We start from the raw sequence: 875,000 nt of genomic DNA, 5'->3' as shown, positions 1-875,000 counted from the left end.
GGTTGAGTCCTCCAAATGCAGCATCAGAGAAAGGAATTTCCGTGTGGGGGACATCGGTGTGACTGAGGTATAGCAGAAATCCCATGGAAATAAATGGTTTCCAAGAAGATAAGGGACAAGAGCCATGAAAGGATGAGGTTTCTGCATCTACATTTCCCTGATGGGTCACCTCTGTTGGGGGAAAAAATCACATACCAAAATTGTCCTTTAACTAAAAGCAAAGAAGTTCATTGGGTCACTGTTTGGAACTCCATACTCGTCAGTTACTGGCCCATGAGGATAGCAACCTCAAGTGCAAGCTGGCCACCCCAAAGTAAACATTCCCAAGGGGAATTTGTGAGTCTTTGGCAGCTAGGATTCACTGCTGCTGTGGTTTGAGAACCCCAGGCTGAAAAAGCCACCCACAGGCCACCAATGGCTTCCACAGCCCACCAATGGCTTCCATAGACCACCAATGGCTTCCATAGACCACCAATGGCTTCCACAGCCCACCAATGGCTTCCATAGACCACCAATGGCATCTACAGCCCACCAATGGTGTCTACTATAACCAAAACAATGTTGAAAATGGCTGGTATTTATTGAATACATATTGCACTAGTTCAAAAACCTTGCTGTAGGTATTATTACACTTTGTCACTGCTGTTTTTTTTTTTTTTTCACATACAGTGTATTTGGTGCCGAGAAGAAAAGGTTTGCAAAAAGTACTGTTTTCCATATTCTGACTGTAAATTCAATTCTATATTTTGGGCAAACTGTAATGGTGAGTTCTCCTTTAAATTTTTGTGACTTCATTTCAATGGACTTGCAAATACTAGAACTTTGTTACACTCAAAGGATTGTAAACAACTATATCTGCTAGAGAATTTGATAAAATTCTCTAGTTCAGGGCTTTGGTTTACTGTTGCCCTCTGATCTAAGCACATTGTCTGTGCCAGGTGGTGTTGATATAAGTTGAGTCAGGTAGAGCTCTTACCATAATACTTGATAGTTTAGAGATTCATTTGTAAAAATGTCTGTTGCATGATACTCATAATCTACTTAAGGGATGTTTATGTTCTAATGTTGTAGAAACTCTGACAGAGTGTATGTGTGTATGTGTGCACAAGTGTGTATATGTGTGTGTTTGGGTGTGCACATGCTAATTCTGAAATACACATGTAGTGAGTCCAGTGGTGTTCCTGTAACATATTTCCTTACTGACTGTAGTCTACATTGAGAATTATCACTAAGAATAGTGACTCTTTAAAACAGCAAATACCATTTACCAAAAAGAACCTTTCCATTTGCAATGTCAAATTTGGGCATATTATAGGGTAGTTAACAAAGTAGAAAAAATGTTCTTGTATTTTTAAGTGAAATTTCCAGAGAACCTAAAACAGGGGATTTTTCCAAGAGAATGTTACTCTTATGAGAAAATTCCACCTATCAACCAGTTGTCTAGTATTTTTTTTCTCAATTGAAGTGAAACTATTTAATTTTGCCCTGAATCTCTGTTTGCTTCAGGTTCTATAGATCTTACATCATCTGTATTTGCACCTTATAAAGAAAAACTTTGCATTCAGTCTGAACAGAAACTCCGATCTTCTATTTGATGTTTTCCCTCCTAGTTCGTTTCACTGTACACTAGGCTAATTCATTATCTAGTCGGAGGGGGATAGGATTCACCAGACTTAGAAATCTGCTTTCTCAGCAAGTGTGGTCTGTTTCTGTTAATAAGAAGGTTGGCACCCATACAATAAGCCACCCCGTGTTGACTACACGTTCCTCCACAGCTGCCTCACCTGTGGAGAAAGTACCAACAATTAAACAGAAGACAAGATGAAGAGAGAAAAATGATGCAAAGATTTGTTTCCCTCTTCTAAAATCTAGATGAATTTCACAGCAGTGATTGCTGTACTAATTGGTCGTCTCATGAGAATGTACTGTACATGTTATTGTGGCCTTATGTTCAACAGTGATCTGAGAATATATAGAAAAGAATCAAGACTTCATAAAACTAGAAAAGTTAAAAAAGCATAAGAAAACTTTTGATCTGCCATTAAGCTATGTCTCTTTTCTTCAATTTCAGTTGACCTGTTTGGAATCATGATGCTGATACTGATTGTAATATTAGCACTAGCATTCCTCTGGTATTGCCTCGCCTATTACTTCTACATGCAACAGTATGTCATGTTATTCTTCCTAAGAATTCACTTAGGGATGGTAGCATTAAAAAAATACTAAGTTAACAGGAAGTGTCTAAGCGGGACAAAGAAGGCTTCTGTGAAAACCCCTACAACCCCTCATCCCATCCCCCCCAAAGTAACAGCCTAGACAGGAATCCATCAAAGAGAACTCTTAAAAATTGTGGTAAGAATGCTGAAGTGTACCTCTCCACAACTGATGGTTTCTGTTGAGGGTGCAGGTGGGGAAGGAATAGGTTTTCTTTATAGGGCTGGCCACTGGGAGTTTGACCTTGCTTTAGTAACTATATGGGCAACAAAAACTGGGTTTGTTTTTCTCCTCCTCCTCTTCTATTCCTCCTCCTCCCACTCCTCCAACCTTCCTCCCCATCTTCCTCCCCCTCCTCCTCCCCATCTTCCTCCCTTCCTCCTACCTCTTCTCTTCTACCCTTTCTTTTTTGAGGCACTGTCTCTCTATGTGGATCAGACTGGACACTGATTCAGAGATGCCCCTGCCTCTGTCCCTGAATGCTAAGGTTAAAGAACCTTCCTCCCCTCTTTCTCCCCCCCTCCCTCCTCCCTCCCCTTCTCCTTTTTTTTTTTTTTTCTACTGGGGAGGATCGGGGTGGGGTGGGGCTCAAAACTGGAGAGTTAGACTTGGGAGGACTGGAAAGTCAGTGGGATGGGGTGTGTGATGTGAAATTCCCAAATAATCAATAAAAATATTATGTTGGAAAAAAGAGCAAATACTTTATCCAGATGGTAAGGAAACATTAAAAGGTACATACAACATTATGCGATGAAAAGATAGCATGACTTACTTTCCTGTTCCCCCTCCACCTCTAGCTTGTCCTTTGTAGAAGCCATCCTTCAGTGGCTGTTTGTGTCTCTGCTGATGATCTCCATGTAGCTCAACTAGATGACTGAATAATCCCTGACACACTGACACAACACGTTACCCTTAGCTCCCCATCAAGAAGACTAGAAATTTTGTCTTGTGATGGCCTTTTTTTGTTGTTTTGCTATTCTGCTACTTTACATATTATTTTGTGATGTTCAGTTATTTTTCCTGTGTGCCATCAGTAACTTTAAGGTTACTGATACTTGTATCTTGCTTATTTTTTGGAATTCACGTAGTGCTTTGGATCCTGTTTTTCTGACTCTTTCTCTTCTTATTTAAGATACAAAATTTGATTGCCAGAAGTGGTAATGTTCTTCTTTAACCTTAGCATTCAGGGACAGAGGCAGGGGCATCTCTGAATCAGGGTCCAGTCTGATCCACATAGAGAGACCGTGCCTCAAAATTTTTTTTTGATTCCCTATACTTAATGTCATTTCTCCTCCTTTTCCTGGAGACCCCCAGTTCTGTAAGCTTTCTCATTCATTTGACTTAATGTAATTGTCATTTATGATTTTGTGTCTTTAATTATATCCCTGAATGTTCACTTCTTAAGTCTAAAACTTGTAACTATTCAAGAGACACAACTATATAACTATTCTATAAAAAACTCTAAGTGGAAATAGAAAATATAATTCTATGTGCCACCAATCCACATTTCTTGAAAGAGAATTACCAATGGCATTGTAAATGGAATTCTCTTTCTTTACACCCACTTCTTAAATCTACACCATTATTAGCTTGCTTCACTTATACACTGTGCCTTTCTTAGTCTACCTTTGTATTTCCAGGGGTTTAACTGGCCCCCTTGGATTTTCAAAATAGTTTCATTATTTCTTCTTATTAAAACATGTACCAAAGCACAGTAGCATATGCTTTTGATCCCAGCACTTGAAGGCACAGGTGGATCTTTGTGTATTCGAGGCCCAGCCTGATCTACAGAGCAAGTTCCAAGACAGCCAGAACTACATAGAGAGACCCTGTCTTAATAAACCAAACCAAACAAAACAAAAACAAAAAAAAAAAAACAAAAAAAAAAACCAAGTATTTTTATTCTAACTATTTAAGTTTATATTTCATAAAATCTTTTTTCCTACAGTCATTCTTCAACAACTTTGCTGACATCCTATTGAGAATTTTTAATTAAGTTGGCATACACGGAATTTTTCACTATGACATTTTTATAAGTATGTTCTTATACTTTGTTCTTATGCTCCCCCTTTCCTCTGTCTCCCTTACCCTGCTCCCCACTTTCCTCTGTCTCCCTTACCCTGCTCCCCGCTTTCCTCTGTCTCCCTTACCCTGCTCCCCCTTCCATGTATCTAATAGGCCTCAGTGTGTTTTCACCAGCACCCTACTTCAGTTAACAAAAAGTTTCTTTTCATAACTTAACGAGAGTATTTTGGTTTCCTGTCTTCTTTTGAGATCACTCCCCTTTTCCTTTCCTGTAGAATAAAGCGTGCTTTTCCAAAGGGGCATTGCAGAGTTTAAAAAGTATAGTTTATAGTTTCTTACCAATTTGTCTTTTTCCTCTCTTTTATAACCTGGTATTTCCTTTGTCAGATTGTATGTCTTTTATAAGAAGAATCCTTAGATAAGATAGGTAGAATCAAATATAAATAGATGCACACAGATAGGCTTATCTTCATATATATATATATATATATATATATATATATATATACGAAGATAATACTATTAATTGTTCTGTTGTGTGTATACACAACACACACAACAGAACAATTAAGAGAGGAGAACTCATGGGGCACAGTGGTTGCATGGCAAGAGACTATATATATATATATATATATATATATATATATATATAAAATATATATATATTGTGTGTATACCTGTTAGAGCATGTTTACAAATGTTTTAAAAATATTTAATACATATTTTAACATGTGTAATATTAAACATACATATATTTTAAAATATATGTAATATGTACATATAGACATTACAGTTTGCTTGTTTAGCATCTTTGTTTAGAAATTTGTATTTTTTCTGCTATCAGGGGTTTATTAAGATATCAGAACAAGACAGAGTAAGATGTTCATATTCCTTTCCTCTCAAAGAAACAACAGAACAATTAAGAGAGGAGAACTCACGGGCACAGTAGTTGCCTGGCAAGAGACTATTTTCTATATTTTTAAAAAGATTTTGGTGTATTACATTATTATTTTTTGTGTAGTCACTATGAACAAAATAGCAAATGACACTCATAAGAGGAGAGGCCTTAGCAAGAACCACTGCTGAAAGATCTCCCATTGACAGTGGTGTAGAAGAAAGATTTGTAGGCGTGTTCTGACAGTTGTATTTACTTGTAAATTAGCTCAGTTGTCCATCATCGTTTTAAACTTCTCGCATGGGCATTCTCTGCCTTTGCTAACTGCATGGCCATAGGACTTAGGAGAGGACTTTTTCTTCCAAGGAGACGTTCTTGATAATCTAATCATCCTTCTAGGTTCTAGTGCATCACTGGATGTGTGGCACTGTGGAGAAGCACCTGTCTAGCATTCATAAGGCCCTGGGTTCAAGTCACAGCACTGAAAAGAAATTCTTATAGTACATCAGTCTTTACCTTAAAGATGTTTATTATTTAATTTGATATAATTTTGTTAGCATATAAAAATTAAATGACTTTAAATGTTTTAAATATTAATAAAATATAGATATTTAATATACTTAACGTTTTCTTGAATGCATCTCTTCTTTGTCAGAATAATTATTTGTTGTGCACTGCATGTTTCTGTCATTAGAGATGTAATTAGGAAAAGACCAATACTCTGCCTTTATGTAGGGCAGATATGAGTAAAGAAGCAACTGTTGTTTTTATTGTTAATTGATTTTTAGATGGCATTCCATTTAATCCAGTTGTATTTTTCTTAATAAAATGTACTAACTCTCCTGATGAGTAGATGAAAGAATTCAACTTAATAAAGCGGAGATGCTAACATATAACTGTACTTTACATGATGACTTAGAATAACTTCAGCTATAACCATTTTAAAACTTACGGTATATTCACCGCCATTTTGAACAGGCAGATGGCCCTTTATGCAACACATGGACAAGTTCCTGTCTACAACTGGAATGCTCCAGGCAAGTGTTTTCATCCGTTTGATAGGCTCTCCTAGGCTTTGTCAGTGACTGACAGCCAGAAGTCATGCTCTTCCTGTAGACCACAGAGTTAAAGGTCATGTGGGAAACACGACAGCAGATTGTATCCCCATTTTGAAATACACTTCTATATCCCTAATAGTTAGGCTGGGATTTGCAAAATAGTAATTCTAATAATAACCAGGAACATTGGAGTGGGTTATTAAAAGTTTTCAATTCACCTGGGGATTTAATTACTTCTCTTTTTCCTTCCTTCCCACTTAGCTGAGGAAACTCAAGGAGACCTTTGTTTTAAGGAATCAAGTGGTCGTTGCCCTTCATCTCACCAAGTACTCTAGGCTAGCCAAATCTTCCCAGTGTTCTTCCAGCTTCCCCTCACTTTCTCCTTTATAGAGGACTCTGTGTGGCTTCCCTGGTTGGTGACCTTTGTTTATACAAGGCAGAGACTAAGCAAGCCTCTGGTCTGTGGAGTAGGAAAATACGGAGCTTATGCAGCATGGCTTAGGCACAGCGCTTCTCACAAAGACAGTGGGAAAGAGATTTCTGGTGCACACACTGTTTTCCTAGAAAATGTATCTGGATGATTTCCTGGCCTAGAGAGTCACTAAATGTCCATGGATTTTCTGTCACAGAGGACAACTAGCCTTGTGGTTTCCTCAAACATTTAGCCCTTTCCTCTTTGTCCAATATCCCCCCAGGCAAATGACATCTTATACTTCTTGACCCCTAGATATTAAAATAGCAGCAACATTAAAATCACAGCACACAAATCCTTAGTGTATTTATGACATCTGTGTACATTTTATGGTTAATATTTTTTTAATTTATAGATTTTTATTGCACCTCAAAAAAAAAAAAGGAAATCTTAAGTTTGATTACATCTTGACTTAAAAGTCACTCAGCAGCCAGGAAGTGGTGGCGCCCGCCTTTAATCCCAGCACTTGGGAGGCAGAGCCAGGCAGATTTCTGAGTTCAAGGCCAGCCTGGTCAGAGTGAGTACCAGGATAGCCTGGGCAATACAGAGAAACCCTGTTAGGAAAGTCCAAAAGAAGAAAAAGTTGCTCAGCAGTTAAAGCACCAATTGCTCTTCCAGAGAACCCACCTCCAGTTCTCAGCACCCATATGGAAACTTCTATCCATCTGTAACTCCAGTTCTAGGGGATTCACTTCAGGCTGCTATGAGTTCTGCATTCATGTTTTACAGAGATGTACACACAAGCAAAACAAAGACGAAAACAAAACAAAAACAAAACAAAAAACTCCACCCACATGTAGAGTGGAAGTAAATATTATTAGAGTGTCCGACTTCTGTGACAATAATTTGTAATATAGTTCTGATAACATTCTATAATCTTCAGGTGACTGGTGACCTGTAACTGGGTTCTTCAGAGGACTGTCGCCTTGGGTAAGCACATTTTAACCAGCTGTATGGTTAATATTTTAAAGGTTAAACATTTAATGCTTTTGTTGAATTTTGTGGGAAACATTTTAAAAGGTGAATTTATTTTGCATTTCCATACCATATTACTGATAAATAGCTGACAAGACAAATCTCCCAGAGGGGGAGGGGAATGTTCCTCCATGGTAAGAGTCTCAGGAACACCGCAGGAAATTTCTGTACCTGAAGTTTCTATAAAATAGTTTTTCAGGCATGTATAATTAGAAGTATTGAGAAAGAAACATAGAATATATAAATTCTGTGGACAATTCTCAATCTCAGGACACAGACTGCATCAGAAGATGGAGACGAGGGAGTTTCTGATGACGGTTGTGTTTTAATCTGGACCTAGACGATCTGAGGGCTGCTGGTAAAGGGTGTCTTTTCATAAAACCAGCTTGCTTGGTGGATCATTTTGTCTTTTCCCTGGCTAGTATTTAATTTACGTCCATCTTGGTCTTCAATTCTATTCCATCGGTCTACCTGTCTGTCGCTGTACCAGTGCCATGCAGTTTTTATCACAATTGCTCTGTAGTAAAGCTTTAGGTCAGGCATGGTGATTCCACCAGAGGTTCTTTTATCCTTGAGAAGAGTTTTTGCTATCCTAGGTTTTTTGTTATTCCAGATGAATTTGCAGATTGCTCTTTCTAATTCGTTGAAGAATTGAGTTGGAATTTTGATGGGGATTGCATTGAATCTGTAGATTGCTTTCAGCAAGATAGCCATTTTTACTATATTGATCCTGCCAATCCATGAGCATGGGAGATCTTCCCATCTTCTGAGATCTTCTTTAATTTCTTTCTTCAGAGACTTGAAGTTCTTATCTTACAGATCTTTCACTTCCTTAGTTAGAGTCACGCCAAGGTATTTTATATTACTTGTGACTATTGTGAAGGGTGTTGTTTCTCTAATTTCTTTCTCAGCCTGTTTATCTTTTGTGTAGAGAAAAGCCATTGACTTGTTTGAGTTAATTTTATATCCAGCTACTTCACTGAAGCTGTTTATCAGGTTTAGGAGTTCTCTGGTGAAATTTTTAGGGTCACTTATATATACTATCATATCATCTGCAAAAAATGATATTTTGACTTCTTCCTTTCCAATTTGTATCCCCTTGATCTCCTTTTGTTGTTGAATTGCTCTGGCTAGGACTTCAAGTACAATGTTGAATAGGTAGGGAGAAAGTGGGCAGCTTTGTCTAGTCCCTGATTTTAGTGGGATTGCTTCCAGCTTCTCACCATTTATTTTGATGTTGGCTACTGGTTTGCTGTAGATTGCTTTTATCATGTTTAGGTATGGGCCTCGAATTCCTGATCTTTCCAAGACTTTTATCATGAAAGGGTGTTGGATTTTGTCAAATGCTTTCTCTGCATCTAACAAGATGATCATGTGGTTTTTTGTCTTTGAGTTTGTTTATATTATTATGTCCTGCTAACTTCATGCTTACTTCATTCGTTTCCCTCATGTGTAACCTTAGTGGTCTACTCTTGGTGCCTCCTTTTTCCAGCAATGGTCCCTCATTGCTATTAACTTTTCTCTTAGAACTATTTGCTGACCTTACACGTTTCTGTATGTTTCTTTCTCAATAAATCTGATTTCCCTTTGACTTCTTCGATCTGCTATTGTTCGGGACATGTTGCTTAATTTTCTCATACTTGTGAATTTTCTTTTTTGATTTTTAGTTTCATAATATTGTGGTCAGAAAAGATAATTGATATGATATTTTTAATTTGGTAAGGGTTTTTTTTTGTGTGTGTGTGTGTGTATGCCCAAACATAATTATCCTGGCAAATGTCTCATGGGTTGTTGACCATGTCTGTTCTGTTGCTACTGTTCTATTTATGTCTGCATAGTTTAAAATATTATTCAAACCCCACATTTTCTTATTGATTTTCTGTATACATACTCTATACACTGTTGAAACTGGGATATTGAAATTCCCTCTTATTTTCTTTCACTTCATATTTATTTATTATTTGTTTGCATTTTCAGATATGCCAATGAGGGATGTTTGTGTATTTATAATTCTTATGTTTTCCTGGTGAATTAACTCTTTTGTCACTGGATAGTTACCATAAAATGACACTAATAAAGATAATATCAGTGATCATGAAATAAATATAATAAACTCTACACTCAAAAGGCATTGAATTGATTTTAAAAACAACCCCAGGTATCAGCTGTTTACAAGAAACCCATTTCCCCTTTAGAGATACAAGAACAAATGGTGAAAGATATTCCATGCAAATGGAAATTGAAAGAGAACAAAGCTAAGTATACTTAAACCATACAAAAGAGAACTTAGTAAAAAAAAAAAAGAAGCAACTCTAAAATTGGTATTGGGGCTCTCTTGGTAGCATTCTTGATTACCATGCACAAAGCCCTGAGGTTAGTCCTCTGTTGAATAAACTGGGTGTGGGGATACATGTCTCCAACTCCAGTTCTTGGGAAATGGAGGTAGAATCGGAAGTTCATCTTTAGCTACATAGTGAGTTTAAGGCCAACATACAGTACAAGAGACCTGGGACCTTAGGAAAACGAGGCACTGTAAGATAAGACAAAGGTATTCTTTGTGTAATAATAAAGATGTTAACATGATTTTATTTCAAAAGTCTATTTTACATCAGTTACATGAGATAAAATCTTTTTAATAATATGATTTCTATTCACATTTTAGTACAAATACACATACATACACATATATAGTGTTCATGTATGGTGTGTGTGTGTACATGTGTGTGTATGCATGTGTGTGTGTGTGTTTTCCTGTGTACTCCCTGAAAAAGCCAGAGGTGAACAATAGTGTTTTCCTCCATAATTTCCACTTCATCATTTGATACACCGTCCCTCACTCAATCAGGAACTTGTGGTTTTTAGCTAGAATGGCTGGCCGGTGAGTCCCTAGGATCCCCCTGTCTCTGCCAGCCCTGGGTCCTTCTCAGTCCAGGAGTTACAGATGAGCACTGACACACCTGGCTTCTACGTGGGAGCTGAGGACCCAAGCTGAGGTCTCATTCTTCTGCAGCCAGCATTTTCCACTGAGCCATCTCCACAGCCCCATATTTCTTAACACATCTATTCACTGCCATTCCCTTATCTGTTTGATCATTCCCTAGTACCATGATAGTCACACTGCGAAGCCCCTGCATAATTTAAATATATTGATGGAATTAAACTATCCCATATCTTACATTATCCTTCTTGTTTCTGTTTTTCATTAGATATTTTCTTCATTTACATTTCAAATGCTATCCCAAAAGTCCCCTATACCCTTCCCTGCCCTGCTCCCCAACCCACCCACTCCCTCTTCCTGACCCTGGCATTCCCCTGTACTGGAGCATATGATCTTTGCAAGACCAAGGGCCTCTCCTCACATTGATGGCCAACTAGGCCATTCTTTGCTACATATGCAACTAGAGACACAGCTCTGGAGGTACTGGTTAGTTCATATTGTTGTTCCTCCTATAGGGTTGCAGGCCCCTTCAGCTCCTTGGGTACTTTCTCTAGCTCCTCCATTGGGGGCCCTGTGTTCCATCCAATAGATGACTGTAAGCATCCACTTCTGTATTTGCCAGGCACTGGCATAGCCTCACAAGAGACAGCTATATCAGGGTCTTGTCAGCAAAATCTTGCTGGCATATGCAATAGTGTCTGGGTTTGGTAGTTGTATATGAGATGGATCCCTGGGTGGGGCAGTCTCTGGATGGGTCCTTTCTTCTGTCTCAGTTCTGAACTTTGTCTCTGTAACTCCTTCCATGGGTATTTTATACCCCATTTTATTAACTTTAATTTCACGTATACTATTTATATTCTTCCAATGTTATTTCAATGCTAAATACAAAGTCTCTGTATATATCCATTCAGTAGCTCTCAGAGATACTGTATACAAAACAAAAGCATGAATTAACAGTATCTTTTTAAGATCTGTTTCACTTTGGTTCCTTTCTTGATTTCTATTCCCCCTTCCTTCTTTTTGCACATCCATTTTCTTCCATCCCCCCTCTCTTTTACAACAGATCCTTCCCCAAAGTTTGCTAAACAAACTGAATTTTAACTTAGTTTTACAAACTTAGTTTTAAGAGTTTAAAATATATTTCTCATCCTTCCTGTTTATGCAGAGTATTTTGTTTTGAATCAGATGGTCTTGGATGACAGAAGATTGATAATTGTACTAACTATATTTATAATTAGTTATAATTATATAACTAAAATATAACCAATTAGATACCAAAACTCACCTACTCTAATGCATGCACTCATGAAATAGACAATTCTCAAATGATAAACTATAAATGTCCAACAAACTAATGGAAAAGTGTTCATCCTTCCTAGCCATCAAAGAAATACAAATTAAAATGAATGAGATTGAAGCACAGAGGCTGGAAATGCCCAAGAAAGCAAGCACTAGTAGATGCTGGGAGGATTACTGTGAGATTGCAAGCAGGACCAACTGTTATGGAAACCAGGATGGTGATCCCTAAAAAGCAGAGAGGAGGAACTGCAGCATTAGGTTGAAAACCATTCTCTCGAGGAATGTGAAGGACAATGGTTCTGGGGTGATGGTAGTGTTTCCTTCCCCCTCTTTAGTATTTTCTTTAAAGCCTAGGTGTGCTGGCTAGTTTTATGTCAACATGGTACAAGCTAGAGGTACCAGAGAGGAGGGGGCCTCAATTGGGAAAATGCCTCCATAAACTGGGTTATATGCAAACCTATAGAGTCTTTTCTTTTTTTCCTTCCTTCCTTCCTTCCTTCCTTCCTTCCTTCCTTCCTTCCTTCCTTCCTTCCTTCCTTCCTTCCTTCCAAATGTATTGATCTATTTTATGTATATGAGCATGCTGTTACTGACACACCAGATCACATTACAGATGGTTGTGAGCCACCATGTGATTGTTGGGAATTGAACTCATGACCTCTGGAAGAGCAGTCAGTGCTTTTAACCACTGAGCCATCTCTTCAGTCCTAGTGTATTTTCTTAGTTAGTGATTAACATGGAACGATCCAGCCCATTGTGTGGGGGCAAACCCTATGTGGTTCTGGGTTCGACTACAAAGCAGGCTGAGAAAGCTAGGCGGAGCAAGACATTAAGCCTTCCTCCTCCATGACTTCTGCTTCAGTTCCTGCATCCAAGTTTCTGCCCTGATTGAGTTCCTGTCCAGACCTCCGTTGATGATGAGCACTGCTGTGGAGGTTCAAGTCAAGTAAACCCTTCCCTCCTAAGTTGCTTTGGTTGTGGTGTTTCATCACAGCAGTAGAAACCTTAGCCAGGGCACTAAGTAAAGCTTTACATTTCTTCCAATTATTTTTTTAATCATTATTGAGTTGATTTTTAAACTCAATCTCATGCAGAAACTGGGACACATTTGACATTTATAATATTCAAGTTTAATAAATTTTAGAATAGAATTAATTGTGCTAGTTACTAAAAAGGTAGATATACACCAATAGGAGATGGGAGATTTACCAGGAAACAAAAATGTTTAAATGGAATAATTTTGGGTAAAGTAAATTAAAAACAGACTAATGAATCAGAATGGCGAACAGATGAGGCTGTCCAGAGGTATGGTGTTTCACTTAGAAAAACAAGAGGTGAAACTGGCTGACCGTTTACAGTAAAGGACCAGTAAGTATTTTAGGCTTTGGGAGATTTCTAATTCCTGATACAACTGCATTGCTGTTGTGGTGAGAAGACACCCATACACAAAGCAAAAATGGATGCGTATCTGTGTGCCAATCAAGATTTTTGTTTGCTTCCTTGTTTGTTTTGGTTCTTTGTTTTACAAATACATACAAGGTCTGTGTTTTTGGTGTATGAGCCATGATCTGTGGACACCTTGTTTAAATGATCAAAAACAATCATTTAAATGTGATCTTATAACTTGATATTTTTCCTTTGAAATAGAATTAAAGAGAAACCTTTCCACTCCTTGGCTATCTTTTGATAAACAAACCCTATGAAATTATATGCTGAGTGTGCCAGAACCTAATGAACAAATTGTGATTGAAAATCATGAAGAAAGATCTAACCTATTGTTTTCTCTGGTAGACGGTGCCAGTTAAAGACATGGGGTGAGTGGCAGAATAACAATAGCCTTGTTAATGGGGCTCAGTAAATTAGATTATTATTGTCTGAAATGGTTGCTTTATGGTTAGCTGTAATAAAATGATTTTCCTTACATCACTCACCAGCTTCCTTCCTCCATGTGAATGTTAATTACCCATTTATAATGCATTGCAGGCTCGCTCGACTTTGGGAGCTCTAGGAACTAACACTGCCAGAACCAGCAGGACAATTTTAGAGTCATTTATTTGGAAATAATTTGTTCAATTTTTTCATTATATATATAAATAATATACACACACATATATATGCACATATATATATTATATATTTAAAAAGCAATAGGGATTTTTCTAATCAAGTTAATGGCCCTTGACAAAATTGAATAGCAGTGTTGAAATCATGTCAGGTTAAATGATGTGTCTACTTTAAGGACTTTTTCATTACCTGTGTAGTTCCTTATACGTCAGAGCACAGTCGTCTTCCTCAGCAGTCAGCCATACTGAGTCTCATTAAGCCTTCCCCGTTTGTTTTCTTTACTGAAATTATATTCTTATAGCAAATTAAAAGCTGGTGCTTACTTCTGATCCTGCATCTTTCTTCTCCCTTTGCTCCTTGTGAATGTGTTTAGTTTAATATTCCTTTGGGGGAGCTACTTATTTCTGTGGGGTGCATTTTATCCTGACTTTTCCAAGTCACTTGTATACAATAAAGTATAAAATAAAATGCAATGGTTTAGTGAAGTTAATAATGAAAAATGGTAATTACGAATCTTTCGTGTTCTTGATCAATTGTTTATATATTAACACATTTACACAATCAGTTTGATCCTATTAATGAAGGAGAATTCTAGCATCAGGTTTATAAGTTACGTGTGGAAGTTACTAATTCGGAGGCATCTGAAGCAGTTGTTCAACGTCTCCAGGCCTTGATTTCTTATCTTTGATGGAGCTCACATAAGAATATCCCCTGGAATATAGCACACAATCAGGGAAGGGTAGCTCTGAGTTTGGGGAAGAGCCAGGCATGGTAAAAAGGTCAGGGAAGGGGCCAGGCATGGTACTAACTGGCACAGAATCGGAAGAACTCTGAACCAGGAAGATCTCAGATGGCCTTTGCTTCTATCATTTTTCTTTGTTTTGTTTGCTATTTAAGATAATTACTTAAACTATTGAGTTCTCCCTGGATGAAAGGAGAAAATGTTGAAAAAGTTGTCTGAGAAATGAATGAGCACTATACGTAAAATACTGTTTTAGTAACTGATTCATAGTAGGTGCTTTATAAATGACCCTATTTTAGCTCTCTGAACCTATTATGCCACCGTAATTCTGTGAGAACTTTCAAACATTAAAAGGCATTTAAAACCCTTCAAGAAAAATAAAACTTGAGGGCAAGTTTATATAGTACCAAATGTTCTGGTAAGTCCCATGACTGAGATTTGTAGGTGTCCAAGGGCTAAGTTAAAGGGGAGAGAATATATACACCTGGGATCAGGTAAGGCTTAGAGCAGGCAGTCCTGGCATCCCAGCCAAGCAAGGAAGGGCATAGCATCTTAACAGGAAAAATTCCATCTGTGACAGGAGTTGGGTTTTGTAAGAAGCAACAGAATAAGCTCTGAAAAAAGGTAGGAAAGATACAGATTCCACATGAGCAGTTCCTGCTCATGTCAGTTCCTGGTTAACTGATTAAAAACAAAGACAAAAGGATGAATGAAATTTTTACATTGAAATTGTAGTAACAGAAAGACGTGCAAATTGAAGCTTCACTCGGGACTTGGGGTGGATGGTTGGAGCTGGAGACGTTTAGGCTGTGGGCCTACATGAAAAAATAATGCATGCGGTCCTCAATGAGTGTGAGAATGCGTGTGGACTGTGCAGAGATAGAAAGGATGGGAGTGTGTCCTTCAAGGCCCCTAATCTGTAAGTGCAGAAAGAGGCTGTAGAGTCTGCTGGGACTGGGAACGGGGAGGTGGCACGCCTAGAGTGTGTGAACCAGAGCACGGTGCTAAAGAGCCCAGAGCCCAGGCAAGAGCTGTTTATACAGTCTATTCTATAAACTGCAGTAATGCTTTTAAACTATTAGTGTTTCACGCTACTAAGAAGCACTGTGCCTAATAATAGGTTCTATGGCAGCTGAAAATAGACTAGAGCTTCCTAGAGCGCCTCGAGTTACAGTGTGCACTAAGAGAATGGCTGCCATGCACAATAAATGTTTTATCTTAAAACGTAGTGGCTGCCTGAAGCATTGGGCAGTAAAGGAATCTAAGCCATGCATATGGTCTGTGCTAAGGAATACTGTGATCTAGCAATATTTGCCTAGAGGTGGTAGACTACGGAACACGCCACCAAGTCACACCTCCTGCCCCTTTGATGCTTCCTAAGGTCCTGTTTGCACTCCACAGTTGTGTGGTTATTAATAGTACCTTCACACGTTTTTGACTTGTGTGTGTGTGTGTGTGTGTGTGTGTGTGTATGTGTGTGTGAGAGAGAGAGAGAAGACAGAGGACAAAGAGGGAGAGCAGCAAGTCTCTATAATTTTGCAGCTGTGAAGTTCTCCAGTGCTCACTTCCCATAAACAGGGGAACGTTGAGTTTTCTAAAGTACAGGAGTGGAAATCATTGTCTTTGGTTTTGTAAACAGCAGAATAATGCACACTGGGTTCTCTCTCTCTCTCTCTCTCTCTCTCTCTCTCTCTCTCTCTCTCTCTCTCTCTCTCTCTCTCTCTCTCTCTCCTCCCCCTCCCTGTACCCTCCTATGTGTGTGTGTGTGTGTGTATGTATGTATGTGTTTACTTATTTAGGAAATTAGAGAAATACTCTTAAGGAAAATGGTAGGTGTGTGTAAGGAGAATTGAGGTAATTGCTTTCTACTGAAAGAGGGCGAAAGTTAAGTTTCTTCAGGTTAAGAAATTTCATTACAGAAAGCCGCAGACAGGGGCCAGGAAAAACGAACTCAGGGTTGGATTACTCACCAAGGGGATTCTCCCAGCTTCATTAACAAATTCAAGTGCCCTTCTCCCTACTCTATATAAATAAGTATTGCAGCTTTTATTTTCTACTTTATTTTCATTTATCATAGACAATACTAGTTTTAGTATTGACATGTTTATATAAATGCCTTTGAAAATATGACTAACTTAGGTAACTATTGGAACTACTTTTTTGCATTTTGGGTTGTGAGCCTAGCCTTTCATGGCTGAGACATCTTTCTAGCCGTGGAATTTTTATTTTAAACTTTGTGTGTGTGTGTGTGTGTGTGCTCGGGTGTACATGGGTGCACTTGCCTGAGTGTGCATATGTAGAGGCCAGAGGTCAATGTTAGGTGTCTTCGTCTACTGTTTATCACATTGGTTTTTGAGACAGCAGCTAGACTAGCTGGCCTTTGGAGTCTCAAGGATCTGCCTATCTCCCTGCCCCTTCCAACCACTAGCACTCAGCTGAGATATGTGCCACTGTTTCTGTAGGCATGGGAATCCTAAACTGGATAGGCATGCTTGCACACTAAGCAGTATATCCAGCCAAGCCATCTTCCTAACCCCAGCATTAATTTTTTAAATGATTTTGTTTTGCAGAATTTGAGAGCTGTGACCTTTTGCTTTTTCTCTGCTGCAGTAGTATACAGCAGCAGTCAGGTCTGCTTAAGAACATAAGGACATAAAGGCAAGGGTTGTATTCTCTATGTGCCATTGTCATTGACTGGGCCGGAGCCTGGCCTCTCTCAGGTCTCCCTGGCTAATCTTTTTCTCACCTGCTGTCTTTGTTGGATTTTTCTTTCATTGCCCTGCTTATGACAGTATGAAATTTTGATAGTGCCTGTCATCACAAAGCTTTTATAATAACTGGTAGTAGTGACCAGAAGCAGATAGAAAACAAAACAAGGGGTATTACTAGAGAACAGATCAACTGTTGTTATCACAGTAATCTTCAAGCCTCAACTCATCTTTGTCTTTTTTCTTGTCTTACATTTCTCATGTTCTTTTAGTATCTTTTCCTGTGTAGGTTTGTTCTCACTGTTTACTTTCTGATAAGGGCCCTTAAAGCAGTTCCTGGGTGTTCACTCATGAAAACCCTAATTTTTTTCTCTCTCAAAGCTCAACTCAACTTTCATCTTCCTACAAATGACCCTGGCCTCCCTGACTCATACATTTTTTTTTCTCTTGAATGCCCAGCTCATGTTATTCCCGTCCCTCCCCCCCCCCTTCCTGGTACTCATGGTGGGATAAATACTACATTTCTCCTTGTAGGATATAGAACTCTCACTGCTGGGTGTCTTGAGCACATTGTTAACCTTTCTCGATCTCCATTTCCTTGCCTATGAAATCGGGATTAGGACAGTTGCATGCCCACATGGGTAAAGTGGTGAATTTTTACTTATTCTGTAGCCTGTCATTTTGTCTGAATAAAGGTGTGCTTTGCCATGCAGAAGCTTTCTAGGTTCATGGAATCCAATTACCTAATGGTTAGTCCTAGAGCTCGTGTTCTATTCAGACATTCCTTTCCTGGGCCAATGAGCTCAAGAGCTTAACTATCTATATTAAACAGGAATAAACAATAAGCTGTGAACAAAGTCTTCTTTTGCTGAAACATGATAACTATTGAAAGGTGTTTTGTTGTACATATATTTAAGAGCTTGTTGCACAGATTTGAACCCCAATACAAGCAAGGTTCTAGAAGGATTCCACCACAACACTACCATTATTAATAACAGTGGTTGATACTCAGGAGGACAGCAAAAGTCTTTCTGAACAGCTAAGTCACCTAAATGAAACTTTTAAGATGAACATGTTAAACATAATTATTTCCAAGCATGGAAAGTGGAAGCAGAGAATAGTGAAAAGGAAACTGGATTTTCAGTTCAGTGTTTCCTAGTGCTTAAACTTTCTTTTAAATAATAAAAATAGATTGTTCCTGTTGTTATAATAATAATAAAAAAAGAATACAACTTAGGATTGCTCCTGTCTAAAGGAAATACAGGGACAAAGAGTGGAACAGAGACTAAAGGAAAGGCCATCAAGAGACTGTCCCACCGAGAGATCCATCCCACAGGCAGACACCAAACCTAAACACTATTGCTGATGCCAAGAAGTGCTTGCTGACAGGAGCCTGATACAGTTGTCTCCTGAGAGGCTCTGCCAGATCCCGAACAGTACAGATGAGGAGGCTTGCAGCCAAACATCAGACTGAGCACAGGGACCACAAAGGAGGAGTTAGGGGAAGGACTTCAGGAGCTGAAGGGGCCTTATCTGGCATCAGTGGGAGGGGAGGCCCTTGGTCCTGTGAAGGCTCAATGCCCCAGTGTAGAGTAATTCTAGGGAGGTGAGGAGGGAGTAGGTGGATGGGTGGGGAAGCATCCTCAATAGAAGCAGGAGGAGGAGGAATGGGATACGGGGCTTGCAGAGGGGAAACCAGGAAAGGGATAATACTTGAAATGGGTTTTTTGTTTGTTTTGTTTTTTGTTGTTGTTTTTTCCCTGAGACAGGGTTTATCTGTATAGCCCTGGCTGTCCTGGAACTCACTTTGTAGACCAGGCTGGCCTTGAACTCAGAAATCTGCCTGCCTCTGCTTCCCAAGTGCTGGGATTAAAGGCATGGGCCACCACCGCCTGGCAATGTTTGAAATGTAAACAAATAAAATATCTAATAAAAAAAAGAACACAACTTATACAAGACAGGAAAAACTCTTTATACTCAGGGAGCAGATCTCTTCTAGTGTGGATAGGAAAGAGTAAAGTGCAAAGAAAAATGCCTGAAAGCTGTGGCAGCATTGGAAGGAAAGAAGGGACAGAAATAGGGGCCCAGATAAGGTGGTCTACTTGAGATCAGCAGGAAGGTGTCCCTGGAGGAGTGGGGCTTAATCAATACTCAGAATACTGCACACCTTGTGTCCTCTCACATGTGCAAAGTCTAGCTTTTCAAAAAGATATCAAAGTAGAAGTAAGACTGCTTAGGGAACTGTGGGAGAGAGAGGGTGCAGTAAAAGGTAAATGTGAAAAAACATTGTTGTATATATGTATGAAAAATATCATAATTAAAGCTATTGTCACAAATAAACAATATGCAATAATGAAAACACCCCAAACTATGATATGGGGGTCAACCAGAGGGGTTGGGAAGGGCACAGCAGGCAGTGTGTGCAGAAGCAAAGGTTTCCCCAGACGTAACAGGGTTGTTCAGCTGGACTTGCACTAAGAACTGTTTGGAAGCAGACATTTCAGGTGGAAAAGGAAAGCCATGCGGTTATGGTTTAGAACAGTTTCAGAGAGATGAGAAATCAGTTAATGAGGCTGCGCAGTTGCCCTGGGATGGGAGACTGTGTGCTCAGGGGCCGCAATGGCTGTTTTGCTGCTGTGTACCCATTCCTGGGTTTTCTCACTGCATCCATTTGAAACAGATGGCTTCTCTTTTGCCATGTTGATTTTTTTCTGGGAGTTTTTTTGTTTGTTTGTTTTTGTTTTTTCAAGACAGGGTTTCTCTGTGTAGCCCTGGCTGTCCTGGAACTCACTCTATAGACCAGGCTGGCCTCGAACTCAGAAATCCGCCTGCCTCTGCCTCCCAAGTGCTGGGATTAAAGACGTGCACCACCACGCCCGGGGGTCTGGGAGTCTTTATACTGAGTGTGCACTCACACTTCAGGGTGGGCTGAGTAAATCCTTCACAGTCACTTAACTTGATTCCTTTCATGTTGGCAGAAGGAAAGGAAATCATTTGTGTTCGCTTTTGTACTTGAACTTTTACGTGCCAAATTTGCTCCACTGTGTGTGACTAATTTAAGTTTGAAACTGTTGTGACCATGCCCAAGCTTTTCAAGTGATAAACTCCTGCTTGGAAAATACTACACTTCTACAAAAAATAACACACAACTTGAGTTAACATTGTATTAGATGTGCCCAGCAATTACTGTGTCCTTTTTCTTTCAGGCTCCCACTGTGATTTTAATGATGCCTACAAACTCTTTGAGAATGATTGAACATCACAATTCCTTTAAATTAAAAACCTTGAATTCTATTGAATATTTTGTAGAGTATTTTATTACTTAGACATTATGACTTGTCTACTAATTTAAGATTGGGTTGAACAAGATTTTGTCATTATTTAAAAGATTTGGGAATTGTGCGCGGGACCTGAGACTGCATTAGTTAGGGAAGCAGAAACCGGCCTGAGTAGGGCCACAGGCCTCATCCGGCCGGATCAGCACCAGAGTAGCTAGAGCACAGGGTCTGCTGACACCCGCCAGCTACCCACGACCCCCCGCCACAGGATATTGAGACTGCTGGTGAGTGGAACACAGCTTCTGCTCCAGTCCAATCACACGGGACCTGAGACTGCTTTGGTTGGGGAGGGAGAAATCCGGCCTACATAGGGCCACAAGCCTCTTCCGGTCAGAAAAGCACCTGGGTAGCTAGGGCGCAGGGTCGGCTGACACTCGCCAGCTACCCACAACACCCGCCACAGGATCTTAAGACTTCTGGTGAGTGGAACACAGCTTCTGCTCCAATCCTATTGCGCGCGGGACCTGAGACTGCATTAGTTAGGGAAGCAGAAACCGGCCTGATTAGAGCCACAGGCCTCATCCGGCCGGATCAGCACCAGAGTAGCTAGAGCGCAGGGTCGGCTGACACCCACCAGCTACCCACGACCCCCGCCACAGGATATTGAGACTGCTGGTGAGTGGAACAAAGCTTCTGCTCCAGTCCAATCACGCGGGACCTGAGACTGCTTTGGTTGGGGAGGCAGAAATCCGGCCTACATAGGGCCACAAGCCTCTTCCGGTCAGAAAAGCACCAGGGTAGCTAGGGCGCAGGGTCGGCTGACACTCGCCAGCTACCCACAACACCCGCCACAGGATCTTAAGACTTCTGGAGAGTGGAACACAGCTTCTGCTCCAATCCTATTGCGCGCGGGACCTGAGACTGCATTAGTTAGGGAAGCAGAAAACCAGCCTGAGTAGGACCACAGGCCTCTTCCGGCTGGACCAGCACCAGAGTACTGCCAGCTACCCACGACCCCCGCCACAGGATTTTGAGACTGCTGGTGAGTGGAACACAGCTTCTGCTCCAATCTTTAAACAGTGACAACGACAACAACTAACCCCAGAGATTACCAGATGGCGAAAGGTAAACGTAATAATCTTACTAACAGAAACCAAGACCACTCACCATCATCAGAACCCAGCACTCCCACTTCGCCCAGTCCAGGGCACCCCAACACACCGGAAAAGCTAGACACGGATCTAAAAGCATATCTCCTGATGATGGTAGAGGACTTCAAGAAGGACTTTAATAACACACTTAAAGAAATACAAAGGAACACTGGTAAACAGGTAGAAGACAATAAAGAGGAAGCACAAAAATCCCTTAAAGAATTGCAGGAGAACACTGCTAAAGAGTTACAAATCCTTAAAGAACAACAGGATAACCTAATCAAACAGGTAGAAGTCCTTAATGAAAAACAGGAAAACACATCCAAACAGATGATGGAAATGAACAAAACCATACTAGACCTAAAGAGGGAAGTAGACACAATAAAGAAAACCCAAAATGAGGCAACACTGGAGATAGAAACCCTAGGAAGGAAATCTGGAACCATAGATACGAGCATCAGCAACAGAATACAAGAGATGGAAGAGAGAATCTCAGGTGCAGAAGACTCCATAGAGAACATCAGCACAACAATCAAGGAAAATGTAAAATGCAAAAAGATCCTAACTCAAAACATCCAAGAAATACAGGACACAATGAGAAGACCAAACCTACGGATAATAGGAGTGGATGAGAATGAAGATTTTCAACTCAAAGGACCAGCAAACATCTTCAACAAAATTATAGAAGAAAACTTCCCAAATCTAAAGAAAGAGATGCCCATGAACATACAAGAAGCCTACAGAACTCCAAATAGACTGGACCAGAAAAGAAATACCTCCCGACACATAATAATCAGAACAACAAATGCTCTAAATAAAGATAGAATACTAAAAGCAGTAAGAGAAAAAGGCCAAGTAACATATAAAGGCAAGCCTATCAGAATTACACCAGATTTCTCACCAGAGACTATGAAAGCCAGAAGATCCTGGACGGATGTTATACAGACATTAAAGAACACAAACTCCAGCCCAGGCTACTATACCCAGCCAAACTCTCAATTAACATAGATGGAGAAACCAAAGTATTCCACGACAAAACCAAATTCACACATTATCTCTCCACGAATCCAGCCCTTCAAAGGATAATAACAGAAAAAAACCAATACAAGGACAGGAACCACGCCCTAGAAACAACAAGAAGGTAATCCCTCAACAAACCTAAAAGAAGACAGCCACAAGAACAGAATGCCAACTTTAACAACAAAAATAACAGGAAACAACAATTACTTTTCCTTAATATCTCTTAATATCAATGGACTCAACTCCCCAATAAAAAGACATAGACTAACAAACTGGCTACACAAATAAGACTCAACATTTTGCTGCTTACAGGAAACTCATCTCAGAGAAAAAGATAGACACTACCTCAGAATGAAAGGCTGGAAAACAATTTTCCAAGCAAATGGCATGAAGAAACAAGCTGGAGTAGCCATTCTAATATCTGATAAGATTGACTTCCAACCCAAAGTCATTAAAAAAGACAGGGAGGGACACTTCATACTCATCAAAGGTAAAATCCTCCAAGAGGAACTATCAATCCTGAATATCTATGCTCCAAATACAAAGGCAGCCACATTCATTAAAGAAACTTTAGTAAATCTCAAAGCACACATTGCACCTCATACAATAATAGTGGGAGACTTCAACACACCACTTTCACCAATGGACAGATCATGGAAACAGAAACTAAACAGGGACACAATGAAACTAACAGAAATTATGAATCAAATGGATCTGGCAGATATCTACAGAACATTCTATCCTAAAACAAAAGGATATACCTTCTTCTCAGCACCTCATGGTACCTTCTCCAAAATTGACCACATAATTGGTCACAAAACAGGCCTCAACAGATACAAAAATTTTGAATTTGTCCCATGCATCCTATCAGATCACCATGGACTAAGGCTGATCTTCAATAACAAAATAAATAATAGAAAGCCAACCTTCACGTGGAAACTGAACAACACTCTTCTCAATGATACCTTGGTCAAGGAAGGAATAAAGAAAGAAATTAAGGACTTTTTAGAGTTCAATGAAAATGAAGCCACAACATACCCAAACTTATGGGACGCAATGAAAGCATTTCTAAGAGGAAAACTCATAGCTCTGAGTGCCTCCAAAAGGAAACTAGAGAGAGCACACATTAGCAGCTTGACAACATACCTAAAAGCACTAGAACAAAAGGAAGCAAATTCACCCAAGAGGAGTAGATGGCAGGAAATAATCAAACTCAGGGGCGAAATCAACCAAGTGGAAACAAGAAGAACTATTCAAAGAATCAACCAATCAAGGAGCTGGTTCTTTGAGAAAATCAACAAGATAGATAAACCCTTAGCCAGACTCACTAGAGGGCACAGGGAAAGCATCCTAATTAACAAAATCAGAAATGAAAAAGGAGACATAACAACAAATCCTGAAGACATCCAAAACACCATCAGATCCATCTACCAAAGGCTATACTCAACAAAACTGGAGAACCTGGATGAAATGGAGAAGTTCCTAGACAGATACCAGGTACCAAAGTTGAATCAAGATCAGGTTAATGATCTAAACAGCCCTATATCCCCCAAAGAAATAGAAGCAGTCATTAATAGTCTCCCAACTAAAAAAAGCCCAGGACCAGATGGGTTTAGTGCAGAGTTCTATCAGACCTTCAAAGAAGATCTAATCCCAGTTCTTCACAAACTATTCCACAAAATAGAAACAGAAGGTACTCTACCCAACTCATTCTATGAAGCCACAATTACTCTGATACCTAAACCACAAAAAGACCCAACAAAGATAGAAAACTTCAGACCAATATCCCTTATGAATATTGATGCAAAAATCCTCAATAAAGTTCTTGCTAACCGAATCCAAGAACACATCAAAACAATCATCCATCCTGACCAAGTAGGTTTCATCCCAGGGATGCAGGGATGGTTCAATATACGGAAATCCATCAATGTAATCCAGTATATAAACAAACTCAAAGACAAAAACCACATGGTCATCTCGTTAGATGGGGAAAAAGCATTTGATAAGATCCAACACCCATTCATGATAAAAGTCTTGGAAAGATCAGGAATTCAAGGCCCATACCTAAACATGATAAAAGCAATCTACAGCAAACCAGTAGCCAACATCAAAGTAAATGGTGAGAAGCTTGAAGCAATCCCTCTAAAATCAGGGACTAGACAAGGCTGTCCACTTTCTCCATACCTATTCAACATTGTACTTGAAGTCCTAGCCAGAGCAATTCGACAACAAAAGGAGATCAAAGGGATACAAATTGGAAAAGATGAAGTCAAAATATCACTCTTTGCAGATGATATGATAGTATATATAAGTGACCCTAAAAATTCCACCAGAGAACTCCTAAGCCTGATAAACAGCTTCGGTGAAGTAGCTGGATATAAAATTAACTCAAACAAATCAATGGCCTTTCTCTACACAAAGAATAAACAGGCTGAGAAAGAAATTAGGGAAACAACACCCTTCTCAATAGTCACAAATAATATTAAATATCTTGGCGTGACTCTAACTAAGGAAGTGAAAGATCTGTATAATAAAAACTTCAAGTCTCTGAAGAAAGAAATTATAGAAGATCTCAGAAGATGGAAAGATCTCCCATGCTCATGGATTGGCAGAATCAACATTGTAAAAATGGCTATCTTGCCAAAAGCAATCTACAGATTCAATGCAATCCCCATCAAAATTCCAAATCAATTCTTCAACGAATTAGAAAGTGCAATCTGCAAATTCATCTGGAATAACAGAAAACCTAGGATAGCAAAAACTCTTCTCAAGGATAAAAGAACCTCTGGTGGAATCACCATGCCGGACCTAAAGCTCTACTACAGAGCAATTGTGATAAAAACTGCATGGTACTGGTATAGTGACAGACAAATAGACCAATGGAATAGAATTGAAGACCCAGAAATGAAGCCACACACCTACGGTCACTTGATCTTCGACAAGGGAGCTAAAAACATCCAGTGGAAGAAAGACAGCATTTTCAACAAATGGTGCTGGCACAACTGGTTGTTAACATGTAGAAGAATGCGAATCGATCCATTCCTATCTCCTTGTACTAAGGTCAAGTCTAAGTGGATCAAGGAACTTCACATAAAACCAGAGACACTGAAACTTATAGAGGAGAAAGTGGGGAAAAGCCTTGAAGATATGGGCACAGGGGAAAAATTCCTGAATAGAACAGTAATGGCTTGTGCTGTAAGATCCAGAATTGACAAGTGGGACCTCATGAAACTACAAAGCTTCTGCAAGGCTAAAGACACCATCAATAAGACAAAAAAACCACCAACAGATTGGGAAAGGATCTTCACCTCTCCTAAATCAGATAAGGGACTAATATCCAATATATATAAAGAACTCAAGAAGGTGGACTCCAGAAAGTCAAATAACCCCATTAAAAAATGGGGCTCAGAACTGAACAAAGAATTCTCACCTGAGGAATACCGAATGGCAGAGAAGCACCTGAAAAAATGTTCAACATCCTTAATCATCAGGGAAATGCAAATCAAAACAACCCTGAGATTCCACCTCACACCAGTCAGAATGGCTAAGATCAAAAATTCAGGTGACAGCAGATGCTGGCGAGGATGTGGAGAAAGAGGAACACTCCTCCATTGTTGGTGGGATTGCAAGCTTGTACAACCACTCTGGAAATCAGTCTGGCGGTTCCTCAGAAAATTGGACATAGTACTACCGGAGGATCCAGCAATACCTCTCCTGGGCATATATCCAGAAGATGTCCCAACCGGTAAAAAGGACACATGCTCCACTATGTTCATAGCAGCCCTATTTATAATAGCCAGAAGCTGGAAAGAACCCAGATGTCCCTCAACAGAGGAATGGATACAGAAATTATGGTACATTTACACAATGGAGTACTACTCAGCTATTAAAAAGAATGAATTTATGAAATTCCTAGCCAAATGGATGGACCTGGAGGGCATCATCTTGAGTGAAGTAACACAATCACAAAAGAACTCACAATATGTATTCACTGATAAGTGGATATTAGCCCAAAACTTAGGATACCCAAGATATAAGATACAATTTGCTAAACGCATGAAACTCAAGAAGAACGAAGACCAAAGTGTGGACACTGTGCCCCTTCTTAGAATTGGGAACAAAACACCCAGGGAAGGAGTTACAGAGACAAAGTTCGTAGCTGTGATGAAAGGATGGACCATTTAGAGACGGCCGTATCCAGGGATCCATCCCATAATCAGCTTCTAAACGCTGGCACCATTGCATACACTAGCAAGATTTTGCTGAAAGGACCCAAATATAGCTGTCTCTTGTGAGACGATGCCGGGGCCTAGTAAACACAGGAGTGGATGTTCACAGTCAGCTATTGGATGTATCACAGGGCTCCCAATGGAGAAGCTAGAGAAAGTACCCAAGAAGCTAAAGGGCCTTGCATGAAGCCCCACCTTGTATGAATTCTACCACCTTTCAGATGCTGTATAGTCTGGTAACCCCACTTTATATATTCAAGATTCAAATTATAGCAGGCACAGGCAGAAACTTGGATATTGTTTGACTGACTGAAGCATGTAACATGAATATAAGTAAAAATTTCAGCCAGAATCCTGGGACTTACTCTACCCTACTGAGTAAGAAGCCATCTAGTCAACTGAAGTAGCCTCTCCATTGTCTCATTCTTTGCACTACTGTACTCTGATGTCTGACGTCACAGAATGAATCCCAATCTTCACTGTCAAAAAATATCATAGGGCTCTCGGCTAGTCTATAGCTCCTTTGGGGGAAGTTTTTCCATTTATTTATTTATTCACTTTCCATCCTGGTCACAGCCAACCCCCACCTCCAGTCCCCTCGCCCCCTCTCTTCTTTTGAGAAGGGGGAGGTTCCCACCAACCAACTCACCCTGGTATATCAAGTCACTTGCAGGACTAGGAGCATCCTCTCCCCCTGAGGCCAGGCAAGGCAGCACAGTTAGGGGAATAGGATCCATAGGCAGGCAAGAGTCAGAGGCAGCCCCTGATCCAGTTGTTGGGCACCCACATGAAGACCAAGCTGAACATCTGCTACCTATTTGTGGGGCCCAGAAGCATTCTTGGAGTCTGTGCCAGTCGTATAAACCAAGTGGCCTCAGTCCTCATTTGGAAATGTGGTGAGTGGAGTCCAGGTAAGTGAGGCTTCATTCAGTTTGCCACAAATGAGTGCTTTTTTTCCTCAAAATCCTAGGCAAAGGTAAGGTTATTGATATGGAGAAAAAAAAGAAGAATAAATAAAAGGATTATTCAGTTTTGTGCATTTATAAAATTATTCTTGCAAGGCTTAAATATATATATATTTATATATATATATATATAATATATAAATATATATATATATTTAAGATTTATTTATTACTATATCCAAGTACACTGCAGCTGTCTTCAGATGCACCAGAAGAGGACATCAGATCTCATTACGGATGGTTGTGAGCCACCATGTGGTTGCTGGGATTTGAACTCAGGACCTTTGGAAGAGCAGTCGGTGCTCTTAACCACTGAGCCATCTCTCTAGCCCTTAAATATATTTTTTAAGAAGTCATAAAATATGTTAACTTTTAGGATGTTAAAAGCATATCCTTTTGAAGTTAATTCTCTTCATATGGTCATTTTCATATACCTTTCAAAATCTCATTAATATATGTCTTTTGGGGAATTCAAATTTCTCTGTCCTTTCATTATAAAAATTTTCCAAGTAAATATTTTCATTCAAAATGAGTATGCTATCTGGTATAAGTTATGTCACCTTCAATAAACTGTCAAAATCATTCTTTAATTATGCAACTTAAACATGACTTTTAAAATACAGTTTGTTTTATGTATGAGTGCTCTGCTGCCTGTTCATCTTCAAAGAGAGCATCATGTGGGTGCTAGGAATTGAACTCAGGTCCTCTAGAAGAGCAGCCAGCACTCTTAACCGCTGAGCCATCTCTCCAGACCCTGAACATGACTTTTGACTCATTATAATCTGAGAAACAAAACACCAAAAGGAATAAAGTATATGAACCACAGTGGGAACTTTTATTTTGATTGTAGTAGACGTTTAAAAATTAGCTTCTTTATGTCTGGCCTTGATTCATTTTACAATCTGCCATATGTATACACATATGAAAATCACTTTTTGCCTTCTAGTCAGTTTTTCAATGTTATTTTACATTGTCAGATTTAATACTTCTATGTCATTGTTCAAAAATGCAAAATGCCATATTAAGTATTAGATTTTATTTTTAGGTTAAAATTATTAATAACTTTGTTAAAATTATAATTATTATAAATTAATAACTAGGTTAAAATTATTAATAACTTTGTTCCTATTAGGTTTCACTTTCTTTTATTCCTTATCAGAGGACCTAAAAGAGTAACGTGCCTTTCAGCTGACAGACAGCCTTGAAGAGTAACTGAGGTGAGAATAAATTGATAGTGTAGTAACAGGGTTCTGGTGATAGCTGTCCCGAGAGATAGCTTATGCAAAATGATGGAGGCCTGCCCATCACTGCACATGGAATACTGATGCTCTTGATTTGAATAGGAGAGCATTTCTGTCTTGCACCTGCTCCAGAATATGACTAGCTGTCATGTATTCCAACAAAAGAAAGGAAAAGCTGTCACTATAATTTAAGAAATATGCATAAGCATACGAAAAAGCAAAACATTTTGAGCAGTTAGGGTTTATTTTTATTGCTCTATTATGCCCTGCTAGTCTCTTTGAGTTTTGCTCGGTATTGTGGATGTTTTCTGACGAGCTCATCAGTATGATGTCATCGTTACAGAAAGCCACTGAATTATTAAAGAGTGCCTGCACCCACACGGCAGGAGCAAAAGGTTGGGGCGTTTGTGATTCCTGGCTATTCAGTGGCTTATAGCAAAATGACATCCATACGAGGCATAAGTGCAGTTTAAGGAGGATCTATCGAAGGTGTAAGATTTAAAGTTGAAACTGAATCCTAAAATTCCTGTAAACTAAAATAATAGAGTAAAAGTGTATCTTAAAATTAGAAGATAAAAGGCTTTCGAAAGTATTCAGGCTCCTGACATGCTGGCTTCTGGTCTGCCTTTATGTGTGTTAGAAATATTTAAATACAACTGCCTTTTGCAGCATTTAAAAAAAAGTGCATATTGATGTTTTCTGAGTTTGGAAGCCTGTCAAATTTCCCCATGTTTTCCCAGCAAGTGTTTCTTCCCATAGTGCTACATGCCGATTTTCTCTGCCTCTGTCTTCTCATTTTTATTTTCCTTTAAAACATTTGAGAGCTCTTAAGACTGTAAACATATATGAAGTACACTTACAACCTCACCTGACTCAACATTTAGCAAACGTTTTAAAAGGAAGCACCAAAGCAATTTTCTTCCCCGAGAGCGTTCACTATTGGGAATTATCCACTGATTTCATCGCTACTGATATTTAAAATGTCTTTGTATCTCTCCTTTTGAAATGCCCTCAGCAACCTGAAGACCATTTAAAGTCTATAAATATTCAGCAGTGCGGGCCATCAATCTTCAAGGGTGATTGAGGAACAAGGGCAAAGTATTTATTTTTGAAGTATGTAAAAAGGAATGCAGAGCCATAAAAGATGAACAGGTAAATTGGTTGTTTCTGATCATCTTTTTTTTGTCGGAGTCACATGTTTGTGAGAGGAAAATTGAAAAGGTAAGGCAGAAACGGGAGAGAGCTGCATGACAGCAAAGAAACTTACGAAGTGGCCTCAGAGATGGTTAGACAAATGTAGAGGATTTCCACAGTGAAGAAAACCATGCAATTATCTGCAACTCCTGGCCAGCCTGGAGATTTTGTGAACAGGGTGAAACCCTGAGATTTTGTAGACATTCCTTTCCCAAGCCCAGTAATGAAATCAGCAATGGGAAATAAAGTGAATTAAAACTGAATCTGATCAGTTCTTCTTAAGCCCCTGCCACCCACTTAGCATCAGTTTCTCCTAAAGGGTCACCCCTCGCTTTACTGATTCTCAGTGAGGAGACAAGCAAAACTTTGCTGACCTGCTGAGCATTTCTGTGCTACATAGATAGCACTCAACCAAGACGGCAATCAGCTTCGGACAGGCTACAACTCTGGGCACTTTTCATGTTAGGAAGATACAATCTGATGAGAGATCAAAACCAACCTTTTAATTCTAGATGCTACCTGAAGCTGCATACTGACTGCACAAGTTTCTTCGTGGCTCAACTCAAGACTCAGGGCTGTTCTTGGAATAGAAAATCAAGTGGCTAACGTATTAGACTTTGCCCTGGTTCAGCAACGATGCTCATGTGATTCTGACAAATGACTTGGAGAAAATGATGGTTTTCTCATTTTATAAATAAATCATTTGAGATAGAAACTGCCAGAGCCTCTGATTTATGCAGAAGTTGAAAGACACAAAGCAGTGAAGACAAAATTAACTGCCCAAGGTCATTTAGTTAAGGCATGGATCTAGGATGTACAGCTCATAGGGTTTTTCCCCCGTTACTTTGTGAGAGAACTGTTGAAGTTTCTCTTTTAAGTTTGAAAGAGAAGCATTCTTTAAAAAGGTTTTCCTGATAGAAAAGATGCCCATGTTAGTGAAACAGAACAGTTCTAGAGTCAATGCTTTCACAGCTGTGTCTGAGAAATCTACACTTGGTTTAAAAGTAAGGGGACTTTTCCTTCTTGTTAGTCTTTTCTTGGGCTCGAATTCTTCCAGTGGTTTCCAGGTCAAATGTTTACATTGTTCATCATAGAAAATCCCAGTGAGCATAATTGATTGTTAAAGGTTATCTTCTAGCCATCAACAAGTTAGACACTAAAGCCCTAGAGACTCCAGGTCCACTGATAGGAGATTTTGTGTCTGCTGCTTAATCCCCCATATGTATAAAATGGTGTGTTGTTGAGCTCAATTGCAACAACTGCATTTCACATAAAATATTATGTTCTACAGATACAGAGACTAACTCACAGAAGGCACATTTCCATATCCTCTTATATTTGTTGCGCTAGCCTACAGAAGAGACATCGATGCTATTTTACTTAAAGTTAAAAAAAAAGTAAAGACATCTACAATAGAAAATAATTGATGGACTCTTTATAAAGATCTCCAATTGCCAATTTTTTTCTATTTTCTTATGAAAATAGAGCAGAAAAACAAAACATCTGTGGTTCACAATGCTCAAGTGAGTGTTTCATTCTGCATAACTCCTCACAAGCCTGGCAGAGCATCTTCGAGAGATTCCCCCCAGCAGTCTATGACCTTACACATTCTCAGTGTTGTAGTGTGAGAAAAATGAAGGCTGGAATTGCTTAAATAATGGAACCATATTCAATATTTTAAAAATTGAATCATATTGAATGGTATTAAACAGTTATTATGTTTCATATATACTTCACATATATTTTTTGAAGTTTTATAGTATATAGCATTTTAATGATAAATGTATTTTACATATGTTAATTTTAAATGTATTCTGGTACCTTTCATAACAATGTTAACTGTCAGATTCCTTTGCAGTATTTTTCTTCTCAGGATGAAACAAGTCAGAGGAGAGAGAGGAAAAGGAAGCTACTTTAGAGAGGGCAGTTTAGAGAGCAGGAGGAAGTTTTAGAGAGACAGGCTGAAGAGAGAACAAGTAGACACAGGAGAAGACAGAGTTAGTCAGAGAATGAGAAGGAGGTAGAAGATTAGAACAGATTGCCAAAGTTAGTTTGAGGCCAAGCAGAACAATTCAGTCAGAAGCCAAGCAGGAGAAGGCCGTTAGAATCAGTCAGCATGGAAAGGAGTTTGAGCCAGAGCAGCTGAGTTGAAGCAGCCAGCCTGCATTCTTAAAGGGCTAGAAAGGGTGAACTTATTCATCAGGAAGTCACAGAGACTGAAGCATTAGGCTTAGGTAAGATTGTACGGAGGCTGGAAGTGTCCCTGTACTAGACCTAGGTTAGCAGACAGAGGCAGTAAGCTCAGAGACAACTACTACAGGAAAGTAAGTTATATTAACTGAACCCATAGCTAAATTACTATATTCACTAGAAACACTAATGTTAAAAACACTAACCGTATCAATTATAGATAAAGATGTGGATAAACTATAACTTTGACATTCCCATAAAGAATAAAATTCCTTTAATCTCTGTACTTGGGATGGAGAGGCAAGTGAATCTGCAAGTTCAAGACCAGCTAAGCTAGGTCTCCATAAGTTTGAACTAGAAATCTTAAATTGTATATTAATAACAATAAAGGAACAAACACATATGGCAATATAATGGAATACTATTCAGAAATAAAATTTTTTTTTACACACAACATTTAAGAATCTCTAATTATGCAAGTGAAGCTAAATGAAAAAGCAACATTGTATATCACTCTATGTAAAAATCTAAAAAAAAAAAAATCCAGGGGGGTAATTTCCTGGGAACAGGAAGGGGGACAGAAGGAGGGCCTGCAACTGCACAGGAAGACCCATGCTAAGATGGTGGATATGTTTGCCATCCTGATGAGGAAGTGGTCATAGAGGCATCTGCCAACACCCATCATCTGTAGACTCAAACATGCCTAATCTATTGTATGTGAACTGTGTCCCAATTAGACTCTTAAAAATAACTCCCCATCAAAACCTCAAGAGTACCCACATCTTAATGTTAGTACTCTTCTGTGTCTTTATTTGGAAGCTGCTTTCATAAATTTCTAATCCGGCTGTGGATACCACGGCTTTACTCAGCATGAGAAAACCCACTTGCACATATGTACTTTTCTATACATGCGGAGCAGTTCAACAACCCCATCCCCACCAAACATAAAAAATAAGAAGTCTCTGAAAAGCAGCTTTCGGGACTGCAGACTGTTACACAGTAAGTTGAGAGACATTGTTTTTTCCTTCCTCTTTCTCTTAGCATTGAAGAGGTGAAAATGAGAGTTAGAAACAACGTGCCAAAGCAGTGGCTGTTTCAGTTCAGGCCACAGCTGGCCTTTGGATTTTATTTTGCTTTCTTGTGATGTTTCCAGTCAGTGAAAGGACTGGCCCATGAAGGCTATAGTAGAAAGTACTCATTCTGCCTCCCTAGGGACATTCCTTCCCACGCACAGCATAAGCAACAACGATTAGCATCAGAGTCCTTCAGAGCTATGGATAATGTTCACATCAGTAGTGTGTGAGATACTGAGTTTCTCAGTTACCATGATGGAACCAGTATGGACTTTGGGGCAAAGAATTATAAAGAAAAATGCTATTTAAGATAGAAGACCTCCTACTAGTAGAAAAAATATATTAATGCTCACAGAATGAAACAATCAGAGGAAAATAATTAAGATAATAGTAATAATAAATGCAACAACATTTTGAGCAAACAAAAAAATTAAGAAAAACTCATGTATCACAGATATTTAACATATTTAATTGCCAACAACTCAGTGGAAGTATCTTTTTTCTTTAGAATATTATTGATTGTCAGGGCTAAAAAAAAAAGAAGTACATGATATTGAGCTATATAGTTTTGTTTAGAGACTGGTTTATAAAATAAAACTGACGCAAGTAACAATTCTATATAATTAAAATAGACACACTCCAAAAGTTAAGCATCATTAGTGTGATGCCTTGAACGCAGGAGACAGAGCAATACAGACTTCCATGAGCAGCTTGGAGTGAAGAAGGAAGGGAGATGTGAGGCACACTGGGAAGAAAAGGGCGCATCTACTGTAGACCAGCAGACAACTGGCAATTCCCAGTAGGCTTCTCAAATGTCACCCCCTGTGACCTTTAGCTGGTGCTCAGGGCTTTTGTCCTTTGCAAAGTGCCAAAGATTCTATTCTATTTTCAAAGCATCCTTCTTGCATAGGAGGGAGCAAGGCTGGCCTGTCTCTCAGTCAATTATAACTGGTTTATCTCACTTTACCTGCCAGTGAGTGTTTTTAGAAAGCCCACATAATCATCTTCTGGCTAGTCAGGAATGGGATATCTCTTAGGAACCTCCAAGAAAGATTCTTCTCTCTTAAATAAGTTACCCAGAAGATGCCCTTCTCATCAGGAAATTAAGAATCTGTGGTTCTTAACACAGATTTTGGTACTCTTATTGTGATGATGGGCAAAGTTGGTGTATGAAAGGGACAGAATTAAAATCAGAACATAACCCTTATGGAACCCATAAGTTACCCAGCGTCAAAACTGCTCCCAAGGAGCCAGACAGCTTTGAAGGCTTGGTTTGAACCTTGGTTTTCTCAGCTCGAAAATGAAGGTCACTTTTTACTTGATCCTCCAGCTCTGCCCGTCATACACAACACAGCTCAGTGTGTCTGCCAAAGACACGCTTTTTAAAATTGCCTAGGACCAAACAGCGAAAGATTCTGAAACATTCCAAACATCACAAGCTGATATCTAGTATTGATACAAAGTGAGAACTGCCTGGGAAGAAGCCTCGGTGAATTGCAATAGGCGATGTTTGGGCCAGACCCCAGCTTCCTATTCTTATGTTGACCACAATATAAAGGAAGAGGTGGGTTGGTTAGATAGGCTCATCTCACCCAATTTTTTTTGAGCCATTGTATCTTCATATGGAGATGGGACAATTCACAGTACTCTTAATCTACAATTTTGAAATTTTTGATTAAAGGAAATGAAATAAAGTTGTTTTTATGTTTGTTTGTTGTTGTTGTTGTTTGTGTGCTAGTGGGTCACAGGGATCTATCCTCTCTTTCACACTCCATGGTGTTACTATTGCGTGAGAGTACTAAAAACTCTCAAAAGCTATTTTCTCTTGGTCTGGGTTTGTAGTTGTTTTAGAATGGATGGACCTTCTAATAGTTTGCTGACATTCATTACCAAAACCAAAGGAAAAAGGAAGGGGTCACTGTACCATGTGAGATCATGTACTTACAAAAGCCCTTATTTTACTCCCGAGTGTCTCTGAAAGCTAAACATTTTCCCAGCAGTTTTTTTTTTCTATTTTCACAAAGTAGTTGTCTTTTTGAGGTTATTGTTTGTTTCTTAACACTCCAGAGAACCAAATAACCCTATTAAAATGAGGAACAGAGCTAAACAGAGAATTCTCAACTGAGGAAACTCAAATGGCCGAGAAGCACCTAAAGAAATGTTCAACCTCCTAAGTCATCAGGGAAATGCAAATCAAAACAATCCCTAGATTCCACCTCACACCAGTCAGAATGGCTAAGATCAAAAATTCAGGTGTCAGCAGATGCTGGTGAGGATGTGGAGAAAGAGGAACACTCCTCCATTGCTGGTGGGATTGAAAGCTGATACAACCACACTGGAAATCAGTCTGGCAATTACTCAGAAAATTGGACATAGTACTATCTGAGGACCCAGCTATACCACTCCTGGGCATATACCCAGAAGATGCTCCAACAAGTAATAAGGACATATGCTCCACCATGTTCATAGCAGCCTTATTTATATTAGCCAGAAGCTGGAAAGAACCCATATTCCCTCAACAGAGGAATGGATACAGTAAATGTGGTACATTTACACAATGGAGTACTACTCAGCTATTAAAAATAATGAAGTCATGAAATTTGCAGGCAAATGGATGGAACTTGAAAATATCATCCTGAGTGTGGTAACCCAGTCACAAATGAACACACACATGGTATGCACTCACTGATAAGTGAATATTAGCCCAAAAGTTCAGAATACCCAATGCAATTCACAGACCATATGAAGCTCAAGAAGAAGGAAGACCAAAGTGTGGATGCTTCAGTGCTTCTTAGAAGGGGAAACAAAATACAGGAGGAAATATGGAGACAAAGTGTGGAGCAGAGACTGAAGGAAAGGCCGCCCAGAGACTGCCCCACCTGGGGATCCATCCCATATGCAGTCGCCAAACTTGGATGTTATTGAGGATCCTGAGAAGTGCTTCCTTACAGAAGCCTGATATGGCTGCCTCCTGAGAGGCCCTACAGAGCCTGGCAAATACAGAGGCAGATGCTTGCCGCCAACTGTTGGAGTGAGTGCAACGGTCCTCGATGGAGGAGATGGAGAAGGGACTAAAGGAGCTGAGGGAGTTTGTAGCCCTGTGAGAAGAGCAACAATGTCAACTGGCCGGACCCCCTGGAGCTCCCAGGGACTGAACCACCAGACAAAGAGTACACATGGAAGAATCCATGACTCCAGCCACATATGTGGTAGAGGATGGCCTTGTTGGACTTCAGTGGGAGGAGCAGCCCTTGGTCCTGTGAAGGCTTGATGCCCCAGTGTAGGGGAATGCCAGGGACAGAAGGCAGGAATGGGTAGGTGGGTGGGAGAACACCCTCATAGAGGCAGGGGGAAGGAGGACAGAATAGGGGGTTTCCAGAGGGGAGACCTGGAGAGGGGATGACATTTGAAATGTAAATAAAGAAAATATCCAATAAAAGAAAAAAAATAAGACAAAAGAACAACAACAAAGACTGGGTCTCACACAGCACAGACTGGCTGGAACTCCCTGCATAGTCAAGTGTGAACTTGAGTCATGGAGGTGAGATGCTGTATCCTGAATGTGTGTAGTACCTTTCCATGAGCTGAGGACCCTAACTTCATGAAAGGCAGGGAGCAAGATGAATAGAGACATTCAGAGCCTTCTGCTTCCTCACTGCAGAAGCAACTGTGACATCAGCTGTATTCTCCCAGTGTCCTGCATTCCTTGCCTCTCAAACTGAAAGCCAAGCCCTTCTTTAGGTTGCTTTGGTCTGGCATTTTTTTCACAGCAATAAAACTAACATTTAGCAAGAATCGTATCATCATGAATGTATGACCTGTGTCAAAATAAACCCAACATTCCAGAAGGGGATAGAAACCAGATGTGACTAAATTATGTGGGTCTCTATATAAGCCACTTTTAGTATCAGCCCTAGCCTGCAACTTGGCAGTTCCAAGAGCTACGTTTTGCACCAGTCAGTTTCGGGAAAAGTTACTGTCATTTGCAGGTTTCAGGAAGCATATCCAATGGGCTGACTGAGTCCATGACTCAAGTCTCAGTGCACTGATCCCTAACATGGTGGGACTGCCCCTGATTTAACCAATATCTGCAAATGGTTCTCTGTCTCTCTCCCCATGCTTCATGCTCAGAAGGAACTCTTTTCGTCAGCCTCAGGTACCAGCTTGTCTCACAGCTACACCCAGAGAGCAATCCACTGTAGATGTGTTGCTAAATTGATAACAACCAACAACTGAACCAGCTGAGATATATCACAATGATAAACCCCAGGAAACGACTTTATAAACATAGTGAATTCTACCAGCTTGGGAACAAAACTTCATGGTCATATTTTTGTTCGGCAATAGCATTTCAAATATATGAGAAGGAAATATTTTATTTTGAAAATTGATGCCTCTGCTTATTGACAGGGTGCCCCTTAAACTTTAAGAGGTATACATATGTTCAAAGTTTCTTGCTCCAAAAATCAGCAATCTGACAACTCACAAAGTTTCATTGCAAAATCCTGGCTCCTTAGTCTGGACCTCACACGCAGAAATGTCCTTTCTGAGGTCATATAGGATGTTACACACCATTTGTTAGATCAGCATTTTTGTGACAAAATTATGACCTAATTAAAGGTGTGGCTTTTCATAGCAACCAGATTTTATTTTTTTGAGGACACAAAGTCATCCAACATATGTGGATTTAAAAAAGTAAATATAGCAACCATTTTAGCTGAACAACTGCCATTTTCTGGTTCTAAGCTGTGGACTGGGCATCTGCTCTGTGTTTGTAACACAGCTGGTCCCCACTCCTCTCCCCTTTGGCTGTGAAAAGGCACTGAGAGGGAAGATAGGTGGGGCAGGTTGAGCGAAGGAAAGAGATGGCTGACCAAGATGCCTCTCAGAAGCCTGCACACAGGCACAAGGGGTGATGAAGTCACCGCACAACTTGCTGATTCGTGCTGCCAGACTCTCGTACTTCTCCCTGTCGACTCTGAGACAGATCCCATGTAGCTTCTCAACACATTATTATGACACATGACGTGTGTCTCCTCTTGTCAGGCTCAATCTGATTTCTGCTATCTTCAGTGGAAATTGACAGAAACATGTATTTTAAAAAGTTTTCTTCTAATGTCTATTCATGGACTTTAGCTCATTAAGTTTAAAAGCAAACCTTGACTTATTTTGGGTCTGAGCATGCCCAGAGTCTGTTGTCACTGTCATTCGAACAAGACTTCTCCTATGCTACTTGAAAAGGAGAGTCCTATTTAAAGGAGTCCTTTGGAGTAGGTAACATGATTGATGCAGTTTGTAATGTTCCTGAGAGTTTTGAGTCCTCTCTCCTGTGTTTCTTAGGAAAATCAGGTTTGTGAGCCATCATCCAAGCCCACATTGATGGATACCGTCAGCACACGTAACATGGATGGACACCATCAGCACATGGAACATTGATGGACACCGTCAGCACACGTAACTTTGATGGACACTGTCAGCACACAGAACATGGATGGACACCGTCAGCACACATAACATTCGACTTTCACTTCAATGGACTCGTGTGAAAATGAGTCCTAGTGAAAATGTTTTCCTTGAGAAAAAGAAATATTTTTCTTTTTCAAAAATGCTTTAGACTTCTTTCTTAGTTACTTTTCCATTGCTGTGATAAGACATCATGACCAAGGTAACTTCTAAAAGAAAGTGTTTAATTTTGGGCTCATGGTTACAGGGGGTTAGAATTCATGACCGTCATGCTGGGAGGTGTGGCAGCAGGTGTGGCACTGGAACAGTAGCCAAGAGCACACACCTTGATCTGCAAGTGGTAGGCAGAGACAACTAAGTGGGATGACATGGGCTTTTGAAGCCTCAAAGTCAGTGAAATACCTCTTCCAACAAGGTCACACCTCCCAATCCTTCTAAAGCACTTCCACCAACTGGGGAACAAGTATTCAAATGTGAGTTTATGTGGGGCATTATCATTTAACCTACCACAGCTCATTTTAATGTTATGTGTTGGCTCCACACATGTATGCATACATATATGTATATATAGCATGGGTGTTAGAAGAGGGTATTGGGTCCACTGGGACTACAGTAGTAGTAGTCAGACACCATGTATGCTGCCTGAGTCCTCCATCCTACCCAGAGTCATCCTTGGGGGCAGTGGATGAGAAAGTTCGAAATCAATGGCTCAGACTCTGGGAGCAAGTAAGACTGGGGCAGCAAGTGCATTTATTAATTCTCAGGGAGCAATCTTTATACCCTCCACTTGTGTCCCATTGGTCCCAAACAAGCATGGCCTCCAAGTGGCAGTTCCTGATTGGCTGCCATTGCATCACCAATCTCTAGGCTCTCAGGCAAGTTTTAGTTGGCCCTCATGCAGATGTTGCCTCTATAAGGCGAAGTATCCCAGAATTTTTTTTTCTCACAGAATTTTGGTGCTAGTGATATAAGTTTCTACCAAGACTTCTCTTGTTGGGTTGCCGGTGTTTGTCCTCTCCGTGGGACTTCACCAAGTGTCTAAATGTACTCTTAGGAAGGTGCTGGTCCTACTGGGTTAGAACATATCCTGATAATCTCATTTTAACCTTAAAGATCTTATTTCCAAAACAGTTATATTCCTAGGTATTGAAGATTAGGAATTCAACATAAGAATTTTCAGGTAGCTGTGGATATAGCTCATTCAGTAAAGCACTTGTTAAAGAAATGTAAATATATCAGATACACATGTATATATGTGCATATTATACACATAAATATATCTAAATACATATTTATATAAATATCTATCTATCTTATATCTATCTATCTATCTATTTCTATATCTATCTCTGAGAGAGAAAGAGAGAGAGAGAGAGAGAGAGAGAGAGAGAGAGAGAGAGAGAGAGAGAATGCCACTTACGCCCCTGTGACAGAGCTTCAGAAAAAGCTGTCACCTGAAAATCTCAGTTACAGACCAAGCCTGCAGTAGACTTCCTTTCTGGGCTCTGGTCTGCTTTTCTGGATCACATTATCTCCTATAGATCATGATCAATAGGAGGGAAGAAGGGGAAGGCATATATCAGTAAGTTCTACGTACTATTTCTGGTCACATTACTTTGGTCAAAGGGGAGTCATTGGCATGGCTGGCTATAAGATGGCTGACAAATGAGCTACATATTCCTGAGTTTAGCAGAAAACACAGTTTATTTTGGGCCAAAGGAGGCATAGATATTAGGAGACACTTAATAGAGTCAGGCTTTTATTGCTGAGATCTAAAAGTATCTCCCTAAAGGTCAAGTGTTGAAGGCGTGGTCTGTGCTCAGTGTGGTGAGTCACAAGTGACTAAACCTAAGGAGGTGAGCTCAGCAGAGGAAGTAAGTCACTGGGTCCTGGGGTGTGCAGGCATGGCGCCCTTGGCCTTCCTCGGCTCTTTCTGCTTGTGCCTTTGCTACTGAGTGTGAGCAGCTCTCCTCCTCTACACACTTCTGCCCTGATGTTCCACCTCAGGTTACAGCAAGACTCTAGTGCAGTGCCACAGCACCAGGTTCAATACCGAAAGGGAAGCTCAAGGTGAACCTGAAGAGTGTTGTGGAGAAAGGGACTGAAGAGCTAGAGATGCACAGAAAAACGGAAAGCAGGACCAGAAGAAAGAGGAAGAAGCTTTGAAAGCCTGACTCTGGCCTTTCCTGTTATAGCTGTGCCTTATTTCTGCTTTTAAAAACTAAATTGCGTATAAATTCCAGTTTGAGTTTCCGTTAAGAGTGACTTTTCTACCATATTACCCAATCCCCTACCAAGTACATACTGGCTTTCAATGAATAATTCAGAGAAATGGGCCTCACTGTTTATCCTTATTGGAAAATAATTGCTATAATAACAAGTGGGAAACAAGTCTGATGACTGCATGGTAATGCCTGTTGATATTTCAGCTGTGTAGCTACAAATGAGAACTACCCTAATCCTAACCCTGACAAGTAATTTGGGCTTGATCATTGCATAACCAAAAGGTTTGCAAGCATCCTGCGTCTCTTTAAATGCACCTTACTTGACTTTAAAGTTGTTTTTAGTTGAACAGAATTCTGCTGCAAGCTAAAGCAAATTATACAGTAGGCAGAACACCCTTTCCATATCAAATAGCTTTGTTCATTCAGAAAGCAGATCATCCTGTCAGCAATTCCTATGTGTGATGACTGCCTTTGAAGAAGTCTTGCTGGTCATTTGTTGTCTTACTACCAAGAATGACTCAATCATGAGTCAAGCACTCATTTTCCTCCAGTTTCCCTGTGTAATGTTTCAAATGTTTCCTGTCCCTTGGCATAATTTACTGAAATGAAACTAGAACAAGATCTTTTCATCAGATAGAGTGGAAACAATTCACCGTTTAGATGGAGGAAAAAAACAAAAAAACAAACAAAAAAAAAAAAACGATAGACGCCTGCCCAGACCTCACACTGATGACAGCAGTGATTTGAGAAGGATCAGAGATCTGGAGAAAAAATTTGAAACCTTCATCTTTCTTAAAGCAATCTTAGGAAGTTTTGTGGTCAAGATTTTTAAAGGAAAACACAGCAGTAGCCATTAAAGGCAAAGGGGCAAGCCAAGACTATGCCTGCAGGGGCTTGAGAAACAAAAGGCAGGTCAACCTTTAAGGCACAGACTGCTCTTGGAAAGAACCTGAATTCATTCCTTAGCACCCACAGCAAAGGACTCACAACCACCTGGAGCTGGAGTCTGCGGAGCCTCCCTGCTGGGACAGGCTGTTCTTCATCTCACATAGGGGACATGGAGGACTAGATCACACAGCCTGTGCTAGGCTGTTCTTCTTCTTCTTTTTTTAAAATTAGATATTTTCTTCATTTACATTTCAAATGCTATCCAGAAAGTACCCTATACCCTCCCCTCACCCTGCTCCCCAACCCACCCACTCCCGCTTCCTGGTCCTGACATTCTCCTGTACTGGGGCATATAATCTTCACAAGACCAAGGGCCTCTCCTCCCAATGATGGCTGACTAGGCCATCTCCTACTACATATGCAGCTAGAGACATGAGCTCTGAGGGGTACTGGTTAGTTCATATTGTTGTTCCTCCTATAGGGTTGCAGACTCCTTCAGCTCCTTGGGTACTTTTCTAGCTCCTCCATTGGGGGCTCTATGTTTCATCCAATAGATGACTGTGAGCATCCATTTCTGTATTTGCCAGGCACTGGCATAGCCTCACAAGAGACAGCTATATCAGGCTCCTGTCAGCAAAATCTTTCTGGCATATGCAATAGTGTCTGGGTTTGGTGGCTGTTTATGGGATGGATTCCCAGGTGGGGCAGTCTCTGGATGGTCCTTCCTTCTGTCTCAGCTCCAAACTTTGTTTCTGTAACTCCCTCCATGGGTATTTTGTTTTCCATTCTAAGTAGGAACGAAGTATCCACACTTTGGTCTTTCTTCTTCTTGAGTTTGATGTGTTTTGCAAATTGTATCTTTGGTATTCTAAGTCTCTGGGCTAATATCCACTTATCAGTGAGAACATATCATGTGCGTTCTTTTGTGATTGGGTTACCTCACTCAGGATGATATCCTCCAGATCCATCCATTTGCCTAAGAATTTCATAAATTTATTGTTTTTAATAGCTATGTAGTACTCCATTGTGTAAATGTACCACATTTACTATATCCATTCCTCTGTTGAGGGACATCTGGGTTCTTTTTAGCTTCTGGCTATTATAAATAAGGCTGCTATGAACATAGTGGAGCATGTGTCCTTATTACCAGTTGGAGCATCTTCTGGGTATATATATGTCCAGTAGTGGTATAGCTGGGTCCTCAGGTAGTACTATGTCCAATTTTCTGAGTAACAGCTAGACTGATTTCCAGTGTGGTTGTACCAGCTTGCAATCCCACCAGCAATGGAGGAGTGTTCCTCTTTCTCCACATCCTCACCAGCATTTGTTGTCACCTGAATTTTTGATCTTAGCCATTCTGATTGGTATGAGGTAGAATCTCAGGGTTGTTTTGAGTTGCATTTCCCTGATGGTTAAGGATGTTGAACATTTTTTTCAGGTGCTTCTTGGCCATTCTGTATTCCTCAGGTGAGAATTCTTTGTTTAGCTCTGTACCCCATTTTTAATGGGTTATTTAATTTTCTAGAGTCCAGCTTCTTGAGTTCTTTGTATATATTGGATATTAGTCCCCTATCAGATTTAGGATAGGTAAAGATCCTTTCCCAATCTGTTGGTGGCCTTTTTGTCTTATTGACGGTGTCTTTTTGCCTTACAGAAGCTTTGCAATTTTATGAGGCCCCATTTGTCAATTCTTGATCTTACAGCACAAGCCATTGCTGTTCTGTTAAGGAATTTTCCCTCTGTGCCCATATCTTCAAGGCTTTCCCCCACTTTGTCCTCTATAAGTTTCAGAGTCTCTGATTTTAGGTGGAGTTCCTTGATCTACTTAGACTTGAGCTTTGTACAAGGAGATAAGAATGAATCAATTTGCATTCTTCTACATGATAACCGCCAGTTGTGCCAGCACCATTTGTTGAAAATGCTGTATTTTTTCCACTGAATGGTTTTAGCTCTTTTGTCAAAGATCAGGTGACCATAGATGTGTGGGTTCATTTCTGGGTCTTCAATTCTCTTCCATTGATCTACCTGTCCGTTACTGTACTAGTACCATGCAGTTTTTATCCCAATTGCTCTGTAGTACAGCTTGAGGTTAGGAATAGTGATTCCACCAGAGGTTCTTTTATTGTTGAGAATAGTTTTTGCTATCCTAGGTTTTTTGCTATTCCAGATGAATTTGCAAATTGCCCTTTCTAACTTGGTGAAGAATTGAGTTGGAATTTTGGTGGGGATTGCATTGAATCTGTAGATTGCTTTTGGCAAGATAGCCATTTTTACTATATTGATCCTGCCAATCCATGAGCATGGGAGATCTCCTAAACCTGATAAACAGCTTCAGCACAGTAGCTGGATATAAAATTAACTCAAACAAATCAGTGGCCTTTCTCTACACAAAGGATAAACAGGCTGAGAAAGAAATTAGGGAAACAACACCCTTCTCAATAGTCACAAATAATATAAAATACCTTGGTGTGACTCTAACTAAGGAAGTGAAAGATCTGTATAAGAACTTCAAGTCTCTGAAGGAAGAAATCAAAGAAGACCCCAGAAGATGGAAAGATCTCCCATGCTCATGGATTGACAGTCTGTTCTTTATGTCACATAGGGGACTAGATCACATAGCCTGTGCCAGGTGTTTTTATTTTTTGTTTTTTGATTGCAAAAATGATAAAGTGTTCCCTTAAAAATCTGCATTTTTGCACTATGCAATTCATTGATTTATTGATTGATTCATTCATTCCTTTCTTCTTTTCCTAACGAATATCTTGAAATGTGTTTTGTTACCTCTTTGACCTTTACAATGATTAACCCCTCAGTGGCAGTGGAGAGTAGCCAGCTACTGTTTGTTTGTTTTCTAATTAGGTAAAACTGTTTTAACAAATCCTAATTTTGTAGAACATACTTGTAGATTTATTTTAATTCTGTGTTGAACTGCAACACTGTAAGTCTACTTTGAAAACTGATGACTTTCTAACCCAATCCCCCTTTACTCCTAAAACGTTAAACATCATTCAGAGTAGGCAAATCCACTGAGGCAGAAAGTAGACTACTCCTCAGCAGAGGTTGGGGGTTGGGGAAGGAATGGGAGTGAGACCTAATGCAGAAAGACATTGTTCTGGGCTCAGTAAATCGGTTCTGAGATTAGACACTGATAACGGTTACATACCTTTGTGCAATCGCTGAAAGCCACAAACCAAACACCTCAAAGGGCAAATGTTATGGTATATGGGTTATATGTTGACAGGTCCAATTATTTTTATTTTTATTATTTTTTGGTCTTTCGAGACAGGGTTTCTCTGTGTAGCCCTGGCTGTCCTGGAACTCACTCTGTAGACCAGGCTGGCTTCGAACTCAGAAATCCGCCTGCTTCTGCTTTCCCCAATTATTTTTAAAAAGTCAATATGTTTCCTTTTCAACTACACACATGATGTGTTAACTGGAATAAAAATAACAGATATTTAAATTACTTCCCTGAAGCACAGAGGAAGAGCGGAGGACTGTAGACTTCCTGGTCAAATGCTGACTCATTCTAAGCTACTAGATACGGTGTCTCCGTGAAGGTGATAAAAGTTCTTGGAGTTACAGGATGGTAATAACTCCCCTGCCTTGTGGATAGACCAGAACCTGGTGAACTGTGCAACCTCAAATGGTAAACTTTGTAGTGTATATATTGTATAATGTATATATTATATAATGTATATATTGTATAGTGTTTATACTTTACCGTTTTAAGCAAAGAAAAATGGTTAGACTCAGAGTAACTCTACACACTCACACAAAATCCTATCTGTAGTCCTTATCTGGAACAACTCCCAAGTAAAACAGCCAAAATGCATAAAATGCATAGGAACTGTGAAATGGTGAAGTGTTACCATGTGGTGGAATAGTTCTCAGAAGTTAAAAGAATTAACTTATATGTGCTGAGAGAGAGAGAGAGAGAGAGAGAGAGAGAGAGAGAGAGAGAGAGAAGGAAGAAAGCCAGTCAGTCACAAAACAGCACACATCACATCATTCCCTTTATGCGAAATGTCTGGATCAGACATGGTTGTCCCTAGGGAAGAAGGGAGACAGGAAGTGACTATTAGCATGGGCTCCTTCCATAGGCTATAGAAAAATGTTCAGAATTAGATGGTGACAGAAATTCATCACATCCTGCCTGGGTAAGTTTCACAATATGGAAAACTTCCAAAAAAAAATGTTGGCAAATACTTGCAAAATATTGGGACAAAGGTTGAAGAGAGACAGATGGCAGGAGCCTCTGCTAATAGACACAAGGGAGGAAAGTTTTCTCTTTTTCCAACCTCTTCAAAAACTGTAGCCAGCATTCCCCAAAAGTTTTAACTCAACGACAGCTCCCTTGCTCATGTTCTAGGTCTCTAGCATATTAAGCCTGTACCCCTTTCGCCTGCCCCTTAGGGATCCACTGTTTTATGCTTGTTTATGGTGTACAGATTCTACCTCCTTACAGAGCTCACGAAACCCATGAGCCCCCTGTGCTTTGCCTCACTTTAATATGCTCTTCAACGTTGTCTTCTTGTCTTTTCACATCTTTAATATGTAGGAATATCAAGCTAAGCATCCATGCACGACAGTCACTACAACTGTAGTGGGTTCTACCAGAAGAACGTTTGTCACAATGCTCTGGCTCTTGTTGTTATTTAACTCTCTCTCCATGAAAATTGAGTCTCCCTAGTAACAAGACCATTGTTTGGCCATTGTTTTGACTTTTAACAGCCTCAGAAGTGGAATCTTGTCAAGCATTTTTTAATTATAGCACTTCCTAATTCATTCAACAATCATCTATTGAGTGTATACTAGTGCCACAGATACTTTCTGTCTATGACTAGCATTATAGAACTCCGGCTGATTAATTAAGTGTGTGCTTTCCCTTACAGATATGGGTAAGACTACTTCAAATATGTGAATGGGATTAATTCAGGGGCTGTTGCTGTGGTAGATGAGTCAGTCTACCTGTGGCTGAATGGTAGGCAGAACATAAATTAAGAAGAAAAGAATATGAATAAATGCATCTTGGTTTTGTAGCACACTCCTTCCCAGCTCTGGATCTTCAACTATACATGCCTGCTCATACACACACACACACACACACACACACACACACACACACACACACATACACACACACACATTCACATACATACACACATGCATACACACACATACACTCATAAAAACATGCACACATACATACACACACACTCACATACATACACATACACACACAAACACATACACACATGCACATACACACACATAGACACACATAAACACACACTCACATACACACACATACACACACAAACACATACACACATGCACACACACACATAGACACACATAGACACACACGTAGACACATACTCACATACACACATACATACACACATAGACACACAGTCACATACACACACATACACACACAAACAGACACACATGCACATACACACACATAGACACAAATAGACACACATAGACACACACTCACATACACACATACACACACATACATAGACACACACTCACATACACACACACAATCACACAGACACACACACAAACAGACACACATGCACATACACACACATAGACACAAATAAACACACATAGACACATACTCACATACACACATACATACACACATAGACACACAGTCACATACACACAGTCACATACACACACATACACACATGTAAACACACATACACATATACACACACATACACACACAAACACACACATGCACATACATACACACATACACATACATAGACACAAATAGACACACATAGACACATACATACACACATACATACACACATACACACACACATAGACACACCCTCACATACACACACATTCACATACACACACACACACACACACACACACACACACACACACACACACACAGAGTTAACCCTCTGGGAGTTAGGCTCAGCATCCTTTCCCTCAGGCTTCTGCAGATGAGAACAGTGAGTTCACAGAGTTTGAGGGATGTGCTTGCTCAGATCAGCAGAGAAAGAGAAAGCCCCAGTTGGGGTTTCGACTTATTTTCTACAATCAAAAATGAGCAGCAACCAAGTGTGCAACCTTTTCTAAACCGTACTTTAATCAAACTTGAATCTAATCTGAGGCTCCCTTTCGTTCGCCCCTGGCTGTTTGGTTGATGGAGTCTGATTCCATTATTCTGGGACGTGGATTCACAGAACGTTCTTATACAGGCAGGTTACAGAAAAACAACTTTTCTCTTATTGCTTTCTCATGGTCAGCTCCTCTGTAGGAGGGAGAAAATAAAGAGCTGAAGTGGGTCTGCTTTCTGGTGAGAAAAGCTGGAGGAATGCTTTGTTTATAAACACTTCACAATGCAGATTGTTAGCTAAAGATTAAGCATGATATTCATCGATTCAAAATGATAGGTTTCATACAGTTAAATATACTAAGAGCAAATCGACTAGCTTAGTGTATTCATCCACTACAGCAGTTTTAATTGGGCTGCTTAAACAGCCAGCCATTTTCGCAATGCTCTCTCACTTTGAGCACGAATTGCATCCCAGTATTATACTAAATACGTATTAACTTATTTACCGCTTACACATGTGAGGTAAGCTCCCAAAGAATGCACAGAGCTCAGTGTGACATGAAACAATGTGACAGGACATGAGGTGACATGAAATTATATACTCACCACCTCTGTATGTGTAACTGAGGAAATGGCATAGAGAGAATGAGTTACCTGACCGAAATCTCTTATCCTGATTGGAAGCCATGTGCTTTAACATTAGCCTTAGAAAATATTGTCACATTTTTCTTACTTACTTATTTGCTTATGTATTCCTTGATTTCGAGTGCATATTTGTGTCAATACATGTATGTGCATACTGGTCATGTTCTGGTCAGCGGACAACCATTAGCAATCCTCTTTAGGATAAAACGCTTATGCTAAGAACACCTTTGGGTTCCTCTTCCCGAGTACATACGTTGGAATTAACCCCCCACAGGTGACTGGAGGTGAGGCTTTGTGAGGTGCCTAGGTCATCAGAAGAGAGCCCACCAGCAAAGGGAATCGGCGCTTCTGTAAAGAGATTTCACAGAGCTGCCTTGCTGCCCCCAGCATTCTAGAACATGGGTGCAGGACAGCTCTCTACAAATAGAGAAGACCCCCTCCCATACCACACCTCAGATCCCTCTTCATCTCAAATTTCCAAACCTCTACCACTCTGAGCAATATACAGCTGTGGTTTGAGCCATACAGCCTATGGTATGGACTCACCATAGCAGCCTTCACAGTTTGAGACATATCTACCGCCAAATACCTGCAGTCATATTTATCAAAAGCAAATTGTAATTTATTTTTACCACTGTTAAGCAAAATCTGAGATCTTTCTTTCACACCTTTCCAGCATCCTCTTCTGTTGTCTTTATCTAACCAACCCTTTCCTTTTCCCTCTACTCAGGCTCTGGCATCTGAGCATGCCCCATAGAGCATCAATGAGGATAATCCTTCCACCTAACACCGCCCCCTCCCTCCCCATCACGCACAGGAATGTAAACTGTCCAAATGTACTTTGACCATCCTAAGGTAAACATTAATAGATTTTATGTCTAAAGGGAACTTGTTGGTTAGGCAAGAGTAAATCTTAGGGCAATTCTTGGGTTTCTCTTTTCTAAGGTTGATTTCAACCTAGCAAAAAGGCAATGCAAAACAGGGAGCAGACCTCAAGAGCACAGAGGAGCAAGTCTGACTCTCCACGGGACTCCCCTGACTCCTTGCAGAGTGTGCCTAGAGGCCAGTGAGCTTTTCTAACTGTGGAGGAAAACAGGCAATCATCGCAGCTCTGTGTTTGACGGGAACATAGGCAGAGCACAACTCAAGGGCCCACCCTCAGCCTATAAAGAAATGCCAGAAGTCCTATGGCTGCTTAATTCTATATTCTTAATTTGGGGTCCACATATGGATGCACAATTAAATGAACATGCTCTAACCTCCAGGACTCCTTCGGTTTAGCCTCTGTGAATGGTGACATTATTGGAGCCTGGAGTGCTATGGATGGGGAAGGGAAGCCAGTACGTGATTGAGGTCTCTTCAGAAGAAAGAGACTGATACTGACTGAATTTTGTGGTGTTGTTATTTGTTCTTTCTTAACTCATGGCTAGCTCTGCATCCCCTTACTTGGTATTTGTCATTTGCTTTACTGGTTACATTAAAAAGAAAGAAAGAAAGAAAGAAAGAAAGAAAGAAAGAAAGAAAGAAAGAAAGAAAGAAAGAAAGAAAGAAAGAAAGAAACTTCACAGTTTGCTTAAGTCTTGACCCTACAAAATTCAAGAACCATTTTGGTAGTCTGTCTGGCTTTTCTTACCCCAATGGATTATAGAGGAATGGAGTTTGTTGGAAGAAGATCTAGGGCCCATTGGATCTTTAGCTTGCCTCTTTCCACTCATTCTCTGCTTCTCTCTTCTCTAGTCGATAACCCAGGAGATGCTCTCTGTAGATGTGCTCCTAGCTCCCTTGCCATCAGTTTGGGAACCACTAGTGGGATTGTGTGCAGGGGATGGAGGCCAGAAGGAAAGATCACGCTTCTTCCTGGCTTATTTTCTAAAGATGGGTGGTTGCAGGGTTGTGTAATCTGTGTTGCGAATGGGGTTTGTGTTGGAAGACTCAAGGTTCTTGGTTTAATGATTTACCGCCACTTTCTTGAAACTAATATTAGTTTTGTATTTGAATGCATAGTTTATAAATAAAATCCAATGGGAGAATGGAGCACATATGTACATAGACAAGATCCCTGTATTCACAAGTCTGCCATTTCTCCTTAGCCCACTTGAAAAGATTTCCATAACAATAGGATATTCTAATAGATTCCTAGAATAATAGAATTCTTGAGCAGCCATGCATAATACATACATTGGAGTTAAAAAAAAAAAAGACTCAAAGCAATTCTGGATGGTCCCTCCATACAACACAACCCCTGCATCCAAGGCTCAAGAGAAATCCTGGAAAAGGGACTGAAGGCTTGTAAGAGTGAGAGGGCAAGGCAGTATCCTGAGAGAGGGTATCTTCTATGCATGACAGGGAGTTGCATCCATAGAATCTTAATAGTGTGGTCACTTAAACAAGATCTACACAATGACAATACTAGTTGACATCCCATCATGGAAGGGGGGATTTTTCACTAGACCCCACATCAGAGGAAGAGCTATAGCAATTAGTGGTTGCTAAGAGAGAGTAAATCAACCTTCTCTAAGGATAAGCCCCCTGATGTGTTATCCAGTCTCAAGTGGCCATCAGTTAATATATACATGTGAGCAATGCTAAATAGACACAGCAGGTTGTCTTTCTATATACATATGTAAGCACACACACACACACATATAACTAAATTAAATAAATCATGGAATTGTGACCGAGTGGGGGTTGGAACAGGAATGTTTAAAGAACAGGGGAGTTGGAGCTGGAGAGATGGCTTAGTGGTTAAGAGCACTGACTGTTCTTTCAGAGGTTCTGAGTTCAATTCCCAGCAACCACAGGGTGACTCACAACCTCTGTAATGTTTGATAACAGCTACAATGTACTCATATACATAAAATAAATAAATCTTTAAAAAAATCCAACAACAAGGGAGTCAGGCAGGTACTGTGGAGCACATCTTTTATCATAGCACTAGGGAGGCAGAGGCAAGCAGATGAATCTCCGTGATTGCCAGGCCAACTAGAGCCATAGCTCTTTGTAGTGAAGCCTTGTCTCCAAACAAACAAACATCAACAACAACAACAACCCTCCAGAAATAAATGTGGGGGTGGGGTGAGTTACAGGAGGAAAGCAAGTGCTCTCCCTTTCAGGGCATCTAGCTCCCACTTCCCACCCTTTTTTAAAACTTTTCTCTGGGCCCCAAGATAAGCAGTGAGCTTTGGTTGATGGTGGCTACATTCCTCCATCAAAGGTCAAAGACCTTGAAGCTTTAGAGCAGACCCCTCTGAGCTCCCTGTGTTCTGGAGCTGTGTGTCCTTTCCCCTGTGCTTTCAAGTCTGGTTCTGAAGTACTTACTCCTGTCAGCAGTCCTGGGGTGGGTTGTTCAAATATGAATTTAGAAAGTAGCTTGTTCTTTGTATATTGCAGCTAGCTTCCAAATAAAGGAGATGGAGACTACAGATATATGTGATAAGCTTTACAGCACAATATCTGAGCAGTCATTGATCTCTAAACTCATCTGGATACCGCCTAGTCAAAACCCATGAGATACTTGCATTTTAGTATTGATTTGGATCTCTGTTAGCCAGGTGTTTTACCATGGTGTCTCTTGGTCTCTCTCTCTCTCTCTCTCTCTCTCTCTCTCTCTCTCTCTCTCTCTCTCTCTCTCTCTCTCTCTTTCTTTCCCCTCTCTCTCTCTCCATCTCTCTCTTTCTTTCCCCCCTCTCCCCCTACCCTTGAATTGGAAGTCAACCCCTATCCTCTCCCCTACTCAGTCATTGGCTGTGTGCTTTTATTGACAGATCACAGACTAAATGGGGAAAAGTGTTCATACAACATTGAAACAGGAGTTACTTAGAATAAGCATTGCAATGCCGTCTGGATTGTAACCAGACATGAGGGCAGAGAAACCCTCATTTAAATAATACAAGGATGATCTTTACACAGTGCACAATGGCGTTATGCCCACGGTGTGTGGGAGAATGCATGCTAGTAGAGAACAGGATGAGACTTTATCTTTCTGTGTTATTTCCCCCAGTCTCCTGCATGTGTGCTTCTTAGCCAGCTCTTTTCAGTTCATATTTTATTATAGATGGTTCAAACACAGAATGGAGCGAATATTCTAACAGATGCCCATGCACTCATTGCACAGCTTTACAATTTGTCATCCTTTGGAGTATGACGTTTCTTTCTTTCTGGGATCATGGCTGAGATCAAGCCTAATCCTATCATTGAATTATTGAAGGTCGCTGCATTTCTGGCTCTAGCAGGGAACAGCAACTTGGAAGCCTACGGCTCAAAATTAAATTAACCCACAGGTAAAGACAGTGAAATGGTCTTAAGATGATGGAAACTTCCAGGAAGTTATGAAAGGGACTTGAAGCAATAGGGGATATGATATGAACATGAAACAGTTAACTCCTGTAATGAGGCAAGACTTCCAATGGAGGGATGGGGACACCAAACCAGCCACAACACCTTTGCTCCACAATTTTTCCTGCCTTTCAGAGGGCAGAAATAAAGAGGAAACAGAAAGTGAGGGGATGGCTAACCAGTGACTGGCCCAACTTGAGTCCCACGCCACGAGAAAGAGGCCACTCCTGACATTATTAATAATATTCTGCTATATTTTCAGACAGGAGTCTAGCATAAAAATGATCTGAGTGGCTTCACTCAGCAAGTGGTGAGAGTAGATGCAGAGTCTCACAGCCAAACATTAGGAGGAACTCTGGGAATCTAGTGGAAGACAGAGAGGAAGAATCAAAAGAGCCATAAAAGTCAAGGACATCACAAGAAAACCTACAGAATCAACTAACCTAGGCACATAGAGGGTCATAGGCTATCCTCTCCGTGAGAATATTTATATGAGGTTATATCATAACATGTATTAACCTTCCACAATTTCCTAAAAATAATTTTGTCATTAATGTAACCTGCTAGGAATCCAAAAGGTATTATCCACAAGGGTGGGGTCATTTTTGATGTAAGACCCTGCTCTATTTTGTTTTTTTCCAAGCAATAAAAAATATCTTTTCTGTTCATTTTTAATTAGAAGATCCTAGGCCCAATGATGGTAATATTCTATAAGCATATATTTGGAGAGGATTCTTTTTCACTGTGGCCTATCAGGGTACCAAAGCATTATCCAAAATCAATATGACAGAGATTGGAGAAAGAGCTAATACCAATTGAAGAGCCTCTTTGTGCCACAAGTACTATATTTTTAGCTATTTCATGTTCACAGAATCCTGGGATGTAGCTGGTTTTACTCCATGAGAGTTAGAGGGGAGAAAAGTGCATCTCTTGGAAATCAAATGGTCCCGGGCCCCATTGTAACATTAACTGCAGTAGCTATCTACTTATGCTTTGCTGTATGTGACTCTATGTAGGCACTTGATTTCCAGTATTAAATTTAACTCTGGGTGGTAAATCATATTATGTTCATAATATAGATGAGCTGAGTTTAGCATCTTGTCTCTGGACACAATGAGAACAGCTCAGTTCAGAGTCAGTCCTGGCTGACATAATCCTGCTGCTCTCTGTCTCCCAAGAGAAATGGCTGCTACAATGTCTTGTTCTGTCTTGAGCTCTCTTGGCCTTTATCAACATTCATTCAATCATCCTTAGTTAGAAGATGGTCTTGCTAAGGGATTGAAACTCAAATGTGGGTAGACAGGCCCTCAATCATCGTAGAGAATCTCACAACCAGCCCCAGCAGGGGGACCTGCTCGCTCCTTTCTCGCCTGCCTTTCTAACACAATTTTCTCTTTGTAGTATCGCCACATGTGTTTACATACATGGTCCTGTGATGTTTTAAAAAGCACTACATTCCTCCTTGTATTTTAATATTGATATCTCAATATCTTATTTTGTGTTAAGAGAGCTGTATATTTATAAACAAATTTAAATTCTAATACGTATAAAGAATATTTTTAAATGATCACAGCATTAGTTGATATTTATACAGTATAAACTAGATGGTAAAACAGATTAGTTGTCCCATAATTTTATTTTTATTATATTTATTAATATTATATATATAATATGTATTATAGTAAAATGATTACCACAGTAAAACAGATTGAGATGTATATCACTTTCTTTTCTTTATTGTCATGTATTTTATTTTATTTTTTTTTAAATTTTTAATATTTTTATTACATATTTTCCTCAATTACATTTCCAATGCTATCCCAAAAGTCCCCCATAGCGCCCCCCACTTCCCTACCCACCCATTCCCATTCTTTTGGCCCTGGCATTCCCCTATATTGGGGCATATAAAGTTTGCAAGTCCAATGGGCCTCTCTTTCCAATGATGGCCGACTAGGCCATCTTTCGATACATATGCAGCTAGAGACAAGAGCTCCGGGGTTCTGGTTAATACATCATGTTGTTCCGACAATAGGGTTGCAGATCCCTTTAGCTCCTTGGGTACTTTTTCTAGCTTCTCCATTGGGAGCCCTGTGATACATCCAATAGCTGACTGTGAACATCCACTCCTGTGTTTGCTAGGCCCCGGCATCGTCTCACAAGAGACAGCTATATTTGGGTCCTTTCAGCAAAATCTTGCTAGTGTATGCAATGGTGTCAGCGTTTAGAAGCTGATTATGGGATGGATCCCTGGATACGGCAGTCTCTAAATGGTCCATCCTTTCATCACAGCTATGAACTTTGTCTCTGTAACTCCTTCCCTGGGTGTTTTGTTCCCAATTCTAAGAAGGGGCACAGTGTCCACACTTTGGTCTTCATTCTTCTTGAGTTTCATGCGTTTAGCAAATTGTATCTTATATCTTGGGTATCCTAAGTTTTGGGCTAATATCCACTTATCAGTGAATACATATTGTGTGAGTTCTTTTGTGATTGTGTTACTTCACTCAAGATGATACCCTCCAGGTCCATCCATTTGGCTAGGAATTTCATAAATTCATTCTTTTTAATAGCTGAGTAGTACTCCATTGTGTAAATGTACCATAATTTCTGTATCCATTCCTCTGTTGAGAGACATCTGAGTTCTTTCCAGCTTCTGGCTATTATAAATAGGGCTGCTATGAACATAGTGGAGCATGTGTCCTTTTTACCGGTTGGGACATCTTCTGGATATATGCCCAGGAGAGGTATTGCTGGATCCTCCGGTAGTACTATGTCCAATTTTCTGAGGAACCGCCAGACTGATTTCCAGAGTGGTTGTACAAGCTTGCAATCCCACCAACAATGGAGGAGTGTTCCTCTTTCTCCACATCCTCGCCAGCATCTGCTGTCACCTGAATTTTTGATCTTAGCCATTCTGACTGGTGTGAGGTGGAATCTCAGGGTTGTTTTGATTTGCATTTCCCTGATGATTAAGGATGTTGAACATTTTTTCAGGTGTTTCTCTGCCATTCGGTATTCCTCAGGTGAGAATTCTTTGTTCAGTTCTGAGACCCATTTTTTAATGGGGTTATTTGACTTTCTGGAGTCCACCTTCTTGAGTTCTTTATATATATTGGATATTAGTCCCTTATCTGATTTAGGATAGGTGAAGATCCTTTCCCAATCTGTTGGTGGTTTTTTTGTCTTATTGATGGTGTCTTTAGCCTTGCAGAAGCTTTGCAATTTCATGAGGTCCCACTTGTCAATTCTCGATCTTACAGCACAAGCCATTACTGTTCTATTCAGGAATTTTTCCCCTGTGCCCATATCTTCAAGGCTTTTCCCCACTTTCTCCTCTATAAGTTTCAGTGTCTCTGGTTTTATGTGAAGTTCCTTGATCCACTTAGACTTGACCTTAGTACAAGGAGATAGGAATGGATTGATTCGCATTCTTCTACATGTTAACAACCAGTTGTGCTAGCACCATTTGTCGAAAATGCTGTCTTTCTTCCACTGGATGTTTTTAGCTCCCTTGTCGAAGATCAAGTGACCGTAGGTGTGTGGGTTCATTTCTGGGTCTTCAATTCTATTCCATTGGTCTATTTGTCTGTCACTATACCAGTACCATGCAGTTTTTATCACAATTGCTCTGTAGTAGAGCTTTAGGTCCGGCATGGTGATTCCACCAGAGGTTCTTTTATCCTTGAGAAGAGTTTTTGCTATCCTAGGTGTCTTAGTCAGGGTTTCTATTCCTGCACAAACATCATGACCAAGAAGCAAGTTGGGGAGGAAAGGGTTTATTCGGCTTACACTTCCATGCTGCTGTTCATCACCAAAGGAAGTCAGGACTGGAACTCAGACAGGTCAGGGAGCAGGAGCTGATACAGAGGCCATGGAGGGATGTTCTTTACTGGCTTGCCTCCCCTGGCTTACTCAGCCTACTCTCTTATAGAACCAAGACTACCAGCCCAGGGATGGTTCCACCCACAAGGGGCCTTTCACCCTTGATCACTAATTGAGAAAATGCCTTACAGTTGGATCTCATGGAGGCATTTCCTCAACTGAAGCTCCTTTCTCTATGATAACTCCAGCTGTGTCAAGTTGACACAAAAATAGCCAGTACAATTGACCCCTTGTCAACTTGACACACAAACACATCACTAGTAAGCCTCAACCCTTACATTCTTATTCATCCCCAAGATCTAAATAACTTTAAAAGTCCCACAGTCTTTACATATTCTTAAAATTTCAATCTCTTTAAAATATCCATCTCTTTTAAAATCCAAAGTCTCTTAACTGTGGGCTCCACTAAAACAGTTTCTTCCTTCGAGAGGGAAAATATCAGGGCACAGTCACAATCAAAGCAAAAATCAATCTCCAACCATCCAACGTCTGGGATCCAACTCACGATCTTCTGGGCTCCCCCAAGGGCTTGGGTCACTTCTCCAGCCATGCCCTTTGTAGCACACACGTCGTCCTCTGGGCTCCAGATGCCTGTACTCCACTGCTGCTGCTGCTCTTGGTGGTCATCTCGTGGTACTGGCATCTCCAAAACACTGCATGACCCCTTCAGTCCTGGGCCTTCAATTACAACTGGGGCTGCACCTTCACCAATGGCCTTCCATGGCCTCTCACAGTGCTGAGCCTCAGCTACTCTGCGTGACCCCTTCATGCCTTCAAAACCAGTACCACCTGGGTGACCCTTACACATTACCAAGTCCCACTGCAGAAGGAGTACAACCTTGCCTATCTCTGGAACACAGCCTCTTTGTGCTTTCAGAAAACACTTCCCAGAAGATGTCACCTCAACGATGCTGGTCTCTTCTTAATCACCGCTAATTTCTTAGCTCCAGCTAACCAGCATCAATAGTCCCAGTAATGAAAAGTTTTTGCTTTAGTAGTTCTGGTATCTTGTTAATCACAGCTGATTCTTCAGCCCCAGCTAACCAGAACTACAAAATCTTCACAATAAAAACAGCAATGGCCCTGAAGAGAGTCTTTAATTTTCCCTCTGAAATTTCACAAACCAGGCCTCCATCTTCTGCACTGTTCTCAGCATTATCTTCCAAGCTCCTACACAACATCTGACAGAGCTCTTAACAACGAATGGATCTTCAAGCCCAAAGTTCCAAAGTCCTTCCACAGTCCTCCCCAAAACATGGTCAGGTTGTCACAGGAATACCCCACTCCTGGTACCAATTTGTCTTAGTCAGGGTTTCTATTCCTGCACAAACATCATGACCAAGAAGCAAGTTGGGGAGGAAAGGGTTTATTCGGCTTACACTTCCATGCTGCTGTTCATCACCAAAGGAAGTCAGGACTGGAACTCAGACAGGTCAGGGAGCAGGAGCTGATACAGAGGCCATGGAGGGATGTTCTTTACTGGCTTGCCTCCCCTGGCTTACTCAGCCTACTCTCTTATAGAACCAAGACTACCAGCCCAGGGATGGTTCCACCCACAAGGGGCCTTTCCCCCTTGATCACTAATTGAGAAAATGCCTTACAGTTGGATCTCATGGAGGCATTTCCTCAACTGAAGCTCCTTTCTCTATGATAACTCCAGCTGTGTCAAGTTGACACAAAAATAGCCAGTACACTAGGTTTTTTGTTATTCCAGATGAATTTGCAGATTGCACTTTCTAATTCGTTGAAGAATTGATTTGGAATTTTGATGGGGATTGCATTGAATCTGTAGATTGCTTTTGGCAAGATAGCCATTTTTACAATGTTGATCCTGCCAATCCATGAGCATGGGAGATCTTTCCATCTTCTGAGATCTTCTATAATTTCTTTCTTCAGAGACTTGAAGTTTTTATTATACAGATCTTTCACTTCCTTAGTTAGAGTCACGCCAAGATATTTAATATTATTTGTGACTATTCAGAAGGGTGTTGTTTCCCTAATTTCTTTCTCAGCCTGTTTATTCTTTGTGTAGAGAAAGGCCATTGATTTGTTTGAGTTAATTTTATATCCAGCTACTTCACCGAAGCTGTTTATCAGGCTTAGGAGTTCTCTGGTGGAATTTTTAGGGTCACTTATATATACTATCATATCATCTGCAAACAGTGATATTTTGACTTCATCTTTTCCAATTTGTATCCCTTTGATCTCCTTTTGTTGTAGAATTGCTCTGGCTAGGACTTCAAGTACAATGTTGAATAGGTATGGAGAAAGTGGACAGCCTTGTCTAGTCCCTGATTTTAGAGGGATTGCTTCAAGCTTCTCACCATTTACTTTGATGTTGGCTACTGGTTTGCTGTAGATTGCTTTTATCATGTTTAGGTATGGGCCTTGAATTCCTGATCTTTCCAAGACTTTTATCATGAATGGGTGTTGGATCTTGTCAAATGCTTTTTCCGCATCTAACGAGATGACCATGTGGTTTTTGTCTTTGAGTTTGTTTATATACTGGATTACGTTGATGGATTTCCGTATATTGAACCATCCCTGCATCCCTGGGATGAAACCTACTTGGTCAGGATGGATGATTGTTTTGATGTGTTCTTGGATTCGGTTAGCAAGAACTTTATTGAGGATTTTTGCATCAATATTCATAAGGGATATTGGTCTGAAGTTTTCTATCTTTGTTGGGTCTTTTTGTGGTTTAGGTATCAGAGTAATTGTGGCTTCATAGAATGAGTTGGGTAGAGTACCTTCTGTTTCTATTTTGTGGAATAGTTTGTGAAGAACTGGGATTAGATCTTCTTTGAAGGTCTGATAGAACTCTGCACTAAACCCATCTGGTCCTGGGCTTTTTTTAGTTGGGAGACTATTAATGACTGCTTCTATTTCTTTGGGGGATATAGGGCTGTTTAGATCATTAACCTGATCTTGATTCAACTTTGGTACCTGGTATCTGTCTAGGAACTTCTCCATTTCATCCAGGTTCTCCAGTTTTGTTGAGTATAGCCTTTGGTAGAAGGATCTGATGGTGTTTTGGATGTCTTCAGGATCTGTTGTTATGTCTCCTTTTTCATTTCTGATTTTGTTAATTAGGATGCTTTCCCTGTGCCCTCTAGTGAGTCTGGCTAAGGGTTTATCTATCTTGTTGATTTTCTCAAAGAACCAGCTCCTTGACTGGTTGATTCTTTGAATAGTTCTTGTTTCCACTTGGTTGATTTTGCCCATGAGTTTGATTATTTCCTGCCGTCTACTCCTCTTGGGTGAATTTGCTTCCTTTTGTTCTAGTGCTTTTAGGTATGTTGTCAAGCTGCTAATGTGTGCTCTCTCTAGTTTCCTTTTGGAGGCACTCAGAGGTATGAGTTTTCCTCTTAGAAATGCTTTCATTGCGTCCCATAAGTTTGGGTATGTTGTGGCTTCATTTTCATTGAACTCTAAAAAGTCCTTAATTTCTTTCTTTATTCCTTCCTTGACCAAGGTATCATTGAGAAGAGTGTTGTTCAGTTTCCACGTGAAGGTTGGCTTTCTATTATTTATTTTGTTATTGAATATCAGCCTTCGTCCATGGTGATCTGATATTCAATATCAGATATTCAATATTTTTGTATCTGTTGAGGTCTGTTTTGTGACCAATTATGTGGTCAATTTTGGAGAAGGTACCATGAGGTGCTGAGAAGAAGGTATATCCTTTTGTTTTAGGATAGAATGTTCTGTAGATATCTGCCAGATCCATTTGATTCATAATTTCTCTTAGTTTCTCTGTGTCCCTGTTTAGTTTCTGTTTCCATGATCTGTCCATTGGTGAAAGTGGTGTGTTGAAGTCTCCCACTATTATTGTATGAGGTGCAATGTGTGCTTTGAGATTTACTAAAGTTTCTTTAATGAATGTGGCTGCCTTTGTATTTGGAGCATAGATATTCAGGATTGATAGTTCCTCTTGGAGGATTTTACCTTTGATGAGTATGAAGTGTCCCTCCCTGTCTTTTTTAATGACTTTGGGTTGGAAGTCAATCTTATCAGATATTAGGATGGCTACTCCAGCTTGTTTCTTCATACCATTTGCTTGGAAAATTGTTTTCCAGCCTTTCATTCTGAGGTAGTGTCTATCTTTTTCTCTGAGATGAGTTTCCTGTAAGCAGCAAAATGTTGGGTCTTGTTTGTGTAGCCAGTTTGTTAGTCTATGTCTTTTTTTCGGGGAGTTGAGTCCATTGATATTAAGAGATATTAAGGAAAAGTAATTGTTGTTTCCTGTTATTTTTGTTGTTAAAGTTGGCATTCTGTTCTTGGGGCTGTCTTCTTTTAGGTTTGTTGAGGGATTACCTTCTTGTTGTTTCTAGGGCGTGGTTCCTGTCCTTGTATTGGTTTTTTCTGTTATTATCCTTTGAAGGGCTGGATTCGTGGAGAGATAATGTGTGAATTTGGTTTTGTCGTGGAATACTTTGGTTTCTCCATCTATGTTAATTGAGAGTTTGGCTGGGTATAGTAGCCTGGGCTGGAGTTTGTGTTCTTTTAGTGTCTGTATAACATCCGTCCAGGATCTTCTGGCTTTCATAGTCTCTGGTGAGAAATCTGGTGTAATTCTGATAGGCTTGCCTTTATATGTTACTCGGCCTTTTTCTCTTACTGCTTTTAGTATTCTATCTTTATTTAGAGCATTTGTTGTTCTGATTATTATGTGTCGGGAGGTATTTCTTTTCTGGTCCAGTCTATTTGGAGTTCTGTAGGCTTCTTGTATGTTCATGGGCATCTCTTTCTTTAGATTTGGGAAGTTTTCTTCTATAATTTTGTTGAAGATGTTTGCTGGTCCTTTGAGTTGAAAATCTTCATCTCATCCACTCCTATTATCCGTAGGTTTGGTCTTCTCATTGTGTCCTGTATTTCTTGGATGTTTTGAGTTAGGATCTTTTTGCATTTTACATTTTCCTTGATTGTTGTGCCGATGTTCTCTATGGAATCTTCTGCACCTGAGATTCTCTCTTCCATCTCTTGTATTCTGTTGCTGATGCTCGTATCTATGGTTCCAGATTTCTTTCCTAGGGTTTCTATCTCCAGTGTTGCCTCATTTTGGGTTTTCTTTATTGTGTCTACCTCCCTTTTTAGGTCTAGTATGGTTTTGTTCATTTCCATCATCTGTTTGGATGTGTTTTCCTGTTTTTCATTAAGGACTTCTACCTGTTTGATTATGTTATCCTGTTTTTCTTTAAGGATTTGTAACTCTTTAGCAGTGTCCTCCTGCAATTCTTTAAGGGATTTTTGTGCTTCCTCTTTACTGTCTTCTACCTGTTTACCAGTGTTCCTTTGTATTTCTTTAAGTGTGTTATTAAAGTCCTTCTTGAAGTCCTCTACCATCATCAGGAGATATGCTTTTAGATCCGTGTCTAACTTTTCCGGTGTGTTTGGGTGCCCTGGACTGGGCAAAGTGGGAGTGCTGGGTTCTGATGATGGTGAGTGGTCTTGGTTTCTGATAGTATGATTATTAAGTTTACCTTTCGCCATCTGGTAATCTCTGGGGTTAGTTGTTGTCGTTGTCACTGTTTAAAGATTGGAGCAGAAGCTGTGTTCCACTTACCAGCAGTCTCAAAATCCTGTGGCGGGGGTCGTGGGTATCTGGCGGTACGCTGGAAGAGGCCTGTGGTCCTACTCAGGCCGGTTTTCTGCTTCCCTAACTAATGCAGTCTCAGGTCCTGCGCGCAATTGGATTGGAGCAGAAGCTGTGTTCCACTCACCAGAAGTCTTAAGATCCTGTGGCGGGTGTTGTGGGTAGCTGGCGAGTGTCAGCCGACCCTGCGCCCTAGCTACCCCGGTGCTTTTCTGATTGGAAGAGGCTTGTGGCCCTAAGTAGGCCGGATTTCTGCCTCCCCAACCAAAGCAGTCTCAGGTCCAGCGTCTGTATATCACTTTCTATAATTCCTTTTTATTGGTTGTGATAGTAGTACTTAAAATGTACATTTTTAGCAAATTTTCTGCGTATAATCTAGCATTATCATTTATAGTCCTTATGCTATATATCACACATATGATTATCACACATATGACCATCACACATATGATCCAGCATTACCAGTTACAGTTCTCATTTTAAGAATATATGTCAGTGTCAGGACTGGTGATGTACACCTTTGATGCCAGCACTTGGGAGGCCCAAGCAGATCTGAGTGAGTTCAAGGGCAGCTTTGTCTACTGTGAATTCAATGGAAGCTTTGTCTACTGTGAGTTCAAGGTCAGCTTGCTCTACAATTTGAGTTCAAGGGCAGCTGGGGTGAGACCCCCTTACTTTTGCTTTATCTGAAGGGATCATGTGTTCCCTTCCCCCTTGATATCCCATTCCCATCCTATGTCCTTCTGGACTCATACTTCACAGTGTTCCATGCCTCTCTGCAACAATATCATTTTAAACTTCCTATGACAAATTTAAAAATAAAACTTAGAACATATATTCAACGATGATAAATTACTAAACATAAAATGTAAAATTATATTGGAATTAATTTCTTATGGAGATGTGTATAGTGTTGCCTGCCCCTGTATTCTAGGCAAGTATACCAGGACACAGCATTCATTCTATCATTTGGTGGATATTGGGGCTTTGAAACTCTTCAATTAAGTCAGTTGGAATCATAGAGATTTTTGTTTTGGGTTTTAGTTTTGGTTTCTTGATACAGGCTCTGTCTGTGTAGTCCTGGCCAGTTGGAACTGGCTTATGGAGACCAGGCTGGCCTCAAGCTCAGTGATTCTTCTGCCTCTGCCTCCCAAATGCTGGGATTAAAGGGTGTGCCACTGTGCAATGCCTCTTCTTTTGTTTTAATGTGGAATAAACAGAACTCAGTTCTTTGAATTCTTTGACTATATTACCCCAATGGGAAATGTTTTTCACATATAAGATAAGCCTGAAACCCCATTATAAGTGCCTGGACACCAGCATAAAAACGCAGTCAATAACCACTAGGACAATACGTCTTCACTAGAGCCCAGAAACCCTACCACAGGAAGCCCTGAGTATTGCAAAATAGCTGAAGCACAAGACAAAGACCTTAAAATAGCCTTTATGAATATGATGGAAGTTCTTAAAGAGGAAAGAATAAATCCCTTTAAAATAATCTATGAAAACACAAACAGTAAAAGGAAATGAATAAGACAATTCAAGACTTGAGAGTAGAAATAGAATCAATAAAGAAAACCAAAACTGAGGGAAAATTAGAAACAAAAACTTAGGAACTTAAACAAGGTCCTCAGAGGCAAGACTCACCAAAGAGTCCAAGAGATGGAAGAGACAATCTCAGGCACTGAAAACACAATAGAAGGAATGGATACTTTGGTCAACGAAAATGTTAAATCAAAATCAATCAATCAATTAAAACACCCCAAAACAAAACAAACAAATGAAAAGAAACCCCAGAAAAACTGGCACAAAAATATTCAGGAAATCTGAGGCACTATAAAAAGGCCAAATCTAAGAATAGCAGAAATAAAAGAAGGAAAAGTAATAGGTCAAAGGCACAGAAAATATTTTTAACAAAATCAGAAGAAAAGAAGATGCCTATAGAAGGAGCACGTAAAACACAGCAGTCAGAACACCACCACCACCAAACACCACCACCACCACCACCACCACCACCACCAAACACCACCAACACCAACACCACCAAACACCATCACCACCAAACACCACCACCACCAAACACCATCACCACCAAACACCACCACCACCACCATCAAACACCACCAACACCACCACCAAACACCACCACCACCACCACCACCACCACCACCACCAAACACCACCACCACCACCATCAAACACCACCAACACCACCACCAAACACCACCAACACCACCACCAAACACCACCAACACCACTACCAACAAACATCACCACCACCACCAACAACAACAACAACAAACACCACCACCACCAAACACCACCACCAACAACAACACCACCACCACCAAACACCACCACCACCACCAACACCAAACACCACCAACACGACCAACACCATCACCACCACACCACCACCAAACACCACCAACACCACCAAACACTACCACTACCACCACCACCATCACCATCACCACCATCACCAAAAAGAACACAGCAGTCAGAACACCACCACCACCAAACACCACCAACAGGACCACCACCACCACCACCTCCAAATACCACCAACACCACCAAACACCACCACCACCATCACCATCACCACCATCACCAAAAAGAACATAGCAGTCAGAATACCACCACCACCAACAGCACCATCCCCCCCCCAAAAAAAAAAACATTAAAAGCTACAAGGGGCAAGGACCAAGCCACATAAAAGGCAGACCTATTAGAATTATATCTGGCTTCTCAGAAATATTCTAAAAGGCTGAAGAGTCTGGACAGATGTTATGCAGAGTAAAAAAGAGCACAGGTGCCAGTTCAGACTTCCATGCCTAGCAAAATTTTCATCACAATATATGGTGAACATAAAACATTTCATGATAAAACCAAATTTAAGCAATATCTATCTAGCACTAGAAAAGGTGTTAGAAGGGGCGTTCAAACCAAAAGAGGTTAATCACAAGGTAAGAGAAATACAGACCAATTTCCCTTATGAACATATATGCAAAAATTATCCATGAAATACATGCAAACTGAATCCAAGAACACATCAAAAAAAATCACCCATCACTATCAAGTAGGCTTCATTCTACTTGATGAAGAGTTGTAGGGATGGTCCAATATATATAAATCCATAAATGCAATCCACAAACTGAAAGGTAAAACCAATATAACCATCTCATTAGATGCAAAACAGTTCTTTGACAACGCAACACCCCTTCGTGATAAAAGTACTGAAATGGTTAGGCATACAAGGACTATACCCCAATATAATAAAGGGAGTTGACAGCAAGCCCATAGCCAACATACTTAAATGGAGAAAACTGCAAAGTAATTCCACTAAAATCAGGACCCAAACTAGGTTGTACTATCTCTAATATAATACTCGACATCTTAGCTAGAGAAAAAAAGACAACTCTCAAAAATCAGTAGTCCTTCATGTACAAAATGGCAGATTTGCACATAGACAGGTTGAGAAAGAAATCAGGGAAACAATACCTTTCATAATAGCTACAAATGATATAAAATATCTTGGGGTAATGCTAACAAAGTAAATAAAAGTCTTGTATGATAAAACTTCAAGTCATTGAAGAAAGAGATGTAAAAATTCAATAGAGCTGTAAATTTGTTGTAATTTTATGTTAACACTTTCCTTCCCCCTTCCTTCCTTCCTTCCTTCCTTCCTTCCTTCCTTCCTTCCTTCCTTCCTTCCTTCCTTCCTTCCTTCCTTCCTTCCTGTCTTCCTTCCTACTCTCCTTCCTGGCATTCATTTCTTCCTCTTTTCCTTCTCTTTCTCCTCTTTTTTTTTTTTTTTTTTACTAATTATCATGAATAATAGGATTAGTAGCAGTAGTAGTGGTCTATACCAAATACGTTAATATTTTATAGAGAAGGAAGTCTTAATGTGTTCTTAATAAGAATAATTACAAAAGGGAAGGCAGCAGACTGTAGAGCATTGAATAGTGGGGGGTGGAGCAAAGGATGGTTATATCAAGTCTAGCCTGAATTACATAAGACCTTTTCTCAAAAGAATACCACCAAAATAAGGTAGGGAGAGATGGAAACAGGAAACCAGGGGAGTAAGGAATGAATGCACGCACATATAACCAGACACACAGACACACACATAAGCATACACACAAATACACACACATAGATACACACAGACACACACACATAGACACATATTCACAAACACACACAAAAGCACATACTGACACACCCACAGACACCCCTCCACGGACCCACACAGAGATACCCCCACATACACATACATACACAAAGACACACACAGACACACACAGAGGAGCTTATTTAATTTGTTTATGAAGAAGATTAATTAGGATGGGTAGACATGACACATAAAGGAGAAGACGGGGAGGAGGAAGAAGAAGGAAGGAGAAGGAAGAAGGAGAAAGAAGGAGGAAGAAGAGGAGGAGGAGGGGGAGGGGGAAAGGAGGAGGAGGAGGAGGAGGAGAAGGAGGAGGCGGCAGAAAGCAACTCAATTCTTGGAAAGAAGGAAGGGCAGGAGACAACTCAAGACACCAAGACAGAAGATGTATATTTAGAATGAAAGCCTGCTATGTGCAGAACAGAAAAGGAAAGAAGGTAAATGCAGAAGTGCAGGTGTTCTAGTTAACAGTAACCGACAACTGGACTCATCTGGAGTCACTGAGCAGCTGTCTTTAGAAGGTTTGTCTGTGGACATGTCTGTGAGAGGTTGTTTTATCTTAGTGATATAGCAGCCTACTGTAGGTGGTTTCTTTGGCTGGTGGTCTTCAGGTATATAGGAAAGCTAGCTAACATGAACCTGTAGAAAGTGGAGATTTAGCTACTAAGCACCATTCCTCTATGATTTCTGCATTGAGAGCCTGCTCTGTCTTCCCTTAATGGATACATTGTGACCTAGGAGTTGCAAGTTGAAATGAACCCTGATTCCACTGAATTGCTTTTGGTTAGAATATTTTATCACAGCGACAAAATGAAGCTAGGAGAGAAGGCAGAGTTTGAAGGACAGCCTACATGATGCTTGTATTTCCTCTTTGCTATTAAAGGTCACTCCTGATATCTTGTACAATTACATTCTTTTTTTTTTGGTAGATTATATCATATTTATATAGAAACTTCAATAGAAAGGAATTGCAGTAAATAATTCCAGTAATATATACAGGTCAATATAGGAAGTACATGGCCAAATATGATTTTTAATTTTTTTCTACATATCAAAGTTTCAGAAATAAATTTATAAATACAGTGAATGGAGAAATCAAATTCTTTTCACCTTCCTTTTGTTTAAGGATAAGTTGTCCCATTTGACAATTACATTCTTAAAAAGCTCTTATAAATCATTCAAAATACTGTTGAGTTATAACATTGTGAGACTATAAATTCACACCCACAAAAACACTGCATTAGAACATGTGTTCAAATCTTAAATTTTAATCAGCTACAATTAAGATTATGTAATTAAAATTACAGACATAATTGCTGACATTTGGAATTTACTTGCTTGAGTAGGCCACATGATTATAATATCATACTAAATATCTGAGATTCAAACTTAAACAGAGAACTTTGTGGAGATAAAAAAAATTCCAAGGGTAGAGATTGACATTCTTTTAAAAACTACACTTTAATTAATTCTTTGAATTTCACACATGCATACAATATTTGATCATATTCTCCACTAACACTTCCCAGATTCACCTCCAACTCTCTCATCCCACCTAGCCATGTGTCCTCTTTCTTTTATATCCCACAGAATCCTATTTGTGCTGTCCCCATATTCTCCTGGGTTGTAGAGACATCCTCAGAAGTTCATCTACATGTGTCTGCAGCCTTAGAGAAAATGGAGTTTTCCTTCTCAGAAGCCATCAAGTGTCTGTAGCCCTTAGCTAGGGACTCCCGCTTGTGAGTACCTCCCTCCTCCTTGCTAGAATGTCGATTGGCTTCCACTTGTGCAGGTTGTGTGCAGGCAACCGTAACTGTTGGAGTATTTATTTATTTATTTATTTATTTATTTTAAGATTTATTTATTATATGTAAGTACACTGTAGCTGTCTTCAGACACCCCAGAAAAGGGTGCCAGATCTTGTTACGGATGGTTGTGAGCCACCATGTGGTTGCTGGGAATTGAACTCAGGACCTTCGGAAGAGCAGTGCTCTTAACCACTGAGCCATCTCTCCAGCCCCAACTGTTGGAGTTTTTAAATGCAGTGATTATGTCGTGTCCAGAAGACACAGTTTCATAGCAATATCTTTCTGGCATATGCAATAGTGTCTGGGTTTGGTGGTTGTATATGGGATGGATTCCCAGGTGGGGCAGTCTCTGGATGGTCCTTCTTTCCATCTCAGCTCTGAACTTTGTTTCTCTAACTCCTTCCACGGGTATTTTGTTCCCCATTCTATGAAGGAGTGAAGTAACCACACTTTGGTTCTTCTTGAGTTTGATGTGTTTTGCAAATTGTATTTTGGATATTCTAAGTTTCTGGGCTAACTCTGATATCTATTTTCTTAACCCGGGCCATGTTTTAAAACTTATACTGCTAGAGACATAAGGAAGAGCATGGAGGAACCAGATGATATTCAATAACCTCATCACCCCTATAGCAAAAACAACAAAAGCCACAACCCAGACTTTAATATTATCTTTGGCCTATAAGAAAGCAGAACTTTGTTTTGATGAACTATCATCTCAGTAATGCACATTGCAGCATAATATGTTCTTGTGAGGCTTTACACAGGGAACTCTGTCATTATAGTTTTCGGAGGTTGAAAACAACTCATTAGCCCCAGGGGAAGGTGTCTAGACTGGTGCTGGCCAGTAGAAATAGAGCTAGAACCACATATTTAATTTGAAATTTGCCAGTAGTTACATTACACACACACACACACACACACACACACACACACAGAGAGAGAGAGAGAGAGAGAGAGAGAGAGAGAGAGAGAGAGAGAGAGAGAGAGGTGAAAAATTACTTTCTGTATTATACTTAATACCAGTAAAATATTTTCATTTCAAACACATAGCAAATATAAGCAAGTATTTACAAGTCGATCTCATTTTTTTTATTGTACTGTCTTGGGAACCTAGTGTGCTCTGCACACTTAGAGCACATTTCAGTGTGGATTATTCATATTTCAAGTGCTTAGAAGCCACGTGACAGCATGAAGGAAAAAGGTCGCAGGATGTAAAGTCTGGACTCAACTACAACCCCTAGAGTGTGAGTCACGGTATTACCACGCTGCACACAATCCTTTAAATGACCTCCACCATGGCTGGAATAATAACTCAAGTCTTAGAGACTGAATGTGGTACAGCCCTGTCTCCCTGTCGGGATTTCCTTGCCTGAAGGTTTGGCTGCCTTTCTGCCTCTGTCCCAGGCTCTCCCCTGAGTCAAGTTCATTCTCACGTCAGGGTCAAGGCACTTCCTGTCCCTTTAACCTGGATTCCTTCTTTTCAAGTCACAAATTTGTCTTTTCTGTGATGCTGTCTTAGGATGGCTTGTCTCTCCACCCAGTTTTCATCTACCTTGGATGTTGAACTCTCTGCAAGCCCTGCCGCCCACCCATTTTTCCATTTTGTCAAAAACAAAATCAAACGTAACATTTGTATGTGTAGAAAATAGTGGCATCAAATATCGTAATGTGCACCTATCATCATTATCTACTTTCATAGCTCTTCACTCTGTAAAATTCAAAGTCTGTACTCATTCAATATCTTCTCCAGGGCTCCCTCCTCTTAGACCCTGGCAGCCGTAGTTATACTATTGATCTTGTTTATCTTGATTACTCTAAGTGCCTCATATGTGGAATTAAACAGGATTTGTCTTTTCTGACTTATTTATTGTACTTAATATAATATCAAGTATGAATCACATTCTAGGACATATCTGCTTTCTTCCTCCATTATCTGAATACTATTCCATTGTGTATGTGTACCACCCTTTGCAGGAAGTACTTCTGTGATTACAGAGTATATGGATATCTCACTGGGCCTCTGTTTTCAATTCTAGATAATAGATATGTAGGCATTAACTTCTATTTACACGACTCCCTGGGCAATCTCACTGGCCTCTAGAACTTCAGTTGCCATTTTTTTCTTTACTAAAAATTAAAATAAAAATATAATTTCCCCAATTCCCTTCCCTCTCTTTGCTCCCTTCCATGTATCGTTCCTTGCTCTCTCTTAAAATCATGACATCCTTTTCTTTGTTATACCAACCCTCCCTCCCTCCCTGCCTTCCTCCTCTCTCTCTCTCTCTCTCTCTCTCTCTCTCTCTCTCACTCACTCACACACACACACACACACACACATACGCACATGTGCGAACCTAAATATATAAATATAACCTATTCAGTTTAGTTTTCCTTGTATGCATATGATTTGGGGGCTCACCACTTGGCACTGGCAGACCAATTACAGACCTCATCCCTGGGGAAGACCGTTTCTTCCATTCTCAGCATTCCCTAGTTGTCTGCTGTTATGTGTTTATGGATGGAACCCCATGAAATTCTCCCTTCCACATAGCATGTATTAATACTGAACTTCAGGTCTAATTTAGGCAGTCATATTGCTAAGTTATCATGGGTGAAACTTCTCTATCATTTCTAGAGTGGTATAATATAATCTCACAGCAGATTTCCTGGTCCTCTGCGTCTTAACATCTTTTGGCCTTTTTCTCTCCCCCTGGAAGGCTCCCTAAGACTTAGGTAATGGGAGTTGCATTGTAGATGTATCCGTGGGAACTAAACACCATCCAGTCATTTGTTTTCTGCATTTTGACCAGTTATACCTGTTGAATGATGAGAGCTATGTGTACTGGTGGTTATACAGATAACTACTGAGAATGCATTTAGACATTGTGCTAGTTTAGTGAAGTGGTTGGTAGTAGGTTCTCTTGTAAGAACCATGACTTCACTAGTCCTACGTGGTTGGCTAGGTTTCCAGTACCAGGTATAATTTCCCTCCTGTTTAATGGGCCTTAAGTTCAATTAGAGAGCTGCTGGTTACTGCCAAGATATGTGTCACTATTGTACATTTAGGGTTATTGTGCCATCCTGGTCATCATTGTAGTTCATAGGCATTATAGTTGGGTAGGACTGTTGGACGTTTTCCTCCCTTTAAAGCTTGCATAGCACCTTCAAGTACCGTAAAAGCCAGTCCTCAAGGAGGAACCTCTCTGGGTCGTGTGTCCAAAGTTCAAGGCGTCTTCAGCAATGGGCGGAATGGACTTACTTTCAGTCTCCACAATGGAATCAGTTTCAGCAGCAACAGCCTATGTTGTTTGGGGAGTATTGCATTCACTCCCCAGGCCAACAACTGGAAAGGTGGTTTCTCATACCTGGTATTAAGAGCTTTGTTAGACAGTCTATGGTGGCCATTTCTCATGCTAATTCCGAACATAAATTTAAGCCTTGCTTTCTCTTTGGAGATCCAGATTCATATTTGTGATGGTTTTGGATACCCAACTCTGAAACCATTTTCTCCAGACGATACCCCTTCAGTATCATTTCTGGTGTAAAAGAATGGTACTACCCACCTACTCATTGTCCAATACAGAAAACGCAGTGTAAATCTTGAGTCCCTCTCTTCTAGCCCAGATCCAAAATAATCACAAATGTCCTTTATGTGGCCCTGCTGCCACACCTGAGTTCCAGTTGGCTATCCCTTCATGCCCATATCCAGGGTCCTGGCAACCAAGTGCATCTGTATATACACTTCAGTATCTACTTTTCCCTCCCTTGAGTTCTTTGTAATATACTAGAGTCATTTTAAGAAAATGCAAATTAGATTGTGTTATCAGACAATAGCAGTGTTTGGGCTTCCGAGGCTACAAGGAGCTTCCGAGTCCCATAAGCACCATATTAGTTGTGGATGAAGTAAACACACAACACAAACACCAAATATAAATTCTCCAACATGTGCCTCTCATACCAACTGTCTCCAACGTCTTATTCTTTTTTTTTTTTTTTTTTGGTTTTTCGAGACAGGGTTTCTCTGTGTAGCCCTGGCTGTCCTGGCACTCACTTTGTAGTCCAGGCTGGCCTCGAACTCAGAAATCCGCCTGCCTCTGCCTCCTGAGTGCTGGGATTAAAGGCATGCGCCACCACGCCCGGCTTCAACGTCTTATTCTTTAACTCCCCAGAGACAATAATTTCCGACTATCCACCCGATGCCTTTGGCGTATATCCACATTCCTAACTAACATTCACTTTGCTATTTTTTTTAAATCAGAGACTCTATTCTAGAATTTAAGATTCAGTTTATTTTCATTACATCATGTGGTACCTATGTACCTACATAATCTCCCATTCCTTCCCCTTCTAATGACTGTTTCTTAATTATATTCCACTCCTTGTTTAGATCAGTATGTCTCTGTACATTTTATTACCATTGGAGCCACAGCATATATTATCCTAAGATGACTTCTCTTTTGCCTTTTGTATTTTCTTTTTCTGTAGTTAACCGTCTTTTTTTTTTTTCTCTCCCTTTATAATTTGTCTTTTATGAGGAAGAGGCTGGCTCCAGATTTGTTTGAATATGGATAGCTTTCACTCCCTGTTCCTCCCACCCCACATATCTGGGCAACTAAGATAAAAGAGCTGTGCAGGCCTTGCTTCTAAGAACCAGTGTGAATTTAAAATTGGATTCTGACCCATGGTGAGAAAATTCCCCACCATCTTGACCTTTTGACCATAGTAAAAACAGAAACCTCAGCCCAGGGGTTGACTTCATGTTAGAACTAGAGAGCAGTCACTGCTGGGAACCTGTATGGGAAATAAATATATTTGATTTATATTGACTGCTGAATCTATTGGGTTATCTAAGTAAAGTCCTGCGTGGGTAATTATGCCCACCATCCAAACAGCTTTCTGGCCCTTACTAATATGTCTCCAGACTGCCCTCACTCCAGCTTTGTAAATCTTCTTAGACATGTTTTAAACACTCCTCACTCTATCACTACTATATTTTCTTGGTAAACTTTTTTCTAAGGTCATCTCACTGCTCTGCTCCTTGCCCTTCAGTGCTATGGACGTGGGTTCTCGTTTCTGTCTCTGCCTTTCTGGTATATCAAAACCCCGTTTCGGGATTCTATTTTCTCTTGGTTGAGCAAATCTGTTAACAGCTTCATTAGAAATGGGCCTGGGAGGTGACTTTGGTTACCTTTAGTGTATGAAAACACTTCCTTCTTCTTCTTCTTTTCCTGATGGGCTTCGGGATTAACAATCATTCCCTTGTAGTCCTGTCTGAGTTTCGTGCTGCTGCAGCTGAGCCGTCTAAGCCACTCTGTACCCAGTTCTACTTAGAATCTTGTGTTTTGAAAGCTTTGGACTCTCCTTTGTCTGCGTGGTGCTGTGGTTTCATAATGATGTGTCTCGGTGTAGGATTATTTTCATGCATTGTCGTAGAACTCAATAGGCCCTTTCACTTTGTAAGGTTCTATCCTGTCATTCCAGGAAATTTTCTTGAGTTGTTTCTTTGATAATTTCCTCCTTCTGCTTTCCTTTGTTTTCTTTCTGGGACTCCCATTATTCAGAGTCCGAGCTTCTTGGACTAGACTGCGCTTCTCTTGTGGCTTATTCTCTTCAGGGTTCCAATGCCTCAGTCTTGTTTTGTTTTGTGGAAACTTTTTCCGCATTATTTATATTTTAAAATTTCAACTAAATTTTTTTTAACTGAGAAGATTAATATACAGGAGTTTGTTTTTACCCTGTGGTCATCAACATTTATTGCAAAACTTAAAAAGACATAGTGTCCATGTCTTGTTTAGTGGCTATAATATAATATTTCAGCAGCTTTAAATCTCTGAAGATAGCAATAATAGTATTGTTTTTTCTTCCTGCATAATCTTTATTGTTTCCTAGTCAATTTTCTATAGTTCCTTTGTTTTTTCATTTTAAAAATTTATTTATTTTTATTGGTTATTTTTTTTAAAGGTTTATTTATTTATTATATGTATGTACACTGTAGCTGTCCTCAGATACTCCAGAAGAGGGCATCAGATTTCGTTATAGATGCTTGTGAGCAACCATGTGGTTGCTGGGATTTGAACTCGGGACCTTTGGAAGAGCAGTCGGTGCTCTTAACCACTGAGCCATCTCACCTCTCTTGACTTTGCTATGCATTCCTGGCTCTCTCCTCTGTTAGGGGCTTGGCTTGACTAGCTAGCAGCTTTTTATCAGTGGCAATCTATCAAAACCCTGTAATGTGCTCAGCACAGGGCAGAACAAATCAGTGTTCTACCTCACAATTTAAGGAAGGCAGGGGGCTAGTTTTTGTTTTAAGATAAAAATCTTTTGACAAAACACAAACTCCCCAAAACTTCCTTTAAACCAAACAGCATTGTCACACCCACAAAAGCTCCTATTACTTACCCAGCCAGATGACTCAAGATCACTAACGTTTCTATTCATAAGGACTTTGCTGGCCCATAATCAGTACACCAGGCCAACCCCCATCTTCCTTCACCCTCCCCTGGGAGACTGACGTTTGGAGCACCTCATTTATTAGAAAAAAGACTGTGTTTTCTGCCGGAACTGTTTGTCCCAGGGCTTTTTTAAAAAAGGCACTGTTAAGATCCTTTTCAAGTTCATTCACTGAAGTGGGGAAAGGAGGTGACAATAGGTTGTAAGTTTACCGATGACCAGAGTATCCTGCTGAGGAATCACCCACAGTGACATTCCTGTCACCCAGAGACAGGGCTGAGGCAAAACGCAGGTGCCCTGCTTTCTAGAAGTTCCAGGGTGGGGAGCATTTTCAGCTTTTGCACTGTACCCCAATGAAAATGGGGCTTCTCCTGCCCTTTGGAGCACCCACTTTCCCTGCAAATTAAAACCAACCACACCACGCCATAAAGTCTATCCTAAACCCGAATGCACCCCCAAGGTCTTCCAGCACCTCGTCGGACACTCCCCAACCTTTCCGGGTCGGGGGCCAACACGGACCGCACCGGGTGGACTGGCCCGCCCGCGGGCTGCGGTCCCGGAGCGCGCGGAAGGAGCGCGGCCGCGGCGGGCGGAGCGCGGGCGGCCGGGAGGGGGCGCCGCCCGGGCGCGGCGGGTCCGGGAGGGCGGCGGAGGCCTGGGATTCGGAGTCGGAGTCGGAGCGGGAGCCGGAGCGCGGCGCGGGGTCGCGCGGGGGTCCCGGGCGCCAGGCCTCCGGCGAGGGCAGTCGCAGGTCTCCGTGCAGCGCCGCCCCTCGGGCTGGGGAACTTGTCCCGCGCGCCCCGTCCGCAGCCGCCTGCGCCTCCTCGTCCGCGGACCCCCATCTCCGGCCGCGGCCGCGCGGCTCTTGCTTACAAAGGAGGGAAAATGCGGCGGGCGGCCGCGCAGCGCGGGGGCCCCCGGGCGGCGAGGATGGCGGCCGCCCCCGGCACCACGTAAGACGCCCCCACGCGCCCAGCCTCGGACCAGGCCCGAGCCCCGCAGCCAGGCGAGCGCTGTGCGTCGCCCGCGGCCCGCGAGGAGGCGGAGGCGGAGGAGGAGGACGAGGCGCCGCCTTCCCCGCGCCGCGCGCCCTCGCCCGCCGTTGTCTGCGCTGCGCTGGACCAGTTTCGCGAAGTTGCCGGGGCCCTTCGCCGCCCAGATGTGCGACCTCATTGAACCACAGCCGGCCGAGAAGATCGGCAAGATGAAGAAGTTGAGGAGAACTTTGTCCGAGAGTTTCAGCCGCATCGGTGAGTGTAGTCGACTGTCCCCGGTGTCCTGCGGGCGATCCCCGGGCTCGCTCCCTCAGTCCCCGCGCCCACTCCGTGCTCGGGGCACCAGCCAGGCGGCTGCCACCTCGGGAAACAGGGATGGAGGAGAGGACTCCAGGCTAGGGCAGGGACCAGCTGGAGGGCCATCCCTCTCCCCCCAGGACCTGGGCTTCGTTCATGGGCTGTCTTAAGCCTCCAATTTGAGTTCCTCCTCCCCGCCAATAGTATCTTTGGCGCCCGCAGTGAACTGGAGAGGGGACACCCGGTCCCCACCGCCATCGGGTTTCTGTGGCCACCTAGGTTACTTAAAGCGAGTTGGTTTCAAGTGGTTAGCCAATAATTTAGCTTTGGGAATTGTTGAAACGTTGACATGTGCCTGATGTTGTTTAATGTACTCAACCTAAAGGAAGTGGGACAGATACCTTGGGACCTTTTGTTCCGTACTCCAGGTCCTATAATTGGAGGTTTGGGTGTTCGGTTTGTAGGTCTTGAAACCTTCCAGCTGCTGTGGTGAAGGGTGAGCTGTGAAGTTGTGGAGACATTTATGAATATGTCTCCTGAACTTGCTCCATTAGTACAGTCCAGAGGCTATTGTCTTCTTAAAAAAAAAAATCAACCAACTTAACAGAGCATAAACACACAGCATTAACAAAACAAAACAAAACAAAACAAGGCAAAAAGCTCAAGGAATGTTTAGGATACTTAATGAATCCATGCTATAGGCTGCAGCAAGATGACAGCTGTGTCTGGTGGAATGGGTTTGTTGAATCTTGCGTGTTGGTGGCAGAAAGTGCCTGTAAACCTGGAGGCATAGCTGCTATCTAAACTTTGGTCCTTAACTTTCTTTGATACAGGTAACTGTGCAAAGAAAGGAAATCCTATAAGCCCCAAGCCAACACATGGGAGTGTCCCAGCATACCTTCTGGCCTTTGGCTCACTTGTTATGTTAGTGAAAGTTAATTAATTAATCATAAACTAATTCCTTAAAGCCCTGATGTGCCAGTGAGTGTCCGCAGTCTGAAGACAGTTTGCATGTATGGACAATGAACTATGAAAACATGGATAAACATTTAGTCAAGCTTATTACTATTATTATTATTATTATCAATTTTGTTTGACACTTTGCTTTTCCTGAGAACACTGTAAATTATGTGCAGAAATCATATTAGTCATGTCTTTACTTATTACATGCGTTGAATGTACACAGACTCATTTTTCTGAGTTAGGCCTGTGAGTGTGGAGTCCTACATTCAAGTGAAGTTTGAAACCAAGAGGAGTGTGAGAGTGAGGTGTGGAATCTGTGCATTATTAACAAGGATGTTTCAGGGCTGGACCCAAAACACCACCCAGGCGGGTTCTGGAGTCCATTAGGGCCTGTTCTAAAGCACATTAGCTAGATATTTACTAATGCTAATGATTCCGTTGGAGCCCCTCCAGTTTTGTGTTAAATAATTCATTGCAGTTGAGTCTCAGTAAGAAACCAAGAGCAATAATATAAAAATCCTGTATGTTTAAATAATTTTAGGGTTTGATGGCCAATCAGTAATGTTTGGATTAACTGTAGTGTTGGCAGATAGATATTATAGTTAATTGGGCTTCCTGCATTCCTGGGCTTTAGTAGTGTGAGAGCTCCCTTTGAGTCTAACGCTCCTCACCAATACCTTGTATGATTATGTGGCCTTTATGTCCATTCTCTAGGAAACAGTACAGCTCAGTAAAGAAAGCTGATCATTTCTTTATTGAAAGAGGACTTGGAAGAGCAGATCTTACTGTGGTACACTGTGAAAGAAATTATTGACATTTTTAAGTGATTTTTGTTGTGTATGCACCAAACCCAGGATATTTATTAGAAAGGGCACTACTGAAAAAAGTCATCTTCTCTGGTTTCCTTCACACTCAGAGGCAGTGAACTCAGTTTGCTGACTGAAGGATGTTTTTGAGGACCGAGAGGCAATGCAATGAGATTTTTCTATGGGTTCATATAGTTTATAAGCAAGGGATGTGGTCTGTGGGTTTTTTTTTTTCCACTTGGTGAAATGATGACGCAGTGTCTTGTGTGGCATGCAATGGGGACTCAATAAATGTTTGCAACGTGTTGTCATTATTAGGGATCAGATTATACTGACATGATAGTGTTATAGGTAGAAAGGAAAAAAAAGTGGCTACAGATTTGTAGTATAGCATTCTAAAAACATGGTAAGAGTTGGAGTTGGGCAGTTGTGGGCCTGGCCCTCTCTTTTCCTTGGCAACCAGCAATTCACTTAAACTCCTGCATCCTTACCTGCATAGAGTTGTATAATTGTGGAGATCAAATGAGACAGAATAACACTATCTGATATATCATTTATAACATGGTGAGGATCAGTTCCGATTTCTGTTTGTCCCTTCTTATCTACTTTTCTTCATCGAGTGGTCAAATGATAAATGGTTTATTCCCATCAAACGACCCAACATCACCATGTATTCCATGACCCAGTCTAAGAGGGCCTTTGAAATATACATACTGGCTTTATTTTCTTTTCTTAGTCCTTTTTAGGTATAGTTTGTTATATGGTGAAATATCCATATCATTGTTCAGCCATAAGAAATCACTAATCATTTACCTAGAAAATGATGACAGTTCATACATGCATGTGATCTGCAGTCAGTGGTTGTTTTTAATAGTGATTCTGAGTACAAAAGAAGTAGGATTGTTTAATTTGTCATACATCATAGACCATGCTGACTTTGTCACCGTCAACCCCAAACAGAACTGACCCGAGATTGCTGCATAAGGTCAAATGAGACACATTAGGTTTCAAGCCATAGGGTTGTGATTTATGACATCTGCCAGGAAGTGACTACAATAGAGCTATGGCTCTTTTATAAGATGAGCGTAATTAAAGTCTAAAGTCAAGCATCCATTTCCACAGTGACTGTTTCTGGTTTCCTGCTCGGTAGCTCAGTGTGGCCACCTATGTAGGATGGTGGTCTTGTTTTTTAGCAGGTTTCCTCCCTTCCTGACTTAGCACTTGTAGGCTAGCTAAGGTAAACTGGAACTTAATTGTACTTAGTAGCTGAAATGAGCCCATCCATTCCTGGCGCCTGTTCCTTTTTGGACTTCACAGGCAGGCTTATGCAGATGCTGACCCTCCTTCTCACCTGGTGGGAGTCTTTCCGAGGGAAAGGAAGCCTATGCTTGATATTTGAGAGGAGCCCATGTATGCCATTTGTTGAGAGGATGTGGTTGGTGGAAGGAGGAAGCTGTGATTAGGGTGGATGCTTGTGGGTTTCTTGCCCTCTGCCTGTAGGTGTGTAGTTCTAGATTGTCATTGACGAGCCATTCCATGAAGAATGGTAGATAGATGTAAAGTGAAATGCTCAGGTTTATGGTTTCACATTGTGCCAGATTCTTTCCCAAAGCAGTTATAAACGGTTTTAATTTGGGCTCAGTGAGGAGAGCTTGCCCAGTATGTGTGAGGCCCTGAACTCTGGGCCTAGCAGGAGGGAGGGGCAAGGGGAGGGTGCAGAAGAGGGAGTGGATATTATAGTAATGGGGCTTATGTATATGGTTCTTACATAAAAATATATATGGTTTTCATTTGCCAAAACCTTTAGTGTACATTAAAATATGACCTTCTCTCTCTTTGCCACTGAGGTAGGACTCCTTAATGCCACATGTTACTATATACCTTCTGGTGCTAGATATTGTCCTGGAGTTAGTGCTCAATATGGCTGGAGCACAGACTAGTGAATGAGCATTGCTAGCATAAAGTGGCAAATTCCATAATGAAGATTAGTAGTGAAGGTGCCATGGCAGACACAGCAGGATCTCCTTGGTGAGTTACTAAGAAGCCTTTTGGGAACTGTGTCTGAACTGAGGACCAGACAGAGTATCAACAACTTCATATCTATCCTTTTGTTCAGTCAGAGTAGCACAATCTGCTTATTGTCCCACGACATCCTTGAGGACAATTGTGGTTTTACATTTACATAAATGATTAATGACAATCAGGGAACATAATCAATAACAAGATGTTGTGTGCATGTTTAGGTCAGAGTTTACTCATCAGTGACCTGATAGCTATCTGGCAAGAACACCTTTAATTGGTCTTTGTTATTCTATCAACTCCCTTTTAGGGCAAGGTGTGCAATATTTAGAAGAAACCATGTCAGGTGTCAATCTATCAATGAAAGGTCTCTATTGAGTAATAGGCTTTTCAGTCCAAATCTGTTCTTCCTGTGGTAAATAGGGCCTCATGGAGTCATCATGCAGTGGAAATCATCGCTTTTCTTTATTGCTTAGCAAATGCACTTAGAATTTTCTCTTTGTCCCCACCCCCCCAACTCCCTTTCTAACTAATCTCAGATCCCCCACTTAGAGTGGGATGATGGGAAATTGTCAGGACCAAGAAGGCAAGAAAGAGTGGGCCAGTGTGAATATTTCCTCCCCACCCCCATTTACTTCCCAATGTCATTTCACATTTTCAGCCTCCAGTAGGTCAGTACAAGCTGAAGGACAGCTTGGCCAAAGAGAACACAGCTCTAAAGTCCCAGCCTTTGTAAAGACCACGTTAGATAAAACATTTTCAAAAGTTTGTCTTCTGAGTCCCAAGCTTTGCAAGGCTGTCCACGCCACTGTGCATTCACACTTGGTGATTGACAGATACAGCTGCAGTTATGTGCCCATGTATATGCTACTCTGTATTTGAAGTCAATGCTACTCACACATGTAGACATATGAGTATATATATATTTATGTAGTGGAGAAACTTGTTTGTATTATTACATCACCAATGTTTTGTAATGGCCATGCTAAGTAAAAGACACACCGTTGTTGACTGGGCTTGAGAGTTTCTAGATTAGAAGTTAAAATTCTAGTGAAAATTAGTCAGTAGGAATCAGCTAGGATCTTCTATCTTTCCTTCAGGCTTAGCATAAATTAACAGCTCTGTAGTGACAAGGGGCATATAATCAGTTTGAGGGGCAGTTGTTGAGGCTGGGACAAGGACTGTCATTTAATTTTCTGTTCAGGGCAACCTGTTCTGTCATGAAGAAAGTGGACAGTTTGTTATGGGTCAGTTTCTTGGGCTAAAAGGGGAAGACTATAAACTAACTGGTAAGTGTTTTAGCCTCTCACACAGCCTGTACCCTGCTAGCCCACCACCATAGCTACATACTTTTGGACTTTTTAAAATGACAAATGTATAATATGAAGAAGAGAAAAAACCTTTTCAAGACTGCTTGAAAGCCAAGGATGGTGGCTCAAACCTGTCAACCCAACATCTGGGAAGCTGAAGCAGGAGGGTTACTGCTAGTTCTAGGCCAAACTGGGTTAAAGAGTAAGACCTTATCTCAAGAACTGCACCACACTATGACAACACACCTCACCACACCACACCTTACCACACCACAGCACACCACACCTTACCACACCACAGCACACCACACCTTACCACACCACACCACACCACACCACACCACACCACACCACATCACACCACACCTTACCATACCATAGCACACCACACCTTACCACACCACAGCACACCACACCTTACCACACCACAGCACACCACACCTTACCACACCACAGCACACCACACCTTACCACACCACAGCACACCACACCTTACCACAGCACACCACACCACACCACACCTCACCACACCACACCACACCACACCACACCTCACCACACCACACCACACCACACCACATCACACCACACCTTACCATACCATAGCACACCACACCTTACCACACCACAGCACACCACACCTTACCACACCACAGCACACCACACCTTACCACACCACACCACACCACACCTCACCACACCACACCACACCACACCTCACCACACCACACCACACCACACCACACCACATCACACCACACCTTACCATACCATAGCACACCACACCTTACCACACCACAGCTCACCACACCTTACCACATAACAGCACACCACACCTTACCATACCACACCACACCATACCTTACCACACCACACAGCACACCACACCTTACCACACCACAGTACACCACAGCACACCACACCTTACCACACCACAGCACACCACATCTTACCACACTACACCACACCACACCACAGCACACCACACCTTACCACACCACAGCACACCACACCTTACCACACCACAGCACACCACATCTTACCACACCACAGCACACCACATCTTACCACACCACAGCACACCACACCTTACCACACCACAGTACACCACATCTTACCACACTACACCACACCACACCACAGCACACCACACCTTACCACACCACAGCACACCACATCTTGCCACACCATACCACTCCACACCATACCATTACCACATGGCTAGAGTATATACATTCTTACTTAGGAGTTTCTGCTTAGGCTCCCTAATTTCTCATAACTCAATTTCCAGAATAAATTGCTTTTCATTGCTTTTACCAGAGCAAAACCTTTCAAGCAATATATATATATATATATATATATATAAAACCACACCTTTCAATCCAGGCTAGGAGTATCTAGAACAGACTTGTAAACGCCTATGCAGGAGTTTGTAGACTTGAAATATTTCTGTGACTGGTAGTTTCAGATTAGTTAACATTTTGGGCCTCTTCCTTACTATGAAACATTATAATTAACTGGGATTTAATGAACAGATAGTTGACAACTACAATCTTTTATTTTTCTTTGGAACGAGATAAAATTCCATTTTTAAGGTTAACCGGATTTAGGGTAAATCTGGGGTGTTTGTTAGTCCCTATGAAACATTTTGAATGTGTTCTTTTTTCCGTTGGAAACACTTGACTATAAAATTCATTATGTTAAGTGTTTGAGTTAAGTCTTTTATTCTACACAATACTTATTTGATAGTGCTTGGTCTTTTATTAGCATGCTTAAACGTTAGTTAGAACTAAACTATCACTTAGACACTATGCAGAATGTTTGCCATCCTAACAAGTGGCTTGGGAGGTCCCCAAAGCACACAGAAGGACACACCAGGTGTTTGAGAGGAGATTGGTTCGCCATTGCATTGTGTTCCTTTTCTCCTTCCATTCAAGCATGTTCTGCTGAAGGAGATGCGAAAGCCCGGAGTGCTTTGCCTCCCTGGTTTCCAGAATGCTTCATTTACATATTTATGAAAAGCATTTCACAGAGAAACATGCTGTGCTGTTCCCACTTTCATTTGCAGTTTTTGTATTTTGTATCATGGCATCGTTATTCAGGTTGGAGTACAGTTGGGCTTTCTGAGATGAAAACACTGTAGTGCTCCTGCTTTCTGTTTTCTAGAACTTAGATACTTGGTGTCTCTGGGATGCTTCCCACTAACTGTTTTCTCTCTCTTTCTCTTTTCTAGCTCTGAAGAAAGAGGACACCACCTTTGATGAGGTAGGCTAAGTTTCTTCCTCCAACACAAAGGCGTATTTATTTACTGTTAGGTACAGTCCATAGGTGCTAACTGTGCTTAGAAACAGAACACAAAAACAAAAACAAAACAAGTAAGAAAAAAAAAACCCACAAGAAACAAGAAATAGCTTTTGTTTATTTAGTTACCCCGTTAGCCTCCAATCTCAATAGTCATTTTTACTGAGTTTTGTAGCAATCATCAGAAATGTGTCTTTGAATCAATAAACAAAAGACGCATGCTCGCCTTTGTGTTGTTGCCTTCTTGCTGACAGCTGTGCTTGGGAAGCCCACTGTGATGCGCATGTGTTGGGCAAGTCCAGAGCTGTTGCTAAGTTGGACAGCAAGGCTCCTTTCCAGACCTTGATGAATCAGGTGTGATGTGTTGACGTCACTGATTGTCTGCAAGGCTCCCGAAGGAGAAAGTGACTTTTTCTGGTCCAGTTTCTCTATTCTTTGTGGATCAGATGAGTCTCTGTTTACTTGCTACAAAGAAGTAGGACAAAAAGCCAAAGTTTATATGAAACAAAGGATTCTGAATACACTTTGACATTGTACTTCCCTGAGATTTTGTGACTGTTTTCAGGTCTAAAGCCAGTCATGGGTGGATAATTTGAATGTGCCCTGCCTGCACAGTGTATGAAGTTATATGTAAATAGAGATGTTTCTACTTCTTGTGCTTACCCCACAGCCTACTAAACAGAGTAGTCGGCTTTAATTGTTCCACGCTCTTAGATTCCATGATAGTGCTACCACCCTCCCCCTCTCCCCCTCCCTCATCCCCTCCCTCCCCTCCCCTCTCCCTACCACCACCACTGCAGCAGGAGAAAGGGCACATGTGCTCCTGGAATGTGCTTGCCCTGTCACACAGGGAGGGCCCTTCAGTGCAGGCCTGCAGGCTGGGATTTCTGGATGAGGCTAGTGCCATTTGGCTCTCATGGTCTGCCGCTTCATCACAGCACCTGTTCCGACTTTGTGGTCCAAGCTCTGGAAAGCTGTGGCACTGGACTCCAAAGCGACTTTCCCAGACAGTGTTCCTATAACATCTTCCTGAAGCTATTTCCTGTACTCCTTTCCCATCCTTAGTAGGTAATACTGGGATTTTCTCCAAACCTGCATTTCTGGAATTTCTACTGTTTCATTACTGAGATAATCTGTTTTCAAGAGAGTACTTTTTTTTTTTTTAGGAGAAATCAGAGTGAGAATATGTCCCTCCTTTTCTTTCCTTATAAAGAAAAACCTCCCCTATAATTATGGAAGTAATTTAACCCTACATAAAGAAAGACTTAAAAAAAGAGAGGAAAATAAAGCCCTTCAATTGTGCTATCCAGATATAGCCACCGTTGAGTAGACTTGCTTCTTTCTCCAAGTTTTAAAGCCACAGCCCATTATTATACCACCATTTTTTCTGTAAGGCATGGCATATTTCTTCATGTCTTCATAGGCTTCCTAGTCATTGTAATTAAAACCAACACAAAGCAAAACAAACAAACAAGCCACCTCTTTTCTTATGTGTGCACCATTGTTGTGTGTGTTGGTCTATCTCATAGCTGTAGGTACATTTGTCTAAACACACACATACAGCCGAGGGCTAGAGCAGAGTAAAGGATGTCACAAGCTGGCAACTGCTCCTCCAACCTCACTTCTAAAACCTCTGTGGAGTCAGAGGTCCGCGGCTTGCCATTTGAAACAAAATCATCACCAGCTCACACAGTATTTTCTTTCTTCCATGGCACAGAGATTTTTTTTTTTAAAAAATATTTTAAATGAGAGACTCAGACAATGCCAGAGCTAGAAGAACAGCAGACACTATTATTTCCTCATCCCAGCATTTCACAGATGAGCACATTAAGATGCGAAGGACCAGAGTAATTTTCAGCTAGTTAAGGAAAGGTCAGGGTCTGGGGCGTGGCAGCAGTGGGGCCTGCCTGGGGGTAAATGCTAAGGCATCTACCTGCCATTGAGCAACTGCTGCTCGATCCACAGATCTGCAAAAATGGTAGCGCCTTCCTATTAGGTGACTTGAGTGGATGAAATAAATTAGTCTATGCAGAGCCTTTAGAATTCGATCTCGCATACTGGAAGTGGCAGAGTTTATATCACCCTCCATGGCTGTCTCCAACACTGTCTGTAGTGATCTGTCTTCTCTACAAGGACGATGGAAGGATTCAATCCAAAAATAGGGCTACAAAGGAGATTCCGTTTCAAATATACCTCTAACATTTCACGTAAGGCTCCGTGTAATGATTTGTGTATTGAGATGGTGAAAATATTATCTAAAATTCACCAATTTTAAATCTTCCACAAGGGGATGCCACATCTGCTCTTGTTGCCCTTGGTCACAATGCGTGTGGTTAACTTTGAATAGTGTCTGTCTGCTTGGGGAGCAGAGGGTGAGGAGCGGAGAGGAGGCAGCATGGCTTTGAGCTTGCCACTGCTTAGCTATTTGGATAAGGTTTTAATGAACTCAGTCTTAGTTTTCCCGTTTATAAGTCAACCAGTTAGACTGCTTTTCAAGATGCTTTGGCCTCCTGCATAGGATTCTAAGTAGCACAGTTAGCTCATATCAGGGTCTGGGAGGAGAGCACTAGGTGTGTGCCTATGTCAATGGGAAGGAAGGGACAGCTTCTTGAGGAGCATTTTCAGATTGCTGTAGTAGAAGTTTTCTTGAATGTGCATTTTTCTTTCTTTCTTCCTTTCCTTCTTTCCTCTCTCCTCTCTCTCTCTCTCTCTCTCTCTCTCTCTCTCTCTCTCTCTCTCTCTCTCTCTCTCTCTCCCTCTCTCTCTTCCTCCTAGTGTTGGAATCTGGTCTCTATAGTCTCTTGGAATTCACTTGAGACTGGAATCCTGCAACTTGAGGGCTGGGTCAGTTTAGCTATGCAGCAAGGTGTGGCAGCTCTCTCCTTCCTCCAGTTTATGAGCTTTGGGCTCCTTATCACAGGGACCTGTGGGGAGAGGCCTGCACTAGAGTGTGGGTGCAACTCCGTCATTGGCTTGAGGATCTCTGTCAGGTGTGCGTAAGTGTTTGACCTGGAACAGAAATGTGTTAGTTATTTACTCTTTGACTGTAATGCTCTGCTGATTTTGTGTGTGTGTGTGTGTGTGTGTATGTGCCTGTGTCTGTGTTTGTCCATGTGTGTGTGTGACTGTGTGTCTGTGTGTGTGTGTTTACATGTGACCATTTTGAAGTTAAGTGTTGAAGCCTTCAGATATTTACAGTGTTAGGTAGTGAGTGTTGCTAATCCCCTCATGGTTGGATGCAGGGAATGTATCCAACCCTCCACTCATTGTGCATTTACTGGGACCCTGACTTAAGCGACAGCCACTTTATAATCTGTGGATTCAATCTATAAGTTTTGGATGGACTAATCAGGATTTCCAAAACATGTTCTCTTCAGTTTCAAACTTACTTCTACAACCAGCTGAAGTGTGGAGAGGTAAATGTTGCTGAGAGAGCAGACCTACTAGATCGAAGGTAAAAGAAACCTGGTTTCTTCCGAAATTGCTTTTACTGGGCATGGTGGTATCACCTGGAGAACCCCTCCCCTCAGCGCCTGAGACTCTGCAGAACTTCCTGAGTGCCTCTGTGGCCACATTCTTCCTTAAGTAGTAAACCTACACCATGCCTTTATGCTGAATATCAGGTTTTTTTAATGGTTTCTTTTGAATAATTATTATGCCTGATGTACAAACGGTGAGAAAATACAGGTGTGTACCAATGTAAATCTACCACATACAAAGTCTTGTGAATGTTGGAGACAAAGGTTCCAGTGAATGAGAGTGCATCCACATGGGAAAGACTGGAAGCCTCTGATGTTTCAACAACCCACAAGTTGCTGTTGATTAAATGAGAACTTAAATTGTATGGTCTGGTGTGTGTGTGTGTGTGTGTGTCTGTGTGTCTGTCTGTTTTAAAGATCCCAGATGAGGAACTCAAACAAAATGTTGACCGTCCTTGGCTTTTTGGTGAGATGTACAAAATCTTTAGTGTTTGAAATCAATCCTCAAAGTGCCAAGGGTTTCAGTGTGGTTTGTAAATCTATATAACTCAGCACTTATTTTTATGGTTAAAGAAAGAAAACAAACAACCAGCCTCCTAATCTATGAGCTTTCTTGGCGTGCCTGCTGTTGCCATAGCTGCAGTTCCCAAGGAGCTCCCGGTACTTGTTTTGCTATGTTCCACCTATTTAACTCTTGAAATCCTATGGAAATATAAACAAAATGTATATATAGCAAAATGTTCATTAAAAGAAATCTTGCCTGTGAGAACTCAGGAGTATATTTTAGAGGCCAACTTACATTATATATTTACTTGCAGATAGATGGGGACAGTGTACCCCTGTTTTAGCCTCCGGTCTAGAGCACGGCCCCTGCTACTCATATGATGATGTAACACTTGAGACAGGAAGTGCATTAGTGACTGATGTTGTGAGGACACTGGACTGGGGGCAGGGATGTACTGGGACCCTGTTTTCCAGTCACCGTGGCTGCCTCTCACTGGTGTCTGTGGGTTATGCATGGTCTCCAGCAGTCAGTCCGCACGTAGGGTTTTCCTGATTCTGGAGCTCCAGGCCCCCCACCCCAGTTTCTGAAGGGAAGTGGTCCAGCCTTCCCTTTTCATTTCCTGCTGTTCCCCCATACCTTTGCCCGCTCAGTCCCACTGCCCTGGCCCCGCATGTTGCCCTTCTTTCTTCTGACGCTGGGCATCTCTCTCCTGCCAGTGCCCTCAGTGGTGTGTTCCTTGACACATCATATGTAATCCCCGTCAGCCTGGATTTTGACCTGTCATCTTATCTTCTCACCCAGTCACTGCCAGGAGCTGCTTGGGGAAATCCCTCTGTAAATAAATGTATCAGTTCCCGAGGTTGCTGCTACCTTGTGCTACCTCGAGCAACTGAAGTGCCTTTCATCTCTGTGGCTGTCACTGGCCAGAGTGCTGCTGAACTGTCCGCTCCTGTCTCTAGTGGAAGGATTTTTTGTGGCATATTCCTTTCCTAGTACTGTCTGAGTGACGGGCTTCAACAACACACATTTCTGGAGATAAGAAGTATACCAGAAATCAGAATGCTGATAGAGTTAGTTCGTTCTACAAGCTGAGAGGAGGACCTCTCCCCAGGTAACTCTCCTTGGCTTATATATGCTGGCTTCTTCCTGGTTTTTTATGTCATCTTTCTGCAATATGTGTTTATCCTTCCCCCCTCCCTCCTTTCCTCCTTCCCTCTTTCCCCCTCTTTCCACAGGGACATACTACGTAGCCAAGACTATCCTTGATTCAGGATGCTCCTACCTCTGCATAGCAAGTGCTAGGACTATTTTTCTTCTTTTTTTAAATCAGGGCATCTTTCAGATGGAACCAGGAGCTCTCTGTACTCCTGTAAAACCTCCTGTTAATTTAATTATATTTGTAACAATCCTTTTTCCTCCTTCCTAAGTATGATCACTTCTGGAAGTATCAGAGTTAAAACGTAGACATGTGAGTTTTCATGGACACAGATCAACCACTACATCCTTTCTTAAAGCTCTCAGTCTTCGTAGCTTTCCACTCCCTTCCTCCAGATGCCTGGCACACTGGCCTTCCCCACTCCTCCCTGACTCCAGCACACTGGGCTTCTCCGCTCCTCCCTGACTCCAGAGGGCTGTTCCTTTCCTCCTCTTCTGGCCACTTCCTCTTCCCTTTCCCTGGCCCTGTCTCCTACACTCCTCTTCTAGAAGCTTCCAGGACTGATTCCCTTCTGTATTTCTGGGTGTTACCCATTCCTAGCCTGTTGGCCACAGGCTCTGAGCATGCTCCACTCGCCCCTCGTGTTTTCTTTTGTAACAGTGGCCCTCGGACCTCTGAGATCATGTCTCATGCTCTCATTGAGTGTCTCGTCTGTCCCTTGATTTTGGCTACCCTCTTATTATAGTCACACCAGAGTGTTTGACTCAGCTTTCTATTCCAAACTCTTCACTGAGGTATCCGAGTGCCCATTTATGTGTTTCTGCCCTTGTAGCTACAGCCATCCTGGGCTCAGTGAACACAGAATATTAATAATTCTTGTGTTGTCCAAACCTATACTTTCTCTTGCTTTTAACTTAGAAACCGGCTTTTCCAGCTATGTGATTTTTCTAGGGTGGGAACCTGTTGTCTTCCTAAATTCTCCAGCCCCCTATGCAAACACTGGCTTGGCTCTTCTCCTTATGTCCCTCTGGTTCCCACCCCTACCATGGGCACACACTTTTGACATCTCTTGCCTGGCCTTGTGGTTGTCTTCTGTCTGGCTATCCTCCCTGTGCTTGCTTTCCAGTTCCAACCTGATGAAATCTCCGACACAAATCACGCTCTGCTCATACTTCCGCCTTTATAGGTCTTTGTCGGCCGTAAGTTCATTTTCCTGGTTTGACTTTCAAGGCTTTTCGCAGTCTATTGCGTTGCTGTGCCTGGTGGACATTTATTCACTGTTGTGATGCCCTCGTTGTCATCGCCTCTGCTGCCTGTCAGCTCGGTGCTCTGTCACTGTCACCTGCTTTATCTCAGCTCCTCTTTGGTCTCATGACTTCATTGCTCCTTCACTCCTTCCTTCCCCAAATGTCTTTCAAGGCATGACCCTTCCCTACTGAAAAACTCATGCATCTAGAGCTTATGGATGTCTTGGTCATGAGCTCAGCTTGATTCTCCATCCAGTCAGACTCTGAGAGGTAAATACTGAGTTGTCGAGCAGGTGGCCTCCCATGGCATCACTCCGTCTTATAGAAATAATCAAAAAAAAAAAAAAAAAGCCGGGCGTGGTGGTGCACGCCTTTAATCCCAGCACTTGGGAGGCAGAGGCAGGCAGATTTCTGAGTTCGAGGCCAGCCTGGTCTACAAAGTGAGTTCCAGGACAGCCAGGGCTATACAGAGAAACCCTGTCTCGAAAACAAACAAACAAACAAAAAAAGTCTGTGTTATTATCTAGTTTGTTTCTCACTGTGGTCATTCTGCCTACCCCAGATGCTGTGGCTCACAGTGTGCTGGCTCGTTTCATGTCAGCGTGACACACAGTAGGCTCTTTGGAGAGGAGGCAACCCTGACTGGGAAGATGTCTCTGTAAGGTTGGACTGCAGGCAAACCTCTACAGGGTTTTCTTAATTAGTGATTATTGTGGGAGGGCCCAGCCCATTGTGGGTGTCACTCCTGGGCCGGTGGTCCTGGGTTCTGTAAGAAAGCAGGCTGAGCAAGGCAGTAAGCAGCACCCCTCCATGGCCTCCAAGTCCCTGCCCTTTAGTGTTCCTGCCCTGAATTTCTTCAGTGATGAACAGTGATGTGGAATCATCAACCAAATAAACCCTTTCTCTCCCAGTTGTTTTAGTCTTGGAGCTGTATCACAGCAATAGTAACGCTGACTTAAGACACAAGCTAACAAGCTGTATGTTATTGTTTAATTATAGCAGAGGCCATTGTATTTCAAGCTCATGATATTGCACAAGTTGAAAAAGAGCCTCAAGTCTCCTCAACTCTCTTGCTGGAAATTTAGCTTAAATTTTGCACGTCGAATAACTTTCCGAGTTTTTTTTTTTTCCGATTTCTATTCTAAAAATGTTCGATCAGATATGCCATCTCCCTAATTATGGTAGACATAATTACCATAATTATGTCTCCTCCGGGCCAGTGGCTGGAATGTCTGGGTAGAGTCAGAGAAGTACATGTCACAGAATGCAGAATGTGTGACATTTGGGGGAACTAGTCACCTTCATTTTGACAAGACCAGAGAGCTAATAGAAACCAAAAGCCAAGGTTCATCCTGCTTCTGCCTTGAACATTGCTATTCTGTGAGCAGGATCACTAGGCTGCAGCTGTCTGTGTCCTGTGAGGGGTGAGTGCTCCCCCACCCCCAGCTGTTGGTGTGTGTGTGTGTGTTCATTCATTCGTGGAAAGCTGGCCTTTGACATTGGAAGAGTTTCCGTATTGCATAAGTACTTAACATTTTTCCTCAACACGCGGAGTGTGAAGTCTTGAGGTTGCTTGGCCGTGGCTGAGGCCCTCTCTTTCCACGAACCAGAATGACTGGGATTGACCAATCAAGGCTGAGGTGTCTCTGTTTCCTGAGGCCTTGAATCTGCCGTCTACTATTGATTTCTAAAACTACAGCAAATGTGTCTCTTCTTATTCTTGACATTGCAAGTTCTTAACGGTGTAATTATAACCCATTTGAACCATTGGTGGTTCTGTTTTACAAATCTGTTTTCTTAAGACCATGCCAGTATTTTTAAAATTCTTAAAAGAGCATTTTTAGCATTTAGACAATAATTAAAGCGATACATTCCTCTTGTGAGTCTGTTTTATTTATTTATTTTTTTACTTTTAATATATCATTCTCATTATTCTTTGAATTTATTGTTTGGTTTTAGCATTGTGTTTTCTCTTAATATTTAGTTTTATTAACGACTTCTTTTAAAACATATACAGCAGGAAAGCTTCTTAAAACTTTCTCCTTTATGATGTGACAAAACCATAAATACCATGACAGCAATATTTATTACATGGTATTTTTAAGATGAAAAGATGTTTTTCTTCATATATTTTTACTGTTTAAAATTTATTATTTTTTATTTCGTAAGCATAAATGTTTGCCTATACTTTGTGCATGTACATCACATATGTGCTTGGTTTCCAGAGAGGCCAGAAAAGGAAGTTGGCTCCCATGGAACTGGAGTCACAGACAGTTATGAGAAGCCATGCAGGTGCTGGGAATCAGACTCAAGTCCACTGGAAGGCCATCTGGCGCTTCTAGCTGCTGAGCCATCTCTCCAGCCCTTTGTATATTTTAAAATATCTATTCCAAATTGTACAGTTATACACACACACACACACACACACACACACACACACACACGGGAGGGGGGGCAGGGAAGGAGAGACAAAGGAAGAGAAGGTATGAGAAAAACCTTTCTATGGTTTCTTGTTTTTAAAGATTTGTTTATTTATTTATATGAGCACATGTCTTCAGACACACCAGACGAGAGCATTGGATCCCATTACAGATGGTTGTGAATTACCATGTGGTTGCTGGGAATTGAATTCAGGACCTCTGGAAGAGCAGTCGGTGCCCGTAACCGCTGAGCCATCTCTCTAGCCCCTTTTATGGTTTTTATGAGCAGATAGAAGACAGAGAAATATTTCAAGAGCATATAGTTGTATTTCCAGGAAAATTTATATAAGTCTTCTCAGTGATCAAAATGCTTTATCTTTGGTTTTGTTTTGAGATAAGGTCTTAATATATAGTCCTGGCTATCATAATACTTACTGTGCAGCTCAGGATGGCCTTGGTTTCATAGCCATATTCCTGCCTCAGTTTCCTGCATGCTGAGTTTGCCAGCACCCACATCACATCCAGCTTAACAACATATAATAAACATGACGTGTAGGTGCTGAAAGAGGCAGAGAACGCAGGGAGTGTTGGGATTCTCAGCTCTCTGCCCTTATGTGTTCTTTTCCAGTCTAGGATGTTCACATGTGAGCTGTCTATATGGTGTAATGTTTGGAAGGTGTCTTCAAAGTCAGAGTTTAAGAATTATAATCTCTCCCTACTATACCTCAGATGTGTCACGCAACTCTGTGTTTTAATCGATTTAAAGGCTGCAGTGTGTAACTAATTTTCTTTCAAAAACACAGCAGACTGATGGCACCCTTGCGGTGTATTCTAATGGTTCTCTGGAAGGGAAAGAAGAGACAGAGCTGTCGTTAGAATGCCACAAACTCCAGGCATCCCAGGGTTTGCCGGTGAGAATGTGCCAAGCCTGTCCTTACCCTCCCTAGTGTATGTGTTGGCGGAGACAAACTGATGTGTGTCCCTAGGATTTAGTCCCTGCTTTCAGGTGAGACTGTAGTGACTCTAACTTACTTATATGTGGGTGTTTACTGGGTCTGTTTTCAAACAAGCACTTGACACCAGTGCAGCATTGGCCCTGGGCAGGGGAGAGGAGAGTTTCCCACACGTTCCCTGAGGACCGGGGCTTAGGCTTCTCCAGGTCCTCCGCTCTACCCATGCGTTGCTTCTGGAGGAGCCCAGAGGCAGTGTGGGGCTTGCCAAATCCTTTAAGTATGTGCAGATGATAAAAATGATCAAGGGCTCGATTTAAATATACCCACCACTGATACAGTGGGGAGGAGTGAAGACACGTATCGCTACATCCTGTGCGGTCTGGATGTCTTAGAATGGCTCCGTTTCAGAACATAATTTCTGAGTTCTGATTGAGAAAACAGGGTTTTCTCAGTTCTACCGTATCTACCTTTTGATACCAAATTAATATTCCAGATACCTCAACCAGAAGAAAAGCTACATTTTTAACCAATGGAACGTATTCTATGGCAGACAAAAATGAATTTTTGTCATTTGTTTGAAAACATTTTTCTCATTAATCTAGATGAGTTGTAGCTAAAGAAGAAATAAAGATTGATGAGATAAACATGTTTGTTCAGGATTGTCATTCATGGCCTGAGTTATAAATTCTTTCGTGTTGTAGGTGCTCATTTGATTTCAGTCTTTGGCTCCCCGGCTCTCCTTAGATTGCTTTCATGTGAATATGATGGAGAATGTCTGCAGTGCCCACTTCTCTCTTAAAAGGCAGGCTATTATGTCTTACAAATGAGGATTCTTGGGTCATTAGATATTGGGGTTCAGGTGTGCAAAAGGCTTGATAACACATGGCCTGTGCCAGATCCTTAATTGAGTTTGGAACTTCCCTAGGGGTTTGCATGAGTCTGTCTAAATGATGTGTTACGCTCAACAAAAGGTGCTTTACTCATAGGGAGAGCAAAGCAAACATGCACTAGTACAGGGCACTGCAGACTGCACAGTGTGGACCACATTAGCTCCAGAGTACTTGCTGGAAGATGAGCATATGAGAGCCTGTATGGCTGACCTCACTTTTGGCTGAGCCATTTTGCCCATGTTCTGCACTTCCTGTATTTCTCTGACGACATTGTCTGGAGTCAGCCTCTGGTAGCATTTTACCTGGATGCCCTGCAGGAGAAATCCTGCATGGGTACCATGTGACATGTGACATACAGACTATCAAGGACCCAGAGGCTGCCTGTGTTTGAACAACTTTTTCTAACAAGGCATGATGCTATGTATTGCTTTGATTTTTCATTCGTTTGTGTGAATGCTTCCCTTTTTTTTTTTTTTTTGGTTGTTTGTTTTAAAGAGAAAGATTAAAAATGAAGATCATAAAGTGTGTGTGTGTGTGTGTGTGTGTGTGTGCGCGCGTGGCCAGTGTCTGGTAAGAATTGGAGGGAAACACATGAGCATAATATGCTGTGAGAAAAAATTTCAATTAAAAGCCTTTAAAAAAGAATGGATTCCTGCAGTGAATAGGACATTAAAAAAGGTTTAGTTATTTGTCTATTTTGTATGTTTGTGTGCTTGCTTGCATGAACTTGTGTGTGCCACATGTGTGCAGTAACCCGAGAAGGCCAGAAGAGGGCATTGGTCCTCCAGAATGGGAGTAACATGCAGGTGGGAGCTGATATATGGATGCTGGGAACTGAACCCAGACCCTCTGCAAGAGAGTCTAGTGCTCTTAAAAACTGAGCCATCTCTCTAGCCCATAGGACAGTTTTTGAATCAAGCTACACCCAGCTTCATGAGAGGAAACCAAGGCATGAAATAATTTCAACAATTAAAAATAATATTGGAGAAAACCTGACTGATTATTATGAAATTAAAGGGGTCTCTTTCTGAATTTACTCTTTACATTTCGGATTCCAGTTTTAAGCATAATTCAAACTATGTTCACATTAGTTTTTTTTCTGGATTTAAGCGAGGATTGCATAGAATGTTCGGTGAGTCATACTTGACTCCTTTAGTGATATTTACATGTGATTACATCTACGGCTGGGCTGCAGCGCTCTGAGACAGTGGAGGTTATGGGCAGTTAACTGTAGGATGGCAGCAAGCTGCGTGGTCTAGCGGCTGGGTCACACTGGGGGGCTTGATGAGTGATGCTGGTGTGTGCTGTAACTGGCAGGTTCTGAAAACAGTTTTAGAACATTTGACTGTGGGTGGGAATTGCCTTCAGTGGACAAGGCAGAGTGGTTAATATTGAATATATTTTTTTCTTTGAGTCCTGAATATATACATGGATTCTGAGCTCATGCATATGAAAGGACCTCACCTTCATATTTATTTCATATTGTGGCAGCTGGAATCTTTGTGAAAGGATAACTATACAGAAAGTAAGTAGATATTTATAACATTTACATTTAGAAGAGATGAAAGGCTTGACTTGGCAAAGAGAAGAGACCCTGAATTCTTTTTTCTTGTTAATTTATTTATTTAGGTAGTTGTGGGCACTGAAGAAAGGAAACAATGCTAATTTCTTTTTCTTTTTCTTTTTTTTTTTTTTTTTTTTTTTTACTTCTATGTCTTTCTCCTCTTCTCTCTGGCCCCAGTTTCTTTGGATGGTCTCTTTTGTTTTGAATTCTGCCTGGCTTTGGTGAAACACACAGCTCTGTCTCCTCTGTAATAGGTGGGAGAGCTGGTAGCTGGTGACCTTCCTCTGTCCTGAGCTTTGTCACTTAGCCTGTCACAGGCCAGGCACTGGGATGGTAATGGGATAGTGGCATTTTTAGTGCCATCCTCCCATGGGTGCTGATGTAGATTTTTGTTTGTTTGTTTGTTTGTTGTTTGTTTGTTTTGGGGGGAGCGGTGCATAATGGGTTCTGGCTGGGGATGAAGGGAAATGTTTCTGTCTGGAGATGTCTCTGTCGGGAGATGGAGATGTTCTGTGCTACCAGCTTCTGATACCAGGGTTGGACCGTGTGCTGCCCCCCCTCTCCCAGGCTCCAGTGTGCATATCAGTTCTGTTACTTTGTCTTTTGCTTGTGACAGAACTTTAGTTGTATAGAGAAGATGTGTAGGGAGGGTACCCACATGAGGAATGATTTCAGATTCTTCTTCGGAACATCTGGGCTCAGACATAGGAGAATCTATTCCGTATTCATGGATTTATTCCCTCTCTTTTTAATGAGAAGGAGTAAGGAAGTGAAAAAAAAAATCTCAAGAGAGCAAAACCAGTTTTCCGGTCACCAGGCTCATTAGGTTAATATTTACTTTCAGAATGAATCTATCTGCCAGCCCTTCCTGCTGTTTGTTTGGCAAGAATTTAATATCCACTTGAAAGCTCAAATTACGTTCCACTTTCACTGGGGCACTTCACTCCCAAGCTGGTGGCCTGTGTGCCGGTCCTGACCCCCAGCTGTGAGTTCTTTTTCTTTCTCTTTTTTTCTTGAAGTGATTTGTATCTTGGGTTTTGGGGAAGAAATGAAACTGAGTCAGATTTTCCCCATTTCTCTGTGTCTGCTGTCTAGCCTCGGTCAAATGGTGAAATGAGAGAGGCCTTGTGCTTTTAAGCCCTTTTCTAACAAGCCTGCTGAGAGGCATGATGAGATTAGACATCTGGTTAATGTCCAGCCTTGAAGAGCTAACAATCACATCTGAAACTTGTGTATATCTTTGTTATTAATTCTTTGCATTATAAAAGCTCAGTGGATCATTCATGGAAAGGTGCGTACAGCTCAGATGACATGGGAACACTGGAAATTTAGGAAAAATGTTTTCTGTTTAGCAGCAACTCATTTTTTCCAGTATTTTATTAATTTGTATTTTCAGATTGATTTTTCTCTTTAAATGCTGTGTATGTGTGTCTGCATGTGTGTGCAGGGACTCTTGGAGGCCAGGAGAGGGCATCAGACTCTCCTGGGTTGTAAGCTGCCGAATGTGGATGTCGGGAGCCAAACTCAGGTCCTCAAAAAGAGCAGTACCTACTCTGTACTGCTCGCTGAGCCATCTCTCCAGCTTCCTATTTTCAGTATTCCAACAGAATATTGACTTTAGTTTGTAGGTTTTTTAATAGATAAAGCTATCTTGTCATAAACAATTGTTGCTCCACATCTTGTGATGACTCAGTCTGTCTTTGGTGCTATTTTGGAGACATGGTTTATTTAATACATAATTGTTAGTTAAGAGTTAAAATCAAATTTTATTAACTTTTTTTGCATTTTGGTATATTTCTCTTAACTCTATTGATTCCAGTATTCTTCAGAGGTTTTCTGGATACATAAGCCTCCTACCCACTAATTATTGTTTATGTTTTCTGTTTCTAGTGTCCCATGACATTGCTTTTTAAATGTTCGATGCTGTAATTTTTCTCAATGGAAGTTGTTAATTTTCCTTATGTCTCAGATGCATATCTTATAAAACATTATTAATGAACATAAAATATTGATTGTCTTACCCTCACCCGAATGTTAATGACGAAAAGTCTTAAGATACATTTCGTAGTACTGTGAATGATTTTTAAGGCATGTTATGTCAGAGAACTGCCAATTATGTCTCATTATTTTGAGGATCTTAAAAAATTTATGTGAAAGGAGAAAGCCCTCTATGCTCAGGTTCTTAGCTGGTACCCTTTGTTCGTTGATGCATGTACATCAGCAGGTGCATCCAGTTTTGAAGTCACAAGTATGGCCTGTAAGCCTTCCGTAATCCCGGCATGGTATTTATGTATAGCTGGAAGTGTGAGAAAATTTTATGAACTTTTATTAGGACATAAACTCTCATTTGGGGAATCTGCAAGGCAGCAAATTAACAGGAATTACAGATGTAGCAGTCAGTCTGGCGAGGCATTTTCCTTTGAGATTCATTTCTGATCTGTGTGTGGACTGGCACCCACATCTCAGCTTGTAACTCCGGTGGTGCTGTCCAGGTGGCTGGGAGCAAGGCTGAGCGCGGAGGGGAAAGCTAGAGCAGGAGATAGGGACGCACCTCTTACCTTCTTCCAGATTCTACAAGGCCTCTGGGCGCCTCCTTTTCCTTAGCTGTGCAATAAGGATACTGGTCTTTGCCAGGAGAAGTTGTGAAGAGCAGTAACTTAAAGCTTGGAAATTCTTTCAGAGGTCTTGGCATCGAGCGAGCCTTCACAGCCACTTCGTGGAGCTGCACCCTTCACGATTGTGGTGTGGCGTGCGTTTGATTTTATGAGCCCTTGCATTTGGGGCGCAGACTCCGGGCTGGCCATGCGGTGCCTGCCTAGCTTCCCCACAGGCTCCAGTGATCTCATCTTAAAGATGAGAAAATCCACACTGCACAATCCAGATTGAGGCTTCCTCCTGTTACTGCCTCAGCTTCTGACGTCACACAGCCTCGCGATGGTCAGGTTAACGGGGTCTAACTACAGGGAATGTGTACCAAGTGGCTTTTGATGGGTAAGAGTTATATCCAAACACATAACTTTGTGAGTCCTACTCACCGATATTTTATAAAGAAACGAGGCTTACATGTGCCATGAATGTGTCTGTGGTGTGCAGCTGGTGGCAGGAATTACACAGAGACAGTGTTGATCATTCTCAGTGGAGGGAGAGGAAGATAGTACCCATTTTTCCTGTTCCTTCTTCTGGTTTGGGGCCTCCCTGTGTCTTCCTGAATCTATTCGGTTCTCTGTTTTGTTTGTTGACATTTTCGCTGGAATGCATTCATTCTAGAGCAGCCTGGTTTCCCAGTTCCCTGACTCCTGCGTCCTGAAAATAACCAGGTTATTCCTGTCTTCCGACTCTGTTCAACCCAGTTCTTTGCACTTGCAAACAAAAACTGAAAGACTAGCCAGTCAACACTTTTGAGATCTTTTTGGGGTGTTTGTATTATTTGGATTTTTGTCTCCCCGCCCTAACCCCCCCCCCTTTTTTTCCCTGAACACCACAGGAAGGGAGTAAGCCTATGGCATGGGATAAGTCTTATCATAAAATGCTTTTCTTCCTGTCAACATTTGCATTAATTAAGTTTTACAGATATGGAAGAGACTGAGTCTTAGAAGAAAACAGTTTGCACAGAGCTAGTGACCATTTCTGAGCTAGGATGGTGTAGACCTCAGGTCCTTGAACTTTGTATTGGGGCTCTGTGTCAGGTTGTTTATTGAATATGGATCTTGTGGACAATTTGGTGATAGTAAATGTTTGGGGACATGCAATGACCAGAACTTAATTCTACATCAAATGTTTGATGAAGTCAATTTTTTTGGGGGGGGCATGCTTGTGATTGTTGTACTGTGTGTAACTTTACTACACCTTACTTAGTTTTGAACACATAACATATGTACCACATGCCACTGCATCATGCGGTGCTAATGTCATGGGTCAGAACCAAGGATATTATTGCATGCTTTGACTGGAATGTTTTTACTGCACATACATAGTTCTCTCTTCTCTTCTCTTCTCTTCTCTTCTCTTCTCTTCTCTTCTCTTCTCTTCTCTTCTCTTCTCTTCTCTTCTCTTCTTTTTCTTTCTGTCTTTCTGTCTTTTTTTTTCCGAGACAAGGTTTCTCTGTGTAGTCCTGGCTGTCCTGGAACTCACTATGTAGACCAGGCTGGCCTCGAACTCAGACATCCACCTGCCTCTGCCTCCCAAGTGCTGGGATTAAAGGCGTGCACCACCACTGACCGGCTCACACATAGTTTTCTCATCTCATAGAAACACAATGGTTTAGTTACAGAAAACAAGGCCTTACTATTTTCATGTCATCATTCCTCATTTAAGTATCAGGTTTGTATCACAATGGATTGTGTTGTGTTAGGATGTTTGATTTAAGAAACCTCTGATGTGATTTTCATGAGAAACCACTGGAGGGCTTTTGGCTTGGGCTTGAGATGGGTTTTCCAACACTGTTGAAATGGCTCTCCACAGAATTCTGCCAGTCTGCCCTTCCATGTGCATGTTCCATGGTGTTCTCAGTACCGACAGTTAAAAAATAGGAATATACATCGTTTTGAAAAATGTGGAAGATGATGTATGTCTTGTGGTGTTATGTATTTAGTCAAGTTTTATAAGTACACATATCTCTTTAGAATGCACATTTGCTTTTCTCCTTAATAAATGGTAAAATTCTACATACATATACACAAAAATTTGTTAAGATTATTATTATTCTTTACAAAATATTTATTTTATTTGATGTGTATATGCACATGCCTGTTTGTCTTAGGTCACATACCACATGTGTGCAGTGCCTGCAGAAGAGGGCACTGCCCATGTCCTCTGTAACATCTCTCAGGTGAGCTGTCTCTTTAATATCAAAAGTGTTTTCAGAGAAAACTCCTTATGCTTTATTAGCAGTACATGTTTGGCTTGTATAGATATTTTATCTATATACCCAGGGTCATGTTAAAGTTTGTTCCAGGAAAAGTGGTTATGAGTGGAAGAAGAGAGCCAGGATCTAGGCAAGCCTTAGTTGTTGGCTCCATAGCTCCTGGGAGGCTTTCTGGGCTGGCCTTATCTCCTCACTCTGAATGTTGATTGAGGTTACATTTTCTCTTGAATTGTAACTTTCAAGTTGCTAATTAGTGCCGAGAGTGTATTGGCTGTAGGACTAATTGAGAAACAAAGTACAAAACCAAAGTGCTGCATACAAATTGGTTTTCCGACTTACTTACTTACTATAAATTCTATGGCATTGGCTGTAAGCAGACTTTCTTATCTAATTAAAAAGTACAGGGCAGATATGTGTGCCTGGAATCTATGGCTTTTTTCTTCCCTATTTGTTTGGAAACAAATAGTAAAGAAGAAGACTGTGTACAGTGAGCTAGTTCTTTTTAAACCTTGTATGTGTGTGTGTGGTCGTGTGTGTGTGTGTGTGTGTGTGTGTGTGTGTGTGTGTGAGAGAGAGAGAGATTATTTTGAGTTTTCTTTACCAATCTTGAACCTTGTAGAAAATTTGATAATATAATCAGATGATCTTTTCCCAAAGTCCCCAGCTTATAACTGGATTACATAGTCATGCTCTCTAAACACATATTTTGGGAATAATTCTCTTGGATCAGTGTTTTCTACTTTTGGTCCCAAGACGTGTAAAATCTGAGTCCCAGAGATAATTTTCTGGCGTATTGGGTCTTTGTCTAGACTTGTCGCTTGTCTTAAGTTGGGGGTGGGGGTGGGGGTGGGGAGGGAGTGGGGGAGGATACCTAGGGACCTTATTAGTGACTTGGGAAGGGTATTACCCTCTTCCTACCACTGTTTTGGCTGCTTTGACTGAAACCCTTCCTGCCTTCCTGGAGTAGTTTATGCTGTTTAGTTATTTACAGTGTAAGGAAATTCCTTCTTTATCATTCCATCTTATCTTTGATCAAAGTTTCCACTCAGAGCCCTCCTTTAAACAGTGTTACCTGAGTCTGCATATTCTCCTTTCCTCACAAAAAGCTCTTTTTAATTTGTTTTAGTAGTAATTGTTATTTTGTAGTTCTAGGGATTGAATTACGGTTTGGGCATATCAAACAAGCTGTTAACCAGTGAACGATGACTGCCTTTGTTTCTTTTTGAAAACCTTTCTGAGTTTTTGACCTAACTGCTCTCTGGTATTTATCTTCTCTGTGGCGCAGTGTAAGGAGTGGTTATAATTTACATTCTTAATGTAACCATGTGCCATAAATGAGCTCAAATTGTGCTTCTGTGTCTTAATTTTTAGATTAATGTTTAAAAACATTAGCTGTCTAGTTTTTTTTTTTTCTTTTTAGAGTTGCAAGTTTTTTTTTCTAACAATTATTTGTGTAGGCTTGGGTTTTAAAGGGATTTCTGGTGTGGATGTGGAGTGGCTCTATCCCTACTAAAGTAAAGGCATATATAACTCGACTGCATAAATTCCAATAAGCAGAGCCCCACAGCTGTTTCTGTGGCCAAAGCTGGAGGTCTGTGATTATTTTTCTCCACATATGCATGGCTCTGGCAAGGTGGATGGCAGAGTGAGAGATTGGAATGGCAATTGTCTGAAATAAATAAAGCACATCTGAAGAAATGAATATTTGTAGTGTTCTGAACACGGAACATGGAATCTGTGGTAGAGTTATTATTATGATGATCCCCCCCCCCCCCCCCGTCAGCTTTGAAGAAGAAGACTCTATCCTTGTGACCGCCATTCTGGATAAGTCAGTTTGGGGCACTGTTTTCCATTTTACACTTGATCAGAGACTGGCAATTAGCACTTCACTCAGCCATCCCGGGAAGACTTGCTTAGGAGGGCCGCAGCCAGTGGTGGTAATGCCTCCTGGAGCCTTCAGTCCTTTTACTTAAATTAGTGCTTTTTATCTATCTCTTAGAGTCCTTTAAAAACAGCTCCCACACCATCAACTCCAGTAGAGGTTTTATCTGGGAAGTGGAGTTGCCTGGTGTTCAGGATTATAGTGGCAGACAGCTGTCTTATCATGGTCAAACTGTCCCTGTGTATTCACAACAGATTTTATAGGCCTTCAGGATTTACAAAGTAATTTCATGTTCTTTGTTTCCAATGACTTTTTGTAACAATTCTGTGACATGTTGGACTCATAGTGTCACCTGCATTTTCTAGAGGACACTGCACTCGGAAGGTGGTGAGCGCCGTGCATAGGCACCAGGTTTTTGTTCTCTTTGTGGGTATTTTAATGGTCAGAAATGGAAATGAGACTCTAGAAGGGGGTTAGTGCAGTGTGAACCATTTTATTAGCAAAATACAAATACTTTAAATTCATCTTTCTTTACTACTAGCCAATTGTAATATAGAACCCCTTAAATGCTCACTTAATTAAGAAACAACAGCATTTAAAGAGTAAGCCACCATGACTGCTGTGATACAGATGTTCTTGTATAAACTGGATAAGAAGAGTTAACCCAAAGCCGTTTTATAGCTATAGCTTGAGCAAATGGAGCTAGGATTCCTCTTTTCATTAATTAGTTAATTATCTGAATATGTTATGGGACTTCTAGGATTTAATTTGTTGTGCCTTAACATTTTAGCATAAGTAGAAACAGTAATATAATTGGTTACACACACACACACAAAACTTTTTTTCCCATAATGTATTTTTATTCACTTTACATCCCAGTTGCAGCCCCCCTCTCCCTCTCCTCTCTCCATTCTTGCAAATCCCTCCTCCCATTACTTCTTCTCCTGCTCAGAGAAGGGCAGTTCCCTTTGGGTCCTACCCCACCCTGGGGCATCTAGTCCCAGTTGGTTTAGGTACACCCTCTCCCCAACCAGGTATGCAGGAAGAAGATTCAATTAATTTTCTTAATAGAAAAACATTTTTTAGGGGGCAGGAGGAAGAATTTGATTTTAGGGATGGAAAGATGACTCATTGGTTAAGAGCACTTCCTATGCACACTGGTTTAGTTCCCAGCACCCATATGGTGGCTCAAAACTCCAGTTCCAGGGAATCCCAAGCCCTCTTCTGGCCTCTACAGGTATCAGGCATGCACGTGATGTATAGAAATAAATGCATGCAAAACACTCACACATGAAATTAGACTACATAAATCTTTTAAAGGATTTGGACTTGGATTTAAAATGTAGGTTCCCCCCAAATGAGTTTCCTTCAGAAATATTCAAGGTATGTTTTTGTTAATTTAAAAATGAGATTTTCTTCATCCAAATTATACTGAAGAATGAGAAAAGATATTCTTCTCAGAGGGAGTGAAAACATGGATCTCTGAAATGTTATATTAATCAGGGTTCTCTAGAGTCACAGAACTTATGGGTAGTCTCTATATAGGAAGGGAATTTGCTGAATGATGTACAGTCTGTAGTCCAACTCCCAACAATGGCCATCAGCAGCTGTGAATGGAAGTCCAAGGATCTAGCAGTTGATCAGACTCACAAGACAACCAGGCAAAGAAGAGAGCAAATCTTCCTTCTTCCAACATCCTTACGTAGGTCTCCAGCAGAAGGTGTGGCCCAGATTAAAGGTGTGTGCCACCATGCCTGGATCTGGGACTTGCTTTGTCCCAGATGACCTTGAATCACAGATCTCCTTGCCTTAGTCTTCTGGGATTCATAGCCACTGTGCCTCAAGATCTCCATGCCAAGATCCAGGTCAGAAACTTGTATCTCCCCGCCTCCTGATTAGGATCACAGATGAGCCTTCCAATTCTAGATTGTAGTTCATTCCAGATATAGTCAAGTTGACAACCAGGAATAGCCACTACAATCTACCCCTTGTCAACTTGACACAAATAATATCTCATGTTCACATGAAACAATAACAAGGTCATGAATATGTCTGATGTGATATAACTATTTCTTGTACAACCACAAACACATTTGTAAATTTACAATGGGGCAATGTCCTTTGGGAACATTCTTTTAATATCTCAACTTAAATATCAATTGATGTTAAAGAAATTGAAAGAAAGACAAATATGTTCTTAATAAAATAAAACAGAAGTATTCATATTACTTTATAATCCTTAGCTGGTATTTACAACTACCTTCCTCTACTACCCTGTATTTCCTTCACCCTCTGCAAGCACCTCAGCAGGTCTTGGCTCTTTTCCTGGAGGGTTGACCCATACTTTCATTCCTGATGGGTCTGTGTCCTTTGTCATCCAGCTTGGATTAGGCTGTTGTAGTTTCCCATTGACTTTAATCAGAGGACATGGTAGTACTAAGAGACTCCTAAGGGATCTCCTGCACTCCAGACAAATCCTGCTTAGCTCCATTGTGGAGAGGCAGTCCAATTTCCCCATGGTAATCTGGATCTATCACCCCTCCTAATCCACTCTTAGCCTGTTGGTTCAAGGGCATTAGAAGCCCAGAATGACCAGGGGGAAGTCTGAGCTTCCAGTTCAATGGAATATTTGTTGTGGCTCCTGGTAGGAGCACTCCCTGCTCTGGAACCAAAACTTCTAGGCCAGCAGAACCTAGAATTGTGGGGACAGGAAGCAAAATTTTCCAAGAGGGTCACTAGGAGTGTTACTGAGTGGAACTATTTCCTTTTCCACCCCTTGATTCCTGGACCCATGGATCCTCGCTATGGGAGAAACTGTACCATATATTGGACATTGAATCTGACACTGATTCAAAGCATATACTGCCTTCTGAAGAACTCTGCCCCAGCCCTCCATGCTGCTGCCACCTAATTGGCACTGTAACTGTGTCTTCAAAAGGCCATTCCCTCTTTCTATCAGACCAGCTGCTTCAAGGTGATGGGGAACATGGTAAGACCAGTGAATTCCATGACCGTGGGCCCACTGTTGTACTTCTCTGGCTGTGAAATGAGTTCCTTGGTCAGAAGCAATACTGTGTGGAATACCATGATGATAGATAAGGCATTCTATGAGTCTATAGATGACAGTTTTGGCAGAAGCATTACGTGAAGGAAAGGCAGATCTATAGCCAGAATAATTATCTATTCCATTAAGAACAAAACACTGTCCTTTTCACAGAGGAAGTGTCCAATGTAGTCAGCCTGCCACTAGGTTGCTGGCTGGTCACATCGAGGAATGGTGCCATATCTGGGGCTCAGTGTTGGTTTCTGCTGTTGGCAGAAGTGGCATTCAGCTTTAGCCAGGTCAGCCTTGGTGAGTAGAGGTCCGTGTTGCTGAGCCCAAGCATAACCTCCATCTCGACCACCATGGCCACTTTGTTCATGTGCCCATTGAGCAATGACAGGAATGGCTGGGGAGAGAGGCTGACTGTCCACAGAACGAGTCATCTTATCCACTTGATTATTGAACCCCTCCTCAGCTGAAGTCACCTTTTGGTGAGCAATTACATGGGATACATATATCTTCACATCCTTTGCCCACTTGGAGAGATCCATCCACATACTTCTTCCCCAGATGTCTTTCTCACCAATTTTCCAATCGTGATCTTTCCAAGTCCCTGACCATCCAGCCAATCCATTCGCTACAGCCCATGAGTCAGTGAACAGTTGTACATCTGGCCATTTCTTCTTCCAAACAAACTGTAATACCATGTGTATTGCCCGAAGTTCTGCCCACTGTGAAGATTTCCCTTCACCTGTGTCTTTCAGGGTTGTCCCAGAAAGGGGTTGTAATGCTGCAGCTGTCCACTTCTGGGTGGCGCCTGCATAATGTGCAGGGCCATCAGTAAACCAGGTCCTAGTCTTCTTCTCTTCGGTCAGCCGATCATAGGGAACACCCCATGAGGCTATAGGCGCATGCTTGGCAGCAGATGGCATTGTAACAGGAATAGAAACCATAGGCATTTGAGCAATTTCTTCATGTAACTTGCTTGTGCCTTCAGGACCTGCTTGTGCCTGATCACGTATATACCACTTCCATTTGATAATAGACTGCTGTTGTGCATATCCTACTTTATGACTTGGAAGGTCTGATAACACCCAGCTCATGATGGGTAGTTCAGGTCACATAGTAACTTGGTGTACTACTGTCAAACGTTCAGTTTCCACTAAGGCCCAGTAGCAGGCCAAGAGCTGTTTTTCAAAGGGAGAATAGTTGTCTGCAGATGATGGTAGAGTTTTGCTCCAAAATCCCAAAGGTCTCTTCTGTGATTTGCCTACAGGGGCCTGCCAGGGGCTCCAAACAGCATCTCTATCTGCCACCAACACCTCAAGTACCATCAGGTCTGCTGGATCATATGGTCCAAGTGGTAGAGCAGCCTGCACAGCAGCCTGGACCTGTTGAAGAGCCTTCTCCTGTTCCAGGCCTCACATAAAACTTGGTAAATAGGCCCGAGTAACACACCCAAGTGAGGGATGTGCTGTCTCCAGAATCCAAACAGATCCACTAAACCAAACTGTGCTTCTTTCTTGGTGGTGGGAGGGGCCAGATGCAATAACTTATCTTTTACCTTATAAGGAATATCTCTGCATGCCCCACACCACTGGACTCCTAAGAATTTCACCGAAGTAGATGGTCCTTGAATTTTGGTTGGATTTATTTCTCATCCTCTGATATGCATGTGTTACCAATGAGTCCAAAGTCATTGCTACTTCCTGCTCGTTTGGTCCAATTAGCATAATGTCATCAATATAGTGTGCACCCATGTGATATTTTGTGGAAGAGACAAATGATCAAGATCCCTTCTAACTAAATTATGACACAGGGCAGGAGATTTAATATATCCTTTAGGCAAAACTGTAAAGGTATTTGTATTAGTCAGAGTTTCTATTCCATCATGATCAAGATGCAAGTTGGAGAGGAAAGGGTTTATTCAGCTTACACTTCCATACTGCTGTTTTTTTTTACCAAAGGAGGTCAGGACTGGAACTCAAGTAGGGCAGGAAGCAGGAGCTGATGCAGAGGCCATGGAGGGATGTTTCTTAATGGCTTGCTTAGCTTGCTTTATTATAGAACTCAAGACTTCCAGCCCAGGGATGCACCACCCACAAGGAGCCCTCCCCACTTGATCACTAATTGAGAAAATGCCCCACAGCTGGATCTCATGGAGTCGTTTTTTCTGGACCGAAGCTCCTTTCTCTGTGATAACTCCAGCTTGTGTCAAGTTGACACAAAACTAGCCAGTACAAATGTGAAGACTGCATTTAAGTGAGATAAAGGTTTGTGTGAGCAAGTAGCTACGACAATATAGTGACAGAAATGAGATAATATCATCCTTATTTTATCAATTAGAAGTACACTAAGTGAAATGGTCACTAAATACCATAGGCAATTAAAAATGTCTAATTATGAGAGGATTTAAGAAGCAAGAAGTGTTAGAACCATGTAGCTGCTTTAGGGACGTGATTTCAGGGTGGTCAGAGATAAGTTTCCAGGATTTTGGAAGTCCCCATGGGTATGTTGTCCAATGACGTCAACACATGTAAGACATTTAAAATTAAACATTTATCTCCTTGAGTTTTGAGGTCCAGCAGAGGTTAGAGGACCCTTAAGATAGATCTTTTTCTATAGTCAGACTGGAATCTTGGATATGATATCCTTTTCTATATTTTTTAGTTGGTCAAATCTGGATTTCTTTATTCCTTGAGAAAGCCCCTATAATTAATTCTAAATTTTTTTATAATATTTAAGTTTTTGTTTGTCTAAGCCACTTTTTATGAATACCATAAAAGGACAGATTAATACGTAAAATCTTATTATTGTAAACAGAGATTTTTTACATTTATGTCAGAATATTTACATTTGCTACTGAATTTTGAAAGTAAAAATTTTACAACACTTATATTAAGATCAACTAAGTTCTAACTATATTTGTTTTCCTTAACTTTTGTTTTTATAATCTTTCTACAGTTCAATGTACTTCAACCGTATAACATTATTCTCGTCCATTTTTATTTTGTAGTACTCATCTTACCACACGATATTGTTACAAAACCATTTTTCTTTCCTTTAACCTTTTATTTTAAACTCAATATATACCTCATAGGGGAGCAATGGGAGGAGTAAGAGAGATGCAGGAGGGAAGAAAACAAAGGGGGAAACTAAGATACAGATCTTATCCCTATTACTTTTATCTCTCTTTTGTGAGATTTTTATCATCATCATTATTATTACTGTTATTACTTTAATAAATTTAGAAAATAGTTTTTAGTAATTTAAAGTACTCAAGAGGCTGTATATAATGCACAGAAAACAGATATGCTATTTAAAATAGTTATGTTTAAATTTAATAGTTATAAATGTAGGTAAAGCTAATAGGTTCATGTTCTTTAAGTAGAATTTAAATTATCTCTTACAGCCATCACTTTGAAATTATTTTTGTTAACCTAGGATAGCTAAATCAATCCTGAATATTGAAAGAACGGTGGAGGTATCACCAACTCCCAACCTGAAATCATACTACAGAGCTATTTATAGCTAGTAATAAAAACTGCATGGTATTGGCACAAAACCAGGTATGTTGACCAATGAAATTGATTTGAAGACCCAGACATAAAGCCATATATGTATGGACACCTGATTTTTGATAATGACACACTTGATAAAAGGCAGCATCTTTAACAAATTGTGGTGGTCAACCTGGCTAACTGCACATAGAAGAATCCAAATAGATCTATATTTACCACCCTGCACAAAACTTAACTTCTAATGGATTGAAGACCTCAGCATGAGGACATATACACTGAATCTGACAGAAGAAAAAGTGGAAACAACCTTAAAATCCTTGACACAGAAAACGACTTTCTGAACAGAGCCCCCATAGCACAGGCACTATGATCAGCAGTTAATAAATGGGACCTCACAAAACTGAAAAGTAACAAAGGATTCTGTGTAACAAAGGATTTCAAAATTTAGACAGAGTGGCAGCCTGCAGAATGGGAAAAGATTTTTACCAACTCCATATATAGTAGAGGGCTTATATCTAGAATGTATAAAAGACTAAAACAAAAACAAAAAAAGTGGACATCAAGAAAACAAATAACCCGATTAAAAATGAGGTGCAGATATAAATTGTATTTCTTGAGAACTGAGGGAACTCTCAATAGAGGAAACTCAAATGGCTGAGAAGCACTTAGAAATGTTCAACATTCTTTTTTTTTTCTTTTTTTTTCTCTGAGACAGGGTGTCTCTGTATACCCCTGGCTGTCCTGGAACTCACTCTATAGAACAAGCTGACATTTAATTCAGAAATACTCCTGCCTCTGCCTCCTAAGTGCTGGGATTAAAGGCGTGTGCCACCACTCAGCATTCTTAATCGTCAGGGAAATGCAAATCAAAATAACTCTGAGATTCTGTTTTACCATTGTCAAAATGCCCAAGATCAATAAAAGAAATGGCGTGTTACCCTGGCGAGGCTCGCCTATGGAGGTGAGAAAGCCAGTGTTTGTGACTCTGTCTCTGTGTGTGTTCCTTGTGCTCATCTATGGAGGTGAGAAAGCCAGTGTTTGTGACTCTGTCTCTGTGTGTGTTCCTTGTGCTCGTCTATGGAGGTGAGAAAGCCAGTGTTTGTGACTCTGTCTCTGTGTGTGTTCCTTGTGCTCGTCTATGGAGGTGAGAAAGCCAGTGTTTGTGACTCTGTCTCTGTGTGTGTTCCTTGTGCTCATCTATGGAGGTGAGAAAGCCAGTGTTTGTGACTCTGTCTCTGTGTGTGTTCCTTGTGCTCGCCTATGGAGGTGAGAAAGCCAGTGTTTGTGACTCTGTCTCTGTGTGTGTTCCTTGTGCTCGTCTATGGAGGTGAGAAAGCCAGTGTTTGTGACTCTGTGTGTGTTCCTTGTGCTCGTCTATGGAGGTGAGAAAGCCAGTGTTTGTGACTCTGTCTCTGTGTGTGTTCCTTGTGCTCATCTATGGAGGTGAGAAAGCCAGTGTTTGTGACTCTGTCTCTGTGTGTGTTCCTTGTGCTCGCCTATGGAGGTGAGAAAGCCAGTGTTTGTGACTCTGTCTCTGTGTGTGTTCCTTGTGCTCGTCTATGGAGGTGAGAAAGCCAGTGTTTGTGACTCTGTGTGTGTTCCTTGTGCTCGTCTATGGAGGTGAGAAAGCCAGTGTTTGTGACTCTGTCTCTGTGTGTGTTCCTTGTGCTCATCTATGGAGGTGAGAAAGCCAGTGTTTGTGACTCTGTCTCTGTGTGTGTTCCTTGTGCTCGCCTATGGAGGTGAGAAAGCCAGTGTTTGTGACTCTGTCTCTGTGTGTGTTCCTTGTGCTCGTCTATGGAGGTGAGAAAGCCAGTGTTTGTGACTCTGTGTGTGTTCCTTGTGCTCGTCTATGGAGGTGAGAAAGCCAGTGTTTGTGACTCTGTCTCTGTGTGTGTTCCTTGTGCTCGTCTATGGAGGTGAGAAAGCCAGTGTTTGTGACTCTGTCTCTGTGTGTGTTCCTTGTGCTCGCCTATGGAGGTGAGAAAGCCAGTGTTTGTGACTCTGTCTCTGTGTGTGTTCCTTGTGCTCGTCTATGGAGGTGAGAAAGCCAGTGTTTGTGACTCTGTCTCTGTGCGTGTTCCTTGTGCTCATCTATGGAGGTGAGAAAGCCAGTGTTTGTGTCTCTGTCTCTGTGTGTGTTTCTTGTGCTCATCTATGGAGGTGAGAAAGCCAGTGTTTGTGACTCTGTCTCTGTGTGTGTTTCTTGTGCTCGTCTATGGAGGTGAGAAAGCCAGTGTTTGTGACTCTGTCTCTGTGTGTGTTTCTTGTGCTCGTCTATGGAGGTGAGAAAGCCAGTGTTTGTGACTCTGTGTGTGTTCCTTGTGCTCGTCTATGGAGGTGAGAAAGCCAGTGTTTGTGACTCTGTCTCTGTGTGTGTTTCTTGTGCTCGTCTATGGAGGTGAGAAAGCCAGTGTTTGTGACTCTGTGTGTGTTTCTTGTGCTCGTCTATGGAGGTGAGAAAGCCAGTGTTTGTGACTCTGTCTCTCTGTGTGTTCCTTGTGCTCGTCTATGGAGGTGAGAAAGCCAGTGTTTGTGACTCTGTCTCTGTATGTGTTCCTTGTGCTTTTTCTTTGACCTTTTGTTTTTCCTGTTCACTTATTTGTTTTGTCCTATTCAGGTTACTTTGTTGCTTGTATTTTGTATCATTCTATTATTATTTTTAAAGTATTTAGATGCCTGTTTGTTCTCTAGTAAGAGGGAGGAAGAAAGAGTGTAGATTTGGGTTGATTCCGAAGTAGAGAGGCTCAGGGGAGGAGCTGAGGATGGGAATCACGATTGGAATATATTAGATGAAAAATCTATTTTCAATAATAAATGCTTTATTACAATTTTGTATTCAATTTTCATTAAAGTTTGTGAGGCACTCTAAGCAGGATAAGGTTTGGCATTCTTTTATATCTCTATTTCTTATGTTGTGAGAAAACCTTAGTAACGCTTGGTATGGTGGCACAAATCTTTAATCCCAGCACTTGGGAGGCAGAGGCAGGCAGATCTCTGATTTTGATGACAGCCTGGTCTACAAAGTGAGTTCCAGGACAGCCAGGGATACACAGAGAAACCCTGTCTCAAAACAGCCGAAAGACCAACCAACTAACCAACGAACAAAAAACCACAAAACTCAAAGCCAAACCAGACAAAATAAGAGAAGTGAACAAACAACCCAGACAAAACCCAACAAAACAACAACAAAGACTGGAAGCATCAAAGATCAAATTATGGAGATTGTCATGTAGAGTTTATGCAACACCTTGTCCCTTTAAAAGAGCTAAATAGCTGAACAGGTTATACCTTTGATGAGTAAATATTTCTTTCAATTTTACTTTAAGCCAAAGTCTTCTTTCTTACGAACGCTTTTAATTTATAAGGAGACAAAATTATATTCCGTGCTTGCCTTTGTATCTAGAAGAATATGCAAAGAAGGAAAAGAAGTATAGAGTTTTTGGATCAGGCATCAATGGTTCCTTGTTAATCTGGAATACTGTTCCCTTCCTGGATATGGCAATGCTGGCTGTCTCTTATCTTGGAATACACACAGTAGGTCTCTTCCGTGTGGCCTATTTACTCGGCATGTGCTCAGCACTAATCCTCAGGTGGATACGTTCCCCCTAGACATCTATTTAATGTAAGGTTTAAAGATGTAGATGTACACCATAGCTTTTTTAAAAAACATCTTAGAAGGTGAGAACATATGGAGTTTAGGTTTATCTGTTTTGACCTTAAAAGAGACGGCCATCAGCCCTTCTTCAGAGGATCCTAGGGAAGGAAACTTGCTGGATTCCCCCTTGTTTAAGCTCTTAGCTTCCCAGAAAGCAGGTCATTGGCTGGAAGACAAAGAAGCAGAGAGCATCAGGTTCATTCCTTTGGGGAAGTAGTTCTCCACTTTATCTTGGGGGCCAGAAACTGGTTTAGGACATGTGAGGGATCGGGTCTCTTAATGTCCCCCAGAAAAGCCACTGTACTACATTTTCATCTGACCTTGGATGAGTCCTGGGGAATTTTGTTTTTGGTGCCAGTCAAACTTAACAAACACCAAATGGGTCTGGCCAGAAAAATGAACCAAAGAAGCACTGTTACCTGCAAACCATCCTTAGGGTAGATCAGAGTGACAGAATGGAACACTGATCTTATCACCATGTCTCAGGAAAGTTAGTGGTAAAGAAACAGACACACAGCTTCACATGGTGATCCTTAGCAGCCTGAGGAGCCCCCCCTAAACTGTTGAGGCCTTGATTCAGGCCAAACAGGGATTGGAGTTTGTGGCTTCAATTGAAGGAATTTTAGAACTGGCTTTTATAATGAAGATATTTTAATGTAGGCTTAAGCCTGAGGGTTAAGGAAACAGAGGACACATGCAGGTGTGAGTGTATATTCCCAAGGGGAAGTGGCCTTCACAGATGGAAAGTTTTAACATAGCATGGACTTTATGTTAAATTATTTATATTATTTATAAAAAAGAAATGCAGGATTATGTATTTGGGGAGGAGTGTCAGCAGGCAAAGGCCAGATGTAAATAAATCAAAATGTTTTGAAAGGAAACAAAACAGAGACAAAACAAAGCAAAGCCCCAAATGCCTTCAATAGTTTTCAGATGAACAGAAGCTGAAGACAAACCCAAACAACCAGAATCCGAAACGTCTTCAGAGGTGGGAGAACAAGTAGGAAATCGAGCCGGATGTCTAGGCCAAAAGGTTCCCGAAGCCACACAAGCACAATAGACACATCAAATCAAACACTCCGGAGAGAAAGTAAGCCCTACACCATATCTACCAAATAGGATCCTTAAACAACCAGATTGGGATAAACAAATTCATTATCAGCCACGCCCCAGGGAGATAAGGATTGCACCAGGTGGCTCCGTGCCTGTTCCTTACTTGCATGAAGGAGGCTTCTCTAGTGAAAGTGAGTTATCTCCTAGCCCCACATTGGGTGCCATTATTATTGACATAATGTAACTCTTATCTCAGTGAGACCAAGAGAACATTCTGGAGCCAAATATGAGTGTCTGAGTGACTGACCAGTGTAGAAACCAAACCAAACCAAACCAAAATAGTACAAAGAATGCCAGCTATCAGGACACTGATACAGATATCAAATACAGTAGTGGAACGTCAGAGAGACAGGTTACACCAAGATGGAGAAGTCACTACCATTTGCCTCAGATCCTATTAGCTTTGGGGTTGGTGGAAACTAATGGTCGGCCAAAATAGTATGTTCCAAAGGGAGACTAGTGCCCTGCTGTAAGTTGGAACTTTCTGTGTGATGCTTGCAAAGCCCTTAGGTTAGGGACAGAGGACTGTGATACAAGGCTCCCGAGAGGCTGAGAGGGCTAAGGATGCTTCATATCTGGACTTGGAGCGTTCCAGACTCAGCGGAGCATTGCAGCTCTGAGCAGCTGGGCAGGCACATGGAGGGTTCTTTTGAAAGTCTACGCACTTTTTGGATTTTTTTTAATCCATACCCAAAAAAGCTCAGTAATGTGTTTTTTTTTAAATGATAGTTTTTTTTTCCCCTTGATATTATAAAGTCAGTGATAAGCTGAGCAATTTACCCTAAAAGGACTGAGTTAGCCAGAGCCAGGCTGACTCCATGACAGGCTGCAAACTGGTAGTCTGGGAGACTAGGCCTTTTTCTGTTTCCTGGATATGAGAACCTGGATCCAGGAACCCGTGGTCAGCCAACCACTACTGTGGGCAGCCAAACCAAGGATTCCTTGCTACCCTGGAAAGTCCCCAGATTCCTAACCAATCACAAAGGCTCCACACCCCTGGAGATAGAGCCAACTACTCAAGGGAAAGCGAGGTAAAAGTCACCTACTCCTACGCTAACAGGCTTTAAATTGACCCTGTAAAGCATACACCCAGAGTCTCCATTGGCAAATGGGGAGACCCCCTTCGTGCAGGAAATCCTTTATTTGAGTCTGGGGTATCATTCTCCAGCAAAGCATGGACCCTTACAATCCATCTAGACAAGGGCATTTACTCTGTCCTGTGATCCAGACTCATGACTCCAAATTCTTAGCTTTCTATAGTTGTAAACTGTATTTCCTAATCTTTGAGCTGCTTAAAGCTCTAACAGTTCAAGCAGTGGAGGGAGTGTTGGCCTTTTGGCTAAGAGGAAACAACCTGACCGAGTTCCAAAGCAGGACAAAGTTTGGTCGTCACAAGCAGCCCTTAGGGAGGAGGCTTTGGCAGCAGCTGTGGATTCAGGCCTGTGATCAGGCTCCTTACTCTGTGACTACAACACAGTAGCTGAGTCACCCTGAGCCCCAGTGTGTCCTCCTGTGTGGTAGCTGCCAGGCCTCCCAGTACCTTGAGCCAGGGTGGTATGTGTGACCTGCCTGGGGCCGCCAGGCTCCAAAGCTCCTCAAGAGAGAGGGAAATATCTAGTGTATATATTAATATAAATATAAAATACCTGGTGTGTAATTTAAGGCCTCAGTGTCTTAGCTTTTTTCTTCTTTTTCGCATAGACATTTGAGGCTAGTCTAATGAAAATAATTGAAAAATGACTAGACTATCATATTTTACTATTTGCAAAAGATTTAATTCCTATACCAACTGGCCTTTTACACCTTGGATATTTTTGTCCTGTGAATCACTTACAACAATGTCTTAAGTCTTGGAAATTCATCACAAGCCTCTGTAAGAGAGAAGGCTTTGTGACAAAAGCCAGCTGCCCAGACATTTCCCCTCTCCTCACCCAGCCCCCAGCAGGCTGCTGAAGCAGTGTGTTGGCATGGCTCCAGATTTCCTGAGTGACAGAATTGTTCCCAGGCCAGGAATGAGGGGAAGATGGCTCCAGCTACTTTGCTGGCTTCCGATGGAAGCCTTTCAAACTGACTGAGTTCCAGCACTTTCTAACCGTTGGGAATGCTGCTTTAAATCTGCTATGCAGAAGTCTTACAGTTAAGCATGCTTCCTGAGTCTACTTTTCAATTTTAGGAAATCCTTTTTTGGGGGTGTGTGTGGCAGGGGGTACCACGAAACACTGTGAGTTGCTTGTAAGCTATCGTCCCACTTGTACAAACAAATACCATTGATTTTGATCTCTGACTGTGTTTTCCACCTGGAGCTGCACCCAGGATCTGAGCCTCAGTTACTGACTTTTTTTTTTATTGTATTCTGAGAGGGGAAAGTGTATCCATTGAAAGGCGGGGAATGATTGGCTATTGTCCGTGGAATTTGTTTATCTTTTCCAAGCCTACATTCCTAGACTGTGAGAGAACTGGGCATCCCTGTGAGTGTACTTGGGCCTTGTTAGCCCCCTTCTCATGGCATCATTTTTAATAAAGGCTTTCTCCTTTGGGAATGAATTCAGGGATTTAGGGATAACCCCCACCCCCCAACGTTTCTCAAAGGCTGTGTCACTTAGCACTTATTAAAATACGTGTTGAGATAATTCTAATGCGCTCCCAGGCCATCACTGTCAACTAGAAGTATAGTATAAGTGACATTTCTTCCTATTTATTAGTCTAATTAAAAAAGAGGGAAACATAAATTTATCTCGCCTTCACCCCCAGTGGTTGTGATCAGCCTTGACGTCACGCGTATGCCTATATCTCAGCAATGTGCTTAGCCCCATCTATCCCTAACTCTAAATATCAAAAGCAGAGTAATCAGGGCAGAAAATGAAGGTAGGAATCAGTTTTTGAATGTTTTCTCATTTCATTTCGGTTTTCAAAAATTTACTGGAAGCATGGTTCTTATAACCATGCAGGTGGCTAGTGGCTATCTCCTGGCCCACATAAATCCAGGCTGAGACTCTTGTTACATTGCTAGTCACTTTCCTATCAGAGGGTTCGCGATAGAGTCATGAGGGTGAACACGAATGTCCACAAAAATGTCGAGAGACTTTTAACTCGTGTTAAAAGATCCCTGTGTAGGGCTCTTCCTATGTAGCCCGTGTGAGGGCATCTGAGATAGGCTGGCCTTGTTGGACTGGTAGAGTGTGCTGTCTACAGTGAGCTTGGCTGGAAGGATGAGAGCCAGCACTTAGCACTCTCCCTGCTGCATTTGCTCACTTGGAAGCCCTGACATCTGTTGAAAACTGTGGATCGGTTTTTGTTTGTGATTAGTCCTTGGCTTTATTTTTATACCCAACTATTTTTCAAGGTCATGTAGTTTAGTGAGACAGGGCTGGGTTTTGATACTAGCTCCGTGCTTCATGTTTCAAGTTACACTGTGTTTTTTTCCAGGTCCTTCAATTATGAAAATGATTATGAGTCCTGAAGGCCATCACTGAGACTTCAGTGTAGGTGGTTGTGGGGGAATTTCAGCCCTTGGAGGATCCCATGTTCTATCTCTTCTAGACAGCGCATCTCAGGCCTTATGTGAATGTGACTCTTTGGAGGGTCTGCTCAGTGAGGCTCATGCAGTGAGCTTGAGGCTCAGCTTTTTCATTTTTCACAAACTCGCAGGTGATGCTATCCTGGTCCTCAGTCCACACTGGTGCCATGGTAACAAAACTCTAGGCCCTCATAAGTTTTCATAAACCTGCTACAAAAGAATAAAGTAAGAATAATATAGTGAGATTTTCCTCCTGGCTGAAAGTACTCTTGTTTTATATCTTTTTTAAAATTCAGAGATAATTTCTTCCCTGCTTTGTTACCATGGTTATTGTAAATGGTAGTTATTATTTTTTAAAGTGACCTTTCATGGCAGTTCAAAAGCTAACAACACTTCATGTCTGTACGTTAATAAAATAAAATAAGTACACTGCATTACAAACTTGTAAAGTCTGATGTCATCTTCCTTCTAAGTTAGCAGTATGCTTACAATTTTTTCCAGTTTATAGCATTTTGTATTGATATAGTTCCCTGGGTTGTTTTCAGTGTCACTGTCACTAGGGTTCATCATCATCATCTTCACTTTGTCCCTAGTTTTGTGAGTTAGGTCCTGATATCCATAGATTCTTAGTCACTCCATACACTCAGGGTGGCTTTACTCTGCGGTAGTAGTACTGTGTTTTGGAAACTTTGTTTGTCACAAAGACTGTAGTGTGCTACTAGTTCTTGGCGGGAGGGGTGACATATTTTGTTACATACAGAATATACAAACAAATGAAGACTTACTGTCTGTATTTTGTAAGATATCTCAGTACTCCTATTTGAGATTCAGTTAATGGAAAGCTTGTCTCTGATTGACCAGATCTAAGTCCATTTACAGTATAAACACTGCCTGTGTTTGTGTTTGTGTGTCTGTGTGAGTGCATCTCTCTCCCTCCCCCAAACCCCCGTATGTTTGTGTGTGTGTGTCTCCATGATCCCAGTTTTACACTGCAAGGTTTAGGAACATGACGGCTGAGCAATTCAAATGTTCTTTTATGTAGGTTATTTTATGAAGATATTCTTTCATCTAGGCAGACTCAGTTGAAATCATAGAACCACGTGTAGACTTGTGTTCAATGAACTGCACTAACACAGAGCTGAAGGACTTACACTGGCTATGAATGTGTTTGTACTTATTTGTGTTTAGGGCACATTTCTAACTAATCTGTGAGAAGTGCTCAAAAACTCAGGTAAATGTACTTTTATAGAACTTGTTTCACATTAAATCACTTAGTGTAGTTACACCCAAGCATTTACATCTCTAGATAGATATATATGGAACTATGTTACAAATTACTTCTTTTTATTTTGTATTTATGTGTCAGGTTATGCATTTTTTTGTTTTTCTTCTTCTGTTTAGGCATTGTCTCTGTAGATTGCAAATTTTTTTGTTTTTGTTTTTGTTTTGCAAAAGATGGAAGACAGTCTGGTCTATAGGGTGAGCTCCAAGATAGCCAGATCTTGTATGTCCCAAAACAAAACAAAACAAAACAAAACAAAACAAAACAAAAATACAGAAAAAGATGGAAGAGTATCTCATGTTTTGGTAAATGCTAAGCACATATTCAGTTTAGTTCCTCAGACTGCTCATTTTGCTTCTCTTTGCTATGCCATCTACAAGCCTACTGATAGGTAACAAGCCGCTGTGTGGAAAGTCATAGACCATTACTTGCTGGTGGGATATGCTCAGAGAGGCAAGTTTTAAGAAATACTGGGTAGATGAGATCATCAATATTATGAATTTATATTGCTCTACTAATTAGTATTACTTCTCTGAGTTTCCCAATGTTATAAAATTTAGCCCAATATCTGTTTTATGTTATACTTTATAAGGTAATACTTTCATTTAACATGTGAGTCATGGCTACTAGGTGTCTGCCTCAAAGAGAAGTCTTTGTTCTTTGAAATTATTAGTAGTTACAGAAGGTCTCCACACTGATAGCATCTGTGCAGGGAGCTTGCCCCTCAGTGTTATGGGAAATTATCAATCATGGCCGAAGAGTTGGCTTGTAAATTATGAATATTCTGAAGACAATAAAGTACCCTTTTCTGCTGCAGAGATAATGCTGGAGTTAATGGAAGTGCCATATGCCTAGGGGGAGATGTCATCATGACAAACACTTAGTTTGTCAAAGTGACATTTAGATGACTGTAAGCAATATTAATCCAGTCATAAGCTTCTGTCACACTTGGGTCTGATTTTAAACGTAGCTATTTTAGGCTTATTTGGCTATTGCTGTCTAGGGAAGCACATGGTATGAGCCCATCAAACTTTAAGGGTGGGAAATAAAAGTGACACACAATTCATCGGCCTTGCAACTCTTCTCACCAACTGTTGAGCATGTTCTTTCTGCTTGATCATTCTGTTATTTTATTGTGATATGGTAGGGAAAGTCCAGTTTCTTTCTTGGTTTGTTACCATTTCTGTCCTATGTACCATGACAGGTTAACAAAGAGAGACCGTCTAATAGGAGCTCACCATCTATAATCTTTACAGCACAGCCAACTCTAAGGCCCTAAAAGCAGGTCTCATTTAGAGAGGAACATGGTGTGCAAGAAAACATTCCAAGCGGTGTCCCAGCCTGATGGATGTTAGCTAGTTGATTTCTAGACTGTCAACTTCTGTTCTCCTCATTCTTTTTTTTTTTTTTTTTTTTTTTTTTTGTAATAGCATGAGGTAGTTTAATGACAGAGCTCCGGGCCGACACATATGTCTCACAGGAGACAGAGGTGTTGACCACATGGTGGAGCCATAGTGGCATGTTCTCTTCATTCTTAAAATTGGATTGTGTAAGGATATGCTTGTACCCCTGTTCTGGACATCATGTAGGGAGTTCTTTCCCACCCTGTCTTTTGCTTTACCCCTGTCCTATTTGACAGTCAAACAGCAAATCTGAAACATCACTCTCCACCAATAATCTTTTCCTATACTTTACTTTTTATCTTATGTTAACGAGTGTTTCCATGTATGTATGTAGGTAGGTAGGTATGTATGTATGTACACCATGTGTTTGCAGTACCATGGAGGCCAGAAGAGGGCATCAGATCCCCCTGGGACCGGAGTTGTAGAAGGTTGTTAGTTACCATAGTGCTAGGAATTGAACTGGGGTCCTTGGGAAGAGCAGCTAGCTGGTGGTCTTAACTGATGAGCCATCTCCAACCTCTGTCCTAATAGTCGTATTATGGCATGTGTGTGTGTGTGTGTGTGTGTGTGTTTATACATGCTTGTGGGCACAATAATTTTCCACCTTAGTTTTTGAGACAGGATATCTCATCAAACTTGGGGTTCCCTCATTTGGGTAGACTGATTTACCTGTGGATCCCTGGAGTCCTCTTGTCTCTGTGTCTTTAGCACTGTGATTACAAATATTTGCTGCATACCTGGGTTTTTGTGTACTATCATGGGGATCTGAACTTGAGTTCTCTTGCTTGTGTGAGAAGCACTTTTCTGACTGAGCTATCTCCCCAGCTCTTAAGATGATGCAGAGTTTCAAAGTTCTGCTTATTAAAATAACACTCTATAGTTTTGACCTCAGGCATATCTTTAAGTCCCATAACCACTCCTTACCCCATCTATTTTCCTATATCACATGTCTATGTCCTGTTAATAATTAGATCAACTGAATCAAAACAGTATTAATATTAGGGTCTTAGTTATGGTCACAGGTAATCAAAAGCATTTCAAAACTTTAAAGTTTGAGGCTGGAGTGATGACTTAGTGGTTAAGAATATTTACTGTTCTTGCAAAAGACGTGTGTTCAGTTCCCAGTATCCACAATCACCTGGATTTATATACACACACACAAAATAAGTAAAATTTAAAAGTTAAACTGAAGTATGTACTTTTGTTGTTGCTGCTGCTGCAGAAAAAAAGCAGTGTAATTCAGTAAAAAACTTTCAAGCACAAGTTTATCCCATGAGAGTGAAATGAAATGTGATTTCAAAGACAGTTTAAGGTGGGAAGAAGGTTTACAAGAAATCACCTGAGTGCTGACTCATTCCTTGTTCACAACCCCTCATAGGAGAACTGAATTGACATTAAATATAATTAGGCCCATGGCTACCCACAACAGATGACCATCTAGCATACAGAAAGGTATTGGATCACAGTAGTCTCTGTGGGATGCAGAGCAAAACTCAAGTGGTACTTGGATGATGGGAAATTTCAAGGGCTGATGAGTGTGTCGAGGATTTGGACCCTCACACTCTGGGAAAGAGAAACATTTCACTGCGTTACAGAAACCATCAGTAGTTCCTCAAATTGGTGACCGCAGAATTACAGCATGGAAAGTACACTCCTGGTACATAATCAGGAGAAATGTAAACACATGAACACAAAGCTTCTATACCAGTGTTCACAGCAACATTGTTCATGGTAGTGGGGACAGTCCAGTTCATGGTGTGTCTTTGTGACAGAATGTTACTCATTCATAAAAGAACTGAAGAACTGTTGTTCAAACAAATGGGATGTGGCTGCATCGTGCTCAGTGAAGGAAGGCAGAAGAAGACCATCCTGTTGTGTCAGTCCACTGATGGAAGTTGTCTAAAATAGGTCAATGTGTAGAGATAGCAGGAAGACTCAAGGCCTCAGGCTTAGTGGGAATCTTCGATATGGGACGAAAGTGTGTCGATGGCTAGAACATGTACATACATTTACTTTTTAAGGTAATCGATATGTTCTATAGCTGACTGTTGGCGTTTGTAGAACTCTTTAAACTCGTTGAATTGTATACTCTAAGTGGGTATGGTACATAGTATTCAAGTTATATCTTAAACTGCTTAAAGAAGTCATGCAGTGGTTTTATCTTTAAAATAAAATGTTTATAAAAAGCCCAAATGACGTGCACTGTGTCATCTAAATAAGCTGGCAACGAACTGTTCAGATGTTACTGTAAAATCCTAAAGTGTGCGCCATAGTTTTGTGGTCTTAAATACTTTCACGTAGTACTGTTTGAATGTGTTTACACAGCATTTCATTGTGGGGGCAGGGGATGTTGCCCTTTCTTTGTTGTCTCTGTGATCACTTTGTACATTTTTATGTTTTAAATAGTGGTAATTTGTTTTACTATTTCACCATGATAATGGTTAGTTTCCTCGTTCGAATAATCTCAGGAATTAGTAGCTCACTGACATTTTACTTATTTACCTTTAATGATGGAAACAAACCTACATAAATCTACATAAACCTACATAAAACTGAGGCTTCTGGAAGAACCACTTGTTCTTGTGTTGCTCTTAACTTGGTCTTGGAGTCTTATGTGGCGTTGCGTTTCAGAGCATCTGGTTTCCTTTTTTTGCGTCTCTCTTTTGAATTCCATAGGAATATAAGAATGCCCCACCCCCCCATCTTTAAAGATAGATGTTTTCATTTAGTTGGTTCTCCCATTGTTTCTTTTAGTTCCTTTATATCTGTGCTGGCTGATTTTGTGTCAACTTGACACAGCTGGAGTTATCACAGAGAAAGGACCTTCAGTTGAGGAAATGCCTCCATGAGATCCAACTGTAAGGCATTTTCTCAATTAGTGATCAAGGGGGAAAGGCCCCTTGTGGGTGGGACCATCTCTGGGCTGGTAGTCTTGGTTCTATAAGAGAGCAGGCTGAGCAAGCCAGGGGAAGCAAGCCAGTAAAGAACATCTCTCCATGGCCTCTGCATCAGCTCCTGCTTTCTGACCTGCTTGAGTTCCAGTCCTGCATCCTTTGATGATGAACAGCAGTATGGAAGTGTAAGCTGAATAAACCCTTTCCTCCCCCACTTGCTTCTTGGTCATGATGTCTGTGCAGGAATAGAAACCCTGACTAAGACAACGTCTAACTTTAATCTTGCTCGTGGTGGGTTATGATGACTTGGTTCCAGATAGACTCTGTAGAAATTATTAGTGTTTATAATGTTACGGGTTTCACTGGTCTGATACTGGTCCTGATAGCCTGTCTTTGCTTGCCCTTGTCCTCAATCTGCAGCTCTGTCAGGCTTTTAGCTTGGGGAGCCAAGCCAAGCCTTCACCCACAGGGATCTCTGAGGTCTCTGACAGCACTCCACTGGCCACCTCCTTACATTTCAGCAGTCTTGGTTAAAAAAAAAAAAAATCTTGTGCCTTTGTGTGCATTCATGTATGCATGTGAGCTGTAATCTTAGTGTCTCTTAGAGAACTTGCTAGCTAGTTTGGTACTTTGAACAAGAAATACCCCCTGTAGGTTCTTGTATTTGAACACTTGGCGCCCAGTTGGTGGCATTGTTTGGTAAAGTCGTGGAACTTTAATGAGTGTGATGGTTATTCTCAGTTGTCAACTTGACTCTATCTGGAATGAACAACAACCCAGAAATGGAGGGCACACCTGTGCAAAATTTTTCTGCTTCATGTGAAGTAGGTGAATCCACTTCTAGTCTGGACCTTTGAGGTAGAAAGACACACCTTTGATCTGGGCCATACCTTCTGTTGGAAGCTTTTAAAAGGACACGGAGGAAGGAAGCTCTTTGCCCGCTTGCCCTGGCCTTGCTAACATAGCCATTCCTTCACTGGCATTGGGACATACTTCTCTGGGATTCTAGCAAATACAGAAGGCCAGCTGAGACACCCAAGCTTGTGGGACTGGGCAATTGCTAGAGCCTTAAACTTTCTGTTCACAGCCAGCCATTGTTGGATTAGCTGGTCTGTAGCATATAAGTCATGCCAATAAATCTCCACATATTATATTATAAACTATATTATATTCAGTTCATAAGTTCTGTGACTAATGCAAGGAGGAAGTACAGCCTGAAAGAAGGAAGTGCATTCTTGGGAGCAGACTTTAAGGGTTATAAACCTTGCCTCATCTGCTGTTTTCCCCACCCCCCTGCTTCCGGTGTGTGGTTCAGATGTGATCTCTCAGTTTCCTGTTCCTCCTGCTGCTTTCTGCCATGGCTTTCTGCCATGGTTGACTCTTATTTCTCTGTAGCCATAAACTGAAATAAACTCACTCCTCGCTTAAGTTCCTTTTGATCATGTTATTTTATCACAGCCACAACAACAAAGTAAGTTCTCTGATGAATCCTGGAGAGCAAGGTGTATGGACACCAGTTTAAACTGAGAGCCAAAGTGGATCTGGCACCCACCACCAAAAGCCTATTTAATTTATAGTGCACTGAATGTTTGGTGAGAATGTTGGGTTCTTGACACTGTATCAAAATACCTAGATAAACAACTTAAGAAAAACTAGTGTTTATTGTAGCTCACATCTACAGAGGTTTCAGTTCATGATCACTTTGTGTTTGAGCTGAGACTAATTATTATGTCTCCTCAAATCATGGTGCCAAGAAACAGAGGATGTTCCTTCAAGGACATGCTCCCGGTGATCTATTTCTTCCTGATAGCTCTTAAACTTCCACCATGTCCCTGTAGCACCATGAACTGGGGACCAAGTCTTCTTCAATACATGACATCCTATGGTATTTAAAATCCAAACCATCAAAGCCAGGCATTATGTTGTATACATTTAATCTCAGTACTCCAGAAGCAGAGGCAAGGGAATCGGAATTTGAGGCCGCATGGTTTGCATACAGAGTTCCAGGCTAGCTAGGGCTACATGGTGAGATACTATCTCAAATAAAAAAATCTAAATAATCACAACATATGTTATTATAGTTCGAGCAAACACTGTGTTAAGAATAGTTGTGTGTGTTACTCTGAACAGTTCTATTAAATTTCACTTCCTTTTTTCATAAATTAGGCAAAACTTGCCTAAAGCTAGGATAGTTTTATTAGACAGTTTAACCCCAAGGAAAGAAAGTGAGTGTTTCTAAAATGACTTGTTATCAACAGAGGGACCAGGAAGAACACCAAATGGACCCTGGCTGTGTAGTGCTGCCCCAGCTGGGCTGAGCCTTAATGCTGCCATGATGCTCATGGATTCCTGCTGAAATCTGTTCCTGCTATAGAGTGATATGTGTGACCGTGAAGGCTGGGACCTTGCCATCTCTGCCTGCTCTATCAGTCATGGTGGTTGGCTTGCTTTGCCTTGGGAGAGGTTGGACTCAAGTGTGAAGCCCTTCCATAGGGTGGCGTTTGATAATCTGCTGCTCCGTTTCTCTCCCTTGGTCTTCCCCAGACTAAATAGTATCTACTCCATGAGCCTATAGGGGGTGCACTCAAGTGTGGCTTAAAAGCCTCCCCTCCTGAAAGGGATGAGGTGGCCTGAAGTGAGGTGTCCCAGACTCAGGGAATGGCTCCTGGTTTAAGCCACATCAGACCCAAGCAGATATACAAGTCTTGTGTGGGGCTGGGAGAAGGGCACTTTCAAATTCCACATGGTGGTGGGGGTGTGTGTCCAGTTTCGCAGTTTGGCAGTCATCATAATGAGACTTTTCTAGGGTTGTGGCAGCCATGCCTGGAGAGGAGAAATGGGGAAAGATCATGTGTGAGTGTGTATGTGCTGGTGTGTGTGTGTGTGTATGTGCTGGTGTGAGTGTGTATGTGCTGGTGTGTGTGGGAAAGGGCCAGCTCTAGTTTTATTTCAATAAAGCAAATTTTAAAAATGATGACCTTCTTTGGCTTTAGGGAGCTTTGAGTATGAATCCCGTTGGCATTTTGCAAGTAAAAGAGTAGGGTTCAGAAGAATCTTATAGAGTAGAGATTTGTAGATTATGGGTTGTATGTGTTTGTTCCCATATAGACAGACAGACAGACAGGCAGATGGACAGACACTCATACACACTCTCTATTACAGTTGGAAGTGCAGTCAGTATGTGTCTTTTGGATTTTTGTCATTTTTTCCCTGACTATAAAGTATTCAGTTTTTTGAGCACTTTTGTTTGAAATGTGGAAAATGCTTTTAACTTATGCTTGACTTCTAGTGTGTCATTATACAAATAAATCTTGTTTTGAATTATTATTTAAAATATTTCCCTTTAAACATCTTGACACATGTGTATCCCCTTTAATAGCAGATTTTTTTAAGAGGTTTTGAGCAGCTGGAAGAAGGTGTGATCAAAGTTATTGAGAGTGTTTTCTGTCTCGACTTGATAGTCTTTCTTAAATAATTCGTAAGGAAAACTCTGGGCACTTTCCTTTCCTTTTAAAGTAGACCTAACATGTATTTGGTAGCACTTAAAATGAATGTTTTGGACAGCTACAATTTATTTATAGGCAGGTGAACGGAAAAGTGCTGCCTCTCTTGCCCAGTGCAATACTCTAAGGTCCATAGTTGAACACTGGCTGAGGAGAAAGGAGATGTGTCGCTTGAAAGCGTGCTGCCCTACTTTAATCTCCCTCTCATGTCAGGCACACTGCCAGTAATTAACAGTCGCTCACCAGACTGCTTTAAAGCGGCAGCTCTGGGATATACTCTCTCAGTCTCAGAAAGGGTTTGGCCAGTGGAGAAGAAAATCAGTGCTGACATTTATGGGTGGAGGCAGGAGGCAGGGGCAGCCGGTTTTCTGATAGCATCCTACTTCTGGGCCCTACAGAGTTAGTGAAGTGAAAATTGACTTCTCTTACTTTCTTTACTCTCTCCAGCCTCCCTGGACACAGAGAGAAGGGCCATTCTATCATATCTAATGATTCCCAGACTTTGGCAGGAGGATGAGCAGTCTGTGGGCACCTCCTGTTGTTGAGTGCACACAGACAGACAAAGCGAGAGTGCTTTGTCCTTAATTAGTGAGAGGCACGCTGACTATGAAGGACCTTTTCCTCCAAATGGTGATGCTTAATGCTTGAGTGTACATGTGAGTGTCTTCAACCCAAAGCTAGAGCCTGGCTACTCTGAGGCATGGCATTACCAATTAGTTCAAGAGTAGCTGTAACAAATCTTCATTTTTCCTCCTCTAGTATCATTATTAAGACATTTGCTTTTATGTTTAGAACATTAAGAAATGTAGTTTTTTGGTGGTTATCATGTAGAAGAATGCGAATTGATCCATTCTTATCTCCTTGTACAAAGCTCAAGTCTAAGTGGATCAAAGACCCCCACATAAGACCAGAGACACTGAAATTAATAAAGGAGAAAGTAGGGAAAAGCCTCGAAGATATGGGTACAGGGGAAAAATTCCTAAACAGAACAACAATGGCTTGTGCTGTAAGATCAAGAATAGACAAATAAGACCTCATAAAATTGCAAAGCTTCTGTAAGGCAAAAGACACTGTCAATAAGACAAAAAGGCCACCAACAGATTGGAAAGGATTTTTAGCAATCCTAAATCTGATAGTGGACTAATATCCAATATATACAAAGAGCTCAAGAAGCTGGACTCCAGAAATTCAAATAGCCCCATTAAAAAATGGGGTTCAGAGCTAAACAAAGAATTCTCAACTGAGGAATACCGAATGGCCGAGAAGCACCTGAAAAAATGTTCAACATCCTTAATCATCAGGGAAATGCAAATCAAAACAACCTTGAGATTCCTCCTCACACCAGTCAGAATGGCTAAGATCAAAAATTCAGGTGACAGCAGATGCTGGTGAGGATGTGGAGAAAGAGGAACACTCCTCCATTGTTGGTGGGATTGCAAGCTTGTACAACCACTCTGGAAGTCAGTCTGGAGGTTCCTCAGAAAATTGGACATAGTACTACCGGAGGATCCAGCAATACCTCTCCTGGGTATATACCCAGAAGAAGTTCCAACTGGTAATAAGAACACCTGCTCCACTATGTTCATAGTAGCCTTATTTATAATAGCCAGAAGCTGGAAAGAACTCAGATGTCCCTCAACAGAAAAATGGATACAGAAAATGTGGTACATTTACACAATGGAGCACTACTCAGCTATTAAAAACAATGGATTTATGAAATTCTTGGGCAAGTGGATGGACCTGGAGGGCATCATCCTCAGTGAGGTAACCCAATCACAAAAGAACTCACATGATATGTACTCACTGATAAGTGGATATTAGCCCAGAAACATAGAACACCCAAGATACAATTTGAAAAACACAATAACATCAAGAAGAGGGAAGACCAATTGGTGGATACTTCATTCTTCCTTAGAATAGGGAACAAAATACCCATGAAAGGAGTTACAGAGACAAAATTTGGAGTTAAGATTAAGTTAAAGGATGGACTATCCAGAGACTACCCCACCTGGGGATCCATCCCATAAACAGCCACCAAACCCAGACACTATTGCATATGCCAGAAAGATTTTGCTGAAGGGACCCTGTTATAGCTGTCTCCTATGAGGCTATGTCAGTGCCTGGCAAATACAGAAGTGGATGCTCACAGTCAACTATAAGATGGAACACAGGGCCCCCAATGGAGAAGCTAGAGAAAGCAGCTAAGGAGCTGAAGGGGTCTGCAACCCTATATGTGGAACAACAATATGAACTAACCAGTACCTCCAGACCTCATATCTCTAGCTGCATATGTAGCAGAAGACGGTCTAGTCAGCCATCACTGGGAAGAGAGGCCCCTTGGTATTGCAAACTTTATATGCCCCAGTACAGGGGAATGCCAGGGCCAGGGAGCAGGAGTGAGTGGGTAGGGGAGCAGTGCGGAGGGAGGGTATAGGGAACTTTTAGGATAGCATTTGAAATGTATATAAAGAAAATATCTAATAAAAAATAAATAAAGAAATGTAGTTTATAACAGCATATAATGAAAAAACTTCTTGCTGTTTTTTAGTTCACAGACCCTTATCCCTGTAGGTGACTATGGACAGCATTTTAAACATTGCTTTTATATTTCTTGTTTGTAAGTAAGTCCCTTTGTATCTTTCTTTCCTTTTTTATTTTCTTAAATTTTTTCTTCCTTCCTTCCTTCCTTCCTTCCTTCCTTCCTTCCTTCCTTCCTTCCTTTCTTTTTCTTTCTTTCTTTCTTTCTTTCTTTCTTTCTTTCTTTCTTTCTTTCTTTCTCTTTCTTTTTCTTTCTCCCTCCCTCCCGCCCCCTCTCTCCCTCCCTCCCTTCCTCCCTCCCCCTCTCTCCCTCCCTCCTTCCCTTCCTCCTCCCTCCTTCTCCCTCCCTTTCTTTCTTTCCTTCCTTCCTTCCTTCTTTCATAGCAGTGGGATTTAACCTTGATTTTCTTCCTAGCAGTATGGTTTGAAATATGCTTTAGATTATTGCATTCATAGAGGCAACCCATTCATCACTTAGCCTCTCTAAAAAAAAGGATCATTTACTTTTATACCATTGTATATGAATGTTTTGCCTGTATGTAAGTGGACTGTGTGTGTACAGTGTCCAGGAACCAGAGGACGGCCTTGGAGCCCTAGAAACTGGAGTTACAGTTGGTTGTTAACTGTCACATGGGTGCTGGGAACCCAATCTGTATCATATACAGGAGCAGCAAGTGCTCTGAACCATTGAGAGCTCTCTCCAGCTCCAACATTTAGTTTTTATACACAAATTTGTCCTTACAAGTATAGGTGAGTGGACAGTTTTGCTCACATTTGTAAATACTGTGTTGTGTGGGCTGTGGGCATTTAAAAATTTTAAGGAAGTTCTGAATCTCTTACAGATAGGCTCATGTTCTAAGAAATGCCCAGTGTTTCTAGGTAACATCTGTGTTGTGTGTATTGCACAAACTCAGACTGTGGTGACATTACATAAGTCTGCCATCTATGAAAGGCATAATGTGATAAGAACTTGCCTGTGTGTGCTACCAAAATTGCTTATTGTGATGGTTCATATCCTTACTGACCATGCTCATTTTCCTAACTTTCTCTCTCCTCTTCTGTAACTTCAAGATTTCCCAATTAGACTTCAATAATTTCCCTGTTGTTTTAAGGGTGGATTACATTAGTAATTAATCTCAATGCCTTTCCTTTTTGTTTATAACCATTTCCTCCCTGTGAACTCTAAACTATTTTCAATGGGTACTTCTACTTGATAAGAGAGTGTGTGGCTTTGATATGTAGGGACACCCAGGCTTGTGTCTTACCACTTCCTGCTGTTCTTAGGAGCTGTGGAAGTTATATGTCCCCTACCTTCCAGTTGCATAAGAATGATTTGTGTGACTTGATCTTTGATCATCTGCTAGAATGTGCCCAGCATTAAGGGGCTTAAAATACCATGAACTTTTAATTCCTGTTGGCTTCAGTTGATAGCAGTTTCAAGGTATGTTAAAAGAGTAGTTGAATAGATAGAGAGGGTGGGAACAGCTGGCTTCTTTAAATAAGTGACATTAGTGGAGCTACTTAGTGGAATTCTTTCAGGTCCAACTGTGGGTAGAGGGAAGCTGCTGTATGGTTAATGAATGTCAGTCAACTGAAGAACAAGAGAATACAATCAAGCATCATTCATTGAAAGTTAGTTTATGTCCTGAGACAGTAGGTAAGTTATCCCTAAACTTAATTCCTTAAAGCAACGCCATACATCCCTTCTCTCCAAGAATTCCTGTGTGGTAGGAATTTGGGCGTGCCCAGCCTTGTGTTTCTGGCTCTTCTGTCCCTCAGAAGATGTCAGTTGGAGCTGGAGTGCTGTGAAGGCTTGACTGAGCCAGGAGGACTGTCTGCTCACTGACTCAACCATTGGTTGCTGGCAGAAAGCCCCAGTTCTTGCCACATGGATGTCTTTGTAGGGCTGCCCAAGTATCCTTATTATGGTGGCTTCTTCCAGAAGGAGGAATCCAAGAGAGAAAGCCCAGTGGGAGCCACATGCCTTTTGTGACCTTAGAAATCATGTACTGTCATTTCTTCTGTATCCCATTGGTCTCACAGATGAACACTGCTTAGGATGGAAGGCGACTCCTATACCAAGTAAATGCCAGGCAAAGGACAAGGACGATCCTGGGCCGTTTCCCAGAGAATGTCCACCCTTTCTGCAAAGCCTCACATCTCTCTCACCCGTCAGACAGAATGCTCACTCTGCTCAAGAACCCATGGTTCATCTTTAGAGGAATCCATATCTTTGAGCAGGATCAGAGCTGTTTAAACAGATTTTGAAAACTAGAGATTTATTAAACGTTTTCCTTTATTGGAAGAGATTGTTGGGATTTGGCAGTGTTCTCAATTAGAAAACAATTTATGTTCTGTCCCAAGGAATTTCTGGCCTGAATTAATAGAAAATATATTTATCATCGTGAGAAAGGAAATGGAAGCTTAGTGCAATACTCTTAGTTTTAGTCAGAAAGATGTATAACATTTGTTTTCAAATTTGTAGCTGAGGTTCCTGGAAAACCCGTACTGAAGGGTTGTCAAGCCAGGGAGATGGAATCTAATAGGGAAATAATGGATGTCCAACAGTGCTGGCTGGCCAGTTGTGGTTTAGCTTCAGACCTGGTGGTTTAGACTTTGTTGTGTGAGTCTGGGGCAGGAGCTCTGCGGATGATGTTTTCCAGATTCCCCTTTTCTTAGTTAGGGTTTTACTGCTGTGAACAGACACCATGACCAAGGCAAGTCTTTAAAAAAAAAAACATTTAATTGGGGCTGGCTTACAGGTTTAGAGGTTTAGTCCATTATCATCAAGGTGGGAGCATGGAAGTATCCAGGTAGGCATGGCACAGGTGGAGCTGAGAGTTCTACATCTTCACCCAAAGGCTGCTAGTGGAAGACTGACTTCCAGGCAACTAGGGTGAGGGTCTTAAGCCCACACCCACAGTGACACACCTACTCCAACCAGGTCACACCTATTCCAACAAGGCCATACCTCTAAATGGTGCCCCCTGGCCCAAGAATATACAAACCATCACATTCCACTCCCTGGCCCCCATAGACTTATTCAAACACACGAGTCTGGGTGGGGTGGGGTGCATACTTAAACATAGCATAATGCAAAAATACATTTAGTCCAACTTTTAAAGTCCTCTATAGCAGTCTCAACAATGTTAAAAATCCAAAGTTCAAGGGCTCTTCTGAGATTCATCCAATCACTTAACTGTAATCCCCAAAGAAAGACAGGAAACTAGTTGGGCAAACTCCAAACTCTGCATCTCCATGACTGATGTCAAAGCGGTCTTCAGATCTCCACTCCTTTTTCATCTTTGTTGACTACAACAAACTGCTTTCTCCTAGGCTGGTTCCACTCCCTGTTAGCAGCTTTCCTCTGCATGGCTCTGGCATCTTTAACATCTTTGAGTCTCCAAGGCAATTTCAATGTTACAGCTTCTTGCTTTAGTGTCTGGGATTCCATTTGATCTTTTGGGCTCCTCCTAAAGGCTGGCATCATTTCTTCAGCTCTGCCCTCTGTAGCACTCTAAGCTCAGGTTGATCCACTCCACTACGGCTGCTGTTCTTGGTGATCATCCCATGGTACTGACATCTCCAATACACTGGGATGTTCCACTCCAACTAGGCTTCACCAATAGCCTCTCATAGGCTCTCTTCATGGTGCCAAGCCTCAAATCCTTTGCATGACCCCTTCAGTCCTGGGCCATCAACTACAGTTGAGGCTATACCTTCACCAATGGCCTTCCATGACCTCTCACAGTGCCAAGCCTCAGCTGTTCCTCATGACACCTTCATGCCTTCAAAACCAGTACCACCTGGGTGATTCTTACACATTACCAAGTCCAGCTGCAGCATGAGGTACAACCTTGGCTATCTCTGGAACACAGCTTCTTTGTGCTCCCAGAAAACACTTCCCAGAAGATTTCACCTCAGTGATGCTGGTCTCTTCTTAATCAATGCTAATTTCTTAGCTCCAGCTAACCAGCATCAATTGTCCCAGTAGTTCCTTCCATTCTTAACTCTAGTGCCAGATCCACAAGGCTGAAACTGCGAAGTTCTGCTGCTGGCAGGAATTAGAACATGACCTGCTTGTACTATTACATTGTCACTGGCTTTCTGTTTTCCAAATCCTTCACTGCCTAAGCTTGGCTATCCTAGATCTTGCTCTGTAGATTGACCTTGAATGCAGAGATCAGCATGCCTGTCTCTTGGGATTAAAGGTGTGTACCACCATGCCTGGATTTAAATTTAGCTGGGTAGGAGTTTGCCCTAAGGTCCCACTCCCTTAATCTCTTATTTCCTAGAACACAGGATTTTGCTCCATTTCACATCCTGGTACCTCTTTAATACTTGAACCATATATTTTATATTTTTCCTTTCTAAGCTTGCTATGCTTGTTCAAACTTCTCTTCATAAGACTTAACCAGAGAACAAAGTCTCTGCTGGGCTTTTTTGAAACTTCCTTTGACAATGCAAATAATCTGAGTCTCTTCACCTTAGTCTCAGGCAGACTTTTCAGACAAGGGCAAAAAGTAGCCACATTCTTCACCAAAGTACCACAAAACCAGTCTTTATGCCACATTCTGAAATTCTTCTCCTTTGAAATCTCTTGGGCCAGGTCAACACAGTTCAAATCACTCCCAGCAACAAAGTCTTCCATATTCCTACTAGGATGACCCATTAAGCCCCATTTAAAACATTCCACTGCTTTCCAAATCCAAAGTCCCAAAATCCACATTCTTTCAAATAAAAGCATGGTCAGGCCTATCACAGCAATACCCGAGTCCCTAGTACCAACTTCTGTGTTAGTTAGGGTTTTACTGCTGTGAACAGACACCATGACCAAGGCAAGTCTTATAAAAAAACAACATTTACCTGGGGCTGGCTTACAGGTTCAGAGGTTCAATCCATTATCCTCAAGGTGGGAGCATAGCAGTATCCAGGCAAGCATGGAGCAGGCAGAGCTGAGAGTTCTACATCTTCATCCAAAGGCAGCTAGTGGAAGACTGACTTCCAGGCACCTGGGGTGAGATTGAGATTCTTAAACCCATACCCACAGTGACACACCTATTTCAACCAGACCACACCTCCAGATGGTGCCGCTCCCTGGTCTAAGAATATACAAACCATCACACCTCTGCCATCTGGATTCCTATTCACCTCGAGTAGAATATGGCATCCCAGGAAGACTCCCAGAAGGGAAGGAACTGGCACAAACGCTAGCTCTTTCAGCTCCTGTTTGCTCCTAGCTCCGAGCTTCTGTAGGAGTTCTCAGGCTCCAGTCATGCCTTGACCCCTTCCCAGGGTGGGAAAAGACAGCAGCTACACTCTGAACACCTAGGTCTGGCACGTCTGCCTTTGTGTTTCTTGGGCCTGGAAGCTGCTTCTATCTAGCTCGTATCTGATTATCAGTGCCTCGTTTTCACATTTCAGTCCCTGTACTCCTGTGTCCAATATCTTATATTCAATCTCTACATTTAAAATGCCTGTTGTGTGTGGTTTCTGCTTCCCCACACACCGATGCAGGTATTCGGGTTTCTAGACACCTCATCCCTGACAGTTGCAGGGCGTGATTGCAGTCTGATATTCTGTGTATGTGTGAGTCCTTGGCATGAAAGTTACATCGAGAAGGCACTCTTTCAAGTTTAGTCCTTTGTCTAGATGTTGAGTGTCTGTCTAAAGTTTAGTGCTTCTGAATCTCTGCCCTCATTTTATGAATCGGGTCTCCCGCAGGCTGTCTCCAGTCTCCTTCTAATAGGTCCCGAAATACAGGCATTCTGTGATGCTGGGTAGTCTTGTGAAATGATTTTAACCTGGGAGCTTATAGAAGAAGTCCTCTCCCATCACCGTGGGCATGGCAGGTAAGTTCTTGTTGCCACCCAGCTCTGGCTTCCTGAGGGTCTGCTGCTGGGGCATCTTCCATCTGCTGCATAGTGGCCTCCAGCCCACCAGGGGGCGACTCCGGCCGAGAATCATTTCCTCTCATTTTCTTTCATTTTCCCCGAGACACTTATCCCTGCCTCGCCATCTGCTTTATTTTCCATTTCTGTTTGCAAACCCTAATTCCCTCTTTTTCTTATTGTCCCCAGTTGGAACGATTGATAACTTGTGTATATTAAAATTTGAAGCACTTGCTGAGAAGGTGTATCTGCTGAGTGACTTGTACTATACATAAGGATAATGGCACACGAGGAAGCATAATTATATCAACTCAAGAATCAGAGGAGAGCATTACAGACCCAAATAAACAAGTAGCAATGCCATTAATGCTACCTCTGTCCTTCAGGGTAGTGCACTGATTCAGCCTTTCCATGTCTAGCAGAGGGCCTGCGCATGTCTTTACTGCACACTTATCATTCTGCACAGTTTGTAAAACTCTATTTTAGGGAGGTGCATTTGGAACATGGCAGTGGAGAAGAAAGGCCCAGCTCTTGTCTGTCCAGAAACCCCTTACTGTGTGTCTGGGGAGAGAGCAGCAGTATTTAACAGTGAGAAGGGGTGAAAGCAAGTGAGCCTGATGTGATAAATACTGTGCTTAGATACGTGCCGGGGAAGACAAGGGTCCTCCCTAGACACAGGCTTTGAACATCTTTTCCTCTTATTTAATATTTGTATATCCAGTTAGTAGTGTTTTACAAGTGATGAATCTGAGGCTAAAATGTTAACTCATTTGCTCACAGACATACATTGGTAGAGTGACAGAAGTTAGGATTTTGACTGATCTCAAAATAGTGAAGATGCCTCTTATCTGTGGCTGCATTGCTTCTGTGAATGCTTTGAGATGGTCTGATGTCTTCTCCATGCTGCTCTGAGCTCTGAATTGACCCACCCCTCAAATCTACAAATCTGCAAACAGTTAGGATGAATGAAAGGGCCAGTCCTGCTGATCCAAAGCTGCAGGAGCCCCAGGAGACAGGGCAACAACAGGATAACCAGGAGTCCCAATGAAAATCCTCTAGTAATGGTGTCAAGTCATGGAAGCAGAGATCTTGAACCGGACCGATGACTCACTGCAATAGACATTTGCAAGTAGCGATGTGTGGACAGAGGGATAGACTGTGAGACACACTGTGGATTTCACCAAGAAACACCTGTACCTAATGTCCTGCAGCCAGATTTGAGCAGTGAGAAGAATTTAGGAGCTCAGAGGCAAGTGCAGGACACTGGATGTTTATTTCTTCTGCTCCTCTTTGTCAGTTCCTACCTGTTTCTCTATAGCTTTCCCTGTGTCTGTCTGCGGCCCCGCCCTCCCTTCTCTCAGTACTTGTTCCTTCAGCAATTCTCTCACTCTTTGACCCTCTCAGGACCATTTGTTAGTGAAACCTTGTCTGCCTATGTTTTCTTTACTTTACTTTTTTCTTTTTCTTCTTAACCGGTTTATTATTCTTTGTGAGTCTCACATCATGTACCTCAGTCCACTCATCTGCCTGTCCTCTCATATCCGCCCTTTACTCTTTGAGCCTCCCCTCAAAATACAACACACACACACACACACACACACAAACCACCACCACCACAACAAAAAGAACAAATCATGAAAACATCTCATCCTGGAAGCTGTAGTATGTCAGTGTGTCCCACGGTCTATCCCTCTGTCCACACATCTCTACTTGCAAACGTCCATTGCAGTGAGTCATCGGTCTGGTTCGAGGTCTCTGCTTCCATGACTTTACACCATTACTAGAGGCTCTTCATTAGGACTCCTGGTTCTCCTGTTGATGCCCTGTCTCCTGGGGCTCCTGCAGCTTTGGATCAGCAGGACTGGCCCTTTCATTCATCCCAACTGTTTGCAGATGATGTAGGTTTGAGGGGTGGGTCAATTCAGAGCCCTGAATCTGAGCTGGGTGATAACTGTTGGCTCTCTCTTATCCAAACCACTGGCAAAACTCTCTAGCAGTGCTCTGGTTAGACCACCAATGCTGACATTTGTGGCGGGCAGGGTCAGCTCTTCTGCTCTCATGCCCTCTGGGCCTTTTCACCTACACCCATGCCTCATCCCTCTCTCTTGCCCTGGAACCTCTGCTGACAACTGGTTTATCCCTGTTGCTCTTCCTTTTCTAGAGTGTTCCATATGTATTTGAACTATGATGGTATGTACTGCTATCAGACTAACTTATTTCACCTAGAGGGAAGCATCTAAGGCCCTCCATGTCTTTTTGCAGCATGGAAACTAACTACATTTTAAAAAACAAAATCTCTGGAAGATATTCTTCTACATGTATGTTCCACAGTTTATTTCTCCATTCACTTATGCATTGTTGTCTTGACAGCTTCCAGGTTTTGGCAGCCATGAATGAAATAGCTATCAACATTCTTGTATAGGGTTTAGTGTGGACGTGGGATTGGATTGGTGTCCTAGACTTCAGATGGAGATGGCATTTGGAAACAAGTATCAGTTTCTGTCTCTTCAGCACTTATATCGGACAAGTCTAGTACTAAGTCTCCACTGTTGTATCAGAAGGGAAATACGGCCAAGGAAGAATGTTTGGAGCAAACTACTGATTTTCAGATGAGTAGTACAATCTCTAATCCTGTAAATGGGAGTTGTTGATCTGGTCAAGGCATCGGCAGATGCTGACCTCGTACGTTATTAACCAGGTATTTGTGTGTAAGCTGAGAATTAGAGTTGGGATGCTTGCTGATTGTCTGGTATAAATCAGTGGAAATACTTACCTGCTTCATTACCTTACATGACTGATGCATTTCAGAGCGAAAGCTCTATACATTTCACGCGCAGATCTGGAGTGTGACCACGTCTTTGGGATGCTAATATGGCTCTTGCTTGCTGTGGAGTAGGCAAAAGGGCATTCATTCTTCATGGTTTCCTGTGGCCATTAGTAATTCTGCCAGGGGGTTGGACATCCTGGGACCTTGCCAGCCTTTCTTCAGAGAGATTGACTCATGTTGAAAGATCCTTGGAGTTCCTGTGGTCTGTTAGTTCTTCTGGTTTGTTGCTTGTGGTGTGAGCCAGCACACATACATTCCCAGCTGAAAACCTAACTTGCAGGGGCTTAATTCTAGTGAAGTTACCTCAGCTCTTTTTTTTTTTTTTTTTTTTTTTTTTTTTGCATTTTAGAGAACAGCCCCTCATGCTGCTTGGGGGTCTTGCAAGCATAGATTAGCCCATCTTTTTAGAACATTTACAGCTCTCAGGGGAAAGTGCTTTGCAACTTGGCAGGCATAATTACTAGTATACGACAGCTGGAATAAGGCAAACCAAATGTACCCTCTTGAAAACCAAGCACTAACCCCTTTCTTCTGGGGCCGCCTTTTGCTTCCTTCAGAGGGCTGATTCATCTTGACTGTGAAAGCTTTGGAGCTGCACTGGGGAGTTTTAAAGCTATTATCCAATGTTCCACCATAAGTCTGACCTTAACAGTTTGGCATCTGAAGCTCAGTCTGTCATACACAGTGGCCTAGGATCTTGCTGGACGAAGCCAACAAGTGCTTTCATTTTAGTTTGTGGGGGCTCGGAGCCTCTTGAGCTGGCCCCACCCTGTTCCCAGGAACATGCAGTGAGCACTGCTGTCTGTGTGACTGAGAGAAAGTGAGAGCGAGGAACAACTTTCTACTTCCTTGTTCTTACTCCAAGTCACAAACAGGAAGTGTTTTTTATGCTTATAACAGAACTAGCAATAATGAGGAAAATATTTTGTAGACAATTACTGGCAAAAATTGATAATATTTTGTTGCTCTTGGATATTTAAGCCCCCTGTTGACATCAACCAGGTCACGCCACACAGAAACTGGTATTTCAAAATGTTTTCTAAGAGATTTATTGATAAAGATTAGTGCCATAAACATTCGGTTGTTAGCGATGACTGTTCCTATGAGAGTATCTCACTTCCTTAATGAATCTTTGTTTTGTGGAATGAAGAGACTATCATAGTTTTACATGCTGAGAGAGCTTACTCAGCACTCTGGATCATTAACTATGATCAGGACTTTGGTTGCAAGTTTATTTTTGTTTCTTGCTCAAAGAGGTGCGTGTGTGTTTTCAGTGCAATTTGTTAATCCAATCTTTTCTTCATGTTTTTATTTTCTTATGCAACCCTGAGTAGAGAATGTTAGAAACTAAAGCTAGAATAAAGGCCTAAGGGCTGGTATGAACCGTGATAGTTAATCTGAATATCTTTACTTCTCTAGAGCCGTGGTGGCAGAGATGTCCTGGATCCCTTTTGTATAATTCTTACTGTCCACTCTGTAAAAGGTGGCTTTTGGCACTGAAGAAATGAACTGTTAATGTTAGTTCATTTAGGTAACCGCAGGCTGCCAGTGGCTGCTTTAGGGAAGAGCACAGCTCTAGGGAGTCATTGCTTTCCAAGGCTTGTCTTAAGCTTTAACTAATGGCCTGCTGGACTTAACAACTAAAGTAAAAACGCTTAATTTCTGGTTGTTTTTAGTCAGGGTCTAATGTATCTCCAACTGCCTTTGACTTCACTGTGTAGTTGAGGATGTCCTTGAATGTCTCCATCCTCCTGCCCTTACCTCTCGGGTACTGGGATTACAGGTGTGAGCCATTGCATGGGGCTTAGCATGAGAAGTTATTGTCCGGCCTAGTTACTCCATGCTAAGAATGTCGCTGAATATTAAGTTTTACCACAAATGTGAACACTATGAGCTCTCTTTACACTGTAAGAAGGCCAGGGACCACAGAGCAAGAGTAGCTCTGCTAGGGCCATAGATCCAGCAGATGTCAGCTAGGGCCATAGATCCAGCAGATGTCAGCTAGGGCCATAGATCCAGCGGATGTCTTTGGTCTTGTTTTGCTACAAAGTCTAGTTTTATTTTTCTCCAGGAACAGGATCCCTTGTGAGCCACTGTTAATTTCTGCTTTTCTAATACTGTCTTAGGACAAGATTGCAGCTTTTCAACATTTTCATCACCCTAAAATCAAACGCCGATCTGATTGCATTTCGCCTCTCTCCACTGACAACTACTTCCTTAATTTTTGTTTGTAAAGATTTTCTGGAATGACATCACAATATTACCCTGGCTTCTCCAGGCTGGTGTAGCAAAATAACTGCATCCTGGTGTCTTACAAGCAGCATTTAGTAGTGAGGTTCTTTGTATTTACTAGTAACCTTTCTGAAGGCTGCAGGTCTGAGATGGGGAGCACCAGCCTAGGAAAGGCTCAGTGAGGGTGCTATTCTAGGTTGTCGAATGCCGGAATTTGTAGGGTGACCAGATGGAAGTGAGGCTTTGCTCTTCTGTCCTCCTAGTAAAGGTGCTAACACCACCCTTATGATTTAATTAATTTCTACCTTCATGATTTAAGTACTTGCCAAAGGCCTCATCCCTACCACCATCCCAACAGAGATGAGACCGAAATGTAATGTATTTTCATGTCTTTGCCACGAACCTTCTTCAGACCATAGTATTCACTAGATAGGTTTTGCACGGGAGGTATTTCTTGTGAATCATAATTTCTATGATATATTGCTATTGTCTTTCATTCTTTTAAGTAGTTTAATAATGCTCCTTTATGCATATTCTATGTTTTGTTTGTTTATTACTTGATGGATACATGTTATCCTTTTCTTGATCATAAGAATTGCTGTAACAGGGAAGCTTTCCCCTGCAGCCAATGGGAATGAATACAGAGACCTACAACAGACATGATGCAAAGAGTGAAAGAACTTGGAACACTCAGCCCTAAGTGGGGTGTCTCCACCAAATCCTTCCTCTCAGAGCTCAGGGAACTGTGCAGAAGGGGAAGCAGAAAGAGTATAAGATCAAGTGGGTGGAGGATGCCAGGAAAACAAGGGTCTCTAAATCAAAATGTGCAAGGCTCATATGCACAGAGACTGAGGCAGCATGCACAGGGCCTGCACGGGTCTGCACCAGGCCCTCTGCGTCTATATTATGGTTTTCAGCATAGTGTCTTTTTAAAAAAAGATGCCTGAGTGTGTGAACAGGTGTGTCTCTGTTTCTTGTGCCTTTCCTTGGGCTCTTTTTCTTCTCTTTGTCTTGTCTGATTCTTATGTGATAGTTTTTCTTTTATTGTATTTTTTAAAAAATATTTTATTAACTATCCCTTAGAAGCCTGTTCTTTTGAAATGAGAGGAAGAAAGGGAATGGACCAGAATGAGAGGGGAGGTGGGGAGGAACTGAGAGGGGCAGAGGGAGGAGAAACTGTAATCTCAGAATACTAGGTGAGAAAATAATCTCTTTCAATAAAAGAAACAGGATTGCTGTTATAAACTTACACACGTAAGTGATCTTGGGAGATTAGAGTCTTATTTTGCTTGTGTGTAATTGTGAGACGAGGTTGTATGTGACTCCCTGAGACAGTCCCGTGTTCTCTCTCACACTTGCTTCCTTCTCCCTGTAACCGTCATGTTTCAAGCAGCTTTGCCTATCCTGAAACTTTCAAAGTTAGCCATGCTGGCCTTGAACTTTTGATGATCCTCCTGCCTTTGTCTAAGGAGTATAGGGACTACAGATGTGTGCCTCCTTGCCCCTTTCCTAACCAGAGCAACTTTCACTGTGGTAAGTGGGATTGTGCCTTCTTTCCTTGTGGTGACTCCTAGTGAGTAGCAGATCAGGGTAAATCAAGCTGTAGATTCAAGAGAAGAATTGTGAAAGGCTAATTGTAGTGTATCAGCATGGCTATGTTAGTTCTGGCTAAATTTTGGGTCTTAAATAATCAACAATTTTGGACTTTGGCAGCCATTGTTAAACAATGGTATTTTAAGAAAGTTTGTAACATCTTTCTGTATGTGTTTCAGGGGTATGGGCTGGTTCCGTAAGTGACATCCTCTGCATTACACAGACAGCAGAATTCCATGGGCTGATGGTCGGAAATCAGTTGAAATAACAAACTGCACTTCTGCATAAATACTCGAGAAATCTGGGGTGAAATTTATGAGCTCAAAGCAGGACAAAAGTCTCTGATAGTTTATAGACTTTTCCTGTGCCTTGGATTAGACTGGGAGCCTGCTGATCTGTCTATAATTTTAAGGCAGAATAGCTTCTTTCTGTTTTAAAAACATGGACATTTGTTGTAGAAATGACTGAAATGTGAGGCAGCTTTAAAAAATATTCCTAGTGTATTTCCAGAAATAATTTTATTAAAATACAGATATGATAAACTTAGCTCTATGCAATATTCTTGCATTGTAGAATTGTAGAATGTATCCTGGTCTTATTGATGGAAATTTGACCTTAAACTGGACTGAATCTTGAGCTCCCAATTTTCAAATAACTTGCATTTAACCAAGAAACTTTGTCCAGTGTTACTCAAACTCCCACCATTCACACACACCCAGGTCGTTGTGACATACCTCTCAGCATGAGTTACCTAGTAACTGGCTAGAAGGATTTCTAACCATCATGTGCCTGGAAATTTAAGCCTGGCTTGCATTAACTAAAGCCGCAGCTGCTGGTAGTGACCAGTGAGCCTCCTGATGTCTCCCGAACGACCATGAGGTTATGAACGTGTTGATGCTGGAGTTAAGGAGGCTGTTCCAGCAAGGCTGGCTGTGCAGCCAGCTGCTCCGGGCAGACTTTCCAGCAACTCCAACCTGTGCTGAGGAGGAGGAGAGAATTCGCCTGCATGTTTGAAAGACTGAATATTCTGCTTGCTGGGCTCTTTGGCAGGAATCTTAGAACAGCTCAAAAAAGTACAAAAGATATTGAATTTCAACAAAAGGCAAAGAAAATTGACACTATCTCCGAGAGGCCACTTCCTTTGGGAGAAAACGTTATAAAGTATATTGTTTGCTCTAACCCAGTGATGTAGGCGCTTTGAAGAACACTTTCAGCTTGTGAATCTTAACATAAAGGTGAAGATAGAACTATAATGTGGGGGTGATGGTGACTTCACATGCTGCTTATATGAATTTGTAAATTGGATGCCAGCTCTTTACATGCAGGGTTATTTCATCACGTTTATTGATTAGACCTGAAGCAGACCTGATTATTTTCACTACAGGCATTTTGAACATTTTTTTCTTTTTATTTCACTGGTGATAAAGCCAAAGCTTGGGATGCCAAGTAACTCTAGGAAGTCAGAGTCTAGGTGGAAAGACAACCAGTCAGTGCCTTGGCAATGCGGTGCTGGTAAGATGCATTTATGGGATTCTCAAAAGAAAAGAAAAATGATAAACAAATACAGGTCCTGCTTTGCTCTCTTGTTTCTGCCCTTGAAGCTACCCTTGGAAAGGGTAGACTTGCTTGGGAGGTTTAGAATATTCTTTTCTTTGGTTGAGGTGAGTTCTCGTTTGAACACTTTCTGGTATTGTAAGGGAAAATGCTTAGAAAGTGCTTGTTACTTACCAGAGCGAGAACCTTTGGCAGTTAACTTCTCTGCATCCTTTCCTTTGAATCAGCAAGTCACATTTGTCCTTCAGCAGATCAAAGATGTTGAGAGCTAACACTGGAACTCTCACCAGCACTTGGCACGTGGTGGTGCCAAACAGCCATGCGCTGGTAGGATTGCCCGATGAAAATGGCCATTTTATAAAATCCACATACAGGAGAAGAGTTATCTGTAGGAAGCTGTAAGTAGTCATCAACTTATATTTAGGATATAAATATAAGTTGGCTTATATTTAGGATATTGAAAGGGGCTGGGGCATTGTGGTAAGCATCTGTAACTCCAGCCACTCTGAAGGCCTACGGGACGATAGCTTTGGCAAACAGAGTGAAAGAATATGAAACAATTTCTCCAGCTTAGCTTTCTCCTCGGCTCTGCCTTGGCATTAATTCCTTTTTATTAAGGTTTCTGTTTTTGACTTCTGAGGAGCAGCAGAATTTCCTCTGTCTCCATTTTTTCCTAATCCAGTGCCTGGGCATTGAAGTATTATTAGTCAAATCTCTCCTTAGAGCTTTATGTCATATTCCTCTATTTAGCAATCCGTCTCAGAACCCACTGTACCTTTCAGTCACTTCTAACTTCAGTAAAACATGATCAAATTCCTGGTCAGTTTTATGGTTGAAGAGCTCCTTGGTGAAGCTTGCCTTTTACAGTACTTTCCCTCCACAGAGGAGAAATTGCTTTGCAGACAATAGGTGTACTGCCGTAGAGACTGAAGTCAGTGAACATTATGTAAAATATCAACGCAGGGGTTTTTAGGAGATAATGTTTGCTCAGGCTAACATTCACATTGTACGTTTCACATTTTATTTAAAAGTGTAGTTTCTGCAAAATGATGTTTTATTATAATATTTTTAAAAACAGTTTGCTTATCCTTGCTATCTTGTGCTTAAACACTTTCTAAGTTGACTTTTTTCCTAGCTATTACCAGTATTTAGAAAACATTCATTGTGTTTGCTGTGCTGTGTGTGGAAGGTGCTGTCCTGAGATCTGGGGCTAGAATGACAAATGGCATGGCCTTGGCTTTTGCCCTCTAAGTTCACAATGTAGTGGAAAGCAGGCTTAAAGAAGAAGAAGAATGGTCACAGAAGTGTCAAGGTAAGAAGAAATTTCTAAGTTTTGCTAGTTCCAAAAACTAATGATTAGTAACAAAGCCTGTTTGAGACAGGATGACTTGTTGAGTTGGGCCAGGATGAACACAGTCTCCCTGTGACTGTTTTCATTTATAAGAATTGTAATACTTTATTTCCCTACATTTTTAAATGTGTCTCTGAAATCAAAGGCAGTTAGGCATTTTCCTGAAGCCATTTGATAGCTGCCGAACATGCAAACTCTTGAAGACCACATTTTAAAATTCTGTGTGCAGCAAATCAAGAGAAAGGAGAAAAGGAGTCTCCTGTAAAGTTTAAGATTTCAAGCAGAGAAAGGCTCTGCCTTCATCTATTTCCATCAGAATTTGCCCATCCCTGCCTATGGTGGCGTGCTGTGCTGTGCTGCTTCCTGGGTAAGGAACTGTTAACAGCAATGTCAGGTCACTGCAGGAAGAACCACCAAAGGGAAACAAGCATCAGCCTGCAGCCCCTCCAAGCCCCACAGCCACACAGTCTGATGCCAACAAGAGCCGCGCCCCCACTCAGTGCCAGATCGCTCGCTCCTTCCTTCCTTCCTTCCTTCCTTCCTTCCTTCCTTCCTTCCTTCCTTCCTTCCTTCCTCCCTCCCTCCCTCCCTCCCTCCCTCCTTCCCACTCTTTCTTTCTTTCTTTCTTTCTTTCTTTCTTTCTTTCTTTCTTTCTTTCTTTCTTTCTTTCTTTCTTTCTTTCTTTCTTTCTTCCTTCCTTCCTTCCTTCCTTCCTTCCTTCCTTCCTTCCTTCCTTCCTTCCTTCCTTCCTTTCTCTCTCTCTCTCTCTCTCTCTGTCTCTCTCTCTTTCTTTCTTTTTTTTTTTTTAAATAGAAGCAGGAAATGCTGATTAGCAGCTTAATATTTTTGTCTTTCTAAAAATAATGCGGAAGCAAGGGCTAATCATTGTTATCTTAAAAAGTTAGTGGCTTCTCTTTTCTTATTGTTTTATACCAGTCTTTAATTACTTTTTTAAGTCATTGAGCAATATAACGCGTTTCTTAATGTCATTTTTGTACATATCCAGTGTTAATCTTTGTTCTCACTTCTCTCCCTCCTCGCTGCCTTCCCTGCTCCCCTTTCTTCTGCCTTCCTCCTGAGCCCTCCTCTCCTCCTTTCAGCTTTACGTTACTTGTATCTTTGACCTTTCTTACTCTTCACTCCTGCTTTCATGTTCTACACACACACACACACACACACACACACACACACACAATTTTGCACCCGAGAGAAAACATATCTTACTTTCTGCACCTGGCTTTTGTTGCTTAACACCATGATCTCAGTTCTTCATGGCTGAGTAAAGTTCTATTGTGTATGTGTATCATTACATATGTGAGTCATCTGTCCATGGACATCTAGGCTGGCTCTGGATGTTGGTTATTGTGAATGTTGTAGCAATATCATGGATGTGCAATAATCTGTCCAGTGCTGATTTAAGGTTCTTTTGGCATACATATTTCCAGGAGTATGCAGTTACCTGGATCATATGGTCATTATGTTTGTAATTCTTTTGAGAACCCTCTACACTGACTTCCACAGAGGTGTATTAGTTTGCTGATCCTTACTAATAATATATGTTCCTCCCAAGCATCTGTTGTCCTCTGTCCTCTTGGGAATAGCCATTCTACTTGAGGTGAGATGGAATCTCAAGGCAGTTTTCATTTGAAAGTGGCAAGGCAGGTTGACTACCTGGACAGAGCAAGAGCCATCAGAATTTAAAATGGTCACCACGTCCACACTGCCATACTTCCTGCCAGGATGATTTATGGACTGAACCTCTGAACTTGTGAATCAGCCCCAATTAAACGTCGTCCCTTATAAGAGTTGCCTTGGTCATGGTATCTCTTCAGCCAACTTTCCTGATGCTGTGACACTTTAATATGGTTCCTCATGTTGTGATGATGCCAACTATAAAATTATTTCATTGCTGCTTCATAACTGTAATTTTGCTGCGGTTATGAAACGCAATGCAAATACCTGATATGCAACCCCAGAGGGGTCTCGATCCACATGTTGAGAACCACTGTTCTAATGTTTATGGCCTACGTGATAACCCACAGTAAACTGAGAATAAGGAGGGAGCTCCTTTGTGCTTATAGAGTGAATTAGTAGCAAGCTGAAGAGCACAGTAGGTGGAAGTTACTCTGCTGCCAGCATTTGAAGGTGTTCTTGTAAATCTCAGCTCTTTCGTGGGCAGCTCAGCCCTACCTTGGGACCCTGAAAGATTTACTTTAAAAAAATAACTTGACAAACTGCTTTTCCTAGAAAGGGCAGGATTCAGCTGCAGTAAGCAATGTGGGCTAGATATCTGGAAATTCTCTTTGCTTGTTCCTTTTAAATGGCTAGTGAAGGTTTATCATCAAATTTTTAGGTATATAAAATATAGGCAAGTGTAATTCTCATTTAATGAAAATAAAATCAGGATCATAATCAACATTAAGTAAATGTAAGGTGCTTTCTGTCTCTCTGCCTCTGTCACTCTCTGTCTCTGACCTCTCCCTCCCACCCTTTCCCCCTACCCCCACCCCGTGTGTGTGTGTATGGGTGTGTGTGTATGTGTGTGTGTGTGTGTGTGTGTGTGTGTGTGTGCTTGGTATATTTGGGAAGACCATCTAAAGCAGGGACAAGGACGTGTTAAGGACAAGCAAGCCATTTTATGTCCAGCTTTTGTATCCTGTTGTATTAAAATCTCAACATTGTCAGATCTTCGAACTGTCAGGGAAGTCAAATCCTGATTCGTATAGGTCTTTACATTTGTTGACATATTTTTGTCCCCTTATTAACTTAGTGAATAGCAGCAAAGAAGTTAAAAGGCAGAACTGGGCAGAACATGGGATAACTTTTAATCTTAGTTATCGTCAGAGTTTATAATTAAAAGTGTGACACAAAGTACTGACTGGACTTTGTGGGTTATCAAAAAAGGGGGGATTTGGCTGGGGAGATGGAGGTATAGAAATGATCGTATTTCATTGAATTTATAAAGTAATAGTGTTAGAAAGGGTAGCTTGATAAAAAGGACTAGAGAAAAGCTTCTAAGTAATGATGGAAAATTCCTTCAGGTTTTTGTATATCGTAGATGCTTAACCTCTTTCTAGAAACGTTGATACAAGAAAAAAAAAAGATTTCAAAAGTTATTTCTTGGAGCGTGCATCATCAAAGAGTAACATATATAGTCTTTCCCATATGTGTATCTTCAGGAGCAGCATCGTACAGTATTGTAGAGCAGTCCTCCCGTGGGCATATGCCATCATCGCCCGGCCCTCGGCCCTCATCCCTCCATATGTGTGCTCTTCTTTCTTTTCCTTTCCCCTGTCAGTTCCTAAGTGCTCCATGGGTCCTTTCCCTCTCAGGCCCTGTAGCTGCTATTTCCTTTCCTTTGAAAAGAACATTGCATATTTCATTTCTTGTCTTATTTCTAGGCTTAGCTCGAATACATTTTCTTTATGTATAACCATTATCTCCAAGGACCCATTGTAGTGGTTTGAATAGCAATGGTCTCCATAGACTATTGTGTTTAAATGTTTGGTGCATGGGAAAGTGGCACTATTAAGGGGTGTGGCCTTGTTGGAAAGTGTGTCACTGAGGGAGTTGGCATAGAGGTCCCCTATGCTCAAGCTCTGCCAGCGTGGAATCTAGTCTCTTCCTTGCTGCTTTCAGATCAAGATGTAGCACTCTTGGCTCCTCTAGCAGCATGTCTGCCTGCACACTGCCATGTGTCCTACCATGATGATAAAGAATAAACCCCTGAAACTGTAAGCCAAGCCTCAAATAAATATTTTCCTTTATAAGTGTTGTCTTGATCATGATGTTCCTTAACAGCAATAAAACCCAAACTATGACACCCATGTAGCCTGATGGAAGAAACAGAGAAGAGCTGGGCATGAGTGGTGCACTGGAATCCCCTTGGGTGGGAGGTTGGGCCAGGAGAATCATAAGTTCAAGGCTAGCCTGGACTATATCCTGAGACCCCCTGAGACTGTGCAGGAAAGAGTGCATGGGGATGTGAGTGGGTGTTGTGCTCATATCAGGCTCGGGAGGTGCTTCTGATTCTTTGCTCTGGTTCTCTGAGAAATTACTTCATGGGCTTAATAGACTGTAGAAGTAAGTGAATTCCCACACTTCCCTGGGGAGGCAGCCATGACTCCATCATGCATGGGGCCATCATGCATGTGAGTGTATGAAGGGCCTGAGAGTCAGCGTGACCAATAGCCAACACGGATGGACGCTTTCTTGGACTTCTTTGGTCACTTGTGTTTGGGAACAACTCTTTCTATCTTGAGGATTGTTTGGTGTTGCACACAGTGTAGTTTAGGAAAATGTTGCCCTAAAATATGGTTTTAGTTAATTAGAGGGAACATCTTAGACAAGAATGTTCTAGAAGTAATGAGAATAGTAGGCAGGTTTTGTCCATCTCTTTGAGTGGACTCCATGACTTGGGTTCAGCCTTTCGGTATTTATTTCCTTGTCAGAAGATTCTCTTTAAAGATGTATCTAGTCTAATTGCCCTGTAATCACAAGACGTGCAAGTTTAATGTCAGTTTCTTAATATTTTTATATTTGAAAAATTTAAAACGTGTGGAAAAATTTAAAACGTGTGGTAGAAATTAAGCTGAATTTGTACCAAATTCAGCTGTTACAAAATTGTGAAATATTATTTACTGTTTTTTCCTAGGCTGTTTTCAAAGCATAATGAAAAATGTCATTTTTAGTTCTGAGTGTGCACACTTTTCTTGGCAGGACTTAGGGGTATGGAGAATAAAGCAGGGCCTTGTGACTAGAATAGATGAACCTGCTGTGCCTTTGAGCTTCTTGGCCCCAGCCCCAGTGAGCACCTTCATAAAGGTGCATTTCTCTATCTCATCTCAGTGATATTGCCCTGCCTACCAAGTTAGCATTCTTGGGTAATTTGAAATCCTTTGTCAATATCCAAACTTGAAAAGTCAGAAACATAATCTTATATCATGAAATTCAGTTTTTCAACATGCTAGTCGGTGGCTGGCTTTCCGTATGTTCATATTCATGTATGTAATCATGACCCATCACCATCTAACTCCAGATCATTCTTGCCGCTTCTGAGATTTACCCGTTCTCACTAGCAGGGACCTCTCAGTTTTTCATGTCTAGTTTTGTTTTGGACACTAAGTGGCCTGTTAAGGTTGTATTTCCTTCATACATACCACATTTTATATTTTCATTAATCCGTTGGGGGACATTTGAGCCCTTTCTACTTTCTGACTACTGTGAATAAATTGTTGTAAGCACTCAACAGCAAATTTTGTGTTAACATATGTTTCCATTTTTGGTGTATATTAGAAAGATTGATATTCTGGGACCTCCCGCCATTGTATCTATAACTGTCAGTGGAGCTGCTGAGGACTTTCCAGAGTTGTACACTGGAAATCCCACCTGCAGTGTCAGAGAATTCTGGTTTTCCATATCTTTTTTGATGCCTGTTGTCTGATGTTGTCCATCACACTGGAAGGGAAGTGTTCCTGGGCTTGACTTCCATTTCTATATTGATTAGTGATTAAACACCACTTCATTTTGACATTGGCTGTTGTCCATTTTCTGTGGAGACATACATATTTTGCATTTGCTTTTATTATTTTTTATTTTTCCTTTTTCCTTTTTTCTTTCTTTCTCCTCCTCTTCCTCCTCTTCCCCCCACCCCCTTTTTTGAGACAGCTCTGGAGCTCACTCTGTAGAGCAAGCTGGCTTCAAAGTCAGGGTTCTGCCTGCCTTTGTCTCTGTCTCCCTAGTGCTGGGGTCAGAGGTGTGCTGGCTGAAGCATAGGCTTTAAGTGACTTGTTTTGATATTATTGACTTGTGGTCTATCATTGATTATGGATGCTAGTTTTACATCAGAAACATGAGCTGCAAAGTTGCCTCAATTTTCCGGCTTGTCTTTTGATCTCATATTGATATGCCGAGAAGCACTAACACTTTTGATTGGGTCCAGCTGCCCATTGTCGTCTTTGTTTTTCATGGAAATGATTCATATCTAAGAAGCCATTGCCGAGTTTGTGATCTTGTATACCTACATTTTGTTTTTTTTCTAGTTCTAGCTTTTACATTTCAGACAGTGATCCATTTTGAGTTAATCTGGGTATATGATGCAAGGGAAGGCCACACTATTAAGAATCAAGCTTGACTTCAGTTTCTAGGATGACCTAGAAAGGCAGGTATGCTTAACTCTTCAACTTAGCTCCCAGTCTCCTTGCATTTACACCTCTCTCAAATCCTCCATATCCTAGACATAGAACCTAGGGGAGGACAGAATTTCTTTAAAAGTGTGATTATGTTTAATTAAACAAATACCTAAGTCAGAATGGCATCTGCCACTGGGCCTCTCTGTCCCCTGTGGAACTCTTTCCTTACAATTTGGTTTATAAATTGTCTTTGCCCCAAGAGTGGGGAACTCAGAGATGGACACAGACAAAGGATAATGAGAGATAATCATAGTTAGTATGAAAGAAAACCAATGTAGATTGGAAGTTCAGCTGTCTTACACTCTCAGTGCACATCTGTTTGCTTATAAAGCCAACATGGAGAGACATGGGCTGAGAGGTGGAGAGATGTGGATCTTCCCAGGACACCGCTTGGACTTGGGAAAGCACAGTCAGAGGTGCAAGACAGCTGGAGCTGAGTTGGTGGTCCAACGGTCTGTGATGTGGCCTGGGGTGGGCCGTCTCGTTCTCAGGCTCTTGGACATCCATGCGTTGTTAGGAGCTGTGGAAGAGCTGAGAACAGAATCTGGACCTGTGGCTGTATCTAGCTCAGGGCCAGGGGAAAATCAAGGAACTCCGACTGGTCCCACCATGATTGTCCTTGGCTTGACAGCAGGCTGCAGGCTTGGCTTAGACTTGGTGGTTGTGGCTGGGAGCGCAGAGCGGCCTTCTAAGGGAGACTAGACAGCTGCTCTGTAGGCAAAGGCTATCTCTGTGGCTCCCACAGCACCTCCCGATGAAAAGAGACAGTTCATGGTTTTAAGGCATTTATTGTCATCATGGAAAGTGAATGTGTAAAACCATACTTCTCAGGGTGGGCCTTAGGTTAAATACCTTTTACAGGGAGGAATGTCTGGGAAGGGAAGCTTATTGGCTAAGCCCTCCAGGCCTCTATATACTTCATTAGTATGGAGATCTGTCTTGAGCCTATGTGACCACAGGTCATGTCCTCTACATGTGGAGGGGCTTGGGGCATTGCCCTTATGTTACTGATGGCCACAAATCTATGGGGGCTGCAGATAGTGACAGGGACCTGATGCCCAGGAACAGGCAAAGCTCCCACTGTTCCTTTGGGTCTCTGCAACTTCTAGCCTTACCTCAACCAGGGACCGGGCTACCTTTCATGGACACACACACACACACACACACACACACACAGCAGCTCAGGAGACAAATCATGTTTTCTGCCTTCATGGATTTGACCTTAACTTGACCTTACTGGGTGGTCATTTTGTCAAACTCATCATTTCATAGAGAAGAAAACTGAAGCCCAGATAAGCTGTAAAAAGTGCCCAAAGTTGTATAATAGGTTGGCAACGCTTATCCTGATTTCTGTATTCTTGCTGTGTTATGCCATTTCATGTAGCCAATTCAGGGCTTCATGGATAAAGACAGATGTCCTTAGTGTTAAAATAATGTTTTACTGATGTAAACAATGTCAACAGATGCAATTTATAAGAAGCTGTGCGTCAGTTTTTCCATGCTTTGTAGGAAATATGCATAACAGAAATGTTTATAACACAAATTCGTATTTTACATAAAGATGTATAAACTCACATTATTAAGTAAAAAGCTTATACCTTAGAGAAAAAAACCCTGGGCACTAAGACTCAAAAATTCCAATTTATTAAGCCACAAACTATGAATTTCACCTCTTATGTCCTGAGCAGTGTATTCTTACTTTAGTTTTTATGGCTTCTACTGGTGAGTCCATTAAGATAACTGGGAGATGAGTTTCAGTATTTTGATACATATTAATTTATACCAAGGGTAGAACTTTGAATAGATACAAAGACCTAATGAACTGAACTAACAGCTTGTGTACCACTCCACTCACACAATGACAGCACGTTTATAATGCTCAGTGTTCATGGCATTGAAAGGAGTGTATTGTCTTGAGAATATTTGACACTGAGGCACTTAGCTAAGTCTCCTCTCTTGGACCCTAGCTTCATTTTGAGATAGCCTCATTGTTCATAATGTAGACAGTATGAAATGGCTCTGTGTGAAATTTCATGGAAAGTCTGTGTCCAAAGTTTTAAAAACACAGTTGTTTGTAGAAACAAACAAACAAACAAACAAACAAACACATACATACATACATACAAACATACATACATACATATTGGATTCAAGCTGTTTATGAGTAGTGGAATCATGGATCAGTTAGGCTATAGTTAGGGAGGGAGTCTGTAGTGTTGAAGGTCTTGCTGGGTGAGGTAGCAGGGGACACTGTCAGTCACTGAGTAAGAAGTTTCAGCCTTTGTTTGTCTTATCAGTGTAGAGAGAAGATAGGCAGAGCTGAAGACCTTTGGCCGATAGAGCTGGTCCCTTAGGGAAGACCAGCCTAGTAGAGAATGTGGAGAAGGAATTGCTGCCAATGCAGACAGGTTCCAGTGAGAAGAGGAGGGGGCTGTGGTTGGACTCTGCAGCTTGCTTTGCACTCATGATTACACTTGAAAACGGGAAAGTAACACCAATTTTAGACTTTTAGATTTAGACATTTAGGGAGGATTCTCTTCGCAGAGTTGTATAAAACCATCACAAAATGCATAATTATGGTTTGTGCAAGCATCCTTTTCCAAAACCATTTCATCTAGTGACTGGAAACCACAGCTACATGTTCGCTCTTCTCCCGAAAACACAGCCTCTGCCACGCTGCGTGTGGGCCACTCCTCGGTCCTGCCCTGGTCAGTCCAGTCCCGGCTCTGCTGAGTGGCTGGGCACCCGGTACTTTGTCCCTACTCACTGCAGAAAGGTGGAGCCGAGCCCGATCCACCTGAGGAGATTTAAATAATGTCTTGCCCCAACAATATGTTTTAGGAGCGTTTGCTGATTATAATCCTTTCTTGTCATGTGATGTTTGCGCACAGCTGAGGAAGAGGAGTCTCTCTGGAGGCTCATCGTAATACATGTCTGCCTAGGTCAGGGGCAGTTCAGGGTTGGAGATCATCTCGAAAAGGGTGCTCAGAGTCCTGTGGGTCTTGCTTTTCTTTCCTGCATGTTGACTTTTTTCAAACAGATATGGATTGTTTTCCTTAAGGCACCATTTCCCATTTCTCAGTGTTTTGTATTCTTATGCCAAACTACTGTTGTATTTGTTGCAGTTACATAAGTAACGTATTTGCATACCCAGTGAGGCTAGTTTGGCCTTTAATTCATTGTTTCCAAACTCGACTATTTTCATCTACTTAAATGTTTTGCTTTTAAGGCCGAGGCATTATGCTTTGCCTTCCTAAGTGAATCCTGCCATAGACTATGTAAACTTCTTTTTAATTGTTAAAATAGAGATTTGTCGGTCCCCAGCAAAGTCCTAAAAGTTAATTTGCAATATTATGTACTGTCAGATAGCCAACCAACTGGATCTGTGTTAAGTGTGTAGTACCTTTAACAGCACTTACCTAGATTTTGATCAAAATATAAAATCAATTTAATGTACCTGTTTAATTTAATCTCCTTTCTACAAAGCAAGCAGATACAAAGAAGGTTACCTATTTCCTAAACCGATTAGATACTGAAAGAACCTAGTGGGGAAACCCCCACCCAACTCCCGATTCAGCGTGCACCCAAGAATCACGAATAGAACACAACACCTTGATGTAACAACACGAGGTATTTTAATGGCGGAGCTCCGGGTCGAAACGTATCTCACACAGGAGACAGTGGATTCGACCACGAGGCTTGGAAGCTAGGGGTTTTTATAGAAAAGGAGTGGGGCTGGGGGAGGAATTGGCGCGGTTTCACATGATTGGTCCATTTAAACATCAGCAGCCTGAGGTCAGAGGGGTGGGAGATAGGGAAGCGATGGGCCTGCCCGGGCATGTCCTGGTCTGTTCTGCTATGTTCTCAGCCCCAGGTTTCAAAGCTCACAAACAACTCTTTGGGCTATTTGACATACATTACATGAATCACAGGTCTCAAGTTTTATTTCCTTTCATTCCCCTCTTCTTCTGTTTAGACTAATTTTAATCATAGAATTTTAGAGATTGGTGTCCCCTAACTCTTCATCTACCTGAACTATAGGTTGATATTGCCTTTGAAGAACCATGAGTTTTACTGTATCAATTCTACTCTGGATAAAAGCCATTCCTCTATTTATTATACAGGGGCCGAAAACTAAAGCTAAGCATATCATAAGGATTGGTCCAGCTACAGCGGAAATCAAAGAAGTTATCCAAGATGGTCGTGATTCAAACCACGACTCAAACCACCCCCGTTGAGCATCCCGTTCCCGTTTCCTTCGCTCTAATCTTTTTCTCAGTTTCTGCATAGAGTCTCTAACTATTCCTGTATGATCTGCATAGAAGCAGCACTCTTCTTTAAGGGCAGCACACAGTCCTCCTTCCTTTAGGAACAACAAATCAAGACCTCTCCTGTTCTGCAAAACTACCTCAGACAGGGAGGTCAAAGATTTTTCTAAAGCGTCAATGGACTTCTCTATTGCCGCTAGGTCTTCATTGACAGCATCCCTCAAAGACTGAATTCCCTGTCTTCCTTCTATCAAAGCTGACACTCCTGTCCCCACTCCTACTGCCATACCTATTCCCAAGAATGCAGCCAGGGTTAAAGTAATTGGTTCTCTTTTCGACCGCCGGCCAGCATAGCTTTCTTCTAAACTGGATGCAGGGTGATAATATACGCGGGGTAACAGCTGGATCATGACACAAAAATCATGAGATGAATTAAAAACCTTAGTTGATACACAGGGAGTAAGTCCTGTATTGCAAGCCCACCATCCAACCGGGGAAGGTACAAGATAGTAATTAGCTTCCGTTCTGGACACGGACTGAATTTGTCCGCATAGGTGTTTGTGAGTGGAAGGTGGGGTGCCTATACAGAGACCTGGACTCCTCGCAGATACTTCAGTCAGGGTCAGTTTTTGTCCTGTTCCCCAAGAGCAGGAAGTATGGCTGCTGGTTCTGTTGAAATCTCCATTGAAAGCAATTCCTTCATAATAAGGCGGACCCGAGGTCAGGCATAGCCAGCAGTCCTCAGTAGCCCTTGGATCAGTTCTATTAAGGGCATAAAAGGCTCCTCTCACTAGGTTAAACATCCTCTGTCTTGTTGAAGGAATCTCAGGGGTAATAATTAGAGGTACCTGAGGAGTGGGAGGTTGGGTGATAGCAGCCATACTAAGAGGGTCCGCAATCACCGGAGTAGGCTGAGGAATAGTATGGGTGAGGGGTGTGGACTTGGTTGGGGGGCCTAAAGGATTGTAGGGGGTCTCTACTTTTAGTCTGATGGTGAACAATAATCCCTCATCATATCTTTCCTTGTAAATCCTAAGACCCCAGGTATACCCTTTTGTCCATCCCAGAGCTCTTTTCCCTGGTTCAGTAAAGGTGACACGGAGCGGATGGCACCAGTCAGTACACTCGTCTAGGTCGAATCCTCCAGGTACATAAGACGCTAGGGAATAGTTGGCTGTTACTCTAATATAGTCCCAGCTTGAGGAGGGCTTCCAGTGGGCTGTACCTGAAGTCTCGCAACCCCAGCTCTTGCAATAGAAGTCAGCCTTACCTCCACATGTTGGATTAAGGGATTGACTTCGGTGGGGCCCGGGACAGACATAGAAGGGATGGGTTCGAAGCATACTTCTATCCCTTTGGTTAGAGCAACCACCCCATGGGTCTCTCGAATGTTTTTCTACGTACGGAGGGGGTGTTAAAGGTGCCCTCTGAATGTCAGAGTACCCCTCCAAGTCCCATCCAGGAGGGGCTCCTATAGCCAACTTACAGATGTCAGGGAAAAGATCAGGCCACCAAGTCCACAGAGGGTGTACCTCGGCGATTGTCCATACAGCCCTACCCCCCTCATTGAGTACCTCCCACGTTTGTTGAACAGGACTGTGGGGGTTGAAGTCCTTTGGGATCGCTCTTACGAAGCAGGCGCAACTTAAAAGGGTTAGTAGTCTTCTCCAAAGTCCACTCATCATGGCTGACTCCAGGGGGTGCTCTTTTGACGTGGGATGCGTGGACCCAAGTGGGGATTCCTTCCACTTTGACCGCGGTGGGCGTTGTCAGTAGCACCAAGTAGGGTCCCTTCCACCTCGGTTCTAGGTTTCCCGCTCGGTGTCTCCTCACCAGGACTGCGTCTCCTACTTCAAACTGGTGCGGCACCTGTGTGTCACCAGCAACATAGGTTTCTTTTAGCTGTTCCCAGACCTCTTTTCTTACTATTTCGAGAGCTTTTAATCGAGCCAAAAGACTAGAAGAAGGAGAGAAAGACACATCCGGGTGATTCCTATCCCCTACAGTCATAAAAATGGGTGGGGGTGCCCCATACATTAATTCAAATGGAGTTAGGCCAAGGGGTCCAGGTGTATTCCGAACCCTGAACAAGGCATAAGGGAGAACGGCTGTCCAATCGCTTCCACCGGATTCTAAGGCTATTTTAGTCAGAGTCTCCTTTAGCGTCCTGTTCATCCTCTCTACCTGTCCTGAACTCTGGGGTCTGTATGCACAATGTAATTTCCAATTTGTCCCCAGTTGCCTGGCCAATCCCTGACTTACCTGGGAGACAAAGGCAGGTCCGTTGTCTGACCCCATTACCTTAGGTATCCCAAAGCGGGGAAGGATTTCTTCAAGTATCTTCTTGACCACTACATTAGCTGTTTCTTTCTTGGTGGGGAACGCTTCGACCCATCCCGAGAAGGTGTCTATAAAAACTAGGAGATATTTATTTCCATACCTAGCCGGTTTCACCTCAGTGAAGTCAGTTTCCCAGTAGGCTCCAGGCCTGTCTCCTCGCAGTCGTTTTCCTTCCTGGAGCCTGCTAGACCCAGCATTGGTAAGTGCACAAGCACGGCAGTTTTTTACTATCTCCTGCACAATTCTCTTTAATCCAGGAATGTAATAGGGGGACTTACTAACCAATTTTAGTATTTTTTTAGTTCCTAAATGAGTCAGATGGTGTATGTTAGCTAAGTAATCTCGCCCCTCTTCTTCTGTGAGGGTTCTTTTATTAATTTCCTCAGCAGTGGGCTGTTGGGTTCTCACCACCAGAGTCATTGGCCCTTGGGCTGCTTTTTTAGCTTCTTGGTCTGCCATTTGATTTCCTTTTTCAACGGGCCCAGTTCCCTTCTGGTGTCCTGGGCAATGGATAATTGCCACCCTACGGGGCAGATGAACAGCTTCTAATAAGCTGAGAATTTCTTCTTTATTTTTGATATCTTTGCCGGCAGACGTCAGCAGTCCACGGTGTCGGTATATTGCTCCGTGAACATGAGCCGTGGCAAAAGCGTACCGGCTGTCAGTATAGACATTAAGAGTCCTTCCTTCTGCCAGCCTTAAGGCTTGAATTAGTGCGATTAGTTCTGCTTTTTGAGCTGATGTACCCTCTGGCAGGCTGCTGGCCCATATGACAGACTTTCCATCTACTACTGCTGCCCCAGCCCTCCGCTTACCTTCTACCACAAAGCTGCTTCCGTCTGTGAACCAAGTCATTGCCCCTGGCCAAGGTTGGTCTGTGAGGTCTGGCCGGATTCCAGTCTCTTCTGCCAGTATCTCTTCACACTTATGTGCAGGGGCCTCGTCAGCCTCAGGTAGTAAGGAGGCAGGGTTGAGAATGGCTGGGGGTGCGAAACTTACTCGCTCTGTCAGCAATAGGCTCTGGTAATGCGTCATTCGGGCGTTGGTCAACCAGCGGTCCGGTGGTTGCCTGACGATGCTCTCAAGAGAGTGTGGGGCCACTATGGTAACATTTTGGCCCATAGTCAGTTTGTCAGCATCTCTTACTAGCACAGCCGTGGCTGCTATCGCTCGCAGGCAGGAGGGCCATCCACTGGCCACAGAGTCCAGTTTCTTTGATAAGTAGGCTACCGGGCGCTTCCATGGTCCCAAAACCTGGGTAAGAACTCCCCTTGCCACTCCATTTCTTTCATCAATGTATAGGGTGAAAGGTTTGTTTAAATCTGGCAGGGCCAATGCTGGAGCCTGCAGCAGTGCCTTTTTGAGAGTTTCAAAGGCTAGCTGATGTTCCCTGGTCCAGGTGAATTCCCCTTTCTCTTTGGTTAGTGGATACAAGGGAGCTGCCAGTGAGGCAAATCCGGGAATCCAGAGTCTGCAAAACCCGGCAGTCCCCAGGAACTCTCTTACCTGGCGAGCAGTAGTAGGGGCCGGGATCTGCATAACAGCTTGTTTTCTGGCTTCTGTGAGCCACCGTTGTCCATCTCTCAGGACATATCCTAGGTAGGTCACTTCTATCTGGCATAACTGAGCCTTTTTAGCAGAGGCCCGATACCCCAGCTTACCTAACTCGCCCAGGAGGTTATGGGTCCCAATTTCACAGTCCTCGCGTGTTTCTGCAGCTAGGAGCAGGTCATCTACGTATTGCAAAAGAGTCACCTGTGGGTTATTGGCTCGGAAAAGAGCAAGATCTCGGTGTAGGGCTTCATCAAACAAAGTGGGCGAGTTCTTGAATCCCTGAGGCAGCCTCGTCCATGTGAGCTGTCCGGCTTGTCCACTCTCGGAGTCTCGCCATTCGAAAGCGAACAAGGGCTGGCTGTTGGGGTGTAACCTCAAACAGAAAAAAGCGTCTTTGAGATCCAGGACTGTGTACCATGTCCGACCAGGTGGCAAGGTGCTGAGGAGGTTATAAGGATTTGGCACCGTGGGGTGTATGTCCTGAACTCTCTTATTGACTTCTCTAAGGTCCTGGACTGGACGGTAGTCACTGGTCCCTGGTTTTTTTACTGGAAGTAGAGGAGTGTTCCAAGGGGATTTGCATGGAACCAAAATCCCTTGTTGGAGCAGTTTGTTGATTTGGGGGCGTATACCCTCTTGAGCTTCTCTGCTCATGGGATATTGTCGGACCCCTATAGGGGTGGCCCCGGACTTAAGTTCAATCACCACGGGGGGGACCAGTTTTGCCATCCCCACTCCTCCCGTCTCTGCCCATGCCTGAGGGTATCGATTCAACCAGTCCTGTAATCCCTCATGGGGCTTTACTTTATTTTGGTAAAGTCGATATTCCTCTCCTAGTTGTAAAGACAGCTCTAGAGTCTGGGGCACTTTTATTCCCCAGAAAACCTCCGGTCGATGAGAGGTGAAAGTTATTTGTGCTTTTAACTTGGTTAGTAAGTCTCTCCCCAATAAAGGCATAGGACACTCTGGAATGACTAGAAATGAATGAGTTACTCGATTTCGCCCTATGTCTACTACTCGGGATGTGGTCCATGGATACAACTTTTGTCCCGTGGCCCCAATCACCAAGGTTTTTTCATTTTTTTTCACTTTTCCTAGAGGTGTTTTGAGTACTGAAAATTCGGCTCCCGTGTCAACTAGAAAGTCCACAGGGGTCCCCTCCACTTCTAAGGTTACCCTAGGCTCGGGGAGGGGGTCCGAGCCCCGTTCCCCCTAGTCTTCATCTTCTCCAAGAGAAAGTACCTTTACCTCTTGTTTTTTTTTCGGACAGTCGCTCTTCCAGTGGCCCATTTCCTTGCAATATGCGCATTGGTTCCTCTCCAGGCGCTGCCTGCCTTCTCGGGGTCTCCTTGGTCCCTGCTGTCTTTTGTCTCCCAGGTACCCTGACTGTCTACCTTTTCTTCCGTTATCTCTTTCTCCTACTGCGGCCAGGATCCTAGTCAAAACCTTTTCTTGCCTCCTGTCTCTCCTATCCTCATCCTCTCTTTTCTCTCTTTTCTCTCTCTCTAACTTTTCATCTTCTGTTTCTCTCCTATGATACACTTTCTCTGCCTCTCTAACTACATCTCTTATGGTGTAATCCTGCAAGCCCTCAATTCGCTGTAACTTCTTCCTAATGTCAGGAGCCGACTGGCCAATGAAGGCCATAATTACTGAGGCCCTTTGACCCTCAGACGTGGGGTCGAATGGGGTATATCTCCTATAAGCCTCCATGAGCCTTTCGAGGAAGACTGAGGGGGGCTCAGTCGCTCCCTGCATAACCTCTCTTACCTTGGCCAGATTCGTGGGCTGCCGGGCAGCACCTCTGAGACCCGCCACTAGGACCCGGCGATAATTGGACAGTCGTTCCCTACCTGGTGCCGTATTATAATCCCATCGGGGCCGGGTTAGCGGGAATCCTTCATCTATTTCAGCTGGAGTTTGGACAGGGTGCCCAGCCTCGTCTCGGACGTTTTTCCGAGCCTCAAGGAGAATTCTCTCCCTCTCCTCGGTTGTGAATAGAGTCTGCAGAAGCTGCTGGCAGTCATCCCAGGTCGGCTGGTGTGAATACATTAATGATTCAACCAACCCAGTGAGTCCTGCAGGGTTCTCTGAAAAAGGGGGGTGATTAGCTTTCCAGTTATAGAGGTCAGAAGAGGAAAAAGGCCAATACTGTAGGGGCTGTAGACTGTTCGGATCGGCAGGGGGAGCCCCAATAGCCCTGAGGGGGAGCGCCACGGTTGAATCCGCAGGCCCCTCAGGGGTGACTCCTCGCCGGCTCCTTGTTCCTGTGGAGGGACCCCCTTCTCCGGCCGGGGCCTGAGGCAGGGGTCCGGAGGGAGCTGAAGGTTGGGGCTGGGAAGCATATGGTGGGGGTTGAGGGGTGTCGGGCCATTCAGGGGGTTCTTCAATCTCTGGATAGATCTTGGGGGGTTTCGTCACTGGTGTGCTGCGGTCATCATCTCCCCCGAGCAGTGGTTTCGGTTTCTCTTTCTCACCATTTTCTCGGATGGCTAGAATCTTGGTGCCAGGGCGGAGAGGCGGGAGGAATGGGCGAACCCACGGGGGTGGGTAGCGTGCCAAGTCCTCCCATACCGTGATGTACGGTTGCTGCTCTGGATACGATCCTGGCCCCTCCTGAAAAACAATGGCCTTCACAGCCCTTATGGTGGGTAAGTAAAAAGTTCCTTCTGCTGGCCAACCTACTCCAAAAACAGGCCATTCTGAGGAACAGAAAGTCATCCATGGCTTTTTTTTTTCACTGTTACTGACAAATTTCGTCCTCTAGCCCTAACGTCCGTCCAATGGTCCTTAGTCAAAGATAAAGGAGTAGACACGGTCTGTCCCATAGTGAAGAATAAGAATAAACACAACACAATGACAGAGACGGAAAACACTAAGACATCCAAACACACTCGTCCGCGTCTGGACTTATACAACCAGCCAAACGCTACCTCTGACGGAGTGGGATTCCGCGTCCACTCCTCTGGCAGGAAGAGCACTCACTCTTCTTCACTCTGCCGGGCAACAGCCAGGTCCTCCTGACTGTTCCGTACCCTGGGCACTCCAGGGTCTCCCTCGGAACGTCTTCCAAGGGTGCAGCCCGTGGGGAAATAGACCGTCGTCTTCCCACAGCCACTAGGGTCCTTACGGTCCTCAGTGGCAGCTGCCAGAATACAGAAAACCAGAACTGGTAACACAGGTGGGACTCAAACCCACAATCTCAGAATTGAAAAACCAAGACACAAGTTCAGCGGTTTCACACTTACACACTTAGACAACAGACAACATACAAGACTCACACAAACAAACGTACCTCCAAGGGGTCCTTCGGGGTTCTTGGGTGTCACGCAGATCTCGGTGGAACCTCCAAATGAAAGAACCTAGTGGGGAAACCCCCACCCAACTCCCGATTCAGCGTGCACCCAAGAATCACGAATAGAACACAACACCTTGATGTAACAACACGAGGTATTTTAATGGCGGAGCTCCGGGTCGAAACGTATCTCACACAGGAGACAGTGGATTCGACCACGAGGCTTGGAAGCTAGGGGTTTTTATAGAAAAGGAGTGGGGCTGGGGGAGGAATTGGCGCGGTTTCACATGATTGGTCCATTTAAACATCAGCAGCCTGAGGTCAGAGGGGTGGGAGATAGGGAAGCGATGGGCCTGCCCGGGCATGTCCTGGTCTGTTCTGCTATGTTCTCAGCCCCAGGTTTCAAAGCTCACAAACAACTCTTTGGGCTATTTGACATACATTACATGAATCACAGGTCTCAAGTTTTATTTCCTTTCAATACCAGTGTCTTTCTGGAAATATCTAAGTAAGATCTTACAGTGATATGATCCAAAGATTGCAAAAACCATACAAAATGAAGATGGTGGAGGCTCTCTGTGGCAGCCTGGATCTTGCTTCTGCTTATTGTTCTCCTCACACTCTATGGACTTCCAGGGATGACTTTAGATCGCTTATTCTGAAAGCTCCTTTTAACAAGATCTTAAACTGAGCACAGGGAGGAAGAAAAAACTCGAAGAGGAGCAAGGAAGGAGAGCAAGAGCGTTTGAATAGGCAGAGGCCCATGAGGCAGACTCTGTAGCTCAACAGGAAGGTGCAGGGCACATCTAAGCAACAGCAGAAGATATGCCCACTTATCAAGGAAGTGCCTACTGAGCTCCCACTGCGTGCCTAGGACTCGGTGGGGCACCAGCTATTCAGTGATCAGCTGCACAGACACAGTTCCCTGCCTTTGTTGGCTTTGCATGTCAGTGAGGAGAAGGGTTGTGGGACATTGCTGTCCACCCACTATATTAATACACTCGTTTAGAAGAAAGAAATGCATCCGAGGAGACAGGTAGTGGCGGCGGCCCAGGAGGGCATCTGCTAGGAAAGGATTTTAGCCAGATGGCCAAAGGCCGAGAGGGATACATAGAGGTGTCAGGAGAAGAACATGCCTTGCAGGAAGAACAGCCAGGGCAAAGACCCTGCTGTCCTTGTAGGACGGGGTGGGGTGGGGTGTCAGTGAGTGAGGTGATAGTGACCAGATGGGGCTGTGCTATGTGCCACTCATAGATATGTCAAGGTCTTTGAATAAAAAAGTAACAAGGCACAGAGAAAACCAGGGAGCCAGCTCTACATCCTGTTCCCCCCCCACCAGCTGTGTATCAAATTTGGTTTTTTTTTTTTTTTAATGTGCTTCAAGTTTTCAATATTTAAATAAAATTAAGTCAAGGTGATGCACTCAGGTACATGTTTATGATTTATTGTTTAATTTATAAGCAGATATTTTAGGATGTCATTCTAAATTGGTTGCATTGCTATTTAATTTGGAAGCAAGTAAGAGAAGATCTCATTAGATTCAGTGACTTGACACATACTTAAATGCTCATTGTAACAATCAAAGATGGCGAGCCTTGTGGTTTGTAATCACGTTGCAGAAATCCAAGCTGCTGCTGCTGAACCCTAAAGCTTAGTTCCCTCTATCTGCCCATCCTGCACCCCCAATATTATCAGTTCCTCAAAACTTACCATGAAGGTTGGGCTGCTTGTAATGCTTAATGTCAGATTCATTCTTTTTGAGGGGTTGGGGGAGGTCAATTGTACCTTAAAATCAGGCTTCCAAAGTCCTGTGATCATTTTCAAAGTCTTACTGTGCTGTAAACTGTTTCTTATTTGCTTATTTAAAGACAGTGGGGTGCTCTTTTAAGTCTCAATTTCAGTTCTATTGCGAAAGTATACCCTACTAGGCACTTAGGGGGCACTCTCTCTTTTATAGTTACCTAGGAGGAACCTATTGAGTGACTCCATCTTTTGGGCTTGATGGAAGAGAATACATAATGTACTTTGCTGAGAGCTGCCCTTTCTTATGAGCCCAGCAGCTGCTGTGCTCATACGTAGATGCGTAGGTAATCAGAGTTAACTCAAGTTAGTGCATAAGAAGAGGGTGGAGGGGGGGTGTTTTATTTGTATTACATTTGTGAATCTTGTGCCTTTGTGTCATGGAAGTTGGGGATGAGAGCTAGTTTTGGGAAGGTCAGGTCTCTGTGGGTTACAAACCAGTGCCCTACTTCATCAAGTGTTATTGTTTTAGGTTGCCAGGGAAATGGATTAGGAAGATGCCCACTGGTACTAGCTGTGTGGCTGGCAGGCAGCTGGTCCCTGGGTGTCTCTTGTGTAGAGTCAACAGTTGGGTCAGAGAGGCTGTGACTCAGCGAGTGTAAACATTTGTTTAGTTTAAATGATTAGCAGAGCTCCTGCCTGGTTATTAGCTGATGATAAGGGTAATGCGGGGACAAGTCACAGTTCTCTCCTGGCTGGAGAGCAGTGGTGTTAGATGCATATGCTGCAGTGTTAGGATGAAAAAAAGATGCTGGGTTCTAAGAGGGACCAGGAGAGGTGTGGAGGTGTTAGTTTGCCAGACGCATGCTTTAGGAAAGTGAGTGAGTTAGTTTGCCTACACATAGGTAGGCAAGGGAACAAAAGGACCCATGATAAAGTTTAAGAAATAAAAAATAGCTGGGTGGTGGTGGTGCATATCTTTAATCTTACAGTGGATCTGTGATTTTGAAGCCAGCTTCATCGACAGAGAAAGTTCCAGGATAGCCAGGGTGACAGAAAAACCCTGTCTCAAGAAAACCTCAAACAAACAATGAACAAGAAGAAGAAAAGAAAGAGAAGGAGAGGAGGAGAAGGTGGAGGGAGGGGGAGGAAGAAGAAGAGGGAGAGGAGGTGGAGGAGGAAGAGGAGGTAGAGGAGGAGGGGGAGTAGGTAGAAGAGGAGGGGGAGGAGGTAGAGGAGGAGGAAGAAGAGAAGCAGGAAGAGGAAGAGGAGGAGGGGGAGGGGGAAGAGGAGGAGGAGGAGGAAGAGGAGGAGGAGGTGAAAGAGGAGGAGGTAGAGGAGGAGGAGGAGGAAGAGGAGGAGAAGGTAGAGGAGGAGGAGGAAGAGGAGGAGAAGGTAGAGGAGGAGGAGGTGGAAGAGGAGGAGGTAGTGGGGGAGGAGGAGAAGGAGGAGGAGGAAGAGGAGGAGGAGGAAAGGAGAAAGGCATTACCATGAGTATTATACTTGGTTTGGGTCTTTGTTTCCCAGCATTATTGAAATGAACTGAGAAATACCCCTCATTCCTCTATGTTATATCCTTCTTCAGGCTGATAGTAAGTAGTTACTTTGTGTTTTTGTGAGCCTGTGTCACACAGTAACACCTTTCATCCATTTAGAGGGACAGGATGGGCATGGGGTTTAATGAAGGGGTGTATATAAGCGTATATATACGCTTATATAAGTGTATATATAAATGTATATAAGCGCTCGCTGGTTCATCATACCTTTGTCTGCCTGCTCATTCACTGCTGTGTGTTGGGCATGGTCTTTTATGTACCCAGTGCTCAGAATGCAAACACAGCCTAGTGCCTTGAGAAGGGTGGGCAGACTTCTAGATAAAAGGGACAAGAGACTAGCTGTCATTAAAACAAAAATGGAAGCAATTACATTAGGAGGCACTGTAAAGAGAGACCTGAGCCATTCTTTAGGGATATAGCTTAGGGATATGTGATCAATTTCAAATCTGTTAACTGATTGCAGCCTGAATTAAAGTACGTTGAGCTATATAGTCAAACTGAATGTTTCAAATATTGTTTCTTACACCTTACCAAAGCATTTCTATTTATTTTCTATTAATGACTTGTTGAGATAGGGATATACTGTCTCTTTAATGGCCTGTAGTAGAGGTTATCCTTTCTGAGTAAATGTGCATCTCGTTACATTGTTTGGCAGCTGTTTCTTCCGAGGACCTCTTGAAACATCAGTGTCCAGAGCAGTTCATTTTACATGAGTGCTATAGGTGAGACAAGTGTAATAGTGCACACCTATAGTCTTAACACTTGACACATAGTCATAAAGATCACAAGTTCCAGGCCAACCTGGGCTGTAGAATTCATTTTACACCAGCCTGGGCTGTGTACAGTGCTCCTGTCTCAAAAAACAAAGACAAGCAAAATAAAAGAAAATAAGCCCCAACTACTATAAGCCATATTGCAAACAATGGGAAAAACAGTCAACTGATATAATTTTCTATATTGTGCGCTGTGAGTGTGTAAGGAACACTATTCAGTGGTTTTCTATGTTGTGCGCTGTGAGTGTGTAAGGAACACTATTCAGTGGTTTTCTATATTGTGCGCTGTGAGTGTGTAAGGAACACTATTCAGTGAGCTGGTTGGTTTTATGAATCATCTCATTTACTCCCAGCTGTGGCTTATGATTTCCTATGTAGGCCACTGAATCTCATTTAAAAACAGTTTTTTTTAAAAATGAGTTTTAGTTATATAGATTCATAAGCTTTGTAGGCTATTACAGAGACCAGTTTTGAATGGTGAGGATGGGTGTCTCTTAGGGAGAGAAAGAGGCCATTGTCACTATATGTTCAAGATAATTCTGTGTAATTAACAAGGGGTTTATAAACATTAATATTCTTTTTGTTCACATATATGTGTGTATTTGTGTGATATATATGTATATATATGTATATGTGTGTATGTACACCATACACATTCATAAAACTTTTGAGGTAATTTAGGACTAAGTCTAAAAGTTTCCCTAGTTAGATAATGGTGTGTTTTAATAATGTGAAAAATTACTTCAGCTAATGGCATTAGGAAGGCATCAGTTTCTATCTTCATTAGGTTTTGTGACAATCTCTTTGAGATGAATTCATTAAATACAGTTTCTAATATTTAATTAAAAATACTTGGTTTATTTGAATATTATTTTAGATCATCAAGTATTAAATATAATTAAATTTTGGTATCTACAACACCATGTGCATAGAGGAACCCCAGATCTACATTGATTGGAGAAATAAAACACAGCATGAATAATACATTTATAACCACATATAGAAGAAGCTACGTGAAGGCCTGGAGTCAGAAGGAATGAGTTTCTATTTGTCTTGCTCTCAGCGACATGGCACCACATTGGAAGTCTGTTGTACAGATTAATCAGGTCTCCTCTGCTGGCTCCTATGAGGTAAGGCTGAGCGTTGCCTCGAGGTCTCCCTGTCACGTACTACTCACCCTGCACAGGGATCCACCTCAGCGGCTGCAGTGTTTGCAGACTTCAGTTCCTGTGGTTCTTAGGTGGAGAAGCACTGATATTATCATTGTTTTATCTGCACATGATTGTACTCTAAACACCATTGTGATCCCAAATTAGAAGACAAAAGAACTCATTTCTCATGGTTTGGAACATCGCGGGGCAACCCAAAACCTGGTTTACATGTAGTCGTGTTTTAGAACATGATTTTTATAGACAGTTGAAGGTTTTTCAAATGCCATTACAAAATTAACTCGCCTCTCTCATGGATTCTGTGAAGAGACAAATCCTGCACTGTTGTCACAGATTTGACCATGTAGCTGTTTTGTTTTGTAGGAGAACACAAGCCAACACTTAAATCTTCCTTTTGCCCTGTATTTTCTAATATTTACTTTTGATTTACCTTTTCTTCAGAGTTGGAAATCAAACTCAAGTGAGACAATTTAACTAAACTTGACCACTTGGGGCACACATTCCAAACTACTTCCTAACACCTCCTTTTAGACATTTCTGCCCCATGGTTTGTCCATAAGAAAGCAGGGAGCCCCTTAAGCTGAAGTTGTTTGTAAAACTGATCAAATGTCACTTTCATCCCGGGGCACTTCTGGTGATCTGAGGTGGTTCACAAAATGCTCAGTAGTTGTTTGAGACAAATCTTTTCAGTACATAATTCTTGGTAGATGTGACTCCATTTGCATGTCTGCTAGCTTTGCTCCCTGTCTCCCCTTAGCCCCAGAGATATAATCTCATACTGTGGTGCAGGATGTCTTGCATCCCTGCGTGATCCTCCTGCTTCAGCAGGTATGAGCCACCTTCGGGGGCTTTCCAAAACTCTAAACTAAGCTCCACTTCCCAGACACTTGGGATTGACAGGCCTCCCTCCACACTTTCACTGAGAGCTTAGATTGTGCTGTGAATATATGAGATGCCTGTGTACCACTAGTCATGATCACCCTGTCTAGTAACTAACAGGTTTCTAACTGACCATCACTCCTGCATCTGTAACAAGATTGTAGTAGGACCTTTCACACTGCTGTGGTCTGATAACACATCAAGAAAGTAACTTGAGCAAGGGTTAATTTTGGCTCCCGATTGAGGCAACAATCCACTACAGTAGGGAAAATATGGTCGCAGGAGCAGTTGGCAGCTGTGGTAGGAACTTGCTCACACATCTCTAGATTAGGAGGAAGCAGAGAAAGGAGAATACAGGCATTCAGTTCGACTTTCTTAATTTTCCTTTGCATTCAGAGACCACATGAACCATGGTGTGGTGTCTCTTACATTCACAGTGGGCTTTTTCCTTTCAGTTGTTTCTGGGAACTCTCTCACAGACACACCTTAGGTACAAGTCTTAGGAGGGTCTAAATAAAGTTAACTTGACAATGAAGATTAATTTTCACAGATATCAGTGATCAATAAAGTAGAAGTGCATAAAGAAGGATGTTATTGTTTCTATGGATAGAGACACAGGGTTCAGGCATGTTATAAAATTTATTTATATTGGTGACTCAGTTGCAGGAGAGACAACACTACAGACAGTACAGATTTATTTTATTTTATTTATTTATTCTTTTTGTTTCTGATATAGTCTCTGTATCTTTCTGTGTGGTCCAGGCTAGCCTTGAGTACTGCAGCCCTACTGTGTCAGCCCCCATTACTGTGTCAGCCCTGACATTACAGACCTGAGCCACTACACCTGGCTATCCTATCAATCACTCTATAAATCTCCCCTTTTGAAACCTAATAGTGGAATTTACAGATGGTGGTTTATAATTATAGTTAAAATGGGAGGTGAGGGTAGCTTAGATTCTTAGACGATCACAGAGAAAAATCTGGCCACCTCAGAAAGACTATGTGAGTCAAAGGTTAGGGATGACTTGAGAAGAACAGTAACTTTTGGATTGTCAGGACCTTTGCATTAATGAACTTAAAGTAGCTGTGATTGTCTGAATAAGATTTGTATGGTGTCAAGTCAGCCAACACTCTAGCATGGGATGGGGAGGGGTCATGAAGTCCCAAACCTAACTGAAAAGCTATGAAGTTGATGGCTTCTGGAGGGAAGAGTAAAGGTTTTTTTTTTTGTTTTGTTTTGTTTTGTTTTTTTTGTTTTTTTATTTTTATTTTTTAAACCAGTATTGCTCTTGGTAGGTTCCCATTCTAGTGGATGAGTATCCACTATGTGATATCAGGAGTATGTGGGCAGCACCACTGGACTCAGTGAGTTTACAAAAAGGGGGCATGAAGGTTGGGGACAGGGAGGTGAGGATGGATCTGATCTGAGGGACAGGGAGGTGAGGGTGGATTTGCTCTGGAAGGAATTAAGGGGGCTAGGAATTGGGGGTGAATGTGATCAAAATACATCATATGAAATTCTCAAATAATTAATAAAATATTATGAGGAAAGGTGAAATGTTATCATTATGTTTATAATCTCTAATTATATAATCTTTAAAGATAGTAAGTTTCTTAAAAGTCAAGAGATCTTTTTTGTGGGGGGGAGGTTAAGGTCCCTGTGGGTAGAATAAAATTACTTAATTAAAAAAATAAAAAAAATAGAGGTTCTTAAGTGAATTAAGTGAAATGAAACAATTAAGGCATTTATAACAATCTAGTTTTTAATCTTCACTTTAAATCTTTGTTGTGACCACTGACAACTGGTATTCACTGTATTTGTGATGTTTTATAACTTTATATCTGTAACCATTTGCCTGTAATCTGTTTTGAACTGAGTTTATATTTGAGCTCCATTCTAATAATTTAGAAGCCTAGGATGTTAAAGTACATTTCAATATCTACCAAAAAAATCTGGAAAATGAAAATAATGTAGAAAAATCATCAGAGGAATTTTTTTTTTCTTTGAGATAGGGTTTTAGCGTCTATCTGTGTAGCTCTGCCTGTCCTTGAACTTGCTCTGTAATACTAGTATTTTAGCTTTTGTTTCTAATTAATTCATAATGAGTTTGAACTAAACAAGCAAAGTATCATTTGTGTGTATAGTCTGTTTTTATATTTTTGCCAATTATATTGAACAAAGTTTTTCTCTTAAGAGCCTGTCATTTTGCTATGAACAATAACCTTTGATATATACATGATGTACACATATAGCAAACAATTCTTTTCCACTTTGTACTTTCTTTCACATGTATATGTTTATATACAGATTCTTTTTCATATTCATCTGAGTTTTTTATGGTTTCTGGGGCTGGAGTTTTATGACAAGTTTTCCTTATGCTGAGATGAGAAAAATATTCTGCCCTGTTTTCTTCTGGTAGTTTCCTTACTTGTACATTTTAAAATTTCTGAATTCTTTCTACTACAGAGCTTTAGTAGTGAATTAATTTTCTTGTTCTTTCAAATAGATTTTTATTTATTTCAGTGTGTTTATTGCAGTATCTATCTTTCCATTGATTTAAAGTGCCACAAATATAATTTATTAATATTCAAAATATGCAACCTATATGAACTCACAGGGACTCTGACAGCATGCTGAAGATCTGTTCTAATTCAAGCAAGACAAAATCTCAGCAGGGTAAGTGGGACATCCCTCCACTCTCTGAGGAGCTCTGGAAATTTGGTAATGTCTGAGCAAGAGAGAGTTGCTTCTCTTTAAGCCTGTGACCCCCTGTAGGTTGATGGCACTTGGGGCAGGCCCTGCTCTCCACAGAGGCAGAGGAGTTGGGGCGGGGGAAGAAGAAGAAGCCCCAAAGTTGGGTGTGGAGGGAGGGAGATCAGGCTGGAAAGGGGAGATCTGGGAGGAGTCGAGGTGCCGGACTAAATATGAACAAAAGAAGTTGTAAGAATTAATAAAAAATATTAATTTTGAAAATAAGAAGAAAAACACCAAGGAAACATAAATACCAGGTAGTAGATATTAATAAGAAGCCCTTAGAACCTGTGTAATCAAATAAAAACAGAATACAAATAATGAGGGCATTTTTTAATAAAATAATACATTAGTGTTATATGTAAATAAACCCCATAAACTAATTTCTAATTTCAATTTTCTATCAGTCAAACTCTCAATAGCTATTTTTACTTTGAACATATCCTAACATTTCCTTAAAGCACAATTCATAATGAGCATATTAGCATGCTGCAGCAAGGAACAAGATAGCACAGATAAGAAGAAAGACAAAATGTCGTTGTTTAGCATTGTTTTCTGTTGACTTTTGTTCTGAAATATCCACTCATTCAGCTCTAAACCAGTGTTTGCCTTCCCTTCCCACTCATGTGATTTTTAAAACTGCCTTTAAGACCGATTTAATTCAGGGAATAGGTAGGTGTCTGAGGTTGTTACCATTTTCAGTCACCCTTGGCACACTGACCAGAATGCCACCCATATCCTGATATGAATGAACTTGGAAAATCAACCTCAAAATTAAATACGCAGCCTGGTGGCTTTTGTTTCGCTGAGATGATCCTGAGAGATATGGTCAGTAAAGGAGATCCTTTGTTCAGAATGGCATAGTTAGAAACAGAAGTCCCACACCGCACCCTTAAAGACTTGTGACTCACACTGTATGCCACTTCTTTGTATTAATGCAGCTAAGCATTGCCAAGTAAATGAACTAACTATAGATTATGTGGTATATATAAGATAGGACAGGGGTGTCTCTATAATTATTTTCTATAAAGGATTTGAGGGGAACGATGAATCCAAACTTCCACCCGTGGCCACTAATCCTGAGATAAAAACAATTGAGAGCGTCAATAGACTATTTTGTAGTGTTTGAATTTTCCCATACATTTAACATTCTGATGTACTTAAACTTAATTTTAAGTGAGTAATGTGGTTCTAGTGATAGTATATGACTAAGAAAAGGTCAAATACTCTAAGCAAATCTTGAATTGTCCGTGTACTATTCTCCGTGGCAGAAGAAAGAATTAAAAATTCATTCATCACGACAGGCTCTAAATAAGTGAATGGCTTCTTAAAGGAGCAGCTGCTACTTAGGACATTTAGAAATGTCAGCTAGATGAAACCATCCATCTTGCCATTTTCACTTCACGATCTGAGTGGGCTACAGAACACCATGTGGATGTGGGAGGTGGCGGGGTCTTACGGTAGGTCTGGAGTTATGACCACGTGGATGTGGGAGGTGGCGGGGTCTTACGGTAGGTCTGGAGTTATGACCATGAGTTGCAGTTATGTTTATACAAATAACCTAGAAGATTGACTTCAGCCAGCCATAGCTGAGCAGATCGGGGCCAGGCCAGAAGCTGGTGAGAAGCAGCTTTGAACTGCCCACTCCAAGGAAGCTGTTCCAAACAAAAACTGGGGGAATGTACCCGGGAGGGTACTTAAACAAAAACTGGGGGAATGTACCCGGGAGGGCTCTTAAGGGGGAGCAGGGTGTGGCTAGGTGGGAGTCATGCCACATTCTTTTCTTGATATATGGGGATGCTATCGTTGAAAGTAGACATAACTGAGGGACACGAGAGGCAGAACTACCCTTGATAGATAATGTGCAAGACGATAGGAAAGGGAGCAGGATGCTCTAGGTTGGAGAAGGTTTTGATACCCAGGCAGTAAATTTTTACCCATGGTCCTTGAGGTCAGGGGTCCCCAGACCCTTAAGAAGGCACTTGTTTTAAAGCAAGAGTTTACCTTTAAAAGTAGCTAACTTTTTTCTCCCCTGCAAGAAATTAAAACAGGATGACCTTATTAGCCCTAAAGAGACTTAGGTTTTCAAAGCTGTCTTGAGGCAGCCTGAGGTATACCGTTTGAGGCCATAGCATTTTTCTCCCACAGATGATGTAAACTCGGAGCAGTTACTGCAGCCTATAGCAGTGGCAGCTGCTTCAGGACAGATGAGGCAGCCAGTAAATACTGGGTTAAGTCGGCTGTCAGATTTGACTGCTGAGAAATGGGACTTGGAATTATGATCTCTCTCTTTTTCTTCTCAATCTCCCATAAATCAATGCTCACAGCATACAGATGACAAAATACAGTGTGAGAGGCTGAGGCTTGTGGGAACTGTATAGAGTAAAGTTGAAGAGACGGTGGTTGGGTTATCTCGGTCACAGCAGTCAGAGGCCACATGTACACAACACTCCTGTGACCCACCCCTGCATCGAGAATGAGTGAAGAAAATGATTGCTTCAGGGTGGAATTCAATATCTGGTGTTGGCACCTAGGATCAGTCATAGACCAGTGAATACAGATTTCTAATGCAAGTCAGTAATGATTCCCAACAAAATAAGGAAGGGACAGAAAAACGAAAAGAAATAGCATTAAAAATCCTGTGATGCTTGGGTTTTCGAAGGACTCAATTAGACTTTCATATATAGCACTGCAAAATTAGACAGCTAAAATTTTCTTTACTCATTTCTGCCTGATAAAGAACTGTCTTTTATTATCTAAGGAATGTGTGGAGATGACTTAACAGTCATGTATAGTTAAGCATGGCATCAGTAGTCCATGGCAGTGTTATTGATGTTAACAAAAAAAATCCACAATAATAGATTATTATAAAAGTAAACTAGAATACCAATCTATTGTTACTATAGTTTAAGTACTATGGTCTTTTGAAAGTGTCTAATTACGGTAACTTAATAAAGCCTCATGTTAGTACGCTTGTGGGGCTGTGACCTAACCTGAGCTTTCTGAGACTGTGGGCTGTTCATTCTACACTGCCGTAATCAGTGGTGACTTCAGACAGTCTAAATACCATTCCTGTGAGCAAACGGTGTTTACTGCGATGATATCACCTCACCATCCCTGTGCCCATAATCAACTGGCAGGCTTCCCTTTCCCATTCCGTTCCTCTCATCACACACACACATGCACACCCACACTCGCGTACACACACACTGTGCTTTTAAAACCTACCTGGCTGGGTTACAGAGGTTGTTAAATAGGACAGACTGGTCCCTTGCTTTGCCTGTTTCCCTTAGTGGAGCCTGAACTCTGCCCTCTTCTGTTCTTCCACCTTCAGGGCCTTAATTCTCAGACAGATCAACAGACAGTTAGTGTACAGTGCCAATACGAGCATCACAAATATTCATGTAATTACCTTGAACTCTGCCACATGAGGACAACACGTATGTCTCCATGTTGTTGTAGAAGTGAAGAGAGAAATGCAGTTTTAAAGTGTCTTGTGGTAACTCTCAGGACCCATAGGTGTTGCTGCTGCTCGTTTTTCACGATTGCTTTAATGTGAGAACCTAAGAGCTTTGCCTTTGGTTGGATTGGACAGGGCTTCATCCCCAGCATCCCTTGTTTTGTGTTTGGATCTAAGGGGTTGTCTGGGGTTGTCTGGGAGGCTAGATGTGAAGAGAGAACCTCTTCACATTGTTGAGCAAGAGCCAGCAGAGTGTGGAGAAGTATTTCTCTGTGGTTGTTGTGGAGAGATGTTTTTTGTCAATTCAGAATTTATAAGGTTGACTTAACTGGGTAGAGTTTAATGTAAAGTGACATTTGAAAATGCATGTTAATTTGCTCTAGTTATTCTGAAAGTGTTAAGCACAATTGCCTGTATTTGAATTATCATTTAGGGAGGTTGTATGAGTTAGTAAGTGGTTGGTAAATAGATGAAAGAACTTAAAAATTGCTAATAAACTAAAAATAATTTTCTGATGACCCAACAGAAAGAGAAGTGTTTAGCTTTGAGGAAATTCTTGTACATTTTAATATTCCTGGTTGTCCTTAAGACTTATAAGCTGACTGACTTATATAGCTACTCTGGTGGTGACTGACTTATATCTTAAGGTTTTTACATAAAAATTAATACATTTTATTTACAGAGAGAGAGAGAGAGACAGAGACAGACAGAGACTCTATTAGAAGAATTTGTGTTTTATTTGTTTATTTATTTTTAAACATGGTCTCACCGTGAACCTCTGCTGGGCTGAATATGTATGTGGACTAGGTTGGCCTTGAACTCAGAAATATCTGATTGCTTCTGCCTCCTGATTGCTGGAGTCAAAGGTTTGTGTCATCAAGCCTAGTTTCTAAGGATCTTAATTTCAAATAAGCTGTTGTAGCCTCAAAAAATGAGTATTTATAGCTTTAGACTTTAAGGCAGACCTCAAGTATGCTGTGCAAGCAAAGGCACTGGTCTGCTCTTTTAGGGAGAGCGATGGGACAATGAGGGGTGTGAGTGCTGGGGTCAGCTGACATGGATTGAGTTGTAACTCTAATTGGCTCCTATTTAAGTGGTCGATTTTCTCAGTGTCCCAGTTTCCTTATGTGAAAAATGGAATGAATGATCATGCCTGCTCAGCTCAAATAGAATTCTACCTACTAAGCATGGTGACTCTCGCAAAGGCCATTCCGCAGTTCCCAGTAGTGTTATCTGCGAACATCACTAAATATCTTTCTAGTATTTCTTCAGTTTTAGTTGACAACATCTGTAGTAACTGAATAACACACCCCAGCTTAGTTTATTTCATCTTAGATAGAAGTCTCTTTAGAAGCACAGACTACAGTCTGTGTCCAGCAACACTGTGTGACTTCTCTCTGGTGTGGTACTTTCTACCTTCAGAATGAAGATCAGCCCTTAAAGCTCTGTCATTTTAGGAGCAAGCACAAATATCGCTTCAAGCTGACTCCAAATTGAAACATCAGTGTAGCAAATGTATGGGGTCTTTTATATATTGTAATTACACTACTTTTGTATCCAGATACTCTTTTTTATTTTATTTTATTTAACATATTTATTTATTTATTTTTTATTAGATATTTTCTTTATATACATTTCAAATGCTATCCCGAAAGTTCCCTATACCCTCCCTCCGCCCTGCTCCCCTACCCACCCACTCCAGCTTCTTGGCCTTGGCATTCCTCCCTGTAAGGGGGCTTTTAAGATAGAGAAAGAAAATAAAGTATTAAAATTATACATACCAGGGCTTTTTTTTTTTAAAGATCACTTTAGAAAGTAAGGCATAAAAATAAAACCAAATAATTTGTAAGTTATAAATATGAACAGTATTGTCTTGGTCCTCAGCTTACATTTAAGTACTCTGTATTGTGATTTTTTAAATAATTTTTAAATTTTATCTTATATGCATGGGCGCTTGGCCTGCATGTATGTCTGCCTGAGAGTGTCAGCTCCCCTGTAACTGAAGTTACATACAGTTGTGAGCAGGTAGGTGGCTGCTGGGAATTGACCCCAGGTGCTTTGAAAGTGCAGCCAGTGTTCTTAACTGCTGACCCATCTCTTCAGCCCCTGTACTTTAGTTTTTAAAAAATTTTCATCATGATTACCCAAAGCCATTTTTTTAAACTGTAAAATGTACTCACATTTGGCTACATGCAGCCTAGTGATTTTTAGACCATTCATAAATGTCACCTGGCATGTGTTTATCTCTGTTCTGATCCGTGAGGATATAGCAATGGGAAAACCAGATGAAAGGCCCTGTCCTCATGGAACTTAACTGTGGCGAGAGGCAGGCAGTAAGCATGCAGGTTTCACAGAAGGGACACTTCTATAGACATGAGGCCTACATATATATAGACAAAGGGTATCCATATAACTGGGGGATTAGTGTTTTCAGCAACAGTAAGGGGCCACTTGGAGTGGAACCGAGTGAGTGAGGGGGAACTTGTAGGGATGGAGTCAGAAGTGTATCCTACCTCGTACAGATTACAGGCTGCTACAAAGTGGCATTTACTGTGGAGACAGGAACTGTGGGATGCTGGACTCAAGCCTTCCCCTTTAAGAAGATGGTCACCCTAAGAAGTAAGCACCCAGAGCCTGAGAACCATTAGACCCTTCGCCCGCCCTCTGCCACACTCAGGGGGTGTTTAGAGGCCTCTGGGCTGTGGCTTTACTGCTCTTATGTACTGTCTTCAGCACTGCCTGCCTCCTCCACGGTCTTTGTCAGGTGTGCTACCCTAGGCTAAACCATCTGGTCCAAGACTTCCTTCTGGCCCTGGAAACTTACAGAAAGCCGCCAGATGATACCTAAGAGCTCATCATGGCCACGAGGCTCTTTCTCTTACTAAAGCTCATTCCTGCAGGGATGAATCACCCAACTGCTGGCCTTCCATTTCCATACCTAGCAAAGAAGTTTAGGCTTGGGGTTTTGACACAGGGTCTCTGTAGCTTCGGTTGTCCTTGTACTCAAGATCCTCCTGCCTCAGCCTCTTGCAGGCTAGTGAACATTTGTGAGTTGGTGGTGAGATGTGCAGACCCAGGTTCAGTTCCCAGCACCCACACGGCGACTCACAGCTGTCTGTAGTTTCAGTTCCAGGGGACGCACCACCTTCTTCTGGTCTCTGAGGGCAGCAGACACACACATGACTCATATGCACACATGCAGAGGAAACACTCACCCTAAACTAAGTTTGAGTAGAGTGAAGTGGCTTCATGTCTGTTTTAAAAGGACACTTTATCAGTTTTGTGGGGAAATGACAGAAATAACAGGAGACTAGGTGAGATGCTTCTACGGGGATCTTCAAGGGGAATCTTGCAGTGATGTCATCATGCCTGACTAGGAAGAGTCCTGGAGATCCTGAGAAATGGTTGGAGTCGTTATTTTGTGACCAGACTCAGTGACTGAAAATCCAAAGCATGGGAGGGTGAGTCAATTTCAGGGTCGTTTTTGGGGAGTTGGAAAGTGACTCTGGTGCATATGAGTTCAGGGTCAACACCACGTGTGTGTCACACTTAAAGATCTGCAAAGTAGAGAGAAAGGCAACATGGGGTGCCTCGACTTAAGAAGTGTGTGCATTTCATGTTTAGACTTGGTTTAAAGATGTGTTTTATTGAAAATACTTGAAGAATTGTTCTGACTGCCCACCATATGGTGCTGATACACCTGACAAGTCTTATGGAGGTCAAGAACCTACCTTGTGTTTTTATCGCTTCAGCTTTTTGACAGATACACACAGATATTCTATTATGTATTTATCTTTATTTATCCAGGCTCCTGGTTTTACTTGGTAATCTTAGCCCCGAAGCGCTCCCATTCCCTTGCTGTCCCCTCAGCATGACCACTTGTTTCAGCATGACCTTACACCTCTTGTTTTCTAACTTTATTTCTTAAGGAAAGATCTCACTCTGCAGCCTATGCTGACCTCAGACTCCTCCTGCCCAGGTCTCCCAAATGTCATGACACACGCATGAGTCACCAACCCTGGCCTACTTTCTTATTTCGAAGAATTGGTTAACCAGTGACTTTGAGAGGAGAGCGACGGGGAGACTTTCTATTCCTTGGGCCTTGTTATTACCCTGATTTCTTTTTTTACATTCCGTTGGTATGTTGGCCACATACAGAATTATAGGTGAAATAATTGTTCCCAAAGAAGTTTAAAATCATCACCCTGTTGTTTTTCTGGTCCCTCTATGCATTGTCTTTTCCTTTTTTCTTCCCTTTGGTATTTGAGGCAGGGTCTCATTAGATATCTCAGGATAGCCTTGAACATGCAGCTTTCCTGCCTTGGCCTCATGAATGTTGGGGATTAGGTGTGTGGCAGCATGGCTAGCTGTTTTCTTACTATTAAAGCATTTTTCTGTTCGGTGTAGTCTGTTATATGTCGTCTCCCTTTTCTGTATGTTGTTTGTACATGTTTGCAGCTGTTCCTAAGTGCGTGATATGCATGGTTATCGTGTACTAGCCAGTGTGTGAGGATAAGTCCTGACATGCTCTTAGATTAGCCCTTTACCATGAGCAAGGTTGACTAGCAAGTTGCTTTCCTTTAGGGTAATGACACAGCAAACAAAATGGCTTTCTAAAAGATTCAATTGTTTTTGGAGACATCTTTCTCTAGGACAGGAAACTCTAATGGGTTAGATCAGGCCCTGTGTATGTGAGCAGATGGAGGGAGTTGAAGAGAGGTTCTAGTGAGCACAGTATTCAGTCCTTTGAATTTAGTGCTGTGTTTCCAGTTTCCAAGGCCATAGATGTCAGCATCTCCAGATGACAAATAAATAGCCTAGGTAACACTGGGACAGAATGGCAGGGGCCTGCACCTTTCACTTGTGACCTAAGGAGACCTTGCAGCTCTGCAGCTTCAGCCAAAACTTCCTATTTTCCCTCCATTTTCCAACCTGTCTGGATTTGGTGTAGACCTGAGCTCCCATGTCAGCGGCTTCCCGTGAGCTTCCTCTACTCAGTCACACCAGTAATTGCACCTTCAACACTGCTGAAACGTTTCTCTCTTGGTTTGTGCTCTGGTGACTTTAGATCGTGTTTTGATAGAAGAGGAGAAAAAAGGTCTGTGGCCAAGCTTGTGAAAACATGTCTCAGTCCTTACATGTGGGCTTTTGTGTTTTGTTTTAAAGATTTGTTTTTTATCATTTTAGCTTATGTGTATGCGTGTGGATATGCACATGGGAGGGCAGGTGCCAGTAGAGGCGAGAAGAGGGCGTCAGATCCTTGGGAGCTGAAGTTGTAGGTGATTGTGAGCTGTGCTGATGTGTACATTTGGAACAGAGCCTGGTTTCTTGATCACTGAGCCATCCCAGCATCACTATTTGGGATTTTATTTTAACTTTCTGTGCTGTAAGAATTTCACATTTCTGCCTTGAAATTATTTGTAGAATGAGGCCGAGTCTAAAACCTTCAAAAGTTCCTGTCATTGCAAAAATCTCTGCATACAGTCAGCATTATTCATATTTTATATAATAAACACTATTTATGTACATGTATATATGTTTATTCTGTGGCAAAACACTGTTCTGGAACTTCAGAAAAATCAAATGTATTCTTATCACAGTATTCAGTAGTTAGTACTGTCATGATGACTTCCATTTTCTAGCAAGGTAAAGGGACTTGCTTGGGGTTGACCATCTGGAAGGTGATATATATGTCAGGATATGAACCCAGACAGTCTAGCCTCAGCGTTTGTCTATGAACTGTGTAACTGTGACTAATACTAATTAAGACCAGGATGACAATGTTGACTTTATGTCAACATATAAGTCATAAAGTTTTTCCAGTGTCTTTCATTCACCATGGTAGACATTAAAAAGCTTGCAGAACAAGTACAAGATTATGAACAAAAAGCCTTTGAAAGAAGGAACTATTGAATGTTTTAGTACTGGTGCAATAAAAATGACAAATTAGGAATCTTATCAAGCCGTATAAGTCCCTTAAATGCTCCACGTGACTGTATATGTTCCATCTGGGATGGTAGGCATTCTGAGCAGATAACACCCAGCAGTTTTGCTGCTTTGATTTCAGGAGTCATGGACACACATCTCCCTCTCACACTGCTGGCGTTGTCTGGCTGTCTTCAAAGCAGACATAGACCAACTTGGTTACCTGGGGGATTTTTACCTTTCTATAGCTGTACAGCTGCACAGAAGGAAGAAACTGTGGTGCTTCAAGCATATCAGAGACATTCTAGTGACCAATCTCTGAAACCCTTCTCTTTGTAATCATCCTCATTGTGTAGGGTAGAACGGACTGGGCACATTTTTAGAGTGACTAGCATAAGATAAATATTGATGGCTTCCACTTGCAACTGCTGTTTTCTTTGTGAGGTGTTAAGGCATTAAACTCTACTAGTTAGCCCAGTGATTGGGTCTCATTTAGATTTGTGGCTCAGTAGATAAATACGAGAATTGCCCAATTTTTATCTACGTGGGAGCAGAGAGCCTTCTAGGCTAAAAGATGACATAGGTGATACAACCCCTTCATTAGAAGGTAGGATTATACTGAATGGAGAACTGTAGATACTGTAACCTCAGAGCTCAGATGTGACTCCTGGAAAGTCCTCCCTTGTATGCAGCCAGCCCAGAGTCAGCATGTGTTTTGAAGGAACACATGATACAGATGCATAGGCACCAGAATTTGAGTCACAGTATAGAATTTCAGTGTGGTTCATTAAGATCTGAGGTGCTTTTAGGAAAACAGTGCTTTCTGGTCAACCTTCAAATTCAGAATCCTGAGAGGCTTGGTGCATAGGCAGCAGCATGGACTACAAGGGATGCTTTCACCCGACTCATGCCTGACTTCCAGCTCTGCCTCTTGTGCTATGACTTTGGCTACACTGCTTCGCAACTCTAAATGTCACTTTACCCTTACTGATGGGTTGCAATGACAGTGTTCATCTCTTTGAATAATAAGTGGAATTAAGTGGGCTACTGCAAATGAGCCTTTAGTAATGACATTTCATGTTTGTCTGTCACCTATACTCCCACAGGAATGTTGGTTTGATTTCGCTGACTCAGCCAAAGCATCTCTTCATGATGCTCGCTCAGTTGTTTAGCTTTGCCCATGCCCTCACTGCTAAGCCCCCTTCAGTGCCCTCCATTGTGTTCTGTACAACCATTTTATGAAACCTGGAACAGAAGAACATGTGTTCTGCGGGACTCCTTGGTGAGAGTTGTTCAGGTGTAAGCCCCAGGTGCTTGTTTTCTGCTGCAGGCTTTGGTCCCTGTTCTTGGAGAAGGGGCTTCTGATGCCAGGAAGTCAGTCCCTGCGCAGTTGTAATCTCTGGCCCCCACCAGTGATCACCAGCTCCTGAGTCGGGGCAGTTTGCATTCATGGAAAACACTTTATAGCTAGCGAACTAGACCTGACTTGCTTTTATGGAATCTCAGTTGGATGCCTTTTTCATTTATATATGTTACAGGTTTACTGTAGGTTGGGAGTTTACTGGAATGTGATAGGCCATTGTGGATTTTCATCTAAACACCTCCAGTGTTTCTATGTCTCAGATTTTTAGCATTAGAGAATTTGGGAAGAAGCCTAGCAATCAGCACCAGCATCCCTGTTGATGTCTCCTTGGGGAGAGCTCCTTGCCAGGAGGGCTGATCATGCATACATGTACTTATATTGTCTTTGTTTCAATTTTGTGAAAGAACTCCAAAGTCAGACATCTGATTCCTTACAAATACAAACCCAGGCCTCATTTTCCAGCTTAGAGCATCGTTTATCTTTTTCATTGTATTTTGCATAGGGGTCATCACATATTTCTGATGAAAAAAAAAAACCCAAAAAAACAAAAAAACAAAAAACAAACCTACTTTAAATTGGAGCTATTTTGTCTGGGAAGCAGAAACTATTTTTCCCTAGGGAAAAGCATTTTGCCAACAGAGTTCTATAGTTTATGGTATGAAACCATTCCTGTGCTAGCAAAGATGCATAAAAATGTGAAGTGCATGAATGGAAGAATTGTACTTTTAGCCTGAATGTAAAATCCCAGATTCCCTTTTTGTGCTTGCTGTTATAGGAAACATTTCAGATTTTGTACATATTTGCTCGCTCTCTCTCTCTCTCTCTCTCTCTCTCTCTCTCTCTCTCTCTCTCTCTGTGTGTGTGTGTGTGTTTTTCCATTTTGAGATGGCTGTGTTGTGTGTGCTTCCCAAAGGTATTTACAATGTGACTACTTCTGTTGAATATAAATATTGAGGTCAATGTCTAAAGGTCGTTTTTAAATTTTAAAACATCTACACTCCTTCATACTTAAATATTTATTGAACAGAAGTTGCATAAGGCACTGGTGGGGGACTCCTGACCCTGGGTTGTGATGCCAACAAAGCTTTGAGAGAAGTACAGCAAGGTTAGTGCACATGAGATATGTGCTCCTGGATCAGGCACCCTGGGACTTTCGCCATTGTTATATAAGGAATCTTTATAAGGAATAGCTTAGGCAGACGCCTATCTTTATGGCTTTCCCAGTAGTAATGCACATTCAGTATTGTGCCATTTGGAGCATCTAGGAAAGGCTCTCTCAGGGAAGTGGATTGGGAGAGAGCAGTCATCAGCCTAGTGTGTTGCAGAGGACCAGTGCTGTGCTCTCTGCCAGTGAAGGAGATGCACTTTGTCTGTATTTCGAATCTTATGCCGTTTTCTTAATGATTCTCATTCCAGATTCTCTTTCACTTCACATTAATCATAAGCTGCTAACGAACCAGCAGCGACTGATCTAAGAAGGCTCTGGCATCCTGTGTGGTTTATTTTCTGGTTACTTGGCTGCCATTTCTGGTGTTGATGGTACCTGCTGCTCTCTCTTCCTTCTCCTTTCCTCCTCTTCTCATTTCTTTTCTTTTGATATAAGGCCCTGCACTGTAGCCCAGGATGGTTTAAAACTTACTAGGTAGCCTAGGCTGGCCAAAACTCACAGCAGTTTCTGCTTGACTCTCAATGTTGGGGTTAGAGTCAAGATAGATACTATACCTTGTTCTGCTCTGCTCGTCTTCTGGATGAGTGGTGTAAAGAGACCAATGCAAGGACCACTGAGGAAAGGACAGCAACCACGGAAAGCGGGTAGAAGTGAGCCTATACTTTGAAGGATGGCACTTGCCAGTGAGGATGACCAAGAGCTGGGGAGGAAACTAACGGGCTAGTTACATTGGGAGTGACTTCACTGCGGGGATCTTACCCTTTCTAAACTTTGTTTCTCCCAACTCTTTTACTTATGAGTAGTAGGCACTAACTATATTTTTTGCAAAGCAGTTGACTATGAAGTCACAGCAAATGGGGATGTAAATAGCAGCTCTAAAGTATAACAGGAAGCTAGTGATCGAACTGCCAATTTTAAAGGTGCAGACAAAGCCTAGAAAAGAAGGGATGTGTCTAAAACCAAACCCACCGGAAAAGAAGGCCATTTAAATTTCATCAAAAATGTTTGACTAAAAAAAGAAACTTAGTATAATGAATACTCCATATTAATATTGTTAACTAGTAAATACTAAAACGAATTTAAACCTTGCTGTTTTAATCTTATACTTATTTTAAGTTTAATGTGAAGATTAAAACAAGTTTAACTTAAGATTAGTACTTCTTTCTTTCTTTTATTTATTTTTTGAACTAGTGCAGATTGTGAAAAATAATGGATGCCATTGCAGCTTATATTTCATAATCTTTCTATATTCTTAGATTCTTAGATCATGTTCACTCTCTCTACTCTCTTATCTCCTTTTTGTGCTGGTTACCATTCTTCTCCCTTTTCTATTTTTATGCATCCCCCTCACCGCAATTCCACAATTTTGAGTAAATAGGCAATACCTGTCTTGCTGTAAACACTTTATTTTGAAGTTTGTAGTGGAGAAATTCTAGATTATTTTGGTGTCTTAATAACCATGTGCCAGCTACACACATTTATATATTTTTATAAAGTCAAAACATCTGTAATTGAACTCTCTCCTGAAAATTTTCTTCTTGAAATTGAAAAATTATTAACATTTAATGTTATATGTCAGTTAATTGATTGTGAACACACAGGAAGTTGTGTGCTAAAGATTGTAATGTAAGTGGTTTCAGAGGACTGATTGATTAAAAGCCGAACATATTCAAAGTAGAATGTGCTGAAGTTTATCACCATTCTACATTGCTTTCGGTCATGATAACACATGACTAAAAGCAATTTGGGGGAAAGGATTTATTACAGCTTAGGCTTTGGTCTGTCATTAGAGGCTATGGCTCGTCATTGAAGGATGAGGGACAGAAGCTCCACAAAGGAACTGAAGTAGACAATTGTCCTGGCCCAAGGATGTCAGCACACACAGTGGGCTGTATCCTTCAACAGGAGCATCACTTAGCTACTGAGCCATTACTGGTTCTGCCAAGCATGTTCCTGGTTTTAGAGAAGGAGCTGTGTTCCTTCTCCATACATCAGGGCCTTGGGTAAAACCCTGGAGAAGCCCAACACTCAACAATAGATAGTAGGATATATGAGTCTGAAGATGAGGGACAAGTATGACCTAGAGATACACATATGGACACTCTCGTATTCTGGTGCTGCTGTAACAATGGAGAAAGATGAGCTCACCTGTGGGAAGAGTGTAGACTGGAGCAAGGAAAGGTCCAGGGTTCCAGTATTGCAACATTTCAGTCTTTAGTCGGGACGAGAGTGACTGGGGCAATTGCAAAGAGTCAGAGGCAGTGAAATAGGAGAGAACTGGGCAGGTGTAACTGGAGCCCCATTGAGGACCTAGGGAAAGAGGAGCTGCTCTCCTGTGCTGTGTGTTCCAAGAGGTTCTGGTAAGGTTTGCCATTGGCCTGCAGTGGCCATGGATGACTCTTAGTGGAATGGAGAAGCTAAAATCCCGATTTTAGTGACTTTGAATGACTGTGAAGAGGGATTGGAAAAGGTGAAGTCCTCCTTTTAAAAATGTTGGCATAAAAAACAAAATGGAGAAATGGATTGGGATCCTGAAGATTTATGGTAAGAGTGAATTGTGGGAACTAACATGGCTTCATTCCCCTGTCTTTTAGCAAACAAAAGGAAGACCTTTTACCCTCAAGGCTGCCTGATGAACAGGAGAAAACTGTCCCCGAATGAGGTGGAGCGCACGCACTCAGCAGTGCTGGCAGTCTCTTTAGAGGGCGTCAGACCCCATTGATTCCATTGTCACCACGCTGTCCTCTTCCCTTAGGTTTTCAGATGTTTAGATGGTGTCTTTGAAGTGATATAGAGTTGAATGGCCCTTTGTGAGATTCTCTGTAAACCGACCATTAATTTCAGTGTAAAACTGTTAGAGAGGATTTCTAGTCCTATGTAAAGTTGGTGGAAATATTTTAATTCTTTTGAGATATTTAAATAGGCTTAAAAGAGCCAGTCATTATTTTTCAAATAACAATTGCTTTAAAAGAGGCCTTTTTATGGGCATGCCATATGCTTTTGCCAAGACATATTGAAGCACGGAATGAGAATTAGTTGACACATGCTGCTTGATGTTTGCCCCCATAGGAAGGGTTAGGCTGAGTTACATTTAATTGCCTGCACATTTGTGTGTTGTCATTTTCAGTGTAGGGCACTGTCTTACAGAGTCTTGGGGTGGGGAGATTTCAGTAGTGCTTGCAATGTTCTGCCAATGACTATCTTTTCCTATTGTCATTTTAGTTTCATATTAGTTGTAATGCTAGTCCACCGATGTGTTCTACTTACACACTTCCTTGGCTACCTTAAAATGCAGGCTGGTAGTTGAAGTAGCTTGCTTGTGCTACTAAACAGTAAAATGGTTTTGTCCATGAGAGGAAGATCACCATTGCTGCAGGCTTTCTTTCCTCCTTGGGATGATCCACCCATTTTTAGTAGAAAAACAGTTATTGGTATTTGCATTAAAAACCAGTGCCTCATTATTTTAATGCTGCTATGATCAGATAGAACATTTTGTTTAGACAGAGTCCTGTTTTCTGATTGGTACCAATTGTCTTAATGCTCCCCTCCCCCCTTTTTTTTGAAGAAATTTGTGCCTGACAATTTAAAATTGTTTATTTTAAAAGCTGATTGGCTGTTACTAATGAATTTAATTCTTGATGAGTTATTTTATTTTAATGTTCTCTCATTGAAAGTGATTTGTGGTAGGTACTCAGTTATGAATATATCATGCAGCTTATTTTTCTACTGCCAGTTTGTGTGTGTGTGTGTGTTCAAGACAGGGTCCTTCTATACAGTTCTGACTGTCCTGGAGCTCACTGTGTAGACCAGGCTGGTCTCTAACTCTGGAAACTGTATCTTACACACTGGAGCTTTGTTGTTAGTTACAATGAGAAATACCAGGCTGAGAAGGGACAGAAAGGAGTTAAGGGAGAGAGTGTACAATTAGTGCTGAGTCATCAGTAGGCAGTTCCACCGTAGTCAAAGGAAATCCCAGCACAGAGCAAGAAAGCCTGTGGCGACATCCTTATAGGTTTTTGAAAAGGTTTTCAATTTCTTGAAATGGCGTGAAAGAAAAACACAGTGGCAATGGAAATAAATTAAGATGCTATGGACTAGTCAGGAGAACCTGAGCGACTTGTGGAGTGACTCAGAAACAAGCCTGGGAGGCCCTTAGCCCATATAGAAACTGAAGCAGGAGATCCAAGGCTGGTACCACATGGCATGGCAAGCACAAGCTCAGAGAGTCAGGACATCTGTGGGGCCTAAAAGCTTAGTGCCTGCTTGCTCCTATAAATATACATGATCACTGGAGTTGAAAACCCTGCTTTATTGAGAACTGTTTTGGGCAGCAGGTCTTTATTTAGTCTCACAAGAACTGTGGAATGTATAAGAACTGTTGTTTCAATAAGTAAGGGATCCACCCAAGGCCTTTGTTAAGAGGCCTTTTCTTTGGGCTTGTTTGACCCCTTAAGAATTTCTCAGCCAAATAACCTTACTTGGGTGTGGCAGGGAAGATTTGGATCAAGGTGGATCTGGGCTGTGTGTGGCTCCTTGAAGCTTGTTGAGTGGTCTGTTTGCAGCTGTAGTTGGTTAGTCCTTGCTCATAGAAAGTTCGGATTGTGATGGGATCCATTTGAAATCAACCCTGTTCTGTATGAGTTGAGTCCTTTTTAAATGAGTAGGGCATTGATTAGAGAGGTGAGTGCTCTGGGGGAGGGTTGATAAAGCCATCATAATTGATTTGGCCATTGCATTGTGGTCAGTGAATCTGTACAAGTCTTCTGAGTTAGAATCACTACTGGAGAGAGGAAGTGAAAGGTTCCCAAATTCCCCATTTCAAGCTATTGCAACAGTGACCAAAGTTAAGTTTTGTTTAAATATGAGGGAAAGGTCTTGTTGTCTGCATCCAGGGAAACTCGGAAAAACACATCTTTGAGCCATGTGGGCAGGCAGTGTGCACAGAGACTCTGGAGTCCATCCAAACGCTCTTCCACCAGAGGCTCAAAGAGCCATTGTTTGTGAGGGTTTGGGTTACAGAACTTGCTCCACTCTCCTAAGCCACGCCCCTATAGTATTACAAAGCCTCGTCATTATGTTATCAAGTTGCATTCAGATAACAATGCTTACGTTAAGTGTGATCACTGTTAGTCTTTGGATATCCAGAGCCCACCTCACACCATCTTACCTATTGAGTTCTTTGTGATTCTAGTGTTCAGAATTTGATTGCCTAAGCTGGGAAGTATTGCTTGATCCATTTCTCTGGAGCCTCCTTTAGCCTGAACTCCCACAATATCTTCTGTTACAAGTCTACGGGGATTATTCTATTTATTGTATTTACTATTGTGAGTATTTATGAGAACAGCAGAGGTGGCCTGTTCAGTTTTACCCCTATGGTTTGCAATTCAAAAACTCAGTGAATGGCTGCTCAAATAATAGAGCACTGCAGTGAGAGATCCTTAGGAGTTAGGTACACCAAATGTAGTTTACTGTACAATGTCTCCTTGCTGTTTCTTTACCTCCTCCACACATCTCTAGAGTACTTCTGCGGCTCCTTTTAAGAGTCTCCTTTCTGTCATGGCCATAGGCCTTTAGAGGCCAGAATTGAGGCAGTAGATTGACTTCACTTCTGGAATTTCTGTAACATTTGTTAGCCACTTGTGAGTCAATGTGTCGCCATTGGACTTACATTTTCATGTGTGTTTTCACAGCGATTTGGATCCTGTCCAAATAATTTTGCCAAACTAGTCAGGCTTTCTAAAAAACCAGATAAGAGGTTAATTGTTATTGTTGCATGGAAGTCTCTTATGTGATATAAATATAAATAACAAAAAATTAATTCTATACATAGTACAGATTTACAGAATTTTACATATAATGTAGTTAGGCATTTGAAGTAGTTTTGGGAAAATTCTCTGGCTAGTATGAGGCTCATCCTTTCCCTTCTCAGTCAACGTATCATTCATACATCTCCCTTTACTAGCTCTTAAAGCAACACTCTTGTTTAATTATTTACCCATATCTCTGGTATTAGTGCTTCATCATAGCTCTGCACCCCTTATGCATACAGATGCTAAAATTTACTTCTACTCTGGGTTACAAGGGAGTGACAGTGAGTTCAACATATCCGTAGGAAAGGAAGAGATTTACTAGAACGGGAATTATGGGAAAATAGAAGCAGGAACTGATTTACTCTGTGTTAGAGACCCAGGCAGTGAGAATACCAAGGACCTGGGGCTGGACCTGATGTTCCTGGTCACCAGCTCTGTCACTGTCCCTCATTTCCGTTCTCGACCCTGAGAGTCAGGCTCTCGGCCTAGATCTTGAAGCAGTTGGAAATGCTGCCTGTGGATGTTTCCAAGCAGATGCCTTCCCTGCTTCACCACCACCAGGGTAGAGGGTTGCAGTGCAGTTGAATGCTCCTTGGATGGTCCCAGCATAAGTACTGGTCCAGGGTAGATTCCTTGTCTAGTGCAGGATGAGATGTGTGCTTCCCTAGACTACAGTGGATCCGTAGAGCAGTTCTTACCAAGGAAGAAGGAAAGCAGCGCTGCCAGCTCCACGCAGTCTACTTCTCTTTGGATAACCAAGGTCACATCAGCATGTCCTCTAAAAGACCAGAAGCAGAGCTTTTTCTCCACTCACAGAGTTAGGATCCCATTTGGATGTCTGAGTTTGTCCTTGATCATCAGGGCTATTGCTGCATTAGAGCACTGCTGTCTTTCTCAACTGTCTCCTTTCTAGTTCACTTCAGTTCTCAGGAATAGGCAAATCATTTAGTGACTGGCTCTTATTACAGTATTTTAAACTTTAACAAAAACACATGTAAGTATGTATGCATGTATGCATGTATGTATGCATGTATGTATGTATGTATGTATGTTAGGGCAGAGGTTACATATGTGCCATGGCTCACTGCGGAGGTCAAAAGGACAACTTTCTGGAGTTGGTTCTCTTTCAGTCTTGTTTCTGAGGTGGGGTTTTTCTTGTGTCTGTTGCTGTGCTGTATACTGAGAGCCATCTGGCCCACAGCTTCTGTGACTCTCTTGTCTCTAATGGGTGCCAGTTTTTTCCTGTTCCAGAAATGGAATTCAAGTGTTACTGGTGAGTGCCTTCACCCATGAGGCCATCTCATCTCCACCCCATTTTAATACTTTAAGTAGTCATCAGTGACAGTTTACTAGATTTAAAATGTTATTTTTCTATACTTCTAAGATAATTACTTCCTTTTGATGTTTTCCTAAATTTCTGACTGTTTTAGAAACCCGGTATAATGTGTCTAAAAGCAACAACACTCACTTATAACCCAGAACTGGAACTTGTCCTTCTTCACAAAAAGCTTAAGCAAGTTTAATAACAAACAAGCAAATGAACAACAAGAAGACACCAGGATGAGAGGTGGTTCCTTCGAGAGCTTTTGAACAGTCATGGCTTCATCCCATTCATAGACTCCATCCTCACGGAACCACACCCACAAGAGAAGAGTCTCTTGCCTCTTCTCAATGCTGTTGGCCTTCCATTTGCTTTCATCTGAGGAATTTGTATGTGGCAATCAGGTTTTATAAGTTCATTGTTATTCCTTGTGTCCTGCCAGTTCAGAGCATTTCAAATCCTCCTGCGGCTCTTTATGAAGATGGTCACCACAAAATCACCTTTTCATCTGAGTTTTTCCCGGTGTACATACTTGGTGCATGACATCACAGCCAAACCCATGTTTCCGCTGGTTGATAAGCAGGGGACAATGCATGCATAGTTCATATATCACTCAAATCAATGGAAGGGTGCATGCATGTGTATATAGAAGCTATATACAGCAGGTATACAAAAAACTAACATATTTCAAAGCAAGCACAAGTCTGAAGTGATTAAGATTTGACAAAGGGAACAGAGGCTGAGGTGCAAACCCACTGTCAGCAGGGAAATTGAGGAGGCAATGGATACAGGTGAGAAAGAAGGGGCTGAAGTCCAGGGAGAAGCAATACTGTGTCCCAAATGAGATTGCAGAAAGCAAGGTGAAAATAAGAAAGGCCTGATTCATTGCTGTAGTCTGCATCGACCTGCTTTCTCATTCAATTCAGGGCTCTCCCCTTTTATGCAGCTTCTTGTGAGCCAGCACCACCTAAAGTTCCTTGGTAGCAGCAGTTCCATCTTTGGACTTTCAATTTCCAGGCTAGATCAATTTCATAACTGAAGATTTTTTCACATGGACATATTTTTTTCAACAAAGATTTGTTTTTAACCAAGAAACATGAATAAACCCATCACACCCAAACTCTGTTGACACTGTAGGTTGATACAGATGTGGAGTTACAAATCTGCCTATATTATTTTGGTGGTTTAGTAAAAAGATATGAAATCAACTTTTCAAAAATGATATTTGCACAACATGTTTATTACAGTTCATTCCTCAGTTTAGAAAAGCTGAGTTATGGAATCAGCATAAATGTGGATCATCAATGAATGGATAAAGAGGAAGTGGTGCGCAAACACAGAGGGATACCATTTAGTCTTCATAACAAGGAAATTTGGGCGTAGAAAGGAGAACACAAATTCTCAATTCTGATGTTCCCATAAACAGCACCAATGACTTAAGGATAGCTTCAGCTTAGCTACTGAATGACTCTTAAATAGTTAATCTCAGCGCCTTCACAGTTGCAGTGTTTTGAGGAACTATTTTAACTAAATGACAGTTATCCAAATAAAAGTCTGGGTACTTAGTGCCATTGATGGAGAATAACTGAGTTGTAAAATTTTCAGGTTTACTAATGTAACTGTTTAGGTTTGGTAAAGCAACACCAACATTTGAGAAACAGTCAGCTAATGAGTATTTCATTGTGAATGCTCACTCAGAAACCTCTGGGGCGCATGGAGAAAACCTCATCTCAAGTCAGGGTAAGCATTTCAGGAGATTAACTTCGGTTTCCTTGCAGAGATGAATTTACATGGACGCCAGATTAAACTTTGTTTGTAAGTCTTTTTACCCATTTTTTTTTCACAAATCCAAATGAGATGTTTATTTATAAGAACTTTGATTCTTTTTTTTTCTCTCTGAATCTCAAACTGTTTTGTAGCCTCTACTGTGTCCTATTGCGGTTTCAGATACATGTCATTGTCCCTTGCAAAGATGTTCTTCATTTGTGAAAACAGTGACTAATTTACTGATGACCCCCATGTCCCAGCACTGTCTTGACTGCTATTTTATGGCCAACTATAAAGTTGTATTTATTGGTACCATATTTTTTTTTCCCCACAGTTCTCCGTGCTCCCTGCCCATTTTGACTCTGTACCCTCCCACAGACTTTGTTTACACTCCTGTCACTAGCAGCTCTTCTACAATTTATATAGTGTCAGGAAGACTCAGGACTAACATAGAGAAGCCCCTGATTCTTGGGGGTGGGCGGTGGGGTTGTAGTGTGAAGATAAATAGAAGAACAAAGCAAATTAATGTGCAGAACTAGGGCAGCAGGCTAGGGATGGAGAGGAAAGACTATGCTGAGGTAGTTGCTGAAGTCCAGTTGAGTAGAGCTAGGGCCAGCAGAGTGGGCCAGTGATTGGCAGGTCAGAACTGTGGTAGGGCAGAGAGAAGAGCAAAGGTGAAGATGGGTGTAGCAGTTGTCAGCATTGAGGAAGTGGAAAATGGCTGGCTTGACTGAACAGGCTCAGTTCTGCACAGTCAGTGTGACCAGCCCTGCCTGGAGCCCTTGCTTTTCAGGCCCAGCCAATGGCTGCCTGCCTGAGGAACAAATGGTTTATCTTCTAGTTTCAGGTGGACTGAGGCTGGTTGCAAGCATTTATCTCTGGCTTCATTTTCCTTTGATTTCTGCTTCTTTGTCTTGCCCGCAAGAAGTAGGTGGACTAGCACCTTGGTTCACCCCAGATATTAGGGAAATGAGTCAAGGCATGTAGTAAGCGGTGTGCTGTTGAGCATGAATGCACACATGCCTTTGTAGAACACCTCTTCCTCTCCACGGGCCGCCTTTCCTTCCTATCTGTTGGTTGTTTATGCCCCCACTTTCTCCTTGTGATGTAAGAATTTCAGGACTGAACTTGAGCTCCCCCTGTTTTACTGGGCCTCATGTCCAATCCAGTCCATAGCAGGCATTGAGACACCTCTTTATCTGTCCACCCCCTAATTCTGTTGCCTTCTTTACGGTCTTGTCCAGAAATTTGTCCTTGCTTCCAGAATGTCTTCCCCTTTCCTCCTTGTCCAGATTTATTTTCTATACCAGTTCCTTGTTAAAAACTGAAAAGCCCTATCTAGCCCACTATCTGTCTGTAATCCCTTAAGAAGGACATTTTGAATCAAGGCAACCTCCATTTCCCATGGGATAAAATGCCCGATTTCCTGGTACACCACACTCGACCCTTTAAGCTCTATTGTTGAACCTTCTTGCCTTCAGCCTGAACAGCAGCTGCCACTGTGCTTGGCTATTGGCTCAGCCAGCTTCCGGCTGAGGCTTCACGTGGCTGCTCACATGCTTTCCCCATCCAGGCATAGCCCAGGCTCCTCAGATTTAGGTTCCTTACTCTAAAGCGTCTCCTGAGATACAGCAGGGAGCTTATGTCAAAAACTTACATAGCCTTGGATGCTTAGAGTCTGGGGCACGAGGATGAAATGTTTGAGGGCAGACATAGACTGTTGAAGGCCATTCAGAGCTACATAATGAGACTTTCTGTTAGAAGAATAATAAGCATATTTTATTACATTATCATAACTTGTTTTATTTATTTAGAATCATTTTCTGATAGCTTTAATAAGTGTTTGAAATCATTATCTGAAGTTTCTTTTTGAGTCAGATTTAGTCTAATCTACTTGCCAATTTAATTTTGATATTTGATTATTACAGATAATTTCATGTCTTGCTTGCTATGCATTTATATGTCTGTACTGTTAAGACATTAATATGACCTGTTATATGCATGTCTCAGGTCCTTGTGCATAGTAGGCACTTTATTTGTAATCATTCATTTAGTTTCTTGGATATGGAGAATGTATGTAGCTGTCCACAGTGCTGTGTATACAAGTGCATGTTTGTGGAGTGAGTAGACAGGTTCTTTGTTTTGTTTTGTTATTTTATGGTTTGCTGCATTAACCCTTTGCTAACACATTAGTAAAGAAGATCATTTCACCCACAGCTTCAGGAAAAACAAACCATAAGAACTGCTGTGGCCCAGTGACTAAGCATTGAATTGTGGGAAGGAGTTTACCTAAGATAATTTTAGACCCAGAACATGGAGTTGGGGAAAATCAATGAGTTAGTTTAAGAATTTAATCAATGTTTTTAGAGGCCTCGCTTTGTGTTACAGAGTAGTGAAAAAAAGCCAGTGATTGGCACGGTTTGTACTCAGAGCCTTAAAATGGGGACAATACCAATAATAAAAGAGCACTTTATGATGCGACAGATAATTAAATCCTAATGATTCACATTTGAAGCAGTGTTGGCTTTGCCAAAGGGAGAGTTTGTGGATTGGAAGGATGAGCAATCCTGTCCAGAATCTCAAGGCATTAAAGATGTTTTGGACTACTACTACTCTTCAGGCACGGGGTTCGTTCACACAATTAAAATACTTTCTGATATTAGGGAAACAACTTGGGGTGGGCAGCTACCTTCATCAGAAAAGTGCCTGCCATGCAATGAGAACCTAAATTCAATACCAGAACCTGTGTAAAGCCCGGCTTGGCAGCACATGCGGTTTTATTACCTTAGCTCTGGGGAGGTGGTTTAGACCACTGAGAAACTGAGGGGAAAAAAAAAAAGTTGGACAGCTTCTGAGAAACGGCATCTGAACATGACTTGTGGCTTGCCAAAGCATATGTATGCACACACACTCCCTCCCCCAAAAGTGTTTATATTTCTTAGCATTGATAAAGAAGAAAGCACATAATATTTTTTTGGGTGGGGATCTTTTTTTTTTAATATATTTTATTACATATTTTCCTCAATTACATTTCCAATGCTATCCCAAAAGTCCCCCATACCCTCCCCCTTCTCTCCCATTTCCCTACCCACCCATTCCCATTTTTTTTTTTTTTTGGCCCTGGAGTTCACCTGTACTGGGGCATATAAAGTTTGTGTGTCCAATGGGCCTCTCTTTCCAGTGATGGCCGACTAGGCCATCTTTTGATACATATGCAGCTAGAGTCAAGAGCTCAGGGGTACTGGTTAGTTCATAATGTTGTTCCACCTATAGGGTTGCAGGTCCCTTTAGCTCCTTGGGTACTTTCTCCAGCTCCTCCATTGGGAGCCCTATGATCCATCCACTAGCTGACTGTGAGCATCCACTTCTGTGTTTGCTAGGCCCCGGCATAGTCTCACAAGAGACAGCTATATCAGGGTCCTTTCAGCAAAATCTTGCTAGTGTATGCAATAGTGTCAGCGTTTGGAAGCTGATTATGGGATTGATCCCTGGGTATGGCAGTCTCTAGATGGTCCATCCTTTTGTCTCAGCTCCAAACTTTTTCTCTGTAACTCCTTCCATGGATGTTTTGTTCCCAATTCTAAGAAGGGGTACAGTGACCCCACTTTGGTCTTCATTCTTCTTGAGTTTCATGTGCTTAGCAGATTGTATTATATATTTTGAGTATCCTAAGTTTTGAGCTAATATCCACTTATCAGTGAGTACATATTCTGTGAGTTCCTTTGTGATTGTGTTACCTCACTCAGGATGATGCCCTCCAGGTCCATCCATTTGCCTAGGAATTTCATAAATTCATTCTTTTTAATAGCTGAGTAGTACTCCATTGTGTAAATGTACCATAATTTCTGTATCCATTCCTCTGTTGAGGGGCATCTGGGTTCTTTCCAGCTTCTGGCTATTATAAATAAGGCTGCTATGAACATAGTGGAGCATGTGTCCTTCTTACCGGTTGGAACATCTTCTGGATATATGCCCAGGAGAGGTATTGCTGGATCTTCCAGTAGTTCTATGTCCAATTTTCTAAGGAACCGCCAGACTGATTTCCAGAGTGGTTGTACAAGCTTGCAATCCCACCAACAATGGAGGAGTGTTCCTCTTTCTCCACATCCTAGCCAGCATCTGCTGTCACCTGAATTTTTGATCTTAGCCATTCTGACTGGTGTGAGATGGAATCTCAGGTTTGTTTTGATTTGCATTTCCCTAATGATTAAGGATGTTGAACATTTTTTTAGGTGCTTCTCAGCCATTCGGTATTCCTCAGGTGAGAATTCTTTGTTCAGTTCTGAGCCCCATTTTTTTTTTTTTTTTTTTTTTTGGTTTTTTCGAGACAGGGTTTCTCTGTATAGCCCTGGCTGTCCTGGAACTCACTTTGTAGACCAGGCTGGCCTCGAACTCAGAAATCCGCCTGCCTCTGCCTCCCAAGTGCTGGGATTAAAGGCGTGCGCCACCACGCCCGGCCTGAGCCCCATTTTTTTAATGGGGTTATTTGATTTTCTGGAGTCAACCTTCTTCAGTTCTTTATATATATTGGATATTAGTCCCCTATCTGATAGGTAAAGATCCTTTCCCAATCTGTTGGTGGTCTTTTTGTCTTATTGACAGTGTCTTTTGCCTTGCAGAAGCTTTGCAGTTTCATGAGGTCCCATTTGTCAATTCTTGATCTTACCGTGCAAGCCATTGCTGTTCTGTTCAGGAATTTTTCCCCTGTGCCCATATCTTCAAGGCTTTTCCCCACTTTCTCCTCTATAAGTTTCAGTGTCTCTGGTTTTATGTGAAGTTCCTTGATCCACTTAGATTTGACCTTAGTACAAGGAGATAGGAATGGATCGATTCGCATTATTCTACATGATAACAACCAGTTGTGCCAGCACCATTTGTTGAAAATGCTGTCTTTCTTCCACTGGATGGTTTTAGCTCCCTTGTAGAAGATCAAGTGACCGTAGCTGTGTGGGTTCATTTCTGGGTCTTCAATTCTATTCCATTGGTCTACTTGTCTGTCACTGTACCAGTACCATGCAGTTTTTATCACAATTGCTCTGTAGTAAAGCTTTAGGTCCGGCATGGTGATTCCACCAGAGGTTCTTTTATCCTTGAGAAGAGTTTTTGCTATCCTAGGTTTCTTGTTATTCTAGATGAATTTGCAGATTGCTCTTTCTTTTTTTTTTTCATATTTTTATTACATATTTTCCTCAATTACATTTCCAATACTATCCCAAAAGTCCCCCATAGCGCCCCCCACTTCCCTACCCACCCATTCCCATTCTTTTGGCCCTGGCATTGCCCTATATTGGGGCATATAAAGTTTGCAAGTCCAATGGGCCTCTCTTTCCATTGATGGCCGACTAGGCCACCTTTGATACATATGCAGCTAGAGACAAGAGCTCCAGGGTTCTGGTTAGTACATCATGTTGTTCCAACAATAGGGTTGCAGATCCCTTTAGCTCCTTGGGTACTTTCTCTAGCTTCTCCATTGGGAGCCCTGTGATACATCCAATAGCTGACTGTGAACATCCACTCCTGTGTTTGCTAGGCCCCGGCATCGTCTCACAAGAGACAGCTATATTTGGGTCCTTTCAGCAAAATCTTGCTAGTGTATGCAATGGTGTCAGCGTTTAGAGGCTGATTATGGGACGGATCCCTGGATACAGCAGTCTCTAAATGGTCCATCCTTTCATCACAGCTACGAACTTTGTCTCTGTAACTCCTTCCCTGGGTGTTTTGTTCCCAATTCTAAGAAGGTGCACAGTGTCCACACTTTGGTATTCATTCTTCTTGAGTTTCATGCGTTTATCAAATTGTATCTTATATCTTGGGTATCCTAAGTTTTGGGCTAATATCCACTTATCAATGAATACATATTGTGTGAGTTCTTTTGTGATTGTGTTACTTCACTCAAGATGATGCCCTCCAGGTCCATCCATTTGGCTAGGAATTTCATAAATTCATTCTTTTTAATAGCTGAGTAGTACTCCATTGTGTAAATGTACCATAATTTCTGTATCCATTCCTCTGTTGAGGGGCATCTGGGTTCTTTCCAGCTTCTGGCTATTATAAATAGGGCTGCTATGAACATAGTGGAGCATGTGTCCTTTTTACCGGTTGGGACATCTTCTGGATATATGCCCAGGAGAGGTATTGCTGGATCCTCCGGTAGTACTATGTCCAATTTTCTGAGGAACCGCCAGACTGATTTCCAGAGTGGTTGTACAAGCCTGCAATCCCACCAACAATGGAGGAGTGTTCCTCTTTCTCCACATCCTCGCCAGCATCTGCTGTCACCTGAATTTTTGATCTTAGCCATTCTGACTGGTGTGAGGTGGAATCTCAGGGTTGTTTTGATTTGCATTTCCCTGATGATTAAGGATGTTGAACATTTTTTCAGGTGCTTCTCTGCCATTCTGTATTCCTCAGGTGAGAATTCTTTGTTCAGTTCTGAGCCCCATTTTTTAATGGGGTTATTTGACTTTCTGGAGTGCACCTTCTTGAGTTCTTTATATATTGGATATTAGTCCCTTATCTGATTTAGGATAGGTGAAGATCCTTTCCCAATCTGTTGGTGGTTTTTTTGTCTTATTGATGGTGTCTTTAGCCTTGCAGAAGCTTTGTAGTTTCATGAGGTCCCACTTGTCAATTCTCGATCTTACAGCACAAGCCATTACTGTTCTATTCAGGAATTTTTCCCCTGTGCCCATGTCTTCAAGGCTTTTCCCCACTTTCTCCTCTATAAGTTTCAGTGTCTCTGGTTTTATGTGAAGTTCCTTGATCCACTTAAACTTGACCTTAGTACAAGGAGATAGGAATGGATCGATTCGCATTCTTCTACATGTTAACAACCAGTTGTGCCAGCACCATTTGTTGAAAATGCTGTCTTTCTTCCACTGGATGTTTTTAGCTCCCTTGTCGAAGATCAAGTGACCATAGGTGTGTGGGTTCATTTCTGGGTCTTCAATTCTATTCCATTGGTCTATTTGTCTGTCACTATACCAGTACCATGCAGTTTTTATCACAATTGCTCTGTAGTAGAGCTTTAGGTCCAGCATGGTGATTCCACCAGAGGTTCTTTTATCCTTGAGAAGAGTTTTTGCTATCCTAGGTTTTTTGTTATTCCAGATGAATTTGCAGTTTGCACTTTCTAATTCGTTGAAGAATTGATTTGGAATTTTGATGGGGATTGCATTGAATCTGTAGATTGCTTTTGGCAAGATAGCCATTTTTACAATGTTGATCCTGCCAATCCATGAGCATGGGAGATCTTTCCATCTTCTGAGATCTTCTAGAATTTCTTTCTTCAGAGACTTGAAGTTTTTATTATACAGATCTTTCACTTCCTTAGTTAGAGTCACGCCAAGATATTTTATATTATTTGTGACTATTGAGAAGGGTGTTGTTTCCCTAATTTCTTTCTCAGCCTGTTTATTCTTTGTGTAGAGAAAGGCCATTGATTTGTTTGAGTTAATTTTATATCCAGCTACTTCACCGAAGCTGTTTATCAGGCTTAGGAGTTCTCTGGTGGAATTTTTAGGGTCACTTATATATACTATCATATCATCTGCAAAAAGTGATATTTTGACTTCATCTTTTCCAATTTGTATCCCTTTGATCTCCTTTTGTTGTCGAATTGCTCTGGCTAGGACTTCAAGTACAATGTTGAATAGGTATGGAGAAAGTGGACAGCCTTGTCTAGTCCCTGATTTTAGAGGGATTGCTTCAAGCTTCTCACCATTTACTTTGATGTTGGCTACTGGTTTGCTGTAGATTGCTTTTATCATGTTTAGGTATGGGCCTTGAATTCCTGATCTTTCCAAGACTTTTATCATGAATGGGTGTTGGATCTTGTCAAATGCTTTTTCCCCATCTAAGGAGATGACCATGTGGTTTTTGTCTTTGAGTTTGTTTATATACTGGATTACGTTGATGGATTTCCGTATATTGAACCATCCCTGCATCCCTGGGATGAAACCTACTTGGTCAGGATGGATGATTGTTTTGATGTGTTCTTGGATTCGGTTAGCAAGAACTTTATTGAGGATTTTTGCATCAATATTCATAAGGGATATTGGTCTGAAGTTTTCTATCTTTGTTGGGTCTTTTTGTGGTTTAGGTATCAGAGTAATTGTGGCTTCATAGAATGAGTTGGGTAGAGTACCTTCTGTTTCTATTTTGTGGAATAGTTTGTGAAGAACTGGGATTAGATCTTCTTTGAAGGTCTGATAGAACTCTGCACTAAACCCATCTGGTCCTGGGCTTTTTTTAGTTGGGAGACTATTAATGACTGCTTCTATTTCTTTGGGGGATATAGGGCTGTTTAGATCATTAACCTGATCTTGATTCAACTTTGGTACCTGGTATCTGTCTAGGAACTTCTCCATTTCATCCAGGTTCTCCAGTTTTGTTGAGTATAGCCTTTGGTAGAAGGATCTGATGGTGTTTTGGATGTCTTCAGGATCTGTTGTTATGTCTCCTTTTTCATTTCTGATTTTGTTAATTAGGATGCTTTCCCTGTGCCCTCTAGTGAGTCTGGCTAAGGGTTTATCTATCTTGTTGATTTTCTCAAAGAACCAGCTCCTTGATTGGTTGATTCTTTGAATAGTTTTTCTTGTTTCCACTTGGTTGATTTCACCCCTGAGTTTGATTATTTCCTGCCGTCTACTCCTCTTGGGTGAATTTGCTTCCTTTTGTTCTAGTGCTTTTAGGTGTGTTGTCAAGCTGCTAATGTGTGCTCTCTCTAGTTTCCTTTTGGAGGCACTCAGAGCTATGAGTTTTCCTCTTAGAAATGCTTTCATTGCGTCCCATAAGTTTGGGTATGTTGTGGCTTCATTTTCATTGAACTCTAAAAAGTCCTTAATTTCTTTCTTTATTCCTTCCTTGACCAAGGTATCATTGAGAAGAGTGTTGTTTAGTTTCCACGTGTGTGTTGGCTTTCTATTATTTATTTTGTTATTGAAGATCAGCCTTAGTCCATGGTGATCTGATAGGATGCATGGGACAATTTCAATATTTTTATATCTGTTGAGGACTGCTTTGTGACCAATTATGTGGTCAATTTTGGAGAAGGTACCATGAGGTGCTGAGAAGAAGGTATATCTTTTTGTTTTAGGATAGAATGTTCTGTAGATATCTGCCAGATCCATTTGATTCATAATTTCTCTTAGTTTCACTGTGTCCCTGTTTAATTTCTGTTTCCATGATCTGTCCATTGGTGAAAGTGGTGTGTTGAAGTCTCCCACTATTATTGTATGAGGTGCAACGTGTGCCATGAGCTTTACTAAAGTTTCTTTAATGAATGTGGCTGCCTTTGTATTTGGAGCATAGATATTCAGGATTGATAGTTCCTCTTGGAGGATTTTACCTTTGATGAGTATGAAGTGTCCCTCCCTTGTGAGTGTTCTCTAATTCGCCCGCGAATAAGGACACCACACACAATAGGGTTCTTCTGCAGCAAGCTTTATGCGTCTTGAGAGGGAGAGCATAAGCTTCACAACCGGAGACCCCAGGCAATCCGAGCCCCTCCCTTTTATAAGAAATTCTCCCTGCTTCGGACGTGGCAAGCCATGATTGGCTCAACACTGATTGCCCCATCCCTGAGGCGGAGCTGCCCGGGGCGGGGATTTCCAGCACAGGATGTTTACGAGTTGTTATTGAGGAAATGACTCAGCACAGGATGTTTACGAGATAGTACTGAGGAAATGACTCAGCACAGGATGTTTACGAGATAGTACTGAGGAAATGACTCAGCACAGGATGTTTACGAGATAGCGGCGCTCCACATCTCCCCCTTTTTTGTCTAATAAAACCAACTGGACACCCAGTATGAGAGGACGGGAACATTGGCCGAATCCTCTTACTCAGAGATGTAAGAACTATGTCCGCAAGCAACAACTAGGCTTGAGTGGGACCCGAAGTTGCTCCGACCTGTCCCTCTGCCATTTTTTCGAGGAGGGGAAGACTAGGGCAGGAAACCCCCACTAGACGGCATATTCCCCAGGTGGGACGGGGGGACCACCTGTGCGATGCATTGCTCTACAATCCTCTAGGGCTGCTGAAGCTCACCCGCTAAAGCGCGGGCAGCCAGCGACCAGTGGTGCAAATCGATTTTGTTTAAGCGCCGCCAACCATACCTGTGCAGATTGCCCCTGCTCCAAGGCAGCAAGCGCCTGGGATATCATGATTTTGTCTCTATTATTTTTCTTATATAATTTGCAAATTAACCATAAGCTAGATACCGATCCGAAGCAAAGGAGAATTCCAAACAAACCCACCCCCACCCATTCCTTAAAATAAGAAACAGCAGAAGAAATCCATGACGAAAAGCCTTCGGTCAAGGAGAGGTCAAGTCTGGTGGAATTGATTTGGACGATGGCCAATCTAAGTTTCTGGAGGGTTTGATCAAAATCAGACGTCCAATTATATAGCAGCTGTTGGGACAAACTCTTAGAAAGATTAGCGGCATTATAGCATCATGTTTTTTGCCTTGTTCAACCCTTCCTCCGACACGATTTTTTCATTGGACAGGGTTAGGCCCAAATGTTGCATAATGTCTCTCCCCCAAAGGTTTACTGGGAGCGGGAGCACATAAGGTTCGAATTTACCCTTTTGTCCCTCAGGAGCCTTCCAGGTCAAACTCATTGAGCTTATGGCAGGGCATGAATGATATCCCAGACCTTGTAGAGAGTGGGACGATTTTGTAGTGGGCCAAGCTTTTGGCCACCAGTGCGTGGATATAATGCTTTTGTCTGCCCCGGTATCAAGAATACCTTCAAACCTTTTTCCATTTACTTCGAGGCAGAGTTTGGGCCTTTCATTCAGGGATACAACAAGGTAGGCTGAATCAGTTCCTGACGACCCCATCGTTTTGGGACTGGGGCCTGGGGAGTCCTCCCAGAGGGTGTCGGGGAGGAGCAGCAATTGAGCTATCCTATCTCCTGCACTGATGGAAAACACACCCCTGGGGCTGGAACATAAGACCTGTATTTCGGGGGAGTGTAGATGGTCAACAACCCCAGGATGGACCACTAGGCCCCGTAAGGTGAGTGATCCTCGTCCGAGGATAAGGCCCATGGTCCCAGGGGGCAAAGGTGACATTGGCTCTATAGGTACTGGTTGGATACTCATTTGGGGCATTAGTAGGAGGTCGGAGGCGGCGCGCAGGTCCACCCTTGTGGGTCTTCCTGGGTCGCTTCTTCCGCCATCCCGGATGTTCTGACAAACCGGTTCCCATATCTTTGAGGGCCCTGGGACCGTGGGCCCAGTGACCCGTTTTTTGACACATTGGGAGCAGGAACATTTAATGGAGGCAAAAGCCTTCCCTGTATATCTCGCACTGAGCGACATTGATCTGCTCTGTGGTACCCTTTACCACACCTCGTGCAGAGGGTCAAGACCCCCCCCTTTCTTGTCTGGGGCTTTGCAATCTCTTTTGAAATGTCCAGGCTTACCACAATTAAAACAGGTCCGTTCACCGGTCTTCTCTTGTGGAGGATGCTTTTGTGCTAACATGATGGCGGCCGCGAGGCCAGTATTGCTAAGTGGACCTCCAAGCTCTCTACACACTCTTAGCCATTCTTGCAGCCCTTTTGATTTTCTAGGAGCAATGGCATTCCTGCATTCCTGGGTGGCTTGTTCAAAGATCAGCTGTTCAATAAAGGGTCCTATCCCCTCTGGGTCCCCAAAGATTTTTCCTGCCGCCTCCACCATGCGTGCGACGAAGTCGGCAAAGGGCTCCTGGGGCCCTTGAACAATTTTTGTAAGCTGATTGGTGGTTTCTCCCTTGTGATTAAGTGACTTCCAGGCCCGTATGGCTGTGCTGGAAATCTGGGCGTACGCCCCCCAATGGTAATTAATTTGATCTGCGGCCCACGGGCCTTGGCCTGTTAAAAGGTCAAATGTCCAATCCCGCTGCTCTTGCGTAAGGGCTATTGCGTTGGCCCTGGCCTGGGACTGGGCTGCCTCATGCCACAAGGCTTTCCATTCTATGTATTGTCCCATGGTAGGCAAGGCGGCCTTAACCACCATTTGCCAATCACTAGGTGTCATGGCAGTTTGTGCCATTCTTTCAAGAATCATAATAGTAAAATTAGCATTGGGACCATATTTTCTTACTGATTCTGCAAGATCTTTTATCTGACTATAGTCTACAGGAGCGTAGATTCTCCCCCCTTCTTGTTCATAAACAGGAAACGCTAATTGTAGCTTGCGGAGGATCTTTTGGGGAAAAAAGGAAGTTGTGGATGACCGGGCCTCATAAGGTGGGGGAGCGGAGGGAATGGCGGCAGCCAACAATCTCCTATCCTTAGAGAAGACACCGGACGCGGGCTTACTTGACTCAGGTCGCCCGCCTTCATCTGGGTGATACCTTTCTCCTTTATATCTAACTGCTTCTTCTTCTAACTCGCCCTCTTCCTCCGAGGTCAGCTTACTATCCTCGGTTTCAGAAGAATCCGAGGTATCTCTTAGGTGGAGGGCAGCCAGTTCTCGGGTCGGATATAACCCGGGCCTGCTGCTCCCCTTCTCTCCCTTTCTATTTCTCCCGGGAGGTCCTTTTTCACTTCCCTTTTTTGCCTTTTTTACGGTTTTTGTGCGCACACCCATCCTCTCACTACGCTCGGATTCTGACATACCTTCCTGCATAGCTTCTAAAACCTTTTGCCCTTTCTTTCGGGCTAGGAACCATACAACCAAAGCCACGAAGACGATAATTAAAGCCTCGGGCAATCCCTCCCACGGCCCAGTTAGTTGAAGGGAGTGCGAAAGGGTCAGGTAAAATTCAGGCATACCTTTCCGAGACGTAGTTCCTGCAGTTCTGGACCCTCCCCGTCACCGAGGGATCTCCGACGGTGCTCACGATGTTCTTCTGTTCTTCGTTTTCCCGGGATTCCGGCACCAGATGTGAGTGTTCTCTAATTCGCCCGCGAATAAGGACACCACACACAATAGGGTTCTTCTGCAGCAAGCTTTATGCGTCTTGAGAGGGAGAGCATAAGCTTCACAACCGGAGACCCCAGGCAATCCGAGCCCCTCCCTTTTATAAGAAATTCTCCCTGCCTCGGACGTGGCAAGCCATGATTGGCTCAACACTGATTGCCCCATCCCTGAGGCGGAGCTGCCCGGGGCGGGGATTTCCAGCACAGGATGTTTACGAGTTGTTATTGAGGAAATGACTCAGCACAGGATGTTTACGAGATAGTACTGAGGAAATGACTCAGCACAGGATGTTTACGAGATAGTACTGAGGAAATGACTCAGCACAGGATGTTTACGAGATAGCGGCGCTCCACACTCCCTGTCTTTTTTAATGACTTTGGGTTGGAAGTCAATCTTATCAGATATTAGAATGGCTACTCCAGCTTGTTTCTTCATGCCATTTGCTTGGAAAATTGTTTTCCAGCCTTTCATTCTGAGGTAGTGTCTATCCTTTTCTCTGAGATGAGTTTCCTGTAAGCAGCAAAATGTTGGGTCTTGTTTGTGTAGCCAGTTTGTTAGTCTATGTCTTTTTATCGGGGAGTTGAGTCCATTGATATTAAGAGATATTAAGGAAAAGTAATTGTTGTTTCCTGTTATTTTTGTTGTTAAAGTTGGCATTTTGTTCTTGTGGCTGTCTTCTTTTAGGTTTGTTGAGGGATTACCTTCTTGTTGTTTCTAGGGCGTGGTTCCTGTCCTTGTATTGGTTTTTTTCTGTTATTATCCTTTGAAGGGCTGGATTCGTGGAGAGATAATGTGTGAATTTGGTTTTGTCGTGGAATACTTTGGTTTCTCCATCTATGTTAATTGAGAGTTTGGCTGGGTATAGTAGCCTGGGCTGGAATTTGTGTTCTTTTAGTGTCTGTATAACATCCGTCCAGGATCTTCTGGCTTTCATAGTCTCTGGTGAAAAATCTGGTGTAATTCTGATAGGCTTGCCTTTATATGTTACTTGGCCTTTTTCTCTTACTGCTTTTAGTATTCTATCTTTATTTAGGGCATTTGTTGCTCTGATTATTATGTGTCGGGAGGTATTTCTTTTCTGGTCCAGTCTATTTGGAGTTCTGTAGGCTTCTTGTATGTTCATGGGCATCTCTTTCTTTAGATTTGGGAAGTTTTCTTCTATAATTTTGTTGAAGATGTTTGCTGGTCCTTTGAGTTGAAAATCTTCATTCTCATCCACTCCTATTATCCGTAGGTTTGGTCTTCTCATTGCGTCCTGTATTTCTTGGATGTTTTGAGTTAGGATCTTTTTGCATTTTACATTTTCCTTGATTGTTGTGCCGATGTTCTCTATGGAATCTTCTGCACCTGAGATTCTCTCTTCCATTTCTTGTATTCTGTTGCTGATGCTCGTATCTATGGTTCCAGATTTCTTTCCTAGGGTTTCTATCTCCAGTGTTGCCTCATTTTGGGTTTTCTTTATTGTGTCTACTTCCCTTTTTAGGTCTAGTATGGTTTTGTTCATTTCCATCATCTGTTTGGATGTGTTTTCCTGTTTTTCTGTAAGGACTTCTACCTGTTTGATTATGTTATCGTGTTTTTCTTTAAGGATTTGTAACTCTTTAGCAGTGTTCTCCTGCAATTCTTTAAGGGATTTTTGTGCTTTCTCTTTATTGTCTTCTGCCTGTTTAGCAGTGTTCTCCTGCATTTCTTTAAGTGTGTTATTAAAGTCCTTCTTGAAGTTCTCGATCATCATCAGGAGATATGCTTTTAAATCCGTGTCTAGCTTTTCTGGTGCGTTGGGGTGCCCTGGACTGGGCGAAGTGGGGGTGCTGGGTTCTGATGATGGTGAGTGGTCTTGGTTTCTGTTAGTAAGATTATTATGTTTACCTTTCGCCATCTGGTAATCTCTGGGGTTAGTTGTTATCGTTGTCACTGTTTAAAGATTGGAGCAGAAGCTGTGTTCCACTCACCAGCAGTCTCTAAATCCTGCGGTGGGGGTCGTGGGTAGCTGACGGAACCCCTGTGCTGGTCCAGCCGGAAGAGGCCTGTGGTCCTACACAGGCCGTTTTTCTGCTTCCCTAACTAATGCAGTCTCTGGTCCTGCGTGCAATTGGATTGGAGCAGAAGCTGTGTTCCACTCTCCAGAAGTCTTAAGATCCTGTGGTGGGTGTTGTGGGTAGCTGGTGAGTGTCAGCTGACCCTGCGCCCCAGCTGCCCCGGTGCTTTTCTGGCCGGAAGAGGGTTGTGGCCCTATGTAGGCTGGATTTCTCTCTCCCCAACCAGAGCTGTCTCAGGTCCCGCGTGATTGGACTGGAGCAGAAGCTGTGTTCCACTCACCAGCAGTCCCAAAATCCTGCGGCGGGGGTCGTGGGTAGCTGGCGGGTGTCAGGCAACCCTGCGCTCCCGCTCCCGCTACCCCGGCGCTGATCCAGCCGGATGAGGCCTGTGGCCCTACTCAGGCCGGTTTCTGCTTCCCTAACTAATGCAGTCTCAGGTCCTGCGCAATTGGATTGGAGCTGAAGCTGTGTTCCACTCACCAGCAGTCCCAAAATCCTGCGGCGGGGGTCGTGGGTAGCTGGCGGGTGTCAGGCAACCCTGCGCTCCCGCTACCCCGGCGCTGATCCGGCCGGATGAAGCCTGTGGCCCTACTCAGGCCGGTTTCTGCTTCCCTAACTAATGCAGTCTCAGGTCCCGCGCAATTCCAGATTGCTCTTTCTAATTCGTTGAAGAATTGAGTTGGAATTTTGATGGGGATTGCATTGAATCTGTAGATTGCTTTTGGCAAGATAGCCATCTTTACAATGTTGATCCTGCCAATCCATGAGCATGGGAGATCTTTCCATCATCTGAGATCTTCTTTAATTTCTTTCTTCAGAGACTTGAAGTTTTTATCATACAGATCTTTCACTTCCTTAGTTAGATTCACACCAAGATATTTTATATTATTTGTGACTATTGAGAAGGGTGTTGTTTCCCTAATTTCTTTCTCAGCCTGTTTATTCTTTGTGTAGAGAAAGGCCATTGACTTGTTTGAGTTAATTTTATATCCAGCTACTTCACCGAAGCTGTTTATCAGGTTTAGGAGTTCTCTGGTGGAATTTTTAGGGTCACTTATATATACTATCATATCATCTGCAAAAAGTGATATTTTGACTTCATCTTTTCCAATTTGTATCCCTTTGATCTCCTTTTGTTGTCGAATTGCTCTGGCTAGGACTTCAAGTACAATGTTGAATAGGTATGGAGGAAGTGGACAGCCTTGTCTAATCCTTGATTTTAGAGGGATTGCTTCAAGGTTCTCACCATTTACTGTGATGTTCGCTACTGGCTTGCTGTATATTGCTTTTATCATGGTTAGGTATGGGCCTTGGATTCCTGATCTCTCCAAGACTTTTATCATGAATTGGTGTTGGATCTTGTCGAATGCTTTTTACGCATCTAACGAGATGATCATGTGGTTTTTGTCTTTGAGTTTGTTTATATAATGGATTATGTTGATGGATTTCCGTATATTAAACCATCCCTGCATCCCTGGAATAAAACCTACTTGGTCAGGATGGATGATTGCTTTAATGTGTTCTTGGATTCGGTTAGCAAGAATTTTATTGAGGATTTTTGCATCTATATTCATAAGGGAAATTGGTCTGAAGTTCTCTATCTTTGTTGGATCTTTCTGTGGTTTAGGTATCAGAGTAATTGTGGCTTCATAGAATGAGTTGGGTAGAGTTCCTTCTACTTCAATTTTGTGGAATAGTTTGTGCAGAACTGGAATTAGATCTTCTTTGAAGGTTTGATAGAACTCTGCACTAAACCCATCTGGTCCTGGGCTTTTTTTGACTGGGAGACTATTAATGACTGCTTCTATTTCTTTAGGGGATATGGGACTGTTTAGATCGATAACTAGATCCTGATTTAACTTTGGTACCTGGTATCTGTCTAGAAATTTGTCCATTTCATCCAGGTTTTCCAGTTTTGTTGAGTACAGCCTTTTGTAGAAGGATCTGATGGTGTTTTGGATTTCTTCAGGATCTGTTGTTATGTCTCTCTTTTCATTTCTGATTTTGTTAATTAGGATGTTGTTCCTGTGCCCTCTAGTGAGTCTAGCTAAGGGTTTATCTATCTTGTTGATTTTCTCAAAGAACCAACTCCACGTTTGGTTAATTCTTTGAATAGTTCTTCTTGTTTCCACTTGGTTGATTTCACCCCTGAGTTTGATTATTTCCTGCCATCTACTCCTCTTGGGTGAATTTTCTTCTTTTTTTTTCTAGAGCTTTTAGATATGTTGTCAAGCTGATAGTGTGTGCTTTCTCCAGTTTCTTTTTGTAGGCACTCAGAGCTATGAGTTTCCCTCTTAGAAATGCTTTCATTGTGTCCCATAGGTTTGGGTATGTTGTGGCTTCATTTTCATTAAACTCTAAAACGTCTTTAATTTCTTTCTTTATTCCTTCCTTGACCAAGGTATCATTGAGAAGAGTGTTGTTCAGTTTCCATCCGAATGTTGGCTTTCCATTATTTATGTTGTTATTGAAGATCATTCTTAGTCCATGGTGGTCTGATAGGATGCATGGGACAATTTCAATATTTTTGTATCTGTTGAGGCCTGTTTTGTGACCAATTATATGGTTAATTTTGGAGAAGGTCCCGTGAGGTGTTGAGAAGAAGGTATATCCTTTTGTTTTAGGATAAAATGTTCTGTAGATATCTGTTAAGTCCATTTGTTTCATAACTTCTGTTAGTTTCACTGTGTCCCTGTTTAGTTTCTGTTTCCACGATCTGTCCATTGATGAAAGTGGTGTGTTGAATTCGCCCACTATTATTGTGTGAGGTGCAATGTGTGCTTTGAGCTTTACTAAAGTGTCTTTAATGAATATGGCTGCCCTTGCATTTGGAGCATAGATATTCAGATTTGAGAGTTTCTCTTGGAGGATTTTACCTTTGATGAGTATGAAGTGTCCCTCCTTGTCTTTTTTGATAACTTTCGGTTGGAAGTGGATTTTATTCGATATTAGAATGGCCACTCCAGCTTGTTTCTTCAGGCCATTTGTTTGGAAAATTGTTTTCCAGCCTTTTACTCTGAGGTAGTGTCTGTCTTTTTCCCTGAGATGGGTTTCCTGTAAGCAGCAGAATGTTGGGTCCTGTTTGTGTAGCCAGTCTGTTAGTCTATGTCTTTTTATTGGGTTATTGAGTTAAATGAAAATTTTATTTTTTATATTTTATTTTTTCTTCCATGTTGCAGAAAAAATTCAAGTTGATTATTTGGAGTGATGAGGGTGACGTCTTATGAAGGAGAAGTGTTTCATTTGTATCCACTGAGATGTGATGGGTGAATGGTTTCTTCCTCAGCCTTCTGGCTACACACAGACTCAAGCCCAGCGCTTTGGGAGTACTGGCCACTCACCATTAGCACAGTAGTTACCGTTTCTCATTACTAAATTTACCATAAAATTGAATATTTATAATTATAGATTGCTATGTAATTTTAAAATTTCTTCTTAAGTTATTTTTCAGTTTTGCTCTACCTTACTCTAATTTTTGAACCATAGTTATTCTCTTTCCATGCATAGAAAATCCTAATACAAGTCTGAGGGAGAGAGATCAGCTTCTCTCCTGTAGGGGGCGCTAAGAGAGTAGCAGTTAGTTTTCCTTTGACACCAGTACCCTCTGGCATGACTTGGCACAATTTACTTCAAGATTGTATGCCCTGGTTTGTAGGGTTTTGTTTTGTTGTTTGTTTGTTTGTTTTTTATTTTTGTTTTGTTTTGTTTTTTGATGCTGTCATGGGTCCTAAGCCCATCAGTAATTCTTCAGGCTCATAAATATGCATCTGTCACTTTGGTTCAGTAAGTATTACACCTGTGCAAAAAAAAAAAAAAAAAATAACCTCATGCATTTGGTGCATGGTAATTTTAGAGTCCTCATTATGCCTCATTTACATATGACAAACGTTACGCATATAGACACATCCAACCATTTCCCAAGCATTTGTAACATGAATGATGGTAGCCTAAACTTGGCCTTCTATAGGACCTCGGATGATGATTTAATGGGACTGTCACTCAGGATACTTTCTGGCTTTCTCTAGTGCCTTTAAAAATTGAATTGAGCAGGATAAAATGCATCCCTTTGATTAAATGTTTTTCCTCATGTGCAATCACCACGAGCTGTCTGGCTCCCGTTCTGTATGCTTTTGAAGCAGCACTGCATTGCAAATCAATATCTTTCTGGAGAGACAGGGTGTAGTGGATTGCCTGGACAGCATATGCGTGGTTCCTCTGGCTGCAATGCTGCTGCAGAGCCCGTTCACTCTGCCTTCCTGGGAACCCCACAGGCAAGTCCATCGTGTTTGGAGGAAGAAAAGAGATCATTCTAGGGAAAAAAAAAAGACCTATTAAAGCTTTGGAGACCGACTGTTAGCATGTTCTTTGTGCTCTTCTGAAACGTTTTTTTTTGTTGTTGTTGTTTTGTTTTGTTTTTTGGTCTTGCTCCACTGAGATCAGCTTCTCTGGGTGATCTCTGGAATTTTTTGTGCTTCCCCCTTTCTTGGTTGTAGTACGGCCGTACCATTTCAGCTTGCTAGTGCAGAAAGATGTGAATTCAGTTGCTGTCTGAGGCTGGCTTGGTGCAAACACATTGCTAGAGATATGTTAAGGAGTTCCAGGTGAATCCGGCTCAAGAGAGACAACAGCAAAAACGGTAAGACAGAGCATGCCTGAATCATAGCAAGGGCTTTAATTTGGAGCATCTCGGCAAGTCTGAATCCTGACTCACTCGTTTACAACTTGAAAAGGATTCATTCTGTGCATGTCATACCACTCAGTCGATTCTATTTAACTGCCAAAACCAGTCGAGATTGATAATGGGGTATTTAAATTAAGGACCGGATGGGGTTACTCAGCGAATCCCCGGAGGCTCCCAAGGCTATTGCCTGGAGTTTGTAAACACCAGGAGCAGATAAGATGAAGAAAATGTTCAATGACTGCTTCTTTGCCATAGCCGAGTCTGATTTCTTTGGAAACTAGTCTTCTTTTTTTTATAGCTTAAAGAGATCTTTCATATGGTTTTGCCTGGCTATGCTCAGCTGAATGCCCTCTGAGTCAATCAACTGAAGGACGGGAGACCACTTTTCCTTTGGGTAAACTGATGTCTGTGAATTTAGCTGAATTGGGTCTGAGTAGAATTGATATCTCTACTATATTTGAGATCCGGGGCTGCTTCTCTGATCACCTTACCCCCTTCTCCTCCTCGAGCCCTGAAATGCACCTGCTTTGAAGTGTGTGTTTCTGAGTAGAGGTCAGGGTGTTGCCATTTGGCATCTTTATACCTGTAGTGGTTTTGCTTTCCTGCATAGAAGTGATAATTCTTCATGCAGTTCTGCTTGAAGTGCCAGCTAGCTCTACTAGTGGGCTGTTAGCGTTATAGATGCTGATGGAGAACCCCTGCATGCAAGAAAGGCTGGGGTAGTAGACAGGCTACACCAAAATGAGGCTTGCCTGTTCATGAAGAAGATGACAAGCAAGGTTGAAATATAAACCTTGACAGAGGATGAATATCTATTTACTTAATTAATTGGGGCATGGTATTAAGTAGCCAGGGGGTTTGAAGTTGAAGGATATATTTTCATATTGTTTACATAAGAGACTAATTCATTAGATGATCCTGTGTATTTGTCTGGGTCTACCTTTTATGTGGGTGCTAAATTTTAAGGGTGTCAGCATTTGATATTTTGCTTTAAAATATTTTACTTTGTATGTTTGAACTTAGGAATTAACTTGAAATGTGACTGTTGTAGTGAGTGGATATTAGTTGACCAGATTTTCCATAACTTGCTTATTGATCAGAAAGTAGTTTTTATATAATTTTGTGATACAAAAAAGTAAGAAAGACTACTTTATTACCTTATAAGTTAATCGAGAAAAACATAGATGGAATTTAAGATTTATAGTAAGTGACTTACTGGAGGAGGAGCCTCTGTACTTATTAAAAATTAAGCATAAAACTGGGCTTTGATTTCTAGGAATGAATATTTGGATTTTGTTCAAAGGAGAGTTGGAATTTTCTTGTATTTCGATCAGTCATTTATTATTCTCTAAAAAGGAAAGAGAAATGTAAACTGGTGTTTTATATTTAAGTCTCTTGAGATGATGCTGTTTTCTGTCTTCTGAGAGTGCTATGTTCTAGCTATTTATATTTCTACCTTCACTTTGTGTATACTGCGAGGTGTTTTTTTTTTTTTTTTTTAATCTCATGACAGGAGGAATGAAATATCTGCAAAGAGTGATGTTTAAAACGGGGGCTAATGGTGTGGTGATGCGACATATATTTTAAAACCACACTTGTCTTCATCATGCAGGCATTCAGTGTCTCTCTATATAAGATGCTGGGAGACATACTTGCAGCAGTAGAGAGGAGGGGCAGAAGCTTGGGTATAGTAATGTTACCTGCACCCTTGTGTTCTCTCACAAGAAGTCAATTTGGAATGTTCTAGATGGTGGAATGGCTGCTTAGGAGAGCCTGTTTATTGTAGGCATTCACTTACATGCAAGCGTTTGTGGAAAGTCTACTTGGTGACAGTGATGAATGGAACAGGTTTATCTGGTTTCTGCCCTCATGGATCTTAGAATCTTGTTTTTTAAAAGATATTTTGAAGAAAAACAATCTGGGGAGTGTTTGCTTTTCCATTTTGGTAATTGTGAGAGAGACACTATATGCTTTGATTTTTTTTAACTGTGTTTAAAATACACATTATACAGAATTTGCCAAACCCACCATTTTTAAATTTATAGTCCAGTGGCATTATTAAGTATATTCAGTGTTTTGTGGTAATTACCCCTATCCATGTCTAGAACTTCTTCATCATTCCAAGTCATTAAATATTTCTACCATTCTCCCTTCCCCTCACCCCTGAAAACCTTGGTTCTACTTTCTATGCCTCTGAGTTGGCCTCTGCTAGGTACAGGGCAATGACATAGCACTTGGCCAGTCTTACTTAGCGTGTCTTCACAGCTCACGGATCCCACACCATACATTGGGATTTTATTCCTTGGAGAGTATACTTGGATTTTAATATGGAAAAGATAGCAGTTTTCCTCCTTAGCATAGGGTGTCAGTGAATCAAGGCCCCATATGGGCATGCTAGCAGATAACTTAGAGCTTCTAACAAGATCCTCCAAACAGCAAGGAAGGAGGTCTAAAATCCGCCAAGGGAATTGTCCACTGGTGTTTGGGTTATTTACATGTGATTGATTGGGCACAGTAACTGGACTGCTTTCTTGTTTATTTCCGATAAAAGCAACGATCAGCTGGGGTATTCATTGTGAAGCTGGATTGTGAGGATCTCATCTCCTGTGCAGTGGGTTACTCATGGCAACTGTAAAAGCAAAGGCCATGATGATGATGATGATGGTGGTGGTGGTGGTGGTGGTGGTGGTGGTGGTGGTTTCCTATGTACGCTGTGGGCTACCTTCTGCCCTGAATCCTGCTTTTAGTGGACAGTCAACCAGAACCCCTCTAGATAGCGTCTGTGTTAGTCAGGAGGAATAGAGAGAGGTTATATGCCGGATACCCCAATAAACAGGTTTTCATTACACAGGCAAGCTTAGCTTCATCAATAAAGTTTTTTTTTGTTTTTTTTTTTTTTTTAAATTTCCCTACACACCGCTCCTTTTAAATCCAAGAGATTTTTTTCTCCCATAGATGCATCCTTTTTAGAAGGTCAGGTTACGGCCCCACCCAGAGCCTGTTTGCTATCTGTTTGCTATCAACTGATTTGACAGTCTCTGTACTGGATCACTGGCAGGTTTGTATCTATGCCGATAACTCCCTGTTCAAGGCACAGAGAAGCAAGATTCAGCATAACACTGCTTATTATCCAGGTCATCCCACCTTTCTCAGTGGCCTGGGTCTTCCTCCTGTTGTCTTTGGGACAGAATCTCATGTTGTCATGCTGACTTTTTCAACTCACTATATAGCTGAGGCCAAGTGCTCCGATTACAGATGCATGGGGCACACATGGCATCCTGTCCTTAATGATTCTTAATGCATTGTACTCTTCTGCTTTTCTCTATTCTAGCCTGGCTCTGCACAGGAGGCAGATTCGGAATCAGATTAATTAAATGAATGTTTACTTTGGTGGTGAGGTGGAAGGGAGGGAGGGAGGGCGGCCAGAACACTACATGCCAGTGACTCTGTGTGGCTTTGGATTTCCGTTTCTTTTCTATCACGAGCGGTGAAAGCATGGATGGGCAGGTCTGCAGGTAAGGCTCATCCTTTAATCCATCTAGGATGTAGAACTTAGGGGATGTGTGCACGGTGGTCAAGAGCTTCTGCTCTGTAGTTTGGTCCTGCAATATATCTCTGCTCCTGTGATTATGCTCTGCATGGCCTTGGACGGGTGGCCCAGTTCATGCCTGTTTCGTTTTAATTACTTCTGAGACTGAGATGACATTGTGCCCTCCCGTGGCTCTTGGTAGAGACTGAGAGATTGTGCTAAAGGTAGTTTTCATAGTCACTGTTGTAGATGAGTTCCGTGAAGGGGAGCCTCCACTCTTACCAGTGTCACAGCATCTAGGGACCTGCAATGTCCGTCTCTCTTTTCTAACAACGACCTTCGTACCAGATCCCAGATCCTTTTCCAGTTTGCTTCATTAGAGGGCACATATGAGCATTTCTGAACTTTACAGGACTGAAGAAGATAAAACAGAAGCTGTAACAGCATGCTCCTGTTCCCTGCTTTCCCCTGCCAAACTTTGAGAGGGTGTGTGGTCTGGAGAGGTTCTCTTCTGTCCAATCGACAAGTCATTTCAGCTAGCAGCTAGCTCCTCTACTAAATGAGATCCTGATAACACGTTGGCAGAGAAATGCCTGTGGAAGCACCGGGCTTGTTTCAGGTGGCAGACACACAGCAGGATATTTACATCCAGCCATCTCGGCTCCATTCACCTTGGATTACTGAGGAGTCACTATTGACTTTTCTGTTGTGGCAAGGATAGAGAGAGCAAGTCTTCATGGAAGCGGGCAGCTTTATTATTACAGGATAGCTGTTCTTGCTGAAGGTTTAGCTCTTCCCAGTACATGGACCAATTGTGAAACCTGTATTGAAAGACACTTGCTTTTTTTTCTCCCAAAGGCACATTGTTCCCTGTGTCTCTCTTCAGGAGCTCTGTGTGGCTATTGAGTCACACAGGATGCTCTCTGCAAACGAGGAGAGCTTCAGATGTCAAGCTTGAATTCAGTTTTGTTCTATATTTTCTAGGATTCTATGGTTCCAGAATTTAGATCGATTTCATTGAAAGGTAAACATCACATTTTAAACACTGCAACATCACATCTTGACCACGATTGCTAAGTTATTACCCAAGGACTAATAAAGCATTCATTATTTTTGTTAGAAAAGGTGTTTGATCCAGGTGAGGCGATGGAAGTTGTGTTTATTTTTTTATGTGTTTCAGAATAAGATGGTAGTATGGCATTTTAGTTCTTCAGGAAGAATTTTTGAAGTGTTTGTATCATTGTTCTTAAATACTGTTCAAATAGTTACCAGATGAGAAGAGTTCAGGTCCTAATGGATCAGTCTTACCTCCACTAGCATAGTCTTTTCTGTTCCCATTGTTTAATGTTGTACCTTTTGGATGCTTTATCTTTCATGTAGGACCAAATAGAGAGTTCTCTGAGAGGTATAAACGTGGAGATAGAACTGCCCTGGTTCAGTACAAACAGGCTAGCGGCAATTGAGTGAAGCTCAGAAGTGAGACAACAGGATTCCAAAGATGCCCCGGATTGACCTTTGCACAGCCTTTCTGACAGATGACAGCTTCTGGAGTCTCTTAGGATGTCTGTTAAAATGTGAAATGCAAACAGTAGGCCTTCTAGGCTGGGCAGATGGCCATCCTGGTTAGGATAGAACACTGATTTCAGACCTATTCCATTTGACTTGCTCTTAGGACTTCTTAAATGGCACACGCTCTCAGTTTTTAAATCGCTGTAGTTCATGTTAGTTAGTCTCCCTGGCCAGGTTGCTTTCCCCTAATGCATAATGGAGGGTATTTTGAAAATACACTGCTATTCCCCTTTCTCAGGCAAGACCAAAGACAGAGACAATAATAATAATAATAATAATAATAATAATAATAAAGAGTTGTGTTTAAACCTGTACATTCTTTGAAGGAGAAAAATGTCCTTTTGGACAGAAGTAGACTTTTTCTTGAAAGCTTTAGGGGAACAGTGTCTTGATGAAGAAACTAATTAGCTATGCATTGAGAGCCACTTTGCATGGCTTAATTTTTCAGTTCTATTGAGAGTGGGCATTCTGCTTGCAGCAGTGGGGACTTTTTTAGGTTGGCAGAGTCTTCACTCTGTGGAGCAGCAGGACAGAGACACTCCCTTGCCATGTGTAGAGTCTCAGCTTTACACAAGCTCCTCTTCTGGTCCTTCTGACTATAGATATGTGGTCAGGGAGAAAGTTCATGTGTAAATTCTACTGTTTTGGCTCCCAACAGTGGATATTCATGTGGTCATCTTATGTGAATGCACTCTCTCTCTCTCTAACCAGATTATGATTGGGGATATCAAGCAGGAGTCAGAGAATTTGTATAAACTTTCTTTGACTCTTTGGGATTCTTGATAAAGTTTTCCTGGGACCACTGTTGTTTGAGAAGTGTTTGATTCAGCCTTCCATGGAGTAGGAGTCAGAACCCATGTGCTTTTTCAGTCTGGAGAGGATTACTCCAGTCTGCCATGTAGACAGTAGGCTCTCTCCTCATGGTAGGGCTTATTGCAGGTAGGTACCCAGTACTTTGGACACACCGATGGCTTTAATATGTTTATTTATAGATACAGTAGTAGCTTCTTTATAAACGTGTTTCCTCCAAAGATACCAAATAATCCTTGATACATTAGCAAAGCACAGTTTTGGGTTCAATTCTCATGAGAAAAGTGTTAATGACATTAATAAAAAAAATAGACATGATTTAAAGGCATACAAACATCTCTTTTCTAGAAGCACATAAGTACATCAAAATATAGGCAGGAAGTATGCTATAATAATCTGTCTATTCTATTCATTCTTAACTTATCTCATTCCTTTTTGTTTTAAACAGAGGATGTTTATACACACTGGCTATAGATACATTGATTGTATATTTTTAGGAAACTTTATTTTAGTGCTTAAAATAATATTAATTATCTGAAGTTGCCATCGTATCTTATGGAACACTTGAGCAGAAATGTTACCCAGAGATGCAATATGCTCGTCACTCCCGTGGCATGCACAAATCGGAAGAAAGTGTGTTTCTGAGGGAGTTGATTTTTCGCTTTTATTTGACCATATCAGCAAAATATATCAATACATAGTCTAGGGCACTGTGTCTCAGTTATGAATCCATAGGAAATCTTGTGAAAATTCAGATTCTAATGTGGTAGGTCTCTGGTGGGCCTGAAATTCCAGGCAGGGTCAGTCCTGTTGGTCTGTAGCAAGGTATTTAGAGCATGTGATAGAGGACATGTGAATCCCTAAGGATAATAGCATGACAAAGACCCTATGTAGACCTCAAGTAGTAACAGGGATGCTACTTTTATTTTTCTGTGAGGCATCATTAAGCTTTGCTTTAAATTTATCCTGGTAATTTAAAAAGTGAAGATACTAAATGTTTATAAGTAGATGCATACACCTCTGTGGACCTATGGGCAAACTACAGCTCACATAAAGCCATTACTATATAAGTATTATAGTAGAGAAAGCTCCTTAGAATTATTCTTATAATATTTGTCAAAACTTCACCTGCTTGAGGCATACATACATATTCCCATTAGCACTAATAAGACATTTTCCTCCTTCTTGATAATAAACATTAGATTCCAGAAAGACTGAAGTTCCTGCGTCAGTATGACATGATGCAGGTTTGTCCATTTCCATTCAGCTTTGTCTATTAGTTGTTGCATGGATCAAATAGAATTAGGTGAGATCCACGGAAAAAAGTCAGTAGAGAAATACAAGTTTTATTATCCCAAAGAAACGAAATGGTAACAAATCCTGGTGAAAATAAAGGAAAAGGAAGTCTTTATGTATGGTTGGTGCATCTGTGATGGAAGTCAGTATAGAGGTTCCTCAGACACAAGCCACAACTTCGTGGGATCCAGCTTTCAGCATCCCTAGGTATGTACTTCTGGGAATCTAAAGTTAGCATTGCAGAGAGATGCAGGCACGTTTGTGATTATTGCATTACTATTTGTGAGAGTCAAGAGAGGAGCCTGTTGCTCAGCATCAGTAGATGAAAAGATTGCAGTTCTATACAGAATGGAATTTTATGGGGAGCTACATAGAAGAATGGAGTCATGCCATTTGCAGGAAAATGGATAGGGATCATCATAAGTGGATGAAATAAGTTATACTCAGAACCACAAGCATCACATTTACTCCTTCTTCTTCTTCTTTCATGTGGAGAATGTAGATTTAGGAGAAAAAGAGACATGAGAATAGATGGGGAATATTGCAAAGAGGAAGGGATCAGCAGGAAGGGTAAGAGTGTGTTTGAATAAGTGTGAGAAAATGTGATAATGTAACCAATCATTTTACGCAATTACTATTTACAAAAATTAATTGATATTTAAAATAGCATTTGAAAACAGGATCACCTTAATGGATATCGAACTCTGTGAGCAGGAATAGCTGGTGAAAGGCTTTCCATTGACCAGAAAAGACCTCAACTCAGTGGGTGTCTCCTCTAATGCAGTGCCTGAGGGTGATTTTTCACATAGCCTATTTTCAGTTAAAGGCAAAGCTTATTATTGAGTAGTTATTGGCAGAGCATTTATTCCTTGGCCATACTTTTATCTTTTAGGACAATAAAGAGACATAAAACATGGTTTATATACTCAAGTATTTACAGTTTGGGCCTGAGATATAATTAGCACATGAGAAAGATGACAACAACCAAACAAAAAACAAAGACGGACTTCCTGTTGCTCCAACCAAATATAGGAAAACAAGCGTATTGTAGTTTATGTAAATACATGACAGCATCAGTTATTTAGGATTGACTGTGAGGCACAATCTAAAAGTGATGTAGTTTGTAGGGCATTTGTGGTTGCAGCAATGATATTGATGTAGGGACAGAGATACTGTTTAATAGAACCAAGTTTGGCCTACAGTGTGAATTGCCGCACCATATGTTGCTTGATCGATTGCTTAGCCAGAATGTTCATGCTGCTATCACTGATAAATGATTCTGTGATCTCACAGTTAATGAAAATCTGAGACCAGAGATACCAAAGTAAGTGTTTACGGTGTATAACACCTCCACACTTTCTGAATCCTAAATTCTTGAGGAGGAATTGCATAGGAAAGGAAACACAAAGAAATGGTTTCGTTTGTCTGGTACTTGATATATTTAAAGTCACTCACCAGTTGTTATCTGGGACCATTTTCAGGCTAGAGGCAGTAAAGGTCAAAATAACTGCTAAGTACAACAGTTTACTGTTTAACAAATGAGAAGGCTGAGACACAGAGTGTTTAAGAGGCTTATTGTATATGCTGTTTTGAGTTATGGGTCTTAGTTAATAGTGTTATAGAGAGCTTGATTTTGGCAAAAAACAAAAGATGCTAAATAGTAAAATATCCATACATGTATCATTGTATCTACATATAGTTAACACATCCTCTATCTTTGTTCCATGTGTTCATAGAACCATTTTTATCTACATGGCTGCACAGAGAAATAGACTTGCAAACACACACTAATTGGGGAAAAAAAGAGAAACCACATCCTGCAATAAGAGAGGATGCAGTCCTTTTCAACCCAGCAGGTTAAAATAGCAAAGGTGGCACTCAGGGGTATTATTCCAGCAGAGTTATAAATCCCTTTTATTCTTCACAATTCTGTGCCTATCTATCTTTTTCTTGTTGAAATTCCCTTAAAGGTAGAATTGTTTTGCTTTATAATTTAGAAAAAAATAAGTATTTTGGGGAGAGGGAACACTGCATAAAACTTGTAAATGACGGGGTGATTTTTATTAGCAGTGATTTTGAGAGTAGTTGTTGAGTAGGAGAAAATTCTTAGTCTTCCACAGGCATGACATACAACGGACAAACAAAACAAAACAGAAATAGCTACAAGTAGTGTGTGATATTGTCATCATTGTGCTTCTCCCATGATTTGCACTGGTCCTGCGGTAGATACCCTGTTCATGAGCATCAGAAGACCGTGACCTAGCCACTGCTGGACGTGTGGGGTGTATTTGACATGAGTCAACTTGGTGTCTTTAACAGCCATTCTTTTCTGGTAGCTGCCTTCTACCGTGAGTGTGGGATAAGCAAGTAGCAAAGGCCACTCTGGGATCTTAGAGACATGCCCATCACCAGGAAATGGCTGATTCAAAGGGACAATTTTCAACCTGAATGAATTCACTGCAAATTCATGCCCGGCTTAACCGAATTAAGCTGTGCTCTTTCACATCCATTGCTGAGGCATCAATAGACAGTTGTCTAGGTTTTACATAGCTGCAAGCAAAACACATAGGTCAGACTCTGACTTTTGAAGCCTCTAATGCCATTTGAATTATCTGACTTTTATTATTTTTTCTTTCTTTTTAAAATTATCTTCTCTTCTTAAACCAAGTTAGGGTCTACCAACAAATTAGCAAACTTCTGTTAAGGATGGAGGGGCCAACCCCATGAGCTAGAACTATGCCTGATACTATCAATGAGGCCAAGATCCTGGAACCAAGCAATTCATGGATCCAGCCCCAGTGAAGGCCTACTATTATTTTGAAAAATTAACATAGCAGTAAAACCTCTTCCAATGATACCCATAAAACAATGCATCGCTCAACCCTCATCGGAGCTGCTGCTTCTTATAGTGGAGAGCAGCACATCTCGATAGCATGTGCAGAACATGAGAGACTTTGGAGTGTTCAGCCCTGAATGGATGTCTCTATCACAGTCTTCCCTTCAAGGGTCAGGGATCTACATAGAAGGGGTGGCAGTGGAAAGGTTATAAGAGTTAGAGGTGGTAATAGATGATTTTAAAGGAAACAGTCTTTTCTAGGTACAACAGAGCAAATGAACATGTGAATGCATAGAAATTGTGACAACATGCCCAAGACCTTCACAAGCTCAAGCCAGACAAAATCCCTACATGAAGGAGGGGAAGCCCCATCCCAAACCAAGAAGCCATTTGCAAAAGATAGCTGTTAGGAGAAGGAAAATCAGTTATCGTTAGTGGAGTGATGTTGGAGGTATTAGCCACACATCATGCTAAGGAGCAGTTAACCAACATAAATTGGATGCTGACTCTTTAGTGAGGACGTTTTGCTTTTTGTGTTTGTTGTATTAGAGAGAAGGAACATGAAGTCAGTGGTAAGGGAAGGAGGGAGGAGCTGCGGGGGGGGGGCACTGAAGGGTGGGAAAGAATTTTATAAAATATGCTATATGAAATTCTCAAAGAACAAATAGAAAAAAAAAAAGGTAAGTGGGCCAGTCTTATTCAGATGAATCTGTCTCTGTGTTTTCATCTCTCACCTACATCAACATTTTAACTTCTGTTGACTTCATTGGAAGAAAAAAGCAGTTTATTCTGGTATTTGTGATGATTTATTCTCTTTAAGTGTTTTTGAGCACCACAAGGCAGGCCTGCTTATATAACTCTTGTCGCTTCTGTTTTTAAATGAAGTGTGAAAACCCGCAGCTGGGGAAGATATCCCCTTCGATCCCATTGGTGTTGGCATGCCTTGCTTTCACATGGGGTGACCGTGTGTCTGTTTACTGTGATTGGCCTTGGGCGCATGTGCCCAGATATTTTCTTCCTGGCCCTACGATTTTAGAAGACCATTTTTAAACTACTGAAGCCGCTTGTGCTGCATGGGTTTGTCAGCAAAGATCTAGATTCAAGAGGACTGTTGAGGACAAACTGGTTTTGGGGGCAGCTGTAGAATGAATATAAGGCCGAGCCATCCATCATTCTATGGGAGAGGTAGATTATTGAGATGGTTAATTAAAAGGAATCTTTGTAGTATATGTATACAAAATACAATAGTCATTGAAGGGATTCGTCACAAAGCTTGTTTTAAGGCCTCTGGAGAGAGGTAACTTTTTAGCATAGTTGTGGCTTCCTTGAGAAGAAGGCTTTTCATTCGACCGACAAAGTCTATGTAACAGATGGTAGAAACTGATGATCTACAAAATGCTCTAAGTCTCCTGTGTTTGGAGCCATTTTTGCTTGTACACTTTGTACATGACCCAGTGTTCATACTCTTAAAAATATGTGTAGTGAATAAAATCAGTTAAAATTAATTTGGGGGTTGGAGAAATGTCCCAATGGTTAAGAGTGCACATTGCTCTTGCGTTTGTGAGGACCAGCATTTGGAGGTGATATTAGGAGGCTCAGAACCACCTGTAACTAGCTCTGAGTTGTCTGACCCCCTCCTCCGGCCTCTGCTGGTACCCATACACATAGATAGACTCTTTCTCTTGTACATATGCTCTGTCTCTGTCTCTCTCGAACTCACACAGTCTTACATATAAATCTTTAAATATTTAAATTTAATTTTCTTTCTCAGTATTTAATCTCTGATTACTGACTTAGTCAAATTGCCCTACTTTCACAGAGTAATTTCCATGATTCTAACATATTTCAAATACTCTAAATAAACATGATTGCTGCAAGTTATATTTCTGCATCTATGTGTGCCCTGTTCTAAGACACCAACATTATAAGTTGGATTAATTTTATTTTTTAAAGCCTTCCTAAGCGTTATAGATCTACTAACTTACCTTGCCTCCCCAGGAAATTTAATAATAGTTCTTTCTTATGTGTTCTTGGTATTATGCTATCTTTACAGTCTCACAATAGAAGCTTAGTTGTTGATCATTTGGTGTCTTGGTTGCCTTGTCTAAAAAGTGAGTCAGACTTGAGTCATGGGGTGGCAGTCAAACCGACTTTCCTCTTTTAGGGGTTACTTCATATATGCTGTTAAAAGTTAAATTATTTTAAAAACTTCCTTCTGCCAATGGTCATTTCTTTTTGCAATCTGTCCATCAGATGTGCATTTTGTAATATGCCATTTGGGGAACATTATCTATCTTTCAGCATACTGCACTGTTGTATTGCCCTAGCCTGTTGTTCCTGCAGCTGACCATGTCTATATTGATTCCACTCAGCAGCCCCCCACCCCCACTCCAGGCCTTGAGCAGCCACCCATGTCTTCAGTGAGCTTCCTACTTGGTCTAACCTACTTAGTCTAGCCTATTAGCTGTTCAGCATTCTCTGCGTTAAGACCAGGTATATTGTATTTCATTTATTTTTTTCTACTGTAATTGCTATTCTTCCTTTAGTAGCTTTTATCATTGAAAATCATATTTAACTCATTTTTTAAAGTAACTCATTCGATTTAAACACAATATTATGTTTCTTTTTGATGGTTGAATAAGCAACCACAGTTTTGTCAGTGGGAGCTCTGTTAGGCCAATTCTCTTGCTAACATTTTCCCTGATATTTTAAAAAGGATCCTAGCTTTCTAGTTAATAGCTGGAGGTTTCCTAGCCTCTATCTCTTTTTCTTTGATTCTTTTCTCCAGCCTCCCCTTGGCACTTATATCTTGTGAGCTGGAATCTATTTATATTTTCCAGTGGGAGGCCTGACATCAGCCAGAATCCAGGCATCCAGTGGGGTTGGCTATGAAAGCTGAAGATGGGTGAATGGGTTACTATTTATTGGCTAGAGCAATCTCCTTTGTTAGGGACTCGGTAACAGGTTGTAGAGAGATTCACTGGAAGCTACGCTTGCTTGCAGAAGAGTAACACCTGCATGTAATTTGTCTTCAGGGGCCCCTGCGACCGATGGGTCTACTTTATTCACTCAATGATTTTATGCTAAGAGTGGCTAGAAACTACAGCTTCCACCAAGGACTGGATACTGTTCTTATTTTCACCTTGCTGGGTCCTTTTCTGAACCAGAGCTTTTTAAAATGTAGGGTCTCTAGGAGAACTGTCAGATGGGTGTGCTAGGGCAGCAGAGCTGACTCCAGGTGTTTCATGAAGACCTGAGCTCAACTTTCTGCTGTAGTCAGCGTTAACAGAGATGGGCAGATCACAGTTACGACTCGTGTCCCTAATACTGGACACACGACACCCTTCTAGAAGAGTTTACGTTGACTTACGTGGAAAACTCCGTATAGATTTCTTTCCTTGACGTAAACTCCTGCACAAAGAAGTTGATACATGTTCATGGCATCCTGGCTGCACCGGAGACCAGAAAACTTGTCCAGAAGCTTGGTTCCGTGGAGAAACTTGCTCCTGAGCTTTAGAGTACTCATGCTGTTCTAAAGTTGTGCTGGATGGCACTTATACATGAATACCCACAGCAATCCGGATAACCATTGCTTCTCTTGTCCTGGGTTTATTAGTAATATATGCAGCAGTGCTTTGTTGTTGTTGTTGTTGTTGTTGTTGTTGGTGGTGGTGGTGGTGATGGTGGTAGTGGTGGGTTTTCTGTTTTTGTTTTTTTAAGTCCTGTTTAGGTATCAACAGTGGTTCAAAATGTGCATAGTAGGTTTCTACTCTCAGGTAAAGTGTTACCACAAAGACACAGGCTTATTCAGTTTCAATAGGCTGAAAGGCTGGGCGTGTCATAGGGTTTCTTTGCCGAGATCTTTCCAGGCTGAAATCATGTTGGTGGTTCTCACCTGGAGCTCCAAGTCTTCTAACATGTACACAGAGCTACTTTTACTGAGTATGCAGTTGTGTGGCCCCCGGTTTTCTGATGGTTGTCAGGCAGAGGCCATGTTGCACCTTATGCCTTCATAAGGATTACCACTGGTGTCTTTCTGACTAGTCAGCCCACACCTTACTGACTTGTTTTTCCTGGTTTCACAGGGACCTCTTAGTTTTGTTTATTCCACCAGGTAATCTCTTGTTTACACATAGAATAATATAGTTATATAGTATCACTTCATAATTGCACAGGATAGGGAGTGGACCATTGTAAGTCAGGAGATAGTAGGTGCTGTTTTAGAATCCACCTATTGCAATGAGCTTCAGCTAAAGAGCCTTGGTGATAGCTCTTCATGAGCATATGTACTATATTTTAGTGTCAGCATTGTGCTTTTTTACATAGTAGCTTTTGAATGAATGTCTCAGAGCCTCTGCTCTTTTGTATCAAACATAGGATAACTAATTATTTGGATGAATCTTTTTGTATATGATTTATTATAAGAAGACTGAGCAAGGCATTATGGGAGAAGGATGCAATAACTTGGTATGGTCCTTGCTTCCTAGAACCTGGGTAAAGAATAGTTGAATCTTAGATGCTGGAGAGAAGACTCAGCATGTAAGAGCACTTGCTGCTCTTTCAGAGGGCCTGTACTCTGTTCTCAGCATCCACTTGGCAGCTTACAAGTTTGTAGCTCCAGTTCCAGGGGCTCCAACACCACCTTCTAGGTTCTCTGGGCACCAAGAATGTATGAGGTACATTTGCTCTTTCAATGGAATCAGCCTGCATGCTTTAACCTTATGAGCGTTTATTAAATGTTTTCTCGTTTTCCTTAGTTGTTAGCATCTAGTGATGCAGAAACTGTTTAATTAGGGAAAAACTGAAAGCAATTTAATTCAAGATGGTAGTTTCTTTATAGAGAATTGTGAACTTAGCGTGTGAGTTTTCTGTGGCTGTGATCCAATGCCCGAGATTCCCTGTAACCAGGAGAGATTCCTCTGTGTCCACCATAACTCTCCACACTTGAGCTTGAATGTTGTCTGGGAGCCTGAGGTAAAGCAGGACACCCCAGTCAAGGTGCAGCGTAGAGCAGAGCTGCTCATGCTATGGCTGCTGTGAATCCCAGTGAAAGCTGTGGCAAGCTAGAGAGAGAAACAGAGGGGATGGGGAGAGAGATAGAGAGAAAGAAGGGAGTGCAGAGAATGTGCCAGAATCCTAAAGTTAAGGAAATGCACAAAGCCAATGGCCTAACTTCCTTCTGCTGGGCCCTGTTTACTAAAGCTTCTGCCACCTCACAATAAAGTTCGGGTGAAGACCACCAAGGCTTTCCACATGGCCTTAGGGTCTCCTAAGATCAAAGGTGGGATACCTCCCTCACGGAAAGCTAGAGGTTGCAAGCAAACTCCAGAATTTCGAGAGGACAGAGAACATGCAAGAGTTAGAATACAGCATGGTAAATGGGGGCAGAACCCCAAAGGACTAAAGTAAACTGTGTGAGGGAGTGGGCTGAGTACTGAGAGAGGGACCCTGGCTGCTGGGGGAGAATCAGGGGCCCAGTGCTTTAAGGTAAACAGCCTTGAACTGACTGTCACCAGGGGTCTTCCACTGATAGTATAATTTGCTAGCTTTGAAGTTCAAGAGAAAAACCCACATCCATCCTCATTATTTATTACCTAACTACTATTTCATTCCAATTTAGACATGAAGTCAAGATGGGACAGATTTTCAACCTCTCTTCAGACATAAATCTTTGCAACAGAGTAACACCTTTAGTCCATTAGCTTCTGTAACTTCCCTCAACTCCTAGGTCCCTCAGTAGGTGCCCCTCTGAGCCAGGATAACTGTGGGTGGGTTTTTTGTTTTTTGTTTTCTTTGTGTGTGTGTGTTTTGTTGCTGTTTATGAAGTCAGGTTATTCACTCCTTCGATGATCTAGAAATATGCACTTGCCATCAGATGAAGACTCTGGCACAGTCAAGAACCTTGTAGGACACGTGGCCTGTGGCGTGTTTTCCTTTGTGTGCTGTGAGATAGGTACCTTTCCTTTTCTTGAATTGAAGTGGTCACTCAGTGAGCTTATGCAGAATAATATTGTGGGCTTTTTGGTATTTCTTGAAATTGAAATGAACACTGGAATAAAAAAATAGCATGTTTAGTGATAGCGATGTTTCAGTGAAGAGTCCTCAACTCATTTCTTTTATTTTCCAGATATGTGTCACAAAGATGTCTACCCGGAACTGCCAGGGAATGGATTCTGTGATCAAGCACCTGGACACAATTCCTGAAGATAAAAAAGTCAGGGTTCAGAGGACGCAGAGCACTTTTGACCCATTTGAGAAACCAGCCAACCAAGTCAAAAGGGTCCATTCTGAGAACAATGCCTGCATTAACTTTAAATCCTCCTCTGCTGGCAAAGAGTCACCTAAAGTTAGGCGGCACTCCAGCCCCAGCTCGGTAAGTACAGCATCAGGGAGTCAACAGAAGGACTGGCCTTCATCAGGGCTGCCCACTGAGCAGAGGACTGCAGGTGGTGTTCTCAGTGAGGTTTTATGCACTCTCTCCCTGGGAGGTTGAGTATTTTGGAAGAGAGAAAGCTATAAGCAGACAGACTCTTGAGTTAAGAGTACCCAGCAAGCAAATGAATGAACGAATTTAGCTTATTTTTGCAAAACACCTTTATCTTCTTAAAAAATATATTGTTTTGGAGTTAGACCAATTTATCATTAAAATCTCTTGACTACAGTCTCTTAGAGATGTTTCAAAACTTTTCTGTTCTTGTGAGAAGTTTTTAAATCGGACTCACAAAGCATTTCACTTCAAGAATGTATGTTGTCTCACTTCAAGAATGAATGAGAGTCTCACGGTTTGTTTGGAATGTAAATAGTTTGGAATTTAACAGCAACGCACTGATCCTCAAAGGGAAAGTCCTTCATTTTTAGGAAATCCTAAGCTCTAAACCAAGACAATTCTTGCCTTTTGACCAAGGTGCCTTAGTTTTCTGTAATAGAATCCTTGGGGTCCCTTCAAAAATAGAAATTCCCATTTCCTCATTCTAGAAGCTGGGAGTCCCAACTCAGGGCTGTCAGTGGCCAGGCACTGATCTGACTCATCAGGACAGCAAACAGATGAGCTCATTGCCCTCTACAGGTGTCACCTCTGTCTGTACCAGTGGGGTGGGGACATTTTCAACATTCTCTTTATGGAAGAGGCATCCAGTTTCAAGTCACTTGCTGCTTTTCACTTACAAAACTGCAATCAAAGCTCATACTTTCAAGGTGCTTAGCACTGTAAAAGTATACCGCGATCTTTTGAAATGGAATAATTTTCAAATTTAACCAGAACTTAATAATCTTTTGACATGGATGCCCAAGGATTTTAAAACCGAGAGGGGAATGTTAAGGGAACTTGGTTTCTGTTATCTTGCTAAGAACACATGTCCTTTGAGTTCAAAGTTTTCACGAAAGCATAAGCCGCAAAGCCCCTGAGCTGCTTCAGTGGTGCCTGTGCTTCAGGTCCACTTAGCTCTGTGCTACTGAACAGCACCAGTGTTAATACAGGTCAAGTAAACAAAGGTGACTAGGACACTTCTGAAACTTGGGTGGTGCCCCCAGTCCTTTCCTGCAATCTTTTTGTATAACTACAAGGTAGAATTTGCTTGGGTCAGAGCTCTGCGGTTAACTTCTCAGAAAAGCTCCATTTTAGTATTATGTAGAAGAAATTGAGAATTGTTGAGATCAATCAAGATCCTACCACGTTGAGAATTGTATGTAGTTACTATGTGGTATCCTGTTATCCTGTATGTTGATCTATGATTGGTTTGTAGAAATTATCATACCAGATATTGTAATACACTAAAAGGTACTGTCTGAGTCCACATCAAGTGACAAACTCCCCTGCATGTTATTTGGGATTCCTAGTTAGAGTGAGAGGGCCTAATTCTCCTTTGTTTTTGGCTCTAATTGTTCCTGTAAATGCAACAAGCTTTTAGAAATGCTCATTATTTCTAACTTTTTAGTGTTTCTTTTTGTGTGTGCGTGTGAGTTTTACATCATGCACCCCAGTCCCACCCATCTCCAGCCCCTCTCATATCTGCCTTCTTGCCCTTTCAAACCACCCCCCAAATCCACACAAACAGAAGAACCACCACCAACAACAAAGCAAAGCATAGAAAACATCTCACTGTGGAAGCTGTAGTATGTCACGGTGTGTCCCACAGTATACCACTCTGTCTACATATCTTTACTTGCAAATGTCTGTTGCAATTGAGTCATTGGTCTGGTTCAAGGCATCATCAGGACACTTCCCAGTCATCCTGTTGTTGCCCTGTGTCATGGAGATCCTGCAGCATTGAGAAGCAGGACTGGACCTTTCACATGGCCCAACCATTCACAGATGGATGAGTTAGGGTGGGACAACTTAGAGGTCTGGATCTGTGCCTAGGTGGTAGCAGAGCTGGTTAGCACACCAGCTAGCCCTTACCTGCACCACCAATGTGAACTCTCCAGCATGGCTCTGGCTAGGCCACTTATCAGCAGGAGGCAGGGTCAGCTTTCAAGCCCTCTGGGCCAGCTCTCCTTACTACCAGAGGGAAATGGTACCCACACTACGTCAGGGTGGATGAGGGGAGGTGCCAGCTTTCCCTCACTCTCATCCTCAGGCCTGGCTCACCTGTGGTTCCTAGACCAGGGCCAGCACTGCCTTGCTACCCAGGAGATGTTCAGTGCTGCAGCTGGCTAAGGACAGGGCCTTTTCACCCTCTCATGACCGCAGGGACAACACTCTCAACTGCTGCGGGGCGTGAGGGGTGGGTGCAACAAGATTTTTAAAGATCGAAAGATCGTTCTCTCTTTCTCTCTCTCTCTCTCTCTCTCTCTCTCTCTCACACACACACACACACACACACACACACACACACACACACACCCTCATCCCCTTATTTTAAAAACTCTCACAATTTCTGGTTCTCAACAATAATCTTGATTTATAATTATATTTTCTTTGTCTTTGTTCTAGAATCAGACATATTTCTAAACACCCGTCTGTCATTTCAGCACCCCACCCCCACCCCCATCCCCCAGGGGAATGATACTTAGGAAACAAGGTCAGATTGCTGCAAGCACTTTATAGCTACTGGGAGCCATGTAGTTTTAGAAGTCAATGCATGCCTCGTAATGTAAGCATAAACTGTGTGCTTTGAATATTCACTTATAAGTGTCAATAAGGGAAAGCTTATCAAGAAAGGCTGGGGCCCACCTGTCCGGTGTACTTGGTATTTCTTTCTCCTTATGAAGGTTTTTGTTCTTGCAAGTTACTTGAATATACCTTAAAAGGTCAAATATAATGACATTTGGGCAGATGCTAGTGTGCTAGGTTTTGAAACCCATCGTATAATTAGAGAAACTGGTAGAGTAGAACCAAGCCAGTGGGCAGTACCTCAGATCAGCATACTCCTCCTTGAGTTCAGGAGAACACGGGGAAGGCTCAGGTATTTAGGTAGTCTCTAGTCTTTCTTTCAGGACTTCTCTAAAGTGACACTTTGGCACACTTTCCCACCCTACATAGGAACTATTGGAGTAAACTCTGTACGCGGTAGATTCAATAGGTCCAAGGGAGTGAGGAGCTTCAGGAGCCAGTGACATGAAGACATGGCGTGAGGTATAGCTGGCGATTTATTGGATAATAAGGGACACACAAAGCGAGAGGTTTTCCTCGGTTACATTTGTATCTATGGATACATTTACCGAACATTTTAAGCTTACATGAATATGTAGCATATGATGATGTATTACATGTAACACAGAATACTCATAATACAGAAAGTAGAGTGTACAGTGGTTAAGTGTCTAACCTTTATTACTCACAATTGCATGTTCTTCTCATTTGTCCATATCTGGTGGCAAGATGAGTAACCCTGTCTCACCCTCCACAGCCATGTTAGTAAGATTATCTGATACTTGTGACAACCATAGGAAGTCATGCCCTATGCAACCCATTGGCACTGCTTTCTGTTTCTTTTGGAAGCATTTTATGATATAGCAGTGGTTGCTAAATCCGAGAGTATCCTCTGCCCTGACACAGCAGCATTCCGTTGTACCTGTGTCTCATCGTTATTTCAAAATAATTTGGATTGTCCCTAAGAGTAGGACTTGATGAAGTGCGATGATACTCCTCTTGTTATAATGAGGAAATGATTGTTTCTTATATGTAGGATTAAAAGCAGTAGAAATTGTTTTTAATTGCTACATCTTGGAATGAGGATATAACTCAGGGGCAGAAAAATGTGTCCATCATGGATAAAGCCCTGTGTTCAGTCTCTAGTACTGCACAAAATCAAAACACAACTCAAAAAAACCCAGAAACCAAAGGCTACTGCAAACCTTCATCATACCGTCATTTCATGTGCATGTGTGTTCCTGTGTGTGCATCATGCTTGTGCACTCAAACATGCATGCATGCGTGTGTGTGTGTGTGTGTGTGTGTGTGCCTGTGTGCATGTGGGAATGCGTTTTCTAGCTACAGTTTGTTATATGTTAGGAACAGTGGCTGAAGTTCAGGAATCAAAATTACCTTAGTATCAGTAGCTACCATACTAGTCTATACTAATAGTTTCCCCACTGTAGACCATGGTATGTTAAAATTCAGGCATACTATAAAGAATATGAAATCATAACAATCAACATGTTTTAAAAAGGTATTTGATAGTCTGTTTCCTACATTTTGCTGAGTGCCTGCTTACTTCAGTAGCAGTAGTATTTAATGCTGTGACAGATACCATGAGCATCTATCACTTGCCTTTGCTCTTACTTTCTGCCCAGCCTATCAGTACTCCCTTATGAGCTGTAGCTGTTGGGAATCCCATAGGTAGACTGTCTTGGTGGCTCAGGTTAGAAGGTATTTTATTTATTAGGGCTGGCATCTGCTGAGGCTGAACAGAGCTTATTTTCAAAACTTGAATATTTAGGTGGAGTTTCTCCATACATTCTACAAACTACTGCAGATACACATCTTTCCATACTATAAAAATCTTCCTACCCTGATAGATTGTGCCAATTCTGGAGAGAGAGGAGGAAGGTATGGGTGAGTCCTCACAGACCCATTCTGGGGCAATGTTCTCTTGGCATTGCTTCTTTTCTGTTGGGAGTGAAAAATCTCCACACAGAACCAAATCTCCTTGTCCTCTTGCTTCCGTGTCTGGTATTTGGATCCATACCTTTGTTCAGCATTTAGGTCAGCTTTGTCATTATGTTGTCTATTAATGAATTGTGAATTGCCTTAGCAGTGTAGCAAAACTACTGAAAGATAAGTGTCTGTTCAGGGGTTCGAAGAAAAACCAACATGACTGGCAGCGAGTGTGGATCTAAGTATTTGTTATGGGATTACAGAATTCTGACTGAGCCCTTCCTTCCCTCCCTGACTCTAATACCCACGCAGCACAATACTGCAACAGCTCTTAGTTGTGGTTTCCTCGCAGTTGGTGGTGGTATCTGATCTTACATGGCTGCCTAACCAAGGCCGTGCACTGAAGACTTGGTCATTACCCATGCCTCATGAGGTAGGACCTAGACAAGGAAAACTAGGTCATGTGACCTTCAAGGGATATTGTTTGGACTTGCCCAACCTGCTTCCTGTTTCTCTCATCTTCTGCCTTCCTTGCTCTTCTTATCCCTTTCCCCTCCCTTCCTTTCTCCCTTTCCCTTTCTTTTCTTCTGCCCCAATTCCATCTGCCGTGAGGTAAAGCTATCTTCTGATATGTGCTCCTTTCATTTGGAACTGAGCCATCACAAGCCTAAAAGGTGACCAAGGAGTCAGGTGGCCATGGACTGAAGCCACGGATCTTCTCTTTTGTGAATCTTAGATATGTTGTCAGGAGGTATGGAATGCTGATGACACAGGGGTTCTCCACAGCCTCAGGCAAACAGCCTCTCATCCTTACTGAGAAGGAGAACTAATCTTCCATCCAGTCGGTATGGAACTGTGCATGTATCATTGCCAAGCACATGCACACTAAGGGCTACTCATGCACATTATAATGATGCAGTTTAAACAACCACCACTACTTCTAAGAATGAGAGTTTGCCCTAATGTAGAGCGAAACACAATTAATATTTCCCCCATTTGGGTGAAAAATCAATCCATGGAACTATTTTTATCAGGACGGTTGTAATAAAGGAAAGAGCTTTTCATTCCTGATCAATTACATTAATTTTAGTTCTGCCAGTAGCTACAGAATGCTTGATAAGTTTTGCTATTTCTCCTGCCTTACATTCTTCATGTCCACATGGGATATATAACAGAATCGATGTCCCAATGTGTGTATCAGGATTAAATTTAGATAATAAAGGCCAAAGGCTGATGAGCAAACCTGTAGTATGTTTGGTATTTGTTACCTCTATTGAGAAATGAAGTGGAGCCACTAAGGTCCTGCCTCCTGAGTGGCAGCGTGGCCAGTGAGGTACAGCACCTACACTTTCCATTACCCAGACCAATGTTCCCCTCCAGTGAGCCAGGCAATTGAGAGTCCTTTGCACATCTATTCTGTTTTTGGAAAATGTATTAACATTATCTCATTAAATTCAATGTCTCCATGGAGTGTCTGTTAGCAATTGCACATTAGCCGTCTGTATTTCCAAGTCACCATGGTGCTTTCAAGCGTGCACTCTAAGCAGAGAAGCGATAAGAAGAAAACAGTTGTCCCAGAAGGCTGCTTCCACCCATTCGTGCACCTGAGGTCACAGAGTCAAAGCTGGTGCTCAGGCGACTGCATCTTGGCTTGATCTGGCGTCTTACTTAAACAGGACAGATAATAAAGTTATATGAGGAAAGGAAAATGAAATGCTTGATCTTTTAATTTAAAGATAGGGCCCTCCTTATAGAGTATTCTTGGTCTTGTTCATTTGATAGGAGGGGATTTTACTCTTGGCCTCTTTAAACACTTGGCACTTGGATTCCTTATTTCTATACATGGTAATTGCACATCAGACTACTACATTTCCATGCTTAAAATAGGAGACTCACATGTGAGACTCCAATCCTCAAAGCTCAGACTGTCTCATACATACCCTGTTCCAAAGAACCATTCTTTCATAGACCAGAACTGTGTCTAGACAGGATTCATCGTATGAAGCCTGTATGACTGATCTGCAAATTATACATTTCCACAATGTCTATGTATCAGTTCCATAGGGTGAATAACTGATTGTTTTCCTGCAAAATGCAACAAAGTATTAACTTTCTGCCATTGTGGTGTTAATAGTATATACTTTAGCCACAATGGTTAATATATCCAAGTCCATTTAGTTAGAAATATAAACCTACATGTCATTAGTCTCTTTGTTTGCTTGATTTTATTTCTTGTGAATAAGATGGGGAATTTATTTTATTTTATTTTTTAAAGATTTATTTATTTATTATATGTAAGTACACTGAAGCTGTCTTCAGATACCCCAGAAGAGGATATCAGATCTCATTATGGATGGTTATGAGCCACCATGTGGTTGCTGGCAATTGAACTCAGGACCTTTGGAAGAGTCAGTGCTCTTAACTGCTGAGCATCTATCCAGCCCAGGGAACTTATTTTATAAATGAAAACTTTAATATTTAAAAAATTTTCTCTCTACAGTTTTTTTGTGTGTGTTGCTGTCTTATTTGAATGCAATTGCATATTCATGGAAGATTATGAAGAGTGAAAGATGACAATATTTAGTCAGTCATTTGTGCCTCTCCCAAGAGAGGAAAAAATGACTTCCATTCTCTGTTCAGTTTGTGGGGTCCTTGTATTTTCCTTAGCATGTGGTAGCAGATAAGCTCCGAGAGAAGCAGACGGGTGTTTCCTGCAGCTACCTTTTTCTTCAGCTAAGATTCATTGTGAAAGGAGCCCAAAAGCAAATGTGAAGACTTTTCCACTCTGATTTAAAATGATTTAGAGAGGAACTGTGAACACAATATTTCTCCATTGAAGATCATTTTATACTGAAGTTTAATATAGGTTTGACAATTTCTATTTCGAACTTGGGCTCAGGAGGGTGATGGTGAGGTGCGACAAGCTCAAGCTGTTTCCTGGCGCTGAGAGTGTGGGAGAAAATAACCCACACGGGACCAGTCAGGCAGCTCTGCACGCCAATGTCCATTCCATCTTACAGGGTTTTTATATATATTGTTTGAAGAGAAAAAAAGTAAAAAGCTCTTCAGTGTAGTGTGTAATTGAACATATATGGAAATAAAATCTCATTAAAAAGAAAAAAAAAGGACTTGGATCTCCTCTGCAACTCCCATCCTGTCTATATTAAAATTCAAAGTATATTCATCTGTCACCAGTCTGTGTATTCTCCTGTGGCCTGTATTGTGTTCTCCCCAAAACCTCTATGTTCAATTTCTAAACCACAGTACTGCAGACACCATTGGAAGAGGCGATTGGGTGAAAATACAGTCATTGGGCTTCTTCCTAATCCAATGTAAGGGATGGTCTTATGACCCAGGGAGGGACACTACAGAGGGAACACAGGCTGAGAAGCAGTAGGATGGAGATGGCTGACCCTGAGCGACCTTCGCAGAGACTGACCTTGTCTCCACTGTCTTGATGTGATGTATTGCGTAGGGAGATACCCTTTCTGTTGTTGATGTTACCCAGGCTGCAACATCTGGACACCTCTAAAAAAATTAATCCATGTCTAACAAACAATGCTTTGTTACTAGTTAGGCTGTTTTCTTAAAATATTGTTAATTACCAGATTTTGCTATTTCTTTTCCTTACGCTGCATGTTGAATGGGAACAGATTAAAGAGACAAGTTTTGCTTTGAGGAAAAATGTGTTTAATTAAAACTGAGCAGATAGTTTTGGGAAAGTCATCTTTCTGGGAGATTCTCCCATTTATACACTTAGACTAGAGTAAATGATGCTGAAAGTGTTGTATAGCCCCAGTTATTTCTGATTTCTCCGAAGACAAGAATTCTATTTTGGGTCTGTACTTCATTAAAAATTTAGCGACATGTAACTATGGGGCTTGGTGTGGCTGTGTGGAGTTGTCCTCTCATTGGATGATTTGTTGAAGCAATGGGTTACTATGCTGTTCAGCTCTGTGGCAGATGGAGTAATTGATCCTAAGAGCTTCTTGCAGTCTATGCTACTGTCTTTGACATGCTCATTCTGCCTATAAAGATGCTCAGCCAGCAGCTAGAGACATGTGTGTTTAATAATTGAGACTGAGATTTTAATTCTCTTTATGTTAATATTAAAGATAAGAAGGACAGTTTGCCTTACTCATCTTCTTTAGTATATACATATACTTCATTTACTAACCATGTCATATACACTTGGAAAAAGTCAACATCCCAATTGGCAAATTGACTTCTTTTCGATTTCCACCATCATTGGATTTTTTTTTTTTTTTTTTTTGGATAGTATGTCTCAGCAAAATCTTGCTGTCATATGCAATAGTGTCTGGGTTTGGTGTCAGTGCCTGGCAAAAACAGAAGTGGATTCTCATAATCATCTGTAGGATGGAACAGAGGGCACCCAATGGAGAAGCAAGAGAAAGCAACCAAGGAGCTGAAGGGGTCTGCAACCCTATAGGTGGAACAACAATATGAACTAAACAGTACCCCCGGAGCTCGTGTCTCTAGCTGCATGTGTAGCATAAGATGGCCTAGTCGGCCATTATTGGGAAGAGAGGCCCCTTGGTCTTGCAATCTTTATATGCCCCAGTACAGGGGAACGCCAGGGCCAAGAAGCGGGAGTGAGTGGGTAGGGGAGCAAGGCAGGGGGAGGATATAGGGAACTTTCGGGATAGCATTTGAAATGTATATAAAGAAAATAAAGAAAATATCTAATAAAAAATAATCAGTACCCTCAAAAAAAAAAAAAAAAGAAAGATAGTATCTCTCTGTGTAGACCAGGGTGGTTTTAAACTCAGGGAGATCTGCCTGCTTCTGGCTCCTAAGTGCTAGCATTATAGATGTGTGATACTACATCCTACCTCCATCATTGGTATTTTTAGTGAGTCTGCTTTAAACTTGTAAATTATACAGAGTTGACACCTTGAGTTGACATTGAGATGGTCTGATTAAACAAAGGATGGCTTTTTATTGTTAGGTGTTCTGAGTCCTTACTTTTATTATTTATTTATTTATGTATTTATTTATTTAACATAAAGTCACAGGTTTCATTATGCTGGTTTCCTCTTCTCCCTCTTCCCACAGCTTATGCCAGTCTGCTTTTGTGTGTGTCACGTGGTGAATTTATTATCCTCTCCACACCCTTCCTGAGAACCCGCTTTCCCCTCTCACAGCCCCTTTCTAGTCTCATCCCCTTTACCTGCACTCACACCCACATAAATGTACATATCTAAATCTTAGGAGCTAGGCTCTGCATAGGAAAGAGTATGTGGTTTTGTCTTTTGCGATCGGATCAACTCCATTAATGTAGTAATTTCCAGATCCGTCAACTTATCTTCCTTCTTGGATGTATGACGTATCATTGTATATATGTTCCTCATTTCTTCATGTTCATCAGTCATTGGATATCTATGTTATTGTGTTTTCTTGCTATTGTAAGTAGAGAAACATTGAGCTTGCTCATCATGCTAATATCTCTGTAGAGGGATGTAACATGCTTTCAGTATGTTTATGTATTCCACTGTAGTAGGGCAGCTTGGTCACGTCGTGCTTATACATTATTATTATTATTTTTTTTTGAGAAACCTCCACTCTGATTTCATTAGTAGTAAACCAATTTACAATTTATATCCTTGCTAGCATTAAATGTCTCTTTCCCTGGTAGTAGCCATTCTGATTGGTATGAGATGGACTGCCATTCTTATTTTAATTTGCCTTTTTCTCATGACTAAGGATGTTGAACCTCTTTACAAATACATATTGATCTTTTCTCTCTCATAAAATTTTGGATTTAGACAGTTTTAAACACACACACACACACACACACACACACACACACACACACACATGCACATTCTAGTTACTGCCTCTTATTTCCCTCACCTGGGCCTGCCACTCCCCTTCCCTACACAGCTCTTATTATATGGTCATTACTTTTCATCTTGTATTTGATGGCGGACTGTAACTGCATGTCTGTGAACCTGGATGTGAAACTATAGAGACAGGCGAGCTCACCAGTGGGTACAACCAGATACCATTGTCACAGTCATCTCCACTCCGGCTGAGACATGAACGACACAGACACCAAGGCGGGTTCACACAGCAACTTCTTTACTTGTGGCTTTTTTTCCAATAGCAAGAAAACACAATAACATAGATATCCAATGACTGATGAACATGAAGAAATGAGGAACATATATACAATGATACAGCTTTCTTCCCCAACAGCTTCTTCTTCCTCCATCCTTCTTGCAGCTTTTCTTACACTACCTCACTTACAACAGCTTCTCTTACAACAGCTCGCTTCTACTCAGGGCAAGGGCTAAACAACAACCAAACTCCTATACTCGCAACCGACTGACCTCATCTAGCTCCACCCCCACCTCATCCAATCAGAATTCACATGCTCCAGGCACGAGCTCAGGTCCAGGCTCAGGCTGACAGGTCCAGATCATGAGGAACAGTCCAGCCTGGCAGGCAGCCCATGCATGCAGCCTCACTGCGAATGCTGGGGCAAGGTAGTAAACATCTTGGCCCATGCGGCCGCACGCGCTTCCCGCATCTTCCTCTTTTTGTTTAATTAGTAGCTCTGGGATCAGCATCTGTCTTAGGTTGCCCCCATCCATGCCACATCCTTACTCATCATGGGAGTAGTGAACTCAGTTTTGCCATCCTGTCTTAGGTTGGTATGTGCACATGAGGTAGTCTTACCCGTCATTGATTACCACCATTGGAGGGATGTTCCTGCTTCTAGGACTGCCATAGCCTGCACTAAGGCTCGTTTATCAGCCCTGTGCTGCCTTCGCATACATGCCATCCACCAAAGCATTCCTCCACACACAACAGTCAGCAGGAGCGCTCAAAAGGCCATCCCTCCCCAATTTTTTAAGAGTCCCACAGTTCCCTGGATTATCTCCATCCATGGCCTTGCAGTTGCAATCTCCAGACGGGTGTTGTTCATGGCAATAATTGATGCTCACAATTCCTTCATCTTTGTGTTGAGATTATGACTCCAATTTCCTAGGTGCATCGCACCAATTGCACGTGACAGATTTGCAGCTCTGGAAAAATTCTGATACTGAACAGAGGTTACACACATTCCTGACATATGAGTAATGCAGGAAGCAAATACTAACTGTTCTAAAATATTCATCTGTTCCTGCAACCAATCCACTCTTTGGTTAACCATAAGGATACCAGCTTTCAGATTTGTATTCCAGTGGAGCCAAAATCCCAATTTCCTCTTTTCAGTCCCCTTGAAGAGAAGCTAACATAGCGACTAGGCAAAAGCAAAATTTGAGCAACTCTATCTCCAGGGGAAATGGCAGACTCACCTCTGGGGGAGGAAACCATGATCTTATTTTTGTGAACACCTTATTACTTTCAAAACACAGAAGTACATAAAGAAAACCTTTTACTCAAACAGCTATATTCTGTTCTATACCCCCATACCACACTGCCTTCTGTTCCCTGCCTGTTCACTAAATGTCTTTTCCATATCTTTCCAATGCTTACTGAAATACAGATTTTATAGACATAAATTTGTAACATATTTACATAGAGCATCCATATGCATACTTAAGAACTTTAAAAGTTTTTATCTTACACAAAACAATGGTCCCGTTAATAGTGTTGTTTTCCTTCTAATAATATTGGCTAGTCCTCCCATCCACTATATAAGACCATCTTTTCTCTTTTTCTTTCATTTAAAGCATTCTCCTTTAATGGCTCAAGTTTCTACTACTGACTCTTCAGGAGCTTTCCTGCAGGTTGCAATATTTTATCTTTGAGGAAATTGCTCTAAAAGTACCTAACCTTAACTCTTACTGCCTTTATCAGAGTTTAAACGCATGTTTGAGATTTTATAAAGGCAGCCTGGACCCCATAAGTCGAAACTGACTCCTTCAATCTTTGTACAACCTTCCACTCCAGGGGTTCATGATACCGTTGCTCCTGTTGGTCCTGAAATACTGGGAAGGCCCCTGCAACGGCGGGCACATTTTTCCAGACTTTTGCATGATGACTATGCTTTCCCCTTTTGTCTCCTTCATCTTTATATGGGGGAGGAGAAGGCAACGGAGGGGCTGATGGTTCAGGCGGGCTACTGCACCTCAAACTCCAGTGGGACATCTGACTACAGACATCACTGTCGCTATCAGTCCTGTTGCTGTCACTAGTAGACCCTTCAGAGCTAGATTCATACTCCCGTTGCTCGGATTCTTCCTTCTCCCACCCTCTTGTCTCCCAACTGCTCCCTGTTTGAACTCCTCTGCCCCCAGTTTCCCACCCTTTCCACATTCATTGATGTGCTAATTTGCTACTGTCCCTGTCCAGTGTCTCCTTTCTAGATTTCTGGTTTCTGGGGGTGCTCCACATTAAACACATGAAACTGAGGAGCAGAAGCTAGGCAGCTCACGTGGGAGAGAACATGCCGTGTCTGTCCTTCTGGACCCTGGTCACTTCCCTCAGTATAACACTTTCAAGCTCCACCAACTTTCCTGCAATGCCATCATTTCATTTCTGTTTATAGAATTTTTGTTTATAGAATTCCGTTTTGTATGTATACTCTATTTTCTGTACCCATTCATCTGTTGATGAACCTCACTAACAAGTGGTGCAGGGAACACTGGATAGCAATATGTAAAGAATGAAACTAAGTCTTTATATCTGACTGTACTGGCTAGTTTTGTGTCAACTTGACACAGCTGGAGTTATCACAGAGAAAGGAGCTTCAGTTGAGGAAATGCCTCCATGAGATACAACTGTAAGGCATTTTCTCAATTAGTGATCAAGGGGGAAAGGCCCCTTGTGGGTGGGACCATCTCTGGGCTGGTAGTCTTGGGTTCTATAAGAGAGCAGGTTGAGCAAGCCAGGGGAAGCAAGCCAGTAAAGAACATCCCTCCATGGCTTCTGCATCAGCTCCTGCTTCCTGACCTGCCTGAATTCCAGTTCTGACTTCCTTCAGTGATGAACAGCAATATAAAAATGTAAGCTGAATAAACCCTTTCCTCCCCAACTGCTTCTTGGTCATGATGTTTGTGCAGGAATAGAAACCCTGACTAAGACACTGACCCTGAATGAGACTCTACAAATGGATCAAAGACCTCTGGATATGACCCAATACCTTGAAACTGCTAGCGAAAAAAGTAGGGACTACACTTCAACATATAGGCAGAGGTAAGGATATTCTGACCCTGGTACTTTAGGAAATGAGACCAGCAGTCCACACAATGGATTTCATGAAACTAAAAAGCTTCTGTAGAATAGAGGAAACTGTTGATTGAGTGAAGAGATGGCTTACAGAACAGAGGAAAATAAACATTTGCCAGATAGAGGGCTAGTAACAACAACAACAACAACAACCCACAAAACTATACTTCAAGAAAAGGAACCATGTAATAAAAAAATGGATTATGAAACTAAACAGAGTCTTCAAAAGAAGAAATAGAAAAATTGAAAAAATATTTAACAATCTTAACCATCAAATAATTCACATTTGAAGTCCTTGTGGATGATATGTCACCCCTGTCTGAATACCCATCGTCAAGGATACAAATACTGCACGTGTTGGTCTGGATGTAGCCATTGGAGAAACCACTGCAAACAGAATTGTCTCATAGCCTAGTTATATCATTCCTGGGCACTCCTGAGTAATTCATCCTATTTCAGAGGCCTTGTGCAGATGTGTTTGGGAAACTTTATTCACAATATCTGGGAAACAGGGCTGTGGTTCTTTGTCCTGTTTATTAACTGATAACATTTCGGTGATTAATTTTTGCAGTTCTTTACATATACGAGGCTGGAACTCTGTGATTGGAGTAGATGACAGTTTCCCCCATTCTGCAGGCTGTCTGTTCATTCTGCTGATTGTTTTCTTTGCTTGCAGAGTGTTTTACATGTAATGTCGTTCAAACTGCTGAGTTTTGGTGTTATTTCCTAAGTTACTGGCATCCAATTAAAAAAGTTCCCGCATCCGCCTCTATCTTGAAGTGTTTTTTTCTTAGCATTGTAAACATTTCAAGTTTCAAATGAAAGTTTTTGATGTGTTTTAAATTGATTTTTGTACAAGGTGAGAAGTGGGGATTTAATTTCATTGCTTGGATAAGCAGTTTCCACAACACAATTTGTTAACATTCAACAACAACAAAACAAACAAACAAACGAAATATTTCGTTACATGTAGCCAATCTGGTTTTGTCTGATTGAACAGAATGAGCTCTTGTTAAGGAAGCAAGTTGAAAGCTTACTTGCAGGCGGTTGATTTCCAGTCTTAATAATGTTCAGGTGCACACAGACAGACTATACAACTCCATTATAAACACCAACACTTGAGGGATTTCCTTCCTTTATTTTCAGATATTGTCTTATTGTGTTTTTGAATCTTCTTGACCATATACTGTTGAGTCCTCACACTGCACAAGTCTGTGAACTTTAATCTGCCAAAGGTGGTCCATTTATGTTTATTGTAATGTTTGATATGGTTGAGCTTAACTTTCTCCTTATATGACAATTTACTTAGAATGCATTTTTTTTTAATTGAGAATCTCTTCTCTAACTTCCCTCTTTACCTTCTTACTTCTTTCCTTGGATTTTCCTTTCATTCCTCTATTTAAGACATATACATCTAACTTTTAAAAATGTAGCAAAGGTTTTTGAAGATGTAAGAAAAATTTGTGACTTTGGAGTTAATTAGTGTCTACTCTCTGTTCTGCATACTTCAAGAAGTCTTAACGTGATTGTCTCTTCTCCTTGTTTTCTTGCCCTTCTTCCCCTATTCCAGCCAGGCCTGATGTTGAAGTGCCGTGGAATTTAATTCCCTAGTATATTTGACTCAGGTGCTCAAAGTTGCAGTCTCTCCTTTTGCATTTCTATGCAGAAACAGTCTGTCTTTCCTTGAAAGTTCTGAGGAGAATTTTGTTTAAACCTGAGTTTATTCCTGTTTCAACTATATGTTTTCTCCCACTCAATACCCATGAAATGTTTTATTATACTGCTTCAATATTGATCATGCAATAACGTCAAAGCCATTCCTGCCTTTGCACTGTTACCTCTGTTTGCAGAGTTTTAGCTCCTCTCACCATTAAACTCTAAGCTTTTTTTTCATTCATCTTTCATGATTGTGTGAATTGATTTGTGAGTTTAGAATTTGTAATCCTGTTTTCAGTTGAGAACCACCATCAGCTTATTATATTTCTGTCACTTGTTTCTGTTGATGGCATCAAAAGGCCATGATGTCATTTTATTTTAACTAAAAAGTCATGGTTATAGCATTAGACATAATTGCATTTTCCTGATGACTAAGGGTTCTGAATACTTTCCTACATTGCCCTTTCTATAGATGCTGGCTAACTGAGTCTTTGTACTTGTAGCCTGAAGGCCACACTCTCACCTGTCTTTCCTGTTTTTATAACATTGTCTCATTTTATCTTTCTTAGGAAGACTTAGTGTTCTTCTTGTGTTGACCAGTCTGGTATATACTTCAAGGTTTCTGCTATTTTAATCTAATTATTTTCTTATTAATTTTGGGACTTTTCTCCAAAAATTTATTCATAATTTTTCAAGATTCCTCAAAATGTCTGATTAGATAATTTCTTTTTTTGTGGTCATGAATTGTTAGTTTTTAAAAAATGTATTTTTAGTTACAGTGTCACACTTGGAGTAGAGAGGAGACTAGAGAATATGTTTGTTGCTTTCCTTTAAAATCCATTGTTACCATTGGCATACAGGATGTCATAATGGATGTCATTGTGACATTTCATTATTTGGATCATTGTGCTTTCTTTTAGTCAACTTCCCTACCACTCTGTCCTGTAATCTCAATGTATAAATTTTTCTGTGTATGTGTGTGTGTGTGTGTGGTCTCCCCTCTCCTTTCCTGGTGGGTGTGAATAACCAAATCTAGATTCTGCATATGAGGAAAAATATGTGCTATAGTATTTTTCCTCCTTTTTGTCTTCCCCAATTTATCATCTTCTCCCTCATCATAGGCTCTCTTCTACTTTCATGATGCTGTATATGTTTTATACATAGGTTTACACACACACACACACACACACACACACACACATACATACATACACAAATATGCATGTCCATATATGAGAGAAACCATCATTCTTGTATTTTTGAGTCTGGGTTGTGTTGCTTACGTTATTGTTATTTGTATACCATTTAAAGAATGATATTAATGGTAATCTCTATCAGTTTTCCTGAAGATGCTATGATTTTCAGCTTCTTTATGACTGAATAAAAATTCATTGTGTTACGAACCAGAGTTTTATCAAGTTAATCTGTTGATGGTGATGTTGGTGGGTTGAGTATATGAATTGTGAGTTCATTATTTCCATAGTAAGGTTATTAGGTTACACTGCTACCAGCAGTGTGTAAGGTCACTTGATCTCATATTCTTGTCAGCATTTTTTGTCTTTCATGTATTAGGCATTTTCCCTAGGGTGAGACGGCATGTCAGCATTGCTTTAATTTGCTTTTCCTGAAAGCTAAGGATGTTGAACAGTTTCTAAATACTTATTGGCCATTTGTATTTATTTACCTATTTATTGATTAGATGATTTTTCATGTTTAATTTTTTTTTATTACATATTTTCCTCAATTACATTTCCAATGCTATCCCAAAAGTCCCCCATAGCGCCCCCCACTTCCCTACCCACCCATTCCCATTCTTTTGGCCCTGGCATTCCCCTATATTGGGGCATATAAAGTTTGCAAGTCCAATGGGCCTCTCTTTCCAGTGATGGCCGAATAGGCCATCTTTCGATACATATGCAGCTAGAGACAAGAGATCCGGGGTACTGGTTAGTTCATAATGTTGTTCCAACTATAGGGTTGCAGATCCCTTTAGCTCCTTGGGTACTTTCTCTAGCTTCTCGTTTGGAAGCCCTGTGATACATCTAATAGCTGACTGTGAGCATCCACTCCTGTGTTTGCTAGGCCCCTGCATAGTCTCGCAAGAGACAGCTATCTTTGGGTCCTTTCAGCAAAATCTTGCTAGTGTATGCAATGGTGTCCACGTTTAGAGGCTGATTATGGGATGGATCCCTGGATATGGCAGTTTCTAGATGGTCCATCCTTTCATCACAGCTCCAAGCTTTGTCTCTGTAACTCCTTCCATGGGTGTTTTGTTCCCAATTCTAAGAAGGGGCACAGTGTCCACATTTTGGTCTTCATTCTTCTTGAGTTTCATGCGTTTAGCAAATTGTATCTTATATCTTGGGTATCCTAAGTTTTGGGCTAATATCCACTTATCAGTGAATACATATTGTGTGAGTTCCTTTGTGATTGTGTTACCTCACTCAAGATGATGCCCTCCAGGTCCATCCATTTGGCTAGGAATTTCATAAATTCATTCTTTTTAATAGCTGAGTAGTACTCCATTGTGTAGATGTACCATAATTTCTGTATCCATTCCTCTGTTGAGGGACATCTGGGTTCTTTCCAGCTTCTGGCTATTATAAATAGGGCTGCTATGAACATAGTGGAGCATGTGTCCTTCTTACCGGTTGGGACATCTTCTGGATATATGCCCAGGAGAGGTATTGCTGGATCCTCCCGTAGTACTATGTTCAATTTTCTGAGGAACCGCCAGACTGATTTCCAGAGTGGTTGTACAAGCTTGCAATCCCACCAACAATGGAGGAGTGTTCCTCTTTCTCCACATCCTCGCTAGTATCTGCTGTCACCTGAATTTTTGATCTTAGCCATTCTGACTGGTGTGAGGTGGAATCTCAGGGTTGTTTTGATTTGCATTTCCCTGATGATTAAGGATGTTGAACATTTTTTCAGGTGCTTCTCTGCCATTTGGTATTCTTCAGGTGAGAATTCTTTGTTCAGTTCTGAGCCCCATTTTTTAATGGGGTTATTTGACTTTCTGGAGTCCACCTTCTTGAGTTCCTTATATATATATTGGATATTAGTCCCCTATCTGATTGCAGATAGGTAAAGATCCTTTCCCAATCTGTTGGTGGTTTTTTTGTCTTATTGATGGTGTCTTTAGCCTTGCAGAAGCTTTGCAGTTTCATGAGGTCCCACTGGTCAATTCTCGATCTTACAGCACAAGCCATTGCTATTCTATTCAAGAATTTTTCCCCTGTGCCCATATCTTCAAGGCTTTTCCCCACTTTCTCCTCTATAAGTTTCAGTGTCTCTGGTTTTATGTGAAGTTCCTTGATCCACTTAGACTTGACCTTAGTACAAGGAGATAGGAATGGATCGATTCGCATTCTTCTACATGTTAACAACCAGTTGTGCCAGCACCATTTGTTGAAAATGCTGTCTTTCTTCCACTGGATGTTTTTAGCTCCCTTGTCGAAGATGAAGTGACCATAGGTGTGTGGGTTCATATCTGGGTCTTCAATTCTATTCCATTGGTCTATTTGTCTGTCACTATACCAGTACCACGCCGTTTTTATCACAATTGCTCTGTAGTAAAGCTTTAGGTCCGGCATGGTGATTCCACCAGAGGTTCTTTTATCCTTGAGAAGAGTTTTTGCTATCCTAGGTTTTTTGTTATTCCAGATGAATTTGCAGATTGCACTTTCTAATTCGTTGAAGAATTGATTTGGAATTTTGATGGGGATTGCATTGAATCTGTAGATTGCTTTTGGCAAGATAGCCATTTTTACAATGTTGATCCTGCCAATCCATGAGCATGGGAGATCCTTCCATCTTCTGAGATCTTCTAGAATTTCTTTCTTCAGAGACTTGAAGTTTTTATTATACAGATCTTTCACTTCCTTAGTTAGAGTCACGCCAAGATATTTAATATTATTTGTGACTATTCAGAAGGGTGTTGTTTCCCTAATTTCTTTCTCAGCCTGTTTATTCTTTGTGTAGAGAAAGGCCATTGATTTGTTTGAGTTAATTTTATATCCAGCTACTTCACCGAAGCTGTTTATCAGGCTTAGGAGTTCTCTGGTGGAATTTTTAGGGTCACTTATATATACTATCATATCATCTGCAAAAAGTGATATTTTGACTTTTTTTTTCCAATTTGTATCCCTTTGATCTCCTTTTGTTGTCGAATTGCTTTGGCTAGGACTTCAAGTACTATGTTGAATAGGTATGGAGAAAGTGGACAGCCTTGTCTAGTCCCTGATTTTAGAGGGATTGCTTCAAGCTTCTCACCATTTACTTTGATGTTGGCTACTGGTTTGCTGTAGATTGCTTTTATCATGTTTAGGTATGGGCCTTGAATTCCTGATCTTTCCAAGACTTTTATCATGAATGGGTGTTGGATCTTGTCAAATGCTTTTTCCGCATCTAAGGAGATGACCATGTGGTTTTTGTCTTTGAGTTTGTTTATATACTGGATTACTTTGATGGATTTCCGTATATTGAACCATCCCTGCATCCCTGGGATGAAACCTACTTGGTCAGGATGGATGATTGTTTTGATGTGTTCTTGGATTCGGTTAGCAAGAACTTTATTGAGGATTTTTGCATCAATATTCATAAGGGATATTGGTCTGAAGTTTTCTATCTTTGTTGGGTCTTTTTGTGGTTTAGGTATCAGAGTAATTGTGGCTTCATAGAATGAGTTGGGTAGAGTACCTTCTGTTTCTATTTTGTGGAATAGTTTGTGAAGAACTGGGATTAGATCTTCTTTGAAGGTCTGATAGAACTCTGCACTAAACCCATCTGGTCCTGGGCTTTTTTTAGTTGGGAGACTATTAATGACTGCTTCTATTTCTTTGGGGGATATAGGGCTGTTTAGATCATTAACCTGATCTTGATTCAACTTTGGTACCTGGTATCTGTCTAGGAACTTCTCCATTTCATCCAGGTTCTCCAGTTTTGATGAGTATAGCCTTTGGTAGACGGATCTGATGGTGTTTTGGATGTCTTCAGGATCTGTTGTTATGTCTCCTTTTTCATTTCTGATTTTGTTAATTAGAATGCTTTCCCTGTGCCCTCTAGTGAGTCTGGCTAAGGGTTTATCTATCTTGTTGATTTTCTCAAAGAACCAGCTCCTTGATTGGTTGATTCTTTGAATAGTTCTTCTTGTTTCCACTTGGTTGATTTCGCCCCTGAGTTTGATTATTTCCTGCCGTCTACTCCTTTTGGGTGAATTTGCTTCCTTTTTTTCTAGTGCTTTTAGGTGTGTTGTCAAGCTGCTAATGTGTGCTCTTTCTAGTTTCTTTTTGGAGGCACTCAGAGCTATGAGTTTTCCTCTTAGAAATGCTTTCATTGTGTCCCATAAGTTTGCGTATGTTGTGGCTTCATTTTCATTGAACTCTAAAAAGTCCTTAATTTCTTTCTTTATTCCTTCCTTGACCAAGGTATCATTGAGAAGAGTGTTGTTCAGTTTCCACGTGAATGTTGGCTTTCTATTATTAATTTTGTTATTGAAGATCAGCCTTAGTCCATGGTGATCTGATAGGATGCATGGGACAATTTCAATATTTTTGTATCTGTTGAGTCCTGTTTTGTGCCCAATTACGTGGTCAATTTTGGAGAAGGTACCATGAGGTGCTGAGAAGAAGGTATATCCTTTTGTTTTAGGGTAAAATGTTCTGTAGATATCTGCCAGATCCATTTGATCCATAACTTCTGTTAGTTTCACTGTGTCCCTGTTTAGTTTCTGTTCCCATGATCTGTCCATTGGTGAAAGTGGTGTGTTGAAGTCTCCCACTATTATTGTATGAGGTGCAATGTGTGCTTTGAGATTTACTAAAGTTTCTTTAATGAATGAGGCTGCCTTTGTATTTGGAGCATAGATATTCAGGATTGATAGTTCCTCTTGGAGGATTTTACCTTTGATGAGTATGAAGTGCCCCTCCCTGTCTTTTTTGATGAGTTTGGGTTGGAAGTCAATCTTATCAGATATTAGAATGGCTACTCCAGCTTGTTTCTTCATACCATTTGCTTGGAAAATTGTTTTCCAGCCTTTCATTCTGAGGTAGTGTCTATCTTTTTCTCTGAGATGAGTTTCCTGTAAGCAGCAAAATGTTTGGTCTTGTTTGTGTAGCCAGTTTGTTAGTCTATGTCTTTTTATCGGGGAGTTGAGACCATTGATATTAAGAGATATTAAGGAAAAGTAATTGTTGTTTCCTGTTATTTTTGTTGTTAAAGTTGGCATTCTGTTCTTGTGGCTGTCTTCTTTTAGGTTTGTTGAGGGATTACCTTCTTGTTGTTTCTAGGGCGTGGTTCACGTCCTTGTATTGGTTTTTTCCTGTTAATATCCTTTGAAGGGCTGGATTCGTGGAGAGATAATGTGTGAATTTGGTTTTGTCGTGGAATACTTTGGTTTCTCCATCTATGTTAATTGAGAGTTTGGCTGGGTATAGTAGCCTGGGCTGGAATTTGTATTCTTTTAGTGTCTGTATAACATCTGTTCACGATCTTCTGGCTTTCATAGTCTCTGGTGAAAAATCTGGTGTAATTCTGATAGGCCTGCCTTTATATGTTACTTGGCCTTTTTCTCTTACTGCTTTTAGTATTCTATCTTTATTTAGTGCATTTGTTGTTCTGATTATTATGTGTCGGGAGGTATTTCTTTTCTGGTCCAGCCTATTTGGAGTTCTGTAGGCTTCTTGTATGTTCATGGGCATCTCTTTCTTTAGGTTTGGGAAATTTTCTTCTATAATTTTGTTGAAGATGTTTACTGGTCCTTTGAGTTGAAAATCTTCATTCTCATCCACTCCTATTATCCGTAGGTTTGGTCTTCTCATTGTGTCCTGTATTTCCTGGATGTTTTGAGTTAGGATCTTTTTGCATTTTCCATTTTCCTTGATTGTTGTGCCGATGTTCTCTATGCAATCTTCTGCACCTGAGATTCTCTCTTCCATCTCTTGTATTCTGTTGCTGATGCTCGCATCTATGGTTCCAGATTTCTTTCCTAGGGTTTCTATCTCCAGTGTTGCCTCATTTTGGGTTTTCTTTATTCTGTCTACTTCCCTTTTTAGGTCTAGTATGGTTTTGTTCATTTCCATCATCTGATTGGATGTGTTTTCCTGTTTCTCTTTAAGGACTTCTACCAGTTTGGTTGTGTTTTCCTGTTTTTCTTTAAGGACTTGTAACTCTTTAGCCATGTTCTCCTGTAGTTCTTTAAAGTCCTTCTTGATGTCCTCTATCATCATCATGAGATATGCTTTTAAATCCAGGTCTAGCTTTTCAGGTGTGTTGGGGTGCCCTGGACTGGGCGAAGTGGGAGTGCTGGGTCCTGATGATGGTGAGTGGTCTTGGTTTCTGTTAGTAAGATTCTTACGTTTACCTCTCACCATGTGGTAATCTCTGGAATTGTTATAGTTGTCTCTGTTCAGAGGTTGTTCTTCTGGTGATTCTGAGTATCGTCTGTCAGCAGACCTGGGAGACAGGCTCTCTCCTCTGAGTTTCAGTGGTTAGAGCACTCCCTGCTGACAAGCTTTCCTCTTAAAGGGAAGGTGTACAGATATCTGGCGTTTGGACCTTCTCCTGGCCGAAGAAGAAGGCCGAAAACAGGAACTTTCCCAGATGCTGTGTTGCTTTGGCAGGTCACAGAAGCTGTCAGCTTCTGTGGTGCACACTCTCAGCTGTGCAGACTACGTTCCTAAGTTCAGAGGAGTCCTGGATCCAAGATGTGCTCCCTGCTCCTGAGGCAGAGGGCTCCTGTGCAGGGCAGAATACAGTCTTCCAGCTGGGAGGGTGCCGGATGTCTGCAGCCCCAAAAGGGTGGTGCCTCAGCGGCTCTGTGGCTCCCGCCTGTCCCAGAAGCTGTCTGCCTCTGTGGTCCTCACTCTCACCTCTGCAGACTAAGTTCAGCGGAGTCCTGGAGCCAAGATGGCATTCCCTGCAGGGCAGATCACTGTCTTCTGGCTGAGAGGGTGCCGGATGTCTGCAGTCCCAAAAGGGTGCTGCCTCAGCGACTCTGTGGCTCCCGCCTGTCCCAGAAGCTGTCTGCCTCTGTGGTCCTCACTCTCACCTCTGCAGACTAAGTTCGGCGGTGTCCCAGAGCCAAGATGGCGCTCCCTGCAGGGCAGATCACTGTCCTCCGGCTGGGAGGGTGCCGGATGTCTGCCCATGTTTAATTTTTGAGGCCTTCCTTTATTGTCTCTGCTAATCCTCTATCACATGTACAGTTGGCAAAGATGTTCCCCCATTTTGTTAGCTGTCTCCTATTCTGATGCTTGTTTCCTTTGTAGGGCAGATGTTCACCAATTTCATGTAATCTCATTTGTCAGTCCTTAATATTTTTCTGACCTATTAGAATGCAAGATTAGGATGATCCAATAGCTCTGAATGATGTATCCTTATCTATTTGATTTTCTGTTTAAATACGTTGAAGGAATGTTTTTTAAGACTAAATATTATACAGTCATGCTATACTATAAGAGTAACATTGGATTCTGAGTTTTTTCATTTGTACAATTTCTGTTGTAACTACAGCTTTGTTGTAGCTAGGAAGCCTTAGATAAGATGGCCATTCTAATAAAACTTTATGGATTATACAATGTTATTTTTATACAGTTTTGATACGTCACACATTTTTCTTTATTTCGTCCCTCCCCAACTATTGAAACAAGGAAGGCAACAATCATTCTATGTCCATAGGATGTAAAAACATGAGGTATGCTATGATTGACCTGCGTGTATTGTTTATTGATCTTTAATTTAGATCATGTCATAATATGGAAAATGCACACAACACACTGAATGTGTGAACACAGATCAGAAAACATGTACATTGAACGTGATGAAATCTATATGAAGTTGCCAGTAAGACAGCCTTGGGGGAATGCTATATGAAAATCTCTTAGCTCCCCCTTGGTTCAATTATGGGTAAACTGGATTCTACATGTGTGTGTTTGTGTGTTCTGAATTTGCACTATGACCATTTATTGCATTGTTTTAAAAATATTCTTATATTGAAAATTTATTTATCCAGTGTCAGCGAATTGTTACATTGATACAATTTTTTGTTTTCCCTCTGTTTCTTGTTTAGCCAACAAGTCCCAAATTTGGAAAAGCTGACTCATACGAAAAACTGGAAAAACTAGGGGAAGGATCTTATGCAACAGTGTATAAAGGGAAAAGCAAGTAAGTTAAATGTTTTCCAGAATGCATCCTATGTGCAGTGTATCTGTTGTCAATGTTAAATAACAGTTTATGTAAACAATTCAACTTCACTACATAGTAGATTTTCCTGCTGTTTGGTTTCCCAGCTCCTGGAAGCTTGCTAGGAGGAGTCTAGAAGCTAGTGGAAGTGGTTTTCTTGCTGGCAGATTGTCCTGTGGGCTTCATTGGTTCATCCTAACTTTGTTTACTTTTTCTCAATGGAGCAAGAACACTCAAATGGGAATTATTTTCCAGGTTAAAGTAGTAATTAATTCCTCATGGTGCTTTAGAATATATTAGGCTTAATTATTAATCATTATTAATTAACTAGTATTTAGTCTTTCACTTTTCCTTTTATTAAAATAGATTCTTTTCCCACACTGATTATAGTGTCCTCTCCACTTCTCTCAGTTCCTCCCTACCTGCCCTGGCCTTGGGATCTACCCCCTTCCTATACCTCCTTAGAAAAGAACAGACTTCTTAGAGATCACAGTCAGAGGAGACAAAAGGTGATATGATTCTATCATACCAAAGTTAGACAAGGCAACTCCACAAAGGGCAAAGTATCTTAAGAGCAGACACAAGAGTCAGAGACCCAGTCATTCGCACACTAAAGTTCTCATAAAACACTAAATTGGAAGCCATAATATATATGCAGAGGACCTGGTGCAGACCCATGTAGGCCCTGTGCCTGCTACTTCAGTCTCTGTAAGTTCATATGTTCTAGCTTTGTTGATTCAGAAGGCCTGAGGATCCTGGTGTCCTCCATGCCCTTACACTCTTTCTGCCTCCTCTTCCATGGTTCTCTGAGCTTTTAGGGGAGGGATTTGATGGAGACATCCCATTTAGACTCTCTTTCCGTGTAATGTCTGGCTGTGGGCCTCTTCATCTCTTCCCTTCTGCTGCAGGAGGATGCTTCTCTGATGATGACTGGAGAAGGCACTGGGAGTTATTTTGTTGATACTTTTAAAAAAGGCCAACTTTTACCATAGGTATCTGGGCTATCTAATCTCTGGTTTGTGGTCACCAAAGCAGTGTCAGAGATGGTGTCTGGCTCGTAGTTAATTGGGTCTTAAGTCAAATCAGACATTGGTTGGCTACTCCAACTTGTTCTGTGACACTGTTACCATAGCATACATATCTTGTAGTCAGGACAGATTGTAGGCCAAAGGATTTATGGTAAAGTTGGTGTCTTATGTTTCTCTTTTGCTAATTTGCAGGGTACCTTCCTTCATCAAAGTCACTAGAATGTCAGGGTGAAGGCTCCATCTAGGCACCAGCTGGAGCTCTCCATGTTCAATGTGGGTGTTGTACTTGGCAGTGCCCCATGGTCAGTTTGTGGAGGGCAACTCTTTATTTTACCATCAGCCTGGGTTGTTTGGATATTGTCATGGGTCCCCTCTTGGCCAAGAATTCAATTGAATGCAACCATTCCCAGTTTTGGAATACTTGTTTGGTGACCAGACATGTTCAGCTGAGCCTCTATATCTCCATTATTAGGAGGCCTCATGAGGATTATCATGTATCATAGGAAGCTTACACTGCACTAGATTTCCATGGTCTTCCTAAAATGGCCCTCAATTTCAGCTGTTTCTCTGTGTATTCTGTCCATCTATCCTACCTTTCCTCCTCCTCCTTACCTACTACTCCTGTTCTAGTCCCCATGTCCCTGAGTGCACCTGTAAAATCTATTCTATTTCTCCCTCTCAGGGAAACCCTGGGTCTATGGCTTGTAGCTTGGTTATCATCCACTTAATGGCTATTATACATATGTAAGCGAATGCATACCAAATTTCTCATTCTGGGTCAGGGTTACCTTCCTCAGAATGACCGTTTTCTACTTCCATCCATTTGCCTGCAACTTTCATGATGTCCTTCTAAAAAACAAAACAAAACTGCTGAGTAATAATCCAGTGTGTAAATATAGCATATTTTTCTTCTCCATTCTTTTCTGCCGAGGGACATCTAGGTTTTAGAAAAAGTTTAACTGAGCTATACTGAAACATATTATCATTCTTGACATCTTTTTGATAAATATTTATTCAACCTTTCCTAAATACTTTAGTTTAACACCCTCCGCTATTATTTTCTTTCTTTCTACTTGTCTATGTCGGCATTATGTAGTATATACTTTCACACAGAGAAGTCCCTCTTTCCCTATTCCCCGCATTCTCCCTCTCCCATTACTATCCTGAGATCAAATGACAGATTTTGACTTTTTTGTACTTTATTAGGATAACTTAAAAGAGATTGGGTGACAGATTTTTTTTTTTTGTCTTCACCAAAAGCTCACCTCACCCCAGATTAGGTCACTCCGGAAAGCTGCCTGCCTGAATGTCTCTAACAATCTTGCAGTCAGCTGCACGGGTCAGATTTTCCTCTGCTGTAGAACTATTTCCAGCTTTTATGACCCTTTGGAGGAGGTTTGGGAAATATTTTTTTTTTTAGTTTGAGGAACTTCTGAAGACTCATAGTAGTTGAATGCCCCAAGTCTCATGAACCTGCCTCTCCATCCAGAGAGAATGTTTCAGTTTGGGTGAGTTTTCTGCACAAAGATTAGTGACTGGATAATCATACCATCATGTTGCGGCCCGCCCGCGGTCCACAACACGAACGGTTCAACTGAAAAAGGCAGTTCAGGCTGAAAAGAGAGGAAACTAGACGGGGCGGAAGAAAAGAATGAAGCCAGGACAACAAGTTCTGATCGAGGCTCAATTTAATATTTCCAGACACCCAGTTTATAAAGGAAGGGGGAGGGAACCCAATTTCCCACCAAGTAACTCAGGGTCCAGTAGCAGGACGAACACGTGTGTGACTCCAGGCAGCAAAGGCAGGTTCCAGCAGTGGGCGTGGCAGGACGAATGAGCCCGTAGCTCCACCCTTGAGCAGGCAGGTTCCAGGCTGGGGGGAAGGGAGGCCACATTTCCCCCCATTAGATAACAAAACAAAAATAAAAAAGGGGGTGGCCTGTGGCAGAAAAATTATCTATGTTCAATAATTTTGCCTGAGTTCCTAGGGCTAAAGAAAAAACCTATTTCCGTGGGATTCCCTAACTTTTCTAATGGTAAACTGTATCTGGCTAAGACTGTCTTTAAAGCACTGACTGAATAGCAGCGCTGGGCTGTAGGCTCTGACTTTATAATGCTAATTAGTGCTGAATAGGTAGCTACCTGTTTACATTTTAAGTAGGGCGTTGGAACCCTGGCTGAGTTTAACTAAACGATTTAGAATAACACTGAGCTTATAATTATCCACAATTTTGGGTGAAAGGCAGGGGGACAGGGAGAAGGGGTTAAGACTGGCTGGCTCCTAGTACAAGGCCAATTGGCTTTTTTATTTTTTGGGTGGGAGGCAGTGAAGGGCCTGCTCTTACAACAGCAAGGTCTCCAATCTCTCTCCCCCCTATTAATTAAGTTTAAATAGGCAATGCTTAACAGAGGTGATCAAATGATTTTTTTCATCCTTAGATGAGTGGGCCTTTAACCTTGACTTGGGTGGACATTGACCTGATTCCTCCCGTGAGCATTGTAACAACTCACATCTGTGGCTCTTGGTATCTTTTGGGGAGGGGAGGCAGAGCCTTAAGTATTTTTGGTTTTTAGCTGGAATCGGATACCAACCTCCTTCAAATCAGGTGTGTCGCACAGGGAACTCAGAAACGGTCAAACTGGACCTTCCCTCCGCAGTAATCTCCTGCGCCAAGCGGTACCCATACCGTATTCATATGATTATGAATCAGTAGCGTAATTCTGAGTTATTGCGAGGTCTCTATATGAGACTTGTCAACCTCAGATTTAGCAAGGCCAAGATAAGAATTATGTCAGTATTAACACCATTAATTTTGGTTAAAATAGGAGCTGAAAGTCTTTCCTCTTCATCCCTGTTATTCCCAGTAGCCTGAGGAACTAAGGACACCTTGCAGTAACAGCAAGGGTGAAAAGCCAGAGGCCAGCTAAGGGACTAAGCCTATATCTATCAAAATAAGAACTAATCTTTGTAAATATATATGAAATTTCTACTTCCCTAGCTCTCCTGTTAAATCCAAATCCTATCTTAGACTGAAAAGCCACATGCTGGGATGTCTTTGGAAGGGAGATTAGCAATACCACCTGTTTGCTCGTAGGGGTGGAGAACCGGAGAATGTAGATTGACCTGCTTGAGAGAAGGAAGAATTCTAAACAATGAGAGTGTAGCAATGTAAATTTTCTGTTCTGAGAAGTCAAGGTACTTTATTTAGATGCAAATTGTAAAGCTAAAGCTAGTCTCCGGCCTCCTGTAGGGGATTTGGCTCAGAGGAAAACAGTGTTTTTTGAGAGCTTCCACTCCCAGCACAAGAGGAATTTTAGTCTTTAGAATGATACTTACGAGGAGAGACAGAATCTGTGTTTACCTGACGAATTAATCTCTCTGGTAGCCACCGTGCTTCATCTTCATCTCGTGAAAAAACACAAACCGAGCCTCTTCCCCAGATTAGAACTGGATCTGGACCCTTCCATTTATTAGTCAGGGCGTCCTTCCATTTTACCAATGCATAAGAATTAGAAGTAACTGGGTGCCAGTGGCGTTCCGCTGCAGACTGACCTTTAATGTCAGTTTGCAAAAAGTTTAGGACAAATAAGGTAAAGGCAAGATGAGCCTTTGGTGACCTTGGGGGATATAGATGCCCCTCTTTTGTTTTAAAAAGCCAATTTTTTAAGGTGCTATGAGCACGTTCAACTATTCCTTGTCCCATGGGGTTGTAAGGAATTCCAGTTTTATGTTTGATACCGAATTCTTTACAGAATGTAATAAAGTTTTTACTAGAATAAGATGGCCCGTTATCTGTCTTAATAAGCTTAGGCAACCCCATGGTATTAAAGGCTTGTAGGCAATGATCAATTACGTTTTTTGAAGTCTCCCCTGTATGCAGGGAAGCAAAGAGAAATCCTGAACAGGTATCAATGCAAACATGTATATATTTTAGTTTTCCAAATTCTGCATAATGGGTTATATCCATTTGCCAAATATGATTAGGCATAAGGCCTCTAGGATTGACTCCTAGATGTGGTACTGGAGATAATGTAATACATTTAGGACATTGTTTTACAATCATTCTTGCTTGCTCCTTGGTGATTTTATGGCGGAGCCTTAGGGTGTGGCTAGAGAGGTGAAACCTTTCATGATCACGTTGGGCCAGAGCCACAGGATTTGAAACTAAAGCTTCTCCTATTAGAGCCCTGTCAATGCGATCATTACCCTCGGCCAGAGGCCCAGGAAGACCAGAGTGAGACCGTATGTGGCCAATATAAAACGGATTTTTCCGGGCAAGAATGATGTTTTGCAATTCTGAAAATAAGGATCCTGATGGCGTATTGAAGTTAAACGTGCCACAGGTTTCTAATAAGGGTACTGATTGAGCAACATATAAACTGTCAGTAAAAATATTAAAAGCCTCATGTACAGACTGAAAGACCTTTAGCACTGCTGTTAATTCGGCTAGCTGAGCCGAGAGACCAGGAGTCTCTACGATAACCTGTTGATCATTAATAAGATATCCAGCTCGCCCTTTAGAGGAGCCATCAGTAAAAATCAATAGAGCATTATTTAAAGGCTGTAAAGAAGTCATCTTAGGAAATATCATATCATGTACATTTAAAAATTTTATTAACCTATCTTGAGGGTAGTGGTTGTCTATAATTCCATTAAACCCTATTTGTGCAAGCAACCAATCTGTACTATGCTGTTTCAGCCAAGTGTCTTGACTTACGCTGTAAGGCTGAACAATGATATCTGGCTCTTTTCCGAAATAAGTCAATGCCTGCCTTCTTCCAGTGATAATCATCTGAGCCACTGCTTCGTGATATGGCAAGATATTACATTTGGGAGAAATCCTAGAATGTATCCACATTATAGGAAATTTTTGCCATAGCAGTCCCGTAGGCACATGAGTCGTATTAAAAATTAACAGGTGCAGCGGCAGGGAGTAATCTATATAGGTAACGAATTGCTCTTCAATAGACTTTTCCACTAGTTGTAAGGCCAGCAATCCTTCTGAGGTTAGGGATCTAGGGGAAGTGGGATCAGAACTCCCTTTAAGAATATCAAATAAAGGTTTTAACTCTCCTGTAGTAAGCTTTAAATAGGGGCGAAGCCAGTTAATATCACCCAACAATTTTTGAAAATCATTTAAGGTCTTTAAGTTATCTCTACGAATAACGATCTTTTGGGGAAAAACAGCTTGATCAGTGAGTCTAAAACCCAAATAATTATAAGGATCCTGAGTTTGTACCTTTTCAGAAGCAATTTGCAATCCCTTATCAGCTAGGGCTTTTTGTAAACCTTTATAACACAAAAGCAATTCTTGGGGGTCCTTTCCCGCCATCAAGACATCATCTGTGAAATGAACGATGTAAATATTTGGCCATTGTTGTCTAACAGGCTGAATTGCTTTCGCCACAAACCTTTGACATAATGTGGGACTATTAGCCATCCCCTGCGGGAGGACTGTCCATTGATATCTTTTCATGGGTTCCTTGAAATTTACAGAAGGAACACTAAAAGCAAATCTCTCACAATCCTTTGGATGCAAAGGGATGGTAAAGAAACAATCTTTCAAATCTATAACAATCTTATAATATCCCTTAGGAATGGCCACTGGGGAGGGGAGCCCCGGTTGTAAGGTTCCCATAAGTACCATGGTCTCATTAACTTTTCTTAAATCTTGTAACAGTCTCCATTTTCCAGATTTCTTCCTGATAATGAAAATGGGTGTATTCCAGGGAGAGTGAGACTCCACCAAATGTCCTGCTTCTAACTGCTCCTGCACTAGCAAAGAAGCGGCCTCTATTTTCTCTTTAGGTAAAGACCACTGATCTACCCACACCGGAATATCATTACGCCATTGAATTTTTTTCCGCGTGGGATGCAGGCAAGATAGTGGTCGCTATTGAAAATACTTTAAACCTCTCATGTTAGAGTGGGGTTTAAGATCCTTAAAGGTCTTAATTCCCTGTCCTTTTTTTACTAGTTCACGACCAGGCAGGAGTCCCTGCCTGAATGTCTGTTCAGTCACCATCTCCTTAGAACTGCACAGAATAACACCCATCTGTGACAACAGATCTCTTCCCCACAGGGTCACAGGCAAATTTGACATAACATACGGCTGAATCTTTCCTGATTTCCCTTCCTCATCTCTCCAGGTTAGCAATTTGGAACTACGTTTTGGGTTACTGGCATACCCAATTCCTTGAAGGTGAGTCAAGGAAGCAGTCAAGGGCCAGTTTGAGGGCCAGTCCTGCCCTCTAATAATTGTTACGTCGGCCCCGGTATCTATTAATCCTTCAAAGCCTTTTCCATCAAGAGTCAATTTAAGGTTAGGTCTCTGATTTGTGATAGATTTCACCCAATTTACGCTCAGGAGTCAAAATTATTTTGTCCTTCCTCACTCTCAAAGAATCTATACAGTGACTGGCGTAAAGGGATCAAAGTAAGTTGAGCAATTTTTTGATTAGCAGGTATAGTTATAACACCATGAGGGCAAGCGGCTATGATTTTAAGTTCTCCCTCATAATCATTATTTATAACACCTGGAAAAATCTGCAGGCCTTCTACAATAGAACTGCTTCGTCCCAAGAGAAAGCCACAGGTTTCTGTGGGCAGTGGTCCGAAGACTCCGGTAGGCAGAGTTTGGACTCCCATTTCTGGGGTTAATACTGCGTGGACAGTGGAACAGAGGTCCAGTCTTGCATTTCCTGGGTTTGACCTGACAAGTTCAAGAACTGATCTTGTTGGCTGGGCAGCAGATTTATGGCCCCATAAGCTGTCCTCTTTGAGTAACTCGGGGCCTGGGGCTGACCCCTTTCCTCGTTTCCCGGCACCGGGCGGCTCAAAACCCTTGGTTTATGCTTACAATCTTTTGCCCAGTGGCGGCCCTTCCCACACTGGGGACATATTCCTGGGGTACGGCCTGTTTGTCTACCCTTGGCGCCCTTGTTCTTAGGACAATTACTTCTAAAATGATCCAAACTTCCACAATTAAAGCATGCATTATTTCCTCGTTTCCTCGAGAACATTGCTTGCGCGTGGGTTCCCTGCGAGAACTTGCAGGAAGGCCCGATGTCTGCGCAAAGACGGACATATCCCGCCAAATCTGTCTGTCCCTTATGCGGTTGAATTGCAGCTCGGCAAGTTGCGTTAGCATTCTCATAAGCCAGCTGCATAACAAAGGGACTACCTGTGTCTGGACTTCCAAGGATTCTACTAGCGGAAATCAACAGCCTGTCCACAAAGTCCTGATATGGTTCATCAGAACCCTGCCGAATGCTAGCTAAACTTCCACTAGTATCTCCTTTAACTGGCAACCTTCCCCAAGCACGGCGTGCGGCTGTCGCAACTTGCACGTACACTGCAACGGGAAAATCAATCTGATTTGTCTGTCCCTCATATGGACCCTCTCCTAAAAGCATGTTGCTATCCCAGTCTGGGTTACCAGCCTGAGCATTAGAAGCAGCAGTTTTCTTACTGGCGTCTCGCCATTCAGAATCCCAAAGCAAAAAATCTCCTCCTGACAGGGTAGCCTTGGACAGAGTCTTCCAATCTGAGGGGGTTAAGTTTGACTCCGCAACTGTGTCCAGTAATGCTTGAGTGAATGGGGCTGAAGGACCATATTGCACAACAGCTGCCTTTAACTCTTTTAACAACTTGAAATCCAAGGTCTGGTAATGTCTGGTCCTAGCATCTTGCTGATCAACTACCTCGACCACAGGAAAGGCCAGCGTATTAGACGAATTCTGTCCTTTCCCATGAGTCTGACTCACAACTCTTTCTAGCGGCACCTGGTGAACTACAGAAGAGTTACTCTTCTCCGCTTCTGAGATCTTTTTTAGTTCCCGAAGCTCATTAGTCAGCCTCTGAAGCTTAATCTCAAATTCTAACTCGCTTAGCCGTGTATCCCTATGTGTAGCACCTCCCGAAGTGGTGACTATAGGTGAGGCAGGAGATTCGCAAGAGGACCAATTCTCATTAGGGTAATGGGCAATTCCTCTATCTGAGTGATTTTTGTTAAAATTCAGTCCATCATCAGAGTTTCCACATTTATCAATTTTTGAGTTAAGAAGATCTTTTTCTGAGGAGGCCTTCTCTGATAGGCACTCCTCCTGAGATACCACAAGCTCCGCCTGAGGGCAATTTAGCCCTGGAGAAGTTGCATCTATTATAGCATCATTTACAAGCGCCCAGAGACCTAGGGTAAAATTATCTGTCTGAGCGATATTCAGAGCCTCACCAACTTTCTCCCAGGTTCCACAATCTATCGTTTCTTCTTCTTTGAACCATGGACAACAGCTATCTATCTTATCTAAAAAATTTCTTACTAATTGTACTTCAAGCCTTACTCCTTTTTCCTTAAGCAACTCCTGAAAACTAAAAACAATCGCCTGATCCATGATTTTGAACCCTTCTTTCTTCCACCTAAGCAGTTTTCTAAAAAACTGCGGCACACCGCCTGTCTCCGTATCTAGTTCCGATTAACGAACTGCTGACCCCAAGCAGAAACAGTGTTGGGTCAGCACTGCTTCAAACTTGATTCGTATCCTACCGCATCCTCAGCAACACTTTACAAAACTGAAATTTTTTAGGCTAGCGCTAACATGTGTACCTGTCCGTTGCTCCGATGCTCCTCCGATACGAAGATTCTTTCCTTTCTTGTGGAGCTCCACACAGCAGTCGTTTCTCTTAGCATCCCTCTGCCATTCTTCAGGTCCCAGTTCTGGCGCCAACTGTTGCGGCCCGCCCGCGGTCCACAACACGAACGGTTCAACTGAAAAAGGCAGTTCAGGCTGAAAAGAGAGGAAACTAGACGGGGCGGAAGAAAAGAATGAAGCCAGGACAACAAGTTCTGATCGAGGCTCAATTTAATATTTCCAGACACCCAGTTTATAAAGGAAGGGGGAGGGAACCCAATTTCCCGCCAAGTAACTCAGGGTCCAGTAGCAGGACGAACACGTGTGTGACTCCAGGCAGCAAAGGCAGGTTCCAGCAGTGGGCGTGGCAGGACGAATGAGCCGGTAGCTCCACCCTTGAGCAGGCAGGTTCCAGGCTGGGGGGAAGGGAGGCCACACCATCATAAAATAATCATAAAATCATATTTTATCAGAGATCAAAGAATCCTTTTAGTGATTTTACATTAGAATTTTTCTGTTTTATTTTATTGAAAAATAACCTTGTATATATTCTGATTATGTTTTCTCCACCCTCTACTCCTCCCAAGTCTACACTTCCTCTTCACTTAAGATCCACTCCCTTTCTGTCTCTCACCAGAAAACAAACAGGCTTCTTAAAGATAATAATAAAATAAAGTATAATAAGATAAACAAACACACTGGAATAGAACAAAACAAACAGAAGAAAAAGAGCCTAAGAAAAGGCATAAGAAACAGATATAGGCACAGAGACCCACTCATTAGTACACTCAGGAATCCAGTAAAAACTCCAAATTTGAAGCCATAATAGATGAACAAAGACCTAGAGAAAAAAAAAATCAAGAAAAAGGATTTAAAAGGTTAAAATTAAAAAGAAAAACAGAGGTGGGGGTGAGATACAGGCTTCCTCCACAGATGCCTTTCAATTTGTTTTCTCCTAGCCATCTCCTGTTGAGCATGAGGCCTAGTCCTAAGAGTACTTTGTTTTTCCAGTGAGACTCCCTTGGAGAAAACTAATTTTTCATTTGCAAGTGGTTATCACTGTAGATGCTTCTGGGTTAGGGATGGGGTCATGCGTCCTGTTCTCCTTTCATCTCTAGGGCCCTACTTGGTACAGACCTGTAAGGACCCTGTGCATGCTGCCTCAGTCTCTGAGTTCATATGCATCTTGATAACTCAGAGGGCCTCATTTTCCGTCTCCTTCAGGGTCTTACACCTTTTCTGTCTCCTTTTCTATGGCGTTCCCTGAGCTCTGAGAGAGATGGAGATTTTCAGTTTAGGATAAAGTGTTCCAATGTGTCTCACATTCTGCAACATGTCTGTATATTTATTTCCATCTGCTGCAGGAGGATGCATCTCTGATGATGACTAGAGAAGGCACTGATCTACTATCATAGCGGAATGTCATTAGGAGTCATTTTATTGATGCTTAATTTTTTTTTAAACTGTGGTATTTAGTTTTATCCTAGGTCTCTGGGAGATCTAATCTCTGATTCTTGGTCACAAAAGAAGTGTCAGGTGTGGTTTGTATCTCCTGGTGTAGGCCCTCATTCAAATCTGATATTGATTGGTTACTTCCACACATTTTGTGCCACAATTGCATTAGCACATCTTGCAGACAGGACATCATATGGAGATTGGAGATTTGTAGCTGGGTTGATGTTTACATTTTCTCCTTTGGCAGTTTGTGCATGCAATGCCTTCCTATACCAAGACTCTAGTCCATAGTCATGAATGCTCTAGGTAGGCACCAGATAGAGCTCTCCGTGTTCAGTGAGTTGTGTAGGTGTTGTCTTTAGGAATGAGGGCTTGCTGTCAGTTTTGTGGAGATTATCCTGTAATTTCTGTCTTGGCAACAGCCTGGGTCATATAGGGATTCCCACGGAATCCCTTTGGCTAACAACTCAATTATATATAACTCATTCCCAGCGCTAGAAGTTTCAATGGGTGAGAAGAGATGTGCTGTTGGAGCTGTGTCTTGCCCATTATTTAGTGATTTCATTTAGATCAATTTCTCATAAGTATATATATTTTAGAAATCTACTGTATTAGGGTTCAATACTATCTCTCACATAGCCCTGAATTGTAGCTATCTTTCCCTGTATTTTCTCTCTTATCCCCCTCACCCCTGCTCTTCCCTGCGTATTCCAGCACCCCTGTTGTCCATCCATAAATGTAACATGCAATTATTAAAAGAATAACCCACAGTAAAGCCGGCAATGCTGTCTCCCCTTCCCCATTGGGAGCTGCAAGCTGCCATCTTCCCAGGTTCTTTGGGTTAGCTTGCCTCTGAAGCGCTCCATACTCCCCAGCCATCCTACCCCTGCAGCTAGCCTGGCGACACTGGCTACCACAGCTCTAAACCCCTAACCCCGTAAAATCAAAACTCCAGAGGCTTGTAGTTCATCAGCCAGATTTATAACAGTAAATCTTCAACACCCAAAATGCCCACACAAAGAACTCAAAACTCAGTTGATATAAATACAAGCTACACTCCTAGACGGGGCAAGTGCACCCTACATTGCTCCATTGCCCTTCTATGATATCCTTAGCTACCTGCGGCTCTTTCAGGCCACATGGATCTGGTTTATCTTCTTCCTCCATCTTCTCTCTGTCCTTCCCTCTGTCTCTCCCTGTCTCTCTTTTCTCTCTAAAACTTTCAGCTCTGCCCCCTACTTCCACTGCCCCATCACAGGTTCTAGACTTATCTGACTAATTAAGATTCCATCTGAACTCACCTGAGTATGGGCACTCTTTTTGAGGGGGCAGAAAAAAAAAACCAGACAGAAATCCATAACACATAAATATTTATTTTATTTCCCTTTCCTAATGAAATTTATTTACTCCTTTTAGTCCCTTACTCTGTACCTTCCCTCTGGGGTTCATTGGATTGTAGCATGCTTTTCATTGACTTAATAGCTAATGTCCATGTATAAGTGAATACATACTATATTTTCTGGGGGGGGGGGGCTGTGTTACCTCACTTAGGAATTTTTTTCTAGTTCCATCCATTTACCTGCAAATATCATGATTTCATTTTTTTGATGGCTGAGTAATATTCTGTTATGTATATGTACATTTTTTTTTATCCATTCTTCTGTTGAGGGACATTAGGGTGGTTTCAGATTTCTGGCTATTACAGAGTAGAGATGAATTGGTTGACCAAGTGTGTCTGTGGTAGGGTGAAGCATCCTTTGGGTGTATGACCAAGAGTTACATAACTGGAACTTGAAGCAATTCAGCTCTCATCTTCCTGAGGAACTGCAACACTTACTTCCATAGTAGCTGTAACACGTTTCCACTCCAATGGATCCTGCAGTAATTCATGTCTCAGCTTCCTGAGGAATGACAATATTGATTTCCATAGTAGCTGTACTCGTTCTCACTACTACCAGCAATGGATGAGTGTTTCCTTTGTTGGTATAAGGAATTGGCTTCGGATATAGGTTACCTCTGAATCCAGTGATGGCATTGTTGTCACCTGCACATCTGTTGACATGGCAATCACCATGCATTCCCAGCGTCTATCTGGTTTACCTCCCACCTTTACCTGTGAACGGTTACTTATGTCATAGCCTAAATAAAAGGCAGACCCTCCTGACTTTTGCTTTCTCTTTTCTCCCTTCATCTCTGTCACCCCCTTTTGTCCCCTTCTCCCACAATAAACCTCTCTCACATGGATCTGTATTGGCCTGTTTGGTCTGTCTGGACATGAGCTGTGATTCTTAACATCTAGTTTCTTGAGTCCTTTATTTTGGATATTAGCCTTCTATCAGATCTGTAGCTGGTAAAAAAAAATCCATTGTGTAGGACACTGAATTATGGTGCTCTTTGCCATATAGATTTCCAGTTTCATAGTGTCTCATTTGTTAATTGTTGATCTTTCTTAGTGAAGACTATGGTTTTCTGTTCAGAAGCCTTTTCCTGTGCTATTGAGTTCAGGGCTACCACTTTTTCTTCTACCTGATTCAGTGTATGTGGGTTCATGCTGCGCTTATTGATCCATTTGGAGTTGAGTTTTGTGCAGGGTGATAAATATAGATCTATTTGGGCTCAAACATGCAGGCACCCTCTTTGAAAAGCACAATTTGGTGAAGATTCTGTCATTTTTCTGTGTGTCTTTTTGGCTTCCTTATAAAAACAATCAGGTGTCCATAGGTGTGTAGATTTATGTCTGGGTATTCAAATCAAATCCATTTTTCAGCATGCCTGTTTTTGTGCCAATACCATGATTTTTAAAAATTACTTTAGCTCTGTACTACAACTTGAAGTTAGCAATTTTGTTGGATTGTTGATAGGGTTGCATTGAATCTGTAGATTGCTTTTAGTAGGATGTACGTTTTTACTATATTAATCCTATCAATTCATGAACATGTGAGATCTTTTCAGTTTCTGATATCTTCTTCATGGTCTTCAATAATTTGAATTTTTTTTCATAGAATCTTTTACTTGCTTGGTTAGGTTAACACAAAACATTTTTAGGCTATTGTGAAAAGTATGTTTCCTTGGTTTCTTTCTCAGTTCATTTGTCATTTTATATGGGAAGTCATTTGTATATGGGAAGGCAGTAACCTCTGAGACTTAGTTTTGTATCTGATCTACTTTGCTGGATATGTTTATCACCTGGGGAGTTCCCTATGGGAACTTTTAGGGGCACTTCTAGCATATCATTCTGCATTTTGGGGGGGGGGTTATTGACTGCTTCTATTTCACTGGAGGTTATAGGTTTATTTTAAATTGTTTGTCTGCTGTTGATTTAACTTTTGTAGATGGTATTTATTAAGAAAATTATCCTTTTTTGTAGTTTTCTCAACTTAGTGGCTGATAGGTTTTTCCAGATTTGAATTTTATAAAAACCTCTTAGGACATATTTCTGAGCCTCCCTTCCCTCACGCCTTCTATCTCTGAAGGTGAGGAAGTGACTGTAGTCAGTGACAAGAAACTCATATGAAGCTTCTCTTTAAGAAATAAGCCAAGGCAAAAGTCTTTTTCACCTTAATAACTTTACCAAATGATACTAAAAATAATTTAGTAAACCATTCCTGATATAACATTTTTTATAAAATTTGTGATAGGCATTGATGGAGAAAATGTAATGGAAAACATTCTTTTAGGTCTAATTTGAATAAGTGTGTGTGTGCACGCAAGTGTGTGTGTGTGTGTGTGTGTGTGCGCGTGTATGCTCATAGTTTTGCTGAAGGTTTTTAAGTTAAGAAGATTAAATATTCCTCATAAAGAGTATGCAGGTAAAGGAATATAGAAATTTACTGTTAAAAGTAGTAAATTGCATTAACTTTGAGAACTGTTAAAGGGTTTATTTTTTCAATATTGAGTGCACATGATGGCAAATAGAACAACAAATAGAGTCAGAAAGCTATACCATTAATGACAGCTTAGGAGCATGCAAGGTTAAAGTAATGTTCTGTACGGTGAGGCTAATGTTTATAGGGTTGTATCCCAAGATTATTATTCTTTCCTAAAGAAAATTAGTAACATACTTTCTATAAAATGTAGTTGTACATTTTAGGTCAGCACTGTGATGCTGCCTGGCTATTAGAAAGTATTTATTTGGTATAAACCACAGTACTTCTCTTTGCTCCATTTACCTCTCACAGTGTCCTACACGGCATCTGCCACCACAGTCTTCTTTCACCAATCAGCAGTCTTGGTGCATAGCTTTATCACCTTTGTGGGGTCACACAGGTGGTCAGTAGCAACACTTGTTTATCTCATGTCTTTTTGGCTGTGAGACATTTTCCCCTGGTCACTACACCATTACTTCTTGTTATACATGCATCAAAGCCTTGGGAAGGTATGGCCTTTATTGAACAATGCAGACGGTCCTTCCTTACGCCCTGACTTATTTCAATCGTGACTCAAGCAAAAGCAAACATACTACTTGATGAAGAGGAAGCAGGCACTTAGAACTGCCTGCCCACAAAAGATGTGTTCAGCAAAAGTGTAGGTTAATAACTCTATTAAGAATTTAACATGAAGACTTATTTCAAAATCTTAGCAAGTGCTGAACTTTTTTCCATTCATTATTCCTGACTAAAAGAAAGACATTACCTGTACCTGTAGTCTTTATGAAAATGATTCTGGACAGTTGATCGTTTTCATTCCAGTAGTTTTAAATGGATCTTGTCAGCATTTCTCGACAACTCCCAAGCCAGAATTTAGTTTCCTCCACCAGGAGATAGAAAGCATTGCCCACTCAGCTGACTTAAGAGAGTATGGGCTGCTTTGGCTCCACCCCTGCGTGGTAGGCTCTGGAGAAGACAATAGCTTTCTACTTGTCTTACAGCAGAATGTGAGAGTTGAGTTTGCTTGGTGTGTCCTCAGAGTGCTACATAATTAAAGGAGTCTTTTACACCCTGACAGCTTCTACTGCACTCCTCAGCATTGCCTCAGAAGCATCAGCATCCCTGCATCTGTACCTTTAGCTATTTTTCCTAATCATTCTCTCCAGTCTCTCATTTTCTTGCAGATGAGCTGCTTGGACTCAGAGATATCTGTATTTCTCTGTTTGTGAGGATTTCACACACATGTTTATTGTGTTGATTTCTGCATGTCATGTTTAGATTTCACCACCAACCTCAGGGTGGTTTCTGGCTAGGGCTGTCCAAGTAAAGAGCCACAAATTTGATGGCTTAAATATCAGGATTTTGTTGTATTATAGTTCTGGAGCTGGAGGTGAAAGGTCAAGAGGGAGGAGTTTGTGCCTTTTAAGGACTTCTAAGGGAGGTTCTTCTCCACCTCGTTCTAGCCTTGTGTGGGGTGGTGGTGGTGGTCTTGGGGGGTTCCCAGTTATAGATTCCTTTCACCAAAAATATTCTACCTTTAATCTTCAGAGTTCGGCAGAACATTGTGCTTGTTTTCTGTCTACTGTTCCCTTTGAATCAAGTCTGTTTTATATGGGATTAATGTCCTTTATAATGACTTCCTCTTATCCTCTTGGCTCCTTGATGTCCATAGTATTTGTTTACACAAACTTTGTCTGTGTCTGCATATACACATCCTCCTTCCCTCCCTTCTCTCTCTCTCTCTCTCTCTCTCTCTCTCTCTCTCTCTCTCACACACACACACACACACACACACACACACACACACACACACCACGTGTATATCTTGTGCATGTGCAGGCCAGAGGTCAATATCAGACATTTTCCTCTATTGTTACCCACCTTCATTTTGAGACTGGGTCTCCTACTGAGCCTGGAGCCTGCCATTTAGTCTATAATGGTTGGCCAGCCAGCACGTGTGTGGAATCATCTGTCTTTACATCGCCAGCTCTGGGGTTACAGTTGTATGTCTCAGTGTCTGGCTTCTTCATCGGTGCTGGGGATCCAAACTCAAATCATCATGCTCGTATACCAAACATTTTAATAAATGATCCATCATTCAACTCTCAAGACCATTTTGCCATATAAGATCCTTTTCTGTGGCCTGGTTATAATGAAAACACATCTTCTTGTGTTTTATTTATGTGATTTACATAAGTAAATCCTTAAGAGTTGTTTGTTTTAAACTCTCAGTTTGACATTGCATTCATAGCAGACATCTTTCAGTACCTGTGACACATGTTAGTTATCCCTTAGTTCTTGCTTTTTTTTTTTTTACCCAAAATGTAAGCAAAACATAATACTCTCAACATTAAGATTTGTGAAACCCTCTTATTACAATTATGTATCTTTCTCTTACTGACTTCTTCCCTCGGTATCACTGTGGTGTGCATGAATGTCAGATGCTCTCAAGAACATCAACAATGCTGGGAAGAGAGGCAAATGCCAGGTTCTAATCAGTCTGTGCTCCAACGTCATCGTTTGAGATCACTGATGGTCACAGAGCTGGGAATATCTATGTGAACCTCACAGGCAGGTTAAACAAGTGTGGATAGATCAGCCCTAGATTTAATGTGTAACTCAGAGACCTAGAGAAATGGCAGAACAACCTGCTCCCATCATGGCAGTTTGGTTTCATTGTACTGACAACGTCAGCTGGCATCATGGTCCATGAAGAGACAAGATGAAAACACATAGAAGGGAAAATCTGGGATTCTTTTTCTAGAGATGTAAAACATAGATAAAAAGCCTACATGGACTGTAGGGGTGTGGAGATTGTATATAATGTTGGGATCATGGCAATCCATGATTCAGAAATCCATAGAAAAACAGAGCAAGGGTTTGTTGTTGATGTTGGTGCCGTTGTTGTTGGGTTCTGGCCTCATTCTTGTAGAAACACAAATATTGTTCATTAAGATCCTTTGTAGGAGGCTGCCTGTTTGACTTCGAAGAATGACTGGCTGCAGTGTATCTTTTTTTCTTCTCTTTGAGATTTGCTCACTTTTTACTTAAATTTCCTTAATTTCTCCATACTTGGAGAATTTAACTTTTTTGATTAGTTTTCAAAATTAATTTGCATTTTTAAAGATTATAACATGACTCCATTATTTCCCCTTCTATTTCCTCTCTCCAAACCCTTCTATGTGCCCTGTTGCACTCTTTCAAAGTTAGCCCCCCTTTGTTACATGTGTGCATATGTGTATTTATTCATACATACATACATAAGCACCAGTCCATATAATGTTACTTGTGTGCGTATGCTTTCAGGACTGACCGTTCTGTGTTGGATAAACACTTAGGGGGTTCTTCCCTAGAGAAGAACATTCCTCCCACTCTCAGCTTTCCTTAGTTACCTGTTGTTCTTTGTCTAGGGTGAGGCCTCTTGAACTTTTCTCCTTCCATGAGAGCATGTTTATTAGTGACATCCCTGTTTAGCACGTATTTAAGAAGTCATATTGGTAAAACTTCATGAGTGTACCTTCTCTTACATTCTATGAGGCAGGATCTCAGAGCAAAGTCCCTGTTCCTCTGGCTCTGGCTCTTACAATCTTTATTGCCCTCCTCAACAATGATTTCTGAGCCTTAGGCGTGGGAGATGTATCAGTTAGGATTAGGATCCACTGGTCTGTGTCTTGATTTGTTGGGGTTTTCTGATCATCTTCACATGTTGTAAAGAGAAGTTTCCATGATGAGGAGTAAGTACTATGTTTACCATCATCATCATCATCATCATGGCCACCACCATCACCACCATCATAGTTCTTTGACAGTGAGATGTGTGTGTGTGTGTGTATTCATTACTATTGCCACAAACATTTCACCTCCCCCTGATTCCCTATGCTACCCTTCTTCCTCCTACCAGACCAAAAAGTAGACAGCCTTGTCTAGTCCCTGATTTTAGAGGGATTGCTTCAAGCTTCTCACCATTTACTTTGATGTTGGCTACTGGTTTGCTGTAGATTGCTTTTATCATGTTTAGGTATGGGCCTTGAATTCCTGATCTTTCCAAGACTTTTATCATGAATGGGTGTTGGATCTTGTCAAATGCTTTTTCCGCATCTAAGGAGATGACCATGTGGTTTTTGTCTTTGAGTTTGTTTATATACTGGATTACGTTGATGGATTTCCGTATATTGAACCATCCCTGCATCCCTGGGATGAAACCTACTTGGTCAGGATGGATGATTGTTTTGATGTGTTCTTGGATTCGGTTAGCAAGAACTTTATTGAGGATTTTTGCATCAATATTCATAAGGGATATTGGTCTGAAGTTTTCTATCTTTGTTGGGTCTTTTTGTGGTTTAGGTATCAGAGTAATTGTGGCTTCATAGAATGAGTTGGGTAGAGTACCTTCTGTTTCTATTTTGTGGAATAGTTTGTGAAGAACTGGGATTAGATCTTCTTTGAAGGTCTGATAGAACTCTGCACTAAACCCATCTGGTCCTGGGCTTTTTTTAGTTGGGAGACTATTAATGACTGCTTCTATTTCTTTGGGGGATATAGGGCTGTTTAGATCATTAACCTGATCTTGATTCAACTTTGGTACCTGGTATCTGTCTAGGAACTTCTCCATTTCATCCAGGTTCTCCAGTTTTGATGAGTATAGCCTTTGGTAGACGGATCTGATGGTGTTTTGGATGTCTTCAGGATCTGTTGTTATGTCTCCTTTTTCATTTCTGATTTTGTTAATTAGAATGCTTTCCCTGTGCCCTCTAGTGAGTCTGGCTAAGGGTTTATCTATCTTGTTGATTTTCTCAAAGAACCAGCTCCTTGATTGGTTGATTCTTTGAATAGTTCTTCTTGTTTCCACTTGGTTGATTTCGCCCCTGAGTTTGATTATTTCCTGCCTTCTACTCCTCTTGGGTGAATTTGCTTCCTTTTGTTCTAGTGCTTTTAGGTATGTTGTCAAGCTGCTAATGTGTGCTCTCTCTAGTTTCTTTTTGGAGGCACTCAGAGCTATGAGTTTTCCTCTTAGAAATGCTTTCATTGCGTCCCATAAGTTTGGGTATGTTGTGGCTTCATTTTCATTGAACTCTAAAAAGTCCTTAATTTCTTTCTTTATTCCTTCCTTGACCAAGGTATCATTGAGAAGAGTGTTGTTCAGTTTCCACGTGAAGGTTGGCTTTCTATTATTTATTTTGTTATTGAAGATCAGCCTTAGTCCATGGTGATCTGATAGGATGCATGGGACAATTTCAATATTTTTGTATCTGTTGAGGCCTGTTTTGTGACCAATTATGTGGTCAATTTTGGAGAAAGTACCATGAGGTGCTGAGAAGAAGGTATATCCTTTTGTTTTACGATAGAATGTTCTGTAGATATCTGCCAGATCCATTTGATTCATAACTTCTGTTAGTTTCACTGTGTCCCTGTTTAGTTTCTCTTTCCACAATCTGTCCATTGGTGAAAGTGGTGTGTTGAAGTCTCCCACTATTATTGTATGAGGTACAATGTGTGCTTTGAGATTTACTAAAGTTTCTTTAATGAATGTGGCTGCCTTTGTATTTGGAGCATAGATATTCAGGATTGATAGTTCCTCTTGGAGGATTTTACCTTTGATGAGTATGACGTGTCCCTCCCTGTCTTTTTTAATGACTTTGGGTTGGAAGTCAATCTTATCAGATATTAGAATGGCTACTCCAGCTTGTTTCTTCATACCATTTGCTTGGAAAATTGTTTTCCAGCCTTTCATTCTGAGGTAGTGTCTATCTTTTTCTCTGAGATGAGTTTCCTGTAAGCAGCAAAATGTTGGGTCTTGTTTGTGTAGCCAGTTTGTTAGTCTATGTCTTTTTATCGGGGAGTTGAGTCCATTGATATTAAGAGATATTAAGGAAAAGTAATTGTTGTTTCCTGTTATTTTTGTTGTTAAAGTTGGCATTCTGTTCTTGTGGCTGTCTTCTTTTAGGTTTGTTGAGGGATTTCCTTCTTGTTGTTTCTAGGGCGTGGTTCCTGTCCTTGTATTGGTTTTTTTCTGTTATTATCCTTTGAAGGGCTGGATTTGTGGAGAGATAATGTGTGAATTTGGTTTTGTCGTGGAATACTTTGGTTTCTCCATCTATGTTAATTGAGAGTTTGGCTGGGTATAGTAGTCTGGGCTGGAATTTGTGTTCTTTTAGTGTCTGTATAACATCCGTCCAGGATCTTCTGGCTTTCATAGTCTCTGGTGAAAAATCTGGTATAATTCTGATAGGCTTGCCTTTATATGTTACTTGGCCTTTTTCTCTTACTGCTTTTAGTATTCTATCTTTATTTAGAGCATTTGTTGTTCTGATTATTATGTGTCGGGAGGTATTTCTTTTCTGGTCCAGTCTATTTGGAGTTCTGTAGGCTTCTTGTATGTTTATGGGCATCTCTTTCTTTAGATTTGGGAAGTTTTCTTCTATAATTTTGTTGAAGATGTTTGCTGGTCCTTTGAGTTGAAAATCTTCATTCTCATCCACTCCTATTATCCGTAGGTTTGGTCTTCTCATTGTGTCCTGTATTTCTTGGATGTTTTGAGTTAGGATCTTTTTGCATTTTACATTTTCCTTGATTTTTGTGCCGATGTTCTCTATGGAATCTTCTGCACCTGAGATTCTCTCTTCCATGTCTTGTATTCTGTTGCTGATGCTGGTATCTATGGTTCCAGATTTCTTTCCTAGGGTTTCTATCTCCAGTGTTGCCTCATTTTGGGTTTTCTTTATTGTGTCTACTTCCCTTTTTAGGTCTAGTATGGTTTTGTTCATTTCCCTCATCTGTTTGGATGTGTTTTCCTGTTTTTCATTAAGGACTTCTACCTGTTTGATTAGGTTATCCTGTTTTTCTTTAAGGATTTGTAACTCTTTAGCAGTGTTCTCCTGCAATTCTTTAAGGGATTTTTGTGCTTCCTCTTTAATGTCTTCTACCTGTTTAGCAGTGTTCTCCTGTATTTCTTTAAGTGTGTTATTAAAGTCCTTCTTGAAGTCCTCTACCATCATCAGGAGATATGCTTTTAGATCCGCGTCTAGCTTTTCCGGTGTGTTGGGGTGCCCTGGACTGGGCGAAGTGGGAGTGCTGGGTTCTGATGATGGTGAGTGGTCTTGGTTTCTGTTAGTAAGATTATTACGTTTATCTTTCGCCATCTGGTAATCTCTGGGGTTAGTTGTTGTCGTTGTCACTGTTTAAAGATTGGAGCAGAAGCTGTGTTCCACTCACCAGCAGTCTCAAAATCCTGTGGCGGGGGTCGTGGGTAGCTGGCGGGTGTCAGCCGACCCTGTGCTCTAGCTACACTGGTGCTGTTCCGGTCGGATGAGGCCTGTGGCCCTACTCAGGCCGGTTTCTGCTTCCCTAACTAATGCAGTCTCAGGTCCCGCGCGCAATTGGATTGGAGCAGAAGCTGTGTTCCACTCACCAGAAGTCTTAAGATCCTGTGGTGGGTGTTGTGGGTAGCTGGCGAGTGTCAGCCGACCCTGCGCCCTAGCTACCCCGGTGCTTTTCTGACCGGAAGAGGCTTGTGGCCCTATGTAGGCCGGATTTCTGCCTCCCCAACCAGAGCAGTCTCAGGTCCCGCGTTACTGGACTGGAGCAGAAGCTGTGTTCCACTCACCAGCAGTCTCAAAATCCTGTGGCGGGGGTCGTGGGTAGCTGGCGGGTGTCAGCCGACCCTGTGCTCTAGCTACACCGGTGCTGTTCCCCAGACCCTTTTCTAGATCTCTCACTTTTGATTTTGTTTTGTAACTTGTTTGGTTTAACCAAGGCCATCTGTGTGACCATTAGCATTATCCATTGGTGACTGGTGCAGGTCACCAGTAAGTATACAACTGAAGTCAGTGATTCCCTCTCCCCCTGAAGGTATCTGCCAGAGTAGGAAGTAAAGACAGAGTCTGCCCTCTCTCCATGACTGCCTGCTGACAAGGCTCATTCTTGTGCATCCTAGTTGCTGTAAGTTTGGGATTGAGCTTGCCCAAATGAAGGCTTTTTTTTTCTTCAGCTCTTTTCCCTACTTTCCTGCTATTACATCCCCCCCACCCCCACTTCTGCACTGTTCCTTAAAACTTGGAGTAGGTGGCATAAATGTCTTGTTTAGGGTTGAGCATTCAATATAACTCATTCTCTGCATCTTGTACAGTTGTGAGTTTCCATCTATGATTGCTCACTAGAAATCAAGACTTCTCTGATGGTGGCTCATAGTAGTATTTTTCTATGTGTATGAAGATAAATATTGATTTAGAAGGCAGTTTGATTTTGGTCAGTTTAGCTCAACAGTGGTAGTAAGTACTTCTGCTAGGTCCTATGTCTTCCCAGCCATGGAATTTTCACTGGGTTTAAGGTAATAGGCATGGGTTTATATTTGTGGTGTGTGCCTCAGACCTAATTAAAGCAACTTGTTATTCCCCTTAACTGGCATCTCTAACAAGTGAGCACATCTTGCCTGGCAGGTAGGTATCATAGGTCCTAGGGTTCATAGCTGGGTAAGGCAGTTGATGCCTGAAGGACAAAGCTTCTAGCTCAGTTCTAGTTTGATTCCTCTGTGATGGATCCAAGGTGTATAATCTTTTTCAGCCTTTGAGTCTCATCATCTTGAGATGTATGATGGAGAAAATTGGTAAGAGTCTATGAATTTGCCGCTTCTGGGACCTGTTCAGCAACTCATGAGGAGGTAGATCATACTTGGCCATTGGACTTTTGTTCAATAACCAGTGGCTTTATGATGGAACTTAATCTTTAAGAGATATGGTACAGATGCATGTTATTCTATATAAGGTAGGATTTCTCTATACTATATAAACTAGCACATGGTAAGACAGGTCCATGTAAACTGGTATAGTATTTCAAAAATAGAAATGCAAGGATGTACTGGAGAATTTGAAATGTGAAGCCATCCCTTCAGTCCAGGTAAGCCAAGTCTGCCTTATCATTCCGTTCCTTGTGTGATACTTCATGGTTCCCTTTTGTGGCTTCAATTCCTTTAAGAAAATACAAGATTTTAGTTTTTGGTAATAAAATATTTTGGCCAAAATTTGTTGAACCCTGAAGGTCACAAAGTAAAAGAAAATGGATTAAGTGTGATATTGTGCAATATTGACGAAGCAAAAGTAATTGAGTATTAAATGGCATTGGCTTAAGCTATATAGTTTGGAGGATTTGTAGTTTGTTTCTGTGTAGGTATCCATGCCTGCCTGGTTATTATAAACAGAGCTAAGACCTTCAACCATGTCAGCTCTCCAACATGAGATATGTAGACCCATATTCTCTCTGCTGCTGCTGGCAGAACAAACTTGAACTCTCCTTATGGTCAAATGTGGGGTCCCACGTGCATGGTAAAATAATAAATGTTTGCTCTCTGCAGCCGAGTTGGCAGGGCAGCAAACACGTAAGACTGTCTGCCACCACTTCCGGATTCCCCAGACTCTGAGTGTCATTCAGAGCTGAACAACAGGCTCTTTGTTCCATCTCTAGAACTGGAGTTTTGGGCTCATCTGTCTAGGTCACCCCACAGATGGTCATGATCAGCAGTTATTTTCTCAGCTTCTCTTTGGTTTCTGTGGAGGTGAAGAAGCCAAGGCCTTATGCCTCAGGAGCCTGCTAAGCCACGTCTGATGAACCTGCCCACACTGGTTTGTGCCAGCAGTAAATTGTTATCTCGGAGGTCAATAGGAACAATGGAGGAATCTGCTCCCTTTATGTAACATGAGATTTATGTGATTGAAAGTGCCACTCTCCTTTCGCATTTCATTCTGCCAATTTGTGCTGAATAATTGAACTTGAAATTAAACGACCTCGTAAATTGGAAGGGTAGCCAAACCCAGAGTGATATGTACTAACTGCATTTCAAAGAGCTCTTCAAAGCCCCAGGGAGACATGGGGGAAGGAATGCTTTCAATTAAAACAAGCACGGCGAGGAGAAAGGCAGCACTGGACCACCTTTCTAGTGTGTGCAGTTACAGATGTGCCTCTTTCTGCTTGCCCTCAAGGTCAGCTCCATTGAAACACTCTCAGGAGGAGATGGAAGAATTGGAAAAGTGAGAAATCCCCAGACAGAAAACACTGGATTCTAGGTTTATTGGAGTTTCAACCTTAACTTTTAACACACAGATTATCCTAAGAGGTCAACAGTCCATTCTCTCCATCTCTCCATGTCCCTTGTCTCTCCCACATCCTTAGATTTTTTAAAATTTAATTTAATTTTTGTACTTATTCACTTTACATTCTGCTCACTGCCACTTTCTGGTCTTTGTGTATCCCTGGTTGTTCTGGAACTCACTCTTTAGACCAGAATGACCTTGAATTCACAGAGATGCCCCTGACTCTGCTCAACAGAGTTCTGGCATTAAAGATGTTCATTACTGCTACCCAACTCTGACTGTTTCTCATTAGGTCTGATCCAGTGCCTTTTAGATTTGGAGTCTGTGGGCCTAATCTATTTGCATCTTGCTCCAAAATGCAATTAGGGCCACCATAATTATTGATAGGATATGAAAATGTCACTATAGCAGGTGACTGTGTGTTTGGTAGTTGAAAGCACACAATACGGTGTTACAATGTCCAATAGGAGAAATGAGGTTTTTATAGAGTAGCTATGTAATAAATGAGGTTTGTCTCACAACTTTCAGTGTTCTTTGTATAGAGGGGAAAGTTGAAAAATAGAGCTCTTATCCTTACCTATTCCAAGGAGGATAGCAGTCCACCCACTTACAACTGTTAAATTTTCTTTTTTGCAAACATTGAAGCTTCCTCGAATTGCAGATTCCAGCCCCGATTTCCTTTGCAAGAAGAATGCAGACATTAGAGTTTGGTTCACTGCTACAGCTGGTTTCATTTAGCTTCCAGCAGATAAAACAAACAGTGCCTAATCTTTTTGACAAAAGCGGCAATAAGGTTATTGTTTAAGCAAGAAACATGATTTCAATTATTAGAATAGCACATACTGGAACAAGTCTCTGTCAGACAGGGCTTATGTGCAGTGGCTTCTGCTAGCCCCTCTGATTGAGTTCTTTGATCCTTTGATTGGGGGCATCCTCCACACAATATGCTGATGTCAGAGTTAGTCTCTACACTAATTCTTCTTGAAAGATTAAATATGAAAACCTCAGGTATGTAATGACCACATTTGCTAGTGTGAGGGGTCCTGTTTAGGGCATGTTTGAGAAGGGTAGGAAGAGTGCAGTGAAGCTACTTGCTTCAGGTTAGAGCGCAGCCAGCATCCCGAATTGCTTTGATACTGTTGGCATCCTTTATTTTGAATCGAGATGCTAGGTAGCAGCACCTTATTCTGGGAGCCAGTGAATCTCACCAGTCTGACGGAATACATCTGATATGCTCTGGGAGATTTTTTGTTTTCATCGTTTGAGATGTGGTAGTGGCCACAGACATTGTCAAGAAACATCCTCTAAATTAACCAGACCATCTCCTGCAATTAAGAAATACTTGAATAAAATGTCAGTAGTCTTGGGATTGGCAATCCCTGCTTTAACCCCTGAGGTGCACAAAGACAGTGCCTGTGGAAAGAGTCTGTTCTTCTGCGTTTCAGACTAATCACTTCGTGTTTTCTGTGTGCACTGGAGATGTAATAACCGAGACCCATGCCTTCCTTTCAGAGATTGCCATCTAATGCGAGAAGCAGGAATGAACTAAATTAGTAGATTGAAATGTATACACTTGCAAATAGTGTGAGGAAATTCAAGCAATGAGAACGAGTGAGGTGGGGGCAGGTGGGGCACGTTAGGGACTTGTTGAGGAAGGGCCATGTATGCTTAGATCTGACAGACAAGTTTTGTTTTGCTTTGCCAGTCAGGTAATGAATAAGGAAAAATGTGTTCCAGACTAGGCCTCAAAGTAGAAGAGTCCTCAGTAAATGATAGACCTGGTGTACTCAGCTCACTTAGAGAAAGGCATGTGATGAGGGCTATGGGGTGGTGCAGCGTGGTGTGAGAAGTCAACAGTAGCTTAAGGGTTATCCTCGGATATTTGTGCTTAAAAATCAATCATGCAAAGTAGACTTAAACCAACCAGAATTTATTTTGCTCACATGCCTGCAATTGGTAAAGGGCTGGGTATGAGTTTATTTCTGGTCCCTGTGCATTGTTTTATGCAGTTTGACTGGGATTCGAGGGGCTCACAATACATGGCTGAAAGCTGGTGCTGTTATTCAAATGTTTTGGGTTTCCTATTAGGACAGTAAGCATTTCTGGACATAAAGAGACTGAGGATATCAGTGCTTCTGTGGAAAGAGGTTGAACATTGTCACCTTTTCCCTTAGAAAAACATGAAAACTAGAAATGAGTGTCTCTTCTTTAATCTCCCAGAGAAGTGAGAACTGTGTCCTGAGGGACAAGCCACCATCCTAGTCTCTAGAGAGATATATGGGTCTAGTTATTTGTAACCAGCATCTGCTGACTTAGAGCACAACACAGAAGTAATCTGGAAGTGGAGTGAATGGTAGCAGTCTTACCAAAAAGTGAGAGGCTGCTCTTGAGAAGTCTCTGAAATGATGTTTCTGTGCAATATATGGTGCGATCCAGTTATAAAAGTGGCCTCAATTTAGTTAAAACCACATATTATCAACTTTAGAACATCCATTATAACAATTTAAGAATATGGAATGAGAATGTAATCATATAATATTCTTATTTAAAATCAGAACAAGTGAACCATCAGGAAAGAAGGACAAATACAGTGTAGAGAAAGTAGTTATAAGCACAAGTTATGGACATTCATACCACTATATCAAAATAATCAATGTAAGTGGTTAAAATGCACCAGTGGAAAGACTTAGTGGATAAAATCAAGACTCAGATCTCTGTTGTCAATGAGAAATCCTCTAAATGCAGAGGTTCACATTAAAATGAATGGACAGAATCTACCATGTTAACAAAGAAGAGAAAGAGGAAGGAGACACAGTAACTTCAGACTAAACATAGATTTCTGTTACCTGAGAAGATCTTCAGGGACGAGAGGTCATTATGTAATGATAATAGGACCAAATCCCCAAGAAATGTCTATGTGTCAGAAAACAAAACAAATATTTCCAAAGTAAGAGGTGAGAAATGCTGGAGCTCTCAGAGGTCAGAAAAGCTCCCTGGTGTGGGTGATCTCTTCTTTTGTCTGTAATTCATACCTCAAGTGGATGGAAAATATCAGTGAGGATTTGAGCAGCACTGTTAAGTTAGATGAACTGAGACTGACCAATAATTTAATGTATGGTCCCTTAGGAGTTCAGTGCTCTGTTTACCTACTCTATTAATTATTGATCAAGTGTTCAAAGAGAACAGATTCAAGGGTAGGAGACATAGGCTAGACCTCTCAATGGGAAACATGAAAATAGCTTTGGGGCCATGTTTAAAACCCTCATGTGGACCTAGGGTTTATTGTGACCTATTTCGTATTTCTGCCCCTTCTCATGCTCAGTTATCATCTCTGAGCACTCATCCTTTGGGGATTAGTTCCAGCAGGTCTCTGCAGAGGGGGAAGGACTCCGCTTAGCTTAGATGCTTTCTTTGGAAGTGCACCTTGCTTCCTGACTTTTTGGCTAGAGACCTGGTTTTCATATATTGTCTTTGATCGCTAGTAGTCATAGTTTCTTTTTTTACCATGAGTATTGTCCTCATTTGCATGAAAAATTATATGATGACCTTAATTCATATTGCTTTTTGCTTCTTGAAAGTTGCTAGACTATTTTTCTGTTTAACAAAGTTGGACTAAAGTAGTTTATTCTAGGACCAAATTGAAGGTTCAAAGTCATTCTTTTCCGTGACCCTGTGGAAGAATTTTGAATTACATAGGATCATCACTGACTATTTAATTCAAACTTGTCAATTAGCTTGAAAATGTTTATTGTACAAGGTCTATAGACTCATGATCTTTGTGAAAAATAATCAGTCTAAAATTCAAGTGACCTTTCATAAAACTTCCTACTCATAGCTCAGTGATGCCTAGACCAGACTAAATAAAGATATCTTCAATGCTGGACAACTGAAGCATGAATTCATGAGTAAACAGAGGCTAGGGTGAAATCAGGTGCTATTTGAATTCATAGCTGACAAGGTGAAGTATCAATGAAATTAATTATGTATTTACTATTTATTTAGCATAAACTCAAAAACCCCTGAAGTGTATGCTATTAGGAGTAGTGATGAAAAGACAAGAAGTCCTGAAGTTTCTAATATTTATATTCTCATTAAATAATCAAGCTAAGATTGTTTTATAGGTATTGTTTTATCGGAGAGTTTAAAGTAGAGAAGATCATAGTAGAGCAGAAGATGAGAGAGGAGACGGTCATTAGAAAAAGGGATAACCCTTCTCATGAGTGTGGGTGGGTTGCCAGAGAAGTTCATCTTGAAAGTTGTGTCTGTTTTTTTCCTAAAACAATGAGAATGATATATATAATCTGTCTGTAGAATTTGAAAATGGGAAACATGATATGGGCTCATTGGCTTTGAACCAACAAAATATCTGAGTTTAAAAAGTCTCAGAGAGGAAATTATTTGAAGATCTCAGGCATAAGACATTTGTCATTTCTTTATGGTTGATTGATGAACAAATATGTTCCCTCTTTCTAGAATTCCAAGGAAACAGACATTTCCCTGCATAACAAATCCTTTCAAGTTATAAAAGCTAATTCTGTCTCAAGTTTAGAATGGCTGCTTTGGGATTTGTGTTTTCAGGGATTTAAATTTCTGACCTTCTGGACCTGCAAAGCATTGTCTGAGTTGAAGGATACTGTAACCACTAGGCACTTTGGTCAGTAGTTGAAGACCCTGTTGTAATCCAGTGGAGAATACCATAGAAGTTGTTCTGATTGGTCTGATGGGTTGGACTGGAGAGTGACTTTTGAAGGCGCATAGAGGTCAGAATCTGTATAGTGGGCTAGATGAAGTCCCTGAGGATGTAGAAGAGGAAGCAGAGGTTCTGTTGTTTGTTTGCTCAAACCTCTCAGGAGAAGCACAGGAACATTGAGATACTGAGAAAGCAAGTAAGTAATGTTACACATGAAGCCTAGGGGATTCCTTAGGAATCAGAATTCCCAACGAGAAAGTGATGGGCCAGTCAGTGACACTTTTAAAAAAAGAAAAACAAAACAAAACGAACAACAAACAATAAATCAGCTTCCTGATCTTAGAAAGTTTCAGAGCTAAACTCTAGAGAGCTCTGAGGGCCCCTGGTAGTATGAGCAAATTGAAAGGGTAGGGTATTGTTGCATTAAAATAGTGTTTAATCTCTAAATGGAATATAAAGGGTGAAGTAACAGAGTAGCAAAGAGAGAAACAGGAATCAAGAGGGTATGTGGCAAAAGAGGAGAACTGAAGGGGCATAGGTGAGTGCACATGCCCGGGAGTGGTCTGATGATCCAAAGAAAGTGACGATTCAGAGGCAACCTGAAAAGATTCCAGGACAGTTTGTCATTAGGAAAGTGGTTTTTGTTTGTTTGTTTTTGTTTTTCGAGACAGGGTTTCTCTGTGTAGCCCTGGCTGTCCTGGAACTTACTTTGTAGACCAGGCTCGCCTCAAACTCAGAAATTAGCCTGCCTCTGCAGAGTGCTGGGATTAAAGGCGTGAGCCACCACGCCTGGCCTTTTTTTTTTTTTTTTTTTTTTTTTTAGGAAAGTGTTTTTTAAAAAGTATGTGTAGGGGACTAGTGGAATGGCGATTGAGAATGGGAAACAAAGCAACAACAACAACAGAGAAAGCCACTGTTGTGAGGGATGAAGCAGGAAGACAGAGTGCTGAGGCTCAGAGACTCTGTCAGTCATTGATTCTGGGGACTGAGAGGTGAGGCATTCAGATCATTTTAGCTTTAAAATAAATGGGAAAGGAATATAGAAAGAGACTAGAATGAAGGAGTGAGTGGAAAGGAGGGGAGAAATGATTAAGGAAGTGCCCAAAGTATGTTCTTAATGGAAAAATTTGAGGCCTGTTTCTGTCAGTTGAATTTTCTGCCAAATGCCTCAGATAATTGGCCTTCCCCTTCTGCTTCTGAGAGTTTGTAGATCTGACTAGTTCTTTTAGTTGTCAGTGAGCTTCAATACATTTCAAATTTAGACCATATGGAAATCATCCGGATATTTCTGCTGTCTTTGTATCTATGTGTGTATAAGCAGCCAAGAGGTCACTAGTGTATGGCTGCACCCTTGGATATTTTTGACATCAGTGCTAGTGTGATTTGCTAATATATCAGCTTCACTTCTCTGAATCTCTTTTCTTGTCATTTCTTTTTTCTTTGTAGTTAGGTTCATGGGATAAAGGTAAAGTTTGATAGCGTTTTATTTCTATAAAAGTAGACTGAGCACATTTCGAGCACTTGGAATCTGTATCACCATAGTGTGTGCCCAGTGAGTGCCAGCTCTGATATTTTTTATCATTAATTAAATCTTATAAAAGATTTGAAACAACACCATTTTTCACATTCTACCAAGGAAGAAACTGAAGTTTCCACATAGTCTGGAAAATCTGCTATGCTAACTTAATTCGCTGTACCATCAATCAGAACAAGCCAGTCCAACTCCAGATATGACTTAATACTTATCAATTTTAGGTCTGTGTTTAATTTCTACCTTTTTACATAGACAATCTTTGTAACACTCTCAACTCTTCCCCCCTATGTTAATGTCACAATTTGCTTTCAGTCTTCTTCTTATATTTGCACTGCAGTGGCATCGTAGTGCTTTCCTCTCTCATCCTATCCTAATAATTTGTGGAGTTCTGTGCACTGCAGGGTGTGCGTGTGTGAGAGAACGCACTTCCCCCTTCTCCTTTCTGGTGGGCTGTGTGTGTCACAGAGGACTTTCCATTTTACTGCTGCCTTTTTATGTGAGCTCACAGTTCCACGGCGTCCATTTCTTTTCTGCGTTTGTTCATTGCTGCAATTTTAGCTCCGTTCACTCATAGCTTACCAGCACAGTTATGGCCCTTTGATAGTCGTCACAAATAGAAGAGAAGTAAAACATAGCTACTCTTCAAAAATAAAGGCTTTCAAATGGAATTTTGAGTAAATTAGAAATTCAGTTATTTTTCACTCTCACCTGAAGCAAATCTCTGCTGTGTATTGTGACTGTAGTTAAGTGTTCTTTGAAAACAGGCTGTAAGGAGAGACTGCCTCTCTGCCTCTGTTGTGTATCCTGAAACTCTTGCCAACATTTCAAGGTCTTCCATTTCACTTTTAGCCAATTCTTTGAGCTTTACGTGGCCATGTTTGTACTATTTGTATGTATTTATACAGACTGCCATATAGGACTTTTTTGTGATAATGCTGTGATTTCAACTACCCTAACATTGGTCTAAGAGGAACTCATTTCATTGGTAAGGCCTGGAGAGGACCTGTGCACATAAAGTTGTATTGTGGAGTTAATGCTAACAATTGCAAATGCAGTTTGTAAGCTAGTGTGGCTAAGTGTGCTTAGAAATGCTAGCAGCTAAATAGCAATAGCCTGTTAAGTTGTGTTTCCTTTCACACTCTTCAGATATGTTCCCTTGTGTGTGTGGTTTTGTGAAAGAGAGACCTGAGAGAGGTTACAGAGGTTGTGTTTGTAAAAGTGGAGGCTGAATGATGCATCCACGTTTTCGCAGCTGATTGGCAGTAGCCCCACTCTCAAAGTGGGTGTCTCGACTTTTACCTGCCTCTCTCTCAGCCCACCTCAGAGTAGGGGCCATTCCACCTACTGAAAATCCACAGACCCTTCTTCCCCTTTTAATACATACAATTGAATCATCTTTTCTCCTTACTCAGTCAGAATTAGTGGTCTTGCCATATTTCCACTGAATATGTGTCTGACACACTTCCCCTCACTTTTGCAAAGTCAACCTCTGTTGGCTTGTTCACACTCTGGATTTTAAGATCTTCGTAAGAGGAGAAAATAAGTGACTTTTTTTCCCCCTCATAAACCTTGCTTTTAAGAACAAATAAAAACATGCTAGAAATGTACCCCAGTGGGTACAGAGTATCTACTTAAACCCCCAAAAGATAGGAAAGATAATCGAAAGTATTACTTGTTTACCATAGGCATAGGATTTTGGTTTTAATATTATTCACTTGAATATAAATACTAGTAATTTTTATATGACTGAATTCCATTTTAAAAACATAAAATAAAACATTGAAGAGATAAAAAGTAGACAATTCCTGAATAGTTTTTTTAAATCTTTGTAGATATTTGACTTGAAAAGGGTATGTGTATGTGTGTGTGTCTGCCCAAATTGCCAAATAATCAGATTCAGTTTCTTTGAAAGAAAAATTCCTTATGAGTAGGAGCTAAGTAGCCTCTTTTTTCTTTTTTATTTTTTTGGGGCTGGATTTTTCCATCAGTGCAATAGTGGAAGGATGCTTTAGCGTGAAGACTGGGGATTTTCTTTCTGCTGTAAATGCAGTGTGCCATGGGAGTTATATGTGTTACCCCTTATGTGTTTTAAGTGAGTGAATATCTACTTATTCTTGAGTATATTGAGACCATGTGGCTAGAGTCGTTTCTCCTTATTGCTGTCTTTGAACATAAATGGAAGCATCCCAGAATGCTCTCTGTTGCTGACTGTGAGGGCTGACACACACAGAGGTCAGGCATTTGGGAAAGTTAATTTTTTTTGGGGGGGTGACTTTTTTTTTTAATATTTTTTTATTACATATTTTCCTCAATTACATTTCCAATGCTATCCCAAAAGTCCCCCATACCCTCCCCCCTGCTTCCCTACCCACCCAGTCCCACTTTTTGGCCCTGGCGTTCCCCTGTACTGGGGCATATAAAGTTTGCAAGTCCAATGGGCCTCTCTTTCCAGTGATGGCCGACTAGGCCATCTTTTGATACATATGCAGCTAGAGTCAAGAGCTCCGGGGTACTGGTTAGTTCATAATGTTGTTGCATCTACGGGGTTGCAGATCTCTTTAGCTCCTTGGATACTTTTTCTAGCTCCTCCATTGGGGACCCTGTGATCCATCCAATAGCTGACTGTGAGCATCCACTTAGGTGTTTGCTAGGCCCCGGCCTAGTCTCACAAGAGACAGCTATATCAGGGTCCTTTCAGCAAACGCTTGCTAGTGTATGCAATGGTGTCATCGTTTGGAAGCTAATTATGGGATGGATCCCTGGATATGGCAGTCTCTAGATGGTCCATCCTTTTGTCTCAGCTCCAAACTTTGTCTCTGTAACTCCTTCCATGGGTGATTGTTTCCAATTCTAAGAAGGGGCAAAGTGTCCACACTTTGGTCTGCGTTCTTCAGTTTCATGTGTTTTATAAACTGTCTCTTATATCTCGGGTATACTAAGTTTCTGGGCTAATATCCACTTATCAGTGAGTAAATATTATTTGAGTTCTTTTGTGATTGTGTTACCTCACTCAGGATGATGCCCTCCAGGTCCATCCATTTGCCCAAGAATTTCATAAATTCATTCTTTTTAATAGCTGAGTAGTACTCCATTGTGTAAATGTACCACATTTTTTGTATCCATTCCTCTGTTGAGGGGCATCTGGGTTCTTTCCAGCTTCTGGCTATTATAAATAAGGCTGCTATGAACATAGTGGAGCATGTGTCCTTCTTACTGGTTGGGACATCTTCTGGATATATGCCCAGGAGAGGTATTGCGGGATCCTCTGGTAGTACTATGTCCAATTTTCTGAGGAACCGTCAGAGTGATTTCCAGAGTGGTTGTACAATTTGGGTGACTTCTTAATTAAACACCTTGTGAACAACAACAAAACAACAGCATGATATAACCTGTCTTCTGAAGCTGTTTGCTATTTTAGTTCTAATTTCAGAGAGATGGCTTCATTTGCTTATTAATATCAGCTTGCAAGAAAGAAACCATACAACGAAGCTAGAGCCTTTATGATCCATGAATTTTCTGGAAGGGGTTTAGTTGTGTTGTCTCACTTGAAAAGAAATTATATCTCTTAGTAGAAGTCAGATTGCATGGCTGAAACTTTATGGAGTAGTTTTGTGTAAGACTGTGTTGGTTTCCTTCTTGGGGTAACATTGAAAGCACAGAGGAACCGCTCTGCAGGGAAGTGAGGTGAATACCCTGCTTGGATATGGGCTTGCTCAGGAGACAAAGCGTGGGTGAATTTAACAAATTGCGTGTTCACATTTCTGTGTTATAATAATCAAAACTTACTATCAGATATTTTATATATAGCTATTGTATTGCCATACTGAACATTTATGAAATATTATAGCATGCTTACTTTATATTTATAAAGATAATATTTTTAAAATTTATTTAACCTGGTCTCAGCACATAGTGTATTTGCTAGGTTTTATGAACTTGGTTAATTATCTTTTATTATTCAGGAGTCAGAATACATTTTTGGCTTTCTTAGATGGACGTTTTCTCAGTGGTTGTCCAAATTTTCATTCAAAATTCCATCATCAGCATACACAAACACACACACACACATACATACAAATCCTGAGTATTCTGTTTAGGTTTTGTGTGCTTTTCCCACTTTTGAACCCTTGTTTGTAATTGGACCACCACCCCCTATTTAAATGTCTTATCTCTCCTTTCAAGATGTTTACACACTCTTCTGTCTCAGAGGCTAATTCAAATTAGACATGCCATGAAACTTTCTAAATATCTGAAATTTATCTCTATGACAGGCTTCTTTAAGCCTTCTTTTGTTTAAGCTTTGATATTGTGCTCCATCTTTCAAATACCTACATAGGCCAGTTCTAGCAAGAATCTCATCAGGACAGTGCACACCAGCACTCCTGCACCTAGATAAGCAGTCACCCAGGCCCCTTAGCATGAGTCCAGTCAGGCCAGTTTAGCAAGAATTGTTGATGCCTGCCATTGCTGTCACTTACTCTGTTCTCCTGCTCCACTGCCCTGCTGCCAGCCATAGTCCCCACTTTCCCTACTTGGAATTGAGCCCAATGTCTCTCTCCCTTATTGCAAAAGCCTGGCACCTATCATCATAATCTTTTTTTTTTACATGTGTCAGGATATTTAACACTTATTTCTGTTAATGCTTTTCTTGGTGTCTCCTTTACTTCATCTGTATTAACTTATTCTGTAGCACCTGTCACAGTGCTATTAATAGTCCCTCAGTCAATAAATGTCACTTTGTAGTGATAGAGGAAAAATGTTTAGGAGTGCTTTGATCGGAAGGAGTGTGATGATGAGATCCTGTGTTGGCTTCTTTGACACTGGTAGGAAATAGCAGGCAGGGATCAACCAGGAGAGGATTGTTTCTTTCGCTTTGTGGTCTCTGAAGTTCCTGCCTTGTTCTCTTGGTCTTGCCTTGAGCCTTTAGCCCCGTGGTGGGGAGGAGTATAAGGTAAAGTGTCTGTTGGAGAAAGCATGCTCAGTTGATGTTAGTTAGGAAGCAAAGAAAGTAAAGAAGGGATTGGCAACAAACCATACACAACACACACACACACACACACACATACACAATGACATCATTCCTCCAAGGAGATCCTTTTTCAATAGCCAGCCTTTTTCTGTGATAGATCCATGAATATATAATTCATTGATGACATCAGAGCCTTTATGATCAAGTTACCTCCCAAAGGCAGAAACCATAGCACAAGGCTCTGAATGATGGCTTCGGGACAGTGTTTTAAAGTCAGGACACGGGAAATTATCTTTTCAGCTAGACACTTGGATACTTAAGCTTCAGTTTGCACAGGTCTAAAGTCATCTGTATGAGTTCATGGAGCGTAACCTGCATTTGTCATGAAAATAAGTTGACTTCTGTTTAATGTCACTGTATATAGCACACTGTCTAGCTGTGTCATCTCAGAGGCAAGCAGCCTTGGTATCTTTGTTCCCATGTGGCCAGGACCATGCATTGTGTCCCTCACCATTCCTTCATGGCTTTTCATGAGTGTGGTTGCTTTCATTAATAAATAGAAATTCAGGGCTGGAGAGATGGCTCAACGGATAAGGGCGCCAGCAGCTCTTCCAGAGGTCCTGAGTTGAATTCTCAGCAACCACATGATGACTCACAACTATCTGTAATGGGATCCTACTATGCTCTCTTCTGGTGCATCTGAAGACAGCTACGATGTATTCATATACATAAAATGAATAAATAAATCTTTAAAAAATGAAAATTCAGGAGTCGTTTAATTTATGAAGAAAAGACACACCAGGGCATCTTCCTGAAAGGCAGCAATGATCATGTTGTAACTTGGTATTGTTTGGTTTCTTACATAGTCATATCTGATAAAAAGTGCATCAGTTCTCCATAACTTACATAAAATGCATTATTAAAGTTATGTAGAATGTCATTCTTTGGAAAAGAATTGATGCATAAAAAACTGGGCAGCATACACACATGTTACAGAGGTCCTGTGGAATAGTGGAGTTCTGACTCAAATTGTGTCAGTATTTAGTGGATACTGTCACAAAACATGTATCAGGTTTTACTTAGGATGCAACTCATTAATGCCATCCCAAAACATTTATTTTTCAGCTTTACAAACTTTATTAGAACTACGCAGAATAAAAGAACTATTTTTATAGTAACTAAGTAAATCCCAAGACCGTAGAGACAGTTCTGTGGGTGGAGTACAAATTGCGAGCATGTGAGGACCTGCGCTCAGGTCCCCAGAATGTATATAAAGCTGGGCGGGGTACTCTGCACATCAGTAATCCCGGGAGGATAGACGGCGGGCGGGAGAATCCAGGGAGCCTGTGGGGCGGTCGTCACCCCAGCATGTTCTGTGTCTAAGCATGGCGGGAGAATCCAGGGAGCCTGTGGGGCGGGCAGTCACCCCAGCATGTTCTGTGTCTAAGCAAAGTCCTTCTCTTAAACTGTGTGGAAGGCAAGGACCAATGCCTGCTTGTCCTCTGGTCTTCATATGTATGTATGACGTGTGTATCCTTCATACAGGAGCATGCACACATACACCACATGCACGTGCACACACACTCATGTACAGAAAGAGAAAGGATTTGGCCGTGAGTACCTTGAGAAGAGATGGCGGGAAGGAGCAGTGTGAGGGAAGGATGGGAAGTCTTCAGACCTCCTGGTCAGTTCTGTGGAGCGTCACTCCCCCATAGTTCACACGAGGACTGTTCTGGATCTGAAGCTCAGACTTTATGCCACTGTGTACACCATTTTCTCCAGAAAGTGAGCAAACGGTATGTGTCTCTCATGCAGAGGTGTAATATAGAAGGGATACAATGTAAATAAAGTCCCCCCACCCCCCTTAGGACCTATGGCACAGAGTAAGCAGGAAAACAAAAATATTCAGGGACAGTGTTGTTTCAGAGTTAAAGATATCCCACTCCTAGTTTAGTTTTGTCTTGTTTTCAGTGCTAGAGATGGATGGAATCTGGCACCTTGTAATTGCAAGTGTTCTGTACTGAGCTCATCTACTGAACCTCTTTCTTTGTAATGTCTCAGCTGTGCGTGAAACCAGTTCAGCCCAAATCAGGCTAACCTGTACTCTGGCCCTACTGCTATATTTTAAGACAAGCATTTCTCTCCTCCTCTCCTCTTCTCTTTTCCTTCTCTCCTCCTCCTCTTCCTCCTCTTCTTCCTCCTCTTCCTCCTCCTCCTCCTTGTCCTCCTCCTCCCCTTCCCTCTCTTCTCTCCTCCCCTTCCCTCTCTTCTCCCCTCCCCTTCCCTCCTCTTTCCTTCCCTCTCTTCTTTCTTTCTTCTTTTCTTTTTTTCACCAGATTTAGGTGTTTTTATAATTGATCTCCCTTTAATCTCCTTTCAGCAATGTGTGAGTTATTATCAATCTTTGGCTTCAGCAGGTACAGGTGATTTCTTCAGCTTTAGGTTGACACCCTACTTGCTTATAAAACAAACCATTTTAAGGGACACTTACTTTCAGCTATATAGTACTGTTGTGATTTGCCATAAAAGACTTAAATCATAGCACATAACTGTGACTGAACTTGTTAGTATTTTAAATTTCATTTTGAAGATATTTAATATTTTCCACAATTATGAAAGCAATGCCATTTTATTAGAGAAAATAAATACCTTCCCACTGTGTGCTCCTGGCTTACGCTAATCTCAAAGCCTTTCACAAGGTTAATGTGAAATTTCTTTTGTTAGTTCTCTATGTGTCTTTGCAGGTAACCTCTAAAAAGCAAATACCGGCTTTCTGTTTGTTGGGGCATAAGCTGCATACTTGTGTGTGTGTGTTCGTTAGAATGGGTAGAGAATACTAACTCTGAATACCAGTCCTAGTGACTCACCAGGGCCACATAATTGTTTATCCTGCTGTTCTCAACCTCTTTTGATTTTGCATAGCTCATTTTGAACAGGAAAAGCAAGATCTCTGTGGTGAGCACCAGTTGGCAATGAGTATTCAGAGACTCCCCAGAACTTTGCAGAGAATCAGAGGTGTGCTTTCCAGTATGTCCCATCTGCCTTCTGTAGAGAGGCTTTTATCCTGAGAGTGGGAACGTGACTTTGCTCTTGCCATGCTCAATATGTGGGCCTGGGCCATGAACAGGGAATACTTACAGCTCTGCCAGGAAAATAAAACTGGACCAGGGGGCTTGAAGTGTTGTAAGGTTGAGCATCATGTCTTCTCTGCTCTCCTTTAGTCTCAGTTGAGGGGAGGGCACACTCTAACTGGGACGCTATAGTTACACTTTTCAAAACAGAAAAGAATGAAAAAACTGCTTGCCCTTTCAGTTTTAGATAGTACTGAGATATGAAATATAAGAATTAACCAGAGAGAAAGAAGTAATCCAGGACTGCGGAAAGATATCAGCATCAAGAAATGTAGCCATTCCAGTGTTGCTCACTGAAAACAGTTTTTGATGGGAGTGTATGTGTGCGGGGCGGGGCTGGGGGACCTGCTGAAGGCAACAAAGAATTTGAAGTGGCAGCTTGACCTCAGAAAGAGAGAATGCAATTTCTTCAGAAGTGTGAAATGCAGCACTGTCAAAGCTCTCTGCGATGTGTTCCTCCAGACAAGTGTGCTTGAAAACAGGAAGAGGGCAAAACAAAACTCTCCACTAGCCCTGCTCTTTTAGATTCTTTGGTGGTTCTTGGATGCTGCTTCTCTTCATCCCTACCTTTCTGTGCACTTGGCTCCGTGCATGTTGGGCATTTATGAGCATCTCCTGCTAAGTTTCATATCACACTTTATGAATCTGTAAAGCATCCTAGTAAGGAACTATTTCTTTCTAATGAAATCAGACTTTTTCTTTAGTCCTTGTGATCTATTTCATGTCTGTGATGGACTCTAACTTGTAAGCCTGATAAGCCCTTTCTCCCCCAAGGGGCTTTTGGTCCTAGTGTTTATCACAGCAAAAGAAACCAAACTCGATTAGTTACTTAGTACATTGAATGTTTAGCTTGTTGGATACTGTCTTATAGCTTCTCCTATCTGCTAACTCTTCAATGGCTGTTTGTGGGTTGCTTCTTGCTCTCCCAGGAGGGGTCCCTTGTACTTTCAGAATCCTCAGAAGTTTATAGTCCTCTGCCTTCATCCAGCAGAAGGTCATACATATATCAAGGTAAATGATGAAGGTCTTGTGAAACCCAACCAGACCAGATAACCCCAGTGTACTGGCTATTTTTGTGTCAACTTGACACAGCTGGAGTTATCACAGAGAAAGGAGCTTCAGTTGAGGAAGTGCCTCCATGAGATCCAACTGTAAGGCATTTTCTCAATTAGTGATCAAGGGAGAAAGGCCCCTTGTGGGTGGTGTCATCTCTGGGCTGGTAGTCTTGGGTTCTATAAGAGAGTAGGCTGAGCAAGCCAGAGGAGGCAAGCCAGTAAAGAACATCCCTCCATGGCCTCTGCATCAGCTCCTGCTCCCTGACCTGTCTGAGTTCCAGTCCTGACTTCCTTTGGTGATGAACAGCAGCATGGAAGTGTAAGCCAAATAAACCCTTTCCTCCCCAACTTGCTTCTTGGTCATGATGTTTGTGCAGGAATAGAAACCCTGACTAAGACAAATTGGTACCAGCAGAGTGGGGTATTCCTGTGACAACCTGACCATGTTTTGGGGAGGACTGTGGAAGGACTTTGGAACTTTGGGCTTGAAGATCCATTCGTTGTTAAGAGCTCTGTCAGATGTTGTGTAGGAGCTTGGAAGATAATGCTGAGAACAGTGCAGAAGAAGGAGGCCTGGTTTGTGAAATTTCAGAGGGAAAATTAAAGACTCTCTTCAGGGCCATTGCTGTTTTTATTGTGAAGATTTTGTAGTTCTGGTTAGCTGGGGCTGAAGAATCAGCTGTGATTAACAAGATACCAGAACTACTAAAGCAAAAACTTTGCATTACTGGGACTATTGATGCTGGTTAGCTGGAGCTAAGAAATTAGCGGTGATTAAGAAGAGACCAGCATCATTGAGGTGACATCTTCTGGGAAGTGTTTTCTGAAAGCACAAAGAGGCTGTGTTCCAGAGATGGCCAAGGTTGTACTCCTGCTGCAGCGGGACTTGGTAATGTGTAAGGGTCACCCAGGTGGTTCTGGTTTTGAAGGCATGAAGGGGTCACGCAGAGCAGCTGAGGCTCGGCACTGTGAGAGGCCATGGAAGGCCATTGGTGAAGGTGCAGCCTCAGTTGCAATTGAAGGCCCAGGACTGAAGGGGTCATGCAGTGTTTTGGAGATGCCAGTACCATGAGATGACCACCAAGAGCAGCAGCAGCAGTGGAGTACAGGTATCTGGAGCCTAGGGGATGACGCGTGTGCTACAAAGGGCATGGCTGGAGAAGTGACCCAAGCCCTTGGAGGAGCCCAGAAGATCGTGAGTTGGATCCCAGACATTGGACGGTTGGAGATTGACTTTTGCTTTTGATTGTGACTGTGCCCTGATATTTTCCCTCTTGAAGGAAGACACTGTTTTAGTGGAGCCCACAGTTAAGAGACTTTTAATTGTGAAGAGACTTTGGATTTTAAGAGATGGATATTTTAAAGAGATTGAAAATTTAAGAATATGTAAAGACTGTGGGACTTTTAAAGTTATTTAGATCTTGGGGATGAATAAGAATGTAAGAGTTGAGGCTTACTAGTGATGTGTTTGTGTGTCAAGTTGACAAGGGGTCAATTGTACTGGCTATTTTTGTGTCAACTTGACACAGCTGGAGTTATCACAGAGAAAGGAGCTTCAGTTGAGGAAGTGCCTCCATGAGATCCAACTGTAAGGCATTTTCTCAATTAGTGATCAAGGGAGAAAGGCCCCTTGTGGGTGGTGTCATCTCTGGGCTGGTAGTCTTGGGTTCTATAAGAGAGTAGGCTGAGCAAGCCAGAGGAGGCAAGCCAGTAAAGAACATCCCTCCATGGCCTCTGCATCAGCTCCTGCTCCCTGACCTGTCTGAGTTCCAGTCCTGACTTCCTTTGGTGATGAACAGCAGCATGGAAGTGTAAGCCAAATAAACCCTTTCCTCCCCAACTTGCTTCTTGGTCATGATGTTTGTGCAGGAATAGAAACCCTGACTAAGACACCCAGATTGCCATAGTTTGAAATGTAGGCAGGCCTCCGAGGACCTCAGGCCTCAAGTCCACCTGTAGAAGATGCTCCTGCCATAGAAAGAGGACAGAAGAGATGTACTCACTCACCTTCCCTATTGCTCTTATCATTGCTACTGAGGAGAGTTTGAGCCAGGACCCAAGTGCAGAGCAAACACGAGGAATTTGCACCCTCAGATGACAGAGTATCTCTAAGGAGTCTGCAGACCTGAGATGACTGTTCTGTAAAATTTTAAGGAAGTCTGTATTGAGAGATATATCAATTTTCTGTGTAAATTACAAAAAACCTGGAAGATACTAGTATCCTTGAAGTGTCTGAATGTTCAAAATAATGGATGTTGTGAAGTAGACCCAAGGACACTGTTGTGGCTTCCCTCCTGTATGCCCTGCTTGAACACTTGGAGCAGATTATTATTTGGATGGCTCCAAACATTTCTGAGGTAGAATAGAGGTTAATGGGGTGGAAAAAAATTCTGTCATGCCTGAATACCTTTTTCTCCTGAGAGTATTAAACTGAATATAGCCGTAGTAGGCTAGTGAACTGGTTTAATTAGTAAGTGTATTTTCTTGCCTATAGATGTTGATAGGTGTATTTAGTTATGTGGTAGAAAAGAAACTTCTAAGAAGTTTGGATTTGCTGTTGCCAGGGTGATTTGATAAGGGCTGGTTAAGGAATCTTAGAGCAGTAGAGACTCTACTGCATGCTATTTCAGTTCCTCTTTTGTGAAGTGAGCACTTGGCTCATTTGTTGCTACTGAGCCCCAACTGTGCATGAAATTGGGCTAGGCACGTTTTCCTGCGTAGTCTAGTGTCTGAGTAGAATGTCAGCGTAGTGGTTGATGTTAGAGAGCTGCAAGAGCATGAGCAAGGCCTCCCTGGGAGAGTGACCATCAAACATGATTGGGAAAGTGAGGGGGGACAAAGAGACAGAGGACTAGAGAGACAGAGAGGCACAGACACATGAAGCCAAGGACACCAAACAAGTGTGGGGTTTTTTGTTCAGAGTGCAGTGCCAGAAAGCAAAGTGCTGGCCTCCCTGTGTTTGGGGTTTTATTCTTTTGAGGATAAGAACAGAGGAGGCTAGGTTACCAGTGTCTGTTATGAGTAAGACAGAAATATAGAATTAGTAGTTTGATGCATCAGGACTAGGTGCTTGCTAACAGGTTTGAGTTTTATTAGAGACAAATCACACTCCTGGATCACATTTAAAAAGGTGAGAGGTCCTTGAAGAAAATCTCACACATTCTGGCATAATCACCTTTTGGCATGATCAGTCTGATTTTACAGCGTTCTGTGGCTGTCACAGTTTAATGACTGCTTAGGCCAAATTCAGTTTGTAGTATGGGGGATGGAGTATCCCCATTTGCTCTGCACTAATACACCACACCTGACAGTTTGTTTGACAGACAAGCTCGAGGAGGACTGCTGAGGGCTAGTTAGCAAGAAGCTTTCGGCTGAGACGTGGTGGGGAGTACCAATACCAGAACATTTTTGCATATTTATAGTGTCAGGGAGACATCCATGTAAGAGACCAGCAAAGGAGGAGAGACAACTAGACACCACCCGAGATCTCCACTTACCCCTCACAGTCCACTCATTCTAGTGGTTTTTCCTGTAGTCTAATGGTACTTTTCCTCCCTCTTCAGCCTGTTCCAGGTCAAGAGTATCATCCCTGGATCAGCAAATTCTTCCTTTCCCCTCATTTTTCTTTTGAGCATATTCTTAACTCAGAATCCTGGCTGTTTCCTGTGGTCCAAATGAATCACAAATTCATGTCTGGCTTAGATTTGTGTATCAAGATCCAGACTCATAAATTTTATATCAGTGTGTCAGTTACATCTCCATGTAATGTTTCCAGTCCAGCATCTTACCAAACAAAATTCTTGGAACACATGCCCGTCTCCAAGATTTTAGCTTACTTAACATCAACAAATGGTACCTCCAACATGCTGGATCCAGGAAATTGGAACCCATCTTTTAATTTCCCAGCACTCAGCCCAGGTCATCCTGATGCTCTAGAGGTTTTGTCTTCATAGGTTTCCTTTCTCCCTTGCTCGTGCCCTGGTGTGAGTGCTAACATCTTTCACTGGACCAGAAATTCAGCTTCCTGACCATTTGGGAGACTATTTATTGGAGCAATGACTCTTGTTGTTTCTGGCCCTCTCTCTGGGGACACTAAGAAGTCATAGTGCAGCAAAGCCCTTGTCAACCTGTCACATAGCTTTAAGCATGGCCAGCCCTGTATCTGATCTTTACTCATTTAATTTCATCTAGTGGTTTTGAGAAAACTCAAAGTATAATTGTCTCACAGACTATTTATTATTTGAAAGATGGGGGCTCTTGAATAAAGGAGCTGGAGCTTGGACTCGGCAGTTTACAGGCTTTGCTGATTTTGCAGAGTGCTAGGATTCAGGGCCTGTAATTTTAGCACGAAGGGTTCTGATGGCCTCTTCTACCCTTTGCAGATATCTGAATGCACAGGACACACACACACCAATCATGTTCTAACATGACAAAATGAAAACAAATATTAGTATCTTAATAACACCCAGAGCTCAGTGTTAATTTGAAGTTTATTTATTTAGGTTCATTCCTCCTATGATGTCCTATAATTTGGATTTTTCAGATTACAACTCAGCGGCTATTATTTAATTGGTTGATTATATCCTTTCAGTAAGCACTGAAATTTAGATGTGGTCAGATTTGGGTTGGACTTATTCTGTGAAGGAGCATGAAAGCTCCCACCAGGAGGAACACACTTTCCAGTAGCATCTTTCTATGACCTGTGCAAAGTAAGCGCTTACTAATGGGCGTCACTTACTACAGTGTCTTTATTCACTACATTTTAAGCTAAAGAGATGACCACAGTTGTTTTCTTACTTTTATTATATAGTTAAAGATTTAAGGATGTTTGATGTCCTCCCATTGCAGAGATCATTTTACAAATGATCAGACTGTGTCAATTGACAGGTAGGAGCCTGGTGACACCGTCATTATGCTGGACTCCTGGGATGCACTGTCAGCATCATTACGTGCAAGGGTGTATTATTACTTATTATTTATCCCAAGCACAAACTCAAATCCTCACAGTTAGTATTTGGTGAATGAGAGATAAATGTTCAAACTTGATTGAATGAAGGGCTGGACTGTTGGAGAGGACTTGTTACTTTGGTTGTTTGTTGATTGAGAACTTGAAGAAAGAGCAGAACTACAGGTGACACTTGTTTGTTTTCCCATCAGCAGCAGAAAGAATGGCATATTTCAATGACTGAAGAGAGTAGGAAGGGTTCGAGTTCCACTGAGGTCTTTACATGACTGGTTTGTCCATGGCTATGAGAGTAAAGGGCCCATGGCCATTGAGGGTCTACTGTCTTCTGTGAAGGCTTCATTGTCACTGAGGTCTTCTGATTGCAAGATAACTATGTTACTGTTGTCAGGTGTTTCCAGGTGATTGGCTTGTTGTCCAAAGAATTGAAAATTTTCATTGCAGCAGAGTGTTAGTACAGACAAAGATACTGTCCAAACTGACTGTGGGCCATGTGAATGCTGATACCCAAGAGCCCCAGGCATTGTTAGGGAATTCCTTTTGAGGACTTGAAGAGGAAAGGAGGACTTTGCTACTAACAGACATAATTTGAGTGGTCCTCTATTTCAATTGATAGATTAGGTCATAAGGTAATTTTTCTATTTCATGTGTCTTTTTACATATGTCTGATTTTAATCCCTGGCATGAGGCAGAAAATTGTAAATAAAGGATTTCCCTTTTAGAGGACATAGTTTATCCTTACTGTCTGTGGTGGTTTCATTAGGGTTGTCCCTACATATTCATGTATTTTAATGCTTGGCCATAGAGAGTGGAGCTATGAGGAGATGTGGCCTTATTGGAGGAGATGTGAACCTGTAGGAGGAGGTGTGGGCCTCCTGGAGGAGGTGTGGCCCTATTGGAGGAGGTGTGTCACTGTGTAGATACTATACTCAGGCTCTCCTGAACGTGGATGATAGTGTCCCCTGGCTGCCTGTGGGAGACCGTTATCTCTTTCTGTTACCTTCAGATCAAGTTGTAGGACTCCCAGCTCCTCCAGCATATGTCTACCTGCGCGCTGCATTGCTTCCCACCATGATGATAATGGAGTAAACCTCTGAAAGTATATGCCAGCCCCATTTAAATGTTTGCCTTCATAGAAGTTTCCATGGTCACAGTGATCCCTTGACAGCAATAAAACCATAAGACACTGTACATGCACCCAAAACAAGTTCAGGCCAGGTTGGTCCTTCTAGTCTTTGAACTCAGTTGTGTTGTGGGATATACCTGAATGGAGAGTATCTGAACTTGATTGTTATTGGGACGAGTGACACATGCTATTGTCAAGGATGGGAGAATGTGAAGTCCATTGCAGGTGGAGTTTGAAGGTGCTCATGTTCCTAGGTGCATTGTTTCGAGAGGGCTGTGCATGTATAGTCCATTCAGATGAAGGATCTAGGCTGCCGGGGACAATATTACAAGTCTAGGGTGTGTATAACCCTCAACCAAATGGGGATTCCCAGGGCACTAAACCATCCCCTGTGCTTGCCTTCCTCAAACAAACCTCTAAAATCGTTTACTGACTGATCCCAGTTTTAGAATAGTACAAGACTTATCAGCTTATCATTGGGGAAATGTACTCAGTTCTGTGTTCTGTCATGAACACTATTAATATTCAAAATGTCCCGTGTTTCAATGCGTTAAGAGTTTGGTTGTTTGCTAGGAAATTTCAAATCATGAACTATGCTTTTGGAGCAACTTTTTATTTTCTTAAAATAGGTAATAGTTGGTGATTCAGTCAGTGTGCTCTTTACTCACTGTATTACATCCTCAGAGTTCATATTCTCCTTCACATCTGAGTAAGTAGACTTTTAGCTGTATAGATATCTGTATGAGGCTGTCAATTCCTCTAGAACTGGAATGATAGACAGCTTGGAGCTGCCGTGTGGGTGCTGGGAATTGAACTCAGGTCCTCTGGAAGAGCATCCAGTGCTCTTAATCCCTGAGCCATCTCTTCAGCCCCATCATTTTAAGTGTTAATCCTCAATCCTAAACTTGCATCAGAGGTCTATATGTAGTTGTTACTAAATGGAGACTGATTAGGGGAGTTCTCCAGATTGTTTTATATAACTTTGCCCCAAATTTATAAACTCATCCCAACACTGCTCGAAGCATGTGGCAGCTTTCTGTCATAGCTCCTGACAGCCCAGGGTCAGCCCAGCAAACAAAAGCCACGCATCTAGCTTCCCAGGCTACTATTTTCCCCAGCACTTTCTCCTGATACAAGATCATAAAAGATGAGGGAGGCATACTATATTAAATTTCCCAGCTATATTAAATTTCTTTTAGATATTCTGCTTTAATTTCCTTGATATCTTCCAGATGCAATTTCTAGATGTTAGCACCTGAACGATGTTTTCCAAGATGACCTAGATAATATTTGCAATTTTGTTTCATTGTACTAAGTTATCCTATTAATTTACGGCAACTAGCAGAATGGAAGACCTCTGTCTTGTGCTTGAGAACCACTCCTCTCGATGGAAATTCTCTCTGTGTGCTGTCTTTTGAAACCAGAAAGTGTGCTTTGAGCAAAGTGGGGAGTTTCTCTTTAGAGTTCATACAGAAAGATAAAGGGATGAATGGATGGATAACATTTTTAAAAAAGTAGTAGGCAGTTGCTTTTTGTTTAAAAATTATGCACTTTAGACTTGACTCTGACAAGAGAATTAAGAGAATTTTGTATCTACAGTTATAGGGTAGGGGCACATGGAATTGTGGGCACCATTTTTTTTTAAGATTTATTTATTTATTATATGTAAGTACACTGTAGCTGTCTTCAGACACACCAGAAGAGGGAGTCAGATCTCATTACGGATGGTTGTGAGCCACCATGTGGTTGCTGGGATTTGAACTTAGGACCTTTGGAAGAGCAGTTGGGTGCTCTTACCTGCTAAGCCATCTCACCAGCCCCGTGGGCACCATTTCTGAAGATAGGTTTGAATCTCTGGTCAGAATCTGTTAGAAGCTAGATCCTATTTCAGCATGGCTCTGCCTGGCCACCTAGCGTCCCCAGGTCACTGTTGAGTGGAGTTCCCCCAATACCTATTTCTGCACCTCTACCTTGTGCTGCATTTGCAGCTCTTTCCTTGTGACATGCAGACCTGACTACAGTGCTGATCCTCCGACTTACATTATATCTCACAGTGAGGCCACATTGCTAATGGCAGTAGTGTCTGGAGGAAAATGGCTCCATGTGTAAGTTATAGCAACTGGAGGCAAAGCTGGCAATATCTCCAAAGAATGGCAGTATTAACACAAGTTAAGACATGTTTTCCTCACCAAGTTATTTATCTGAATTAATGTTTCCACTGGCAATCAAACCTTGATTGCCTTTTATTCATTAGCTTGTGATTTAATTAATATAACTTGTTAAAGGAGAATCCTCAATGTTTTTCTGTAAACAGCTCTGATTTATTGATTCAATTTGAATTTTGTGTTTATTTAAATCATGGTTTGAATTACATGTTTTAAGCCCTCCTAAAGTAGTTTATGAACTACAAGATAATTAGAAAATATGACATTATTTTTGTAGGATAGCATCTTAATTTGATACCCTTAAGAACTGAAATACCTGCATGACTAGTAGCTTATAATTTTGAGTACTTCAGATAGTAGTAATAAAGTTTTAATACATATGTTTAATATATAGTTTAATATATGGCCAATATATGTTTAGTGTATATATAGTGTTCATATATATGTACTGAAATTGGAACATTAGAAAATTTCATATTATTATTTCCAAAGACCTTTTATAGAATGGTTGAGCCTGTGACTTAACATTTTTATAGGGCTTTGAAACTTAAGGATTTGGCAGTTGATGAGTGTCCAGACATGTAGAGAAAATCTAATTAAGAAAGAAGAAAGTCACGGTGATGCAGGTTAAAGAGCAATTTGATAATCGATATGATTCTCAGTGGGAAACTTGTGAAGCCATTTGAGAAGGGAGTTGCTCATTAGTGGCCTGTGCTTGGGTTATTAAAGGACTGAAAGTGTTTTGCAGTTGGTCTGTTTGGTGCAAAAAGGTGAATTAACAAAGTATTGTACAAATTCTAAAACTTCCATGGGATGAAAACTTGTCACCATATGCATAAGAATTAGAAAGACTTTACCTTTAATCTGAAACATACATACACACATAAAACAAACAAAACCAGAAAGTCCTCCCAGAAGAAAAGGACAACAGAAATCATGAAGCTGCTGGAAAGATGGCTTAGCAGTTAAGACATTGTGAAGCCAAACAGAAATGACGATGTTGAAAGCTTTGTAAAATTTTGGTGTCACTGGAAACTTTAGAAATAAATTTTCTACCTTATTTTATATTCATTTGGCATTAATGAAGGGCAAAACCTCCATGAATTAACAACATCTGTAGTCACTGTAAAATATACTCTGTGTCTGGAAGGTTCTAGATACTGGATACACACCAGTGACTGAAGCAGTCTCTTTATATCTGGAACTTAAATTCTAAAGACAGTTTTAATTTTCTGTGACATAATCAATACAACAGTTTCAGCAGCAACTGAGATGACCATAGGCCACTGAACCCAGTAACACCTGGGGCTGGAGAGAAGACTCAGACGATAAGAGCACAGGCTCTTCCAGAAGACCTGAGGTGGATTCCCAGCACCCACTTGGTGGCTCACAACCATCTCTAGCTTCAGCAGCTTTGACGTCTGTCTCTGGCTTCCTCAGGCACCACACACAGACCTGATGAACAGGCTCATTTGCAGACGAAACACTCAGGCACATTCAACCAAATAAAAATTTAAAACCAACCAACCAACCAGCCAGCCCAGAAACTCCCCAACCAATCAATCACTTTGACATCTTAACACTTGAAGTTTCAGCTCTTGGAAATTGCAGAATTATTATTCGTGAAACTGATTCTTGTATTTATAGAAGGTAAATTAAAAAAAATGTTTTTATCACCATAGAATGATATAGATTGATCTTTGAGAGTGCTCAGATTCGGACCGTGTCAGTCATTGTGCTATTGCTGGGAAGAGACACTAGGATCAAGGCATCTCTTATAAACAAAGCATTTAACTGGGGGCCTTGTTTAAAGATTCCGAGTTAGTCCATTGTTATCATCATGTTGCAGGCATGGCGGCATGCAGGGCCCCGGAGCAGTATCTGAGAGCTATATTCTGATCCATATGCAGGGAGAGAGGGGGGGCGCAGAGGGAGAGGAGGAGAAGGGGGAGAGGGAGGGGGAGGGGGAGGGGAGAGGGAGAGGGAGGAGAAGTGAGCGCCTGGGACTGACTGGGGCTTTTGAAACCTCAGAGTCCACTCCCAGTTATATGCTTTCTCCAACAAGGCACACTTCCTGATACATCTACTCTGTTGAAACAATTCTAATTCCTGGTTACTAAGCATTCAAATATTGGAACCTATGAAGGCCATTCTTACTTCTACCACCTCATCAGGCTTTAGTTGCATCACAGGAGTAAGTAGCCTTTGCTCTTTGCTTTCCGTTATGCTAATGGCCAGTCATGTTTCATGGTCTGAGGACATGTTTGTGCATGGCCTATAGAAGCATGAGATGCAGAATTCAGTTCCTGGCACCTACAATTTAATTTCGTTCCCAGGGGAACTAGAAAGTTGTGTGGGAAGAAGGTAGTGTGTGTGTGTGTGTGTGTGCCTGTGTGTGTGTGCCTGTGTGTGTGTGTATGTGTGTGTGCGTTTTATAGGTGAGAGGAAAATGTCTCTAAGTGAGGGGAAAATTCCAAGGTGTTCCTAGAACCAGCCACTGATCCCCATGGGAGCCACTGATGATCTCAGCTGGGCTGAGGAGTCTGTGCAGCTGTCATTTCTGACTATGGCAGCCTCAAGCCCTGCTGATGGCCTCCTTAGTCCTGTAGCACAAAGTGGAGATCACAGGGTCTGAAGCCAGCTTAACTTAGAAAAGTCAAGGTGATGCATTCAGGAAAGGAGGTCTCCCACGAGAAAACTGTGAAGTCTTTTTTCCCTGCGGAGATTCGGACAAAGCATCACAAATCCTGGCTTCCAGGAGATAGTCTGCACATGGTGGGGCCTTGTAACACCATGTCCATATCCCATCGCCATCAGCAGTATTAATGTAGTTTGAGTGGGTTCGTGGAGAAACGCCACCTGGCAGTTGGATTGTGATGACGACTTTGGCTGCTGGGTTTCCCTTCTGGGGCAGGCAGATTTTTGAACAAGCATATGTTAGTTAGATGTTGTGATTTTTATTTTTTTATTTTAAAGACATTAGCATTCATATTCTAGACTCAGACACAGGATTCATAGGATTCTCTGGGTCACATGAGCTCTTCATTTTCCTTCCTCTGAATATTTCTGGTAGCAATCAAAATTATAATAAGAAACTATAAGATTAGCAACACTAAACACTGATAACGTAGAGAAAACAGCGGGAAGAAGAAATAGGAACTAGCATTGATGCTATAGGAAAGGGAAATTGGTTTCTGCTATGTAGTATAAAATTTGAATTTTCATCAAAATTAATATTCACAATTGTATATGTGTTTTGACCTTGTATATATATATGTTTTCTTTAGAAATTTGTTATTTCCACATTTAAAATTATGGGTAAACAAGGAGCTGAAGGGGTCTACAACCCTATAGGAGAAACAACAATATGAACTAACCAGTACCCCCCAGAGCTGGTGTCTCTAGTTGCATATGTAGCAGAGGATGGCCTAGTTGGCCATCAATGGCCATCAATCCATCATCCTGTGAAGGATCTATGCGCCACTATAGGGGAATGCCAGGACCAGGAAGTAGGAATGGGTGGGTTGGGGAGCAGGGTAGGGGGAGGGTATAGGGGACTTTTGGGATAGCATTTGCAATGTAAATGAAGAAAATATCTAATAAAAAATTGTTAAATAAATAAATATTAAAAAATAAAATTATGGGTAAAATATATAAGAATATATATTGTATCACTGTAGAAACAGAATATTGTGAATAAACTAAATGCCTATCATTTGAAGACTATACAAAATTAAGTATGTTTCACTTATACAAGGGGATACAGTATATATACAGTGTATCATATATCAACATTTTCTATGTGATTTTCTGCACTCTGCATGTGTATATGTATATATTTGCCAATATATTTATGGGACACAAACATACCTACATAATTTATGTATAAGAAGGGCACTAGACTGGAAAGTGCATCTGAACAGGGATAGCTGCTGGCTTCAGAACATAGGAGCTGGGTGGCTGAAGGACCATTTTAGAATGGTTTGTTTTTCTTTAATTTTTTTGTATTTTTTTATATTTTCATATCACCTTTAAAACATTTTAATGAACCATGCAATGAAAGAAATTATTCTACCAGGCATAGTAAATGTAGAAAATAAAGCAATCAAGAGGACTGGAATATGTAGTTATTTCTGTGATGTTGATAGGTGACAGAATTGACTGAATAAACCACTATCTTCATAGTGTAATCTTACTTTTGATTAGAGCTGACACACATACAGAAAGTGTTTAAAAGAACCGTCTGCTTTGGTTATGTCTTTTGTAATTTGTGATAGCATATTCATCAAGTTTTTGGTCATATAACATAAAACACAACTGGATCAAATAGAGTTAGTTATTCACAGGCTCTTATTTTAAAAATGCAAAAGATGGTGTGGTGTGGTGTATGTGTGTGTGTCTGTGCAGGTGAGTGTTGTGGAGAGAGAAAAGTAGGGAGGCAAGAGGAGACTCAGTCTCTATCCAAGACTGAAGGTGCAGCTTTGGGAAACAAAGGGGGAATGTTCTCTTCACTGATTTGGTTTTAATTAGACTGAGATTCGTTTTCAGGTGGTTTTGTTGAACTCTAGTTTCCCTGGAAGGAAAAAAATCTACCTCACCGAAATATTAAGTTTGATCTTAGCCTATTACACATGTATTCACAATAGGAGCTTTCATGATGGTCTAGAATTCCCAGCCTTGCTGAATTCAGTATGGCTATGGCAGTACAGTCGAGTCGCTGACATTTTTTATGCAAAATTTCATGGCATAGAAATGTTAAGGGGCATAATTAGAACAAAAGCAGACATACAGTTCTGCAAAGTCACTTTCTGCTCTTCTTTGGTTTCCTGCAGGGTGAATGGGAAGCTGGTGGCTCTAAAGGTGATCCGGCTGCAGGAAGAAGAGGGCACACCTTTCACAGCCATCAGGGAAGGTAGGCACACTAATATTCTCTGATTTTGTAGTTAGGTGTTGCTAATAGCGCGGTAAGTATTCTGCATCTCCAGACATGCCGAGCAGGGCAGTTGCGTTGTTAAATGTCTCATGTTGCAATATCTGTGCTCACCCTGTTATTTTTCTAAGAGTTCTCTTTTAATGTAGTAAATTTTTGCATAAGGCTTTAGTTTTATGAGATAAAGTTGATCTGTCTTTTGCCTTGTTCACTCATGCATAGGAGGGTTTCACTTCTTATTGAGAGCCATCATATTAGTGGAAATTTTACAGTTCACTGCCATAACACTTAGAATTAGTAGCTTCACTTCTACATCATTTAAAAATGCAAATTATCTTTCTCTAAGACCTCAGTTCGTTCTCCCATCAAATAGACCAGTGCAAGGTTTGGTTCTGATCCAAATGATGTATTGGTGATTTGCCACTTAATATTTGAAGGTATTGACAGATTAAATACATTCTGTTATCTTCTGGATTGTCATTTAATGATGATGATGACAAAGATGACTATGATGGCTATGATGATGACAACGATGCTGCTGCTGATATTCTTCCTTCTCTTTCTCTTTTATTTAGGGTTTATGTTGCTGTGATAAAAATACCATGACCAGAGGCAACTTGGGGGAGGAAAGGGTTATTTTTCTTACACTTCCATATCACAGTTCATCAGTCAAGGGGGTCAGGCAAGGAACTCAAGCAGGGTAGGAATATGGAGGCAGGAATTGATGCAAAAGGCATGGAGAAATGCTGCCTAATTGATCCTCAAGGCTGGCTTACCCTACTTTCTTTTCCTCCCACTACCACCTGCCCAGCACTAATCCCAACAGGCTGGGCCCTTCCACATTTAACCATCAAGAAAATGTACCACAGGCTTTCCCACAGTCAATTGAGTATCCATCTTCCAGAATGACTCTAGCATGTGTCAGGGTGTCATAGAACTAGCCAGGACACTCTTACTGAAGTCCCATTTATTTCTACTTTCTCATCTCATTCTTCTTTTCCATTTGACTTTCTTACCATTTAACTGAAGCTTCATAGAAAGTTTACCCATTGTCTCTTTGTTCTAAACCAAAACCAAACTTTTCTGGGTTTCTTTGTCTAACTTTTTAGCAGATTGCACATGACTGAGAGAATCTTTTCTGCCACATCAGAAAATCTGGGCAGGGTGGCTTTTCTCTTTATCCTGTGTTGACCTTTGAGTTTGTACAGGCTAAGGAGAGAAAAAAAGCCTTCTTTGCTCTGATAAACACTCACTCCTATGCTTAAATAGCAGTTAGAAGCTGTTGACTTCCATACATGTACTTGTTTAGCTGAGACCCTGTCTACATGTCCACTTCATGCATCCATCCACTTTCTGGAGATTTACCCTTGAATTCAACAATCTCTAAGAAGAATAAGATACCACAACCAAGTACAGCTGGTGTAACAAACTGCCTAAAACACAAATTTGATTCTGTTCTATCACACCCCATACAGTATTCTCTTTACACAAGTAATAGTAATAATAGTAATAATTCCTGGTGTTGTCTATCCAAATTAGCCAAAGGTAGTTCTGTCGGGTAAACCTCTATAAGGTGGCTTAACTCTGTGCATAGTTGATTCACATCTCTTCACTGTAGCCCAGGTGTCATGAGCTCTTCCTTAGATTGTTGCAGTCACTCTTATATTATACTCTCTACACTGCCATTCTTATTGTCTCTTCTCTACTTTAAAACTATCATAACATAAAAATACAAGCCATGTTTTATTAATGCCCCCTTTAATACCCTGGACCAAGGATACTGACTCCTTTTCTTTTCCATTGTTCCATAGTGTCTCATCTCAGGGCTCTCACATGCACTCTGACACTGCCTTGAATGCTTTTCATTGGCTGCTTTTAGATACCAGCTATAAACTCAAATGTCCTCTTCTCAGAGAAAATTCCTTTGGCCATCCTGTCTAAAATAGCAGCTCTTTCTCACCCATCTTTATGCAGTTCCCCATGCCATTAACCCTGATCATTTCCATTACAGTTCTTACTGGAATGTGACATATTCCCTTGACTCTGTTCATATGTAGAGTTTTAATGAAGTTAGTGACCTTGTCTGACATCGTCCCAGCAACAGCTTACAGAATGACTTGCGGTGCATCATTAAGCTAGAGTCAGTAAATAAGATGGCGTATTCTATACAGATGGTGCTCATGAGGAATCTGTCATCCAGGTGGCAGGCAGAAGATTGAAATAATAAGTCAAAGAATAACATGCCATGTCGGAGAGATGGTGGATCATTTCAGAAGCATTGTGAATCCTCCGGAAGTTTCTCCACTAGTGAGGTGTGCTAAGATGTCAGCTGGACCTCCAGGAAGAAATGAGATGATAAGCTGACAACTGGATGGAGAAGTTACTGTCTAAACAGATACAGAAACTAAGCAGATGTAGACACTCAGCATCTTTGCCCAGAGTAAAGAAAGAGTGGGGATGGTTTTCATAAGGTAGTTTCAATTAGTGGCTGGTCATGTGGCAGTCAGTGGGTTTTGCTCCATAGGAGTGTTTTGTTTGTGCATTTTGAGTTCTGAGTTCATGAGATATCTATTTGAAAATACCTAAGGGTTTGGGGATGGAGCTCACAGCTGTTGAATATAAAGAGCATATTTTATGAAGACACCTAAAATCTAAAGATTTTGAGTTTTATTGTGTTAAATTTAGAACAGAGATATATTTGGCTCAATATTCTGGAAGATAGACAGTATAAAATGCATGGCCGGGGCACCTGAGGTGCAGGAGGATAGCACCAGAGACCAGAGAAAGGCTCAGAGCAAAAGTAAGAGGCACGATCAATCTTTGAGGCCAAGAACTTCCAGAGCAAATCAGAAGTTTACTGCTAGCCAAGGCAATCCATACAGAGTGGCTTTGAAGTCTGGGTTTCTGGGTTTTAACTGTGTGGACAACATGAAATTACCTTAACAGGCTGCCAGGCCTTTAGGACACAGTACCTCAGATGATGTATTGCCCAGTCATTGATTGTTCGTGCCTCAGAGTGTTGGAGGCTGGGAGAGCAATGTCAAGGTACCATGAGTCTCTTTCTTCCAGCTGTGAGAAAGGATCTTTCAAGGATTCCTTCTTGGCTTATAGATAGGTATCTTGTCACTTTGTCTCTGGGTTATGATTCTGTCCCAGTTCATATACAAATGTCTTCTTTCTAAAAGGATACTGCTCAGACTGAGCTAGACCCTACCCCAATGACCTCATTTTAACTTAGTTCTGTTCATACACACAGCCAGCCATGCACTAAGGTTCTAGGGTTTGGGCTACAGCATACAAAATATTTTTTGATGGGAAAAGGCATAGTTCAGCCCATAACACTACTTCATAGTTTATGGCCCTGGAAGCCTTATTGCAGAAGGTAGGGTTGGACCATGTCATTGGTTATAAACTTTCCACATTGATGTGATGCTTCTGACTTCCTGAGGATTCTTGAAATTCAGATTTCTCATATTCCTGTGATAGGCAGTGGTGGAAGAATTAGAACATTGTGATTTCTTTAAATATTATATTTGGAGGTTTTTCTTATAAGGCCTGACTTGTATGTGGTATTTTAAAAATATTTATTTGTATTTTATGCATATGATTGTTAACATATAGGTATATGCTCTGTGACTGCAGAGCCCATGGGAGTGTATCAGCTCCCATAGAACTGGAGTTCCTGATTGTGAGCCATCACGTGGGAGCTCGGAACTCAACTTTGGTCATCTTTAAGAACAACAAGTAGTCCAAACCTCTGAGCCATGTTTTATCCCCTGAATTTTTAGTAGAAATAAAATGACTTTTGATAATAAGAAGAATTGTCCAATGGGTCAGTTTTAGATATATATTTCTTCTGACTTCTCTTCCTGTCTGTAGAGACAAAGACTATTGTTACTGCTGGCTGGTTGTCAGTCACAGCTTTAGAAGTACACACACAGAGACTCATGTGTATCTAGTGGGAGAACAGGAAACATTTGGGAGGGTGTGACACTTGAGATAGGCTACTTTTCCACTACTTGAGATAGGCTACTTTTCCACTGTGGAGGGAACATTAGAGCTGGTTCAATGAGATGGAGAGAGCTGGAATTTGATTTTACCTCAATTCTGGTATTCTGGCCAATTCTTCATTCTTAAGATGTCAACAACATAAAGATTGAGAATCGGGAAAGCCTCATGCACAGAGAAGTGGATTTCAAGGGCCTGCTTTCCACTTATCAGATCACCTTGGAATTTAGACTTTAACATAATTTTCACACAAAGTGGAAATGCTTAGCAACCCTAATCTTGCCTAGATTCGTGTCTCCAGATGGAATTTCATCTTGTTAAGATCAAGCGCACACAGTGGCTTAACTTAGGTTTACGTGCTTTGAAACTTACCATGTCTTTTATGGCAGCTTAGTGAAATGACGTAAGTGGCAAAGGTCTGCTTTCCTGTTTTAACTTAGAATCCTTGTGTGGCATCCTCACAGTTTGCAGTACTTCTGATAGAGGCTCAGGAGCACAAGGAAAGGTTTGGGATGGAGTGGATAAAATGTCTTAAGACCCTGCCTTTCACTATCTTATTCTGTACTATCACTTTGTAGGTCTGATATCACAACATTTTCATTAAGGTTTCTGACCATCAAGGCAAGGGAAACAGTTGTCATTCCTATGGATTCTTGAATGTATAGTACTTTGCTTAGGTAAGCATACACAGATATCTAAATACTCTATAAACAAAATACACATGAAAGAAGGCAGTACCAATGTTTGGCAAGCATGGTGGCAAATGTCTATAATCCTAGTACTTGGGAGGTGGACCCAGGAAAACGGGTTACAAGCTGGGCTTAGTGAGCTCAAGAGCTGCTGGATCCGCTCTGTAATATTTCTCTGTGTATTTTATTAGTTATGCTATGAAAACATTTTGTGTTTTTAATACCAAATTATGATACTAGAAAGGAGGAGTTGTTTAGAAGTTGAGAAGCAACTGAGGGGGAAAAAAGCCAGCACCTTTTATGTTAGATATTTGGAAAAAACCTGCTCATAAAATGAGTAGCTAACTTTCACAGTTAACATTCAATTTTCTAATTAAGATACTTCTACTATTGCAGAAAATTAGGCACTTAAGTTATGAGTTATTATTTTATAAATGTGATAACATTAAGAAACGCAAAATGAAGCTGCTGTTAACTGAGCTGTTAACAGTTGTGGTATTTGACAGATTTGATTATCTTCCTCATGTCTTTCTCGCATATATAGTATCTTCAAAAATATTCATTGCTTTTTTGATAACGCTATCAGTCTTTTACTTATAGACATCTGATATATATATGTGTGTATATATGTATGATTTAGCTTGTGAATAATGAATGTTAGTTTTATCTCATTTGTTTATAATTCAGTTGGAAATTAACCATGCTAAATTTAGTATTTGTGCTGGTACATCACTCATCTGTAGCTTCAGTGATACAGCTAAGCTAGGAGTCCAAATTCAAAACACTGATAATGCCAGGCTTTCTGTGAAAGCTACAGACCAGAAACTATTGCTCAGTTTTTGCTTACTTTGCCTGGCTCCTGGCAATCCTTGGGGTCCTTTGAGGGAAATATATATATATCACACACACATACACACACACACACACACACACACACACACACACACACACACACATATATATATATATATATATATATATATATATATATATATGAATCAGTTCTTCCTGCTGCCACCCTCAAACTACTAATGTCTTAATCATGCTAACTGACATTACAATTCATATCCTTATGTACATTTGCTTCTGTGTTTACATGGTCTCCTTCTCTGTGTCTCTGTGAAAGATGCCACTCACTGAACTTAGGCCTCCTAACTAGTGTGAGTTTATTTTATTTAATTACACTTTGGTGGCCTGTTGGCAAGTCAAACCACATCCTGAAGCCCCAGGGAGACAGGAGTTGGGGAAATATTTTTCAATGAGGTACAGTTTTTTTTCTAGTCCCAGATGAGATTTGAAGTGTCCACGGGTACATTTGAAATGCCAGGAGTCTAGAGCTGCCCTTGTCTGTCCAAAGCTTAGCAGATAGATATGCAATGTAGGATGATCACATTGCCATTCTTTTCCTCTTTATAGAAGTACATATGTGACAAATGATTGAACATTAACATTTATTACCATTCTCCAAAGTGAGTTGGCTAGTTGTTATTTTTCATTTTCTGTATAAAGATATGACTTTTCCTCTGTGATTACAAGACAAGGTCTATGACTTATAAGGATATGAATTGTCATGTCAGCTAGCATGACTAAGGCATTGGTAGTTAGTTTGAGGTTGGCAGCAGGAAGAACTGATTCCAAAGGCTACTGAATATCTGTAGTGTGATAAAGGTCTATTTTTGACAGTTCCTCAAAGTGATTATTGTGATTCTAGACACATTAATTCAAAAGGTTAAATATTATAAATCTTAGCTTCCTAGGCCACCCCACAATCTGTTTTGTCCAGGTATATAGTCTAATGAATATATATCTTCTCTGGTCGAGCAGGACTGAGTTGATATGTGTGTAATCATTCTTGGTTATAAACTAAGTCCTGTTGTCAAAGGGCTGGACGCCAGGACACACCTCCCACCATCCCCCTAATGGAGAGAAAGCCAGGACACACCTCCCACCATCCCTCCCACCATCCCCCTAATGGGGAGAAAGCCCCTCTCATTGCTGACAGGGCTTTCCTCTCTCCCTCTCTCCTTCTCTCTTTCTTTCTCTCTCTCTCTCGCTCCCCCTCTCCCTCTCTCTCCCTGTCTCCCTGTCATTCTCTCTCTCTCTCTGTTTCTCTCTCTCTCTGTTTCTCTCTCTCTCTCTCTTTCTCTCTCCCTCTCCCCCTCTCATTATCTCTTTCCCTCTCTTCCTCTCTCTCTCCTCCCCTCCCTCCCTCCCTCCCTCCTTCTCTTCTTTGACACAGGTGCTCTTGTACTTGGCTTTCTAGAAGGACTCCATTGAGAGAGTTTGCACAGAGGGGAAGAGGGGCTCCCAGGCCACAGTCACCCTCTGTAACAAATCCAGAGAACAATGTTGGAGAGGGCTGAGAGGATTGCTGTGGTTCTATATTTGTGTCTTGTCAATATTGAATTGTTAGGAGAATATTAAGTGAAGTTTTAGCTATGTTTTCCTCTACATTAACACATCGTTTGATCAAATGCAGTAGGTGACAGAGTAAATTATCTCCCTCTGGTCTTAGTAAGTTTAGGATTTATCAGTTCTGAGCTGAACTTGGACATTTCTGCAAGTAGCTGGGTTCTTTGTTTGTTTGTTTGTTTTTTGTTGTTTTTTTGTATAAAATGCAATAGCCCTATATGTGCTATTTTGGAAGTTAAGGCAGGCCACAGAGATGATCTGTTCTCAGTTGTGGCCAGGCAAGGCTCCAGCTTGATTCTTAGATTGGGTTTTAGTCAATAGTTCTAGTGACCATCACGCTTAGTCTACTATTTCAGTATGAACCCTCAAGCCCAACATATATAGATTCAAAATTGCTTGGATTTCTGCCTAAGTGTATGATTTTTGAGAATGCCTTAAAAAATTTCCATTCCTTGGTTTCCTCATCTATAAATAAAGATCAAAATACTACTAACTTTATTGAGCTCAGAAGATGTACTCTTTAAGTTCATGATAATATCAAATAAAAACAATCAAAGAATGAGATTTCTTGGAAATAAAAATCCATTACCAGGAAATAAAAATTCAAAAGAAAATATAGATGGTGGATTTAAGGAAAAGGAAGGATCAAGAAGAGTCACTCTCTCACTTCCTCTGATGTCTCTGAGAGAACCTCATAGAGGTATGAGTTTTCTTCTATATTTGCTTGTTCTGTTCTCTTTGGTACTGAAGGTACTGAATATCCATCCTTCAGCTGCCCTGAGATCTTAATTATCAACCTAAATTTCAGAGTCAGATGCCTTGAATGATGCCTTTGGGTGTTTGAAGAGGGGTTATTGTTTGGTGGGTTATTATAGACATATGATGGGGGTGATGTGCCCACTTCCACCCCAACACACACACACACTCACCTTCCCTTTCCGTGCTGATCATCAGATACCAACATAGGGTAGCATTTTTGAAGAAGGCTTTGGTTTCCACAGGGAAAGATAGCTGGCCCTCTTGTCTAGAGAATTTCAGTTTGCTAGTTACATTCAGTAATTCAGTAAATTCAGTCCTTGGTATGAGTAAGAGGTGGGTTGCAGGGATTCTCGCCCTTCAGTAAGCATGTTTTCATTCATCTCTCTATTTTTGGTTCAGATCATGTAGCTGGTGTAAGAGAGACTAAAAGGTAATGAAATACTTAGGGAGAAAAAGGACAAGTGCTGTTTTTAGGAGACGGATGTGTGATTCTGAGGAGGAACAACTTGCTGGGTGAAGTGTCTTTTCAGACATGGAGCTCAATGGCCTTGGGCATGGGATCTTCAGGATGACATCCAACGCTTTTCTTGGGACAAGGGCTGAGGAATAGAAAGAGCCTATGGAGAACGACAGAGGACAGGAAATCACAGGGAGTTCAGTCTCACAGGCATCAAGTTGGAAACCCAGCATTCATATGCCATTTGTTTACATGGCCAGGCTGTTGAGGTCACAGACCAGTTATGCCTCAATTGAGACCTTATGGGCATATTCAGGCACATGATCTAAATATTTCACTATTGTGGCGTAGGTTGAAGTTATCATCCTCGTGTTCCAAATTAAGAAGCTGGAGTTGCCAGATATTTTTGTCAAAGGACACCAACACTAGATACAGAGTCTGGTGAACTATCTAGCACATAGTAGAGACTCAATAAAGATTAAGCAACAAAATGCCTGAGTACATTCCAGATCCTTTCTGTGTTACTGTTGAGATACAAACTCATTTGATCAAAATGAGAGAGAGAGAGGGAAAGGGGGAGAAGACTTGGAAAGACACTATATCAGTCAGAGAATGTTGAGGGCTTGTGGCGATTGTGCCACCAGCCTTTCGTCATGAGGAAATACTTCAGTCTTTGTACTTTCAGTTTCTTAGTTTCTGAAATGAACTGTCTACAGAAATGCGTTATCTTTATATATATACACTTGTCACAGCCTCCAGTTACAGTTCTGTTTACTAGGCATTATTTCACAAAGGCCTACTTATTTATCCCAAGTCTTAACTTCCTTATCTGCACCTTAGAGATAATTCTTATCTGCATTTAGCATAGGATAGTTGTGAGAATTACATGAGGTAGCATCTTTAATAGCTTGGCAAGCTAAAAACTGAAGAGGTCTATAGGGAATTTTAGGCAATTAAAAGCGTGTTCAGGTGACAGTTGTTATATAATCCTTCCAAAATGGTCTTCAATACAAAAATATACTATCTTACCTTATGTTACCAGTTGACAAAACAAGATGATTTTTTTTTTTCAAATTTAACCAGCCAAGAAAGCAGCTGTTTGGCTAAAAGAAAAATTTTAATTTTCAGAATTAACTATAAGAAAACTACTATTTTCATAGGCTGTAAAGTCACATGATCCAACAGCTTTCAATTTTTGTTGCTATTAGCTGGCAGACACCCATTACAGTATTCAGTCTCATGAAGAATAACAATTGAGTCAATTTACATAAACTTACTTAGAATCATAGTCTAGACTCATGGATTTTTTTCCTTCCATTTACAAAAATTTGCCTGTCATTTGTAAAAGGCTCTATAGCAATTCATGTTAATTTTTTTTCACTGACAGACATAAAGGAATAGTATTAATGGTTTAAAAGAACTATTTTAGCATGGTAAATTCAAATCTCATAGCATCTCTCTCCTCCCCCTCTCTGTCTCTGTCTCTGTCTCCCTCTGTGTGTGTGTGTGTGTGTGTGTGTGTGTGTGTGTAAAACACTGATGATACAATTATGGATTTTTTCAGTAGGTAAAAGATTGAGGTTATGATATAGCTGTCTCTAGTGAGACTACACCGGGGCCTAGCAAACACATAAGTGGATGCTCACAGTCAGCTATTGGATGGATCACAGGGCTCCCAATGGAGGAGCTAGAGAAAGTATCCAAGGAGCTAAAGGGATCTGCAACCCTATAGGTGGAACAACATTATGAACTAACCAGTACCCCGGAGCTCTTGACTCTAGCTGCATATGTATCAAAAGATGGCCTACCTAGTTGGCCATCACTGGAAAGAGAGGCCCATTGGACTTGCAAACTTTATATGCCCCAGTACAGGGGAAAAGAGTGGGAGTGGGTGGGTAGGGGGGTGGGGGGGGGGAGGGTATGGGGGACTTTTGGGATAGCATTGGAAATGTAAATGAGGAAAATACCTAATTTAAAAATAGATTGAGGTTAGTACTATTATTTGAAATCAAATTTCTGAATACTTAAAATTGTCTAAAATTTCCTGTGTACTTCTTTAGATTTTACCTCACGATGCTGTTAAACATGCTACCTCATATATTTCTCTCAACAATCTTGAGTTAATATGTCAGTATGGATGTATCTAAGCTGCATAAAAGAAGATGAGGCCTAGAGATAAATAAATTGTATTTTGTTGCATATTTTTCTAGAAAGCAATTTTAACTGAGGTTTTTAACTAAAGTGTTTGTTTGAAAATAATGCATTTTTCACTTAAAAGTTTCTTGGCTAATTAAACTAAATTGCAAAATCATTATATTAATAACTTATAGATATAAAGCTTTATTCCTTGTAGGATAGTTTTTAACATAGCAACATATTACTTTAAAAATTGCTGCCACATATTTACTACTTCTGAGTATTTGAGATGTGACATTGTTGTTCTGCATACCCTGTATGCTACCCAGCAATGTCAAAGGTAGACACCCCATGGACAGAAGTTCATGGCCAATGTCATGCTCACTGATGGAATTTGGTGTTTTATGGATCTTCAAGGTCCATATTTAAGTGATATTTTCTTATGTTTAGTAAGTAGTCAACGAAGATACCAAATAATGTGATTTTTTTTATGCTTCTTTTGAAAAAAACAGATACATTGTGTGTGATGGAAAGAGGAGAAAGAATTGGGCAAGGCATGATTTTTTTAAATCACCATAAAATCCTATGACTGCAAACATGTCAAAAGACTATAATTAAAAGAAGCACAAAGAGACCCACTGGTAGATTTTTTTAAAAGTAAAATTGCATAAAGAAAAAGACAGGGAAATCTTGACGGTAGGAAGAGACAAGCAACTCATTACAGCAGAGAAAACTGTTCTCACGAGCTGACCTTTCATCTACAGTGGCAGTTGCAGGAAGGGAAAGTACTGACATACTCAAAAAACAAAAGAGAAGATATGAAAACCTGTCAATTAAAATTCTGCATCTAACAAAACAATCCTTTGGAAACGAGGTCAGAGCTATGTCCAAATCAGCAGAACCTGAGTGAAATACTAAGCAAAGCATGCCAGGCTGGGTGCACTTGGCAACGAATCCACTTTTTTAGTATAAAAAATTACAATGTTGGAAATGGCAATATGTGAATAAATATATACAGTTCTATAATATTTTATACAATATGTAAGATATTAAACTATTTCATGTAGTGATTATAACATTGTTAGATATATGACATATTTATAATGTTAATGTGGGAGAGAAAAAGCTACATTTAATAAATATTAAGACGATATTAACCTGGAGCAAAGTATAATCAACCTATGTATGATTATTCCTCAGAATAATCACAAAGAAAATAATATGATTAAAAATCAACAAAGTATGCTTTTATTTCAATGTATGGAGAAGAAGATGAAGAAGAAGATGGCAGTGAGTAGGAACACGGAAGCATTTGAGCATCCCTGAAGAGATGCAGTGGATAGGGATAAAACTCTAGCATCTCAACTCTCTGCATTTAAGACACCAGAGAAAAGTGTTCCAGTCTGGGTAGAAAGAGAAGAGTTAACTCCATGCTTTGTAGAAGAGATGAGCTTTAGTTCTAGCTACTCAATGGGGTAAATGTTGAGTAGGTTATGTAAAGATTAATCATAGGAAACCTGACAAGATAAAGAGTATAATAAATACTGATAGATCCTTTTGTAGATTTCCTACAGAGAGGGACATTTTACAGTGATGAAGGTCAGCCATGAGCATGATATCCCCATTAGAAATGCATAAACGTTACACAATACTTGTAATATACAGGGGGATCATAAAAGAAATAGACATTTCAACAATTTTACTCATGCATTTATCCACAAATATTGGAATATCAATTGGAGGAAGCCAACCAAGATGTAGAAGATAGAAATGATATGGTGACCAACTGGACACATAGTTCCAAGTAAAATGTACATTCATTCAGTTTAAGAGTAAACTGAATATTCTCGAGGATACATCACAGGCTAAACCTTAACACAAGTCTCTGTCAAAGACTGAATTCATCAAGGTGTCACTTCTGTCTGTTGAGCAATTACATCGAAAATGAAGAACAAAAGTCAAATTCAAAAATTGAAAATTAAACAGCACATTTCTGGATAATTTATAGATAAAAGAAAAATGAATGTTGATATTTTGATATCAATGAAAATAAAAACATCATCAATATTCATGGGATGTAGGTAAGTCAGTGTTTGGGAGAAAAGGCTGAGCCTGGAACATACATTTTAGAAAAGAAACATATGATCTCAACTTAAAAATCTAAGCTTTTTCTCTAAGCGTATTGGAAAAGAGCATCAAATTTATTTATTTATTTCCCCCAAACAGAGGGAGAATAATAATCACAGTGGAATCAGTGAAATAGAGAACAGAAAGGCAGTAGAGAAGCCAGTTAAACAGAAAGCTGCTTTTTTTTTTTTTTTTTTTTGCTGTGCGAATACATTTTTACGTGGTACGAGTTACTATAGCACCAATGAGCAAACATAACTATTGACTTTAGAGGAATCATGGGTCTTTATAGGGCTATTATGAGCCACTTAATGCTGACAAATTAGACAGTTGATCTTCAGTGGACAAGAAGTAGTTTTTACAAAAGTTGTTACTCTTGACAATTAGATGTTTGAATGCAAAACAGATCAATACTTACCTTGCAACCAATACCAATTTCAATACTAAGTTTGTGTATTCAATATAAAAAGTCTAGAATCTCTGGACACAGACCTGCTGGAAATTTTCGGATTAGAGATTAGCCAAATTTATGGAAGATGACAGTTTATCAATTGAAGTTGTGGTCCCTGAACACAGATCTAGGAAAACTAAGAGACAAGTCACAAATCAGAAGAGAATATTGGCAAGTAATGTGTTTGATATAGGATTAATGTTTAAAACATATAAAAGATGCCCAAGTTAAATAATGAGAAAACTCATATGTTGCAAATTGGATTATAAGATTACAGGCACAAAGCCTGTTGTAGAGTAAGGTAGAAACCATTGGCAAGCCAGGATCTTTGGGGACATCAGTCTCCTTAGATGCTGAGATCACAAGTCTCCATCTCCAGGCCAGGGGCTGTCAGTTTTTGACAAAGAGCTATAATCACAACACACTGTTTGTTCAATGCAAGAAAGTAACTCAATATGAGAAAAAATCATTATATAACTTGTACAACTAAGAAGCTGCTTGTGTGTGGCAAAGACAGGTTGAACTTTTATGGCTGGCTAGGGGAGAAGCAGCTGGTGGAGGAATGTACTGGCAAAGGAATGAATATACCTGCTTTTTCTAGCCTGTCCCTACCCCAGACCATCAACTCTACTTGAGCCACCTTTTTAAGACCTCATTAAACACTGCCTCTTCGCTGACATCCTGTAGCCTTTAATAGTGATAGTCCCTTTCTTCTTCTTTCTTTTTTGTTCTTTGCAAGTATTACATGCTTGTACACTTATATTCCCGTGCTTAACTATATTAAGCTTCCTGGACAGGTATGCTTATCTATGACCTATTGGTACCTTAGAGGCTGTGGTATGGAACAAGAACAGACTCCTCAGATACCTGTGTTCCCCTACTGTTATCAAAATGGAGCTAATACAGAAACTAGGTAGTGAGTTAATAGATTTTAAGCAGCAACTAATTGGGCCATGATGTTTCAGAATTAAGAGTGGAAGGAACCATGGTTATAGTCATACACTGTGGTCTGAGAAATGAACAGAGGAGAGTTGTTGCCAAGTAGCTAGCTGAAGTAGAAATACTCTCCCTGCCACCCAGCCCCACCAGTTCGCCTGCCTAGAGGGAGTTCTACCTTCTGAGTGGGTATGGAGGCTGCTCAGAAAGTTTCTAATGCAAACTCTGCCTATCCTGTGTTCACCACAAGTCTCTTCTGCTGTGAACTGGAGTCTTGTCCTGATCAACATTTGTTTCTATGGTTACTTTTCATTTTTTTAAATTACCATTGTGTTTGAGACCTATATGGAAGCATTAAGGAAGAGGAAGATAGAACTAGGTATTGAATGCATCCATTTTGGGAGCATCAGCAAGTAAGGAGAGCATAAGTGGATAGGCCATTGTGAGAGTTGTATGGTCAAAGGTATTAAGCTCATGCTATGTTATACTAAACCTGAAGGGGTAGACATCTTGGCCCTGAAGGGTTTAATCCTAGTTTGTAAGGGCTGGGAAGAGCGCAAGGGATCATGTAATCTGGTCCTATCATTTACAGAAGATCAACTGAGTTGTAGGGAGGAGTGTTAGAATGATCAAGATCAGTAGAGCTCAGACCTGAGTGAAAGTCCTATGAGTCATCAATGTGGAGGAGACAGAGGCCTGGTGGTGACTCAGCTCCTTAGAATGCTGGCCTCACCTCAGAATTGGATCCCATCTTCCTGTGGAGTAACCGAAAAACTAAACCATTCAGATTTCTCTGCATTGCTCATATTCTTGTGACATTTTAGAATGCAATGGATCTCTTCTTAAAACCATTGAATAATTCCTATCTTGATTTGTTTTTTAAAAAATCGTAATTAATAGCACATGTGAGAGAAATGCACTATATAGTATATTGTGGGAAAAGTTCAGAAGGACAAATAAAAGGAAACTTGAATATGGGATATTTATATTTTTTGGATACTTGCCAGCTCAGTCAGTTCTCTGGGTATACCCAAGAGCATTGAGTTGATAGTAGTACTTAAAAAAAACAAAACTAACATTTTGAACAGGACCCAAGAAAAAGAATTAAAGGAAATACTCAGCAAAAGCTTGGCAATTGTCCTGTTATCTGTGAGCCTGTGTGTGTGTGTGTGTGTGTGTGTGTGTGTGTGTGTGTGTGTGTAGCTTAGGGCCATGTGGGCAGGCTCCAGCCGTAAGGGTCACTTTTAGTGATGATGATGATGATGATGATGATGATAATGCGATGATGCCTTGGTTTTATGGAAGTATTTATGCTTATAAAATCTCTTGATGGAGAGAGATTAATTTGTCAGTAGACCAGGGTTTTTTTTTCCCCACTAACAAATTGTGCCAATTTCCATTATAAGCAGAAAAATAGTACTTTTTGCGTGTTCAAGCTGAGTGCATAAATGTTGGAAAGTGATGGAGATAGTTAATAAGTATTTGTCTGTGACCTCTCTACTTCCCTGTTTCCTTTGCTCCTTTCCTCCCCGATTACCCCTAAAAGGTTTTTATTGTGTAGTCCAGACTGGTCTTGAACTCATACCTTGGCCTCTTAGGTTATGGGTTTATAAGCGTGTTCCACTCACTATACCAGGCTTCCTTTCTTTTTCTTTCCCTTTCTGTGTATTTTTGCAAGGGTTTCCGCTATGTAGAGCAGACTGTCTTCAATCTCTTGTTTCTTTTGTCTCAGGCTCAGGATGCAGGGGTCACAGAAACACAACCCTGTATCTAGCTCTCACATGGACATTTACATGCCTTTGGTCAAACTGAAGGGGTCCAGCCAATAGTAAGCAATTAGCTTTTCCACAGATGTTTGTACTTTCAGAATCTGGGTTCTTTTCTTGTCTTCTGCTACCCTATGTAAATACAGTTTGAATACTGCAGCTAGCTTGACAGTGGAGAAGGCAGCTGACCCAAAATCCAAAAACTGAAGAATTGATGACCATTGGATTCACTACGAGGCCCATCTTACCTGACACTGGGATGTGTGGTTTGTCAAAAGTGAGATCCCAAGTAGAGTTGAATTTGACTGTTCCAATTGCTCTGTTGCTGTCTTGGCCAGGAGCTGCAGACCAACATACCAACATCAGCGCCAGTTTAATACATGCAGCCCTCTTTACAGGTTCAGGAATGTTAGAAAACAAACAAGGCTTGCCTGGCAGGAGTTCACTCATCACCAATTAAATATTGAAAACAATGGACTAGCTAATATTAAGAATTGCACTATTTCATAAGGCAATTAATATGGCAGAACTTATTGTCTTCATGGTGGAATAATTTGTGCAAAAGAAATTTGAGAGCTAATCTGTACCTAACATGGAAAGACAAGGCAGGACAACTGCCATATTGTAATTTTTTCTCATTTTTCTCAAGTGTGTGCTTCAGTCTTTTCAAAGTTAAAGTCCACTGATGGTTTAGGTGTAACTTGGGCACCAGACTTTTAGATAGCTCTTATGTTTCCTGAATATTCCTGCCTTAGTGATAATATAGAATAACAGTCCATACAGTTATAATTTTATATTTATATAAACTATTCAAGTCACAGAAACATTCTGATCAAGAAAGTAACAATAAATTTTATGTATTCCTTTGACATTAAAATTTAGGCGGATGTTAGAAAAATTAGCATTATTGAAGTTTCAGTATTTAATATATCCTTCATTCTTTAAGCATATCCTTAATCTAAAAATGTTTTGAACAAAAATTTAAACCTACAAAGAGCAAATAGCAATTTTTATATACATAAACAAGCACAATTTGTCATCCAGTCTTTTATTTGCTGCTATAATACTGTGTGTACTTCTGTATTTGAAGCAAGGTATAATGAGGAAAACATGGGCATGCTGTTTTAATGACTTGATGAACTTTTATACTGCTTTGGGACTTCATGAAGCACATGGGTGAATCTGTAAGTACTGTGAAATATTGTGGCTGTTCTGTGTAGAGTTGTGGGTAGAAGCTTTATGTGTCATTGGAGGGCAGTATGTGGATTTTTATACTTCACAGGTGAAATACAGTGCAAAAGCTAACTTAAGGTGACAGTCACAGCTGAGACTGGTCAAGCCCTTGGACGTGTCCTACAAAGAGTGTTTATTCTTTTTTAGGTTACAAGAAAGTAATTGCAGTGATTTGTTTTGTGAATGTGGCTCAAAGGGTGGCCAGCAAGCTTCCCTTAAGGCTGATACTTCCATTGATGGTAGTGTGTGTGTACGTGCACATTCATACATCCAGTCTATCCCTGAACGCGGGAGGCTTATTTTAGGCAACTCACTCTTTGTAAGCACATCCTGTATCTTGCATTTACCTCCTGAAATACCTGTCTCATAAAAATTTCAGAGAAATCAACATCAGGGGAACCTTTCAGTTGTGTGGCCCATTAAATCCAGTCATAGTCCTTAAAGAAGAGCGAGAAGGTATTTTACAATATGTTGAATGATTACTTAAAAGTATATTAATTTAGAATTCCGACTTTTTGAAGACTGTCACTTTTATGAGGCAATTTGTTGACCTCCATCCATAGAAAGAGGAACATTTTCATGCTGGACATTTTTCCGTTTGCAGATGTGATGATTTTCATAAAAGGACAACAATACACTACAATAAGATAAACACAACAATTCCAGCATAAAGACAAATATATTATGGAATTTTATAAGTAAAATGAGAATATTTCAGTGGAAGGTTATAAAAAAATGATGACCTTCCCAATTCTTTGAATATTCTTAACTTGTTGAATTTGAACTGTTTGCCCCTGTCACTTACAGTTGTTTATTCCCAGGGATGCCATTAATGTCACTTGCAAATGTTCCTTAAGGCACCCTTCCCTCAAGCTCCCAGGGTCACTACAGTCCAGATAAACAGTGGATGCTTTGGAGAACAAGGGTGGCCTTTAAAGGATAACAGGGCAGTCAGCATTCTTCTTTGCTAGGTGGCCCCCATCTTTGACCATTCAGAAATCTATTGTCTTTAACTGGCTTCACTTTCTAATGAACATGAATTAGCCTCCTGGGATCTCCCCTTACCTTTTTGTGATGATTTTTCCAATTCTCTTTGTGCTGACTTCCCCATCCTTTGATAAGTTCCCAATCCATATCTCCACCTTTACTCTCAGCACTGAATTTCATTCACAAATATAAAACATAATGATGGTTGAAAGAAGGAAGACCACAGAAGAACACATGATTTTTACAAACTACCAGGAGACACTCGTCTATGGCACTTACATCATTATATTCTAACTCAGGAATAGTGTTTAGAGGGGAGTATAAAAGGACTTCTAAAGTGCTAGGAATCTTTTCTTTATCTGATCAGCAGAAAAGAGTGCAGAGGCTTGTGTTAACCTGATCTCATTTCTAGCCTGTGCCCTGGCACTTAGTAGGACTGTGATTATCTATCCTGTCCTGTGTGAGGTTCCCGAGAAGACTGGACAAGTTCCATGCCCAGTGATGGTCACTACTGTTGTAATGTGAGCTTGGGACTGAAAAATCATTCTTCCAGACTGTCATTTCAAATACACGGTGCCATTTTATAGATGCCACTTAGTAAGTCCCCCCACCCCCACCCCGTGGTAAGTAAAAAATAAATAGGAACCATTTCTTGCTCATAAAACAAAAACAAGATTTTGTGAATTAACTAAAAATATTTTTATATGTGTTGCCAGGTAGTCCAAGACTGTGTAGTTGTAGTTGGTCCCCATGTTTGAGTGCTTGGCCCACTGCGAGTGGCACTGTATGGAGGTATGGCCTTGTTGGAGTAGGTTTGGTCTTATTGGAGGAAGCGTGTCATTGTGGGAGCAGGCTTTGAGGTCTTCTATGCTAAAGCTCCAACAGTGTGGGACACAGTCCCTTTTGCTTCCTTTGGATCAAGAGCTAGAACTTTTGGCTCCTCCAGCAATGGGCCTGCCTGTATGGTGCCTTGCTTCTTACCCTGAGGATAAAGGATTGAACCTCTGAAACTGTAAGTCAGCTTACAGTTAAATGCTTTCCTTTAACATCACAGCAATGGAAAGCCTAACTAAGACTAAGACCTTTTGTAAATAAAGGGACCTTAGGAAACAAAGATTCTTGTGATCTGTGTCAGGAAGTGAGGGCCTATTCTAGCAGACAGAGTTTTAGAAAATTCAGTGTCAGGGTAACACAGAATATTGCCTCTGCAATGATTATAAGCCAGGTGTTTGACTTCTTACTTTGGACTCATTACTTCAGCAGACTGACATAGCTGCTCTGTGAGATGCATCTACTGGCATTATCCCCAGTACACATGAGGAAAACCAAGCTCTTAAGGACCAAGAACCATGTAATTCCTGAAAGGTTGGGTAGGGGTCTGCCCAAAGCCCCTGTCTTGAGTTGGAATGGTCTTGGTAGGGGATGTTGCCAAAATAGTTTTGCAAACAATGCTCTTAGGGGAGGTGTGAGTCAGTAAGTCTAATGCTGTTCTCCTTCAGTACAACAGAATAGTATCCTTTAGTAAAGGTCACACTGTATAGTATAAGGAATGGGAAAGTGGACTGAGAGAACTGGAGTCAAATGGTCTGCTAGCAAGCAGTTCCTCTACACTGCTGAGCATCTGAATCCTTCACAAGGAGGTGGCTCTTTTTGTGCTATTGAATGCTAAAGGGGTGTGGGTTATGAACTTCTCTAAGTAGATACTTAAAAAGTAAATTGCTTTTATTAATAGTGTATTAATAGCCATGATGATAAATAATCTTAATGTTTAAGTGTAATGATGGCAGACTGTAATGCTATAATAATACTTACACGGTCACACGGGGATTAAGGTTATCTCCCTTTACTAGCAATATTTCAAATACTTGCTGATTATGTTTTTTGGTAGATCCACCATTCATATTCTTTCTCGCTGAAAGAAGCAAATAAATTGTCATCAGGAAATTGTAGAAGGCTACCTTTAATTGTACTCTACACGATGCCGGAGTTCTGGCTTCAGCTTAGGTCATGGATGCATTAACATGTAAATTACTGCAGGACTCGTAAGGAAAGGCATTATGTCCATAACTACAACTCGCCTGCACAGTCGATGGGGGCTTGGATTTCGCAGTGTAGCGGGAGCACGTGACTTCGTTCCTTCCCTCCACACTGGCCTGCCTGGTCTAGGTCTGTGGTGTATGTTCATACCTGAGTGAGCCTCTGGCTCATTTCACAGAGTGCATGTGCTCAGGACTCCTGGGATTCTAACGGGCCCCATAGAGCCCTCCAGGAAAAATTTTCTATGACAGAGAAAATGGCCTCATTGCAGTCCTTTGCAATTCTTGTATTCACGTAAAATGCCCGTGAGCATCACTAACAACACTGGGAATTCCTTCAGAGCCAGGAGAAACTGTGGCCTTGCTCCTCCTGACTTGCTATGGTAGAGAAATGGTGCATACAAACCATTACTACAAGATGATTATTTTTAATTTTTACTGTTTTTTCTTAAATATTGTAGCAAGATTTTGCTAAGTAATTTAGACTGGCCTCGGGCTCATAGTCCTCTTGCATCAGCTTGAATACTGGGATTACTTTCAAGTACTGTCATACCCAGCAGAAGTGATTAATTTAGAACCACTTTCTTTTTTAGGGATAATTTTTTATTTATTTATTTATTTTTGTTTACAAAAAGAGGGTCTTGTATGCAAATTGTAACAGATAAGTTTATATAATTTTTCCAGTAGAATGAATCTGAATATTGGGAAATTGGCAATTATTTTTAATAGGCTCTTTATCTAAGATGACTAATTACGATTGACATAATATCTGTACCATGAGCCTGTCATTGTTTACAGATGCTATTACTCATGGGTTGGAAAAGACTAACAGCATATGAATGTAAAAGTGACCACATAGAGTGTTTACCACTCTCATAGTCCAAACTCCTAAAGGCTTGATTACTCATTTGGATAGAAATTTCAGAAACTGCTTTTGCAATTACAGTTATCTGTCAAGAATTCCTCCCAGAGAAATTGAGTAAGACTGCCAATTAATCCCAGATGTTGGAGTGAATTGCATGTGAGAGTCTGAATTCAGCTTTCAAAATCTTAGGGGAAAGCTCTTAAATGCTATAATTAGCCGCAACAACACAAGAAAAGACCCTTGCAGGCTATTAATCTATTCACTTGGAGTTTTGAATGAAACCTGACTGTTTCTGTGTTACCATTAAAGAAGGCAGTGTTCAGGCCCCTTGGCTGTCTCTGTAGAAATGGTGGCAGTAGGGAAGCAAGTCAAAAGGGAGATTATTATGGCTTTAAGAGTTATTTTTAAAGTTTTCAATTTCACATCATTTTTAAATTTTAATTTTCAATAAAATTCTATATGTTCAATTATATATGGTTTAGAAATTAAAGCTATTTCCGACTGTAGGGTCTCGTTTGCCATGGGATTTTCCCAATTATTCACATCTTGTAGGAATGTGGCACTTCTGTTACAAATGATTGCGGAATACTGATATGCCACTATGAATTGAAGCCACAGTCTGTATTAGGATTCCTTCTGCTGTTTGTGGAGAGGATAGCCCATAGTAACATCCTTGTCGTAACACACAGAACATGTTCACACCTTCAAGTATTTATTCTACCTCTTGCCATCACTCTGCCGCTGCCAGCCACTCCTCATATGTCCCATCTCTATAGCTTTCTTTTCAGCATATGGCATGGCTAGAACCAGAGTGCCTAGCTGTTTTATAAACACTTCTCCACAGAGTAATATGCAGTTAGAGGCCATGCATATTGTTTTGTTGATTGGTAGCTCATTAAAATGAACAGTGTTTTACTCTATAAGTGTGTCATAAATTATCTATTTGTTTACTCCAAAGTTGCTTTAAATTTAACCAAAGTGGCTATGGATATTCCTTTTTAAAAAAAATAAATAAAAAGGACGTGTTTTTTTTTATGTTTATGAGAGGTTTTTTTTTTTTTTTTTTTTTTTTTTTGCCTAGATATGTTTAAATATACCACATGCATACCTGGCTCCTCATAAGGAACCTGTACATCATAAGAGGACATCAGATCTCTGGAGTTGGAGTTATAGACAAGTAGGAGTCACCTCACTGTATGTGAACTAGAAGCCAAACTCAGCTCCTATGCAAGAAAAGCAAACACATCTCCAGTCCATTGCTATATACATTCTTTATATACATTCTTTATAAACATTCTTTCACGTTTTCAGTCCATTGCTATATACATTCTTTATATACATTCTTTCTTTCACGTTTTCAGATGAACATAAGGGTTCAGTTCACTTAGTGCTGTATTAGACTTTGTCACTGTCACCAAAAATTAATGGAAAGAAGATCAAAGACAAAACGTTTATTTTAGCTCACAGCTTCAGGGCTTTGGTCCATGGTTGGCTGCTGCATTGGCCATGAAACAGGAACGTGACAGTAGAAGGGCCTGGTGGATGAAAGCTGCTCAACTTTTAGAAGTGTGGAAGCAGACGGGACTTACAGCAAGAGAAAAAGCACAGCCCAGTGACCTCTTTCAGCTCACCTCCTAAAGTCTCCAGCACTTCCAACTATCCCAATGATGCTACCCACTGAGACTACGCCTTTGGTGCAGGGATCTCTAGGGGTTACTCTTGATCTGAATCATAGCAGGTACCGACTTTCTTTTAACTATCGCTGAAATGAGGTAGCTATTCAGTGTATGTGTTAGGATCAACACTAAACAACACGCCCTCCCATGAAAGCCCCACCATTGTTGCTGAATGGCAGGTTAGTGACTATTGAATGTGGAGACATGTGTTAGGAGAGTATGAGGATACCCTGGAAGGACATTGAAAAAATGACTTACATTTGCTTGTTTATTTGTATGTATGTATGTATGTATGTATGTATGTATGTATGTATGTATGTATTTATGTTTGTGTGCACATCTGTCATGGCATATGTGTGGAAGACAGAGGGCAGGTTGTAGGAGTTAGATCTCTCTTGTCAAGTTTGGCCCAACATGCAGAGTCATCTCACCAGCCATGGGAGGCATTTTACTCACATTAAAAGTCAGAGAAGTAGAAACTAAATGCTTAAGTCCTTATGCAAGCTTATTTAATTCAATGGTTATAAAACCTTTTTAAAAAAGGATTTATTTATTTATGTGGTTTTGTGTGTGTGTGTGTGTGTGTGTGTATGTGTATGTGTGTGTGTGTGTGTGTGTGAAGCATGTGCAGGTGCCCACGAGGCCGAAGAGAGTCAGATCCCCTGGGGCTGGAATTATCAGAGGTTGTGAGCCACCTAGTATGTATGCTAGGAACCTAAGCAGGGTCTTCCGGAAGAGTGGCAAGCATTCTGCACCTCTGAGTTCTTTCTAGCCCTCTATAAACACTTTAAATGCCTTGATAAGTTTAATATGCTTGGTTCTCTTTAAGCATTCAAATGTTGTGATTTTACAAACAGCACTCTTGGAGTTCTTAACCTCTTCTTATAAACCTAATTAAACACATATTTGAAATGTAGCTCATCTAAAGCACTTCAATGTTGTGGGAAACTTTCATATGTTTCCATTAATCTGAAGTTTAACATAAATTAAAATTACAAGCATAGTTTCTTGACATGTGAAACTTACAAGCATAATCAACACAACATTAACTAACTACAAAATTCTGTCCAAGTGATTATATACTGATTTTTAAACTTACCATCGAAGGTTTAACATATTATGGTTTTGATTTGGAATCACAATGTTGCTGCTTAAAACCGAATATTCACAGTGTTCTTGTACCCACGGTGATCTAGAGTGACTGCCAGTAATGGTAGCCTGGTTTTATGCAGTGAGGTAGGTGACTTGCATAGCTAGAAGTCAGGACAAGGTGATAGGTGCCATTTGTGTCTAGTGTCATGCTCTCCCCAAGGTTGGTAAGGGATCATTTGATGTAGCCCTTGTCACTAAGGGCTTGCTCCTGCTCTGAATCCTCGCCTTTGCTGTTTAAGACAGGTGCATTTACCTTCTTTCAAGCAGTCTTTCCACCTTTTCATTGAATGACATACTCTTTTTTTTTTTTATCTCTCTTCCTATTGGTGAGGTCTGAACTCTGTTTTCCATGCTAAAATGGCCTTCTCTTTGGCTTTATAGCCCATCAGCCTATGCCTTTAGCCAGACTGTTCTCAATATTGTTTTTGATTACTCAGCTCAGATGAGGCTTGCCTTAGGACCTTCAGGTGTCTGTTGCCCCATCCTCTCCTTTCTGACATCACATATTAGAATGTCCATCTTTCACCTGTCAGTCACAGCTCTCTCAGCTCTCTCTGCTCAGGGTTTGCCTCTTCAAGCTTTCTCTAATCACCTTTTCTGATTTGTGCTTCCTCTTGTCATCTTCCCTCTTTCTGACCTACTCCCAGGCATTCTATGGTCTCTTCACTAGAAAATATTGTCCTTACTGATTACTGGCTTTCTTTCAAATACTTTATTTATCATACAGTTGTATTGCAGTGACTTCAGCTTCCTGATACTTGTTGGCACTAATGTGTTCAGCAGCATATGAGTCAGATGTACATGTTGAGTGAAGAAAGAATGGCTCCTATTTAGAAGGAAAGCCCAGGGGAAAGCAGTGGATTTACCTATCTGTTTTATAGCTGAATGGTAGCACCTCTGCTATACCAGGCTCTGATACATTCTGAATGAATGATGGGCAGTTTTCTGTTTGGAACTCTGTGTGACATTTCAAATCCTCGTTTTAACTCTGTCTTAGTTAGTGTTTTATTGCTCTGAAGAGACACCGTGACCAAGACAATTTGTATAATGGTAAACATTTAATTGGGTCTGGCTTACAGTTTCAGAGGTTCAGTCCATTATCATAATAGTGAGGAAGCATGGAAGTATGCAGGCAGACTTGGTGTTGGGGAGCCAAGAGTTTTACATCTTGATCAGAGGGCAGCCAGGAGAAAACAGACCCTTCTGCAGGCAGCCAAGAGGAGGCTCTCTTTAACACGGGGTGGAGCCTGAGCTGAGAACCTCAAAATCCAACCCCACAGTGTTGAATTTTCCCTCACAAGGCCATACCTACTCCACCAAGGCCACACCTCTAAATAGTGCCACTTCCCATGGGCCAAGTATATTCAAACCACAGATTTAACTGACCATGTTTTCTGCATGATGGATAACTGATCTTTCACCTCCCTTGCCCCAGTGATAGGATAGTCAAAGGAGTTTTGTAAGTTATACCAAGAAGGCTGAGTTAAAGCAGCTGTGATCACTCCCTTAGCCTGTTGGCTTGATTTTTTTTCTTTTGTCTTACATTTTTATGTCAAGAAAAAAAACAGAAGACCATTATTGTAAGCAAAAAGCCAAGAATAAGATGGAATACTTAAAATGATTGGAGGACTTATCATTGCTAAAGTAACTTGTCATCTCTGGCAAAGAACTGACATTAAACACTGCCATTTATAAAATGATTTTATGTACAGAGTAATTTATAGTAAAACTCACAGTATTTAAAGTAAGATAAGTATGTTCAAAAGGCATAGACCTGGAAATCCCTAAGTAAAATTGCCTTTGAAAAATATCAGTTAAAAAAAAAAAAAAAAAAAATCAGTGCTCCACACTGAAGTGTAACTTCGGGTAAGGTAAGCCCTCAGATCTGAAGGGTTCTTGCACTTGCACCATTTTTCTTTCATGTATGGAAGAGAGTTCAGTTTTAATAAGAATTCTTAAGCTTAGGGAGTTGGCCAGGCGCTCCCCTAGGTAGAGGCACTTGTTGCCAAGCTTGATGACATGTTACATCCCTGAACCCAAGTGTGCACTGACATGCATCTCATCCCCTCAGCCCTCGTCCTGACTTTAACTATGCTGGGGATTTTTAAAAATATTTTTTATTATGTATTTCCTTCATTTACATTTCCAGTGCTATCCCAAAAGTCCCCCATACCCTCCCCCCCACTCCCCTCCCCACCCACTCCCACTTCATTCCCCTGTACTGGGGCATATATAGTTTGCACGACCAATGGGCCTCTCTTTCCACTGATGGCCGACTAGTCCATCCTCTGCTACATATGCAGCTAGAGATATGAGCTCTGGGGGTACTGGTTAGTTCATATTGTTGTTCCACCTATAGGGTTGCAGACCCCTTTAGCTCCTTGGGTACTTTCTCTAGCTCTTCCATTGGGGGCCCTGTGTTCCATCCAATAGCTGACTGTGAGCATCCACTTCTGTATTTGCCAGGCACTGGCATAGCCTCACAAGACACAGCTATATCAGGGTCCTTTCAACAAAATCTTGCTGGAGTATGCAATGGTGTCTGCATTTGGTGGCTGATTATAGGATGGATCCCTGGGTGTCTCCTTGTACTAAGGTCAAATCTAAGTGGATCAAGGAACTCCACATAAAACCAGACACACTGAAACTTATGAGGAGAAAGTGGGGAAAAGCCTTGAAGATATGGGCACAGGGGAAAAATTCCTGAACAGAACAGCAATGGCTTGCACGGTAAGATCAAGAATAGATAAATGGCACCTCATAAAATTACAAAGCTTCTGTAAGGCAAAAAACAGTGTCAATAAGACAAAAAGGCCACCAAAAGATTGAGAAAGGATCTTTACCAATCCTAAATCAGATAGGGGACTAATGTCCAATATATATAAAGAACTCAAGCAGGTGGACTCCAGAAAATCAAATAACCCCATTAAAAAATGGGGCTCAGAGCTAAACAAAGAATTCTCAACTGAGGAATACCGAATGGCTGAGAAGCACCTGAAAAAATGCTCAGCATCCTTAATCATCAGGGAAATGTAATTCAAAACAACCCTGAGATTCCACCTCACACCTGTCAGAATGGCTAAGATAAAACATTCATGTGACAGCAGATGCTGGCGAGGATGTGGAGAAAGAGGAACACTCCTCCATTGCTGGTGGGATTGCAAGCTTGTACAACCACTCTGGAAATCAGTCTGGCGGTTCCTCAGAAAATTGGACATAGTACTACGGGAGGATCCTGCAATACCTCTCTTTGGCATATACCCAGAAGATGTTCCAACTGGTAATAAGGACATATGCTATACTATGTTCATAACAGCCTTATTCATAATAGCCAGAAGCTGGAAAGAACCCAGATGTCCCTCAACAGAGGAATGGATACAAAAAATGTGGTACATTTACACAATGGAGTACTACTCAGCTATTAAAACAATGAATTTATGAAATTCCTAGGCAAATGGATGGACCTGGAGGGCATCATCCTGAGTGAGGTAACCCAATTCCAAAAGAACTCACATGATATGTACTCATTGATAAGTGGATATTAGCCCAAAACTTAGAATATCCAAGTTACAATTTGCAAAACACATGAAACTCAAGAAGAACTAAGACCAAAGTGTGGACACTTTGCCCCTTCTTAGAATTGGGAACAAAACACCCATGGAAGGAGTTACAGAGACAAAGCTTGGAGCTCAGATGAAAGGATCAACCATCCAGATTCTATGCAGGTGATTCTGCTTCTCCACGCCATTGTCTGCAGAAGAAAGAGAACAATGAGATTATGGAATTCAGAGTCAGTAGGCCTGAGCTATGTCACATGGTGTCACAGGATCGATCCACTTTTATTTTAAGTCTCATTCATGTTCTTTAAAGATGAGGTGCTTGCAACTGTTTGTTATCATTGGAAATCTCCCCTGTGCTAGCATTGGGGGAGTCATTTACCAAATGTTCCATGTGACATGAAAATGTAAGAGTCCTGAGTTGCATCTTGGAAACATATTGGCAAGCTACATTCCTCACTTTAATGATGTCTGTCAGTTATTAGCTTGACAGGATCTAGAATTACTAGGTGCTTTGGACTGTGGGAAATTATATTGATTAGGTTAATAATGGTAGGAAGACTCTACCATGTATGACAACCATCCCTGGGCTGAGATCCTAGACTCTATCAAAAAGGGACAGTGAGCAAAAAGCCAAGAGTACATGCATTCATTTCTTTCTGCTTCTTTACTGTGGACACAATGTGGACACTACTTCAAGTTCCCACTGCTGTGGCTTCTCTGCCATGTTGGACTGGAACTGTGAACTGTGAGCCAAAACAAACCAATTCTCCCTTAAGTTGCTTTTAGAAGGGTATTTTATCACAGCATCAGGGAAAGCAGCTGAGAGATCAGAGGACACTGGGAGGGTTTGTAAACGTGCAGACTAGATACCAGTGAGTCAGAGACCTCTTGTTTAAGAGTCAAAGATCTCATTTTCAAGTTTCCCAGGGATTCTGCTGTGTTTTAATTTTGGACGCCATTCCTTTGGGAGATTCATCGTTTAACTTTCTGCCTTCAAAACTCTTCCATATAGTTAGAAAATGAAATGAGCATGAGTGTCATAGTTAGACTCTGTGTGTTTGTATTCAAACTGTAGGGTAGTCTAGATAAGGCAGCACATGTTCAATTTCTGTGACTTATTGCTGAATACAGCATCAGAAAGAATTAATAATGTAATAATTATTGATCATTAAGTATCTTAGTTATTAGTGTACTTTTTTGAAGTCTCCTTGTTCATAGGTGACATGATTTTTCAAGAAGGCCTTAATAATAATTGAAGAGATTTTTTTTATCTATTTGTTTTTCCCTATAATTGTAAAATCATCTCTCCTATGAAATGAAGTAGAGTTCCTTACCAAATACTTTCAAGAATAAATCTAAATATAAAAGTCCTCATAATACTTGTTACTGTTTAAAGCCACATAGATAGACTTAACCCAATTATCTTACAGAAAACTGTTCTAGCTGCATGAAGATTCCTTGGTGGTAAAGAAATGTTATATCTTGTCCACTTACATGGTTATAGTTGCAAATATTGCTGGATTCAGAAATGTCATTGTAGGGATTTATATAAGTAAGTGATCTGAAATTATGATGGACTCCATTAAAGGACATTTTCCTCTAATTTTTCCCCCTCTGGCATACATAATTAATGTGGCTTCCTGAAAATTACTTTGAAGGGGCTTTTAATCAACATTGCTATTAAGTGTCCTAGAAGAAGAATACCATGATTATCTCATGAATCCCATCTATTCCTGCAGTGGAACTGCAGCAGGCATTAAGATGGCTTTAGGTGATGCTTAGTGAAAAGCAAGTGAAGCTGGGGGCGGATGTGCAAAACCCAAGTAGTCAAAAGTAAATCCTGTGTCAAGCAGTCACACCTAAATGTAGAGCTATAGGATGCCTGGGGAGTAACTGGTGGGAAGCCAGTCAGGGAGGGGTCTGCAGAGTGATTTACATTTTAAAAGACTGTTTTACATTTGGATTTTTTGTAAACAAAGAAGACTTGTTGGCACTCTGAATTAGAGTAATCATAGGAATATGGGGAAAGTAAACAGAGTCAAAGCATGGTCTGGCTGGCACTACCCTTGGAACTTGCACTGGGTTGATCTGGGGAAAAGAACAATAGGAATAAAGTCAGGTGTAGAGTTTATTTGTTAAGCATCTAATAAAGTGTGGGGCATTGTCTTAGTCGCAGTTCTGTGGCAGAAGTTGAGAAGATCAAAGATTCTTTTGATGGAGTATCATTCATTCTTTTCTAGCTGTCTTGCCACTTGATGTATGAGGCTGTTCTTATCCCAGATCCAGGGAACTGTCAATGAATCTGGAGAACTGTCAATGAATTTCATTAGCTAGTGCTAACATTTAGCAGGGGAGGGGGAAGGCACAGCAACAAGGCTTGACAAGAGTTTTAAAGGGACAGGATAATATGAGCATATAGGCACTAAAGATATGAGGCCTGATACCTCAGATATATTTAAAAGGCAGAATTGACTGAAAGGTTGTGAGGGGTGCCAGATTAAACTGGGCTGTGTATAGATGAGTAGATAACCAGTGGAATAATGTTTGCTGGGTATTTGTGGGAAGTCAACTAAGGAATACATCAGGATTACCAAGGAGGTCAAGTGAGGCATGAAGAACTTGAAGCCAAGACAGAGACATTTAAGATGCCTATAAGAAAAATTTGAGAATGGTTTAGTAGATTGAGAGATAGTTACTAAATGGAAGGAAGTAAGAGGAGAGATGAAATGAGGTTACCCTAGGTAGGAGCAGTGGAGGTAAGAACATGCACAGAAATGGTCCTGCTCTACACAAGATAGCGTAGAAGACCGAGACTGAAGCCAAGGTGATTTGCTCACTGTGCTCTGGGTAAATAGAATGATCTATATTTTCCAAGTATAACTTTTGATACGGTTTGCTTTTCTTCTTTATTTCAACTCTTGTTAAGTCACAGATTATAACAATAGTAGTACAATGTATGGTGTGTGTGTGTGTGTGTGTGTGTTGTCTATTTCCTCCACCTAAAAAAAGTAGAATGTTTAATTCTTTGTGGCCAGAGATTCTTTTAGAATCAAATAAGCAATAGGCCCTCTCTTTCTTGTCAGGGAAATACAAAATCCTAAAAAGTATCATGCTTTATGGGGATTTCTTCATCACCTAACTCTTTCCCAGGATTTTTTAGAGCAAAATGAAATAACTAAACCATTTCCTGTGGTTCCAGGTTTTCGTCATCATGGCCGAAACATGGGAGAGTTAGTCATATTGTATCTACAGCCAAAAACTAGAGCATGACTAGTTTCTTGAATGCTCGTACTCCTCTCTTCATTTTATACAGTCTAGAATTCCTGCCTAAGGAATGGCACGACCCATAGTGGGCTGATCTTCCAAATTCCATTAACATAATCAAGATTATTTTTCATAGGCATGCTCAAAGCCACCTCATATGTTCTTCTAGATTTTGTCAAGCTGACAATTAAGGCTGACTACCACTATTGCTTATGAACTGGTGTGTGCAGAATGACAACGGTAACTACCACAGTTGTTTGTGAACTGAGTGGGCAGAAGAAGTAATGGAAGCTACAGTATCCTGCAGACTCTGAGCCCAGTAAAGCCGTTTCTTGTATGCTCTTACTGCTCGGTTCTGCCGGGTTAGTGTCTGATTTCCCCGGCCAAGGTTCCTTAGGCAGACAGATTCAGGAGAATATGTGGGTACCATCTGTTCTCAGAAAGATACTTCTTAGTCTCATAAGACCTTTCTACCACAAAGCTTATTGAACATGGTCGAATGTCATCATTTCAAGATGCGCCAAAATGTGGCAGTGAGGGAAAAGATTCTATAACTGGAACAAATGCATATTGAGCACTTGTTGTTTCTATGATACAAATCATATAGCATACACTAATTAAATTCCCTTTGTGGTAAAAAAATTTGCTCATGGTCAGGGAGAAAGTCTTGTGGAAAGTTTTAATGATGAAAGTATTAAAACCATTTACTTAGCCAAGTCAAGTCCTAACAGTGCAACACTTTAATACAGCTCCTCATGTTTTCTGTGACCCCCAACCATAAAATCACTTCATTGCTACTCCATAACTGTAATGTTGCTGCTGTTATACGTCATAATATAAATGTTTGATATGCAGGATATCTGATATGCAGTCTCTGTGAAAAGGCCATTCAACCCCAAGAGGGTTCGTGACTCACCAGTTGAAAGCTTGCTGTCCTGAAGCCTAGTTGCTGATTCGTGGTCGTGTAGTTAATAGCATAGAACTGAGACTATAGCCTGTGGCCTTCCGTGTTTTCCTATTGGGCTTGGGCCTCTTGGTAGATGCAAAGTAGTTAGCATGGTTAGGCAGAATCACCTGTTCTGCATTTTCTTTCTTTTTAAAAAATGTGTATCTTATTTACTTAGATATATACAGTATTTTGCCAGCATGTATGTCTACTTACCACTGTGTTTTTGGTGTCTGTGGAGGCCACAAAGGGACATCTGTGTACTGAAGTTTGAGTTACAAATGGCTGTAAGCCATTATATGGGGGCTGGAAGTTGAACGCTGGTCCTCTGGCAGAACAACCAGTCTCTTAAATGTTGAGCCTTCTTTTTGGTCCAGCTCTGGTTTTTTCAGTGTGAGAATCCCAGTGGCACAGCTTTCTAGTCACTGCTTAATCTTGACAGCCCTTTCTTCCCTCTATCTGCCCTCCTAAAATACAGGATTTCAATGTTCTTTCTTTACTGCTATGTGTTTTGTTTGTTTTTGTTTTTCAAGATTCAGAAACATAGTAAATCTATGCCTCAGGAGTAAATTATGTTTTCTTCTTAATTTTTCAGATTTCTCAGTGGCATTATTGTTGACTATGCTTGCCTTCCTATTCTAGTAAGAACTAGTGGTGGTATAAATATTTTCATGGGCATTTGACTTTTACGTGTGGCTCTCTCTCAGAAGCAGATTAGGATTTTTACTAATTGTTTTTTGTTTGGTGAGTCTTTATTTTCTTTTTGAAATTGCTTCTTAGTACCATGAGATTTTGTATGATCCTGACATAGGTCATTTACCAGAACCTGCAGTTATGCATTTACTGTATGCCTACTATGTAGCTATCTGGAGATTTAAAAAGAACAAAGGGTGAGATTTAAGCCAGTTGCCCTTTCAACATTGAGGTGAGGGTTGACAGCATGGAGTCAACCTGCTTTGAGGTCAGGTCACATATATTTTCCTTCTAAGAGGGACTTCCTCTCCTATTGCCTTGTCACTGGCTTCAGAACATGCTAGATCGCCTGTCTTCCTTTTTGAACCCACTTTATCTTAAATAAGTGAAAGAGATATGAACTGTGCTTTTTGTTACGGAGATTGGCGGAATGATTTCAAGGAAACAAATGAAGAACTAGGGTCATCTTGTTCTTTGAGCTGTGAAGCTGGGGATGTTAGTGACCCATAAGGTGAAATCATGTGGTTTTAGATAATAGAACAACCAGGCCATGGTTTGTTCCTAAGCTAAGTGTGACACTTGGGCACATGTGGAGAAGATTGGCAGTATTTCCTTGTGTGTGTAACTGTGGTCTTTCCCTTCCATTGCTTTGCTGGGTAGAGTTTGTAGATGGGAACCTGTAAGAGTAGGGGTTTCAGGACTGGGCCATGTGGATGCTCTCAAAGAGTTGCTTGAATTCTAACTGAGAAAGGATCCAGGGTACAATCCCCTTATTCCTTTCTTTTTATTAACTTGCACTTTGATACGTTTTCTGCTATCAATTAATTGAGACAGTTCACTTGTCATGGACATTCATGTGAAGAGGAACTAACCTCCATCAAAACACCTTAACAACATTGCATATACTGAAGTCCTGGAGAGTCTACCTTTTATCAACATTGAGTGTTTATTAAAGTTCACACCAATATAGGTACCAGAAAACTTGTAACGCACAAGTTTACACACACACAGGCATCAGGTTACATCCATTGTGAGGACTTGTAAGTAGAAAAATAATGAGGTCAAAGTCTGAACTGTGGTTTCCTGTCAGCTATCAGCTGGGGTTACAATACACTTCCCTATCTGTCTGTCTATCTGTCTGTCTCTGTCTCTGTCTCTGTCTCTCTTCTCTCTCTTTCCACCTCCCCCCTTCCTCTCCCTCCCTCCCTCCCTCCCTCTCTTTCTGCCTAGTGTTAAAACTGTTTCTGAGTAAATATATTTCTTTTTACAGTTAGACCAAATCCCAATATTTCTGCCTAAAATTCAAAGCTGCTGAAAGTTTTAAGACATTAAAATTGCTGTGTTAAATGGTGTCACAACCTATAAAATGTAGAGCATTGACAGGAGACGTAAGCTCCGTGCCTCAGTAAAAGTGATTCGCTTATTAGTTCATCGGCTGTAGCAAGTGTGGTCCGGTAATACAAGATATTAACCATGAGAGGAAACAGAAAGGAAAACTGCAACAAAGTAAGGAAGTCTCCAAACTTTCTAAAGCTTTTAGAAAAATAAGCATAAACGTGTCCTAAAATAAAAAGGCTATACTTTTCAAATGGAAGTCACACCGAGAGTTGCTACCTTCACAGTGGTAACAGAATATGTGTCCTGGTTGTCTTTGCTGGGGCCTCACCTGCAGCAGAACGTGGCTGTCCGGCTGCTGATGGTGTGACGCTATTTTCATCGTGTGTAGAGTGTCAACTTCCCCAGGGGATCCCAGCGCAGAGCTCAGAGGTCTGGAAGATGAGTTGTGGTCAATTACACACAGCTCTTTTTAGTTTATCAGTGTGTATTCATTGTACACAGCAGTAGGGTTTGGTGTGATTTTGCACACCTATTGAACATTCACAGAATCAGGGTAGTGATCATTTTTCCTCACCTTGTCATTCATGGTTTCCGCTTCAAGCTTCTTTCTCCCAGGTCTGTGTAAATCATGGAATTGGTTACTTGATAGCAGGCACTCATCGATGCTATTAAATACCAGAATTAATTCCTTTGGCCTAACTCTGTTTTTCTATCCCACAGTCAAACCTCTCAGATTTAGGTTGTAAAACTTTGGGGGTCAAATGACCCTGTCATTGTGCCCACCTGAGAACACAGGAAAACACAGATATTTACATTATCAAATGTAGCAAAATTACAGTTATTAAGTAGTAACAAAAATAATTTTATGATTGAGGGTTGACACAATGAGAAAAACTGTATTAAAGGGTCACAGCACTAGGAAGATTGGGAAATGCCTTTAGAGGGTCTTATCTCCCTGAGAGTTCCACTGACTTCTAAGAAAGAGGAAATTACTTTGATGGACCAGGCACTTTTGGCTGAGCTCTGGCTGTTCCATTTGTGTTCATGTAGCCTTTGTATGTCCCTTAGGTAAGGGACTACCTTAGCAAGAAAGTTTCATTAGCTTTTAGCAACCGTAGCTAAAATCCAGATACGTATGACCCTGTCTTTATTATACTTCTTTATCTCAGGCCAGGCATGGCGACGCAACAGGGAAGCAGATCTCTCGGAGTTTAAGGGCAACCTGGTTTACATAGCCTTGGTCAGCTGGGCACACACAACAAGACTATGTTCCAAGATGTGACACAGCTAACTTTGTTGCATATTTGTCAGATTTTTACATTTTCTTATGTATTTTACAAAAGATACTATTTTGTTCCTATGAAACTATCATATTGCCAATAGTTAGACATCTGGTTTCTTATTCTCTATTCCTGCCAAAGGATTCCCACATATCCTTAGTATGTGAAGGGTTTGTGCTATTAGTTAGTGAACCTTGAAAGCGATGACAGTGCTATTGTAGTCCAGAAAACAGTTCGGTCCTATAGCTTGGAAAATGAAGACAACAAGCAAGGGGCTTAGGTACAAGTGATGCAGATCGGAGAAGGCAAAAGTCACTAGAAAAGGTTTCTGAAACAAAAGGATGTTGGTTTCTCAAAACTACCAGAGTATATTAGAAAAAAATTCAGAAGAACATTCACATGAATGTTCATATTTACACACATCTATGTTACATCCACACATATACACTTTTGTCCATGCACATGTTTACATTTACATGTTAAATGTGTACATATCCACGCTCATACACATATCCACACACATCTATGCTCACATACACACATAGATACACACACCCACATATGTCCACTTAAACACACATGCACACAGGCACGCACACCCACACATGTGTGTGCATAAACACACATGACATCACTGTTGGCAGTAGTACACAGTTCACAGTGGGAGGTAAGAGCTGGTAATGAGTTCTCTGGGTAATCGAAAGACTATGCGAAAACCCAGAGCCTTACTCTAAGAAACACTTTATCAGTCTTTCTTTTGGAGTTGGAGTTAAATAAAGATTGGACATGCAAAATGAATAATTGTCTGGCATTTCCTAATATAGTATGCCCAACAGCTCTTTCCTTGGGACACCAGCAACTTTTTCCCATTGATGCTTTTATTGGAGACATTCACACCATGGTAGAAATTCCCCATGTGGATGTGCTGGTATCAAGGCAGAACCAGTGTACTGTTGACTCATGTGGATGGTGTTAATTGTTCAGTTTACTTATGTTATGCCCACCAGTGGAATTTGGAAGCTCCTTTAGAGTGGAAGCTAATGACAGTCATATAAATCATATGAATTTGACATTCAATAAAAAACACATCCTAGTCGCACTATTTATCTTTTAACTCTAACACTGCAGCTCGCCAGTCTGTCTCCATCTGTTTTTCCCTTCAAGAATTACATATGGTTGAGTGTGACTCATGGATTTGTCACATACGGAAGAGCACACACACACACACACACAAACACACACACACACACACTTCACTTTTAAACAGACTGATCCATCTTCTCTAGATCACTTTTGCACTTTATCAGAAAATTGATTAATGACTTACTTAATTTAGCATTAGAATTAGTTGATGGTGTTACTGCTTATGCCTCTGAGAGTTAACTCCTTCTGGCTTAGTAGGTTAAAGTTGTGAATATTAAAGATACTGAGAGACCTCAGAATCTTAGTCCTTAGCAGAAACATCAGATTTAGTGACTTTCTGGAATAAAGTACATCTCGGGAAGTGACTGGCCTGTTCAGTGTCAGGGTAGCAGTGGGTCCTCTGGATTCAGAACCAGACCAAGACTGTTTGGGACAAAAGCCCATTTACTAAAAAATAAGAGACTCTACCCCAATGCATAATGTCCCTAGGTCCAGCCGGCAATGACTTTACTGCTCTGGAAGCCCCTAATTAGAAGAAGAGAGAAATCTCTTTGTATGGATGTGGCAGGGGGCAATGATAAGGGCCCATGTACAGGAGGCAAGTACTTTCCCACTGAGTGACAGCCCTATGACTAAGGGAGTGAAACCTTTTAAAACTTAGTGTACACCTGAACTTAATAGCCTGGATTGAACCTGAATAGCTTTTGTGTTGTTTCTGCTCCAGGTAATGAAGTTCTTGCTATGAATTATGTAGCCTACTGTAACTTTTTCCTGCTGTATCCTATCACAGTTTACCACTAATACAGCACCTTGGACATGTTTCTAGGGAAATGTTAAGGTTTCTATTGTATTTCTTTATAGAGATGCTGAATGATGGTTTAGGTTTCTAGTGAAATAGTTCCCATTGTACCTTGAAGCACCCTTAGTTGAAGGCATACAACAGAGCAATAGTAGGCTTTACAACGTTCAGGAAGATCTTTAAAAATTAGTAAAGCCCTTTAGTTGCTAATTGCATATTAATACTGGAGTCTGGAGGGAGGTGACCCTTGGAAATGCAGTTATAACCGGAAATTAGAGGGGGGAGTCTAATCTTCTTCCAGTAAACCCTGACTATGGTCAGATAATTTCATGGCATTTCAGGTGATTTTTTGTGGGGGGGTTAAGTTTAGGAAGGGAAGGGCTTGAGTCAGTCTGCAAGCTCCCCTTTGGTTCATGTTGTCCTGGTTTAGAACAGATGGGAAAGAAAACTGGCCATAGACTCAAAAAGTGGGCATTGTGAATCTCCATTCTAGGTCTCTTCTGCCTTAAAATAAAGGTAGAATATCTTCTTAGACTTTCCAGATAGAAATCTATATATTTCTGTCTTTGGCTCATGTTTCAGTTCTATAGGTTAGAAAAGGATGGTGTAGAGATAATTAGATTTCCCTTCTGTGCTCCAAGTTTATGATCAATGTGATCTGAAGCTCTGAAAATACCCAAGGGCCAATGAGATAATATCATTTCCTTGTGTGCATTGGCACATTTTTAGCTGCAAGTACCAGAGGTCCTTCCTTAAAATGATTTAGAGGCAACAGGAAATGTATTCTTATGATTAGAAGTCATTGGAAAGATGGCTTTCCTTCCCTGTATCTGTGGAGCTCTTACCTTAGTGTTAGAGCTAACATCATAGCCTTAAGGCAAACACAAGAGAGAGGTGTTAGTGATAGAAGCTCTTGGTTCTCCTCTTAGGCATTTATTATAGTGCAACAAAGTAAGTGTTTCATACTTAACCTATTTAGAAGGACAGGGTTTTGCTTTTATTTAATATTATAAGCAAGTATTGCTTTGCATATACCAGCAAATTTTTAATTTGAATTAACTGTTTTTGGGGGTTTGTCAGTTATGGAAACTACTTTATGTAATTCTGGTTATATAGTCTAGAACATCGGCGTGCTTATCCTCCTGGGTTAAACTTTCATTTTACTCTTCATCCTTTTCTTTCAGTCAAAGGTTCATAATGTAGCCCAGGATCTCTAGGACTTTGCTATGTAACCCAGGGCAGCCTGAAACTTCTGATACTCCTACTCAGACCCCACCTACTAAGACTATATGTAAGTGTCACAACACGTGTGCAGCTCAACAATCATCATTAATTTGTTAAAGGAGAACAATTTCCATTAAAATTTCTAGGTATTAGAAGTTAGAAAAATTTTACCCCTTATTTGAATTCCTTTTCTACTCAGCCTCTGAACAAAATAGTAAGTTAAAATAAGAATTATAGAAGCTGTCTAAGTTTGAATGCACTATATCTAAAGAAAAAACATTTGAGTGTGTAGTGTTTTCTTTTGTGAAACTCAAATTTGAACATATATCCAAATACTTTCTTTCCTCTAGGATTTATGATAAAGTATGAAACTTAGCCACATGACAATGACAGACACATCTCAATGCTAATTAGAAAAATGCATTTTTATTTCAGTGAATATAATCTCTACATGTTCTCTCTGAAAAAAAGAAAATGAGAACATTGTTTTCTTTTTAAATTTTTATTTTACTAGATATTTCCTTTATGTACATTTCAAATGCTATCCCAAAAGTTCCCTCTACCCTCCCACTGCCCTGCTCCCCAACCCACCCACTCCCACTTCTTGGCCCTGGCGTTCACCTATACTGGGGCATATAAAATTTGCAAGACCTACGGGCTTCTCTTCCCAATGATGGCCGACTAGGCCATCTTCTGTTACATATGCAGCTAGAGACACGAGCTCTGGGGGTACTGGTTAGTTCATATTGTTGTTCCACTATAGGGTTGCAGATCCCTTTAGCTCCTTGGGTGCTTTCTCTAGCTCCTCCACTGGGGACCCTGTGTTCCATGCTATAGATGACTGTGAGCATCCACTTCTGTATTTGCTAGGCACTGACTTTGCCTTATAGGAGACAGCTATACAAGGGTCCCTTCAGCAAAATCTTGCTGGCCTATGCAATAGTGTCTGGGTTTGGTGGCTGATTATGGGATGGATCCCCGGGTGGGGTAGTCTCTGGATAGTCCATCCTTTAGTCTTAGCTCCAAAGTTTGTCTCTGTAACACCTTTCATGGGTATTTTGTTCCCTGTTCTGAGGAGGAATGAAGTATCTACAGTCTTCCTTCTTGATTTTCTTGTGTTTACCAAATTATATCTTGGGTATTCTAAGTTTCTAGGCTAATATCCACTTATCAGTGAGTGCATATCTAGTGACTTCTTTTGAGATTGCGTTACCTCAGTCAGGATGATATCCTCCAGATATATCTATTTGTCCAAGAATTTATAAATTCATTGTTTTTAATTGCTGAGTAGTACTCCATTGTGTAAATGTACCACATTTCCTGTATCCATTCCTCTGTTGAGGGACATCTGGGTTCTTTCCAGCTTCTGGCTATTATAAATAAGGCTGCTATGAACATAGTGGAGCATGTGTCCTTCTTACCGGTTGGAACATCTTCTGGATATATGCCCAGGAGAGGTATTGCTGGATCCTCTGGTAGTACTATGTCCAATTTTCTGAGGAACTGCCAGACTGACTTCCAGAGTGTTTGTATAAGCTTGCAATCCCACCAGCAATGGAGGAGTGTTCCTCTTTCTCCACATCCTCGCCAGCATCTGCTGTCACCTGAATTTTTGATCTTAGCCATTCTGACTGGTGTGAGGTGGAATCTCAAGGTTGTTTTGATTTGCATTTCCCTGATGATTAAGGATGTTGAATATTTTTTCAGGTGTGTCTCAGCCATTCGGTAGTCCTCAGTAGAGAATTCTTTGTTTAGCTCTGTACCCCATTTTAATGGGGTTATCTGAATTTCTGGAGTCCAGCTTCTTGAGCTTGTATATATTGAATAAAATTTGTTTTCTTTATCCTCTGTGGCACTGTTATATCACTGAGCTAGAATGGCAACTGCCTAGTCTAGTTTTAGCCATTAATAGCTATCTAAAGCTATCACACAGAAGTGAGATTCAAGCTGTTTTATATACAGAGGTGTCATCTTTACTCACAGCAGTATATTCTGTCAGTTCCTACTGTGGGAAGCAGATGGAGGATAGGGAGTGAGAGGCACTGAAGTCCCACGAGGAATCCTGGGAAAACAGACTCTGGAGATCAGCATCATAGTACAGATCTGAGTTCATTACCCAACTCATAAGCTTATGGGTTTATAAATGTTTGAGCCAATCCCAAACCCTTAAATTTTTGGCCAATCATATCCCACCATAGGGCCCTGCCTAAGGAGGTAACTCATAAGGAGTGGGAGAGTATTGTCACCTTTGAGGACCTCTACAAAAATTTCAGAAGTAGCCACTGCTTTGTCCTAGGTTCCTTTGTGCTGTCTCACTAGTGTGTCTGGGGCCAATTTAGATCTAAATGCCATGTGAGGAGTCATATCAGGACTCTTCAAGGAGTCACAAGAGCCTGTGGAGTCTTGCTATCTCTCCCACTTGTTTTTTTTTTCCTCACAAGGTTGAGTCGTACATCCTACACATCCTACTGGACGTCTCCTCTAGACACTAACGTCTTGTTCATAGTCTCTACAAGGTGACATACTGAGCAGAGTGAACGTTGTCTGTGAAACCCAAAGGGAGCACAGTGGTAGATGGCTGGAGGTACAGCCTTCCCAGATATCCCTTTGCATTTCTGCTTCCTCTCACCTTTGCCTGGGACAGTTGCATTTTCTGGTTGTTTGGCCAACACAGAAGATGTGTTTATAAGAAAGAAAAGCACAACTTTATTTCTCAATGCCTTTTCATTTCTCTCCTCTAACACCCATCAGAAGATTTTTCAGGGGGTGGTGGTGGCGGCAACACTGACTTACTTTTCCTTAAATTGCTTTATCTTAGGTAAGCAGGGCTTACCTTTGTGCTTAGCGAAAATGTTCTTTGGCAAGTTAATATGAACAAATCACCTGAAATTGTGCTTCACCATAGCCATCCCAGGTGTAACGTTACTTACTATTGTGTTCTGAGAAAAATGTACTTTGCGATTGTATGTGAATGTGTGTGTGGAGGGTAGGCTGTGTGCATATGTCTACAGGTGCGCTCAGGAAACAGAAGTGTAGAATCCATAGGAGGTGGAGCCACGGGCAGTCCTGAGCCATCCCTTCAGTCCCAGACGAGAATAATACTCTTGAAAAGAACCCCAGCCTTTGCTGTACCTTTACATGTCTTCCAAGGCTAAATAATCACAAATAACAATATGTAATGTATAATATACATGCACACAAATAACTGGGTCCACTTGTGTGTGTGTATGTGTGTATGTATGTGTGTGTGTATATATATATATAATTTTAGGTAGTCATTTAGCAGGCTTAGCTCTGGGAGAAGTTAATGTTAATTTTTCTTTTTCTTATTTTTTTCTTTTTCTTTTTTTCTCTTTTCTTTTCTTTTCTTTTCTTTTCTTTTCTTTTCGCTTTTCTTTTCTTTTCTTTTCTTTTCTTTTCTTTTCTTTTCTTTTCTTTTCTTTTCTTTTCTTTTCTTTTTTTGCCAGTTCTTAGTTGTCTGTAGTTTATTTTCTGGGTGTAGGCCTCCAGTGAAATCGTTTCCCTTCTACAGTAGCATATCTGTTGATACTGTTACCATTCTCCTCTGTTTAGGCAGGCTTTTCGAGAAGACACATTCGCACAGCAGACTTCATGGTTCTTAGAATCTTTTGGCTCTTAGAATCTTTTTGTCCCCCTGTTGCATGATGCTTCTTCAGCCTTATATACAGGAATTGTATTGAAGATGCATCCCTCAGGTGCAGTTGTGATTTTCCATAATCTTCTCTATGTGCTGTAGAGCAAGGCATATTTCATGATGAGTGAGATCTGCATTTATCTATGGGCATGGGAATAATATTTAGAAAGTAGTTAAGGGCTATCCTGATCTAGTCAGTTGCAGGAGGTTCCCTTCTAAGATCCACAACCTCATTAGCCCTGTGTAGTTAGTTGCCTAGGTTTCTAGGAATAGCCATAAGTTCCCCTCTTGAGTGGACCTTAAGTCTAATCAGACAACTGTTGCTTACTGCTCAGATAGGAATGTCACAGTTGGATCTTTAGGCATACTTTGACAAGATGGTTTTATGCATCACCACTGGATAGGACTATTAATTGCTTTCCTGATGTGGCAACTTGCTTTGACTGCTTCCCACTCTTGGTACTATGGACACTAAACTGCAGGAAAGAGACTTTCAGGTTAGATGTAGCTCAAATTATCTGTATCCTGTCTCCTACGTTTGCAGTGACTTTAGCAGTAGGGACTAACCATCATCTTCTGAGAGGCAACCAAAGGTAACAGCAATGTCCTACATTGTTTTGGGAATCACTAGGACTACACTGACAACATTTGAGTAGAGCTTTCTCATGCCTGGTACTGGGGATTTTGGTTGATTTATGGAGAGCATTGTCAGCCCAGGTGACATAACCTCATTTAAACTATACACACACACACACACACACACACACACACACAGAGTATATAAACAAGTTTAGGTAACCATAAAATAATATGATTCCTTGAGGTTTTATCCAACAACCTTTGGTATTATTTTACCTCCATGAACATTCTATTAACTGTATTTGATAAGCAAAGATTGTGTAGAACACCAAAACCGTGAAGACTGCAGACAATCCCCACTCCTCCACATTTGCACCGTTGCGCTCTGTCTCTTTCCACACAGGTAAGATTTCTGCATAGCAGACACAGTAGTCTGCCCCTTCCTCCACCTTTTAGAACTCTTGCATACTGTTAAGTTTCTGGACAATATTTGTTATATCTACTGTCATGCTTTATTAGACAATACACAATGAAGTGGCAAAGTAGATCATCCAGTATTTACGAATAACATTAGTGCAAACATTCTTGTTAATATACCTATTTATTTCTGTCCCTGGATCTACAGGATAATGTCCTTGGAGAAACACTGCCTCAAAGGGCTATCTATGCACAGTATTTTAAATTTTGATAGATGTTGACTAATTTCTCCTCACTTTCAAAGGCATCATGAATGCTTGGCTCATAGTCATTGTGAATAGTTATTGTAGTTCATTGATTCTGGGTTTGGAATGTTACTGTTTCTCCAGGGTGACTGTCTTCTGCATTCTTTTCCTGCTGTGTCTCTTGGGGTGGGGTCTGTCTGTCTGTCTGTCTATCATAAACATTGCCTGTTACTTTCTGAAATGAACATCCCAGCTTCAGAAGGTCCTTGGAACCAAAACATGACTGCTGACCCAGATCAACTGTTGGTTCTTTTTGCTGCCTTGAATTCAGTCCATTTTCATTTCTTTGTTCTTTATCTTATTGTTGGTGTGGTATCAGAAATTTAATGTCTACCCTTTTAAAATCTTGGAGAACAAATCAGAGAACCAGAGGGCCAGAGTCAAAAAGAGATGTTCATACTGCAGTGATTTTCAATACTCTTTCTGGCTAGAGGGAAAATACAGTGCTTGGAATATTTGCCCTCCAGCATCCCTTTGGATCTGCTAGTCAAGCACTCTGCATTTATGGGAAAAGGAAACTAAACATCTCCAGTCAAAAACTAGGCTAACACCACCAAGAAGCTGGCTTTTCTACTGACAGGGAGACTCTTGGCCTACAAGTAAAGCATTTGGAATGGTTATATTTCTTTGGCAGAAATTACAACCACATAATAGCTTCTCCCTTATCCTCCCTCTCATGTTTCTTGCTCTTTTATGTGTTTTTGGACTTGTTAAACTTTTAGTGCATTGATTAATTCTAGATTTTTCATAGTTGTTCCTTTATCATGTACAGTCAAAGTGCTGTTGGACTTTTATGTGACATTCAGATGCTCATTCATGGTTCATAAATGAAGAAATCTGCCCAATGCAAGGTGTAATGGTCTTTGCTGCCTGGGAAGCAGAGGGCTAGAAGCCATGGCAATGAGGCTGATTTCAGGGTGAGTTGTATGCTCTAGCTATGCCAGGTTTAACATGGCCTGGGTAACCAGGCTTTTCTAGAAAATCCAGAGTTAAACACCTTATATGCAATCTTCAGATCTTTAAGCACTTAACAAAAAACTGAAATGTCACATACTCTGAACACACTGGTCCATAACCCTCTAGGGCTCCTGTGATCCACGAGTGGTTAAAATGTCTTCCTTTTCTTGGCTGCCATCTTGCTGACGAGCTCATCTCTTGCTGGGTACAATATCTGGATGTTTACAGGAGCTTTAAAAAATTCATCCATTCTCTATGACATAAGTTTTGCCATCTTTTCATAATTTTAACTTGAATAGAAAGAATACAATTCACTTTTAGTGACTGTGGATGTTTGAATGAGAATTTTCTCTATAGACAAATGGTTTATTACTTAGACCCCAATTGGTGAAACTGTTGAAGAAGGATTAGGTGTTGTGGCCCTGTTGGAGGAGCTATGTCTTGGTGGTGGGCTTGAGGTTTACAAAAGACTTGCACCATTGCCTGAGTTCCACCTGCTTATAGATGAAGATGTGACCTCTCATCTGTTTCTGCCACCATGCCTTTCTTTGCTTTGCTCTCCTGGATTCTAATGCTCTGAACCTGTACACCCAAATAAACACCTTTTTTTTGTTAATTACATTGGTCATATGTTTCATCACATCAATAAAAAGTAAGAAATATAGTGAAATTAAGATGCAACATTTTCCAATGCATGAAAGGAGCACTTGTTTGTCACTATAGGAGGTTTCTGTAAATCTACTTCAGTGAAATACTGCATTCTGCTTGTCAATTTATAGTATACTGACAGCAAACATGTTTGATCAACATATCGCAGCTGGACCAAACACACTGTAGTTATATGGTCATATTATACAGCAGAGGGTGATACTATGCCCTGTGCTGCTTGCAAGGAGTTAGAAAACATTTGGAGAAGCCCCCTTTTTGGATTTCTCATGTATCTGTTTTTCAAGGAGAACTCCATAGGCACATTCAGAAAATGTAATCAGCACTAACGAGCAGCAGGCAGAAAGAGCAAGTATACACTGACTAATAAGGTTGACAGGTTCAAGCAGGTCATCAAATAATTTTGATACAATGACCATACATTTACAATGATAAAATGTGTGGGCCAAAGAGGGCTTGTAAATGAAATGACTATTTTAAGATTTGAAGTTGTAAATGAGAAAAGAGGTATAGTGATAACTTAGCAGAAGTCTGAGAGGCCATAAGTGCTGGGGAATCACAGAGAAGCCCTTGCCAGATGTGCACCCCGAGCATGGCATCACTGCGGTAGGGTGAAGAGAGCTCCATCAAGGGCCTATTGTGCCAATTCTGAACCCTGGAAGGATGCCATTGAAAGGCTTTACAAAGAGACAGGAATTTGACCAGATAAAAGCAATTTTTTAAAGCTGGTTTGAACAGCAATTTTCCAGTTAGTACTTTTCTTTTCTTATTACCACCTTTTAAAAAGTCTTTACTACAGAAGAAATTCTCCAAGTTAAGTATCCACAACAATCAAGGTATATCTGATGTCCTTCTAGTTACCTTAGCTTAAGGATTTTCTGCCCTTAGCACCAGGAAACACCTGAAGAAGAAGGGTATCCAAGGTTACTGGGGGGAAAGCATTTCTAAGAACAGAAACAGAAAAATGAAGACAGAGACACAGACAATGCTTAATTTGATTCCAAAAGTGCCATTGTATTGTATCAGGACTGAGAAGACTGGCATTTCAGACCTGTGCCCACATTTCTCAGTTTCTATGTTCATAAATGTCAAACATTTGGATTCAGAATTCTTGAGGCTGCTATTCCCTCTTATAATTTGGTGAGGATTACTTCCACTGTATTTGTTTAATAAGTTACCTTTGTAAAACCAAATTATAAATGTATTTAACATGCTGTCTTTGTAATGCACATGAAGCTAGATGGCATTCTTAGAAAGGGGAATATAAGCCAATGATGTTAATTATTGTTTCGGAAGTTGGTTGGTGATACTAATGATGGAGGGTTGCCATGATTCTCAGGAGATGAGTTTGGTGTATGCAAAGGCATGCAGTGTGGCTGGTACCAGTCTCTAAGCACAGACCAAGATGGCCTTGCTTCCCTCACTAAGACTCACAGTACACACTAAGGCTATTTTTACCTACACAACAGATGCACCTTGAATTCTTCTGCTGCCAATAGTAGTGACAGAGATGCAAAATTTCTGGATCATGTTAATTTAGCCACAGAGAAACCTATTCTTTCTGTGTATGGTTTGTTGACTAGCTGGGATCCTCCCAAGCTATAACAAACAGAACTTACCTGGCAAAGTCAAAATCATGAAGTGTTTAATCTGCAACTTATCTTTTCACTCACGTGGCTCTCATACTAAAGCATGGATGCATATGCCTTGAGCTAAGCATTTGTAGAATGCTTGTGTAAAATACAGCTCTAGTATTGGTGGCTTCTGACCAGGTGGAAATGGTTTTTAAGGGGAAAATGGGAGCGACGAATACAAGCTCTTGACATTGCTATTGTGTTTGTAACCCAGTTGATTTGCTATTGGTGAGGAGGCTTAGAGAAGTCTTCTCAGAAAACATCAGGGGAAGCATCTCCCCAAAGTCATTAAACAAGGTTTTGCTCTCTGTGAGTTGACATAAACAAGAATTATCTTTATTGCTGCAGCTCCTGAATGTTGCATTAGCTACAGTAGTCTGGAGCAAAAGAGAAATTCAAGCACGTGGAGCCTGGCATTCTCCGACTTTTCCACCATGCTTCAAGGGCCAGGCTGATGCTGTAATTGCTTTCCTTAGATTAAATGTCTTAGTGAGATCTTGAACATCAGGATACTGTGAGAGGGGGACTTAGGGGTGCATCATCTGCACCATGTATCTGTGGTCACTGAAAAGGAGGGTCTGTGTAGTTGGCAGGGGAACCAGGTTGGGCTTGGCATATGAATGGCCTTGCAATAAGTCAGTGGGGTCAGATGGTTCATTAGGCAAGTGTGAACTGTCCAGGTCCAGGTATCGTTTTTTGACCTTTTGCCAGGGCCTGTGGTGATGATGGTGGGACAGACAGGAAGTGAACTCCTCCTGAGTTGTGTAATTCAGGACAGTGCACTTGGACCTAAATTGTGCTACGGTGTGTAACTTCTTCCTGTGGGTTCATTATTGAGTTAAATGAGGTGCTAGTATGCTTGCAATTGCAGATTGGCCCCAACCCAAATCAGCATTCAGTTTTCATTGTCCTCTCCTGTCTGGGATATTGATCTGTTTGCAGTGTCCGTACACAGTGAGGTGTCTGTTTTCCAAAGTATTCCTGTAGCATTTTACAGTACGTGCCTGACTTTGGAAAGTGGGATGTGATTTAATGGCCAAATATCCATGACCTTATCAATGTTTATTTATGCAAAGATGCTATGAGTTGACTTCTTTTTTTTCTCCTCCTCCTCTTCCTCCTCTCCCTCCTCTTCCTCCTCCTCTTCTTCCTCCTCATCTTGTTCTTCTTCCTCCTCCTCCTTTTCTCCCTCCTTTTTGTGCTCTTTAAAACTGAACACAATAAAAATGTATGCCAAACTGCTATTAAATTTTTATTTTATTTTTTTATTTTTCATTTTTTACTTTATTTATTGTTTGTTTGTTTGTTTTTTGAGACAGGGTTTCTTTGTATAGCCTTGGCTCTCCTGGAACTCACTTTGTAGACCAGGCTAGCCTTGAACTCAGAAATCCGCCTGCCTCTGCCTCCCAAGTGGTGGGACTAAAGGCGTGCACCACCACCACCAGGCTTATTAAAATTTTAGAAATGAAGAATTTCTTTTACCTTGTAACTGAGGATTGTAACTTTCATTGGAGTTTGTTACCATGGCCATCGGTTCTCTCTCTCTCTCTCTCTCTCTCTCTCTCTCTCTCTCTCTCTCTCTCTCTCTCTCTCTTTCTCTCTCTCTCTTTCTCTGTCCACACTGCACCTCTGACTATCTTACATGCATTTCTTTAGGCATTGGGACATGCAACCAGGACAAAGGAGACAATGACCTTGAATTTATATATATGTTTGCATGAAAGCACTAACTTCTTGTGAGTTTCCTTTCTTGTTGCTGTGATGAGATACCCTGAAAAAAGCCACTTAAAGGAAAGGGAGCTTATTTTGGTTCACGGTTCCAGGTGACAGCCCATTATTGAAAGGAAGTCACTATGGCAGCTGCATGATGGAGCATGCTAAACCCACAGTTATGAGTGGAAAGCAGATATTTCAGGCATGCTAGTGTTTGATTTACCCTATCCAATTCATACAGTCCACAGTGCCCTGCCCTTTGATAGTCTCATTCACAACAAATTGGTGTCATCTACATCAAGTAAAGTAATGAATAGCATCTCTCATGGACACTTTCCACGGCAACTTAGACAATTGCTCGCATGTGTACCTAGAGTTGTCTGTCCTAGGTGTCAATTTGACCATTAATATTAGTCAGCAGAAGCTATCAATGTAATTTTACATAAAAACTGGTTGATTTAAGTCTTAGCCAATAATAATAACATACATGATATAAATGATTGTTCTCAGCCAGAGGAATTAAGAAGCTTGGTGACCAACAATAACAACATATGTGATACAAATTTTTCTTCTCAGAAGACACATAAGTTCCTTATGAGATGCTTTGCAGGGTCCTACAAGTTACAGTGTATGAACCCCTACAATCATTGAAGGTAGCCTTTATAGCCAAATAATAGCCAACCAAACAATTCTTGTGCTATGAAGTCTTCTGTCTATTTGCCCTAAGTCAGTGCCTGGACCACCGTCATCAATGTTCTCGCCCACTGCTATGCATGCACTTGCAGTTAATGTTCAACATTTATGTAGTGCCTGCCTTTGTGTGGGTCATTCCTGGGGCAAATGGGCATAAGATGAACTAGACTGTGGTAGACCCCATGATGGGCCATTTGTAGGCTGAGCTAAGTGGTCTACAGCAGGATTTGATGTGTTTTGCAATGTGAGGATTAATTTTAACTTCCAGGAAATTACTCTTTAGAGAACGAATACTTCCAACAACTTGTCTAGTACGAGAGAGAATTATTATTTACCATGGGCTCTCAGTATTGAGTTGAAAAGGAGAAAAGGAAGCCCTCGTCACTAGATTTTCTCTAGTTCTTTAGTACAGATGAGCTGGTAAAGCCTCAGCTTTGGTCACAGGGTTTCATTGCTGGGCTTGTTCTGTACCTGTACGGTAACTATGCACTTAAGCATCAGAACGCCGTTTATGTCAGTCAGTCTGATGAAAATAAAGAATTCTCCAGTTACATTTTAAATTATGAAAACAATATATCTTTGTCACAAGCAAGACAAATGATACAAAAAGGTACAGATGGAAATTAAACTCTTTTTTCCTCTCTCTTCTAACCTAGAAAAAATGGTTTGAGGACTGGCATCTTGTCTTCCCTTTTTCATAGTCAATTCTTTCTGCTCTTTCTTGGCAGCTTCGTTGATCTGGATACCAATGGTGGCAAATGTAACAATGTACTTGTGAAAACTCTGACATCACTTTGAGTCAGTTAGACCTCCTTGGGTTGAGCCATGTAGTATTGCTTCCTATATTGGCAGTTCTCGTGGCTAAGCTACACTGACAGAAGAGTCTGTTCTTTGAGGTGATATAGGAAGTCGTCAGTATTGTGTATGTGGCTGCAGTGTGGAAATAACTCCGAGATGTCTGATCCTTGCAGTTAGTCAAGTGATGGGTAAGTAGGTTATTGATGTTAAGGGACTAGATGCAAGCTGAAAAGACCAAGGGTATGCTCCAGCTTTGTGTCATTGGGGAACTCAAAGAGGCCAAGTCATAGGAACGTGTAGGGCAATTGAATTTTTGACCATGTCCCTGTAGGAAAAAAAAGCTAAGAAGCAAATAAAACAGTATGTAGGCTTTTGGAGGCAAAAGCAGGTATTATTAAATTATTTCTAGCCTACCATTACCTTTTCACATTTGAATGACATCTGTGAAGCAAAAACATTATTAAGAAATCTGTGTGGGATTTAAGTCTACATGATGTTATATTTATTTTAGCATTGTGCTTTGCACTAGCCATGACTTCTCCCCCACATAACTCACAGAGTATGTGTATAAAAACCTCAAAACATAGACTGGGGAGATGGTGTAGTAAAAGAACAGGAAGATGCTCTGAGCTCAGTGATCCCAGAAACTATATTTACTTTTTATTTAATTTCTGTAAGATTATCAACTTTATTTTTTAATTAGATATTTACTTTATTTATATTTTTTAATGTTGTCCCCTTTCCTGATTTCCCCTCTGAAAACCTCCGATCACCTCCCCCTCTCCCTGCTCACCAACCCACCCCTTTCTGCTTCCTGGCCCTGGCATTCCCCTATACTGAGGCATAGAGCCTTTACAGGACCAAGAGCCTCTCCTCCCATTGATGAATGACTAGGTCATCCTCTGCTACATATGCAGCTGGAGCTATGAGTCCCACCATGTGTACTCTTTGGTTGGTGGTTTAGTCCAAGGGAGCTCTGGGGGGTTACTGGTTAGTTCATATTGTTGTTCTTCCTATGGGGCTGCTAACCCCTTCAACTCCTTGGGTCCTTTCTTTATCTCCTTCACTGAGGACTGTCTTAGTTAGGGTTTTACTGCTGTGAACAGACACCATGACCAAGGCAAGTCTTATAAAAAACAACATTTAATTGGGGCTGGCTTACAGATTCAGAGGTTCAGTCCATTATCATCAAGGTGGGAGCATGGCAGTATCCAGGCAAGCATGGTGCAGGCAGAGCTGAGAGTTCTACATCTTCATCCAAAGGCTGCTAGTGGAAGACTGACTTCCAGGCAACTAGGGTGAGGATCTTATACCCACACCCACAGTGACACACCTACTCCAACCAGGTCACACCTATTCCAACAAGGCCGCACTTCCAAATGGGGCCACTACCTGGTCCAAGATTATACACATCATGACATTCCACTCCCTGGCCCCCATAGACTTGTTCAAATACATGAGTCTATGGGGAGCCATACTTAAACATAGCATAATGCAAAATGCAAACAAAGTCCTCATAGTCTATAGCACTCTCAACAGTGGTAAAAGTCCAAAGTTCAAGATCTCTTCTGAGATTCCTCCAATCACTTAACTATAATTCCCAAAGAAAGACAGGAAACCAGCTGGGCAAACTCCGAACTCTGCATCTCCATGGCTGATGTCAAAGCAGTCTTCAGATCTCCACTCCTTTTTCATCTTTGTTGACTGCAACAAACTGCTTTCTCCTGGGCTGGTTCAACTCCCTGTTAGCAACTTTCCTCAGCACGTATCCCATGGCTCTGGCATCTTTAACATCTTTGAGTCTCCAAGGCAAATTCAGTGTTACAGCTTCTTGTTTCAGTGTCTGGGACTCCACTTGATCTTTTGGGCTCCTCCTAAGGGCTGGTATCACTTCTCCAACTCTGCCCTCTGTAGCATTCTAAGCTCAGGTTGATCCACTCCACTATGGCTGCTGTTCTTGGTGATCATTCCATGGTATTGACATCTCCAATACACTGGGGTGTTCCACTCCAACTAGGCTTCACCAATAGCCTCTCATAGGCTCTCTTCATGGAGCCAAGCCTCAAATCCTTTGTATGACCCCTCCAGTCCTGGGCCATCAACTGCAGCTGTGGCTATACCTTCTCCAATGGCCTTCCATGACTTCTCACAGTGCCCAGTCTCAGCTGTTCTTCATGACACCTTCATGCCTTCAAAACCAGTACCGCCTAGGTGATTCTTACACATTACTAAGTCCAGCTGCAACACGTGGTACAACCTTGGCTATCTCTGGAACACAGCTTCTTTGTGCTCCCAGAAAACACTTCCCAGAAGATTTCACCTCAGAGATGCTGGTCTCTTCTTAATCACTGCTAATTTCTTAGCTCCAGCTAACCAGCATGAATTGCCTCAGTAGTTCCTTCCATTCTTTTTTTTTTATTAGATATTTTCTTTATATACATTTCAAAATTCAAATGCTATGCTAAAGGTTCCCTATACCCTCCCCCTGCCCCACTCCCCTATCCACCCACTCCTGCTTCTTGGCCCTGGCGTTCCCCTGTACTGGGGCATATAAAGTTTGTAATACCAAGGCTCCTCTCTTCCCAGTGATGGCCAACTAGGCCATCTTCTGCTACATATGCAGCTAGAACACGAGCTCTGGGGGTACTGGTTAGTTCATATTGTTGTTCCACCTATAGGGTTGCAGACCCCTTCAGCTCCTTGGGCGCTTTCTCTAGCTTCTCCATTGGGGTCCTGTGTTCCATCTTATAGATGACTGTGAGCATCCACTTCTGTATTTGCCAGTCACTGGCATAGCCTCACACAAAACAATGAATTTATGAAATTCTTGGACAAATGGATGTATTTGGAGGATATCATCCTTAGTGAGGTAATCCAGTCACAAAAGAAGTCATTAGATATGCACTCACTGGTAAGTGGATATTAGCCCAGAAACATAGAACACCCAAGATGCAATTTGCAAAACACAAGAAAATCAAGAAGAGGGAAGACCAATGGGTGGATACTTTGTTCCTCCTTAGAGTAGGGAACAAAATACCCATGAAAGGAGTTACAGCGACAAAGTTTGGAGCTAAGACGAAAGGATGGACTATCCAGAGTTCCTCCCATTATTAACTCTAGAGCCAGAGCCAAAGGCTGAAGCTGCGAAGTTCTGCTGCTTGCAGGAACTAGAACATGACCCACTTGTACTATTACATTGTCACTGGCTTTCTGTTTTCCAAATCCTTCACTGCCTAAGCTTGGCTATCCTGGATCTTGCTATGTAGATTGACCTTAAACACAGAGATCAGCATGCCTGTCTACTGGGATTAAAGGTGTGTACCACCATGCCTGGATCTAAATTTAGCTGGGTAGGATCTTGCCCCCAAGTTCCCACTCCCTTAATCTCTTATCTCCTAGAACACAGGATTTTATTCCATTTCACTTCCTGGTACTCCTTTAATACTCGAACCATATATTTTATGCTTGCTATGCTTGTTCAAAGTTCTCTTCATAAGACTTAACCAGTCTCTGCTGGGCATTTTTGAAACTTCCTTTGACAATGCAATTAATCTGAGTCTCTTCACCTTAGCCTCAGGCAGACTTTTCAGACAAGGGCAAAAAGTAGCCACATTCTTCACCAAAATACCACAAACACAGTCTTTATGCCACATTCTGAAATTCTTCTCCTTTGAAATCTCTTGGGCCAGGTCAACACAGTTCAAATTAATCCCAGCAGCAAAGTCTTCCATATTCCTACTAGGATGGCCCATTAAGCCCCATTTAAAGCATTCCACTGGGTTCCAAATCCCAAGTCCCCAAATCCACATTCTTTCAAATAAAAGCTTGGTCAGGCCTATTACAGCAATACCCCATTCCTGGTACCAACTTCTGTCATAGTTAGGGTTTTACTGCTGTGAACAGACACCATGACCAAGGCAAGTCTTATAAAAAACAGCATTTACTTGGGGTTGGCTTACCGGTTCAGAGGTTCAGTCTATTATCATCAAGGTGGGAGTATGGCATGGTACTAGGCATGTGCAGGCATAGTGCAGGCAGAGCTGAGAGGTCTATGTCTTCACCCAAAGGCTGCTAGTGGAAGACTGACTTCCAGGCAACTAGGGTGAGAGTCTTAAGCCCACACCCATAGTGACACACCTACTCCAACCAGGTCATACCTATTCCAGCCTCCAAATGATGCTCCCTGGTCTAAGAATATACAAACCATGACAAGGACCCTGTGCTCATTCTAATGGTAGGCTGTGATGATCTACCTCTGTGTTTGTCAGGCACTGGTGAAGCCTCCAGAGACAGCTATAACAGGCCAGAACCTATATTTAAAAAAGAAGAAAATGTAGCAATTGAGTGTGCCCGTAGTCTCAGTGCAAAGAGACAGAGGACTTCTGAGGCTGGCTAGCCTGTCTGAACAAAATGATGAACTCCTGGTTTAGTGAGAGATCCTGCCTCCAAATATAAGAATAACTGAGGAAGATACTCAGTGTTGACTTTTGGTCTCCATATGCATATAAACTTGTATACACACACACACACACACACACACACACACACACATTATATAAGGGAAATATACTGGTGAAGATAAAATCACATTTTTATTAGTCTGAGTTTCTCTCTCTCTCTCTCTCTCTCTCTCTCTCTCTCTCTCTCTCTCTCTCTCTCTCTTTCTATCTATATATATATGAATGAGAGAAGAACCAGAAATGAGTAGAACTATGGCATGTGTGCTTGTTCTTCAAGCTTGTGTCTAGCTAGGCAGCATGCATTGTAGAAGGTGGGTGGAATACCAGGAGCTGCCTGTCACTGTTCAGGGAACATGCTTGCTCTCATTCTGTGTAACTGCATCCCACCACAGACACAAGAAAACGAGGCATCACTTTCTTTTCCTTATGATTTTCCCACTCACAATATTTTAGCTGAGAAAACAGAATTTATTAACAAGTCAGATAGGAGTTCTCAGTTGAAAGTTGTTACTGTTTAAAGTAAACTGTGAGTTTCAGGGTGTGGGTTGAGAAAAGTCGATCTGTTGTCTGTAACATGAGACATGGTTGAATGCTTGGGCTTTGTGAATACTAATTATTATTGTCTGGGCAAAATCAAGTATCAACTTCTGCCCCTTGCCTACTGACAAAGAACATACAGAAGAGATGACAGGAAATAAATACCCAACTTCTTTCCAAACACTGAAGTTACAAAGATTTGTTATGTGTCTTCAGTCTTAGCTTTCTTAGGAGAATTTGGCATCCTCAAATTCTAAAGAAGGGTTCTTTTAGCCTTTGGGGATTGAATCAAATGAATCTACTTTGATTTTCTGTAGTGATTCAGATTCTATTTTTATCTCCGGGATAAAATTTATGTATAAAATTCACCCCCTTTAGATCAGAGTGGAGACTGTCTGCATCTCAAAGTGGGAGTTCCTGGTGTGTGTCTGATGCCATAAATAGAACCTGCCACATTCTACTGGAGTTTCCTGCATCCCATAGTTGATGTTTTTTGAATGGAAAACTTTCTCTCATATTGTTTTGACTTCAGAGCCCCAAAGTTAAGATTTTTTGCACCCTCAATCCTAACTGAAAATGTTGTAGCATGCACAATTGTGTTATCTCAAACATGCCTGGTGAATTGAATTTGAAATGTTCCTGAATGGTTGGCTAAACTTGGTACAAAAAGAAGGCATACTGTGAGCAATGCAAATGTTGCAGGATTGAATTTGTATGCAAACTATGAAAAAATAACACATGGTAAATGTAGGATATAGTTAGGTCTATGAAGGATGTTATTTTGACAGTGCTTGCTGTTGATTAGGACAGACTAGCTCCAGAACTCATTGGTGTGGGTCTCTGGATTGACTTGGCACCCAAGAGACTTATTTGCTTTGATGGCAGCAGAAACTACAGCACTGGGCACCAGCTACAACCCGTGGCTGCTGGGCTGGCAGCTACAGAATGGGTCATGTCTGTCACCTGCCCTTGTGTTGGAAGACTGCTGGCTGTTTTCCTCTGTCGAATGCCATCTTTCTGTCATCACCTTTGGAATTAGTGACTCTGTTCTTTTCCAGTTATAGACTCATTACGTTAATCTCAAAGAGAGCACTTACTTTCAAATATTGATGCTTATTTATTTGCCAGTCTGTTCAGAAAACATACATCAATATATTCTGGAATCTACAAACTGTCAAAATTGAGACCTATTTAGAAGGTAACTAGAGGCTTTTAAATATCACATGGCATTGGTCAAATTACAGAAAAAAATTTCTGTGATGTTAATAATTTTTCAAGAAAAAAAAAACAAAACAAAAAACAAAAAACATAGAACAAAACCAACCAACCAACCAAGCAAACAAACAAGCCACTCTTATCCAAGATGAAAATTTAACAGGAATTTAGTGTTGCTGAAATTGTGGGGAAAACACAGTAGTGCATGCATATTAGGGGTAAAGATATTATTTTAAGAAATAAGAAAGGGCTTAGAAGGGAGCAGGGAGAAGAGAAAGACAGTAATAGAGGGAGAGGCGAAAGAAGCCAAGGCAGAGGTGCTCTGAGTGTGGTTTCCTAATGTACTAAAGCCTCGGTTCTTTCTTAGAGTCTTCTCCATACAGATAGGTCATCACTAAACTTGACAACATAAGAGGGTATTGAAAAATGAAATTGGACAAGATTACAAATAATGTTACATAATATGTTTTTGAAACTTGCCTCACATAGCCAGGGTCCTATCTTACAATGTGATTTCAGTAGGGCTTTAATTTGTTTCCTTTGTATCTGTTCCTTCACAGAGTAGGTATTAAGTACTATACTAGCCATCAATTTCAAATACCCTGCTGTGATTTGAAATAGTGGTCTCTTCTGAAGTCAGCCTCAGAAGAGAAGTACAGAAAGATAATCAGCAAATGTGAATTCATTCTACAGATTAAAATAAACTAGTCCTGGAAATTATTAAGGCTTTAGTTGTAAAAAGCTGGTGAGAGCATTGAATAATTAAAAGAGAGATTATAAATTACTAGAATTAATGACATAATATATTTGTATATTTCTTTTATAATTTCAAATTATTTCCCTATAAGAAAAGTTTTAAAAGGAACTACAAGATTAAAATCATAAACATATTTACAAGCCATTACTTGTCAAATTTCCAGACAACCTTTAGACTTACATGTTTTTACTTCCATGAGAGAATTAAGGAATGAGGGCTGCAGAGATGGTCCAGCATTCAGAGTGCGCACTACTCCTAGAGAAGACCTGAGTTCATTTCCCAGCATCCCTCTCAGGTAACTTATAACCTCCTGTAATTCTAGCACCCAGGGGACCTGCCAACCTCCTCTGGGCTCTATGGCTCCTACACACAAATGCACAGTCTTTATTCTTACACAGAGAGAGTTAGAAAGATGTAAGACTAAATACAGTACTTACATGGACTAAGTAATGACTTGAAATCTACTCATGTCTTTTGGCCTTATAGTTTCACTAAAAAGTATTGTTGGGAGATAATGTGAAATTATAAGATAAATAACTACCCAAATATATGCTCATAAAAGCAGAAATCTAAATCTATAGGTTAATCTGAATCTTTTCTGTTTTTATGGCATTGTCTCAAAAATTGTGGTTGTGGAGACTCAGGACTAGAGTTGTGTAGTTTCCTTTGTAATGGAAGGGAGAAGCATATATGGGGTGGGGAAGGAATGGTATTCAAGGGCATTTCCAAGATTTTAATGGCCCGTACTTGAAATTATGACCCGTGGTAGCTCAGCCTCTCTGGTTTCTGGAGATGGTAGTATGAAAGGGTGCTAATATAAAATGACGCCATCAGCCCGAAGTATGTGGCTAGTGTCAATTATGGAGTAAGCAAAAGGTCAGGTTATCTTGAGGAAGGGCTGTCAGGTGGCTGCAGATACCCCATTCATGAGAGGCAGAAATAAGTGGCAGCTGGTAAATCTGAGTCCCGCCATGTGCATAGCATTGTGTACAGTAGGGATGTACCAACAGGAGAGATGTCCTTTTTCTTGTGGGGTTGGAGGTTAGCAGCCTGCTCTTGATTCATTTCATTCACACTCCCTGATAGCACAATTGACTCATCCCTCATGATCAATAGAAAACCTTAGAAGTCTGTGGGTACAGTCATCAGTGCTGGGGAGGCCCAAGAGAGGGCTAAGGAACTGAAGAGGAAAAAGAGGATAGATTCTTTGAAGTTCAGGAAAATACTCAAGAAGACAAAAGCTAGACTAAATGTGGTTGACAGCAATGCCTACATACATGGAAGAAGGTTGGAGCTGTGAGGCACCAGGAGTGTTGGCTCTTGGAAAACATTGCCTCTGTGGAGCTGATGTTATATAAAGAAAGGGCAGTCCACCTTGAATGATATTGAAAATGAAGAAGGAAGGATAGGGGATGGAAGGAGCATGAGCAATGGGTAAGGCTAGCTCACCTCTCCCTTGTGGGTACCTAGTGTATAAAGGAGGAAGGGAGGGCAAGAGAGAGGACTCTCCAGTTAGGCAACCAGTCCATTGAATGGGTGAGGGCAGAGCGAAGGAATCTACATCTACAAGATAGATGACAGAGAGTCTTGGAGAGGGAGAGGGAGAGGGAGAGAGGAAGACAGATAACAGAGAGTCTAGGAGAAGAAGGAGGGGGGAGGGGAAGGGGGAGGGAGAGGGAGAGAGAGAGGGACTTGTGTGCTTTAGCTAATGATCTCACCAGAAACCCACCACAAAACTAAAGAATACTACCTAGAATATTGTAATATGAATTAAATATTTTTTCCTTCATCCCTTTGGCTATATGAACCAAACAGAAAGCCTCACTGGGTTGAAAATAATAAAGCTCAGCAGAAAATGAGTAAAAAGAAAAGGGAAAAAGAAAATGAAGTGAGTGTTAATTAAACCCCTCAGAAATGTAGAAGATAAAAACAAACAAATAAGTGAAAGCTAAATTGCAAGGTGCTCAAGAAAGATGCAAATGGTAAGCAAACCACATTTAATATCTAATATAAATGTAAATGGCCTAATCCCCCAATTAGAATCCAGACATTGGCAGAATAGTATTTAAAAACATATGGTTCAGTTATATGCTGTTTGTAAAACTTCACTTTCTTATGGCAGTATGATAAGATAAAACAAAAGTGATCATAAAAGACCCACTAAGGAAGCACTCAGATATAAGCTGAGTAGGCCATGTTAGGTTAAGGGCAAAGCAGATAGTTCAAGGCAGAGTAGTTAAGTCCAGACATAAACAATACACATTCCTAAAAAGGTTCATTCACAAACAAACCAAAGTATGATCCGGGTGTGTGCAGTGGACACCAGCACCCCGAGAGCCTAAAGAAGCAGGGCTGCTGGGGAGGTGAGTTAGGCAAAGGGAACAGGCTGTCAAGCCTGCCAGCCTGATGTCAGCACGGGGGAACTCTGTGGTGGAAAAGACTGACTCCCACAATCAGACATCAGACCTTCACTTACACCGGTGTGTACATGTGCATGCATACTAGCTTGATTTCCATTGCTGTGACAAACACTATGCCCCAAAGCACCTTGTGTGGGAAAGGGTTTCTTATGTCTCATGGGCAGTAGTCAATAACAGATGGAAATCAGAGCAGAAGGCAGGAACTTTCAGACGGAACCTTAGAGAAAGGTTTCTTTACTTACTTACTTACCTACTTACTGGCTTATTCCTGCCTTCTATTCAGCCAGCTTTCATATTGAGCTCAGCCACAACTGCCTAAGAATGCTGGGCCCTCCTGCATCTTAGGCATGCCATAGACACAGAGCAGACATAGTCTGGTTTGAGGCAACCACGTAATGGGGACTTCCTCAGATAACTGTGAACTATATCAGCTTGACAGCTGAAGCTAATTAGGACATAAACAAACACACAAACAAATGTAAAAAATAAATAAAATATAAGAAGCAATAAAATGAGAGAACTCAAAAGATACTTTAATTAGGCCACAATTGAAGTTGGAGACATTAACTGTACCCTCAGTAACTGTTAAAACTGTTATTCTCTTCAGCAAGTCATTACAGATTTAAAACTTAATTATAGTATGAAGCAATATGGTCTAGTTGATATTTACATGACTTTCCACACAGTATTAGGATATATGTACATGGAGCATATGCTAATCGAAACATGTTTGGTAGTAAATAACTCTCAGTTGAGGGTTAGTGAGCTGGCTCAGTGGGTAGAGGAACTTGCTGCCAAACCTGATGACCACAGTTCTATCCCAGAACCTACCATGTATGAGAGAACCAATTCCTGAAGGTTATCTTCTGACCTCCACACGTGTACTGTGCCATGTGCACACACATGTGCTCTCACACACAAATGCTTTCTAATGTTTGCCTTTGAAAGAACTGGAACCACAACAAGGATGTGGCCTCTGTTGAACTCAGTATAACCACCTATCCTCGACTACTAACAACTGACAGGTGAAATGGTTGGGAGAGTTTCATGTAAATTAAAATCTTGTTCTTCCACCCGTTATTCTGAATTGTTCATGGCTTAGAGAACATGGGAAGTAGAAATCTTCCTTCTGAGAGTTACCAAGTGGATAATGAAACGTGCTGGCTCATGGCACCCGGTGATAAATTCTTTCTCTGTCCTTGTTGTTTTACAGCTTCCCTGTTGAAAGGATTAAAGCATGCCAACATCGTGCTGCTTCACGACATCATCCACACTAAGGAAACACTGACCCTTGTCTTTGAATATGTGGTAAGTGAGATAAGAAGGACCTAGACTGCACTTGTTACATTTAAATAAAACTCTCACAGTGTTAGTGAGTTGGTTTTGAAGTTGCTATATGAAATGAATGTTTTTTCTGAGTACATGTGACATAATCTTGCATAAAATCATGACCATGTGACAGGCTTTTGAGTATGCATTTTGTTAGACATGTGCTTTATTTATAGCCTGTTTGTTACTAGTATGCTTACAGTGTGATTTGTAGGCATATCAAAAATGATGCTCACTCTCAAAGGAATTGCGAAACAACACAAATGGTTGTTTCCTTGGGATTTATAGCTTGGTTTTACAAAAGCACCCTTAGGTAGATTCTTTTAGGGGGAGGGAACAGGGCAGGGGATCCTGATCCTTACAATTTAGGCTTCCAAGTTTCCCACCTCAGTTATTTCATATATTAACTAAAGCTTCCAATTTGTATAGCATACCATGTAACAATCTTCTTGTGTTGAGGGTGTCACTGCTGAAAGACCTGAACTTCAATGGTAATTAATCTTTCTTCATTTCCCTCAGTAAAACATATGGTGTTTGTGTAGCAGCATCCTCAGCATTTAACTGTGGAATCATGGAACGTAACCATGATAATTAGCATCCGAGTTTTCACAGATGGATCCTGAGAACATGTAATTTATAAGATACAAATGACATCGGTGCAGACTTTTTATTGAGAAGAATAGCTACCAGTAATTTGACTGTACTAAAGTCCCATTTTTTATAATTACCATGCTATTTTTACTGAAATAAAAAAATTTCTTTAAAAGTATGAAAGAATGAATATTTGAAGCAGTTTTATCTTGCTAATGTCCGCCTCTGTTTACCATTTGAACATTGTTGTCTCATGAAAAAGCCATTCATCTTGTCTATTTACATATAAATGATAGATACATTTGAATAATATGGTAATGCCGCACTAGGGCAGTTAAGCTAGCAAGTTGCATATATTACATGCTACCAAGAAAGGAAGCAGATTCACACATCAATGCAAATATAATTTCTTTTGTTTCCTTCATGATTTGGAGTCAGTAATGTAATGAGATGGATTGGACTTGGAACTTTCCATTCATGTTTTCTAGTATGTCTGATTTACATATTTCAAAAAAAAATCTAGATTTTCCTATCTATACTTACTATCTCCTACAGTGCTTTACAGAAAGAATATTTATTTTTTTCTATCTAATTAGGTAATTAAACTGGAAATAAAAAGCAATGTTTGGGACACCTAAATTAACAAACCTGGTAGAGAAACTAACAACTACATTGTGAAAATATCTTCAAATTTTAAAAGAAAGGGCAATTCGTTCGTAAAGCAAAAAAAAGCATGTGTATGTGAGATGCTGTCATCTGCTTAGGTTCTGCAGAGGAGGCAGCAAATCAGGGTAACCCACTGCCTCCTGTAAACTTTGCTGATAAGCCTGATACACAGTTTTCTTTGCCTGAGTGAGAATTTCCCTAGCCCCGCTGCTGCCTGACACTGATATTGAAGGTCTTAGTCAGCCACAGGACAGGCACTCACATGTGAGGAGTATGGTCATGGGTTCTGATGGCCCTGCCTCCTCTTCAGTTCTCCCTTACCATGATTTTCTTCCCTTTCCTGTGGTGCTTGCCTTCCTCTCATTAGTCTCTGTGTCCCCATCTGTTCTCTCTGCTGAAGCCCTTTGCTACACCTTGTTTGTTAGTTGCATGGTGTTCCAGTGAACCACTGAAGTCAGAGTTTCAAGGACATTGCCAGTCTCCGTAGATATAGCAGCCTGATTTTGTGTCCGTTCCTCTGTATAAAGCTCATTCGTCTGAAGATTGTCTCAAGGTTTTTGTACTCTGCTACCCACATTCTTACTCTCTACTTACACTGCTCATACTGTAAGAATGAAAATTCCTCCCACTCCTGAAGATAGCTTGCTCTCAACATATCTAGCAGAAATATACATTTCTTGCATATGCCCTATCACTAGGAAGAGATGGCGAGTCTGTAGATTGAAATGCCTTTGAGCAATGGATTGAATGGGTGTAACGTAGGAAGGCAGGTGTGTGATGTGGGCATGGGATGCTGAGAGACAGATGAAGACAGGGTGGTAGAGGAGTGTTTGAGAGAAGTGTGACTGCAACACTGAAAACAGCAAGCCTGCTTTGTTGGTGTTTCTGTTGGCAATGTACCGAAGTCTCACATTCATGTTCATCTTCTTTTTCGTGTGTTTAAACAGGGTCTTGCTATTGAGCCTCAGCTCGTGTTGAACATGAGATCCTCCTGCTTCAGTTTCCCAAGCCTTGTGATTGATCATAGGCATGTGCCACCATGCTGAGCTCATTGTTACTTTTAATGTCCTCTGTACTGTTGCATAAAACTATTATTTTTACCACTTTAAAAGTAGAAAGCTAAGAGCTAGGTTGAGTTATTTTCATGCCCATCTTGCTTTGTCTTCTGGTTGATGTATATATTCCCTGTTCATCGTGGCTGTACTTGGTTGTAGACTTTGGTCAGAACTGGAATAGGAGATTTGTTTTCATAAAGCAAGATTCTCTATTATTGCCCTATACAGTCCCCTGCTCTGTAGTTAAACACACAAACATATATACATGTACACATACACATGCATATATATCTGTCTATATATTCATACATAAACATGTGGCTTTGTTATTTAGTCTGCTCTGAAATCAATCTCAAATATTGTAATCTAAACTTTCCCAAAATTTATAATGATATTATCATATTTTAAAGTTGGTGGAACTTTCCTCCTGAGGAGCATTATTTTCGTTGTTCCATGTCAGGAATAGTACTTCTCACTGGGTCTAGTGGCACATATTTGTATTTCCAACCAGTCACAAGACTGAGATAGGAGAGTCACACCTACAAGGCCTGGCTGGAGACCATACTAAAGGCTAGCCTGGTAAAATTAGTGAGACTCTGTCTCCAAAGGGAATGGCATGGAGAAACTCCTCCATGGCCGAGAACTGCATTTGTTACTCCCATTGGTGTGACAGGATACATGACCAAAAGCAATTCATGGAAGGGTTGATTTTGACTTACGACTTCAGAAGTGGTGAGTCCATCCTGGGACGAGGCAAGACAGTTTGACAATTTCTGAGACCCTGTTGTATCGTTGCTTTCATGTTTGAATTACACTTTTAGTTGGGGCAGCATGTCTAAAGCTAGAGGCCTGGGCAGGAGCCAGGAAGCTCAGAGCTCATGTCTTGAACTGTAAACACAAAGCTGAAGGCAGATTAGAGTTGTGATGAGGCCGTGGACTCCCACGACTGGACATCACTGAACTGCTTCTCCACAATGTCCCCAATCATTGCCACAGCTGGGGTCCATATGTTAAGATTTGTGAGGCTTAGGGGGAGGAGGCATGTTCATCATTCAGACTACCACAAGTTCATGCCTAGGATGTAAAAGACCTTCCACTACCACCAAAATAAACAACCAACTCCCCCTCCCCCCCCAAAAAAAAACCCTCAGAAAACAAGGGAAAACTTTTTTTGAAATAACTTAATAAGGTAAACAATTCAGGAAAAATCAATAGACCACACTCATTAAAATCCTCAGTGTAAAGGGAAAGGAAGAAGTTGTGACAAATTTCTGGACACCATTGTATCTTTGCTTTCCATTAGTTACAGTTTTAGTGGCTTTCTGAGGTACACATGTAAGTCTGTGTGCAAAACGGTTCGTATTTATGACAATCCTCATGCAGTATAACGCATTTCCACCCTTTTCTTTCACAAGGAACTCTAATCCTAGCTCTTTTATGTTGTTCCCATCAACACGGTAGTTTTCTTAAAGCTTTCTGAGAATAATGAAATAAGGGCTGGAATGTTAGTGATATGGAAAAAAATAAAAACAACAACAACAACAAAAAACTCAAGGGAATGACTTTGGAGGAGATTAGCCTAGCAATTTAGTGGGCAATAGAACTTTGTTCATCCTCTCAAGTACCATGAAAGGTTCCTAAAACTTTCTGAAACTGAGTTTCTTTCCCACTTTCACAGCATGTGGATGTCATGAGCTGGAAGCTTCAAAGAGAGGACTTGGCCATGCACCCCAGGTGGCTATGTCTCAATGGCAGAGCACATGAGCCCCTGAGAAGCATGCCTCCAGCAGTGCCTTCAGATGAGAGGTGTACAGGGTTACCTTTGACCAGGCAAAGGCTTAGCAGGTTTGAAAAGGAAGGCGCTTCTGTAATGACCTAATATAATGGTATAGCTCTCTGTATTTCATGTATGGTTTTAAGACTTGAAAGAAACATTTAGAAACATTCATTTGCAACAGTGCTAGTAAAAAAAAAAATGTTCTTCTACTTAAACAGAAAGCTTAAGCAATGAATTTGTTGATAAAAACAACAAATTATATTGATAAAATCAAATGAGTGCCACATTGTTGTGTTTAATAGTATAATGAAAAATGTAAGGCATAGTAAAGTCTTAATATGATTATAAAAATGTATTTTGCCCTTAATTTCATAACTATTGTGTATTGCTTTAAATTGTAAAAAAGCAAGAAATCTTGAGCATCATTTTCATTGTGTGTTTAGTAATAATGATGTACAAAAAGAAGCAGTGTAGGCATAGTGGCACATGCCTCTAATGTCAGCACTCAGGGAGCAGAAGCAGGCAGGGATCTATTAGTTCAAATTCACCAGATCTACACAGAGAATTCCACTACAGCTAAGGCCACTTAGTGAGATCCTACCAAAACTAATTAACTAGTTAGTTAACTGACTAGCCAACCAACCAACCAAACTAACTCAAAAAAATTGAATGAGCTTACCAGATATAGAGCAAATTTCAATTTTGCAAGATACATAGGTTTTAGTGATAACTACATGTTGCCTAAAGTTATCAATACAATATTATGTATGAACAATTAAGAGACCAGATAGTACATAGACTATTCTTTTCACCAAAACCATGAATGAATGAATATAAACAAAAGGCCGCTAGGATGTAGGAGATGGCCATGGCTACTCCCCTTGTTGCCTTGTTTGTGGTGATGGTAGCATGGTTATGTGCACTCATGTCCTGAGCCCTCAAAAACGTGTGTATAAATTGTATACAAATGCGAGTATATGAATTACTCCTCAAAAACTGTCGGTAAAAGAAGGAAAACCAAAAGACTATAACTATTCACAATAGGAATAGAGGTAGTCATCTTATTTATTCTGCTATGCTCTATCCTAAGACAATATGGCCCAAAATCATATCATACATGATTGAAAGATCACCAAAACCAACATAATGCATTTTCATAGTTATGCAAATTTTATAAAACACACCCAGAAATGTCCATTAAATTGTGAAATTATGATGTTTGTTGGTTTAACATCTTAAGTGTTGATTTGGTTCTTCATGCATTCATCTCTAACCAGGGCTCCATATAAATTGGTGTAAACTATAGAAGACAGATGTATGAACTGAATACTGTGGCAGAGGCACTGTGCTGAGGGCCCACCCCTGTAGGAAAATTCTCCTGATTTCTAATTGAGCCAAGTATAACAAGGGTAGTGATTCCCTCCTTATCTAGTGCATGTCATAGTGGCTGGTATATTAGAAATCTCATTAAATATTTTTGTATTCACATTGGCCCCCTGAGAGACAGAGATAGAGACAGAGAGAGTCAGAGAGACAGAGATAGAGACATAAAAATAGCAGTGACTCCCTCCCCGTCTAGTGCATGCAAGGGTATCTGGTATATTAGCGATCTCATTAAATGTTTTTGTATATACACTGACCCCCTGAGAGACAGAGACAGAGAGAGTCAGAGAGACAGAGACAGAGAGAGACAGAAAGACAGAGAGAGAGAGAGAGACAGAGACAGAGACAGACAGAGAAAGACAGAAAAACAGAGAGAGAGACAGAGAGAGGCAGAGCAAGACAGACAGAGAGAGAGAGAGAGACAGAGACAGACAGAGAAAGACAGAAAAACAGAGAGAGAGACAGAGAGAGGCAGAGCAAGACAGAGAGAGAGAGAGACAGAGAGAGAGACAGAGAGAGGCAGAGTAAGACAGAGAGAGACAGAGGCAGACAGGAAATATAGAGAAGTGGGAAAAGGAGACAAAATGTTTATCACTTTAACTCACATTTAAGAGAGTTTGCCTCTACAGAACACCACCCATCTATTACTTGGGGGTCTTGTGCAGCCAAAACGTGACATGCGGCTTCAGGTCTGTCAACTAAACAAACAATCCTGGCTCACATTCTAGGCTAGAACATTGTTTGCCTAGTTGATTTACATTCTAACAATATTTCCTACATTTAAACTTTTTCTTCCAAATAAATGTTCTAAGTAGAAGTTACAGAACAAATCTGATGCTTTATCACTCAGAGCAGCTGCAGACAATGGGCTGGCTATGGATACATAGTCGTGTCCAAGGAATTAATTCTTTTTGTTCAAAATGAATGTGCGAGTCAGAGTTCCCTATTGCAAAGCAGAAACTCTCTGGATGATTTAATCAGGACATCTTGTAGTGGGTATTGTACCTGACACCCTGCTTATTATACTTTAAAACAAGAAAGATCAGGTGATGATGGGCAGCCAGAACCAGAGCAGGAACCATGGCAGGGAGTGTCCCCTGAATACTCGAGGCCATCAGAAGCATTTTAAAAAGAGGTTTCACCTCTCACTGCTTGTATGACTTCCCTAGGTTAACAGATGTCACTGTTTGCTCATGTTGTCAAAATGTCAAATTAACCTCTGCAGCCTCGTTGCTCATTTGGGTTGTTCATCTCCAATAAGCCAGGATTGTTTGTTTAGTTGGCAGAACTGAAGTCACATGTCATGATTTGACTGCACAAGACCCCCAAAGTAATGTGTGTCTAACCTTTTGTAATGGCAGAGAGGTCCTGTTTCTTAACAAGATTCACAGAACAGGCTGGTAGTAGTACACACTTTTAGTTTCAGCACTCAGGAGTCATAGGCAGAAATCTCCATGAGTTCCAGGCAGTCAGCACTTTATAGTAAAACCCTATCTCAAAAACTAATTAATTGCTACATATGTGTCTGGAGCCATGGGTCCCTCCCTGTGTACTCTTTGGTTGGTGGTTTAGTCCCTGGGAGCTCTGGGGGTTCTGGTTGGTTCATATTGTTGTTCCTCCTATGGGGCTGCAAACCCCTTCAGTTCCTTGGGTCCTTTTTCTAGCTATCAGAGGATGGCCTTGTCAGTCATCAATGGGAAGAGAGACCCTTGGTCCTGTGAAGGCTCAATGCCCCAGTGTAGGGATAAGCCAGGACCAGGAAGCAGGAGTGGGTGGGTTGGTGAGCAGGGGGAGGGGGAGGGGAAAGGGGGTTTTCAGAAGGGAAACCAGGAATGGGGATAACATTTGCAATGTAAATAAAGAAAATATCTAATGAAAAAAGATAAAAAAAAAATGAACTCTCAAAGCACAGCAATTTTTTCAGCATCCATCAGGCATTCCAGGGTAGAATTATAGTGCCCCTGCTCCATCTCGTAAGTAGTCACTAGAATACCTTTATTACCCAGTTACAGCTAGGGATGTGAGGTGAATTGCAGCTGACATACCATTATGATCTTTGAGAAATCATCTAAACTCTAGGTAGGCCAGAGTGAATCTAGCCTTTTAAAGGTGACTTAGAATAAATCTCTACCTCTATAGATATACAGGATGATACTAAATATTGGCAGAATTCAAAACCGTATTTCGCCATTCAGGTTTTGCTTATCTTCATTCTAGTTAAGTAAGGAACCCACTCTCATTTAGTTGTCCCAGGATTTGATTGATTGTACCAGACCCTAATGAGATCTTAACAAACAGAGCAGCCACGATGTCTGCTTGTGAGATACTGTGACATTCTGATTATATTTGCTTCATCAGCTTTTCCCAAACCTATTGACCATTGAACTGACATTATCAGGGAGAAAAGTCAATTGGGTGTACGAGAGGGGGCTGTCCTTGACCTCCTTCTCCTTGTGTCTGAGTTAGTAATTCTGGTAAAAAAGTAGTGATGATGTGTTTGTCTGTGTCAGTCACAGGTAGGGCCCATAATTAACAATTAGAGTGATGTAATCAAGGGTCAGAAAATTGTCTGGTGTAATCAAGGGTCCAGCCTTCAAGGTAAATTCTGTGTCAAACAATGCACTTGACTATTTTCTAAAGGGCAGTTTAGCTAAATATAGGAAAAGACAGTGCAAGCACGTTAACTTACAAGTGATTCGTGTACAACAAGACGGGTAATTTCTTTCCTCCAGTGTGAGCTGGCACTGAGATGAGACAGCAGACAGTAGACAGTGTAGGTTGTGTGCCTGTTGACAGGAACTGGAGCAAAGCAGAGTTGACACAGGTTGGCTAATAGGATGGCAAGGTGACAGAAGTGAGAGAGATGAGAAGCCAACAGTAAGGAGGGGGTGGCGCCAGTGTTCTACAAAGGACATGGAAGCCACATACAAAAGGTCTAGGAGGCTGACTTTACCTCTTTTGGAAAGAATATTCCAGTGCTCTGTGTCACTGCTAAATTCAGCTTTGCATCTTAGAGCATAACAAGTCCTTTATAAAATGTGTTCACTTAATAGGAAGAGTGGAGCCCCGTCTGAAATTTAGCAGGGAGGGTTCCTAACCTGTGCTGTCTGCATTGCAATAGCATATGTAATTTAAGTGTCTTAGGACTTGTAAGTCCTGGCCCACACTGGCACCTTGCAGTAGGCATGAGATTGCCCCGTTTTGCTGATAAAGAAGACCACGTTGACACGTCAGCAGAGGCTGATAGATTCCATCATGGTACTTTACTTTCCTGATGGTATCAAAATTAGCTTGAAAATGGTAACTTTCAAATTTCAAGACTAGTTCCTGGTTCTTATGGATTGGATTGACTTCAAGTTTGTTTTTTTTTTTTTTTTAATTTTTTATTTATGTTTTGTTCTTGGTACCTTGAGTTTCCGATCCTGATCTCTTGAGCAAAGGGATTACAGAAGTGTGCCATCATGCCCTGCTGATTTCATGATTTTATTTATTAATTTGTGACTTGATTTTCTTTAGTCTTCCCTAGAATTGTTAATATATATACAAATAAAATAAATTTGTTTTCATATCTAAAAAAGAAGATGAAAAAAAGCCAAGTTCATTCAAGCACCTCAGCTCTTTACAGTAGCTGTATCCTGTCATCTTTTGAGTCTCCATAGTAATGGACAAGTCCTGTGTCCCATCAATATTCACAAAGCAGGCATCTCCAAGGTAGATGGCAAAGGAACCACTTTCACTATTATTACACAAATTTGTCTCATGGTACAATTTCTTGTAAACAAACTAACATTGTTATGCTCATTCAGTTGGTCATTAATTGATTCATTTATCCTTCAGCATCAATGGATTCTCTTGAGAGACCCTTCTCTTTTGAGTCTAAAGATACAAATATGCAGCCTTCCCCCCAGCATGATGGTACACATTAGTGATTCTAGCACTGTGGACAATAATCCAAAATGATTAAAGATTTAAGGGCAGTCTGGACTACATAGCAAGATCCTTTTAAACAGACAACAACAGAAACCACACATAAAATATACAAAATGCATGTGTGTGTTTCTGAGTCTGCCTTTACTGTGTCCTTATACCTGAACTATGCTAGGTAATGTAGCTTCACAAACCATTTGAGTTTAAATTGCAACCACACTTGTAGATGTGTGGTGGGACTATGGCGGTTTTGTGACTTGATGAAAACAATTGAAAGAGGGGCTTGGCCTCAACAACTTTCCCTTATAAATGATGTTAAGGATGCTTTCATTTTATATGTGAAGAACTAGTTCTGCCTGTGGGTACACATTGTGAGGGGGACTCTTGTAATTCAGAAACCAGTACAAAATGTGGAAGAACAGATGCAGGCGTGGTGGCTGGCTGGCTGTGCCAGCAGTGAGGGTTCTGAACCATAAGGAGAAATTGAAGAAATGAAAAGAATCAAGCTAGCTTTCTTTTTTTGGTTGTTTGGTTTTTTTGTTTGTTTGGTTTTTTGTTTTTTGTTTTTTTTTTCTTTGGTTTTTTGAGACAGGGTTTTTCTGTATAGCCCTGGCTGTCCTGGCACTCACTCTGTAGACCAGGCTGGCCTCAAAAATCTGCCTGTCTCTGCCTCCCAAGTGCTGGAATTAAAGGCATGCGCCACTACCGCCCTGCTCAAGCTAGCTTTCTATCAGGGCTCTTTTATGAACCCCTTGCTTTCTCTAATTGGTAAAAGAAAGTCAATTAGCTTCTATTCTCTCCTTTTCCCCCGGTGACTTTTCGCATCTAATAAGGCATTATAGTTTCTTCCAGTCATGTTCAGCAGCTTGTTCATCTTTTTCTTGAGTTTGCATCACAGTTGCATTCTGCACTACAGGGTCACTTCACGGGGTTGTCGTATCACATGCCCCAGTCACAACTCAGGGCTTGGTTATCTGGTCTAAGATGGAAGTGAGCCTTATCTCTACCTTGCTGTAAATGAATGCCTGATTCTCCACAATAGTCACAAGTATACTCCATTGTATTTCAGACGATTGTGTTTGAATACATTCTGCCTGTGTGGATTTCTTTTGTTTTCATTTTAATTTCTCATTTTATTTGATCATTTTATTGTTGAAACCACAGGCATTTAGTAGTCATGAAATCACAGGGAAGATGAGCTGTAAGAAATGAGAGGGTTTCTTGGGAGAAAAGGAAGACAGCTTTAATTTTCTTTTCCTCACCAGAAATGCTATCATGTTTCTTAAGAAAAATAATAATCTTACATGACTGTGCACATCCTTTCAAGAGGAGCAGGAAGGTGGCACTTTAAGTAGAATAAAACTATCAAAAATGGTGAGTGCAGAGGAATTAGAGAAAGCTTTACTTACAAATGCAAGACTTTATTCAATGACTGTGCCTAAGGCCAGGATGAAGAACTACATCTGTTCTTTTAAGCCATACAATGAAACTTCTTCATACTATCTAAAATATCTTTTTTGAAAAAGTTTATTACAGGTTTTATTTTATGTGTGTGAGTACATAGTTTCACTGCATGTATACTGCCCACTGAGGTCAAAAGATGGTGCTGGGTTCCCTGAGACTGGAGTTATAGATGTTCATTGACTATCATACGAGTCACTAGGATTTGAGCTGTAGTGCTGGGTTCCCTGAGACTGGAGTTATAGATGTTCATTGACTATCATACGAGTCACTAGGATTTGAGCTGTAGTGCTGGGTTCCCTGAGACTGGAGTTATAGATGTTCATTGACTATCATACGAGGCGCTAGGATTTGAACTGTAGTCTTCTACAGGAGCAACACATGCATTTTACAGCTGAGCCGTCTTCCCTGCCCCCTGATCGTCTTGTCCTGATTATTCATCTTTGGGGTCAGCTTTTGCTTTCTCCTTAGTGACAGACTGTAGTATATACATATCCTGTTATAAGTTGGATGATATCACTGTTCAGTATCTGTCCCATGGTCATTATTAGTTGTCCCCGTGCAGATTGCATCCTATGATCATGTCCCACTTTGTTCACACTGGCTTTCCCTAAAAGAATCCTCTTGTTTTTCTCATTTTTGTCATTGCTTCAGGACCTCTCGGAGCACAGGGGTGACAAGTCTTCTCTAGTGTCCCACATGCCCTCCCTTCTTTTTGGTCTGGAGGAATGTCCCTCCCTACCTTGTGTTTATTTGGGGAACATAACTTCCGACGCTGTCTTGGGACCGAGCGTGGGAAGGTGTTTTGATTCATAGTTCAGCTCTCATGCGTGATTGACATGCTAGCTGAGCATGGTGATTTTGGTTGGGAATAATTCCATTAGAATTTCAGCAGGATGCTCCATGTTTGTCTAATTGCCATTACTTCTATTTAATGACTTCTCTTCAACTTGAATATTCTGTTTGTTTTATGTAGAATCAAAAAAAAGTTACCATAGTGCAGCTGCAATTTCACTGGGTCCATCTTTTCATAGTGGGATCTCACAATCTCTCTCTTTTTTTTTTAATTATTTTAATTCTTTGTGTACATTGTATGAATTTGTCTGGTGTGTGTGTGTGTGTGTGTGTGTGTGTGTGTGTGTGTATGTGTGTGTGTGTGAATTCACATGAGTGTCCATGAACATCCTTGCAATGTCATAGCACATACATGTGACAGTCAGAGGACTTGAGAAACAAACTCAGCTTGTTAGACTTGGGTGACAAGCACCTTTACCCACTGAGACATCTCACTAGTTTTAAATCGCTGTGTAATAGCTGTGTAGAAACATAACCCACACTGCAAACTCACTCTTTTAAGTATTCAGTTCAGTGATTGGTAAAACACTCTCAGTCATAGACTTGTTTCCACTGTCTAGTGTATTGTAAGCGAGCCTGGAGTGCCTTCACAGTTGGGAAATCACCACACCACTACTCCTGGTTACTACTCATCTACTTCATGCCTCTAGAGATTCACCTGAGCAGTTCATGCCACAGGAGGCATGCTAACGTGTGACCTCCTCTGTGGCTTCTTTCCCTTGTGTAACACCGCTGAGTAATGTAAGCTCCCCTGTCCTGTAGAGTGTATCAGTACTCGGTCTTTTGTAAAGCTGAGTACCAGTACTCGGTCTTTTGTAAAGCTGAGTACCAGTACTCGGTCTTTTGTAAAGCTGAGTACCAGTACTCGGTCTTTTGTAAAGCTGAGTACCAGTACTCGGTCTTTTGTAAAGCTGAGTACCAGTACTCGGTCTTTTGTAAAGCTGAGTACCAGTACTCGGTCTTTTGTAAAGCTGAGTACCAGTACTCGGTCTTTTGTAAAGCTGAGTACCAGTACTCGGTCTTTTGTAAAGCTGAGTATCAGTACTCGGTCTTTTGTAAAGCTGAGTAGTATTCCATCATGTCTTGCTTATTCAATCACCCATTGGTACACATTTTTTCGCTTTCTATCTGATGTGAATAAGTACTGGTGGTGTGGCCATTTATGTAATTACATGCCTTCTGAGAGCCCGTTTCCATTCTTTTGGGTCAAATTGCTGAATGATTTTTTAGCATAGCTTTCCCTTTCTGAGAGACTACTAAACAGTTTTCTGAGGTGCAACCTCAGGTTAAGATTGAGTGAGATATATGTGTCTCTACTTCATGTTTTCTTCACTTATCCCTACTGCTTATTGTGTACACGATGGCTGTTCAGAATCACCATTAGAGTTTCATCCTAGGCCTGCTGGGTTGAATATTTTTAATGCATATGTTTCTTTTTGTTTTAAGCATTTTTTAAGGTTTTAAAATGATTTTTCCTTTTATCTTCTCTATGCTCTATATTTTCTCTCTGTAGGATTTAAATATCTGACGTTTGGATTGCTTTTCAAGTTTTTTATTTTTTATTTTAATCTTTTTTTTTTTTATTTATGCTGCTTTTGATTCTCTTTTCCTTTGGCTTGGGGTTACTGGAAATTTTCTCATTTTTATGTTTTATATATTTTAATTAAGCTTTCATGTTTTGAAATTTCTAGTGTTAGGCACTTATGATATATTCCATTTGTGATATATTCCATTTATGAATGCTCTTTTAATTTTAATAGCATGCCTTATCCACTGAAAATACTAAGAGTAGTAATGAATCCTAGTGGACCTATCTTCCCCTGTTATCTATATTTTTTTCTTGTATTTTGCTATGGCTGCTGTGTAATTTGAAAGACTGGTTAGATACTTGCTACAGAACAGTCTGATTGACATCTCAGAGTGTGTAAGTAGCAGGTAGCCTCTGATTTTCAGCATAAAAGGGAAGTACTCCATCTTATGGAGGTGCTCTGGCTGTTGGTACCCACCTTCCCTGATATTCTTGATTGCCAGTAAAGCTTCTTCCCATACTTCTTAGAAAAATTAATTTTTTTTGAGATTTTTACTCAGAATATTATGATCATTTTTATATATTCCTATCCCACCTCATCTAAGAGCTGCTACTCTTCCTTATCCACTCCACTGGCTGCTCTCAGTTTTTTTAAACCTATAAAGTCTAGATAGTGTTGCCCACATAGACTTGTTGTGTGGCCATTCACTAGAGCATGGCCATAGAGACTCATGAGTAAGGAAAGCCCAGTGATGAATCCTGTGGAAATGATTAGGGGATCAGCTACACTTAGTATTCCTACTTTGGATTCCTGTGATCTTATTTGGTTTCTTGGTTCTGATGCCTCATCTGCGTTTTAGAAAGGGGCCTATCTGTAAACAGTGGGAAGATTAATCTGGCACTTAAGTAGCTACTGAGGACTTTCAATTAATTTCTCATATCAGAGATGTCTAGATATAGACTTCCCATGTCTTAGTGTCCCTGCCCCTGACACTTCTATACATCAACAGTATTGCTTCTAGATGTTCTTCATTGAGTTGGGAACATCTGTCCCTTTGTGTTTTACCATGCTAATGTAGCTGTTGTTTGCTTTGGAGCATCTAAAATGTGTCGATATATGGATTGACAGAATATAAAGTGGATATTTTTTCTGTTTGTCATCCTTATATTGGAACCTCATCTATTGTTAGAAAGTTCCATCATGGATGATTCTTAAACTTGGATTGCATAAACCACTGCATAATACATTAATTTTTGTTCAGGTTAATGTTGTAAAGCATCCAACAATTTGCTATTCATCTATTGTTAAGAATTTATCAAATGTGACAAAGGTCATGAGAGTGAAGATAATCAAATTAACAGTAGCTATATTACCACCCAGACCTTAAAATTTTAGAGGTATAAACAAGATCTACAGTGTATCTTTATTAAGATTTTTATTTGGGTGGAGTACTTGTCCTTGCTAATTGTCATTTATTATGACTTGTCTCAATGGTTGTATGATGGTGGTGTATGGAGAAATATTTGTTCATGTTGTAGGGAAATATATTTTTGGCACTGAACTTTCATCTTTTATATCGCTAAGAAGCCTTTTCTTTTTTCTTTGTTTTTTTCTGAGTCAGAGCTCCAGTATTCTGCGTTAAACTCCTGGTTCAGTGTGTAATTTACTCTTTTCTAGCTACCACATCCACTCCAGATTTAAATCCCACAGGTGCCCATGCTTCATTCCCACTTCAGAATCCAGAACCTAAAAGGCTAATTAGTCATGACATCCGTTTGGTGGAGGTTTCGTTTTTCCTTGCTATAGAACCTGCTTTCTATCTTGGATCCCCAGTTTGCCATCCCTGTTTCTTCTATGGCCAGCAACATCCGGAAGCTCAAGTTCATTCTCTTTTCACCCCCTTCTTTATTACTCTCTAGTTTTCTTGGATACAGAACAGAAGCAGGGATGACCTACAGTGCTAGTCATCTAGTTAGAAATTTAAAAATATGTTGAGGGTAGCCATCTAAATAACAATAGAACAGAAAGTCAGCATTGCTAAAAGAATGAGCTATGGGAGAGAATGTAATTATTTAGAGTATTTATTAGCGGGAAATAAAAGACAAATGGTCTTTATTTATAAACAAAAACCAGATTTCAGCCCACTGAAGAGTACCGTGAGTTGGCGGGCAGAATTTTAAGGGGTCAAAGGACACTTCATCCTTCTTATTTTTGATAATAGCATCTGTCAGAGGTCAATGAGAGCCTCTCATCCCACGGGCTACAGCAAGATTTGGATTATATGTGCCTCATACTAACATTGCAGCAGATTATTTCCAATTTCATTTCAGTATTCCACAGAACAGAAGTGTGAATGTGTGTGTGCTTATGAATGTGTTTGTATGCACATGACTTTCAGAATACAGTAAGTTTTCACTAAAGGATCTTAGAGAGTGTGGCAGGCACAGAGAAGAAGACCATATTCTCTTTTTAAGTGAGCACTTGTCTAACTAATGGAAATATCTGGAGCTGTTATCACCTCCCATATTTGTCTGAACACCTTACCCCATAGGCTGCACCATTCCCTTCCATCCTTTGTCTAGAGACCTGGAGTCACTAAGTGCTGGGTGCTTAGCTCACTGGTTCTGGGTCCTCTCTGAAGCAGCTGAGGGGAAAGAGCGTTGGTGGGGGAAGATTTGGGCTTGCAAGAGAATAGGATGCTCTCTATAATGTTGCTTAACAGCCAGGGATTAAGTAAAGGGTCAATTTCTAGGGCTCCTTCATCTCTTGACAGGAAGCCTTGCCACTCACTGACAAGGAAGGAGGATGGTTTGTAGCAATTAACTTTTATTGAACCTGGAGATGAGAGTCATACTCACAAAAGGAAAACTTTTATACAGGCAAATACACATAAACACACATATACTCTTACATTCATTCATACATATGTATTCATACATACTTTAATATATTCTTGTTGGGGATAGTTACTTGTCTCATACTTACATACTTACACACACACACACATACACACACACACACACACACACACACACACACACACACACAAACCCTATACTCACCTATGAATAAATTTTTTTGTGGGTGAAGCAAATGCCCTCATGAGAAAGCTCCATAGAGCAAGCGTTGGTGCAGAAAGAGCTCACTCATTCTGGATAAAATATAAGCTTCAACAGTTACTACTAGAGAAAGAAAATGATTCTAGCCTTTTATTGCTAAATGAATTTCAAAACCTGTATCATTGTAGGAAAAGCCCACCTGCTACTTTCTGCTCTCTCAGCCATTCCGTCCCTTCTTAGTCTCTTTTCTTCTCACCAGTTATATCTTACCATATACTGCTGCTTCTGCTCTGTTCCTCTTATATTTTTCTCCTCATTTTTGTCTTTTCTCATGTGCTCAGCTTCTCATTTCTGTAAAGCTTCTAACCTATTCTCCTTCTATCTCCTAATGCCATCATTCCTAGTTTTTTGTGCCTTTCAGGAGAATAGATCACATAATATTCCAAAAGTTCGCAACAAGTTCAAACATAAATTTGAATCATATATTGAACAACAAGTTGCAACAGAAATGTCTACCTGTGTTCCCTGAAGAGTAGTTATATAACTACATGTTCTGTTCTTAGCTTCACGGGTTAATTGAGTCTAAAACTATAATTCTTATGTCTAATTTAACATTGGAGTTTTGTTTAGATAATCCCGGTCAACATTTTTTCTCTTCTGTTCTTGCACCTACAATAAATCTTTGTTACTTTTACAACCTTTTGTTAATTGTTTTATGGCCTAAGTTGTAAATCTGTATCAATGCCTGCTTTCTATCGCAGCAGCACAATAGCTCATAGCAAGTAAAGCCTGTCAGAGTTCTCATTGCAGTTTTAATATCACAGAGAGCCTTAATTGCAGTCCTTATTATAAAGGGCTCAGTAATTACTAGTATAAATTAAGGAATTCTTACAGTGTTGTCATTAAGAAATCATCTATTTGTCTATATAGCATCACTACAGACAGAACATCTTCACCGAACATCAGAAAATCTGCCCAATAGGGTGGGCTCATTCTCAGGGATTGTTATATTGATTTAATAATGACAGGAAAGCATATCAATAATAATAATAAAAAGAATAAATCCTGAGATTAGTCTCTTAGGGCCTTGCCTCCAGAGTTCATTCACCATAGTCTATGCAAAACAGTGCATATCTCAGTAAAATCACCTGCTAGGCTTAGCCTTTCCTAGATGGCTTCTGACAATGAGAGGTTAAAACCCTGACTGTGTTGGTGCCCTCAAAGGTGCTTAGTGCATTGGCTGAAATGTGTTGGACTTCCTTTTTCTAGGCTCATTTTTTTTCCTTTTTAGTTTGTTTCCATTGTTCCTTTTATATAATTTTGTTCTAAATATACCTTCTTTCTATATAATAAACATAGTGTTTTTCTACTCTTTGAAGCACCCATCCATTCAAAAAAACTACAAATACTAATTTATAAATAGATTATCAATAGACTGTTACCTTTCAAGTTACAGTTAATATATAGAGCTCTGATTTAAGGATCCAAATATATGAGACATGGTACCAGAAAGTCTGAATATAGCAAAAATTTGGAGAAAAGTTAATTTAAAAAAACAATCTAGTAAAATATATCATTTCTTAAAGTTACTGAATTTATATCAGTTTTAAAAATCTAATTAAAAACAGACACACACACACACATTTAATACCCTTACTGTGTTTTAACATGTTGCTGGTGAACAAAATACTGGGTAGGATTTGCCTAGCGTCAATACTATTTTACTCTTCCTAGGAGGATTATATGTCTTTCACTCTCTAACTTGGGCATGACGTGTCCTCTGCTTAGCTAATGAATTCTGATCATTATCTGTTGCTTTGGTATAACTTGGCCAGTTGCTAAGATGCTCCGCAACACTCCTTGTCCATCAGCCCAGAGACTGCAGCACTACCACGTGTTGTGTTTGAAGACTTGTAATTCATGCTCACAGGCATGTTACCTTTGAGCGTTTATTCATGTACATTTTGCATATACTCTTATTGTATGTTACCTGTAGTTTTAAATTGTTTTGAGCACACAGACATTGAAGACCAGAAATTATGAAGTGTTCACTCTACTTTTAAATGAGCACATCCTCTACATTAACATAAAAATCCCATACTCAACTTTGAAGTTGTTTCAATTTTGTATAAATATAAAATTCCTATTAAAATAAATCTGAGTCATCATAACTTTCAAATATTTTTATTAGTCACTTGTTTTTTTCTCTTTTAAATTTCAGTAACTTCATTTTCTCACTGGGGGCCATGGCTCTGCTTCATTATCACAGATGTGTGTGTGTGTATGTGTGTGTGTGTGGTCACTTGTTGCCAAATGTTTCTTATGCTCATCTCCTTGATAGAAATTATAACCAGTTTCAGATGGTGAGTTGATCATGTGCCAAGCCTACTAATTAGTTTGAAGTAAATATTGAGGGATATTTTACTCAAATTGTCCAGTATGACTGTACAAAGTTATTTATGGTATATTTGATTCATGTTTGAAATTGGCAGAGGCAAATTTTCAAATGTGTTCACCCTGGAATCAGGAAAGCACAGCTGAATTGTTCTATAACCAAGCAGTGAGGTTTTTTTTTTTTTTTTTTTTCTTGAAATCTTTTCAACAACCTCTCTTTTGGCAAATTGTACCAGATCAACAGAAGGGAGGGGTATTCAATGCCAACTCACCGACTAGAGCTTGGCATTAGAGCTAAAAGGCATAATAGATTAGCCATAGCATTAGTTTATGCTTCTAAAACCTGAAGGTTCCCACTAAAGCAGCATCAAGTATTCCTGATAAATATGTCGGATGCTTGGGGAAGTTATCGCTGGAAGTATTGCCAGTGTCCAAACTTTGAGGAAACAAGGAAATTGCTTTCTTGGTTGGATTTCCTGTGATTTCACACACACCCTCAGCAAAATTCCCTGTGACCCAAGGAAAGATCATAGTGACAAAATAAAGCTGCTCTTTGTCTTTTTTTTTTTTTTTTTTTTTGAATCACAAGCAGGACAATGATTTGCTTTTTGGATATCCATGGGTCTGAATTTCTAATCCATTGAAAATTCTAGAAATACTAAGAATGCAAGAATTAAAGTGATTTCCTGCATGCTTTGTGAATCAGAGCCTTTTTTATGTTCACTGTAGAAAGAGGTACTGCTTTAAAGCAATCCGTTTAAATTTCTGAGAGATATGACACTGCCGCTGATCATCATAGTCTGTAGGTAAGGACTTGCGCTTTTACACTCACAGAACTTGAGAAACCTGAAGTTCATTTGCCCCTAAATGTATTGAAATAATTTAAAAAGCAAACTCTGATTTGGGAAACAAACTTCTTGCTAGGTACCATGGCGAACATCTGTAAACCCACCACTGAGAAGTCAGAGGTAGGAAGATCATTGTTTGAGGCCAGTCTGGACTGCATACTGAGTTCCAGGCTATCCTGGGCTATATAGTGAGACCGTGCTACAAACAAAGCAAAAAACAAATACAAAAACAAACAAATGAAAAAACAAAATAACAACAACAACAAGAACAATAACAAAAACCCAACAACAACGAAAGGTGAGGGGAAGATGGGAGGTCTTTACCTACCTGTACTTATACCTCACATGTACTCTAAATTGTCACCTCCTCTATGACCATAACAGACATTTTTAAGACTTCAGTCTTTAAGTCTTGATGTCTTTCAGGCTTCAAAAGTCGTTCTCTAAACACATGTCTCTGTACATTGTGGGAGAAAGTGTATTTGTAACATAATGGATTTTTTTCCAGACATCTCTCGCGTACATGAGAGTTTTGATTAGTCCTATTTTGGAGTTATGGCCTACAGGCTTCCTTCCTCAGGTGATGAGGAAGAATTCTATGGTATTTAGGAAAATTATATTAACACTGCTTCCAATATACGTTCTCTGTCCTTTTGTTTTGTAAATGTGTTATTAGCAGGTCAAATATATGAATGGGATTATAAATGGTCCCTTTTTTTTAAAAAGAGGAAGAACTCATTGGCACAAATTTAGCTCTCTTTGCTATTTTCTCATAATTGTTACCAAGTTTCTATGTAGTGAAGATGTTTTATTCATCTTATGAATTTTTTAAATATTTCACTCCTTTAAGATTAATACAAGTGACACAGACTTTTCAGATGACTTGCCCAAGAAATGGATCAACAAAGTCTATTTTTCTCCTTCTCACAGGCTATTCAAAAATTAATATTTTTAAAATTAAGAATTATATGCTCTCAAAGCCCCCCTTAGCACAATTAATTTTCTAAGACACTTATTTCTGTAACCAACTCCCTATAACTGTTATCTTACCTAAACAGCAAGCTTATGAAGTAGCTCTTCTAGTCATCTTTGTAGCCAGCAAGTTATCCCATGCTTGTCATGGTAGCTCAATACTCTTGCTTTAATACTTGGGAAGTTGTAGTTAGCCTGGAGGTCCAAGCCAGCCTGACAACATCATGTCTCCCTACAGTCTCAAAACAAGGAATCAAAACTGAACCAAAATTATTGTAGAATGTCCACTTTATTTGCTACTGTTTTCCTCTCTGGTCTTGGTCTCTTCTCTACCTTTTGATCTCTCCCTGTTTCAAATCCCATTGTTTTGGTTGTTGTTGTTGCTCTCTGTAATTTTACAGTCTCCAATATTTCTAGCAGAGTGGCTTCAGAGTTCAGAGTTAAGATATTCTTGACTACTATTCCAGATTCTTTTTCTCTTTTGCATGTATCCGTGTGTGTGTGTGTGTGTGTGTGCGTGTGTGTACATGTGCAACATATGTAGGCATGCATTTGGAGGCCAGAGGTTGAAATCTAGAGTCTCCCTTAATTGTTCTATGCTTTCTTTACTAAGTCAGTATCTCTTACCCCAAACAGATGTGCCCAGTGCATCTAGTCTAGCCAGACAGCTTGCTCTAGGATTCCGTCTCTGCTTCCCATATTGTTATTAAAGGTAGACTCACCTGAATTCTTTGTGTTGGTGCTGGTAATTTGAGTTTAGGTTCTCATGCTTGTCTGGCAAGCACTTTATCCATTGAACTATCTCCCTCCTTTAAGATAGCACTTGTATAGGAGCTGGCCAGACAGAAATATGTGGCTTAGAAAATGAACTATACTGCAGAGAACTTCCAGTATATAATTTTTAATTTAAAAAATATTAACTTTAGGGCACATCATGAGAAAAAGAAAAATTAAACAATTTTAACCTTTTTTTTCAGATTCTTATGGGAAATCAATGTTTATTGAATATCCTTCTCATAAGGTGTTCTAATATTAATATGTTTTAAATGAAAAATTTTATACACTTGAGTTTCACTCAGAATAATTCATTTTCTAAGCCATGTGTCTTTGTGTGACCAGCTCCCTTGCCTATATTCCATTCTCTTTATTTTTATGCTTCTATTTTTCCTTAAAAAAACTCAGCCTTGTCTCAAAGTGCAATGTACATTTCCCAAGGTTGCTATTTGAAGCTGATGCCATCCCATTGTCTTGTGTGGTTTAGTCCCCTGCATGGTTTGCTGTGTGATGCATGAAGCATAGGCAGTTGCCCTTTCATGACTTGGCTTTGCAGAGCACCTTCAGCACAGCTTCACCCCACTGTAAATTGCATCCTGTAGAATGTGCAGTAGACATTTTCCACAGAATTCCTAAATTGTCCCCTTTCCTAAGACTCCCGCAGATAAAAATGCTTTTCACTTTAAGAGTTACCTTCAACAATTCTAAAACTACTAGAGACACAAACTATTGGAGCATGAACGTCTGCGTTCCTTTTATGAGAGAAAAATGGCTTGCAGAGGTCTGCCTGCCTGCCTGCCTTTGTGAAGCTGTCTGATCTGTCTCTGTGTGATGCTATTCCCAGAAGTCAAATAGCATTTTGTTTTAATGGAAGGGATATTTCAGGTTGCTGGTTGTGCATGATGGGAATGCCGTTGGAAACATTTCCTGTTCACTCACCAGCCTCAGGCTGCTCGTGTATCTCGGGTTGAGAAATGACAGCTGAGAGCATTTAGGCAGAATCATGGGCAGCCACACATAGATTTATTATTACCAAAAGGGAGGAGAATAAGCTAAATGATTACAAAGAAATGTATAATTCAATTACAAGTATGCTGTTCCACCCTAGTTATTAAAGAAGAATTTTTATGTAGGATAATCTACTTGTGTCCTAATTACTTTTACCCTTCCCTAAGGAATATATGTGTGGCTTATTGAGAGAATTTCAAACTCTTCCTGTGTTGTTTAAATCAAGATAAATTAAAATAGCCTAGAAACAGGCTTTGTAATATTTAAAGGGAGTTTGTATAGAAACAGTGAAATACTTGAGAATAATATCTTTGCTCGTGTCAGGGTAGAATAGATTGGAAGGCCATGTTGTCTCTCTTCATGTTGTGCCTTGTTATTATATCATCAGAAGCTCAATAATTTAGTTATAATTGGAACCTCAGAGGAAAGAGGTGGCACCTGTGTGGAACTTTACAATATTTGTTTTTGTGAAAGATGCTGGGGAATTATAATGCATGAGTGTTAAGGCTCAATAATAGTTGATTGCTTGCTTAAAGTTGACCTTACAGCACAGTTTAAAGAAATAGCTCTTTCTTATATGTAGTGGATGTAAGCTCTGTTCACCAGATGCCTGGCATGCCTGTGATTTTGCCTAAATGCTGTAGGCTAAGTTTTCTTTTCATTCCTATTTATTAATGAATGACTCTCGTGTTTTGAAACTTGCAACGCTATGGTTTGGTTAATTGTGACTTGGGACTGAATAGGTGAGTGCTGCTTAGCTTCACCGTGGGGATACAATTTCAAGGTCAATTCAAAGCTGTAGGCAGCACATAAGAGCAGTGTGAAGGGAACTGCTCAGTAATTTGGTGTTTTAATTCTTTAAACAGCAATCTGAGTTGTTTAAAATTGAGATTATACCTTGAGGAAAAAGCTCCTGATTGCTGTAGAAGAAAATGTTCAGCTTCTGTCTGTAGGTTTTCTTCATTTGCCTGGAGCAGTGAAGTCCCCAGAGGAACTGTGTGATGGTAATGAGCTAAGGTTAAATAGATTAAGAAGAACAATGGTAGTCTTCCCACACTCCTAACCACTGTCAAGTGATATTTGAATTGATACTGACCTTCAGACAGCATTCTAACAACATGATCCGATGATTGTCCTCTTCTTTTCCTATTGATCTGCTAGTAAGTAACTTTAGGGAAGGAAGGATTCATTTTGCAATACAGTTGTAGAGATACGATTTCTTTATGTCAGGAAGACATAGCAGGATTGTGGGCTAGATGGTCATTTTGCCTCTCTAGTCAAGAAGCAGAGAGAGATGAATGGTGGTGTTCACCTGGCTTTCTCTTTGTGCCATTTTTATTTATTTTGAACAACATCCCAAGGGTTAGTACCGCCCACTCTGAGGACCGGAATCTACTCCTCGGGTCATCCTCTTTGGGAACACCCTCATAGCCATGTCTGGGTATGTGTCTCCCAGGGCATGCTTGTTCTAGTCAACTGACAATAGCAATTAGTCCTCACAGTTGACAGAAACTTACATGTGTTGTGTCCTAGATACAGCACAGTACTAGTAAAGGTAATCTCAATCAGGAGCTGCAATTACTATTGTCACAGTAAAAGTCATTGGCATTGCCTTAAATTTGTGACCAAATAGGATACCACTGAAGAGCAGAAGACAAAAAAATGGTTCATTTCCTTCAGACAATTTCGGTGTTTTTATTTGCAGTGTCTTGCTCTTTGGTCTTTGGCTTTCTTGCCTAGATGAAAATATGGTCCATAGATGAAAAGTTGGTTGTGTAATAAGAGTATTTTCAAAAATTCCAAGGTCAGTGAAGGCAAAGAGGCTTTCTGTTGTGATGCCTCCAGCTTGCCTGTTTTAGCAGCTAGCTCTTACCATAGAGCATACACCATGCAGTTTTAACTATGTGCCTCAATGATATTTTGTTCATAAATTATGAATTATCACTGAGCTTTGGTCTTTAACCATAAAATCAATGCACGTATTAAGAACACAGAAATTCCAAAGTAGTCTCTAGCCTCTGTGATCTCTGCACATTCTTATGCTTAAGACTGTTTTCCTCAACATGATAAAATTTCTCTAAGTATGAATATATTGATTTTCCTCTCTCTGACAAAGGGAAAATCACATGAATACTGTAAAGGCTGTGGAGGCTTTACTTAGTGTAATTTTACGAAGATGGGGTCGGTTGGTTTTCCTCTCTGAGGGACTTCTTTATTTTTAGCCTAGATGCTTAAAAATAGGACTGTGCTATTTTTGTTCTCATATTTTGGCAGCTCTTCCAGACGTCAGAATTAGCTGACAAATACTGTGGACAAATACTTCACATTCCGAGTGAACAGATCCAGATACGTATGTTTGAGAAGGGGCCGGACTTGTCTGATGAGAAAAGTCCTTCTGCAAGTCTGGGCCCTCAGAGGCAGAGTTACCCCGAGTCACGTGGTAACTTATGGATATGGAGTCTGATTGTTTGGAGCCTACCACTAAAACCTGAATTCATGAAGATTAAAGTAGAATAAAAAGATCCGTATGTGTATAATGAAGGCTGGGCAATCTCTAACAATTGAATAAATTCATTTCTGCATATGGAAAGTGGGTAAACCTTCATGTCTAAGAGACTGCCACAGTTCCTATAACTTTTGCAGCAGCAGTATTCTGTGGAACTTAATCATTTCTGTCTCCTGTCCCAGGCCAGATTCAAAAGGGCTATGGGACAGACATGGAAACAACAGAAAGTTGAAGGTTGGAGTCCAGCCTTCACCTGCCTTTCCCCTTGTTGTCCCGCCTTTTTCCTCCCGCTTCCCATTTTCCTGCTTCTCTCTGTACAGGGCTGTTTTGCCTAGGACCTTGTTAATGTTGTCATGCATGGGTTTTCATTCATGCCTTTCTAGTTGAGCTTTATGATTGACTGGCACAGGACTGATAGTGGTCACTGTGCTTCTCAGGCCTGCATATGGCTCAAGTTCACCCAGACTCTGCCTTGCTAAGTGAACCCTTTCATTTTCTGTGGTCTCTCCAAGCCTTGAATTTACAAAGCAAAAATTCTGTCTTGCCTGCTATTGCTAATGTGATCCTTTCATAAGAAATTCCATCGGGATCACCAACAGATTCAGAACCTTACAAAATTATTTTGTTTTAAACATTTACTCCTCAGTGGACTCTGCATTCATGGGTCACCCCAGATTTCTTCTTTTACAAATGCCCCCAAAGCAATCAGCATTAAAGAAGAAAGATATAGCTATGTAGGGACTGAATGTTTAGAGTCAAAGACTGCCCCTCCTCTATTTCCACATGGTCTGTGAATCTAGGCACACTTGGAACCAGCCACTCCATGGAAGACTGATTTGAAATTCTAGCCATCAAATATAAACCTGTCAAACACAGGTATCCGTAGTGCTTCTAAATGGCATTATCCTGAGGCAAAAGAGCACTGATGTGAAAGTTGTGGGGGTGAGGTGGTCCCATGAGGGGAGCAACAGTATCGTAAGGCAAGGAGAGAGGCTAGCGCACACAGCCCTGGGGACATTAGCAGGGGATGAGCTGCTTGAGAGACAGCAGCCGTCCAGATCTCTGCAAGTGCCAGAGATCAAGCCAGATGGGTCTGAGAGCACCTGCCCATCATCACAAGAGACGGATCTGTTTGTCATTCTCCACTCAGAAGCTCTGCTGAAAATTGAACCTGGATGAACACTGAGCACCGGAAGGATCAAGAAGTGCCATGCAATATCATTATTTAACCCCTATTTCTACACCAGTCCAAATCATAAAATGTCACACTGTCCAGAACTGAGGCAAGAAGTTAAAGATTTAATGAAGTTTGTAATTTTGCTACATCTGATTCAGCCCAAGGCAGAATGCTCCGTGTTAAAAAAGGAAGGGTTTGCTCCTGTTGTTTTATTTTTAATGACAATAATTGGAAGAAACCTTTAAAAGTAGAAAGGGGAAATAGCAGCTTTTAGTGTGTGTAGATTTGCCAACACTGGGCAGCAATGTCTGGCCGAGAACTCATGCTGGCCCATCCTGCATAGAGTTCTTCAGACTCTTGTTTCTAATCACTCAGTACACTCTAAGGTCCATATACATGTGTTGTGTCACTGAGTTGTTGAGCATAGAGAATAGTACAATGCAAAACTGAATGAGCATACAGACAGGAGTCACACATGCTCTCATGAAACACTACCACATAGTGTCAATTTTTCTCTCTCACTAGATGTTTATTCTCATTTTAAAATTTCAATACTTCAAAACATCCCTCCTCAATTTAAACACAACACAGAACCACCACCACCACCACCTCCTCCTCCCCTCTCCCCCTCCTCTTCTTCCTCCTCCTCCTCCCCCTCCCCCTCCTCCTCCCCCTCCTCCTCCCCCTCCTTCTCTCCTTCCTCTTCCTCCTCCTCCTCCTCATCCTCTTCCTCTCATCTCTATTGCTAACTGGCTAGTGTTCTGAAAATGGCATGGTTATTTACTCATTAATTTTCTAGAACAGCAGTCTGAGGTAGGTGTGCTGATTATTGTCCATCACACAGGTGAAGATGATGGAACAGTGAGAGGTCATGTGACTACTGATAGCCCTGTCAGCATGGAGATGATTTACCTGCTCACGTGCCCACAAACTGTTTCTGTGCCTTATGTCTAAATAAATGTTGACGTAAATATTTAAAGGCTTGATTGAAGTATCTTACATGTATTATGAAATTCTCAAAGAATTAATAAGTAATATTATTTAAGATGCAAAATAAATTTAAGAAGTAATTAAAGAAATTCAGTAATTTAAAAAATATAATTTCCTAAGAACTGGTCTCTGGAAATCTCTCCTGCACTTCATGATGCTGCGTCACAGGACTTGCACTAAATGGGTCACGTGCATCCCTTGAGAATCAGGACTTTTGCTTTATTTTTATTTTTCAATTTTTAACAAAATTTACAACTACTTTATTTTTTTGCCAAGATGAAAACAATTCATTTAAAACCCACAGCAGTTAAACCACATTAGAGTGAAGGCTTTGTTATGTTTTTACTGCAAAACCATCGTGGGTCATGTGTGTAATGTCCTAAGAGTTCTTTAATATCACCACGGTCCCATGCCCTTACTTTGTTGATTTTTTGAGGCACACTTTAACACATACTTAGCTCTTACTTCATCCTGAGCCTTTTCTGTGTTTTCTCTAGATTTGTTAGTCTGTCCCTTTGTATTGTATCCTGCTACCTGGTATGATAATTTGTAGAGTGTCTACATGGCAGGGTTATCATTGTTCTTTGATGTCTTTTCCCTCTCCTTCACTGGTTATCTAATCCATTGCTTTTGTCATTGCTGTATTTAATCTCCGGAGTTTCGAGATAATTCATGCTTGGCTCACTTTTCACTGCTCTGTAGTTTAGAGTTCATTACATTGATCGACTGAAGACAGTTTTGATGGCTTGACTTATTTTTTCTAGAAATTCTCATGAAAATATTTATTTTTCCCGTTTTCCTTTTGTATCAACTTCCTTTGCCTGTTTAGCTCTGGTTTCTCCTTACTGCCATGCTATTGGTTGGGAGAACTGTTTTATGTGTTACTGAGAAAGAAAAAAATGCACCCAACTAAACCGAAGGATTGCTTTATGGTTTTCAGAATGTATAGATTAGTCTCCTTGTAGTTCTTCTTGTCATTGTTGTTTTATTTTGAGGTTTTGTGGCACGGTCTGCGTATATAGAGCAGGCTGGCCTCAAACTCAGAGATCTACCTACCTCTGCCTCCTGAATGCTGAGATTAAAGAAGTGTGCCATCATGCCCAACTTAGATTAGATTAGTTTTATTAAAAGAGTCATGTGAGTCTTAAATTCTGATCTCTTAAAAAATAGGCTTACCTGAAAAATTCCAAAGATGGCTCACAGATAAAAGGTAAGGCTCCCTTTCCATCTTTGTCCTTGAGAGGATCTGGTTGTTTCTTGATTAGTCATTGGATCGAGTAAAATGTAAATGAAGCATAGAAATGAGGTTCATTCCTAGGAATGGCTGCTGTATTGCAATGACTTGCCAGATCGTTGCTTATGGATATTGGTACTCCAATGTCAAAAAGAAGAGTTCTACATCTATGTTTGACTAACTCAGATGGTTTGCTGTGAACTTTATTCACTGGTATGAAAAGGGCAATGCTTGTTGCCATCTGAAAGCTCTTCTGCTGTTCTTATGGTGGTTAATTCTTGTCAGTTTGCACTACTGTGCCATTTATGTTAAAAAAATATAATCTCTTTAACATACAGTGAGTTTTTTTCATCACAGAAACAAAGCTCCTCCTTCATTCTGTAACTCATGTCTTTATCCTTTTGGTCTTTCTGCCTATTTTATTTCTTGAGTTTTGTAGTGAGGAGTTAGAGCCTTTTGGTAAATTTTCATCTTCCTTTCTCTTGATTCCTCAGTCAAATCCTGCATTATAGTGACGTGTTCCATTGTTGGTTACAGAACTGTTGGGACATTTCTTGTCTTCTGTTCTGTGAAATTTTGTATTGCCTCATGCCACATTTTATGTATGCTCTATATAATGTCATTTTGCTGCTTACTTGCATAAATCACAAAATATAAACATGCATATATTATAAAATATGTATTTTAAATTTGAAAATATTTGTTTGGTTTTTTGTTTGTTTATTGTGTATGAGTACATGCATCTGTCTTCAGACACACCAGAAGAGGCCATCAGTGCCCATTGCCAATGGTTGTGAGCCAACATGTGGTTCCTGGAATTGTACTCAGGACCTCTGGAAGAGTAGGGTTTTTTTGTTTCTTTTTAATTAGGTATTTTCCTCATTTACATTTCCAATGCTATCCAAAAAGTCCCCAATACACCCCCCCAACTCCCCTACCCACCTACACTCACTTTTTGGCCCTGGCGTTCCCCTGTACTGGGGCATATAAAGTTTGCAAGTCCAATGGGCCTCTGGAAGAGTAGTTTTAATCACTGAGCCATCTCTCCAGATCCTGTACTTTTTAATTCTGTCCTTCCTTATTTTTCTTTATTGTTTTCAGTTTATGTTTGAGAATATCATGAATTTTCATTTTTTTGTAAGTTCCGGTTTATGGTTTTAGCAACTGTAAGGTGACATAAATTTGTTGTTGCAGTAGTGTATATTCCCTTACTATGACAACACACCTGTGTCCTCACACTCAGAAAACAGGGTGATTATCTCATACTTAGTGGGATGCAAGCACACATAGCGCAGTGCTGCTCTGGCTAGGATTCATCTGGCTGTATTACTTCATGACAGGGTACCAGGGTAGATGGCCCTTTGAGAAAAATATCATAGAGCAAGACTGGAAGCCATGAGGAATTTAGGTCTCCTGTAAAAGTGTGCTGTCACGCAGACGTGATGGCATGTGTTTGTGAATTTAGTACTTAATAGGATAACTAATTCAAGTTCATTATAGGCCACCTTGTGAGATCCTGTCTCTAATGATAGATATGAAAAACAAACAAAAAGCTCTTTTGAAAACTCACTCAGGGCCCTACAAGAACTACATTCACCCTTCAAGTCACATGCCCACAGTGACCGGATGACCTTCTGCTAGAGCCAGCCTCTTACATATCACAAGATATGCTGAACACAGTGTTCTTTGAAGCAGACTTCTACCACATACAGCTTTCAGTGAGGAGGAATACTGAAGATATGTCCCAACCACAGCAGGCACTAGCCATATGATCTCTTCTGCGAGGCATTTTGCTTGTTGTATGTTAAAAACTATGGCAATTAGGTATCATTCCTATCCTTTTGGATATTACACAGCACACACAATGTATGCATAACCTTATAGGTTAAAGTTTATTCATATACAATTTTATTTATTCTTCAAAACACAAATGCTCTTCAGTACTTTATTCACTCCTTTCTGAAGCTGATGTTAGCTTAGCTGCACATGAAGGAATGCAGAAGTGAAGACTACAGACTCAGTCTCAGGTCAAGATGAATCTCCCTCAGTTTCTTAAATGCTTGAAATAAAACTTGCATATAGTAATTCAGGAAAAGCCCCATGGACCCAATGTCATTATATTTTAAGTTTGTTTAAGTGAGCTTATCTTATATGTATAACTTTGTACACATTTGTGTCTTTCTTTGTGTGTGTCAGCTGCCATAGTTTAAATAGTTCCAGCAGCGTGGAGTCTGAGTCTGACTTTCAACATCCTGCATGGTTCTAGATAAAATAGTGAAGTCAGACTGCATATATCAACTAGCTCTCTTGTCCCAGTTCTTTTTAATTTGTTCTTGGAATGGCTAAGTTGTTTCTCAGAAGAGATTTCTTTCCGAGTTGTTTAGAAGAGATTCTACCCTTCATTGTTCTAGGGATCCTTGCAGGTCTCTGTTAATGGATGCTCTGTGCTCTGTTGTGGTACCTGGCACTCCTGTGACCATCTTATATGCCGAGCATCATTGCAAGCTCATGACTGGATGACTTTAAGGTCTGCCATGTGTCATCGGCAGTTGCCGTTGGTGTACAATCAAATTCCAGTAACCAAATTTAAACTGTGGACATGATGCCTGCGCCAAGGTCTTCGAATGCTTTATAAAGCCTGCATGCAGGTCCTCAGCTACTCCAGCCAAAGAGACACCAGGACACTTGTTCATTCGTTTTACCTTTTAACTGTTTTATCTTGTAAATCATAGGATGCCTTACAGTAAGAGAACAAAACTTCTGACTAAACTACCATTTTAATAGCTTTCTGTCATTCATCACATAAACAAAAGTAAGTTAAGGAAAAATAACTAACATTGGTACATTAACTTGTCATGCTTGAGAAATAACTGTGTATTAGCAGAATGTGTTAATAGGTACCTGTCTGTCCTTTCTTAAAGTTATTACTTTGGAAGCATTTTTGTTAATTTATAATTTGTAGTTATTTAAATATAGTCAGTTCTTGAAAACTAAAAAAAAAAAAAAACCATGTGTATATATGTGTGAAAATTCCAGTTATTAATTTTACTAGGATAACAGGGTTTTGAATGTCTTCAGCTCACATAAAATAAATAATTTCAGTTGACTTGTGACTGGATTTTTGTTAAGTATCAGAATGTATACTCAGTGAGGAAACCAGCACTTAGTAAACTGTAAGCATGTATTCCTATGAATGCAAATGTGGTTAACATAGAACCTGAAGGTGAAGATGGTTTTATTATGGTTCAAAATGGGGACTGGTGGGGCATGAAACTGCATACTCTAAAAAATTAACTCCCATATTTTGTATTTGTTTTGTCCAGAAGGTGATTTTGACTTTGAAGTAGAAAAATATTGATTCATCATGCTATAGCCAGAGGGATGTTAATACATTTTCACCCTTTTTTCCTAGCACACTGATTTATGTCAGTACATGGACAAGCACCCTGGAGGACTCCATCCAGATAATGTGAAGGTAAGAAACAGTATTTTAAGACCATGAGGTTTTATTTTTCATATGTGTATTTTTAGCTTAAATCTAAAATCTTCTGTGTAAAGGACATAATAATAAAAAAACTAATTATTTTAATTGGTGGGAATTGCAGTGTTTTAACATTAGTTTGAATACAGAAACATTCAGATTGTTTTGTACTTTGTGGCAGCTTTTAGTTATAACATATATTCTGATTTTTAATATTTTTATATTTCTGATAATTTCAGATAACAGAGTTAAAAGAACATTTGTGATATAAAAGTGCCTTTATTTCAAAATATACAATTTATCTGTTCTTTTGTCAAAAATTTACATTCAGAGGGATTAGCCTATCCCTCTTGAATTTTTAATCTTGGTTTAAAGAATTTTCTCATTAAAAAGGAAAGATAAAATGTATGTTCTATGATTAGAATGCATTCATTGTTATGGTTATACATTGAGGCTGTGTGTTTAGCTGCCGTTATAAGAATTCAACCATTTACACATGAGATTCCTGCTGTACCTCAGAGTTTCCTTAATTCATATGATTAATGTTTTCAACATCATACTAAAATAAATTTAAGTTTAAGCAGAGAGAGAGAGAGAGAGAGAGAGAGAGAGAGAATGAATCACAGTATGGAGGTGGAGGTGATGGGCAATGGTGGAATAACACATTCTCAGTGTTTGCTGAGAGACAAGTCATTCATCCAGGCTTATTTTTAAGATTTACACTGCAGGTGAAATTATTCCCAAAGATAACTGACATTAGATAGTGACAGATGCCTCATTGGTATTTCTATTTGATATTAACTTATTTCCCAATGTGGTTATATTTGTCACTTCTATCTATGAATACAAAATGAAGAACATAATAATATTTAGTAAATTAGCAACTGTTCATAATACTGTGCTAGATATTAATTAAAAGGAAGCCACTTGAGCTAAAAATGAGACAATGAAGTAGTCCTACATGAATATAAATTTGACCATCAGGTGAAATGTTACTGTCTCTAAAGAATATGTTCCCGGCTGGGGAGATGGCCCAGTGGGTCAGTCTAACATAGGCTTCATGTCCTACTTACAATCACAGGATTCCCTAAGGAAAGGGAAAATCCCATTCCAAAACGTGTCTTACACACATATATTCATGCGCCCACACTCACACACGAATCACACAGAATAATAACGCTAACATAGTTAAATTAGAAGGATTTTGAACTCATTTAAGGCACAGGATTTGGCTAAACATGTGAAATACCATCAAAGTTTCAGAGGATAATACTCACTGTATATTTTGGTTGGAAACAAACAAGTGAAATGACCGAATTATTTAGCCTGCAAATTTGTCTGTTTTGACTATGACTTTTCTCAGTGTGCAGCTTGACACTGTTGTTTTTATTTTTATTTTTTATTTTATGCATACCTGTTTATTATGGAGAAAATGTGAATGACACGGAAAGAAGGTTGCTCCCTGGGTGAAAGCCCTTGCCACCGAGCACAACAACCTGAGTTCCATACCTAGGACTCGTTTGTTGTAAGGAGAGACCAAACTCCCACAGTGTTTTCCCCAATAGACAGGGTCACACATGCCACCACTCCAAGCACACTGAACAAATAATATAACAGATAAAGTAATACACTTATGAAAGTTTGATTTGTAGAGAATTTTAAGTATCACAAAGCTGATATATCATGGTATACCAGAGACAGCAAGGGAGCCGCTGGGCTGGCCTTTGACCTCTGGCTCCACCGACGCACGGGAAACATTTTAAACTAACTTGTTACTAATTTTGAGCAAAATATTTGTGAAAGTTTTATTATTTGTCTGTAGCATTCATTAGACGAACTTGGATAAGCTCAAGAAAATAAGTCAGTGTTAAATGAATTTTCCCAAACTATTTTGCTAATTTAATTGCCTACAGAACGTGTCTATTACCAGTGTGACATTTTGAAATAAACATTAACTCTTAACTAATAGTTAATATCTAAGCATTGTATACATGTTTGACAGATGAGTAATTTCAGCTATTAGTCACCTAGAAGATGATTGTAACCCTGACGTAAAAGCCTGAGGACAGGGCCTCTTTATTAATATTTATGATGATTAAAGAAATAGCAACCCATTTCTATAGCATGAAAGTTGATATGTAGGAAACTGCTTAGCTTTCTTGGAGACTGCTTACTTTTCTACATTTAAATATTGTCTACTTCAAAGCACATTGGAGTTTAGTCATAATTTAGTCACATACATAATTTGTATCAGTTTTCAATCTTATGCCCATTAGTGAGTTGCAGGCCGGTTGATTTTTAAATGACTGAAACAGTTTAAATGTTACCCTTTATTCAGGTTTCATGTATTTAAAAATTGATAAGCATGAGAGACTGGAAATTAACGTTTATGGAAAAGAGAAAAGATGAATTTTCGCAGTCTCTAGCTGACAGACATAGATGGAGATGGTGGCATCTTATTATCTTGATGAGATTGAGTCTTCCTGTGTTTTATGTAATGTGTTTCCATTTCTGTGGCATAATTACTTTGCTAGATGATTCTTTGCAAAATTACATTTACCATCTTCTTTTTTTAAAAGCTTATTCCCTGAAGTATCTGAAATCCTATTGGTATAAAAACCAACTTCTGTTTTTCATGTCAGTAGAGATACTAATTAAAATACTATGAAGTTTATTATGGTTGAAAACTTGCTGTCGTTCTTCCGTAGTCCAGAGAACAAGCAGGTGTGTTACAGATAAACTAATGTGATGCCAAATTAAGTTTGCCTTGTGCACATGGCACTGAGCATACATTCCTAAATGAGACTTTCTAATACCCAGAGAGAAAACCAAATGACACCCGATTTTCTCCGCATACTTCATTAGAGTTCTCATTTAGCTAGTAATGATACCCTCTGATGCATTGGCAGGAGTATTATAGAGCTTTTCCTAATTCTGTATGTTAGGAAATATGAGTCTTTTCATGAGTCTATTAAGTAGTGGGTTCCTATAAAAATTCTGCATCCAGCCTGGATTCCTGCCCAAGAATCTCTTGAACACTTTGTCCTGTTTTTGTTATAAGATAGAACATTCACATCTAAAACTTAAAGGATTGCCAATAAAAATATAATAAAATGGCACATACTAGTCCATGGTGTATTAGACGTGCAAGGTGCAGCTAAGAAGGGAATCTCATGGTTATCCTGGGAGTCAGACCTTCAATGGAGTCACTTGCTGATGTGCTTGTTAGCTAATGGAGCTGACAGAGGAATGAATTAAGGCCAGATAGTTAAATAGTACACTCTTCCATGGCAGTGTTTTACAACTCAAATTTAAAGGATGATGGAATACAATCACTGGATTATGTAATATTGAGGCAGAAGCATCCAGTTGGGAGCACCCATTGGGAATGGGAGAGATGGCATCCTAGGACTCAGAATTAAGCTGCTTATTCACCCTGGTTCTCTCCATATAGCAATGGATGTTGCACAGAACACTTGTGTCTTATGTTTGTCAAGACCTATAGGATGTCTTTCAAGGCAGCTTCAGGAGAGTTGCACACTCTACTCAGAACTTTTCTGTTGTCCTGGGTAAGCATGGCTTTTGTGTGACTCGCCAGGAATGCTGGGAAACCTATTATAAGCCATAGGCATTATCACTGTTCACATTTCTGCTACGTCATATACCTCTGTGGGATTAAGAGAAATTCGGTGATCATTTATACCAAATGCACTCGTCTCTAATTATTACATCTCTCTTGAAGTTATTTGTTTTTCTCTGCGATGTGGCTTTTTTTTTTGATGAATATTCTCCAACATTTTTAGACTTGTTCATTATTTGTTAGTCTTTCCGTCTGTATCTTTATCTCTTTTTCTAAAACGAATTTATATTAGCCTTCCCAAATTATATGAAAATATTTTGTGCTGGTTTTTGTCTCTTAAGTTGGTTATAGACAAAAATCATTGAAATAAACGTGATTATCCATCTTCTTTGTGTGGGAAAATGATTTCTGCTAAGTTTTTAAGTTTGGGCTGATTAGTAGTTTCATTCAGCAGAAAGCTTGTCTTCCGGTCAGTTTCATGTCAACGTGACACAACCTATAATCACTGGGAAGAGGGACTCCCAGGGAGAAAATGCCTCCCTAGGATTGGCCTCCAGGCAAGCCTGTCCAGTGTCCTGATTAATGATTGATTCAGGAGTGTCCATCGTGTCCATCCCTCTGTGGTGGTGCTGCCCCCTAGTCAGGTGCTCTTGGGTTGTATGAGAAAGCTGGCTGAGCAAGTCAGGAGTGGACAGTAACTAAGCAGCACATCTCCATGTTTCTGCCTTGCGTTCTTGTTCCGGTGTCCTTTCATGGTGAATTGGGATATGCAACTGCTAACTGAAGTAAACCATTACCTCCCCAAGATGCTTTTGGCTTTGCTGCTCAATCTAGGCAATAGGAACCCTAATTAAGACCCTTGACTATGTGCATTTTTCATCAGACATAGCCTGGTAACTTCTAGAAGCTTACATATTGTATCAGATCTGCTTTTCTTGCAAACAGATTTGACTCCCCAGGGGCTTCCTAGATCCAAATCTTGCAACTTTAACCTGCTCACTCTGGGTATTGTCTTGCTTGGTGTCCACTGTTATGCTAAAATGTGAAAGAAGATGAGATGGAAGACAATTGATTTGATTAGCCCAACTTTCAAATAAAGTGAAAGCAGTTATTTCCACAAGAGCTTGCTACATTCCTCAAAGTCTCAGGTTTAAAAAGTATTCTTATGCAGAAAGCTGTTGTCTTTAAGAAAAACTTATTAGTGTTCCATGATCTTAGAAATGTAAATTAATTTTTATATTATTTAGAAATTCTGAAACATGTTATATATCTTTCTGAAGACATTATTGGAATATAACTAATAATTAGTAAAGTAGAAAAACCCAAAGTGGATAGAAATGAGAATAGTTTCTTGTTGCATGTTCCCTCACATGTGGATATAGAAGATACATACTTTAAAATATTGCATCCATTTGGCCAATGCACTGTCATGGATCCTTGTATATTTCTCTGTCTGAATAGTGCAATGAATGCTTTCAAGTGTATACACAGTGGCTTATGTCATGGATTAGCTAGTTTTTAAAAATTTCATCTCATTTACTATCCTTGTATAATCTTTCTGTTGTTTTAAATCTGACATAACAAATTGCAGTGATGCACTCACTATAAAGTAAAACTACCTGGATGTGATTGAATGTATTATATTAAAATTAGTACTTAATATTTACATTAGATTTTTCTGAGGCTTAATTAAATGGAACGAGTCACGATAAATCATTCTGTGGATTCTCCAGATCAAAGAACTACCTTGACAAGAAAAGTATTATCTGATGCAACATACAGAATATTTTTAGGATGCAATATTTCTAGTGTTTTTCTAGAAGGGTGGATAGGTAGACAACACCTAGAATAATATGCACCATATTATCTCAGTAAGTGATTGATACCAGTCATTTTCTTTATTGTCTATTCCATTGTTATTCATAGAATTATGAAATGATACAATTCAGTGCTATATGTGGCTGTTAAAGGTATCCATCCTCAATTCAAACAATCCTTTTTAAAATGAGGCATCCAAGATACAGAGATGTTAAATGGCCTCCTGATGACCGCAGAGTAGGTTAGCTCTGTTTGTGGGAAAGTACTGGCATGCATGGGGATGTGCACTAGTGCCAATAGCTCTTACTGGTAAATTACATAGACCCCAACGGACAACAAACAGACCTTAAAGGAAATTTTCATGGCTTGGATATCTGCAAAATGTTCACCATGCTTGATCCTGTATTAAGGAGAATCTTGTATACTAAAGAATCTTTGTATTTCTGACCATTCATAGAAATGGATGACTCTAGAAAATAAGATAAAGTGCATCTGAAGTTACATTTTCGACACTGGTGGGAGGGTCTAGATATAAATCTGTTGCTGTGTCTCTAATACCTTTGAGCAACAAATATGACATCTATTAAGTTCAACACTGTATACCTTTATCAGTTGATTTTCAAAGTTATGATTAGAATACCTGATTTTTCTCTTTCTAAAACTTGTTTAACATGTTTCAGAAAGAAATAGCTAAAAGTATTTCATGGTAATAACAAGCGTAATTTATTCTATTTTAATCTCTCTCTATATCTATATCTATGTCCATGTCTATATCTATATATCTCTATCATCTATACAGATATAGATAGGTAGAAGTAAAGATGATTATATATGTTAATAAGTTTTACATTACTAAAGAGGAAAAAGGGGTTATTTCTAGGAAGTATGCGTCCTGAACTTATCCATGCGGAGGAGGAGGAGTCTATTCCTGGTGTTCCCATTCACAAGGGCATTGCTTAAAGCTGCTCTCATTGCTATTTCAATTACAGAAAATGACCACGCCCAGACTGGGTGCAAACCTGCAGAGAGTCTACTGCTGTGTTTGGAAGAATCTTTTCGGAAGGATTAAGTAGGATATTCTAAGACCAAGTGTACAAGGAAGACCTCATGTACACTGCAGAAGAGAGAAAGGAAGGTGCCTCCAAATCTAACCTACCAACATTATACAATATGGTGCAGTCTGCTGCCATATGATTTATTCCTAGGAAGATTTTAAATAGAATAGAAAAACAAGGAGGCTTGGGAACCATGAGTCCATTATATGCTAATTGGAGCTTTTAAGAAGTTGAGTTTATTTAATAATGAAAGCACATTGATTATTTGGATGTCTGCCTATCACGCTATGCTTGTTGTAAGCAGCGTAAATGCAGTAGTGAGATGTAGTGTAAGTTCCCACGCGTCGTGAGAACAGGTGACTTTGAGGACACTTGTTTCTGACTTTTTTTATTGCCTTAGATTGAAGGGATTAAATAGTATATGTAACAGAACTTGGGGCGGCCTTGGCAGTAAGAAGCTGTCTGTATTCTTTCTTTGTCATTCTGTGGGTTCCACTGTCATTTGCTACTTTTAATAACAATGCTGACCCACAGTTTTTCCTTTGGCCTGAGTGGGTCACTCTGATGGCTTTTCCCTGTAACATTTCCTGTTGTTTTGTAGAAGGCCAGGTATGAGCTTACTTATCTTGTGGTTTATGCAGCACCTGAGGGAGTGGCTTTCCTAGAAACTTACATGAGAAAGTTCAGTCCTTGCCTGACTGTGTGTAAGCAGAAAGCCCCCATAACTGAGTTTCTCCATCATCACTGAATGGTAGCATTCCATATTCTAGTTAAGCTCAGCCGGGGACAGAGTTGTCGGTGTTCCCACCCTGCCTGGCAGGACAGAGACTGCAGCTACCATAAGGTGCTAATTGTGACTCATCGACTTTTCTCATGATTTCAGTGAAGATCTTCCTTTTTCTCTGCCCTTCTTTTTCCTCCATTCCTTTCCTTCTAAGAGCTTTTCCCTTCTTTTCCCCTCCTGGTCCTTACCTTCCTTCACCATGTCTCCCTCTCTCTTTCCTTCCTTCCTTCCTTCCTTCCTTCCTTCCTTCCTTCCTTCCTTCCTTCCTTCCTTCCTTTCTTCCTTCCTTCCTTCCTTCCTTCCTTCCTTTCTTCCTTCTGTTTGCTTGTTTAACTAGGTCTCATTATCCAGCCTAAGCTGTTCCCCTGCAGGGATCTGTTTATGTAACTGTCAGTCAATCAATGCATAATGGTATTTGGCAGTGTAGAGATTTTCTCTGTCTTGATTTTCTGTGGGACTGTGTTAGTCTCTAAATTTTAGGGCTTTTCTCTATTCAAGGCATGTAATCTCATCCTTCATTAACACTGGTTTTAATCTTCTTCAGCATGATATCCTAAATGACCTCTGGATTGGCACATGGAGTATATATTTGAAGAAATTACTGATGGTATTAGAAGAAAAAAAGCTCTAGGTACTGCTTAATCTATCCACTTCTGCTCTTAGCTGTCTGAGATGCTAGGATTTCCGATCTGTGATCTTTTTATCTGTCCCTATCCAGATGTCTCTCAATTCATTCAGAAATCCTGTTAGTGGCACAGAGTGACAACTGTGTATCCAGTTTATGATGAGGGTAAAGCAGCCTGTGGGAGGTGGGGTAAATTCTACTGTGAATGGTGTGTTCAGAATCTACAGTCGGAACATAGATTTGGAGTGGTTTATCTGGAGCACAGAGGTTGGGGAAGGAAAGAGAAGGAGGTCAGGGAGGCACCAGGGCCTAGGATACTGAGTTGAAGAGTAGCTTGCCTATGAATATGGTGTGAACATAATTTCTTAGAGCAGGGGAATATAGAATAGTAGTGACTGAGCACCCAGCTCCAAGCAGAGTTCCGTTCAGTGGTTCAGAGGTCATGAGGAAGTGGCTTCTATATCAACATGTTGATTCTTGTCTACATTTTCTGTACTACAATAGTTGACTTTGTAGTCCAATAGTCTCAGTTTGCATCCTGACATTCACACTTAATTCCTTGGAAATCTGGAGAAACCACACTCAATTTTTCCATCACTGTTATGCAGATAATGTTAGTGTGTACTTTAAAATTCCTAACAGGAAGGTCAAATATGGTGTTGTTCAATAATGTATGGGGGATCAGCTGGAATTTGCGTGGTGTTGCATTTCTATTTAGGTTGAAAGCATTGCCATGGTTCAACAGCCAATCTCTTAGTCTATAGGTACCAAGCAGTGCCTAGCATCTTGTACAAAGCCACATTTTTCTTAACAAAATGTTTATTTCTAAAATTTAGGATATGCTTTCTACATGCATGTGTCTCTTAAAGACTTTGAAACTCTTCATGATTTAATTTACCTACCCATCTTCCCTCTAAACTGAAGAAATAAGGAGTGTCATAGAAATTGTAAGCCTTAAGTCCCAGGATAAAAAATAATTTGCAGTTAAGAGTGAAACTGGTGTGCATTGACTCCTAGGAAGAGTCAAGAGGAGGCACATTCTGGAAAGATGTTTACTTTCTGGAGTCTTTAAACCAGAATTTCAGTCTGTTCTGACTCAGAATAGAGGTCCACAGCTTTCCACGTGTCCTGTGGAAATAGTGAGCTGAAGCCATCTCCAGCCCATGCATATTTGTCAAGGTAAAGATGTGACTTGATTGTACTGTCATCTCAGCATGCTACCTCAGTAGACACATGTGCTTGGGCTTCATAGCTCTGGCTAGTTGGAAAATTCCAGGAACACTAGTTCCCCAGGCCCTCAGGGGTCACTAGTCCTTTTCACTCGAGTATTTCTTTCTTTTTCTTTTTGAGTATTTCTGAGTTGTTAGAACATCAGTCATTTAGGTCATGTGGGATCTTCTTGGCACAGCCTTTTGTTACTAGCTGGCTATATGAACAGGTTGTTGTTGGCACATAAATGAAAAACAAATGTATTTTATTTTTCTCTGGCAAGATTGAGTGTTTAAATAGTAGGTCAACAACAGTGACTTTTCCAAGTAACCTCTTCACAAGAAGGGCTTTGCAATGCCGAGGACAGCATACTTCTCTTACCAAAATAGAAGAATTCCCTTGATGTAAAAGTCCAAAGCAAAGGCCAATAATCATTTCAGGAATTATTTGTGACTCCCAAAGTATTGCTTTTGAATCTTGCTTTCTCTGCTTGGCTTGGCCAGCTCTGTGATTAGTGAAGGTACACAGCTATCTTCAGGCAATAGCTAATCTCTACAGCCAGATGTAAAAGTGCAGTCTGGCCACATTTGCTATGAGTATGACCATGTGACTGTTTTCTTTTGATTGTCTCAGATCATCTTGTGTTTCTGTTCCTTGAAGCATGTTAATGGTTGAATGTAAGGATAATATATTCATGCCATTTCTGTAGAACTAAATAAGAACATTTATATGAAGTTTCTCATCTTTTGTAATATTATAGATTGCTTTGTTTTCTTAGCCATCATCTTGGTCTAGAGAGTTTGAAACTCTCAATACCTGATTTTTCAAATTCTGCAGTCTCTGTGGCATGATCAACACCATGAAGTCTTGGGCATTCTCAGACTCACTTCTTAATGAATTAAAGGGTTATATGCTAACCTTGCATATTTTTTGCTTAATGACAGGTAGGAAATTTAGTGGTGGTTGCCCTTTCTCACTAATATATTTGGCAGACTGTCTATATGAACTGGCATTTATTCAAATTTGGATTCTAACTCTCACCCCCTCCACCCCTTTTTTTCAGTTGTTTTTATTTCAGCTGCTGCGAGGACTGTCTTACATCCACCAGCGCTATATTTTGCACAGAGACCTGAAACCGCAGAACCTTCTCATCAGTGATACTGGGGAGTTGAAGCTGGCAGATTTCGGTAGGAAAGCAGTTAATTACCGGTCTGTTTGCCACACTGTGAGAGTGCTGGGCAGATGGTGGCACTGCCTTTGTTTAGTTGCAGTGCCTCTCCCACCACAGATCACAGGAAATTCTTTTCTTTCTGGAATGAAGAAATTACTTTTGTCTTTTGAAAAGTGATGGAGTAAAACATAGAGATTGGTAGATTTTTATAATGTGTAGGCTGCTTATTAGTTTTCCTGACATGATAGCAAGACACTCACACATGACACCGAATAAGATGTCAGTATAATTTTGAACATAAAATGTACTAAAGAAGTCTTTTTTCTTATCTTAGTTTTTATTATGAAAAAGCAATCAAAAGCAAAATGAAAATATAGTAAGTATACCATACAACTTCAAGAATTCTAAACTTTTTATTGAACTTGGAAGAGCTGTGAAATGACATCTTAGTTCCACTTTGGGCATTCTGGGATGGACAGTGTTCAAAATTGTATGTTACCCTAAGGACTCTATTAATGTGGGAATCTAAGAATAGTGTAACCTTACCAGAAGTGACTGTTATTTCAGATATTGCTTATATCAATGTAATTGAGAATGGTTATTTAAATTCTAGGTCCTAGAGTAGAACTTTTATAAGTTGTTCTTAGAAATTTGAGTAGAGTACCTTCTGTTTCTATTTTATGGAATAGTTTGAGGAGAATTGGAATTAGGTCTTCTTTGAAGGTCTGATGGAATTCTGCACTAAACTCATCTGTTCCTGGGCTTTTTTTTTTTTTTTTTTTTTTTTTGGTTGGGAGACTATTGATGACTGCTTCTATTTCTTTAGGGGATATGGGACTGTTTAGATCATTAATCTGATCCTGATTTAATTTTGGTACCTGGTATCTGTCTAGGAAGTTATCCATTTCATACATGTTTTCCAGTTTTGTTGAGTATAGCCCTTTGTATATGCCCCAGTACAGGGGAACGCCAGGGCCAGGAAGTGGGAGTGGGTGGGTTGGGGAGCAGGTCGGTGGGAGGGTATAGGGGACTTTTGGGATAGCATTTGAAATGTAAATGAAGAAAATATCTAATAAAAAGTGAAGAAAAAAAAAGAAATTTGATGGTTGGCCTTTGATAGTTCAGCTCATCCACAGGAAGTCACCACCTCTCCTGCCTGTCACTGGAGCTGTGGCTCCCTGGGTTCCCAGCCTCTCCTGCCTGTCACTGGAGCTGTGGCTCCCTGGGTTCCCAGCCTCTCCTGCCTGTCACTGAAGCTGTAGCTCACTGGGTTCCCAGCTCTTGGGGTGACACTTGATGGCACTGTGATGTGTTGACACTATACTGTCTCAATTATTTTTAAATAAATATTCAGATTAGAATTTGTTCCATTAAGAAGAGAATGAAAATATTACCCTTGGAATGTAAAGATGCCTGAGGTTGAGACAACCTTTTGAGGAAAATAATTATTTTTCCCATTCCCGAATTCCAATGAATAAAAGAAGGAAGGAAGTAGCTGTTTATTTTGAGGTCAGGCAGTTGAATACCACTGGACACATTTACTCTGCTGGGTTTTGGGTGTTCCTTTCTTCCAAAAAGAAAATGAAACAAAAGTTAGCTAGTGTAAGATATTTCTTGAAATATACTATTCTGTTGGACATTTAACAGAAATTGAGCCTGTTTCTTAAATTTTGTATTGGGTATGTCAATAAGTATATTATAAGAATTATTTGTCTGCATAGCTAAAGATATGGTGGAAGTGTATGAATATGATTTACACTTGGTTTTATGTATTAAAATATTATTTTTATTATTAGAGTAAGGTAAGTTCATCTTAAAAGACTCTCTTAAGTCTGTTGGTTACCCAGTGCCACACAGTCCTGAAGATATACATGAAACTCACATCAAATGGACTCAACAGGTTATATTTAGGAATATATATTATATTACATATATATATATATATATATATATATATATATGTATGTATATTTACACACACATATATACACAAACTAAACACTAGCATCCATTAATTTATTGTTAGATAAGGAAGAAAGTGAGATGGAAGTCTTCAAACCCAATATCGTGGTGGTTTTCTTAATGTAGGTAATTTAAAATATGAATAACTTAGAAATGGTATGTTAACAATTTTTGTGCATTTTCTGTGTCTTTTTTGTATGTCTTATTTCCCTTACCTATTACAAATGCCCCAAAAGATGCATACTATTTTGTATTTGTCTAATAAGTATATGTCCTTAATGTTTTTCATGTTAAGAAGCATGACAAAATCATGTGCATCATCTGGTATTTTTCCATTATTGACTGACATAGCATTTCTGTTCAAGCCTTTCTTAAGGATATTTTAATTTTTCTAATTACCCACAATTATGCACATTTCTGTATTTCACTCTTGGTTGTGAAAGCATGATTTGCTAGTCATATAGAGTTGTTTTAAAAGCCACTGATTCTTCACTCCAAACTGGTGGCCCTGTACCTCCAGTGTCACAGCCTGTTGTCTAGCTAAGAATGTGCCGTGGGTATCCATCCCATGCATAGGGTGTAATGAGCAAGACTCATTCACCAATTGATGATTTCCCCCAACTAATTGTGCATTATTTTATCTTTTAATTTAAGACATGCAATTAACTGTGGTTTATTGTGTTTGGACACAAGTGTGTGTGAGATGACAGAATTGCATAGAAAAATGCAATGGAGCCAAACTGTCAAAGGGGGACAGCTCCAGGCAGCAGAGCATTTGATGCTGGGTTTCATTCACACTTTGGCATGGAAGAGCTTTGGAAACCATTTCCTTCTCTTCCCTTTCTCTTTTATGTGAACAATGGCCTAAATGTCCAAATAAAGGAGGCCAATGTGGTCCAGACGACTGTATCCTCTGTACTGAAAATGCTACTTCCTTATTAGGAACAAATTCCAGAGGATAAAATAATGCATCAGGTTTGTTCTGTGGACTGTATTCTCGTTCATCACTTCTTGTTTCATCACAAATAAGCTTATAGTAGGCAGTCCACCTTTTTGAGAGAAATGTGAAACTTGGAGTAAGTTAGGCCTGGTTGTCTGGTCACAGTGTTGATCTGTCGGCCACTTAGGTATCTGATCACAATGTTGGTCTATCAGATAGTTGATCCATAGCCTTTAATCTCAGTCAGCCAAGTGTCTTTATCATTATAGATACAGACATTTACCTTTCAGCTGTCGAATTCTTTAACAAATTGTTGATCATTATATGTATCCCATATATAGATATGTATATAGATGTGCTAAATACAATATATATGATACTGTTACTATGTATACAGATCACACTAATAAAATACATCTCAGAATTTAGGACAGTAATGGGTGAATCTGATTTTAATATTGGGTGATTTTGTCCTTGGATGAGGTGACACAGGCATAGCTATATTTATAGATTTTTCACTTCTGAACAGAACACAGTTCTAAATTCCAGGTAGTTGAAAAGCTCTAACCATTTTCAGTAAGACAAGTCCTGCTTACTACTCACTGAGCATAATTTTCTACATACATTTAGACTGAATTAGTTTGAGTGGTTTATCACTGCGATCTTCCTGTTGCGGAGCTTCACTGTGTTTTTATGTATTAAATTGTGTGCCACATTTGGACTCCTTTCCAGTTGTCTTCACATCATTTATGGGGAAAATATTCTAACGCATTATGCGCCCATGGCCTCACTACTTTGGTGCTGCTAGTAAACTGTGGCACAACCAAATTCCAAACTTGTTTCCTCATCACAGCTGTCGATTGGCCTTTATCTTCTCCTGGGATGAGCTGCTTCCTGCTTCCCATGTGGCTGTCTGTTTCTGTTACTTATTTGTTTGTTTGTTTGTTTCTTTATTAAGAGGTTTCATTCATTCATTCATTCATTCATTCATTCAGAGGTAGTTCCTGTAACCCTTATCAGAATAGGGCCATTCTCAGTGCTGTCATCAGCTTACCAGATTGATTCGTATTTCTAATGCTTTGAAAGTATTTTAGTCACTTGCCTTTTGCTTCAGCTACATCTCATGCTCACTATTGTCTGCACTATGTACACAACCCTACAAGAGATACTTGATAGAAAGTATTGACAGTAAATATTGGCTAATGGTTAAAAATATGCATGACAAAGTGAATAACCATCTGAAGATGAAGGCTCGATTGAACTTAACTAATCTTTGTTTAATTAGCTTTGGAAAACTGACTTTTTATAGAACAACTGTCTGTCTATCAGAGTTGTTCTAGATATTGATAGTCAAGAGTACGGATGAAATTGATGGGTTGAGAGAGTGTATTTTCTCCAGTATGTTTTGAGTCTCTCACGCATGGGTTTCATACATTGTTTGATATTTACAAGGTTTGGACCTTCAGGTTACAGAAATAAAATCATCACTGAGCAAATGTAGCTATTAGACTGCACCTAACCGCCTACTTGACCTGTTAGCAACTGCAAAGTATATCAGGCATTGAATTAATTGTTATGAATTTAACTCATTTTTTCAAGAAGTTATTCATGTTTTCTGAGATGTATCTTTGCTGTGTGAAATGAAAGACCACAGTACAAATACAGTCCCAGGTCCTTTAGTGTTGGTGGTTTGTATTGAACACTGTAGGGCTTATTACCCTATTTTCTAATAACTAGGGACTTACTGGTACGGAAAAATCTGTACACTAAATTTGAATCAGTGCTGTGCCATTCCTCCCAGAAATCTAAATTTTGGGGGTTTTTTTTCTTCTTTTTTAGATTACTATAATTATATCATTTCCCCTGTCCTTTCCTTTCGTCAGCCTATTCTTTATGTCCCTTCCACACACAAACTGTCATTGACATGCACAGCCCCATTTTCTTTAAATCTTGTTTCATACGTATGTGTATGTATGTTTCTCTCAACACAAATACAGCATGCTCTCTTCATGTAATGTTATTTGTGTGTTTGTGTCTTCAGTAGTTTGAAATTCAAAAACAAATGAATGAAGTCATGCTTTTGTGATGCATTGAGCACTTTAAAAGAAAAGAATTGAAGCAAACTCAAGAATTCATTAGGAATTAGACATTTATTTTCTATTTAATAGTGTAAGAACTCAAAATGGGGGCTGGAAGAGATGGTTCGGGGGTTAAGAGCACTTCAAGAGGTCCTGAGTTCAATTCCCAGCAACCACATGGTGGCTCACAATCATCTCTAATGGGATTTTATGCCCTCTTCTGCCATGGACTGGCCTCAATCAGCCCCTCAACCCACAGAAGAATCAGAGTCCTGCAGTGGGCAGGGAGTTGGCAAAAAGTAACAGATGTGAACACAAGGGAGTGTTGATCTGAATGTAATTTCTCAAAGTGAGCATCAGACTTATATATTACAGAAGAAAACAAAGAAGTTAGGTGACACATCAGCCAAGGTACATTGAAGTTATCTGACACAAAACAGAGAAATGCATACAAAAAGACTGGCAGGTACCAGGCAATGTTACAACTGAGATAAGATCAGCCCTATCTAAAGTCAGCTATTCACAGGAGCCAGGTGAAAGTTCTGATGCAATGCTAGTCTATTGTTAAACCCACCACCAGGGGTCCCTTAGTAAATACCTAATTATGGAATTCCTCTGGGCCTAGTGAAAAACATGCACTAAGGGAGTTCAGTACTACTAACCCTTTCATAATATAATACTTTAGTTCCTCCTAAGAGCACAGCTGTTCTTTCTGCTATTATGTAATGTAGGCTGCCATTCATGTCTGTAATGGGAATTCTAAGTATACTTTGCTAAGGTTACCCTGAGATTTCTAACTCCTATCCAGTAAAATACTACAAGAAAGCATGCAAGACCATCCACAATATGGCAGGGACAAATTTGGATCATTCGTATTATGAGAATGCTAAGGTTCCAGGAGGATAAGTTTCTGTGAAACATTTTTGCCTCGAGACTGCGTCCAAGCTTTTGGGCCTGCCACACAGTCTTTACTGAAGTGGGTGTGGCACTCTTCTGGTGTGTCTGAGGAGAGCACCAGCATGCTCATTTATATAAAATAAATAATTATAAAAAAGAGCTAGAAGTAATTTTAATTTCCATCTAAATCAGATTAAAGAGGAGTATAGATTTATAGTTTGTGCAGCTTTTGCATGAGAGCATGGGAGCAATCCAGGTTTCATCTCATAATGTTAAAAGTCAGCCTAACTATTTTGAAGGACACTTAGGTTGTTTATCCTGGGATGGAGAGAGGTACACCAAGAAGTCTCTAGTAAACAATTGAAGTCATAGTTTGTTTTACTGTCTGGTCAATGGAGGAACAGAGTTGAATAGCTCTGTGTTTTTTTTTTAATATATTTTATTACGTATTTTCCTCAATTACATTTCCAATGCTATCCCAAAAGTCCCCCATACCCTCCCCCTCTCCCCCATTTCCCTACCCACCCATTCCCTTTTTTTTTTTTTTTTTTTTGGCCCTGGATTTCCCCTGTACTGGAGCATATAAAGTTTGTGTGTCCAATGGGCCTCTCTTTCCAGTGATGGCTGACTAGGCCATCATTTGATACATATGCAGCTAGAGTCAAGAGCTCCGGGGTACTGGTTAGTTCATATTGTTGTACCACCTATAGGGTTGCAGGTCCCTTTAGCTCCTTGGGTACTTTCTCCAGCTCCTCCATTGGGAGCCCTGTGATCCATCCACTAGCTGACTGTGAGCATCCACTTCTGTGTTTGCTAGGCCCCAGCATAGTCTCACAAGAGACAGCTATATCAGGGTCCTTTCAGCAAAATCTTGCTAGTGGATATTAGCCCAAAACTTAGGATACCCAAGATATATAATACAATCTGCTAAACACATGAAACTCAAGAAGAATGAAGACCAAAGTGGGGTCACTGTACCCCTTCTTAGAATTGGGAACAAAACATCCATGGAAGGAGTTACAGAAACAAAGATTGGAGCTGTGACAAAAGGATGGACCATCTAAAGACTGCCATACCCAGGGATCCATCCCATAATCAGCTTCCAAACGCTGACACCATTGCATAGCTCTGTGGTTTTAATCAAGGAAACTCTCCATGCTGTCTCTCCACAATAGGTCTTGAACATCACATTCCTAATGTTGATAGTTCTCTCCAACATTTTAGGGGAATTTTTGTAAATAGAGATATATCTCTGCAGAGGACATTTTAAGTGCGTGTGTGTTTGTTTTATGCTTCTCAAAATTCACATACAAAATAATAGAACATAAAAACTAAAAAATAAATTTTCAGATGCTAAGTAGGGTCCATTCAGTGGGTTTGATTGATATGAAATCTCTAGATGAAAGTCTTTTTCCAAAGGTATAGATATTCAACTGTTTTATACCATTCACAAATGCAATTCATCATTAGAGCTATAACAATAAATTCAAGGTCGAGCTTGACACATCTGTTATGGCCTGCAGGGTTCTGTTTTACTAGGTCTTTCTTACAGTACATAGTTTGTAATAATGAATGACTGTATTACAGAATGAAGAATCACTCTATTTTACAAGGCCTTTGGACCATTAAACACATAATTTTAATGCAAAGTTTAGGCAGTTGCTTTTATTTAGCTCTGCAAACAATCTATTTAGAATTAGATGCTCCACTCTGGAATGTGGAGAGGGCTGTAGGCACAGCCTTGTCCTTCCTTCCTTCCTTCCTCCTTTCTTTTCTTTTCTTTTCTTTTCTTTTCTTTTCTTTTCTTTTCTTTTCTCTTCCTTTCTTTTCTTTTCTTTTCTTTTCTTTTCTTTTCTTTTTCCTTTCCTTTCCTTTCCTTTTTTTCCTTTCCTTTCCCTTCCTTCCTTCCTTCTTTCCTTCCTTCCTTCCTTCCTTCCTTCCTTCCTTCCTTCCTTCCTTCTTTCTTTCCTTCTCTCTCTCTCTCTCTTTTACTAATATTACTTTTATTACAGTTGCTCTTTTAAACATTTCCTTTGCTATGATACAAAGGATACTTACAAACAAAATAAGCCTGTCCTTTCTATCTCAACATCTGGCACCAAAGTCGTTCATTTGAGTAGTGAGCTAATGTTGACACATTAATATCACTCATGTTAATTAGAGACGTGTATACACCCTTCCAATATTGTCAGTGGTTTCACTGGGGAAATCTCTTCCTGAAAGAAACCAGCAGATAGCGTCAGATATGGGAACTGCACTTAGACCAGGCTTGAAGCGATAGAGTGGATTATTGAGGTGAACTGATTCAAAGATCAAGCTACAGTTAGAGTTCTAAATAGGAGATGGGTCTTTTGTTTTTTCCAAGGCAGGGTTTCTCTCTGTAGCCCTGGCTATCCTGGAACTCACTCTATAGACCAGGTTGTACTCGAACTCAGAAATCCACCTGCCTCTGTCTTCCAAATGCTGGGATTAAAGGCATGTGCCACCACTGCCTGGCTTTTCTTTTCTTTTCTTTTCTTTTCTTTTCTTTTCTTTTCTTTTCTTTTCTTTCTTTTTTTTTTCTTTTTTTTTTTTGTCTTTTAATAATGTACACTTTGGTTTAAATGGTGACATTTATGACACCTCATTTATCAATGGTTGGTGATTATTTCATGGAAAAATGCAATCCAATTCACAAGGTTCTAATACAAAAAAGAATAAAGTTCTTGCATTTTTAAATATTTCTTCTTTATTACTTTACACTGTTCCTTTATCAGCTATCCTAAGAAATCTTTATCTAGAGATTTTATAATTTTAGATCTTACTTTTAGAACTAAGATTCATTTGAGTTCACTTTTATATCTGCTGTCCATCATGGATCCAAGTTGATTGTGTGAGTGTGGATTTTCACTTGGTCCTGCCACCTGTTGAAAAGTAATCTTTAGCCAAGCACTGGTGGTGCGTGCCTCTAATCTCAGCATTGGAAAGGCAGAGACAGGCAGATCAATGTGAATTGGAGGCCAGCTAGTCTACAGAACAAGTTCTATGACAGTAAAGACCACACACACACACACATCCCACCACCATCACTCTGGGGGAAATGGAGCTTGCCAACAGAGAAAAGAACTCATAACGTGGAGTGAACTCAGACCCTATGAATCTTAGAATTCAGAAAGGCAAATGTGGAACCATTCCCTGCCACCTCAGCCTGCACTGGAACATGGAACCTCATCACCCCACTGAGAGGACATCATATGACCATAAATCATGTAGGAAAAACACCTGGTGTCCTCTTTAAAAGATTAGTACTTATAAGCATTTGAAGACATTGAACTTAGGAAGACACAAAATGGAGAAATTCTGGAAATGGAATATCTAGGTAAGAAAACAGGAACAACAGATGCAAGCATCACCTATAAAATACAAGCGATGGAAAAGAGAATCATAGGACTGAAGTTACAATGAAATACATCCATCAGAAATGTGTTCCATCTCTAGTTCATGTGGCAGCACAAAGCATCCCTTCTGCCCTGAAGAAAGCTCTGCCATCTCAACAGGATATGAGTGGCTGGGCAGAAATACAAGCTGTGGGTTACCCAGATTTCAGGCTACAAAACACTGTTTTGTGAACAGAAGTCAGGACCCTGGTGAACATCTCCATACCCAATTATAAAGAGATTTTGAAGACACTGAGATAGGACAACTGCAGAGGGAATTAGAACTCATATGAATTGATCCAAACCAAGTCCTTTCACAAGGTGGCTACTCTACCTCCACATGTCTATTGAGAGAGAATATATTTGGGCTTTCAAATCCAGGAGGTGCAACCTGTCACAAAAGTACCAAGGATTCTGAGCAGGAGGGTCAGAAGTCGGTAGCCAGCCTAGGCTACATAGCAAGACTTTGTCTCATAAAAAATAAAGGAGAGAATTGTGCTTAACTTGAGTAGACTTGAAGGACATTAGGCTAAGAAAATAATCTACCAAATAGAGATCAATATTGCCTAATTGAAGCCTAAAACACAAATCTCCACTACTGATAAACAATAGCATGATGGAGAGATGTTTGCAGGATGCATTCTAGACAGTATGTAGGAGGAAGAGGGCAAATATGTAATGCACAGGGTGAAGACCACAGTGCATCATGAAGATCAGTGTGCTCTCACCACTGGAAAAGTGGTGCTTTTGGAAGACAGACATGTTAGCTTGTTCCAGTATGCAGACGTTTATATAGATATAAAATAGGACACGGTAACACACAGTTCAAACACAAAAAGTTTACTGTAAATTAAAAAAAAAAAATAGTCTGTGTATTCCGAGTTGTTTAAACCATACAATTTGTGTCCAGGTTCCAGCATCTGATACTCTTGGAGACACTTGTGCCTAAGCAGATCTTAAACCGAGATCTCTGGATATCCTCGATGGTTGATATTCACTCAGACACACAATGCCTAAAATCAGAAATCATTCACCCTTCAGTATCCAGGACCTTTTTAAAAAAATTATTATTAGATATTTTCTTCATTGACATTTCAAATGCTATACCCAAAGCCCCCTATACCCACCCGCAGCCCTGCTCCCCAACCCACCCACCCCCACTTCCTGGCCCTGGCATTCCCCTGTACTGGGGCATACGATCTTCACAAGACCAAGGCCTCTTCTCCTATTGATAGCAGACTAAGCCATCCTCTGCTACATATGCAACTAGAGACACAGCTTTCAGGGGTACTGGTTAGTCCATATTGTTTCTCCTATAGGGTTGCCGACCCCTTTAGCTCCTTGGGTACTTTTTCTAGCTCCTTCATTAGGGGCCCTGTGTTCCATCCAATAGATGACTGTGAGCGTCCACTTCGGTATTTGCCAGGCATTGGCATAGACTCATAAGAGAGAGCTATATCAGGGTCCTTTAAGCAAAATCTTTCTGACATATGCAATAGTGTCTGGGTTTGGTGGTTGTATATGGGATGGATCCATAGGTGGGACACTCTCTGGATAGTCCCTCCAGGACCTTTTTTAAAGGCCATCTTCATGGTTCATTTCTGCAGGAGACCATACACTACCCAAAGGAAAACCTTGCTGTCAGACCAGAGGGTCTTACTTGTTTTCTTACAACAGGTTCTTATCCATGATCATGCTTGGAAACAGGTCCTGCTCTGGCTTCAACTATTAAACACTTCATATTTCACTTTGGTTCCACTCAAAACATACTTGGTGGAATTTACCTTTTAAGCTCTCGGATGCCCTGGGGTAGTGTGCACCATGACATGATCTGGCTTCACATGGCTCCTATGAAGATGAACTGGTTAATGTTTCAGATAAGGGTGTAGACAAGGCAATACAAATTTGGAGAGACAACTAGAGTCACAAAAAATATGATAATACTTTGTTTGGAATACAGATTCTCACCATTTCAACTAATTTCAAAAGCAGCAAAAATGCCAAAGGAATGCTCTTCTCTCTCTCTCTCTCTGTCTCTCTGTCTCTCTGTCTCTCTGTCTCTCTCTCTCTCACTCCCCCTCTCTTTCTCTCTCACTGTGTGTGTGTGTGTGTGTGTGTTTGTGTGTCCGTGTGTGTGTTTGTGTGTCCCGGCATCCAACCATGGGAAATTCCTCCCTGGCCCTCTCCTGTATCTGTGTGCATCCTCAGTAGGCTGCTCTTCACTCTCTGGTATCAGTTTTCAGGGAGCACAGTGCCTGTAAATGCTCTTCAAACAGACATAAGAAAGAGAGATCTTAGTAGAAATCTTCAGGACTTATGCTTCACTGTGCTGGCCCTGTGCTGGCATGGGCTGTCAGGCTGGTTCTTCCCGAGTGCTCCACTGATCCCTTCCCCCGCCCTCCTCCAACACCCTGGCCAGGCTCAAGACACTGTCCTCTGCCCTCTACATGTGGTGAAGTTACTCACAAAGGATACCGTGGGATTGGATTTATCAGTGATAATACATTACCACCAACCCCTAAGATGTATATTCTTGTAACCTGTTTATTTCAAAGCATATCATTTAGTCCAGGAAAGTGTTCAGTGAGTGCAAGCATTTGCTACCAAGGGTGGGGACGTTAATCCATTCCCTGAGACAGATAGGGTGTAAAGACAGAACTGACTCTGGCTGGTTAACTTCCATGCACATACAGTAAATAAATATTTTTTCTTTAAAGAAATTGACATTATTTTAAACAAAAAACCTAGAGGTAGAAGTGTATTGTAGTCTCTCCACTTACCTGGTACCATGGCTACCTCCATGGCTCTTTTGACTCAGAGCCAGGCAGGCCTCTGTTGTTGGTCAGGGTGCACTGCTGTGGATTGGCAGGCAGCAACATAAAGTTCGCAGGCCTCTTAGAAATCCGTTCCTTAGGGTCTTCCAGGCCCGTCTTCGAAAGGGGGCCTGGGGCGCAGTCTGACACCTGTCATGGAGGTGTCCCTGGAGTGTATTTCGGGAGGATGGTCTGGACTCTATCTGTTGTAGAGCAGGACCCTCACCCTTGGCCTCCTTCCTGGAGAATGGAGGTGATGTAACTTGTGTGTTCATGATGTCCATTTGTCCAGGTGTAGTAACAATGTGGAGCTGTCCCATGAGGTTTGGATCTTCCAAAGACTCTCCAGTAGATATTTCTTCCGAGGTGTAACTGATCTCTGTCTCCCAGATGCTCTTCATGTACTGAGCATGTCCCATGAGTTTTGGATCTTCCAAAGACTCTCCAGTAGATATTTCTTCCGAGGTGTCACTGATCTCTGTCTCCCAGATTCTCCTCATGTAGTGAGCCTGTCCCATGAGGTTTGGATATTCCAAAGACTCTCCAGTAGATATTTCTTCCGAGGTGTCACTGATCTCTGTCTCCCAGATTCTCCTCATGTAGTGAGCCTGTCCCATGAGGTTTGGATATTCCAAAGACTCTCCAGTAGATATTTCTTCCGAGGTGTCACTGATCTCTGTCTCCCAGATGCTCCTCATGTAGTGAGCCTGTCCCATGAGGTTTGGATATTCCAAAGACTCTCCAGTAGATATTTCTTCCGAGGTGTCACTGATCTCTGTCTCCCAGATTCTCCTCATGTAGTGAGCCTTTCCCATGAGGTTTGGATATTCCAAAGACTCTCCAGTAGATATTTCTTTCGAGGTGTAACTGATCTCTGTCTCCCAGATGCTCCTCATGTAGTGAGCCTTCTGGACAAGCTGGGGGCTGATGCTGTTGAGTGGAGTTGTCTGCTTCTTGAAGCAGTTCTGGGTGGGTGGCATAGAGTGGCTCATTGTAGTTCTCTTTACCTTCTCAAAACTGACGGTGGAAAGGATAGGCATACTAGTTGCCCTCCTTACTTCTACTTGGTTTTTTATGGTTGGCTCTGTGTTTTCCAACATTCTATCACACGGCCTTGGATCTGGTTTTTTTGTCTTGTCTTCCTGTGGTAAATGTTGTTGTTGTTGTAGCATTAAATAAGTAGCCATCACCGAGTTGAACTTTTTCTCCCGCAAACTTTCTCTTATCTCTTCTGGATTGTATCCCAGGAAACGCATGAGTTTGATTATACTGGGGTCCGGGTGGCTTTCAGTGTTCTCTCCCATGGAAGCGGGAGAAGCTTCGTTGTCATATTTTAGCCACCTGAATCTGGCAATCTCTTGGACTGTTGGCCTCTCTCCAGGGTTGATAGTTAGCAATTTGGCTATCACATCCCAAAGTTCTGGTGAGAGACTAAAACTCCTAGAGTACTTTCCTTCAATGATCTTCTGCTTTGTTGCTTCATAGCCATATCCCTTGAAAGGGAGGTGCCCTGTGGCCATAAAATAAAGAACCACCCCCAAGCTCCAGACATCAGTGGCCCGACCATCGTACCCTCTACCTTGCAACATTTCTGGGGCACAGTAAGGGAGGGTTCCACAGAACTTGACCAGCTTCTGGCCCGTGATTATCTTGGTGCCCAATCCAAAATCAGCAAGCTTTACATCTCCTCTGTGGTCCAATAAGATGTTTTCTGGCTTTAAGTCCCGGTGGACAATCCCTTTCTGGTGACAATACTGGAGGGCATACACCATCTGTTTAAACAGTCTGTGGCACTCCTCCTCTGCTAGATAGCCACACTCTTCAATTCTGCTCAGCAGCTCTCCTCCCACAGCATGCTCCAGAATGATGAAAATGTTTCTGGAGGTGTGGATTATTTCTAAAAGTTTAATAATATGGGGATGATCAAGGGATTTCATGATTTCGATTTCGGATTGCACAAGGGGTTTTCCCCTGCTTTTGGGGAGGATTTTTATTGCTACTTTTGTTTGTGTGGGGAGATGGCTCGCCAGTTTTACCTCTCCAAAGGATCCTTGGCCAAGGGTTGTTAATATTTTATAATTTTCTGTTATGGCGAATTCGCCAAAGGGGTTGGACCTGAGGTCCTCACATGCTTGCCACCTCTTCATCATTGCTGATAAGTCAATTGTTTTGTGGTCAGTGTCCACAACACCTAGGGATGCAAGAAAAAAGGGAAGTAAAAGTGGGTCTAAGAGAAACATTTATAGCCTTAAATTCCTGTGCTAATACAAACACAAAAGTTGTCCAAATGATCTAATGATGCATGTCACAGTCATAGAAATATTAGAACAAGCAAAATCCAAAAGAATTAGAATCAAGTTCAGAATATGAATTGATGAAATGAAGACAAAAATAATACAAAGACCAATGTAACTGTCTTAGTTTGGGATTTTTAGCTATGAATAGCCTCCATGACCAAGGCAACTCATATTAAAGACAATACGTATTTGAAGCTGCCTTACAGGTTCGGGAGTTCAGTCCATTATCACCAATGTAAGAATATGGCAGCATACTGGAAGGCATGAAGCAGGAGGAGATGAGAGTTCTACATCTTCATCTGAAGACTGTTAAGAGAAGACTGTCTCTTCTTAGAAGTTAGGAGTAGGAGCTCAAAACCCACCTGGACAGTGGCACACTTCATCCAACAAGGTGATACCTGTTAATAGTGCCACTCCCTGGGCCAAGCATATTCAAAACCACTCTGGTAACAAAGACTTGTTTATTCTAAGGATAACAATAACAAGTAATCTTCCCCAAGATAACTCATAGAAATTGGAAGATATACATTAACAATATTAGGGAGAAGATAATGCAGTATACAATGGAATATACAAATGGAATCCAGACATCCAAACAATCAGTAGGGAATCTCTTAAAAATGTTCCAGTGAAGTGGAAAAATCTAGAAAAAATTGATGAACCTCTAGATACACATTAAACTACCAACTAAAACTAAAAAGAGGGAAAACATCCAAACTGAAGACTGTATGAGTCAGAGGCAGTTGATGGCAAAAAGCTCCAGTGTTTTCTGGGTAAAGGAGGGAGTTGCACATATGAACTCACAGCATTGTGACCTGCTTAGGCTCAAGTCAGTCAAAATCTCAACATGAAGAGGGGAGGTGGACAGGAAATCACACACCTAGCTGATGAGCCCTTCAAAACTGATAGCTGTCAGGAGAGCTATCAATTTTAAGGATGTGGCCCCTTACGGATAAGGTTGGACAGACTACTCTTCAGTGGAACGCCACATACCTGAGAGTATGAAGACAAGAGAAACTGTACTGGATGGCCAGACACAGAACAAACGACCCAAACCAGGATAGTAGGAAATGCCGAGTGGAGGATCTGGGTGGAGTTAGGGGAAAGGATAAATACAACCAAAATATCATGTAAAATTCTCAAAAATCGCCGGGTGTGGTGGCGCACGCCTTTAATCCCAGCACTCGGGAGGCAGAGGCAGGTGGATTTCTGAGTTCGAGGCCAGCCTGGTCTACAAAGTGAGTTCCAGGACAGCCAGGGCTACACAGAGAAACCCTGTCTTGAAAACAAACAATCAAACAAATCTCAAAAATCAAATTTAAAAAAAAATGCAAGAAGATTTAAATAGTAATTTAAAAGAATTTCTTAACAACAATAAAAATAAGAAAAGGCCAGACCAGACAAACTCATTGGTGATTTTCATCAAATCTTTAAAGAAGAGCCCACACCAGTACTTCTGAAACTATTTACTAAACTAGAAAGAGGAGCAGGAGCAATCAAGATTCATCCTTAGAGAATGTATTTCGCAGATACTGAGGCCACATGGGCACAGTAACAAGAGTCATAGTAACATAGTCAACACCTGTGAACACAGACACAATCATCCTTAGTCTGAGAGCTTAATGCCTCACACAGAATTCAACAGCCCTTGAAAGGGCTTCCAAACTTCCTGATCAAGATGGATTCATCCAGTCCTGCCAGGGCTGCAACAACCACCACCGATTGACAACGCTGCATAGAAATGGAAGGGCAAGAATCACATGCTCAGCTGAAGAATGGAATTGTCATTTAAAAAGAAGAACATGGATTTTGAAATCACCCCGTAGTGTTTAACAAGCTAGTCCAGAGATACTGGCTCTCAAGTGCTGAAGCATAGTTAGGGGAAGGGGCCTGTAGTAAAAGGGATTCATTAGGAATGGAAAGAAGAAAGAAGGGACTGGGGTACAGGTTCTTAGATTAGGTGAATATTCTTAAAGTACATTATATGCATATTCAGAAATGTTTTAGGGAACTGTCCTACTTTATGCTTAATGTTTATTAACAAAAACTTTAAAAAGTAAATAAATGGCAATGAAAATGAGTAGGTAGAAAAAGACAAATTGAAGATAATTAACGATGATAATTTAAACTATGTAAAAAAGAAAATCTAAAATCAAAGACAAACTAAAAAAAAAGAAAAAAGAAAAAAAGGAAAACTAAAACCATTACCTGCAAACCTCAAGCAGTAAAGTGAGAAAAGGGCTCACCTTGTCAAAGTCCAAGCAGGTTCACCTAAATCCGAGTCCAAAAACGTAACCAGTGTCCAAATAAAACAAAAAACCTTCGCCAAAATCCGAGTCCAAAAACGTAACCAATGTCCAAGTCAGAAAAAAAACCTTCGCCAAAATCCGAGTCCAAAAAACGTAACCAATGTCCAGTTCAGAAACCTTCGCCAAAATCCGAGTCCAAAAAACGTAACCAATGTCCAGTTCAGAAACCTTCGCCAAAATCCGAGTCCAAAAAACGTAACCAATGTCCAGTTCAGAAACCTTCGCCAAAATCCGAGTCCAAAAACGTAACCAAAGTCCAATCCAAATTTTCCCCAGAATCCAAGTTCAAAATTATCACCACAGTCCACGTCTCCCAAAACACCACCAAACCACTCTCCGCACCAAAAGGACAAAAACCAGCCCTGGGCAGTACATTTTATGGGCAGGTGTCTGTCATTTATCACAGTGGTTCTTTGTGAGGTCAGAGCAAAACATGGACCAATGAGGGATGGCCACACTCCTGTCCCAGAAGACTGTATTAGCTACTCTGCAGTCACTGCTACCAAGTGCCCAACCAGAAGCAACAGAATGGTTTATTTTGGCTCACACTTTGAGGGAACAGGGAAAGCATGATGTAGAGTGATAGCATGTGGCTGTTCACACAGTACTGCTGGTCACCCCATATCCAATGCCAGGTCAGGAAATTCCTTCCTAGAGCTAGGAGCCCACCTTTTAAAGCTAGATTCCAGCTTCCCTTCGCAGTATTACCAGCTAGAGACCATGAGTTCTGACACAAGTGTCTATAGGGGATTTTTTTTTTTAATTCAAACCACAATAAGAACTGTCTCCACTCTAAAGGTAATAGAAACAGTAGTAGGAATAATGATAATATAGGCCCCCAAATCTTTATGCTTTAATGGGTATAGACTCTGGTTGCAGGAAACATTTTAAAAAGAACCAACAAGTTCCCGCACAACTGCCAGGCACCTACAACTCTCTGCCCCGTGGTACCTGGCTGGCCAGTCACTGGCAAGCAATGGCCAACCTGTTTCTATCTCATGGAGACTCTCTGACCCAGAGCTCTTGAAATGTCTCCACCCAGCTTGCTATGTTCCCACAGACAGGATCTGCCATTGAAATGGGGAGACTAGTCATTACATCTTGTCCTCATGCTAAAACCTTCCAAAAAGCCTAATTCTCTCCTGCTTCCTCTCTTTCTCTGTCCAACTGGGAAGTCCCTCTTACTCGCTCAGTTATTGGCTCCTTCATTTATTAAAGGATTGGTTCACAAGAAGTCACCTGGGTATGTGACTCTTCCTTGTCCACAGCCCCTCCCAGGAGAGCAGAATTAGCATCAAAATACAAAACAGCACCAGGCCCATCCACAATAGACTGATATTTACCAGTAAAAAAGTGAACAACCCAGAGGATGCTCCTATGTCCTTTGGGAGTAGGACCCAAAATCTGTGCTAACAACTGTCTCTTACAGACCTCAACATATCTATGTTCAAAGTAGTCATTTCTCTCTATATACTTGCTGTCCAAACTATGCCCCTCAATGTTGTTGTCCTGTCACAAAATATTCTTTTTCAAACACCCTAGAGCAAGTTACTAAAGTATGTGGGACTTAGAGGAAGGGAGTTTGGTCATAGCTTCCCCAAAAGACTCTTATTAGATTTCTCATCAGAGACCTAGAAGCCCAGGAGACAGAAGGCAGACATCTTCGTGATGATCCAAAAAGAAGAACATCAGCCTAGAATCATACAGACAGCAAAAGCTGTAGGCATGGGAGATAGAGAATCTTCAAATGTCAAAATCTCATCCTGTTCTACAACAAAGTGCCTTATACTGAGAAACATATAAACAACAGAAATCCATTTCTTGTACGTTTGGAGATTGGTAAGTTAAAGAACAGGATATTCAGGATGTTTGATGTGTATTGAGTGCCAGGATGCTAAGGGTATACAAGGCCTTTTATTTTGCTCTAACATGCTATTTTGTTGTATATTCTCACATGGTCCTGGGAAATGAAACTCTCATTTCTTTTTCTTTTCATATAGACAAGGTTACAATCCCCTTTCAGCTCCTTCAGTCCTTCCCCTAACTCTTCCATAGAGGTCCTCTAGCTCAGTCCAATGTTTGCCTCCTCTAAGTATCTCCATCTATGCCAGTCAGATGATGGTTGAGCCCCATAGAGGATAGCCATGTAAGACCTATGTCTGCAAGCACAACACAGCATCAGCAATAGTGTTGGGATTTGGTGTCAGGCCCTATTCTATAGGGGACACATTCTTTCATGATTGTGAACACCTGGGTTGCTACCACAAAGGTCTCAAATCGGGCTGAAGATTCAACATAGATTTTTGTGAGCCACATGTTCCAACATCAGGCCCCAAAACTAGAGCTGGTTACTGTCACAGTACCAATACCATGCAGGTTTTATCTCTATTGCTCTGTAGTACAGCTTGAGGTCAAGGATGGTGACTCCCCTAGAAATTCTTTTATTTTTGGGAATAGTTTTCCCTATCCTGGTTTGATTTTTGTTTGTTTGTTTTTTTTAAATCCAGATGAATTTTAAAATTGCTCCTTCTATCTCTATATCTATATATTGCTTTTGGAAAGATGGTCATTTTTACTATGTTAATTTTACTGATCCTTCCGCGGGATCTCTGCAGAGGGCCCTAAGGTCCCCAGAGGACTCTCCATGCTGCAGGCACCCTAGGACACCCGGGACCCTGGGATCATCACTGGTGAGTGGAACGCAACATCAGTTCCAAAAAACCCAGAGGGTCTTGTGCTAGCATCAACAGGGTTAAAGCACAAAGGCAGGCCCTAGCACTCCCAGAATCTTGGGATCACTGAGACCAGTCCATGCAGGAGAGCACGTGGGCAGCAGAAGCAACAGAGTTTCTTGGACAGGGTCCCTTTGGGCCTCCATCCTTAGCCAGGAGACAGAGCTGAGACCCAGACCCCTGGACACCTTCCTTGCCAGAGGAGAGTTGGCCTCCAGGGAGGGCTCTGACCCCAGGAACCCGGAGATGGGTCTGAGCTCAAGAGTTCTGTGCATCTTCCCTGCAAGAGGAGAGCCTGCCTGCAGAGAGTGCTCTGATCACTTGGACACTGGAAAGAGTTGGTCTTCCAGGATGCTGCCAGAGCCTAAAGAATCACAGGAGGAACAAGCTCCAGTCAGAGACAGCTAGAACATCTGACACCAGAGCTTACCAGATGGCAAAAGGCAAACAAAAGAATCTTACTACAGGAACCAGGACCACTGGGCATCATCAGAACCTAGTATGCCCACCACAGCGAATCCTGGATACCCCAACACACCTGAAAAGCAAGATTCTGATCTAAAATCACATCTCACGATACTGGTGGAGGATTTTAAGAAGGGCATTAATAACTCACTTAAAGAAATGCAAGAGAACACTGCTAAACAGGTAGAAGCCCTTAAAGGGGATGCACAAAAATCCCTCAAGGAATTATAGGAAAACACTGCTAAACAGGTAGTAGACCTTAAAGAGGAAACACAAAAATCCCTTAAAGAATTACAGGAAAACACAACCAAACAGGTGATGGAATTGAACAAAACCATCCAAGGTTTAAAAATGGAACTAGAAACATTGAAGAAAACTCAAACAGAGACAACTCTGGAGATAGAAACCCTAGGAAAGAAATCAGGAACCATATATGCGAGCATCAGCAACAGAACACAAGAGATGGAAGAGAGAATCTCAGGTTCAGAAGATTCCATAGAGAACATCGGCACAACCATCAAAGAAAATGCAAAATGCAAAAAGATCCTAACTCAAAACATCCAGGAAATCCAGGACACAATGAGAAGACCAAACCTACGGATAATAGAAGTAGATGAGAATGAAGATTTTCAACTTAAAGGGCCCCAAATATCTTCAACAAAATAATAGAAGAAAACTTCCCAAACCTAAAGAAAGAGATGCCCATGAACATACAAGAAGCCTACAGAACTCCAAATAGACTGGACCAGAAAAGAAATTCCTCCCGACACATAGTAATCAGAACAACAAATGCACTAAATAAAGATAGAATATTGAAAGCAGTAAGAGAAAAGGGTCAAGTAACATATAAAGGCAGGCCTATCAGAGTTACACCAGACTTTTCACCAGAGACTGTGAAAGCCAGAAGATCCTGGACAGATGTTGTGAATTAACTCTTGATTTACATTCCTGAGATGAATTTAAGCTCTGAGAAGCCCTGTGAGCAGCAAAAGGCTGGGTTTTCTTTCTCAGTGTTCCTATCACAATTCAGCAGCACTGGGCTTTCACTGAAGAAATGCCAGTCATTCCTCCTGGTGTGGTTTTCTGATTAGCTCTTCCTTCTATGGCATTGGTCCTCTTTTCAAGCCCAACACTTTCAGCACTCTCTTTGTGCTATTTCTGCATGCAATAAACAATTTGGATATCTGCTGGTTTTTCTGAAGACATAACTTAGATCTGACACTAAGCCCACAAGCACTACAGATTAAAAGCTGAGTGTCACATGACTGCTCACCCTTCAAATGCCAATCACAATCCCCTAAGGTCTAACCAGATATTCATTAATAATGGTTCCCACAACTTCCTCTTTTGGTTAAATACTTCACTAAAACAAGGTACACACAGAACTAAACACACTTGGATTCCCTAGTTCACTGTAAAAGGTGCAGTTTGGAAACAGCCAGGTGAAATGATTGCAAAGGGACAGGGAGCACACAAATGTTTGGAGGAAGGAAGGATAGAGGTCCCAAACATTGACATGTGCTCTGGCATGTTATCCACAGCACATTGACATTTTAACAACATCGAAGCTCTCTGCAGCCCATGAGTTAGCCAGGGGTCCATCATCATTCATGGCCTCATATGCAAGAATGACAGTGATAGAACAGATTTTGGGGTTCTTATAAAGCCTTGTGCCAATAACTGGAGACTTAGGAAAAATATTATTATAACAAAATTAACCATGGCATTATCTTCCCTCTCAGGAAATTTCCAGAGTACAGCAGGGACTTTAATAGGACCAAAGTTTTAAGATTCTTCATATAACCATGCCTGACCTCAAGCTGTACTACAGAGCAATTGTGATAAAAACTGCATGGTACTGGTATAGCCACAGACAGGTAGATCAATGAAATAGAATTGAAGACCCAGAAATGAACCCACACACCTATGGTCACTTGATCTTTGACAAGGGAGCTAAAACCATCCAGTGGAAAAAAGACAGCATTTTCAACAAATGGTGCTGGCACAACTGGGGGTTATCATGTAAAAGAATGTGAATTGGTCCATTCTTATCTCCTTGTACAAAGCTCAAGTCTAAGTGGATCAAAGACCTCCACATAAAACAAGAGACACTGAAATTTATAGAGAAGAAAGTGGGGAAAAGCCTCAAAGATATGGGTACAGGGGAAAAATTCTTGAACAGCAATGGCTTGTACTGTGAGATCAAGAATCTACAAATGGGAATCCAATTGCGCGCGGGACCTGAGACTGCATTAGTTAGGGAAGCAGAAAACCGGCCTGAGTAGGGCCACAAGCCTCTTCCAGTCATACCAGCACCAGGGTAGCTAGGGCGCAGGGTCAGCTGACACTCTCCAGCTACCCACAACACCTGCCACAGGATCTTAAGACTTCTGGTGAGTGGAACACAGCTTCTGCTCCAGTCCAATTGCACGCGGGACCTGAGACTGCATTAGTTAGGGAAGCAGAAAACCGGACTGAGTAGGGCCACAAGCCTCTTCCAGTCAGACCAGCACCAGGGTAGCTAAGGCGCAGGGTCGGCTGACACTCACCAGCTACCCACGACACCCGCCACAGGATTTTGAGACTTCTGGTGAGTGGAACACAGCTTCTGCTCCAGTCCAATTGCACGCGGGACCTGAGACTGCATTAGTTAGGGAAGCAGAAAACTGGCCTGAGTAGGGCCACAAGCCTCTTCCGGTCAGACCAGCACCAGGGTAGCTAGGGCGCAGGGTCGGCTGACACTCACCAGCTACCCACGACACCTGCCACAGGATCTTAAGACTTCTGGTGAGTGGAACACAGCTTCTGCTCCAGTCCAGTCGCTCAGGACCTGAGACTGCTTTGGTTAGGGAGGCAGAAATCCGGCCTGAGTAGGGCCACAGGCCTCTTCCTGTCTGAACAGCACCGGGGTAGCTAGAGCGCAGGGTCGGCTGACACCCGCCAGCTACCCATGACACCTGCCACAGGATTTTGAGACTTCTGGTGAGTGGAACACAGAGTCTGCTCCAATCTTTAAACAGTGACAACAATAACAACTAACCCCAGAGATTACCAATGGCGAAAGGTAAACGTAAGAATCTTACTAACAGAAACCAAGACCACTCACCATCATCAGAGCCCAGTACTCCCACTTCGCCCAGTCCAGGGCACCCAAACACACAGGAAAAGCTAGACCCGGATCTAAAAGCATATCTCATGATGATGGTAGAGGACATCAAGAAGGACTTTAATAACACACTTAAAGAAATACAAAAGAACACTGGTAAACAGGTAGAAGACATTAAAGAGGAAGCACAAAAATCCCTTAAAGAATTGTAGGAGAACATTGCTAAACAGAAGGACTTTAATAACACACTTAAAGAAATACAAAAGAACACTGGTAAACAGGTAGAAGACATTAAAGAAGAGGAAGCACAAAAATCCCTTAAAGAATTGCAGGAGAACACTGCTAAACAGGTAGAAGACATTAAAGAGGAAGCACAAAAATCCATTAAAGAATTGCAGGAAAACCAGACCAAACAGGTGATGGAATTGAATAAAACCATCCAAGACCTAAAAAGGGAAGTAGAGACAATGAAGAAAACCTAAATTGAGGCAACACTGGAGATAGAAACCCTAGGAAAGAAATCTGGAACCATAGAAGCGAGCATCAGCAACAGAATACAAGAGATGGAAGAGAGAATCTCAGGTGCAGAAGACTCCATAGAGAACATCAGCACGACAATCAAAGAAAATACAAAATCAAAAAAGATCCTAACTCAAAATATCCAGGAAATCCAGGACAAAATGAGAAGACCAAACCTACGGATAATAGGAGTAGATGAGAATGAAGATTTTCAACTCAAAGGAACAGCAAATATATTCAAGAAAATTATAGAAGAAAACTTCCCAAACCTAAAGAAAGAGATGCCCATGAACATACAAGAAGCTTACAGAACTCCAAATAGACTGGACCAGAAAAGAAATTCCTTCTGACACATAATAATCAGAACAACAAATGCACTAAATAAAGATAGAATACTAAAAGCAGTAAGGGAAAAAGATCAAGTAACATATAAAGGCAAGCCTATCAGAATTACACCAGATTTCTCACCAGAGACTATGAAAGCCAGAAGGGCCTGGACAGATGTTATACAGAAACTAAGAGAACACAATTTTCAGCCCAGGCTACTATACCCAGCCAAACTCTCAATTAACATAGATGGAGAAACCAAAGTATTCCACGATAAAAACAAATTCACACATTATCTTTCCACGAATCCAGCACTTCAAAGGATAATAACAGAAAAAAACCAATACAAGGACGGAAACCACGTCCTAGAAAAAGCAAGAAGGTAATCCCTCAACAAACCTAAAAGAAGACAGCCACAAAAACAGAACACCAACTCTAACAACAAAAATAAAAGGAAGCAACAATTACTTCTCCCTAATATCTCTTAATATCAATGGACTCAACTCCCCAATAAAAAGACATAGACTAACAGGCTGGCTACAGAAACAGGACCCAACATTTTTCTGCTTACAGGAAACTCATCTCAGAGAAAAAGATAGACACTACCTCAGAATGAAAGGCTGGAAAACAATTTTCCAAGCAAATGGTAGGAAGAAACAAGCTGGAGTAGCCATTATAATATCTGATAAGATTGACTTCCAACCCAAAGTCATCAAAAAAGACAAGGAAGGGCACTTCATTCTCATCAAAGGTAAAATCCTCCAAGAGGAACTATCAAGTCTGAATATCTATGCTCCAAATACAAGGGCAGCCTCATTCATTAAAGATACTTTAGTAAAGCTCAAAGCACACATTGCACCTCACACAATAATAGTGGGAGACTTCAACACAACACTGTCACCAATGGACAGATCATGGAAACAGAAACTAAACAGGGACACAGTGAAACTAACAGAGGTTATGAAACAAATGGATCTGACAGATATCTACAGAACATTTTATCCTAAAACGAAAGGATATACCTTCTTCTCAGCACCTCACAGGACCTTCTCCAAAATTGACCATATAATTGGTCACAAAACAGGCCTCAACAGATACAAAAATATTGAAATTGTCCCATGCATCCTATCAGATCACCTTGGACTAAGGCTGATCTTCAATAACAAAATAAATAATAGAAAGCCAACCTTCACGTGGAAACTGAACAACACTCTTCTCAATGATACCTTGGTTAAGGAAGGAATAAAGAAAGAAATTAAGGACTTTTTAGAGTTCAATGAAAATGAAGCCACAACATACCCAAACTTATGGGACACATTGAAAGCATTTCTAAGAGGAAAACTCATAGCTCTGAGTGCCTCCAAAAAGAAACTAGAGAGAGCACACATTAGCAGCTTGACAACACACCTAAAAGCTCTAGAACAAAAGGAAGCAAATTCACCCAAGAGGAGTATTCGGCAAGAAATAATCAAACTCAGGGGTGAAATCAACCAAGTGGAAAGAAGAAGAACAATTCAAAGAATCAACCAATCGAGGAGCTGGTTCTTTGAGAAAATCAACAAGATAGATAAACCCTTAGCCAGACTCACTAGAGGGCATAGGGAAAGTACTCTAATTAACAAAATCAGAAATGAAAAGGGAGACATAACAACAGACCCTGAAGAAATCCAAAACACCATCAGATCCTTCTACCAAAGGCTATACTCAACAAAACTGGAGAACCTGGATGAAATGGACAAGTTTCTAGACAGATACCAGGTACCAAAGTTAAATCAAGATCAGGTTAATGATCTAAACAGTCCCATATCCTCTAAAGAAATAGAAGCAGTCATTAATAGTCTCCCAACCAAGAAAAGTCCAGGACCAGATGGGTTTAGTGCAGAGTTCTATCAAACCTTCAAAGAAGAACTAATCCCAGTTCTTCACAAACTATTCCACAAAATAGAATCAGAAGGTACTCTACCCAACTCATTCCATGAAGCCACAATTACTCTGATTCCTAAACCACATAAAGACCCAACAAAAATAGAGAACTTCAGACCAATTTCCCTTATGAATATTGATGCAAAAATCCTCAATAAAGTTCTCGCTAACCGAATTCAAGAACACATCAAAACAATCATCCATCCTGACCAAGTAGGTTTCATCCCAGGGATGCAAGGATGGTTCAATATACGAAAATCCATCAATGTAATCCATTATATAAACAAAATCAAAGACAAAAACCGCATGATCATCTCGTTAGATGCTGAAAAAGCATTTGACAAAATCCAACACCCATTCATGATAAAAGTCTTGGAAAGATCAGGAATTCAAGGCCCATACCTAAACATGATAAAAGCAATATACAGCAAACCAGTAGCCAACATCAAAGTAAATGGTGAGAAGCTGGAAGCAATCCCACTAAAATCAGGGACTAGACAAGGCTGCCCACTCTCTCCCTACCTATTCAACATTGTACTTGAAGTCCTAGCCAGAGCAATTAGACAACAAAAGGAGATCAAGGGGATACAAATCGGAAAAGAAGAAGTCAAAATATCGCTTTTTGCAGATGATATGATAGTATACATAAGTGACCCTAAAAATTCCACCAGAGAACTCCTAAGCCTGATAAATAGCTTCGGTGAAGTAGCTGGATATAAAATTAACTCAAGCAAGTCAATGGCCTTTCTGTACACAAAGGATAAACAAGCAGAGAAGGAAATTAGGGATACAACACCCTTCTCAATAGTCACAAACAATATAAAATACCTTGGCGTGACTCTAACTAAGGAAGTGAAAGATCTGTATGACAAGAACTTCAAGTCCCTGAAGAAAGAAATTAAAGAAGATCTCAGAAGATGGACAAACCTCCCATGCTCATGGATTGGCAGGATCAACATTGTAAAAATGGCTATCTTACCAAAAGCAATCTACAGATTCAATGCAATCCCCATCAAAATTCCAATTCAATTCTTCAACGAATTAGAAAGGGCAATCTGCAAATTCATATGGAACAACAAAAAACCTAGGATAGCAAAAACTCTTCTCAAGGATAAAAGAACCTCTGGTGGAATCACCATGCCTGACCTAAAGCTGTACTACAGAGCAGTTGTGATAAAAACTGCATGGTACTGGTATAACGACAGACAAGTAGACCAATGGAACAGAATTGAAGACCCTGAGATCAACCCACATACCTATGGTCACTTCATCTTTGACAAGGGAGCAAAAACCATCCAGTGGAAAAAAGACAGCATTTTCAACAAATGGTGCTGGCACAACTGGTGGTTATCATGTAGAAGAATGCAAATTGATCCATTCCTATCTCCTTGTACCAAGGTCAAATCTAAGTGGATTAAGGAACTCCACATAAAACCAGAGACACTGAAACTCATAGAGGAGAAAGTAGGGAAAAGCCTCGAAGATATGGGTACAGGGGAAAAATTCCTGAATAGAACAGCAAAGGCTTGCGCTGTGAGATCTAGAATCCATAAATGGGACCTCATAAAGTTGCAAAGCTTCTGCAAGGCAAAAGACACCGTCAGTAAGACAAAAAGACCACCAACAGATTGGGAAAGGATCTTTACCTATCCTAAATCAGATAGGGGACTAATATCCAATATATATAAGGAACTCAAGAAGGTGGACTCCAGAAAATCAAATAACCACGTTAAAAAATGGGGTTCAGAACTGAACAAAGAATTCTCACCTGAGGAATACTGAATGGCAGAGAAGCACCTGAAAAAATGTTCAACATCCTTAATCATCAGGGAAATGCAACTCAAAACAACCCTGAGATTCCACCTCACACCAGTCAGAATGGCTAAGATAAAAAATTCATGGGGCTGGTGAGATGGCTCAGCAGGTAAGAGCACCCGACTGCTCTTCCGAAGGTCCAGAGTTCAAATCCCAGCAACCACATGGTGGCTCACAACCATCCATAACAAGATCTGACTCCCTCTTCTGGTGTGTCTGAAGACAGCTACAGTGTACTTACATATAATAAATAAATAAATCTTTAAAAAAAAAAAAAAGGGCTGGTGAGATGGCTCAGTGGGTAAGAGCACCCGATTGCTCCTCCAAAGGTCCAGAGTTCAAATCCCAGCAACCACATGGTGGCTCACAACCATCCGCAACGAGACCTGGCGCCCTCTTCTGGAGTGTCTGAAGACAGCTACAGTGTACTTACATATAATAAATAATAAATAAATCTTAAAAAAAAAAAATTCAGGTGACAGCAGATGCTGGCGAGGATGTGGAGAAAGAGGAGCACTCCTTCATTGTTGGTGGGATTGCAAGCTTGTACAACCACTCTGGAAATCAGTTTGGCGGTTCCTCAGAAAATTGGACATAATACTACCAGAGGATCCCGCAATACCTCTCCTGGGCATATATCCAGAAGATGTTCCAACTGGTAAGAAGGACACATGCTCCACTATGTTCATAGCAGCCTTATTTATAATAGCCAGAAGCTGGAATGAACCCAGATGCCCCTCAACAGAGGAATGGATACAGAAAATGTGGTACATTTACACAATGGAGTACTACTCAGCTATTAAAAGGAATGAATTTATGAAATTCCTAGGCAAATGGATAGGTCTGGAGGGCATCATCCTGAGTGAGGTAACATATTCACAAAGGAACTCATACAATATGTACTCAGTGATAAGTGGATATTAGCCCAAAAACTTAGGATACCCAAGATATAAGATACAATTTGTTAAACGCATGAAATTCAAGAAGAACGAAGACCAAAGTGTGGACACTGTTCCCCTTCTTGGAATTGGGAACAAAACACCCATGGAAAGAATTACAGAGATAACGTTTGGAGCTGTGAAGAAAGGATGGACCATCTAAAACTGCCATATCCAGGGATCCATCCCATAATCAGCTTCCAAACGCTGACAACATTGCATTCACTATCTAGATTTTGCTGAAAGGACCCAGATATAGCTGTCTCTTGTGAGACAATGCCAGAGCCTAGCAAACACAGAAGTGGATGCTCACAGTCAGCTATTGGATGGATCACAGGGCCCCCAATGGAGGAGCTAGAGAAAGTACCCAAGGAGCTAAAGGGAACTGCAACCCCATAGGTGGAACATTATTATGAACTAACCAGTACCCCGGAGCTCTTGACTCTAGCTGCATTTGTATCAAAAGATGGCCTAGTCGGCCATCACTGGAAAGAGAGGCCCATTGGACTTGCCAACTTTATATGTCCCAGTACAGGGGAATGCCAGGGCCAAGGGGTGGGGGTGGGTGGGTGGGGGACTGGGGGGGAGTGTATTGGGGACTTTTTGGATAGCATTGGAAATGTAATTGAGGAAAATACCCAATTAAAAAAAAAAAGAAAATATCAAAAAAAAAAAAAGAATCTACAAATGGGACCTCATAAAATTGCAAAGATTCTGTAAGGCAAAAGATACTGTCAATAAAACAAAAAGCCACTAGCAGATTGGGAAAGGATTTTTACCAATCCTAAATCAGATAGGGGCCTAATATCCAATACAAAGAACTCAAGAAGCTGGACTCTAGAAATTCAAATAACCCCATTAAAAATGGGGTACAGAGCTAAACAAAGAATTCTCAAATGAGGAATACTGAATAGCTGAATAACACTTGAAAGAATGTTCAACATCCTTAATCATCAGGGAAATGCAAATCAAAACAACCCTGAAATTCCTCCTCACACCAGTCAGAATGGCTAAGATCAAAAATTCAGGTGAGAGCAGATGCTGGCGAGGATGTGGAGAAAGAGGAACACTTCTCCATTGCTGTTGGGATTGCAAGCTTGTACAACCACTCTGGAAATCAGTCTGGCGGTTCCTCAGAAAATTGGACATAGTATTACAGGAAGATCCAGCAATACCTCTCATGGGCATATATCCAGAAGATGTTTCAACTGGTAATAAGGACACATGCTCCACTATGTTCATAGCAGCCTTGTATATTATAGCCAGAATCCGGAACGAATCCAGATGTCCCTCAACAGAGGAATAGATACAAAAAAAAAAAAAATGTGGTACATTTACACAGTGGAGTATTACTCAGCTATTAAAAACAATGAATTTATAAAATTCTTGGGCAAATGGATGTGTCTGGAGGATATCATCCTGAGTGAGGTAACCCAATCACAAAAGAAGCCACTTGGTATGCACTCACTGATAAGTGATTATTTGCCCAGAAACTTAGAATACCCAAGATACAATTTGCAAAACATATGAAACTCAAGAAGAAGGAAGTCCAACGTGTGGATACTTCATTCCTCTTTAGAATAGGGAACAAAATATCCTTGGAAGTAGTTACAGAGACAAAGTCTGGAGCTAAGAGGAAAGGATGGACCATCCAGAGACTACCCCACCTGGGATCTATCCTGTAATCAGCCACCAAACGCAGACACTATTGCACATGCCAGCAAGATTTTTCTGCAAGGACCCCGATATAGCTGTCTTGTGTGAGGCTATGCCAGTGCCTGGCAAATACAGAAGTGGATGCTCACAGTCATGTATTGGATGGAACACAGGGCGCCCAATGGAGGAGCTCAAGAAAATACCCAAGGAGTTGAAGGGGTCTGCAACCCTATAGGTGGAACAACAATATGAACTAACCAGTACCTCCCAGAGCTCATGTCTTTAGCTGCATATGTAACAGAAGATGGCCTAGTTGGCTCTCATTGGGAAGAGAGGCCCCTTGGTCTTGCAAACTTTATATGCCCCAGTACAGGGAATGCCAGGGCCAAGAGTGATAGTGGGTGGGAAGGAGAGTGGGGGGAGAGGGTATGGGGGACTTTTGGGATAGCATTGGAAATGTAAATGAAGAAACTAATAAAAAAATTAAAAAAAAAAGATTCTTCTTATATCATAATGGCAGGTACTAGTTAGAGATAACCACACAGACCTCTCTTCAAGATGTAGAACAATTAAGTGAAAGCAAGTAGAGAGAAGGTTTTACATAGACACAAACACATGCATATGCAAAGGTAAGATGAAATATAGTTTCTCCAAGTACAAATCCTGGAGATGGACACCAGGATTTGAATCCCTTCTCTGTTGGCTTTTAAATGATTTATGATTGGGTGGGTTACTGGAATTCTGTGTCTCAATATATTTATTTTAAAATGTGTGTGGTTCACAAAGTTGTTAAAAGAATTTTAAAAGTTGGTACCCATAATTCATAACAGTTTCTGGGTTAAAATATAAACTTTCTGTTACTTAGTTAGCCTATTATATAATTAAAATTTATATTTAGTTCAATTTAATTTTTTTCTGATCATTGTTTCCATGCATAACAATTTCTCACATTTTCTCCATTTCATTTACTATTTCTGCTGCATCTCTGTCTAGAATGATATACTGTTCTTTGTTTTGTTTTATTTTTTTTTTCTGCTCTGTGTGACATGATGTTATAAGTATATTTTGGTTTCCATCACTGATCTTTAATGACTTCTCAGACCTTGGTAATGCATAGAGTCATTGGTTAGTTCAGCAGGTTTACAGCTTGGACGAGACATGGCTACACAAAGCAGAGGTACCTTCTTTTGCTCTGGCTGGATGACCATTCTCCAGCCTTGGTATCACTCTGAATATCAGAGATGCCCCTGAGGGCTAATGAGCATTGCCCAAATGTTTGCATTTTATATTATTATCTTCCATATTATGGAGAGAAACAGAGAGACATAGACATAGACAGAATAGAGAGACTATTTTTTAAATGTAATTACTTGGCAAGGAAATTTTTTTTAAGAAGCTTGCATGATAATTCTGTTTGTACTTCATATTTAAAATGCCTTCTCACAATGCTTTTTCAGTCTGTCTTCTCTTACACACAACATGCTAACAATAACAAAAGGTAGTAATTCTGTGGAGATATGTATATCTGTGTTGGCCTTTCAGAATAGAATTAGACCCCATGTTAATTCCTTTAAGAGACAGAACATCTTAGCTAAGCAAGGAGCTACTTGGCTATATTACATTTCCATCTCTCATAGACAATGTGCGATCCCATTGGATGTTTTCCTGAGGAGCAATTTATGAATCGAGGAATTTCTATAGGCCATGGGAAATTTGTTCCAAGAAAAATACCATTATATAGTTAGATCTTCAAAATGTATACAATTTTACCTTCCTATCTGCTGGTTTTACATCTGAGGATTCAAGCATCCATGGATAAAATATGTTAGAAACTTTTATAATAAATCTGAAAGAAATTTAATTTGAGGCAATCCTTTATGTATCAAGGAGGAAATTAAATTTTCATACCAATAAGATAAATGCAGTTTATTTTTAAATAAGGTATTGCATCTTAGCTGAATATTGGATATTGTAAGCTACAGAATATCCTCAGATTTTTTCAGAATTGATTCAGATTTGGTCTTTATAGTCACCAGTTCTGGGAACACAGTGTCACATACGTGTAGAGTCTGAAATGACAAAACTATGTGTATTGATATTTTATGAGCTGATGGAAATGTTGTGATAATCTGAAGCCAGAACTCATCAAGGTTTTTTTTTTTTTTTTAATGAAACTCAAGTCAAAACGCAAGTACCTACTTTTCCACTTAAGCATTTGAACACAATACAATCCAGAGAAATGTTTCTTTGATATTTATATTCTGAGCAATGATTGTAGGAGTATATTAAGACTTTGGCTTTTTGTAATTAAATCATTGTATTTTTATAAGAACAGAACACCAGAATTATTTTTATTGAAAATAGATTTTCTTCATACAGTATATTCTCATTATAGTCCCCTCTCCATTCTCTCTACGATCTTCCCATTTTTCCTTTCACCCAAAGTGGCACACTCTATCTTGGTCTCTTTCCCATCTACCCCTCAGTCTCATAAACACACACATTAGAAAGCAGACTTGTAAAATAAAAATATAAAATAAAAACAAGCAAACCATAATGGGACAAAAAATGAGCAAAGAAAAAAATCACAAGAAATACATATTGATGCAGAGACATATATTCACATACAGAGAACTCTCATGAAAACACAAAACTTGAAACCATAAATATAGGCAAATTCCAAGACAATGCATTATGAAGCCCCCCCCCCCAATCTCTCTAAAAATACCATTTAGTTTGTGTTGGCCATCTCCCATTGGCCATGGAGCCTGCCCTTAAGTGTGATTCGTATGCCTCATGCAACACCATTGGGAATAAAACTCACTTTTCCTTTATGAGAGACTATCAGTTGGAGATAAATCCCAGGTTAGGGATGATAAGTTGTATCTACTTCCCTCTTAACTAGGATTCCATTTGGCTTAGAGCCATGCAGGCCCTGTGTACACACACTGCCAGTCTCTGTGAGTTCAGATGTGCATCAGTCTTGATGTTTCTAGAAGACCCTGGTTTCCTTGTTGTCTTCCTTCCCACTGGCTCTTCTGCAATTCCCTGAACCCTGAGAGAAGCCATTTGGTGAAGACATCACTTTTAGGACTGGGTGTTCCAAGGTTTCTTAATCTGCACGTTGTTCTTGTGGTTCTCTGTGATTGTTCCCATTTCCTGCAGGAAGGAGCTTTTGTAGCAGCTGAGAAAGACACTAGTCATGGGTATAGCAGAATGTCATTAGGATTCATCCTATTTCTATGTTCCTTTATCAGAACACTAGTAATTGTTTTTATCCTGGCCTATCTAGTTTGAGGGTCCTGGCCATCCAAGCAGTATTAGGAACAGATGCCATTTCATGGTGTGGGCCTTAAACTCAATCAGATATTGGTCCTACAAGCTTTATAACAGTATTGTACTGGAGTGTCTTGCATGCAGGTCACCATTGTAGATTGAATAGCTTATAGCTGGGTAAATGATTATCTTTCTCCTTCAGTGGTGTAGAGAGTACTTTCTCATACCGTGAATAGCACTAGTCAATAGATGTGAAGGCTTTAGGTAGGCATCAGTTTGACTTCTCCATCTTCAATGAGTTACACAGGTGTTGTCTTCTGCAGTAGGGCCTTGCCATCAATTTATGGAGAACAACCAATAGCATTGGCAATAAATAGCCTTGGTTGTTTGGAGGTTTCCATGGGGACACCCTAGTCAACAATTCAATTGCATGTAACCCATTTCTGATACTGGGGGTTTCACTTGCTGGTGACAGATATCTAGTTGTGGTACTATTTGGTAGTTTTGTTCAGATTTCTTTCATATGTGTTTATTTTTTAAAAGCTTCTATTGTATTAGGTTTCAAAACAAACTTAGGACAGACATGGATGCACACATAAGTGATCTCAGAACTTTGATGCCTGATGTTGGAGAATTACTAAGAATTCTAGACCAGGCTTGGTTACAAAGTGACACCCTGCCAGGCTCAAGACAGAAGTGCGTGAAGACATAGGATTTAATATCTATAGTTTTCTTTTGTCACCATTCTGTAATAGAATGGCAATACTAGAAATGTTTCCATAATATATATATTGAATTAGGTGTTATAAATAATATAAAGCTTATTTCAGTTATGGAGAAGAATGTATGTAGATTATACACAAATAATTGGACTTTTTATGTGAGCATGCTCAGATTTTGATCTGTGGGGATTCTAGAAAACTACTTTGAGGATATGAGATGCTACATATTTTTGGTTTGGTTCTTGTCTTTAAATGGGGAAGCCATTTAGAAGCACACTACTCATTTAATTCCTCAGACTCAATGTTTGTGGTGTGTTAGCATAAATCTTGCTGCAGCCCAGAGCTAACATATAGTACACGTGTTTAATGGCATGTGGCTTTCTAATCATCTTTAGCAGTTTGCTGCTCAGTAAAACAGTGAAATAAGTTTACCCAAAAACAATGTAAAGATCATTCTAACTTGTTTTTTAGAATTTTTTTAGGGAAGTTCTATTTCTTAATTAAATCTAATTAATTTTGAAAGTTTACTGGATCAGTCTTTTTAAACCTCTAGAATAAAGATATGTAATTAGAAATATTCACAATTAATAAGGGCACTTGCCATCATTAAGAAAAAGTAGATGAAATGTGAAGGTTAATGATTTGAAATACTGGTTTATTATGGTCGCTTTGAAAATGTATAAACCAAGTCATCTGTGTCCTGTGTACTTCACTGTTGTAAAAATATCAGTGTCCTGCAGATTTTCCTCCCTGTCTTACATAGCAAGCTATGTCACTTCAACTGTGTGCCTTGTTTATTTGACCTTCTTATGAATTGTATGCTTGTGGTCTCCATTGGCTTTGGACATCTGTGCCATGCAATTGGAAGAAAGAATGAGTGCTTTGCCTGGTATGTGATGAACAAATGGGGCTGGACTGGCAGTGTGGTTTCTTCTGAATATTGACTTCAGCATTGGAAGCATTGTCATTGTTAAATCATAAGGACACTTATGACACTGATTGGCTTTTAGCAGAGAACAGTGACGCTCAGTCAGTTCAGTTCTCTCTAAAAACAGTGATGGCACTAACTACATTTCATAAAGTGCTTCTGTAGCTCATTATTCTATTCTCTGTGAAGGAAACAGTACTATTCTAATTATTCTGTTTCTAATGTGACAACATTGATATATGCTTGCCAATGTTAACTCAATTGGGCATCAGAATGAACAATATTTTAAATGAGCATTTCTGCTGAGTCTGCAGGATAGAAGAAAATTCATCATGAAGTAATCTTCCTAGATCATTTTATTGCTTTTATATATTTCAAGTTACATGAGCAACTTTCAAATAGTGCCAAGGTGCCTTAAGATCAGTGTTCTTATGAATATAAAATTACAGCTAACTGAATTTTGTAGTCAACTTATCACTTAATCTATATATCCTTTGAATAGTTGTCAGTGTGGGTCTTTGATCTTCCTCTATTGTAACATTAAGTTACCAATTAGAGTCAATGATTTTAAAATTCAATTAGAGAATCAATTTATTTAGAACTAAACCTAAATGCAGAAATTTTGTTGCAAAGTTGTCATTTTGGAATCTCCAATGGAAGGACAGAATGAATGTATCCTTTTTTATGCATTAGCTCTAAAGGTTTATATAAAATCATAACCTATATAATCTATAAAGGCTTATGTATGAATTGAACACACTCATGTTGAAGGCATTAAGGAATTTACATTTATCCTGATTTGTGGGATTGGGGTGGGGGGCTTTTTTTTTTCTTTTTTGTTTTGTCAAAGACAGAGTTTTTTTTTACTTTAAATATTTTCAATTTATTGTATGTAAATATATTCAATTTTCTTTTTTAATTTAATTCATCTTTTTTACAGATTCTTTTTTTTTTTTTTTTTTTTTTTAGAAACCACAGGGTTTTTCCTTTGAAATGACAGTGTCATGTCAAGCCGGTGCTCATTATACTTAATTTTCACTTTTCTCTCCTTCTCTGAAAGTTACTCTGTCTCACTCCGGCCCACAGACGTTGTCAGTGCTGCTGAGAAATTAATTCTACCATTTCAATGTGGCAGGGCAGGCAAGGATGAGGGGATGTTATTGATTTGTGCTCTTTGTAGATATAAATTGTTTTGTTGAGAAATGCAAGTACATATTTGATTTTACTAACAAAAATATTAGGGCTGGATAGATGGCTTGGTGGCTTAGAGCACTGGCTCTTCTTCCAGAGGGCCTGGGTTCAATTCCCAGCACCCCTGTGGCAGCTTACATCTTTCTGTAATTCCTGTTCTGGAGAATCCAATGCCCTCATATAGATATAAATGGCAAAATACTAGTGTAAATAAAAAAAACAAAATTAATCAATTTTTTAAAAAACTCATGCTTTATACAAAGAGATAAAAGACAAGAAATGACTGCAGAAAGACTTTAAATAAATCTTTTTTCATCCTTGTATGACTTGGAAGAGTGAGACAATCTCTCCTGTATTTGGATAGCTATTCTCTCCTTTGATAGCATTCAATTTCTGAGTCTCTTAAACTTACAGTCAAAATCTAAACTGTGATCTCTCAAACTGGTACACACATTACAAAAAGTAATTTTAGAAAAGGGGATGTAGCCTAGTTGATACAGTGCTTGACAAATGTGTGTGCAGCACTGGCTTTAATCCCCAGCACTGTATAATGCACACGTGGTGGCTGATACCTATGTTCCTAGGTGGAAGCAAGAGATTCAGAAGGCCAAGATCATCCTGGTCTGCAGAGTCAGTTAGAGGCCAATGTAAGATACACAAAACTATCATAGACCCCCTCCCCCCAACCCCCCACACAAACCCTGAGTGAAGTAACTCAGTCACAAAAGAACACTCATGGTATGCACTCACTGATAAGTGGATATTAGCCCAAAAGTTCAGAATATCGAAGATTCAATTCACAGACCATATGAAGCCCAAAAAGGAAGACCAAAGTGAAGGAAAGGCCACACAGAGACTAACCCAGCTGGGAAGTGCTTGCTGACTGGAGCCTGATATGGATGTCTCCTGAGAAGCTCTACAAAGCCTGACAAATAGAGAGGCAGATGCTCACAGCCAACCATTAGACTGAAAGTGACCCCCAATGGAGGAGATGGAGAAGGGACTGAAAGAGCTGAGGGGGTTTGCAGCCCCATGGAGGGAGCAACAGTGTCAACCAGTCAGAGCTTCCCAGAGCTCCCAGGGACTGAACCACCAACCAAAGTGTACATGTGGAGGGACCCATGGCTCCGGCCCCATATGTGGCAGAGGATGGCCTTGTTGGACATCAGTGGGAGGAGAGGCACTTGGGCCTGAGGGTGTTTGATGCCCCAGTGTAGGGGAATGCCAGGGCTAGAAGATGGGAGAGGGTGGGTGGATGAGGGAGAACCTTCATAGAGGCAGGGGTAGGAGGGATGGGATAGGGGGTCTCTGAGGGGAAGACCTGGAAAAAGGAAAAAATGAAATGTAAATAAAGAAAATATCCAACAAAAAATTATAAAACATTATTTTAAAAATGTTACCTTAGTCAAATGTACTTAAGTAGTAAGTTGCATATAAGTATTCCCAACCCCAGCTCCTTCCTCCCATGGAAATAAGCATAAAGGTTATACCCAAGGTTATATTCTGACCTCTACATGTTTTAGCACACATGTGAAAGTCCACATCCACAACCAAATTTACTTACTTACTTACTTACATGCATACATGTATGTACAAGCATGTGCTCTTGTGAGAGTATACACACACATACACTCACAGACACGGAACTAAACATGCAAAGTCGTCTCTAAAATAAGGTAATTCCACTGCCTACCAGATGTATATACATTATACATTTTCTGGTCATTTCCTCAAGCATGCTTTTGCAATTCCCAAGTATTTCCGCATTGCCCAGGGCAGGAAAATCAAAGAAATCCAACAAATATAGACTAATCGTGAATGCCAGCTTCATTTGGAATGAAGATTTATGTATTTTCAGAGACATTTTTCTAATCCATTTTGTGTTTCTAGAAGACACCCAGATTGCACAATTCATGAAGAACAGACATTGATTTCTTCATAGTGGTAGAAGTTTGGAAGTCTAAGATCAAGATTTCCAGCATCTACTGAGAGCTTGTGGTATAAAGTATAAAGGAGAGCGGTGTGTGTGTGTGTGTGTGTATTTGTGTTTCATACCAGGCAGGAAGCTGAGCTTGTTTCATAATGGACCCACTCTTTCCACAGTATTAGTTTGCCCCTGCAGCCTTCTCATAACCTAATATCCTCATAGTAGTACTTGAATGAACAAACCATGGCGGCCATCATCCAGTCACTGCTCTTCTTAGTAAAAAGAGAAGGAATGGGAAAAATCGATTCTCTCAGAAAGTGCTTTGTAAATAAAAAAGACATTTCCCCCTCTTTACTGCTAGTAGTTCAGAGGCCTCAGGCATGATAGACAAGTCTTGGTCTTTGAGGTATATCCCTAAGCCCCTGTAGAGAAGGAACCTTGAAAAGCATCTATCCAAACATTAAAAGGTGGTGTGTAACCCTTCTCACTGTAATAAATACTGAGAGTAAAATAACACTGTATAAGAGTAGCTAAAAGTCCTTGCTGATTGTCCTGTGAGCACGGAACCATCTGTTGCTTTTCAGGACCTTCAGTTCTTTGATACTTTTATCCAAATTCTCCCTTCAGTAACGAGTATCATGTTACTTCAAATATGCTATGAAGAAGAACGGTTCTCTATTTGCAGACATTTTAAACTACACTCTAAGGGAGCAAATAAAGTTTTAATGGAGATAGACAAATTCTTTGGCCTACCAAGAAGTGAGTACTTTATTAAAGCATATTTACCAGATGCTAGAGTAGGTTGTGCTTCCCTTGCTAGGTTTCTGTGTGCAGTAGATAGGACAACTCTCTATGACAGTACAGGATGAGTTCATGTTCTACTGTTCATAGCTCTCTTCAAACCAGAGCAGTGTCCTGAGACCACACTCGGCCTCTAACATGTGTGATGTTTGCTGACAACTGAGGAAACAGGGATTGTCAGGTTGCTGCTTCTGCATCAGACCATCTCAGTCTGCCCAACTGCATTTGTGCATCCAGTGATGTTTGGCTATTTAGAACGCTATATCTGGATGTAGAAATGAATCTTTCATGTCCTTTGTGGTATGGATGGAAATAAATATGTATACTGCAGCTGTTTGGATGGCTTTTACACTTTCATAGTCTTAGGGAATTTTATTGTAATTTCATACCACAAGTAAATTTCCCTTTGAGGCAGATTTTTATCTGCATGATTCAGATAGTTCCTGCAAGCTTATCTGTGGTTTTAAGAGCAAAACTGGCTATTATGCAGACAAGTGTGTGCTTTAGGGAGCAACTTGGTTGGACTGGTAAGAATATTTAAAGGATCTTTTATCTCAGTCTCTTCCACCCAGTCATTAACCTACTTCTGCAGGCACCAGTTCCGTTGTCATGCCAAGATAGCCTCTCTTCAAATAAATCATGACTATTCTAAGACTCTACCATAGAGAACAGAGGATGGACTCTTGGGGGTTGACAGTCTACTGAAGCTTTCCAGAACTGGGTGAGGATTCATTGACCTTTTGTCCTTGTCTACCTAAAAAGAGTGATTCTTTTAAGTAGACAACATGCACGCACAGTTATAAAGGAGGAGTACAGTGAAATTAGATTTCTCTCTGCCTCCCATGCTGTGCTCATTACCATGGGCAGTTGCCTTGTGCTGCCTGCTCCTGGGTTCTTTTCCCCAGATATACTATTTACCTCTAAGCACCTAATATGCCTTCATTTCTTACTTTGCCATTTCCCTTAACTGTGTATTATTGATGGCTTCATATTAGTATTTTTAAATGCACTGGTCTCACTCATGTTTTGAGCCCATTTCACAATTTGTTTAGCCAGCTTATTCCTACAGTCACTTAAACTTTTCCTTTTCTTACAGTTCATAATGAGTACTCAGACAGTTAAGTCTTTGTGTTTACAAATATGTAGATGAGCACCTGAAGTTTCCATTGGTAAGTGTCTGAAAGTTTGGAACCATAACCAGTGACTTTTAAGCCTAATTCAACCTGTCAGTCATTGTGTTGCTTCTGTGTAGGTCCAGGGTGTACAAAGCCCAGGCTCAGACAGAGCTTCTTGGCTTGAGTAGGTTAGCCCTACTCTCCGGTGATTCATCCATCAAGGTAGAGTGCAAGGTGACAAATCAGATCTGCAAATGAATCTTGTACAGTGAGTTGTGACATAGAAATTAAGACGAGGGGGAATTTGATGGGTTGGAATTAGAATGAGCTATGGAAACTGGTAAATAGGGGTACGCAGAGAGAGTACCCAGAAGCATAGCTACCTGAGAGTGCAACCCTGACTAACATGTACCACTACATCAAATGGGCCCTCTGACCTTGTCCAGGCCAGCTTGAGCTCTCAAAACTAAGTCTGGGAAAAAAATGATGTTTGTGTTTCCTGAGAACCTAAGGCCCCTGACAGGTCCACAACAAAATCTCAGGAATCACTCTTCCCAGTCATGTGACTGAGATTACTCCATCATACCCAATAGTTAAACCAGCACACAGCAAGCAGCCCATCATCAGTACCTTGTGAAGTTTATACCTAATTGTTACTGAACATGAGATTTGCTGAGCCTGTCCTTTGCAGAGTGGTGGCTAGCTATCACTATGTAGCCATTCTCTCATTCTCAGGTGTCTGATAACTTCTGGTAGGAGAGCTTGGGAGAGCAGTGTTACTTTCTTTCTGAGGAAAACATCTTCCCTCAGGAAACCATCATGCTTCAGAAACAGCTCTGCCAGAAATGCCCCCAATTTGCCCTAAAGGCTTGCCTCCCTTTCAGCCAACAGCTTGCTCCAGCACAGTGAGAAGGGCTTTGCTTTGCATTTACATAACAGGAATTTCATTGGTTTTTCTGGAACACATAAACAATTTCAAAGGTAAATTCAGGTCTCTTTCTTCAGTAACAGTGAACAGCTGGAAGCTTTGAAATGAATGTTTTTATACTTCTGCCCATCTGTGTTGTTTTAAAACAACAACAAAACAAAACACTTAGTTAACTATTTGAGAAGCACCTAAGCTGGACCTGCAAGAATCAGGAACGCCTGCTACTGCTGCCACTGAGGTCATACCTTGCTGAACACATTTGAGTATTGCAGTTGGTACCCTGTGAGCCTCACAATGGACAACTGATGCCCTTTCTGAACATTCTTTTGACAGACTGGGCCTTATGTAAGCTCTGTATTTTTACAGCTCTGCTGATAGATTGGAATGCAGAGGGGCTGGACACTGGAGACAAAGAGTGAGGTAATTGCAAGCAATGACCATTACTCCTAAGGGCTTACGAGACAGCGAGGGAGATAAAAGAGATTGAATATAAGAACTACAACAATTTTCATTGTCTACTGATAAGAAAATGGGAGAGAATAAAAAACTTTAAGGAAAGATTATTTTTGAGGTTTTATTTACCTAGGTGTACCTTTTCTCTAATATGTTGGGCTTCCTAACTGTTCTGTAAAGATGGCTTCATGCTGTGTGGCTGCCTGATACTACGTGGAGGACGACCTCCATGCCAGTAATCCAAACATGACTTTTGTCCTCTCTTCTCTGTTCTCTTCCTTTGAGCTATTGATGAATTCACCTGCCTTGGGACATGTTTCTTCCTAAATCTGATAAAATTGTTCTCAAGCTTTCATTTAATCCATTCTGAATCCTTTATTAATTGGACTAAAAATCCCAAGAGAAGATTCTGAGTTCTCTGATATCATGTGGTGACCATGAAAGGACTCTCAGAATTCTAGTACAACAAGAAATCGGAGACATGCTCACTATCAAGCACGTGCTATAGGCTACTAAGAAACCATGTTCCCGAGGAACTCCTTGCTTCCTGTGCAAATCCCAGCTCTGCCACATGGAGCTGATCTGCCTTCATAGCCTGCATGCTGTAGTCTCACTGTCTATGCCATCAATTACTTTTCTAATAAATATAGTACTGAAAAGGAAAACATGCCGCAGTGTCCCCCATTGGACCTCAAAGTGAAACCGTTCATATTTATTTATTTTCCCACAATGGTATCTTGAATATTTATGTGATTGGATTTTAAGCACAATAGGGACTTAAACATTTTGAAATATTGGAATATTTTTTTAATTAGGTATTTTCTTCATTTACATTTCCAATGCTATCCCAAAAGTCCCCCCTCCCCTCCCCCACCCCCCTCCCCTCCCCACCCATTCCCACTTCTTGGCCCTGGCATTCCCCTGTACTGAGGCATATAAAGTTTGCAAGACTTTTTATTTGAAGTCTCTAGTGTGAAGCAGATGCAGACTTGGATGCTCTAGATGAGCATCTCTGGGTCTGCCTCCCGGTTTGACAGGAATGGATGCTTCAGCTTCTGGAAAGGACATAGTGTTGTAGACACTCAGGTTGGGTAAGTGCCCCCACACATGTGTAAGGCCAACAATAGACTCAATGTGGACCAGATACTATGATGTAACTATGTCAGAAGCTGGGGCTGCTAAGCAAATGGGCAGTGGTCCCATTTTCATGGAACCTCGTCTTAAGAGTCTATCTTATAAATGACTGAGTTGGGACATGTGCAATTGCAAGGCCCAAGCCATTCAGAGAAGGCTCCTTTGATGGAAAAGGCAGGGGTGGAAGCCAAGACAGCTTCTAGAGGATATTTTTGAGTAGTTTTCAAGGACAAGTTAGGTAGGAGTTTGTCAGTTAATAAGGCACTGTAGGACAGAAGACCATGCTGTGCATGCAAAGTGAAGAGGAGAAAAATAGTTTGATTATTTGCTCAAAATTGGCTTAAACACAAACAGGGAGGAAAAGAACTGGGGTAGAATAATAAATAGTAGAGCATCATTTGTTGGAATTTACACTTTACAATATAGTCAAAAGATTCAATAAGAGCAGTGACTGTGTGGATTGAGAGGGTATGTTATAATGGTATTTGCAAGTAAGCATGGAGTATTTCTTAGATCAGTGATAATGTGTCATATCATTTAATCATCATGGATGCAGTGTGGGTCAGGTGTGGCAATTGTATCCAGATCCTAAGAGGAAATAAAGGGCAGCTCAAATGGGGTGATTGGAGGGTTTAATGAAGTGACATTTATGAAGCTGGGTAATTAAGGTTAGAAGCAGCCTTATCCACTTCTCTGCCATGGGGTTACAGCAGAAAATGGTATTGGACCTCCTGAGCATAATGGCTGCATCCTGTCTCTCTGGGGAAAAGTCAGGGAGACAAACACAGGAACTTCAGCTTACTCCCTCCCTCCCATTAACTCCCTTGGCCATACCTACCTTGAGGCCAGGGAACCCTATTGAGATCCTCAGTTCAGCCTCTGAGCATAGAATAGGGTGAGGAAGCACACAGAAGGGAACATACAGTGAGAGCGCAGGGAGGGCTAAGTAGGAGTATCCAGGAGAGCTGCCGTATGCTTTTCATAGGTGACACACCCGGGACTTCAGTAGGTTGTAAAGCCTTCCACCCTAAACCACCTTCATAGCAGCAGTCTCAGACGACTCAGAGAAACTGCCATACACACCATAAAACGGCTTCCTTACCAAAGGAAGGGAAAGGGGCGTGCACCTTGCCACTGATGGGCCAATGAGGATCTTAAGGCTCAGAAATGAGATTTAAGGGCTGGAGTGGCATGTGAACAGAAAGAAGGGGATGAACTGGGTATAGTGCTTAAGACCTCAGCTTCCTCTCTCTGTAAAAACAAGTTGCAGTGTTGAAGAAGACACACGCGTCCCTTGAGAGTGAAGCGTGTGGATTCCTCTCTGCAATGGTGGGGAGACTGGTGCATTTATAGGTTGAAAATTCTGCCAACCATATCTTCAGGATTACCAGGATCATCAAAATATAGTAAAACCTGCATTTCTCTTAGTAGAGGATTACTGCTAATTATAGCAAGAATCCTGTGTTGAGTGCAGTGTTAGGACCCCAATATATAACTTAACCTCTCCTCAAAAAGAATGACTCGAGAAAAGAAAATCCAAAAGAATAATTGAAAACAATTCACAAAACTTGGGGACCACCAATAAAATTAAAAGTATTATATTCACTCAACTTGGTTTAATCTTTACCCCTTTAGATTGCATCAATAATTGCCTCATTAATTCACAAGTTGTTTAGGATGGCCATTTAGTGTTATAAAAACATCTTAGTTCATTTGAAGATTATTGCTATTTATAACTCATAACACGTACAGAATTTAGTCCAAGTATTTCAAAGAACATTTGCTTTCTCTGCTATTCATTACATGTTCTTTAGATTGGCATTCACCCCTAGACAAGAAGTGTCTGCAAATAACCCTGTGACATAAAGTCTGCTATCCTCCTGGAAAGAATCGGGGACCCAGGTCATTGCTTAGTATGTGTGAGGCCCTGAGGTCAGCTAACGAGTAGGAATTTATACAAGCACACATGTGTGTGAATGCATGCTTGTGTGAAAACAAGGGAGCGCATGGGGTTGTGTGTGAGTGTGTGTGTGTAAGTATGTGAGTGTGTGTGTAAGAAAATGAGTGTATGACTGTGTGTTTATATGTGTGCATGTGTGTGAGTGTGTGTGACAGAGTGTAAGTGTGTGTGTGTTTGAGTGTGGGTGTGTATGTGGGTATGTTTGTGTGTGTGTGTGTGAGTGTGTGTGTGAGTATGTAAGTTGTGTGAGTGTGTGTGAGTGTGTGTGAGTGTATAAGTGTGTGTGAAAGTTGTGTATGTGTTGAGTGTGTATGATTGTGTGTGAGAGTGTGTGTGAAAGTGTGTGTATGTGTGTGAGTGTGTGTGTGATTGTGTGTGTTCTGCTTCTAGCTAACTAATACTCTCCAAAGCTTTCACAGCCATGAAACAAATCAGCAAATAAAGCAGTTAAAAACCCCGCACATCGCGCAGTCTAGCTTGAAGGTTCACAGCATTTGCCAAGAGAAATTCCTTGTTGAAATTCTTTTCTTGAATGTGTTTTGTGATTGCTCTGCAGCCCTCTGGGCAATTAGGTCATTTGCTCTAGTCTACTCAGATTTGGGGGGTCTCACTGTGCTTTCCCCTTCTTCTTTTGCCTTCATCCTCCCAAATCATTTGTTCTCTCTTTTACCAGAAATACTTTTCCAGACCACCACACATCAGCTACCCAGCACAGATTCCTGAGCTCTCAGTCTTCATGGGAAGATGAAGACACAGGGGCTTGCAAAGCCTAGCATGGCTACTTAATGTATTATGACCTGAAGGTCATTATAGTCTATGGACATTGTTTTTGGGTTTGTTTATTTGTTTGTTTGTTTGTGATTGGGACACTAGTAGTCTCTCTGAATTTTTAATTATTTTATTTATTGATATTATATTACATTATTTCCCCTTCCCTTTCTCCTGACAAATCCATCTGTATACCCTTCCTTATACTCCTTCAAGTTCATGGTGTCTCTTTCTATATATATTTATATTCATGTGTATTCCTAGATATATAGCTACAACCTGCTCAATTTCTGGTGTTATTTGTATGTACTTCAAGCTGCTCGGCATTAGATGAGCAGCTGGTGAGCCAGGGAAGACTTTTCTCCTGCTCTCTCTCCGTGTTCTTAGTTGCTTACAGTTCTTTGTATAGGATTGAGGGCTTGTGGTGGTTTTCCTGCTAATTTTCACATGTCTTTGTTGATGTCTTGTTCAGCTCATGTATATCCAGTCAATCATGTTGGTGACTTTATAGGTATAGCTGTTGATAATCCTAAGAGATATAGTCCCATAAAAAACTCCCTGACCCTCTGGCTCTTATACTCTTTCTGTCCCCTCTTCCCCTCTTTGAGTTTTAAGTGCACGAGTGTTTTGTTTTGTTTTGTCTTGTCTTTTTTTTTTTTCCCAAGACAGGGTTTCTCTGTGTAGCCCTGGCTGTCCAGTTCCACTTTGTAGACCAGGCTGGCCTCGAACTCAGAAATCCGCCTGCCTCTGCCTCCCAAGTACTGAGATTAAAGGCGTGCACCACCACCACACAACTACACTAGTGTTTTATACTTATCTCATTTGAGCCTGAACTCCCCAATTCTGCATTTTTGGTTGTGGGCCTAGCCTTTAACAACTGAGCCATCTCTCCAGCCCCCAATTCTGCATTTTTAATGTTTATGGTTTCTGTAATGGACTCAGTCTTTTTGATTGTCATTCAGCCCCAGGCTTGAAGTTGGTGAGGACTGAAGACTACATTTACCTATGTGTACAAGGACAAATATTTAGAATGGAGTTATGGAGTATGCTTTACGGAGTAAAGTGGCAGATCTAAGTTCTATGACGTCTCAGGTCCAGGGTAGTTGGCTACTCAATAGCAGACATGATTTCTCTCATTGCGTGGGTCTTAAGTCCAATTAGAGAGCTACTAGTTTCAGGGTATGCATGACTCTACAGTACCCTTAGTGTGCTGTGCAAACTTTAAGTGATATAATTCATTCAAACCCTAAGAATACCTAAGAGATTATATATGATTGTTTTTATTAATTATTTTCAATTCTACCTATATAATATAAACACTAACATATTTGGTGATTTTTATAATTTTGAGTTGTCTGTGATTAGACCCAGTAAGGACTTTGCTATGATTTGAATGTATTCCTCAAAAGTTAAAACATTTGGTTGATAATTCTCAAATTTCTCTGGTTAATGCTTGGATGTGGTACTGACTAAAGGTAAATAGAATAGATGATATCATAAGAGGTTGACATCATTTTATGAAGGAAAAGGAAAATTAAAAGGAAGGAAAAGTCAAAATTACTTTTTTCCTTCTGTTTTCCATGTGATGCAGTTTGGTTTGTTGTGATGCCTTGTGGAAAGCCCTACCTAGTTAATTCCAGCCATCATACAATAGAACTTCTCAGCCATCAAAGTTCTATTCTTTGTTAATTACTTAGTCCCAGGTTTGTTGTTGTTGTAACAAAAAGAAAAAGGGTTGTTTTTCCCCTGTTCTGAAAAGAAGAATTCTTCGGGAATAAGTAAAAATTATTTCCTCATAAATTTACCTTAATTTATAAATTATTTTAAAAGCAAAAAAATAAATGCATTAATAAGTAATTATATATAACATTATTTCAAGGAAGATAGACAGATAATAAATTGGCTTTTCCCTTCCATGCAAATTATACCTTTGGCATACATTTATACCTTTTAGCCTTATGGTTGTAATAAATATCTTTTTTATTTTCCTCTTTTATTAAAAATAGATTCTTTCCTTGTTCAATATGTCCTGATTATGTTTTATCCTCTCTCCTCCTCCCAGCTCCTCCTACCCTCATCTATTCAGATCCTTCTATCTCATTAGAAAAGAGCAGGTTTTTAAGAGATAACAACAAAATATAACAAAATTAAATACAGTAATATGAAACAAACACCATTTCATCAAACTTAGACAAGGCAAACCATCAGAAGAAAGAGTCCCAAGAGAAAGCGCAAGAATCACCAGTGTGACTTCTCTGAGTTCAGTGAGGTGTGGGTGTTGTCTTCATCAATGTTCCTTGCTCTGAGTTTCTCGAGAACAACCTATTGTCTTTGCAATAGCCTTAATTGTGTGTGGATTTCCATTGCACCCCTTTGTCCACCAATTCTATTTGATGTAACCCAGTATCAGTAGAAGCTTCATTTGGTGACGAAAGATGTCCATCTGGGACTTTATCTCTCTCATTATTTGGAGATCATGTATTATATGTATTCATTAAGATCATGTATTATATAGTTTAGAAACATTCCACTGTACTAGGTCTCCACACTACCCCTCAAATGTCCCTAAATTTCAGTCTCTCCCCACATTCCCTCCCTCAACCCCTTATCCCCTATTCCTCCACACCCGATCCTCCTATTTTCATCTGCCTACACCCAATCCACCCATAAAATCTATTAAATTTCCCCTACTAGGGAGATCCATGTGTCACCCCTAGTCCCTTCCTCCATACCTAATCTCTGTGGGTCTACAGATTATAGCCTGATTATCATCTTTATAACAGCTAATATCCACATATAAGCAAATGCATAGCATATTTATCTTTCTGGGTCTTGATTACCTCACGGTGATCTTTTTCTAGTTCCATCCATTTGGGTGAAAATTACTCTATTGTGTAAATATACCATATTTTCCTTATCTAAATTCTTCTCTTGAATGACATCTAGGCTGTCTCCAGTTTCTACCTGTTATGAATGCAGCAATGAACATTGCCTAGCAAGTGTCCATATTATAAGAAAAGCATCCTTTGAGTGTATACTCAAGTGATGTAGGTGAGAAATTGCTACACCAGTTTGCATTCCCACTACTAATGGATGGGTGTTCCCTTTACTCCACATCCTCACCAGCAAACACCATCTTAGCCATTCGCATGAGTGTAAGATGAAGTATCAAAGTAGTTTTCATTTGCATTTCTCTTATAACTAATTATGTTGAACATTTTCAAAAGTGTATTTTACCATTTGGAATTCCTCTATTAAGAATTCTCTGTTTAGCCGGGCGTGGTGGAGCATGCCTTTAATCCCAGCACTCGGGAGGCAGAGGCAGGCGGATTTCTGAGTTCGAGGCCAGCCTGGTCTACAAAGTGAGTGCCAGGACAGCCAGGGCTACACAGAGAAACCCTGTCTCAAAAAACCAAAAAAAAAAAAAAAAAAAAAAAAGAATTCTCTGTTTAAATCTATTTCCTGTTTTTAATTGGATTATTCTTTAATATCAAGTTTTTTGAGCCCTTTATATATTTTCCATATTAGACCTCTATAGGATGAGGAGTTGGTAAAAGTCTTTTCTTTTTCTGTAGACTGCCATTTTGTCCAAATGATAGTGTCCTTTGCCTTATAGAGTTTTTCAGTTTCATGAGGTCCCATTTATTGCTTATCTTACTGCCTGTGCTAATGGTGCTCTGTTCAAGAAGTCTCTTCCTGTGCTAGTAACTTCAGGGTTGTTCCCTGCTTTCTCTTCTGTAATGTTCACTGTGCATGGTTTGATGTTGAGGTCTTTGATCCATTTTGGAGTTGAGCTTTGCACAGGGTGGTAAGTATGAATCTATTTGCATTCTTCTATATATATAAACATCCAGTTTAAACAACACCATTAATTGAAGATGCTTTCTTTTTCTAGTTATGTATTTCTGGCCTGTATATCAAAAGACATGTGTCCATGAGTATGTGGTATTATGTTTGAGTATTCAATTCAATTCCCCTCATCAAAGTGTTTGCTTTTATACCAATATCATGTTATGTTTATTACTTAGTTTTGTACAACAACTTGAAATTGGGAACGGTAAGATCTCCAGCAGTTTATTTGTTTTGGATTACTTTTAAATTGTTCACTATTGTTTTAGCTATCCTGGGATTGAATGTGTGTGTGTGTGTGTGTGTATATATATATATATATATATATATATATATATATATACATATATATATATATATTTCAAAATCTATAAAATAATTGTGTTATACCTATAGGTGGAACAGCATTATGAACTAACCACTACCCCAGAGCTTTTGACTCTAGCTGCATATGTATCAAAAGATGGCCTAGTCAGCCATCACTGGAAAGAGAGGCCCATGGGACTTGCAAACTTTATATGCTCCAGTACAGGGGAACGCCAGGGCCAAAAAGTGGGAGTGGGTGGGTAGGGGGTGGGGGGGGAAGGTATGGGGGACTTTTGGGATAGAATTGGAAATGTAAATGAGGAAAATACCTAATAATAATAATAATAATAATAATAATAATAATAATGATAAAAGAATTTTGATGGTGATTGCACTAAATCAGTAGATTGCTTTTGGTATAATAATCATTTTTTCTGGGTTAATACTACCTTTCCATGAGCATAGTAGATCTTTTAATATCTTGATATTTAAAAACTTGATATTTATTTATTTATGCTTTCATTCAATTGATATCCCAATTGATGCTCCTCCTCCCAGCCCCCTTTGCATAGCCCCTTCTCCCATCCCCTCTCCCCTTCTGTATCCCCCCTACCATGGCACATCCAGGACTCAATATTTTTATCATATAAGCCTTTCACTGGCTTGGTTAGAGTTACCTAAATTTTTTTTATATATTTTTGAGGCTATTATGAAAAGCATTGTTTCTAGATTTCTTTCTTAATTCATTTGCCATTTGTATATAAGAAGGCTACTGATTGATTGTGAGTTAATTTTGTATTTATATACTTTGCTAAAAGTGTTTATCAGCTTTAGGAGTTCCATTGTAGACTTCTTAGAGTCATTTCTGCATGCTATCATATCATCTATAAGTAAAGATACATTGACTTTTTCTTTCTGATTTATATCCCTTCTTTTTAACCTTAGAGTTGTAATTATTTCAGTAAATATCCTTTAAAATGTTTGTGTTTGTATTTGTATGTGTGCATGCACATGTGTATATATGTGCATGTGCTTGTGTGCCTGTATGCATGTGTGTGTGTGCCTATTTGTGCATGCACATGAGAGAGAGAGAGAGAGAGAGAGAGAGAGAGAGAGAGAGATGTGTGTGCACTAGAGTACATGTAGAAGTGAGAAAATATCTTTTTGGAGGTGATTTTTGTCCTTTCACCATGTAATTTCTGGATCAAACTAAGGATATCAATCTTGTAGTCAAGTACTCTTACGAGTTGAGCTATCTCCCTCTTATCAAAAATATCTCTTGTTTGATTTACTCAGATGTATAGTCAATAATGTTATAGGTAATATAAATTATGTAAACCAATACCTCTAAAGTTATAGAGTATGTCTTCATTTAAAACAGAATTTTATAGCAAACTTTGTCCTTTTCCTTTAATTTTAAGAAAAATGGTAATGAGTGTAGATGCGAACTAGATGGTGGAGGTGCTACCTAGTGTGCAGGACATTCCGGGTTTGATCCCCAACATCCCATAAGCCAAGTATCGTGTTCCATATCTGAAACTCCAGCACTCAGGAGATGGAGGCCTGATCAGATTTTAAGGCCATTCTCAGCTATATGACAAGTTTATGTCCACTCTAAATGTCCACTCAATAGTAATAATAATAAAGTTGATACTAAGCCAATATAGACATGTGATTCATCAGAATTGCTATTTTTCTCAGATTAGGGCATTAATTTGCTGTGTGGTGCTGTCATCTGGAATTAAAACACTAACACTGAGTTTTAGGAGCCGAGAAACAGAAACTCGCAGCATAAGCCAGTGAGCTGTGAAAATGGTGGCACATTCACACATGCCCCATTGGAAATGCTCCTGCACCCTCTGCTCATGCAGATGGGACAGGATCAGTGATACAGAACTGCTTTGGTGAAAGCTTTTGAGGAATTAGGGTGTCTGTGAAGATTTTTAGGATTACTTCTGTAGCATTACTGAAATTGGTGACTTGGATAAGCACTGAAGTTAACGTAGTCTGCCCCAAGTATCAGCAGACCTTTCTTCTGTAGTTTGTCAGATTCTCAGCAAAATGGTTTTCTGGGTCATAGAGTATCTGTCAGCTACTCCACTCGGCTGTTCAGTGCAAATCCAACCACTGTCACATCTGAATAACTGCAGGTAGCTGCTTTGCAAAGGCTTTATTTAGAATGACAGGTGCCAATTAGGCCAGTTTGTAGACCTCAGAATTCAGATATCTCGTTTTTCATACAAACTCACACAACAACAACAGCAAAAGGCAAGAGAGCCCTAGGAACTTGAACAGATATAATTACCTTGGTAATTCCAGAGACAACATCAGGCACTTAGCTTTGATATGACAGGTGAAGCTTTGTTTAATAGATAGGCCAATATATAACAATGAGTTTGCCAAACAATATTTAACCCAGTCATTCTTAGTGGCCTTACTATATCTATTAATTTCATTTCAATAAATACCTCTCAGCGAAGCGTGTATTTTTATTTTCTATACAAGAGCAAAAAAACTTAAAAAAGGTATAGTCTTAGATTTTTCAAAACCTATTTTAATAAAGGTTCTTAAATACTTTAACCTCCTTTCTAGCCCACCATCCACCAGAGGTTGTGAAACGAAAGGTTGTAGGGCAAAGGCAGATGTGGACTTGTTTAGAAATAGTTCTCTGGGGACAATTCCAATCTGTGTTGTCAGGAAATCAGCAGTTCAGTTCCCATCAATCAACAGTGGTAGCTCCATTCACTTGAAAACACCATTGAGGAATCAGCAATGGCAGCTTGGTCCAGAAGAAACTGCGAGACTCCACCAATTGGCCCAGTCTGTGGAAGCAACAATAACCTGCCAGAATATCATGAGAAGTTCTTTATGTGTTTCTCTTTTAAGTCACAACAAAAGATGATCAGGGAAGATGACAAGGTGACCAATGTCAGGGAAGACCAGGAAAAAGTGACAAGGTGAACCAAAGCCAGACTGTTCTCCACTGTCTGTTGGGCTATATTTATGCCCTTGCCAAACATCATGTGTCCTCTCAAGCATATGCTCTATCCACACATCACATGACCTTCTTTCCAGGAAGCTTCCAGAAAAATACCACATATCTGTTCTCAGCAAAACATCGTTTCATGACAGTGTCCAGAAAAACATCACATAACACAACTGCATCTCCAAAGAAACCAGATATTTCTACTTCATAAAGTCCTGAATTTAAACTCAGTTACGTAAGCATTTTTATTTTCTTTTGAAATTGTCCTAGTTTGCTTTTTGGATCTGCTATAAAACATCATGGCAAAGTCAACTTCAGGAAGTAAGGGTTTATTTCATCTTATACCTTTAGGTTACAGTCAATCACTGAAGGAAGCCCAGGCAAAAAGCCAATTCAGGGAAGGGACCTGGAGGCAGGAACCAAAGCAAACACCATGGAGGAAGAATGTTTACTAACTTGTTACCCATGGCTTACTCAACCTGCTTTCTGGGTTTTTTGTTTGTTTGTTTGTTTGTTTTGTTTTGTTTTTTAACTCAGGACCATCTGCCCAGTGCTGGCCCTACCCAGTAAATTGGGTCCTCCCATATCAATCATTGAGCTACAACAACAACAACAACAACAACAAATGCCCCCATAAATTTGACTGCAGGCCAATCTGAGAAGGCTTTTTTCTCTCTCTCAATTGAAATTTCCTCTTCCCAGATAACTCTTGCTTGTGCCAAGTTGACCCCACCCAAAAAAAATCTGAATTAGCACAAAAATCTTTGTTAAAATTTTATAAACATCTATTTTCTTAAAAATGAAAGATAGAAAACGTCTAGACACAGGCCCAAAGTGGGATCCAGGTCAAGGGGAGGTCCCAAGGCCAGATACTATTACTGAGGGTGTGGTGTGCTCACAAAAAGGGACCTATCATGACTGCCCTCCGGAAGAGCCAACAATCAGCTGAAAGAGTTGGATGTAGATATTTGCACCCAACCAATGGACAGAAGCTGCTGATCCTTGTTGTTGAATTGGGGAAAAGCTAGAAGAAGCTGAGAAGAAGGGTGATCCTATAGGAGGACCAGCAGTCTCAATTAACCTGGACCTCCAAGATCTCTCAAACACTGAACCATCAAACAGACAGCATACACCAGCTGATATGAGGCCTCCAACACACATACAATAGAGGACTGCTGGGTCTGTGTTCATTCAAAGAAGATTGAATGAACCTAACCCTCAAGAGACTGGGGGCCCCAAGGAGTTTAGAGATCAGGAAGGGTGGGGGTGAGGACATCCACGTGGAGACAGGTGGGTGGGGAGGAGGTGTGGGATGTGAAGCACTCAGAGGGTGGGTGGGGGTGGTGGTAGTGGTGGAATAAAATTGAGAGAGAGAGAGAGAGAGGAAGAAAGTGTTAGGAAAGACAAATTAAACATGATTTCCTGATATTTATAATTTAAAATAATTAGATGCTGAGAAATTGGAGAGAACTAAGTGTAAGTATGAATCAAAGGTTTCGATTTTGGAGGAGCTCACCTGTGAATGAGAATTAAAAGCAAGTATTACACAGAGACCGAGGCAGCATGTGCGGGGCCTCCCTGTGCCTGCACCAGCTACAGTCCTAGCACTGAAAGCCTGGATGGAAGGAAGCCCCATCTCTACCCAGAAGCAATCTGCAGTTGACAACCATTTGCAAATATAATTTAGTTTCCTCCAAGGGAGTCTCCTTGGGGAAACAAACTACACTGACAGGTAGCTGCATGCCCAGCAGGAAATAGCAAATACAATATGAACTCAGTGGCGTCCTTGGAGGCTCCTTGTCCATAATATCCTGACGGGCATCCTTTTTCATTTTTTTATTTTTATTTTTTTAATCCTACAGGTTCTTTGTGTACATATTATGGCTTCCAGTTTTCTCTTTTTATGGGATTCCTGAGTGTGCGAATGAGTGGGTTTCTGTGTCTATATATGTTTCTTGTGTTTTTCTTGCTGTCTTTTTCTTGTGTTTGGTTTATCCTACTCCATTTTGTTTGGTTTTTGTTTTAGACTCTTATATTAGATTTTATTTTATTGTAATCCATTAGATGCTTCTTTGTTTGCTAAAGGCAGACGTAAAAGATATGAATCTGTATGGGAGGGGAGATGGGGAAGATTGAAGAGGAGTGGAAGAAGCAAAACCACAATCAGGATATATTGTATGGCGGGAAATCCTCTTCTAATAAAGAAAACATGTTGTATAAGAAAACATGTTAAGAACTTTTTAAAACTAGAATCAGAAAAGCAAGTCATTATCCACCATGCCCGACAGCCTGTGTGCATTTGGGAGCCACTCTGCATGCCATTCTTCAGCACTGTAAGGAACTGCCAGCTTAAGGAAAAGAGAGGCTGATTTTACCTCAGAAGTTCAGGGGTCTAAGTCATGTGACTCTATGTTGTTATGTCTTAGTGAGGCAGGGCATCAATGTACCAAGTGTTTGTTGGAGCCAATCTGCTCATCTCATTGTTGAGAAGAAGGTTGGAGAACAGGCAGGAAAGTCATACATTCAGAGACCAAGTCCCTTCTACTAAGCCCTCCGTCCATGTTTTATAACATCTCCAAATAGTGTCATCAAAGTACAGGCCTGTCTATGAATTAATCCATTCATGATCAAAGCTCCAATGAATCACCTCTTCTTAAAAGCCTTGCCTCTAAGGATTGCATTACACACCCAAGTGTTCAATTCATGAATATCCACATTTCACTGATTTAAATGTGCAGCCTGCACAAAACCAGTATGAGACAAACATGACAAGGTTCCAGAGGGACGCCATGTCATTCCTGGCTAACTACTCTGTAGAACAGAAGTAAAGGAAGAAATTTAAAGTAAGAGAAGCAATCAGCAGGCTATAACTCACCAGAGATAACAATTAAGAGCTGCAGAGTGTCCACTATTTGGTGTTGATTGTCTCATCTATCTATACAAATATAAAGAATACTGTCCTGGGATTTCTTTTTTGATCAGGCTAGAGGTTAGGACCAAACTCAACAAGACAGCAGATCTCTGAGTTTGCAATGTTATAAACATGGGGAAAGGAATTCTTAGAAAATTGTTAGCCACAAAACTTCCTTTACTTCTATTGTACAGGGAATATGGCATCCTGCCCTGACTGTCAAAAATAGAGCTTGAATAGCAGAACATTCTTCTCGACTCTCAGGTCTGCCCTCATTAGGAGTGGCAACACAAAAGCTGGGTTCCAACAGCCATTATAGGAGCCCATAGGCACCTGTACCCTTTCCAGGTACACAAACACAGCCATGCCGCACTGTGCAGGCAAGCTGCCTTCATCCGGTTGGCATCTCGCGTTTCTTTTCAACTTTCCATTCAGACTAAACATTAATATAAGTTTTGATAATCACCCATGAACTTCATGTTTTTTAAAAGGTAGTGTAGCTCTCTTCCTGTAGTGTAACCATAGCAACTGACAGGGAACACAGAGAGAAAGCTTTCACACATGCTGTGCTAATTAATCCTGTCCTACCGTTTTCCTTCAGTTGAAAGATGCAGTTTAATAAATTTTGCATGAGTAAGCAGGTTTTGATTTGTGAACCTTACAAACACATAGCATGGTCTTTACCAAAAAGATCTGGGAAGATGCCACTAAAAAGCCATATTTCAAGGTATTCTTTAAAAAAAAAAAAAAAAAAAGCCGTTGTTTAAGTAATTTGGTCTTTCCTGAAAAAAAAAAAGATTTATTTCTCTTACTAAATGAATATAAGTATCTTTAGAGTGAACACCTTTTGCTCATAGATGTATGGTACACCTTCAGAGTTCTCAGCTTTCAGCTGATGATATTCAACATGGTGGTAAGAGAGCTTCTCACGTGGTTGAGAAAACTGCATTCTGGAATAAAATTTCCTCATTTTCTATATAGCAATGTATGATCCAACCTTCTTTAAAAACTTTTTTATAAAACATTGAAAACTCATCCTCACTGTTCCTTTGGGAAGCATTGTAGATTTTTTCAAAGTTGATATGTTCCTTTCAATCATCTTTGAACTTTGAAGCTGTGGCTTTCCTTGACCTCAGTATGTGAGAAGGGAGAAAATAGTGTAGAAGAGGAGACTCTGTTTGGATTTTCCACAAATACTTAACTAGAATCACAAGTCACATTTGATCAGCAATCACGTGTGATGCTTTTGATTTACATTTAGGACATTCTGGGGTTTTCTTTTTTTTATTTTCATCTTAGGGTATCACTTTCTATTTAATAACAAGTCTGATTGTCTAATCTGTCAAAAGAAATCACAGTTTTTCCATTCTCCTAGCTCTTTCTGAGTTGTCTGATAATAAGGCCTCAGGGAAAGCAAGAGTATCCAGCATGGATGGCATCCCATTTGACTTTACAGCCACATATGGCATGAGGCAGAACCTATGTCCAGACCTGCCCTAAGCTCTTTGGTTTCTGTATGAAAATGCAGTCACTGAAGAACGAGACCTTTGATAGGTTTACCAAAGCCTTCAAATATTCTCCATAGTACATTCCATAGTACAGTTTTATGTGATTTGAGGTCGGATTATACCTTACAAGGTAAAGAATGTGTTACATGGAATCTGTGCTTGGAAATATTTCTATTTGTGTGCAAAATATTATGTAGAGTATAGTTTATATGTCTTACCTCTGTACTTCTTGTATTGGATCTATATAACCAATTCAGTGTATCATCACTTTCCTCTAAACACTGGAATGTAGAATAATTGACCATAATGAAAACTGACTTAATTAGCAATTCTTTGCCTTACCAATTGTTTATCATATTAATCTCAAGAATCACCTACAATCCAGAAAATGAACAGCTATGGTTAATAAATAAACAGGAAGAAGTTCATATTCCCAAACGTTACGGAAAATTTTTATAGATCATTGAAATGAACATGTTACTCATTCTATGAAGCCACAATTACTCTGATACCTAAACCACAAAAAGACCCAACAAAGATAGAAAACTTCAGACCAATATCCCTTATGAATATTGATGCAAAAATCCTCAATAAAGTTCTTGCTAACCGAATCCAAGAACACATCAAAACAATCATCCATCCTAACCAAGTAGGTTTCATCCCAGGGATGCAGGGATGGTTCAATATACAGAAATCCATCAACGTAATCCAGTATATAAACAAACTCAAAGACAAAAACCACATGGTCATCTCGTTAGATGCGGAAAAAGCATTTGACAAGATCCAACACCCATTCATGATAAAAGTCTTGGAAAGATCAGGAATTCAAGGCCCATACCTAAACATGATAAAAGTAATCTACAGCAAACCAGTAGCCAACATCAAAGTAAATGGCGAGAAGCTTGAAGCAATCCCTCTAAAATCAGGGACTAGACAAGGCTGTCCACTTTCTCCATACCTATTCAACATTGTACTTGAAGTCCTAGCCAGAGCAATTCGACAACAAAAGGAGATCAAAGGGATACAAATTGGAAAAGATGAAGTCAAAATATCACTTTTTGCAGATGATATGATAGTATATCTAAGTGACCCTAAAAATTCCACCAGAGAACTCCTAAGCCTGATAAACAGCTTCGGTGAAGTAGCTGGATATAAAATTAACTCAAACAAATCAATGGCCTTTCTCTACACAAAGAATAAACAGGCTGAGAAAGAAATTAGGGAAACAACACCCTTCTCAATAGTCACAAATAATATAAAATATCTTGGCGTGACTCTAACTAAGGAAGTGAAAGATCTGTATAATAAAAACTTCAAGTCTCTGAAGAAAGAAATTATAGAAGATCTCAGAAGATGGAAAGATCTCCCATGCTCATGGATTGGCAGGATCAACATTGTAAAAATGGCTATCTTGCCAAAAGCAATGTACAGATTCAATGCAATCCCCATCAAAATTCCAAATCAATTCTTCAACGAATTAGAAAGTGCAATCTGCAAATTCATCTGGAATAACAAAAAACCTAGGATAGCAAAAACTCTTCTCAAGGATAAAAGAACCTCTGGTGGAATCACCATGCCGGACCTAAAGCTCTACTACAGAGCAATTGTGATAAAAACTGCATGGTACTGTTATAGTGACAGACAAATAGACCAATGGAATAGAATTGAAGACCCAGAAATGAACCCACACACCTACGGTCACTTGATCTTCGACAAGGGAGCTAAAACCATCCAGTGGAAGAAAGACAGCATTTTCAACAAATGGTGCTGGCACAACTGGTTGTTAACATGTAGAAGAATGCGCATCGATCCATTCCTATCTCCTTGTACTAAGGTCAAATCTAAGTGGATCAAGGAACTTCACATAAAACCAGAGACACTGAAACTTATAGAGGAGAAAGTGGGGAAAAGCCTTGAAGATATGGGCACAGGGGAAAAATTCCTGAATAGAACAGTAATGGCTTGTGCTGTAAGATCGAGAATTGACAAGTGGGACCTCATGAAACTGCAAAGCTTCTGCAAGGCTAAAGACACCATCAATAAGACAAAAAAACCACCAACAGATTGGGAAAGGATCTTCACCTATCCTAAATCAGATAAGGGACTAATATCCAATATATATAAAGAACTCAAGAAGGTGCACTCCAGAAAGTCAAATAACCCCATTAAAAAATGGGGCTCAGAACTGAACAAAGAATTCTCACCTGAGGAATACCGAATGGCAGAGAAGCACCTGAAAAAATGTTCAACATCATTAATCATCAGGGAAATGCAAATCAAAACAACCCTGAGATTCCACCTCACACCAGTCAGAATGGCTAAGATCAAAAATTCAGGTGACAGCAGATGCTGGCGAGGATGTGGAGAAAGAGGAACACTCCTTCATTGTTGGTGGGATTGCAAGCTTGTACAACCACTCTGGAAATCAGTCTGGCGGTTCCTCAGAAAATTGGACATAGTACTACCGGAGGATCCAGCAATACCTCTCCTGGGCATATATCCAGAAGATGTCCCAACCGGTAAAAAGGACACATGCTCCACTATGTTCATAGCAGCCCTATTTATAATAGCCAGAAGCTGGAAAGAACCCAGATGTCCCTCAACAGAGGAATGGATACAGAGATTATGGTACATCTACACAATGGAGTACTACTCAGCTATTAAAAAGAATGAATTTATGAAATTCCTAGCCAAATGGATGGACCTGGAGGGCATCATCTTGAGTGAAGTAACACAATCACAAAAGAACTCACACAATATGTATTCACTGATAAGTGGATATTAGCCCAAAACTTAGGATACCCAAGATATAAGATTCAATTTGCTAAATGCATGAAACTCAAGAAGAATGAAGACCAAAGTGTGGACACTGTGCCCCTTCTTAGAATTGGGAACAAAACACCCAGGGAAGGAGTTACAGAGACAAAGTTCGTAGCTGTGACGAAAGGATGGACTATTTAGAGACTGCCGTATCCAGGGATCCATCCCATAATCAGCTTCTAAACGCTGACACCATTGCATACACTAGCAAGATTTTGCTGAAAGGACCCAAATATAGCTGTCTCTTGTGAGACGATGCCGGGGCCTAGCAAACACAGGAGTGGATGTTCACAGTCAGCTATTGGATGTATCACAGGGCTCCCAATGGAGAAGCTAGAGAAAGTACCCAAGGAGCTAAAGGGATCTGCAACCCTATTGTTGGAACAACATGATGTACTAACCAGAACCCCGGAGCTCTTGTCTCTAGCTGCATATGTATCGAAAGATGGCCTAGTCGGCCATCAATGGAAAGAGAGGCCCATTGGACTTGCAAACTTTATATGCTCCAATATAGGGGAATGCCAGGGCCAAAAGAATGGGAATGGGTGGGTAGGGAAGTGGGGGGCGCTATGGGGGACTTTTGGGATAGCATTGGAAATGTAATTGAGGAAAATATGTAATAAAAATATTAAAAATTAAAAAAAAAAGAAATGAACATGTTAAAGTAGGTTCCCGGCAAAACTTTATTATTATATTACACTATAAGCATAATATGGATAAAAGATTCTTTACACATATGGTCTAGGTATGTCACATAACTGTGCAAAAAGTGCAAGAGGAGGTCAGTTTCGATGAAGGAACTGTTTGTGTTCATGGTCTCAGAAGTTTCAGTTGGTAATGACTTGGTCCTGTTGCTTTTGGACCTATGGTGAGGCAGAATATCACAGCAGAAAGCCCATAGTAGAGTAAGGCTACTCATTGTATAGCTACTGGTAGCAAAGAGAGAAGGGCTATCCCCCTGATATCCTCTCCAAGACTGTGGCCCCTCACAGTGAACCAACTTCCTCCTTCTAGACTCCATTTCCCAAGGTCCACCAACTCCAACCAAGACTGTGCCCCCTCCCACTGAACTAACTTCCTTATTCTAGACACCATCTCCCAAGGTCCATCAAATCTCAGTAGCACTGTTGCCATTGAACTGGTCTTTAACAAATGGGCCACAAGGAAGCATGCCAGATCTGGCTTATTGCATCTGTCATTAATGGCAGCCAGAGAGTTATTTATTCCTTGTTTTACTTTCCAAAACAACATTGTGGAATATAAGACCTTTAAGTGAATTAGAAGAGTTAGGGAGATGGCCCCATGGTTTAGAATGCTTGCTACTCATGCAGAAGACCTGAGTTCAGTTCTCAGCATCCAAATCAGGAAGTTCACAACTGCCTGTAACACCCACTTCAGGGGTCCAGTGCCCCTTTTATGGCCTTTACAGGGCACATACTTGCATGTGTACATTGCATGTGCATGTAAAAACACAGTGTGCATGCACATACACATAATTGAAATAAAAATAAATCATCTTAGAGTATTAAGCTGGGGATATCCACTTGTTACTTTCTTAACATGCTGAAGGGTGTATGTTCAATCCTTAGCACTGTAAATAAATATGTTCTTCCCAAAGAGAATTAGACAGTCATTACATACAACCTTGAAAAACACTCAGAAAAACTTAACCTTACTAGATAATGAAAGGAGAGTGGCTGAGTGGATCAGCAGTTAAAAGCATGTACTGACACACTGCTTTGCAGAGGGCCACTGTTGGCTGTCAGCACCCATATCAGGAAGCTCTCGGACACTTGTAACTCCTACTACTGGAGATCTGACACCCTCTTCTGGTCTCGGAAGGGTCCCACACTCATGTGCATATACCACTATATACATAATTAAAATCATTTTAAAAATGGATAATCTCATATTCCAGAGGTAAACCCCTGAGGACATATGAATACATGTTTTTTACAGTCTGTGTCTGTGTGTGAATATTTATGGTTATGAGGTCAAATTTCACATACATTTTCAATTAAAGTAATGTTGCTGCATTTTCCCCATTGTGATTTGATATCTGCTCTCACCATCTATATGGGCCAGTTCTATCCTTGCTTTATAATTATGAAGCTCATTGGTTTTCAGATAAACCTCCCCAGTGTACATCCCCCTGTGAGTTTTTGAGAAACACACACGCCATAAGAACTTTTGGTTCAGCTCTTTGAGAAACGTATTGCACTTTATTGCAAATTCAGTTGCCACACAAACATTAGTAGCAATGATTAGTTGTATAGCTGGAAGACTTTATCTTTAATAAATCTTTTCTGCAGGTTATTTGGCCAAAGAACCCTTACTGATATGACTTACACATAAGGGACTCTCAGAACTAGAGTTCTGTAAAACAGAACTTTGAAGTAGTCAGGAGATTCTAAAGTGGTTGTGATTTTGTTTAGTGATATCTTATCAGACTTACAATACTAATGCTTTATTTGCAGTATGAATGACTTGATAATTATTAGCATGTTTTCAGAACATAGAGACTAAATATGTTCTCCTCAAACTTTGTGCTAACCTTGAACTTGAGTTCACGTATCTGAATTATAATAGTGTTGCTTAACATTTTAAAATGGAACATTGGAATTTAAATCACCCATTCTTTTCATGCCCACTTAACTTCTTCATGTTTGCTCTAATCTACAGGTCTGGCAAGAGCAAAATCCGTCCCTAGCCACACATACTCCAATGAAGTGGTTACCTTGTGGTACAGACCTCCAGATGTTCTTCTGGGCTCTACAGAATATTCCACCTGCCTTGACATGTGGTGAGAAATGAGTACCCTATCTAATCTGTGTGCCATGATTTGTCTGGGCCAAACCTAGACAAACATCTAACAGTTTTGACAAAGATTAATGGTGAGGGAGTCTTGCCTATGTGTGGCTGTGCTGTTGCCTTTTAAAAATCTGATTGGTAATGGGACCTCATCAGAGTCTGCTCCAGATGGTGCCCCTTAATAGTTCTTGATGGAGAAGGTCAGAGGCTTTTTGTCTGACTTTCAGAACTGTAATTTTCTGTGAGGTCATAATTTATGGTTTATTTTATGACGAGGAAGTGGGTATCTTCAAAGAGCAGTAGACCTAGAATTAGGAGACAAATGTTTTTATTTACTACAAAGCTCTGGTAATTGGTTTGATGGGAAGCTATTGATACTGATTTTCCAAAATGAAATGCCATGAGGGTTTTTTTTTTTAAATATCTAATAATTTCAGGATAGTGTCAATTCATGCAGTAGTTCACCAGCTATTAAAAATCTTTAAAAATTAAAATGACTGATAATATTTGTTCCATATTTGTTAATACTGGCAAACTACTCTGTATTCCCATTTATATAAAATACAAATTATAATCATCAAAGGGAATGAATCTGACTCTTAACACTCGGGAGAGAGTCACGCATGGATATTGAGCACGACTTTTCCTATTCTAGATTCACAGTTGGAAAAATAATTCATGAAGCTTGTGACTATTTTATAACAGAGCCATCATTCCTGAATGATTACGCTGCTGTATTTAGAATTTAGCTCCATGATCCTATAATATTTATGGCCTCAGTAAAACTTCAGTGTGTATTATTTATTTTCCTCTTGTGTAGTTACTTCTGCCTCATCCCCAACAATCTTGGCTTTTAAAAATTAGACACTGAGTCCTAGCTTCTTAGATTGTCTATTTCATATAAAAACAATACATTAAGAAAACAATCAAGTTCCTTGCGATGGATAACATGGGGACTTTCTCAATGTGTGAGGAAAATACATAATAAAAAAATATTTAAAAAGAAACAAAAAAAGAAAGTACAAGCAAAAAAAAAAAAAAAGATTTCCCTAGATATGGGGCTTGCTGCTCTGTGGAGCCACAGAAATAATCTGCAGCATCTTATGAGCACATAGTTATCATCTTAGGTTTTTATATATATATAAAATATATATATCTTTCAATAGCATTGTAAAAGAATCTAGGCAATCAAACACCCGAAGATTTGTTATCAAAGATTTGTTATCATAAATTTATATATCTCATCATAAATCCAATCATATTTTAATGATATTCTAAGGTCCCAAGACCTGTCACCACCTGTCATTCAGTGGCTGAGTTGATGCATCTTTTCATCACACATACTTCCTGACGTTGGCTTTTTAATGTTTATTTACTCTTTATTTAGTTAATATTTTTTCTTAAGGATGGGCCTATCTTTGAGCAACGTAGATACTTAGATCACTAGTTCTAATTGGGGAAGGTTGGAGATAAAGACCAATGCTCACAATGCTCACAGCTAGGTATGTGTTAGTTGCCTTCTCAATCCCTTGCTGCTTTCTGCTGTTAGTTGAGAGTTGGCAATGCAAACAATAATTATATCACAGTCGTGAGTTATAAAATGTTTCCTTTTTATTTTCTGCATGAGGATATAGTAATCTTTCAGTGAGTTCAGCTAAGGTTTCTACTAATAAAATGTAGCTTTGAAATAATTGTGGTGTGGAGCCAATTTTATCTTAGTTGCTTGGCAATTTAGTCAAGATTATACTCTCTGGAATATAAGAAACTCTTCTGCCTGTGCCTCTGGCTCAATTAGGAGAAAAAAAAACATTAAAAATGTTCTCTAAGGGGTTAGGTACATGGCTTAGTTATGAAGCCCTTGCAAGTGTCATGACCTAAGTTTAGCATGGTGGCACATGTATGTAACCCCAGAACAGGGGATGAGAAGATGGATAGGACACTGGACCTCAACTAAGCAAATCAGTGGTTTCCAAGTTCAGGAACTGTGATGGTTTGTATATTCTTGGGCCAGGGAGTGGCACCATTTGGAGGTGTGGCCTTGTTGGAATAGGTGTGACCTGGTTGGAGTAGGTGTGTCACTGTGGATGTGGGTATAAGATCCTCACCCTAGTTGCCTGGAAGTCAGTCTTCCACTAGCAGCCTTTGGATGAAGATGTAGAACTCTCAGCTCCTCCTGCACCATGCCTGCCTGGATACTGCCATGCTCCCACCTTGATGATAATGGACTGAACCTCTGAACCTGTAAGCCAGCCCCAATTAAATGTAGTTTTTGTAAGACTTTCCTTGGTTATGGTGTCTGTTCACAGCAGTAAAACCCTAACTAAGGGACAGACCTTGTCTCAAAAATTAAGGTGGACAGCAAAGACACCACTGATCTCTGGCCTTATTGTGATACACATTTGTGTGTACACTCATTCATACAAACTGACACATATGTACAAAACAAAACCACAAGGATGTTTACGAATTTGAGTTATTGCCTAGTTGGAGGACCTGAATTCAGGCTCTAAAACCAATGTACAATTGTAAATATTCTGTACAGGCAGAGCTTGAAATCTTACTTTCTAGTCATCCTAGCCTACTTGAAGAACTTGAAGCCAGTGAGGGAACTGCCCTTCTCCCTTAAAGATAGAGAGCTTTGTGAAAAACATCACTCAGAGCTGACCTCTGACCTCCATATGTATGCACATTCACACATATGCCAGTACAAACACACACACATGTACACATGCATGCATATGCACACACAGGGTGGTATAGGGAAAATGTTCTTTATAGTATCAAGTACAGGGTGGTCTCAGACTTGCTAAAATATTTGTTTCTTCCATTGTTTGTTTTCTAAGCTGTCCAACTTCACTCCCTATTCTGACCCTACCCCATGTGTGTGAGTGATGGTTTGGGTACTAGCTGCCAATTGGCTTCGAACAGAGACATGGTCATTGGATATAAAGGCATCTGTTATTAAGAGGAGGGGAAAAAACTGATAGAAAATAGTGGACCCCAAGTGCCCTTTTGTTCCCATGCCAAGATTATGCATTGCCAGAAACAGCTAGCAAATGTGTCAGGGTTGAGCAGTCCCCCCATGCTTATTTTCAGTTCATTTCCAAGCCCTAAAACTTATGTCGATGCTATGCCTGTCATTCTGAATCTAATGTCGTTCCAAGCAATTTTCTAAAGGCTGTTTTGCTATTTTGCTATAAATCAAGGAAAAATGCATGTCTTTCCCATGAGAGGGACATTCACAAGGCACTGATTTTTTTTTTTTTTTTTTGCATAATCAATGGCATCGAGGCAGGATATTCAGACACCTGGAAATGGGATTGTAATTGAACCATGGCTCAGCTGCACCAAAAAAGAAATACAAATATTAACCCAGGGAGGCAGGTGGCAGGAGTTCCGGGCTATTTTTACAGTTCATTTACTGTCCTGGGGCTTCAGGGCAGTAACTAAGAACTGATGATCCCTACACAGTGTTAAATGGCCACAGGCACTAAAAATATTAATGAAGACACATATGCAGTAACACTGTCAGCATGTGATGGAAGTCAGAGCTGGCACTCTTAGGAGCTTCTCCTGTCGGTCTCCAACACCCAGGCAATGTGTGAACGCCAAGCGCAAGTTGAGCCTTCAAACAAGGTGGTTTCGATACCTTTGTTTCCCTTCCTAAAGGAAGATTGAAGCAACAGAATCAAATCGAATGATGCCTCTTGTAAAAAGCCTGATAATTCTTGGATGCTGTAGCTCCTGGAAAGTCAGAGCAGGGGACATCATTGCTGAGCTTTGACTCCAGAGAGATTCCCAGGGTTCTGAAAAGCATGGGAAGGGGAGCGTGGATGTGAGAGCAACTCATCTGTGTAGTTCTTCACCTGCTAGAGAGCACAGTTTTTACTGTGGAGCGCAGTGTTTTAATAAGCTTATATTCCTTCTTTATGCCCAGGATTGGGTTGCAGCTGCACTCATTCTCAAAATCAGAACACAGTTGGGGATTATTTTACAGGTTTAATTTTTAATGTCAGATAACTAAATTATCTACTGTTAATAAATGACCATCTCATCAAAGGCCTTGTGCTTTCCAGGGAGCGGGTGGCATCAATTGCATTGTCCCCAACACAGTATGCAAAGAACGATGGCGTGCCAAGCGCTTCCTATCATCATCTTTAAAGCTAATTAACATATTAACTATGCCTGTCAAAATGTGGGGTAGATCATTTATAAATAAGTCTGTCAAACATAATGAGATTGCATATTAAATCACCTTTTCTCTATTACCTCTCTGATTTCAGATTAAAATGAATTTACTTAACATCATAGCAGCTGGGTGGTTTGGAAAAAACAATCTGTGCAAGTCGTAATGTATAAGGAAATGTCTGCATTAAAATTGATTTTAATACATTAGGAAGAATATTGCCTATTTATTAAGTATCATAAGGCCTTTTGGCATTGCTTCATATTGCTTAATGGCCTCTATATTGACAGTATCCAGTGCCCACCATCATCCTTGCTGATCTTTCTGTCTTGAACCATGGCAATTTATAAAATAAAATTTCTTAAGACTTGGGTTTATTTACCATTATTTTAAGAGGAAGAGCCATAAATGAACTTTGCTATACCTCCTACCCTGAACATAATTTATTCTATGTAAAGCCTATGTTATTTTGAAAACTTGACCAATAATAATAATAATAATAATAATAAATAGGTATTTCATTGGCCATAAACTGCAAGTAAGCCCTGATATGCTTGAAATTGCTTCCCTATTATGCAGTAAAGTCAACAACACACATCAAAGATGAGTGGTTTAGTGAAGGTCATAGCCAACCATCAGCCTCTAGGGCAGCCTCCTCTGCACCGCTTTGTCTTTATAACATCCGGTACTCTTTCATAAGATTTCTAAAATATTGGTATTATTTCACTACTAATGTAACGCTAAAGGGTGAACAAAGCACTTTGTGATATATTATATATACTTCAGCCCATGCTGGGTCTCTTGTGCAGCTCTACTATTTTGGGTGTCTTTGATTCTCAAAGCCTGTGCCCCATCTCTCTCTCCTGATAGCTTTTCTCTGTTATCTTCTACTCTCTAATTATATTCAAGGAAGACTTAAAAGGAAACAAGGCAGGAATAATTGAGTTGAGTACATTTTCATGATACTACTATCTATGTTGACATACATTTTCCCAACCCCTAATCATTATTCAATTTTCACTTCTCGTGAAGTGAGTGCATCCATTTTTAAAAGCGGTGTCAAGTAAGAATGAGACTTTGGATTCCTGATTGACAACAGTCATCTCTCTGTCAAGTTTGCATGTTTTCTAATTATTGCAGTCATAAGGACAAGAAAGATATGAAACATTCATTGTCAAATTCAACAGCTTTCTAATGGCTCTAAAGCAGTGCTCAAGTAATGCGTGCTTCAACTTGCTTACTGACAGTGGGATGCAACAGAACAGAAGCAGTAAGACAACCACAAAAAAAGGCCCACCTGGTCCAGGATGCAGCCATACTTTGTAGTCATTTACATCTAATGAGGCCTCTTACATTTGAGCTACCATATAATTCATCCATGGAGAATGACACCTTCAAAAATTAATAATTCTGCAAGGATAATAGGTACACAGAATCTAAGTGTGTCATGTGACTTAAAATACACCAGAGCAACAATTGTTTCTATATTTCAGTCAGAAGAGATTTGGTATATTTTAGTGTTCGAGTCACACCTAAGGACTATTGCCCACCAAAACATTCTACAGGAAATTTATTATTGTAAGGTTTCTTGGTCAGTACATCCCTCTAACCCTGTCTGATTGTGAAACTGTAGGACGACTGCCAAGACAGCAAGACTGCCAAGAGTTACATCTGGAATGACGGAGAGAAGCTTCTTAAATGCATGGTCATAGTTTTTGCATCTTGTCCTTTATCAGTACATGTCTCTGAGACAAACCATGTATTTTAGTCAATATATTTGGCCACTTTGTAGTAATGATGATATATAGGATGAATATGTATGTAGTCTCTCCTGCTAAATGTGTGTAAAACAAATTACATTTCACCTAATTCTTTTAACACCATTGGCAATGTAACTGCCTACCCACAAATGGATTCCTGAGTGAAATTTTAAAGGGACAGTCACAGAGACTAAGCTGCATGGCATTAGTGTAACATTGGCGTCATCCACTGCCTCACTAGCTTGGGAGCCTGGAACAGGATGATGGCAAGAAATTCTTGAGAAATATAAAACGATATAAATATTGAAAGTTGTATTCTTATTGCCTTTTGGAGCTGAGAGTCAACCAAATTAAAAGTCTTGTGTTCCTGTTGGGCTGTGGCATCCACGGCTGCTGTGGATTATGACAGTGGATGGGAGATGCTATATCTGATTTTAAGGAATGACCATACAGTCTTTGTCTTTGGAATTAGAATTTTTAGCTCAAGAGTTTTTCATATTACATGGGGAGCAAGGCATGCGTACAATATGATTCTGTGTTTTAATCTCACAATATGTAAATTAAGGAATGTCACATGTAGGTTAATTTTTTTGATGTGTGTGGTATATATATTCTTGTACACAATGCATATGTGTGTATATACATATACATAAGTGTTCATCTTATATATTCATACACATGTTTGTACATGTATGAAAACCCGACAGCATTGTTGAGTCTTCCTATGTTACACTTTACCTTATTAATTTATTCATTCATATATTCATTTGTTCATTCTGTAATCTGTTTATTTAAAGGCAGTTCTGTCAGTGAACCTGGAGCTCCTAGGTTCATTAAGACTTGCTTGCCATGAGGTCCAGGGACCTTCCTGTCTCTACCCCCCTGCTTTGGGACTGCAGATGCATGGCATCATTCCTGGCTTTGTATGTGTGTGCTTGGAATCCAAACCCAGGTCCTTTGCTTGTGCAGCAACCACTGTGTGGATGAGCCATCTCCTCATCCCCGCTTATGATATAAGTTGGCTATATGTTTACATAGAAATATTTTTCAGAATATGAAATGCTTTGCTTTTTAAAGTAGGGGCTATGCTTAACAAAAACTTACTGAAGCCCCAGTCAGCCTCCTTCCCCCACTGTTTGCTCCAGGTCCAACATAGTTAATCAAAGCTTTCAACTATTCTTATCAGTTTCCAGATGGAGAACTATGACAATAAAACTTATTTCCAGCATAGCTGGTTAACTAACAACTACCAAAACGAGTCAAGAGCAGGGCCAGAGATCTAATTTCCTCATGGTTACCCTTTCATCTCTCAGGAGCATTTTCAATGCTCGTAGTATGCTATCCACCTCACAAGTGCCACCTAGTTGTTTGCCTTGCTATCTCTTAAGTTATTATACTGATCGATTTGCATTGGAGAGCTAATCTATGGCCTTGTTCATGCAAATAACTTTGATTTATTTTTTTGGAGATTATACTAAGTGGTTATTATGGAGGAAGAAGACTTTACCCTCCAGAAACCTTGTCCCACTCCACTCTTAGTCTCCCTGTGTAGAATATGCATTACAGTTTTATGCATGAGTACTCAAATATAATAAGTCAGGTAGTGTTCATGATTATATATCTTTTATTGTATAATATTTTAGATTTTCTAATTACATTTAGTTTTCTAGTTTCTTTGCTTTTATATATATATTTCTAATTATTTATGGTTTCAAAATGTTTTGAAACATATGAAAAACATTTACCAAATGCTCAGACATATCTATATGTCATATATATTAACTTTTAAGATTGTATTTAATTATATCATTTCTCCATTTTTCTCTTTGCAAGCCTTTCCATATATCTATCCCCAATCTACTTCACATTCATGGCCTCTTGTTATCACTAATTGTTATTGCTGGCTACATATATACATACATATATACATACATACATACATACATACATTTCTAAATATAGCATGTTGAGTCCATATAATACTTTTTGTATGCATGTTTTTAGGGCTGTTGGACAATGGACAACCAAATTGTTGTTCACTTCCCAGGAGAGGACCACATCTCTTGCCCCAGGTTTACCAGGTTGTATGTAGTTCTTTATGTTGGGTTGAGGCCTCCGCAAGCTTTTCCCTGGCCAAGTTCCTAGCTGTTCTCCTTTTTTAGATCATCAGTGGAAGTCATGTTAGTGAGATGTTATGTTACTAGGAGACACAATATCACAGCAAAGTCCCTGTTCCTCTTGCTTTTAGAATTGTACCACTCTCTTACACTATGTTCCCTAAGCCTTAACTGTGGGAATGTTTTGTACTGTTTTGTAAGTCAGCCATCTTTAAGGAGTGCATTATGTTAAAAATATGTGTGTATACATTTTAAAGATTTATTTTTAATCTCTGTGTATGTGTGTTAATATGAGTATATGCCATAAATATATAGGTTTATACAGAGGCCAGAAGGAGGTGTCAGATCCCCTGGACCTAGAATTATAGGAAGTTGTGAGCCACCTACTGTGGGTACTGGGAAGCACACTAGGGCCCCCTGGACGAGAAGGAAGTGCTCTAAAAGCTGAGCCATCTCCAGCCCCACTATACCATGTAAATTCATCAAATCAGAAAAATAAGCATGACCATTTGTATTTGTTACTATCCTTAGTACTGTGTTCAAATCCTTGACATGAAGAAATTTAAGTGAAAGGGGGTTTATTTTGGTCACACAGTCTCTCCCAAGAGGACGTCTTGACATCAGGTGCATAAGGTACATCTACAGTCAGGAAGCAGCAAGCGACAAAAGCGGATGCTCAGCTTGCTGCTTGCTTTCCATGTAGTCTGGGTACTCAGTCCAGGTTATGGTTCCACACACATGAGGATGCACTTCTATCTCATCTCATCTTATCATCTATGATCTCTCACAGATGGGGCCAGATATTTGTCTTCAAAATGATGGTAGATACTCTCAAGTTGACAATCAGTATAAACAACCCACAAGTCTATTCCTGGTCAACTTGACAGTCTGACGTGTACATAGTTAGGTGAAATATGAGCATGCATGTGATAATATATGTTATATGATGGTACAATTTATAGATAAAATATATATTATATAATTGATCATGTTTCCTTTTTATGGTTTCAAATAGAATCTTTCTTCAGGTGTAAGAGAGATACTTGCCTCTTTGCTAATTTTTGTAAATGTGTTATAATGAATGGAGGGACCAGTTGACCATTCAGTTCATATATCTTCAAAGCTTGATTTTCATCATAAATTGACTAGAATTGGGGTCACCTCGCAGACATACCTCTAGGCATGTCTTGAGGGAGATTCCAGAGAAGTTAAACTGGGGAAAGAAATCACACCCTGAAAGCGGGTGTTGTCATCATTTTGGGTTGGGTCCTCCGCTGGAAAGAAAAACAAAAACAAAAAGAAAGCCTAGCACTGGGGAATCTCTGGTCTAAGAAGGTGAAGAGGCAAGGCCAAGAGCTGCTTCTGCTGTCATATCTTCCCCATTGTAATGGATGACAACCTCAGATCATGAGTCTCAATTCTTGTCCAGTACAGGTCACAGTAACTGAGAAAGGTTACTAATACAGTCCTATATGGCCATAGAGCTGGTGTTTTCTGCAGGAAACTCTCTGAAATCAATGTCATTGGCTGATTTTTGGTTCTTCAGAAGCTCATAACTGGTGGATAGAAGACAGGAGCTTTTGGTCACACTTTTCACTTTTGGTCACACAATTCACACACCTTTCATTGAATTCCACTTTGTTCTTCTCAAAGCCTGCCCATTTTCTGCTGCAAGTTTACTTTTTACCTTTGAAGCTGTTTGGTCCAATTTAATCTATCCTGCTGGTATGTGTTGGAGAAGAGGGGGCTGGTGAGAGCAATCCAACTGGACAGTTTCTTCTTTCCCCAAAGTTCTGATCATCCATCCTATTATCAGCTGTCAGGTTCATCTCCACAATGTTTAGAGCCTGTCTGTGTCTCCATGTGCTTAGCCTTGTCTAAGTTGCTAAATTCAGATCCTCTCACTACAACTTGGAATTGCTGCCTTTGGCCTGTGGAGATCATTATACCTTCATGCACAACTGACAAGTTATCTCTCATCCAAGTGCCTTCTTTTGTGTGTTTTAATTTCTTCTTGTTTGTGTTTTAGTTTGGTTTAATTTTATTTTCCTAATCTGCTACAGTGGTCTTCTTGGGAGGAAAGAGGCACCATACATTTTGCTCTTCTTTCCTTGTTGATAATTCAATATTCATGGTTTTAACTATGAAGAGCAGGCTGCTAGAGTCCTTGTTCCCTGAGTGGGAGCCAGTGAAATGAGATAGCAATGGAGCAAACTTTGGGACTGCCAGCCTCTAGGTGTGCTGGTGGAAACAGATAATTCATACTACTCAGTAGTAAAATAAAAATAACTTTGCATAGGAAAACAAACTCTACAATAAAACCAGATTTTGATTTATGAGCCAGTTAGGAAGGGAGATAACACCTGAATTCATATTTATTAAAAGAAAAACATTTTCTGTGAATATAAAGAATGTATTAAAGATGGTAGTCCCTTGGAGCTATATGCTGTATGAGTCCAATATGATCTTGTTGTTAGCATAAAACGAGAGGGGCAGAGCTCAGTGGGAAGAGTGCTTCCTGGAACATCGGATGGGCCTGATCCCCACCATCACGTAAACACAGGTATAGTAGTGTCTACCTGCTGCCCCAGGGCTTGTGGTTTGGAAACATGAACATCAGAAGTTCAAGTTCATTCTGTGATACAAAGTGAGTTGAAAGCCAGCAGGCACTACATGGGTCTGTTTCAATGGAAAGATTAATTATCAAGACATTAGAAAATTTCTAGGTCAGTCAAACTACGAAGACAGAATGTAGGATTGTATGCATAGGGATAACATCACTGGGTGGAAACTGAAGTGTAATTGAACAGAAACTGGCCAGCTCTATGAGTACCACTCATGGCAGTACTCAGAAAGGGGACTGAGCTGTTCCCACTGCTCAGCAGTGGGCAGAAGTGGGGGTGTGGTGCAGCTGTTACCTTTGTCCATTAGCTAGCTCTTCATGATACTGCTTTGTCTAACATACAGCCTAAGAATCATATTTTCTTTGTACATCTGTTGCATAAATTTCACTGTATTAGCAAATTATTTTCTAGTTTAGGTGCTATAGCATGCAGTTAATTAGCTAACATACTTAATGTTTTTTTTTCTAATTTTTTTCTTTGTGTGTATTGTCCTTTGATTATTAGTGCTAACCAATGTCATTAAAAGAAAAAATGAAAATAATACTATAATTTGAATATATTTTTATGTATATGAGTATTTACCTATATATATTATGTTTGCCACAAGTACACTTTGTAGGTTGAAAGAGAACACCTTATTCCTTGGAGCTGTAGTTAACAGATGGTTGTGACCTGCCATGGGGGTTCAGGGAATCTAACCTGAGAACTCTGCAAAAATGCCAGCTGTTCTTAACCACTGAGTCATGTCTCCAGCCCCAAACCAACAATTTAAAAGAATTAAAGTAAAACTTAACTAAAATAACCTATCAGTGCCTAAGAAACAGCTTGCTAAATTCCATTAAAATATTCAGAACTTTCTGTATGTAACAGGCACTTAGTGATTACTGGGACAGAACCTGAGTAGTGTGTTCTGGGGCACATGAGGGTAGTTCATCTTTGCCATGGCATTCTGTATTTCTCCTTATTCCCATGTGAGATGAGAGACTCAGTGAGCGAGATTCTTATCAAATTACATCTCCTCCAGAGCCCGGCAGGGCTTTTATCACTACTTCTGATTGATAGTTCAAACAGCTCCTCTTTTCTTCCTAGCTTTTACCATATTTGCTTTTAGAAATTGAATGTACTGAAAACCTAATGAAAATTTAACAGATTAAGACTTTATTATAGCAACTATATAAGCTCACATTTGTTTGTCCTGTTTAACTTAGAAGCTGCTTCCGAGTTTAAGTAACAGAGTGAAATCAATTTATAATAACAATGCTTTTTCTTTAATGAGCATTTTGAATGTCCAACCCCCATCTGGAGATGTCTGGTTGTGCTTCTCACACTGTTTGAAGGAGCCACAGGGGAAAAAATCAGAATATAAAACCTTCTCTAGAATTGCAGGGTAGCCCCATTCCCATGAAGACCTCCCATTGCCATGCAGTCAGTCTAGTCACTTATCACAATCATTTTGAATGACATTTTACAGAACACTCTAGAGTGGAAGGGAGCTGATTTTGTCTTGAAATAGCGCCCTCATGTATTAGTCCATTGCCAATGTCCAGTCCTTCAGTCAGTTACTAGTCTGCACAGACAACATTGCACAGCAAGCATTTGACAATGCTTAAAGAATTTACACCCTTACACCCTTTCACGAAATGTTAGCCATGACACTCTGTAGTGAAAAGGGTTCTTATCTTCCTATGTTCTATATATTTTCTGAGTTGCTAAGTGATCCTTAAATATCAGCTGCCCTATCACATATCTTAATGTGGTAGCAGTGTAATATTCATGATCAGAGTTCATCAAAATTCAGCCATGCCATTTGATGAATGGACCTAAATACCAATGCAGCATGCAACATAAATTGAATTTCAGAGTTCTCCTCAGAGGATAATAATTTATAGGAAAATTTTACTAATAATTTCTCTTCATGGTATACCAGATATGATTTCATGAGGAAAGAAGGCTTAGATAGGTCATTTTCTTGGATCTTTAAGATGCCCATAAACAGGCTTTTTCCTCCTGATTCTCTGTTTTATTACAATTTCCTGGGAGAAGCCTTAAAAATAGCTTCCTTATTCTGCATCAGCTGAAAGAGAAGCAGAAGTCAGTATTCGGAAAACGGTTTGTTTTTCTTGTTCTGCCTGGTTCATGCTTAATCCTTAGAGAGGCAACATTGATTGTGTTTCAAATGACTTCCTGCTTTAATTATTCTAAAATACAACACATAATATCCCCTTGCTGTTTAGTGTATCATTCTGCATTTTTTTTCTCCGCGTACACTTCAGTTGGCGTGTTTTCTGTTTTCCATCCACTATACCCAGTAACTACTTATCAGCAGTCTGAATGTCCCTGCTCATCGATATATGAATAACCATTATCCACACTTGTATTTCTCAAATATTAAGGTATTATTGAAGATCACCTGCTTTGTATGCTGGAGGTACTCACAGGGGTGGTAGACAGTTATTTTCTTGGCTAATTGTTTGCATTCTCAGCCCAAAGTTCTAATTCTGAACACTTGGTTTTAGGTCTGTTTTACCCAACCATCATTGTGTTCCCTGGATAGAAAACAGAATTACCATCTTAATATCTTCTCTCTAATCATGGTGACCTCATCAAAACATACTATCCTAATTGAGGTAGCAGCATAGCATAACAAAGTAGTCATCCCCTGCAGACTAGGGAGAGAAGCTTCCAGCCCTGGCCCTGAAACTGGACATGGCCTTACAAAAATGCAGTTCTTTTATAGGTTAAAAACAATCATAGACATTGCTAAGTTTTAGCATTCAAGTAATTTTCACAGCTAAATAAATGGTCTCTATGGCAACTGTTGGAATTTCTTTGGGGCATCTTATAAACAAAGATGGATTGATGACATTTTGGGGGAAACTATTATTTTGTATAAACTTGTAATCTTATGTAGTAATATTAATTATCAATCAGACGCCTCCTTTGAATGTGTACACTCCTCAGACTCATTTATGTCAATGATTGATTTGCTCATTTTAAAGGCATTTTCTGACTGTTTGTACTAGTCACTGTGCAGTTGCAGGGATGAGAAACATCCACCTTGCAGTCAACATCATATGTTATTATACAAGAATATACTTAGAACAGTGGACACTCTGAAGGAAAGGGTGATATCCTGGAAAGTGATAAGGAAATGTAGAGGTTTAATGGCCCAGCTCCCCCCCCTACTTGAGACAGCCATCTGTCTGAGTTAGGGTTTCTATTGCTGCAATGAAACAATTTGACCAAATGGCAAGTTGGGGAGGAAAGGGTTTATGCTGCTTAAAGTTTCATATCATCATCGAAGGAAGTCAGAACAGGAACTCAAACAGAGTAGGAACCAAGAAGTATGCACTAATACAGAGGCCATGGACAGGTGCTTTTTACTGCCTCACTCCTCATGTCTTGCCTAGCCAATGCTCTTATAGAACCCAGGACTACCAGCCCATGGATGGCACCACCCAAAATGACCTGGGCCCTCCCACATCGATCACTAATTTAAAAAGGCCCTACAGCCAGATTTTACAAAGGCATTTTTCTCAATTGAGGTTCCCTCCATTCAGATAACTCTAGTTTCTGTCAAGTTGACATAAAACTAGCTAGCACAGCATCTTTCTAAATTGACAGTGCTAGGTGCATTCCTGGAAGGATGTATCACTAGGACATAAAATGCCAGCACTTGTAGATAGAGATGCCCGATAGCAACTCAGAATCAGTTTGGGGGAAAGTAGGTCTGGGCAGAGAGCAAAGGGCAAGTGGCTAGAGGTTAGAAGAATGCTCAGGCTATGACAAATGACAGTTGGCTGTATTCCATGAAAGACAAGGGTTTTAGATAATTCCTGGATTTATGACTGTGGGCTGTGCAAATGATAGACAGAAAACTAAAAGGAAACAAGAAAGACAGAAATATTTGTTTTAGCACTTGATTAAGACTGATATAAGACACAGACATACACATGCTACTGAACATATATAAGTTATCATTGGAGCCTGTGGAGCACATGGCACTTTGGTGTGTTGACATCCTTGCTGTTTCTTCTTTTTTTTTTTTTAATTAGGTATTTTCCTCAATTACATTTCCAATGCTATCCAAAAAGTCCCCAATACACTCCCCCCCCCAGTCCCCCGCCTACCCACCCCCACCCCTTGGCCCTGGCATTCCCCTGTACTGGGGCATATAAAGTTGGCAAGTCCAATGGGCCTCTCTTTCCAGTGATGGCCGACTAGGCCATCTTTTGATACAAATGCAGCTAGAGTCAAGAGCTCTGGGGTACTGGTTAGTTCATAATAATGTTCCACCTATGGGGTTGCAGTTCCCTTTAGCTCCTTGGGTACTTTCTCTAGCTCCTCCATTGGGGGCCCTGTGATCCATCCAATAGCTGACTGTGAGCATCCACTTCTGTGTTTGCTAGGCCCCGGCATTGTCTCACAATGCTGTTTCTTCTTGCTCTTAACTACAGATGTGGACTCAGGTCAGAGACCTGCAAACCCCTGCTGGGACCGCCCTGGAACTCCACTCTTCAGAACCCGTTGTTCTATTTTGCTTAATTTTTATTCTGATTTGCTTACTTTGCAAATGTGTCTTCTTGGAGACATAATTTTGTTAAAGAGTTTTGAAAATGTAGTTCCAAGTTGCCCTGTCTGCTGTAACTCCACAGCATGGAATTGAATGTTTTCTAGACAGGAATTTTTTCACCCCTCACAGTCCTGGGCTTTGTGTTGTGTTCATGGCCTAAAAGCTGAGGCCTCCATAGAAGTATTTGACAAAGATATATTGTGCCTATAGGTGCCTAATGAAGCAGTAACCACGTAAATGGTGACTGGCACTTTAGTAAATTCAGCCCCTTTGGTACCCACCAAGGGCATTGCAAAGTGTAATATTTTAATCTTTTACTTTTCACCGACTCAGTGCCAGAATGAAAAGATTGCATCTGTTATGAGTAAGACATTTTCTTACTGTTATAATAAAAATTGGTGATTTATTTTTAGTCTTTTACAAGCTAATTTTCGAGACGAGAAAAGTTGGTTCGTTTTGCAAGTAGAGACATTTCTCAAGGGAAAAGTGGGATAAATATATGGCCACCTTAGTGCACAAAATAGCTCCAATTTTTATTGGAGAGTGGTGTACTTCAGCGAACCATAGCTAAATAAAATTGCCTGCTAGGTTAATTAACGAGGAAGCTTTCTGAGTTAGGGTTGCATTTAGATTGTGCTTCCCATTTAACCTAATTTAATTTAGTAGTTCATTGTTTCATTGTCGCTTTGTTCAGCCATAGCTCTAATCCGTGTTCATAGGATTTTTTTGGAGGCACCCACACTACTTTGAAAACAGAATTACCCAGATTCTTTTAGGTTCTTGCTTGTCTGTGTCTGACTTCCACCTCAGCATCACTTGTTACAAGTCTCAGGCCTCAGTCCTCACTCGGTGAGCCAGAGTCCAGGTTCTGATAGGCTCCTGCAGGACCAGCATACATATTAAACAGAGAAGTTGCTTCTCATGGTGCTTTTGGCTGGACACATGCGCTGAAGGGGAATTTCTGGTGCCAAAATAATTTTGAAAGGCAATGCAATGAAGTCACACTGACTTCTGGGTCTGTTCATCTGCTTGCCTCCTGTCACTGCTTGCAGTGTCTTGAGCTGCAGTCCTCTTGCCAGAGGTTTTGAAGATGCAGATGGTTCTAAAAGGTCAAGAATGTTCTATGGACGACATTAGAGGCCTCCTGCAGTTTGCATGCAAAGGGGTAGCTTCTCCCTGCAGTGATAGTGGCAGATCAGTAGGCCCTGAGGCACTGCACGTAGAATGCACAGGCCCTGTGGGGCAGGCTTACTCCTGGGCGTGGCATGTAAACACAGCTACATGAGACCAAAGTCTTCACTTCTTGTTTAAAGGTCTCCTACGACCACTTTTATCATGCTTGGAATCAAATATGATTGGTGATAGATATAACTATGTCCTCACCCTGCCTTTTCCTCCTGTGTTTTGGGACAGGGCCTCATTGTGTAGCCTACTCTGGACTTGAACTCATGATCCTCCTGCATCAGCTGTATAAGTGCTAGGTGTTTATATACAACCTGGCCAGGATTTTAATAAACATGCATTGCAAAATGCATATCAGTAGGTGGTTTTGGCAACCTCGATCTGTTCCGTCCAGTTTGGGAATTTGGTTATATAATCAAACACAAGGGTCAAGAGAGAGGAAGGTATTCAGAGGGAGAATTCAGCATAACCAGGTATGGTTATGGGCTCGAGTGAGGAGAGTTAGCCATACTCTACCCTGTCTTTCTCTCCTGCTTCACTGTGAGATGCTGCAGCCAAGGGGAGGATCCCTGTCAGGAACCAGTGGCTGATGCTTGGACTTTTCACCTCCCTAACTAGGAGCTAAATAAATCTTTTTTATTCATATAGCTGATCTGCTTTGTGTATTCATGACAGGAACAACTGCAAAAAGGCGGTACAAGCTTCCAATCTCCATATTTAGTACAAGGAAAAGGAAACCTAAAATGTAATGTAAAAGCAACGATTCCCCATTTATCAGCAGAGTTGGTGAGAGACAGTATAGGCATAAAAGAAAAAATATAGGGTAGAAAAACATTTCCTGGACTTAGATCCCAGCTTCTGTGCATCTACATATAAAATCCAGTTTTTACGGGCTGATTGTCCTGGCATGTATGTTATAAAGTAAAAGGCATTTCTCTCAAGAAATGAGATATTCGCCCCAATCTTCTAACAGAAGAAAAATTCTTTGTGGTAATAGCTCATAGAGATGAATAATTCTTTCACCCTATTATACCAACCAACTCCCAAACCCTGCATCTTGAGAAGAAATCCTTACAGGACTTGTGTTTGAAGCATGTCCCTATTCATATTGTCTCTGTGGCTCACTGCTTTACCCATCTTTAATCAAGGGATGCTGATCAAGGACTGAAAGTGACAATAAGGAGTGATCCAGAAGCCTCCCAACACAGGTGGTGACAGGATAATGACAGTGCAGTGGGTTACTGAGAAACCCTGGTGTGAATATCGGGCTTTCTCACACAGAAAGTAATGCAGATGTTAATTAGCTAGATTCTTACTACTGCACACATCTATTTCAGAGCATCTTGTCAAGACAATGTTCTCTCTCTCTCTCTCTCTCTCTCTCTCTCTCTCTCTCTCTCTGTGTGTGTGTGTGTGTGTGTGTGTGTACTGTGTACTGTGTACACTTTAATATGTCAATAAAAGTAAATAAATTGGAGAGGAAACAGAATGCTTCCATTTCTCCGAGGCCATATGAAACTTCCCAGTAGGCAGGAGTTGGCCTGTGGTCCTGTATGTTGTTCTGCACCTACCTCTCCCTGGGCATCTGGAGAAGGAGTTGGCCTGTGGTCCTGTATGTTGTTCTGCACCTACCTCTCCCTGGGCATCTGGAGAAGGAGCAGGTCTTTTCCCTACAGTGATTGCTGCTAGGACTGGGAAGGGCCAGGTGACTTAACAACTAGCTATTGTAATTGGTTCTACTCTGAAAGGTGTGTCGTTTGTTTGTTTGTTTGTTTGTTTATCTCTTATGGGTGTTTTTGCCTGCATGTATATCTATGAAGCCTATGCATATAGTGACTGTGGGGACCAGAAGAGGACTTCTGATCCTCTAGAACTGGAGTTAGTAGACAGTTGTGAGCTGCTATGTGGGTGTTGAGAATTGAATTCTGGTATCCCTGGAACCCGGATACCCTGGAAAATCAGCCAGTGCTTTTAACCCCTGAGCTGTCATTCCAGCCCCTCTGTTATTGCTTAGTCAGCACAAATTGGGTATCTGTGGGTACAGCAGCTGTCAAGTTTCTTCCTCTGAGTATTAGATAAAAAGGGTGGGTGGGTTCTTGCTGAGGCGTGAAACAAAAATTTCTTAGAAGTCAATATGATTTTTGGCTGCTTTACCCTTTCTTCCACTTTTTCACACATATGTGGACTTGACTCTCTCAAGATTCTCTGCTTACTAGACTCTCTTTCCTCTACCTGACATGCCCTATGCCTGTGTTTTTCCCATATTCCACAGTCCAACAGGCTGAGACTCTCTAGCCCTTCTATCCTCCAGGTCTCCGAGTCTCTGCTAGCCTTCCACCCCAAGTGTAGCATGTCCTCAGACACTGTTTGCCTTACCATGGAGACATGTAAGCTATACTAAAACTGCCGTGTTTGTACGCATGGAAATGCAACATAGCTGTCTTTATTTTTTTGAATTTTAATTGTAGCCTTTCTCTTTAAAAAAAAATTTTTTTATGTTCCAGCTTTGCCCCGCCTCCTTGCCCCCTCTCCCATAGTTCCTCACATCACTCCTCCTCCCCCTAGCCTCCAAGAGGGTGCTCCCTGACACACAGAGGCCTCCCCCTTCCCTGAGGCCTCAGGTCTCTCAAAGATTAGGCACATCTCCCACTGAGGCCAGGCAGTCCTCTGCTATATATGTACCAGGGGCCTGGGAGCAGCCCATGTATGCTGCCTGGTTGGTGGCTCAGACTCTAGGAGCTCCCCAGGGCCCCAGTTAATTGAGACTGCTGGTCTTCCTATGGGGTTGCCCATCCTTTCAGTTTCTTCAATCCTTCCCCTAATTCCTCCATAGGGGTCCTGACTTCAGTCCAATGGTTGGGTGTAAGTGTCTGCATCTGTCTCAGTCAGCTGCTGGTAGAGCCTCTCAGTGGACAGCCACACTAGGCTTCAGTCTCTTCTCTACTTTTGTCCCTTCAATTCTTTTAGACAGGCACAATTCTGGGTCAGAAATTTTGACGGTGTGTTAGTAATCCATCCCTCTACTTAAGGCCCTATTTATCTACTTGTGGTGGGCTCTTCCGGTTCCCTCTCCCTGATGTTGGGCATTTTGGCTAAGGTCACCCCCATTGAGTCCTGAGAATATACCTATCTATTCAACATTGTACTTGAAGTCCTAGCTGAAGCAATTAGACAACAAAAGGAGACCACGGGGTTACAAATTGGAAAGGAGGAAGTCAAAGTTTTGCTATTTGCAATGATATGATAGTATACATAAGCTACCGCCACAGTTCTACCAGAGAATGCCTACAGCTGTTAAACAACTTCAGCAAAGTGGCTGCATATAAAATTAACTCCAACAAATCAGTAGCCTTCCTTTATACAAATGAGAAGCAGGCTGAGAAAGAAATTAGGGAAACAACACCTTTTATAATAGCCACAAATACTATAAAATATCTTGATACAACTCTTACCAAGCAAGTGAAAGATCTGCATTAGAAGAACTTCAAATCCCTGAAGAAAGAAATCGAAGAAGATCTCAGAAGATAGAAAGCTCTCCCATGCTCATGGATTGGCAGGATTACATATTGAAAACGGTCATTTTACCAAAAGCAATCTACAGAGTCAATGCAAACCCCATCAAAATTCCAACACAATTCATCAGAGACATGGAAAGAGCAATTCTCAACTTCATCTGGAAAAACTAAAATTCCAGGATACCCAAAACAGTACTCAACAATAAAAGATCTGGGGGAAATCACCATCCCTGACCCCAAGCTGTACTACAAAGCAATAGTAAAAAAGACCACGTGGTATTGGTACAGAGACAGAGGGGTCCATCAATGGAAGAGAATCAATGACCCAGAAATAAATCCATATACCTAGGAACATTTTATCTTCAACAAAGAAGCCAAAACCATACAGTGGAAAAAAGAAAACATCTTCAATGAATGGTGGTGGTCTAATTGGCTGGCTGTATGTAGAATAATGAAAATAGATCCACCTTGCACAAAGCTCAAGTCCAAGAAACATACTTTTTCTTTTTCTTTTTTTGGGGGGTAGGGGGTTCGAGACAGGGTTTCTCTGTGTAGCCCTGGCTGTCCTGGAACTCACTCTGTAGACCAGGCTGGCCTTGAACTCAGAGATCTAGCTACCTCTGCCTCTCAAGTGCTGGGATCAAAGGTGTGCGCCACCACGCCCGGCGCCATACTTTTCTTAACGTTGCCCATGACTTTCATATTTTATTTGGCCTTACCTATAATGAGGAGTGAATATGAAAAATAGGGAAAGTATAGATCATCTGTTTATTCTCTTAATACAGAATGACATTACTGGTCAGGTGGACCTCAGTGCTACAATACCTGCTTAGTGTGTGCAAGTCTCTAGGTTTGATCTCCAGCATGAAATCAGATGTGAGAAGTAAAGAATGTCAGACTGGGGATATAGCTCAGAGACAAACCATTTGCCTAATAGGTGCAGAAGCTTAGCTTTGAACCCAGCACTACCAAAAACAAGTAAACAAAATTAAAGGAAGAGAAGAAGGAGGAAAATTGGCTTTAAAAAGATATTTTAAAATATTGTTAATTCGCTATATATCACCCTACTAAACTGCAGAAAGAAATAGTGTCGGTGTCAGTTAATAATAAATGCTGCGGTTATTTTCCACATTTTTAGATTGGTTTTTAGCATCAAAAATCATGTAGTTTCCTTTGACTTTATTTAAATTCACTTTTATACTCTATTTTTATGGTTAACTTTGTGTTGTTTTTCACAATAAAGACAGCTAAATTAAAGGCATCGAGGCCCAAAAGGACATCATTCTTTTCTTATTATGGCAAAGAATTGCCAATTTTGTTTGAAGTGCTATGTTAAAAATTGGAAAGATTTTATTTTTAGTTGGCCATATGCATGTAAGTATTAGGGTAGGAATGTCTATATGCAGGAGTGCAGTGCCTGTGGGAGCCAGAGGCTTCAGGCCTCATTGAAGCTGTGTTGACAGGCAGCTTTGAGCTATAATTTGGGTGCAAGGACCAAACTCAGGTCCCCTTAGTAGTATATACCTCAACTGTTGAGCCAAATCTCCAATCCCAAGCCAGTTAAACTAGTGATGTCATTGGAATTCATTATTTTATTTTTTACCTCGGGGGTGGGGGTGGATGATCCCTATACCAATGACCTAAGTTACATTTCTAAAATTTGAGTTTCAAAATTTTAAAGCTGTGTGACTGCATCAAGATACCTTTCCAGTTGAGTAATCATAAAGTCAGTACTTTGAATCTCACGAGGCATTTTAACTGAACTTATGCAGCAACCCTGTGTTCTTTCTTTGTAGTGTGTATGTTTATTCATGTGGTGTATGCATGTGTGTATGCAAGTACACAGGCTGGTGTGCCTTCACGTGGAGACTGGAGGAAGATATCAGGTGACCTGTTCAATCGTCTATGTCTTACCCCCTTCAAACGGTCACATGACCTGGAGCTAGGCTGGTGACCAGCAAGCCCCAGCGATCCTCCTCTCTTGTCTGTCTCAGCCACCACAGTGTTAGGATTACGGGTGGGCATCACCACGCCCAAGTTTGTATATGTGCATGCTGGGAATTTGAACTCAGGTCTTCATGCATGTAAACACCATGAGCCATGTTTCCAGGATTGCCCATGTTTTCTTAAAGAAGAATTTAGACTCAGTAGATAGTCATTATATAATCATTCAATTTCTCAGGGGCCAGGGGAAGCCACAAAGAAGACATTGCCCCATGCACAGCATCACTTCTTAAATGTAGTGCATAAGTAGATAGATTTGCTCTCAGCAAACCACTCAGTGCTGTCAACTTACTCTGTCTGCTGAAGGAGCAGCAACTAATGGGGGGAGGGGAGACAGAGCAGTTCCTTCATGTGAATGAAAGGACTTTTGTTGCTGCTTGGCAATTCCACCAAAAAAGAATTCTGTATTAATAATACTGATATGTGTGTAGCTCTACTCTTTATTTTCTTGTGCATTATAATTTCTATATGGTCATTAAGTATAATTCTTTCAGCTTCATTAGTGTACTCTTAAGTGTTTTTGAGAAAGATGATGTAATATGAAACATCCATTAGAAATGAATGTCCCAACCTCTCAGCCAGCCAAGCATTTAAAATCTGCAGTGCTAACTACATCATTTTGTTCCAACTGAACAGAACTATAGTGTGGGTTTGTCCTCTAAGTATCATATTCTGGAAATTATGTAAACTAGGAGAAGTAGATGTAAAAGAAATTCTGTAGGTAGTCCTGACCGTGTATCTGATACCTCCCCACCCCTCTGGCAAGCTCAGCTCTGCACACATAGGATGTGGTCGGCTTCGGTCGGTGTTGCAGGGGATGGGAGCAAGATGAGAAAGGCAGAAGGCAGACAGCAGAGAGTTTATTTTTATGTACAAACAGGAAGGTGTGGGTATTCCAAATCCACAATGTTTAATGTGAGCTTAAATAAGAAGGCAGTGGAAACACGGGCCAATAACCTTGAAAAGAATTCTTGGCAGAAAAATGTAGAAAACCACCATACTAGCATTTCAACTAGATGTAGTCAGACATCTGAGTTCCATCTGTCTAGAATGATATGAAACTAATTCTCATTCTCTGAGTGAAATTGTGTTTATGATGTAATGTGGGATTTGTGCAGTCACTTTGGCACATAAACCCTTATGTGTGCATTTAACTAGAAGTTATGTGGCATGCATTATGGGAAAAACATTCCCACTAATGTATGACTTTAATTCAAAACAGTCTTGATCACAACTGCGATAACAACTGGAACAGCTGTACAGAAGTAGGTCACTTGCCTTTTACCCCATGGCATTCTGACATAAGTTAAGGATACAATGGTTTGCTTGCCCTAGATTGAAATCAGTGCAGCATTTGAAGAGATGCTGTACTGGCTAGTTTTGTGTCAACTTGACACAGCTGGAGTTATTACAGAAAAAGGAGCTTCAGTTGAGGAAATGCCTCCATGAGATCCAGCTGTAAGGCATTTTCTCAATTAGTGATCAAGAGGGAAAGGCCCCTTGTGGGTGGGACCATCTCTGGGCTGGTAGTCTAGGGTTCTATAAGAGAGCAGGCTGAGCAAGCTAGGGGAAGCAAGCCAGTAAAGAACATCCCTCCATGGCCTCTGCATCAGCTCCTGCTTCCTGACCTGCTTGAGTTCCAGTCCTGACTTCCTTGGTGATGAACAGCAGTATGGAAGTGTAAGCCGAATAAACCCTTTCCTCCCCAACTTGCTTCTTGGTCATGATGTTTGTGCAGGAATAGAAACCCTGACTAAGACAGATGCCTTGTATTGTCAGTCAGGAAGCCTAAACATGTTGAAGATAGAAACATTAAAAATGACAGAGAATGGTTCTAAAGTAGAGAGATAAAAAAAAAAAAAATTACCAAGCTGTCTGTACATCCTGTCTCCTGCAGGCAGGAACCAGATGGGGTCAGAGGTCTTCATGTGCAAGAAATGACAGGTTTATACTACTTCTTTGCCATTGGTACTTCTTTTCTTGGTTTATTTCAGGTTCCTGCCATGTTGTTCCAAATGACTTGTTCTCACAAAGCTAAGCACAAGTATTTAACTAGCAGTTTGCCTGTACTGTGGATAGAGACTGCGATTGACTAGCTGTTTGCCTGTACTGTGGATAGAGACTGCGATTGACTAGCTGTTTGCCTATGTGTGGATAGGGACTGTGAGCATGGCAGTTCAGGGAGGTGGCAAGTTTGAGTTCATTGGATGATAGCTGCATTGAGAAAGGGCATTCTACCAAGCTCATGAGGAGAAGACTATCATGTCCTCTCCAGGATTAGAGGTTGGGTTGGATTTAGAGCTCAAGAGCAAACACATGAGAAGGTGAGCATTTCTGTTTGGCATGGGATGAGTCTAACTCAGCAACCCTGGACATAGCTGCCCTGAACCATTTCAGCAGCTCATGTCTGGACAGAATCTTCGGGGTTTGTGGTTAGAGCATTTGTGGGTTTTAAAAGTTTCCCAGGTGATGCTGGTTTAGAGCACATTCAGAACCACTGGCAGCTGAAAGTGCAGCCTATTACGAGTCTGTGAAACGTAGCTGGAAAAGGTGTTGGGACAGGACCCCACCCCAGAGGCTTCCCTGTGCCCAGCCAAGGACTTTCTCACCTGCAACATGAGGAAACTCCTGAGACCTGCTGCTGCTTCATTCATGTCCATTGTTTTCAGGACCAGCGTGGCTGAGCATGTTTAGGGTCCTCCCGGGTCAACAGAAACAGTCAGGCACAGAATGTGGGTCTAGGTGTATCTCACAGCTTTGATTGATCATCAAGAGTTATTTATTCATTGCCTCTTCCCTGGGGCCAGGACATCCTAATCTCTGATTTGGTTTTCTAAGCAGAATTATAGCAGCTTTTATAATGATTCTTCTCTGTTCAGGGGAGTTGGCTGTATCTTCGTTGAGATGATCCAAGGAGTTGCTGCGTTTCCAGGAATGAAAGACATTCAGGATCAACTTGAACGGATATTTCTGGTAAGTTCTGCACAAAGTGCTTCTCAGAAAAACTTGTTTCTAATTAGTTACTTGGTGACTTAATGAACTGCTGGAAATATTTTAAAATATGTTTGTCCATTTTCACATTGAGTTCTAGCTTTTTTTTTTTTTTTTTGCCTTTATGAAGCAGGGAATTCATTGACTAGTTTCCTTTTAAATTCTCATATGTGAAGAATAAAATGATAAAATAGTAAGAATGAGTGAGACTCGGGACATCTCATAGAATGAGGGGCTGTCCGTGAACATGCAGGAGTAGTAACTCCATCTTTCAAGAAGATGTGAATCACCTACATACCACCCTCCACATGAGTTCTGTGGGCTTGGATTACTGTCTTCAGTAGCACTGAGTATGGAAAATGGAAGGTGAGGAGGGCATGGTGACCTTCCAGAGAAGACTAGGCAAAATTTGCCTCAACAAGGTCCTTAAGATGGCTCTCCTCTCTGAGAAGTCACATGGTGGCATGTTCTCCAGAGATAATCTGAGGAAAATGTGCCTCACGTCGGTCATCTTCTTCCTCCAACTGTAAGTCTATCCTAACTATGAAATACGTACTACATGGATCCAAAATGCAAGATATTTTACAGGACCACTGACTCATACTATTCAAAACTTGCTGGTGTCATCAAAAGCACGGACGTCTGAAAGCCTACTGCAATCCAGAGGGGAAGCCAGGAGGATGTGGCAACTCAGTCATGTGGCCTCATGGGTGGACCCCTGGAGCATTGAAACCTAATGGAGAAAAATTAGTGAGGTCCACATGAAATGTGGGATTTAGGCAATGTCCATGTACCAATGTGTGTTTTTAGTTGTGGCAAATGTTCTGGGTAAAGAGTTAACATGCGAAGCTGAGGCAAGGGTATAAGGAACCCTCACTGATATTTTCACAACCTTCAGTTGCTCATGTGGCAACTGCTTTAACCATGGAGCTATTATGAGCCTATATCCCTAATATAAGAGACTAATTTCTTAAGTTTCTAGTTAGCCTTTAATGCTGAACCCTATGAAACAAGAATTATATAGTATTTTAAAGTTTTTAAATTTGATTTATGCTAAAAGAATTACTTTCTTGTATGTAAAATAATAAGGTTAAAGGTGTGTGACCTTTAACCTTAGTGTTTGGGAGGCAGACACAGAAGGATCAGGATTTCAAGGCCAACTTTGACAGTATAGCAAATTCAAGTTTTTTATCTCAAAAAAAAAAATAAATAAAATTAATAGATGAGAAAACTTTTTTAAAAAGATTAGTTTTTTCATGTATATTATTTCAGAATGAGTTCAAAGTAAACCCAAATAGTTATATGAGTAGGAATCACATGGTGTAGCAATAAAACTAAGAAAATGAGCTTCTCATCAGCATTTCCTTCTAGAAATGCTTGTATAATACAGATAAGTTATATCACGGGACATTTTTTTTTTAATTTCTCTCTGTATGGAGATTTAGCTCCCATTTCTTAATTTTATGGCAATGTTTTTCAAATTTTATTCAGAGGCCTTTGAACCATAGTGAGTCTCTTAATAAGCCAGAGAGCTAAATCACTACAAATTTCCCATGGGATCACTGATGCACCGGAGCAGGATTTTCTCTCCCTGGAGCACAGAGATCTGTGAATTCGGATAACCACCATCACTGCAGCGACGGACGGCACTGTTTCATTTCGCACAGACACTTGATGTACATAATGCTCTTTAAGATAAAATGTCCTGTGATAGTTAGAAGCTGAAGGTTATCTTTTCTGGAAGATGACTGATTTAGAATTAATTGACAGTATTTTTTGCCCTGAAGAATTAGGGGGAAAAAATCAAAAGAAGTAGTCTAGGAACTTTGGACATCAAATGTCATTAATCCTAAATATTTCATATTCTCATCTGGACTGTTGACATTTGCAAATGTAGCTTTATAGCATGTTAAGAAATCCCCTCTTAGGGTTTGTTGATCATTGGATAAGGATGCTAGACAAACTCAGTAAGGTGGACTCGATGGGGGATAAACCCTCTATCCTCAGTGACCTTTTATATCTGGCCTAAATCGAAATGGCTATTAAATGGGAATTACGTCTCCTCCAACAGGCACCTGCTAGAAACTGCCAGCACCTCTTTTCTTAAATGCCAGTTGTATATCAGGCCTCTGGTAAAGCATTGTCAAGGAGACAATCAACTTTGAAAGTCGTGAAACATCGGATTATTTGGTTTGTTTTGTGTCTTAATATCAGGATTAAGCCCATTCACTTGCCTATAAACTGTATGTTTAAAGGTGGTTAATAACTGTGGAGCACACAATTAATATCTTGTAACTGAAGATAGTCATTGTAATTACTTCCCACATACTGAGTCTTTATTAAAAATGTACACGGCAGCAAAGATCGGTCAATGAAAGTCTTTCTGTCTTCCTTCCTTTGTGTGTCCTCCCTCCTCTGTGGGAGAGAGCAGGTCACATTTTTAACAAATCCAATTCATTCATTTTCAGTGCACCACAACCATGTTGGCATGTACAGCAAGCCGACATCCCTTCCACCTGCAATTTCCCATTAAATCATTTTCCTTGAATTCATGATGTTCATATGCAAGACAGGAAGAAACGTGGTAGAATTTGTACAGGACCTATTCAAAGCAAGTGGAATTACATGTGCATATTCACCAAGTTCCTAAAGAGCAGCTCTGCTGGCCTAGGGGAGGAACAGTTTGTTTTCCGTCCTGCGCATTGCCTGTCCTAAGATATAACCCTGTGTGTTCTGTTCACCTCCATTAGCTGTAAAACACGAGCAGCAGATAGGTTCATTTAGGTAAGTGACAAAATTCACAACTAAGAAGAAGAATTTGTATTCTGAACACATTATTCTGGCTTGAAGATAAGAAGCCCCATGGTAGAACCCTCGGAATATCTGTCTCTCACTTCAGAACAGCTGAGCAAATGGGAAGGGGACGTGCACAGCTGTCAGAATCCTTGGTAGATGCTTCCGGGTTTATGTGGCTCATGGCCAGAGTACAGTAGTGGTGACAAGGGGGAGCGGGGCGGGGGTGGGGCACATGGTTCTGCTTTTACAGGCCTGGTCTTTTTCGCCCAGAGTCTTTGAATGTCCATAAACCTGACTGTCTCACATATCTCTGCCTGCCAGGTCTCCTAGCCCACCGTGGAATTTCATCTGCTAGTTGTTAACCTATTTTATATTATGTGACATTGGTTAAAATATTCACCTTCATCAGCGTATGTGTCAGTCAGGATTTAAATGTGTGTGTGTCTGTGTGTGTGTCTGTGTGTATGTGTGTGTGTCTGTGTATGTGTCTGTGTATGTGTCTGTGTGTGTCTGTGTGTGTGTCTGTGTGTGTCTGTGTGTGTGTCTGTGTGTATGTGTGTGTGTCTGTGTATGTGTCTGTGTGTGTCTGTGTGTGTGTCTGTGTGTGTCTGTGTGTAAGATAGTTTTAAAAGAAAATCTCATTTAGCTTTAAAGCTTCAAGATGCTTCCTTAAGCTCCCTTGTTTCTGTTTGAATGGACTGCAGAGAAGTAGTCCAATTGCTGTCTTTTGGACTTGTTGTGGCTGTTTCCAGGGTTATAAGAATGGAAAGCTGATGCTGTGACTACATAATGGGCTAGGGAAGCCATATGGAATGTACAGGAAAGCTGGTAGTGTGTTTTCAGCCACTGGCTGTAACAGCTATAGAGTCATGGTGGAATGTTGGTGGCGGAGATTTGTACCATCATTGCTGTGATTCTGTTTAAATGAGCTCATTCCATTGGGCTGTTTCAGCTCTTTCCCTCTAGTTCTAAATACAGTGTGGTATAAAAGAATCGTGTGCTATGGTGAAGTCCATGGAAAATATGACCATGGCTCTCAGGACAGTTAAACATTAAGAACTTTTAGGGGGGGCTGGTGAGATGGCTCAGTGGGTAAGAGCACCCAACTGCTCTTCCGAAGGTCCAGAGTTCAAATCCCAGCAACCACATGGTGGCTCACAACCATCCGTAACGAGATCTGGCGCCCTCTTCTGGAGTGTCTGAAGACAGCTACAGTGTACTTACATATAATAAATAAATAAATCTTTAAAAAAAAAAAAAAAAAAAGAACTTTTAGGAATGTAGTTCCTGGTGCTTGCTGGGATTGGCAGATGGAAGACTCATCAATCATACTGAATCTTATATTAATTAAAGTAGTGAAAGAGGGTTCCTTGAGTTAGCTGCTTTCTCGAATTGAGTGGTGCTTTCTAAATCTGCAAAAATGAGGATGAACTAAATGGCTTGAGTTCTTTCATGTAATTGTTACATTTTTATTGAATTTTATTTATTTGTGTGTGTGTGTGTTCAGACACATGCATGCTACAGTATACATGTGGAGATCGGAAGGCTACTTTGTGGTGTCAGCTCTTTCTGCCATAAATGATCATCAGGCTTGCAATTGAGTGCATTCATCTCTTGTTGACCAAAATTTTTAATTCTAAAAATGTATGGTATTGCAAGATTATCCCTCAGGCAGGTGGATGTTTAAGATATTTCTAGGGCTGGGCATGTGGAGAAACTCAGGAGATGATGTCTTAGCTCTGGAGTAGGGACAACAGGGTGGACACAGTGTGTGTATGCACAGGAGACTCTTCAGGACTGTTGATGAGTAAAATCTTCCCACAAGGGAAGACAATAAATAAGAAAATAAGGAGATGCTATACTTCAGCTGTTGCTTTGGGAGACACTGGCTTCCTTACCATGTTCAGAATTTTCTATGGAGGTGGTACTTATTGACTCGAGGTTGGTACTAGCAGGCAGAAGCATAAAGATACTAGGGATGCAAGCATTTCAGGCAGAAAGAGTAGCTCAGAACAACAGTATTATAATGAAATTTCTCAAGACCAAATCTGTTACACTAAGGGCAGTGTTCACAATCAAAGAGAGTTCTGACTGACATGCTCACTGCTTTGGCCTTCTTTACACGAAGCATGTTCTCAGGCGGGAAGTGTTTGCTTTGTGTGAACTGCACAGTATATAATATATTTGATAGTATAGGTTATCATATAATAGTACATATCAATACTAAGTGAATCAACAAAGAGAATTTGCACAGCACTTGGGTGAATGTCTTAGGCTGGAGTTATGTGACAGTTGGAGATAGGGGCTCTGAGTCAGCTCACCACGAGAGTTGGCACAGATTGAAGAAAGTGAGAAATGTGTCTATTTGGAAGAGCAGATGTTGGCTCAGAGGAGACAGAAGAATGCCCGAGTACAGAGAGCCTGAGCTCACTGATTTTGAGTGTCAGAACTAGAGCCTGAAGCATTTGTTCTCTGCCTTGTGGAATCCAGTGAGGTTAAGGAGGCTGTTGAGAAGACACCATGTTTGGAACTTCTGAGCAAATACTTCTAGGAGGCCAGATTAGTAAAGCCAGGTTACAGCTCCATTATGTGAGCGTGCCAGGAAATACTGGAAGACAGTGAGCACAGCCATCTCTGAGAGATGGGTCAGAAGAAAGGGCTAGTCTTACCCTGAGAGCTTTTAAGTCGATGCTTACATGTTTTTGCATCATAAATATTTTCCCTTTTATTGAAAATGCATTTTTTTCTCATATAATATATCCTAATTATGATTTCTTCTCCCTCTCTTCCTCCCAGTTCCAACACAGTTTCCCTCCCATCCTGATTGACCCCCTTTCTGTCTCTCACTGGAAAACAATCAGGATTCTAAGGATAATTAAAATAAAAAGATAAATAAAGGCTAATACATAAGAATAGCACAACACAAACAACTAGAAGGAAAAGAGCCCACGGGAAAGCACAAGAAAGAGACCCATTTGTTTGCACACTCAGGAATACTACAAAAACACTAAATGGAGAAATTGTGTGTGTGCGTGTGTGTACACATATATATGTATATATGTAAGTGTGTATATATGTGTATGTGTGTGTGTGTGTGTATGTATGTTAAAAATAAAAAAGGAGAAAAGTCATGATATGACATGAGATAAGGAACCTTCAAAGATGCCTCTGAGTGGGTTTTCTGCTGGCCGTCTCCTGCTGGGCATGCAGCTGCCCTTAAGTGTAGTTGATTTCCCCAGTGAGACTCCCTTGGAGGAAACTAAATTTTTGTTTGCATGTGGTTTAGTTGGAAATTGCTCCTGGGTCATGGATGGGAGCCTCTGCCACTTCTCCTTTCAGCTCTAGGACCCCATCTGGTGCAGGCCTGTGCAAACCCTGTGCATGCTGCCTGGGTCTCTGAAAGTTCTTACGTACAGAGATTTTGCTGATTTTAAGGGTTATGCATGGTGTCCTCCACCCTCTGGCCTTTTACAATTTTCTTGCCTCCTCTCCCATTGGGTTTCATGAGCCCTTTCATGGAGGCATTCCTTGGAGACATCCTGTTAAGGGCTGAGTGCCCCAAGCTCTCTCACTCTCTGCATGTCTGGCTATGGGTCTCTGTACTTGTTTCGGTCTGCCATAGGAGGAAGCTTCCCTGATGATGACTGATCAAGGGACGAATCTGCTTCACTGGCTGGAGTGCCATCATAAATATTTTTAAATGATGTAGTTTAGAGTAGTTGTAAATGATGCTGAAGATTGAGGTAGGCATAGATCAAAGTATTGCAAAAAGCCAGAGAGAATGGGGAGAGTAGATGGTGCCTTTAAAAAGAGGGGGAGAGACTTAAATAACAACGTAGAGGATAATGAAGGGAGACCCTGACAGGGTATATAGTACTCTCTCAGCACAGGAACAGAAAGAGACCATAATTGTTACCTATGAAGATGGATGCTGACCACCTTTTGAGAACTTTGGTTGATTTGAGACATTGTTATAGAAACAGAATGATTTTATTACCTGTTTCTAAGTTAATAGCTTGTTAATTAATATTGTTATTTTATTATCAATTAAGAAATCAATTAATTGCTTTATTAATTAATAATTGATATAGAGTATTTTTGTTTAAATGAATGTGTTTCCATTTTATATTACATATAAAATAATATATAGTAAACATATTATGTACAATCATAAATATGTTACCATTTTGTCAATACATGGATGTATGTTGGTATATAGCTACTTTTCTATTCCAATTGTGTCTCATCCTGCAACCAACCCAAAACTGTGCTTTTAATCAATACCAAAAATTTTACAGATTTCTCTTTCCTAATTCAACTAACTCAATTAGGGCTTTCCTGGGAAGTTCTGGAGTTTGATGAGAAATTGTGGCTAGTGCTGGTTGCAACAAGTAGACTGGCCAAATACTCAGTTTCTTTCTGTAGAGTCCTGGCTATCTCCAGGGGGTCCCTCCCACTTGACTGACTTAGACTTCCTAACAACACAATGGTTGGTCTCTAACAGCAGGTATCCCAAAGAAGCAGAAGATACTCTGTCTTTTTAAACTCAACCCTGGAAGTCACATAGTTACCCTGTCTCTCTTGAGCAAAGCAGTCATATATCTCCCAAAGTCCAGAGGGGACATAGTCTGCAATTTTAGGAAAGGCATGTGTCAAAATAATGGGACCATTGTTTAAAATTGCTACACTGGCTATCTCAATTTTCATTAAATCATGTCAGGCTGGTAGACAACATTTTAGGGAGCCATCTTCTGTCAGCCATCGATTCAAATGCCTGCTTTTATTTCCATTTATCCAAGGCTCATTGTAGCCACCACAATGGCGTCACCTGTGATGAATGTGGAAGTGTGAATTGTCACCTTATTGCTTTCAGACCATAGGGCACTTCCATTGCTCACCATCCTTTCTCCCATTTGCACTGGCGAGCTCACGGATGTGCCTGACTGAAAAACCTGCTCAGATTCTGCTGTAGCAGGGCACACACATCTGAGGGGGCGGTGACACTTTGTAAAATCTTGGGATGTACAGGAATTGGAGTATAACTCAAATTCTACCTTTCAGGGCCTTTTTCCCTTCATTTGTAAATATATTTCCACTGGTAAGGAAACAAATCTTTGTTCCTAAGAACTTTTTTCTTGTACAGTCATCTTCTGAGATGGCTCCCCTTCAACTCCAACCACTGGGTTGGATCTAGTGTCTTGTTTCTAGTAGGTAGAATCTGCAGATATGTAGCACTTGTCAGACTAAGTTACACAGACTGTTCTTTCTGAGGCTGGAGAGGTGGCTCAGCAGTTTGAAGCCCTTTCAGCTCTTTCAGAGGACCAGGGTTCTGTTCTTATCATCCACATGATGGCTCACAACCACTGACTCCAATTCCAGGAAGCCCTCTCCTGACCTCCACTTGCACGAGACATGCAAGTAGTGTACGTACATGTAGGTAAATATTCATACACATAAAATTTAACAAATATTAAAACTTGATATTTAAAAATTGTCACTTTTTTTTAATGTTCTTCTGTACCCAGTATTACATACAGGAGGTAATAAAGATTCCCAAACAGCCTGCTCCAGCCCCATACTCATCTCTTGCAATTCTTGATTAATAATGTGTTTCCTACCTTGATTTTGTTACTTCCCTTCCCTTCTTCTCCTGAAGAGTTTACCCTTCTGAGTGACTCTGTCTTGGCTATTAATCTTTTCATGAAGAAAAGGGACCTTCCGTCTTCTCCTGCCCAAACCTCTGCAAGGAAACAGATCTTCCTCAAACTTACCCTCGCTTGATCTCTCAAGTCACATTATTCCATAGTTTAATAAGAGTCGGTGACTGTTTGATTAAAGTTTATCTTATAAAATAATCTACCTGAGTCATTGGAGCATGTCCCTTAGAGAATAATTTCTATCTAGTTAACAGGCTACGTGACGTTGGAAGTGACTCATGCTCCATATCTCTTGTCTTCCGACAGTGGTAGCCCTACATCTTCCAGACTGTGCGCATGCTTTGGCAATTTGTATTCTTCCCAGAGTCTGTCTGTTAGGTCCGTTGTACTAGAAACGTGTTAAGTATAACACATAAATGTGCCAGGATATTTTTTTTCTCTTAGCATAGTAACTAATCTAAACAAAGGTTTTCTATGGATGTTTTAATAACTACATGTATACAGTATACATGCAGTGTGTCATCTTCTCCAGGAAAAGGCCAAATACCAGGATTAGCACACGTTATCCATCATGATTGTCAGTTCCTGTGATCAGGCAAGAACTGGCTGAGGGACTGTATTAGTTACTTACCTGTTGCTATGATAAAAATGGGATGACCAAAAGAAAGCGTTTATTTTGCCTTATGGCTCTGAAGGGAGTGTCCATAATATCCAGGGAGGAGCGGATATCTGGCTAGCAGATGACATTTCACCCACACAAAAGGATCAGAGGGGGCAGGATGGGGAGATGGAGACGATGGTGGGGGTGAGTTTATAAACCCTAAAAGATTACCCCCAGTAGCATACTTCTTCTAGCAAGGGTCCACCTCCTAAAGATTTTATAATCTTCCAGAACAGTGACACCAACTGGAGTCAACTATTTAAACATAGGAACCCAGTGGTGAAGGCACATCTCTCATTCACACCACCACAGGGACACGTCCTGTGCTATCCAGCCTTTATGCTTAACAGCTACATATTTGTCTAAACACAATTCATCATTCTAAATATTAGCCATGGCCCCTGTCCTGCAGTGACGTTATCTGAATCCCCAGCTGGAGGCTTCCTCTCCTTCACCTGTAGTTCCTGCATAACCTGCCAGCTACTTCCCTTCACTTCCTGCTTCACACTATTACTGTTGCTACTTTTATTCATTTATTTTAGGGTACTTTGTTTATTGCAGGCACTGGTATGCACCTTACACTACGTACATAGTAACTCTTAGATTTATGTAGTGGCCAGTGGAATTTCTTAAATTGATTTTCACTCGTTTTAATTAATTAATTTATTAATTTATTTATTGTGACACTTCATGACCTCATTATTATAAGCTCAAAATGTGTAGACCATTCTTGTTTCAAACTCACGGCAAACATCTTGCCTACTCTCTTGAGTAATGAAATTATAGATTTGAGCCATCATGATCAGCTAGCTGTCTTTGCTCTTCTTTGAAATGCATATTTTGAAAAATTATGTAGAGTGCATTTAGGAAGTACATAAAAATTTAAATATAGTTTCTTTCTTTCCACTTTTTAAAAAATTAGATGTGAGTTGCTGTTTTCCTCCTTTTTATTCCATTTGTAGCTCCCAGTTCTACTAACATCTCCTCAGAGATAACATTTAACATTCAGAACCAGAGTTCAGTAGAACAAATTACTATCAATTTAGTGTAAGGAAAATTCAGTATGAAAGTGTTTCATGTTTGCCAGGTAGAAAGCAAGCAGCTGAAAGGTGTTGATGAACCCCTTTTTGAGCAGGAATATTAGATCTTTCCTGAGTCTCTTCACACTCATGACAAATGAAAGAGTGCTCACAGCTCATGAAGACTAGTGATGTGTGCACATTGCATCCTGTGCACGTCTAGCATTTGCGTCAACTGATTTATCACTTGGGACTTTGATATGCTCAGAAGTAACAATTTCTATACTTTTAATGATGTTTTCATTCGATATTCTTTTGAAAAACTTTCTTTTGAATAGAGCGCTACTCTGAGGTAATTAAGAAGCTAAAATTATGACTATATATTATTTACAAATTTTCTTCTTTATAGTAAAACTCCATTCTAGAGATAAATAATCAGGAACTGTAGAGAACTATCCATTTCATAATGCTGGTCTTCCTGATATACCACAGTGCTGAATTAGATACAAAATGATAAATGTATTTAGGGAAATTACAACCACCTTCTTAGCATGTAGAAGCAAATGTAAGATAATGTTTGATCTTTCGAAGTGGGTAAGTTCAGTTTTTGCAATAAATTTAAAAATAATATTTACGGGGACTCTATATATCTTCCACTCAGTTTTCCTGTGGTCTTAAAACGATATATACTCAAAGAGAAAAGGATGGTATCCATAATAAATTGCGAAAATACTGTTAACATAGTTCATTATCTTTTGCGCTGATGGTCTCTTCTTTCATTAAATAAGATATGGCATGGACAGGAGTAGACACTTTGATAGTGAAAATATTTTTGCCTGCCACGAACAGCTATGGTAAGGGTGTGGGAACTAAAGGACCCATAAGTACCAATCTCTAAATTGAAAGAACCAAGGATGTAGCTATGAGTGCAAATTGAAGCATCCAAAGATGTGTTCAGGGTAGATGAGATGGCTCTATCCCCAACCCAGTGATGTGTGTTCAATCCTCTTGACCCACATGATAGAAGAAACAGTGGACTCCCACCACATCCTGCTTGGAAAGTTCATGTTCCCTCTTTGGAATACACTAAATAAATAAATTTAGTAATAATTAACAGTAATAAATAGGAGTAGTAATAATACACCTCTATTCTCTGTGCTCGGGACAGGGCCTGAGATAGGAGGACGTTACTGATGATTTTTCTTCCTTGGTGGTTAACTTGGTGTGAATTGCTGAAATGGAACATTCATTTTTCCTCTAACACCCTTACCTCCAAAAGATGCTTGGCCACATTGTCCCTCAGCACAAAACTCAGTAACATTAATAGAAAAATAGTGCTTTGCCTTGGAGTTTTAAGATCAGAATTGACCTATTTCTTTCAAACACAAGTGATTTTGACCCGTAGAGATACTGGATTACCATTACTATTGTTTTAGCATTTTTGTTGTTTTGTTAGTTTGTTTCGAGACAGGGTCTTAGGTATAGAAAGCTAGCCTCAAACTGACCTACTGACCTTGTTGTCTCTATATTATAAATACTGGGACTGCAATTCTGTACAAAACTTTATCCTTTTAGCAGTTTTAAAAACTAATGAATGAGCTCCACAAGTCAAATAGCTTTGATTTCCCTAAAAGATACATACATACATATATATATATATATATATATATATATATATATATATATTTGAGTTCTATTTTATTTTGTTTATGAAAATGTTGTAAAAAAAAAAAAGAAAAGAAAAGCCAAGCTGGAGGGTTAATTTAGGGGGTTGTTTTGTTTTCATAAGTCAACTGCTTGCAATCCATTTGCTCAAAAGTTACTGCGCTGAATAATGTTTGAGAACTGTTTTTGACTCGCTTGCTATGCCCACAGCTCAAGACCTGAGTTTGACAAATATAGAGTGTTTAGTGCTCAAAGCCTTGTGTCCAGATCAAAGACGTGTCTTCAGTAGATTACGTCAACCTTCCTGTCAGTATCTCCCTAGCTCTTCTCATGTGATCCTCCCAAGCAGCAGTCACTCTGTGCTTCTCCATGACACCCATTCAGTGTATGCTGTCTCTGCTGATGTCAGCCAGGCCTGGTGTACCAGGCCTTGTGCTTATAGCACTGAGGTCCCATCAGACTTTAGAAGGGGCGTGGCTGCGTTGAGATTCATAATAGTATTAGTCTGCCTTTAAGATGTGGCTCTTGTGACTGAATTATTTATTCCTTCCACATACACTGATTGATATTTTGGCGGTTGTTCTGCGCTTCAGAACAGCCTTCAGCAATACTTAGGACATGTTTCAAAAAGATAAAAAGATGAAAAATTGTCTTAAGAGGTTCTTTCTCCAACTATTGCTGGAGTTTTTCTGTCAAAAACACCACCTCTACATTCCTAACAGGCTCAACCAGGCCTTGGCAACAGGCTAATTAAGAGATGAGTAATTGTGGAAAACAGATTTAGAGAATGGGGAAAGAAGAACACATGTGGTGAGTCGAGCAGCCACAAGTCCTCTTCCAGGCAGTGATGTGCGCTTGGAGAGAGAGTCAGGGCAGAGCAGAGAGGAATGCTTAGCTGGTCATGGTATGGTCTAATGATCTGTCTGGCTCTACAAAGTGTTCATAAGAAGTCAGCCCTGGCATCTCCGTTTCTTATGAGATGATTACTTATAGTCTACAGTGGAGCCTTATGGTGGTGAATAAGAGCCTCCAGGCTCCTGTTGCTTGGGGACAGTTTGAGTCCCAAGTCATAAACTTGTTTATCCATCAGCCTGTTGTTTCTGAGATTGAAGATGACTCAAGAGGAACCACACTGTGTTACACATGGCAATCCCAGCACTCACTCTGGAGGCAGAAGCAGCAGGACTTCCGTGCCTTCCAGACTAGCCTGGTCTACACAACAAGTTCCAGGCCAGCCAGAGACACTTAGTAAGACTCTGCCTTTGAAAATAATTAATAATAATAATAATAAAGTTTTGAAAATGTTGAGGCAGCATGGGGCAAGAGATAGATAAAATATGATAAGCTTGGCATGGAATCAATGTCTTCTAAACCCTGGAAATGAGTGGCATTTCCACATTGCCACCATGTTTAGTAGCATCTTTTAAAGAGTAACTGGAAGGGACTGACTCAGAATGCTGCTATGTGCTTCAGGAAGCCATCAGATCAGCATATTAGCTGAGCGGATTACACATTGAAAAACCAACTGGTTTCTAAATCTCTTCAACCCAGATTCTTTTTCAGAATATGTAACTGAATCAGCAAGCAGAAATACTGCTTCAGTCAGTTGGCTGCTATAGATTTTTCTTACAGTCTTGAGATCTGAAAACTCTTCAGATTAATATTCCCTCGTATGCTGTTGAGCAAGTTTTGGTTAAAAATGCCTCCCTTTCAGTCCCTTTTCTTTTGTCCTAGTTCCTCTATTTATGACAAAATTTTATCGCAGTGAAATCGGCTTTTAAATACTGTAGAGACACAGTACGACATCTAGGATGACAGATTAATTACCTCCTTTCTTCCCTACGGGAAGCCGGGTAAGAATTTGAAGGCATATCTTGGCCGATAGCTTACCCCTAAGGTCTGTGTGTTCTACCAAAAAATAAAATAAAATAATGAAAAAAAGAAATTTTACCCTGGCTAATGATTCTCAGGTTATGTAGCTTTGATAATACCAGCCTGTCAGTTTGGATGAAAGATAAAACATTTACTGGGTAGGTAAAAAATAAATCTAATGATGAAATTCTCTCCATGGCATGTTGTAGCCAGACCTGCTGAATAAATGATCTAATGAAAATGGAAATAACCTTGAAGGAACCTCCAATAATGGTTCCACTTGTTGGTTTTTCTTTTATTGGTTAAGGCAGTATTTTTCTCAGAGTTAAACATTCATGTCTTTTTATCCTCTGTCCAACTCCTATTAGTATGCAATCCTACTAAATGCATAGGAGGAAAATTAGGATATACCCAATAATTTGTGTGTTCTCCTGGCCATGTTCATGGAGCAAAGTTGGCTGACTTGGATATAATGCATTATCTCTATTAAAATAACATGGCCATAATATGCTGTCAAGAGCTTTAATCTGATAGAGATATTAGAAGGGCCTGTTGTATGTGTTATGCGATGTTAAAGCCAAAGGGGAAAAACTGATGCAGTTTGACCATTTATTATAAAGGTATGAAGTTCATAGTTCCAGGAGATGAAAAATCTGTAAATATGGTAATAAGCATTTTAAAAGAGAAATCTTACTAAAGAACAGTAGAGTTCACTTTCTTCACCTATAGAATGAGGTTAGAGTATCCTTAGCTTTCAAGAAGGAGTAAAAGGTGAAAGATTTATATGATCTGAAGAGAAACCAGAGTATAAGTGGATGCTCACAGTCAGCTATTGGATGGATCACAGGGCCCCCAGTGGAGGAGCTAGAGAAATTACCCAAGGAGCTGAAGGGATCTACAACCCTATAGGTGGAACAACATTATGAACTAACCAGTACCCCAGAGCTCTTGACTCTAGCTGCATATGTATCAAAAGATGGCCTAGTCGGACATCACTGCAAAGAGAGGCCCATTGGACATGTAAACTTTATATGCCCCAGTACAGGGGAACGCCAGGGCCAAGAAGTGGGAGTGGGTGGGTAGGGGAGTGGGGGCAGGGAGGGTATGGGGTACTTTTGGGATAGCATTGGAAATATAAATGAAGAAAATACGTAATAAATTTTTAAAAAGGAGGAGGAGGAGGAAGAAGAGTAGGAAGAGGAAGAAGAAGAGAAGCAGAAGCAGAAGATTTTTGTTCCTCCTTAAAATGAAATTTCACTGATAATCTTTGGAGACTCCCAAATCCCACCTTTTTGATTCCTGCCCCTACCATGCAAATGAACATTTAGGGTAAAAAAAGCTTTTCCAGAAACATCCCATGAGAACCACCAGAATTGTTCAGCTTTCTCCACCATATTTAAATTTTTGTCTTAATGTCTCCAGCAGTTTGAAATTAAAGTCATAAAGTTCCCTGTATGTCTCAAAACATCGTTTCCATAAAAGTGTTTATTGTCAACTTCTGAGTTCCTTTAGCTATTTGTTATGTAAATCAGTTGTGCTGCCTAGGTAGGCATTTTAACCCCATAGTGGCCTCTTCCATAGTTCACAGCTTGGCATTTCTTTTACTAATGCTAATTGTAAATTAAATCAATAAATGTTTATGACATGTCTACCCAAGATTGTTTATTTTAATAGGACTCAAGATGCAAAGATAAATAAGACACTGGCCTTCTATCCTGGGGCCTTCCATTGTGGCCAGGGAGAAAGTCCAGGAAGTATGTTATGGTAGCACATGGTAGCAATCCTGTGGCCTACTTAGTAATCCACCCTCTTCATGTCTAATAAGAATCCAAGATGTAGCCATTCTTAGTCGCTACTTCTGATGTGTCACACATGAAATAACTCACACTTGCTCTGCACATTTCAGTAAATGGCAGTACCCATTGAAACTAAAGTCAGCAATTTAAGAATCATTCTGAATCATCACCCTTTCCTTAGCCTAACCCAGTGAACCAGACAAATCTCCCCATTCCTAAACTGGATGCTGAGTTGGCCCACACTTCACCATGCCTTTTTCTAAGAACCCATTCTGTCGCCATTGCTTTCCACCTCAGCTCCCCGTCCTTCCTGCCTGAGCCCTCTCATTTTCACAGGTGCCAGCCTGCGTGAGTTAGCCTGTAAGGTGGTAGACTTCCAGAGAGACAACAATGGTGTATCTCAGAAAACTGAGGATTTATTTCATCTGTGTAATGCAAACTGCTAAATGTCCCGAGGCTGTGCTCCACACATTATCCAGCCTTGGCATCTCTCGTGTCCACAGCCCCTCTCGCTCTTTTGGGTATTGCCATCATTCACCTGGTTGAAACTGAAAAACCACTGCAGCACTCAGGAGCCTTTACTTAAGGACGTGGCCTAGAGGTTGCATGGAGAGTTTTGTCCAGAGTCCTGCAAAATAATAGAAGATCATGATAAGAGAAAATTGTTCAAAGAAAATTCCTGAAGATTGTCTGCCTAAAAGAGAAAATAGACAATGGTTTTAAGTAAACTTTCACATAGGATTCAGAACGTCAAATTATGTTAACAGCCTTTAATAACTTTTGCATTGCACTTTGATTAAGATATCAAACAGATTCTTCCAACTACAACCCATCAGAATGTGTGACAGTTAGCTAAAGCGGGCTTTGAAGTATTTTACAGCATTAAAAGCTTACACTGGGAAATGGAAAAGTTTGACATCGATGATTTATGTGTTTATTCTATGAAGTAGGAGAATAGAAGTGAATTAAATCAAAGGCAATGGGAAAGAAAACAATAATAAATGTCAAAGAAGAGATATGCAATTGAAAGCAAAACTAATTGAAAACATCAACAAAGTCAAGAGCGATCAACACCTAGATCCATGATGGAGACAACAGAAGAGAGGTGTTCACAGAGCTGGGACAGGAGAGGCAAAGGGCTGGTTGGGAGGCGGGAGCTTGGCCAGAGCTGGACCACAACTGCAGGTCAGAGACTGGAGGCTAAGAGTCACAAGCCTGTGTCCTTGGCTGGCTTTTGGAAGATGGAGAAGCACGTGATGCTGGAGAGGCCTACAGTGCTGGAAATGGAACATTATTAGGTGGCCAGTGCACTGCTATGGACTCCTGACCAAACTCCTTTCTCCTCTAGGGTACCTTACACATCTTTTATGTAGTAAAGCTGATAGCACGTCTTCTTCTGGAAAGAGGGAAGTGTAACAGGGAGATGCTTGGAGCTTGATAGTGTTGCACTGAAAGCAGAGAGAGAGAGTTTGTAATACATACATACGTGTATATATATTAGTTTCATGAACGTTCGCTGAAATTTTCAAAAGCTTTTTCTTTTTCAAATACACATGAATACGTATAATGTTATTATTGACTAACAGGTGACAAAAGCAGGCTTACATAGCATGGTTTAATGGTGGCAATTATGTGTCTGGAATGATTACAACTCCAGTTCTGTGGACTTGCAGTCAGGGAGCCATGGAATATAAAAATTCCAACTGAATTTGTTGCACTTGGATGCAGTGACACATTTTGGCAGAACCTGAAGGTTTAGGATTTCACATTCCAGGGTGTGGCTGCAGTACCATTCTGACACAGAATTAGCATCTCTAATTAATGTTATATAAAACAGAGGCCAGGGAGCAGAGCCGGCAGGGATTGTTCCATGTAAGGCAAATAGTATTTTTAGGACCAGCGTGCATTTTTTTTCGTCCACATGGCACTCAACAGATGGTGATGTGGGCGGCTGTGGTTTAAGATCTGAAGTAGTTCATAAAGACATCCAGTCTTATCCTTGTCCGTCCTAGAGGCAGTGATGGCTACAGACTAATCCAGACATCTCTACCCAAGATCGTGCCAGCAATCCCTGTGGGTGGACCCTGCTGGACCCTGCAGACAGGCAGTGCCCTGAACAGCAGGATGGCTGGAGACGGCTTGTTTCTGCCTGCTGGCAGTGCTCAGAATAGGCATAGCCAGGCCGATTTCATTATGAAAAAGAACTTGGAGTTTTTCTTCCCATGGCATTCCTTAATTCTTAAAAATAAATCCTGAGGCTGAAATCATCTTTCTCCAGAAGTTCTCTTTGAATTATTCTTAATATTTCATCCCACCTGCTGTATAAGCTGTATCTGTCCAGAGTCTTGGACTCTAGCAGGAAGGGCAGAGGAGTACTGAGGAGCAGGCCTTGGCACGTGCTTTTGTTTATATACCACAGAAAGCACACGAGCCCCTTGACACGAATCCCTTACTATCAACATTTGTATCACCAGTTTCACTTTCTTAATTTGGTCATATCCCATCATTGTTATTATTTTTTCTCTAAATCAATAAACGGTTCTACTTACATTCATTCGATCCTCTCTTGTCTTTTGATGCTTGTGTTTGTAGCCTTGCTATGTAGACCAGGCCAAGCTCAAACTCGTGACAGTGCTGCGTGATCCTCCAGCCTCAGCCTTCTGAGAGGTGGGATTTCTGGCACTCAACACCACGCCTGCAGATCTTCTCTTCTTTTATGACTTCCTAAATTAAAAAGCATTCCACATCCCAGTAGATTTCAGAAGTGTGTATATTGAGAAGCCAAGCTTGGTCAGTGTTTTACTGTAATCCTTAGTAGCTCCCATAAAAAGCCCATGCATGTCCTTGCTCTCATCACAGGCAGTCAGTTCCTAAACAGCATACATTTGAGGGTAGTATCTTTGCTGATTTCCAAAAGTGCAACAAGCATTATTTCAGCTTGTTTTCTTTTTTTTTTCCCCCACATATTTCAGTCATGGATGGTTTTCTTACTCATTTCATATAAATCTTCAAATTTTGTTTTAGAAGCTACATGTCAATCCAGTTTGTGTGGGTATATTAGTCAGGGTTCTCTAGAGTCACAGAACTTAGTGAAAAGTCTCTGTAGATTAAATTAAATTACTGGAATGCCTTGCAGTCTATAGTCCAACTAACCCAACAATGGGCAGCTGTGAATGGGAAGTCCAAGAATTGAGTAGTTGCTCAATCCTAGGAGGCAGAGTGTTTCAACTGGTCTTCTATATAAGCTGGAATCCTGAACAAGTAGATTCCAAAAGATGTGCTGGAAAGTAAGTGCAAGCAGGCAGAAAAGAAAGAGGCCTTCCTTCTTCCATAGTCCTTCTAGCTGAAGGTGTGGCTCAGATGAAAGGTGTGTGCCACCACGCCTGGTCTTGGAACTTGTACTGTCCCAGGCTGGCCTTGAATTCAGAGGATGACTTGCCTTTGTCCTCTGGGATTAAAGGCATGTACCACCCTTCCTGGTCCCAAGGTTTTCATGGCTACTATGTCTCAATATACAGATCAAAAGTCTGTGTTTTCCAGCCCCAAGATATGAATGACGGGTATGCCCTCCATTTCTGGATTGTATTTCATTCCAGATATAGTCAGGTTGGCAACCAGGAGTAGCCGTCACAGTGGTTGAATGATTATCCCTATAACTCTTGAAGATGTTGGTTCTCCAACATCTCACTCTCATGAAAGAACAAGCCCACTAGGTCAGCCCTTATGTCATGCTCAGAGCTTTGTAAACTAACATTTTCTTTGCAGAAATGGTCTAGGACTGCTTGGTGCATCCCCAACATTTACATACTTCTCAGATAATTCTCTAAAAGCATTGGGCTGGTTTGCACTTCCCATCAGCATACTCTTTCCTAGTGTTGCTGGTTTGTGATTCAGTATTCTTTCCCAGCCCAGTTTCTTTTCCAACATGCAGTGCACCCACTTCTGCAGAAGCCTGTTTATGTCTCAGATAATTTGCCAGTGTAGCATGCTTCTTTGGAGAACAGTGTTCAATCAGACCTTCCTGGGCTTCCTTCCTCACACACTATGCTCCAGTGAAATGTGAGCTACATACTGAATTAACCAGGGCCTGTGGCATAGAACACTAAGTTCTGATAGGCATTTTCTAAATACTCAGAGCACTGCTAGACACATTTATAGAATGTATAACAACCAGATAACTGTTACCAGTAATTGGCAGTCAAACAAATCCGCCTCAGCTCCAACCACCCACCGCAGGAGCAGAATAAATGTTATTTTTCCCTTTTTTTCTCCCAGATGAATAGAAGCCTCAGATTCATTTCAGCTGTACAGAATGAAAAAGCCTTCAAGCTACCACCTGTCAATAATCCCTTTTTAAAAATTCTATAAAGACAATATAGCCCCAATAAAGATAGTCTGGGAGAACAGGAGAGAGAAAAATAGAACTCCTGACAACTTCTTTATTTTCATTTTTATATGTGTTTTTTTTTCCCCTAACTTTTAGCCATCTGTCATCTGTGGTTGATGTCTTTTTATGAATACAGTTTTACATTCTGATTTGTTTATTTCAAACATTTAATTTTGTTAGACATCCCATCTAATGGTTTCAGCCAGTGAGTCTGGGAGTGATGGATGGGTCTTTTCCTCAAAAGACCTGCACTTCTTGAGATGTACTGTCAGTAGCTATATGAGCACTCATTCTAGTCACAGCATAGCCTTACAGAGCACTGGACGTGAGAAAGGCTAAGGAGAAGGCCAGAACACTGGAACTTTGCAGTAGTAGCCACTACTGGTGGTCCTTTTTCTCAGGAGGTTGTAGTCTGGCACTTTGCAGAGCTCTGTTGACTAGAGGTGTGGCCAGCAAAGGGCCTGACATTGAGAGGCTGGTGTGAGACTGGGATCCTCAGAATAATCGAGGGTGAGAAAAACATGGGCCAGTGCGGGACATGGACACAGAGCCCCTGTGTACTCACGGCAGCTTTTGAGCTAAGTCTGGAATAAAGGCTACATGTATTCAGCCTGCATTGAGGTTAGTGTTTGTTTCTCAAGTATTTGTTAGCAATCTTGCTTGCTCTCCTCCCCCATTCTCTCCCTCCCTCCCACCCTTCTTTCTTCCTTTACTGACGCATTTTGTCTCTGAGATGCCTACTTGACAAATGTACACCCCCTCCCCCAAAGTCAAAGGTGATGGGTATTAGATTTTGCCATAGTGAACAGAGACGACTTACAGATATAAAAGCCCCTTCCATTATTATTTTTTCATTTGTTTTCTCCTTCCGGTATACTGATTTCACAGAGGACTTGAATGTTTTCTAGGTGAAACAGGGAGGACATTCAGTTTGCTAAAGTGTACGAAACACTTCTTGAACAAGCATGCAGAGTTAATGTATGCCAACATTTTCTCCATTTTAGAGCTGTCACTTTTTTTTGCAAATTTTAATTGCTTTATTGAAATATAATTGTCAATTGTAAATTAAATGGTGTAGCCTGTCAAAGAGTTAGCCTGTCTCAATGGCTATATATGTGAGATATATATTGATATTCAAGATTGTGTGTTTGTGTGTATCCAGAAAACCGTCCTGATATTCGAGACTATATTTAACCTCCCCAAATTTCATGTGTTCATTCTATATCCTTTCTTCCTTGATAAGTTATTTCTTTACTGCTTATGTTGAAAAGAGCCCCTTCAAGCCAGAGTGGATTAAATTAAAGGCAGGCTCACTGGGAAACTGCTCAAGGGAAAGTTCACTGGCCCCAAGGATTGAGAGCAAGGAAGTCTACATGGGGTGGGGCAGAGGGGGATGAAAAGAAAGGGCCCAAGTGCAGAGAAAGAAGAGAGAGACGGAGACAGAGAGACAGAGACAAAGAGAGAGAGAGAGAGAGAGAGAGAGAGAGAGAGAGAGAGAGAGACAGAGGGAGGAGACCAAAATATCTGGATTTAATAGGGAAGAGCCTCTGAAGGAAGGGCAGCCCAGCCCCTGGGCTGCAAAGTTCAGGGTTAGGGGCAGGGCCAGGTAGGGACTGAGGGTGATGCTGGGAGAACCTGGAGGCCAGGTCTGCTTTGATGTGTAAAACATGCACTTCAGCCCCTTGCCCAGGGTCTGAAACCAAACATCCCAACCTTTTGTTGATTATGAGTAAGGGGCTCAATAATCATCCATGACTACTTCCTGCTGGCATCCAGGTCAGGTTTAGGGGGTGTGGGCAGAAAGCTGGATGGAATGTGGCCCAGTCTGGGAAGAGCTGTTGTTTCACTGCTGTCCAGGCTGTGGGACCATGTGGGGGTAGGGTTGCAGGCACAGTTGAAGCAGTCTGTGAGGCTGGGCTGAAGCACCTGTGTGTGGGTAACTGTTTTGGAGATGTCATAGATGGAGATTCTGAGAGAAAACCTGGATGTTAGGGGCAGAAGATAAAGTTTAGGGAGAAAAGCATTTTCTTGAGTGTACATTTGAAACTCTTAGGCCCATGGTCTTGGGAGTTGGAGGAGGGGTGGAGGGGTCCCAGGACCAGGGAAAGGGAATAGATCCCACCCTCAGGAATGGGCAGCTGGGAAGGGAAACAGGCTGCTCATTGGCAGTATTTATCTTGAGTCCATTTGACTTGTGAGAGGCAGATTCTAGTGGATTCCCTGAAGCTTACCAGAATCATTTTAAGTTTACACTCCATTCCTTCTTTCCCCCCTTATTCCAGGCAGCCTGTTGTCACTAGAAATAAATTTACATATTCTAAATCTTGTAGAAATATAGCCTACATGTTCTCAGGATTCTGGCTCTTTCATAGGATCTAACAATTTTGACATTCATTTTGTTTTAACTCTTGTTAGTATTAATTAATTAATATATTTATATTTTGTGGATATACCACATTTTTTAAACATTTACACACTGGTAGATATTTAAGTTGATTTTAGTTTTACTGTTTCTAGCTATTACAAATCAAGTGTCTCTGCAAAATTATTTTATATGGACATATCTACTTTTCTTTGAATAAATATGTAAAAGTAGAAATGCTAAATCATATGGATCCAATCTTGCCTGTTAAAGATCCTAGCCTGGCAAGAGTGCTCAGTGGATAAAGGTTCTTGCAGGACTCACAAGGTACATGGAAAGAACAAACTCTTTCAAGTTGTCTTTTGAATTCCACATGTGTAGTTTGGCACATGCATACCCACACATAAATAAATAAAGACAACTTTAAAATTCCTGACTGTCTGATCTCTAAGAGTTGTTATGCCTTTTTACATAGCCATAAGCTGTGTGTGAGAGCGTTTTGTCTTACTGGCCATTAGTGGTATATAAGAGTTAGTCTATCTGGTCACTAGGAGGACATGAAAGTTACAGTCTACCTGACCATCAGAAGTGTGAGAGAGTTACAGTCTACCTGACCATCAGCAGTGTGAGAGAGTTACAGTCTACCTGACCATCAGCAGTGTGAGAGAGTTACAGTCTACCTGACCATCAGCAGTGTGAGAGAGTTACAGTCTACCTGACCATCAGAAGTGTGAGAGAGTTACAGTCTACCTGACCGTCAGCAGTGTGAGAGAGTTACAGTCTACCTGACCATCAGCAGTGTGAGAGAGTTACAGTCTACCTGACCATCAGCAGTAAGAGTGAGTTACAGTCTACCTGACCATCAGCAGTGTGAGAGAGTTACAGTCTAACTGGCTGTCCAAAGCATCTGAGAGTGACAGCTGTAACATCTCTATTTTAGAAAATAGGCACTTCTATCTAATAGTGACTTTCATAGATGTGAAATTTCTCTGCCTATGTTTGTCAATAATATGTCTTCTTAAGTTTCTGTTCAGATATTTTGTCTCTTTTTTTTATTGAAAATTTGCTTTCTAATCATTGGGTTTTGAGTCTCTACATGCTCTGGCTAGAGAACTGCATTGGACTAACAGCTTTAAAATAGCCTTTTCAAGCCAGGCGGTGGTGGCGCGGATTTCTGAGTTCGAGGCCAACCTGGTCTACAGAGTGAGTCCAGGACAGCCAGGAGACAGACAGACAGAGAAACCCTGTCGCGAAAAACTTTAAAAAAAAAAAAAGCCTTTTCAGTCTTTTCATTTGCTTAATAGCTACTTTTGAAGGGAAAAGGATATAATTTTGGTATACATTTATAAAATCTTTTAAATATATTTTATATTTTATACTTCATTTTATATTAATTATTTTAATTAATTTATATTTAATTAATTTATATTATTTTAAATATTTTAATATAAAAATATAAACTATATTTACATTTAACTATTTTAATGAATCATCCAATTCCCAGTGCCTACACAGCAGCTCACAACTGTCTCTAACATTAGTCCCAGGGGATCTGACTCCCTCTTCTGGCATCTTCCAGCACTCATGTAAATATATAATAAATTTATTTTTATATTTAACTGTAAAACACATATTGATATAAATATGTAACATATTTTATAAATATATTTTTATGAATACATATTTAAATATATTTACATAATTATATATTTTTGGTTTAGGGCCAGCGGAATGGCTCAGAGGTTAAAGTTCAGTCTAATGAACCCACATAATGGAAGGACTCTTGCAAGTTGTTCTGCTGACCTCCACATAAGCACTGTGGCAAGTTCCACTCCAGACACATATACATATTTATACTACTATATATTCATGTAAAACCTCAGCTTTCCAGGCCTGGAGAAATGGCTTAGGAATTAAGACCTCTGCTTGCTCTTCCAGAGGACCTAAATTCAAGTTCCAGTGCCTACCTGGTAGCTCTCAACCATCTGTAATGCTAGTCCCAGGGGATCCGACTCCCTCTTGTGCCTTGCCTAGCACAGGTGAGATGGTGGTGGTAGTAGGAGTTAATCCGCTCTAAACTCCCTGCTGGCAGCTGTGCCCCAATGTTGTGGATTCTCAAAAGACACAAACACACACACAGCCTTATTTTTTAATATGACCTAAGCAGCTCAGTGGCTAGGCCACTCCCAAATTTCCACGTTGCTAGCACCTCCTCTCTGATCCTCCTGAATTTTTCTTACTAAAATCTGTCTTCCATCTTTGTTACCCCAGACCCCTTCCTTGGCTTTTATATGGCTGTATGCTTTCTTCTCCTGCTTCCCTGGCATAGAGATTCTAAAAATGCCCTTCCTCTTCCCTGGGTTCCATTGCCCAGGAAATCTAAAGTCTCTCCTCTGTTTCACTGACCAACCACTGGCCACAGGCAACTTTATTTACCGAATAGAGCCAACCGGGGGCAAGGACTCTCAGTGTCTTACATGAAAATATGCGAATTCCCATGTAATCTGGGAACCCAGTTAACATACTATAAGCAATAAACCCAATCCACAACACACGAGCAGGCAAAACCACACACACATGAAAATAAAAGTAAAGGTTAATAACTTTCTATTGCTGGTATATTAAAATATGATTTTTTGTGTGTTTTCATAGTATATACTCTAACCTTTCTAAACTTATTACCATAGCCTTTTAAAAATATTTTTTGGGGTAAAGAGATGGTTTAATGGTTAAAATAGCTGCTGCTGCTGCAGAGATGGGCTTGATTCCCAGAGCCACATGGTCCCTCACAGCTGTAATTACAGTATAGATTTGCCTTTCTTCTCTGGCTGCCTTTAACACGTGCTCTTATCACTGATTTTACATGATGTTACTGTAACGTGTTGACATGTGTTTTCCTCCAGACCTTTGTGCCTCAGCGTCTTGGGTGTTCATAGTTGTTCTGAAGTTTGAAGACTTGTAGGCCATGGAGTCCCACCCCGCTCTCATCCCACTCTCTTTCCCCAGATCAGAAAGGTAACTGGAGGATCAAGAAGGCTGTCTGATGAAGCAAGGCTTTGATGATACGCTCCTCCTAGACAAGGGGATGGAGAGAGTAGCCTTTACTGGAGAAAGCCACAAGGCTCCCTGTACTACCCAACACTTTTAAAAAAGAAAAGAAACTTAAGTTGCATGGCTGTTGGGTCCTTTGTTTCATTGACTGTCCCACATGTCACCCAAGCTTTCTTTTCTTTTCTGTTTTCCCTTTGTCTGTCTCCAGCCTATCACTGTGTGTCTGTCCCTGTGTCTTCAGCCTACTTATGCTTTGCTTCTCCAGCCTCTAACTCAACAGTAGTTTCATCCAACATATTATTCGCCTCCAATATCATAGCTTTCATTTCTAGAAATTTTGTGGAATCTCTTTTATATGTCTGCTTAACATGGATAATGTTTCTTTTAGCTTTTCAAACTATGGAATGCCTATAATAGTTTTCTTTTTACAAACATTCTTTCTTCCTTTACTATTATTTTTTTCCAGTCTTTTCTGGATCAGTATTATTGTTCCAATTCAATTTTCTCTTCTTTTTTCTTTGAATGCTGAATCAGATATTTTGCATCATTGGGGTTAAACACCTGACAGAAACAAGTTAAGATGGGAAGGGTTTCTTTTGGCTCACTATGTCAGAGGTTTTAATCCATACTTTTTGGTTCTGCACACTAGGAACAGAACATCAGGCTGACAGGGGTGTGTGTGTGCGATAGAGGCTGTTCTCTACATCTACATGGACAGGAATGAAAGAGCAAAGAGATACAGAAAGGGCATAGCTGAGATAGTCCCCCACTGGTACAGCCCCTATAACCTGCTTCCTGTAACTGTGTCTCACTTCTGTCCTATCCGGAATGACATCATCATACTATAAATCCATCAGAGGACTAAAGTGTTGGTTACATCAGAGCCCTCACAATCTGATTAGCCCTTGAAACAAAACACCATAGAAGAGACAAGGGAACTTGGGCTGATTTGGAATGCCTCGTGTGGCCTCTTTAAGAAGAATTGTACTTTAATTCAATCTTGTACCACCACCCCTGGAAAGAGGGGGTACCTCTCCAGGAAATCCCAACTGTTACAATGGCATGCATGGAAAAACAGCCTTTCCAAGGGACATAACCAGGACCAATCAGAGAGAAAAGGAAGTCTGGAGGGGGAGGACCGTTGGAGGCTGTAAAAGCTCATCCCCATGGATCAGCAGTACCACTAGATCACCACCCTTTACCCAAGGCACCAGTCATCATAGATAAAGGGCAAGGTTTGTTCCACTGCTTCAATGGTTGTTTCTTAGCTGACAACCAAAGTTAATTGTCACATATTCCCAATATTTTTTTATGCAGTGTCATAGATCATGGATTCTTTCTTATCAGATTCTCCTTATTTTTAACCCCATCCCCACCCAGATCATTTTCAACTAATTTAGGACAAGTTCAAATTATGTTTAAAAAATGTATCTTTTTGGTCTTGCTTTATGGCTTTGGAAAATAGAACCTAAGAATCATGTAGATCAGTGGTCTCAGCCATCCTAATGCTATGAGCCTTTAATACAGTTCCTCAGGTTGTGGTGACCCCAACCACAAAATTGTTTTCATTGATACTTCATAACTGGAAGTTTGCTACTGTTATGAATCATAATGTAAATATCTGTGTTATCTAAAGCAACCCCTGTGAAAAGTTCATGTGACCAACAGATTGAGAACCACAGAGCTAGACCAAATGAACTCTTCCAAAACTGAGGCAAGCAAGACCCTCCTTGCAATTAAAAGCAATGCCTTGTGAATCCGTAGAGTTTTGTCCCTGGTCTTTGAAAGTGTCACTTTGACTTTGAAAATGACTAAGTTATCCCGATGGAAATCTGAGTTTCTATGGTATTTTACAGGTTCCATTAAGAAGGGATCTTTCCTCTGTTGCCCACCTGTGGATCCTGTTCCCCTAACTGGTTGAAACCCAGGGGCTCCTCCCCCTTCTCAGAGGAGAAAGGGAGGTGGAAAAGGGGAGGGGCTATATGAGGGGTTGTGTAAGAGGAGGGGGAGCTGCAATTGGAATTTAAAGTGAATACCTAATGAATTAATTAATGGAAAAAAAATAGAGATCTTACTGTTGACCACACAGAGTCTCATTATTCTCATGGGATTTTTCTCCTTTGTCCCCTAAATTTATCTTGAAGTTTTGTTTTGTTGGGGGTTGTTTTGGTTTTTTTTTTAAAGACCTAATAATAAAAGTTGATTCTGAGTTCAGAGAGTCTCAGTGTCTGTTATAATCACAAACTTTATGTAACAGGCTTATTTGAGGTAACAGGTAATTAAAACACAGTCAAAAGTAGTTAATTCACCCGGCACAGGAGAGAATACAGCAGTTTTGCCATCCAGTGTGATTCTGCGACTAGTAAATGGATGTTCAGAGAGAAAATTGAACTACAGTGTAGGTGACCTCATTTTATTATGTGTTATAATTACATATGTGTCAAGAGTTTTGCACCCAAACTTGAGTGTTAAAGCTGCTGCCGTTTTGGGAAGTTGCTAAGGTATTAGAGACTTAAAACATCACACTGGGTGGCAGTTCACCTCTCTCTGTTGTCTTTGTCACCAGACTTCACCTTCAATTGATATTACTAGCCCAATGATGACTTTTCTTTTCTTTCTTTTCTTTCTTTCTTTTTTTTTTTTTTGAAGGCATATGTTAGAACCAGAGTTCTAATTCTTCCTTCTGTTCCCAGTATAATTGGAGAGTAAGGAGGCAGAATTTAACTGCAAAATAAATTTGCTTTTGCTTGCATTAGACTGCCCACCGTTTCTCTCCCCCCTGCATTTCCAAGTCAGTTTATATTTTATGGGTTTCCTCTTTTGTAATGCAATACTTTATTTAGACAGGGAAATTTGAAACACCAAGACATCTAGAACAGAAATCAAGATTGCTGTGAGTGAATGTCCCTCTATGTATCAGTCAAAGCATGAGATCATCTTGAAAGTAATGGTCAACCCCATATCTTTCCCAATCTTTTGCAAAGCATTCCTAGCGCTTCAGCATATATTGATGAAAATTGTATCCTCATTCTCATTAGGAAACCATATGTTGCCACTAGAGCAAATGTTTAAGAAATAAACAAGTTAATATTTGAAACAGCTTTACCAGAAGGTCATTGCTCTTCAGCCCCAGCAGTCGCTGCCTGTATTTCTATTCACTGATACAGTGTGATTTGAGATATACCCCATAGTATATACCTAGAATGGGAGAGGAACCTGTGTATGGGGAGCATCTCAGCTCCCAGAGCCTGACTGACTATCTGCCTAGCATTTGCAAGACGCCTGGTTATCTGGGACGCCGGGACAAGCCCTCTCTAGTCTCAATGTCTATGATTAGTTGCTTGTCCATATGGAAGCCTTTATTCCTTAAAATTAGGTGTGCAACCCTGCTGGCTGTTGTCAGTCATTTCTCATTCACATACTGAGCCCGTGTCCCTCCTTAGACCATGTCCTTGTCTACCAGAGCATATTGTGTATAATGTGTTCTCTGGCTTTCCTAGTGTCTACTGCTTCCTCTTGTAGCCTTTAGCTTTAGAGGGAGGCCTGACAGTTCAACCTCTTTGACTAGACCTCACTTACCTAGTGTTCTTCGTGAAATTTCCTTAATTTCTTTTCCTTGTGTTGAGTCCTGACCCCCTCCTTAAGGCACTCCATATTTTCTCTGTTTTGTTCATGTTCTTTATATACCCACTGCTGTAGGGACTGCAGCCTCAGCAGGCTCTCTTAGCAAAGTAATTGCACTTTCTGGCAATTCACACGGGTTGTCTTCGTCCCATTTGCCATCTGAGCCAAGCATTGCACACAATGATCGCATGTACCACCTGCAACACTCACCTCTCGCAGGTTACTCTTTCCTAATATAGCATGACTCTTTCAGAACTGATCCATAGAATATAGGTCAGGCTCAGTTCCGTACATACGGGTAGATTAAAAGTATCTGAACACTCCACAGGACACTTCTTTGATTTCAAGATACATTTTTAAATGACAGCAGGTGATTTATATATTAACAAAGATATGTTTGAAATATGTTCAGAAAAGTCAATGGAACATACCAAAATGGTTTCTGTTTAAAGGCATAGGGAGTGGGCTCTCAGCAACCTCCCATGGAACATTGGATTTCTAGAAACTAGCTGTTGACCTAAAGTGAGCAATGTATATCCTACCCTGCTGTTGTCACTCTGAATGACATTGTCACATCATAGGGAATGTAGCCTGCGATCAGTAACCATTACAGAATAATGTCTGCAGGTTCAAGATTTGTCCCTTGTGAATTTTGAAGGTAAAAATATTTGATAACCTGCATGTTTCCTCTGCCAGCAGAAATGTAATGCTCCATCATATTTCTACCAATCACCCCTCACACTTGCCTTGACTTTTTTGGTGTTTCCAACAGCCTTTGAAGGCTAGGTGACTTAATTTGGTGTTGCCTGAATTTAAAGGCTGACTGTTCCAAACATGCATAGGAGAATCAATGAAAATCTTCCTACTTTCCTAAGCAATGAGGTTGATTACATAAACATTTCCATTTATTTATTTATTTATTTATTTATTTATTTATTTATTTACTATTTGTAGATTATTCTCTTAATTGCCTGAAATCTGCTTAGGGTCTCACCTTGCCCTTCAACCTCTTTTTTGGCATTTTCTTCCTCTGCCCAAGCAGACCTTTGGAGCTACCATTCTTACTAGTGAGTACCTGGAAACGATTTGGACTTTGTCTCAGAAACTGACTTCAAGGGTGATCTGAAACTTGAATGAGGTAACTTCTTCTTTGAGCCTTCCTGCGGCAAAGCCAACTTGGCCACATGTGCCACACGCCTTTCATAGTCCTTGTCTACAGAGAGCGTCCCAGTTTTAGAAACTGGATTATTTTGGAAGAGTAGGGGAGATAGGAGTCATTTTTTTCTCCCCTCTATTGGACTTTTGAACATAACTAAGCAAATCACTGTTAAAGTACCATCATATGACTAGTGCTACCGAGGAGCAGAGGGACAGTGGCTAGAAGCATATCTCCCTAAAGCCAGACAGGCTTCAGTACACCTACCACACCTATTCACAAAGGACAAACAGGAAATAAGGAAGAAAACCGTTACATCAAGGGCTGGCATTCCTAGGAGGCTCCTTGTTTGTCTGTTCTTGGGTCTCCAGTGATGTTTCTTTTCTCCACTTCCTCTGCTGGGATCCATCTGTAATGAGCAGAAATGGTTTAAGGACATAGGTCTATTTTCTCTGAAGTTAAATGCTTCTTATTCAGACAGATTCTACTTTTCAAAAGAAACTGACCTATGGCAGTTTCCTACTGTTTTCTGCAGTATGGAAAGAGTTTTAAGATATGTAAAATACAAAAAAAAAGCTAAATACAAGCTGGCTCTCTGTGCCTTTCGTAGAAGTGGGAGGGGACTGAGCAGATGGACATGATTCGGTGTCCGGGCATGGTATGGCAAGTTGCCTGCCACTTCCCTCCTACAGCTGAGCCTGTGCCAATGAAAACACTTCTGATTGAAAATTTTTCTGCTCTTTAATTTATACTTTTGCTCTGTAATACTGTTCCTAAGGACTTTTCAGAGATCTCCTTTAAACACAAGGATCCCTTAGTCATTATTGGCTCAGCAGGGGGTGGAATGCTACCTAATTCTCCCTAAATGTAGGAGCTTTGTAGAACTATTGCTGATCTTTTCAGAACAGGTATTTTGCCTGATAGTGGCAGGGCAAATGGGTAATGCTTTCCAATGGAAGGCTGTCTGAGCTTCCAGAGGAGTGTACCATGCATAGAGTTCTGATAGCAAAGACCCATACTAGTGCATTCGATCAGCACTCTTGTTCTGTGAGTAGCTGCCTTTGTACACAGAGATAAGGCACACTGAATTACAGGGCCACCAGGGTGCAAATACACACCAGTCTTCCATGTTATTTCCATCACTGAAGGGTGGTGGTGCTAACCAGCTTCATGCCATTCCAGGGCTTGGGTGGAATCAAATTAGATTAGCTGTGCATCAACCAGAGACTGTGCTGGCAAACATCAGACATATATGACCATGCTTTCTAAGAAAAATATTGAGGCACTGGTATTTCTGATAAATGTATTATATAATCTATGGAATTAATGGTGAGCAGAGAAAAACTGAATAAAATTGAAATCTTCAACACTAAGAAAGCAAAACGAACCTGAAAAGAAGCTATCAGCGTGCTCTTCTCCAAGCCTTGGGGTCTGTTCCATCCTCTGCAGTTTAATAGCTGTTTGTCCGTGTATAATGAACTGTACTTTTTGAGCTTTATATGTTGAGAACAGAAGAGTACCATCTCGGTTTGCCCATCAGGGGTTGCTGCAACAAAATATTGTAAAGTGAGTAGTATGAATACTAGAAATTTGTTTCTCATAGTCCCAGAAGCTGGAAAGCCCAAGATCAAGGCTCTGACATATTTAGTGCCTGTCTTTCTCAAAGAAGATATCTTTGCCCTGGATACTCACGTAGCGGATAGAAGAACCCTGGTCTTTTTAGCTGCTTACAAGGACATTAATCTTACTTACCATGGTGCCATCTTTATAACTTAACCACATGCCCAAACCTCCATGTCGTAGTACATTAGCTTTGGTGGGTAGGATTCAACATATGAAACTGGGTGACAAATGGAAGGAATTGAGGAACATAAACTTTTAGATCATAGCTAGTATGTAACTGATCAGCATCTCTGTGGTGACAGAAGATAATAGAGTTTAGAAGAGTGGGTATGGGGTAGAGGCGGTGGTGCCAGTAAGCCCCCAGTAAACAAGAATGGTTTGTTGATTGTTACAGGCAGAAGTAGCAGCCTCCATGCAGAGCTGGCTTCCATATGCAGCATCTCCACAGCCTGCTGAGCCTGGCTGCCGCTGTGTATGGACAACTCTACCTGACTCATAGCTTCATGTGTTTCATGTCCATAGTATTTAGCTTTAACACTCCTGCTGCCTCTTTACCCAGGGAAAATTACGCCAAATAGATCTGACTTTGATCTATTTTCAATTTTGGCTGAATTATGGACAATAATACACCATTTTCAAGTAGTTAGAAACTCCAGGCTACAGAAATCCAAAACCTTTTTAGCCTTTTCAGATCTTGAAAGCAGATGATTAACCATTGTCTGCTGTACACTGGCTTGGGCTTCTCTGTGTTGAACTCCTGGCTCTAACTCACACTTGAATTCTCCCTTTAATCTTATATAGCACGGTTTTTGTATTGCCTTAATTTCAGAAATAGATATTTATACGTTGGCTTTGTTATTTTATCAAAACCATGAGTTTTACAATATTCTCTCCTAAAAGATGCTTTTAACCTAGTAGTTGCAAAGCATCGTATTGCACACAAAAGGACTATCAAGGCACCATTTATACCTGCCTATACCATTTGGAATTTTCCTCCCCAATATATCTGTGCAATGAAATTCCATGTTAATAGGTCTCTGATAAGCTAGAAGCCCAGAGAACTCATCCTATTCTATGATAATGTGTTAGCTGCCTGCTGCAGAACTTAATTCAAATTGCTCCAAGCAATTGTTCTTGTTCCAGTGTTCATGCACTGGTTGAGGTTGGCTAATCCAGGCTTGCTGGTTACTTGTAGGTGACCTCCAGCATTGCCCTACATATTTTCATCCCTCTTGAGCCAGCAGGCTAGTTAAAGCCATTCTTCTCTTACTGTGGCAGAACAGCAAGGAATGTGAGTGGAAACGTGATACCTCCTTAGTCATTGTATATAATGACTTTTTCACTTCCAGACCCACTCCATTGGTCAAGTAAATGAAATTACCATTATAGAAATGCATAGTCATATGTCAGGCATTCCAGTTATAGAAATTGGCCCAGTGTGCACATCTTCAACATAAATAATACAACTAACTGCATTTGGCTTTCCCAGTCCACTGATTGTCAAGAGACTTGGAACATCCACCAAGCCTCAACTTTTCAGTGATAACTTAATTCCATCTCATATGTTCCACATTGCTTTGAAATACTGTGATGGGTTGTGTTTTCAACTTTACAGACAATGGAATCACCTAGGCCTCTGAGTATGCCTGTAGGAGATTATCTTTATTATATTAATTGATCCACTGTGTGTTGCACTATTCTTAGACTGAGATCCTGGACTTAGTGAATGAAGATGCAGTTCTTTACAGCATATATACATTCACAACTCCCTGCCTCCCATTTGTGGATATGATGTGACCACTTGCTTCAAGGTCTTGTTGCCTTGACTTCCTTGCCATGGTGGACTTTAACCATGTGCCAGAATAAATTCTTTCTTCCTTAAGTTATTTTTATCAGAGTATTTTGTCAAAGCAAGAAAAGAAGACAACAACCTGTTGGATGACAGGCCATTTGTTTACTTGATGACAGTAGTCTAGCGGGCAAGACAGAGATCTTTGCTCACGTGGATCTCAGTCTAGTTAGAAGAGAAAGAATGAATTAATAATGTGTATGTGTGCCCTTGCAGGAATGAGTGTGTAATAGAAATTAAAACGTCGATGAAGAAGTAAATAGGGCGAACAAAATAATTCACTTTTCCCTGCTGCTGAGGTTGTAAATGGGTTTTTACTACGGGTTGAGGGGATTCCAGGGCCTAAAAACTGACCATTGGGATTTAAACATGTACGATGCCCTTTAGTTCCTTTGTGATCTTGGATCTGTTGGATATACCTTAATGCTTCTATTGCTACATACAAATTTACCAGAGATGGAGTGGGATCTTCCAAGATTATAGTCTGTGGGTTGACCAATTGCATTTCTTTCTGGAGGTTGGCCTTCTCTTCCTGTCTAATGTGGTTGTTGTATCTTAATTCCTTATAGCCAAAGAACTGAAGTCCCTACCTCCCTCTCTCTGTCTCTCTCTCCCTCTCTCTGTCTCCCTCTCCCTCTCCTCTCCCTCCCCCCATCCCTCCCCCTATCCTTCCTTCCTTCCTTCCTTCCTTCCTTCCTTCCTTCCTTCCTTCCTTCCTTCCTTCCTTTTCTGGTTGTTATTTGCTCCTACAAGCTATTGCTACCAATCAGCAGGAGAAATACATATACTATGGACTGAATGGCATTAGAGTTTCAACTTCTGTGTAGAGAGAGAGCCCTATGCAAGGGTGTAACTCATTTGTGATCTTAGGATCTGATTGCCACACATAATATTTAATCTCTTAGTGTTTTGTCCCAATTTTCTCCTCAGTAAAATGGAGTTGATAATCATGTTGTCAACCTCACAGGGTAGTTTGAACATTAAGGTATTAGATTCAGTGAAAACACTTAGGAAACTCCTTGATATTTGAAATCCATGTGTGTAATCTATTTTATTATCTGGCAATGTAATGACTCTGTTATATGATTTTAAAGACCACTTAAACCTCAGAACTCATAGTTTTTTTATTGTACATTGTGGTGCAAAATGAACAAATAGAAGAAGCTGACTTAGAAAGGAAGGAGCAATGGAGCAATAGGGGGACTCCTTGATGTGAGCCTCCCAAGTGTCTGTGTCAGCAAGCAAGGTCCATTTCTGTTCCATGCTGCTCTCAGTACTTTCTCTGTAGGTGTTTTCTGGTTTGATATCTGGGAAGAATACCTGCTTCAGATCTAAAGCCGTCATTGCCATTGGCGTATTGTGTCATCAGTTGATCAGAGGTGCCAGTGCTATGTCTGAGCTATGAAAGTGTGAATGGCTTTTACCATTTTTAAACATGGATAACTGGTGCAGTCCCACCCCTGAATGGACCTTACTACCTGTGAAGGTCCACAACAGAGGTCCTTGTGGCCATCTGTCTGAGATGTTTGCAGCAATGCAGTGAGTCCAGTGCTTGCTGTCCCTGCTGAGAGCTGCTGCTGCTGACAGCTGTTCCTTCTGGAGCATGCTGGAAACTGATGACAAGATACTGTCTACAGGATTGCTTCTACTCCTGTCTCTTTGAATGATGTGCTCTGTCAAGAGCCTTGGTAGTTGTTTGTGTTGTCCTAGCTACAGAGGCCCATCATTTAGAGGTTTCTAAACAGCAGTGATTTTGCCCTTTGAATCTGGCTCACTCCTTGTTGTGGGATTGTTTCATGCATGCATGCAATATGTTTGACAAAAGCCCAAATTTCTAGTTTCTAGTTGCCAGTACCACCATCTACTCTAAACCCAAGATGTGGCTATCAACAATGTCTGTAAATATTGCCAGATATCCTGAGTGCATTTTCTATTTTATGCACTTACATACTTTTAGTGAGTTTAAAAATATGCCCTGTGTGTTTTTAATAAACTCAAGAACTACAGAATGGGGATTAGGGAATTATATGTCTTTTACTCCAAACATTCCAATGACATGCTTCTCCTCCAGAAACAAACATATTGCAATCCTTTAGTTTACACGTGTCCAGAAATGGCAGTGGAATTCATGGAAACTCACATATGGGCATAGACTTAGAGTACACACAGGTGTGTGCTTGTGATCTTTATGACATTTTTGCTCAGTGTAGATGAAAATCAAATGGTCTTATGGATCTGCTTTAGTTTGTTTCCTTGTCAGCTCTTTCCGGGTTGCTCCAGAAGCATGCTTAGTGCACGATCAATGATCTGGATCCCCCTCAACCTCTAGAGCCTTCTGCCATGGTCTGTCTTCACATTGATGCTGTATAGCTGTGAGAAGGATCTCTTAGGCATATCAATATTTTAAACTTGAAGTGTGTATTTTTCATCAAATAAAACCACCAAATCCTTCAAAATAAAAAATCCTAATACCTAGTTTTTGTTGGGAGCACATAAACTTTGGTTTCTATTGACTTCCTGATGCTATTAAGGACACTGTGACCATGATAATGTTATATGTTTTACACCAGAGCACCATGTTATTGTACAGTAGAATATGGTGCACACAACAATGTTTTTATTTATCAATGTGTGTGATTTACCATTTTTCATAATAAATGCCTTACCGTTTCACAAATTCATTTTCTATGTTCTAGTACCAGAAAATGTATAGTTGTTTTTTTGTTTTTGTATTTTTTTGCTGGTAATAAAGGTGATGGTATTCTTCATATAAAGCTGATGTCCTTGACAACATATATAACCATTCAATGACATTCTTTCAAAATGATACCTTCTCCTCTTAGCAAGATGAGCACGATAGTTCTCTTGACACGATTATCAGGTGGCTCCACAGAATCAATTAGTTTCTGAATATTTGTACAATGTGATTCAGAAACTAGACTTCTTAGAATTGCCAAATAATTACCAGGACCTAAGACCTCTAAAGACAAAAGAGAGTATGTAGGGACAAATTAGCTACTTTTTATAGTTACTCTTACTATTTCTGGCAGCTAAAACTGTTCAAGACGAAGCATTGTGCTATATATTTCATTGTCTCACAGTTCTGTGAAATATGTGCTGTTGGTAACCCATTTTCTGTAAGTGGAATGTGTTTCTTAAGGAAGCTGGATATAGCTCAGTTGGTAGAGGGCTTGCTCAGCATACTTTCAGTTCTAGGTTTGATTCCAGCATTGCATAAAAAAAATGTGGTGATGAAATCAGTACTTGAAGTGTAGAGAGGCAGTCCAATCACGCGGGACCTGAGACTGCTTTGGTTGGGGAGGCAGAAATCCGGCCTGAGTAGGGCCACAAGCCTCTCCGGTCAGAAAAGCGCCAGGGTAGCTAGGGCGCAGGGTCTGCTAACACTCGCCAGCTACCCACAACACCCGCCACAGGATCTTAAGACTTCTGGTGAGTGGAACACAGCTTCTGCTCCAATCCAATTGCGCACGGGACCTGAGACTGCATTAGTTAGGGAAGCAGAAAACTGGCCTGAGTAGGACCGCAGGCCTCTTCCTGCAGGACCAGCACCAGGGAAGCTAGAGCACAGGGTCGGCTGACACCGGCCAGCTATCCACGACCCCCGCCACAGGATTTTGAGACTGCTGGTGAGTGGAACACAGCTTCTGCTCCAATCTTTAAACAGTGACAATGACAACTAACCCCAGAGATTACCAGATGGCGAAAGGTAAACGTAATAATCTTACTAACAGAAACCAAGACCACTCACCATCATCAGAACCCAGCACTCCCACTTCGCCCAGTCCAGGTCATCCCAACACACCGGAAAAGCTAGACACGGATCTAAAAGCATATCTCATGATGATGGTAGAGGACTTCAAGAAGGACTTTAATAACACACTTAAAGAAATACAAAGGAACACTGGTAAATAGGTAGAAGACAGTAAAGAGGAAGCACAAAAATCCCTTAAAGAATTGCAGGAGAACACTGCTAAAGAGTTACAAATCCTTAAAGAAAAACAGGATAACATGATCAAACAGGTAGAAGTCCTTACAGAAAAACAGGAAAACACATCCAAACAGATGATGGAAATGAACAAAAACATACTAGACCTAAAAAGGGAAGTAGACACAATAAAGAAAACCCAAAATGAGGCAACACTGGAGATAGAAACCCTAGGAAAGAAATCTGGAACCATAGATACGAGCATCAGCAACAGAATACAAGAGATGGAAGAGAGAATCTCAGGTGCAGAAGATTCCATAGAGAACATCGGCACAACAATCAAGGAAAATGTAAAATGCAAAAAGATCCTAACTCAAAACATCCAAGAAATACAGGACACAATGAGAAGACCAAACCTACAGATAATAGGAGTGGATGAGAATGAAGATTTTCAACTCAAAGGACCAGCAAATATGTTCAACAAAATTATAGAAGAAAACTTCCCAAATCTAAAGAAAGAGATGCCCATGAACATACAAGAAGCCTACAGAACTCCAAATAGACTGGACCAGAAAAGAAATACCTCCCGACACATAATAATCAGAACAACAAATGCTCTAAATAAAGATAGAATACTAAAAGCAGTAAGAGAAAAAGGCCAAGTAACATATAAAGGCAAGCCTATCAGAATTACACCAGATTTCTCACCAGAGACTATGAAAGCCAGAAGATCCTGGACGGATGTTATACAGACACTAAAAGAACACAAACTCCAGCCCAGGCTACTATACCCAGCCAAACTCTCAATTAACATAGATGGAGAAACCAAAGTATTCCACGACAAAACCAAATTCACACATTATCTCTCCACGAATCCAGCCCTTCAAAGGATAATAACAGAAAAAAACCAATACAAGGACAGGAACCACGCCCTAGAAACAACAAGAAGGTAATCCCTCAACAAACCTAAAAGAAGACAGCCACAAGAACAGAATGCCAACTTTAACAACAAAAATAACAGGAAACAACAATTACTTTTCCTTAATATCTCTTAATATCAATGGACTCAACTCCCCGATAAAAAGACATAGACTAACAAACTGGCTACACAAACAAGACCCAACATTTTGCTGCATACAGGAAACTCATCTCAGAGAAAAAGATAGACACTACCTCAGAATGAAAGGCTGGAAAACAATTTTCCAAGCAAATGGTATGAAGAAACAAGCTGGAGTAGCCATTCTAATATCTGATAAGATTGACTTCCAACCCAAAGTCATTAAAAAAGACAGGGAGGGACACTTCATACTCATCAAAGGTAAAATCCTCCAAGAGGAACTATCAATCCTGAATATCTATGCTCCAAATACAAAGGCAGCCACATTCATTAAAGAAACTTTAGTAAATCTCAAAGCACACACTACACCTCATACAATAATAGTGGGAGACATCAACACACCACTTTCACCAATGGACAGATCATGGAAACAGAAACTAAACAGGGACACAGTGAAACTAACAGAAATTATGAATCAAATGGATCTGGCAGATATCTACAGAACATTCTATCCTAAAACAAAAGGATATACCTTCTTTTCATCACCTCATGGTACCTTCTCCAAAATTGACCACATAATTGGTCACAAAACAGGCCTCAACAGATACAAAAATATTGAAATTGTCCCATGCATCCTATCAGATAACCATGGACTAAGGCTGATCTTCAATAACAAAATAAATAATAGAAAGCCAACCTTCACGTGGAAACTGAACAACACTCTTCTCAATGATACCTTGGTCAAGGAAGGAATAAAGAAAGAAATTAAGGACTTTTTAGAGTTCAATGAAAATGAAGCCACAACATACCCAAACTTATGGGACGCAATGAAAGCATTTCTAAGAGGAAAACTCATAGCTCTGAGTGCCTCCAAAAGGAAACTAGAGAGAGCACACATTAGCAGCTTGACAACATACTTAAAAGCACTAGAACAAAAGGAAGCAAATTCACCCAAGAGGAGTAGACGGCAGGAAATAATCAAACTCAGGGGCGAAATCAACCAAGTGGAAACAAGAAGAACTATTCAAAGAATCAACCAATCAAGTAGCTGGTTCTTTGAGAAAATCAACAAGATAGATAAACCCTTAGCCAGACTCACTAGAGGGCACAGGGAAAGCATCCTAATTAACAAAATCAGAAATTCAGAAATGAAAAAGGAGATATAACAACAGATCCTGAAGACAACCAAAACACCATCAGATCCTCCTACCAAAGGCTATACTCAACAAAACTGGAGAACCTGGATGAAATGGAGAAGTTCCTAGACAGATACCAGGTACCAAAGGTGAATCAAGATCAGGTTAATGATCTAAACAGCCCTATATCCCCCAAAGAAATAGAAGCAGTCATTAATAGTCTCCCAACTAAAAAAAGCCCAGGACCAGATGGGTTTAGTGCAGAGTTCTATCAGACCTTCAAAGAAGATCTAATCCCAGTTCTTCACAAACTATTCCACAAAATAGAAACAGAAGGTACTCTACCCAACTCATTCTATGAAGCCACAATTACTCTGATACCTAAACCACAAAAAGACCCAACAAAGATAGAAAACTTCAGACCAATATCCCTTATGAATATTGATGCAAAAATCCTCAATAAAGTTCTTGCTAACCGAATCCAAGAACACATCAAAACAACCATCCATCCTGACCAAGTGGGTTTCATCACAGGGATGCAGGGATGGTTCAATATACGGAAATCCATCAACGTAATCCAGTATATAAACAAACTCAAAGACAAAAACCACATGGTCATCTCGTTAGATGCGGAAAAAGCATTTGACAAGATCCAACACCCATTCATGATAAAAGTCTTGGAAAGATCAGGAATTCAAGGCCCATACCTAAACATGATAAAAGCAATCTACAGCAAACCAGTAGCCAACATCAAAGTAAATGGCGAGAAGCTTGAAGCAATCCCTCTAAAATCAGGGACTAGACAAGGCTGTCCACTTTCTCCATACCTATTCAACATTGTACTTGAAGTCCTAGCCAGAGCAATTTGACAACAAAAGGAGATCAAAGGGATACAAATTGGAAAAGATGAAGTCAAAATATCACTTTTTGCAGATGATATGATAGTATATATAAGTGACCCTAAAAATTCCACCAGAGAATTCCTAAACCTGATAAACAGCTTCAGTGAAGTAGCTGGATATAAAATTAACTCAAACAAATCAATGGCCTTTCTCTACACAAAGAATAAACAGCCTGAGAAAGAAATTAGGGAAACAACACCCTTCTCAATAGTCACAAAAAATATAAAATATCTTGGCGTGACCCTAACTAAGGAAGTGAAAGATCTGTATAATAAAAACTTCAAGTCTCTGAAGAAAGAAATTATAGAAGATCTCAGAAGATGGAAAGTTCTCCCATGCTCATGGATTGGCAGGATCAACATTGTAAAAATGGCTATCTTGCCAAAAGCAATCTACAGATTCAATGCAATCCCCATCAAAATTCCAAATCAATTCTTCAACAAATTAGAAAGTGCAATCTGCAAATTCATCTGGAATAACAAAAAACCTAGGATAGCAAAAACTCTTCTCAAGGATAAAAGAACCTCTGGTGGAATCACCATGCCGGACCTAAAGCTTTACTACAGAGCAATTGTGATAAAAACTGCATGGTACTGGTATAGTGTCAGACAAATAGACCAATGGAATAGAATTGAAGACCCAGAAATGAACCCACACACCTACGGTCACTTGATCTTCGACAAGGAAGCTAAAACCATCCAGTGGAAGAAAGACAGCATTTTCAACAAATGGTGCTGGCACAACTGGTTATTAACATGTAGAAGAATGCGAATCGATCCATTCCTATCTCCTTGTACTAAGGTCAAGTCTAAGTGGATCAAGGAACTTCACATAAAACCAGAGACACTGAAACTTATAGAGGAGAAAGTGGGGAAAAGCCTTGAAGATATGGGCACAGGGGAAAAATTCCTGAATAGAACAGTAATGGCTTGTGCTGTAAGATCGAGAATTGACAAGTGGGACCTCATGAAACTGCAAAGCTTCTGCAAGGCTAAAGACACCATCAATAAGACAAAAAAACCACCAACAGATTGGGAAAGGATCTTCACCTATCCTAAATCAGATAAGGGACTAATATCCAATATATATAAAGAACTCAAGAAGGTGGACTCCAGAAAGTCAAATAACCCCATTAAAAAATGGGGCTCAGAACTGAACAAAGAATTCTCACCTGAGGAATACTGAATGGCAGAGAAGCACCTGAAAAAATGTTCAACATCCTTAATCATCAGGGAAATGCAAATCAAAACAACCCTGAGATTCCACCTCACACCAGTCAGAATGGCTAAGATCAAAAATTCAGGTGACAGCAGATGCTGGCGAGGATGTGGAGAAAGAGGAACACTCCTCCATTGTTGGTGGGATTGCAAGCTTGTACAACCACTCTGGAAATCAGTCTGGCGGTTCCTCAGAAAATTGGACATAGTACTACCGGAGGATCCAGCAATACCTCTCCTGGGCATATATCCAGAAGATGTTCCAACCGGTAAAAAGGACACATGCTCCACTATGTTTATAGCAGCCCTATTTATAATAGCCAGAAGCTGGAAAGAACCCAGATGTCCCTCAACAGAGGAATGGATACAGAAATTATGGTACATTTACACAATGGTGTACTACTCAGTTATTAAAAAGAATTTATGAAATTCCTAGCCAAATGGATGGACCTGGAGGGCATCGTCTTGAGTGAAGTAACACAATCACAAAAGAACTCACACAATATGTATTCACTGATAAGTGGATATTAGCCCAAAACTTAGGATACCCAAGATATAAGATACAATTTGCTAAACGCATGAAACTCAAGAAGAATGAAGACCAAAGTGTGGACACTGTGCCCTTCTTAGAATTGGGAACAAAACACCCAGGGAAGGAGTTACAGAGACAAAGTTCGTAGCTGTGATGAAAGGATGGACCATTTAGAGACTGCCGTATCCAGGGATCCATCCCTTAAGCAGCTTCTAAACGCTGACACCATTGCATACACTAGCAAGATTTTGCTGAAAGGACCCAAATATAGCTGTCTCTTGTGAGAAGATGCCGGGGCCTAGCAAACACAGGAGTGGATGTTCACAGTCAGCTATTGGATATATCACAGGGCTCCCAATGGAGAAGCTAGAGAAAGTACCCAAGGAGCTAAAGGGATCTGCAACCCTATTGTTGGAACAACATGATGTACCAACCAGAACCCCGGAGCTCTTGTCTCTAGCTGCATATGTATCGAAAGATGGCCTAGTCGGCCATCAATGGAAAGAGAGGCCCATTGGACTTGCAAACTTTATATGCCCCAATATAGGGGAATGCGAGGGCCAAAAGAATGGGAATGGGTGGGTAGGGAAGTGGGGGGCGCTATGGGGGACTTTTGGGATAGCATTGGAAATGCAACTGAGGAAAATATGTAATAAAAATATTAAAAATTAAAAAAAAAAAGAAGTGTAGAGAGAGGATCAGAAGTTTAAGGCCATCCTCAGCCACATAATGAGTTCAACAGCAGCCTGGTACATGATGGTAACTATGGTGATAATGGTTGATGATGATGATGATGATTGTAGCTAAATATACTGAGAACCTTTATATATCTCACCACTAGATAGTTCTCAGCACCTTATATATATTGCTTCATTCAGTCTTCTTACCAAGTCCCAGTGAATTATGTCCTTTTTTGCCAAACTAGAATCTGAGATGTAGGGAAGTTAACTAAAATAGGTGAACCTAAATTACAGAGTTCAAAATATTGAAATTCAGACTGATAGGTAGGCTGATTTTGTAAGCCATTATTTCATCATGATTTCTAATGCCATTATTATGTGATTGGTGAGTTGCAGGCGCTATCCACCACACGGAACTAATGAAAGTAGCTCATTCTGTCTGGCTGAAGGTCATGTCCTGTGGGGTGTGTGTTCTTGTCCTCTTTACTGCAGTATCCAATAACTGTGACTCACAAAAGAATTATTGAAGCTACAGAAGATCCCTTCTCAGTCTTTTAGCTGAAGCCAAATGCAGAAATCATGAAGAAATGGAGGAGTATTCATCATTTTAGGATTACACCTACCCTTCTGTTACCCCTGGGATTCTCCATGGTTTCCCAATCCGAAAAAATAAATAAATAAAAAGCTCCTAGCCTAAAATAGACAGTTTCACCCTAGAGGATACATTCTGAGCTTGGAATTCATCAAGAGTGTCATTCTAAGCTACAAATGATGGTTGATGAGCTGAGGAGATACCCAGTCAGTAAAGTGCCTACCATGCAAGGGCAAAGAACTGAGTTCAGAGCACCTGGAATAAGCACAGTGGGTCACAGTGTACCTAGTTACAGGTGGGTGAGGGCTGAGAGCTCAGATAGGCTGTCCTCAGAGCTAACTAACCAATCAGTGAGAAGCTGTTTTAAAAACTAATATGGAGGAGCTGAATAGATGGCTGAGCAGTTAAGAGCACTGACTGCTCTTCCAGAGGTCCTGAGTTCAATTCCCAGCAACCACATGGTGGCTCACAACCCATCTGTAATAGGATCAAATGCCCTCTTCTGGTGTGTCTGAAGACAGTGACAGTGTACTCACACATATAAAATAAATAGATAAATCTTAAAAAAATAATATGGAGATATAACAGAGAATACCTGATTTGACTTTCTGACGTTCAAAAAGGCATCCTGTCTACAGATACACAGAGACATACAAACATAACCCACCACCCACCCACACACACATACACACAAGTGCATCAGCTTTGCAACAGAGAAAATTTGTTCACTTGTAACAACTTGCATCAACTCAGAGAACTTAGCCTAGATAAAGTAAGCTGGGCACTGAAATACCACAGTTCTCATGTGTATGTGTGTGTGTGTGTGTGTGTGTGTGTGTGTGTGTGTGTGTATGTGTGTGTGTGTGTATGTGTGTGTGTATGTGTGTGTGTGTATGTGTGTGTGTGTATATGTGTGTATGTGTGTGTATGTGTGTGTGTGTGTGTGTGTGTGTGTATGTAAGTGATTTAATAGAAGCAGGAATAGGATGGTGGTTACTGAATTTCTTTTCTCTTTGAGATTGAATCCAAGACCTAAAATGTTTTAGGAAAGGGCTGAACCGCAGAACTATACTGCTATCTCTGCATACTCATCTGTTGATTGACAGGTTTTCCCCAGCTTGTAGCTGTTGTAATGCTTCGCTTCAGTGGACATTGTGATTCTATGTCCTTATGCTGTAGACACCCAGAATTGGGATTACTGTGCCATCTGGTAATTCTATTTTCATGTTGCAAAGGACCCCTAGACATTTTTCTGCTAATTTGAATCCCCAATAGTGACCCTCCCTTTAAGTCCTGCCTCTTGAACTGATTTTCCCTCAGCTGAATCTTACCATCTACATTTGCAATGCAGAAGGATCTGGCCTCCCCAGACTATTTCAAGGACTCAGTGTGGTTGGTGCATGGCAGGACAGCTCCCCCAGCCCAAAGCCCATGCGCCCTCAGCTGCCCACCCTACCAGCTCCTCATGTGCACCTAATACTGTGTCTTACATCTTCCCTGAAGTCTGTCATCCTGTGTTTCCAGCTATGAGTTTTCTACCCACAGGTCAAACTTGGCCTTTAGTGCAGATAATACTGAATATCCTCAAGTCATGTTATAAATGGGGAGATATATCTATGGTTTTCTTATTCAATCACCTCCTTTCTACCACTACAGTCAACTAAAATTGGAGGACATTTTGGGTGTGGGTAGGGGAAGCTGTATAGTTTCAATGTTAGCTTCTAATCTAGCACATGTCCATAGCTACACATAGTAAGCACACATCACCACAGACTGATTTGCCACACTCTTCTATAGTCAGACCTGTCACTTTCTCCAGATCTCTTTATTCTGAAGTCTGCTGTAAAGACTTACAAAGAGAGAGATTCCTCCCAGGGGAGTTACACAAAGAGTATGATGAGTGTTTTTAAAAGGCATCTTGAGGAACCCCTGATGGTCACTTCAAGCAGAAGGTGGTTAATTTGGGAGCAGCATGGAAAGTCTTATGACTTCTGTCTCATAAAATGGTGTGCATGCACATGGAAGGCAGCAGGAGACCTTGGTGAAAGGAGGTTGCCTATTCTTAGACTCAGGCGCAGTACTTTAAGGGCTGTGGGTGACCCCAAATGTATGGGTTTTGTCTCCGGAGACAGGCTATTAAGAGAAGGAAAGACAAATACCTCTGTCTTGATTTCAGCGTAGTCTGTCTGAAGAGGCATCAATTGTGATTCCGAGGCCGCTCTTGTGAAAGCAAGAGTCAGAGCCAATTGCCTATGCAGTCTCTATAGCTGTGTAGAAAAATGGAAACAACACAAAGGAAATTTTTTAATTTCATTTTTTTTTATTTTGGTATAAGAATGAGTCCCTGGGATTCTTGAACAATGAGATGGCTGTTAGCAAATGCTGATTTGGGAGCGGGATACTGGATGTCTGTACATGAATGTGTTATATACATGTGGAGATCAGAAGTTAACTTCATGTGTCTTTCCTCAATAACTGTCTCAGTTATTTGTTTGTTTGTTTAATATTTGCCAAGACAGTATCTTTTCACTGGTAAGGGACTTTCTGAGTAGGTTAGGCCATGGTTCAGTGAGTCCCCAAAGATTACCCTGTCTTCCCCACCACCGCCCCACCCCTCTCTCCAGCACTGGGGCGCTGGGACTATAAACATTCACTGCCAGTCAGGCTATTGTCACATAGAGTCACATAGATTCTGGGAATCCAGCTCAGGTCCTCATAACAATCCAGTCCTGCCAATTTATCTTTCAAGAATCCCTCCTGCACACATCTCTCATCCCTAACTCGTTTCACTGAGCACCTATTACAATGATAAAGAACCAAGACATGAATGGTTGAAAAATCCAGATCTGAGCAAACCCATTTAGAGGGCTGAATTGCTGGCTTCTCTGGAAGTGAAGAGCATCAGGAGCCTCTGAGCCCTGGTGGGGCTAGCCTTGGCTTGTTATATTTCATTACTTCACTTTCAAGCAAATTGTTTTTGTTGATTCTACTCCCTTTTCCTCTCTTCCATCCATTTGAACACCCTACGGACTCTTCCACACTCTGATACCTTCTTCCCCCACTTCTGTTTTTTTCCCCAGTCCCATAACCAAGCTATATTAATCCCTAGATATGTACATACAAGAAACCTCATCAGACTCAGCTATTAAAAACAATGAATTCAGGAAATTCTTAGACAAATGGATGGAACTAGAAAATATCATCCTGGGGCTGGCGAGATGGCTCAGTGGGTAAAAGCACTGACTGCTCTTCTGAAGTTCCTGAGTTCAAATCCCAGCAACCACATGGTGGCTCACAACCACCCGTAATGAGATCAGACACCCTCTTCTGGCGCATCTGAAGATAGCAACAGTGTACTTAGATATAATAATAAATCAGAAAGAGGGGGAGGGGGGGAGGAAGGAAGGAAGGAAGGAAGGAAGGAAGGAAGGAAGGAAGGAAGAAAATATCATCCTGAGTGAGGTAACCCAATCAGAAAAGAACATACATGGTATACACTCACTGATAAGTGGATATTAGCCCAGAAGCTTAGAATACCCAAGATACAATTCACAAACCACATGAAACTCAAGAAGAAGGAAGACCAGAGTGTGGATACTTTGATCCTTCTTAGAAGGGGGAACAAAATACCCATGGAAGGAGTTACAGAGACAAAGTGTGGAGCAAAGACTGAAGGAAAAGCCATCCAGAGACTGCCTCACCTGGAGATCCATTCCATATACAGTCACCAAACCCAGACACTATTGTGGATGCCAACAAGTGCTTGCTAACAGAAGCCTGTTATAGCTGTCTCCAGAGAGGCTCCACCAGTGCCTGACAAATACAGAGGTAGATGCTTGCAGCCTACCATTGGACTGAGCACAGGGTCCCCAATGAAGGAGCTAGAGAAAGGACCCAAGGATCTGAAGGGGTTTGCATACCCATAGATGGAACAACAATATGAATTAACCAGTACCTCCAGAGCTCCCAGGGACTAAACCACCAACCAAAGAGTAGACATGGTGGTACTCATGGCTCCAGCTGCATATGTAGCAGAAGATGGCCTAGTTGGTCATCAATGGGAGGAGAGGCCTTCAGTCCTGTGAAGGTTCTATGCCCCAATGTAGGGGAATGTCAGGGTCAGGAAGCAGGAGTGGGTGGGTTGGTGAGCATGGGGAGGGGGGGGAGAGGATAGGGGGCTTTCGGAGGGGAAACCAGGAAAGGGGATAACATTTGAAATGTAAATAAAGAAAATATCTAGTAAAAAAAAAACAAGAAACCTCATCAGCTGTGATCAACATGCAGGAAATTATAATTGCAGACATTTTAATAAATGTTTTTAATAAAATTATTGTTGATATAAAACTCTTTAGCAATTTCCTGCCATTATGCCTACCATAGGTTTGATGGCAATCCATATAGCCCTATATACCCCATTCAAAGCTCTAAAAAATAACAACATCATTTTTTAGCATGAGTAAATGTATGGATTTTCTTTCCAACTGCAGCCTTGTCCTACATTTTCTCAGTGTAGGAACAGCATTTAAAGGATACTGTTGGTCTCCTGGGACAGTCTCCCAGTGCCTTCTCTGCTTTCTGCCACCCCTACTTTGTACCAGTGAACTACAGTACAGAAAAGACATTCCTTTTTCAAAAGTCTCATAGTCTATCTCTCAAATGCCCCATCTCATGTCAGGTAGATGCCTCTATAGAAGAAATAGAAAATTGTGGAAAAGAAACAGAAAAATCCAAGCCTGTCACCTAGTGGAGGGTCCTGGACTTGGTACTAAATCTCAGGGGAGGCTGGAGGGGTGCTTTTGAAACATCCCTTCTCATTCCTGCCACTGTGGCTCTTGTCCCTTCTAAGTCATAACTCTTTCAGTTCTGAGCCTCTGCCTCTATTAATCTGATTATAAGTAAAAAAAACTAAATGCCAGTTCCTGACCCTCTAATGCTGCTAGGAGCTAGCAGCCCATTTAAGGGGGCATAGGTAAAGTCTTCGGACTGGGGTAACGTTGGAGTTGGGCTAGAAGGTTGTGATTAGAGTGTTAGGCTTAGAGATAGAGTTTGGCCAGAGGTTAGGATTAAGGTTAGGCTTAGGGTGAGAAGGTTAGAGTTCAGGTTAAGGCTAGAGTTGGGTAGAAGGTTAGGGTTTGGGTTAGAGTTGGGATAGAGGGTTAGGGTTTGGGTTGGGGGAGTTGGGTAAGAGAGTTAGGCTTAAGAGTTTGGTCCGAGGGTTGGGGTTAGGGTTAGGGCTAGGTTTGGGTTAGAAGATTGAGGGTTGGCTAGGGTAGGCTTGAGTTAGAGGGTGGACCTCCTTCCAAATATTTCCATCCTCTAGAAAGCTTCAATCTATGCTTTTCTTTCTTCCTGTGCCTTGGGTTGCTTTTCCAGCCTCCAGCTTGGATAAGAGACCAGAAGTCTTGTCCGTTTGTCTGGCTGTCTCACTCTTAGGAAAGCAGAGAGGTCTGTGGCAGATACATTCTTATTAGAAAGACTTTCATAACAGAAAGCATGGTTTGATGTTTCCCTTTTAAATTTTGTTTTGTTTTTTATGATCTCAGCCTTTTGTGCATTGGTCAGGAGATTTACTCCCATTTATAGGACTGTTGTTTTGGGAGACATATTGCGAGTCTCTCACAAGTCTCTGAGAAACTCAATTCTAGATGGGTGTCAGTATTTTGCTTTCACATTAATAGTATAATGCTAGTAAGTTCTCCTGGGGGCTTTCCACTGCCAGTTTAGCATGGTCCGCTTTTCCTTACTATAAGAAGTAACTGTGCCCATGACCAGGACACTGGATGAACAGTGCTTCATTCCCACAATAGTTACACCAGACTTTGGATAAAATTTAACAATACAACAATAAGTAAGTAAATATATATATGTATATTATAGCTAATTATATACACACACATACATATATGTGTATGTATATAGTATTACAGTATTATATTATTTGTAGAAACCTTAAATAATAGAAAATATTACATTTTCTTAAAAAAATGAAGTTATTTAAATGAAAGGCATTTCTTTTAAATGGATCAAACATGATCTAGGCGGAGTTCATTTCAGTAGGAGAATATAGAGTTACATATGTGGTATCTAGTGACCTAGTTCTTGCCGTAATGACTTCATGGGAACTTGCTAAGTTAATTTAAAGACAATTTCATGTGTCAGATCCAAGGAGAGAGAAGTAAAATGAAGACATATTTTCCTCTTGGTTTGAGGAGAAACATGCCTGTTACAATTGCCAGGGTCAAGTGAGATGGATCACAAACCTGGTTTTCATGGGAAGTACCATATGGAAATGCCATCCTTAACTATGAAAGCTAGGAGGTATGTCTAGGAGATCCCCAGGATGTCAGCAGCTCCTGCTGAAGGGGACAGGGTCACTTAGCTGGGAGGTAGTTGGGCTGGCCATTCAGCTCTTGCAAACATAAGCTGCTTCAGAAGTCAGCTGAGGTAAATTACAGTCATATTAGTAATGCCTGCCCAAATAAATCTGTGTGCTGGGTTGCAGATCGGGGACTATAGATCCAAGTCCGGTCCTCATTCTGTTCCTCTTGCCTAAGACACTTAAGGAGTGACATCTTCTCTAGACATTCTCCAATATTGTGTCATTTCAGGGAATGATGTACAACTCATGAAACAATGTGTTTAAACTTGCAAACACTAAGGCAGCATCTCTGAGTTACTGTAGCCAAGTTGAGGTGTTTCCATAGCCTTTTCTGATAAGTCTACCTGTGCAGGTGCACAGTAGGGCATTTGGAGGAATGCTTATAAAGAACACTGTAGAAATAGTTATGTCATTTTCACTCCAGTGTAGGCTAAATAATGAATAATTAAGATATTAGTCGGAACCTTAATTTTACCTTGTTTGGAAGATGGATCTTTGCAAATGCTGTTGTGTTACTGGCCTTGAGAAGGAGATCACACCATTGAGTATCCGGACAGGCCATCAGTTCTGTCCTTATTTGAACGAAGTAGACGGAGATTGAAACAGAAGGCAGTATGAGGATGGAGGAAGAAACTAACTTGATGTGACCACACCCCAAGGTACCAGCAAGTGCTGAAACCTGCAGGGTCTTTCCCTGGAGCCTGCACAGGGAGCAAAGCCCAGCTCACATCTCCATTTCAGCTCACTAAAACTACTGCTGGCTTCAGGCCCCCACACTGGGAGAAAATATATTTAGCTTGTTCTAAGGTGCCAATTATGTATTTTCTACAGTCATGGGAATGTAATACATTCATGTTTACATGCTTTTGTGTATAATATTATATTTATATCCTATTGCTGTGATAAAACACCTTTACCAAGGCAACTTTGAGAAGGAAAAGTTTATTTGGGGCTTTGGTTCTAAAGAGGTAGCACACTGTCACCTCCACAGCAGAGAACCATGACAGCAGGACAGCAGGACAGCAGGACAGCAGGACAGCAGGACAGCAGGACAGCAGGCAGGTTCTAGAGCAGCAAGCAACAACTGAGATCCTGAGCTACAAACAGGCAGAAAGAGCTCACTGCAAACAGCACATAGGTTTTGAAGCCTCAAAGCCTGTGCCTGGGGACATTCTTCCTCTAGCAAGACCATACCTCCTGGTGGTCTAAAAATAGCAGCCAACTAGAGACCAAATATTCACATGCCCAAGGGTTATCAGGGACACATCATTCTAATTACCGTAAATATATTTTTAAACTAGTTTGGGGAATATAGGTGTTTCACAATTGGCAGCTTTATCATGTTGAACTTTGAGGTGATCCGAATCAACACTAACATTTATCATTTAACTGATCTCAAACTCTCAGCTGAAGCAAACGGTTTCAGTGCATGGAGCAGTGTCATTATTTGTGTCCAGGAGTGTTGGGAGGCACTGTTACCTAAGAAACAGTCCAGAGAGGAAAGGAAGGAATGTGTTGAGTTCTGATTTGCAAAACGCAGAGCCAGTTCCTAAGTCTGAGCCATCTGAGATGCCCAGGGCCTCAAACTCCAGTTTGCCTCCACCCCTCGTTCCAGGTGCTGTCTGAACAAATAATCTCATGTTGGTGAGGGTGAACCTGTGGCCATGACCTCCTCTGCCCTGCTTGTGCTTTTTAAGTTAAAGGTGGCAGGTTGTTAGAATGAGTCTTGCTAAGCAGGGGTTCTTACACCCGTACTCTCAGAATCCATTGGAGTTTGTGCTGTTGTAGCTTCTAACTCCAGAGCCACCCTGGTACTGTGTGGTTCTGCGTGTCACCTCACCACTGGGGTGTATGAACACCATTCGGGGAGATGAAGTGCAGAGGTTGAGGCTACATTCATTTCTCACTATCATCTGGGTGCTGGGCTCATGGGACATGCTGTTCAGGGGAGGTGAAACATAGCATGAGATAGGGGCCCCGGCCGGAGCTTCTCTGGGTGAGAAATGGTGCAGACTGGGGCCAGGCTGCAGTTCTCTAATGCATGGGTACTCAAATGCTGCTAGGAACTGCAAGTAGTTGAGAAAGAGGGGTGGGGGTAACCATGGGCCTGAGATGAGTGGGGTGGAGGGAATCCTGCTTAGCCCAGAGTGGGTGTCAGGAGTGCAGAGAGGCCTTCAGCAGACTTAGCATGGCTCTGTATTGACTAAGACTTCCTCAATTGGTGGTCTTTGAGGAAGGAGAGTCCTTGCTTGTCCAAATGTTTATTCATGATAGAAAATGGATGTATACAACTCAGAGTGGACCAAGATTAAATACTTTTGCAGGAAGCAAAAAGTATTTATTAGCTAAGCCCTTGAGGCCAAGCCATCTAAATACCTCATTAGTATGGAGAACTCAGGGCTCTGTGCTACCTGACCAGTTGTCCTGGTCCTCTTAGTGGGATGTCTTGGTAGTCACTGTGTTCCAGGACAGGAATCCCGGTTCCTTCATCAACTTGACCTTACCAGTTTTTTCTGCCTGGTGATACAGTTTCACCTGCACCCACACTGCTTCTGCTTGAAGGAACACATAGTGAGTAACCGAGCTCCTATCTAGTGCTCCTGTCCCCAGATCCCTTTGTTGGGTCCCTTGGAAGCTCTGCTGTGGTGCTCCAGTGGGCAAGCTGCATTTGTATGGAGCATTATGCTCAACCCCCAACCCCACTCCCAGTGCAGAGCTGTCCCACTGGCTGCTGCCTGCACATCTCATTGCCTTGACTCCTATGGCGCACAGTTGGGGACTGACAGTCTGAGGCCCTGTTACAGTAACTCACTCACAGAAGTCACTGAGATGACAGTGAGGCAGTGAGGGTATCCTGTTTAAGCAGACAGGTATTCAAAGCAACAGGAGAAGAGAAAGATGGAGACACTGGAGAAGAGGGAAACAAAATATTTTAAGTGAGCCGCTCTAGTTGGAGGACTCTGGTTCTACAAGACATTTTCTGAAATAATTTTTAAGTTGGTTGGTTGTGTTTTTCCTCAGGTTTTCTAACAGCTGTTTGGTCTCTCTTCTGCAAATCTTTTGTGGCCTCTGGACCCAGACTTAGGCAATCAATCAAATCTACAAGTCATTTATCAGAGAAGCCTGTAAGGGTGGGTTAGGTAGTTAGACTGGGGCAGTCAGAGGCCCCAGGCCTAGCATATTATCTGTGAGTTTAGGATAGTTGACATATCTTTGCTCTCCTTTGTGCCAGTTAAAGTGACTGTTTGGAGTGCGAATATCTCAGTAAATATTTTGGGTTGTGTGTGTGTGTGTGTGTACACAAGAGAGAGAGCATGTGCGCACACACAAGTGTGTGCAGTTTATGCATTGGTACACGTTCATGTGTGTACATGTCCTTCTATGTGTGGTGGCCAGAGGATCTCAATTGTTGTTTCTCAGGAATCTTCCACCTTGGAGTTTTGAGACATGGTCTGTCTCTGGAACTCAGGCAAACCAGACTGGCTGGCCAGCAAGCCCAAGGGATCTATCCTCCTGTTCCTGCTTCCCTGGCACAGAGATTACAAACATGGAATTACCACATCTAACTGAGTTTGGGGATCAAACTCACGTCCTCATGTTCACATAGCGAGCACTTTGCTAACGGAGATATTTCCTCAGCTCTCTTCTTCATTTTGATCTGTTTGTGCATATTAGTGTATATGCACATGTGCATGATTGCATGTGTACATGCGTTCACATGAGCATAAAGGGCAAAGGTGGATGTTGACTGTCATTCCTCGGTCTCTACCTTGTAGGTGGAGACAGCGTCTCTCACTAAAACTAGAGCTCACCAGCTTGCCTGTACAGCTCGCCGAGCAGTCCTCAGGGATTACGTGCCTCTGCCTTCCCAGCACATGCCAAGTCCCCATGCTTGCATGGGTATCTCATAGTCTCCTTTGTCTTGTTGTTTTAATGGATATTTTCTCAATCCTTATAGAGGAGACCTTGGTGTGGCCAGCCCTGCTGAACCACACCATTGCTATCTGATTCTGTACTGAGCAGTTTCCAGAAGCTGTCCTTACTTCCTTACTTGGGTTCCTTTCCATCTAGAAGCTGGCCATGGTGAAAACACTGCAAATATTTGGAAACATCCTCCCTTCCAATCCAGTGCAGCTGAGCCTCCAGCGAATAATTCCAGCCCCTTTCTGAGGACTGTGCTTAGGCAGCTTTTACTGTTCGGTCTCTAGGCTCCCCCTACTGGTCTTTTCTATGTAATGCTCGCTGCCTTTTCTTTCTTCAGTCATTTTCCTGTGCAGGATCTCCTGCACTATTCCTCATACCACACACAGCACAAGCTCTTCTTTGCTGTGTAACAGCACCAGCAAAATCTTACCAAATCAATGCATGATTATTGGTTCAAAATTTCTGTGGGTTGGGAGTTTCCAGACTTGGACAAGATGTTTCCTCTGCTTCCTGATTTCACAAAGATGCAATCAATGAATCTGCTGGGACTTGCAAGTTTAACTAAGGTAACTGGATAAGGGTAGACATCCAAGTTCATGTGGTTGTTGGAAACAGTTTCCTGCTGGCTATTGAGTGATGACTGGCTAGACTTTTTGCTGGCTGTTGGCTTAGGTCAACCACAGCTTCTTGTCTCTAAACCTTCCCACCATAGCTGTTTGCTTCCAAAAAGCCAGTAAGCGAATAAGTCTTTTAGCCCAATGGGAGTTATCAACTGACCCAACAATTGAGATCTTACCTTTCTTGTATTCATTTGATTAGAAAAAGTCACTGGCCACTCCCATGTTCAGTGTGGATACCAAGTGTGAGCATCAGGGGCTCAGCATGGGCTTTTGTTTTTAGTGTAGCTTATGTCTCTTGGCTCTTTCCATCATTGAACACTGAGTAGAGCATGAGGCCTGGCCTTTACACGTATTGTTATCAGCTTCCGCTGCACTAGGTGGACAGTTGTTTCTGCTTTGCTAAATATTAAGCATCCTCACCACTTTGAGGGGTATCTATGATTTTAAACTAGGGTCTTGTGCATGCTGAGTGCATACTGCACACCCTGAGCTATATCCCCAGCCCCACCAATCTCCTCTGTTGTGGTAGTTGGTCATTTAGGGAGGTTGGTTGAGGCTTGTTAGTAGCCATAGCCAAAGAAGAAACAAAAGAAATAAGTTAGATGCAGGGCTTTCTTTTGATTCTAGCCTTGTTTCTCTCCTATCTAGTATTAGGGAGTGAAACCAAAGGGATAAAGGGTGGAAAAAAGAAGAATCCACAAAGTAGCAAAGGCCAGCTACACAGTTCCTCTATGTCCACGTCAAGTCACTGATGAAATGCGGAAGAGGGGGCTGGTGTGTATATATGGGCATACTTGCACGATACATACATGCCCAGACACATTTTCATATATGTGTGTGTGCTGAAAGGGAAAGAATGACAAGGGGATTCCTCAAGACTTCCCAGTCCTCTGGGAGCCAGGAAGTTCAGCTCTTAAGACCAAGACCATTGAGGACCACAGGCCTCATCCAGCCGGATCAGCACCGGGGTAGCGGGAGCGCAGGGTTGCCTGACACCCGCCAGCTACCCACGACCCCCGCCACAGGATTTTGGGACTGCTGGTGAGTGGAACACAGCTTCTGCTCCAATCCAATTGCGCGGGACCTGAGACTGCATTAGTTAGGGAAGCAGAAACCGGCCTGAGTAGGGCCACAGGCCTCATCCGGCCGGATCAGCACCGGGGTAGCGGGAGCGCAGGGTTGCCTGACACCCGCCAGCTACCCACGACCCCCGCCGCAGGATTTTGGGACTGCTGGTGAGTGGAACACAGCTTCTGCTCCAGTCCAATCACGCGGGACCTGAGACTGCTCTGGTTGGGGAGAGAGAAATCCGGCCTACATAGGGCCACAACCCTCTTCCGGTCAGAAAAGCACCAGGGCAGCTGGGGCGCAGGGTCAGCTGACACTCACCAGCTACCCACAACACCCGCCACAGGATCTTAAGACTTCTGGAGAGTGGAACACAGCTTCTGCTCCAATCCAATTCCACGCGGGACCAGAGACTGCATTAGTTAGGGAAGCAGAAAAACGGCCTGAGTAGGACCACAGGCCTCTTCCGGCTGGACCAGCACCGGGGTACCTTCAGCTACCCACGACCCCCGCCGCAGGATTTAGAGACTGCTGGTGAGTGGAAAACAGCTTCTGCTCCAATCTTTAAACAGTGACAACGATAACAACTAACCCCAGAGATTACCAGATGGCGAAAGGTAAATGTAATAATCTTACTAACAGAAACCAAGACCACTCACCATCATCAGAACCCAGCACCCCCACTTCGCCCAGTCCAGGGCACCCCAACACACCGGAAAAGCTAGACACGGATCTAAAAGCATATCTCCTGATGATGATAGAGGACTTCAAGAAGGACTTTAATAACACACTTAAAGAAATACAGGAGAACACTGCTAAACAGGCAGAAGACACTAAAGAGGAAGCACAAAAATCCCTTAAAGAATTGCAGGAGAACACTGCTAAAGAGTTACAAATCCTTAAAGAAAAACAGGATAACATAATCAAACAGGTAGAAGTCCTTACAGAAAAACAGGAAAACACATCCAAACAGATGATGGAAATGAACAAAACCATACTAGACCTAAAAAGGGAAGTAGACACAATAAAGAAAACCCAAAATGAGGCAACACTGGAGATAGAAACCCTAGGAAAGAAATCTGGAACCATAGATACGAGCATCAGCAACAGAATACAAGAGATGGAAGAGAGAATCTCAGGTGCAGAAGATTCCATAGAGAACCTCGGCACAACAATCAAGGAAAATGTAAAATGCAAAAAGATCCTAACTCAAAACATCCAAGAAATACAGGACACAATGAGAAGACCAAACCTACGGATAATAGGAGTGGATGAGAATGAAGATTTTCAACTCAAAGGACCAGCAAACAGCTTCAACAAAATTATAGAAGAAAACTTCCCAAATCTAAAGAAAGAGATGCCCATGAACATACAAGAAGCCTACAGAACTCCAAATAGACTGGACCAGAAAAGAAATACCTCCCGACACATTATAATCAGAACAACAAATGCTCTAAATAAAGATAGAATACTAAAAGCAGTAAGAGAAAAAGGCCAAGTAACATATAAAGGCAAGCCTATCAGAATTACACCAGATTTTTCACCAGAGACTATGAAAGCCAGAAGATCCTGGACGGATGTTATACAGACACTAAAAGAACACAAATTCCAGCCCAGGCTACTATACCCAGCCAAACTCTCAATTAACATAGATGGAGAAACCAAAGTATTCCACGACAAAACCAAATTCACACATTATCTCTCCACGAATCCAGCCCTTCAAAGGATAATAACAGAAAAAAACCAATACAAGGACAGGAACCACGCCCTAGAAACAAAAGAAGGTAATCCCTCAACAAACCTAAAAGAAGACAGCCACAAGAACAAAATGCCAACTTTAACAACAAAAATAATAGGAAACAACAATTACTTTTCCTTAATATCTCTTAATATCAATGGACTCAACTTCCCGATAAAAAGACATAGACTAACAAACTGGCTACACAAACAAGACCCAACATTTTGCTGCTTACAGGAAACTCATCTCAGAGAAAAGGATAGACACTACCTCAGAATGAAAGGCTGGAAAACAATTTTCCAAGCAAATGGCATGAAGAAACAAGCTGGAGTAGCCATTCTAATATCTGATAAGATTGACTTCCAACCCAAAGTCATTAAAAAAGACAGGGAGGGACACTTCATACTCATCAAAGGTAAAATCCTCCAAGAGGAACTATCAATCCTGAATATCTATGCTCCAAATACAAAGGCAGCCACATTCATTAAAGAAACTTTAGTAAATCTCAAAGCACACATTGCACCTCATACAATAATAGTGGGAGACTTCAACACACCACTTTCACCAATGGACAGATCATGGAAACAGAAACTAAACAGGGACACAGTGAAACTAAGAGAAATTATGAATCAAATGGATCTGGCAGATATCTACAGAACATTCTATCCTAAAACAAAAGGATACACCTTCTTCTCAGCACCTCATGGTACCTTCTCCAAAATTGACCACATAATTGGTCACAAAGCAGGCCTCAACAGATATAAAAATATTGAAATTGTCCCATGCATCCTATCAGATCACCATGGACTAAGGCTGATCTTCAATAACAAAATAAATAATAGAAAGCCAACCTTCATGTGGAAACTGAACAACACTCTTCTCAATGATACCTTGGTCAAGGAAGGAATAAAGAAAGAAATTAAGGACTTTTTAGAGTTCAATGAAAATGAAGCCACAACGTACCCAAACGTATGGGACGCAATGAAAGCATTTCGAAGAGGAAAACTCATAGCTCTGAGTGCCTCCAAAAGGAAACTAGAGAGAGCACACATTAGCAGCTTGACAACACACCTAAAAGCACTAGAACAAAAGGAAGCAAATTCACCCAAGAGGAGTAGACGGCAGGAAATAATCAAACTCAGGGGTGAAATCAACCAAGTGGAAACAAGAAAAACTATTCAAAGAATCAAACAATCAAGGAGCTGGTTCTTTGAGAAAATCAACAAGATAGATAAACCCTTAGCCAGACTCACTAGAGGGCACAGGGAAAGCATCCTAATTAACAAAATCAGAAATGAAAAAGGAGACATAACAACAGATCCTGAAGACATCCAAAACACCATCAGATCCTTCTACCAAAGGCTATACTCAACAAAACTGGAGAACCTGGATGAAATGGAGAAGTTCCTAGACAGATACCAGGTACCAAAGTTGAATCAAGATCAGGTTAATGATCTAAACAGCCCTATATCCCCCAAAGAAATAGAAGCAGTCATTAATAGTCTCCCAACTAAAAAAAGCCCAGGACCAGATGGGTTTAGTGCAGAGTTCTATCAGACCTTCAAAGAAGATCTAATCCCAGTTCTTCACAAACTATTCCACAAAATAGAAACAGAAGGTACTCTACCCAACTCATTCTATGAAGCCACAATTACTCTGATACCTAAACCACAAAAAGACCCAACAAAGATAGAAAACTTCAGACCAATATCCCTTATGAATATTGATGCAAAAATCCTCAATAAAGTTCTTGCTAACCGAATCCAAGAATACATCAAAACAATCATCCATCCTGACCAAGTAGGTTTCATCCCAGGGATGCAGGGATGGTTCAATATACGGAAATCCATCAACGTAATCCAGTATATAAACAAACTCAAAGACAAAAACCACATGGTCATCTCGTTAGATGCGGAAAAAGCATTTGACAAGATCCAACACCCATTCATGATAAAAGTCTTGGAAAGATCAGGAATTCAAGGCCCATACCTAAACATGATAAAAGCAATCTACAGCAAACCAGTAGCCAACATCAAAGTAAATGGCAAGAAGCTTGAAGCAATCCCTCTAAAATCAGGGACTAGACAAGGCTGTCCACTTTCTCCATACCTATTCAACATTGTACTTGAAGTCCTAGCCAGAGCAATTCAACAACAAAAGGAGATCAAAGGGATACAAATTGGAAAAGATGAAGTCAAAATATCACTTTTTGCAGATGATATGATAGTATATATAAGTGACCCTAAAAATTCCACCAGAGAACTCCTAAACCTGATAAACAGCTTCGGTGAAGTAGCTGGATATAAAATTAACTCAAACAAATCAATGGCCTTTCTCTACACAAAGAATAAACAGGCTGAGAAAGAAATTAGGGAAACAACACCCTTCTCAATAGTCACAAATAATATAAAATATCTTGGCGTGACTCTAACTAAGGAAGTGAAAGATCTGTATAATAAAAACTTCAAGTCTCTGAAGAAAGAAATTATAGAAGATCTCAGAAGATGGAAAGATCTCCCATGCTCATGGATTGGCAGGATCAACATTGTAAAAATGGCTATCTTGCCAAAAGCAATCTACAGATTCAATGCAATCCCCATCAAAATTCCAAATCAATTCTTCAACGAATTAGAAAGTGCAATCTGCAAATTCATCTGGAATAACAAAAAACCTAGGATAGCAAAAACTCTTCTCAAGGATAAAAGAACCTCTGGTGGAATCACCATGCCGGACCTAAAGCTCTACTACAGAGCAATTGTGATAAAAACTGCATGGTACTGGTATAGTGACAGACAAATAGACCAATGGAATAGAATTGAAGACCCAGAAATGAACCCACACACCTATGGTCACTTGATCTTCGACAAGGGAGCTAAAAACATGTAGAAGAATGCGAATCGAGTCTAAGTGGATCAAGGAACTTCACATAAAACCAGAGACACTGAAACTTATAGAGGAGAAAGTGGGGAAAAGCCTTGAAGATATGGGCACAGGGGAAAAATTCCTGAATAGAACAGTAATGGCTTGTGCTGTAAGATTGAGAATTGACAAGTGGGACCTCATGAAACTACAAAGCTTCTGCAAGGCTAAAGACACCATCAATAAGACAAAAAAGCCACCAACAGATTGGGAAAGGATCTTCACCTATCCTAAATCAGATAAGGGACTAATATCCAATATATATAAAGAACTCAAGAAGGTGGACTCCAGAAAGTCAAATAACCCCATTAAAAAATGGGGCTCAGAACTGAACAAAGAATTCTCACCTGAGGAATACCGAATGGCAGAGAAACACCTGAAAAAATGTTCAACATCCTTAATCATCAGGGAAATGCAAATCAAAACAACCCTGAGATTCCACCTCACACCAGTCAGAATGGCTAAGATCAAAAATTCAGGTGACAGCAGATGCTGGCGAGGATGTGGTGAAAGAGGAACACTCCTCCATTGTTGGTGTGATTGCAAGCTTGTACAACCACTCTGGAAATCAGTCTGGTGGTTCCTCAGAAAATTGGACATAGTACTACCGGAGGATCCAGCAATACCTCTCCTGGGCATATATCCAGAAGATGTCCCAACCGGTAAAAAGGACACATGCTCCACTATGTTCATAGCAGCCCTATTTATAATAGCCAGAAGCTGGAAAGAACCCAGATGTCCCTCAACAGAGGAATGGATACAGAAATTATGGTACATTTACACAATGGAGTACTACTCAGCTATTAAAAAGAATGAATTTATGAAATTCCTAGCCAAATGGATGGACCTGGAGGGCATCATCTTGAGTGAAGTAACACAATCACAAAAGAACTCACACAATATGTATTCATTGATAAGTGGATATTAGCCCAAAACTTAGGATACCCAAGATATAAGATACAATTTGATAAACGCATGAAACTCAAGAAGAATGAAGACCAAAGTGTGGACACTGTGCACCTTCTTAGAATTGGGAACAAAACACCCAGGGAAGGAGTTACAGAGACAAAGTTCATAGCTGTGATGAAAGGATGGACCATTTAGAGACTGCCGTATCCAGGGATCCGTCCCATAATCAGCTTCTAAACGCTGACACCATTGCATACACTAGCAAGATTTTGCTGAAAGGACCCAAATATAGCTGTCTCTTGTGAGACGATGCCGGGGCCTAGCAAACACAGGAGTGGATGTTCACAGTCAGCTATTGGATGTATCACAGGGCTCCCAATGGAGAAGCTAGAGAAAGTACCCAAGGAGCTAAAGGGATCTGCAACCCTATTGTTGGAACAACATGATGTACTAACCAGAACCCCGGAGCTCTTGTCTCTAGCTGCATATGTATCGAAAGATGGCCTAGTCGGCCATCAATGGAAAGAGAGGCCCATTGGACTTGCAAACTTTATATGCCCCAATATAGGGGAATGCCAGGGCCAAAAGAATGGGAATGGGTGGGTAGGGAAGTGGGGGGCACTATGGGGGACTTTTGGGATAGCATTGGAAATGTAATTGAGGAAAATATGTAATAAAAATATTAAAAATAAAAAAAAAAAAAAGACCAAGACCGTTGTCTTTCTTGCCAAGTGATCTGCTCCTGAACTGAGCCATTTTCTAGCTCAGTAACCTTTCCCTGTGTTTCTCGGAGGACAGTAAGTTACATCAGTGAATAACAACTAATTATGCTGAAGTTGACATACACTGCACAAGTTACAGTGCAGCTCCTTTCCACTGAATTCAGAGAGAGGACCCATTGCATTTGCAGTTTGTGTAAAATACAATCCATTAATTTCTCATGGAATGAACTTTGTCATGTTTAGAGTAATTTCATAGGAATTCTTGTCTTCGCCTAGTCCCCTATGTTAAAGGGACAGCCTTAGTGGTACTGTCCTGCATTTCACGTGGCGATGACACTCAGGAGATGGAAAGTGGATGCTCTTTGTGGACAAATGTGTACACACACTAAACCTTCTTCCCTGGAGCCCTGTACGCAGCCGTTTTCTTCAGTCACCTGGCTGTCTGGTTTTTAGAAAGAAACATGAGCATTGTTTGTGTTCTTTAGGAAGACAGAGTTAAATAGCATGGGAAATACACACCTTGTACAGCCTTTATTTTGAAGGAGACTGAGTTCAGTTATCGGCTCCTCCTGAAACCAGCTCAAGTCTACATAGTTTATTCAATAGATATTAAGTGCCCACTTTATGCCGTAGACTTAATAGGTAAAAGAAATAGAAAGTAAAAGAGAAAACAAACAAAGAAATCAGAGGGCAAAGTAAACACTTGCTAAAATTTAATCTGTGGCAGTTGCTATGAAGCTGTGGTGTTGTGTATTACAGGAATCCTGCCCTGGTGCCCAGGTCGTGGGACTTGACCTGAGAACAAGGCTTCAACACAGGACTGAAAAATTAATTAGCAGCTAATTACATGGAGAGGGCACAGATGTCCAGGCTTCAGAACTGCATGTGGGAACATTGTGTGGTTAACAGGAGAATGTGCCAGATGCAGGCACTGAAGGACCAGTGGGAGAGTATGAAGGGACAAGAATGTGTAAACAATTAGATAAGTGGAGAAGGGGGGTTCTGCAGGCCTCAGCCAGCAACTTAAGTGTGTCGGGGAGATGAGGTTTGGCCACAGTGTGAAGCTTTTGAATCACCAAAGAACTTTCCTCACGGAGTAACAGTTGATCAAGTCTGATTTTCAAAAGATCAGTTAGGAGTGTGGATATATAACTTGAAATAACGTAAGGATGATGGCACATAGGTTCCTGGGAGATTCTGGGCTTAGCGAGTAAATGGGTGTCAAGAGAAGGAGAAAAATGAATATATTTAAGGCCATACAGGGACATTAAAATCAGAAAGTATAATGAAAGTAACATTAATGTGATTGAGATGTGTATAAAAATAGCAAGCAAAGAAGTTTAAAACAGTTTAGAGACTCCTGTCCCATCTTTATATGCATTTGCTCTGCTCTGGGAGCAGTCCTGAGGAGTCCCCAGTCACCTGCTCTTTACTATGTGTGGAGGGTAGAACCAAATACGTTCCTTCCTAGCGCTTTGTCCTGAAAGCAACCTACCCTGTGGTTCCTTTCTAGGGGTATAACACTATTGATGGACTCAGTATTGCTCTCCCCTCCTCCACCAACACAGCCCCTCAATCAGCTTTTCTGTCTCTGTATCTGAGATCTCTGTTGTAGCATGACCTCTCTCAGTGGCTTAATATTTTCCTTTCAATAAACTCCTTTCAAGTAATTTTGCTTGTTCATATCACTTCAGAACACCAGAGATCCCTTAAGCATTCCCATAATAGAAAACCAGGTAAAATGGAATCAATGAAAATAAGTAAGGGGTAATATTAAGCTTGATTTTACCCACCCAGGACTCTGAACCGAAGTCCCACTTCCCCTTAAGGGAATGTGAGCCGAGTGCCTGGGAGGTCGTAAAAACAAACACCCACATGCAAGATGAAGCTTTTCTTCTTCATATTCTCAAAAGAATGGAAAGATAACCAAAGAAGGGACTATCGTTTTTACTAAGGTGATAGGTATCATGCCATGTTCTCGTTGCCAGCTAAAGCAGTTTGTAGTTGGGGTTCACATCTCCCATTGTGGGGAAGCTGCTATAGACCACATATATCTTCCTGCCATTAACACTGGAAACAAGTTGGGTGCTAGACTCAGGAAGTGCCCAACGGGTAAGAGTTGATCAAACCTGAGGGCCTGGGCCTGAGTTCCAATCCCAGGCATCCACATAAAACAGGCGTGGTCACGCATGCCAGCACTGAGAGTAAACAGTAAAGGGAGGCATCTGGCAAGTGAGGACTGAACGGGGCAGCATTAGCTACTTCTGGTGCTTATCATGTAGACCTTGTATTCACCAGGTAAGAGCCCCTCCCTCAGCCTCCTCCTGTGACCACCTTATTTATCTCCCAGTTTCTGGCCTACCATGTCCACATGAGGCTCCAGGAGTTTGATGAGGCACAAATCTGGTGTCGTCATACCTCCACATATATTGTTTATCAGAGAAAACCATGCTAGCATTCAGTGTGGCTCGATTCATTGCATGCATGGTGTCATGGTTACTGATCTATGGCTGTTAAGAGACACCTTGAACAAGGCCACTCATATAAAAGAAAGCATTTAATGGGGGTGTGGGACTTGCTTACAGTTTTACAGGTTAGTCCGTGATTACCATGGTGTGAGGCAGAAAGGCGCAATGCTGCATCAGTAGCCGAGGGTTTTATATCCAATTTATGGGCAGCAAGCAGAGAGAGAGAGAGAGAGAGAGAGAGAGAGAGAGAGAGAGAGAGAGAGAGAGAGAGAGAGAGAGAGAGAGAGAGAGAGAGAGATGAGGGGAGGGGGAGGAGAGGAGGAAGAGGAAGAGGAGGAGGAAGAGGAGGAGGAGGAAGAGGAGGAGGAAGAGGAAGAGACAGACAGACTGGGTTTGAGGTGGGCTTACTAAGGGCTCCTGCAGTGACAGGGCTCCTGTAGTGACACACACCTTCTCCATCAAGGCCACGTCTTTCTCAAACAGTCCATCAACAGAGGACCAAGCTTTCAAACCTATGAGCCTATGGAAGCCCTGTGCTTCAAACCACTACAGGCAGCGTAGTAATTACTTGTTTTGTTGTTCTGACAAATACCTGACTTAAACACCTTTGGAAAGAGATTATTAAGCATCCTGAGCTTAAGGTGGCTGGTCACACTGCATCCACAGTCGACAGCTATGGTTTCTGGTACTCAGCTTTCTTCTTCTGATGCAACCACAACTCCAGCCCAGAGAGTGGTGCCTTCCCACCTATTTATAGCGGGTCTTCCCACCTCACATAACCTCTTGATAAGGCATTGCCTCACGGACATGCTAAGAAACTTGTCTCAAGGTGATTGTAGAGTCTGCCAAGTTGAAAATAAAAGCCAACAGGAATAAGTGAGAAGGCATAATTCAGGTGTTAGGATGTACTGTGTGTGATTCAAAGTTAAAGAGGTGGAAATCTATCTAATAAAGAGTGAGAGCTGTTTCCACTTCACCCACTCCAGTGTAAACAGACATTGTTGTTGTTAACCTGAGTTTTTAAATAGACATTCTTATGACTGCTTAAGAACTTAGGTAAATAGAAAATGGTTCTCTTAGATTCTTTTATCACTCTGACTAAAATACCTGTCGGAGTAACTTAAGGAAAGAAAGATTTATGTTGGCTCGCTGTTGCATGTAATTTTTAAAAACATGCTTGCTCCAGGTAGGCTGTGGGAACAGCAGCCACCTGCCAGCTGTGTACTCAGCGACCACGGGCTAGCTAACACGTTTCCCATAAACACTGGATTGCTCTACACCAACCATCCACCCCCTCGGCTGGCTCCAACGACTGCCAATGACCACCCCACGGCCACGCCTTCTCTCTTGCCCATCTGAATCATCTCGGGGAAAACACGAATCTTAATATTTTAAAATCAGCCAGATAACTATTGTCCTAAACTCATCAGCTACATTAGAATTCGTCTGGTGGAGGAGGCCACCACAGGTTCTAATGGCTTCCAGACCTACATGGTGTCTGACTTCTCCCTTCACAGCCTGGCCCAAAAGCCCTTTCTCATATCTTGTCTCCTCCTCCTCTTCCTGGGAGCTGGAAAACCCACCTCTATATCTTTTTCCAGCAATTGGCTTCTGCCATCTTTATTGACCCAATCGAACAGTTAGGGCACCTGCCCCCACAGCTGGGTGTTGTAGAGGTAGTTGAGAAGGCATGGCAGCAGGAACAGTATCATCCTTAGGGGAGGAAGTGTGAGAAGACGTGCTCATCGCACCTTGGTGGCTTACTAGGACGCAGAGATCTAGGTTACAGCTAAATGCCAGGCTCCCAAGGTTTCCACAACCTGACACTATAGCACCACCAGCTGGAGACTGAGGCTGTAGGGAGTTCCAAATTCAGACCATAAGAGTAGCTATTTGACTTAAGCATGTAGTCTACATTTTCAGAGACGTCCATCAGAAATTTACATTCAGTACTTTTTTCTGTCCCAGGCCAACTTTGGCTTTGTGCTACTTGCATTTTTCTCCTTCATAGCTTAGCCCACCTTGTAACTATCTTTCTACACACACGCACACGCACACGCACACACACACATGCGTGCGCTCTCGGGATTTTTCTTCTCACCACACTCCTGGAGGCCAGCAGATTCCCGAGCCTTTCTTCTCATCTTTCATCTTCTCCATCCACAGCATCCCCCGAGTGCAGTTCTAAGCAGCATGAGGTGTTCTGAATCTCCACGAGATCATTATCCTAGACAGAGAAAACACTGTCCAGACAAGCGTTTTAAAGGATCGGCTTTCTGTGGCTTTTCAGTCTTCACCATCTTGCCCAGAGTGAGGTGTAGGATGGCCCTATAGTTTTTCTGAGTCAGGACTTCCCATTGAGGAGCCAGTGGGACCAACAAAGCAGTATTATTTTAGAGATGTTTTAAGATTCAGATGAAAATGAGTTATTCAGTTTTCTATTTGTTTAGGTTCACAGCTACACGAGTCATCAGTCTATAAGTCCCACTATGCGGTGTGTGTTCACTGCTACACTACCTTACAGTCATCAGTCTATAATTCCCACTATGTGGAGTATGTTCACAGCTTACAGTTATCAGCTCCACTATGATCATTCACATAAAGCCTGGAAACATGAAGCAAGTACCCAGCATTTGTCTCCCTCCATGAGTTCCTGCCTGTGTGAGCCAGTTTTATACACACCCCATAGGCCAGAAGCACCCTGTGCTGGAGCTTCTGTTAGAGACTTGTAGGACCTCTCAAGCTCAAGAAGACTCCAGCAGTCCTTATTCTCCTGAAGCCCTGCTGTCCTTGATGGAGGAGGCCCTGAGCTCCACGTTAATAGATCCAAGGCTCATGCAACCCCAAGGCTGCAAAACCATGAGCGTTCTTGTAATTGTTTATCATTTGGGGGAACAAATGTTGCAAGGAAACGCTAATTCTTGAACTTTGAGCTCCAGTTATTTTCTTCTCTTATTGTAAAACAGATATTTCTACAGAGCTTCTCATCCCTGACAGCAGAGGTGCCAGATTGGTGCTGTAGTGTCCGGGCCTATCTCAAAAAAAGCAAATCTACAATTATTGCCTGTAAGTCATCAACATCAGAAGCACAGACCTCACTGATAAAGATGGGTTCATTTCTTATTTGTCTTAACTGATGCCAAACTCTCCAGTGAATCCCAGACACACAGTTCTGGCACATGTGGGAACATAGGAGAGTGAGGCCATTTTGTAGCTTGTATTTGACATTTGCTTTCAATTACCACATATATGCCAAGGAGTTTCAAGTATTTCTTCCCATCTGAAATTCTTCCCCACGACCCATATCTGATTCCATTGTGCTGAACCCAACCTCTCTCTTGACCTGAAGGCACTCCTAGCATTGAACAGGCTCAAAGCTAAACCCATTGCCCTCCTGTATAAACTTCTTTTATCTCTTGCATTCTTGATTTATGCTCTTAGCTTCTTGTTAGAATAGGAATTGGCTTTTAACCAGCTAGATAAGCATTTTTGCATCATGACTCACTATATGCATAGTTATAACTGGCTTCAAAAACCAGTGTTGTGTTTTACTATCGATTGCTCTCTGATATATACCATATCTCTTTTTAAATAGTGGCTGGCATATATCTCCCTATTAATTTATTCATTTACCCCACCATTTGGCCAAGTGTTTGTTATAATAGCTGAGGAACTGGCTCTGCACTCTGCCTTGAGAGACTATTTCAATTCTCAAAGTGCACTATAGCACTGCAACAGATAAATGCAGCCTTTTCTGATTCATTTTCAGATGCTATCCTCCTCAGTCTGAGGCTAGCCTGCAGTCAGAACTTCATTATACCATCCAGACACACCATCCATCTATCTATCCATCCAGTCAGTTAATCAACATTCTCTGACTCTGTATACAGTACCAGGCATATTGGGAGCACTAAGAACTGAAGGGTAAGCATCATGGTCTCTGCTCTGAGGCTTGAAGTCCAATGGGGAAGCAAGTCATCATTAAGAGAAGTCTACAAAGAGGTACTCGTGCAGCCACAAGACTGCGTGACTTGAATTTGGTTGTCCAGAGATGCTCTCAGGCAAAGGTGGCCCATGAGCTGAACCTAACAGTGGGGGTGGGAGATCAGCTGGCCAAATCAGAAGTCAGATGTGTAGGGAATGAACCACCAAGAGAAAGCACTGCAGGGCAGCCCAGCGCTTTTGAGAAATAAAATGCTCATACAATTGTCTGCTGGTGCTCCAAAACCTGCTATTAGCTCTGCCTCCATACTCAGTACTCCTGTCTCATTAACTTACACTGCACTGAATTTTTCTCCCCACAAGAGAGCCAAGCATAGCATCCTCTTGTGCTCCTAGTCCTCCCTGACACCCACCCCAGTGCCCTGTAAGAGACCCTTTGTCATGCTGAAGAAAACTAATTCTTCCTCTTTTTACCTTCCTCACTAGGCCAGGGGTGTCTCCTAAGGAGTCCCCAGCCTTTCATCTGCTGTGGGAAGCTGGAAGGTACAAGGCTCCTTGGGCAGATTCAAGGAGAAGCTGCACAAACGGATGGGTAAAAGACCTCTCAGGACTGACCACTTAGTACTGTGTAACCAACTGGTGTGCCTTTCCCTGGAGAGAACTACTTCTTCCATTCTCAGCATTCCTTAGTTCCCTGTAGTTCTTTCTGTAGGGTTGAGGCCTCCTGGACTTTCTGCCATCTACTTTAGGATGTCTATTATTGTTTTTCTTGTTCAGCTCATATTTGGATGGTCATGTTGGTGAGACTTTGAGTGTAGCTTCTGACATTAGTCTCACAGCAAACTCCCTGGTCCTCTGGCTCTTACAGTATTTCCATTTCGTCTTCTGCACTGATCCCTAGTCAGGCCTTACGTGCCAGAGTTGTATTTCAGATGTATCAGTTGGGACTGGGCGCCACAACTTTAAATTTTGATTGACTGTAGTTTTTTCTAGTGATCTGTGTGTTGCAAAGAGAAGTTTTCATGATGACAGGTGAAAACACACCACAGTTATCTGTGGATATAAGGCAAGGATTTAGGATGTAGCTAGGGATTTTGCTGATTAAGTAACATGGCGGTTGCAGATTCACCCTTAAGGATCCTTGACTTTACTAGCCCTGGGTAGTAGTCTAGGTTTCCCAGTACCAGGGATGATTTTCTGGTTGAGTGGGCATTAAGTCCAGTTAGAGAGCTGTTGGTTACCACCAAGGTATGTGTGCCACTCCTGCACTACTAGGGTTATTGTGACATGCTGGTCACTGTTGTGGTTCTAGAGGTTTACTTTTAAAACATGCATAGTAACATATAGACGGAGCAAGATGCGCTTATGTATTTAAGAACATATACACACATATGTATGTAACAACAACTAATGAAAAGAATATGACTTTGAAAGAGAGCAAGGGGAGGTATGAGAGAAGGTTTGAAGCAAAGGAAGGGAAGGGGGAAATGATATCATTATATTAACTTCAAAAGAGAAATGAAATCTTTTCAAAAGACTTTTCAGCTATCATCACTTACATAGGTTAGGACGCTTGATTCTGATAGTACAGATTCTATTTTCTTTTTGATATTTTATTCATAAAACATCGTTTTTGACTTTTGGCCAGTATTCCTCTGCTTTCTAACAGAAATGTCTTGGCATTGGAACTTATTAGTTCATGAAAGTAAAAGCCTGGCCCAGAGACAAGCTCATACACTTTCCATAGTGCCTCGATGCCTGTCCTTGCCTGTCATCCATTCAACCCACCCTGCCTCTTACCCTCTGAAAAGGCTTTTACTGGAAGCAAAATTAATTTTTAATTCTTCTTTTCCTTTGTGAACATTCTGCCCACTTTGCATTTCCTGAGCAAAGGCTCCAAGAATGTCTCGAAAAGAAATGGAGCCCAGGACCCGATTGCCAAGTTTGACATTAAATAACAGTCTTGTGTGGTTTGTCTTTCCTGTTAATTTTCATGTGACAGCCATAATGTTTACTAATCTCCATGAAACAGAGCACTTATAAGGATGTGGACCATGCCTAGGAAAAGGATGTGTTGATACAGGCATTATGGGAACATTGACTGGACCACCAGGACAGTTGTCATTTTGCAGCAAAACTTACTCTGACTGTACTTTGTTCATAGAATGTCGAGACGTATATGTGGTGCACAGACTGCGCCTATGTTGCAGTTTAGCTGAAGGTGCCTCTCCTCAGTTGTTAGTATTGCTGGAGTCCTTTGTCATTCATACCAAATTCAACCAGTGTGTGTGTGTGTGTGTGTGTGTGTGTGTGTGTGTGTGTGTGTATCTGTGTCTTTGTCTGTGTCTGTGTATTTGGCTGGGTGTATCTGTGGGTGTGTTGTGTGTGTGGTGCCTAAAAACTTTCAAAGTGCCTTTTGAAGAGACATTGTTATCAGGATTCTTTATACAGTGCTCTTCCTCTTTCTTCTCTCTGGCCCCCCTTGTGTATCTCCTTCCCTCTCTCCACATGGCCCATCAATTACGTAACCTTTATGTAGCTCTGTGGCAGTTTGAATGAGAATGGTTCCCATGGCCTCATATGCTTGAATGCTTGGTCCTAAGTATGTGGAATGTTTTGGGAAGAATTAGGAGGTGAGCCCTTGTTGGAGGAGGTGTGTATTGAGGGTGGTCTTGGGGGTTTCAGAAGCCCATATCACTCAGAGGTAGCTCCCTCGGCCTTGTGCTTATGGATAAAAATGGAAGGTCTCAGCTGCTGTGCCAACATTGTGCCTTCCTGCCTGCTGCTGTGTTCCTCATCATGAGGATAACAGAGTCCTACCCTCTGATAAGCTCCAGATAAGCCCTTTCTTCTAAAAGTTCCTTTATCTCCGTGTCTTATCACAGCAATTGAAAAGTAACTAAGACAGAGTCTATGCTAGTATTTATTAATGTTTTCAAAAATCAACCAATTGTAATTTCAAAGAAGAACTTTATCATCTTGTGTGCTGACTTAACATTGAAGTGACTACATGAGTCCATGTATTTGGTACCTACTCAACAGAACAGGAATGTGAATAAAACACTCACTATCTGCAACCCTTGGCAGCACAGCCCTGGAACCTGTCACCAGTAAATCCCTGGACCAGTAACCATAGCTCCGTATTGCCTTCTACCTAGTAATGCCTGCGAATCCTCAGATAGAAAACTGTATGTCTTACTTGATCCTCCTGTTCCCACCCCTCTACCTTCTTCATAGTTTTCCAGCCTTGTCTCCCACTCTTCTAACTTGGTGACCACCTATGCTTGCCCAGGATCATTTGAATGGCAGCATCTTTCTCTGAATATACCCTAGGATGGGAGCTACAGTAAAAAAGCCTGTAGTCTCCAAGCCCACTGCATCCCTGAGGCAATCCGGTTTTCTGTGGGTACTTCGCTAATATTATTTCTTTATTGACAGCCATGGACTGTTCTCCACATAGACGACACAGGTGCTGTCATTGCTCTCTGATTTATAATGAGAAAGGTGATGCCCTCTGAGGCTCCTTCTCATCCGCCTTGACATGGCAAGAAAGTAGAGGAGCAAGGATATAAACCCAGGGAGTTTGCCTTCAAGACTCTTAACTTTTCAACTCCACACATTGGATCTGAAGTGTCAAGCTTCACTGTGATAGTTAAGAAAAGTGAAGGCTTGCTCGAGTTCAATGTGGGTGCCCGAACTATATCCTTCAGTTCCCTTTGCAAGAACAAATGTAGATGGGAAAGAAGTGGAAATTAAAATAGAAGAGAGAGAGAGAGAGAGAGAGAGAGAGAGAGAGAGAGAGAGAGAGAGAGAGAGAGAAACTATTTTGACAAGAGGAAAGTATAAATCACAGTGGTTAAATTGAAGGATCCTGAAAGAATGTGAATGTCAGACTGTGACTCTTGAGTTTTGGAACATACTGAGACAGAGGACATTAGGGGAAGCAATGACAGCAAATGACAGCACTCCCTCAACTGGAGCGATACACAGTGGCAGTGTAGGGAGGGACAAGCACCCAGGAGAGTCGTGAGGGGCACCAGCATGCATTGCAGGTTCCATGAAGAGGACTTTGCACTGTGACTCTTCACGGACGTAGTGAGCTTGACACAGTACAGCAGGCCTGACTCGCCCCATTCAACTACATTTGTTAGAGCATGGGGATTCGCCTTGGATGGCTCTTTAACTGGCTTTGCTTTTATTGAAATGAAAACCATGACTGATGGTAATGGAGAGACATTCAGACATTCATACCATGCAGTGTACTATTTTCTGCACTTGAGAATTCTGAGTGCTTTGGAAAAAATGTCTGTTTTCACAATTTCCTGTTCTTTCCTAGGTTCTTGGAACACCGAATGAGGACACGTGGCCTGGAGTTCACTCTTTACCACATTTTAAGCCAGGTATGTTTTATTAACTGTAAATGCTAAGCACTTCCTGTACGTAAAAGGCTACTATATAAATGGCCATGTTCAAGCAACATGCATCTTGAAACATCCCAATAATGGAGTTGTCCTTGTGTTTGCACAATTCATTAAAATTAGAAAAAGTTCACTGCCCCTCTACCATGAGAGAATTTCACCTCATGAACTATGTTTGATTTCCCAAGATCAGTGGTTCTCAACCTGTGGGTCGAGACCACCTTTAGCAAACCTCAAGCTCCAAAAATATTTACATTAAAATTCATAACAGTAGCAAAATTACAGCCAGGAAGTAGCAATGAAAATAATTTTATAGTTGTGGGTCACCACAATATGAGGGACATTATTAAAAAGTCACATCATTAAGAAGGTTGAGAACCACTGGTCTAGATGAGCTTGTGTTCCCTAATAATTTCATTATCAGTTAGACATGCCTCCCTGCTTATAAAAGAAAAAATTATCTGGAGAGATGGCAAAGCAATGGTAAAGCATTTGCTGCATTAGCATAAGGACCTGTGTTCAAATTCTTGGCATCCATGAAAGACACTGGGCATGATGGGACCTGTAGTCCTAATCCTAATTAAAGAAAGAAAGGCAGAGTGGAAAGGGGTCTGAGCGGAGAGGGAGCACCTAGCCTGAGCATTGGCAGCAGACATCCTGGTTCCAGGACCCCGCCAAGTGTATTCTGCACAGAGGTTAGGGATCCGACTGGCTGGAGAACGCTTTGCCTGAGCATCCGCAGCAGACATCTTTGTTCCGGGACCCCACCGGGTGTATTCTGCACAGGCCCCAGACTTCCAGCCACCTTCCGGCCAGTGGAAAGGGGTCTGAGTAGAGAGGGAGTGCTTTGCCTGAGCATCGGCAGCAGATATCTTGGTTCCGGGACCCCGCCGAGTGTATTCTGCACAGGTGAGAGTACGGAATACAGAAGCTAAAAGCTTCTGGAATGGGGGGGGGAGGGAGCCACAGAGCTTCTAAGGCAGCCCCCTTTTCGGGCCCCAGACAGCTGGCCACTTTTCTGCCCAGTGGTTAGGGATCCGACCAGCCCAGGAACGCTTTGCCTGTGCATCAGCAGCAGACAGCAGACATCTTGGTTCCGGGACCCCGCCGAGTGTATTCTGCACAGGCCCCTGACATCCGGCCACTTTCCGGCCAGTGGAAAGGGGTCTGAGCGGAGAGGGAGCACTTTGCCTGAGCATCAACAACAGACATCTTGGTTCCTGGACCCCCGCCAAGTGTATTCTGCACAGGCCCCAGAGATTACCAGATGGCAAAAGGCAAACTCAAGAATCCTACTAACAGAAATCAAGACTACTCACCATTATCAGAACTCAGCACTCCCACCCCACCTAGTCCTGGGCACCCCAACATAACCGAAAAGCTAGATCCAGATTTAAAAGCATATCTCATGATGATGGTAGAGGACATCAAGAAGGACTTTAATAACTCACTTAAAGAAATACAGGAGAACATTGCTAAAGAGTTACAAGTCCTTAAAGAAAAACAGGAAAACACAACCAAACAGGTAGAAGTCCTCAAAGAAAAACAGGAAAACACATCCAAACAGGTGATGGAAATGAACAAAACTATACTAGACCTAAAAAGGGAAGTAGACACAATAAAGAAAACCCAAAGTGAGGCAACGCTGGAGATAGAAACCCTAGGAAAGAAATCTGGAACCATAGCGGCGAGCATCAGCAACAGAATACAAGAGATGGAAGAGAGAATCTCAGGGGCAGAAGATTCCATAGAGAACTTCGGCACAACAATCAAAGAAAATACAAAACGCAAAAGGATCCTAACTCAAAACATCCAGGAAATCTAGACACACAATGAGAAGACTAAACCTACGGATAATAGGAGTTGATGAGACAGAAGATTTTCAACTTAAAGGGCCAGCAAATATCTTCAACAAAATTTTAGAAGAAAACTTCCCAAACCTAAAGAAAGAGATGCCCATGATCATACAAGAAGCCTACAGAACTCCAAATAGACTGGACCAGAAAAGAAATTCCCCCCGACACATAATAATCAGAACAACAAATGCACTAAATAAAGATAGAATATTAAAAGCAGCAAGGGAGAAAGGTCAAGTAGCATATAAAGGCAAGCCTATCAGAATGACACCAGACTTTTCACCAGAGACTATGAAAGCCAGAAGAGCCGGGACAGATGTTCTACAGACACTAAGAGAACACAAATGCCAGCCCAGGCTACTATACCCGGCCAAACTCTCAATTACCATAGATGGAGAAACCAAAGTATTCCACAACAAAACCAAATTCACACATTATCTTTCCACGAATCCAGGCCTTCAAAGGATAATAACAGAAAAAAACCAATACAAGGAAGGAAATCACGCCCTAGAAAAAGCAAGAAAGTAATCCCTCAACAAACCAAAAAGAAGAGAGCCACAAGAACAGAATGCCAACTCTAACAACAAAAATAAAAGGAAGCAACAATTACTTTTCCTTAATATCTCTTAATATCAATGGACTCAATTCCCCAATAAAAAGACATAGACTAACAGACTGGCTACACAAACAGGACCCAACATTCTGCTGCTTACAGGAAACCCATCTCAGGGAAAAAGACAGACACTACCTCAGAGTAAAAGGCTGGAAAACAATTTTCCAAGCAAATGGCCTGAAGAAACAAGCTGGAGTAGCCATTCTAATATCGAATAAAATCGACTTCCAACCCAAAGTTATCAAAAAAGACAAGGAGGGACACTTCATAGTCATCAAAGGTAAAATCCTCCAAGAGGAACCCTCAATTCTGAATATCTATGCTCCAAATACAAGGGCAGCCACATTCATTAAAGACACTTTAGTAAAGCTCAAAGCACACATTCCACCTCACACAATAATAGTGGGCGACTTCAACACACCACTTTCATCAACGGACAGATCGTGGAAACAGAAACTAAACAGGGACACAGTGAAACTAACAGAAGTTATGAGACAAATGGACTTGACAGATATCTACAGAACATTTTATCCTAAAACAAAAGTATATACCTTCTTCTCAGCACCTCACGGGACCTTCTCCAAAATTGACCATATAATTGGTCACAAAACAGGCCTCAACAGATACAAAAATATTGAAATTGTCCCATGCATCCTATCAGACCACCATGGACTAAGAATGATCTTCAATAACAACATAAATAATGGAAAGCCAACATTCGCATGGAAACTGAACAACACTCTTCTCAATGATACTTTGGTCAAGGAAGGAATAAAGAAAGAAATTAAAGACTTTTTAGAGTTTAATGAAAAAGAAGCCACAACATACCCAAACCTATGGGACACAATGAAAGCATTTCTAAGAGGGAAACTCATAGCTCTGAGTGCCTACAAAAAAAGAAACTGGAGAAAGCACACACTAGCAGCTTGACAACACATCTAAAAGCTCTAGAAAAAAAAGAAGAAAATTCACCCAAGAGGAGTAGACAGCAGGAAATAATCAAATTCAGGGGTGAAATCAACCAAGTGGAAACAAGAAGAACTATTCAAAGAATTAACCAAACACGGAGTTGGTTCTTTGAGAAAATCAACAAGATAGATAAACCCTTAGCTAGACTCACTAGAGGGCACAGGGACAACATCCTAATTAACAAAATCAGAAATGAAAAGGGAGACATAACAACAGATCCTGAAGAAATCCAAAACACCATCAGATCCTTCTACAAAAGGCTATACTCAACAAAACTGGAAAACCTGGACGAAATGGACAAATTTCTAGACAGATACCAGGTACCAAAGTTAAATCAGGATCAAGTTAACGATCTAAATAGTCCCATATCCCCTAAAGAAATAGAAGCAGTCATTAATAGTCTCCCAGTCAAAAAAAGCCCAGGACCAGATGGGTTTAGTGCAGAGTTCTATCAGACCTTCAAAGAAGATCTAATTCCAGTTCTGCACAAACTATTCCACAAAATTGAAGTAGAGGAACTCTACCCAACTCATTCTATGAAGCCACAATTACTCTGATACCTAAACCACAGAAAGATCCAACAAAGATAGAGAACTTCAGACCAATTTCCCTTATGAATATCGATGCAAAAATCCTCAATAAAATTCTTGCTAACTGAATCCAAGAACACATTAAAGCAATCATCCATCCTGACCAAGTAGGTTTTATTCCAGGGATGCAGGGATGGTTTAATATACGGAAATCCATCAACGTAATCCATTATATAAACAAATTCAAAGAGAAAAATCACATGATCATCTCGTTAGATGTGGAAAAAGCATTTGACCAGATCCAACACCCATTCATGATAAAAGTCTTGGAAAGATCAGGAATCCAAGGCCCATACCTAACCATGATAAAAGCAATCTACAACAAACCAGTAGCCAACATCAAAGTAAATGGTGAGAAGCTTGAAGCAATCCCTCTAAAATCAGGGACTAGACAAGGCTGTCCACTTTCTCCATACCTATTCAACATTGTACTTGAAGTCCTAGCCAGAGCAATTCGACAACAAAAGGAGATCAAGGGGATACAAATTGGAAAAGATGAAGTCAAAATATCACTTTTTGCAGATGATATAATAGTATATATAAGTGACCCTAAAAATTCCACCAGAGAACTCCTAAACCTGATAAACAGCTTCAGTGAAGTAGCTGGATATAAAATTAACTCAAACAAATCAATGGCCTTTCTCTACACAAAGAATAAACAGGCTGAGAAAGAAATTAGGGAAACAACACCCTTCTCAATAGTCACAAATAATGTAAAATATCTTGGCGTGAATCTAACTAAGGAAGTGAAAGATCTGTATGATAAAAACTTCAAGTCTCTGTAGAAAGAAAGAAGATCTCGGAAGATGGAAATATCTCCCATGCTCATGGATTGGCAGGATCAACATTGTAAAGATGGCTATCTTGCCAAAAGCAATCTACAGATTCAATGCAATCCCCATCAAAATTCCAACTCAATTCATCAACAAATTAGAGAGAGCAATCTGAAAACTTATCTGGAATAACAAAAAACCTAGGATAGCAAAAACTCTTCTCAAGGATAAAAGAACCTCTGGTGGAATCACCATGCCTGACCTAAAGCTTTACCACAGAGCAATTGTGATAAAAACTGCATGGTACTGGTACAGTGACAGACAAGTAGACCAATGGAAAGAATTGAAGACCCAGAAATGAACCCACACACCTATGGTCACTTGATCTTCGACAAGGGAGCTAAAACCATCCAGTGGAAGAAAGACAGCATTTTCAACAAATGGTGCTGGCACAACTGGTTGTTATCATGTAGAAGAATGTGAATTGATCCATTCCTATCTCCTTGTACTAAGGTCAAATCTAAGTGGATCAAGGAACTTCACATAAAACCAGAGACACTGAAACTTATAGAGGAGAAAGTGGGGAAAAGCCTTGAAGATATGGGCACAGGGGAAAAATTCCTGAACAGAACAGCAATGGCTTGTGCTGTAAGATCGAGAATTGACAAGTGGGACCTCATGAAACTGCAAAGCTTCTGCAAGGCAAAAGACACCATCAATAAGACAAAAAGACCACCAACAGATTGGGAAAGGATCTTCACCTATCCTAAATCAGATAGGGGACTAATATCCAATATATATAAAAAACTCAAGAAGGTGGACTCCAGAAAATCAAATAACCCCATTAAAAAATGGGGCTCAGAACTGAACAAAGAATTCTCACCTGAGGAATACGGAATGACTGAGAAGCACCTGAAAAAATGTTCAACATCCTTAATCATTAGGGAAATGCAAATCAAAACAACCCTGAGATTCCACCTCACACCAGTCAGAATGACTAAGATCAAAAATTCAGGTGAGAGCAGATGCTGGCGAGGATGTGGAGAAAGAGGAACACTCTTCCATTGTTGGTGGGATTGCAAGCTTGTACAACCACTCTGGAAATCAGTCTGGCGGTTCCTTAGAAAATTGGACATAGAACTACCGGAGGATCCAGCAATACCTCTCCTGGGCATATATGCAGAAGATGTTCCAACCGGTAAGAAGGACACATGCTCCACTATGTTCATAACAGCCTTATTTATAATAGCCAGAAGCTGGAAAGAACCCAGATGCCCCTCAACAGAGGAATGGATACAGAAAATGTGGTACATTTACTCAATAGAGTACTATTCAGCTATTAAAAAGAATGAATTTATGAAATTCCTAGCCAAATGGATGGACCTAGAGGGCATCATCCTGAGTGAGGTAACACAATCACAAAGGAACTCACACAATATGTACTCACTGATAAGTGGATATTAGCCCAAAACTTAGGATACCCAAGATATATAATACAATCTGCTAAGCACATGAAACTCAAGAAGAATGAAGACCAAAGTGGGGTCACTGTACCCCTTCTTAGAATTGAGAACAAAACATCCATGGAAGGAGTTACAGAAACAAAGATTGGAGCTGTGACGAAAGGATGGACCATCTAGAGACTGCCATACCCAGGGATCCATCCCATAATCAGCTTCTAAACGCTGACACCACTGCATACACTAGCAAGATTTTGCTGAAAGGACCCTGATATAGCTGTCTCTTGTGAGACTATCCTGGGGCCTAGCAAACACAGAAATGGATGCTCACAGTCAGCTAGTGGATGGATCACAGGGCTCCCAATGGAGGAGCTGGAGAAAGTACCCAAGGAGCTAAAGGGACCTGCAACCCTATAGGTGGTACAACATTATGAACTAACCAGTACCCTGGAGCTCTTGACTCTAGCTGCATATGTATCAAAAGATGGCCTAGTCGGCCATCACTGGAAAGAGAGGCCCATTGGACACACAAACTTTATATGCCCCAGTACAGGGGAACGCCAGGGCAAAAAAAAAAAAATGGGAATGGGTGGGTAGGGAAATGGGGGGCAGGGGGGAGGGTATGGGGGACTTTTGGGATAGCATTGGAAATGTAATTGAGGAAAATACGTAATAAAATATATTTAAAAGAAAGAAAGGAAGGAAGGAAGGAAGGAAGGAAGGAAGGAAGGAAGGAAGGAAGGAAGGAAGGAAGGTCGGTCTCCGGGAACCTGCTGATTGGTTAAATCTATCTAAATCTGTGAGCTCCAGATTCAGTGAGAGGCCCTGTCTCAAAAAAATAAGATGAAGAGAAATTGAAGAAGAGACCCAGTATCAATGAAATCACCACACACCCACACTCTCCCCTGCACACACACCCCACACAGGAGCAAAATTTAATTTGGAAGACAACTCATACATACCACTACTTTTGTATAATACTTATAAAATATAATAAGTTATAAAAAGAAAACAAATTTTCCTTTCTTCAATTATGCAAGTAATATATGGCCAAATGATTTGAGTTCAATGATAAAAATTCTCCCGATTCTCTGGCTGTGCGGCATCTTGTATTTCAATGCAATATATTTAAGCGTAAAACTGGAGGACTTTGAGGATGTCATATTTCAAAAATAAGTTTTCCCCTCCTCACTCACCAGTAGATGGCAGTCATGAAACTTGAAAATCTGAACAGCTTAATATTTTTTGAAGATATAAAAGATTTGCAGTCAGAAATTGAATAAAACCAGGAAAAATAATTCTCCTGTTGTTTTCCTTTTTGAGTCACAAAACATGATACATGAAATGTAGATTGACCATAGCGTTTCCAAAGGAATTTCAAGGAGGGTCTGGTAGCCACGGCCCTCTCACAGGCAGAGCCGTGAGTCATTCACTGAGCAAAGCCAAGTGTCTCCTGCGTCTCCTCTGTGGAGACTCCAGGAATAAATTACCAATTCCAAAGGATGACTGAGTTGGGAACTATTTTTATTCTTCATTATTCTCCTTCTGAAAGTGTACAGTGTGATGAGAATTCTTTTATCTTCTTCAGAAGCCCCAAGGCCCTTTGTACTTTTACTGAAAATTATAAATGAGTTCTATGTTCGGAAAAAGTCTAGAAACAAGGCAATTTATTATAATAGATCTTTCTTTTTTAATTAAGCAAGAAGCATCGTGTAATCAGTGTGCTTATTCCTGGTGGGGCTTTAAGGGAAGACGATGGCTCTTTGTAAGCACCATGGGCCTTTCAGGTTAGCAATCTTGTTAGGATATGAAATTTTAGGATTCCAAGACACAAAATAGAGCAGCCTGAGAAGCCAGAGTTTAGCTCACTGGCAGAATAATGTCCTAGCATTTACCAAGATAAACAAGCAAATAATATTTTAAATGAATAAAGTAATATACATAAAGGACCAAGTAAGATAGTCATTTCACCTACCAAATGCCTAGACTAGAAAATATGAAGCAATTTCTCTATTTCTGTGCTCATAGAGCTTAGCTTCATCCATACACACGGAAGTACCTAATGCTTTTACATAGAAAGTATAAGACAGATGAACTTAGCAGATTGCGAACCTCAGGAGCTGGAGAACTATGTATACACTGTACATACCTGATATTCAGAAATTAGTGGTGCTCTGAGTTACACTGACTGCTTACAGAAATGGTCTAATTCATGACACTCCTCTGGTAGAAATGTATAAATGAGAATAGATATGTTAAATGCTGTGTGAGCGCTGCAGCAGCAGACATGGCAGGCATTATATTGGGTGTCCAGAAGAATAGCACGTCAGGATGGGGTAAGGTTCCAATAACAGAGACATGATTATAAACTGAGAGGAGACCGATCCCTTTCACACAGCCCAGCCAGACCATCAGGGAGTCTTAGTCTCAGAGTTCACAGCCTTTATACTCCAAGGGAAGAAAACACAAGGGAAAGGACACTAGCAGTCTAGGGGTCCCCTGTCGCACCCTGCTCCTCACCTTTATATTCTATCCCCAAAGAGAGCTGCAGAGATTCTAAAAGGGGAGAAAAGCGATAAGAGCATACTTTCTTTAATTAGAAAAAAATTGTGTGTGTGTGGGGGGGGGGGGCACGCGCGCCCGTAGGTGGGCATCAGAGGCTAACTTGCATATATTAGTTCTTTCTTTCCACCATAAGGGTTTTAGGGATTGAACTCCGGTCATCAGCCTTGATGGCAAGCAGGTCTACCCACTGAGACATCTCCTTGACTCTTTAACAGAATAAATGTATTCATTTTGAACAATGGAACAATCCCATAGTGCAAAGCTTTCTCTCTGCCCTTTCACCCATCTCCCCGCTTCCCCAGAATCCACTGCCCTTCCTGACATGAGGCTTCTTCTCTGATGCACTAGCTGCTCGTGAATATATATTATATTCCTACATAAACTACAGTTGTGTCTTGTTTTTCTCACTAGTGTATCTTACATATCTCCCTGTGTCACTGTCTAGAATTCGCTGGGCTCCCTGTTGTTTCTGATTGCTACAGTTTCCTGCTGCACGGATTTAACCCACTCTAACTGTGCAGATTTGCACTGTCTTCAGTATTGTACTATTAGAAATATCAATGTGGTAACAGCTACATTTAAGAGGTAAATAGAGAGAAATGGAGTTAAAGAGTCAACAAGAATAAGCAGTTGTGATTTTTGACGTTTAACATCCTAAAGCAATGCCCCCTTTGTCTTTGTGTTGGCAATACCAGGATGCTTCCCCACAGTCTTCTCCACTCAAGAGTGTGTGCCCAGACTCAACCAATCAACTGTCTAAATAAATCTTTCTCTAATGTCAGTTTGCATGCTTCCTCTAATTGGAGGTTGGGCATCTGTTTACCTGTTCCAGCTTTTCCTCTACTGTAAACTATTTATGGCTTTTGCTCAGTTTACAACTGAAAGATGTAACCTTTGTCAGCTCCCTACTCATTTCTAGGGGGTTGATAATTTAGAGTGGTTTCTCTCTTATCACTGAAGCCCTTTGCTTCTCTAGATTTGAACTGCTTAAGAGGATTTTTCTATTTTTATTATCTTTATTCCCCAAAAGTGTTACATAAAAAAATACCATACATTGTAATTAATCAGCCTTGAGGACTGTGCTATTCACTGACTATGGTTAGAATAGCTATTCTAACAGATGCTTTGCAGACTCCTGACATTGGACTTTATACTTTCACTATTGAAACATTTTTATGCACTTATCTGCTACCAAAACCTAAAAAATCTCATGAGAGGATTAGAATGAGAAAAACATTTACCTTGTATCCCTGTTGGTAAATCCTGTTCATTACCCGAGTTTCATTCTTCCTCACCACAACCTAATATTTAATCTCCCTTGTTCTCTTACCCACATGTTGTACTCTACCCACATCCATGTGTTTATGCATATTCCTGTATTATTAGCTAGATTATGTATATGTTTTTTCTTTCTGATATTGTGTTACCTTGCTTAATATTATACATTCTAAGTCCATTCTTTTTCCTGCAAATTTTGTGATTATATTTTTTCTTTAAAATTGAGTAATATTCATTCATATATACATATGTGTGTGAATATATATATGTATATATGTGTGTGTGTGTGTATATATATATATATATATATATATATATATATATATATATATGATAGATAGATAGAAGGATAGAAGGATAGATAGCAGATATATATGCCAATATTTGAACTGGTTGATTTCTGTTGTTTCTGCAGTGAAGGGAGCAGCAGTGACCATGGGTCTCATGTATTTCCCAGGAGGGAGGATATGTAGTCCTCTGGGAAGCTGTTCAGGTGTGAAATAGTACAGTAACATGAGTTGATCTTATTTTAATTTTTTGAGAAATCTTTAAACTGATTCCCACAGTGATTACATGACTTTGCACCTCCATCTACAGTGAATGAGGGTCCTGCAGTGACCTCTGGCACTTCAGAAACTTCACAGCTATAATGTGCTCAGAGAGCACTAGAACCAAAGCTCCAGACTCTCACAGGACACTGAGCACACTGGAGCTGAAGCCTGGGTCCTGAACTGACTTGTGAGGCCAATCGACTGGAGTTCTGGGCACAAAGTGCTTGCCTGGTCCTGCAGCCTTCCAAGACCCTCTCAAATTTAAAGCAAAGTTGAACATAGTCCTTACTGTTATGTTTTGTCTTCTATGAATTACCTATCAATATGTTTTGTCTAAAGGAAAAAATTACTGTGATATTTGCATAACAGTAGTGGCATGGTGTCTTAATACCAAATCCTAACTAACTCACACACACACACACACACACACACACACACACACACACTAACGCACAATTTGTGTATGCATTCATACAAGAGAAAGCATTTCAAAGTGTTTTATTTTACTGTTGTGTTCTAGGTCGTACATAAATATAGACATCCCTTGAAGAAAATATCATGTCTGTGTTCTTATAATATGTACAAAATTTCTGGTCCAAGTCTGTACAAATGGCTTCAGACTCAAGCAGCAGGCAGACTGCATGAATGGTTCTTCCCTCCAGCTCCTAAGTTCCCCCAACAAAGGGGCATTCAGCAACGGCTTAGTGATTAGTTATTATTCAGAAGTGCAGACAGGAAGACACTGTAAAGTTCAAGGCGGAAACAACACTGCCAGACTGGAAACAAAGATAAGTAATGAAAATTCAAATAAAATAGCCCTATTTTCTAAAATCAAGCAAGCGGCAGGGCATATCTAAAGTGGTTACATCATTTCTCAGGGCAAGTTAGTCATCCAAATGTGAGAGGCTGTTCAATTGAAGAAATGCAGAGGAAGATGGGATGCCTTATGATAAAGAAAGAAAAATTTACCAGTGAAGAAGAAACCGTGAAAGATGGTGGTGTTTCAGACATATTATGTCCAGACCAAGCATGCAGACACATGGCCTTTGGATCAGCATTTCATGTGGATTTGGTTATACGAGGTGCTTGTAATGAAGTGGAAAATCTCTCCCTAACTCCTGCGTAGGCACAGACAGGGTTTCTTGAGTCAAGTAGATCCAGGCTTCTATTTTCAAAGGGAGGAAATAAGTGATTTCAGAAGTATCCTACCTTGGTAGCTTACTACTCAGTGCTACCTCATTACTTTAAAAAAGTTTTACTACCTTATCTCATTTGATATTCACAATGAGTCTAAGTTACTATATTATTTCACTAACATCAGAGTCCTATTTTACAGCTGAGGGAATTCCCATCTCTGAGTTTGCCCCAACCCTAGTATCTCTCTTAAAGAAGATTTGCCTTTTATAGCTAGAGCTGGGAGGATCAACTCCCAGGCTCGTCTCTGCCTGCCATAACTTACTAAAGAGCTGTCTCCCCACAAGCATCTTTCATTGCCCATCCAGCTGCTCACTGGGCATCTGTAAGCCCTCCACACCAGCTCTTACACTAAGCTGTCAATTCTAAAAAAGTGTTTCAGATGATTTGACTTCCAAAATCTTTCTTGAAAAGTGGTACAATTAATACTTTCACCAGGACAACAAGAATGGACCATGAGTGTCCCAGGACAACAAATAAGGGCCAGGACTGTCCTAGAGTGATTAGAAACATGATCCTTCCACATATTACCTATTTCAAAGCATCTTTAGTGACATATAGTATAGGATTAAGGACACTGATTCCAGAGCTAGACAAGCTAAATGTCAGCACTGGTGGCAAGTATGAGCTTGGCATCTTGTGGAACAAAATGTCCCTTGCCACTGCTGAGGTTGCAGTCTTCAGTACCTGGGACAGGAAATGTGACTTTGGCCCTCTCCACAGCCAAGGAGGTTTAGGCCATTGGCTTAGGCACCACCTGTGTCTTCTCAAGGCTTTTATAAGGTAACTGGAAAGTTTTGGAGGGAGCAAGAATTCCTACTGGGTAGGATGTCATGCCTGAAGATGAGAGAGAGGCTGTGTTGGTGTCATACTGCTCCCTTCACAGACACCCCTACTTGCAGAGACATTCTTACTTGCAGAGACACCCCTACTTGTAGAGACACCCCTACTTGCAGAGATACCCCCTACTTGCAGAGATACCCCCTACTTGCAGAGATACCCCCTACTTGCAGAGATACCCCCTACTTGCAGAGATACCCCCTACTTGCAGAGACACCCAGTACTTGCAGAGACATCCCTACTTGCAGAGACACCCCCTACTTGCAGAGACATACCTACTTGCAGAGACACCCTGTACTTGCAGAGACACCCTGTACTTACAGAGACACCCCCTACTTGCAGAGACACCCCCTACTTGCAGAGACACCCCTACTTGCAGAAACATTCCTACTCACAGAGATACCCCTACTTGCAGAGACACCCCATACTTATTGCAGAGACATCCCTACTTGTTGCAGAGACACCCCTACTTGCAGAGACACCCCCTACTTGTTGCAGAGACATCCCTACTTGTTGCAGAGACACCCCTACTTGCAGAGACACCCCCTACTTGTTGCAGAGACATCCCTACTTGTTGCAGAGACACCCCTACTTGCAAAGATTCCTCCTTTATTCTTCAAAAGAGATGGTGTCTATTCCATCCAGTCCAATGACTTCTACAAAAATTAAATGCAAAACTGTTTTTACACATTCATCATTATTAATTCTAACTACTTTTACCATGACTAAGTTAGATAATTTAATTGATATATTTTTATTTTTATATAATATATATCATATTTTTTAACTTTAAAAGTTCATGGTTCTAAAATAATGTTTTCATCATTAAAATCATGTGTCTTCTGCTTGCTAGTCCCTTTCCCACTTGCTTTTTATGCTTTGCCTAGGAAATTGTTTTTCTTGCTTGATAGCAACCATCACAATTATAGGTTAAATCTATGTTATAGTATGGTTGCTGGAACAGTTATTTACCGTGTGCGAGTGAGTAGAAGGAGCAAGGGAGATGGGAAATGAGGAAAGTGCCTGCTACACCAGCACAAGAGCCTGACTTCAGATCCCTAGAGTCTACCAAAGAAGCCACTGATGTGCTGCTTGCTGATAACTCTATCCTTGGGGAGGAGGAAACAGACAGAGAGGTATCTGAAGTATGCACATACCTGCATCCACACATACACACAAAAGACACATACAAAAATGCACATGTTCACACACACACACACACACACACACACACACACACAGCTTAGCACAAAATTATTGTGCAGCAATTCAGCCCTTATTTCCAATTGCTTTGCTGAACGGTTTACTGATGTATGTTTGGGATTTTCAAAGCTTTCTCTAACTGTGAGCTACCACCTATGTCAACCAAAAGTCATGTAATTAGTAAGTGTGTGGGTTACATGAGTCTTTAAAAGATCTGTTAGCAGACAATCATCATATATGATGATTGAGTTCAGCTTGACATTTTCATAATGCATACAACATATTTTGGTCAAATTTACCACCATTCTCATTTATCGCTCTCACACACACACCCCTGTGTGTGTGTGTGTGTGTGTGTGTGTGTGTGTCCCCATGAATTTAATTGTGATTTCTTACAGAAATGTGGTTCCTGAAGTGTTGTTTTTAATAGGATAGAGAACATAGGAATGCCTACATTACTCTAGAAAATTTCTTCCTCTGATAGCAATCATCTACTTCCTGTAGCTGCTAGGGGAAGGATGGGGATATGTGAACTTTGAAGAGAAGAGGAAGTTAAAAAATGAAAAAGTGACAGGAAGGACAGACTTTCCTTAGTGTTCTGACTATGGGACAGTGTTACTGGAGGTCACTGGTAGGTGTAAATTAGAGAGGGAATGGTAAGCAAGGGGAGAGTCTGTTCAGCCAGAAGTAACGGTGCTTTGCATACTTACTCAGGAGTCTGCACTGAGAGTGGGTGTTCTCCAGGAGCTAGAGAAACAGCTGTCACCAAGGAAGACCAACCTAAGAAGCTCACAGGCCAGAGAGAGCACAGATCATGACAAATGCCAGGTCCCAAGTGTGGCTGCAGAAATGTGACCACAGGGAAGCAGGAAGACACTGTAGAGACCCAGGCTTTGGAAGGCCATAGGGGAGGAGTTGAGATCTCATTTGAAAAATAGTGAGAAGCTCTGAGCTGGGAAGGGAATGGATCTTTAGCCTTTCAAAGGGCTACTGGCTACACAGTGTAACAGACCTAAGTCGGAGCTGGAAAGAGGTTTCACATTGTGTGAATTGTTCTTGATTGGTCCTTTCTGCCTGCAGCTCTCCGGGAGAGAATGTCTGGAAAAGTTAATCTTGACTCAGAGGGAAATTACTGTCATACCAGTGAACAGTGACATCACAGACACAGGGACATCCTCCCCCTGTGTCTGTCATTGGATGGGGATTTGACATGCTATGTCAGGGGTATAGCCAATGACATAAAAGGAAATAGAAAGGAGCTGGGTATTGCGTTAACCACTGAAATAGCACCATCTCCAGTAGCAGATGCTGTGTGGAGTGTAGCAGTCAGTTAAGCAGAGCAGAGGCTGTGTGTACCCACGTCCACTAGTCTGCTTAAAGAATTTCCCACTCACTTTCACCAGTAAGGTCAATAATCGTGGAAACCAATAGAATGTCTACGGAGTATCAGAAAACATGAAACAAGTTCTCAAGGGAAAGTGAGCTTCTTCAAAGTGGATTTCTTAATGTTTAATTAAAAACAAAAACATGTTCTGCTCTCCCTGGGCCTGAGAATTTTAAAATTCTCAGCCTCAGTGTTAACCACACTTCATCTCACCAAAGTAGATACACAATGTTGGTTACCACAGAAAGCCCTTCCTACTGCCTGCTGCCTAGTTTGTATGATTTGGTTACTGTCATACTTATGTGATAAAGTTAAACTTTTGCCCTGAGTGTATAGATAATGAATTATGTGCCGTTGAGGACGGTGGCTCACGCCATTAATCCCAGCACTCAGGAGGCAGAGGCAGGCAGGTCTCTGAATTTGAGACCAGCGTGGCCTACATTTGATTAAGTTGGTATATGTCAGAAGCATTACTGTAAACTAGCTGGGCATTCTTTAGTTTCTTGGTGGGTTATAGCTATCCTGTTCACAAATAAATGTCAGCAAGTGTGTAAGTAGAAATCCACAATGTAAAAATTCCTTTGTAACTCTTGTATCTTCCCACATGAGTAATTCCATGCCACTGTGAGACAGCCACGATAAGTGGTTGACCAGATGGTGGTAGAAAATGCTTACTGTCTTCAACCCTTGGGAACACTGAGATCACAAAGTGTAGTGTGGCGCTCAGTAATCTCAGATGTTACGTGCATTTTGTTGTTTTGAGAATTTTTAGAAACAAAATAAATGCAAACCTGTCTGTGCTAGTTTGTGGCTAGTACTTGGTGTTGGTAGCTGTTTCCTGTTCACCAAGTGCTTTTGCCAGCCCTGTGAGGTCTTTCTAGCAGAGCAGGTAGTCAGGCTAGAGAGATGAAGCTGAAGGTGTAGAAGGAAAGCCAGGTTTGATAACACACTATAACCTGAACCACAATCACACTGTGGTCAGCAGTCAAGCTGCCTGTGATAGTTCACAAAACAGCTACCCAACTGCACACACGAATCACAGCCATCCACTGGGAAGGGTAGGTTACTTGTTTTGCCTGCGTGGTAAGTTGAGGATTGCTTGAGCTTGTCTGGTTCTTAGAAGTCCTGGTTCCAGGATGCAGGTTGGTTTTGTTTTCTCATCCTTCATGGAGTTACCGATATGGAAAAATGCTGCTTTTTCCTCCGGAAAGGCAGGAACAGAAGATGGAAGCCTCAGCTATGAGCACTTTTCAAGCCTCTACTAAGTCAATACCACTGATACTGCACCGTGAACACAGGCGCGGTGGGGGACTGAAGTGTCTCACTCGTAACGAAAGGAGGGTGTAATTATTGGCTCACTGTTAATCCATTCACCCCTTCTCGGTCTCCTGCCTAAGAGAAGAGTAACAACTTCATGCTGCTGTAGTTTAAAATCTTCGTCAGACCATTGAGGTGGAAAGATGGCTAAGTGGGTAAAATACTCACCCTGCAAGCATGAAAATCTGAGTTTTTATCTCCAGAACCCTAACTGCTTGTGACAGCATGTGTCTGTAACTACTCTGATAGGAAGATGGGAACTAAAGACAAAAATTTCCAGAAGTTCATAGCTTCACCTACAGGTAAAGGTGAAGTCAGTCAGGAAGCAAATAGACAGAATGTTATAGATGAGGAAAGTTGACAAAGTTGTGTTATTGGGTTTTTTGTTTTGTTTTGGGTTTTTTTGTTTGTTTGTTTGTTTGTTTGTTTTTGTTTTTGTTTTTTTTTTTTTTTGGTTTTTCAAGAGAGGGTTTCTCTGTATAGCCCTGGATGTCCTGGAACTCATTTTGTAGACCAGGCTGGCCTCGAACTCAGAAATTCACCTGCCTCTGCCTCTTGACAAAGTTGTTTATATTCCGATTTTCTGTTACTCCTGAAGGAGCGTTGATCTGGCTCTGTGACTTCAGAGTAAAACTTCAAGTCTCTCACAACCAAGACATACCTCTTCTTGTAATAACTGGAGCATAGACTTCAACTCTGGACAGTGCACCTTCATAGCCCAGCACTATCTGTGAGCTGTCTGTTACGCACAGGTCCTCCAGTGTCTGTGCTTCAGTATCCACCTGTGTGCAGTGCAGTGCTGTCCCTTGCTCAGCAGTCGCTTACCCTTGCTCTGGGTAAGACAGTGAATTTGTATTTGGAGGCTGCATGGGAGGCATGAGCATCCCCCACTCTTTGGTAACAAGAGTCTGGAGCACATAGTCCCACTTGAGCCTTTGCCACTAACCCGCATCACAGGCACCACAGCATGTGCCTCTCTCTGCTTGCTTGTAAGAGGAAGGGGTTAGCCTCCCCACCCCCAGTACTCCCGCAGGCCTCTGGGCTGTGGGTATCACCACTCCAGCTGCTTTCTACCATGGTGGGAACATATCTACTTTCGTTCTCTCTCCTTCTTTTAGAGTTGAAAGTTTGATACTGTAAAGAGTCCACTCTGAAGCATTCATAAATGCCCTCTAGAAGAGTCACCTGGTGGAGACAGAGGTGCTCTGTCTTGGGATGGAGGAAGTACAGATGGCTGCAGTACCTCCCCCAGAGATGTTCCTGAACCCACATGAATATGTGCACTACCAAAGATGGAAATGTTTAATGACTAGAGTGCAATGCTTGAGTCTGGACTCAAAAGAGCAAAGCATTGGGAACTAGAGGATGACTGTGGTAGCCAGGCACATGCTGAGGTCAGAGGGTGCTTCCTCAGCATTTTAACATAGTCCTCTGGGGGAGCAATGACAGTGTGCTATGTTTCCGCTTGAGGACGCCTGTGTCATGTCAAAGCCTTTCAGTGCTCTTGCTCGAGAATCTATCAACTCACAAACATGGTGTGTTGGGATTTCAAGTCTCTTATAAAGATGTGCCTCACAGTTGCACAGCAGAGGTAGTGTTGCTAGAATGCAATCACTCTGGTATTTTGGCATTAACACAACTAAAGTCCTCAGAGTTTGAGAGACACCGATCTTTTCTCTGGAATGAGCTCTTTTCTGGTATATGTGAATTTCTTCATATTTGTGTTTCAAGGACTGTCAGATCTGGCTTTTAAAAGACCTGTATCAGACCCCTAGCTGGAATGTTCATGTCTTGCTTGGTTTCCCTCATAAATACCAGAACATAAAATAACCTTTCTGGTTTTCATGAACGTCTGTGAGTCTGATTTGCTTCTGTGAAGGGCCCAGCATGTTGCTTTGTGTATTTGCCTGTAGGCTGCTTGCCCTTCTACCTCTTTTGTTCCCTTCTGTATTCATGGCACCTGACACAGGGCTGACCTACACATAGTGTTTGTGACATGAGTGAGAGAGTGAACGGGTCCTGTTACTTATACCCAAAAGGATTTGAGGATATTATCTGTTATATAAACATACAATTAGGGTGCTCGCTTGGAATATAAGCACAGTGATCCATGGCTATGCTAATTATTCACCCAGAACCAAGCGGGCTTTCTCCATGAAGCAATCCCAAGAAAGGCGCTGGGGTTGCTCCATACAGTTATGCCCCTGCCAGATGAGAGGGGCCTTCACGATAGCCATGGTTCTTTCATTATGTTCACTTTTCTTTTGACCAGCTGAGAAAATGAACTTATTAAAATATAAAGGAATTATAAATTCAAATTTCGAACAGCCAAATAGATCCATTCTGAAGAGTGACTAGCACAGTAGACAGGTGGTAGTCTGTACGTTATGTTTTACATCCTGAGATTATAATGTCATTTGTTCCTTTTCCTGTCTTCAGACCCTCTCTCATGCACCCAACCCCTGCTCTCTTTGAAATTCATGGCCTTTTTATTTTCTGGGTTGTGTGTGTGTGTTCAATTGTCTTCGTCTTATTCCTTTGTGTTTAATTGGGATATATATGTATATATATATCCACAAATACATATAGTCATTTTTATATCAAGTTCTAAGCAAATTGACATTCTGTGGTACTAATATGTTACAGAATATCAAACCTATTTTTGAGACATTTTATGATCTCTCTGCTGCCCCTCTCCTTGCTCACTCTTCCCAAGAGAGAAATATCCACATTCAGCCTTTCATATCTTTTGCACAAACTGGAGTGGGGTGTCTTTTAATTGGTTGGTTGAACTTTCTATGCGCTATGTCCTCGTGTTATTGAAGTTCTAAACACAGCAGAATCTTGTAAGTTACAGGAGCATCGGGGAGAAGAGAAGACTAGAATTTAAAATGAAGTGCTTGGGTAACACAGTGCGTACCTATAAGCACATGCATGAAAGCCAGTCAAGGCTTTATCTTCCGGAGGGTCACAGTTTGCTTCAAGCCGTGTTGGGTGGGTTGCTTTTAAGCAGTAAAGCTTTACATACGTACGTACATTGCTCTGCAGTTGCTTGCCTATGGAATATCTCCAAGTTGCAGAGCACACCAGTCTGCTGCCCCAAGTCATGATGCCTACCTAGCACGTCATTTCTCCTCTGCAGGCTCTTCCCCCTGGTCCCCTGCTGTGCTGCGACCATCCTCTGTAGTGTCCCTCAACAAGAGAAGGTGAAAGTCAGCCTGCAGGTTTAAATTAATTGCACTCCTTGGTGAAGCTGACTTAGCCAGTGCTTTAACTACACTCTAAACCCCTAGTTTAACATGATTGGGAAGAGAGAGCTAACATGACAGAAACAAGTAACAGTGCGTTCAGCTGAAGGTGAACAGGGCAGAGCATGCATATGCAAATACTGGAATAATCAGATGCCATTATGTGTACAAGTAGTTGACTGTTTGTTATCAAATACACTAGTTTTTTATTCTGGGCATTCATTTCAATATATTTTTGTTTCTAGATACTAGATATGCTTGCTCTTAAAGCTGTGTATCTGGCTAGTCAGGAAGATGTGGGGTGCAGGAAATAGTGTGTGCATTCCTGCATTACTACAGTTTAGTTTTCCTCATGTGGAAAAGGACACCACTGTTTAGTCACTCTGACTTTGGGGGCTTTGTCTGTATACATGTGTGAGTGTTTCCCTCTCAGAATCTGTAATTTTGCATGTTTACACTTGAGTGTCAACTGTAGTCAGTTCTGTATGCCCAGAGCATCTGCTGACTCGTAGGTACATGTGTAGGGAGTATATCCTGACAGAATTGAGATTTGATGTGGGTGGTGATACACATGGAACAGTGAAGCTTCAGTATTTTCATTTTTTACTCCCATTTCCTATGATACATTTTATTTCCACTGTGTCTCTTATACATAGATAAAAATGACATATTTCTAAAAATTCTATTAGCGTATCTTGTCAAGCTTTAAATGGAGGCATAACTTAGAACTAATATTTATGTGTAGTCATTAATTAAGTGTAAGAATAATAATTTACTTGTAAATGTAAGGTTGTGTTGGTTTTATCTGTAATAGGCTTCTTGTTCTTCCTAAATGATACAAATTACTCAAATTGCTTTGTAGAGACTACAAAGTTAAGAGAATTCAATTTGTTCTACAAGGACATTTGATGTAATTAAATTTTTAAATATTTTTTGCTTTTCAAATATCAGACTTTAGATAATACTTTTCTAAAAACTTTGGCAAAGAACTCTTATTCGAGTTTCTCCCTCCCTTGTCATTTCAGTCTTAGACATAGAATCCTTTCACCAGCTCTACCACTCTAGCTGCCTGAATTTCACTGTGCCTCACAATGCTGTCCATGTCAATCAGAAATTATACATCCTATTAAAGTGAATAGATCCTGTTAAGGAACATCTTCAGAACAATGGACATTTACAATTAGGCAGATGGATGGCTGGTTCTCTCGTTCTCTCATTCATTCTCTCTCTCTCTCTCTCTCTCTCTCTCTCTCTGTCACACCACACACACACACACACACACACACACACACACACACACACCACCACCACCACCACCACCACCACCACCACCACCACCACCACCACCACTGTAATGTAATGCCTGGTTTCTGTTCTCTTTTTTTACACTTGTGATTGTAACATATGGCCAGATGCACCTACTTGAGTAAACTCTGCAACTCTATGATCACTGCAAATTAACTACCCTTTGAGTCATTATGGAAATATAAACGTATTCTCAGGCTGTGTGTGAAATTCCAATGCATCCTAAACTGGAAAGTGGAGAACAGTCTGGTGCCTTGACTCCTCGCTTTCTGTAGAACCACCATGCCATCCATCAATACGCTTTCCTGACCTTCCCTTCCAGGTATTTTCAGATTTTGATCCCTGTTCTCACTGCATTCACTCCTCCACTATAGCCCGAATCACGTGCTCTCACTCACAGATAGTTGCAGTCTCAACTGAATGGCCAGAGTGGTCTTTAAAAGAAAAAGTCATTTATCAGATTTGTCCTTCTGCCCATTCTTCAGCATTCTTCACTTCAGCTGCCCTCACCTCCAGCCTCGTATGCTCCTCCCTGAAATGCCAGGTCCTTGAAAGCAGAAAGCCTTTCTATTTGGTTCCCTTCAGACCCAAGAAGTCTGCCTGACTTCCCATACAATTACAGAATGGATTAGCAGTTTATATAAGACAAATGCTAATAAGAGAATGATGTTTTTTAAAGAAAACATGAGGTACTTTGGTTATGGAACGGGTGGGTGGGTAAGAGGGTGGCTAGGTGGCTGCCTGGGTCGGTGGATGAATGGATGAGTGATGTGTGTATTTATGAGTGGGTGAATAGTTGGATAAATGGATACATGCATGGTGGGATGGGTGGATATGTGGAGTGGTCAATGAATGGATGGATGAATGTATATGTATGTGGGGGTGTCTTAGTCAGGGTTTCTATTCCTGCACAAACATCATGATCAAGAAGCAAGTTGGGGAGGAAAGGGTTTATTCGGCTTACACTTCCATATTGCTGTTCATCACCAAAGGAAGTCAAGACTGGAACTTGAGCAGGTCAGGAAGCAGGAGCTGATGCAGAGGCCATGGAGAGATGTTCTTTACTGGCTTGCCTCCCCTGGCTTGCTCAGCCTGCTCTCTTATAGAACCCAAGACTACCAGCCCGGAGATGGCACCACCCACAAGGGGCCTTTCTCCCTTGATCATTAATTGAGAAAATGCCTTACAGTTGGAGCTCATGGAGGCATTTCCTCAACTGAAGCTCCTTTCTCTGTGATAACTCCAGCTGTGTCAAGTTGACACAAAACTAGCCAGTACAATTGACCCCTTGTCAACTTGACACACAAACACATCACTAGTAAGCCTCAACCCTTACATTTTTATTCATCCCCAAGGTCTAAATAACTTTAAACGTCCCACAGTCTTTACATATTCTTAAAATTTCAATCTCTTTAAAATATAAATCTCTTTTAAAATCCAAAGTCTTTTTACAATTAAAAGTTTCTTAACTGTGGGTTCCACTAAAATAGTTTTTTCCTTCAAGAGGGAAAAATATCAGGGCAAAAGCAAAAATCAATCTCCAACCATCCAATGTCTGGGATCCAACTCACGATCTTCTGGGCTCCTCCAAGGGCTTGGGTCACGTCTCCAGCTATGCCCTTTGTAGCACACACGTCATCCTCTAGGCTCCAGATGCCTGTACTCTACTGCTGCTGCTGCTCTTGGTGGTCATCTCATGGTACTGGCATCTCCAAAACACTGCATGACCCCTCCAGTCCTGGGCAGTCAATTGCAACTGAGGCTGAACCTTCACCAATGGCCTTCCATGGCCTCTCACAATGCCAAGCCTCAGCTGCTCTGCGTGACCCTTTCATGCCTTCAAAACCAGTACCACCTGGGTGACCCTTACACATTTCCAAGTCCCACTGCAGCAGGAGTACAACCTTGGCTATCTTTGAAACACAGCCTAGTTGTGCTTTCAGAAAACACTTCCCAGAAGATGTCACCTCAATGATGCTGGACTCTTCTTTTTTTTTTTTTTTTTTTTTTTTTGGTTTTTCGAGACAGGGTTTCTCTGTATAGCCCTGGCTGTCCTGGCACTCACTTTGTAGACCAGGCTGGCCTCGAACTCAGAAATCCGCCTGCCTCTGCCTCCCGAGTGCGGAGATTAAAGGCGTGCGCCACTACACCCGGCTTGCGCCACCACGCCCGGCTTTTTTTTTTAATATATTTTCCTCAATTACATTTCCAATGCTATCCCAAAAGTCCCCCATACCCTCCCCCCTGCCCCCCATTTCCCTACCCACCCATTCCCATTTTTTTTTTTTGCCCTGGCGTTCCCCTGTACTGGGGCATATAAAGTTTGTGTGTCCAATGGGCCTCTCTTTCCAGTGATGGCCGACTAGGCCATCTTTTGATACATATGCAGCTAGAGTCAAGAGCTCCAGGGTACTGGTTAGTTCATAATGTTGTACCACCTATAGGGTTGCAGGTCCCTTTAGCTCCTTGGGTACTTTCTCCAGCTCCTCCATTGGGAGCCCTGTGATCCATCCACTAGCTGACTGTGAGCATCCATTTCTGTGTTTGCTAGGCCCCAGGATAGTCTCACAAGAGACAGCTATATCAGGGTCCTTTCAGCAAAATCTTGCTAGTGTATGCAGTGGTGTCAGCGTTTGGAAGCTGATTATGGGATGGATCCCTGGGTATGGCAGTCTCTAGATGGTCCATCCTTTCATCACAGCTCCAATCTTTGTTTCTGTAACTCCTTCCATGGATGTTTTGTTCCCAATTCTAAGAAGGGGTACAGTGACCCCACTTTGGTCTTCATTCTTCTTGAGTTTCATGTGCTTAGCAGATTGTATTATATATCTTGGGTATCCTAAGTTTTGGGCTAATATCCACTTATCAGTGAGTACATATTGTGTGAGTTCCTTTGTGATTGTGTTACCTCACTCAGGATGATGCCCTCCAGGTCCATCCATTTGCCTAGGAATTTCATAAATTCATTCTTTTTAATAGCTGAGTAGTACTCCATTGTATAAATGTACCACATTTTCTGTATCCATTCCTCTGTTGAGGGGCATCTGGGTTCTTTCCAGCTTCTGGCTATTATAAATAAGGCTGCTATGAACATAGTGGAGCATGTGTCCTTCTTACCGGTTGGAACATCTTCTGGATATATGCCCAGGAGAGGTAATGCTGGATCCTCCGGTAGTTCTATGTCCAATTTTCTAAGGAACCACCAGACTGATTTCCAGAGTGGTTGTACAAGCTTGCAATCCCACCAACAATGGAGGAGTGTTCCTCTTTCTCCACATTCTCGCCAGCATCTGCTGTCACCTGAATTTTTGATCTTAGCCATTCTGACTGGTGTGAGGTGGAATCTCAGGGTTGTTTTGATTTGCATTTCCCTAATGATTAAGGATGTTGAACATTTTTTCAGGTGCTTCTCAGCCATTCAGTATTCCTCAGGTGAGAATTCTTTGTTCAGTTCTGAGCCCCATTTTTTAATGGGGTTATTTGATTTTCTGGAGTCCACCTTCTTGAGTTCTTTATATATATTGGATATTAGTCCCCTATCTGATTTAGGATAGGTAAAGATCCTTTCCCAATCTGCTGGTGGTCTTTTTGTCTTATTGACGGTGTCTTTTCTTAATCACCGCTAATTTCTTAGCTCCAGCTAACCAGCATCAATAGTCCCAGTAGTGCAAAGTTTTTGCTTTAGTAGTTCTGGTATCTTGTTAATCACAGCTGATTCTTCAGCCCCAGCTAACCAGAACTACAGAATCTTCACTATCAAAACAGTAATGGTCCTGACAAGGGTCTTTAATTTTTCCCTCTGAAATTTCACAAGCCAGGCCTCCATCTTCCGCACTGTTCTCAACACTATCTTCCAAGCTCCTACACAACATCTGACAGAGCTCTTAACAGCGAATGGATCTTCAAGCCCAAAGTTCCAAAGTCATTCCACAGTCCTCCCCAAAACACGGTCAGGTTGTCACAGGAATACCCCACTCCTGGTCCAACTTCTGTATTAGTCAGGGTTTTCTAGAGTCACAGAACTTATGGATAGTCTCTATATAGTAAAAGAATTTATTGATGACTTACATTCGGCAGCCCAATTCCCAACAATGGTTCAGTCGCAGCTGTGAATGGAAGTCCAAGGATCTAGCAGTTACTCAATCTCACACAGCAAGCAGGCAAAGGAGCAAGAGCAAGACTACCTTCTTCCAATGTCCTTATACTGTCTCCAGCAGAAGGTGTAGCCAGATTAAAGGTGTGTTCTACCACACCTTTAATCCCGGATGACCTTGAACTCAGAGATTTAATCTTCTGGAATCCATAGCCACTATGCCTCAAGTTCTCCACACCAAGATCCAGATCAGAAACTTCTATCTCCAAGCCTCCAGATAAGGGTCACTGGTGAGCCTTCCAATTCTGGATTGTAGTTCATTCCAAATATTGTCAAGTTGACAACCAGGAATAGCCACTACAGGGGGGATGATGTATGTATGTATGGATGGATGGATGGGTAAGTGTATGTATGTATGTAAGTAAGCATGTATGTATGTATAAGTGGATGGGTGGATAGATGTATGAGTGTATGTATGTGTGAGTGGATGGATGGATGGACAGACCAATGGACAGACAGGTAGATGACTGCATAGTGTTTCCAGTCACTCCTTTCCAGCTCACTGTACTTTATATAGGAAACTGTGTTTTTACTTCATCTGTTTGCTTTTCTTATAGTATTCTCAGTCATGAAATATCCTGTAACACAATTAATATAAGTCACGTAGATTTCCTCAATCATAGCTTATAAGTTAAAGCAGACAGTTCTGGCAAGACAGTATTGATAAAGGCATCAACTGATGTTAAGCTAAATCATACCCATTCAATATGAATCATTAAAAAGAAGCCAGTCTGTTTGGAAAAATAAATGGTGTGCTGTCCCTGAAAGATGCCCATGTGAACAGAGCAGAGATTGCATGCCATCCTTTTCAGAAAAGTGTGTCGTGATGGGACTCCGTGGAGGTTTCCATGGGAGCTAAGCATGCTTGAGCATTCTGTTTTGTTTACAGATGGCCTGCTTTCATTACCCACCAGAGTGTCTAAAGGTGTGCCATACAGCTCCGCTTTCTACACCTGAACTATGTGTTATAGCTTATTGCTGTTACAGCATATTGCCCCGCTGAACACTGTAGGTGATTATAACACAGGATTTCTCTATCTAAGTATAAACACATGTACTTATGTATAAGCACAAAAAATACAGCAAAAATAGAATATAAAAGGTAATAAATAATTCAACTGTGTGGAACTCTCATGATGGCTGAAGCTCACCAGACTGAAGTTTGCTCCATGTGAGTCAGTTAAGTGGAGAGCTTGTGTGAAGCTGAAGGCATGGCAGTCCACCCGACTCGTGTGGGCAATACAATACTCTGCATGTAATTTCCATTCTTCAACAATAAACTGACTTAGCTTAAAGCTTTTTTTAATGCATGTGAGTATATACATGGCCACTGTCCTCAGATACTAGACGAGTGCATCAGATCCCATTACAGATGGTTGTGAGTCACTTTGTAGTTGCTGGAAATTGAACTCAGGACCTCAGGATCTCTGGAAGAGCAGTCAGTGCTCTTAACCTCTTAACCGCTGAGCCATCTCTCCAGCCCCCAGCTTAAAGCTTTTATACTTAAAATGTTTTAAATGTTTAGACTCTTGTAATAATACTTAAGATATAAGACATATCCTTATGTTAAAAGTATGTTAAAAGTCTTTTCCTGGTTGTTTTGTTTTGTTTTGTTTTGTTTGTAATAGAAGCCTCATGTATCCTGGGCTGGCACTGAACTCAGTAGCCTAGAATGACTTTGAACTACTGATCCTCCTGCCTACATCTCCCACTGCTGGGTTTACAGGCCCACACACAGTGCCTGGGTTATGCAGTGCTGAGGATTGAACCCAAGGTTGTATACAATCCAGCTATCTACAGCTACCTATCAGCTTTTGTCTATTTAGTTTATTTTAAACCATTTGTGGGGTATGGGTTGGGAGGACATGTGCTGCATACCTTTAATCCCAGAACTCAAGAAGCAGAGGCAGGTGGATCTCTGTGTGTTCCAGGCCAGCCAGAGCTATGTATCTGTCTCAAAAAACAAACCAACCATAAACATTTATATGGTGTGTGTGTGTGTGTGAGTGTGTGTGTACATGCACACATGCTTTTAGAAGCCAGCAATGTTCCTCAGTGAAAACTACTCTTTTTTGAGACATCACTATTTCTCTCTGGTCTGTAGCTCACCAACTAGACTAGACCAACTGGCCAGTTAACTTCAGAAATCTGCCTGTCTCTGTCACCCTAGTGAAGACATTGCAGTTCTGGGCCATCACACCCAGCTTTTCTTATCTGGGTTCTGGGAATCATCTCCTTGGCCCTAAAATCATTTAGTCTTGTGATCCTTTCCAATTGTTTCTGTTAGAAATTAAACATGAACGTTCACATAGCACTACACAGGATCAGGGCCATCAATATGGAGGTCTGCAGTACTACAACCTGTCCCACTGGAAGGTCTTCAAGGGCCATAACACTCAGCAGCCTATGACTACGGTGCCAGGGATACTTCTGTCCTAATTACAGTTTCTATTGTTTGTGTTGAAATACCACAACCAAAGTAACTTGGAAGGAAAGGGCTTGTTTCGCGTTGCCCTTCTAGAGACTAGTCCATCAATGAGAAGAGTCAGGGCAGGAGTTTAGGCAGGGCTGAAACTGATGCGAGGCTTTGGAGGAGTTCTACTTACTGGTTTCTTCCTGCTTTCTTGTATATCCCAGAACCACCTTCACAAAGTGGCCTCCAGCAATGGGCCAGGCCCTCCCACCTCAGTCACTAATTAAGATAATGCACCACAGGCTTGCCTACAGGCCACTCTGATGGTATCATTTTTCTCAAGTGACTCTCCATCTTCCCAAATGACACTACCTTGTGTCATGTTTCTATAAACCTAGCCAGCACAATTTCCTAAAGATCTGAATAGATAGATAAACACATAGAGCTGGGGAAGAGTAACCATTGAAAGTACGCTATAGTAAATATATAAACTGATAACATAGTTATTACTATCATTGTCATTATTCTTAATTGTATGTAATATGTGTGCAGTGTTTTATGACCTGGCAGCACAGTTGGTTTGTGTGCACCAGTGTCATCATAAGCACATGTGTGACAGATACATGGTACTATGGCTTTACAGCCACTACGGCATTGTCAGGTAATAGGAATGTTTTACCTGGATTTCAAGTGGACAAGACCACCATTGTATACATGTGTACAATCCATTCTTGACAAAATCATCATTATTCATACCTGACTCTCTGTGTCTATGAGACAACTTGACATCCCCTTAAAAGCATCTCTGAACTGATAAAGAACTGGTGGCCATAATTACAACTGGTACCAGGTAGTATGTGGGATGTGTGAATCTGTGGTTGGACAAATATATGAAAGGCTGGTAACAGCTAGTCCTGCAAAGCCTGGATGAGAGGAGGCGCTCTTCTTTATTGTTGTGGAGAAATGAAAAGTAGCTCTCCGGCATCTATGAAAATATAAGTCACGAATCCCACATAACAAGCAGCCTTATACAGTGTGTCTAACAAGTAAAACATCCCTATAATGGGGTAGACTCTCTGGTGGACCCACTGAAGCATCATGTGTAACTTGGCTTTGAGCATGTGTTAGTACCATGTATCATAAGATAGGAGACCCAACATTGCTACATTTGTTCAAAGATACTGTTATATAACGCAGACAAGTTTCCCTTGAGCGGTGTCCTGATGTTCATCATACGGTTCTGAGAATATATTTTGTGTTTATTATTCACTTAGTAAATAGTAAACAAAGTAGATTATGAAAGAAATCCCCCTCAGCCAGACAGCAGTATTTCATGTTTTCAATGTTATATTCTTCCTGTTGCACTATTTATAAACTGCTTAATCGGAAGAGTTTGGACCTTCTGTGCCTGTATCTAACTATGGTCAAGTCAAACAATATCTCAGGAAAAGGCTGAATTTTCTTGAGTGTGGTGGTGCCTGGCTGTAATCCCTACCCTTGGGAAACACAAGGAGGATTGCTGCAAGCTTGAGGGCAGTCCCAGGGCTGCATAGTGAGCTTCTCTTTTAAAACAAGTTATTCTCTCCAACAGGCTATGATATATATATTTGATACTTAGATTGCTTATTATTTTTCTTTTTTTATTTCAGAACGCTTTACCGTGTACAGCTCTAAAAGCCTTAGACAAGCATGGAATAAGTAAGTCTTTACACAGATACTTCTCTCTCTCTCTCTCTCTCTCTCTCTCTCTCTCCTCCTCCTCCTCTCTCCTCTCTCCTCTCTCCTCTCTCCTCTCTCCTCTCTCCTCTCTCCTCTCTCCTCTCTCCTCTCTCCTCTCTCCTCTCTCCTCTCTCCTTCAACTCTTGAAGTACATTTGTCACAGCATGGTTCCATTCACTGATGCTGTTACTCACCCATTCATTAAGCCCTTTCTGCAAACCATCTACCATGCTTAGACAGAGCCAACAGCAAGTGTGGGTTCAGGTTCTTGGAGCAAGGTAGCACTGTATGAGAACTGTAAATTCTAGAATCTACTGTCACCCACCTTATAACCAAATTTTATGAAATATTTTAGCATTGGCAGACTAACACTTACAGAATATACCATAGTAACTTACCTTTTAACAAATAGCATTGACTACTATAACTGAGTGATAAAAATGGATGTTCCCCATCCCCCCAATATTTACCTCCTTATCCCCCCTAAACCTTACTGGGGAGTGAAACACATTTATCACTTGAAGTCTAAATACTCCTTCTCCCACCCCCCATTTCTTTCATTTCATCTGATCTTACAAAACTATTTTTATTTTTTTGTCTGATGATTTAAAAGGTTGCTACAATGTCCTGACAATCTTAATTTGGTTCCCAGAATCCATACAAAGGCAGAAGGAGAGAGGACTCCACAGAGGTGCTCTCTGACACCACATGCATATAGAGGTCCACACACACCCACAGACAGGGCAATAACAAGCATATACAATATATTTATTGGTTTGAAACTTGACAGAATAGGAAAATTTGAGTTTTGCAAGTTACCCAGGAGCCTTTATTGCAGTTGAGCCTGTGAGTGGAACACTGGACGCTGGAAGACAGGGTGAGCTACCTCTTTAGCTTTCACATCACATTTCAAACACCCCACTGTAGGCAGCCTAGCTGCAGCCCCTTGGATTAAGTAAAGTCTCATTCATTCTACCATGTTCTCTGTAGAGAGTCCGGTGTAACAATCTTACTATGTCTTGTTGTGACATTTTCATTTTCGGCATTGACAACAAAAGAATAAGAAACATTTTGTACAAGAATGGTTTTGCTCAGTGCTGTCAGCAGAGGTAGAGAGATAGAGAGAAACTCTTAGGGTGGCTGTGTTATGTTCTGTAGTAATCTGAAGGATTAAACCAGCCTTTTTTTAATTAACCGTGCCTTTAGAAGAGTGGCTGGAACGATCACTTTTCTCTACTACAAAGCTTTTTAAAAAATAATGCATGTAGCTCATTTTAATTATTAGGATATGTTGACTGTACAAGGTGATGAATTTCGTGATACTTTTCTCATTTACCCTCGATGTTTTTCATGGCTAATTAAAGCTCCATTATGTTTGCGTACCACCTTTTCTTTATCTCTCCACATGTGATGGATGGACACCAAGGTCAGTTGAAGTTGGCTGTTATGAACCGTGCCATGTGAAGCTCAGCTGAGCGAGCGTCTCTGTACTGCGTGTGCTCCTGAGGGTAGTACAGCTGGATCTCATGCTGGCTGTTTTCACTATGTAAAGGGTGCGTTCCCTGGGAGGCACACCCTCTGCAGGCTGCATTCTGAGTTAGTCCTGTTGCAGGAAGATGGGAAAATGGGTGGGCTGGAAACCATAAAACTAAAAAATATGTTAAAATCAGAAAGATAATTATGGCGTGTTTTTTGTTATATCTAGATTTTACACACACACACACACACACACACACGAGCATGTGAATGACATGGAAGTACCACAGGGTGACTCTTCAGGAAGAAGAAAGGACTGGCTGGGTAAGACAGGAAAGGATAATGTAGATGTATAGGGTAATGATACATTTTAATAAAAATATGAAATCCAATCACTTTGTACAATGCACATATGCTAATAACAACTATTTTTACCTTGTAGATTTTTTTAATTTGTAGAAGTTCATAAACTGAAGCAATTTCTGCATTGTCTTGTATTATAGTCATGGATTCAGAATAATTTCTAACAATTCAATTTATTTGAAATATATGTGATGATGAGCTAGTCCAAAAAGTAGTTTGCCATTAAATAAGGTACAAAATTAAATAACAATATTTAAAAAGTTAAAGCACAAAATTAAGTAACAGTATCTTTAAAGGTAGCATTATCGAAGTTGTGGAAGCTACTGGGGGTGTTAGCCTGCCAAGGAGTATGGGGGTTTCTTGAGCTAGAGAACCTTCCATCTAAATAGCTATTAAATAATCCTGTCCACTTTGGAACCACATCTGCCCTCGCTCCCACCAGTGATTTTACTTATATCAGTAACCATGAGCATGATTTTACCTTCTGATTTTTTTTTAGTATTCTATAATAATAGAGCTGTGGTAGAAGATATAAAAAGATGCAGTAAATATCCAAACTGAAAAGCTTAATATAAAATAAATATTATCAGTTTAAGAATGTTTAATGATTACCATTAAAGGAAAGTAAGCCCTTTCGTTTCCTCATACTGAAAGTGCATGATCCAGGAAGCTTTTCCTGCTTAAAGGGGATTTGGGCTAAATGCAGATAAATCTGAATTTCATAAAAATATGTCCTATGCTGTAACTGCTCCAAATAGTCCATTTTATTTCACTGGAATTATGAAGAGTCACGCTATTTCTCTTGTAAATCTCCCTATTTATAGTTGTCTGACATTGGCAAATATGTGCAATTCACCAAGAATTTCAGCCACTTAAAAGATCTTTTATTATTTTGGCTGGAGAAGAAGCCTTAGTATACATTCTCCAGCAAAGAGAAGGGTGAGATTCCAAGAACACATTTGCTTGCTTTGGAACTTTTTAACAGCTGAACGAGTTGGGAGGTATGAAAGTTTTGAAAAAAGAACTAAGGGCAAACCACTAAGTCAAAGAAGACACAGCTGGAAAATAGAGCTCATGGCTGGGAAGGCGGGTCTGGCCAGGCTCACCCCGCCCTTCCCCTAAAGTGCTGGTCCTGCAGGTGATACGTGTGCTCAGGAGGCACAACTAGGTTTTTCCTAAGAATGTGTGTAGTTGGTGTTAGTAGATGTGCAGTAAATACCAAGGCCATGGTGAGGCGACCTTCGGGTGTGAAAAAATAGAAAAGGAAACACTTCCCTGCCGTGTTTCTATATCCGAACAGAGCCGTGAGCCCTAATTTGGAAATTTTAGAAATAGCCCAATGTTGTGGTTTTGAGCTTTCCTTGAACATTTTATCCAATTTGATGTTTTACCTCCAGAACATATTTTAAAGATGACCTGGAGACAGGTGTGCTATACGTGCACAAAGCATAGATAGGAAGGAGTGTTTGGAGAACAGTCTTTCCCTCTGTATACTTACGTTAGGGCACTCTACTGTTTTTCTTGCTATGGTATCTCAGTGGATCATTAAGATTTAAATCAGCGCCTCTCACGAAGCAGAAAGATCATCTTTCCCACTCTGCCACCTTCGAAGTTGATTTAGAACCTACCTAACAAAGCAATGTGCTATGAAGTAAGTAGGTTAGAGATGGACATTTCCTGGCCAGCCTAGCAATAAGGTGAAGGTAAGAACACAGTCTGGACACTAGGGGGCGCAGCTGAGTCAGCCAGATCTAAAAGTCATCCACTCGCACATTTTGTTCACTCTTGACAACTTTTGTTATAATTCTATTTACTTCAAAGTAGCTGTTTTAATTTATTTAGTGCCTGGAGAGTTCCCTTCATAATATTTCCAAGAAAATTATTCTCTGCATCATTGATTGGCTTTGAGGTAAGGGAGTATGGGGTGATCAGCTCTAAAGCTGACATTTTGGAATCGCATCCTCTCATAATTTGAGGATGGCTGCAATTACCAGCCGCCTGTTTGTGCAGATTTCAGTGCAGCAGTAGAAGGATGTGTGGAGTCTAGTTTCTCACCACATTCTGTTCCCTCAAAAATGTCATTTTCAACCTGTAAGCAAACAGCTGTTGTATTTGGTCTTGGACACACATGAGTGGTATGGTTTCAAGGCCCCAGAGCTCCCCTGCTTGTTCAAACACCACTAAAGCAGCTCCTGGGGACATTCGTTTTCATAATAATGACTCATTAGTTTGGTGCCTCAAAGCATTGTTTGGCTGTGCGCTAGGCAGATCCAGGAAAGTCCCTGGAGTTTGCAAACAGGGAGTGCTGAGAAGAAATGGGAGAGGATCAAATAATGAGAGATATTGTGTGGGTCCTGGAAGGTGTCCTAGAAACCCCAAACCCAGATAGAATTGGATTGTGTGAAAACATACAGTTGGGGCATGTTCCGTGACAAAGAGAACTAGCTGAAGGCTTTTCCGATTACTGATCAGTAATAGCAATATGAAAACAGGGTGAGAGGCGAGTGATCAATGCAATTGAAAAATTATGGCTTGGGAAATATCCCCCTGTGAGTCTTGTGAAAGGAGTCCTATTGTGGTATACTTAGAAATAGCCAGGTTTTATTTGTTCTTAGCACATCTTTGGGTAGAAAGATCTCTTTCAAATTTGACATCCTTCTCAGCCTGGGCTTTCATGCAGCAGAGAGCAGGACAGAGTGGAAACCTGGTTGCAGTCCTCAATGGAAGAAGAAGATGTTTCAGGATTCTGAGCACAGTCCTCCAGCTCACCCCTTCCTTGTAGCATTACTGGGGAGTTTCCTGTTGTAGGAAGAAGGTTGGATTCACAGCTAAGTGCAGGGGATGGCTCTGCCAGTCACCCACTCACTTCCTGCAAGTCAGACTTCTTAGCTCCTCTGCAGGCTCTCACTGCCCTGAGGGACTTAGACCCTGATTTTGTTTTGTGTCATAGCCAGATTTCTTCTCCCCTTTTGCGGGGTAGCAAAAACCCATTGTCATTAACAGTTTCTGGGGGTGGTTGAGGGCAGGCCCCATGCTGTTGGCTGTATGTCAGGTGACAGGTTTTGTTCTTCTGATGGACAGGAAATAGCTATCTTCTCTCTTGCTAATTGGCAGTATGTGCCAGGCTTGGGAGTTGGCAGCAGTCATTGTTTTTCATCCTTTGGATTACATTTTGGCCTCTTCATCCAAAAAGTACACTGGCTTCTGGTGTGGTTAATGCCGTCCTTCTGCTGGGCAGCTCATTAAGGAGGAACACCCAGCAGTAGTTTCTGAAGCTCCCAGAGCTCTCAGGGGCAGGTCGGCTGCCAGGAGAGGCCTTTCCTGAGCTGTGTCCTGAACAGATTCCAGCAGGGCTGTTCTGCTTCTGCCAGCATGAAGTGGCAATTGCATTCTTTGACCAAGGTACCATGGACTAAGAATGTTGTCTAAAATTGTGATTGCACACTTCTGGGAGGCAGAACTCTGGATGTCTGCAGCACTGAGTTACAGAAGGCAGAGTCACATACAGATCAGGTATCTCTCTGTGTTGTAGGCCTTGGTCAGTGGTAAGGTCCAGCCACCGTGGAAAGTAACACATTGACAGCCTTGAGGCAATTAGTAATAAACAGGGCATCATAGGAAGCCATTCTGTTTACATGGCAGTAAAGGATTCCCTATGTAGTCATGAGCCGTGGGTGAGGCAGAGCAAGCCCAGCCAGCCCGTGCTAGCTCAGATATAATCCACTTTGCCTGCTTCAGAGAAGATATGCTCAAAATTATGCATGAGGGAGGAATCACTGTCTGTTCTTAGCACAGAGTTTTAAAAGAGATTATGCTCAGGAAGCCTGGTAATAACTGAAAGTTTGACTTGACATCTCTAATACAGACATCAGCAGTACCCACTGTGGGAACCACTAGATTGTCTGCATGGGGAGCTCAACTTCAACTCAATTTGAATTTACTTGACTGATATGTAAAGAGTCACATGTAGCTAGTGGCTACCATATTCAGTAACACAGTTGTAAATCAATATGCGAAGTATTTGTTTATCATATATATACCAGGCTTATACAAGCATGGGCATAATGTCTAAAAGACATTGCATTTTACACCTAGATGTCTGGAGATCTTCCTTGGTATACGTGTGTGTGTGTGTGTGTGTGTGTGTGTGTGTGTGTGTATGTGTGTATGTGTGTATGTGTGTGTGTGTATGTGTGTGTGTGTATGTGTGTGTGTGTATGTGTGTGCATACCAAGTATATATATATATATATATATATATATATATATATATATATCCATACTATATATACATATATACACATATATAGTATTACCAAGTATATATTTATATTATATATTTATAAATGTAGATCGTGTGTGCATATATGTAAAATGTCTACACTGATAAACACTCTGAGAAGGCAGTAGCTCTGGAGTGTAATAAGTCTGCAGAGGAAGAGTATCAAAGAGAATCAAGAAGACATCCCTCTCCCACCTCTTCGTACTGCAGGCGCCATGCCGTTCCCTCCTGAGAGGCTCTGCCTGTTGCCAGTATCTCTTGCTTTCTCCTGCATGTGTTTTCTGTCTCTCTCCTCTGTTGGGAACTGGTAGGGGTTAGACTCACAGCTCTCTACCCTTTCTGAGCTCCCTGAAGGATTCACCTCTCTGCTGTTGTGCTGATCCCTTGATCTTCCTTCACTCTGCTCAGAAAATATGGCAGACACCAGCTTCCTGATCGCCACATAGGAAACGCTGTGGAAGAGGCTCTATTTTCCAAATAAACCTCCTGAATTGAGCGCAGGTCCCTCTCACCGCACCCTCTGTATACATATATTCACACTTAAGCTTTCGAGTGCTGAAAATTGCCACTTTTTATAATATCACGCATACACAGAAACACTGATGTTTTTAAAATTACTTTATTTAGAAGCTCCTATAAATTGATCCCTTTCCTTACCACTTCTTTGCCTACTTTTCTGTTGATGAAGAAATGTTTATGAATTTACTGACTTTTCTGCCTCAATATGATTCAGAGTGTGGAGAAAGATGATTTTAACCAGCAGTGTTATCCTTCGCCATCATTGGCATCTACACCACCCTAATTGGCTATGGTAAAACAAGGTGACCTCCTCACTGAGGGCCTTTCCAATGGTGTTTCTCAGGGCTTGTCTTCCTCTTACAGTGAGAGGACAGTTAACGAGCTAACCATGTTGCTGTGTGTGTGTGTGTGTCGAGTGTACATGGTGGTCCTACACACCTAAGAATATGGCAGTCAACACCTATTATTAATAGGAACCAAGAGTGAGCAGAGAAGAAGGAAGGCTGCCAGTTTTGGGCATGAATGACAAGAAACAGCCTGGAGCCAAGATCATCTTCGATGGCCTCCAGCCAAGCTCTGACCTTAGATCCTCTGGGAACCCTGTGCCATTCAGAAGCTCATGAATCCTTCTGAGCTCTGCTGCTGCAAGATCTCAACACCCTCAGTCCTTCACATACCCTGGTCACCTCCCATCCAGCTTCTCAGTGTTCCTTGCTGTCCCCTGTCGGTCACTTTAATTTATTTCTGAGTAGACATTTTTTCTTGACCGTGGACACTGCTAGAGCACCCTTCCACCTTCCCAGGGGAGCATGCCGAATGCTTGAGCACCATTTTGTTTTTCTCATAAATACTTGTGCAGAAACAAAATCCCGTCTCCCCCATCCATTCCTTCCTAAGAGTGATATGTTAACAAATAGCATTGTACATAATTAATGAAAAGCTGTGATTTATCCTAAATCTTGAAACACATCTTTGAGACAGTTTTCCCAATTAGACTGAAAGAAACCCACAGACAAATTGCTGTTACCAAGTTCAAATGTCTAGTAGATTTCCCCCCTCCCCCGATGGTGTCCTGAATGCACAAAAAGAATGGGTGGCTTTAAGTCAGATGTTAGGTCCTGGGTGTCCCACTTGCTCTGTCATTTCAGCAGTCAACTGAAAGGGGTTGTCTTTGTTCCAGATGTTGGGAATGTGGAGGGCAGGTGACTTATCACTTACAGCACCAAGAATAATGGCTGGGACCATGGCTTTGCTGCCTCTGTCTCCACTGTTGACTGAGCCTTTCTCTTCAGACACTGGGCCAAGTCCATACCCTTGGGCATAAACCCAGAAATTGATTTATTTTATCTATCAGATTTTATTAGTAGATTCTGTGTCTTTATCAATGACAACTCTGTGTGTGTGTGTGTAACTTTCTAGTCCATTCTTTTTGTTTTTTTGTTTTTGCCTAAGAGCATCTCTATATAATTTTCAGCATCTAACATTGTAGGATATGAGAATAGTTTGATTTTCGTATGCAATTGATATTTCCCTGTCCCTCTCTGTCTCTCTCTGTCTCTTGCTGTTTCACTGTCTGTCTATCTATCTATCTATCTATCTATCTACCTATCTGTCATCCATCTATCTATCTTTCTATGTCTCTCTCTGTATCCCTCTCTTCTCTCTCTCTGTCTTTGTCTCTCACTGTTTCACTGTCTCTGTCTCTCTCTACCTGTCAGTCTCATTGTCTGTTTCTCTGTCTCTATCAGTCTCTCTGTTTCTCACTGTGTATGTGTGTATGTATGTATGTGTGTGTGTGTGTGTGTGTGTGTGGTGGTGTGTGTGGTGTGTGTGGGTGTGTGTGTGTGTGTTATGTATGGTGTGTGGTGTGTGTGTGTGTATGTGTGTGGTGTGTATGTGTGTAGTGTGTATGATGTGTGGTGTGTGGTGTGTGTGTGTGTGTGGTATGTATGGTGTTGTGGTGTATGTGTGTGGTATGTATGGTGTGTGGTGTGTGTGTGTGGGGTGTGTGTGTGTAGTGTGTATGGTGTGTGTGTGGTGTGTGGTGTGTGTGTGTGTGTGTGTTATGTATGGTGTGTGGTGTGTGTGTGTGTATGTGTGTGGTGTGTATGTGTGTAGTGTGTATGATGTGTGGTGTGTGGTGTGTGTGTGTGTGTGGTATGTATGGTGTTGTGGTGTATGTGTGTGGTATGTATGGTGTGTGGTGTGTGTGTGTGGGGTGTGTGTGTGTAGTGTGTATGGTGTGTGTGTGGTGTGTGGTGTGTGTGTGTGTGTGTGTTATGTATGGTGTGTGTGGTGTGTGGTGTGTGTGTGTGTATGTGTTATTGCTCAATCTGCAAACAGCATGTACGTGACAAGAAGCACAATGGGAAGAGAAAGAGACTGAAGCCTGGCCCTCTCGTCGTTGCATTGTTTTACTGACTATCTCTGTGTATCTGTATATGAAATCTTTGCTAGTCCTCAGCTGCATTTAATCCCCCAAGACTTGATATACAAACATCATGCCAAACAGAGAACTTCCCTTAAATTATTCAAATCTCCCCATAAGTGATTTCCCACTCTTCCTGAAGTGAAAAACATTTGATCATAAATTCAATTAAATCAGCTATCATCTTTGTGATGTTTGTCCAGATAAACCCTTTAGTGGCTGAACTAATAACTACACCAGCTGTGGAGCATGGAGAGAGAGAGAGAGAGAGAGAGGGAGGGAGGGAGGAAGAGGGAGGGAGGGAAGGAGAGAGAGGGAGGGAGGGATGGAGGGAAGGAGGGAGGGAGGGAGGGAGAGTGGGAGGAGACAGAGGGACAGAGGGGGAGAAAAAGAGATGAGAGGTGATGGGGAGAGGGGATAGAGAAAGGGAGAGGCAGAGAGGAGAGAGAAGGTGGGAGAAAGAGAAAAGATGATGATGGAGAGAGGGGAGAGAGGGGAGAGAGAGAGAGAGAGAGAGAGAGAGAGAGAGAGAGAGAGAGAGAGAGGATGAATAAGAGGAGAGAACATATATGTCATGCCTGTTGGAGAAGAATACATTCAAAGTAAAGAGGAAGGCCTGATCTCCTTTCTCAGGCCAAATTGTAATCACTTTATTATGTGTGGGCTTAAAAGTTGAGACACTTCAGGGTAAGGCTCTGTGCGCAGCTCTAGACCCATTTGATTTATGTACCCATTTAGAGTTGAGTTCTCACTTACTGAGCCTTACGTCAGAAAGGACAGCAGCACTTATGCCCATAACAGCTGTAAATCCGCTTCCTCCTCTTTCTTCTGCACCCTGTCCTTCCCACTTAAAACAGGGGCAAAAGGGCTGCCAGCATGCTTACAAGTTTCTTAAGAAAAATGCCCTGGAACTGTAAGGCTACTTATGACTTCTCCTATCAGCTGAAGATGTAGGGGTTTTAAGCTGTACAATATGTGCTGGTTGCTTCTCATCTTGTTCCTAAAACCTTGAGGACATGCAGATGCAACTCTAAACACGCCCCCTCCCTCACTTCCTTGTTTCCTATCTTACCTTTACTAATCATGCCAATTAACTTGCCTCCATGAACCTTACACATGTTCACACAGCCTGTAGGGGGCAGCATCCTCTGATGAAACAAACAACAAAACACTCCAGGGCAGCTGGCTAACTCTATAAGCTATGAGGTAAGTAGCTATTTTTCCCCTCTAGCAAAATGGTTAGAATTTCTCCAGTATAGTCCCAGATATCTGCTGACTTAGATTGTCTGCCATTTTCAATAAATTAGGTGTCAGTGGATAATGGTTTTAGGAATGGACTCAGCTACTTTATTAAGGATCACACCAGGGCTTATGGTTTGCTCTGAGTAGGACTAAGCACATCACTTTATTTACAGATAGCACAGATACAGAGAGGATTGCCTCTCGTTTGTTTGTCTGTTTCTTTGGTTTCACCCTGACTAAAGTTTACATTTGGCATTTCGTGTCTAGTCACACAGTTTTGGTTTTTCTATCCTATGACTCCCAACTTCCTTCCTTTGAGGTTGTAACCACCAGAAGAAACCTTCTGTCTCTTAACTTAAGTAAATGAGAAACAGTTCTCTCCATTGTAGACTTTAGCCTAAAAGAGAGCCTCTTCGTCAGCCCCCACATCTGCAGGGTGAGCCCGTGACCCAGGGCTATACTTTCTGCTACAAGACACATTCTTTGTTTTCTTAACCCGGGGTCCACTATTCATCTAATGAGCCAGCGTGTGACGGTGCAGAAACCATCCAGTTCCTTTGAGGATATTTAGAAATTTCTAGATGTATTGAAAGAACTGGAGTAGATCTTTCCAGTGGGTCCTTAAGTGTGGCTAATGAAGATCCTGTATATCTTCGTTGGCATATCCTAGCCACTAGCCACGAGTTGCTACTGGATAATTTAAAATGTGGCTGGTGCCATTGATCTGAGAATTTTGTGAGATTTAACAGTGTTAATTTCAATATGTATGTGTAGCTAGTGGCTGCTACTACATTGGCTACGTAATTAGCCACAATACAACGTCTGGATAACTCATAGCAAAAGTTTAGCGGGATATATTAAGGCAGTGAACTAAGTTTTTCAGTTAGGAAACAACTGCCCAGGTTTTTATTTTCACACTTACTAGTGTCTCATGTAGCTGCAGAATTAAATCCAAATCCCTGACTCAGTCCCAGGATTTAGTTTCTCTCAGAACATCTGAGAGATTTCCATATTTCAGATTCTTCAATTTTGTTGAATATTGGATGTCTTTCTCTTGAGTGTCTGGAATGGAGTTTCAGAGTGTGTATCCTGGCCACACTGATTTGTGGGTGTCAGCCGATTTGCAAACTAAGCTTCATGGCCTAGATGTGTCTAGAGTCCCAAAGACAAATACAACATGTAGAGAATGTGACAAAATGTGCACAGGAGCTTAACACACATCAGCATATTTCATACCTTGGTTGTGTGTTTATGTGTGAAACAGCTATCCTCAGTGGCTATGCCTAAGTCCTGTTTGTATATCACTCTGACATAGTATCAATATTCTGTTGTAAATTTTCTTGTGAGCTCCTGAGTAATCCCATAACATTTTCTTCTCTCCCATTTTAAAACACTGCCATGCCTTTACGGAAGAACTTAAAGCGCACATCTTCAGTTACCAGCATTGTGCTGATACTGTTGGTTTGAAGACACAGATAGACCTTTAGGGCTATGGCGGTATACGACATGCCGCCTTCTCCTGCCTCCTGTAAAAGTTATGCCTGGAAGACTGGGCTTGCCTTCAAACTCCGCCTCGGCTTCTCCTGTGCTCCCATGGAACCATTTTTGTAGGCCTGGTGCCCTCAGTTTTATAGCTTCCTCCTCATGAGAGAGGCACAGGGTTGGCTGGTAGTGAGATTCTTGTTTAGTTAAACCCAAGTATCCCCTTACTCAAGGCGTGACTGGCTGAGGTAAGGAGCCATACAACATGCCTGGTTTTGTAGTGATGGCCTTTAAGATGGCCTTCCCTGTGCAAAGCCAGATACCCTGTGCAGTTTAAAGACCAGGTGGTTTTCTGTTCATAAACGTGAACGTTATCTGCAGAAAAATCATTCGCTGTAAATCTCTGTGATGTAGCAGCTACTTCCAGATTGCCAGCACTTTAGGCAACTTGATGTTAATCATGCAGTCAGATGAAGGTTCATAAGGAAAAACCTTAATAGGCAAATATTTGAAACTAGCAAGATGCAGGTACCAATTCTTCATGTTTCTTCATAAGGTAAGGCTAGAATAGATAAGTCACCAAGATGTCAACCTTAAATTACACAGCCTCCTGTTAATGCCCATTGCCCCGGTAGGATGGTTTTTATTATTCCAAGAGTGGCTGTTTTTTAAAAAAGCATTTCTACACAGAATAGTTAACTCTCTTTCTTTTTGTATTGTTTGAGAATTCCATGAATGTGCTTAATGTGTTCTGACGAAATCGGCTCCCCCTTGCCTCCCCTCCAATTTCTCCCCACCCCACCACTTTCCTCTCCCAACTTTATGTGATTTTTTATCTGCTAGCATTAAATGTATCTTATATGCATTCATTCCTGATCTTAGTCCTCCTAATTTTGTGGCTTTTAATTTGTATTGCTTGTTTATTTGTGTGTGTGTGTGTGTGTGTGTGTGTGTGTTTACTCGTGCACATGCTAGGGCATGCATGTAGAAGTCAAAAAATAACCTGTGGGAACTGATTTCCTTAGAACCTCGGAGTCCTAGGGATGGAGCTCAGGTCACCAGGCTTGGTAGAAGAAGGCAACATTATCTGCTGAGCCATCTTTCTTGCTAGTCCTCTTGGTCTTTACTGTCATCTGGGAGTTGTGTTGTGATTTATATATATATAATATATTAATTGTTAATCATCCAGTGTGTTGGCTCTTACCAAATTATTTCTAGGGAAGTATTATAGCTTAACAGAAATGCTACCTCTCCGAAGCCCTCTTCTTACACTCTTAGAAGAGCCAGTTGGGTGTGTAAATATACAAATACAGTGGAAAAGAGCAGTCCTGTAACACTGAGACCAACACTGTCCTGGTTGGTGATGTGAGTGGCCTTGCCACATGTACCCATACCTCACAGCACAGGGGATGGCTTGTCTGCAGCAGCCCACTTCATTCTGAAAACAACTTTCAAATGTTTTCCTCATAGATATATCCCAAGGCCTTTTTATGAATTTTTTTTTGCCTTCAATTATTTTATAGCCTCAAGAACATATTTCTAATGAATTTCTCATTTACCCGATTTGATATGACAGGGCTAAGAGACATAAGACCTTACTGTGGGTTCAGAATATAAGACAGTGTGTTCTCAATGGCAAGAATAAGATAATAATGAAGTGGCTTTTAAAAGAAGTTGTACTTTTTTATACTTACCTAGTCGGGAGGTATAATAATCAAGGAGGTGGTTTCCAAGGGTGAGGCTTATCCATTGCACCACATATTCTCCACATTCAGAAAACTCAGTTGCATAACGTGTTGTAGTCGGGGGCTCCTGCAGATGAGCAGATTTCACTTTCTACCCATGCAGATTTCCCATGCTACCGTTGAATTCCATTTTTTTTTTATTAGTGCCATTGCCAGGACTATAGCTCTTCCTCAAAAGCACCAATTCTAGAGAGGAGATAGAGAATGAGGCCCATTTAGTTACTGTGTGTGGCCCTACTGTGTGTGTCCCTGGAAAATAGTACATGACACAAAAAACTATAAGGAAGTACATTGGGGGCCATAACTGTATCGTGGCACATTTCGTTCAGTGTAGTTATCACCGTCTGTGTGTGCTTGAGAATATCCAGCAAGGTCCCTGCTCTCCTAGATGGTACCTACTGGAGCAATGGTTCTCAACCTGTGGGTCGAAATCCCATGGGGCTGCCGTATCAGATATTAAGCACATCAGATATTTATATTCTGATTCATAGCAGTAGCAAAGTTACAGTTGCAAAATAGCAATGGAACACTTTTATGGCTAGGGAGTCACCAGCATGTGAGGAACTGTAGTAAAGGTGGGCAGCATGAGGAACGTTGAGAGCCCCTGGGCTAGAGTAACTAATAAAATTAGGTGACTGCAGAAAGCGATTGGTACACGAGGTCAAGCAAACAGACAGTGTAATTAAACAGAAGCCCATGCACCGCTGCCGTAGGAAGGCACCACTAACAGAGCCCATCACACAGGAATGCGATATCTTATATACATTGGTTGGAGAAAATGGTGATGACCACAGTAAGGGAAGGGACCATGGCAGGGGACACTGGTCAGTAGACACAGAGGCCAGGCAGGGAATGGCCTCAGGGTTCAGTTAATCATCAGGAAGTCTGCTGAGTTCTTCTTTAGTAATGTTGCTCTTTAATGTTTCTCTTAAGGAGCTAACTAAGTAAAGAGTGTTGGCTGGAGATTCAATTCTCATGACTGTTTTGTAGATCAACATTTTAAAAAAGCACACTTGGCCCTGAATGATGAGATTCCTCATCAGGTAAAGTTCTCGGCGGCCAAGGTCATCCTGGAATCCACATGCTGGAAGGAGATAGCTGACGCTTAAAAGTTGTTTGCTGAGCCCCTCATACCAAATAAATAAATAACACACAAACAACACTTTTAAAGACTTTATACTGACTTAACCAAGATTAAAGAGTTTAGGAGCATGGTTTAATATGCATTGACTTACGAGCCCAATCAAATAATGTTCAGCATTGTTAGAATACTGTGCATAAAAATACAGCAGCAATTTCTTTTAACTTTCTAAAAATAAAAACATAATGAATTTTATGCACACTAACAGTACAATTATAATGTTTTTGAACTATGAATGAAATGTAACTTACAGGATGAAGATAGGTGGTAGAATTTTGAGGGATTTTGCTTATAGCTTGTAAAAATTATTTTTATTTTTGTCATTCATAAGGACGGTATCTTTTTAAACTGCTTTAGTAGTTTGCTCAGGCCGATGATATGGTTTGTAAAATAAATGTTAGAAATAAAATAGCTGGTTGATAGTGTGACTTTACTCCTACTGATTTGGACATTTATAGATGGTCCCAAGTGGCAACTTTGGGAGCTATGTACACACACACACACACACACACACACACACACACACACACACGGGGCGGGGAAGGGGTAGGAACAAAGACAGACAGAGACGGAGAGACAGAGAGAATATATTTGTTCATATTTAACAACTGTCACAGATCTTCTATAATTATCAAGGAGATCCACAGCTGTCATGGTGGCTCCCAATGAGCCCACAGATCTGATTTTCTCACCTGTCACTGTTTCCCACATCATACCATATCACCAAGGGCTGGTCTTGGTGACCAGTAGTGTTCAGTGGAAGTTAACTGAATATTAATTCTAACCTTAGGCTATAAAGAATTGTTTCTCCCTGGACTCTATCGCTGCTCATTGTCTCTGGAAGAGCCGGATGCGCGGTCACAGAACCAGACCTGGAGAGAGGCCCAGTTAGGAACAAATGTTTCTGCCAGGTTGTGTGTCAACACATGGAGACTTGGTAATACTCGAGATATTGCTAAATAATATTGAAAAGCAATGGGGCAAGTTTACAGGCAAGTGCCAGAAGGTCACACATCCTCAAAGGGACACTATTTGTGGATAATCTACATTTGTGGCTTGAAGTTGTTTTTGTTTTGTTTTGTTTTGTTTTCCCTGAGTGGACTTTTTCTTGTGGACTTGAGTCTAACGTTCCAGTTGTTTAAGAAAAGAGTTAAAAATTGTGACTGTGAAAACATGAAAAATACATAGTTATTTAAAAACACAAAGAACTAAAAAGATCTATGTGTTCTGACCTCACAGAAATAAATATATCTAACCAGTAAAAAATGATTATACCTCGGTTAAGATTGATGAGGGATCTTCATTTCTTTTATAAGCTTCAGTGTTTTCTAAATGTTTTAATGACCAGACCTTTTATATTATGAGAGAGAATTTATAAGCTGAAATGTCAGTGACTCCTTTGGATGGTGTAGAGAGCACAGCAGCATTTGTGCAGCTGCAACTCTGTGCCTGCTGCTGCCAAGTGACCAGGCTCTTTCTCTATAAGCCTCGGCTCCCTCACCTGTGAAGTGATGATGGTGACCATGGTGGGGGTGGCAAAGGTGGAGAATGAGGTGGATGCGAAAGATCTGAGCACATGGGAAATGCCTGATGAACATTCCCCGTAGTCTCCCGCCCCCGTGGTGTAGATCACACGGAGGTTGCATCCCCTGCCTGGTTGTGTTCTGTGATAATGCGCTGAGAACCGACAGTTACACAGGTAGTAAGTTCACTCTACAGCTGGAAGACACTGGTCTCAGAAAGCTGGATGGTAGCACCCTTATGGGGACAATGCATTATTTTTTTTAAATATTTAATTTTATATATTCTTATTTTTTTATATTTTTAGTGTCTTTGTGTGTATGCAGGCAGCACACACACACATGTACACACACGCACACACATGCATACTCAGGCACACACAGAGGCCAGAAGAGGACATCAGATTTCCCAGAGCTGGAGATACAGTGGGTTCTAAGTCATCTATTGTAGATGCTGGAAGGAACTCAGAGTCTCTGGAAGAGTAGGGCGCGTAGCTCTAGAAGAGAGGGAACCTCTGAGCCTTCAGCCTCTCGGGGAACAATAACTTTCAAGGTAGATTTTCTTTCTTTCTTTCTTTTTTTTTTTTCTCTGTCTCTCTTAAAGCCTAAGGCCCTTGTAGAAAACAGTCTTAAAACCAACATTTTTTTAGACATAAATGTACTTCCTCCTTAGTATAAAAAACTGTCCCCAGCTTTCTTTCTTTTTTTCCTTATTAATCCTTTTTTTCCTCCAATTATTTATTAGGTATTTACTTCTTTTACATTGCAAATGCTATCCCCTAAAGTCCCCTATACCCTTCCCCCTCCCCTACCCACCCACTTCCATTTCTTAGCCCTGATGTTTCCCCTGTACTGGGGCATATAAAGATTGCAAGACCAAGGGGCCTCTCTTCCCAGTGATGGCCGACTAGGCCATCTTCTGATACATATGCAGCTACATACATTCGCTCTGGGGCTACTGGTTAGTACATATTGTTGTTCCACCTATAGGGTTGCAGACCCCTTCATCTCCTTGGGTGCTTTCTCTAGCTATTCCATTGGGGGTCCTGTGTTCCATCCAATAGATGACTGTGAGCATTCACTTATGTGTTTGCCAGGCACTGGCTTAGCCTCACAAGAGACAGCTATATCAGGGTCCCTTCAGCAAAATCTTGCTGGTGTATGCAATAGTGACTGGGTTTGGTGGCTGATTATGGGATGGACCCCGGGTGGAGCAGTGTCTAGGTGGTCCATCCTTTTGTCTCAGCTCCAAACTTTGTCTCTGTAACTCCTTCCATGGGTGTTTTGTTCCCAATTCTAAGAAGGGGCAAAGTGTCCACACTTTGGTCTTCATTCTTCTTGAGTTTCATGCGTTTAGCAAATTGTATCTTATATCTTGGGTATCCTAAGTTTCTGGGCTAATATCCACTTAACAGTGAGTACATATTGTGTGAGTTCCTTTGTGATTGGGTCACCTCACTCAGGATGATGCCCTCCAGGTCCATCCATTTGCCTAGAAATTTCATAAATACATTCTTTTTAATAGCTGAGTAGTACTCCATTGTATAAATGTACCACATTTTCTGTATCCATTCCTCTGTTGAGGGACATCTGGGTTCTTTCCAGCTTCTGGCTATTATAAATAAGGCTGCTATGAACATAGTGGAGCATGTGTTCTTATTACCAGTTGGAACTTCTTCTGGGTATATGCCCAGGAGAGGTATTGCTGAATCCTCCCATAGTACTATGTCCAATTTTCTGAGAAACTGCCAGACTGATTTCTAGAGTGGTTGTACCAGCTTGCAATCCCACCACCAATGGAGGAGTGTTCCTCTTTCTCCACATCCTCACCAGCATCTGCTGTCACATGAATTTTTTATCTTAGCCATTCTGACTGGTGTGAGATGGAATCTCAGGGTTGTTTTGATTTGCATTTCCCTGATGATTAAGGATGCTGAACATTTTTTTCAGGTGCTTCTCAGCCATTCCATATTCCTCAGGTGAGAATTCTTTGTTTAGCTCTGTGCCCCATTTTTAATGGGGTTATTTGGTTTTCTGCAGTCCATCTTCTTGAGTTCTTTATATATATTGGATATTAGTCCCCTATCTGATTTAGGATTGGTAAAGATCCTTTCCCAATCTGTTGGTGATCTTTTTGTCTTATTGACAGTGTCTTTTGCCTTGCAGAAGCTTTGCAACTTTATGAGGTCCCATTTGTCAATTCTCAATCTTATAGCACAAGCCATTGCTGTTCTATTCAGGAATTTTCCCCTGTGCCCATATCTTCAAGACTTTTCCCAACTTTCTCCTCTATAAGTTTCAGTGTCTCTGATTTTATGTGGTGTTTCTTGATCCACTTAGATTTGACTTTAGTACAGGAGATAAGAATGGATCAATTCGAATTCTTCTACACGATAACCACCAGTTGTGCCAGCACCATTTGTTGAAAATGCTGACTTTTTTCCACTGGATGGTTTTAGCTCATTTGTCAAAGATCAAGTGACCATAGGTGTGTGGGTTCATTTCTGGGTCTTCAATTCTATTCCATTGGTCTTCCTGTCTGTCGCTATACCAATACCATGCAATTTTTATCACAATTGCTCTGTAGTACAGCTTTAGGTCAGGCATGGTGATTCCACCAGAGATTCTTTTATCATTGAGAAGAGTTTTTGCTATCCTAGGTTTCTTGTTATTCCAGATGAATTTGCAGATTGCCCTTTCTAACTCAGTGAAGAATTGAGTTGAAATTTTGATGAGGATTGCATTGAATCTGTAGATTGCTTTCAGCAAGATAGCCATTTTCACTATATTGATCCTGCCAGTCCATTAGCATGAGGGATCTTTCCATCCTCTGTGCTTTCAAAATCTAGAGGCAGTGTCATAAGATGATGAAGCTGAAATCTGCATCCCCAGCAAATACATTGTTCTTCATTTGAGCTAATTGTCAGTAAGTCTTTGACCTGTAACCTGATTTTTTTTTCTTTAAGTGGGACCCGCCTTGTTTTTGATGATGCTCCCATTCCTACCCTTTTAATGCCTTCAACATACAAGGTGACATTGTTTAAGGGGTAGAGACACTGTCTTCTGTGTCACCATAAGATACCAATGTGACATTAACTTAAAGGTTTTTAGCTCTGTAGGTTCTTACTGTCTTGGGCAGTGTCACGTCTGTAAGGGAATAAACATGAAGAGAAGGTTCTGTCAGATGCTAACTGCTCTCTGTTTCTCCCCTTTTTATTGTACTCCAAGATTCACCAGTGTTGATATAAATGCACCCTGCCTGCTTTAAGGGTGGCAGCGGAGCCTGCCTCCTGCATCTGTCACACTGGGGCTGGTGACTTCCTTTCACTCCATTTGGTTTAAGCATGGAGAAGGCATTAAGTGAAAAATCTGGTCTATTTGTTAGGGCATTTATTGTATTGCTGAGTTGTATTTTCAGCTCTCAGGGAAGGGTTGATTGAGAACATATACTTTGAAGAGGTTTTGTTCAGGATTAGAGAGTTTTTTCCTTTCCTTTGGGTGAAATAACATGCCACAAAAATGGTGCCTTTGGGGAGCCATTATGAGCTCTGTTTACAGTGTGAGGACGTGCTGTTCCATTCTGGAGAGGACGGTTTCTATCTTCAGAAACTACCTCTGCTGGTGAGATTTGTGACTTCCAGAACTTTAGAAGTAACAACCATTGCTGTGGACTCTGTACCTCAAGCAGACGTGCCACTAAGTCACACTGTTTCTGCGGGACTCTTATGGTGAAAATCTTCCTGCTGGCTATGTCATTTGAGCTAAATATTTATAGCTGGTCTATCTGAAACAGAAACAATTTTTAAGGTTCAATGTGAATTGATTTTTTTTCATAAATGAAGATTTAGGTTTGAATTTTCAGTTCTATCCCTTTACTTTTTTTTTTTTACATTCCATATTTTGTCCTCCCTCCCCATCCACCCTCTGACTGATCCACATCCCATACCTCCTCCCAACCACTCTGTCTCCACCTGGATGTCCCCACCCCCTACCCCACCTGACCTCTAAATTTCCTGGGGCCTCCAGTCTCTTAAGGGTTAGGTGCATCATCTCTGAATGAACACAGACCCAGCAGTCTTCTACTGTATGTCTATTGGGGGCCTCATATCAGGGGTGTATGCTCTCTGGTTTTTGGTTTGAGAGATCTCAGAGGTCCAGATTAATTGAGTCTGCTGCAGGATTATCCTTCTCAGCCTCTTTCAGCCTTCCCCCAATTCAACAATAGGGGTCAGCAACTTCTGTCCATTCGTTGGGTGCAAATATCTGCATCAGACTCTTTCAGCTGCTTCTTGGATCTTTTTGAGCACAGTCTTATTAGGTCCCTTTCTGTGAGTTCTCCATAGCCTCAGTAATAGTGTTGTGCATGGTATGTACTCACTAATAAATGGATATTAGCTGAAAAAAAGTACAGAATACCCAAGATACAGTCCACAGACCTCAAAAAAGGTCAACAAGCTGAAGTGACCAAGTGAGGATGCCTCAGTCCCACTTGGGAGAGAGAAGAAAGCAATCACAGGTGGGGAGGAAGGGAGGGAGGGAGGGAGGGGCCTGGAAGGGAAAATGGATGTGGGGAGGGGAAGTAGGGGGGAGAAGGGAACCTGATCTGGAAAAGGACTGAAGCCCTGAGGGCCAACAGAAAGAATGGAAGCAGGCAACCCAGGAAACTAGGAGGTGGGGGGCGGGGGTACAATTCCCCCTCCAGAATGGACCAGGAACCTGGGAGGTGAGAGACTCTCAGGAATCAAAGGGAGGGGCCTTAGATGAAATGCCTGACAGTAGGAAGAGGAAACTTATAGAGCCCACCTCTAGCAGGAAGACAGGACATCAAGTGAGGGATGAGGTTGCCACCCCACAGTCATGTCTCTGACCATAATTGTTCTTGTCAGAAAGAATTACAGGGATGGGAATGGAGAGGAGCCTGAGGTATTAAACCCAGTGGCCACTACGCATGTTGGCATCTTCCACATCCGCACGCATGCTGTCAATTGAAAGGATCCGTGCACTGTAGCACTGCTCTGTGGAGAGTGTTTAGTGTGTACCTTGGGGGGATATACCACTTCTCATTACTCCAGGTAGTTGTGCAATGTATGAAACAAAGCATAGTGACTGTAATTGTGCTTCAGACAAAGGCTCATAGCTTATGGACTTCTAGCCCAAAACTGTATGAAATGCACGTATAGAAGAATCCAGAACTTTCTGTTCTGTTTCGTGTAGTCTCAAGCTTTTGTGTGAAAATAGGCTCTTCACTGAATGCTGTAGTTTGTGTATTATATCAATTACAACTCTACTCACTATATCCAGCTTTCATGGGCAGAAGCATTCAAAGATCCCAGTGAGAGTTCATATTTTGCATGTATTCATTATATTAATAATTATAAATTAAGACCATATATTTGACTATCACACATAATTACAAGTAACATCATATATTCCAATATACTACACATATTTACAAGTCAACTCTAGAGAACAAAACGGAACTCTCCTTAGTGATTCTATAAGCAGATCTATCTTAAGTTTTAGAGGAAAGACCCTTTTGGAACCACAGTAAGGTAAAAACAAAAATGCTCATTAATGTTTTATTAGGTGACAAAACAAACAAACAAACAAAAACAGGGACTGATTTCAATCCCAATTAGAAAAATAAAGAAAGAATAAGAAATAAAATAATATTCCGTCAGCTCCCTCAGATGCCCCTCAACAGAGGAATGGATACAGGAAAATGTGGTACATTTACACAATGGAGTACTACTCAGCTATTAAAAAGAATGAATTTATGAAATCCTTCAGCAAATGAATGGAACTAGTAAATATCATCCTGAGTGAGGTAACTCAGTCACAAAAGAACACACATGGTATACACTTGCTGATAAGTGTTGCTTGCATCTGAAAACCCATAAAGTTGATCTCTTTCTAGAGAAAAACCTGGCATGAAATTTTTTTCTTGCAGTTTCTCTTTTCTAGAAGCAGGTTTGTTTGTTTTGTTTTTGTTTTGTTTTGTTTTGTTTTGTTTTGTTGTTTTGTTCAGCCCATGGATGAACCTGAGCTCTGAGTCCCTTCATTCTATGTCAAGAAGGGGAATCTCTAGTAGGACAAAGAGTGAAGGAAGGAAGAAGACCAGAGTAACAAAGTTGCCTTTCCAGAGTCGTTGTCTAAAGTGGAGAACACCTCTGCAGGCCTAAGACAGATAGGACATAGGGCCTGAGAGTCCCCACACAATGTGAAGGGACTCAGAGCACGGGAGTGTACAAAACTAAATAAACCAAACCAAACAAACCTGCTTCTAGAAAAAAGAAACTGCGAGAAAAAATTTTTCATGCCAGCTTTTTCTCTAGAAAGAGATCAAAATATCTCCCCTAAGAACTGCAGGTTTTGCCTAAATTTATACAAGACAGAGAGAAAGAATTCTGAAAGGGTCAAAACTAGGGCAGGTTTTCTAGAATTGGTGGGCATGAAATTAAGGAAACAATGAAGGCTAAGACCTCATCAAGCTCATGTAAAAAATAAATAAAGCAACCATGAGAGTTTTTTTTAAGGCAGCAAGGAATGTCTGAAATATGAGAAGGAAAGTGACAATAAACTAGCAAGCACTGATAAAGTAGCAGTATAGGGAGACTAGCAGCAGCAGTCATAGCATCGCATGTGCATCTTTTGAAGGATGTAGGAAATACAAGCAAATATTAGACAATTACATAGAAGATGAGACTGGTGTCATTAGATTTAGTGCACTCTGATGTTTTCCAATTATTTTGTAGGCAAATAGAGATTACCCTAACCCTTACTTTGTGGTCAAATTTAAGTGCTTCGGAGCTAAGGAGTAGTGGAGTTTCTTCTTTGATAGAAAAGGCCAGCCTTTTCCAGGAGCTTTCCCATTTGCTTGCTGTAGTTTGGGTGGTGCGGTGGCTTTTGGTCACATGTTTGGGAATAGTCTAAAGGGCAATGGAGATTATTGCCAGGCATACAGCGTGACTCCTCTGTTGAAAGGGGCCCTATAGAAACCCCTTACTATCCCACCAAGAAGCACTATGGTCTAACTAAGGCACCTGAGATACAATTAAAATAGGAACAATCTTTATAAGAGTTCTGACCTAAGTGGGTGAGCTTGGTGGAACTCGATTTCTGTTGCCTCATTACTGGATCAATGAATCAAGGACACCACAAGAAAACCCACAGAATCAACTAATGTGGGCTCCTAGGGGCTCACAGAGACTGAACCACCAACCAGGGAGCCTGCATGGGTCTGATTGAGGCCCTCTGAATATATGCAGTGGTTCTGCAGCTTGGGTGTCCTTGTGGGACTCCTAACAGTGGGCGGGGACCTGAGGAGGAGTAGACCTGGGGGAGAGGGGAAGCAGGGCCCTGAGGGTGGAGGTAGAGAGCTGGGAGGAGAGAGGGAGGGGAAACTGCAGTCAGGATGTTATATATGAGAAAATAAATAAATAAATAAATAAATAAATAAATAAATAAATAAATCACTCCTGTTCCTCCAACTTAACAGGCGCTGAGAATTTGTTACGTTAAGGTTTCTTCATATTACTTGTGCATACTGTATTCAGACTCCTTTCTAAAGTGCCCCTCCCCCTTGAGATTTCTTTCTCATGATAAGTCATGGCTTGCACAGGGCCTCCCTGTGTAGGGTCAATTGTACAGTCAATGTGGCTCTGTCCTTAACTAAAGATGGAGTGGAGTTCTGGGTATTAAGGTGGAGTGGAACTTAGCATTTCATTTTGAGAAGTACTGCCCTAAAGTGCAACTGCACACTTGGATACGAAGAAAGAAAAAAAAAAAAAAAAACGGTATGGGAGGCAGCAAAAGTGCCTTTTCCTGCCTTTGAAATGAACAGAGGCAGGGTCAACTTCATCATCCATTGTGAATAAGGTCAGTGGAGCTCCTATGGCTTGTCGATACGCAATGTTGGAATCCCAGCTTAGCAAGTGAGTTTCCTGTCCACCAGCCAAGGACAATGCTTAAGTTTTCGCCATCCCTCAGAACTGGAGTCCTGGAATCCAAACAGCGGTCTAGACCTGCAGTTGCTCCGCAGTGATCATTTCAGACATGGGCAGAAGGGTCTGCATTCTCTGTTTGCCTCTTGTTCTTAGTTCATGTCTCCCATGTTTAAAACAGTGCACACTAAAATTATATAGTCATTGATTTTGTTGGCTAAGGTCCAAGTCTTATGGTTTAATGTCCTTCTATAAATTTTATTTTGTGCTGTTAAAAAACCCTCTATTTTGAAAAATCACAAATCTCTAGTTCAAAGTTTTATGTTAAATCCACATTATATAGAAGCACACAGTTTAATATTGCAAACCAAAAATTGTAAGTTCATGTAATGTTTGCACTTTCGTGCACAGCTAGAACTGGGAAGGCTGAAGAAAGACTTGGAGTGAGCTATTAAGTATTTTTTAGCAAAATACATTTGATTTTACAGAAACATGAGTTTTAGGTTTTTTAATATAGGAATGTTCAGGGGTTGTATGAAAAAATTGTTTTAAATATTTTTATTTTGTTTTGTTTTAAAATAGCATTTCCAAGCTTGACAAACAAGTCTGGAACTCACAGAGATCTACCTACTTTTGCCTCCCTAGTACTGGAATTATAGGCATGTACTACCACACCCAGCTTGTTTTTAAAATGTAGCTCAGGCTAGCCTAATGCTCCTACCTTTGTCTTTAATGTAGCCTACCCCCATGGGTACGTGCCACCAGAACACAGAAAGAATTCTTAATCATAAAAAAATTGTAAGTTCTATGAAATATTTTTCATACCAAATAAAGTTGTTTGCCAAATATTTTGTGGCAGGTGTGCTGTTTGTTATTCTGTTTACAACCCCCTTTGTGAAGAGAGGAGATTCTGGTAATCAATTAAGCACACATTTAATACTTTCTATGCCAGATAATCTGCATAAATTAATATCTGTATAGTTTTAAATTTGTATAACCAGTAAAAATGTAATGTATATTGATGTTACTTCAAAAATAGATGTGTGATTCTAATCCTATGGGAGAAATTGGGTTTTTTAATTTAGTTTTCATCATCTTTTGAAAGTTTGCTGCAATATCTTAAGCACCCAGGGAAATAACGATACTCTTTTTAAAAGGGAAAAAAGGAATTAAGAGTGGCCTCTAGTACACAGATGAGCACTTAAACATTTTATATAAAACTAAAACAAAAGTTAGAAGACATTGAATTTTCAAATTCAATTTGAAAGAAGGTAGGAAAATTTAAAAAGCTCAAGAAGATAAGATGGCAATGCACAATTGTCCTGGTAGCAAATGTTTCAATACTTAAAAAAAAATGTGAATGGACTAAACTTTCTTATTAAGACGCAAGGATTGCCTGAGTGCATAAAAATTAAACCCATCTATGTAGTATATATGAAAGAGAAGGCAGGTCACAAAAGGTGTCAGAAATACTAAAACAAAGGCACATGCAGTCATTAAATTAATGAGAGGAAAATGTGAACTTTGGCTTAGAATGTCTTATTAAATGTAGAAAAGATCTTATGAGGATGAAAGTCCTACTTTATGTGGAAGGTATAACATTTCTAGAATGTTATGCATCTAAGTACCAGCCTTACACAGCATAAAATATCCATGGGTTTATATAGAAGATATAACAAATATGCCATCATCATCATCATAATAGGGGATGGATAACCACAGTCATTATAGCACTCTGTTAAGGTAAACTGATAGTTTCATATAAAGCTGCTTCCCCAAAGTATGACAACTTAGGTGGACCCAGAGAGTGGTTCTAGCAATGACCCAAACCATGGTACTAGAAAATCATGGGGAAAAATTGGTACAAAGTTGGTTCTTTTCTTGAAATGCACATAAGAAATACAAACAAAACTAGTAAAATATCCAAACAAGAATTTTATTTATGAATTAAACTTTGCACATAAACTTGATATCACAACTAAAAATGTATTTCATAGACATTATTAAAAGTATAGTTTTCTTGGGTGGGAAGAATGAGATTGTCTCCTATTGGTGAACTCGTTACATTTAGGTACACCTCATTTTATCTAAATGCAGTAACCTGCGGCAAAAACAAAGGTGCAACTGTAAATGTGGACAGTTCTTCAAAACAGTAAGCCGTGTTTCGAGTGCTGCACATAGCTCTCCTAAGTGGAGGGACTACGGATACACGAGGTTCATCCATTTGATTTCTTAGATGAGAAAATTAAGGTCAGAAAAAGAAAATGTGTTAAGCCAGACATGGAAACTCATGTCTCATGTAACCTCAGCACTTCAGGAAGCTGAGGCAGGAGGATGATCATGAGTTCAAAACCTACCTTGACTATCTAGTAAAAAACTAAACCTGCCTTGACTGAAAATGAGATCTTATATCAAAAAACCAAAGAGAGAAAGAAGCGGTACTCATTGCTCTGTATTACAAATGTTCACACGTTTATGGTCATGAATTTAGTGCTGGATACCGGCATACCAAATATTCTAATTACCAGTTTCTTTATGTACCTAAAGTATAGTAACGTAGAGTTTAGGGTGATTGGCAGCATTCTTACTTTTTAAAATAAATGATATTTATTTAATTTGTACAAAATTGTGTCAGGTCCCAAACTCAAATCTGATTGCAGTCTGACTCAAATGCTCTATTTTATCAAAATGATATAAAATTGATAGGGATGGGATGTTCACTATGTAATTTATAAACAGCACCTTCAGTGTAATTGTGCCTTTACTGTGAAGTCTGTCTATTTCAAACTTGAGTTTTAGAACTGTTAATGGCAAATCTGTAAGCATGAGAGGTCTTGAGACAGGAAGGTATAGTATTGGTGACCTAGACCCCTCTGCAAGGAAGAGAAGAAGGGCTTTGAAAACAACTCCTTTTCCTGTGGACAGATGTCTCTTAGCCAAAGACACTTAAAGCCAGTCCTGGGATCTGTCTGTAAATGAAAGAGACAAATGAAGCAAACATCCATTGCAGCAATGGATCCATCCATTCATGACACCTGTGATGGGAAGATGTAAAGAGGTCTCCTGGACCCGTCTCTGCTCCACTTTTGTGTCTGCCTGAGTGTATCGGCTCCTTTCCCCTTCCACAGCCCCCTCCTAGAAGCCTTCCCTTCCCACTACAAAAATGCAAGAGTGTGGAGTTGGAGGCTGAGGCTAATGGTGTGCTTAGCACCTTCAAGGCTTTTGAAAATACTGGCAGAGCAGCTTGGCCTCAAGCCCCAGCCCTGTCTGGCTGCCTCTGGGAGTTGGTGGAGTTAACACTGCTTGCAGAAACAGAGATGTGTGGGTAAATGCCTTTGGAGAACATAGATTGCCTCAATGAGCATTCCACTGCCATTCCCTACCTATTTTCTATACCACCAAATGGGGGTAATTCCCTGGTTGGACTGTTATAGACGGGGTGCCATTCATCAGTGTTGTGTTAATTTTCCATGTCTGATTGCTTTGACCAGCGGAATAGTTTCCATGAAAAGCAAAACTAGGAAGACCAGGCATGGCTGCCACCCAATGGAAAGCTTATACCACATCAAAGGGCTTGCTTCTATCCCTTTCTCCTATAATCTTGAGACACATACCCTCTATCTACTGTTGTTTTAAAGGTCATCTTGAATTGATTGAGCCCCGTATCATTTAAGCATATCTGTTTGTTAACCTGGATGCTGGTATCAGAATGGCTGGCATTTGGCAGGACAGTTGCTTCAGTATTTTTTTTTTATTATTATTTAAGGCAAGAAAATATAAATTCTTTGAGGAAAAGTAATTTTAGTAACCAGAGAATTTAATAACTTAATAACAGCTCTATTTTAATTCCCCTAGTTATTCGGTATTAATTTCCTATAAATGCATCCATATGTGTATGGCATACAAAGAGTCCATGAATGAATGCTGGCAACTATTTGATAAACTGTCATCTATAATTTTCTACTTCTGAACTTACTTTCATCCATTCTGAAATAATCAGTACTTTGCTTACAGTCAAAATATTTTAAGTCAACAATACTTAGCATATCTAGAGAAAAGGACATTTTAGGATAACACACACTGGAAGGGTACATGTGCCTTCAGTTTGTTTATTTCAGCAGGTAATTTAAGTTGTTTCCCTGGCCAGAAATAAACTGAAGTTCATAAGATGTGGCATGAGCCTTAAGTTGTACTTAGTGACTTTCTCCTTTGGTCTGATGTTTTCTCTGTTTTTGCTTGTTTTCAGGCTCAGCTATGTAAATCATGCTGAAGACTTGGCCTCCAAGCTTCTCCAGTGTTCCCCAAAGAACAGGCTATCAGCACAGGCCGCCTTGAGCCATGAGTATTTCAGCGATCTGCCTCCACGGCTATGGGAGCTGACTGATAGTGAGTAGGACTCCAGCATCCAATCGGAGCCCTTGGTCATCAATGTGTAGTATGCATGTAGATAGATGGGCTTATTGGGCTTATTCATGTGTGCATAAACATAAGGTTGTGTGTTTGTGTGTATGCATTCTGTGTGTGTGTGAGAGAGAGAGAGAGACGAGAGAGAGAGGGAAAGAGAGAGAGAGAGAGAGAGAGAGAGAGAGAGAGAGAGAGAGAGAGAGAGAGAGAGAGAGAGAGAGAGAGAGAGAGGATTCAATCGCTCAAGCCAGAAGGGGAATTGTGTGTGTATATATATTTATTGGAGTCCTGCCATTCAATTGCTAGCTTACCAGACACAGAAAGAAAATGGATTCATTTTTTGCTATCTCTCCTCTGCAGTCGGCAGCTGCGCGTCTTTGTATTTGATTATGTGTGTGTCCAAAAAAATGATCTGAGCAGTCATAAAGGAAAAGGAAAATATGATTTACATATTTAGTGCTTTCTGCATACAGTACTATTTTAACTGGCTGCAGTACACAGAGGAAAAATGATTCATTTCTGTTTGATTTTCAGAGACCATCTTGGTTGTAACAGTAACCTTCAAAAGCACTGCTAGGCAGTGAACTGAGGACCAGAACTGGCAATTGGCAAATACACTGAATTGACATGTAAGAGCTGAAGACATGGAATTCATTTTAACTACACATGCTCTTGGTATTTGTACAGACAGCTCTTCTCTAGATCTTTTTAAAACAAAACACATTCCTGGGTGGGTTTTTGTTTTGTTTTTACAAAAGTACTCATATTTACACAGGCTTTTTCAATTACATTTAAAGTATTTGGGGAAGGATTTATGGCTGGGAGGATCTCAGCTTTCTTCCCAAGTGTGAAGCAGAATTCTTGTGAAATTTTGAAAAACATTGTGGCAGCAGTAGGAATATTTTTATTCAGTGGTGGTATGTTCCAAAGACCCGTTAGAGATATTTCATATTTCCTGATTGTCTTAAAAATAGCATACTGCATAGATAGATTAATATTTATAATGCATTTATTAATTCTTATGCATACATCACTTATAGTAGACAGGATGTTACTTCCTTTGTCTCTGGGATTTATGACTAACCCTGCAGTATTGGATTCTCCATAGCAACAGTCACAGTCACTCTTTCTTTTGGATCTAAATCCTAAGTAACAACTCCCTTGAGTCTTCTTAACTTAACTTTTCTTTTTCTATCTCACACTTATGTGTACTTCTTGCCCCTCCCCGCCAAGGTAGCTATAGATGTATTGACCTGATGCTTCCCTTATGCATTCAAACCCTCATTAATAGCTTAAGCATTCCCAGCCTATATTTCCTTTATCGTCTATCTTACTTCCTTTCTAAAGATCGATCCTCGATTATAACAGTGATTCCAAACTTTAAAGGAAAATACAAGACTTAAACCTATAGGGGAGAGAAAAAAGAAAAAGAAGAAGAAGAAGAAGAACGGATCACGCCTCTCCCTATGCTGGAAAAGATGAACGGGAGACAGGGCCCACTGTGTTACAGCCCGCTGGACTCAAAAACAGGGCTTGTTTTCCCTATGCAGTGTAACTTCCACCTTGACCTCGTTGGTGACAGCTCAATGCTATCTGACTTGATGATGGAGTTTAAGCCAGGATTTTGAGGGTCTGCGAATTCCCGATTCTGTAGTAGTACTTGCCTGTTAATGTGGACTTATTACCCATTTGCCACTTAGTTTATCAGCCAGTGGTTAAATCCAGTGGCTGTAAGGGAGTAAATGCCTACACATTATCGCCAAGCAGCAGCCTGCCAGCCGAGACAGCCCCGTCCCTGTCATTAACAAGCACAATGTATGCAGAACACCAGAGGGGAATTAAAACCACAAAAAATACCTCAGGGTGGTATTTTTAATATGAGAATTTAATTTGTAATTTCACAGATTAAGAATTTTGGCTGCATTAATCCCTTTATCAGCTCACAGCAGGCTATTTGCAGAAGCATAACCATAAGACGATATTCATTGGCAGAAACACGTCTCTGCATAACGTTAAACATCATGAGCAGTGAAACCTTTTGAAGGGGGGAGAATAAAGATGAAAAATCATTATATTTTTAAAGCAAGATCCTACTAAATGCCTCCAGTAACAATTTTGAGTTACAGAAATGCTATTTCTGTGTCGAGAAGATAATCATTATGAAGGGTAAATCGATTCGCAGAAAGGACAATCCCAGCACTAAATACTATAGTCATTTCCATTTAGAACAACGTGGCTGCCCTTGTAAACATGTTTTCAAAACAAAGAATCCCCAGACTTATGTGACTTTGGGAATTAGTTCCTTAAAGTGAATGAAGGGCTTGTGTGACTCTTGTCTGAGTATTAGGCTGACAGTACTTGGAAATTCTTGAGATTCTTCATATTAAACTTCAGATTAGCGTAGATTTTTTTTTTTTTTTTTGGTAAAGTTCACTGTCTGGTAAATGACAGAATTTGTGACACTTCAGAACCTTTCCATCTTCCAGTTCAAGGGTGTTTGGGGGAGGGTGCACCTGTCAAAGCATACTGCAGAACTAAGGTAGGGATGTTGTCTGCAGCCAACTTAGAACTGATGCTTCACCAGTTCCAAGATCCTGGCTGTCTTGGTCAACTCACATTGTCCTAAGGAAATAGCATGGCAGGGGGAGGCTAAAACAACAGCTATTTATTCTCACAGTTCCAGGGGTGCAGAGCTCAGGATGAAAGTGCTGACTGATTCTGTTCCTGGTAAGGGCTGTCCTCACGACTCCCAGAGCTGTCCTCACGACTCCCAGAGCTGTCCTCATGACTCCCAGAGGCCCCTTTGCTTGGTCTTACAGGACACAGAGAATATTTCTCATTCTTACAAGGCTACTAATCCCATCATAAGGACCACCCCCTTCCTGAGACCATCTACGTTTTATCACCTTCCTAGTCAGGCCCTCTAGGACCATATAGTCCATATGGACATGAGAATGAATGGGGCCAGTTGGACCTCTTAGGGAAGTGACCACCACGGAGCAGATAATACAGTTGATAGGGCTGATCTGGATTGACCAAGAACCGTGGTAGGAAGTATAGAAATAGAAGTATTCATAGATAGCCAATCCCTGATAGTGGTAGAGGCAAAGTCAGCATACTTTTCAAAATGGCCGCTGATGCACCGTAGATCTGTGAATGTTTATTGTAGTTATGTAATAAGAAAATTTAGAAGCAAAATATTAGTGTCGTCCAAGCAGGAAATAGAATGAGTGCATCAAGCAAAAGTAATTATAGGATTACGTAGGGCTCTCTCTGGCAGCCAGGCTGACCAGGGATGGTGACAGTGTCAATCTCCTGTCCCCAAATCCAAACAGCCTTGCTCTACTCCTTCATAAGGATTTAATTGCAGGGAAATAAATAGAGGGTTGAGTTAGAAGAAATTCATTAGTTTCGCCAAGCACACCACAGGGCATTCTCTGTGTATACTATCACGTTACATAAATAATTGAAGCTGAACTATCCCTGTCGAAGTAAATGAACAAAATACAGTTCACAGCGCAGAGGCCTTGATTTCATTACATTCATTTGCTAATTCACAAAACTCAAATCTCCTCAAAGAAGGCCAGCAAATTGGTCCGGTGTGGAGAGCAATGAGCTGGGAATCACACACCCTAGCTACAAGCTCAGCTCCACAGGTCCTGGCCAGGCAACTGTGGTTGTGTGCCTTGGTTCCTCTGTGCTCCCAACTCCTCGTTCAGAGAGCAAGCTGAAGAAGGCATGGAAGACCCACAGGACCTTTCTAGAGCTAGTGCTTATAGCCTTGACTGCATTGTCCTGTGTAATACTCTAACAGCATGATGCTATTATGTAGTGCCGTGCTATCTTTTTATGTATATGGCAAGCGCACCTATTTTTTTATTACTGAATTTATTTAATTTGACCAAGGGTTGCACTATATGTAGACTAGACTGATCCTTGCCTGCCTCTGCCTTCCTAATGCTGGAATTTAAAGCTTGCATCACCCTGCTGACCAGTTGAACAGCTCTGCCCTTTCCTTTCCAGGTTCCACCTTGAGTGTCTTCTGTGTAGGTGATGATAACCCCTATGATGCTATTTCAACCCCTCTGTCTCCAGGGCTTTCCCACTTTTAGCTAGATCTGTCAATGGAATTAGTCACATTAATCTGGCACCTTTTCCTATTAACACATCCTTCCCTTGGTTCCCCATGTAGGATTCTTTCATGATTTGACTTTTACCTCCTGCAATGTTGCTTTGCAACCTCTCTGATCTGCCAGGCAGGCTAAGGAATGCTGTTGAGTTCCCAATGCATTCATTCTCCTTAGACCTTTCTATCTGGTTCATTCCCTAGAGCCGAGTGATGTCATCCAGCCTCAAGATTTAAATATCATCCACACACTGACAGTGACTCCAAAAGTCCCACTGGAGCCCTAGCTCTCAGACTCTCAGACTCAAGCAACTACTTAGCCTCTCCTCTTAGCCCTCTGTAAGACCCTGAAAAGCTGGGACTGCTAGAATCAAACTCACCATCTATTCACTGCAACCAGCTCCTTCTGAAACTTCCCAAATGTTAGAATCCAAAAGTACTTCTCTCGGGCTCGGGATGGATGGCTCAGCGGTTAAGAGCACTGACTGCTCTTCCAGAGGTCCTGAGTTCAATTCCAAGCAACCACATAGTGGGTCACAACCATCTGATATAGAATCAGATGCCCTCTTCTGATGTGTCTGAAAACGGTGACAGAGTACTCACGGATATAACATAAATAAATCTTTTCAAAAAGGACTTCTCTCAGAAATTATTTTAAAAAAAAATGGCAAAGACCTGTCTCCGAATCCAAGTGTATCATTCTAAGATCAGCAAAACAGGAGCCGTGGCTCTACCTAATGCAAATGTGTGTGTGTGTGTGTGTGTGTGTGTGTGTGTGTGTGTGTACGTGTGTAAGTGCATATAGCTGTGTGTGCACCTTTGACCACTTGGCATTTCAAAACTGACCCTTACCACAGTGTTTCACATGCTGTATATCCAGAGAGAATCACAGTCCTCTTTTCCTCTTTAAATAAAATGTCAACATGTGTATAAATATGTAAACGGAAATATCGCATTCTCTCCTCAGTGTCTTCTATTTTTACCGTCCCAAATGTGAGATTGCAACCAGAAGCTGGAGAGAGCATGAGGGCCTTTGGAAAAAACAATAGTTATGGGAAAAGCCTATCGAACAGCAAACACTGACAAGCCCAGCACTCTCAGGAGAGCACAGGTAAGAGGCCCTGCTTTGCTGGAGAGTAATGTTTGCAATAGATGTGGAATACAGTTTTCAGTGACCGATTTCAGTCTCATTTCTCCCTGAAGCTGTCTTGTGAGTCCTGTGGGCTTATTCTGGCCTGTATCAAACATGTTGCTGAGGCAGAGAACAATCAGTGATGTCAGCGTTTTCAGGCACCTCCTCAGCTCTTAGTAATGTTGTGCTGGATCCTGTGAGTTAGCTCTGCAGTCACTCGCAAAGCACTGAGTGGTGAGCACCCAACTCCATTACTCCTGAGTTCATCATTGAAGTTAGCAAAGGTCCACTTTGAGCTGGACCTAAACCACAGACCTGTTTTATTTGGCCAATGCAATTTGCTTTTAATTATTTGCTGTCATTTTAAAATTGGGATACTTCATACAAAATTCTAGATTTCTAGCTTTTCATGAAGTATGGGCAGCTCTGACAATGCCCCCAGTTCTGCCCCACCAGAAGATCTCATGTGTGATAAGAGAAAATGTGCAGCCCTTGTTGTAAGCTAAGTTGCTTGCCAGGTCCTCCCTGGGCTCTGATTCCTGTCTGGCCCCTGGCACAGACCTATTGAAAGCTCTGGATCTCATAGTTTGCTTCTTTGACCTCTACTGTTTTACAAGTAGGAACTGTGAACTGGTGATGTTCAGGCATGTCAACCTGTCAAGTTATTGCACATGCCCAGGGCCAAGTTTAAGGCAGTGATGTCTAAAAGGCTGTGTCTTTCTGGGTTACCAGAAAGAGATGTCTGTTGGGTTGGTTGGTTCATTGGTTTGGTTTGGTTTGGTTTTTCAAGGCAGAGTTCCTCCCAGTATTCCTTTCTGTCGTGGAACTTACTGTAGACCAGGCTAGCCTTGAACTGAGAGATTCCTTTGCCACTGCTTCCTGAGTACTCAAATTAAAGCGGTATACCAACACTACCCACTTCTCACCCTTACGGGGAAGCCTTTCTCTGATGGTTTTGGCAGAGCATGTTCTGTGTTCCATAACTAAGTGCTGAGTGAAGTTAGCTGAATACAGGAAGAACTGTTCACATGTGTGTGTCTGTGAGGATGTTGGGGATGGGGGTGATATAGGCCAGAGGTTGATATCAAATACCTCCCTCAATTTTTGTCCACCTTATTTTTTAAGACAGTGTCTTTCATTGAACCTGGAACTCTCTGACTCAGGTAGACTAGCTCCTGTCCAGCAAGCCTCAGAAATCCTCGTGTCTCTGCCTCCATAGCATTGAAGTTACAAGTATGAGCTACCTGCTTGACTGTTTTTTGTTTTTTGTTTTTAATTTGGGGGAATAGCCTGATTCTCTCTTAATTGGAAATATGGTAAGAAGCAAGGTGGATTTATAGGGAAGACGGTGCACACAGCTCTGCGGTTCATCTGTCAATCTTCAGTCATTTTGGAACCTAGGTTTTGATGCCCTCAAAATGGAGGTTAGTTTTGCTAGCCTAGGGATATGGCAGCGATTTATGTTGCTTTGGAAGAGGGAAAAAAGGCTCCTGGTTAAAGTGTGACATGCAAATGCTGGCCAGTAGATACTGCTACTAAACCACGGGTGAGAGAACAGCTTTCTTTAGGCCATTGTATATGAAGTCAGTGTCATCTGGGACCCACTCTGAGTTGCAATGGTCAGATAGACTGTGGCTTTGAGTCTAACCAGTTTCTGACCAGTAGCCTCATGGTTTTGAGAATGGTTTGATTCATAAAAGATATATGCAGCATGTACATTTTAGTGGTATTTAGCTCCCGAGTTATAAACCCTCTAGCTAATTCAGTAGAATAAGAATGAAAAGTGGCTCTGTTTTATTGATTCATGCTCACAAGCAAGACTGAATTTCAGTGGCAGAACTGTGCTTGCGTGTCCTTTCTTCTTGGCTCTTCTGAACTCTCCTGATCTACCCAGTCAAAGTTGGAAAGATGTGTTTAAGATCAGCTCATTATTGTACAATCAAAAGGAGCTGACTGGACAGAGAATTGCCCAGAAAGGCTCAAAACTTGCTAATTGAAAAGAGATTTTCAAAGGTGCTCAGAATTGGAGCCAGCGGTGCTTGCTAAGCTCACAGTCCACTTCCTCACACTGGGTCCAGGCTTAGCTCCACAGTGGGCAAGTGTCTCTACAATTGTCTGATAATGGTACAAATATTCTCCTTATGACTGTTATCTTTGTCACATCAAGGTTGAAGTCTTCAGCATTGTTGGTCCACAGAGCACATCTGATTCAGCAAGCCATTAAAGAAACATCTCCATTCTTTTCATAAAAGCTGCAGAAAATCTGGATTCTAACATGTTGCTATCAACACAAAAAGAAATCATCATAGTTTCTTATTTTACCAAACATTTCCATGTTAGAGATCAAATATTTTATTAGTCCCTACAACATATGGCATGGCTCTTTTCTGTCCAGTAGATGAATTTCAAGCTAAAGACATTATGAAAGAAAAAAATCATGTTAATAAATCTCAGAAAAAAAAAGATATCATCCTCTAGTCTTTGATTTTCTTTCCTGGTTTTAAATTTATTCATCACCTGTTTGGAGTCTGTGACATATTAAGTTTCCCTGAACTGTCTTGATTTTTTTGTAACACCCATGGTGACAGAAAAGGAGGATGAGGGGAAGAGACTGGGGGCTGAGGTAGTCTGAGCCCAGGCTAGAGGTTTAGCCACCTCTCTCTAGTGATCAGCAGGCTCTTGGTGTGGAACTTGGATTGTGTCATGCTGCTTTTGAGATGACAGGGACAGGGCGTGCAGGAATGCTCCAAGACCTAATATTTCTCCTGTACCTCAATGCCACATTATTCCCTTTCTTGCAAACTGAGGTCACTTCAATTATTTAGTTAATAATGTCGGATTGGCATAAATTGACCTTAGTGGAAAAGCTAATGCAATGCATTTTGCTGTGTAGAAGAAAGCAATTGGGTTTTAGTCTTGGAGCAAAATTAAATGAAAAGAAAGCCACAAGTGCCAGGGTTAAGACAAGGATAGCTGCCACCTGTGCTCACTACTGAGCTCCATTCAGCTCCTTACTCTCTAGCTCTGTTAGTTAGCCATCTCAGAGCTTGTCCCACTCATTTGGTTACTATTGAGAGTTGAATAAAACCCAAGCAAGTTTCATCTGTACATAGGAAACATTCATCAAGGAAAATACCACTGGTAATATCAAATGTCACATCCTTTAGCCGCACTTACATTTGTATGTGGTGATACCAGCCATAAGTCTGTGCTGAGGTAATTTTTTCAGTGTGCTGATGGGATAGAGTGGGTTGGTCACTGTCTTTTTTAAATAATCTGAGGATAAGAACCCCTTCTCCACCAGTGATCCTATGCTCTAAGATCAAGAATCGACAAATGGGACCTCAGAAAATTGCAAAGCTTCTGTAAGACAAAGGACACTGTCAATACAACAAAACGGCAATCAACAGATAGGAAAAAGATCTTTACCAATCCTACATCTGATAGAGGGCTAATATCCAATATATACAAAGAACTCAAGAAGTTAGACTCCAGAGAACCAAATAACCCTATTAAAAAATAGGGAACAGAGCTAAAACAGAGATTTTTTAACTGAGGAATGCCAAATGGCTGAGAAGTCACCTAAAGAAATGTTCAGCATCCTTAGTCATCAGGAAAATGCAAATCAAAACAACCCTGAGATTCCACCTCATACCAGTCAGAAAGGCTAAGATCAAAAATTCAGGTGACAGCAGATGCTGGCGAGGATGTGGAGAAAGAGGAACACTCCTCCATTGTTGGTGGGATTGCAAGCTTGTACAACCACTCTGGAAGTCAGTCTGGCGGTTCCTCAGAAAATAGGACATAGTACTACCTGAGGACCCTTCTATACCAGTCCTGGGCATATACCCAAAAGATTCTTCAACATATAATAACATGCTCCACTATGTTCGCAGCAGCCTTATTCATAATTGTCAGAAGCTGGAAAGAACCCAGATGTTCCTTAACAGAGGAATGGATACAGAAAATGTGGTACAATTACACAATGGAGTACTACTCAGCTATTAAAAACAATGAATTCATGAAATCCTTAGCCAAATGGATGGACCTAGAAAATATCATCCTGAGTGAGGTAACCCAATCACAAAAGAACACACATGGTGTGCACTCACTGGTAAGTGGATATTAGCCCAAAAGCTCAGAATACTCAAGATACAATTCACAGACCACATGCAGCTCAAGAAGAAGGAAGACCAAAGTGTGGATGCTTCAGTTCTTCTTAGAAAGGGGAACAAAATACTCAGGGGAGCAAATATGGAGACAAAGTGCAGAGCAGAGACTGAAGGAAAGGCCATCCAGAGACTTTCCCACCTGGAGATTCATCCCAGATACAGTCACCAAACTCCAGTACTATTGTGGATGCTAAGAAATGCTTGCTGAAAAGAGCCTGATATAGCTGTCTCCTGAGAGGCCCTGCCAAAGCCTTACAAATACAGAGTCAGATGCTCAAAGCCAATCATTGCACCGAGTGTGGGGTTCCCAATGAAGGAGTTAGAGAAAGAACTGAAAGAGCTGAAGGGGTTTGCAAGCCCACAGGAAGAACAACAATATCAACCAACCAGACACCCCAGGGACTAAGACCCAACAAAGGAGTGCACATGGATCTAGCTGCATATGTAGCAGAGGATGGCCTTATCAGGCACCAATGGGAGGAGAGGTCCTTTGTCCTCTGAAGGCTCTGTAGATGCCCAGTGTAGCGGAATCAAGTGGGTGAGTGGGTAGAAGAATACCCTCATAGGAGCAAGGGGAGGGGGTGGAATAGAGGGTTTCTGGGAGGGGAAACCAGGTAAAGGGGTAACACTTGAAATGTAAATAAATTAAAATAAATAAATAAATAAAACACTTAGAGTAAATGTGGAAATAATAAAGTAAGGAGATAAAAGAAAAAGGGCTCAAAGGGAAAAAATGGAGGGGAATTGCCAAACACACACACACACACACACACACACACACACACGCACGCACACACACACACACACAAAACAAGAACCAACATTATTCCCAATTTGAAAAGTTTTGAGAACAAAATTAGATGAGTGTAAGAATGGAATTGAAAAATTAGTTTTTAGAGAAACAAACCAAAACAATCTCTCCCCCAAATACTCCCAAATTCAATAAAATAAAACCAATGTAGTACTAAAAGTATAATGAAGAAAACAAGGTTGGGTAAAGCAAAGAAGTAAGGGGAGAAAAAAGGTAAAATCGAAATTGTCCAGCATTCTTAAAATGTATAAAAATTGGGCTGGAGAGATGGCTCAGTGGTTAAGAGCACTGACTGACTTTTCTTCCGAGGTCCTGAGTTTAATTCCCAGCAACCACATGATGGCTCACAACCATCTGCAATGGGATCTGATGCCCTATAATGGTGTGTCTGTAGCTACAGTGTACTCATATGCATAAAATAAATAAATATATCTTTTTAAAATGTAAAAAAAATTCTTTCTCAATGAATGACTAGTCTTGGACTCCATTAAACTCATAGTAACCTCACAAATATTTGTCTAGTGTAGGAAGTAATACTGTCTGGCTCAATTGTGAGAGATTAACTATGCATACTTTGGCTCTCTCCTTCTGTTTCAGCATATCATCATTCTTGCTCCAAATTATTTAAGAATTACATGACAATGAAAAAAGTCCTTAGCCTCACTTTGCTTACCCCAGTCAGTGAACAGTCATTTCCTCAAAGTGATCTGTTAGGTAAAGAGATTAAAAGCTGTTAATTGTTCAAGAGTTTTCACTGACTCACTTTCATTGACTAGGATCAAGGGTTTGGTTTTGTTTACTTGGCACGTTGTTTGTTTGCCAGAGTCTATTCACGCTGCTGCCACCTTCTCTGAAAATAGGCATCTCATATTCTAGGACACCAAACTCCTGCAAAGTTTTCCAACCCAAAACCTGGGGTTCACGAATCAATATTTTAACAAACTCCAGTGGTCATTAACTGACTACTGAGAGTTGGAGAATACATTGTCCCTGAGTCGAGCTCTGTAAATGGTTATGTAATACCTCATGGCCACCTCTAATCACATATTCAAAGGAGCAAAACTGAATGGGCTCAGTGGGTTGTATTTATGTATTCAATGGGGTGGTGTGAGCATGCGTGTGTATGTGTATGTTACAATAATTACACAGGCTAAAAACGGGGAAGCAGGGGGTGGGTTGGAAAGAGGAAAGGTAAGACGAAATGACAGAAACACAGTACTCACATTTCAAATTCTTTAAAAAACATATAAGAACTTAAGGGGACCATAGATAGTGAAATCTTCAATAGTTATTCAGGGATTACATGTTTATAAGGTAAAATCAACAACTTACTTGAGTCAGGACAGAGTAAAGGTAAACTAGGAAAATAGTATACCATGAAGCAGAACTATTTATTTCCCTCGCCTCATCCCTCCCTCTTTCCTTTTCCATAAGAAAGAATGGTGTCATGGTGTGCAATGCAGGAACTGTATGCCCGTTTATAATTACTTAATTTAATTTCAACTCACCTTAAATATCTCTTCCTTGCTAGAATTTCTCGTGCTGTATAGTTGAAGTGCATAGATACCAGGTCTGAGGAGACCAGGCAGGCACCACACAGTGCCCTTCTGGACAACACTGATGGAGAACTCTCCTTCCATCCACCTATTTAAGGAAAAATCAAGAAAACAGGACAGAATTCGTTGCAGTCGAGTGTATCTTGGTGCTAGATGAAAGTTGCTTCAGAAGAAATTGGACGGTGAGAAAAGAGGCCAAAGCAAAAGGAATAGAGCCAGAGCCAGGTGACTGAGTTACACGAGAGGCATGGAAAGACACAACGCCTGGTGCCCACAAGAGCAAGAGATGACGTTAGCAAGGGCCATAACTCCATTGAAGTGCCACAGTGGCTTCCTCGGTTAGCAGTAGTATGCAAAAGGAAGGCAGATTGACAGTCGATATAGCTGTACAGACAAACTTCACAAAGATAGGACTGTAAGGCAGAAGCCAACAGTAGCCTTCATCTGTCTGCCATATTGACTCTGGAAACTGCTCCAGGAGATGGAGGTGTCCAAGGCTCCCCTTCCATGCTGTGACATTGTGGTGGGTCGCTTTTACAGTGGGTGTCATATTGTCTTCATCTCCCCTTCACCTTGTAGTTTCTGTTGCCTTGTTTCTGCTTACTCATGGATCCATCTTTCTCTCTCTTCCCTTTGTCCTATTTCTGGAGGAATCTGCTACTGATCTCTTATTGCCTTGGATCCTAAAACCCTCCTAGAGAACTGCTCTGATTTGTATAACCAGGAGTAGAAACTGAGGCTATTGGGTGAACCCTCCCTTTATGAGCTACTGGCTGATTCCAGGCTGCTTCTAAATCAGAACTGAGCCTGGTCTGACCAAGCCAGCTCAGTCAACGGGTTCTCCAGCGCAGGAGAGAGGATTAAAAAGAAAAAAGACAATTAGAAAACATTGTAGCATGACCCCAGCCAGTTCTGAGGCTGGGACAGGTTTCTTCTTCCCAATCCACTTTTATACCATTTTAATTACATGCAAGTAATTAGGTCAAGCAGTACAATAAACACAAATAGTCAAGGAACAAGCAAGGCAATAAACAATGTCCCAAGATCACTCCCCATCACTGTTTCTAAGGGCTTATCTAAGCCTACTTCCCTGTCCTAGCCCAAAGTCTTATTCTTGCCAAAAGCCTACTTCCATGTTCTGGTCTAAAATTAGATTCCTGCCTGAGCTTACTTCCTTGTCATGGCCCAAACTCAGATTCCTGCCTGAAGCCCATTTTCTTGTCATTGGCCAATGTCAGATTCCTGCCAAGCAGCCCCTAAGGCTCTCCACACTGGTCCAATCCACTTAGCTGTGAGTTAGGAGGCCAGGCTGTTCATAAAGACCCCTCAAAATACAGCTCTACACTTGTCCATCCCAAAAGTTTCAGTGATGCAAAGAAGCCAACCATGTGCCTAGATTGCACATTGCCCTAGCTGTGGGACACAAGAGGAAGGCTGTTTGAATGTGATACTGCACATCCTCACTGTGCGATACTTGGGGCTTTTGGTAAAGATTTTCTGTTAAGTCCTGTCTCAGTTAACAAATGGAGAGAGTGGCTATTGGGATGTGTCACCATCTTTATTCATTTGTTCAATCTAGGTTTCTTTCTGGAGAAGGACAATCACTGCCTTTCTTCTTGTTGCCAGGATGGTTACTCTCTGTGTGATGCAATAAGTGTTTCTTCTCCAGCAGCTGGAGTTTCATCATTTCTTTTGTCTTGGGTAGTTGGCAACATTTGTGGAAATAATAGGAACAGAGGAAGCAAGCACAAGCATGCTCTTAGGCTTTATCTGAGGAGAGCCCTGGTTGCTGTCATTGCTCCAGCTGGATGGGAAAACCAAGACATAACTATACATCACAGATGCATGCTGCATGCTGCATGCTGCAGCACTGGACTGAGAAGAGCCTTCAATGTGGCTCAGTTTTCCACCCACCTACCTCAGGCTCTTTCCTGTAATGGGGTGACCATATGAACTCCAGAACGGTTATGAATGCAAACCTACAAATGTGTAGACCACCACCCCTTGTTGCAATGTCAGTGGTGGCTACCCCTGCAGGCTTAGCTCTCTTTCATGCTGAGGTGTCTCTGATCTCCTTTAATGGACTTCAGACGGGCTGTAGAAGTTTCTCGATCTTTTTCTTTGGGCACCTTTGATCTGCATTCTTCATCAGCAGCACCCCAACTCCACAAGTGGGTGAGCAAAAGATTTAGGCCTTGACTAAAAGCAGAATGAAAACATTCTAGTGTGTGTCAGGAGTGTGTTTGTAAACTTTGTTTTGTGTTAAAATAACAAACTTGCAGAAAGAGTGTGGGGAATTGTATGAAGATTCCTCACTTATTTGCCTAAACACCATTCTCTCATTTTCTACTCCATCTCTGTGTCATACATAAATATTAACATACACTTTATTTTTCTAAACTGAGTATAATTCACATGACGTGTACCCTTTATGTCTAAACAATACATTGTATTTATCTTTAAAAAAAAAACAATTTGGAGTGATCCTTTTTATAGTACAAATAATGATAGCCTTTGACCTTCATTTTCTTTGTTTCATCCTAAGATTTTTATCTGTTTATTTAGCTGGCTTTTGCTTTTGCACATTTGTTTGGGGTACTTTGTTTGATTGACGTTTTTGTTTTTTGAGTGGCTGAAAGAAAATTGATTTGATGCTCCACAAACTGTCTCATTAATCCATGGATCCTAAAACAAATTCTCTTTGTGTATTGTGTGTGTGTGTGTGTGTGTGTGTGTGTGTGTGTGTGTGTGTGAGTGAATTAGCATTTCCAGATTAGAGGAGTTTGAAACTATGAATTGGACAGAGAATATAACACTTGTAGCTTGCCTCTTCAGAACTGTTTGCCAACACTGTAATCTTGAGAGAGCCTTTGCACAGACAGACGCACAGGTGTGAATAACTAATAACAAAACTGGAGTTTACAGCGTACGGCCCCACCTGTGGCTTGTGGCTGTCATCAGCTCTGGAACTCCATTTTTCCTTTCCATTTAATGTTGTTGATTCTTATGGATTTGGGGGTACAGAAGGAATTGTCTGTGCTCTAAATGCACAGTATTCTATTATTTACCAGGATAGCAGCTGATTGTCCTCCCCTGTTCGCAGACTGTCTTTGTGATCTGCTGGCACTTTAGGAAGTGTCTGAGCATAAAAGGAGGCTGTTTGGGCCAAGTACGCTGCAGGTCTGGGCTGACATTTCATGGAGGACAGTGTGCAGATGACAGAGCTGAGAGGGGAAGCCAGACAGAAGCTTGGAACTGAACTCACCGACGGGCAGACCATGCAATGCTCCTCACTCCCTCGGCGGCCATCCTCTCATGGGAGCCTTATTTGATTGGGGAATGGGATCAGAGGCTTAGCCACTGGAACCCAGGCACAAAATGAAGGCCGCCATGAGACTAATATTCTAGCACACATAATGAAAACCTCACCCAGAGTGAATTCCAATAAGTGAAGTTAAACATTTTAGCTAAGTTATTCCAAGTATAAGTAACAAAATGTTTACAGTACTCTGAGATGCTTCTGTGAATAAAGCTTTTAAAAACACGAAATTGTGCAAATGAATAATTTAATAATCTAAGTTTCTACTGGATCTTATAATGGCTGCTTTTTCAATACACACACACACACACTCAGTGCTACACATCAAAGACTAATTTTTCTGTAGACATAGAGTGTTGAAGTAACAACATGTGGAATAACGCCTACTTTTCCACCTCTAGAAATACTGTGCAAGGAATAGAAAAAACTAAAACAATATAAAGTTTAAAAAAAACAATGGTGGAATATATAAGCTAAACACTGTACCGCTAGCTCCCTCATTGGGTGAGAGTCTCCCTTAAGATTTATCACTATTCTCTTATAGTAGTCTGTGTTCTGTGTAGTGCTGTTGGATTTTTAATTGCTCTGGATTATAATTTTCAATGCAATTAGCAAAATACCTTCAATTACATGATAATTGTGAATGAGGCTACAGCCTTAATTACTATAAATGGGAAAGATGTGTGATTATCATGTGCAACTAGATCATGTACAGTACCTATTACATACAGCGGCGTAACGATAACACGTAATTATGTTGTATCTTTCCTTGGTCAACAAATCACCGTAGGAAAATACACAGAGTTGTGATCCATTGATAATAAGCCACCCACTGGACCCTTCTTTGTGAGGTAATTGGGTTATTCTGTGAGTGTAACTAAATGCATACATCTAAATGTGAAAAAGAAAAAAGAAAAAAAACCAACTTTGCCTTATTGATCAAAACCTCTCAAATTACTAAGGCCTGTGAGTTTCAGGAATTTAATCCTTCCTAAACAAAATGCTAAGCCCCATCCTACCTGTTCACTTTTGTTTTCAAGCTTCATCAGAACCATCCATAGCCACAGCAGCATTAAAATATGCCTGAGGAAAAAAAAGAGGGCTTGTCTTGGCTGTGACAAACATTATAATCATCCTGGTTTACAGATGCACACTTAACAAGCTTATAGCACATAATTAATTCTGCAAAGGATGCTGCCTGACAGAGTGGGATTATGAGGATTGCATATTGATAGTGGCAGGAGAAAACGAATCTATTCTCTCTGGGTAAGGTGGGATATTCTTGTGTTCTTTAGAAACTGGCACATCTCAGAGGTGTTGCTCTCAAAATGATCTCAGGATGGAGAGAAATCAGTAATTACAGAGCCAGGCATTCAGTTGTGCCCTGATTTTCCCACCAGTTTTTCAGTGTTTCAGCTGCCTCAGAGACTTCAAGTATTCTCATTAGGTAGCGGCAGAGGCAGCGGCCTCACTGACTCCCTCATTCTCTGCTGGCTTTTCTTCTTTCCCCCTCCTTCCATTCCTGCCTTGGGAGTGACTCTGAAGATCATTTGCTGGAGTGATTGGCAGGTTAGAGGATTCGATCAGATGAGTTCCTCTTAGTGCAGGTCAAAAAGGCTAGTTAGCAGGAGCTGTGGAAAAATGCCAGCAGCATTCAAAATGGGAAATGTCATGACTTCCAGGCAGGGGGTGCCACCTGGAACAGAAAGCCCTCAGCTCATTAGCTAGTTACAGGATGCAGGCTTAACTGGAGGGAGCAGGGAAGGAAAGATAATACCCAATAGGGACGAGGATTGTGAAGTGGAATTGATTTCATGTATAATTTGTTTATCACTAGAGGGGACAAATGCTGTCCTCCTGACATGAGCCTGAGGAGTGTGGATTGTGAATGAAGCAACTTAGCATAATCTGCACGTTGAGCTTTGGGTTTGAAGAACGCAAACTTCTTTATTCTTAACTGTGAAGATGATTGGGTCATGTGACACTAATTAAAGCTGACATACTCTGAAATGTTTCATCTGCGCAATGGTGGTGACTCCAGAGAACAGACTAGATGGACATCTTTAGAAAAGAAGAGGGCTGTTTTCCCCTGCTGGTGTGAAGGACTAGCTTAGCTGCATGCAGAATCCTAAGAGGGCTGGTGTGCTTATGCCTACTGCTTAGGAACACTGCACAAATCAAACCAGGGTTCTCCATTTACTCGGTCTTGTTGATATGGGAGACCCGACGCCTTCTGAGATATTTACATCTGACCCACGTTAAAAAGAGAAGTACATTCAACTACAGTTGCGTCATATTTTGTTTGGTACATGGTCCAATATTTAATCGTTGCTTTCCTTAAAGGGGAAGCTTTCGAATTTCACTACAGACTGGATGACGGTTACCTCAAATTGATCTACAGCCAACAGATTACAAACAAAAATAAATAATAAGATATACTCACAGAGAGTTCATGCCTATGAGTTGTTAAAAGGGAGCACATTGACAAAGCAGAGAATGTTTCTTCCTGACAGGTACTCCTGGACCAGACTCCAAAGGAAACCCGAGTGGGTTTTTCAATGGCTTAAATAGGTCTTGGTATGGAGCCTTTACCCACATAAATTGTATTAGAAGTAGTATTTTCTTTTGGTAAGAAGTTTTATGATATCATTTACCTTTTGCTTGGAGATCATGGTGTTGTTATTTTAGTCTCACCGGCCTCCATTGCAGGTCTGCCTGGCTGAACACTGAAGGGTGTTTATTCAGCATCCCGAGTCTGCTGAGGGAGTATGCGTTCAAAATGTCTTTGCGTTTCCCCTGAGGTATTGAGACATTTTATGAGACCGTTATTAAGTAGCCAAGACTGTTTTATCAAGCAGCCTCAGACTGCTGTGTACTGTGAACCGCACTCCTCAACCCTCCCAGTCAAAACACCAGTGCAAAATGTATTCTCTTCTGTATATTACACAAAAAGCTTAGCATTCTTCACTGCTTATACTGTCAAGTTGTGCTGTATTAGATCTGTCAAATCAAAAATCTCTTCATCTGAGAGTCTTATTGTATACTCCAGAATCTGGCCTTGAAGGGCATGTAAATACACATATCCATATACATATATGACAATAGTTCACCTAAAATGAACATTATTTATCACAGTAAATCAGTTTGTTAATAACTGGCAGATTAATTACAAAAATGAATGATTTTTGGAAGAAATTACTGCCATTTCACTTTTTAAACTTTTTTCACTTTTTTAACTGGCAGGTGTACCTCAGATCTATAGGTTTATGAAGTAGTTTTTGTTTCGTTTTGCTTTGTTTGCTTCTCCTTAGTGCTAGGCACAAACAACCACTAGATAGATAGATAGATAGATAGATAGATAGATAGATAGATAGATAGATGATAGACAAATAGATAGATGTAAATACATAGATAGATGATAGACAGATCATAAGGTCAGTAAATAGGTAGGTAGGTAAATAGATAAATAGATGATAGATAGATGAGAGGTAGGTAGATAGATAGGTAGATAGATACTAGGTAGGTAGGTAGATAGGTAGATAGATAGATACTAGGTGGGTAGGTAGATAGGTAGATAGATAGGTAGATAGATAGATAGATAGATAGATGAGAGGTAGATAGATAGATACTAGGTAGGTAGGTAGGTAGGTAGGTAGGTAGATAGATAGATGATAGATGAGAGGTAGGTAGATAGATAGATACTAGGTAGGTAGGTAGATAGGTAGATAGGTAGATAGATAGATAGATAGATAGATGAGAGGTAGATAGATAGATAGATAGATACTAGGTAGGTAGGTAGGTAGGTAGGTAGATAGATAGATGATAGATGAGAGGTAGGTAGATAGATAGATACTAGGTAGGTAGGTAGATAGGTAGATAGATAGATAGATAGATAGATAGATAGATAGATAAGAGGTAGATAGATAGATAGATAGATACTAGGTAGGTAGGTAGATAGATAGATAGATAGATAGATAGATAGACAATAAATATTTAAAATTCTTGGTTGTCTCTAGTGGTTTCTCAGACTGTCACCCTGTCACTTCAGAGGAGACTGCCCTATGGCCTGAGAGAGTTCATACCTGCCTGGTCTCAGTGCCTAATTGCTTTTCCCAACTCAGGCTAATAAAGCCAGCTCTGTGTTCACTACCTTTGTGGACTCTGATATTTTGACTTCTGTGTTGCCCCTCTCTTATGGAGCTTGGAATCCCTATATTTATTTACCCTTCTCTTTGATGCGCCATTCCAAACTCTATGGACTGGGTTAGCATTGCTTAGTCTCACCTTAAGGTGTGAGGATTTTTCTCAGACAAAGTCCCATTGGGTTCCAGGAAAAGAGGTGGCACCCTGTGATTGTCCTCTGTGCAGCATTTACCCTATAGTTCCATGCAGAATCAAAAATGTCTCCACACCAGGTCTCAAATGATGTCTTTCACCCATATTGGTTCTTGCATGACTTCAATTCGGTAGGCAGCTGAGCTGGTGTCTCACAGTGACTCAAAGCAGTGGCAACCACAGGTGATTCCTGGGAGCTCGTTCCTGCCACCAATCACAACATCTTATATGCCACTCTCGTTCAATACTATTCTTAATAAGGAAATAGAAGTGATTTATGTTTACCATGTCCCTCCCCTGATACATTTGCACAGATCCAATCTACTGTGTGCCTAGCTGCCATGCGTGTCTCAGGAAGGAGGTCCCACGTGCTCCTCTCACATACACACTAAACAAGATCCTTTGATTTCTGGAACTTGGATTTTAGTTGGAACAAACTTACAAACTATGGCCATTCAAACTTGGGAGAGACATTAGACTGTATTTTCTTGTACATGCAAAAAGGTGAATCTGCCATTCATGGAAAACCATGTTCATAGAAGGCAGATGTTTTGCTGTTGATAAAACTGAACAGAAAATTAGAGTTTTCAACAGAAAATTAGAATTTGAGAAAACTATGAAAAACCTTGATTTGCCATTGTGAGAAAGACAGTTTTCAAAAAACTTCTCAAGTAAGATTCATGGTACTAAAAGTATTTTCATTGTCATTGTTTTTATGTTTATAGTAGAGTTCTGATGCTTGAAGTCTGCAGAAGACTTTGTGTTGCTGTGATACAGGAGTATCTGCAGTTATCTGGGAAAGCTACTGAGCTCTGTCCTTCCCTTGTTATGTGTCCCAGGGAGGCAAGCACATACTTTTATCATTTTCCTCAGCCAAAGCAACATAGAGTAGCAGATTAACTAAATGCAGAAACATTTATGAGAATTCAACTAATTTTTTCAGGTAAAATTAGAAAAAGATAAATAATTATAAATACTTACATAGTATTTATACTTATTAATAATAAGTATACTTATTTATACTTATTAGTAATACTTACTATGTAAGTATTTATAATTATTTATGTTTGGGGTTGTTTTCTATATTTGCAAGGGTTTTTTTTTTTTCTGTCTTTTGATGCCAGATTTCACTGTATAATTCATGCTGGCCTCAAACTTGTCATATTCCTGGCCCTGCTTCTGACTACTGCGATTATAGCTATGTGTCTACATCTGAGTACACAGGAGTGCCATGTTCTCTTTGGAAAATATAGTTATTTTTAGTCAAATAACATTTTAATGGTAATAGGTAATGGTATTTTAGTGAATGAATGTGTGTGTTTGTATGTGTGAATCATTTGTGTATCTGTCCTGTGTGTGTAGAGCTGTGTGTCTACTGCATTGTGCTGGTTATATTGGTTATATTATTCCTTTGAACAAATTACTATTCTCTGAAAAATCCTTTTTGCCATATAAAATTATTCTAATTTTATCAATTTAATTCTGTATCTCAACTTCCTTAGGGTATAACAAATCAGTATGTGTTCACATAGCTATCATCTGAAAATCACAATAGTGTCATTTAATATATTTTTGTGGTGAGGTGACAGATTGTTTGCTGTCCATTAGGTTTTGAGGGCTGGGCCCAGTTGCTATGCTCTGCTATCATAGAGATGTGGGTCTGTTAGAGTTCAGAATCCAAAACAACTGAGCATGAGGAGAGTATTCAGTGAAGGGTTGTAATTTATTTATTTTTACTTATTTACTTGGGGAGGTTTCTCTGTGTGTAGCCCTAGCTATCCCAGAACTCACTTTGTAGACCAGGCTGGCCTCAAATTAACATAGATCTTCCTGACTCTGCCTTCAGAGTACTGGGACTAAAGATGTGCACCACCATATCTGGCTGGGTTGTAACTTTTTAAAAGTCATTATTTTCTAATGCTTCTAGGTTTATAGAGTTGTAAAACAATCCAGCATCTCTCCCTTATAGCCTCCTTTATAACCACAGTGCATTCGTCTTTCTATGACATTAGCCCGTGCACCACACTATTCCTGCCACGACAGCTTTGTTTGGATTTTTTCTATTTTTACCCTCATGATCTCTTGCTTTAGCATCCTGTGCTGGGCATGCTGCACTTGTCTGCGTGTATCTTTAGTCTCCTCTGGCTGTCACATTTTCTCCAGCTTTCTGTTTTTTATGATTTTAGTGGATTTGAGAATAATACTTGGTTATTTTATATAATGTCTCTTAGGATATTTTTCATGGTTAGACAAGGATTCTGAATTTGGGGGAAGAGTGATATTAAAATAGACTATCTTAGGTCATCTGTCCATTTGACTGGTATTTAAATTATTATTACTATTATTATTATTATCTAAACATCAAGTAGTTATAGCATTTCAGTATTTCTCCATCTCTTCACTCACACACACACACACACACACACACACACACACACAGCCCAAAGCCACCATATTGAGTCTTTAATCAAGCAATTTTCCAGCCATCACTGCATTGATGTTATAGTGGGCAGTAGTTAGAAAGACATTCTTTTCATAATTCTGGGGCACAAATGTGGTCATTTAAATGGAAGAATAATGATAGATACAGTAGAAGTTTGCATAAACCAATACAGGAGGACAAATGAGGGAGAACTTAATTTTGCCTGAGGGTTTTGCACAATGCAAAGGGGAGACATTTGGAGTGGAGGGAGGAGTTGGCATTTGCATAGTCATTAAGCAAAGAAATGGTGTTGTTTTTCTTTGTCGTTGTGAATTAAACTTGTTCTTTGACCATTTTGTACATGTATAGAATGCATTCTGATCATCCTCACCCTGCCCCCTTTATCTTCTCCCATTCCTGTCAGCCCCACTTCGTTCCTATAAATATATTTCCCATATTCATATCTTCTTGTTTTGTTTTGTGACCCACTGAGTTTAGCCAGGACCATCTAGTAACCATGAGTTTTGAACCACTGGAGTCACCAATGCGTACACAACCGAAGACAACAATTTCCCAACAACCAGACTATCAACAGGGAGGAGCAGGGTCCCATTCATCACTGACCATCGACAAGGACAATCTAGTGCAGGTCTAGTGCAGGTAATTGTATCTGCTGTCAGTTTGTGATTGCAGAGGCTATGTCATGCCTAGAAGATGACATGTCAGAGCTCCATCCTCATCTTACAGCTCTTATGTTCTTTCTGCCCAGCTTCTATGAAGAAGAATGGTCTTTAAAACAAAGGAAGCAAAGCCCCAAAGCAAGCCGTGCCACAAAGTTCAACTTCTTTCTGGAATGTTCTGGAAGAAGGCAAGGAATTTAAAGTGAGCAGAAAAAGGCCTGCAGCAGCTAGGTGGACCCAGTTTCTGAAGGATTTTTGTGACACACTAGAGTTTGGATTTTAATGTATTCATTTGTGACAGTCCCATTTAATTCCACCTTTTCATTTGAAATGTTCCCAAGGAGGAGCAGAAAAAGAAAACGGAGTGGGCGCAAGGAGTGAGAGGGTGTGTGGGGTTGGAGGGAAGAGGCTGCTCAAAGGCATAGATTGAAATGAGAGGTGTGATGAATGCTGCACTCCTTAGCTCCTAGCACAAGGGCCACACACCTCAGGAAATATGCATGGAATAGTTAACTAGGACCAAATGATCCTCTTTTAGAGGCTGTGGCATGCCAGGGATCTGCCTGTCAGAGGTTTGGAAGATGCTGAGTTGGAGAGCTGATCTCCTGTTGGGCAGTGGGGGGTCAGCTGGGGGAGTCAGGCAGAGAAAAGCTATCTCAGTAAGAACAGCCTCAAACAGGGGGCCTGTGTAGCATTTGCATGCTTTCCCTGCAAAGGAAGTTTAGTCCAAAGAAAGGAGATTTTAGTATTGTGGTTTGGGCTTTGTTCAGGTTGAAGAGCAGGGGTAAATCAGCAGAAGAGGCCTTTCTCAAAGCCGTGGGCTCAGCCTTGGGGTTGTTCCATGAAGTTTATGTTCTTGAGGGCTGTTTGCACACTGTTGTCTGTTTGAAGACCCTCTAAACCTAAAGGCCTCAAAGTATCCTCTTCTACCAGCACAAAAGAAGGAAATTTGTGTGGTGAAAATGGCTCCAGTTGCCGCCTGAATCCAAGCCCCCCTTTGTTCTTATGCAGAGCACTCTGAAGCCTGGAAGACTGAATGGGCCAGACCCCAGACTGTCACCTCTCCACCATCCACAAACAAGGCAAAACCAACCCACACTTAAGTCTTTCCTTGCCAGCATAAAGGAAGTCTCAGTTCATTTGCCAAAAATATGTTCCCCTCCTTAAACTACGTGACAGATAAAAAAGCAGTTTTTGATTAGCATGGGTCATTTGTTTCCTTATGGTATCTGCTGAACTTGTGGGGTTCACATCCAGCCTGGGCAAGCAGTCTGGGTCGCTCTGCAATGCAGTTTTCCTTGTATGCAGCCAGCTTTGTCTTTCCTCTGGTGCAGTGGGCCTGTGGCTTGAGCCCACATCCAGTCTTCCTTTTGAAGCTAGGCTGTGCTGTGTGGGATTCAGTGGTCTGTTCTTTACTGGAGGTGTGTGTCATGTGTCTCCATCTACACACGGGGAATGAGGTGTCTGTATCTGCGGTACCTTCCCAGACCAAGCGTCCACAGGAAACTATGTACTAAAAACATAGTATTCTGATAATATTCTGAGCTTTATTTTTTCAGCCAGTGTATTCGTTTGCAGGGGTAATATGAGCAGCTGTGATTGCCTTTTAAATTAATGATTTCTCACACAGAGCTTAAAGAATAAGTTAAAAAAAAAATTCCAGTATCTTCCTTTGCGAGCATACATGTGCGTGTGCTTGTAAAGTTTACAATATATAAACTGAGCTTGTAACTGATCAAGTGGGATAGACAATAAAACTTGACACTAGCAGTCAGAAAAAATAGATGCCCTGTTTTACAGCACCAAATGTAACTTGAGTCTTTACAAAGGCTATTGTTTTATCAGTTTCTTTTTGTGGTCATTTATCTTTGGGCTAGACTTGGATTCACTTTAAACTTTCTTGGAAGATCATACGAACATAAACTGAAAATCATGAAACTGTTTCTGTATCTGTGAGAAAAGAAAATGTCTGTCTGACTTCCACACTCAAGGCAGAACTGGTGGCATGTAAAGAGATTCACAGAAGCTAGCTTCTAGGAGCAAAGCTATGGACTCGGTGGCAGAGAAACCAGCTACCTTTTATCAGGAAGACCCTGGCTAGCAGCTTCTGCTGCTGTTCTGAGGCTTGTGCGAAGCATCTTAGGTGAGGCCAGGAGGTAAGACATTGGCAGTGGCCAGTGGGAGCTTTCTGAAGTTGTAAGTGGCTAGGGTGAATCAGTGCTTGCGACTTTGCTAACTATGTCAGTTTGGGTTATGGTGGGGTGCTGTCTCTGAACTTAGTGAGCTCTCTTTGCTGGAAGTGACTCATTCTGTCTCCTGCTTTGCATTTCCCTGTGAGAAGCTTGTCTGAATTGGGGGGGGGGGGTTGAATTGAGGGGACTCTGTTGCTGAGCTTGCTGAGCGAGCAAGGCGTGTGCTCTCTTTCCCACCAGGAAGGTCAGACTGCTGGGGGCCAATCTGTTTTCTAAAATGAACCCTCCTGTCTGTCCCTGGTGTCTGACAGATTGAAACAGTTGTCTGTGTGGCTGCGCTTTCAAGGGTGCCTAAATGTGTTGCTTTCTGGGAAAAACACGCAGGCTGTGTTAAAGAAAAGGAACCTTCTTAAGGATTGGACTTTGGATGTTAATATTTATCTAAATGGCAAATTTAATTAACTTTCTAAGAACATATTTACAGATGCAGCAAATTAACTGTAGGTACTGTACACACACACACACACACACACACACTCACACACACCTAGATAAGCCTTCACTCCAGCTCTGCTTCTAAAGACTGAGTGTTTAACGAGAGCAAATAAGAAAATCACCAAGTGTAGAACTGTTTGTTTCTGCAGAGCTGAGAGGCTCCTGTGCACTCCCACGCCAGTTGCATGTTTTGGGATCAGAGATACGTATAAAGCCTGAGGACATTTGTACTGTGCTGAGCTTTAGTCCTCTCCAGATAATTGAGCTAATTAAATCTTTACCAACATTAACACAACTCCGGCATTCCTTGGACAGTGGATAATTATTGTATGAACATGGCGAGCTTAAAGCAAACAGAGGAAAGTAGAGTTCTGTGGAATGGGTATTGAGCTTATTCCGTCTTCATCTTTTGATAAGGTTTAATTAAAGCTGCCTCTCTCCATTGTGGTGAGAATGAATGTGCTTGTTTTCTTAGTGAAAAGCAAATTATTCACTTCAGCCATGGTTCAGTAATCAAAGCCCTTGCAGAGTTGGGTTATAGCGCAGCAGTGAGGGTATAATTGCTGCAAGTCTGTATGAAGGCTTTATCTTTTCTTTTTCTTTTTTTTTATTACTTACTCTTATTTATTTTTGTAGAAAGAAGTTTATAAAAGCCCATTTTGTAATGTGGTGTGGAGGTACATACGTTTGAAGTCTGGATATAGGTTTACTGTGGTTGGATTTTTTTTTAAAGGTGTGTTTTTTAAAACCTCTTGTTGACATTGGAGGTGACAGGGGACACACATTTAAATAGATGGCATTTGATTTATTTTGTTTTTACATTAGTGAGGGAAATGCAGTAAAACCTTTAAACATGGTGACTATCTTCGGATCCAAGGAGAATATTAACAGGCACCAGGAACTCTTTTGGGCAAGAAGTACATTTTAATTCTCCTTAATATTTTTTAAATCCATTGGACCCATTTTTCATGTTGCTCTTTTAAAGAGGATGCCCCCCCCTTGTGTCAGTGATGAATTTGCAGTGCAAGTAATCTTATGTACACTGATGACAAACTTACCAACTTTGTCATGACTGCAATAATTCCTTCTCTTTATTAAGTAAAACAAAAGATCACAAGGATGCAGGACATTTTGTAGAGCAAACTGAAACGCAACAGTGAAACCACACCAAAAATAATGTTTGTCCTGGGCCATCATCCAGGTCTTATCCTAGTTTCCTGGCTTTGTGATCCCTGTGACCTGTAAACAGAAGAAACCAGACATTTCTCGGTGTCAGCATGGCAGTGCCTCACAGCCTGACCTACACCAAGTGAAGCAGCCTCTACAGCAGGATGGAAGGACCCTCACCTACCACTTCCTGCTGCACTATCTAACCAGTCCCTTCCTGCTGGTGGAGATGCAGACTGAGCCAGTGTTCCTCCTCCACAGAATTTCTCTGAGTATTGAATGCAGTGGGTCTAATTCCCTTGATGGAGCGTGATATCATTCCGGTAGACTAAAAATAGTGTTTGTGCAGGCCGCGGTGGCGCACGCCTTTAATCCCAGCACTCCAGAGGCAGAGGCAGGGGGATTTCTGAGTTCGAGGCCAGCCTGGTCTACAGAGTGAGTTCCAGGACAGCCAGGGATACACAGAGAAACCCTGTCTCGAAAAACCAAAAAACCAAAAAAAACAAAAAACAAAACGAAAGAAAGAAAGAAAGAAAGAAAGAAAGAAAGAAAGGAAGGAAGGAAGGAAGGAAGGAAGGAAGGAAGGAAGGAAGGAAGGAAGGAAGGAAGGAAATGGTGTTTGTTGTTAGGGGCATGGAAGTAAATAGGAAAGGAAAGCAACCTGAACACACTCATACACATAGGTGTTTGCTATACTACACTGAGTCACTTAATAAAATGCATTTTCTTTCACAGTGAGCTGTGGCCAAAACAAGTTTCAAAGCAGTGACTGCCCCTCAGATCCCCTTCATGGCTTCTCCTGGGAGGCTGGGGGAGGGGAGCTCTGGGCAGACCTCCAGCCCCTGAACTCACCTTCAAAGCAGCTTCACTTTAACCTGCCCTACACTTTATGCTTCCACTAAGATGGCTTTAAACAAAGGATGCAATAGCCAGAAGATTGAAAGGATGGCTTCTCAGGTTTCTCTTAGGATTTTTCAGAAATAAACGCAGTAGCCATTATTTTGGTTCTCTGTTTTAGGAAGGATTTCAGGGAACCAACTAGAACTCAGGAGTTGGTGCCTTAGTGTCTGTCTGTCTCTGTCTCTCTCTATCTCTCTCTCTTTCTCTCTCCTTCTCTCCCTCCCTCCTTTCCTTCTTCCCTCCAAGTTAAATGTTCTTTTTTTAATTAATCCCATTTTTTTTTCAAAAGCACTGAACAACACATAGAAGTAGACTTTAAACAGATTGGCAACAGGATAAAGAGAAAGGGCGTTGGTCCTCACCATATTCTCTCCTGTTCTGACGCTTGGATGGAGAAGGGCGTTGGTCCTCACCGTATTCTCTCCTGTTCTGATGCTTGGATGGAGAAGGGCGTTGGTCCTCACCATATTCTCTCCTGTTCTGATGCTTGGATGGAGAAGGGCGTTGGTCCTCACCATATTCTCTCCTGTTCTGATGCTTGGATGGAGAAGGGCGTTGGTCCTCACCGTATTCTCTCCTGTTCTGATGCTTGGATGGAGTCAGAGTAGTGACAAGAGCATAGTGGGCTTGGGGGCTTCTTCCCATGCTCAGATGAGGTTCTTGGAGAGCAGAGGACCACGGAGAGAAGAGATTCCTTAACAGCCCTAGATACTCAGAGAACAAAGCCCTAAGAACAAAACAAGCTGACTCCCCTCAAAGTGTATTTTATATGAGTTCCTCTGGAAAGTTGAAATAAATTTAAAGTTTTTTATTCCTCCCTGCTCTTGACATTGTATGAGGGGATCTATGTGATACAGAATGCCTCAAAGCCAGACTTCTGTGGCACCCTTTTGTCTAATGATGAGGATTTTTTCAGTGCTCTCTTGGCAAGCGATGGGAGCCTTTATGGGCTCCCTCCATATTTACATGCTGTTAGTGGACCATTCGTTAGTAACTTATTAGGTTAACATTAGTGGTGTTCCTGGACTTCAGTCAGTTGCAGCAGCTTTCTGGAACTTGGAAGTACCGTGAGGCCTTTACCTGGCTCACACTAGCAACCAGAGCTCTGGGAACCTTGCCCTTTGACAAACAAGCTTGGTATCCTGAGATAAGTCAACTTTTCTGAGCCTTAGCTCGCCCAGCAATGAGGCAGGAAAAAGAAAAGGACCTATCTCATCAGCTTATGAAGATCAAACAATGTAGACTGTAGAGCATTTAGCCCTGTGCTTGTGGATCCCACAGAAGGTGCCCAGTAACTGAAATGGTTTGTCAGAATTTAGTGGCATCTGTGGTGAACAAGAGATTTATTTGTGAGCTTTCAGGCTAGCTTTGGCTTTGGTTGGTTGATTGGTTGTTGTTTGTTTGTTTGTTTGTTGGGTTTTTTTTTTGGTTGTTTTTTTTTTTTTTTTGTCTCTCTGCTTTCTTTATCTAAAATGATCATAAAAAGTAGAGAACCCTAACTGTGCCATGTGAGTTGATAGAAATGATAAAGATGACAGAATGTGGAAGAAAGCTTGGAGCATGGGTGGGTATACATTGTCAGAAAGCTTGGAGCATGGGTGGGTATACATTGTCAAAAGCTTGGAGCATGGGTGGGTATACATTGTCAGAAAGCTTGGAGCATGGGTGGGTATACATTGTCAGAAAGCTTGGAGCATGGGTGGGTATACATTGTCAAAAGGATGAGGAAAAGAGTTCTACAGCAATTGAGAAAAGACACTCAAGAGATCTTTTCCTTAGTCAACAATGAAGAAGCACAAATGGAGGACTGAACGGGCTGGATTCGAGAGACAGCTAGGATGTGCGTGTGCAAAGCAGCAATAGAGACTACATAGTGACTGAAGGTAATAACGAAAATGTTATGTTCCTCAACATGGCCTTTCAGTGAAATCACCAGCAAGGCCTAGTCAGATGGCTGCAGTGAGGAGCAATAGGAAGGACAGGACGCTAATTAAACTTGTCCCCCAGTGATGAGAGCTCACTGGCCACAGAGCCCCTTCACAGTGTTCTCAAGGAACTCAAGAGAGGTGAGCTGCAGAGAAGACAACTCAGCCAAGTCTGGGAATGTCAAACAAAACCCTTTAATGCCTTGGTGCAGCAGCCTGGGGATGGAAATTCAAAGCAAGATCCAAGATTTACTCCCTCCAGACCCAAGACAGCTCTGATGAGAGAAACATCAGTGTTTGAAAGCTGTGTCACTGTTGAACTGTGGGCAGAGGTCAGCATTGACAAGAAAGGGCATAAAGTCAGACCAAGAGAGAAGTGCCAGGTGCATGTCAGCTGCCTGTGTCCCTGATAACCAGCTCGCACACCCCAGCCGCTAACTAACGTGTCCTCTCTATTGTGGAGATGTGTCTTTCGAACCTGAAAACATGTAGCAGATACTACACTACTCTACAGAGTAGCTGCCTAAATGAGTGTCTAAAGGTTTTTAAGATTACAGCCAATTTAATTTCATGTAAAGATATAGATTTTATACATTTCATCGAAAAAATGAAAGAAAAAAACAAGAGGACAAGTCAGCAATCAAGGCAGTGTGTGTTTCATTGAAAGGGTCCTGGAAGACTGAGCTCCCAGGGCCTCTATCTCCCCACCACTGAACTCTCCTTCCTGTAGCCATTGCTTATTGTGTGGTTAGAGACAAGAAAAGCAATGTTTTTCTTGCCTGTTCCTTTCTGGTAACAACCTAGCCCATGTCTCTCACTTTAGTAACTTTTCAGGCTTTTACTGACGCCCGTCTTAAATGTAGTTCTAATCTTCTAACAGTTAATCATGCTTATAATACATGTTTCTTTGAGGTAGACTTGCCTGTTCCATATCACAGGGCAGAAAGCTACCCAAAAAGGGAAAGATTTACATACAGCTCCTGGAAATCCAGGAGTGAAGAGGGATTCCAAAGAAGAAAGATCTTCACAGACAAAAGTGACAGCTGGACAAGAGCAAGAGGACAAGTCAGCAATCATTAGATCACAGAGAGTCTCTAAGAGATATGGGGACATAGAGACAGCCTCTGTGGTACAACAGTTTCACAGTAGATGACCTTCAATACAGATGATAGCTCTGTCCATTCTATGTTAAATGTGAAATGGACTGTTTAACACATAGAACGAAAATGCAGTGTAATAGCAGAAACACTTCCAGGACCAGTGACCAGAGAGGAAGGACTGTCTGAGATAGGCCTGGAACATCAGACCCCCGGGGCTTACAATCAATAGCCCATTCCAAGAAGGGATGTTGGGGCTCAGAAAGGCCGACAGTCAAGAGTGTACTTGGCATTAGAGAAGAAATGCAATAGCTTTGACAAGAGGCCTTACGAGGGTTATAGGTCCCTGAAGAAATTCAGAAAACGTGTCAGAAGAAGCGCAAACATAAACTGTGTTTCTTAACTCCAGAGACTCTGTCATGCCATAAAGTCCTATAAGATTAGTCGTAATAATGGTGAGAACATTTTCTTTGTTTTCTCAGTGCTGGCGATGGAGCCCAGAACACAGCCCTTGCTAGGCAAGTGCTCTGCCTCTGAATCATATGCTGATCCCTTGTCTCATCCGCGGGTGTGCTCACTGTGTGCTGAAGCCACATGGAGCCACATGAGCCTCCCCACAGCGTGCTCTGGGGGGCAGGGTCTTTAAACCTGCTACACAGAGGTGAAGCTTGCATTGGTAAACTAGGATCGCGCCACAACTGCCTTTATCTCTGCCTTGCTTTGCTTCTGACAGGCCTGTTTTATTTTAGATGTTTCAATCATAATCCATCTAGCCCTATGCAATTACTTCATTGCTAATATCTAAAGGATCGTTGGCTACCTCCGGAGATGAAATTAGAGATTCAAGGACTACCGTGCTCCTCAAACTCTGTCCAAATTGAGTTAATTAAACTGTAACTTGAACACCCTAAAGGCCCTATTTAAATACAATTTCACTGTGAGTGAGAAGCCTGGGGACTTTGATTAAAACTGAATGCAGTCAGAAAAAAAAAGTGTGAATCTGTCTTTAATCAAAAATTCTCAACATGAAAATGTGACAGAAATGTCATTGTTTCAGTTGACTCTTCAAATATATATCACAGTTGGTTATTAATAAAATGATAATGTTGCATGTAAATTTCATGAAAGCACATTGGTCTGAAAGCGCCTGCCATTTCTGCATAAGCATTTGGGGTTTTAAAAAACACATGTACTAGGCGCTGTCACTATGGGCCATGTTTGGATCATATTGGCACCTCATAAATATTTCCTTCAGGATAAAAATACAGTTGGAGCAGCCGAGTTCAGCTGAAGCTGAGTGTGCAGAGTTGTTACTAGGTGAACGTGAGTGAGTGTGCAGAGCTGGTACTAGGTGAACGTGAGTGAGTGTGCAGAGCTGAGACTACCAAGCACCACTCACCCTGGCCCTTTTTCCCTCTGCGCCGTCACTGACCAGCTTTGATAGATCCAGGCAGCTCTCTCTGTTGTATAGGAGGAATGATCAAAATAACAGAAGTCACTTGGATTGAGGGTACTTTGCTCCAGCTGTACTATAATAGTAATTTCAGCATAATAACCTGATAGGAAAATTAATTTGCATTTCTTAAAATACTAATCAGTAACTCCATAACGCCTAGATGCCTTGGAGCCTCTGACAACTGACAGAGGGCTTTTTAAAAAATTATTATTTTTCTTTTAAAAAAAAAAGCAAGGTAAAGAATCGAAATAAAATATGCAAAGGCAGCAGTGATCAAAAGGAAAATCATAAGCTCTCCCAGGCTCTTCATTTCCACGCCAAGACTTTAGGTTGTATTCTAGAGATAGCTGTTAGTGACGGCGCAGAGGGAAAAAGGGCCAGGGTGAGTGGTGCTTGGTAGTCTCAGCTCTGCACACTCACTCACGTTCACCTAGTACCAGCTCTGCACACTCACTCACGTTCACCTAGTACCAGCTCTGCACACTCACTCACGTTCACCTAGTACCAGCTCTGCACACTCACTCACGTTCACCTAGTACCAGCTCTGCACACTCACTCACGTTCACCTAGTACCAGCTCTGCACACTCACTCACGTTCACCTAGTACCAGCTCTGCACACTCACTCACGTTCACCTAGTACCAGCTCTGCACACTCAGTTTCATCTCGCATAACTAATTACCGAAGCTCCTGCAAGGCAAGCCGCTGGCATCTGCTGCCCCAAAACAAAGTATTCTCAGAAGCAGAGTAGACAGGGCTCCCAAGGAACTGCACAGGAGAGGAGGAGCAACTGTTATTCTTTTGCATAATTTGGCATTTCCAATTGATGTGGTAAGCCCTAAATTCCTGAAGACCTGTTCTGATTGAGTAGCCTTGCTATATTCTGTACAGTGCCTTATTTCTCTAGACATAGCTTTATAGAGGGTTGAAATTTAAATTAATAAACCAGTCAGGCCTGCATGCTGACATGACTTGAAAGTTAACTGGGATTTATTGGTCTGCAGCCTACAAGCTGTTCTATGCAGTGATGCACACAAGAAAGCCAGCCTTTAAAGTTGCCAACAATTTTTTTTAATTACCCCAAGAAAGATCTTTTACATCTTTAGACAGTACTGTTGTTGGTCTGCAACCTCCTCCTTCCCTCCACCCCTCATCTCCCAAATTGGGTCATTGGTGGCTGGTGTTGACAACGGAGATGGCTAATACAACACTCATGGTCTTATGCCATTATCTGAGCTTGAGAAAGAGAATGAAGCAATGCCTTACCAGGCCAGCCACACCTCAGCTCCTGTCCAGGAGAAGGTTCAAGGTTGTCTCAGTGATAATTTTGAAAGGTAGAACACAACTGGAAGGTCCTGCTGGTTTTATTGGCCTGACACAGATGGAGCATCGTTTAATTTCCTGAGGTTCTCAGGCCTGTTCCAGTGTTCAAGCAGAGGCTATCTTGAATGGCCACCAACTGTGTAACTCTGGGTTCTTCCATCATGTGTCCAAGAATGGTTCAAATGTCAAAGGGGTTTCCTTGGCTTTACTGGGCAGTGTGCATAATGACCCCTGTTTGTGTCCTCTGTGATTGTGAACTTTCTACCTTTGCTTCCTAACTTCTGTTTTGTCGTATTAAAACACCTTCACTTTCTGTCTTCCATGTGCCCATATTTCTCTTTGATCATATAAGCACACAAATAGATACAACCAATAAAGCCCCTTTCCTTCTATTTAAAAAATACAATTTATGATCTTTTATTTCTCTGTTTTATTGGTCTATTTCAGTCTTGTGTTATTCAGAGCATGGCGATCAAACTTGAGCAGACTGAGCCAGAGTAGAAAAGATAAAAGCTCTCTCGTGATCTTCACAAGAGTGAGTGTGGGATGTGTGTGTGTGTGTGTGTGAGAGAGAGAGAGAGAGAGAGAGAGAGAGAGAGAGAGAGAGAGAGAGAGAGAGAAATTGATTCATGTTTTGGGTGCATGTTATTGTCAAAAAAAAAAAAAAAAGGCAGATGGCAGATGGATCCTGGAGATTTTTTTCTCTTTTTTTTCGCCAGTGTGCTCACTTTGAAGATAATTTGTATTCAATATAGAAATTCCAGCTAATGCCTACATATGAGAAAATGCCCTCTCCTAACTCTATTTTAACTGTCTTTACAAAATATTTTTGATATAGAAATTTGTCAAGGGTGTCTTAAAAGTTTAAATAAATTAAGTAGACTATTTATTTGCCCTCTCAACTCAAACGTTTCGGTACACCTCCCCTCTCCATTCATAAGTCATATCATCTCTGTCATAGCGGATTCTGTTTGCATATATGACAGATATCTTGCACAGCACTGTAGATGCTGCTAGCATGCACATATGAAGTAAATCTCTGAGTCTAAGGATCAAAAAACATTCTTTCTGCATAAAGATACTGGTTAGGGCCATAAATAATCCAGCCTAGCAACAAACTGAAATCACTCCTCTTTTGGTATGATAATGCTCATCCTTCTAATCTATGATTCTAATTATGCTTGATCTTCAAATTAGCATATTTTAACATTCAAATCATCACCATCAAGGAATTAGTCAAGAAGCAAATAGAGATGGAGGGTTAAAGCTTCTATGTGTGCACCTGTCTGTCCACACACACACACATATGTGCAAATCTACACAGACATATTCTCAATAATCACCCTAAAATTCTAAGTAACAGAAATAGTGGAATAAAAGCTCATTTTAAAAAGTATAGTGTATATATAAAACTCCATTTCACTCACATAAAAACAATTGCCATCTCCTGCCCCTCTATAAGATGTACTGGTAGCTTCTTTGGGGGCTGTGACATTTGTGAGCTAATGGTTAGCACCAGTGCTTTAGTGTAAGATGCTGGGATTCTATAAACCCAACACTATCCTGTCACTCCTACTCCTACTCCTACTCCTACTCCTACTCCTACTCCTACTCCTACTCGGCTACAAGATCAAGAGAATCAGAGTGCCTGCTCTTAAAGACACAACAATATTTTGGGGAGACAGCCAGCAGTGAGCCTGGTCTACTTGGAGTGAGACTCTTGGGAGCACCATGGAGAAGGTATAATTAGAGTGACTCATCCTTACAAGTATTACTTCATGATTTTATTCCCTCTATATCAAGACACATCAATAAAGGCTGATCCATTTCTTTCTGTTTACCAGGCACTGTGAAAGACAAATATAGCTTCTACCAATGAGCAGATCCTACAGGCTAACAGCAATTATGGAACCTTTGAAATGTTTGAAATATTATATAAAAACATGAGGGAACATACATATATGCACCCTACACTGAAGACCTTATGCTCTAGAGCCGTCTGGGTGTGCCAGTAGTCAGCTTATTCTTTATTAATAATCTTCATTTAGCACTCTGATTTTTTGCTATAATATTGCCCTCTTGAAGAACTATCGTATGAATATGAGCAAGGGGGTTATTTCACACATGGAGTACACAGTTGTCAAAGGAGGGAAATTTCAGCAGATACGGGATGCCAGAAAACATCCCCCTACCTGACCAGATGGGAAGAAACACTGAGAACATTATTTCAAAACATTTCTTTCCCTTCCAAAATCGTTTGCAGAACAACCTGGCTTTCAAGCTTAAAAAGCATGACTTTTGTTACAGCCTCCTTCCTGTTCCTCTCTTGACCTTTCACCTTCTGTAAGCAAGACACAGACAGACAAACATGCAGGATTTCAGGTGATGGGGAGCTAGCAACAGCCCACAAGTGACAATCTAATAGTGCCTAGCATTTCAAGCTCTCTTCCTTAGCATGTAGCTAATGCCTAAAATGCTAATAGTCCTTAAGAAGAACATATGTTCCAACCCCAGCGCCTTGTCAGACACACTCTAGTCTCTTAGCAATTTTAGGCTGACAGAAGCTTGTTGTTGGCCATATGTCTGTCTTTATGGTTCTCTCCAGTCTATATCCTGTGCAAGTTCAAAGCCTGATGATGACATTGAAAGCACATGTCTTGCTTTTATTAGCCAGCTCAGAACTATTTTATGTGAACACTCTAATCTTGCCATATGGAATTAAATATGCCATATGGATATGTTACAGCTGCCCTGATACATTCATTGTATCCCATCGCTTCGCCCCTTTCTTTATGGACCTTGTGTATCCAGAGCTATAATGGGGGAAATTGATTGACTCAGGAAGTACAGGATTGCAGTGTAGTGATTTCACGCTTGGCTGTTGGCTAACAAGGCACCGTAGTCTTTATTTAGTGAGGCCTGGTGGTCAGAGATGAAGAATTATGTGGGGCCCAGCTGGCACTGTTACAGAGCAAGCAGCTTAAAGGACTGCAGGATTCCAAGTGTGAGGGAATTGTCTCTTCCCAGCAGGTATGGGTTAGATTTGGACAGAGTCTGTTGTCTTCAGGATGCTAGCGGCCTGCCAGTTCATAAATCCAAAACAAAACAAAACAAAAACAAAAAACAAACTTTCTGTTCTGAAGGAAGTGGGAGGGATGGGTAGTAGTTTACTTAATGCCAAATGTATCACCTCTTGCTTACTAGATGTTCATGAAAGGACATTTTTATGTTTAAAACATTTTGTGTAATTCTCTATACATGTCTCCTTTCAATTAAGTACTATATTATATCAACCAATTAATATCTGTTTAATAAAATCTATTTAGTCAGTCTGTTTACTTTGCTGTTCTTGTACATTTAACTTGTTTTGCACACATTTGGGGATTTTTAATCATGTCCTTCTAAAACAATGAGAAAGACCTAAAACTTATATACTGTGTGTGTGTGTGTGTGTGTGTGTGTGTGTGTATTCACTTATAGATTTGTACAGTTCTTAAGCTAGAGATTTTAAGCAAACTGATTTCAAGCATGGCAGAACTATTGTTACTATGCTAACTCAAAGTGGCTCATGAAGGGTCTCAGCTTGAAGGGAAGCCTTTTCTAGATTCTGTGTGTACTTAAAGACAATACAATTCAGATTTTAATTCAGATACAACATTTACATCATTAATCTAAATTGATTAGTTTTTACTATAATGAACACAGATTTATTGTTTTAATTTTTATCTCAGTAATGCACTAAGTATTTTCAATGTGTCAGTGTAGCAAATTCTTTTCACAGGTGACATTGCTAATATTTCCCATTCAAATCAACAGTTTTCTGAGGATTGTATATCCCATGACATAGACCACACTTAGTCTTTAAAACCAGAGGCCCTTCACATTTCTGCCACACTGTTGTGTCTTCCTGCTCTGTGTCCATGTCCCAGCAGGCAGGCTGTCTATAATTTGGAACCTATGACTCGAAAGTCCTATTTTCGAAGAGTGTGTTTGCTAACATTTGTAAGTCAGCCAAGACCATCTTTATTATAGAATCATGAACTTGATGCACAATAGTCTAATTCAAACTTCTTGGTGTTCAAATCCAGGCAACTATGACCGTAATCAGGCTCCCAGTCTTTGCAAAACATTACTCGACCTGTTAGAAAGCTGAGGGGATACAGTTAGCCTATAGAATGGGATCAGGGAGCCAGGCGTGGTGGCGCACGCCTTTAATCCCAGCACTCGGGAGGCAGAGGCAGGCGGATTTCTGAGTTCGAGGCCAGCCTGGTCTACAAAGTGAGTTCTAGTACAGCCAGGGCTACACAGAGAAACCCTGTCTCAAAAACACAAAAACGAACAAACAAACAAATAGAATGGGATCAAGGGGTGGGGAGTTGGTTCTGATTTCCCTGACTCCAGAGTTAGGTAGGACTCTACTTACAACTGTGCATATTATATTGCTGTGATGGTATTTCTTTGAATTCTTTAGAATACTGTTTTGAATAATTTTTGTTATGATTTCAAACAATCAAAATAAAAACTGGTTTTGAATAAGCTATATGTCAGTTGAGACTGATTAATTGATAAGAATTTCAGAATGTTGCACATCCAAAGGCCAGTTGCCTTATGGGCTAGTCCTAGCCCTGCAAAGCAGTTTTCCCTTGCTATCTCTGCTTCTGAACTAACATCTCATGACTAATAGATAAAATCCTTTTCCATAACAGAGCATTAACTTAGCTAGCCACTGGCCTCCACCAGCCCAAAAAGCTAAGAATGTCATCACAGTGCATCTTGGGTCTATATACCTGCTTCTCCCATCTCGCCATGCCTGCCTCTCGGATGTATCCACCAATGTATTTCAAACTTGATTTGATCTATGATTTTTGTTGTTCTGTAAAACTTCATGAAACTGCTTGTGCATTGAAACAGAATTCAGGGTACCTTCTATCTGTGTTCGTGGGCCATTGCCACTCAAATGGCTCCAGATAAATTCTTATTCTCTTAAAAAACAAAACAAAGCAAAACGTGGTTTTGAAAAACTCCCTCATGGAGTACTGAACTTGGTTCTACAAAGTCACTTTTATTCAATATCCAGTAGGACCGAAGAAAAGTACCTCTGTGTATTCTCCCTTGGATCCAGTTTTACCCTCAGGTGCATGAAACGTTTGTTACTGGTATCATAGACATTAAGATGGTAAGGCATCTCAGATTTGCCCATTTGTGACATAAGGATATGGCCCACATGCTCAACAGAAAGAAGTGAAGTCATTTGTAGGAATGAAAACTAGGGCTGTCATATGATAGAGTAGTCATTGCGGTATGAGTTAGACCCATGCATTATGTAAAAACCAAACCTGTGTGTTGGCATTATGGTATCCTTAATTGCAACCAGGGGATTTTGCTGGCTATGGATACACATCATGCCTTCCTTGAGTGGTTATAACTTCTTCATAGTCTCAGAAAAATTATAGTCCCCCAAAAGGCCACTTATTCATACAACATTGAATCTCATGAGTCATAGAAATTTCTGGTCACCATAGACACATAACATCCTAAGAGTAACTTAGGCATGGTGTGGGAAATACAGAGTAGAATTCCTCTTTGAGAAACAGTTATTAAAGTGGTTGTTTCTTCCCTTTCCCTTCACCCATCTTATCACTGAACCATAGTGTTATAAAAAATTAATATGGCAAATGAAAAGCCCCACTGCCTTGAGCTTTTAAGTTTATGTGTATACTTATCACCAAACTTAAGTGAATCTTGACATTTCCTTTAACCATGATACTCCTTTATTCGATTAATTTAATTCTTTCTGGTGCTAGTTGTATATCCTGTTCTTAAGTCATATGAAATGTGCTTCTGTATTTTCCCTAAGCAACTTATTTTACATACAAGTTCATAAACTCCCTGTAATACATAATTTAGTAGTCAAATATTTTTAAGTGAATACTGCATGCTATATCCTGGAGCTAGTAAATTTAATTATATATTACTGTTGTGCTGACAACTGGCAACACAGAGAAATATAAACATACCAGTATAGTCTAGGTAAGGAGTGTTACAGAACCAGTGTGAACAATGTGCTGTAGAAGACAGAGAGTAACAACCAAAGTCAGTGTGTGACTATGAAAAGCACAGCAGAGAAATGGAAGAAGTATCAGTGTCCACACTTGCCTGTAATGATAGCCTTTAGAGTAAAGCAAGCACAGCCCATGTGCTGAGTGCATTCCACATGTGTCAAAAGTAAACAGAAGCACCAACTAGTTTATAAAGAAATCCAAGGTGTGCTATAAATCCTAGCCAGGGAACAGTGCATCTCAGGCCATGATGTGAAAAGGACAGGCAGGGCACTCATTGCCCTCTGCCTGCGGCAAAGCTGATGAGACCTGGGTAAAGAAGTACAAAGAGGGACCCAGTGTGTAGCTAGAGATCCTCCTGAGAAGATGCCAAGGGTGGGAAGCCATAGACGGGGGACTTGGATTCCACTTAAAGAAACTCTCAACACCATGCAGCAAGCAGTAAGTAGTGCTGTATCCCCAAGCAAGAGTGTGGCACCATGGAAGGTGTGGGACTTCATTGCTGCTTCAGGTATCAGTTATCATGGCAGCGAGTTTTATGTATCATAAAGTCATTGTAACAATTTGGAAACTTGAAAATTAAATTCCTTCAAGTGCCAATGTGTCAGACACAATATGTGTGTGTATGTTTGTGTGTGTGTATATATATATATATATATATATATATATATATAATGTGTGTATATATATTTAAGTGTGTATGTGTATATATATATATTCTGGTTTGGTTAATATTTAGGTATACATCTTCTAGTTTGGTTCATACATAGGCATATATCTTCCATTTTGATTAATATTTAGGTATACATCTTCCAGTTTGGTTAATATTTATGTATAAATCTTTCAGTTTTATTAATATTTTGCTGTATATTTTTGGTTAATATTTTGGTGTATATCTTCCAGTTTGGTTAATATTTAGGTACATATCTTCCTCTTTAGTTAATCTTTTGGTATATACCTTGTTTAGTTAATATTTATGTATTCATTTTCTGGTTTAGTTAATATTTTGGTAGATATTTTCCTCCTCAGTATGCTGCCTTGTGTTTCTCTACATTATTAACAAAAAATATTTTTCTTTTTTAATATTTTTTATTACATATTTTCCTCAATTACATTTCCAATCTATCCCAAAAGTCCCCCATACCCTCCCCCCCCCACTTCCCTACCCACCCATTCCCATTTTTTTGGCCCTGGTGTTCCCCTATATTGGGGCATATAAAGTTTGCAAGTCCAATGGGCCTCTCTTTCCAGTGATGGCCGACTAGGCCATCTTTTGATACATATGCAGCTAGAGTCAAGAGCTCTGGGGTACTGGTTAGTTCATAATGTTGTTCCACCTATAGGGTTGCAGTTCCCTTTAGCTCCTTGGGTACTTTCTCTAGCTCCTCCATTGGGAGCCCTGTGATCCATCCACTAGCTGACTGTGAGCATCCACTTCTGTGTTTGCTAGGCCCTGGCATAGTCTCACAAGAGACAGCTATATCTGGGTCCTTTCAGCAAATTCTTGCTAGTGTATGCAATGGTGTCAGCGTTTGGAAACTGATTATGGAATGGATCCCTGGATATGGCAGTCTCTAGGTGGTCCATCCTTTTGTCACAGCTCCAAACTTTGTCTCTGTAACTCCTTCCATAGGTGTTTTGTTCCCAATTCTAAGGAGGGGCATAGTGTCCACACTTCAGTCTTCATTCTTCTTGAGTTTCATGTGTTTAGCAAATTGTATCTTATATCTTGGGTATCCTAAGTTTTGGGCTAATATCTACTTATCAGTGAGTACATATTGTGTGAGTTCCTTTGTGATTGTGTTACCTCACTCAGGATGATGCCCTCCAGGTCCATCCATTTGGCTAGGAATTTCATAAATTCATTCTTTTTAATAGCTGAGTAGTACTCTATTGTGTAAATGTACCACATTTTCTGTATCCATTCCTCTGTTGAGGGGCATCTGGGTTCTTTCCAGCTTCTGGCTATTATAAATAAGGCTGCTATGAACATAGTGGAGCATGTGTCCTTCTTACCGGTTGGGACATCTTCTGGATATATGCCCAGGAGAGGTATTGCTGGATCCTCCGGTAGTACTATGTCCAATTTTCTAAGGAATGGCCAGACTGATTTCTAAAGTGGTTGTACAAGCTTGCAATCCCACCAACAATGGAGGAGTGTTCCTCTTTCTCCACATCCTCGCCAGCATCTGCTGTCACCTGAATTTTTGATCTTAGCCATTCTGACTGGAGTGAGGTGGAATCTCAGGGTTGTTTTGATTTGCATTTCCCTGATGATTAAGGATGCTGAACAACAAAATATTTTTCTTTTTAATCTCTACTACTTCCCTTCCTTCAGAAACTTTTCCCCTATGACACTCTACATTTAGATTCCTTTTTCCTTTACCATTCAGCATTTGGTATATATCTTGCAGTTTAGTTAATATTTATGTCTATATTTTCCCATTTGGTTCATATTCACTATTTTTCTCCTTAGTCTCCAGGTTTCCTATGACAGGCTAGTCTGCAGAGTCATGCCGGATGTCTCTCATAAGTGGGTCACAGCATTTTTAACCAGCTTTTGCAAACTACAGTTGTTTCTAATTTTGACCTTTTATGATTCTTGTATTTCCTTAAGATAAGTTCTGCAAAACTTTGACTGAATAGGTTTCAAGCCTTATATGTTGTTAGATAATGTTGCTGACTATTTCCAGACTTAAAACTCTCATTTAGGAAAGTGGAGTGATAGAGTGTGGAGTGTAGTTTGGATTAAAAGTTCTGTGAGAATTCAGTATAGCCCTAACTATCTAAAGGTTATGAGTTCAAGTCTCTCCTCTGTTTCCTGTGTATCCTATCCGAATGAGACTCTGCGCCATGCTTTCTTCCTAGGCTACTGTATATTTCACACGAACCAGTGAGGACTGTTTAGGCAAATCAAACCCAACACTGTTAAATTAATATAGTCAAGAGAGTGTACAGAGAGAACTTGGTTGAGCCAGTATGACTCTATAACTCCTTGGCTATCTTGGGAAAAGAATGGAGAGAGATTAAAAAATGTGGCCAAATTTTCAGGCCTAGAGGAGGGGCTGTTTGGTGGAGATGCCCTCTGGATTTAACTATGTTGAAGTAGCAGGAAATGGACACCAGCTGGTACTGAGGATTTCAGGGCAGAGACTGGGAAAGGGCAGTGTGGATATGGGAATGAGAATTGAGCTCTCAGAATAAACGAAGAAATCATGTCAGGGCAGAGCACAAAAGGAACAGGAAAGGTGAGAGGGACAACAAGGAAGACAGAGCCCAGGAGCAGAGGAGCCCTGAAGTAAAGAAAGAGGAGACACTGTCACAGAGGACAGCCATGCTGATCATATCATGAGAGAGCAGACAGTCAGCAGTGCCAACTGGCAGAGGCTTCAGAGGAGACAGGAGGAATACTGTCTCTACTTCTAGTTAAGAAAAGCAGCAACATTGGAATGGGCTTTGAGTTTTCTGTGACCACTCTTCTGTTAATTTTCTTTTTAGCTTAAAACTTTTTTAATTGTAGCCACCGTGTTCCCTTGGCTGTTTTCAAACACAGCTTAGAAACCCTTTCACTCTGCAATGCAGTGATATTTGAAGGCAGCTTGGGAAGCCATCCACAAAGGTTCTTGCTTGCCACAGATCTTTGTCTCTCGTTCATCATCGTCTTGAACACAGTTGCCTAAGCATTTGGTTCATGTAACCATTAAAAACGCATGAACAAAAATGCTGTGGAGTAAACAGGGCTGCAATATTTTATGCAGTAACTTCTTGCCAAGTCGCCTCTTTGAAACTGGAGCCATTTTTATGTCATTGGAGTGTACTAGAACGATCTATAAACAAGATTTCTTTGGGGTTACATATTAAAACAGATGAAATCATTTTAAATAAAATGTTAAAAGCATTTACTTCCTAGCTCAAAGTTTGATCCAAAAACATAAAATAAACAAAAAATTATTCATTCAATTTAAAAAAAAGAGAAAAAAGAAAGAAGAAAGGGAAGGGAGGGAAGGAGGGAGGGAGGGAGGGAGGGAGGGAGGGAACTGTTAACCCCCAATTCATTTGCTACCTAATCCTGGAGACGATTTTGAAGACCTGAGACCTCAGTCACTGTCACTGTTTATGTCTTTGATCTTGCTTTGTGCTACCCTTTTCCTGTGTTTGTGTCTTGGACTTAGCTTATGAACACCCATTTTTCATCTTCTAGCTTTGTATGTAACTCTTACTGGGAACTGGTGGCCAGGCCTCACAGACATAGCTGCTTGCTGTGTAGCCTTGCCATCGCCTTTAGTGTTTGGTTTGGTTTGTTTGTGTTTATATTTAATGAAGTATAATTTTCTGTTGCCTGGTTCTACCTGACTGCATCAAATAACTCAGAGATTAAACAGGCTGATTTTCTCACAAAATGTAAAGCCAGGTGACTTTTAATTCTCTACACTAGATACAAATGGGTTTCCCCCTCCCATCCTCTGCTATTTCATGGGTGTCCTGCACAGCACTGAGTCCAGATGGATTCTTTGTAAGCACTGTTTGACAAGGATTTGGAGGAGGGAGGGGAGAGAGCTTTTCCCCCTCTTTGCCTACAGCTGCTCTCAACATGGCTCATTGTGACTGAAAGGAAATGAATAAAGATGAGTTATCTGAACTGAAAATCAGCCAGAGAGCGGGAGCTGTTCACACTCCCCAACCTATCTACAAATTTAGTAAGAATAGAGCATTGTCATCTTTGATTTATTTGTATACTAATATTGGAAAGATTTGTTTTTTCGGTATTGTACCTTTAGACATTTGAAGCCATTGTGAAAAGCCATATGGTTTTCTGTGAGGTTCCCATTACATCCTGTGCAGTGGAAGCCCTTTACGCAGAGCCTGTTGGCACGATCCACACTGAGCACTATGAAAATGCTATAGAGACAACTGAGAGCACACAAGTAGCCTTACAGGAAACATTGGTGGTTGGAAATGGCGTCTTGGACCAGCCTTCGTTCGGATGGTGTCGCCTCTTTCAAGTTGCAGATGCTTCCATATTTTGTGTATCACAGGATGCTTGATTTGTATCCTGGAGACCCGGATATCTTAAGTGTTCAAAACATTTTAAGCATTGAAGCATATAGAAACCAGAGTTTAGAATCGGGTTCAGATCAGGGTAAGGAATAACGCTCACACGATTGGTTGCCCTATTCAGTGTTATGTCTTCCCTCTCCCTCTACAAGAAGAGTGAACATATGTGCCCAGAAGGCAAACTCACTAAATGTTCTGCTGTCGACTGAGACCTTGGTTAGTGAGCCCGTGCACTCTGACCATAGTCAGCTTTTGTCCGTGATGCTCAAGTCCTCTACAAATCCCATACTGCTGCTGGCTTTGCTTCAGTCACATAGATCTGGAGTCAAATCCCAGCTACATCACTTCTTACTGTACATCTATTGTCCGTGGTTAAGCAAGTGGTTAAGCATCTCCAAAGCTCAGACTCTTCATTTTCAAGTACTGGTAATACTGATCTTACAAAGCTGTTGTTGTCAGTTAATGACAGCATTTTTATATTTGACACATCAGAGATTTATGTTATATAGTGTATACCATTTGGCATCTCTTAGTACCTTGTTTACTCGAGAAGCATTAAGGCCTTATAGCCTGGCCATTAGGAGTTCTGCTTTCAGAATGATCTTTCTGGGTTTGAGTGACATCTCTGAAACATTAATTTTGTGGCCTTCGGAAAGTAGGTCCCTTACCTTATCCAAATAATTTATAACTCACAGACATGTCCTGAGAAATGACTGATAAAATACTCTCAAGCACTTAGCTTCAGACTTGCTAGACATGAAAAAAGTACTCATCACCCTTATCTGTTAGTCTTATAGGGTTGTGGGCAGGTAGTATTGATATCTGTGATTTCTGGCATGTTCTGTATAAACAATAAGTGGAGTACTATTCTGTAAGAAGTAGTCTTTATGTGTGTATATACCTATATGTGAGGATATGTGTATGTGCACATGTATAGGATGCCAGAGGTCAATATCACATGAATTCCTCAGGTGTTGTCAACCTTAATTGAGACAAGGTCTCTCTTTAGCCCAGAGAGCACCAGGTAGACCAGGCTGGCTGGCCAAGAAGCCCCAGTGAAACAAAATTAATGCTTTAGGGCTGGCGTTCAAACTCAGAAAGTCCATTCTGAAAACAGAACTCCTAATTGTCAGGCTACAGTGCCTCCATGCTTCTCAGGCAAACGAAGTGCTAAGATTTGCTGATGGTGTGTACTATATGAATTCCAAATGTATACCACTGTGTCCAACTTCTTTACTTAAATATCAAAAACATTCTTCATTAGGAACCCCTGGTTCATCAGGGTCTCAGAATACTCCACACGACTTAATGTCTGCTGTTCTTGTATTTTTCCAAAGCTGTGATAAGTTCAGAGCTCCCAAGAGTCTCTCATGATGTCCATTTGCCAAGCAGAGAATGTTTTACTTTGGTTAGGTTATCACACTTCCAGATCCATTCATGAAGAAGTAAATTGGTTACAATCCACATGTTCTTAGAATTTGAAACATCCTTTAATCTCCATGATGTTTTTTCTGAAAGTTAATGTCCTTTCCAAGATAAAACAAGTTGCATTGAAAAGTGCGGGAGAAAGGGAAGACTGTGAGTGGCCTACTACAGTGACAAACATAAAGGACCTGGGATGCGAGTGTGGCTTGCGATGGATTCTGGGATGTGTTAATGGTCATGCTTTCAGGCACTGACATCTTCACCCTCAGATAATGAGTGAGCTTAGAGACACTTCAGCAGGTCTGATAAGTTTGGGTGAGCTCTGGGTTTCTAGGTTGTTGGCCATATACACCAGATTTTTGAATATAAGTTCAAGCACTGGGGAGACACCTTTACTTGCACTGTTTAATAGACATGATTCCCCTTATGTAAGATAATATGTTTGTGTGAAGAAATATTTTGTATAGATATAGAAATGAGCTCTTCCTTCCTGAGAGTAGGGAAATGGGATACTCCGTAGGAAGTCTGAAGTCCTTTTTCAAGAGAAGAGAATAAAAACAAGAGGCTGTGAGAGATAACAGACCATGTGTCTTTGCTTGTGTCATTATCAAAACCTCATCAAATTACACTAGTGTAGCAAAGTGGGGGCAGAAGCTTGGTCTTCATGGCCCTCCTAGCAGGTAGGAAAGTGCCGAAGCCTAGGACTCTCAGAGCATATGTACTATTTCACTTGCAGGGAAATTGGGGACAGTGAATTCCCAAGGGCTGAAGAACTGGCCAAGTCCCCACCAGTTTTAACCATGCTTTAAAAAACAGAAAAAAAAAGTCCCTAGCCACAGCCTGTGTGTAGTATGACTATAAATACTGTACGATGAAAGGAAGCAGAAGTAAGTTCTTAATGTATAGTCAACTCTCCGAAAGCAAATGCGTGCATTCAGGGGCTAAGTAAAGCAGATGTGTTGAAATCTACTTTGTAATTACATATTGATTTAACTGCTCAGGTTAAAAATTATTCAGATCTTTAATACATAGTATATGTAATATTTGTAAATGCATACATTAGACTTTAACAACAAATGAAAGAAAATGAGTTCAACTCAACGTGAGGAGAACTCCAAGCCAATAAAATGGCAGGGTTTTTAAGATGACCCACCCACCTCAAGGGAACCCTTCCCTTACAGACTAGATGGCTCAGTAGGTAAGGAAGCTTACTGCCAAACGTTATGACCTGAGTTCGGTCTCTGGGAATTACACAGTAGAAGGAAAGTACCAATTCCAGAAAGGTGTCCTTTGACTGCTGTATCCACAACACCATGGTAAACAGGTACAGAAACAAATAAATAATGTAAACTTAGAGTATAATTCTTTACTTTGACATTTTAAAGACCTTGAGGCAGACAACTTCTTTGTACTAAATAAAACTCAATGAATCAAACCTTTGTGTGTGTGTGTGTGTGTGTGTGTGTGTGTGTGTGTGTGTGTGTGTAGGTAAGGGTACAGCTTGGCAGAGGTCAGACAGTTCTTTTCTTCTGCCATGTGGGTTCTGGGAATCAAATTCAGCTCTTCAGGCTTGGAGGCAAATGCCTTTATCTGCTGAACCAACACCAACCCAGAAATGGCTTTTAAACTTAAGGTAAAGTTGCAAAATAAACTACTGTAAAATACTGAAAGAGAAGGAAATGGATACTAACAAATTCTTCTTAGCATTCAGCACATGGAATAAACATAATAAATAAAATACCAGTTTTCCCCACAACTTATAAGTCAATAATTTCTATTAACATTTTATAAAATGGCATGCCAACATGAAATTTATGTACATGTTTTGTTTAACACTAATGTAATAACATCTCAAAGATAGCAGATTAATTCAGCCTTCCTTGAGCTTGATGCTTAGAAAACATTTATTATTCTATTGATGTGTTTCTTTTTAAACCTGTGAAAGAGAGGTATAAGTAGAATAGTTACTGCCTCCCTTGGTAGACCAGTTACCTTGGCACGGACAGACAATGGAAAACCCTCAAGAGAGGTCTATATTACATGGAGTGTCACATTATACAAATATGGCAATGCTGGTCTCCTTTCAGAAAAGCATCATTTCAAAAGAAGCATGTTATCTCTAGTTTTTACAAAGCTTTGTTCTATGGAGTGCTTGCTACAATCCCAAGTCAACCTCACTCATCCAATCAAGTAGCATGTTTTTATTTAATTGGCTTGTTTGTTTAAGATAGTATAGAAATGCTGTTGTCTCTAAATGCTTCTAAAAGTATTTTATTTATATTCATGTATACTTTTTCATTAATTTATATTAATTGTTTCTTCTTCTGGAAGTGATTTGTTTGTTTAGTGAATAGTGTGAATCCCTTTCATTCTCACAGGAGTGTTATGGCTGAGTAGGAAAGCCATCTGAATGAGAGACCTGACTGGCCAGTGTAGACAGGGGAGATGACAGTTTGAGTGGCAAATAGAAAGAATGAGTGGAAACAAATCTCTGTGCAGTATGTATGGGGAATGGAGGAACCAAGGATACCTCCAGGCCTAGGGCCTGGGGAAAGCAAAAGTCTACAACCCAGGATGCTGGAGCCAAGCACTAGTACGAGCCAAGTAAACTGGGAAGATACTATGCCAGTCAGCTTGTTGGTGCTGGGGCCAAAAAAATAAGGAAAAAAAAAAAAAAGGTGAGACAATGAGCAAGTTGAAGTGGGCTTTCAGGAGAGGTTTACCTTGATTCCTGGCTTCGGAGGTTTAAGCCTATGACTGATTGGGTTCATTACTTTGGGTAAAGCAGGAGGTCATGGTGAGACTCATGGTAGAGTAAAGCTGCTCACTACACAATATCCAGGAAGCAGAGAGAAAGGGGGTAGGGACAAGCCAGCCCCTTCCTGGGCACTGCCTCAGTTATCTGCTTCTTTCAACCAGGACCAACTGCTTAGTGCGACCCACCTTCCAGTAACCACCTAGTTAAGAATCTCGCAGACAGTCTGCTGCTGAATGGCAAAGCCCTCAGGATCCCTTTGTTTCCCCAGCGTTTATCAGCTAACTGTCAATCCTTTTACACGAACTCCATCACAGGGCATTTTATATCCAAACCCTAAGTTGCCCTATCTGCAGCTTTCTCCCTTACTTATCAAACTGAGACAATAACAGCAAAAGTTATTATATTGCAGATTTATTAAAAGGATGAAATTAATATATCTGAAGTACGTAGAGTGCTGTTAAACACATACTAAGTGATCAGTAAACTTCAGTTATCACCATTATCAATGGTGTTATTGTTGTGGATCTCCTTGGAGAGGGACATGTGGTCAGAATAGTCTCAGCCTGAATGTGTGACATTGCTACCATCATCCCTCTCTCTTGGAACACCTGTGATCTCTAAATTCACAATGCTATGCAGCATGAATTTAGGATACTTAAATGGTGTTGTCTTAGTTAGCATTCCTATCTATATTTTTTTAAAAGACTTTATGTCTCTAAAATTAACACCTGTGTGGTTTGTTCATACTATTTCCAAAAGTGATAACAAGAATTCCCCCATGAACAAGAAGGCCATGAACAACAAGGTGTTTAGCCAGATTTTAGTAAATAGGCTATGGAAGCAGACGTTAAAACAGCAAGATAGACCTTCTTTCTTTTTTTTTTTTTAATTTAAAAAAATTTTTTTTTTTTCGAGACAGGGTTTCTCTGTATAGTCCTGGCTGTCCTGGAACTCACTTTGTAGACCAGGCTGGCCTCGAACTCAGAAATCCGCCTGCCTCTGCCTCCCGAGTGCTGGGATCAAAGGCGTGCGCCACCACGCCCAGCACTAAAAATTTTAAATTAAATATTTTCTTCATTTACATTTCAAATGTTATTCCAAAAGTTTCCTCTACCCTCCCACTGCCTTGCTCCCCTACCCACTCACTCCCACTTCTTGGCCCTGGTGTTCCCCTGTACTGATGCATATAAAGTTTTCTAGACCTAGGGGCCTCTCTTCCCAATGATGGCCATCTTCTGCTACATATACTGCTAGAGACACGAGCTCTAGGGGTACTGATTAGTTCATATTGTTCCACCTATAGGGTTGCAGACCCCTTCAGCTCTTGGGTACTTTCTCTAGCTCCTCCATTGGGTGCCCTGTGTTCCATCCAATAGATGACTGTGAGCATCCACTTCTGTATTTGCCAGGCACTGGCAAAGCCTCACAGGAGACAGCTCTATCAGGGTCCTTTCAGCAAAATCTTGCTGGCATATGCAATAGTGTCTGTGTTCGGTGGCTGATTATGGGATGGACCACCAGGTGAGGCAGTCTCTGGATGGTCCATCCTTTCACCTCAGCTCCAAACTTTGTCTCTGCAACTCCTTCCATGGATATTTTATTCCCTATTCTAGGGAGGAATGAAGTGTCCACACGTTGATCTTCCTTCTTGATTTTAAGATAGACCTTCTTGCTGGAATGTTATTATCTTATCCCCTTGGGCCCTTGATTTGCACTTCATGTTTGCTCTCTCCTCTTGCTTGCTCCAGCTAATCTGGAGTGAACCAGTACAGGGAAGTGTCTGAGTCCTTTACAAGACAGTAGAAGCACTGATGGATGGTGTCTTCGACAAGAAGTCAGGGGGTCTTGAACTGAGGAGTTGGGGCCCAAGGGAAAATACCACTGCAACTAGTTTAAATTATTTTCTAAATTAGTTGAATTGAAAATTATAATTATGTCCATTTAAGGATTTGATGTAAGTATACAATGAGAGGCTAATTCACTCACCTGTCATTTCTTCATAATGACAAGATCTATGCTTAGTTGCTTTGAAAGATATAAGAGGCTGGTATTGACTGTAGTTGCCCTATATGTAACATATCTAAATGTTCCTCCTCTTTTTTTTTAAATTTTTAATATTTTTATTACATATTTTCCTCAATTACATTTCCAATGCTATCCCAAAAGTCCCCCATAGCGCCCCCCACTTCCCTACCCACCCATTCCCATTCTTTTGGCCCTGGCATTCCCCTATATTGGGGCATATAAAGTTTGCAAGTACAATGGGCCTCTCTTTCCAGTGATGGCCGACTAGGTCATCTTTCGATACATATGCAGCTAGAGACAAGAGCTCCGGGGTTCTGGTTAGTACATCATGTTGTTCCAACAATAGGGTTGCAGATCCCTTTAGCTCCTTGGGTACTTTCTCTAGCTTCTCCATTGGGAGCCCTGTAATACATCCAATAGCTGACTGTGAACATCCACTCCTGTGTTTGCTAGGCCCCGGCATCGTCTCAAAAGAGACAGCTATATTTGGGTCCTTTCACCAAAATCTTGCTAGTGTATGCAATGGTGTCAGCATTTAGAAGCTGATTATGGGATGGATCCCTGGATACGGCAGTCTCTAAATGGTCCATCCTTTCCTCACAGCTACGAACTTTGTCTCTGTAACTCCTTCCCTGGGTGTTTTGTTCCCAATTCTAAGAAGGTGCACAGTGTCCACACTTTGGTCTTCATTCTTCTTGAGTTTCATGTGTTTAGCAAATTGTATCTTATATCTTGGGTATCCTAACTTTTGGGCTAATATCCACTTATCAGTGAATACATATTGTGTGAGTTCTTTTGTGATTGTGTTACTTCACTCAAGATGATGCCCTCCAGGTCCATCCATTTGGCTAGGAATTTCATAAATTCATTCTTTTTAATAGCTGAGTAGTACTCCATTGTGTAAATGTACCATAATTTCTGTATCCATTCCTCTGTTGAGGGACATCTGGGTTATTTCCAGCTTCTGGCTATTATAAATAGGGCTGCTATAAACATAGTGGAGCATGTGTCCTTTTTACCGGTTGGAACATCTTCTGGATATATGCCCAGGAGAGGTATTGCTGGATCCTCCGGTAGTACTATGTCCAATTTTCTGAGGAACCACCAGACTGATTTCCAGAGTGGTTGTACAAGCTTGGAATCCCACCAACAATGGAGGAGTGTTCCTCTTTCTCCACATCCTCGCCAGCATCTGCTGTCACCTGAATTTTTGATCTTAGCCATTCTGACTGGTGTGAGGTGGAATCTCAGGGTTGTTTTGATTTGCATTTCCCTGATGATTAAGGATGTTGAACATTTTTTCAGGTGCTTCTCTGCCATTCGGTATTCCTCAGGTGAGAATTCTTTGTTCAGTTCTGAGCCCCATTTTTTAATGGGGTTATTTGACTTTCTGGAGTCCACCTTCTTGAGTTCTTTATATATATTGGATATTAGTCCCTTATCTGATTTAGGATAGGTGAAGATCCTTTCCCAATCTGTTGGTGGGTTTTTTGTCTTATTGATGGTGTCTTTAGCCTTGCAGAAGCTTTGCAGTTTCATGAGGTCCCACTTGTCAATTCTCGATCTTACAGCACAAGCCATTACTGTTCTATTCAGGAATTTTTCCCCTGTGCCCATATCTTCAAGGCTTTTCCCCACTTTCTCCTCTATAAGTTTCAGTGTCTCTGGTTTTATGTGAAGTTCCTTGATCCACTTAGACTTGACCTTAGTACAAGGAGATAGGAATGGATCGATTCGCATTCTTCTACATGTTAACAACCAGTTGTGCCAGCACCATTTGTTGAAAATGCTGTCTTTCTTCCACTGGATGTTTTTAGCTCCCTTGTCGAAGATCAAGTGACCGTAGGTGTGTGGGTTCATTTCTGGGTCTTCAATTCTATTCCATTGGTCTATTTGTCTGTCACTATACCAGTACCATGCAGTTTTTATCACAATTGCTCTGTAGTAGAGCTTTAGGTCCGGCATGGTGATTCCACCAGAGGTTCTTTTATCCTTGAGAAGAGTTTTTGCTATCCTAGGTTTTTTGTTATTCCAGATGAATTTGCAGATTGCACTTTCTAATTCGTTGAAGAATTGATTTGGAATTTTGATGGGGATTGCATTGAATCTGTAGATTGCTTTTGGCAAGATAGCCATTTTTACAATGTTGATCCTGCCAATCCATGAGCATGGGAGATCTTTCCATCTTCTGAGATCTTCTATAATTTCTTTCTTCAGAGACTTGAAGTTTTTATTATACAGATCTTTCACTTCCTTAGTTAGAGTCACGCCAAGATATTTAATATTATTTGTGACTATTGAGAGGGGTGTTGTTTCCCTAATTTCTTTCTCAGCGTGTTTATTCTTTGTGTAGAGAAAGGCCATTGATTTGTTTGAGTTAATTTTATATCCAGCTACTTCACCGAAGCTGTTTATCAGGCTTAGGAGTTCTCTGGTGGAATTTTTAGGGTCACTTATATATACTATCATATCATCTGCAAAAAGTGATATTTTGACTTCATCTTTTCGAATTTGTATCCCTTTGATCTCCTTTTGTTGTTGAATTGCTCTGGCTAGGACTTCAAGTACAATGTTGAATAGGTATGGAGAAAGTGGACAGCCTTGTCTAGTCCCTGATTTTAGAGGGATTGCTTCAAGCTTCTGACCATTTACTTTGATGTTGGGTACTGGTTTGCTGTAGATTGCTTTTATCATGTTTAGGTATGGGCCTTGAATTCCTGATCTTTCCAAGACTTTTATCATGAATGGGTGTTGGATCTTGTCAAATGCTTTTTCCGCATCTAACGAGATGACCATGTGGTTTTTGTCTTTGAGTTTGTTTATATACTGGATTACGTTGATGGATTTCCGTATATTGAACCATCCCTGCATCCCTGGGATGAAACCTACTTGGTCAGGATGGATGATTGTTTTGATGTGTTCTTGGATTCGGTTAGCAAGAACTTTATTGAGGATTTTTGCATCAATATTCATAAGGGATATTGGTCTGAAGTTTTCTATCTTAGTTGGGTCTTTTTGTGGTTTAGGTATCAGAGTAATTGTGGCTTCATAGAATGAGTTGGGTAGAGTACCTTCTGTTTCTATTTTGTGGAATAGTTTGTGAAGAACTGGGATTAGATCTTCTTTGAAGGTCTGATAGAACTCTGCACTAAACCCATCTGGTCCTGGGCTTTTTTTAGTTGGGAGACTATTAATGACTGCTTCTATTTCTTTGGGGGATATAGGGCTGTTTAGATCATTAACCTGATCTTGATTCAACTTTGGTACCTGGTATCTGTCTAGGAACTTCTCCATTTCATCCAGGTTCTCCAGTTTTGTTGAGTATAGCCTTTGGTAGAAGGATCTGATGGTGTTTTGGATGTCTTCAGGATCTGTTGTTATGTCTCCTTTTTCATTTCTGATTTTGTTAATTAGGATGCTTTCCCTGTGCCCTCTAGTGAGTCTGGCTAAGTGTTTATCTATCTTGTTGATTTTCTCAAAGAACCAGCTCCTTGATTGGTTGATTCTTTGAATAGTTTTTCTTGTTTCCACTTGGTTGATTTCGCCCCTGAGTTTGATTATTTCCTGCCGTCTACTCCTCTTGGGTGAATTTGCTTCCTTTTGTTCTAGTGCTTTTAGGTATGTTGTCAAGCTGCTAATGTGTGCTCTCTCTAGTTTCCTTTTGGAGGCACTAAGAGCTATGAGTTTTCCTCTTAGAAATGCTTTCATTGTGTCCCATAAGTTTGGGTATGTTGTGGCTTCATTTTCATTGAACTCTAAAACGTCCTTAATTTCTTTCTTTATTCCTTCCTTGACCAAGGTATCATTGAGAAGAGTGTTGTTCAGTTTCCACGTGAAGGTTGGCTTTCTATTATTTATTTTGTTATTGAAGATCAGCCTTAGTCCATGGTGATCTGATAGGATGCGTGGGACAATTTCAATATTTTTGTATCTGTTGAGGCCTGTTTTGTGACCAATTATGTGGTCAATTTTGGAGAAGTTACCATGAGGTGCTGCGAAGAAGGTATATCCTTTTGTTTTAGGATAGAATGTTCTGTAGATATCTGCCAGATCCATTTGATTCATAATTTCTCTTAGTTTCTCTGTGTCCCTGTTTAGTTTCTGTTTCCATGATCTGTCCATTGGTGAAAGTGGTGTGTTGAAGTCTCCCACTATTATTGTATGAGGTGCAATGTGTGCTTTGAGATTTACTAAAGTTTCTTTAATGAATGTGGCTGCCTTTGTATTTGGAGCATAGATATTCAGGATTGATAGTTCCTCTTGGAGGATTTTACCTTTGATGAGTATGAAGTGTCCCTCCCTGTCTTTTTTAATGACTTTGGGTTGGAAGTCAATCTTATCAGATATTAGAATGGCTACTCCAGCTTGTTTCTTCATACCATTTGCTTGGAAAATTGTTTTCCAGCCTTTCATTCTGAGGTAGTGTCTATCTTTTTCTCTGAGATGAGTTTCCTGTAAGCAGCAAAATGTTGGGTCTTGTTTGTGTAGCCAGTTTGTTAGTCTATGACTTTTTATCCGGGAGTTGAGTCCATTGATATTAAGAGATATTAAGGAAAAGTAATTGTTGTTTCCTGTTATTTTTGTTGTTAAAGTTGGCATTCTGTTCTTGTGGCTGTCTTCTTTTAGGTTTGTTGAGGGATTACCTTCTTGTTGTTTCTAGGGCGTGGTTCCTGTCCTTGTATTGGTTTTTTTCTGTTATTATCCTTTGAAGGGCTGGATTCGTGGAGAGATAATGTGTGAATTTGGTTTTGTCGTGGAATACTTTGGTTTCTCCATCTATGTTAATTGAGAGTTTGGCTGGGTATAGTAGCCTGGGCTGGAATTTGTGTTCTTTTAGTGTCTATATAACATCCGTCCAGGATCTTCTGGCTTTCATAGTCTCTGGTGAAAAATCTGGTGTAATTCTGATAGGCTTGCCTTTATATGTTACTTGGCCTTTTTCTCTTACTGCTTTTAGTATTCTATCTTTATTTAGAGCATTTGTTGTTCTGATTATTATGTGTTGGGAGGTATTTCTTTTCTGGTCCAGTCTATTTGGAGTTCTGTAGGCTTCTTGTATGTTCATGGGCATCTCTTTCTTTAGATTTGGGAAATTTTCTTCTATAATTTTGTTGAAGATGTTTGCTGGTCCTTTGAGTTGAAAATCTTCATTCTCATCCACTCCTATTATCCGTAGGTTTGGTCTTCTCATTGTGTCCTGTATTTCTTGGATGTTTTGAGTTAGGATCTTTTTGCATTTTACATTTTCCTTGATTGTTGTGCCGATGTTCTCTATGGAATCTTCTGCACCTGAGATTCTCTCTTCCATCTCTTGTATTCTGTTGCTGATGCTGGTATCTATGGTTCCAGATTTCTTTCCTAGGGTTTCTATCTCCAGTGTTGCCTCATTTTGGGTTTTCTTTATTGTGTCTACTTCCCTTTTTAGGTCTAGTATGGTTTTGTTCATTTCCATCATCTGTTTGGATGTGTTTTCCTGTTTTTCTGTAAGGACTTCTACCTGTTTGATTAGGTTATCCTGTTTTTCTTTAAGGATTTGTAACTCTTTACCAGTGTTCTCCTTCAATTCTTTAAGGGATTTTTGTGCTTCCTCTTTATTGTCTTCTACCTGTTTACCAGTGTTCCTTTGTATTTCTTTAAGTGTGTTATTAAAGTCCTTCTTGAAGTCCTCTACCATCATCAGGAGATATGCTTTTAGATCCGTGTCTAGCTTTTCCGGTGTGTTGGGGTGCCCTGGACTGGGCGAAGTGGGAGTGCTGGGTTCTGATGATGGTGAGTGGTCTTGGTTTCTGTTAGTAAGATTATTACGTTTACCTTTCGCCATCTGGTAATCTCTGGGGTTAGTTGTTGTCGTTGTCACTGTTTAAAGATTGGAGCAGAAGCTGTGTTCCACTCACCAGCAGTCTCAAAATCCTGTGGCGGAGGTCGTGGGTAGCTGGCAGTACCCCGGTGCTGGTCCAGCCGGAAGAGGCCTGTGGTCCTACTCAGGCCGGTTTTCTGCTTCCCTAACTAATGCAGTCTCAGGTCCCTCGCGCAATTGGATTGGAGCAGAAGCTGTGTTCCACTCACCAGAAGTCTTAAGATCCTGTGGCGGGTGTTGTGGGTAGCTGGCGAGTGTCAGCCGACCCTGCGCCCTAGCTACCCTGGTGCTTTTCTGACCGGAAGAGGCTTGTGGCCCTATGTAGGCCGGATTTCTCTCTCCCCAACCAGAGCAGTCTCAGGTCCCGCGCAATTGGACTGGAGCAGAAGCTGTGTTCCACTCACCAGCAGTCTCAAAATCCTGTGGCGGGGGTCGTGGGTAGCTGGCGGGTGTCAGCCGACCCTGCGCTTTAGCTACCCCGGTGCTGATCCGGCTGGATGAGGCCTGTGGCCCTACTCTGGCTGGTTTCTGCTTCCCTAACTAATGCAGTCTCCAATGTTCCTCCTCTTGTCTACTATAATTATCAAGAACACCTCCTCACCTGCCCTCTTTGGTATTATTCTGAATTACTGGGGAAAGAGAAAATGTATGTGACTTTGTAACTTTGTCTACATAGACTGATTATCATCATAGCCATTGTAGATAAGAAGATGGTCAGGGAAGAGATGAGCAGCCAAACATACAAGATTGTGTGTTACGTATAATGCTTACTCGCTGTGTGGTTGCATCAGATATTATTTCAATCTTTTTTAACAATTTTATTAGATATTTTCTTCATTTACATTTCAAATGCTATCCTGAAAGTCCCCTATACCTTCCCCCCACCCTGTTCCCCTAACTACCCACTCCCACTTCCTGGCCCTGGTGTTTCCCTGTACTGGGTCATATAAAGATTGCAAGGGGCCTCTCGTCTTCTGCTACATACGCTGCTAGAGACATGAGCTCTGGGGGTACTGGTTAGTTCATATTGTTGCCCCTTCAGCTCCTTGGGTGCTTTCTCTAGCTCCTCCATTGGGGGCCCTGTGTTCCATCCAATAGATGATTGTGAGCATCCACTTCTGTGTTTGCCAGGCACTGGCCTAGCCTCAAAATTATGAGGTGAAGTCACATCAGCCTCCAGGGGCAGACTCTAAGGATAGATTCCTTAAAGTGATGGATATTACATGGTGTTTACACAGCAGAATGTTGCAAATAAACTGTGTTTCATAATAGAATTGATGAATAAATTATAGCCATACCACATCCAATACCTTAACTTACCTTACTTCATTGATATAAAAGAGATCACAGTCACCTGATATCCAAAACTACAGGGAAGTCTTAATGCTGTGTAGTAAAAATAATAATTATAACAAGTAGATATAACATACTCCCAAGGTTCTTTACAGCATCCCTCAGAGAGAGCTATCATTATTAGTCCTATTTACACATAAGTCTGTTAGGACAAAAATAACATTAAAGAATGTGTCCATGTAGCAGGTTGTTAGGCCCATAATAAGATAAGGACACTGGGGGATTAGTGACCAGATATAAAGTCAGGCAATGAAAAAGCTCCCATCAAACTCTGACTTCCTGGGAAGTGTAGGTAGACTTGGCTGTGTTGCTGCTGATTAAAAAGGCATTCATTATATAATTGGCATAATAGCATCTGTCCCAAAATGCAAATGGAGTCATCATATTCAGTAGATAGCCTCTCGGATACCAGGACTAGCTACATATAATTCTTTTCATCCTGCATCCAATCATAGACCCCTTCTGCCTCCCTGTTCTATACTGCCTGCCTTTATTGAACACAAACTGTGACGCACTGGAGGAATCCAAGATAAATTTGTAAAACATCATGTCAGGCCCTTTCTAGTCCCAGTATCCCCTGGTGATCCTTGGTTGGAGTCTCAAAAATATAGAAGCAGCACAGAAAAGAAGCAGACGCCAACTTGCCACAGATATGTGTTGAGTGAAGCAGATATTTTTGTTTAAAAGACAGACAGCTGAGAAACAGTTATTTGATCCCTGCTGCTTGAGGGACAGTAGGGAAAGAAAGGTATTTTTGTAATCGCTCTTCAGCATTCCCTGTGCAGCTCAGTTCATACCATCACAACAAAAACCCGAGCTCTAATAATACACTGCAACCGACCACAGCTACGTTGCAAACATTATGCACAGTTGTAACTAACATTCTGCATCCTTTTGATTACTTCCAGGCCTGTGACATTTAGATTACTACACATTTCTTCCAACCTCAGACGACTGCGAGAGTCAGCAGCACACATCTAATAATCAAGCACTCTATGAGACTGCAAGCACTTGGTGGTGTTTATCTGTCTTTAATCACATTTACAGTCATGGAGTAGATAAACAAGCACCTTAATTAGGAATCCAAAGACAAAGGATTTAGACTAAATTTAACCTTGCCACCAATTTGCTGTGACCTTGAAAATGTTGCTTAACTCTGTGAGTACCCATTTCTTTTTTATTTTTCCTTTATTTTGATAAAAGAGTCACCATGTACAACCCAGGCTGGCCTCAAACTCACCAGGTAGCTCAGTCTTCTCTCAGACCCCTCACAGTCCTTTCTCAGGTCCAGAAGTCTGGCATCTGGCATGCACCACCATGCCTGCCTCTCAACTCCTTTTCTCTGAAATAAAAATGGCATTTTATGTTGCTAGGACTCCTGTTACCTCCAGTGTCATCCACCAGTGAGTCCCGCTGACTGACAGTTCCAGGAGTCTAGTGCTCCTAGAGACAGGAGTCTGGTCAGATCCTTCTTTCTGCACTTGAGCCTTCTGTCACTTTTATGAAAGGGAAGGGAGGATGTTTAAACGGTTTAAATAGTCTAGATGTGAAATGCGTTTGCTTTGTCAGACACATGAAGCACTCTTTTTTTTTTTTTTTAGGTATTCTCTTCATTTACATTTCAAATGCTATCCCAAAAGTCTCCCATACCCTCCCCCTCCCCCCCACTTCCCTACCCACCCACTCCCACTTCTTGGCCCTGCCATTCCCCTGTACTGAGGCATATAAAGTTTGCAAGACCAAGGGGCCTCTCTTCCCAGTGATGGCCGACTAGGCCATCTTCTGCTACACATGCAGCTAGAGATATGAGCTCTGGGGGTACTGGTCAGTTCATATTGTTCCACCTATAGGGTTGCAGACCCCTTTCGCTCCTAGGGTACTTTCTCTAGCTCTTCCATTGGGGGCCCTGTGTTCCATCCAATAGCTAACTGTGAGCAACCACTTCTGTGTTTACCCAGGGATCCATCCCACAATCAGCCTCCAAACGCTGACACCATTGCATACAGCAGCAAGATTTTGCTGAAAGGACCCTGATATAGCTGTCTCTTGTGAGGCTATGCTGATGCCTGGCAAATACAGAAGTGAAGCACTCTTTATATCATTAATACTATGAAAATTTGTCTTTCACAGTACTATCAGAAATATAAACACAATTTTTAAATCTCATGTAAGATGTCCCTTTGCTAAATTTTTATTGGGTTTGCAGCAAGCTAGCTTAAAAACAGTTATTTGTGGCTTGGTCAGCAAACACATACTTTTTGAGTAAGCTAACAGGATATGAGAAAACTGCTCTTGGTGTTTCTTCCCACTTGGATGCCCTTCGTTGTTACCTACAGCAAGCTATAGAAAACCAACTATCATGAATGGACTGTTTGCCAAATGCTGTTTCTCCAGTACTGGCAGCCTTATGTGTAGAAGGCCTCATGTAGACAGACTTATGAAATGCATACCTAGATTTCTATATATTTTTCTGCAAAAGACTAACTGATCCCACACAGTCAGATCTAGAGACAGGAAGTATATTTGGGAGTTTGAGCCAGCTGTCCTTACAAGCTCTGTGTGTCTCCTGTGAAAGACCACATATCATCCCAGTGGACCTGACTTAGTTGAACATAAATGCACCATTGAGGGGCAACTGACTTCTGAATTAATAAAAGTTATAAATAAATTGGACAGCCTTGTAAGGCTGAACTTGAAGTGCCTTTTAATTAATTATTCGGAAAGTGGTGCAGCAGCCTGTATCTGCCCATGTGTGCAGAGAGCTGTGAAATGAAGCTAGTTTGTAGAAGGCAGTTGGGTTATCCACATTTTTCAAGATTACAAAAAACAATCTATTCAACATATAAAATAGAATGAAAGAAGAGAAAGAAATGAAAAGCATCCTAATAATGAAGAAACGACGATGTCTGCTTGTGGGTGGCATGATCTCATTCATGAAACTTAAAGCCATCATCAAAAATGGCAGAATGTCATTATCCCTCCACTGGGAGTCATTCCTGGTTACAGGAAGTGGTCACTTCAGGATTCACATCCCCAACCGCTAGAAGTCTCATTTAGAGTCACCTCCAGGACCCCCAGGGACCTCCCTCTCCATCCCAGGTCTCTGGCAAGGCCTAGAGCTTACCCCCTACTCACTGCAGATTTCTACTCTGTCCCCTGCTTTCCCTACCTGATCCCCCTCCCTGTTCCGCTCCACTCCCCATTCCCAGTCCTATCCAGTTCTCTGCCTCCATCCACCTCTGATACATATTTTGTTTCCTCTTCTGAGAAAGATTCAACCATTCTCCCTTGGGCCCTCCTTGTTATTTGGCTTCAAGTCTGTGAACTGTAGCATTAATGTTAGCATGTACTTTATGACTAATATCCACTTATAATTGATTACCTATTTACGCTTGTCCTTTTGGGTCTGGGTTACCTCACTCAGAATGATATCTTCTAGTTCCATACATTTGCCTCCAAAATTTATAATATATTGGTTTTTAATAGCTCATTAGTATTCTATTGTTTAAATGAACCACATTTTTTAAAATTCATTCATCACTTTGGTCTTCATTCTTCTTGAGTTTCATGTGTTTTGCAAATTGTATCTTGGGTATTATAAGACCAACATGTGGACACATCGCCCCTTCTTAGAATTGAGAACAAAACACCCATGGAAGGAGTTACAGAGACAAAGTTTGGAGCTGAGGCGAAAGGATGGACCATTCAGAGACTGCTCCACCCGGGGATCCATCCCATAACAGCCACCAAATGCAGACACTATTGCACACGCCAGCAAGATTTTGCTTAAATGACCCACAGAGCTCACGTCTCTAGCTGCATATGTAGCAGAAGATGGCCTAGTCATCCATCATTGGGAAGAGAGGCCCCTTGGTCTTGCAAATTGTATATGCCCCAGTACAGGGGAACACCAGGGCCAAGAAGTAAGAGTGAGTGGGTAGGGGATCGGGGTGGGGGTATAGGGGACTTTCAGGATAGCATTTGAAATGTAAATGAAGAAAATACCTAATAAAAAAATCCATTCATCAGTTGAGGGACATCTAGGTTGTTTCCAGTTACTGGCGATTATGAATAAGGCTGTTATGAACACAGTTGAGCAAGCATCCTTGGGGTATGGTGGAATATCTTTTAACTACGTGCCGAGAAGTGGTATAGCTGGGCCTTGAAGTAGAACTATTCCCAAATTTCTGAGAAAACACCAATTGATTGTGCTTGTCCAAGTTTGCATTTCTGCCAACAGTGGAGGAGTGTTCCCCTTGTTCTCCATACTTACTAGCATGTGCTGTACCTGGAGGGGTTTATTTTTTTTTTATTTTTTTTTATTTTTTTATCTTAGCCCTTCCGATGGGTGTTAGGTGGAATCTTATCCAGCAGTGGGTAGACACAGGTGTAGAGACCCACAACCAAACATCAGCTGAAGCTCAGGGAGTGGTGTGAAAGAGTAGGCAATAGAAGTGGGCAAGCTGGGGTGGTCAAGGACACCACAAAAGGACCTACAAAGACAACTAATCTGGGCCTGTGGGGACTCACAAAGACTGAATCACCAACCAAAGAGCATGGAGGGGTTGGACCTAGGTCCCCTACACCTTTGTAGCAGATGTGCAGTTTGGTCTTCCTGTGAGTTCCCTAACAATTTGAGAGGAGGTTGTCTCTGGTTCTGTTGTCTGCTGTTGGATCCCTTTCCCTACCTGGACTGTCTGGTTGGGCCTCAGGGGCAGAGAATGTGCCTAGTCCTGCTGGGACTAGATATCCCAGGGTGAACTTCCCCTTCTCTGAGGAGAGGGAGAGATTTGTTAAGAGTGGGACTGGAAGGAGAGGAGGGAGGGGCAGGGATAAGGATGTAAAGTGAATAAAAAATAATTAAAGAAGTACAAAATATGTTAATACTGAAAGCCAAAGCCAACGAAATTCTATATTTCAAAAAACAACATGCAAACGTCTAGTTTTCTCAATATAAGTAACAAACCATCTGAATGGAAAATTAAGAGAAAAGTCATATGTACACACTAAAAACTATAAAACACCAATAAAAGATTTTCTTAAAGTACAAATGTTCATGGATTAGGATTAATACTGTGAAAATGGCTAAACTACCTATAGTGGTCAGCAGATTCCTCGCAGTCCCAATAAATAGTCTAATGTCCTTTTGTAGAAAAGATAGGGGGAAGAAAAGTCAATAAATCATTTCTGAAATACACATGGACCACCACCCCCCCCCCAAGTCTCCATGTAGTGAGAACAACCTTGAGCAAAATGAAGAAAGCTGTGGATATCACAAGCATAAACAAAATATATTTTAGGCGATAGTATATATGTAACAATAAGAATTACAAAACAAGAGGTTCTAAGGTTGAGAGGGAGAGGAACTTGGAAGGGGCAGAGGAATGGGTAGAAATGATACCTACATATTCATGTATGAGATTCTCCAAAAACTGAAGAATTTAATATAAAAATTATAGTCAGAATGGCAAGGCACTGTCATAAAATCACATTCATATCAATAGATTTTTTAAAATAATGTATGTGTGTGTGTGTGAGATGTATGTGTGTGGGTACATGTGCCAGTTTGTGTATGGAGGTCAGAGAACAACTTTGTGTAGTCATTCCTTTCCTTCAACTTGTGTGTGGGTCCTAGGATTCAAATCCATGTCCTCAGGTTTGCACAGCAGGCTCCTTTACCTACTGAGTCATCTCATTGGCCCTGAGTCATCTCACTGGCCCTGAGTCATCTCACTGGCCCTTTGTTCACGTGACTTTTGATAAAAGTGTCAACAACACAATGGGGAAGGATGGTATCTTAAATAAATGATGTCGGAGAAACTCAATGTCCACATGCAAATAATAAAACTAGACACTTATTACACATCACATCAAAAAATCCATTGAAAATGGATTATAGTCTGAGATTTAACTATAAGACCCAAAACTGTTCAACTGTTAGAAGAAAACATGGCAGCAAGGCTACACAAAGTGTGGGCAGTGTTTTGTGGAGGGTACAACTCTGAAAGAACAGGTAGCAAAACCAAAGAGAGACAAAGGAGACTGTACTAAGTTAAAAAGATTCTGCATGGTACAGGAAATAATATACAAAGAGAAGAGACAGACAACAAAATATGGAAGAAAATATTTGTAAGCCACAAACTGATATGTGTCTGCATCCAAAATATATAAGGAGCCCAAGCAATCCAGTAGTAGGAGAGAGAACAACAAAAATATGAATAGTCAGGACAGACAATTCTCTAAATAAAATATGCAAATGCCCAGCAGACATGAAAAATACATTTGGCATCACTAATGAGGTGGCAACCGATGCCAGTCAGTGAACCTCACACAGAAGATGAAACAGGAGTGTTGGAGATTTTGAGGAAGAAGAACCTTTGTAACCTGTTAACGGAGCATCCTTATAAACTCTGTATAAACCAGTGGTCCTGCTTCTGAGTATTCATATCTACAAGAATTGCAATCGATATCCCAAAGGGACACCTGCACTGCATGTTCACTGTGACACCCAATGTGTGGGGTCCACCTAAGTGTCCATCAGCTGACATCTGGGTAAGGAATATATAGTATATTTACACAGTGGAATACTGTTTAGCCATAAAGAGGGTAAGTCCTGTCATTGTGATGACATAGATGGATATGGAAAAATGTTAGACTAAGGAAAATGCATCAAACAAGAGAAAAATGCTGCATGATTGGACTTACATGAGGAATCTGATAAGACTGACCTTGTGGAGTTAGAATAGACCTGTGGTCTCCATAGCGTTGATGGGAAGTGGAGAAGGTAGAAATGGGAAATTTCAAATAGACGGGAGGAAAGAAGTTAGTTTTGAGCTTTGATGGACAACACTGACTGTTGACAATGATTTGAATATTTCAGTGTCACTAAAAGAGTAAATTTCTAATGTCTCACCATAAAAGTAGGTAAATGAATGATGGATTTACTCATCCCTCATAGATATAGATGGAGATGGAGATATATATGATTTTCAGGAAGAATATTGACAAAACAATTCGGATATTAAAAGTTAATGATCTCTTTTCTCTTGTTGAAAATACATTTAAAAACATAAAACCTCACAATGCGATCTTGCACAGATCTTCACTTTTCATTACTATGCTACTCTAGCCCAGAAAGAGAATGCTGAAGCTTGTTGCCCTCCAAGTACCTTATCTTTGCTTTTTATTCATAAGGTCTGAATATAGGTGACTGTTGCTACAAGTGCATCTCTGTGCCGATCTTGTTATTCATAGAGTATATGCTGAGCTCCTCTGGCCAGTCCTAAGGACACACCTGAGTCTGTGTCTAAATTGTTATTATAGGAGAGAGCTGGGAGGTGTCCAGTCCTGTGCCTGCTGGCAAGCTCATTAAGAAATCAGTCGCTGGTGTAGAGGCCATGCACAGAGCGGGGAAGGGACACCCGGGCATCACTTCACTTGATAATATTACCCACAAGGTGGAATCTTTTTCAGTTCTTGCTCAATTAAGCTGAATTTGGAAAAGTCACTATAAGGGATGGGACTGAGAATTGTAACTAGATCTTCTGGGGGGGGGGTTGTTTTGTTTTTAACCTTAAATCCTCCCCTAAAGGTCACTGGACACAAAGGCAATCTGCATTGATTGAAGGGAAAGCCCCCAAAAGCTGTGACTGTTGCTGCTATCCCCTACCCTTTCTGGTCACCCATTAACAGACAAAATGAAATGTAGTCTACGAATTTCTTCTCTGTCTTTTAAAGGTTTCCTTCAAGGTCTTATTTCCAAATGATGACAAATATTTCTAATTTAGAAAAACAAACATAAGTTGTTTTGTAGAGAGTGGTTGGCTTATTCTCATTTTACATGATTAGAGAAAGTGCTTGACCCAACTTAGGACTATAATGCAGGCTTATTTTTATAAAATAATGATCCTTCCTGGACCTCCAATCCCCACACTTAGGAGGCTGAGGCAGGAGAACTATGAATCTAAGGTAGCATGGACTATGGTGAGATCTTGTCTCAAACAAACAGGCAAGTGTGATTAGGCTGAAAGTTATTTACTGTAGCTACTGTCAAAGAAGTTAATTTTATGGTTATGTCAAAGAAGAAAATTTTTGTGAAGTGATCAGAGTCGTGCCCAACAGGTAGCATTCATTTTGTTAGTATTAGATACTGTTTTTAATATAAATATAGGCATTTATAACAATCAATGAGTCCTTGCATAAATAAAAGTAAGGAACTAAAATGTAAAACTGTTTAAATTTTTAATATTTTGCTTTCCTTGTCAGTCCTGGTTGCTTTATACTATACACACACACACATATACATACATACATATGGCACATAAATATTACATACATATATCATATATATGTGTGTATATGTAAAAACATATATACCATATTAAGGATTATATTATATATTTAAAAATTGAACAATAAATTTTTATATATCAAATAGGGGATAGCACTAGTTTCATTTCAAATTTTAGTTTGTTAAATATTAAACTTTATTTCCTGTTTCCATTATCACCTTGCACCGAGTTCCTTTCATGCTTTTAAAATTCCTTTCTCACTTAAGAATTCATTTTCCCCTTGTGGGCAGGAGAAAAGAATGATATTTCCAGTTTATAAATGTGCACACTGAGTTCTGAAAACTGGGGCAAAGGGAACATCCGGAATTCTGAATTGGTCCAGGACCACAAGCCATGCATGGCCAGGCGCCTTTTCCCTACTTGGGACTGGGTGGAGAGTTCTGTGTGCTTCATCACTGGCCTTTTCTAAGAGCCAAATAAAACCACCAGCCCTACATGTTTTCTACAGCTACTCATTGTGCCCCCGTCCTTCATTCATCTTGTGGATAGTAAATCCATCCATTTAAAGACAAGGAGAATTCAACGTTCAGCTGTGGTCTGCTGCACACATGTCCACTTTCCTTACACTTCCTTTGAACAGAACACAGTAAAATCTATTGTACAGCTCACCGGCGTGCTATTGCTTTGATAGACACCGAGTGACCTAATATACACACTCCAGTGTACTCTAATCTGTGGTCTCCCAGCTCTCACTCGGCAGGAATTCTGAGATGTTGATGGAACCCCGTGATTTAACAGAGCAGCCAGGCTGCCCTTTCACCTCTCACACTGGTTCTGACAGCTGCCTGCCATGTGTAGAGAGAGCCTCACAGGCTGAAACCCCACCACAGAGGAAAGGCCCCTGGATAAACAGACAAGCAAGAGCACGTTGCTACTTTAGAATTAAATTGTTTTTATAAACTGAATCTGAGGTAGGGACATTTAATAGCTAAGGATCTGTAAGCCCCCAAAGTGTGCCAGAAACCTTCCCTAGTTAAAAATAAGACAAGCCAGGCTTGGAGGAACATTCCAGTCACCCCAACACTTGAAGGTGTGTGAGCTGGGCTACAGGGTAAGACCCCGTTTCTCCAAAATAAAATAAAACAAAAATATAAATAATCAAATTAAACACAATAACACACACAGGAATGCTGGACTTGTCCATTCAAGTTACCAGTCTTTCTCTTCTGGATTAAACCAATTTACCAACACTTGGGGATTGTACTCACAAATAAACGTATACAGAGATGTGCAGCATTGCCTGCACTGGATAGGAAACTCCATTTGTGTTTAAGCTGTCAATTTAATCCACACTGCCTCTTTACTCTTATCAGGATATTCTTCAGGTAGAAAAGAATGGAAGCTTTAGGCATGACTATCGTCCTAAATATAAAGTTGGTTAAGGGAAAAAAAAAATCCCTCCTCGGCCCAAATAGCATTGTGCTTTATAATTCATTCTTTTCACATACAGTACGGCGTGTTATCATGGCTAATGTTCTCCCGCCGAGCTGCCGTCATCTTTTGTGGAGCTGTCAGGGTATTAAATTGATGCACCTTCCACATTTGGATAGAGGTCATTATCCTGTCGCTGGGCTGCATCGCCTCTGCTGAGCAGGTTAACTGCTTGAGGTCTTTCATCTAGATAAATGTTTCGCCAGCACTTTTGCTGTGTGATGACATGAACCATCCTCGGAGGTCGAATAGAGATGCTGTGATAACTTGCTCCCTGTGTGTTCACAGAGCCAGAAAGGGCTGGAGCCCAAACTTCATAATAGGCCTAAAAATAAGGGTAAATGCACTCACTTTAGCAAATTTTTCTAGATTTGGGTCTCTCTCTCTCTCTCTCTTAAAAAAGTTTCTTTTCCTTCTTTGGTGCTGGGGGTGGCAAGGTCATGTGTACCCCAGGATGGCCTCATACTACTTACCTAGTTCAGGCATGCATTGAATTCCTGCACCCTCCATCACAGGACCAGGATTATATCATACCTTGTTTAGGAAGAAAGCGTTTGCTTTCAGTGTTTTTGTTTGTGTTAATTTCAGTATTATGAAGGGTCTAACCAAGTTTATCAGAATCTACCTTTCAGAAAGTACTGTGTTTGTCTCTTCAGTAGTCCTTAACGCGATATGGTAGATGCAAAGGCTCTGTAATATTTGTATCTCCAGGAGTAATTTAAAGGCCACAGTATTAATCACCTTAACACGGCTTTCCACAGAGAAAGATTTTTTTTTTTAAATAAAGAGATTCAACTAAGTCCTTCCCCCTCTGTGACAGTTGATTGACAATTTTTAAAAATAATTTCAGTCATTTATACTGGATTACTTCTGAAGTACCAAATAAAGAGGAAATAATTTTAAGTAATCTTATTTAGCTAAGTAAGTATTTATGAAAATAATTCAAAATTATTTTGAATTCTCAATTTTTAGCCAAATTTTTAGGTATTCTTCTATTCTAATTGAAGCAGACACCATTCCTGTGCTAATGACACTATTATTTCTTTTAATATTTAAACAGACACCAAACCACACAAGGAATTAAATCTCATGAGTGGCCTAATTTTAACCTTTGACTTCCATGCTTCTATTTAGCATAGTCTTTTTTAAGTGCACAGGATTATTTCCAACAGTTGATTTCCAATTGTTAGTTATGAATGAAGGTCACCTGTGTATAATCCTCAAAATTCCACGATAACAAAATATCAGTGCTGCTTAGAGAGTGCATGGTATTGGGCGCTGCCCTTTGGAGATCAGGTGTAATGAAAGCTCATCCATTCACATACTCTCTGCTGGTTTCTGAAGAACAAACTTGAATGAGAGACTGGGTCTTCCCTTACCTGGTGAACTTTCTGTGCCCCGTCATAGCTCCGAATTATGTAATCATCGACACATTGCATAACCTCGAAAGCTCAGCGTCACCCATGACCTCTGACTCTCTGTCCTCTTGACCTGACATTAAGTAGGCGCCAAGGCTTGCCAGGCTGCCTTCCAGACATTACCCTCAACTTCTCTTTTCTATCTCCCACTCTGTTCTTTTTTTTTAATTTTATTTTTAATGCATTTTTACACTCCATATTCCATTCCTCACCCCCTCATCCACCCTCCAACTGCTCCACATCCCACACCTCCTCCCCACCCCACCCTGTCTCCACATGGATGCCCACCCTCCATCCCACCTGTCCTCTAAACTCCCTGGGTTAAGTGCATCATCTCTAAATGAACACAGACCCAGAAGTCCTCTACTGTATGTGTGTTTGTGGCCTCATATCAGCTGGTGTAGGCTTTCCAGTGTTTGAGAGATCTCGGGAGTCCAAATTAACTGAGACTGCTGGTCCTCCTACAAGATCGCCCTCCTTCTCAGCTTCTTTCAGCCTTCCCTAATTCAACACAGGGGTCAGCTGCTTCTGTCTGTCGACAGGTTGGGTGCACATATCTGCATTTGACTCTTTCAGCTGCTTGTTGGGTCTTTCAGAGGGCAGTCATGATTGGTCCCTTTTTGTGAGCACTCCATAGCCTCAGTAATAGTGTCAGGCCTTGGGACACCCCCCGCCCCTTGAGCTGGATCCCACTTTGCGCCTTTCTCTGGACCTTCTTTTCCTCAGGCTCCTCTCCATTTCCATCCCTGTAATTCTTTCAGACAGGAATAATTATGGGTCAGAGATGTGACTGTGGGATGGGAACCCCCTCCCTCACTTGATGTCCTGTCTTCCTGCTGGAGGTGGGCTCTATAAGTTCCCTCTCTCTACTGTCGGGCATTTCACCTAAGGTCCCTCCCTTTGAGTCCTGGGAATCTCTGACCTCCAAGGTCTCTGGTACATTCTTGGGGGAGTGGGGGAGTCCCCCAACCTCCTATTTTCTGAGGTTTCCTGTTTACATTCTTTCTGCTGGCCCTCAGGGCCTCAGTCCTTTTCCCTATTCAGCTATTAAGAACGAGGACATCCTGAGTTTTGCAGGCAAATGGATGGAACTAGAAAATATCATCCTGAGTGAGGTAACTCAGACCCAAAAGGACATGCATGGTATGGTCTCACTAATCAGTGGTTATTAGCCAAAGCAAAAACAAAAAACAAAACAAAACAAACAAAGAAGCAAACCCATACAGAATACTGAAGATATAATCCACAGAACTCTAAAAGCTCAACATGCTGAAGTGCCCCAGTGAGGCTATCTCAGTCCCACTTGGGAGAGAGAAGAAAGCAGTCACAAGTGGGGAGGAAGGGAGAGACCTGGGAGGGAAAGTGGATAGAATGGGGGTATGTAGGGGAGGGGGGAACCCCACTCTCTTCTTGCCTTGAGATCCTTTTAGAGCATTTTCTGCTTCCTTGGCTGTTCGTTCACATTTCTGATGACTCCTATTCCTTATAACCTTCCCTCTCTTTCGCTGGAGGAGAAGGTTCTTTGCCTAGCATCAATTAGGGTGTTCCTGCTTAGATGCATACTAGTGGCCTCCATCTGCTAGAAGGTTAAAGAAATCAGAGTCCTAAGAACACTGGCTATGTTTTTCTACTCATTCCTGAATCTCGTTCTGTGCTGTGGTGAAGGAAGAGCCCTCAGCACTGACCATGCCTGCTCTCCCATCCCTCCCTTTCCTGGAAATACCCTCATTCCCTTGGCCTTAGTCCTTCAAGGAACTTTTTAAAGGTTCCATGAAGAGATGACTTTTCTTCCTCTCTTACTATGTAACTATTTCACTCATCTCCCATTTTACTCTAAGTAATTTTATGGCTACCTATGAAAGGATGAGCCATATAAGCGTAAAGATAATAAACTTAAAATTGGACCAATAATTGTATTGGTGCCCAGTAAGTCTTTCCCAGCATGCATCTGGGTTCATTCTACTGCTGGATGCTGTTCTTTCCTGGAGACATCAGCCCACTTGGGGAGCAGCCCTTCACCTACCTTACTAAAAGGATGCAGTTCAAGGAAAAGTTTAGCTTCGTGTTCAATAATTATTTTCTATTTTGATACATGTTTGATAAGTAATATACCAATTATGTTTGTACTGGTAATTCAACTCAGAGGACAACCTGACATTTTAATCACATAGTCTTGGTTTTCGTAAACAACTCTTTATTTATTTGTGTGTGTACATGTTCCAGAATGTCTATATGGAGGTTAGAGGACAACTTACAGAAAGGGGTAAGTTCTCTCCTTCCACCTCTTATGTCCAGGGTGGAATACAGGTCATCAGGCTTGGCAGCAATCACCTTTGACGACTAAGCCATCTTGCCTGCCCTTTCTTGGGAATTTTTAGTTATAGAATTTTAATAAATTTTAATTTGTATACATATTTATGATATGGAGTATAAAATCCTGATAAATTGTATTGAAAAGTATTTCCCCATCCATGATTTATTTAACTGAAGTCAACTGCAGTCAAAATATATATAAAATATAAAATTCCAAAGTCATCATCTTTTTTAAATTGCATGTGCCATTCAAAGAAGTAGGATGAAATCGCATGGCCTCTGGCTGCATCCGGCCCAGGATGTGAGTAATCCTTGTGCAGTGTATCCAGTGTATAGATTACTCTCCTGTTGGTCTCTCACCATCCAATTCCATCCTCAGCTCAAGTCTATGGTGTTACAGTGTTCATATAACAGCTCAACACCACTGTCACTTAACACTGTAACCTAAGCACGAGAGCAGTAATGCTGCCATTTTTATTAAAGCATATTATAGAAGTTAACTTCTGTGTCTCATTTCACATTGACCATTATAGCTATGTATAGAAGAAAAGATATATTTTACATTAACATATATAACTTATTAAAATATATACCACATATTAACCTATATGCAATGAATGAACATACATTATATATTAATATATATCATATATATGAACATATATATCATGTGTGTATATATGTGTGTGTGTATGTATGTATGTATGTATGTGTGTATGTATGTATATATATGAATGAATGAAGAGATCTGGTACTATATAAAACCCTAGGCATTCCCTGGGTGTTTTACAATGGATACCTACAGATAAGGAGGGTTATTATGTTAGAATACAATTCTGTATATTGATAGTACTAGTTGAAAGAATATATGATGCAAATTTTCAACAGGTAGAGAATAATTTACTCATTAATTTACCTATTTAAAAATGGTGCTGAACATCATACCTGGGCTTCACATACACCAAGCAAGCGCTTTCCCACTGAGCTTTACTGCTGGGCTTTATCCCTAGCCTGCCTATATCTTTTCATAGTTGGTTTGGGTAGAATGTGGACAGAAACATCTTGGTCTTATAAAACATAGACCTGAATGTCCCACTGTTGAAGGTGATGGTGGCTGGAGACTTGTTATATATGGCCTTTATTATGTTAAGATGCGCTTCTTCTACTCTGAAATTGTTGAAGAGTTGTCATCATGAATGGGTGTTGAACACTGTTAAATTCTTAAATGATTTTGGGTATGATTTATTTATTCATATTTCTATGTATATTGATGTTTTGCCTGCATGTTGGTCTGTGCACCATGTGCTTGCTGTATCCATGCAGAGCAGAAGAGGCAGTGTGTCCTTTAAGAACTGGAGTTACAGTTATTAGCAACTATGTGGGTGTTGGGACTTGAAACCAGATCCTTAGGAAGTAAATGTTCCTAACCACTGAGCAATCCCTCCAACCCCGTGTTAAATTGTTTTGCTTCCTTTCTTACAATAATGATATGTTTTCTTTGCATATTGTTAATGTGGCATATTTTTGGACCTGATCTTACTGTATTGTCTAAGCTATTGCAAACAAGCTATCCTTCTGCCTTAAATATGCAAATATGACATTATAGGCTTGCTCTACCATACCATTCTATTCATGTACCTCTTCTCTCTGTCTCTCTCTGTCTGTCTCTGTCTCTGTCTCTGTCTCTGTCTCTCTCTCTCTCTCTCTCTCTCTCTCTCTCTCTCTCTCTCTCTTCTCTCTCCCTTTCTCTCTTTCTCTGGGATAGCCTTGGCTGACTTGAAACACAATATGTAGACCAGGTTGGCATCAAACTGATCAAGCTATTTGTATACTTTTAAAATCGAAGAGAATTAGACCCATTTTAAAAAAAATCTTTGTTTTAAAGTGCAAATATTTTCAATAAACCAAAACTTTATTATTTTTATTATTATAAGCCTTTATTATTTACAAGTGTGATTTTTAAAACCCTAACATTAATTCTACTTTGACAAAATATGTGAAGATACTTAAATAGAAGTCTAACAGATTAACAAAACCATATAAAAATAATAATAAGCAGAGAGAGAGAAAGAGAGAGAGAGAAAGAGAGAGAGAACAATTAAATGATCAGATTCTAACCCTGGAAATGCTGAACAGATGTGAGAAATGTTTATCTCCTGTATCATTTTATCATTTGATTTTATTGCTGTAGCTTGATAAGAAGACAAAATTGTTTTTTTCTCTTAAATATCAAACATGCATATCCAAAGGCTGACCAGTGATCACTGTAACTGTATAACTGCCTACAAACCAAAGGACCTGCTAACTCTCAAGTGGTAGCACAGTTTTGAGACCTCTCACAAGAGTATGACTCCTCTTGTTCCTTGCTTTGTTGTTTGTTGTCCTTACTGCTAGTCTGAGCATGAAAGAAACTAGGGCAAGAGGCCAGTGTTATTAGTTTTCTTATTTGAATTTAGAATTATACAGTTGATAAACCAGCAACAGCCCACACCATCCACAGACATGCAGTTTTCACCTCCTGAATTCTCTTCCATGTACTCAAATACTAAAAGCTTGTGTGCATGGTAATAAATAAATAAGATTTCTTTTAATGGATCCAGACTTACCTGAGGACAACTGTAGGGTTAATACAACAAAGATTCCTCTTTACTTTGTGTGTGTGAATCTGTGTGCGTACATGTGTGTGTGTGTTAAAAGATGAACTAAGGCACCACTTTTTGCTGACTCTGAGCTCTCCTATTTGAATGGTCTAACTAGTCAGCTTTCCCTGCAGATCGCCTAAATGCCTACTAAGCTGGGATTATAAATAAACAAGCCACTATGCGTGCCTGGATTTTATATATATATATATATATATATATATATATATATATATATATATATATATATATATATATATATATATATATATGGGTGCTGGGAATCCAAACTCCAGCATTCATGCTTGCACGGCAAGCCCCACCACTGAGCCATCTTTCCAGACTCCACAGCTTTTTCTTTAATTGTAGAAAACTGCATACATACAAGAGGTTAGCGTCTATGTCAATGTTTCTCCCCTCTGGCCATCACCCAATTCTCCCCATGCTACTCAGTTGATCTACAACAAACACAAGCAAACTGTGTTCGTTTTGAACCATTTTACTGTGTTTTTTATACACAGTTGGCTTTTTATTTTCAGTTATGTGTATGGGTATGTGCTTACGTAGGTGCCCATGGGGGCCATGGAGGTCTCAGGAATCCCAAGAACTAGAGTGTGTAACGTTTGCTGTCACTTCAACAGTTGCCCGGTTATCTGTCAGATGTCTCAGTATCTCTGCTTTTGTGTTTAGGTAATTCTTAACTTTGCATAAAATGGACACAGAACACAGAAGTAGTGAGGAATTGCAGGCATTCAAGAAAACACATGAAAAGACATTGATTCTACCATTATTGGCAAGGCTATAGAAAACAGGAAAAATTCTAATATGTTTAGAATGTCCCTGGATGCACAATTTCAGTTTGAAGCCTTGAAAACCATCCCTCTTGGGAGAATAGGATTTCTGTGTGGTGAAATACATTAATTCTTGAAGTCAGATCTATGAACCAAGATATATTCAGAAAATCTATCCATCCCTGCCCTGTACATTTTTCTTAGATCTTGTGATATGCCTTCCGTTAAGTAATACGTCCATGCTGTACCTTCCAATAAGCCATGAATTGTGTTAATTTTACATAAGAAGGGAGGAACAAGGAAGGAGGCTGGAATTCTTCCTAATAGGAATAAGTAAATCTATCTCTAGTTATGACTTGTTTTCTTAGATCAGTGCTGGTGTGCTTCTGTTTGTGGCACAAGAGCACTTACCAACAGCCATGCCATTTTAAGGAGAATTTGAAACAAACAAACAAAGACAAAAACAAAAGGAGAAGACTATCAATGCAAATCACTTTTATGTTTAAGGAAAGGATACAAATATAAGATACATACTGGAAAACCTAATTTTCCATTGAGAGTCTCACCAAAGATTTAGGAATGGATGGATGCATTTTGAGAGAGAGAGAGAGAGAGAGAGAGATCTGTGTTCACTGCCCTAGCTGCGGGAGAGCTCTTCAGAGTCTACCATTTTACAGGCAGCAAGTGAAAATATAACTCTTAAGACTCATGCCACAAACCCCTAGTGCCTAGTCGACTTCTAAAAGATTGCATCTAGTTACAAGATACACAATTCAAAGCTTACAAAAAAAAAAAAAAAAGTAATTAAGAAAACTTTTTTCTATTGCAAGAGAAAACCAAATTGTTTCCATTAATTTTATGAGTGATTTTTATTTTTGTTGGCTAAGAACTAGGCCTGGGTTGGTGTGGCGCCCAGTGGGAGGGAGGTCTGACCAAAACAGCACACTGTCTGTCTATGTCACAGACATGCCTTGCATTCGTGCCTCTGTAGCCACATGGCACTCCCGACCTTCCCTTCCTCTTCCCTGTCCTGCTGGGTTCTCGGGGGCCCTGTTGCCCTCCACTCGAGCGTTTGGGATCAGCATCCAGGCCCACCCATCAGCCTTCGGATCCTGCTCTGCTCTTTATTCTGCTGTCTCACTCATTCATACCTGTAAGAGTCTCTCCAAACTGTTTCTCCAAAATTCTGCCTGTTTGTCAGATCTCTTTTGCCCTCCTGTGTCCCGATTGGTGGCACATGAGTCTTCCGAAGCACCCTTGACGTAGTGCCGAACCTTCCCAGGTGTATGAGCATAATCCCTCATTCTGTGTGGCATTCATACCTTTACCAATCCGCATCTGTCCTAATAGCATTTTCCCCAAAAAACACAACTTTCTGTGCTCAGAACAAATTCCATCATTACCTGAAATTCTGTTCAGAGTCAAATTATAGGAAGTTCAACCATTGTGGAAGGGGGAGGAGCACTGGATTGTTGTAATCCTTTCTATTGCTAGCAGGAAGAAACAAGAAAATCATATTTTTGACAGATATACATAGTGCAGCAGCATTCTATTCTCCTACGGCATAGTGAGAGCCAGCTGCTGTCATGCAAGTAGAGAACCATGGAATCTGGAGCAAGAGGCCCTGAGTTTGAGTTTCAGCTTTGTCACTTATGAGAAGTTCAAAGTTCACTGTGTATATTGTCCACTTGTTTCGTTGGATTAAAGAGTAAGCAGCTATATCACAAGTTGGTTTAAAGAGTATGGGAAAAATGCAATTTTTTCTGTAAGAATTTGTTGTCCAAATTAGACATGATGGGTACTGAGTCATTCACACAGGCTAGGCTTTTCTATTGCTTAATACAAGCAATGCCTATTTCTTGCTCATAATACACGGCCAGACGAGTTATTGGATGACACTGCTCATTGTTTCCTAGGCGACACAGCCACAAAGTGCTGCCATTGGGAGTGAGATTTGCCAATGTGGATTCAGCCGCCTAATTCTGCCTTGTGGATGTTAAACACATTTTATTAGATGGTCCTGTCAATGTGTATTGTTTCATTTCCAAAAGATCTGGGGAAGGCATTCCGGAAGCCAGAAGCTGGAGATCCGAGCATTGTTGAATACCAATAATGACTGACAAGCCAGTGCATGGCCTCTAGGGACATCAAGGAAATTAGAAGAAAGAAAGAAAGAAACAAACAAACAAACAAGGGATATATGGCAGAAGAGCTGGAGTTAGGTAGGGTAGGCTGTCTGATGGGGAAACCACAGCACTCAGAAGCTCAATGTGTTTCTCAGACAGTTGAATAGGGAGACAAGATTTTTCTGTACAGCTGAACAAGGAGGTGAGTTATTACAAATTGATAAACAAAGAGGTTATCATATACGGGTGCATAAGGAGGCAGGTTTAGCTAACCTCAGTATGGAAAGCAGTCTTCAGCAGTGAATATCTTCGGGGAAAAGCTATGGTGGACATAGCGTTCCACAGTATCAGTGTTCACACTCAGAGCCTCACGGAAGACTTCACCGTCCATCTAAGCTTTACTCAGTTCACTCTCTCAGTCTATGTTACTCTCATGGGGCTGAGACATTGGGGTTCCTGACATGGCTGTGCCTGTATGAAGCAGTGCACATCCATTCAGAACTTGATCCACCCCCTACGACTGACAGAACTAATAGCAAGCATTAGAAATGTTATATTTTTCTAGAGATGAGTAGGAAGTCCTCCTTTGTAATTTTCCTTGATCTCACGGAAATCAGGAAAGACACGTCTGGAGGCCCAACAGTGGACTCATGTTTCAGGCATGGGAAGAGGCACCGCCTACAGCTGTCTGTAAAATAGGAATCAAGAAGAGGGGCAGAGAGCATCCTGGTGAAATGAGCTATGTCTCAGGTACCACTAAACATCAGCCACTCACCTTTAGGCCAGAAGAGGGAAGCAAACTGCAGCCTAAGTGACTGCCTCTTACCTGTGGACAGGTAGGCATCTTACCTGTGGAGAGGTAGGCGTCTCCCACATAGGTAGCCTAGAAGGCTCTTTGGCCTGCTGAGCCTGCTTCTATTTAGTTCCCGGTGGTAATTCTTGTACCTGGTAACTGGTGTCACCATCAGCACTGGGGTAGATGAGGCGCTGACCCTGTATAGCACCTGATGCTTCTCCATCATGGCTCATTCTCAAGGATATGGAAGCCATGGCTGTTAGGCTACTCATGCCACTGAAAAAACCAGAGTCAAGTTATCTGTCCATTCTCCTCTGTCCCTGCATGGGACTTCCAAAGGACACTCTAGTTTCCTTAAATTACCAACAATAAAAACAACAACAACAACAACAACAAACCCTAAGCCTCCTCTTGATCATTTAAAAGAAAGACATGAAAAATGTGGAAAGTTTAGATTTATTGTGCAAAGTCTGTTTTTTTCCCCCTCTTAAATATCCTTAACTTTTGCTTAATTGTAGAAAGGGTTTAATGTCTGAAAATTTGAAGAGGTCCCTATCTGCATTTTTAGAATCTTTATTTTCTAAAAATATCATGAAGTGATGTTCAAATCATGAGCATGCAGAAGTGGCTGTCAGTGTTTCAAAGGAAAAAGGAAGGATGACGCCTCAAGAAAGAAATATGAGCCATGGATTTGCCACATGTCGACTGGGAGAAAACTGCATCGAAACTTCCCTGTGCTGTGATTCTGAAACTCTTAGTCTAACGTTCAAGAGAAGGGATGATATAAATTTTTAAAGAAACTGTGTGGATCAGGGAACTGAAGCAAGTCTGTGCAAATTATCTTGGACACCCAAGCCAGAAAGCAGATCAGCAGGAGGAGTGAGGTGGGGGAGCAGTTAGGTGTGGTTGCTATGGCAACCATATTGCTGATTGAAATGGTTGAGAATTCCTGCTTCACACCTGACTGCACTTTCTCCCGCTTCTTACCTGGCTCCCAAGGGTTTGAGGTCCTTGGAGTCTTGATGCTACCAAGTCACCTTACAGAGAGATGCCATGAAATAAGAAGTAGCTGTCTCCTAACAAGGGAGGCACAAATGATGCTTGTACCTGAGAGGAATAGGTTAAAATGTAGATCCGGTTTATCTGAGAAGTGAATGTGAGGAGGCTTCCTGGTCACATGCTGATAATGCCGCAGCTCTGGCATGAAAAATCCAAAGGGTAACCACAAAAATCAGCCGAGATGGGTAGGAGCAGAAGTGAGCCTCTGAAGGCCACGTAATGGTGGAAACAGAGCTGGTCTGGAGGAGGGATAGAAACACTGCTCAGCTTGTATGCCTACCCCAACAGGCTGCCATGCCATGAGACCTGGAGACACACAAAATTCCCCCAAGTTCTCAGATTAGGTATGTCTGCAGTCTTCTCTGTGAGGAAGGTGGATGGCCAAATTCAGAACAACTGAAAGCTTTTGGGTAATGTTGATCCTACCAAAAGCAAACAAACAAAAAATAAAAAAAGGAAGATAAAATATAGCCTGCTAAGGAAAGGGATGAATGAGATTTGGTAAGAATGACTGGTATAGACCTAATTTTCACTTATCTTTCCTCACTGACCCTGATGTTAATAAAAAAGAAAAGGAAGGGACAGTGAAGGGTTCTTTTCTTGGGAAAAGATGCTTTCCACTCACCTCCTAAACACCTTGGGATGGTCTGAACAGAGACCGTGTAGCTTCCCTGTTTGCTGTCACCTTCATTACATACAATGTTCTTTGCTTCAGAAGCTCTCTAGAAGGAAACCTGCCTCCCCCCATATGTGTGTGTGTGTGTGTGTGTGTATAATCATAAATGGAGGTGTCCCCAGACTGCGTCCTTTGTTCCTCCATGTCCTGATCATGGGTGGCATTTCCCTGTCACTGTGTTGTAGGGTCACATCTAGCAGGATAAAGGCTGCTTCATGCTTTAGCACACTGCCATCTTGGTGGAGATCCTTGTTCTGCAGTCTGTGGACCTAGGGGCAGAAGACAGGAGGTCCATGCACCAACTGGAAATTGTATGAAATACTCTGCATGTAGCTAAGCATGCTGCTTTCTGGAGAGACTTGTTCTGTGTTCATCTGGTTCTTCCATTTGTCTCTAACTGAGAACGTGAAGGGCTGCTGAGTGAGTCTCAGAGCCCCGCCCTCACTACTAGCAGGTATACTGATTAGTTTATCGCCCACTGGCATTTTGGTGAGAATAGAAAGAGGGCTGATATTCAAGAATCCAGTTTCACAGTTCGGATAGCTATTCATTCCATTTGGAAGCAACCTATAACTAGAAGTTAAGACTCTATAGGCTTGGCTATGGGTAGCAAATGCTTTATGGTCAAGAGATTATTATGACACAGGGGTACCCTTGGCATAACAGCCCTCCAGAGAGTGCCCACAGTTGTCTCTTTTGTCAGGGTCAGTAGTATTTGTGCAATTTCATTGAAGGTTCTTCTAATATAAAGGCATGCTTTCTGTTGTTTCTGAAGCAATCTCAATTTCTTTGTCTGATTGCTCAGAGAACACTCCTCCCCCCCCCCCCCATAGTAATGCCTTATCTCACTTCAAACAGCATCTCTACTGAAAGGTCTAGGGAAAGGCCACCATTTTCTCCTTCACATTTTACCCAACATACACCAGAGCCTAAAAACCAGCCTTATTAGAATTGCTCTTGCTAACAAAGTTCTGATCGAGACCAATTTAGCTTTATTATATTAGTCAAAACATATGTGTTTTATATCTTGTTTGGGCAAAGGTACTCAAAAAATTGATTATGACAATTCTATTGACTGTCCTGCTAAAATGTGGGAGGTGAGTATTTAAAAAATGAAAGTGTATTTCTGAGCTGGTATTTCAGGCCCATACTCATTTCTGTGACAGTTCATGCAGGGCACCTGACTCCAGTATTTGCCGAAGGAATGAAACCAAACTGGCTCACTAGAGCTCATTGGATGTACCCTCTTTTCAATCGATAGACTTTATACAATATGCTGTCTGTTTAATCATTATTTCTAAAGGGAACTGGGGTGATTTCCCCCTGTGATAACATGAAACAACCAAGCAAGTAGATTCTTTTTCTTTAATTCCAAATGACACCCGGTATAGAACAGCCAGAGCTTTTGAAAAGGACTTAACAGGAAGTCAGGAGACGTGATAGGTGCTTAGGGTGCAGTTTTAATGCCAGCAGACTGGAAAACAAACAGCACAACCCAGACAAGACGCGGCTTTGTTCTTTAGCATCTGTGTGAAGAGGAAATAAGATCTCTCTGGGATGTGGTCCCCACTCACAGGTGTAAAAGAGAAAATGTCACATTCCTGCCCTGCTGCATTGTGTGGGGTGCTGGTGCGGGGCAAGGCGAAGGGGCACCCCATCGCCTCCCGTCGTAGAAGCTCCATGCACTGAATGCGCTTGGTGCTTTTGTTTCAGTCTACCGCAGTGGCAGTGGAAAGTATAAAAGCATGAAGTATCCCTTAATCCCGCGAGCCTGGAGCTCACTGGCTCCTCACTGCTTTCTCCAGCTCTGTTGTTAGTGGAACTGAGACACTGACCCCAGGCCTGCAACCCCTGTTCTTTGCTCTGGCACTAAACCCACTGAGTTGTTGGCATGTCGATTGTTTTACACCAGGAGGAAACCAACTGTGTTAATGTGAATGTCTTAGTCGTCAGACATCACAGGCTCCACATTTTTAATGAGCTGCAACTTCTCGTGAACCTAGAAGAGTGACAGAGTGGCGATGTTTGCTAATTTAGTACAGTTGCTCTTTCCAGGGTTTGGTGGCATTTCAGAACGCCAAGTGCTGCAATTAGAAAGTCTGTCTGAGGTTGTGTGTTAATCAAAGACAGCTGATCATGTCTGAATTATAAAGGATAGCAAAGCAATAACGATTGTGTTATTCTTACATTTCTCTCTTTTGACTTTATAGACAGACAGGAGTGAACAAGCTATTTACCAGGCACCCAATACATCTTCTCAGGGCATGAAATTCTCCAAATTGTCCCCAGGGCTAGGTCTTTAAAATTATGGTCCTGAGGAGGGAGCTGAATTTCTATGTCTTCATTCATCCCTCACGCTGAATATTCCTCATGGGTAAAATAAAACATTTCAGCATCTAATGTTACGAAACCCGGTACTTAGCAATTGCAGTAGTCACAGGAAGAAGCAGCTGAACTCCCCGATTTTATGGTATCTTAAAGAGGACATGGGCTGCTTACTACGCTTGTGGCAGGACCTCAAGAATTCAGAACTGTGAGGTGCACACGTCTTTCCCTGTGTTGGGCCATAAGACTTTCCTGCTCAAATCACTGTTTCACTACACACAGCATAAATTCTAACTCCTTTAAGAGCTTCTACTGGGCCACCCTGGTCAGCCTCTCAGCTTTCTTGCCTCCATGTGTATCCACAAGCTGACATGTGAACACCCTCCTCCAACATCAGCCGCTTGCTGCTTCTGGGTCATTGGCTGGGCAAAGTGAACCCTTTCCCCTTGTCTACATGTTGCGTTTGGAGTTACCTTTCTTTCTTTCCTTGTTTTTTTTTTAAGACTTATTTAATGCATAGGAGTACACTGTAGCTGTAAAGATGGTTGGGAATTGAATTTTTAGGCTTGCTCCAGTTGGCCCCGCTCACTCAGGCCCAAGGATTTATTTATTATAATACATAAGTACACTGTAGCTGTCTTCAGATGCATCAGAAACAGGGGTCAGATTTCTTGTGAGCCACCATGTGGTTGCTGGGATTTGAACTCAGGACCTTCATAAGAGGAGTTGGGACTCTTAACCACTGAGCCATCTCTCCAGCCCCCTCCTTGCTATTTTTATGTGTATGTGTGGCATCCCTGTGTGTGTATATGTGTTCACGTGTATACACACATGAGGGTACACAGATGTCTGCACATGCAGATGTTATCATAAGTTGCTCTCCACTTTAACTGAGGCAGGGTCTCACACTGAACCCAGAGCTTGTCAGTTTCAGCTGCTCAGTGAGTTCTCAATTCCAGGCCTGGTACTTGCACAGCAAGCATTTTATCTTCTGTGCTATCTCTGCATCCTCTGGAGTTGCCTTCTGACTCATCTCCATCGTGTCAGCAGTTGTGGAGTAATGCTTACACATCCCATTTTGACTAGGGGAGATCATTGTTCTGGTGACACTCTAGAGCTCTTAAAGTACCATACAGCTCTGATACATGTTTGGTGGTCTTCAAAAAGCAACCCAGTGCTGACTGGCCCTGTTTGACTGTGTCCTGTGACATGAAATACTCCAATTGCTAATGCCCACAGAGGCTGCCTAACAACTACCTTGCAACATTTCTAGAAATGTGGGCTTCTTCTCTCTCATGTTAGTGTGTGGTTCAAATCACCATTGGGGCCTTGCCTTATTAGCAAGTCCTAGCATTATCCTGCCCTTTACATTGTAAAACTATACTGCTCTTAAAAATAGGTGCCCGGAAAGGATCGTGGTAGTTTCTGTCTGTAGTCCCAGCATTTGCAATGGCAAGGCAGGAAGGATATATACATAGAGATATGACAAAAAAAAAAAAAAAAAAGATTTTTTTTTTCAGGAAAAAAGATATGCTTAGTAAGTGTTTTCTGAGGGAATTTGGGCGGAAGTTGGATGGAGTCTCTCCCCTACCCCTGCTCTCAGCAGACTCCTCTCCAATATATGAACTGTGCTAACTTGTGTTTCTTGTCAGTTAAGGGTGGTGGCCTACCTCCCGTCTGCAGAGCATACTGACAGGCAATGGGTCTGTGGAAAGTCCATCTGTGGAACTGTGCTGAGGAACAGGTTAAGAGCATGGAACAGAATGTGGCTGACTCATTAAAACCTCTGTAAAAAGAGATGGCTCCAACAGCAGAGTCAAGGTTGGGCCTCTTCTGAGGAGAGCAGTGGAGACTCCCAGTTCCGTCTGGAGTTGAGGAGCAGCTGACCTGGTTCCCTTCCTCGTCTTTGTCCCTGAGCTTGTTACCCTTTCTGCTCCTTCACATTTGTGGCTCGTGTCTTTAGCTGGAGACACCAGCATGCTTCTCATTTTTTGTGTAACAAAGCACCAGCCTTACCATCTCTCTTCTAATGACCTTGGAGGCCACCACATAGTGACTCTGTCGCTCCTGCCAGGGTTCCCAATGCATTCTCTGCCGCACTTTAAAAGTGAAACCTCTGGGTCTGGTGGCTGATTATGGGATGGATCCCCAGGTGGGGTCGTCTCTGGATAGTCCATCCTTTCATCTTAGCTCCAAACTTTGTCTCTGTAACTCCTTTCATGGGTATTTTGATCCCTATTCTAAGGAGGAATGAAGTATCCACCCATTGGTCTTCCTTCTTCTTGATTTTCTTGTGTTTTGCAAATTGTATCTTGGGTGTTCTATGTTTCTGGGCTCATATCCACTTATCAGTGAGTGCATGACTTCTTTTGTGATTGGGTTACCTCACTAAGGATGATATCCCCCAGATACATCCATTTGTCCAAGAATTTCATAAATTCATTGTTCCATCCCACAATCAGCCACCAAACCCAGACACTATTGCATATGCCAGCAAGATTTTGATGAAGGGACCCTGATATAGCTGTCTCATATGAGGCTATGCCAGTGCCTGGCAAATACAGAAGTGGATGCTCACAGTCATCTATAAGATGGAACACAGGGCCCCCAATGGAGGAGCTAGAGAAAGCACCCAAGGAGCTGAAGGGGTCTACAACCCTATAGGTGGAACAACAATATGAACTAACCAGTACCCCCCAGAGCTGTGTCTCTAGTTGCATATGTAGCAGAAGATCACTGGGAAGAGAGGCCCCTTGGTATTGAAAACTTTATATGCCCCAGTACAGGGGAATGCCAGGACCAAGAAGTGGGAGTGGGGGTAGGGCGGGGGGAGGGTATAGGGAACTTTCAGGATAGCATTTGAAATGTATATAAAGGAAAATATCTAATAAAAAAATAGAAGAAAAAGTAAAACCTCACTTCACAGGACCCCCTCCATTCCTCACATTCCTGTAAAGGTGTGGGTCCTGCTGTCAGTATTTAAACCTGTGATAGGCTTCCTGCAGGCACTAGTTCACAAGGCATGGAGTGGGTGACTAAAGGAATTAGGACTTCAGAAATTAAATTATGGGACCTTCTTCTTCCATAGGACATGGTCCTCTTTTCAGATGTTTTTATTAGAATAAATTGAACACTTTGGATGGGGAAAATGTCACAGGAGTACAAAATGCTAGTGTTTGCTTCTCAGGGTAGTGTATGTGTGTTCTGAGATGACCTATTTTACAGTTTATCATGACTATCATAACACTGTAGCAACTAATGACATAATAATAATACAAAGATGCTCAAACACTTAATCTTAGCAACCTGTGACTTTGTGGGAAGTACAGGCACACTAGAGAACTTTGCTGTTCTTGGCTGAAGCTTCCCCATGCCAGCATTCAGTGATCAGTCTGATGAAGGAAGAGTTCATCACTGCCTTTGTCAAGTAGTTTCATTGTGCAGTTGTGGGGAGCTTAGCTGCCTGTCCAACAGCCACATCTCAGAGCAAGGGACCAGCTTCATCTCTGCTGACATTTTCTGTTAGAAAAAAAGAAAACTGCTATAAAGCCTTTTTTGTGACAGTGTTCAAGGGTGTTCTTTTAAGAATGGACGCAGCTAGTGTAATGTGCTATTCGTGTCCCTAACTGTTAAAGAAGATTCTACAGTAGAACTTTAGGGACTATAGTCAGTGTAACATTGTAAATTCATATAATGTGACAATGCTCACTCACAGCAGGTGCAAAAGAGTAACACAGTTTACAAGTGCAAGATGCCTGAAGTAAGGGCTGGGTGCCAAAATTGGCAAGGGGAAAGCGCCAGAGGGCTCAGGAGAGTGGTACAGCCAATAGTTCATCCCAAGACCGAGTCTGTAGCCACAGCAAGCAAAAAGGAATCAAGTCGAGTAAAAGAGCCATGTGAAAGGTGCCATGTGCCTCTTTGGCTGGAATGCAACTGTATTTATGTATTCTGCAAGTGGCTGCTGTTACCATATACTTCACGAATAGAGAATTAGAAATTTCCCATGAGCCTGGTACACTGACATCATTCTCTACCAAATGACTATATGTTATCTGTATGTGCTACAGAAATTAATTTTAGCTTTGCAAGTTTTACTAAGTATAATAGTTCATCAAGTAGATGCAGTATTGAAGGTGACCAGAAACACTAAATCCAAGACCTTAAGCACCTAACATTTTGGACCATAGTGCTACATGATTAGTTTAAAAAAAATCATGGGTTTATTCAAACTGCAGTCATATCTTCTCTCAAATATTTTAATTAAAATGCAGTGTGAACCTCTGTGCTTGTCTGGCTGCTAAATACTATAAGCAGTCTTGCAGGATTTTTGTGTGTGCCCATGATACGTTGTGAAAGGTGCTCACACTGCTGAATTCCATGACGTTGCATTTAATTTATTTAAATATATCTTAATGAGCCTGTGATGTATAAGGAGGGTTAAGGCATCAGAATCCCGTTTAATTACCTTACATTCACTTGGGCGCCAGTCACTTGTAAAGATATGCTAAGCAAGGATAAAGGAATACTAAGCAAAGAAAAAAAAGCTTCAGATATTGACTTTTTAACAAAGTCAATAGCCTTTATTAACATGATATAAAAAATTAGTGTGATATACAGAATTCCCAGAGAGTAACCTTAAAACATTTTAATATGATTCTTAAAATCTTAACTTACCAGATACGTTCTTACTGCCACTGAGTTTTCAATACAAAAAGTTTACAGGTGCTGTCTGATATAAAATGACAATGTTGAGACAGTGGGTAGGTAGTTTGGGTCCCTTCACAGCCGTTTACCTCGAATCCTACCAGTCTGCCGCTAGACTCTGAGGCCAATAAGTTACATGGAGTCTGTACATAGTTATAACAGGATTATTACAGTTCCAGTATGTTTTAACATACTACACCACAGTTTGATACCATGAGCAACAGGGCTATGCCACGTTGCATTGCCTGATGTGAGACACGAGAGGAGAACCAATCAGCTGGACTCACTGAAGCACGTGTCCAGGCTAACTCTAGAAAAAAATCTCTGTGAAGTAGATATGATTCATAAACGTCTCCATCCTTCCAAGACCCTAAACCCCACCAACTCGATAACATTAATCTTTGGTTAGTTATATAAAATTAATCTTAGATTCATGCTTGACTTCAAACTCTTGTAAGTATCTAAAAGACTTTACATTCTCTTTCCTGACGTAAGTACAATATTAGATCACTTGGATTTCAATCCTTGGCAGGAGTGAGCCAGCTTGGTGAAGACTTTCCTATTAGCTTTGTTATTGAAATGGTTTCAGTGAGATAATTTAGAGCTCATGGGACTTTTAAAATATTTGATATACATATAATTATAACTTAGTGTATTGGTATAATATTTAATTTTCTGTAAATTTGTATGTATAATACATGATTCTGTCTTGGTTCTGAAAAGACTGCATCAAGTCTCCCTGGGCCCTCGAGGCACTCCCTAAGGTGGGCACCAGTCTGGAAGCTGTCAGTCTTTTGTCCATATGTGTCTAAACTATGACCAGTGTTTGGCATTTGCATAAACTCCATTTAATAAACAGTCACACCCTTTTCATTCAATACTGGTCCTGCATCATATAATGCCCGGCCTTTCATGAAGACTTCAATAAATGTTTGTTGCTAATGACAAGTATTAAAATGATATGTTAAATCCATCTACTCAGTTGAGAAACGCTTTGTTTTTGAGATGTCAGACTTACAGCCTTGCCTGGAGTTTTTCTAATTAAAATCACTATGTTGGCACCAAAGCTTAAAATGTGCAGAGCTGCTGCAATTAGTGAATTGTGTGTCCATATGGGTGTCACCAAACACCTTTCAACTTAAAGGATCTGGGCTATTGTGAATGATGGGCCTTCTGGTAAGCTTAAAACAAAGCTTGTCTTTCTCTGTACTCGTTTTAATTAATAGTATCTTGCTGGTCTCAAAGATATGTTCTCTTCTGGAGGGAGGAAACATGATTATCATAAACCAGAAATAAGTTACAGAACCAGGCTTAACTAAGTCTCTACATGTATCTGTTTTACACTCTCTCCCCCACCCTCTACTGAGTCAGTAAAGGGCTAGAGACACTGGAAAACACTGATTTCAGCTGTTTTTAAAAGAAAACCTGCATTTCTAGCTAAATCACAATATTCACTCAGTCCAAAGGATAGAAAGTTAAACTATCAGCAGATTTTCTGAATTGATTACAGCATTCATTAAAAAATGTTCAGAATATAAAAACTGATTATGTACATGCACATAAATGAGAATATGTGTGCATATATAGACACACATGTTTACATATATATATATATATATATATATACATACATACACATATATATATATATATATGTATGGGTATATGTACATATATATATATATATGTATGGGTATATGTATATGGGTATATACATATACCCATACATATATATGAAATATCTGAGCTTACCCTGAGGTAGTTAGCAATTACTTTCTTATTTGTACATTTAAGTCTGTGCAATAGCTGTGTTTGAAGATTAATTAGATTAAAAAAATTATTTTTGTTTTTCTTAGTGCTTTAAACAAAGTGACACAGAGCCTTAGAGATAAGTTGGTAGCTGGCCTTTCACAATTTCTATGTGAAATCTTGTAGACATGAAATTTGGGAGAAATATTCTGGGCTTCATTTTCTACAAAACCAGAATAAGTTTTTTAGACACTTATGCATGTTAGTAAAGACTCTAATTTCTAAGTATCTTCAAACCACTCTCTCAGTACTTTTAGAAGAACATTCTGATAGCCGCCATATCTCTTGATGGGGAATCAAGATCGGTCCAATTTTAAATGCTGGTTTGAAAGCCACGAAGGTGAAGCGGTTTCTTAGAAAGCAGTTGAGTATTTAGGAAGTCGGTGAACATAAAAAAACAAAAGTCAGAGTTTTTGTAATTTCCTAGAGTGCATAGGAAAATTGCTTCATCCAACTGTGAGTGGGAAGGCATAATTCCATTGCGTGCAGTAAAGGAACTGCCCCACGCACGGCAAGTCCCCTTTGCTCGGTTGTTTCCTTTTGACCTTCATGGAATCTCATTGCCTGAACCCTCTAGAGTTGGCTCAAAGCTGCCCTAACTTTTCCATATTACCTGGGTTGTTTTATTTCCCTTTGGCCATTAATTACATACTTACCTTTAAGTGTAACCATGTGTCTCTACTTGGGACTCTCCCTCTGAGCAAACAAATAAAAACAAATAAAATTAAACTCAATTAAATGATCTTCTTCTTCCTCTTCCTCTTCCTCTTCTTCTTCTTTTTTAGATAGGGTTTCTCCACGTAGCCCCAGCTCTCCTGGGACTCACTCTATACACCAGGCTGGCCTCAAACTCAGAGATCTGCCTGTCTCTGCTTCCTTAGTGCTGGGATTAAAGGCGTGTGCCACCACACCCAGTTTATGACATCCCATTTTTTAAAAGAACTTAGTTGTTTTATAAATACTATGTTGGATTTGCTGCATGAGATGGATTTTTTTCTGTCAAAAATAAGTGTTTCTTCACAGTTAAGTAGAGACCCCTTCAGAAGTCTCTGCAGTAGAAGGAGCAAGCCTATAATTCCTTGGCCACTCCTACCACCTGAGAATATCCTCTTCAGGACTTAGATGACTGTAGGAAAACATACAGTTGTTTTCATTTTGAACCAAAATAATCACTTTTCTCCAGAGAAACTTAGAGGGAAATGTTTTTACATCTTTCTGTAGAGAAAAGAATACTTTAAGGAGGGACAGTGAGCAGACAGGGTGGCTAGTTGGGGGAAGCCCACAATCAAAATAAACAGAAAACCTTAAAGAGGGTAAACAGGCCAGCATGAAACACAGGCCATCTGATCACATGCAAGGCGCTGATCCGGGGCCTCGGTGCCGCTCTCCCTCTGGCATGTAAACGGCATGCATGTGTGTAGTGGTGTGTGAATGTACACACAGAGAGCACAGAGGGAATTAGAAAGAGCCTGGCCTGTTTTTAATTTGAGTCTGTTTGCTTGCATTTAGCACTTAAGGGCTTCAGCATTCAGCTTGCTCAAAAGAGTGAGGAAGCACTCGTGGCTTGTGCCTCAAATCAGCAATGCATGAAGTGCAGCTGCAGAGATAATACATTTTCCCCAAAGGCTTTGGCTGAGCAAATTAGGTGTCAATGGGGTGCCTGCACAGGCAGTACTCTCTCTAATTAGTCTCTTGAGCCTAGTTGGTGGCGGGTACGAGATGATCTAATCAATTGGTCTGTGTCTGATGGTTGGTGTAAAAATCCTACCAGGCAGACTCTCTCCCACAGGTCACCCACCTGCGCAGCGGGGCTCCTCATTTTCATTTCTCATCTCCTCTATCACATGATGCTGACAGTTGGTTTTAAGAAAATTGAATCCAAAAAAATATCTAGTTCATAGGGCACATGGGTCAGAACAAAGTTGCATTATGGGTACCAGCGATCCAATTAATTAATATTTATAGCTGGGAAGCCCCATGTAGATACTTCTGAATAAGGATTTTATCAACTGAATCTGATTTCTTCTTTAAATCACTCATTTTAGGAAAAAGGAGCACTGTGAAAACTGAAAACTAGTTAAAAATGGAACCCACCTGTCTTAGGATTTACATACATTAGGAGTAGCTTTGTGTGCCAACCATTCAGCTTATACTTTGTACTCATTTGTATAGTGAGTGTGATGCATTATAATTAAAAATCAAGTGTCAGAAGAAGATTCACATCTGCATCATATGTCACTTGCCTGTCACAGCTTATCTTCATTCTTTTAGTCCAAATCCCACCCATGAAGTTCTGGATTGCACTTCCATTCCTAAAAATATGTGTTTCTGTGCTTTCTACTCGAAGCTAACGATGCCCAAGGTGAGAGGCTAGGAATCCCGTGTTCTGTAAAAACATCAGGCAGGGTGGATGGCATAAAGTATGAGCTGTTCACAGTCATCTCACAGAGGTAGGAGGCATGCTGTCATTGGCTCCGCCTCTATTTTCCTCTTCTTCGATTCTCCCATTAAATGTCAGAACCTAAAGCTAAGTAAGGTATTTGCCATTTACTAGTCAATTATCACTAGTGTGTATTGGTCCTTCCTATCTAAGTCTGCCACACCCTAGTCTAACATCTCAGTTAGGCATATGTGATTCTCATATAGATCGAAATCAGAATCAGGACAGCACAAGGCCAAATAAGTAGTATCAGGATACAGAAAACATCTTAAATGAGCTCAAGAGGACAGTAAAGTAAATTATGGTGTCAACATAACTTATTGTTATGTGAAGTCAAGTATATTGGAAATCAAATCATTCCTTTCTGAATATAAAATGTTGTAAAAAAAAATGAGGTTTTACTATACCAAAGAATAGATCCTGCCTACCCTTCCTAACTGATGTGTATTTATCAATAGCCTTCTCCTCTGTACCAAGCCAAGTAATGGGCACTGTGGCTGAAGTGGCTGCTTGGTACCAGCCGTCTCAGTAGCAGGAGTGAACCACAGTACAGAGCTGTTTCGCTTTTGGTGACTGTGTCATTCCCACCCATTCCCATGGTCTCAGGTCTTTCCTTTTCATTTCCTGTTCTCCATCCACTACTTCCTGTGTGTCTGGGCTACATCTGTGCCATGATCTGGGTACTATCGGTTTAATCAGTAATCTAATTGTGCCACATGCAATCATTAACTTGCTTCCTCAAAGGAAATATATCAAGAGTTCTGGAATAAAAGTGTCTGCCTCAGGAAGGCAGCTTAGGCACCAGGCCTCCATTCTGTTGATTGAAGTGATGTGAGGGAGGAGAACGAAGTACAGACTGATTCATTTGGAGACTCATAAGGGTTCCATGTGCAGGCAAGCCCTTGTTGACAACAACGGCGAGAGTTGGGATTTCACTCTGCTTGAGCTTCATAGGATAAAAGGATGCTCCTGTCATCTCCTTTCCTAAAGGTAGTGAGACAGGGACTGGACAAGGATGCTTGAAATAGAAAGGGTCCTTGAAATACCGTGGGAACAAGTTTTTCTTCTTTTTGATCTCTAGGACCTCAGAAAGGATTTTCTTTTCCTTGAAACACTGTGGGAACAAGTGTTTTCTCCCCCTCGATATCAAAGACCTCAGAAAGGATTTTCAAGCATAACTCAGAATGTGTTTTCCTCCATGCAAATGGCATAAAGAATATTTTCTTTATTTCTCTGGAAAAAAAGAGGTAGAGGTGTGTTGTGTTTAATAAAAAAATCAATCTATGCTATCTCCTGCTAGGCATTGGCCAGTGGTCTCTGTCGGTTCCCAGCCTGGCACATAGCCTGAGATGGAGACCACATGCTTTCCCTTGCCAAGGCCTCTCCCACCAATGTTGGCTCTGCTGCTACAGAGCTCCGAGATAGCCCTCTTGGTCCCTGCAGGCAGTCCGCTCAATACCTTTCCCCTGGAGCTTAGTCCTTGCCCAATCTTTCCATCCCAAAGCCTGGTCGAATTCCACCTCTGCTAAGTTCTTTTCCTCCGGCCCACCTGAGTAGCCAAGGAATGGAAAACACCAGGCATCTTAGTTTAGAATCAACAGATAACACAATTGCTGGGTGTGGGACCTATCATCCTAAACTCATCAACTATTCTGTTAGAAATCTTCTGGTGGTAGATCCTGCTAGATCCTGCCACAAGATCTAACCATTCCAGGCCTGCATCTTAGACTGCTTTGGTCCCATAGTCTGTCCAAAAGGGGTGTGTTCCTTTCTCCTGAGTTCCCTCTTCCTCTCTCAGACCCAGAAGGCTCACCTCCTTCTCACTCAGTGATTGGCTTCTTGTCATCTTTATTACCCGATCAATCAATTAGGGAAAAATTTCACAACAGGGGTGAAGTTTTTGGGTCCTTCAATGTAATTGTCTGTGCTATGGTTGTGACTTCTTTTTGAAGAGACTTAACAATAGTGTCTCTGGGCAGAGGTAAGGGGGTAGATTCCTGTGGATAGAGAATGCTACCCAGAGCAGCAATCATTTGAAATAACAAAGGATGAATTAGGATTTGGTGGTAGCAAAGGATTTGTGTGCTGTATCTAGCCACACCAAGACCTGCCAGAAATGTGATAGAAGAAGACTTCGACTTATGTTCCATCCATTCAGGTGGCAGGGAGCTCTACCTCGTGCCATACCCAACAAACAGAAAATGAGTGAAAACCAGAAAGTATAGGAAATAATAGAAGAAAATGTAGGATGTATTCTTTATAACCGTACATTGTTCCAGGGAGCCTTTGACTCAGAACTCCAAAATCTCTCCACCCAGCTCACTATGTTGCCTCTGGCAGGTCGTTACCATACCAGCCCCATGCTTCAAATCCCCCATGCTTTGCCTCTGTTCCTTTCTCTCTTGAACTCAGATGAGCCACCACGTGAAGGAGAACGCAACACAAACATAGTTCACAAACAAAGGTAACTCAATCTCCAGGTGCAACAACTAAAACCTAATCTTGTAAGCCTTATTAAAATCCCATTCCTCCTGTGGCAGATCTGCAAGGATTTGCCATGAAACCAGGAAACTCTAGCAGCTACATCTTACCCTGTTCCAAAAGGACCTAACTCTCTCTTGCCTCCTCTCTTCCTCCGTCTAACCCAGAAGTCCTGCCTACTTGCCCAGTGATTGGCTCCTTTATTCATTACGGGATTGGTTCACAAGAACAGCGCCAGGCCCATCCACAACATTAGATTTCACCATGTATTTTTAAGTGTGGCACCAAAAAGTATAAGCAATGAAATAAAAGTTTGTAAACTGAACTTCATCAAAATCCATATCTAGTATGGCAAGCCATACTAGAAGTTACTTTCACGCTGTATGATGAGAAATTAATGTCCAAATTACATGGAAAACTGCAGCTGAGCAGCAACAACAAACTGAATTACAAAGTGAGGGAAAGACTTGAATGGATAGTTCTCTGAAGGAAGATTTCCATATGGCAGCTAAGCTCACAAAAAGGTGTTCAACACCACTAGCTATTAAGAAAAGATAAATCAATAAAAGTCAGTCTGTTCACCATAGGAGAATAACTATAGTTTAAAAAACAAAGAAAACAAGTGTTGGCAAGGGTATGGTGAAATTGGAGCATTTCTTCAGTGCAAGCGAGGAAAAACTTTAAAAGTAGAATTTCCCTTTGTCCCCAGAATTACACGTGCAAGTGTACAGCCAAAAGAATTCGAATCAGGAGTCGGAGCAACAGCCACCACATCTGTGTTGACAGGAACTTTATTTACATCAACCACAGGACAGTACTCAAGTACATGTTAACTGACAGATGGATGAAGACCATATCATGTAGGCATAATGAGACATTACCTGGGCATTTTATAAAATAATGAAGTGCTGACATATACTGCAGCATGGTGAACCTCAAAACTGTTATGCTAGTCGAGAGCTGCCCAGGGCAACAGGTCACACATTGTATGATTTCCTCTTAGATAAACTATTCCGAATAGGTAACTACACAGAGACAGAACGACTGCTGGTGTTAGCCAGGGGGTAGGGCAGGGGACCATGAGAATGACTGCCATAAGTGGCATTGGGACTCCTTTGAAAGTGATGATACATTTTGAAATTACATAGGAGGATGACTATACAGAATTGTGAATGAACCAAGAACCACCAAATTATGCACTCTGAAATGCTTGGTTATTTGTTATATGACTTCCACCTCCATAAACTGAAGAGGAGTTTAAAATTCTGAAAATTCATCAGAGGAGAGGGTAGGGATGCTGTTGCTCTAAAGTGCCTTAAGTGTAAGAATGGGACATTTGAAGCCAGGCATGGTGGCGCGCACCTTTAATCCCAGCACTTTGAGGCAGGCGGATTTCTGAGTTCGAGGCCAGCCTGGTCTACAAAGTGAGTTCCAGGACAGCCAGGGCTATACAGAGAAACCCTGTCTTGGAAAAAAAATAAAAAGAATGGGACATTTGCACTCTTGGTTTAGACACTGAATGTCCTCTGTGCTACAGCCCATGGGAACAGCATCAGGGTAAGTGTATGTGGAGTCTCTGAAATCTCAAGTCTGTGTCCAGCAGGATGACAAGATATTTTTGTAGATGATGACAGGGAGGCCTGGCTAGGCAGTGACTAGGACCAAAGCCCTAATCCTAGTTGATGAATAGGTTCTGGTATGGAGTGAAACAGATGCAGCTACTCCTTCAACTACGGGATCTGAACTTGCGAGTTCCACACTGTTCCAAGTTAAGCATTCTCTTTCCTACCCAGAGGTCAAGCAAAGGTGACTGAGAGCTTAAAAAACCTATATGAAGATTCTTCATTCTCACTTAACCTCTTACCTACAATGGGTTCTCATTATCAAGCTGATGTCTTAGGAACCAAGGATCTTTGCAAAGGGCATGCCAGTTCAGGTCACGCTGACCAGATTTCACGCTGACAAATCTAATATAACTGACCATAGGCAACCAGGGAATTGTATGGCTAGTTTTTAAAAGCAGGGCTGTGATCCATTTTTCTCATTCATGTTTATAAGAACAGACATGATTATCTGTCCTTCTAATAGTTTATACGGTGTTCCAGGCACTTACTTAGGGACAGCCTTGCCTCTAATAGTTTAGGGAAGGATTTTAGCCCATTTACATTCATGAAATTACTGTATTTCAAGGGAAGAAAATATAGTCAGGACATTTGTTTATCATATTTAAGAAATGTTTTCATAAAGGAAGTTGTTCCACCTCAAATGTGTGTGCTTGGCGTAGCTTCTGAGAACAGCAGTGGGCACGGTGTGGCCTGACCAATTTTAATGTCTCAAGTAATTTAGAAGAAAATGATCCATGTAAGATATTTTTTTTTCTCAATGTAACAGTTTTCTCTTTTCCTCCTTCCAGGATTAAGTTGTCATCATTCTGGGAAGAAGAAGAAGAAGAGATAAAAATACATTAATCAATAAAAACCACTAATGAAGTGGCTCAGTGTGAGGGCCCTGAATCGGTTCTCTTCTGCCCCGTGCAGTGGATTTCACTGACATGAAAATGGAAGCTGGCAAGAACCTGTTTCCTCTGCAATTTATTTAAAACCTTGCACGCATTTGGATACCTTGTGATTTCCAAGAACTACGTGACGATTAAGCTTTGCTTACTGCTACATGGCATGTATTCTTTTCCGTCTTTTGTGTCTGGTTCTGTTTGCTTCCCCCTGCCGCACAGTGTCCGCCGCACAGTGTCCATCGCACAGTGTCTCTGTGAAGGGTTTTGCTGCTTTCAGCAGCCTCGTCTTAAGTACATTAAGACAACACATTTGGTGTTCACACTTCCTCAGTCATGTCTGCACTTGAAAGCCACACAGCGGCAGGAGACAATGTGTGTTTTCCCTGAGAGCAGAGTGCATTCTGCAACCACCAGGAAGAACATTCTTTTTGCTAAAACAAACTCCATGCTTTCTGACAGACTAGACAGCGTGGTCCCAGATAGTGGGACCCTACCTGTTGCCTGCCTTAGAGGACATTTAGAAATGTAAGGGGTTTTTTTTTTTGGGTTTTTTTTTTCGCTTTTATTGGAAATGAGCACACATTTACACAGGAGACCAAAATCCACTTGCTATTTCAATAGCCTGACTGTTTCTGAGCAGGTCATAGGTAGAGAAATAAACACCGAAAACAAAGACAGGGTGAATGAAGGTTAATAAGTATTATTGTCATTTTTTAAGCCTGTGGAAAGCAAGGTAACTATTTCCATGTGTCAGCATCTTACTTTTTCCCATCAGCTCTGTATTATTAAACTGTTACACTCTATTTTTAAACTGGAGAAAATAGTAGCAAATATCATTCTTAAAAACCTGGGTACATAGAAAAAGAAAATCTGTCTGTCAGGATAGGTCCTGAATGCAGCCTTGGCTGATTAAAGCTTAGAAATCACATTTTTAAATTATCCAGAGTTTAAAATGTCCTTATTTACGACAAAGGACCTTTGAATTAGATTGTTCAGAAACATTCCAAGCCATTTGGAAGGCATCACTGGGTACCAGACTTGAAACCAGTCTTCAGTAACAAGTGTTCAAAGGCAGATCTTACAAGCAATGCAGGAATTTTGCTTTAAGAATAAAAGTGGCAAAGAAAGGCCCTTGTTTTAAGGACCTTTGGGACCTTGCAAAGCGAAGGCAAGTCTGTGCCCCTGGAAGAGAGGGCTGCTCTAGCATACACTGAACCTTGATCTGGGGCAGCTGCCCAGTGCTGGCTACGTTCAAGGACAGCCTCACTGCAGAATCCCAGGGAACCTGGGCCCCAGGGGCAGTTAGGAAGCTTTGTGTGAAGCATGCCCTTGCTCCTCCTGACATAAATCCCCACGGAAACCCAACACATCTGTGTACAGTGCTCCGTGTTTTACTCCTCCTGAGAAAGAGGAGACGCAGGCTACAAGCCTGAAATGTGACACACAATTTTAGGATCAAGACTAGAAATCAGAATCTAGTTTGACAAGGGCTTTCTGATTCTCCAATGAGGGGCAAGCTTCCTTATCGTCAAACCCAGTGTATCCCTGGAAGTAGATCCAGGTTCCCAAGCCTTCAAAGGCGCTGTGTCTGAGTAAGAGGTGTAACCCATCCCCCAGCCTCTCAGAGTGGGTCACTCACTGCAGCCTCACAAACACTGAGAAAGGAACTGCTTACAGGAAGGTTTGGGAAAAAAAGCATAAGATACCCAAGGTAACAATGTTTATTCTTCACTACCTGGGAATCGGTTTCCATCCCTCTTTTGTACATTCCTTCCATGGGAAGTCTTTACAGGTATTTTGATTTAAAGTATAATTAAATTGGGAGTTCTTTTAAGTGGGGAGAAAGCTTTATGTGTAATTAAGAGCAGTCTCCCCTGTGATTTGCTTAGAATCCTCCATGCATCTGGGGGACGGGGAAGATTATGTTTGTATTTCACTAAGTCAGGAGCTCCCCACGGATGTTGGGAGGTTTCGGTAGGAACATAAAGGCAACCCCATGTCCTTGCCCTTGTCTAGACAGCCTCTCCTGGGAAGCCAGACATAACACTGCTCAGTGCGCGCTCCGCGTCAGGACCGGCACGCCTCTCAGGTTTATCAGTGAAGGAAATCCAAAGTGTCTGCCCCCACTCCCTCCACCCAACCCAGCCCCCCTTCTCGGGCTTTGTTCTCCTGGCCTCTCCAAGGGTGTCATGAAAATCAGTATAGACTTTGTTTCATCAACATGTCATATGTTGAGAGAGCACTGGAATGTTTGGGGAGTTTAGTTTTCTATGAAGGCGTAGCTTGAGTTTGGACACCTAGTAAGAAATGCACCAACACTTTGGCCTGACAGTTGTATCAAAGCAACCTCACTGCACAAAGTATTTGGGAAAGAAGTATGGGACTTAGTTTCTATCTTCTTAAGGGGAGCCGTTTAATTAAATACAACATCCATAGGACAGGAAATGTGCTTGCTGTAAAATTAGAGATATAAGGCAGGGGCAGCAATCTGCCCACCATGCAAGGAGGAAAATCTGTTTCCAGCTCTCAAGTGGCTAAAAGTTTCCAAGAGAATCCGTGGGATTATAGGAAAACCAGGGCCTCTTGGTACCCTCTCCTCAGAGTGTGTGACAGCCACTGTAATCAGTGCTCTATGTATGCGTCCATAGCAGACACTCATCTGTGAATATCGCCGGGTTTGTAATCTTTTGTTATATAAGAGGATGTTTAGGCTGTACATACTGGGGTAGATCATTGCCTGCCCCTATACATAGAAATATGCTGCATAACTGTGCATACGTTCCTTCTCCGTGGCTGGCCTGTAGACAGAGGAAACTGTATGTTAGCCTTCAGTTTCCTCATATACCAAACTGAAAACGTTTAAATCTCAAATGACGTAAGCAAGGTTCTGTTCTCACTGCCCCCTTTCTCAGCAGCATATATTAGAGGCACATCAAAAAAAAAAAAAAAAAGAAAAGAAAAAAAGAAAGAAACTTTGTAAGTGGACTTTCAATTTCTTCTTCTATTCTCTCTCTCTCTCTTTTTTTTTTTTTGTCATTTTGTCACACACTCCAACACCCACTGGTTTATATAACGCACTGAGATGTGTACTTTTTATTGGGGTTAGTACCTCAGAGACTCATTATGCTTCAACATGACACATAGCAAGGAGAATGGAATACTACATGTTGCATATGTGTTGCCAATTGTAATTCGTCTGTATTATGAAGGATGTAATGGTTTGTCAGCTGTCATTGTTCTCTGTAACATGATATGGAATAAAATATAGCCAAATCTGCATATATCATCCTGGTACATAGTCGTGTGTGTCCACTAAAACCATGTCCTTCGTAAAAAAAAACAAACAAACAAACAAAACAAAACAAAAAAAAAAAACAAAAACAAAAACGGTGGTAGCTTAAGACTCAGCAAAGCCCTTCTGAAAGAGTGAAGCAAGAGACCATGATACATGGGACCATGTTGTGTTCCTAGAGGGTTCCAGAAATCTTGGAAGTCATCCCTTTTCTCTCTTTGCTGTGCCAAGGGTGGAAGAAGCTCGGGGGCCCTGTGAGCCAAAGCTGTGAGTTACAAGGCTGCCTGCTGCCCTGTGCTCAGGTTCCCCACGTGTTCCCCAGACCTCCCCTGATATTCTGTAAGGCATCGTGTAAGACTGCAGACATCCTAGGAGAGGCGATACTGTCCTCCGGTCTTGGCGAGTGTATACCTGTGAGCACCACCTATGGGGTACCTGCATCTGAGGGGGCAGGGCAGTGGGCAGGGCAGTGCCGGGCCCCACATTAGGATGATGACGACTTGGAGATACATCTCTTCTATCTTGTCACCTTGTTGGATCTGTCACAATTCCAAACACGCCCACACAATTTGACAAGTTATCAATAAGGGTCATGACACATACAGTTGTCAATATACAGAAGGCATTGGGTGATTTGAAAGTGTTTGTAAGGCTGTACTCCATTTAAGAAGGCAAAACATCCAGGCTTCCTCACTACAGACCCGTTCACATCCACGGTAGCTGGCTCTCCTCGCTACAGACCCGTTCACATCAACGGTAGCTGGCTCTCCTGTAGACATTGGCTTTCCTATTTTTAAATCCTCCACAAAGCTAGATTTCCGTAGTTAAACAAGCTGTTTTCCCACCTATGTGTATTCCACATAAAAACAGCTCATGTGAATGAACCATTGCTTCTCAGCCCCCGAGCTGCTGCTGCTGCGGTAAAGCACCTGTGCTAAGGGCACATTCATTTTGAGACAGTTGCTACAATTACCTCTGTATGTTGAGATGGGGCTTTGGGTCCATGAGCCCTTCACAATAACCAAATGTAGCACTAGCTTGCAAAATGTGAGGATACAAGTTACTGTTGAAAGCAAATAAAGTTACATAAGAGTCAAAAAGAATAGCTTGTTCCAGGGAGGTGTTTCAAAGAAGCAAAACATAGGTTCATCTTTCACTTCCCAACAGCTTGGTGACCTCTGTGGGGAGTTAGTCCCAGCAGCCTCAGCAGCTAGCATACCCAGTCAAGCTTGACTGGGTGCCACCATTGGTGCAATCACATGAGTTCTTAATAAACAAAAGGGGGGTGGATTACTGGAATCTGCTAAAGGCAGAGAAAGATATCTGAAATATTTTTAACTTTCTAATATGGTGGCAGAAATGGCAAGCACCCTCTTAGTTCTAGAGTTACTGAGCATTCCTTTTTTTTTTTTTTTTCCCAGCAAGGAGCTATTCTATCTCTGGCAGGATGTGATGTGTGCTGCCTGAGCCAGGCAGTTAGAGTCTCGAGGACAGCACTCTTGTCATTGCTGTTGGCCCCCATAGTGTAGAGAAACCAGAGGGGATGGTGTTGAAGCAACCTTATGCCACTGGGTTAACATGTACAGTTGCTGAATAATGGCAGGCATTGTAAATGACTGCAATGAGAGCCCACAGTGGCCCTGCAGCCTGCTGCTACCAGTGGGTGGTGGCGTTATGGGCATTAGCTTTGAGAAGCTTATATAGCACAGGGGCTAGGATAAAGGACACAAATCAGGGGAAAACTGACAAGATTAAAAAAAAAAATTCCAAGGCCTCGTATTTACTGTTCATCCCCCATGGTCTCTGTGTGCTGTTTTGTCTGCGTCGAGTCGTGCTGTGAAGGAGCCAGGCACAATAATAGCTCAGAGCAGCCTTGAAGCCCCAAAGCCATCCTGTGCCAACAGTGCTGGTACAGCTAGCTGAGAATGGAATTCTGATGAAGTTGTCTTTTCCCCACTTTCCTGTGAGACCACCAATAGTTATAGAAGGCACACTGCAAAGTCAGACTAAGAGGCACCTGTTGGTGTGCATACTGAGAAGCAACCCAGCAGGGATTCCTGCAAAGATGTGTGCTATGCCACCTTAGGGGCTTGCCTAATACATGCACATGGTCCTGAGAAGTCCATGGACATGTCTGAGCTACCAGCTCACAGGCAAAGAGATGCTCAAAACCCAGCACCATGAGAGAAACAGTAACCTCATTCCACCAGCCGCAGTAACTGCCTTAATTCCCCAAAAGAAGGCTGCAGGTTACTCAGCTCCAAGTGGACCCAGGTCTGTGACTATCTTGCCTGACATTGAACCTCATGCAGTCATTTGCTAGTCCAGTGGCTTTCAGCCCAGACTCTTGTTAGAATGACCAGGAAGTTTTAAAAGCACCTCCACCCCAGACCAATTCATTCCAGAACTATTGAGGGTGGGGACCTGGCACTGATTTGTTTTGGGAACTCAACAGCCAATGTGGGAACTGGTAGACTTCCTTTCCTCCTTCCTGTGGCCCACTGTGGAGTCAGGTCTACATGGGTCAGAGAGTAAGAACCTTTGACTTACCAGCCTGTTCAATATGCCACAGTTACCTACTTTGTCAACGTGATGAGAAAATATCCAGACTTTGGATGAGACAGTTTGCACACTCAGACTTGGATTTCATGTAGTTTTCACATGCATAAAATACCGTCCTGATTCTCAGAAGGTATTTATATGTATAAATCTAGTGCTACAGAGGTAGCTCCATGGTAAAGAGCAATTGTTGCTCTTGCAGATGACTCTTCCTCCATACCCGCACTGGTGCCCACAAACATCTATCTGTAACTTCAGTTCCAGGGATGTGACTCTTTTCTGGCCTCTGTGGGTACTAGGTATTCACATGGTGCACATATATACATGAAAGCAAAATAATCGTGAAAACATAATTAAAATAAATATTTAAATATATACAAGGAATATTTAGCTGAAATGTATGATTTTATATATATGTGTATGTATATATATATACATGTTTATATAATATTTAAATGACAGACCATATATAAAATACTGTGAGCAGGAATTGGCCTAGGGCCCATGTTGGGAACAAAATAAAAATGGAGAGGGGGACCTGGAGGCCCTGGGGAAGAACGGAAGGAAAAATATGCCCACACCCCGCCAGAGTTTCCCTATTCTCTGGTCAGTCAGGAGTGGGAGGGCTGCTACCTACCCTATCCACTCATTCCTGGGTGGGCATGGCATTCCTCTATCCCACTCTTCAGGGGATGGCCAAGGGGCAGCCCTGCCTGGGGACACGCCCCCCCCCCCAGCTACTTTGCTAAAGCCACCAGGGTTGTGGAAGAGAGGGAAGAGGGAAGAAGTTCCCAACACTGACAAGAGTGGGCAGCAGAACTTGAAGGAGCAGAGCAGAGACTCTGGTTTTAGAGCTTTATTATAGAAATGCAGGGGAAGAGAGAAGGTAGAAAGGAGGAAGAGAGAGACAGAGAGAGAGAGAGAGGAGAGAGGAGAGAAGACAAAGAGAAAGGGAAGAGGAGAGAGAAGTGAGAGAAGTGAGAAGTAAAAGGACAAAGGAGTAAGAGAGCAAGGTGGGGGCTGAGCACCCCTTTTTATGGTCTTCACTGTTTCTGGGTAACTGAGGAAGAGTTTAGCCTGAAGGTCAGAAGCTTGGGCCATTGCTTACTACTGACCATGCTTCTCTTGTGGGGGCTGTGGGAGGTGGTACCTTAGGCCGAGGTCGGAGTTCCAGGAGCATGAGGACATGCTGTGTCATGTAGGTGAATTATGACCATCGTGGTTCAGACCTCAGCTCCACTGGAGACCAGCCTGCAATTCCCCACAGGCCCACAGTTTATACATCTTGATTTAGGATGGTGTTAATTTTATCATTCATGGGCATGACAGGGAGTCTTTCTGTTTGTGCTTCTTGTAGAGCTTATTATTTAAACAGCTTCCTAAGCTTTTTTTCAATTGCACTCCTTTTTATGGTGAACATTTTTACAGTACCTTGGATATATAACTGTATAAAGTAGGTACACAAATCAAATCAAATGTTTGCTCATAATACTTCATAAATGAGTTTATCTTAGGTCTGGAGAGGTGACTCCGCTGATGCGGTACATGCAGCTGAAGTGGAAGTTTCTGGTTGTGTCATGCGATACAGACTCTCGTGATGTTTTGCTGAGGCAAGACCCATGGGTGGACACATGATATTTAGAGTATAAATAGGACTCAATGGACAGTGACTGTGCACTTGCATAGCTAGCTGGGCAGCTCTTCACTAGTCTCATGTCTTCACTGATCTTCAATGAGAGAGAGGCATGGCATTCTGACTCCTAGCATTCTTACTGGTCCTGGTCTCTCCCACTGACTTGCGCTGATTCGGCAGAGGTCTGACTGTTTCTGCTGGATTGTGTCCAGTTGCTGATTCATGTTTGGTGACACTTCTGAACTGGACTGTTGGTATCCTGACACTAGTGAACTAACTGGGCTGCTGGTATCCTGACAAATGAAGATTAGAATTGCCCCCAAAGAACTACTTCTAAACAGGTCCACATCCCCTTGTCCTATTTGTCATCTTTTCTCCCCTGCCTTTGGATGGTGGGCTAGAAGGGAGGTTGATGCATTTGAAAACCCTTATTAAAGTAGGTTTTGAAAAAATCTAAGCCTACATGCAGCGAACCCTGACAGCTTGAATTTCATCCTTGGAACTAACATGGTGGAAGGAGAGAATCAACTCCCTTAAGCTGTCCTCTGACCTCCAATTAAGGCCACAATGCATGCTACACATAAATATACAATAAATAAAGGTCAAAACTTTTTAATTCAAACTTTAAAATATGATTTGGTATAAAAATAAATTTGCCTTTTATTAAAATCAAATGGGAATTAGCATGCTGGTGAGAGGAATGTGCTTTGCTGTTTTTTCAGACAGAAGTATATTTTGGCAGATTAATTGATACTAAGGGACAGAGCTTCTTCAAAGATTTTCAGATCTCTGTATTTTGATTTTACTATTGCCAATGCTGAAAACAATGCCACCTCAGTCCCAAGGCAAAATTTAACAACTCATATTAGCAACTTGGACAGCCATCAATTTCAGCAATCAAATATTCTTAACAGAACAGGTTCTAAATGTGCTCAGTTTATACTTATGTTTCAAGAATGATGGAAAGAAATTAATGAAATTTTCTTTTAAAAACTTCTATTTTACATGCATGGCTGCTCTCCCTGCAGTGTCTGGGCACCACATACACACAGGTCCCAAGAAGAGGATGTCAGATCCTCTGGAACTGGAATTACACACATGTTAGCCATCATGTAGGTGCTGGGTACTAAACCAGACCTACTGGAAGAACAATGAGTGTTCTTAACCACTCAGCCATCTTCCATTCCTTTAAGAGTCCTTTCCATAATGAAACCATGTAGCTCTAAAAACACAGAATGTGTTCTGGGTATAGGAAAATCAGTATTGTTTGCCATATAGGGTTGTCTCGAGACATCAGTCACAGGCACTGGGTGACATGGCAGCAAGTGCCCTACAAAGTGCACGTGTATCCAGAGCTAAGGCTGTAGTGAGGGTGTTTAGTGCAGCGCAGATGAGCACTGCCAGAAATATCTTGGGTTTACACAATGTTTTTGACATTAAGTTTTGGTTGTAAACTCAGAAAACTAAGACTATTGCCAAGTTTGAGGGACCCCATGTTTACAAGATCCCAAATGGGGTCACAGACTACACTTAAATAAGCTGGGGTTCAGAAGCCAGCCCTGGTAAGGGGTAAGATAAGGACCATTTCTAACATTTGCAAGACTTAGGATCAGAGTGAAAATGAAGGCCCATGTTTGCAAATCCTTAAGTTACAAACCCCGCTAATAAAATCTTAGTGCATTCCAGACATCACTTCGAAGTGACCAAGATGACCAGATTTGCACTTAGAATTCGTTGGCTTGGAGTTTTTCACCAAAACATACACTGCTACCTCTCATGTCCCAAATCATTTAAAAAATAATAACATTCAGGTTTCCTTTTAATCTCTAGGTCCTTTGACTAAAATGGTAACCAGGGTATCATAGCTGGTTGGCACATTTTAAAAGATAGTGCAGCTTAAGTAAGACAAATAGGAATATCATTTTCCTTTCTAAGAAAAGGAAGACTTCAAAGAAGGCTAGTATGTGAATATTATATGCAGTGATACAGATTATATATAAGGCACTTTCTGGCCTTGAGAACTGATCTTTGTGCACCGAGACCATGGTTCCTACCCAAGGCCAGCTGCCTCGGTCACCTGGAGGATTGAAATGCAGTAGTTGGAATAGGAGCCCAGGTGCTTTCCAAAACCACCCTTGGTGATTGCACTAACTAGCCATATATGTGCCATCCCAAACAGACCCCGTAGGAAAGTTAAGTGCACCCTTTCCAGTTGGTCTTCTTGCTTCCCTCTCAAATGTCCCTCGACCTCCTCCTGAAGACCCTGTTCAGTCCACAAATCAACTGTGCCACACGTAAACTCCGAGCTTCCCCATAGTTCTCTTCAGGCTGCACTTCAAGCTATATGTAAATGGCCTCATGCCTCTGATATACCTGCCAACCTCTGGTCCCTTTCTTTTTTTTTTAATTTTTAATATTTTTATTACATATTTTCCTCAATTACATTTCCAATGCTATCCCAAAAGTCCCCCATAGCGCCCCCCACTTCCCTACCCACCCATTCCCATTCTTTTGTCCCTGGTATTCCCCTATATTGGGGCATATAAAGTTTGCAAGTCCAATGGGCCTCTCTTTCCAGTGATGGCCGACTAGGCCATCTTTCGATACATATGCAGCTAGAGACAAGAGCTCCGGGGTACTGGTTAGTTCATATTGTTGTTCCAACTATAGGGTTGCAGATCCCTTTAGCTCCTTGGGTACTTTCTCTAGCTTCTCCATTGGGAGCCCTGTGATACATCCAATAGCTGACTGTGAGCATCCACTCCTGTATTTGCTAGGCCCCGGCATAGTCTCACAAGAGACAGCTATCTTTGGGTCCTTTCAGCAAAATCTTGCTAGTGTATGCAATGGTGTCCGAGTTTAGAAGCTGATTATGGGATGGATCCCTGGATACGGCAGTCTCTAGATGGTCTCTGGTCCCTTTCTATTTACATCTGTGTCATTGCCTCTTCTTTAGCTCCCTGGGGAATGCTGACTGCTTTGCCCTGTTTTCCCCCTCACTTTCGCTTGATACACACTCACTTCTCAGCTTCTCACATCCTCATGTGGCTCCACCCCACCCACCCTTTAAGTCTCACCTTCTCCACCATTTCCTACATGAATGCAGGCCAGACCATCTATGCTCCTGCTTAGGTCACTGTAGTGGTTTGAATGAAGTGTCCCCAGTATGTTCTAGCGTTTGAGAACTTAGTCCCCAGTTGGAGGTGCTGCCAGGGCTTAGGAGGTATGACCTCCCTGGAGGAAATATGTCCCAGAGCATGGGCTTTGAGAGCTTAAGGTTTTGTCCCACTCCCAGTTTGTTTCTTTGCATCCTGCTTATGGTTCAACCAATTCTCTTCCCAACACTGTATCTGCCACTAGCTGACATCATGGGCTCTCAAACCTTTTGGAACTGTAAGCCCAAATAAACCTTTCCTTCTGCATGGCTCCTTGACTCTACCAAATGTTTTATTGCAGCAATCAAAAAACAACTAATAGTTTCACCCTAATCATCCTTTTCTCCTTATTTCTATTTTTTTTCTTTATTCTCCCCTCTCTTAATTCACAGAGTGCAGCAGAGGCTATAAGAATATTTTGTTTTCCTTTAGGAGTAAGGCATGTGGACCGTACTTCAGATACACATCCTTGGAGAACCTGGTGTTGCTGAGTGGCTGAGTATTAGCAAGTGGAATCTGAGCTTGGACACACATGATTTAAGTACTTTGAGGCCTAGCTCATTGTGGTGGTTTAAATATGCTTGGCCCAGGAAGTGGCACTATTAGGAGGTGTGGCCTTGTTGGAGTAGGTGTGGCTTTGTTGAAGGAAGTGTGTCACTGTGGGAGTGGGCAATGAGACCCTTCTCCTGACTGCCTGGAAGCCAGTCTTTGGATCTGGCTGCCTTCCGATCAAGATGTGGAACTCTCGGCTCCTCCAGCACCATGTCTGCCTATATGCTGCCATGTGTTCTGCCATAATGATAATGGACTGAACATCTGGAAACTATAAACCAGGCCCAATTAAATATTGGCCCTAATAAGAAATGCCTTGGTCATGGTGACTCTTCACTGCAATGAAACCCTAACTAAGACACTCACCAAGCAGACTATAAGGATTTCTGTGTTCTTTCCTGTCTCACTATCTTCATGCAACATGCCAGTGGTAGAAGCCACATGGCTAAGATAATGGGGCAGCAGTATGCAATAATTTCTGCTTGAAATGGAACTATAAGAAAACAAAAAGGTCTTTAGAGACTTCGAGCAAGACATAAATATGAACTAACTGGAAAAAGTAAAGGAGTATTCAATAGCAATGTATTTGATAAGTAATAGTTGAGTATCTACCATATATGACAAATGCTCTGAGTGATGGAAATGGGTTATGAGCAACAATTCTTCTAATAATGCTTAAAATACAAAACATGGGATTTCAGGGTAGAGGTGGGTAGTTCACTGGCAGAGTGCACATACAAGATCCTATGGTTCAACCTTTTGCACTGCTGTCTTTGGATCAAGAACTCTCAGCTCATTCTCCATCATCATGTCTACCTGCATGCTTCCATGTTTCCCACCATGGTGATAATGCACTAAATCTCTGAAACTGTAAGCCAGCCCCAACTAATTATTTTTAATATGGTGTCTCTTCACAGCAATACAACCCTTAGGCTCTAGGAGTACAGGATACTTTGGGGATACATTAAGAAAGAATTGGGAACAAAACACCCATGGAAGGAGTTACAGAGACATAGTTTGGAGCTGAGACGAAAGGATGGACCATCTAGAGACTGCCATATCCAGGGATCCATCCCATAATCAGCTTCCAAACGCTGACACCATTGCATACTCTAGCAAGATTTTGCTGAAAGGACCCAGATATAGCTGTCTCTTGCGAGACTAGGCCGGGGCCTAGCAAACACTGAAGTGGATGCTCACAGTCAGTTATTGGATGGATCACAGGGCCCCCAATGGAGGAGCTAGAGAAAGTACCCAAGGAGCTAAAGGGATCTGCAACCCTATAGGTGGAACAACAATATAAACTACCCAGTACCCCCCAGAGCTCGTGTCTGTAGCTGCATATGTATCAGAAGATGGCCTAGTCGGCCATCAGTGGAGAGAGAGGCCCATTAGTCGTGCAAACTTTATCTGCCTCAGTACAGGGGAACACCAAGGCCAAGAAGTGGGAGTGGGTGGGTGGGGGAGTGGGTGGGGGAGCGGGTGGGGGACTTTTGGGATAGCATTGGATATGTAAATGAAATAAATACCTAATTTAAAGAAAGAAAGAAAGAAAGAAAGAAAGAAAGAAAGAAAGAAAGAAAGAAAGAAAGAAAGAAACTCAGCTGAGGCAATGTCGAATACAAGATGAGAAACTGGACCTAGCCTAGAATTCAGAGGTGAAAGAGAATGGATTTAATTTTGGCCTGCCCACCCCAGAAATGACATGGTCAAACCTCTGCTTTAATAAACATTACATTGGCATAGGTTGCTTCGTGTTCCTCCCTTCTGCAAACATCTCTCAAATGCCTCCTGGGAGTTAAGACACTGAACTGGGATCTGCAGGTAATGAACTGGAGAGATAGTGCCAGTCCTTCAGCCTCCATGGGAGAAATGACTGCACAGATGCGGTGTCCACGCAGTAAGGATATGAGTAAAAGTTACAGAAGCGATAGGGAAGATCTGATACCTTCCCTAGGTTCCAGGCAAGCATCTGGGCTGGGAAAGGGGAGGTTGTCTTGGGAAAGGCACAGGAGTCTCCTAGGAAACATGGGCAGAGTTTTTTGGCCAAGGGCAAATGTAAACACTGAGCAGCATGGGATGCCACACCCTTTTTCCCTCTTGTCGATCCAGTTCCAGCTCTGGGATTCTGTAGAAGCAATAATAGTGTTTCTGAATTTTCTTTGTGACTCTCAATTTTTAAAACAAATCTGCCCAGGGCAGCCTGCACAGGCCTTCTCCAGATCCACCCTTCATTACATGCTTGCACAAGCACATGTACACGAATGCACAAGCACACACACACATCTTGTTCTCTAGGCCAGTGCTTTTCTGATGTTCCTCAGGACCCTGAGCTCCCAAAGGGATTCACCTGGACTTGCTCATCTCGTTTCTGTAGCTTGTCCCTAGCATAACTCTGTGCTCCCCAGATATTTGCAGTACAGAGAATTTTGCTTTAGGCACATAGAAAGCACATAGAGAGCAGCCCATTGGCAAGGGCCTTGCCTGTATCCTCACAAAGCCAAACAAAAAAAAATATAGCTTCCAATTCTTTCTCATTTTCTGTGAAGTGATGGGAGTACTACTCAACCTTTGGGCCTATGCTCTGAAAGTCATAGTTACACATTGCTTTGGTACATTTAGTTTACTGGAGCCCTGGAGGAATGTTATGCCTGGGAACAGGGACTGAATTTTCCCCCAGTCTTTGTGTGGGTATCCAGGTGAGGCTGCATAGTTTCAACCACTACCAAAATAGAGAACTGATGCATTGTTCTATAAGGGATCATTTAAGAATCTTCATTACTGCGCATCCTCTGTCGGTCAATGCTGGAGTTTTAGTCATACGCTCATTATGATATTCAGCAGTTGTCCAGCAGTTGCATATGGTCTGAAGTGATGCTCTCTTTTCTTTGAGGCTCTGACCACCAGCTGCAGTTTTGTTGGGAGGGAGGTCTCCCTGGGAAGTCTGGTGCATGCCCATGCTGTAAGCCTACAATGATGGTCTGAATGGTGAATTAGCAAGTCCAAGGCCACAGTGCTAGTGTGTGGTGCAGCTGGCATCGCAGTCTGGTCCTTTGGGGTTAGGCTGCACCACAGAAGTACAATGCAAATGCTGCCACTGCAGCCACAAAATAAATCCCTGAGCTACAATGATGTCAGCTTCATATTCAAACTCTGGGACAGAGACTATGAAAGGCCACCTTTGTGCTGGTGGCTTAACTAGGGAAATTATCTGTCCCTCTGAAGGTTACTCCAAGACTCCAGAAGGCCTTATTAGAACAATAATGTTTTTCAGAAATGACAAAGGAATGCTTCCCAACTTAACAACAGTGGGGGCGAAAAAAGAAAATAGAAATCGAGCCACAGTCTCTGAGTTCCAGCAACGATAAGCAGAGAACCCAAAGACTTATCATCACATCCCCTGCTCCTGGATAGGGACAGTCTGCCTCGAGCTAAGCTGTCTGTAATGATTTCATTGAGCACTAGACATAGAACTCACCGCAGTCTTGGCGGGTGGCACCAAGGCAAGATTGCTCTCTGGCACCTTCACTTTCCCCCTTAGGGGTTCTGAAAGTGAAGATTAAGAGTCCTCCCCAAGTCTGAGATAGGGTCTGTATAAGCCTCCTCCCTATTTTTTCTGGAAATACACTATGTTCCCATTATGTGCAGCCTGAAGTCTGAAGATCAGCCGAGAGGCAGCTGAAAATGAAGCCCGGATGCAGGGGTGCCCTGAGACCCTACAGTTAGAAGATCTGAAGATGGAAAGACATGGTCTTGGGAGGCCAAAATGGGCTGGTATGTGTAGACATCAGAGGAATTGCAGAAAAACTAGAACCTCACTAGATATTAGCAAATGCCAAGGTCCCCAACACAGAAGCCTAGCCTAGCCGAGTGGTACCTCGGTGTCAGAGGAAGTACTGCCTGGAGCCCAATGGAAGTCTAAAACTAAGGAAGAGGAGAGTGAGAAACAGAGATGAGTGGAACCTGCAGCTGTTGACTAGAACCCACACTGAACATCTCTGAGCTCCAGGGCTCTCCACTCGCACAGAACTAAGTATGGTGTGTCGTTGTCCTGGCAACCCACTTCTACTTGATAGATCACCCTCTGCATTTAGTGTCTTAAAGCAGGCATTTATTATCTCAAACTTTCCATGGGGTCAGAAGGAGTTTATCTAGATGATTGTGAGTTGCAACATTTTATGAAGTCAGGCTGCAGTCTGATGGTGGTCCAACTAAGTTCACCTGAGGCTGTGCTGTTGGTACCAGATCTTAGAAGGTCAACAAAGTCAACAGAGTGATGAACAGCTGGGTCAGAGCCCTAGAATCTAACTGCTTCCTCACAAGCTTGTGGCTCCAGGTTAGGTTTTGAGACTTGGGGCTCCAAGGGATGCTGAATTGCTTTTTACGATGTAGCATCCAGGTTGTTAGAAACCACCATGGCCAGTCTATCCTGAAAGAAAAGAGACTTAAACTTTATCTTTTAATAGAAATTGTAGCCATATTACAAAGATGTACAGGTCGCTGTTGATCAAAAGTCATGTATACTGAGCCCATAGACAAAATACCTCTACCCTGTACTGTGTTTGTTTTCTGTTGCTGTGATAAAACACTGACTGAAAAAATAATCTGAGAAGAACAGGGTTTATTTTAACCTATATTTCCAGGCAACAATCCACCATTGAGGGAAGTCAGAGTAAGAAATCTAGCAGTAATTGAAGCAGAAACCATAGAGGAATGCGGCTTATTGACCAGCTCAGTGGCTTACTCAGAGAACTTTCTTGTTTAATGCAGACCTACCTGCCTAGGAATGCTGCAGCCCTCAGTGGACTGGGCCCTCCCAAATTAGTCATCATTCAAGACAATCTTTTATAGACATGATCACTGGCCAGACTGATCTGGGAAATTCACCAACTGAGGTTTCCTCTTTCCGTGTTAACTCTAGGATGTATGAAGTTGACAATAAAAATTACCCATCACACCCCATAACACACAAGGTCTGTAATACATTACCTGTTATGTATCTGTCTCTTGCTTGGGGTCTGGAATCTAAATTTAGTAAAAGTGCTATAGCTGGGGCTCCTAGGGTGTAGGTCCTTGTATTTGTTCCATAATTAACATACTGTGAAAGAGTCATCACAGGACAACCTAAACAGATGTTTCAGAAACAGAGCATATGTAGTAATTCTTAGTGTGTGACCATTCTGAAGTCCACAAGGGGCATTGCCTGTTCCTTGATTAGAAGTCAGTAATCCCAAGGCTTTCAGCTCCATGTTCTAGACTCTTGGTTTCTTCCTCTGTTATCCTTTCTTTTCTATTAGTATACTCTGATTTTATGGCTGAATGATTTCTCAGAGGAATTCGGAGGTCTTGAAGTTCCTCTTCATTTTGGTCAAACTCTGTAATAGTTAGTGTTAATTGGCAGTTGGGGTGGGGAGTAAGATCACTTGAAAACTGTTTCCTGACAATCTTATTGGGAGACTCTCTATCTCATAAAAACATAGGATAGCACCAATGTCTTTAATAACTAGCCTTGAACACCACATAGAATTGTTTTTATTCCTCCCATCTCTCTCTAAGATCTACTTCTTTATTTAAAAATCTGAGTCACCAAGACCAGCCCAATGTTTAATAAGAGATGAGAAAGTAGCCTGGCCTCTTGATGAGCAGAACTTTGAAGAATTTTTGCAGATTAGTTAGTTTACAGTACTACACAGCCCATTGAAAAATGGTGTACACAATTACCCACCAAGAAACCTTGCCAGACTGATGAGAAGACAACAGATGGAGATTTTCTTGTTCTGGGAATTAAGTCTCAGGTCTCTGGAATTATCTGCAATTGGATATTATCCCTCATAAGCTCCAAGGAAACCTTTGCCCATCTATGGCTCTTGAATCCCAAGGTGCTAATTGCCTGGCTTGCAGCAAAGTGTTCCAGAGGGAACTTCTACCCTCTACCCTTCACTGGCTTCCCAGTTCCCAGAACCAAGTAACCACTGTCCCAGAGGGAAGACAATTCTTTACACACAGTACATGCTCCATCTCCTGTCTCTGAGACTTGCTAACAATGCTTGGATTTGCCTTACACTAGGCATGGAGCTTACAATAGTAATTCTTAAAAACACTGCTTGCCAGAGAATTAAATGAAGCAGCTTTAAATATTTCACAGGGAACTAATATAGCATCTTTGTCAACAGACAATCAAGTGCCTGGCTCCACCCCTTCAAAGGCAATGAAACCCCTTATCTATCAGGTGTTGATAGTAGGGGATGTAAGTTTTATAGCCATTACTAGAATAGTGAGAAAAACATCCTCCCTGTGTGATAAAACTCTAGGTATTCCGAGATATTTATTTGCAGACTGACATATAACACTGTAGCTAGGTCCAGCCCATTTGTGGGGGGAGGGGCTGTGTGTGTGGCTGGGAGGACTAGGAAGTAGGCTGCAACTATGATTTGAAGTGTATAAATAAATAAATAAATAAATAAATAAATAAATAACAGTGTGTCTGCTCATAGGGGTGATGCAAGGGAGGGGCATGTTCAATCATAAAAGATGATTGGCATTTCTGTTTCTATATTTAGACCATATCTTAGAATTCATAAAAATGTCTTTCTTGTTCTCCTATCCCTTAAACCATTTTCTATCTATCCCTCTTCCCCTAAGAAAGTATTTATGTTTAAAAATAAGTATTACATGTGACTCATTCATCAAGTCTAAGACTTATTTCTCATAACTTACTCAAACACAAATCCTACTGTTTGACTCTTAGGGGAGAGTATGTTACTCAGGGGGGGGGGGCAAAATGCTGAGATTTTTTGGTACATTTTTGATCCTGTGACTAGTTTATACTATTAAAACAAAGTGTACAGAAAAACAGAAGCAATCCTTGAGCAACCCAAAGATACTGTATTTTGGACCAGAAGAGAAATGACTGGAGTGAGCAGGGAATCAATGTTCAGAGTTCTTTGGTTAGCATTGTCCTTGTTTCAGAGGCTGAGTACCCGCCATCCTGTTCCAGGGGACTCCTTCAGCTCGCTACTGTGCCGGTTCCTCTTCTATACTGGTGATGCATCATTTGTGGAGTCCGAGAAGCTTTGATAGACACTCAGGCATGCTAGATTCCAGAGACCATTTCTCTCGAGCAGCCAAAGAACCGGCTTGAAAGGAGGAAGCAGGATCGTAGGCTACAGTGAAAAAGCCTCCTGTGACTCAGGTCAAGTTCTGACTCGCACTTTCCTCCCAGTTTTCCTTCCTGGGTATCAACAATATCACTGCTAGTATCACCAATGGCAACAGGTATCCTCTTGCTGCTGTATTAGGGGAATGGGATATTACCTGCACCTTTCGTCAAAGGTGGTTGGATATTTTGTTATTATTGTTTTGTTTTCCACCTAGTGAAAGTAAAACATTTAGTTAGAATAGATTGTTGTTGGTGGTGTTGCTGCTGCTGCTGCTGCTGGGATTTGGAATTTGGGGATTCAGAATAGCTAGGGAAGATTCATACTTTTAAGAAAGTCACAATTAATAAGCTCACTACTCTCTTTAGACTCGGGTACCAGGCTAATACATGAGTATGTCACAACAGCTGGACCCTCTCTCTAAACATTTGTTCGTGATTTGAGCAGGCTAATTAGTCACTTAACTACTGTAAGAGGAACACCAATGTCCAAAGCTTCTCTTTGACAAGGAAATTTCAAAGAATGTTTTGAATTAATGATTGTGTGCTTAACAAAATATGATTTTTTTCTGAATTGTCTTAACTTCTTTAAGGTATCATTTTCCTGTTCTCTGATAACTTTTCTCTAGTTGGTTGAACTTTATTAAATACATATAATAGGAACATGATATGATATGATATGATGATATAATATTATTAGATACACCCATAATCTAGTCTTTCCCATTTCAAAACATTTTGGGGTTGATTTAAGAAAAGCAAGTCTGCCTATCCTCACTAACTATTAACAAGGTTACCTCACTAGCTTATTCTGAGAGATTCTCAAACCATCACCAGGGTAAAGCAGCTCTAGGACATGATCTCTGGTACCCAAACATTTATAACTGTTTGTTATGAAAGACAACAGGGAGCAAATCTACCCACATCTGTCATGGGAGAGAGAACAGAGGAACCTTGAGGAAGTTGTTCATGTTAAACACAATCAATGGCCAGAATAGCCAGATTCCTGACACTGGAAGGATGTGAGACTGCGAGATAGACACAGAAGTTCAGAAGAGAAGATGGAGTTCCATAATCTTTAATCAAGTCTCTTTCACATGAACTAAATGACAGAACAAATCTCTTCTTACTGCTTTGGAGCCCACGTTGAATTTGAAAATTTCCAAAGAAGTTATTTTGTTGTGTTGTTGTTATTTTGTTTTTGTTTTAATTTTGCAGTGCTGGAGTTGGAGCCCAAAACTTTGCATCGATTTGAAAGAAGTGGCTTTAGAACCTGCATGCACCACACTATGTTTAGAAGAGTGACTGAAGCTTTCTAGAGATGAAGCCTGATAAATCCAAACACGGAAGTCTCACAGAACACAGAGTATACCCATCATCTCTGTGAGACACAACCTCAGATCCTGCCCCATGATGGATTCAAGGGAACTGCAGGAAGCCCTCTCAGCTCCACCTTAGCTCCATCTCCATCCTAACGGGGTTCTTCTATATTCAGGACCTGTTTTTCTTAAAAATTACAAGAGATATATGTCTCTTGGCTGCATCTTGAATTTTTCCTTCCCCCATTTCTCTCTCTCTCTCTCTCTCTCTCTCTCTCTCTCTCTCTCTCTCTGTGTGTGTGTGTGTGTCTGTCTGTCTGCCTGTCTGTCTATCTGTTGCATGTTTTGACTGTGTGTGGACACACTGTTTATAAATGCATATACAAGTGCGAAGAGGCTGAAGGTTGATGTTGGAATCCTCACTCTTCTACCTTTTGATTGATGCAGGGTTTCTCAACCAAATGTAGAGCTTGCCTATAAGACTAGTCTAGCTTGTCAGATTGCCCTAGGGATCACTCATCTCCAAATACTAAGGCTGGAATTACAGATCTCTCATCTTGCCCACTCAATATGGGTTTGGAGGAACTAAATTCTAATCCTCACACTTGTATAGCAAGTACCTGAACCACCAAGTCATCTACCCAGCTCCTGTAGTTTTAGTTTTGAATGTTTTTAATGCCTCTCTCTCTCTCTCTCTCTCTCTCTCTCTCTCTCTCTCTCTCTCTCTCTCTCTCTCTCTCTCTGTTTGTGTGTGTGTGTGTTTTAATCCACCTTTTACAAGCTGTGAAACACAAACAAATGTAAACATTCCTATTGATATAAAGTAGATTTATATATAAAAAAGTCCATGAGAGATGGTTTTACATCAATTCATTCCATTATCCATTCATTCATTTTATTCATTCCTGAAATACTTTGTACATAAGGCATACACACACACACACACACACACATATATATAATGTATGGAGTAAGAACCAACTGTAATGCAGTCACGTCGCTAAAGAATTCTCTTGTGTGCAAACCATGTATTTTTTACCTTCTAACTTATATCCTTGTGGACATATATTCACATTCACTAATTAAAGAGATAGTTACAGAGCGTCGACTCTGTGCTAAGAACTATGGTGGGTATGGAAGACTCAGCCATGAGCATACGTTCACTCAGCCTCAGCCTGGTGAAACTTGGGTTTTAATAGAGAATTCACAGAGTATAAAACAGACCCCAAAGTGCATTACCAACCTACAATTACTGCAACTGAGGAAATGGGCTTAGTGTGAAGACCCATCAGGGAGCCAGACCAGGGGGTTTGGATAAACATCCTTAGGAAGGAGCCTTTTAACTGAGCTCTAACTGCTGAGAGGAGGTGGGTGCAAATTAGATGAAGCCAGTCTTGAAGCAGAACAGACTAGAGACTGGAGCTGACGAAGCTCAAGAGTTGGGCAGGAGCCAGGGAAAGTTGGTTTATGTGACAACATTTGAATTGTTAAATGAGAATGTCATTAACTCCGATTTGTCATTTAATGATGTGTCTCATCCATCAAACTGTTGAGGTCTTAGGCTGCATCATACTAAGTCTTACATTTCTTACCACAACTTGCTGCAGGGTGACTTGAATATGCTGGGAGTGATAGAATTGGTTCGGTAGACATTAGGAACCCTAAACCAGGAGGCAATCCCTAGAATATCAAGGGATTTCTTCTTGGCCTCCAGACCACGGATGACACTATGGTTTTCCCTCAACAATCTTTGCAGTTTAGATAATTTTATAGAACATACAGAGTTCTTAGCTATCCACTTGACCAGATTCTTAGGAAAATTACTAGTCAGGCACAATATTGATTACAAATATCACTTAACATTTTGGAAATGTGTCCCTCCAAAAGCTATATCTGTTGAAGGATTGGACCCCAGATGGTGACATTATAGGAATGTGATTGAATCATGGAGATACTTAACTTTTTATCAATGAGCACAATCCATTGATAACTTTATAATGAACAAGATTTTAAGATGAAGAACCTAATAGAAAGAAGTAGGTTACTGGGAGTATGCCTTCACTTGAAGGACATATTTTGTCACTATCCCTTCCCTAACACTCTCCCCTAATATCTGTCTAACACACTCTAATACCCAGTGAGCCACTTGCTCCATGGATGATGGCCTGCTCTGCCATAGACGGGCTCAGAAACAATGGGACTAAGTGAATTCTGGATTCTGATGAATGCTAGCAAACTAAAGTCTTCTTCTTTAATTTTGTTAATTAATGAATTAATCAACTAATTAGGTGTTTTGTTATAGCACATGGAATCTAATATGAGAGTGAGAAGAGGATTATCTTGCTTTCCTGATTCCTTGAATTTCTTTTCTTTTACTGAGATAATCTTTGGTCTGTGACTTGGGGCTCTCGATGTCCTACCTTGGCCCTTCCACATTCTTGTGCCTTTGCCACTCATTATTTTATTATCGGCCACAGGCAGCTGAGTGAAATTACAAGTTGTACCCTTGTATTCTGATTTCTGCAGAATGGCTTACTTTTGTATATTAGGAGTAATGTTCAGGATGTGATAGATGCATCTATTTTCTGGTAGAGAAAACGTCATTCAAGATGCCACTAAGGATGCATTTGAATCTACTAACATCTTTAAATACCAAGGGAAGGGCTCTTCAGCATAAGAATAAACTGACCTAAATATATGGGGCTTTTTGCATTAAGCTTGTTTTAAAAGTGAAACTAGATTTCAAAAATCTTTGTCCCCAGAGAAGCTTCCCTTCCCTCTGAGTGGACAGTGAGTGACTATGGCAACACAAAGCAATGAGGACAAGACCTGGTCACACATCAATTTGTTTGATGCTGGCCACAATCTCACTGTGAATGCTACTGGGAAACACAGTAAAGACTAAATCCCTGACACCCTCTTAAACAGCTTGACTACTTGTCTTTGTGGGTTTTCATTCCTCTTTCCCCCTGTGCCACCTCTGATGCTTCCCTGGCCTCAAAGATTCCATGATGCCAGCAGCAGAACACATGAATACTAAAGAACTGGTTTCCCTAGTAACAATAACCATGAGGCAGACTCTAAACTTCCTGCCTTTCTGTGTGTCCGACTTTGTTTTCTTTCTATTGATCACATGGACAAGGCCCCCAACCAAGCTTGCCCATCAAGCATGCCTGTAGGTCTTAAAGCTCATAAGAGAAAGGAGGATTTTGTCCATTTATTTTATATTTATTTCTCAATATGCTCTATTCTGTGTGGTTAGGACTAAGGCTGGCAACTCCAGAGCTCCATATTCCACAGCTTTCTTTCATCATGTATGATGCAGAACATATCAACAAGACGATGCTTTCAACATGGGTTGCCAAGGTGGAATTTTCCAGAAATGAAAACATCCTTTCTCTAATATTTCATATCAGAAAGAGATGTCAGTGGAGTAGAAAATGATCTAGTGATTTCCAGGTTTTTATGACTGCCTTTTCATAATGATAAATTATCCTGTTTCTTTCTTTTTGTCACAATTCTAGAGAGGATGAATCCAGGGGCCAGAAGCAGATGCTGCCTAGAGAATCAGAGCCCTGTGCATAAGTCTGCAATCTATCATCCAGGCTCTTTTGATAGAATTCTATAGTCTGACCACCTACTAGGGTACCTGACATTCTGTGAGTCTATCACCTCACATAGATGCCCAGTAGCGACTCCAGAAGCTGTCCTTCCATATACCACAACATACAGGCATGAGCCTTCTGATTTAGATCATCTCCTCAAGGCTCTGTGCACTTAATGCACAAAACCAAACACAGCACTCAGTTGGCACTATGCACAATGTCAGATGCTGAGTTCAGGAATGGCCAACAACAGAGTTCCTATCTTTAAGTAGGAGAGTCACCGTAGTAAGCAATGCTTTGAGTACAGCTCATGTATCACCAGGTTAAGGATCATTTGAGAGGATCCTTAACCTTGTAAAATTAGAGGGAAGAAAAGGAAAACTTGTCATGGTTATGCCTGATAATGTCTTAGAAATAAATCATAATAATAGTTAAATATATTGAGGACTTCCTATGCATTCTCAGGAATGCATATGAGTGTGTGTGTGTGTGTGTGTGTGTGTGTGTGTGTGTGTACTGATCACCTCACACAAGAATCCACTGAGCTAGATCATCTGCTTTTTATGAACTGAGGCTTTGGATGTGAATATAACCCACAGACTGATAAAGGAACCCAGGGTGAAAATAAAGAATCCAAGAGAGGTGGTATGATCATGTACAGGGAAGAAGTGTGCTTTGGCAAGTGTGTGGTATGGGAGAAATGTTCAAAGAAACAGACAGAGCTGGTTCCTGCATGCTTTCCTCATGAGCATCTCTTTGCTTCGCAAGGCAAAGGAATCAATATGAAAAAATTGCCTGGTTTGTGTTTTTTACCCTAGCTGTTGTGAGAATGGATTTAAGAAGATGGAGCTGAAGGCAAAGAGACAGTTAGAAGCCATTTCTGTCAGTATTTCTGTTATGTGATGATTTGGGTTTGATTTGGGGAATTATCAATAAGGACAGAAAGAAAGGAACTTCCCAGGATCTTCTCCCATATAGTACCAGCTATAAAATAATTCTGTCATTAAAGTGTACCTGTAGCTTAGGTCCTGGGGTAGGGGATTCCTCTCTGATGCTCAGGTTCACAGATTTTCTGATCTATCAAGAACTACATATCCTTCCACATCCTCCACTGTAGCCCATGCTCTTTTCAAGTCTCAGAGCCTAGGACAGCATTAGGAACTCAGCAAACAATAATACATGAAAAAATGAATGGATTTACAACTAGGCATGATGATGCATGCATGCAATCCCAGCACGTGGGAGACTGAGACAGGGGGATTTTGAGTCTGAATCCTGTCTGCGGTATATAAATAAGTGTCTCTTGCACCTTAAAACAACAAGAAAACTAGATGGATTGGGATCCAATTTTACTTCCATTTAATTTTTCACGCAATCCTGATTCCAAGAGTCCTATAGCTGCCCTCATCTAAAGGTGACGAGAAACCTGGAAAGGTGCTGTCATCAAGCACAAGACATGAATGACCTGGCTGTCACCATGCAGCCATTATTGATGGATATTCAGTGTCATTTCATCTGTCTTAGAAATGACAGAAAGAACAAAATGGGGTACATGATAATCTTTTTTATTTTTTATTTTTTGCAGACCCTGTAGCTAGAAAACAGGACTCGCTAGGTTAATTCTGTGCTGTTTCTTTGCTTCTTTAAAGCAGCAGAGATGGGTTCTCTCTGTCCAACTTCCTGAACAGATCCAAAGTAGGCCAAAATCTGGGGTGATCACAGGTTGAACTGTGCATTTACACAAGAGATGGTCCCTGGAGCATTTGGATCATATGTAGACCTATTGTGTTTCAGTTTGAAGGCCAACAGTTCACAGATAATAATGTTAATAGCTTCTTCCAGATGATGATCCTCATTTGCCTTGGTCCTTGAAGCAGTAAAAATGTTGAAAGGATGAACAACTGGAAGCAGCCACTGTGGAGTAAACTCATTAGTATCAATTATGGTGGGATGAAGTTCACAGTCACAAGTAACACAGCGCTCTCTAGTTTTGTACATAATTTCAGAGAAAAATTTATATCTTTGCTTTTTAATCAGAAAAACCTATGTATATACCATTCAGAGTTTAGCTGGTTGTATTGGTCATCAGTTTTAGATAACTATAGTTAACTAAACTATAAACTATAGTTAAGTGGTTACCAAACGGGCAGAGATGAACAACTACAACCAGATCCACTTACATTTTTTTCTGGAATATTTCAATTTTTATTCAAAAATCCAAATGAGATTATCCTCTTGATTAGGAGTAGAAAAAATTAGATTTTAATACCAACTGGAAAGATTAATATTATTTAAAAAAACAAACCTTATTCTATATAATATGTTTTAAATCTGAAATAATTCATGTGAGATTCTATTCAAGATTTAGTGTTATAGCTCTTGAAATAGGGTTCATTACAAGATGAGCCAATAGATACATTTTAGTTAACAGGGTGTCAGTGAGTCTTTACCACAGAGTCTAAGGTAGATACTACTCAACACTATCTGCAGCTACATCTTACAGATTTATGAAGGCTTTAATAAAGGTTAGTAAGCTTGAAGTCATATTCACATGCAGTCTAAAACAGAGTAACGCCTCTCTGCTGTGACCACGGAAGGCAGACAGTGCTGATGGTGAAATACATTGAGAAATACACTGGGAAATACATTGAGATATTGCTGAGGGCTGTGGCTCTTGGGTTGTAGCCCATCCATTGCTCTCTTTCCCTGGTTCCACCACCTTTCCTGTGCCAGACACTGGATTCATCACAGAGCATCAGATTGGGAATATTCATTCAGAAAAGCACGTATTCCTGCCTGTGAGCTCTGGATCCAGACAACCCTTTAGCAAGGGGTACCTTAGCAATTGTCTTATATCATGTAAAAGGAACTCAGAAGCCTGGGACCTGGCACCCAGAGATGGATTGAAATGAACAAAAAATTCAGGGTCCCAACTTCTGGGAAACTTTATGAACTTTTCACGACAAGATTTCCTGTTAAAGGAATGAAAGTCTACAAGCAAATGCCAGCAGGAAGAAGAATTATCGTTGTCACAGTCTATGATGAGGAAAGGCCTTAAGACCCCTGACTCAGCACCCAAGGCAACAGATCAACAATGCCTGAAAGAGACACTGGGAAATACAACTTGTTTTTCCCAAACCATACAATATCAATTATCATATTTTAGCATATGTTCCACACTGAATTATTTTGCAGCTATAATTAGGTTGTTAAGGCAATGTGGAATAGGACTGCATGTTAATTTGGCATACATTTTATCTAATTTGACGAACATGTAATATTTAGAGAGCCTTCTTTTTTAAAACAAGTAATTAATATGGACGTTCTTAACCTAAGAACTTTAAGATTCTATACCACATTCCTCACATTCTGTTTCTATTATATATTCACATTTGGAGTAAGTGTGTGTGTGTGTGTGTGTGTGTGTGTGTGTGTGTGTAAGAGAGAGAGAGAAAGAGAGAGGCTGATTCCACCTCAACTGTTAGGCATGAGCTATATAGTTCATATCTTCCCAGATTTAATTATGATTCTCTTTTGTATTTGGCCTTTGGTGAGCAAAAGCTGAATTTCTTTCTCTAGGACAAGGCCCTGTTCCAGTTACAGTAAATATCAATTTCATTTCCATCCTATTATTTTTCCAATTAAATATTTGTCATGCAGAAGGAGATCTGAGGTGCCTGCACTTTCTGTTATATAAAATGCTCAGTTATGTTAATAGCTTTGGGATGACATCTCTAAGGCGCTATGAGAGGAAATCAAACAAGCTACATCTACATTGGACTTCTGCTTCCTTTCTCTTCTCCTTAACTTGCCTCAAATATTGATGCTGATGCGCCTCTCATCATGAGGGGTATGGATACAATTAACATCCTTCAGCAAAAGTAAAACACCCATCTCAATTTTTCTCAAGGTTAAACACAGACGATTGTTGTATACCACACAGGTTCCTTGCCCCATTCCCCTCTCCTATACTTCCAGCCTTGATGAAACACACTTCTCAGCTCAGTTTGTTTCAGAACAGAGAAGGAACATACCAGGAGGACAGCCTGATAGTTCTTGAAAATTCTTTCTTCCTTCCTATGACAAAGCCCCAAGGGAATAGGCTCTGTGTAAGGAGAATTTATTTTCTGAGCCCTTTGAACAGAAAAGTTTTTCATTTTCTCAGGCAAAAATGGTTTTTTCCCAAAATATTTATAATTACACCTATGCTTAAACACATTATCTTTTTCATATTTATATATGTCTATGTAGATCTGTTTTCATATTTTTTCTGTGCATTTGATCTTAAAATATTACCTTTTAATTGTCAGTTATTTGAGAAGGGGCTTTTTTGTATTTTCTCAAATTGCTACTCCTTAAAATATGTCATGCTGTGAGTGTGTGTGTGTGTGTGTGTGCACGTGTGCGTATGCTGCAGATATTAGTTGACTGCCACTGAAACTATGTTCAATATTGAGCTGACACTGTAATGACCTTTCCCAAATCCCATTAAAATGGGCTAGTGTACCCTCTCACAGCTGTTTTAAATGTAGCCTGCCAAAGATTTAACAAATGTCCCTGCTTCTGGGAAACCTTCCCTGTGCAATTAGAGCAGCCATCTCACCCTGGAAGAGGCAGCCACAGATAATGGTCAACTGATACATGTAGTAAAGCCTGGACCCCTGGCCTCAACAAAAGGTGATTCTGTGGTGTAGTTGATGCTTCCTGACCTCCAGGATTCAGACCAAGACTGAACTTCCCTGGGGCCACAATCTCTCCCTGCCTTCTACTGCCTGGAAACACAGGTCCATGAATAGATCTGTGGCAGACAATGAGTTACGTGGGCCATTGGTTTCAGCAAACCATTCTCCACTTTATGGAAGCCACTCGGCATATGCAGCATTACAGCCTATGCAGCTTAAACCTCCTTGCTGGCTTAATATTGCACAGTCTTTCAAAGGCAGTAACTCTGTTCCTCCATCTATTAGACAGCAACAACTAGGCCTGACCTGAAAGTAACCGAAGCATGCAAAAGCCTTTCACAAACAGTGGCAATTAGTCCAGATGGGAGAAACCATTTCCCTCAACTTCCACTCTAGGGTCCAAATCCCACACTCAGAAATCTGAAAACACAAGATGCATGCTGTCATTATTCCAAGATGCTGCATTCTTAACTTTAGCTATTATTTTTACTATTGTTAATACCTGATTTCTTAAACCATTTGTCATTAGCAACCATCTTCTTCAAGTGCAAACCTGAAGCCAAGCAATTTTATCTATGCATATATAGTTTTATGTACTATATTTAGCTCTTATATACACACATACTCATCTGTGCATGTTCATAAAATACTTATCTGTGCATCACCTAGAATCACTTGTGCACTTGTACTCTTTACTCTGTAGTATTTCTCTGGAGCTCTGTCTTCCAGAAGTAGTAGAAATTTTTAGGAAGATACATACCTCAGCTTATTAATTTCATCAAGCATCTGTCAGCTACTACTCACCCCAGAAAAACGTAGCATAACCATAATATTAAAGTCATGGAGTTCCACTGGGTGTCGAGCACAGTAAGAGGCTAACAAACCCCAGGTAGGAAACTCACTACCCAAATCTCCTGGCTATATTCTGGTGGATGTCATCACAGGTCAGAACCCGAGGGAACCGTATTTGGGAAAGTGCTCAGACTTGCCTCTCAGGCTAGACCCAAGCAGAGTGCATTCGTACTGCTCCTTGTGAGTTTGAACCCAGAAGGCCTCTGGCGCCTTCCCAACCACTTTCCTTCAAGAGGCTGTCTGGCACCATGGTCCTAATGATCCAACCCCCAACATCGTAATTTCTAAGATTGGCTTTAGTCATTTAATAGGATAATAGTGCATACGTAAAGCAGCCTCCAGCGGGATATGAGATGATGTTAATAATTAAAATTTGCATTAGGTGGCGCCTCTCCTGGCAAACACTCAGAAATCACAAACGTTATCTCATTTTCATCTTATGACATTCTTGTCAAGCCAACATCTTTCATTGCATTTCTTCAGGAAGCAGCAGAGGCATAAAGAGTTAAACGGTCTGTCTAAACTGAGATCAGATCTGAGATTCCCAATTTCCAAACTGGCTTCACTTGTCTAAAGAAAGCATTTGTGAAGTACTTAGGTGTAGCTTTTACACTAAATGCTAAAAATGTCTCTGAAAGTTTTAAGATTAGGTCTTTAAACTCAAAAACCTTTTACACCTACTATTTGGGATAAAGTCAATGGGTGTGTATACTTTCTTCTTCTTCTTCTTCTTCTTCTTCTTCTTCTTCTTCTTCTTCTTCTTCTTCTTCTTCTTCTTCTTCTTCTTCTTCTTCTTCTTTTTTGGTTTTTTGAGACAGGATTTCTCTGTAGCCCTGGCTGTCCTGGAATTCACTTTGTAGACCAGGCTGGCCTCAAACTCAGAAATCCACCTGCCTCTGCCTCCCAAGTGCTCGGATTAAAGACGTGCGCCATCACGCCTGGCTATATACTTTCTTTAATAAGTAAACATGAATGACACACTCCAGAGTCTGGTACACTAGCTAGTACCGCACAAATAACTTATGAATAAATCCTTATGCAGAACTTGTGTGTGCACAGTTCCAGGTGTTTTGTAATTATTAACTAATTAAATCGCCATAGAGATTCTGGGGAGGAGGCGTCATTACAACCCTTCTTGGTGAATAGTCAAAGAAACTAACTGCAGGGAACTTACGGAACTTGCCTAAGGTCCCATACTTTTTAAGTGACAGATAAAATCCATGCTACCTGGCTCCTCAGTTCATGCCTTTAACAAACATTTTGCAACCATAAAGCTTTGAGTACTTCCTTGTTGAAAATATGCTGTTTCCTTCTTCCTCATGTTAGTCAAGGGCTCTTCTCTAGATCCATACTTATAGAGGCAAATGCCTGTTTCTATGCTGAGTAGGAAGTTTCTATTCATCCAACAGTCTTACCTGTTTTAGTAATTCTTACATCCTAGTTGATGGCTAGCTGGGATTCAGCACATCTGGGAAAGCTCAGTTTCGCAGCCTTTCCCATTCAGACTCCAACAAGACACCTCTAGAAAGGAAATTATTTCTTTATTCTTGCTTTGAAAAAAATGCACTTGGCCCTAGAATTGGGATGAACTGTCATAGTGAACAGAGGTATTTTTCACAAGTGGCTTATGCAATACTCTTGGAGTCTGGAGAGTAGTTTTACTGTAGCATATATTCATTATCTCATTTGATCCTTACACAACTGCCCAATGAGGTCACTGGGGAAGCTATTTTCATAACAATCATTTCTGAGATGAGAAAACTGAGGCCTGGCTTCACTGTGGGTGCTTTTCCAAAGTCATCCACATAATGAGATGCAGACACAGAGCAAGTTCAGTGTCATCTGTTAATAAAGCCTGTAAATTATCTCATCTCATATTAAGCTTAATAGCTTCTGGTGATATCATTGCTAAGCTCAAACACTTAAACAAATAAAAGTTAGAGCGAGTCCTGTTCACGTCTCTAGACACCCAGGACATTTGAGAGCATCCAAGGAGTTTCCAGGTTCAGGTTCCTTTTCCCGTGAGAAAAAGGAAGGTAGACTAACTGGACAGGGCCTTAAAGGAAAGGGCTTCTGTAAGGCTGCTTCTCCCATACCTAAGACTTGGGCTCATGTGTGCTTGTTCACATGCTGACCGGATGCCGGGGATGCAGGAAAGCCCTTGGTTTCAACAAAAGACATCTTGCCAGTGCCAGAAGCGTGTTCCTTCTCTCTGAGTTAGAAACCTTGTGCTGGAGAATTCATTCCACCAAAAGGAGCAATGAAAAGGCTTTTCTCAGGGATGAATAATGTATGAGGTAGACAATGACCCCTACAGGTCAGAGTCAACCTCTTTTCCTTCCTCCACTAAATGTTTTCCATAAGAAAATTGGCTCTTTTTCTCTTCTTGGTACAGGACAATTGCACTGAATTCAGATACAATTTAAAGATATTTTTGTACATAGTCTGCCCACTTTCTCAGGCAATCTGGCATTCTTCCACATGAGATGCTATTAAAAGCCCCGACTTTCTTCCCTTGACGACAATACAATAGTCTGAAGTAAATATCTTTACTCTCTGTCCAGCTCTCTTAGGATGCCGTGGGTTCTCTCCTCCAGGCTCTCTTTCAGTGGAGAGATGGTCTCCCTTGTCCTTAGCATTTTATGCATTCACTAGAATTTCTCATTTATTGATTTATCTATTCGTACTAATATGCTGTCATATCTGGTGTAATAGTTTCTTAGCACGTTTCCTTTTAGAATACCTAAATAGGATGTAATGTAATACCTCAATTAAAAAAGAAAACTATCACCTAGGAGACAGCAAATAAATAAATTAATCAATTAATTAATTAATAAGTTCGGAAGGCCACCATGTTATGACCAAGAACTTAATGCTTGCTCAATGAGAACACGCAGTAATTCACTGCATATATTCATAGACTGAAAGAGTTTTTCAATGATCTGATTCTTTTGTGGATTCTGAGTGTGGGCTCTTTTCAACTGACAGCTCTTGATAGCAGGGAAATAAATGCATGCTGCTTTTAACATGGCAAAATTAATGTGTCTCATTTCAAATGCCAGCCTTGTTCTTTGGTGTTTTGTTTTATCTATCTATCTATCATCTATCTATCTATCTATCTATCTATCCATCTATTTTTTTTTTAATTTTAGTGAGAGCCAAGTAAGATCCTTCTCATTAGATCCAGGATGGGACCATTATGTTCCACATCATCAGTATTAGTATGAGTGAACATTCTTCTGAAAGAACAAGCAGACACAAGTAGAAGAATGGAAGAACTGAGCTATGAAATAACAATGGGAAGGAGGAAAGTTATAATTATCAGAAAATCCTAAGAACCAACTGAAAATGGATGTATGCCACAGAGGGAATATTTTTCCTGGATATTTTAACCATGGTGCTTTGAAGAGAGCACTCTCAACTTTTGCTAGAAGGTGTTTACGTTGGTACTCCTTAGCTAAAAAATGTGGTTTCTGCTTATCAAATTGAAAATGGACATACCCTATGAACCAACAGTTTTATGTGTAATAGTATATTCATGTACAGAATGGCATACATACAAACATATCTGTTGCAGCTCTGCTGATTCGTTGTTCTGTTTATTTGAGACAGAGTCTTAACTATGAAACCCAAGCCCCCAACGAATGCAGACAATGGCCCCCCTTTGCTTCCTGAGCGCTTCCTGAGGTGCGTGTTGCTATGTCCTGCTACAGCTTTCTGTGCTCCGGTGTGATGAGAGGCAAATCACAATGAGTTGGACTCACTAGATAAAGTAGGCTTGTCTGTGCAACTGAATATGAGGTAATGCTTTTAAAAAGTGAGGCAGATTAGGTAAAGCAAGTATGGAGGACCTTCAAAATATTCTAGTAAGTAGTGGAGTTAAGTAACCTAACCAAAGAACAGATGGTGCGGATGTTTGAGCTTATATCCAAATACCTATTTAAACATGGTAGCACATTCCTGTAATGCCATTGTTTAGGAAACTGAGGCAGGAAGACAGGAGTTCGAGGCCAGAGTGGGTTACACAGTGAAATCCTATCTCAAAACACTCAAAAGCAGCTCCCAAGAGTGATCTTCACTGGAAGTAGAACTGAGTGACTGAGGGTTACGAAGAAAATAATTTCTCTATGTATTTTCTGGTTATAACTATCAGTAGCAAATGCTTAAAGTTAAAAATGACCACATAATAAAGGAAATAACAATTAGAAATTGATTTTCTTAAAAAAAAAAAAAAAGGAAAAAAAGTCCACACTGAAGCTTGCTAACTCATTTACTGTTTCATAATAAACCACTCCAAGTGGCTCAGTGGTTAAGAGCACTGACTGCTCTTCCAGAGGTCCTGAGTTCAATTCCCAGCAACCGCATGGAATCTGTAACCATTCGTAATGGGATCTGATGCCCTCTTCTGGTGTGTCTGAAGACAGCGACAGTATACTCATATGAATAGAATAAATAAATAAATCTTTAAAAAGGAAAGAAAGGAGGGAGGGAGGGAGGGAGGGGGGAGGGAGGGAGAGAGAGAGAGAGAGAGAGAGAGAGAGAGAGAGAGAGAGAGAGAGAGAGAGAGAGAGAGCGCTGTCATGTCTGCCTATTCTGTAGGTGAACTGGGTCCATTTGGGCAATTCTGCACCACAAAGTGTGTCTGCGTTCATGCAGGAGCTCCACTCAGCTGGAAGAGCGTGGCTGGCACTGGGACTCACAGGATGGCACCCCTTCTGTAGGACTCAACATGCTTCTTTCTGGATCAGTGGTCCCCTGGAGCTTCTTGACAGTATGACAGCAGTCTTCCAGGAGCATAAGTGTGGACTCTGCCTTCCTTATGGAAACGTAGGCATGGATCCATCCTAGCATCATGTCTCCCTCATTCTAAGGATGCACAACACAGACCTTAACCGCAACCTAGGTTGAAGAGGATGGGAAATGAACCACCTCAGCTTAGGAGAAATGAGAAAAGTTGACTTCACTTCAGACTTTCTGGTTTTCTCAGTTTGAATCACCACAGCTATCACTATATCTATTTAGAATTTTTTCCTTACAGCATTAATAATTATAGGTCAAAATCTTATGGCACGTGACTCCTATTAACTACCATTTACACAAAGAACAAGGTCAGTAGAAAACTAATTTCAGGAATTGAGAAGCTGTTTGGCTACCATTTAAAATTCAGTTCTAATTTATATATGTCTGTTTTATAGAAAGATCAGGTGAAATCTAGAAAAAAGATAGTAAAAGAAATTTTAACTAAACATTTTTTCCTCTACCCACCAAAAAGAAAATACAATATATTCCTGAAAGAAAGTGAGCATTTTTGGAATGTTAAAAACAGACTATAAATCAAAGTTGTCGACTAACTTTTTTCACTAACATCAAAGCAGAGCCACTTCTAGGTACCCAGCCCAGGAACCCAAGAGTGTCCTCATGGCCACCAGGATACCCACAGGCATGCAGATACTGGTGACAAGGAATTGAGGCTCGAGGTGAGATGGACAACTTTGAGGGTTAAAATAAGCCCGTGGCTATAATCAGCCTTCTGGTTAGTCCTTGTGTGTATCTTACCCCTTCTTGCCTGAGGATTTGAAGACAACATTGCTGTCCATCATGGTGCTCTGCTCTCTCTCCTTCCTCAATGTCTCCTTTCAACTTAGCTAATCCCTCTTCCTCCTTTGGGTTGCAAGATTACCTTTCTCATAAATACATGAAACTTTCTCTAATACCACCCTCTTCCCCAAACTAGGTCAGATGCTCTTGGGACACTTCTTCCTTTTCTCATATAAATAATTTTATAGAGGCTGCTTAATTCCTCATCGTAGACAATGTCCTCTAAAACTATTATGCCTAGCTTTCATTAATTAGTCCAAGGACAGTCATTACACTCAAGTGAGACAGACGAAGCCCCTTATTAGCAACAAGATTTGGAGTTGTTGATAAGGAAGTCATGTTAATGAAGCATATCAAAAGAAAGATTCATAAAGGACTGTCAAAGAGGTTCAGCCAATTTGGTTCTCACACTTCCTTATCTCTTCCATGGACCCTGTTAGACATTGCCATGTCATTCCCATGCATGCCTTTCTTTGATGAAAGTATCCAGAACTGTCTATAATTCCCAGCCAAAATACTTAATACAACTTACATAAATGGAAATGGACTTATGTGTATGGATAAATAGTATAGATATTTGTTTTGTTTTCTGAGTCATTTGATAACATGAAAGCTCTGCAAAGACAGGGAAGGAACCTCTGTTGTCTGGCATTGTTTCTAGAGTACTAAATGATTGTTGAATGAATGAATGAATGAATGAATGAATGAATATATGGAAATATAGAACTGAGACAGCTCTTTGGATAGTTCCTGGTAAATAATACACTTCGAACTGAAATTTTTCATTAATTCCATTGATCAGTTAGTCATTCAATTCAGCATGGGGAAACATTGCAGAGGCAGAAAGTGAGATATGCAAATCCTGTAGACCTTTGCATAACAAGACTTGGTTACCTGAGTCAAGGAAAGTTGTTGCGCTCAACTCATCCAGCAAGAAAAAATGCAACAAGGTCGGATTCTTTTCAACAGCCTTTTTTATTTTAGGAACACCTCTATGCTACGGGGAACCCCGGAAACCCTGGGAGGACTGCTTATATACACCCCAGCCCTGGGGAGAGCTATGTGTCCTCCTGGGATTGGTCAGTCTGTCGGCACTTTGATTTGTATGCACCTGCTAGGGAGGGGTTGGCGCCAGATTCGGGCTAGCGCCTGCGCAATGACATTGTTTATGGCGCTGGTGTACCGGAGGTCGGCGCCATCCTTTAGGCGTGCGGCTGCCTACATCAAGTCTCTGACTTTAGGCAGGACAGAGGCAGGAGATGGTAACTCTGGGAAGCAATGGATGCTGAAGGATGAGTCTTCGTTTGTTTCCCACTGCTGTGACAGAACACCATGACCAAAAGCAACTTGTGGAGGAAAGTTTATTTCAGCTTCCAGCTCTCAGATCACACTCCACCACCAAACAAGTCAGGGCAGGAACTTAAGACAGGAATCTGAAGGCAGGAATTGATGTAAAGACCATGAAAAATACTTTTTACTAGCTTGTTCCTCATGTCTTGCTCAGCCTGCTTTCTCGTATAACCAAGGACCACTTGTAGAAGGGAGAAGGACACTGCATTGGTCCTGGTGAGCTGGATCTTTCCACATCAATCAGTAACCAAGAAAACACTCTATGGTTTGCTTACAAGCAAACTGAAGGAGACATTTTTCTCAGTTGAGTTTCCAGATAACTCTACCTTGTGTCAAGTTGACAAAAAATAACTAGGACAAGTTGTGACTTACCAGAGAAGCAGTGGAAGAACATCCAGAACTTCCTAGGGCCTCTGATGATTCCAACATGCAGTGGCCAGAGCAACCATGACAGCCACTTGTGCCAGGCACAGAAGCTTAGGGGTGGGTAGAAATAAGAGACATAAGAGAAATGCCGTTTCTTGCCTATAATAATTCCCATATACTAGGAAATCAAGGGGGAAAGGCTGGTGGGTTGAAATTTCAGCAACCAAATTGGTTCTAAAGCCACAGAGCTCTGAACATGCCCATATTCTCCATTCCTAGCATTCCCATGGTTGGCATCACAAGGGTTATTATACTCCTCTACCTGAAAGTTGAGGGATTTTAGTAAACTGCAGGCTCCTGCAGAACATGGACTTTTAATTTATCAATAAATGTGTTTCTTTGTAATTTTATGGTTTTGGTAGAATGTGAACTTGCTAGATAACTCAGTCTGATGTGTGAAATCTGAGTTTAAGGAACGGGGCTTTGTAATTCTGTTAGTGATCTGTTTCCTAATTGCCCTGAAAGATAAAATAACATTTTATAACATTTGCCTCAAATGTGTCTTGATAAGAGTCCAGTTCTGGATGTCAGCCATGTCTGAACTGTGGGGTGACACCCACCTAAGTGTCAAGGACAAAAGCTGATTTCCCAGCAGTCACAGGCCAGCAAGCCTCGGCCCGGTGACTCATCCCGTTCTTCTTGGGGAAGGCTTCAGCTCCATCAGTCTGAGCTTGCCCAGTCTTGTCAGGAAAATACTCTGCTGAGGTACAGGTGCCTACGTAGAGGTGAGGTATTTTTGTCTGTTTGCTTTGTACCCAGGGCCACGAAATCTGTTTCAGAAACAATTTTATTCAAGAGTTCTCCAAATAAAGAAAGCCATATCTTTAAAAATAATTTTGGAGCAGCTCTTTAGTCTGGTTAGCTGAAGAGGAAAATTTTAGCTTACTGGTTAAGCTCCTTTATTTTCCAGCCAGCCAGCCTTGTTCTCCATTGTCCTGTTCATCAGGGTGTGACTAATTTTTTCTCCTCCTCATGTTTCCCTTTCCTAGTCTATGAAATGATGATAACAAAAGTTTGATTGAAAACCTACAACACCACAGTGAGCAATTGCTACATCAACACCACAACTATCTTTAACCCTATAAGATAGTGTAATTGTATACTGTAAATTCTGATTTTTCAGTACCTCAGACATTCGTCATTGCTATACATTCTACACGCACAGTGTTCCCACTCACGTGGTGTGTCCCCTGCACCTCCTTCTGCTCAAGGACGGTTGTGAGAATATTTTTGAAGCCACGCTATGCTCTTTCTGAGCCTCAGCCGTCAAAGAGCACACAGCTCCCTGCTGCCTGCTGCCTGCTGCAACCCCCAGCCCCTGTTTAGCAAGCCCTGCAATGGTTACTGTAGGTGAGGTCACTCACAACTCTCTCTGGATGGCAGTATCCTCAGAGTTCCTTTTGGAAGTGGATGTCTCTCTGCCCCTTCTTGCTTGAACTCACAACTGCCTAAGACACTCATTAGCGATTAGTGTCCTCTCGGTTGCGTTTCCAGTAATTTTTACTGATCTCAGCAATTATGAGATATATGAATGGATGCATTGTTACACTACTACACTCAGAACATTTTTCTGTACAACACTGGGGGACATTTGGAAACTAATGAATGTGGGGCAATAATGAGATTCAAGGGGAAATTTCCCCATATCAGAACATCATAACAAACCTTTATCTGTATGCACGCTTTTCAGTTCATGTGCATTTGGTAATCACTGCATCTTATTTTCCGTCTAAGCTAAATGGTCTGTGGCAATCTGAAGGGGCTTCAGTACATGGGGCCATGTGACCTGAGAGGCCCTCAGGGGAAGCACACCAGTCAGTGCATGCAATCAAATTCTCTTCTGTGCTGCTGAGAACAGTTTAAGTAGACACTTACTGCTTTCCATCTTACTGGGTCCATGATGAAGAGAAATTTGTGAAGTCAGAGAGCTATGAGAATTCTTGCAAAGTCACTTGCCTGCTGATTAATATTCTGGCTTCCAAATGTAAACACACATACTGATAGAAGCCAGAAGATAAGCCATGCCCATTGAGTTACACATAAGAAACTGAGGCTAAATTAAACATGATAGACTTACCATAGAGGAATACTTCTTGCCTTTTAACTGGCATCGAGAATGTTCTACTGAATGGTCATTTATTTCAATGTAGAATTCAACGTGAGACTACAGAGCAGAGCAGCAAATGGTCTACCCTAGGCAAACACTTCTCGCAGGGAAAAGTCTACATTAAACTTACTGTTTTATCACTGTCTTAGTCAGGGTTTCTATTCCTGCACAAACATCATGACCAAGAAGCAAGTTGGGGAGGAAAGGGTTTATTCGGCTTACACTTCCATACTGCTGTTCATCACCAAAGGAAGTCAGGCCTGGAACTCAAGCAGGTCAGGAAGCAGGAACTGATGCAGAGGCCATGGAGGGATGTTCTTTACTGGCTTGCCTCCCCTGGCTTGCTCAGCCTGCTCTCTTATAGAACCAAGACTACCAGCCCAGGGATGGTCCCACCCACAAGGGGCCTTTCCCCCTTGATCACTAATTGAGAAAATGCCTTACAGTTGGATCTCATGGAGGCATTTCCTCAACTGAAGCTCCTTTCTCTGTGATAACTCCAGCTGTGTCAAGTTGACACAAAACTAGCCAGTACAATCACCTTGCAGGCAGGCACATTTTCTCAAGCTAAGGCTGGCACACTATGGTAGCCTGGTTGCTATCAAGGTCAAGTGTAATGGCCTTTTGACCTTGCCTTTATAGTGCTTGCTATCATTATAGCAAAGATTCAAATGGCTGTCTCAGAGCTACGTTCTTGGAAGAATTTTGTATTTCCTAATGAGCTTTTTTTTTTTTTTTTTTAGGCAACAGAGGCCAAGGGTAGTGTTTGTCTTCCTTGGTATGCCTCTGTGGTCAGTGTGTGTGGTAACAATGTTGGGGAGCTTCATTTTAGAGCTCACAGGTTATTAAGCTTTTTTTTTTAATAAAAAAAATTGTATTTACTTAGGATACAGGATGTCAACAAAACAGCCGCATTTTTTTTTTTTTTGCAATTACAGAGTGGTATTCAGTGAACAGTACAACAATTATCTTTGTATAAGCTGCATCGGAGACAACTGAAGATGGAAAAAAAATAAACCCCCAAATAACACCAAAAGAAAAGAAAACCAAACTATAGTACCCATAAATAACCAATTTGTACTGTGCACCAACAAGAACCTGCTTTCAATTTCCATGACAATTTAAAACCCCCAGACTGTACCAAGCAAGGTTAGTGGCTATTGAAAATATTACCAGGACAGGGCTATCTAAAGACACATTCGGTAGTGTGTTAACTATACAAAAAAAAAAAAAAAAAAAAAAAGACACGGTACAGTTTAAAAACAAATCTTACACAGCCTTACATTTCAATTTTTTTTCTTTAAAAGGAGTGAGTTGTGTACAGGGGGGTTAAATGCTTTATAGACAAGAAAAAAAAACTGCGCTAGAACCAACTTATTCATTATCATCTTCTTCATCTCCATCTTCCTCTTCATCTTCTTCCTCATCTTCCTCATCATCTTTCCTTTCCTTCTTTTTCTTGCTCTTTTCAGCCTTGACACCCCCCCTTTTTCACTACATCAGGTTTTCCTTTAGCTCTGTAGGAAGCAATATCCTTCTCGTACTTCTCCTTCAGCTTAGCAGCCTTCTTCTCACAGGGCTGCTTGTCATCCATCCACTGCAGTGTTGTTCCACATAGCTCCTAGTTTCTTTGCAACATCACCAATGGATAAGCCAGGATGCTCACCTTTGATTTTGGGGTGGTACTCAGAACAGAACAGGAAGAAGGTCGAAGAATACCTCTTGGGTGCAATCTGAAATTCTTACTATGAAAAGTGGCCATTTACCAGACTAGCATGGAGTGAAATAAGATTGCAGGCAATAATGTCTTCTAAGCAAAGATGTCAGTATAAGCCACAAAATTTGTGGCCCTTAAAGTTTTGGGGAGGGACTAAATCATCTGCTTGTGCAAAGACTGGCAATGTGACACAAGGCGATCATTTTTATGCTTTGTCAGCTCTTCTTGAACTTCTTTTTGGTCTCCCCTTTGGGAGTAGGGGTTGTAGGGTTTCATTTCTCTTTCATAACGAGCCTTGTCAGCCTTTGCCATATCTTCAAGTTTCTCCTTTTCTTTAGCAGACATGGTCTTCCACCTCTCTGAGCACTTCTTGGAGAACTCTGAGAAGTTGACAAAAGCATCCGGGTGCTTCTTCTTGTGCTCCTCTCAGCAGGTTTGCACAAAGAATGCATATGAGGACATTTTGCCTCTCGGCTTCTTAGGATCTCCTTTGCCCATGTTTAGTTGATTTTCCTCCTCGAGGCACAGAGTAGCTCAGTGCTGGTCCGGCTCTCGCTTGCCCCGCGGTGTCTCTATGGAGCTCAATGTACTGCAAGCTGGCCTCGAACTCAGAAATCCACCTGCCTCTGCCTCTGCCTCCCGAGTGCTGGGATTAAAGGCGTGCGCCACCACACCAGGCGTTATTAAACTTTTTAAGCTCCAGTTTTCCACCTTGAGTAGGGGTGACCATCCTATAATACAGCAGGCTTGCGAAGATTAAGTTAGGCTCTGCGGTAGGATAGCTTTCATGGGGAAATTTTCTTTTTCATTCTCTCTAACCTTTTTTAAGTACCAAGAATTCTTTACTCTAAATTGTCTAGTAAAGTACAGCTAAGCCAGTGTCTTCCTCATACCAGCCAAAGAGGTTTCATATCTGAAATGCAAATTTCAAGATATGCGCACACACACCCTTCACTTTTAATCATAATTCCAACATTCCAAGAATTTGTACCAACAGCAAAATCTTGTTTGATACTTTCACCTGTCTATGCCAGGAACATTTGAAGGAATTATTGGCTTACTTTGTCGGTGAAAATATAGTGTGATTTTTTTTTGTCCTTTCATATTCTCTATCTTCAAATGTCCTGTGCTGTTTGTGTAGAACGATTCGCACTTATACCTAAAGAATATAGATAGCCATCTATACTGAATCTATCTTACCATATTTAAAATGTAAATAATTATGGCTGACTTGGATAATAAGTTGATTTAAGATCTCACTATGAATCAGCTATGAGCACTATGGGGTAAACACTGTGACAATCTCCTTTGTTTTATCTTGATTTTATTAACAGGCCTCAGATGCATGTAGTGGGTTTTAACTATCAAATTCAGGCATCTTTTTCTGCCTTCCCTGACTTCTTAACCTTAATAATCACTATTCTGTGTTTAGGTCAAGTTTGTTTGCTTGTTTGTTTATGAGAAATAGCATACTGTACCGGAAAAATCTCTCTTTCTAAGTTGTTTTAAGGGAAACTGTATGTGTATTTATGTTTAAAGAAGGGACTTTCAAACAGTTATCAATTGAAATTCTGAGTGTGAATGATTGCAAGAAGCCTCTTATCAATGTTAAAAACATTTGTGTAAAGATAAATAAAAAAACGATCTTTTAGAATTACTGCAAAAGTATACAGGTGGTTTTGGGAGTTGGGAAGATGGCTCTGTCAATAAAGTGCTTTTTCCAGACAAGCACCTTGACTGATATCCACACCAAAAGCCAACATGTCTGTCTCTAATCCCAGTTTTAGGAAAGCTGAGACATGGGGACCTCTGGAGTTCACTGGGTGAATCATTGTGCTCCAGGCAGAGTGAGAGATCCTGTCTCAAAAAAAGAAAAACAGAGAGTTAGGAAAGAGGGTAATCAGCATGTTGCTGCTGGCCTCCGCTTGCTAATGCACACACTCTACACACCTCCCATGTACACAGGCACACACACACACACACTCACACACACTCACACACACTCACACACACATACACACACACTCACACACACACAGATACACACACACTCTCACACACACACACACTCACACACACACTCACACACTCACACACACACACACACTCACACACACACACTCACACACACATACACACACACACATACACACACACTGCCCACACAGAGGGATAAAGATGTCTTAGTAGATACCTATTAGTTATGCAGCGGGGTGTAATGGCAGATGCCTGATATCCCATCACTAAGAAGGCTGAAACAGCGAGATCATGAGTTTCAGGTCAGCCTGGTCTCCCTCTATAGAAAAATTTGTCAAAATAAAACAACAACAAAAGGCAAAGGGGCCATCTGCAGAAATTTTAGGGGGTTGGAAATCAACAAGAAATGAGATGGGATTCTACTGTGAAAAGTTAAGTACACTTAAGTCTAGTGCATCTCTTAAAGAGACTACAGAGGACTCTCGGTGTTGCTGCCCCGAAGCAGGAGGAGAGGTCTTTACTTCTGGCAGCTCCTTAACCTCGGCATGCTTGCTCAGGGTCCAAAGCACAACGGGGCACGTTTCCTCTTCCTCCTCCTGACATACCAGGATCCAGAAGAGTGTAAGCAGACGCAGCTTTATAATACATCAGGCCGGTTCCAGCTTTTCTCAAACTGTATACTATAGAGCATCAACAACAAGCAAAATATTGATATGATTGATCTTTCTCTGTGAATGTATGTGTGTGCATGCATGCATGCATGAGTGTGTGGGTGTGTTTTCTACAAGTGCTTGCATGCATGTGTATGTGTAATGTGTGTGTGTGTAAAATGACAGATTAGACAAGGTTTAAAATGAGATTCTTTTCCCTTTAATTTAGCATTTCTTGTAGACTTTAGACTACCATAAATCTCCACTGAGGATATAGAGTGTGGCGTGTTTTCAAATTTCTTTGAACAAACTTATTTTACAGAATACCCTTTGGGAAGATCATGTATTACACAGAAGACAGCTTGGAAAATTCTGGTCTAACTCAACAGTGAATCTCTGGTGTTTCACTGACACATGTATCCTGATATGGAAACTATGTCAAAGACTAAAAATTCACCATGATCTGCACATAGAAACTGTGTTTTCCTTGGTGATTTTTAGGAGTGGGTGTGTTCACAGACTGTACTCAGTGAGAACTATGACCTTGGAAGGATTCCAAGCCTCCTGTGTACTTAGTATCTTTCAGAATTTAAAATAGTTAAATTCTATGAGACTTAGACTCATCTGTTAAAAAGGGCTAATGATTAATATCCTCAACAGAAAAGAGTTTAAGCAACACAATGCAGGTAAATCAATGTCAAAAAAGCATCCAAAATAAAACCTCAGCAGTATAGTCTTAATCCATGATGTAGTTTCTGTTATCCAAAAGAGGTCATCCAAGCCTGTCACCCAAAAGCAACAACAAAACAAATCCCTTAAACATGAGTCTCCTGAGTGCTCTCTAAGCTTGAGTCCTCATGTAGGAAACTGTATGCAACCGAACCCAGATCACAACTGCTAGTAACTTACTGTCCTCATTCAAGTGGCATAATCAGTTTGACAATTTTCATACTATTTAAGAAAGTTCTGATAAAAGATTTTGCTTTGGAATAAAAAGAATATTATAGCTGATTCTGATGCTTGAAAAATCAATAAGCAATAGTAAGGAGAAATCAAATTATGTTTATTATTTTATGTTGGATAAATAGATGTTTTATTACCAAGTCGACAACAGTTCATACTGATTTAGTAAATACTTTATTTGTTTGTTTTTCAAGATAGAGTTTCTCCTTGTAACCCTGGCTGTCTTGCAACTTTCTTGGAAGACCAGGCTGGCTTCAAACTCACAGAGATCCACCTGCCTCTGCCTCCTGAGTGCTAGGATTAAAGGTGTGCACCACCACTACCTGGCTTAATTTAATAATTTTTAATCTGTGAGTCTCAAGGTTTTACACATTCTCAGAAAATGATGTCTTAAATACAGTGCTCAGGTTTCTCCTCGGATTACTCTTCCTCCTGCTGCCTCTAACACCACCCCAATGGACTTTTTTGATAATGTGAGTTGGTGCTGGTGGTCATGGTGCACCACTTACTGGTTGCTTGTCTTCTTTAATGCTTTATTTATTTTACTTTAGTAACATTTTCTGTGTCACATCTGCTTAATAAATGAAATGCTGTATTGGCACAACAAATAAAGTGGACATCTACTTTAATATACTTAATATTGAAAGACAACTGTCAGAAAATGATTTCTTTTCAAATTTTACATGGTCTTTTCAATGTGATCTATTTAGGGAAAGAATCTATAGGAAACTGGCTTTAAAAATAATGCCAAGAATTATAGTTACATGAAACACTACAGCAACTGATTAAACCCAAGCCAAACAAGCCATGAACCCAGAGAGTGCATCTCCCTTAATGTATCTACACCTAGTGCTCTCCATTTTGAGCTGGAGAAAAACCTAGTTCCTAGATGGTATGTTTGGCTTGATGGCAGCCTCGGGTTCCATCACTAGGTGGGATGAAAGTCCCGACAGTTCATTAGGGCAGCTTCTGGAACAGAGTGCAGTTCTTCACTCTGAAGCAGAACCCAGCCTTCTGTACCGCTCTGTCCTTTGCCCTATCCCTTTGAGGAGAAGGTGAGGCTGACATTGGTGGCAAATGCTCGGCGATGCTTCTTGGGTGTTAATTCATTTGAATAAATTCACTTCTCACCTCGCATGGTCAGCTAAAGGACCTTCAGAGAACGAAGCTTGAGACACATAAGTCTTTAGAAGAGATGTCTAAGAAGAGAGAGTAAAGAGCCTAAGAGTAGGGTGCTGTTAACAGAGATGAGTAAGTATCAGAGTGGACGGTGTGACACGTTGTCCCTGGGAGCCTATGGACAGCAGGATGCTATCGGGAAGGGAAGATGAACAGTTAGTATGAGTGTTCAAAAACCCCCAGAGAGGATCTCACGTCCTGTCCACTATCAAAATGTGTCATGAGTTACATTCAGCACAGCACAGTAACAAATATTCGTTACTCTATTGTAGTTAATACCTGTTGATCTTAAAAACTGCTATTAATTAATTTTTTTTTCTTCAAAAATACTTTAAAGCAAGCTAGACATAGTGGTGTGTACCTGAGGTCCCAGCTACTCAAAAGGTTGAGGCAGGAGGACAGTAATGTTTACATCAAGACTCAAAACAAGCTTTACTGTGAACATTACAGCTTCTATGAACATTAAAAAATATAGTGATAATGTATCTAGGAGACAAGTAGCTGCCATTCTGATTTAATAGGTATTGGTATGACTGCAGGTTCCCTCGGACACCAACGAGCTTCACGGGACCTGCCCGGATGTAGACAAGCCTCATCTTGAGTGGTGATCTGTGCAGTGTACTGGAATGTTGATGCTTCTCCACTGGAGCCTGAGTCCTGCTCCCTCTTTCAGTCACCCTGGAACCACTTCCTGCTTCAGTGGGGGAAAGCCACCTGCACTAGCTATCTATTGTTTGAACAGTTTGGTTCATGATATTTTGTACCAGCTAAAGAGCCCTTTCTTTCCTGTCATGCCCAGGGCATGCTCTCCTTGCCTGGCCCTCAGAAACTTAAGGGGTTTGTTTTGTTTGTTTGCTTGTTGATTTTTTGTTTTGTTTTCTGTTTTTTGCTTCTCTCTTGCATTTTGCATCTATTTCTCCGATGACCCCTCCCATTCCTCATCTCCCGTGTTAGTTGGCCATTTACTTCCCTTGCGTCCCTTTTGAGAATGGGTGGGCACTGCCATCACTGGTGACGTTCCTGTGCCCACTGTACTATGCCCTCCTTTAAATATGTGCCAGGGCTTCCTTTGTGCTCCCTACCTCCTGAGACAGTGCTCACTGTATCATGGATGCTTGGTAAATATCTAATGAAAAGTGAATCTGTATAAAAGAAGATAGAAAATAATTCGGGAACAGTCTCGTGAGATAAGTCTAATCAAAGGGAGCACATCTTGATAGAATTAATAAAACATAATAGCACTTTATTGATAAATCCGACTCACACAAGTCCTTGAAAATAAACTTGCAAGAACAAGCATGTGTCTGCTGAGGCTGATTATCCTGGTTTGAGTTGACTGACTGTGCTTGGTCTTTCAGACTCACTTTGGTCGTGTGTTTTGTCCTTCAAACTAATAGCTTCAGCTTTGACTACTTCCACTGAGGAAGAACTTAAATGACCCAGGTCTCAGAAGTTCCCACCAGACCCTGCAGGGTCCCCAGTGTTTAGAAGGGGCCCTCAAAGGGTCCCAGATTGATCCTCCTGTCTGGATGTATGGCTCCTGTGTCTCACGCTGGAGCACCCAATGCTTTGGTTCTCAAGCCGGTTTTCCTCTAGCATTTAATGGATAGCTTCTGTTTTCCTTTACTTCTGTTTCTGACACCATTAAAGAGAAGGGGGAAAGTTTGACTACAAGACGCATACTACTCACAGGAGCATCTGGGTTTACAATTTACATCCCACCAAACTTTGCGTTTTGCTTTCGTTTGACAGAGATCAGGGGAAATGGCGCGTCCAAAGTCCACCAAGGCCAGTCTGTGAGCTCCACGGTTTATTGGAGTCATAGTTTAAACAAAACCTCGACAGACTTAAATTCAAAGGAAACCCGACTCTCAAGTCAGGGGCACGCAATCAGAACGCAGCGCTCAAAGTAGCAGTTTGTGACTAGAGAGTCGAGGGTAGGATTATAAAATATGAAGACAGATAAAAAGCAAGACAGAGCTAAATCCCCGTGGCCAGCCGACTCCTATTCATTATCTCCTGCCGCATATGGGACCATTCTCTTACTTGTCCTCGCCCTTTCTTCTGCAAAAGCAAAAGCGACCTAGCCTGTCCCGCTTCATAGCTACTCTTTGTGCCTGAGCGGAGTCTCTGCCACCGCCACCACTACTTCCTCCACCTCCTCCGGTCGGCTGCGGGCTCCAGTCCGGGCTCGGAGGGAAAGGGCTCCCTTTGCGCTGTGAAGCGGGTGCTGCGATTGGGCGACGGTCCCTGAGCCGCCAGCTCCGCGTCGGTTTCAAGGCTCCTCCCTCCCGGTGAAAGACAGACTGGGGGGCGCCTAGAAACCGGTTGGAGGGCGCGCGAGGGAGAGGAGAGGCTGCGAGTTGAGGGATTGACACAAATGGTCAGGCGGCGGCGGAGAAGGAGGAGGCGGAGGCGCAGGGGGGACCCAGGGCGGCTAGGCTGCCGAGAGTTGGGCGCTCCTCTGCCCGGCTGCGGCCACTAACGCGGCGCCGCGGGCCAGGGAAGAGGGAGGCGACCCCGGCGCGCCTGGACCACTCTTGCTCTCCTCGCCGCCCGCGCTTCATGAACCGCAAGTTTCCGCGGCGGCGGCGGCGGCTGCGGGACGCGGAGCGGAATCCCGGGGAGCGGGCAGAGAGCGGCCGCACCCCGACGGAGGGCACGGGCGACCAGCTCTCCCGGAACACAGTGGGAGCCACCACCCGCCGCGCCGCTGCCCGCCCCAGTCAATCCGCGCCGAGGAGGGAGCCGAAAAAGTATGGCTGAGGAGGCGGCGCCTAGCGAGTCCCGGGCCGCCGGCCGGCTGAGCTTGGAACTTTGTGCCGAAGCACTCCCGGGCCGGCGGGAGGAGGTGGGGCACGAGGACACGGCCAGCCACCGCCGCCCCCGGGCTGATCCCCGGCGTTGGGCTAGCGGGCTGCTGCTGCTGCTTTGGTTGCTGGAGGCTCCTCTGCTTTTGGGGGTCCGAGCGCAGGCAGCGGGCCAGGTATCCGGGCCGGGCCAGCAAGCCCCGCCGCCGCCCCAGCCCCAGCAGAGCGGGCAGCAGTACAACGGCGAACGGGGCATCTCCATCCCGGACCACGGCTACTGCCAGCCCATCTCCATCCCGCTGTGCACGGACATCGCGTACAACCAGACCATCATGCCCAACCTGCTGGGCCACACGAATCAGGAGGACGCCGGTCTGGAGGTGCACCAGTTCTACCCTCTGGTGAAGGTGCAGTGCTCCGCCGAGCTCAAGTTCTTCTTGTGCTCCATGTACGCGCCTGTGTGCACCGTACTGGAGCAGGCGCTACCGCCCTGCCGCTCCCTGTGCGAGCGCGCACGCCAGGGCTGCGAGGCGCTCATGAACAAGTTCGGCTTCCAGTGGCCAGACACACTCAAGTGCGAGAAGTTCCCGGTGCACGGCGCGGGAGAGCTGTGCGTGGGCCAGAACACGTCCGACAAAGGCACCCCAACTCCCTCCTTGCTACCAGAGTTCTGGACCAGCAATCCGCAGCACGGCGGCGGTGGTTACCGCGGCGGCTACCCGGGGGGTGCCGGGACGGTGGAGCGGGGAAAGTTCTCCTGCCCGCGCGCCCTCAGGGTGCCCTCCTACCTCAACTACCACTTTCTGGGGGAGAAGGACTGCGGCGCACCCTGCGAACCCACTAAGGTTTACGGGCTCATGTACTTTGGGCCCGAGGAGCTGCGCTTCTCGCGCACCTGGATAGGCATCTGGTCCGTGCTGTGCTGCGCCTCCACGCTCTTCACGGTGCTCACGTACCTAGTGGACATGCGGCGCTTCAGCTACCCGGAACGGCCCATCATTTTCCTGTCCGGTTGTTACACAGCGGTGGCGGTGGCCTACATCGCCGGCTTTCTGTTGGAGGACCGGGTGGTGTGCAACGACAAGTTTGCAGAGGACGGGGCGCGCACGGTGGCGCAGGGCACTAAGAAAGAAGGCTGCACTATACTCTTTATGATGCTCTACTTCTTCAGCATGGCCAGCTCCATCTGGTGGGTGATCCTGTCCCTCACCTGGTTCCTGGCAGCGGGCATGAAGTGGGGCCACGAAGCCATCGAGGCCAACTCACAGTATTTCCATCTAGCTGCCTGGGCTGTGCCAGCCATCAAAACTATAACCATCTTGGCGTTGGGCCAGGTGGATGGCGACGTACTGAGCGGAGTGTGTTTTGTGGGGCTCAACAACGTAGACGCACTGCGTGGCTTTGTGCTGGCGCCTCTCTTCGTTTATCTGTTCATCGGCACTTCTTTCCTGCTGGCCGGTTTCGTGTCACTCTTCCGCATCCGCACCATCATGAAGCATGACGGCACCAAGACAGAGAAGCTGGAGAAGCTCATGGTGCGTATCGGAGTCTTCAGTGTGCTCTACACCGTGCCGGCCACCATCGTCATCGCCTGCTACTTCTATGAACAGGCCTTTCGGGACCAGTGGGAGCGCAGCTGGGTGGCCCAGAGCTGCAAGAGTTATGCCATCCCTTGCCCTCACCTCCAGGGAGGTGGAGGAGTCCCACCACACCCGCCCATGAGCCCGGACTTTACAGTCTTCATGATCAAGTATCTCATGACGCTGATTGTGGGCATCACATCGGGCTTCTGGATCTGGTCCGGCAAGACACTGAATTCCTGGAGGAAGTTCTACACGAGGCTTACCAACAGCAAACAGGGGGAGACTACCGTCTGAAGGAAGCCCAGACTCTTACCTTACCCTTTTTTGGCCTGATCCTAGCCATCACCTGGAAGCTGGCCCCAAGGAATTCCTGCCAAGCCTGGCCACTCCAGGCTTCCTCGCCAGCCACTGACTTTTGCAGGCCCCTTTCCCAACAAACAGCACAGGTCCTGCAAAAGCTTCCGTCCCTGGGGTAAAGGAACGAGAGGGCCCAACTGATCGAGGTGTATGTGTATGTGCGTGTGGACCGATCTCTCTAGCCCTCTCTCTGATACCAGGATTGTACGCTTTTATGATTGTAAATAGCCTGTGTAAGATTTTTGTACGTATATTTGTATTTAAAGACTATCGAACACGCGGTTTTTTTTTCTTTTTAAAAATGTTTAATTATTTAGGGCAATTTACGTATTTGGAGCTTTTCTCAGTTGCCCTTTTCTGCAGATTGCAGAGGAGGTAAAACAGAGCACACTTGACTAAGTGCTTTGCCCTGTGCCCTCATCTTTGTCAAGGGAGCATGGGCCTGCCTCTCCAGGGTAATTTCCATCATCATCTCCCGCCCCTCCCCTTCCTTGCTTGCAGTGGGAAATTTTAAGGTGCAGAACTCCATAAAGCTTCCAGATCCCGAGGTGGGCCCCGCCCATTCCAGATCCTCCCCTTTTCAGCGATAGAGTGTGGATGGCTGTCCCTGTGACTTCCTGATGCTGCTTATTTGAGATCCACCTTCCAACTTCATTAGAGGACCCCAGTATGGGCTCTGCCAGTTGACCCAGCCTCCCTGTACCCTGGTGTCCCTTGCCCAGTGTCTTTCTCCTTGCACCTAAGTTGTTCAGAGGGAGTGCAGTAACCGATAGCGAACTTTGGAAAGTCTGACTTTTTATGGATGAGCTCATTTTTACTCTCTAGTATCTGGAACTTGCTATGGGTCTGGTCATCATCATGGAAAGAGCAGCAAGCTTTGTGGGTTGGGAGAGGCTAAAGAGAGAGGTTATAAAACGTTAGTTCTAATTGCATTCTGATGTCTGGCAACCTACTTTCTTCCCCCTGTGATGCTGCCTGCTTCTAGATTTTACCCTTCTATGAAATGCAGACCTCGAGGTCGCCTGGGAAGCTTGGTGAAGGAATGGTCTACCTCCCTTAACAGGATAGTAGAACATACACAGAGTATGGAGACCTAAGGAGATTTCAGTGGAGTGGAGGTACTCCAAGTGAAACGCTGTTTCCTGGTTTTAACCAAATTGCAATTAGATGTGTATCTGTCTTCGCAATCTAAAAGTTGTACACAATCAACAACATACTTTGCTTACTCCTCAGCAGCACATTCTGAGGGAGGAACAGTCACACCCCCCCCACCCCCGCAGAAAGCCTGGTTGGACTTCCGAAGACAGAGGCGGTGGACTGACGGATGGGTGAGAAAGACAAACACGACCTAGGCATGCATGCTGAAGGGGGAGTGTGTCCATTCCTACTGCATCCCATCTTGTGTGCTCCTGTCTGGATTCACGGCAGTGTGTCAAATGTAAATCTCTCAAAGCCATTTAAAAATACCCACTTTAGTTATCGATGAAGAAGAGGAGAAAAGCAGTCCTCCTGATTGTAGTGTTTAAACCTTAAGAGTTTATCACAAATGCCGGTACATACATAGGACCTAAATTTATCTATGTCTGTCATACCCTAAAATGACATTGGTTTTTGGATTTGGTATGCATTATTATTGTTATTACTGTTATTATTATTCTCACCACCATGAGATCATCTATATTTATAGAGGAATAGAAGTTTATATATATAAAATGCCATATTTTTAATTTCGCAAATAAAAAAATGAAAGTTTTGTACGAAATTACATTTTTTTGTGCCTGAAAACAATCGTTCTATCTGAACTGCCTTTACATTTTACAATGCCTCACAACCAGTCCACAATATACAAACCTAAAAGATTCAATGGAAAATCCATCCTTGCAAAGAGCAACCAGCCTGCCTTCTGAATGGCATTTGTAGAGTCCCATGCCAAGGCTGTTTTCATGGTAGCAGAAAATAGAATATTTTAAAACAATATTATTATTAAAGTCTAACTCTAATTTTAACACTGAGGCTTTTTTTTTCTTTCAGGGAATACATTTACATGACTTTTATTTGACAGAGGTTTATCTGTCAGTTGGGTGCCTTTGTGATGTTCTATGAGGTATTGTCTTGTTTTCTCCATTACCGTGCACATCCCAAAACCCATAAACAGGCAATCAGTATGTGGTCACGGACTCGGTTTATAAGCATCTAAGATGGCAGTAGGCTGTGGAAGCGTTTTGTTGTTGTTGTTTACTTCTGAAGATTCCATCCGTATTGTTCAGAGAACCTTTCACAGAGGAATTTCCTACGTGACCTCAGAATTGATATGCATGCATGTACATATACCTGTACACATGCATGTGACTATATATACAGCAAAATAGAAATAACAATTTACATTTTATAATATGGGAATAATATGAGAAAAAGAACCCTATTAGAAAACTTCAAATATCTGGAGATTTAAAATATTTTTATTATATTTTTCATTACTTTCTAAAATCAAAAGACAAAGGGCTAAAGAGAATCCATTAATGCACCAGAGTGACTTTTATGGTTATCAGGAAATTGTGTTATAAGTCCTAATTCATTTTAAGATATTAAACATTTTAATTTAATGGAAAATACACATTTAAAGTTGGAAGAAACAATTCTTGTTTGTTACATTAATAGAAAAGATGGCATTTGAGAAGCTTTTATATAGAGATACACATGAAAAAAAAAACAGTAATTCTTTAACCAAATTAGAAGAACATGTCTCACTAGGTAATTATGTAACTTGTGGGAGAAATATTTAAGACAATTAATTAGTTTCTTTTCCAGGAATAAATGTAAACAAAACAACAACAAACAAACCAGCCTTATTGTGGGTGTCCTTAAAATAATGCAGATGTGAACTTGACACAAAAAGGCTTTATATTCTCTCTATACTAAAATATCACTCAAACAGTAACAGGTTTTATATTCTCTATATTAAAATATCACTCAAACAGTATTTTAAGTCACTGTCAGGCTTTGTTTTCAGAAAGCACTTGATTTTAAAGTATGTGAGATACATAAATCCAGGAAGGTTTTTGTTTGATTTGGTTTGGCTTTGCTTCATTCAGTATTGATGGCAAAATAAAACTTACCTGGGAAACCGTGGAGCCGCTGATGATAGGATCCCATTAGGATGCTGTTTCCATGACAAATCCTACCTTCAGGTGGCTTGATTTGCCTGGATTTTTTTTTTTAAGCCAACTTTCTATTGAAGTCAGTTTCCCCCCTGACAGTGCACTCAATTCAGCTTTTACAGTAAATATTAAGGTAACATGAACACCTTCTGATGTTCATATTTTTTTTCACCTAGATTTTATGGAGACAAAGAATTGTGGTTTTTCATCCCAGAGGCAGACTGTACCAAGCATATGTAAAAGAACCAGAGGGGATATTTCAGCTGCTCTGCAATGGTTTCTTGTTAGCCGGAGGTTAGAGCCCTGGTCCTTTTGTCTCTACTGTGAGCACTGAAGCCTTCTGCCATACATACATTGTTATTAAAGAGCCAGCATTTAACTAGAGTGGCAGAACATTGTAAACCATTATACATTTTCGATGATGATTTTCTATATAACTGGAGTCCAAGAAATTAAAATAGAACATGGTCACTACACATGTTTACATGTGGACACTAGTGATATTTTCACTGAGTATTTCTTAACACACCAATCTCAAAAGTCTTCCAGGACTGACCTGTGGGAGCACAAATAATGCATGGTTTGTGTGACAGTTTGACACTTGGGTCACTGCTAAAAAGAAAAAAAATGCAGTGTTACCTACATTCAAAGCCCTTACATTTGCAATAATGTCTTAGAAAGGACTGCCAAACAAGCAAGGGTCAGTGACCCCTAAAAAGGGGATAAAAGTATTTGAGCTTCATGGTGGCTCAAAGTTCCTTTAAGATTTATGATTGAGGGGACTGATCATTTCTGCACTCTCAGATTCCCCCTTTCTTTAACAGACATGTCAAGCTATAGCAATTTTTGTGACAAAGCAATTTGTTTAGAACCTGACAATTAAGGCATAATCTCTAGATTAATTTCCCGTGAGCTTATCACATAGGGTGAAGCAACTCTATGCCACTGTAGAGTCAAGTTGCCCTGTCATGATTCCTGTGGGGAATTTTGTTTATAGATCCTTATGGGACCTTAGTAATGGGTTAAGTGGTGAATTTCTCACAGAAATCTTTCTTAGGTGATATACTCAGTAAACTCAAGTATTGTCTGTAACCATGTGAACAACATACAACATTTTGTGCATCACAATTAATTTTAGATTCTAAAGTTCCTTGAAAAAACAATAAGGTGCCACTTTCAATAGAAATCAATTTCTTTAAGATGTTCATGTTCTAAAGAGGTACAGGCAAAGGACGGAACTCAGGTAACATTGAGTTTTCTCCAGTTAACACTGGGATACTAACCCAAAGGCATATGGAGTATTCAAATAGAATTTATTTGCATATTTTACACACATGTCTTTAAAAGGTGAAATTGACACTTGAAAACAAATTTTTAAGTTTTAATATTTATAATATGCACATTTCATATAACTATCCCAAGAAATTTTATCCTTAGTGGAGACTTTCAAAACATGTTTGTAGCAATGCAGTGATTAACATCAAAAGAACCGTTGGCACTGCTTTGAGATAGTTCTTTGTGGCCTGGATTCTTTTCTTCCCCTAAAAAAAAAAGCACCAAGCATCCCTCTAATTTGTAGATATCTCCATGTTTCAGATCTCAGGGCCCGTTTGAATTAAATATGCTGGGGAGTAACCGCACCACCCTCCATATACAAAGTGTGGCTTTTCCTACCATTCCAGGTGACAGCATGTCCTTGCCCACACGTAGTGCTCTGAGACACACTGTGCATTTGTCCTTGGAAATGCTTGTCCTCACAACCATAACTGCAGTACAGAACCATACAGTCTGTCTGATACCCTTTCAGATGCCATGTGCAACTCAAGTGCTAGGATCTTTTTTTCTTGTCTTTAGAAGTAGATTTAAGCAGAGGCATGGTGGTACAAACCTACAGTCCCAGCACTTAGGAGGCAATATTATGAGTATTATGAATTCCATTTCATTCTGGGTTACATAGTGAGACCCCCAAATAAATAAATAATTAAATGGTAGGTTTAAAGACTATTCTTGACCTTACATTTCTAACTCCTGAAAAATGGTCTTAAATGTTAATTTTAGTAAGTACCCTGTCCAAACTCTGTAGTTTCTTCATCCAAGTTTCTTCAGGACAAAGAAGTTGAAGCAGTAAAATCAAAAGAGTTCTGAACAAATGGGTAATTGGGACTCTGTGTTATGGATTAAACAGCATTCCCATAAAATAAAGTAACAGTGTAGATGCTGGGTAAATGCAAGCAAAATGCAATGACAACATACAATAAAAATAATGTTTTATATTTTCTGAAAAGCTCATATATTGATCACAACATCCAAGGCATACCACCATGGCTGTAGTGTTCTTGCTATGACCTGATAGGAAGCCAATGAATTCAGGCCTTGTGACATCTTCACAGTAAGTGCCAATCAACAAAAACTGAGTGGACTGTGGAGCTGTGATGGGACAAACCGTGATAAACACTGGACAATGAAGAAAGAAGCATGGATCCAGGCGTCTAACCAGACACTGGAGCTTGTTCTATAAGGAGGAAAGACTTAGGGTTCCACTGGGAGTATAGACAGGTGCAGAACACTGTATGTGGCCATGCACCTGGCACCTTCACACTTCCACAGGAAGCTCCTCAGCCAGAACCGGCCCACCCACACACTCACCACCATCTTTTATTTCAACGTCATTCCTCATATAAATGCGCTGGCTTTGCTGAAATCACAGTACTGTATCACTGTCTCTTAATATAACCTAACATAAATGAAGTTAAAGAGACACAAGCTGATGTCATTATTCCAGAATACATTGGCTTCTATAGCGGATGCTCAGCAGAAGATACTTTGATGCCAGGAGATATTGGAAAGTATCTTGAGACACATATTTGATTATCATAACTGGGAAGGGGAGGGGCACAGCTTGTGTGGGGATGCCAGAGACACTTGTGCATAGGACAGCTCTCTGCAACCATTAGTACCTAATTTAAAGTTCTGAAGTGGAGACCCTTTGCTCAAAATGAGTCACTAAAATTGTGAAACGTACATTTTAAAATGATGAAATATTCTAAATAAGGAAAACATGGAGGATATTGGTGTACCACAGCATGGACCTTACTTTTGACATGTAAAGTTTGTTTTAAGTTGATGAAAAGCTAGATCATATCGCATGCTGGTTACTGTATCTCAAGCTGCCGTAATGAAGCACCACCAACCTGGTGCTGTAAACCACACACTTTTCTTTTTCCCATTCCTGAAGGCTGAGAAGCCCATTACCAAGCTCCCAGCAGTCAGGTTCCTGAGGAAGCGTATTCCTGTAGCTGCCGTGCGGTCAGAAGAGACGGGTTTTTCTTTTCATAGAAATATACTAATCCCACTATGGAGGTCCCCTCTCATAACCTCATAGAGATCTAGTTGCCTCTTAGAAAACTTCACCATCAAATCCAAAGTGCTTCAATATGTAAATATGGGGAAATGATAACAAAAAGGCAATCAAAACCATGCAGTCCCTCAGTCAATAAAATAAAAGCACTTTATTATTTACATCTAGGTAGGAGCATACACCAGCACAATCTCAGGAGAAGAAAATCTGAGAATTCAGAGTAGCAAAAGACTCTATCTAGCACGCGTATGTTGTCTATTTGCCTTTCCCTCCATGTGTTTCACTGCATGGTGAGAGGGGGAGGGGGAGAGAACTCCCATTTGGAAGCTAGAAATCCTGGCTTTTAGTCTGGATTCACTGTTAAGAGATCATGTTAGATCTGACCCACAGAGTCTAAACTTAAAATGTGGCGAAGGACGAGCGTGACATGGTGCTAGCTGTGTTCACATTAATATGATTAAAGAAGTTGATTATTCTGAACACTTCTGCCCAGTTTCAGCCATTGCCTCTCCTTTGAGAAGGAATGATGCAGCAACTGAAGGAATGCAGGAAGCCTGTGAGTCTTTCTGTGGTTTTCATAGCTCCCTGGCCTCTGACTTACCAACACTCTTGAGTTCTGAACCTACCCAGGCATGTTTTAGTTGGAGGTGAGTGGGTCTGGCATCCACTTGTGGCATTATTTAATGGAGCTGAACCTTATGTAGAAAGAGAAGAGGTCTCTGAGAAGGCAGATGAGGGACAAGATCCTGGTTCCAGAGGAGCTTTGAAGGTAGAGACAGTGTGGAGTAGGGAGCTGAGATATATGTTCTAGGTCCACATCTGGCAAGTCCACAGGTAGATACTCCAGGCTGAGCATCTTCACAGTGTGGTAAGTGTGCTTAAGACTAGTACGTGTCTATTTGTTCATGGGTGAGTTTGGGTAGATAAGAGAAGCAGCTTATGGGTGGTTATGTCCTGAAGACAAGCAGCAGTAACATTTAGCACTGAGGGAGGGAAGAGAAGGGAGATTGTGAAAATCAGTATCAACAATACTTTGCTTGAGCTGGCCTTCTGGTGGGAGTGAAATGGAAACATTTGTGTATTAGGGGCATGATGATCCTTAATTGGAAATATGACTTTCCTCCTCTTCCTCCTCCTCTTCTCTTCTTTCTCCTCCTCCTCCTCTTCCTCCTCCTCTCCCTTCCCCTCTTCCTCCTCTCCCTCCTCCTCTTCCTCCTCCTTTCCTTCCTCTTCTTCTCCTCTTCCTCTTCCTCCTTTCCCTCACTTAATTTAATTTCAAGATAATAAGGAATAAGAGAGAGGAACTGAATGTTATCTTGAAAAGAATGTTGTATTTGTAAGACCTGGACAGTATGCCAACAAGCTCTTAGCCTCAGAGTCATTTATCTAAAATGTTAATAATAGCAATTTTTCTAACTTACATTGCCATTGAAGAGATCACAAAGTAAAGTATAAAATGACACTTTGAGTACTGGCGTCATTACAACCTTAGAACTCCCCTCCACCATGCAGTTTTCTTTTCCGTCTTCTTCTCCCCATCCTGCTATACTTCCCTCCACACAGCTTTCCTGTTTTCATCTCCTTTCTTTCCAGCTTCCTCTCTCTTTTCTTCCCCTCCTCCTATTGCCTGCTGTTATCTCACTGATGGAAATTGAAAAGGCATGATGGAACTTAGTGCCATTTGTTTTTTTCACGGCCTTTTCCTTCTGTAAGTTAAGCATGTTTCCTAAGACCTAGTCCCACAAATATTAAGTTAATGGGCAATCTTAAAGTTAAGTGGCACAAACACACCATATCAACCAACCAGAGAAATTGCTCTGAAAATAAACAGGCATTTCCGCACATTTATGCATGCTTGAGCATACAGTATTTCAACACAATTTCTATATGGCTGCTGACAATTCTGACCTAATTGGAAGGTTGCACACGAGGGTAACATAATGACAACCCTTTTGGGCCACGCTGTATCACAATCAGGATGAGAACTAGTTCTTCTTTAAATATAGTTCTCTATTCAACTGATAAGTAGTTGAAAAATCTCAAGGCCTCTTTGATTGTCCTTGTTGACTATATTGCCAAGTGGAACCCATTCAATGATGGTTACAGAAAATGTTCCTTTGATGCCACTGAACTATTCTGAGCCTGTGAGTTTGAGCAGGACTGAGAGTTTTGATTAAGAAGATGGAATGCTTTTTTTTTTTTTTTTTTTTTTCATAAAGAAAGAACAGCTAGGCATCAGGGTACCTTGGTCACCTCCAGGTTCTCTGTTATTAGGTTTCTACTGCTGTGTATCAATTCACTCTAAGTTTGCAAAGCCTAAATTTATCATGTCACACCCATATACTTTAGAAGAATGCCATTGGTGTCCATGAGCTAAAATCAAGGTGTGTGTTGTCCCATTTCTTCCTGGGTAATCTAAGGAAGAATTCATTTCATTTTCCAATTTCTAGGACCCACTTCAAAGGTTCACAGCAATCAATACTCACCTCTCTGGTTTCTCAGTGTGTTCAAGAAATAGGTCAAAAGAAGATGGAAATTAGCTAATGTCAATTGTCTTCCCTCTTGGTGACCCCACTGTTTTTGGTGTAGCTGGAGATGGTATTCTTCAAAATGCATGTCTTCAAAAATATATCTGACAGGTGGCGGAGGTTTTGACCTTTGATACAGGGTTGAGAGTGAGGGATAGTTGACATATTTCATCTCATCTCTCATTAACCCAATATGGACTTCTAGCAATAACTCCAGATTTTAAATCTATATGAAATTTGCATTCTGTTTATAAAGGAAAGTTGTTCTCCTATTGAAACATTTTTGTCAACAAAGAACTCCAATGACCTGGATTGCATTTTATACAAATTCAGAAAATAAAATTGCTTGCCCTAGTTAAAGGTGTTATGTTGACATTTTTGGAGGGAAAATTTTTCTAGACCTACAAACCCATCCTTAAAATAGTCTCTAAAATGTAATTTCTGACCTATCAAATTAAAACATTTTTCTATTGAGACTACTGTGGCCAGCAGCATAGTTTCCCTTCCTAAGCATATTTAAATCATTCTGAAAAAAAAAAAAAAAAAAAAAAAAACAAAATCAGTCAGCATCAATTTAAGAAGGGCCTCCAATGTTGTTATTCATCCCCAAATACACGTTCTTTTCAAAGCTGAATTTGAAAGGATTCCAGAAACATAGCAAATTCTCTAGTAATGAACCATAAGTTAACAAGGACAAAGTTACTGCTAGCATTTATCTTCTTTGTAGATTTCCCCCTTCCCTGCCCAGCGTCTTGTGTTAGGGATAATCCAGGAACAGACTAGAGGTACAGTCAAGAGGGTGCCTGAATGAGTGTGCCTGAAGATGCTCAGCTTGAAAATGCTCAGCTTGAGTAGGGCCAACTTGAGGTATAGGGAATGCTTGGAGATCTTGCATAAGACAGCGTGTGATGGATCTCCATCGAATGCTAATGAAGATGAAGCCAGATGGCCATGAAAATGAGGAGTGTTCACTGGAGATACTGATGGGACATCAGAAATAAAGCTGGGTGTGTCTAAAATATACACAAAAGATTCGTTCAGTGTGAGAACTTCTAGACTTGTCTGATTGTGTGGGCCAGGGAAGGGGGCTGAGATTATGAGTTGTCTGACTGTGTGGGCCAGGGAAGGGGGCTGAGATTATGAGTTGTCTGACTGTGTGGGCCAGGGAATGGGGCTGAGATTATGAGTTGTCTGACTGTGTGGGCCAGTGGAGGACTGAGATTATGAGTTGTCTGGCTGTGTGGGCCAGTGGAGGACTGAGATTATGAGTTGTCTGACTGTGTGGGCCAGGGAAGGGCTGAGATTATGAGTTGTCTGACTGTGTGGGCCAGTGGAGGACTGAGATTATGAGTTGTCTGACTGTGTGGGCCAGGGAAGGGACTGAGATTATGAGTTGTCTGACTGTGTGGGCCAGGGAAGGGGACTGAGATTATGAGTTGTCTGACTGTGTGGGCCAGGGAAGGGACTGAGATTATGAGTTGTCTGACTGTGTGGGCCAGTGGAGGACTGAAATTATGAGTTGTCTGACTGTGTGGGCCAGGGAAGGGACTGAGATTATGAGTTGTCTGACTGTGTGGGCCAGGGAAGGGGACTGAGATTATGAGTTGTCTGACTGTGTGGGCCAGGGAAGGGCTGAGATTATGAGTTGTCTGACTGTGTGGGCCAGGGAAGGGGCTGAGATTATGAGTTGTCTGACTGTGTGGGCCAGTGGAGGACTGAGATTATGAGTTGTCTGACTGTGTGGGCCAGGGAAGGGCTGAGATTATGAGTTGTCTGACTGTGTGGGCCAGGGAAGGGGCTGAGATTATGAGTTGTCTGACTGTGTGGGCCAGGGGAGGGGACTGAGATTATGAGTTGTCTGGCTGTGTGGGCCAGTGGAGGACTGAGATTATGAGTTGTCTGACTGTGTGGGCCAGTGGAGGACTGAGATTATGAGTTGTCTGACTGTGTGGGCCAGGGAAGGGGCTGAGATTATGAGTTGTCTGACTGTGTGGGCCAGTGGAGGACTGAGATTATGAGTTGTCTGGCTGTGTGGGCCAGTGGAGGACTGAGATTATGAGTTGTCTGACTGTGTGGGCCAGGGGAGGGGACTGAGATTATGAGTTGTCTGACTGTGTGGGCCAGGGAAGGGGACTGAGATTATGAGTTGTCTGACTGTGTGGGCCAGGGAAGGGCTGAGATTATGAGTTGTCTGACTGTGTGGGCCAGGGAAGGGGCTGAGATTATGAGTTGTCTGACTGTGTGGGCCAGTGGAGGACTGAAATTATGAGTTGTCTGACTGTGTGGGCCAGGGGAGGGGACTGAGATTATGAGTTGTCTGACTGTGTGGGCCAGGGAAGGGCTGAGATTATGAGTTGTCTGACTGTGTGGGCCAGGGAAGGGGCTGAGATTATGAGTTGTCTGACTGTGTGGGCCAGGGGAGGGGACTGAGATTATGAGTTGTCTGGCTGTGTGGGCCAGTGGAGGACTGAGATTATGAGTTGTCTGACTGTGTGGGCCAGTGGAGGACTGAGATTATGAGTTGTCTGACTGTGTGGGCCAGGGAAGGGACTGAGATTATGAGTTGTCTGACTGTGTGGGCCAGGGAAGGGGACTGAGATTATGAGTTGTCTGACTGTGTGGGCCAGGGAAGGGCTGAGATTATGAGTTGTCTGACTGTGTGGGCCAGGGAAGGGGCTGAGATTATGAGTTGTCTGACTGTGTGGGCCAGTGGAGGACTGAGATTATGAGTTGTCTGGCTGTGTGGGCCAGTGGAGGACTGAGATTATGAGTTGTCTGACTGTGTGGGCCAGGGGAGGGGACTGAGATTATGAGTTGTCTGACTGTGTGGGCCAGGGAAGGGGACTGAGATTATGAGTTGTCTGACTGTGTGGGCCAGGGAAGGGCTGAGATTATGAGTTGTCTGACTGTGTGGGCCAGGGAAGGGGCTGAGATTATGAGTTGTCTGACTGTGTGGGCCAGTGGAGGACTGAGATTATGAGTTGTCTGACTGTGTGGGCCAGGGAAGGGACTGAGATTATGAGTTGTCTGACTGTGTGGGCCAGGGAAGGGGACTGAGATTATGAGTTGTCTGACTGTGTGGGCCAGGGGAGGGGACTGAGATTATGAGTTGTCTGACTGTGTGGGCCAGGGAAGGGGACTGAGATTATGAGTTGTCTGACTGTGTGGGCCAGGGAAGGGCTGAGATTATGAGTTGTCTGACTGTGTGGGCCAGGGGAGGACTGATATAATGAGTTGTTCTGAAGAAAGAGGAATGAAACAAACTTCAAGAGAAATCCTTGCAATGCCTTCCACGTGCAAATCAGGTCCGATAACACACTGCAGGCGGAACCATATGGACTCTTGTTCAGAACCCTCAGAATGGGGTGCAGTGTCCTTGGTGCACCAGCTTTGCTTCCTTGTCTACAGGATTAATTTAGAAAAGGCCAGACTCTGGGCTGATTAACTCCTCTGCAGTATTCTGTGTAGTTTCCTTGCACCTAACTTTATTTATTTATTTATCATTTTCACTTTATTTATATGTTCTTAAGAGGGATGTTCAGTTCTGCAGATCAAAGTTAGCTTAGTATTCTTTCTTGAATTTAAAGACTGCCAGGTAGAACTAGAAAGGATGCTGATTCTCTCATGGTGGGAGGGGCTTCCAGCTCTGGGCAACAGGGGTGGGAGGGATGAGGGTGCTGAGGAGAGACCCAGAGCGCTCCAGCTTCCTTTGAGGTGGGACAGCATTGGGTAGAGAGGGTGCATAAAGACTTCCCAGGAAGCTCAGATTCCTTGTCTTTCAGAGCATCTGTTTTGTTTAGCTTTTCAGTAAGGCAGGCAGTCTTAGATGGACTTTCCTTCCCAGGGAATTCACTAATCAAGACACTAGTCTACTTATTTGCATAAACAAATCCTACGAAAGAGCAATTCATTCATTAACTATGAAATGTGATCATTTCCACTGTTGTGCCTGGAACTTCAAAGCGTCTCTGCTGTTGCTCACATCAATTAATCCAGGTAAGTGAGAGCTGTGAGTGAGACAGACCAAGATACACCCCAGCTGACTGAACCAGATAAAAACAATCAAACCCAGGCCTAAGATATTTAAACTTCTGTTGTCTTAAGCATCTTAAGAATGCTAATTCTCTGCAGGAGTCACAGCAGAAAGGGAAAGACCATTGGATCTTTTTTCAGAATACAGTTTTACTTTATAGAAGTAGATTCTTTGTACTTTGACGTTTTCTGGAAAGAAATACCTCCCTTGGCCCTATTGGGTGCATAATACCAACCCAGCTAGAGTGTATGGAGAGTGATCTTGACTGTTGAAATATTAAAATGTCTGTGTAAACATTATTTGCATATTATTTACATAAGAGTGCCAATGATATGTAAATCAGGTATTCTAGGTAAAGGTGGATGGTGAATTTCAAAGATAAGAATTTATTAATAGTTGTATAATGTTTATAATTACTTTTAAATAGTCTTCAAAATACAGAGGACAGTTCAGCTACCTACTAGGTTGTCACTTAGCAGCTATTTCTAATATATATTTCTGATATACTTCTGAATAACAAACTGCTAATTTCCAGGTTGTTAAGCACATTTTTAAAAATAAAATTTGTAGCAATAGTTGCAACAGAAAGCATCTGAATTAAATAGAGATGAATGAAGTGATAACTTAGTAAAATTCTTGGCAGGAAAATAAACTTTTATCTGTCCTTTATACATTCTACCTGATCGATTAATTCTCTCAGTGATATTTATTGATGTATATCAATCTTAATGAGTTATAATTCATATTCTACAAAAGTCGGGCTTTAAATATTAAGATTAGGTGTATTTTAGTATTTCCTAAAATTATATGACTTCCACAACTTTCTAATCCCATCTTCTTCCTTGGTCTTCAGACCCTAAAAAGGATTAATTTACTTCCTGTCAACGGGGGTGTACGTGGTCTACAGGTCTCCTTCAGGCCTGTCCAATCTTCATTCACTGGAGAATGGGTCATACTAGAGATTGTTTTAAGTAAATTTATGTTTTTGTGTTACGTCACATTGTGCTGCCCATTGGCCACAGCAGGGTGGATGCACCTGCCAGGGGACCACACACGTATATAACTTTTATGTGTCGCTTCATTTAGAATAATGTTTGCTAGGTTTGCCCATGTTTTAGTACATGTCTGTGTAACATTTTATGACTAAATGACATTCCATTATGGAAATGAGACACATTTTGCTTCTCTGTTCATCAACTCATGGATAACTGAGCTGTCACTCGGAGCTATTGTTAATCACATTGCTATGAGCATCAACATTTAAATTTTTGTGGACATGCAATCTTGTTTCTTTTATATATATTCTTAGAGTGGTGTTGGGCCACATAGTGACTCTGTTTAATTGATTATCCATTTGCATTTCTGACAACATCTGATGGCTGTTTCCTCCATAGCCATGCAAACACTTGTCATTGTCTCTCTTTTGACTGCATGTGAAATGTGGTTTTCACATATGTTTGCTTATTTTCACTATTTTGAGTTCGTTCTCTAGTGGAAAGTGAGTGAACCTCACTGTGGCCTTTACACCTGTGGATAAACTGAAAAAGGAAGGTAGGGGTGGAACAGATGGGTCAGTGAGCAAAGCACTTACCTTGTGAGCAGGAAGGCCCAAGTCTGAACCCTCAGAACACATGTAAAGCTATAGGGGAATAGGGCACATCTGTAAATGAGCCCAGTGCTCCTGTGGTGAGAGTGGAGATGGAGTGGGAGGAGCCACAGAAACAGAGGAGCCAGAGGATTTGGCATATGCAGGGGTGAAGGAATGAAGACCCCTCCTCAACCACAGTACCAGGTGAGGTTGTTGTTCTCTGACCTTCCCACCATTGGTACTCATACACATGAATAGACACACACACTCACACACACACACACACACACACACACACACACATTCATGCACACTCACAAACACCCCCCACCCCCAGGAAAGTGGTTTTAGAACAAGATTAAAAGCTTATTTATTTATATGCTATTCTGTTAATAGAAAGGTTGTATGTGGCTTATTGAAATGGGCAATGCTACATAAATGTGAGAAATATAGGAGTGTGGGGGAAGAAATTTGGGTCAGACAGGTTAGTGGGTTAAATTTTTGTTATCAAATTTCTAAGAATACAAAAAGACCCAATGAAAAATGCACAATGTATACAAATTTAACGACAATCAGAGCCCTTTACTGATTATCATAAGGTCTTTATTCTCTGCTTGGTCCTGCTAAGGGGACCTAGGGGAGTCCTGACGCACCTCTTTCCATAGCTAATGATTCCAGACAACAGAAGAGCTAGGCACCCCTCTCCCCTTGTTCTATTTTTAGCATGCCTACTTGTCAGGTTTTCTGTTTGGAGCAGTGTGACTGTTTAAAACATATATAAAGCTCTGTGCATCCCAAAGCTGAACAGTCACTCATTCTATGACAAATATCAGAGGACTCCTCATTTCCAGGAGACTTAAGGCTAGACTTGCTGGTCCCAGACTGCTCTCTAGCCCTGAGCTCCTCTCAGTCCCTGATATGATCCTGGCCAAGGCTGGCTTCAGTGTTCATTTTACCTTGCAAAGCCTTGTCTACACTCGTCTATTTCTTTCTCCTTTTACTAGTAAGAACTTGTAAGCTCTGTTCTTCAAGGTCAAACTCAGAGGGCACCATTTTGGAAGTCTCTTAATACTCTCAACAGAACCAAACTTTCCTTTCTGTGTTACTGCTCTTTGTAGGATTTATCATCGTGACTTATTTGTGTCTGTCCTCCCCAGTGGACTGTGACTGACAAGGGGACTGTCCTCATTTTTGCAAATGTCATCAGTGTGCAGCACAAAACTGCTGCCTAAAAACATAGATGCATGTCCTGATTTCCCAGGACTCCTGGAGACACCAAGAGTTTGCCCTATCTCTCTTTAAAAGTGAACCCCAGAATGGAAAACCATTTGCCACGTCCTAAATACCTTGCTGTTTGGAATCATACTCTATGAATACCATCTCATCCTGAGCAGCGTTTTCTCACAGACATGTTCACTCTAGCACCCATGAAAACTTTGCCAAACACTGTGATTTCTTTTTAACAAGCGCCTGCCACACTGAGCTGAGCTTTCCTGGGCTCCCACTTTCTCATTTAAATGCAAACCTTCTTATGTATCCCAGAAAAGATGACTTCACCTCTGCAAACTAAAGTGGTAAATCTCATTTGAAATTCTACCCTCTCTCACAGCCACGCTGTCTTCCAGCTTTGCCCCATCTGTTTTGGGGAGGATAAGGTGAAATGCCTACAGATGCCCTTTATTCTCTCTAAAGGGCAGAGGGAAAGCCAGTGCAAATAATCAGGGGGTGGGATTTCTATTGCTCTTCCAATTGTGGATCCTAAAATGCCCTATTCCTTCTCTCAAATATCACCAAATTTTCCCAAGATGCTTGAAGATTGCACTCAGGTAGCTTTCAGAAAAATACGGCATAACTTGTGTTTCACCTGCCTGATGCTCCCTGCCGCCCCCATGAAGCTGCTGTGTGTCCCTGATATTCACTCCTCTGGTATCTTGTCCCTTTTTCATCACAGATCACTGTCCTATTTGGTACTACGACCCACTTAGACTCCATGTGATCATGTCTGCAATGGTCTCTCTCTCTTTTCATATCTTAACAGTCCAGTGCATTGTCAAGTTGGCAGTGAATCCATGTTAGAGCAATCACACAATTGGCTACAGATACTCTATCCTTTTGTATGGCTCAATAACCAAAATGAGAAACCCCTGATGTCCCAGAGGAGAAAAAGACATTATTTCAAGGAAAGGCAAGACAGAGCCAACAAAGCAAATTATGTCTCAGACAGGATTATTTCCATTGTAATTAAATAATGACTGACAGCAAGAATTTAAATCTCTCAAAGTGTATGATAATCTGTCACTGGACAAAATATCAATCAGATCATTCTAGGTTGTTGCTGTTGTTCTTGTCTACTACCTGGGTTGCCACGCTGAGTCGGTCGGGGGTATCACAGACACTCTTCCAGCTGTTTCGTTCCTGAAACACTAAAAGGGCCTTATTAAAAGCCACTCAAACCCGAAGGGGGTCCACAGCAGGAAGCTTTAGGGGGACATTACAGTGAGAATGCAGTATAATGTGGTTTCTTAAAACTCTACTGTGCGAGGCATTCCCATGGTATAAATGTTCCTAATTAGCAGACTTTCGGTTCCCTTATACAAAACACTGCCGTGAATTTTAAGGCTGCTTAAAATTATCTTAACTCATCCCATTTGGCAAGCTAAGCCAGAGTCTTAGGAGCAGAGGGGTTCTTGTGTGCAAGACTGCAGGCAGGTTTAGGAACTCCCTCTGATCCCTGAGAGCTATTTTGTTGACCTGATACCAAATCTCATAACTGAGACTATAAGGATGCCAGAGCCAAATGCCTGGCTTACTAGCAAGAGGAACTTCTGAACCACAAAGACATAAAATTGAAAGAACTGGAAATGCATCAAAATGAAGGTTTTCTGCTTAGCGAACATTCTCACATAACAGCTCTAAGGAAAATTAGGTTTTCTATTAGCAGAACCCAAAGAGTCAAAAATGTCCTTCCTATTGACTCCTTCCCTTGCTGGTTAAGTAGCGGGAGCCATAAAAATGTATTTCTATTTCCTGACTCAGTTCCACATTTAAAAAAATCCTCATGTCTGTATTTCTGTTCTGCCAAGAAGTTAATAATAGGAAGGCTGTCTGATAAACCCTAAACATAACAGTTAGAAATTCCTATGACATGACGTTGATTCTGGGCTGTCACATGTCATGTTCTCTAGAAACTGACAGTTGGAAAGACAGAGTTCAAAAGAAAGTTTCTTTCTCCTTTTCTTTTACCATCATAAAAATAAATTTAAAAAAGATTAATTAAGAATAATTAACATGCATCAACAGAGTAATACAAAACAAACAAAACACCAAAAAAAAAATCCAAAAAACAAAACTCCACAAAGACTGAAAAGTTGTCAAGAAAATGTGGATTCGAGTAGAGAAAAAAAAGGAAGCAAAAGATGGAAGGGTGCGAACACTTCAATTTAAGAATAACTGTAATAAAAAAATGATTTCATGTGACACTCAAATGTCTGGGAATCTAGAGCACTGCCATGCTTCTGTTTAGGTGAGGATCAAGATGTCTCCCATCAAATAGCCTCCTTTAGGCTGGAGCAGATCTCACCCACCCAACCCCTAGCTTGGTAGAAGATCTGCAATCAGTTTCAGACTTTGAGTGCATGTGCAGAGTGCCCTTGGGTCCATCCGCACGAAATGCCCTGAGGCCCACTGAAGGTACCCCGAGGATGAGCCCTAAATGTGCTTCTTTCAGACCTCTCTGGAGACAATACTAGAAGCATGCTGTGTTGCTCTAGAGAAGTCATTGTGAGTCTGTGACATGGGAAACCATGTGTCATCGGCAGCTTTGGCAATACTGGCACACTTGGTTCCCTAGAGCTATCTATCATACTATAGCCTCATTATATGTTGGGTGGACTGGTTTGGGAAATAAAATGGATGTAGCTCGATGTAAGTGCAAGCAGACAGCTTACAGGAGTGACTTCCTAGAAGGACAACAGATGCTTTGGGCTTCAGAAGAAAAGCCCAGGAAGGAAAGAAAAACTGGTGGGCGCCATATAGGGTTGTGAAGAACCTGATGTGTGTGTGTGTGTGTGTGTGTGTGTGTGTGAGAGAGAGAGAGAGAGAGAGAGAGTAAGCAGCGCAAGATGTAATTTGTTGTCCAAATAAGGATGCCTTTAAGAATGAAGACTTTGCTACTAATAATTATGCTGAGATAACACACAAAAACAACTTTCCTAGACAAACTACAATAAAAAGGGACACCACAAAGAACTCGTACTCTCAACTCAGTTGTGCAGCATTTGAATTTTTAGTCTAAGCCTGTGTTGTTCTTAATAGAATAATACATGAAACTGTGGGTCTAACCTGGAGTAAAAGCAATAAAGATACTATAAGAATGGCAAGACCAAACCAAAAGGGTAGCATTTACATTGATTTGGTGGCCCTCTCCAACTCTACATCACACTCTAGAATTGTAGGTCTTTCAAGTATCCATTGTCCACTGGGAACTGAAAGCACCCATCTTCATCTGGACTAGCACGATTAAACCAATGCTGGGTTCTTTAGTGCCCTAGTGGAGTTGTTTGACTTGACTCCCTGCCTTGTCTTCTCTCCAACATAGTAGTCTCCTAATGTCTAAAGAGGCGTTCTTTTCCTAGGAGCCTGGAGTGAAGATTAGAACACAGGCTTCCTCATCACTGTTGACTATGTCAGCCCTATCAAATGCTGATGTTAGGATATTTCTTTTTAAATAGAGTACCAAATGAGAAGGAGATATGAGTTTACAGTTCTTCTAATTCTAACAAAGAAGTTGCCCCTTTTCTAGAAAGGGAATTGAACTTTTGTCCTTGATGAATTTTAATTAGAATTAATTAAATTTAATTAGAATAAAAGCCACCTAGAACCAAACAATGTGCAGTACACTTGTTTTGTCAGGTGCATTGCCTGCGGCTCTGAAAGTTTTAGAGGTCCAGCTTTGGCTCACCTCTCTGGTCCATCGTATGGGTACAGAGAGAATATGAATTACTCATGCACTCTCCCAGTCCTGGTTCTGGTCTTCAAGCCTTTGTGAGACACCAGCCTCAGCTTTCAGTGTCCAGCAGAGAACACGTAGAGTGGACTATATGCTTTCTGAGAGCAGACAGCTTCCGTTCAATAACTGCAGCTTTGATGGTCCAGCAGAAGCAGTTGATGACCTACTTGTATTTAAGGACTCTTCCTACACTGTTCCTGCATCCTCATTGTCTAAGCTCTATGAGGTTGGGGATTCTGTTTATGGGTATATTCTCAGAAGCTAGAAATGTGTTACTTTCCTTGTTGTACAGACAGAATATCTGACAAAAGGAAAATTTAAAATATATTTTAAGCTAAAATAGAGTTACATTATGTATTAGTTAGGGTTTTACTGCTGTGAACAGACACCATGACCAAGGCAAATCTTTTAAAAAACAACATTTAATTGGGGCTGGTTTACAGGTTCAGAGGTTCAGTCCATTATCATCAAGGTGGGAGCATGGCAGTATCCAGGCAAGCATGGTGTAGGCAGAGCCGAGAGTTCTACGTCTTCATCCAAAGGCTGCTAGTGGAAGACTGACTTCCTGGCAACTGGGGTGAGGATATTACGCCCACACCCACAGTGACACACCTACTAGAATCAGGTCACACCTATTCCAACAAGGCCACATCTCCAAATAGTGCCACTCCCTGGCCCAAGAATATACAAACCATCACACATTACTTTCCCTCCTCCTTTTTATCCTGCTGTCCCCTGCCAGGTACTACCTGTCCAACCTTTTCCATGTCTCCTACTCTCAAACTGATAGTCTCTTTCTCTTTGATTTTTATTGTTATGAACATGCACACACAACCATATGTATGTGAATGTACAGATATATAAATCCAGCCTACTGGGTCCACTTTTGTTGCTTGTGTGTATATGGTTTCGGGGCTGCTCTCTTTATATTGGCTAACCATCCTGGGTGAGGCTAATTCTCCCTCAGCAGTCATGGGCTCTCTGTCGTCCTTTGTTTCAGGGTGGTACTCAGCAAAATTGTCCTGTTTCCATGTCTATTGATACTGCCAGTCTTCTGGTCTTATTTATACAGTTATTTATAGGAGAGACTTTCACCACAGACCTCCTGATATCTTGGCTCTGAAAGCTTTCTGCCCCCTCTTCCAGGTTGCTCCCTGAACCATAGACTATGTGAAGTAGATGTATCTTCTGGTACTGGACTCCCCCATTATCTGTTGTTTGGGGGAGGATGAGGGAGAAACAAGAGAAAGGATTCACTGTATTTCAGTGTTTGATAATGGGCAATTCCTGCGGCTGAAGCTTGCACACTGAGGAGGGAGGGGGAGGGGGAGGGGGAGGGGGAGGGGGAGGGGGAGGGGGAGGGGGAGAGGGAGAGGGAGGGGGAGAGGGAGAGGGAGAGGGAGAGGGAGAGGGAGAGGGAGAGGGAGAGGGAGAGAGAACAGAAGCAGGACTGTCTATAATAGTCTAGTATCACTCCTGGGCTTGATTTCCACCAGAATAAGATTTGTGTCTAAAAGGTTCCACAACCTTTCCAAATGGCACCACTACCAACTAGGAACCAAATATTCAGAGATATAAGCCTACAGGAGCTATTTCACATTAAATTAAAATTAAAATTAAAAGCATAGAGTTGCAACTCAAAAATATTTTTTAATGAAACAAAAGACATTAGAACAATAAAAAGAAATGTCTAATAGGGGCTAGAGGGATGGATCCGCTATTAAGAGGACCCAGGTTTGGATTGCTGAACCCCTGCGGGTGACTTATACCTACCTACCTTGCTCTGCCTTTATGACATGCTATTCAATGTCACAGAGTTGTTGTGATTGAGGATGGCATGAAACATGAGAAGTTTTTAGGATGGACCCTGACAGCTAGTAATTGGTTAACAGATGTCAGTTGCCATCGGATCTTTAGCCCCTTCTGAGTCTGAGAGGTGATGAGCAGTGGTTGGTGCTTAATCGCCAGCTGGAGAACTTGCCAAGAATGTCTCAGCCCTTGGTTTGTGGGCCTTGAACTTGAATAAGGGGCAGGGTGAGAGCTGAGGAAAGTCGCCAGAGTGCACCCAAGGTCAATGCTGATTGCCCTCCCTGAGAGGAGCTTGTTATCCTTTGAACCTCCAGGGTTCTGTTTACTCAGGGAAACCATTTGTGTAGGGATAGTGCTTTGTAGACAAGGAAACCAGGCAAGTATAAAAGCACGTGTCATGGGACTGGTAAGTTGTGCTAAAGTGGGGAGGTCATCAAGCAAGCATGGGACAATGCCTGGCTGAGTGCTCCCAAGAAGCACTGTGGTGGGGAGCCTCCACAGGATGCAGGATGCAAACACAATGAGGCTCTATCACCTAGCAACAAATTGTGTTAGGAACACGAGAAGCTCAATTTTGTTGGGAGAAATATTTTTTGAATGGAATTGCCCTGTTCTTTCCCCTCGTGAGTACCTTTATCAATTTAAGATACCCAGTTCCTGGAAGTCTTTGGTTAGCTTTATCAGGATCTAACAGTTTGGCTTGGATAGAACTATAATTTATACTTCTGTGCACTGGGAACAACTCATATTTCAAATTTGAAAAGTACATCATATGCAATATGGCAAAACCAGATCTCTTTAAATATATAACTACATTTAAATATCACAACATCCAGTATGTACAACACATACATATGTATCATCTGCCTGGTATATACAATTTGTATTTGTGCATTCTATTTAGGCACAATGATTCTGAAAGGTATACTGGGCAGATACTATACGCTACATTTAACACATGAAGAAAATAAGGCGCAGACCATGTTTGAGGGAAGGAAAGAAGTCCCTGGGGAGGCTGGGTGTGGTGGCAAGATGGCAAATGCCTACAATTCCAGCACTTGGGAAAAAGAGGCAGGAAGATAGCCATGAGTTCAAGGCCAACCTGTACACACAGTGAGTTCCAGCTGATCCCTGGGAGTTTTTTTTTTTTTTAATGGAATATTTGTTGATTGTTCAAACATCAATACAAATGCTGACTTTCTCATTTTACATTTGAAGGACTTTTGTCTTCCAACCAAACTCAGCTGATTCATCACCAGAAATTAATTGAATGTTTCTATCATTTTCTCCTCCATTAAATACAGTAACTAGAGCAAAACCAGCTTTACCTATAATCCAATACTTCTAGAAGATGGAACTGTTGGCACATGGGAAGAAAATATTAGCATTTTCCATTTCGCGATTTATGTGTAAGTAAATAAAGATAATACCTCACTGCAGCGGGCCCTTATACTCATATACGTGTCTAGCAACAAATGTCTGTAATTTGTAATTGTGTTCTTTTACAAATATCTAGCTCCATTTTTAGTTGCTGTTTATTTTTAACACAGGGCCACAGGCTCAGAAACGCCTAGAGGCCATTGTTCCTAACTAGCAGCTACCTTCCCTCAGATGTCACTCCCAGCTCAGCACACTTCCTTTGTTTCACCTTATGCTACTGCAAGAGTATGGCAGCATGCTGCTGTACCCAGAATAACAGGGGCTTTGAGCAAGAGCCTACGGGGATCCGTTCTCCTGACCCCTTCATTTGACAGGAGAAGAAACTGAGGCTTATAGGGGTTAAGGGATTTAACCAAGCTGACAAGTTAAGGTTGAGCTCAACAATACGGGAAACGGAGGGAAAATCCAGTTAATGCTTAGCTAGCCATGGTAATGTGTCATGGGACTGGCTTGCAGAAATTCAATCCGTTAATAATCCCCAAACCTTATTTTAGCCAGAAGTTTTAAACGCCTTACCTATCAAACCTATTGCTGAAGATGACAATGGAATGGTTCTGTTTCTCTACGCACCCAAGAATCTCTACACTGAGCAAAAATGTCACATATGGAGCAGCCTAAGTATCTGATGATAACATAAATTTGGTTGTTACACATAGCACATTAATTGACCCAAACAGGTAGATTTAAGCACATATACCTTCTATACTCCTGCACATGAAAATGGAAGAAATAATATTTTCTACTTGTTTACTTATTTATCTGTATGTGAATGCTTGTCACAGGTATTGAGGGACCTGTCAAGAGCAGAAGACAGCCTTGAATCCCCTGAAGCAAGAGTTACAGGGCATGGTCAGCTACCTGAGATGGGTGCTGGGAACCAAACTGTGCTGTTCAAGAAGAACAGGAAATACTCAACTGATGAACCATCGCACCACCCCACCCCTAAATCTTGAAATGCTACAGTTTGCTCCATAAAGGACTTCCGTTTCAGAATTTAAGACCCAACCAGCACTTGGCTATTTGTTGTATTCTAACTTTTAGTAAATATTCAAATCTATTTCTACATTCCATAACTTCCATTTGATTTGGCCAAGTGTTTAATTTCCTATTTTTTAAGGTTTTTTTACTGAAATCGTGCAATTAAGACTATATTATTTTCAATATTTGAAAATTAAATCTTACTACAATGAACCTTAGAGTTATTTGACACCTTCAAAAGCAAAGAATAGCAAACACAGTCCACCAAACTACCATCACCAGCAAAACCCATGAAGATAAATGTCCTTACAGTGAAACTCATGAAAATATGTCTATTTAGGAGGAATTTTTTTTTTGTTGTTTTTTATGCTGAGTTATCCACTCTCCCAATTAGGATATCTTTCTATTTAACCAGTTATTTCTATTTCTCTAACAAACAAGATGTTTTTTTGGCATTCTATTGTTTTCTCATTACACACTGTATCTAAGGCAAGTTTGGCTACCTTACAGCATAATCATTATTTTAGAGAATTTGAATTTTTATAGCCAAGTCGTCAGTTGATTACCTTCCACGGATACTCCTATCTCATGTGCTGATGATGATAAAATCAGTTCTTTCCCATTTTTATACATCGTATGTTATTCTTTTACATAACCATTAACCAGACTTTTAGAGCAGTTTTAATTATTTCCCAATTGCAGATAATCTAAGGCGTCTCGCCATCCTACTAATACTGCAGCAAACACTTCTTTGAAAATCAGGTCTAACATAGAAACAAGCATACTTTCTAAGCCACCTGCTAATCAGTTCAGAGATGGAATGCAAGAGCTTTGCCAACGATCCTATCCTGGCTAACTGCCTGTGAACCAGCCTGGACTCCTTTCTCTTATTGTTCCTATCTGAAAAGCCACTGAGACCAATCATTCCTACCACCCGAACATCTATGGATGCTTAGCCACTGAGACCAGTCATTCCTACCACCTGAATGAACATCTATGGACGCTTAGCCACTGGACCAGTCATTCCTACCACCCAAACATCTATGGATGCTTCACCCACCGTGAAGCTTAGTTCAGGACCTTGTTCTTTCTCCCCTCTCTCTTGCACCATGCTAATGCCAACTAACTTATTTACAGCCTCAACCCCGTCTCTCTTGCTACCCAGCTACTTGTACCTTGCTACATTGCCACTTCCATGACTAGGGAACTGAGACTTGGGAAACCACCCAGCTTCTTTCCTTTCCCTGTGTTTCTGTGCCCTGGCAACCTGCAACTTTGTCACATCTATACTGTTTTTTTAATGTGTACCACACAACTTCAGGGATAGTCTTCCTTAGGAACTAGGATTCCTCATTTCCCTGTACCTGCAAAATAGCTTTTGCCCCCTTCAGGAACCAACTCAAGTACCACCTTCTTGGTGAAACAGAACCTAGTGTGCCCTCATCCCCAGCCATGCCTATCAAAGGAGAGCTGCCTACTGGCATATGGCTCTAGTCTGGAGGTTATTTTTATGTTCAGTTGCTAAGGTTCTACTATAAGCGGAACAGAGATCCATCAGAATTGGCACAGACTGGCTTTCTCCCAGTTTTGGAGAACTGGATTTGCTTAATGTGACTTGAAGGTTATTTCTACTAATCTATTTCCACCTTCAGGATAAACACAAACTTGGCATTGCAGAAGGGGCCTCTAGCTCTAGGGATGCTTAAAAGCTAACAGTCAAGTCGGCTTCTCCCCCACTCTCTCCTGCCTCAGGCGCTTGCCTGCTTGACTGTTAATGATCACCTAAGGCCCTGAAGCACAATGATTCGAGGCCCCCAGTGACTGGCTCAACTTCAGACAGAGCTTTTGCTTTCTGCTTTTCATTCTTTTTACATTTTTGTGAGGAAGAGATTCAGCAAATCTGTAAGGTAGTTTGATAGAAAAGCAAAATCTTAGGAAACTGGGAAGTGGGGGGTGGGGGGGAACCCATCATCTAATCCTGCTCTTTGCTTCCAGAAAGATCTGAGGAGCTAACTGGTTCCCCATTTGAAAGCTTTATGGGAATGAAGGTCTTTCTTTCACTAAAGGCAGCATTTGTCGGCAATGGGGTTCCTAAGTCTCACATCTTATCTAATCTACATCCAAGTCCAGTGACCAGGGATGCCGGCTCTGGTCAGCTGCCTCCAGGACTGCTGGGTAAATGCCTCTGGTGTGCAGGGCTTCTATAGAGGAAGAGCTTTCTCTGAATAATGGGTGTGTAATCTATACCAGGGGAGCCTCTTTCTCTGGATCCTGCTCTGCAAGCAGGGGTGAGGCAGAGGAGTGGTTAGTGTCGACTCTGAACTCACTCTTTATTATGGAAGGCATGGCCTGACCACACACCTGGGGTGTGAAGTTTGCTTTTGCACAATACAGCTGCCCTCTCCAAATGGCTCCAAAGCAGGCACAGTATTCCAAGTTCCACCAGCACTGTTTGTTAATATCTAGGGAGAAGTTCAAAGCCAGTTACCCATCTACTAACTGGAGTGTATTTTCCTTTCTGTTGCATCCACTGTAAAAGAGACAAAACTGCTAACATATGTTTCTGTTGCTAGACCTTAGCCTTATCACAGTTAGAAACTGTAGAAAATCAATTACGTGCTTCGAATCGCTGCCCTTCCTGGCACACAAACCCTTCTTCATTCTTGCGGGATAGTGAATGCTTTGCAATGTCTACTGCTAACAGTCGGTTAGGCTTCTTGGCTAACTGAGTGTAGTACAAATAAAGCAAACAGAAGGCAGGTGGAATGCTAACCATCTTCTCTGTCCTCTGTTGTGGCCTCTGTGTAGCTCGGGACCAGTCCTCCATGCTGCTACAACATCTGGCCAGCATTCGAGGTTGTTTCTCAAGGACACAAGAGTGCACCTCTGGTGAATTTCAACTTTCAACATCTCTCTGGCTCTAATCTATATTTAATGTTTCATGACTGGTAGTAAAAGACACTTCAGCTAAATATCAGATTGGAATGAAAATGATCCTTGGGAGAACATTTGCTTCCAGCATACGCCAGCAAAGTGTCTGTGACAGCGTCCTTCCCTAGAGACTTGTTGCCCATTCTCTAGCAGTAATAATAATTATGCCTTATGATTGCTATGCCCACATAATCACAGATCACTTCATCAATGCAATCCCGAGGGGAAGCCACCTCTATTCCTCTCTGGATGTCTGTCACAGAGAGGGCAACCCTGGGGATCTCCAGTTTTTTCCTTGCCCTTTTCAGGGCTGTGTTGTTAGCATTGTGTTTCTTTCTATTCTTCCTGATGCAAATGGTGTGTAAATCATGCCCTCCAGAATGCACATGTGGTGCCTGGGAAAGGGGGCAGGGGGTAAAAAGCTGGTATATTCTTCTCCCTTGCCCCTGCTCCAACCTACCACAGGGATTTCTCACATGGAACATAATTACATCTGTGCCATATGGGCTCATTTATATTCTATTACAGGTTAAGCTAATACGACTCAGAAATATGCTAAAAATACCTCAAAGTATTCTAGAACTGTCAAACCACTTGTCATTGCTGGATCATTCGTTTGATTGCTAGTGTTTTTATTTTTGTTGAGAGATTCAGAGCAATGGACAAAGCTCTGGCATGCTTCGGTCCAGTCTGCAAATGCCCTTTCATTTCCTGTATTATTGCAATCTTGGAGTGTGTAAAAAGAGGACATCTCTAAAATCCTGGAATGGTCCCAAAATATGGGCACCAAGGCCCATATACTTGTGGATTTTAATTTCCCAAGAGATAGAAAGTACAGATTTCAGATGTGTGGTTTTGTCAGCTTTAGAATATTTCTTGTCTTTGTTTGATGTAATTATTCACCAGGATAGAGAAACACCTGCAGTGGGTTGACACACCCGAAGGCATGCCGCTTGAGTTAGAAGATGTGGTTTGGATGCCAGGGAAATCTTGTCAGGATTTGACATGTGGCAGATACAGCAGTGAGAAGCACAGTCTGTAATGAGTAATGAGTTCAGCAATGACTGATTACTCATTATGGACTGGTTAAAGTCCAACAATCCATTAATTTCTACCATCAGTATGCAAAATTGGTAGGTCATGCCTATGTAGACTTTTAATCTAATGGCTTGTTTATGCAATTAACTCCCCCACCCCCATCTTCACTATCACAACATGTTTGTGGAATTTAAAAGATTAGTCTTGGAAACAGAAGAACAAGCATAGATATTTCCATTTTCCATGCTTGACAAGCAACATTTCCAAGGTTTATAAGGTGACAATCACATTAGCCTTCAGCTGAATACATAGCTCATTTAGCTGAGAACTGAATTCACAATGAGGCATACTTCTCTAATTGACTAGTAACTGTGATACACCGTCAGGTTAAGATTGCCTCGGTTCTAGTCTTAACATGGCTATTCAATAACCTGTTATCTCAGTAAGTTTATCACTTTTCCAGTGCTCAGCACTGTCATTTATAAAATCAGCCTGCTATCAGGCGAACTATCCTTAGGGCATTGTTGAATTAAAGAAGATATTGGGAAACAGAGAGATGGTTCAGCAGTTAAGAGCCCTTGCTGCTCTTGCAGAGGACCTGGGTTCAGTTTCCAGCATCCATATGGTGGCTCACAAACATCCTTCCCTCTAATTCCAGATGATTTGATGCCTTCTTCTGAACTACAAGGCAAAACCCTCATGCATATAAAATAAAATAAATATAAAACTTAAAAATAGAATGTAACATTGTAAACTAGCAGGCATGGTCTCTGTTACACATTAATTACTTCATTTGTTTTTGCTTTTAAAAGTGTTGATTTTAATTTTAATATCAGTAGTTTCTCTTCATAACTTTACAACCAAGTTTTAATGTTTTTTTTTTTTGTCTAAGTCATGTTAATTGGATAAATTGTTCAGGCTAAAGGACTTCAACATTTTTGGATTACATCACTGAGTTCTTACTTTATTTAGAATCAATGGAGACATCAAGAATTATTGTGGAAAAAAATAGAAACTTCATAGTAATTCTCATTAAAATTGTTTTTCTATTTTAACATGTAATTCTAAAATATCTGTACATTTAGTATTGTTTGGGATACAATATATCTATATTTCCACAATTGAAATGTTACAATGAAATAATTTCAGTGTCTATAAATCAAGCAATTGAACCAGTAACTATAACCAAAAGTTAAATTTCCCTTCTTTATAAAGGTGTGTGTGTGTGTGTGTGTGTGTGTGTGTGTATGTGTGTGTGTTGTGTGCATGCTCGCCATACCTCCCTCTGTGGCTTTTCCATCCCCTTATGATTCTGCTACCATAAGAGTGGAATGAATTTTCTTATTATCATAAGACTATCTGTAGCCTAGACACATCAAAATTTCTGTATGTAATTGAGTAGAAGTAGGCATTTTTATTTGGATTCTTCTTGGTTTTGTGGTTTGAGAGAGGGACCATGAGAGAAAGAGACATGGACGACCTCTTATAGATGAGCATTGTCACCGTGCCCTGAGCAGATAGAAGGCGCTGGATGGTCAGCCAAGAATGCTCACAGAAGGAGCTGTCACTTTGGAATTTCACAACTAAACTCCTAAACTTATGGAATTTTGTAACTACAAGTGACTTTTTTTCTAGCTTTTAGAAAACATTTGTTGTTGTTGTTGTTGTTGCAGAATCACTCCAGAGACTTTTCTGCAGAGACTAGACATACAAGCTTTCTATAGTTCAAGTTCAATCAAACTTTCTGTTTTAGCTTTCAAATATAGTGTGTATAAATGCCTTTCAAGCAAAAATAAGTTTTCCTCTCTAACCTTACATGTTAAGAATGAAAAGTGACCAGGGGAATTTGTCCTTGGAGTAGGTCAACACAAGGTTAATGCTTTTATAAATGTTTCTACAATGATAATATTGAATCAAATATCATATGACTCGATCTGAAATCTTTTCTTCTATCTTCTCTAACCTAATCTTCTATTGGACTAATCCTACAGGGGATTTTAGAGACAAGAGCTTATAAAAACCAACTGGGCTGAGAGTCAAGAGGGGGTCTTTTGACTTTGCCCCTCATACAATATCCCTGAAAAGTCCACGACATTTTCTTTAGGAAAATATGGAAGGAAAAATGAAGTAACATAAGACAAATAACAGGTTCACAAACACAAATGTATCCTTTGTTCTTGAGAGAAAAAAGAGAGTATGTGAAGGTGTGTGTGTATGTGTGTGTTTACTGGAACTCTCCTGAAGTGAATGGGAACAAAAATAGAGACCCACGGCCAGACTTTCCACAAAGTGCGAGACCTTGGAACTGTCAGGCCTAAAGGGAATGTCTCCATCAAATTCCTTCTCTCAGAGCACAAGGATTCTTGTAGAAGGGGAAGCAGAAAGAGTGTATGAGGCAGAGGGAATGGAGGACACCCAGACATAGGACCTCAAAATAAACATGGACAAAGCTCGTATGAACTCACAAAGACTGAGGCAACATATACAAAGCCTGCCTGGGTCTGTAATATAGGTTTTGTCTACATATTATGGCTTCCAGTTTACTGTTTTATAGGACTCCTGAGTGTGCAAATGAGTGGGTTTCTGATTCCTGTACCTTTTCTTGGGCTCTTTTACTTCTGTTGGTTTGTCTTGTCCAACTCCAAAGTGATAGTTTTTGTTTTATCTAATTGAATTTATTTTGTATCACATGAGTGAGTGAATGAATGAATGAATGAATGAAAACTTAGATAATAGGGTAAAGGGTAACAACTGAGCTGACACTTATACCTCCCAGGAGGGGACAAATCAGTTTTCTCCAGTAGAGTGACACTGGGTATATAAAGCACTCCAGGGCAGGCCTCATGCAGGAGTAGTTGACTAACATATAATGGACCACAGCTTTTCTGTGTGTTTTTATTACAGTTTGGTGTGTGTGTGTGTTTTATTTTTATTTCTTTTTGAGTGTATTTTTGTTTTATTTTCTTGGGTTTGGGTGGGTTTGTTTTCGCATTGGATTTTTGCTTGTTGAGAAAGGACTTGGATTTGGGTGGGTAGGGCAGAGGAGAGGATCTGGAGGAGATTGTGGGAGGGGAAGACTATGATCAAAATATACTTAAATTAAAAAAATTGTCTTAAACATAATAAAAATAAAAATATATATTGTATAAGTTTTGAAAAAATAAAAAAATAACTACCATGTGTTTATGTACGTACACACACACACACACACACACAAAACAAATATGACCAGAGAAAAAGATACTACCTTGAGAGTGGGAGAGCATGGGAGGAGTTCAGGGGAGGGCACCTGGGAGGAGGTGGAGGGAGGAGAAGAGGGGGAAGTGTTATAATTCTATTTTAGTGAGAAACATTTTAAAAGGGGCATCAACTAGCATCATTCTCTTTGAATTTCCCTGGCCAGACTGTGGTTCACTAACAGGCAAGGACCCCAGAGTGGAAGTCCTGCTCTTCTGAGCTAACCTTGAGTAGCAGCCACCATTACTGCAGCAGTTAAGCAGGATGTGGGCTTGCCAACCCTGGTCCCCACATCCCAGCTTTAGACTCAGGGATCATCCTTCTGTAAGGGGCAGGCAACCTCTCAGAAAAGGAAAAGAAATCAATTTCCTAGGCTCCTCTCCTATTGACTAAACAGTGAAGCAAAAACAAAAGACCTCAAAGGTTATACAAAAATATTCTTTGAAGATAAAAGACAGCTCAACATCTGGCCACAAATTGCACCATATTTAATCCACTTTAAATAATGGATCATGCAGAAGACAGTGGAAACTGTGAAAACAATATGTAGTAAAATATGTTTGTCTGCATATTGCATATATATGCATATATATTGTAAAGGCTCTCAGGATATTTAATGAAGACAATGGAAATGGACAGTGAAATTTATATGTAGCAAAATGTTTATACGTATATTACATATGAATATCAATATATATATATATATATATATATATATATACACTATAAATACTCTCAGGAAATTTAATGCACTAGAAATAGCTGAATGCTTACTGTCTTTGCTGCATTTTGTTATTATTCTTTTTCCTTTTTTAAGGAAACCTAGAAAAATGACAATGAGATGCAAAGCTAAAAACTACATTTCACTCACAGGTGAACCCCATTGGCCATTTTGATTTATTTTCTTCTAGTCTTTTTTTTGTGTGTATACATATGATATTTTTAAGGTAATGAGATTGGTGAGCAGTTTTCAGACCTCCCCAGGAAGTTTCCAACTCCCACACCCTGCTAATGGAATGTCCATAGAGATTAACCAACAGATTAACACAGGTCACCTACCGCAGAATTCCCTAATGTGCTTTATTTAAATCAGGTCTGCAAGCTCACTTGGGTGTCTCTCTATTCTGGCAATGGGAGGCCCCAGCATGCTGGACTTCTGCAGAATAAAACACTCTTTACGTTTACTATCTGAGTCTGGGGTATGGTTCTTCAGCGAATCCTGGGTGCTTACACGTTAAACAATATTTTCCAATAGTTTCTCTTTGTATGTGTTCTCGAGTAACAGGAGAACGCTGGCTTCATACACTGTGTTCAGAAGTGTTCCTTCCCTTTCTGTTCCATGGAAGTTTGAGGAGCACTCCTGTTAGCTCTTTAAAGGTTTTAGAGTTCAGCCACAAATCCCACCAGGGACTTTTTTGTTGTCTTAGGAAGACAAACCACAGAGATGGTTACTACAGATTCCAGTGAGATTTGTAGAATCAATAGAGAATACTTGAAAACTTGTATTCAAACACACACACACACACACCACCTGGAAAACCCAGAAAAAAATTAATAAATTCTTAGACACATATGGCCTAATAAAGTTAAATCAAGAGGATATAAACAACCTAAAATAGATCCACAACAGTTAATGAAAGTGAGACAGTCATACTTTTCCAAATTTGTAATTAAACCTAATTTTTATCAGATTACGTTCAAGCCTAAACTTCATCAGGTTACTTCTCTCACACAATTTTTCTCAGGTCTCTCTGGCTTACTCAGTAAATTCAATGCACAGTGACATTGGTCTACACAATGCCCTTATCACTTGGGAGAGCTTCTGTACCATGAGGGGAGTTCCTACCAAGCACAGAAGTTAATATTTTATGGCTATTAACCTCACTCATTGCTGAGATACAGGCATCAGTATTGAAACCTTCAATTTTATGCCCAAGTGTTGAAAAGGATGTCTGGCATGTGGTGGTTGCTAAATAAACATTTGTTTAAACAACTCAATAAATAAACCTACTCAAAGGAAAGACAAACACTTTAAAATTATGTCAATCTTCTTATTTCAGCGAGTATTTGTTTTGAAAAAACCCTACTTTCTGAATTCAGGTATGATCTCTAAGTTTGGCTTCTGTCAACTGAAACTTTATCTTTCATCCTTTGGAGGCGATGATATTCAAAACTGTGGTGTTTGTTGATGGATAAAGTGAGAAGGGCTAGCTAAGCATACTGAGAACAAAAGGCCATGACAGACATCTTAGTGACTTCACAAGAGTTCCAGTGGTGAATTTCTGTCTTCTGGTGGAGTGACAGCCCAGCAGAAACACTTAAGTTTGTGGACTTGACGTCAAGGAAGGAGGAGATGGATTGGAACAGGCACAGTCAGGGATTGGCAGGGAGAAAGAGTAGATAGTAAAGTGAATGGAAAATGCTAGAAAGTCAACAAACGCCAACTCCTACACGCAATGTAGCAGGGTCCCCCATGCTTGTTGACTGAGAAAACAGTGGTGAGCATTTACCACAAAGGTGATTTTCCTTTACTGGAGTCTGAAATCTGGTTCCATCACTAGGTTGTCATTTTTTAAGTCACCCTGAAAACTAAACAGTGACAAATGTATTTAAACCTCTTTACAAGCCAGAGGCTGAGATCTTTTTTTTAACTCCAGATATGTTCATCTTGTCCAAGGAGTCAAGGTTGATTTACTTCTTATATATTTAAAATTAAATTAATTTAGTATGTATGTGTGGGTTCCTGTCCTGAACCCACATTTGTGTGTGTGTGTGTCCATGTCCTGTGTGCACATGTGTGTGTGTGATGGATGTTGATAGCAGAAGATTTTGCTAAGAAAATCCCATCCCAGTGGCAAAAGGAACAAGACTGCCTTGTCTTAGCCAGTCATCCATGCACACACCATTTTGTAGTCAATTTGATCATTTTACATTGATTTGCTTTAATCGCAATTTCCAAATATTTTCCCCACCCTCACTACCAGTACTTGAAAACAAAACAAAACACTCCCAAAAGATCACTTAATGGGGAGTGAGGAAAAAATTAAGCAAAGTAACTACCCTGCTTTCTTAATAGTGCCACTTTGTATCAATTTGGGAGAAGTAAAAATAAGAGTAGTGTTTCACACCCCTCCGCCCCCCCCCCCCCCCCAGTGAGGATACTTGGGGGAATGGGTATGAAAAAGACAGGGGTGTATACTCCTTAGAAGAGCAAACTAGCAACTGAAGGAAGGGGAGGTGGAGTCGTCTGAAGATGGGATGTGTTTGTGGGTTTCCCTTGTTATTTCCTAGAGCTTTTGACTAAGAACTATTTATTTGAGCCAAGACCTAAAGAGAGTGAAGCCCTAAATGGTGAGCAGCAAAGACTCTGGGATGGCAACATCAGGGCAGTTTTGAAGATTATCAAAGATGTTATATAAGAGTAAAGTGACCCTGCTTGTTTCTCCTTATAGTGATCAGCATTTCCTGACATGCCTACACCAGCTGCCTTGGTCCTCACTCAGAAATGAAATACTATATCCATGCATGGTTCTAGGCATTTGGCTTGACTCAGGTAGCAAGGAGTGTGTGTGTGTGTGTGTGTGTGTGTGTGTGTGTGTGTGTGAGAGAGAGAGAGAGAGAGAGAGAGAGGAAGAAGGAGGAGGAGGAGGAGGAGAGAGGGTGAGGGAGGAAAAGAGGGAGAGGGTGGGAGAGAGGGAGGGTGGCATAGAGAGGGAGGGAGGGAGGGAGGGAGAGAGGGAGGGAGAGAGAGAAAGAGAGAGAGAGAGAGAGAGAATTGAAATTAGCAGCAAGTGGACTGGGATGTTGGCTAGAGAAACCATTTCATATATAATTGAACAGGGAGGCAGGATTATTGCTTACAGCTGAACAATGAATTACAGTTATTACATAGAGATAAACATGGAGGCAAGGTTTACAGTACAGAGCTGGATTGAGTAAACAGGTTGAGCTAATCTCTGTAGGACTAGTGATGGGCTGGGGTGGGGGGAAGCTATGGTGGACATTCTCTGCACTGTCACATTATCCATATCCTTACCTAGGCCAGAGAAAGGATTTGCTGTTCCTCTGAGCCATACCCTAAGGGTAAGAGTTTGCTGTCGTCCCATGAGTCTATGTATGATCTTTGATATGAACATGCCCAGGTCAACAACACACTTCGTTCACTCAGGGCTCCCTCAATGAAGTCAATGCAAAAGTAAATTATAGCTAGATGAGTGTCTTAGGAAACAATTTTGTCAACGTTGGCTTGGAAATTAGGTGTTGAGACTTGCACAGAATGTTTTCTTGCCGCATTAGCATATATAAGGGCATGCCGATTCCCTCGAACATACACAGCTATTATCCTCCTTGTTCTACATTTTGCCAACAATGCTTTCTAAGGAACAGAAACCACACAGTTGCTTAGATATTTCTTTACAATGTGACAAAGACTACAATATAAAATTTGTTCCGACTAACATTCTTACAGTTTGACTGCCAGAGGGACAACTATAGTTGTTTTCTTTCTCTTTTCTTTAAATTGGTATAGTCTCTCTTTTAACATGCTCTCATGGTTTAAACCTCCTGTCTCAGCTGAGTGGAGCTGTCCCTAAATACAGTGGGATGGATCTGGGAGGTTTGGTAGATGACCGATGTCACTATGGCCAGAACTTCAGCTTGTAAAACTCAATCTCAAAAGGAGAAGACACTGAAGGTATTTACTAACGCTGTATGTTTTACTTTGACATTTATTTATGGACGTGTACATAGAATTATCCATTTGATTAATAAGCACTTTATTACTCTGACTAATATCAGTAAAATCAGAGAAGATGGGGTAAGCACAGATCTAAAACCAGTTGGGAACCAGAGCCTGCCTCAGCAGTTTCAGGCTATAAGTCTTTCTGCCCTCAGCACTAGTGCTAAAACCGGAAAAAAGCCACAGCAGAGGTCATCATTCACACTTTCTTCCTTTTGAAAGATATGTTTTCAGTTTGGTCTTTAAGACCTGGCCTTTAAATCACCATCGTCCTGCCTCAGTTTCCCGGCATCCCCAGGGATTCTGTATGCCACCACTCCTGGCCATTTCCCACTTTCTAGAGAAGGTGGAAGTCTGTTTGTCTGGCTGCCATTCTTTTAGCAGATCTAGATAAAGGACAAGAAAGAAGGAAATGTGCCAGAAACGACTTAGCACAGTCTGGGCCCAGTGTTTACAGAGACTCCCTTCACCTTCTGCCTGCCCTCACCTGCCTAGGTCTGGAGCTCTGAGAAGCAGGTCTAGATAAAGGACAAGAAAGAGGGAGGGACGCGTGGGCTCCTCAAGGAAAGGCGATTTTGTGACCACACGTGTCAGATTGATTACATTCTCCATTGATTTCAAGGCTATCCTTGATACAACTTCATTTGTTTTGCTTTTTTTCAAAACTATTTCCAATTTTTTTCAAAGTTATTTCCAAATTTTGAGATACATTATTTTTTTTCCCTAATGTCTGCCCAATCAAGAATATAAAACTATCAGTAACTACTATGACACTTGAGCTACTCATTCCCTCTTTCCTGGATAAATGACTGAAAGTTGGGCCAAGGACCAGCCTAGGCTTGTTGACAGGGGTTTTTAGGAAGGGATGTCTGGAAGCAGCGAAACAAATGACTCCACGTCAAAGGGTGCATTGAAGATGGGGGCCTGTGCTCTGCTCTAGCCGGCTCTCCAGCCTGCTTTCTCTCTGTTGTGCTTCCTTTCTCTCTGATCTGCATTTTCTGGAGATCTTCAGATCTCTCTCTCTCTCTCTCTCTCTCTCTCTCTCTCTCTCTCTCTCTCCCCAGCTTTGTCTTGCTATCCTCTGCTCAAGGCAGTTCTCCAAGCAGTTCTCTCTTCCTATTCTAAAAAATTCTCTGCATAAATCTTCTCTTGCAGATCATATGCCCAGTCTTTTATTTTACAGATCAGTCCAGTCATTTACTCCAGCTTTCCTTTTGACTATCCGATGAATCAGCACCCTGTGACCCCAGCCCTTTGATTCTTGGGAGCCAGCAACCACAGGCTTTCTTTTAACATTGCAAAAGAATTCAGAGATCTGCCTGACTCTGTAAATAAAACACAGACAATAAGATAGCAGGGTGGGACCCAGTCTGGAAATTATCATTTCTGCCACACCTGGGCCTAACCTTGCCCAGGCTAACCTTGAACTCCGGAATCTGAGCCTTTGTAAGCATAAACAACAACAAAAAACAGAGATGTGTGGGATCGCCTTGGATCACTACTCCCTTAATCTCTTTATCTCCTTCCTTAGTATTGTTCTGACAAGCTGGCTCACAGCACAGCTGCTTTTGTTCCTTTAGATTAATGAGGCCCCTCGTAATTCATATTGAATCCCTATTTTTGAGAAATTACATATTTTTGAACCCATGTTCTTAAAGTTATTTTCCACAGCCTTAAGGGCTGTCCTAAAGGAACCTTTTTGCTGAGACATTAGCTGTACCTTTGCCTGCTGTCTCTGATTAGCATGGAGTCATTAACATTAACAGGGAGGCCATTATTACACAAACAAGCCATATGCCTACAGCAGCCAACAACACTCATGGAGGCCCATGCCCACTGGCCACATTCCAGAGTCAGGAACCATGTCATTTAGACCCTACCAACACCATGACAGACTGAGTACTAAGGGATAAAGGATGCCAAGCTGACATTTGCTGCTACCTCGCATCCATTGGATGGACTTCTGAGCTGCTGGTGAAAGGACCTAGTGGGGAAACCCCCACTCAATTTCTGATTCGGCATGAAACACGAGACACCATCTTGATGCAAACACACGAGGTACACAGGAGGCCACGTGGCTTGGAAGCTAGGGGTTTTTATAGAAAAGGGTCTGGGGCTGGGGGAGGAATTGGCATGGTTGCATGGTTTCACATGATTGGTTCATTTAAACATCAGCAGACTGTACATGCAGATCGAGGTAACAGCAGAGCATCTGGTTAACATTTAACCCATGTCAGAAGGGCGGGAGATAGGGAGGTGCCGGGCCAGTCTGGACATGTCATTCTCTTTATCTTTATGGCCAAGCAGCCTCAGGAATGTCTTAAGATGGGCCTGCCCGGGCATGTCCTGGCTTGTTCTGCTATGTTCTCAGCCCCAGGTTTCAAAGCTCACAAACAACTCTTTGGGTTATTTGACATAAATTACATGAATCACAGGTCTCAAGTTTTATAAATTACATGAATCACAGGTCTCAAGTTTTATTTTCTTTCAGTGTCTCATGAGTCCTATTTCTTTCCCTTGCTTCCTTAACATCTTTCCCCCTCTCACGTATAGTTTTGTAGCCTATTCACAATCACTCCCTCTTTAACACACATAAAAATCAAAAGAGCATATGTGCTTATGAAAGACACTTGTGTCTGAATCTGCCCAATCTACTACTTTTCAGCCCATCCTGAATTCAGCTTTACTCACTGCTGCCTTTTGTGTGTGGCTACCATGTAGTAAGGTCCTCATCTATCATCTTTTTTTTTTTTTTTTTTTTTTTTTTTTCGAGACAGGGTTTCTCTGTATAGTCCTGGCTGTCCTGGAACTCACTTTGTAGACCAGGCTGGCCTTGAACTAAGAAATCCGCCTGCCTCTGCCTCCCAAGTGCTGGGATTAAAGGCGTGCGCCACCACGCCCGGCTCTCATCTATCATCTTTAAGTGAACACACAAGGGACTAGTCGTGCTGAATTGCTTTGGTGCTCTGTGCCATGGTCTCAGTTGAGAGTGTCATGCTGTAGTGCAGAATGCTTGGCTCTTTACGTTGTCGTTGACGAGCTAGTGCCTTGTTCATTGTCATGGTTCATTTGAAAACATTATTTCTATGGTTAGATTTGTTTCCGATTTTAATAGGTCAAGATTTTCATTGACTGCTGCTTCAAAGCAGTCATAGACTTTACTGGTACTTAGAGCTTGTTTAGATTCATAACTAACATAAATGTGATAGCAGCATAAATTAGAAACTGTATCTTGCATAGCTATTTATCTGGCATGTAGTTTAGGTTCCATATTTTATGACTGAATGAGTGATAAGCTATACAAGTGAGCATGAACTATACGAGTTAAACTTCTAGGAGATGCTAATCCTGAATCCAAATAAATGCCTCAGGGCTCAGAGACCCAGGGAGCAACTAAATTCAATCTAATCTCTAACAGAGGAATTATAATTATTCTTATTATTACTGGTGGGAAAGCTGCCTGAATTAAACAAACACTAATCACACCAGACCAGGGTGAAGAATGAATGTTATGCAAATGTGATAGCTCTGAGAGCAGATCTACTTGTGTAGTATAAAACCAGTGCTTAGAGAACAGAACCTACTTGCCTGGTAGAAAACGAGTGCGGACTAGCATCAACTTAAAATGCTCCTATACACTTCAGGAGAACACTCATGGAACACACATCCACCCTTACTGTGGCTTGCCTTCTTGGAACTGTGTTTCAAACTATCTGGTGTATGCAGTGTTTCTGATTTGCCTTTGCTTATGGCTTCTCTTACCTTCTACAAACTTAGCTGCTGTCAAGAAGTAATAGTGAATTCCACCAAGGAACTTGGCAATAACAGAATGACTACAGTTTCTTTCATTCATCCTAGCTCTTGCTACATTGTGACAACTGTTTCTCTCCTCTATAGGCATATCTTCTTCCCATCTCTCAGATCTTTCCTGTGTGGTCTACTAAAGGAACTGCAAACCTCAAATCCCTCCAGAGTTTCAAATACATTTCAATGAATACCTTCCTGGAGTTTGGTGGACTGAATTATTTATCACTTCCTATATTGGTTCATATTGTCTCCTGTTGAACTCATAGAATCCTTCCCTACTGCTTCACTTGGGCCTTGGCCATGTGTTTTGCTTTGCTCACTGGGATATTAGCACCTGTGATGTGAAAGGTAGCTTGAAATGTGTAGGAGGTTGGGTTCACCCCTGGCTATGCCTTGGCAATGGCCCTGAGAAGAATCTGCCTTGAATAGCCTAGTGGGACCATGGAGGATGAAAGGCCTTCCAGGTGACCTGACCTGCAGACTTGCAGTGTAAAGTGAAAACAGGCCATCTGACTCACAGATATGTGAAGGAGGGAAAAAGTATTTTCTTCAGTCATGGAGTTTTGAGCTGGTTTCTTATATATCATTGGCCAAAACTAAGTGATACAAGACCCAACTTTTCCCATAGAGCAGTAAAACTTTTGCATCTATGCAAAGCAGTTTATTATATAGCTACTGTCTTAGTTAGGGTCTTACTGCTGTGAAAACACACTATGACCAAGGCAACTCTTTCAAGGACAACATTTAATTGGGGCTGGCTTACAGGGTCAGAGGGTCAGTCCATTATCATCAAAGTGGGAGCACTTCAGGAGATGTGGTATAGGGGGATCTGAGAATTCTATAACTTCATCTGAAGGTAGCTAGAAGACGACTAGCTTCCAACCAGTTAGGATGAGGGTATTAAAATCCATGCCCACAATGACACACCTACTCCAACAAGGCCACACCTCCTAATAGTGCCACTCCCTGGGCCAAGCATCACAGCTACCTACTGTCTTAATGTCTTTATCTCAGACTAGCATTTTGGCTCTATTGTTGCACAGTTAAAAATGCATGGTAGAATGCTGCTATGCAGTAAAAAGAGTCTTCACAGAAAAGTGAATATACCTTCTGACTATGGATACAGAAACTCAACAATTATATACAAATGATCATATTTCCATCATTGTAAATGATATTGAAGTCCAGCTGAGTGCTTTACATAAAAACTTAGATTTAACAAAACAAAAAACAAAAAACTGAATGATTAGTTTTGTTTCTGATGAAGTATTTTTCTACATATATTCTTCCCTTCATAAAAAATGCCTTGAAATTATAATTCTTAATATGTCAGATTTCTTTACCTAAATCTATGCTTCTTCCTTTGTATGTCTCTAGTAAAAATTGCAGTAGGCTGATTGTTTTTATCAGCGACTATTTTGTAACTAAATGTAGATCCTATAACAACTCACCTAAATAGGAAAAACCCAAGGACCAGAATGACCTTAGAAAAGATGCAGAGAAGTGATGTAAATGGTGATCCTGAAAGACTGCACAGGATCTGAGCTGTCAGAGAGGTGGGAATATGTTTTAAGGAGCAACATAATATGTGATGACTGATGAACGAAAGCATGGTACCAGGGTTGGACCTATGGCTTTGCACATGCCCACTTGTGTGTCCATCTACCAGTGGACCTACCACTTTGTGCCTGCTAGGCAGGTGCTTAACATTGAGCCACATCACCGGCCCTCCTTCTAAACCCAATTCATTTTACGAAGTGTTAACTGGCATGTAGTTTAGGTTCCATATTTTATGACTGAATGAGTGATAAGCTATACCAGTGAGCATGAACTATGCGAGTTAAACTTCTAGGAGATGCTAATCCTGTATCCAAATAAATGCCTCTGGGCTCAGAGACCCAGGGAGCAACTAAATTCAATCTAATCGCTAACAGAGGAATTATAATTATTCTTATTATTACTGGTGGGAAAGCTGCTAAATAAGTTATATCTGTAATAAAAAGTGAAGGTATCTGTGGTGAAGTCAAAGGCCAATGAATGGTAACAGTGTTTCTTTGAGGACTTGGAAAAAATATAAGTGGGATGGAGGTTTGCAAACAAAACATATAAAACCCAGGTATTTCCTTCTGTTTGGAATTTTGAAAAATTTGACTTAAGTTATGATCCTACCTTAACCCTCATGCTTCCAGTTACCCCAAAATATTTTAGAGATTTGCTTTAATCTCCCTCATTATTCTGAAGGCTATTATTCCTCATTTCTTAGACTTAACCTGAAGCACACAGTTGAATCAAATGAGCTTGGTATGCTCATTCCTTCTACCATTTGTCTTTCTGACTGCCACATTGACAAGCATGCACAAAATAGTTGCTGCTGTCACTATTTATAATCGTTGGCTTTCTCCTTAGCAGTAAGACTGTGTAAGAGTAAAAGCCAGTCATATTGGTGCCTTATCTCACTTGAACTGATGAAATTGTCATGGAATTTGTCAATTGTTGTTGTCGTGTTGAGGAAACTGAGATTTAAAGAAATTAAATGATTAAGAGATTAAGCACTAAGTCACAGAGAGTGGTAACGCCACGATTCAAGTTCAGATCTGCTTAACACCAACATCATGCTATTTTTAATGGAATATTTAAGAAGATCACATACAAACTTCTGTTTTCCAATCACATTTTCTACTTGAGCCCATGGCAAGGCAATCGTTGCAGTGCAAAGTCTTGTGCTACGCATTATGTGAACCTGTGTGTAAATGTGAATATACTGAGTAATGGGGGTGTCTTACTTCTTAGTGATAACGTTTAAAGAACAATTGTTTTCATGAGACACTTGCCACACATTTCGCTTTTCCCAGAATGCTCTCTGAGCTCTTTTCCTCTCCCCATTGTGCTTGTTATCAGGATGAGTGAGTCGACAGATGCCACCTAAAAGTCAAGTGCTTGAAGAATTTCATTAAAAAAAAAAAATGAAGTTCTTATCTATATCCAAGCTTGTCAAGGAATTTCCCCACAATTTGTGGTACCTGAAAATACATCACACCTGGCTCAAATCACTGTGAGAAACAGTTTTATGTTTTCCCAGGTGCACATAAAGTCAGAGTGAGAGCTTCCACATGAGAGCATGGAAGGCTTAATAAGTAGGACATTTCCTTTAGCAAACAAAGCTAGTTTATCCTCTTCCTAAAGAGTTAACCCAGTGGGCACTTATTTCTCAGACGGAAGTGATGACTTCTTTAGGACATGTGCACTCACGAAAGTGACATACAAGGAAGACACTGATGGGACACAAACTGTGAAGCCTGGATAAAGCCACATTAGACAAAGTTTTATGTGATACTAAACTTGAGTTAGCATTAATCCAAAAAATGGGTATTTTAAGTAAATTTGTTAATAATAATCCTCAGAGCAGCCACTAGACAATTATTCTTAAAATACACCATCAAATAAATAAGGGGCTTGAAATTTTATACTATGAAATATCTAACAGAAAGGAAATAGATAGCAAAATAAAGAATAAAAGAACATAAAACAGCAAACAGAGAATCATGGTAGCTCTACAAATACTAGTATTCCAGTCATTATATTAAATGTAAATAGATTAAACCTTTCACCTAAAATCACAAATCAGGCAGTCATGTTAATGAGACTAAGAATGTAGATTCTAATATGACAAGGAAACACAACCGTTAGCAAACTTCCTGTCTCTTACAATCTTTTTTTTAAACATTTTTTCTTTTTTTAAAATTTTATTTATTTATTTATTTATTTGATTTTTATTTATTTATTACATGTAAGTACACTGTAGTTGTCTTTAGACAAACCAGAAGAGGGTGTCGGATCCCATTACAAATGGTTGTGAGCCACCATGTGGTTGCTGGAATTTGAACTCAGGACCTCTGGAAGAGCAGTCAATGCTCTTAAACGCTGAGCCATCTCACCAGCCCAAGTTTGTTTGTTTGTTTGTTTTGTTTGTTTGTTTGTTTGTTTTTTGAGACAAGGTTTCTCTGTATAGTCCTGGAACTCACTTTGTAGACCAGGCTGGCCTCGAACTGAGAAATCCGCCTGCCTCTGCCTCCCGAGTGCTGGGATTAAAGGCGTGCGCCACCACGCCCGGCTCTTACAATCTTTTCAACCCGTTTCACATGTTCCTTGAGCCTTTAGGTGAAGGAGTAGTTTGTACGTGCATCTCCTGAGACTGAATTCCATAACTCTGCATTTCAATTGGTTGTGGTTCTCTCTAGTGGTGTCTGCTTGTTGCAAAGAAAAGTTTCTTTGATGAAGGGAGCTGAACAAGGGTGACATCAATGGACGTTCCAAAGTGGAGGGGGAAAAGCCAGTGAGAACTCAATCCAACAAAAAGAACTACAGGCAACTGAGGAACGCTAGCGCATCCTCTTCCTGAAGAGTTAACCCAATGACCACATCTCTTCATTTACTTCTCAGATGGAAATTAAGGCTTCTTTAGGACATGCTCACTATCTAAAGTGAACACAAATGTTCAACTGAGCGGAGATACTGAAGAGACCCAAATGCTAGAGAAGGAGAGGAGGTATTCCTCGGGAAAGAGCACACTAGTGCCAAACGGTCAGCCCTAAAAACATATAAGCAGCATTATATGGACTGAGCAGATTGTATTTAGTAATATACATGTATATGCTTACATGTATAAATCTATGCATGCAATAACAATCAATGGAAAAAGTTGGATTTGAAGGCGCATGGGGCAAAGATTATGGGAGGCTTTTGAGGGAGGAAAGGGAAAAGAGAAATATTTAATTATAATATCAAAAATAAAATAAAATAATCACAGGTTAGATATACTTCTAAGAAATACTATCTAATTGCTTGCTGCCTACAAAAGGCATACTTTAAAATTTGATAAATAAGCTGAAATTAGATAGATGTTATTATTTGAATTTGAAATGTCTCCCACAAACTTATGTGTTCAATGCTTGGGCCCTAGTTTTGATGGGAGTTCTTTTGGGAGTCGCTGTAAACTTTGGAGGTGTGGCACAGCTAAAAGAACTAAGTCACCGAGGGCCCTGAATTTGAGGGTTACACAGGTTCTTTCATCACTTTCCCTGAGCATCTGGTGAGTGGATTCTTGTTGTCTCTCACCTTGGGCCCAGAATCAATGTATCCAAGGATTAGGGGCTACAATCTCTGAAATTATGAATTACAAATCTCTACTGCATTGTTTTTCTCAGGCATTTATTCAGTGCAAAAGGAACTAATGCAGAATGAAAGAAATGTACTATGCAAAAAATAAAAATAATAACCAGAGGAGTGTTGGAGTGGCACTAACATCAGATAAAAACAAACTTTCAGGCAAAACATGTTAATAGAAGCAAGGGTTATGCTACAATGGAAAAGGGATTAATTTACCCCTTTAATAATCTGCCCTTATACATCAATCTATAGAATCTATCTATTCTATAGAATCCCAAAGTCCTTAAAACAAAACCCTTCAGAATTAAGGAAAAGATAGGAAATTCAATAAAAAAATAAAGATTTCAATAGCCTACATTCAATAGATAATACAATAGATAAAATGAAAACCATCTTGATCAATACTGTGAATGTAATTAACATCTATTAAACATTCCAATCAACAGTGGCAAAATACATACTCTCCTCAAAATCTACATTGGACAGTCTCTAACATAGTGTATATGTTACCTATAAAACAAGTCTCAATGTGTTTAAATGGACTGCAACTGTACAACGTATATCCTACAACACCAGTAGAATTAAATAAATTCCAGAAAATAATTTGGAAATTTCAGAAATAATTGGAAATTTAATAAACATTATCCATAATATACTAATAAGCCCAAACAGGAAATTTCAGTGGAAATCAGAACATGCAGTAAGTACTCACCAAGTCAAAATGATGAGCATTAGTTGGATCAACCCTTAAAGCAGTAAAGAACTAAGTTGGAAAACTTCAAATCAACAGTGAAATTTCCATCTTTAAAAAAGAAAAGGAAAAGGGCAAACTGTATCTAAATCAACCATAAGGAAAAGTGAAATGCAGATTATTTTCTAAATGTTGAGGAAATTGATGGCCTTTTAACAAACTCTTACTAAAAATATTTCAAGTGAAAAGTATAGAATGCATTCAATTTTAAAATTATAAAAGTAATACCAGTTACTGCAGAAAAATTTGAAATTGCCAAATGTGTTTTATAAAAAATCAAAACCCAGAGTTGTCCTTCTAATGTCTGTCTTTAGATACAGATATTGACATGCATACACATATACACATACACTTACAGATACACAACAGATACACATATACATACACATACATACATACATACATATATACATATACATGCAGATACACATATACATACACATAAAGATACACATACACATATACATACACATGAGATACACATACTGTACTGGCTGGTTTTGTGTGTCAACTTGACACAGCTGGAGTTATCACAGAAAAAGGAGCTTCAGTTGAGGAAATGCCTCCATGAGATCCAGCTGTGGGGCATTTTCTCAATTAGTGATTAAGGGGAAAGGCCCATTGTGGGTGGGACCATCCCTGGGCTGGTAGTCTTGGGTTCTATAAGAGAGCAGGCTGAGCAAGCCAGGGGAAGCAAGCCAGTAAGTAACATCCCTCCATGGCCTCTGCATCAGCTCCTGCTTCCTGACCTGCTTGAGTTCCAGTTCTGACTTCCTTGGTGATGAACAACAGTATGGAAGTGTAAGCCGAATAAACCCTTTCCTCCCCAACCTGCTTCTTGGTCATAATGTTTGTGCAGGAATAGAAACCCTGACTAAGACACATACACACACATACAGATAGTCGGAGACAGGGAAAGAAGCTTGAGACATTCAATAACAATCTTATCACAGTTTCACCCCTTCCCATAACTCCTCCCATAACCATGCTCTCCAACCTCCCCTCCCTTCCCACTCATCTTTGAGCGTTCTTTGTCCCCTAGCTCATTGAATCCAGTTGGTGTTGCCATCAATAACTCCTCAGCTATTGGAGGCCCTATTCCCAAGCCTGGCGGGGTCCACACTGTGAAGTGGCTGACCTATCAAGAATCACATAATTTAAAAGCTGACTCTTCCCCTCCTTACAGCTATCTAATGCCAATAGTCCCCCAGCTAGTGGTGGGTTTTCTGTCCACTCTCCCTCTCTGTGCTGCTGTTTTGTCTGGCTTGAGCTTGAGCAGGTCTTACCCATGCTGTCACACTCACTGTCCATTCCTGTGTGCAACCTCCTTCTTGTGTCTAGAAAGCATTCTTTCCTCGGTTCTGGCTCTAGCAAGCGTTCTTCCCCATTTCTAGAGGACCGCTGAGCCTTGGGGTCCAGGGTATGATATGTATGTCCCATATAAGGCTGAGCTCTCTACAGACCTCGATTTTCTGCACACAGCTGGGAATCTCTGGGTTGATTGGCATCTAGTACAAGAAGAAGCTTCTTCGATAAGGACATAGAGATGCTCTGACCTACAGAGATAGCAACAGTACTAGGAAGTATTTTTAATACTACACAACATTGCTCCTGATCTTTCTCCCTCTACCAAGTACTAGATTACAGGTGTACACCACCATGTCCAGTCCTTCCTTTCAATCTTTAAGCTCTCATGCATGAAGGCTATATGAAAAATAGAAAACAAGTATATTTTTAATTGATTTTCCTGTTTTATTAATATTGTTGTGGTTTTAAAAGACTGTATAATAATGACCCCCTGCATACAAAGATTGATCTATTGAGCCTTTTCCTTTTTTTTTTTTTTTTGAGATTTAGAGTGTTTCAGAAAAGTTATGCCAATATACATGAATACCAGCGCTGCATTGGAATCCCAGTAGAGAAAATATTACCTGACTTTAAATTGAGTCACACAATTTAATAAGTACTAATACATGTAGACAAGCAAAAACTATTAAGTATTGAATGGAATTTAGAATCCCTGTGTCTAAAACCTTAGTTATACATGGTATTTAACTAATGCTATGAAGGACAAATTGCATGGGTCAGTTGCAAAACTATGTCCATGTCTTTGAGTTCAGAATACTTTGCTTTTTAGATATGCTGATATAAAGTAAGACAATATATGAATTACTTTTGTAAAATTTTATACATTGCAGCTCTATATAAATATACAGATGACATATAACCATATATAACCATATGTAGTATATTTAAGGAGATAAGCATTTATGTATATAGAAAGGTGCAATATACAAATATACAAATGTAAAGTAATATTTTACTCATTGCTGTTACAAAATACTTGACAGCAACAGCCTAAATGGAGGTAGAATTTACTTTAGTCCTTGGTTTCAGAGACTTTGGTTCAAAGTGGTTGGCTCCACTGATTCAGGACCGTGGTGAGACAGAACACTGTGGCAGTGAGAACAAGTGAAAGAGGAGGCTCCTCCTCCCATGCAGTCAGCAAGGGGAGAGCCCAAGGAGAAGATTGGGGGCACATGGCATCTTCAGAGCTACTTTTCCCCTAGTGTCTTAGTCAGGGTTTCTATTCCTGCATAAACATCATGACCAAGAAGCAAGTTGGGGAGGAAAGGGTTTATTCATCTTACACTTTCCACGTTGCTGTTCATCACCAAAGGAAGTCAGGACTGGAACTCAAGCAGGTCAGAAAGCAGGAGCTGATGCAGAGGCCATGGAGGGATGTTCTTTACTGGCTTGCCTCCCCTGGCTTGCTCAGCCTGCTCTCTTATAGAACCCAAGACTACCAGTCCAGAGATGGTCCCACCCACAAGGAGCCTTTCCCCTTGATCACTAATTGAGAAAATGCCTTACAGCTGGATCTCATGGAGGCATTTCCTCAACTGAAGCTCCTTTCTCTGTGATAAATCCAGCCTGTGTCAAGTTGACACACAAAACCAGCCAGTACACCTAGTGACCTATTTCTTCCAACTAAGCTCTACCCTTGAAGTTCCCAGGACCTCTCAAACTACTGCCCTGAGAGGGAGACAAAGCATTCAACACACACATCTGTTGGAACCATGTTATATTCACACCATAACAGTTTACCCTGACCCAAAGTGTTCAAAATGTACTCAGACCATCTCCAGAAATGCCTTAGAGTCTTAACATTTCCAAAGTTATCCAAAGGCCCAAATTCATAGTTCCTTCTGAGACTCAAGATAAATTCTTAGCTGTGAGCCTGTGTAAGTAAAAAGGAAAGCTACGTAGTCCAATATAAAATGGCAGAGTGAGCATTCACAGTCTAGATAGGAAAAACTGAGGAAAAGAAAGCACCTGATCAAAGCACCACTAAAAGCTGAAAGGCAAACATAAGTTCCTACAGGCTCCTGTCAGGCATTCAGGTCATGAGCTGTTAATACAGTAGGTCCAAGAGGCTTCGGCGTTCCTGCCCATATGGATGCTCTTGCAATTTAAAGTCCAAATAGCCTCTCTCTTGGGCAGTTTCCATTACTGACTGTTGTGTTCCTTGATACATTGTTTAAATGTCCAGCACCCTTGACTCTCCATTATAATTCAGGATTCATCATTGCAGCTTCAGGTATTACCTTTCCAGAGACTGTCTGAACAAACTCCAACCTTGGCATTCATTACCTTAGACATCTCTATTACCTTTCCAGAGACTGTCTGAACAAACTCCAACCTTGGCATTCATTACCTTAGACATCTCTGTGGAATCCCTGACCCTGCATCCTGTCTGGGTACCTACAAGACTAACATCATGTGAATGACACATGATCTTTCACTTCACTCAAGTAGTAGCCAGGCCTTCTTTGGCCATGTCAACACAGAAGATCTAATAGAAGAAGTGGGTTTTGTTGTTGTTGTTTTTAATTATTTGATTAACTAGACATTAGTGCTTTATCATTGGTCATAGGTCTATCATCTGATAACTAAAATAGTAAATATTTGGGAAATCCATCCCACTGGGATCTTATTTATTCTATAATTTGCAAAATAAGACTTTTAATCAACAATAATAAATATGAATATTTTTTCCTGTAGCTCCTATTTGATTAATCTCAATTTGTGCAATCCTTTATAGCTTCTACAAACCCAGTGCTCACAGAAAAGGTCCAGTCAGTTTAAAATCCAGACTAAATTTACAATTAACCACTTCATTAGCAAGAAATATGTAAAACACATTAGGACCCAAACAATAATGGGTCAGAGAAGGGGAGAGAAGGAGGAGAAGGAAGAGAGGAAGAGAGCGATGAAGAGGGAGAGATAAAGAAATATGGAGATGGGAGACAGAGATGAAGGAGGGAGAGGGAGAGAGGGGATGCAAGTGGGGCAGATTCCTGCAAGTCTTAAGAGGTGCCTACCAAAAAAGGAGTTGTAGGATTTAGAAACAGCTTCTTTGTTGGGAGCCCCAATTGACAGTCCTACAGCTGCGTTTTAAATTGCAATGGTAATTCACTCTCCAAAATGGCTGCTATTTAAGTTGTATAGTAGGCAGCACACATTGGTGGATATCAGAATCCTTTTTTTGGGGAAAGTCCCATGTGTCCTTAGACTGTTCCTCATTCCCCAAAATGCAAAGAGATGCTTCACTGGCCAGCGGGAGGAGCATGCAAGTCATCAAGGTCCTCTCTGGAGCTCTTTCCAGAACTATAGGAAACTTTCTCTTGCCTGTAGAGGTCATTCTATTTGGAACAGCTGAAGTTAGCTTGCCAGTGGCCATATTTTTTTTTTATCTATAGGAAGGAGGCAACTCTGTAGGTTGAAAAAGAATGAGGACAAAACCCAGGGGGAAGCAGAGTCAGTAGAGAGACCATGCAGCACGCACATTGCACATCACACATTGGAAGCCTCAGGTTCCTGCCACTGTTGGGCCAGCACCACCTATGGGCTGCAGCCACATGAGGCAATCCATCTCTTTTAGCTGGATCCAGTTTCCAGTCTTTTTAATGAGTCTTCTTAGTAAGATGCTCAGTTATGTATATTCCAAATACCTCTACCCTCTTCTTCCTTTACAAATTAGGATTATTCTCTGCACACTGCTGTGTGACTTGCTCTTTATTGAACTTCATCGACACTTTTCCAGGCAAGGCTTGTGAAGCTACCTGGTTCTGTTTTAGAAAGAGCAGATCACGCTGCATGAGAGGGCACCGTTCCTCTACTTATTTTTAAAGTAGCAACTGGCTGAATGGACAATCTGTTGGACTTTCAATTTTTGACACTGCAGCACAGTGTGAAGTATACACCTTGTAAAAATATCTTTCGGCATTTTGGCAAGTGTTTTTAGAAGATACACTTATGGCAGTGCCATTTCTGGGTCAACAATTTCATGGAATTCTTCATAGATATTTTATAGAAATGGGTAAAATGCCCTCCAGGGTGAGCAGTGTTGGTACCAAGCTCATAGCAGTTGTGTGTGTAAAAAAAGGATCCTTCTGCATCCTAACCAACGTGTAGTTTTATGACATTTTAGTCTTTGTAATATGAGAGGAAGATATAGATTTCATGGTTTTAAGATGTGAATATAATATATATATGTATGTATATATATATATATATATATATGAGACCTATTCCTTTTGTTTGTGTGTGTGTGTATATATATATATATATATATACATAAATACATATATTTATATATATATACACACACACACATACATATTCCTTTAGGACATGCTCAGACATACTTCTTAATTGTTTTTTTTTTTTTTGAGTAGTTCTTGTTTTTCCAGGTCATGTGTCGTCTTACATATTAAATGTATCAGCATATGACTTGCCATATACCCATTATTCACCCCTAATATTCTCATTTTAAAAATTTTGGAATGAGTAAATATCTCAGAATGGAGGTAAACAGAGTCCAGGGGTTGGGCTCTGCAGAAAGTTAGTGGATGGCCAGGAGGAGAGAATAGAATAATTTCATAAAAGTATCAAAAAGGCATTTGGAGTGTTGACCACGAGTCGAGTAACAGAGTGGACGAGAGGGAGTCAGCAGCAGGGGGTAGGATGTTGGGAGGTGGCCTTGTGAGAGCAGAGCCCTGTGATTTGACTGCAGAGACAGAAAACCTGCTGCAGATGATGGATCTGAAGAGTGATGACTGAGCAGTGCTGGAAAAAAAGACACAAGTTCCAGATGATGCCCTTTGAGCCTGTGAAGCTGTAGAGCCAGACAAACACAGACCTAAGGAACAGAGCTAAGGAACACTGAGTAAACATATTACTAAAGGATGGGCTTTTTCCACAACAAGACATGGAAGAAGTGTCTGCTCCATCCAGGTCCCAGCAAGAGCTGCAGAGCAGCAGAGACGATTAAAAGTCTGCAGACAAATCCTCACCAAAGGAATTCAAAACCCTAATGTCCTGTTATCAGGTACATTTCTATATCCACATGCTTTGTTGCATACCCATTACAAGATATTTTGCTTATTAGGATGATGACATCATTTTAAAACAGATATATTTAGTATGGGTAGCCACGTGGAACAATAACCTGCTTGTAATTTAGGAACTATACCTAAAACAGTTAAAAATTCTTAATTGCCATGTTGAAAACTTAATTTTCACATAACCAAGTTTATGAATATTTTCCTCTCCTTTCACGTAAAATAGATCAATGATGCTATGGGTCTACTCCTAACATAGACTCTTCAGTGTTTTATTTCTTTTCCTTTGTGTCAGGGTCTTACAACATACCCATGGCTGGCCCAAAGCTCCTGGTGTATCCTTAAACTCACAGAGATATGTCTGTCCCTGCCTGTTGAGTGTGGGGATTAAAGGCATACACTCCTCTGCCTGCTTTTTCTTTCTTAATAGTTTACATTTCCTGCTGCATGTAATTTTAATAAATCCATGCTCTGGCTAGGTGCAGGCAACGGTGGTCTCACCCAGTCCCCACGGCTAGCTTCACCAAGCTTGGTCTGGTCTCTGTTTGTTCCTTGCCCTATGCAATGGCCTTCTCACCCAGCTTCCACGGCTAGCTTACACTTTCCCCATAAACAACCGGTAGCTGTGCTTGCTCTACGCTGACCATCCACCCCCTTGGCTGGCTCACTGTCAATGACTGCCATGAGGCTGCGCCTTCTCTCTTGCCCAACTGAATTGTTGCGAATGGAAAACACCAGGCAATCTTAATATTTAAAATCAGCCAGATGTCACAGTCGCTGGGCTCCGAATCTATTGTCCTAAACTCATCAGCTATTCTATGTTGTAATTCTTCCGGTGGTGGAGGCCGCTACCTGGTCTAACAGACCCCTCCCAATCCCCTCCCCTCACCCCCCATCCCCACCCCCATCCCCCTACATTGTACCTGTGCTCCTCTCGTCTGTCTGTGCCTGGTAAAAAAGCTTTCTCTATGTCATGTCCTCTCTGGGACCCGGAAAGCCCGCCTCCATAACTTCGCTCAGCGATAGGTCTCTGCATCTTCATTTAGCCAATCAAACAATTAGGGAAATAGATTTTGGTTATCAGCCTCTCCTGCTAAAGTTTACTTTCCTGTAGTATTTTAATACCCTTCTATAAAAATTTTAATTTTGGCAAGCTTATCATCCCAGAGTTTGGAAACTAGAGGCAGGAATATCAGGAGCTCAAGGTCAGCGTTAGTTATAGTGAGTTAGAGTCCAGCCTGGTCTGGTCCAGGACTCTGTCTCACACAGATAAGTCAGGTTTTTTGAGTAGAAGATTTGAAACCCTTAAGTTACTAGACGTACAATAATTTTGTGAGGAAATCTACTTTTGTCTTTTAGTTCTGTGCTATTTTAAGCACATGGTGACTTTTGACTTTGCATAGACGTTGGTAACCCGCTGTCAAATGAGCAGTGATTGACAGCTGTTGGGGTGATGTCACCTAAGAACAGCTCTTGCATCATCTTTGTGTATGGTCTTGGGTGACTCAAAGATGCTCCCCATGTTTCTCTGCTCCAGTTTAGAAAAAGTATTGTATATAACAAGCTCTGAGGTCTCTTCTAATACCAAACTTTCCAGAGCCTATGAATTCTTTGATCACATTTTCATTTATTTAAATCTTATACTCAGTAGCATATAATTTTTATATTTCACAGAAGATGTAAATTTACTACGTTTTTAAAGACATGGTGGGTGGTGATGATGTTGGCAGGAGTTACATTTACTAAGTTCCTATCAGGTTCTGGCCCCTCACCGTGTGTGTGTGTGTGTGTGTGTGTAATGTATTTATATATAAAATTTTATTTGGTTTTTATAAAAAAAACTTTTGTAAGGCCATTTTTTAGATGGAGTTTTACAGTTTAGTGATATTTCTGGAGTTATACTTTAGGACAGAGTAAGCTGGGCTATACTGTAAGCTTCATGACTGTTTAATAGGACTATTGGAAGATTATCTAACTTCCTTAGCTATTTTTATTCATGAGCTGAACTTATAACTGGTATCTTGAATATTTTGAAGTACATAAACTATTTCTATGGCTTAAAAAATAAAAATGATGAAAAGATACAGAACAGCAGGTCACTATTTTATTGTTGAATCAAATATTATTTTCATCTTTTTTATTTTTGAGATTGTATTTTAATTGCAACATTTATTCCTCGCCTTTCATCTCTCTAACATCTCCTGTAGACCCTTCCCCACTCTCCTTCCAAATCACATCTTTTTTTTCCACTAATTTTTCTTGCATGCATATACGTATATACATATATATTCCCAAATATAACTGAAGTCCATATACAGTTACTTCATGTATGTTTTCAGGGCTGACCAATTGGCACTGGACAACCAGTTGGTGTGCTCTTCCCTGGGGAGGGCCCCTCTTCTGTCCCCTGCTTTCCTCAGTTGCCTGTGATTCCTGTATAGGGTTGAAGTCTCATGGACTTTTCCTTATGCACTTGGCACGTTCACTGGCGTGCTCCCTTTTCTGCTCACCTTTGGTAGCATGTTGATGAGATGGTACAGATGGACCTTCTGCTTCTAGGAGACACAAGCTCACAACAAAGTCCTTGATCCTTCGACTTCTACAATGTTACCTGAGCCTTGGATATGGGAGCGCTTCGTAGATGTATCCACTGGGATATTAATTGTGGTTTTCTATGGTGGCCTCCATTGGTCACAAAGAGAGGAAATGTCCCTGATAAGGACTGAAGACTATATCTGTATGTGGATTTAAGGACAAATGTTTACAGATTGCTGTTAGGGATGATGCTACTTTAGTAAGGAGGTAGTTGTAGATTCTTCTACAATAACCATGATTTCACTAGCACTGGTTAGTTAGCCATGTTTCCAGTATCAGGCATGGTATCATCCTTCTATTTAAGCAGGTCCTAAGTCCTATTAGAGAGCCATTGGTTACTATCAAGGTATGTGTGCCACTACTGCACTGGTAGAATTATCATGCCATGCTGATCTTTGATGTAGTTCATAGCTGTCACAACTATGTGCAACTGTTGCTTACCTCCATCCCTTGGCAGCCTGCATGGTGCCTTTTGGTTCTTAGGGAGGGAGCATTCAGGTCAGTCTAGCTGAGGACTCTCTAGGCCCTGTTTCTAAAGTGTATGGCGTCTTCAGCAATACAGGATTCTACCTCTGGGGAGGTAAGCAAGGGCAAAAGCTGTATCTTTTAGGAATCTCTTAGAGAGCTCTGGCTAACAACTCAATGATGGCTTCTCATGATGGTATTTGTGATTTTAGTTAGATATTCTTTGGCTCTTGGAGGGAATGCCATCAGACCAGATGAGAAAAGTTCACTAAAACTATATGTGTATATTTATACACAGAATTATGTACATTGTAGAGGTTTTTTTTTGGTAGTTAATACCATGGTTCTTTGTGGCTTTTTTTCAGCCATCCATACTGATATTTTACCTATGACCATCCTTCTCTATTTATCCCTTTCATCATTCTCTGAAGATTGACCCCTTTCCCTTGGCTCCTGTCAGTTCAATGTATACTGCCATCCCCCTTTACCCTCTTCCCACCTTCTTCTGTATTTAACTCCCCCCCCCTGCCTAGGAAGCCTCCCTTTTCCCATTCATCTGATCATATTACTCATATCTTGCTATTGTTCCTCTATTGTTCTCAATCTTCCTATCCTGGCAATGGTCCTGCTTTACTTCCTGGTTCCTATAATTATTGCACACTATGTATTTACATCTGAAGTTCTGGAGCTAGGAGAATTGAATAAAAGAGAACATGGGACATTTGTCTTTCTGGGTCTGGGTTATCTTACTCAATGTTATCTTTTCGAATTCCATCAATTTACCTGAAAGGTTTGTGACTTCATTTTTCTTTCCTGCTGAATAGTATTCTGTAGTGAATATGTACTACATTTTTTTTTATTCATTCATGACTTATGGGATATCTAGGTTATTTCTATTTCTTAGCTATTTTTGAATAGAGTGCAATGAACTTGACTGAGCAAGTATCTGTGGAGCAGGATATTGAATTTTTTTGGCATATTCTAGGGAGTGTATAGGTGGATCATATGGCAGATTTATTTTTAGCTTTTGGAGAAGTCTTCACAATGATTTTCATAGTGTCTCACCAGTTGGCAGTCCCACCAACAGCATGTGAGGGTCACTTTCACTACATACCCTTCCAGTAATTTTGTTGTCTGTTCTATTGATTCCTGCCATTTTGACTTGAGTAAGATGAAATCCCTAAGTTGTTATAGTTTGCATTTCCCCAGTTGCTAGGGTTGAAGGAGATTTTTTGAGATCTTTCTTTCAGTCTAACTATAGCCTCCCTTCATTCCACCCCTCCCAGTTGCCCCTGTACCTCTTCTCTCCCCAGATTCACTGCTCCTCCATTTTTCTTCAGAAAAGAGCATGTCTCCCAGGAATATCAAACAAACACATCTTAACAAGGTACAGTAAGTCTAGGCACAAACCCTCACATCAAGGCTGGATGTGGCAACCCAGTAGGAGGAAAAGGGACCCAAGAGCAGGAACATGATTCTTAGACGTTCTTTTTTCTTCTGAGAACTCTCTTTTCAGGTCCCAGGCCCATTTTTTTTGAATTGGTCATTCGCCTTTTTTTCTTTTTTTGAGTTCATTTTTTGTATTTGAGTATTAAACCTGTTCCAGATATATAGCTAGCAAAGATGCTCTCCCATTCTGTGGGCCCCTGCTTCACAGACTAGTAGTGTTTCTTTTACCGTGCAGAGTCTTTTTAGTTTAATAAGGTCTCACTTGTCAATTGTTGGTCCATCTTAAGGAAGTCCTTTCCTACACCTGTGTCATGTAGAATACTTCCTATGTTTCTTTCTAGCAATTTCAGAGTTTTGGGATTCAGGTTTAGGTATTTTATCCATTTGGAGTTAATTTTTGTGCAAGGTGATAAATATTGCTCTAGTCCATTCTTCTGTTTGGAGACATCCAGTCTTCCCAGCACCATCTGTTTAAAGTGCTGTCCTTTTTGATCTTGCCTTTTTTCTAGCAATTCCAAGCACAATGTGTAAAGGGAGTGGGAAGCATTTCTTTCTCATGCCTTACGTAAGGTGGATGCTTCAAGCTTGTCTCCATTTATAATGATGTTAGCTGTGGCTTTCTTCTATATATCTTTTAGTGTGTTGAAGTATGTTTCTTCCAGTCCTATGATTTTAAGGATTTTATCATAAAGCCATGTATGATTTTGCCAAAAACCTCCTCCTCCTTTTTAGCATCTATTGAGATAATCATGTGATTTTTGTCTTTTATTATGTGGTTTATTAGATTTACTGACTTGTATATGTTAAACTATCCCTGCATTTCAGGGATAGAGCCAGCTTGGTAATAGTGTATATTCTTTTTTTGTGTACATCTGTATTCTGTTTGTAAGTATTTTACTGGGTACTTTTTTTTTAGTTCATCGAAGATTTTGGCCTGCAGTTTTTTAATTGTGTCTTACTTGGTTTGGGTATTCAAATCCCTAACATTGAGTCTTTCAGCTTAACAGAAACATTATAAAGTAAATATAGGCCACTTATGCTGCAACTCTGTGAAATTTTAATGCATAGAAATGGTGAGGATAACAAAAATACTATTGTTGCCTTATGCTACTAAGTAGGAGATAATTTGTTATGGAACAATAGGTGACTAATCCTACATGAAGAAGCTCATTGTGATTCAAATAGGAAGTGGCTATGACTCAAACAAGGCTACAAGGCTTTTTTTTTTTTTTTTCTTCTAAGACTGACAGAGGTAGACCAGTGTAGGAAAAAAAAATACTAGTTCCCTCTTTGCTTATGAACCACTTGTGAATATTGAACCATTCTGACACTCGGAGGACTCCAGTGGATCAACAGACAAGCCAGAAGAGCCAGTGCACAGCCCAGGGTGAGAAAATGATGCTCAAGTGGAGATGTGCCCTGCATAGTAACCAGAACAATTACTTAGGGGATGGAATGCAAATATTCTCATTGAGTTGCCAGATGTATTTTAAGGCTTGTAGCATAGATGTAGGAGACTCTAACAAGAAACTGAGACTCTATAGCCATAGGAGACAACAAAAGATTGGCTCATTTGTTCCATAGCCTGAACAAGTATGAACACATTTGCAAAGACACAGAGTGTAGAGCCCAGTTTCTCTAATGGAGAGAGCACTATCCCATTTTAAAGCAACCTCACACAATGTTCCCCTATTTAGATATAGAGTGTCAGCTCCTAAGTGACTCTAGACTCTAGGATCTCTCTCACAGACATCACGGTGTCCAACTATCTCACTGGAAAGGGATGTAGGTCATATCTGTGTAACAGATAAAACTGGTAGAAGCTTAAATCACTTAGCATTTTTAAAGATTTATTTTTATTATTTTAAGATGTATGTATATGTGGCGTGTGTGTGTGTGTACATGTTGCATGTTTTTGTTAGTGAGAGTGTCCATGGAGTTCAGATGAAAATTTCAGATCCCCTGGAGCTGGAGTTACAGGCAGGTATGAGCCACCTGACATAGGTGCTGGGAACTGAACTCTGGTAGGTTTTTTGCAAGAACAGTGTCTGTTCTTCACCACTAAACCTGCTCCTAAGTCCTCATTAAACAATTTAAAACTGTTGGCTGATCTCTATCTTCCTGACACAGACAGAGTCTCTGCCAGTGCCCACACCCACTCTCTTTCAATAGCTCCCCTTCTTTTCTAATCTTCCTGATTTCACACTACTTTTGTTTGAGTAGAAAGGAGGTGAGAGAGATAGAGTGAAAGAGGAGGAGAGGGAGGAGGAAGAAGAAGAAGAAGAAGAGGAAGAGGGTTATAAATGAACTGTGGGGTAGCTATAGAAAGTAGAACTTCCACACTGATGCTGGGGCCAGGGAAGAGTTTTGCAAAGCATCTGCGATTAACAGTGTTTGCTATTTTTGACTGAGAGTCAAGCAAAGACAAACCAGATCATGTTGGTGGTCTTTCAGCGCATAATAGCAATAGATTTCTTTTGTAGGTACTTTCCATGGGGTCAGGAGCCTTTCTCTGTCTTGTTTATTGCCATCATTTTGGTAGCCAGAATGGACCATGTTATATAAGATATCCTTGGTAAAAACAGGTTGGTAAGGGGTAGTTTGTTAAAGGGATTTGGTATACTTCCCATGCAGGTGAGTAGGGAAGAACATGAAGGAAAAGTGGGGTTTGGAGGTGAGCAAGAGAAAAGCTGATAGAAGAACAAATAAAGGGTATCCGCCTGGGAGGGCTCAGCCAGAGCAGGTAAGGAAGCCATCTTGGGTCCCAGATCCCTCAGAGACTAGTCTGTGCAGGTGAGAGTGCGGACTACAGAAGTGACACACCTTCTGGGACAGGCAGAAGCAACACAGCTTCTGGGACAGACCCCATTTTGGACTCCAGACATCCGGGCACCTTCTCCCACCAGAAGAGAGGTGTTGCCCAGGAGGGCTCTATCAAAGCAGGTGAGGGAGCCATCTTGGGTACCCGGATCCCTCAGAGACTAGTCTGCTCAGGTCAGCTCACGGACTGGGAAGGGTGAACAAGCAGACTGCAGAATCGACACAGCTTCTGGAACAGGCAGAAGTGACACAGCTTCTGGGACAGACCCCATTTCAGGCTCCAGAAATCTGGGCACCTTCCCTGCCAGAGGAGAGGTGTCTTCCCTGGAGGGCTCTGACCACCAAAGCAGGTGAGAGAGTCATCTTGTGTCCCATGTCCCTTGGAGACCAGTCTGTGCAGGTGAGCATGCAGAATGCAGAGGCAAGACATCTTCTGGAACAGGCCCTGTTTTGGGCGTCATCTTCAGCCAGGAGGCAGGTCTGAATGCCAGATACCTGTGTACCTTCCCTGCAAGAGGAGAGCTTGCCTGCAGAGAGTACTCTGACCACTGAGACTCAGGAGAGAGCTAGTTTCCCAGGTCTGCTGACAGAGGCTAACAGAATCACAGACGACTATAACAACTAACTGCAGAGATTTCCAGATGGCGAAAGGCAAACGTAAGAATCTTACTAACAGAAACCAAGACTACACACCATCATCAGAACCCAGCACTCCCAACTCAGCCAGTCCTGGATACCCCAACACACCCGAAAAGCAAGACTCGTATTTAAAATCATATCTCATGATGCTGGTAGAGGACATCAAGAAGGGCTTTAATAACTCACTTAAAGAAATACAGGAGAACACTGCTGAAGAGGTAGAAGTCCTTAAAGAAATACAGGAAAACACAACCAAACAGGTGATGGAATTGAACAAAACCATCCAAGACCTAAAAAGGGAAGTAGAACAATAAAGAAAACCCAAAATGAGATAGTGCTGGAGATAGAAACCCTAGGAAAAAAATCTGGAACCACAGATGCGAGCATCAGCAACAGAATACAAGAGATGGAAGAGAGAATCTCAGGTGCAGAAGATTCCATAGAGAACATCGGCACAACAATCAAAGAAAATACAAAATGCAAAAAGATCCTAACTCAAAACATCCAGGAAATCCAGGACACAATGAGAAGACCAAACCTATGGATAATTAGAGTAGATGACAATGAAGACTTTCAACTTAAAGGGCCAGCAAATATCTTCAACAAAATTATAGAAGAAACTTCCCAAACCTAAAGAAAGAGATGCCCATGAATATACAAGAGGCCTACAGAACTCCAAATAGACTGGACCAGAAAAGAAATTCCTCCTGACACATAATAATCAGAACAAAAAATGCACTAAATAAAGACAGAATATTAAAAGCAGTAAGGGAAAACGGTCAAGTAACATATAACGGTGGGCCTATTAGATTTACTCCAGACTTCTCACCGGAGACTATGAAAGCCAGAAGATCCTGGAGAGATGTTATGCAGACCTAAGAGAACACAAATGCCAACCCAGGCTACTATACCCAGCAAAACTCTCAATTAACATAGATGGAGAAATCAAAGTATTTCATGATAAAACTAAATTCACACAATATATTTCTACGAATCCAGCCCTTCAAAGGATAATAGAGGGAAAACACCAACACAAGGACGAAAACTACACCCTAGAGAAAGCAAGAAAGTAATCCTTCAACAAACCTAAAAGAAGACAGCCGCAAGAACAGAATCCCAACTTTAACAACAAAAATAACAGGAAGCAACAATTACTTTTCTTTAATTTCTCTTAACATCGATGGAATCAATTCCCCCAATAAAAAGACATACACTAATAGACTGGCTACATAAACAGGACCCAACATTTTGTTGCTTACAAGAAACCTGCCTCAGGAAAAGGACAGACACTACCTCAGGGTGAAAGACTGGAAAACAATTTTCCAAGCAAATGGTCCAAAGAAACAAGTTGAAGTAGCCATTCTAATATCGAATAAAATTGACTTCCAACCCAAAGTTATCAAAAAAGACAAGGAGGGGCACTTCATACTCATCAAAGGTAAAATCTACCAAGATGAATTCTTAATTCTGAACATCTATGCTCCAAATACAAGGACAGACACATTCATTAAAGAAACTTTAGAAAAGCTCAAAGCACACATTGCACCTCACACAATAATAGTGGGAGACTTCAACACCCCACTCTCACCAATGGACAGATCCTGGAAACAGAAGCTAAACAGAGACACATGGACACTAACCGAAGTTATGAAACAAATGGATTTAATAGATATCTACAGAACATTTTATCCTAAAACAAAAGGATATACCTTCTTCTCAGCGCTACATGGTACCTCCTCAAAAACTGACCATATAATTGGTCACAAAAGAGGCCATCAAAGATACAAAAATATTGAAATTATCCCATGCATACCATCTGATCACCATGTACTAAGGCTGATCTTCAATAACAACATAAATAATAGAAAGCCAACATTCACGTGGAAACTGAACAATACTCTACTCAATGATTCCTTGGTCAAGGATGAAATGAAGAAAGAAATTAAAGACTTTTTAGAGCTTAATGAAAATGAAGCCACAACATATCCAAACTTATGGGACACAATGTAGGCAGTCCTAAGAGGAAAACTCACAGCCCTGAGTGCCTTCAAAAAGAAACTAGAGAGAGTGTACACTAGCAGCCTGACAACACACCTAGAAGCTTTAGAACTAAAGGAAGCAAATTCACCCAAGAGGAGTAGACAGCAGGAAATAATCTAACTCAGTCAGGGCTGAAATCAACCAAGTGGAAACAAAAAGAACTATTCAAAGAATCAACCAAACCAGGAGCTGGTACTTTGAGAAAATCAACAAGATAGATAAACCCTTAGCCAGACTCACTAGAGGGCACAGGGACAGTATCCTAATTAACAAAATCAAAAGTGAAAAAGGAGACATAGCAACAGAACCTGAGGAAATCTAAAACATCATCAGATCCTACTACAAAAGGCTATGCTCAACAAAACTAGAAAACCTGGATGAAATAGACAACTTCCTAGACAGATACCAGGTACCAAAGTTAAATAAGGATCAGATTAATGATCTAAACAGTCTCATTTCCCCTAAAGAAATAGAAGCAGTCATCAATAGTCTCCCAACCAAAAAAAGCCCAGGACCTGATGGGTTTAGTGCAGAGTTCTATCAGACCTTCAAAGAAGACCTAATTCCAACTTTGCTCAAACTATTCCACAAATTAGAAACAGAAGGTACTCTACCAAATTCATTCTATGAAGCCACAATTACTCTGATACCTAAACCACACAAAGATACAACAAAGAAAGAGAACTTCAACCAATTTCCCTTATGAATATCAATGCAAAAATACTCAATAAAATCCTCGCAACCAGAATCTAAGAACACATCATGTATTGGCAGGATTAATATAATAAAAATGGCTATCTTGAAGAAAGCAATCTACAGATTCAATGCAATCTCCATCAAAATTCCAACTCAATTCTTCACTGAGATAGAAAGGGCAATTTGCAAATTCATCTGGAAAAATAAAAAACCTAGGATAGCAAAAACTATTCTCAACAATAGAAGAACTTCTGGTGGGATCACCATGCCTGACATTAAGCTGTACTACAGAGCAATTGTGATAAAAACTGCATGGTACTGGTACAATGACAGACAGGTAGACCAATGGAATAGAATTGAAGACCCAGAAATGAATCCACACACCTATGGTCACTTAATCTTTGACAAGGGAGTTAAAACCATCCAGTGGAAAAAAGACAGCATTTTCAACAAATGGTGCTGGCACAACTGGCAGTGGTTATCATGTAGAAGAATGGGAATTGATCCATTCTTTTTTTTTTTTTTATATTTTTATTACATATTTTCCTCAATTACATTTCCAATACTATCCCAAAAGTCCCCCATAGCGCCCCCCACTTCCCTACCCACCCATTCCCATTCTTTTGGCCCTGGCATTCCCCTATATTGGGGCATATAAAGTTTGCAAGTCCAATGGGCCTCTCTTTCCATTGATGGCCGACTAGGCCATCTTTCGATACATATGCAGCTAGAGACAAGAGCTCCGGGGTTCTGGTTAGTACATCATGTTGTTCCAACAATATCTCCTTGTACAAAGCTCAAGTCTAAGTGGATCAAAGACCTCCACATAAAACCAGAGACACTGAAATTAATAGAGGAGAAAGTGGGGAAAAGCCTCGAAGATATAGGCACAGGGGAAAAATTCCTAATCAGAACAGCAATGGCTTGTGCTGTAAGATCACGAATTGACAAATGGGACCTCATAAAATTGCAAAGCTTCTGTAAGGCAAAAGACACTGTCAATATGACAAAAAGGCCAACACAGATTGGGAAAGGATTTTTACCAATCCTAAATCTGATAGGGGACTAATACCCAATATATACAAAGAGCTCAAGAAGCTGGACTCCAGAAATTCAAATAAACCCATTAAAAATGGGGTACAGAGCTAAACAAAGAGTTCTCACCTGAGGAATACCGAATGTCAGAGAAGCACCTGAAAAAATGTTCAACATCCTTAATCATCAGGGAAATGCAAATCAAAACAACCTTGAGATTCCACCTCACACCAGTCAGAATGGCTAAGATCAAAAATTCAGGTGACAGCAGATGCTGGCGAGGATGTGGAGAAAGAGGAACACTCCTCCATTGCTTCTGGGATTGCAAGCTTGTATAACCACTCTGGAAGTCAGTCTGGAAGTTTCTCAGAAAATTGGACATAGTACTATGGAAGGATTCAGCAATACCTCTCCTGGGCATATACCCAGAAGAAGTTCCAACTGGTAATAAGAACACATGCTCCACTATGTTCATAGCAGCCTTATTTATAATAGCCAGAAGCTGGAAAGAACCCAGATGCCCCTCAACAGAGGAATGGATAAAGAAAAATGTAGTACATCTACACAATGGAATACTCAGCTATTAAAAACAATGAATTTATGAAATTCTTGGACAAATGGATGTATCTGGAGGATATCATCCTTAGTGAGGTAACCCAATCACAAAAGAAGCCACTTGGTATGCACTCACTGATAAGTGGATATTAGCCCAGAAACATAGAACACCCAAGGTACAATTTGCAAAACACAAGAAAATCAAGAAGAGGGAAGACCAATGGGTGGATACTTCATTCCTCCTTAGAATAGGGTACAAAATGAAAACAGTTACAGAGACAAAGTTTAGAGCTAAGATGAAAGGATGGACTATCCCGAGACGACCCCGCCCGGGGATCCATCCCATAATCTGTCACCAAACCCAGACACTATTGCATATGCCAGCAAGATTTTTGCTGAAGGGACCCTGATATAGCTGACTCTTGTGAGGCTATGCCAGTGCCTGACAAACACAGAAGTGGATGCTCACAGTAAGATGGAACACAGGGCCCCCAATGGAGAAACTAGAGAAAGCACCCAAGGAACTGAAGTTGTCTGCAACCCTATAGGTGGAACAACAATATGAACTAATGAGTATCCCCAGAGCTCATGTCTCTAGCTGCATATGTAGCAGAAGATGGCCTAGTTGGCCGCCATTGGGAAGAGCGGGCCCTTGGTTTTTCAAATTTATGTGCCCCAATACAGGTGAATGCCAGGGCCAAGAAGCGGGAGTGGGTGGGTAGGGAAATAGGACAGTGGGGGGGGGGGGAGCTTATAGGGAACTTTTGGGATAGCATTTGAAATTTGAAATGTATATAAAGAAAATATCTATTAAAAAAGATTTCTTTAAAATAAAAAAAAATGAAAAAAGAAAAAAGAAAAACCATAAAGGGCCAATGCACACTCCATAACACAAATGGATCCCAAACACAAAGTATTCTGGGTAAAAGGGGGCAGAGCGAACGGGCAACAGTGAGTACTCCATGATTATGACTGCATTTACATGAAGCTCTACATCCACCAACTCTGTAGTGGCAGAAACCGTGGGAAGGGAGATTTTAAAGGGGGTAAGAACATGAGGGTTCTAAAAATAAAATACTATATGAAATACACCTGGAATTTGTTTTGATTCACCTTAATGTATAAATGTATGTTACTAATAAAGACAACTAGGACTCAACCTTGCTAAGTTTTAAAGCTCCCCCCCCCCTTCTTGTTCTGCGGATAAAATCCAGCATTTTGCATATGCTAAGCAAGTGTTCTAATCCCAAACTCCACCTCTAACACAGCCCCTTCTGAAGCCTTTTTATTTTTTGATAATATATATTAAGCACTTAGTTAATCATTATATGTGTGTGTGTGTATATATAATCGGTCATGTTCCTTGAAACACACTGTTCACATTTATTAATTAACCCCTAAATAACCTCAACAGTATCAAGAAGAAGTGAGACACTCATTTAGTCATAGAGAGAAAGGTTGGTGCTGCTATTCTCTTTTAATCCAGAAACACAAAGCACAGAAGAGTCTTTGCCCAGATGTGATCTTAGAATAATCTTTCTAATAATGTTCAGGGGTGGGGCATAGTTTCATTTTCTAAAAATAAATAAATAGAGTCTCTGAACTTGTGATAGTCGGATAATTTGAGCATGGAGCCTTTGTTCTCTGCTCTTGGGCTGAGAATTTGTCAGTGAGGATCTCATTACCCTTGAGTTCACAGAGAGGCAAGGCAGTCAGTGTGGGGACATGAGTATTGTGTCTTTCTCTGGTAGTAATCTTTTCTCTAAGCATTCTCTTTAAAATTGTATGTTTTAAAAAATCATACTCAATGTATCTGTTATGCGTGTGCCTGTGTGAGCATGTACTCTTGCCACAGCTTGTATGTGGACGTCAGAGTACAATCTGCAAGAGTGAGATCTCTCCTCAGACATTTGGGTCTCAGGATGGAATACAAATTGCTAGGCTCAATGGCTGGCACTTTACCTGCTGAGCCACTTCATTCGCCCTCTCTGAACATATTCAAATTTACCTTGGTGGAGTCATTTCAATACCAGAATAAAATTTCCTGTATTTATCAATGTTACAAATACCCTCAAACTTATTATCAAGTTTGATAGACTGCTTTGTGCCCTAGACTTGACTCCACACTATTTCAGACCATTTCCAAATTCTAAGTTAATACCCTCAAAATTGGCAGCAATATTATATGGGGATAATCTACATTCATTTTACTGATAGTTTCTCTGACCAATTCCATTTAACAAAGATATAGATTTAATTTCTCATGAGGAAAGCATTTTATTACACTTCAAATCATCATAAAATATTGCATGTTTTTCACCTGTGCAGAATACATATGATCATTTAATGTATATTTGTAATGAACATTCTAGGAGAAAAAAACAAAAACAATATCATACATAATAGTTTAAAAAATTACACTGGCCCTTTGCCTGAGACTACTATGTCACTATTTTGTATGATACAGATTATTTTGGGACTAATAAAAATAATTCAGTGCAAAATGTGCATGTTATGAGAAAACTGTTATATATACACCATGGTTATATAGATATTTTATTTAGTCATAGTTGTCTGTTAAAAGCTTCAGAAAGAGCTAGGGTATGTTAAACCATTACCTGGACTTATATTTGACCCTGAGTACAGAAGAAGAAAAAAATATCTAGAGAGATTTAAAAAATGGAGACACTAAAGATTCTGAACAAAAAATAAACAACAGTTCTAGCAAAAATGGTAGTGCCATATGTACCATAAGACCTGATTTCAAGCTATACCAGAGAGCTGTGGGTACAAAGGGGCATGTTGAACACTGCAGTGTTGTTAAAGGATCAGAGACATATCCACACAGCTACATCTATCCAATTGACAAAGCAGCTAAAAGCATGTACTGGAGAAATGACATCCTTGTTAGCAAATGGTGACAGGAAAATTAGGTATCCATACACAGAGCACAGACTCCTGCCTTAATTCAAAATACATCATAGACCATAACACCTGGAACTCTAAAATTACTGGTGGAAACATTTCAACGTAAGGACATAGACAAGAGGTTTCTTTAAAAGGACCCCAATTACTTGGGAACTTACAGGAGGACTAGACATAAGAAGCTGTGTAAAATTTCAAAGTTGCTGCTCGGATGAATAAGCAGTTAAGCAAGGGAGGAGGCGCCTACAGAACAAGATGAAGACACCTCTCACAGATCTGTATCTGATAGGATACTGAGGTCTAGAATATATACTAGAAATACTCAACTCCGAAAGCTTGCAAAGTACAAAATTCCAATTATTTAATGAGCAATTGGGATGAGTGGATAGCTACTCCAAAATGGAGTGTAAATGGCCTATACATACATGAAAAAATATTCAGCACCCTGAGCCATCAGGGAACTGTCCATTGAAACTACATTGGGAGCCCACCTTGTCCCAGTCAGGGTGTCAACAAGAAAACAAATGCCAGATGCAAGGAGAATACAAGTCAAAGGGAAGGCTTCACATGGCTGGTGGGAGTGGGTGTTAGTCATGTCACCATGGAAATAAGCATGGTGGTTCCTTTAAAAGTCAAATAGAACTACCATATGATCCGATGACATCACTCCTGGGAATACCCCCAAAGGAATATAAAGTGACATCCTTACAAAGTTAGCTGCACTCCCCTCTTTATTTCACATTATTCACAATATACAAGTTCTAGAATCAAAACAAATAAGCGAAGAAGTGTGGTACACACACACACACACCCTATTGAATTTTATTTGGCAGTGCAGAATAAAATAATGGCATTTTCAGGAAAAATCATGCCACCTGTATTTCCTATTTAATGTCATGCCATCCTCTATTTCTTTCTTTCACTCTAGATTCCTCCCTCCCTCTTCATCTTTCTTTCTTGTTGTGGATTTGGTTTAATGCTTTCATTATGTGTTCTCAAATTGCATGAGAATTCCACATGTAAGATGCTGAGGGTCCTTGCCCCTAGCTGGTTCTAATTGGTAAATAGCATTGCCTGAGGCTGGGCAGAGAGACAGAGGTGAAACTTTAGATTTCCTAGGCAAGTGAACCAAGGGAAGAAGAGGGATTTAGTACCTCCATGCTGGGAAAGCAGACCAATCAGGCTTGGTTGCAGAGACATACAATCAGGCTTGTATGACAGAGAGACAGAGAGACCGAAAACATGTAAGACTCTGGGATTGTGAGTCAGAAGGACCGCAGGCCTGGTTCTGGGGCGGCCAGGATGGAATATAGGTTTTAGTGAGTGATAATTCAGGAATGTCGGAGGGGAGAACATGCTAACAACGTGGAGGATTGAAGTGGCCTAGCCATTGAGCTGTTTAAAGCATATTTAATAAAAAGCTGCATGTGTGTGTGTCTTTCATTCTAGAATCCAGAACATTGGGCGGGTGCTGCTGCTGAGGAGAATAGAGCAGATTAATCAAATACAGCTACTCTTTCTTTCTTTTGTTTCTCTCTCTTTCTGACAACGGCTCATATCGTTTAGGCTTTTCCCATACTTGTTATGTAGCCGAAAATGGCCTTGAACTTCTGCCTCTATCTCCAAGTACTGGGATTGCAGGCATTTGGCACTTTGCTTAGTTTTATGTGGTCCTAGGAATCAAACCCCAGGCTTCATGCATACCAGATAAGCTATCAACTGAGCTGTGTCTCAAGCTCTAGTCCCTTGCAATTCACACTTACAGTGTTTCAAGGGTAGTGAATGATCCTTTTGGATGCATTAGGACAACAGGCCTAGATAAGCACGTGGTAAATTTGACAAGCATTTTAGCCCTGTGGCCAGTAGTTCCGCTCTCTACAATAATTTTTTGAGATATTCATGGCTACTCTATTTTTGTGGATCCTATTGGGGTGACTTATAGGAAACTATGCGTTTATTTTATTTCAAAATGTATCACTTTCCAATAAAAATGATATAGTTCATTGTAGTGAGAATTTTGTTTTCCTTAAAAAAGACATAGAACTATTATAAGAATATGTTTTTGTTTTAATCCCAGGTGTGGGATATGGGGCTTCTCCAGATTTCCACAGCAAATGACTATGAATTGCCTCAGGCTCTAAAAGCGGCATGATTTTGCCAGATACATGATTTTCTGTGATTGTGTGACATTTAGAATTTTAGGGACTCTTCAGTGGGTATATACATGCTCGGGACCCAAGAAGCAGGTGGGTTGTTGGTTGGTTGTGATTTGTTAAGTAGTCCTATGCAAAGAAGAAACAAGAGAAGGAATAGTATCTTATTTCTTCTGATAGTGAGGATCAAACTTGTCCATAACCAGCAGGAAGCAGTCTAATGATAATGTTCTCTCCTTTCCCCTCTGTCCCATTTTTTCCCTCCTATCTAGTGTTAGGGGTAAGAAGGGTAGAAAGAAGGTGGAGAAAGGTGGAGGAAAGAAGACTCCATAAAGTAGCCAAAATCTGGCTACAGTTCACTGATAATCTCATACCAACATTAAAGTCATATGCTCTATGCCTCTTGGTATATAGTATTTACAACTAATGATTCCTTATTTCCTTCCTTCGATCACCCAGATGACAGGAAAGCAGAAACTTGGGACTGAAGATGGTGGGATACAGTTCTCAAGTCTCTGATCTTTTCCATATAAACTTCAGGAGCTAGCTCACTCCCTCACTTCTGCCTCCTTTCACCTTCATCGACAGCCAGGAGGCAGTGAACACAGGCAGTGTTGCACCTGGGCGTGTCTCCAAGGTTGACTCTCTCAGTATCATACCTGGCCACCCTTGCTTCCACATCTAATCCTACCTGTTCTACTCCATGGGCCCACTGAATTGATTTTAGAATCTTCAGATCCCTGAAGTCTCAACCCAGGAGACAATAGAAGGAGAGTTATCATAGGCTGACACCTTCAACAGAATTCTCCAGTCTTTGTATTATGAATATGAGGAAACAGGCCTGTCAGACCTGTTTCCTGAATGACTGTGTCCTGAGAAATGGCTAAGCACATTTACCACTGCCTCCTCCTTTCCCCATGACTGTTTCCTAACTTCTTAGTGTTACCACATAGATAAAGAAGAAAAAAAAATGGTCCTGATAAGAAACTTCTCTGTCCTGAAACAATTTCAAGTATATTTTAAGGGAGATCAAAACCTAAAAGGTCTCATTTGTTTCTGCTTATTTTTTTCTCTCTCTCTCTACCCTCCCCCACTCCATGTTCCTATTTCAGAGAACTCTTCTTCTGTCTCTCTAAGCCGGAGTGGCCCAGACTCTGTATGCCCTTGAAGGACAGAATAGCCCCTTGTCCACACTCTTGAAACCCCTGGGCTTTTCTTGTCAATGTTGTGACAGGAAACGCCTCAGGTCATGTACCTGCATAGCAAGTGGAGATCCAGTCTGCTGACATTGCTCTTTCAGCTTGTAATTATAAAATGAAACTTGCTGTGCTCCTAATCCAGAACGGCGGCTGAAATGTTTATCTGTCTCTGTCAAATGCCCCATTACTGTCATATTGGATTATATGATAATAGGGGGATAAATACATTGAGGAGTTATGCCCACCACACTGCCGAGAGTGGAGCACATAAAGCAGGAAGAAGCAAGAGGGTTCACTCCATGAGCCATGGTCAGTTCCAAGACTGTATCTGCTGTCTAGTTCAGCCTGTTCCTCTACTGAGGGACCATGCACAGTATGAACCAAGCCCATTAAAATTCACACTGAATCTGTATTTGATTTGTCTCTCTATTATAAGGAAATTATACTTACAAGAAAATAACTGTATTATTTACCACCGCTGAGAAGATCAGTTCCCGTAATGGTCCATCCTTCCTTTGTGTCATGCTTAGAATTTTGTGAAAGCCTAGGACAGGAACCTGATCATGCTGCCTGTTCACTTAATGATGACCTATGTTTATTGCCAACAGAACTGGTTTTGGTGATCACTCTCAGGAAGAACTGTTTATATAGAAACAATACTGAGTTTTCGGATGGAAACTCAGGGCTCAGATCCAGTCTCTGACTTCACCAACTGTGTGAACTCTCTAGGATTCACATACTCATTTGGAGCCTGAAAAGCAGTCTACCCCTCTTGGAAAGTACGAATCATGTGAGATAGCTTATATGCTAGAAAAGATATATCAAAACATACAGTTTTATTATCATCCACCAGTACAAGCCATCCAATCTGACTGATCGTTAGCAGTCAGAAGTTTACTAAAAATACAGAATATGGACCACTAAGCAAAACTAGGAAGTTCTCATCTCTGTAAGACAGGCCTGTATATCTGTATTTCTAGAGATTTCTGATAAGCATGTAGAGCCAGGCAATCACAGAAAACAGATGCTGTTTATCTTGACGCTTTGAAACTTCTGCATTTATCACCTGATATGGATCTAATGGACAAGTGACCAGATATTTATCCTACATGTATTTACTAAGACCCCACTGTATGCTGATCACTGAATTATCCACCAAGGAGATACACAACACCACAATCTAAGGGTGTGGCTGGTATACAGTAGACATGATAATGTCAATGCAATGGGATAAAAACTGTCACAGAAGTTAGTCATTGAAGGAATTTGAACAGTCCTGTGATATGGTCTGATGTTGTCTTTCCTATGATGCCTGAGAACATTGTATTTTCAATGCTTTCTTATGGGCAATATTTCCTGCTGAGTACTGTGAAGCTATTATAAAAGCATTAAATAAAAGCATTTTGTGGATTTTTCCCATCAGTCACATTTATTGTTTCTTTGTAGCCAGAGTTCTTGGGTATATGAAGTATGTTCAATGTTCTTTTGAGATAAAAGTGCTAGTGGAGAGAGAAAGACTCATCACTACAAGGTGCAGAACAAGAGATGCCACAGGATGTGCTATGAGAAGGAAGGATGAAAAAGTGGATCCTTGGGGGAGGGTCATTCCAAGATGAAATGAGATTTGTAAACCATAAAGAAGACTATGAGAAGGGAAGTTAAACCTCCAATATCCATATTGAGATAGGAGTCACAGAAATGATCTTGGTTTAGCTCAGACATGGCCAGCTGACTGCACTGTCTGGCTGACCTAACAAAGCTGGCTGACCCACGTTTTGCCCATCCCCTGAACCAAACTTGAACCTTAGGCAAGCATTGAAGTCATTTGCAAGATTCTTTGAAAATATTTTCCTCTCTTTGTTTCCTGGCTTGCTGAGACTTCTCTGAGAAGGCAAGGCAAGAGAACAAGCTCAATTATCCTCCTACTGATGAGTGCTTTCATGGCTGTTTTCCCTACATGTATTGGCTCAGAAAGAAAGAAGTACTGAAAGACTTCTTGAATTGTGCATCCTGGTGGGAAAAAGACAATTTCCCATTAACTCAGCGTAGTTGGAGATGGAGACTCAGCAGGCACAGCTTGCATGCACTGCTCCGAGTCACACATTCTAAACCATTCTAAACCATGGAGTGAATGAATGAATGAATGAGTGCCAGTCAGATGCAAATAAATGAGAGAACGCCAGTCAGGTGTCACTAGGAAATCTTAACAAACACAAGAATAAACTATAGAAGTAACAAACAAAACAAAACCAAAAAATTGCAAAACAACAACAAAAAACAAAAAACAAGAATTAGACGAATACCACTTTGAAAGTGTAAATGCTCCCCCAGATGTTTGGCAAGAACAAATTCTTAAGACACAGCCTCTGCCTGGCTTTCACTCTGTTCACCAGGCGGTAAATTCTGACCCACACCATCACTGAGAGAAGGCAAGGGCTAGTACTAAATTCTGCACCAAGGAGGATCTTGGATTAAGCTGACACTAAGGGAGAAGAAAGACTGGGTAAGCTGAAGACAGGAGATGGATCTTTAGTAAAAGGCACAGACATAGTTGGAATAATGTTGATGTTTGTGAAAGCCAGCTGCCTAAGAACACTGAAAAGAGCCCTGGGGTGGTGGTGGTGGTGGTGGGGACCAGAGAAGTGAGGTTGATGGTCTGTGGTGAACAAGAAATAAGGGCTTGGCATGGGAAGCAATATGGAAGCCAACAGGCTAAAGAATGATATTCTAGGTGACTAGTCTGGCAGAGGAAATATCACCCCACCCACCTCTTGGAAAACTCTTTCTCAATGAACCACATCCAAGATAAAGCTAGAAATAAAGTTAGCATATTTCCTGCTCTCCCAGGTGAGCAGATCTGCAGCTGTGTGGAGGCCAGTCCTTAACGCTTTTCCTAGTCTGAAAGAACTAGGAACGTAATGGACTCAACATCACAAGCTTTCCAAAACAAACCAACTCCCTCTTCCCTCTAATAGGATCTGTCAGATGACAGATGATGCCGATCCCTGTCATTACTTAGATACTTTAATTGATTTTCAGTGGCACTAATAAGTAACTGGAGTTCAAGCTTGCAGAATTTCCTTCCTAATTGTTGCTGTTAAACCATTCATTATAGGGATAAATAACACCCCGCTTTATTTAAACCATTTCCTCCATCCGTGTAAATTCCAGTGGAAGTATCCCAGTATTTTCTGGCCCCTGGGAGGGCTCAGCTCTCAGTGGTGAAGCATGGAGAGAGTTGTTCAAGCCCCTTGGCTATTTTGTTTGAATAAGCAAGCCTCAAGATCCCAATGCTGACGCACTTCCTAGTGCTTGGATTTAAAAGGCTGTAGAAAGGATAATTGACCACAGCTTGTCAGCATGAGAGATTTACTGTCATTAGCACAAATTCAGATGAATTGCTCTAATATCGTGGAATATAAAAAATGGTCAGATAGTTTCCTTTCTCAGGACATTAAAGAGGCTTAAACAGCTTTTCACAGTTCACTTCTGCAATTGGATATAAAGGAAGGAGGAAAGCAAGAAAGACCCAGCACAGAGAGGGATTGAGGAGTGAGATTAACTTGGGACAGGTAGATAAAGGCAGATCACAGATTCCCAAACCAAATGGAAGTATCAGACATTTTATGTTTCTTCTTTGCAGACCGGTACAAAAAATATTTTTTAAAAAATTCTCCAGTATTGGTTTATGTTTTCCAGTGTAGGACTACAAAAGTTGATTGGTTCTCTGTATTTTGATTTATTTGTAGAGAACCTGTCATACTTGAAGGCTGATTCCAAAGCCCCTGTGAAACAGGACCCATCACCTCTGGAGGTGGAATTGTTTTACTCAAGAGTGGCCAATGTTTTCTGCTTGCTTTGAACCAGCCATTTGTCTGAGGAGTGTATGTGAGAACTCCGTGCCCAGACACAAGGAGCAATTTTTTTTTTTTTTTTTTTTTGGTTTTTCAAGACAGGGTTTCTCTGTATACCTCTGGCTGTCCTGGAACTCACTCTGTAGACCAGGCTGGCCTCGAACTCAGAGATCTGCCTGCCTCTGCCTCCCAAGTGCTGGGATTAAAGGCATGTGCCACCACTGCCCCATCTCTTAGCTCTTAAAACCCAGCACGGGTCACCACTAATAACCATTTCCTCTTGATTTTAAGGAGGAGGGCTGTGTTCCTGTGCAATTGTTAAAGCTAGACTTCCTTTGTGATCAGTCCAGTTTTCACTAAGACACAAACACCTGGGTCTGGCTCCTGATGATATTAGAACTAAGTGGAGCCAATCTCACCTATTTCTATGTGGCTCAGCACTGTGACTTACCTCTGGTGGTGCTGTGGCCAGTTGTTTCTGCTCTATTTGTTAATTCCTGGTGCATGCTATTTGTTGTTTGGGGGATAGGCCCCTTTTATTTCTCAGGCACACTTGACATAACTGAAAGCCACAGGATATCCCTTCTGAAAATAGAAAGTCTTTAAATTCAACAGTCTGTTTAGTAATAGTATATTTGAATTTTTCCCTTTTTGACCACTCTGACTATCCATGAAAGGATATGAACATTTCAAAAGATAACTTCATCAGTAGCAATGTTGTTTAAAACACACAAAGAGTTGCGACAACATATGGTGCCACAAGCTGAAGCCATTCCCCTCTCTGGCCCTTGTTTCTCATGACTAAAATGGTGTGGACTGGATAGCTAGAGTCCCAAGACCAGGGGCTGCAGTTTCTCTACTCAGTGTCTGTGAGTTTTTGTTGTCATTGTTTATTTGTTTGTTTGTTTCAAATACTGACAGGTAATTGTTGCTTTGCCTCCCTGCTTAATCTGATGAGTTGCCGTCACCTCAAACTTGCTTTGGAAGTGTCATACTAAGTGTATTAATTCCATTTTCAAAATTCAAATAGAACAAAGATTTGACTCACAGCTGTTCATCCCGACTTTGCATTTTTGTGTGTCACAGAGAAGATATTGTACTTATAGAGTGAAAGAAAAGAAAGGCACATAGAAGACAGAAGAGAGGGAGATCTGAAGAAGTAAATTCAAAATTCTTGAAACTCAGCTATAAAATGCTGTTTCTTCCCTATCCCTACAAGGTAGGCAGTAACAGAGCTACCTGTATCATTGCAAAATGTGTGTGAAATGATGACAAACCTTACATGAAGAAAAAGAAAGTGGCAAGAAATAGCAGTGGACCTGACTTGGTTACATTAGCATACGATGACACACTGTTACAGCCAAGGGTTCTTTCATGTTCTCTAACAAAGACTGGATCCAGGCCTGTACAAGATAACAACATTTTCCTCTTGGATGGATATCCGTGTATCCTCTCAAATAAAATCCACACATGCTGTCTCTGTTGCGCAGCTTTTACAGGCCCATTATATGCCTGGTGGAGTGACTCCAAGGCAGGCTTGAAATGAGGCAGCACACTTTTCAGGAGATGCTTGCAGAGTGTTGGAAGGAAGAGCCAGAGGGAGGAACTGGAGGTGGGAGGAAAGAGAGGACTTTTCAATTTAAAGATGCCAGCCTCCATGTTAGAAAGTTCCCTTACTTCTCTCTCCACTGGTTGCTTGGTCCATATGGCAAGGAATAATGACTTTTAGATGGGAGAGAGAGAGAGAGAGAGAGAGAGAGAGAGAGAGAGAGAGAGAGAGAGAGAGAGCAAACTGTGGGATTTTGTCTCTGTGCCTTTTAAATTCTGTGCAAAGGAATGTTAAGTGGCTTATATTTGCTGTTTGACTTAGCTGTTTCTTAACTAGTAAATGTGTTTCTGGATGTAGTGGGCAAATGCTTTCATCTGCCTGGTGGAACATGCCCTTCATCCCTTTCACCTTCCTTCTCTTGACAGCTCAACATCTCTTGCTGGCATTGGAGAGACCACCGATATCCAGCAAAGTCAGCATATACTGGATAAAGTGGGAGTGAAGACCAGCAAATTAGAGGAAATGATGTATGGAGTAACTGCATTGGAATACTCCAGGTCGTTTCTGCAATCATGAATTTCTTCTGTCTTCATCTTTTCACTTAGGTGAGCTCAGATGGACAAAAATAATCTCACTGGGTCCCCAAAATATTATATTATAAATTGTGATGGTTGGCCATCAGTTATCCTATAGTATTCATGGAGGATTAATTCCAGAACAAACCCTACCTATAGGTACCAAAATCTGAAGATGTTCAGATCCCTTACATAAAATGACATAGTCCTTGCAATTATTCTATAGATATCACCTTCATTCATATTCTTCAAATCATTTTTGGAGTACAAAAGATTCTCAATAAAATATAAATGTTATATAAATACATTATATTGTTTGGGAAACAATGACAAGAAACAGTGTGTAAATATTCAGTATAGATGAATTTTCTGAACATTTTTAATGCAAAAATCAGTTCAATCTGTAGGTAAAGAATACATTATAGAAAGCTAGCCGACTTTAAATTAGGCATAAATATGGGTATGTCCCTATCATTGTTTATACTGCTTGTCAAAAATTTAGAATCACCCAAGAGACAAACTCCTGGCCATGCTTGTGATGAATTATCTGGGTTAGATTAATTTAAATGGGAAGATTCACCCTAAAGGTGGACAACACTCTTCTACAGGTTGGTGCCCTAGACACAGTGATAGCGAAACGAGTATTTATTACTCTCCAGCTTTCTTCTTCCTGTGGATGCAGTATGACCAGCTGCTTCAAGCTCCTGGCCTGCTACCATTGTTTCCCTGACATGGTGGGCTGTATTTTTGAGCTGTGAGTCAAATTAAACATTTCCTACTTTAAGTTCCTTCTTGGTTTGTAATTTGCCACAGAAATGGAAAAGGTACCTGAAACAGAAAATTGGTACCAGAAGTGGGGCCATGGGCTGTGTTAAACCTAAGCATGGGGTTCCTGAGTCATTGGAATTGTTTGTGGGAGGACTATAGAGTAATCTGGAGCTTTGGGCTAGAAAATCTTTTGAATATTGTAAATATAGCTAAAGGGACCATTTTGAGGGGATAGATGAAAAGCAGAAGTCTAGAAAAACATGGCCAATGGAGGCCTTGCTCATAAGATTCAAGAGGGTAGCATGCACTATACCAAGAATTTTGCCTAAAGGCCATTTAGATTATATTTTGGTAAAGAGTCTAAGGGCATTATTCCTGTGTCCAGGGAACTTAAGTAAGGATGTCTTTCAAAGTAACAAATTAGTGTTTAATGGAAAAGATTTCAAGTCAGGCTAGCATTCAGGCATGGTTCTTATTCCAGGTCCACAGTGAAAAAGGACAAGAGGTGGAAATGCAGGAGTAGGAAAAGAGCTCAAACAAGTTTACAGTTGCAGTCAAGACATATGTAGAAAAATATCCTACGATTGTTAGGAAGAGACCTCTGCACTGTGACAATAGAAGAGTTGCCACAGACATGACACCACCCGTCAAAGGTTCTTACTGCTGAAAATACAAATCTACTTTCAAAGGAGCAAGCTTACACTGAGTGTCACTGAAAGAGTTCCCTATTCATTAAAAACAATTGCCTAGGGAAGTGTTTTCAAGGATTAGCACACGGAAGCAGATCCAACTATGATCAGACTCTGTTCTGAAGAAACTTAGCACTATTGTCCATGTGTTTTTTGTCAAAATGAAAGTTACAAGATTTGGCAGGGTCACAAAGTCTTGTACCATCATTCCACAGAGCCACTGAGGTAGGAAATGGGAGGTAAGTGCAGAGTTCCTGCAAGAAGGTCCTGAGAGGGTTTGAACGAAGCTCTAAAGGTAAACTCCGAAAATCACTTGAGATCCCAGGATGGTGAAGATGCCAGAACCATGGAAGGAAGATGCATGCATGGAGTGGAGCTGGCTCAAGAGAAATGTTGTGTGCTACAAGCAATAGCTGGAAAGGGGGCTACATAACCTCTTTGGAGCCCAGGTGATTCAGTGTGAGCCTTAGATCCCAGATGGAGAGCTTCTCTATTGGTGTTCACCTTGCTAGGTTTTGGTTTTGGTTTGATCTGAGTTTGCCTCCCTGTGTCTCTGTTCCCACCTTTTGGAATGGAAATGATTGCCTGTATCATTGTACACTGGATGTAACTTTTGTTTTTATTATACAAGGGATCTCCATTGCCTGAGTTTCAGGAGGAATTTCACACTTAAACTTTTGAAAGTTTTAGATCTGTTAAAGATGAAAAGTTAGACTAAGTGCATTTTGCACTATGAGATATCCATGACCTGATGGGAACAAGGGTATATAAATTCAGCTTAAAAGTGATATATTGCTGGGCGTGGTGGCACATGCCTTTAATCGTAGCATTTGGGACGCAGAAGCAGGTGGATTTCTGAGTTCGAGGCCAGCCTGGTCTACAAAGTGAGTTCCAGGACAGCCAGAGCTATACAGAGAAACCCTCTCTCGAAAAAACAAAAACAAAAAAGTGATATATTTGGATATTAAATTAACATGGGGCTGACTTGTGCTGCTTGACACTGATTGTCAACTTGAGAATATCTAGAACCACCTGAATCCTGAAGACATATGAGACATCTTGCCTTGTGTACTGAAGAACTACCGAATGAATTATTAGACCTTCCGTTGATAAACAACCATTGTTGAACAAGTTGGACCACAGCCTGTAAGCCATTCTACTAAAAATAATATATATATTTCTATAAATTCTCTTCTTCTAGTAAATCCTGACTAATACAAACTGTATCTATGAACTGTGGGCTAAAGTAAACCCTTCTTTCCTTAAGTTGCTAGTCCTCCTAACCTTTGATTCTCACAATTTCTTTGACCCCTCTTTTACGATGTTTCCTGAGCACATGGGAGCTGGCGTGACCTCGCGAGTTCCTGTAGGCTGAAAATGCTGTGGTCCTCATCCTCTGCACACTCACTGGAGGGAGGGCTTTGTGTGAACTGCCACATGCTGGAAATGAAGCTTCTTTGCCTAGGACTGAAAGCTACATTAATCCACAGAGCTAGAGGTAAGGATTTAGAAGACAGCTTTATGCTGCTGTTTAGAAAGATGATAATAGTGGGTTCTCCCATCAGGTCTATATCCCCCTCAGTCATGGGTTCTTGGGCAGGTTTAAAGTACCATGGATGAATATCATTTCTTGGAGTGAGCCTTAAATCTAATGTTACCAATCCCCCAACATTCATACCAGTATTGTACCAGTAGACATATAGTAGACATAGGTTGGCTGTTATTGTAGTGCTTAGTGTTCATGGCTGGACGGTACTATTGATTAGTATTCTCAATCAGTAGCCAATATAGCATTTTCTGGTACCACAACACTAGCCATTAGGAAGAAATTTTATGACTCAGTATCAGCTTGCTTTCTGCATGTCCTGTGATCCCAGTGTATGTTGTATTTTAGTAATCAGTTCTCCCATGTAGTTCTTGTGAGTAATCAAGAGTAATGGCAATATCCTATTTTGTTTTAAACTTCATGGATGATAGAGGACGATATCAGGCTATATCAGGACTCTATCAGCCTATGGTGATGAACTATGGTTTCGGGAAGAAGCATCATCCCCCAAATAGCACAATTCCACTTAAACTTTTATTTTTGTTTTTTTACTTTGTTTTTATTAGGTATTTTCTTTGTATACAATTCAAATTTCAAATGCTATCCTGAAAGTTCCCTATACCCTCCCCCCACCCCCACCCCCTGCCATGCTCCCCTACCCACCCATTCCCACTTCTTGGCCCTGGTGTTCCCCTGTACTGGGGCATATAAAGTTTGTTAGACCAAGGGGCCTCTCTTCCCAATGATGGCTGACTAGGCCATCTTCTGCAACATATGCAGCTACAGACACGAGCTCTGGGGGTACTGATTAGTTCATACTGTTGTTCCTCCTATAGGGTTGCAGACCCCTTCAGCTTCTTGTGTGCTTTCTCTAGCTCCTCTGTTTGGGGGCCCTATGTTCCATCCTATTAATGACTGTGAGCATCCACTTCTGTATTTGCCAGGCACTGGCATAGCCTCACAAGAGTCAGCTATATCAGGGTCCTTTCAGCAAAATCTTGCTGGCATATGATGGGATGGATCCCCGGGTAGGGTAGTCTCTGGATACTCCATCCTTTCATATTAGCTCCAAACTTTGTCTCTGTAACTCCTTTCATAGGTATTGTGTTCCCTATTCTAAGGAGGAATGAAGTATCTACCCATTGGTCTTCCCTCTTCTTGATTTTCTTGTGTTTTGCAAATTGTATCTTGGGTATTCTAAGTTTCTGGGCTCATATCCACTTATCAGTGAGTGCATATCTAATGACTTCTTTTGTGATTGGGTTACTTCACTAAGGATGATATCCTCCAGATACATCCATTTGTCCAAATATTTCATAAATTCATTGTTTTTAATAGCTGAGTAGTATTCCATTGTGTAAATGTACCACATTTTCTGTTTCCATTCCTCTGTTGAGGGGCATCTGGGTTCTTTCCAGCTTCTGTCTATTATAAATAAGGCTGCTATGAACATAGTGGAGTATGTGTTATTACCAGTTGGACCATCTTCTGGGTATATGCCCAGGAGAGGTATGGCTCGATCTTCCAGTTGTATTATGTCCAATTTTCTGAGGAACCTCCAGACTGACTTCTAGAGTGGTTGTACAAGCTTGCAATCCCACCAGCAATGGAGGAGTGTTCCTCTTTCTCCACATCCTCGCCAGCATCTGCTTTCACCTGAATTTTTGATCTTAGCCATTCTGACTGGTGTGAGGTGGAATCTCAAGATTGTTTTGATTTGCATTTCCCTGATGATTAAGGATGTTGAACATTTTTTCAGGTGCTTCTCAGACATTCGGTATTCCTCAGGTGAGAATTCTTTGTTTAACTCTGTACCCCATTTTTAATGGGGTTATTTGAATTTCTGGAGTCCAGCTTCTTGAGCTCTTTGTATATATTGGATATTAGTCCCCTATCAGATTTAGGATTGGTAAAAATCCTTTCCCAATCTGTGGTGGCCTTTTTGTCTTATTGACAGTGTCTTTGGCCTTACAGAAGCTTTGCAATTTTATGAGGTCCCATTTGTCAATTCTTGATCTTACAGCACAAGCCATGCTGTTCTGATTAGGAATTTTTCCCCTGTGCCTATGTCTTCAAGGCTTTTCACGACTTTCTCCTCTATTAATTTCAATGTCTCTGGTTTTATGTCTTTGATCCATGTAGACTTGAGCTTTGTACAAGAAGATAAGAATGGATCAATTCATTTATGCTTTTCTCATCCTCTCACTCTCTCTCTCTCTCTCTCTCTCTCTCTCTCACACACACACACACACACACACACACACACACAACACACACATAGACACACACACACACACACACATTACCGCTCCCTCAAAATCTCCTCCCATTCCTTAAAGTCTTCTTCCTAGTTTTCTGGTTTCTAAAATTAATCCAAGTTAAATACACGTCTAAAATTTCCTAGCTTCTATACACACAGGACATAGAACAAGCATACTTGTCTTTCTGGTTTTCACTCAGAATGACTTTCTTTTCACTCCCATCTATTTACAAGAGTATATTTTTAAAGGAAAATTTAAAACTTATTTTCAGAATTTCCATGATATGTAAAAAAATATTTAAATGCTAAGGGAGACTTTCCTGGAAGGATTAATAAAATAAAATCCAGTTCTTGGATTTTAATTATTATTCACATTTAAAAACTGAAATTCTTTTTTCTTCTTTTTAGTAGTTTTTTTTTTAATATATTTCAAATGTCCCCCATCCTGGTTTCTTCTTCTCAAACCTCTCTTCCCCTGCCTCTATGAAGGTGCTCTCCCACCTACTGACTCACCCTAGCATCCCCTATGTTGGGGCATTAAGCCGTTAACAGGACCAAGGGCCTCCCCTCCCATTGATGTCTGACAAGGCCATCCTCTGCTACATATGCTGCTGGAGCCATGGGTCCCTCCATGTATACTCTTTTGTTGGTAGTTTTGTCCCTGAGAGCTCTGGGGGTCTGGTTGGTTGATACTGTTGTTCTTCCTATGGGGTTGCAAACTCCTTCAGCTCCTTCAGTCCTTGCCCTAACTTTTCCATTGGGGTCCCCATGCTCAGTTTGATGGTTGACTGTGAGCAGCCACATCTATATTGATCAGGCACTAGCAGAAATTCTTGATGGTCATCTTGTTTCTTTGTGATTTCAGTTATTGTTTTGGTTTAAGTTATATTTTAGACTTGTGATTTTGGGGTAGTTTGCAGATGCATATATGTGTTGAATTTGTTTAGGCATTCACCATACAATGCTAGATGGCTTCTGTGGACAGTTCATATGGATGTAATTCAAAGTAATGGGAAGTTTATCCCACTCAGCCTAAAAATGCTGTGTCCCTCCTAGCTAGCAGAGAGATTTTATGTTCAGGATGATGCGCATGAGAGGTGTATACCAGGAGAATGTGGACAGGCCCAGATATAAAATGTTCTGATCAATCGCTAAAAGACCACATATGGTCTTGTGAATAAGCAGGGCAGACAATCTAAACATGCTGGGTGTGAGTAGAGAGAGTCACTGCAGCTGAAACTATGTGAAACCTAGGTAGAAGATGGTTGAAACTGGTTTTTCAAGAACCCACCATAAAGCACCAACAGGTATTTGTATTAAGGCAAAACATGCAGTCATCCCCCCCCCCCCAGCAAACTGAATCTGAGACACAAAATATGTAGCTGAGTGAATTAAACCAATTTGGTCAGAGTAACTTCAGTATACATGTGCCTATGTATGGCAGCAAACTTCTTTGTTCAGTAGTAGGAAGACACGGAGCACACAGAGTGGATGTCATGGAAGTCAGTTCCTTCAGTATGAAACCACTGCTCATCCCCTGCATGCAGGCATGAGGCCTAAGACCTGAGAACTACCCCAGCACTACTGATATTCCTGTCTGTTATCTGAGCCCTTCACTAATATTTATGGATCCTATCATAAAGCGAAACAACATTGTTTCCCCCAAATAGAGTAATCTTAAAAACTTTGAGTGTAAAAACAAAGTTTTAAAAATTGCCACAAAGAGTTCTTCACCCAAATATCCCTCAAAGTCAGCTATAGCACTTTAAAAACATAGCCTTTTCTGAATAATCTATAGCCTGTTCTAAAACAGTTCCTGCAGACGATCTTGGCTCTCATCCCTATCTAAATGGTCTGATTTTGAACTGTATCCCAGGGGAATGTTTTTTTTTTTTTTTTTTCATGCTGCATTGTTTTGATTTCTTATGCAGAAGGGATAAAGGGATGAAATATATCTTGCAATTTGCTGAGCATCTCATATGTGCTAGGTTTTGTGCTGAGTACATCAAATCATTCCCAGAGTTGAAGATATATATATATATATATATATATATATATATATATATATATATCCATCTAACTCCAGAGAAGCTGAGTTGAATGAGGCTGCATGCCTTGGTGGAGAAGGCTTCAAACTTCATGTAACCTGACCCCAATGTGTATCCTTTTTGCCTGACCTGATGCAAAAGCTACAGAGTTCTAGAATTTTTCATTTTTCCTTACCCATCGTGGAAATCACTAACCCAGGGTCCAGAGTCTTTGTAAAGTACATATATCTGTGCTTTGTGCACAATGTATTTCTTACCTGCTCAAACTCCATGCTGTGCTCCGCATCACAGGTATGCAGAGGAAATAAAATGTCTCAGTCTTTGCCTGAGGAAACTTAGTGGAACTTCTGGCCCAAATTGTACCAGCTGTCTATCCAAAAGAATGCAACATGAGGCAAACTTGCTTGTATCCACACCAGCTGAGATAACTCAAAAGAAAGGAATTTGTAAAGATCAGCAGCCTTTCCACCCAACAGTGACAAGCAAATCTGAGACACTATTTGTTTTTCAAGTAACCATAGTTTGGTGAATAGCAGCCCTGAAATGGGCAATATATTAAATATATGTTCAGTTATTTCTCATATTTTGGAAGAAATGTTATATTCTCGGTACTTCATATTTTTAATAATGCAGAACCTATTTTCCTAGTTTACAAGTTACTTGATGAACCATGGGTCTGGAACCACTCATTGTAATGATGAGGAAGATTAAATATTTTTTGTCATCAACTGGCTAGATATAGAAGACACTGTATTGTTTCTTTGTATTCAAATGCAGTTTCATCTTCTTCAACATGCTATTCCATATTCTCTATTAGCTCATAAATGGGCATATCAGACTGTCTGAGCTCTGGTCTGCTTAAAGTAAGTCTGGATTATACTTCTCAAAGCTACTCTGGCCTCTGTGACTGTTTCCTGTGTACTACTGGTCCAATCGTTTATCTAGAACAGCTATTTGGAAGTTAACCCCATGATATTAAAACTGGTAGGGTCAGAAAAGAACAAGAAATGGAGAAGAAAGAGAAATAGGTCCTTTGGCTGACTTAGCCTGTGATGACTTAATTCCTGCTGTTGTTTGTGGCCTCTAATTTCATGTGTTGGGGGTTTGATCTTCAATGCAGCAGTGTTATGAGGTGGACCCTTTCAGAAGGGATGACGTCACAAGATATCTGACTTCCTGTGTGGATTAATGCCACTGTGGAGCTAACAAATTATCATGAGAGTCTATTTTGTTTACTGGAGTGTATCCTCTTTTCTTTTTACCTGTCACCTTGCTTTTTTCTCATGCCTTCTGCCATGGCATGATGTAGTATTAAGGAACTCAGTCTAAAGCATCCTGATATGGGTATTTTTAGCCTGCAAAATGGCAGAAAGGTGACTATATAATTGCAGTAAACAGTCCTCTGAATTTGTAATATTTCTTGCAAGGCAGCTATAGCACCAAACTTCAACCGTTTATGTGTCCCTCTTCACGTTAGTGGCAACACTTAGGGTAGGTTTTTCCTGTAGTTTGAATGATATCTTCAGGGTGCTTAATGTCTCAACTCCTCTGAAGAGCCTTCGTGGCTGTTTCTGGACTGGATTGCAGTCCTTCATATAAATGTGTTGTCATGCCCACTTCCTGACTTACTGCTTCACATGCAATTTCTAGCCAGAGATGGCTGCCTGCTTCAGCTCCATTCTCTATTAAACAACGGGGTAACAGCTTCTGAGGATCTTTCTTTCTCTCTGCCCTTGCACACATCGACTAGCCTTTATCTCTACTCTTTATCGTCCTTAAGCCATCGACTGCTTGACATGAGATGTGTTCTAATTAAGTGCAGAAGTTGATTGCCTCGAGATATGGGAAACTCCAAAATTCCAATAAAAAGGGTTGTTGCAAGAATGAGAAAGCGCTTTCAGCATTAGCTTGTATGTAATAACTGATGGAATTAATTTTAATTTTCTCTTGCTGCACAGAACTGATGTTTTAACTGTTTCTACATGGTTCCTATAACTTGCCACTGTTGTTGAAGTTGGTCATGGATAGCTGGACCTTCTACACTAGAGCTTTTATTATCATTATTTTACAAGTGTATGGGAAAGTCACACTTCAATTCTGCCACTGTGCACTTCACTGCCTTTCCTCTGAACTACTCCGTTGTCTTTTCCATCAGTATGGCAGCAACAGAAATGGCAGTAACAAGAATTACCTCCTCTGGTGTCCATTCTGAACTTGGAACTCTCCTAAGCATCATGTTTGTTTAACATTCATACTCAGTTTCCTCTGCTATCCTCTTGAGGACATGAAGTACTGGTCAGTGTGATGACAGGAGACATGCTCATACTGTGGAAACATTTAATAGCAAACTATAGCTCTCAGTAGGCAAAAGTTAAGGCAATGTTAGTAATACTAACAGTGATACTACTACTGTATCTAGTGGGAAGGATAGAATGCTTCTAAATATTGTCTGATCCTCAGATCACTTGGCCATACTGGAATTATCCAGCCCCCAGAAGTCATTAGTATAAAGGTTAAGAAACACAGATTCTACATGATGTGAGCGTTCTTGATCAGGGAGCCTGAACTCAAATTCTGCTATGGCTATTGAGTAATTTGCTTAATCTCTTTTTACCCCAGTCATCCTATATTTAAAATAAAAATATTAATATCATGCCTTTATGCTCTTTGTGCTCCCTAATAGAAAAAAGTCAATGAACTCTTTACACCTTTATCTCAGGTATTCAGAGCTTTATGTAATTATTGACTGTCTTTTCGGATAGGTACCTGCTATGGTTTGCATGTGTCCTCCAAAAATCCATGTGCTGGAAACTTAATTCTGAATTCATGGGTTGATAGTATTTGAAAGTGAGGTCTTTGTGGGCAATTGAGACTGGATATGGTCATGAGGGTGAGGTTCCCATGCTGCCACTGGTAGCTTTATAAGAAAAGGAAGAGACTCATTCACATCTTTCCACATGTTCTCTCTCATCATGTGGTCCTTTTTGACACTGTATAGTAAGAAGTCCTCATCAAGTCCCACTAACACATCGATATTGGTCTTAGAAGCCTTCAGAGCCAAAAGAAATAAATCTGAAGTTTTTAAATTAGAATATAATTGCATATTTATTATTTTTCCATTTCCTCCCTCCTACCCCCATGTACCCACTACCTCTCAAATTCATAGACCGTTTTTGTTACATATGCATGAATATATAACACAATCATCTTAGTATGTTTAGTGTTGGTTGCATGTGTATGATTTCAGGGATGACCACTTGGTACTAGATAACCAATCTGGGATCTCCTCCATGGAGAGGGCTATTTCTCCAGCTCACAGCATTCTTTGGTTGCCTGTAGTTCTTTGTGTTTGGGTAGAAGCCCAAGAGATTTCCTCTTTCCATGTTAGCATGTCCACTGGTGTACTTGTTCAGGTCTTGTTCAGGCAGCCATAATGTTAAGGCATCATGGGTAAAGCTTTCTGGTCATTTTAAAAGCTAAAATCTCACAGTAGATTTCCTGCTCCTCTGGCTCTCACTGCCTTTTCACCCCCTCTTCAGTGATATTCCCTGTAATTTACCCCTCATCAATGAAACTTCTCTTTGCAATAGATGGAGAGTATTACGGAAAACCACAACTGGTAAAAGTGCAGGTAAAATCTAATTGTGAGGTGGCCATTCTCAATTGGTATTCCTACAACACAACCCTTCCATATATTCTTTATAAACTAGTCTATCTTAGGTATTCTCTTGTTGGAAAAATGAAACAAAACAAACATAAAAATGGACCAAGCCAAAGTCTAGTTTAGAATGTGTCTTAAACAGCTGATTGTGACTCAGACATTCTGGACAACTTTTATACCTGTACCTCCCCACTCCCCAGTGCCTTTTATAAGAGCAGATGGAAGCATGACTTATAGAACTTCAAAATTATGGTGGTGGAGACTGCCTTCATTGCTCCTGTCAGTGACCATGAAAATAAGCCTTCTCTATATCTACTGCATTTGTCTGAGTTCTGTGCTAAGCAGGAGATCAGGAAGTATGTTTGGGAGTAATTCTAGTTCAGGAAAAGGTTGTAAAACCTTGTGCCCAAGAAACACAACTATATATCTAGATAGCAGAGTATGAACCAGAACACAACACTGGATGGTTTGGCATGGGGAATGAGGAAGAGTCCAGGGTCTCAGTAGAAGAAAAAACAGTTGACCTATGAGGTCACACATGGCTAGCAATGACTGGGGAAACATGGTAAGAAGGAAGGACTCTGGCATGAGAGCACACACGAGAGTCTCCATGGGACTCAGTCGAAACTCTGGAAGTATGTTTTTTAAGTAAGAGTCATTGAATTCTGATTTGTAATGTGACCACGCTAGTATGTACTGGCCTAAGAATATGAATGGCACTAAAAATTTCATAAAGACTTTGATTCCTCATGATGCTAATAAATATGACTGCTTGTCACACCTTTTATTCAAGCCTTCAATTTCATACTTTCCCCTGGTGTGCACTGTGGACTATTGTCTTCAAAAAAATGCTACAGTGCACTGCTAAAACAATGTAGTTGCAGAGAAGGCTGAAAGTTTGGGAGAAAGGTCTCATCATATCACTTAGGAAATCTTTCTCTATCAGACAAGGCACTCACAGCAATCAGAACACATTAAGTTTAAACAACACACTGGGTTTTAGACCACAAGTACTATATCCATATTGAAGTAGTTTAAATATAAATGAGTTCTACAGAAATGCCAGGCAAAGCATTACATCCAGTTAGAAGATCATGGGCCAAATGTTTGAATGGCAGCCCAGAGTTAGGTCTGGAAAAAGTGGGAAAGAGATTCCCCCAAAGAAATTCATGTGATGCAAACAAAGACACAGTTTAGAATTCTAGCCACTGGAAATAATTCATTTACTCACTGTCTTGCCTACTTATGGGTTGACCAGCCCCTGAATCTGGTCATGGAAGTACTACAAGATAATAGGACAAGCTGGTAAAGAAAGTCTCAGTTTGCTATTCCTGCTGAGCAGTCCACCCATGAAAGCTTAGGAGCTGAGCACTACCTCTGCTATAATTCATTTTATTCTCTTAGATTCCTAAGGTTGACTTGACTCAGCCAGATGGCTTTTCGGTATCCCACTTGGAGTCTTTTTATGCTGAATGATGGCAGCAGATCACACTTGAGATCGCCACTCGTCAATTAGAAGTCCGAATCCACCAAAGAAGATCTTTATTAATACCAGGGACAGAAGATAGGGAAATAGAACTCTGACTTTAGACAAATGGATAAGGATAACTCATTTTAAGAGTTATATGCTCCCAAAATTCAGAAGGGCATAATCATACATTAATAGTTATTATGTTTTGCTTTTGACATCCTAAGAGACATATTAAGTAGTAAAGATTGTATCCATGTAGCATTAAGTTGCTCATTGTAAAAATGTGTTTCATATAAGAATTGTCTGTTATATGAAATTGGGAACAGCATTTAATTTGGAAGGCATTGATTGAAGCTTAAGAAGGAGTTTAAAGAAAAGCTCAAAGGGCCATAGAATGAAAGAAACATCTGGCCCAGGCAGTATGTTCAATTCACAGCAATGCAAATGGCCCATTGCTAGAGATCTATGGGTTTCTTCTTCAGTACACTGGCAACTTGGAAGAGAAATAGAAACCAGGAGTTAGGTCCTTAGAAGAAATGCATTATGAGTATCACAGGCATATTCTCAATTCGGTTTTTTATGGAAGATGATGTAGAGACAGCTTAAAAACCTTGGAAGCATCTCCCTTGTGGATCGTGAATCCACCAGCTGACCACAATTGAGCATTGTTTCCTCCGTCAGATAACTACTACCTCAGAAACTCTGCATGTAAAAGAATGGTCACAGGCTGACTTACTATATTATGTATATTTTTTTCTGACATTTCCATATCAACCAAATTACCAAAAATTACATGTATTTCCTTACATAACTAATGCATGGTAATAGTATAAAATTAGAAAGTACAGAACATAGAAAAAGTTAAAATTATCCTAATCCCTGTGTGAAAAATAATTGTAAAAAATGCAAGTCTGATTTTTAGGTTTTTGTTTTTGTTTTTTTTTAAATTACACATTTACAAAATAGTTGCAGGTATGTATATAACAGTGATTTACATTGGGATTAGTTAAGTAATTTTGGAGATACCAAAGCAAAATTAAAATTTATATCTTCATTCAGACATTATACTCTTCAAAATTTCCATGTAAAACTTTGAAGTGATTCTGGGTCTTTCTAAGTGAGAACCTTGTGTATCTTCACAAGTTGTACACTCTTGTTGGTCTTGTTTATATTATAAGTTCAAGCTTAAACAGTTTACAGCACAGTACTTGCTTCTCCTTTTCCTTCTCTTAGTCTCAAGGACTACCAGAATGTTGAGGACTACAGACATGGCTAAAGCCAATCCAAAGGGCGGTGCTCTTGGCACAGTAGGGAATTCGTTTTCAGAGACTTCCTGTTTTCTACTTAGATGTCAGCTGCTCCCACTCAGCATCACTTTTAAGAAATCCAGGACTTTCAATTGTTCCAGAGGCTTGGGTTGCCACCCATAGCATACTGGTAACTGGCCCAGAAGATCAAACCCTTCAAAGTTACTCTTATGCCTAGATACATGAATTTGTCCTGCTGGATGTGGGACTTATTTGGGACACATGACTTCTTTTTTCCAGTTTCTACCTTTTAGAATTGTCATCTTGTGCCAATCTCACATACATATGTATATAATGATCTATATCTAATCTATATCATTTATATCTGTCTATCCATCTATCTACACTCACTCACACACACACACACACACACACACACACACACACACATATTCCCTGGGTACATATTTACTATATAATTACATATTTACTATACATTAATATATTTACATATTTACTATATATTCATTATATATATGAATATATGAATATATATATATATATATATATATTCATTTCCTGGGTACAAAGGAGAGGAGTTGAGATTTGTTTCCATATAGAGTATGCCCAGAGATGTTGCAAACACCTGATCAAGATAATTCCAGAGATTAAATTTTGGACTTTTAAAATATAATATATTATATTATTTATTTTGACACAGAATTTTGTTATATAGCTCAAATGCCCTGGAACTCACTATAAAATTCATATTGATAATCTGTTTCAGTCTTCCCATGCTGGGATTTATGGACATGGAATACCATACTCAGCTATGACTTAGATGAGATTAATTCAATAGGTCATAAATTCTAAGGATTTGAGATAGAGGAAATATATTTTTCACCTGGGTTGAATGTGTGTTTGGATAAGGACATAAAGTTTCCTGTGTTGGGGAGGAGAATGCTATATTCCATGTTCCTGTGTGTCTCTGTGTCTAAATATCTCACATGCCAGAAGGATATCATTCATTGGATTAAGGCAGCGGGAAATTATTTAAACTTGATTACATTTGCAAAGCTCCATTTTCATAATAGCTCACATCCACAGGCATCATGGGTTACCATATTTTTAAATTTTAATTAAAATTAAGCCATGGTGCTTGTGAGTGTGAAGGTATATAAAAATTTAGATACAGAGACACACATCTATGGGATGACATATGTAGAGACTGAAGGGATAATGCCATAACCAACAAACACAGGATCTCTGGTCTTTGTTAGCAATCTTTAGAACATGAAATACAATGTCCGTTGAAAATTCCAGAAGGAACTGACTCTGACAACATCTTGACTTCAGAGTCCCAGCTGTTGTGGCTTCCCTGCAAAATGCTCTCCGTAGTCATACATATTTAAATATTTGGTTCCTAGTTGGTGGTCTTGTTTTGGAATGTTTGAGGGTAGAGATTCACTAGAGGTAATGTGTCACGTAAGGGTGAATCTTCGGATTTTATCATCCCATTCCACTCCTGTATGACCACATAGTCCATGAAACCAGGCTTACATTCTTGTCACTGTGCTTTCTCCACCAAAGTGATCACTGGGCAAAATGAACCCTTCTTTCCTTCAGCTGCTTTTGTCTGGAATTCTGTCAAAGCAACAAGGAGAGCAACTAATAAGCCAGTCTTCACAACAGGAAGAAAGTTATTGTGGGAGGCATTAGTAGATATAGACACTAATTATTATCATTTGAAAAGGTTCAAGTAGTTAAACATAGAAGAGAGACTTAGGGGGCAAGAATGCCAGTAGAGACAGAAGGAAGAGGGCTCTTGACTTAGCCCAGGGAAGAGGTGATGGTGACTGAGAACTAGGATTATAGTGACAGAACTAATAAGTTGATAAATTAAAATGTGCTTTGAAGATAGGGCTGTCAGGACTGGATGGACGACTGGAGCAGGAAGGAGGACAATGAAGACCCTAGGATGCTCTGAGTGTTGTTAGTGGAGCCATGGGTGGATGCTGGTTATTGTATACTGAGTGGGGAGATTTGGAAATAAGCACGTCTGAGAAGTTGCAAGGCTCCCAGGATTGAATTAATCAGATTTCCCACGGAAATGCCAAATTGTTTGCTGATTCTTTCAAGTCCAGTGTCTCAGACAGTTCAGAAGACGAGTACCCAAGACTTGCAAGAAATCCCTGGGAGAGGTCACCCTGTAAAACAGTCCACCTGAAGGGGAAGACGTAAGGGAGCCAGAGATAAGCTATGACATCCTTAATTCTGACATTCAGTCTGTACATAAGTTACCAGCTTATTGCTTACTGTAAGTTGGACAAACATTTGCCTCTAAAAGAAGTCTGAGGATGATAGAAAACATAAGTCATAACTATCAGCACGTATGTTATACCAAGGAGCTTTCTACATTGATAAAGTATTGTTTTTTTAGTATAGAATAGAGTTTAGGGCTTCGGGAGGGGAGTTAAGAGGGTAGCAGAGGCAGAGAAAGGCAGAGAGAAGGAGAGAGTAGAGAAGTGAGGGCTGGCCATGTGGAGAGAGGGGGGAAGGGAATGGGGAGCAAGGGGGCAAGAGGTAAGAGAGAGGCAAGAGCATAAGAGCGATAAAGTTTTTGATAGCAGTATTTATAATTTATTTCCTTGTTTCCAAGGAAACAGTAAGTCATAGAGGTCAGTAGAAAAGAGTTAAAATATAAAATATTCTTAACCAATGGATTAAAAAAAACTGCTCTTTTTTTTCCATTAAAAATGAGACTACAGTGAGCTGCTTCTGAGCTTTCTCTCTTCAGCCAGCTCTTCCCTCAGGTCAATGTAGCTGTCGCACCTCATGGGGTGGCAAGGAGGAACTGGATGTCACAGGCAGCTGCCACTCTTGAAGGATAACTCACCCATCTGCCATAGTCTCCAAGGTTTCAGTATCAAAGCTTTCCTACTGACAGCCAGCTTGTGCCTGAGAGCCTGGATCCTTCGAGGCGCATCCTCGAGGCTCAGCACAGGAAGAGCAGCGTGGTGCTCATTTCTGAGGCTCTGCGGGAAGGAAAGAGCAATACCAAGGTGCGAGCACTGTTAGCTTAGCCTTATTAATAAAATAGGGTCGATGATTTATTCATAGCTGGGACAATGCAGCTCTGCTCTGGAGGACAGCACAGGACTGTTACATTAGAGATGAACAGATGCTGTGGAAGAGATGAGCGCCCTCGGAGAAATGGTCTCGGGCTGATTCTGTAAGGCAGTGCTCAGATTTATCTGACCAAGTCAGAGCTCACAGCAATTATTTGTCTATCCTGGATGTGGTGGGATAAACGCTGGCAGCGGAGGTCCCTGGAAGGATAACCCTTGTTTTTCCAGTTCTCATCTAATGAGTGTTTGTTCACCTTCTTGCTTTATCCTCTCCTCCCCAGTACCTGCAACATGCCCGAGTTTGTAATTCACGATGTGTTATCTGGGGAATATCAGTATAATACACATCTGAACGTGATCCCCATCAAAGCGAGAGCACCCGAGGAAGCAGAAGACAGACAGTGCACCGAGGCTTTCTGGCGCTCAGCTGAGCATACAATATTTTCAAAGACTGAATCCTTTAAAATCATATATCTTCCTTACCAAATGAACTGTAGACTGTAGAGATCTTTATATAGAGTTAGAAAACAGGTTTAGTACACTGCAGAATCCTGATAAATAACAGGAAAGGACAGACTTTTTTTTTTTTATGTCAATTGTTGTCCTTGTTAGGGTTAGGTGTCTGTCCCTGGGTTTGTTCAATGGTTTCCTTGGTTGATGTGGCTCAGAAGGCAAGAGGAACCAGGATTTGACAATCTTCAGGAAAATAATGAAGAGTACCACTCACTTCCCAGCAAACCGAAGCAGCCTTGTCTGCAATAAACAACAACAAGAAAAATCAGATTTATTTACTACCGTGTTGCTGGGTTTCTCTCTATTGGCCCCATCTGAGCTTCCCTGGCCTCCCTGAAGACTCCAAGAGAATTAGATCAGATGTCAGAGAAGAGAGTTAGATCCCCTCCCCTTTCTGTGCCAGACTAGAAGGGAGAATTCAAGGCCGCAGGAGGCACTGAAGAAAAATCTCATTGTTGGTGTATATGCTTCCACACAGCAAGGCTTCTGCCTCCCCTCCCCTCCCCTCCCCTCCGCTCAGCTTCCCGAGAAGAGATCAAATGTTTCAAAGCACTTCCACCTTTACTAATTTTTAATGCCTCCGCCAGACTGAAACTTGCCCACTGGAAAGAAAATAACCTCTGCTTGTTGAAACAGCCCAAAATAAAAATGATCCTTTAACAGGGGCACATTTAGCTTCCTCCCTGACTGCCAGTAGGAGTCAAGGAATAGAGCTCTTGCCCAATATATTAAGCATTAAAAATGTCTCCAGGAGATGATTGCGCTGGAAATCAGGATATGTTTGAAAATAATTCTCCAAATTCAGAGTCTCCTTATAAAAGAATGAGGAGGCTCTCACCTTTGTCCTTTCCCAGACCCATTCCTGCTCTCTCCTTGCTTTTTCTCCCAGTGGTCCCTAGCCTAGGATCTGCATGGGAATCAGGAATGCAACCCTAGATTTGGTTTCCCAGGCCATCAGGAGATAACATGGCCTATCAGCCAGAAAATAAAGCTTTCTGACTGCAGTTGCAGAAATTACAACTAATTATATGCTCCATGCTTCCTGCAAAAGATATATATTTTAAGCTGCTGGGCTGACTTTTTCCCTTGGCTGTATTTAAAGGTTAGTTTCTGACCTGCTTCCTGGTTTAATGGAATAGTTTAAATATTACAAATCGTTACTTGATTCTAATGAATTATATCTCCCCTGGCAACTCACAAAATCCTTATCATGCCAGAGGAAATCGTTCGAAGAAACAGGGGGAGTCTCCACGATCATAAACAGAATAACACGCCATAGGGGTGCTGGATGCAGGATGGGGCTTCTTGGGTGGTAGAAAGCTTTTGGCCTCGGCCTCACGCTCACCAGAGCACCTGAGGCATGTGGCTGAGCAGCGTGAACTCCCACTCCCTGTCTCCCACGATTGTTCACTCAGCTTAATTGTCAGCGCCCGCTAAGAACCTGTAACATCTCATTTTGCCAGAGACTGTGGAAGTGTTGGGCTTTGCTTATGGCCAATTCAAGTAACGGAATGTGTGTGGTTTTCCTCCCTAATGCGCAGATACTAGAACAGCCCACACCTGTCTCTGCACATAGAGGGATTTTATTGTTCCTTTCCCATTCTGACAAACATCTAGACCCAAACAATTTCTCTTTCTGTACGTATGAGCAAATCCCAATTTTTCTGATTATATATGTCACCAATGTTTTTAAATAGAAGAAAGCCTCCTAAACCGAAGACCATAACAACTGAAGTTACAGTGGATGCACAGGAAGCAAGGGGGATTTCTCCCACCTTGGAAGCTACAGGGAAGAAATTTAATTCTCAGTTGTAGAAAAGCAAAGATCAGCAAGGCATAGGGAGCTCCATCAGCTTAGACAACTACATTGTGGATTTCCAAGCCTAGCTGTGTGTCTATAAAGGGTGTGTATGGAAAGCAAAAAGCCCAGTCACAGGTACAGATATCTTTTCTATATGGCTGCATATCCTGATTTCCCTTTCAGTGGCAAACATATTTAACAACACGGTGGATAACCATGTTAGTAAGTCTTCCATCATAACAAACACCAGAGGAGATTAACTTACAAGGATTAAAAGGGTCCTTTGGCTCAAAATTTTAGAAAGTTTGGTCTCTGCTGAGTTGCCTTTGCTGCTTTGGGTCTCTGATGGCACATTATAGTGGGAGTGTATGGCAGGCCCAAAACAGTGACCCATCCTAGACAAGACAGGAAAGAATAAGAGACCTAAGTCCCTTGATTTCATTGCAGTCCAAGCCTCAAGTGCACTGAAGTCCTCCTGGAAGGCTCCACTTCCTAAGGCCTTTTCCTCTTGTCACTAGCACAAACTGGAGCTGACTCTTCCCACAGTTTAGCTTTGGGGACAGACATTTAAAATCTAGAGTAGAGAATCAACCATGTGTGACACTTCATGTGGAATCAAGTTCCCTCAGAACCTATCTGACCCATAAACTGTGGAACCCTTGTAGTTGTTGATCAGTAGGCTAGGATATCAGATAAACTTTGTAAAAGATTTAAGCTGGTTAATGGTTAAAGGGAGTCAGCTCCTCACTGTTTATCCTATATCAGTGTATACATACACCACACACACACACACACACACACACACACACGGCAACACTAAACGGAGTCATCAGATTATATATTTACATGTGTATATTCATGAACAATAATTTAAGAAAAAGAGAAACAAAAACAGAAAACAATGAGAATAATACAATAATAGTAACAATAACAACAACAATGGGAAATAGTGGGAACGAGGGAGGCTTAGAAGTAGAGAACAGGGAAGAGGGGGATATGAAACAAGAGGATGGAAGTGATCAAAGTATATTATACCCCTGTATTAAAAATCGCAATATTACCCATTACTCTGTTCAAGTAATAAATGATAATGAAAAACATAAATGAAAACAATGTTTAAAGATATAAGCTGGTTAAGTGACTTAGGGTTGCCTCTTCCAGCAAAACCTAACTAAAAGCTCTGTACCGCCATGGCAGGTGCTTCCACCTGAGAGATACTGACTCCCTTCTGAAGATGTTCCTAACTAAACGGAAAGATCTCAAGAAGGGATAATTTACTGTAGGAAACATAACATTTATCTGATTGTTCGCTAAAATGATTGTTAAATAAAGGCATTACAGAGAGACTCAGAAAGAGAGATGGAGACAGAGACAGAGATGGAAAACCTTGCAGATCTGAAAAAAAAAAAGTCATTGAAACCAAGCTGTAGTAGGAATTTTGCTAAGTGGAATGAGCACAAGCCAGTTTAGACTTAACATCACATCTAAAAGACCAAGGTCAATAAAGTTAGGTATTTAATTGGCCAAAGCAGAGATAATGCAGAGAAATAAATCCCCCTGCTTACTTTTTCAGCACTAGAAACAAAAGTCCATTTTGCTCTAGACCGGGACTCAGCTGCTGGGTGTTTTAGGATCTTCCAGGATGCCACAGAAATAGAGCTTTAACTCAATATCTCTGTCAGCCAGATAGTTTATCACAGACAGCAGAAATGACAGGAGAAAGCGAAAAAAGGATGGGAAAGGACTCTGGGGTGAGCCGGGGGTGACAACAGGATGGGAAAATCCAGCCTCACCAAATATTTATTCCAGCTTCTATAAACCTCAATTAGCGATCTGAGAAAGCCGGTCGCTGCTGCAGAGGAGGCGCATGCGCAAATGGCACTTGGAAGTTGGTGTCACTTAACGCTGCTGCATTGTTGATTAATGTAATTGAAGTATATATTACAGAAAAGGAAATGTGACTTCTTCAGGGACCCATTAATTTCTTAGGCATAAAGTGTTTGAAGGTTCAAAGGCTTTGTCGCAGCTTATTTTAAATTTAAAATTTCCACTGCCAAGGGATTGATTACCATTCTTACATTAGCTTTGTCAAATACAAAGTTGATCTTAGTTCTTTCCAAGTTTTATGGTACTTAATTGTTTTCAGGGCTCTTTCTCTCTGTCCCTCCCCCTTTAAGCAAGACTGCCTTACTAGTTCTCTCAAGGGCAGGCTCGCTTTCACCTTACAAAAATAGCAAGACAAAAATGTCTAAACCCTTAACAAGCAATTCCCACTCTTGCATCTTTAGGGTCCTGAAAGTCATTTCTGTGTGTCTGGTGTTTTGGTGTTACACCTGCCCATGAAAGCGTGCTTCATATTAATCTGTGTTTGGTTTCCCTTTGACTTCAAAGCACCAATTTATATAAGGGTCTTTGTGCATGTGAGGCTTAGTCCTCATCTCTCTACCCCAGAGGACTACATGGAGATCTTTTTATAGCTCCCTCCTGTCTGCCTCTGATCGCTGTTTAAGGCACTGTCATAAACAACATCCTCTGCCAGTCCATCAAGATGTCCCTAGCACCGGGCTTTATTTGTTCTGTCCTGATAATGAACTCAGTCATTCAAGAAGCCAGACAGAAACATTTCCGGCTCCTTGGGAAGCTAGCCAAGAAGAACTGCCATTTCACAAAAGGGTGAGAGCAGTATGTCTTTAAGAAATCAGGTTAGAATGGCACTACCATCTACCTGGGCCTAGGACTGTGAGACTGGATGGAAACAAAACCATTGTGAACTGAGGCTTTGCCCCAATGAGATTGCTGATGCTAAGGGCAGGTTTTTTTTTTTTTTTGTTCTTGTTTTTTTGTTTTTTTCTGATGAGAAGATATTTTCTCATTTTTTCTTTACCTTTTTGCTTTGCCTGGATGCATTTGCATGCATGCGTGTGCACATGTGTGCAGGCCCAAGGTTGATGTTAGATACCGTTTACATAGAACACAACCTTGAACATGGAGGTAGGATCTCTATCTCTGATCCTAGAGCCCCATCCCTTTTTCAGCTAGTCTGGCTAGTCAGTTTACTTAAGGGAGTCACTGTCTCTGCCTCCTGTGTTGGGATCACAGGTAGGCTTACTTGTCTACCTTTCTCTGAGCTCTGGGGATTCAAACTCTGCCATGCAAACTTGACTGACCAGTGCTTTCTGCACTTAGTTATCTCCCTGACCTGTATTTGGCAGTAGATGGGCTCTCCATAAGGCAATGAGTGAGGATGATGTGGACTAGAAAAAGAAGAGAGGACTTGAACTGCAAATGTAAACCCTTAAGCTACAGTTTTATTCATGCCAGAAAACACCCCCAGCACCTGGCTGGTAGACAGTGTGAAGAATCACAGAAGGAAGCTGATCTCTGTCTACTGCCTCCATCATCAAGCTAAGTCCTCTCCCAGGTATATAATACTCTGGTCTGCTGAGCACCAGCAAGGGGATCCAGCAGGCTCTGCCACGGTGAAGTCAGAGGTGCTGACTCTGTTATTTTTAAACTTTGCAAGCTAATTTCCTTCTATCCTATCCCCTATGCATAGGAAATCCCTAGCATACTTAGTAGCAACTCAGTAAATTCATGTTATTTAATTAAAACAAAAAAAGTACTGTCCTGGGCATACATGATCCAAGGCTATGGGGGATGCTTTGTTTTCATTTCATAGATAAAGAAGCTAAGGCACTAAGATGTCAGGTAAACTCACTTTGGGTTCCAAAACTATTGAATATTGGCCAATGTTTCAAAGTTAAATCATTGTGACCCTAAAATTTTTGGTAATAATAGTGTTTAAAGTGTGGAATTAAGATAGAAAGCCATGTGACACTAGATGCTTAGCCTGCTTGGCCTGGAATAATAAATACCTAAGAAGGATGCTCAAGTGAATCCTCGCAGCTCCATGGCAGCTACAAGAGCAAGATCAAGATCAAGGCAACTGCTGGTTTGGCCTCTAATAAAGTCTCCCTTCCTGGCTTTGCTGTGTTGGAGCTCTGAACTTGCATGGCTGTTTCTATGCAAATTCTTGTTGTCTTCATCTTATCATAAGAACTTGAGTCAGCTGGTAAGGGCCTACCCAGTGGACATGTTTTAAGCTGCTTTTCTCTGTAAAGGCCTCAGTTGCTTCCCTCCCTCCCTCCCTCCCTCCCTCCCTCCCTCCCTCCCTCCCTCCCTCCCTCCCTCCCTCTCTCCCTTCCTTCCTTCCTTCCTTCCTTCCTTCCTTCCTTCCTTCCTTCCTTCCTTCCTTCCTTCCTTCTTTCTTCCTTTCTTCTTAAGACCGGGTTTCTCTATGTGGCCCTACCTATCTGGGAACTCTGTAGACCAGATGACCAGACTGATGGAAAACTCAGAGATCTACCTGGCTTTGCCTCCTAGGGATGACATTAAAGGTGTGGAAGGACCCTGTTTTCAAATACAAGTTGTCTTTTAATTTGGGTTTCAGAATTTCAACATGAGATTGGGAGAAGAGTACAAAATACAGACCATAACATTAAGAACTGTTTTCAACCTTATGTTATTTTGTTTGATTTTACTGAGGTATGTCTGACAAGTAAAAACAGTATATAAAAGAAAATAAATATAAAAGAAAATTTCATTGCACAGATACAGTGAAATAATCCCCATAATCAAGTTGATAAACATTTATCACCTCATATAGCTGCTTCTGTGTGCATGGAGAAAATATGCTCAATCTACCCTCTTGGCAAGTCTCAGTATATAACACAATATTATTAACAACAGTCACTGCCTTTACATTGGCTCTGAAGACTTTATTTAGTTCATAGCTAAATATTTAAGATTTCACAGATATACAATCATTTTTCTTGGTCCCCAGTATCAACTATTCTCTGCTTCTATGAATTATGCCTTTACAGGCATATACATACATACACACACATACATACATATATACATATACATATATACATATGTGTATCATACATATATATAGATATATACATATGCATGTATATAAATCAAATATGCATATATTTGAATGAATGAGATGTTATATTACTGGTCTTTCAGGGTCTTAGCACAATGTATTCCAGGTTCATCCATGCTGTTACAAGTGACAGAATTTCCTTTGTGTATTCAGATGTGTGACATACATGTGTGCATATGTATGTATGTGTGGGGTGTGCACTTGCCTATGGACATGAATATGGCTAGAGATTGATATTCTAGCTCTTTCTTTATTGCTCATGAGACAAGACATCAGACTGAACCAGGAATTCACCCATTGGCTAGAGTCCTTGTCAGGGAGCTCTCAGGATCCTCCTGTCAGCCCCAGACTAGGTTTCCAGACAGGCTCTATGTTGCCTAACATTTCCATGGGGGCTCAGGATGCAAACTCAGATCTTCATGCTGGTGCATCAGGCACATTACCAAGGGAGCCATCTTTTTAACCTCATTACTTTTTTATAGCTAAAATAAATAAATGTATATAACATGTTAACATATATCATAGAATATTCATATATGAATATATTATAATTAAATGCATAATATATTAGTATGTGTAATATATGAATATATAATCTATCTGAATATATTGAATATAACATGTATGGATATTTATTCATGTATATAGCAATATGCAACAATCACAGGAGTATACTTTTTTCTTTTGAATATATATTATGAAGTAAAATGTCTGGGTCATATGATGATTCTATTTTTAGTTTTTGAAAAATACCTTTATTTTTTCCTTAATATCTACAGCAAAGTGCATTGCCACCGGCAGTGTAAAGTGTTGTTTTCTTTCTCACAAGTAAGGGTACTTGAATAACTTAACTTCACTGTTTATTTATCTTAAGATTTGACAGCTAGAAGGGACCTCCAGATTCTTGTTATGATTTGGATTCATGCAGCCATGGAAACAATGTCATAGCCTGAGGGAAAGTTCCAGATTAGCAGAAGTGGGTAGAGTCATTTTTCTGTCCCGCAAAGTCAATGGAGACCCAGAATGATGGAAGAGGATTTGCCATGTTCCACCAGCGGCTTTAGAGCTGCCTGGGTGCTTGCCAACAAATGAGTCAGAAGAAAAGAGAATGAGGCAGGCAAACGGAGTCTTCTGTGGGCCAGCCCTGGGGGATGTGAGGTTTACTTTTGTCTCTTTTTGATGGAAACTAGAAGGTAGATGAGCTATGTGAATGTTGTGGTTTGAGTCTGAAGTGTTTCCCTGCACTCAGGTGTTAAAGACTTAGTTGAAAACTGATGGGGTTTGAGTAAGTGGGTGAATCATAAGAGTTCAACTTCATCATTGGAATCTATTGAGTTGTTATTCAGTGGTGCTTGGGGGAAGTGGTGATAGACCAGTTGAAGGAAGTAGGTCACTGTGTTTAAAGGGTATATCTTAGTCCTGGCTCTTTCAAATCTCTGCTTCCCAGCCTCAGTGAGGTGAACAGTTTCCCATCATATGCTCCTGCCACCATGATGTTCTTCTCTCTTATCATAGGTCTATAGCAATGGATCCAACAGACCATGGGCTGAAACCTCTAAAGCCAAGAGTCAAAGCAACTCTTTCATCCACTAAGGTAGTTTTGATCATGTGTTTTGCACAGAGAAGGGAACAAACTAGCACAAGAAAAAGAAAATAGATCTTAAAGTATAGTTATCAATCTACCTTCATTTTTAAGCCCTTTCTATCTATTATGGAACAGCTGCACCTATGCCACTCAGTCAGTCAGCTTTCTCTAGGCTTTCTAGGGATGTTAATCCATGTATGACTCTATCTGTTGATAGTTAAAAGACAGAACGAATAAATCTGTTAAAGCATAAAACCCCAAAGTTTAGTAGCAGTTACTACCATCATCTTTTGTATTATATCACCTCCATATAAAATGAAATGAGAGCTGTACCCAAGCTGTGCAAATTCGTAGCTTGGGCTGAACCCATGACCTTTCTTTCTCTGTTCTACCTGCTTAGGCCTGGGTCCAGAAGCTTCTAGCCTCCATACAATCTAATCTTCCAAGCTGACTGATTCAACCTGGCTTCTCTTGTCTTCTCACTCAATTGCTCTGCTTGGCCTCATACTAACTTTGGCAATATGTTCTAATCTTCTGGATCCTTCTTATTCTATGGCTTGTTCTTTCTTCACCTGTATCTTATTCTCTCTGCAACCTGTCTCTGTTTTTTTACCTCTGAAGGTAAAGTTGCCATATACACCCCCACCACCCACCATATACTAACCCACCCCCCCACTGTTTCTCCCTCTGTTCTAAAGTAGCATCTTCACTAAGAATATGTCTGTATTTCAGGTCTTTGGGTGTGATCTTTTGCCAGAGAAGCCATGTTGCTGGATTAAAATTTCTCTACATTTAACAACTTAGGTGTTGAAATTGTTCCTTGAAATTAATATTAATAAGACCATATTGTGAAGAATATTAAAGTACATACTTTCTTATTGAAAATAGAAATACAATTTAGGTTTCTAATTTCTAAAATTTTATTGATTGTACATGTAGATTCAGTAAAAGAATTGTATATCAAAATTTCAAACTACAAGAAACTACATTACGT

The 875,000-nt window shown here is 40.9% G+C and overlaps 3 protein-coding genes, 1 non-coding gene and 1 pseudogene across 11 annotated transcripts in view; 4 read left to right on the top strand and 1 right to left on the bottom strand.

Moving 5' to 3' along the window:
• Pttg1ip2 (PTTG1IP family member 2) overlaps positions 1-20,670 on the top strand; it is a 36,716-nt gene extending 16,046 nt beyond the window's left edge. Inside the window, exons 3-8 of one of the 2 annotated variants that reach the window (XR_002378044.1) lie at positions 670-763; positions 2,072-2,165; positions 6,113-6,171; positions 7,548-7,594; positions 13,668-13,690; positions 20,597-20,670. Coding sequence is in view for 1 of the 2 variants with exons in the window: in XM_021163827.2 (XP_021019486.1) it covers positions 670-763; positions 2,072-2,165; positions 6,113-6,171; positions 7,548-7,558 (258 nt within the window). In the remaining variant the exon portion in view is untranslated. The remainder of the gene's footprint in view (positions 1-669; positions 764-2,071; positions 2,166-6,112; positions 6,172-7,547; positions 7,595-13,667; positions 13,691-20,596) is intronic. The other variant, XM_021163827.2, reaches the window with a different exon arrangement.
• A 55,594-nt stretch (positions 20,671-76,264) lies between these two features.
• On the top strand, positions 76,265-725,261 carry Cdk14 (cyclin dependent kinase 14). 7 transcript variants are annotated; one of them, XM_021162869.3, is made up of 15 exons: positions 76,265-76,541; positions 83,915-83,946; positions 228,002-228,247; positions 252,840-252,934; positions 306,480-306,559; positions 366,534-366,628; positions 398,268-398,330; positions 408,471-408,594; positions 471,037-471,157; positions 496,006-496,099; positions 568,723-568,786; positions 598,166-598,214; positions 626,622-626,761; positions 631,873-632,016; positions 722,191-725,261. In XM_021162869.3, exons 1-14 carry the CDS (start codon positions 76,451-76,453, stop codon positions 631,986-631,988), a joined length of 1,410 nt encoding a protein of 469 aa, XP_021018528.1. In that variant the 5' UTR covers positions 76,265-76,450; the 3' UTR covers positions 631,989-632,016; positions 722,191-725,261. The 7 variants fall into 7 exon arrangements, with proteins under 7 accessions (XP_021018528.1, XP_029333117.1, XP_029333113.1 ...); XM_029477257.2 differs by lacking the exons at positions 76,265-76,541; positions 83,915-83,946 and adding an exon at positions 97,101-97,181; XM_029477253.2 differs by lacking the exons at positions 76,265-76,541; positions 83,915-83,946 and adding an exon at positions 211,263-211,424.
• On the bottom strand, positions 419,659-425,247 carry LOC147004881 (sperm motility kinase X-like; annotated as a pseudogene).
• LOC115031188 (small Cajal body-specific RNA 4) lies at positions 521,351-521,476 on the top strand. Its single transcript, XR_003836808.1, has one exon.
• A 44,071-nt stretch (positions 725,262-769,332) lies between the features above and the next one.
• Fzd1 (frizzled class receptor 1) lies at positions 769,333-773,743 on the top strand. Its single transcript, XM_021162551.3, has one exon. It carries the CDS (start codon positions 769,820-769,822, stop codon positions 771,746-771,748), a length of 1,929 nt encoding a protein of 642 aa, XP_021018210.1. The 5' UTR covers positions 769,333-769,819; the 3' UTR covers positions 771,749-773,743.
• Positions 773,744-875,000: the final 101,257 nt, after the last annotated feature.

Source organism: Mus caroli, unplaced genomic scaffold (assembly GCF_978045245.1).
Source record: "Mus caroli unplaced genomic scaffold, Mus_caroli_1 scaffold_4, whole genome shotgun sequence".
Taxonomy (NCBI): Eukaryota; Metazoa; Chordata; class Mammalia; order Rodentia; family Muridae; genus Mus; species Mus caroli.
The sequence above is the reverse complement of the archived record's forward strand: the minus strand, read 5'-3'. Positions and strand labels throughout refer to the sequence as shown.

Coding starts and splice junctions, on each gene's coding strand:
- Cdk14 (XM_029477253.2), top strand. CDS start 211,278: ATGCTTTTGAAGCAGCACTGCATTGCAAATCAATATCTTTCTGGAGAG. Junction 366,629..398,267: donor CCCTTGTCTTTGAATATGTG/GTAAGTGAGATA, acceptor CTTTTTTCCTAG/CACACTGATTTATGTCAGTA. Junction 408,595..471,036: donor GTTGAAGCTGGCAGATTTCG/GTAGGAAAGCAG, acceptor TCTAATCTACAG/GTCTGGCAAGAGCAAAATCC.
- Fzd1 (XM_021162551.3), top strand. CDS start 769,820: ATGGCTGAGGAGGCGGCGCCTAGCGAGTCCCGGGCCGCCGGCCGGCTG.